General features: G+C 45.2%; 3 protein-coding genes, 1 long non-coding RNA gene and 1 other non-coding gene across 7 annotated transcripts; 3 read left to right on the top strand and 2 right to left on the bottom strand.

Moving 5' to 3' along the window:
• The first annotated feature begins 97,433 nt into the window (after positions 1–97,433).
• LOC138296207 (mesotocin-neurophysin MT-like) lies at positions 97,434–115,547 on the top strand. Its single transcript, XM_069235124.1, has 3 exons — positions 97,434–97,730; positions 106,283–106,487; positions 115,327–115,547. Exons 1-3 carry the CDS (start codon positions 97,551–97,553, stop codon positions 115,374–115,376), a joined length of 435 nt encoding a protein of 144 aa, XP_069091225.1. The 5' UTR covers positions 97,434–97,550; the 3' UTR covers positions 115,377–115,547.
• Positions 115,548–144,164: 28,617 nt separating this feature from the next.
• On the bottom strand, positions 144,165–207,568 carry LOC138296197 (progonadoliberin-2). Of its 2 annotated transcripts, none has more exons than XM_069235112.1 (4): positions 207,290–207,568; positions 175,917–176,078; positions 164,781–164,864; positions 144,165–144,477 (listed from the first exon to the last, which is right to left on the bottom strand). In XM_069235112.1, the coding sequence occupies exons 2-4, from the start codon at positions 176,052–176,054 to the stop codon at positions 144,445–144,447; spliced, it is 255 nt and encodes an 84-aa protein (XP_069091213.1). In that variant the 5' UTR covers positions 176,055–176,078; positions 207,290–207,568; the 3' UTR covers positions 144,165–144,444. The 2 variants fall into 2 exon arrangements, with proteins under 2 accessions (XP_069091213.1, XP_069091204.1); XM_069235103.1 differs by having other exon boundaries at positions 207,285–207,566.
• A 100,949-nt stretch (positions 207,569–308,517) lies between these two features.
• On the bottom strand, positions 308,518–878,800 carry PTPRA (protein tyrosine phosphatase receptor type A). 2 transcript variants are annotated; one of them, XM_069204801.1, is made up of 23 exons: positions 878,610–878,800; positions 787,584–787,653; positions 649,021–649,099; positions 614,742–615,116; positions 602,072–602,092; positions 575,863–575,947; positions 555,881–555,954; positions 555,036–555,172; positions 538,425–538,515; positions 537,616–537,692; positions 505,630–505,666; positions 501,170–501,267; positions 483,231–483,350; positions 481,596–481,762; positions 467,832–467,967; positions 464,282–464,431; positions 452,127–452,220; positions 397,044–397,120; positions 339,713–339,847; positions 332,581–332,706; positions 332,307–332,458; positions 330,544–330,679; positions 308,518–310,678 (listed from the first exon to the last, which is right to left on the bottom strand). In XM_069204801.1, the coding sequence occupies exons 2-23, from the start codon at positions 787,611–787,613 to the stop codon at positions 310,604–310,606; spliced, it is 2,472 nt and encodes an 823-aa protein (XP_069060902.1). In that variant the 5' UTR covers positions 787,614–787,653; positions 878,610–878,800; the 3' UTR covers positions 308,518–310,603. The 2 variants fall into 2 exon arrangements, with proteins under 2 accessions (XP_069060902.1, XP_069060910.1); XM_069204809.1 differs by lacking the exons at positions 787,584–787,653; positions 878,610–878,800 and adding an exon at positions 732,334–732,354.
• On the top strand, positions 620,851–620,980 carry LOC138257669 (small Cajal body-specific RNA 24). Its single transcript, XR_011198391.1, has one exon. It is a non-coding gene; the product is annotated as a small Cajal body-specific RNA 24 (non-coding RNA).
• On the top strand, positions 766,315–777,052 carry LOC138250205 (uncharacterized). The gene is made up of 2 exons (XR_011194907.1): positions 766,315–767,211; positions 773,208–777,052. It is a non-coding gene; the product is annotated as an uncharacterized lncRNA (long non-coding RNA).
• Positions 878,801–1,153,433: the final 274,633 nt, after the last annotated feature.

Genomic DNA, 1,153,433 nt, shown 5'->3' with positions numbered 1-1,153,433 from the left:
TGGTGCCCAGGGCGGAACTGATGGTTCGTAGTTCCTCCCTGAACCCCAAATACTGTTCCTCCTGCAGGAGCTGGATCTCCTGAAACCTGGCCAGTACCGTCGCCATCGTCTCCTGGGAATGATGGTAGGCTCCCATGATGGAGGAGAGGGCCTCGTGGAGAGTGGGTTCCCTGGGCCTGTCCCCCCCCTGTCGCACAGCAGCCCTCCCAGTTCCCCTGTTTCCCTGGGCCTCTGTCCCCTGGACCGTGTGCCCACTACCACTGCCCCCAGGTCTCTGTTGTTGTTGGGGTGGTGGGTTAAACTGGGTGCCCTGTAGTGGTTGACACACCGCTGATTGACGTGTCCTGGGGACAGAGGTATGAGTCCGCTGGGTGGGTGCTGTGCTGGTGTTCCCAGAGGGGGGAAGGTCTGCTGTGGCCTGTGGCTGTCTGAGGGGAACCGACTGTCCTGAGGTCCCCGATGGACCGGGCTGGTCATCTAGATCCAGGTCGACAGAGGTGCTGTCATCACTGTGGGCCTCTTCTGGGGGTGGAGTGGACATTTGTGGACCCTCCAGCGCGGTGACGTGGCTTTCGGGTCCTGCAGGGGTATAAAGGGATGGTTATTGCATCTGTGTGTGCCATAGCGTGCAATGGGTGGGTGCCCGTGTACCCCAGTGCTTGCATTCCTGTGTGGAGGCTTTTGTGACGGTGGTTTGGGGGGGGATGGGGATGTGCAGTGGGCATGCTTTGGTGATGGGTGTCCATGCTTTGTGGTCCCATGCAGGGCTTGGGGTTAGGATGGGTGGGTTGTGATGGTGAGACATTTGCAAGGAGTAGGTGTGATGAGGGTGAGGGTGTGGGTGGGGGTATGAGTTGGCATGCTGGTGGGGTGGGGGGGATGAAGTAGTGAAGATGAGACTTACCAGAGTCCATTCCTCCAGATACTCCTGCGAGGCCCTCAGGATGCAGGATCGCCAAGACCTGCTCCTCCCATGTTGTAAATTCTGGGGGAGGAGGTGGTGGACCGCCGCCAGTCCGCTGAACCGCGATGTTGTGCCTGGATACCATTGAACGCACCTTTCCCCGCAGGTCGTTCCACCGCTTCCTGATGTCGTCCCTATTTCTTGGGTGCTGTCCCACAGCGTTGACCCTGTCGACTATTCTGCTCCATAGCTCCATCTTCCTGGCAATGGAGGTGTGCTGCACCTGTGTTCCGAAGAGCTGTGGCTCTACCCGTATGATTTCCTCCACCATGACCCTGAGTTCATCCTCAGAAAACCTGGGGTGTCTTTGCGGTGCCATGGGGTGGTGTGGGTGATGTGTGGGGTGGATTGTGTGGTGCTAAGTGTGGTGATGTGTATTGGTGTGTTGTGTGAAGTGCGTGGTAATATTGCTGGGTGAATGTAATATGCGCGTCTCGGTGCTCGGATACGTATTTCTCAGTGCGTGGTACCGATTCTCTAGGAGTGGAGGTTTGTGGGTGATGTGGGTGTGTGTTTTATATTTAATTGGGTGTGTGGGTGTGGTGTGTGTATGTGTCTCAGGTGTGTGTATTTTGAATTGTCCAATGTGGCTGTGTTTAGTAAGAGTGTGTGTATTTTGAGCGCGGCGGTGTGTACCGCCAATGGAATACCGCAGTTGAAAGACCGCCGCGTGGATTCGTGTGTCGTGATAGTGTGGGCGTATTTCTGTTGGCGTGACGGTGGAGGTTTGGTCATCGCCAGTTTCTCGCTGACCTTTGGTGTGGCGGACTTTTGTGGATGTCTGTATTTTGGCGGTTTGCCTGTTGTGGGTCAGAATGACCGTGGCGGTTTACCGCGGCGGGATTTTGGCGGTCTTCTGACAGCGGTAAGCGGCTTTTACCGCCAAGGTTGTAATGACCCCCTAAATGTATAGTGACATGCGTTCACTTACCTTCACAGTATTTTATCAATATTTAGGACATGACATTTTTGTAGCACTGTATTTTTTACACTCTGTATTCTGGTAGCAATATCTATTTCCTTGTTCTAATTCTTGCCAGTGGCAATTTACTCGATGACATCCTCCCTCATGGAGAAAAAGGAGCGTATTTACAAAGGCCTTTTGGAGTAAGTAAAGTAATACTCCAGTAGTGCACTTTGACGTAGTCTTACATGCCTTTGTGAATCGCCCCTAAACATCTAAATTGGGAGTATGAATGGAATATTTATATAAAATGAGTACAAACAGAAAGGACTATACTCTCCTTGCACTTTACTAACACTGAGTTGGACATATTGGGGAGAACTCACAAATGCATGTAAGAGAACATAAAACAGTACTCCTGTGGCACTACTCCCTGTACTCATAAATGTGTTTACAAATCAATGCCTGACACTCTGCACAACAGAGTATTAAAAAAATGATCTTCACAGAAGTTGCACAACTATGCACGTGTACCTCGGCGTTGCACATCTTTGTTATGTTCTCTCACGTTATATCACTAAGGCTACTTGGCTTTAAGTAGAACAAAAACATCCAAAAAGCACTCTTGGGATAATTTCAATTTTTTCAGATTTTTTACGGTAATACAAGTGTAACCTATAATAGTGGTATAACTTATGTTCGAACGGAAGTAACACGCAGATGTAGGCCCTGATTACGGGTATAGGTGGTATTTATCCCATGTCATAAATAACAATAGCATGCGATACATTATTTATCAAGTATATAACACTGATTACAAGTTGTTGGGGAATAACATGCTGATTTTGGTGTTTAACGCACCTAAGCCTGCATGATACAGTAAATACCGCATGGTTGCCCCCTGTTAAATTCTGGAAGGTTTGACCTGCCGAAATTTAAATAAGGTTGAGTTATTCAACCCATCCGATTATTGTAGGCGCTAAATACCTAACAGCGTATAATTCCAACTTGTGCATAAATGGGGGTTTACGTTTTGGTCACGATTAACCACCCAACTAGTAATAAGGCCCAATATGGTTCTGCAGGTTTTTCCGTCCCTGGTATGTGGAAATGCGCAAATGTGTATATATGTTTTAGTTGGTGATTGTGGTATTAGATGTTTTATATATTATATGTTTGTATTGCAGCCCTGAAAAAGTTCACGGGAAGTGAGCGAAACGCGTTGGCTGTACTTATATGTACCATTTATGAAAAGAATAAAGGGCTGATGAATGCACACTTTGGACTTGGACTTGAAATCAAAAGCAGCCATACCATATTGGAGCACCACCAATTATAAGGATTGGGCAGTTGGCCTCCACGGGGCGCATCTGGGAGCAGCGGGTGCTTTTTCGTGATGTGCACATAATAGAACGATTTAAAAGACATTTGGCACTTATTTGGGGGAGGTACAGTGTGAATGGGCTTGCCACTCATTGCTTCATGAAAAAAGTCACCTGTATGTGGGCTCTGCGTTTTGCTGGAGCTGAAGGTCGTGGACCTCACATGTAGCAAAGTGGTGTCACCACATTTGTAACCCACTAACACTTCATCCTTATTATAAGTAGTGGAGAAAAAATTGTAATCCTTGTGCAAATGGATGTTTGCTCAAGGACTGAATTCTGAGTTGTGTTATAATTACTGCATGGGTTTTTACCCCAGGTGATGTAATTTGTGCAGCTCCCACAACTTTCCCTCACAAATGCCATCAAGAAGATCTTGCAACATTTATCATGGAAAAGTAGCTGGAAAAAAGGCATACCTTCCAGAAACCAGTGCCTTAGACATCAATTCCACATGTTATGCCTCATTCTGGCAGGGAACACTCCGAATAGGTGGTCTTCATCGCACTCTTTAAATATCCCACGTCGCAGAACAGTATTTACCAGGTGTGTGAATACCACTGCCTATTCTGCACAACTCATATTTTGTGCATCCCCTGGACACTTGAGATGAACCTGAAAGTACCCAAGAGGATGTGTGGCTTTGATAGAGAGAACCGTAGTAATAATTTACCTGTGTTCGGACGCTCTTTAGGCCGATGAATCTTTTGACTAAGTGGGAACTCTCCGTACTCTTATATCGATCAGTCGCATCAAATCAATAATCAATAACGAACATAAGCAATACCTTGATCAACATAACACTTAACAATTAACCCAGAATACATTTCGGCGAACCCTGACCTTTCAGTCAGGAATAACCACACCAGTTTATTGCAAAGTTAGTGAATTTATTTCCCTATATTAACAAAGCTAGCACAATATATATGTGTCTCAACACCAAATGATAAACATAAATGAACATTAATAGCTGTCCATAACGGCGAAACAAGTGTAATCTATGTAGCATTTGAATCACAAGGCATTCGATAATGGCAATGCAAATCACTAATACTATAATCTGTAATGAGCTAATTGCGTACATTTAGTCAGCATAACAAGATCTCAAATTGCATCGTGCGACATATGGAATCCTCGTCTAACCTCAAATTAGCATTGGCATGTGGGACTTCATGCAAAAACAATTTAGCAACATAAATTTAGAAAACTCCTAGCTAGGGCTCTTATCAAAATCAGCAGTTGGTTACCTAAAAGAAACACAATGCAATTTTACAATTTTCCTTTCATATTTACCAATTACGATCAGCATACAAGGAAGTCTTCGTCTCACAGGTACCGTTTCTCGATCGGCATGGGACGGGGCAAAGGGGCAGGGGTGGACGGGGCAATTGCCTCACGGCGGCAATAAAACTACTACTTCATGCAAAGGGCATTTCAAAGTTAAAGTCTCTAGGGCAAGAATCATTTAAAGTCTCTTTCTCTCGATTAGAGAAAGCATCAAAGTATCTCTCAAAATGGCGTCGCAGCAAGATGGGCCATAATAGCTACGAAATGACGCAATGTCGGGCAATAGCTGGTAATGGCTGCAAAAGGCTACCTTCTTCTCGTGCACCTGGTTTTTATAGACAACAGTTCAAATCCAGTAGGGTCTTCCATTGGAGGGTTCATAGGTTAGCTTCAAATTGTCCAATCAAAAACGACAGTTCTCAAGCTTTTACTTAAGCATACATTATCCTTGGAGATGGGTACGCACGTTGCAACATTGTATACCAATTAGTTCACTTTCAGAGCCTCCATTGTCCGCACCTGCAAATCGACCTTGGAGTAAAGAGAAAATATGCCAGGCTGGCACGAAACTTTAAGATAAGCATGTGAACGGTCTCAGTGGAAAAGTACAGCTTCAAGCAAAAATACACGTTTAATAGCACATTGGAAAAATACGAGCATCTAAACCGTGAGACCAGGCAACTAGGCCAAAGCCTCCATTAAAGTAATGCTAAGCTAGAGCATTTCAAACAAGCAAATCGTAGCACACGTTTATGATTATGTCGGATTAGTGCAATTCTAATACACCACGTTATATAAAGCGCGCTTATAAATGTTGGCAAACTACTCTAAGGGCACATTTTGTCCCCGTACAATCTTTATTAGTTCGGTTAAAGTCACACATGATTATTTCACACTACGTTTATGCGTTAATAAATCAAAACCTTCATTTTCTGCTTCATCAGCTTCCTGTCCCCTCCTCCCCTGGGACACAGGGTGCACCTCTGCTGATTCTGACAGTGCAGCACACGGGCCAGGGACATCACTGCCATCCCTCTGGGGCGCAGGTGTGTGCGGTGAGGCAGGTTTGGAGGTTCCCCAGGCGATCAGCCACACCTCCAAAATGGCGCCCGCGGTGAGCTTGAAAAATGACTGTCACCCCCATGCAAAGGAGGGAACGGAACGCTCCTTTGCCATTGCGTGGGTGCAAACATTTACTGCACCTTCTGCAGCTTAATATGCAGCAGAAAGGCAGGCACGGGCCCTCCCAGGGCACTTTATAAAACACACCTGTTCTGTTGCGTACCATAGTTCCATCGCATCCAAGAATGATGCGCACCATCGCGCATGCGCACCTGCGCTCGAGATGCTATGCATGGTGCCCAGGTAGCAAATCAAAGAGGTTACCAGCTACGAGTGAACAGACTGGAGTTAGACAGCTGCTGGGGTACTCGCAGCACCATACTCTGAGCCTGGGGAAGAACCCCAAAATACCCTTAACCTGTTTAAACCTGTTTTAACCTGTTTAAAATCCCCTTAACCAGGCCTACCACGGATTCCTCGCTCACTCCGAACCACCTCTCGTGAAAATATTCTCGTGTTTCAGTAAAATAAAGGATGTTTTGGATATGAAAAAGGATAGCTCCAAACTGGTCTTCCTTCTAGACACATACACGCTCCACAATGGGCGTAGGAAGTGTGGGAGACGCAAGGGATTTATCCCCCTCCAGATTATGGACTGGGGAGACACGGGGGGACAAGGTTGGGGGGAAGAAGGGGACAAAAGAAAGTCACCCTCCAGGGCCCCCTCAGCCGTACCTCGACTGCGGCCTCTAACTCGAGCTTCACGCTGACAAAGGGGGGGATGAAAGCAGTGCTTAATTTGTGCTTGTTGTTTCCGGTGCTGAGCACCGGCACTTATTTTTGAGGGCCGGGGCTTACTCTTCTGCCTCAAGCATTTGCTGCGAGCAAAAGACACATATGGGGAAGGCGGAGGAAGAGAAAAACGAAAAAGCGTCATAAAGGAAGAAAGTAAAAAATTGCAAGAGTGAGCTGAAGGAGCAGGGAGTGCCTGTAAATGGACTGAAGAGGCCCGAGATGGCTTCAGGATTACGGCGCCTCAGTATTCCTTTTTCACACATTTAATTGCAGCAGCCGCGTGTTTAAGAGCAGGGCTTTGGGCACCGGCACCTTTTTATTTACAAATTAAGCCCTGGATGAAAGTGCCGTCTTCCCAGATATCTCCAGCTTTTCAGTGGCGCTATAACTAGGGGTGTTGCTGCACCCCCAGGTAGCTTGCAGAGGTTTAGCAGGACAATGAGTGGGACAGTGAGGTTGCTGTTTCTTTCTGCATTTGAAAGAAGGTAAAAGGTTGAATGCTATTAAGCACTGAACAGATGTTTGTCACAATTTATATTGAACTCTCCTGTAGATCTTTGTTTACATTTGTATTCCAGGGAAGCACTCAGTTCCAAAGAACTGGCACATGGAATTCGTAATAAAGAAGCATATCTCAATTCAAGTAACCAATTTATTTTTTAATTTTTAAGCCTCTTTTTATTATTGTTTTCAGTTTACATCTCACTTGTGTACAATGCAGTTCCATATATATATATGTTTAGGCATGTTTTTGTGGGTATGACGCATGTCTTCAGAAGGCTATGGTATAACGTATAAACACAATCACTTAAAACGAGTCAGTCAATGAATATGTTTCACTGGATCTATTGATTATGGAGTCACTTTGCTGTGTGGCTGCTGGCAAACTGTTAGAGCGGTCCGTACTAGTAATTTTACCTGTATTCGGACGCTCTTTAGGCCGATGAATCTTTTGGCTAAGTGGGACTCTCCGTACTCTATATCGGTTAATTTAATCAAATCAATAATCAATAACGAACATAAGCAATACCTTGATCAACATAACACTTAACAATTAAGTAAGGAGAGAAATATGCCAGGCTGGCACGAAACCTTAAGATAAGCATGTGAACGATCTCAGTGGAAAAGTACAGCTTCAAGCAAAAATACACGTTTATTAGCACATTGGAAAAATACGAGCATCTAAACCGTGAGACCAGGCAACTAGGCCAAAGCCTCCACTAAAGTTATGCTAAGCTAAAACATTTCAAACAAGCAAAATCGTAGCACACGTGTATGATTATGTCGGATTAGTGCAATTCTAGTACACCACGTTATATAAAGCACGCTTATAAATGTTGTCAAACTACTCTGAGGGCACATTTTGTCCCCGTACAATCTTTATTAGTTCGGTTAAAGTCACTCTTGATTATTGCAGCACTACGTTTAAGCGTCAATAAATGAAAACCTTCATTTTCTGCTTCATCAATCCCTCCTCTGATGACTACTTGTCATCACACCAAATCATGCCCACAAATTTTATTCCATTAAAATTCTGTCAGTTCTCTTTTCCTTTTAATTCCCCTAGTTTTCGCTTTGTATTCTTCTGCCATTCTTTTCATTATTTTCTCTTCCTTCCGTCTTTTAATTCTTTCCATTATCATTATTATTCCCCTTTTTATTCCCCAAATTCCAAAAATGCAAATTAGAACTATTAGAATTCCCTGTATTATTTTTAGCAAAATTCCATTCCAAATTCCACCAAGCCAACTTCCCACTGAAGCAAGTCCTTTTCCAACCTTCTCCCACACTCCTGGTTCTTTCAGTTCCTTCAAATCTGCACTCTCTTTTGTTAGATTAGCAAGCATAGTTTTAATTATCTGGAATATACGTACAACAGTGTCGTGCACCAAGCATTTTGCAAACGCCGCCATCCTTTGCTAAAAGAATGTCTAAGGCAAGCCTGTTTTGAAGAGTCATAGCTCTTTCCGCTGCAAGTTCAGCATCTATCAGGATTATAGCACCTGAAAACTTTGTCAACATGTTATCCACTATAGTAGACAACTTTCTTATTTTGATGGAGTTCAACACGACTCCCAATGAAGGAATCATGGCTCCAAATATATCTCCTACCACAGCAGCTGCGGTCTCTCTTTTCTGGATACGATGGGATCCAGATGTCTTTTGAATCATCGATAGGTCATCCAGTTGATAAACCTTTGGGAACACTATACCCAAATAGCATCTTCCCCACCATCCTTTCGGAAGACGATAATAGGCATTATACCCACAAATGTAATATACACCTGGAATGACAGGGTCAAGTCCGTTCATCATGAATGTCCATTTGGCCTTAAAGATAAACGTATGTTTACACTCACTCGCTCCTACAAAAATATTGTCATAATAAGATTCACCTCTATATATACAAAATTTCCCTACATGCCAAGCATCTAAAGCTATTCTCCCTTGTGTTTTTATTGCAGCAAAATCATAATTATCTACTGAAGTCCTCTTATGTAGCTCTTTTTCTAATTTTGCCTTCATTTGTGCCCTTCTATCATCTGTGCGATCTAAAAAGCTTATTTCTACTGCAGAGAGCGAGCAGGTAAGGTTTTCCCTATGAGCGTGAGCCGTTTCAAAAGGTTGCATTGGCTCGAAAAATTCCCTCATTATTTTAGCATCCCAATCTTTAGCAATCTGGCTTAGCTGCGCTATTATAAGAACATATGCAAAGGTAACATCGTAATTTGAATAAAAATACTGTATGTTAGTTTGACCATAAAATCTAGACATTACTATACTACATGTGATCCCGTATGTAAGAGGCATGTGGTGATAGGTCACCCCTTCCTTTACTGATGTCGGTATCTGTGTACACACATAACAATCTTTCGCATCCATAGTCTCAACATATTCTGTTAGCAAGCGATAGAAAACATTATATGAAAGCTCCTTCTTATCATGCAAGTGTCTCTCATCTAATTCTAGTCTTTTCAATGCGGTTAGTTCAGTGACAGTAACAGGAGCAAAGGTAGAAGCATCAATTTTCTCATTCTCACCCTTACCATGCATTGCAAGCACTATTGCCATTATTATTAGTACATATGCAATTACCAAGCCTATACACGCATATTTACAATATTTCTTTCTACTGTTTTGCGTCATGATCTGTATAGAATCAGAGAGCTAGAAGCACTTATAAGAAAACTATTTAGCGATTCAGTTACAAAGCTGAACGAGCGCAATGTTCACACCGTCTTCTCCAAAAGGCCAGTCACTTATCAGTTAGCAGCATTTGTCTCAATTCGGCAATAACTCAGTCTTTTATCAGTTCAGCAAAAAGTCTCATCCGGTTTAGCAATGTCTCAGCTGGTTGTTTGTATCACGTTGGATTGTAGCAAGCAATATCATTTATTACCCTTTCAATCGACAGAGTCCATAAAACTTTTCTTTTCTATTGGTATCTCTTCTTCTTCGTTCTCGAGGCTAAGAGATACAAACTCGTCAGTCCAATCGTCATGAACTACATATGCCCATTCAGGACCGGAATATCTTCTGTTCGGTATCCTTTTCCTTTTCAATTTCGCTTCTCTTTTCGAATCTGCTTCGCTGGTACTTTCCACTTTTGTCAAGTCTTTTTCTTCACTCGGGGATGGTACCACGACAGTTACTTCTTTTCTTTTCTCTTTCACTTTTGGCCTTTCTCCGTCGTTCAAACTTTCTTCAGTCCTTTGTTTTATTGGTGATATACTTAGTCTCCTCTTTGCACCATGTCCATTTGATGGACCTGCGATCTTTTCTGAGGAAACTTGAACCTTTTCGTTCTGTTCTGCCTTGTCCCCTCCTTCTGGGGAATCAATCACGTTCTCTTTTTCTTTTTCTGTATCGTCTGCTTCTGGGAAAGCCCTCCTCTGATCAGGCTCTCCTGCCTTTTCACCCTTTTCGAGCCCTTCATCACCGTTACTTTCTTCAGGCTCTTTATCACTTTCAGCTGCTTCAGGTTCCTTGTCACCTTCAGCTGCTTCAGGCTCTTTGCTACCCTCAGCTGCTTCAGGTTCTTTGTCACCTTCAGCTGCTTCGTCGCTGTCTGAACTTTCTCCTTGGTCTTCCCCAAGTGAGTTGGTCTCTTCGTCCTCAGAGAATATCTCTCTCTCTTCCGTTCCTGCCTGTTCGCTTTCAGTTCGATTTTGCTCTGTCTCAGCACTCAGCACTGTTTTATCAGGCACTGGCAGTTTCAGCGCTTCAACTTCCTCATCTGTGGGACACAACACTTTCTTTGTGTGACTGGCGTGGATCCAGTTGGGAACCCCCGCACACTTTACAGCGGTAGTTGTCGTCAGGATCACTTGGAAAGGGCCTTTCCAACGGGGTTCCAGACACGACTTCCTCACGTGCTTCTTTACCACGACCCAGTCACCTGCTTTCAGTGCGTGTCCTGGACCTTGGATCGGTGGCAAGGTGGTTGCTTCCACCTGGTGAGAGAAAGAGCGAACCACGTCAGCCAGACCCTTGCAGTAGTCTAACACCATATCATCTGTAATATTCAAAAGCACGTTTGCAGGAACTGCAGGAAGTCTCATAGCCCTGCCCATGAGAATTTCGTGCGGAGACAATCCAGTCTTTCTATCAGGGGTGTTTCTCATTGACATTAGCACTAAGGGCAATGCGTCAGGCCATTTCAAATTTGTCGATGCACATATTTTCGCCATTCTTGATTTCAGTGTACCATTCATCTGCTCCACCAGTCCTGATGCTTCAGGGCGATAGCTGCAATGTAGCTTTTGCTCAATGTTCAGCGCTTCGCAAAGTAACTTTATCACCTCGTTATTGAAGTGACTTCCCCTATCTGATTCTAAAGAGATCGGGAATCCGAAACGTGGTATTAACTCCCTCAACAATAGCTTTGCAACTGTAAGACTGTCATTTCTACGTGTGGGGTATGCCTCAATCCAGTGACTAAAAATGCACACAATCACCAACACATACTTCAGACCTCCATGCACAGGCATCTCAATGAAATCTATCTGCATTCGACTAAACGGGCCACTGGCCCTGCCAATGTGGCTCGCGTTCACAACCGTTCCCTTTCCTGGGTTCATCTGCTGGCAAGTGACACATCGATGGCAAACTGCTTCTGCAGCTTGACGAAATCTGGGGTTAAACCAATCAGTTTTGAACAATCTTATCATGGCATCTCTCCCTAGGTGAGCCTGCCCATGATAGAACCGCGCAAGCTGCGATAAGAGACTATTTGGCAAAACAAATTTTCCCTCATTTGAAACCCATAACTCATCTGGTCTCTTTATACATTGTGATTTAATCCAGGAATCTCTTTCATCCTCCCTGACGTTATTCTGTAATGCTTTTAGTTCATCTATTGTATCTACAACCTTCAAGGCAAATGCTTCAGCTGGTTCGAGTTCTGGTTCACTTATTGAATTCCATTCATCTCTGAGTAATATACAATTCAAGGCACAAAATCTTGCGACTTGATCCGCATATGCATTTCCCAGAGAAACATAGTCCTGTCCTTTTGTTTGAGCACTACACTTTACCACTGCAACTTCGGCTGGCATTTGAATGGCGTGTAACAATTCCCTTATCCTTTCTCCATTTTTCACTGGGGATCCTGAAGAAGTCAGGAAACCTCTCTGTGACCATAGTTGTCCAAAGTCGTGCACAATCCCAAACCCGTACTGACTATCAGTGTAAATGGTAACTTTCATCAATGCAGACAGTTGACATGCTCTTGTAAGGGCTACAAGTTCTGCTACTTGTGCAGAATAGACTCCTTGAAGCCAGCCTGCTTCCAGGACACCTGTTACAGTACATACAGCATATCCTGCTTTCAGAATTCCCATCCCATCTCTTAGACATGAACCATCAACGAAAACAATTTGGTCATTTTCATCAAGCTTAGTATCCTTAATGTCAGGTCGAGGTTTTGTGCAAAATTCAGTCACCTGAAGGCAGTCATGCTCGACGTCTTCGGCGTTCTCAATTTCAGCATTTTCACCAGGAAGCAAGGTTGCTGGATTCAACGTAGTGCACCTTTTCAGCTGCACATTCGGTGAGCCCAGAATTATCGTTTCATACCTTGTGAGTCTTGCTCCAGTCATGTGTTGCGTTCGGGAGCGGGTCAAAAGTATCTCAACTGAGTGAGGGACCATGACTGTTACTGGGTGTCCCATCACTATTCCTTCACTCTGAGTGAGGCTGATACCAACTGCTGCTACGGCGCGCAAACACCCTGGAAGTGCTGCTGCGACCGGATCCAAAGTAGCTGAAAAATACGCTACTGGTCTGTTTATGCCACCATGGGCTTGAGTCAAGACAGACAAAGAACATGCATCACGTTCATGACAAAACAATGTGAAAGGCTTTGTGTAATCCGGCATACCTAAAGCTGGAGCCCTGCACATGCATTCTTTCAATTCAATAAAAGCATCCATCTCATCTCCTTTCAACTCAATTTGATCCAAGGCATCCTTCTGGGTCAGCTTCAGTAAAGGCTTTGCTAGAGTTGAGAAGTTGGGAATCCACTGGCGACAATAGCCCACCATGCCCAAAAACTTCCTCACCTCCCTCCTTGTCTTTGGTGGACTCATTTGAAGTACACTCGTTATTCTTTCCTTCATTATTTTCCTTGACCCTTTCTCTATCTGGTGACCCAAGTATTTCACTTTCTTCTGACAGAACTGCAATTTGGAAGGAGACACCTTGTGCCCATTCCTTCCCAAATGGTTCAACAGAGCAATGGTGTCGGCTGTGCAGCCACTTTCTGTCTTTGATGCAATCAGTAAGTCATCGATGTACTGTACTAGAGTTGACTCGAATGGCAATTCTAATGCTTCCAAATCTTTCTTTAGAATCTGATTGAAGATTGACGGTGACTCAGAAAACCCTTGAGGGATTCGACACCAACTGTACACTCTGTCTAAGAATTTGAAACAAAAGAGGAATTGGCTGTCCTCATGAAGAGGCACCGAGAAGAATGCTTGTGACAAGTCGATGACTGAGAACCACTCAGCATCGCAAGGGACTTGAAACATTATCACAGCTGGATTTGGTACGACAGGGCAACACTTGACTATGATGTCATTTATTTTCCTCAAATCCTGCACAATTCTGACTTTTCCACTCGGCTTTATTAGTCCCATGATTGGTGAATTACATGGACTGCTCAACACTTCTTTCAGTACTCCCTGCTTTACAAATTTGTCAATAAGTTGGGCAACTTTCATGAGGGTGTCTTGTTCCATGTGGTATTGTGGGGTCTGGGGAAAGATTGCATTGGGCTTTACAGTCACTTTCACTGGTTCCACTCCTTTCATCAATCCCACCTCTTTCCCTGTCATGTCCCACACTTCCTTTCCGACTGTTTCCCGTAATTCGGCTGGAATATCTTCTTCAGTTATCATCGGGAAGAGACAAATCAGAGGATACTCTTCATCGACAGTTTCCATCTCATCCCCCTCTACACTGTCCTCTTCTTCCCCATCACTGCTCGTCTGAATTTTAATTCCCTCGTTCGAACACATAATCGAACAACCCAACTTGCACAATAGGTCTCTCCCTAACAGTGCTATCGGGCTTGAGTCACATACCACAAACTGATGTAACCCTTGATAGTTACCGATGCTGACTGGTACCGGATCTGTAATTGGATTTGTCAGGTGCCTGTTTGCTACTCCCACCACTTGAACTGTCCTCCCTGAGAGTGGCAAATTTGGTACTTCAATGCTCTTAACAGTTGAACGTGTTGCTCCTGTGTCAACCAGGAATGAGACACGATGACCCATTACTCTTCCCTCCACGTACGGACCCTTTTGATCAACTTCCAAGGATGCTGCAAGCACACAATCTCCTTCTTCTCCTGAACTTTCACTCTCCCATACATTGTTTATTCCACTCTCACTGTGTAGTGGGAACTGTTGTACAGTGCCATTTGTACTCATTACCTGACCCGAGACCTGTGGAGGAACCATCACTTGCTGCTGACTCATTGGTGCCAAAGGTATTTGCATTTGCTGATTAGTTACCATGGGAAACTGCTGTTGCATCGGCTGCATTTACGTCACCTGCATACGAGGCATCTGCATCTGCTGCGGCTGCATAGGTTGTAATCCCTGCAACTGATTTATGGTCTGAAAATTTGGGTTTGGACCTCTCATTTTCGGTCCCCTCATTGTCTGAAATGCATTGACATCATTGTTTTGCTGACCAACACCTGCACCTGCACCTTCCTGCACCACCATCGGGCACTCGCGTTTCCAATGACCGACAATTCCGCACACGTGACACGGCATCACCTTCTTCATTGCCTGCACACCATTCACAACAGTGTTCAAATCCGGACCATTATTCACAAAACCTCCTCTGCCTCTGCCTCTAGGCTGTGGCTGAAACGCCATGTTTCCCTGCAACTGCGGCTGCGGTTGCGGTACCTGCTGTTGGAACCCTTGCATCCCTTGCAAACCTTGCAGACCTGTCTGAGCTGCTTTAAGTTGCATCATCATCACTTTCTCCTTCAACCTTTTCTGTTTCACTTCAATTTCGTCGCTACAGTATTTCGCATAATTCAACACCTCATCAATCGGTTTCGACTGCCAGCAAATCAAATGCGACTTTATCATCTGACTTATCTCTGGTCTCAGCCCTTCCACAAATCTAAACACAAAATGAAGCATGTCCTTCGCCTCTATTGTCTCCGTGCCACTGTAGTTCTTGAACGCCTTCAACAACCTCTCATAGTAACTATGAATCGACTCTTTAGCCTCTTGGGCAGTTCGATCGATCTTCTGCCAATCCACATTTTTCGCGGCCACCTTCGTCTTCAAATGCTCAATCACCTTATAGTACAGGCTCATCACCATAGGCGATGGTGCACCCGTCTCCCTGTCTCTTTCTGGTTCACTTGTCAGCCAACCTACAGCTCTTTTGCAATCCTCCCACAAATCTGCCGGAACCACAATCTCAAAGAGAGTGTTCAGGTCTTCCCAGAGACATTTTGCAAGCTTCACAAACCTATCAGTCTGTTGATACCATTCAATCGGTTTCTCTCTCAGTTTGGGAAAATCATCCGTAAAAGACTGAATGTCGCTTCTGTGCCATGGTACATGTATTAATTTTCCCCCTGCTGTCTCCCTCATTGGTAACATGGTTACTGCATCACTACTCTGCGGTCTTTTCTCGTTGGTCTCTGGGACACTGTCTTTCCTCTTTTTCTTTCTCTTTACCCATCTGCTTTCCCACTTGTCCAAACACCTCCACACTTGTGCACTCTGCAGCAATTCTCTAAGGTGCGCCTTCATGCCTGCTGACCTCATGTGTTCAAAATCTGTGGTCCCAAAATCCAATCTATAGCTCCTGCTCAAGTGTTTTGTCTTGTCTATGTCAACCCCGTTTTTGTCAGCTATTTCCTGCAAACTTTTATGTACCTTATTCACTTCTTTCGTAATCCTTGGACATAGGTATCTCAGCTCTTCTTCCGAGTAGGACTCTAACCTATTCACACCCATAGTCCCTTCCACCAATTCTTGTGCTTCCATGTTCAACCTCATCCTATTCATATAATCTTCTCCCTTCCCACTGTCTGAGCTTTGTGTGGAATTCAAACTGTTGAACCACTGTGTCAGCTGTTGCGCATTCAACCCCATCAGTGTAGCGTTCACATCGACTGCCATTGATGGTTGCGGCAACTTTTCAGTGTTCGATGACAGAGGTATTATCAGTGGGGGACTCGACCTCACCAGTGTCGACTGAGCACATATGGGACTAAACTCCATCAAGGATCCGGGTCCATTTGGCTGAGCCGCTATAGGGGTTATCCCTGGAGTGTTTTCTATGCACCTCCTTTCGGTCCCATTCTGCAGCATTGATCCCTGACCGCCCATACCTAAGTTAGGCTGACTGTACAGAGGTACCGGTGGACCTACAGTAATGGGTAGTGATATCGCATCTGGGTTTTGTCCATTTCCCATGTTCTGAGGCATGTTCATTCCCACACCATGGGTCATCATTGCCGGCATGCCCATCTGACTCCCCGTCATCTGAGCATGTGCGTTTCCCCCCTGCATCTGTTTTTGAGGTATCAAAAACTGGGTTGATTCGGCTTGTGCCAATGTCGGGTTGTGACCATTCTGTACTCCCCTTACGGTTGGATCTAGAATCATTCCTGCACTGTTGTCACTGCTGTAGTACCCTGGCATCTGCGGCTGATAATTTTCTGCTGGTTTCAACATGGGCACATCTGGATATATTCTCCTAACCTGCGGTATCTGCGGGGTGAACAGTAAACTCGGGTCCTTAGACCCCGATGATGCTCCTGAACTCTGAGTTTCACTGTTCTGTACCGGTGCCGGAGGGGCAGAACTGGTACTTGGACCTTGTCCACTCTCCGCATAAGGTGGTGGACGGTCGTTCAGTAATTGCATGATTAACTCCTCATCCTCTAACTCCTCTTCTCTTCTCAATTTTTCCTCTTCCTCTCTATCCTTGGAACACTTCCTGTTTGTCTTACAGGTAGCTTTCTTACCTGTCTCCTCTTCTTCCTTAGTAATTGCGGGAAACAATTTTATCCCCTGCAATACATCTGACCTCCACACCTTCTGTGCATTATCCCACCTAGCGTCCGCTAATGTCTTTTCTACCTTCCTTATCCTGGTCTCGAACTTATTTTGCTGCTGCTGTCTAGCCATTAGTTCCCAAATTGCTAGAGCCTCAAACTGTGCTGGCCTTGGAGGCACCTTCATGTCGTACATCGTGAATCTCAAATTCTCTAGAATCCTTATATTGAACGTCCCATGGATCGGGAATGCTACGCTCCCATGTTTCTCTGTCAGTTTGTGCCATTGCTTTAGCCAAAGGCACGGAGCTACCCCCTTTTCCTCCATTACAATGTAAGCTGGTGTGCCTCCGGGTGGCGTCTCCTCTCCTACACTCGCTTTAATGTAAGACTCCCCCTTCATCGCACTCCTGAATGCTTTAAAGAATTTCATTTTCTCGTCTTTTATTTCACAAAGTTTGTAATCAATAGGTGACTTTAATTCCCGGAATACTCTTCGCTTGCCTTTCCCCTTCCAATCGAGCCCCACGGACTGCGTCCAATCCGTGCGCGACCCTTCTCACCAACCAACCTATCCCAGCGCGGCTCCTAGTGACGTCACACTCACACACACTGCGGCTGACAAAGCCTCGCGGCTAGTCCTCCTTCACTCAGCTCTTTTCGTAACAACTTCTTGCATGTATCGCGAGCTACGAAACTAAAACAGATCTGTCGGTTTACTACAGGAAGGGTAACACAGTCGCTTTAGGACCTTAGGGACTTTTCACTAGCCTCGGCAGTTATTCCATCTTTCTCGGTCCCCACTTTCGCAAGCAAATCTGACCCGCAGACCTACTCTCAACTTGTCAATGATCTATTCTAGTGCACTTAGAATCTTGTCAAAGCCCGAAGTCGAAGTTTCTTTCACTCCCTTACACACGTACCGACTCGTTGACCACGCCCGATCAACCTACTAAACCGCCCAGACCACAACATAAATCAAGATACTCCGGAGTCTCTTGACCTCGCAGGGCCCGTCTCAACAACAACAACCACGTGGACCTTTTTATGCACAAAGCGCCACACGCACATGAAGTTCGACGACTTCCCTACTCTCACACTCGGAGTCGCACCTCCGCTATTTTCTACGAAGTTCGACGACTTTCTTACTTCTACACTCGGAGTCGCACCTCCGCTATTCTCTAAAAAAATTAAAAATCCTCGCAACCTTTTCACATACCCTGCGGCAATAAGCTGTGCAAGCGCAAAACCCTAACTTCACTCAAACCATCACTAGTACCGCCAACGCCGATTCCACACCTCCATTCTCTCCATTCGCAAGCTCCGAGATCCCGGGAAAGTCGCGGTGGACCTAGCCCATCATCATTTTCCCAATCAGTTTTATCCAAGAAAAATCTAATTCAACTTCTCGAGTGGGGTCTCAAAGGGCGTAACCGTTAATTCAACACCATGTACTTTAAGAGTATAGGGTCCCAAAAGGCGAAACCGTCCTCTGCTACCATCTACTGATAGCGCGGTCCGTACTAGTAATTTTACCTGTATTCGGACGCTCTTTAGGCCGATGAATCTTTTGGCTAAGTGGGACTCTCCGTACTCTATATCGGTTAATTTAATCAAATCAATAATCAATAACGAACATAAGCAAAACCTTGATCAACATAACACTTAACAATTAATCCAGAATACATTTCGGTGAACCCTGACCTTTCAGTCAGGAATAACCACACCAGTTTATTCAAAGTTAGTGAATTTATTTCCCTATATTAACAAAGCTAGCACGATATAGATGTGTCTCAACACCAAATGATAAACATAAATGAACATTAATAGCTGTCCATAACGGCGAAACAGGTGCAATCTATGTAGCATTTGAATCACAAGGCATTCGATAATGGCAATGCAAATCACTAATACGATAATCTGTAACGAACTAATTACATACATTTAGTCAGCATAACAAGGTCTCAAATTGCATCGTGCAACAAAAGAATCCTCATCTAACCTCAAATTAGCATCGGCATGTGGGGCTTCATGCGAAAACAATTTAGCAACATAAATTTGGAAAACTCCTAACTAGGGATCTTATCAAAACCAGCAGTTGGTTACCTAAAAGAAACACAATGCAATTGTACAATTTCCTTTCATATTTACCAATTACGATCAGCATACAAGGAAGTCTTCGTCTCACAGGTACCGTTTCTCGATCAGCATTGGTACCGTTTCGATCGGCATGGGACGGGACAAAGGGGCAAGGTGGACGGGGCAATTGCCTCACGGCGGCAAGGTAAAACTACTACTTCATGCAAGGGATTAAATCAAAGTTAAAGTCTCTAGGGCAAGAATCATTTAAAGTCTCTTTCTCTCGATTAGAGAAAGAATCAAAGTCTCTTTCAAAATGGCGTCGCAGCAAAGTGGGCCATAATAGCTGCAAAGTCTACAAAATGGCGGGATGTCCAATAATGGCTGCTTTCCTCTCGTGCACCTGATTTTTATAGACAACAGTTCAAATCCAGTAGGGTCTTCCATTGGAGGGTTCATAGGTTAGCTTCAAATTGTCCAATCAAAAACGACAGTTCTCAAGCTTTTACTTAAGCATACATTATCCTTGGAGACGAGTACGCAAGTTGCAACATTTTGTACCAATTAACTCACTTTCAGAGCTTCCATTGTCCGCACCTGCAGATTGACCTTGGAGTAAGGAGAGAAATATGCCAGGCTGGCACGAAACCTTAAGATAAGCATGTGAACGATCTCAGTGGAAAAGTACAGCTTCAAGCAAAAATACACGTTTATTAGCACATTGGAAAAATACGAGCATCTAAACCGTGAGACCAGGCAACTAGGCCAAAGCCTCCACTAAAGTTATGCTAAGCTAAAACATTGAAAAACAAGCAAAATCGTAGCACACGTGTATGATTATGTCGGATTAGTGCAATTCTAGTACACCACGTTATATAAAGCACGCTTATAAATGTTGTCAAACTACTCTGAGGGCACATTTTGTCCCCGTACAATCTTTATTAGTTCGGTTAAAGTCACTCTTGATTATTGCAGCACTACGTTTAAGCGTCAATAAATGAAAACCTTCATTTTCTGCTTCATCAAAACCATCATCCCTTTCAGCCTGTTCCTGCAACTTGGGACACCACTTTGTCAATGCAAACAAATATTATAGTACAGTGGAGCACATCAGGCAGTGTTATGCAACCAATCTACTTCTTTGCCCTCCTGTAATGGTCCTTGCATAGACTTATACTGTATTTAAGGAAACTCTGCAACACTTCACACCACAAATCTGACAATGGGCGCCTACGCATTTCACATGCCCTCTACTCGTTAGTGTCTATTCCTCTGCCCTAGCCGAAACTTCAACTTCCCTTTTCCATCTTGGAAATGTTGGTCCATGATTAGATTTCCAAATCACTGTCACCAATTGTTTTACCAATGCGAGTGCCAAGTTTAATAGTCTATTATTCACTTTTCTAGGTTTTAGACTAGGGAATCCACCTAGTAAACAAATTCTGGACTGCATTTAATCATTCTATCTTGCAGCCCACTTTAATGCTGTCTTATTTGAGCCCTATATTCCCTAATTCAGATACAGTCCCACACTGTGTTGAAGTAATTTGCATTTAGAAATTGGCCTCGAGCACAGAGCTTAGGGTTCCCTTCATGTAGCTCACAAATTTTCATGGAGAAGAGGGATGAAAGTTAAATTGTATATACTTCAGCCTAGTGTTTCTAAGCACTTTTTGAGTATATGCTCGTATTGTCTCCCATTCCTTGTCCTTTATCTTGTGGCCTATGCTAGGCTCCCATCTTTCTGTGGATTAGTCTAGACCTCTTCTAAACATTCGTTAAGTGCGGTATAGAGATATGCAACTATGTTCCCAATATACCCTATTGTCAACGCTCAAGTAATGCATGTATAGTCCCGAGCCCCATAGTCCCTCAAATGTTAGTTTCAGTGCACTTCAGTTCAAAAATTGACCAGGTCTCAAGCCCAAACAGGTAGTTCCGCGTGTGGGAGGCCAAATAAGGACAAAGCTGAAGCATACAATGGTTGTTCAGAGGTCCTTGCCATGCCTGGTTTCCAAAATTTCAATGGTCCAGAAAGTAATGAACTGGGTCTAGGGGTTTTGGTGGACTTCCACATTAGAACCACAATCAGAACACCGTGGTTTGGTCATTACCCCAATTTCACCAGTTCCTCAACCTTCACACCATCAATCCATTTTGCCATACATTGTAGATGGGCTGCCATGTAACATAACTCTAACTCAGGAACACTAATGTCCCCTTCCAAAATTGCATGTTTAACTGACTCCCAACATAACACTCTGTCTTCCTCTGTTCCATCCTGGTGGTTAAAGGAGGGTGTCTTTGAAAACCACTTGAGAGAGCCGCAAACCAGGGAGTTAGTAAAAGTAAGCAGCTTGGGCAGGGCCCCCATCTTGGCAAGAGCGATCCTTGCCACAATCGTCAGAATGAGGGAGTCCCAAAATGCCACTGATCCTTTCAATGCCCTTAATGTGACTCCCAAGTTACCATTTCTCAGGTTCATCTGTCAGTGATATATATTTATCCCAAATATTTAAAGGTATTAGAGGCCCACTGCATTCCTATTGCAGCTACGTCCAGTTCCTGCCCATCCCAGGGAACTGAGAAGAAATAAGACTTAGTAGTATTCCAAACTAATCTAGAAGGTGCAGGGTAGGCCAGAAATCTGATGGCCTGCTGTGGACATATGATAATAAATAGACCCCGTAAAGTGATATAATATGCATCCTCTCCTATAATGGGATGCCTCTGGTCCCCCCACCATCTGCGTTACCGCCGCAGAAGCAGAGGGAAAAGGAGGCAACCCTGTCACATCCCATCTTATAAAATATTGTTGAGATACATATCGTCTGGTTTTTACCAGAACCACTAGATTAGAGTACTGTACCGTAATCCATTTAACTTAATCATTCTATCCATAACCGTCTCAAGATAATTCCATCTGACAGAGGCAATTGTTGCATCATGGAATAGGGCTACATTTGCCTCATCTAGAATCTTATATAGTCTCCTGAGTTTACCCAATGTGTTACAGACAGGTATGGAACTATTCTGACCCCAATGAACCAAACCTAGCAGATGCTGGTAAAGCCAAATTGCCAAAACTTTATGAATGACTTTAAAATCCATGTTCAGCATTGAAAAGGGTCTATATGATGAAGCAGTGTCCCGAACCTTTCCTGGATAGAAAGGTGGTACCACTAAGGCCTCCCTAGTTGAAACTGGGAACTCGCTTTTCTCTCAAGCTGCTCCATCTAGCTTGACCAAATGCTGTACCAAGTTAGTAAAAGAAGTTAACTCTTTTGACAGCTCGTCATTCCCAGGGGCTTAAGCCTAGTCATGCGTGTAATGGCTTGTCTGATTTCATTTTCTGTGATTGCCCCGCCCACCTCCAACTCCCCCCTCCCGCCAACAGAGTCTCTCTGCTCTCTGAGTCCAACGCACTCAGAGGTGCCTTGTTCAAAAATGCCATCACCTCTTTCATTAGTGTCCTGTCTGTTTGGGCTTACAGAGACCTATAATATTCTATGATGGTGTCATTAATCTGCATCTGGGAGCATAGCATGTGACCACTGGGATCCTGTATTTGTGTGATCGCAGACCCTCTACTCTCTGAAGCACCAACCAAACCAGCATCCTCCAAAGACTACCTTACCCTTCGTACACCCACTGATGTACTCTTTGTAATTATAACAACGCAGCTTCTCTCGTGATCTGACTATACCTTTCCCTATGGTCAGCAAGTTTATTCTTAGTAGCCCGGGCTGCTACTGCGTCTAACGCCAACTCATGGATGGTTTTGTTGTGATTCATCTTCTAGCACCTTCCAGACTCCCATTACTCTATTGAAATAGCTACCGCACACCACCACCTTAAACACCTCCCATTCAACCATCACGTTGGATGCTGTACCTTGGTTACTGTGGAAGTATTCCGTAATCACCTCCTCTGATAAAGTATCTGTCGTGGGGTCTTCTCGGCTGTACTCCTGCCAAAAGTGGATTATGGTCTTACAATGTTCTGCCAAAGTCCTGCGAATTCACCATGCTTTGACTTAACATACTAGAGCAGAATTCTGCATCCAATGACATGTGGACACCATACATACTGGAGTAAAACGAGTATTCCCTATGACAGAGGTCTTCAAACTGGGGGGCGGGCCCCCCTAGGGGGGACTCAAGTGATCTCAGGGGGGGCGCCAGACTCTTTCTAAAATAAGTATTATACAGATAACAGGCCTTTGTTTTAAGCAGAAGCATGTTATTGCATATTTAAAAAAGTAACAGTACTGAACTGTAATGTTTAGATAGGTCTAGACATTTTTAAACATTGCCATCTTTATGAAATAATTATGAAAAATTCTGAGGGGGGGCAATTATTTTTATTTTTCAAATGGGGGGGCGCAGCATTAAAAGGTTTGGAGACCACTGCCCTATGGTGTCTGCGTTGGAGCCTCCAAACATCCACCAACTCACTATCCAACTAGTAAAGCCCTTGGCCGCTTTAACGTACTGAGCAACTGCCAAAGGTGGCATAGAGCGATCTATGTGTACATCCCTGACACAGTTAAAATCCCCTCCAATGAGCATTGAGGACCAAGTCAGCAATGCAAGGAATGGTATCTCGTACTGATTAGGCACATGAATACTGAACAACAATAACTCCTGCCCATCAAACTTATCTGCCACCAGCACATATCTTCCCTATTTACTACAGTGTGAGAGGCAGGGTACGGGACCACGGCCCTGATCCAGATGAGGCCCCCCTCCTTGCAAAAGATGAGTACCCTGTCATGAAAATCTGGCCCCTCCATCTCCGTTCTAGTCTACAGACCACAGTCCTAGTTAGATGGGGCCTTGGAGGAATGTGATATATGTACCACTTCTCTTCAAGTATCTAATGATCGTATGCCTTTTAGTTTCCGAGCCCAGCCTTTTTGCATTCCATATAATAAGGGCGATCTTATTCTTCAGTGACGCGATATTGTGTGTTTGAATGGGAATCTATTCTGCCACCCTGTCAAGTAAAATGCCATCAGGTAGCCTAGTTGCCTCTTTGTCTGAGCATGCATGTGTGCGCCCCTACACAGAGCATTACCACTTAATAGAATCATGGCTGGATTCTGAAAACTTAACATCAAGAGCCAATAAAACCTTTTGAGGAGTAAAAAGTCATCACTAAGCAGGCTTTGTTGCTCCCAAGGCACGGTAATGGTATTTGAAAGAAGGATATGTAGCAATTTTATGCTAACAAGTCCTACTGTATAGTGACCAGCACCCAAAAGCTATTTTCACTGTGGCAGGCCTAGCTGTCCTATGCAGAAAACCAGAGCACAGATTAGAATCCTAAACCTGTATCCCAGGAATAGGACTAGCTATAAAAATAATTAAACAACTATTTTTAGTAATTATTAAAAATCCAATAATATCGGGAAAGCAGATTGTCCTATGAGATATCTGTCTCTGGGCTATACATATAATACTTGGGGTGCACTTCAGAGGGCAAAACAGGATGACAATGCAATTCCTGTGTTCTGCAGTCTGGCTTTTAGATAACCCTGCTTTTTTCCTACCAGACTTCTGTCTTTGGGCTTATTGGGAATGCAGTGGTTATCAGAAACTGGATTTTAGCTTTAGATATGAGAGTATGCTAGGATTACCACAGTACACTCCAAACATACAAACTGAGCTTTCAGAGCCCACGTTTAGTGTGTTCAAAGTCCTCCATCATCTTCAAGAAGCCCAGAGTGTGCAGAGTTGGCCCCAGGAACTTATACCCCATTGGTTTGGGTGTGCCCAGGAGTCTTTCCACCTACTAGCTTATGGCAGGCATAAATGTGGCATATCCAGTGACCCGCTTCAGAACACTCCCAAATCTGAGGAAGAACAGTAGAGGACTATACCTGCTATCTGTGAACTGAGAGGAGCCCTAAAGGTCAGGACGTGCAGGCTTTTGTACACAGGACAAAGAAGTGAACCAAAGGGTCATATGGCTAATCCCCTGTTCGAGCGACATGGACACAAGAAGCTACAACAGGTTTTTCCAACAACTGCCCAGCTGACCAGTGGCAACAGGACCTGGAATGGACCTGGAGACTCTTAAATGCCTCCCCGGAGGTTCTGGGGTGGAGAGGGTAGGGCGGGAGAGGGACGTTACAAGTGAACTCTTGTTGTGGGATGGGACACAAAGATCTAAAGTCAGAAGGTGCAATCTTTGGCCAGGACAAATGTGGTTGGTGTATCTGACATGTTCTTCATCGTAGTCAGCTTCAACTTTCACTTAGATAGATGTCAATCAAAATCATTGACTCGTTGGTGCTTTGAGCTTTCTGGCGCTATTTCTACATAAAACCCAGATCTCCGGTTCCCTTTATTAGATTTTTGTCATTTTTGTGTTATTTTGGTTAATCGTTTCTACTCTATTTTTCTAATTCCGTTTGGGACTTTTAGTATTTTGCATTTTGATTTTATTAGGCAGGGAGAGAATTTGGCATAATGACCAGAGCTACTGACTGATTTTGAAGCTGGATTTGAACTGGGGACCCAGGTTCCACTCTTGGTGTCAACATCCTGTAATCCTGGACAAATCACTTGATCTACCTCTTCCTGCAAAAAATGAATGTGTCCTTGTGTAATATAACTGGTGCTCACGTAAAGCTCTTTCATGCCTTCAGGTCGAGTTTGTGGCATAAAAAACTGCAAAAAAAAAACGAATAACCCATTGCCTTGCAATGCTTTTATTAAAAATGGAAAAGTTGTGATTAGATGAGAAACCTTCTAGTTTTTTGGCTGAAACTTACACACAGGACCATATCTAGAGGCTGAGTGTGCTGTCTGCTAAAGCAAGGGAATTGTCAGCTGGCGGCTCTGGTGGTCAAGGGTCTTCAAAAGCACTGAGGTTTAGGAATGTCACTAAGAACATTTTGCTTATTCTTTATTTTTTTGCGGTAGAACCCTTGTTTGCTTGGTACATGAAGATGCAAGGTTTATTTTCACTTATTTTCTTTTTACTTAGCAGAATATAAAACCAATAAACCATGCTTGCGAACTATGATTACACACCCCCTTTTGTCATTATTTAACTTTTCTCCTTCAGAACTATACAACTGTAAACTTTTTCAGAGCCTGGGGCTCACAGACAATTGGTATTTTTGTATGGGGTCAATGGAGAGTCCACAGGACTGCCCACCCCAGAAATGTAGGCCCATATTTATACTGTTTTAGCATCGCATTTGCGTCATTTTTTGACGCAAAAGCGATGCAAACTTACAAAATACAATTATATTTTGTAAGTTTGCACCGCTTTTGCGTAAAAAAATGACGCAAATGCAGCACTAAAAACATATAAACATGGGCTTTAGGCCCATATTTATACTTTTTGATGCAAAACTGCACCAACGCAGTTTTGCGTAATTTTTTTTAGCGCCGACTAATGCCATTTCCTTGCGCAACCTGAGTGTCAAATTTATACTTTGACACTCGGCGGCACAAACCACTGGTTAGAGTCATTTTTTTTACTCAAACCAATGCTCCACGTCGTAAAGAAAAACGACGTTAACGAGGCGAAATTGACTTTAATCCGGTTTACGACGTCACAAACCTGATACACGCCATTTTGTGCCACAATAGCGTCAAAAAGTGGTGCAAACACAGCAAAATGTGCAAAGGAGCCCTAAAATGGATCCCAGAAGCCATAACAGACCCCAGGAAGATGACAACCGACCAGGAACAAGCTAGGAGGACCCAGACAAGACCCAGGAGAGGAAGAAGAAGAAAAGGAAGTGTTGGTTCAGTGCAGAGGAGCATGAAATACTGGTGAAAGAGGTGACGGAACACCAGCACCAACTATTTGTCACCTCTAAGTTGCCAATTGGTAGGAGAGAGGCAATTTGGCAACAAATTGTCGATAAGAATAACAGTGTGGCAGAAGTACAGAGAACAGTCACCAAGTGCAAGAAACGCTGGCATGACTGCAAGCGCAGGGCCAAGGAAAAAATGGCAAGGAACAGGAAGGCAGCACTGCAGACTGGAGGTGGGAGTCCAGCACCGCAGGAGGCCCTGGACCACATGGAGGAGATGGTGGTAGCCGTCATCCCAGAAGAGATTCTCACAGGGATTCAAGGACAGGACAGTGCAGACTACCAGGATACAACACAGAAGTGACATGGGGAACAAAAATGCTTATTTGTTAATTGCAAGCAGGGGGCATGCCTCGTACACAATGCATGTCAGCCATGATAATCAGGTAGTGGAAAGGGCAAAGGGGCATGGCACGGGGGCTTGGGCTGTGCAGGGGAAACCTGGGGCACAGCACATCACTACACCAACAACCTTTGCATGGGGGTACTCTGCCATGCCAAGGATGCTGGAAAAGCTAAGCCAGTCCAGGAGGGTAGGGTGCAATGCAAAACAGGCCTGCTGTCACACGCCAGCTGGTATTATCGCTACATGAACTAGGGCTCAATGACCAGTCTCAGGCCATATCTTCAAGTGGTATTTACCAATGACAACAGTTGACACTACTACCTCTGCTGTGTGTGCAGGTCAAGTAGCTAATGGCAGTTACATGCTCATGGATCAAACACACCCAAACTAGAGGGTTCAGGATGACAAAGTTATCAATCCCCTGTAATTAATAAAAATTAGCAAATCCTGTCAAATGCTCAAGTCTATAGGCGCTACAAACATCAGGTATTGTATGTAACATTATGAGGTACACAGCAGTAATGTCACACCCATGCTGCACGTCAGGGTCTACCATGTGCCTATGTCACAATAGCTGCAATACCACCATGCAACATCTCAAGTGTCATAGTGCTAAAACAACAGCATTGAGGGGGAGGACAAATGTTTCCAGCTAGTGAAACACACCCGCACAGTCATAAGAGGAAATGGAACACTGCTAGGACCATCAGTGCAATCCAATGTAGCACACATTGCCCAACATCAGCAGTACACACTGCCAATGCTGACACCTGTATTGTGCCATGCCAATGCTATACATAGTATATGCTAGGTCTCAGCAACATATAGGTGGATGTGAAATATCTGAGACTGGGTCAGTTCCAGTTTGTTAAGTGTGGTGCAAGTGCCATCAGAACACCCACAGGAATTGCAAGGCCACACCATGAGAATGGAAGTAGACGGAGGGTTGAGTAGGACAAGAAGGAGGCAACATACAATTTGGGCAGAACTTACACCTAGAGAATGGGAGGCAGACATTTCCCCAAACTGCCCACACTACATGTAACATGCAGGTGGGGCATAGGCCTGGGAGACTACAAATCTTAATGACAGGAACAATGAACAGGAACCAAGATTACAATGTGCAACTAATAGGAAGTCAGGAACGTCACATTACAAATGCCACAACACAGACACACTAATTGTACAATATCTCATTGCAGAGGACAATGGCTCTCCTGCGGATATGCCTGTCCTGGACTTCCCTGATGACATGGATGACGAGCTGACAAACATTAGCCAGCAGACCATCCAAGACCCCACCTTCAGTCACAAGGAGGAGCACAGAAGTAGCAGCCATCACAGAGGACCCACCCACCACCCCAATTGTACAACCCACCATCTCTAACCCAGGTGAGGACTCTGAGTACACTGGCACCAGTGAGAGGACTTTAGTTGGAGTAAAACGGAGCTGGTGCGGGTGGGGATGAAAAATATGGCAGCCAGCCTAGAGGGGGTGCGTTCGTGCATGATGTCATCTGCAGAACAGGCAGGAGCATGCAAGCGCAAACATCTATCCTGCAGGGACTTCAACAAAGTGTGAAGGAAATCAGCACTGCAGTAAGGGAGTTGCCACAACACCTCGCACACCAAACCTTTCACTGCGTGCACGAATGCAATAATGACCCCCTCAGGGCCGACCTGGCTGCCTACCACAGTGATGTAGCTGCTATACTTAAGAACCAGAAGCTCCTCCTTGCTGCAGTACTGCCTTAATAGCCCCACATTTGGCAGCTACCGGGATTTCTGATTCCACGTCTTCAAACACTGAAGTGTGTGTTGCCCCTTCAAACCCACCACCACCAAGGGCAGAAGAGACAACACACACATCAGAAGAAGAAGAAGTGGAACAGATCACCTTCACCCGTAAAAGTACCCGGTAGCACAAGTCCATGCCAAATGGGCAATTATAACCTTGGTCCTGTGCTTGTTAACATGCCAGTCTTGCAACAGCTGCTCACATGCACTGTTCTCCAGCCCACTGTTTACCTTGACACTATGCTCTGTGATTGTCTCTCACTACCTCATTGGCAATTAATGTTCCTATGCACTGTATGATACTTCACCCCAGCATGTCCAATGACATGTCCCATTGCACCTGTGTAGTATCAAAATCGAATGCTTCACACTAATGGACTCACAATCCAGGAGTATGTAAATATTGCACTATAGCACTTTAAAATAAATAGCACTTACACAACCACTTTGTCTCTGTGTAATGTGACACATCAACTGTGTAGGAGATTAGTGATGTATGTCACATGTCACAAGGGCCATAGAATGTCAATACAACAGTGTTGAAAGAATGTGGGCTAATAACTATGCACTGGAGCCTGGATTGTATCATCATCTGCGCTTCCTGAGGGTTATTTCTGTAGTAAATAGAAAACTAACAGTATAATGCTGTGTTGGACTAAAAAAGTCTGCTTCAAGGGATGTTTAAGCAGAAAATCAATGTGTTCAAAATTCCCTTCTAGACAATCTTTATGTATGTGACATCTGACTATAAACTTTCATCACACACATATACCATACAGCAGGAATGGATGTGTACGAATGTATGGACAAATATGTGACCTGGGAATACAATGTAAAAAATGATAGGTGTGAGTTATGTATACAATACTACATAAGATTATACCATCACTCACCTTATCAGGGTTCACATGAACATCAGGCTGCAGGCAGACGTACCACAGTGCCCAAGATTCCAAATCAGGTCTCACATGATGACAGATTGAAAACACACATCCAAACTTAACAACACATTGGGAACCATAGTAACCAGGAGTGGTGGGTGCAATGGATGGCAGATGCATAGAGAAGTCGCTTTGGTGTAGCTGCCAATGTGACAGCTCAATTGGAATTGGGAATAACCATGTCAATAATGGAATTTTGATGCAGTATGGAACACAAATGCAAATACTAAATTGACACTGTTCACCCATGCCAAGGCCCTGATCCCCAAGCATATGAACAAATACTGTAAAGGAGTACCTAAATATTTTTTTAACAGTAAAAAAGGATACTAAACTAGAGGAAACACCTTAACTAACCTAACCTATCCTAACTACACATTACCCACAACTGGCCCTAACTACCCTAAGCTAAACTTACTTATCACATTTAACTAAACACTCTAAACATCAACCCACCACCCCCTTATATGACGGGACACATGTAGGGCAACATAGACTAACCCAAACACATACTATCTTATCCTAAACAAAGACATATTTTTTTGGTATTTTTTTTAAATATTTTTTTGTATGTATATATATTTTTATATACAAAAAAACCCCAGCATCGCCCCCCACCCACCCACAAAAAACACACATGTAAAAATATAATCCCCTCCACCCCCAACCCACTTATACTAACTAAACTAACAGCCTATTCTAACCTAACACTAAGCCCCCTAAACACACTACATATCTGAACCAGGAAAGAGGAGGGAGGGGAGGGAATCATGGCTGGGGGTCCAACAGTCATAAGTTTGCCCTCCGTAGGATCTTCTTTATCCCACGCAGTCTCATGCTATTGCGGGACACCTCCTGCTGCAGCCTGTCCATCCTGTGCAACATCCATTGCATGTCACGTTGCATGTTCATAAATTCCGCATTGTCAATAACTGCAGCAGGGGTGGTCTGTGTGCCACTAGTGGATGGTTGTGCTGGTGCCTGTGCTATGCTTGGAGGGGGAGGTGCAGGGGCTGCTGTTAGTGGGCCAGGAGAGGATGATGTAGAGGGACCTGCAACGGTGGCTGTCATCCTTGGTGCCACCTGGGTCGGATTGGTGGTGCTGGTGGTGGCGGCTGTTGTGGGAACGGATGGCCCCCCTTGGGCAAATGCCCTCCAGACCCCTGTGGCTCTCTCATGGAGATAACGCCGTGCCATGTTGCGGAACCCCCACTTCACATCCAGAATGTGGCGGTAACGCATCGCCCTCCTCTGGAATTCTCTGATCTGATTGGCATCCATGTTGGCAGCTGTAAAAAAAGAGAAAGCCAAACATTAGTTACATCATTGTGTGATACATCTTCTGATGATATTCAAACACTTCCTCAAAATTAGCTTAAACAGCCCAAATCACAGTACAGATCATAGATTGTCCCTGAGGAATTACATGCCAACGCAGCCTACACATCTCCTATCTAACAGCACAGTAATGCTCAAAAAGGTGTGTACCTACTTAAATGATCTATGCATCATTGTTCTGCCATTAGTCACATAACAAATTGTGCAAGTAGTCCACATGTGACAGGCCAACTAATGACTATCTTCTGGATGACAATCAAGGGCCACAAGATCTGTGATTTGTAAATGGAATTGCCTGGATGGTATGCAGTTGCTAATCATGAGGGGGTATCCTAGGTTGGAACAAACAAATGTTGGAATTACATGTCTGTCTTCTACACTGGGATCCTCACACCTAGCTACACATATTTCATAAACCTAACCCTGTGCCTCAGGGGTGATGGACATGCAACACATACCTTCAAACATCAAGGACAGCCAGGAAGCTGTGGACAGCTGTCCATGGGGTTAGTCAGTCCACCACAGGTAAGGAGGGCTTCCAACTAGGATAGACACAAACATTGGACAATCACATCCACATATTATGATCCTAATTGCGGACAATTGTCCACATCATTTGATATCACTAATACCTTTCCAAAAACAAGCCCATAGATGCAAGCACCCATCTGGGCTTGAGCTGCATGCACACCTATGACATTATACTCAAGTGCCACATAGACGTAGCACAACATGTGGAGCTAGATGCTGCTAGGAAGTCAAACACACAGTCCTACATGTTCATTAGTTAACAGGGAGGCTCAAGTCTGTGGGTAATACTTCGGCATCACTGGTCTGTGTGAATCAGGGTATGACTTCCTGACTAAATCCTGAAAATGGCTATCTCCAAAATTTACATTGGCATAAATGTAGCAACAAATATCACCCTGTTCACCTGCCCATGCCTACAGCGCAGCACTAGATTCCCAAAATATGACTCTACACCACTGATTGTTCAACTCAAATATGGAAAAACAAGTCAAACGCCAGTCAAGTCACATGTCAGATCATGTGCCAGCACATCATACCTTGCTATGTGTCCGACACACAAGAGTCAATCACACAACAGCTGCAAACACAACAGAGAACTAAAATATATCAACACTTACTGGATATGTCTGGGTCTGCAAATCGAGCCACTTCTCCAATTGTGTAGGGGGCTGGTCCACCTGCAAAGCATGGAAGGGTGAAATGTGCTCAATGTCTGTGCACTGTACAACACTTGGAACAAAAACTCACTGTGTGTGACATTATATATGATAGAGCAGCACCTCAGGCATGTGGACACCGCAACAGACATACCACTACAAACATGGATTGACCCTGTCACTCCAGTGAGTGATACACACACATAACATATGCACAGATGCAGTGGCCCTAACAATCATGTGGTGACAAACATGATTACTCAATTGGGTGCAGATTAATTTATAGAAGGTACTCCATTTCTTCATTTGTTGTTATGAGAGACATACAAAGACACATTCCTGGTGCACTGCAATACCAGTCACTCAGGTAGTGTGGCTTGTGCATCAAGGGACAATCAGTTACTGTGTGATGCTCATTTGGGTTGAGTTTAGCTCATGAATTATTGTGCTTTCTATGGTCCCCTACATGTGGGCCTGTGTTGTCTGTAGGTTACATATGCTACATTGCCAGTGTACCCAGAGCCGTATATGACCCCTATGACACCATGATGGCAGGGATCCTGTGTGTTACTTGATGACAATCTTACGCTAAACATGGATTGGACATTTATCTAAATCAAAACAACAAACAAATATATGCTGACAGTGTCTATTTCATCATCCCTGACAGAATGCATGGGCACAGGTGTAATCATTGCACCTGAAATGTGTTACTCTGGGCCTTGTGTACCTACATCAGGTATTGTAGATCACAGTTTGCCACATTCATCATCTTACATTTGCCAAGTCGGGTGATCTGTTGTTATACAACAACCTGACACTGTCCCCTAATTGAAACATGGTTTAGCAAATGTCCTACTTCGGCAATCTTGATAACGTAGGTCTCAATTTGTATGCACCCTGGGAATGGCAGCAGTCGCAGGAATGCTGGCCTGCTGATCGTAGCATACACCCATGTCTGTGATAGCCTTCATACTGAGAAGTTAACTATTGTACATATGCTGCACTAGATCAGCAGGGGTGTACCAAACGTAAACTACCAAACTATTTTGTCACTTTAAATGTATGATGGAAGCAGTCAGGTGTCCCTTGCACAACATCATGCAAGTAATAATTTGTGACCATGCATTCACCAAGTTGAGATATCCCATGATGACCCATTAACTTATGAGAATTGCATGGCTATAAAGTGATACAGATGACAAATGCATCAGCTCTGTTCCAGCAATTGTGCCCAAGGCAAATTAAAACACACAGGAACAATGAACAGAGAGCCAGATATTTTTTTGTCTTCAATGCGTAGCATTTGCTTCATGTTTTATGCTACAGCTATGGAAAGTAGCACCAAACATTTAGATATTATCCCATGTGCATTACTTTGGCATTCATTTCTAATTTAAATGCTGCACAGACCAAGTCAAAGTATCAGCCTAAGATATTACCAGAGGTTAGGAAGAACTTTGTACGTATGGCCTTGAATACAGTTCAGACATGTATTCCAAATAATTGGGGACTACATTCATTCCTTGCTTTAGCATGTGAAATACATCTCATTCCTGGTACACTCACAGACCATGAATAAAACCTAAGTTTGAGCTGCATTACCATCATCTATTGATGTCAAAGCAGCACTAATTGACAAGATAAAGTTGTGTTTTGAAAGTTTGTGCAGCTTTTGCATCAACAAATTACAGTTATGTGTAGCAAATATTGTATAAATCAGGGCCACTGTATATTTAACTTGTATTCCACATGCCCCCAAACATTGCATGCAACATGTCAACAAATCTGCTACTGTCACTACAGAGCATTTAAATGTGCACATTAGTCTGAATTGTACTCACCAACAGGTCCACCAATCACCACACCCAGATGGTCCAGCAGGTCTTGCTCTTTAGCATCAAGGTCAGCCCAGCAATGCTTGAGTTGGTGGTCGTTGCGCTGTGTGTTGAATATTCTCTTCAGATGGTACAGCACCTTGGAACACCTGAGCCTCCTTGCCTCTGTGTGATACCCCTGTATCACCTTGACACCAGCCTCTAACATCAGGGGGAGGAAGTGGCACACCAGTCAAATGAAAGCCCCCAGCTCCTCCTCACCCATTGTCTCCAGACGTGGCCTTCCCAACATGACAAAAATAATAGGGATAGGAAAGGGTAAAGAGGAAAGAGGAAAAACAGGGAAAGGGGGGAGGAAAATGAAACTTAAATAAACCCACAAACAGCCCAAAAATACCCAAACTATTTATTTAAATACATTCGATCCCAAATTTTTTTGACCATTTAAAATTACAAAAAGAAAAAGAACAATCTAATATAGGGCCAGATGTAGCAAAGGATTTGCGCGTCGCAAACGGCGAAAATCGCCGTTTGCGAGGCACAAATGCCTCTTTGCTATGCAGAAATGCATATTGCGAGTCGGGACCGACTCGCAATATGCATTTCAGAATCGCAAATAGAAAGGGGTGTTCCCTTCCTATTTGCGATTCGGAGTGGCATGCAATACCATTTGCGACCGCATATGCGGTCGCAAAGGGTGTCGCAGTTACAATCCACTTCAAGTGGATGGTAACCCACTCGCAAATTGGAAGGGGTCCCCATGGGACCCCTTCCCCTTTGCGAATGGACCCAATACTATTTTTTCAGGGCAGGTAGTGGTCCAAGGGACCACTACCTGCCCTGAAAAAATACCGAAACTAAAGGTTTCGGATTTTTTTTTAAGTGCAGCTCGTTTTCCTTTAAGGAAAACGGGCTACACTTAAAAAAAAAAACTGCTTTATTTATAAGCAGTCACGAACATGGAGGTCTGCTGACTACAGCAGGCCTCCATGTTTGCGAGTGCCCATAGTTGCTATGGGGCCGCAATTTGCGACCCACCTCATTAATATTAATGAGGTGGGTCTTTGCGACCCCATACCGACTCGCAGACGGTGTCTGAGACACCGTTCTGCATACCAATATGCGAGTTGCAAATTGCGAGTCGGAAGGACTCGCAATTTGCAACTCGCAAATTGGATTTTTGCTACATCTGGCCCCTGGTCATGTAAAATCCGTTAGAATCGCAATAGCTCATCATAAATCAAAATAACAATCCTTCAGGATATTGTAAAAATCTAATAATCAATTAATATATAAAATGTTTCAGATAAAATTCTTACAGCTAAAATTAAAATCAGACTAAAAATACAACAATTTGCAGGTTTTTAGCATAAAAAATGTCTCTATGAGCTTGTGCGATCTCAAAAGTGACACATACGAAGTAGTAGTTTCAAAATAATGACACGGTATATGGCATGTTTAAAAAAAATAGGAAGAGAGACGAAAGAATATAAATCTTGTTAAAATCGTGTTTAAATCTCCCTCTGTAAACAAACAGGAACATGGCCTAGAGCTCTAAGGGCCCTTCACGGAAATATGCTTGCGACGGATACACCAAGCCTCCGATAAAAATTTGGAAACTGAAGAAGCTACCAATGTGGATGTTTCATATTTGCATATTCTGATGGCATTGGCTCTATCCAACAGTAATAAGTTTTTACAGAGGGGGATAATCCACTTTCCTCTAGGACTCTTGTATAGAGGGCAGAAGAACAAAATATGCTCAGTTGTTTCTTTATAATGAGGGCAAGATATACATCTGTCAGTTGAGGGGTCTCTGGTTGACCAGTGGGCCATATAATCATTAATAGGCAGGGAACCATATCTGAGCTGTAGATAGAGGGCACGAGCATAAGGTGGCATAGGGAGGTTCAAAAAAGTCTCGGGCCAGGGTTCGTGTTTGAATTGGAGGAATTCTGTTGTTAACCTGCCCAGCCCGTTTTGGCACAGTAGATCTTCATTAACTTTTTCCCAGTATCTTCTTTTAACAAGTTGTTTCGCATTATTGGGAATCAATTCCGGGTGTTCCCAGTAGCGGGAGAAACCTATTTTAACCCAGGCAGATTTCATCTCCTGCAACCATTGGATTTTAATTGGGCCCTGGGGAATGGCTATAAGTTCCCTCACCGCCGCCCTGTATGGTTCGAGTTCGGCAGTTTTCCAAAGTCGAATCCAATAGGAAAGCGATCTCAGGGCCGCTATGGTTTTGATGCTGTTTAAACCTAGGTCGAGCCTGAGAGGAATCATTGGGGTACCTGCCCCTAACCGAGAGACCTGTCTGAGGAAATTGTTTTCTTTTGTTTGTAAAATATCCAATCTTCTGTGTAATCCCCAGAGTTCCGCTCCATACAGGGCCACCGCACGAATTTGGGCGTTATAGATCTCGGCAATTGTGATCAAAGGGGAACTTGGTGCCTTTCTAGACCTATGTACTAGGGCCCCACCTCTTTGGCTTAAGATAAGTGCCCCTTTATCAATGGCTGCCTCCCATTTTCCTGTGGTCGATAACATAATTCCCAGATAGTCAAACTCTTCCACTTTCTCAAGCGGGACTGAATTCATTTCAATTCTGGGGCGTGGACACTTTCTTGAAGTGCTATATATCATAAGTTTAGTCTTTTTAACATTAACGTCAAGCCCAAAATCCTTACAGAAAACACAAAATTGGTTAACCAAACTTTGGATCCCCATGGGTGACTTAGCTAACAGGATTGTATCGTCCGCGTACAATAAGCAGGGGATTTTTGTCCCAGCCAATTTGGGCGAGTCATTTGTGCAATTCTCCAGATAACGGATACAATTGTTAATATAAAGCAAAAAAAGAGTAGGAGCCAGAACACACCCCTGCCGGACACCTCTGTTGATAGCCACAGGATCTGTCAACTCACCCTCCTTACCACATCTAATTAGAGCATAGGTGTTGTCATGAAGTCGGGTAATGAGGTTCAAAAGACCTGGAGGGACCCCCATATTAGAAAGTGTCGACCATACCATGTTCCTGGGGATCAGATCAAACGCAGCTCTCAGGTCTATGAAGACTACATACCGATTCCCCCCCCCCAAATCCACATTCTTCCATTTAATTGCCAGGAATCTCAGGACTTGAACAATGGTACTCACAGCAGGTCTAAACCCTGCTTGAAGATCAGATAAGGCATTAGATTCCAAGATCCATTCATCGAGGTGGCACAAAAGATGTTTAGCATACATTTTTTGAAAATTGTCCAGGAGACTGATCGGGCGATAGTTTGCTGGATTATTGGGGCTACCTTTTTTAAAGATGGGAACTATCTCAGCCCCTTCCCATGAGTAAGGGATAGGGGCTCCTGCTGCGATTGCATTGCAGATTCGGTTTAGATAAGGAGCCCATATGTCAGGTCTTGTCTTGTATAAGTCGCCCGGAATCTTGTCAGGACCTGAAGCCTTTCCCCAATTTAGTGAATCTATAGCGGCGCTTGTTTCAGCTAAGGTGAATATGATCGGGGTAACATCTTGGAATGTTGGAACGTCAAGGGGCCTGAAAAAAGCCTCTGATGGACTTGCATATAATTGGCCAAAGTGCTCAACCCAGGCTGTGGGAAGAACTGATGTACCAGGTACAGAGGCGGAGTCTCCACAGTTTTCTGCTATTAATTTCCCAAACCTGGAAGTATCTTTTGATTTAGCAGATTCCAAAATAGCAGCCCATCTGGCCCCTTCCCAGCTTCTACGTGCCTTGGTGCATTCAATCTTATAATCTTTTCTAGCTGTTCTTATGGATTCAACTTGGCCATTTTTAAGAGCTTTCAGTAAAGTGAGCTGTGCTTCCCTACAAGAATTCGTAAACCACCGTGCCCGACACTTTTTCTTAGGGTTGCTAGTGAACTCTTTTGTAAAGAGATGTTTTAGGGAATCAAACAGTTTGCTGTGAGCTGCTAAAAGCCTATCACCCTCGTCGTCTTCTTTATAATGAAGGATGCACTCCATTTGATTCGCTAGCAGATTGTATATTGAAAAAAGATGCTCGGGGATGTGATAACAGACTCCCATTTTAAATTGCGTCTATTATTTGATAGAGCTAGCTGTTGGGCATAAGCCTTAGAGTGGGGTATCTCAAGTAAGGGGAATAGGCCTCTAGTCGACAGAATCAGTGGGTCGTGGTCACTCTCTACATGCTCTTGTACTCTCATATCAACCATATGACCCCACAGTCACATATCGAGGAGTATATAATCAATCTGGCTTCTAGACCCTCCTCCTTTGAAAGTGGGATGCAGATTTATTTCAGAGCAGGAGCGACCATTGCAGGCTCGAAGGCCATATATTAACGTAATATCAGCCACTAAACGAGCTGTTTTGTTCAGTCTCGGCCTTTTATTAGAGACTAGCTGTGGAATCCCCCAGTAAGCATCCTCTTCTTGGTATATCTCTTGAACCAGGGGGTTGGGCTCAAATGTGACGTTGTAGTCCCCTCCAATCAGAATAAAATGAGATAAATTATTTTTAAGTAAGCTATCCAGTAGGAATATAGCATCGCAATCTGCATGGCTTCCCTCACTCCTGTTGTATATGTTGATTATTAGTAAGGATCTCTCCTCAGAGATTATTAATACCCAAACTAACAATACCCACTACACACTCCCAACAGCACAAAGACAAAATCAGAAACAAAAAATGACAAATACACACTTACACTGATTCACTGAGACAATTACAATAACAACAGATGACAACTGGAATGGCACACAGGAGACAAAAGCACAATTTGGACAGACAAAACTCTCAGCACAGCCACACAGTCTAGAAGAATGACAGACTGCAAAGTGAAAGTGAAAGTACACCCACTGTACCATTCTGTAAACAGAAGATCCTATTGCATCACTTCCTGTCTCAAACGCAGTTCGTTTATATTCTGATGCGTGAAACTTTTATGACGCTTACGGGCTTTGCGTCAAATTCTTTTGACACAAACGCTTAAAAATTCCCCTGCATTTAAAGATCAATATATTTTTCATGGATAACCAATTTTATGGGGTGCAGTGTTGGAATTACCACTAGGGACCAACGGATGTGTAATGGCTGTGAGCGCCTTTTTTCAACGCATATGTGGCAAAATTTGATGCATATGCGTCTTTTTTTACACGTTTGCATCAAAATGTCTGTCTTTAACTGTGTTTGTGTCATTTTTCTCATTTTTAACATACATGAAAGCTGTAACTATACAGAGATAGGCTGTTAGGGCCTGCTGTGTGTGTTCCAGTATTTGGGCACAGGAGCAGACCACACTACTGCAGACCATTATACTCATGTTGTTGTGCCGGATTGGCACTCTTAACTGACGCAACAGCAACCCAAACATTTGGAATAAAAATTGGTATTCCCTAGTTTGAGCAAGTGGTGCGTCAATAGAGGATAGCAAGGCTACGCAACTAAATACATTCACTCATGGCCTGTGTGTATATGTCTGTGAATTGACTATTTCAATTGCTGTTGTGCCTCTGTGTGAACGTCACAAGACGTGTTTTGAATAATGTGCTTGTATGCATGTGTTGTAAATGTGGATAACCATCAGATGCCATTCATTGTGGTACATCAGTCAGGATATGTGTTTGTCATACCCGTAGCATCTAATGTTTTGTGAACTTCCCTGACTTTGGGGACAAAACATCTCCCATGACAAACTATGCACAGGATAGATAGAGGACGGTTGATAATGGCAATGTTACAAGGGTAAGCCATCACATGTACTGGAATGTTGGATACCACTTCCTGGTCACTTGTTTGTATACTACCCAGGAGTCAGGCATTTGAACATGCTAGGTAGGTACAGTGTTTATGACAGAGTCCCAAAACCAATCCAAAATGTTATGTTACACCACAGTTTGAGTCATATAAATGACCTATGTTTCTCCTGTGGCAGTGGAGGACCAGCAGACCATGCTGCACGTGTTCACATATTTCCAGTGGCTCATTGCACAGAGGTGTCCAGTCCAAGTGTGTGGCCATGTGTACCCTGTGTCAGTATTGGCCTCCATGTTGTCACAGTTACGTGCAGCTCTAGTCATGAGTCTGTGGAGCCATTCCATGCATTAACAGAGTATCCTTCAAAGCAGAATGGACCTAAAGCCAAAGATAAATTGACGACACACATGGGGATAATCCAGCTATGGCACTGCAGAACTTTTATAAGGCTGACAAAAGGGTAACCTTGGTGTCCTCAAAAACTTTATGGATCAGTAATATGAAACAGGCAGGTTTCATCACAACGTTTGTGCACAAGGTGGGCTCTAAAATTCCCACTGCAACAGAGAACATCAGTGCCTCTGTGGGGATTAATCTCACAGCTAGTCACCACGCAAGCACCATCAATAGGTTGCGGCCAATGTGAATCTGTGTGTGGACCGTCAGGGCACAAACATGTTTTGTCCTTTCATGCACATTAGCAAACGTTGTTTTTTGTGCTGGAGGCACGTACCAAATCCATGCATTCAGCCATGGTACACTGTCACTGTTTGTCACTCATGAATACATGAAACCCAGACAAGGGATGGGGGCTGGATTAGGCAATTTGAATACCTGTCCCAGACCATATTACGATAAGTAAACTGATTACACTATACTATCTATTTGAGGAATCATCGTAGACCTACTAGACACAATACCCCATGAGGAAAGAGAGTGCATGGAAAGCAACTATGAGACAAATGTAGCCACAGGGAACCTTTATGGTTAACGCAAAGACAGGAACCAGTCAGGCTAACAGGATGCAGGCTCTGTCAGGAACAAACATGAACAAGGTAAATACACAGTGAGCAGACTCTGCCTGGGAAAAGCTGGAACAACACTGTGGGAACAAAAAACTGTATTTGTGCTGTGGGCTGCAACGTTACACAATCCCCCAAGGGCTGGGTTACACAAGTGATTTATACAGCAATGCACAACAAGGATATTCAGAAAATGGCAGCTTATAAGCAGTTCCAGGCAGCAGCAATGGCAGTTCAGGTTCAAATGGCTGGTCTGCATGGAAGTGGTCACAGGTGTGTGCAGCTTCAGTCTCTCACAAGTCCTGTAGTTGAGAATCAACTTCAAAGGGCCAACTGGACCTTTCACATGGGAAGCAATGGACAGCTGATTACAGGTCCTACCGCCTACCAGGCAGTGCATTATCGGACCTGAAGTCCATGCAGACTGATGAACTATGACTATGGCATGCCATACTGAAGAGGGAAGCACACAGGAGTCAATGGGAGTCTGGGTGTGTGTAGATGAAGGTTATCAGGGTACAGAGAGTCCATTTACAGGCCCCCCTAGAGAAGGGTGGGCAGGGACTGAAAACATGGAAGTGGCAGGACTTATTACCTGGGATGGACTGAGGAGGGCATGTCTTCTGAGAAATGCTTGTCATACCTGAGGCACTCGTGCTATCCATTTTCTGTGTACTTGGACTCCTTGTCACACATGCTCCTTGCAAAGATAGCTGATGTCCCACTTACTGCTGCCAAGGGTCTGGTCATACATTCCTGTTACCAATGCAATAGCACATCCACTGCCTCATGTATGAAACACTTTTTTACCTTATGATTGGTGGTGTCTTAGTTGTGTGTCATGTGCTTCAATGAACCATGTTGGCAACATGGATGTGTGTCATAGCTGTGGTCCTCTAATTTTTTCCTTCATATATGAAATGGACAGGACATATGTCATTTCAACTGTGTGTGATGTTGGGTGTACATTCATACCCTTCAAATGTGATGTTGCTTTTTCAGTATCCTAATCTGTATTTCTGCTATGCTCCATGAGGCTAAACTCTGATTATGATTCCTAGAGATCAGGTGATGCATACAAATATTACCCAGAGCATGCTTGAGTGATGAAGTGAGGTGTTTAATGACATATTGTAAGAAAGTGGTGATGGCGACTATAGTTCGAAGAAGTTTTGTACAATGTGTTGTCTCCGACGCAATCCAGCAGCAGTGTTTAGATGGTCCCTCTCATGTTGACTAACAGCATCCTCCTTTTCCTCATCTTCAGGCATTTGTGGGTTAGGTTCATAGAGGCGAATGTTCCTCCTTACACAAATGTTGTGCAGGATGGCACAGGTCAAAATGATCTTGCAGACCATTTCAGGTGAATATAAGAGGCTGCCTCCAGTGATGTCGAGGCATCTGAATCTTGACTTTAGGATTCCAAAAGTCCTCTCTACTATGGTGCGTGTCCTCCTATGTGCCTCATTACAGGCACACTCTGCTGCTGTGCTTGGGTTGGCAAATGGGGTCATGATCCATGGCTGAATCCCATAATCCTGAACAGCTGAAAGAGAAAATGAGTGTAAATATTTGGATGTTGCTTGCACCTTGATTATCACTTTGCATGGCAGTTGTTATCTTGTGTCGTCTGTGACTCATCTGTGTTTGTGTTATTGTGTGGGATCCTAGGCTTCTAGGATGCTCTTTCAGCATTGGGTTGTTTATTTATCTAAACTGGTGTTATGCTGATTAACCTGATATCAGCAGTATATTTGTAAACTTGCAGTTCATTTTGTATCTCCCATGCATTATGTCATGTGAAAGAAGTGCCCATGTGCCTTCACTGGAGGTGACATGATACTTCCACACACAGAATTGGTTCCACTGTGGTGGTTACACGGTTGCACTATATGGCCTGAACATCCCATCCAATTCAACATATGTAATAGCATGTGAAAAACAGAGGGAGGTCGTTTGATTTGGCTAGGTGACAATGTACAACACATCTCCATATGTTTGCAGCACTGAAGTGTTCACAATTGACAATGCACAAATATCCCATGTGTGACAAGTTCTATGCAAACTTTTTTTGTGCCCTCACCAAGTTGGCTCGTGTGTAAACGAGTACCTACACTACTAAACCTGGTCCAGGTAAGCTGGCTAACTTGGTTGTGGGGGTGAAGGTTTAAGTGTCAGAGTCAGAAGGTTCATGTGCCTGTACATCTGTTGTGTATATGTGTAATTGTCTCAATCCGTATGTGTAGCAATGTGCACTTCGCAATATTGTCACATCAATATGTGTTCTTTGCACAGTCCGATTCATTATTGGTAGCGGACAATGTCACCCCAGGACATGTTGGTACAGCCTCAATGTTTCCACGTCACCTTCATTAGAGTCAGAATCATCATGCTATGTGTCTCATGGTGTTTGACTGGCAGCGAAACACATTACACACCCCTTACACAGTACATATTGCTTGGAAGGGTGTGTGATTGAGTGTTATTGATGTGATATTGTAAGATTCATCTTGCAAGTTATACTGCCAGTTAAGGCCATGTCATTGTCACTGTGTGGTTTTAAATTGGTCCCTTGTGGCTTTGGCATGGCATCTGTTCTTATTTGCATCTGTCATTTGTCGATAGGTGTGTATCCCATTGGGTCAGGATTTCAAACATGACTAGCAGTGTCACAACCTCAGTGTCTTCTTGGCCACGTGTCCATGTAGTGGTATATGTGTTGTATGTCCTACAGGGTTGCTGTGCAGTGTGTATATAACTAGTTTTCTGTACTTACCAACAAGCAGGCCATTTCCATATCGTCCATCCTGGAAGTGTTATTGATGGTGCAGTGGCGTAAGATGAATGAATCATGTACACTCCCAGGATACTTTGCCACAATGTTGGTGATCAATCCCCGGTGATCCACAATCACCTGCACATTGATGGAGTGTGTGTGCTTCCTGTTGCGGTATAGATGCTCGGTTGCAGCAAGTGGCACAATCCATACATGTGTGCAGTCAATGGCACCAAGCATGTGTGGGAAGCCATGAATTTGATAAAAGCCCTGTTTGGTCTCCGCTGCTTCTGCTGTGTGTTGGGGAAGCTAATGTGGCGGGTGTGAGGGAGATGATGGCATCCAGTACCTTGGGTAGGAAGGCAGAGAATGAGGACTGTGATATCCCGGCAACCAGGGCGCCAATGGTTTGAAAAAAGCCACTTGCCAACATGTGGAGGAAAGCTAGCAGCTTGGTCTCTGGTGGAATGATGTGGGGTGTCTGCAAGCTGGCGGCCAACTGTGGCTCAATGTGGCGCAGCAGCAGCTGTATGGCTTGCCAGTTTAGTCTGTATCTCTGGATGATGTCATGTTCCCTGAGGCCCTGGAGGGTTGTCCTGGTCTGGGATATCCTCTCCTGCCTTCTACGTTGCCTTTCGGGTACCTGCTGGTGTTGTGGAAGCTGCTGTTGTTGGTCCTGTGCTCTGAGTCTTCGTGCATGCTGGATGAATAGCACCTCCATGGCTTACTTTTGGAGCTCTGATGTTGCTTCTGTGTGTTTTCCTTAAGTATTCGTGTGTTTGCCCATTTTAACGCCTGCCCTGACCCAGGCGTTAATTTTTGACGCAAAGCGGGCTGTGTGTGATTTTTCGACTCCGCCTCCCAGCCGTGCAGCATTTTTGCGCGGTTGGATAAATATGACGCATTGATGTTTAAGTCATTTTTTGGATGGGAACGCCTACCTTGCATGTCATTAACACAAGGCGGTTTCACGCATCCAGAAAATGACACACACGGAGATATCTTGATGTTAGCGGGGTCTAGCGTCAAAATATGAATATGGTGTTAGTTTTGCTCCGAATTTGCAGCAAAACAAATTATGCCAATCCGGCGCAAGCAGAGTATAAATATGCCCCTTAGTGTCTCCTACGCCCCTGTGCTCCACCACGACACGGCTCAGTATAGGTTGCCGAGAAGTGGCCATTCTGGAACCTGTGACTCATATAAAAGTTTGGATACCAAAGTTTTCGAAGTGTACTTTCATCAGTGTTTCAGTTCAGGAGAAGTGGATCATTTAAATAACTTTCTTTCTTTTAAACAAGACGTTCCCTGATGATTAAGGATTCTCTTAATTGAGATTGGAAATAATTAACATGTCATCTTGAAGATGAAGTCTCTCTGGTGACCCCTGTGTTCGGAGACGTCATCTCCGTGACCCAAGGCACTGGATCACCTAACAAGGACCATTTAACACTTAAGTGGCTTCCACGTCAGCAGTGGCTTCTCTCAGCAATGAGGGTAATTGATGGCTCTTATTAGGTGTCTGTTAAGTGTTTGCAAAGATGCACCGTGGTCAGGGGTTAATCAGTCCGGGCTTTGCTCGGGGAGGATGTCAAGACGTTATTCATTACTGCACCCGGCATCTTACGGACACATGCCTTGACCTGGGGGGAAAGAGGGGGTGGGGGGTCGAGCGAAAAGACCTGACGGATTTGCCCAACAATTGATATCCCTCGTTAAGCAAAGAGGACAATTTCCATAAGTGGATTCAGGCATCACGAGCAACTTAATCTTTCCTTTTTGTTTTCCCTTCGTTTCTTTGTTTCTTTCTTTCTTTCTCCTTCCTTTCAATCTTCTTGTATTCATTCTTTCTTCCCCTGCCCTCTTTACTATGCTCTATAGCCTTCCATCCTTTTCCTTCTTTCCTTCTTTTCTTTCCTTTACTCCGTCTTTCCTAGTCCTTCCTCCTTTAATACATCTCTGATCCATTACTTTCTTTTTTTCTTCATTTCTCTGTCGATTATTTCTTCTTCCCCTTCCTCTACTACAGCTTTTCTTTTCTTTCTTTCTTCTTTCTTCTTCCTTCCTTCCTTCCTTCCTTCCTACCTTCTTTCTTTCTTTCTTTCCTTTATTCGTTCCTTCCTAGTCCTTCCACCTGTAAAGCCTTTCTTGCTCCTTTGCCTCTGTACTTCCATTTACCCTTCCTTCCTTCTCTTCTTCAGCTATACCTTCCTTCTTTCTCTCTTTACCCTTCCTCTACTGCCTTCCTTCCTTCCCTACTTTCTTTCCTTTACTTCCTTCCTTCTTACATACTGCTTCCTCCCGTATTAACTTGTTGTTCCCTTGTTTTTTTCATTCCCACCTGCTCTCCTCATTCCTGAGTCCTTTCTTTCTGTCTCCCTTCCCCCTTCTCTTCCAGACTCTGCTCCTTCTTTGTTGCTCATTTAGTTCCTTCTTTCTCCCTCTCTCCCATCTCTTTCCCATCCTGCTCCATCCATTCTTCCTCCTTCCCTTTTTTCTTTCCTTCTCTCCATCCTTTCTCTCTTCTTTCATTCACTCATTTTTTCCTTCGTGCCCCTTCCTACTTCGTCATACTTTTCTTCTTGCCTTCCTCCTGCCTGCTTCTTCGTCCCTTCTCTCTTACCCCAGCTCCTTATGCTCTATTCCTTCACCCAAGTTCTCGTCTTCAATCCCTCTTTCCGCCCCTTCCTTCTTTCCATCATTTATGTTTCCTCCAGCCTGCTTAAGTCATTCCTCTGAGGAGGAGGAGGAGAAAAAGAAGAAAATGAATATGAAGAAGAAGAAATAGTGATGATGGTGATGAGCTTACCGGCATGGGGGGCCTCTCTATCACTGCACTTGAGGCCAGATTTACGAAAAGTGGCGCTGCACTCAGTTCAGCATAATTTTTTTTGTGCCCCTTAGTGCCCCCCTAACGCCACCATGTGTGCACCGTATCTAAGCTACAGCAAACCATGGCGGTAATTAGGGAACTAGCATCAAAATTTTTGATGCTAGTTCGGAACTTTGCAGGATTTGCGTAAAAAATGTTGACGCTAATCCTGCAAAGCCCATTGAGGCCCATTGTAAACAATGGTGTGTCTCCTTTTAACGCCTGCTCTGAGCAGGCGTTAAAAGTGCCGAAAAAATGACGCAAAGAAATCCCTTAGATTTCTTTGCAACATTTTTTCAGCCCCCCTAATGGGGTAACGCCCCTTAGCATGTGTTTTGCCTGGTGCAGGCATAATGTAGCGCAAATGGTTACAGAGTGCTGCAATGCATGCATTGCACCACTTTGTAAATTTGTTGCAGCGATTTTGGCCTTGTTGGGCCACATTAGCGTAAAAGGAAATTATGTTAATGTGGCTCAAGGAGGTGCAAGGGCTCTTAAATCATCCCCTTGGTTCAAGACTGGGCTGGAATATACACGGTGTCCCAGGTAGGGTTAGTGGCAATGGCTGGGGTGATGATGTCAGAAGTTAGGCACCCCCACAAAGTAAGAAATTGTGGGTACTCACAACACTTGCACTGCCACTCCCACCATGAAATCATGTAAGCGTACTCCTACAGATGGTAGGAAGACATTTTTTCATGGAGAGGAAGGGTATGCAACCCTTTGATTTAGGTGTAGTGATTTCGCTTCTGCTCTAGGAAAAATGTTTTCCAAGAAGAGAAGAAAAATAAAGTCTAGAGTGCAAATGCACATTTTTGTCTCTTGCAAGGATTTCCTGTCAACAATTCTCAGTGAGAAGTGAGAGTACACATGCAAATCCTTGATTTTACTTGATAAAACCTGATGGAACAGGGCTGCGTGTGTGATGCTACGTTCTACAGAAGCCACATAACTCTCTAGTTGATAGAAAATGTAGATTTTTCACAGCTTGGTGGGCAGAAAATCTGGATTTTATTAATGACACAGAGGCTAAGATTATGCAAAATTCCTTTATTGCCCTCTCACGGCAACAACAAATGAAGGAATTCATAACTTTAATAACATTCTAACAAGGTATAAAGTCCATCCACGTTCTGACATCTTCCTTCTTTGGCGTTGAGAACAAGGTGACTCCAACTTAGAACTAAACTTTCACAACGAAGGCTTCGCCAATGGAATTCATAGAGACCTGTTATTATTCTGAAAGACAACAAACAAACTGAGATTAAGTACCATTACCCTAGGGAGGGTATCAAAGTGGTGGGATAATCTTACCCTCCGTGTCATTAATAAAATCTAGATTTTCTGCCCACCAGGCTGTGAAAAATCTACATGTCATGATATGGACGCTAACACTGTGCAAGTTCAAGTGCTGTTAACACATTGTCAATTACATTTGCAACAGGTCTGAAATAGCAACTTTTAAGCATGCTTTTATTAGACCAATCTGCAGCTTCAAGGATATCTTGCAAACCACCTCCCGAAACAAAAGCCTTGGAGGGAAGAATCCCGCCAATTGAATGTTCAACCTGTCTGCAAACAGGTCCACCCCGAAGGGATCCCACCTCTCCTGAACCTTCAGGAATGCCCTATACACAAATAAGGTGTGGAGGGGAGAACAAAAGGTAAACTCGGTTGGGTGTCTCTATTTGAGGTAGACCAAAAAGGATTCGAACCTGTACCTCCAAAAGACAAGGATCATTTACTCCGAGGACAACTCTGCTAGGGATAAATCCATGATTCCCTATGAAATCACTGTGTGAGTAAGAGAAAAAGGAACGTTTCCTTAATGGAACAGGTGGCCTCACACACTTTGTAGTGTCATGCTTTATCATAGACCACCCCTACCCACCATATTAGAATAATGTCACCAGGGCGGACTCAACCATCTGGTTCGGACCTACCAGAGTTCTTATATAAAGTTCACTGGACTAAAGCGGGACCCAGATACTTAAAAATACCTAGTGGACTACCTGTAATTCACCTTTATTCTTGTGTCCACTGGTATGGTTAAAAACAAATACAAAATTATGAGCTTAGGTGTAGTGGCTCAGCTCATCTATGAATAAACCAACATGATTCTGCCCTGTTTCCAAGCCTCAACAGATCTAAGGCATTCATCAGGGCTGAGGATCCCTATCTAAATCAAAACTAGAAAGTGTGAAGCTAATAGTATAAGCAAAGTCTGTGAATGGAACCAAAAAATGTACACAGGGCCTACCTGAGATTGTATCAGTCTAAATAGACCCAGAATTATTGGATCTCGGGCCTCATGTCTGGGAAGAGGGCGATGCCTCTTGTAGTCACACATTCGTCAAATGGTGCATCGCGAGGTGCTACCTATGTGTGTTGCCTCCTCTTACTCGTAGAAGCGGCTGGGAGGAGGCATTCTGGCTCGATATTCTTGTACCACAATATTTTGGGGGTTGATATCCAATAGAACAACCTTCACCAGGATGTCACCATTGTCTCAGTTACACTTGTTGGGTTGATTTTGAAAACAACCTCTCTCTGTCACTTGTGTGAGGTCTGTGAGGCTGTGCAGATGTTCACGAAAAGTGTCTGACAAGGCTGAATACACAGCAGCCCGCCTCCATCAACTGGTAGAGGAGCACAGCGGGCTCCGGTATCATTGAGTTTCTCTGTAAGTGCAGGACTCCTTGAGACTGCCTAAATGGTTTCCCTCTAGGCTAGGACCGCGGCAACAGTAAAGTTGACAAACAGAACTTCAGCTTTAGTTTAGTAGCAGTGAGGAGAAAGTGGGCAACATTCAGGCTCCACACTCTGGATACAAATCTGCAACAAGGTATACCCACAGATCCAAGACCAGGAAAAGCTAAGTGGACTGTAAGGCAGCTTCAGTTCCTATAAACAAGCATTTGCAATGCAACGGGTCTCGGGTTTCCTCGTGTTAGAGCTGATAGCGTTGTAAACTCCTAACCCGACTTTTCACCTATCGGCAAAAGTGCATTTATGTACGTAACCCGAAAAATTGCAATTAACTGTGTAAAGCACTCGACTTCTGCCAAGCGAGATCACGCTGGGAAAATAGAGAAAAAGTAGTCCACGAGCCGGACAGAAAACAGCGAGCCTCGCATGTTTTCTGTACTTGGTCGATGCGCTCGAGGAGGGCTATCCACCGGAAAAGGCATGACATGTGCATGCCTTCTACTAATGAAATCAAGCAGATTCTAACAGGCAAGCCCACAAGCCAATGACAGACAATGACGTGACGTGGACAGGGCTCCGAGCCCTTTTTAATTACAAAAGCGTCTTGCTTAGCGAAACGCATGCGCAAGCGCATGCAACGCAGGCTCGACCCTAAAAAGAAGGGCCTATCAGACCAAATGCATCTTTACAGTTCACAGAGGCTGGTGGGAACCTCGACATGAGAAGTTCTAATGTGTTTTTTCCATCCCGTCATAGGTCTTATGCCTGCCTTTAGATGCTTTGGAATTGGGGTTTTCAAGACGCTTGCGCAGGCCCATCCAACAGGTCAGCGTTCTCCTCCATAGGTCGATCACATGGAAATGGGTGGCTAGCAAAAGTATCCAGACCCTCCCAGTCTCCCTAATCTTCGATGATGCGCAGCTGGAACCAGATCTTCTCACATTCTGATCTCAGTTCCATTTAACTGAGTTCTACCTTCCTCTAGAAATACAGGAGGCAGAGAAGGAATATTAGAACATTGGAATGCTGGGGGCTCCATTGAAAACAATGGAGTGCTGCGGGCTTTTACTGGCCGGTAAAAGCCCGCAGCGCCAACATTCCAATGTTGGCTTTGTTCACAGCAGCAGCGGTGAACAAAGCCTCACGGAGCCCGAGGGGATTTAAATCCCCTCGGGCTCCGTGAACATTTTTTTTTTTTATAGAACATTCTGCCCTGAGTGGCAGAATGTTCTAATAGCCTTAGAACCCGCCGTAGCGGGCTCTACCGGCTATTAAAGTCCCTCTCCCTTGTTAAATGCCCTCGCCTTCGGCTCGGGCATTTAACGCGGGGAGCGGGCCTTTAATAGCCGGTAGAGCCCGCTACGGCGGGTTCTAAGGCTATAGTATCGACTCAACCCAAGCTGCGTGTTCAAGGCTGGCACTCTTCCGAAGGACATCTGGTTGGGCCTTTGCTCAAAAGGAGCTCATAGATCACCAAATCTGAAGTTTTAGTGTTCCCTGACTACTAGGAACATCACAAACTCTGCCAAAACCAGACAAATACTTAGAAGAGATCACAAAGGAAAAGTGGCGGGGTGTCTCAGGAGCTTTGGGGGTACTGGACTTCCATGTCTACAGTATGCCTACAGCTAAAAAACACTGCACTCAGGCTAGGAGCAGTGCAACATATTGTCCATTGCCCTCATGGGTTGACGTCTTGAAAACCCCGAAACAAGGCTGGGTACACCATTTTGCAACACTTGCGCCTTTTAGAAGTCCCCTCCACAAACTTGACAAACATCGAAAACGTGTTTGAGCCTGCCAGGTTTTGAGGCACACAACAAACAAGTGGCCCCTACTTTCAAACTAAGCTGGTACATATTTCGCCACATTGTTTCAAGGTTTTGTCCCCCAAGAAGCCAAAGCATGAACCATATGGGGCAAGGGTTTTATTAGAATCGTATTCTCTGAAAGTCCCTAACAGCAGAAATCAGACTTAGGCGGTCATTAGCACCGCCAACAGGCTGGCGGTGCTTCCTGGGCCATTCTGACCGCGGCGGTAAAGCCGCGGTCAGAAAAGGGGAACCAGCGGTTTCCCGCCGGTTTTCCCCTGGCCCAGGGAATCCTCCATGGCGGCGCTGCTTGCAGCGCCGCCATGGGGATTCCGACCCCCTTCCCGCCATCCTGTTCCTGGCGGTTGTTACGGGTGTCGTGGGGCCCCTGGGGGCCCCTGCACTGCCCATGCCACTGGCATGGGCAGTGCAGGGGCCCCCTAACAGGGCCCCATAATGATTTTCAGTGTCTGCACCCCAGCAACTCCGCCGGCTCCATTCGGAGCCGGCTTCATCGTTGCTGGGTCTTTCCCGCTGGGCCGGCGGGCGGCCTTTTGGTGGTCGCCCGCCGGCCCAGCGGGAAAGCCAGAATGGCCGCCGCGGTCATTTGACCGCGGTGCGGTCATTCGACGGTCTCCGCCTGGCAGGCGCCCGCCGCCCGCCGGGGTCGGAATGACCCCCTTAATCCACTCCACTCAAAGTCTGCTAGGCACCTTTCATCCACTACTAAAAGCATTCGGTTTTACTCCACGTTCTCTCATACCAGGTTCATTTCTTCATTATTATTTGGTTCAGATTTGTTTAAATTTTTTTCCTGGAAAATTGCTCCAGATGTGTCAAAGATTATGATTAGGCAGCAGGAACCAGGATGGTCAGCTATGCACTTTTATGAGTTTAAACAAAATCTGAGGCAACTTGACGTGTTTCCCTACCTTAAATATGGTTTTTCCAGGCTTTGTGTTTCATGAAAACAGACAATAAAAATTAAAAGCCTGATTAAAAAAACACATATGAGATAATTGTGGGGCTTAGCTGCAGAACACGAGCTCCCTTAGGAATTGACTTTATGACTGTGGTGCACTCACAACTAAAATGTTCTGGTGTTAATAGTTTATTTCCTCTAGTAATGATTTAGCCATTAGCAAATGCCAGAGCCATCATTCTATATGAGTGCGAGTATTTTATATCATTAATTAAGTGATTATTTAATTAATTCATTCATTCATTTATAAAGTGTTTTGTTTGGCAATCCAGCTGCTCCGTTCAAGTCAAGTGCACTAAAGAGCCACTTGAAGTTATTTGATGCCATTAACAGGGTACATGGATTGCATGCGACCCCCCCCCCCCCCCCCCCCCCCCCCCCCAACCACCTTCCACATGATTGGCAGTGCTCCCATGTAGCCACACCCCTGTTGAACGGGTGCGTGAGCGGTGCCCTCCTGCAGGGGGCGCCACAGTGACCACCTCAGTGGCTGGGAATAGAAGCAGTCCTGCACATGTATTGCAAGTCTGCATGTTATTGACACGACCAGGCCTGATAAATGGCCTTGCTGCAGGAGGGCTATTGGCTTTGAAGGCTTCGGCTGGGCTGATGAATGTTGTTTCACGGGCCTGCAAGGTGTCTGCAGTGTTCACATACCAATCACGCTGACCGCCGACTGCAACTAATTATTCAATGCTCCGATCAATCCTCGCCATTTATTGATTTGCATTGACGAACAAACTAGCAATACATTGCTCTCCTCAGAAACACACGGCAAATCGTTCATTGCTTCCGGCTGGTACAACTAGCATTACAAAAGCTTTACAAGCAGCAATCACGATTCTCTTGCAAAGATAATAAGTTTACAAAATGTATGTTTTATTACTTCTAGATTCAAGGGCAGGTAATAAAAAATATATCCTCAAATAAATGTGTTTTGATTAAAAATGTTTGCTTTTTTTAATGTATGCCCCTGTACTCTACAATGCAATTTTAAATTACACAGAAGTCTTTCATCCTTATATAAAACTGTCTCTAATTCTCTTATTACAGTCTAGTTGTTACATCAATTCTCGCCTGTAATATGGACATGGTATCTCTACACTAATTAGTTATTACAGTTCACTGTGACGTCACAACGAGTGTTGCCGTGTCATCAAACAACATTATGATCAGCTTTCTGAGTAGAACGTCAACAGCAGCAGTCACGTGATCTTTAAAAGGTGAGACGCTTTCAGATGCTTTTCTATTTTTTCAATTTATGTTGATATTTACTACTGGATAACAAGAACCTATCTACGTGTTCCAGAGTCCACATAGACAGCGTAGTTAGTGGCGTACATCAAAACGATTAAAGTATGCCTACAATAACTTACGGGCGACATATTGGTTATATCTTTTTACAACACAGACTCTGACTGTATTGGACTTATCTACACTCACAATACTTTAATCGCAAGGAGCTAGAGACCATAAATCCAATCGTGGATGACGAAAATTAATGGTGCAGCCATATATTATAAGAAATAAAATACCCCCTACCAGGCAAACATATATTGCAAATCACCAGTGGTGTCACTGTGGGTTGGTGGGGTGCTGGTGGGGCTGTTGCCCTGTCTGTCATCGTTCAGCTTCCTCCCCCAACTGGTGTCCCACCACTGGGTGACAGCTGCAGCTAGCAAACACAGAGAAAGGCATCTCAGCCAGCCGCAAAGTTGTTCTTGTTTACATTTCATGTTTTACTTACTCTTGAATTCCTTAAGAGTCTTTGGGCCATATGTACCAACGCATTTTCCCATAGACACAGAGGGCCTGATTACAACTTTGGAGGAGGTGTTAATCCGTCCCAAAAGTGACGGTAAAGTGACGGATATGCCACCAGCCGTATTACGAGTCCATTATATCCTATGGAACTCGTAATACGGCTGGTGGTATATCCGTCACTTTTGCGACGGGTTAACACCTCCTCCAAAGTTGTAATCAGGCCCAGAATGGATAAAACCCTTTGTTACATCTGGCCCTTTATTTCTTTCAGGATGTGTTTCTGTGGTGTTTTTCATGCGTCATACTACTCATATACAGTGCATACTATGAAAACACACCTTAACATGCTTGTGTGAGTTCAGGCTGTGGGTGGGTGTTTACAGTGGGCCAAGATGGAGAGCTGAGGAGTTCAGGAGGAAGCCATGGTACATTTCCCACTCCCAGTCAGTGGGTCACAACAAGGTTCAGAATGAATGATCATCCAATCCTTGGCCTCTCTGCAGAGCACATAGAGCAATCGTCAGGTGTGATAATTGTTAATGTGATTCTATCTGAAAGTGTGTGAAGGCGCTACACAGGCGTCATAATGCTGATAGAGTGAAAGTTAAAGAAAAGGCTTTGCTTACAGGTGAGCTAGTGTGTTGTGTCTGTGGAGGAAGAGGGGAGGAGATGCAAGTAGGTATATGCAGGAGAGAGTGAAGAGAGGGTGCTGAAGAGTAAAGAGGTGAGGTGCGACATGTACAGATTTTTAAAAAAAGATTTCAGGAGAAAAATAGGAAAACCTGTGACCGAAAGATTGCAGAAGATAGTGGTATAAGAGAATTCCGCTACCCCTTACACTGACCTCAGTGCTGTTTAATTCATAAATGTTTAAATGAACTTTGTTATGGTTAGGTTCTGAACGTACTCGCACAAAACCAGAGAAATTCAGCAGTTATGGTTAGAGTTATTTCAAGTAACTAAAGCTCACACCCTAAGGTAACTATAACTCATGCCTCCACAATACACAGTTTTTTCTTCAATAATTTGACTTCTAAAGTTTCATTGATATTTTTATTGACGTTCTAAAAGTTATCATGAGTGCTGTAATATCTGGGGTAATTAGCAGTGCATGGCGAGGGTGCGGGTTATAGTTACCTTAGACCATGAGTTATGGTTACTTCAAATAACTCTAACTGCTGAATTCTCTGGTTTTGTACGAGTAAATTTAGAACTTAACTATAACGTCCATGTAACATTTGGGTTTTAAAGTGAATTTCAATGTGTTTTTTAAATTTTATTTCCTAACTTTAACGTCCCTGCAACCTTTGTTTTTTTCAGTGAATTTCTATGGTTTTCCACCGTAAAGTAATTTTCGTTACTATACATTAATCCAACCACCGCCGTGCACAGCCGTTGGTCATGTGCAGCAGGGGTTGGCCTCCCCCTCTGGCCAACCTCTTCTAACCAACCAACCCCACGCACAGATGACATGTGTGGCAGGGTTTGGCTGCAGGGCCTGGTCTATGGCCAACACCTCTAACTACCTAACCCCGCGCTGCTAACGGCCTTTGGCCATGTGCAGCGGGAGTTGGCTGCAGGGCCTGTCCCTCTGGATGTGAGAATAAGTGTGAGAGTGTGTCTCTGAGTATGAGATGGGGTGTGAGAGTGTCTGGGTGTGAGAGGGTCTATGTGGATTGTGAGAGTGGGTGTGAGAGTTCCTATCTGGGTGTGAGAGAAGGTGTAAGAGGGTGTTTCTGTGTATGACAGTGGGTTTAAGAGTGTCTCTGTGAGTGGGTGTGTAAGTGTCTGTGTGGGTCTGTGAGTGTATGTGTGGGTCTGTGAGTGTATGTGTGAGAGTCTGAGTGGGTCTGTGAGTGGGTGCGTGAATGTCTAAGTCGGTCTGTGAATGGGTGCATGAGTGTTTAAGTGGTTCTGTGAGGGAGTGTGTGAGTCTGAGTGGGTCTGTGAGTGGGTGCATGAGACTCTGAGTGGGTCTGCAAGTGGGTGTGTGTGTCTGAATAGGTCTGTGAGCGGGTGCCTGAGTCTGTGAGTGGGCCTGTGAGTGGGTGAGTGGGTGCGTGAGTGTGTGAGTCTGTGAGTGTGTGCATGAGTGATTGAGTGGGTCTGTGAGTGGGTGCATGAGTCTCTGAGTGGGTATGTGAGTGGATGCATGAGTGTCTCCTTGGGTAAATGTCTAGTAAGTATTCTACACTACAGCTGTGTAATGAAGCACAAGGAAATGTCACCAGTGACCTTGTGTGCATTTTGGCAACATGACTGTTCCCGTTGCCTGTTTTTCTAGAATTCTGTGATAGCATAAATCCTCCTATAGAGAAGCCAACAACACTACAAAGATGTAAATCACCACCAAACTAGGGTCCTTTTTCTTCTGTGTTTTGTGGAGATGTCTTCATATTCCTCGGCATCAAGAATGCGCTATCAAAAAGGACGGGAAACACACTCGGGGGCCCATTGGGGCGTCTTTGTAGTCTTGTTGGCCTCTCTATAGGAGGATACATGTTATTGCAGAATTATGGAGAAAGACGCACGAAGAACAATCACATTGACAAACGCACATGTCGCTGGAGACATTTCCTCGTGGTCCATTAGGCAGCTGTAGTGTAGAATACACATTGGACATTTAACCAAAGAGGTAGCACTTAATAACTAACCAGTAGAAAGTACTCCAGTTGGGTAGACATTATGTGCAAAACTGTGGACTCTTGTTGGATAAATGAGCAGGTGAGCTTCCGTTCTGGCCATAATGCTCATTTCACAGAAATTAAACCTCAACAGGAAGCACTTACAAATATAAAAGTAGCAGTTGCCACAGTTGAAGCTTCACTTTTGGATAGGACAAATTATCCTAACTCTGAGGCTTGGTGAAGGCAAAGCAAATGTGTTTACTCCGAGATTCTATATTGAAAAATGATCTGAAATCCTTAATGGAGGTGAATGCATCTTTGATCTATTGGAAAGAAATCTGTATGTGACTGACGAGTAGGTCTTGTCCTCTCTTGGGGGGCCATGCAGACCCCCTTCCTGGGCCGATCTCATCCCTGGGGTCCCCTTCACCCTGGGTCTTGGCCTTAATTAAATGAGAGGAGGGCTGCTCGGCCCTCCTCTCCAGGCCGATGTTGGCTCAACGGACCCATCCTCCGGGGCCCGGACATCTGTCTTGGGTGCAATGGGATTGCAGGGGAGCCTCAAGGTCCCCACGGTCCCAGCCGGCTTCGTGCCTTCTGCGGGAGTCGGCATTGCTTTTGCACATAGAGAGCTGCTGAACATGCAGCTCCCTGGCTGCAAAAACAATTGTTTCATCTCTTTCCCTTCCCGCATCTCTGTGAACAGCGAAAGAGATTAAACCTCTGCTTCCAGTACGCGAGAACACTTTGACAGCTCTTGCCCACTAGAAGCAGAGTGTTTGCTCTGACTTGGTGGGAGCTGTCAAATCTCCCACCACGTCAGAGCAAACAGGTATGTCCCGGTGGTGGGCCCCCAGGGACATAGCAGGAGCCGACCTTGGGTGGTGGCAGACCCTAGGGCCATTATTGGCTCCACGAGGTGTGCAGTGGGACCCCCCCATCCTGTTATAACAGCCCCAGGGACGTGGCAGTCTCCGGGGCTGTGGGGGGGGGGGGGGTGGATGTGCGTCCTCTTTAATTGTAACAAATTGCCCTGGAGAGGTGGCAGTCCCCGGGGCTGTGGAGGAGGCCTTACGGAACTCCACCATTTAAAATAATGATTTTGCCACAAGGAGGTGGTGGTTCCCGGGGCATGGAGGCCTACATGGCCCACGCACATTTTTTGCATTATAGCTCTGGGGCGGTGGTGGTCCCGGGAGGGGGTAATAGAAACCCTAGGAGGGGGCCCGTGCGCCCCCCCTCCTTTATCAATCCACCAATGCCCCCGGGACCTTCCCTACCGAGGGGCACAATCAAAAAAGGGTGGGAGACTGCCCTTATTTTTTTAAACTCAGAAAAATCTGCGGGTCCATTTTCGCAGATTTTTTTGATTTTTTTTTAAAATGTGTCTTAGTCCTGGCAGGTCCCTGAGGGACCCCTAGATCAAGGATAGGGGCTCAGGGTGACCCTACCCTGGCCCTTTTTTGTGGGACTCAGCTTCACCTGAGTCCCAAGATCGCTTCCAACACTTCCTTGTTGAAGTGCTGGCACCCAATCAGATATCAGCACAGAGACAGTTGGATCCAGGGAGGATCCGAGTCCCTAGATATCTATAGTTTTTAATCTCTAATTACAGATTTACACCAAATCACAAAAAACATGCTTTCTGGACCAAGAGCTAGCTTTCTACCAAATTTGGCGTAAGTCGGTCCTGTGGTTCGGGCTGTATTCGTGTTCAAAATCCCTCTGGGAAAATGCAAGGAAAAAATACATTTTGGGCCCCCCCTTTTTCTCAGCCCCCCGTTTTATGGATCACTCTGAAACTTTCAAAACAGCAGCAGAACCCACTAAAGATATAAGTATAAGTTTAGAACATTTTGGGAAGATTCATCAATCGGCGCCAACGTTATTGGCAAAACAAAGTACTCTCTTCCTATGTAAACTAGGCCCTAACTATAACTACCTACTGGCAAGAGCCAGTAGGTGCTATATATATAAATATATATATACTTAAAAAAACAAAGGTTGCAGGGACATTATACTTAGGCTCACATTTTAACCTGTTCTGTGCCCAGGACGTAATGGTTACGTCCTGAGGCACAGTGCTGCTGTGCCCAGGACGTAACCATTACGTCCTGGTCACAGAGCCCAGAGGGAGCGCTAGCGCTCCCTCTCTGGGGTTCCCCCCACCCCCCCAAGTCAGGGATGGAAGGGGAAGCCCTCCCCCCTCCAACCCCCCCAACCCACCCTGTGACGTCAGTGCGCGAGCGCGCGCTGATTAGTCACAGGGTCTCCCCCAGCGATTGAAAGAGAAATGCAAAGCATTTCTCTTTCAATCCCATGGGGGAGGCCCGGAGGGGCTTCAAAGGGAAGGAAATATATTTCCTTCCATTTGAAGTCTCTCCCAGGGTTTCAAAAACCGGATTGCTTGCAATCCGGCTTTTGAAACCCCACTAGACACCAGGGATTTTTTTTTTTTTGACTGAAACTGACAAAAGGGAGCGACCCCTTGGGCAAGGGTCGCTCCCAGGGGGGGCATTTTTTTGGGAAGGCCTTTTCGGGGGGGGGGGGGGGGCAGAAACCTCTAGGCACCATGGATCATTTTTTTTTTCTTTTCTTTTTGTTATGTTTTCTTTTTTTTTAGGTGGGGAGCGACCCCTTAGGCAAGGGTCGCTCCCCTAGGGGGGAACTTATATTTAGGCCATTTCTGCCCCCCTTGGGTGCAGATTGGCCTATTTTGATGAGGCCAATCTGCCCCCAAGCGGGGCAGAAACCATTAGACACCAGGTATTTTTTTTTTTTGTGTGAATTTCACGCAAGGGGAGCGACCCCTTGGGCAAGGGTCGCTCCGGGGGGGGGGGCATTTTTTTGGGAAGGCCTTTTCTGCCCCCCTGGGGGCAGATCGGCCTATTATTAGGCCAATCTGCCCCCAGGGGGGGCAGAAACCTCTAGGCACCAGGGATAATTTTTTTTCTTTTTTCTTTTTGTTATGTTTTCTTTTTTTTTTAGGTGGGGAGCGACCCCTTAGGCAAGGGTCGCTCCCCTAGTGGGCAAATTATATTTAGGCCATTTCTACCCCATTGGGGGCAGATTGGCCTATTTTGATGAGGCCAATCTGCCCCCAAGGGGGGCAGAAACCACTAGGCACCAGGGATTTTTTTGTTTTTTTTGTTTTACAGATGGGGAGCGACCCCTTGGACAAGGGTCGCTCCCCTGGAGGGGCAAATTGTATTTAGGCCATTTCTGCCCGCTTTGGGGGCAGATCTGCCGATTTTAGGTCAATCTGCCCCCAAGGGGGGCAGAAACCACTAGGCACCAGGGATCTTTTTTTTGCGCCGTCACGCAAGGGGAGCGACCTTGTAGGCAAGGGTCGCTCCCCGGGGGGGTGGGGGGGCAAATTAATTTTAGGCCATTTCTGCCCCCCTTGGGGCAGATCGGCCTATTGGTATTAGGCGGATCTGCCCCCAGGGGGGGCAGAAACCTCTAGGCGCCAGGGCAAATAGTTTTTTTGTGGGTTTTTGTTTGTTTGTTTGTTTGTTTTAGAGATGGGGAGCGACCCATTAGGCAAGGGTCGCTCCCCCGGGGGGCAAATTGTATTTAGACCATTTCTGCCCCCCTTGGGGGCAGATTGGCCGATTGTAGGTCAATCTGCCCCCAAGGGGGGCAGAAACCACTAGGCACCAGGGATCTTTTTTTTGCGCCGTCACGCAAGGGGAGCGACCTTGTAGGCAAGGGTCGCTCCCCGGGGGGGATGGGGGGACAAATTAATTTTAGGCCATTTCTGCCCCCCCCCGGGGGCAGATCAGCCTATTGGTATTAGGCCGATCTGCCCCCAGGGGGGGGGCAGAAACCTCTAGGCGCCAGGGCAAATAGTTTTTTTGTGGTTTTTTTTTTGTTTGTTTGTTTATTTAGAGATGGGGAGCGACCCATTAGGCAAGGGTCGCTCCCCTGGGGGCAAATTGTATTTAGACCATTTCTGCCCCCCTTGGGGGCAGAAACCACTAGGCACCAGGGATCTTTTTTTTGCGCTGTCACGCAAGGGGAGCGACCTTGTAGGCAAGGGTCGCTCCCCGGGGGGGGTGGGGGGGCAAATTTATTTTAGCCCATTTCTGCCCCCCCGGGGGCAGATCGGCCTATTGGTATTAGGCCAATCTGCCCCCGGGGGGCAGAAACCTCTAGGCGCCATGGCAAATAGTTTTTTTTTTTTTTTTTTTTTATTGTTTGTTTTTTTAGAGATGGGGAGCGACCCATTAGGCAAGGGTCGCTCCCCTGGGGGGGAAATTGTATTTAGACCATTTCTGCCCCCCTTGGCGGCATATTGGCCGATTGTAGGTCAATCTGCCCCCAAGGGGGGCAGAAACCACTAGGCACCAGGGATCCTTTTTTTTGCGCCGTCACGCAAGGGGAGCGACCTTGTAGGCAAAGGTCGCTCCCGGGGTGGCGGGGGTTTGGGGGTGGGGGACAAATTTATTTTAGGCCATTTCTGCCCCCCCTGGGGCCGGCTGAGCTAGATGCCAAATCCACAGGTAGGCACTGTTTTCTATGAAAAAATGTGATGTGTCCACGTTGTGTTTTGGGCCATTTCCTGTCGCGGGTGCTCGGCCTACCCACACAAGTGAGGTATCATTTTTATCGGGAGACTTGGGAGAACGTTAGATGGAAGGAAATTTGTGGCTCCTCCCAGACTCTAGAACTTTCTGTCACCGAAATGTGAGGAAAATGTGTTTTTTTAGCCAATATTTGAGGTTTGCAAAGGATTCTGGGTAACAGAACCTGGTCAGAGCCCCACAAGTCACCCCATCTTGGATTCCCATAGGTCTCTAGTTTTCAAAAATGCACAGGTTTGGTAGGTTTCCCTAGGTGCTGGCTGAGCTAGAGGCCAAAATCTACAGGTAGGCACTTTGCAAAAAACAGCTCTGTTTTCTTTAAAAAAATGGGATGTGTCCACGTTGTGTTTTGGGGTATCTCCTGTCGCGGCCACTAGGCCTACCCACACAAGTGAGGTATCATTTTTATCAGGAGACTTGGGGGAACGCTGGGTGGAAAGAATGTTGTGGCTCCTCTCAGATTCCAGAACTTGCTGTCACCGAAATGTGAGGAAAATGTGTTTTTTTAGCCAAAATTTGAGGTTTGCAAAGGATTCTGGGTAACAGAACCTGGTCAGAGCCCCACAAGTCACCCCATCTTGTATTCCCCTAGGTCTCTAGTTTAAAAAAATGCACAGGTTTGATAGGTTTCCCTAGGTGCCGGCTGAGCTAGAGGCCAATATCTACAGGTAGGCACTTTGCAAAAAACAGCTCTGTTTTCTTTAAAAAAATGGGATGTGTCCTTGTTGTGTTTTGGGGTGTGTACTGTCGCGGCCGCTAGGCCTACCCACACAAGTGAGGTATAATTTCTATCGGGAGACTTGGGGGAACGCTGGGTGGAAGGAAATTTGTGGCTCCTCTCAGATCCCAGAACTTTCTGTCACCGAAATGTGAGGAAAATGTGTTTTTTTAGCCAAATTTTGAGGTTTGCAAAGGATTCTGGGTAACAGAACCTGGTCAGAGCCCCACAAGTCCCCCCATCTTGGATTTCCCTAGGTCTCTAGTTTTAAAAAACGCACAGGTTTGGTAGGTTTCCCTAGGTGCCGGCTGAGCTAGAGGCCAAAATCTACAGGTAGGCACTTTGCAAAAAACAGCTCTGTTTTCTTTAAAAAAATGGGATGTGTCCACGTTGTGTTTTGGGGCGTCTCCTGTCGCGGCCGCTAGGCCTACCCACACAAGTGAGGTATCATTTTTATCGGGAGACTTGGGGGAACGCTGGGTGGAAGGACATTTGTGGCTCCTCTCAGATTCCAGAACCTTCTGTCACCGAAATGTGAGGAAAATGTGTTTATTTTAGCCAAATTTTGAGGTTTGCAAAGGATTCTGGGTAACAGAACCTGGTCAGAGCCCCACAAGTCACCCCATCTTGGATTCCCCTAGGCCTCTAGTTTTCAAAAATGCATAGGTTTGGTAGGTTTCCCTAGGTGCCGGCTGAGCTAGAGGCCAAAATCTACAGGTAGGCACTTTGCAAAAAACAGCTCTGTTTTCTGTGATGTGTCCACGTTGTGTTTTGGGGCATATCCTGTTGCGGGTGCTAGGTCTACCCACACAAGTGAGGTATCATTTTTATCGGGAGACTTGGGGGAACATAGAATAGCAAAACAAGTGTTATTGCCCCTTGTCTTTCTCTACATTTTTCCCTTCCAAATGTAAGACAGTGTGTAAAAAAGACGTCTATTTGAGAAATGCCCTGTAATTCACATGCTAGTATGGGCACCCCGGAATTCAGAGATGTGCAAATAACCACTGCTTCTCAACACCTTATCTTGTGCCCATTTTGGAAATACAAAGTTTTTCTTGATAGCTATTTTTTACTCTTTATATTTCAGCAAATGAATTGCTGTATACCCGGTATAGAATGAAAACCCACTGAAGGGTGCAGGTCATTTATTGGCTCTGGGTACCTAGAGTTCTTGATGAACCTACAAGCCCTATATATCCACGCAACCAGAAGAGTCCAGCAGACGTAACAGTATATTGCTTTCGAAAATCTGACATGGCAGGAAAAAGTTACAGAGTAAAACGTAGAGAAAAATTGATGTTTTTTTCACCTCAATTTCAATATATTTCTTTTTCAGTTGTTATTTTCTGTAGGAAACCCTTGTAGGATCTACACAAATTACCCCTTGCTGAATTCATAATTTTTTCTACTTTTCAGAAATGTTGCGGTTTCTGGGATCCAGCATTGGTTTCATGCCCATTTCTGTCACTGACTGGAAGGAGGCTGAAAGCACAAAAAATCATAAAAATGGGGTATGTCCCAGTAAAATGCCAAAATTGTGTTGAAAAATTGGGTTTTCTGATTCAAGTCTGCCTGTTCCTAAAAGCTGGGAAGCTGGTGATTTTAGCACCGCAAACCCTTTGTTGATGCCCTTTTCAGGGAAAAAACCACAAGCCTTCTTCTGCAGCCTCTTTTTCCCATTTTTTTAAAAAAAACGAATTTTTCACTGTATTTTGGCTAATTTCTTGGCCTCCTTCTGGGGAACCCACAAAGTCTGGGTACCTCTAGAATCCCTAGGATGTTGGAAAAAAAGGACGCAAATTTGGCTTGGCTAGCGTATGTGGACAAAACGTTATGAGGGCCTAAGCGCGAACTGCCCCAAATAGCCAAAAAAAGGCTCGACACAGGAGGGGGAAAAGGCCTGGCAGCGAAGGGGTTAAGCATACCAAGCCATAGAAATTCACCTGTTATTGTTAGAGTTATCTCAAGTAGCTATAACTCGTGGGCTAAGGTAACTATAACTCGCGCCCCTGCCATGCACTGCTAATTACTGCACAAATTACGACACTCATGACATTTTTGATAATATCAGGAGGGTTTGTGAACCCTTTACCTCCCTATATATACAAATTTGGATTTTCTTGAATTTCTCAAAAACTACTGAACAGATTTACACCAAATAACAAAAAGGCCACTTTCTGAACCAAGAGCTACCTTTCTGCCAAATTTGGTGTAATTACGCTTAGTGGTTTGGGCACAATCGCTGTTCAAAATCCCTATGGAAAAATGAATGGGCAAAAAGCATTTTGTGGCCCCCCATTTTTCTCGGCACCTGCTTAATCCCCCCAAAACTTTCCAGACAAACATTGAAGTGAGCGTCGTATTTTGTTGGAAAATGTTGTGAAGATTCATCAAACGGTGCCAAAGTTATTAGCAAAACAAAAAATGCTTTTTGTAGAGAAACTAGTTCTTACTAAAACTACCTAGTGGCGACTACCAGTAGGTAAAATATATATATATATATATATATATATATATATATATATATATATATATATATATATAGTTATATATCAAATGTCCCTCTCAGTCACCCCACCAAACGTTTTGCCTTCCTCCTCCACTTTTCTGTCCTCGTTTTTGCTGACCTTATCACTCTGTGCACTTTACTACTGCTAACCAGTGCTAAAATGCCTGTGCTCTCTTCTATACGCATGGAAAAATCGGCTTACACCCAATTGGCACATTTCATTCACTGTAACACCCTAGTAAAGTGGTACTACATGTACCCAGGCCTGTAACCTAAATGCGACTAGTGGGGCTCCAGCACGTATAGTGCCACCGATTTAAGTAGCCTTTTAAATATATCTCAGACCTTCCATTGCAGCTTATGTGTGCAGTTTTAAACTGCCATTTTGACCTGGCCAACCCTATACCTTCCTTTCAATACATATATGTCATCCCTAGGGTAGGCCCGAAATCACCCATAGGGCAGGGTGTAGTGTATTTAAAAATCTGGTCAAGTACTTTTAACCTTTACATGTCCTGGTAGTGAAAAACTCTTACCTTTGTTTTTCACTACTGCAAAGCCTACATCTCCCAAAGGCTAACATTGGGGTATCCTATTACATTTAATAAGTGATAACTTTCAATTTGGAGCAGATAGGTCTCTAAAGAATTGTAATTTAAACCCCTCTTTAATGGTAAAGTTGGATTTTAAGTCACAACAAAATGCCACCATAAGAAAGTTGACATTTTTCTTGTCCCAATCATTTGGTGCCTGCAGTCTGTACCTTGTGCCACATGACTAGGTGTAGCTGGAAGTTGGTCTTTGTTTACAACTCCCAGACAGTGAGACAAACAGAGAATAGGTCTTGGCAGGTCAGGCAATCTTTGTGAGGATGAGGGGGAATTCAAATTAGTCTTTTGTGTCCCAGACAAGCTAGGACCAGGGCAGAGAGGAAGGATATTCCAGACACAACCAGAGAAGCTTACCCCTTTCCAAAGCTGGCACCAACTAAAAATACTGGAGCCTCAGACCCTAATCTTCAGTATCTTTCTTGGCCTCTGGAAGATTTAGAAGAAGGACTGCTGTGCTGTTCTGCGGCAAGAAGGATTGCCACTGCTGCCCCGCTGCCTGAGTGAGAAGGCCTGGACCTGCTCCTTGAACCCAGGACCACTAGAGTGACTCCAAGGGCTAGTTGGCTGGCCTCCTGATCAGAGCATCGGGAATAGAAAAGGCTCAAACAATCTTGAACCCTGTACCTGGACTCTGCCTGCTGTGAGCCCTACCCCTCCCCCCACAGCAGTGGTCTTTGTGTATTCCTTCCAGACAGTGTCACAAAGGGTGGCTGGGTGTTGGCAGGATGGTCCATCCTGCAGGGATGAGAGGGGAGGAGCTGTGCACAGCTCCACTTCCACTTCAAAGGAGCTTCCTCAGCACATACACCAAGGACTTCACACTACTCTTTTGTGACTCCAGGCATCCTGGAATGAGGGTGTGGTAGCAGGATATTGCAGAACAATCTCTGGGGAGAAAACTCTGAACTGTTGTTTACATCAAAGCCTGCATCACTTAAAAAAATAGGCCCTTCAGCACCACTCTTCAGTTTACGGCTTGACCTGCGGAGGACACTCAGAATGCCTCCCCTGCACTTCAGAGGACTGCCCGGCTGTTGAAGGCCTGCTTTGTACTGCAGAGGACTGCCCTGCATCTCGCCAAGGACTGCCCTGTTGTTTGAAGCCTGCCTTGAACCCTCAGAGGACTGCCCTGCTGCTACAGGACTGCCTTTGCTAGCCTCCTTTTCAGAGCTACAGGGGCACAAAAAACTCCAACAATCTTTAAAGTGCAGCTATACCCAGCCTAAGGTGAGTCCTGCCCCTCCATGTGGTATCCACCCAGTCTAGGACCCTTGCAAGTGGTGCTAAATGTTCACAACCAGCCAATGTATAAAACGTGTGACTTTAAAAAAATTCTGCCAAAAAGTGCCCTCAGAGCGAGAGTAGACCAGTACCTACCTGCTCTCCGATCTGCCCACAATGCATTGCTGGTTGGCCTCATTTCGCGGTAGCTCCCACTCCATTCTTCTCAAAGCAAATCCTGTTCAGTGGGATCTCTCAGGAAGGGTATCCGGCCTCTTGGAGCCTTCGTCGGCTACCGCCTGCAGCTTTGTCCCACTGGAGATTTTTGACTTCCAAAAAAACCGGACAAAATCTGAATGCAGAAATCTCCACTGCAGATTCGTCCAGTGGCTCCCCAATGACAACGTCTCCTTCTCGGACACCGCCAACTGCCTTATCCTGCCGAACTTTACCTTCTCAGACGTTTTTCTTCAAAATTTCTTCTAAATCTGAAAGTAAGCCGAGACCAGGCCCAATCCACCTCGTGTATCCAAATCGTGCTCGATCGCAGTCAGCCATAACTTTTGACTTTGCTGTGATTTCATGCGAATAGATGTTCGCAGTTGATGCTTGGATCATTTATGCGCTAGATTGCACTAAAAAAGTAAACAAATTGTAACTCTGTTCTAACAATTGGATTTTTGTCATTTTGATATCAAATAATTTATTAAAACGTACTCTATTTTAGACTAAACACATTGGCCCTCATTCCGACCCTGGCGGTTTGAAACCGCCAGGGTGGAGGGCAGAGGAAGCACCGCCAACAGGCTGGCGGTGCTTCCTGGGCCATTCTGACCGCGGCGGTAAAGCCACGGTCAGAAAAGGGGAACCGGCGGTTTCCCGCCGGTTTCCCCCTGGCCCAGGGAATCCTCCATGGCGGCGCTGCTTGCAGCGCCGCCATGGGGATTTCGACCCCCTTCCCGCCAGCCTGTTTCTGGCGGTTTACACCGCCAGAACCAGGCTGGCGGGAACGGGTGTCGTGGGGCCCCTGGGGCCCCCTGCACTGCCCATGCCACTGGCATGGGCAGTGCAGGGGCCCCCTTACAGGGCCCCACAATGATTTTCAGTGTCTGCTTTGCAGACACTGAAAATTGCGACGGGTGCCACTGCACCCGTCGCACCCCTGCAAATCCGCCGGCTCCATTCGGAGCCGGCTTCCTCTTTGCAGGGGCTTTCCCGCTGGGCCGGCGGGTGATCTTTTGGGGATCGCCCGCCGGCCCAGCGGGAAAGGTAGAATGACCGCCGCGGTCATTTGACCGCGGTGCGGTCTTTTGGCGGTTTCCGCCCGCCGGGCTCCGCCCGCCGCCCACCGGGGTCGGAATGACCCCCATTGTCTCTAATTTAATTTAAGACTGACTGCTTTTGTGCTAAGCTACCAGAGGGTTAAGCACAGGTTGATGTAGTGACTTGTGATACACCTAGATTAGGATTGTGGCTTTTGGTTGAGAAAGGCCCATACCATCCTCAATCAAAAGTCCAATGTCTAACACCTACTGGCTATGTTAGAAGTATAGAAAATAATTCTCTGTACTTTTAAGATAGCCATTACATCCTGTGATGCAATGTTGTTTTGTCAAGTCACGTGATGCAACGTAGTGGCCATATTGAAAATACAGAAAATGTTTTCTATGTGGTTCTAGATGGCTGCCACATTTGGTACAACACCAAAAGCTGCTGTACGATTCACAAGCAGAAACCCATCTGGGAGGCCACATGCAGTAGTTGCTGTGCTGAAGCTTAAGATTGGATACTGCCAGTTGACTTTGACGTTGGCAACTGAGTCTGCACTTCCAGTGGCATGGCTGAATGGGAAGAAGTGGTGGCATGCAAACTCATGGGGAAGCACACTGGAAGAGCCCTCAGCAGTGACACCGGGAACACGCTGAGCATTGACAAAGCTGACAAAATGTGTTCCTCAGCGATAAACCTGTCCTATAAGGCTGAGTGGTTAAATGGGCACAGGTAAGGGACACAGCAGTGCGTCTAGATGAGGGAATTTCCTACATATGAAACAAAATGGAGCTAACAATGGCAATATATGAGTAAGCATATCATATGTGTGATATGGAGGCTAGGTAGCTGCATGCACTCATGGTAATTACGTGAGCTTGTTGCAGAAGCGAAATGTCACACGTACTGAATTGTTCTTACCATTGCATTCAAACTAATGGCCATAAGAGCACCAGACCTGCCACTCTTGATAATGATGGAGCTGCAAGAAAACAAGGTATGTTGATGTGAATCCTAAATGACATCAACATCATGCCACTTCACGGGCATATGTGCTCAGATAGTTTCCAAACATGGCATGGCACAGAGAAGCAATATAATCCCCCACCTCACTAACTAGGATAAATATGCGTGTCAGTGGCCCTCCTACTAATCTACCATCAATATATATCACATACTAAGACCTAGTGAGGCAGTATCATCATCCTGTGACATGTCACCCCATGTCTTTACATCTCATGGCTATACCTCTGGCCAACCACAATAGAGTCTCAAGCATGTCCATCTGTCATTGCATTCAAGATCCTATAATGACATAGGCCAACTTTCAACTCTTGCCTCCTCACGCCAAGTAATTGGTCTATACTGTTGACTCCCATATTTCTTCCAACCCAGCGTTAGCAGGATACACAAAATCGCTCCATATCAGTTCCATCTGTTTTGCAAAGTCAAACCTCATTCCATAGGAGAACCTTAGATGAAGGTCTTAGTTATTTTTCAGATAGACTGAAACAATGCAACCTTCAAGGACTGCCCTAAACCTCCTTAACGCATGTCTAAGAACCCCTCCACTCAGGAGACATTGTTAAATAGAACAATGCATGCACAAAACTGGTCCAGGGTTTCATGTGTTGCCATAGAGAGGTGATCTTGTTTGGCTGTTTGAGATCAAAATCAGGTCTGATCTGCATACGGCTGGTCCCAGACTTGAGTGCTATGGTGGACAAAATAAGATAGACTGGAATGCGGCTCCGAGTGGTGGCCAGTGGCTCTGACTTTGCAAGGTTACCACCAATTCTATTTTGTGTTTCACTTGAAGCACCATATCCACTTGTAAATTTGTTGCATTTCCTCCTAGAAAGACCAAGAAGACGCTTGTGGACCAAGAACATGCGGTACATCCAGCTACACGCCAATATAAGAAACAATGAAACAGGTCTATGCATACATTGACACCAGAATTGGCACCAACATTCCTGAAACTGTTTGTCACATTGAAAGCCAGAAGCCCTTTCTGAGTGCACTCAAAACTGTTTCATGTTTCATGCATTGCTGCCATACCTATATCATCTCTACCCCTATGTATCTGTGTATATGACTTACAAAATGCGAGCCTAGCTACAAAGCAAGGGAGTGGTGCACATCAGGGTTTTTTGCAGTGAATGGTGCAGAATAAGGGTAGAGAGGAGGAGAAGCAGGGGTACAGCATCTTGAATGGGGGTATACAGCCCTGCTGGGGTGACTCTTACAAAAAAAGGGCCACGGTAGAGATGGGAGTCCCACAGCCACAGATGGGAATGGGTGGGAGGAAGAACTCTTGTCCGTGGTTGGCTCAACGGTTCTTGTTGTGATGTTCTGCTATTGATTAAGTTACTGGCTTCATTCTGCTCATTGTAAAGCATTCTGCTACAAATAGGTTGTGGTTTGTGCTATGTAAATACTACAATAGCAAAATAAGTAAGAGCGGTCACCTGGAGATACATCCTAGAACATCTTTTTTGAATGCCTTGTGTCCTTTAGGAAATGAGCTTACAAATATCCCATAAAAAATCTCCTACACCATGTCTATCAGATTCCCATTGTCATGTTCAAAGGAAATCCTAAGGGTGATTCTTTGTTTTGGATAAAGACAAAATCAAAAAATGGAAAAACTGGAAATACCCTGTGCCAACAGTGCTTGGTTCCAACTTGTGCCTCTCTTGGTTTCCTTAAAACATGGCTTTTAGTACAAAGTATTTTCTATAGAGCCAGGGATGTCACAAAGAGATGAAACAAATATTTCAGGAGGCAGGTTTGCCCAATAGCAGAGAACTCCACATGGTCACCAGATTAGATCTGTTAGAAATGGGGCCTCTGATTGGCAGTCATTTTTCACTCTGTCCAAGCAGGGACCCTCACTCTAGTCAGGGTAATGAGGATACACACCTAGGATAACCCTTGCTCACCCCCTCAGGCTTATCTCAAAGGCAATGTGTAAAGTATTTGTACCAACACATACAGTAATACAGTAAAAACACTACAAAATGGACACCACACCAGTTAAGAAAAATAGGCAATATTTATTTAAATCAAACAAGACCAAAACGACCAAAAATCAACATACATATGTCAAGTTATGAATTTGTGAAGTAAAAAGAGTCTCACTCCATAGAAAATTATGGAAAAGTTGTTGTTACACGAAGTATATGGTTCGCATAAAAATAAAGCCGCATGGGTGAGTCGGAAAAGTCAGCAATGCGTTGATTCCTTACTCGCAAGTGAGGCTGTGTGTCGTTTCTTCTCCGGTCGGGTAGGCGATGTGTCATTTTTTTCTCCCGCAAGAGAACGATGTGTCGATTTCCGGATGGGGCACCTCGGATATGAGCAGGTTCGCGATGATTTTGACGCCCAGCAATGATGCGTGTGAAATCTGGCCGCATGTGATGGAAAACCGCACTGCGTCGTTTTCAGCAGCCGAAAGCGGGAGTTGAGTCATTTCTCCAGCTGCCATGCAGGTGATGCTTCGATTTCCCAGCCACAATGCAGGTGGTGCATTGATTTCAGCCGCGAGGATGATGATGCATTGTTTTTACAGCCGCGTTGCAGGTGGTGCGTCAGAATTTTCCCTGCACGTCTTCCTGTGCATGGATTTCAGTCCTTATTCTAGAAGCTTTACCTTCAAGGGCCCAGGGACTGGATAGGGCACAACTTGGCAGGGCAGGAGTCTCAGCAGAGAGTCCAGGTGCTGACAGAGGAAGTCTTTGATGGCCCTGAGACTTCAAAACAGTAAGCAAGCTCAGTCCAAGCCCTTGGAGAAACTTCTCAAGCAGGAATATGCCACAAAGTCCAATCTTTGTCCTCTTTCAGGCAGAAGCAGCAACTGCAGGCCAACCCAGCAAAGCACAGTCACAAGCAGGGGCAGTAGTCCTCTTCCAGCTCTTCTCCTTGGCAGAGGTTCCTCTTTGTTCCAGAAGTAATCCAAAACTATGGGGGTTTGTGTCCACTACTTATACACAGACTTCAAAGGAAAGTCTCTGTTGTTTCCAAGATGCTGCCTTGCCCAGGCCTGGCCCCAGACACACACCAGCGGGTTGGAGACTGCATTGTGTAAGGGCAGGCACAGCCCATTCAGGTATAAGTGGCCACTCCTCCCTCCACTCTAGCCCAGATGGCTCATCAGGATATGCAGGCTACACCCCACCTCCCTTTGAGTCACTGTCTAGTGGAGATTCACAAACAGCCCAACTGTCAGTCTGACCCAGACAGGGAATACACAAGCAGGCAGAGTCACAGAATGGTTTCAGCAAGAAAATGCCCACTTTCTAAAAGTGGCATTTTCAAACAGACAATTTAAAAACCAACTTTACCATAAGATGTATTTTTGAATTGTGAGTTCAGAAACCCCAAACTCCACATCTCTATCTGCTCCCGAAGGGAAACTGCACTTAAAAGTTATTTAAAGGGAGCCCCCATGTTAACCTATGAGAGAGATAGACCTGGCAACAGAGAAAACCGAATTTGGCAGTATTTCACTGTTAGGACATGTAAAATGCCTCAGTACATTCCCCGCCTTTAACATACACTGCACCCTGCTCATGGGGCTACCTAGGGCCTACTTTAGGGGTGCCTTACATGTATAAAAAGGGAAGGTTTAGGCCTGGCTAGTGGGTACACTTGCCAGGTCGAATTGGCAGTGCACAACAGAACACACAGACACTACAGTAGCAGGTGTGAGACATGTTTACCGGGCTACTCATGTGGGTGGCACAATCAGTGCTGCAGGCCCACTAGTAGCATTTGATTTACAGGCACTGGGCACCTCTAGTGCTCTTTACTAGGGACTTACTAGTAAATCAAAAGTGCCAATCATGGAAAAGCCAATTACCAATACAATTTATACAGAGAGCATATGCACTTTAGCACTAGTTAGCAGTGGTAAAGTGCCCAGAGTCCTAAAACCAACATAAACAGGTCAGAATAATTAGGAGGAAGGAGGCAAAAAGTTTGGGGATGACCCTGCAAAAAGGGCCAGGTCCAACAAGATCATAAACCCATTGTCTTCTAGAAGGCCTTTGAGCACCTACTATTAATCTTGTCAAAGCTATCTTTTTCTACAAAGGGACCAAATGTACATTAAAAGACATCATAAATAGTAGTTGCAAGGTGCAACTTTTTAAGGCAAATTTAGCTCAACCTTTGTGTAGCCTATTATTATTTTTATTAAGAAAGTGCATGGAAAATACAAGAACTCACAAAGATAAACGTATGTTGTTTCTGTTTGGTGGTTTTAAATTTATATTGTTCAACTATTCTTAACTTTTCCATAGGGTGTTCAGCATGGAGAGGAATATGGAAAGAAGAAAGAAAATAAAATAATGTTGTAGGACTCATGATGTATTTTGTAAGATAGGGTTTTGTTAAGCTGTACAAATGTACATATTTGCAAATGAGACCTGCAAAGCTGATAGGCCTGGCCTTTTTACGTCTTGCCTACGGCAGCACATGCGCTACTTATTCATGTGCTCTCGCTTGTGCAAGGTATTTTATACAAGGGTTTGCAGCCCATTCTTTGCTTACCATTCGTTGCCTTATTTGTCACTCTTATTTGCTGTCTTGTAATTGGGCAGTGTCTGTTACGTACTGCGCTGGACTTCTCACCTCTGGATACCTGGTTGGCGAATACACCAAGTCTTCTACAGGTCCTGGATACTCCCAGATAAGGGCGACCCCTTCGAGTAGCCACGGTGCCGCTTGACAGGCTATGCCATGGCAGACCGTACCCTCCAGAAGGATTCCCAGAGGGAAAAAACCCCAACACTGGGGAAAAAACCTCAAACAGGAACTCCTGAAGAAAAAAAAGAAAAAACAGGACTTGACAACAGGAAAAAAAAATAGGCAAATCTCCCAAGGCAAAAAGCAGGAACAAAGAACAGGCAAAAATCTCCCAAGGCAAAAAGCAGGAACAAAGAACAGGAGCGAACAGCACATCCAGAAGAAAGTGTTTGCAACGCAAGGTGGAACAAGACTGACTGACTTATATACTGAGAAAAGGGAAGTGACATCACAGGAAAAGGAAAGAACACCATCTTGAATTGGGAAGAGCCTATAGACCAGTATAGGTAAAAGAAAGTAGCATAAAAGAAAAAAAGAGCATGCTGGGACAAAAACACAAAGAAGACAAGATGGACACAACATCGACAGAGACAGGCAAAAAGACCAGACAAACCCACCACCAAAAAAGAAGAAAAAAGGGCTACAGGTAAGCGTAGCGCGACCGGGAGCGAAAGATATGCTTCCCAGAATGTGTAGTTAAAAAACGCGGGGAACGGCGCTCCGAGTATCAGTAGCGCGTTCCATCCGCGAGGACAGAAAGAGACGCCGTGTCTGAGTGCGGCGTTACAGCGTCTGTGCTGGTGTCACCTCCTCTTCTTCTGCTGGAGCACGGACCAAGTACAGATTGCTTTTCAGCTTGATTGTTGTCCTTCTGCAGACTGAGGTACTATTTTTATTTTTATTATTTATTCTTGGTGTTGCTTCTTCCCCCACCTATCCCGTACTCTCCTGTTGTCTGTGTTGCTTCTTTCCCATCCTCCATAAGATGAAAAAGTGCTATGACATGGCCAGCACTGGCCGCACAATACCACTTTTTTTTAACCATCCTGTTGCCTGTTCCCTCTAACCGTCCCTCCTATTGTTCGTGTTTCCCCTTTCCTCTCACCTCCCTCCTGTTGCCCCAGTTGCCCACCCCCTACCCCCATAGGTAAAAGAAAAGTGCTGTGCCGTGGCCAGTGCTGGCCGTATCATGGCACTTTCTTTGTACATTTTTTTAACTTTAAACCATTCAGAACATCAGACTCACTGCTTCACAACATGGCTAAAAGAAATTGGCAAAGCCAGTAGCTCTCAGGTGAGACCTATTGGCTTTGCCAATGCCTATTTAAAAGTTGGAGTGCTTCTTCAAGGACTGAGGAGTTTGTGTGTTTCAATGGACTGGTGAGATGGTGAACTGATGAATCACTCATGGTCTCAATGGCCAATTCATCTGCTCATGCAGCCATCAATTCCTGCACTCTCTTCATCCATTCACACACTCATCCATGCACTAATTACATCATGCAGACAGATAACTACATCATTGCGCTGGCAAAATTTGAAAGGAGAAATATGTTGTGAAAAGGAGACACTGCTCTGACACTGAGTGCAGATTGATTTTTATAAAGATAATTTGTCTTTGGAGTTCCTCTATAATATCTCCAAATCTGACTAACACACCACACAGGTACTGCATGGCAAGGGATGGGCCAGGGCAAGTCCAGCATCAATGTGAGGTTTCATCAGACACACACAGGAGGTACAACACGCGCTTCCTTACTCCCACAGAGCATGTGCAGCAGGAGTGCAAATTTCACTTACCCACACAACTGATTCAACACATCTTTAGTGCAAGCTTCCCTCGTTTGGATGTTGTGTTTGTGTGTGAGTAATGGTGTGATGGTCTGCTACGGGTAGTGAGTGTGTGTTTATGGTACGTAAAGCTGTAATTGTGTGAGATGGTGTGAAGCTGCAATCCAGTGTATTTGTATGATGGGATGTCTGTTGGTGGGGGATTGTGCAAACTCTAATGCCTGAAAAATTCACATGGCTTTTTCGGGAGCATGTCTGGAAATATAGAATGGTGCAACTTTCCAGTGTGTTACTTAACTGATTTTCATTAATAAACCGTGAGAACTAAGTTGAGGAGTAGGTGAAATCTCTAAACATACTTTTACACTTTTTGTGACGAGGACCCTCGGTTTTGATCTCCTGGTGACCCTGTTGTCCCAAAGAGAAAACCAAACACTTAGAGAGAAACTTTCTAGCATTAAAAATTAATGCATTTTAAGCAGGGAATACAACCATTTGTGCGATAACTCATACAGGAACACAGTGAAAACACCACAAAAATACACCACATAGGTTTAGAAAAGACCCACAAATATGCCTTTGAAGTGGCGGAAACTTCAAACCTGATATACGGGGAATGAGTAAATAAAATTCTCTGTGATTTCCCTTTACTCTCTCTCTCTCGAGAAAAATGGGACATTTTAAAGATAACATATATAAGAAATTGCACTTTATCATAGAAAGATCTGGGCGACTTTATTGAGCATTCATTGGATCCCAGCCCCAGTGCCAATTAAACATGTCTAACTTGTCTTGGTACTCGTAATGAGGGTCCGGGTACTCCGCGAATCGACAGTACCTTTCTGCTTTAGTACGCTTCTGATGTACGGGCCTGAACTGTGATGAAGCAGAAAATGAAGGTTTTGATTTATTAACGCATAAACGTAGTGCCGAAATAATCATGTGTGATATTAACCGATCTAATAAAGATTGTACGGGGACAAAATGTGCCCTCAGAGTAGTTTGCCATCATTTATACGCGTGCTTTATATAACGTGGTGTATTAGAATTGCACTAATCCGACATAATCATAAACTTGTGCTACGATTTGCTTGTTTGAAATGTTTTAGCTTAGCATTACTTTAGCGGAGGCTTTGGCCTAGTTGCCTGGTCTCACGGTTTAGATGTTCGTATTTTTCCACTGTGCTATTAAACGTGTATTTCTGCTTGAAGCTGTACTTTTCCACAAAAACTGTTCACGTGCTTATCTTAAAGTAGTGCCAGCATGGCATATTTTCTCTTTAATTCAAGGTCGACTTGCAGGTGCGGACAATGGAGGCTCTGAGAGTAAGCTAATCGAGAGACAATGTTGCAACTTGCGTACCCATCTCCAAGGATAATGTATGCTTAAGTAAAAGCTTGAGAACTGTCGTTTTTGATTGGTCAATTTGAAGCTAACCTATGAACCCTCCAATGGAGACCCTACTGGACTTGAACTGTTGTCTATAAAACCCAGGTGCACGAGAGGAAAGCTCTCTCTCTCTTCGGACATCCCGCCATTTTGACTTCGTAGCTACTATGGCCCACTTTGCTGCGACGCCATTTTGAGAGACTTTGATGCTTTCTCTAGTCGAGAGAAAGAGACTTTAATGATTCTTGCCCTAGAGACGTTAACTTTGATTTGTCCCTTTGCATGAAGTAGTAGTTTTACCTTGCCGCCGTGAGGCAATTGCCCCGTTCACCTTTGCCCTTTCGTCCCGGCCCTATGCTGATCGAGAAACGATACCTGTGAGACGAAGAATTCATTGATTGCTGATCGGAATTGGTAATTATGAAAGGAAATTGTAAAATTGCATTGTGTTTCTTTTAGGTAACCAACTGCTGATTTTGATAAGGACCCTAGCTAGGAGTTTTCTAAATTGATGTTGCTAAATTGTTTTTGCATGAAGTCCCACATGCTGATGCTAATTTGAGGTTAGACGAGGATTCCATATGTCGCACGATGCAATTTGAGATCTTGTTATGCTGACTAAATGTACGCAATTAGCCCATTGCAGATTATCGTATTAGTGCTTTGCATTGCCACTATCGAATGCCTTGTGATCCAAATGCTACATAGATTACACTTGTTTCGACGATATGGACAGCTATTAATGTTCATTTATGTTTATCATTTGGTGTTGAGACACATTTATATTGTGCTAGCTTTGTTAATATAGGGAAATAAATTCACTAACTTTGCAATAAACTGGTGTGGTTATTCCTGGCTGAAAGGTCAGGGTTCGCCGAAATGTATTCTGGATTAATTGTTAAGTGTTATGTCGTTCAAGGTGTTGCTTATGTTCGTTATTGATTATCAATTTAAGGTGATTGATCGGTTAGGAGTACAGAGAGTTCCCACTTAGTCAAAAGATTCATCGACCTAAAGAGCGTCCGAACGCAGGTAAATTGTTACCACGTTCCGCTCTATCAGTAGATGGTAGCAGAGGACGGTTACGTCTTTTGGGACCCTGTACTATTAAAGTACATGGTGTCGGGTTAGCGGTTACGCATTTTGAGACCCCACTCGAGAAGTTGAATTAGATTTTCTTGGGTAAAACTGATTGACAGAATGATGATGGGCTAGGTCCACCGCGACTTTCCCGGGATCTCGAAGCTTGCGAATGGAGAGAAAGGAGATGTGGAAACAGCGTTGGCGGTACTAGTGATGGTATGAGTAAAGTTAGGGTTTTGCGCTTGCACAGCTTATTGCCGCAGGGTGTGTGAAAAGGTTGTGAGGATTTTCTTTTTAAGGATAGCGGAGGTGCGACTCCGAGTGTAGAAGTAGAGAAGTCGTCGAACTTCATAGAGATAGCGGAGGTGCGGCTCCGGGTGTGAGAGTAGGGAAGTCGTCGAACTTCATGTGCGTCTGGCGCTTTGTGCATAAAAAGGTCCACATGGTTGTTGTTGTTGAGACGGGCCCTGCGAGGTCAAGAGACTCCGGAGTATGTTGATCCATGTTGTGGTCTGGGCGGTTTAGTAGGTTGATCGGGCGTGGTCAACGAGTGGGTACGTGTGTTAGGGAGTGATAGAAACTTCGACTTCGGGCTTTGACAAGATTCTAAGTGCACTAGAACAGATCATTGACAAGTTGAGAGTAGGTCTGCGGGTCAGATTTGCTTGCGAATGTGGGGACTGAGAAAGACGGAATAGCGGCCAGAGGCTAGTGAAAAGTCCCGAGGCTAGTGAAAAATCCCTAAGGTCCTGAAGCGATTATGTTACCCTTCCTGTAGTAAACCGACAGATCTGTTTTAGTTTTTGGTAGCTCGCGGTATATGCAAGAAGTTGTTACGAGAGGAGCTGAGTGAAGGAGGACTAGCCGCGAGGCTTTGTCAGCCGCAGTGTGTGTGTGTGTGACGTCACTAAGAGCCGCGCTGGGATAGGTTGGTTGGAGAGAAGGGTCGCGCACGGATTGGACGCAGTCCGTGGGACTCGATTGGAAAGGGGAAAGGCAAGTGAAGAGTATTCCGGGAATTAAAGTCACCTATTGATTAAAATTTTTGTGGAATAAAAGTGACCTATTGATTATAAACTTTGTGAATTAAAAGACGAGAAAATGAAATTCCTTAAAGCATTCAGGAGCGCGATGAAGGGGGAGTCTTACATTAAAGCGAGCGTAGGAGAGGAGACGCCACCCGAAGGTACACCAGCTTACATTGTAATGGAGGAAAAAGGGGTAGCTCCGTGTCTTTGGCTAAAGCAATGGCACAAGTGGAAAGAGAAACATGGGAGCGTAGCATTCCCGATACATGGGACATTCAATATAAGGGTCCTAGAGAATTTGAGATTCACGATGTATGACATGAAGGTACCTCCAAGGCCAGCCCAGTTTGAGGCTCTAGCAATCTGGGAATTAATGGCTAGACAGCAACAAAAGAACAAGTTTGAAACAAGGATGAGGAAGGTAGAAAAGACACTAGCGGATGCTAGGTGGGATAATGCGCAGAAAGTGTGGAGGTCAGATGTATTGCAGGGAATAAAATTGTTCCCCGCAATTACTAAGGATGAAGAGGAGACAGGTAAGAAAGCTACCTGTAAGACAGACAGGAAGTGTTCCAAGGACAGAGAGGACGAGGAAAAGTTGAGAAGAGAAGAGGAGTTAGAGGATGAGGAGCTGATAATGCAATTGCTGAACGGCCGTCCACCACCTTATGCGGAAAATGGACCAGGTCCAAGTACCAGTTCTGCCCCTCCGGCATCGGTACAGAACGGTGAAACACAGAGTTCAGGAGTACCATCGGGATCTAAGGATCCGAGTTTACTGCTCACCCCGCAGATACCGCAGGTTAGGAGAATATATCCAGATGTGCCCGTGTTGAAACCAGCAGAAAATTATCAGCCGCAGATGCCAGGGTACTACAGCAGTGACAACAGTGGAGGAATGATTATAGACCCAACCGTAAGGGGCGTACAGAATGGTTACAACCCAACAATGGCACAAGCTGAATCAACTCAGTTTATGATGCCTCAAAAGCAGATGCAGGGAGGAAACGCGTATGCTCAAATGACGGGGAGCCAGATGGGCATGCCAGCAATGATGACCCATGGTGTGGGAATGAACATGCCTCAGAATATGGGGAATGGACAGAATCCAGATGCGATATCCTTACCCATTACCGTAGGTCCAGCGGTGCCTCTGTATAGTCAGCCTAACTTAGGCATGAACAGTCAGGGACCAATGCTGCAGAATGGGACAGAAAGAAGGTGCATAGAAAACACTCCAGGGATAACTCCGATAGCGGCTCAGCCAACTGGGTCTGGGTCCCTGATGGAGTTTAGTCCCATATGTGCTCAGTCTACACTGGTGAGGTCGAGCCCCCCACTGATAATACCATTAACATCGAACACTGAAAAGTTGCCGCAACCATCGATGGCAGTCGATGTGAATGCTACCCTGATGGGAGTAAATGCGCAACAGTTGACACAGTGGTTCAACAGTCTAAATTCCACACAAAGTTCAGACAGTGGGAAAGGAGAAGATTACTTGAATAGGATGAGGCTGAACATGGAAGCACAAGAATTGGTGGAAGGGAATATGGGTGTGAACAGGTTAGAGTCCTACACGGAAGAGGAGTTGAGATATCTATGTCCAAAGATCACGAAAGAAGTAAACAAGGTACATAAAAGTTTGCAGGAAGTGGCAGACAGGAACGGGATTGACATAGGCAAGACGAAACACTTGAGCAGGAGCTATAGGTTGGATTTTGGGACCACAGATTTTGAACACATGAGATCAGCAGGCATGAAGGCACACATTAGAGAATTGTTGCAGAGTGCCCAAGTGTGGAGGTGCTTAGACAAGTGGGAAAGCAAATGGGTAAAGAGGAAGGATAAGAGGAGGGACAGTGCCACAGAGCACAATGAGAAAAGACCGCAGAGTAGTGATACAGTAACTATGTTACCAATGAGGGAGACAGCAGGGGGAAAATTAGTACATGTACCATGGCACAGGAGTGACATTCAGTCTTTTACGAATGATTTTCCCAAACTGAGAGAGAAGCCGATTGAATGGTATCAACAGACTGATAGGTTTGTGAAGCTTGCGAAATGTCTCTGGGAAGACCTGAACACTCTATTCGAGATTGTGGTTCCGGCAGATTTGTGGGAGGATTGCAAAAGAGCTGTAGGTTGGCCGACAAGTGAACCAGAGAGAGACAGAGAGACGGGTGCACCATCACCTATGGTGATGTGTCTGTACTATAAGGTGATTGAGCATTTGAAGACGAAGGTTGCCGCGAAAAATGTGGATTGGCAGAAAATTGATCGAACTGCCCAAGAGGCTAAAGAATCGATTCATAGTTACTATGAGAGGTTGTTGAAGGCGTTCAAGAATTACAGTGGCACGGAAGCAATAGAGGCGAAAGATATGCTTCATTTTGTGTTCAGATTTGTGGAAGGGCTGAGACCAGAGATAAGTCAGATGATAAAATCGCATTTGATCTGCTGGCAGTCGAAACCGATTGATGAAGTCTTGACTTATGCGAAATACTGTAGCGACGAAATTGAGGTGAAACAGAAAAAGCTGAAAGAGAAGGTGATGATGATGCAGCTTAAGGCAGCTCAAACAGGTTTGCAAGGTCTGCAAGGACTGCAAGGGTTGCCAGGGATGCAAGGGTTCCAACAGCAGATGCCGCAACCGCAGCCGCAGTTGCAGGGAAACATGGCGTTTCAGCAACCGCAGCCGCAGTTGCAGGGAAACATGGCGTTTCAACCACAGGCCAGAGGCAGAGGCAGAGGAGGTTTTGTGAATAATGGCCGGATTTGAACACTGTTGTGACAGGTGTGCAGGCAATGAAGAAAGTGATGCCGTGTCACGCGTGCGGAAACGTAGGTCATTGGAAACGCGAGTGTCCGATGGTGGTGCAGGAAGGTGCAGGTGCAGGTGTAGGTGTTGGTCAGCAAAACAATGATGTCAATGCAGTTCAGACAATGAGAGGACCAAAAATGAGAGGTATAAACCCAAATTTTCAGACCATAAATCAATTGCAGGGATTACAACCTATGCAGCCGCAGCAGATGCCCCGTGTGCAGATGACGCAAATGCAGCCGATGCAACAGCAGTTACCTATGGTACCTAATCAGCAAATGCAAATACCTTTGGCACCAATGAGTCAGCAGCAAGTGATGGTTCCTCCACAGGTAACGGGTCAGGTAATGAGTACAAACGGCACAGTACAACAGTTCCCATTACACAGTGAGAGTGGAATAAACAATGTATGGGAGAGTGAAAGCTCAGAAGAGGAAGGAGATTGTGTGCTTGCGGCATCCCTAGAAGTTGATCAAAGGGGTCCGTACGTAGAGGGAAGAGTAATGGGTCATCGTGTATCATTCTTGGTTGACACGGGAGCCACACGTTCAACAGTTAAGAGCAGTGAAGTACCAAATTTGCCACTCTCAGGGAGGACAGTTCAAGTGGTAGGGGTAGCAAACAGACATCTGACGAACCCAATAACAGATCCGATACCAGTCAACATTGGTAACTATCAAGGGGTACATCAGTTTGTGGTATGTGACTCAAGCCCGATAGCACTGTTAGGAAGAGACCTATTGTGCAAATTGGGTTGTTCGATAATGTGTTCGAACGAGGGAATAACAATACAGACGAGCAGTGATGGGGAAGAAGAGGACAGTGTAGAGGGCGATGAGATGGAAACAGTTGACGAAGAGTATCCTCTGATTTGTCTTTTACCAATGATAACTGAAGAAGATATCCCAGCAGAATTACGGGAAACAGTCGGGAAGGAAGTGTGGGACATGACAGGGAAAGAGGTGGGATTGATGAAAGGAGTAGAACCAGTAAAAGTGATGGTAAAGCCCAATGCGATCTTTCCCCAGACCCCACAATACCACATGCCACAAGATACCCTCATGAAAGTTGCCCAACTTATTGACGAATTCGTAAAGCAGGGAGTACTGAAAGAAGTATTAAGCAGCCCATGTAATTCACCGATAATGGGACTAATAAAGCCAAGTGGGAAAGTCCGACTCGTACAGGATTTGAGGAAAATAAATGACATCATAATCAAGTGCTGCCCTGTCGTACCGAATCCAGCTGTGATAATGTTTCAGATCCCTTGCGAAGCTGAGTGGTTCTCAGTCATCGATTTGTCACAAGCATTCTTTTCTGTACCTCTTCATGAGGACAGCCAATTCCTCTTTTGTTTCAAATTCCTAGACAGAGTGTACAGTTGGTGTCGAATTCCTCAAGGGTTTTCTGAGTCACCGTCAATATTCAATCAAGTTCTAAAGAAAGATTTGGAAGAGTTAGAATTGCCATTCGAGTCAACCCTAGTGCAGTACATTGATGACTTACTGGTTGCATCAAAGACAGAAAGTGGCTGCACAGCCGATACCATTGCTCTGTTGAACCATTTGGGAGGGAATGGACACAAGGTGTCTCCTTCCAAACTGCAGTTCTGTCAGAAGAAAGTGAAATACTTGGGTCACCAGATAGAGAAAGGATCACGGAGAATAATGAAGGAAAGAATTACAAGTGTACTTCAAATGAGTCCACCAAAGACAAGGAAGGAGGTGAGGAAGTTTTTGGGAATGGTGGGCTACTGTCGCCAGTGGATTCCCAACTTCTCGACTCTAGCGAAGCCTTTGCTGAAATTGACCCAGAAGGATGCCTTGGGTCAGATCGAACTGAAAGGGGATGAGATGGATGCCTTTGTTGAATTGAAAGAATGCATGTGCAGGGCTCCAGCTTTAGGTATGCCTGATTACACGAAACCTTTCACATTGTTTTGCCATGAACGTGATGCATGTTCTTTGTCTGTCTTGACTCAAGCCCATGGTGGCGTAAACAGACCAGTAGCGTATTTTTCAGCTACTTTGGATCCGGTTGCAGCAGCACTCCCAGGGTGTTTGCGCGCCGTAGCAGCAGTTGGTATCAGCCTCACTCAGAGTGAAGGAATAGTGATGGGACACCCAGTAACAGTCATGGTCCCTCACTCAGTCGAGATACTTTTGACCCGCTCCCGAATGCAGCACATGACTGGAGCAAGACTCACAAGGTATGAAACGACTATTCTGGGCTCACCGAATGTGCAGCTGAAAAGGTGCACTACGTTGAATCCAGCTACCTTGCTTCCTGGAGAAAATGCTGAAATTGAGAACGCTGAAGACGTCGAGCATGACTGCCTTCAGGTGACTGAATTTTGCACAAAACCCCGACCGGACATCAAGGATACAAAACTTGATGAAAATGACCAAATTCTTTTTGTTGATGGTTCATGTCTAAGAGATGGGATGGGAATTTTGAAAGCAGGATATGCTGTATGTACTGTAACAGGGGTCTTGGAAGCGGGATGGCTCCAAGGAGTCTATTCTGCACAAGTAGCAGAACTTGTAGCCCTTACTAGAGCATGTCAATTGTCTGCATTGATGAAAGTCACCATTTACACTGATAGCCAATACGGGTTTGGGATTGTGCATGACTTTGGACAACTATGGTCACAGAGAGGTTTCCTGACTTCTTCAGGATCCCCAGTGAAAAATGGGGAGAGAATAAGGGAATTGTTACATGCAATTCAAGTGCCAGCTGAAGTTGCAGTGGTAAAGTGCAGTGCTCACACGAAAGGTCAGGACTATGTGTCTCTGGGAAATGCATATGCAGATCAAGTCGCAAGATTTTGTGCTTTGAACTGTATATTGCTAAGGGATGATTGGAATACAATAAGTGAACCAGAACTCGAACCAGCTGAAGCATTTGCCTTGAAGGTCGTAGATACAATAGAGGAACTAAAAGCACTACAGAATAATGTCAGGGAGGATGAAAGAGATTGCTGGATTAAATCACAATGTATAAAGAGATAAGACGAGTTATGGGTCTCACATGAGGGAAAATTTGTTTTGCCAAATAGTCTCTTATCACAGCTTGCGCGGTTCTATCATGGGCAAGCTCACCTAGGGAGAGATGCCATGATAAGATTGTTCAAAACTGACTGGTTTAACCCCAGATTTCGTCAAGCTGCAGAGGCAGTTTGCCATCGATGTGTCACTTGCCAGCAGATGAACCCAGGAAAGGGGACGGTTGTGAACGCGAGTCACATTGGTAGGGCAAGCGGTCCTTTTAGCCGTATGCAGATGGACTTCATTGAGATGCCTGTGCATGGAGGCTTAAGATATGTGTTGGTGATTGTGTGCATTTTTAGTCATTGGATTGAGGCATACCCCGCACGTAGAAACGACAGCCTTACAGTTGCCAAGCTATTATTGAGGGAGTTAATACCACGTTTCGGATTCCCGATCTCTTTAGAATCAGATAGGGGAAGTCACTTCAACAACGAGGTGATAAAGTTACTCTGCGAAGCACTGAACATTGAGCAAAAGCTGCATTGTAGCTATCGCCCTGAAGCATCAGGACTGGTGGAGCAGATGAATGGTACGCTGAAATCGAGAATGGCAAAAATATGTGCATCGACAAATTTGAAATGGCCTGACGCATTGCCCTTAGTGCTAATGTCAATGAGAAACACTCCTGATAGAAAAACTGGATTGTCTCCACACGAAATTCTCATGGGCAGGGCTATGAGACTTCCTGCAGTTCCCGCAAACATGCTTTTGAATATTACAGATGATATGGTGTTAGACTACTGCAAAGGTCTGGCTGACGTGGTTCGCTCTTTCTCTCACCAGGTGGAAGCAACCACCTTGCCACCGATCCAAGGTCCAGGACACGCACTGAAAGCAGGTGACTGGGTCGTGATAAAGAAGCACGTGAGGAAGTCGTGTCTGGAACCCCGTTGGAAAGGCCCTTTCCAAGTGATCCTTACGACAACTACCGCTGTGAAGTGCGCGGGGGTTCCCAACTGGATTCACGCCAGTCATACAAAGAAGGTGCTGTGTCCCACAGATGAGGAAGTTGAAGCACTGAAATTACCAGTGCCTGATAAAACAGTGCCGAGTGCTGAGACAGAACAAAAGCGAACTGAAAGCGAACAAGCAGCAGCAGGAGAAAAAGAGATATTATTGGAGAACGAAGAGTCCGACTCACTTGGGGAAGACCAAGGAGAAAGTTCAGACAGCGACGAAGAAGCTGCAGGTGACAAAGAGCCTGAAGCAGCTGAGGGTAGCAAAAAGCCTGAAGCAGCTGAAGGTGACAAAGAACCTGAAGCAGCTGAAAGTGATACAGAGCCAGAAGAAAGTAACGGTGACGAAGGGCTCGAAAAGGGTGAGAAGGCAGGAGAGCCTGAGCAGAAGGGGGCTTTCCCAGAAACAGATGATACAGAAAAAGAAAAGGAGAACGTGATCGATTCCCCTGAAGGGGGGGACAAAGAAGAGCAGAACGAAAGAGTTCAAACCTCTACAGAAAAGATCGCAGGTCCATCAAACGGACACGGTGCAAAAAAGAAGACTAAGTATCTCACCGGTAAAAGAAAAGGGTAAAGAAGGTTTGAACGAAGGAGGAAGGCCAAAAGTGAAAGAGAAAAGAAAGGAAGTGACTGTCGTGGAACAATCGTCAAGTGAAGAAAAAGACTTGGCGAAGGAGGAGAGTGCCAGCGAAGCAGAATCGAAAAGAGAAGCAAAATTGAAAAGGAAAAGGATACCAAACAGGAGGTATTCCGGTCCTGAATGGGCATATGCGGTAAACGATGATTGGACTGATGAGTTTGTATCTCTAAGCATCGAGAACGAAGAAGAAGAAGAGATACCAATAGAAAAGAAAAGTTTCATAGACTCTGTTGATTGAAACGGTAGTAAATGGTATTGCTTGCTGCAATCTAACGTGAGACAAACAACCAGTTGAGACATTGCTAAACCGAATTGAGACAAATGCTGCTAACCGATAAGTGACTGGCCTTTTGAAGAAGACGGTGTGAACATTGTGCTCGTTCAGCTTTGTAACTGAATTGCCAAGTAGTTTCATTTATAAGTGCTTCTAGCTCTCTGATTCTATATAGATCATGACGCAAAACAATAGAAAGAAATATTGTAAATACGTGTGCATAGGCTTGGTACTAACATGTGTAATAATAATAATGGCAATTGTGTTTGGGATGCATGGAAAGGGTGAGAATAAGACTATTGCTGCTTCTACTATTGTTCCTGTTACTGTCACTGAACTAACACCATTGAAAAGACTAGCACTGGATGAGAGGCTCTTGCACGATAAGAAAGAGCTTTCGTATAACGTTTTCTATCGCTTACTAACAGAGTATGTTGAAACTATGGATGCGAAAGATTGTTATGTGTGTACACAGATACCGACATCAGTAAAGGAAGGGGTGACTTATCACCACATGCCTCTTACATACGGGATTACATGTAGTATAGTAATGTCTAGGTTTTATGGTCAAACTAACATACAGTATTTTTACTCGAATTATGATGTTACATTTGCTTATGTTCCTATAATAGCGCAGCTAAGCCAGACTGCAAAATATTGGGATTATAAAATTATGGGGGAATTTTTCGAGCCAATGCAACCTTTTGAAACGGCTCATGCTCATAGGGAGAACCTTACTTGCTCAGTCTCTGCTGTAGAAATAAGCTTTATAGATCGCACAGATGATAGAAGGGCTCAAATGAAAGCGAAATTAGAAAAAGAGCTACATAAGAGGACTTCAGTAGATAATTATGATTTTGCTGCTATAAAGACACAAGGGAAAATTGCTTTAGATGCTTGGCATGTAGGGAAGTTTTGTATATATCGAGGTGAATCTTATTATGACAATATTTTTGTAGGAGCGAGTGAATGCAAACATACGTTTATCTTTAAGGCCAAATGGACATTCATGATGGACGGACTTGACCCTGTCATTCCAGGGGTGTATTACATTTGTGGGCATAATGCCTATTATCGTCTTCCAAAGGGGTGGTGGGGAAGATGTTATTTGGGTATAGTGTTTCCAAAGGTTTATCAACTGGATGATATATCGATGATTCAAAAGACACCTGGATCCCATCGTATCCAGAAAAGAGAGACCGCAGCTGCTGTGGTAGGTGATATATTTGGAGCCATGATTCCTTCATTGGGAGTTGTGCTGAATTCCATCAAAATAAGAAAGTTGTCTACTATAGTGGATAACATGTTGACAAAGTTTTCAGGTGCTATAATCCTGATGGATGCTGAACTTGCAGCGGAAAGAGCTATGACTCTTCAAAATAGGCTTGCTTTAGACATTCTTTTAGCAAAGGATGGAGGCGTTTGCAAAATGATTGGTGCACGTCACTGCTGCACCTATATACCTGATAATAGTGTGAAGATTAAAACTATGCTTGCTAATCTAACAAAAGAAAGTGCAGATTTGAAAGAACTGAAAGAACCAGGAGTGTGGGAGAAGGTTGGAAAGGGACTTGCTTCAGTGGGACATTGGATTGGGGGAATTTGGAATGGAATATTATTGAAAATAATAGAAGGAATATTAATAGTGATAATATGTGTATTTGGAATTTGGGGAATAAAAAGGGGAATAATAATGATTATGGAAAGAATTAAAAGAAGAAAGGAGGAGAAAATTATGAAAAGAATGGCAGAAGAATACAAAGCGCAAACTAGGGGAACTAAAAGGAAAAGGGAGCTGACAGAATTTTAATGGGATAAAATTTGTGGGCTAAATTTGTGTGATGACAAGTAGTCATCAGAGGAGGGATTGATGAAGCAGAAAATGAAGGTTTTGATTTATTAACGCATAAACGTAGTGCCGAAATAATCATGTGTGATATTAACCGATCTAATAAAGATTGTACGGGGACAAAATGTGCCCTCAGAGTAGTTTGCCATCATTTATACGCGTGCTTTATATAACGTGGTGTATTAGAATTGCACTAATCCGACATAATCATAAACGTGTGCTACGATTTGCTTGTTTGAAATGTTTTAGCTTAGCATTACTTTAGCGGAGGCTTTGGCCTAGTTGCCTGGTCTCACGGTTTAGATGTTCGTATTTTTCCACTGTGCTATTAAATGTGTATTTCTGCTTGAAGCTGTACTTTTCCACAGAAACTGTTCACGTGCTTATCTTAAAGTAGTGCCAGCATGGCATATTTTCTCTTTAATTCAAGGTCGACTTGCAGGTGCGGACAATGGAGGCTCTGAGAGTAAGCTAATCGAGAGACAATGTTGCAACTTGCGTACCCATCTCCAAGGATAATGTATGCTTAAGTAAAAGCTTGAGAACTGTCGTTTTTGATTGGTCAATTTGAAGCTAACCTATGAACCCTCCAATGGAGACCCTACTGGACTTGAACTGTTGTCTATAAAACCCAGGTGCACGAGAGGAAAGCTCTCTCTCTCTTCGGACATCCCGCCATTTTGACTTCGTAGCTACTATGGCCCACTTTGCTGCGACGCCATTTTGAGAGACTTTGATGCTTTCTCTAGTCGAGAGAAAGAGACTTTAATGATTCTTGCCCTAGAGACGTTAACTTTGATTTGTCCCTTTGCATCCTTGCCGCCGTGAGGCAATTGCCCCGTTCACCTTTGCCCTTTCGTCCCGGCCCTATGCTGATCGAGAAACGATACCTGTGAGACGAAGAATTCATTGATTGCTGATCGGAATTGGTAATTATGAAAGGAAATTGTAAAATTGCATTGTGTTTCTTTTAGGTAACCAACTGCTGATTTTGATAAGGACCCTAGCTAGGAGTTTTCTAAATTGATGTTGCTAAATTGTTTTTGCATGAAGTCCCACATGCTGATGCTAATTTGAGGTTAGACGAGGATTCCATATGTCGCACGATGCAATTTGAGATCTTGTTATGCTGACTAAATGTACGCAATTAGCCCATTGCAGATTATCGTATTAGTGCTTTGCATTGCCACTATCGAATGCCTTGTGATCCAAATGCTACATAGATTACACTTGTTTCGACGATATGGACAGCTATTAATGTTCATTTATGTTTATCATTTGGTGTTGAGACACATTTATATTGTGCTAGCTTTGTTAATATAGGGAAATAAATTCACTAACTTTGCAATAAACTGGTGTGGTTATTCCTGGCTGAAAGGTCAGGGTTCGCCGAAATGTATTCTGGATTAATTGTTAAGTGTTATGTCGTTCAAGGTGTTGCTTATGTTCGTTATTGATTATCAATTTAAGGTGATTGATCGGTTAAGAGTACAGAGAGTTCCCACTTAGTCAAAAGATTCATCGACCTAAAGAGCGTCCGAACGCAGGTAAATTGTTACCACGTTCCGCTCTATCAACTGCTGCTGGAGACAAAGCGCCTGGAAGCACTCACAAAGAATGCCCAGGAGCTGTGATGCTCTGGATTATACATCAATGAGAGAATTTGGCAATTTATTCTTCAAGATAGATATATAGATACCAGCACACCATATGGTATATTTGGATGGTTAGAATACGTGTATTAAAAAGCCACGTCCATAAATTATGCAGGTTATTACATTATATGGAGAAGCTGTGAACTTTGTCGAGTATTTTTAGAATGTCTGACCTGCTCCCCATCATCCCGCAATGATTCTAAAATGCATTCCTGAACCCTTGCATCCTTCTCAAGACATGGCCCTAGCATCCTTCTCGTACCCACGCCTCTGAATCCCTTTCGAACCCAAGGCCACGCAACCCTCTCGTGCCGCTGGCTGCAGACCCACGGCCATGCTAAAGTTTCCTTACTCCTGTGCTCTCTACTGAGATAGTCTCCCTGGTGTAAATACACACGTTTGTTTGTCTTCACCTACAGGTTTATGTTTTCAATTGCGTTTAGAATCAGTCAATGAAATCGAGGAATTTGGCTGAAGGATTCCCACGTGATGTGATAAACGGGCTCAGCTTCCTTGGTCACATCTCTTTCCCTTCCATCACTCCTCGTCCTGGTTCGTCACTCCTTGCCCTAGTTAAGTCCTAGTTCATCACTCCTCGTCCTAGTCATTCCTAGTCCATCACTCCTCGTCCTAGTTAAGTCCTAGTTCTGACTCCTTGCTCTAGTTAAATCCTAGTTCATAACTCCTCGTTCTAGCTAAGTCCTAGTCCATCCCTCCTTTTCCTAGTTAAGTCCTAGTTCATCACTCCTTGCCCTAGTTAAATCCTAGTTCATCAGTCCTCGTTCTAGCTAAGTCCTAGTCCATCACTCCTTTTCCTAGCTAAGTCCTAATCCATCCCTCTTTTTCCTAAAGTCCTAGTTCATCACTCCTTGCCCTAGTTAAGTCCTAGTTCATCACTCCTCGTCCTAGTTAAGTCCTACTCCATCACTCCTCGTCCCAACTAAGTCCTAGTCCATCACTCCTCATCGTAGTTAGTCGTAGTCCATCACTCCTCGTCCTAGTTAAGTCCTACTCCATCACTCCTCGTCCTAACTAAGTCTTAGTCCATCACTCCTCGTCCTAGTCCACCCCTCCTTTTCCTAGTTAAGACCTAGTTCATCACTCCTTGCCCTAGTTAAGTCCTAGTTCATCACTCCTCGTCCTAGTTAAGTCCTACTCCATCACTCCTCGTCCTAACTAAGTCCTAGTCCATCACTCCTCATCGTAGTTAGTCCTAGTCCATCACTCCTCGTCCTAGTTAAGTCCCAGTCCATCACTCTTCTCATCCTGGTTAAATCCCAGTCCATCACTCCTCGTCCTAGTTAAGCCCTAGTTCATCACTCCTCGTTAGTTGTAGTCCATCACTCCTCATACTAGCTAAATCCTAGTTCATCACTCCTCGTCCTAGCTAAGTCTTCGTCCATCACTCCTCGTCCTAGCTAAGTCCTAGTCCATCACTCCTCATCATAGTTAGTCCTAGTCCATCACTCCTCGTCCTAGTTAAGTCCTAGTCCATCCCTCCTTTTCCTAGTTAAGTCCTAGTTCATCACTCCTTACCCTGGTTAAGTCAAAGTTCATCAGTCCTCGTCCTAGCTAAGTCCCAGTCCATCACTCCTCGTCCTAAGTCCTAGTCCATCACTCCTCGTCCTAGTTAAGTCCTAGTCCATCCCTCCTTTTCCTATTTAAGTCCTAGTTCATCACTCCATGCCCTAGCTAAGTCCTAGTTCATCACTCCTCACCCTAGTTAAGTCCTAGTCATCACTCCTCGTCCTAGTTAAGTCCTAGTCCATCACCCCTCATCCTAACTAAGTCCTAGTCCATCACTCCTCGTCCTAGTTAAGTCCTAGTCCACCCCTCCTTGCCCTAGTTAAGTCCCAGTCCATCACTCCTCGTCCTAGCTATGTCCTAGACCATCACTCCTCGTCCTAGCTAAGTCCCAGTTCATAACTCCTCGTCCTAGTTAAGTCCCAGTTCATAACTCCTCGTCCTAGTTAAGTCCTAGTCCATCACTCCTCGTCCTAGTTAAGTCTTAGTTCATCACTCCTCGTCCTAGTTAAGCCCTAGTTCATCACTCCTCGTCCTAGTTAGATGTAGTCCATCACTCCTCATCCTAGTTAAGTCCTAGTTCATCACTCCTCGTCCTAGCTAAGTCCTAGTCCATCACTCCTCATCGTAGTTAGTCCTAGTCCATCACTCCTCGTCCTAGTTAAGTGAAACCAGAATGCCAAGCCACACATCTTCTGAGTATCAGCTTGCCTTCAGACAATACACTTTGTCCTGGAAGCATAATGGGGAAAGTAAAATACAAGTACCAGAATGCAAAGTGCTACAAGTGTGAAGTGCTCTACCTCTGGGGGAGGCCAACCAGGTGTTCTTTCCACCTCAAATGTGCATGCATATGTTCTATTTGTTATTGATACGTTCTGCTTTATTGTAAAGCACTCTGATGCCTATGGGCCTTCTCTGCACTACATAGAATCACAAAAATAAATAAATAAACCACAAAAATATTTGTAATACCTTTGCTGAATACCTGAGAAGAGATAGTTTAACGTGTAACAGTCTGGATACTACAATCCCTAATGCGACCTTGTTGAAACAACAAGAAGTTCAAAACTATGCACCCACCTGAGTAGCCCAGACCACTTCCCACTTGTCCTAAAATCCCTCCACTGGCTCTCAGTAAAAGGAAGATTCAACTTTACGACTCTGCAGGGTGTATAGTGCTGTTCACCCTGGATCTTCCATCCACCAACCACTGATCTCCTCACAAAGGACTCCTCCTTACTCCCGGAAGCAGATACAATCACTATGGTGGATGGTCCCTAAAGTGCTATGATCCACCCAATGGCATTTCCTGTCCTTGCATCTACAGCTGGAGCGTGATTACATCAACTTATGAAAACCTCTAAAAATTCCCTCATTTTCCACAGCATTTGATGATCGATGACTGCTCGCCTACTCCCCCTCCCCCCCCCAAAAAAATCCTACAGTATCAGTCAAACCTGTAAGCCTGGCAAAATTTCGATTTGACCTAGAACTTGTATCTTTAAAGTTTTTGCCAGCTTCGAAAACTTACCTTGGCAGATATCCTTTCTATTCCATTTATCGAGTACCACCGACTATCCATTGCCAGGGTTTTTGTGCGTCACAACCAGGCCAGCTGGCACATTCCGCTGCTCCGAGACGCCTGGCACCTGAGACCAGTGGTTAGAAATATTTTACAAAAGAAACTTGAATATATAAAAAAAAATCATTTCTGGCTGTTGTGAAGAGAAAAGCTGAAGCAGAAACTGAGGGCCATATTTATACTTTTCGATGCACAACTGCGCCAACGCAGTTGTGCGTCAAAAAAGTTAACGCCGGCTAACGCCATTCTGAAGCGCCATGCGGGCGCCGTATTTATTCAATGACGTTAGCCGGCGTTAGCCGGCGGAGCTGCCTGGTGTGCGTGAAAAAAAATGACTTACACCAGGCAGCGCCGGAGTAGGGGAAAATGGAGCTTGGGCGCAAAAAAATGGGGCAAGTCAGGCTGAGGCAAAATTTTTCGCCTCAACCCGATTTGCGCCATTTTTTTTTACTCCCAACCCCCATTGAAATGACTCCTGTCTTAGCAAAGACAGGAGTCATGCCCCCTTGCCCAATGGCCATGCCCAGGGGACTTATGTCACCCGGGGCATGGTCATTGGGCATAGTGGCATGTAGGGGGGCACAAATCAGGCCCCTGTATGCCACCAAAAAAAAAAATATATATACTTACCAGCACTTACCTTAATGTCCCAGGGGTGGGTCCCTCCATCCTTGGGCGTCCTCCTGGGGTGGGCAAGGGTGGCAAGGGGTGTCCCTGGGGCCATGGGAGGGCACCTCTGGGCTCCTTCCAAGCCCACAGGTCCCTTAACGCCTGCCCTGACCAGGCGCTAAAAAATGACGCAAAAGCGGCTGGACATCATTTTTTTTGACCCGCCCACTCCCAGCGTCATTTTTGCCCGGGAGTATAAATACGGCACACATGCCTCGGAGTCATTTTTTAGACGGGAACGCATGGCCTTGCATATCATTAACGCAAGGAAGGTGTCCACGCTAAAAAATGACGCAAACTCCATGAACTTTGGCGCTAGATGCGTCTAACGCCAAAGTATAAATATGGAGTTCATTTTGCGTCGAATTTGCGCCAAAAAAACGACGCAAATCCGGTGCAAATAGAGTATAAATATGGCCCTGAAGATCTTGGCATAGAGAATGCAGCACAAACTCCATGAATGAAGACTTGCAAGCATGATATAGGAGAGAATTGAGTCGGGCTGGTGAGAGCCAATGAAAGAGCATCCATCAGAACAGAGAGAGGGAGCATTACAGAAAGATGGTAGACAATGTCACCAGAAATTTAAAACAGTGTCAAGAGATGTAGAGAATAATAAGGAATAAAAGGGAGCATATGGTGAGGGGGAGGTTCTGCTCGATCTTGCATTCCTCTATTGCCAGGTGAACCTACAATTCCTTGGTCCTGAAAGAACTTAGAACACCCGAATTGAAGCTTCTGATGTACGGCATTCTGGTTCTGGCTGAGGCTAATATAATGTACATTCAATTGTCTTCTTTAAAGAAAACTAAAAGCTATACTGGTAGATGTATGACATCCCTGCCATCTAGAACACACTCATTTGATGTAGAGCTACAAATCCCAGTTCCCACTGGTGCCACAAAGTTATTTTTGCACATAATCATGTTGTGCATTGGTTTCAGGGGTCCCTGCAATTTTCTGATCCCAAATCAATACAATGCATTCAGATGGAAGTAAAATTGCCAGAGTTTGTAGTACTATGATGTCACAAATTTCTATTTTTCCTTCTGAAACTGCAGATGCCTGGCTCCATTGGAAGTTGCCTTGTCATGGTTTTAGGGTTTGTAAAATAGGCTGATTGTACTATCCACAGAAGGTGGCTAGCCACGTTTCAGAAGTGCCACCATGTCCCTGCAGATAAACTTGCAATGCTCTTGTTTCAGAAGATTGTTCAAAGACTGGTATCCAGGGCAATGTGGAATAATGTGATAGAGCTGAATTTAGAGTATCCTATTAACATACTACGTTGCAAAGCTATTGTTGAGTGTGACTGTACTATGGCCAGGTTTTACAAAAACTACTATCCATGGTGAAAGTGAACACACAAAGGCATCTTTCCTGGAGCCTTCAAAACCTCGGTTCCTGGTGTCTCTAAGGTACTCCGGTTCCAGGTGAATCTACAGTATTCTAGCGTACGTGTCACCTACAAAACTTTGGGTCCAGATTTATCTGCAATGCTCCGGTGTTGGGAGAATCTTCTCTGCCCTTCACTTGTTCCTGGTGAATCGACTGTACCGTCCTCCCAGGTGAAACTACAATTACCTCTGGTCCTAGATGGATATAAATGCTTGACCATCACAGAGCCTATGGGACTCTATACTCCTTGAGTTCCATGGTGAATCTACTGCGCCGTTCTCCTCAGTGAAACTGCAATTAACTCTAGTCTCACGTGCAGAAAAATGCTTGACCACTATAGAGTCTATGTGACTCTATGCTCCTCCGGTTCCCAGTGAATCTGCAATGTCCTGATTCAGGGTAAAGATTCATTGCTCTGGTTTCAATGCTATGGATGCTGTTTGGTCTATAATTCTCTTGCTTGGGGTGAACTTAAAGGGGCATATTTATTACAGGAGCTGCAATGCTGTTGCACCACGCAATGTGATGCATGCGTGACATAAGCCTAAAATGTAATTTACGAAGCTACGCAAGGCCACTTTGCATGACCCTGAGTGGTTTCATAAATTTGGAGTAAAGAAAAGTAGCGCAAATCTCTGTGTTGAGTTACAATGCCCCAGGGAAGCATTCCATGGGCGTTGCGTGGGTGTTCCCACACAGCATCCATGGAGTTTGATGCATTCCCAGATTTACCAGAAGTGGAAGACCTGGAAAACTGGCAGAATGCTACACCTTCCCAGGTGAGGCGTAATGAGGAGAAATATCTTTATTTTGCCTTGTTTTTTCCTCTTTCTATGTGTGCTGCATTTATCACACACTGAAAGAGGAAAATGCCTCAGAGGATTGTTTTTGTGCAGGAAGGTGGTCCTTCCGGCACAAAAACAATCTTCCTTACAACGCAGGCGCCCTCGCACCATGGTGTAAGGGGGTCTGCGTTGGCGACAGTGCCGGGACACAAGCAGGAATGCACAGTATTTAAAAATCAAAGGCAGGAATGTGTCATTTTCTTTTAAATACACCGCATTCCTGCCCTTTCCCTGTCACGCAAAGCTGCGCAGGAAGGTGACTTCCTGCACTGCGTTGCTTGACTTGACCATAAATACGGCTCACAATGTGTTAGATCCTGAAGCAGCTACAATGTCCTCTTGTTTCAGCTTTTGATAAGTTGTTATTCCTACGCAAACTCATCAATCACTTTTTCCAGTGAAATGTAAAGATTTTTGTTCATGTGCAAACCTATTATGTCAAGCGCTGGGCTTAAAGTACAGTTCACATTGTGCGCATGTGGCTCCATAGGAATGCATGTGTATGGTACATAGTGTGAGGCAAGCCACAGTAGAGCAACGTACAATCATGAGGGGAGACAGACCGAGGGGCTTGTGCAGTGCTTAATTTGAGCCGGTGGTTTCCGGTGCTCGGCACCGGCACTTCATTGTCAACACCGGGACTCATGATAGCCAGCCACATGGTGGCACTGTTTCTCTGATCCTGTGATGAACACAACAACAGTTGTTTAATAATTATATATACATTAAAAATGACTAATACCTGCCACCCAAACCAATAAAAATAGCTTGGGTGGCACGTTTTAGTCATTTTTTTATGTCTTACAAATGAAGTAATGGGCTAGTGTGGAGAGGTGCTGACATTGCAGGGGTTCGGGTGGGGTGGGAGATGTGTGCAAGAGTGGCGCGAGAGAAGAGGCGTATTCCGGTGCGATTCTTGTACCGGTTTGGTTGGGCCACTGGACACAAAGAGGTGCTGTTTGAAGAGAGGTCATCAGTTTCAGAGAGAAGGTGCCTGGTGGGTTCAGAGCTGCAGAGAGTTCCACATCCTTGGTGCATACATGGGAAAACCTGATGTCTTACTTCAGCCTAGTCTTCTTGATAAATAACAGTTTTTATTTTACAGATCATAAACATTTAAGAGTGCTGCCTCAGAGAAGCACCACCAGGAATGCACGTCACCGTCCAAGTTAAAAAAAATAATCTGTATATGGAGGGATTTTATTTTAAAATTACAAACAAATTAGATGTTATTTATTGTAGATGCTCCCTCTGAGACAGGTAGACCACATTTGCCTCAAATGATCCTTTTTCCTTCCGTCTGTTCTCTCCTGCCTGGTCCATCACCCTGACTTGGTTCTCTTTCCGCAGTGTCCTTACTCTTGTGTTTTTTCAGAGCGCACTAAGTTCACAGTTCCCCCTCCAAGACGCGAAAGGAATGCAGTCCTTGTAGGAGAATGCGTGTTGCATAAAATCAGGCCCATTGCGTTCAGGTACTAATGGAAGGGTTGGAGAGGATGAAAGGATCTTCGTTAACCCTCCAAGGAAAGGTTAAGGCTGAGCGCTGTGCGCGGTGTCCCTCCGCGGCGACCCTTCCGGCTCCAAGAATTAAGAGGACATCTGTACCTTGGAGACATTATTTCTTACCACGTCTCAAACATCTAGTAGGAAAATTGTTTCTTCTCGAGTGACCTCACATCTTTGACCTTTTTAATTGATATATTTCAAGTGAAAAGGAGTATTTTTTTTTTTTTCTTTTACCTTGTTCCTTGAAGGAACTGAATGACTCAGATGATTGGCTGAGGTGGGGGCATTGGGCAGCCTTGTCCAAGGACATATAAATGCAGAGGTGGCATCGGAGAGTGGATGCAGATTCCTGGGAGCCGCTACGTTCTGAACCAAGCGCGTGGCGCAGAAGCAACCATGGCGTACAGCAGCATCGTCTTCTGCGTATTCTGCCTCCTGGCCTTGTCTTCCGCCTGCTACATCCAAAACTGCCCCATCGGTGGCAAGCGGTCGGTCCTGGATGTGATGGACATCCGGAAGGTGAGACACCATTTTGGGGGCGAGGATGCTTTGGGATTCACAGATCTGGAAGGACTTTCTAATGTTATCGAAGGTCTTCTTCCCTCTAAAATGGACTTCATGAGCCATAGTCACTGATATTTGACTGATAGTAAGGCAAGATTCAATAACTAAGGGCGTCTGTGCTGCAGTGGAGCTAAAGAACCACTCAGGGTTTCAAAAAGATATGCTAATTTTACATTTTTGCATGCCTTGCTGAAGAAGAGCTCATGGTACCATGAAGTCGTCTTTTTTATTTGATTTTTGTGCCGCATCAGGGCCCAGAAGGTTGCAATCTGGGTGGTGAGATTCAAGATTCTGGCAGGCATTTGGGAAATTATTGCATTGCATTGTGGACAAGAGGTGGACGCCCAGGGCTTTCCTGGGTCGATGAATGATGGTTAACAGGGAATGAAGGGAGGCATGTTTCGGAGCGAGGGCGCATGCGTACTATATTTTCTGATGCAAGCGGGAGGTGGCCAGCGACAGGTCGCAGCGGCCTGGGAATTTCATACCACCTGATTTGTTAATGGTGATGGGCACTTTTAGGCCAGGTAGAGGATTGCTGATTTGACCCAGACTCTAACTGGGACCTATTGGTTTTAGGTAAGATTAGAGGGCGTGGCATAGTCTGTTCATTAGAGATGTGGGGGTCACATAAGAAGGTGTCTTTCTGCTAGTGCTGCAGTTCCCATTAATAATCTGTCCGATCTTCTCTTTCCGGTGGCATTCTTCAATTATGGCCTACTCCACCATCTTGACAAGAAAGTGGTTTGTCTGGAAATGTAGTCTACTCTAGCATTTGATGCACCAGATTAACAAATGTACTTGATTGCCTATTCATGGTTGATGGTAACTCCTCAAACTCTGTAAATATCAAGTTTTTTCCAAAGGGCAATATTGTTCTTTCAGTGCTGTTTTGTGTTGTTACCCACCTCTGACTGGTCTGTGGAGTCCAGTGTCTTACTATTTTATGTGAACATCCTGTCGCAAACACTGCAAGTTTCACTATCCACCAACATACATTATTATGCAAAAACACAGCTTTAAAGCTGAAGCGGAGGCAAAACAGTTGATTAAACATAATTCCAAACATAGACAAATGTCACAAGCTTCATGCTGATGTGTTAGTTGTTGTGACCAAAGTATTTTGGGGCATATTTCCAAGAAAGTGGCACACCAGTCCCGATGCGCCACTTTTCTTGCATTACCCATGCCCCATCTAACCAAATCGTGGGTGCGCCGTATTTACAATACAGCGTGCCATGGAGGTTGTTAGAACAATAGCGTCAAACTTTCTGACGCTAGTGTGGCACTTTGCTGCACGAGAGTCAAATATTTTGACGCTAGTGCAGCAAACCACAAGGAGGCCCATTGATTAAAATGGGGGCGTCATTTCAACGCCTGCTCTGAGCAGACGTTAAAAATGACGGAAAAAGTGGCGCAGTGAAACGTTGTAAATTTCACTGCGCATTTTTTCGGTCCTCCCTGCGTCTGAACTCCCCCCCTTGCATACATTATATGCTGCAGGCACAATGTGGCGCAAGGGTTTACGAAGTGGCGCAATGCGAGCGGTGCTCCATTTTGTAAATACGCTGCAAGAGAAAGTGACAAAAAAATGACGCTAGGGCAGCGCAAGATGGCGCAAGGGGCTTGTAAATATGCCCCTTTGTCTTTCTTACTGATTCTTACATGATTTGTGGTGGATGCCTGCCAGATATATTTTTTTTACAGAAAGGCTAGGACTCCAATATGTGAAAAGTAGCAAACGTATGTGTCGGGGCTCCCTGCATCAGGATTGCAGTTCCTGCAGTAAACGCCTAGTTACAACCGTAATAAGACAGCGAGAGATGTAATCAAACAGTAAGACATTCTGTATCAGCCTCCATTCAGCTTAGTGGTATATACGAGGTTATCCTACAGACATCTGGTCGGCTTCCTGTAGCTATTGCCTGTCCCATGGGATGTGTTCGTGCAGCAGTGCCTCAGCGGGGCTGAATAGTGTTTGCATTCTGAAGCAAGACAGGTCCAACTAGCGACCTGATTAATAAATAACACACGGGTCTCTCTCACGGTAATAGAAGTCGCATGGATGGGGAAATTATTCCGTGACTTTAGCTATTTTCAGTTTACAGCGGAAGCTCCCCGGCGCTTAATTTGAGCCGGGGTCGCAGGTGGTGAGAACCGGAACTGACTTTTGAAGACCAGCACTTATTTGCGAGACATCGACCCAGTGGAATAGAAAGGAAGAGAACAAAGGGAGAACGACGGGAGGAGAGAAATGTAGGAGTAAGGCAGTGAGGGAGCGGGGATGAGAAAAAAACTGCAAGAGAGCAGTAAAGAGACCGGAAGCACAGAAAAAAAGGCCTGGGTACGGTTCAGCATCGGGCTGCATCGGGATTTAGGAACCCCAGTGTTTGACAGCTTAAGAAAAACGTTGCGCTCTTGCACTAATGTTTTTTTTTTCCTTTTTTTTTTTTCTTTTTACAAATTAGGCGCTGACACTTCTAAATAAAATGAGAGCGGGGTAGCTGAGCGGAGATTTCCTTTATCTGCCACCAAATTTCGTACTTTTGTGTCTTGCAAATGTTATCATATTGGAACCTGGTTCTACCTTCATTATACAGAACATTCTTTCTGACGTCAGTATTATGTTAATGGTTCACGCTTGATGTTGTGGAAACTCCCCTGGCCTCCTGATGGGAAGCTGGGAGCATCCCTATAGCGGGAGGAGGACTCACCTCAGTGAACACAGCGTAGTGTGGGATCCCTCAGGTGAAGCCACAGTTACATCTCAGTTTCTGAAGACAGACATTTATGCAGCCCTAGGAAACATGGGCAGTGCACATAGGGTGTCCAACGTGGGTCCACGGGGCCCAGAGCCAGCTCACTTTATTTGGATATCCACATGGGAATATTTATATGCAGAATATGTACCAAATTCAGGTTATTTACCTGGTTAGAAAATCGGTTCTCTTGTGGGCCAATGTTGGGCACCCCTGGTATTCAGCTGTAAGCCTTGCAATAAATCAATAAATCAATCAAAAAAAATTTGTAGAGCGCGCTACTCACCCGTCAGGGTCTCAAGGCGCTGGGGGGGAAGAAAGTTAAGGGTGGGGGGAGGGAAGGGAGGGTCACTGATCGAACAACCATGTCTTGAGGTTCTTTCTGAAGAGCAGGAGGTCTTTGGTTTTGCGAAGGTTGGTGGGGAGGGTGTTCCAGGTTTTGGGGGCGAGGTAGGAGAAGGACCTGCCTCCTGTGGTGGTGCGTTGGATGCGGGGGACTGTGGCTAGGGCGAGGTCGGCTGATCAGAGGTTGCGTGTGGGAGTGTGGAAGTTCACTCTTTCGTTGAGGAAGGTTGGGACCTCTCTCTGGTGCCACCCAGGGGACTCATCCAGGTGGTATCAGCTCTTGTCTGGACCAGCATGCGCCCGTCGAAGGGATGGAAGGCACTTTTTCAGATAAATTATTCTCAGGGTTTGTAATATAGGAATGAATGTAAACATAATCAAATACTGTGCACACCGGGGTTATTTCCAGAAGGAGAGGCCAAGGTTCAAAATGACATTGAAGCTGGAAAGATGATAGGTTGGGCTTTCCAATGGGCAGCTCTGCATGCCTGCTTGTCTCTTTAGTGAAACACAGGGCATTCATTCCTCAGAATTCCTTTGAAACATTGACTGCTTCATTTCAGAGAAGCCTATTGTATGCATGAACCCTGAAAGGAAGCCACCAAGGACAGAGAGGAGGGCGCAAACGCTGCGTCAAGAATGTGGCCTGGAATGATTCAGCCACAAGAACAATAGCAGGGGTTTCAGGAGGATGTGGTGCTGGAAGGGTTAGGGTCAAGGTCTGAGAGCCAGGGTAAGTTGTGGTGGTAAGGAGTGGGACTCGGGTAGGTGTGTGGGTGGATGGTAAGGGTTGGGAGTGATATCTACATACGGCCAAGGGGAGCTATTATTGATGGATCGTTTCCAAAGATCTGGAAACGGCTCTCAGTACCATTTAAGGCTGGGAGTAGGGGTCAGTGGAGCTCACAGGCCTGACCCTGCTTAGCACTTCCGAGATCGGGTGCATTCAGTCCAGGGTATGCTGAAACGGCAGCAAAAGCTCTCTTGTCCTGACACAGCCCACCGGCCTGGAGCCTGCTGCTCTCAACAACACCTGCACACTCCCCTTCACAATTGCCCTCCTTCACAAACTTACTACGGAAGGTCAAGCACACCCCCCTGCCTTGCACCAGCCTTGCAATCACTTCCTCTGCACTTACTCAGCCTCAGACCACCCTTTCTTTAGGGCCCACACTTGCAGCAGCAAACCGGCTCAACACCAGCAGCATGGGATTTTCACAAAGCGCCTAGCCTTGCATGCCACTGGGCTCTAAGGCACTCTCTCAGGCCACACAAATCTCTGTCTGGCGGGGGCTGCCGGACTACCACCCAGCAGCTGATGCTCCCCCGGTCTCCAGCTCTCCCTTCTGGCCTCAGCACCGTACCCCATAACACCACTTCCTTTTCTAGGGACTCTGGGAAGACCGGTTCTTTTCAAGTGGAGCTCTGACCACTAGTTTCCTTTTTTCATAGCACAGACCCCCCTCATGTGCAAATACTGTCCAAGTCCAGTGCCGGCCCCCGTGTGCACATAGGAAACGAAACGAGGGTCAGACTGACCTGAAGCTGAATGCTGTCTGTGTCCAGGGTCCCCGTTGCCAGCAGCGGGGCTCTCTGCCTCCCTCTGCCCCCTGCTCCCTGGCTGCTGAGAACAGTGAAAGGAGGGAGGCCTGGATCCGGAGCTGGCGACGGTGCAGCTCCCTCAGCAGCAGCTTGCAGCAGCTCCACACAGCCAACTAGCAGAAAGCAAAGCCTTAGCTAGGGGTCTCCTTGCCTGTCAAAGGGCAAATGTTGCCTTCATTTTTTGGGCCAAGTGTAAAGTGCAGCCCAGTTATGGGACACACCGCGCAAGCACAGATTGCACTTGCACTGTGTTGCCCATAACTAGGCTGCAGTGCGCAGACACTCCGGTGAGCTCCGCTCTGCTGCTGGGGCTAGCATAGTTTTTTGGCTGAACTCCACACTCAAAATGGAGCACGGAGTGCCAAAAACTCAGTTAACTCCGCCAGCAGAGCGGAGCTCACCATCCACCCCTAACTGGGAGTTGTACTTGTTGAATAGGTACCATTTAAATCCCAAGTAGATACAGTGGTCAATGGATCAATTATCCACTTTCCATATGGAGGAAAGAGTCCAGAAACTCAGGACCAACCAGAAGATAGAACTAACAAGATCACTAGCACGGTCACTTGAAACTGAAGCCTCACTGGCCCCATGCCAGATCATTGCGAAAAGAACAGATGATGGATGGAATACTGTGCAATGTTAGACATTCACCCCCAATCACAGATCTGTGCCTAAACCCATCATATTTTTTGATTTCCACCCCATTCCAGTTTGTACCCAACACGTGTACATAATTTGGGGGTCACCAAGGGGTCATACTTGCGACCCCTGGCTTGCCCTGTGTAACCCCTGGCACTGGTTTTGCGACCCCTGGTCTCAGAGACGGCGAATTCAGTGCCAAGAACACAGTGGCAGCGTGTTCCTATGGACATTATTTGGGGCTCCACTCACTTTGTTTTATGTCAATTTTTTTCATTACACTTACATTATTCACTTTTAGTGTAATAAAAATGGAGTGCAATTATCTGGAATATGCCCTTGCATGGCAGCTGAGGTAAGTAAAAATACTTTTAAATGTATATTGTGTGTGCACTTGCGGGTGAGTGTGTGTTTATGTGAGTGAGAGTGTATGTAAGTGTAAATGTGTGTGTATGTGTGTGTGAGTGAAAGTGGAGGTCAAAGGTGCATGATGTCATTTCCGCTACCCCTGGCATTTCGGTGAATTGTCGCATGATCCAGCCATATGCAAATCAGTCTTGACCCTGCTCTCGCATGGGAACAGTCCAACCCGAACTGCCAGGCCAGGTAATCCCTGGACCGGAAACAAGCATCCTGGGACTGGTTTCGGGGTATCAACCCTCATCAGCCAGGCTAGCCTGAATCTAGATCCCAGATCATTCCAGGTTACACCAAGGAAAATGAGATTTGAAACAGGCCACATAAAAGTTGTCTGTGCAAGACCAGCTGTGAGTGACTTTAGAGAATACCATCACCACCATCTGCCCCTGTTTCTAGAACAACACAACCCTGGACATGATCTGACAGGCTCCCTATGACAGATTCAGTGAAGACCTGAAAACTGTCATATTCAAGGAAACATGTAATGTAGGCCGAACTGACCTGGATACCAGCCCTTCCCTCCTCCTCCCAACCAATGCTCAACCCACTCCACTTAACGCACCTGAGAGTCACCCTCTGCCGGTTTACTCGACACCGGCCAGTAGACCCCGCACTAAGACAGTGATTAGAATAAAAGACAAAAAATCTATGCCAGACTATTTGCAATGCATTTTAGGTTCACATGGGCTTCCTAGTTATCACAAGTGGTCTTGAGGGGAACATGGACTGATACTATTGAAAACTTCTTTACAAATTAATAAAATCAAATACAGTTTTATGGATTTTTGAGATTCACCAGAGAGACTTTTAAGTGTGAGTGCTGTTAGCATCTTCAGTTGGGTTAATTCCTCCTCTAGTGTTTAGTGCAGGGTTTTCAGTGATGGGGTGGCGTGTCATCTGTTTGCTAGTCTAAGGCCCATCTGCTGATGCAGATTGTGGTGTTTCAAACATCCTTGGTAGGGGCTTAGAATGCTTTTGTATAGTGAAATGCAATAGGCCAATTTGCAGAAAATATGGACTATTTTATGTGATATCATCATTACATCATCATCTTTTAAAACAAATACACATTCATACATTCACACATAACTCCCACCGCGTCCAACAGAGAAGGAGTCTACCTGTCTCCACTATCAATTCAGCTTTTGCTGCCCCGGTTCTCACACACTTACACTCTGCATTGCCCCTTCCACACTCTAGCAAAGGCTTCTCCAAGAGTAGCTCAGGAGCTACTGGTAGATCTCCAGCGACCTGGAAGTAGCTCTTCTGTGCGCAGCCCAGACTACTAAATTAGACACTTTTGTAGGTAGAATTAATATATGTATCCTAAAATTGAAAAGTGTGTATCAGAGATTAAAATGTGGTATTTTTAGAAGTCATACGGTGATGTTTGCAGAAAATTGATTTTTAAAATATATTTAATATTGGTATTTGTTTGAAAAACATACAGTATTACTAATAGTATTACCTTGGTGCCAGGGGCATTTTAGTTATGGCTGTCATGTATTACCCAAGTGGAGGCATTCCAGATTGAGAAAGCTTTTTTTGAGATTACAGCTGGTTATCAATACTTGGATCACTGCTGATGATCTCTGGATGATTTTCATTCAACACGAGTAGCTTGAGATCCCTGCTCTGGCAACTCCACTCTGGCTATTTCTGGCACTGCATCTTTGGCCCAGTTTTCACACATAATGTACGACAGATCGAGAGGGTTTGCAAAGTGACCAATCTCCTTGTCAGTTTGCTGAACTGAGATTGGAAATAAGTGGTCATTTTGCAGCAACAACACAGATAAGCTGGTGCAAATATTATTATGTAGAGGATCTTAAGTGATGCTTTTTATTTTCAATCTACAACTATGTTGTGAAACTATTTCCAGTAGCACTACGGCCCATATTTATACTCGGTTTGCGCTGAATTAGCGTCATTTTCTTTTATGCTAATTCAGCGCAAACCTAACTCCATATTTATACTTTGGCACTAGACATGTCTACCGCCAAGGTTATGGAGTTAACGTTGTTTGCTGGATGTTAAAACCTACCTTGCGTCAATGAGATGCAAGGTAGGCATTCCTGTCCAGAAAAGTACGATATATGGCCTATGCGCCATATTTATCCCCTCGTGCTAAAATCCAGCACAGGGTGTATGGGGGCCATAATTTAACGCCTGGGTATGGGCAGGCGTAAGAGGACCTGGAGGCATATTTCCATGGTCAGAGACCATGGAAAGTGCCCACAGGTGCTGTTCCCTGGACCCAGGGACACTCACACCCATACCAGAGGGACACCACAGGATGAGGAACCCATCCCAGGTAAGTCCCGGTAAGTATTTTTTATTTTTATTTTTCCCCACTCAGGGGATTCCAAGGGCGCTAACAGGGCATTAGCGCCATTCCATAAATACGGCGCCTGGCCGGCATCTTGGAATGGCGCTAGCCAGCGCTATTCCTTTTCACGCAAAACTGCGCTAGCGCAGTTTCGCGTGAAAAAGTATAAATCTGGCCTTATGTCTCAAGAATGCAAGCCTCATTTACATGAAGCATCAGAATTTGCACTTTGTTTTCCACAGTATCGAAATGTTGAACCTGTGATTGTCTTCCACATTAGAAAGCAGCCAGGACAATGCATGCTTCTTAGGCAATGCTATGAAAGCGTGCTCAAAGTTATGCTAGGGCATGGTCAACCCCGCTTTGCTTTCCATGTCACTTACATAGCCCAACACATTCTGTCTTCCCAGTGCATCCCCTGTGGACCCAGGAACAAAGGCCACTGCTTTGGGCCCAACATTTGTTGTGGTGACGAACTGGGGTGCTACTTTGGGACATCAGAAACAATGAGGTGCCAAGAGGAAAACTACCTGCCCTCGCCTTGTGAGTCTGGAAGAAAATCTTGTGGAAGCAATGGCGGAAGCTGTGCTGCTTCTGGCATCTGCTGCAACAACGGTAAGCACAGACACGTTCCCTACACTTCGGCATTGGTTCAGTAGCGGTGTGTCTTACCCCATACATGCCAACCCTGCCGATTTCAAGGCTGGTCTCCCACCTCCCGATTCCTGCATGTAAAAACCCGATTCCTCTGACAGGGCCTGGTCTTGTGTAACTGGGAGTATGCATTGCCAGTAACCTGCTCCTGCGGGCCAGTGCACAGCACTTGTATCACTCTCTCTCTGTATGCACTGCCAGTAACCTGCTCCTGCGGGCCAGTGCACAGCACTTGTATCACTCTCTCTCTGTATGCACTGCCAGTAACCTGCTCCTGCGGGCCAGTGCACAGCTCGTGCATCACATTCTCTATGCACTGCCAGTAACCTGCTCCTGCGGGCCAGTGCACAGCACTTGCATCACTCTCTCTCTCTCTGCATGTACTGCCAGTAACCTGCTCCTGCAGGCCAGTGCACAGCACTTGCATCACTCTCTCTGCATGCATTGCCAGTAACCTGCTCCTGCGGGCCAGTGCACAGCACTTGCATCACTCTCGCTCTGCATGCACTGCCAGTAATCTGCCCCTGCAGGCCAGTGCACAGCACTTGCATCACTCTAGCTCTGCATGCACTGCCAGTAATCTGCCCCTGCAGGCCAGTGCACAGCACTTGCATCACTCTCTCTGCATGCACTGCCAGTAACCTGCTCCTGTGGGCCAGTGCACAGCACTTGCATCACTCTCTCCATGCCCTGCCAGTAACCTGCTCCTGCAGGCAAGTGCACAGCACTTGAATCACACTCTCTGTGCATGCACTGCCAGTAACCTGCTCCTGCAGGCCGGTGCACAGCACTTGCATTACTCTGTCCCTGTATGCACTGCCAGTAACCTGCTCCTGCAGGCCAGTGCACAGCACTTGAATCACTCTCTCTCTGCATGCACTGCCAGTAACCTGCTCCTGCAGGCCGGTGCACAGCACTTGCATCACTCTGTCTCTGTATGCACTACCAGTAACCTGCTCCTGAAGGCCAGTACAGAGCACTTGAATCACTCTCTCTCTGTGTGCACTGCCAGTAACATGCTCCTGCAGGCCGGTGCACAGCACTTGCATCACTCTCTCCATGCACTGCCAGTAACCTGCTCCTGCAGGCCAGTGCACAGCACGTGCATCACTCTCTCTCTGTATGCACTGCCAGTAACCTGCTCCTGCAGGCTGGTGCACAGCTCTTGCATCACTCTCTGTATGCACTGCCAGTAACCTGCTTCTGCAGGCCAGTGCACAGCACTTGCATCACTCTCTCCGCATGCAATGCCAGTAACCTGCTCCTGCGGGCCAGTGTACAGCACTTTTATCACTCTCTCCATGCACTGCCAGTAACCTGCTCCTGCAAGCAAGTGCACAGTACTTGCATCACTCTGTCTCTGTATGCACTGCCAGTAACCTGCTCCTGTGGGCCAGTGCACAGCCCTTGCATCACTCTCTCCATGCACTGCCAGTAACCTGCTCCTGCAGGCCAGTGCACAGCATTTGCATCACTCTCTCTCTGCATGCACTGCCAGTAACCTGCTCCTGCAGGCCAGTGCACAGCACTTGCATTACTCTCTCTCTGCATGCACTGCCAGTAACCTGCTCCTGCAGGCAAGTGCACAGTACTTGCATCACTCTGTCTCTGTATGCACTGCCAGTAACCTGCTTCTGCAGGCCAGTGCACAGCACTTGCATCACTCTCTCTGCATGCAATCCCAGTAACCTGCTCCTGCGGGCCAGTGCACAGCACTTGCATCACTCTCTCCATGCACTGCCAGTAACCTGCTCATGCAGACAAGTGCACAGTACTTGCATCACTCTGTCTCTGTATGCACTGCCAGTAATCTGCTTCTGCAGGCCAGTGCACAGCACTTGCATCACTCTCTCTCTGCATGCACCGCCAGTAACCTGCTCCTGCAGGCAAGTGCACAGTACTTGCATCACTCTCTCTCTGCATGCACTGCCAGTAACCTGCTCCTGCAGGCCGGTGCACAGCACTTGCATCACTCTCTCCATGCACTGCCATTAATCTGCTTCTGCAGGCCAGTGCACAGCACTTGCATCACTCTCTCCATGCACTGCCAGTAATCTGCTCCTGCAGGCCAGTGCACAGCACTTGCATCACTCTCGCTCTGCATGCACTGCCAGTAACCTGCTCCTGTGGGCCAGTGCACAGCCCTTGCATCACTCTCTCCATGCACTGTCAGTAACCTGCTCCTGCAGGCCAGTGCACAGCACTTGTATCACATTCTCTCTGCCTGCCCTCTCCGTTGCCCTGACAGGTAAGGAAAAAAACATTCATCTCTGTCTCTGATAACCGATGGTGCAGCAGCAGACTTGCAAATAACATACATAACAGTAACCAGATTCAGGCCCCAGTAGAAGTCAATGGGGTAAATACATTCTCTCGATTTGTTTTTAGAATGCTCCCACTTTTCTCTTCTAAAATGTTGCCATGTATCTTACCACTGAACCTAGGGAAATGTAAAAACTTTGAGCCGATTCACAAAAAACTTTGCTAGTCTACACCCATTGGTTTACCCATATGTGTGGACTAGATCTACTAAATTTTGGAATGAGAATTCCATTCCACTATCACTACTGGAATGCTGCAACATCTGCAGCTTTGCTCACACTTGTAAGCAGTTCATGTAATGGTACAAGGCAACATATTATTTCTTATAGAAAAAAATCCTTTCCTTAGACCACGCTAATTTTGGTGTTTTCCCTAACCATTGTCACCCTGGAAATGGAGTACATCTACAGCCAAGATAAGATCTGAGAACTCTCACATACTCACAAGTTTGGGGTGTTCACAAGCTTTCCCTGCCATAGAAGATCTGCTTACCTCTCTTGGGAGCTGATTTACTCCCATGTAATATTGCACCATTCTGGAATAACAAGTGACTAAATTGATTTACAAGTGTAAATTCATATTTGTAAATTCAAAACGTGGCCTTTCATTGGTAAATCAAGCAATTGACACGACTTTTCAATACACACAAAAACCTTTGTCAGTTTCGTCATTAGACAAACCTTTTCATCCAAGTTTAACAAAAGAAGTTTTTTTAAATTGGTTTTAGTTCCTACTTGGTGGAGTGACCCCTTGCACAATTCACAAAGGCTTTTACGCTACAAGGTGCACACAGGAACGTAAACCAGTGTTTCACAGACTGTAAACTATATGCAAATTGTTGATACATACCCATAAACGAACAAGGCCGTGGGTGCTCACAACTTCCCCGGTAGCCCTACTAAGTAACACCCGTAGACTCGCACTTACTACGAGTTTCACAAACAAGTGTGGCCCATATTTAAGCAAAAGTGGCGCATCAGTTGTGATGCGCCACTTTTTCTGTGCCCTCCTTCCGGCACCTAACGATACCAAGGTTGCGCTGTATTTATGATACGGTGCACCATGGCGCATGTTAGCACAAGAGCATCAACATTTTTGACGCTATTGTGGCGCTTTGCTACACTAGCGTCAAAAATGTTGACTTTAGTGCAGCATAGTGCAAGGATGCCCATCGTTTACTATGGGAGTGTCATTTTAACGCCTGCTCTGAGCAGGCATTGAACATGACACCAAAAATGGCGCAGTCAAATCGGTTAAATTTCACTGCGCCATTATTGCGGGCCTCCTAGCACAGAAATGCCCTCCCCCATTGCATATATTATGTCTGGCGCAGGCATAATGTGGTGCAAGGGTTTACAAAGTGGAACAATGCATGCATTGTGCCACTTAGTAAATATGGCGCAGGGAAAAGGCCACATTAGCATTAAAAAAATGACGCTATTGCGGCACTAGGTGGCGCTAGGAGCTCTTAAATATGCCCCTGAATTTCACTGCACTGACGGAATTCCATGCACACATCTCCCATTTATGGGGATAAAATTGACCCATTCCTGAACTACAAAATCAGAAATGGGATCTACCCTCACAAATGATGTTTTTTGTCCATCTAAGTTAAAGCCATCTTTATGCTTATGAACAAACAATGTAATTCAAGTTTCTACCTGGTTCACCATGATTTCAGCTAATTTTTAGCCCTGTTAGTGGAAGGAGGTGACCTACAGCTGTTTAAAGGCCAGGCTGTGTTGCTTTTAAATAAGAAAATAACCCCCTGATGAGACTTAAAGATCAAAGTTCATAAGATGTGAGTCAAAATGGCTAGCAATATCTAATACTGACGCAGCAGAACCTGTCATGCCTGATTTGTCAGTTTTGGGATGAACAAATCAATCTCAATAACAAAACTAAATGATTTAAACTTTAATAAACCGATCAATAATGATGAACTGCTACCAAGGGAAGTCATTTCCCTCATAAAAATTGCAAGCTGTTGTGCATCTGGCAGTGGTCCATCAACATCTGCAATACAAATGAAAGCAGTAAAACATGCATCCGTCAACCATCATCACAACAGAGCAACGGAAGAGCAGAGGGTAAATGTCAGTGCAATTAAAAAAAAGAACAGATCTGAGTTCAACTGAGCAGGAGGTTTTACAGTTTTTGGCTCTATTGCAGTTTTTTTCATCAGCAATTGTACAACTCTTCCAGCCAAGCAGGCTGCTAAAAGGAAACTTCATCACCTGGGAAATAACCATGTGCTAAAAGGTCAAACCAAAAACATCCATGGGCCTTGCTTTATGCCTGTGCCTGCTTAGGTTTGGATTGATGAATGCTGGTGCTCTCTGGTGATATAGGGGGTATAGGCTTTGTGGTTACAGCAGCATCAGTGGTAAGCAAGTATATTGCATGAATTGGAGTTAACCCCGGCGTTTATCTAACTTAAGCTGGTTTCATTGGTGGCACTCTTAAAATAAATGTAACTTTATTTTTTAAACCAATTTGTAGCCTGACATCAGCATTCACAACCTGCAGGGTTTTCACTGTTTGACCTGACTGACAAAAATAATGAATCCAAAGTGATACAAGTCAGATTTTTCTCAAGTTCCATCACATTATAATCACTGACAAAGCCAATTGGCTTGGTTTTGTACAGCACATGTGGAAATAAGAACAGCTTATGCTGACACACATAGAACAAACACGCCTGCAAACATGCACAGATCAACACGTACAGACACAATGGGGAGCAGCGGATGGGGCTGGGGAGCATCACTTGAGGGAAAAACACACATGCAAGAAAGCAACCCGGTGGACCAGGGGAGAAGGCACACGAGGGCAAGCTCAGCACAGAAGGGGTCGCGGGAGAGGCTCCCAGGTGAGAGAGAGCAGCAACCTGTGCGGCAGAGGCGGGACTAGAAGTACACGAAGATGGCTGGGAAACTAATAAACTCTCATAGAGTGTTTAACCAAAAAGAAAAAAATAGTTCCTAGAAGTAAGTAGTGGAAGGGCACAAGTAATGAGGCTATGCTCCAGGGGAGGCAACAAACATAAGAAGAGGAAGGAGAGCCCACTCAAGCTAGTGAATAAAAAGCAAACAGATGAGAGTGACACTAAAGCCAACCAATGGTAAACAATGGGTGGGCTGAACCCACTGTATGCTGATAATAGGTCTTTTTGCAACCAGATAGCTTGCACTGTCCGGTAGACAAGCCTAAAAATGACCGCCAGTTGAAAATTACAGCTCTGCAAGTTGGTGCTCTGCCAGGATTTACACCAGGCAGTGTGACAAGGTTGGATTGATATGGGTGGTATAGACTTACAATGCAATAGGGTTAATTTCCATCAGGTGGTAAGGAGGCAGCCGGAGGACCATATACCTCTGTGTATTTAGCCTCTGAACAAATACTAGTGGGAGGGAAAATGCACCACCCCACACAAGTCCGCACAGCAAGAACAGATGATGGAACCCAGATAGTACCTTCAAGGTCTGAAGAGCACACTCAACCCCTTATGAGCTTCCAAAATCTGTGCTTTGAAGTAGCTAAGATGACAAATGGAAGACACACACATTAATTAATTCGTAAAAAAGAAACGTAAGCTGGTGGAAAAGCTTTTCTCAGGAGCCTACCACTGGTATTGCCAAATACTGGGGTTGCTGAAGATCAAATTCTCAAGCCCTGATTCCATCTCATGCCTCTTTCTTCCCCCACCCTACACTTGCCGTCTCTTTATCCTACAATTGACGCCTAGGCACTGGCTTTGCAGAATTAATCTGAACCCTAGGTAGACGGGTAGAGCCACTGCAAGACAAAATGCTCAGTGACCCAGGAAGGTTCTTATATTCCCTAGTGAAAGCAAGGAAATTGTCCCCCCACCCCGGCCCTGTGGCAACTGCGAACAAGAGTGTCCATGTCTGAATGCAATGTGTCCCTCGCATCCTTGGGCCCAGGTGTTACTGCACCTGCCGCATCACTGACAGCTGCTGCGATCTCACCTATTGGATTATTTTGGGCAGTAAAGCCCATATTTATACTTTTTTATCACTGCATTTGCGTCATTTTTTGACGCAAAAGCGGCACAAACGTACAAAATACAATTATATTTTGTAAGTGTGCGCTGCTTTTTGCGTCAAAGAATGACGCAAATGCTGCGCTAAAGAAGTATAAATATTGGCCTAAATTTCTACATTTTTGGGCAGTATTTCCTGCTGTAATTGAGATTACCAGTGGTAGGTCATTACCATCAGTGACAGTTTTTCCCTCACTTTTGGGGTAGCTACCAGTGATGGGGCAGCGGTTTGAGGGGACAACTGTACCCAAATTTCAGCTGTCTTTTACTATCAATTAGGGTCATGGAGCGTATTTTTAGGGCTGGGGAATAGACACATTGGCCTGCAGCACAGCCTCATGTAATCAAGAAGATTTAAAATAAAACATATATACAGACATAGGGGGCCTTCAGGTCAGTTCTCTACAACCATTGTCAGTTGCATTTTGCTCCTTTCCTCCAAAGTACACAGTATTAAGCAGTGGGTCAGCCCCCTGCAACCATTGGCTGCCTTTTACTGCGAATGACAGCATTTTTTTTTACCCTCATCACATGTGCACGTCTGCCTAAAAAAGAAGTGCGCTCAGAGCCACGGGCTGGTGAACCAATAATTTACTACGACAATTAGGCCCATATTTTTACTTTTTTAGTTTCGCATGTGCATCGCTTTTTGACGCAAAAGCAGCGCAGACTTACAAACTACAATTGTATTTTGTAAGTTTGTGCCGCTTTTGCGTCACAAAATGACGCAAATGCGGCGCTAAAAAAGTATAAATATGGGCCTTAGGGGCATTTTTATACTCCGTTTGCGCCGAATTTGCGTCGTTTTTTTCGACGCAAATTCGACGCAAAACTAACTCCATATTTATACTTTGGCGTTAGACGCGTCTAGCGCCAAAGTTCATGGAGTTAGCGTCATTTTTTGGCGTGAACACCTTCCTTGCGTTAATGAGATGCAAGGTAGGCGTTCCCGTCTTAAAAAATGACTCCCAGGCATGTGCGTGGTATTTATACTCCCGGGCAAAAATCACGCCCGGGAGTGGGCGGGGCAAAAAAACCCGCATTTGCGCCTCTTTTTAATGCCTGGGACAGGGCAGGCGTTAAGGGACCTGTGGGCTCAGAATGAGCCCAGAGGTGCCCTCCCCTGCCCCCAGGGACACCCCCTGCCACCCTTGCCCACCCCAGGAGGACACCCAAGGATGGAGGGACCCATCCCAGGGAAGAAAAGGTAAGTTGTGGTAAGTATATATATTTTTTTTTTTTGTGGCATAGGGGGGCCTGATTTGTGCCCCCCTACATGCCACTATGCCCAATGACCATGCCCAGGGGACATAAGTCCCCTGGGCATGGCCATTGGGCAAGGGGGCATGACTCCTGTCTTTGCTAAGACAGGAGTCATGTTAATGGCGTCTGGGCGCCCAAAAAAAATGGCGCAAATCGGGTTAAGACGATTTTTTTGCCTCAGCCTGACTTGCCCCATTTTGGGACGCTCAAACGCCATTTTTCCCTACGCCGGCGCTGCCTGGTGTACGTCGTTTTTTTTCACGCACACCTGGCAGCGCCGGTCGGCTAACGCCGGCTAACGCCATTCAATAAATACGGCGCCCGCATGGCGCTTCAGAATGGCGTTAGCCGGCGCTAATTTTTTTGGCGCTAAACTGCGTTAGCGCAGTTTTGCGTCAAAAAGTATAAATATGGGCCTTAGTTTTTCTTTACATTCGTTCTTTTTTTATTTTTTGTCATCCCTCTATGCTTATCCTTTATCTTCAGGTTACAAGCCTTCAAAGCCAATTGTACCTTTTCTTTGCACCATTAAAAAAAATCCTTTTATGTGCATTTTTGAAGCAAAAATACCTGTTCTTAGTACACCTGCCTGGAAGTAGCCACACTGATCTATTAAGATTATATGTGACGGACATTTATATTCGTAATGTAAAATTAAAATTGCAAGTGTATGGCCATGTTTATATTTTATGTTTATAGCTGGAAAAGGCCAGACCTCCTGGCTTTGCCAGTGCTTGTTTCTACTTGTTTTAGAGCCGCGGGTACCTTTACTATGCCACTGAATTTCGTCAGGAACCAAACACCGCTCATTTTGCCGCAGAGTTGCATATTCCCGGGAAGTGTTTATTCCAGCTGGTAATTACAAATAGCTGCATGCCAGTATCATTCCTTGGAGGTTTTGTCCTCACAGTACAAAAAGTGGCCCTTCAGGTGGGCACACCGCATGCCAGTCTGCCCCCGTATCATGTACGCAGATGTCTACAGGAACACTGAGCACAATTGACTCGCCGTATAATTTTGTGTACAATTTAAATCGTGTGCCACTGAACAGGAATGTTTAATGCACTTTTGTTTATGAATATGCAAATGCAAGCATTGCACTAAGTACAAACTAACCACTTGTTTGTATTTCTGCCTGTTTTTGTTCAGAGAGCTGCACGGTGGACCAAGTTTGCGACCAGGATTCCGCCTTCTCCTAAGCCGATTGCAACCTTTTTTAAGAAAAAAATATATAAAAATCAGGAAGATGTCCTAAAACACAGTGCTGTCGTCGAACCATGTGAAAATCTGCATCGCATATACATTGATTTGCAGCTGTTTACTTTCCAGGCAGTGTGCCTACACATGTAAAACCAATAAAAACATCTTGTAACAAGCGAGACTCTACCAGCGAATTTTGTGCTCTGATGTTTTAATCAAGGAAAATAAGGCGACATTTCTATTTAGAGCTACTGGCGCCCTCTAGTGGGTACAAAACTAATTGCACAGAGGTCAGGCTTCGGAACAAGAGTTGACAAAAGACTGGGAGGTTGAAAGGGTAGACAAGTGAGATAAATTCCTTATTTTAACTCGGGGTCCAAAGGAGGAAGACACGGTTCAAATCTGAAAAAAGGAAGAAAACATTTGTTTAGGTTCTCTAAATTTCAACCCGTATGTTTAGAATAAACATTTGCAGCTCTTCCCTGTGAATCAGGATTTATGAATTCCATGCCCAGATGTCACTTGTTTATCAGCCTGACCACTAACATTTTTTATAAGCCTGACCTGGACCAGTTGGCAACAAGCAGCCTTTTTAAATACAATGTAATATTTTCCATTAAAAAAAATATATATATAATTAAAGGACCAAATGTAGAGAAGAAGGCTAGTGTGGGAACTCAGCCAAATGAAAATAACATTATAAAGAGAAAGATACGTTTTTTTTTTTATTTTAAAACCTTTTTATGGCTATTGTCTTGCAATATGACAATCAAAATTATATACAGTTCATATGCAGTGGAATTCTGTCAGACTTCCTCTGTTACATGAACATGTAATAGTATCTCCAATTTGGCTCTGCCTGTTGACTACAAACAGATCCTCAGCTACAACACAGCTACTTGTGCATCTACGGCAGGGTGTACCCGGCTCATGCACAAAGGGGCGAAACAGGAAACACTTCTTCCATATGAAGTATATATTAAACAGCCATACCAAGTCATGAGCATATCTCTGAGATCTGTCCCATACAACACTCTTTTCACCCATTCAAACCAATGGATGGGCCTAACTGAGCATCCCAAGATCCTTATTACGAGTATCAGCGGTATTTATCGCACATGATAAATAACGATACCACAGGGTAAGTTATCGACTGTGATAAATACCACCTATTATGGGTTTCTGGGGAATAACGTATGGATTTTGTTGTTTAACACTACAAAATCTGCATGATACGATAAATACTATGTGGTCTACCGCCCTTAAATTTGACCAGCTGAATTTTAATGAAGGTACAACTGCATTCAATACTTATTGGATGCATTAAATACCTGGGGGCACATTTATAGTTTTGGCCGCAAACCTGCGTTAGCGCAGGCTTGCGGCAAATAGTATAGTATCGGCTAGCGCCATTCCATATTTATGGAATGGCGCTAGCTGGCGCTAAGGCACTGTTAGCGTCCTTGGAAAGGACGCTAACAGGGCCGGAGAGGCATAGGGAGAACTGCGGCTTGTGCGCCAAATTATGGCGCTACACTGTTTAGTGGCAAAAAAAGTGCCTCTCGGTAGTGTAGCGCCATTTTCTGGCGCACAAGCCCCATGGACACGGCTTGTGTCTTAGTAAAAACAGGAGCCATGCCCACCACCCCAATGACCATGCCCAGGGGGCAAATGTCCCCTGGGCATGGCCATTGGGGCCAGCGCCGTGCAGGGGGCCCCAAGTCAGTGCCCCCGACGGTGTTTGGAAAAAAAATAAAAAATACTCACCTGGACTTACCTTGGATATGTCCCCCCATCCTTAGGTGACATCTTGGTGTGGGCGGGGGTTGGGGAGGTGTCTCTGGGGACAGGGAAGATCACCTGTGGGCAATTTTCATGGTCTCAATCCATGGAAATCTGCCTACAGCTCCCCTTATGCCTGCCCAGACCCAGGCGTTAAATAATGGTGCAAAGCAATCTTAGCGCCATTATTTAAGGCCCCCACCCCGTGCTGGATTTTAGCACTTGGGGCTAAATATGGTGCAAAGACCATATCGTCCTTTTCTGGACGGGAACGCCTACCTTGCATCTCATTGACGCACTGTAGGTTTTCCCCTCCAGAAAATGACGTAAACTCCATAACTTTGGCGCTAGACGTGTCAAACGACAAAGTACAAATATGGAGTTAGGTTTGCGCTGAATTCGCGTAAAAAAATTGCACTAATTCAGCAAAAACCGAGTATAAACATGGGCCCTAACAACACATATATATATATATATATATATATATATATATATATCAGGGGGGTGCAACACCCCAAACAACTTCCTGAAGCTATGCCCTGAGGGCTGTGAGGGAAATGGGCCAATCAGTGCTCCAAGTTCTCCAACCCAGTGTGTTTTAATTGCGTATATGATCCAACAGTGGCGTGCTCTGGGCGGGATTCAATGACAAAACTAAACTTCTCAAAGAGGTCTATCGTTCTCGGTGGCCTGTATGTACCAGAACAGCTCTGAGCAGAATACCCACAGTCAGCCAGAGCTGCTTCATCCTGGGACAGCCCCACATCATGTACTTGCCTGTTCCTAGCCACATCTTGGAAAAGCCACAGCAAACCCAGATTCATATTTCCGACTGTCTAGTGATTAAATTGAATATGTTTCAGTCTGGTATTTTTGGATACTTTAAGATGGTGTTCTGGAATCATGTACCATTTAGAACCATCCCCAGGTCAGAGTCCCATTCATCATTTAAGCGTCTTATTGATATCACCTTTATTCCCAGCAGAGGGTAAGAACTTTGACTGCTGCCCACCTTAGTGTTCGTGGACCTGCTCGCTACGACTGATCAGCACTGGAATGACTTCTGGTAATTACATGCTACACAATTGGCAATAGAATAGGGTTTAGCCCTATAAAACCAGGCAATCACCCTTCTGCCACCTACAATCGAGTAGAGAGTCCTGTGTAATTTCCAGTGGCCGAGATTAATTCAAGTATTCCATCACTCACATTTTTGTATACTTTAGTGTGCCACCCTAAGTGGAACGGGTATGACCAGACATGGCCCCTATGCACACTGTGTCACTGGAACCTAGCTATGCCTGGCTGATGAGCCCTAACTAGGGCAAAATTGGTCCTACATTGCCTGTTTTCTGGTTCAGGGAGGACCTGGCCTGGCAGTTCAGGCTGGACTGTTCCCACTGGAGCAGGATCAAGACTGATTTGCATACGGCTGGGTCCAAACTGGGGTGGCATGGTGTGCAAAATAACGATGGACTGGGATGCAGCCCCTTATTAATTACCAGCGGCTGAGATTTATTCAAGCGTTCTATTCATCATTGTTTTGTATATTTTTTTACATGAATGATTTGAGCAGTCAAACTGCAAATTAGAAACAGTTTCAGTTCCCCTAACACTGAACTATAATGCACAAATAACTAAAGGAAATTCTAGCAGAAGTTGTCAATGAAGGAAGCCTAAAAGCTGATCCAACTGAAGGTTCTTTCAAGGCAAAGAAAAAGGCACAGGCATTCAAGAATCTAATCTTGTGAACTCATAAGGTCTCAAAGGTAAGAGAGATCTGCAGATGGCAAATGTTCTGCCTCACTGCTACTTTAAGGACACAGAATTAAAATATTTCATTTCACCCAAAAGCCCTTGCCACCAGTTCTCAAGACACGTGGGCCTATTAAAATACAGCATCTTCTTGGAGTAGGCAAACTCCCTTCTTTCCTCTTGTCAGAAAAAGGAGCACACAGATGCATGACCTTGGGTCTATCATCATGGATGGCGTGATGCAGGAGGCTTCTTCTGATACCCATGCATGGTTCAAAACACATCTCACCCTAATCAACATACCCTCTCTGATCTAATTAACATACCTTCTCTAACCTTCACTAAAGACAAACAATGATCTAAACTTCTAACTAGTACATGTTAACTTGCTCCTGGAACGAAAAGAAAAACGTGAAAGCAAAATGTAAGAAACATTTTGTTTAGCTTGGAAAATCACCAAGGTCTACTTTACTCAGAGTAACTTAAGATAATATATTTTGTTAAAACTGAATTTATTGTGAAATCAAGAACTATAATCAGTTATACAAAGTGCCGCTTCAATATATTTTTTTCACCTCAACTTAACACACATAAAAATATATAGGGGGTCATTCTGACGCTGGCGGTCATTGACCGCCAGGGCCAACGACCACGGAAGCACCGCCAACAGGCTGCCGGTGCTTCCTGGCCAATTCTGACCGCGGCGGTAAAGCCGCGGTCAGAAAAGGGAAACCGGCGGTTTTCCCCTGGCCAAAGGAATCCTCCATGGCGGCGATGCAACCAGCGCCGCCATGGGGATTCCGACCCCCTTCCCGCCAGCCTGTTCCTGGCGGTGTAGGCTGGCGGGAACGGGTGTCGTGGGGCCCCTGGGGGCCCCTGCACTGCCCATGCCACTGGCATGGGCAGTGCAGGGGCCCCCTAACAGGGCCCCAGCAAGATTGTCAGTGTCTGCTTGGCAGACACTGAAAATCGCGACGGGTGCCACTGCACCCGTCGCACCTCAGCAAATCCGCCGGCTCCATTCGGAGCCGGCTTCATCTTTGCTGGGGCTTTCCCGGTGGGCCGGCGGGCGATCTTTTGCAGATCGCCCAGCGGGAAAGTCGGAATGCCCCCCGCAGTCATCTGACCGCGGGGCGGCGTTTGGGCGGTTTCCGCCCGGTGGGCGGCGCCCGCCGCCCGCCGGGGTCGGAATGACCCCCATAGTCTAATTTATAATGTATATAAAAATCCGCTCTACCATGAGCATCATTATTTTAGTCAAGGCAACTCCCCAGCAGCAGACAAAGGCAACGATCTTTAAAAGGTCACCTGAGAGCGCAGCACACTCATTGCACCCTGGGTTTCCTTGCAGCAGATCAGGGTCAGAGTGTTAAATATTTATCCCGAGATATTTAGAAGTAATGGGTACTCACTTAATCCTCTCTCTCCCATCTCCCGCAAACAGCCCAAGAAGCCCAGTTGTCTTGGGTGAACACAGGATTTGCCCCAGTTCACCTGGAGACCTGAGATCTTCCCAAACCCTTGTAGGGTTGCCTCTGTAGGGTTTAAATCTGCCCTAATACTTTTTATATTCATTAAAAGGCCATCCACACACAAAGAGATTGTTTGAGTAGTGCCCCATATTGGAATACCTCAGCCCTGCCCTTCTTGCCTCACTTCAGTGGCAAAAGGTTCTGTTGTGGGGGCAAGCAACAGAGACAAAATTGGGCATCCTGGTCATGTGCCAATTCCTATTTAGTAGTGGGCCGATATATCAACAGTTTTGAGTGTTGCCACCAGATCAGAATATATTAGGGTGACCCATCTGATCTTAGTCCAAGATAAATTTTTAAGGACCTAAAACAGATATTGCTAAATCAAGGAGTCAAAGACTTTGGGCCAGATTTATGAAAAGTATCGCTACATTGCATGTAGTGCCACTTTTCTTCTTGCTCCTTGCGCCGCCCCCCTACCGCCACCATGTGCGCACCGTATTTTAAATACGGCGCACCATGGCGCAGGGTAGGGGGCAATAGCGTCAGAATTTCTGATGTTATTGATGTACTGTTCATTGTTAGTGGCAACATTTTGGAGCTAACCCTATACAGTACTTAGGGGCCCGTTGTAAACACTGGCGTGCCCCCTTTTAATGCCTGCTCTGAGCAGGCGTTAGAAGTGCAGAAAAAAATGACGCAAGGAAATCTCTTAGATTTTTTGGCGCCATTTTTTCGGCCCCCCTCTAACAGGGGAAAGCTCCTTTTGCGTACATTATGCCTGCCACAGGCATAATGCAGCACAAAGAGTTACAAAGTGGTGCAATGCATACATTGCGCCACTTTGTAAATATGGCGTGGGGAAAAGCAACCTTAGCGCTGCCTTAGTGTAAAAAAAAAAAAAGATGCTCAGACGGTGCTAAAGTGGCGCTAGGCCCTCTTAAACCCAGGCCTTTGTTTATAACTAAAGGCAATCATGCTGAAGAAGTGCTCACGTGTTGTGATGTACTGCTACCCATTGGGACATATTCTTGTTGGGATTAATTAGGGTCTATGGACGTGCGGGCGATCTGTGGCTGAGGATGTTATGTCAAATCAATCTCTCGCTGGTTTTAACAAGGACACTGTCAGTGATTCATTCATCCATCTCAAAGAGTTCAGCATACAACACCTCTAATTAAAAAGCCAGTTTCTCAAATAATGTATTGTAGAACTCCTGCAGGGACTGCCCAGCTGCCAAATTAAGTATACCCCTTCAATTTTTGGGACCACAATGGATTGTTCCATTTCTTCCTAACTTCCCGGGTCAATTTTTGGTCAGGCTATTCTCTCCAAATATATCATCTCCTCCTGTGGCCCACTCCATTGCCCTTTGCAAAGGGAAGCATAATAGTTGTAAAAAGCTGCAGTAATACTGTCCTGGGTGTGAGGAATATCATCACAGCCGTCACTTATCACTGTCAAGGGATGCATCCGGACTCAGGTTTAGACAGCCACATTGAAAACCTCCCCGACCTATAATGCTCAGAATAGTGCTGTGCCGTAGAGTCCAAATAGGGCTGTTTCTTCATTAAGGAGACATGCTTTTAACGTGCTACCTGGATGGCCTCTTGTTTAGTGCTATCTAATACTGTATCCTTTCCCAAGGTGGACAGGATCTCCTGCAACTTGGTCAATTCCCGTTCAATCACTCATTGGGCCCTGGCGGGCTACGGATACAGTGACCACAAACAACAACTTTGAATGCTACCCATTTATTAGATATGGAGGATACTGCACCACATTGTCCTCAAAATATTGTTCAATAATCTACCCTAATGATGCTTGAAAGGCTGATTCCTCCAGAATCACATTCTATAGGTGCTAAGTTGGAATGGAGGTAAGATTCTCCCCCCCACTGAAAGGTAATTGTCTGTGGATTCTGGCTGGACAGGGTCCTACAGATGTATTCAAATTATTGTCTCTCTCGTAATAACCTTTTGGAGCACACCGATATAAATTGTAAACTGAAGTGTAAAATAAGTAATCATGGGTCTGATGATTCTTGCTGTGTCAAGTATAAACTAATTCCAACTTATTCAACCAGTCACCTAAGTCTTTAGCGGTTTTGTAAACTGGAGACTGCAGCAGAGGAGCATAAGCGTGTTCTAACTGGACACCCAATACACTGTTAAAGTCACTACCTATCATAATAATCCTGGTCCCCTGATATACCTCCATAAAAAAATTGTTGTCCAGAGATTTTCATTTTTGATTTGTGTTTTTGGATCATTAGAGAAGTAATTTAGCTTGGGCAGACATTGCTAATCTGGGCCAACATTTTTAAAAATGGCGGTTGTGTTGCAGTGATGATGTAATATTTCAGGAACCAGAGACCTACATACTTCATTTTGGTGTCAAAACAAAGGTCTTGGGGTCAAGTAGTCTTATATAGAGACAGAAAACAACTCCTCAGCTCAGAGCAACCCTTCCTCCAGTTTCCAAAATGGCGGCTCTATAATGATGTGTTTTAGCCATCATATTAGTAATTTATTTTAATATTGCTTTTGTTTCCATTGCTTCAAATTTGTAAACATGAGGGAAGCAGGTGATAGCAGAGGATCTTTGCTTCCTGACAGAGTGTTGCTAACTACAAAATCTGAGGACTCCTTCAACAAAGAAAAATGTGTCATATGCCAAACTAATCCGAAAGAAAAGCTAACATCAACTGTGGCTGGACAGAAGAGAGTTTGAGATGCTGCAGAAATATGGCAAGACAAAGTTCACAAAAGATTGAAATTGATGGGTGAAGAGGATCAAATATTTTATCATTATAACAACAGGTGCTACACGTTGTATGCACTGGAAAACACCTGGAAAGAATTGTCAACAAATAACAGAAACCAGTGAATCAAAGCAAGAATCCAAGTTTCTGAGAAAGCAGCGGCAATCAAACCCAATGCCCATCCACTCAGAAGATCGATGGCTGCCACTCGTCCACCTACATCAAATGATCAGAAAGCAGAGATTTTTCAATATTTTATCTGTGGATTAGCCAGAAAAAAGGCCAAAGGGTTTTGACAAAAGAACAAATTACAGAGTATGTGGGTCTCAAATGGCAAACATATTATCATCTGCAGCTAGTTTCTTCCAAGGTGAAGTTTTCAGCCGAGTAGCTGATCTAAACAGCGAGGTGTATGAATTTGCAGCAGATTTGTATGCCCACCCAAACTGCATGTGTGCATACATTCGAAAACATGAATGTACAATGAGCTCCCAGCAACAACGAGACTGCCACCCTTCAGTTAAGTTTGCACTCTTTGAAAAAGCAAATGCATTTTTAAAGCCACTTTTCAGTGCTGTTATGGATTCACAATCAGTGAGATCAGAGAAAGAATGGTCAACATTGATGAAACTGTATTGATCCATAATAATGAAATTAAGATTTTTCTGGTGAGAATATACAATGACAGAATATCAAGGAGCCAGGCCTATAAGACGCAGACACATCCTGCCAGTAGTTTGGGTATGAAATTTTAATGTCACTCAGATTGCAATCAGAACATACAAGCTATGAATAGTGATTGTCCTACCATCCAACTTTCCCTCAATCAGCACATATCTACCCTCTCCGTCTACCAATGTAATAATCCTCTCAAATGGAACTCCAGGCCTAATCCAAATCAGGACTCCCCTGGTGTAGACAGAGAACCCAGTGGCTACCATCTACAGCCTCAGTCTACCCTACAGTCTATGACTCTCATCTCCCTGCAAATGATTTTCTTGCAGCATCGCCAAATTTCTTCCCTGTCACTGATAGGGGTCTTCCCCCGCCCCCTGCCCCTCTCCAGGTTTCCCTCCCAACCCCCTTCCCTCTCCAGACCCCCCTTCACTCATGCACATAAATTCACACACCTGCACACGCATTCACACACTCATTCTCACATTCAAGCTTGCATGCAGACATCCATTCACATACACATCCACACACACTTACATACATACATACATACAGGCACACACGCATTCACACAACATACACACACTCACACATCCATACATGTACACACACACAACACGCAAAACACACCCGTATGCACGCACGCACAGACATACACCCACACTCCCACACACACACACACTCCCTCCTCTGTCAGAGCACCTGACTTACCTGATGTGAGGAGAACCTCCGGCACGAGATGGGACGGGGCGCTGCTGCCAGCAGCAGCGTCCGCCAGCAGAACACCGCCAGGCCGTATCATGGGTCATGATACGGTCTGCAGCAGTCTACTGGCGTGGCGCTGCTTCTGGCAGCAGCGCCAACTTACCGTCATCCGCCGGCATGACCACAGCTGGATTTCTGCCATCCTTCTGGTGGAAATCCGGCTGTGGTCATAATCCAGCTGACGGTTGGTAGCCGCGGCGACGGTCTTTTGGTGGCTGTCGCCGCAGCGGTAGGCGTTCTTTACAGCCATTGTTGTATGAGGGCCATATTGTCCAAACATTCTTGAACTGCAGAGAAGACATTCCCTGTTACTGATAGTGCCTACCGCCATGGTTTTCGTGGTGGTAAGGTTGCCACGAAATTCATAGCGGTAGGCGGGGTCGTAATCCAGCATGCGGCCTAGTGCCGGGCGCCGGGCTGGAGAATGAAGTCTCCAGCCCGGCAGTTGTTACCGCTGTGGCAGTCGGTGTGGTACATTGGCGGTTTGGCTCTGGCCAAACCGCCAACATGATAATATGGCGGTATGTACCACCACTATTACACCGACCGCCGGGGTCCTAATGAGGGCCTTTGCCTTTTGGATGCCATGTGCGTCCCTCTCACAGTGCAAGTAAGTACATTTTCTTCCTACACAATCCATTTCTGTTGACGCCATAATTTAATCTGTGTAGTCAAGTACGTCCCAATTACTATATGTAGGGCCCAATTGTTCACCCTCCCTTTTGCCCATACTCCATCTGAAGCTCAAGAAGGTCCACCATGTGAAATCTTAACAACTCACCCACCTACCCCAGGGCAGACACCCAAACTCTTCCCACCCATTTGAAATTCAACAACAAAATACACTTTGCTTGCACTATTTTATCACCCAGAAGTGATCAAGACAGTAAGGGAGGCAATCAAGGATGCAACAGCTAGAAGAATAGAGATATCAAAAGGGATGCACTGCCCCAAGGAACCTGTCATGGATCATAACCTTCTTCCGTGAGATGGCGCTGGTGTGAAATTGCAGCTTCTTGGCTTCTTTATCCTATTCGCCAAGGCACCATGGCCATCTTAGTGTATCATCCTCTGCCTGAGAAGTCACTATCAGGTCTGGTATTATAGCTGCAGCAAAATCTTCAGACGCCTGCTGTCTTGCTCCCTGGCCATGAATACCTAGAGCTCCTTGCTGGTGATTGGACACATACAGCAGCTGCCATATCCCCCACCTTATCATGTCACACCTGTTCTGTGAAGGACATTGATGCCATATACTTTGACGATCAAGGTCCCTGCCTTTTGCTACCACAGACACAGGGTTATTTTTCACATGTGTAATAAATGGGGCCCATAGCTTTTCACACTTGTTGAGGCTATTATGAACTATCACTGTGAAAATCTTCCACATTTGGTCCGCCACAAACTCAGTGCTACCCAGAGCGATTGCCAGTGGTTAGACAAATTGCAAGCATTTTGTGTGGTTGATGTACTGCCCTAAGTGGCAAGTTATGGGTTATGTGCTTACTGAGTCCCAGTCCAGGAGAAAACGGTCTTGGGTTGCTTGTGTTCCAATTCAGGGAAGGACCTGGTCTGACAGTTTAGGCTGGACTGTTCCTTTTGGGGCATGGTCCATACTGATTTGTATATGGTTCGGTCCAAACTGAGGTGGCACGGTGTTCAAAAGATCAATGGGCTGGAATGTTCCCCATGCTACCCTGACCAATTGCCAGAGATAGACAAATTGCAAGCATTCCTCAAATCACATTTTGTGTGTTTGATGTAGCACCCTAAGTGGCAAGGGTATTCTCAGACTTGAGTCCCGTGCTGACTGTACCAATGGAACCAAGCTACACCTGACACCAATCAAGATGAAGCCGGTCTTGGGTTGCTTGTTTTCCAGTTCTGGGAGGAGCTGGCTTGGCAGTCAGGCCAACTGAAGCAGGGTCGATCCTGATTTGCATACAGCTGGGTCCAAACTGAGGAAGCATGGTGGGCAAAAGAACAATGGGTTGGAGTGCTACCCGAACAAATTTCTAGTGGTTAGACAGATTAGAAGCATTCCTCACTTCACCTTTTGTGTGCTTAATGCAACACCCTAAGTGGCAAGGGTACTGTGGCCCTGGAACCAAGCTACATTCAACTGAAAATCACCAATCAGGGGGAACCCAGTCTAGGGTTGTCTGTGTTCCACTTCAGGGAAGACCTGGCCTGGCAGTTCTGGCTGACCTGTTCCTATTGAAGCAGGGTTAAGGCTGATTTGCAAATGTCTGGGTCCACATTGAGGTGGTATGGTGGGCAAAAGAACGATGGGTTGGAGTGCTACCCGAGCAATTGCTAGTAGTTAGACAAACTGCAAGCATTACGCCCATCACCTTTTGTGTCCAGTTGAAAAGTGTCCCCTGGGGACAAATCGAAAGCGTCTATGCAATCCTCTCCCCTTTTCCGTTCACCAGCCAAAAATTTAGGAGAATTGTTGCTCCTCCAGGACTGAAATGCTAATGACACATCCCAGATGGGAATTTCAGGTTAGCGCAACGGTGATCATCAGGGAAGGATAGGAAGTGATATGTCCACTCCTCATCATTATACGTACATATATATGTACAAGTAAGGGAATAAACGGCACCCGTGTAACTTGTAATGGACGTCTAAATGTGAAGAGGAGCCATTGTGAGTACTGTAAAGGGAGACGAGTCCTAGCTTGTTACACCATGACCCTAGGGTTCATATGATGTGGGCAGGAAAAGTCGAGTGCAGTCTCAACTGTGTTGCCCTGATATAGTCACCAATATGTGGAATGTCAATCCTACTATCAGTGGCATGTTGGAACAAAATGCATTTTGGGTTTGTATTTCAGTGGACGGGCTATCCATCACTGTTGTGATGGAGTAACCCTTTGCTGAAATCTAAGTCAGGCTCCATGTTTTTGAATAGTGTGTCAAATATGTTGGGGATGTTTGCTCAAAGCAACAAGGGTCTCCCATCTGGAAGAGTAATTCCTAGACTTTCAAAGACCTTCCATAAAACTAAGGCCATTATCTGTTAGCAAAACCCTGCTTTCGCTATAATAATAAAATAAAAAAAAACATTTTGACCGACTTGGAGAGGTTGGCTTTGCAACCTGAAGCCTGTGAGGAACTCTGGACCTCTCCTATTTAATGGGGAAGTGAGATCTCAGGTTTGGTCAAAAAGTATAAAATGTCATCCCCCAACATAGCAAATTTATGATGGCTGCTACCTGCTTAATGCCCTGAATGTGCCGACTAAGTATGGCCGCCTGTTTCAGGTGCTCTAACAAAAGGATTAAAAGGAGGGGAGAAACTGGGCTCAATTTTCTTGATCCCCAATTGAGCTGGTTGAGTTATGTGAGTTTCCTATTTATAGTTATTTTTGCACCCGGCCAAACAGAGTTCTATAAAATGCATGCTTTCATATTTTGACCAAGACCTATCTTATTCAAGAAGTTTCCCATGAAAGGCCTTTTCGGCGTCTGGTAACAGGAGAACTGTGTACTACTTGTGATGCTCAGCTACATCTATCAAATTGACCACCAGTCAGGTGGTGTCCAAAGTCTGTCTAAAGCCTGAATAATAGTCTGATAACAAGATTGGCAAAATGAGTTCGAGAGAAGAATAGGATTCTAATGGAAAGATTGGCAACCTTGTTGAATAATGGTATGGGCCTCAGTCCTTCGGGTCTTTATATGGTTTTATAAGCAGAGTCAATACAGACGCCATCATTGTATACATTACCTACTGTGCATGAATTAATATGAATTAATTTAACACCCTGATGAAGGCTCTTATCAGGAGATCTTCATAGGATTTGTAAAATATATCTGTAAACCCAGGGCCTGGTTTCTTGTGTGGTAGGCTCAGTATGGCTGTTCTGACATTAAAGTCATGGATGGCAGTCAATTGAGCCCATGTGACTTCATCACTTGAGGGGGGAGGGCAAGTTCCCTAATTAATAATGTTTCACCAATTTCTGTGGTGGGCTTCTGGGGGAGACCCCTAACATTATATATACTATTTATGTAGCTTTGAATTTCCAGCTTTTTAACTTTGTGGGCCAACAATTTATCATCCATGTCTCCCAGTTCAAAATAGTGTTGTTTAAAATAGAGAACTTTGGCCCGTATTTATACTTTTTTTAGCGCCGAATTTGCGCCGCTTTTTGACGCAAAACGGCGCAAACCTACAAAATACTATGGTATTTTGCAAGTTTGCGCCGTTTTTGTGTCAAAAAACGACGCAAATGCGGCGCAAAAAAAGTATAAATACGGGCCTTTGTGGGGTGACTCACTAATTGGGAGTGGTTGAAGCTCACCTCTGGCCACCTGAGAGTCATATATGTTTTCAATGAGCAGGCATGTCTTTAAACATATTGCTGTCAGAGAGATAAGCTTTCCCAATGATCGCCTTTGCTGCTGGTCAGAAACAAAGAATGTCCTGGGTGGAGGTGCTTCACACCTCTCCCCTACAGGAACTGTAACACCTGGCGGTGACCCTCAAAGGCTCAAGCCTCGGATTACAATGCCCCAGGGCACTCCAGCTAGTGGAGATGTCCGCCCTCCAGACAAAGCCCCACTTTTGGCAGCAAGTCCAGCAGGAAAATTAGGGAAAACAGGGAGGAGTGACCACCCCAGCTAGGATCACCACTAAGGTGTCCAGAGCTGAGGTGACCCCCTCCCTGCAGAATCCTCCATCTTGGTTTGGAGGACACGAACCAATAGGGATAGGAATGTCCCCCCCTCCCCAAAGGGAGTGGGCACAAGGAGGGTGTAGCCACCCTCAGGGACAGTAGCCATTGGCTACTGCCCTCTGACCCCTAAAATGCCCCTAAATCTAGGATTTAAGGGACTCCCTGAACCCAGCCCGCCAGATTCCTGGCGACCTCACAAGAAGAAGAAGGACTGCATAGCTGAAACCCTCACAGAGAAGGACAAAGCAAACTGACTTGGCCCCAGCCCTACCGGCCTGTCTCCTGCACCACCGTGGACCGAGAACTCCTGAGGACAGCGGCCCTGTCCACAAAGAAACAACCTTCAAGGACTCTAGCACCACTCCAGATGAGTGAGTCCTGACTACTCTGCACCAGACGCCCACGGCCCGTGTCCAGGTGGCCCAACCAGCCAGAGAGGCTGCGATTGCAAGCAAGAGCCCACCCTGGATTGACCTCTGGACCCTTCCACGACGATGCCTGCAGAGGGAATTCAGAGGACCCCCCTGACCGCAAAATCTCTGGACGAAGATAACCGACGGCCAAAGACCTACTGCACCCGCAGCCCCCAGGCCTTGGAGCATCCAACCCCCAGTGCAGCAGCGTTCAGCAAGCAGACCTCCTCCCGTCCAGCCTGTGGTCTGCCCGAGATGACCTCCTGGGCCGCGCCTGCAGCCTCTGATTCACCCCCGGGAACCCCTCATAGACCAGCATTGAAAACCCAAATTCCTGTTTGCACCCTGCACCCGTCCGCCTCTGTGCCGCTGATGGTGTGTATTTGGTGCCTACTTTGGGCCCCTTCAGTGCTCTTCTAATCCCCACTGGTCTGCCCTCCGAGTTGCGGGTACTTATCTGCAGGCAGACCGAATTCCGAATACCCCCTGTCTCCATGGGAACCCATGTTAAATTTGCCCATCTTTGACCTCTGCACCCAGCCCCATTTTGCTGGTGGTGGGTGTTTGAGGTTAATTTGAACCCCAACCAGTGGGCTTCCTAAAACCCAGAGACTGAAACTGTAAGTGTTGTACTTACCTGTAAACCAATCTAACTTTTCTTCCCCCTTGGAACTGTTTCTGAAAATTGCAATGTCCATTTTTAAAACAGACTTTTGCCAATAATTCACAAACTGTATTACTTATCGATTTCAATCAAAGTACTGTTGATACATGTATGAAATCCGAATCTTTTAAGGTACTTATCTGCAACTTGAATCTTGTGATTCTAAAAATAAATTAAGAAAATATATTTTTGCTATATAAAAACCATTGATCTGGAGTTCAGTAACAGAGGAACCAGGCAGGGTTGCCCGCTCTCACCATTACTGTTTGCAATAGCTATGGAACCACTCGCAATTAAGCTCAGAAATGGTGCGCACAAATGGGGCATAAGGGAGTTCGACACATATCACATAGTATCCTTGTACGCAGATGACGCCCTGGTATATTTGCGTAATCACTCTGTCTCCCTGCCTAAGATAATGCATATACTGAATAGGTTTGCTCTTGTATCTGGCTTACATGTGAATTGGTCTAAATCCTGTATCTTCCCTCTTACTTGCTTGCCCCCTGAACAACGAGCATCCCTCCCCATGCATCAACTACCATGGTCGCACCAAACCTTCAAATATTTGGGTGTTCAAGTATATCATTCTATGTCAGACCTAAGAGAAGGTAACTTAGACAGACTGCTTCGCTCCACCTGAGGCTCCTTGACATTTTGGAGCTCCTTGCCCTTATCGCCTATGGGCCGGATAGCAATAGTTAAAATGCTAATATTACCAAGATTCTTATATTATTTCTCTGCACTCCCGTTGACTCTACCACGCTCGTTTTTCCACAAAGTGCATTCCCTACTAACTGACCTGCTATGGGGCAGAGACAGGCGCAGAGTAGCCCTAACTACCACACAATATCCACAGGAGGAGGGTGGTCTGGGCATGCCGAACTTGGAGCTATATTATGCAGCAGCCCAACTTCAATGGGTCACTAAATGGCTTAACGAGCCGTCCAATGCAGAGTCTACAGCAATAATGGCTTATACAACTCCAACAATGATACTGACATGGTTATTAACAGGGCTCCCTCACCTACTACATAATACTCCCCTGCTTGATTCGACTAGACACTGTTGGAAGAGATACGTACAGGGCAAAAGGCAGCCCCTCCCCTACTCTCCCCTAATCCCAGTACTACAGCTGCCTGGCATTCACGCACTATCCTCTCATCACGATGTACGGGCGGTTAATACTCTGAACACAGGAGACCTATATAATGACTCCAGAGCAATCAGGTTTGCGGATATGGTGGCTACGGAGATAATGCAACCAGGTGCCTTTTTGACATTCAATGCCATAACTAATCTCCTACGTAACATATGGGGCTGCGGACACAATGAGCCAAACGAATCCCTCCTACTTACTACAATACTCTCTATGGTCGAAGCAAAACGCGTTGTTACTAAACTATACAAAATACTCCTAACAAGAAGCTGCAAAGCTCTAACCCAGGTCAAGCATCGCTGGGATTCTGCCCTTCCTGTACCAATAGCACAAAAAAACTGGGACACAGCCCTCACTTCGATCAAGTCTGTATCTCGCAACTTCAGACTAAGATATACGCAATTTAATTATGTGCATCATGCATATCTTTCCCCTGCCCGTATTCATAAAATATACCCAGGAGCTAACTCCATATGTCCGAGATGCGCTACCCCCGCAGCAACTTTCTACCATATGGTTTGGGAATGTCACACGATCAACACTGGCTGGAACCAAATAGTTGCTATAACCGCAGACCTGATAGACCAGCCGCTAACCCCTACTCCAGAATCCTGCCTGCTTAATATACGACACTGCACAAAAAACGATAAACACATTCACAAGTTTGTAGATTTAGCATTCGTGACATATAAACGCCTGATAGCTACACATTGGAAGGCCCCAAAGGCCCCTCCCCTCTCCCTCTGGCTCCGAGACCTACATGATTACACATTGGCGGAATCTCAAACCCTGAGGCAATTACAACACAGGGGTCAGATATAGGGCGGGACTGAAAGCTGGGACCTCTTTGTAGTTAGAATCGAATCCAGAGATGACAAATACCCACCATGAGTCAGCTCCTTCAAAATTCGTAGGATACGCTATTACTAAAACTATCTATAACAATTGAGTTTGCCCTAAACAGCCCCAAGCTATTGTACCACCAGACCTAGCCCATATTATATCTACTCACAAGCCGCTCCATGATACTATTATCCCCCCATACCAAAGCGCACATACAGAAATGTAGCCCTTTAGAGCCTGTACAGTTATATGCCTCCACTATAATAATTGACGCCAACATATATGTTTAAGAATAACATATCTTCATGTCAAATGTTACTAGTTATATAATGTTTATGGAAAGCCAGTACACTAAAATACAGCAGTGTTGTGCAATGTAATGTACAAACGTTCAGAAAAGCATTTGGAGAGAAGATGGGTGTTTTCTCACCAAGTCATATGTTAAGTACTGATACCTTTGTGTCTTGTTTTGTATCAAGTTTAATAAACAGATTAAAAAAATAAAAAAAAGATCTGGAGTTCAGTCATTGAGTGTGTGCTACTTCTGTTGTCTGTGTGTATACAACAAATGCTTTGCACAACCCTCTGATAAGCCTAACTGCTCAACCGCACTACCACAAAAGAGAGCATTAATATTATCTACTTTAGCCTCTGTCAAGCCTCTGGGGAATCCCTGGACTTTGTGCACACTATACCTCACTTTGATATAGTATACACAGAGCCAGCTTCCTACACTTGGCAGAATTGGAGATTACAGGAACAAATTCATTGTAAAACTGTTTATTGTCATTGTGTTCATAATCTGAGAATGGAGTGACAATTCTTTCTGCTATGACTTACTAAAGCCCTAGAATTCTCCCTCCCTGTTGCAATATGACTCCTGAAGTTTGAACGATAACCTCCATCTAAAAAGCACAGCTCCTTTAGTCATGTTCAGGGCTTACACAATGAAACTGAGGTGTGAACCAGTATGTTTGGAAGCAGCCTGAGACCCCACCCGCCCGCTTCAAGAAGATTTCTTGAAGGACCACAAGGTCTGTTTCTTTAGTGGCCTACCATTTCAGTACAATTCTTCTCTTCATGGATGAATTGATTTATTTAATACTTAAGGTAGTAATTTTGTTCAGGGTCATCCCAGACTGCTGTCTGGGATACAGTACCATTAGTCCCTCACAGCTCTAACATCCCAGGACAGGCCCTCAATAAAATGGTAATGAGCATCAGCAGAACTGAGGAACATTAATCTAACAAACACAGGGACCACAGTAGACCTCTGTTTTTGTCCATCAAACCTAAAGTTGTTGTTTACCATTACGAATCAAAATCAACAGGGAACAACATTACCTTAATGAGCATTGGAGAGTGTGTTAATGAGTTCATAGGAAGTCATCTTAGGGTCAGAGATTTTTTAAAAAGACAAATATAGGAAAGTGATGATGTCATCATAAGGGCAGTCACCAGGAGAAAACCATGAAGAGGAGTAATAGAGTATATGGCGAGCAGGCTGAAAGTCAGCAGACGCATTGAGGATGGTTCAAGATCACAACGCTTTGTGAAGAACAACACAAGCATCTCAAAACTAAGACATGTTTTTACATTTTTTACATGAAAATAAGGAGATAGTGAATTGCAGACTTCAGCAGCACACACCTGTTCAACAGCATTTTTACCTCTTCTCCAGCCTCCTGCTTTTGTTTGCTGATTCTGCCCACTTACATCCACATCACCCCTTTATGCTCTCCTTTTCACCCCATCTCTGGCCCAGCCCCCTCTAATATCCACTTCTTCCCTGCATAATCTCCTGCTCACATAACTCTCCCCAAGCATCTTACCTTCTCCCTTTGATTCTGCTGCTCTCGCATCCATATTTCCCCTCAGTGCTGTACTCCTTGCTCTCATCTTTCCACCCAACCTCTCACTTTCTCTTGTCTCAACTTTTTAGCTGGGTCTGCCCCCTTTACTTCAATCTCTGCCTTTTCCCCAGCCTCTTTTGATGGTTCTGCCCCTCTTACATTCGCATCTTCTATCCATTTGCTGCTCTTTACCACTCTTCTCCCCCAGCCTGTTACCTTATTTCAGCTGTTCTCTTCCTTTCCATCCATCTTTCCCCTTCCTCCCTCACACTCTCTGAATGTTTTTACATTGTTGCATGGATTCTGCCCCTCCGATCATTGCTCTCTTTTGCATGCTGTTCTAGGTGGGCAAGCCGCTGAAAACTCGAGCGATGGGCCTGGCTCTGCTCAAGATCCTCTTATAACCCAAGCCCAAAATGAGCCAAGCTTTCACAGGAGGCGATGTGGCCTAGTGCCTCCGGCTGCCCACTGTGCATCAAGGGGAGTCAGGCTTCAATCCCTGCCTCGGCTCAGTATCCTGTGAATCCAGGCAAATCTCTGTGCAGGTAAAAACTTTACTGTCGCCTGTGTCTGTTGTGAAGCACTCCTATGTCCATGGCTATGTTTGTGCTATGTAAAACTGTCGAAAATACAATGTGGACTCTGCCTGTCACCCAGACCTTAGTCTCATCCTCCAAGAATTAAAGATGAAGCATTAGGCTTTAATGCCATAAAGAGGTACACATGTAGTGGCAGAATTGCACAGTGTGAACCCTGAAAATCTAGGATCAATCCTGGTTTCCCTGCTTGACCAAACTGTGTGATCCTAGGCAAATGCTTCATTTCACCACTATCACATATCAGAACACAATAAAATACGTAATCATATCGTACAGCACACCCTGCAGTCAGGGTGTGCTATAAAGCACTTCTTGTATTTGATGTAACAGACTGTAATTTTGCTACTTATTTAAAAATAATGTAGCCCACATTTAGGGTACACATGAACCCACACATACCTCTTAGTCAGGGTCACTGGAACTATTTGAGTTTATGGTTGCTGCATTTTCTGCTTAATTATGAATTTGTCGTAATTGCCGCATAAGCTATCTGCTCCATCATCTGTTGCTTTTACCTAAAAATACTATTGTTTCTAGCTCAAACCAATCAAACATTACTATAAATATGGCAACACTTGTACTGCACAGTGGAAAGCCCTTCACAAAGTTTAACCGGTCACCTTTATGTTGTTTATTATTGTATTTGGATGAATGACAGAATAATTAGGTAAAAGTGTCTCAAAATGTGCCACATTATGCCACATAATTTGCCTTTTTGTAACGCATAAGTTAGTAAACCCAGCTACCTAATTTGGTCCTTTGGTGCCACATAATTTCAGCCTCTCTGCTCTTAGTTCACTAATACCATTATCATCAGTGCAGAGGAGGCAGTGTTTCTCAGCTCATGTTTAAAAACTCTCACTTTTACTGAATATGTCTCAATGTCTCAATGCAGAGACCTAATCCCATGTACCAAGGTAAAGAGCTTCCGTGTGTTACAAAAATGTGCGCTAGGCAGCCCAATTATGTGGCAGCACTAGGGAAAGAGAAGGATGGTGCCATATCATAGTGGATATGGCGCTTTCAGGCTCTCTACCACTCAGGCAATGCAGCAACTTTGGTCTCTGTGCTGCATTATGTGGCACTGTTATAAATCTAAACTTAATGGCCTCCAATTGAGCATTCTTTTCCACATGAATGAGAGCATCTTTTTAGCACCTATCTCAAATTTAGGTATGGCAAAGGATTATTGAATCTGGTCCATTTTTGGCAATAAAAGTAGGTACAAAAACTGCCATGCTTCTGTATAGGAGTAGGGCCAACCGTGATTTGCATATCACAAGTCTCCTTCTAGAGCTGCAATAGTCTGGAAAATTACAGACTGGAATGAAACCCTGAGTATTTTCCATTGGCTTAGATTATTCAAGCATTCCACTCTTTTTGTTTTTCAAAGTGAAATGCCTTAAGTCCCATGGTTATACCCAAATGTGGGTTCTATGCTTGCTACACTTTTAGACTCAAGCTGTACCTCACCGATGAGCCCCAAAAGCCTGAAATTGGCCTCATGTTGCTTATGTTCCCACCTGGAAAGGACCTGGTTGGGCAGTTCTGTCTTCATTGGTCCTATTGGAGCAAGACCAAGACTTGCTGGTGTACAGTTGGTCTTTGTCCTACATGTCAAAGAGGGGAAAAACAATGGATTGGAATGCAGCCTGAATAACTAACAACTTCAAGACAGATTGAAGTATTCCACCCATTACTGTTGGTTTTTCTTCATGTTGAGGAGGTAGTCATCAATTACTTCCTGGCTACTGTTTGATGGGAGTTGATGGGTGTAAGAAGGGTCTACAACTGGGTTTGATTTCATTTTTCATTTATATTTTAATTCTACTTTAGTTCAATTTCTCCTTCTTATTTCTTCTTGTAAGTTCTTATTCTTTTGTGCTATATAATGGAAAATAAGTAAAAGCTATTTAGCCCATGGTTCTCCTGTTGAGGAAAGAGTGTCAGAATATTTTTGCAATCACCTAATGTTGTGTGCTGTGGCTTTCAGTCACACCTAGTAGGGCCCTCCTTTGTCCCTAGGTAGTGCTGGTTTACCTACTTGCATCCACAGCAGAGGAAACAGGCAGATGTCAGATAGTCTCTCCATCAATCTTTCCTGGTGGAGTGGCCATATGGTTGAGCAATCAGTCCATCCAAAAACAGACAGGTTTCTGGTATACTTAGGCCTACCTCTCCAACCCCACCCCCACTTACCTCCTCACACAGAAATGTAAATTTGTGTATGCTAAAAGGCATTTATTACAAGCCACCTTAGTACAAAACATGAGTAAAACAATGGTTAGGAATATCACAAAATATATTGGGAATAGCAAACACAAAATCAAGGTACCATATTTAGTTGGTATATATTTCTCCCTACAAAGCTTATTCCTAATTTGCAATGTTTGGATAATCTTCCATAATGACATAAGGAATACAGAACCCTCATACCTAAATGCAAGCCTGCATTCAGGTAAAGTCTACAGAGCTCACAATCTGGAGCAGACTGCATCTGGTGTGAGTACCAATGCCATGAAGATACTTCTTCCCAGACTGAAACATCTTTTATGTGCAATGCAGGTTATTATGGCCTGTTTGTACCATTCTATACCAGGATATGTTTGAAATGTGTTCTTGTAATCATAATGTTTGATTTAAACAGTAGCATGTGAAAACGTAGAACATTTACAATTTTATACATGGTGTAAGAAATGTGTTTGTTGGTTGGCTGAGATGTGAGCCCTGGTCAAGGAGCAATCACAATCCTTGCCACGGTAAGGCACAAGCAAACCCCAAATTAACCTGTGCTTAGCCCCCTGGTAGCTTAGCACAGAGCAGTCAGGCTTAACTTTGAGGTAATGTGTAAAGTATTTGTGCAAAATTCAAACAGTCAAACAGTGAAAACATCACACAAAAAAGAATTAGGTTAAAACAGAGCTGAATTTAATTAATAAAACACGTCAAAATTACAAACATCAAACCAGTACAACTGGAGATATTTGGTTTTAAAGTTTTTAGCAAAACTAGATCCAAAAGGCATAAAGGGTCAACTGTGGATAGCTGGTCACGCTGGACCAGGACAAAGTCACAAGTTCAGGCTGACCTTGATGGAGCATGGGCCAGCTACAGAGAGCTACAGTTAGGCCCAGTGAACACAGTACCTTAATCCTGGTTTGTAGAGCATTGCAAAGTCCGGCATTGAGGAAGCGGAATGCTTTCGGGGTCATGCGTCTGTTCTGAGGGGCTTGCAAGGCTTCAATGCAAAGTTCGGCATCATCATGGAGGCTGCCACCAACGAGAGATGCAAGGGACTTTGCTGAGGAGGCATTGCACAGTTGCCATTCTGTTGCAGCAATGGACTGCGATGCAATGGCGATCTATGTGATGGGTCCAATCCGTACAGCAGCGGTGATGCATCAGTTCTGCTTGGATTCGGACCACTCAGCAGAGGAGATGCGTCCATTCTGCTGGATCCACAGGCTGGCATAGCACCTTACTCCCACTTCCAAGAGTCCAGTACTGGGGTGGCACTATTTGGAAGGGTAGACTCACAGATGACAGAGTCCAGGTGCAGGAGCAAGGGTGTTGGAAGCCTGTCATGTCACTGACACTTCCAATCAGGAGGCCAGCCAACTCACCCTTGGAGTCCCTCTGGGTTCTGACTTCAAGAGATGAAGGTTCAGTCCTTCTCCCCAGGCAGGAGGGCAGCAGGTCAGCACAGCAAAGCAGGAGTCCAGCAGAGTGGCAGTCCTTTAGTAACACCGCAATACTTTTTCCTGGCATAGCATAAACAAGTCCAGAAGTGTAGTGAATTGGTGGTGCCTGAGGCCTTCTTTTATACGCAGTTGTTTAAGTGAGGAGAAGTTTCTAGAGACATGCCTATGAAGTACACAGATGCCCTGCCTTCCTGACCCTGGCCCCAGACACACTTCAGGGGAGTATGCAGTCATTTTTGTGGGGACAGGATGCAGCCTATTCAGGTGTAAGTGAGACTGAGCCCAGCTTCTCCCTCCCATCTTGTCAGTGATGGCCCATCCAGTCACACCAAAGCTCCCATTGGGTGTGGCTGTCTAAGAGGAATACACAAACCCCAACTACCAACTACACCAAGTCATGTGACCAGAGATAGGCTCCAGTCACCATATGGGTTAGGCAAGAAAATGCAAAATTTCTAAAACGGGCATTTTCAGAATAGTAATTTAAAATACGTTAGGATATTAAATTAGGATTCCCATTTCCCATTTGGAAATTATACTTATGAAATGTAATGAGGCAACTCCAACGTTATCCCATGGGAGAAATAGGCCTTGTAGTAGTGAAAAACAAATGTAAAAGTTTTTCACTGCCAGGGCAAGTAAAACTTAAAAGTGAATATCCTATCTTTTTAATACACTGCACCCCATCCCTTGGGCTGTCCAGGGCCTACCCTAGGGGTGATGTATTTGTATAAAAAGGGAAAGCTTGGGCCTGGCAAAAGATTTATTTTGCCAGGTCGAATTGGCAGTTTAATTTGCATGCACAGGCTAAGCCTACTTAGCGCCATTATTTAACGCCTGGGTCAGGGCAGGCGTTAGGGGACCTGTAGACCCATTTCTATGGTGAAACACCATGGAATAGGTCCACAGGTGCCCTCCCCAGACACACCCACACCACAGGGACACCGGAGGATGGGGGACCCCATCCCAGATAAGTAGGGTAAGTAGAGGAAAGTATTTTGTAAATTTTTCAAAAGTGCCATTGGGGCCCCTGAAATGGCCCCCCAGCATGGCACAGAGTTCAATGGCCATGCCCAGGGGACCTTTTTCCCCTGTGCTGGCCATTGGAGTGGTCGGCATGACTTCTGTCTTTTCTAGGACAGGAGTCATGTGGTATGGATGGTTTTGTGTCAGGAAATGAAGCTAGGCTGGTTAGAGACATTTTTGTTGCGTCTAACTAGCCTAACGTCATTTTTTGGTGCAAAACCCCATTCCCCCATACCGCCACCCCCACCCAGGTAACATCATTTTCCATGATGTTAGCCCACCCTTTGCGCCGGATTGCGCCATTCCATAAATTTGGCACCCAGGTGGCATCCTGGAATGGCGCAAGCTGGCAGTAGACTTTTTTATGCAAAACTGCGCAAACACAGTTTTGCTTCAAAAAGTAGAAATATGGGCCTAAGTCTTTATCAAAAATAAACTGCATTTGTGCATTCCTTCATTCAATTGGCATTATAATGTAATGGTCTGAACAGCCCCTACAGAGCACCACAGTAAAAATAGCATTTGGAGGAAACATGATCATTTAAACATATATTCAGCCGATAGAAGGCTTAATCACATAAAAAAGAATGATGAAGATTATTGCAGTGTAATCATATAATCAGCCCCTTGAGGGCATAGTGTTTTACACATTTACAGGCCTAGTAGGCCTTTTAAATATCATTTAACTGTGGAGTCAGTGGCACAAGGGTGCAGTGCCACAGATTGTTACTAGATGTCCCTGTAGAGTCAATAGCAGAAGATGCAGTACCACTGGTTACGGATAGATGTCCCTGTAGAATCAAAAGCAGAATGTGCAGTACTACTGGTAGTGGCTAGATGCCCCTGTAAAGTCAACAACAGAAGATGCAGTGTGGCATGGCGTGACTAGCTGTCCCTGTACAGTCCACAAACAAAGGTGCAGTATCACTGGTGGTAGCTAAATGGCCTCACTGAGCCAACTGAATTAGTAGTACCTTTGAGCAATTATCCTTTTGAGAAAAACATTTTGCATTACATATTTGCTGACCAAACAAGGCCCCTTATAACACAAACTCCTCTCAACTGTAGAAACAAAAGTTTGAACTATGAAAACATTTAAATATGCCCTGAATGGTGGAAGAGGTTATGATATTTGGGCCCCCTCTCACCTAGTGTGACCCACAGGATTGTCTGAACAGAAAAAGTATATCATTTTAAGGCCCTGATTTATACTTTTTTTGTGCCACATTAGTGTCATTTTTTGACGCAAAAGTGGTGTGAACTTCCAAAATAGAATTGTATTTTGTAAGTTTGCACGCTTTTGCATCAAAAAATTACGCTAATGCAGCGCAAAAAAGGTATAAATCAGGGCCTAAATATTTTGGGGGTGGTCCCATTGCCCTAGGAGCACCACAGGCTGAGTTAAGGGCACAAATGTGTTGTAAAATAAATGCCTGCAGAGCATTATGGGCTGAGTTTCCGTGAATACATTAAACCTTTATCAGAAATAAAGGGGCATATTTACACTATGTTTGTGCTGAAATAGCATCATTTTTTAATGCTATTTCAGCACAAACTTAACTCCATATTTATATTTTGATGCTAGACCCGTCTAGCATCAAAATCATGGAGTTAAAGTCATTTTTTGCCTGTGGAAAACTACCTTGCGTAATTGAAATGCAAGGTAGGCGTTACCGGGCACAAAAGTCAGGGCAGGCATTAGGGGACCTGTGGGCCTATTTCCATGGTGGAACACCAGGGAATAGGTCCAAAGGTGCCCTCCTGAGGCCTCAAGGACACCCCCACCCACACCAGAGGGACAGCGGAGGATGGGGGACCCCATCCCAGGTAAGTATAACTAGAGGTAAGTATTTTTGGATTTTTTTTTTTTTTGTGCCATTGGGGACCCTGAAATGGGCCCCCTTACATGGCACTGGGTGCAATGACCATGCCCAGGGGACTCTTGTCCCCTAGGTTTAATGTCGCTATACTGGTTAGAGTCATCTTTTTTTACTCTAAGTGCTTTCGAGCAATTATATTTTTGTACATTGCATTATACATCTGCAGGTCAGGCAAGATTGTCAAAATACTAACAAGAACCTTATAACACAAACTTCTCTCAACTGTAGAAACTAAAACTTCAGCTATGAGAGAATTTAAAGATGCCATGAATGGTAGAAGAGGACATGATATTTGGCCCCCCTCTCACCTAGTGTGGCCCACAAGATTGCCTGAACAAAAGAGCACATCATTCTAAATGTTTTGGGGGTGGTCCTGTTGCCCTAGGACCATCACAGGCTAAGTTATGGGCAAAAATGTGGTGTAAAATGAAAGCCTGCAAAGCATTATGGGGTGAGTTTTCCCAAGTGCAGTGAATATTATAGTATCGGCTCTCCTGCTGTGCCGGGAGAGTCACTGTTGCAGATTCATTCCTAGGTCGATTTCATGTGATCTAAAACAACAACAAAAGTACAAAACACAGGTATAACACAACTACTTATTATTTAAAGTAAGGATTATATAAAGTAAGGGCCAAGTGATAGGCAAATGTGGAAAACAAACCGCGTGGGTGAACACAAGTGCTTACTGACAAACACCATAGGCAGGAAAGAAAGAAAAATAGTCCATCCAAACAACAGAAAAACATTCCAGGTGTAAGTAAACTGTATTTGGCCGGTGCACCTCAGCCAAGTGCAGAAGTGACGTATCTGCTGCCAAACCAAAGCACAACAAGAGCGACACTGCCTTCAACCTATTGGAAGCGGCAGGCGGGAGCAAATGCCTCTACCCCTCACAACAGGTCTTCCAAACAGCGCATGTGCGCTGTCTAGGCTCAACCTAAAAAAACTGGTTGTTGGAAGGCATTGCTGTCTATCGGGACTGGATTAAAAAACCTTTTACATGCAAATACACCGGAGTCTTACATGACTCAGCAATAAAAGAAACAATATTATGATGGTGCAAGGCAAGAAGGGGGTTTTAGACTAACTGTTATGGATGTGTGACCTAATATGTGGGGTGCCCCTTTTATTCAGCCTAATAATATTTGTAATTCCTGAAACATTACTTATTAAAATGGTAATTGCTATTCACATGATTAATACACGAATAGCACATTATTATTATAAACCACCAAAGTTTAAGTGTAAACTGATGGTGAACTTAATGCCCTGCATAAGTAAGAAATCCTCTGGCAGGTCTCTCAGATGCTACGCACCTACTCACCTGTAAATACATTTTGACTGAGGAAGTACCTGTTCATTTTCCTTTTTTTCTGCATTTGAGGATGCATTTGGCAGAAAAGGAAACATACCGGGTGAGCCTCCCCCAAAAAACAGTAAGGGTTTCACGGCACCACCCAAGACGATGCCCTGTCATGAGCTCCTCAGGGTCTCACTGAACAGGAGTGTAGGCCGCGGGGCTCTTTGACCTGATCCTGGTGAAAGGCTAGGGAGCACAATTCACCAATGGCAGTCACCAGCCCAGTGCTTAATTTGAGCCGGTGGTTTCCGGTGCGGGGATCCAGCACTTATTTTTGAGGGCCGGCACTTATTTTTCTGCCTCAAGCATTTACTGCGAGCAAAAGACACTTATGGGAAAAATGGAGGAAGAGAAAAACGAAAAAGGGTCACAATGGTAGAAAGCAGAAAGCTGCATGAGTGTGCGGAAGGGGCAGGGAGTGGCTGTAAATGGATTCAAGAGACCCGAGATGGCTTCAGGATACGCTGCCTCTGTATTCCGTGTTTGCACATGTAATCAAGCAGCCGTGTGTTTCAGAGGAGAACTTTGGGCACCGTCACATTTTTATTTACAAATTAAGCACTGCACCAGCCCCCCTTCCTGCACCCTCACACAAATGTCAGAAAGTCTGTGGCCTTGACTCAGGCATGCACAGGATCTGAGACGGTGTACCAGAAAGCCTCCAACGTGCTTTGGTGACAATGTTCTTTGGAGTCCATGTGGGCCCCAGGACATGCACTGTGGCGATGGGCAGATGCAGGGTCTGTCAGGCATCCACTGGGTCATGTGTGACTACCACTGTTGGTCCTAACCCTCACAAGGTTGGCAAGGCTTCCTCCTCCAACAGGCATCAGAGAGGGGTTTGGCAAGGTTGGCCAAGGAGTACAGAGGTGGCAACCCCTGGTCCAAAAGCGGCGGCACTGACAAGTAGGGTCATTTGGCTCAGAGGACAATGAAAACTGTATCAGGCGATTCCTTACAAGGTACTATACACATTTCACCGACTTTGCAATTGGCATTATAAGAGAAAATGTTCAACAACTCTAGAAATCCCAAAACATGACTTGTTATTACAAGTGAAATGTGTCATAAAAAACAATATTTAATTACATGACAGTCATTATTAGTGTGGAAACGCCACTGCAGGATTACATGACAAGTACAACTGAAAACGAATAGACAGAATTGTATTTGTATTAAAGTTAAGCTTTCTATGTTGAGAGCAAGCGCAGAGATGTTGAATTTACCCCGAGTTTCCACTACACAAAAATAAAAGACGAGCCTCCCCTCTAGATTATCCTCCATAACTGAAAAAAGTATTGTTTTTAAATGGTGAAAATAATTACACTTATAACACCTGTAGGCATGGAGCAAATTAAAAGAATTTGTTTGGAAACATACACCAACCTCCTTCTGTATGTACCAAAATAAGGTGTTTTATTCAATCCAGTGGAATTACAAATCACAATGAAAGACAGCTGTATCCAAGAGCCCAGGTGACCCCAATTCTTCAGACCCTGCAAACCATCCAGCTTCAAGTGCAGCTATGAGGCATTCACATGGACCAGCTGACGTGTCAGACATATTGAAAGAGAAAATGCAGATTCCCAAAGATTCTGAGCTGAGTTTAAAGTGAAGATGCTGTGGCACATTTTTCAAAAGAGTCCACAATTTACAGCATCCTGCCAAATCTACCGCTGCATCCGCCTCGCGAGAAGATCCGCCTGCGGGAAAAAAAGTAGATGCATTATTGTAGATTGTAAAAGGGACACAGATCACTGTAATCATACCATAACTCATAACAGCTCACATTATAGGGAATCCTTGGAAAAAGGAAAAATAGGTTCACTGACAAGGAAACTAATATATTATATCTGAAAAATGTGTATTTTAAAAAATTCAGTATTGAGCATCTCACTCAGTGGGGGATGAGCTGGGCAGTAGGGTTCTGCACATAACAGGAAAAGAGAACAAGCACTTACAATGCAATGGATCTCGCGTTTGCACGAGTTAGAGCTATTAACGTTGTAAATTCATAACTGGACTTTTCTTACGACATAAATAGAAAATGAAAGGTAAAACAGCTGATATAAGAGAGCTGATTCAAAGCACCACGGCCGCCATGAGCATGAGCGCGAAGGAGAGACATAAAAGGAAAAGAAGTTCGCTCGCAGTCAAACGTATCGGCAAAAGTGTAATTATCCATGTAACAGGGTCAATGGTGAAGGCGGTAACAAAACCTCCCCAAGGAGGGACAAACGTAGAGCATTTAACAATAATAACAAAGGATTTTTGAAAGGCAAGCCCATGAACGGGTGATAGTGATGCGCATGCAGTGGGCGTGGCTAAAGCCCACAGATACATTACAACAGTCAGCGCGCTTGAGTGCTCGACCTAAAAATGGTAAATAAGGATAAATATCACAGAATATTAGTTGGAGTTGTGAAAAGGCACTCAAATCATGTTGTATTATGTTCATGTAAACTAATGAAGAGACATGCTTGGAACCATTTATGAATATGTTCACTGTTGTTCTTGTATGAACAGTGCTTAATTTGTAAATGAAAACTTGCCGGTGCTCAAAGCCCTCCTATTAAACACGCGGCTGCTAAAATTAAATGTGAGAACACGGAATACTGAGGCAGCGCAATCCTGAAGCCATCTTGGACTCTTCAAACCACTTAAAGCCACTCGCTGCCCCTTCTGCTCACATTTGCAGCTTTCTGCTTTCTCCCATTGTGACGTTTTTTTGTTTTTCTCTTCCTCCGTCTTTCCCATATGTGTCTTTTGTTCGCAGCAAATGCTTGGGGCAGAAGAATAAGCACCAGCCCTCAAAAATAAGTGCCGGTGCTCCGCACTGGAAACAACAAGCACAAATTAAGCACTGTGTATGAAGCCTCACATAATATTGTATTAGCTGAAATATTTTCACAGCCACAGCAGGCCCGTAGTCATAATGGCCCGTTTTGTCCATTGCATATTTTCAGTAAGCCTAACTTCCTTTTCAAGCCTGACAAAAGAAGCTGGATTTTGTGGGAAGAATAGAGTTAATATTGCGTATGTGAATCTCCTCTTCAAGGCCATTCTTTGCTAGGGGAAGAGCCTGACACTTGGACACTAGATGAGTTTCTGCTGCGAACAACAAAGGTGTCACTTCCTGCACAAAAACAATCCTGCTTACAAAGCAGATACCCTTGCACCTTGGTGAGAGGGTGCCTGCATCGGCACTAGGCAGCACATTGTGCACCAGCGCAGGTAAAAGACAGGAATATGCCACATTATGTTCAAAATGGCACATTCCTGGCCTTTTCCCTAAACACGCAGCACAGCACGATGACTTGCTTCACTCCACTGCGTAAATACGCTAAATGCGGACCCTGGAGGTACTCAACATATTAAGGGCCTGATTTATACTTTTTTAGCGCTGCATTTGCATCATTTTTGTGAAGCAAAAGCAGAGCAAACTTACAAAATACAATCGTATTTTGTAAGTTTGCGCCGATTTTGCATTAAAAAAAGATGCAAAAACAACAATTGTATTTTGTAAGTTTGCGCCGACTTTACGTCAAAAACAACGCAAATGCGCCGCAAAAAGTATAAATATATGCCTAAGAGCTCAGATTCAGGACATATGTATTTTTTTTTCTAAGGAAGCCTGCTCTGCTTGTGCCAGGCTACCAGGGGTAAGACTGAAATCTCACACTTTAACAGGCCGCTTACCACACATATCAGCCCCCTGTCTGCGAGGCATGCTCCCATTAATATGTAGTGGGAGAAAGAGACAGCAGGCAGTGTAAGGTGGGATACCTACATGGTGAGTGGTTTAAAACACAGTTCTCGGTAGGAGAGATTCACAAACCTATTTCACAATTAAGCTTAGCTGCCATACCGAAGTAAATTTTTTGGGAAGTGTAAAAAAAAGTTTAAAAACAGAAAAATGTGTTTTATGCTCGTAAAATTCTAGTCCCATGAGTGAAAAGCTGTGTTCAAGTGCAGGAAAGTCCTGACAGTTTCGGAACACTTACAAATATATCTGTTTCTGTACATTCCTCTATTTCACTCTGCCCCCCCCCCCATCCCATCGTGTCATGGGAAGGGCTGCTTTTATTTCTGTGTTGGTAATGAGAAGGGAACGCCTCCAAAACTAGCGGGGGGCAGGGAAAGGGATTCTTGTGAAGGAAAAAGATCCTAAGTAAACAGTGTAATTATACACAATTATTAGTGTGGAAGCGCCACTATATGGTTATATGGCAGAATTCACAAGAATAGAATAGGAGGAGCAGGAGCAGCCGACACGTATTAAAAGTGGTGGGGCGGGTGGAAGGAGTGCCGGGGGCGTGCAGGGGGGAGATGTGGGGCGGGTGCAGAAGGGTTTAAACATTTAAAAATAAATTAACTTACCTAGTGTTGCTGGCTGCCTTGCGCTCCTCTTCCTGGTCCCAGCAGCTTGAGAGACTCCTGGTGCAATCCCCGAGCTGCTCTCATGCTATTACCAAGCATGAGATCAGCGCAGGGATTGGCCTGACTAGGCTGGTTTACCGCTCGCTCAGGCACAGGGAGTCTGTGCAGTTTCTCCGACCCACCTGTCAAATACAGCTGGGTTCAAGAAACCGAAGTGCGCATGTTTGTTTAGCTGGCCTAGAACGGCCAGCCAAACAGACAGGAATAATTTAGTGCACTCCACTCCTCTTACCCTCTCCCATGATCCAACCCTGCCAATCCCTGCACATGCTGGCTCAGGACCAGCAGCTGAAAAATGAAACAAAATATCGTTTTATTTTTCACTTGCCGGCTCTGAGCCAGGTGAGCGAAGCTCCTTCGCCATTGCGAAGGAGCCGCTGCTGATAGCTGGACACTTTTGAGTGGCACAAGTTTACAAGGGGACACTCGAGATTTTTTTTTTTTATTTGGAATTTTACAATCAGGTCAGGTTGTAAATGTAACCTTGCCTGTGCATATTTTTTGACACTGAGGCCCTAAAAGTCAAAATTGATAGTATACTGGAGAAATGGAAGCTGAGAAAAATAGGACAGTGAAAGTCATAACACGAAAAGTTACAGTAAGCACCTAGTGCTTTAAAAGCAATTACTCAATGCAATCAAAGTAATTTGAAATTCGCCCACATGTTTGATGGAGGTTAAAGGGCAGTCACATGGCTCAAAGGCTGCACTGCAAGTAAGGATAGGCCCATGACTGGGCAATCACTATATGGTGGGACAGGAGGTGCCACCGAAAAGTTAAGTAGAGCAAGGTAACCTTGCAACCAAATGCTAATGCGGCCCACTGGCCTTTAGGTGGCAGTATATGCATAGCCATAATTCATGTTATAGAAAAGGAAAACAACAGCAATTTATTCCTCAGTACCTTTTATGTCTGAAAATGTTTGATTAAAAGAATTTTACCTAAGATCAGAGCATGGACGTCAATTCACCAAAAGCCCAGGGATAGTGACATCACGCACCCTTTGGCCTCCGCTTTCGCTCACAGACACACACACACAAATTCATACACACTCTCTCTCACATAAACACAGTCTCACTCGCAAGCATGCATGCAACAAACATTTAAAAGCATGCTTATTTCCCTCAGCTGCCATGGAACTGCATTTACATGTTTTTTATTACACTAATAGTGAATAATATATTATTATTTGTCAAAAAAGTGACAAAAAACAGAGAGAGCGGAGTCCCAACTAACGTCCATAAGGGAAAGCTGCCACTGTGTTCCTGGCACTGAATTTGCCACCTCTAAAGTCTGTGGTCGCATAGGCAGTGCTAGGGGTCGCAAAGAGAAAGGCAGGAGTCCATCTGTGACTCCTGGCGACTCCTAAATAGTGTCCATTGAATTAGCTAGATGCTCAAGTAGCCCTAATCTGCAACGTTGGTGAGGACGGAGTGCACTTTTCAAACATATCGGCTAGCATGCCTCATTTATATGAATCAGTTGAAACAACATGTTTGTTATGACATCCCATGGTTTTGAAACTCTTCAAGTGCATTATGTGAAACAACTAAGATCAATCGGTTTAAAATGTTTCGTGTTTCATATGCATTATAATTCTGCAAGGTAAGTCTCCTTTCACCACATTGTCTTTGTTGTTTTGCTGAAATGTCTTTCACTGCTGATAAGGAGACTCTGATTACCCCTCCCCCCTTTTTAGGTCAAGCATAAGCGTGAAAACTCGTGTATACATTTAGTATACTTCTTATGGCTTAAAGTGATTTAATTTATTGGTTGCAGTGTCCTTTAAAAATTCTTGCTCGCTAGTGGTCAGTTCTGCCTTTTTCTCCCTCCTTTTTCTGTTTCAGAGCAGTGACCAACTACTGTATTATTCCACTTTGGTTTCTTTATCTGTTGCTGTGACTGACTATTTTTGTTATTTCTTTGGTGTTCCCTTTTCACTGAAGGTGCTTTGGGCTGGTAGCTGCCTGCGTTTTATTGCAGCATTCCGTTCTTCCCACCTCCTCCCATGTCTATGACATTTTTTTTGTCTTTATTCCAGTGCTGTCCTTGTTTACCTCTGGCTCCTAAAATAAGCTTATTTTACAAAAGAAACAACTGGTGGTTTAGCTCACTGCTTACGAAAGCCACAATATGCCCTTTCTGCTACAATGTAGCTAAACCTAGAAGCAATGATTTGAAATTTGCTTCGCCTTGCATCGCATCTCAAGTCTCTATCAACCAGGGCCCCTCCCTGCCAGCACTCACGACATCGTACACAGGGCATTGCTTATCTCCTTTATTGGGGCCATAAATCTTCTCAGGCTACTCTGCTCATTGAAATGCAAGGCAAGAATGCTAGCAAGACTTTTCATTCTGTTAAAATTAAAATTAAATACTTTTCCAGCCTTATTTCCCAATTTCTGTTCAGACGTTTACACAACTCGAGGTAGCGCAGTAGCCGCGAGTGACCACCAAAACATGGCAGGAAAAGACAAAATTATGAGACAGGGTTGACCAATTTATGTGGCAGGAAAAGTCCAGTTCTGAATTTACAATGCCAATAGCTCTAACTCAAGAAAATGCGAGACCTATGCATTGCAAATGCTTGTTGGTGTATGTGCACTCAGTATCTTGTTGCCCCTGTGGCTAAGCCAGTTAGAGCTTGTTCTAAATATATTTTGTGCATCTCTCACATACCCTCACCCATCACATCTCTAGGCACTGTGTCCCACAATCCGATAAACACACCTCGGTGGTCATCAAGCATGACATGAAAACACTTCCCATATGGGCTAAAAATAAAAACAACACCCCACAGTCACACACACAACACGAAGAGCTTGCAGTTTGTGTGGGTAATAAACATAATTTTACTATAAATTTTCAGTGTTTGTCTTCTAACTCTGGATTATCATGCGCCGTTTTGTGTTCTTTTTAAGTTTGCCAAATGACAGTTGTGAGGTTAGTGCAATTATGTTTACACCATATAGTCACTCATCCCCCAATTTGCAGACCCAGATGTCTCGTATTTGACATTAGTAAGAGATTGTCAGTGTGAACTGTGTGATCTCATGTTGCTGTTCCTCAAGTCAAGTTTGATGACATACCATGCAGGAAACGGGGTCCACATTCAGAGGGGCTCTGGAACATTGATTCTTTACAGTTTCCATTAGCACACTCCTCAGGACTCCAGCAAACATTTGTATTTAGTGAGAAATTGTTAGGTGATGAACACATTTCTAGGCGAGTTATTAAATGTCGTAAAATAATACCTAATTTAAAGGGTTTCAGTGAGAATGACTAGGTAGTAGTCACCTTTCATTCACAACTAGTCATATTTGCAGAATAATACTCTAAATTTATTTTATGAGAATTACTCTTTTTCTTTCTATCTTAGCTCTTGTTTCTTTTTCCATTTCCGAAAATAAAGCCTCAATTTTGTCTGTATAAGCATAAAATGTCATATCTGTGTTCTCTCGATGAAGCAATGCTCAGAATATTCCTTCTCTTTTGTAACTTTCCAAGATTGTTGATGTCCTGTTAATGTTATGTATTGCTATATTACATAAAAATGTCGTCATTTCCTTAATTAGTTATGCATAACCTAACTAATGAAGTGCATTAGAAAGTAGGTGTACCTAAAGTATCTTGTTGCTAAAAAATTGATTGGTTTACATGTTTGTAACATTGATAGTCCAACCCTGCTAAATCGTATCATACAATGAAATGAGTCTGATTTCTGTACTCCGAAATTTGACAAATGCGGTTTTCATTTTTTTAGATGAACCAGGGTTATTCCTTCAAAGGCAGAATCTATGTCAGTCTGTTTACTCATTTATACTTAGGGCCTCATTACGAGGCTGGCAGTCCTAGGACCAATAGCCTCTCGGGGACGGTCAGACCGCCGCAACTGTGGCGGCCCGACCACCACATTACAACTCTGGCAGGAGGACCCACTAAAGGACCGCAGTCCCTGCCGGGAACATGGTTCCCAACGTGGTGACAGCAGTCGGAGTTGTAACCAGCCAGAGTGGCACTGGCCTTTTAAGGCTGGCAGAAAGCCAGTGCCAGGGCCCCCTCTGTCCAGCACCCTCGGAATGTGCACCGTCTGCACTGCAGATAGTGCGCATTCCGAGGGTGCTAGAGTGCTACTGTATTGGCCTTGGCTCCCTTAAAGGAGCTGAGGCCAATATCATAGTACTGTTCCCGCCGGTCAGCCCGATGGGAGCGTGTATTACAATGTTCCCGCTGGTCAGCCCGTGGGAACATTGTAATACGCTCGAGGGACGGGGGCGCCACCAGTATGAAGGTGGCATCCTCCCCACGGCTTTGGCAGTCCACTTTTAGGACCGCCAAAGTCCTAATGAGGCCCTTAGTCTTTTCTTGGGTTTTCATCAGAGGCAGGCCTTGTGTTGGCCCTCTTGCAAAATTATATTTTGATTATTTCGTACATATTAATTCACGTATGTGAGGTTTTGGGTGTACTATATGAAATGGCTGTGGGGCCTTATCATGCATGTTAGAAATTAGGGCCTATATTTATACTTTTTGATGCAAATCTGCGCTTGTGCAGATTTGCGTCAAAAAGTATAATGCCGGCTACCACCATTCCAACGCGCCAGCTGGGCGTCATATTTATGGAATGACAGTGGCGGCGCTGCGGCCTGGTTAGCGTCAAACTAAATGACTCTAACCGGGCAGCGGAGGCGTAGGGAAGACTGGGGGTTGTGCATCAAAGAATGGTAAAAGTCAGATTAGAGCCCAAAATATTGACTCTAACCTGACTAGCGTCATTTTTTGACGCACAACCCCCATGGAAATGACTCCTGTCTTAGGAAAGACAGGAGTCATGCCCCCAGGCCCAATGGCCAGGCCCAGGGGACTTCTGTCCCCTGGACCTGGCCATTGGGCACAGTGGCATGTAGGGGGGCCCAAGTTAGGCCCCCCATGCTACTTCTACGTAAAAAAAAATACTTACCTCAACTTACCTGTACTTACCGTAGATGGGTCCCCCCATCCATGGGTGTCCTCCAGGGGTGGGTGATGGTGGCAGGGGGTGTCCCTGGGGACAGGGAAGGGCACCTGTGGACTGCTTCCATGGTCAGAGACCATGGAAATTAGCCCATAGGTCCCTTAACGCCTGCCCTGACCCAGACGTTAAAAATTGACTCTAAACCGGTTGAGTCATTTTTGCACAGGAGTATAAATAAGGCGCAAATGCCTTTGAGTCATTTTTTGCCCGGGAACGCCTACCTTGCATGTCATTAACACAAGGTAGGTTTCCACAGTAAAAAAATGACTCTCACTCCATAAATTTGGCGCTAGACGGGTCTAGCGCCAAAGTATAAATATGGAGTTAAGTTTGCACCGAATTTGCGTTAAAAGATGATGCAAATCCAGCACAAACAGAGTATAAATATGCCCCTAGGTTTCTAGTTGGCAGTCAGTTTACACCCTGTCCAAGTAGGGACCCTCACCGTAGTCAGGGTAAAGGAGATACACAGCTCAGATAACCCTTGCTCACCACCTTGGTAGCTTGGCGCAGCAGTCAGGCTTATCTCAGAGGCAACATGTAAAGTATTTGTACAAACACACACAGTAACACAGTGAAAACACCACAAAAGGACTCCACATCAGTTTAGAAAAATAGGCAATATTTCTTTAAATCAAACAAGACCAAAACGACAAAAATCCAACATACACAAGCAAAGATATGAATTTTTAAAGTATGTAGGAAAAGCAAGCAAAGCATTGATTCCTTACTAGCAAGTGAGGCCATGCGTCGATTCTTTCCTCGCAGGGAAGCGATGCATCGATTTCCGGACAAGCAGCCTCAGGCTGATGCGGTAATTGTTGCAGGGTTTGACGCACAGGGACAATGCATGGAAAATCCAGATGCACTGCAACAATGAATCCCTGCTGGGCCGGCAATGCGTCGATTTTACTGACGATGCGTTGATTTTTCAGCCATGATGCAGGCGCTGTATCCATTTTTCTGCTGCTCGGCTCCAGTGCATGGATTTTCACCAGCTTTTCCTTTCACAGGCCCAGGGACTGGATGTGGCACTACTTGGCAGAGTAGGGGTCTGAGCAAGAGCGCTCAGGTGCTGGCAGATGAAGTCTTTGATGGCCCTGAGACTTCAGAACAGGGGGTAAGCTCGGTCCAAGCCCTTGGAGACACTTCACAAGCAGGTTTTTAGAAAGCAAAGTCCAGTTTTTCCCACTTCAGGCAGAAGTAGCAGCAGCAGGCCAGCACAGTAAAGCAGCAGGCAGAGTGGCAGGTCCTCCTCAAGCATCAATCTCTTCTCCTTAGCAGAGGTTCCTCTTGATCCAGAAGTAATCTAAAAATATGGGGTTTTGGGTCCACTACTTATACTCATTTCTTCCTTTGAAGTAGGCAAACGTCAAAGGAAAGTCTCTGTTGTTCACAAGATTCTACCTTGCCCATGCCTGGCCCCAGACACGCATCAGGGGGATGGAGACTGCATTGTGTGAGGACAAGCACAGCCCTTTCAGGCGTTAGTGTCAGCTCCTTCCTCCCCAGTCTAACCCAGGTGACTCATCAAGATATGCAGGACACTCCTCAGCTCCCTTTGCATCACTGTCTAGAGGGAATTCACAAACAGCCCAACTGTCAGTCTGACCCAGGCGTGGATTCCACAGGCAGGCAGAGGCACAGAATGGTTAAGCAAGAAAATGCCCACTTTCTAAAAGTGGCATTTTCAAACAGACAATCTAAAAACCATCTCTACCAAAAGATGTATTTTTAAATTGTGAGTTCAGAGACAACAAACTCCATTCCTCTATCTACTCTCACTGGGAAACTGCACTTAAAAGACATTTAAAGGCAGTACCCATGTTAACGTATGGGAGAAATAGGCATTGTAATAGTGAAAAACGAATTTAGCAGTATTTCACTATCAGGACATGTAAAACACACCAGTACATGTCCTACCTTTTAAAAACACTGCACCTGCCCATGGGTCTACCTGGGCCTACCTTAGGGGTGACTTTCATGTAGTAAAAGGGAAGGTTTGGGCCTGGCAAGTGGGTACACTTGCAAGGTTGAGTTGGCAGTGCACAACTGCACACATAGACACTGCGGTGGCAGGTCTGAGACATGTTTATAGGACTACTCATGTGGATGGCACAATCAGTGCAGGCCTAATAGTAACATTTGATTTACAGGCCCTGGGCACACATAGTGCACTTTATTAGAGACTTACCAGTAAATCCAAGGTGCTAATCAGGGAAACCCAATTACCAATATCTTTTAGTCAGAGAGCACTTGAACTTTAGCACTGGTTAGCAGTGGTAAAGTGCCCAGAGTATCAAAACCAGCAAAAACGAATTACAGCACAGGATTAAAAAACAGGGAGTCAGAAGCAAAAACTCATGCCAAGAGCTGCCAGGTCAAACAGTGCAGTACACTCACAAATACCATCTTGGGTCCAGTCAAACAGTTAGTTTGGCTACTCCGGCCCGGGTTAGGCAACCAGTTTCCACAGGACAGAGGTCTACAGGGACTGAGTGGACACTTTGGACAGTTATCGGGCCACCAGAGTGATTTTGAAGCAACATCCAAACTTTACAGGACAACCACCATAGACTTTAATGGAGTGGTCCTGATTCTGTGGGATTCAGACAAAAGATGCTCAAAGGATGCAGCAGTTAAGGTGCAGTCAACGGGGTTTGTGGCTGCTTCTCGGTCCACAGGCAAAATGTGGCGAACATGGCTACAGAGAAGTCCTCTTTGTTGCAGTAGCAGGCCAGCTGATGCTGGGCTACTGGTCAGTCTGCACTGCCGTTGTGGCAAAATCTTTAGGTGGGGGATATATCCCTTGGGTGTGACAAACCCAGACTTGGATAGCACTCCCAGGTGAGGCAGACTCAGATGCAACTTTTGGCTATCTCAGATTTCTCCTCTTGGGAGCCCAGTGACTGGTAGCAGCAAAACGTCTGTGGTGGTTACCAACTTGTCGGTTTGGCCTACTCCAGCACTTGTATCCCTGGAGTTGGTTCCAGGAGATCAGCAGACTCATCCTTGGAGCCACTGCTGTAGCTTGGGGTTGGGAATCAACTTTTCCCCGAGCCAAGCGCACAGACCAAACTTTGCTAGCCCAAAGTGCAGCAAGTGCAGTCCTTCTGACAATGCAGCCTCTCCTTGTGCTGGTTCAATTGCAGCTGTGCAGTCCTTCTTTGGTCTTCTCTCTGATTTCGGCATGATCTGAGGGTCAGAGTGCCAGGGTTGCATACTTATCCAGGAACGTGCCCTGAGGGGACCACACGGTCACTAGCCAATGGGCTGCTGTGTTCTTACTTAGTGATAAAGTTCCTGTCATATCTGGCATCTGACTATCCCAGAGTGCCACATCCTTGCCCCTTTCAAGATGGCATGACGCTTCCTTGGTCATTAGGAGCTTGGTAGCCCACCCTAGATGTGTGGCTAACAGAGGGATACACTGGTTTGGAAGCACGTTTTCCCTCCTTGACCCTTTCTCCACTTTGTCTGCAGAAACAAAAAGCTGCTCAGGGGTGTTGGCGCTACTTCCCTCACAAAGGCGGCTTCAGTTTTTAAGCTTGCCATTTGGGCTAACACCCCAGGCCTTTGTTAGGTCGCTCGGCCATCTGGAGCACAAAGTGGCAACTTTCTAAAAGTTGCCTAACTGTGAATAGTGGTATTGAATTTGACCGGGGCATCAAGTCAGGTTTAATTCCATTATTAATTTGATACTGTACATGACCCAGTTAGGTAGTCCCATTCAGGAATTAGCCGGATTGGCGCGCCAACCAGTAACTCTGTGTTAGCCAATAGGGCTACTAACTTTATCCACAGCAAAATGACAGTTTAGAAGTGTTGCTTTTAAAACATATCAAAAATATATGTCTTACTTAACAAAATACAGCTCCATGCACAGGGCTCCATAGGTATTCCTTAGGGGAGACATATATAATGGTCAGTGATAGGGTAGCTTTGCCTTTGGACTGAAAGGCAAAGTTGAACTGGCAGTGAAAACACTGTCCTTCCAGTCTGCTGTAACAGGCTGGGAGCAAATCTGTACTTTGTCACCACACAATGGCACAAACAGTGCTGCAGCCCTGAGTGGACACCCTTCATTACATGCCCTGGGTACCCTGGGCACCATATACTAGAGACATATAAGTAAGTCAGCCCTTGCCAATTGGTTGTATCCAATTCGGCATGTAATTTGTATAAGGTCAGATCACTGGCACTTAGGTCTGATTAGCAGGACTCAGTGCACTCCTAGAGTCAAAAACCAGCAGCATTCCAAACTGTGGGGGTGAACATGCAAAAGAGGCATTGCCTTACAACAAATTGACTAACTAATTACTTCATCCCGTCTAATGATCATAATGTTGAATACACCCATGAGATTTTATCTGGAATCTTGCCTTTTGCATGAATGTTTATTAGTCTTGGGTGAAGTCTTACTGTTGGAAAATGGCCCTCTCTGAAGGGTCACCCCAAACCTTTTGCCTTCCTCCTCCTCTTTTTCTCATCTCATTTTTGCTGGCTTCAGGACTTTGGGCACTTTAGCACAGCTAACCAGTGTTACAGTGCTTTTGCTCTCTCCTCTAAACATGGTAACAGTGGCTCTTACTCAATTGGCATATTTAATTTACTTATAAGTCCCTAGAAAAGTGCACTACATGTGCCCAGGGCCTGTAAATTAAATGCTATGAGGGGGCCCGCATCACATAAGTAGCCCCTTAACCATGTCTCAGGCCTGCCACTGCAGATCCTGTGTGTGCAGTGTCAAACTGACATTTCTACCTGGCAAGGTAAACCTCTTGCCAGGCCTTAATCTTCCCTTTTTATGAATATGTCACCCCTATGGTAGGCTCTACATAACCCAGAGTGAAGGATGAAATGTATTTAAATGGTAGGACATGTGTAGGACATGTGCATTTAAGCTTAACATGTCCTGGGAATGAAAAAATCTCCAATTCGTTTTTCACTACTGCAAGGCCTATCTCTCCCATAGGCTAACATTGAGATTACCTTATTACATTTTATAAGTGTAATTTCCAATTGGGACAAGATAGATATTTTGAGTTTGGTGTCCTTGAACTCACAAGTGGTGCCACCCTAATCCTGGACCATTGGAGGTAGACCTAGGGGTTTGCTTCAGTGGAAACGATGCATCCTCTGCTGTGAGAGCAGAATCAACACATCAGCGCTGTTGTGGGAACTTAACCTGTGCATCGCATTCAGAAATGCCACATCACTCGGAACACAGCACTTCAAAACCAACGTTTAGCTCACGGACCAGATGCATTGCCGCAGTTGCGTGGAGAAATTCGGTGCAACTCCTCAACTGCGTAAGGATTACCGACATATCTTGTGCTGTGACAAGGATTATGGTACTTTTGCTCAGTGGGCCCTGTCTGGGTCCTGGATCTGGCCCACGCACCATCACCGGTGCCCTGAACTTTTGACTTTGTCCCGGTCCAACACAACCCATTAAGGGCCAGATGTAGCAACTTTGCAAATTGCGACTTGCAATTTGCGAGTCCGAGCGACTCGCAAATTGCAACTCGCAATTTGCAATGCAGAACGGTGTCTCAGACGCTATGGGGTCGCAAAGACCCACCTCATTAATATTAATGAGGTGGGTCGCAAATTGCGGCCCCATAGCGACTATGGGCACTCACGGATATGGAGGCCTGCTGTAGTCAGCAGACCTCCATGTTCGTGACTGCTTTTAAATAAAGCAGTTTTTTTTTTTTCAAGTGTAGCCCGTTTTCCTTAAAGGAAAACGAGCTGCACTTAAAAAAAAAAACGAAACCTTTTGTTTCGGAATTTTTTCAGGGCAGGTAGTGGTCCCTTGGACCACTACCTGCCCTGAAAAAATAATTTGGGGTCCAGTCACAAAGGGGAAGGGGTCCCATGGGGACCCCTTCCCGTTTGCGAGTGGGTTACCATCCACTTCAAGTGGATGGTAACTCCGACTCCATTTGCGACCGCGTAGAGTTGCATACCACTCCGACTCGCAAATAGGAAGGGAACACCCCTTCCTATTTGCGACTCTGAAATGCATTTTGCGAGTCGGTCCCGACTCGCAAAATGCATTTCTGCATAGCAAACTCAGGTTTGCGACTCGCAAACGGCGATTTTCGCCGTTTGCGACTCGCTAACCGTTTGCTACATCTGGCCCTTACTCTTTAAGTGCTATTTGCATCTAAGAGCTATACTTGTATTTAATCTTTTAAAAAATCATATCTTAATTTCTACTTGATGGATGTTTGTTGTTTTGGCCTTGTTTTATTTATAAAATCATAATCTATTTTTCTAACCTGGTGTGGAGTCTTTTTGTGGTGTTTTCATTGTGTTAGTATTTGAGTATTGCACAAATACTTTACAGATCGCCTCTTAAGTTTAGCCTGACTGTTTAGTGCCAAGCTACCAGAGGGTGAGCACAGGATAATGTAGGGTGTGTTGTGACTTACCCTGACTAGGATTGTGGTCCCTACTTGGACATAGTGCATACCACTGTCCACTAGAGACCCAATTTCTAACACTTGCGAAGCCTCACTAAGACTTACAAATACTCAGACAGTCCTAATCTTCCACATCAAGGCTCTTAATTAGTTAATTATAGTCCCAACACACCCCAACGGTAAATTGTTTAAATATGAATTACTTTAAATGCTTCCAAAACATCAGAGCAGAGTTGACTTTGCAATATTAGCCAAGGACTCTATTAAGGGCATCTATTCACATCAAAACCTATGTCAGTACAATGTAGTGTTTCTCTTCATGTAACTGTTTATTTTCTTATTAGGTATCAATCATCCCTATCTGGGATATTTGAAACAATGCCAGGAATATTGTGGGCTTGGATTCTGGAGAACATTATCATATGAGTGTATGAGCTAGACCCCGCCAATCCATGAATCCTTTCTAGAAAATCCTGACTCACTGCGCTGACATATTGACAAGACCATAAACAATCTCTAACTGCCTGCGGTACACAGTGCTTATGATGTGCCAGTGGTTGCAGGTGTTGTGCAGCAGGTACTCATTTGTTTTGGAACGGGGCTTATTTTTTATCATCAGACTTTAACTAAGAGGCAGAGAAAATGAAGCAAAAAGGGAGAAAGAAGAAGGAAGAACAAATGAAGAAAAAAGTGACGAATGGAGAAAATAGGGATAGAAAAGAAGTTGTAAGATTTAGGTAGAGATAGGAAATGCAGGTTACTGGAAGTCAGAACCATGAGGTGGAGTAAAGTTTAGGCAGCCTCTAGTCTTGGATCCCACAAGGCTTGTGGAAGCCTCATCCATGGCTACTAAACTACTGGGGAGTCTGCTGGCCATGATGGCTGGGTGGAAAAGGACCTGGCTGGTAGCCCCTACCATAGCCACGGAAGAATCAAAAGGACAAATGCGACTGGTGTGAGGCCATGGTAAGTCTCAACCACAGAGCGGTGGCACTACTCTCCCTAAAGTGATCAAGTGCCAAATGAGCCTTGTCACTGAACAGGCAAGTGCTGTCGAAGGGCAAGTCCAAAAGGGATGCATGGACATCTTCGAGAAGGTATTCAATTAAGGGGTGGTAACAAAGTGCCACTGATGAAGCAATGCTCTACCCAGCGAGTCTGTCGTATCTAGTCCGCAATGTATTGTGAACTATGCTGCATCCCTGCCTTTGGCAATAGCCTGGGTCAGGATGGCTTTGCCCTCCTCCAGGACCATGGGCATCATTTGAGCAACTGAGTCCTATACTGTGTGTCTATACCAGCCCAAGAGGCATGCATTGTTCACTGACCGCAGTGCAAGGCTGAGAAAAAAAAACTCTTACCAAAATACCCAGCGTCTTGGATTCCCCATCGGGTGGAGTGGTGGAGAACGTTTCAGGATGAACTTTGGATGTTGAAGCCTGCACCACGAGGTATGAGGTTGCTGGGTGAAGAAAGCGGGATCCCCAGAAGCGGGTGGTGGTGTCAAGTGATCATCCTTTGCACAGGGGCACCTGTGCAGACCTTGGTTCATGACCCGACCAGGACATCTGTGAGGGTTTCCTTGAAGGGGACGAGTGGTTCTGTGTGGTACCTGGATTGAAACCTCCGTCAAGATTTTGGTCTTGTCCTTCACTATTGACATCATAAGGTCTAGGACCTGAGCTGCCTGCCACACCACAACAGCAAATGAGGTCCCTTCCTCTGTATCCACACTAGGAGGAGAGATCAGGCCACTGTTTTTGAAGTGCCCAGACCACTTGCATCAGCCAGGTCCTCATTAAAGTTATCTTCAAGCAATTCAAGGGAGGGTCAGGACAGCCAAAGTGATCCTCACATCTGCCCCAGTCATATTCCTCACAGGGCCTGTCCAGAAAGGAAAGCACTGTCTCTGACCGGGGAGGTCTAGGTTTGGTTGGCACTGGGGTTGACGTCGATTTGGCTCAATATCAGACTTGGGAATTATGATGAATTTGGCACTGCTGGGAACAGTGTCACAGGACAGAACCCTGGTGAAGGTCATAGGTTCGCAACCAGAGTAACTCCAGATACAGGAATGGATCCAGATGGTTCAACAACAACGAGGGCAAACCTGTCGGCAGAGATCCAGTCAGGACACTTCCCGAACCCGAGGGGCCCTAATGCACTCTAAAGGGGTCTGGACTCTGAGTCTGGTGGGGAACTCCCGGGCTCCAAAGACATCAGTGAGGCGTGGAGTGGACCCAGGCGCACGCTTTGCAGGGAAGGTGTGGCAGCTGTGCTGAGACTTGTGGCATAATTTTACATTTTCGCACCTTGCCCAAAGACTTGGACTGGCGAAGTCGAAGAGTGATTTGACTTCTTGGACTTATCTTGGGACATGCCCGATGATGATTTGGACCTCAATGACAATGGCAGGATCAACCCTGAGAGCAGGTGTGAGAAATTGTGTTACTAGTTGAGTGGGGTGAAACTCTACTCAAGCAGCAACCACAATTCTTGTCAGGGTAAGGCACAAGCAAACCCCAAATGAACCTATGCTCAACCCTCTGGTAGACTGACAAATAGAAGTCAGGCTTAACTTTGAGCCAATGTGTAAAGTATTACTGCAGCACTTCAAACAGTAATAAAGTAAAAAAATAACACCAGAAAAATCCCACACCAATTTAAAAAAAGAGTGAAAATGTAAGAAATACAAAAAGACCAAAATGGCAAAAATTCGATCAGTGTAAGAGGAAATATGCAATTTTAAGAGTTTAAGCAAAAATAGCATCAAAAATCCCAAAGCACTTCTCATGGTCATTTGGTCATGTGAGACTGGGAGAAAGTCACAAGTTCAGTTTGACCACAAAACAGCATGGATCGGATAGATGGACCGGGCCCCAGTTCTGCTGAAAAGTTACCTTCTCAGTCCAGCACAAAGCGCACATGTTTGCAGTGGAGCAGAGAAGCAGAAAAGTGTTGCAGATGGTCATCGCTGTAGTGCAAAGATCCTGTTGTCGTCATGAGTGAGCAGGCCGGAGCCTCGCGTGGCACTCTCCATGAGTGGTAATGCTATAGCGTGAAGAGTCAGGTTGATGGTAATTTGCGTTGGCGGACTGTGCGATGGACAACGTTTTAGCGCCAGAGGGCCCATTTGTGGTCGCCAAAAACTTAAATTCAGCCTCTCTGAGGCCCCGACAAGGATCCAGGACTTGAGAGGCACCACTTGGGGTTAAGAGGCTTGCTCCAGCTGGATCTTGGTGCTGGTTCAGGTGGTTGTAAGCCTATTATGTCATAGTGGCGCTGAATAGGAGGCCAGTGGACTAGCCCTTGGAATTACTCTGGGAGCCCTGGATTCAGATGCAGGTCCAATTATCAGGCAGCAGGACAGCAGGGCAGCAGTCCGGCAAGGCATTAGTCCACCAGGGAAGAAATCCATCAGAGTGTGTGTTCTTTCAGCAGCACAACAGTCCTTCTTCCTGGTCGTGTCTCCACAGAACCAGAAGTGTACTGAGGAGTTTGTGTTTGTTGTCCCCAAAATGTGCACCAGGCACCTCCTTTGAAGTAAAAGAAGCTTCTAGAGTTTTCCCCCAGGTATCCTGTATCCCATGCCATTGCTCCAGTCTAACTACAGGGGGGCAGGGGTGTACAGCCTGTTGTGTGGAGACAGGACATAGCCTATTCAAGTGAAAGAAGGGATATGCCCAATTATGCCCTCCGATTCTGCCAGTGATGGGCCATCCAGGCACACCTAAGCTCCAACTGTGTGTGGCTGTCTAGGAGGAATATACAAAGCCCAGCTGTCAGCTTCACCAAGTCATGTGACCCGAGACAGGCTGCAAGCACTAAATGACTAAGGCAAGAAAATTCCAACTTTCTAAAAGCGGCATTTTAAAAATTGTAATTTAAAATCCGACTTTACCAGAATAGAGGATTTTTCATTTCAGTTCCAAAGACACAAACTGGTTACCTGTTGCTATTTGGAAGTAACAGCTTATTAAATGCACCAATATTATCCTATTAGAGAGGCCTTCCAGAAGTGAAATCCGAATTTAAGAGGTTTTCACTAACAGGACACAAAAAACTTAAAAGTACAAGTACTTTTAAAATACACTGCAGCCTGGCCTCGGGGCTGTCCAGGGCCCACCCAAGGGGTGAAATATGTAGTAAAAAAGACTATTTGGACATGGCAAAAGGTTTATTTGGCCAGGTGGAAATGGCAGTTGAAAACTGCGCACACAGGCTGCAATGGCAGACCTGATACATGTTTACAGGGCAACTTAAGTAGGTGGTACCATCAATGCTGCAGGCCCACTGGTAGCATTTAATCTACAAGCCCTGGGCACTGGTAGTGCCACTTTACTAGGGACTACAAGCACTTTGCACTGGTTACTAGTGGTAACGTGTACAGGGTCCTAAAAGCCAACAAAAACGGGTTTGGAAAACAGGAGGGTGAAAGCAAAGCGTCTGGGAATGAGTCTGCAGAAGGGGCTAAGTCCAACAGCAGGTCCGGGCCATTCCACATGACCAGGACCTGGAACGGTGCAGAGTCACCCGGTGTCAAGCTGCCAGGAGCTTCATGGCACGCTCCCATATTGCCTTGGAGTGCTCAGTACAATTGGGGTAGGCCAGACGGTCATTTTCCAGCTCCATGCACCAGAAACAGACTAGGTCGGAGTCTGTCACCAACATTTGCCTGTGATAGGCTCAAAAGGATTTAATAACCACAGGTTAGTGGAGTGGACAATGCCTATGATGCAAACTCAGAACCGATCTGCGCCACCTCCAAATTTACAGAGGTACTGCTCAAGATTTTCCAGATCTGGTCTGAAGCCTGGAGAATATTCCAAGGTGAGGAATCTGTGGCTAGTCTCTAGCAGATATATCTATTGCTTCCAGGATGGATGTGTAGTGAACACCTGTTCCTTTCACTCAGGAACTCTGAAAAAGGTTATGCAGTCTCTACAATTTTTACGTAGAGGCAGTTGCTGCTCTGATGCTAAGGTAGATTACTGTGATAGTGTCTACTTTGACCTTCACAAGACCTTCGAACAATGGCTACAGTGGATGTCAGATACAGCTTATAACATTCCTCCAGGCCTGTACCAGCATGAATTCTACCCAGCCTTGATAGCTGTCTTTCCACTTGTCAATGAGTTTTAAAGGGACCTTGCCTTGTGCATCTAGACAAACATTTCCAGGGACCAATTCAAAAAGAAATTCTGAAATGTGTAACCAGAGGTTTACAACCTAACATAGGTGCACAATTCTAGATTTTAAGAATTCATGAAGTAGCCCTGGAAACCTGGGAATATATCAATTTGACAGAAGTGGGAATGGGCTGGATAAAAGTTTCCGAACACCAATAAACTGACAAGTTATTTGGTGTCCTTAATTTTCAAGAGCATCAGCATCCTGCAACTCAGTCTCTTGGAGCACAATACACAAATGTGGAATACCACACCACTGTGGTTTAACGTTATACATCGACAGATTCAGGTTTTACCAAGCCTGGATCTGTACATGTAAAACAATGTGATAATTCCATGCACAAAAGGCTTCAGAAATTGTGAATTCAAGGTCCAGATTTCCCACAAGCTATATGCATTCTCTCTTCCTAAGAAGAAGTGTACTCGCAGAGCTTAGCTACATATAGTGGTGGTTCCACCATTGAGAACGGTGTGTTAGAGTGGATGGATCTTCCCAGGACTGGCAGTGAAAACTTGTAATAACTTTCCCATCTCCATTACAAACATAACTGACCATTATGCCTTCCAAACAGTTCTTAAGTATAGCCAGGTCCATGGGCGTCCGCAGGAGGTCAAGGGGGTGCTTGCCCCTCCTGGATTTAGGTACAGCCTGATTGGCAGGCTCACAGTGTAGCGTAACACTACAGCCACCCATCGCCGTAGTGTTATGGTGTCTACCCTGCACTAGTACAGGTACGTCCCCCACCAAAAACAGACCGGATGGATGACATTAAAATTATGCCCTCATCACAATGCTGGTCCCTACACTATTTTTGGGTCCGTTTGTTCACTTTCCACATATTTTTGTTCTTCTTTAGCAAGAATAGGCCCCTTGATGGCTACAAAACATGACATTAGAGTACAATGACTAAACAGAATGTTTTGACTCTTACCAAAATATTTTTCACAATTGTTTTCCTTGGATTTCTGAAGTAGGCACACTCATCTCCATCACATAGTTTGATTTCTTCGGAAACCTAAAAACATAGTTAAGAGTTTGAGGGGTCGGGCAGTTGAAACAATTATTACAGCATGTAAAAGTAGAAAGTAACAACTTTACCAACAAAGAGTAAGGCAAAACTATTGAATTTTACGCAAGGTAAATAAACAATTTAACCTTGTATCCAGGACTTCTTTCTAATTATAGTACGTTGGCTGTTCAGGCACAAATGATATGTACAACTAACAGAGCAAATGACAAAGAGATGTTCGATTTGATTTCAACAGTATCAAATGATTGTAGGTGACAAAAAAACATTTTTTGATACGGGGATAGCAGAAAATTCAATGCTCCACTTTACCTTTACTTGCATTGCTATTAAAAATGTCTTGGTATTAGCTGTTGTTGCACACTGATCATTACTAAACCGGAATATATATCCATAATTTTTGGGAAGTCGCAGTGTATAATATTCTATCAATATTTATGAGATAAAGCTTAGAATTGTAGCAGCAAAAATGCATATTCCTATATCACAATATACATACTTCCAGTTTGTGCATTTGTTTTTAGGGTAGAAACTTGTAAACAAGAGCTAATTGGTGTGAATGGTTATTTCCTATTAACAGAATAGATGGCCAGGCCTCCAGAAATCCACTCGCCCACTCGCTATGGCGAGTAATATTTTATCAGGGTTACCTATTTTTAGGACCCGCTGGTCGGTCTGGCACATAGCTTGAGCCGGCAAAGGACAGGTGCCCTGTTCATTAAGAAAGTGAATGGGCAATACAGATGTCTCTAAATCTTGTGTTGGTCCTGTCACATTTGCTGTGTTTTCAAAGACAGAGGTCAAATGTCAGCCCATGTCTAACAAGTTGCTGCTTATTTTATCCTGGAGATTGGTGTTTACTTTTCTTTCTCTTACTGCAGAGTTAAAGGATTTTCTAAAGTGAACTTCCTAACATTTGTGCTGTGCATTCAACATTTAAATAGCTCGCAAATAAACTGTACAAATATTTCTGAATACATTTAATAATTAGGAAATCTTTGTAATTCTGAAGTGAAATGGAAACACAAAATAATGGGATTAAAACAAATCAGTATATTTTACTTGGTGATGGCAAATGATACCTGTCTGCACACATTTTTGTACGGGGTACAGGTTTAAATCAGTAAAACTGCATTTCAGTAGGAAAATTTGTGGCCTTTTCAATGGTCTGTAAATGACAGTGCACTACCACATTATGTTTTAGTAATATAATTATTAAAAGTTAACGTTTTGAAATATTAATTGAGAAAAATCCCTGTCCCCACCCTGATGACATGTTATTAGTAAACTAAGAGGAAAGTCAGAGGTCACATGTTTCTTATATGTGAGCTAGATATTTATTATATATGGAGCAAAAGTATAATCTATAAAATCAAACAAAATAGTTTTTTCCACAGCATACATGCTGAATTCACAAATTTAAAAGTGCTTTCGTATGTGATAGTGAAGAAAAAAGTGATTCAGTGAAATAAAATATTTGCCTAGGATCACATAATTTGGGACGATCCCTGAGTTTGGATATTCTACCCAGATGACGGACGTAAAGATACGACCCGTATGTTACCTTTCTGAATACCAAAACGTTTTAAAGTTAGACTTTTGGTCTAAACTTAGACCAAATGTTTAACTTTACCTTTGTGAATCGGGCCCAATGAGTTTATTCAGATAAGGTTGTTAAAAGTCGTCCAAGCCTCTAGAGGGAGTCAGTGCAACTCCATGAATATTGGGGTAATGAGAAGTGATTTGTTATCTTCAGAACTATTATCAATAGAGCAAGAAGGGGGTATGATGTGTGCCAGTGCTGATTTGAGACAGCTGGCCTGGCTTACTTTGGGTAGATGGTGGTCACTGTCACTTCAATCAATCAAACAAAAACGTTATTCTGTATAAATAATATACCATCAAAGTACAATAAAATACATTACAATACCAACAGATCATTGAACATTAAAACAGTGCACATAGTTAAAATAAAAACAATGCAATGGTGCCCACTCCCAAAATCATCAAACTGCATGATCTGGAAATACGAGTTTGGATTTGCAGATCAGGAAAGTACAAATTCAAGTTAGAAGCCCACCTGCACAGAAATTCACAGTGGAATAACCACCATAACAAAAAAAGGGGCAAAAACCTCTCTGGCACGGTACTCTGTAGCAAAGAGTGCCATGTACTTCTACTTAGTTGAGTTTGAAGATATCGTCTCAGCGTTCTGCCTTCAGTCAACGCAGAACCTGTCAAAAGGATGGGGATCCTGGGCATATTCTGCCTAAACATAGTTAGGAATGTCAAACAGAGACTGACAATAGCAGACATTTCGCCAAGTGCTGGACAAAATGTGTGTGTGAAATTCTGTCCAGTAGGTAGTCACAAGGCGTGTTAACAGTAAAAAACCAGGGTTTCATTTGTACTGGACAAAACCTATGTGTGGAATACTGTATAGTAGATAATCACCAGTCTGTATGGTAGGTAATCACTAGGCGTGTTAATGGTACGTAACCAGGGTTTCATCTGGACAAGACCTAATGTCAATGAACGTCTGAAACCTTAGGTGGGGCCAAAGAACAAAAACACAAGCCTAAGTGCTTCCACTTAATACAAGTAGAATTTCATAATAACCCAGACATGGTCAATTAGGATCACACTCAAGGGTCTTCCTGATCTTCAACACAGGCCTAAGGTAAGTGTAGACAGTAGGTATTGTTTCTGCAGTTGCTAGGCTTTGGAGGACGGAAAGTGCCTGTGTGCAATGTCTAACAAGATATTTGTTCAAGAGATTTAATAGTGCAAGCCCTGGTTTATATGAAAATCTGCATTAACATTGTGTGCAGTGTACTTTGTGCGGACACCTGGTCACAAGGCCAAAATACGCTCCCAGTTTTTACAATGGGGGAAGACCACTTGCCTGTGAAACAGGTTTAATCTAAACCTCAATCAAACAAAATTCTGGTGGGGCTGGGCATTAAGTAGGAGAAATGGTTAGGAACTGTCTCTTTACTTTGGGGATTGGAACTTATTTTCCATCATCAGATTTTGACCAAAGTGCCAAAGAGAGGAGAAAGTAGGAGGAACAATAAAAAAGCAGTGTCAAAGGGAGAAAACTGGAACGGTAAAGACCCTGCAAGAATAATATAAAGACAAAGGAAGCGAAGGGTGGTGGAAGAAAGACATGAGCTGAAAGAGTAGGTAGCTTTGATATTTGGTAAACCCATTGTTTGCCAATTCCAGCAGTGGGTTCTTACGAAAATGTTGAGCCCCTGCACTTGTTCTTTTACAAATTAAGAATTATGGTGGTCATTACGAGTCTGGCTGTCGCATGACCGCCAGACTCGCGGTGGCGGCCCCACCGCCAACAGGCTGGCGGTAGGACTGCCACATTATGACCGTGGCGGAGCTGCCACGGTCAGACCACCGACACCGCCAGGTTGCCACAAGCCGGCAGCCTGGCATCCTGGTGGTTTCTCATCCCTCAGGGCGGCACTGCTTGCAGCGCTGCCCTGGGGATTAGGAGTCCCCATACGCCAGCCTTTCCATGAAATGTTGGCAGAATGGGGGACTCGTGGGGGCCCCTGGGGGCCCCTGCACTGCCCATGCTAAGTGCATAGCCCCATCACGCATTCCACTGCCCGAATTATGGGTAGTGGAATGCGCGACGGGTGCTGCTGCACCTGCTACACCGCCTCACTGGCGCCGGCTCCATTAGGAGCTGGCTTCAATGTTAAGTCCCTGTTCACCACAGGGTCAGCAGGCGGAAACACTGTTTCCACCCACCGGTCCTGCGGTGAAGTCCTATTAGGGCGGGCGGGGTTCAGGCCGCATAGGCGGTCTGAGGGTGGGAAGTGTTTGGTGGGCGGCCTCCGCCGCCCGCCAAACTCTTAATGACCCCCTATGTCTTAACACTGTCCAAATGTGTAAATATTGAATATTGCAATATTTCCCTGAAGTCCTGGACCAGAATCATCACATAGTCAATCTGAAGGTGTTGTGGCATGTAGATAGCTGATTTCAATACTTTTGCAAGTGAGGTTGCCCATCAAACCTTTGGGTGAAACAGCAAGTGGAATAAAGGGGTCAAGACAGAACTGAACAGCTGGGGTGAGAGAGACAGGTTGTAGGAAGACGAACTCAGTGTTCTGTATTTCATGTTTCAGACTGAGATGAGAATTCCAGCTCCACATGGTGTTGATCTAATACAGTCACATGATGCCACCTTCAAATAATGCAGGAACAATGTTCTCGTTAGAAAGAAGGGTGGAAGAATAAATCATTAGAGTGTCCTACAGGAAGGAGGTAGTGCATATTTGATCTTCAGAAATTGAGACCAATGAGTTTTAATGGAATACAACTATTTGCAGCAAGACCTGGAACAAAGAGTTGTAATCAGTGCTTTGTGCTCTACCATGTCAAAGGTCTGAGTGGTCAAGTAGGCCCCCCCAAGACAAGCATTGACAGCATCCACAATGTGCAAAATATCATCTGAAACTAAGGATTTGATGTATCAGTGCTGCACTAAGTCCTGAAGCTAGATGAGTGGCAACCCTTAAGGTAACATCTCACAAAGCAGAGATAATTGTCTAGTCTCAATTAACTAAATCAGTTTGCTAGAAAACAGCAGTTTACAGATCGGTCTGAACTTCTAGATGTCAGAAGGTTCACAATCTGCTTTTGGAGCAGAGAGTTAAATTAGCCTTATTTGAGAGACAACCGGACCATTCCTTCCGAGACAGAACTGTTCTTTAATTCCTTTAATTGGCAGATGAATGGGGCCTTGTAACAGTACAAGATTTTGAAAGGTTTGAAGAAAGATTCTATCCACTTAGGTGGAGACTTTGATTTTTGAAACTCAGAGCAGACAGAAATAGAGAGTAGGGGAAATGGCTAAGCTGGTAGTTTTCTTGCATCAATGTGTGCATTGCTTTGGAAGGCTCCATCTTTGGAATAATTGGCATTATTGGTGACATTCTCTATCGAGTGAGTGATGAATCGTTTCTTGAGGAGACTAAGACAATGTTTAATAGTAGAGAAAAGATGCCAAGGGATTAGAAAAAGCATTAGCTTGATATGGAAAGAATTGCTTTTAAATTGATTAGCAGAGCTCAATGTATTTTATTTTTATCTGGATTCTTAATGTGTACAGTGTTCCAGGAGATCGAGTGGCGCTCCAACTTATTTCTGGTTTCCAAATTCAAAGTTCATTTTCATTGGATGCTTGTAAATACAGGGCAGTGGCAGAACTGTGTTTAACAGATTTAATACGAAGGAAGTGTTCTTTTTGTTGTAGAAATCTGTGGGCTATGTGGCAGACGACACCCTTTTAGTCCCGAAATAACAAGCTAGTGGATTTTTTTAGATGACTAGATTGTTTAAAGCATTAGTGTCAGACTTAAGGCCCATATTTAGACTTGCTTTGCACTGAATTTGCGTCATTTTTTGTAATGCAAATTCGGCACAAACCTTACTCCATATTTATACTTTGGTGCTAGACCCGTCTAGCGCCAAAGTTTTGGAGTTAGCACAATTTTTTGCTTGTTGGAAACTACCTTACGTCAATGAGATGCAAGGTAGGCATTCCCGTGCAAAAAATGGCGATATGGCCTTAGCGCCATATTTATTCCCCAGTGCTAAAATCATGGACAGGGGAAAGGGGACCTTAAATAATGGTGCTAAGCTTACTTAGCACCATTATTTAACGCCTGGGTCAGGGCAGGCGTTAGGGGACCTGTGGGTCTATCTCCATGGTCAGAGACCATGGAATGGGCCTACAGGTGCCCTTCCCTAGCCCCAGGGACACCCCCACCCACACCAGAGGGACACCACAGGATAGGAGGACCCCATCCCAGGTAAGTAAGGTAAGTACAGGTAAGTATTTTATATTTTTTGGGAAAGTGCCATGGGGAGGCCTAACTTGGGCCCCCCTACATGGCACTGGGCCCAATGGCCATGCCCAGGGGACATATGTTCCCTGGACATGGCCTTTGGGGTGGTGAGCATGACTCCTGTCTTTACTAAAACAGGAGTCATGCCCATGGGGGTTTTACGTCAAAAAATGATGCTAGTCTGTTTAGAGGCATTTTTATGCCTCTGACCATACTAGCTTCATCCTTTGACGCACAACCTCCTGTTCTCCCTACGCCTCCCCCACCCATCTAGCATCCTTTTTCATGACGCTAGCTGGGCCTTACTGCCGGGTACCATCATTCCATAAATATGATGGCCGGCCGGCGTGTTGGAATGTCGCTAGCCGGCGGTATACTTTTTCACGCAAAACTGCATTAGTGCACTTTTGGTTGAAAAAGTATAAATTTAGGCCAAGGTGATTAATTTGAGAGGGGGTGACCCATATAAACACTATGGTTAGGTTAAAGCACATTTTTGAGAGAATCTTTAACTCCAGGCCACTATTACACAAGCAGCTCTTAGAAAAAGTTAAGTGCATTGATAAACAACAGTTCGCACTTGACCAAGACCTAGGCTCGATTTCAGGCTGACTGCAATGGAGTGAAAGTCCAAATACAACAACTAAGTTATCCCGGTCAAAGGTCATCCCTTGTGGGAAAAAATTACTAAGTACTGCTTTTCTCTAGCTGCTGGTAAAAGCTCCTTCTGATCAGTCCTTAAGGCACTCCATAAGGCCAGCTTTTTCGCCATCCAGGTCTCTTGCAGACTCTAGTCCTCTGTGGTCTGATAGGTCATCTTGGAGTCAGGAGTTCCTCTGCCTCTTGTGCCGCTGAAGCAGGTAAACAGGTGGCCAACCTCTTGACCATCGGAGAGTAGTTCCATTTCCTGCATGGAACGCCCTACCAATCCACATCAGAAAAACCACCTCTCTCCCCAGCTTCAGTTCCCTCGTTGCCAAATTGGTAGGCAATTGTTAGGAATACGAAGTACTCTGTTTAAGTTTCCAGGAATTTTTATTACAATTTCAAGCTTGTCTGAAATAGCCACCACAACAGAGCTTGATCCTCCTGCTCCTTTCTTCCAACTCCCACTGTTGCCTGGTTGCAGACATTCTCTGTGATGTACCCAAGAATCCATTAGGTACATCCCAGTTAAAGTCACACCACAACACATCCTCCCCCAAACGAATGCTTAACAAACATTAATAATAAGGACACCATTTACAACAAAACAATATGCTGAGAACATTACTCATATACTTTGTGTAAAATATGAAAGTACACCACAGAGTGGAAAACCAACTGAAGACATCAAATCAAATCAAATCATTAACATTTATAAAGCGCGCTACTCACCCGTGCGGGTCTCAAGGCATGTCTCAAGACATGGCTTTTTTAATCCACCTCACCGGTCACACTACACTCCCACTACCCAGCGCCTTGAGACCCCAACGGGTGAGTAGCCGCACTTTACAAACACTGATTGATTGATTGATTGATAGCCAGAGTCTTAAATCCTCAAGTCTTTGAGTGAGTCCTCTTCTTCCAGCAGGAGACAGGAGTTTTCATTCTGCCAGCAGGGCCTTCCTCTTCAGCTGAAGACTTCTCAGGTTCACAAATGCTTTGCAGAGATTGTGGTTGAGGTGGCGGATTTTTCCTGTGCACTACCAACATCTTGAAAAAGTTTCTACCAGATCATGGCTACTATCTAGTCCTATGCATGCCCACTTTTGTAAAAGACCCTCTTGACTTTCCTGTAAAATTACAGAAGGGGCCCTGTTTCAAAATGAGAGAACCAATCTGCCACTAGGCACATGTCTCTAAAGCATTCTAGTCACTCGACTATTTAGATAAGTTTTCTTCCCAACTGACATAGTCTAACCTAGTTCTAACCCCTAATGTGACAGACCACTTGCTGTCTAGGAGAATCCTGCGGTTCGGTAGGAGCAGTCCTCTTTGGCCTCTCCAACTCAGAAGAATAAGTGTCAAGGCTGCCCTTTGTTCTTCCAGATATTCCTATCCACTCCCAGATGCCAGTCACTGCTAAGTGACCAGTAGTTATTACCACCCTGCCCTTCCTAGACTCAGAGGGAGGGCATTGTGTTATGAGCCACAGTCCTTAACTCTCCCAGCCAAGGTAGGTTAGTCTAGCTCTGGAAGCGTAATGATTAGCAGAACTTGTTTTAAGTCAGTTCTGGCCCAGGAAACAAAGTACATATCTGTAAAGCTACCTTTCCACTAAACTAAATTTCATCATTATATCAGAATTATAAAATTAATTTCTAAATAACTTTGAATTATTTATCTTGCTTTTCCACAGGCAGAGATGCAAAATCATTTTAATCACATGTGGGCCTATTCATTGAAAAGCCTAGGACAGGCTACACAGTGAAACTAGCTTTGGAGGTTTATGGTACTCCGATGGCACACTAAACTCAAATGTAGTATGTCCTATTTTCTGATATTAGCACCAGATCTGTGGGCTTGCAAGGCACAGTTTAGGGGTGCCTTATAATTATACAAAAATAGCACTTTCTACAAAGGAAGGGCAATTTACCTACCATGTGTATCTGCAACCCAGCCAGAGCGGCTATGTCCTTATTTGGGAGTTGTAAGGTCACACTGCAGCACACATGGGATATTTAACTCTCCAAACCACAAGGATATTCTATGCACCATTTACAATGGACTTATAGGGAAATAAAATACACCAGATGGGAAACTCCAATGTACAGGACAGTTTTAGGGGAAAACACAGACACTTTACTACTGTTAGGCGCAGTAAAGAATACAAGGTTTTACAGCCAGCAAAATCAGACAGGAAAAAATGGGGAAGCATAACAAAAGTGATATAATTCCTAGGTTACTCTTTGAACAAAAGCATTACATGTCTGGTAGCAATTAAGTTTTCAACATGATCGGATCAATCTTAACCAAGCAGATAATTTTTAATAAGTTAGTAGAAGAGAATAGTAGGTTTAGGCTATTCCTTTTTTGTGTAATGTTATAGAGGATAGTTGGATCAGTACAGAAATAACAGATATATCAAAGAGGACAGGGCATGAAAGTGTAACAATTTATACTAATAAATGCTTACGTCTAAGACAAAATTTTAAAGGTGCAGTGGAGAGACAGTTTGTTTTTTTACTGTACACAATTGAGTTATTAGTTGAGAGCGATGGGGAACCCCTCACTCAAATAATAAACACTATCCTTGTCAGGACAAACAACAAAAGTCACTTAATAAACATGTGCTTAACCCGCCAGTAGTATGGCACTAAAGCAGTCAGACTTAATTTAGAGGTAATGTGTTAATTTAGAGGTAATGTGTGAATGGATGCAGCACTCAAACAGTAATAAAGTGAAATCACAACCCAAGAAAAATGCCCAAACCAAATTAGAAAACAGGAGTTACAGAACTTTTAAAGTTTCAGGTAAAAATAGCATGGTTATCTAGTCACATTGGAGCAGATCAAGGTTCAAGTTCAGGCCGACCAAGTGGAGAGTGGGTCAGATACAAGGGCCTGGTACAACCCAGTGGAATGTTTACCTTCTCTCACAGTCCAGTTCAGCGTGCGGAGCATCAGTCGGAGCTTCATGTTGCCAGGAACCACAAGGAGATCATTGTCAGCATGAAGAGCAGCTCGTCGTCAGAGATTTGCATTGGCAGGAGATGTGGGCGATCATTGCTGATGCACAGAGGAAGTCACTGTTGGATCTTCATGCTGGAGGGAGATGCAGGGGTCTGTGGTCGCAAACAGCACAAGACTTTTCACCTGGAGTTCTTGCAGATTGCAGGGGTGAGGAGTATGGTCTGAGACCATCAAGGGGTGCAGGACCTGGGAGACTGGCACTCACTCCAGTAGATTCCAGCAAAAAGGTCTAGGCAGGTCCAGTTGATGCTGGTCAGATGGGCAGGGGAGGCCTCTGGAAGCTCCTCATGTCCCTGTAGCTCAAGCCAACTGACCTTTGGAGTCACTTTTGCAGATCCTGGGTTCAAACCAAGCAGGTGTAGTCTTGCTTCTTCATATAACAGGGTGGTCCTTCTGCTGAATCTTCTACAGGTCCAAGGGTGTTCTAATGAGCGATTCTGAGGATGCCACTTTTATACCCAATGCCAGTCTGTGTGTGGGTGACCCTCACTTCCTGTACCCCTAAATTTGTTCTGGTCAGTTATTACCCTTTCCCTGAGTTTGGCTCCAAATTTTCTAGGGTGACAAAGAGCAGATAGACTCAGGTGCAGGCTGCATTTGTCAGTTACAGGGTGGGCAGATCCAGAAGGGGGTAGGAACAGCCCATAGGCTACCGTTCATAGCTCATGAAGGGCTGCGTACAACCCCACAGGCCATCCTTCTCAGGAGACGAACACCCTTTGCCACACCAAAGTCCCTTTTGTCTCCTGTCTAGAAGGAATACACATTACCACACACAATAGCCATTAAACATCATGTAACCTTGGACACTGGCCGAAAGGCACATTTGATGTAAGCAACCCAGTGTTAGTCTATGACAGAGGTAGCCTATCAACCTGAGCAAAAAATTACCACTTGTAATTGGGTCCTGAAGAAGGTGGTTGGAGGAGTGTTCTTTCATCCACCAAAATGTGCGTCGTCTGCATTTAGGAGTGATACTAGTCCACAACACAACAGCGGTTGAAAGTGAAGATCTTTTCCCGTTGTAATTTGCTGTGTATGTGTGATGTGGGTGGGATGTCTATGAATGTTGCATGAGAGAGGATGTGCTGTGAGAGGGAATGAGTGGACTGATGGCTTGGGAGATAATTAAGGGCTATATAGAAATGTTATAATGTGAATTATTGTTTCATTTTCTTTGTTTCATTTTCTTTTACACAAAATCTAAATATATGGTTTTACACAATGCACAAATATGCAGGATAAAAATGATGATTTGAAGATTTGTATAAATATATAGAATGTTTTGACTATGTGTGAAAAAAGAAATGAATGTATGAAATATAATGACTAAAAAATAAAATAAGGATGAAAATGTACTAAAGGTAAATTGTTGGGCCTTATTCTGTTTTTTGCATTTCAGAGACGAGAGAAGCAATACAGGTTGTCTGGGACATTTGCTTTATACATACAAATTTGGGCTGCTGCAGTAAGAGAGAGAAAGGACTTACCTCTGGAGACTGGGCGAAGTCCAGCTCCCTTTTACCTCCCGGATACCACCCATGAGACCAGTGCTGAGCATGTGACAAGTGGGCACTGACAGATACCAGCACAAAGACCAGGATCAGGAGCTTCTTTTGACACGCCATGGTACCAGTGTCAACACTTCTAATCTGGACAATATAAAAAACAATTCTAAGATGAACCACTTATGTGTGGATTAAAATAGTTCTTGCAGAATACATGGGGCGGTGAACAGTGGAACATTTTGATACAATTTTATTTCATTTTAGCAAGATTACTTTTCTTGAAAACTGACTCTGTTGTGTCTGAACTTTTTAAAATTTATATTGTCTCTTATCTCTTTCACCTCAGTGTATCAGCTCATGCAAGAAAGTTCAGAGAAGTAAAGTATCTCAAAATCTTTGCAAAAAACAGAGTTCCAGGTTTGCAGCGTCTTCTGGCCACCCGGGTTCTTAAAAGGAGGGGGGAATCTCACTGGAATTAGACTAGAGCTAACATTCAGAGAGTAATCAGTTTAGGGGTTCTTTTATCATCCCTTTTATGGGGGTGCTGCTATCAATTTTGCTTCACTAAAGACATAGGGATTGCAAAAATCTGCATTTCAAATAAGGAACAAGTGTAGAAAATAGCCATGTCCATCCAGCATGAGAGAGCTATGGTGAAGTATGTAGCTTGCAGTGCATTTTGGGGCACACTGTCACAAATATATTACTAAAGCATGGTGTGGTAATGCACTCCATTTACAGATGGTACATTTTCAATTGAAACCATTAAATTGGCATAGACAAGCAGTCAGTTTTACTGATAAATCTATATTGTGCACAAACAATCCGATGTGGAAATGGGGTTTCAGCAAATATTTATCATATGTGCATCACCAAGAGAAATGTCTTGATTTGTATTGATCCTTTTAAAATCTTTGTTTCCATCACAATTTAGAATTATAAAAAAATGTTGCTCTTGTGTGCTTTTCGAAAGGCAGGCTGATATATTTTGAAATATTTGTACAGGTCATTTAAAGGTATATAAATGATGATGTGTGTTAAAATAAAATTGACATTCTACAGCCTTTCCTTTCACACTCCCTTACCATATCAAGATTGTCACATAATTAACTTTACAGATTCCTCTCCCTTAACAGTCAGAGAAAGAAAAGATAGTAAAACACCAATCTCCTTATTGAAAGAATTGGCAGCAATTTGTCGGAAGACATAGGGCCCTAGTACAAGATCTGGTGCTATTTTTCGCACCTTGTAAGTAAACAAACCACAGGATTCGTTATTTATTGAGTGCAATAAATAGCACATTTTACAAGTTCCTGGGGAATAACATGTGGATTTTGGTGTTTAAAGTACCAAAATCCGTATGACACTGTACATTCCACAAGGTTTTTCCCTGCGAAATATTGGCAGGTTTGACCTGCTGAAATTTAATGAAAGTTAAAGTATTTAATGCATCCAATAATTATTGTATGCTTTAAATAACACTCAACTTGTAATTCCAACCCATGCGTAAATATGGGTTTACACACAGGCCGGAATTAAACAGAACACTATTAATTAGGCACTCAGCCTGACATCTGACCTCTGTCTTTGAACCACAACAAATGTGACAAGATAAAAACAAAAATGAAAGGCAGTGTTGTTGCTCATTGAGTTTCTGAATTCCATTTGGTAAATCTGGGGGCGCTGCAGCACCCCACGCCGGTACTTTGAGTACCTAAACACAGAAGTATCTTCTTAGTCGATGAATGTTCTTTTAAGAATTACAATGAATTTATTTTGGCTGGATACTTGTGGATGTGGTATGATTGGTGCCTCTAGCCTGTATGCAAACTCTTCTGACAAATTTCTTGTCTTTAGCCCACCATAAATAGGTGCTCTTTCAGCTCTCAGCCATGCTAAGTAGTTATTCAATAAAGCATCTGTTACTTCTCTCTTGGTGACATGTGGCACATTTGCAGATAACACATTTTTCCAATTAATGACTAAGGATAGTTAGTTGATATGAATTTCAGTCACATTGATGCTTTTCAGCTCAAGAGATGCATTTCTAAATTGCCATTGGCAGGTGGGTAGCCCTTTGCCTCTTGGTAACTATTAGATTTACTCAATTTTTAACGTGAACATGTACTTTCACTTGGCAGTAGAAGTGCATAAGTTTACCAGCTGGTAGTCGCTGTTAGGGGTATTTGGAAGGCACACTCAGGGCCAGCTTTAGCGCTGGTGGCGCCCGGTGCAGCAATCTTTTTTGGGTCCCCCCACCCCATGACCACAGCCTTGGATTCCCTCACTACCACCTGGCAAAATCTCCCCTCATCTCTCCATAGCCCCTTTCATACACATTCCATTTGTTTTAAAGCACTGGTAAGGGCTGGCTTTACTAATCCACTCAGCTATCCACGTAAAATATAATTATGTTCTTTGCATCAGGCATATTAATCCTCTGTGCTACTTTATGGTGAGTCAAAACTGCTGCTAGACAAAACACCCATCTCTCTCTAGCAAGAACAGAAATCACAAGAGCTATCTTGACATTGTAATTGCTTCCTGAAGGCTGGACACACAAGAAACTTTTCAGCAGGTGCTTTTATAACACAAGTTTCATAAGTTATTGCTAAACACAGCGCCCCCCTGAGGTCATCACTACCCATCCAGGTCAGCACCCGGTGAGGCCGACAGCTCTAAAGCCGGCCCTGGGCACACTGTAGTTCTATCTCAGGAGTTTAGACAGTCAATGTTCTCAGAAGCTCGTCACACACCACTCAACTATTTTGCTTACTAGGAGTTCTTGATGGGTTTTCCCCCAGATTTAACACTGACAGTTTTGTTCCCATGCAGCGAAATAAACTGCCCGTGTAGCTCCAGATTTGGGCCCTGCCTTCCCTTGGCACACTAAGGACCTCTGTGCTTCCCCATTTGTGCCGCACATCCTGTGTGTTTTACTGTAACCTATCCCGTCCCATAGTGCCCCTCTCTACCGAAAGCCAATGTGGCAAAACATTTCTTCCCTTCGTCAGGGCTGCCTGTGCCCACCCAGAGGAGTGGCTATTGTAATCAGCAAGCCCTCCCTTGTGGTCACTCCAAACCTGTTCTGGAGCAGCTTCCCCTTCCCGTTGGGTTTGAAGCCAAGTTGAGTAGGAAGACCAAGGGAGGCAGACCTAGTTGTGAGCTACCTGCCAATAAAAGGGTAGGCACCCTTCGAAGCACAGGAAGGGGCTGGCATAGCCCCCAGGTCACCATGCACAAGGATCAGAAACACCTCTCCACACCCAAGCCTTTTGTCCACTTTCTGGGAGCAACCCAATTCTCACCAGGAGGGAGCCGTTCACCAGTCAAGTGACACTGGACACTGACAGAAAAGCATATTTGTCTTAGGCAGGAATATACCAACTTTCTTAAAGTGTAACTTTCAAAACAGTAAAACGGGGAAAGCACAGTCCTATCTTTACCATGCACTTTCAGCCCATGTTCCTAGCAAAATCCTCTATATGAGGCTTATCGCTTTACCAGTCTTGGACTTTAACCCGGCCTGGGCCCGAAGAGTGGAGACAATTGCATGTAGGCTGTGCAATGATCATAAAGAATCTTGGTTTCACCTGCTGTGTTGTTGCCCCAAACTGGTTGAGGAGTGATGCTGCCTGCTTCTTCCATCGTTTGGGTCTAAAGGCAGCAGGCACTGCAGGAGGGTCTCAGACCTGAGCTTCTTGGAAAACTTCACAAGCTTCCTAGCTAGTCTAGGGCAGTGGTTCCCAAACTGTGGTCCGGGGACCCCAGGGGTCCTGAAGCAGCCTCAGGGGGTCCGCAACTGCTTAGAAAATTAAATAATATTAACAGATTAGGTCCCCAGCTTTCAGTAATGACTCAGTAGGGGGTCCCTGGATTCCAATAATGGTTCAGTGGGGGAAATTTACGAACATTATACGACAATCTCTGAAGCAGACACAGGATGACTTTAGAAAGTGCACTTTTACGACAGCCTTTTCACCAATCAACAAATTCAAAATGGCATTTGCACTGACTGAAGAGCGCAAGAAAGACATTGGGTCTGATTTACAGTTTGACAGATAGAAGAGGACAGTCCATCAGAGTGGCAGAGAACATTACCTCCTCAACCCTGACTGACTACTGTCCGCCACCTTAGGAGATAGCCACCAGCCCAGCAGCCATCTCTGTACACTGAAACGAAACACTGTCATGGCGGTTCTCTTCAAGGCAGTGCTTAATTTGTAAAACAATAAATGATGGTGTGCAAAGTTTTTATCAGAAGTCTGCAGCCAGTGGGAAGGATGCCAGGCTTGTCAAACACCAAGGCTGTCAGTCTTGATCTCTCTTCATGTCCCTTGCGTCTTCTGCTATGGTTCATACTATGATGTAAACATCAAAAAGTCCTGACCACCACCGACTAAGGCAGAATTCACGGGCGAAAATCTATTTCTGTCCAAAATACAGCTGGTGGTAAATGTGTGCATGCTTGTTTGTGTGCATGGCTTGTGCTGATGACTACACAAAGCCCTTTTCCCTCGTCCTTTCGAGTGTAATTTATAATGTGCTGCAGTAAGGGCCAGATGTAGCAAGGGTTTTACGTGTTGCAAACAGCGATTATCACTGTTTGCGATGCGCAAAACCCACATTGCGATGCCCTATTCCCATTTTGGGGGAACGGGACTGCGAGTCGCAAATAGGAAGGGGTGTTCCCCTTCCTATTTGCGAGTCGCAGCGCAATGCAGGATTGCTTTGTGACCACACTGGTGGTAACCCATTCGCAAAACCACTGCCTGCTCTGAAAAAATGAAAGTGACACGTTTCATTTTTTTCATTTTGTAATGCATCTGGTTTTCCTTTAAGGAAAACAGGCTGCATTACAAAAAAAAACTGCTTTATGTAAAAGCAGTCACAGACATGGTGGTCTGCTGTCTCCAGCAGGCCACCATCCCTGTGAGTGCTGCGAGTCGCAAGGGGGTCGCAAATTGTGACCCACCTCATTAATATTATTGAGGTGGGCCTTAGCGACCCCATTGCGACTCGCAGATGGTGTCAGGGACATCTGGCCCTTAATGTGCATCTAAAAGAAAGAAACTCAGCAACACAGAGTAAACTACAGAGAGTAAAATACGGCACACTCAGATCTGCTGATGAACCAGATCCCTGGTGGATAACTAGAGGCAGTCACATTAAAGTGATCAATCTGTTTAAAACACGATTAGAGGGCTATTTACAGTGCAGGTCCCTAGTTTGTACTTAAAGAGAGTGTTCCCAATATTTCCACCAAACGAACACAGAACTGCTGGGTAATTACTGGACAAGTTGTGCATTAAAAAGGCAATTGGTTCTTCTTCCCCTGAGACAGATACACAGCAGAGGTTTTGCAGAAACACCACCAGAACACAAGAAGAGGCCCACATAAGTACACAAGGCACCACCGCAGAGGCGTGTTATGTCATATTGTGTTTTCTCTTTGTCTTTAAATAAGCCACTGATTTTACATCAGTCAATAGACTACAAATTGTTTTTGAATTCTTTATTCTTCTTATAGAAACTGTCTTCATGCATCCAGATAGACTAATTAAACTGGACCAAGACACCTATGTCAGCAAATATTCACACATTACCACACCTAGAAAACCTACAGAGGAACATTTTGGGCGATGTTCATATAAAAATATTTTTGAAATTCCACATCCGGATTCACAGAAAGACACTAGTGAACATTTTAATCGCAAAATTTATTTAGCTTTCAATGGCCGAGTAGTCCAGGTTGCTGGATTATCCACAGCTGTAAATGTAATCTAAGGGACAGGCCTTCGTCCTGCAAACCGCAGTAACTTGGAGTGGGTAGTTTCCTACATTGGCAACACACATAACAAGCATTTGCAATGCAATGGGTGTCGCATTTGCTCGAGTTAGAGCTATTGGCGTTGTAAATTCCTAACTGGACTGTTATTGCGACATAAATTGAAAATGACAAGTAAAACAGTTGACATAAGCAAGCTGCTTCAAAGCGCCACGGCCGCCATGAGCGCAAAGGAGAGACACAAGAGGAAAAAAAAAGAAGTTCGCTCGCAGTCAAACGTATCGGCAAACGTGCAAATATCCATGTAACAGGGTCAATGTCCACGGCAGCAACAATACTGCCCCAAGGATAGACAAATGTAAAGCATTTACCAATGATAAAAAAGGATTTTTTGAAAGGCAAGCCCATCAACGAGTGATAGTGGACTTTTTTTCAAAGAATAACATTCTTATGGTTCATGTCTGGTACGTGCAAGATCCTGAACTCATTGCAGCCGTGAAACTGCAGAGGCGCGGGTTCCCTGAAAGATACAGTGGAACATGCTAAGAGAAGCCACACTGACGTGGAAAAGAGAGTCTAACAGTGTACCATGAAGGCCAATGCTCCGTAGGACACACCACACAGGGCCACAAGTGTGACCTTGCCTTCTTTTCTATTGGTCCATGGTTGACAGCATTGTGCCACAACCACCACAAGACCAGTGCACAATCCAACTTCTACCTTCAACAGGATACCATAGGGTGGCAGTTGCAAGCAAAAGCTTTCCTGCACCATCCACCAGGATGAACTTGTTGTCTGTTGCAAATGCATCTCTTAGATAACTAATTTACTGACATTTATATGTGAAATAGTCCCCCCATACGTTACAATGCAAGCACTCTATGGAAGGAAGAATGATACACTCTAGAGCCAATAGGATGAGGTGAGAGAGCAGTTCTCATCTGGGTGGAGTCAAAGCTAAACGATGTATATTTTAAAGAATTGATAACAATAGGTTATCAGAGATCAGGGCTCTCAAACCAAACCTAAAGAAGAATTGACTAAATCTATACTCCTGGCACTTCCACTACTTTTACGGAGTGACAATCATTAGTAGAAACAATGAACAATACCACTAATCATCCAATTAACTGTGAATAAAAATCAGGGTATAATTAATATAAACATTTAATGTGACATTTGTGTACAAAATATTATAGCCTATATTAATTAATGCTTATGATACAAATGCTAATACATCCTCAGGATGATTACCGTAACTCATCAGACATTTACAACCAGGCCGAAATACAACATCCACAGGTACACGAACGTCCTTAGATCATCAAGAATGTAAAGCATGATATTTAATTTATTTGATGAACCACATCTTGGGATCACCGTTGGAAAGTTTTGCTCATAGAACACAATGACATGATTGATTAAGGATGAGACCATTCAGTTAACTTCAAGTTGCTAACAACATTGTAAAGGCAGAACGATGCTAAAATCATAGACATCTTGCTGTCTGGTTAATTTCTACTAGAGCACTTAGAACTAATTAATATCAAATTGGATTGGGGTGGAGGGTGAAAATCACCAGCACAGCATCAACAATTAACAGACGTATACAGTCAAAGTAGGCAAATGTCCTTCACTGATCTTATAATTGCTAATACTCAGAATCAGGGTCAATTTTGTCCCAAATTACAGTATCACTTCTAACAGAAGTTGAACATAAGAAAACAATACAATAAACACAATCTAGCTATAATCCAAATATCACAATAGTCTACAGCAGCATCACTATAATTTTAGTTCCTGAGTAAAAAGATTCACTTCATTTTGGAGTTGCTTACAGTGCTGCAAATAGTGTGATCAGTAAAAAAAGATGTGTTTTACGCCAATTTAAGGATTATTTGCTCAAGTGAGTAGAGCCGAGGTTTACATTAGGTTAATACTAAGTTTGACTTACAAAATGATTTTGACCTGACACAAAATTGAGTAGGAGATGAATGTGAGAATGAGTCACCTTTCAGCAGAAAGAAGTTTGAACACCTTGAAAAGACCATCACTCCAGTAATAATAATAATGTTACTTCAAACAACCTTTGAACCTTATGTAACTGCTATCAACCAAATTGAGCTTTAGCAGTCATACTTTCAATACATTCAAACACAGAGCAACTACAGCAGACACTTTGTTTTTTAATCTAAAATTAAGTACACTATTGTTGAAAAGGAACTGTCAGTGGTTGAGCTAGAATTTTAATTATTATCGCTTTGGGGCAAAATATAGCATTCCTGACTTGACCAACTAGTGAGATTTGCAAATCTTGAAATTGGCTGAGTTTGTAATATCCCACCAGCTAGGATAGTCTTTGATTTTTCTCAGTGCACTAAAGGTAATATCAAAGTATGAAATGCAGGTTATCTATCAGAAGATATCAGCAGCAAAGAACAGAAAATGTTTCAAGCACAAATTTATCGGAAAACAGATTTATGATTTTTACTAAAGAATACAGTAAAACGAGAGTACCAGGTATTTTGAGGTGTTCTCTTTAGCCCATCATGGAAATGGAAGCCCTCATTACTAAGAAAATCACTGAAGGATATTTATAATTGTTCATTACTCTCGCTCATATCATTCAATATACCCAAACACTCATCAAATCACTATTAAGCAGTAAACTAAACCAAAGTAATAGTCTTCTGATAGGTCCCCACAATTACTCCTATTCACCACTACACAATGTTCTACAATTTGCTAATGCGAACTCACCCTAACACTATTAGGCCAGCCAGCTCCCACACAAAAACAGAACCCTATACAAACCACTACCACTTGTATTCAAGTCAGTAAACAATTTGGTCCCAAACTACTTCTTTAGCACATCATCATACTACACATCAACTCAGATCTAAGATCCACCAGTTACAACATTGTAATGTGCATTGGAGCCACCTTGCTTTGTATCCAAGTTCTCAAAACCCTACACTAGAATATTCTACCACCTGATATTGTCTTCAAAAGTTGAAAATGATATTCAAAAGATATATACTGCAACTCAAAAGACAAGAATGATAACTAACTGTGAGAAACCATGACTATTTTGCAGTGTCGCCCCAATTCCCCCCCATTTTTGACTACTAGATGCTGGTTTTCTGACTCTGAGGGTTCACTGGGCTCTGCTAACTAGACTCAGGGCCTGTGCTGTGATTAAAAGGTATATGCAAATTACGCATATTTATAATTGGCTCTGACAACCTACCTGCAAGTCCCTAGTATATGGTAGAGCATGTAGGTTTAAAGGCCCAGCAGATTTAATGCACTTGAGTGCGCACTGCTGAGTGCCCTGCTATCACTTTAAAAGCCAGCCCTGCTTTGCAGGCTGCTTTTAAATTTATATTTATATGCAGATTCGTACTTCTAAAGTCTCAAACTATCTTATTTTTACATACAAGTCACCCCTACGCTCTACCCTAAGTGCTCCAGGAGCAGGGTGTCTTGTAAGTAAGAGCAGGGACATTATAAAATATGTTTTACATGCCCTGGTGAGGGAATAATTGCCAATTTTGTTTTTCCCTACTGTAGTTCATCAGCTCCATAGGCAAACATGGGAAAAATGTATTAAAGTATAACTATTGCTAGGAAAGGAAAGAAATATCATTCTTGACTTAAAATGCTAGTTAGAATAAATCCAACAACTTGTCACTGTTAGATTTATTATAACTATCACAGAAAAGAAGTTATAGAACTTGCTTTTCTGATGAGTCAAAATCCAGTCTTCCAGCAGCTCTTCTCGAATTGGCTAGCCTCTGCCAGGCTGAGCCAAGCTGCCTTAATGAGGTATGAAGTGGCGTGCATTGAGACAAAGGGACATATTGTGGGTGGTGATATGCAAGCTGCAGAGCAAACGGCGTGGAGGGGGCTGGGTAGCCAAACTGGTTTTCAAAGGGGGACATGGTCACCCCACTTTTTGCCTTGGTACTGATGCTTTTTGGCTGAAGGTACACTGTGTTAACCTAGCAGTGCTAACCAGGTTCCTAGTGTCAGTGCTCATTCCCTGAAAACAAGGTAACTGTCTAATTGTAACCCCACTAGCAAGGACGTTAGCACCCCTGAAAGTCCCTAGTAAATGGAACTGCTGGTACCAAGGGCCTAGGTACTAAAGAGAGTTCTCCCAGGGCTGCAGCATGTATTATGCCACCCTAAGGGACCCACCCACAAACACATGCAGACTGCAATAGCAGAATGTGTGAAAAGATGCAAAACATTTGGAAAGCACAACTTTGCACACACCCTGTGTGCAATGCTCACAACTACTGCCTGAAATATATGTAAGCCACCCCTACAGCAGGCCTTAGAGCCCTAAGAAAGGGTGATATACATTACAGGTGTGGGCACATCTGCATGAACAGAGGTACCTCTGTAATGCCTAGATCCATTGCTAGACATTGCAAGTATTCAGGAAGGCATTTTGAGGACATGTACTGGTAACCGGTCATAACGGGTTACCCAGCCACATGATGGCTTCATTGAAAACACTAGTTTTTGGTATCAAACACCTCAACCTACTAAATCCATACTGATGCCAGTATCTCATTCATTATGAAATGCACCTTAGAGGGCACCTTAGAGGTGCCCCCCTGAAAACCTACTAGTGCCTTAGGGCCTGGCTTAGAGTTTGACGGATAAGGTTACTCTATCACAAATATGACTGATATCGAACCCGCCATATTACGATTCCATTCTATCCTAAAGAAATTGCAATACGGCATACTAAATATCCGTCACGTCATATCCAGCCTGCCACAACAGACAAGTTTCTGACCCCCTGCAGGTGAGATCATGTGCTCTCAGAGACCAGTAAAAATGCTTGCCCCGGAGGAAGGTGATCACACCTCCTCCAGAAGGATGGCTAACAATTTAGCATATCCGGGAGAGAGGCTTCAAAGCTCCTGCCACTTTTGATATGTAACCGTGGCTTCCCTCAGACCTAGGGAAGGCCTACCCATGCCCTGAGGCCATTTGGCACCAGAGCTGACGGGAAATTAGATATTCAGGAGGTGTGTTGCACTTCTAGGATAGTCATACCCCTAAGGTGGGCTACCTGAAGTGGACACTCGAGAAAGGATTTCGTCATCTTGTTTTTGGTGAAATTAGGAACTCTGGGTCAGGAATATGACCCCTCCCCACAGAAAGCAGTGATATAGGGGATGTAGTCACCCCAGGGGTAAGTAGCTCATTGGCTACTAATCTACACTCCCCTAAACATCCCTAAATTCAGTATTTTGGGGTCCCCTTGACACCAGGGCTTCAGATTCATCTACTGTAAACTGAGGGAAGTACAAAGAAGAGCGGAAGTCATGAGAACAGAGGTACTGAACCAATATTGGTGTCAAACCCTGCCTGGCTGCTTGCACCGAAACAATCACAAAGACCGCCTCGTCCAGAAGCTCAATAGCATTTCCAATGTTAATTATTTTTAACAAATCAGTGTAGGTATTCATTCATTTTAAATAGCTAACAACCATTGGCAACACCAATAGTACTGGCTTGTTTTAGGTGTATATCAGTTGTTGTGTCATATATCTGATGCAATTACAGCTCAGAGAGAAACCAAAATTCTGGTTTGGTGGCTCACTATGGGAATCACAGAAATGTATTTTTAAATGTTCCCTTTTAGAGACCTCCCACTTTTTTCGTCCCACTTAAAGGCCTGGTGTCGTGTAAGGGCAATGAATCGTGAGAAGTCCTATCTATCTCTCTATTTCTGCCTCATTTTAAGGCTACATCAACTTTTCTCTTTATGGAACTTATTCGGACTCAGGCAGTGCAATAGCTCTATGGGTGACACCACCCTCCCCAACTCGGAGTTTACTGGCTGTGCCCTGGAGATTAAATATGAGTGTGAGTGAGTCAGGGCTTTTATGTAGGGTTGATGCCCATCACTGGCAGTACTTAAAGACAGACTATGAAATGCCAACCCACCAATGCCCTGTCTTTTAAGATCATAACTTTATAAACACAATTATTTCTTGACAGTGTGTGCAGGTGGCAAGTGATTAGTCATGCTATATGATTATAAATATGATTGATTGATTGGTTGCAGGTAAGTGATGCATTGATCATTACATTTCACGTTTTATTTGATGTTGTATGATAGGTGTGTCCTTAGTTCCTAAGATTGTTTTAGTTTACCAGATTATGAATGTAGGAACTGGCCCCTTGTTTGCAGGCTGACTTGACTGAGTGTGCTGGGATCCTGCTTTCCCTAAACTATAACATTGTTTCCACAATTGGCACACCCTTAGCACACAGCTAAGTCCCTTGTAATAGGTATCAGTGTTACCAAGGGCTCTGTGACCAGGAAGGGTCCCTAAGGGCTGCAGCATGTATTGTGCCACCTTAAGGGACCCCTCACCAAACACATGCACACTGCAATTGCAGATTGTATGTGCTGATGAGAAGAAAATGGCAAAGGCGATGCCACCTCTTCCAGGGTGCCATGCCCACAAACCACTGACTGTGGCATAGGTGTCACCCCTCTAGCATGACTTACAGCCCTAAGGTGGGGTGCCCAATGCCCCTACAGTGTCTAAGTCCATTCTTAGACATTGTAAGTGCAGTGTGGCCATACTGAGTACGTAGGTTGGGAGTCTGTCATTATGAACTCGACAGTTCCATGAGGGTTTCACTGGAAGTTTGGGAAGTTTGGTATCAATCTTTTAAGCATTAGAAACCCACACTGAGGCCAGTATTGGATTTATTGTAAAATGCACACAGAGACCAAATTAGAGATGCCCCCTGTATTTTATCCAACCCTTTAGTGTAAGGCTGACCAGATGTGCCAGCCTGCCACTAACAGACAAGTTTCTGACCCCATGGGGGTAGAGCCTTTGTGCTCTCTGGGGCCAGGAACAAAGCCTGCTCTGGGTGGAGGTGCTTCACACCCACCCGCACGAACTGTAACACTTGGCAGTGAGCCTCAAAGGCTCAGGCCTCCAGTTACAGTACCTCAAGGCACTCCAGCTAGTGGACATGCTCAACCCCGGACCAAGCCACACTTTTGGCGTCAAGTCAGGCAGGAAAATTAGGAAAAACAAGGAGGAGTGACCACTTCAGCTCAGACTACCCCTAAGGTGTCCAGAGCTGAAGTGACCCCCTCCTTGCAGAATCCTCCATCTTGGTTTGGAGGACAGAGACCAAGAGGGTTAGGAGTGTTCCCCCCTCCCCAAAGGGAGTGGGCACAGGAAGGGTGTGGCCACCCTCAGAGACAGTATCTATTGGCTACTGCCCTCTGACCCCTCTAATGCCCCTACATCTAGGATTTAAAGGCACCCCTGAACCTAGCTCACCAGATTCCTATCGACCTCAAGAAGAAAAGAAGAAAAAGGCAAAAAGAAGGACTGCTAAGCAGACCCCAGCTTAGAAGAATCCAGACACCAACTGACTTGGCCCCAGCCCTACCAGCCTTTCTGCAGCTTCAGAAACCCAGCTACAAAAAGGCGATGCATCCTGCAGGACCAGCAACCTCTCCAAACCCCCAGAGGACTGCCTGCCCAGCAGAGGACCAAGAACTCCTGAGGACAGTGGCCATGTCCACAAGAAGCCCTCAAAAGGACTCCAGAACCACCCCGGATCCACGAGTCCTGTTCAATCTGCACTCAACGCCCACAGCCTGAGTCCAGGTGGCCCACCAGAGGAGGTCCGCAGGTGATCCAAAACTCAAGTCCATTCTGGGTTGACCCCTCAAGGCAACCACAGCAACGCCTACAGTCTAAAACCTGAGGCTCCCCTTGACCGCGACCAGATCCGACAAACATTCCTGACACCCAAAGGAACACATGCACCCGCAGTCTGCTGGCCTTAGGGAATCAGACCGATGGTCCAGTTACATCCTATGGGCACCTCTCCTTCCTGTCCAGCCTTTGTTTTCCTGGAACTGAGCCCCTGGACCCAGCTTGCCATCTCTTTGTGGCACCAGGAGTTCCATCATAGAGAAGCATTGGGTGCCTGACGCTGTGCTTGCACCCTGCACCGAGCCGCCACTGAGGGTGTGTGTTTGGTGCAGACCTGTGGCCCCCCCGGTTCTGACCTAAATCCCCCTAGGCCTGTGTCCTGAAACCGCGGGTACTTACCTGCAAGCCCTTTTCAACTAAGTCCCCCCAGTCCTCATAGGATTACATTGCACTTACCTGTTTTCTATGCTGACACTTTTTTCCCCGTATGACTCAATTGACTCCTATGAAAAATTGCACTGTCTACTTTTGAAATTGAAATGTTTACTTACTTGTAAACTGTTTTGCCTGCAAAATCCAAGCACAGTACATTTGATACATATGCTTACACTGTACTTTCTTGCAACTCAGATCCTTTGGTTCTAGTAATAAAGTAACAAAATATTGTTTTGCTGTAGAAAAACAATTGGCTTGGAGTTAGTCATTGCGTCTGTACCTCACTTATTGACTGTGTGTGTTCCACAAATACTTTGCACTACCCTCCGATAAGCCTAACTACTCCACCACACTATCACAAAAGAGAGCATTAGTATTATCTACTTTAGCCTCTGTTAAGCCTCTGGGGAACCCATGGATTCTGTGCACACTATATCTAATTTTGATATAGTATATACAGAGTCAGCTTTCTACAATGCAATTCTGCAATTTGTGTTTTATGTCACATATGCGTCTTGTATAGTGCCTACTGTGAACTGCACTGCCTCTAGTTGTCGAGGAGAGTTCAGGAAGTGGATGGGTGATCATGATGGCAAGACTAAGAGCTCTGGAGTTCAGGCTAAAGGCTGTGCGAGTTTCTGACACTGCCAGTCACTGTGTCATGAAAGTGTTCTTACTTTATGCTCATTCAATCTTTGGCCTCTGCAAAGCACACGGGGGCATATAAATACTCTGCGCTGAATTTGTGTCATTTTGTTTTACGCAAATTCAGCGCAAAATTAACTCCATATTTATATTTTGACACTAGACCCATCTAGCATCAAAATATTGGAGTTAACATCATTTTTTGGATGCGTGAAACCTCCTTGCGTCAATGAGATGCAAGGTAGGTGTTCCTGTCCAAAAAATTACTCCAAGCCCCTAGCGCCTCATTTCTCCTCCCGTGGAAAAATGGTACACGGGGAGGGAGCCTAAATAATGGCGCTAAGCCTGCTTAGTGCCATTATTTAATGCCTGGGTCAGGGAAGGCGTTAGGGGACCTGTGGACCCATTTCCCATGGTCAAACACCATGGACAGAGGCCACAGGTGCACACCCCAGGCACACCCCCACCCACACCACAGGGACACCAGAGGATTGGGGGGACCCCATCTCAGGTAAGTAGGGTAAGTATAGGTAAGTAATAAAAAATATTTTTAAGGTACTATTGGGAGCCCTGAATTGGGCATGCCCCCCTACATGGCACTGGGTGCAATGGCTATGCCCAGAGGACTCTGGTCCCCTATGCTGGCCATTGGGGTGGTAGGCATGACTCGTCTTTTCTAAGACAGGAGTCATGTGATATGGATGGGTTTGTATCAAGAAATGACGCTAGGCTGGTTACAGGCATTTTTTTTGTTGCCTCTAATCAGCCTAGCGTCATTTTTTGAGGCAAAATCCCCTTCCCCCGTACTGCCACCCCCACCAAGCTATCGTACATTTTTCTGACGCTAGCCCACCCTGAGCGCTGGCTTGCGGGATTCCAAAAAATCGGCGCGCAGCTGGAGCTCCGGAATGATGCTAGCCGGCGCTATACTTTTTGTCACAAAACTACGTTTGCACAGTTTTGCGTCAAAAAGTATAAATATGGGCCACAGCGCGGTAGTCACATATTTGCCAATTGTAATTATGATTTTATGGAAAAACATGTGAAGGAATAACCCAGCCTGTAAAGTATGGAAAGAGACAAGGGAAACATCTTCTAAAGGGCAGACCCCCAACTGAGCCCACCTTGTGGGAAAGTGTCTTGCTGGGTTCATTTGCTCGCTGTAATCTAGCTTTGGCATTCTCTGTGCAGGCAGTGGGTGGTGCCAATGATGGTAATAGGTGCTGTCAGCGGAGATTCCATGTAGTCCTCAAGCAGACATCTCTCACCGCTTAAGTCCACAACCAATAAGGCTGGGATCTTCGCCCATCAGAGAAAACCATCCATAATAGATGTGTGGATTGCGTGTTCCTGTTGATATGCACCAACAAAAGATTGATATAATGTTTGCAAGTACTTGAAAATGAAGCAAAAAAACAATTTTTTTTGCACACCACCCAGTCTGGGGGAAGGAGCTGTGGCTCTTGTGGGTAGATTTGTTGCATTATTTTGAATCCGATAAATTAAGACTAAATTAAGGTGTCTGCTACATTCGTCCATGGTACTGCCTTTGCCACTGATAATCAAAGGAAACATATTGACAAATCCTGTAGGTTTCACCTTTCTATTACAAGCACACACAGATAGGAGATGAACCAACAAACAGACCAATGGGTAAATAGACAAGCGACCGCATGGACGCTTTAGTAGTGCTAGGGAGATTGAGACGCCTTGGCCACTAAATTTTAGCCCAATTTGCAGAAAAGCACATCCAAGGTGGAGAACAAAGGGGAACATCAACACCATTCAATCCTTTGCCTGTTTATGAAGAAATCCCTTCAACTGGGTGATAACAGACCTTGAATGATTCCATGTAGGTAACAAAGTGAACAACAATTCCATCCGTGGCCTATATGGTTCAATCATAGCACTGAAATAAATTCATAGTTCACATTTAAAATCTGCAAAATCTTCAACTCTATCAATGTACATAGAGTCCTGGGATATCCTTTTATTTTAGGATTTTACTTTACACCATTATGGGGTAGTACATTTTACCAGCAATTTGTGATTGTCATTAAACAGGTAATTTAAAGATGACATACTTCCACAGTTCAAAACATATATTTAGAGGGAAGTGGCAGAATTACAAGAGAACATCTTAAAAAACACCTCCTAGCTTACACATGGATAGAAACAAGTGGTGTTGCTTCAACTATCTAGATCAGTGGTTCCCAACCTGTGGTCCGGCGATCCCTGGGGGTCCGCGAAGCATCCTCAGGGGGTTCGCGACTGCTTAGCAAATTAAATAATCCTAACAAATTAGGTACCCAGCTTTAAGTAATAACTCAGTGGGAGGTCCCCGGATTCCAATAATGATTCAGTGGGGGTCCCCGTGTTCAGGTAACAATAAAGTGGGGTCCACATAAGTCGAAATGTTGGGAAACACTGATTTAGAAGATAAGTTTAATGCCTGTCAGTGGTCCAATCCTTTTAAAAACATTTTATTTAGACTGTAAAAACATAGATTATCTCGCAGACAAAAACTAAAGTTTCATACTGTATCTACAGATATAATCAATATAATCCTTCAAGACCGTTCTCCATTAAAGTACATATGTTGTTCCAGCTTTACAATTACATTTATTTTTTTAATAATGTTGGTGGAACATTTGCAGAGGGTATCAAGAGCTGGTGCGCCAATCCCAGAGGATGGGAGTTTCTGTGGCGGGTGTGGCTTCCACATTTGGAACCAGAGAGTAGGGATGCTTTGGAGGCTGCGATTACTGTGGAGGAGGTGAGCGAGCGGTGGGTGCAATGACCAAGTCTAGGTCTCCGGTTGGTGATGGCTTGCCAGTTGAGATGTACCAAACGTTCTCCCTCCTCCTGTGGGAGAAGCTCCTGGAGATGCTTGAGGAGGCCCGAATTCGAGGCATATTGCCAGAGACCATGCGTCAGGGCATTGTGTGCTTCATGCTTAAACCTGGAGGGGATCCTGGTGACCCCTCTTCCTGTCGCCCACTTACTATGCTGAACAGTGATGTAAAGATACTCTGTAAGATTCTGGCTACTCGGCGTCGTGAGGTGAGTCGGAGCTAGGTGCACAAAGATCAGTCCGGCTTTATCCCTGGTCGCAGCACGACCTATAACTTGCATCGCTTGGCACATGTCTTGCATGAAACTGAAGGTGAGGATAATGAATTGGCGCTTGTGTCCTTAGACCTGGAGAAGGCCTTTGACACCGTGGAATGAGGCTATCTTCTGGAGGTGGTGCAGGGCATGGGTTTGGCCCATGTTTTTGCACATGGGTGAAGCTGTTGTATACTGCTCCCTCCGCACACGTTCGGGTGGGAGGAGAACTATCGGACTCCTGGGAGATTGGCAGGAGAACCAGGCAGTGATGCCCACTCTCGCTGCTCCTCTTTGCCCTGGCTGTTGAGCCGTTTGGGGATCTGGCTCCGTGAGGAGCTGGGACCGTGGGGTATCCGAGTGGGGCAGACTACTCACATTGTTTCCCTTTATGCAACTGATGCGTTGGTGTAGCTTCGGGAGCCAATTGTCTCGGTCGCTTTGTTGCTTCAACTGTTGGGTATCTTCGGAGTTGTGTCTGGACTTAAGGTGACCAAGAAAAAGTCACTCCTGTTTCCCTTGGGGTCACTTTACGGTGTCCCTCAGAATGATTTGCCGAGGGTAGGATTTAGGTGGGAGATTGAGAGCTTCCGGTGTCTTGGCATTTGGGTCACTCACATTGTGGCGGCACACGAGAAACATAACGTAGAATGGCCTGGAGCATTTGGTCTGGTTCTGGAACAGAACCTCTCTCTGTAATGGGGAGGGCGGCTGTAGCAAAGATGGTGTTACTGCTGCGGTGCCTTTACTTGGTTCAGAACTCCCTGTTTCTGCTGTCTGCTCGGCTCTTTCGCCGTCTGGATAGTTTGCTGATTTCCTTGGTGTGGGCCGGGCGCCGTAGTAGGGTGGCATTGACTGTGTTACAAATGGATCTCGAGGAAGGAGGGTTGGCGATTCCTAATATTAGACATTACTATTACGCAGCCCATCTGCAACACGCTGCAAAGTGGATGACAGAATCGGACAATTGGGAGAAGAGATTGTTTGCAGGAATACTGGGCGGACGGATGTTGGTGCATCTATTGATGTCGAGTGGTCGGTCGGAATCAGCCTTCCCCTATTTGGTCAAGACCACTGCTTGGATCTGGGAGCAGGCTGTTAGGACTGTGCTGGGACGGGCCCCATTTGACAGAGAGTTCAGGATGTGGGACTTGGCACCCTTTAGGGACATGGACAGACTGATATCCATGGGGGGTTGGAGGCTATGAGGTTGCGAACTGGTGGGAGACTTATACCCCAAAGGCGAGTTCATTTCCTTCTCTGAGGCTCAGGATTCGTTTGGCCTAGGCCCCGGGCAGTTTTTACAATATGCAAAAATGGAGAGTGTGGCTCGTGAGATCTGGTGTTGTCTTCCTGTGGCCCCTCAGGCCTCAGCAGTGTTGAATGGACTGCTCAATTCAGGGCGAGGGGACTCACTTGATCACCCGTTTCTACAAGGCCCTCCAGGATGATCAGCCGGATGCGACAAGTGTGGCGCGTAGAACGTGGGAGCATGAATTGGGGGACCACATAGAGGAAGCTGACTGGGAAATGGCATTGCCGTTAGTGCGCACGGTGTCATGCAACAATAGGTTTAAACTATTACACTTCAACTTTGTACATGGGACATACCTCACACCTAGCCGACTCAATAAGATTGACCCAGGACCAAGGGCAGGATGTCCCAGGTGTGGCGCTTTTGGTGTCTCCCTCCTGCACTTGGCTTGGTCCTGTAGGATGGTACACAACTTCTGGCAGGAGGTGGTAGGGAGAATTGAGGAGGTCACGGGATTGGGGCTGGAAGCAACGCCATTGACCTTCCTTTTGTGTGTAGTGCGAAGACCACGGGCCAGGGAGTCCCATATAAGCTCACACAGCTGGCGCTGGTGCTGGCCAGGCGCAGGGTGGCTATTGGCTGGATGAGTGCCAGGAGTCCCTCAGTCCCCTGCTGGATTCGAGATGTAATGGAATGGGGTGCAGCTGAGGAACAACATATGCGGCTGACACGCAGGGGTGAAGGGGCACTGATGGATGTGGCTGCCTGGGGTGCACTATTGGAACGGTTCACTGGAGTGAAGAAATTAAGTTCTGCAGGAAGCACGGATGATGAGGGGTGTGGGAGTACGCTTTGAATTGATTTGACAGGTGACGACCAACTATGGTGAGGTTATGCTTCTGTTCTATACCATGTGTGTAATGACTGGTGCCATGAGGATCCTAAGCGGAGGAGGGGGTGTTTGAAGGAAGTTCTGCTGCAGTGGTTGCCTTCGTCCCTTGGCTTGGATTCATGTCAATGATGTACGCCGATACTGTGACTTAATGATACTGCCATATCTTGCATTGATCAGCACTGCACTGTATTTCTTTTTCTTGTTGATTATGTTTTCCAAACTCAATAAAAACAGAGTTATAAAAAGAAAAATAACTGTAAACTATAATGGAAAATTTGGGTAGGAGGTGAAACTTTTACTGTTAATTAGCTGTGATTGGAATATTCTATAGCTGACCTTGACTTCCTGAAATGGACCTTAATTGAGGAAACAGAATGAGAAATCGAAAAATTGTTCTGATGAATCAACAGGATGATTTTAGGGATCATCCTTGACATTCCGTTTTTCATGGTTTATTATTTAATGTAAAGTATTATTTCTTGCTGGAGGGATCCAGGAGTGGCTCTTAGGTGCTGTTTACTCGCTATTGTGCTAAATTTTGGATTATAGAAGCCACGGGTAACGTAAAAGTTAAAGAATGGGGATAAAAATGTTGTTTCAGTTCCTTAAGTAAAGTTGTTCATGGATTGAAATATTTTCGGTACAAGGGTGTTAAGATTTTGGACACCGTTTAGGATGTCTAGCCTTAAGTGATGCAGAATTTAATATTACAAACCTTTATTATCAAGTGTATTAGGCCACAATGTAAAATAAGCTAATAAAGACTACAACTCCCAGAATGCAATGGGGTTTTTTTTTTAAATAAAAACCTAGGACTGTGAAAACATGGTATCTTGTACAAACCCACAGCTCTGTAAACTTGAAAGAAACGCTGCAATACATTTGTTTTTATCATTAACAAATTAACTATACTAAACATACATCTGGTTTATACTACTTAGACAAAAACAATGTTTCCCCATTGAAAGTGTATTCCTACAGATCCTTTTAGCAACAATGCTTATTACAAGTAGGTTGGCTAATTTCGACCTGTGCCTGAACCCATGTCCACGGGTTGGAATTAAGAGTTGAAAGGTATTTAATGTTTTTGATCATTATTGGATGCATTAAATACCTCAGGCTTTAGTGGCGTAACATTAGCCGCCACAGTGCGGGGGGGCCCCGAGTTCCAGTGGGACCTCTCAACCAAGAATCCTAGCCGGAGAGCCACCTCAAGTTTTGTGATGCTACGGTCAAGCTTCGTTACATTTCGCCAAGTCAAACTTGCTAAAATCTAACAGGGGAAATGTGTACGGCATTTACTGTACCATGCAAATGTTGGTGCTTTAAACACCAAAATCTGCATGTTATTCCCCACAAACTTGTAATAGGCGCTATTTATGGCAGCCGATAAATAACATGCCCGTGATATCGTTATTTATCATGTACACTAAGGAGCACTTACACTTGTACTAGGGGCCTAGGGCCAGATGTAGCAAAGGGTTTTACCCATTCTGTGTCTATGGGAAAATTCGTTGGTACATATGGCCCCTAATTCTTATTGCATTTTTGGTTTTCTAGCCTTGAAACTATATCATTGGGTGTAACTTTTCCTGGAGACTTCAAGATTCAATGTAATAATCCATTTCAATCTAATATTAAGAGAGACCAGCTAACCCACAAGTCACTGTTAGTTCAGCCAATGTATTATATACTGAAACTCAAACACACACAACCTAGTACAGCTAATGTGTGAGTTCAATAGGTTTTGCCTAGATGGAACATCTTTCTACCAGTGTCACCAGTGAAAAACTCAGAAGCCACATTACCATGGTGCATTACAAACCATGACACCTGCATACTTCTTTCAGTATGATACCCTAAAGACAGCCTTTAGCCTTGTCATGCCAGACAATTTTTTTCCAAATTTACAGACGATATTACCCTGGGATGATTTCTAGAATATGTAATTATGTCACAAACAATCATCAATTATAATTGGGTACATGTAAAAATCATGGGTTGGCTTTATACTTTGAATGTGCTATCAGAAGTGTGTTTAGGAGTTCCCGAAAAGCTGTTTTGGGGCAAAACGTGCATGTGGTTTATTAGGGTTCTCTGTGAGATTAACAAAATGAAAATAATCTAACATAAGGAGAAAATAACTTGAAAAAGGTTTGTCTGGAGCATACCAAGCAGTGAGAATAAGCACAGTGTTTGTATTTGATAACTGACCAAAGGATGTCAGCTAGTTCTACAATTTTATATATTAATTGATTCCAACAAAAGTTAAATATCACAGCTAATATTGACAGAACAATCAAATTCGTTATGTTGGGAAGGTGAGAAAAAAAACATGTACACTTGATATGGAAGTCAATGATGTGACATAAGTATGTTCTGATAGTTGTCTAAGCCACACAGGCGACACCTACTATGGCCGGCGTGTTTCGTCACAAAGGACTTTTTCAAGTCTAATGATGACTTGAAGGTAGAAAGTAGTTTCCAACTGTTGCATGTGAACATTCAAATTCATTTGTAAAAGAAAAATATATTGTGAAAATTATGTAGCATCCAATCAGATAAATCAGGGATTTGGGGAACTTTGTACATGGAACCAGTGAGGACAAGTGGTATGATAGATTGTATACCTGTAGATGAGAGCCTTTCTCTAACATCCTGAAAGGGTCGCTGACCAGTCATCCTACCAATACCTTGTGCTCCAGATAGAAGAGTTGAATGTAACCTGGATCAGTGAGACGTTTAATGCATTAGTTCAGTGCCACAGTTCATGTCACCACAAGGGATACCAGCTCATGGGTGAGATGGCTAGGATGGGCTGAAGATTACTAGTTAAAGAAGATACCTCATTCATAACTAGCACACAACCAGGCCCAGAAATACGGGGGCATATTTACAAGCCCCTTGCGCCTCCTTCCACCACATTAGCGTAATTTGTTTTTACGCTATTGTGGCATGAAGGAGGCATTTTTGTTGCACCATATTTACAAAGTGGTGCAATGCCAACATTGCGCCTCTTTGTAACCCCCTGCCCCACATTATGCCTGCGCCAGGCATGATGTCTGCAAGGGAGGGCGTTACCACGTTAGCAGGCCCAGAAAAATGGCGCAGTGTAATTTCCAAGATTTCACTGTGCCATTTTTAGCTTCAATTTTAATGCCTGCCTTAGGGAGGCGTTAAAGTGACCCTCCCATTGTATTCAATGGGCCTCCCTTGTTTTTGGTGGATTAGTGCCATCATTTTTGGCGCTAATCCACCAAAGCCCCACAATAGCTTCAAAATTATTGACGCTATTGGCCTAACGTGCGCCATGGTGCACCGTATTGTAAATACGGCATACACATGGTGTTGTTAGGAGGATGCAATGGGGTACAAGAAAAGTGGTGCATCGTCTATAATGCGCCACTTTCTTGTAAATATGACCCATGGGGGGTCATTACGACCTCGGCGGTCTTGCAAAAAGACCGCCGAGGCCGCGGGAACCAGAATATCGCCATTGCCGGCGGTATTCCTGGCTCCTATTATGACATTTCCGCTGGGCCAGCAGACGGTAACAGTGTTACCGTTCGCTGGCCCAGCGGAAATGTCACATCAACATTGCTGCCGGCTCGTAATAGAGCCGGCGGCAATGCTGATGTGCAGCAAAATTCGGGCAGTGAAATGCGCGAAGGGGCTATGCCTGGGGGCCCCTGCACTGCCCATGCCAAGTGCATGGGCAGTGCAGGGGCCCCCAGGGGCACCCCAAGTCCCCTTTCCGCCAGCCTTTCAATGGCGGTGTTTACCGCCACGGACAGGCTGGCGGTCGGGGACTCATAATCCCCAGGGCAGCGGTGCTTGCACCGCTGCCCTGGGGATTATGACCGCCAGGGGGAATCCTGGCGGGATATTGGAGGGGCCGGCGGTATGGCCGTGGCAATTCCGCCACGGTCATAATTGCTGGCGGAACACCGCCAGCCTGTTGGCGGTGTTACCGCCAACTTACCGCCGGCCGCCAGGGTCGTAATGACCCCCATGGTCTTTTGTTCTGTGTGTCAGAGTGTGACCCCTTACATCATAAATGGTTTCTCTCACACTACTTTACAGGCCATACTCCACTTCACTGCCTCTGTCTTTGCACGCCCGGGATGAGGTGTCTCTGCATGGCTGGGTGTTCTTTATTTTGATGATACAGTACCTCAGATGATCCAATCCCGAGAATGAGTTTGAGAGCTGACTGGCTATCCAGATGCTTGGGACATTGCTTTCTGTTTCTGTTAATTTCTACTCAAGTAAATAGCGAGGCAGTTCTGCGGGCCACTTTCTGTATTAGGGAGTGTTATGTCAGTAAAGACCCTGAGGGTGACGCATGGCCATATATGTGTGTTTCTTTAAATAAGGTAAATTGCCCTAACTCGGGAAACTTGTGACACCACTAATCTATGCACTGGTGCCATTCCTTGCGTCCAGAATGCAGCCCCCATTAGTTGCTGGAAAAGAAAAGAGATAAACATTTTGTGAGAGGTTCCTATTGAAATAGGGTGAATATTAAATACTGGTTGCAATTTGAGACCAGTAAATAAATTTAAGAATCAATTTATGGGTCGGTTCTTAAAATTGGGACATAATCAGATCAACCTCAAAGGTATAAATGCGTCACAAATTTTGACTCATTATGATTGGAGCCATTACAGGGATAATGGCCTGCTGGGGTCAGTAAACCACCATGTCTGTTTTTAATGAAGAAAACTTTTTTATGTTTTTAAATCCAGCCAGTTTTCCTTAAGTTTTTAAATGCAGCCCGTTTTCTTTAAAGGAAACCAACCTTGTTTTAAAAAGAGAAGTTAACGCTTTTTTGGAAATTTGTTTAGGAAAAGGCAGAGCTCCACTTTAGTGAGGGCCATTTTTTAAACCTAAACTTTTTTTTATGTTCACAGAGGGGAATGGGTTACCACCTCCTTTAAGATACCAGGGAAAAAATCAACATGTTGCAACCGGATATCAGTTGCAAAACAATGATACACTAGGTACCAGATTTAGTATTTGGAATGGACACCTTCAGAAACAGAATCAGTATCCGTTCAGAATCCCACTTTCAAAGTTGGAAAAACATTTCTGATTCCGAAAATGGGATTATAAAAGAATGAAAATCATTTTAACGGTTGCAAACACCAAATCAGAGCATTTGCGACCTTTAAAATGCTTACTACATCTAGCCCATAATTTACGCAGAAAGCGGACAAGCATCCTTTTATCTAGAAAAATTGGTACAATTAAAATGGTAATGACAGACAGTGAGAGGGAGGCTTTCATTCTTCTATCGGTTATGCCAATAATAGGTGGAGTCGAGGATAGAAGATTGAAAAAGAGAGGTCTGTCACAGAAGGACAAAATATTTGAAAAAATTCTCTTTGTTAACATAAGCGAAGGCAATGATGAAGTGTAGAGTTGACGATACAGTGGCTGTGGCAACATTTTGGTATGAGAAACATCCCTTAAGTTGCCAAGGTAGCAGCTGATTCAGTCATGACTGATATCCACCATGGAACTGCCAGCACCTAATGTAAATCTGCCTGAAAATGAACTGTTGTAAGGAGTATTGTATTTTACCAGGCATGGATTAGGCATGCCCTTCAAAAGCATCACTGATGTATGTTAGAAAGGAAGGCCTTGTTCCATCAAGCTGCAAGTTACATCTGATTAGGTCTTCGGATAAGCTGTTTCTGCAGGTTTGGATGTCCAGAAATATCAAAAAACAGGAGGCGGCAAGTCAAAGACTAACACAGGTTGCTCTGTGTTTAGAATATGTGGTCCAGGATTTGACACTGGTATGTACTTAATAATGAAATAACATATTTTGGAATAAGGCAAATGTGTTTGAACTTTAGAGAAATAGTATTAACTGGGTGATGTCCAACTTCATTTTCCTCTGATGTCCAGAGTATTTTCCCACCATTTCTATTAAGAATTGGCAGGTTCCCTTTATTTCACCTAAAGATATTGGAACTGGGAAAGAATCCCACCATTTCCATTTTCAAAACTTAAACATACTCCCTCTATTTCCATAGATTACATAAGGACTCGTACATATGTCTCCATTTCCATTGGTGAAATAGAAACTTGGACAGACTCCCTCCATTTCCTTTTGCAGTGATGGACTTGGTCAGATGTCCTCAATTTTCATTTATTGCATTGAAAATCAGACAGATTCCTTCCATTTCCGTTGATTGCACTGGACATGGGACAGACTGCTTTGGCTGCTCTGCCTTCTGGAAACAAGTAAGTCTAGAGGAACCTTCCTGTCACCTCACCCAAGTTGAGTTTTTGCAGAAGTTATTTGCTCCCAAAGCTCCATGTATACTTTTTGAAACTTTGATCATTCTAACAAAATAACTAGAAAACGTTCACCTATTGACAACTGGGTCATTCTGCACACATGTCCAGGTTTCTAGGGTACCAGTATACGTCACTCGCCAGACCAGGCAACTGGTCTGAACCCCACTTTCATTTGAGGGTCCCAGGCACTAGCAGCAAATCAGGCACCACCCCATTATCAGTAAAGGGTAAACTTGCAACACATTAGCAGCAAGTCTCACACCTCAGCACTCTAAACAAAATGCGTGACCCAGACACCGCCAACAGGTCACAACCACATTCTCATTAACACCTTCGATCCCTACACATTGGTAGCGGGTCAGTGCAGCGGTCATTTAATGGAGGGCAGCTGACACTGGCAGGAGGTCTGAACCTCACACTTACTAAAAGCTTAGCGTCCCAGACATTGACAGCGGGTCGAACATCCTTCTGCTGTCATCAATGTGGAGGACCACGGATACTGACCGACGGTATGGACCACAGTCTAATTAGGAAAGAGGACCTCAGACACGGGCTGCAGGTTAGTCACCCCACTGTGTCACTGAAGCGAAAGACCCCAAGACATTAGTAGCAGGTCCAATACCCTTCCACCGTCATCAAATTGGAGGATCCCATACATCGGCAGGAGGTCAGAACTGCCCTCTCATTAAGACTGTGGGCCCCCGACACTGGTAACAAGTCAGAGGCCCCACGACTATCATCAAAATGGAGGAGACCCAACAGGCAGCAGGTAAGAACTGACTCTCATTAAAATCATGAGCCCCAGACAATGGAAGCCAATGGAAGGTCCAACCCCACGCCAATATCGTCGAAGCGCAGGACCCCAGAAACCAGCAGCAGGTCAGACCAGCCACTCACATTAAAACCGCAGACCTCAGACACTGGCAGCCGGTCATAGTCACACTGTCATTTAATAGAGAGCTATTATCACTAAAGAAAATGATGGGTAGCAGATATTTCCAATATGTGTGCCATGAAAAAGTATAGTAATTCAAAAGGTTTTTGAAGACCGGCCTTCAGCCACAATCATGGCATGCTTCATCATATGCCTACCCCCCGGGTAGGGCAGTAAGTCGCCTATCTGGGCTCACCAAATTGTTATATGGGTTCTCTTAAGGACCATATATTATTGGCACCAGGGAACAATTAATAAAACCTAGGCTACTTCCAGTTATGACTGTATTCTATTTACCTCATTTTAGGTTAGGAGCCTGCTAAACAGTAGCAAATATTTCTCTTTCTATATGTGTATATAATATTATGAATGCACTTTAAGAGCACAGGGACCGACAGATATCTTGATGAAAGCCACAGACCCTCAGGGATGTAAATAACTAACTGAAACATGTTGGATTCAATATGTGAAAACCATTGTAGTTTTCTCCGATCAAACACCTCCTTAGGTTTTTATCCTTAACAGGAGCCTGGAAAATAAAGGTCCACTGGAGAGTATCCTTGATATTTTTAATTGTTTCCTGGTCCCCATAAACATATATGATCTATAACAGCTCCCAAAGAACAAGTTGATGAGCCCAGGTAGGTGACATACAGTGTTAGATGGAGGATGGTTATATGATGAAACATGCATCGACAGTGTTTGAGGACTAGTCTTACACAACTTTTAGGAATGAACGCCATTTTTCATAGAACAAATATTGGCAATTTCTGATATCTCCCCTTTTCTTTAGAGATAATAGTATCAAAAGGAAGGACAAATTGTAATTTTCCCTCTCTCTCCATAGAGAGAATACATGTAATATAGGCCACCGGGCATGGGAGCAGGTCAGAGCCACATTGTCACTACAACAGAGGGACGATTATTCTGAGGGCAGGTCAGATACCTCTTTCACACCCACTAAAGTGGAGGACCCCAGACAGTGGCAGCAGCTCAGGACCACTATGCCATTAAAATCAAGGGTCCTAGTCACCGGCAGGTTTTGGAGGGTAACAGTGCGTCATGGCTATGCCAGGCACATTCTGGAATGGGACCTAATCATTTTGCCTTACAGCAGTGGTTCCCATCCTGTGGTCTGGGGACCCCTGGGGGTCCGCGAAGCCTCCTCAGGGGGTCCGCCACTGATTAGAAAATTCAATAATATTAACAGATTAGGTCCCTAGCTTTCGGTAATGACTCATTGGGGGGGTCCCCAGATTCCAATAATGATTCAGTGGGGGTCCCCGGGTTCCAGTACTGATAAAGTTGGGGTCCACAGAAGTCAAAAGGTTGGGAATCAATGCCTTACAGCAGTGGTTCCCAACCTGTGGTCCGGGGACCCCTGGGGGTCCGCGAAGCCTCTTCAGGGGGTCCGCGAATGCTTAGACAATTTATTAACAGATTAGGTACCTAGCTTTCAGTAATGACTCAGTGGGGGGTCCCCCGATTCCAATGATGATTCAGAGGGGGTCCCCGGGTTCCAGCAATGATGAATTGGGGGTCCACGAAAGTCAAAAGGTTGGGAACCACTGCCTTACAGCATTGCCTCAGTGCAACATTTTACCGACCACCAACCCAAAATGTTTAGGAGCACCCATCCCCCTGCAGATTCCCGTAAGAGACTTAGGGCCAGGTGTATCAAACGGTTTTACCCATTTTGTGTCTATGGGAAAATGTGTTCATACATATGGCCCTTAGAACTTTTCTCTCAGGCTGGAAGCGCCACAGATAATGCAACACCTTGGGCCGGGCAGCTCCTCAGAGAAGAAGGGGCAGCCTCAGGCACCAAAGGGCCGATGTCTGGCCCGTAGACAGCTTGCTGCATCGCAGTGAATGTGACATACATGCATCATACACAACAGCAAGGGGAGAGGTTGTGTTGGAAGCAGGGGGTTATGGGATGCTGCCGCACCAAAACAACCTTGCTGGAGTTCAGAAGGTGGACGAGAAATAAAGATGCCTTTCAATTTTGTTCTTATCTTGTCACAGAGGTCAACTTTCAAGTTCTACCTTCTGACAAATTGCTGCTTATTCATTTAACATGGAGATTGGCGTTTAATTGTCTTTCTCTAACTGTAAAGTGAAAGGGTTTTGTAAAGTGAACTATGTGACAATCTTGCTGTGGTACAGGGAGCGTGAAAGGAAAGGCTGTAGGATGCCATTGTTTTCTAACACAACACAATTTAAGGACTGAACAAAAACATCAAACTATACCAGCCACTAGGAAAGCATAAATGAAGCACTTTCTTTAGTAAATATTAAGTCCAATGGAAACAATGATTTCAGAAGGATTAAAACAAATCAAGACACTTTACTTGGTGATGTACAAATGATGAAACCTGCACTTCACTGATTATCCTTCATGCACCGTATAGCGTTATCAGTAAAATTACTTGTTTTTGGAAATGTGGTGGCCTTTTTAGGTGGGAAATATGCTGTCTGTAAATGCCAATGTGCCACCACGCCACTCTCTAGTGAGATATTTCTGTCAGTGTGCTCCAAAATGCCCAACTGGCTACATACCAGACCATTACCACTCTCCTGCTGAATGGGTGTGCCTCATTTGCTGCATTTGTCCTTTGTGTGATAGCAGTGCTTCATTTTTGCTTCTTTCCGATGCTGAGCACTGGCACATATCTTTGAGGGCCGTGGCTTATTCTTCTGCCACAAGCATTTGCTGCGAGCAAAAGACGCATATGGGAATGAGGAAGGGGAAAGAGAAAAAGCGTCACAAAGGGAGAAATTAGAAAGCTGCAAGAGTGAACTGAAGGGGCAGGAAGTGGCTGTAAATGGATTGAAGAGACTCGAGACGGCTTCAGGATTGCGCTGCCCCAGTATTATGTGTTCCCACATTTAATTGCAGCAGCCGCGAGTTTAAGAGGAGGGCTTTGGGCACCAGCACGTTTTTATTTACAAATTAAGCACTGGATATTTGGATGTTTCACAATCTCTCAGATTCCATTAAAGGCAGCAGCCCCACTCTGAAAACTTCCAGCACCACTGCCCTGCACAAATATGGCAGGGATCCTAACCAAAATATCCATGTGTCCTTCAAATCCATTTTCCTCTCAATCAAAAGAACAAAATATGACCTACTTCGCACGCAAAAAATGTTTGACTAATTTACAGCCAATAAGGAAACTAATTTAGGAACAATGGGGCAATTCAGCATTCGTTATGTCAGTGATTACTGCCCACCGTGTTACTTTAACGCACTCGCTGATTGGACAGCCCTCTGTAGTTAGGTACAAATAGCTCTTAAGGCTCCAATATCTTTTACTGAAGAAAAGTAATTCAAAAATGACATTGTCGAAACCTCTTGTGTTGCAACACCGCAACTGTTAATTCTGGAACTATAGTTACAAAGATATCCAGCCCTGTACCGTTTACAGCTTGTCAAGCCTTTCATTGGACATGGTGACGAATATCAGAATTATAGACATTGGCGTTCCATAGCGCTTTGGGGTAATTGCCCTACGTCTAGACACTGAAGACCGACTGCGGGGTGACATTTACACTGAAAGCATCCGTCACAGGGGATAATGTGATTTGCACCAAGTACAGGGTTTAAGATCACGCGGCCGCATAAATTAAAAAATAAACAAATATTCGAAATGTTTTAAACTCATCTATAATTTAGTTTCAACCTCCTGGAACACTGAATTAGCGCAGAAAAAGGTGTGATAGGGTAAATATGCAGTCTCAAACAGTCTGCGCAGTCTCCATCTTTTTTCGTAAAATTAATTACACCAACTTGCTTTTCCTACAGATACCTGTTTCATATAAATTTATATTTTTATAAAGCTGAACAATTAATTCAGGTTAGAAGGGAAGAGTTAGAGGGGGGGGGTAGATTAGAGTAAATGTGGAGCCCCATTTTCTAGCTATTCTCCTAATTGTTAATTCAGGTGCTGCTGAGAAGTGAAGCACATTCGCCATGCAGCACAACACTCGCACGAAACTCCATTAATGCCCTGTATGACACCTCGTCTCAGCAATTCATTGAGCATCAGCTTGGTCCAATCCACGTGCCTGACAGCTAATTATCAGTATTAAGCATTTTTGCATTTATTAGAACTTTCTCCCAAAATGCAACTACCCCATCGAGTCCCAAATTCCCCCTCCAATCCTCCCCCCACACACACACAGTTTCCGCATGCATTAAATCAGCCAGCTTCTAATGTTTGCGAGCAAGAAATTCTGCAAAATAGAGACCTCACCAGTCCGGACCTCTGCGCGCGCCGTCTTCACCGATTCAAGCGCGCGCCCTCCTTATTTATAGCGTCCCCAGCTCAGCTCACTGTCGTTCACCCCTCTGCTGGGACGGCTTGTTGACGTCCAGTGTGTGCCATGATTAGTAAGACACACAAGGCGAAGTTAAACCCCGCGCCATCGGGTGAGGCTTGGATGAGACACTGATGCAGGCGCCTCCTGGGAGCCCCCCTCAATCAGCCCTCTGCGGATTAGCTGGCAGGGACTCCTGAACCCTGTAATAAAGGTCATATTATAATGTTAGCTCCCCCAGCCCCCTCGGTACTAGAGTTTATAGCGTCAACATGAACGGAAGATAGGGGTGGAGGGTGTAGGAGCTTAGACAACCACCTCCTGAGGGTCGCGTGCGTCCAATCACATCTCAGTTTAAAGAAAGTCTTACAGGCTCCAAAGGCAGCCAAAGGGGATTATGCTTCATTAATATTCATTATTTGCGTTATTAAAGTCAAGACCCAAGGGGGCATTAAAAGATCAATGCTTTATGGGATTCTGGCTCTGAAATGCCCTTTATTGAGCAATGTAACTAACCACGCCAAGCAATAGGTCAAATATAGTGAGTGGTTTAACAAAGAGCCCTGTGCACCAACCCACACTGGAAAATTGGGAAATGCAGGGGCGTCTTTTAGAAAATTCATACCTGAATATTCCCACTTCGACAGTTGCCGTCTTCAGTCTTACAAAGGCGGACAGCCTCCTTGAAAGAATTACTCAGAGTTTTCAAATATCCAAGATGAGTTCAGATACTAAACGGGTTGCCTTCCAAGAACTTTCTAACAAATACCTTTACCCAGATATCACTACAACTGATGCCATAGCACAAAAGTGATGTATCCTTTAGCCATGGAACCATCCTTGAGGATATTGTGAGGAATGATTTCAACACACTGCCAGGAGTGCTCAGGTGGGATCAGACAAGGTCACCTCGGCCTTCTGGGTTTGCGTTTTCCCAAGCTGCTCTCAGAGCGAAGGGCTGTCTGTCTATGGGATCAACAATTTGACCTCCAGAACTGTTAAATCGAACTGTGTTTTCACAAAAACCAATAGAAGCACAGGATGGTTGGGTGAGTGAGTGAAAAGGTGGATGGAGAGATGCATGGATGAATGAAAGGATGAATGAGTGAAAGGGAGGAAAGATGCATGGAAAAATGAAAGGGTGAACAGATGATAACAGATCAGATGGATGGATGAGTGAGTGAAAGGATGGATCAATCAGAGAAAGGGTAAATGGATGGATTGATGAATGGAGAGATGGGCTGAGTGAAATGGTGGATGGATGAGTGAATGAATGGATGGATGGATGGGTGAAAGGATGGATGAGTGAAAGGATGGACAAATTAATGGATGGATGGAAGGATGAGTGAGTGAGTGAAAGAGTGAATGGATGGCTGAAAGGGTAAATAGACTGAGGGATGACTGGATGGACGGGTTGAAGAGTAGACGGGTGAGTGAAAGAATGTATATCAGAATGGATGGGTGAAAGGGAGTAGGGATTGAGCGATTGAAAGGATGGATTGATGAGTGAAAGGGAGGATGGATGAGCGAATGCATGGATGGAAGACTGAAAGGATGGATGAATGGATGAAAGGGGAATGGATAAGTGAAAGGATGGATGGCTGAGTGAAAGGATGGATAAGTTTGGATAGGTTTGAAGATAGACGGATATGTTAGGATATGAATGGGTGGCCGGATGGATGGAATGTTGACAGACTGAATGCTGGATGAAAGATTGAATGGATGACTAAATGTAAAGGTGAATGGTGGATATCAGCAGGTGGATGGAAGGATGAAAAGATGAATGGATCGATGCTTGGATAGAAGAGACAAGCAAGGCAAGCTCTTCTGGGAAGGGTCGAAGTGACTTTGTTTGCTACCTTGGTGCCATCAAAGCTTTGGTTCAAAGTGGGGAGTATTTATTTTTCTGTTTACTCCCTTGATCTGATTATACTGTTGGACCCTCAACCAGCCTTAAACATAAAGAGGTTGGGGGAGTAGGGTGTTATAGAAGCTATGTTGTACCCCGCTGGTGACCCCGACCACGCCTTATTAATTTCATATGTGTGTATCGGAATGCATGCAGCCCAGAACCAGCTGGACAACAGCAGCACGCAATGCACATTGAGAAAGCAAAATGACCAACACAGTAAGTTTTATAAGTCGCAAAAATATGATCATTAAAGAGATGGGTTTTCAGCAGCAGTTGTGGTGACTTGTGAATCCACACCCCAGGCGTCTGGTATTAAAAGGCTTGTTTCCTGGTCTCCTCTTTCGTACCGAGTGGTATCCAGTTTGGCGGTATCTGGGCCCTTTCCCAACCTCCAGGGGATTAATACAGTAAATGGTGTTAAGGTGAGTGCTTTTGCCAGATATATTTTCCTGATATGTGGTCCATGCTGCCAGGATTGATGGATTACCCCCATCAGATTGGCCATGCCAGTGAAACCCATACCCTCTGCACTGGTGCTTTCTGGCTGCCACCTCCAAGGATGTATTGAGCACGTCTTCAGGTTCTGTCAGGGCTCACATTGCTGGTCCGTATCAGCTCTTGTGATTCTCCTAGCTTGTCCCCCTATGGGTGCCGGAGCGCTAGGATTTCATCATGTCGATGGCATTTGATTTGTGGTGAGGTCCTGGGACCATCAGCCAAACCCATCCCTCTAATACCTGTTTCTGGATAGGGAATGACCTAGTTGTGCTACTCTGGCAAAAGAACACGTGCAAGCTGTCAGTCTGGGGGCTCTGTGTAAACATTTTGGAACGAATATTACCTTGACATGAAACCCTATCGTCTGCTCAAGGATGAGCAATTTATCTTTCGTGAGGTACGGATCTTGCTCGTTGCCTCCTGTGTCGCTCTCTTGCCTTGCACGGGTGCAGTTATCTGCTGGTCATCGCTGGTGAGGCGTGTGTCAAGCACTAGCCTGGAACTTCATGCAGAAACAGATGAGAAACACATCACCATCCCATAGTGATGGACCCCAGGTATTGATTAACACCTGGGATTAGTGCTAAGGGCTTGATTATGCTGCGGTATTAAATTGGGGATGGAGGCTGGAAGAGGAGAAAGAGAAGGACCACCAGCTCCCACCTCTAGACCGGGCACATCATGTAGGCGCTCTGATATAAAGGGACACTCTTAATATGATTACACTATTCATAGCTAGATAACCCCAAGGAAAGTTATGGTGTTTTAGGTGGTTCCTCTAGAGTACTTTTCCTTCAATTGTACCAGCAACGCAACAACTCCAGGTGTCACGCAACAGAATATAAACAAATATGGTGATCCATACCTTCCCCCACTAGACTGGAAAACATACTTTGTATACTGCAAGGCAATTGTAATCCACAACAACAGGAGTTCCAAATGGAAGAGATTCCAAAAGTGAAAGTGTTGAGTAGTGGCAAGAAGTGGAAGGGACCAATTCTCCACCGTGCTAGTAGAGCATCACCACATAGAATCCACATCTGATCTGCCAATGTCCAGTAACAGGCTGCAGCAGAAAAAAGAAAACTCTCCAACCACTGCAAGAAAAAAAGTTCAGGGCAGGCAAAAGGAAGACCTAACAAGAAGCAACGGGATGAAAAGAATTCAGTGAAGCCCTCAGATAACAGAAAACGAGAAAACAGCGAAAACAAGACCTACAAGAAAAGGAACAACCAGCTGGCATTCCTGTTGCCTCTTGAAAAGGCACATGATGCAGGGGTGAAATTTGTATGTGTATGTTATTGGAGCATGCGTGGAATTGCCCCTACATGCTGCATATGCATGGCGCCTCCCTTGAAGTCAGGCCTAGAAGCCACGGACGGGCCAAGGCAGACAACCAGTCAAGTCATGCTCCTCGTTTTCTGCATTGCCTCATGGATTTCTGCCATCAAAGTTTGGGCCCACAGAAATTGATTCCTCACAGGAGAAGGCACATCACCTAGCAAAGGATCGCCAAAGACACCAGGCAAAGGGACAATAATAAATGGACTTCTTTGGAGTAAAGTCACCTGATGTCACTGGTCTGGTGGTCACCGGTTGGTTCTAGGTAGTGGGCAACTAATGATGTGTCAGAAGGCACTTGGAGGCAGTGTACCAGGGTGGTGTCCCGGGGTATCTACACTGGCTCTTGGTTTCAGAAATTATATTTAGTGCTGCAGATATGCAGTTCCTTCATAATACTTGTGGGCTAAGATCAGTGCCATCTTGCCCTCTTGATGCAGTTTTCATTTGTGGGAAATGTAGCATGGATTCTATGTCAGTTGATCTAGCTGGGCTCAGGGATGCTTTGGCTTATAACCCATTGTGCTTGAGGGGCTTTATGGTCCATTGACCTGCTCATTGATGCATAACTGAAAAGTCCCCAATTAGTGGGGGCCTCTCCCAGGACCTACTCACCCCAAGAATACTTGATGTGATCTAATACCTACAAGCCTACTGGCTCAAGAGAGGGAAAGTGGCGCAGGAAATGGTCTGGATGGGAGCACCTCCCACAGGAGCCACAGTGCTCATATGGACAAAGATGATCAGACCATCCTGGAGCATCACTGTCCAACAGGAATGCAAGCTCTCGCAAGAGTGTCAGTCATCTTGATTGAAGCTACGCCCATACAGACCCCTAGCCACTTTACTTTGAGTCTTTGTTGTCTACGGTAGGGTCCCTCACACTTTACTCCTGCTTTTGGTTGACATATAATCAAGAACCTTCAGCACACAGGGGCAGTATCATAACAAGAAGGAACAATAGCACAGCTTGCAGGTAGAGTACCATAGCATGCATGAACAGTACCTGTTCCACAGCTTTGTTTGGAAAACATGGCAAAGAAAGAGCAAAGGAAGGAAAAGATAAGTCAGTGCATGCTACAGGACCATAGGGTAGTCTCTCGTCACCTACATGCCATTGTCTAAACACAGCATGGGAATATCTGCCAAGACCTTCAAGTAAATGAACACTAGGTTAAGTGCTTACCTTTACGTTACTGTCCAGGGAAAATTCTGATCCAGTTCAAAGTAAGGGTCCAGTTCCTTCTGGGACGCAGATGTAGGGGTAGGAGTAAGAAGCTCTCTGAAGAAGCACTGCGGCTCCTACAAAGGTTTGATGACTGGACAGCCTCAGCCACAGGAACAACTGTCCTAGAAGGAAGGTGGAAAGGAATTCAACTGCACAGGCTTTCAGGTCAGAAGAGGCCAATGCACAAACCAGCCACCATTTTGAGAGCCATAAATACTTCAGGTCCAGTGACTCCACCGTGCCCTTGACAGACATGGATAGTGACCTCACATTCAGCCACAACAATGCACTGCATGTCCATCACCCTCCATACATAACCCACACAATCTGAATGCTGAAGACCTTGGGTAAAGGATCCCAGTATAGAAGCAGTACGATGTGCCTTACATAACGCTTGACAAATGTGGCTCATGACTGACATGTTTTCTTGACAATGCCGAAAGCTGTAAACCAGACGTTCCGAATGAGCCCAGACACGTAGCAGTCCTGACACCCAAGGAATGATTTTTCTAAAGCTGCTGTTTCTGGTACAATTTTAAAAACATCAAGGTGATGGCTGGATTGTTCCAAATGGCACAGGGTCAAGACCGATTTGCATGTAGCTGGATCCTAACTGAGTTGACATGGTGTGCAAAATAATAATGGATTTGGATGAGGCCCGATCCATCCATTTCATCCATCACTTTTGTTTTCTATACTTTAGTGTCACCCGAAGTGGGACGGGTATGCCCACACATGGGACCCGTGCACACTGTGTCACTGGTACTAATCTGTACCCAGCGGATTAGCCCATAAATAGCGTGAAACTGGTTCTGGGTTGCTTGTGCCCTGGTCCATGGAATGGAAGGAAATGCCTCTTTTTGTATGTCCAACCTGCCCCACATTTGTGGACTGATGCTGCTGGTGTTTCGACAATGAGAGTGCACTGAGGCATCCTAACCAGACCTCAGTGCCAGCGTTCTGACCTTATACAAATTTCATATTGAATTGGCAAGGACTGACTTGCGTATAAGTTCCTAGTATATGGTACTCAGGGCATGTAAGGGAGAGGGTCTACTCAGGGCAGCAGCACTGTTTGTGCCATCCTGTGTGTACAACATGGCTCATAGGCTGCCACTGCCTACTGGAAGGACAGTGTTTACACTGCCAGTTCAACTTTGCCATTCACATCAATGGCAAAGCCACCCAATCCCTTAACAATATATATGTCCTCCCTAAGGAAGGCCTATAGAGTTTGGATTCGTCACACCCAAAGGACACTAGCTCCGCACTAAGGATTTCGCCCCAACCAGTAGAGACTGACCAGTAGACCAGCATCGGCTGGCCTACTACTGCAATGTAGAGGGCTTTGAGGGACCCTGATCTCTGTGGACAAGTTTGAACCCACTTCACCCGTTTACTGAGCAGTACCCACAAAGATACTCCTGTCAACCACACCACAACCGGAACATCCTTTGAGCATCTTTTGACTTCACCCCTCAGTATAAAGACCACTCCGTTGATGTCTATGGTGGTTGTCCTGGCCGGAGTAGCCAAACTTATACATTTTTCAAAAGTTTCCAAAATTTTTGTTGACCAATGTTTGTTTGCTGTTGCATTTAAAAGTAATAATATCTTCCAAAATTTGTATTTCTGGAACCCTCTAGTGAATTTTGTTCATTATGGTCTCTAAAGCTTATACAAATATAATCTATGTTTATAAATTGGTGTTTTCTTTCTTTAGTGCATCATTGCTTTCTAATTTCATTGTTTGGTGCTGTTACATGCATTTCACATATTTCCTTTGGTAAGCCTTACTGCTCACAGCCACAGCTATCCAGGGTTGAGCTTGAGGTGAAGTAAACAAGCCTGACTAGACACAAGAGGGTATTTTTGAGTGTACTGCACAATAAGGGCCCGCAGCCACGTCATATAGTACACCCAAATCCTCACATGGAGGATGTAGCTTGCCAGTTCTGGCTGGACTGTTCCGATTGGAGCAGGGTCGGGACTGATTTGCATATAGCTGGGTCCAAACTGAGGTGACAGTGTGCACAATAATGATGGATTGGGATACGGCCCGAGTAATTACCAGTGGCTGAGATTAATTAAAGTGTTCCCACCATCACCTTTTGTGCAAGTATTAGGCTGTCACCGTAAGTGGGACCAGAATGCCCAGACATGGGTCCCGTGACGACTTTGTCACTGGAGCTAAGCTGTATCTGGCTGATGAGCGCATAACTAGGGCGAAACCAGTCTGGGGGATGCTTGTGTTCCGATTCAGGGAGGACCTGCCTTGGCAGTTCAGGCTGGGCTGTTCCAGTAGGAGCAGGGTCAAGACTGATTTTCATATAGCAAGGTCCAAACTGAGGTGGCATGGCATGCAAAATAACAATGGATTGCGATGTGGCCCTGAGTAATTACCAGCAGCTGAGATGAATTTGAGCATTCCATCCATCACTTTTTTTGTGTACTTAGGGCCAGATGTAGGAAGGCATAAGCGCCTCGCAAACGGCGAAAAACGCTGTTTGCGAGGCGCAAATGGCCTCACGCGATGCAGAAACACATATTGCGAGTCGGTACCGACTCGCAAAATGTGTTTCAGACTCGCAAATAGGAAGGGGTGTTCCCTTCCTATTTGCGAGTCGCACCGCGATGTAGAGTTGATTTGTGACCGCGAAAGCGGTTGCAAATCAACTCGCAGTTACCATCCACTTGAAGTGGATGGTAACTCATTCGCATACGGGAAGGGGTCCCCATGGGACCCGTTCCCCTTTGTGAATGCTCACAATAATATTTTTTCAGAGCAGGCAGTGGTCCTATGGACCACTGCCTACTCTGAAAAAAACCGAAACTAAAAGGTTTCGGTATTTTTTCTATTTGCAGCTCGTTTTCCTTTAAGGAAAACGGGCTGCAAAGAGAAAAAAAAAAACTGCTTTATTGAAAAGCAGTCACGGACATGGTGGTCTGCTGTCTCCAGCAGACCACCATCCCCGTGAGTGCCTAGACTCGCTATGGGGTCGCAAACTGCGACCCACCTCATAAATATTTATAAGGTGGGTCTTTGCGACCCCATAGCGAGTCGCAGAAGATGTCTGAGACACCTTTCTGCATTTCCTTTTGCGAGGTGCCAATTGCGAGTCGCTGGGACTCGCAATTTGCACCTCGCAAAAGGAAACCTACCTACATCTGGCCCTTAGTCTGTTAAAACTTTGTTCACACATTCATAGTTTCATGCATTTTATACTTTTTTGTTTACTCTCCTAAGGCTGCATCAGCTCTTTATAGCAGCAAAACCTTTAAAACATGCAATCTATTATTATAACATGTCTACTAGTTTGCACATGCATGCATCTTCACACCTCTGGGACTTTGACTCCTTGAAGAATGCCAAGTTTTCCCCTTTTTTCCACCTTTCGATGATCTACAGCCTTTTTTAATAAATACATTTTCAAAATCAAAATTAACCAAAACCTATTTTACATAGGGGACCTGTAGGTATCTCTCCCTGCTGACCCATCACTATTAACCAGGCAACCATCACCACCACTCTCTGGAAAAAAGAAGAGCTTTTCGACCTAGGAGCACTGCTAATTGTGTTTTTTGTGTTTGTTTTGGCTCGTTTATAGTATAGTTGCATTTCATTTAAGTGAGCAGGGTTAATGCTATTCTCCTAACTTGGCTCCATCCGAATCCCTCTTTAGCCTGTGTTTCTCAGTGGGCCTGATTTAATATATTATTTTAGACCAGTTCCTCTGTGGCCTTCCAATGAAGCCCATGTTTGAAGCACCACAATAGACCTCTGAGCAGGTCTTTGTGCACCTGCCATCTTCCATTCCCTGTTGTACAGCAGGTGGGTGCAGCACATGACTGCTCCCTTCAATGATGCGCTGTTCTTGCTCGCCACTGGCTCTTACCTACCCTGGGCTTATGGCTTCTTCCGTATTGCATGCTCGGCACACCACCCTGCCCCATGGTCCAGCCTTCTTCTCAGGTTGCTTTAACTTACAATATAGTCTGTATCATGCAGGTAAGCCTTGACTGAATGAATAAACCTGAAAAGTGCTACCACCATTTCCAGTCCTATAAAATGACCGATGAGCGTGTATATCAGTACTGCTATATCTGGATTACTCTCAGATCACACATTACAAGACTTCATTCTTGCATTCAGGATGTTGCCACTTAGAGTTGTAATATTTGAAGAGAATAGTCATGAGGTGGGACTGCGACTAGTGCAGTTATAAGCTAGAAACGTAGGCAGCCACCGTGTGCACTCACCAGCAATACCCCAGTGTAAAGTGTTACTATCTGACAGGTTAGAAATTTAACCTATTTTTTCACTGATCCCAAACCTGTCCTGTTCAATGTGACAGGTGTCCCCCTTCCCCAAGTAATAGGTACTTTATAGATAGTACCATTGCTCTCCTACTAGAACAAGTCACACTGGTATATAATTATTGCCTCTGAATCATGCCTTTTGAACCCTTGATGGGAAGTGTCTTGGAGTCAACAATGGGTGGGTAAAGGCTGGTGACTTCAATTTTAAATAGTAGAGGTTGGAGGTGACCCTCACTAGCCCCGAGAGAGATTCATCGGTAAAGCTTCTCAGTTCTGCAATAGTAAAACATGGCACAGGTGACCTTCAAGAACACAGCTTATGTGGTGATGCACTGATTGCCGTAAAATCCTTGAATGCAGGTCTTAAACCCAAGTTTAGGAAGCTGGCTATCTATGTAGTGTACCAATGTAAGGGGACACTAGGTAGATAGTCCAGGGTGACCCTTATTGGCTGTCAGGGGTTAAAATAATAAACCTAAAAGCTCTCTTTTGTGGTAGTGCGTGCAAGCAGTTAGGCTTTTAAGAGCATAATGCTAAGCATTTATTGCACACACAGAGCCAGTAAGTGAGACACACACACAATAAAGAAATCCAACACCACTTAATAAAAATAACCTGTATTTTTACGTGGATTTAGATACCAAGATCATCAGAATCGGGTAAGTACTTTTCGAGATATGAATTTTTGTACCTTTTTAAAAGTTCACAGTGCAATTTCTGAAGTGGTAATGTTATCCAATGGGGGAAAACATGTATTGCATTCGGGCACTTGCCAGCGACTTACAGGAATGTTCTTCAGGACTTAATGTGAGTATGGGGCAAGGTGTAAGGCCACACCAACAAGTCACCTCGGGGGGCTCTGGGGTATCTGGGGCAGAGGTGTTATGGCGTTGGGTTTTCCATTCACTTCAAAGGAGATCAGTCTGGTTAGAAAGAGGCTGCAAGCAGGGACTGGGGGACCAGTCTGAGGAAACCCGTAGTGGGGCTTGACCATCAAGATGCTCAGGCATGAAGGGACACCATTGGTCCACTTCTCCTCAGGCTGTGGGGCTAGGGTGCAGTGATGTCTTTTGGCATCAGGTTTGCGTGCTGGAGTCACTCGTGGTTGGAGGGGGCCTGCAGAAAGAGGCTGCAGGCAGCGACTGGAAGCCGAGTCTGGCCAGACCCAAGGATGGGCTCAGCTGTTGTGGGTCTCAGGACCCCGTGGGCGCCATCTCCTCCCCAAGACTCAGGCTGTGGGGCGCGGTTGCAGAGGCACTTTGAGGTTGTCAGGTGCTGGCGGTCAGGGACTCACTCTTTGTCTTGGGTTCTGCAGAAGGGGAACAAGCAGGTCAGCTGGGCCACTCCTGATGAGGGACTCACTGCTCCTCAAGTCCTTCGACATGCAGGTTGGTTTTCCTGTGCGTTGGTGCCTGGACTCAACACTGCAAGCCTTGGCTATTGCAAGTGGTCAGGTACCCAGGGTATCAGTGCCGTGCGTCTCCGGTCAGTCCTGGTGTCCTCACGACCTGTAGGAGCATGGTGACCTCTTCCTGGGTGGCTGCTGCATCAGAAGTTCTGGTAAGAGGCAGGACAGTGAACCGGACCTTGCTTCTTTGGTGCCTGCAGCTGCAGGGGAGTTAGTTCCTCCACTCCAAGGGACATTCTCTGGCGATTGGCAAAGCACTGGTAGCCCTCTGTGTTTCTTGGAGTCTGCACAATGGCAGGACTTGTCTCTTTCTTCCATGATCGTTGGGTGAAGCGGGCAGGCTGGCAGGGTTGGTGCCAAGTCAGTCATTGCTCCTTTGTTCTCTGGTCAGCACTCTTTTTTGTCCACTCCTTCTCTTTGTCTGTTGAAATCTAAAGTCTTGGTATAAGGGGGCCCCCTAAATACTCAATTTAGGGGCATTAAGGGCAGTGAAGGGTAGTAGCCAATCAGCTACTTATCCGTGGAGTGACTACAATCATTAGATGACTACTTCCTTTGGGGAGTGGACATAACCCTGTCCCAGAATTCCCAATTCCAAAACACTCAGAAGATGGTGAAATTCCTAGCTTCATGTTCACTTAAGATAGGTCAGCTTAGAGGTGTGTCCTGCCTGGCAGTGCAACACGCCTCCCACATAGCTAATTTTCCCACCTGTCTTGGAGCCAAATGGGCCTCAGGGCAGGGAGTTGCCTCTCCCAGGTCTGGGGGAAGCTGGGGTTGCATACCAAAGGTGGCAGGAACTTTGAGGTCCATGGCCTTGGTATGCAGATTTACTAGCCATACCGTTGGCAGAGCTGATAACATCTCCTGCCAGAGGAGGCTTTGATTCTGGCTTTGAAGAGCAGAGGCTCTCATCTCTGTATGGTCAGAAACTCATCTGTGGTGGCAGACCAGTCAGTAACAGTCAGCCAGCACACTAGAGGACTAGTAGGTTTCAAGGGGCACCTCTAAGGTGCCCTCTTGGTGCATGTCCTAATAAATCCAATACTGGCTTCAGTATGGAATTATTAAGACAAGGTGGTTAATACCAAACAGCTGAGTCACTCATGATGGCCAGTGTCCAGTACATGTTCTACCTGCTTTTACCTGCTTTACCAAGACTGTTGACTCCTCTCCACCCAGTAAAATTAAATTTAAATGCAACTTTAACAACATTCTGAATATTGTTTTAAGTTATCAGGAAGTTGGTCTGAAAATAATTGGTAGGTGAAGCAAAATAGCATTGACATAATTTATAGTTATTAAAGTCCCTCAACCTATATTTTATAAAAACAAAATCACAAACAACATTTCTGGATTTTAAAGGTAGAGGGAGCACAGATATGAGGTGATACGAGTGGATGATTGTTGATGATTTTTTAAGACTAAAATGGTGTCTTGTACCTCTTGTATGGAGGTTGATAATTATCAAAATGTAGGGCTAATTATTTGTGTTAAATTTGAAAATTTGATTTGTTTGGCAGAAAAGAAATTGTCTACTAACTTATACTGTCAAAGTGCAATGACTGCCTGCCCCTCACTCACTCGTGTCAAACGGAGTATCACAATTAGAAAGACAGTCTTCAAGGTTAGGAGAAGCAGCTCTAAGAGCGTACACATGAGGGATGTCAAGACCAACTTATAATCTCACTGTGGCATGTCAAACAGCTTGAGAGGAAATGTGTGATAAACCTTTAATAAAACCTTATTAAAGATGTGGGCACATGTAAGGTGTTCTCTTCAATTTGTACGGGATACCACACCTTCCAAGGTGTCAGGACTAGCCCCATTACCAGATCTATCTTCCTTCACTTTACGTGCAGCTATACCGTCTGACATTGGCACCAAAGAGATCATGCACCACCAGCCACCCAGGGAGCAACAAACTGATGTTTTGTTCCCTGGATCCGAACAGGTCAGATGTGTGGGGATTTATGTTCTACTTGTGAACCATGTCTCCTCTATCATTGGACTAATCAGAAGACCGGATCTACAAATTCTTCTTCAGCTTATGCAAGGTTGCGAAGGTGTCAGAGTCACCAGATCCTCGGGGTCTGTGCACGTTCCCAACACATCCACTGAACAGCTCCAAGACTCTGATAGATAAATCACAGAGACTGAAAGAGTTCAAGAGGGGAAGAGGGGATTAGGAAGGGAACATCTGGGAAGGAGACCTGTAGTCAAAAAAAGGTTAGAACACACAATATGAAAATTATATCTCCTGAGATCAATACTAGACTATGATTCTAAGCCTAGTCACTCTGAAAACATGAACAATCTAAGAGTTAAGTTTAAAATGACCAAGTTTCAAGATGGCCGGATACCTGTAGGGAAATCAAGATGAATTAAATGAAAACTTTCTTATTCAAGTACTTTCCTTTACATGAGAATCAGAAAAACATTCTGACTAAATTTTAAACCAGTCATATAAATCCTGTTTTGAGAATGTATACTAGGACCATACAATATTGCATCTAGAAACTCTGGCCTTCTGTGTACTCTTAAAATGTTTCAACACAAATTGCGCATATTGCAGATATATATATATATATATATATATATATATATATATATATATATAGTAAACACCATAAAAGGATTGTGCACCATGAATAACACAATATGGATTCAGGAAACAAATCACATAACTTGTCAACTCGAATATTACATAATAAATATCTTAGAATAGTGGCATACAATAAACAACATGAAATAAACTCGAGGAGAGAATCGTGCGTCTTGCCGATTCGAGTGTCACCATGTAAAACACCAAGAAATGGTAGCACGCAATGAATATCAAAGTCAAATCATCATTAATCGAATTGCGTGTCTTGCCGATTCGTAAAACACGATGTAAATGTCAAGAAATAACAGCTCACAATAAATAACAAGATCAAAGTACAATGAAACGAATTGCGCTTCTTTTGTCGATTCTTAAGCCACCATGTAAATGTCAAGAAATGGAAGCGCGCAATGAACAACAAAGTTAAATCCTCATGAAATGAGTTGCGCGTCTTGCCAATTCGTAAAACATCATGTAAATGTCAAGAAATAGTAGCGCGCAATGGACAACAATGTTTAAACACCACAAAAAGAATCGCGCGTCTTGCCGATTCTTAAGCCACCATGCCAATGTCAAGAAATGGTAGCACGCAATGAATAACAAAGTCAAACCTTTATGAAACAAATCGCACGTCTTGCCTATTTGTAAATTACCATATAAATGTCAAGAAATGGTAGCGCAAGTAATCTGTTACTCATTTAAGAATTAAACCAAGAATATGAAAATTCTCAATAACGGTGTTGGGGCAGTCCAACCACCGTCTTACCGCCTGGAACAATGATCACCAATGAAGGATGAAGGGCAGAAGACTGGAAGATCCAAATAGGCCGCCGGGACAGGAGCTCAGGAAGAAGCTGCTGCTCTGCACCGGGACCTCTGAATAGTGAGTACTGGGAGTTGGGCTGGCTCTCTTTTATAGAGTCTTGGCCCAGCCCCAGAACCACGCCCAGGCATGTTGCAGGGAAACTGTCTGGAAGGCCCTGGAAAGGGGCCACACCCTAACACACTATGAAAAACTGCAGCAATACATTGCAAAGGAACAGTATTTGTAAGCATATTAAAAATATGTTTTCAGGATTGAACTCTGCAATGCAAAAGGTTAAACCACAACATATCAGCACAATGCATAAATTACGTTGTTTTGAGAGTGCTGGGTTTTTGCATTTTTGTCGCCAATAGAGCGCGTACTGCTCTGGTGTTGACAGAAGGCTAGGAGTAAGCGCACATATAGGAGAGCGTTCACTTTGCTGTGTAGGATCTGTGAAGATCATGCATGGAGGAAGAAACACAGCCACCTATCTGAGTAGCACCCTGGGAGGGTAAATAGGATATCTGCTTCAGGTCTTGGCTTGAGAAAGTACAAGAACCTTTGTAGACTTCATATGTGGAAACATGTGCAGAAAAATGGGGGCAGGGCGTCTGACCCTGGTTGCCTCCCGATGTCACATGGTTGCCTTCTGACTTTAGAAGACTCAAGAAAACTTAATCTAAGTGTGACTTGTAGCATGAGGTGGGTGTGGTGTATACAGCTAACTTACACTGGTGATTGTCTTGCTGGCAGTCACTTTTGAAACAAGCGGGATTGGAAAGTGTGAATGTAGGAGGTAGGTAGGAGCTTGTGTGCATATCAATGGATTTGTCTATGAGACAAGCTGTGTTCCTGCTCTGCTGCTCATTAGGCCTGCTTTGTGTGTCCAGCCATAAAGCAGAACGATGCCTGTTCACACTGGTATACTGCATGACAATGAGATGGGATGACTTCACTTCACCCGTTTCATTTGGGAAGGACAGACCCTGGCAACTTGCCAGATCAGCACATGCTGCTGCACGTCCTGCCCTGAAACCCCATAATGCATCCCATCCACTCATTATCCAGAGACTGAGGAGGTCATTTAAAGTTCAGCAGATCATGAGATCCTCCTTAAATTGACAGAATTTGCCATTTCCCTCCTTAATTTAATAGTGAGAAAACCACTGGGTTTTAGACAGTATAGCCTCTGGCTTTGCCTTCAGAAACCCTTTAGTCTGAGGTCCATCCAACAAACGTGATTGTTAGACCCTATTTAGGGCAGGGTGGGCGAGTGGGCCACCAGCCAAACACTAAAGCTCTTTCAGATTTTCTTCTGCTGTGCTATATGAAAATCTCCCCTTTTCTCTACTACTGGAGACAGGCCATCCACGACTGGAATGTTTTGCAGAACCCCAAAACTGCTTAATTGGTGAAATTATTTGGAGCTTTACTGGGAAGGTGCTGAATCTCAGAACATTTAGATTCGCTTTGCTCTGTTAGCAGATGTACACTTGCCAAAGGGGCCTCTTACGCTCATCCTTTGGCTGCCAGCTTGCCCCTCATTCCATCAATGAACCCTTTAATAGTAGGGCCTAGGCTGCCACATCATCTAATATGCCCTAGCAGGGGACTTTAAGATCTGCTATTTCCCTATCATTCACTCAAACATCTTACTATGCATGCACCTTCTCGCTGGGCTCTACCTTAAGCACCAACATTTATTTTATTTTGTGTTTGATCGTGACGGGCATAGTTTATTGCTATGCAGAATCTGAGTTAAAACTTATATATTTTCACTTATATGATTATATTCTGCTATATAAAGATGCAGCATGAAAATCAGTATAGTTTGTGCTCATGTGTGGTAAATGTAGATGTGCGAATGTTTTAGATATGTTTTGGTGCATGCAGACGTAGTGGGCAGCCTTGCATGATATATCTACTGATGGTGTGTTCATTATGTTTGATTGTTCAGTTGCTACTGCTATAGTGACATGTAAATTGCAAGAATATGAGGCTTTTTTCAGTAGCAGCTGGTGTCAGGGAAAAGTGGTGGGGCGGGGAGGGGGGTGGGAGACTAGAACAACACAAAAACAAACAAAAAATAATAAGTTACCTGCCACCGCCACATCGCTGCTCTTCTGCTCCTCTGGCTCCACTGCAGCACAGGCTCCCAGCCTACACTACGGCCAATCCAGACGATGCTCTCATGCTGCTAGCAGCCTGGGATAAGTGCCAGGATTGGCCTGGGCTGGGATGGATTTGCTCTCCCACAGGGACTGGGAGCTTGTGTCTGTTACAGACAGACTGGACAAAAACAGCCACAACAGCAGAGAACTCTTCAGCATCGTCAAGGAGTTCTCCAACCCCAGCGCCAACGCCAACGCCGTCACGCCCTCACAGGATCTATGCGAATCCCTCGCCACTTTCTTCCATCGCAAGATCAGCGACCTCCACGACAGCTTCGGACACCAGACCCAACCTAACACCACCGAACCCACATCCCCGACCATCACCCTCAACAACTGGACCCACATCAGCACGGAAGAAACCAAATCCATCATGAACTCTATCCACTCCGGCGCCCCTTCGGACCCCTGCCCGCACTTCATCTTTAACAAAGCCGACAACATCATCGCCCCGCACCTCCAGACCGTCATCAACTCTTTTTTTCTTCTGCTACCTTCCCCGAATGCTGGAAACACGCCGAAGTCAACGCCCTACTAAAGAAACCTACGGCTGACCCGAGCGACCTGAAAAACTTCCGCCCCATCTCCCTTCTGCCTTTCCCAGCCAAAGTAATAGAGAAGACCGTCAACAAACAGCTGACCACCTTCCTGGAAGACAACAACCTGCTCGACCCCTCACAGACCGGATTCCGAACCAACCACAGCACTGAAACCGCCCTCATCTCAGTCACAGACGACATCAGAACCCTGATGGACAACGGTGAAACAGTCGCCCTCATTCTTCTCGACCTCTCGGCTGCCTTTGACACCGTCTGTCACCGCACCCTAATCACCCGCCTCCGCTCCACCGGGATCCAAGACCAGGCCCTGGACTGGATCGCCTCCTTCCTCGTAAACCGCTCCCAAAGAGTCTACCTCCCTCCGTTTCGCTCAGAACCCACTGAGATAATCTGCGGCGTACCTCAAGGCTCATCACTCAGCCCGACACTCTTCAATGTCTACATGAGCGCCCTTGCTAACATCGTACGCAAGCACGACATCATCATCACCTCCTACGCCGACGACACCCAACTTATACTCTCCCTCACCAAGGACCCCGCCAGCGCCAAGACCAACCTACAAGAGGGTATGAAGGACGTCGCAGATTGGATGAGGCTCAGCCGCCTAAAGCTGAACTCTGAAAAAACTGAAGTCCTCATCCTCGGCAACACCCCGTCCGCCTGGGACGACTCCTGGTGGCCCACGGCCCTCGGCACCGCACCGACCCCCGCAGACCACGCCCGCAACCTCGGCTTCATCTTGGACCCCCTTCTCACCATGACCAAGCAAGTCAACGCCGTGTCCTCCGCATGCTTCCTCACCCTCCGCATGCTCCGCAAGATCTTCCGCTGGATCCCCGCCGACACCAGAAAAACCGTGACCCACGCCCTCGTCACGAGCCGCCTGGACTACGGCAACACCCTCTACGCTGGGACCACCGCCAAACTCCAAAATCGCCTGCAACGCATTCAAAACGCCTCAGCCCGCCTCATCCTCGACGTACCCCGCAACAGCCACATCTCCGCACACCTGAGACACCTGCATTGGCTCCCAGTCAGCAAAAGGATCACCTTCCGACTTCTCACCCACGCACACAAAGCCCTCCACGACAAGGGACCGGAATACCTCAACAGACGGCTCAACTTCTACGTCCCCACCCGCCCCCTCCGCTCCTCTGGCCTCGCACTCGCCGCCGTCCCTCGCATCCGACGCTCCACGGCGGGTGGGAGATCGTTCTCCTTCCTGGTGGCCAAGACCTGGAACTCCCTCCCCACCAGCCTCAGGACCACCCAGGACCACTCCGCTTTCCAGAGACTCCTAAAGACCTGGCTGTTCGAGCAGCGATAACCACCCCCTTTGTCCCTAGCGCCTTGAGACCCGCACGGGTGAGTAGCGCGCTTTATAAATGCTAATGATTTGATTTGATTTGTTATCTTCAACCCAGCAACACAACTGGTTTGGAGACATCTCAGTGCGCATGTCGGTTTGGCGGTCCTAAGACGGATGGCCAAACCCACATGCACACTTGCAGCAGTGCCACCACTCCTCCTCCATGCCTTTCATTGCAATGACTCCGCCACCAAGACTTAGCTCTGTGAAAAAGGTAAAATGATAATGAACCTGTTTTATCATCATCAACTAAAAAAAAAAAACAGCAGCGGCTCCTCCCATAACAGAGGAGCTGCCGCTGTTTGTTTTTGGCTTGGTGTTGGATTTGGTAACTGTGGTTTTTGTGACCGGCATTCTGTGATTTAGGGACAATGTAATGTAGTGTCTAATGTGACGGATAATAAATTAGGGGCATGGGCAACAACCAATGGTGTGAAAAGGTTTCCTCGGAGCTCCTCGCCAGCTGCCCTGAATATATACCATACTATGCGTTCTAATGTGCCTTTTCACAATTATGGAGGCCGCCTTACCAGCAATGTGAGCCTAACTGGAGAAGAAGGCGGGAGTCCATCTGCTTGGCGACTGGACTTATGACACTGGGACGGTCTGAAAGCCGGGGCAGGAGGCAATGGGGCAAAGAAGAGGGCACATGTATCAGAGACAAATTTCGATGTAAGTCAGTGCTTAGTTTGTAAATAAAAATAAATAAGTGCCAGGGATCTCATCAGGAGGCTCATGTAACTTGTACCACACATTGCCCCTGCCATGGTGCCTATGATAGTTACAACACGAGTACTAATCATCACACTCCTACAAGTGTGACAATTCGGACTATTCCAGTCCCCCAAAGATATAAGAATGGCTTGGGCGCAGGTAAAGGTCCTTTTTTTTACTAAATATTGAATTAATAATTAACTGTTGTTGTGGTCATCTGTAAATTGGTCAGACAGTGCCACCTTGTGGCAGACTGCCACAAGCATAGGTGTTGACAATTAAGTTTTGGTGCCCAGCACCAGAAACCACCAGCTCAAATTAAGCACTGGAGTAGGTTAATCAATACAATTGGATAGGCTTAATAAAAAAAGGCTTGGAGCGAGCACAAACGTCTCTTCTACTTAATGGGCACTCACCAGGTTTCCTGGTCCCAACAGAGATACAACAACTGGTGACGAAGGTCCGTCACCAAAGGACGAGCAACATCATGGAGGCCCCCTCCAGCAACCATTACACACAGCAACCCACCGGAAAAAGGTCACAGCATGAAGAGTAAGTTTACGCTTTGACATGAAGAAATCAATAGGCCAAAAAAAGCTCAAGAATATGTAGAGGTCCACACCAGGAAGAATAAGGTGGGTGCAACAACTCTAAACAACCACCATTTTAATGTCAGACATCTTTATACTGAGTGCCTTCAAACCGTCACTGAAGTCAGGTGTCCCACTGAAAATATACAAGCTGCCAATTCGAATTAGAAAGTACAGAGACCACTGTCTTGAAGTCAGGCACTCATTGGGAATCACAAAGACCATTTTGAAGCCAGGCATACCATTAGTTAACATCGAAGCAGCCACTTTGAGGCAGCCAACACCAGAAAATCAATACAAATAGTGCACCAAAGACGAGAACAAAACGCAGAAAGCAACAAACAAGAAGCAAAGAAAGGGTCTCTTAAGAAATCAGAAGTAATTAATAAAGAGCATCATGTTGTTCAAGGCGAAACCCAGAAAAGGGTCAGCATCATATTTCTGACCTTCTGACTAGCTACCTCTGTCCTCAGTAAGCACTGTGGCACCAAAATGGTGAGCGTGGTTGGATGACTTTAACTATTTCATTGTAGCATCAAGGTAAAAGGACAAAAATCTAATATTATCCACAATAAAGAAACTCATAGCTAAAGATGTCCAAAATGTCACCCAGAAGCGACCAACAGACCAAGCAGCTACCTATATAAAATTTTTGGAAGCTCTAGATGCAATATTCTTACCAAAAATTAATGTCAACCTAACTTCACAAGAAAAGGGCGAACCCATGGGTAAGTTCATCATGAGACAGTGTCATTTAGTCAAACACTGTGAACTCAGCAATTTCAAATATTAAGTTATATGCCTTATGGAGGGTTGTTAGTCAAAGTCACTGCAAAGTCAACTCCCACATAAGTGCTACATCCTAGAAGCCATTAGGGAGCCAACTCATGTAGTCTATGAAGTCAAGGCTTAAAGAAAGAAAATCAAAACTGGGAAGGCAGAAAAAAGAGAACAGTCCTTCTGGTTACAAAATCATGGCCAGAAAAAGCCCTGTCAATCATATAGCCAAACTCAATGTCATAGGACCGTCATGGACAGAAGGCAAGAAGACCTAATATAGACAAGAAAAAGGAATGCTATCGCTGGGGCAAATCATATCCCCTCAACGGCATGTACCCTGCAATGGGACAAGAATGTGAAAGATGCAGAAAGGACAATCATTTCAAAAGAATGTGCAAAAGGATACGACAACGGAAACACTTGAACACTAAATAACATGTGACACTACACCATGCACATCCCAAAAGAGACAAAAGCAGCAGATCGTTCAGGTCTAGCACCACGTCACGGACCACAACAAGGGTGGAGAGATCACTATCCATGTTCTCGAGTGATGGCTCAACATCATCCTATTCCCTAGTAAGCAATGAATATCTGCTCATGGTGATCTACTTTGATGACAGAAAGAAAAAAATATCTATGTCAACAACTCATGATGAGAAACCACCCTACCTGCTTTTTAGCTGACAGAAGAGCATTGTTGAACTACATCCGAGAGGTAGAATAAGAGAAGAGAAAGTCCAAACTGCATTTAGCCAAAGTATAAGTGTATACATGGATGGGGAGGAAGCCACTTCAGTGTGTTGGAAAATTTGTACCAACACTCAACTACGAGGTCCATACCGTGGAAGCGGACATACGCGTCATGGACGGGCCAGGCCTGGCCGATTAGCTTCTCAGCCTAGCCACCACAGAACAACTCAAATTAATTGTTGTCTTACACATGGTGGAAGATGTTCTCAGAAGTGAGCTGGCACCCACAACTATTCACAGGACTCAGAGAATGCAGAACTTTGCAGTACAACTACACAAAAATGAATAGCTCAAACCAGTAGCTCAACACCACAGATAAACACCACTTCACTTAGACAAGTCTACGGAAGAAGTTCTTCAAGTGCTTATAAAGGCTGACATCATTAAAGGTCCCAAGGGCCAACACCTTGGATATCCCTACTTGTGATATTGCCAAAGTGAAACATGGAGAGTCAGTTACGCCTAAGTATCGACGTGAGGTTACCAAACACGGCTAACCAATGGGAAAGACATCTAGGGCCGCACCTGTCTGACATGGTCAGGTTACTCAATAAAGCACAAGTATTCTCCAAATTAGTTCTAAAGGAAGGAAATTACAGCTACAGCTATACAAAGACTCAAGATACATCACAACTTTCACCACCCAGCTGGGCTTATTCTGCTACAAACTAGAATTGAGAAAATGTAAATAAATTATTTGACCTCAAAACCATGAAAATCCAATTAGTAGAACCAGAGTTCTGAATTTGTAAAGTTTAAGGTTCAAAATAGCAATTCCTCAGTTTTGGAAAATAGCCACCTGGGCACCTTTAGCACCACAACCAAGGGTCCATGAATGGATGGAGACCTCTTGGGGGTTTAAGACCCACTCAGTCTGGGTACAGGTGCTGGTTAAAGATGGTGGGAGCCTGTTATGTCCCTGTGGCTCTAAACAGAAGGCCAGCAAAACCAGCCCTTGACGTCAGTTCTGCAAGTCCTGGGTGCAGGTGAAGATTCAGGGCCAAACAGCAGGGCTGGCCTCCCTCTGAAAGTTCCAAGCACGTTCCAGGCAGCAAAGCAGTCCTTCCAGGTACAGCAGAAGTCTGGCAGAGTACACAGCAGGTCACAGTAGCAGGCAGTCCTTTTAAAGTCCTTCCACAGGTCCAGTAATGAAATTAGGAGTGGGTCTGAGAACTCTATTTTTATCCCTTGGTGCCCTGCTCCTAGAAGTTGGGAGAAGTTTTCAGAAGGGTTCTCTGAAGCTCCAGGAGTTTCCTGCCTCCCCTGCCTTGGCTCCTAGTTGGCTGCATTGAAAATACAGAGTCATTAAGCCTATAGTGTGGTAGCAGAGTTCCACCTATTCAGCTGCAAGTGGGGCTGTTTTTAGCTCTGCCTCCCCCCTTACCCCCTCCATCAAGTCAGTTAATGGTCCATTTAAGCTCTGCTAATCCCACTAGTGTGTGACTGGGGTGAATTCACAAAGTCTCAACTGCCAGTTACACCCAGTCATATGACATAAGGCAGGCTGCATGCACAGAGGGCTAAGGACAGGAAAATGGCAACTTTTAAAAAGTGGCATTTTCAAACTTGTAATGATAAATCCGACCTTACCATTAAAGAGAGTTTATCATTACAAGTTCATGGGTACCAAACATGACATATCTACCACCTCTGGTTTAGGAATTACAACTTATTAATTTTAATAAGGAATCCAAAGGTTACCTTATGGGAGGGGTAGGCCTCTCAGTAGTGACAAAACACATTTGGGAGTTTTTCGCTACTAGGACATGTAAAACAAAAAATTAGAGGTACTACCTTTTGATTACACAGCACCGTACCCTATGGGCTATCTAGGACCTACCTTAGGGGTGACGTATACATAATAGAGGGGGAGTTTAAGGCCAGGGAAAGGGTTTTAAATGCCAAGCCGACATGGTAGTGGGACACTGCCTGCAGGCTGCACTGGCATGCCTGGAACACATTAAGGGGGTGATTCTGACCGCGGCGGTCGGCAGTCGCCGCCCGCCAAGCGGTTCCCGCCGAAAGACCGAGGCGGTCATTCTGCCTTTCCCACTTGGCTGGCGGGCGACCGTCGAAAGTCCGCCCGCCAGCCCAGCGGGAAACACCCTTCCCACGAGGAAGCCGGCTCAGAATGGAGCCGGCGGAGTGGGAAGGTGCGACGGGTGCAGTTGCACCCATCGCGAATTTCAGTGTCTGCAAAGCAGACACTGAAATTCTTTGTGGGGCCCTCTTACGGGGGCCCCTGCAGTGCCCATGCCATTGGCATGGGCACTGCAGGGGCCCCCAGGGGCCCCACGACACCCCATACCGCCATCCTGTTCCTGGCGGGAGAACCGCCAGGAACAGGATGGCGGTATGGGGTGTCAGAATCCCCATGGCGGCGCAGCAAGCTGCGCCGCCATGGCGGATTCCCATGGGCAGCGGAAAGTCGGCGGTACACCGCCGGCTTTCCGCTTCTGGCCGCGGCTACCGCCAACCTCCGCCATGGCGGTAATTACCGCCAGGGTCAGAATGACCCCCTAAGTGCTACTTAAGTGGGTGGCCAAATAAGTGCTCCAGGCCCACTGGTAGCATTTAATTTACAGACCCTGGGTAGATGGTAAACCAACCCACAGGGGACTTGCATGTATATTAAATATGCCATTCAGGTATATGCCAATCAAACCATGTTTAGGGGAATGAGCACAAGCACTTTAGAAACGGTTAGCAGTGGTAAACTGCACAGAGTCCTAAGGCCAACCAGCAAAAAATCCAGCAAAAAGTAGGAGTAAGGCAACACCCGGCCTGCTCTTCCCCATGGGTCAGTTCAGTAGCTCTGGAGAGTGTAGATAGAGTGACCCAACTGAGTTCATAGAGGCATAGAACTGACAAGTGCCCCTACATATCAGGGACCTCATCCATGTTCTATCTTCTAAGCAGGGAAGCCCATCAAGGTATTGATTAGGCTTCCCTCGCTTTTAGCTAGTGGGGGTTTATGTTGGACTTGGCCCTTTCTGCAGAGTCATCCTTGAACTTTTTGCCTTCACCCTCCTGTTTTCTGAACCTGTTTTTGTTGGCTTTTGTGCACTTTACAACTGCTAACTAGTGCTAAGTGCTTGTGCTCTCTCCTTTAAACATGGTAAAATTGGCTTACACCCAATTGGCACATTTTATTTACTTGTAAGTCCATAGTACAGTGGTACTACATGGACAAAGGGCCCATGAGTAAATGCTACTAGTGGGCCTGCAGCAGTGATTGTGTCTTTCACTTAAGTAGTCCTTTCAAATATTTCTCAGGCCGGCCACTGTAGCCTGTGTGCAGTTATAGACTGCCATTTTTCGCCTGGCAACATAAACCTTTTGCCAGGCCTAAATCTGCCTTTTTTTAATACATATGAGCTACCACCAGGCCCTGAACAGCTCATAGGGCAGGGTGCAGTGTATTTAAAAAGTTGGATGTGTACTTTTAAGTTTCACATGTTCTGGTGGTGAAAAACTCTCAAATTAATTTTTAATCTACTGCAAGGCCTAACTTTCCCATAGGGTAACATTGGGTTTGTCAGCGAGACCGGATCCTCGGGGTTTGCGCCTGTTCCCAATATGTCCACCTCTTGGCAGCTCCAAACTCTACTAGCTATTATAGCACAGAGTTAAAGAATGGCCAAGCGGGGGATGGGGTTTAGGTTGGGAACAGCGGGGAAGGAGACCTGTGGAAACAAGAGTTAACACAATAGCAAGGTCATTCACATTAATCTTCATGAACTTTGTTTTAACTCTTTATGCTCTAATAACAGGAGAGATCAAGAATTTTTCAATAACGTGACCTTTTTATAATTATATACTCTGAAAATTGAACTTTCTCAAGTTAATCCTTAGAATAGCAATTACATCACAACAAGATTCAATGAGTACATTCGTTCCCAAAGAATTAACTGCTATAGGATTCATGAATGATACTGTAGAATAGGCAAACTGACTAAACTTGTTTTGTCTAGAAAGATCACACTCTGTTTGATCTAAGTTTCAAGATTCAATTGCCCAGAAATTATTGCGCACCTTATTGTCAGACTGCGCATTAAGACTCAAGTACCTGGAATGATCGCGCGCTCTGCCGATCTGAACTGCAAGGGTTAATTGCCAAGAATGATTCGCGCACACTGTTGCCGATTCAACCATCAAGATTCAAATGCCTCGAAATGATTGCGTACTCTGCCGATCCGAACTGCAAGGGTTAATTGCCAAGAATGAATCATGCTCACTGTTGCCAATTCAACCATCAAGATTCAAATGCCTCAAAATGATCGCGCACTCTGCCGATCCGAACTGCAAGGGCTAATTGCCAAGAATGAATCGTGCACACTGTTGCCGATTCAACCATCAAGATTCAAATGCCTCGAAAAGATCGCGCACTCTGCCGATCCGACCTGCAAGGGTTAATTGTCAAGAATGAATCACGCACACCGTTGCCGATTCAACCATCAAGATTTAAATGCCTCAAAATGATTGCGCACTCTGCCGATCTGAACTGCAAGGGTTAAGTGCAAAGAATGAATCGCGCACACTGTTGCCGATTCAACCATCAAGATTTGAATGCCTCAAAATGATCGCGCACCATGCCGATCCGAACTGCAAGGGTTAAGTGCCAAGTATAAATCACGCACACTGTAAATCACAAAGCCAAAAACTCAAATGTTTCTAGAAACGGAGTCGGGGGGCCTACCCCGACCTCCGTGTAACCGCCCCGCTTGAAGATCAGCAAGATAATGAGGACAGGGCCAGGAAATGTCCAAGTAGGCCTCCGGAACAGGAGCCCAGGAAAATGCTGCTGCTCTGCACCGGGACCTCTGAACAGTGAGCACGTGGAGCTGGGCTGGGTTCCTTAAATAGACCCAAGCCCCGTCCACATGCCACACCCAACCAGGCTGCAGGAAAGGCTTGAAAATGAACACTACATTACAAACAGCATTAATTACATTTCAAGATAAATACCTGCAATGCAAAAAGTTAATATGCAATATCAACACACAATGCATGAATTATTACCTTGCAGAAGGTTTGTCATTTTGCATTATGTTGCCCGTAGAGTGTGCACTGTCCTGGTGTTGATAGGGTTGCCTTATTACATTTAATAAGCACTAACCTTTGATTGGCAACGGTTAAACATTTCATGTTTGGTGTCTGCGTATTATAATTTAAGATCCTCTTTAATGGTAAAGTTGAATTTTAAGTTACTATTTTGAAATCACCATTTTCAGAAAGTTTGCATTCTTCTGCCCTATTTGATGCCTGCAGTCTGTTCCTGGGTGTAGTTGGCCATTGAACTTTGAGTCTCCCTCCTAGATAGCCACACAATAGAGGGATTAGGTTTGCCTAGATTGGCCATCAACTGGCATGATGGAGGGGTGAAGCTGAGCACAGCACTATTTACACCTTAATAGGCTGTGCCCTAACTTGACACAGATGACTTATCATCACTGCGTTGTTCATGCAGCCAGCTTGGAGCCAGGGCAGGAGAGGCAGTAAACTTCAAAGACTACAAAGAGAATCCTCTAGTAACTTTTCCACCTTCAAAGTCTGCACCAAGTATAAATATTGGACCCTCAGATCCAACTCTTCAGTACACTTCTGGACCTGCGGATACTACAGAGGGAGGACAGCTGTTCTGCTTTGCTGTCAGAAGTACTGCCACTCTGGTGCCCTGCTACGCTCTGATCTGCTTGCTAAGACAGAAGACTGGACCTGCACTCTCATTCCAGGCTGAGGTTACTCCAAGGGTCAGCTGACTGACCTCCTGTTCTGAGCTACAGGGACATAAGTTACAGAGGATCCCTTCAACTGCCTGGCCGACCTACTGCCTGGACTTGCAACTGGCCCTGCCTGAACACTGCTGGCCTCTGCTAGAGTGAGTTCCTGACCACCAAGAGGTACCCCCCAGGTCCTGGACCCTTGGTGTGGCATTTGTTGAGCTCCTGTCCAAACCATAGGAGAAATACTGAAGTTTGTGGATCTTCGCGAATGGGAACATTCATGCCAGTTCTTGCCGCCCGCCAATGTGAACCTCTGGTGAAACTGAGTCTTTGAATCACAGTGACCACCAGGGACACTCACACAATGAGAGATCCACATTTCGTGCTACAGCATCAACAGATTGGGGTGACCACTAACGCGAAACTCCAGCAAAGGCTGTCCACAATGCTCAACAGGATGTTCGTTCTTATGCGACGACTGTCCACTATGCCAGCTTGCTCTTCATGCAACGACCATGCTCTTTGCAGCCTCTTCCACTAAGAACCAAACTCTTTGCACAGGACTTTGAAGCTAACTCTTTCAGTACGAATAACCTGATCCCTGTCCCTGTGACTTTCACCTGATCTCACATGACCAAGTAACCATGAGTGACACGTTATGCTTTTAGGTGTTTTGCTTACCCGAAATCTTTAAAATTGCATATCTACAGCTCTACTGATTGGATTTTTGTCATTTAGGTCTCAAATAATTTATTAACATTTGCTCTATTTTTCTTCATTGGTGTGGGATTTTTTTTGTGCTGTGCTTTCACTTTATTACTGTTTGAAGTGTGCATGCATTTTTCACACTCTGCCTCCAAGTTAAGCCTGACTGCTCTGTGTCAAGCTACCAGAGGGTGAGCGCAGGTTAATTTATAGTACGTAACTGACTTACCATGACTAGAATTGTGGTCCCTACTTGGAAAGGGTGAATACCACTGCCAACTAGAGACCCAATTTCTAATAACATGCTGTTTAAATGTCAGAGGAAATCTTGTCATTTTCCTTATAGCCCCTGATTTCATTCCCAATTTTTTGTCCTCTCTGTAGGAATTGTCAATCCAGGCTGCCTCAGTGAAATTGCAATAATAATGGCTTGTGATCTCATATGGTCATGTAAAGGTATTTAGCATGGGTGACAGATATGTGTGTGTTCCATCATAAGTCCATTACCTGTAGGGAAATGGACCGCCTCAACAGTTTGGGATTCTCCCTCCTCATGTGCATTAACCATTTGAGGGGCCTTTGGTCTGTTTGAACCCGGAAGTGAGTGCCAAGCAGGTATGGTCTAAGCTTCTTCAGTGCCCAGCAAAGGCTTCCCTTTCTATTACGCTCCACCTCTGTTCCTGGGAAGTAGCCTCCTACTAATGAAGGATACAGGTTGATCCAGGCCCTCTTTATTTAGCTGTGAGAGCACAGCCCCTAGATCATGCTCGGAGGTGTTTACTTGAACAATAAATTCTTGGGAGAAGTTAGGGGCCTTCAGCATGGATGCCATGCACATGCTCTCCTTCAGGGTGTCAAAAGCTTTCTGATACACCTCCATCCAAATCACCCGACGCTGCTGCTTCCTGGCAGTCAGCTCTGTCAAGGAGGCAACAATGGTGCCATAACCCTTGCTGAATCTCCTGTAATAACCCGTGAGGCCTAGGAAGGCTTTCACTTCTGTCTGGATCTAGGTGGGGTTCCCAAACCAGAATGGTCTCAATCCTGGCCTGGAGGGAGTGCACTCTGCCCCATTCCACTTGGTAACCTACATAGACCACAGAACACTGCCGTACCTGGTACTTACTGGCCATGATAATCACACCTGCCCTCTGCAGAGCTCAAAGCACTTATCTTAGGTGGCACAGGTGGACATCCCAGCTAGAACTGAAGACAGCAATGCCGTCTAGGTAGGCAACACTGAAGTTCTCCAACCCAGCCAGGATCTGGTTGACCAACCTCTGGAAGGTGGCAAGGGCGTTCTCCAACTCGAAGAGCATGATGCAGAACTATAAGTGCCCTTCTGGTTTAGAGAACGCAGGCTCTCTTTTGCTTCCATGGACAAGGCAATCTTCCAGGGCGCACATCCGGGTGGGCTCTCGTGGGAGCTTGCTCTCAGCCCTCCTTCACTAAACTGAGAGGCCCACTCACAGGGTACCCATACAGAAGTTCGAAGGGGCTGAAGACAACCCCCTTCTGCAGCACCTACCTGTATGCAAACAACAGGCATGACAGGAGTACATCCCACTTACATTTCATGGGTGCGGGTAGACCGATGGTTATGCCCTTTAGGATTCAGTTGAACCTTTCAATGAACCCATTGGTCTGGGGGTGGTAAGAAGTGGAAAACTTGTAGGTTACCTATGATGGAGCGCAAAATTCATGCCGGACTGGAGGTACCCGGGGGTACTCCTCAGCATGCAGGCATAGAGATCAAACCTCTACGTCATGCCGACTCTATGGAGCAAGGGGCGCCCCCTAACAAAGAGGAAGACGCCGACAAGAAGACGGGTTTGTGGCGGACACCAAGGAGGAGGAGGAGAGCAGACACACGAAAGAACAGAAGGAAGGCTGCAGGAGAGAGATGGCTACAACAGAGGACATTGGCGTTGGGCGGCAGGGAACACCATATTGGATCGCGCATCAAGACGACTGAGGTAGAGACTGCGCGAAGGAGCCGGCCACGTTCCAGGAGGTACGTGGCCTCACCAGGTACGGGGCACGAACTGGGGAGGGGGAGGGAAGGTTAAAAGGGGCAGCAAAAGTGTGGAGCACTACTTTTCTTTATTTTACTAAAAAGACCCACAAGAAATCACTGCCAAAAAGAAAAACAAAACTAAGGAAAGGCACTGGGTGAAAGGAACCACAGTACTAAATTAAGAGAAAGAAAAGGTTAAGCAAAAAGAAGGTATATTAAAAGGCAGTGAGAAAGAGAGCAAGGGTGTCAGAAAAGGAAATATTGAAGAACCATCTGGATATTAATAGAATCACGGGGGGAAAGGGCACAGGATAAACAAGGAAAAAGACAGAAACAAGGGAAAAGAAAAGCGAGAGAGAAAAGAACAATACCTACCATTATAGCCAAATGTACCTTTTCTAAAACGAGCTTCTTATTTTTCTCTCCCGGTGGACGATCTTCTGGATCCCTGAGGTGCCAACCTGTACCCGGAAAGAAAAGATAATAAGGAACAGGAATAAGAATACAGTCTACAGACATACAAAATAAGTAGAGAAAGAGAAAAAACAAGAGAAAGGAAGAGACAATTTTTGGAGAAAACAAATAAAGAGTAAATCCGTAAACCCCAAAACTGAGTATTCATGTATCCATTTGTACTTACCTGTCACATTACCCCACACCCCTTCCACATGACCTTTATGTAATTGGACATGAAGGTGGTACCTCGGGCAGAAACCACCTCATTGGGGATCCCCACATGGGTAAGGATCTCCATCAGTGGCGCAGTCACACTCCTTAAAGGGATAGCTTCTGGCAAACTCAACATTCCCTGTGACCTGAGCTCCACCTCCTTCCAGGCAGTATATGCTCCAGGTGGTTACTAAGCAAACAGATAGCTTGATCACACATTTAATGGAGATACAGTACGTGACAACAGAATGATGGCTGATTAATGGCTACGCCGAAATAATTTTCATACAGTGGGTGATTCACCATGAGGCTTCCACCTGACATGACGTACTAATTGGTGGGTATTGATGGACCTTTAAAAAATGTCCATTGGCGACTGATGAGTAGACCTGGTCAGTTGTTCTGTGAGGTGGGGTATGTGATTCACGGGAGATTCTCCTTAAAGTAGTAAGTACCAGATTACTAGCAACAAATTGGTTGAGATTCTGGGGTGGGGGCACACATCACTTTAACAAGCTGTATGTCAGTGATATCAAGATTTATGCAACTGCTTTTCCATCAAGACAGGTTGCACTGTCCATGACACGTATGTGGGAGTATGACTTGCACAGATTTCCCCTAGACTCAGGAGAGTATCTGGAGAGTTGAATAAAGAAAGAAGGGTGGGGCCACACTGAGTCTAGCAAATTCATGCAATATATAATAGCATGATAAACATTTGTAATATCATTAAAACAGTATTATCCTCATTAGGAAGTTTATAGCTTGCATATAACTGTTAAGATCAATCCCTTTGAGTCTATCATTTTGTGCTGACTGTTGTCCTTTCATCCAGAGTGTGACTACAGGATTTGCTTCACGGAACAGACCATGAGGCGAATAAGCCAAAAAATATGGGTAAATTGCCTTAAATAATATAAGTTGGAGGAGTAGCTTGTGATTGGTTGTTCACATGTGTCTTTGTGGTGTTAACACGTATGTCCTGTTGTCACTGATGTGTTGCATGTGTGTGCTTCACCCCAGCACGAGTGCCACCTATAATAAGGAGCTAAATAATGTGACTCAGGTTTGGGTGAGATACATGTATTTTATTGAATAATTCACAGTCCTGTTTTTATTGTTCTTGCATAGGGGTCCAATACCACTTAAATAACAGAATATGCAATGTAGGTCCACCTCTTGCATATATTCCACCTTCCTAGGAAAATCTCTTAGGTCTAGGTTGTTGACTTAAGCCCTGAGGAATGCCCAAGACCTTTTTTAGGTTACAATTTATTTGGGCAGAAACATGTCGGCAGGAAATACATATAGGGGCACAAAGTGGGCATGATACACATTATACTCCCGCAAATAACTCCTAGATAGAGTGATTTTAACCATATCAAGGATGCCACCTGTAGGAGGCTGGACTGGCTTGTAGTGAGTACCAAGGGGTACTTACACCTTGCACCAGGCCCAGGTATCCCTTATTAGTGTAGAGGGGTGTCTAGCAGCTTAGGCTGATAGAAAAGGTAGCTTAGCAGAGCAGCTTAGGCTGAACTAGGAGACGAGTGAAGCTCCTACAGTACCACTAGTGTCATATGCACAATATCATAAGAAAACACAATACACAGATATACTAAAAATAAAGGTACTTTATTTTTATGACAATATGCCAAAAGTATCTCAGTGAGTACCCTCAGTATGAGGATAGCAAATATACACAAGATATATGTACACAATACCAAAATATGCAGTAATAGCAATAGAAAACAGTGCAAACAATGTATAGTCACAATAGAATGCAATTGGGGCACATAGGGGCAACACAAACCATATACTCTAGAAGTGGAATGCGAACCACGAATGGACCCCAAACCTATGTGACCTTGTAGAGGGTCGCCGGGACTGTAAGAAAACAGTGAGTGTTAGAAAAATAGCCCACCCCAAGACCCTGAAAAGTGGGTGCAAAGTGCACCTAAGTTCCCCCAAGAGCACAGAAGTCGTGATAGGGGAATTCTGCAGGAAAGACCAACACCAGCAATGCAACAACGATGGATTTCCAGACGAGAGTACCTGTGGAACAAGGGGACCAAGTCCAAAAGTCACGATCAAGTCGGGAGTGGGCAGATGCACAGGAAATGCCAGCTGTGGGTGCAAAGAAGCTGCCACCGGATGGTAGAAGCTGAGGATTCTGCACGAACGACAAGGGCTAGAAACTTCCTCTTTGGAGGATGGATGTCCCACGTCATGAAGAGTTGTGCAGAAGTGTTTTCCCGCAGAAAGACCGCAAACAAGCCTTGCTAGCTGCAAGGGTTGCGGTTAGGGTTTTTGGATGCTGCTGTGACCCAGGAGGGACCAGGATGTCACCAATTGTGTGAGGGGACAGAGGAGGCGCCCAGCAAGACAAAGAGCCCACTCAGAAGCAAGCAGCACCCGCAGAAGTGCCGGAACAGGCACTACAAAGTGGAGTGAATCGGTGCTCACCCAAAGTTGCACAAGAGAGTCCCACGCCGCCAGAGGACAACTCAGGACGTCGTGCAATGCAGGTTAGAGTGCCGGGGACCCAGGCTTGGCTGTGCACGAAGGAAATCCTCGGTGAGTGCACAGGAGCCGGACTAGCTGCAAAACACGTGGTTCCCAGCAATGCAGTCTAGCGTGGGGAGGCAAGGACTTACCTCCACCAAACTTGGACTGAAGAGTCACTGGACTGTGGGAGTCCCTTGGACAGAGTTGCTGAGTTCAAGGGACCTCGCTCGTTGTGCTGAGAGGAGACCCAGAGGACCGGTGATGCAGTTCTTTGGTGCCTGCGGTTGCAGGGGGAAGATTCCGTCGTCCCACGGGAGATTTCTTCGGAGCTTCTAGTGCAGAGAGGAGGCAGACTAACCCCATAGCATGCACCACCAGGAAAACAGTTGAGAAGGCGGCAGGATCAGCGTTACAAGGTCGCAGTAGTCGTCTTTGCTACTTTGTTGCAGTTTTGCAGGCTTCCAGCGCGGTCAGCAGTCGATTCCTTGGCAGAAGGTGAAGAGAGAGATGCAGAGGAACTCTGATGAGCTCTTGCATTCGTTATCTAAGGAATTCCCCAAAGCAGAGACCCTAAATAGCCAGAAAAGGAGGTTTGGCTACTTAGGAGAGAGGATAGGCTAGCAACACCTGAAGGAGCCTATCAGAAGGAGTCTCTGACGTCACCTGCTGGCCCTGGCCACTCACAGCAGTCCAGTGTGCCAGCAGCACCTCTGTTTCCAAGATGGCAGAGGTCTGGAGCACACTGGAGGAGCTCTGGGCACCTCCCAGGGGAGGTGCAGGTCAGGGGAGTAGTCACTCCCCTTTCCTTTGTCCAGTTTCGCGCCAGAGCAGGGCTGAGGGATCCCTGAACCGGTGTAGACTGGCTTATGCAGAGATGGGCACCATCTGTGCGCATCAAAGCATTTCCAGAGGCTGGGGGAGGCTACTCCTCCCCAGCCCTGACACCTTATTCCAAAGGGAGAGGGTGTAACACCCTCTCTCTGAGGAAGTCCTTTGTTCTGCGTTCCTGGGCCAAGCCTGGCTGGACCCCAGGAGGGCAGAAACCTGTCTGAGGGGTTGGCAGCAGCAGCAGCTGCAGTGAAACCCCGGGAAAGGCAGTTTGGCAGTACCCGGGTCTGTGCTAGAGACCCGGGGAATCATGGGATTGTCTCCCCAATACCAGGATGGCATTGGTGGGGCAATTCCATGATCTTAGACATGTTACATGGCCATATTCGGAGTTACCATTGTGAAGCTACACATAGGTAGTGACCTATATGTAGTGCACAAGTGTAATGGTGTCCCCGCACTCACAAAGTCCGGGGAATTGGCCCTGAACAATGTGGGGGCACCTTGGCTAGTGCCAGGGTGCCCACACACTAAGTAACTTAGCACCCAACCTTTACCAGGTAAAGGTTAGACATATAGGTGACTTATAAGTTACTTAAGTGCAGTGTAAACTGGCTGTGAAATAACGTGGACGTTATTTCACTCAGGCTGCAGTGGCAGGCCTGTGTAAGAATTGTCAGAGCTCCCTATGGGTGGCAAAAGAAATGCTGCAGCCCATAGGGATCTCCTGGAACCCCAATACCCTGGGTACCTCAGTACCATATACTAGGGAATTATAAGGGTGTTCCAGTATGCCAATGTGAATTGGTAAAATTGGTCACTAGCCTGTTAGTGACAATTTGGAAAGAAATGAGAGAGCATAACCACTGTGGTTCTGATTAGCAGAGCCTCAGTGAGACAGTTAGTCATAACACAGGTAACACATACAGGGCACACTTATGAGCACTGTGGCCCTGGCTGGCAGGGTCCCAGTGACACATACAACTAAAACAACATATATACAGTGAAATATGGGGGTAACATGCCAGGCAAGATGGTACTTTCCTACACCACCCTGATAAAACAGGACACTGTCCATGGTTTATCCTTAGATATTTTTATTGACATCTGGACCTGAGTTTCTTGTCCAGTGAGATAATTTCTAAGAACTCCCTCAGGATAGCCCCACTTGAGGTCAAGTCCGCCCTAGTAGTATCATCTTACCAGGGTGGGATGAGTTGCCCGATGATGAAGCATGTCACATTATGTGAGTGAGCCCACCTCATTCATATCTTTGAGCTCTCCGGGAATTATGAAATTGGAAGGGATACACCTGAAGCGATTTAGTGAAACACAAAGGTTCAGGTGAAAGACAGTAGGAGTGCCAAGCACTTTCTGTGTTGGTAATATGTATCAAGGCGAGCACAGTATTCCGTTACGCCTCATCTTGCCTTTCCCCCTTATGTGGAAGAAATGATAATGGAAGACCTAGAAAACAATTATTGGTATATGGAGTAATCGGGACCCTAAACCTAACCTGGGGATAGAGTCCCCACAGATGCATCAACTTGCAAAATACTCCAATTATTACTCTCTGTGGGAAGTGGGAGCGACACAGTGACAGTACTTTACAAGGCACTCACTGAAGAAAAAAAATCTGGCTTGTAAGACCTACAAGAGAAATGGTTGTCTGCTATGGAAACAGGTGAGGGAGACTAGAAGCCTATCTTAATCCATACTCCTTCCAGAAATGTGAGGTTCAAACTCCAACAATTTAATTTTCTACATAGAACATACCTCACTCCAAATTGGTTGTCTAAAATCTACCTGGATCTGACAGCTACTCGTCTTAAATGTACTGCCTTAGGGTAAGATTACTAGTACAGGCTGTTGCCTCTAACGCAATTAACCCCTCGCAGGTCCTCAGCAACAATTCTTCAGCAACAAAATCACCACCGTTAACAGTGACTTTAATGTGTAACTGATCAGACAGACTTTGCCAAATACCTCCTGATCTTATTCAACGAATCAATGCTAACAACATGGCCTGTCATCACCCCCAGAGGAACCAACTGCTGCCACCATGAAATCCGCGTACTTGGTCCCCAGCCAACCCCTTCACCCACAATGCCAATTTCAGAGGACCGCAACCCATTAGCACCATGCTCACACACATTTTAAACACTCACACCTCTCTCGTGATCTTTCCAGATGCTTGGAAACACAGCCTCTTCTCTTTGTTGAAGAAATCCTCCATCTCCCTGCTACCACTCCAGGCCAAGGTCTTAGACAAAATTATCAATAGACACCTCACCAAACACCTCAACAACTACCAACTCCTGGACACCGCCGAGTCAAGTTTCAGACTCAACCACAGCACAGAAACTGCCCTCAACTGTGTCACGGATGACATCCGCATAACTGTGGATGGAAGAAACACAGTTGCCCGCATCCTCAAGGACCCCTCCACAGCAGTTTCCCAACCCTTTTTCATACAATGCCTACACAACATTGGATTCAAGGACACATACTCAGATGGATCTGTTTTTTCCTGACTAGAGAAACCCAGTCAGTCAGCCTGGCCCTTTGGACATCCATGACCTCATCTGCTGAGTTCCGTAATGATCCTTTCTCAGCCCGACCCTCTTCAACACAGATCTCTCTAGTCAGTATCATCTGCTCTCACAACATCAACGTCCTCAACTACGAAGACAATATGTAGCTCATTCTCTCTCTCACAGACAAGACAACCAGTACCCTGATGAAGGTAAATGTCTGCATTAGGGAAATCGTCTGAAACAGAATACCGAAAATACTGAAAATGTGATCTTCAGGAAAAGCACTTGACCGTGGCACTCCACCTGGTTGCCAAGCCAGGACCAACACTTATTCTCCCCACCCACATCAAAGACCTCAGGATCATCATCAACAGCCTCTTTAAGTCATTTTTCACTGTTGTAAGGCCTATTTCTCACATTGACTAACACTGGGTTTCCTCATTACATTTAATAAGTGCTAACTTTTGATTGAGGGTGGATTAACTTTGGTTTAACACTTAAATGCATTTCTATTTAAAATCCTCTTTTATGGTAAAGTTGGATATTAAATCCCCATTCTGAAAATGCACATTTAATAAGTTGGCATTTTCTTGTCCTACCTATTTGTGCCTTCTGCCAGTGTTCTGGGTCACATGATTGAGAATGGCTCTGCTGTTGAGGTGTGTGGTTCATTCCAGACAGTGACACAAAAGAGGACTAGAGGGGAAAAGGATGGGTCTTCCTGCCAGGATTGCGAAGGCAGAGCTGTTCCCTGCCCCACTTACACTTAAAAGAGCTTGCCACCAGCACACATAACAGAACGGACACTTGTTACCCCAAGCATCGACAGGCAAAGGGAAGAACTTTCCAGAATCAAATGTGGGGTAGTAGAGGGAATCCCCCCACCCCCACTTCAAAGGAGGGCACCAGACACAAATATTGGGGGCCTCAGAACAATTCTCAGTACACTCCTGGATCTGTGGACATTACAAAAGGACTGTCTTGTTTCCCAGTGGACTGCCCTGCCCTTGAGGCCTGTGTTGTTCCCCCAATGACTGCCCTGTTGTTTGATGACTGCAACCCCAAGTGGGCTGCCCTGCAGCTTGACAGCTGATCTGCTCTCTGGGAAAGAAGACTGGACCTGCTCCACTCATCCTAGGTACCTGAGTGATTCCAAAGGTCAGTTGGCTGACCTCCTATCTGAGCTACAGGGACACAACAAGCTCTAGAGGCCTCCCTGCAACTGCCCCACTGATCTGCTTCATTGGACCTGCAACTGGCCCTGCTGACATCTGCTAGAGTGAGTTCCTGACCCCTAATAGATGCCCCAGAAGTCCTGAATCCTTGGCTAACATTAGTTGAGCTTCTTCTGTAAAGAAAGGTGAAATCCTGAAGTGCTGGGCTCTTCACGACTGCCAACACAAAGTTCCAGTGAACCCGACTCTGCACTACAACGATGACTAGCAATGCAAGACCACACTTCGCGCTACAATTACAACAGCTTGCAGTGACCCTCAATGTGAAGCTCCAGCAATTACCCCCCACCGCCCCTGACTGGATCATAGAACTACACGTGTAACCATCCACAATGCCAGGCCTGCCCGTTGTGCTACAGTGACAACCATCCGCAATGCTCCTAGCAGCCTCCTACATAGCAAACTGAGCACTTCGCACTGGACTTTGAGAATTTAACTTTTTGAGCACCACTAACCTGGCCCCTGTATTCAGACCACGCTCCATCGTGGTCGGACTCAATTTGCGACTTTCCCCCTGTCTAGCATGATCAGACAACTGCAAGTGGCACTTTGTATTTTTAGGTGCTATAGCTACTGAAAACTTTGAAATTGCATATCTCCAGTTCTATTGATTAGATTAGCATAATTCTGGTATAATTGTATTTATTAAATTAAAATCTACTCTATGTGTCTTAATTGGTTTGGGGTTTATCTTGTGTTATATTTTCACTTTTTTACTGTTGTGTGCTGCGTAAATACTCTACACTTTGCCGGTAAATTAAGCCTGACTGCTTTGCGCCAAGCCATCAGAGGCTGAAGGCCAGGTTAATTTAGTGACTTTTGTGGTTCACACAAGGATTGTGGTTGTTGCCTGAGTGTGGCTTCCACCCCACCCTCAACCATTACCTGATTTCTTAGACTGAGAACTCAGCTTTCCAGTGACACCTTTCCTACCCTACAAAGCGTCAGGCGATCACAGTGGGCTATAATTGTCTGGTGCTTCCTCTAGACACCAAGGATTTGTTTATGGGGAGCGCTCCCTTGGGCATGAGCCCGAGCACGTGCACAACCTTAGTATTTTCAGTCTTTCTGCACCCAGGGCGCAGATGGGAGAGTTTACCCAGTAATGGGAAAAGGTAGGGTAGAAAGCCAGCTAAAGCAGCATTTCCCAAATTGTGGGTGGGCAGCCACTTTCTGGTGGGTCAGTTAGCAGCAATATATAAAGATGTCTTTACAATCTGTGTTTGTCTTGTCACATTTGCTGTGCTTCAAAGACAGAAGTCAAATGTAAGGCTATGTCTTCTGGCAGATTGCTGCATATTCTTATAACATGGTAATCGGTTTTTACTTTTTTTTATCTGTCTGTAAAATGAGAGCAGATTTTAAAGTGAATATATCACAATCTTGCTTGGGTACATGGGGTGTGAAATGTAAGGCTGTGAGGATGCAATTGTTTTGCAAAACACAACTATTTTAAATATATGTACATGAAATGTACACATATATCAGCAGTTAGTACATTTTTGGCATTTTGTAATTCTGATAAGGGTTTCAGTGAATGATAAATATTTCTGAAACCAGATTTCCACACTTTTGTATTCTATGTAATTGTATCAGTTAAACTGAATGTCTACGCAAATTTAGTGGCCATTTCAATGGAAAATGTGCTGTCTGTAAATATTCAGTGTTACTGCACAATGCTTTAGTAATATAGTTCTGACTGATTGTATGAAACTAGGATTTTTCGCAATCCCTATACGTTCAATGATGGAACATTGATGTCAGCACTCCCACTCTGAAAATTGTTCCAGCACCACTGATGCAAAGGTGCAGAACTAAGTCTCCAAGTTCAGTTTAAGAACAAATACTCATTAGCACGATTCCAGGTGAACATTCTGGTATTTATTGCTGCTGTGTGTTTTTTTACTCCACAAAGCAATTTCAAGAATATTCACTGTACATGAATATACACAATAATTCCACTTGTCTAACACTTTCACACATACATTGAGAAATATGGATGTGGCCTAAAAGTCAGAGTAGCCAACTTTGGATCTGGGGAACCAGGTTCAAGTCACAAGGTTGACTCTGGGTAAATCACTTAATCTTCCATAGATAAAATAAAATAAATCCAATCTTACGTAATCTGGTGCTCATGTATAGGACTCCAGTGCCCTTGGACAGTTTGTGTACTATATAAAACTAAGCTATATATACATATTCACTAATAAAACAAAGGTTGAAGGGACATTGTAGTTAGGATCAGAATTTACACCCACAAAACCATGGAAATTCGCCTGTTAGAGTAATTTCTGGTAACTATGACTCGGTCTCTAAGGTAACTATAACTCGCGCTCCCGTCATGCAGTTTTCAGATCGATAAATTTACTGCAAATGTGGCAATAATATCAACAATAATGTCATAGAAGATGCAAATATTGATGTAATATGTGGGGTTATTAGTAGATGGCGAGGGTACGAGTTATAGTTACCTTAGGGTGCGCATTATAGTTACTTGAAATAACTAACAGCTGCATATAACCTTTGGGTTTTTTCAGTGAATTTCCATGTTTTTTAAATGCAGCCAGGGGTTGGTCACAGGGCCTGTGGCCAACCCCCCTTGTACTTCCAACCCCACACCATTAAGGAAAAACAAGGAGAAGACACTCAAAAAACAGGCAAAAGCAAGGAGAAAGCAGTGAAAACTAGGGAAAAGAAAGGATAATGCACACACAAACTGAGGGGAGAAAGCAATGAAAATGAAGGAAAAGCAAGGACAGGGCACACAAAACATGAGGGCAAAAAGCAAGGTTAAAGCAGTGAGAATGAGGAAAAAGCAAGGAGAGGGCACACAAAATGCAGGTGAAAAAGCAAGGAGAAAGCAGTGAAAATGAGAGAAAAGCAAGGAGAAGGCACACAAAATACAGGGGGAAAAAGCCAGGAGAAAGCAGTGAAAATGAAGAAAAAAACAAGGAGAGGGAATACAAAAAAAATCGGGGAAACAAATCAAGGAGAAAGCAGTGTGAGCAGGGCAAAAGCCAGGAGAGGCACACAAAAAACAGGTGAAAAAGCAAGGAGAAAGCAGTGAAAATGAGTGAAAAGCAAAAAGAGGACACAAAAATGGGTGAAAAAGCAAGGTGGAAGCAGTGAGAACAAGGGAAAAGCAAGGAGAAGCCAGTCACAAAACGTAAGAAAAAGCAAGGAGAATGCAGTGAAAAGGAGGGAATAGCAAGAAATAGGCAGACAAAATACAGGGAAAATCAAGCATAAATCAGTGAGAACGAGGAGAAAAGCAAAGAGAGGGCACACAATATATGGGGGGGGGGAAGCAAGGAGAAAGCAGTGACAATGAGGGAAAAACAAGGAGAAGGCATACAAAAAAAGAGGGAATGGCAAGGAGAGAGCAGTGGGAACGAGGAAGAAGCAAGCAGAAGGCACACAAAATATGGGGCTGAAAAGCAATGGAAAGCAGTGAGAACGAGGAAAAAGCACCAAGAAGGCATTCAAAAAAGGGGGAAAAAGAAAAGAGAAAGCAGTGAAAGCAAGGGAAAAGTTAGGAGAAGGCACACAAAATACAGGGGTAAAGCAAGGAGAAAAGTAGTGAAAACAAAGGAAAAGTGAGAAGCAGGCACACAAAAAACGGACAAAAAGCTATGAGAAAGCAGTGAAAATGAGGGAAAAGCAAGTAAAGGGCACACAAAAACCGGGAGAAAAAGCAAGGTGAAAGCAGTGAGAACTAGGGAAAAGCAAGGAGAAGGCACTCAAAATATGGGGGGGAGGGAGAAGCAAGCATAAAGCATTAAACACTAGGGAAAAGCAAGGTGAAGGCACACAGAATACATGGTAAAAAGAAAGGAGAATGCAGTGAAAATTAGGGAAAAGAAAGGAGAAGGCATGCAAAACACAGGGAAATGTAAGGAGAAAGCAGTGAAATCTAAGCAAAAGCAAGGAGAGGGCACACAAAAATGGGTGAAAAAGCAGGGTGAAAGCAGTGAGGATGAAGGAAAAGCAGGGAAAAAACTCAAAAGGGGGAAAAGCAAGGGGAAAGCAGTGAGAATGAGGGAAAAGCAAGGAGAAGGCACTCAAAAGATGGGAAAAAAGCAAAGAGAAAGCAGTGAAAATGAGAGGAAAGCAAGGAAGAGGCACACAAAATACTCTTGTCACTTTGTATATAAACGACCACCAGGCACTCCGTGGATGTGCAAAGAGCAACATTTATTCCATACAATGGAAACAGGAACGTGTTTCGGCGATGCTGCTTTCGTCAACCTGCCTACAATGCCATCTTGCTACCTTTTATTTACCAATTGTGCAACAACTTCAGTGCGACGGTACAATCAACTTGAAAAAAGTACTTCTTGTGTTTAAAACCAACCCTATAACCATATAAATTGTTTTTTATAATTTTTATCATTTTTCCTGAAAATTACCTCCATGTTACACACAGAGCTTTTATGTTATTGTCCTTTCTGTAATTGTTCAAAAGGTTACTGTTCCCCTTGAAAGCATATATCCTTCGTTATGCAGTCTTGACCTTCGTTTTAAACTTACATCCTGTTTGATTGTATCAAATTCAACAATAATTGTTATCAAAGACATTTCCCCTGAATAGCATTTTGAACACAGCCGGTGCCCAATATTATTATCACCTTAATGGCATTCAACACTTATTATAGCCTTAGAACCCGCCGTAGCGGGCTCTACTGGCTATTAAAGGCCCGCTCCCCGCGTTAAATGCCCGAGCCGAAGGCGAGGGCATTTAACAAGGGAGAGGGAGTTTAATAGCCGGTAGAGCCCGCTACGGCGGGTTCTAAGGCTATTAGAACATTCTGCCACTCAGGGCAGAATGTTCTATTAAAAAAAAAAAATGTTCACGGAGCCCGAGGGGATTAAAATCCCCTCGGGCTCCGTGAGGCTTTGTTCGCAGCTGTTGCTGTGAACAAAGCGAACATTGGAATGTTGGCGCTGCGGGCTTTTACCGGCCAGTAAAAGCCCGCAGCACTCCATTGTTTTCAATGGAGCCCCCAGCATTCCAATGTTCTAATTATTCTTAGCAGTCTCCAGCAATCCAGCCCAAGTGGGCTTAATGTTTTTCACCACTAAACATTGTCCGACCCCTCTCATCTGGAGACCTACGGTTATAATTGGGAAACTAGGCACACTGTGATATAGATAGCTCCTTTTCTACTCCGACAGATCTGCCTTCATCCAGTACTGAAAAAAAGGAGATTTTTTTAAAAGTCTTCATTAAAAATAGCAAAACAACTACTTCCCATAATTTTAAAACATCACAATACAATCCTACTTGAAAACAAATCTTTCCATTACTCTCCAAGATGCACATGTAGTTCCTTCCCACAATCTAACCCAAGAGGTTCCTTACAATCAAATGCTATAATATAAACACCCTCAATTTCTTCTCTCTGTTACCTCCTTGCACATTATTTTCAATGCCATCTATCACTCCATATGTCAAATCTTTGGTATTACCCCCATTTATTTCTTTGTAGTGTCTTGCTACTGGGTACGACAGGTCCAATTATTTATTGCTCTAGGGTGTTGAAGAATCCTTTTATGAACCTGGAGTGTGGTATTCCCCACATATATTTTAGAACAGCTGCATTTCAAAATATATACCACAAAGTCACTTTTGCAGTTACATTGACCTTTGATTTTATATATGGTCTTGCCCACTATTCTAATCTCACTCATGTTTTCACCATTCTTTCAAGCTTTACACTTTGCACATTTCTTAAAAACCCCACCCAATTTCAACCAGGTCATTTTTTCTTTTTCTTTTTTTTCTATCATCACTTCTCACTAACATATCTCTTAATGATTTTCCTGTATGAAAAGTTAATTGGGAACATCTAGATATTTCTTCCCCTAATACTGGATCGCTTTTAAGTAAATGCTAGTGTTTGCTGAGAACTGTTCTTAGTTATAAATATGCAGGGTTATGTGCAGGTATTAAGCTCTGTTGTATCTTCCATCCCTTTTTTAGATTTACCAAACAAAACATCCTTCCTACTTCTCAATTCAACCTTTCTACTTGCATTTTCTAATATCACCTCACTGTAACCTCTCATTTTTAACCTATTTATCATCACTTCTTTTACCTCCCTGTAGCTGTTGTTTGTGCTGCACATTATGCAAGCTCTGAGAAGTTCACCATAAGGGATATTCTCTTTTTGGGACATGAGATAGAAACTTTTTGCATGTAAGATAGTGTTTCCTGCACTTGGTTACCTAAATAATATATTTTCCAATCTCTTGTTCTCAACTCTGATTTTCACGTCCAAAAACTCAATTTCATGAGTGCTTAGATTGCAAGCAAATTTTAAATTCAAGTTATTTTGGTTGATCTCCTTCACAAATTCTAAAGCACTACCAGTGTCTCCCTTCCAAATAACAAAAATATTATCTATGTACCTAAGCCACAGTGTAATTTGTGTATTCCAATTATTTAGAGGAGAGCCATTGAGCACCTGTTCCTCCCACCAGCCCAGGTGAAAATTTGCATAGTTGGGACCGAAACAGGTGCCCATCGCTGTCCCTCATTGTTGCTCATATACATTGTTATCAAAGAAAAATATATTATGCTTCAGGCCTGGAGCGGTGAAAGGCTTTTCTAATTTCTCAGGTAACTAATCTTCTGCTTAAAAACTTTACCAGGAAAACAGATATTTGAGGTGGGCAGTTTTAGAGGGTGGTGTTGTAGAGTGCTCCACACCTACAATGTGGGATCTACCCAAACTTCCCTATTTCCATTCTTGAATACTTTATGCTGAAGTCTAAGCCTGAAAGAGTATTGCTTTGACTTACACTGGGTGCTCCAGGTGTATTTACAAGTCTATGTTTCTCTGATATCTAATAAGAGCAAAGCACATGTGTGCGGAACTGCCTTTATTTATTCCAGGTTGGCCTGGATGACTCTTTACCAGTCCAAAGCTGTAATACTTTTCCTGGAGTGGTAAAAGGTATATATTATATTTCTAGCTCAGAGTGGAATCCAGATATTGTAGAATTTTAGGTGAGCAGCTTTAGAGTGTTGGTGGCATTGTAGAGTGTTCCGTATAAAGGAAGTGCTCTCCATTTAAAACTTGGAAACTAGCCAGTCCCCTACAGTGAGGGTGGAGTTGGGGGCACGGGGTGTATGCGTGTGTGTGTGTGTGTTATATATAGATGTTGTTTAAATGCGCCTCTGGATCTCATTTTAACACAAAATGGATTAGAGGCCTTACAACATACTCTGCGACAGAAGTTTTTTTTCATATTTGCTAAAATCACTGGTATCAACACCAAGATTTTGCAGAAACCTTGAGGTTTTCAGATGCCACGTGCCAGCATTCCACTCTGAAAAGTATTCCAGCTCCAGGGCAATTCACCACTTGCATTTTTATGGGCAGATCAATACCATGGTCACAGTCTCATAAAGACTTATTGAAGGGCATGGTCAAAGTTGTGACATTTAAAACAATTGCTGTTAGAGAAGAACGCAAACAATTGTAAAGAGTATGTTTTTTTTTTTATAACAAAGCATTTTTGAAATCATGTCTACTTTTACATGAAAAAAAAAGGCCTGCATCATATACTTTAAAGTTAAATGTGTTCTGAAAGTTTATTGTTCTTAAAAGTTTATGTATGAGAAGATATAGAGCTCATGGCTACCCTGAGGCCTCACAGCGCTAGGTGAGAAAATGTGTGGCCTGGGCGGGATCACCGAGCCATATTGGGAAAGTATTATAGATTAGTATATCAGGGAGGTTGTGGGAAAAGTCAAACTTTAAGCATCTTCCTGAACCTAGGTTCCTCGTCCATGTGTCTCAGCTCACGGGGCAAGGTATTCCATAGTTTGGGAGCCAAATAGGTGACAGATATACCTCCCTATCTGGCTTCCAGAATGTTTGGGATCTTTAGAAGGCTGCCCTGTGCAGATGTGAGAATCTTTGAAGGGATGTATGGCAAGAATAGCCCTCATCTTCTAGGGGCCCTTTAAGTTAAGGACTTTATGTGCCAGGGATATTGCTTTAGATTCTAGCTTCAACGCGCAGCCAGTGCAACATTCTCAAGGCCTCTTTGGCTGACTCTGATCTGGGAATTTTCAGTAGTATTCCAGCCGCCGTATTCTGCAATACCTGTAGTTTTTTATGACATTTTGGTTAGCCTAAGTACAGGGAGCTGCCACAGTCCAGACCGGATATCACTAGGGATTGAACCCTGTTCGTCTGGAGTGTTCTGGGATAAGCTCCATGATTTAGCAGATGGTCCTTAATAAACCAAAGCAAGTGGAGGCTACTTTAGTTGTCTGTGAATCCATAGTAAGAGCTTTGTCTAACCACATTCCCAAGTTTTTTATAGCAGAATTAGGAATGGGAGAATTTTCTAGGCAGTCTGGCCAGGTTAACCCTATTGTTGGAGTCAAGTTGTTCCCTAGTAACGTTACCTCTGTTTTACCACATTTAGTTTTAAGCAGCAGTTTGTCATCTATTTGGTGACTTTTTCCAAGCATGGGACCAATTGCTGCTGTTCCAAGTTTTATCCCTCCATTACGGACACTACTAGTTGTGTGTCATCTACATAAGATATTATGGATAGACCATGCTCCAATGCAATATTTGCCAGAGGTCTCACATAGAGGTTGAAAGAAATTAGGGCTGAGGTCCGAGTCCTGTGGTATCCCACCCTGGGAAATCATACTATCTGAGAGGTGTGATTCTTTCCTAACTTGGAAGGTTCGATACTTTACAAAAGAATACATCCAATGCCTTACCTTGGACTCCTACTTCTTTGATTCTCTGAATCAGAATCTTATGATCCACAGTATCAAAAGCCGCACTTAGGTCTCATAAAATGATTGCGGCTGCATCTTCCTGATCCAAAATACATTTGAGCTCCTCCGTAACCACCAGCAGCGCTAACTCTGTGCTATGCTGAGCCCGGAATCGCATTTGTGAGGGATGTAGGAACTTGTTATCTTTAAGATAACTTGATAAAATATGGTTGACATGTTTCTCTAAAATCTTCCCCATTGAAAAAAGGAGTGAGATAGGCAAATAGTTGCTCAGAACTAAAAGGTGCAAATCATTTTTTTCAGGAGAAGTTTGATAATGGCATGCTTCCATTTTGTTAGGGACTAACCCTGCCTCTAATGACATGTTGAGAATTTTTGTTATAGCCGGGAGTAGTATTCGTATGCCTTTGCCAAGGATATGTGGAGCAGCCGGATCCAGGGAGGGAGCCTGATTTAACCTTCCTCATGGTGTCCTGTAAATTCTGCTCATCAATCCCTGGGATAACTGCCAAATGCAATGAAATCCCCAGTGGCTCGTAACTGGGTGTCTGATACAGGGGTGATTAAGATTATCTGATAATTAGTTATAGCTATTCAATACCTTTTCCTGAAAAACAGATAGCTAGCTCATTACACCTAGCTATCGTGGGTGCCGGGTGGACGTTGCCTTGTTTGACTGTGATGAGTGACTTAACAATCTTAAATAATTGCCTTGTGGAATTTGCGGGCTGAGAATTTTTCTCCTTGTAGTAAGTTGCCTGAGCCTTTTTGATTTTGCTATGATGGTACCTAATTGAAGCTTTGCAGTCATTTTTAATTGAGGCTGGTTATCATTTCCACCAGTTCCTCTCCAGTCTTTTACTTTTTTTCTTCCGTGTGGCTGGGTGAAAATTAAACCAAGGAGAGGATTTAACTTGTCCCTTATTAGCTGTTGCCATGGGTGGAATACATTCATCTAAGGCATGCTCAATCCATTCCCCTCAGCATTTATAGGCTTCATCTGGATTGTCCCCTAGAAATGGTGATGTGCCTTTTGAAGCCGCCGTCCAGTCCTTTAGGGAAAGTCTACCCCAATTACGTACTGATATTGGACCCGGATGAGTGGACTCTCTCACTGACACGGGATAAAGTGGTGATCTGTCCAAGGCAGAGGTGTCATTTTATTTATCTGTACCTTTGGATTATTACAAAAAATAGGGTATAATACGTGACCTTTCACATTTATGGGTAGACCTTCTTTTACAGGTAGTTGAATGGCCTCCAGGTAATTCTTCAATCTTGTTGCTGCCAGTTTGTTGTGTTCCTCTAAATGCATATTAAGATCAACTAAGATCATGAAATAACTTTTTCCTATAGGCCAAATGGCTAGTACTTCTGGAACAGCCTCTATATAAGTGGGCCATGGTTCTAAAACATTAGTGAAGCACCTCACTAGACACCAGTTTTTTGTTTTTTTTTATAATAAAAAAAAGGAGGGTTGTGTTGGCCTACCATGGCCTAGGGCTGTGCCCATACCCCAAAAGGAAACCATCCGGTCTTTCTGACCCCCTAAGAGGAAACTGCTGAGTCTGTCCCCAATCTGCTTTTCCCCTATCCACTCCCCACGGGGAAGGCAGAAAACCCACTAGACACTAGGGAAATTCCAGAAAAAAAAAAAGACAAAAGGGGGGGGATTTAGCTGACCATGGAATAGGACCAAGCCCCACCCCAAAAATGGGTAAAGTAGTGTTCTGCCTCAACCCCCGGAAGCAGTTTGGGAGGTTTGCCCCCAATCTGCCCCTCCTGAACCTGGAAGGCGGAGGTGGGGTAGAAGGTTTGCTAGACACCAGGGATATATTTACTAAAAAAACTAACAAAGGGGTAGGGGTGGTGCACTGATCTAGGGCAATGGTCCTTCCCCTCCCCTCCCCTCCCCAAGGGGGCAACATAGTCCTCCTTTCTTCTGCCCTTATTTATCCTGAGTGGGCCAATCTCTCGAGCCAGGAGGATGCGAGTGTGGGTGGGGGAGGAGAGTTCTTGTCCAGCGTTCTGCTTTCCTTCTTAGCACCAAAACTTTGATGCAGTTTGCTTTGCCAGGTTTCTGAATGAGACTTCAGTTTTTGCCACTCACGTGCATTAAATAGGTACACAGTCTCACCTGCTACCAGCATTTACATGAGTGGCTGGCGGCGCCATCTTGAGCGGTGCACACTTCACATTGAAATGATGCTCTGCTTGCTTCTATCGCTTCCAGCTCATAAACCTGGTGATTGATATGAACCTAATGTCAACCTTAATCTGTTCACCTTTTGTCACATCTGCCTTCGGAAGCCCCCAGAGTGGGGGCCTGAGTTATTTCTGCTTTGGAATGTTGCTGAGAGACAAAATCAATATGCTGATGATATTTGCTGGAACTCATTCCCAGCTCAGGGAGTCTAATAAAGCAGCTGTGAATTTACATACATCTGCATATGTCAACAAGTGCTGGCAATGCTGATCTACTGAGTATATTGTCAATGGGCGTTTAACCTACCAATTAGCAAAGTCCACTCTGGCTTCATTGCTGCCACTGTGTAACTTTTCAGATGAAAACATTGCATGGGTTGTCTATGCAACATCGTCATCTGTATGGGAAAGAAATTAACACTATGTATTTAAACAACCAGCACTAAACGCGGATAGGCTCTTGCACATTTTGAAGCATTAATTGAGCCTCTGTCATCATGCAAACCCATGCACAAAGCGCGGGAGAGACCTTTTGTGTGGTGGGGCAGGTGTGCAGAAAGGAGACATTGCACTGATGTCAAAGGCAGGAGAGATGTCAAGAGTGCCCATGCAGCCGCAGGAAGACACCCTGCCTAAGGTAGGTTTTGGCTCAATTTTCATCTCACCTGAAGGTACAATCACGCACACAGGATATTTACAGTGTTATGTTTACTCTAGGCATAGAAGTTCAAATCAATTCTAATTAATTCATATATTCTTTCTTTCTCTCTCTCTCTCTCTCTCCATATATATATATATATATATATATATATATATATATATATATATATATATATATATAATTAAGCAGTTGTCTCCTTATATGAAATATCAAAATCAATCAATCAACTGAGGGTCTCAAGGCGCTGAGAGGGGTGGGTGGGAAGGCTACTGCTTGAACAGCCAAGTCTTGAGGTGTCTCCTGAAGGTAAGTGAAATATATCGTGCAAAGAGTCCGGGGTTACTCTACTAGTGAACAGGGGTTTGCTCTAGCAATCGAAAGGTGCACTTTTAGGGGGTAATGTGGTTGAGCATCCCTAGGCTTATCAGAGAGAATAGCACACATACAGTCAATGAATGAGACACTACTCAAGAAGGAAATCCATACCAATTTACAAAAATAGCAACTATCTTTATATATGTTTAGGCACCAGAATCCATACAATCAGGGAAGTACATCTTACAAGAAAAATCCTTACAGGTTTCAAAAGTCAACAGTGCATTTTTGAGAAGTAGCAATGTTATCCTATGGAGAGAAAAACAAGTACTGCATTCAGGTATAGTACAGAAACTTACAGGACCAATCTCCTGGACCTAGGGTAAGTATTGGGCAAGAGTCAGAATTACACTAACATGTCACACCGGGCAGCACTGGGGGTGGCTGGGTGCAGAGGTGTACTATGGCGTCGGGTGCCCAATGTTAGTCAATGGGGATCGGTTCTGTGACAAAGAATTTGCAGGTTTGGACCAGGCGTCCAGTCAGGTGGAACCAACATTTGGGTTTCAATCTTGAGATGCTCGGACACTGAGGGACACTTTCGGTCCTCTTCTCCATGGGCCAGGAGCGACAGGTGCGGAGGTGTCCTGAGTCGTTGGGTTTACTCCACTGGGAGTACATGTGGTTGGGAGGGCCTGTGGTCAGAGGCCACAGGAGGCATTGGTGTGTCCACAGTGGACAGGTCCAAGTTGGGCTTTGTCTCTGGAGGGCTGGGGGACCACGTCGGCACTGTTGGCCCACTTCAACTTGGGCTAGGCGGCACAGGTGCAGTGGTGCTGTCCGGTGTCAGGTTTTCTGTGGTCAGGAATCCTCACAGTTGGATTGGGGTGCCTGCAAGATGCAGGGCTGCTGCTCCACTGGAGTTCCCAGGTCTTTGTTGAAGGCAGGCCACCTCCAAGCTTTTGGAGGCACAGCAGCTCACAGGACAAGTCAACTCTGGCGCAAATCGTCAGGAACAGCAGACAGGCCAGCAGGGCTGGGGCCAAGTCTGGTGCTTCTTCCTCTGGCTTTGCTTTTGCAGCTCTTGAGTGTCCTTCTTTGTAGGTCAGCTGGAATCTGCTTTCTTGTGCCAGGGCTCCCCTAAATACTGCATTTAGTGGCATTTTGAGGAGTGCAGGGTAGTTGCCAATGGGGTCACTAAACCTCCTATATGACTATGTCCTGTGGGAAGTGGGCATAAGCCTGTCCCAGAGTTCCAAAACCAAGATGGCAGATTTCTAAAAGTTGTGTCCCCAACAGGCAGCTCACCTTAGGGATGAGACTGAACTTAGAGGGTGGATACACCTCCCTCAATACTAAATTGGATGCCAAATGGGTCCTGGGGTAGGGGGTCGGCAACTCTCCTCTGAGTGAAGCCAGATCTGCATACCAAAGGCGGTAGGCCTCTTTGAAGCCCCCTTCCTTGGAATGCAGATTTACAGGTCATCCTGCAGGTTTTGTGGTTGACCGCCCGAGAGCACAGGCCCCCACCCTAGGAGGTCAAACTCATATCAGGGAGTGCCAGATGGGCTAAAACTAACCAGGCCCCACATGGGTAGTTGGTAGGTTTTCAGGGGGCACCTCTAAGGAGCCCTCTGGGTGCATAAAACCATCACATGCCTCGCTGAGGGTTTATTAATATGAGGTGTTTGATACCAAATATTCTTATTTTCAGTGAAGCCATCTTGTAGCTGAGGAACTCGTGCTGACTGGTGTCCAGCACATGTTCTTAAAAGGGCTTTCCCCATTCACTCACTATGTCTAAGAATCGCCAAAGACATAGCAGGGGCATATCTGCTCAATCAGATATATGCAATATAATGCACCCTGTCTTACAGCTGCAAGGCCTGTGGTAGGGGTGACTTACATATACTGCACAAAGTGTTAGGGGACATGGCGCACAGACGGAGTGCCATGTTGTGTTTTCACTTTTAGCTGCACGAGATATGTCGACTGTAATGGCAGTCAGTGTGTGCTAGGTGAGGGGTCCCATGAGGGTGGTACAATAAATACTGCAGCTCTAGGGGTCCCTCTTTGGTACCCAGACCCTACGAGTAAAATATACTAGGGACCTACAGGGGCCAGAGGTATTGCCAATTGGAGAACAATTGCACAGTTTTAGGGACAGAGATCTGGACCCGGTTAGCAGGAACCCAGTGCACTTTCAGTCAAAATTGCATCAAATACCAGGCAAAAAAATGGGGGTGATGATGACATAAAGGGGTGTGTGTGTATATATATATATATATATATATATATATATATATATATAAATCAATGTCTATGCTTGAATACCAAAGGTAGGTAACTTATTATTTTGATAGATAATTCTATCCACACGTTCTTTAACTTTTGATTTCATATGAAGGCAGTCTCCTCGAACAGGAAATGGGTCTGAGGATAGGACTTAAACCAGAAAATAAGGCAGTACCGAAGAGGCAAAATGACCACTGCATGTGGACTTGAGATTAAATTAAGTAATGCCTGGTGAAAGTATTGACAAAAACTCACATAGCTTCCTGGAAGAATTCCAAAACCATAACATCCTTTGGTAGAGCAGTAGTCTTAGCAGTGGTGAAAAGAGCCCTTGCGAGGTCCGTAGCATCAAACCAGCCAGGGCATAAAAAAAAGCCTAAAAGAAAGGCCAATTGAGCCTGAGGAGTTTTGCTTGCGAACCACTTTTCTTTGCACCAGTAAAACCAGTGAACAGCTGATCATCAATGTGCTGCTCTTTAGTATTATATCAATATAGAAGCTAAGGGCACAACATGGGACTAATTGATGCAGTCTGCTCGGATGGTTGCAGAGGGGGAAAACATGGGAAGTATGATGGACTGCCACAAGTGAAAAGATGATGTCACTTTCAGAAGAAATTGCATAAACTGCTTAAGAACTAGCTTTTCTGGTAAGAAGTTTAAGGCCTCACGCTCACTAACGTAACATGCAGAATGGATTGCAATAGGGAACACAGTTTTTAATGCAAGAAACCAAAGAGTATCCTTTCAAGAGGCACAAAAGGGGCACACATCAGAAAAACACAGATCAAAATAAGGTCTAACTGTGGAATGATAAAATGAGAAGCAGGAAACATATGCAATAGCCCTTTTAGGAAATGGATAACAACTAGTGAGGGCTCAACAAGTAAACAAGGAATGAAAGGCAAATAACATTTAAATGTGCCCAAGCCAAAGCTTTCAGGGTCAAGAATAGGATGAACAACGGTACATAGCACATATTTGCCTACAAATGGTCAACATGCTTCTCCACACAGCAGGAGATGAAGTGAGGCTGATTGGCTTGAGTATATACACTTGGTGGATGGTTGGTGCAGATCCATGATGGCAACCACCACTTCCGTAGGAAGGTCAAATCCTATTGAGTGGTCAAGCTCTCCATGTATGAAGCTGTATATTATGGAGTTTTGTTATTGGATGGGCACCATTTTGTTGTTGGTGGGTGTATGGAAAAGGGGTGTATTATATGGTGTAGTTGCATGACCTCACCATGTTATACACTGCCAACACTGTTAGGACCAGTCAGGCGTTGTTTATTAAACCTTAGCTCAAACCTGGGAAGATGTGGCTCTGAGCAGTCAAGATAACAAAGGAACAACTGAAAAGCATTTAAACAGCACAAAAACGATTCACCAGAGACATCCAGAGATATAGATTTTACAAGAAATATTAATTCAGGACTTTTCACTTAAACACAATCAAGCACTGGCAAATTCAATGACTTAGCAAGTTGTTATGCAGTTACTTAGAGTTACTTTGTATGACCAACTCCGATATGGAGTCAGTCAAAGGGACCAACAAGGTCCAAAGAAACAGTTACCTTGTCAAGAGAAACAGTCTTCGGTCCAGGTCCAGCTCCAGCGTAGGTGGCACCTTATCATCGGCTTCTATGGAGTTGTCCTGATCAATCAATCAATCAAGGAACTTGTAAAGCGCACTACTCACCCGTGAAGGTCTCAAGGCGCTGAGGTGGGGGGGGAGGTGCTTCTACTGCCGGAACAGCCAGGTCTTGAAAAGTCTCCTGAAGGTAAGGAGGTCTTGGGTCTGACGCAGGTGTGTGGGAAGAGTGTTCCACGTCTTGGCAGCGAGGTGCGAGAATGATCTGCCGCCGGTTGTAGTTCTGCAGATGCATGGGGCGGTTGCGAGGTCGGCGGAGCGGAGTTGCGGGGTCGGGGTGTAGAAGGAGAGCAGTCTGTTGAGGTATTCTGGTCCGGTGTTTTGCAGTGCTTTGGAGCGTGGGTGAGGAGTTTGAAGGTGATTCTCATGTTGACAGGGAGCCAGTTCTGGTCTCTCAGATGGCCTGTGATGTGGCAGTGGCAGGGGATGTCCAGGATGAGGCGTACGGAGGCATTCTGGATGTGTTGCAGCCTCTTCTGGAGTTTTGCCATGGTTCCTGCCTAGAGGGCATTGCCGTAGTCCAGTTTGCTGCTTACGAGGACTTGGGTGACTGTTCTGGTTTTGATGGGGATCCATTTGTAGGTCTTTTGGAGCATGTGGAGGGTGTTGAAGCAGGAGGAGGAGATGGCGTTGACTTGCTGGGTCATGGATAATGAGGAGTCCAAGATGAATCCTAGGTTGTGTGCGTGGTCAGTGGGAGTCGGGGCGGATCCAAGAGTGGCAGGCCACCAGGAGTCATCCCATGGGGAGGGGGGTGAAGCCGAAGATGAGGACTCCCATCTTGTCGGAATTGAGTTTGAGGCAGATGTTCTTCATACATTCGGCGATGGCCTTCACTCCTTCGTGGAGGTTGATTTTGGTGGGGTACTTGGTGAGAGAGAGAGAGGATCAGCTGGGTGTCGTCAGCGTATGAGATGATGTTGAGGTTGTGAGATTTGGTGATGTTAGCGAGCGGGGCCATGTAGACGTTGAAGAGGGTCGAGCTGAGGGACGAACCCTGGGGGACACAGCAGATGATTTTGGTGGCCTCCGAGCGGAATGGGGTGGAAGACGGACTCTCTGGGTTCTGCCAGTGAGAAAGGAGGCGACCCAGTCCAGGGCTCTGTCGCGGATTCCAGCATTGCGGAGGCGTGAGCGCAGGGTGTAGTGGCAGACGGGGTCGAATGCAGCCGAGAGGTCTAGGAGGATGAGGGCCACAGTTTCACCGCTGTCTAGTATGGTTTTGATGTCATCGGTGGCGGCGATGAGAGAGGTTTCGGTGCTGTGGTTGCTGCGGAATCCAGATTGGGAGGGTCCAGGGTGCTGTTCTCCTTCTGGCAAAGGCCCTGTTTTGCCAAGCACAGGGAGAGGGTCGCAGTATGATACACCCCATTCACAACAGCGCCGAGCCGGGCAGTCCGGTACACAAATCCGCTCCTCCGCAACACCGTGGAAATTGGGCACTATGTCTGGTGCGCTCTGACTTGAGTCACACCAGACAGTTCCAAACACACACTAAGAGTTACCAATTCTGTACCTCCATGGAATGAGGCATATAATGACTTGAGTCGCGCCAGACAGTTCCATCAACTCACAAAGATTGTGCCTCATTCCAGGGAGGTATGGAATTGGCAAATGTCTGCTGTGTGATGCCTTGAGTCACACTAGACAATTCTGATCACACTTGAAGAATTACCAATTCTGTACCTCCCTAAAATGAGTGCACAATGACTTGAGTCGCATCAGACATTTCCAGTCACACACAAAGTTACCAAATCCGTACCTCCCTGGAATGATGCACAACATCTGGTGCATGATGACTTGAGTTGCAACAGACAATTCTGGTCACACACACAGGTGCAAGTTCAGCGGTGCCACACGAGGTAGAATGCAGCACTGCTCCCACCTCTGAGGGTTGCAACCTGTGAATCGGACACCACACACAATGAGCATGCAGTCAGCGTGGCGCATAGAGAAATACGGTACAATCGATGAAGCGGGCCACACGGGGCCTGCATCCGGTAAATCCACTCACCACTAAAAAGACGCTTATGCGTGTTGAGGCCCCACGATGAAGGGCACACTCCTTGCATGCGAGCAGTACTTTGAGGGCTCCGCACCAGGCAATCTGTTTTCCAGGCACAATACCCCTCACACCACTGATACCCAGTGGAATCCAGCAGATGATGTGGGCACTTAAGAGGGCAGTAGTCTCCAGGTAGAAGGTGTAGGTCTGTCACAGGAGGTCTTTGATGTCCCCAAGACTTCCACCAGAGAACATGGGGGAAGCCAACAAGCCCTTGGAGAGCAAACTTCAGGATACCACACAGCAGAAGGCAGTCAGCCCAGGCTAGCCACAATTCAGGAAGGGTGCATGGTGCCTTCAACGGGCAGTAATTACCTCTTGTGCACAACAGATTCCTATGGCAGTGTGCACCACTGCATCCCCACAAGTGTATCTCAAGCTTGCTGCAGTGTGGCACCAGTAGTTATACTGTAGTGTGCCTTTGAAGTTGGGGGAGGTTGAGAGGATTTTCCTTTGAACTACAGATGCATCCCCTAATTTTCAGTGTGGTCTGCCTTGGGGCTGTAGAATGCAGATCTTAATCTTTAGTGGGGCCATGATCTGGCCCAAGAGGCCAAGTGTCAAATCCTCTCCCTCCAATCTATCCAGCCAGGCTCTCAAATGGCAGAGGTCTGTCATTCCAATTGTGTGCCCAAGGTTTATTGATGTTGTTAGGGAATGCAGTGATGTGCTCTCCCAGCCTCCAGTGTGGACTAGAGTCAAATTTTAAAAAAACATACAAATGCGTTTTAGAGCACAGAAATGTCCACTTTGCAGAAGAGGCATTTCTAAGTACTGACAAAACCATCATTACCATAGGAAGGGGTTTGTCAGGATGAATCCAATGATAGAAAACATTAGGAGGCTGCTCCACTGCAATCCACTTTTGCAGCTAGTAGTAATTGTAAACTTCCCCGATGTTAGCCTATGGGCAGGGCAGCTCTCATTAGCAGTGAAAACACAGATGGGTATTCTTCAGTCCCTGGCATACGTGCCCCTGCACACCCACAAGCCTGCATTGGCAGGCTGGACATATGTTTAAATACACCATAGGTGCAAGTGCGCACACATAGGCCTGCTATTACAGGCTGGGCCCATGTTTAAGAATGCCATAGGTGCAAGTGTATGCACACACAGGCCTGCTATGACAGGCTCAATACATGTTTGGAACACCAGTGGACAAGCATGCACACACTAGCCAGCTCCACTTCCTAACATATGTAGGTAATGCAAGCACACTTTAACACTGTTCTTACAGTGGGAAACTGCCCAGGGCCCTAAGGCCACTGCATAGAGAATCAGCAAAACCTTATGGGAAGAGCTGATCCCCTAGGTAGGGAAAACCCACATAGGAGTTTTTCCAACACCGGGGCATGAGTACCTGCCCAGCCTTCCATATACCACCTGCCCCGTCCCTCAGGGGGTGCGCTAGGGATAGCAGAGGGCCCACTCAGGTTGGCGCCGGTGCCAACCTGAGCACTGATGCAACTGTGCCTCCACAGGACTGCATTGTCAGGCCAGATACGTGCTTGACAGGCTATTCTGGTGGGTGGCACACTCAGTGCAACATCCCGCTAGTAGCCAGGACTGTACCAGACAAGGGTATTTGGTGTACCTTTTTACAGGGCACTCCGGAGTACAGCCCCTGAACCAATCACGTATGCACCTCCTCCTGGCAAGTGTAGCAACAGTGCAGTACAGTACAGTACAGTGTGAGAGTGCCCAAATTCCTAAGGCCACACATAGAATCAGCAAAATACTGGGAGGCACAGACAAAACGTTTCAGGGAAATCCCCTAAGAAGGGCCATGTCCAACACCTTGGGTCCAGGTTGTGGAGTATCTCCTCTTCTTTGGTAGGATAAGGTGGAGCATAGAATGTCGGCAGTGCAATCGTCTGGCCTACATGGAAATGTGTTATCACTTTCAACAGGAAATAGGCACATGTTCTCAAATCTAGTTTGTCTGAGTTAAATAAGAAGCATATAGAGGGTGCACAGAAAGTGCCTGCAGTTCACTAACCCTCCTAGCCAATGCAGTGGCCAGGAGAAAGACCATTTTGATTGTCAAGCTACGAAAAAAACAGACATGCATAGGCTTGAATGGGGAGCACATCAGAAACAAAGACCAAATTAAGGACGCAATTGGGCATAATGAAGAGCGTTGGAGGGAATATGTGTTTTAGTCCTTTCAGGAAATGAGTCACAACAGGTGACTTAAACAGAGATGAACGATTGGCAACCGAAAGAAAGCAGACATGCCCAAAAGAAAAAGTTACTTACCTGGGGTAACAATCTGTTTAGTGGATATTTTATCTATCTGCAGATTCCTCACCGGTAGAACAATCCCAGGTGTCATACTGGATCCGTAAACTACAAAGTTTAGAAGTCACCAGTAGAGGGTGCTGGATTCGGTCAGCACCAGAAATTACACCATATGATGCCACTAAGCCCACATAGCGCACGCCCTGGCGTACCAACGTCAGTTACCCTCTGATTTTCGAAACCTTGGAGGCAAGAGGGTACAATGCAACAAGAAAACCTTTTGCAGTACTGAAACACTGCATAAGGAGAAAAGATTAGTCAAGCCCTTGAGGAAACGCGCGACCATGGGAGATGTAAAGAGGGATGGCTGATCCAGCAGACAGATGACAGCAGACAAGGCGGCTGAATAATATTTTACAGAATCAATAGCCTATCCCCTGTGAGCCAACTAAAGCACAAACTGCAATATAGGGGATAATTTAGCCTGCAAGGGATCCACTCCATTGTCTGTGCACCATGCAACAAAGTTGGCCAATCTGCCGGAATAGACTGTCTTAGTGGAGGGGCAATGTACAGATAAGATGACATCTACCACTTACAGTGGCAGCTGAAAGGAACTAAATTGTCCCAGATCAATCTCCAAGTATGTAGTTAGAGATATCTGAGATTAGGGTACAGAACCATTGCCTCCTGACTGGGAGAGAAGGTACGGCCTGAATGGCAGGCAGAGTGGAGAACACTAAGAGAAGCGCAAGAGGTCTACATGCCACACCCTTCTTAGCCAATCCAGGGCGCTGAGAACGACTTGGGCCCCGTCTTGGCAAATCTTCCTACGAACCTGAAGAATGAAGGGTATGGGAGTGGAAACGCATAGTGCAGCTGAAAGTTCAATTTCAATTGAAACGCATCCCCTAAAGCTCTCCTTATAAGATACTGGTTGGTGCAGAACTGTGGACATTGAGCATATTCAAGTGAACAAGTCAACCTGAGGAGTGCTCCTCTGGGCAGAGATGTTCTGGACTACCTCCGGCAAAAGACTCTTGTGATTGGCAAGATGATGCCACCTCAGACTGTTGTCTGCGACATTCAGAGAACCACCGCCCCAGGTACTTGGCGGTGAGACAGATCCCCTGGGGGTGAGACAGATCCCTTGGCGGTGTGCCCAAGACCACAGCCTCAATGCTTCCAGACAAAGGAGGTGAGACTCTAACTTCCCCTTTCTTGCTGACAGACCACATCACCTTTGTGTTGTCCATCAACAGGGGCCGTTCAGATAGGGTGCACTTTTCTTATTTGCACCACAATGCACCTTTCAGCAGATGCGCTGGGTTCAAACAGGGAAAGTGCACCCTATTGTGTTGAAGATGCTGCCCTCAGGACAGCTGCAAACTCAAGAGAAATAAGGAGCAGCTGTTTAAAAGCTGCTTCGTGCTTCTCTGTGCAGCAGTAACCTTCCTGCATTTTTAAGCGGATTAGAGATGCCTTTCCCGGCGGGTGCAATCAGGGGATGTCTGGGAAATCCATGGGACCCCCTTTCATTCCTAAAGGGCTGCCTTTAGGAGAGGCACTGAAAGAGAAACACTTTCAGTGATGTTTGCCTCTGTGCCCAGATTGGTAATACTGCGCAGGTGCAGCGACAAATAGACTCCCTCATTTACATGGGGCCACACCCCCAATAAAAATGAGGGAACGCCATTTAATGTAGGGGTGGCACTGTATGTGTGCCAAAGCTATCTGTATTAGAGAAGGGCCCCACAAGCATTTGCGGCCCTTCCAGTAAGACCAAAGTGCTCCTAGGGCACACAAAGCAGGCGCAAATGCCTGTTGCCTCCCTCCCGGGTCACTTCTGTAATACAGTGCACAATGTGCACCTCACCCCAAGGTGGATGCATTTGTCACTACTGTAGCCACAATTGGCGGAGGAGTGAAGGCCATTCCATACGTCAGGTTTGGCTCGCTCCTCCACTAAGCCTCTTCCGCCACAGCTCTGAGGAAGATCACTAAGACATTTACCAGATCTTCCCCCTGTTGCGGCCACTGCCTGCGGAAGCACCACTGCAGGGCTGCAGGAGGCTGGCCCTCTATGTAGTGTGCAAAGCTAGGCACACTGTGCAGGGGCTCCAGGCAAAAACACATTGGTTTTCAGAGGTAAAAATCAGATCACCTAATGTTCTAATTTTTGAGGTAGCTGGTCGAGCAGTTAGGCTAATCCAGGGGATGTGCTAAGCATTTGTTGTACTCACAATATCAATCATGCACCACAAACAATCTAGGAATAACTCGAGATCAGAATTTATTAAAAAAAATACCTTCAGATTGTTATATAATTTTTAAGACCAAAATGGTTGAGATGCGTAAGTACTTTTTGAGTTATGTTTTTTCAAAGTTTTAATAAAGTTAGTTTTTCTGTGCGCTATTACGCATCATAGGAATCAATGGAAGGCCACCTGTAAAAATGCATATAAAATCACACAGTTGAGTTACCAGTCTCTTCTTTTGCAGGATGGTCGATGAGGTTGGTGGGCACACTGTGCCAGCTGGAGAGCCTTGGACGGCTCCCGGTTCCAGAGGGAGCAGAGCTGGAAAGTCTCTTGGCACAGGCACTGGGCCACTGGTTTGCAGAATTAAAGGTAGTGCTTTAGGGTCCCCTTGGGCTGTTGAGGACGCAAGGGGTTAGGGACCCATGGCACACAACTGGTTCCGCAATACAGGCTCAGGGTGGCCAGATGCAGGGCGAGTTGGAGGCCTTTTCTTCCTGATGAATCTGACTTGCATGATTCCAACATGTTTGATACCAAACATTCCTAGTTTCAGAGAAGCCAGTATGTAGTTGAGCCACTCCTGTTGACCAGTGTCCACTACATAGCTTAAAATGACTTCCTGACACTTACAAAGCCCAAGGAATGGAGGCTGGGGTTTGTAGGGGTACCCTGCTCATGCAGGGGTACCCTCACTTCTGGACATGCACCCTGCTTTTGGGCTGAAAGGCCTACTAGAGGGGTGACTTACAGTGTCTAAGTGCAGTGACCATGACATAAGACAAGCCTTATATCTGAAGTGAAAGGTGCATGCACCAATTCCAGCACACCACAATGGCAGGCAAGTAGACACAGTTTGTATGGATTCCCATGGGCAGTACAATACATGCTGCAGTCCATCGGGGTCCCCTGGTGTACCAATGCCCTGGGCACCTAAGTACCATATACTAGTAACTTACATGGGTGCACCAGTATGCCAATTGTGGGGTGTAAAAGTCTACCAGCAAACAAATTTAGAGGGGAGAGCCCAGTCACTGGAGTCCTGATTAGCAGGATCCCAGTGCACTACAGTCTAAACACACTTACACCAGGCAAAAAAAAAAAAGTGGGGGGTACTACAACCAGAACCCAGCTTACTACACCATGTTCATACCTGTTAAAGATTTTATCTACTTAGTTATAAGTCCCAACTTAAGGATTTCTGGAGAAACTCCTCTTGGTTACTTCTGAAGCTCCCATGATCTCAGGGGCCACGACTTACACCAGCAGAGGCATCAGTAAGGTCCAATCCAAGTCCAGCTGCTACTGATCAGCTGGGCACTCCAGGGAAAAGGCCTCTTTGAGCTTGTTGTCTCCATGTAGACACACAGGAGGCTTGGAAGAGAAAGCCTGCAGCTCATTCACCCTCTGGGCAGATATTATGGCCACCAGACAGCTGTCTTGATGGTAAGCAGACGGAGGAAACAATTGGAAGAGGATTGAATGGCACACACGAGGTAGGTAAGCACCAAATTAGGGTTCCATTGAGGCATGAAATAGGGTGAAGGGAGATTTATGGGTACAATCCCTTTGAGAAATATATTTACAATAGGGAACTTAAATAAAGAGGGTTGGTCAGGACGCCGCAGGAAGGCAGACAAAGCAGAAAGATATCCCTTAAGAGTACTCAAAGCAAAGCCCTGCTGGGCAAGGGTAAGAGTGAAGAGAAGAATATCAGAGAAAGGGCAGAAAGAAGGTTGAGATAATTTTCTGTACAATATAATACAAACTTTTGCCATCAGCAGGCATATATCAAATTGATCAAGGGACGCCTGGCTGCCAGAATACCATTACAGACTTCGGGAGGAAGGTCGAAGGTTGTCACTGTCGCTGCTCAATCTCCACTCACAAAGGTGGATAGTTGACGGGTTCGGGAGGAGAACCCTCTCCTGCTGCTGTGACAGAAGATCTTCCAGAAGAGGCAGCCCGATCAGAGGATCGATGCTCAATCTCAGAAGCTTGGGATACCAAGCTCTCCATGCTCAGTCCAGAGCCCCAAGGATGATGTGAGCCTGGTAGTTCCTGATCCTCTTTAGAAGTTTGGGCAGAAGCAGTATGGGTGGAAAGGCATACAGGAGGCCTAAGCTTCACTCAAGACAAAAAGCATTTCAGAGTGATAGCCACCTTGGAAACAAAACTTCTGACATTGCACGTTCTCTTTGGAGGAGAACAGAGCTAACCAAGTCCCTCCCCACTAAAGATGCCACTCGTGATCTGCTAGACATTGACGGCTGAGTTTGTTCTCTCTGGCATTCAGAGAACCTGCCAGGTGTTAAACCACCAGGGTTATGCCCTGCTGTTCCAGCCCTGTCCAGAGATGCAGGGCCTCTTGACAAAGGGTCCACAACCCCAAACCTGCCCTGTTTGTTGCAGTACTACCTGTCAGTGATGTGATCTATGACCACCTGCACTAGCCTTACCTTGATGGAGGGTAGAAAGATTTTCAATGCCAGATGGATCAGACGAAGCTCCAGCAAGTTGATGTGGAGTCCCGAATCCGTGGGAGACCAGAATCTTCTCTTCGCCGCCTCTCCCAAGATGGCCGCCCCATCCCAGAAGAAACGCGTCTGTCACTACTTTGACCCAATTGCAGTTTGTTAGCCACCACTGCAGGTCTTTGCAGTTCCCTCTGAGATCTGGACCATGTCTGAGCGATTCCCATGATGCTGCACCCACTGGAACTTCAGGTCCCACTTCAGAGCCCACATATGCCATCTGGCATGATTCACCAGCAGGATGCAGGAGGCCATGTGGCCCAGCACACTAAGAGTCATTCTCACCGAACTCCAGGACAGAGGCTGAAACATCAGTATCAAAGCCTGAATATCCTGGACTCACTGCTCGGGAGGATAAGCCCAAAACCGCACTGTGTCCAGAACAGCTCTGATAAAGGGAAACATCTGAGAAGGAGTCAAGTGTGACTTCGGCACGTTTATAGTGCACCACAGCGAATGCAGGAGGTACGCTGTAGTCTGGAGGTGGGAGACAATAGCATGGAGTGAGCCTGCCTTCAACAGCCAGTTGTCAAAATAGGAGAAGACTGACATCCCTAATATCTGCAGATGAGCTGTGACCACCGCCATCACCTTGATGAACATCTGAGGGGCGCTGGTAAGGCCAAAGGGGGGCATGCTTATGGGCTACCCTGAACTGCAGGTAACGTCTGTGAGCAGGCAAAATGGGATTATGAAAATATGCATCCTGCAAGTACAACGCAATCACCCAGTCTCCATGGTCTAAGACCTGAGTCAAAGTGAGCAAGAAATTGATGGTTTGGAGGTCTAGGATAGATTTCTGGGTATCAGAAAGTAGCGGGAATAGCAAGCACTGCTTATTTCAGATCTCAGAACCATCTTGATGGCTCCCTCAGCCAAAAGAGGAGTAACTTCCCTACGGAGCAAGGACAGATGATCCTCAGTCAACCGATTGTGTGTTGAGGTATAGGGGGATGGGAGGAACACAAGGGGGGGGGAGTAGCCCCTCCGAATGATCTGCAAGACCCATGTGTACGATGTTATGGACTGCCAGTGGTGGAGATGATGGTGCAATCCCCCACCAATTGAACACCTGTGGTCTTGGAGAACAAGATTAGGAGGGCTTGGAAGCTGCAGCTGCTGCTGGGTTGGTGGTTGTGGCAGACCTCTGGCTACCTGACCCACGGGGCCGGTAATCACTGCACACACTCAGAGCTTGGGAAGCTTGCGTAGGATGGTGGCTGGCATAAGGCTGGCGCAGTGGTACACCCCTTCAGTATCCACAAAAGAAGTAAAAGGCAGACTGGGGACTTAGGGAACCTGAGATGCCCAAGGGCTTGGTCGTGAGACCCGAGTCCTTAAAGCACTCCAGCGCAGAATCTGCCTTCTCTACAAAGAGATGGGTCCCATCAAAGGGCATGTCAATGAGGTTGGCCTCGACATACTCTGAAAAGGCAGATGTTCCCAGCCAGGTGTGGTGTTGCAGCACCACTGTCGAGGTACTACGCTGCCCAGAGAGTCAATCGTATCCAAACCATACCTGATGGCAAACTTTGCTGCATCCCACCCAACCTTGGCTGCTTAAGAGAGAATGGCCTGGGCCTCCTCCGGAACTTGTGGCAGCACTTGTGCAACCATGTCCCACAGTGTCTTCATCAACCGCAGTGCTAGGCTGGTGGAAGAAAACACGTTCTTGCCTAAGTTGTCCAGCCTCTTGAATTCCCTGTCTGAGGAAGTGGCAGGGAACGCGCCACCAGAGGTTGAGACTTGGACTACCAAGCTCCCAGGGGTGGAGTGTTGGGTGAGGAAACCTGGGCCCCAGGTGTGGGGCAATGGCAGAGGGTGATTATCCTGTTCACAGGAGCCCCTGTGCTACTCTTTGACCAGGTTCCTAGCAGGACATCAGTAAGTGCTTCACTGAAGGGGAGCAGAGTTTCAGAAGTGGAAACTCTGGGCTGAAGCACTTCCGTCAAGATGTTAGTCTTGACTGCCTCTGAGGGTAGTTTGAGGTTGAGGACCTCCGCTGCCCTCTTCACCACTATAGAGTAACTTGCTCCCTCCTACATAGCCACTGTAGTGGGAGAAAGCAAACCAGTATCTGGACAGGAGTCCAGTCCATTGGCATCTCCCAGTTCCTCACATCAGTCCATACAACTCTCGCACTCTCTCACTGGTATTCTAAAGGGTCCAGTGACCCCCTCCCATTCTTCCCCCATGCCTAGCCCTTCGGATAGGGGTCTGGCAATGACCTAGAACCAATTGGTCCTGTTGGCGCCATAATCAGCATTGAATGATGTCGTTCAGACTCTGGGTATCAGCATGGGGCTGGCGCTGCCGGTGGGTGCACTGGTGTCGGGGAAGGTCGTATTGGCACCACCGTTGCTGGTACAGTTCTGAGATCAGATCCACAGGGGCCCATCTGAGCCGAGGCCAGACCCGGTGGTGAGGACCCTGATGGGGGCCCCTGAGGCCCAAAGGTGCTAGGGGAGGGTTTGGCGGAGTCAAATACATGGCCTTGTAAAAGTCTTTGACTTGAGCAAGAGTTGCTCTGGCTCGCAGAAAAGCGGGGAGGTGCGAAGTTGATAGCTCCACAGAGCCATGCCAGGAACACCCAAGTGCTTCTTATGCTCCTACCCTGAATATCCCGAGAACATATGAGTGGGACAAAGAGGACTTAGGGCTCTTGGAGTGGTCCCACAACCTTCCTCTCAATTGGACCAAGACCTACGTTGAGTTGCCTGCCAGGCCACAAGCAGCTTTAGGGATCGTTCCATCAAAGTTTTTGATACCATGGCCCAGCAGTCCCAGCATGACTTGAAGTTGTGGTCGCACTCAAGATACCACAAACAGACCAGATGGTGATCTGTAACCAACATGGAGCGGTGGCAGGTGCCACACGGCTTAAATCCTGTTTTCCCCCAAAGACTTCCCTCGACACACCGAAAAAATACTTCACAAAATGTAAAAAAAAACTATCCAAAACTGACAGAGGGGTAGCTCTTCTACAGATCAGCGCTAATTGGGGGGAAAAGAAAATATCTGATGTCCGCACACCGAAGTGGCACTTATATAGGTGACTGCAACATCACTTCCGGACTGTACGATGCTACATGGAACTGAACAAAGCCACTTATTGGTGCGCAGGTGTACTGCTCATGAAAAATCTTCCAGATCCAGTCTGACATCTGGGAAATTCAAAGGTAAGGAATCTGCGGATAGATGTCTCCATCAGACACATATGTCTCCTCCTGCAGTGATGTGGACAATAATGATGACCAAGACCAATATGACGAAGACAATAACTTTGAGAACCTTTAGGATGTAGGTGGATTGGATACATTCCCAGGTATTGGACTCACATACAAGGCTTTGGTAACAGAATAATGTGCCTCTTTTGCCATGATTATCAGAATAATGGCAGAGGTTTTCACCTCACTTGACCTATCATTGAGATGACGATGAATGTATTCACTGAGGTCCTCAATCCAGGACAAACCAGCCAAGAACCTATACTATCCTTTAATGAGAGCCTGGCATGTTTTGGTGGACACGTGGGCGAAACCAGAGTCTTGACCCACTGGTGAATGGCCAAGTGGAAAGGCAGTACAGACCCACTGCTGGAGATCTGGATTTTTTCCTCCAGCATCCTACTCCAAAGAGCTTGCTGATACAAGCATCCACAGGTTACCAGAATCCCATACTAATTCTTCAAGACTCCCCTTGACAGAGGATGGAGACATTCTCTAAACGAATGTTCTCCTGTGCCAGATCACAGAGAATTCTAAATACCTCTTGCCTACTGGTCAGGTACTCAGGTGTTGTAGGACAGAGTGGAAGACATCTTGCCAGCTGTCCCAGAGGAAATCTGCTAAAAACATTACAATATTTGATTTTGGATAGCCAGGGCCTTGAGACTACTGTCTGGGTAGGACAGTTTGGACCTGCATAGTGCTTTGGCGCCAAGACCTAGATAAGCTCCATGGACTTTCCCTCAGACATCAAACAGTCTTTGATGGACATGCCCATGGCTCTAGGCTGTTTGGAGCGAAGGCTGACTAGGCCTTAGAAAGATTTAAAGAGACCAAGGCCACTGCTCGCTCTCTAGGCCTAGCCCAGCCTACTAGTTCATTCCCCCAGTAATTTCGACTTGTTTGAATCTTCAAGATTGGATATGAGCAGAGGCAATGCCAAAACGTACCTCAGCAGCAACAGGCCTCCCAGTCCTTTCAGGGAAGAAGCCTGGGAAGATGTTGACTGAGTCCAGGCGCCTATAGGCATTGTGCAACCCAGACCCCAGCTGAAAATACACTAACTTGACCTTGGTGGCGCACGATTGATGGGTCAGAGGTCACATTACCTTTCACCTCCACGGATGGAGGAGTATCACGTCCTACCAATGGATGCTCCAGGTTATGCGGCAGGGCTAATGCCTACCTTTCCTGTCCCAAACTTCGGATATGCCTCCAACACCACACTCTCTGGAGGGCCAACGCTGCATACTCCATGGAGCCGTTCAGGTTGTCTTGGCAAAGGGAGTGATCGACAGGATGCCAGCACCAGAGATCATGACTTATTTCCTGGTGCTGAAGGAGGAAGGAAGCCTTCAGTACATTCTAGAACTTCGGACTCTCATCTTCCTCGAGAAGGACAAGTTTCAAACACACACTTTGGCCCAAGTTTTCATTGCCCTGGATCCAGTAGCCTGGATGGTGCCGTTTTATTGACAGGGCACCTATTTTCACACTCTAGTCCTACAATCCCACAGGTGCTATCTGCAGTTTCAGGTAGGCCAAGAGGCTTGTTCTGGGGGCTTGTGTTTGGCCTTACCAGTGCACCTCGTGTGTTCACAAACGTAATGGTGGTGGTTGTGGCCCATCTAGGAAGGCTGGGAATATCATTCTTCCCACATCTATACAACTGCCCCCTGAAGGTGGGCTCACCATAAGCAGTTGTAAGCCACCTCCTGACACAGCCTACCTGTTGACATTGTCAGGATTTTCCATCAATGTGCTGAAGTCACACCTGACCGCTACAAAATGGATCCCCTTCATCTGAGCCATCCTGGATACAGTGTTTTTTCAAGCCTTTCCTCTCCCTCAACAAGCTCAGCTATAATTCTGTTGTTTAAGCCTTGAACCGGGTCTCAGTGAGAGTGGCTCCAAGGCTTGTGGCCCTCTTGACATACTGCTTCTGGACCACACCAGGAGGCACATGCTGGGTCTTCAGTGGGCTTTGAAGCCTGCAGACAGCAGCAAGGGGATTTGTCAGAGTCCATCCAGAAAAGGGCCAGTGGTGGCTGCTTATCAGTAACTAAACAGTGCCAGACTCCCTGCCCCACCTGGAGCTGACAGTTGAGATGGATGCATCGTTGCTGGTTTGAGGATGTCATCTGGGAGAGGTGGAGATTAGAGGACTCTGGACTCCGACATAAATTTGTAGGAATTGATTGATTTGCTTGGCACTAAAGTGGTTACGCCTGACCAGCAAAGAGGAACGGGTACAGGTTCTTACAGATAACACTACTGCCATGTGGTACTGCAACAAACAGGGTAGTGTCCGGTCACGGGTCCTATGCCAGGTGGTTCTATGCCTCTGGAAGTGGCTAGATTCTCATGATATCTCCTTGATTGCACAGCACCTGGCAGGATCTTTCAACGCCAGGATGAACAAACTCAGTCAAAGTTGCCTAGCAGAGCACAAATGCCAATTATAATCAAAGGTGCCATAAGAGACCTTCCAGCAATGGGGAGAACCCTGGCTTCACATATTTGCCACCACAGAGAACACGTAGTGTCCTAGCTTCTGCACGTTGGATTTCCCAAGGCATTTATCTATGAGATGCCAGCGGATCGGGACTCATGTATGCCCTTCTGCTCCTGCCCAGATCACTGAAAAAAACAAAAAAGGGCCCAAGTCATCCTAGTGGGTTCAGAATAGGCAAGGAGAATGTGGCACCCAGAAATTCTGGCCAGGAGCATGCTCCCTCTGATCAGGGACATGCTCCCTCTGAAGGACCTCCTGTTACAGCAGCAAGGCCAAGTTCATCACCTGAGCCTGCGCAATCTACACCTCCATGCGTGAAGTAGATTAAATTGCAGTTGTTGATGGGTTTTGACTTTCCTCTCGAAAGTGGTTGGTGTTATCTTGGCAGACAGGCACCCATCCACCAAGACTGTAGAAGGTGGATACTGGGAGAAAGTTGTTGTTTGGTGTTCCTCCTATAACAGTAAAACCTTAACTGAAAAGTTGTCCGATGTTCTCATGTTCTGCCTTTCTTTAGCCCAGAAAAGCCTTGCTGTGGCAACAGTTATAGGTTACCTTTTGGTCTTCTTACATTTGACGAAACAGCTATCCCTCTTCAAGTCACTGGTAGAGATGCATTTTTTGCAAGGGCTAATCCATACTTACTCACCATGCTACAATGAGACCTTAATTTGGTTATCACTTACCTGATGGTAGCTCCTTTCGTAACAATGCACAGCTGTTCTTCCCATCTGCTCAAATCAAGACGGAATTCCTTGTTGCAAAGCATCCACGTAAGTAGTCGGGAAACTTTAAGGCGGTCTGTGGCACAGACATACACATAATTTTTCCCCAGACAAGTTTGTCATTTCCACAAAAGCAGCAGTCTTGCCAAAGGTAGTAACACCCTTCCACACAGGGCAATCCATCACCTTGCCAACCTTTTATGCACCACTCCATCAATCTAAATAAGTGGCTCTCCACCATCTGGACCCCCAGGAGAGCCTCAAGCGTTCTTGAATTACAAGATGGATTACAGGTTGGCAGTGCTCGATATCTGTGTTGGTACAAATAAGAAAACTCATGGGCCTCTGCAGTAGTTTTTTTTCGTTCAATAGAAGTCCATCAAGGATGTCAAGCTGTTTAATCCATTGGCATTGCAGATGGAGATTTGGAAAATTTACCACACCTAGGAGCATGCCAACTACACGAGGTGCTATTTGCTATAAGGAACAGATGAAAGCCCCTCTAATCTAGGATGAGAAGTTGATGTTGGGGTAAGGTAAATATTTAAGGACAGAATGACATGCTGCTGATTGGAGTTGGTCCAGCGACCTCATACCTTCATAAGGTAAAGGACAGAATAGGGTACAGATAAAACCTTTTAAGTCTTCAAAAAATTTGGGGTGGGGGGGGGCAGGTTTGCCACGTATGACTCAGGAGATGCTGAGTACTTCTGTTATGTTGGTATCTGTGCAGATCTGGAAGATAATTGGTGCAACATATTGGAGATAATCCAAAAATGTTTGGATGATGCAATGCCATGCAGGTAAACCCCAGATTAATCAGTTTTGGGTAGTTGAGGTGCCTGCCCAGTTTTCTAAAGCTAAATGCAAGTTGGTGTTTCACCTACTAACTGCAAATATCTGATTTGAAAGGTGGACATTCTTTTCATAAGTGAATGAAGTAATGTACTAGGGCAATGGCTTTCAGATGAGATATTGAAATCTCATTGGTTTAAAATACTTTTTAGTGATCATTTTGTAAGTTCTCTATACATATGGAAACCCCACATGATTATGTTTCTATGTCTTTGTGACTTTGGTGGGTCTTTTGTGTTAGGCACTTTTCTTTTGCCAACAGCATATGAATGGGGAAAAAGGATCACCCGAGAACATTTAGAAACCCACCCTTATTTTGTAATTTTGAATGTGAAAACTACACAATGGTATTGATTCAGAGTTGAACAGCACTGGGGTGTTTTTACTGTTACTGTGTGATAAAATCACTCAAGTATTGTGGAATTACAAGTTGGGGAATTACTGTGTGTGGCAAATGTTTCGGGACGTAAAAATCAAATGGAATTCGCAAATCAATGCGTTTTTCCATATATCTATACTTAATATTTATCTATGTGTGTGTGTGTGTGTGTGTGTATATATATATATATATATATATATATATATATATATATATATATATATATATATACACATACATATATATATATATATATTATTTTTTTTAACCTCAACGCAGTCTTCGAAGCAAAGCACTCTAGCTGCTGGTGCTGGTGTAAGGGTCAAGACCACAACCCTTAATATAGAATCACCCAAGAGATATATATATATATCCACCAACCAAACAGTCCTCATTGTGGTGCACTTTTCGCTGGTGCACACGGCAGGTACGGACCAAGCCCTGATTTATTTTGCAAACCAAACAATTATAAATCCGTAGCACTCCAAGAGAGTTAATCCTTTTATTATTGTAATCCAGCACCAATTCCACCACCAACGCGTTTCAACCAACAGATCTTGCTCACAGTAAGCAAGACCTGTTGGTTGAAACGCGTTGGTGGTGAAATTTGTGCTGGATTACAATAATAAAAGGATTAACTCTCTTGGAGTGCTACGGATTTATAATTGTTTGGTTTGCAAAAATATATTTATATATATATATATATACATATATATATATATATATATATATATTCACTGGAAAAACCAAAGGTTACAGGGAGGTTATAGTTAGGAAATAGATTTTTTTTTTAAAACATAAATTCACAAAAAAAAAAAAAAAAAAGAATGTTACAGGGACGTTATAGTTAAAGCTCACATTTTAACCGTACTAAACCATAGAAATTCACCGGTTAGAGTTACCTCAAGTAACTATAACTCATGCCCCAAGGTAACTATAACTCCCACTCCCACCATGGACAGTATTTTCGTCAAAAAGTTTACTGCAAATATTACTTTGATATTATCAATGTTATAAAAGATGGCATGATTGCCATAATTTGAGGGGTAATTAGCAGTGCGTGGTGAGTTGGTGCACAGACAAGTCCGCTGATCTCCTCTCTTCCCCCCTCAACCCCTCATTCTGAGCTTTTGTTGTTTATCCTTTTTCTGGCGCCGCAGGGCTCTGCTATGAGCACTCTCAAAGGTTATCTGTCTGTCATTTATTTTCTGTGGTTGCCTGATCAGCCTTCCTTGTTTATCCCCAATTGTAAATAGGTCCCTTAAAGGCCTTTCTTATATATTTGTTCCCTCTCCATTCATTATGCAGCAATGGGATTTGAATTTAGTTTTGACATTTCTGATGTGAGCTCCTTTCGAGCCTCTCCAGAATTGTCCTCTCAGGCTTCTTACTTTTAAAATAGCCTTCACTGTGGCCATTAAATCTGCCCCCAGGGTGAGTGAGCTGCAGGCATTGTCATCTAAGCCGTCCTCCCTTTCCATCTATCCTGACAAAGTGGTGCTCACCCCAAAAGTGTTTAAACCCTTCCATGTAAGCCAATCCATCACCTTGCCTACTTTTTACACAGACCTGCATTCTTCTAACGAAGAGGAGCGACTTCACCGCCTAGACCCCAAAAAAGAGCGCTGGTGTTCTACCTTGATCGGACAAAAGAGTTCTGGGTGGATGATCAACTCTTTGTTGGTTATGTGGGTGAGACGGAAGGTCGGTGCAGAAGAGAACCATCTCCAGATGGAACCTACCCTGCATTAAAATGTGCTACGCACTTGCTATGAAGCAACCTCCTGAGGGCTTCCGTGGTCATTCTACCAGAGCTAAAGCTGCGACCACTGAGTTAGCACACTGAGTTCCAGTCAGGCAGCAACATGGGCATCCCTGCACTCATTTACCAAACACTACTGCCTGGACAGTCGGGTTCATGGGGATGGGCACTTTGCCCATTTGGTCCTGCAGGACTTTCTAGTATAATCTTAGTTCACAGACCCGCCTCCGGGGATGGTATTGCATGGGTATCTATTTTAAGGTAAGTAATCTGCAACTAGATATCTCTATTAGATGATCGCCCAGATCAGTGCTGGCTGGCACGAAAAGAAAGGACATCTGTGTGCCGGGGTAGTGCCTATATAGGGCCTGCAAAGACATATGTAGTAAGGATGATGCCAACGACAGACAGCGTCGATAGATGCCACCTAATGGGTCGCAGGGGTACTGCTCGAGAAAAATCTCTGGATCAAGACTTGCACCTGGGGAAAGTCTAAGGTAAGGAACCTGTAATTAGATGTCTCTTTCAGATGATGGCCCTGATGGCTGGTACTTAGCTGTCAATGCCTCTTTTTTTTTTTATATCTTTTATTGTTTTTTATCCTTAAACAGTATATTCCCCAATTTTAGCAATGAACTCCCCCTCCCCCATATTGCACTTATATCAACATATTGAGTTCTAAAGCTGACAGTTCTTGATGGGTTGATCCTTGCAGTGTACGCATCCAAAGTTTTATGTGGTCGGTGTGGGAGCTGTTTCTGATTCAGCGGCTGAGGCCAACGGGGCATTTTCTGGGGTTGGGTCGTTCATGGTTTTCAGGCACTCCAGTAATGCATCCCATTGTGTTGCGCTATCTCTTGGTCTCCGTCCCTGGAGCACTTCTCTTAGTAATACTATTCCATCAGTTTCTGCCCATTCTTCTGTTGCTTCCTGCCAGTTTTTAATCTGCGGGCCCGCTGGGTCTTTCCAGTGTGAGGTGATTTCTCTTTTGGCCAGAACGAGAGCTAGATCAACAAACTTATTTGTTATTTTGTGAGCTGCGGGCGCGGAAAGTCTCCCAATAATGCCACCATCTGGGACATGGACATCGTCCTGTCAGTGCAGGTGGCGATTCTCCGAAAGATCTCTGTCCAGTATGAACTGAGTTGGGGGCAACTCCATAATATGTGTACTAGTCCCGCTGCTATTTCGGCACATCTGGGACATCTTGCTTCATTTGTTTTATATATTTTAGTTATCATTTGCGGGGTTAGATAGGCCCTATGGTAAACATATAAATTAATTAGTTTGAATCTGGCTTTTCTTGACACCAAATAAATATGAGAGGTGATCCTTGCCCACTGTGCATCCTCAATGGGTGTGTTTAATTCAGTTTGCCACTTGTTTCTAAGTTTGCTTAGGGGTGTGCATGTACTGCTTTGTAGGGATTTGTATATTTCTGAGATCACTGCTTTCTTCTCCCCAATTGTGCAAAGGATGTTACAGCCGCTGTGTATTGGAGGTTCGAGGGCTGCTGTCCCCCAGATTTTTTGTGCAATTCTGGTGATCGCGCTATATGTGAGGAACAGTCCAGTTGGGAGATTGAACTGGGCTTGCAGCTCCGAATAAGTGCAGTCTCCCACTGTCATATATGTCACCTAGTTTTATGATGTTGTGTTCCCCAAGCTTATTAAGGCCTTTAAGCATTTGGTCCCCCATAGTAGCTGCCAGGCAGTCCAAGGGCGCTTCTGGAGTGTAGGGAGCCTTTGTATTGGTGTGTCTTAGGAACTGTTCCCAGCAGTGTCTAATTGATTCCCACTCTACTGGCAGCTGCATTTTTTGCTTCCTGGGATATATTACTATCCCTAATACTTTTTTGGGTGAGCAGTTCAGAGGGATCCGTAGCTCCTTTGCCCCTGGAGGTTCGCTGATAAGTTTTGCTAGCCATTGTAGTTGTCCTGCCCAGTAATAACTTTCTAGGTTTGGGGCCGCCAGTCCACCCTCGGCAGTGGTTCTCTGCAGTAAATTTAGTGCAATTCTATGCCTACCCCATCCCCATATAAAGCTCGCGAACAGAGATGCCATACTTCTAAATACTGCTTTTGGGATTACCGGTGGGATAGTAGCGAAATAGTATAGCATTCTGGGTAGCACTATCATTTTGAGTAGGGAGGTCCTGCCGGATACCGCCAGTGGTAGTGTCTCCCAGAGTCCCATGCTAGACCTAACTCCACTAAGCGCTCTATAAATATTACCTACATGGAGGTCCTCCTTGGTGTGGTATATGTTTATCCTTAGGTATTTGAATGTAGTAGGTGACCAAGGCAAACCTCTTGTTTCATTCGGTTCGGTTGTGCCTCTATGTGCCAGGAATATGGTGGACTGCCTCCAATTAATTCGGAGTCCGGAAGCCACTCCATAGTTCTCTAGCATGGTTATTACTCCGGGTAGGTCTTCTTCCAAACTTCGAAGGAAGAACACCATGTCGTCAGCATAAAGGGCGATGTAGTGTGTCCAGTTATTAATAGATATGCCTTTGTAGTGTCGCCCAGTTCTGGCCATTTATGCCAGGGGCTCTACTGCCACTGCGAAAAAGAGAGGGGATAATGGGCAGCCCTGTCTAGTTCCCCTTCCTATCGAAAAGGAGTCGGATATGGTGCTAACTGTTTTCACTCTAGCAGTTGGATTTGAGTACAATAGCTTAGTCCATCGTGTAAATCCCTCTTCCATTCCCAATTTCAGCATGACCTGTTCCAGGTAGTCCCATCGTAGGCAGTCGAATGCCTTCTCTATGTCTATCGAGATGAACGCTGACTGCGACATTTCCGGGGGTATGGAGTGGAGAACCGACACTAGACGCCTAAAATTTTGTGCAGTGCTGCGTTGTGGGATGAAACCGGACTGATCCTGGTGGATTAGTGATGACATATGTGGCAAAAGTTTGTTCGCTAATATCCGGCTCAATATTTTATAGTCTATATTAAGCATGGACAATGGGCAATAGGAGCGGACATCGGACGGTGGCCTGTCAGGTTTTAATAAAGGGATCATGATGGCTTCGTTAGTAGATTGGGGCAGGTCATTACTGTTCCATGCTTCCGTGAATACTGCGCTGAGGTGTGGGGCTAACAGGTCCTGTTATAGGAGGTAGAACTTGAGTGGGAGTCCGTCGGATCCAGGGACTTTGCCCTTGGCCATGCCTTGGATCGCTGTTTTGATTTCTGCAGTTGTAATTGGGGCTGCTAAGACTGCGTTCTCCTCTTCCCCAAGTTTGGGGAGGCCGAGGTCTTCCAGTACTTGTAACTGGAGATTAGTTAGTGTCTCGGAGGGGGGGGGGGGGTGCATATATTGTTGAATAGTAGTTAACAAAGCTTGTATTAATTTCTTTTTGACTGTAAACATTGGTGCCTGGGGTGTCTTCAATTTCCACTATGATAGTTTGTTGTTTGGGTGGGTTAGCCAGCCACACCAGTAAGGCCCCTGCTTTATCCCCCCTCTGAATGTTGTTTGACTAGATATTGTTTATAGTCATGTCGCGATAATCTAATGTTCACCTCTGCAATTTAATTTTTGGTGTCTTTGATCAGGGGCGCCAGCTCAGGTTGTGTGGGACGTCTACACTCGAGGTCCCTAAGGGAGTCCTCCAATCTAAGGAGCTCATTTTACACTGATTTCCAGACCCCTATGTTCTCGCTAATACAGGTGCCCCTCACAACCGTCTTGAATGCTTCCCATTCAATGGATCTGGAGGATGCTGTCTGCGTGTTTTGTTTAAAAAAAACTCTACTATGGTTGTATTTAAGAGGTGTTTGAGTGCCTCGTCTTCGAGCATTTCTGCTCTAAGGCGCCATGTTGGGATCGTCGCTCTCACTCTTCCCCAAGACAGCGACAGCATCAGGGGGTTATGATCAGAGATTGTACGGCTCAGGTATTCAATAGAAACTACTTCATTTTGAATTTCAGGGGAAGCTAAGAAAGTGTCCAGCCTGACAAGCAGATCGTGTACCGCAGAGTAATATGAATAGTCCCGAGTTTTTGGATTGAGCTGTCTCTAGCTATCTCTTAATTGCCAGTGTTTCTGACAGTCTGTGAATAATTTGGTGGTTTTTAGTGTTGGGGAGTGTGTGAGGGGAGGGTGCGATCTGTCCAGGTAAATATTGGATATGCAGTTAAAATCTCCTCCAATCAAGTTAGGGCCCGTCAAGTGTGAGCCTATTTCCAGTGACAATTTATCGAGGAATTTTCCAAGTCCTGATTGGGTGCGTATATCCCGCTTAGTGTTATTTCTCTTCCCTCTAGTCTCCTGGATACTACTATGAATCTGCCATCTTTGTCTATAGTCTTGTATAGGACCTGAAAGGGCACCCCCGGGCGAATCCAGATCAGAACTCCCCTTGCAAATGTTAAATATCTAGTGGCAATTATTTGGCCTCTCCATCGTTTAAGGGCGTTAACATCATGGTGGGTCTCTTGTAATAAAGCTATGTGGATTCCCCTGTGTTTTAAATGATTGTGCACTTTATATCGTTTGGATATGTTGTTAAGGCCTCTGACGTTCCAGTTTATAATTTTATACGTTGTGGTCCCTATTTTGGTTACTTAGCTTGTAGTGGGGCGCGTTTTATTGCTTGAACGGTCAGCTACCTTAGTGATAAGTGCATAACTAACTCCCTGTATTAACTTGAAAGATTAAATTCCCAACTCCCTCTCCCCAGGACCGGTGATCGGAACTTTCCCCGCCCAAACCATTTTAACTTGTCTTAAAATCCTTTAGGTGGGTTGCGTGCCACTGACCGAGAGACTACACTCCAGGCCGGTTCCTGGGCCCAGCGTGGTTAAATTAAGCTGCCCAATAAGCTATTACACAAATCGTACAGAATGTGGGACCACCAGGCCATCTACTTCTAGTTAGCTAGATCATGCCGGTTGCTTCGCCACAGCTTTCCTTTAATGCCAGTTCTGACGGTGGAGGATCAGATAATTTCTTCTGAGGATCTCAGAGTCACTTTTGGTGGGCTGGTGATGGTGTCGCGCGATGAGATTGATGATTCCCCCGCAGCTCGAGTCGCGATCTGAGGTGTGACCAGAGTTTTGTGATGGGAGGAAGAAGCCTCCGCTCAGTGCCGCAGCTGCATCCACTGCTTCACGCATTTCTTGAAGTGCCTGGTATCTCGGGGAGCAATATCTTTGTTTCGTTTGGAGGATCTGCTGCGCTTCCTGGAAGTTGTATTATGCGTCTCTCCTCGGGGGCCCTGAGTTATGATGTTCTTGGCTTCCAGCCGCTCCTCAACTACTTGTGGGGAGGTAAAGAAGTGTGTCTTCCCTTCATATTCCACTCTAAGTTTGGCCGGGTAAAGCATGGCATATTTGATTCCATTTTCGCGGAGGATACGTTTGGGGTTATTGAAAGAAGCCCTCTGTGCCTGTGTGCTTATGGTGAAGCCCGGAAAGAGCATAACCCGCTGGTTATCTAACATGATTTCGCCTTTCAGGCGTGATTGTGCCAAAATGTAATCTCTGCCCTCAAAATGCAGGAGTTTTGCCACTATTGGGTGAGCTCTTGCCCCAGGGGGAGGAGGTCTTCCGGGCACCCTATGAGCCCTTTCTATGGCAAAAAAACGAGGATAAACCTTCAAGAGGAATTGTGACTTTGATCCAGTTTTCTAAGGATTCCATGCTTGCTGCCGCTGTTTCCGCTCCTTCTGGAATGCCAATTAATCTTAAATTACTCCTGCAGGCGCGGTTTTCTGCGTCTTCTGCTCTTGTTTCTAGGGCCTTTATACGAGAGGTAATGTCCAGGATTTCTTTGGTAGCGGACTTCTGAGTCGAGGACACGAGCTCAAGCACCTTTTCATTTGTTCCCACTCTCTCTGTGAGTTTGCGGTGGTCATCGCTTAGCAGGGAGAGGTCCCCCGACAGGTTGTCTATTTTCTGTTCAAGTGCTTCTCGAGATTCTCTGAAGGACAGAAGCACCGTGTTGGGGGTTGTTTCCTGTTGGGTCGTGCTGTCCTGAGAGTTTGTTTTATGGGGCTGGTCTGAAATCAGGGTGCCGGAGGGGTTCTCCGTGCCCTGCCCCTCTCGTCTTTTGGGCTTGCCCATCATCAAGGGCAGGTGTTTGTTCACTAATGTAGGTGAAATAGCAGTGGGGGGAGAACTAGTTCTTTATAGCAGCATTCGGCAATTTACCCCTCCAGCACTTGCCATGCCCAAGCGTAGTGTTCAGCACCTCTAGGCATTGTGGGGTCGAATGTAGAGTGCTCCCCCGTCGGGGGGCCCGTGAATGTCATCTGGGTTCCCCCCCTTTACTGTCGTTATCAAGTCTGTCTGTAGGTGTGCAGGGAGCTTTATATAGGGCCAGACTCGTGTTACTCCTGCCGCCCACACCTCCAGGGTAGTTGATTTGTAGTTTCCCCCTTTTAGAGTTCATTAAGGTTGTGGCTCAGGGGGCCCTCATCGGAATAGTGCTGGGTTCGGGTGCGCAAGCCTTGCTTCCCGCGCTCCCTCTGTTGTGGCTTCCCCCATCTTCCGTGCCCTCGCCTCTGTACCTTGCACAACGTGGGAGTTAGGGGCTCCCCTAGTGTCCTCAGGTCACCCAGCGGGATCCGCCCACGCTCCGGTTTACCCCGACAGTCCGGGGCCCAGCCACTCCCCCGGCCTCCTCCGTACGATCTCGCCTCCTCCCCAAACACTGCGGAAGTGCAGGAGTGTCGCCAGGACGGTCCAGGGGTGCGGGCCGGCCCCTCGTCCTAGGCAGGCTCTCAGATCCTTTCCCACAAGTCCGGGGTCCAGCCGATCCAAGGCCCGGAGGCGGCCGCCATTTTGATTCCTTGTGGTCGGCGAGGGCTTGTGCTATTTTCTCTGCGGTCCCTATTCCTTGCGTCTTGGCATTTTCGTCGGGTTTGTCGGGCGGGTTTACGCTCGCTGGATTGTGTTTTGCCGTATTCTAAAGGGGCTTGAAAACGCTAGTATTACAGCTGGGCCGCGTTCGCGGCCCCGGAGCTCCGCACTAAGCGTGCAGCTTCATCGGCTGCAGGCCACACACACCGTCAATGCCTCTTTCTTGTGTCTAAGGCTGTTGAGAACATTGCTACTTGTAGTAATGTAGGATTTTCTTATTCCTCAAATCAAAGACCCATATATTTAAAGCCATTACCTGTTCAATTTGGTATTATCTACATGCCAGTTACCTTTTAGTTAACCTTCTGGTCAAAAATTTGTTTTGTTTTTTCTTTGTTGTTAACATAGTATTTGACTAATTTGCACAGAGCCCTTTATGAGCCAAACGTTGTTAAGTCCATGATTACAGTATTGTCTGCATATTGTAGTATGCTTATAGGTTGACCACCAAGTTTGGGAGGAAGTGTATCAGCATTCTCTGGTGAATACACTAATGATCGCCCTAGCTACTACAGGGGCAGTAGTAGTCCTCAGGGGAATTGCTTAAGGGTAACTGGTTGCATGACCCACTACAACCAGTATAAATCTGTTCCCTGATGCTGCTGGAGGGCCAAGGAAACGACAATGGCAATCCCTACTCTCTCAAAGGGAACGCCAACCACTAGAAATGGAATTAAGGGGCTCTTTAAGTGGCCACCTGTATTTCCACTGGCTTGATTTGTTGCACAAAACTCATCTTCTGGGACATGCCTGGCTAGTGGACGTTGTTTACTAACCTACTCCATGTTTTTGCCTGGCCAAGATGTCCAGCTAGGGGGCTTATCACGGGCCAAAGTGAGGAGAGACACTCTAAACTGCTGAAGCACTACTCTTAGTGGCGCTAGGCTTGGTATCTCTGGCATCAGTGAATAGGACTCCCTCCTCCCAATAGGTCCTTGGGAAGCCACTAATATCTCCCTTTTCATGATTATCAGCTTTCTTTTTCAGGCTTTCAAGAGTGGGAGAGGTCCTCTGCTCTTGGCATAGATCCTCCCTAGAGGGTCCCCCTAGTTCTAGAAGCTCTGCCGTGTAAGGCCCAAGCTCCTGTGGCTCGGTTCCCTCTGGGACTGTCAGGTCTCCTCCCTGAGGAGAGGAGACCTGCTCTGGTATCTGATTGGAAGCTGTCATACCAAATTGGGCCATTATTCCAGACTCAAACTGCTTTTTCACCCCGGAACTTGTGTTGTGCTCTTGTTTTTACACAGACCCACTCGGGGATACCCAGCATAGCTGCATGGTGACACTGGCACCAGTGTCTCTCAGTACTTCAACTTGAATCCCATTTACATGAAGCGGTTGTCTCTACCTCTCCAGATTACTCTGCCAGGGACTCTACATCCACCCCACCCTCTGAGACTGAAGTTGCCTCAGTAGGCTCACTGACATGCTCAGGGCCTACTTGGAATCCCATGTGGAAACTTACCGCTGCATTTACTGAAGGCGCACTACAGGTATTCTTTTTGTTAGGACAGTTGAGATCTCCAGTTTGGTGTCCATTGGCTTTGCAGGTACAGTACCAAGCCTTTCTTTTTAACTCTTGAACCCACCCTTGGGCCGGGAAGAGTCGGGGGGGGGGGGGGGGGAGGGGAGGGAGGGGCACCCTCCTGTGCAGGTTTTGGGGGCTTTTAGAAGACTACTTGCTGTTACCCTTTTTCCAAACGGGGAAAGGAGTGGGGCGGGGGGTTAACCTCCTTTTGTGGTCTCCACCATCCAGCAGAAGTTTTGGTCACCCTTGTTTTGACCCAGTGGTCTGCCTTCTTCCCCAACTCTTGAGGAGAAGGAGGGACTAGTTCTGCAAGGTACTGATGTAGCTTTTCCTGCACACAATTACTTCACAGATGCTCTTTCATTCCTAAATTGTAAAGACCATCATAATCATGTACATTGTTACCTTCTAACCAGCCACCAGGTGTCTTCACTGAAGTCCATAAAACCAACCAGGGTGTTTTTTTTTTTTTTTTTTTTTAGTCTCCCTGAATTTGATCATGTACTCCTCAGGAGCAACCCCAAAGCCCTCAATCAGGGTAGCTTTTATGCAGTCATAGGACCTTGCATCTGCCTCATTCAGTGTGACAAGTCTATCCCTGAGAACAATTCCCACGGAGAAGAGCCTTAATGTTGTTTAGCAAGTTTTCTCACTACACAAGACCTCTGATAGGCTGAGACCCATTTCACCTTACTCATATTTGGGGACAATCACTTTGGGGATTTTAGGGTCATGGTGCTCTACTCTCTCCCTAGTGCCCATTTCTCTCCTCTCTTTTTCTATTGCTAGGATTCTGATTTCCAGTGCAAGTCTCCTAGCTGATCTCTCTTAAAGCATCTAGTCTTCAGTCTCTCTCTGGACCTTGAGGAACCGGAGGCCTTTCCCACTATGGGTACAGGTTCCACTCTTAAGAGATGGAGGGTCTATTTCTTCCCCACTTGCACTTCCATGATCTACAAGGTCAGTGGCCTCATCTGCAGGCTGGGTCTGCTTGTGCTCTGCCAGTAGCTCCTGGAGCCGTGCACTGGTAGGGTTTGAGCCTGTTTTTATTTTCTACCCTTTACAGAGGGCCCTTAACTGCTCGTGGGAAAGCTGAGTGGGTGTTGAGCTCCACAATCCTGTCCTTCGAGGTTCTCATTTTAGTAAAGTGGGAACCTTTTTGAGCTAGAGAAAAATTCCTAACAGGTTTTACACCCAGTTCTAACTAAAGTTAGTTATAAAAAAATAAAAAAATTACTATTAAGCTACAGGGACCTAACCAGTGCCCTAACAGTATTTTTTAAGAAATTAGAAAAAATACCCAACTCAAAAAATGCTATTTAACTAAAGGCAATTTTTGGATTTACTTGTGTAGTCAATTATTGACCAAGTGGTATCAGCAACTGCAAAGTTGCAGACCCCACCGCTGTTCCACCAATGTAGGAAGCTTACTCTCTATATAGAGCACTAAAATGAAGTACACTGTGCAGAAAGTCCAGTGGATCCGCAAATGGTATTGCAGAGGCAAAAGTAGAAAGGACTAATGCTCTATTTGTGGCACTACGTGTGAGAAGTTAGGCTTATCAGAGAGTAGTGCTAAGCATTTGTTGTACTCACAGACCCAATAAATGAGACACACACTCAATTAATAAATTGACACTAATTTAAAAAAAAAAACATAACAATTCCGTTTATATATGTTTCAAACCCAAGAGCTTCATAATCAGGTAGAAGGACTTTAAGCAGAAATACTTTTCAGTTTCAAAAACACCGTGCAATTTCCAGAGTTGTCTCAATGCTATCCTATGGAGGAAAAACAATGTTATGCAAACCGGGTTAACGATGACTTATGAAGCCAATCTCAGGTAGTTAAGGTAAGTACTGGCCACTGATCAGTGCACACCAACAGGTCACACCGGGTGACACTGGGGCGGCTGTGTGCAGAGATGCAGTGAGGTGGCTGGTACCCAATGGTTTCCTATGGGAGTTTGACCCCATGACAAACAGGCTGCAGGCTCTGGCTGGGAAGCCAGCCGGGGACAACAAATGGGTAGAGACCAGACTTGGGTGCTTGCATATTTAGGTACACCTTTGGTCCTCTTCTCCTGTGCCCAGGGGCGACAGATGCAGGGGTGTCTTTAGGAATCAGGTTTTCCCATCCAGGAGCACTCACGGTCATGTGGTCCTGTGTGTTGAGGCTGTAGGTGTTGTCAGGGAGCCCAGCAGGGGTGGACCAAGGGCTGGCACCAATATCCCACCTCAGTTGTGGTCAAGGGGCACAGGTGTAGTGGTTGCTAGAACTGTTGGGGTTTCTCTCTACATAAGTCTGTGGGAGAGTGGGACCTGCGTTCAGAGGCTGCAGGCATCTCAGAATATTCAAAATGGGTAAGACCACATTGGACTTGGTCTCTGGGCAGCTGGGGACCCGTGTTGGCACCATTGGTTGGCTTCACCTGGGTCATGGATGTGGGATGCAGTGGCCACTTCTGGTGTCGGGTTTCTGGGGTTCCAGCAGATGCAGAGTCTTTTTCTTAGAGTTTCTTGTTGCAGGGCAAGTCCAGTGCCCACAGGAGACTGGAGTCTTTATTGAAGACTGGGCGAGATGGCTTCTTGGGCAAGCAGGCTGGAGGGGCTGGTTCCAGGTCACCTTCTTCTTTGACTCTTCTGCAGGTGCAATTTGTTTTAGTCCAGGTCTTCTTAGGTTGTCGAAATGTGATTTCTAGGGGGGCATGGTCCTACCGAGCAGCAAGATGGCCTCTCCTTAGAGGGCTCTGCTGGCCGGCTGAGTTAAATCCTACAAAATCCAAATATAATGAGGGCCCCGACTGCACGGCTCTAGCATCACTAGATGCTGCAGTGGTGAGCGACATTTTAATCTGTGGATACCACTTAACTGTGCCCCTGAGGCCCACATGGTCGAGCAGGTCCAGGGCCCAACCTGGCGTGACGCTTGATGAAAGGGGGCTAAGACACGGCCCCCGGGATTCAAATGACTGGCCGAATGTCATAGAACTGGAAGGCGGAGGCATGATAGAAGACTGATTGAGCCGCGGGAGGGCTGGGGGAGCGAGATGGAGCCAACGGGAAGGCCTTCGCTGGCACGCGCAGTTCAGGTTGGGCCTGTGGCCCGGGTGTGACCCAAGGCCAGAGCACTGGGTGGGCCTGCAGCAGTGCAGGTGTGTAGGAAAGTACCATCTTGCCTGGCATGTTACCCCCATATTTCACTGTATGTATGTTGTTTTAGTCCATGTGTCACTGGGACCCTGCCAGGCAGGGCCCCAGTGCTCATTGTATGTGCCCTGTATGTGTTCCCTGTTTGATGCCTAACTGTCTCACTGAGGCTCTGCTAACCAGAACCTCGGAGGTTATGCTCTCTCTACTTTCCAAATTTGTCACTAAGAGGCTGGTGACTAAATTTATCAATTCACATTAGCATACTGGTACACCCATATAATTCCCTAGTATATGGTACTGAGGTACCCAGGGTATTGGGGTTCCAGGAGATCCCTATGGGCTGCAGCATTTCTTTTGCCACCCATAGGGAGCTCTGACAATTCTTACACAGGCCTGCCACTGCAGCCTGCGTGAAATAACGTCCACGTTATTTCACAGCCATTTACCACTGCAAACTCACCTATGTGTCTAACCTTCACCTGGTGAAGGTTGGGTGCAAAGTTAACTAGTGTGTGGGCACAGTGGCAATAGCCAAGGTGCCCCCACATCGTTCAGGGCAAATTCCCCGGACTTTGTGAGTGCGGGGACACCATTACACGCGTGCACTATACATAGGTCACTACCTATGTATAGCGTCACAACGGTAACTCCGAACATGGCCATGTAACATGTCTAAGATCATGACCAAGTTTGGTGGAGGTAAGTCCTTGCCTCCCCACGCTAGACTGCAAAGCTGTGTACCGCGTGATTTGCAGCTGCTCCGGCTCCTATGCAACCGGAGGCAGCTTCCTTGCACCTTAATCAGGGGTTTCCTGGGCTCCTGCCCCACCTGGACACTGTCGCGACTATTGGACTTGGTCCCCTTGTCTTACAGGTACTCAGGTCCGGAAATCCATTGTCAGTGCATTGCTGGTGTTTGTTTTTCCTGCAGAATTCCCCTATCACGACTATTGTGCTCTCGGGGGGTAGTAGGAGTACTTTACTCTTTACTTTTCAGGGTCTTGGGGTGGGGTATTTTTCTAACCCTCACTGTTTTCTTACAGTCCAAGCGACCCTCTACAAGCTCACATAGGTCTGGGGTCCAATCGTTATTCGCATTCCACTTTTGGAGTATATGGTTTGTGTTGCCCCTATACCTATGCTTGCCTATTGCAACCTATTGTAATTCTACACTGTTTGCATTACTTTTCTTGCTCTTACTTACCTAATTTTGGTTTGTGTACATATAACTTGTGTATATAACTTACCTTCTTACTAAGGGTACTCACTGAGATACTTTTGGCATATTGTCATAAAAATAAAGTACCTTTATTTTTAGTAACTCTGTGTATTGCGTTTTCTTAGGATATTGTGCATATGATATAAGTGGTATAGTAGGAGCTTTGCATGTCTCCTAGTTCAGCCTAAGCTGCTTTGCCATAGCTACATTCTATCAACCTAAGCTGCTAGAAACACCTCTTCTACACTAATAAGGGATAACTGGACCTGGTACAAGGTGTAAGTACCTCTGGTACCCACTACAAGCCAGGCCAGCCTCCTACAAGGTGTGAACTTGGTAAGTGTGGGGGGCCCACTCTGGCCTGAGAGGGAGAGGCCTGGGAATAGCTGCAACCGTTCTTCTTGCCCCCTGCATCACAGGCGACAGTCCAGAGGGCCATACACGAAGTGCAGATACACCACGCGCTAAGTGGGGAGCCCCTGTGACTCAATTGTTCCTGGGATCGGCTCTGGGGCCTGCACATGCCCCCGCCGAGGTCTGGTAAATGGGGGGTGGGAGTGGTGGAGCCTTCTAGGCAGCGACAACTAAGGCAGTGGAGGGAAGCACCTTTCCCACACTGCATACACATCCTCGACTCGCGAAGACTCTGACTGAATACCCTGTGCTGGCTACAATGAAGGGCAAAACAGACGCCAAACAGGCAAAACTTTCATTCAAAGGGGAAAAGCGCATATGCCATGGAGAAAGTGAAGGAATCCACGGTGCAATATCAAACTCCCCACCTGAGGAGGATCTTGATGAGCTTGATCTCAAAGAAATATTACTGAATGTGAAAACTAGTCTTAAAACTATTGATGGCAAGCTGGACCTCCTTACTGCCCGCCTAGACCAAGTTAAGCAATGCGTGGACATGCACGAGTCCAGGCTGGACAATCTGGAAACACGAATCTCCGACATAGATGATCAGCAAACTGAATCAAAAGAGCAACTCCTAAAAATGGACAGGATACTGGACATTATAAATGCTAAAAATGAAGATTTGGAGGCAAGATCCCGTCGCAGTATTCTCAGCATTGCAGGTGTACCGGAATCTACTGCTATATCGAAAATGGATGACTGTTGAAAATTTGCTATGTAGCCTATTCGGCGAAAACCTATCCCCAGTATTTATAGTAGAAAGTGCCCACAGGTCGCTTGGTGACCCCTCCTGACTTCATGCCTGCCGTACAGGCTGCCCGCTGAGAATTCCTTCGTGCAAAGAACCTCCGGAAGAAATCTGAAATACAATATGCATTACTGTACCCCGTCAAGCTCAGAATTTTAGCTGCTGGGAAAGCACATTTTTCCATGGATGCTAAGGCAAACATAAAATGAGCCAAATATACCACCAGGAAACACGTCCCAATGGGTGATTCAACAGGGGCTGCCGGGAATGCAGATTTAAGTGACAACGACTAAGCCAATCTCGCGGATCCCCGACACTGAAGCACACCGAATACACCGTGGCAATGACACCACTGGGCTGGGCCATGTGGGGTCCTTGAACCCGGCAGCCGGCCACCCAGCCAACTGGCTGGGACATGCCTGGAGTAATTTCACCCAAGGGATGTCTCCCATAGCTGTTCTCTTTAGACTAAGTTGGGTATGCGGTGGAGGGAGAAGGGAACCATTTCTCAACCAAGTTTGGGGGTTGGTGGGGGTGGGATGGGAAGTTTGTTGTTTTGTTAAGACATATAACTGTTTGTCTAGGTTTCACCGCTGAGGTACGGGCTGTTACACATTCCATACACAAACTAACACCACATTCCAAAAACCATATACAAGACCCTCGGCCCACGAGATAGCACACATTACATCGACATGGCCACTCTGAAATGCCTAACCTGGAATATACGTGGCCTGAATGATGCTAGAAAAGCCCAACTGATGTACTCTTACCTGAACAGACATAGTATTGATATATGTTTCCAGGAAGAAATGCACCTAGCTAACCCCAACTCCCCTCGCCTTAAAGCCAGAGGCTGGGACGCAGCTTACTCATCTGTATACTGAAGTTACGCCATGGGGGTTACAATATTATTACGCAGAGGCCTTGCCTGCCACACAACACAAGCAATACTCGACCCTAGAGGCAGATATGTGTTCCTGGCAGGCTCCTAGGAAAGAGAATCAGTAATATTGGCTGCTGTGTACTGCCCAAATGTGGATGACCCAAACTTTTTTTTCCACATTGGGGTCAAAGATAAGGGGGGGGGGGTGGAGAGAAAGAGTGTTGACTTCAATGCTGTACTTGATGATAAACTGGACAAATTGGGGGGATCCCAGGAACTCCATCCACACGCCTCTAAAATGTTAAGCACGATAATGACTGATAACTCGTTATTAGACATTTGGAGACTCTCCCATCCACACAACCTGTATATCGACATACTATGGTTTGTGGTACCACACTGACATATGGATAGTGTCGCCAGAGGTAAGATCCTGGCTGTCGGCCATTACACATCTCCCCACACTGTCAGACCATGCACCGGTCTTATTAGAGCTCTGGCCTCCCCACACCATGCCATGTCCATTCTCATGGCACCTATCACCCAGTGCACTGCGCAACGCTGTGTTCCGCGATGAGATCTGAAAGGAGACTGTTGAATTTTTTACCCGCAACAAACTCAGTTAAATCACCTTCAACAGTGGGAGGCCTTTAAGATAAGAGAATTATGTATTGCAAAGCAGGCTGGGGTTTTAAAATCCAGCCGCATATCAACAGCTGGCCTTGAAGGTGAGATCCGTGCCCTCGAGACTCGATTTTTCCAAATGGAGACCGACTTGCTAGCAGAGGGAGACAGACCAGGCATAACCCTCGTGAGACTTATACATCCCAAACCTACCTCCAGTTGAAATCATGGACCTCACTAACAACTTAGTCATCGCTACACTAGAGATAGCACAAGTATTCTCCACATTCTATGAGAAATTCTATCAAGCAACCTCAGTGACGTGTGAAACAGAACGTACTTTGATACAATACAATTGGTGTGGTTGGACCAGGCTCACGGCACCTACCTTTAGACCGTCATTACAACGAAGGAAATAATTAGGGTGATCGCTGAGCTTCCTGGTGGCAAGGCCTAAGGTGCAGATAGGCTTACCACCTCGTTCTATAAAGAATACACCCCAATGCTGCCCCCCCCCCCCCCACCTCCTGGCCATATACCAGGACTCAGACTCGGGGAGACTACCTGCCTCCCTGCGAGAAGCTATGATAATTACCCTACTCAAAACGGACAAGCCAGCGTTGCGATGCAACTCTTACAAGCAGCTCTCACTCATCAATGTTGACAATAAAATATTTCCTAGGGTCCTGGCCAATCGGTTACTACCACTCCTACCCAAAATCAATGCTCTGTGGCAACCAAACTATGGTAGGGCAATGACCTGGCTCGAGGACAGGATACCAATATGGTCTCGCCTTCCGTTATCCCTTACAGGCTGCATCTCTAGCAAAAATGGTGGTACTTCCCAAGTTCCTCTATCTGTTCCTCAATATTCCTCTTCCCCTGACTTCCAGCTTCCTATCACGTTTAAAATCCAATCTGTGCACCCTGGTCTGGGACGTCAGAGCGTCCTGGGAGCTTCTCAATCTACCACCAACGAAGGGTGGGCTGGGACATGATACTTTACACTTACTGTGCACAAGCGCAATATCTCCACTTTTGGGTGCACCCAACCCCTTTTCAACCGCATAACCCTATAGTAGCGCTTAGAGCAGCACCATGCCCCCTCAAGACAGCACTGTTTAACCCTTACAAGTTACCCAGAGCTGAAATAAACACAGTCACCTGAGTGCGTTGGGCATGGGAGGGCTAAGCAAAAAAGCTGTACAACTATTATATGCACCATCCATTTAGCTATTTGAGAACCCAATGATCCTGCCCCTACAAGTACGTGGCGCTAGGATACAGGCTCTCAAACTCAAAATCTCCAAATTTGCAGATATATATCCTGATGGCCAATTTCTTACACAATTACCTGAGGCAGAAGGTGCATGTCACACACAGTTAGACGTACTGTTGTACTGTCAGCTTCAGGCGTGATGTTGTAACTTACATCCCACCTTCCCTGCTGCATCACCCACATTACCACCTTTAGAAATTATTTGTAAGTCTCCATCCCCTAGACATCTAATCACCTGCCTTTATACCTCCAACCAGGCTTCCGCCCCATCCTTCACATCAGGTGCCCATGCAAAGTGGGATGCAGACCTCTCCTAACACTATCAGACGAACAATGGGACCACTGCTGTGTCCAACTTGACCACCTTTCCCCTAACCACAGACTACGCCTCATACATTTTAAATACTTGCATCGCCTCTACCAAAACCCTCTACAGCTCTTCAAAATAGGCTTAGTCCCAGAGGCGAAATGTACCAGATGTGGTGAAGTCCAGGCCTCCTTCCTACACTTGGCATGCATAAGACCTCCGATATTGGTATCCTGGGAGGCGATCTTCGATACCATACAGATAATAACCGGCTCCGCCCCATTGAGAAATCCGTTAGTGGCATTATTAGGATACGTTGCGCAGATACCTGCCAAGTGCAGGCACTTAACAGCCATGGTATTTCTGCTAGCAAAAAGGAGAGTGGCCATACCCTGGGGTAGTGCCCGTCCCCCACCATAGCTGCCTGGGTACAAGATGTCACAGTGCCAAGAACAACTAGATGAATATGGTGAACTGTTACCACCTAGCTCCCGACCCAAGGATATAATGGGCCCATTCCGCTCTTACCTTTACACTCAAAATGGATCTCTATCTTCCATAACCAAGTCATCCAGCACCTCCTCATAGATGATGGGCTAAAAGCAAGCATGGTTATCACTGCGCGCCAGTTCCAGCCATAACACCTTTCACTAGAACACGCTGACAATGCCCCGATTCAAACCGGGGGATAGTAACATTAAGCCATACAGCACCTTGGCTCTCAACCATGCCCCCAACTAGCAACAATCTTGATATGAGAAACAAAGGGATCCTAATGGGGATGTAATGTAACATATGTCATCTAGGTGGAACTGTACAATTTGTCGACAATCAAATTGTAAATATTGACTGCACCTCAAACTGTTTGTTGTAGTTTTTATGCTATCAAAATACATATAAAGAAATGTGAGTTCTAGGGTTCAGGGGTGACACCTAAATACTTAATTTAGGGTGTTTGTTTAGAGGGAGTGCCAGGTGGTAGCCAATGGGCTAACCACCTTTAGGGTGACTACACACTTCTTATGACCACTTCCACTGTGAAGTGGGTATAACCCTAACCCTAGTGACTCAACTTCTTCCAAACAAGATTGAGGAATTCAAAAAATAGTGTCCCCTTCATTTCGTCCACCTTAGGGGCGGGAAAGGCATGAAGTGGGCACACCACCTAATTTTACCACCTGTGCTGCCACCAAAAGTGGTAACAGGACAGGTGAGTTGGTCATCGCCACCCTCTGGAGAGACCTGGGTCGCACTACAAAGGCAGCACGGCCTCTGAAGCTCCCCGCCCTGGAATGTTCATCCTGTGTTGGAGAGGAGGTCATACCTCAACTAGAGCAGGCCTTTGTCTCAGGCCCTCTGGAGTGCTGCCTCTCACCTTAGGAAGGGGGGGGGGGGGGGGACAGAAACACAGTTGTGGTGACTGAATAGGTCAGGACCAGTCAGTACATTAGATGCTGGTAGGTTTTCAGAGGGCACCTCTAAGGTGTTCTCCGTGTGCATTTTTTAAAAATAAATCCATCATTGGAGGTCAGTGAGGGTTTATTATTCTGAGATGTTTGATACCAAACATGAGAGGTTTCAGAAAATTCATCATGTAGCTGGGGAACACGTAATGACCAGTGTCCAGCACATGCATTTGAAATGGCTTCCCTGTGTACTTACAATGTCTCAGAATTGACAGACATAGCAGGGGCAAAAATGCTCATGCATATATGCTCGCACATGTGCCTGGATGCATCCAGTTTTGGAGGTGACTTACCTGGCACATGCAGTGACAGGGGACGTGGCACATGGGGGTGTGTGTGACAGGTCGTATTTTCAATTAAGCCTACACCAACACATGCAGTCTGCAATGGCAGCACTTGTGTGAGTTTGGTGAGGGGTCCCTGGGGATGGCACAACTGATGCTGCAGCCCTCAGGGGCCTTTATTAGTGCCCTAGGTACCAGGGGTACCATTTACTATGGGCTTACAGTGGTGGTTAAAGAGTTTGCCAATTGTGCAAAATAATTGTGCAGTTTTGGGTAAAGATATCTGGCACTGGCAGCCTGGTTAGCAGGGACCCAGTGCTCTAACAGTCAAAGCCACATCAGAAACCAGTTAAAAAGTGGGGGCTCACCATGTCAAAAACGGTGCTTTCCTACAGGCACACACTACACTGCAGTGACATTTTACAGCAGATTTAACTATTTAGTGGCAAAGATCAAAGTTACCTGCTTTAGCAGAGGTTCAGAATCTTGCATTAGGAATACAGTATTCAGTTTAAGACTAATGAACATTAAATGCAACCGTCACTGGTACAGTGCTCCGTGAAAATAGAGTTTCCTTGTTCATACAGCACTGTATTGGCTTTGGGTCTTTTCCACTTAGATACGTTCAGTTTTGCAAACAATGTGAAATGGTTACATCTGATCTCATGCTTTATTGCTTGCATTTTCTTGGACTCCCGTCCAGTGAACAAGACAAGAGAATACAGTTTTCATTGCACTGATATTGACTCACTTTACCATTAGTTTATTATATTTAGTACTGTGCTTGTTAATGTGTGTCTTCTATAATTTGGCAACCTTTTTAGAATGTAAATATTTTTTGCATATGGATATACTATTAAAAGTGTTGATCTGGACACTTATAATGTATTAGGACAGCGGTGTTGCACTGTACCTAGACATCCCCCACACACCATTCTTCGAGTTAACGTGCACTGATCGTCTACATTATCCAGTCAGTGAGGGACACCTAGTGACGCTCCACTTTATCTTACAGACGCTGTACTTTTAGACTTATGGCTATGGGCAATAAGCTTCTTCTCATTTTGAGTTCCTTATGGCTTTTATCATCACCCGCTTCAAGGACCCCAATCTGACATATGCAATTAAAATAGTCAAGGTGGAATACTGCCCCATGTGGCTGGACCAAAGTAGACCTTTGCTTTGGTAGGAGCAGCCACAGAATTCCCATGTGCACGCAGGAAGTCCAAGACACTCTTGACCATGAAATGAGGCAAGGTGCGCGTGCTATGCCAGGGAAATCCAAACCTGTACCCAGGAATGGAGTTTCTGACATAAAAGGAAATAAACAATCATCAAAAGGCTCAGGTATCTTTTTACACATTTATTTAAGAGTTACTTACACCTTGGCCACAGTCATCAAATTCATAATTTCATCAAAATGTATTTACAATGTTAATAGCAATTATTGATGTAAGGATTAATGAAAAGAAGGCTAGACTTCTCGCCACTGTAAATTAAGCCATTGCGTCTTTCCATATGTACTGTAAATGACTGCATCTCGCTAGATCTTACAATTCAAAGTTTTAGCATAATTAAGTAGATATGTGGATGTTGATTAGGCAGGAGAGGGCACGGACGAAGATATGAAAGTCATGAATGCAGATCAACAGAGACAAATGTTAAGATAATAACAAAATATCTATATGAGATATATATTTATATTTTACTTTTTTCCATTACAAAAAGTTCTGCACATTTTCACAGTATATACAGTGTTTGGTTGTATAGTACAGAAAAGATGTATATGTGTGTATACACCCAACATTGTCTATAGTGGGGGAGTAGCTATGTACATTCTTTCAATGTATTGAGGTCTATGTTAATATAGCAATCTTCAGATGATTAACAGAAGAAAAAAATAATCTATTTCCTCCTAATTTTATATACAGGGCTCTTTCACCAGCCAATCAGTAAATGACACACTTGTGGCTCTGTCTCCAAAAATGTATTTATAGCTCAAAATAAAATAACACAACTCCCTGGGAGTCATGAACACCATGCAAGTTACATGTAGACTGTGCTTCGTGTTGTACAATGAAGCAAACTTTGGGGCCTTTGTGTCCGTAATGAAATGCCCTCGAGTGGAAGACGAGGAAAAGCAATTACGAGACAAACATCAGGTAGGTGTAATTCTATGCCACATCACAGGTCAAGTGGGACTGTTTCCTCCAGTGATTTGTGGTGATCTTGCAATTATTAGGTACACAGATCCCCTGCCATTTTAAGACACTGAGTCAGTGGGGAAGAGAGGCTTACTACAATTGGTGGTTAGGATTTTAGAGGGCGGCTTGCATAATGGGGGTGTGCTTTGGATAGAGGACAACAAGTGCTTACAAGGGATGTGGATTTTACGGTTTTGGAAGGAAAACGAGCAAAACTGAGACTATCGTGTGCACACAAAATGTGGGACAGGAAGGAAATATTAAATGTAGATGTACAGGAAGTGGGAAAATGAGAATGAGCTAAGTGTCAATCTGCCTATGTATGCATAAAACAACATAGCATGTGAACATTATGGAAAATAAGAGTTCGGAAATTCTGTCAAAATGTAGCTGTGAGAGCACTCATTTGCAGGATAGCCTGCAATCAGACAACATTGCATCTTTAAACCTTCAACTCGCAGAGTTTGACACATGCAAGAACAATGTGATGCTTTACAAAGAGACAACATACAATATCAAATATTACACCACAAATGCTTCTACGAAAAACATTAATTGGAAAGAGTTTGGCTGTGCATGAACTACACCAAACTTGAGCAGTGTTCTGGATTGAGACAGAGCTACAATGAAACATAAACTAGCTTAGTTGTCATCATGTTTTAAAGTATCGTGCACAGATCAAGAACATCTGGACTGCTCCAGGCCAGCTCTTTTCACATCTGAATTCATTTTGGTACCATGCTGGTCTGTAACCTCCACGCCAGTTCATGGATTTGTGGAGGAAGCCTACATTTTTTTTTAAACAAATTTCCAAAGTCAATCATCATTCTTTATACTTGCAGTTTTAAGAGAAAACTTTACCTAAACATAAAAAGTACAATGTCAAGAGTTAGGGTTAAGCTGCCAGTACACATCTTGGAGAGAAACTGTAACTGGAGGGAAGTCAGTAAAATGTGTAAGTACACATCTGCGCAGAGAGAAATGAGGGAGACACTTATCACTGGGAGACCTGCGTTGCTGTATGCCGTGTACATCACTGAGAGCCCTGCATGCTCTAAGTATGCACAAGGTATCCAGCATTGCAGGGCTCCCAGTGGTGCACACCGTACACAGCAGTGCAGAGCTCCCAGTGGTGCACACCGTAAACAGCAGTGAAGGGTTCCCACTGAGGCACACGGTATACAGCAGTGCAGGGCTCCCAGTGGTGCACACCGTACACAGCAGTGCAGAGCTCCCAGTGGTGCACACCGTAAACAGCAGCGAAGGGTTCCCACTGAGGCACACGGTATACAGCAGTGCAGGGCTCCCAGTGGTGCACACCGTACAGAGCAGTGCAGAGCTCCCAGTGGTGCACACCGTAAACAGCAGTGAAGGGTTCCCACTGAGGCACACGGTATACAGCAGTGCAGGGCTCCCAGTGGTGCACACCGTACACAGCAGTGCAGAGCTCCCAGTGGTGCACACCGTAAACAGCAGTGAAGGGTTCCCACTGAGGCACACGGTATACAGCAGTGCAGGGCTCCCAGTGGTGCACACCGTACAGAGCAGTGCAGAGCTCCCAGTGGTGCACACCGTAAACAGCAGTGAAGGGTTCCCACTGAGGCACACGGTATACAGCAGTGCAGGGCTCCCAGTGGTGCACACTGTACAGAGCAGTGAAGGGTTCCCACTGAGGCACACGGTATACAGCAGTGCAGGGCTCCCAGTGGTGCACACCGTACAGAGCAGTGAAGGGTTCCCACTGAGGCATACGGTATACAGCAGTGCAGGGCTCCCAGTGGTGCACACGGTATACAGCTGTGCAGGGCTCCCAGTGGTGCACACGGTATACAGCAGTGCAGGGCTCCCAGTGGTGCACACGGTATACAGCTGTGCAGGGCTCCCAGTGGTGCACACGGTATACAGCTGTGCAGGGCTCTCAGTGGTGCACACAGTGTACAACAGTGGAGGGCTCCCAGAGGTGCACACGGTATACAGCTGTGCAGGGCTCTCAGTGGTGCACACGGTGTACAGCTGTGCAGGGCTCTCAGTGGTGCACACGGTGTACAACAGTGGAGGGCTCCCAGAGGTGCACAGTGTACAGCAGTACAGGGCTCCCAGTGATGCACACAGTGTACAGCAGTACAGGGCTCCCGGTGATGCACACAGTATACAGCAGTGAGGGGAGTAAACTTAATTATCTATCAGCTTAGGGATACCTTTAAAGCTTCACACCCCTGGAATCAACATGTTCATGATTTCGGAAGGTTTGGGGCTTTTTTTTTCTTTCTTTTTTTTTTTTTTTAAGAAAATACACTTTCATTTGCAAATACACATCACAAAGCAACTCTGCCTTTAGTTAGGAAAGACTTCAGAAAAAGACGACAAGTAGATGTCACATAACATTGTTATTTTCTTTTTTTAAACAGAAAAACATCCACCCCAGTTCTTCAATGACTTAACAAGATAAGGTTTGATGTTTCACAAACATCACCACATTTTCCTTTTGTAATCCGAGACGGACTTCCGGTTTCACTATTAATTAGGTTACTGCGGATGTTTGCATGGTCCGCTTCTACCAGGCAAGACTTTTCTGCCCTCTGGTGACCTCAGTGGGGCCAACCACCGTGGGCTGCAGAAGTGCTGCTCAAAGGCACTGGCTAGGCACTTCCAAACCTTGCACTTCTTAACTCTGATACATCACAATGGGGGAGCTTTAACAATATACCCTACAATGCAAACCAGATGAATCCGGTCTAAGTGTTGGACACCAGGAATGAGGTCAATCTGTGGCCCGTAAACCGACATTTCAATTGGCAGCACAGTAGCTTAAGTCTTTCGTGGCTTTAGGGCGCCCACATACAAGCTAAATATATGCATACATACATCTAATTTAACGTTCAGCATAAAATCTTTATTATAAACTTGATGGAGACATTTAGTCACATGAAGAAGAAATGCTTCATACTATTCAATACAACACAAAGTTATTTAGCATTAAAATTAATTTTCGTAGGTAATGCTTTCTAGTTAATACTCTACCCTGACTTCTCACATTAAAATACTCTCCAGACAGACTGGATCCATAAAGCTTTTGCCAGCAATGTTCTTGCGGAAACTCCAACACGCACACCTTTTAGCACTCCGTGTTTTTGACCAACGCAAAATGATCTAGCCAGGGTTCTGCCCCACAGCTGGAAGGTGCTTTGTATTTCTCAGGATGTAGTCGCCACTCGTTGTCTGCCAGACACCGTCTACTGAGCTCATCCGCTCTGGCATTCAAAGACCTTGCCGGGTGGTTCACAATCAGGAAGATGTCCTGATGCACCAGACAACTCAAGCACTGATCTAAGATGTCTGGCCACCTGCCTATTCACAGGTGGGAAAGAACAGTGCTTTAACCAGATGCCCATTTAGTTGTCAGTGAGCGTGTCATTGAAAGGGAGCAAGGGTTCAGGTGTGGCTTGCCTAGGCTGCAAGACTTCCATAGAACATTAGTCTTAACCTTGATAGAAGGCAGTTGTAGGCCCACAACTGTGCAAATGACGCACTCTCATCCCCTGGAATCCAGATGTTGAGTTCAACCCTGTATCTGGGGAAGTATCAAGCCCAGTGGCGTACAGCAAGTCCACATATAAATTGTCATCAATGAGGGAGTAAATCATCTGCATTCCCACCATCATTATCATTTCTGGGTGGTGGAAATCTTTATTCAGAATTGGAGTAAAAAAACTATTGGAGCCCCTGATTGAGTGTCTGCTCAAGTAGAGGCAAAGGATCAGAATCAGACTGTATGGCAACCAGTTGTGCTTTAGCAATTTTTTAGCACATCTGTCAGGATTGGGATGAAGTTGGTAGTGTCAGACATAGGAACCAGCATAGGATATTTCCTTGAAGCCAGCAAGGAAAGGACTGATGTGGGTCTTAGAGGGGCAGAAATTTGTAGGATGGATCTGCTGGTGGTAACCCGAGGTCCCTTGTGTCTGGGACTTAATAGCATGCCAGAGGAATGGCAAATATATGCAGCATGGCTTCCTTAAGGGTTTCAATTTGCTTCAGTGTTACTGATTGCTGGGGAACTTCAGGGCACACCAGGACCAACTGTGGAATCAGCTCTGCAAACAACAGACCTGGAGAGAGACTGACTCGCATCATGACACCCTTGCATGTTCTCTTTGGGTAGACAATGGTGGGATGGGGTTGAGTCCCGATTCACTTTCTTGTACTTGCGTTTGAACTTTGATACTGACTTAGTGAAGGACTTAAACCAGATGATTTCTCATGGAAGCAACCTCAGAAAGGATGCTGCTCCCTAAACTTGAAGCTGGGGCAGAACTTACGCAAGGCCCTTGACTATTTCTTGTGTTCAATGACATACAGCTTCACTGCTTGGTCCCAGATCAACTTTGGATGCACAAGGGTACATTTGTCCCACAGCTCTAAATTGTGTGGAGTCAATGCAGAGCCCCACAACACCACCTGGCAGCGTGCAGGAGTATCGCAGACAAAAGATTTCTGGATCCACTCTGTCAATAGGTGAGAATTCTAAGATGAGAAATCTACATTAGAAATAACTATCAAAAACAGCAGTTTATAAGCATAGTGCTGTATCTTTAAAACTTGAATAGTAATATATTTGGTCCACAGTGACATAAGCCAACTCACATTTTCAGGATACCCACTAAATACATTTATATTTCTCATATATGTGCCTCTGCCACTTCATTTCTATGTGTGTGTGTGTGTGGGGGGGGGGGGGGGGGAAGCGGCAAGAACTTGTGGTGAAGTTCTCAAAAGATGAGAATATTTGCCATGAAAATTGGACAAGAAAATAGCATATTAAAAGAATGGCAAAGAGAAAAATGGAAAGGAGCAACAGAGAAAGCAGACTAGTATAAAATAAGCAGGAGTAGTGGTACCAGAGTAGTAGTAGGAGGTAGAGACAAAGAGGCATATTTGAGGGAGAGGTGAAGAGGAATCAACTTGGGTATAGGCAGAGCACTGAAAAGAGCAGGCCAGGAAAGAAGTGAAGTGTGTAGGGATCACACCACAAACAAGACACAGATTTCAACAGCGAGTAAGGAGGAGATGGTACAGGGGAAATAGGATATATCTGATCCACTCAAAAGAGTGAAAGGATGTTTTTCAACATAAAGGCCATTCCAGAAGATGGACTCGACATTCGAGGAATGTCATTAGGTTTTTAAATTGGAGTCAACAGGGTTGTGCGTAAAGTTTCTTCAGAACGGGTTTCCTTAAGTAAAGTTTTTAAAGAACTGGTGCCCTGAAGTAAGTTTTCCCCAGGATGACATAACATTGGATTTGTCAGCAAAGACGTACAAGCATTAACGGTGTTCAACAATCTCAGACTTGACTTATCTTTACAAAGGTGCTTATTATATTACAAATGTGGCATTAGCTGACTCTCGTGGCTCCTGCAAAGAAGAAACTAATGCTGGGGGTCAACTAGTATAAATGCATAAAGCTTGAACGATGAGGGGGCAATTTTCACTGCATCACGGTATCCGGTGGTGGAAGGTTTAGCAACCCCAAAAGGAAAAGATGGTAATGGAGACCATGAAATGTATTTATTTGCCAATAACACAACTGCATTATAATAAAATATGCAATTTAAATGTTTTGGGAAAAATTGATTGGCTATACAATCTACAAAAAAAAATGTTAAACTGCTGACTGGTTGTCTTTTTTTCTTTAGAACTCCAAATTAAATTATTTACAAAACATGCTCTAGGGGAAAAGCTATCCTGCTCCATTGCCCCTTAGTCACTACTCAAAATCAGCCTATGCACGTGATGGTCTGAACCTACTGAAGTGCACGCTGTGCTCGAAGGGTGCATAGCCTGTTTCAGCTTACTCAAACTGTCCAGGATAGCTGCAGGACGTGCCCTAAGCACACTCTTTTCTCATCTGAGCCACTTGCATTTAAAACGAATAGTTGCAGCCAGAATGCTGAGCTGTAATTTTATATGGAATTGTTCAAGCTATCTAGCACTCATAAATAAGCCCTGTGGTCTCCACTAAACAAAGTACAGCTCTTTCATCACTCTGGCTGTGCATACTTTATATTAACACAAACAACGACGCTAACTAGCTATAGCACATTCTACACATTAGGATTTTGTGTATAAAAAGCATTCAATGCTCAATAAATACGAGATACAAAAATGCAAGATTCCATAAAAACATACAAAGAATTAAAAAAATACAACAAAATACTACAACATTAGGTTAAAAATAAAAACTATGAATAAAAGTGTGTTTGGTTTGTTTTACGTTTACCAAACTCTACATGTGGTGACTGCCCTTCCAGCTAGCTCTGCAAACGGAATCAAAGCGCTCTAAGATCTTAAAGCGAGCGAGAAATAATGTCCCGCCGTACTCATATCCTCTCTCATTGCCACGGTTGTAAAACAAGGGGTTTCTAGAGCGTAAATGAAGAAGGGGTTTCTAGGGAGTAAAAGTAAAGCACTTGAAATTGGATTGGTAATTAAATTCACCAAGTAATGTATGCTGTAGTTTTGTTTTCCATATGTGCCTCACCTAGAAAATCCGTGGCATGTTGCATTTTCCCTTTATCAATGGCCTTATCGGAGCCATCAGCCCCACGTTTAAGATTTAGCTTTTATTCTCGCATGCCAGTGGTCACAGCAGATCTACTTCTCCAGACACTTCGGAGTTGTAGAACTAGCTAAACAGAGAGAACTGGAGATTTTCAGAACAATACAACTTCTAGAAAAATGGAAACCAGGAACTAGAATTCAAGTCTTGAGTTGGCAAGTGAGCATCTGAGTCAACAAGATCACATTTCCTTAAACCCACAGAAATTGACCCAAAAAACCCAAACTGAAGTAGCCAATCAAAGGACCTCAGTTTGAGTGATATGCAGAACTGCTCCTGTCTGATCTAAACTGTAGGCAGTAAAATAAAAATCACAAAACTGTGTAGCAAGTTGGCAAGAACAGTTTTGATACAAGGGAACATTCTTTTATCTGCAGAATGTTCGCAAGGGCATCGGCAGAGGAGCTGTGTAAATCACCTTAATGGTATCAGAGTCTGGTAGTCGTTCTAGGAACCAATGATCTTGGCCAAGCTATGATGGACAGTGGTTCCAACCTCATAACAGGTTATTGTTCACCGTTAGTAGTAGTGAGTGTCAGTATGCAAGATCAACCCTGTGCTCAGTGCTAATTAACTGTCCGATTTACCTAAAGGACTATAGCCTTCATCCAAAACGTTGGTCCTCTTTGGTAAAATGAGGTTTGCAAGGCAGGCATTACTGGGATTCACTCCCAGAAGCCACCCAACTGTCTGCACCTTCCAATCTACAGTCCAAGGAAATGGGTTCTACTTTACTTCCAAACTCGGGGAAGTCTACGGAACCAACATCTAAATCCAAGCATGTGCCTTGCATTCTTTCTTTACAACAGCTGCCCACTCTGTAGAGAGGAGACTTAGGAGGGTCCCATTTGGCACAGCATAGTCTGAAGCAGCCCCAGGAAGCAATGTAGTCTGAAGTCCACCAAACATCCTATTACATAAAGAGTGCCAAAGGGGACGACATACCTGTTACCTGAAAGCTTCGTTTAAACTGTCACTGATTAGTGCTAAATTTTAGATACAGATTTCTGAGTGCTGGGAAGAGGTTTGAGGCAGCTTAGAGCATCTGACGTATGAGCAGTGTCAACCTAGCATGAACCAGTGAAATGAAGACCCCAACGCACCCACTCGCTTGCCAATTGGAGGAATGAATGAATGCATCTAAGCACCCAATAACAGCTGAATGTGCCAGCCTCTAAAACTACCAAGCCAGAGAAGGGTCAACACTAAACGCCACGCTCCTTTCTCAAACCGGTCAAAAGAATCAGATGGGTCATTTTTACTGTCCACATGTCCACCACAGCAGCCTTTCTTCCTTGTGGCCTCAACAGCATAAATTTAATTCACACGCCCACCTTCTAAGATTACGAAGCAGCTTTTGTCAGCCATGTAGAAAACTTTAAATCTGCTCGACGACCCAACACAGAAAACGTCTGGAAGGATTTGAGGTATCAGGCCAAGAACAGGCACCCAAACGTTGGGTACGTAATGAGCTAGCCAGGGAAGATCAACATTGTCCATTCTGCCTAATTCAAGGGAGGTGTTATTACAATGCTCGTACCCAAATCAGTGAACAATATGTAAATAAATGAATACATCAAACAATAAGCAGAAAAATGAGTGCACAATAATTCAACTGTTACCGTCTAGGTTACCTATAGCTAAGCTACTGTGGTCCTCAAAAACTATTTAATGTGAATTTCTAGCACCCTAACATCCTGGTTGGATTGCTGTGGTCCCTATGTTTAAAGACAGGCGTTGACAGGTCTATTTTACGGAGAGAAAAGGGTTTTTTGAACAAAGCCATTTTGCTTTAAAGTATCGGAACACAGATGAAAAGTTCATAAACCTCAGAGGCGGTTTAATAGGTTATAGCTACACCTCACAAAGATAACCCAGATTTGTTATGGAAAAGGATACATATGGGTTGCCAAGTGCCATCAGAACAAAGAAGGGCTGCATGGTATAATGACAACATAAGACATTAAGAAACAAAAAAAAAAAAAACTAAAACCTTCTTTCAGAAAATGTTTTTAGGATGCAGGAAATAGCCTGCGTTTTCTGTACTTTCACCAAGTATGGTTTGTTAAGCATGTAATATGTAAGAAACATACATGTTTCTACTTCCTCGGACACCTCTACCACCACCACACGCAACCACTAGCAAACGTACCCCTTCGGTCGTGTATAGACTCGGAGGTTGCTCACACAGCGTCTGTACTTTTCCCATGTAATGGCATACTATTCAGTTCTAACACTATTAATGCAAACAGATTAAATGCTACATGATACAGAGCACTCCTGTGCTGTGGTAGTTGCCTGAATATCTGTTGTGCTGGGGAGTCTCTTGGGCAATGAACAGCGACTGTTTACCCATAGTCGATGAGGAACAGCCTTCTCCGTCAGGGGTTAGCTTAAGTCATTATCTCCCTCCACGGGGTCAAACATATGCCATCTTTAACCACGTGAACGAAAGCCCTCAAAACCTGATGAGGGTGATGTGATGGCCCGTACATGTTCTATAATAAATGTCCCAGATCATGGTTGTTCATGATATACCAGATGTCGCACTGTGAAAGGAAGACCACCTTTGTCAGGGTCCGGCACATGTGAACAGCACACAGCTGAAAAGGTGTACACAATCGCTAGACACATTCAGGTACTGTGTTGTCCGGTATCTGATACAATTTAACCTTGAAAATAGAAAAAATGAGAAAAAACACTCAGTTAAGAAATAATGAGTAAGTTCTCCAGGACCACATTATGCATGTACATGTACCCGGGTTAGGATAAACGGTATCCCATTGTGGAGCTCAGAAAACGAGGGATGAAGCATCAAAGATCACCTAAGCACCAACAGGATATCTATTTATCCCAGAACGACATCACCACAAGTTGATGCAACGTCTTTGCAGAGACAGATTTTCTACTCAATAAATAGCTCTTATAAAGTTATAGGCTGATGGAAATAGTGACATGCTTGAAATACCGCAGGTGACGCATATATCACACTAGTGAATGCAAGGATTGGAGGGTGCAGCAGGGGGTGGAGGACAGGAAATAGGAGTGGACAATTCAGGAAAAGACCGTGGTCTTCGAGAGTTCTGCCTTAAAGAACTTGACTAACAGGCTGCTACTACATCGAAACCTAATCAACACTGCTTCTCAAGCTGAGCCCTTATCAACCACCATGGGCAGTGAAATGGATTGACGGTCTTTCTTGTAGGACAAAAGGAAACACCAGAAACTACTGCAGTGAAACAAATTTACATCAAAGTTCGGTTCTGCTGCAGCAACTTCATCATGATGACGTCCAAAGGAGCAATTCCGCATCTCTATCCCATCTCTGAACACAGAGCCACAGCAGGATTACGTCTGCTGAGATGCACAAAAGCTCTGCGTGTTCTTAATCCGGTTTGGCAATTGATGCAGGATGTCCTCACGACTAATAATTGTGGTGGGAGGGATTTCCTTAATTCTTGGCACAAATGTTCTGGTCACTTCTTGTCCAAATCAAGTCATTTATATACACAGAACGAAAGTACTGGTAACATCAGGAAAAGCAAGAGTTTGCAGAGTGCTGTGTTTGGTCAACCAGGATATTATGATTTTTGTTTCATTTCTTGAAAGGAGTTCCTCCTATGAAGAAACAGTTTTCAGACAAAATCATGGCCTGCATGAATTTTCTAGCGGAGGAGATAGAGATGTTGTCATCATTAGTAATCCAAACATCAAACTATTTCAGTGGAAAAACTAAAAATACCTAGCTCAGCTAATACTTTGCTACATATAAAATGTCAAGCTAGTAAGGAGCTTGTGGTACCAACCTCTAAAACAGTTAAGATATGTACAGAATTCTGGATATATTAAACAGAATATTACAAAATATGAAAGAAGGCAACTCTTCTGTCTTTTCTGTGCTCATTTGAAGTTGGCATAGTCTGAGAATGCGTCGATGTACTCCTGCACCACCTTGTAGCAGAACTCGTACTGTTCCTGATCAATTGGAAGACAAACAAGCAGGACTAATTAGCAGCAAATAGAAGCTGTGCCGAAGATGTATCATATTAATCAAGCACTGAGGTGTTCAAAATGGAACAGCACATGTATCTTAAATGGCATTCACACTGAGTAGGATGACTTCACACATACTGCTTCGATTTACTATTCACACACAAACACATTTTTGCAACAGAAACATTACAATCACCATTTTATTTTTTCCACATTTTTAGAAAATTCCACAATGCTCGTTATCAAACGTTTTTCCTTACTTTACATTTCAACAAATTAATACAGCTGCAAAACTGTTGGCCTTAACTATGTACATCTCAAGAAATACACTTTCACATATGCTACGATTCAGAAGACAAAGGCTAAAGATCAAAAGCTATATGACAGTTTTGTGCACCTGAGTGTTTATTTTTAAACGTGCAATAGTCCTCAAAAGGCAGGCTGGTCACCGTGAATTTGGGCTTCACTTAAAACACTATTTTTGGAGCGCTCCACTTCCTCTCATGGATAAAATAAAGTAGGACATTTACCTGGTAAATTGAATATATTTGCAATGAGTTTGCTGTGAACTACCCAAGTTCCTGCAGCAAAAAGCGTGCTACACAATTTTTCCCTTTGCTCGTACGTAAATTGGTACGTAAATTATAAACGTACCAAAATGTAATTTCTAATTGCAGCTTAGAATTGAAGAAGTTACTTACCTTCGGTAACAAATTATCTGGTAGAGACGATCTAGCTGCAGATTCCTTACCTTAGATTTCCCCGGTGTCAGCTTCAAATCCGGAATTTTTCTGCTGAGCAGTACCCTGCACATGCCGTCGGGTGGCATCGTTCGGATCCGGGTGCGTCGTCTGGATCCGCGTGGCATCGTCCGCGTCGTTGGAGCCGTCTGTGACATCACGGTCTTCTATATAGGCACCACCCCGGCGCGTGTACGTCAGTTCTTTTCTATAACTTCCCACGCCAGAAGCGCAGTCATGAACACCTGCACTACCTTCCCTTTCACAACAAGAAGAAATGCTTTTAATGCTAGCCGGATCACCTGAAGCTCCAACACGTTGATATGGAGCCCGGATTCCGCCGGAGACCAGCGACCTCTGATCTCCACCTCTCCCATATGGCCGCCCCATCCCAGAAGTGACGCATCTGTCACTACTGTTAGATCTGGTTGGGGAAGGGAGAGAAGTCTGCCTTTGACCCAATCGCAGTTCACTAACAACCACTGCAGATCTTTTGCAGTTCCCTCTGAGATCTGAACCACGTCAGTAAGATTCCCCTGATGCTGTGCCCATTGGAACTTTAGAGCCCTCATATGCCACCTGGCATGTTTGACCAATAGAATGCAGGAAGCCGTGAGTCCTAACAGCCTCAGAGTGTCTCACCGAAATCCAGGATAGAGGCCAAAACATCGGTATCATAACATAAATATCCTGGACTCGTTGCTCGGGAGGATAGGCCTGATACTGCACTGTGTCCAGAACAGCTCCGATGAAAGTGAGCGTCTGAAAGGGAGTCAGGTGTGACTTTGACACATTTGTAGTGAACCCCAGCGAATGCAGGAGGTCCGCCGTAGTCTGGAGATGGGTGACGAGAGCCTGGGGCGTCGGAGCCTTCAACAGCCAATCGTCTAGGTAGGGGAAGACTGAAATCCCTAACCTGCGCAGATGAGCTGCCACCACCGCCGTCACTTTGGTGAACACCCGAGGGGAACTGGTGAAATGAAAGTGCTTGTGGTCCACCTTGAACCGCAAGTAATGCCCGTGGACAGGCAGGATGGGGATGTGAAAATACGCATCCTGCAAGTCCAATGCTACCATCCAGTCTCCTTGGTCTAGGGCAGACAAGACCTGAGCAAGAGTGAGCATCTTGAATTTCTCCTTCTTGAGGAAGAGATTGACGTCCCTTAAATCCAGGATAGGGCGAAGGCCCTTTTTCTTTTTGGGAATCAGAAAGTAGCGGTTATAACAACCACTGCCTACTTCTGACCCTTTCCATAGCTCCCTTGACCAAGAGAGCCATAACTTCCTCGTGGAGCAAAACCAAATGGTCCTCCATTTTTTGTCGGAGGGATAGAAGTAGGGAAACACTGGAAGGGGAGGGAATAGCCCTTCCATATGATCTGCAAGACCCATTTGTCCATTGTGATGGAATGCCAGTGAGGGAGATGAAATTGAATCCTCCCTCCAACTGGACGGACATGGTCCTGCAGAACCACACTAGGAGGGCTTGGGTGCAGTGGAGGGGGGCTGTGTGCTGGCCGACCGCTGGTCAGACCCTCTGGGTCTGACAGTACCATGACCATGTCCTCTCCCGGGATAGTGTGAAGCCTGAGGACGGTAGCTGACGTGGTACGGCGCCCCTTCCAAAGCCTTGAAAGGGACGGAAGACAGACTGCTGACAAGCCGTCGCTGAGAGGCCCAAGGATCTGGCTGTAGTTCGAGAATCCTTGAACCTCTCAAGCACAGAGTCTGCCTTCTCACCAAAAAGGCAAGAGCCATCAAAGGGCATTGTCCATCAAACTTGACTGGACATCCCCTGAAAAGCCAGTCGCAGGTAGCCAGACGTGGCGACGTAGGGCCACTGTCAACGCAATCGCTCTACCCAGCGAGTGGTCGTGTTCAATTCACACCTGATTTTAAACTTGGCTGCATCTCTCCCATCCTTGACAGCCTGGGTGAGTGTCCCGTACGCCCTCCGGGACCTGGGGCAGCACTTGTGCCACTGTATCCCATAAAGTATGGGAAAAACAGCCCAATAGGCAAGAGGTGTTTACTGACCTCAATGCCAGGCTGGAGGAAGAAAACATTCTTTCCAAGCTGATCCAGCCTCTTGGGTTCCCTATCCGGGGGAGTGAAAGGGAAGGCACCATGGGAAGTGGAGGCTTGGACCACCAAGCTCTCCAGGGTGGGGTGTTGGGTAAGGAAACTAGGGTTGTATGGAGCAGGTCTATGGGGGCGGCCGACCGTCCTATTCATAGGAGCCCCTGTGCTGGGTTTGGACCATGTTCCCAGAGGGACGACGGTTAGGGCCTCACTGAAGGGGAACATCGGCCTTGATGCAGTCACCCCCGGCTGAAGCACCTCTGTCAGGAGATTCGTCCTGACTGGCACCGTGGGCAAGTTTAGGTCCAAGACCTCAGCTGCCCTAAGCACCACCATAGCATAAGAAGCTCCCTCCTCCGTAGCCACATTAGGAGGACCGAGCATGCCAGTATCTGGAGACGTGTCCAGTTCACTGGCTTCCCCTAGATCCTCAGACCAGTCCTGCTCTTGCTCCAATTCACACTCCAAAGGGTCCTCAGACCCCTCCCGCTCCTCTACTGTACCTGGCTGTTCAAAATAAGGCTCAGGCAATGATCTGGGCCTAATTGGCAATGTCGGAGTCGGCGTTGTACGTCTCTCCGGCTCCGGATCATCCGGAATGAGGATGGGGCTGCCACCAGTGGGTGCCGGTGGTGGAGGAAGCGTCAACGTCAGACCTGGCGCCAAAGGAGGTCAACTGTGTGGGACTGGTGCTGGTCCGGATCTGCTAATGGATCCTGGGGTCCCCAACGGCGCCGAAGCTGCCGATGTCGATTCCCTTGGTGCCCCTGCTGATCCCGCAGGGCCCAAAGACCCACCTGAAGGTGCAGCCCGCTCAAAAACAAGGCACAAGGCCTTGTAAAATTCCTTTAATTGAGTGGGGGGGGGGGGATCACTCGAATCCCTGGAAAAAGGGGGAAAATACAAAGTTGGCCCTGGCAACTGCTCCGCGCTCGGAATGTCGATGTTCCCTAGATGCCTTGTTGGCCGACAGGCTTGGCAAAGTCGAAGTCCACTTGGACTTCTTCTTGTGCCTCTTATCTGAATGATTAGATGGCCCTGAATGCGAGGAAGAGAACTTGGGGCTCCGGGAGCAGTGCCACAACCTCCTCCTACTGAGGGACCGTGACCTCCTCTGAGTCGCGCTGACCGAAGAGGGCTGTCGGGCAGCAAGAAGTTTGAGGGATCTCTCCCTCAAGGCCTTCGGAGCCATGGCCCGACAGCCGGAACACGAAGTCGAGTCGTGATCCTTTTCCAAATACCAGAGAGACACTCCGTGTGGTGCATGTCAAGGATCCACACAGTTTGAATCCAGTCTTTCTAGAAAACATGTTCAAACAATCAAGCTGAAAAACCTTGACAAATGTCAAAGAAAAAGGGTAGCTCTTTCCGGATCTGCGTTTAACCGGTGCGGAAGGAAAAGAACTACACGTGCTGGGGTGGTCCCTATATTGAAGACCGTGATGTCACAGACGGATCCAACGACGCCACGTGGAGCCGGATGACGCACGTGGATCTGAACGACACACACGGATCCGAACGACGCCACCCAACGGCACGCGCAGGGTACTGCTCAGCAGAAAAATTCCAGATTCGAAGCTGACGCCAGGGAATTCTAAGATAAGGAATCTGCAGCTAGAAGTCTATCAGATTAAAGTATTTTACTCAAAAAAATAAAAACATTGGGGAAATGCCAATAGGCATTGCTTCGGTCTTATGCGCTCCTGCAGGGGACAGAGTGAGAACCACAGAGAAAGAAGATTAAATGCTTTTATTCGAACACACCCGCCTGCAGCACTTAGTTTACAGAATGGAAAGCCTGATTTCAGCTGCACTGCTTGCTCAGGGCGGGAGGAGGTTTGTCTTCCATGGCTGTTTCTTAACACACACTGTTGATTTCTCAATCAGTTAATTTCCAGCGGGTAGACCATCCCACTGGCTGAGGAACGTGGAAAAAAAAAAAAACACGTGAAGCTGCTGACGTGCTGGTGTATGTGGTGACACCAGCCACTACCTGGAAATCAGGGCCGGCTTTAGCGCTGATGGTGCCACATGCGACAATCTTAAATAAATATCACCCTCCCCCTAACAACCCCCCCCCCCCCAACAATGACCTCTGCCTAAGATTCCCACACTACCACCTGGGAAAGTGTCTCTCGTCTCTCCATAACCCTCTCTCGCACAGACTTAATTTGCTTTAAACAGCGGTCGAAAAGCATTAAAAAAAAATATATATATATATATATAAGGTATGGGAATTGTGCTGCTGCATTCAATGGAGGGCGAGGTCAACCAGTGTGTGGGCGTGGTCAAAGGTGCAGCTAAAATATTCTCCTTCAGGTAGCTACATATATAACAACTCATGGATTAAACAAAAATTAAATACAAACGTTAGGCTAATCAGTGGTAGGTGCACTATTGTGCATTATGAAACCTCCATTAGTTAATGCACTAAGAGGTCTGTGTGTAACCAGAAAGCCACAGAATGAAGTCTTGGTAGGTGCAAAGGAGAACTGTGGCTTGTGTGTTAGTGCTACAAGAGCCCAGTTTGTGAAAGGAAGCACTGAGAAAATGTAAGTCATTATGTTAAACTTGCATTAAAGGCAGTATAAGACAGACTGCTACTAAATGTGCAAAAAGGTTTCAGATAAAACAGTGCCCAGACCGTATACCCAGACTGTAGGTAATGATTTATTTTAATTTAACTGCCCTGAAAAGCACACTGCACCGCTCAGCTGGTAACTCCCTTGCACTACCAATTGAAAAGATTAAACCTTTGTCATCACAAAGCTTCATGTGATTCGATCAGTTAAATCAGTACCTGCTCCCAAGACCCCTTTACATTTGTTGATTAACTCATTGTGCGCATTTGAATTTTGTTCGGCGAGGAGGCACCCTGGCAAGAAGGCCTGTTTATTGATAAACTGCCTGCCCCTCCCTCGGTCTCACAGCACAGGAGACTACTTGAATGAAACTGAAGGTGAAGCATTTGGACGATCGGAGTTTACGTCATAGGACCGTTGTCTTTTAATAAGAAGGGAATGTTTTTTCATAAATTAAAAAAGTAGGAGCACGTCGTGCCCCTCCGATCCTGCCCATTTCGACCCTTCCGATCAAGCCCACTTCTTTTAATGGCTTTCCATGCCAGAAGCGCAGAGCCATGAGAACGCCAAGAATGGTGCACCAAAACAATGGACCTCAAAGGGAGTCCCTGTCCCTAGAAATCAGTTTGCATATGTCTACCAGATAATTTGTTCCTGAGGGTAAGTAACTTGCTCATCTGATACAGACTTCTAGTTGCAGATTCCTTACCTTAGACTAGATACCCAAGCAATACATACAAAGAAATCCTGTAGGACCGAACGGCCAAATTAGCCATCCCTGCAGACCTGACTGTCCAGGCAGTATTGTTTAGTGAACATGTGCAGGGAAGCCCACGTTGCTGCCTGGCAGATGTCCAGGACTGAAACTCCACATGCTAACGCACTAGTTGCAGCTGTTGCTCTGGGTAGAGTGAGCACGCTAACACTCAGGGGTTGCTTCTTAGCCAAAGCATAGCACATTTTGATGCAGGGAACAACCCATCTAGAGATGGTCCTTTTATGCACTGCCCGACCATTCCACCCACATAACCAACAGAGTTAATCGCCCACCTGAAGTCTTTGGTACAATTGAGGTAGCACGCCAATGTTCTTTTTTTTAGATTTAGACGGTGGAGTCTCTCCTCTTCACAAGATGGTGGTGGGGGGTTGGTGGGGGCGAGGGGGAGGGGTGGCAGGGTGAAAATTAAAAAGGTGATGGACTGGCCTACATGAAATGGTGTGACCACTTTGGGGAGAAAAGAGGCCCTGGTATGAAACACCATTTGTCAGGATGACAGAAACAAAGCGTGGTTTCGAGGAAAGAGCTTGCAGCACACTCTATGAGCAGAAGTGATGGCTACAAGAAGGCTGTTTGTCTTTAAAGTGAGAAGCAGAAGAGGACAATTATGAAGGGGTTCACAGGAAGCACACATGAGGTAAGCGAGTACCAAGATCAAATCCCACTGGGGCATTATGACTGGGGTAGGTGGAAACTTGTGGGTCTGACCCTTGAGGCACCTCCCAACAATGTGAGATTTAAACAAGGAAGGTTGGTCTGGTAGTCTGAGGAATACAGAGATGGCAAACAGGCAACCTTTAAGGATGCCCAAAGTAGAGCCCTGCTGAGCAAGAGAGAGTACAAACAAAAGAACCTCAGACAGAGGTGCAGAAGGGGGGTGGTGGGGGGGGGGGGGGGGGGTAGGGGGAGAGGGGGTTCAACAGACTTGATACCCAATGCCACAAATGTGTTCCAATGACAGGCATATACAGTTTTGCTGAGGGACGCCTGGCTGCCAAGGTAACATTGCAGATTTCGGGCACAAGGTCAACTACTGCCGCTCAATCTCCATGCAAGAAGGTGGAGACTGGACAAGTTTGGGTGAAGAACTGTCTCCTGCGACAGAAGATCCTCCCGAAAAGGCAGTCTGAGTGGAGGATTGATGGCCATGCTCAGAATCTCAGGATACCATACTCTTCGTGCAAAGTCCGGAGCCACAAGGATTACTTGGGCCAGGTTGTTCTTGATCTTCTTGAGAACTGAGCAGAAGTGGTATTGGCAGAAAGGTGTATAGTAGGCTTGAGTTCCACTCAAGACGAAAAGCATCACCAAGCAAGTGCCACCTTGGAAACTCCAGCGTGCAAAGCAGCTGACTTTGTGCATTCTCTGCGAAGGCGAACAGATGTAACCAAGGCTTGTCCCCATTGTTAAAAGAGACCATGAGCCACCTCCGGATGGAGACTGCACTGGTGATTGACCATGCATTGACAGCTGAGTTTGTCCGCTCTGACGTTCAGAGCACCCACCAGATGTTGAACACCGGTGATATGCTCTGACGTTCCAGCCATGTCCAGTGGCGCAGAGCCTCCTGACAAATGGTCCACGATCCCACTCTGCCCTGCTTGTTGCCGTGCTACATGGAGGTGGTGTTGTCCGTAAACACCTGCACCACTTTCCCTTTAAGAAAAGGAAAGAGTGCTTTGAATGCAAGCCCGATCACCCTGAGCTCCAGAAGATTGATGCGGAGCCCTGACTACGCTGGAGTCCAGATGTATCTGATCTCCGCCTCCTCCAATTGGCTGCCCCATCCCAGGAATGACACATCTGTCACTACTGTCAGATCTGGTTGCGGAAGGGAGAGGGATCTGCCATTGACCCAATCGCGGTTCGAAAGCCACCACTGCAGATCTTCCACAGTTCTCTCTGACATCTGGACCAGACCATGTCAGAGAGATTCCCCAGATGCTGTGCTCATTGGAACTTCAGGTCTCACTGCAGAGCCCGCATATGCCATCTGGCATGTGTGACCAGCAGGATGTAGGCGGCCATGAGGCCCAGCAGCCTTAAAGTCATTGTCACTGAAACCCAGGACAGAGGCTGAAACATCAGTATCATAGCCTCAATGTCCTGGACTCGCCGCTCTGGAGAATAGGCCTGAAACAGCACTGTGTCCAGAACAGTTCAGATGAAAGGGAGCATCTGAGAGGGAGTCAGGTGTGACTTTGGAACGTTTATAGTGAACCCCAATCAATGCAGGAGGTTCACCGTAGTCTGGAGGTGGGAGATGACCGCCTGGGGCGAACCTGCTTTCAACAGCCAGTTGTCGACGTAGGGCAAGACTGCAACCCCTAGCCTGGGCAGATGAGCTGCGACCACTGCCTTCAATTTCATGAACACTTGAGGGGTGCTGGTAAGGCCAAAGGGGAGTAGGTTAAATAAAGTACTTGTGACCTACCACGAAGCGCAACTAACGTTTGTGGACAGGCAGGATGGGAATGTGTAAGTAGGAGTCCTGCAAGTCCGACACTACCATCCAGTCTCCAGGGCAGATAGGACCTGAGCCAGAGTGAGCATTTTGAATTTCTCCTTTCTGAGGAAGAGATTGAGGGACCGGAGGTCTAGGATAGGGTGGAGGCCCTTGTCCTTTTTTGGGTACCAGAAAGTAGCGGAAATTATAATGACCTACCTTCTGGCACAACCCTTTCTATGGCTCCCTTGGCCAAGAGAGCCTTAACTTCCTTGTTCAGAAGTCCCAAGTGATCCTCCATCATCCGATCGTAGGATGGTGGCATGGATGGAGGGATAGTCTTAAAGGGGAGGGAGTAGCCCCTTCAGATGATTTGAAAAACCCACCTGTCCGTCGTGATGGATTCCAAGTGGAACAGGTGATGGCAAAGCCTGCCTCCAACTGGTCCGTGATAAAGCTACAGACTAGGAAGGTTTAGAGGCTGCAGCTGGTGGGAGGGAGAGGTCTTGGTGTTGGACTGGGCTGACCGCTGGCTCCCTGATCCAGGCTGGGCAGCATGTGCTGCACAGTGGCTGGAGGGAAATGGACATGGTTGGGTGTGGACACGAAAGGGGCGAAAAGCAGACTGAGGGGGGCGAGGAGCACCTGTGAGGCCAAGGACTCCTTAAAACGCTCAAGCACGGAGTCTGTTTTGTCACCGAAGAGATGGGTGCCATCAAAAGGCAAGTCTATAAGCAATTGCTGGACATAATCCCTCTCTCCCCCTGCCCCTGCCAAATAGCCAGACATCTTTAACCAAGCATTGCACCCCTAAGGCCAACATCGAGACAACCAATCTGCCTAGTGAGTTGGTCGTGCCTAGCCCACAATGAATTGTGAACTTGGCTGCATCTCTCCCATTAGCAACGGCTTGGGATAGAATGACCTGTGCCAGCACCTGCACGACTGCAACCCATAAAGTATGGGAACAGCAGCCCAAAAGGCATGCTGTGTTCACGGACCGCAGCGCAGGACTAGCGAAAGAGAGCATATTCCTCCCAAGTTGGTCGAGTCGTTTTGATTCCCTGTCTAGGGGTGCGGAAGGAAATGCACCAGAAGAGGAAGAAGCCTGGATGACTAAACTGTCAGGTGTAGGATGCTGGGTTATGAATTTAGGGTCGTTAGGTGCAGCCCTAGGGCAGCGGGCGATTGTCCTGTTGACAGGAGCCCCTGTGCTGGGTTTAGACCACATCCCCAGCAAGACATCAGTAAGGGCTTCATTGAATGGTAACAGGGGTTCAGACTTAGAAGTCCTGGGCTGAAGCACCTCAGTCAGGTTAGTCCTGACAGTCACGGAAGGCAGCTTGAGGCCCAGGACCTCGTCTGCTCTTCTCACCACGGTAGGTTTGGGGGGGGCGAAGCATGCCAGCATCAGGGGAAGTGTCAAGACCACTGGTTTTGCTCAATTTTGCTCAATTCCTGAGCCCAGTCCATTTCAGCATCTTCTAGCTGGAATTTTAAAGGGTCCAGCGAATACTCCATTCTCTCACCATACCCATACCTATAGGTTTAAGGGTAGGATACAGTGTGGGAGCAAGGTCCCTGGCGAAGAAGATTTGGCGTTGAGCCATCATTTCCATCTAGACAACCTCAGCGGCCAGAACACCTCATCCCTACTAGAGAATCTCACCACCCTCGGACTCAAACAACTGGTCAACTCCCCAACCCACTCAGCAGGACACACCCTTGATGCAGTCTTCTCCACCAGCAACAACATCTCCATCTCACACACCTCATTAGTACACTGGACTGACCACCACTGGGTCCACTTCTTCAACAAGAGCACTGAACGCCACCACGCCCACCACCATCACCCTAGCAGAAACTGGAGCAAGGTCTCTGAAGTCCAACTCACCGAGGCCCTCCGCCACGCCCACCGGACACTGCGATGATAACACCTCAGATTGCAACCTCCACCAATAGAACTCCGACTGTGCAAACACTCTACCCCCTCACCCCCCAAGAAATCCTCCAACAATCAACAGCACAAGAAAACCAGCTGGTTTCACCCAGACTCTCAAAAATCCAAGCACACCTGCAGATGACAGTAGAGAAAGGGAAGAAGCAGCAAAAGCATGGCAGACCACAAATCATTTAAAACCCCTGTCACCGCACACCACCTCATCAGAACAGCAAGAAAATCGCCCATTCAGGAACGCAGCAAAGCGAACAGCAAGGAACTCTTCACCGTGGTCTAAGAATTAATCAAACCCAGCACAAAACAGCAGACATCGCACACTCCCAAGACCTCTGCAACAACCTCACCACTTTCTTCCACCGCAAGAATCAGGACATTTATGACCAAATCTCAACCATCAACAGCAAAGAACAACTTACACAATGGAATGAAGGTAGTCACCGCCTGGATGAAAAACAACTGTCTCAAGCTCAACTCCGACTAGACTGAGGTCCTCATTCTGGGCTCCTCCCCCTCTGCCTGGGACGACTAATGGTGGCCTGTAGCTCGCAGGCCCCCCCCCCCTCACCCACTGACCACACACGCAACCTTGGCATCATCCTTGACTCCTCGCTCTCAATGGCCTGCCAAGTGAACGCTGTCTCATTGTTCTTCCACCCGCTTCGCCTGCTCCGAAAGATCTTCAAATGGATCCCCACTGAGGCAACAAGAATAGTCACCAAGACAGTTGTCAGCAGCAAGCTTGACTACGGCAACACACTATGCTGGCAAACAAGAAACTCCAAACAAGACTCCAGAGAATCCAGAACGCTGCTGCTAGACTCAACTTGGACATCCCCCGTCACAACCACATTACCACACATCTTAGAGACCTCCATTGGCTACCGGTCAACAAAAGAATTACCTTTAAACTTCTCACACACTCACACAAGGCCCTACACAACATTGGACCCGCCCACCCCAACCAACTGGCTCTTCTTCTCCACTCCCTCCAGACAACTCCGCTCCGCCCAGCTGGCCCTCGCCTCCACCCCCAGGATCCATAAGAACTCAGCTGGAGAAAGATCCTTCTCTCCTACATTGCTACGCAAACCAGGAGCACGCTGCCTCTCCGTGAAACCCAAGGGGGCTCCCTCCAACTTCAGTGGGCCTGACAGAACCACAGGAGGGTAGGACTGCCCAAAAATGAGGCACATGGACTTGTAAAACTCTATTGGGCAGGGGGGGCTCGGCTCCTGGAAATTCAGGGAGGAACTGAACCAACCCAGACGCAAGTGGACAAAGGTCCAGAGCGTCGCCCCTCCTCCTGCATCATATTGTCCAAGCAACAGGGTGAAGTTTAAGAACGTTTGGCCTTCTTAGACTTCTTCTTGTGACCTGAATATACAAAAAATTTGGTGTGGGGTGAGCAGTGATGACCTTTCTCTAAAACGAGACCGGGAGTGACGTGGAGCTGAGAGCCGGGCCACTATGAGTTTTAGTGACCACTCCCTCTAAGCCTTCGGGTTTATGGCCTGGCACTCAGAGCACAACTTTGGGTTGTAATGCGCTCCAGACACAAGCACACGAGGTGTGGATCCATCACTGAAATTATGTGGTGACAAGAGACACATGGCTGGGATACGGTCTTGCAGGAAGACATCTCGATGCACTAAGTAGGTAAAAAAAACTTCAACAAAAGGGTAAAAAAAAACAGTCAAAAAGCAACTGAGGGTAGCTCTTCTCCAGATGATGTAGGTCAAAGGTGCAGCATGTTGAAAAGGAACAGCAAGGTGTAACCCTGTTGGATGATTTGAAGAACTCATTTGTCGGATATGACGTTCTGTGCTTCCCCCGGAAAAAGTTGTGGATCTTGCCTCCTATAGGATGGTTGTGTAGAACACACAGGTTTGAAGTTGCTGCCAGAGGGCAGGGGGACCAAGACGTGTGTTGTTCCTGATGGTCTGTGCATTTTGTTGGGGCAATGGCCAGATCTCAAAATGGCTCATCTGCAGGCAATGGAGCCTGTCACTGTTGATAGTCTAGGCCTGTGTCATATCCCTGAAAAGGGCAAAACTATTGTAGAGATTGCTGAACGGATGTCACATGGCTCAAGGAGCTTGCCTTGCCTCAACTCTCCTCACAATGTTCCTTTGGCCGAGTCCGCCTTTTCAAGAACAGGAAGGAGCCATCAAAAGGCTTGGCCTCCAAGAAGCCAGTAAACCTCATCGAAGCACTACACTTGTACCAACTGCCCTTACTAAACAAATAGTGTAATCTAGTCCCAATCAGACAACAAACATCACCACATTCCAGTCAACCTGAATGGTTGGGGACAAGGAAGTCTTCTGGGACTGTTTGTAAGATTCCCACCAACCCTGCTCCAGAACACATGGGTGTAACGTCCCAGGAGATAGTTAGTGTAAACTGACCTCAGGCATGGCTGACAGATGAAGTGTTTTATGTCCCCATACATTTTGACTTTTTGTGTGGAGGAGTAGTCAGAAAAGTATTAGGATTCACACCACTGATGGTCACCTGCACCACCAAGGTCTCAGGGGTTGGATAGTAGGGTAAAAAAATTTTTTTAAAAAAAAGGTTGTCTGGAGCTGATCAATGGCAACATGCAACTTGATGATTGACTGCAGGGCCAGAACATGGTTTACCCCAAGTGCCCAACAGCCTGTCAGTGAGGGCATTGTTGAAAGGCGGAAGGTTTGCAAGGTGCCTGCCCAGGTTGAAGGGACTCAGAAAGGACATCATTTTTACCTCCATAGCAGGGGAGTGCAGGTGAAGAACTTCAGCAGCTCTTCCGATGCCCATGGCAAAAGATGCGATATCCTCAATTGCAGGTACAGTCAGAAGCAACCCAATATTGGTAGAGGTAGCCATTCCTTTGGCATCTTGCAATAGTGAGTTCCCATCACCCACAGTATTGTCTCAGTGTGGCTGATTCTGGTTGCAGTGTGGGCCAAAAACAATGGTGCAGTGCCTGTGAGCAAAAATTGTGTTGTATCGGAAGAACTGAGTACTGGCTGCACGTTGCTGGCATGGTGGCACAGCCAAAGTAGAGATGGATCTGCCCGTCGAGTTTGACACCACAAAAGGTTGTGAATCCTCCTCCAGTGCTGGTGGCATAAATACCGGTGTCAACAGGACCAACACAGATTTTGGCACTGGAACCAAAATCTGCATTCACGCCAGTGTGGACCTTGAAGAGGGCCTGAGAGGCACAGATGGCGTCAAAAACGGATCTACCAGCAGTCACTTGATTGGAGGTTCCTGCGATCACTTGGGCCCAAGGCACACCAGGGGAAACCTGAAGCATGCCAAAGATTGGGAGCATGGGCTCCCTGAAGGCTTCAAAATGTTGTGATGTCGCTGATGGACCTGGAAAGTCAGAGTGCATCAGAATCAGGTTTAGAATCGTCCCTTCGGTGGAATGGGACACTGAGTGGTACACTGACGCCATAGCATCTTTTCTGGAGATCGACAATGGCAGTGGCAGGAAGGGGCCAGAGTTCTGCTTGGACTTCTTATGCTTTTTTTTGGACCTAGACTTTTCCCAAAAAAAAAAAAAAACTTCTGTTTGTGGCATGTAGTGCTGTATATTCACATGTGCTGCATACTCCTGCCGTCTAGTGTCTGGTCCGGCTGTGTCCAAGTTGTTTTTCTTAAAAGAAGCTGCTGGAGTCACAAGCTTAAGTGACCCCCCCCCTCCTTTTGGTGATAGAACGCATGGGCATTGTTAGATTGTTTTCTGGCAGTCAGGTGAGAATGGAGTGTGTGTAGTGTTTTGAAAAGATGTCCATGCAAATCAAATAAAGTGTAATAAAGTAGTGCAACAACCACGGGTGTCCAGGGAGGAGGGCGGACGCATGTGAATTCACAGCATTGCATGCCATGAACAGATGCTTACATGGTAAGTAACATAATCCATTTGATGGTATGTGTGGCTGTAGATATACATGCTCTGAATAGACTAACGCAGTGCCCTCCAGAAAGCGGTGGCTAACCTGTGGGTTTTGCAGGTGTTTGGAAAAAGAGTATGAAGTACTGCCTGCCCAACATTTGCTTGTTGTTGTGCTAGTACATCCACATAATAGTGTTTAGTGAAAGTGTGTGGATTTGACCAAGTGGCTGCTTTACACATTTCAGCAGTTGGTACATTACTCAAAAATGCCATAGATGCATCTGCTTTATGAATCGAGTGTGCTCTAGAAGGTGTGGGTAAAGTTCTTTTAGCTTTAGCATAACAGGTGTGGGTAGATTTTATTATCCACCTTGACCTGCCCGCTTCAGATATAGCCTTTCATGTGTGTGAAGGTGAGAAAGCAACAAAGAGTTGCTTGGTTTTACAAAACACTTCAGTTCTGTCAACATAATATATTAATCACCTTTTAACATCTAAAATGTGCAGAGCTCTTTCTGCAACGGATTCAGGTTGTGGGAAGAAAACCGGTTATTCAACTGATTGATTTAGGTGAAATGTAGAGACAACCTTTGGAAGACATTTGGGATTGGTTCACAGGACTACCACTTCTTTATGAATATGGAAGAAGGGTTCCTCTAAGGTTAATGCCTGAAGCTCACACACACACACATCTTAGTGAAGTGATTTCTACTAGAAATATTACCTTCCATTAAAGGAAACATTGCTGTTGTTCGTCCGGACTAAGACAACTTAGCTTTGAAGGTGAACCAGAAGAGCTTTCAATGCTAGATGAATGGCTTGGAGTTCCAAATAGTTGACGTGTAGGGCTTTGTGTGTGGAGTCCCAAAGTCCTTGTATTGACAGCTTGTGTAGGTGAGCACCCCAGCCTGAGAGATGTATCCACTGTAAGAGTGATCTGAGGAACAGTGTCTAGAAACAGCCATCCTTTCAACAGATTTTGTGTGTTCCACTATTGCAGAGAATGATGTGTGTAGCTGTCTACCAACACTAGATCTTGGAGTTGACCATGTGATTGAGTCCATTGACTCACCAGGCACTCTTGCAGCGGGCACATGTACAGTCTTACATGTGGTACATGTAAGAAGCCATCATCCCTAGAATTCTCTGAATTGTTCTCACTGTTATCTATTGGCTGGGGTGTAACTGCAGCAAGAGGGTTAATATGTTTTGAATCCTGAGTGCATTTGGGTAGGCCATTCCTTAGTGTGTGCTGAGAACAGCCCCTAAATATAATTGTATCTGAGATGATTGAGGATGCGATTTTTGTATGCTGATGGTAAAACCTAGCTCGTGAAGAAGATCAAGTGTCGTTTGAATGTGCTGAATGCATAGCTGGAGCGAACTGGACTTGATTAGCCAATTATCCAGATACGGAAAGGCATGAATGCTCTGTCTGCGTAGATGTGCTGTAACTACCATCAGCCATTTTGTGAATACACAAGATGCAGTTGTTACTCCAAAAGGGAGTACTTTGAGCTGGTCATGTCTTCCCTGTATTACAAATCTGAGATATATTCTGGGCTGGATGCATTGGGATGGGAAATATGTATCCTTCAAATCCAATGCAGACATGAAGTCTCCTTGTTATAACAGAGGTTGGAGAATTACCATATGGAATTGTTCTGATAGATTGCACTGATTTAACGGTCTGAGGTCCAGTATTGGTTGAAGTGATCCGTCCTTTCTGGGGATAAGGAATATGGTGAAAATACTCCTGTTCCTCTCTGATGAATTGGGACTATTTCTACTGTCCCTTTTTGAAGGAGAGTCTGCACTTTCTGATTTAGTAATTGTAGGAGTTCTACAGAGTTTGTGGTTGTGAGGTAGTATGTTTGGAGGTGTGTTTATGAGCTACAGGTAATACCCATGCTGGATAATATCCAACACCCAGTGATCTGTTAGGTTCTGCCATTTTGGGAAAAAAAATTGTTAACTTCCTCAGACATGTGTTGAATGATCCAGGGTGGGGGGTGGGGTATGGGAGGAATGAGACAAGAGTCGTTGTTTTGATGTGGAGGGGGGTAGCGCGAGTGTAGGCGCCTTTCACTCGTCCCTTTCAATTGTTGCCCCTATATGTGCCTCTATAGAATCCTCTTCAAGGAGAGGTTGGATAGTGCTGTCTAAAAGAGATAGATGGTTCTGACCGATGGTTTATTTCCCTGCTTATATGTAGGCCTTCTAAAGGAACCACGATTAGTGGGAGTTTAAAGTGCTCCCACAGATTTGGCTACCTCTGTCTCTTTCTTCATCTTTCCCAGAGTTCGGTCTACCTCAAAGCCAAAAAAGGTGTTATCTATCAAAAGAGGCATTTTACAATGTTTGCTGCAGCTTAGGTTTAAAACCTGATATACGTAACCAGGCATGCCTACGGTGTAAAACACTAGTGCTTATCCCTCTAGCAGCTGTCTCTGCTGCATCAAGAACATATTTAATGGAATTATTTGGAATCAACTTTCTTTCTGTACAAGCTGTGGACCTATCTTTTTAAATTTCTCTGGAAGATGTTGAATGAGATCTTCTATCTCATCCCAATGTGCACTGTCGTATCTTGCCAACAACCCTGGGGCAATAGCAATCATCCAATAATTAGCCGCTTGTACCCTCACCCTTTTACCTCATGCATAAATTAACTTTGATTGTTTATCTGGTGGAGCTGCTTCTGCTGTGGTTTGTGAGTTTGCTCGCTTGTGAGCGTTTGATAGCACTAGGGAATCTGGTGGAATGTGACCTCTAATATATGCATGATCAGATGGAGCTGTGTTATATTTTTTGTCAATCCTGGGTGTAATTATTCTGACAGACAGGATCTTTAAAAATATCATCTACATGATGGATCATTCCCTTCAACATGGGCAGGTATTGACATGTCCTAGTGGTGGAGGAGAGGGTCTCAAATAGAAAATCATCTCCTATGGGGTCCTCGTGTAATGGGACCTGATATGCAGCCACCCTAGCTACCAATTTATTAAAAGATGTTTGGTGGAGATGGTTTAGCTGGATATAGATCCAGGTAAGTGGTTGGTCAATATCATTATCATCATCACCCCTTTGTTCCCCCCATTTAAGGGTCTGGAGAACCTTGTGGAGTTAATCCCTACAGTATACCCTACAGTGGTTGGAGAGTGGTGTGGTGAAATGGATGGAGCAGAGGATGGTGTAGGAATAGAAATAGGACTGGTGGCAATGTTCTTTCTTTTCTTTTTCTGAGGTGGTGGTAAAGTAATGTCCTCTATACTGATGACTGATGTTTAGTTTGCTTGGATGTCTGCTTCATAGATTTAGCAATGGTCCGACCCGTATTCAGTTGAATATGGAGAGTCTTTTCTTTTAGATCAAGTTTCTCAGCCATAGACTAATATAGGCTCTGGTCCCGAAGCATTTATTTCCTTGCTGGAGCTGAAATTTTCTGTACCTAAGTGGGTTTCTGTTTCAGTGCTGATGCCGATGTGGTCGGTACCGAAGAGCTAGATGTTTGAGTTAGTCCTGAAACAGTTCCTGCCTGGTGAGTGGCAGGAGTTTCCAACTTAAGCTTTCTGTGCAGAGCCCAGAAGCGGGGCATCCTTACTGACTGTTAGGTGCCTACCATGGTCAATCGACAGTAGTGGCCCAGAAGCTGTGTTCTGTTGGTGCCGAATGTCTTTTGATGGACAGGATATAGGAGTTTGTACTCGTTGCGTGCTGCGACGGTGGAATGCATGCATGTGCATGCTCATCTCGGAGTTTGGGATGGAAAAAGGCCTCTTCCTCAGCTGCCAAAGCCTCCTGCAGCTCTTCCTGCAGCTGAAGATGTCTGGTGCCTCCTCCAATTCCTTGTGCTATATTTCTTTCCTGAGCGCTCGATGATCCCTCATCGTTTTATTTGATCAAAACTATCAACAGGCCTCACAACTCTCCTAGTCGTGGTCCAGAAAAAGCAGAGGTTACAAACCGAATGAAGGTCTGCATGTGGGTGTTTAGCGTGGCAGTGGGGACAAAATCAAAATGGTGTCCGTTCCATCAGCAGCGCATTGGTTACCTGTACCGATGGTTGTGAAAATAAGAAAATGAAGCCAGAATGGGCAAAGCCCAAAGGCTGGGAGACAAATTCATCGGGCCGACAAAGAAGGTTTTTCTTCTATTCTCGATGTACGCTGGTAGAACGCGAACGAAAACAATACCGACGGATATGGAAACGTACAATGTTCCAAGGGGAGCTCGAAACTATTTCGAACCAGTGCACTGAAGAACATGTCCACACCTGGTGATGGCAGAAAGACAACAATCTAACAATGGAGTCAACGCCCATACGAACGATCACTGAGAGGAAGGTTCGCTTTACCTTGTGAGTCCAACAGAAGATGTCTTAAGGATAAGGATGGGAAACAGCCCCATAAATGTGGCAGGAAGGAAAGGGGCTGGTGATTGAGGAGACAGAGGAAATAAGTTCATGTGGACAGAGCAAGGCAGAAAAGCCCATAAAAAGCAGGTTCTAAATTAAGTCTGAGGGCAATAATGCGTGCTAGGGAATCACTGAATAAAGTTAGGAAGAGGGGCTTCACAAAACAAACTTGCTGCTTTTAGGGAAGATGTGAGTTATAAAAAGATGTAAAGAGGATTGATGAGGAGGAAAGGCTAAAAGCTAACAGACATGAAAAAAATACGGGTCTAAGCCCCTCCACCCAGATGTCCATTAAAGGGTCACGGATCAAGTGCAGTAAAAGGCAATCAAATGAAACGGTGTACAAAAGGGGAGGGTCAAATGGAGCTTCTAGTGTAATCTTGCAATGTGCACTTCTTAGGGACGTCTGGGCCAGACAACAGCAGTAGAGGTTGGAGGAAGGTAAGGGAGACAAAACCTGCAAGTGACAGCCCTAATTGTAATGGAGTCAAGTAGACAATAGAATTAATGGGCTGGGGCAATCATGTCAGATAGTTTCTGGGGACAGGGTATCAGTTAGAGGAAACATGAGGGCGATAGAGAAAGCCTGCATAGAGGAAGACAGCTGGAGTGAGGTGCCAGGGCAAAAAAGCTTCCTTATGCTGCCTGACAGGTCAGTGGATCTTTTCCATGGGAATCCCTCTGTCATTTCTCCCACAGTGTGTGTAATGTATGCTGCTACTCTAACTATACTCTACACAGCTTACACCCTTAATTTAAACAAACTGATTCATTTTAAATCTTCCCAAGCACATTTCGATTGGTTACTGGTATTGTGGCATTAACGTTCTGTTGGCGGCCATAATCATTAGTGCATCTTTATAGTTTCCTTCATAAATTTACAGTCCATTGGTTTTGTAGAGTACATTCAATTATATAATTTGACAATACTGATTAGCAGACTTACGTACCAGTGTTTGAACCATGTGTGGCCTCTGTAACCTTAAACTTTTCACTGTCTGAAAAACATCCAGAATTCCTTCTGCTTTAACCCTTTCCAAAACAGTACTTAGTGCACAGAAGGTCCCCGTTCTTCCTGCTCCAGCACTGGCAAAGAAATAAAAAAATAAAACTTTTTTTTTAAACAATGTTTACGCTTGCTATCATGTACCTCCCAAAACACCACCTTATTCAAAACTAGCCGAATAAGTGCTATACCTCTAGGATTTTAAATCTGTTTAAACAGCATTTTAATGTAGTTTTTTTCAATATTTAAATTAATTCCGGCGAAACAGCCATCCTTTTTGTCCCTTATAATTCAATATAGTTAAAAGATCCTACTTTTGCATTTATTCTTTATTACTTAACATCTACAATTCATATCTCACATGCTTTTGAATATCGATTTACCCCCTCCTCTGGTAATATACATGTGAGTCCACTGGACTGTGTGTAAAACCTAAAGCTGTACACACGTGTTCTGGTGCTTAGCAGGCACGATTGTTTGTAAGTGAGGAGTATGCAGGTGGTTGCGCTGCCGCGAAGCACAACAGGCAGAAAGCTTTCATCAGGGATGTCAATTTTTGGATGTGTTCAAAAATCCCCGGTCTTCTAATCCCTCCATGCCACCCGTCACTTTACCATCATGTGACAGACATAAGCATTAACCATTACAAAGACAAACACAGTAGCTCAGAGCAGCAGCTAACAAGATTAATTTGAGGTGAAGAGCTTAAACAAAGCGAAGGATACCAACTTAGGCGACGATGAGTGGTCTGAGGCCCCGTGCACAGAGGCCATCTCCACTCGCCTTAGCGTCCTACAACTCAAGTATTTACACCGCCCATACTATGCGCGGCAACGCTTGCGGAGCATGGGCATGATCACTTTTCCGATGCGGCGGACACGTGGGGACTTTCCTCCACACTGTATGGAGCTGCACTGTCTTGACATACTTTTGGCGGGCGGTGACCACTTGCCTCCAAGCAGTGCTTGGCTGTACACTCCACTGGACCCCAGAGTAATTCTACTTCATAGCACAGAGGGGGTGGACCGATACAAACATCCCTTGTTATACCTGGGCCTCAGTGGCCAAAAGGGATATTGCCAGATTATGGAAAGATACATTACCCCAACTGTCGAGACGTGGCAGAGGGGCATGGATGGGCCTGGAAGTTGCAGCGATCCGGGCTAGGGGTTGCCCCCGGAAGCACCCTAAGATTTGGGCAAGCTGGGCCGAGAACCGGGGTACTTCCCTACAACCAATTTGTACCCCTAGCTCTCTGCTAGAGGCGGAGGAGCAGAACTATAGACCTATAGGAGTGTCATCATACACTAGAAACAGTCTCCATGATAACTGATCACCGGCATGAGATTGTTGCGCACGCGGTGGGTGGAATGTGATAAACTATGCCAGTTACCATCTCATGTTTTAATGAGTTATGCAGGCACTCCATATCATTCTCTTGTACAGTAATGCGGCCACTTTGGCCTTGCTTTCCTTCTACATGTTAATAAAATATGTGATGAAAAAAAATAACAAAGAGAAAGAGCGTGATGTCAGGAGATTTCCTGAGGGAAAACTGAGTGTTCCAAACTGCATTCCATGTCGATGTGGAGATTCCAGATTCAGGCGGCCTAGCTGAGCTTATTCCTAAAGTTCGAATACAACCAAGTTCCTAACTGAACACGCTAAATCTCCTTTAACTAAGCTGCGTGACAGTTTTGAAGGTACCTGCAGTGCACTGTGATTGGATGATTTCCAGACTGCTGTTGCTGCTTCTGTACAGCAGCAATAATATTGATCATTCCTTTTCCATCGGTGGGGATTCCCACTTCTGGCCAGCCATGAAAATGGAACTGTCGTATCTGACGGGTCTTGTTTTCCTTAAACAGTAAAAAAGAAAAAAGAAAGAAATTATCGGGAATCATGCTTCACGTCCATGAGTAAAAGTAATTTCAGATCTCAAGACAGTCAGTGAGGGTAAAATGTATAAGTATATAGTTACCCTTGTGTTTGTAACAAACAAATCGCGGACAGTGTAACTTTCACATTCTTCTTCTTTTTTAAGTTCAATGGTGATATCTCCATAGGATACAATCCCATCCGAAGGCCAGTACTGGGCACATTTCTCCTGAAAAATACATTTTACTTGGTCAGAGAATAGTATGTGAAGCAATAATGACGCTACAAAGAACGAGCTACCTTTGGTAATACTTTTTTGCTGAACCCTTCTACTTATCCCAGATTGGTCCTATTATTCACAAATGTGCTCCAGGCAATTAAACATACTTGCAACACCTTACAACAGCAGCCAGTAGGAGAAAGGTGATGCAGCTGTCTGCAAAATAGATTTACAAAAGAAAGCACAGCTCGTGCTGCCAACATACAGTCAGACATAAGTTTAGGGGCTATCCTGACCAGGAAACAATAACTATGAGAACTTGAAGGATTAATATTAATGGGGAAAAGGAATCCACCAGACTAAATAGTATCCAGGAGAAAGACCACTGCCTAAGGTAAATAAATATAATTTCTAAGGTAATTAATACGGATTCCAGCATGTGGCTCAGCATCAGACTGTAGTCCTCAACACAAGGAATGCCTACAAGAGCCCAGTCTAAATCTTTGTAAAATACCAAATATTGCAGAACCACATGATCTGATCTTGTCGCTTCTCTGACAAAGAATCGCAACCGTAATGTTTAGTGAATGGGTTGTAGGATTCCCCTTCCATCGACCATCAAGAAGAGGGATTTGATGCATGTAACAACAAGATACGCACATTCTGTAGTTCAGTTTTCAAGGGGCAGGATCTGTGTTGTCTTACTGCGATGGGGAAGAGGAGGCAAGGAAAGAAAAGTACCCAAGTGAGATGAGATGAAAAAAAAGCTATCAAGTCAGGCAATACCACTTGTATTTATCAAGCACGGTCAGTTGTGCAAATAAAACTGAATCAGAAATCTTGTTCCACTGTGCAACAGTGTGTGGAACAGAAGAAACAACCAGACCTATGCAGCATGAGAACCAAGAAAATACTGGTGATCATGTCCGTTTAATACAACTACAAATCATCATCGGTCAAAATGAAATAAAGATGTCACTCATGCTTGATTAACTGTGAACTAAAAATTAGAAATAGCTAGCTAACTTGTGTTCTTCCTCTAGTGCATGCTTCTGTTATGAGCTTTCCAATAGGCAATCTCAGAATACCTCACAGTACTCTCAACGCAACAAATAACCAGATAAAACGATAAACGCCTCTCTTTCCAATTTACTGCAAAACTGCAACATAGTATACTCGAAAGAGGAACTGTTTGAGGACCACATGGCATGTTGTAGGCAATGTGACCTTTGTGTAGGGAAATGTGATAGTGCGGTTAGTTAAGACGCAGGTAAGCTCACGTGCTGGTTACAGGAATGGTAGGGGGTATTACGTTCAAAAATACAAGACGGACGAAGTAACGTGCAGCAATACATATCGAAGTAACTTTCTCTGCTTCATTCTGCTTTCTTTCCCCTACACAACCACATCTCCAAAATGCAGGCTCAAAACCCATGACGACCTCCCCACCTGCTTCACCCACATGTGATTTCCTACATATCAAACCTGCTTGTTGCACTGGCATCTGGTCTTCCCTACAACCAACACATACATCATCTGCCAACAATGAAAAAGGGAGGGGAAGGCGAATAAAGAGAATCAATATTGCTAAGTACCAACTTTTTAAAGATGCTATATCGTCTGATAATAAACCTTTAACAATCTTAACACTGGAAACAGGTCATTATTCCAGGTGGAACAGTCAAGTGGCCCATCTAGCAAGACTGAGTGGGATGCTTTTCAACCTCTGAAGTAAAACTAATTTTTTTTTTTTTTTTTTTTTTTTAAACATAGGCCACCACTTGGTGACCTATAGACAGATCACTTTTTCAACAAGACTCAAGATCGTGTCTTAAACTCTTAGGCAAAAGTCATGGCTGGAAGAGGTCAATTCAGTGCAAGGATATCATCCAGCTTCCAATAGGACCAAACATTAAGACAAAATGCACCAAAGCCTATTGTCCGGACATCTATTACCAAATATTTGTTACCAGCTTAAGAACGGCAGCGATAACACTATGAAATACAGAAAACTGATTTTTTTTAAACGGAATCTAAAAAACAAAAAGTGTAGTACAAAAACAACCTATAAAACAGTTCAAAGTAAAATTAAACCAATTAGTCCCACTTTTCAAATGTTGTGAAAGGAAAATATTACTTACCAAGTACACATCTGCTCGTGGCATGCAGCGCTGTAGATTCACATGCTGTGCATTCTTGCCACACAGCATTGGGCCCAGGTGTGTGCTAGTTGTTTTTCTTTGAGAAAGTCTTTCGAGTCACGAGGTAGTGTGACTCCTCATGCTGGTAATGTACATGGTCATCTGCTCCACTGTTAGACTGTTTTCCCATACATTGGTTAAAGATGGAATGTGAAGCAAAGGCAAGTATAGAGAGATGGCCATGCAAAAGAAGAAAATAAGATAGCAAAGGTGACTACAAACAGTCACAAGCGTCTGGGGAGGAGGGTGGATACATGTGAATCTACAGCACTATATACCACAAACAGATGCTTACAGGGTAAGTTACATTTTCCGTTTAAGGAATGTGTGGCTGTAGGTACACATGCTTTGAATAGACTGTAAAGCGGTGCTCCAAAAAGCGTGGCTAGCCTGCGGATGTTATAGTAGATTGAAAGAGCGTACGAAATATTGCTTGACCAACATTAGCTTGTTGGCGTACTAGTACATCCACACAGAAATGCTTTGCGAAAGTGTGAAATAGCTCTTTTGTATTTGTCAACTATTGGGATGTTCCCCAGGAGGGCCATAGAAGCTCTCTTCTTTCGAATGGAATGGGCTCTAGAAGGAGTAGGTAGAGTACTCTTGGCTTTAGCATAGCATGTATTGATGCATCTGATGATCCACCTAGCAATGCCTGACTTGGCTAGAGTTTTCTCTTTGTAGGGTTTGGAGAAAGTGACAAAATGTTGCTGTGTTTTTTAAAAGGTTTACTTCTATCAGTGTTGTACATGAGAGTTTGCTTTACATCCAAAGTATGGAGAGCCAATTCTTCAACAGAATAAAGTTGTGGAAAAAACACAGGAGGTTTAATAGATTGGATAACATGCAAGGGAGAGACCACCTTAAGGAGCAATTTGGGATTGGTACAAAAGGCAACCCTTTTCCTTTGTACGTGGAAGAATGGTTCTTCCAAGGTTAATGCCTGTAGCTTACCTACATGCCTGAGTGAAGTTACAGCAACAAGGAATGCCACCATCCAAGAGAAGAACTGAAGGAGACAGTAGTGGAGGGGCTCAAAAAGGAGGACCCAAAAGCCTTTTATACAATGTTGAACTTCCACTCTGGGGCTGGTGGAACTCAAAGAGGAATGACTCTTGAGTCCCTCCATGAAAGCTTTAATGACTGGGATCCTGAAGGGGGAGATGGGTTGTCTATTTTGAAGGTAGATAGCCACAGCAGGCAAGTGTAGACATATGGAGGTGAAGGCTAGAACGGAGACTTGCAGATGAAGTAGGTAACAATGCCCTGCACTGTGGCTTCAAAATGATCACTGTGCTTTCAGTGATTGTAACATACAAATCTTTCCCACTTAGCTGCATAGCAGGCCCTGGTGGTAGGTGAGCGTTCTTCCTTAAGAATACCCATGCATGCTGCAAGAGGGTTGAGATACCTGAATTCTAAGACCTCTGGAGCCAGATCGCAAGGTTGAGTGACTCGGAAGCTGGGTGCCAGATTTCTCCACTGCATAATAAGGTTTGGCCTGTTATGGAGCCTCTTGTGCAGAACCAGAGAGTTTGAGCATAGTTGTGAACCATAGCCGGCGAGCCAATGTGGTAGCCGCCAGAATGTGCAATAGTCTAGGGGTGTGGGAACCTGGAGTTGAAGTTCAGGCATTTGGTGTTTTCTGTGGTTGCAACAGGTCTATTTCTGGAAAGTCCCATCTGCGGCACTACGTAGGAGGACTTCCAGGTAAAGTTCACACTTGTAGACTTGATGCTGCGTCCTGCTGAAGAGGTCGGCAAAGTCACTGTCCATCCCTGGAAGGTACTCAGCTAGCAAATTAATTTTGTGATCGAGAGCCCATCACCAAATGCTCTGGGGTAACAGCAAGAGTTGTAGCAAGTGTGTGCTCCCAGTTTCTGAAGGTAATACATGTCTATCATACTGGCATGCAGACAAGAACATTCTTGCCTATCAAGTGAGGTTGGACAGCCTTCAACGTTACATGGATGGCTAGAGGTTCCAAGTGGTTGATATGGCGACACGGTTGTGTGGCCCCCATTGGCCTTGAACAGTCAGATTCTGCAGATGAGCCGCCCATCCTGTAAGGGAGGCATTTATTGTGATGATCCTCTGTGGAGCAGGGATGAGGAAAGGCCACCCTTGCAGCAGGTGCGACAACTGCAGCGGCTTATCAATACTAGGTTGTCCCAATGACCCTCCGCTTGAGAGCACTGTTGCGCTAAGCATTCTTGCAACAAACATGTGTAACCTGGAATGGGATACTATGGCAATACAGGAGGCAACCATGCATAGGAGGCGACTGACTTTTCTGACTGACTTGTTGATGTGGCTGGAAAAGAGGGAGCAGGGTTCAAGAAGCTCTGAATCCGAGCAGGGTTTGGACAGGCCATGCCTACCTCACTGTTGAGTATGGCCCCCAAACAGTGCTTGATCTACAGGGCCTGGAGGTAGGATTTTGTGGTGTTGATGGTAAGCCGAGGGGTAGTAGTAACCCTGAAGGGAAGCACTTGAAATTGGTAACATTTTCCGTTGACCACAAACATGGCCATGGGCCAGATGTATTAGTATGTGGAAGTAAGAGCCCTTCTGGTCCAGAGTGGTCACAAAGTCACCCTCGTGGTGAAGCAGAAGAACATCCTGAAGAGTGACCATATGAAAGTGTTCTGATAGGATGTATCTGTTTAGGTGTATGAGGTCCACAAGGTCTGAGGGACCCATCCTTTATTAGTATTAAGTAGTACATGGAGTACACTCCTGTACCCTGCTGATAGGGGACGGGTTCTATAGCCCCTTTAAGTGGGAGTGCTTGGACTTATTTTTTGAGAAGTTGTAGGAGTTTTGGATAGAGTGCTTGGAAGAGGATTGTTGCTCCTGGGTGAACTGGTAAGACGTGGAAGATTCCGGGGGATGTGGTTTTCGAGCCTCCATGATAGGGGGGGTGGCAAAAGGAGGAGCCACGAGGAGCATGTGTCCGAAGCACTCCTATCACTTTAGTTGTCTCCGTATCCTTTTTAATTTTTTTCTAACATTTGGTCTACTTGTGAGTTAAAAAGGTGCTGGCCACCACATGTTCAGTGGATGCTGCTGAACTTCTGACTTGAAGCCGGCGATACAGAGCCAGGGGAGGCTACGTAACAGAACACTAGAATAATCTCCTCTGGCACCAGTCTCTGCAGTATCTAGAGCACAGTGAGTGGTAGTGTTGGATACCTGTTTGCCCTTAGAGACTATCTAAAGTCCCCTCTTCATGTGTTCCTCTGTGAGGTACTGGAGGAGCTCCTCCATTTCGTCCCACAGGGCACGGTCTTATCGTGTGAGAATGCTGATGAAATTGGCAAAGTGCCACTGGTTGGTGGATTGCAAAGCTACATCTTTGTCTGCAGTATCTATGCATGCTTTCTTTCTCCAGGGAAGGGGCATCCCCATTGGCCTGGGGGATACATCTCTTGGGGTATGTCACAGATATTTGTTTGCAACAGGTCATACAAGGCTTAAGCCCTGTAGATTTAGGAGGGAACATAGTTCCCTTGCACACTGGAAAAACAAGTCATTTTCAGAGAAATAAACTCATCAACTGATGAGGAAAAATTTAAGAGCAAGGTCCAGATCCATGTATGGCGACGCAGAAGGAAAGGTTCTTGTGTCGAAAGACGGGGATGTCACTTATTTGCGGCTCCAATGCCAATTCCGGGGTGGAATGAAGTCAATGCAGAGATGCACAGAACCATCTATCGGGTGTAGGAGCATTGCCGTTTAAATCTTCGGGATCCAGTCTGGCTCCTAGGGACATTTTAAATGTGAGGAATCAGGAGTTAGACATGTCCATCAAAGACTATTTTTACACAGCGAAGAGTGGAAAAAATGCAACAGATTTCTAACCTCTTCACAACACTCAATTTAAAATTTACAAATCTGAAACCAGTATGTATCAGGGAACCACAGATAGATGGTAAATATCAATAATGCTGAAACCTAACTGTGCACCTTGATATGTGTAACTTTAATGCAGACGACAGTGATGCAAAGAAGCTTTTAAAAATGATTTAGAAGAGGCAATTTCCCGGGAAATGACACAGATTTTTCTAGTCATTTGAAAAAAGACTGACAAAAGATTTAACAGAAAAAACGGTTAGGATTAGAAATCTGAATGGAACAAATACTTCCGGATAATGTGAAGGTCATTCCACATCAGCTTCAAAGTGACAAACAGTTCAGACTTACAAGCTTCTTAAGTAACTCTTCACGAGACACCACCAAAAATATTCTTGTGAAAGTTAAGAGGAGGTAACTTGAGGTCTAATAGATGAAAGAAGGCCCTCAGAATATTTCAGAGAATTTAAAAAACGTACAAAATTATTTCATAGAGGGACGTTACAGACTACATTGTACAAAAGGGATTTTACAAAAAGCAGTGAAGTGGAGGAGCACCATGTCTTGTAGCAAAGAATAGCCAACTAACAATTAAATTAAGGCAAAATGACCTCCTCCTGCAAAATCTAGACATTCACTACAAAACATTTTTACAGTCATAACAACAAGTTGGGCTCACACTGGAGAGGATGTTAATAGCACAATGGTGAAAGGATGCAATTTTTACATCCACAGAAACCTTACTTGTGCATTTCTATTTCTGCTCTGTCAAGCTCAAAAAGAAAGTTTTTTTGTTACAACTGTGATAACATACATGTTCCTAAGACCATAAGCAAGTCAGGGATTTCTGAAACACTTCGTAAGACAACCAAAACAAATTCAAGCAGTTTGTAAATCAAATCAAAATAGTATCACATCTACAGATATGATAATTAATTTAAATATTTGCACAGACTTACCTGGCCTCTTTCTTCCAGCTCTGTAAGCATAACTATTGAGCATGATTTCCACTCCCAAATCATCCTCCAGAAATCCTCCAGCGTATGATGCAGAGGTCCTTGGCTGACTATGTAGGTGTCTTTTTGCCGGTAACCCTACAGAGAAAGACAACAATGTGAGATAAATGTAAAACAGATCCTGGTTCAGTCCTAGGAATAAAAGTAAAATACCACGGAAGAGGGACAACAGAATTGGGAAAATTCTAGGTCAGGATTGGCAGTGATAATTATGCATTAAATGTGCCAAATATCAAAGCGAATACAAACAAATTACATTCCTAATGAACCAGAAAAGAAGTAACAAAAGCAAATAGTCCACCAATCACTTTCCTTCAAAGGCCATAGATTGCAGTGTAACTCCTTCCTCCTTAGCGGTTAAGAAGAACACTCACTCTTACTTAACTGTATTGTCCTGCAATTTTGGGTTTGTAAAGAGTTTTCCATTACAGAGCACTGCCCTCTTAGCACAATTGTGGTAAGGAAACTCCTGATTTAGTGGGACATTGCAGACACACCCATTGCACGGTAGGCACCCACTGTGCAGGAAGCTGACGAGCATTTAATAAGGGTCAGTGGTGCCTGTGGCAGACAAAGGCAGGGGTGCTGTGCTAAGTTAACATGTGCCAGAGAAGTGTTCAGTGTCTGCACCTTGGTACCTCCACGACTCAGGAGCCATCTCCAATCTGTACAGAACCTTTGACTCTATGCCAGTGCAGAGCAGCAAAAAAGTGCCTCCCCATCTAACTGTGGTTTTGGTCAGAGAACCTGCTGGGCTGACTGACACCTTGAATGCTGCACAGCTGTAAGACAGGTCAATCAAATACAGTTTAATTCAGGCATAGGTGGTGTCAAGCCTTAAGACACAAAGGGGTGTTTGTGCTAGTTGAGCCTACTAAAATTTAAAGAAGGCTCCTCCACCTCCTGTAATTCTTATGTGAAGTGGCAGAAGAAAGATTTTTTCCACTGGAGAGCCTGGATCAGGCCAGAGGTCAACTGAGGTTACCAGAGCTGAGGGAGACCCTGAAACATGTAAATGAGCAGTTCTTGCGCTTGTAATCTCAGCTACCAAAACTCCTTCTGGGAAGGGAAAAATTCCTAGGCGACACCACACATATCCGAAACCATGAATGCATGTCAGAGGGCACTTGGAAGTCTCTGACAGACTCTTGGATTTGTTCCAAAAGTGCTGACACGCATAAAAGCTGACAAATCCGGAGACGGTGACAATACTGTTCCTCAATATTTCCCCATGGACGGGAATCCTCTTGGAAGGAAAATCGGGACAGACAACAGGGATATGTCAGAGGCAGAGGAGAGCAGACCTGGCTCCCTGGACTCTACCCACACGGAGAGGCAGATAAGGAACATGAAACCTCTGACATGTTGGAACCATACCACTATCACATGAGATTCTTGTGAGTGGGTACATGCCATCATCGTAGTATACTACACAGCCAGTAAGATTCAACAATCCCTGAAGCGGTCCATTCACACCTGAATGTTACATACACTCCAAAGACTGATGTTGACTTTCCTGGCTAGTTAATAAGAGACCGCAAGAAGGGAATCAACTGCTCCTTACGCCTTGCCAGGATGCACTTCTGGATAAGGTTAGTCTTCTCACCAAAATCCCAGATATGGCAAAGGAAGGTAAGGTGTCGGTTAACACCATGTCCCCTGCTATCATCTCAGGACTGGCACAGAGTCATTTGCCTTCTAGGAAATACCAACTGTAAGCTCTCAACCAAGAGACGACTACCCCTCTTTATCAAGATGAACTCAAAATAAAGTTTGAGGCAGGGATCGTGAGGGGTCCATACATGGTGTGGCACTAGCTGTAATGAGAACCTACAGAAGAACTTGAATTGAATACGTTTGTGCCAGTGGTTAAAGGACACTGGTTTGAGCGCCGCAGGCCGACCATATCATCTTGGACAAGGGGCGTCCAAGGTCTGCCTCCCAATCCACTCTAGGCCTCGCATAGGACACTGGCAGGATAGCAAGACGTGGTAAAGCCTGGAGATGAGCTGTGCACCAGAGTCTACAGTAAATACCAGAGTTAAAGAGAAGAAATACGTTTGGGGCCAATGGATGTAAGGGGAACGGGGCACAGAGGGTGCTCTGGAGGTGACAAAGCACAAAGTGTTCCAAGTAAGTAGGGTTAGTGAAACGTACATCCTTTGTTCGTGAGAAGACATGGCCGTATGGGAACACATCGTTAAAGGTGTGGAGGTTAAGTGTCTTTATGGTACGTTGGACTAGTGTTTCCTGCAAGATAGGGAGGTAAGGGTTATTGGCCAGGGTTGACGCAGGTGAGTAGATTAGCTCACCTTGAAGAGGACGTACAGGTTTACACTTTTCCCAGCTGGTGGTGGACAGTGTCTGAATGCCCCTGGGATCTAGGTGGGGTCTCAGGGGCAGTAGTACACATAGCGGGACCAGGGTGGCAAGGTCTCGTTCCAGGAGAGCATAAGGAATGCGTGCTTCAAGATGGAACCAATGATTTGAGAATTGGCACTGCACCACCAGATAATAGAGTTGGAGGTGGGTAACCCCAAATCCACTGCGCTCATACAGGAGGGTCAAAATTTCTCATCTGATGGAGGGATGTGTATGCGCCCACACTAGCCTTATCAGCAGACCACGGAGGGTGGCAAAAAAGGAATTTGTGAGTGGGATGGGGATATTCAAGAATAAATATAGGAATTAGGGTAGTACCACCATTTTGATTAGGGAGATGCTGACTGCCAAGTATAACAGGAGACCTATCCAGCGGTTCACCTGCAAAGTGAGTTTTTTGATGGCCGGCCGTAGTGTAGCCATCTGACTTGTTCTTTTTACCAGTGAATGTGGATGCCTAGATATTTAGTGTAGTCACTGCACCACTTCAGGTGGTACTCCGTTTGTGGTGGCATGGTGACGTCTGTAATGGTAAAGAGTTTCCCAAGTTAATATACAGCCCCAAAAACTCAACAAACCAAAACACCTCGTCCAATACTGGCTTGAAGTTGTCGCCAGGTCGGCATAAAAAACATCATCCACGTATAGTGATGTCAATAGTGGACCACTGGTGAACTGAGGTCTCTGTGGATGTGTTTCTCCTGCAGATGGCACACCAAGGGGTCCATTGCAATGATAAAGGGTAAGGGGGACAGCGGACATCCCTGCAGGGTGCCCCGCTCAATGGTAAGAGGTGGCAATAGATATCAATTGAGCCGTACAGTGGCTACTGGTTGAGCATATCGGGGATGTGAATCCCAGCAGGAATTTGGGCTTGCGGAGGAAGAACCAATCTAGAAAATCAAATGCTTTCACTGCATCCAGCAATGCGATCGCTACTGGTATTGTGGGAGATACTATTCAATACAGAGAGGACAGTGCGGAAATTTAGAGACCTGGAGTGGTGTGGAATAAAACCTGATTGAGCTGGGGATATAATATGGTCCTGGAGGAGGGCGAGGAGTGTGACTAGTAGTTTGGCTAGTATCTTGTCAAAATTAAGCTGGGAGAGGGGTCAACAGGAGCCACACTGAAGATGGTCCTTACTGGGCTTGGGTATGAGGGTGATCGCCACCTACCACAACAATGGTGGTGGCACACCTGCTTCAAGGGCCTTCACACACACTGACAGCAGGCATGGTGCCAGAATGTGGTTATACTTTCTATAAAATAAACATGCAAGTCAAGGAGCCCAAGACCCTTCCTTCTATAAAAAAAAGCACACTCTACCCCACCAACACTCCCACTACCAGTATGCACATGCCCTCACTGTTTGTGTATGAGGTGAAATTGGAGCTTCTTTGGTAATAGAAGCAGGCGCCTCAGGAGTATGTGCTGTAGCTAGTAAAATAGCTGTGTGGATGCAAACGAATGGGTGATACGTGCTGGGAGATGTGTCTCCTTTAGGGAGGCCACCTGTACATTATGTCCTGTTTGTGATGTGTCTAGGGTAATAAACTAAAACAAATAGCCCAATGAACATGTGGATCACCCCCCCGCCCAGCGGGAAACTGCCAGGTGAATCTCATGAACCCCAAACAAACAATTTAGCCCCAACAATGAGTACATTGGCATCAACCAAGTGGGCGTGGTAAAGCTGTGGCGGTAATCCCCCATAAGGGCAAAATATGAATGAGGTTAAGAATGGCTATGCAAAGTATGTTATGACAGCTAGCAGAGCATGTAAAACAATATTGCATATAATGCTTCTACTTGAGGGAGCAACTCCGTCCTCCAATCCTGATACACGCTCCTTCGCACCCGCCAAGCGGGTCTGCTGTTGATCAAGACGCTCCCCAGCTTGTCTAGTCTAGTGGTTAAAGTGTCAAATCTGGCATCAATGGCGCAGAAGCCTGCACACAGTTCTGCCATTATGGCCTCCGCAACAGCCCTCTGTCCAGGCTCAGGGCCCTCAACCGGTGCCCTCCCCCTAGGCCAATAATGAAACGTTAGCATTCACAGCACGTTTTTCCTCAAAACGGAGTTTGGGTTGATTTGGATCTCCACATACGCCTGCGGTATGTTGCCAGGGGGTGCCTCACCTCAAAGCTGCATGCGAAAGAGTCAACTGGGACACTAGTGGTAATACAGCTGACCAGCTCAATCACTGTAGGAGGGAAATGGACAGTGGCGCTGTGGCCCAGCGGGCATAGCCGGGGAGGAAGCCATGTCCAATAAAGCGTGGACTCGATTTCAAAGTATTGAGGGGTTAGCTGGTATGTGCATTTGCTTGGCCAAGTAGGAGCTCACCACTGGTGTGTCACGGCCCCCCCTTTGCCTGGAGGCCCCTGGCTGCAGTATGGTCTTCTGCCATGCAAGGCCACTGCCACCCACCAGAATCCTCAACAAAAGAGAGAGTGGGAGCAGTAGCTCCCCTGTGGCGTGTACAATGAAGCCAGACCCAAGACGAGTGAGCACTTCTCAGGAGGGTCATAGGCGTGGCCACTCCCCCTATTATAGATTTTTGAGAGTTTACATGTGGCTTGTCTATTGACAAGGGTATGTCGTCTGCTGAGGGACCTTATACTTCAGGAAAGTCAGCCTGGATTACAAGGCTAAGTGACAGTCCCGATTTTTGCACTGTATTGACATGATATTCTGTTCTATGGGCAGATTTATGAGTATGCAGCACTGCCTCTCTGACTGATGATGCAACATGGTGCTGAGATCAAACTACTCCATCCATTGGTGGAGTTCCTAAGGTTTAGAGGCATCTAACTGATCATTTACCTCAACAATATTATTTTTATGCAAAATCAGCAATTACAGTTGTGGTACAATTTACATACAATTACCACACTTAAGCAAGATAAGGATCTGTGATGAACCGTGAGAAATCGGAACCAATGCTCAAATGGACCTTGAGCTTCCCGGAGTTCCTCAAACTCAAAAGTGGCTTTGCTCAATCTATCAGCAGAAATAAAGGAGATGAAAAAGCTCTTTGTATCGGCAAGATCTTATTTAGGTAGCCTGAAAGAGTAATGGGTGATCTTTTCAGGGCTCCTGCATTACACAATCCTTAAGCTGAACGGGTCTAACTGTGGGAAGGGTCTCACGTACTCTCAGCTGACTACGTTATCTCAGGAAGCCAAAATGAAAATCCACTGGAGATTGGAACACAAGGATGCGTGGAATTGGAGAGTGATCTTTGGTTCAGCCCTGGAAATGGTCAGAGTGAAACAAGAGCTGATGGGGCTAAAGGAGCCAGATGTGGAAACATTTCCAAGAAAGGAAGATGGTCAGAAGCAAAGATGGAACATCACATCAACTGAAAAGAACCATTGGCAGAATAGCTTGTGATCAAGTTATGACACAGGAAAGAGTGTAGTATTGCATACTTTTGAAGTTAGACAATGGGTCTGTTGTCAGATACAATCAAATGGGTGCCTATGGTCCAAAATGCTAGCAAAACTAGCAAAGGATTTCTGCCATTTCTGCCTGGAACAACAAAGTCTGACAATGGTAAAATACTTCTTTGGTTGATGGAATGTAAAAGCAGACTGAATTCCAAATTCATCTACAATTCCCCAAATTGGATGCTTGATCGCAAGTGTTTTTCTGCTCCAATGCAGAAGTGGTTCCCGTAAGCGACCATCCTGTTAGCGACCAGATTCAACTTTCAGCTGCCTGTCCAGATCCTGGAGCAAAGGCCATAGATGCCTTCATGGAGAACTGGACGGGGAAACACAGATAAGCATTTTCCCCATCTGTGATGGCTGCCATAGCGTCATCTTGACCAAGACATCAATGGGCTGAAGGGATACTGGCGACTCAAATTTGGAGGTTGGAAGTGTTGTATCCAGTACTGATGAAACTATTCTGCAGTATACTACTTTCTCTACCCATGTTTCAACTCATTCGAACTAACTACCAAGGAAATCTTCATCCTCTGGTGCTGGAAGATTTTCCCAAACAGATGGCATGGAGAATTACAGGAGGCAATAGGCAATACCTGTCTTTTTGGAGATCACTGGTGACCTTATTCAATGAGCATGGGCAGAAGGAACCATTATGAGGTACTGCTCTTCATGGAAAAAAAACGGACTTTGATGGAGTATGGCAAAGACTTGGATCCAGTGGGGATAGGAGCTGTGTATGTCCCAAAGTCCTTTTTATAACAGACTGAAAGAGGGTTGGCCTACGGAATAGTCAACAAATATATGTTAGAAATATTGGCAAAATACTTCCAGGGGAACATCCATGGGTCTGCAGACTCGTGAGAGGCAGGAGGCTGTTGAGACCACATGAATCAATGTACTCATGTCTCTGGGATGTCAGCCTGGTTTTGAACCTCTGCCTAGATGGCATAATAACAAACTGCAGCCCAAAGAGGAGATTTAAACAAAGTTGGAGATACTTCTGTGTCTGGTGTAGACATGTCTTGGATGTAAGAGCAATGGTCCTCACTGGGAGAATATTTACTTAAGAGGGAATGATCTTTACCATTGCTAATACTAGATCAATTACATACCTGGCATTTCCACTTAGTACTAAACTATGTGTTGTAAGGAGTATCAAAATGTACCAGGACAGCATAACTGATTTCTGGCCAGAAGTAGTGTGTCAACTTTTGGCTGCACTTAAGAAACCCTTCAATGTGGTTTCCTACCAATAATGTTTCAAACTTTAGAGAGCACTCAGCATGGTTAGCACTAGCAACCTAACCTTTTTCTTTAAAGGGGGTGATTAGAAAACATTATGAATGGAGTGAATTGGACGTCTGACTCAACCTTTATTGAATTCTACTCCAAACCTATTACTAAGAAGCTTCACTTGTTTTTAGTATGTTTAAACACACATAATAGGTACCTCTAGTCTGGACACAGAATAAAATTTACTAGCTACTCAGAAGCAGAAGTTTCAGTGCCATTTACGACATGGAGGTGAGGATTATTCCTCCCTACAATCACAATTTTGGGGTGATCTCAGTTCACCCATGGAAAACTGTTTTTTTGGAATACGTAAATACATTTGTAGTTCACTGTTGTGGTGAAGCATGTTAGGGCCCACACGGGTTTCCATTTTAGATTGCACATTTTAGCTTGCCATCTTTTTCAGATGGTGACCTTTTACATAGTTTTACACTCATTTGATAATGTACTGAGAAGACAGTACATGCAGCATATTCCTTGTAAGCGTTACTGTCACACAATCTGTATACTCTCTCCAAGGCTAGGCACACGGAACATGATCCCCTTGTATCATGACTGCCTGTTGGATACATCTCTCAAATTACAGAGATATCATCGCCATCATGCTCTGTACCTCTGCCACGGTGCAATATGAACAATGCTTTCATTATAAAGACTGCCTCTGTGCTACATTTGGCAGAGGAGCACTTCTGCTGGGATTATCCTGGAACGCAGTGCTCTGAGACTGAGATGCAGCCCTGATGTTTCTGACATCCATCCTGCAAAGGATGACAGCCTGCACTAAACAAGACTGGCTCCCCGGCTTTCAGGTACATCTTACCCAAGTATGTGGGCTTAGGCTATCCCAACTGATCTGGCAGAGGGAAGTCCCACTAGGCTCTAGATGGTGTAGGTAGTAACAGATAAGAATGTACCAACACAATAACATTATCATGGTTGAATAGTTTATCTTTTTTACCATTCTTATAATGCTAATTAACATGCTTTATTTCATCAGTCTAATAATCGCATTTCATGCTTTCTATACAAGAATACGATTGTTTCAATCAATGTGTGAAAAAACATTTTCTTATCATATGCCTTACCGTGGGACTGCAAAGAGACAACAAAAGTGCAGATCTGCTTCCATGATATCCTTGCAATCAATCAATCAAATAATTTCTTAAGCGCACTACTCACCCAGTAGCATCTCAAGGCGCGGGGGGAGTTTGCGCCGGTTACTACTCAAAAAGCCATGTTTTAAGGTGCTTTCTGAAGGTAAGGAGCTCCTGGGTCTTGCGTAGGTTGGTTGGGAGGGAGTTCCAGGTCTTGGCGGCAAAGTGGGAGAAGGATCTGCCGCCGGAGTTGGTGCGTTGGATGCGGGGGACTGAAGCGAGGGCGAGGTCGGCGGAGCAGAGCTGTTGTGTTGGTATGTGGAAATTTACTTGTTCGTTGTGCTAGGCCGGTCCAGTGTTTCCAGGGCTTTGTAAGCGTGGACGAGGACTTTGAAAATGATCCTTTTGTTGATGGGCAACCAGTGTAGGGATCTGAGGTTGGTGGATATGTGTTTGTGGCGAGTGAGGTTGAGGATGAGACGTGCGACTGCATTGCAAATATGAATAGTCCTGTTTGAGGTTGACAACACTGTCTGGTATCCTGGTAAGTTTAGGGATTCAGATGGGGCACTGTGAGCCAACTAGGAATTGTGCCAACATTTCCTGATAGTATAGATGGACTGAGTCCCTATACCCTGAATTTTAAGTTGAAGCAATACACAGTCCTACTTAATTTGTAGGAACCACATAACATTGGTTGTGAATTGAATGCTTGCACACTGCAGGTTAAATGTAGTCTAAGAGTAGGTAAGGATGCTTAAAGTGGCACGAGATTACAGTTTATCTTGTTTTGTGACATTGAAGCAGAGCAGAAACTGGAGTAAATGGAATGGATCAGTGACGATGGTGCTTTGCATGAGGAGAGAGGAGAAAGAGAACCGTGGCATTTACAGACTTGGTCGGACAGTGATGGTGACTGTTTGCCGTTGTCATTTCCTTTATCGTTCAGAGCTTTAAATTAATTATGTGATCATTTTGGTACTGGCTGCTGACCAATCAGAGAGGAAAGTTAATATGTAGTCCTTACCTCCTTGTCCTTAACGGAATAGAAACTTTCATTCAATATCCATTAAATTTTACATTCACACACACTATCTTGCATTATGATGCATAACGGTAGAGCATAAGCGGTTACTATAGAAGGCAAAGCTATGAGTTCCATAACTGTGTTAGATTACTTCTAGCTGTCTAAATGAAAATGTAATAGGAAATATTTGTAATTTATTTTAATGATGTGTAAGAACATTGCCTTTTCTACATGGCCACCCCAGTTTTTTCCCCTTTTTTCTGAACCCTTTTTTTTGTTGGAACTGTGCATAGTTACTTCTCCGAAACAGAAATGAAGAGCCTGTGAGCCCCCTTAATCATGGTTAAATTGGCTTCACATATTTAACTTACCTTTAAGCCCCTAGTATATAGAGTACAAAACATAACAATGGCCTGGAAGTTAAATGCCAGATATGGACAACTGTGTTGTCATCTGCAGATGATGCAGCACAAGCTCCGGAGACTTGGCTTTGATCAACCAATCGCCCAGGTAAGGGAATACTGCTAATCCCTTCCTCCTGAGGTCCGCTGCAACAACCGCCATCACCTTCGTGAAGACCCGAGGTGCGGAAGTAAGACCAAAAGGAAGGACCGCAAACTGGTAGTGCTGCGAACCTACCACAAAACTGAGATACTTCCTGTGTGGCTTGAGAATGGGAATATGGAAATAAGCATCCTGCAAGTCGACAGACACCATCCAATCTTCCTTGTTCAACGCCATAAGCACCTGTGCTAGAGTCAGCATTTTGAATTTCTCCTGCTTGAGGAACCAATTCAAAATCCTCATGTCCAGGATAGGCCTCAAGCGACCATCCTTTTTGGGGATCAGAAAATACCTTGAATAACATCCCTGACCCCTCTCTTGCTCGGGAACCAACTCCACTGCAACTTTTGACAATGGGGATAGAACCTCCTGTTCTAACAACAGGAGATGATCCTCTGAACAAAAAAGGACAGGGAGGGAAGGGAGGAGAAATCTCCCGAAAGGGAAGGGCATAGCCTTTCCTTACCACACTGATGACCCAGGAATCAGATGTTATCGACTCCCACCTGGGAAGAAAAAGACAACCTTCCCCCTACCGGAGACACATGGGACGCAATGGTAAGAGGACTAGGGTTGCTTCCCCTGTTGCATCCCCCCTGAGGAAGAGGAAGGATGCTGCTGTTGGGTGGCCCCTCTAGTGCGTACTCTACCCCGCCCCCTAAATGATCTATAAGGGAGGCTTGAAGGCTGTTGACCTGCTTGCTGCGATCTCCCACAAAAGGAAGCCCCTCGTCCAAATACCCATAGACGTCTAAAGGACCTAAAAGGGGTCGAAACAGCCCACAGGCCCAAGGATTTAGCAGTTGCCCTACATTCGTTAAAGAGCTCCAACGCAGAGTCAGCTTTAGTGCCAAATAATTTCGCACCATCAAAGGGCAAGTCTAAGAGCGTGGCTTGAACATCCGATGAGAACCCAGACGTGCGCAACCAAGCATGACGCCTGGTGGCGATGGAGGTTCCCATGGCTCTAGCAACAGAGTCCGTGGTGTCAAGTCCCGACTATGACATGCGTCGCCGCTGACTGGGCATCCGAGAGGAGTCCATGCAAGTCTTGGGGCATGTCCGGCAATGCTGCTTTAGCTGCATCCATTATTGCATGAATGTTTCTGCCCAGGATACACGTAGCATTAGCTGATTTCAGTGCCATGCTGCAGGAGGAGAAAACCTTCTTGGCTGACTGCTTCATGCGTTTGGATTCCCTGTCAGATGGTACACCAGGGAAAGAGCCAGGAGGAGACCGTGACGAACAGGACGCCTGCACGACCAGACTCTCAGGAGACGGATGTTTTGAAAGGAATTCTGGGTCTCCAGGCGCTGACCTATACCGTCTGGCCACCGACCTGCTCACTGCTGACAAAGAAACAGGCTTTCTTCCAAACCTCTCCTATGGGATCCATAAGAGCTTCATTAAATGGTAACAACGGATCCGCAATAGCAGTGGCCGGATGAAGCACCTCCGTCAGGATATTGGTCTTAACCGGTGCCATTGGAAGTGGGAGTTCTAGGAAATCAGCAGCCTTCCTGATGACAGAATGGAATGAGGCTGCCTCCTCATTATATTCCCCTAGTGAGGCCAAATCCCACTCTGGGGAAGAATCCAGCCCACTGGCCGTGTCCAACACTTTGGGGCTCCTTATTCTCCCCCTCCTCAAGGAGCTGCCTTTGGTACTCTCTCTCCTCCAACAACCTGAGAGCCTTTCTCCTGGACCACAATTTCACCTCCAGCCCCGGCATCGACAAAGAGTGTGCTGACCTCGGAGAGCGGCGCTGAGAAGGCGTCATCACAGGATCTCCGCAACCCCTCCGATGCCGGAGATGGATCCATCAGCGCCGTGGCTACTTGACCTCCACCCATGGACACCATCCGGCTCCGGGACCCTTCCATCTCAATAGACACCGGCGTCGAAGGCCTTTCTCTCGACGTCGCCGGCTGCACCGCCGGCACCGGCGCCGGGCTAGTGTCTCCTACCGGACAGAATGGCATGAACGGCGTCGGTCTGTACGGAGCCAGTGAGCCTAAGTTAAATGCCAAGGGACCAGTGGGGCCAGCCGGCGCACCACCTCCCGGCACCATGTTCTGAAATATAGCAAACATGGCATTAAGAAATGCCGCCGGATCCGTCCCCGGATCAGGGAAGGCAGGATACTCTTGAGGAACCGAGGCTGGAGCCGGACTCGAATCCTGAGCATCCAGATGCGCCGGAGATGAATGATGACTGAGGCGCCACCACCTCAAAGACCGACGGCGCCGGTGAAGATTGCAGAGTCAAAGGCTGAGGAGACACCATCGGGCTGACCTTCCAGGACTTACAGTGCCGGGCAGACGGAGACCTCGACCGGCTTCCTTTGGAGCGAGGCCAGTAGTCGAGACGGCGCCGCTTCTTATGACTCGACTTCCCCGACGAAGACCTAGGATGCCTCTTTTTCTCTTTCTTGGCTTTTGCTAAAAACAATTTAGCCTCACGCTCCTTCAGAGCTTTAGGGTTCATTTTTTGGCATGAACCACACTCCTGGATGTCGTGATCCGAGCTTAGGCATCATAGACAGTCGTTATGCAGGTCAGTAACAGACTTTCGACCTCTGCATTCCCTGCAAGGCTTGAACCCTGACTTCTTCGGGCCGACATCTCGAAAAAACAAAGCATCCTTTTGAACAGCAAGCGATACTGGAGCTGGAAAAAATAACAGTTATCGAAGGCACGAAAAAAAGGGAACTGACGTCAGCACGCCGGCGAGGACCTCTTATTGCCACGATGACGTCAGACGGAGCCGGGTGGAGTCGGGCAATTGTGACGTCCTCGCCGACGTGCAGAGCTGGAAAGAAGTTTAAGTCGAATGCTGCGCATGGGGAGAATTCATTAGGTGAGGAATCCACAGGTAGTTGTATCCATCAGAAATCCTGTTTTTCTGTATTAAATGTTAATAAATCACCACTAAGCACACCTTGCCACCCACAAGGTATGGTGTCTGAAGTTTAAGTGAAGCATGTGCAAAATTAAAGTTGCCATGTTTCTCGAATAATCCCCATTGGATATTTTCACTGGCAGTGCTGAGAACAACAGAAAAGGTCAATATACAAATTATAAACTTCAACATTTGACAGGAAACGATGTAGATGGTAATTCCTGGAGTATTTCATATTTCTTAAACGTCCAATACATTTATTCGATTTGAAATAAATATTTAGGAAAATTAGCTATTGAAAAGTTACCTTTTCAATACTTGAAGCTCATGGAGGCTGCTTTGCAATGGTTCTCCAGCAGCTGCTCAGCCAGAACTTGCCCTTAATAAGGTCTTAAAGCTGCTTCCAGGTCAGCAACAATGGCTTGGATTTGGGGAGGCAACTTTCTTTCCCTTGCAGGAAGGCAAGTTAGGGTGACCCCAGGAATTTCATTACCTTGTAAAAGCCTGAACTTTTACAGGTAAATTCAAGACGAGACCTAGAGAATACAACCCCTTGTCCCTCCACCAAACCCAGTGGGAGGGGAGCTATTTACACAATTAGTTTGGAGTGAACAAAGGGGGCGGGACAGCTCAGCTGCCTGGTCACACGTCTGCGTGGACACGATCTCTGCACAAGGAGAAAGTGTTTTCCCATCTTGTATTTCAAAAGTGAGGGGCCCACAGTGGGATGGTTTGCAGGAGATCAAACAGATACTGCTTAAAAGGGTGATAGGGTTGCCCCTGGGAACCTTTACTCGATAGGTTAAGGAATGTAAAGGAGTCAACCTCACCCACTGGCTGGTGCCAACCATAAAGATGGCACCCCAAGGGATCACATTCATAACACTTTCTGGACCTGCAGAGGATAAGAAGAGGACTGAACCTATTTGTGACCTGAGGGGGAGTCCAAGAGGACTGGGCATGCTCCCTCTTATCCCTATGACAAATAAGTGGCCTCCAACGATCAGTTGGCTGACCTTCTGTGTGGTTACAGGAACACATGCTGCAAAAGGCGATTTTTCTGAAGTGACCAGCTGACCTGTGCCAAATGGATCCTAGTTCGTACTTGCTTTTTGGCTCTGCTGGAGTGAGTCCTGCCACCCAATGGCTGTCCCAGCTTTCCTGGAAGCCTCAGAAGTGACCTAGAGGAGCTGCACTAGAAACCCTGATAAATGGGTACTTTAAAAACAAATTGAACTTACAAGATCTCCAGAACCCTCGGGGATCATTCAGAAAATGCGACTGATTTTGATGCTTCTTCCTTTAATATAGCTTTAGGCTTACCCCACTACACGTTTTTAAGCTCCATTATAAAAAAATAAAAAATAAAAATAAAAAAATAAGACTATCAGAAGGTAACATTTTGCACTAGGACAAACAAACTTGGTGTATCCAACCTATGCTCCAACACAGTCAGCCTGGTAGATTGACATTGGCGCTTGGTTCTTCCTGGTACTATTTTTTACTTAAAACTTAAAAAATTAATATCTCAGGCTCCCTTAATGGATTTTTGTCGTTTCAGTGCCATTTTGTTTAATAAATTGTTTTCTTTCTGATTCAGATTGGAAATAGTATTAATCGGTGTTGAGACTGTACTACTGTTTGGTACTGCATAATTATGTTACATACTGTCCGCTCTAAGCCATAGCTACCAGAAGCTTGAGCTCAGGTTAATTTACTGACTTGCGGGTTCACCCTGAATACTGGATGTCTTTCTGTGGTGGGCAACCACTGACCCCAAATAATCCGCTGTCTTACAGCCTCAGGGCAAAAGCAGGGGAAAATATATGGTCACGATATATCAGAAGTTTGTAAATGCAAGAACTTTTATTTAAGTTTGCCACTTTGGTACTCTTGCAATAAAATATATGGTTAAGAAAGCAGCAGCAAATCCTAGTCAGAAAACAACCAGGCCTTCAATACCTTCCTAAATTTAAGGTAGGTCTGAAGGACATAACTCAGTACTGTGTCCAAAGACTAGACACTTGATCAAAAAAGCTCATCCTGCACCCTGCACAGTGCAGGTATTCTTATCAGAAAGTCATAACTACATCAAAAGGTCTGATTCAGTTTGTAGATATTAATCTTTTTATGAGCATATGTGGTCAAGTTTGATAAATGGCTTTAAAGCAAAAGACAGCTGGCTCAGTTATTAGTAAACCAAAGAAACAAAAAAACTAAACACTCTTCCTATGTTAACTAGGTGCAGACTAACTACACAGTGGTGACTGTCACACTGTAATGAATATATATATATATCTACATATTATCTATATTTTAACAAACTGGCTATCCTTCCTTAATATTACATTCATCAATTTTAAAAATGGTTTCAGGCAAAAATGTCCAAGCATAGAGTAAAACATGTAAAAATAAAAAAGAGCAAGTCAACTTCAAAATGGCCCATATTGCACATAATTAAAACTTGCTAATGACCAACTAGATGCAAACCGGGCCAATGGTAAAATACCTAGAAAGAAGTTAGAGATTTCTCTTTACACTGGACAACATTCTGAATGTGTCAGCACCTCATGAAAACCTAATGCCATCCTCACAACTTAAGAACTTTTGCGCTAAAAAACGACAAAGGTTTCTATCACAATTTTACCCAAAAAGATGGAGTTTAATCAACACTTTATTCAGGATACTCCGTACACCCAACTTCAATCGCATTAACAGTATGGGAGAAGACTAGGACAGAAAAAAGCCTTGCAATCATTTTTTCCATACACCACGGCATGCAGCGTTATGTGATGGATTAGCCAAGCTGACCAAAATGCATTTATTGTCATCAGACTTTGAGAGAAAGAAACAAAAAGATGCAGTTTACGCAATCTGCAATTAAAAACCACCAGATCTTTCAAATTGCCTGGATTTTTAGTTCCATTGCCACTTTTGAGTCCACCATGAACTACTGATTTTGCATGACTTGCACAGGTTCCACAGTTATTTTGATAACGGTGGATTTATACGAATGAGCACAAACTTTGCAGACACAATGAAAAGCACTAGACTGAACCACTTATAACAGGGGTGCCATTAGCTGTGTGAAGAAGCAGCAAATGGGTGTTATACAAGAAGGATATGAGCTATCTGCTGCATAGTGGTTGTATAACAGACTGAGAATAGGACGTTTTTGCTGGAGTAAGAGCTTGGCTAAGGGTTTATGCATTCAAACATTTGTAATCAGCATCCATTTCAGATACATGCAATGAATTCTATAATATGTGGGCAAATACGCTGCTACTAAATGCTCCATACTTCTCTGTTTAATTTTCTTCTATCCTATTTAGGGACATGTGAGTAGCAATAACAAATAAACTTAAAAGGATGGACTTTTTAATCTTATTTTTTAAACCCATGAATGATTGGCAACTGTCAGGTACTCTTCTGATGCCAGTGATACAACTGGAATGCAACCTACAGTATTTACAAGAACATGGGGACAACGAAGTAGCTTTATTTTAGTGAGTTACTGACTAAAAGAGTGACAAGCTAAAGCTTGTTTTTTGGCTTACCTCATCAACTGAAAGCAGCCCACAACATAACAGCAGCATTGGTGTGCAAATGTTCCTGCGACAAGGCTGCCCACTGGTGCACAGATTCTCTACAGAAGTGAAGATAAAGGCTAACTTCTGGGGCCCAGCAATGCATTGCGTTTTCTAGTGAAGTACCACACATCCTCAGACATGCTGCATGGACATAAAACAGCAAGTTACTTACCTTTTGTAACACCTTCTCTGGTGGCTTCTCTATCTAAACACAGGTTCCTCACTTTGTGAATTTTCCCAGACGCCAGACTGAAGCCGAAAACCTTTGACAGGTGGCTTTGTGTGGCTGTTTGTCAGATCTGTCCCGCCGTGGATGCAATGTTGGTGCCCTTAAGTGTGTGCCACCTCCACGCGCCGACATTGGTTTCTTTCTGATCTGTCTGCGCCAGCGGACCCAGAGCCACTGAAATCAAAAAGTGGCAGTGTGCAGACTTTCACATTTGAATTTTATCAATGAACTGTATGAGTTGCACTGATGAGAACTGAGATGGGTCGGTGAGGAATCTGTAGTTTGATAGAGTCTACCAGAAAAATGGCAAAAAAAGCATTATTAAAGGAAAGTAACTTGTTCTTCGGATGAAGACGTCTAGCTTCCACCCACAGACTCCTCAACCTGTGAAAAGATACCAAAGCCAGGAAATCCTGCAGGACTGATCCGGAAATGCCTGTCCTGCCGAACCTGGCTGTCCGGGCAATAGTGCTTCATGCACCAGTGGAGGGATGCCTACGTAGCTGAATGGTACACTGAATGTCAGTATCGTAGTAGCAGCCTTCATTCGGGTGTAATGAGCATATACAACTTCTGGTGACTGCTTCTTGGTTACCACATATCATATCTTAATGCACAACACAATCCATCAGGCAATGATTCATTTTCGCACCACTTTACCCTTTTTTGCTTGAAGAAACAGATGAAGAGTTGGTCATTGTGTCAATATTCCCTAGTCTGATCAATGCAGAAACTGAATGCCCTTTTAGGATCAACATGGTGGAGCCATTCTTCCTCCTTGGAGATGTAAGGCACAGAACAGAAGTCTGGCAAGGTGATGGATTCCCTATGTGGAACAGCGTGACTAGTTTGGGCAGGAATGCTGCTTTCATCGAGAGGACAAGTTTGTCGAGGAAGAACAAAGTGTATGGTAGAACCACCGGTAAAGCCTAAAGTTCACCCACTCACCTTGCTGATGTTATGGGGATGAGGAATGTAGTCTTGACAGCAGGAGACAACTGTGCATCAGTTTGAAGGTTGTGCACATCAGGAGGGTAAAAACGAAATTGATATCCCACTGTGGTATCACAAAAGCTGGTGGCGGGAACATGTGGGTCATTCCCTTCAAAAATTGCATCACAATGATTAACTTGAAGAGGGGTGGCTGACCCGGTAAGTGTAATAAGGTCTTAATATAATCTTTAAATGTTGTCACAGCAAGACCTTGCTGAGTTAAAGACAAGCAAAACAGAAGATCTGACAAATGTGCATTCATGGGTAAAACATTACAGGAAGAACAACAGACAACAAATGTTTCCCAATGTCCTGCTTTGGTAGATGGACTTCTGGCTGCTTAAATGACATTAACCAGGAGGATCGAACTGCCTCAACTCGAACGCTCCATCTCCAATCAAGTTGTGCATGCTCAGGAGCAAAACTATGCCCTACTGATGTGACAGGAAGTCTTTTAAAAAGGCAGAAGAATCAGAGAACATATATTCATGGCCATAAATTCTGGGTATCACATACTCCTCATTCGGGCCGGGGCTACTAGGATGACTTGGATCTGGTCTCTCAATTTTTTCACCACTGTTGGCAGGGGCAGGAAGGCGTACAGAAGTCCCGACCACCAATGTTGGCAGAAAGAACCTGCAAGGGAGGGCTGTCTTAGGAACTTTAATGGGCAAAAGGCTGAACAGTGCACATTACCTGTGGTGAATAGATCTTCAGTGACTAAAAGATCTAGTCAGGGTTTTCCTCACTGCTGGAAGATGCCCTGTGCCATCGCAGAGTGTACCTACCATTCATGATCCATGAGGTGCTGCAAGCTGAGCTTGCCCGATCTGACATTAAAAAATCCCAACAGGTCGTCTGCAACCAAGTTAATGTCCTGATGCTCCAGCCAGTTCCAGAGGAGGACCCCACTGTAGCCTGACTGTTGCAGTACCACGTCAGAGGTGTTGTCTGTGAGAACCTGAACCAGACTTTCTTTAAAGGAGGGTAGTGAATCCTTCAGCACCAGATGCAATCCAAATGGTCGATGTTGAGATTGGTCTCTGCTGGAGATCAGAGTCCTGTGATCTCCACCTCTCCTCAATGACCTCCCCGTCCCAGCAGTGATGCATCTGTCACCACCATCAGCTCTGGGTAGCGCAGGGAGATGAATCATTGCTGGTACAATTGCAGTTGAACCACCACAGCAGGTCTTTTGCAGTCTTCTGCATAACCTGGAAGGAGTCAGATACGTTCAGCTAGTGCTGGGCCCACAGACTTCCGATTCCACTACAGAGCCACTGTATGCCACCAGACGTAATTGACCAGCAGGATACCAAGAGGCCCACAAGCCTCAAAGTGACTCTCAGAGACCCAGGACGGAAGATGAAACAGGATCATAGCCTGAATGTTCTGGTCACTGTGGTGGAGAGAAGGCCTGAAACTGTTTTGTATTCAGGATGGCTTCAATAAAGGAGTCTCTGCGAAGGAATCAGGTGTGACTTCAGCACACTGATCATGAATCTCAATGATGGAAAGAGGCTTGCTGTCATCTGAGTAGGGGTCTATGACTGACTGTAGGGAATCCGCCTTCAACAGCTAGGAAGGGAAAAATTGACCTCCGAAGGAATGCCACACTTATATGAAGGGCATTGGTGAGGCTGAAAGGGAGCACAGCATATACTCCCGACCCACCTTGAACAGCAAGTACTGTCTTTGGCTGCAGGACAGACACATGAAAGTAAGCATCCTACAGGTCCTTCCCGCCATGCATTCACCTGAACCCACAGCAGAGAACCTGAGTTATCATAAGCGTCCTAAATTATTCTTTCCTCAAGAAGGCATTCAGAGGCAGGAGAACTAAAATGAGACAAAAGCCTCAGTTCTTCAGCAGAAGGAAATTAAAAGAGTAGAAGCAAGTCCCTATTTCGGGGGCCAGAACTCTTCCAAGACTTATTTGGCCAAAAGAGCTCACACTTCTTGAAGGAAGGTGGACAAGTTATCCTCAGAGATGTTAGGATGTAGATAGGTGGTATGGTAAGTCTACATGGAATGGCAGGATGTAACCTCGATCTGGAGAACCCACATGACGGATGTTATATTTTGGCATCTCTAAAGAAAGTATCTGATCCTGCTTCCCAAAGGGTGATTGTGTGCCACCAAGGGCAAACTAAAGTGGCTTAGAAGTAGATATCTAAAGTACTTCTGATGGTCTGGATGTTGTCTGCTCGATCCACGTCCCCAATAGGACTGCGGTGTCTGATTTGGCGGCAGCGAGTCTTAGCTGTGGATGGTAACCTAATCCTCTGAAGCAGGCCCTAAAAGGGCAAAATTGGTAAGGATAGTTTGTCAAGGGGGTAGCATGACCTAGGTAACATACCATGGCCCGGGTTTCTCTACATTCTAGTGTTGAATCTGTCTTCTCACCAAACAGGCGAGACCCATGAAATGCATTTCCATTAAAGAGGTTGTAAATCTTCGAAGAAGCCCATGAATCACATACAAGCATACCACCAATACACCAAGCTATTGCTAACTGCTCTACCCAAGCAGTCAGTAGTATCCAGTCCAGAGCGAATAATGTACTTCTACGGGTCCTGACAACCTTTTGATGGTTTCAGCCAAAGTGGCCCGGAATTGCTCAGAGAATTCCGGCAAGATCTCACCAACCATGTCTTATGTGGCATGGATAGACCTCCCCAGCAGGCAGCTGGCATTGACCAACCAGAGGCCTAGGCTGGCCAAGGAAAACATCAGTCTCCCAATGGTGGCAAGTCGTTTCGACTGTCAGGAGTCATGGGGAAAGAATTGAGGTTCACCGTATTAATGGAAGTTTAAATTACCAAACTTTCTGGTGGAAGGTGCAGTGTCAGAAAATCAGGGTGAACAGAGCTGGACCAGCGTCCATTACAGTTTCGGTCAGGGTCGCAGTAAATGGGAATAAGGGCTCCAATGAAGTCTGTACAGGGTGTAAAACCTGTTAGGTCATTGGTTTCACTCACATAGGGGCAACTGACAGTGTAAAACCTCTGCCAAGCATTTTGTCACAGGTCAAAAGAGGCAATATTTTCTTTCGCTATTCCATGGAGAGAACACAACCTGGGGTAGTAACCATCATACTGCCATTTTGTAAATTCAGATATAAACTGGCATCTTCAAAATGTTGGGAAAATAGCCAAGTCTCACCAACATCGCCCTAAAAAGCTGGTTAGCTCTGGTCAGTGTATGATCCTAAAAGTTGTTGGAATGATGGGGTGCAGCTTGAAGATAGATCTCTCCGAATCAGAATGGACTGGGGCTGGGTACATTGAAATGGTATATAAATGTGACCTCAGTTGAGACCAAGACGGATACAGTTCAGGATCAGAGAGGGTGAGGGTAATGGGGTGTCCTCTGATGCGGACAGTGCCAGTACTAGCATTAGTCACAGGGACCAGCGTGGATTTTGTCGCTGACTGTAAGTCAGTTCCAGCATCAGAGTGGAACCTTAAGTAGGTTCCAGAGGCACAGATGGCAGCTACGGAGGACCCGCAGGCGGTATACCGACTGGAAACCTCTGTGTATACTTGGATCCCAAAGGTGCGCCATAGGGAGCCAGAATGGTGCCAAAAATTCACCATTTGAACCAACTAATGGCATCAATTTGTTGCAATGTCACAGATAGTCCCGGAACATCAGGGTGCATTGGGATCAGTTGTGGAACTGCCTCCCTCATAGGGGACCTTGACGTCCTTGTGACTTCTCAAGCTGAGAATGGGTCAAAACACACTTGGTCTTTTTGAACTTCTGTTTGGATTTCAAGTTACTGAAAGACTTTTACATCTACGATAACAGTATCACCCTCAAGAGTGGGTACGGGTCACTGCATCCTACTTTAAGCAGAAGCAGGACTTGGGTGAGGTAAAAATCTGCCTTTGAGTTGCTGCGAGTTAGCTGAACTGACTTTGGGTTCAGGAGGGTGCACTCCTCGCAACATTTGCAGTCGTGCCCAGGACACAAACACCAGAAGCAGACCTCAGGGAAATATGTCAGACGTGTGTTTACAACTGCTCATACAAGACTTAAACCCTGTAATCTTAGGAGACATGGCCCTCCCATACTCTAAAATCTTATTTTTAGATAAACTTGTCAAAAGAAGAGGAAAAGTTAGGAGTGAGTTCTGGATATGCTAACAAAAGTGTGGAAAGAAATGAACTGATGTCAATCTACAGGGGTGGTGCTAATATATGTGTCTGTCACTTTCACGGTGGAATGAAGTCAGTGCGGAGTCAGTCAATGTCATCTACCGGCATACTGGAGCACTACTGTTAAATCTTCCAGATCCAGTCTGGCACCTGGCGATAACCTGAAGGTGAAGAATCTGAGCTTAGAAGTATCCATCAGTAGTCCAGGGTGTCTTGAAACTGTGTGTAATAAACAACAAATGCTGATAAGCTCAAGGACTGTACTGCCAGAATCCGCAATCCCTCTGGGTTTTACTTTATGCTTTTTCCTCTTCTTGGTCATACAAACTGTCTTTTCTCTTTGATTCTGTCGGAATATATGGTGAACTGCCTTTTAATTATAAAGGCAGTGATATCCCCCGAGTTAAGCAAAATCAGCAGGGTTGCAGAACAGACAGCCAAGAGATCTTAAAATAAAAATATCTTAAACGCAACGGGAGCCATCGCCAACAGTGACTATTCTTGAACATTTCATCACTACAAGTATGCACAAGTAATGGCACCTTATTGAGTCAACTTTATCCTTAGACACTTTGGAACATTTCAGGGAGTACCTTTGCTGGCCTTATCGTAACTCCATCAACTTGCCTCAGTAGCCACACTTGCACATTATGCTTCTTGTCTAAACTTAAGTCAACCTCTTAAAACCACTTATAATGTCTGATAAACGGTGGCAGGATATTAATAATCGTTTCTGTTACAAATAAAATAAAATATTTAGGATGTATTAAATCCGATATTCAAGGTGCACTTTAAGTGATAGCTATGTTAAGTAGCAGTCCTGTAAAACTCATCCTTGATGATAAAAATAACACCGCAATCCATAAAAATCTAGTATGTCAAAAAGGTCAAATTACATTTTAGTAGCATTTTAATTGCTACAGTATTCAAGCAGTGCACGTCTAATAACTTCATATAAATAGCCTTCAAGGGCTTTGCTGCAGGTTTACTAAAGACAGAGAGCCGCAGAGGCTTGCTTCTTTCACTGTTCAAAACTGATTTCCCCTGTGGCTACCAAAAGCCAAATGAGATGTTTCGGCAATACTGTCTTTGGCTGGTAAGCTCACCATAGGTCATTCAAGCTTTGCTCGATTGATTGAGCAAACAGGATGCTGCCTGTGGGACCGAAATCCTCATTCTCAGCAAATATTTGTACAGCTGGAGCGGTTTTGAGAATGAACACAAAAAATAAAACCAATGTAAAACCCGAGCACCAATCAATCAGTATCTTGTTGCCCTTAATTGCTCCGGATGATTCGTCACCTCAACGGACACCAACAGCACATCCCAGGAGCTTACCTGAGATGCATCAAATATTAACAGGTTGTCTATTTAGAGACCCTTCAATTAGAAGGTTCAGGTGACAAAGAACGCAATGGGTTGGTCGGTTCTAACTGCGTGTTTGCACATGACTGCGACCAAGACTTAATTGTAAAACCAAGTTCAGACAAACTCAAAGAAGCAAGTGTTTCTGCATTAACATGCGGATCAACATCATAGGGTCATTATTAATGGAATAAATATTCAATTTCTGGTAGGGGTAGTGTAGAACTAACCAAAGATTACTCTTCTGAGTTGCCTCAGGTGTCAAACTGGAAAGATTTCCTGCACTAGTTCCAAAGTGTTGATAGGTGGACTACACGGCAGCTTAGCGCTGCCCCCGGAAATTACAACGCAGTACTGTAAATGGGCACCACCCCTACATACTGATATCAGTTTCCTTAGGAATAACTTACAGGTGTAAATTGGACAGTACACTAGATCGAAACTGAAATGGGACCTCATGACCGCTCAGAACTCAATTCTACAGAACAGGGAGGAGGGTGTGGTCAGTAAACATTCTGTGGTTAGAGTATCTTCCAGAAAGAAGATTACTGAAACGAGTAGCACGTTCTGAGGGATAATTCTAATTGTATATTCCTCGTTTTATGAATAGACACTCAATTAGTACGCTCTCGCCTCAAAAGGTGGTAGGTCGGAGAAGTGGACTTTATGCTGGGAACTTCTACAGGACCGAATAGGCAAGGGGCCCTCACTGCCCAATATCACCTGGAAAAGGTGTTGACCGGTGCAATGTAGAAGCCTGGCAGATGCCCAACACCAGACACTCGAATCAAAGCGGCATAGCAGCCTCAGATAGGTGGAACTACCCTAAATGATCTCCAGATGCTTCTCCTTGGTCAGCATAAAACACATCTTGATACAAAGGAGGATCCAGATCAATGAGGTCATAAGAGATTATTTCTATAGCCTGAACATAAATGAAAGGGTTAAAGGACAGATCAAAGGGAAGTACATCAGAAAGCCTAGCCCAAAGCAGATCGACCAGATGATCCCCAAACTTTGCCCTGCAGCCTGAATGGAGCGATTTTATAGGCATTAACTGACAGCCCAAAATCACACCACTTCTTAAGCAGGCAGATTTAAACTACTCAACTGGTTCCACTCAATCATCATGACTGGAATTGAGGGACGATTTGGAAACTGTGGAATTTTAAGGGTTTGGATAAATAACACTGCGCTGCTGTTGGGATAGTAAACCCTCCGGAAGAGGCAGGGAGAGAGGGGGGTAGATGCACAGAGTCAGCAGTTTGGAGTACAAGACCCTCAGAACCAAGTCCAAGGTTATATCTATAAGCTGAGCTTGGTCCATCCAGAACTGCTTCAAAACTTAGAGAAGAAGGAATAAATGGGAAAATGTGTAAGGATGACTGTAGACCCAGAGAAGGACTCACACACTTTCCAAAGAGTCTCATGGATGGAAATTCCATATTGCAATTGGCATGACACTAAGCATTCTCAGTCGTTGTGCAAAGATTCATCCACGGCACACCCCTTGGGGGTCTACCTATTGGTCTTCCTCTGGACACAGACACTTATAGTTGACTAGATGGGATCTGGTAAGCTTGTTCACCCTCACGTTGGGGAAGCCCACCAAGTGACATACTGCAAAGAGAATCCCTTGAAGGGCTAGCTATCTTTAAAGCATTAGTTCCTCCTGGAACAGAATGTGACTGTGACCTGCTCGCTTGTTGCAATACCACATGAATGTTGTGTTGATCAGAACCTTAGAAAGCTTGTCCTTGATGGAAAGCAGATAATGCCTTGAGGGCCAGCCAAATGCATGCTGCTCCAGAGGGCTCTGACCTCCATATCAACCAGGTGATCCCTTCAGCCCAGAGATGATGCATCTGCCGCCACTGCGTTTTGGATGGAGAAGGGAAAACAGTCTAGCGCCCGTCAGGTTGGCATAATCTATCCATCACTGAAGTGCCTGGATTGTCTAGTCTGAAATATGGATACTGACAGAGAATTTCTGTGCTCAATGAAGGCAAAGGTTCCACTGCATTGCTCATGTGTGTCAACGGCCACAAGGCATTAGCAGGATGCATGACGCCAAAAGGCCAAGAAGCCTTAGTACCACCCAGGCAACAGAGCTCAAAATATCAGGATCATATCCTAAATGTTTTGGACTTGCAAAGGGTGCGCGGAAAGGCTTTCAAAGCTACCTTGCCCAGAAAAGCCCTTACAAAGGGGAATCCTCAGCACTGGCTGTAGATGGGATTTTGATTCGTTGATGGAGAACCCCCAGAGATGACTGCAATGAGACAGTCACCTGTGGATGATTCATGATCAACTGTGGTGAGCCCACCTTCAAAAGTCAGTTATCGAGGTATGAGAATATGTGTCCTCCCAACCTGCAAAAATGGGCTGCAACCACTGTCATCACCTTTATAAACTGGGGGCTGAGAAGAGGCCAAAGACCAGGGAGGTAAATGAAATGTGTTCCGACCCACCAGAAAACAGAAGAAATGCCTACGGGACTGTACCAAGGGCATTTGAAAAAAGTTTCCTGCTAATCTAAGAACACTATTCAGTCCACAGTGTCTAGAGCAGAGACAGCCAGCGTTTTATCTTTCTGAATGAAGGCATTCAGAAACTGGAAATCAAGGATCAGTTTCAACCTGCTGTTTTTCATGGGTATCAAGAAGGACAGGAGAAGCAGTCCATGCACCTCTGACCCTGGGGCACTGTCTTTACCCTTTTAGAGAGGAGAGTCTGCACCTCCTTGGAGAGGACAGCAGCATGGGCTGCAGAAAGCCTAACAAAAACAGGTAGAATATGAGGGAGTGTAACATAACAAGAAAGGGCATAACCTTTTTTCCCAACCTCCAAGATACACTGGTCCAAGGTTACTGCATGCCAGCCAAGCCCTTACTGATGTTCACTGCAACAACAAGGTGATGGATGGAATGCTTGAAGTAATCTGAAGCCACTGGAAATCACTCGGGTCACATCCCAATACGTTGTTTTTTGCCCACCATGCCACCTCAGTTTGGACCCAGTTATATGCGAATCGTGACCCTGCTCCTTTGGAAAGAGTCCAGCCAAGCCAGGTCTAAGCCTGAACTGAACACAAGCAGCAGAAGACCGGTTCGCTTTTATTATGGGCCCTTCAGACACATACAGCTTGATTCCAGATGTGCAGAGAGCATTGCCCCACGTCTGGGCATACCAGTCGCACTAGGCCACGGACTGCAACTGGTCATTTTAATGTCATTGAGAGGCGGAAGAAATAACAGTTGCTAGAAGTGATGGTACAGGAGTAGTGTAATGTAGATGTAATGGTAGCAGAAGTATTGACAAACCATCTAAACTGCCTTGTCTAGGTTCGATATAAAGCTGCAACACGCCCTTTTACAAAAGATAGGCCAGACGAGTGAAGTGCACAATAACCTTATTTATACCTTAGAAAACCCATGCAGTAAGTGGAGCTTGAAATGTGTGGGAGCTATAGATCTCTGGTCCTGAGACCAACTACCAAACTAGAAGCTTCATCTTTCAAGCTATGAATGCTCCAAAATAAGTCATCTTGCAAACTCAGTGGATAAATATGCATGCAGAAAAACAAACTCTCCTCTCAAAATATCAGAAACAAAAAATGAAAACAGAAAGTACAACTCAAATATATAACAACCGCCTTTAATGAAAAAAACGATATTTAAAACAAGCAAAACCTACAGTCAATTCATCACAAACTCAATTCTATTTGACACAAATCGTACATAAATCATTAACACAACAAATATACAAAGACAAAAATCAAGACAACACAAGACGTAACACACTCTAAACAAATTTCAACATGGACACGGAGAGAAAAAAGCGCAAAGTGTTCTGGATTTATTTTTTGGATACATTCCATAACGGTCTGAATGAGGAAATTCACTGGCAGAATACCTTTTAGGAGGCCTTTTTTGTACTAATTCTTGACATGGATGCAGTCCAATTAGAATGAAGGTTTTTTTTAACATAATCGTGATAACATTTTGGTTTGAATATGTTTATACAAAAAAGATAATTTTTTTACTTTTTTTAATTTTATGGAATTGGCAAATAAACAGGGTGCCTACTATTGGAGGTGTACTATTTAGCCTATTTAAAGATTGCCGACACCTTTTTTGGTGTCTTGTAGTTGGAATATCTGAGTAGTCCTTCCTATATGTTTGTATCTTTTGCGGCAACGTGATTCTCCAGCTGCTATAAAACAGCCGGTGTAGTGAACACTCGCTATTTTTAAATGTAGTCTTATTTGGAAAACGAGAGACCCGACCACCGTATATACTTACGGGTGAGTGGCATAATGCATAAATGCAGTTCCAGTAGTCCTCTATTTTAAAACTGATATAACGTTATTGTTTTAGCGTTTATTGTTGGACGGATTGCAAGTGCAATCAGTATGTTGTCATGCAGTCAGCTGGGAGCTTTGGCGCACTCTCGCTAGCATTGGGTTGTTGGTCTCTTAGGCAATTGATTATTGTGTTGGCACTTTTATTCTTAAACATGGGCTTACATGGCCTTAAATCACATTAGGTCCCAGTGACTTGTGTCCTTTACAGTTAACATTTAGAGTTGGTTGTATATTTTAATACCGCTCTTTTCCTGTGCTCATCAATATATGGCTGTGTCCGGCCTGTTATTTTGGTGGGTATTTCCTTAATACAAAAGTGGACAACGATTCAGTGTTCTGGTGTAGTGGTGTTTACCTGTTTCTTGGTTCTAGATGGGTAATTGTTGATTACTCTGTTTTAGAGTGACGAAGGAATATACATTCAAATTCTACGTGAAAGGATGAAACATCATTAGGTATGATAGAGTAGGCCTGTTATCTGTGTGTGTGTGTGTTCACTTTGGGTGTTTATTGCATTTTTAGTTCTTTGAGGGCTTGCACATGCTTGCTTTGGGTTTGGCATGTATTTATCACAATTTTGATTTGTTTAGCATTTGAATTTATTTTATTTTAGTTATCTGGTGAAGGTTTAGGTACCCAATTCAACTGAATATCAATTTGAGTTATTATTGAAAGATATTGAAATATTTACTTAATTATCATAGTTTGCAACACAGCTCTTACACAGACGTTTATACAATAGATTAATGTATCTCTGATACATTGCCTTCTGATTCAGATGAGATATTCAGTCTTTGGTGCTTTATTCTACATACACATGCCCTGGGGAAGATGGCCGTGTGTTTATAAAGATATAAGGAAGACTAAATCCACTGAAACACGCGTTGGCATTGGAGTACCAAAGTTAACTATGGAGGACCCTATGTATACTGAACTCATGATGGATCATTGAATTTGGTTTATTTGGAGAATGGGCAGCATTGTGATCTTGTGCTGCTTTCAAAACCGAGGAGTGTTCCGGACTGTCAAATAATTTGCTAAAGACCTGTATCAATCAATCAATAACATTTATAAAGCGCGCTACTCACCCGTGAGGGTCTCAAGGCGCTAGGGGGAGGGGGTTACTGCTGCTCGCAGAGCCAGGTCTTGAGTTGCTTCCGGAAAGCGAGGTGGTCCTGGGTGGTCCTGAGGTTGGTGGGGAGGGAATTCCATGTCTTGGCTGCCAGGTAGGAAAAGGATTTCCCACCTGCTGTGGTGCGGCGGATGCGAGGGACGGCGGCGAGTGCGAGGTTGGCAGAGCGAAGTTGACGGGTGGGCGTGTAGAAACTGAGGCGACGGTTGAGGTATTCGGGTCCCTTGTTGTGGAGGGCTTTGTGTGCGTGGGTGAGGAGCCGGAAGGTGATCCTTTTGTTGACGGGAAGCCAGTGCAGGTGTCTCAGGTGGGCGGAGATGTGGCTGTTGCGGGGTATGTCGAGGACGAGGCGGGCGGAGGCGTTTTGTATTCGCTGCAGACGTTTCTGGAGTTTAGCGGTGGTTCCTGCGTAGAGGGTGTTTCCGTAGTCCAGGCGGCTCGTGACGAGGGCGTGGGTCACAGTCTTTCTGGTGTTGACGGGGATCCAACGCAAGATCTTTCGGAGCATGCGGAGGGTGAGGAAGCAGGAAGATGATACGGCGTTGACTTGTTTGGTCATGGTGAGAAGTGGGTCTAGGATGAAACTGAGGTTGCGTGCGTGGTCTGAGGGGGTTGGTGCGGTGCCAAGGGCAGTGGGCCACCAGGAGTCGTCGTAGGCGGAAGGGGTTTTTCCGAGGATGAGGACTTCCGTTTTGTCCGAGTTCAGTTTCAGACGGGTGAGTTTCATCCATTCTGCGACGTCTTTAATTCCATCTTGCAGGTTGGTCTTGGCGCTGGTGGGGTCCTTGGTGAGGGAGAGTATCAGCTGAGTGTCGTCGGCGTAGGAGGTGATGTTGATGTTGTGTTTGCGTACAATGTCGGCGAGGGGGCTCATGTAGACATTGAAGAGAGTCGGGCTGAGCGAGGAGCCCTGTGGGACGCCGCAGATGATTTCGGTGGAGTCTGAGCGGAACAGTGGGAGGTAGACTCTTTGCGAGCGGTTGGAGAGGAAAGAGGTGATCCAGTCCAGGGCCTGTCCTTGGATACCAGTGGAGCGGAGGCGGGATATCAGGGTTCGGTGGCAGACGGTGTCGAAGGCAGCCGAGAGGTCGAGGAGGATGAGGGCGACTGTTTCTCCGTTGTCCATCAGAGTTCTGATGTCATCTGTGACTGAGATGAGGGCGGTTTCTGTGCTGTGATTGGCTCGGAATCCGGACTGAGAGGGGTCGAGTAGGTTGTTGTCTTCAAGGAAGTTGGTAAGTTGCTTGTTGACGGTCTTCTCTATGACTTTGGCAGGGAAGGGGAGGAGCGAGATGGGGCGGAAGTTCTTCAGGTCGCTGGGGTCCGCCGTAGGTTTCTTCAGTAGGGCGTTGACTTCTGCGTGTTTCCAGCTCTCGGGGAAGGTGGCAGAGGCAAACTAGCTGTTGATGATGGTCTGGAGATGCGGGGCGATGATGTCGTCGGCTTTGTTGAAGATGAAGTGTGGGCAGGGGTCCGAGGGGGCACCGGAGTGGATGGAGTTTATGGTAGCTTTGGTCTCTTCCGTGCTGATGTGAGTCCAGGCGTTGAGGGTGATGGCTGGGGTTGTAGGTTCAGTGGTGGTTGGCTGGGTCTGGTGTCCGAAGCTGTCGTGTAGGTCGGTGATCTTACGATGGAAGAAGGTGGCGAGGGAGTTGCAGAGGTCTTGTGAGGGCGTGATGGCGTTGGCGTTAGGATTGGAGAGCTCTTTGACAATGTTGAAGAGTTCTTTGCTGTTGTGAGTGTTCTTGTCCAGTCTGTCTGTGAAGGAAGTTCTTTTGGTGGCGCGGATCAGTTGGTGGTGTTCGCGGATGGCGTTTTTGAGGGCAGACATGTTTTCTGCTGTGTGGTCCTTGCGCCAGGCTTTCGAGGGTGCAGCAGTTTTTTTTAGATTCCTTGAAGGTGTCTGTGAACCAAAGAGGTTTCCTGGTGTTGGTCTGTCTTGGGAGGTGTCTGAGGGGTGCGAGGTTGTCCGCGCAGTTGGTGATCCAATGCGGGAGGCTGAGGGCTGCGTCATTGGGGTCGGTGGAGAAGGTGGGTTGGTTGTCGCTGAAAGTGGAGGATTAAGGATTTATTATATACAGAGACTTCTGATTCCGTTAAGGCGATGTACGAATATATAATTGACAAATATGGATCGTTATATTGTACTAATATGTAGATATATGTGATATTTATGAAATAATTTGTGTTAAATACTGAATATTTGTTACCTGTCCATGTTGAAATTTGTTTAGAGTGTGTTACATCTTGTGTGGTCTTGATTTTTGTCTTGTAGTGAATCCTAGTTTGTTTTAATGGGATAACACGAGTTAGCTTAGCCTCTGGCTTGTAGACTCGTGACCCCGTCACCTAGTGACTTTTAACCTACTTAGCTTGCTCTGTCTTAGCCCATTTAATTATTTATTTCTTCTAAGATGGCTGCATTGTTTATAGTTAGGCCACTTGTTATGGGTAACATTATCAGTGTCACCACGCCAAGGCTTCAAGATCAAGCACCAAAGACAAACAAACAGTAGGTGTTCACACTTAGGGATTTTCCCTCTCTATACTTTCGACGGATTGTTTATATTAATTGCCGTCCCAAGCATGTCTGTTATCTATTGTTTAGGAACACACCTACGTCAGGGGACCTTGTACATCTGTATAAATACATCACACTTTGGATAGATAATCAGAGGGATTCCGACCAGAGGGCATCGCCATCATCGCTGATACCGATGCTGCAGTCGTCTTGACACTGACCCAGTCTTCGTGTCCCTGCGGAGTCTGAGATAGAGACCTCATTCCAAAGAAACGAGGGTTGGGGGCTCCTCTCATGGACATGGCATTGGCAGATTAGGTTTAACAAACCCAGCTCTCCTTTAGGTAGGTTAGACCTTTTCACATTAGGGTATTAGGACATAATACATCTCATATCTTATATATATATATATATATATATATATATATATATATATATAGTAAGATGGTGGGGGTCTTTGTAATAATGACTTGTCTTCACAATACTATTTCTTGCTTTATTCATTATCCTAATCATTGTAGCCCATGCAACTTATCGCAAATTGCAGTTATGTTAAATAAAAACTATTGTAACTTTACTGCATCTGTGTCATTGCCTGTGTTTGTATGAGACATAATATATCTGTGAGAAAAGGGTAATCTCCGTTTAACCACGGCACTCCCTGAGATATCTTATTTGAGTCCATGCGTAAACGGCTGCCATAAATCACCTTTTACTACTGGGTTTCTGGTGAGGTGCTGCTAGTGAGCCGGTAAGGTTGGGACAACAGTTGCGACTGGTTGTAGGAAAGACGTAGTCGCCTACAAACAAAAGTACTGTCACCCCTAAACCAGCAGTCTTGCTCAGACCAAGAGTCCAAACTACAACATGGCACCACCAACGATGGTGTTTAGGCACCAATTTACGGATACCCTGACTATCACTGTCTCACAGACAACAGGTACCCTAAGTACCATTTGTAGGAGGCTGGACTGGCTTGTAGTGAGTACCAAGGGGTACTTGCACCTTGCACCAGGCCCAGTTATCCCTTATTAGTGTATAGGGTGTCTAGCAGCTTAGGCTGATAGATAATGGTAGCTTAGCAGAGCAGCTTAGGCTGAACTAGGAGACGTGTGAAGCTACTACAGTACCACTTAGTGTCATATGCACAATATCATAAGAAAACACAATACACAGTTATACTAAAAATAAAGGTACTTTATTTTTATGACAATATGCCATAGTATCTTAGAGTGTACCCTCAGTGAGAGGATAGGAAATATACACAAGATATATATACACAATAGCAAAAATATGCAGTATAGTCTTAGAAAACAGTGCAAACAATGTATAGTTACAATAGGATGCAATGGGGAAACATAGGGATAGGGGCAACACAAACCATATACTCCAAAAGTGGAATGCGAACCACGAATGGACCCCAAACCTATGTGACCTTGTAGAGGGTCGCTGGGACTACTAGAAAATAGTGAGAGTTAGAAAAATAAAACTCCCCAAGACCCTGAAAAGTGAGTGCAAAGTGCACTAAAGTTCCCCTAAGGACAAAGAAGTCGTGTTAGAGGAATAATGCAGGAAAGACACAAACCAGCAATGCAACAACTGTGGATTTCCAATCTAGGGTACCTGTGGAACAAGGGGACCAAGTCCAAAAGTCACAAGCAAGTCGGAGATGGGCAGATGCCCAGGAAATGCCAGCTGCGGGTGCAAAGAAGCTTCGACTGGACAGAAGAAGCTGAGGTTTCTGCAGGAACGAAAAGGGCTAGAGACTTCCCCTTTGGTGGACGGATCCCTCTCGCCTTGGAGTCGTGCAGAAGTGTTTTCCCGCTGAAAGGACGCCAACAAGCCTCGCTAGTCGCAAATCGTGCGTTTGGCGTTTTTGGACGCTGCTGGGGCCCAGGAGGGACCAGGAGGTCGCAAATTGGACCTGAAGAGAGAGGGGACGTCGAGCAAGACAGAGAGCCCTCACTGAAGCAGGTAGCACCCGGAGAAGTGCCAGAAACAGGCACTACGAGGATGCGTGAAACGGTGCTCGCCAAAGTTGCACAAAGGAGTCCCACGTCGCCGGAGACCAACTTAGAAAGTCGTGCAATGCAGGTTAGAGTGCCGTGGAACCAGGCTTGGCTGTGCACAAAGGATTTCCGCCGGAAGTGCACAGGGGCCGGAGTAGCTGCAAAGTCGCGGTTCCCAGCAATGCAGCCCAGCGAGGTGAGGCAAGGACTTACCTCCACCAAACTTGGGCTGAAGAGTCACTGGACTGTGGGGGTCACTTGGACAGAGTCGCTGGATTCGAGGGACCTCGCTCGTCGTGCTGAGAGGAGACCCAAGGGACCGGTGATGCAGCTTTTTGGTGCCTGCGGTTGCAGGGGGAAGATTCCGTCGACCCACGGGAGATTTCTTCGGAGCTTCTGGTGCAGAGAGGAGGCAGGCTACCCCCACAGCATGCACAAGCAGGAAAACAGTCGAGAAGGCGTCAGGATCAGCGTTACAGAGTTGCAGTAGTCGTCTTTGCTACTATGTTGCAGGTTTGCAGGCTTCCAGCGCGGTCAGCAGTCGATTCCTTATCAGAAGGTGAAGAGGGAGATGCAGAGGAACTCGGATGAGCTCTTGCATTCGTTATCTAAAGTTTCCCCAGAGACAGAGACCCTAAATAGCCAGAAAAGAGGGTTTGGCTACCTAGGAGAGAGGATAGGCTAGCAACACCTGAAGGAGCCTATCACAAGGAGTCTCTGACGTCACCTGGTGGCACTGGCCACTCAGAGCAGTCCAGTGTGCCAGCAGCACCTCTGTTTCCAAGATGGCAGAGGTCTGGAGCACACTGGAGGAGCTCTGGACACCTCCCAGGGGAGGTGCAGGTCAGGGGAGTGGTCACTCCCCTTTCCTTTGTCCAGTTTCGCGCCAGAGCAGGGCTAAGGGGTCCCCTGAACCGGTGTAGACTGGCTTATGCAGAATTGGGCACCTCTGTGCCCAACAAAGCATTTCCAGAAGCTGGGGGAGGCTACTCCTCCCCTGCCTTCACACCATTTTCCAAAGGGAGAGGGTGTAACACCCTCTCTTAGAGGAAGTTCTTTGTTCTGCTATCCTGGGCCAGGCCTGGCTGGACCCCAGGAGGGCAGATGCCTGTCTGAGGGGTTGGCAGCAGCAGCAGCTGCAGTGAAACCCCAGGAAGGGCAGTTTGGCAGTACCAGGGTCTGTGCTACAGACCACTGGGATCATGGGATTGTGCCAACTATGCCAGGATGGCATAGAGGGGGCAATTCCATGATCATAGACATGTTACATGGCCATATTCGGAGTTACCATTGTGAAGCTACATATAGGTAGTGACCTATATGTAGTGCACGTGTGTAATGGTGTCCCCGCACTCACAAAGTTCAGGGAATTGGCTCTGAACAATGTGGGGGCACCTTGGCTAGTGCCAGGGTGCCCTCACACTAAGTAACTTTGCACCTAACCTTTACCAGGTAAAGGTTAGACATATAGGTGACTTATAAGTTACTTAAGTGCAGTGTAAAATGGCTGTGAAATAACGTGGACGTTATTTCACTCAGGCTGCAGTGGCAGGCCTGTGTAAGAATTGTCAGAGCTCCCTATGGGTGGCAAAAGAAATGCTGCAGCCCATAGGGATCTCCTGGAACCCCAATACCCTGGGTACCTTAGTACCATATACTAGGGAATTATAAGGGTGTTCCAGTAAGCCAATGTAAATTGGTAAAATTGGTCACTAGCCTGTTAGTGACAATTTGAAAGAAATGAGAGAGCATAACCACTGAGGTTCTGGTTAGCAGAGCCTCAGTGAGACAGTTAGGCACCACACAGGGAACATATACATGCACACCTATGAGCACTGGGGCCCTGTGTGACAGGGTCCCAGTGACACATACATATAGGCCACAAACCTATGAGCACTGGGGTCCTGACCAGCAGGGTCCCAGTGACACATAACAAACATACTGAAAACATAGTGTTTTCACTATGAGCACTGAGGCCTGGCTATCAGGATCCCAGTGAGACAGTGAAAACAGTGACAAACACCCTGACATACACTCACAAACAGGCCAAAAGTGGGGGTAACAAGGCTAGAAAGAGGCTACCTTCTCACACCATTATACGGAGACGTCCGTGGTCTTTGGGAGAATCCTCCTCATCTGACAAGGTAACACCTAATTAAGCTGTAGGTTGTTCGAGCTCGAACTCATAAAAGGAATATACTTCCCATTTCTGGTGTTCCATTTCTCTAAACAATTATGGCTAATACCACAGACATTCCTGAAAATGCTAGACCTGCACTGACGCAGCATTTATTAACGCATGGCCTTACAGACGAGGGTGGGGATGTTACTCTGATAATAGAAGCCACTGAAGCATACCAAACAGAAACATTTTACTGTTAGGTCACCTTTCCTGAGGTTGACCAAAGAACAAAAACATTCCACACATATGAAGTTGCAAACGTACCTTTACGGTACCAAGCATACCAGTATCATGAAATATCGCTCACCCACCAGGAGCATCAGAACTGGTTCGAATGCGCCCTACCACATGTACTACAAAGAGTGAGGTTAGGTCCTTTAAGTAATGATGGACCTACCTGGCCTATGTTCGCCACATACACATCTCACCCAGGCATCCAGAATATGCCGATAGCAGATTTACAAGTTTTATATAATGAATTAGTGGCATTATATAGACAATTAGTACAGTTCGTAATGCGAACATTAAACACAACACCAGCGTGTCCAGCACCGCCAGTAGCTGGTGGTTATCAATTGGCTACTGGGATAAATCCACAAACAGTGCATACTATTATGGGTAAAGTGCCCACGGAACGGGAAAAAATACCGTTCTGGATTGCCCAGAAAACAAATCAGCTGGAAGCTGTTTCCCCATACGGGACCACTGGAAAAACATAGATTGCTCACTATGTGCTTGCCTTTTGGGATGGTTCCCTCGGTGGATGACTGTGCCACATGGGGTACAGTCTTCGCTGCCATATATACTAGCACACCTGGTACCCCGACACTTGCCAATTTACCGGAAGTGTTAAAACAAATACAAAATGAGCATGGGGCTGCACCAGCCCTGGATTTGGGGATGAAATTGATGCGTAACTTTGACGCTGTATCATCAATTATACTGAGTAATATTAAAGGGGAAGCAGTAGCACTGGCAATTCGCCAGTGTCTCTGGGAAACTCCAAACCAGGAACAGGAGAGACAGCTACCAAAAATAATTTCCGATACCTATACTAGTATAGGTCGGGATAGTTTGGGAGCCAAACCTAAAAAATTGGAGTTCCAAGGTACCGCCCATAAGGAGGGTACAAAGCAGACACAAGAGGGCTCTAAGAAGCGCTGGGATAAACAAAAAGATTTCAAAGAAAGAAGAAATAAGAGAGCTGATTCTCCACACCAGGAGAACTCGGAAAGGAGATATAATCTCAGAAATAGGGAGAACATTAAAACTCCAGACAGATATACTGATTCACGCCCCTCTCGTTCCTTTCAGGACGCACCGGATAGACGTAGCGATAGAGGGGGCCGTCCAGATTGACGTCTGGAATACTTGAAAGAAAAGAAAGACTTACAACAGTCTACCATTAAAAAAGAAGAAAAGACTCCTCAGCAAAAGCCACAGTTTACAAAGAAGAAGGTGGCAGCACTGACAGTTAAAAATGCCAGTAATATTGAGAACGCTGTTGAGGAACAAGAGGTGGGCAGTGACTTTGTTAGACAGCGCGGCAGAGGACACGATATGTCGCCAGAGTCTGAAAGATCATCTGGATGCGACAGCAACTAGCGATTACATCACGGTTGAAACAGCAGATGGCTGCGTTCTTCCCCCCGATAGGGTTTATAACTTAAAACTTCAGATAGAGGGAGATGTGGAGCGCACTATTAGTGTCATATTTTGGGATGAACCTACTAGTGATATCCTATTGGTCAAAAGAGACTGGCCACCTGAATACGTCCGCAAGCTCCCGCATGGGGAAGATGTCATTTTGCCTTCTTTCTCCGATCTTGTTCCGGAAGCAGCAAAAGGAGCCTATGCTGCTGAATGGGCTTTAGCGCAGGCACCTGCACTATACCACAATCATGTCGGTTGGGACAAGGAGTCTCCTTGTCATATTATTCCCGTTAGGTCTACATCCCAACGGCAGCCGCAATACCCTGTTAAACATGAGGCGAAAGCACCGGTAAAGGAGATCTTATCACAACTTGAGTATCAGGGAGTAATTGAGCCCTGTACATCTGCAATGAATAATCCGTTATTCCCTGTTGCAAAGCCAGATCATTCATATAGAATAGTAGTTGATTATAGACACTTAAATAGTCATACACGCATGTATGCTATACAAAATTCACACAGCACAGATAAACAATATAGTGCGTAAAAAATATAAAACAACATTAGACATATCTAATGGGTTCTTCTGCCAGAATTTATCTCATGAAAGTCGGGACCTAAGTGCATTTTCATTTGGCTCTCAGAAACGCTTCTGCCGTTTACCTCAAGTCTATAAAAATTGCCCGTGCCTGTTTTCAGCCCGTGTAACATCAATATTACATGATATTGATTCCGAGGCATTGTCCTATGTGGATGACCTATATCTCACAGACGACGTCCTCGACATTCATCTTGCGAGGGTCGATCGGATCATTTTGGAATTTGCAGACCTCGGTTACAAATTCAATTTTAAGAAAAGCAAGATAGCCTTTCTTAGTGTGTTATTCCTGGGATATGAGCTATCAAGCGAAGGGAAGAGCCTGGCACCGCACTTTCTAGAGAAATGTGCTCAACTACAGCCTCCGAACACACTTAAGAAATTGCAGTCATTACTGGGTTTCTTCAATTTTGGCAGAACATACATTCCAGATTATGCTGAACGCATCAAGCCACTATATGACCTAGTTCAGCCCAAATTGTCTAGCAGACAGTGGACAATTGAACACACGCACATCCCTAGGGACATGTAACAGGACATGTTAGAAGCTAAACACTTACACACACGTGACAATAAAAAGAATTTGGTCATCAGAATAATTGCTGGTGCCAAAGGATTTACTTATGTCACCTTTAATGAGGATGACACGATACCGATAGCATATAAATCACATTTATACTCAAATGCTGAATAGCGTTTAGCACCTACAGAAAAGATTCTGATGGCAGTTCAGATGGCCGTCATAAAAGAGAGGCCACTTGCCTCTATTGTTGTCTCCCCGGTGCCGGCCTTAGAGGCTGTCACTAAAGCGAGCGTTCCTAACGCTAAGGCATTACACATCGGATTCAATGGGCAACGTGTCTGACCGCCACTGATGATTATATATTTGATCCAAGACTTTCTCCAGTATGAACAAGAGTACCCCGCTCCTCTAAATATCTTGCCACTAGACAGCTACCATACTATCAAATATAATGACGGTTCAGCACAACCGGCTGTAGGTACTAAACATCAATATTCAGCAGCTTGTGCAGCCGTGAGCGGAGTGATGGAAGATGGAGTTTTCCACCCTCACAATACCTACACGCAGACCTTAGGGGACTGCACGGCACAGTTGGCTGAGATTAAAGCTCTTATTCTAGCGCTCTAACATACTGAGACAGGAAGCCAGACTTTGATAGTCTGTGACTCGTATTACTGCGTCCAGTCATACAATGAATATCTCAATCATTGGAAACTGAACGTGTTTAGAGATTCAAAAGGGAACACCATTAAACACAAAACATTGTGGGGAAGGGTGGCTGATCTGAAAGATAAGCTACCGTGTGTCCATGTAGTCCATACATTAGGACACCAACGTGTAGGGGTACACGTTGCCGGTAATACATTGGCTGATGAAGCGGCCAAAGCATCAGTAGCTACGGCTTCTGTGGCTGCAGTGACTCGTTCTCAGACAAGATTGGATAAGGCTTCGGCTGCAGGCAAGCCCCTTCCGAAAGGATACCTTACAAACTACACTTACCATATCAGTGCACAGAATGTTGCTTATACAACGATTCATGGGGTTGGAGATCGAGTGATCCAATGAAGACCAGAGATTAGAGCTGATTACAGCAGCGCATGAGGGTGTAGTTTCAGCACATGCTGGTATACAGGCCACGATAACAATTCTACAGCAACGCTACTGGTGGCCTGGTCTATGCAGACGAACAAAGCAGTATGTCCTTTGCTGTGACATTTGCCAGCAGATCAATGGCTCTAATATCAAACGCCCACCGCAGACATCCCTCTTAGTGTCAGACAAGCCACTTCAGTGTGTGTACCTAGACCATTGTGGTCCCTTACAGCCTGATGGTGCATACAAATACATTTTAGTGGCTGTGGATTCCTGTTCTAGATTCCTGTGGGTATGGCCACAGCGGTCGGTTGACGCCCGGACTGTTATAAAAGATTTGCTGATCTTTATCGGTACATATGCGGTTGCAGCATTCCATTCGGACCAGGGCCCTGCATTTGCCTCTAAGGCATTCAGGGACACCATGGGGACGATGGGTGTTGAACTCCATTACTCCTCACCCTACCATCCCGAGGGAAATTCGGTTGTGGAGAGGCGGAATCGTGATCTAAAGCAGTCCTTAACAGCTCAAGTATTAGGTTCAGCCCGCAGTTGGTTACACCTCCTATATGGGGTCCAGAGAACACTGAATAATCTGCCAAGACGGTCCTTGGGGGGACGTTCTCCATATTAGGTTCTCTTTGGGATACCTATGTATGTCCCAGATCTTGATGCCCCTGGTATGGTGGCAGCAGAAACACCATTTGACATAAAAGACAGTCTCACTGTTTTACAGGAGCTCCAACAATTTCGTGATGATAAACCATCTGCAAGTGCTGCCACTTTAGGAATAAGGGAATTGGCGAAAACTTCAACTGGCTGGATTCCTAAAGTTGGGGATCTGGTTTGTGAGAAGATCGCTGTGAAGGAGTTTGGTCCATCATACAGAGCACCTGTACCAGTCTTGAGAATACAAGGCACCAGGACTGTCATCTTACCACCACTGTCTGGTTCTAAGACGAACAGATTCATCTCCATTGATGACATCAAATTACACCATGTGGCCGATCCTTCACAGTAGACCAGGAGGTCCCTTGGGTGGTTCCCGATCCCCTTTCACTACCCAACAGGACATCCATCTACATAGTAGGATGAACATCACTACTACAGACTATGCAACAATGTCAACTGCTGTTCCGGACACTTCCTCGACCATAGGGAGGGCGGAAAATGAACTCTTGTTGGTTCCAGTCACATCTTCAGTGGCCACCCAGGTTCAAGATTTAGCTGTATTTTACACGAACACTTCACCGACGGATGACGTTGTCTACCAAGAGCCTCCATGTGCAGTGGATCAGAATACACCGGCTCCTGTGTTTGCAAAGACTACCAATGGCTATTTCATTGACATTGATGATTTTTCTTCGGATTCATCCTCTGTGATTGACAATGTTTCAAAAAGTAGTAAGCTGTATCGATGGCTTAAAAAGAACTATTTGATATACCCATGGAACTACTTGTGGTTCTGTTTGACATTTATTGCATTATTTTTATGGATTGGTTTTGTCACTGTTTTCTTTTTGCTCATAAATGGTCACTATATTCCTGATCGCTCCTCAGTGGAGCCTGTTGATGAAGTTTTAACACCACATCATTCTTCACATAAGGTCCGAAGGGATTTGTCCCCTGTAAATATTACGGCAATACCTATTACTGATGGGATTGTGTGGGACAGAGTTCCATTCGATATATACGGGCCTACAGAAATTATTCAAATACCATATGTGTTCAAAATTTCAATGACTGATGTAATTACACCTGATGTTGTCTCTGATGATTGGGATGTCCAAACAGTTGATTCCATGCTAACTGAAATGAAGGACTATTCCGCTTTTGAAAGTGATGATGTATATGATTATACAATGAATTATGGGGAAATGTTCTGCTATATCAATTGGGGACATCACTACCTACACCGTGCCACTAGATACAGGCCTCTCTTGAACTACACACAGTGGGAACATTGTTCTACACCACTGATGGGGAGTACAAAGTATTATAGCGATAAATTTACATACTTTTCTGGGCATGATACAAGAAAAGCAGAGTTGTATTATTTTAAATTACCTCCGGCACAAATTAGAAAATTTTTGCTAACAGATGCAAAACTGATTTATTCAGATCCCTTTGTTTCCCGGCTCTCGATTGAGGGTTACGAATACTGGAAGAGCACTATTGACTTGAAAAGTGTATGGGGAACACAAGATTGGCAAATACAGGGTAGGGAGGCTTTGTTTCGAGCATGCCCGATTCCTGTGCAAATGATTTTCTTAAATGACACTACTGAGCAGACATCCTGTCTGGGGTTAGCAAAAATCAAAGATCTGAACACGCCCAGTATCCCTACTCCGGCAATGTTTAAAAATTGGCAACACTTCCTTAATATTACAGAGGAAAGGCTAGATGCAATGGTTAAGGCTGGTACCTATAATTCTTCACTTTCCAGTCCCGGTGGGTGGTTGGTATGGCCCACAGACACTAATGAGTGTCAAAGGCGTTTTTTGAACTCTTCATGGGGTTTTTCAATTAACAGGCCAGACCCTCGCTTTATATCGGGTCAACATACAGGTATAGTTACGACATACAGTGTGGGTAAGCTGTGCCAGCAATGGGTGCAAACGAACACGTTAGCCGCAGTTAAGAAACACCTGAACACTCTTTCTGAAAATATAGACTTGCAGGATTTTTTGCTGGGTTCTAGGAAACAGCGCTCGAAAAGGTTTTTATATGCTATGTACAATGAAATTTGGAAACTTTCCCAAATTGAGGCTGCTGCGCGTTTAAGGCAACTAGATAAGGAAAATTTTGAAAAAACATTAGCTGTTGTCGACAACGGCATGAATACACTGTCCAACAGGATTTATTCACTATCAAATATAGTGTCGTCTGCTATTGATATCACTCAGACAGACTTGTCCCGATTATATCATGGGCAAACACAGCTACGTTCCATCATGCAGCTAGGTTGGACGTTACAGACACTGAAAAGTGGCCACATTCCATGGAAGTATATTAATGGGAGTGAATTCTTCACTGCTTTTAATTTTTCCAGGGAACAAGAGACAATGGCTAAGAGGGAGGCTAGTTTCACCCTGCTTCAAGTAGAGAAATTAGATAAGTTGCTCTTCAGGGTAGCAGAGAGTCCTTCAACTATCTGGCTCTTACACGGCATTATTAATTTACCGATTTCGACCTTTCGTTTCTCGAGCTGCTTGAAACACCTTGAAGTGGGACGATATGAGCAACTAGGAGATAGCTTTATTAAGGAAGAGTGGGAGTTGCCTTTTGACTATAGATGTCTGAATGGTGAAAAGGAGGTCTTTCTTAGCGGAAGAGAATGTGAGACTGCTGTTCGTCATTCTATGATATGCAAACAGGTGTCTCTTCACGGTCTTTGCAATGCGGGGTCGCAAATTTGGCCTGTTTTCTGAAGGGTACTCCCGTCCCCTTGATACGTCCGGTGTTTCATGTACTTTCCAATGGAAGTTATGTTGTACTGAACGATCAAAGTTGTTGCGGCATGCGACCCGGAATTGCCTACGCAATCTCGGTCTCGAAGGTCGTTACGTGTTGTGGACATGTTTTGTTTCCCCCCACACGAGAGATTAAAGTATCTGACATGTGGCCCCACATAGATACTATTAATGTGAACTATGACAAGCTGAGTAGGCTAAAGGCGCTATTGTTTCAAAAACAGGTCGCCTTGACATCCGCGAAGGAGACGTATGCTCTCCAGATTGCGAGATCATCAGCCGAGATACAATCCCTTTTGAATACCGATTTCCCCAAACACTTTGGAGAACTGGTATCCAGAATATTCAATGCGTCAAGCACCACTGGGATTGTTCATGTCTTTAAGGCTGTCGGGTCTGGTTTCGTGTACATCTTCCAGACTGTCTTCGGAGTCATTCCATCAGCCATCCATTCTCTCTTTTCAAGTGTGTTTGGTGGCTTTCCGATTATTTTGGCTTTAATTGGCGGACTACTACTGCTATTTCTTCTGATTCGCTGTGGTTGTTTCTTTCCAGCAACACAGAGCAATGGAGCCGCTCCCACCAACTCCACTGTGCCGTGAGCGCATGGTTCGGATCTTCGGTGCACCTTTGCTGGTGGAACTGGAGCGTGACTGGTCGTTGTCATTTCGGCCCCTTCTCTGGTGCATACAACCAGTCTTCTGCTGCATATGGTGTCTCTTTGAACATCTGCCTATGGTCTGTCTTGCTGTTGCACCGACATCTCCTGTGGACCACGAACTGCTGATGTCCCCAATGAGGGTTCATACACGGTCATGCCCCTTGAGACTGAGGTTGCTCCGCGAGGCCATCTATGAGCCTTCCGTTTTGAGATCTACCATGGATGAGGACACTGCAACGGATAACGATACACCAGGAAATACAGCTCACTTCTGCTCTGTGGATCAGTTTGTCCGCCCAGTACTAGACTTAACATCGGACGATGTTGACTAATTTTTGAGGTCCTTGGTTGGTGACTTCGATGACATTCTTCAAGATCATGCATATAACAAATAATTTGATGAATTGAATTGCCATTCCCGATTCCAAATTATGTATTTAAATTGAAATTGTTGCACGCTGTGCTTGTCAGAGTTGACATTAACATCTCTCTGTATGTATTTTAGATTTGTTTTAACATATATTTTTTTTTTTTATAAAGAGTTTTTATTGGTTTTGCAATTGAATAAAATAGTACAAAACAAGCCAAACAATTTAATACAAAAATAACAAGGCGCCAACGGGCACCAAACAGTGGTCAAATCCAATGCCCCGGCCAACACCCTAAATGAATAGATTGTACAAGTTGATATCGACGTATCGCATGTGTGTGTGCCCCATTTCCACCAGAGGAAATAGAGGAGGAATGTGTGTGGATTATACCTCCCATTGTGTCGGTCAACGGCATCAGGGGTTAAATTGTCATGCCTTCCCACCTCCCCCAGATCTTGTGGTATTTATTCGGGCACCCTCTAGCCTCATATACGAGCTTCTCACATTGGGCACACCAATCCATCCCTCTCTTCCATTTGGTCAGGGCCAGTGCCTTATTGGCTTTCCAGTCTGCCACGATATCTCTTTTAGCCACTAGGCATGCCACCCCAGCAAGGTTCGCTCTGCTCTGCGTAATCCCGAATCCCCCATAACTCCTAGTAGGGATGTCAATGGTGTCAGCTCCATGTTTTAACATATTTTTTTGAACACATGCTACAGCTTTTTTAGCTTGTTTTTTGCTTTTAGTTCAGAAGCAAGTTTTAGCATTTGGGTTCCTGTACCTTCGTCATACCTGTTACGGCAATGGGGAGGGTGTAGTGAATCCTAGTTCGTTTTCATGGGATAACAGGAGTTAGCTTAGCCTCTGGCTTGTAGACTCGTGCCCCCGTCACCTAGTGACTTTTAACCTACTTAGCTTGCTCTGTCTTAGCCCATTTAATTATTTATTTCTTCTAAGATGGCTGCCTTGTTTATAGTTAGGCCACTTGTTATGGGTAACATTATCAGTGTCACCGCGCCAAGATCAAGCACCAAAGACAAACAAACAGTAGGTGTTCACACTTAGGGATTTTCCCTCTCTATACTATCGAGGGATTGTTTATATTAATTGCCGTCCCAAGCATGTCTGTTATCTATTGTTTAGGAACACACCTACGTCAGGGGACCTTGTACATCTGTATAAATACATCACACTTTGGATAGATAATCAGAGGGATTCCGACCAGAGGGCATCGCCATCATCGCTGATACCGATGCTGCAGTCGTCTTGACGCTGACCCAGTCTTCGTGTCCCTGCGGAGTCTGAGATAGAGACCTCATTCCACGGTAACAAGGGTTGGGGGCTCCTCTCATGGACATGGCATTGGCAGATTAGGTTTAACAAACCCAGCTCTCCTTTAGGTAGGAGGTTAGACCTTTTCACATTAGGGTATTAGGGCATAATACATCTCATATCTTTTATATATATTGCAAGATGGTGGGGGTCTTTGTAATAATGACTCGTCTTCACAATACTATTTCTTGCTTTATTCATTATCCTAATCATTGTAGCCCATGCAACTTATCGCAAATTGCAGTTATGTTAAATAAAACCTATTGTAACTTTACTGCATCTGTGTCATTGCCTGTGTTTGTATGAGACGAACGAGTTACTTACCTTCGGTAACGACTTTTCTGGTGGATACATTAGCTACCTGTGGATTCCTCACCTCATGAATACTCCCATGGCGCCAGCATTCGACGGAAATCTTCTTACTAGTCTCTGCACGTCTACGAGGACGTCACTGTCTCGCACGCGACGCCGTCTGACGTCATACAGGCAATAAGAGGTCCTCGACGACGTGCAGACGTCAGTACCAATCATTTTTTACGTGCATGAGAACAACCAGGCAATGCAATGAAAGAGCAAGGCAACATCCATTATATTGTAAAATACACCACATTGTATGAATAACTGTAAATCTTTATGTACATATATATATATATATATAAAACTCTCTCTTTTAAAATATATACACACACCAAGTATATACATAAAGATATATACACATATATATATATACAAATATATTATATATATACATCTATTGCACCCTCAAGGACCAAGAGGAGCGCACTCAAGGATTACTTGGCAAGACCATAAAGGCAACGGGGAGGCGGGTGGGACCGTGAGGAATCCACAGGTAGCTAATGTATCCACCAGAAAAGTCGTTACCGAAGGTAAGTAACTCGTTCTTCTGATGGATACAACTACCTGTGGATTCCTCACCTCATGAATAGAGTCCCAAAGCAGTACCACGCCCGGCGGTGGGTGCCTAAATGGTCAAACCAAGAAATCCTGCAGCACTGACCGTGCAAAATGGCCGTCCCTTCTAACCTCAGAATCTAAACAGTAATGTTTTGCAAAAGTGTGAAGGGACGACCAAGTTGCGGCCTTGCAGATGTCGACCACAGGAACACCTCTGGCTAAGGCCGAAGTGGCCGACTTAGCTCTGGTGGAATGAGCTCTAATGCCCTCAGGAGGATCCTTCTTTGCCAAAGAGTAACATATTTTAATGCAAAGAACAACCCACCTGGATAGTGTTCTCTTGTGGACTGCCTTTCCTCTCCTCTTGCCCACGTATCCAATAAACAGCTGATCCTCCAGCCTGAAATCCCTTGTTCTATCGATAAAGAAGCTCAACGCTCTCTTTGGGTCCAGACGGTGCAGTCTTTCTTCCTCTTTGGAAGGATGAGGCGGAGGATAGAACGTGGACAAAGTAATTGCCTGGGCCAAATGGAAGGGTGAAACAACCTTCGGGAGGAAAGCAGCCTTGGTCCTCAACACCACCTTATCCCCATAAAAAGTTGTATAAGGGGGTTTTACTGATAAGGCCTGCAACTCACTCACTCTCCTTGCAGATGTTATAGCTATCAGGAAGACTGTTTTTAAAACCAAATACCTCAAGGGGCAAGAATGCATAGGTTCAAAAGGGGACCCCATAAGGAAAGTCAGGACTAAGGACAAATCCCATTGCGGCATAACGAATGGCTTTGGAGGATATTGATTTAGAAGACCTTTCAAGAATCTGATAACAATAGGGGATTTAAATAAAGATGGTTGGTCTGGAAGACATATGAAGGCTGACAAGGCCGATAAATAACCTTTAATGGTAGCCACTGCACAACCTTTTTGCGCCAGAGATAGAGCAAAAGACAAAATGTCCGATAGATGAGCATGTAAGGGATCAATCTGCCTCTCTCCACACCACGCAACAAATTTAGACCACCTATTAGCGTAGATAGATTTAGTGGAGTGTCGCCTGGCCGCTAATATAACATCCACTACCTCAGGCGGGAGAGAGAAGGAACTCAGGTTGCCCCGTTCAATCTCCAGGCATGTAGGTGCAGACTCTGGAGGTTGGGGTGTAGAACCTGCCCCTGCGACTGCGAGAGGAGGTCTGCCCTGAAAGGGAGACGGAGCGGCGGGCACGTTGAGAGTTGGAGAAGATCGGAGTACCACACCCTCCTTGGCCAATCCGGAGCTATTAAGATTACTAGAGCCCGGTCTTGGCGAATCTTCCTCAATACTCGAGGAATCAAGGGTATGGGAGGAAACGCGTAAAACAACTGGCCGCACCAGGTCATTTGAAACGCGTCCCCCAACGCTTCCTGCATCGGATACTGAAGGCTGCAGAACAACGGACAATGCGCGTTCTCTCGAGTGGCGAACAGATCTACCCGAGGAAACCCCCACTTCTGGAAGATTAAACGGACTTGATCTGGATGGAGACGCCACTCGTGGTCTGCCGAGAAGTGGCGACTGAGACTGTCCGCACGCACGTTCAAAACTCCGGCCAGATGGTTTGCTATCAAGCAAATCCGATGGTCCTTTGCCCAGGACCATAGTCGAAGAGCTTCTCTGCAGAGAAGGTACGACCCCACTCCTCCCTGCTTGTTTATGTACCACATCGTGGTAGTATTGTCCGTTAGGACCTGTACCGACTGACCACGAAGGGAAGGGAGGAAGGCCTTGAGAGCCAGACGTACAGCCCGTAACTCTAACAGATTGATGTGAAAAATCTGTTCCTCTGGAGACCAAAGACCTTTGATCTCCAGATCCCCCAGATGAGCTCCCCACCCTAGAGTGGAAGCATCCGTTATGACTGTTGTCACTGGTGGCGACTGCTGGAACGGCTTTCCTTGTGAAAGATTGTTGCTTGCAATCCACCACTTCAAATCCACAGCAGCATCTCTGGAGATCTTGACAGTACCCTCTAGATCCCCTCTGTGTTGAGACCACTGCCTTCGGAGGCACCACTGAAGAGCCCTCATGTGCCAGCGAGCATGCGTGACCAACAGAATGCAGGAGGCAAAAAGACCGAGCAGACGAAGGACCTTGAGGACTGGAACTACCGCTCCATTTCGAAACATTGGAACCAAATCCTGAATATCTTGAATCCGCTGAGGCGGAGGAAAGGCCCGACCCAATGTTGTATCCAGTACTGCCCCTATGAACAGGAGGCGCTGAGAGGGCTCTAGGTGAGATTTGGGCTCGTTCACCGAAAAGCCCAGGTCGAACAACAACTGGGTTGTTGACTGCAGATGACGCAACACAAGCTCCGGGGACTTGGCTTTGATTAACCAATCGTCCAAGTAAGGGAATACTGCTATCCCCTTCCTTCTGAGCTCTGCCGCAACCACCGACATCACCTTCGTGAAGACTCGAGGTGCTGAAGTAAGACCAAACGGAAGGACCGCAAACTGGTAGTGTTGCGATCCCACCACAAACCGGAGATACTTCCTGTGTGACTTGAGTATCGGGATATGAAAGTAAGCATCCTGCAAGTCGACAGACACCATCCAGTCTTCCATGTTCAACGCCAAAAGCACCTGTGCTAGGGTCAGCATCTTGAACTTTTCCTGCTTGAGGAACCAATTCAAGATCCTCAGGTCCAGAATTGGTCTCAAACGACCATCCTTCTTGGGAATCAGGAAATACCTTGAGTAAACTCCTTGACCCCTTTCCTGCTCCGGGACCAACTCCACCGCGCCCTTTAAAAGGAGGACTTCTACCTCCTGTTCTAGCAACAGGAGGTGTTCTTGTGAACAATACGAAGGGCGGGGCGGGATGAGGGGCGGAAACTCCCGAAAGGGAAGGGTGTAGCCTTTTCCCACAACACTGAGAACCCAAGTGTCCGACGTAACAGTCTCCCATTTGGTGAGAAAATGCTGTAATCTTCCCCCTACAGGAGAGGAGTGAGTGGGAAATGGTGGAAGCCTAAGGCTGCTTCCCCTGCTGCACCCCGCCAGAGGATGAGGAAGAGGCAGAGTGCTGCTGAGAAGCTCCCCTGGTGCGGACCCTACCCCTCCCCCTAAAAGATCTATAGGGATGGGAAGAGGCAGGTTGCTGATATCTTCCCCGAAAGGAAGAGGAGGAAGAGCCACGCCCAAATCCACGAAACCTCCTGAAGAATCTGGAAGAGGCCGTGGAAGAAGGAGCTTGGAGTCCCAGCGACTTAGCCGTGGCCCTGCTCTCTTTAAACCGTTCCAAGGCCGAATCAGCCTTAGCCCCAAACAGTTTGTCCCCATCAAACGGGAGATCCAACAATGTGGACTGTACATCTGTCGAAAAGCCCGAGTTACGGAGCCAGGCCTGTCTCCTTTCCACCACAGTTGTGCCCATTGCTCTGGCTACCGAGTCGGTGGTATCCAGTCCCGTCTGGATAATTTGGGTCGCAGCAGCCTGGGCATCAGAGACAAGATCCAAAAGACCCTGGGGAAGCTCTGTAAACGAAGAGGAGATGTCATCCATCAGAGCATGAATATACCTCCCCAGGATACAGGTTGCATTGGTGGCTTTTAATGCCAGACTGCAGGACGAAAAAATCTTCTTCGACTGCGCCTCCAGCTTTTTTGAGTCTCTGTCCCCAGGCACCGTCGGAAAAGAACCAGGCGCTGACTTGGACGAACAGGAGGCCTGCACAACCAAGCTCTCCGGCGTAGGGTGCCTAGATAGGAAACCAGGATCAGTTGGAGCCGTCCGATACCTCCTGGCCACGGCTCTGTGAACTGCTGGGGAAGATGCCGGCTTCTTCCACACCTCTAAAACCGGATCCAGCAGAGCGTCATTAAAAGGTAATAGAGGCTCCGCCGCGGCTGAGGCCGGATGCAACACCTCTGTCAAAAGGTTTTGTTTCGCCTCCACCACCGGCAAAGGCAGGTCCAAAAAACTAGCTGCCTTCCGTACCACTGTATGAAAGGAAGCAGCTTCCTCGGTATATTCCCCCGGGGACGAAAGGTCCCACTCAGGGGAAGTGTCCAGCCCACTGGCCGACTCCAGTCCACGCAGCCCATCACCCGAGTCCTCTAGCTCTCCTTCCTCTAGAGCTCGTTGGTACTCCTGCTCCTCTAGTACCCGGAGAGCACGCCTCCTTGAATGCAGTCGTTGCTCAATCCGCGGAGTCGACAATACCTCCGCCGAAGTCGGAGATCGGCGCCGATCTTCCGAAGCCACCGACGCCGCATCCGGCGCCACAGGTAACTTCGGCGCCGACTGAAGAGCAGATGAAACGGATGGACCCACCGGAGTCACAGGCCGAAATCTCGACGTCGACGGGATGGGAATCCCTGGGGCCAATCCCTCCGAAGCCATCGGAGCGGCCACCGGCGCCGACACTGGCGCCGAGCCCACGTTCCCAAACGGGAGAAAGGGCATAAAGGGTGCCGGCCGAAGAGGCGCAGGATCACCCAAAGAAAAGGCCAAAGGCCCAGCCGGAGCACCCCCTGGAGCCATCTGCTGGAAGATGGCATACATCGCATTCAAGAATGCGGAACTATCGGCTCCAGGGGTGGGAAAAGCCGGATACTGGGGTGCCTGACTCGGAGGCGATCCCAACACCGGCCTCGGCGTCTGCGCCGGAGAAAACACTTGAGGCTCCATTACCTTAATCACCGACGCCTGTCCAGGCGAAGTTGGAGACGCCGGAGAGAGCAACAGGGGTCGAAGGATGCAGGGTCACCGTGGGGCTGATCTCCCATGTCCTCCGGCGCCGATCCGGAGACCTGGAACGAGCCTCCCTTGAATGACGCCGAGATTCTCTACGGCGCCGGGAGTCTCGATGACGCCGATGTTTTGGAGAAGACTTTTTCTTATGATGCTTCTCCTTTGACTTGGCCATAAACAGCTTCGCCTCGCGTTCTTTAAGGGCCTTCGGATTCATGTGCTGACACGAATCACAAGTCGAGACGTCGTGGTCGGAGCTCAAACACCAAAGGCAATCGGAATGAGGATCCGTCACCGACATCTTGCCTCCACACTCACGACAAGGCTTAAATCCAGACTTTCTCTGCGACATTATTTCCACAGAGAAAGAGTACGCAGCAAGATATACACTGTAACCGCAAGAGTAACAGTTGCTCCCTCGAAGATAACCGTTTCGAATGCACGGAAAAAAGGGAACTGACGTCTGCACGTCGTCGAGGACCTCTTATTGCCTGTATGACGTCAGACGGCGTCGCGTGCGAGACAGTGACGTCCTCGTCGACGTGCAGAGACTAGTAAGAAGATTTCCGTCGAATGCTGGCGCCATGGGAGTATTCATGAGGTGAGGAATCCACAGGTAGTTGTATCCATCAGAAATAATATATCTGTGAGAAAAGGGTAATCTCCGTTTAACCACTACACTCCCTGAGATATCTTATTTTCGAGTCCATGAGTAAACGGCTGCCATAAATCACCTTTTACTATAGTGTTTCTGGTGAGGTGCTGCTAGTGAGCCGGTAAGGTTGGGACAACAGTTGCGACTTGTTGTAGGAAAGACATAGTCGCCTACAAACAAAAGTACTGTCATCCCTAAACCAGCAGTCTTGCTCAGAGCAAGAGTCCAAACTACGACAGTGTGTGTATATTTATGTTGTGTTAATGATTTATGTACGATTTGTGTAGAACAGAATGGAGTTTGTGATGAATTGACTGTAGGAGTGTAGGGTTTTGCTCGTTTTATAGTTTTTTTCATTAAAGACAGTTGTTATATATTTGAGTTGTACTTTATCTGTTTTCATTTTTTGTTTTTGGTATTTTGAGAGGGGGCAGTTTGTTTTTCCGCATTGATTTCACTGAATTACTCTCCTGATCATGGCAGGGACCCTTTTCGTTTTTTTTTCTTTTTAAATATGCATGCAGGCCAGGTTTGATGATGATAATGCTGAGAGCTTAATTGTCCATGAGGAAAATCTGACTTCTATTCTACAGGATAATGAACCATACAGACCAGTGGAAGGTGGCATCTATTTTATCAGGTGTACCCTTTATATAATAAAGCTATTACATTGGTTTAAATCCTGTAGAACAGCACTTAATTTGCGCAGCTCTAGTACATGCAGCCAAAGTCCATTTGCACTGGAGAGGAAACCTGATCGCAAAGTTAAAAGTTGATCCTAATCCTAAACTGCTTAAATTCTCTGAGAGACCCAAAAGGGTTTGTAAAAGGGTCTTTGGGATGGATATATGGTTTAAAAGTCTTATGGAGTGAATAAAATGTACCTTAAGACTGCCTCTTTAATAAAAAATCATTAACCTGACACGTTAGGAAAAATGACTAATTTGACATATTAAGAGATTAGACTATTCCAACAATCACACGTGTAGCTCCTTAACAGCTCTTACTGTGCAATCATTTTTGCCACTGTTATAAAGACTGCTTCTTGCAGAGCCTGGGACCTCGTAAAATCCATGAACATCCCAGTTCTTTACAGAAAGAATTTTTCTTATAAGAGATTACTTCCTACATTCGCCCTGATGCAGCTACTGATAATCTACAAAATCACAAATGCATCATTGATTGCCTCCAGCCGAGTTCCAATCTCGGAGTACTTGCTGTCAGAAAGTGCACACAGTTAAGTTAAAAAGCAGCTTTCGGACAGCCACCCACTCAGCAGATGCAGGTGTGGCTTCCTTTGCCCCCAACAGGTATTTTAAAGAAAGCAGCTCTACTAAGAGTCAGTTCCACAAACCGGAGCATGATGTACTACTAGTGACTATAATTTAAAGCAATCAAGTGGCCATTGCTTGAGATCTTAAGTGTTACCAAATAATCATGGAAACATAATGTTCTAGGAGGGATTAAGAAACCGGGACAGCTTCAGATATCAACTATGAAAAGCTTTTGTCACATTATCTTACAACCCAAAAAGCTGAATTTGTAAAGCTGAATTGTAAGGCTGTGTGACTCAGTGGCACATTGTCTCAAAAGTGAAAAGACCATTGTGTTTGAGAGCAGAAGACAATCGTGGAGGAACGGCTAATGGACAGCAAGAGCGAAAGAAAACAAGGCTGAAAACTAGAATGTACATGTAATGGCAGCAGGTACTTGATAACACAGGCCGCACATACACAAGCACGCATTCTGTGCGTGACGTGATAAAGTGTGCAATCGGAGTTAGTAAGAGACATTGGAGGATATGTGTACTGTAAAAGGAGATAGCATGAAGCTGTACCAATGCACTTCTGGTAAGAGTAGACAAAGGATTTGAAACCGGGATAAACATGTATTGATAATGAATATGGCCATAGAAATATAGCACATATGTTTAGGCACTCAAGCACAGATCCCCAACATATAAAGGGTACTAGGCACACAGCACATCATAGGTAAGTGTATCAATAAAAAGATAGATAAGCACACAAACTGAAAAATCTATGCTTGCAGATCAATAAACACACAGGCACACAGTCCAACAGACATACAGGGAGTGCAGAATTATTAGGCAAGTTGTATTTTTGAGGATTAATTTTATTATTGAACAACAACCATGTTCTCAATGAACCCAAAAAACTCATTAATATCAAAGCTGAATATTTTTGGAAGTAGTTTTTAGTTTGTTTTTAGTTTTAGCTATGTTAGGGGGATATCTGTGTGTGCAGGTGACTATTACTGTGCATAATTATTAGGCAACTTAACAAAAAAAAATATATACCCATTTCAATTATTTATTATTACCAGTGAAACCAATATAACATCTCAACATTCACAAATATACATTTCTGACATTCAAAAACAAAACAAAAACAAATCAGTGACCAATATAGCCACCTTTCTTTGCAAGGACACTCAAAAGCCTGCCATCCATGGATTCTGTCAGTGTTTTGATCTGTTCACCATCAACATTGCGTGCAGCAGCAACCACAGCCTCCCAGACACTGTTCAGAGAGGTGTACTGTTTTCACTCCTTGTAAATCTCACATTTGATGATGGACCACAGGTTCTCAATGGGGTTCAGATCAGGTGAACAAGGAGGCCATGTCATTAGATTTCCTTCTTTTATACCCTTTCTTGCCAGCCACGCTGTGGAGTACTTGGACGCGTGTGATGGAGCATTGTCCTGCATGAAAATCATGTTTTTCTTGAAGGATGCAGACTTCTTCCTGTACCACTGCTTGAAGAAGTTGTCTTCCAGGAACTGGCAGTAGGACTGGGAGTTGAGCTTGACTCCATCCTCAACCCGAAAAGGCCCCACAAGCTCATCTTTGATGATACCAGCCCAAACCAGTACTCCACCTCCACCTTGCTGGCGTCTGAGTCGGACTGGAGCTCTCTGCCCTTTACCAATCCAGCCACGGGCCCATCCATCTGGCCCATCAAGACTCACTCTCATTTCATCAGTCCATAAAACCTTAGAAAAATCAGTCTTGAGATATTTCTTGGCCCAGTCTTGACGTTTCAGCTTGTGTGTCTTGTTCAGTGGTGGTCGTCTTTCAGCCTTTCTTACCTTGGCCATGTCTCTGAGTATTGCACACCTTGTGCTTTTGGGCACTCCAGTGATGTTGCAGCTCTGAAATATGGCCAAACTGGTGGCAAGTGGCATCGTAGCAGCTGCACGCTTGACTTTTCTCAGTTCATGGGCAGTTATTTTGCGCCTTGGTTTTTCCACACGCTTCTTGCGACCCTGTTGACTATTTTGAATGAAACGCTTGATTGTTCGATGATCACGCTTCAGAAGCTTTGCAATTTTAAGAGTGCTGCATCCCTCTGCAAGATATCTCACTATTTTTGACTTTTCTGAGCCTGTCAAGTCCTTCTTTTGACCCATTTTGCCAAAGGAAAGGAAGTTGCCTAATAATTATGCACACCTGATATAGGGTGTTGATGTCATTAGACCAAACCCCTTCTCATTACAGAGATGCACATCACCTAATATGCTTAATTGGTAGTAGGCTTTCGAGCCTATACAGCTTGGAGTAAGTCAACATGCATAAAGAGGATGATGTGGTCAAAATACTCATTTGCCTAATAATTCTGCACTCCCTGTACAGCTATCTATTTACACATACTAAAAGATAGATGATGCATGCAAAAAGGGTTGCAGGTACCTATATATGCAGGCCATCAGGCTTAAAGACACCTACATATACGTACAAACAAATTCAGAGGCATAAGGAGGGGCAAATACATATAAGCTATATAAAAAACATTGGTGTGGTTTGTCTCTAAAAAGATACTACACAAATATAGATACATTTTCAGTTACCGTCAACAAAGGTACATACGGAGAGTGTGGCAGATGAAGAGGGAGAGGGTTAATGGGCATGTGGATGCATTATAGGCGCTGCCAGATCTCACTTAATGGTGTGTAGAAGATGTAGCCCTGCTGCAGAGGGGAAAATCACATCTGAGGTGGGCTAATGGGGGAAGCACCAACACCTCTTCAATTCTTGACTTCTCCGTGGGTAAAATTCTTCTACTGGGTTTTCAGGTGCCATGCCCATCAAATACAACTTTGAATTCACCAGTAGATAATCAGTGGCGCCTAGTGATCTTTGAAAGCTGAGTGCAATAATTGCCACAAATTCCAGCAGTAAAGGGAATCAAGCTAGAAAGATTTCTTATAGGATGTGTGGGGATTGTTCCCCTGAGAACACTAAAAAATGTGATTGATTACAGAACAATGTTTCACAAAAATGCTAAAAAATAAAAGTAAAAAATCATAAAGGGCACTCATGAAATATCCCTTCATTGTCATGGTGTGCCAATGAAGCATAACTCTCCCCAGGAATTGCCCAGTTTTTTCAGAATTTGCTTTGGGAGACTCTAAAGCAAATATTTTTTTAAATGGTTTAAACCATGAGGCATTTCAGGATTCTCCAAGTTAAGAATGACCTGCTTAAGGCAAAATCAGCATTTTGTCATGGTTTTCATCTTGCCAAGAATTACATACAATATGCTAAGGCCAGAAATTTTCCATTGATGCTGCTTATATTCCATATGTGCCCTATATGTAAAAAATGACCTCCAGTAAGGCCAGTGGTTTGTTATGGGTGACTCCCAACACATGACACAGAAATATGTCCAATACGACAGCAATGATACTTTGCCACTGTGCCTGACATGAATACAGAAGCAACACTGGAATTGACCAATGCAGAAGGACCTTCTTCGAGCTGCTACCCAGCTTGTGTTATGGAGCTAGAACGCCAGCTCTATCAAAAATTGAGACAAGTCTTTGGATCATGCCTCTGCTACTCTGTGGACGCGTGCTGGACAAAGTGGTGCATCGACTAATGCCCTGACCACACTATTTTTCCAAATATCCTACTCTGCACGGGGTATGTGTAGCACAGCATTTCTGTTAAATATGAATTTTTGCTGTAGGATTAGATTTAGATGAAACATACCCTAACACGTGCAATCCCAACATCCATTTGCAGATTGCTGTGTCTTAAACAGCACTCTGCAGATGGGTCAAGTGTCTGCCACTTTCTACTATCAGAAGCCTGGGGAGTCGGGGATGGCTGACATGCATACTAGCAGTGTTCATGAAAATAAGAACATCAGATTATTTTTTCCGCATCTATAGTGGAATCCTGCTCTTTTAGCAATTGCTTAAATACATGCAACTTACTAGTGGCAAAATAACCTATCCCTATCACTATTAAATTACGGACTTGTGGTTTGCAGAGCACTCCAGAAAGGACATCACCATGTATCGAGATCTTTCCTTATACAAATCACAATCATTGTTTGAGTTAGCTCAAAATGGGTCAATTCACAAATTAAAATTGTAGCCCCTCAAGTGCCAGGAATTGAACATGGTGTGTGGTATATGTTGAGCAACCTACAATCTATGCACTGGCTTTATTAGATATGCATTGTATTTCCAATAGGCATTTGCCAACAACTGGAGTACCAAAAGCAAACGTGTTTCACAAATCATTTCACAAATTATTTTATATTGCTTGGCTCTCAAAATATTTAATTTACCCCCCACCCCAGTTTACCTTAGTCTGCTATCTATTTAATAAGACATAAGCAAGATAAAAATAGGTGCAACATTTAATAAAATAATGGCGTGTTTCAGACAGGCAATAGTAGGATATAAAAATGCTACTGCAGCAAATCTCGACCCAAAAGCAGTTTCTGCGAGGACAGGACTTTTTTTTTTTTTTTTTAAACCGTACCAAAAACAGCAACTTCCACATTTGTGCAACAGACAAACCACCACCTCATGAATTACACTTGCTTACCACCTTCTCAAGGTGCTGTAATTACACACACACTCATTTTAAATAAACCAACATTTTTTTTATTTATCGTTCTTCAAAAGGGTTTGCAATCATAACACAATTATCAAGCCTTAAAAAGAAAACACACTTACATCAATAAATGAAGCATTTACATAATCTGTATTTTCTTCGCCTCTTTTCACTGGAATGATTACTCTATTAAATTCATCTAAAGAAAGAAAAATTGCATAACAATTTAGTGTTGGTTAAACAATGAGCACAGAACACCACAGACTAATATTTTATTCAAATGTGATTTTGACATGCTTAAAGATAGTCTCGAAACCCAAAAGTGTATGAACGGCATAAATGAATTACAACTTACATCAGTCAGCTGTACCACTAGCAAAAGTGCTGGATATTGATAGACTCCTAGCAGGTAAATAGCTACCCAGGAGATGCATAGGCCGTACCTAAGATAAGCGGCACTACAATTTCAACACACATTTCGCTACTCCTTGCTACATCAGCTGCTTCTGAACATCCCAGAGTTCTGATAATGAACTGGAATATTACCTAGATTAGAAAGTGCCTGCAATGGGAGACATACTCCTGAGAAGCCAGATTTAGAGTTGATCACTTTCCTATGTAAAAGCCTGAATATGTGCATGAAAGTTTTTCTCTACTGCAACAAGTTCCTGGTATAAATGAGCCCCTAAAAACATTCCTTTCTATATGATTATAGTACATACTGAAATTGCTCAAAATATGAAAAATATGTAGTTCAAGACAGTTTTAAAATTAGTCCCTCATTTCTCTGATTGTTTTATGCTAGTCATTTTAAAATAGATTTTAAATAATTAACCTTGAATGTAGTTGCTTACAAGTTTCACAAACTTGTTTCTTAGGCAATATAGACACATATCTTACATTTTGTTCTGAAAGAACAGGCAGCATTTGACATCAATATTAATAGGACCATCACATCTGCAGGTATCGATACAGCAATACAACAGAAACAAAAATACCAGCCAGTTGCCCATTTACTCCTAAACACGATATTTAGTGATCGCACAGTGGTTGGTAGCAAGTTTCTAAACTATTCCAACAACGTACCCCACATTTTCTTGTATTCTCCCAGGCATCCACTTACGTGGTATACCCATACCTCAACTAGAGCACAGCAGTCCATGCCTTATACCCATTCCACCAACCTAAGGTTGTAAGAATACATTAATATTCACAAGTGCCTTTTCCCACGAGTGGGATGCAGTTTGCACATAGGTGGCACCACACCCACAAGCAATATATAAAGCAGCCCAACATGTAATGAGGGCTATAAGTATTGTTTTTTTAATTTCCACAAGTGTCACAGACGGACATTGCAAAAATTAGGTATCATCTTAAGACACCACCTTAGTTAGATGTATTACACCATACCTTATAGCACGCATTATTTATGCTTTCAATAGTGGTAATCATACAAGGAGTGACATCAAACTTGGTCCTAAAGATGAGTCTAGGGGTAAGACTCCAAAACATGTAGACCAGGAAGTGTGGTACATAACATACCCCATTTCTGACACCCGCTTTTTAATCATACTGCCTACAGGAGATCTATTAAATCATTGGAATCACCAGGAGGCAGGTATTTTTTTTTTTTTAACTCACCCGAGACCCCATCACTCCTATCCCTCTTATGATTCACATTGATGAGATTAGAACAGTGCTCCCACATATCTCGTCGGTCATGGCACACCCTGCTCCATAGCGGAACGTGAAGAAACCTAATGATGAAGCATGCCACCAAGGGGTAACCCTGGTGGGTGAGGGTTTTTCTAACAGGAAAATCATCTTTTCCCTCTCCATTCTGTGGCATTTCTTTAGGATGGGTCTTTTTTGTAATGTTATATAGACAATAATATAGCTGAACATTCGGTGTTCCCAGCTCTTCACCAAAGGGTGAATGGATACATTTATTAAATGCAACCCATGTTTTGGGGGTGAGGGTATTCCAAGAGTACAAAGCAGCATTTAAAGTAACTGGAGGAGTGAAGTGACATAATTTTATACAAAGTTACCCTGATCATAAGTGAAATCGAAAGTTTGCCCCAGGCCATCAATTAATGCAGTGGGGAAAAGAGATGGTAAAACTCCATTCACTTGAACTCAGTCCCTAGGGAGAGGTGTAGACAAGGCGAATAATACTCTATCTAGGTTCAAATTTAATTTTCCTCAGCACTTAATATGGAAAGGACCTCTGAACCAAGTTAAATGACTTCTCCAAATCCAAAGTGACAAAGCCATAGTTTGAGAAAGCTTTTTCAGGCAGTGTCTGGTTCCACATGTAGGCATGAAGTCATTTTGATGTAGATGCAGTAAGAATCAAATTACTCCCTTAAACCTAGGAACTTCACTAGTATTTTTGATTCTACATTTATTCAAGAAATTGCTCTATATGAGGCAATATCAATTGGATCCTTCCCTAGCTTTAAAATGATTACTACTGTTGCGCCACTAAATCATGTGGCTAATGCGGAGTCTGGCGGGCATGTTAGTACAGCGCCTCCAGCTGGTTAACTAATCTACTAACATTAAAAAGTCATTGGGACAGGGGGGGAGGAATATGTCTGAAGGCATGGCTTTAATTGCTACAAATATTTCCTCAGTTGATTTGGGTAGGCCTGAGTCTTCCCTATCCTGTTGCTGTACCAAGGTCACCTGAAGATCTTGTATTATGGGACTGGCCATCTCCTCATCCGGGATGGTAATACTGTAACATGAATGGTAGTAGTAGTTTGCAAATACCATTGCTATCCTCTTAGAATCAACCAGGAAGGTCCCTGAAGGATTACAGCATGCCAGCTACTACCAGATGTTTAATATCCCGATTAAGAATGACCCTCCCCTATCTGCGGTATTTCCTTTACTACCACTTCTATTGGAGCATGATCAGATAGACTCCACTATCCTCTAGAGGAGTCTATCATAGCAAAGGCACTGGCTGGGCAGACAAAGAATTAAACCAATCATAGGTGAGACCTGTAACTTCCATAATAAAAAGTATAATTCTGGACAGTGAGGCATCTCATTCGCCATACATAACATAGCCCGAGCACTAAGGGCCCTCTCAGTAGGAGAATCTTTAGGTTCTCAACCAACAGAGTCCTCCCACCCACTTCAGGGTTCATAATAGTATTAAAATGTTCTCCAAGGAGCAACCAACCTGCTGGAACTTTAAGGATCAAGTCACATAGGAATTGCAAAGTGTTGCTGACCATCGCTGGAGGCACGTATATACTTCCAAAATACCGACATGAACCGTTCAGCTTGGTGGTTAACGCCACTTAAAGACCCAGAGGGTCAGTGTGCACATCTGTAAACTTAAAGGGAATGTTATATGTATTAAAAATGGCCACCCCACTAGAGCCCAATCTGAACCCGGCGTGATATTCTCATGATAAACCATAATGGCCAAGAAATCCACACCGGCAGTCAGACAAATTTGTTTCCTGTAGTAGAATCAACCTTGGGCAATGCCTTTTAAGATACTATAAGAAAGACTTCTCAATCATATTATTTAAACCATTCACTTTCTTGATGAGACAGCATTATGTGTGTCACAAACTAGTTATTATAATTTAAGAGACTGACACATAGGTACATAAAAAGATGTGCACTGCCGTGTAAGAGCTAGAAACAAACTCAAACCCAACCACCCTTACCCCCATGCTTACCAACATGAAGCATCTGTCACGCTTCTACTTCAACTGTGTGACTTTCATCTGGGTCAGTGAATCCTACCGTCTGCTACATTCAATATCAAGTCAAAGTCTCCAAAAAGGAGTGGATAACCCATATAGTAATTCTTCCTTCAGATCCCTAAACTCTCTGAAGGGACATGATCCCCTTAACCCATCCCTCCCTAACTCCCTCCACCAGGCCTTCCCACGCTGAGCCTCTCGTATGCACTGGAGTCTTTGGATATGGCATCTCCATCACATCTCGTCCACTACGCCTTGACCTCCATCGACACTCCCACCTGCCTGTAGGCCTGTTGTCTTTCAACCCCTTGCGTTTTCACAGGAGATTTGTCACCAGCATTAAACGTGCACACAATGCTCTCGACATCCGCTCTTTCTTCAAGCAATTCTCAAGGACTTTCAGGCATTAAAAAAAACATTATTTCCTTTCACCTTTAACTTGGTGGGGTGAAGCAACATGTATTGGAGCTCTAACTTTCTCAGCTTTTGGATTAGTTCTTGATCAAATTTACACTGTTGCTGCACACCAGTATTACAGTCTGGAAAGATGAAGGACTCTAAGGTGTTACACAGTACTTTTGGCATCCTAAACCACCCTAAGGATACTGTCTGTCTGTGTAGTACATCATCATCTTGATCATGGGAAGAGGAGATGTCCCTAGGAAGAAAGGGAGCAAGCCAAGGCCGCAGAGCACTGCAAGCTCTCTCTCGAGGATAAAGCACAACATGAGATTCTCGTCTGGTACCCACGACAAACCAATCCAAAACTAACTGCATAGGATGGGGCCTCCCTGTCCTTCGTTCTCGAACAACACATTGGGGTCCCAATGTTCAATACATCTCACATAGTAATCCAGGGCGGTTCTCATCTCAGGCCAGCCTATACTGCAATATCAAAAGTACAGCAGAACGTTGTACAAGCCGTAAAAGAAATTAACTTTTTATGCCATCACAGGTGTCATCATTATTAGCCACATGCTGCCAATGGGATACACCTCATGTGTATAGGAAATAAAGGGAAGAAGGGAGGGGCGTCTGCAGGCCACAGCGAGGACCACACACACCCAATCACTGCCGCTCACCTACCTCCAATAAGGGTGCATCATCTGTTCTCAGACAGGGGGCAGGGCCAAAGAGAGAGGAGGACGACCCCACCCCACCCCACCCCACCCCGGCAGCTGCAAAAGTCCCCACCACCTCCAACTACCGACTTGAAAGTGGAGCGTGGCTGCTGCAGCCACCACGTGCCACAGACCCAGAAGTTCATTATGACTGCAGGAGTGGGTAATCTTCTTCCAGAGAGCACTCCTCTGGAAGAAGATTACCTGGGCCCCTGGGATTCTCTACTACAAGAGACACCCATTATTCCCACCAAAAGTGATGTGCACAGTGCCTATATAGGCGCTACCCAGGAAACCTGATGTCAGTTTTTTTCCGCAACTTTCCACGCCCGAAGCGCAGAGCCACGAAGAGCAATGACCACTGGTGTGGAAAACTAAGGCCCTGAAAGGAGAATGCCTTGACCCTAGAAATGTGTTTGCAGAGCGGGGAGGATGTTTAGGTCAGTAAGGAATCTGCAGCTAGATACAATCTGTACCAGATAAGGCACTACAAAAAGTAAGTAACTTGTTTATCTCATAGAGACTCTTAACCATAGATTACTTACCTTAGAATAGCTATCCAAGCAATACCTCCCTGGAGGTGGAGCTGCAAAACAATTTCACACTAAAAGGTCCTGCAGGACCGAATGGGCAAAGTGCCTGTCCATACAGAGCGGACTGTGTAGGCAACAGGGATTGGTAAATGTGTGCAGAGATGCCCAGGACTGAAACTCTGCATGCTAACGTAGTGGTCGCAGCCTTGGCTCCAGTGGAGTGAACATGCAAACCCTCAGGGAGTTGCTTCCTAGCCAGTGCATAGCAGATTTCAATGTAAAGCAGGATCCAACGGAAGATGGTCTGCTTCAGCACAGCCTTCCCTTTTCATCGTTTCCATATACCTTACAAAGAGTTGGTCATCCACTTGGGAGTCTTTTGTGCGGTCACAGTAGAACAACATTTTTGGGGTCCAGCAGGTGAGGTCGCTCTTTTTCCTTAGAGGGATGCAGCAGAGCATAAAAGGTAGGCAGGGTGATGGCTGGCCTATGTGAAAGGGAGTGAAAACATTCAGCAGAAAGGAAGCTCCAGTGTGAAGAACCAGCTTGTCTGGGAAGACGGTTAGGTATGGATGCTTAGATGACAAGGCCTAGAGCTCACTGACCCTCTGGGAAGATGTTATCACCGTTAGGAAGGCCGTCTTGATGGTAAGGAGTCTTAGAGGACAGCTATGCAGCGGCTCAAAGGAAGTGCAAGTCAGAAATGTAAATGAGAGCCATGATAAAGGGTGAAGGTGGAAACATCTGTTGGAGACCTTTCACAAACTTATTTCCAACACGGGATTTCAAGAGGGATGGCTGATCTGGCAAATGCAGGAAGGCTGTGATGGCAGAAAGAAAGCACTTTAAGGTGCTCAACACAGAGTCCTCGTTGGGCAAGAGAAAGAATAAACAGAAGGACCTGAGAAAGATGAGGAGAAAGAGGGTCAACTTGCTTTTCTGCACATCAAGAAACAAACTTGCCCCAATGACAAGCATATACCAGCTTGGTGGAGGGACACCTGGCTGCTAAGGTAACATTGCAGTCTTTATGTGGAAGGCAAAAGCTGGCAACTGTTGCCACCTAATCACCACACATTAAGGCGGTGTCTTGACACGTTCGAGTGGAGAACCCTTCCCTGCTGCTGTAACAGAAGATCCTCCCTAAGGGGCAGCCTGATGGGAGGACCGATGGCCATGCTCAACAGCTTGGGATACCAAACTCTACTAGCCCTGTCTGGAGCCACAAGGATGACTTGGGCAAAGTAATTTGTGATCTTCTTAAGAACTATGGGCAGGAGAGGTATGGTTGGAAAGGTGTATAGGAGGCCTGCATTCCACTTGAAAAGCACCTCTGAGCGACAGCCGCCTTGGAAACTCCAGCTCACAGAACTGCTGACATTGCGTGTTCTCTGCAGTGACAAATAGATATAAACAAGGCTCTCTCCACTGCTGAAAGAGACCTTGGAACACCTTCGGATGCAGACTCCATTCATGATCTTAGGCACTGTCGGTTGAGTTCAGAGAGCCTATCAGGAACTGAACCACCAGGGATATGCCCCAACATTCTAGCCCTGTCCAAGGTGTAGGGCTTCTTGACAAAGGATCCATGAACCCACACCCTCCTGTTTGCGGCAGTACCACATGGAAGTGGTGTTGTCCATGAGTACCTGCACTAGCCTTCCTTTGATGGAGGGTAGCAAGAATTTCAATGCCTGCCAGATCGACCGGAGGTCCAGTAAGTTGATGCGGAGTCAGGGTTCCACCGGAGACCAGAGGCCTCTGATCACCTTTCCCAGATGGCTGCCCCATCCACAAGTGATACATCTGTCACCACAGTCAGATAGGGGTGGCAAAGGAAGAGGGGTCCGTGGCTGACCCAATCGTGGTTTGTTAATCATGACTGCAGATCCTTTGCAGTTCCCTCTGAGATCTGGACCATGTTGGAGAGATATCCCTCATGCTACGCCCACTGGAACTTGAGGTCCCACTGCAGAGCAGGCATATGCCAGCAGGCATGTCTCAAGCAGGAGGCCATGAGGCCCAGCAGCCTCAAAGTAATTCTGACAAAGCCCAGGATAAAGGCTGAAACATCGGTATCACAGCATGAATATACTGGGCTCACCTTTCAGGAGGATACAACTAAAACTGCACCGTGTCCAGAACAGCTCTGATAAAAGGGAACATCTGACAGGGAGTTAAGTGTGACTTTGGCACATTGATAGTGAACCCCCAGGGAGTGCAGGAGGCCCACCGTAGTCTGGAGGTGGGAGACTACTGCCAGGGCCAGCCCCCTTCAACAGCCAGCCATCGAGCTAGGGGAAGAATGGTACCCATGACCTCTATAGATGAGCTGCAAACACTGTCACTGCCTTGGTGAACACCCGAGAGGGTGCTAGTAAGCACAAGGCAGAGCAGGGCGAACTGAAAGTGCTCGTAGTAAACCACGAGTCACAGGTAACATCTGAGGGCAAGCAGACTGGGAATGTGGAAATATGCATCCTGCAAGTCCAATGCCACCTTCCAGTCACCAGGGTAGACAGGACTTCAGTGAGCATGAGCATTTTGAATTTCTCCTTTTTGAAGAAGTTGAGGGATTGCCATAGTCTGGAGGTGGGAGATGACTGTCTGGGTTGAGTCAGTCTTCAGCAGCTAGTCATCGAGATAGGGGAAGACTGGTACGCCTGATCTCTGCAGATGAGCTGACACCATCGCCTTTGCCTTGGTGAACACCCAAGCGGCACTGGTAGGCCCAAGATAGAGCATGGTGAACTGAAAGTGCATGTGGCCCACCATGAACCACAAGTAACATCTGGGCAGGCAGAACAAGAATGTGGAAATATGCATCCTGCAAGTCCAATGCCACCATCCAGTCTCCAGGGCAGACAGGACTTAAGGAAGCGTGAGCATTTTGAATTTCTTCTTTTTGAAAAAGCTGAGAGGGCGCAGGTCTAGGATAGGGCAAAGGTCTCGGTCTTTTTTGGGCACCAGAAAGTAGGTGGAATAACAAACACAATTTATTTCGGACGTCTGCACCCTCCCTATGGCTCACTTGTCCAAGAGAGCTGCCATTTTCTGGCGAAGTAAGCATAGATGGTTCTCCATCAGACTGTCGTAAGTGGGTGGCATGGGTGGAGGGGTAGTCACAAAGGGGAGGGAGTAGCCCCTTCAGACAATTTTGAGGATCCAGTGCTCTGATGTTAACATCTTTCAGCGATGCAGATGATAGAGTATCCTGCCTCTCATTGTTTGCCCATGACACTAGAGGGTGAAGTAAACAGGTTTGGAGGCTGGGCTTGCCAGGGGGGATGGTGAGGGGGTGGACTGGCCTGACCAAGAGGCTGGGAAGCTTGCATGCCTTGTTTGCTGAGCAGATAAGGATGCACCTGGGAACCCCTTCTGTGGTCCCGAAAGGAGTGAAAGGTGGACTTAGGTTGGCAGGGGGCCATGGAGAAGCCCAAGGACCTGGCTGTAGCTATGCTATCCCTGAAGCACTCCAGTGTGGAGTCCACCTTGTCTACGGAAGAGACAGGAGCCATCAAAGGGCATGTTTATAAATGAGGCTTGGACATCCCCTAAAAAGCCAGTTCTCAGCCAGGATTGGTGCCGTAGGGGCATCGAAAAAGAAAAAAGTCTCCAACTAGCGAGTTGGTCATGCCCAGCCCACTTCTGATCTTTAGTCTGGCTGCATCTCTCCCATCTGCTATAGCTCGAAGAGTATGGCCTGGGTCTCCAATGTGACCATGGGCATCACATTTGCAACCGAATCCCATAGTGCATGGTAGGAACAGCCCAAAAATCATGTAGTGTTTACTGACCTCAGCTGCATGCTGGTAGAAGAAAACATTTTATTGCCTAAGGTGTCCAGCCTCCTGGATTCCCTATCGAGTGGGGTGGTAGGGAATGTGCCAGGGTTTATGCGGGATGTGGAGGCTTAGACACCAAGCTCTTAGGGATAGGGTGTTGTGTGAGGGAATTGGGGTCCTCTGAGGCAGGGCGATAGTGGCAAGCAATATTCCTGTTCACAGGAGCCTCTGTGTTGGCTTGGACCAAAGCAGGATGTCAGTAAGGGCTTCATTTAATGGGAGAAGTGGTTCCAAGGGGGTAATTCCTGGCTGAAGCACCAGTCAAGATGTTAGTCTTGACTGCCACTGAGGGTTGGCTAAGGTCCAGGACCTCAGCAGCCCTCGTCACCACCATAGCAAAAATGCTCCCCCCTCTGTAGAAGGAGAGACCATGCCAGTATCTGGGGAGGTGTCCAGTCCACTGGTGTCCCCCAAGTCCCTATGTTGGAGTCTAGGGGCAGGCATTCCTCAGTGTTCAGTGGCCCCTTCCAATCTTCGGTTGCAGTCAATGCAGGTCTCCACGCTTTGGTCATGCTTGAGACACCAGAGGCAAAAAAGATGCAGGTCAGTGTCCAACATCTGTCAGTGACAGGTGCTTCAGGGGCTTGAAGCCAGCTTTTCTAGGCGCTATACATGCCACACCAAGAGAAAAATTCCCAAAATATTTTGACCAAAGGTCCAAAAAAGCTCAGTCAAAAAGTGACTAGATCTGTGCTGACTGGTGCAGAAAGAAAAGAACCAACATCAGCAAGCTGGGGTGGCGCTTATAAAGCACCGTGCATGTCACTTCTAGCGCAGACAACACCACGCAGCCAAAAGACGCCACCTACCGGCCCGCAGGGGTACTGCTTAGGAAAAATTTCCGGATCCAGTCTGACACCTGGGGGTAGTTTTAAAGTAAGGAATTTGAGGTTAGGTTAGAAGTCTTTATCAGATGTGGGATGTCTACCAAAATGTAACTATTGTAAAACTGAGGAGGTATTAAACAGATCGGAAGGGTGACCTGAGTAACCCGATGTGGAATAGGACTTCTGTAGGGATTTCACTCGTTTTTAGCTTCTTAACAATACATTGTGCCATAGGTGGCTTAAACCCATATATTCTCTCATTTTTTTTTTTTTTTTTTAAAGAATGCTAGTTTGATATCTATATCAGCACCTCAATGACCACTTACAACAACCTGCCCAATAGGAAAGCCTTTACATTTAAATGACAGACTGCTGCTGGAAGTACATTTCACTCTCCATGCCAGACTTTCTTCTGACATGGATGACAACGATTTAAGAATTTAAGGAAATGTGAATATAGAATGCTAGCATTTTAGTTGCCAATAAGAAATCTGCAATGAAGCTGCAGTAGAACATTTGAGAATCAAAAGACTGCTGCTGCTGTTAGAAGTACGTTTTAATCAGCATGTCCGATATCTATCTCATATGGATGAAGATATTTGTGAATTTATGGCAAATGTGCCCTCATTTTAGCTTGCAGAGAACCTTCTGTAGTTTTGAGAACTTCATAAGAGAAAACCATTTTCTCAAAAACGTTTCATCAAATTAATCATTTTTCATAAGTTAAAATAATCTCAGAACTCACATAAAATTAGTATGAGGCCTACAACAAATGATTTATAATGTGACTAAAAATCACCCTTTTTATGTTGCTTTTTTGCTCTGAAATGCAGGCGTTCACTACAATGGGGCTAAATGGCCGAGCCTCTTCACCAAATAAAATCCAACAGGTAAGCTTCTTGTAACCTTCCACAAAAGTAAACCAATAGTAAGCACACCATCTAACAATTTTGTGAGCTTAGTGCCAACTTTTATGGGTCTGATTTACAATACCAGTATTATCCAAGGGGAGGGCACCCCTAGTCGTTACTGAGGTATGGTAGGGCTCTGACTCATCCCAGTTCTATAAATATCTGGAAGTGTCCTTGTCTTTGAAGGACATTTATTAATTGAAAAGTAGACAGCTGTACATAATCAAAAATGCTGAATTCTGACTGGCCACAACCAAGTCAGTATCTACCCAGGAGAATCATACCTAGCACCTGGGATTACAGTTTCCACCCACATATCACTACACATTCTTCCCATAACAGCTGCCTGTGAACATTACAGAATTCTCACGAAGAACTGTAATATTCACCTACCTCACAGAATGCATCTGTTCAGGGAGTCAAGCTGCTGGAGAAGACAGCTATGTAGACACTGACATCCCTGTGCAGAAAGCTGAATATCTACATGAGAATGCTCCTCATCTGTCTCTAAGGCTATCCTGGGATAAACGAGTCCCCAAAGGCATTCCTAGGTTTTTGCAAAAATTGTGCAGTTCATGATAGTTTTTGCGGTTCCAAAATAAGAGCCTCATTTTTAAAACTGAAATACAATCCTACTTATTTTGAAATATGTTTAATTAACATTGAATACAGCTGCTTATAAGTTATACAAAGCACCATTTTTCATAGACATAAAATATATTTTTAAATGTTTGAACATTTCTTTACATTTAACTCACAATAACTATTACTTTGAAGCCAGTGCACAATCATACAGAAAGGGGAAACTGCTGTCAAGAGGGACATTTAGAAAACATTTTGTAAAATAAATTGACCAAACAGCAAGTTAGCGAGTGTCGCTTCCAAATGGAACACAAAAAGATTGAATTCTAAGCATGATTTCTGCCTGAAAGTAGCTTCCTGCACCTTTATAAATACTAGTATTATACATGTAAAGGAGGAAACAAAAAACCTTGAATGTCTACCAAAATTTTATTATTTTAAAATTAAGGCGGTATTAAGTGACAGAAAAGTTGGGTAGCCCAAGTAAAACCATGATGAAAAAGGATGCTGGACTTAGTAGGCATTTCTCAGTAACTACTGTTAGCCCCACTTAAGAAATCTTAAACCACAAATGCCTAAAACCCCCAATTTCCTCATATATATATTTTATTTTAAATGCCAAGATTGAAATCAGCATTAATACCTCAGCCTGCTCGAGGAAAAGTCCTGAAATTTAAGAACTCTTATTCCAAAACAATGGCTATCATTAGTGCCTCACTTTTGTCATGAGTACAGAATATTAGCCGAATATCTCTTTGGTGCGGCTGTACTAGAACACCACTGAAAAAACTGAGAGACTGCTGCTGTTGAAAGTGAACATCAGTAGTAAACTGAAAATCCTTACAGCAAGTCACTATATTCACTATTAGTAGATCGGGACTGCCTTTACGACAGGCGTACCTGCAAGGGTTGCGCCTCAAATAAATAAATAAATACATATATATATATATATATATATATATATATATTTTTTTTTAAAACAGATAGAACAATTTATTTAATATAATATTCTTGATTGTAATTTTTGTTTGTTTATTCAAACATTTTCAATCAATATAAGCAGAATAAACTTTTAATGGCTAAATATATTTTAATTTAAAGTGTTTGCGCTTTTATGGGGTAAATCCCCTTCATTAAAATTACGTATTTTATTTAAGAATGTAATTAAATATTTAAATTTTGTGTGCAAACGCTCCTTAACACTATATATATATATATATATATATATATATATATATATATATATATATATATATATATATATATATATATATATATATATATATATATATATATATATATGGAAAATGTCACTTCCCCAGTGTACATCTGTTCGTGGCATGAGTCGCTGCAGATTCACATGCTGTGCACAGTCCGCCGTCTGGTGTTGGGCTCGGAGTGTTACAAGTTGTTTTTCTTCGAAGAAGTCTTTTCGAGTCACGAGACCGAAGGACTCCTCCCCTTTCGGTTCCATTGCGCATGGGCGTCGACTCCATCTTAGATTGTTTTCCCCGCAGAGGGTGAGGTAGGAGTTGTGTATATTAGTAATAGTGCGCCCCTGCAATGGAATGAATACGTATGTACATAATAAAGGTTTAAAGTAATATATTTACAAATGTACAATTGTTTAAGATCTACTTCTAAACGGCTACAGGCTCCCAGGGAGGCGGGTGGGCGCATGTGAATCTGCAGCGACTCATGCCACGAACAGATGTACACTGGGTAAGTGACATTTTCCGTTCGATGGCATGTGTAGCTGCAGATACACATGCTGTGCATAGACTAGTAAGCAGTTATCTCCCCAAAAGCGGTGGTTCAGCCTGTAGGAGTTGAAGAAGTTTGAAATGTTCTTAGTACAGCCTGACCTACTGTGGCTTGTTGTGCAGTTAACACATCTACACAGTAGTGCTTGGTAAATGTATGAGGCGTAGACCAGGTTGCTGCCTTACATATTTCGTTCATTGGAATATTTCCTAGAAAGGCCATGGTAGCCCCTTTCTTTCTGGTTGAGTGTGCCTTTGGTGTAATAGGCAGCTCTCTTTTTGCTTTAAGATAGCAGGTTTGAATACACTTAACTATCCACCTAGCAATGCCTTGAATGGAAATTGGATTTCCTGTATGAGGTTTTTGAAAGGCAATAAATAATTGTTTTGTCTTCCTAATTTGTTTTGTTCTGTCAATGTAGTACATTAGTGCTCTCTTGATGTCTAATGTATGTAGTGCTCTTTCAGCTACCGAATCTGGCTGTGGGAAGAACACTGGTAATTCTACTGTTTGATTCAAGTGGAACGGTGAGATAACCTTTGGTAAGAATTTTGGATTTGTTCTTAGAACTACCTTATTCTTGTGTATTTGAATAAATGGTTCTTGTATGGTAAATGCCTGAATCTCACTCACTCTTCTTAGAGATGTGATGGCAATGAGAAATGCAACTTTCCACGTTAAGTATTGCATTTCACAAGAATGCATGGGTTCGAAAGGTGGACCCATGAGCCTTGTTAAGACAATGTTGAGGTTCCATGAAGGAACAGGTGGTGTCCTTGGTGGTATAATTCTCTTTAGGCCTTCCATAAACGCTTTAATGACAGGTATTCTAAATAGGGAAGTTGAATGAGTAGTCTGCAGGTAAGCTGATATTGCGGTGAGATGTATCTTTATGGAAGAGAAAGCTAGATTTGATTTTTGCAAATGTAGTAAATATCCTACTACATCTTTTGGAGATGCGTGCAATGGTTGAATTTGATTATCATGGCAGTAACAAACAAATCTTTTCCATTTATTTGCATAGCAGTGTCTAGTGGAAGGTTTTCTAGCTTGTTTTATGACCTCCATACACTCTTGTGTGAGGTCTAAGTGTCCAAATTCTAGGATTTCAGGAGCCAAATTGCTAGATTCAGCGATGCTGGGTTTGGATGCCTGATCTGTTGTTTGTGTTGTGTTAACAGATCTGGTCTGTTGGGTAGCTTGACATGAGGTACTACTGACAGGTTTAGTAGTGTTGTATACCAAGGTTGTCTTGCCCATGTTGGTGCTATTAGTATGAGTTTGAGTTTGTTTTGACTCAATCTGTTTACTAGATATGGAAGGAGAGGGAAAGGGGGAAAAGCGTACGCAAATATCCCTGACCAATTCATCCATAGAGCATTGCCTTGGGATTGATGGTGTGGAAACCTGGATGCGCAGTTTTGGCATTTTGCGTTTTCTTTGGTTGCAAATAGATCTATTTGAGGTGTTCCCCAAATTTGAAAGTAAGTGTTCAGTATTTGGGGGTGAATTTCCCATTCGTGGACTTGTTGGTGATCCCGAGAGAGATTGTCTGCTAGCTGGTTCTGGATCCCTGGAATAAATTGTGCTATTAGGCGAATGTGGTTGTGGATTGCCCAATGCCATATTTTTTGTGTTAGGAGACACAACTGTGTCGAGTGTGTCCTCCCCTGTTTGTTTAAATAATACATTGTTGTCATGTTGTCTGTTTTGACAATAATGTATTTGTGGGTTATCATGGGTTGAAATGCTTTCAACGCTAGAAATACTGCTAACAGTTCTAAGTGATTTATGTGAAACTTATTTTGATGTATGTCCCATTGTCCTTGGATGCTGTGTTGATTGAGGTGTGCTCCCCACCCTGTCATGGAAGCATCCGTTGTTATGACGTATTGTGGCACTGGGTCTTGGAAAGGCCGCCCTTTGTTTAAATTTGTACTGTTCCACCATAGAAGCGAGATGTATGTTTGGCGGTCTATCAACACCAGATCTAGAAGTTGACCCTGTGCCTGTGACCATTGTGATGCTAGGCATTGTTGTAAGGGCCGCATGTGCAATCTTGCGTTTGGGACAATGGCTATGCATGAAGACATCATGCCTAGGAGTTTTAATACCATTTTTGCTTGTATCTTTTGTGTTGGATACATGGCCTGTATCTCCTTGTGAAATGTTTGAACCCTTTGTGGACTTGGAGTGGCTATCCCTTCTGTTGTGTTGATTGTCGCTCCTAAGTATTGCTGTGTTTGACACGGCAAAAGGTGTGACTTTGCATAGTTGATGGAGAAACCTAGCTTGTGAAGGGTCTGTATGACATACTTTGTTTGACGTGAACACCTTGTTAGCGTGTTGGTCTTGATTAACCAGTCGTCTAAGTAAGGGAACACGTGTATCTGCTGCCTTCTGATATGTGCAGCTACTACTGCCAGGCATTTTGTAAAGACTCTTAGCGCAGTTGTTATTCCGAATGGCAACACTTTGAATTGGTAATGTATTCCTTTGAATACGAACCTTAGGTATTTCCTGTGGGAAGGATGTATCGGTATGTGGAAATACGCATCCTTTAGGTCTAATGTTGTCATGTAGTCTTGCTGTTTGAGCAGTGGGATTACGTCTTGTAATGTGACCATGTGAAAGTGGTCTGATTTGATGTAGGTATTTAGTGTTCTGAGATCTAGTATTGGCCTCAGAGTTTTGTCCTTCTTTGGTATTAGAAAATATAGTGAGTAAACTCCTGTGTTTTTTTGTAGGCTTGGTACTAATTCTATTGCGTCTTTTTGTAGTAATGCTTGAACTTCTAAGTCCTAGAAGATCTATATGCTGTTTTGACATATTGTGTGTTTTCGGTGGGACGTTTGGAGGGAATTTCTGAAATTCTATGCAATAGCCATGTTGGATAATTGCTAAGACCCAAGTGTCTGTTGTTTTTTCTTCCCAAGATTCGTAGAATTGGCTTAGTCTTCCCCCCACTGGTGTTGTGTGATGGGGTTGTGTGACTTGTGAGTCACTGTTTATTTTGAGGGGTTTTGGGACCTTGACATTTTCCCCGACTTCTTGGGAATTGGCCTCCTCTATATTGTCCCCGAAAACCTCCCCTTTGATATTGACCCTGGTAGGTAGGTGGTCTTGTCTGTGAAGTGTTGGTTTCTGTGGGTTGACCCCGAAACCCTCCCCTAAAAGGTGTCTTCCGAAATGTGCCTCTGCTCTGCGGGGAGTAGAGTGCGCCCATGGCTTTGGCTGTATCGGTGTCCTTTTTTAGTTTTTCAATGGCAGTGTCTACCTCCGGCCCAAACAATTGCTGTTCATTAAACGGCATATTGAGCACAGCCTGTTGGATTTCGGGTTTGAACCCAGAAGTGCGCAGCCAAGCGTGTCTCCGTATTGTGACTGCAGTGTTTATTGTCCTTGCAGCTGTATCGGCTGCATCCATGGAAGACCGTATCTGATTGTTCGAGATACTTTGTCCCTCTTCCACCACTTGTTGCGCTCTTGTTTGGAACTCCTTGGGAAGGTGTTCGATGAGATGTTGCATTTCATCCCAATGAGCCCTGTCGTATCTTGCCAAGAGTGTTTGCGAGTTGGCGATACGCCACTGATTTGCTGCTTGTGCTGCAACTCTTTTTCCCACGGCATCAAATTTGCGGCTCTCCTTGTCTGGAGGTGGTGCGTCGCCTGATGTATGAGAGTTGGCTCTTTTACGAGCCACCCCCACAACTACTGAGTCCGGTGTTAGTTGTGTTGTAATAAATATTGGGTCTGTGGGAGGTGCCTTATATTTTTCTCCACCCTTGGAGTTATGGCTCTGCCTTTAACTGGCTCCTGAAATATTTGTTTTGAGTGCCTTAGCATTCCTGGGAGCATGGGAAGGCTTTGATACTGGCTATGGGTGGAGGACAGGGTGTTAAAGAGAAAGTCATCCTCAATAGGTTCCGAATGTAGTGAGACATTGTGGAATTCGGCTGCCCTTGCGACCACCTGTGCATATGATGTACTGTCCTCAGGTGGTGACGGTTTAGTTGGATATGAGTCTGGACTATTGTCAGACACTGGGGCGTTGTAGAGGTCCCATACATCAGGATCATCCTGGCTCATTGTGTATGAGCTGGTGAGTGCGTTAGTGGTGGAGTTTGCGCCGGTGATGCATGTGTTGATTGTGGTGGAGAAGGTGGTGGTATTACTTTCTTTACCACCTTTGCTTGTGGTTGCTTGTCCCCTTGTTGGAAAACAAGTTTCCTTTTCATCTTGATTGGGGGAAGAGTGGTTATCTTCCCTGTGTCTTCCTGGATGTGAAGCCTCCTATGAGTGTAGTCAGTTTCTACAGTTTGAAGCTCTTCACCAAATCTATGCAATTGGGTGTTTAGTTCCTGTTCCTCTGTATAGGAACTTATTTTCGGTTCCGAGGCTTTTTTCGGTACCGAAACCGTTTCGGTAGGCTTTTTAGGCTCCAAAGAAGATTTCTTTGATTTCGGCGTGGTATCTCGGTGCCGAACATCTTCGGTGCCGCTGTCTCTGCGCCGAATTGTCTCAGAGCCGGTGTCTCGGCTCCGAGGTTGCTGTGTGGCGGTATCACGACCGGAGTCGGATGACTTCGACACCAGCATGCCCTTTTTCGGTGCCTTGGCTCGGTCACCTAGTTTTTGGGTTAAGCCATGGCCTGTTGGCAGTGGCGTCCCCTGGGCTTTTGTGGACTTTTCGTGAGTCCTAATTTTCGACGTTTTACTCACGGTTGTTATGTCTTCGGCGTCGGATTCCCCCGAATCCGACTCGGGATGGAGAACGCTTCCTCTTCGTCCTCGAACCGATGTTGTCCTGTCGGCGTGGACACCATTTGTAATCTTCTGGCTCTTCGGTCTCTGAGCGTCTTCCTCGACCGAAACGCTCGACAGGCTTCACACGTATCCTCCTTGTGCTCCGGGGACAGGCACAAGTTACAGACCAGATGCTGATCCGTATACGGATATTTGCTATGGCATTTAGGACAGAAGCGGAATGGGGTCCGTTCCATCAGTCTTGAAGTCGCACGCGGTCGGGCCGACCAGGCCCCGACGGGGGATCGAAATTACCCCGAAGGGCCACCGGAGCTCTTCAAGATTCGGTGTCGATTTGTGCTAACTAACCCGATACCGAACGAAACAATACTGACAATTTTTTCAGAGATTCTAACTAACTTTCCGACCCGAAACAGGGAGCGAAAAGGAACACGTCCGAACCCGATGGCGGAAAAAAAACAATCTAAGATGGTGTCGACGCCCATGCGCAATGGAACCGAAAGGGGAGGAGTCCCTCGGTCTCGTGACTCGAAAAGACTTCTTCGAAGAAAAACAACTTGTAACACTCCGAGCCCAACACCAGACGGCGTACTGTGCACAGCATGTGTATTTGCAGCTACACATGCCATTGAACATATATATATGGAAAATGTCACTTACCCAGTGTACATCTGTTCGTGGCATGAGACGCTGCAGATTCACATGCTTTGCACATCCCGCCATCTAGTGTTGGGATCGGAGTGTTACAAGTTGTTTTTCTTCGAAAAAGTCTTTCGAGTCACGAGATCGAGGGACTCCTCCCCTTTCGGCTCCATTGCGCATGGGCGTCGACTCCATCTTAGACTGTTTTCCCCGCAGAGGGTGAGGTAGGAGTTGTGTATTATAGTAATAGTGCCCATGCAATGGAGTAAACATGTATGTACATAATGTAGTTTAAAGTGATATATTTACAAATTTACAAATGTTCAAGATCAACTTCGAAACGGCTACAGGCTCCCGGGGAGGCGGGTGGGCGCATGTGAATCTGCAGCGTCTCATGCCACGAACAGATGTACACTGGGTAAGTGACATTTTCCGTTCGATGGCATGTGTAGCTGCAGATACACATGCTTTGCATAGACTAGTAAGCAGTTATCTCCCCAAAAGCGGTGGTTCAGCCTGTAGGAGTTGAAGTTGTTTGAAACAAAGTTCGTAGTACTGCTTGTTCTACTGCGGCTTGTTGTGCTGTTAACACATCCACGCAGTAGTGCTTGGTAAACGTATGAGGCGTAGAACATGTGGCTGCCTTACATATTTCAGTCATTGGAATGTTTCCTAGAAAGGCCATGGTAGCACCTTTCTTTCTAGTTGAGTGTGCCATAGGTGTAATAGGCAGTTCTCTTTTTGCTTTGAGATAACAGGTTTGAATGCATTTAACTATCCATCTAGCAATGCCTTGTTTGGAAATTGGATTTCCTGTATGAGGTTTTTGGAAAGCAACAAATAATTGTTTTGTTTTCCGAATATGTTTTGTTCTGTCAATGTAGTACATTAACGCTCTTTTGATGTCTAATGTATGTAGTGCTCTCTCAGCTACAGAATCTGGCTGTGGGAAGAACACTGGTAGTTCTACTGTTTGATTCAAGTGGAACGGTGATATGACTTTTGGTAAAAAAATTGGATTTGTCCGTAGAACTACTTTATGCTTGTGTATTTGAATAAATGGTTCTTGTATGGTAAATGCTTGAATTTCACTGACTCGTCTTAGAGATGTGATGGCAATTAGAAATGCAACTTTCCATGTTAAATATTGCATTTCACATGAGTGCATGGGCTCAAAAGGTGGCCCCATGAGTCGTGTTAAGACAATGTTGAGGTTCCATGAAGGAACTGGTGGTGCTCTTGGTGGTATAATTCTTTTTAGGCCTTCCATAAAGGCTTTTATGACTGGTATCCTAAACAGTGAAGTTGAGTGGGTAATTTACAGGTAAGCTGAAATTGCGGTAAGATGTATCTTAATGGATAAAAAAGCTAGTTTTGACTTTTGTAAATGTAGCAAGTAGCTTACGATGTTTTTAGCAGATGCGTGTAATGGTTGAATTTGATTATTATGGCAATAATAAACAAACCTTTTCCACTTATTTGCATAGCAATGTCTAGTGGTTGGTTTTCTAGCTTGTTTTATGACTTCCATACATTCTTGTGTAAGGTCTAAGTGTCCGAACTCTAAGACTTCAGGAGCCAAATTGCTAGATTCAGCGATGCTGGATTGGGGTGTCTGATCTGTTGATTGTGTTGAGTTAACAGATCTGGTCTGTTTGGTAGTTTGATATGAGGCACTACTGAGAGGTCTAGTAGTGTTGTGTACCAAGGTTGTCTTGCCCAAGTTGGTGCTATGAGTTTGAGTTTGTTTTGACTCAACTTGTTTACTAGATATGGAAGGAGTGGCAGAGGGGGAAAAGCGTATGCAAATATCCCTGACCAACTCATCCATAACGCATTGCCCAGAGACTGACCTTGTGGGTACCTGGATGCGAAGTTTCGGCATTTTGCGTTCTCTTGCGTGTAGGATGTACTGTCCTCAGGTGGGGACGGTCTCGCTGGGTAACAGTCTGGGCTGTTATCCGATACTGGCGCATCATAAAGGTCCCATGTGTCGGGATCGTCTTGACTCATTGCAGTATGCGTTGGGGATTGCATCAGTGGTGGAGTGACTACCGGTGATGTGTGCTTTGATGGTGGTGGAGATGGTGGCGGAGTTGTCGGTCTTGCCACCTTTGCCTGTGGCTGCTTGTCCTTTTCTTGAAAGGCAAGTCTTCTTTTCATTTTAATTGGGGGGAAGAGTGCTTATCTTCCCTGTGTCCTTTTGAATGAGGAGCCTCCTTTGAGGACCAATGTCTGCCTCTAACACAACATCCAAAACACCAAATGACATGGCAATATGTTGGGAGCATTTGGCAATTTCCAAAGGTTCGCCAGAGACTGTCTCCTGACTGTTCATTCTTTCTGTCTGTTAGACGTGGCATCTTTTGGCGTGTTTCCCCTGTCTTTTTGCCTTCTGACCTCCTGTTTTTATGGTATGCTGGACACTGTTTTTGCTGGTTTATTGTCCCTGCGCACTTTACCACTGCTGATCAGTGCTAAAGTCTAAGTGCCCCCTATGTAAATTGTATAGGTGATTGCCTTATCCATGACTGGCATATTTGATTTACTGGTAAGTCCCTAGTAAAGTGCACCAGCAGAGCCCAGGGCCTGTAAATCAAATGCTACTAATAGGCCTGCAGCACTGATTGTGCCACTCACACGAGTAACCCTGTGAACATGTCTCAGACCTGCCATTGCAGTGTCTTGTGTGCATAATTTTAAACTGCCAATTCGACCTGGCAAGTGTACCCACTTGCCAGGCACAAACCTTCCCTTTTTATACATGTAAGGCACCCATAAGGTAGGCCCTAGGTAGACCCAGGAGCAGGGTGCAGTGTATGTTAAAGGTAGGACACATACTGATGTGTTTTACATGTCCTAAAAGTGAAATACTGGCAAATGCGGTTTTCACTGTTGCAAGGCCTATCTCTCTCATAGATTAACATGGGGGCTACCTTTAAATAACTTTTAAGTGCAGTTTCCCTTTGGAAGCAGATAGAGATGCGGCGTTTTGGGGTCTCTGAACTCACAATTTAAAAACACATCTTTTTGTAAAGCTGGTTTTTAAATTATCTGTTTGAAAATGCCACTTTTAAAAAGTGGGTATTTTCTGGCTTAAACCATTCTGTGCCTCTGCCTGCTTGTGTATGCCACGTCTGGGTCAGACTGACAGTTGGGCTGTTTGTGAATTCCCTCTAGACAGTGACAAAGGGAGCTTCATGTCCTGATGAGCCATCTGGGTTAGAGTGGAGGGACGAGTGGTCACTTACACCTGGATGGGCTGTGTCTGCCCTCACCCAATACAGTCTCCGACCCACTGGACTGTGTCTGGGGCCAGGCCTGGGCTAGGCAGGATCTTGTGAACAACAGAGACTTGCCTCTGAAGTACGCCTACTTCAAAGGCAGAAAAGGGCCTAAGTAGTGGATCCAAAACCCCATACTTTTGAAACACTTCTGGATCAAGAGGAACCTCTAACAAGGAGAAGAGCTGAAGGAGCCCATTTGCTGTGTGTGCTATAGTTGCAGCTTCTGCCTTAAAGAGGGCAAAGACCAGACTTTGCTGTGTATCCTCCTAGTGAAGTTTCTACAAGGGCTTGGAGTAGAGCTTGCCACCTGTTGGAAGTCTCAGGGATATCAAAGACTTCAGCTTCATCTGCCAGCAGCACTGGTGTTTTGTGCTGCACCAGAAGAAAAACCACCATGAATCAGTCACCGACGCCGCTCACTGAACTGTGACCTGACGATGTCACATGGAGCTGTGCCCCAGGTCGCACTGCAACCCTGGTCTCACCGACGCCACCACCGAGCCACTGCTTGCACCGTGACCTGTTGGCCCCGCACTCCGCATCGCCATGCTCACACCGCAGCCTTGGTATCCCTGATGATGCTGCTCCATGCTGACGCCGATGCTGCTGCCTGCACGTGGCCTGAGGACACCGCTAGTGAGTTGATGCACCGTCCCATACCGCAACCCCAGTCCACCTACACCAGTGCCATAGACTCCAGTGTCGTCAACAGATGTCCCTGTCTGCACCGTGACCGTGGGCACTGCAGAGAGCCCGCCCCACAGTCTTGGGCCTACCGACGACAACAACTCATCAACGATGCTGCAGCCTCCTACACCGTGACCTAGAGACACCGCATGTCGCACCACCCAGCTTCACACTGTAGCCCTGGTCTCACCGATGCCATAGGGCGCCATCTCAGAGCCACCATATTCGTCATCAGCCCGGAGTTCGATCTGCAACGCGTGCGACTTCGAGGGCCCGATGACCTCCCACTGAACTCCAGAACTGACACCTGCGACGCCGCACTCCAGATCTCACCGTGGGGATCACAACGCCTTACATTTCTTAGGTACTGTTTGGGGGTCTTCCCGACACTATAGCTGGCCCATGATGCCACGGCCGGCCTGAACTGTTGGATTTCACGGCGCCGTGAGAGCCCTAGTTGGAGCTACTGACTTCAAGGAACTCTATTTTTAAGTTAATTCTTGCAAAATTCATATCTTTATTACTGTATGTTTGATTTTTCTCGTTTAGGGTCTTGTTTGCACAGATAAATATTGGCTATTTTTCTAAAACTGGTGTGGTGTCCTTTTGTAGTGTTTTCAATGTATTACTGTGTGTTATGTGCAAATGCATTACACATCGCTTCCGAGATAAGCCTGAATGCTCATGCCAGGCTACCAAGGGGGTCAGCAGGGGTTATCTGAGTTGGGTTTCTCCCTTATCCTGACTAGAGTGAAGGTCCCTACTTGGACAGGGTGCAAACCAACTGCCAACTAGAGACCCCATTTCTAACACTGCCCTTTTCTAACTCCTGGTCCTTCCAAGATTTGAACGAGGTGGGCTCACTCACATAATGTGACATGCTTCTTCATCGGTCATCTCTTCCCACCCTGGCAGGATGATACTACCAGGTCGGACTCGACCTCAAGTGGGACTTTCTTGAGGGAGTTCTTAGAAATAAATTTTTCTCTGACAACTCTTTGGGATCCAGTTAGTGCTATAAAAAAAAAACACCTAAGGGAAACCACAAAGTATTCTTTATTAGGTGGTACCCTAGGGATCAAGTAAAATACTAGAGAATGGTCAGAGGTAGATTCAGGTACCATGGCTTTAATGTACCTTTGGGGTGCCAACATGTTTCTGCCCCTGGACAGCCTATCTAGGTCTCAGGCATTCACGAGGGCTTATAAATGGAAGCTTACACTAAATTAGGCTGGAGGTATGAAAATGTATAGAGAGGCCTTACGTTTCTTATAGCAGTCACAAGGTAATTTTGCCAAATATAGGGATAGGGAAAGACAAAAAAATGCTGTGGCTTTATGGTAGGCAGAAACATATTGCATGTAAATTTACAATGCATATATCAAGTAGTTATTATGCGGTACATCATTAGGTATTAAAAGCATTTAAAATCCTTATTCTATTATACAAAAGGCCGGGCTCTCCACTGAGTAGCTGTGCTAAATATTTTGCCATTATTCAAAATTATCACATACCCGTGGACGGTCGAAATCACTGTCATGCAGTGTTGCCTTAATACATGGATTGGAGTCTCTTTTTGTAACCTTGCACCCATTTTAGTCAGGGCGAATCCCAATTCTCGTCACCCTACCAGGATCTCCAATATTCAGGTTTTTTTTTCTCTTTTCCTCTCTGCAAGGAAGACGCACGGCAACACCTGCTCGTGTTCACAACAAATCTCCCACCAAATGGGACCATGGGGAATGTAGTTCCTGGTGACCAGCGTACAAAGGAGATAGTCTCTCAATCTTGTTAATTTCAAACAGGCTCCTTTCAATCACCCCCACGGGGAGGAGGGCAGTGTTTTTTTTTGTTGGAAAGGCGAGGTGGTGGTGGTTGGGGGGGGGGTGGGGGTTTGGGTGCAGTAATTAACCCATCAAGCCAAAATTTCTCCAACAATTTTCGTACCACCACTTAGTGCTATAGCAACGACGGCTATCCTTCATGAAGCCATGGTGACCATTTTCATCAGTAATCATAGTAAACTACTATTTTTAGGGTTGAGCGTGCAAGTGCTCTAGCCTGCTTTAATCTCTGTGAGCTTTTAACGAAGGTCACTGCATGCCCATCAGTTTTTTGTTGGTTTGTGAGCTTGCCTTTTAAAAAATCTTTGATTTCATTTGTGAAAGGCATGCATACGACATGCCTTTTCCGGTGTTCAGCCCTCCTCGAGCGCACCAGCCAAATACTGAAAACAATCAAGGCTCCATGTTTTACGCATGGTTTCTGGGCTACTTATTCTTTTGATTTCTTATGCAGTGCAATCTCGCTAGGCGGTAGTCGAGCGCTTTGCATGACACTGACCCTGTTACATGGTTAACTGCATAACTGCTGAAATGTTTGATTGTGAGCGAACTTCTGTGTGCTCCTTCACGCTCATGGCGAGGCGCTTTAAATTGGCTTGCTTATGTACAACTGTATTACTTTTTATTTTCAATTTAAGTGCCGAGAAAAGTCCGGTTAGAACTTTACAACATTAATAGCCTCAAGTCGAGCAAATGCGAGACCAATTGCATTGTAAATGCTTGTTTGGTTATTACTGTAAATCACCGAAGAATTCGGATATGCTCAGGCTACCGAAAAGAAGGGTGGGGAAGAGGGATTTGAATTCATGCCTCACCCTTCTATGACATGTATGTATCTTAGGCTAACACTTGGCCTGAAGGTGCACTAGAAGGATAGGGAAGAGTACAAAAATTGTCAACAGCTGTTTTCATTTCACAAGAGTGAATGTGAAGTTGCCAGTGGTCTGGGGAAGTTCAGCGTATCAGAAACAACATCAGGATCGGCTTAGAACGGGCGGAGCAATGTTATGGCCTAGTGGTACTCGCAGTGTCACGAAACTCCTGATGGTGGGACAAAGGAGAGTCCTGTTTGGATTTCTTTTTTTGACTTTGAGCTTTGTGACGTTGACAATGACTGAGCGCAAGATCAACCTTAGGAGTGGGAGTGTGTCTCAGCACTCAACTTCCACAAAGCATTCAACTTTCTTCAGAATTCTGCGACTGTTCAGTTTGGCTTCAAGTTTGGGGATGGCCTTTGGTTTCATTTTCACATAATAGTCAACCAATGTTTTTTAAGCAGAAACACTAGAAGCAGATTTCTTAAGGAATTCTTTCAGGCTGACAGGATTCGATGACACTCCAGATCAGTGTCTGAAGGCCTGGAGAGAAATTAAGTCAGCAAGAGGATGTAACACAGATATAGTGGCCCTAGTCTCACATCCAGGGCAAGGTGGATCTCAAAGTGAGCTGCATAAAACAACCTCAAGACACACAAGGGAACGTCTATTGAAAAATTTTCAGATCCAGTTTGGTGCCTGGTGGCCTTCACAAGGTGAGGAATCTGGAGTGAGAAGTCTCTATCAGAAAGGGTTAGCTTACAGTGGCATACTCGATTTGTCCATGTTGTGTTTTGGAGCTTTTCCTGTCGCAGGTGAAGGGACTACCCACACAAGTGGGGCACTGTTTTTGCGAGGAGAAGTGTAGAATGCTGGGGTAGGAAGTATGAGGATCCCTACAGCTTTAAAAACTTTCTCTCAGAGTAATGTGACGAGGGTGCAGGTTTTTGACCAGATTTTGAGCTCACTGTATGCAAGGAAAGGAAGGGGACATTTACACATGCCATATCACCTTGGATTGCTCCTTGGGTGGGTCTTGTTTCCCGAAATGTCTGGGTATGTTAGATTTTTGTTTGGAGGGCAAGTCCAGGCCCAAAAATCGAAAGCTACCCTCCTTGCAAAAAGGCGTCTGTTTTGGGTGTAAATATTTGATTTGTTCGAACTGCGTTTTGGCGCTGCCTTTCCTGTTGCAGGTGCTGGACCCACACAAACAGGATTTGCTACATGGCAGCTGAACGAGGGTCCAAATTCTGCAGCTAATCACATTGTTAAAAAAGCACTTATTTTGTTGAATGAAATGTGATGTCTCCAGGTCAGGTTTTTTAAGTGGTCTGTGTCACATGCACCAATTAGGTCCAGCCACACAAGGGGTACTGTTTTTACTGGGAGATGTGTGCGAGATTTCTCTGTATTATTTGCTTCCCAATATAAGACATAACATAACATGTTTTGCAAAATGACCTCTGAATCACAATAGAATAGGTAACTCTAAATTCAGAAGAGTACAAATAACAACTCTTTCTAAACTCAGTATGTTGTGCACATTTCAGAAATACATAGATTTTTCTTATGCCTATTTTTAATTCATTAGATTTTACCATACAAATCGTTACCTGGTTGGCGCATGATGAAAAATGTATTCTAAGCTTCAGCTCAGTTGTTGGCTCTGGGCTTCACATGTTTTTGAAAAATATAAAAAACCTTTATATCTTTATGACTAGTAGAGCCTGATGGCGTAACAATGTATTTTTTTTGTGAAGTGGCATTTATGGCAAAAAAGTACAGATGAAAATGTTGTCATCTATTGGTATATTTGTGCTTATTTCATTTTTTTGTTTTGTTCAACAATTAGCTTTTTTGGAAAAAGGGTTTAGGTATCTACACAAATGACCCCTTGTTGTATTCAGAATTGTTTCTCCTTTTCAGAAATGTATAGCTACCTGGGATCACCCACGGGTTCCAAATCTGTTTCCACTACAAACGCCAAATAGGTTGAAGACGCAAGAAAATTAAGAAAAACTGATTGCCTCTTAAAAAAAAACAAATAAAAAATAAATGCTAGTTGAGAAAATGTTTATGATAAAACTGCTTGTTCAGGAAAGCTGGAAATATATGATTTTAGCACAGTAAACCGTTCATTGAGGTTTTTCTAAACAAAAATATGCTTTATTATACAGCACTTTTTACCCATTCTCTCTCATCCTCCCAAAAAAATAACAAAAAACAACTTAACTCTACTTTGACTACTTTTTCAGTGCCTCCCACGAGAATCCATAAGTCCAGGCTACCTTTAGAATTTAGTTATAGTCTGGCTATTTTTTCCAGTGCCTCCCATGAGAATCTATAAGCCCTGGGCACCTTTAACATTTCCCGGTTGTTGGAAACCAAGGACTCAATTTTGGCATGGATACCTTATGTGGGGGGAAAAAACATCTGAAGGCGTAAGTGTTAAGTATTGAGAATATCAAAAAAGGGGTCAGCTTTTGGGGGCTGGTTAAAAAAGACTTACGCAGCTGTGAAGTTTAATACGCCTTTGAACTTGGGAGAGTAACAGGCGGAAAACTCGATTTTAGAGAAGGAGGTGAAAGCTTCAGCAGCTGTGGATTTTAACATATTTTCAGTTTTGGACAAGCTTCCAGGAGGACGTTGCCCTTGCCCTCTACCATATATAGCAGAGATCATCTTATTTATCTTGTGGCTCATCTACATAGACCTCCCATGAATCCTGACTCTCTTTCGGCCTAAAGCGCTCTTGGTCTGGATCCTGGGAGTAATAGAGACAGCATATATCAGAGACTGTATCCTGTGATACGAGGAATGTGAGGGATACAGCAGGTGGAAGCAGGGCGGGAATGGAAGGCACTAGTTGAAATAATGTAGGGCGGTCAGCCACTTGCATTACTCTTAGGGCTTGATAGGGAGGAGGTGGGGAATCCGTTATTCCTCAAAGGCAGGTATCTCTTGTTCGGACTGGAGATAAATCCTGGAGCTGGAGGCTTGGAGATTATATTGCCGGTTGCCGAGTCAATGATCAATTTATTCTCACTTTCATCAAGGACATCAGCAATTTTCTCTAAAATTGACCCATCTGAGATGTCTGAACTCAGCATCCGAAAGGGCTAGGATGCTGACCAGGAGGCCTTGATGTGTTGGGTCTTCGGCATTGAGTTAGGCTGTGAGGTGGGCTTTTACCTGGGGTGGTGCCAAAGTGTTGGTGGCTTAAGCACCCAGTGAGGCTGGGGCTTCGGTGCAGGCTAAGGCAGAGAGTGAGGCTTTTAGGTGATTGGGAGTAAGCTGGTGGTGGAGCTGGATGATGGATGGTGCCCTTGGCTTTCCTCTATGTCAAGCAAACCTCTGCAGCGCCTCTGCTATATTGAGAGGGCGTTCCCTTATTTGCCTTGGGGTCATGGAATCCCATTGCCTCTGCGTCTGTGCCATATTATAGATGAAGGAGTAAATGTAAACAGGCCCTTAGGAGGCACACGCTGAGTGCATCACAAAAATGTGATGTGCCTCAAGATGGCAGACCATTCAAGGGGCGAAAGGGGGTTCATGGAGCCAGCAGGGGCATCTGTGTAAAATGAGAACAGGTTGCCATTTGTACAGCGAACAATGGGGCTGATTTGAAGCAGCCCTCATTCCCTGTGTTTCTCCCACCATCTTCACATTAAAAAAATTCTTGGTGGTGCCCCTACCCCCAGGCTAAAAAAGAATAATGTAATAAACTGTGGCAGGGCATTTTGGTGCGATCCTTCGAGGAGCAGTGAATAATAAATGGAAACAAATGTTATCCTTGCTAACCTGGCTTTGCCAACTAAGGGGGGCTTACGTATCTGGAGAGAGTGGGAAGTCCATTACAGGTTGTGTTCAAGGCGAGGGACGCGGCAGTAGGATCTTGCCTACCTGTTTGGATTGTTGTCCATCAAAGACTGGCTGCCCGCAAAGGGTTCGGCACAGGGCAACAGTCATACACATTGGGGGTTTGGACACCTAAGGAGGACTTCAGTGCCTGGAGGGAGTGGGCTGTCAGTTAAGGGTTATGCACAGCGCGAAGGCAATGCACAGCAGTGGCTTGCCCAACTGTGTGCGGCTGGTTGTCCATGGGAGGGTAGGGGGGTGGATGTCTGCGAAGGTTTAGGCACAGGGTGAGGGCCATGCACACTGGTGAATGCCGCACAACAGATGACAGAATATAATTAGATATTCTTATAAATATCGCAGCAGGATATACCAGCCATAAAGTGTCATGCGCCCAACTCCTCATGGGCTGCCAAGTCTTCAGCCATATACAGTGTGGGGTTGGCAGCCTGCTGCATAGGCCCTGTGGCCAAGCACCCACAGGCTTCTGGCTGTGAACAGAGTAAGATTGGCAGCATAGGTCTGTGACCAGGCCTTGCACTCAACCACCTGTAGAGAGTCAATCCTCAGTAGTGCATGGCCTTTGGCCATGCACAGCGTGCGGTGGGACTGGCCGGTCCCCCATCCCATATCAGTACTCACAAGGTACCACCACCAAACGTCAACTTCGCTCTGTAGTACATCAAGAACATGCAAGCTTAGGTTTGGGAAGCTTGCTTTGGTCTCAAAGTGCTGTGCCTCCTGCCATAGCACAGTGGTACCACGTAACAGTCAGGTAGTCTTGCAGAACCGCAGGCAAACCTTATTTCATTTTAGGCCTTGAAGGGCCACTTCTGGGTCCTCCCAAGAAGTGTAAAGGGGTAGGGGTGAGGGGGGAGAAGAATTTGGGGTTCAGCATACCCCTACCCTGCGCCCATCTTTGTTATTTCTTTTTTACCTGCAGAACCCCGAGACCAAGTCCCATGTCCTGTAATGGTATCTGCATAACTTCTCTTCAAGTTCAGCCAATCAATCAAATTACTTGGTCCCCCAGGATCAATGAGAAAACAAGCCCTCTTGGCCAATCAAAATGCTAAACATTTTAAAATTGTGGTAGTCCTCCGGGACCAACCTTCTAGAAATCATTATAGTTTGAACCCTAATTTCTAAAAAATAACTGAACAGATTTATACCAAATAAAAAAAATAAAAATAAAAACACAGAGTAAAGATCTAGCTTTCTGCCACATTTGGTTTAATTCTTTTCAGTGTTTTTTCTGCATCACTTACCAAACATTCCTATGGGAATTTACATAGGAAAAAGGTGTTTTAAACCACCCCCTTTTCTCTGACCCTCACCCGACAGATCACCCAAACCTTTTCCAGGAGGGAGCTGAGGTTGATTAACTTTTTGGGAATGTTTTGTTAAGATTCATGAAACCGCGTCAAAGATATTAGCAAAAAAGAAGATACTGTGACCTAACTATATCTACACAGTGCAGTGATTGTGCTTTTTTCATATAACAAACCATGGTTAATCTGGATAGCACTTAAAAATGGAAGAAAAAGGCACACCACTACATACCTCTCTAAAAGCACACTTTCGATCTTAATTCACTCATCTTTTCAATACTCGCCTGCCCTTTGCCAAATTAATGGATGCACTAATTTACATTTACAGAAAGAAAGACATACGTATGGAAAGATTAATTACCCTTTACTTTCAGCACAATTAAAATATATTAATTCCTGACCTTTACAAAATTCAATAACCCTTGTGAGTTGAAGATGTAACTAATTAAAACACGCATATGGCCATTTCACTGGTTCAAAGAGCCTTAAAAGTAAAGCCTAAAACTATTTCTAGGATGTTTTTGTACTTGTGTGTAGGTTCTATTAGAGGTGGTATCCAAAGGTCTGTTTTGTAAGACAAGCACACTAAGCTGTTAAGTGCCTGCAAAATTTCCAAGAATGAGATTCACGTAACTCAACAGTAATGAGCTCAAATTGTTAAATATCACTCCCTCTATTAGCGGAGATGACAGATTTTGACAAGCAGAAACCGTGAACGATGTATGCCAGGTTATGAATTCTGAAACATTCACAATTTAACACGTTCTCAACTAGCGGACAAAAAATACAATTAAATGCATTTTACAGTCAAATCCACTGCACAGGTCTACTTCAAAGTATTGACTTTTTCCTTAGTGACCTATGGCATTTAAATCCGAAATGTGGCATGGAATATTTGCAGCGTTTTCACATTACTTCCTAACTTCCTCTTATTTTCTGTCAGGGCTGGGGTTGGTCTGCATTACATGCAGATTTTAAAGTTCATTTCCTTGAAGTGGAAATTAGAAGATCCTCAGCCGGCCTCTTCAAGATATTATATTTTAATACAAATAAGGGGTAACTTCAAACTGCAACAATAGTCCACTTATCTCGAGAGCCTATGCTTGGTGAGCACTCTTCGAGAAGGGGATTATCATGGAGTGCATAAGGCACCTACCAGATTCCAGACACTCCAGGGTGTCCGACACCATAGAACCCTGGATATTATGCAAGTCTACAGGAAGTAGCAAGGGTTACCTGATTAATTGAAAATATAAAACACTGCACGCACAATGCAATGATTTCTTCACCTCGCATCCTAAAGTAGTATCGCCCTGTCAGGTGCACGTGTCGTGATCTCAAAGGTAAAGTCTCTCTCCTGTACTTTTCAAACTTTTTTTGATGAAAAAGGTCACTTTTTAAAATCTGAAGGGGTGAAACTTAGTAACACAGGTAATAGTGAGCTCAATGTCCAATTAAAGGGAATGTTTACCATTCCATGAAAAATGAGTAATTGTAGGAAGAAATTCAGAATTGAATGTACTCAAATTGTATAATACCAGCAAATGTGAACTTGTGCTAATGCAGTATCACAATGCCCTATTTAGGTTTGGGAACTGATCTGATACACTGAGTATTAGGTTATTTGACACCGAGTTGTCTCTGAAACCAAAACGTTTACCTTCCGATGTAATCTCAAATTTACCACGGGGAGCCACTGTGGGTTTTACTGAAAATCCTTGCAAAATAAATGATTTTTTTTTTTTTTTTGTGGGGGGATGACGAGGAATCATACGCGGATACCATTGCCAAGCTATTATGGTGTCCAGAAGCGGGTAATGTAACTGTTTGTAAGGGCACCTATAAACCCGCCTTGGCAGCTTCAGATAATTTAGAACCATGTGGCCAGGACTGTGACTGTTTCATTCGCCACAATCTTATTCTACACACAGTGAAAAGCACCTGGCTGCCCAGATCAGTCCGAATACAATTGAGGGCTTTGTTAATGGTCTACAACACATTTTACACGTTTTGTCCATTGCAATGGGAAAACAGATTTGTGTGGCACAGAGTAAACTAAAATCTCTGTTCAGTTACACTGTTGAGGGTTCACCTCACTTTTACAAACAACCTGGGAAGCAAATCGTTCTAGATGGCTGGTACTCAGTTATGGAAAACTTACTGGGCTTCCAATTCTTTATGAAGTGAATCAAGACCTTAGTCTGAAAGAGTTGAATACACTCCCTGTGCTGTGCATGTCTAGATACCAAGTGTATTTTTGCCTAATTTAAACCTATGGACATCCTGCAAACGCTCCGAACAGAACTTTGAGGCCGCACGCATGTATTGTATGGCCCTATTCCAGTATCAGATAAAATGGAAACTAATTCTGAACTTTCAAAATGCTATTTGGAAAGCCTGCCTTTGGTGGTCAAGTCACAAGCACACATTCAGAAATCAGACCTGCTTTGTTTACCGAAAACTGGGCTTGACTCCCAATTTATTTGCTGACACTGCTCTTTGAAAGTGCAAGGCAGAGGAATCTTTGGGTTCACTTTAAGCATATGAGTGTTTGGTCATTACATTCTGTAGGTATATCTCGTATAAATAAGACAGGACAATGCTTGTTTCACTTGATAAAGTGTATTTTCCTCATCTGCTGCCTTCGACACTGACAACCTTTTTGTTTGACTCAATCCATTCGGTGTGGTCACACACATTTGGCAGAACATCTTTTTTACTGATGTGTTTATCTGGGTTCTGCTTTCGTCTGGGAGGCGGTGTCCTAATCACATAGTTACAAACCTTCATGATGACATCTGCTTTCACCACGGTCTAACCAATGAACTCTCGCTTTCAGAGAACCCCGGTGTTAGAGAACTGTGCATGGTTGTGAGAAGTGGCTGTGGTGCACCTGCAGGGTTGCTTAGTGGGTTGAATGGGGTGAAGAATGTTGGCGGCGGCTTGATTTAGTAATCTTTTTACTTTTTTGAATGATTTCCTCTTCAAACGACTTCTCGTCTGCGTTCGTCTCTATATACAGCCACGCCTTCCTTCCGCTCGCCCACACTGCTTTTACCATCCTTCAGGGGACACTCACTCTTCCTACATGCAAGGTCCTCCGTCACAGCTCTGGCTCTACTCTTTTGGGAATAAGCCTATCACGTTCTTGAAGTTCCGAGCATCATCCATTTCCAGCCGCCCGGGACCTCTGTAGGTAGTGGAGTATTCTCTAGGCATACCACTCTGTTCCCCTAGACACGCCACCACTGGAAACATGCACGCCTGCATCTCCGTGTCCTGTGGAGTAGTCTCCTCCACCTGGTCTGCAGAAGAAGTAGCAATGAAAGATCCTCACTATACACTGAACAAGTACAGAACACCAGGGCAAGCCGCCAAGTTACTAAAGGCAGCCTTCACAGACGTTTAGCTGGCTCTGCTGCAGATACTGACGCAGTCAGCTCACAGACCCCTGCCCTCACCACTACAGGCTCAGTCAGTTAAAACCCACTGAAATTCATCCGTGAAAGTTATGTGAAGAAACTATAGCTCGTGCTCTACGGTAGCATGGGAGGTAATTAGCAGCGCATGGCATGAGTACGAGTCATAGTTCGTTTTTTAAAGATGAAAGTACGATATTACAATTCTAAACAATAACCTCTTCTTTCACTGTACTTTTTTTTTCACTCAATGTCGATGTATTTTAGGTCCAGCCTAGAGACAGCTTTATCTGTCTCGATAGGCTTATGTTTTCTGAAATAGTCATAAATACATACGTTTATACATACACATACCTAAACGGATCAGTGGTCTTCATTCATTAGTCTGTTGAGATGTCATTCACACTTTGCTTCCGCCCACCTCTGCAACAGCATGGGAGATGGTTCAGCCCACTTCAGCCATTGGCTCGCCTCACTGCGAGTCTGCACGTGAAGTAGTACAATTCGGTACCATTTGCTCGTGTGTCAATGCCTCCGTTCGTTTGTTTATATTTTTGAACGATTTTTCGCCTTTAGCAATGTATTTTTTTATTAGGGGCTAGGCAGGTCAGGACATGCTGCAACCAGCTGCATACTTCTGATCCCTCCCTCCCTCTCTGGTCCCTGCAGATAGCAGGAACCGGTTGCCTCCATGCTGGAAGACGATGCTGGGAAGCAGACAGCTTTCACAATTTAAATGGGTTGGGGTGGGGCCGGGCAGCCCCAATTCATTGCTATCAGCCAGTTTCCTATTCTATAGCGCACCAGCTCTTCCCTCTGGGAATCAAGTTTGTTACTGCTGCGTGCTCGTTTATGACCTGCTGCTTATTTGTGGGAATGAACTGCAATTTGTATTACGGGGGGGGACAAAGCTTTTCGCTTTGAATACATTTTACTCCTGGTGAAAAACCGGTTTCTAAAAGCACGTTTAAATAAAATAAAAAACAAAAACAAAAAATAAACCTCACAAATCGTTCACAAAGTGCAGTGTTATATGAATTACAGTACAACAAGCGCACATTTTCACAGCTTATGCCAGTAAATGGTTTTCAGGACTTATTCCAAAAAGCTGCTGCTACAGCACAAGGGTGAGTTCTGTACACAGGGAGGCGTTTGTTGCCGTTGTTTGGCCGAGTAGGTGTTTTGTGAAATTCAGTTTGCAATTGTTATTATGAAAAGATCTTAGTCTAGCGTACTATTTATTACCCTCTGAAATTTCAACTAAATATGGTCACAGGCTGATTCCCAGCACAATCATCATTTACATTACTCACTCTGGAATCAGCGATACGGAAAAGTGGCTTTCCATCTTCAATTACTATTGTTTGGAAAAACGTGTGCTCTGTAAACCATCAGTTGTACTGCAAATAAGAGCCTAGAAGCTGGGGATAGACGAATGTGACACTTCAGTCCTTTCCTCCCCGTCTGTCGCGCCCCTGTGCTGCCTGTCTCTCATCACCAGGCCTCTGGCACTCTTGTACTCCCATGAATTGGAATCTCTCTTCTCTTAATTACTGTGTTCTGTGCTCAGTCTTACTCTCTTTACCTTTCCTATGCTTGTCTCACATCATTAGGTCTGTCTCTCCCTGCTCAAGTGTTCTATCTATATGTCTTTAACTTCATCCTGTCTTGTTCTCTTTCCCATGCCCGTGGGTATTCAACTCTTTTCTTACCACTAGATCACTCACACTCACTCTTGTGAATTCCTCTGGCTTATAAGCCACTCGATCTTTCGCTCACCCAGCTCTGGCTTGCACCGGGTCTTTAACATTCCATTATCCTCTAAGGGTTTGGATACTCATACATGGTGCCTGAAGCCTCCGCTCTCTATCACTATCAGTATTTTGCCAACTCTTGTTTCTCTTCTGCTGCCATAAGTCTTGCTCCTGCACCCCCAGGCGTCACCCTACATTCTCTACTGTACCCTGAACGTTCATTTTACCATGTCAGGCCTCGGAAAATCATAAAAATATTACTGGACCTGCAGGTCGAGTAACAAATAATCTATCCGACCTATTGTATTGTACTTGACCCATAAACGGGTCTGAAATAGTATGATCCTAGGCAAATTAGTTTACAGAGTCGTCTTTTTCTTCATTCTCACATATGATTGCACCCTCAAATATGTGAGCTCAGCATTTCTGCAGTACAAAAAAACTCTTTTGTTTAAGTAGACTAAAGTTTGCTGCATGTTTCCAAGAATCTAAGCCACATATAGGGGACACATGACCCATGACTTGCTTTTAGTTTACTAACAGCATTGACATCAGGGAAGGAGTGTTTCTCAGTTTATGTTTAGAAACTCACTTTTAATAAAGATATTACTAAACCATGATGTGGTAGCGTATTGTCATCTACGCACATTCAATTTCCAATAAATGTTCAAAAACCTTTCCACTAACTTGCAGCTTTGCTGATAAAACTATATAGAGTATTAATAATCTGAAAATTGGGTTTCTGAAAACCTATCCTTTGCACATCAACACAAAGTATTCTGATTTTTTTTCATTCTATTAAAATATTTTTTCATCACAGAGAAATACAAAAAATGGGCTTTCACAAATACTGACATATATTTTGAAATGCTTGAACAGCTGACTTAGTCAATTAAATGTGTTAGGAAAAACCCGACACCCTATATCCTTTTATTTTACACTCTAAACAGCAGGTCACAGTTAACCTTACAAAGTCCTGAAACTCTGCATTCAGAAGGAAAATTAATTCTAAGACAAACTGACTTTTGAACTCTGTCTGAACACAGAGCAAATGTGACATAAGAACAAGATTTAAAGGAATATTTCCATTTTCAGACTGAACAGAACACCTGTTCTTTGTTAACTAGAGTAAGTCCTAAAAAAAGCTCAACTTCATTAATTATGACTTGCCATGGTGAGCGGTCTAGTACATTTTTTGAGACCTGTATGTCACCCCCCAGGTCCACACCTTCACTGCTTTCACCACTCTCTCCTGCCCTCAGGTCTCAACTCTTCGTCTCCTCTTCTAAAGTCAGTTCTCATCCCTCTCTTCTGCAACAGGTTTCTCTGTTTTTCCTCTGTTATTACCAGTTTCTTGTCAGCCTTTGTCATCAAGATCTAGCAATAGCCCCCAATAGCATGAAAGTCAATCTCTCATTTCCACCCACTTGGGGCTGAACCTGTAATTTGGTTTGTCAGTGCTTACATAAAAAAGCACAGCCGCCCTACAGCTATAGGCCAGGTCTAGTAAAGTAAGATGTACATCACTGTGCGTGGGGTTGGATGCACAACCCCCTAACTACACCTGGCCGATGTGGGGTTGGGTGCAACCAGGCCCTACAGCCCAACCCCATTACTCCGCTGGCACCCAATCCACCTCTGCAAAAGGCCTTTGGCCATACGCGCCATAAGGCTGGGCGCTCTACCGACCACAGTGCATAGTAACATCTTTATAGCATATTTATTGTCTTAGTCAATGTAGTTACCAAAAATTATAACCAAGTATGTATTATATAAATTCACACATTAGAATGTTCAATAAAAGAGACTGTCATAAAATATTTGTAATAAAGCCCCACAAAAAAAAAAAAACACAACATGAGTTTTTTTTTTTTTTTAACATTCTTCAGACTGCATATTCAACTCTCGAAGCCACCACAAGAAAGTCCTGCACTCCAGCTAAAGAGCATTCAGTTCCAGGTCAGACAAGCTATCCTGGGGTCATGGACTCAATCACTCTGGAGGCTAAAGCACATGGTGGATGCACAGTTTCCAGTAATGAAACCTGTTCTGTAAACCTAATCTTACAGAAGTCAAGATTAAGAACCACTGCCCTAAAGCATTATCAGGTGCTCCTTGCCGGGAGCAGTAATAAATGAGAGGCTCCAGTCATTAATCGCTGGGGGCCATGTAGGCAGCCCCAATACCTCCCCAGCCAGCCAGCACCCACTGTGGTGCTGACATGAGCAGGGTCTTTAGCTTTGCTCCTGTCCAGACGAGAGCACCATTTATCACTGCTCCTGTCCGGGTGAATGTAAAGCTGTGCTCCTTTCTTGGGAGAGTGGAGACAGGATAAAACTCACTATCACAGACAGGGAACTGCAGTGTCCCAAGAGATGAGGTTCCAAGACACTGTAGCTGTATTGGACCCCAGGGGACTAGGTCCCCCGGGCTGATCTATGGCTAGGGGAGGAGGAGCCGCATGCCCACTCTTCAAAATTAAAATAACCGCCCCGGGGGATGGGATCTCGGGGCCTCAGGAAGGCTTGGTAATAGGATCCGCACTTCCCCATCCCCAATTAAAAGACTCCTCCCTCAAAAAAGAGCCTGGCCCATACCGCTGGACTTCTGTTTAAAGAGCTTATTTTTTAAAACAGTGCGGCGGATGTTTTGCGTATCCAAGACACTGATTACAACAAAAAAGGTTTTTGGCCCATGAACTGGAACCTCACTGCTCTCGAACAAGGCATTTTTCTTTTAGGTTTTCTAAAGGACAGGGGATCGAGTCCTAGAGTTCTAAAATTGCTGCCATCACATCTTTATTGATGTGAAGACAGCTAAACAGATCTTACTGCAAGATCGGTTGGCTCTGCGGCGTGAAATATCTATACATATAGATCTTTATTTTCTCAAACTACTGAACAGATTTACACCAAATCACGCTTTGGGGACCAAGATCTAGCTTTCTGTCAAGTTTGGTGTAATTCTGTTAAGCCTTTCATGCAGAACAGATGTTCAATTTTTCTAGAGAAAATTGGAAGGAGGAAACATGTTTTGGTACCCTCCCACCCCTTTTTTCCTCTGCCCCCGCTTGGCGGATCGTCCCAAAACTATCCAGGAAGGAGCGGAGATTGATGAGACTTTTTTGAAAATTTGGTGAAGATTCGTCAAATGGTGCCAACTTATTAGCAAACCAAAAATAATGCATTTTCGTTGGAAACATGGCCCTAACTATAACTACTGAGTGGCAGCTGCCACTTGGATATATATATATCTCACATATCATTAGGTCAGGTTAGCTTTGGCACACTTTGACGAACCTGCATGATACTTTAAAAAAAACAAAAAAAACATTCACCTTAGCTCCTTCCCATGTTAATTCCCATATTAAAAACTTATGTCGCTCATGTAATCCAGGCTCACCAGAATTACATCAAATTTGGCAGAAAGTTTTGAACTTCACTCAAAAAGTGTGCTTTTCATTATGAATCATTTGAACATGCAAAGTTGACTAGGATATATTATTTTTGTGATAAATGAAATGCAAAACATGGGCCAGTTCCCGGCTTACCCTACCAACTTTTGAAGCGGTTTGTGCCCTACAGCAAACAATCCCAAAGGGCCCCTCAAATCACTAAATTCAAAAACAGCTTGCCTGTTTTCTACACCCAGAGGTATGGACAGGGTAATGAGCAGTCCTCCCCCTCCTTGATTGCACCAAACCAGTTCCACAGGCAGCTTCACTCACCGACTGGGGTGGTGCTTGCCTGACACATAGGGCAAAAGAAGGGGCCTATGCAGGATTCATCTGGCATCTGCTTGTGACGGGGGTTCCTTTGAAATAAATCAAGTTCCTTGGCACTGCCCAAATGGTCCTCCTGCCATAGAAACAAAACAAATTCCCAAACCTGGCCAATAACTTCTCTGGGAGCAGTTTTCACACCTCATCGGTCATTCACCACCTGGGTGACAGTTGGAGGCCAATGCAAATTACCCTCCAAGAGCTTCCGTCAGGAAAATGATATAATTCTAAAAGTCCCTTTTTCTTAATGTTTATTAAAAATCAGACATCACCAGTGAGTTGGGTCATTAATAAACAATAGTCTTTGAATTATTTTTCAAGCTGGTCCCTAGCCTGATATAGCTTAATTACTATTTAATACTGCTTCCCAGAGTTAAGTCACTATCAGGAAATTGAAAGTTCAACTTTATATCTGTCCAACGTTTAAATACCAGGTACTCTGCCTAGAGGGCTGCAAGCCTATACAGGGGAGAATTATTCATAGTTAAAAGAGGTTTTCTCCTGTCAAAAGGCTTTATTTTGACATGTCTCTTGTGAGTGGTTCATTGAAATCACCATCTACATATCATGCCCTAGAACAGGCAAAAGTTGTGGCCTTTGCATTAAATACATTTAATGGTGGAGAAGTGAATTACTCTGTCATGAAACCCTGAAAAATGTTGCTCTGTGGAATTTTTCAAGTTCTATTTATGGGTCAATTGTTCGTAATGTATACGAACCCAAAGTCTTTAAAACATGCCTTTATTGCATAGGTATCAACTTTGCCAACTCTAAACTACCTACATGGATGTTAGAATTTACTAAATACAAAAATGTTGTAAAGTATCCATCATGATAAGGACATTCGTGAGGAATCCACAGGTAGCTAGTGTATCCACCAGAAAAGGCGTTACTGAAGGTAAGCAACTTGTTCATCTGATGGATACAACTACCTGTGAATTCCTCACTCATTGAATAGAGTCCCAAAGCAGTACCACACTCGGTGGAGGGTGCCTGAATGGTCAGACCAAGAAATCCTGCAGCACTGACCGTGCAAAATGGCCATCCCTCCTCACCTCCGAATCCAAGCAATAATGCTTCGCAAAAGTGTGGAGGGATGCCCAAGTTGCGGCCTTGCAGATGTCAACTACAGGAACACCTCTAGCCAGGGCCGAAGAGGCCGACTTAGCTCTGGTGGAATGAGCTCTTATTCCAACAGGGGGGTCCTTCTTTGCCAGAGAGTAACACAGCTTAATGCAAAGAATGACCCACCTGGAGAGTGTTCTCTTGTGGACTGCCTTTCCTTTCCTCTTTCCCACGTACCCGATGAAGAGCGGATCTTCCAATCTGAACTCCCTCGTCCTGTCGACGAAGAAGCTCAGTGTTCTTCTCGGGTCCAGCCTTTCTTCCTCTTTCGAAGGATGAGGTGGAGGATAAAAAGAGGAGAGTGTAATAGACTGACCCATATGGAAGGGTGAAACAACCTTCGGCAAGAAAGCAGCCTTGGTCCTCAACACCACCTTATCCCCATAAAAGGACGTGTACGGGGGCTTAACAGAAAGAGCCTGTAGCTCACTCACCCTTCTAGCCAAAGTAATGGCAACAAGGAAAACTGTTTTTAGAACCAATAGCCTTAAGGGGCAAGAATGCATCGGCTCAAGCGGTGAGCCCATAAGAAATGTTAAAACTAGGTTCAAATCCCACTGAGGCATAATGAAAGGAGTGGGAGGATATCTATTAGCCAGGCCCTTTATGAACCTCAAAACTAATGGGGATTTAAATAAAGAGGGTTGGTCGGGCAGACACAGAAAGGCTGACAGAGCCGACAAGTATCCCTTAACTGTAGCAACTGCACAACCCCTCTGTGCCAAGGATAACGCAAAAGACAACATGTCCGATAAGTGGGCACGTAAAGGATCAATTTGCTTCTCTCCACACCAATCCACAAATTTAGCCCACCTGCTAGCGTAGGCAGATTTGGTGGAGTGTCGCCTGGCCGATAAAATAACATCCACCACCTCGGGTGGGAGAGAAAAGGAACTCAAGTTGCCCCGTTCAATCTCCAGGCATGAAGGTGCAGGCTCTGGAGGTGGGGGTGTAAAACCTGCCCCTGCGATTGTGAGAGGAGGTCTGCCCTGTGAGGGAGACGGAGCGGGGGGCACAGTGAGAGTTGGAGAAGATCTGAATAGCACACCCTTCTTGGCCAATCCGGAGCTATTAAGATAACTTGGGCCCGGTCTTGGCGAATCTTCCTCAGAACCCGAGGAATCAAGGGTATGGGGGGGAACGCGTAAAGCAACTGGCCGTACCAGGACATCTGAAATGCGTCCCCCAACGCTCCTTGCACCGGATACTGGAGGCTGCAGAACAACGGACAGTGTGCGTTCTCCTGAGTGGCAAACAGATCTACCCGAGGGAATCCCCACATCTGGAAGATGTACAGGGTTAGATCTGGATGAAGACTCCACTCGTGATCGGTCGAGATGTGCCGACTGAGACCATCTGCACGCACGTTCAAGACTCCGGCCAGATGGTTTGCTACCAAGCAAATCCGATGGTCCCTTGCCCAGGACCATAGCCGAAGAGCTTCTCTGCAGAGAAGGTACGACCCTACTCCTCCCTGCTTAATGATGTACCACATCGCAGTAGTGTTGTCCGTCAGGACCTGGACTGACTGACCGTGAAGGGGAGGAAGGCCTTGAGAGCCAGACGTATCGCCCGCAATTCCAACAGATTTATGTGAGACATCTGTTCCACTGGAGACCAATGACCTTTGACCTCCAGGTCCCCCCAGATGAGCTCCCCACCCTAGAGTGGAAGCATTCGTTATCACTGTGGCCACTGGAGAAGGCAGCGAGAACGGCCTTCCTTGAGAAAGGTTGCCGTCCGCAGCCCACCATCGAAGATCCGCTGCAGCGTCTCTGGAAATCTTTACTGATTCCTCGATGAACCACTGCCTTCGGAGGCACCACTGAAGGGCCCTCATGTGCCAGCGTGCATGAGTGACCAACAGAATGCAAGAAGCGAACAGACCGAGCAGACGAAGGACCTCGAGAACTGGAATGACCGCTCCACTTTGAAACATCGGAACCAACGCCTGAATGTCCTGAATCCGCTGGGGCGGAGGAAAGGCACGATTCAATAGTGTCCAGTAACGCCCCTATGAACAGGAGACGTTGAGAGGGCTCCAGGTGAGATTTGGGCATGTTCACCGAAAAGCCCAGATTGAACAACTGAGTTGTGGACTGCAGGTGCCGCAGCACGAGCTCCGGAGACTTGGCCTTGATCAACCAATCGTATAGGTAAGGGAATACCACTATCCCCTCCTCCTGAGCTCTGCCGCAACTACCACCATCACCTTTGTGAAGACTCGTGGTGCTGAAGTAAGACCAAATGGAAGGACCGCAAACTGATAGTGTTGCAATCCCACCACAAATCGAGATACTTCCTGTGCGACTTGAGTATCGGGATATGAAAGTAAGAATCCTGCAAGTCGACAGACACCATCCAATCTCCTTCGTTCAACGCCAAAAGCACGTGTGCTAGGGTCAGCATCTTGAACTTTTCCTGTTTGAGGAACCAATTCAAAATCCTCAGGTCCAGGATTTGTCTCAACCGACCATCCTTCTTGGGGATCAGGAAATATCTTGAATAACAACCTTGACCCCTCTCCTGCTCTGGAACCAACTCCACTGCACCTTTTGAAAGGAGGACTAGAACCTCCTGTTCTAACAGGAGATGCTCTTCCGAACAGAAGGATGGATGGGGCAGGATGGGGGGTGGAAACTCCCAAAAGGGAAGGGCATAGCCTTTCCCCACAATACTGGTGATCCAGGAGTCCGATGTTATTGCCTCCCATATGTGGAGAAAGTACATTAACCTCCCCCCTACAGGAGTAGTATGCAAGGGAATTGGTGGATGACTAAGGCTGCTTTCCGTGCTGCACCCCTCCAGAGGAAGAGGAAGAGTGCTGCTGGGTGGCCCCTCTGGTTCGAACCCTACCCCTCCTCCTATACGATCTGTAGGGGAGGGCAGTGGTGGCTTGCTGTTGAAACCTGCCCCGAAAGGAGGAGCCACAACCAAACCCCCTAAAACTTCGGAATGATCGTGAAGAAACAGAGGAGGAGGCCTGCAAGCCCAAAGATTTTGCTGTGGCTCTACTTTCTTTAAACCTTTCAAGGGCAGAGTCCGCCTTTGACCCAAAAAGTTTATCCCCATCAAAGGGTAGATCAAGCAGGGCCGACTGAACATCTGGAGAGAAACATGATGAACGAAGCCAGGCCTGTCTTCTCGTAGCAACAGTGGTGCCCATAGCCCTGGCCACAGAATCAGTTGTGTCCAGCCCTGACTGGGTTACTTGGGTCGCCGCAGCCTGAGCAACCAACAAAAGGCCCAACACCTCCTGAGGTATTCCAGAATGAGATGTCTTGACCTCGTCCATAAGGGCGTAGATGTATCTGCCCAAGATACATGTGGCATTCGTGGACTTAAGGGCCACTCTACAAGAAGAGAAAGTCTTTTTTGAAGACTGGTCCATCTTCTTAGAATCTCTGTCCGAAGGAACACCCGGAGAGGAACCTGGAGCAGTACATGAGGAACATGAAGCTTCCACCACCAAGCTTTCTGGAGTCGGTGCTTTGACAAAAAGCAAACATGATATCTACGCGCTACTGTCCTGTTAACAGCCGTAGATGTGACTGGCTTTTTCCAAATCTCCATAATTGAATCAAGGAGAGCCTCATTAAAAGGCAAAAGAGGTTCTGCAATAACCGAGACCGGATGTAGCACTTCTGTCAAAATGTTAGGTTTCGCCTCAGCCACTGGGAGGGGAAGGCCTAAAAAGTCAGCTGCTTTTCTTAAAACAGAGTGGCAAGAAGCAGCCTCCTATGTATGTTCCCCAGGAGATGTCAAGTCCCACTCTGGGGAAGTGTCCAAGCCACTAGCAGTGTCCAAACCATGAAGATCTGCCAGAGGCTCCTCAATCTCACCCTCCTCCAAGGCCTGCCTGTTATACTCCTGTTCCATGGAGGCGAAGAGCTAGCCTCCTAGAATGAAGCCTGGCCTCGATCTTTGGCGTCGACAAGGCGTCCGCCGACGTCTATGACCTCACCTGACGCCGATCCTCTGATCCATCCGACGCCGGATCCATTGGCGCTGTGGGCTTTTTCGGCGCCGACTGAGGCAGAGGACGAGATGGTGAAGAACCCTCCGGCACAGCAGTCCTCATCGGAGTCGCAGGTCCTGTAGGCGACGCCAAAGGAACCGGCGCCGAGCCAGCACCTCCCATTGGAAGGAAGGGCATGAAAGGTGTCGGCCGTAAAGGAGCCGGAACACCCATATCAAAAGCCAATGGCCCGAAGGACCAGTTGGACCACCACCTGGAGCCATCTTTGCAAATATGGCAATCATCGCATTAAGAAATGCGAAACTATCAGCACTTGGCACTGGGAACGATGGATATTGCGGAGCCTGCGCCCGAGGTGATAACGGCGCCGGCCCAGGCATCTCAGATTGCGCAGGTGAAAACTCAGGATCCTGTTGAGGTACAACCTCGAAGACAGATGGCGGAGACGTCGGAGAAGTAGGAGAAGCGGGAGGCGTCTGCGGCAGAGGAGTGATGGTGGGCCTAACCTCCCATGTCTTACGGCGCCGAACCGAAGGTGACCTCGAGCGTGAACGCTCACTACTCGAACAGCACCGAGAATCACGACGGCGCCGGGAGTCACGGTGATGTCGATGAGGGCCCCGCAAGAAGATGCAAAACTTTTTTTCTCTCTCCGATCAGTCTAGAGACTCAGACTTAGACGAAGAAATCCCTTTAACAGACTCAGATATTGAGAGTAGCTCTGCAGCAAGTATCTGGGTATCCAATTACTCAACATGTAGAAGAAAATCAGTCGAGCAAACTGATGTTAGGAGTAGTTCAGGGGCCAAGCTTAGGAGAGACCCGCTTAAGCCTCAAGAGGAGGATGGTGAAATGCAGTGGGGCTATACGGCACCCCAACAGGCCTTTTCGAAAAGTGATTCGGCCTGCAGTACTCTAGTGCCCCCTTCCATGGGTGGCCCTGCAGAGCCTCCCTCGTTGGATCTTATCTACAGGACAATGGTTCAGAATCATGAACAGGCACAGAGGGAGAGCAGGAAAATGAAAGCAGCAAACAGACAGTTACAATTATCCATTAAAAAAGTGGGCAAATCTTGCCAGGACATTGGTGCACGCATCGCCACCATGGAGACTCGAAATGAGGAGCTGGAAATCGAAGTTAAAGCAGCAACAGCACAGACGACGACACAAGGACAGCAGATCTCGGATATTCAATGGAAACTGGAAGATGCGGAAAACCGCCAGCAGCGGAATAACTTGAGGATTTTGGGTATAGCAGAGGACCTTGAGGGGCAGGATAATAGGGCCTACATAGCTTTACTTTTTAAGAAAGCATTCCCAGACCTGATTGGGTGGGATTGGGAAAAGGAGATTCAGAGAGCACACCGTTTTCCGTTAATGAGGAAAAAACAAGCCTTGACCTCTGCCGGTAGAGACCAGAGCTATCCACGGGCTATTATAGTGTATTTTTGTAATTTTTTATTGAGACCGGCTGTGTTTGAAAAAGCTCGCCCCAATTCAAAGGTGATGGTGGAAGGTGTATCATTCTTTAGTAGGCCAGACTTTGCACATGCCACTGTAGAGACGGTGGCGACTCAGGCAGATGATTGCTCAATTCCAAGAGTTGGGGGCGGAAGCCTACTTGTTAAGCCCTGCACGTTTAAAAGTTGTCTATAAAACAACTATAAGATTTTTTCTCTCAGAAATGAAGGCAGGGGAATATGTACAGCAACTGAAAACTGGTCAAGTGCAGGGGGTACGGGAGAAGGGGGGGAGGGTTTGCCGTAAATAGCCGTTTATATGTAAATGCATGTGATACTGATTGGGGGTAGGTAAACTCCCCCCCGCACTCCGCTCTCTACTCTCCCATTTTTTTTTTTTTTTTTCATGTATCTCTTTTTGGCCTTTTTTTTTTCTCTTTGAATTGTTTATTGGTCAAGGGTTTCGATCGGGAGGGTGAAGAAGAGGGGCCGCGGGCAAGGATTGGTAATAGATGTGTGAAGGTTTTTTTTTACGTATGGGTGGGCTAACGGGAGCGGGACTGGCAAATACCATCTTACAGGCTCAGGAGCCTGGCGATTCCATTTGTAGGGGTAAGGGTTGGGGGGTGGGTTAAAGGAGGGTGGGGGGGGGACACAGGGACAAAAAGGATAATGGGACACACAGCAGGGGGAGTGGGGATAGCTCTCATCAGTGGAAAAAGGGACAGGGTGTGAAAGCAGCAAATTTGAATGGGGCATACAGGGGAGCCAGAAGGACCAACATCCATTAAAATAGGACAGTTAAGTGAAATACGTATTGCCACAGTGAATGTTTGTGGGCTCAATAATAACAAAAAACGGCAGCTTGTAGGAGAGGTTTTCAAGTCATGGAATGTCGATATTATTTGTATGCAGGAAACACATATCCCAGTTACACAAAAGCAACTAATGGAGTTTTATGGCTGGAAGCTAGCGGTTTTTACACGACAACACACAGCCACTAGAGGGGTCGCGATATTAACTCGGATCAGTACTTTGGTTATACATAAACAATTTGCTGATAAACTCGGCAGGCTGGTTCTGTTGGAATAAGGGGCTAAGGTTCACTCTATGTTCTATTTATGGATCCAACACAGATGATCCAGAGATACTGGATTGGCTTAATTTAGAACTTGCGACCTGGGCAACACCTATCATAATGTGTGGAGATTTCAATATACATTTAGATAATAAAGAACCCATTCAGGAACAAACACTCTACCTGGGTAGAAAGAATAAAGTTTTTAGGGCACTTCAATCATTGGCCATTAATCATGGCTTGATCGACGTCTGGCAGCTGTGTTGCCCGCAGGACTCAGGGTTCACCTTTTTCTCTGCCCCGCATAAGAAATTAGTCAGGTTAGACTACTTTTTTGTGACAGCCTTTCTACAAAACCAAATAAGGATCAACAGACTTCCTAGAATCATATCAGACCACAACCCATTGGTTTTGGCTTTAGAGATTGGGAGAAAGGGCCCTCAGCCTAGATCTTGGACATTTGATAGGGCACTATTAGCCGATCCAGGGTATATCCAAAAAATGAAGGAATGGATCCTGGAATTCTTTAAGATAAATCAGGACTCTGCTTCTTGCCAGAGTTTGGGATACATTCAAAGCTGCTGTCAGAGGAGAAACCCTGAGCTATGGGTTAAGAAAGGAGAAAATACGCATGGATCAGTTAAAATTAGTTCAGACAAAGCTGGTTAAAGCAGAGCAGCGACTAGGGGAAGTGATCCGCAGCGGAGTAGAGATCGCAGACATTCTGTGTGAGGGGAATATCATTAAGGCAGAAGCCACTAAGGTTTTATGGATAAGGCTGCTGCAAAATTTTTAGTATATCGCCAGAAATGCTATGAGTATAGCGGGAAAGTGGGCCAACAGCTGGCCTTAAGAATAAGACAAAAGCAGGTATTTGGGAACATTAAAAGTTTAGTGAATGAAGAGGGGCGGATGGTATACAACGGTCCAGAGATTATGGAAGTTTTTAGACGATTCTATCAAAAATTATATACCCAGGAAGAACAGCCCCAAGAAGAGGAAGGGATCGATGCTACGGGCAATGAGATATCAGATCAGCTAAGAGAGGAAGATAAGGCAGCTTTAGAAGTACCTATGACATTGGAAGAATTGGAGATAGCAACTCGTGCCTTGGCAAGCGGGAAGGCGGCAGGGGGGGATTTAATTCCACTGGAATTCTACAGTTTTTTTTGTGGAGATATGTAAACAGTTGCTTAATTTATTTATTGAAGTACAAGCAGGGGCTCCTCAACCGGCCTCCTGGGGGGAGGCTAAGATAGTAGTCTTTTTGAAAAAGGACAAGGAACCCACGCAGCCTGGTTCATATCGCCCAATTTCTCTAATTAACAGCGATGCCAAAATTTATGCTAAAATACTTGCCAGTCGCCTGAGTTTGGTAATCTCCGGTTTAGTATCTCCATGGCAGCATGGCTTCATCCCGGGGAAGAGCACGGCAGACCATATAAGACGAGTCATCACGCTACTTGATGTTAGTGCAACAGCCAAGCTTCCCATGGCAGTAATCTTGCTAGATGCGGAAAAAGCTTTCGATCAGGTTCACTGGCCCTTTTTATGGTCTGTCTTGCGTAAAAATAACATCGGTCCGGGGTTTGTTAAAGCAATTCAACAGCTTTACCACAAACCAACGGCTACGATACAAGTTGCCGGGCTAAAGTCGACCTCGATCAGTATCCAGAGAGGTACACGACAAGGGTGCCCGTGTTCACCACTGCTTTTTGCGCTATATATTGACATCTTGATCAGGAGAATGATCAGGAATGATCGGATCATTCCAGTCTCATTGAAAGGAGGGTGTACTAAGATTTTAGCATATGCAGATGATATTGCGGTGGTGACCACGGACCCCAGGACTGCTATATTGGAAATAGAGCAGGAAGCCCTGCAGTTTGGGAAAAGATCTGGCTATTTGCTGAACAAAAGTAAATGCCAAATGTTGGTGAACGACTCAATAGATTTTAAGGATGAGCGGGCGCTGACACAGGTACAATATTTAGGTGTTAAACTCACAGTAAACCTCGACGAAGTTGTGAACATAAACATGGGCCCGATTTTAACAAAGACTAGGAAAGATCTCGCTCGCATTAACAATCTACATTTGTCACTTATGGGACGTTGCAACGTGATAAAAATGGTCTTTCTACCCAAAATACTCTATCTCTTTAGAACAATCCCCCTAGAGATTGGGCAAGACTGGTTCAAACTAATAGAGGGATTGGTTAATAATTTCATTTGGTCCTATACAAAGCCCCGCCGGGCTTTCCACTATATGACTTTTCCTAGAGAGAAAGGGGGGTGGGCACTTCCCAACTTTAAACTTTATTATCTGGCAGCAGTGCTTCAGTATGCACAGACACTTTATGTCACAGACAGATCCGGGGAAGATGCTCTCCCTTCGATATATACCCTGATTTTGGGCAAAGAAGCAGATGCAGTCTTTCTGCGGATTCTGGAACCCAGCTACTACAAAAAGGTTAAATTTAAGGTGATCTATGCTGCATTTAAGGCATGGACCCAGGTTAAGCGCAAGATAGGTATAGGACGAATCTGCTACTACACTCCCTTGTGGACTACTCCCACGTTTCCGGCGATATTTAAAGACCACTATTGTTTGAGGCGGAGTAACCGGGGTATTCATAAAGTCGGGGACCTTTTTCATTCTGGCAGCCACTTCAAATCATTTGAGGAACTGAGTGTGGAATTTGCGCTGGAAAAAACAGACTTTTTACAATTTTTACAGATTAGAGCTTTTCTACTAACTAGTATGACCCAAGGTTGGCACATAGACAAGATTAAACTAATGGAAGTTTCACGACACCCCACTAGCTGCGGCATTAAAAACCTGTATCCGCCGCTTTTAAATGCTATATTGGACGACCAGGTTTTACTTGTTAAAAAATGGGAAGGACGGGTTGGAGCTAAAGAGATAGAGGTTTGTGAATCTATGGAAATGGCACGGACTGTTTTATTGTCTGCGAGCCCGCAAGCTCAACATTTTATGGTATTGTATAATTTATATTATACACCTGCTAAGATTGCGAGCTGGGGTAAAACTATGGGAATCATGTGTCCACGATGTGGTTGCTCGAATGCAGATCTCTGTCATATGTTTTTTCAATGTTTAAAACTGGAAAGTCTGATTACCTGGATATCCGATATGTTGAAGAAAATCTTGAAACAGACTATCTATCTGACACCTCAAATGGTTTTGCTGGGAGTTGATCATGCAGTCTGTAATAGTCGAGATAGAAATTTCCTGTTCATAGCAATGTCGGTATTTCGCAGCTGCATAGCATCTCTGTGGCGTGATGTAGATCCCCCACGATTTAATCAATGGTTTTCACGACTTTTATCTATGTATCACTTGGAGAATAGCCTGTATGAAATAAAAGGAGCAGCGGCCGGTAAAAGACTCACTAGAGTTTGGGCACCCTTTTCTGCATGGCTCTCGGGGCCTCGAGAATATGTTAATTAAATAAGTAATCTTATATGAGATCTTTAAAAGCAGAAACTATGACTATTGATTTAGAATAGAATGCATGTTTCCCCTGTATGACAACATTGATGTACTTACGACTTTTTTTACATTTTTGTTTCTCTTCTTTTATGTTGCAAACATGTAACCCGCTGTGTGTTCTAAATAAAATAAAATAAAATAAAAAATAAAAAAAATGTTCTTCTCATGCTGAGCAGACAAACGCCTCTTTAAATTGCTTGGGTATGTCGGGCATAAAACCAGTGACTTCATTCACTGACCATACTCTGCCTCACTTTGGGATAATATTGCTGACATTCTTCTAGCAGCAATACTGAGGCAGCATGATAAGCCTTCTTGTTCATCAAGGTAACCTTTTATGGCTCTTCATGTAATGGCACTGAAATGGACAATGTTAATCCCGTCACTGTTTGCATTACAATGGACGGTGCTAAGCAGACTCTTTTTCGTCTAAAATCTAATCAACTACTGGGAGGAGAGTGGAGAACATAACTACTAATGCTTAGGACCCAGAGCAGATGTCAAAAAACTACAAGACCAAGTCATTTCAGTCTTTACTTTGCTACAGACTTTGGCCAGTCCTTCATAATTTCTGTATTTCAAATAATCATGAGTTTATCGAAACTGCACTGAACTGAATGTATTTGGATATATACAAAGCATCCACTCTATTTTACTGTACATTGTCTCTCAGTATGCATTATATTGTTTTAGAAGGAAAATGGTTTCTCTATAACTTAAGGATATCTTATACTTATGCGACATACAGGAAACAAAGGGTCTAATGATTTTTATTGAGATTACATCCTATTTTACACATTTGAGAAAGCAATATTTGCAGAATTGCATATAGTTAGTGAAAGTACTGAGATAAGTATAGGAAAGTACCCCTATAGACATGGTTAACGCCCCCCCCCCACCCCACCAAACACACACTCTTTCCTTGGTATTGATGCTAACTTAACAGTGTGTGCTTGGATCCTGATAACCAGGGCCCAGCACCAGTGTACTTTCACTATAACTGTGCCATTGTTCCCACAATTGGCAAACCCCTGGCACACAGCTAAGTCGCTTGTAAAAGGTACCACTGTACCAAGGGCTCTGTGACCCAGAAGGGTCCCTAAGGGCTGCAGCATGTATTGTGCCACCCTAAGGGACCCCTCACAAAGCACATGCACACTGCCATTGCAGACTGTGTGTGCTGGTGGGGAGGAAAAGGTAAAGTCGAAATGGTGTTCCTTCCAGGGTGCCATGCCCACCAACCACTGCCTGTGGCATAGGCAAGTCGCCACTCTAGTAGGCCTTACAGCCTTAAGGCAGGGTGCACTATACCACAGGTGAGGGCACAGCTGCATGAGCAATATGCCCCTACAGTGCCCAAGTCCATTTTAGACATTGTAAGTGCAGTGTGGCCATACTAAGTACAATGGCTGGGAGTTTGTCTTCTCAAACTCCACTGCTCCATGATGGCTTCACTGAAGACAGGGAAGTCTTGATATCAAACCTCTCAGCACAATAAACCCACACTCATGCCAGTGTTGGATTTATGGTACAATGCACCCAGAGGGCATCTTCGAGATGCTCCATGTACTTTAACCAAACCCCAAGTGTAATGCTGACAAGTCTGTTCCAGTTTGCACCTAGAAGACGAGTTTCTGACCCCATGGGGTGAGGGCCTTGGTGTCCCCTGGAATCAAAAACAAATCCTGCTCTGGGTGGAGGTGCTTCACACCTCCCTCCTGTAGGAACTAACACTTGGCGGTGAGCCTTCAGGCCTCCTGTTACAGTGCCCCAGGGAACTCCAGCTAATGGAGATGCCCGCCTCCGGAAGAAACCCCACTTTTGGCGGCAAGTCCGGTGGGAAAATGAGGTAAAACAAGGAGGGGTGACCACTCCAGCTAGGACCACCACTATAGTGTCCAGAGCTGAAGTGACCCCCCACTCCCTGCAAAATCCTCCATCTTGGTTTGGAGGACAGGGACCAATAGGGTTAGGAATGTGCCCCCCCCCCCCACCCCAAAGGGAGTGGCCACAGGAAGGGTGTAGCCACCCTCGGGGACAGTAGTAATTGGCTATTGTTCTCTAACCCCTGTAATGGCCCTAAAATCTGGGATTTAAGGGTAACAATGAGCCTAGCTCATTAGATTCCTGGCAACCTCAAAAAAAAGAAGAAGAAAGAAGCAAGAAGAAGGACTGCTAAGTCGACCCCAACAGAGAAGTCTCCAGACACCAACTGACTTGGTCTCATCCCTACCGGCCTGTCTGCAGCTTCAGAAGCCCTACAACAAAAAGGTGACATATCCTGCAGTACCAGCAACCTCTACAAACCCTCAGAGGACTTCCTGCCCACCAGAGGACCAAGAACTCCAGAAGAAAGAGGCCCGGTCCACAAGAAACTCCAAGAAGGACTCCAGAACCACTCTGGATCAACGATTCCTGCCCACTCTGCACCCGACACCCACGGCCAGATGGCCCACCGGTCCAGAGCAGGTCACCAGGCAATATGGACGTTGTGTCCACCCTGGGTTGACCCTACTGGCCAACACGACACCTGAAGCCTCAATCCAGTGGAACCCCCTGACCGCAAGAGAACTGGGTGAAGATACCAGACGTGCAACAGTACCCCTGCACCCACAGCCCACTGGCCTTGGGGAATCAGACTGAAAGTCCAGCAACAGTAAACAGGCGGCCCTCCTCCCTGTTCAGCCTTTGGTTCTCCAGAGCCGACCTCTTGGACCCAGCTTGCAGCATCTTTGTGCCCCCTGTGTTACTCCTAATATTAAAATCATTGGGTGCCCGATGCTGTTTTTGCATCCTGGAGCCGGCTGCCCCTGTGCCGCTGAGGGTGTGTGTTTGGTGCCTATCTGTTGCTGCCCCCCCCCCCCCCCCAAACCACACAGAGCTGGCCTAAGCCCCCAGGTCTGCCCTCTGAAATTGCAGGTACTTACCTGCCAGCAGATCTGTTGCCAAGTACCCCCAAACTCCACAGGATCCCACTCTAAACCTAACCCCAGCTTTGACCTCCGCACCTGGCCGGCCCGGTGTTGCTGGTAGTGTATGTTAGGGGTCATCTTGAACCTTGACCTGTGGACATCCTAACCCCCAGAGACTGGAACTGTAAGTAGAGTACTTACCTCAAAACTGCAGTAACACTTTCCCCCTCCAGGACTGTTTTGAAAATTGCAGTGTCAACTTCTGAAAGTGAAAAGTGTTACTGGCCTCTAAACTGTCTTACCAAACTTAAACAAAATACATTTGATACATATGCTTGATACATACTTACAACTGTACTTACCTGCAATAAGAACCTTTTGGTTCTAGAAATAAAACAAATATATTTTTCCCATATAAATACATTGGCCTGGAGTTAGTCATTGAGTGTGTGTCTCATATCTTGACTTTGTGTACAATAAATGCTTTGCACTACCGTCTGATAAGCCTAACTTCTCCAGCACACTACCACGTTAGAGAGCATGGGTATTATCTACTTTAGGCTTTGTTAAGCCTCTGGGGAACCCCTGGAATCTGCACAATATATCTCATTTTGATATAGTGTATGCGAGCGAGCTTCCTACAATACGTTTTATATATAGTCATTTTGCTACATTCACATGCTAAAAGGAAAGTATAAAAAACCTTGCTTTCAATTAAGGCGATTTCAAACAGAGATGAATACTTCAAATGATAATTAGGACTACTACACGGGGCACTCATCACATAACTCAGAAAGAAAATAGAGAAAACAGTGCTGATTATTTTTAAAAACAATGGTGCTAATAAGCTAATCTTTTTCCTTCAATTTTAAATAGGGAGGCAGATTTTTGTATTTCACCTTCATAAAACAATAAAAAATGGAACTAAAACAATCTAAATGAGTCTTGATATAGTTTTAATAACTTTTTCATAAACTTTATGAATGTATTAAAGTACAAATGTCTTACACAAGCATTACAGATTTCTTTAAAAGTGAACAATAAGAAAGGCAGCATCGCAACAGGTGAGGTGTTACGAGGGCTCTTGACGATATTTCATAGTGTTTGTAAGTACATGTAATATTTGGTGATGCTAGTGATTTCTGATAACAGTATTTCCCAACCTTAACCAAGGTGGAATGTCCCACGGTAGTTCAACTACTGTACATAGAAAGGAAGAATGTCTGATAAGTAATTAGATGGTCACCTATCCATAACACCCTATGCCCATGTGGAACAGGAAACTACAGAAAGTAAAACTGCACTACTGATTCAAAAAGACTATGATTCTTTTGTAATAGATACTGATACTTAAGCTTATTGATAAGTGAATCTGAATCTCCCACTGGGAAAAAAAATACATTCAGTACTTGTCCCCGTGTCAGCCACTTCAATTCATGCTACATTTCCAACAAACGCACAAGGTAAACCTTTGGATATAGCAGATACTCCTTGCTTTATTCCCACTACATCCATTTTTGTCAGAGGTGCATGAAGAATAATGACCAAGTCTTACCCATGTAGAGTTTTTCATCAACAATGAATTCACATCCAGGCTATTTGGAAGTATAGTAAGCTAATGTTGACAAGGACTTACATGGAATTATTTGAAGAACTCTATTTTTCTTCATGTTGGCTGGTAAATTGCCCGTTCTCATCTTATCATTTTGAATTTTGATTGAAGTTAGTTTCTGAGGAGTAAAGATAGAGCACATCACAAATATGATATTATAACAATAGGTACTGCACATGTTCAGATTCAGATAAACAATTCAGGTCTGCAGAAATGTATTCTGCACTGCTTTGCAGTCTCTTCCTATGTAGCTTTCACACGTTTATATTTATATGATCCATGTTCTTTGAATATTGCACATCTTTGCCATAACTGCCCCTGAAATCATCTCCTTTTCGAATGCCTTTATCCAGCTGTTGCAGTTTTTTTTCTGTGGGCTTCTTTGGACCATTACCATATCTGAGCTCCGTGGATTCGGTATGGATTAACGATTGCTTCCGTCCCACTACATCCAAACTTATCACTGAATTCTCCTCATATGCATTTAGGATTGCCACCTTTTTTTTGCTGGCCTACATAGAAAAACTGTCTGAGATGGCAACCCTAACTAGATGGTGATCCACTCCTAATTACCATCATGTTTTCTGCAGCCTCCAAATGGGGGCATATTGTTCATCATCTTGGGGCGAGGCCTGAGGGGTGTATTCTGTCGTGCAATCTAATGAGGTCAGGCCATTGTAAATGTAGTGAAGTGATGAAATTCTGTGGAGGTGTTGCTGTAGGACTGCAACCAACAAGGTACAAGTATAGTGTTTGTTCTTTCTATGTAGAATGCCACCAATCAAAGCAAGGGGAGTATGTATTCTATTTCTAAAGAAAAAGCAACATTGTGTCAGCATGTTAAACACAGAAACTAGTCCTGTGATTACAGAGATGGTTTTATAAACAGACTAATTATAAGAAGGCCCCATCGCATGCAATAGTCATCGCATTTGATAGAAATACAACACCAAGGTGTTTGAAATTTTATCGCCGGAGATAATTACTGCATGGTTTAAGTTTTGGGAGAGTGACATGCAGATTTTGACACTTACCGCAAACAACCGGCATGTCCTTGGAATTCTGGTCTTACTCCTTTAGGTAAATTCTAGCAGGTTGGACCTACCAAAATTTAACAATTGGGGCAATCTTTATCCCATATAATTATCAGATGCATTAAACAATGCAATTGTGATCTCTGTGCAAGCACCCAATACAAAGGACAGAAATGTAAATAGGGGACAGAGTGAGAGATTCACAGATAAAGGATTGATTCCAGCAGAGCAATAAAAAAATGTGATAGGTGAATCAAGGCATCAGCTATGTTGACACCAGGAATTTCTAATCCCATAACTTCGGTTATCACTAATGCAGGTTTTTTTTCTCCAAATTAGCTTAATTTGAGGCTAGTATGGGTATGTACCATAATTTCAGATAATACTACTACTTTTTTTCTTAAAAGTTTGGAATAATTATTTTTTTGTCTTTATTGGTAAATATATAGTTGTAGCCCCCAATCCCTAGATGCCCAGTAATCCTACCACTTGTGCCTAACTATAACTCGAGCTGCCGCCATGCACAGTCTTGCCATCAATGATGTCATTTCAAATGCTGCAGTGATGTAATATATGTGGTTATAAGTTGTGGCTGTGGAGGGTGAGAGTTATAGTTACATTAGGACAGAAGTTATAGTTGCTAGAGACAACTATCTAAGTGGTGTATTTCAGTGTTTTTTTATTTATTTTTAAAAACAGTAGGTTATCACTGAAATTTTCACCTAACATCACTTTAGCCTTTGTATTTTTCAGTGAATGTCTAGGGTATTTTTAACATAATATGTTAATAACCTATGGAAAGCCAACCCAAACTATGCATGGCCAAAGGCCAACACCCCAGAGGTAGCCAACCCTCAGTGAGTAGTATGCGGTTGGCCTCAGGCCCTGCCCTGCGTGCAGCCAACCCTACACCTCTACGGCCGCCTTCGTCACCAAAGTGAACCTATTGTCTTTACTAATGGGCAAGCATATCAACATCGATAAAGCAGATCAGCTTTCTTCCTCAATTATCAATATTTTAATCAAATGTATATTTCAATAATTCACACATCTCAAGAGGACAAAAACAACAAAGAGAAGAAAGGGGGGGCGATAATGCAGTGTCCAGGGGGGCCCAAGGATTCTGCTTTGCTCCCGCCCGGCAAGAGCAGTAGAAATATGCTGCTCCTGCCTGGGCCGGAGCAAAGGCAAGGTGTTGGGTCCCACCAGTGCCCGGTATGGTGCTAGCTTGGGAGCCAACTGTGACTGCAGGGGCTGTGGAGCGCCACAGTAGCCCCCAACATAGTTTTCTGGGCACCCTGGGTGGGCACTGGGGCACCCACTAAAGACCTCAAGGGAGTGATTTCGCCAAAGGGGACAAAAAGCCCCCTGGGTCAATCAGAGTGATCTAATTTTTAAATAAGGTTTGAAGGACTCTTGCTACAATCCCTTGAACCCAACCAACCAGAGATACAAATATTTTTGAGACTTAATAACTTAAAAAATACTGAGCGGATTACATCAAATCACAAAAAGCATGCTTTCTGGACCAAGATCTAACTTCCTGACAAATTTGGTGCGATAGCGTTCCGTAGTTTTTCCGATATCTCCTTTGACAGATCACTCCAAAACTTTCTAGGAAGTTACTGAGGTGGGTGAACTTTTTTGGGACTGTTCAGCACACCAAATAATGTTGTTCCCATGGAAAAGCAGACCTAACTATAACTCCCCTTCGATATTTTACATTTACATTTAAAAAACCCCAACGTCCTTAAAGAAACACGTTACTTACCTGTAACTGTAGTTCTCCAGTATTGGAAACTTTCATAGATTCACCTGCTTGAATCATTCCCAGTCGTCGAGATGGGAGCCTCCGGTGTAATACAAAATCACATTCACTTGTATAACAAGCTCAGAGGCGCTAGTAACATCTCCATCATTTTATAAAACAAGGACCAAACTTTAGAGGCAACCAATCAGCTCTCACCACACCTCCTAACCCTCCTGTGAGGAGCTGATTTCCCTCAGATTTTCCACAGCACGTTGTGCTAAGGCGTCTCCTCTGAGCTCTGCTCAGCATTTTCTCTTTCAGACACTGAGGTGAATTTGGATTTTTCTCTCTTCAGAACTTCAAGGTGATTCAAACTGACTCCTATGTCAGAGACACCGAAGAAAGGGCTCTTCAGAGCTTGTGCCACATGCATGAAGAAAAGGCTGCATGTTGATGACCAGCATAGTGACTATATTTACCGTCTCCATGCGAGCCAAAAGACTGCAAGGTATGTAGAACCTTTTCTAGCAAGACCCTTAAGGATAGAGAGGGTCGTCTCCTCAGATGGCTCCAGAAACTAAAATCCAGGGACAACCCTGTCTCTGATGAGGATAGTGCCTCTTCATCGGTTTCTATGACAAGAACACCTGTCAAGCGAAAATCTGAACTCTCTTCAGAAGAAACACCAAGAAAAGTGGCTAAAAAAATCTTCTGAGGCACCCTCAAAGTCTGGCAGCCCTTCAAAACGGAGGATGAAGGCTTCTGACTTCAAGTCTAAAAGGAAGCCAGCTTCTCAGCCATCGACGCCACCACTGAAGGTGAAGCATACCTTCTAAAAGCTAACTTCCGCGCCATCGAGCATTTAAATGTTGGTAGCTCCATTACAGACAATGGAGTGCTCTGGGCTTTTACTGGCTGCTAAAAGCCCGGAGCGTCAAAATTCCAATGTTCATCGTTTACAGCAACACCTGTGAACCAAGGCTTCACAGAGCCCAAGGGGATTGTAACATTTGAACATTCTGCCCTCTAGTGGCATATAGAAAAAAGTTCCTCGCCTTCGTCTCGAGCCTTTAACGCTAGTGTAGGCCTTTAATGGCCATAAGAGCCTGGTACAGCAGGCTCTATGGCTATAGTAGCACATTACAAAGGTCAAGTTCGAGTTGTCACAGTTTTGAGTCTGTCACAGTGTCGAGTTTGAGAAACCCTTTGTAACTTCACAATTGCATGTTGCAATGCCTTTACTCTCCTAAGCGTCAGGATATCTTTCAAATGCGATTTCACCTTTCCATAGAAATTCAACTCCTTGCATCCATGAAAACCTGTCATGGCAAAATATATATATATATATATATATATATATATATATATATATATATATATAACACAATTTGTTACCACAGTGGAGGGAGGAGAGGGGCATCATGACTCGCTCAAGACTTCGCCTTTCATGAGTCATAGTTGTTCCCCAGAGTCAACAGTGGAAATAAAAACTATAAAATACATTCTACACCTATGAGTATTTTTAGGAAGGAGTAAACTCCTGCCAAACCCACCATTATAAATACAAATATACATACACACACGTAAACATATAAATACACAAATATATGTATATATATATATGGAAAATGTCACTTACACAGTGTACATCTGTTCGTGGCATGAGTTGCTGCAGATTCACATGCTGTGCACAGTCCGCCGTCTGGTGTTGGGCTCGGAGTGTTACAAGTTGTTTTTCTTCGAAGAAGTCTTTTCGAGTCACGAGACCGAGGGACTCCTCCTACTTCGATTCCATTGCGCACGGGCGTCGACTCCATCTTAGATTGTTTTCCCCGCAGAGGGTGAGGTAGGAGTTGTGTACAGGGAGTGCAGAATTATTAGGCAAATTAGTATTTTGACCACATCATCCTCTTTATGCATGTTGTCTTACTCCAAGCTGTATAGGCTCGAAAGCCTACTACCAATTAAGCATATTAGGTGATGTGCATCTCTGTAATGAGAAGGGGTGTGGTCTAATGACATCAACACCCTATATCAGGTGTGCATAATTATTAGGCAACTTCCTTTCCTTTGGCAAAATGGGTCAAAAGAAGGACTTGACAGGCTCAGAAAAGTCAAAAATAGTGAGATATCTTGCAGAGGGATGCAGCACTCTTAAAATTGCAAAGCTTCTGAAGCGTGATCATCGAACAATCAAGCGTTTCATTCAAAATAGTCAACAGGGTCGCAAGAAGCGTGTGGAAAAACCAAGGCGCAAATTAACTGCCCATGAACTGAGAAAAGTCAAGCGTGCAGCTGCCACGATGCCACTTGCCACCAGTTTGGCCATATTTCAGAGCTGCAACATCACTGGAGTGCCCAAAAGCACAAGGTGTGCAATACTCAGAGACATGGCCAAGGTAAGAAAGGCTGAAAGACGACCACCACTGAACAAGACACACAAGCTGAAACGTCAAGACTGGGCCAAGAAATATCTCAAGACTGATTTTTCTAAGGTTTTATGGACTGATGAAATGAGAGTGAGTCTTGATGGGCCAGATGGATGGGCCCGTGGCTGGATTGGTAAAGGGCAGAGAGCTCCAGTCCGACTCAGACGCCAGCAAGGTGGAGGTGGAGTACTGGTTTGGGCTGGTATCATCAAAGATGAGCTTGTGGGGCCTTTTCGGGTTGAGGATGGAGTCAAGCTCAACTCCCAGTCCTACTGCCAGTTCCTGGAAGACACCTTCTTCAAGCAGTGGTACAGGAAGAAGTCTGCATCCTTCAAGAAAAACATGATTTTCATGCAGGACAATGCTCCATCACACGCGTCCAAGTACTCCACAGCGTGGCTGGCAAGAAAGGGTATAAAAGAAGGAAATCTAATGACATGGCCTCCTTGTTCACCTGATCTGAACCCCATTGAGAACCTGTGGTCCATCATCAAATGTGAGGTTTACAAGGAGGGAAAACAGTACACCTCTCTGAACAGTGTCTGGGAGGCTGTGGTTGCTGCTGCACGCAATGTTGATGGTGAACAGATCAAAACACTGACAGAATCCATGGATGGCAGGCTTTTGAGTGTCCTTGCAAAGAAAGGTGGCTATATTGGTCACTGATTTGTTTTTGTTTTGTTTTTGAATGTCAGAAATGTATATTTGTGAATGTTGAGATGTTATATTGGTTTCACTGGTAATAATAAATAATTGAAATGGGTATATATTTTTTTTTGTTAAGTTGCCTAATAATTATGCACAGTAATAGTCACCTGCACACACAGATATCCCCCTAACATAGCTAAAACTGAAAACAAACTAAAAACTACTTCCAAAAATGTCAGCTTTGATATTGATGAGTTTTTTGGGTTCATTGAGAACATGGTTGTTGTTCAATAATAAAATTAATCCTCAAAAATACAACTTGCCTAATAATTCTGCACTCCCTGTATATTAGTAATAGTGCCCATGCAATGGAATGAATACGTATGTACATAATAAAGGTTAAAGTAATATATTTACAAATGTACAAATCTTCAAGATCTACTTCTAAACGGCTACAGGCTCCCGGGGAGGCGGGTGGGCGCATGTGAATCTGCAGCGACTCATGCCACGAACAGATGTACACTGGGTAAGTGACATTTTCCGTTCAATGGCATGTGTAGCTGCAGATACACATGCTGTGCACCGACTAGTAAGCAGTTATCTCCCCAAAAGCGGTGGTTCAGCCTGTAGGAGTTGAAGTAGTTTGAAATAATGTTCTTAGTACAGCCTGACCTACTGTGGCTTGTTGTGCAGTTAACACATCTACACAGTAGTGCTTGGTAAATGTATGAGGCGTAGACCATGTTGCTGCCTTACATATTTCGTTCATTGGAATATTTCCTAGAAAGGCCATGGTAGCCCCTTTCTTTCTGGTTGAGTGTGCCTTTGGTGTAATAGGCAGCTCTCTTTTTGCTTTAAGATAGCAGGTTTGAATACACTTAACTATCCACCTAGCAATGCCTTGTTTTGAAATTGGATTTCCTGTATGAGGTTTTTGAAAGGCAATAAATAGTTGTTTTGTTTTTCTAATTAGTTTCGTTCTGTCAATGTAGTACATTAGTGCTCTTTTGATGTCTAATGTATGTAGTGCTCTTTCCGCTACAGAATCTGGTTGTGGGAAGAACACTGGTAATTCTACTGTTTGATTTAAGTGGAACGGTGAGATAACCTTTGGTAAAAATGTTGGATTTGTTCTCAGAACTACTTTATTTTTATGTATCTGAATAAATGGTTCTTGTATGGTAAATGCTTGAATCTCGCTCACTCTTCTTAGAGATGTAATGGCAATCAAAAATGCAACTTTCCACGTTAAGTATTGCATTTCAAAAGAATGCATGGGCTCGAAAGGTGGACCCATGAGTCTTGTTAAGACAATGTTGAGGTTCCATTCCATGAAGGAACAGGTGGTGTCCTTGGTGGTATGATTCTTTTTAAGCCTTCCATAAACGCTTTAATGACTGGTATTCTAAATAGTGAAGTTGAATGAGTAATTTGTAGGTAAGCGGATATTGCGGTGAGATGTATTTTTATGGAAGAGAAAGCTAGATTTAATTTTTGCAAATGTAGTAAGTATCCAACTATATATTTTGGAGATGCGGTTAATGGCTGAATTTGATTATTCTGGCAGTAATAGACAAATCTTTTCCACTTCTTTGCGTAGCAGTGTCTAGTGGTAGGTTTCCTAGCTTGTTTTATGACCTCCATACATTCTTGTGTGAGGTGCAAGTGTCCGAATTCTAGGATTTCAGGAGCCAAATTGCTAGATTCAAAGATGCTGGATTTGGATGTCTGATCTGTTTGTGTTGTGTTAACAGATCTGGTTTGTTGGGTAGTTTGACATGAGGTACTACTGACAGGTAATGTCGTGTACCAAGGTTGCCTTGCCCATGTTGGTGCTATTAGTATGAGTTTGAGTTTGTTTTGACTCAATCTGTTTACTAGATATGGAAGGAGAGGGAAAGGGGGAAAAGCGTATGCAAAGATCCCTGACCAGTTCATCCATAGAGCATTGCCTTGGGATTGATCTTGTGGGTATCTGGATGCGAAGTTTTGGCATTTTGAGTTTTCCTTTGTTGCAAATAGATCTATTTGAGGTGTTCCCCAAATTTGAAAGTAGTTGTTTAGTATTTGGGGGTGAATTTCCTATTCGTGGGTTTGTTGGTGATCGAGAGAGATTGTCTGCCAACTGGTTCTGAATCCCTGGAATAAATTGTGCTATTAGGCGAATGTGGTTGTGAATCGCCCAATGCCATATTTTCTGTGTTAGGAGGCACAACTGTGTCGAGTGTGTCCCTCCTTGTTTGTTTAGATAATACATTGTTGTCATGTTGTCTGTTTTGACAAGAATGTATTTTTGGGTTATTATGGGTTGAAATGCTTTCAGCGCTAGAAATACTGCTAACATTTCCAAGTGATTTATGTGAAACTGTCTCTGATGTATGTCCCATTGTCCTTGGATGCTGTGTTGATTGAGGTGTGCTCCCCACCCTGTCATGGAAGCATCTGTTGTTATGACGTATTGTGGCACTGGGTCTTGGAAAGGCCGCCCTCGGTTTAAATTTGTACTGTTCCACCATAGAAGCGAGATGTATGTTTGGCGGTCTATCAACACCAGATCTAGAAGTTGACCCTGTGCTTGTGACCATTGTGATGCTAGGCACTGTTGTAAGGGCCGCATGTGCAATCTTGCGTTTGGGACAAAGGCTATGCATGAAGACATCATGCCTAGTAGTTTCATTACCATTCTGACTTGTATCTTTTGTGTTGGATACATGGCCTGTATTACTTTGTGAAATGTTTGAACCCGTTGTGGACTTGGAGTGGCAATCCCTTTTGCTGTGTTGATTGTCGCTCCTAAGTATTGCTGCGTTTGACACGGCAGAAGGTGTGACTTCGCGTAGTTGATGGAGAAACCTAGCCTGTGAATGGTTTGTATGACATATTTTGTGTGCTGTGAACACTGTTTTAGCGTGTTGGTTTTGATTAGCCAGTCGTCTAAGTACGGGAACACATGTATTTGCTGCCTTCTGATATGTGCAGCTACTACTGCCAGGCATTTTGTAAAAACTCTTGGCGCAGTTGTTATTCCGAATGGCAACACTTTGAATTGGTAATGTATTCCTTGGAATACGAACCTTAGGTATTTCCTGTGTGAAGGATGTATTGGTATATGGAAATACGCATCTTTTAGATCTAATGTTGTCATGTAGTCTTGCTGTTTGAGCAGTGGTATTACGTATTGTAACGTGACCATGTGAAAGTGGTCTGATTTTATGTAGGTGTTTAGTGTTCTGAGATCTAGTATTGGTCTCAGAGTTTTGTCCTTTTTGGGTATTAGAAAGTACAGTGAGTAAACTCCTGTGTTTCTTTGTTGAGTTGGTACTAATTCTATTGCGTCCTTTTGTAGCAATGCTTGAACTTCTAGTCCTAGAAGATCTATATGTTGTTTTGACATAGTGTGTTTTCGGTGGGACGTTTGGAGGGAATTGGCGAAATTCTATGCAATAACCATGCTGGATAATTGCTAAGACCCAAGTGTCTGTTGTTATTTCCTCCCAAATTTTGTAAAATTGGCTTAGTCTTCCCCCCACAGGTGTTATGTGGTGGGGGTGTGTGACTTGTGAGTCACTGCTTATTTTGAGGGGTTTTGGGGCCTTGGAATTTCTCGATTTTTTGGGAATTGGCCCCCTCTAAATTGCCCCCGAAAACCTCCCCTCTGATATTGACCCTGGTAGGTAGGCCTTGTTTGTGAGGTTGTGGTTTCTGTGGGTTGACCTCGAAACCCTCCCCTAAAAGGTGTTTTCCGAAATGTGCCTCTGCTCTGCGGGGAGTAGAGTGCGCCCATGGCTTTGGCTGTATCGGTGTCCTTCTTGAGTTTTTCGATGGCAGTGTCTACCTCCGGCCCAAAAAATTGCTGTTCATTAAACGGCATATTGAGCACAGCCTGCTGGATTTCCGGTTTGAACCCAGAAGTGCGCAGCCATGCGTGCCTTCGTATTGTGACTGCAGTGTTTATTGTCCTTGCAGCTGTATCTGCTGCATCCATGGAAGACCGTATCTGATTATTTGAGATACTTTGTCCCTCTTCCACCACCTGTTGCGCTCTTTTTTGGAACTCCTTGGGTAAGTGTTCGATGAAATGTTGCATTTCATCCCAATGAGCCCTGTCGTATCTTGCCAAAAGTGCTTGTGAATTGGCAATACGCCACTGATTTGCTGCTTGTGCTGCAACCCTTTTTCCTGCAGCATCAAATTTGCGGCTCTCCTTGTCTGGAGGTGGTGCGTCTCCTGATGTATGAGAGTTGGCTCTCTTACGAGCTGCCCCCACAACTACGGAGTCCGATGTTAGTTGTGTTGTAATATATATTGGATCAGTGGGCGGTGGCTTATATTTTTTCTCCACCCTTGGAGTTACGGCTCTGCCTTTAACTGGATCCTGAAATATTTGTTTGGAATGTCTTAGCATTCCTGGGAGCATGGGAAGGCTGTGATATTGGCTATGGGTGGAGGATAGGGTGTTAAAGAGAAAGTCATCCTCAATTGGTTCCGAATGTAAGGACACATTGTGAAACTCGGCTGCCCTTGCGACCACCTGTGTATAGGATGTACTGTCCTCAGGTGGTGACGGTTTTGTAGGATAAGAGTCTGGGCTATTGTCAGACACTGGAGCATCGTAGAGGTCCCATGCGTCGGGATCATCCTGACTCATTGTGGTATGAGCTGGTGAGTGCATCAGTGGTGGAGTAGTTGCTGGTGATGCATGTATTGATGGTGGTGGAGACGGTGGTGGGGTTGTTTTCTTTGCCACCTTTGCCTGTGGTTGCTTGTCCTTTTGTTGAAAGGCAAGTTTCCTTTTTATTTTGATTGGGGGAAGAGTGGTTATCTTCCCTGTGTCCTCATGAATATGAAGCCTTCTTTGTGTGTAGTCAGGCTCTGCAGATTGAAGCTCCTCTCCAAATCGATGTAATTGGGAGGTTAGTCCTTGTTCCTATGTATAGGAACTAGTTTTCGGCTCCGAGGCTGGCTGTTTCGGAACCGAAACCTTTCCGGAAGTCTTTTTAGGCTCCGAAGAAACCTTCTTTGTTTTCGGCGTGTCTCGGTGCCGACATTCTTCGGTGCCGCTGTCTCTGTGCCGAAGTTTCTCTGAGCCACCGTCTCGGCTCCGAGGTTGCTGTGTGGCGGTATCTCGACCGGAGTCGGATGACTTCGACACCAGCATGCCCTTTTTCGGTGCCTTGGATGGGTCACCTATTTTTCGGGTTAAGCCATGGCCTGTTGGCGGTGGCGTCCCCTGGGCTTTTGTAGACTTCTCGTGAGTCTTGATTTTCGACGTCTTACTCACGGTTTTGGTTGTTTCTTCGGCGTCGAGTTCTTCCGAATCCGACTCGCGGACGGAGAAAGCTTCTTCTTCCTCCTCGAAACGATCTTGACCTGTTGGCGTGGACGCCATTTGTAGTCTCCTGGCTCTTCGGTCTCTCAGCGTCTTCCTCGACCGAAACGCTCGACAGGCTTCACAAGTATCCTCCTTGTGCTCGGGGGACAAGCACAAGTTACAGACCAGATGGTGATCCGTATACGGATACTTGTGATGGCATTTTGGGCAGAAACGGAATGGGGTCCGTTCCATGAGCCTTGAAGTCGCACGTGGCCGGGCCAACCAGGCCCCGACGGGGGTTCGAAAAAACCCCGAAGGGCCACCAGAGCTCTTCAAAATTCGGTGTTGATTTGTTCTAACTAACCCGATACCGAACGCAAACAATACCAACGTTTTTTTCCGAGATTCTAACTAACTTTCCGACCCGAAACACAGAGCGAAAAGGAACACGTCCGAACCCAATGGCGGAAAAAAAACAATCTAAGATAGAGTCGACGCCCATGCGCAATGGAATCGAAGTAGGAGGAGTCCCTCGGTCTCGTGACTCGAAAAGACTTCTTCGAAGAAAAACAACTTGTAACACTCCGAGCCCAACACCAGACGGCGGACTGTGCACAGCATGTGTATCTGCAGCTACACGCCATCGAACATATATATACACACACATACATACACACACACACATACTTATATGGTTGTATGTATTGAGATAGATTAAAAAAAATATACTTGCCTTTAGAATTGAAAATGAAAATAAAAAATCCGAAATAAAGTTCATCTGAAAATAATGTAAATCCAATTTATGGAGCCAAAATATTGGTAAAATGAACTTCAGAATCCCAAATAGTCAGGGCATACTTTTAAACTTGTCGCCAGAACACAATTCTTCAACAGAGGAAAAGCTTTCAGTATCAATATGTTCAAAATGTATCTATTTTTGCACTTTAATTTTTTCTTTAAAAAAAACCATGATGCTAGAAACCGAATTTCCTTAAAACACTTACCTTAAACTCATCCTCCAACCCATTACTGATGGACCCTGGAAATTTGGTATATAACTTCTGTAGATGAAACTCTAAAGATGTGACCTCCAGCTCTGTGTCTCCATACAAATAGTGTTCAAGGAGGGCTTGATATATAAAAACATACTGCATCTGAAATAGAAGAACAACTTTCACTATGAACTTTTAGATGAAGATTTAATTAAGGATGATTTTGAGGCTACTCGTGCCTTACAACCTTTACAAGGGTAATTTAAAAGAAGCATGGAACTTTTACTACCTGACAAGGAGCAACAGACAATGACTATAGAGTTGTACTAAAACATTAAGGGTTAAGAACAATATTTTCAGATACTAGACAAGCAGAAGATGTCAAAGCAAACTGACCCTGGAATGGACGATATTGCAACGCAAGACATCTGAAAACAGTCCCAGCATACCATGAATTGATTTGATTAGCCTCTTTCCCATGGATTGCACAGGAAAGATCGTGTTAAATCTTATATTTAAAAGAAGGGTTATTAAGGATTGCTCACTATTACATCAATAGTTTATAGTGTACTCATTAAAATTGTGCCATACAAAGTTCTTGTCAAGTGTCACATACTGAACTTAAAAGCCTTCCTTCTCATGCAATTTTGAGTTAAAAACAGACAACATATTTCAATCCTTTTCTATAGTGGCACTTGAGCAGGATTTATTTTATATTCATGGGAGGGAATTGTTTAACTACGAAGACCCATGGTCCAAAATTGTATATCTACGTTTTTATAGAGTTTTTTTCCAACTGGATAGAGTAATCCTGCAAAATGTTTCCTCACCACACTAGGTAAATTTAGGTGACCTACGTTTCTTAGATCTCTGTAAACAAAAAAGGTGTGCGTGAATAAAGGCTTCTGAAAATAATATTTGGACAAATGACCCTTCACATTGTATTTAGCCTCGTGCTGTGAAGCATCACTGCAAATAAAGGTTAAGTGTACAAGTTGAGAATTATAAAAAGTCTATGAGACCAATATCCAAGGTTAACTTTATTTAGCAGCTTTTAAAAAATCATGTGGCTCTTCGTAATTCATTGAATTCTTCATATTAGAACAGAGATATAGACTTTTTATTTTTTCGCTGTGGCATGTAACACAAAACTATAAAACAAAACTCAACAGAACACTTACGATGTGGTCTACTAGCTTTAAAGAGATACTTTTCGTATTTTATCATTTTACAGTTTGAGGACAGCAACGCAGTGCCTGATAAGTCGAGGATGTGTTTACTTTAAGGAATAAAAACTACACTTAGGGAAGAAATACTTTGAGAAAACCCATCAGTGTCTGTCCTCGTCTGAACGCACCAGCTATGATCCACATTACCAATCAAGCTCACTTTTTTATAGTGCTGATTTTAAATTATAAATCCTCTCTCCTTATTACAGGCTTGCCTCACAGCCATGCTTAAACTGCACCTACACAACTTCCACCCCACCCCATAAAAACACAAAGCATCATTCCAGTCAAAATCCTTGAAATCCAAAGAGAAGTATCAAGCAATAAATGGAGGGTTGCAAATTCTAGATCTACGACACAAAAAACAGGCTGCTTACTAGGGCATTCATTGAAGACTATAGTTACCCAATGTTTTAAAGAAACATAGCTGTCAGAGGGTTGCAAGTCTATAACAGAAGACTTACTTCCAGATAACTTCAAACTCTAATGTTGTGACTTGTGACTGCAGTCAGCAAGGAAGTGGTGCAGTGACGAGAATACACCATAATAAAACTGTAGGTAACTGAAAGCCATGTGTCCAGTTATCTGCATCAGAAACCCGTTTTTTCAGTCATAAAAGCTGACACAATACAGCAAATTGGATGAATGATATCACACTGTCCCCCTCATGGGTACATACCTAATTTAATTAAACAATCTGAATATGTTCCCTATCACTCTTCGATTAACTCATTGTGGCAAGTGATTTTAATATGTGAGCAGAATAATCAGAGAACCCAGAAATAAGTAAGGTCCCAAAGAGTTCAAGTTCATTCATCCTTGAGCAGTGTATCTGACCAACCCTACTCATTTAACCAGCCACCCGTCACTTATTCTTTAGTACACAGATTAACTGGTGGTGGTATTAGAGCAACTATCTTTCTGGACCTCTCTTCTTTGGTTAATGTTCTCAACCACCAACTCCTCAGATAAAGCTGCGCTCTGCCATTCAATCGACCAAATCTTTTATGACAGGCACGCTCCAACAAGGATGGCTGGGGTCTTCGGTTGTGAGCCAAAGCCTGTACACTGCCGAGTCCCACAGATATCTTCGATTCTGACCCTCAACTTCCTCTGTAACCTTTGGGAAGTCACCTACAAAAACATAACTTTTTTACTCTAGGGCACTGATTAACTACTGCAACCACACATTTGGGAGAGACTGTGGCTGGATGGTGTGGCAAGCCAGACATTTGGAAGAGTGCCTGACGTAGTTGTAGGTTAGAGCGTCACCTGTGACAAGTGATGGATGAATCTGAAAGAGCAAAGACAGGGTTCTCAAAGAGAGAAGTGCACATGCTATTAAAGGAGGTATTCCAAAATTTGCAGCAAGCCTATGTAAATGCCACAGGGCATGAGAAACTCCTGCAGAGGTCTGGCTGGCCAGGTGAACCTGTGGCTCGGAAGTATGTCTAGGACTTCTCCCAGCCTGTACTATGGGACAGAACAGCATGGAACGCAGGGCACATGATTGGGAGCCCTGAACACCCAAAAAGAAGGTAAGTAGAGACAGCCCGATACTGAGGACTCTTACAGTCAAAAAAGGTTCACAAATGTGCAAATGAGATAGATGTCAAACTCACAACTCGACGATTTAAGAGTGGAAACACAGATGTGCAAGGTGTGCTCTTTGTTCCCCTCTGCTCTTCTTCCATAATAATAACTAGAAGGAACGTAAAACAAATGGGCAATGAAAAAGAGAAACACTCCATGTTTTCTGAACATCAAGCAATGTTTCTATTTTGAGTGGAAAACAGAGAACGTGAAGTAATAGGGAGCTTAGGGCATGAGATGTATTTATGCGACTGCAGGGGTGATGTGTTTCCGGTGTCTAAGATCTGGGTCATGTATATGGGTTTCCTTATTATCCCCTACAGGCAGGTGGAGAACATCTGGCAATAAAGTAATTAGTAGTGAATTTACTGTCACAATTTGTATCATGGGAGGCTCCACCGATTTGTGATAGGGTGGGGAGGAGATTTATGAATCCCACAACAAGGTGCAGGTTTCTACCAATAATTGGTCAATACCACCCGGACAGAGATCTCTGCGTAGGTGTTGGTGGAAATCTACATGTGTGGATTACTCAAACTCTACAGGTACAATGCTCTTTGTGACTCAGCCACAAATCTTTCTTTTATGCAAAGATCCTCAAACTGAAAGTGCTTCTGAGTTAGAAGTCAGAATTAACATGTGCCATCAGAATATTTTTTAAGAGTGCATAAGCAATCCAGGCATACTGTTTATTGAAATAAAAAAAGAGCAAAAATAACTGAAAGACTTGTGTTACTTACATCGGTTTGTACCATTTGACATCGTTGAGCACGGATTCGGCTAACAAAACCAAACACGTCTACTTTCTTCTCTGCATGCATCATGTCCAGCATGGCATCGATGACCATGAATGTCCCCGTTCTACCTACTCCCGCACTGAAAGAGCAACAAGAGTGAGTTACAAACCAAGTTTTAAACACGCACTGCAAAGAAGAAACTGTGCACAGTGTTCATATGAAAAATAAGATTATTAATGTTAATTGTTAGGTCAGATACGCTTACAGAGCAAGTTAAGCCAACTTGTGAAAGTGTTTTGATGTCACAGTATATGTAAGTGATGTGAGAAAATGTATAACAAAACGGTGAGAATCATTTGAGACTGCGCAAGCAGGATCTGAAAGTCTGGAAAAGTCTGACCAGCTGGAAATCAAACCGTAATACAAACTTGGAGGACAAGATAGCTCAAAGGCTACCTTTACAGTGCCTTGGGAACAGATCGGTTGGTAATCACATATTTAAGTATGGATTGTTGTGAAGTGGAAACCTAGATGGGAAGCAGCAGAATTTACAGTGATGTAATTAAGGGAGATGACTGCTATTGTGCAGGGATGTAGTGTCCTTTGTTGTGGGGAGTATTCAGATACTTTTTGAACTGGAGGACGTCTGGCGATGTTCTGATCACGATGGAAGAAAAATGCTACTTAGCCTCTAAGCATCTGTTTGTAACATATAGTGATGTAGATTCTCAAGCTTAACATACTCCTGCCATCGAGCATTGGGCTCAGACGTTTCCAAGTTGTTGTTATTCAAAGAAGTGTTTTGGTAACACCTTTTTCGATAGAGACGATCTAAACGCAGATTCCCCACTGTAGTATATTACCCAGGCATCAGACTGGACCGGGAAAACTTTGAGCAGTACCTCTGGGTGCCGGTAGGTGGCATCGTTTGGCTCATTGACTGTATCAGAAAGAATGCTACAGTGCCAAATAAGCGTCAACCCGGTTTCCTGACAGATTCTTTCATGGCTATTTTTGTGCCAAAAACAGAGAGCCACATAACAAACAACGTTTCTGTTTTCACCAGTGAGCAGAGTCCAATAAGAACTTTTGGATTAAGAGGTCAGTTCACAGAACAGGAAGGAAGTGAGTTTCAGTGAGGACTCTGTAGTTAGAGTCTCTACAAGAAAATGCATTACTGAAGATAATTAATTTTTTCTTCTGAAAGGGACTTCAATCTGCAAATTCATTGCCTTAGAATAGATACCCAAGGAAAATCCATGTGGAGGTGGGTCTGCGAACTTGCTTACACCAAAAAAGCCTGGAGTACAGAACGGGTGAAATACCCACTAATGCATACATTACTTTCTAAGCAGTCTGCTTCATGAACGTGTGGAGGTATGCAAACATAGCAGCTTGGCAGACGTCCAGGACATGTACCCCACGTGCTAACCACTAGTGGCAGTCTTGGACCTGGTACAATGAGACAACACACCCTCAGGGGGCTGCTTCTTCGCCAAAGTGTAGCAAATATTTATGCAGAATAATATCCATCGGGAGATGGTTTGTTTCTGCACAGCCTTGCCCTTCTTTATTAAAGTGAACTTATGAAGAGCTGATCACCCAACTCAATGGTCTATGGTGTGATCAATATAGAAGGAGAGCGCTCTTAAGGTTCAAGCAAAGCAGTCTCTCCTCCTCCATGGAAGGATGAGGCAGACTGTAGAAAGCAGGGAAATCTCACTAAAGCTCCTGATCAATGTAATGACCTACAGGAAAACCATTTTGATGTCCAAGAGCCGTAAAGAGCACCTATGCAGGAGTTCAAATGTAGAACACATGAGGTAAGTAAGGATTAAATTAAGATCCAAGTGGGGCATCACAAAGGGAATAGGCTGGAATAAATGTTATAAACCTTTCGAAAAACGAGTGCAATGTTGACTGAAACAGGAGAGGCTGATCCAGCAGCCACGTAAAAGTCCAAATAGCTGATAAATAATCCTTAATTGTGCCAAGTGTAAAACATTGCTGGGCTTAAGGTAGAATAAACAGCAAAAACTCTAAGAAAGGTGCAGAGAGGGGGTCCCCATGGTGCAAGGCACAGCGGGCAAAGAAACCTATCCCTACAGCAGGGGTAGAGAGAGTTAGTGGATGGATGCTTGGCTGCCAAAGTGACATCACGAACGTTTGGCAGGAGATCAAAAGCCCTTAACTGTTGCGGCTCAATCTTCAGGCACGAAGCTGGTGAATACACTGCCTCAGGTGCAGTACCCTACATTGTTGCTGCATAAGAAGGTCCTTCCTGACCGGAGGTCAGGTTCTCCAGCTTTGGGAGTTCAGGATACTATACTCTTCACCCAGGGGGTGGCGCCAGGTGGGTTGGAGAGAGTGTGGATGGAGTAATACGTGGCAGCATCAGTCTGGATCCTGAGGGCCTGGCTAGTGTTGAGGGTGAAAACACGGACGCTAACCCAGCCGAGGCACCTCTCAGCTCCAGGGGGCCCGCCAAGGGTGTGCCAGAGGGAGTTGGTGGCCCAAAGATGGCATGGAAGCCATCTAAGAACTCCTTATGTTGAACAGGGAATGCTCTGGCACCAGGAAACTCAGGGTAGCGCGGAGCGGGATCAGATGCTGGCTCCACAGGTGGAGTGCCACAATGGGGTCTAGAAAAACAAGTACTTACCTTCGGTAACACTTTATCTGGTAGTGACTATCTAGCTGCAGATTTCTTACCTTATTTTACAATAGTCACCATGCGCTACAGTGGATCTGTAAAATCTTGAGCAGCACCTCTACATGCCGGTAGTTGCAATCGATCGGCTACATGTCATCTGTGCCAGATGTGATGTGGACGGTGCCTATATAGGCACCTCCCTATAGCACACTGACGTCAGTTTCCTTTCATAACTATTTCTGCACCAAAAGCACAGAGCCACATCAAAACTCTGATTTACCAGTGTGTCAAAACTACAGATATATAGGAACCTTTTTAGGCAGGCAGATCAGTTTGCAGAACCAGGGAGGTTGGAGGGGTTTGTAAGGAATCTGTAACTAGATAGGGTCTCTACCAGATAAGATGTTACTCAGATAAATCTAGCCACAGATTCCTTACCTTAGAATAGAACAAAGAAATAACCCAACCCCCGCCACCCCCACCCGAGGAGGGTCTGCCAACTGGTTTAGACCAAAAAGTCACGGAAGACCGAACGTGTCATAAGGTGACTTTAACAAGGAGGGTTGATCCGGCAACTCCAAAAAAAGCCAATGGCTGAAAGTCACCCTTTAAATGTGCATAGATCAAGGCCTTTCGAGGCCAAAGACAAAATAAACAGCTTAGTCGAACATGTTTCGTACAATGTGACCGTTTAAGATACAAGGAGGGTATTTTATGTCTGACATGGCCAAGCAGGAACGCAGAGCGCGTTCTGTCCAGGACCTCTCACAGATTGCTTACGAGTGAACTTATGTTTCTGACTTTGAACATAAACCTTCACTACTGCCTTGAAAAAGGCCCAAGGCTTGCTAGCCACCAGGAGGCGAAATAACGTGTTGGCTGAATGGTTATTTTTAAGAAAGTACTATAGCACGATTCAGGAATGCTATCACAAGCTTGTAATCAGAAATAAAGATTTACATTTCTCCACAAATTGAATCCAGGACACTATAGTTATTATTGGATTAACCAAGGACGATAAAAAAGTGAAACCGTCAGCTCTGTTCTGCAGCATAGTCAGCTCTGTCCTGCAATACTCTGTTCTGCAATACTGGAATAGTAGCATACTATAATACTAATAGTATAATAATACTGTGACTCATTACTTGAAGCACTCCACCAAATCTAACTCAATTAAACAATTCACTGTGTATGTCTATTTATCATTAAGTAAGGAATAAGTTACATACCACCTAAAGACATCTCTTTCCCATGTGTAGTGCTGTAGATTCACATGCTCCTCATACTCCTGCCATATAGTTTTGGGTTCGGTCATTTGCAACTTGTCTTGATTGAAACATAGATGAAGGGCTCCTTCAAGGTGATTGCCTACAGTTCGCTAATGCAACTATGAAGACCACCTTCCAGAACAGGAACTGAAGGGCCATTAATGTAGAGGTTCAAATGGTGGCCCCATGAGTCTGGTTAGGACAAAATTGAGATTCCACATGGAAGCAGGAGTATCGCTCTCGAGACCTTCCATGAAGACTTTAAATTCAAAAGCTGGACAAGTGTGCTATATTAGGTATGTACGCTGCAAATACAGCTAAGTGGAATTGGATGGAGGTGTAATCAAGGCCTGCATTTTGCAAGTGCAAAAGCTTGGCAATAATATCCTGTACGGCAAGCTTTGAAGGCTTAACGATCTTAGATATGCAGTGGTGAACAAACCTTTTCCACTTTGCCGCGTAACAAGCCAGTATTGTGGGAAGTTGAGCTTCCTTTAAGACAGACATACATTCCTCAGAAGGTTGAGGTATCCGAATTCTAAGACTTCTAAGAGCTCCATGAGAATGAAGTACTAGTGTTGACTGGCCCAAGTTGGGGCTCACACAATAAGGATTAGTGGGGTTTGCCTCTGTTCTTCCCCACATAAAGAAAGGTAGAAAAGTGTAAAAAAATATCCCCAACCTTTTCTTTCAGAGCATTTCCAGGTACTCAAAGTGGTGACCCAGTGGTTGAGACGGCCATATTCCCTGAACAGTGATGCTGCTGAAGTCTATAAGAGCGGCATCTGTGGTGATGGTCATTGTGTTACTGGGTCTGCAAAAGGCCTGCCTTGCTTCAAATTGTTGCTGCTCCACCACCGCAGAGAGTGGTGGGCCTTGGCCTATACCAACACTAAATATTCACTGTGACCTTCTGCATGGAATCCCTGAAGCATGAGGTACTCTTGGAGCGGCTGCATATGAAGCCTTGCATATGGACCAATGGCGATGCATGATAGCTTCATCCACAGAAGGCGCTGGACATCACACTGCAAACCAACAATTGGGCTAAAATGAGGTAGCAGCTGAACAGTTGTAACTCTTCGCTATCTGGAATAGGCTTTCTCCATGACTGCGTCCAATACTGAATAAGGAAGTGTTATACCTGTAAAGGCTTTAGGTGGTACTGTGTGGCATTTAAAGGTGAACTCCAAATTGTTGAGCAGGGACACTGCTGTTTGCTAGACATGCCAGCTTGCTGCTGCTCTCGATCAGACAATCGTCGAAGTAGAGAAAAACGTGAAGCTCTTTCTTCGCAGAAGAGCATCCACTACTGTTAGGCACTTTGTAAACATCATTGGAACTGTGGTGACCCTGAAACAGAGTACTTTGTGATAAGAGAACGACATTGCCAATTCAAAGTGTAGGTACAGACAATGAGCAGGGTAAGATGGGTATGAGGACATAAGCTATCTTGAGATCGTAGGTGGCAACAGAGGTTTTGAGGTCTGCTTCTCTTTCAGCTTCGTCGTTAAGGAGTGTTTCTGCGTCAAGGCATATTGTGGGCAGGGGCAGATGGCGCCATTGTTGCTTGCTTCGGCTGGGACCAACAGTGCTCGGTGCCCTTGTAGCAACTGGAATTTAAGAATGCTTGAGGTCAATACCCTTGGTAAAAGGTTTTTTGCAGGTTCTGATCGGAACCTGGAGGTGGCAGGGAACTTTGGCTCACTTTTACTCGGCATCCATGCTCAAAGGTTTACACCAAGCTCCCTCCAGAGTGGTGTTCTACTTGTGTTGGACTTCTTTGGGGCCCTGGCTTAGTGATATGGGCCTTAAAGGCATACTCACAACCTTGGACATAGTCTATTCTGCAAGGGAAAATCCTTAGTGCTGAGTCAAAATCCATCTTCTCATCGTCTGATTCACTAGAGGACCCAGTCACTACACTGAGAGCTGGCTGCACAGCTAGAAGACTAGATGGACTAGCATCTTCCTATTCTTCAGCATCAAGGGGACCTTTTCGCTGAGAGATATCCAGAGTTTCCAACGTGCTCTGCTATACATCTTTCAGTTGTGCCCAGAGCTACCCCCTTCAATACCAGAGGGTCATTTTTTTGGGACTGAAGGCAAGGCACAACAAGCAGCTGTGGCCTGGTAACATGCACAAGTTGCACACCTTGTAGTGGTCATCTCACGGACGTTGAACGGCAGAAAACGCAATTTTAAAAGGATGTCAGTTCCATCAACCACATCGCATTCTCACAGCTATGGAGTATTTCAGGCACAGTTGTGAAATGTAGAGGATGAGGGGATAAGGTTGACTGGGGTAGGATTCAGCCATTCACCGTAATCCACAGAACAGCTGGAGTTTCTGGGATCTACACGATCTCATTTGATGAGATAATGGTTGGTGAAGCAGAAGGTGAGCCTCTGCACACAGTACTGGAAAGCACAATGTGCGTTTCTGATGCAGTTCACAATATAATTTCCCCATCACACCAAGATTAGCACTCCTGTTGGCTCCTATAAAGCATCTATAGGACCTTACAAAGGCCGAGACAGTTTAAACATACAGTTAATTGAGAGGAGTCAAAGAATAAGCCCATTATCTGATAATAGAGTGTGGTGGCCAGGCTCATCTTCCAAGTCATTCATGGAATGCGGGCAGTTCTGTCCTTTGCTCAACACAACATCAAAATTTTACTTTTAGTACCATTCAAGTACAATAGGTGTTTACTCATCTAATTAGAGATGTGGTGCAGAAATGTAAGATATTCCTTTGACTCAGTTTCTTCACTCACTAGAGATGCATTTATGTGTTGTCAGCACAAAACTAGAACAGATTTTGCTAAACAACCTGAGTTAATAGCCACATGGATATATTGGAGAGTAATGGTATTACAGCCAACCCGGTGGCATCCTATTTTCATAGGTTTAGAAGGCCTAATGATTGGATCTACTCCAAGGTCATGGTATAAAATTTCCACACAAACACTTTTTTGTATGACAATCTCATTGTTTCTGTTGTATGTTATTGATAGACAAAGAAACAGGGATGAATGGTGATATTCACTGAAAGTAATGAAACACTTCTTAGCAAAGGTCACTCTGGTGGTTTCAGTCCCTTTCAATGTCCATTTCTGGAGCAGACTGTGTGGTTTTAAACACACTAGGATTTTTTATTCTGCCCTCCTTTTTCAAAGATTCTTAATTATATTTTAATTCAATTAACAGAGTAGGCTGATATTATGATGGGGTTGTGCTAGAAGCACTTTAGGAAGGTTCTTCAACTACCACTGAAAATCGCATATGTTTCTTCTCAGTGACAGGCTGCTTCATCACTGATCTTTGTGTAATACTTGTTTTAGACCTCCTCTGTCCTGAATGCGAGGCTTGACTGAAAACTTTACACTAAGTTCTGTCCATATAACTGCTAGACCAACACATTTTCATTCCATTCTTTTTAAGAAGGAGAGTTCTGCAAGTACTGCTGTATCCTCTTCTGAAATATTTCATAACAGCAGTTCTTAGCTCTGATTTCTGGGGACCCCCCAATGAATGAGTATTGGCAGAGGGGGGATACCGGCCTGGCAATTTGATTGTCATAACACAATACAGAACAAAATATAAATAAAACAAATACATAAATTAATAAATGTTATTTAATTCAATCAAAAATAATGTATAAAAACGTAATTTTAAAAGGACTGTTTGAGTTTTTCAAAATGTAGTTTTAGATCCAAATGAAGCAATATTTTATTGTATTCTAAGTGTATCTATACAGTGCTTATTACCCCTGACGAGGCGTCAAAGTGCTTATCGATGAGCAGCACGCTACTTCGGAACACGAAGGGAGTTAGTGGTGGATTAGTATAGGGAAATAGGAGGATATGTGAGTTTGTTAGTTGGATTGACTAGAGTAATGGTGGGATAGAGGAGGGAAGACTCCAGACGTGTTAATTGGGAGTTTATAGTGATAGGATGAGGCTTGGGATGCGTAAAGGAGAGATGAGGAGGGAGGAGTCTGTGGAAAGGGTTAGGGAGATCATAGTAGTAGGAGGGGTTTTGGATGTGTCATATATGAGATAAATGAAGGAGAATTTAGTAGGGTTGTTTGGGAGATCATAGAAGTAAACTTAGGTGTGGGGTGAGCCAGGAGCCATAAAGGAGGGAAGAGCTTAGGCAGGGTTATTTTGGAGATCAAAGTAGTAAAATGGGTTTTGGGATGAATCAGAGTAGGGATGGAGGATAGATTGATAGAGACATAGGGTGGTGGGGCAACAGAGTACAATTTATGAGAGAGCAACTTTTAATTTATTATTTATTTTTTATTTAATTTTTTTTTTAAATGTATGTAATTTTATTTATTTAATTTTATTTATTGGAATTTCTTTTTTCGCTAGTACAGTAGAACTAGTTATAAATAGATAAGTAAATAAATACATAGTAAGTGAATATATGTGCAAAGAATATAATACTGGATATAATAACTCGAGAAGTAAAGTTGTATTGTATAAACAGACTCAGGATGTGTAACATCTGATGTTAATTAATAAGTGTACCTTTTTTCAAACATTCATTTATCTTTCCTCAATTTTGCAATAGCAAAATGCTTGCTGTTAAATAGTTAAGATAACATTTGCTCATTCTGATATAAAAAAGAAAGCAGGGATTCGTAAGTATCTAATATAATAACTTATCTAGGAGCTATGCAATGACCTACGGACATATCAAGCATACAATAATATACACATATATGTATATACATATACACATACATATATATGTAACCGTAAGTAAATATACATTTGTTAAACAGGCTTAAGGAGTATGTATATAATTTATTATGAAATAGTAACTATACATATTTCTTAAAGAACTATACATATCTAGAATATACACAATCAGATTATAAATATTAATCAACACAGGCATATTCAGTCCATTGCTGTTTGGATATGGTGGTTATGAAGGAGCCAACTCTAGAGTAGTCTTCTGAAGACAAGATAGTTATCCGTGGATATTATATTGGGGGTAATGAATTCCATAGTTTGGCTGCTTGAACAGAGAAATATCTCAACATCAGTTCTAGTCTTTCCAAAGCATTCTTGCAGCAGGTGCGACACACCAGAAAGATAGTTACCGAACGTAATTGATCAACTTTCGTTCGGACTGATACTTCTACATACAGATTCCTTATTTTTTGCTGGAATCCCAAGCAATACTAGAAAGGCGGTCAGTCTGAAAGAAAGGCTATTTAAGGAAATCCTGAAGTACTGAGCAGGCAAAATGCCCATCCCTCCTCACTTCAGAGTCTAAACAGAAGTGTTTGGTGATGGTGTGAAGGTACTATCACGTTGCTTCTGTACATCTGTCCACCACAGCCATTCCTCTCGCTGGGGCTTCTGCAGCATATTTTGATCTGGTAGAATGTGCTAGGGTTCCCTAGGACAGATACTTTCTTTCTACAGCAAATCTTTATGCACAAGAGCTCAATGAGAGGATTCTTTCTTTTTGTTAGTGTAATCGATAAAGAGCAGAACTTCTGACCTCTTTATTGCCATCCATGTAGATGCCCACAATTCTAGGGTCCATCTTGGACAGTCGCCAACTCCTTCATGTGGTAGTGAGGGGTTGGCAGGCTGATTAAGGTGGAACTGAGACACCACACCTTTAGTAGGAAAGCACCTCAGTTGAGCAGTATAGACAATATTAGCATAGGATTTTGCAAACATTTTAAAATACCTTCCAAAATTAAATTAGCAGAAGTTAATTGTGAAAAGGCCAAAGTAACATCATCTTGCTTTGGGATTGATAGACCAATGTGATGCCCACGGTTACTGTCAAAATCAGTTGTGATCCCTCCTTCACAGGATGAAAATCCCACCCCACCCCCCCAGAAACACACCCCATCAATAATAGACCCCGCCTCTTCTGCTCATAACACAATCTCTCTTTTTAGGTAGGCATATGCCAGGGCTTCAGTTGAGCTAAAAGCTGTCCATACTAGATTCCGGTTGCATAGTTGCACTGCTCCCAGGTACCAACCAAAAGATACTAATGTAATTAATAGCCTCCTACTTCAAATTCAATCGCATTTACAGACTGATTTTAATTTTTCAGTTTTACATTTTGCTTTTATAGGAGTGTATCAATTAACTAATGTTATTGTATTTTCTAAACAGGCACAGGCCCTTGAGAAGGTGTTGCGGACACCCAAAGTTCCACAGTACTCGTTTTAGAGCACGCCGGAGTAAAGGTATTTGGCAATACCTTAAATTTAGCTTTAGTGTTTATAACACACTCTTCAAATAATTAATTTCCAAAACAAAAAGTGGCATACATAGCTGGCAAACAAACTCTGCAAGAAACTGCAAAAGTGCTACAACTACAAAGAAAAAGGAAAATAATCTGGGTAGTCAATTTAGGCTCCAGGGCACAGACATCACTGATCAATAGTAAAACACTAGTTATTACAGTCTGATGTACAGATCCATATTTGCTTCTGGAACCACTGATAAAATCTTATCAATAGAGTTGTGCTACTGACTGTTTTTGGATATTTTTAGTACTCATCTTTCTCTTTTTTAAATGCTGGGCCAGAAGAAAAAAAAACAAGCCTTGGTATTTGCTTTTGGTCTTTCTCTATCAATGCAGCGGACAATGCACCTTTAAGGGTTTGGGGGTTTAGTTTTATGAGCGGCTTAATGGACGCATGCTAACCACACAGCACTTTAATCTGACAGTTTGAAAGTGATTATTATACATGTTAGAAACAAAAAGAAAACAGAGAGCGACCCGATTCAGCTACAAGATAGGTCCAATGTTCGCTGCTAAAGTGAATCAAACTCAGCTTAAAATCTCAAGACATGGATCCAAATCCGGGGCTGAGAAGGTTTGTGTCTTCCAATACTTCATGCAATCAGGTGGATTTCTGCTCCACATGTCTAGTGGCTCACCTTCAAACTCTTGATAAAATATAATAATGAATTGAATCGGTCTGTTCTTTTTAATTGGTGCCCACCGAATAAGAATAACTGCTTGGAATGTAACCCCTACCATCAAAGGCAACACATTTTAATTTCTCAATAGCAGCAGACCTTAGACTACTACTACCACCACATTTTAAATTGTCTGCAAGCTCCTCAAGCATGCATGCATGCATGCATGCAACTAAGCTAAAGCTTGAGTGTTGCTGTTGGAGTAAATGACAGAGGTTTATGTGATGAACAGCCCAGAATTTAAACTTCCATATTTCTAGAAAATAACCACTTGAAGCCAAAGAAATGCTCCTTGTCAAAGGGCATATTAAGAACCTCCTCCTGGACCTCTGGTTTGAAACCAGAGCAGCGCAGCCAAGCGTGCCTTCGGAGAAGGACACTGGTGTTGATGCTGCATGCAGCTACGTCAGTGGCGTCCACGGCACAGCAAAAAAATTGTTAGATACTGTCTGCCCCAGATCAACTACTTGCTGTTCTCTTTTTTTTCGGTAATCATCTGGTAACAACTGGAGGAGCTCCTCCATTTTGCCCCAAAGAGCCCAGTCATACCTGTCCAACAATGATTGTGAGTTGGCGAAACGCCAATGACTGGCTGCCTGTGCAGCAGCCTTTTTGCCCACAGCATAAATTTTCTTATTCTCCTCAGGAAGAGGAGAGTCTCCAGTGGCCTGGCTGTTAGCTCGATTTTGAGCTGTGTTAGCTATGACTGAATCAGGTGGGCCTGACACCTAATTTATTTTTGTTCAGAGGGAGCAGTTTGCACTTTTTGTCCACTCTAGGCATAATAATCCTAGGGCTCCTTAAACATTTCATCTGTGTGACGAAGCATGCCAGTGAGCATTAGGAGGAACTGAATATCCCTGTGTGTGGAAGTAAGGGTATCAAATAGGAATTCCTGTTTGATAAGGTCTCTATGCAATTCCACAATATCAAAAGCCGCTGCTCGTGCCAGTACTTGCTGGTATGAAATAGGGTACTCTGGTGGTGAGGGGCGTGTGGGGTCGAGGTCTGGATCATTAGAGGGGATAGGGTCGGGATCATAAGCATTCCAAGGGTCTGGGTCGTGTTGTGGCCCAGCTAAATGCCCCCCAGCAAATAGAGGGGAACCCGGAGGAGTATAATCTCCCAGTAAAGGTGAAGCGAGAGAAGGGGAGGAAGACGGAGGGGAAGAAGGAGGTAAAGAAGGTGGAGTAGGAAGTGGGGGAAGAGGTGGTGAAGGCCTAAAAGGTGAATTAGTGGCCTTTTCCTTACTTCTTTTCTTCTGAGGTGGAGGAATGGCCAAAAAGTCCTGGAAGGAAAGCTTCCTTTTTAAAAGTACAGGTGATGATGCAATAATACATCCTGTACCCTACTGAATTTGGAGGCGGAGCTGACAAGCATCCATAGCCCCAGTATAGGCTTCACAGAAGAAGTGGTAGCCGAAGACAGGCCCAGTCTCTAGTTGGACGATCTCGGCTCTGTTTGTTTTGCAGATTGAAGATTTCAGTCGGTACAATTTGGTCGGCACCGGAATGGAGGCTGGAGGTGTTCAGCTCGGAGCCAAAGCTTGGATCCAGACAGACAAATTCTCGGGTCGATGAAAAGGAAGTCAAAGGCGAGAAAGGTGCCATGGTCTTGGCAGATGGTTTTGGTGCCGAGCCAGAAAGCGGGGCAGCCGAAGTAGCCTATCGGTTCTGACCATGACCTGGAGGTCGTGACAGACTGGCAACCTTGAGAAGGGGCTCTCTGACAGTTTTTTGGTGGTCAGGAGGGGCACAGTACCCACAGGTTGTGCAGAGATGATTTCATGGCTTTCAATGTCTGAGGCTCTCCTGAATGGAGAGGATCTCCTGCTCCTCCTGTGCGTGCTCATCAGGAAAGATGTCCGGGGTGTCATCTGGAGTCTTATGCACCATTTCCAATTGACATGCTCTTTGGTCCGAAGGATCTTCTTCGATCGGAAAGATTTGCAGGTGTCACAGGTAGCCTGTTGATGATCGGGGGAGAGGCAAAGATTACACACCAGATGGTGGTCGGAGTGTGGAAATTTTGCGTGGCACAGAGGGTAGAAGCAGAATGGTGTCCATTCCATCAGGTTAGCATGTCCATCGGTGCAGTGTGGAAAATAGGCCCGAGCTGGGCGTAGACTACGCAAAGGGCATGCAGTCGGTACCCGAACCGATGAGTCAAGGCGAGCGCTAAGGTGGGAGAATCGTAAGCAAGAACAATAATGTCAAAAGAGGGTAAGATAGGAGAAAGATTTTGAACTGGAGTGAGCCAAAACAGCGAAGACACATGTCCGAACCAGATGACGGAAAGAAAACAATCCAGCACAGAGGTCGATGCCTATGTGCAATATCACAGAGAGGAGTCGCCGCTCGATCCAGTGACTTGGAAAACTTTTCGGAAGAAAAACAACTTGTGCCACTCCGGACCAAACACTGGATGGCAGGAGTTTGCGTAACATGTGTATCTGCAGCCACATATGCCATCAAACAGTCATCATCACTTTTTCCAGTTAAATTCAATTTAATGAAAATACGGCGCTAAATGGTCATTCAATGGTGAAACATTAAGTGAGACGTTTAAACCTGCACAATGAACAAACATGCTTCCTATGCATGTTGAAAATGGTACTGGGATACCAAACACTTTTTTAGAAAATGTTCCATTTCTAAAAGTATAGCGATCAAACAAATTAGGGTGAGGGAATGATTAGCGCTTGGGAAGGTGAGGGCCCTTCACTGTGGTAGTGAAAATGTCTGATGCAGAAAACAACTCTAGATGCCAGTGTTTGCCTTTCTATGTACAAATATCAGGAGTCCGTATGCTTCATGATTAAAAGAATGGAGAGAAAGAACGTTAGAGGAAAAAGGCTTCAACAAACCTGCAGTGTACAACGATCGCTCCTGCATATTGGGGGTTACATGTTTTTACTTTTTTCAGGAATTTCAGCATACCAATCGGCGTGAATGGAACCCCAAAGTCAGGCCAGCTGGTAAAGTGAAACTGAGTGACAAGTCGCTGTGGCTTCTTGTTGGTAACATCTCCAACCTGGGAGTCAATGAAAAACTGAACATAAGTATATCATTGTGGCTGAGAAGCACAGATTTCTGCAGGAGCCCCATAAGACAGGCAGTACAAAACGAGAAATGGGGATGAATTGAGGAATGAAATATGTCCACCAATTTTAACTGTTTACTCAATTTGTTTTTTTCCCCCCCGAGTTTCATAAAATAAAGTTCAACCTAAGAATAAGTTAGAATTCCCACCTAGTGAGGCAGAACATGGACAATTACACAGATGAGGTGGATCAACCGAAAAGGGCACCAACACAATCCTGGGGATTGGAGAGACATGAATCACATGAAGGCACATTCTGGTAGTGTTAAAAGAGTGTGTGAAGGGAAGACAAAGGTGGGTGGAAATAGTGACAAAGGTAACAAAGCCTAGATGATGTGGATGGGAAAGGATGGCAGACCTGACAGCAAAATACAAGTAGCAAGAAGTCCTAGCTGAGAAATATGCATCACTTATACCAAACATATTAATGGTAAGTACTGACAGAAGGAGCAAGCAAGTTGATTGCAGGTCTGACATACTAGGAAAGGAGCAGTGTCTGGGACGTTCTATTAATTAAATGGATTTTACACAGCATTACAGTGTTTAGGTAGGACTGCCATACCAGGATATTCGGCTCGGCAGGGGTAGTGGAGTGGGTGCTGATGGACATTGTTCAGTGCTGAACATGTAAATGTCGCATAGCAGAGTTGGGAGAAGATGGTGGACTGCAATACAGCATACAAAAGAATGCTTTGCAGGAATAGCAGGGAAAAGGAATAAGAGCTGGTATCCAGCCAAAGGATCAATTTGACTGTGAAAAGATGACAGAACATGTGAATGGATGGGACAGTGGGGCCTGAATACTCGCTGGAGAGGTCTAACAGCAAGGGTGTAGACACGTGACAACAGGTAAATGGCAGGAACAATCAGGAAATTATAGAACTCTGGAGCCAAGGCGTTTTTGTGGGATGTGGTCAAACAAGGTTGAGACACTTTGAGCAGGTGTATGACTGGGGTTATACATTACATTTATTTAAGAGAATGACAATCAGGCATTTTACAAGCCTGTTTAAATCACACAATGAATTACAATGTAGGACATTATAGGTCACAGATAATGAATTTTTTGGTTAATACCATACTGAGATTTCATAGGCTTCCCACTGCAATTAATCATAAATAAATATTATTTAGACTGGTATGCAATCAGTATTGCTAAATTCTCTTTTTTTTCCTCTAGTACTTTTACAAATACTTTCAAAAAATCTGCTGTCCTTCAAATATAGAGCAACATTTAGCTAACTCTTTTTACAAAACACTATGGACTCCTGGGCTGAATAAATATGTCTGCTGCAAACAGATGACGTCTAATAATTAATGCAGTGTGTGCAAAATGAAATCTTCTATCTTCAACTCCCCGAGTGAGATTTTATAGATCAGTGAACAAACAAAAGACTACCTGTTGAATGCAGAACTTCCGAATTGTGTAATCGACCAACACAGTCATATCTTCCACCGAAACTCTAATATTTCCATATGTCCAACAGCCCTGATCAGGCCAATACTGAGCACATTTACACTGCAAAATAAAAAATAAATAAAATTACAAAAGCATGAGCCACAAAATTATACAGATACAACTACACTCCTTAAGCAGTAAACAGGGTGTGAAGCTGTTTTTTTTTTTTTTTTTTTTTTTTAAGTTGAAGAGCTCATTTAAATTACGAAAATGCACCTAATACATCGAGTTGGACAGTTCCCAAGTGTGAGGAACAGTCATATCACAAAATCAACTAATCTGAAATTATGTATACATGCAGTTATTCAAGCCAATCAAATCAGAAATGACATTCAATGTTAAATAGCCAGCACACTTCCTGAATTCAGTGAAACACATCAGGATGACAAACTCAGTAATTTTTGTCCGACCCCAAAAGATTTGTTTAGAAGCATTTCTAAATTGTAATAATTTAGCACCGAGATTTCCAAAGATAAGTATGGAAAGTGTCACTTACCCAGTGTACATCTGTTCGTGGCATTAGTCGCTGCAGATTCACATGCTGTGCATAGTCCGCCGTCTGGTGTTGGGTCGGAGTGTTACAAGTTGTTTTTCTTCGAAGAAGTCTTTTCGAGTCACGAGACCGAGGGACTCCTCCTACTTTGGTTCCATTGCGCATGGGCGTCGACTCCATGTTAGATTGTTTTCCCCGCAGAGGGTGAGGTAGGAGTTGTTTGTTAGTAATAGTGTCCATGCAATGGAGTGAATAAGTATGTACCTATCTAAGATTTAATATATTTACAAATGTACAAAGTTGAAGCTAACTTCCAAACGGCTACAGGCTCCCGGGGAGGTGGGTGGGCACATGTGAATCTTCAGCGACTGATGCCACGAACAGATGTACACTGGGTAAGTGACATTTTCAGTTCGATGGCATCTGTCGCTGTAGATACACATGTTGTGCATAGACTAGTAAGCAGTTATCTCCCCAAAAGCGGTAGCTCAGCCTGTAGGAGTGGAAGTAGTCTGAAATAAGGTTCTTAGTACAGCTTGACCTACTGTGGCTTGTTGTGCTGATAGCACGTCTACACAGTAGTGCTTGGTAAATGTGTGAGGCGTAGACCATGTGGCTGCCTTACATATTTCGTGCATTGGAATATTCCCTAGGAAGGCCATGGTAGCGCCTTTCTTTCTGGTTGAGTGTGCCCTTGGTGTAATGGGCAGTTGTCTTTTTGCTTTAAGGTAGCAGATTTGGATGCACTTAACTATCCATCTGGCTATACCCTGTTTCGATATTGGGTTTCCTGCGTGAGGTTTTTGAAATGCAATAAACAGTTGTTTTGTTTTCCTAATTAGTTTTGTTCTGTCAATGTAGTACATTAGTGCTCTTTTGATGTCTAATGTATGTAGTGCTCTTTCAGCTATTGAGTCTGGCTGTGGAAAGAACACTGGCAATTCTACAGTTTGATTTAAGTGGAACTGTGAGATGACCTTTGGTAAGAATTTTGGGTTGGTTCTTAGAACTACCTTATTTTTGTGTATTTGTATAAATGGTTCTTGTATAGTAAATGCCTGAATTTCACTTACTCTTCTTAGAGATGTAATGGCAATGAGAAATGCAACTTTCCACGTTAAGTATTGCATTTCACAAGAATGCATGGGTTTGAAAGGTGGACCCATGAGCCTTGTCAAGACAATGTTGAGGTTCCATGAAGGAACAGGTGGTGTCCTTGGTGGTATTCTCTTTAGGCCCTCTATAAACGCTTTAATGACAGGTATTCTAAATAGGGAAGTTGAATGAGTAATCTGCAGGTAAGCAGATATTGCTGCAAGATGTATTTTTATGGAATTAAAAGCTAGATTTGATTTTTGTAGATGTAGTAAATATCCTACTACATCTTTTGGAGATGCATGCAATGGTTGGACTTGATTATTATGGCAGTAACAAACAAATCTTTTCCATTTACTTGCATAGCAGTGTCTAGTTGATGGCCTTCTAGCTTGTTTTATGACCTCCATACATTCTTGTGTGAGGTTCAAGTGTCCAAATTCTAGGATTTCAGGAGCCAAATTGCTAGATTCAGCGATGCTGGGTTTGGATGCCTGATCTGTTGTTTGTGTTGTGTTAACAGATCTGGCCTGTTGGGTAGTTTGACATGAGGTACTACTGACAGGTCTAGTAGTGTGGTGTACCAAGGTTGTCTTGCCCATGTTGGTGCTATTAGTATGAGTTTGAGTTTGTTTTGACTCAATCTGTTTACTAGATATGGAAGGAGAGGGAGAGGGGGAAAGTGTACGCAAATATCCCTGACCAGCTCATCCATAACGCATTGCCCTGAGACTGATCTTGTGGGTACCTGGATGCGAAGTTTTGGCATTTTGAGTTTTCTTTTGTTGCGAATAGATCTATTTGAGGTGTTCCCCAAATTTGGAAGTAAGTGTTCAGGATTTGGGGGTGAATTTCCCATTTGTGGACCTGTTGGTGATCCTGAGAGAGATTGTCTGCTAGCTGGTTCTGGATCCCTGGAATAAACTGTGCTATTAGGCGAATGTGGTTGTGAATTGCCCAATGCCATATTTGTTGTGTGAGGAGACACAACTGTGTCGAGTGTGTTCCCCCCTGTTTGTTTAAATAATACATTGTCGTCATGTTGTCTGTTTTGACAAGAATGTATTTGTGGGTTATCATTGGTTGGAATGCTTTTAACGCTAGAAATACTGCTAATAATTCTAGGTGATTTATATGAAACTTTCTTTGATGTACGTCCCATTGTCCTTGGATGCTGTGTTGATTGAGGTGTGCTCCCCACCCTGTCATGGAAGCATCTGTTGTTATCACGTATTGTGGCACTGGGTCTTGGAAAGGCCGCCCTTTGTTTAAATTTGTACTGTTCCACCATAGAAACGAGATGTATGTTTGGCGGTCTATCAACACCAGATCTAGAAGGTGACCCTGTGCATGTGACCATTGTGATGCTAGGCACTGTTGTAAGGGCCGCATGTGCAATCTTGCGTTTGGGACAATGGCTATGCATGAGGACATCATGCCTAGGAGTTTTAAGACCATCTTTGCGTGTATCTTTTGTGTTGGATACATAGCTTGTATCACCTTGTGAAATTTTTTAACCCTTTGTGGACTTGGAGTGGCTATCCCTTTTGTTGTGTTGATTGTCGCTCCTAAGTATTGCTGTGTTTGACACGGCAAAAGGTGTGACTTTGCATAGTTGATGGAGAAACCCAGTTTGTAAAGGGTTTGTATAACATAATCTGTGTGGTGTAAACAGTTTGTTAGCGAGTTGGTTTTGATTAGCCAATCGTCTAGGTACGGGAACACGTGTATTTGCTGCCTCCTGATATGTGCAGCTACTACTGCTAGACATTTTGTAAAGACTCTTGGTGCTGTCGTTATTCCGAATGGCAACACTTTGAATTGGTAATGTATTCCTTCGAATACGAACCTTAGATATTTCCTGTGCGAGGGATGTATCGGTATATGGAAATACGCGTCTTTTAGATCTAACGTTGTCATGTAGTCTTGCTGTTTCAGTAGTGGTATTACGTCTTGTAACGTAACCATGTGAAAGTGGTCTGATTTGATGTAGGTGTTTAGTGTTCTGAGATCCAATATTGGTCTCAGACTTTTGTCCTTTTTCGGTATTAGGAAGTACAGTGAGTAAACTCCTGTGTTCTTTTGTGTTTTTGGTACTAATTCTATTGTGTCTTTTTGCAGTAATGCTTGAACTTCTAGTCCTAGAAGGTCTACATGCTGTTTGGACATCTTGTGTGTTTTTGGTGGGACGTTTGGAGGGAGTTGGAGAAATTCTATGCAATAACCATGTTGGATAATTGCTAAGACCCAAGTGTCTGTTGTTATCTCCTCCCAAGATTGGTAGAACTGGCTTAGTCTTCCCCCCACTGGTGTTGTGTGAAGGGGTTGAGTGACTTGTGAGTCACTGCTTGTTTTGAGGGGTTTTTGGCCCTTGAAATTTTCCCCGGTTTCTTGGGAATTGGCCCCCTCTGTATTGGCCCCGAAAGCCTCCCCTTTGATACTGTCCCTGGTAGGTAGACGGTGTTGTTTGTGAGGTGCTGGCTTGTGTGGCTTGACCTCGAAACCCTCCTCTGAAAGTAGTTTTGCGAAATGTGCCAAATGTGCCTCTGCCCTGCGGGGAATAGAGTGCGCCCATGGCTTTAGCTGTGTCAGTGTCTTTCTTTAATTTTTCAATTGCCGTGTCCACTTCTGGTCCAAACAATTGTTGTTCATTGAACGGCATATTGAGCACTGCCTGTTGTATCTCAGGTTTGAAGCCGGATGTGTGCAGCCATGCGTGCCTCCTTATCGTTACAGCAGTATTTATAGTTCTTGCAGCTGTATCTGCTGCATCCATAGAAGAACGGATTTGGTTGCTGGATATGTTTTGTCCCTCTTCAACCACTTGTTTTGCCCGTTTTTGGAATTCTTTGGGGAGGTGCTCGATGAGATGTTGCATCTCGTCCCAATGGGCTCTGTCATATCTCGCTAGGAGTGCCTGCGAGTTGGCGATGCGCCACTGATTTGCAGCTTGTACTGCAACCCTTTTACCGGCTGCATCAAACTTCCGGCTCTCCTTGTCTGGAGGTGGTGCGTCGCCTGATGTGTGCGAGTTGGCTCTTTTACGAGCTGCTCCTACGACAACTGAATCTGGTGTCAGTTGTGACGTAATAAAAGCAGGGTCTGTGGGTGGTGCCTTGTATTTCTTCTCCACCCTTGGGGGTATTGCTCTGCTTTTAACTGGCTCCTTAAAGATTTGTTTAGCGTGCCTTAGCATTCCCGGGAGCATAGGAAGGCTTTGATAATTGCTATGGGTGGAGGACAGGGTGTTAAAAAGGATCCTCAATAGGCTCTGAATGGAGCGATACGTTATGAAACTCTGCTGCCCTAGCTACCACCTGAGCATACGCTGTACTGTCCTCTGGTGGTGAGGGCTTAGTGGGGTACGACTCAGGGCTATTGTCCGATACTGGGGCGTCATAGAGATCCCATGTGTCCTTGTCATCTTGGCTCATTGTGGTATGAGCTGGTGATTGTGACGGAGTCTGTGCCGGTGATATATGAGTTGCCGGTGGTGGAGAGGGTGGTGGAGTTACCTTCTTCACCACTTTTGCTTGTGGTGTTTTTTCTTGTTGTTGGAAATCTAGTTTCCTTTTTCTTCTGATTGGGGGAAGGGTGCTGATCTTCCCTGTACCACTTTGTATAAAGATCTGCTTTTGCGTGTGATCTACAGCTGTTGTTTGTAATTCCTCCTCAAACCTGTGTTTTTGAAGTTGGGAGGACAGTGATTGTTCCTCTGAGTAGGAACTGGCTTTCGGTTCGGTTGCTGGGCGTTTTGGCACCGAAACCGTGTCTTTTGTTGTTTTCGGCTCCGAAGAGATTTTCCTCTTTTTCGGTGTCGTACCTTCTTGGCGTCGACCATCTTCGGTGCCGCTGTCTCGGTGTCGACCCTTTTCTGCGGCAGTTTCTCGGTCCCGAGATTGCTGCGTGCCTGTGTCTCGACCTGAGTCGGACGATCTCGGCACCAGCTCGCCCTTTTTCGGTGCCGATGGGCGGTCACCTACTTTATGGGTTGAGCCATGGCCTGTCGGCAGTGGCGTCCCCTGGGCTTTGTCTGTTTTTCTGTGTGATGCTTGTTTCGACGTCTTACTCACGGTTTCTTCGACGTCGAATTCTTCGGAATCCGATTCGTGGATGGAGAATGTTTCTTCTTCTCCCTCTTCCTCGAACCGTTGTTGTCCTGTCGGCGTGGACGCCATCTGCAACCTTCTGGCTCTTCGGTCTCGGAGCGTTTTTCTCGACCGAAACGCTCGACAGGCCTCACACGTTTCTTCTTTGTGCTCGGGTGACAGGCACAAGTTACAGACCAAATGTTGGTCTGTATAGGGATATTTACTGTGGCATTTAGGACAGAATCGGAACGGGGTCCGTTCCATCAGTCTTGATGTTGCACGCGGTCGGGCCGACCAGGCCCCGACGGGGGATCGAAATTACCCCAAAGGGCTACCGGAGCTCTTCAAGATTCGGTGTCGATTCTAATCTAACCCGATACCGAACGAAACAATACCGACGAATTTTCCGTTGATTCTGACTAACTTTCTGAACCGAAACACGGAGCGAAAAGGAACACGTCCGAACCCGATGGCGGAAAAAAAACAATCTAACATGGAGTCGACGCCCATGCGCAATGGAACCAAAGTAGGAGGAGTCCCTCGGTCTTGTGACTCGAAAAGACTTCTTCGAAGAAAAACAACTTGTAACACTCCGACCCAACACCAGACGGCGGACTATGCACAGCATGTGTATCTGCAGCTACACATGCCACCGAACGTTAGGTTACAGAGGAAAACAAACCATACACCAGGCTGCATCACGACCTCTCTCTGAGGAATGAAGAGCAAGTTACTTACCGTCGGTAACAGTCTTTCTTGTGGAAACTCTAATGGCAGCCTCCTCACCTTAGACTATCAGGAGCCAGACTGATCTGGAGTTTTTCTGCAGCCACTGCTAGGAGGGGCTGTGTGGCTCTGTATTAAAACTATACTCCCCCCAGAGTGACTCAACAGACTGCATAAAAGCGACACCCAATGCGTAAACATCAATTCCATGTCTTTTCCCTTGCTGCGCCCACAGATGTAGAGAATGAACTACTATTGATAACAGCGTGCTGTACTTTTTAATATTTTTAAAATGCAGCTACAACACAGAAGCGGGCAGCTGAAGGGTACTGAATAGCAGGCAGCAGATATTATCTACTAGAAAGAGTATTAACGAAGTTAAGTAACCTGCACTTCTAAGGGACACTTCTAACAGTAGAGCCCTCACGTTAGAGCTTAGGTGGAGGAACTGAAGTGTGGGCTCAGACCAAAATGTCTTGCAGAACCGAGAAGTGTCTGTCCTGCTGAACCTGGCTGTTACGACAGTAGTGCTTCGTAAACATGTGCACAGATGCCACATTGCAGCCTGCTAAAGGTCAAGGACAGGCAGTCTTCACACCGACCCAGTGGTAGAGGCCTTGGCTCTGGTGAAATTGGCCCTCCGGCTACACTTCTTAGCCACTGCTTAGCAGATCTTAAAACAGAGAATTTTGCACCTCAACAACATACTCAACTGCACCACCTTCACCTTTTTGTGCTTCAGCAAACCACACAAAAAGTTGTTTGTCCACTAGATGGTCCCAAGTATTCTCTATGTAAAAGCTCAAAACCAGCTGAGTCCAAATGATAAAGTATCTTCTCTGTCGAAGGATGAAACAATCACTGGTAGAGTGATGGATTGCCTCACGTGGAATGGATTAACTATTTTCAGTAAGAAGGATGCCCAAGCCCACAGCAGCCATTTATCTGGAATAAAACATGGTGTAGGGCAGTTGCACTGTCAGAGTCAACAGTTACTTTAAATGATGGGCTCATGAAATTGCAATAACAAAAATCAGTCTTCATGGACAGAAGACGCAGTGAGCAGCTTTGCATAGGCTTGAAAGACACACTAGTAATGTCCTGTCCCACTGTGGCATTACAAACTGTTTGGGAGGAAACATGCATATAAAATGTTTAAAAAAACACCAGGTTATCTAAATAAAGATTGGTGGTCAGCAAACATAAAAAGGCAGAAAGGGCTAGTGTCCACTTCAAAGGCCATGCTGGGCTAACAATAAACTAAACCCAGGAACCATACCAGGTTGCAAACTTGACCAAGTGCACAGTGTAGACTGATTTTATGGAGGGATGTCGGACAGCAGGGATGGAATCTACCATGTCTGGTGGCAGACTGAAAATGGATAACTTCTGCCCTTTAGTCTCCGCACATGAAAGTATACGATTCAAGTTGAGGGACCGTGACCCACTGCTTCTGGGAACAGAGGTTCTCATGAAGAGGTAGCCTGATTCGAGGACAGAGGCTTATGCTCGGGCGCTCTGGGTACCACACTCTCCTGTCCCAATCCGGGGCAACCAGAATGACTTGGGCCCAGTTGTTCTTGGCAGGGGAGGTAGCATAGGAGGGTGTACAGGAGTCTTTTCTTCCATTTCAGTGAGAAAGCAGTTCATAATCAGTGTTCTTTATGAATCTCCAATGTTGTCCAAATCGTTGATTCTGCACATTCGACTGAGGCAAAAAAATAGAATACTGGCAAAAGATGCTCTATTGCACCTTGGAATGCAGAGGTTTCAATTTACCAAACAGACAACATCTGCTGGGTTCATCCGCTCCGGCATACAGAGACCCTGCCAGGTGCTTAAATATTCAGCAACCAGCATCACAGCCTGGCGCTTTAGCCACCACCAGAGGAACAAAGTCTTCTGTCACAGGACCCAACTCTGCCCTGCTTCGTGCAGCTGCCATGTTGTTGATGTTGTCCATGAGAACCTGTATCCACTTCAACTGATGCACGGCAAGAAGGCTTGCAAGGCCAGATGAATTATCTGTACCTCCAAAATGTTGATGTGGAGATGGCCCTCAACTGAAGACAAGAGCCTTGTCATCTCCGAGTGATCTGAGGTCACATCCCCTCCCACCACCCCAACCTCCAAAACAGCAGGGATGACTATCAACTCTGGTTGGGGGAGGGAGAGTTGCCTGCCGCAGGAGAAAGTGGTACTTGTCAGCCACTACTGCAAATCTTGAGCCGTTTCCTCAGCAACCTGGATAGTGTCATAAAGGTGGCCCCAATTCTGAGCCCACTGGGATTTCAAGTTTCATTGAAGTGCCCCCATGTGCCACCTGGTATGCTTGAACATCTCGAATCAAATGGTGCATGTGTGTACCAACCTGACTGACTACGTTCACAGATCTCAGTACCAAGCTGAGGGGACGAAAAGTAAGAATGGCAAAGGCATCAAGCCTTGTGGATTCCCTGTGTTGGCTGGAAATGAGTTAGGGTTCACTTTAGTGGTTCAGGTCTGGACAGTAAAGCTTTCACTGAAGTGGGGTGCTGGTGGGAAAATCCCAGTCACCAGGCACCAGTGTACATCTGGCCACCTACCTGTTCAGAAGCAGGCAAAAACATGGTTTTCAACAAAGTAGCCATCGAAGTATCTGTGAGGGTATCATTAAAGTGGAGTAGGGGTTCAGATGCTGACAGAAGGCTGTCGGAGTCAATGGGGTGGGGCCAGCTATATTTTGAGTACTTAAGCAGCTCTCCGAAATGCTGCTGCAAACAAGGCACTTTCTTCAGTTGGGGGCTGAGTGGCGAGCCAAGCTCAGTGGCAGGGCAGGTATCAGGCTAACTGGAGTTCTCGAAATCCAGATATAACGCATAATTATTGTAATGTGGAGGGGGCAATTCACCCTGTTCCGCTACCACCATCTCCAAAAAGATGGTGTTACCTACTTTGGCACAGGGCCAGAAAGAACAATCAATAAGAGAATGAAACCTCTGCTGACGTGGATGTGACATAGGATTGGGGTCTGGGTGCATGACAACAGTTTGGGCGTTTGTAAGCTGATAATAAAACACTGGGATGGAAGTCTGTACATGGGCCCAGTAACCTTTCCAGAGGGGCCAGACAGCACCAGAGAGGTACCTGCTAGACTTACCCTGATTAAAGACCCCTTTGGTTTTGTAACACAGATCCTGTGGCACACCTTCGGTTAAGGCCACTGAAACTTTGCAGCATGATCTCTTTAAAAGCCTCTATCTGCTGCTGGATCAACGGCCCAGGAGCTGCACTGGGCTCAACTGTGGGATTAGCTCCGTTGCCGCGGACCTCGATGGAGTGTGGCTGACATCTTGATGCCCTAACCTCTTCCCTCTAAAGTCAGAATGGCAGGATGAACTAGAGTTCACATTCCATTTTTATGCTTGTGCTTGGACTTAGAGTACTTTGAGTGGAAAGTTGACCAAAAGTGGCAACAGCCTCATGAGAAGGACTGAGACTGGGCCTGCAATTTGGAGGGGGTGCTAAGAGAAGGGCGAAACTTCAAAGGCAAATCGATATGCCTTTCGTTACTGAAACACTTTCAGATGCATGAGGTTTATCACATAACTTTCCGTCCTGTGCTGTGCCCAGGCACCCTCTATGGGTTCCTGATGGACATGTGTTCCCTATAGGGTGGAGGCCAAAGGAATCAAACTGAGACCTGGTCATGTTTCTTTAACACCATCACAAGTTAACATTTCCCCTAATATCACCAGATTTCCCCCTCGCCTATCTGTTACAGCGAAAGCACGTTTCAAGATTTAGAAATTCAAGGCTTGTGTTTTTATCCGGTATGTAGGGCCATCACCACATGAGGCTTTAATGGCATCACACAGTACAAATATCAATGTCTTTTCAGGATGCTTTCCATCAACATATTTTAAGATGTTGACAGCTCATCCCCAAGCTAGTCCAATTTGTTCTTCCTGCTACTGTAGACATTTAAGACATCAAGACACTCCGGAGCCATTGCCTTGATCCGCTGATTATATTCCGATCCACTCTCCTTAATTTCAAAGGTTTTATAATAAACATACATAATTAGCATGACTAGGAGTCTCAAAAATGTTGATTCTAAGAGACTGGGACTACGGTTTATTCAAAGCCTTGAACAAACCACGGTATATCTGCCTAATCGCAGACATCACACAATTTTAGAAATGTCATCACATCACCAAATTCGGCATAGACACAATTATATTCCAGAACAACATTTTCACAATGGGAGATTCCTTTAAAGGGGATCATAGTCATTGTCCCAGTAGTAACTAATAGGGAATGTATTTTGTCTACATGCACCTTGGATACTACATAAGGGAGTACGTTTGTACACTGACTTAATCAAATATTAAAAAGGTATAATAAAAGATGTGACTGAAAAATTTAGTATCTACACAGAGGGTGCTCAGAATAATTGTGACAGTGGTGTGCCCATGGTGTAGTACAAAACACGCGATGCACATTAAACCCGGTGTAATACATTGAACTTCCAAGCTAAACCGAATCATAGTAGGTCTAAAGCAATATATGTACACTCAGGCTTACACAAGTTTGCAAAGAAGTTAGTCCAATACAGTTGTAGTCAATGTTTCAACCCTTGTGGCAAAAACAAAATCAGCCAGTCTCATTAGCTGGCCTCAACAGATAGCTTGTCACTTCACCGCAGGTTTTAATTAATCTTTATTTGCAAAGATAAGCAATAATATATTGGGAAAGACACAAACAGCCCACAGAATGAAGAATGTTAATTTGCTACAGGATGATTGTACCTAAAGGCTCAGCTGACACTATCCGGTGCACAGGATGAAAGGTTAGTCAGCATGACTTGCTAGGAAGCCCCCACATAGCAGGTAGCAGGAACCCATTCTGTGTCTGCAGTGAACTAAGTTTCAGTTCTCAGGAAGACCCAGACAAGAAATGCTTGCCTTTATTCTGATGTCTTATCACTTACATCCTGGTGGAACAAAGGTAAGTCATATTTTGTAACTGTTTACCAAAAGTTGCAATGACTGGTAATGAAAATGTCACTTACCCAGTGTACATCTGTTCGTGGCATCAGTCGCAGTAGATTTGCATGTTCTGCAATAGCTCGCCATCTGGTGTTGGGCCGGAGTGTTACAAGTTGTTTTTCTTCGAAGAAGTCTTTCGAGTCACGGGACCGAGTGACTCCTCCTTTTGTCTCCATTGCGCATGGGCGTCGACTCCATCTTCGATTGTTTTTCCCCGCAGAGGGTGAGGTAGGAGTTGAATTGTAGTAATAGTGCCCATGCAATGGAGTGACTAAGTATGCACCTATTTAAGGTTGAGATGATACATATATAAATAATTGAAGGTAACTTCCAAACTGCTACAGGCTCCCGGGGAGGCGGGTGGGCACATGCGAATCTACTGCGACTGATGCCACGAACAGATGTACACTGGGTAAGTGACATTTTCAGTTCGATGGCATCTGTCGCTGTAGATACGCATGTTCTGCATAGACTAGTAAGCAGTTATTTCCCCAAAAGCGGTGGATCAGCCTGTAGGAGTGGAAGTAGTCTGAAATAATGTTCTTAATACAGCTTGACCTACTGTGGCTTGTTGTGCGGATAACACGTCTACACAGTAGTGCTTGGTGAATGTGTGAGGCGTAGACCATGTGGCTGCCTTACATATTTCTTGCATTGGGATGTTTCCTAGAAAGGCCATGGTAGCACCTTTCTTTCTGGTTGAGGGTGCCCTTGGTGTAATGGGCAGCTGTCGTTTAGCTTTAAGGTAGCAGATTTGGATGCATTTAACTATCCATCTGGCTATACCTTGTTTTGAAATTGGGTTTCCTGCATGAGGTTTTTGAAATGCAATAAAGAGTTGTTTAGTCTTTCTGATGTTTTTTGTTCTGTCAATGTAATACATCAATGCTCTTTTGACATCTAATGTATGTAGCGCCCTTTCAGCTACGGTATCTGGCTGTGGAAAGAACACTGGAAGTTCCACTGTTTGATTTAGATGGAACGGTGAAATAACCTTTGGCAAAAATTTAGGATTGGTCCTTAAGACGACTTTATTTTTGTGTAGTTGTATAAAAGGTTCCTGTATTGTAAACGCCTGAATCTCGCTTACTCTTCTTAGGGAAGTAATGGCGATGAGAAATGCCACCTTCCAGGTTAGGAACTGTATGTCGCAGGAGTGCATGGGTTCAAAAGGTGGACCCATAAGTCTAGTTAGGACAACATTTAGGTTCCATGAAGGAACAGGTAGTGTTCTTGGTGGTATAATTCTCCTAAGGCCCTCCATGAATGCTTTAATGACTGGTATCTTATATAGGGAAGTTGAATAGGTAGTCTGCAGGTATGCAGAAATTGCTGCAAGGTGTATTTTAATGGAAGAGAAAGCTAGGTTAGATTTTTGTAAGTGAAGCAAGTAACCCACTACATGTTCTGGAGTTGTGTGTAATGGTTGTATTTGATTAATATGGCAGTAGCAAACAAACCTCTTCCATTTACTTGCATAACAGTGCCTGGTGGATGGCCTTCTGGCCTGTTTTATGACTTCCATACATTCTTGGGTAAGTTGTAAGTGCCCGAATTCTAGGATTTCAGGAGCCAGATTGCTAGATTCAGCGATGCTGGATCTGGGTGTCTGATCTTTTGGTTGTGCTGTGTCAACAGATCTGGCCTGTTGGGCAATTTGATGCAGGGTACCACTGATAGGTCTAGCAGCGTTGTGTACCAGGGTTGCCTTGCCCAAGTTGGTGCTATCAATATGAGTTTGAGTTTGCTTTGACTGAGTTTGTTTACCAGGTAAGGAAGGAGAGGGAGAGGAGGAAAAGCGTAAGCAAATATCCCTGACCAGTTCATCCATAGGGCATTGCCTTGGGATTGTTTGTGTGGGTATCTGGATGCGAAGTTTTGGCATTTTGCGTTCTCCCGTGTCGCAAACAAGTCTATCTGAGGTGGTCCCCAGAGTTTGAAATAAGTGTTCAGAATTTGGGGGTGAATTTCCCATTCGTGGACCTGTTGATGATCTCGAGAGAGATTGTCTGCGAGTTGATTTTGGATCCCTGGTATAAACTGTGCTATTAGGCGAATTTGGTTGTGAATTGCCCAATGCCAAATTTTTTGTGCTAGCAGGCTTAACTGCGTGGAGTGCGTCCCCCCCTGCTTGTTTAGATAATACATTGTTGTCATGTTGTCTGTTTTGACGAGAATGTATTTGTGAACTATTATTGGTTGGAAGGCTTTTAGTGCTTGAAAAACTGCTAGAAGTTCTAGGTGATTGATATGCAGTTTTGTTTGATGTACGTTCCATTGTCCTTGTATGCTGTGTTGATCGAGGTGTGCTCCCCACCCTGTCATGGAAGCATCTGTTATTACGTATTGTGGCACTGGGTCTTGGAAAGGCCGCCCCTTGTTTAAATTTATGTTGTTCCACCACAGAAGCGAGAGGTAAGTTTGGCGGTCTATTAACACCAGATCTAGAAGGTGACCCTGTGCTTGAGACCACTGTGATGCTAGGCATTGTTGTAAGGGCCTCATGTGCAGTCTTGCGTTTGGGACAATGGCTATGCATGAAGACATCATGCCTAGGAGTTGTAATACCATCTTTGCCTGTATCTTTTGTGTTGGATACATGCGTTGTATGATGGTGTTGAAATTTAGAATTCTTTGTGGACTTGGAGTGGCTACTCCCTTTGATGTGTCTATTATGGCTCCTATGTATTGTTGTACCTTGCGCGGCAGAATGTTGGATTTTGTAAAGTTGACGGTGAACCCGAGTTTGAAGAGGGTTTGTATGATCTGATTTGTGTGATTTGAGCACTGTATGAACGAATGGGCCTTGATTAGCCAGTCGTCCAAATATGGGAACACATGTATTTGCTGCCTTCTTATGTGTGCAGCGACTACCGCTAGACATTTGGTAAAGACTCTTGGTGCGGTTGTTAATCCGAAAGGCAGTACCTTGAATTGGTAATGTATTCCTTTGAATACAAACCTTAGGTATTTCCTGTGCGATGGGTGTATTGGTATATGGAAATAAGCATCCTTGAGGTCTAAAGTTGCCATGTAGTCGTGTAGTTTTAGCAATGGCAATACTTCTTGTAGTGTGACCATGTGGAAGTGGTCTGATTTGATGAAAGTGTTCACTACTCTGAGGTCTAGGATTGGTCTCAGTGTTTTGTCCTTCTTTGGTATCAGAAAGTACAGTGAGTAAACTCCTGTGTTTATTTGTGTGTTTGGCACTAATTCGATTGCATTCTTTTGCAATAGTGCCTGCACTTCTATCTCCAGGAGATTGGAATGGTGTGTTGTTAGATTTTGTGCTTTTGGTGGTATGTTTGGAGGGAATTGTAGAAATTCTATGCAATAACCATGTTGGATAATTGCTAGAACCCAAGTGTCTGTAGTGATTTTCTCCCATGCTTTGTAATAATGACCTATTCTTCCCCCCACTGGTGTTGTGTGGAGGGGGTGAGTGACATGTGAGTCACTGTTTAGTAGTAGGGGTTTTGGGGCTTTGAAATCTCCCTCTATTTCTAGGGAATTGCCCTCCTCTATATTGTCCCCGAAAACCTCCTCTGTACTGTCCCTGGTAACTGGACGGTGTGGCTTGTGAGGTGCTGGCTTGTGTGCTTTGACCCCGAAACCCCCCTCGAAAGGGCGTTTTACGGAATGTGCTGTAATTCCCTCTGCTCTGCGGGGAGTAGAGTGCGCCCATGGCTTTGGCAGTGTCTGTATCTTTTTTGAGTTTCTCAATCGCTGTGTCCACTTCTGGACCGAACAGTTCTTTTTCATTAAAAGGCATATTGAGAACTGCTTGTTGAATCTCTGGTTTAAATCCAGACGTTCGGAGCCATGCATGCCTTCTGATAGTTACAGATGTATTAATTGTCCGTGCAGCTGTATCTGCAGCGTCCATGGAGGAGCGTATCTGGTTGTTGGAGATGGTCTGTCCCTCTTCAACCACTTGTTTTGCCCTATTTTGTAAGTCCTTGGGCAGATGTTCAATGAGATGTTGCATCTCGTCCCAGTGGGCTCTGTCATAGCGCGCAAGTAGTGCCTGGGAGTTCGCGATGCGCCACTGGTTTGCAGCTTGTGCTGCGACTCTTTTACCAGCTGCATCGAACTTGCGGCTTTCTTTATCTGGGGGTGGTGCATCTCCAGATGTGTGAGAGTTGGCCCTTTTCTTAGCTGCTCCTACAACGACAGAGTCTGGTGGCAGTTGTGTAGTGATGAAAACCGGGTCCGTAGGAGGCGGCTTATACTTTTTTTCCACCCTTGGTGTGATTGTCCTACTTTTGACCGGCTCCTTAAAGATGTCTTTTGCGTGCCGGAGCATACCAGGGAGCATAGGCAGGCTTTGGTATGAGCTGTGGGTGGAGGAGAGTGTGTTGAATAAGAAATCATCCTCGACCTGTTCTGAGTGGAGGCTTACGTGGTGAAATTGTGCTGCTCTAGCCACCACTTGAGAGTACGCGGTGCTGTCTTCTGGTGGAGATGGCTTTGTAGGGTATGCCTCCGGACTGTTATCTGACACTGGGGCGTCATATAGGTCCCATGCGTCCTGATCTTGGTCACCCTGGCTCATGGTGGTGTGAGCTGGGGAGTGTGATGGAGTTTGTGCTGGTGAAACGTTAATCACGGGCGGAGGAGAGGGTGGTGGTGTAACTCTTTTCACCACTTTTGGTTGTGGTGTTTGTTCCGTCTGGAACTCCAACCTTCTCTTTCTCCTAATGGGGGGAAGGGTGCTTATTTTTCCTGTCCCCTGCTGAATGAAGATACGCTTTTGCGTATGGTCTACATCAGTTGCTTGTAGCTCTTCCTCAAACCTATGCTTCTGCATTTGGGAGGTTAGCGAGTGCTCTTCTGTATAAGAGCCTGAAGCTGGGTCGCTTGCAGTCTGTTTCGGCATCGAAACTTTGTCTGCGTGTTTTTTCGGCTCCGAGGTGACTTTTTTCCTTTTCGGGGCCGAAACCTCTCGGCGTCGATCTGTTTCGGTGCCGCTGTCTCGGCGTCGAGCCGTGTCCACACCAGCATCTGGGTGTCGAGGCTTGTCTCCAGCACTTTCTCGGTCCCGAGAAGGCTGCGTGCCGGTGTCTCGACCGGAGTCGGACGATCTCGGCACTGTTTGGGCCTTTTTCGGTGCCGACGGTCGGTCACCGATTTTATGGGTCGAGCCATGGCCTGGTGGCAGTGGCGTCCCCTGGGCCTTGTAAATGTTCCTTTGAGTGGATTTCGACGTCTTACTCACGGTTTGTGTATCGTCGAATCCTTCGGAGTCTGAGTCTTGGATCGAGAAGGTACCTTCCTCTTCTTGTTCCTCGAACTCCCGTTGGGCTGTCGGAGCGGACGCCATCTGAAGTCTTCTGGCTCGACGGTCTCGGAGTGTTTTTCGGGACCGGAACGCACGACAGGCCTCGCAGGTGTCTTCGCTGTGCTCAGGTGACAGGCACAGGTTGCAGACCAAGTGTTGGTCTGTGTAGGGGTATTTATTGTGGCATTTGGGGCAGAAACGGAACGGGGTCCGTTCCATCGGCGTTCTTCAGCACGCGGTCGGGCCGACCAGGCCCCGACGGAGGATCGAAAAAACTACCCCGAAGGGCACCGGAGCTCTCCGATCTTCGATGCAGTGTGGAATCTAAGTACGCCGATCCCGAACGCAACAATACCGACGAAAATCTTCCGAAATTAGCTAATTTTCCGTTCCGAAACTCGGAGCGACAGGAACACGTCCGAACCCGATGGCGGAAAAAAAACAATCGAAGATGGAGTCGACGCCCATGCGCAATGGAGACAAAAGGAGGAGTCACTCGGTCCCGTGACTCGAAAGACTTCTTCGAAGAAAAACAACTTGTAACACTCCGGCCCAACACCAGATGGCGAGCTATTGCAGAACATGTGTATCTACAGCGACAGATGCCATCGAACATACAGTACCACACCCACAAGAGTCACACCCTGTGTAGGGAGTTGTGAAACAGAAGTTCCATTAATGCCACATCAACATCTCTTGGTTTCCACAGACTTTAAGCTCATTTTCATAAATCTGGTATACTGCGTTATTCAGGATTAACCATCTCTGTGACTCTGAAGCTAGAGACTCTTATATTTACAGCTATGTCCAAAGCAGCAATTAAAGGACACCAGGAAAGATTGTGGTGGGATCTGCAATCCAGTACACTGCTTATGTGGACTACCACCAGAATGCGAGGTTTCCAGCGGCGTCACTGGCTCACTGTAGATATGCGTGAGTCTAGCGTGTTCAACAAATAATTAAGATCAAAAAAATATGTTGTAAAATGTGCTAATTAAGTCAGTAACTAATTTGACTACCAACATGACTGTACCCGTTGCAAAACTCTTCTGCTACCTTTTCAATTGACTGGAGGTCAGTGCCCCTCTAAAGAGATCAAGATAAAGCAGAAATAAGATGGAAAAATAAGAACTGAAAGGTCTAGGGCTGCAGTTCACACTTACCTCCTTCCTTTCTTTCAGATTGGTAACCATGACAATCGTTGCAGTGTTCTGCTCCCAAATCATTCTCCAGAAGTCATTGACAGTTTCTTCTTTTGGTCCTGCGGGTTTAAAAAAATCCATTAAATGACATGCCCTTTACTTTTTTTTAGTGCAGCTAAGTGAGCGTTTGAGATCATATGAAAATACTGTGACATGTGTGCCCTGCTTCCACAGTTCCCATGCCGGTGTATCGCAAGTCTGATTCAGAGCGTCTATGTCTAGATGTAGTGTGTCCTAATGCGAAAAGTTGAGTGCTGGGGACAAGGTGAGGAGACAGAGATATGGGATGCTAAAGCGAGCATGATGTACCCTCTGTGAAGGACATGGTACCAGAAAGGTGTGCTAAACTGAAGAACCATTGAATCGTTTTTCATATGTTGTCTTCTCTGATTTTGTATTTGTAGAATGACACAAGCTGTAACTCGAGATTTGGTGTGATGGCCATAGATGAGCATTGATTTGGTCTGGTGAACATTATGCGGCATCTCTGCAAGCTACAGGCTGTGCTAGATTGTTTAAAGTGTGGAGGTGTTACATATTTATACATTCACAGCTTATGAGGCCCACTCAGATGGGATATATACAGATAGCTGAAATTTACTCAGATGATCTTTTTGAGGTTCACTGAGCTGTAGTGTTCGGAGATATTCAGTAGTAGCTCAGAACTACTCAGAACACAGAGCCCTTCTGCAACATGCAGTGATATAACAGTTGAAAAATACTGGGATCATAATGTGCACAATACAACAATCAACTGATAGGTAAGAATGATTGAGAATATGCACCCACTTTTGAGGTCTATCCATATGTTCGCAGACATGTGTATATAACCTCAGAATAACTGAGTTCACACCACTTCAAAGGTCCGTCCATGTTAGATGGATAAGGGTGGTTGAGGAAATCCTTGCTAATTTTAAGTCAGTGTAGAAAGTTGGCTCTGTATGTGCTATTTCAAAGTAAGGAATAGCATGCACAGAGTCCAAGGGTTCCCCTTAGAGGTAAGATAGTGGCAAAAAGAGATAATACTAATGCTCTATTTTGTGGTAGTGTGGTCGAGCAGTAGGCTTATCAAAGGAGTAGTGTTAAGCATTTGTTGTACATACACACAGGCAATAAATGAGGAACACACACTCAGAGACAATTCCAAGCCAATAGGTTTTTGTATAGAAAAATATATTTTCTTAGTTTATTTTAAGAACCACAGGTTCAAATTCTACATGTAATATCTATACATAGTATTGTTAGTTCTTGCAGGTAAGTAACCCACCTACAGGGTTCAGATTTGGGTCCAAGGTAGCCCACCGTTGGGGGTTCAGGGCAACCCCAAAGTCACCACACCAGCAGCTCAGGGCCAGTCAGGTGCAGAGGTCAAAGAGGTGCCCAAAACACATAGGCTTCAATGGAGAGAAGGGGGTGCCCCGGTTCCGGTCTGCCAGCAGGTAAGTACCTGCGTCTTCAGAGGGCAGACCAGGGGGGTTTTGTAGGGCACCGGGGGGGACACAAGTCAGCACAGAAAGTACACCCTCAGCAGCGCGGGGGCGGCCGGGTGCAGTGTGCAAACACGCGTCGGGTTTGTAATGGTTTTCAATAGGAGACCAAGGGGTCTCTTCAGCGGTGCAGGCAGGCAAGGGGGGGGGGGGGGGGGGGGGGCTCCTCGGGGTAGCCACCACCTGGGCAAGGGAGAGGGCCTCCTGGGGGTCACTCCTGCACTGGAGTTCCGATCCTTCAGGTCCTGGGGGCTGCGGGTGCAGGGTCTTTTCCAGGCGTCGGGATTTCAGAGTCAGGCAGTCGCGGTCAGGGGGAGCCTCGGAATTCCCTCTGCAGGCGTCGCTGTGGGAGCTCAGGGGGGACAACTTTGGTTACTCACGGTCTTGGAGTCGCCGGAGGGTCCTCCCTGAGGTGTTGGTTCTCCACCAGTCGAGTCGGGGTCGCCGGGTGCAGTGTTGCAAGTCTCACGCTTCTTGCGGGGATTTGCAGGGGTCTTTAAATCTGCTCCTCTGTAACAAAGTTGCAGTCTTTTTGGAACAGGGCCGCTGTCCTCGGGAGTTTCTAGTCTTTCTTGAAGGAGGGCAGTCCTCTGAGGATTCAGAGGTCGCTGGTCCTGGGGAAAGCGCCGCTGGAGCAGGTTTCTTTAGAAGGCAGGAGACAGGCCGGTAGGACCGGGGCCAAAGCAGTTGGTGTCTTTTCTTCTTCTGCAGGGGTCTTCCAGCTCAGCAGTCCTCTTCTTCTTGTAAGTTGCAGGAATCTAAATTCTTAGGTTCAGGGGAGCCCTTAAATACTAAATTTAAGGGTGTGTTTAGGTCTGGGGGGTTAGTAGCCAATGGCTACTAGCCCTGAGGGTGGGTACACCCTCTTTGTGCCTCCTCCCAAGGGGAGGGGGTCACAATCCTATCCCTATTGGGGGAATCCTCTATCTGCAAGATGGAGGATTTCTAAAAGTTAGAGTCACTTCAGCTCAGGACACCTTAGGGGCTGTCCTGACTGGCCAGTGACTCCTCCTTGTTATTCTCATTATTTCCTCCGGCCTTGCCGCCAAAAGTGGGGCCGTGGCCGGAGGGGGTGGGCAACTCCACTAGCTGGAGTGCCCTGCGGTGCTGGAACAAAGGGGGTGAGCCTTTGAGGCTCACCGCCAGGTGTTACAGCTCCTGCCTGGGGGAGGTGTTAGCATCTCCACCCAGTGCAGGCTTTGTTACTGGCCTCAGAGTGACAAAGGCACTCTCCCCATGGGGCCAGCAACATGTCTCGGTTGTGGCAGGCTGCTGGAACCAGTCAGCCTACACAGGTAGTTGGTTAAAGTTTCAGAGGGCACCACTAAGGTGCCCTCTGGGGTGTATTTTACAATAAAATGTACACTGGCATCAGTGTGCATTTATTGTGCTGAGAAGTTTGATACCAAACTTCCCAGTTTTCAGTGTAGCCATTATGGTGCTGTGGAGTTCGTGTTTGACAGACTCCCAGACCATATACTCTTATGGCTACCCTGCACTTACAATGTCTAAGGTTTGGCTTAGACACTGTAGGGGCACAGTGCTCATGCACTGGTGCCCTCACCTATGGTATAGTGCACCCTGCCTTAGGGCTGTAAGGCCTGCTAAAGGGGTGACTTATCTATACTGCATAGGCAGTGTGAGGTTGGCATGGCACCCTGAGGGGAGTGCCATGTCGACTTACTTGTTTTGTCCCCACCAGCACACACAAGCTGACAAGCAGTGTGTCTGTGCTGAGTGAGGGGTCCCCAGGGTGGCATAAGATATGCTGCAGCCCTTAGAAACCTTCCCTGGCATCAGGGCCCTTGGTACCAGAGATACCAGTTACAAGGGACTTACCTGGATGCCAGGGTGTGCCAATTGTGGATACAAAAGTACAGGTTATGGAAAGAACACTGGTGCTGGGGCCTGGTTAGCAGGCCTCAGCACACTTTCAATTCAAAACATAGCATCAGCAAAGGCAAAAAGACAGGGGGTAACCATGCCAAGGAGGCATTTCCTTACAGTCAGCATGCTGGAATAAGTGCCCAGGAATCAAGAAGGCTAGCCTGAAAAACTGTGACCAGCTTTAGACTTGATGGGAACAATTAGATTTTCTACAGCTGGCAGGACTCAACATGTTCCCCATCTAATGCAGTTAAAAGCAAGTTGTTTTCAGGGCAAGTGATCAAGAATCAGAAAAATCCAACCTGGGACACTAGTAGGGGATAGCTGGATTTTTCTAAGGCCAGAGTTCTTGGATGAACAAGGACGAGAAAACCAGTGTAGACATGTGTCTGCTGAACACCGATAGAAATGAGCAGCTATGGTAACATAATTATGTTAGCTTTTTAAACTTGATTGTCCTCTTGGCAATATCCCAATTAGAAGAAAAAAAAAAAAAGAAAAAAAAACAGGACGGAAAATACCGGACTATACATAGGTTAACTATATCTAATCACAGGATATGTGACATTTACAATTGAACAAAACACTGGAGCAGGACGTCACTTGTAATCTTTTCATGGTTATGGGGGCACTTTGTGAATATTTAACAAAAAAATGTGTACAATAATTTTGAAAGAAGTGCGCCACACATATTTATGTGATTCTGTGATATGTTTTTTTTTTATTTGCCCCATTTGCTTTGAGTTGATTCATTAAAAAAAATGTCTTTCTCTCCAAGCATTGACTGCATTGAGTTTTCAGAAACATTTCAAATGTTTTTACATCCAAAGGTTTAAACACCGCTATATTCAAATAATTAACCTTACATTATTAACATGAAATTAATTTGTTTCATTGGTGTTTCGTTTGTACGTGTGCCGAGTACACTACATGTCTGCCATTCAACAGCAGAATCACCCCAGATATTGAAGATAAAAACAAAAAATTACAACGCCCTACCACTTTGTCCCCTTCCTCCTCACCCCCCAAAAAACACTAAAGTTTTACCTTGTGCAGCAATAAACTTGTTCTTCTCTTGGTATCCCTACAACAATAAGAAAATGTAAGTACTTAGACCAGAGTGAAACTCAAAGACTTTTTTTTTATTAAAAACGAGCAAATACTAGAGAAACCGGCATATTGCTTGTCACATTTATGTTGTGATTACAAATCTCAGTGGCAGTGAGCTAGCTTAGGAGGCTGCAACTATCTAGAGAGCTGCAGATCACAAATGAATTTTGTCGCGACAGACATGCAAGATCACCACATCACTTTAGATAGGTGCCGATCACCTGAAGAGTGGGTTGGGTGGAGAGAACGAATTGCATACAACAATAAAAACATACAAGCGATCCCGAAGAGATCAATGTTACTTTAAATCGAAAACATACTAAAAACATAGAAGCAGCTTAAAATAAACATGGGTGGCAGAGGATAGGGTGGGAGTAGCCATCAGGATGGCTGACGCACTATGAAGCCCCATATATCAGTGAAGTTCACTAAGAGATAAATGCACCTTTTCTGGTCTGCTTCACTAAGGATAGCAATGTTTTTCAGAGGGTATGCCTCATGGAGGAACACTATCACCAAGTGGTACGAAGCAACAATGTTGAACTATGTTTTTTTTTTTTTTTTTTTTTTTTTTTTTAATTTAGCTCAGTTTTTATCCAGAGATTGCTTATAGCACAGCCAACATTTTAGGTATGGTGCTCCTGAGAACCAGTGATATAAACGATTTGTTCACACTCCTTGGGTTCGCTGGTTTTATTCCCTTGGTGCAAATTGCTTGCGAGATTCTGCCTTCTTACATCTACAACTTGTGGTTCTGGTATTATATGAGGCTCATAAATCCCCCACCTCCTCACACAGCCACTGTTTTGTTTTACCTCCCTCAGGGAGGACATAGAAAATCAACATGTTTGCTCAAATTGTACATACTTTAAGATGCTGAATTGGTCATTCCTCATCTAATATATGATGGAGTACTTGCTTGGTTATTATCTGTAACATTATAAGGACTTGATCCTATACTTAGCTGTGATGCTTACTAAACACTTATAATAATGCAAGTGTTTTGATGTTAGATACGTATTCTGTATTGCAATGCAAGTTACTGTGAAGAGAGTCCTTCGCCTATTATTTTATATTGTTGGTCCTCAGAGTATAAGTTTAATATTAGAGCATTTGCAAGGTGCACATCCTGATACCATCAAGCCTCTGAATAATAAATATGTCAGAAGGTCCAATCTCTTTAATACCTATAAGACTTAAAGTCAAAGAGCCATAATGTCTACACATAATAGTGTTGACATTAAAACTCACACTACTGTCTCAGACAAAACCTAAGTTGCTAAAAAATGAGTGACCTCCTCCTCATCTCATCATATGATCCAATGCTAGAAAACGTTTAGATGAAGTAAGAGCTTTCCAGCCATTAATAAGACCCATCAATGAAAAACTTCAATCCATTGAGAATAGATGGGTTGTAATAGAAAGCAAATTACTAGAGATAGAGCAGTGTATTAGTGATGAGCTGGATGTTTCTACAATTGCTGGCTTGGAGCATGATATAAGAGTTTGGCAATGGAATAGGGAAGAACTTAAAAAACACAATAAATGAAATAACTTACGTTTATATGATGTAACAGAAGGAGCTGAGAGTCCAAGTCCTACTGTACTCTTTAAAAATCTTCTCCCTGAATTGACTGGGCTACCAACGCCTACCTCGCTGAATACATGGCACCAAGGAAGGATGCCTTCTCCCACCTCCCCATCTCTCTCATCTCGAACCCTTTTTAGAAAGGCTGACCTATAATATTAGTAATAAAGTCATCAGATATGATTCTGTATAAATTAAATTGTCAATTGTATGCGGAAAACATTCTTTTTTATATTGCTAATCTGATTACCGACTTTTTAAAATAAATTATTGCTTTACTCTTCAATTTCAGGCGATAGGCTTTATTTAACCAAAACCAAACTTTTACCTTTAAATAGACACTGTAGGCAATTTGTTTGAAAACTCATATTTTTAATGGTCCCATTAAATAATTAAAAATGCCACTACTTGTTTTCCTTTAATGCTAACACACCATAGAACATACTTTTACTTCTTGGACAGGGAAGTTTAGCACACTTCTTATATCTTTGTTGTCATTAACGTTAACATAGTTGGGTTGATTAGATACAATCAAGATGTGGACTGTTCCAAATACCATTTGTACATCGTCTATGCTTCCTTGTAATATTCCACTGTGCATTTTTAAGCAGCTTGACTCTGTATGTTGTAGATTTTTTGGAGCAATAAAACTTCAAGAAACATACAAAACGTAAGCTAACAGTGGAGTAATTTTTCTGGATTTTAAATTGTATCACACCTCTTATTAGAGGAGTGTGTGCTTTACTTTTTAATTAATCGTAAAGTCCTTCCCCTACCTGGGTTACATTTGAAAAAACATTTATGGATGGCTTTTCACTCACTGATTCTCTGTGTGTTTAGTTGGTACGGAATTATCACATTTCTCTTATTAAAGTTATCCAACAACATACTGTAGCAAATGTTATTTCCTGATTTATCTTTAACTTTAAAAATACTTTATAACTCTCTAATTTGGCATAATTATTCAAAAATTAAGAATATATTTTTTGCTGGACAGAGTGGTGAGAATGGTGAATGTTGGCTTAAACAAACTTTCAATAGGAAAGGTAGCTTATCTTTTGCAATGCTTCTTTTTAAGTTTTCTATTTCCTCATACTTTCATAAGGACTAGTTGCTTATTCAGAGATCTTTTCCTTGATCAAGCTTAGTATTATGAGAAATGTTTTGTCACAACCTCCATTCTAACTTGTTAGATATTATTTGGAAAAACTCAATTTCCCAAAGCAGCATATATTTAAGAGTATCAACATTTGCCACTAGGACCCAAGTTAAAATCAGAGAATTGCTTTGGAACAAGATTTGCAGATCTTTATCTTTGGACAAAGATTTTTGAATTCTCTTGTTCTGATAACCTTACTCGGGCTTTGTTTTTCAGTTCTAACAGACATCTTCATGAAGTGTAAATTCATGAACTTTGAAGTCGACTCTCTTGCACCAAGAGATGAAAAGAACTTTGTTCAATATTGTTCCCTTTGAGAAAACATGCTGTAAATGTCCTTCAATCCTTCAGACTAATGTACTTTTCTTTCTACTTAGAACACTTTACTTGGTTCTTCAGCTGTATGGGATTGAGCTAGCAACAAAAACATTTATTGTTTCTTTATTACAACAGTAGGAAAGATGGATCCAAGTTATCATACATGTCATAGTGGAGCAGAATATGTGACAATTATATAACTACGGATTCAAAAAAGAAAATCAAAAAATATTTTTTATCATTTAATAATTATTTAAATACCTAGCCTTTTGCTATAATTTCTTTAAACAAAGTACTGTGATCTGTCCTTTGCTAGTCTGAGCCTATTAACAGAACTAGAACTCTTTTCCTTCTTTAAATTCTTTCTCTTTCATCTTGCTCCTTTAGCTGTCTGCCGTCTTTCCTAAATTCTGATTAACTTTCTTATAAATAAGCCTATGTTATACATGTCATAATAGTTAGAAATAGTTTTACATTTAATTAGGTCTTTAAAATTTTCGGTATACCAGTTCTATAACTTCTGTTGTATAAAGTTTTATGTTTACTTTTACATTTCAATACAAAATATTGATATTAAAAAAAGCATAGCAGTTTAAATAATTAGGCAGCCAGCAAAACAGAAAGGTAAAAGTCTTCAGCTAAAACTTTAAAGTGAAAGAAAGTTAGTCACAATGGTAGCTAACAACTTGGCAAAGGGACATCAAAGTTAAATGATCAATAGCAAGGAAACTGTCAAGGCTAAAAGGCCTTTGAGGACAAGCTTGCTCTCCTGCTAGATGTACACACCCCCTACCTTTTCCTTGGATTCACGTTTATTATTATTTACAGTTCGTTTATTTTGCCCTCAACCTTGTAACCATGGTCAGTGGGGAAAAAAAAGCTTGGTGTTTAAGTTAGACAATGTTGTCCAAGGGATTGCAGCATGTCCACTAGATGAGGCCCCAGGGTGAGATGTGGTTGCTCTAAGCTTATTCAAAACACAATGTGGAACTGGGGCTCCCTCTTGCCACTAATGCACTGAATGAAGATAGTAAAACTGGGCTACCTAATCTTGGTCTCAATCCATTTTTACCCCACTATTGAAGGGAGATCGCAGCAACCTGTGCTGCTACAGACCAATCTCATTAATAAACTCCTCAATTAAAGTGCCTGGCAGAATTATACAGGACAAAATCTTATTTAATGTAAAACAGTAGAACAGTGTCTTAATCAGGAATTGGCCAAGAAGGGCAGAATTCAACTAGCCTTCATGGATCTACATTCTGCTTTAGATTCTGTTAACACAGATAAACGGTGGCGTATTCAGACTGACTAATCTATTGGAGCAGAGATAACCCACTGCCTATTAAACTTGCATGTTGATTTATCTCCTAGTCAGATTTGGCACAAGTGGCGAATGCACTAGTCAGGTTTGTCTTTTGAGGGGTGTTAAAAAGGCTGCCTCATGGCCCAACTTTTATTCATTTTATACACCAATGGCTTGGTATTTCTTTTTTAAACTGCTTAAACAGGACATACCTAAAGCAGACAACATTAAATGGGTGCAAAAAGTGCTGGAAGGGTAACATTTATGAAAAAATTAGATTTCAAAACAAACATATCAAAATGACGGCATTTGTATGGGGCCAAGGAATACCCGTTACAAATGGCATTAAACTGGGCAAGGCCAGGGATTATAATTATTGTGCCATAATTCTTTATAATGCCCACTCTTCATTCCCTTTTTGTAAGCTCATAGGGTACAATTTGTACAGTTTGTGGGCAGTTACTTTAAATTTACTTCCAAACTGATAATTAGGGCTGTTAAATGCATGTTGAAGATCTACAAAAGAAGATGCCTGCTAAGCTGTGGTTCTGGGCTATTTGAATTAGCTAACCTAACCTCAATGGAGGTTTTAGAAAAACATTTTTGAAAAAAAAACTATTGGGGCTTCCCTCCATCACTTCTAACTATGCCCATCACAAGGACCTAGGTATCTCCTACATCAAAGATAAGATCATCTGCTGTGGCTCTTAGTTTGAATTGATCCATTCACTTTTTCCAATCAAAATGTTATTTCAGCTTATCTGAGGTCAGAAAATTGTCATAGGATACCCTGACTTACTTATATCCAATAACTAAGGACTGACTGGACAGGACAGATATTTTTCCAAAACCCTTGAATGTCACCAATAAGGAGATGATCTCTGGGTGACGAATGACGGTATACATCGCCTTGGCTTAATAAGAGACAAGAGGAGGTCAAGAATACCAAAGTGAAAAAAAAATTCTGATCAAGACTTCCCCATGAAAAAAGGTAAATTTAATAATCGTCTCCTCCAGCTATGGGAGATAGCGGATATCCAAGTTTAGACCGGGCTCAATTTGCAACATGTTGCCCCTTCCTAGGGGCAAGAGCACTGGTCTTTAAACTATGGGTCACGCCACCTCTTGGGGTCTGTGAGACTACGTAGAGAGGTATACAACAATAAAACTGTGGCCTACAAGCAGCTTCTCCTACTGCTCTACATGGTATGCTTCCAGCACAGCAAAGATGAGGAAAACTAAAAACAGAGTCCCCCGCCCCACACATCATCCGGCTATGAAATTACAGCTGTGAATACTGCAAAGTAGGTGTGAAAAACAGCTGCACACAACAAACATTTTACGAGAGAAATATGCTCGTCATTTTCCAACTTATTCCAGCAAGAGGTGAGGACGGACAGACTGGAGGTAGTGTTTGTGGGTGTATGTATGCAGGGCAAAGTATGGATGCATGGATATATGTGGAAGCAGACAATGTAAATGTACATTTAAAGTGACAGACCTTCAGGGCCTCTGTTGAAACACAGTGACCTGAAAATCATAATGTAACATTGCAGCAAGGCTGGCTCAGCCTTCCACCTTCCAAAATCAGTAAATTGGAAACCATCAAATTAGTAAAATATGAACATCTGATACACAGAGCACTTATAAACTACAGATGTGTGGTATTAAGTGCTACATAAGAAAAAGTTATTATTAATGTGCATACACAACTCATTGTTTAAGCTAAATTATTACTAACCAGCTCAATCGCATTCCTTTTATCTAGTCTGAAGAATATGTTTGTCATGTGAGGGCAAAGCTGCTTGCATTAAAAACAAGAGAATAACCCCTGGACCGTTTCCCAGGATAGGAAATTATGACCTCCAGGTTGAACAAAGAACTGCAACAACTGCGTGAACCAACTGAGCAATCTTGCTAGAAATAGAACCTTTGCTGCACAGATGGCATATTAATATTGTTACTAAACTGCAAAACCAGAAACAACTTGCATATAAACAAATACAAAAGTGTGTGTTTTTGAAAGAGGCTGCTGCAAAGGGATGATACTTCCTCATGGGCCAGACATTAAAGACAAGAAACAGCAGATTAGTGAGTTAACTGCTTAGCTGGATTTTGAATGCAGATGTGTTGGAATTTGCCTGTAAAGCGCAGGAAAGATTGGCAGGCAGCAGCTCTGGCTAAGAAGAATGGGACTAGTAGAGAGTATCTTAAGAGCTCCAGGTAGCACAGACGAAGGTCTGAGATTCTTTGGGCTGCTAGGGTCTGTCAGCTAGCAGGGGTGCTTTGCTGATATTCAAGGGTCAACAGAGATTCTGTGGGAAAGTTGCGTTGCCCTTTAGTGCTGGGTGATAGGCTCTGGCTGTCAGCAGAAAAAGTCTCTCTCTGGCGGTTAACTGTGTGAAGCTCAGCTTAGGGACTGTGAAAACTGGCTCAGAAAACATGAGAGCGAGTTCAAGACTTGTTAAGAGTAAGGAAGGGAAGGCTATACTGAAGAAAGTGAAGTCTCTTTGGCTTTCAGTGGCTGGTGGAAGGAAACATATGATCGGCTGAAAGCAAATTAAGAATGCTTTTGGGATGGCAGACGACCATCAGAAGGAGTTTGGGCAGACTCGGAGAGCAGAGAGAGTACATCTGACCACTGGCAGAATGGATCTGAAATACTAAGGGTTTGGAGAGGGTTTATTCGGAGTTTCAGAGGGTCTCTGAGTGGGCTGAGAATTAGCATATCTTTGCTGTGGGAGGGTGGCTAGTATATTTTCCGTCCAGGGAAATGGCATAAAAAGTGGTTTGACAACTATTAGGCCAGTGTGACCCCCCTTGAGGACAAACCTGACCCTTGTGATGATTTTTCAGCACAAAATGTACTGCATTTCTTCCTGTGATTTGTATAGCAAATCCCATGCCAAATATTTGAAATCAAAATTTTGAGCCACCTCAGTCTTACAAAATGTAAACCAGCACTGTGGTACTTAGTTATTGTACTCGCCTTTTGTTTGTTACTCTAACTTGTTTCATCAGTGGTTGTCCATCGAAGGAATGTGCTAGGATAATGGATTTCGTTTTTTAACATGCATATTTTTTCTTTCATGTACCTGGTATGCTATGTATATTTACAGTCTTTTATTTGTTTCTCTAGATGGAGAGAATACTCAAAATAAAATTATTTAATACTACATGCAGGATCAAGGGATCACTCCTGCAATTTGAGCAAAGCAGAAAAACAACCCCATGAAGAAAACACCATAACTGGTATTCACACACTTTAGTCAATGGTTAAATATCAGAATACGCTTATAGCTCAATGCTCAGTGCTTAAACTCCCTCCAAAGACAGAATTGCACCTTCTCCATTACAACCTTGATGTGTCCCCAAATATGCCCCAGTTTTACCTGTGCATACATTCTCTACAAGCCACAGTGTAGGAAGCTGGCCTGGTGTGTGTGTGGTATTTGCACCTTATACCAGGTCCAGGTATCACTTCTTGGTGAAGTGTAGGCAGTGTCTAGAAGCCGGGGTCTCTAGAGGTAGCTGTGGATGAGTAGCCAAGTTTATCTAGGAGACATGCAAAGCTCATGCAATACCACTGTTGTCACACAGCCCTTACACACATGAAAGAAAACAGTCAGTTGTACAAACGTAAAGGTACTTTATTTTAGGAACACAATACCACAAAATACTAGGAGGGCAATCCTCCAATAGGAGGCAAGTAATACACTAAACATATACACTAGCTATCAGAAATAGGCATAGAAAATGTCAGAAAAACTGTGCAAATAGCAATAACCAATAGTGACCCTAGGGGGAGCACAAACCATATACTAAAAAAATAGAATGTGAACATAGGATCCCCACCTAGGTAAGTGGAATGTGTAGAGGGGAGCTGGGAGTACTAGAAAACCAGAGTTAAGTAACATTACCCCCCAGCGACCAGGAAAGCAGGAGTAAATCACTGTATTTTCCCCAAACCACCCAAAAAGAGGAAAAGAAAAAACGAAGACACCCAGACAAGACTGCAAAAATTCAGCGGTGGATTCCTGGAGAAGTAGACCTGTGGAGAGAGGGGGACCAAGTCCAAAAGTCACAGTGGAGTCCAGGAGGAGTAGGAGCTAATGCCCACCCAGCTGTACTTGCAGGAGTTGGTCGACGGTGAGGAAGAACAGATCAGCACTGGAGCCGGAGAAGAGTTCCTGATGGATGCAGAATATGTCCCACGCCGGAGGTAAGATTGCAGACAGTTGTTAGTGCAGGAGTTCCACCAACAAGTTTGGCAAAGGCAAACCTGCGGTTAGTGGAAAAGTGGTGCTGCCGGGGACCAGCAAGCCCAGGAGGACCCAACCCAGGGGGAGTGGAGAGTCACAGGGGACCTTCAGCATCACAGAGTCCTCAGAGGCAGCACCCACAGGAGTCCCACAGGACGGGGACACAGTCGTAGAAGGAGCCCCCGCAGTCCTACAGGAAGAGATCCCATGCTGCAGGAGAACTACACAGAGGGCTGTGCATCGCAGGAAGGAGTGCTAGGGACTGGAACTACACGTCACCTGAAGATCCCTTGGAGGAGATGCCAACAAGCCGTGGCAGCTGCAAAAGACGTGCTGCATGGGGGCACTGTCCTGGGTGGGAAGGCAAAGGCTTACCTCCACCAAAGCTGGACAGCTGGCAGAGAGGACTATTCTGGACTGCCACCCATGATGGAGGATCCACAAAGCTCAAGATGAGGGCAGAGCCACACAGCCGGTCGTCATTTGCTGTAGGTGCCTGCAGCTGAAGGGGAGTGACTCCTTCACTCCAAGGGTAATTTCTTCTTCGTTTGCAGGCTGAAGAGTTGCTGTCTTCGGAGGATGCATGGCCGGGGAAATGTTCCAAAGCTGGAAGGAGTCAATGAAACAAAGTTGCAGAAGAGTCTTCATTGATTGCAGTGTTGTCGGTTCCTGGAGGGTCCAGTCACAATTCCAGTGGACAGAAGTCAAAGTGGAGGTTGCAGAGGAATCCTGCTGGAGACTTGCAAGCCGAATCTGAGGACCCACCAAAGAGAGACCCTAAATAGTCCTGAAAGGGGGGAATTGGTCACCTAACCAGGAAAGGACGTATCAGGAGGGGCTTTGATGTCACCTGCCTTGCAACTCAGATGCTCCTAGAATTCCCTGCCAACCTTGGAAACGAGATAGCAGAATCCAGGGACCCTCTCTGGAGGAGCGCTGAGCACCACCTCTGGGGTGGTGATGGACAGGGGAGTGGTCACTCCCCTTTCCATTGCCTAGTTGCGCACCAGAGCAGAGACTGGGGGTCCCTGAAACGGTGTGGACTGGTTTATGCAAAGAGTGCACCACATGCCCTTTCAACGCATACCAGTGGCTTGGGGAGGCTACCCCTCCCAAGCCAGTCAAAGGGAGAGGATGTTACCTCCCTCTCCCAAAGGAAATCCTTTGTCCTGCTTTTGTGCGCTTGATCAGATCAAGCAGCAGGAGGGCAGAAACCTGTCTGATGGGTGGCAGCAACTTGGGATGCCTGGAAAACCCTGTAAGACTGGTGGTAGCAATGGAGGGGGGAGGAGGGGGGGGGGGTTCTAAGGAACACTAAGAGTGCATGGAAACATACTCCCAATTTTTGATACCAAACATGCCCAGGTTTGGAGTTACCATTATGTAGCTGGACATAGGTAGTGACCTATGTCCAGTACACACGCACTCACAAAATCCAGGGAAATGGGCCTCAAATTTGTGGGGCACCCCTGCTAGTGCAGGGGTATCTACACACACTGGTACATGCACCCTGCCCTCTGGGCTGAGAGGGCCTGCAATAGGGGTGACTTACAGTGACATGGTGCAGTGATCTGGAAGTGAAAGGGTACAGGCACCCTTTCTCGCAGGCTGCAATGGCAGGCCTGCAGAACACTTTGCATGGGCTCCCTATGGGTGGCATAATACATGCTGCAGCCCATAGGGATCTCCTGGTACCTCAATGCCCTGGGTATCTACATACCATATACTAGGGACTTACATGGGGTACCAGAATGCCAAATGTGGGATGAAAAAAGGATCCAGCAACCAAGTTTAAAGGAGAGAGCATAACCACTGGGGTCTTGGTTAACAGGATCCCAGTCAACAGTCAAACACACTGACAAACAGGCCAAAGAGTGGGGGTAACCATGCTAGAAAGAGGCTACTTTCCTACACACAGTATATAATCATTTACCAATCAGTATTAGAATAGTAAACAGGTGGGCACAAGGATGACAAAAATTATGATAGGGTGCTTTTAAGGGAGGAAACTGAAGGATGGCTTAGGAGGTATAGTAGGAATGAATTGACATCAGCAACGCAGATAGGGAACATTTCTTGGCACTGGCAATGCAAATTGAGCATCTATATATTCATTACTGGGAGAATGTTTTGAAGAAAACCTAACTGTGATACCTCAAAACACTTATAAGGGAGGGCTGTGAGGAATCGGTTGAAAAAAAGAAAAGAAAAAAATCAAACAGAAAAGGCATTATTTAGGCTGAAGTGATTTGTTGATATGATGGACACTTAATCCTGTAGACTCATTATCCTATGAATGAATCTCAAGGAATAGATTGAAGTTAAGCAAAAGTGTGGATAGGGGACAGGGTTGCCAAACAGCATCTCTCAGCACTGTAACAAATCCAGACAGTGATGAAGACATGTTACTGGCCCTTTCAGATTGAGCACTAATGCCCTTGGAGGACGGGTAGGGGGACACTACTTATTCGCTATATCATACCTAATTTTCAAACACAGAACTGATCAAGATCATGTGTTTTGTTGCCACCTTACCCTTCCCAAGACCTGTAAATGTAACAAAAAGCTACTCTTGCAGTCTGTCCAAATGCATTCCATCAAAATAGAAAGCATTCTATTATGGTTCAATCTGTGCTACGTCTCGGACTTTGATGTATGAGGAGGAAAGAAAGATGGCAGAGTGATGGAATGATCCATAACTAAATCTGACACTGTTAGGCAGGAACTTCAAACTAGCACACACATAAGGTGGAAAATCTCCCTACAAGGTAGGTGAGTGGACAATGCTTGGAGGTCTTCAAACTACCAATGAAGGTAATAATGATTAGGACACAGTCCTCAAAGTGAGCAAATTCACAAACAGCTATTAAAAGACGTAAATGGCAGGGCCATCAAAAATGTCACAAACTATTTTAAGGGCCCATCGCTACCAGCACATACTCAAGAAGGCAGAAAAATGTGTAGAAACTTCTTAGAAACCTAGTTGGCAAAGGCAAAAAAAGAGCTGTCAGGCTTGGTCAGGTAGGCACAAAAACATTAATAAGCTGGTCAAGTAACCATTGAAAGGAGAAGATGAACATATTTTTGTACCAAAAGAAGCAAAAACGCATCAATTGACACTTCTGCTTGTAAAGGATCCAGTCCCTTCAAACACCAGAAGACAAACCACAAACAAGACTGCCATTGATAATGTTGGTTGAAGAATGCCTAAATGCCAAACTTATATCAAACACCTCTGTTTGAACGTCAAACGGAGTCAACTGGTGATCAATCACCATGCAAGGAGCCTAAGCAAGAGAGGGATTGAGTACTGCCCAAACACCATGCTGTGAAAGATGATCTCCCTGTAGGGTAAGGCAACTGGAAGTCAAACACTGAGTTTTTAATAGGCCAGTGCTCCAGACCCTCCTTGCCCAATCTGGCACAATGAGCATCAGTTCATCTTTGCCCAACTTTGCCTTCTGAAGACCATGAGGGGGGGAATGGAATTAGAGGAAAAGCATAGATCAGAGCACGGATCCTACCAAAGGTGAGGCAGTGCGCACCACCAAGGGGAAAGTTTAGCATGCATTTAGACTGCACATCCTGTTGACAGAAAACAAAAACAGCTTGATGTGTGGAAAGACTTACCAAACATGATGTCACAAACACAGGCTGTGTTACAAATACAATGGATAACCAAGATCCTTGTTTACTCTGGGAAGGGGCAAGAATTTTTTTGTTGTGTAGGATACTTTCTCCGTATCTGAAACCACTACATTTAAGGTATCCTACTACCATATTTGTTCAGTTGTTTCTTCAAGTAATCCCAATACAACTTACCCAGTGTTTTTTCTTTGGATCCTCACACACATTTTTGGGGTCATGCTTCATCAGTGGGTCTCATCCTGGTCCCTGTAACCAGGGTGGGCTCAACCATATTCCAGGGAGCACTTTTGATATATTTGTCTTAACTAGGTCTATTGTACTACAGATAAAAATACCTAACGATCATCAAGATATTCCTTTATTCGTGAGCCTTAAGTATAGTTAAAAGAAGATACTAAATGGGTGTTTGTAAGAAATACATGTCACACACTAATAGTTAGTCTAGGTAGGAAAGGACCCTTTTTGAGATGGTTAGCCCCCACTGTTTGCCTGGTTTCCGATATGACTGACTGCTAACCAGGTCCCCAGTGCCATATCTCTTTCCCCAGGACTGCACAGTTGTTTTGCAAAACTGCCAAACTCTTTAGCAACCAGTGCAAGTCACTCATAAATAGTACCTTGGGCCTGGGGAACTAAGGAATGTCTGAGGGCTACAGCACCAATTGCGCCACCCTCAGGGACCCCTCACCAAACTCACACAGTGCTGTCACTGCAGACTGCATGTGTTGGTGCAGGCTAAATTGAACACACGACCTGGCACACGCCCCTGTGTGCCAGGTCCACTAGCACTGCATATACCAGACGTAAGTCACCCCATCGGCAGGGTGCATCCAGGTACATGTGTTGGCATAAATGCATTTGCAGATATGGCCCTGCTATGTCTGTTGATTCTGAGACATAATAAGTGCCCAGGGCAGCCATTTTAAATGCATGTGCTGGACACTGGTTATTAAGAGTTTCCCAGCTACATTGTTTCTCTGAATCCTGGGATGTTTCGCATCAAACATCTCAGAATAATAATCCCTCACTAACCCCTGTGAGGCATTTGTTTTAAAAAATGCACACAGGGCACCTTAGAGGTGCCCCTGAAAATCTACTAACTAATAGTGTGTTGACTGACCAGTCCTGACCAGTTCAGCCTCCTTATATGAGTTTCTGACCCCCACCACCCCACCCAAAAGGAGAGAGACAGCCTGGTGACCTCGAAAGACCCTGCACACAAAGGCAAATCATCCAGATTTCAATAAAGACTCAAGTCTCCCGTGGGCATCGGACTTGCTCTGCAAGAAGAAACTCCAAAGAAAGTACTCTGTAGCTGCTGAAACCCTAGAAATCCAACATCAGAAGTGCACCCCGACGTCCACGACCCAAGGTGAAGCTAACCAACCGTGCCAATGCGGGTCCCCAGCTGCCCAGAGACTGAGTCCAGTGTGGATTCGCCTATCTTGGACTCTCCCAAGACATCTGAAGCCTCTCTGCCTGCAGGACCCCTCTCCCACAGGCTGGCGGAGAGAGAAAAATCAGACACCTCCAGCAACCACTGTACCTGCGACACCCAACCGCATCTGAGGTGAGTTATAGGCGCCAGCAACATCCCCCCCAGCTCCTAAGAGCTTAAAGTCACCCTGGGTACACCTCTGCCAGACTCCCCGACGACGCCTGCAGCCTCATCACACAGGACTCCCCGACCACGAGTGCTCGTGGACGTGAAAACCCAACGCCTAAAGAGACCCTTGCATCCATCACCCCTGGGCACAGGAGAATAGGAGAAAAGGTGCACCTACATCCCGAAGCACCCCAAGTCTACTACTTACCTGCTTGTTTTCCCTGACTAGCTTTCTAGCCAAAGCCTGCAGCCTGTTTGTCACAAGGTCCAACTCTCATAGAGAACAATTGGGCACCAGACCCCTTATTGCCGCTCTAGTGCCGCCCAGTGTGATCTGTTGTGGTTCTGATCAGTGCCCAGTACTTAGCTCTGCTCCCGAGGTCAACCTTCTAAGTCGTTAACCCTGTGATTGCAGAACATTGTTTTTCCTCCACAGAATAACATTGAAAGAACTCTTAAAATTTCACCGTGTTGATTTCTGAAACTGCAAAGTATTTAAGCTTAGAAGTCTACTTATCCAATTACGAAGTTATTGGGTTTGAAACATTTAAAAATAATTATTTTCCTAAAATAGTCTTGAGTTTATTCCTTGAGTGTGTGTCATTTATTGCCCTTGAGTGCAACAAATGTTTAGTACTACCCTCTGATAAGCCTAACTTCGCCAACACCACCACAAATAGAGCATCTGTCCTAACTAATTTTGCCTCTGCAATACCAATTGGGGATCCACTGGACTCTCTGCACAGTGTACTTCATTTTAGTGCACTATATAGAGAGCCAGATTCCTACAGACGATATGATTCAGCCCTCTGTGGTTAGGTCACTATGGGTCCGGGGCTTTCGTCAGTACTGATGCATAGATACCCTGTAATGGTGACTTCCAGGCATCAAGTCCTAGTTGTTCAGAGTCTTGGTAAACACAGAGATAACATTAACATTGAAGATACACAGCAGGCCTACTTGCCTGAGTTTCTTATTGGGGCACCTGTTAATGTCTGTTTTGAAAAGAAAGGAGATGGTATACACAAAAACTGAGGAGTGTTATTTTACAAATTTGTAGTTTGTATTTCACGCGGTGATATACATAGGATGCACACTCCTGTTCAGGTATTGCATTGATGAACCATCTAGGTGTGATCATTATGCAACAACTTCATCACACTACACATAGACAGACATTACAGGGGGGGACTGTTGTGTTTCACTGCATATCAAACTGGTGATCGTGAGAAGATGCAAGTTGTACAGTAATTAACAAATCGGTCCCTACCCCGGTTGGTATATTGTGATACCCCGCTGGGACAGGTGGGGCATGCCCCTACAGTCAAAAACTGGAGAATGAAAACACATCAGGATAAAATCTCTAATTAGGATAAGCCTCATACATGTGTCATTTGGTTGTGTCCCTATTTAGGGCTCGACACTTCAAGGGCGCAGTCCCGCTGGCAGTCCCTATTCAGTCCTTGGCTCTGTTCCAGATGTTAGACATTCATATTGAAGCATTTGTTCTAATCTTTTCATGGCCTCTGCCTTGCAGTTCTGGGGAGCACTGCCAACCTTAGTGAATCAGCAAAGTGCAAACATCGGGTCATCTAGCCTTCAGAGATCATGGGAAAAGTAGACTTCTACCACCACCTAAGAAAGACAGATATTTCCTATTATGTTGTGTTCATCCCCCCTTGCTGTTCTAGAGGGACGTGACCTTGCATTGCGTGCCGGTGTGCGTGTACTTGTGAGCGTCCATCAAGTTGCCTTGAGGGTTTATGTCAAATGTATTTAGAATTAGCTAGTTCAGACTATGGAGTCCCTAATGTCAGATCTATATTTGTTTGTCAGGACATTTGTTTATCCACCAAATGTGAAGTGTCAATAGTAAATAAATGAGATGGTATATGTATTAGTGATGTATGAGAATATGGGGACTATATGAAATTGTGTCTATATAAATGTCCTACTGTACTCACGAAGCAGCAAATGTCTGTCATTTTTATTCAGTGTGCTATCAATTTGTCAACATAGTCAAAACTCATTGTGGAGTTTTGTTTGAATATTTTTACTGTGTCAAAATATATAGGACCACATTATTTATATATCCACATTTGATAGATGTCATTAGTAAAATCAATAACATGTTGTAGGTATTATTGAAGGGTTGGGTGTGTTGAGCTTCATATAAACAATAAGTAAGAATTACTAGCAATTAATCCAGCACTTTCAGCCTGGCCAAAAGCAAGAATCTCCTCTCCCTCAAAGGAACATAATCACAACTTAAAAATCAGTGGCTTCATAACCCGCACAATCAAAATTGGCACTGTGACTAGCTGAGGATGAAGAAGCATCGGTATGGGTTTGGATGGGCAGAAACCAGCATACACAAAAGATCAGGTGGTATCTGAGCCGTAGCAGCCAACACTGGAGGACATGTCCTGAACGTGAGAGCAAGAGGAGGAAGGGACAGTCCTGTCACAAGGGTGCCACCTGAAAGGTACTGGTACCGCTGAAAACTCTGGTTCTAAACGATCAGGGGGGAGTGATTCTGCTGAACTCCTAAAAGGTCTAGAGAACTAGCTTTCTCTACCTAGAAAATAAAGAATATTTCTCACTTTTGTGATTTTAAAATTTTATTTTAGGAAGATACCTTAAAGCACCATTTCTTAATGGATAAATTATCTGAAGGAAGGGGTGAGACCACTATGGAGTCGCTCAAAAAACCCTGGCCATGAGAAGTTTGGCCTAGAGGAGGTTGGGCTTCTGCTGCCTAATGGCCATCTACTGAAGCAAAGCACATTTCACATAAAGATGGCCCATCAAAAATAGACATATGTTTTGCAGCACTTGACACCATGGCTTGCTAGGTAACATTTGCCCTAATGCTGTGCTTTAATTCCCCAACTAGAGAAAATCAAGTCAGTAAAAGTGCCAAATGGAACTCCAGGACCACACAAGTTTGGTGGAACATAAAATAAAACAATGTCAGTGTGTCAAGGTTGCGCTGTAGAAAAACTGGTATCTATCTAGTGTCAGCACAGAGCTGTGGCTAATGTTGCACAATGCCAGCTGGCTGAACCAACCATACTTTGAGTATCCATAAGTGAAGGGAAATCTGTGAGAAGTAGTATTCATCGGACCTACAAGTTGCTTAAACAGAAAAAGAACTGTATGAGATTGCTAATCACCTCAATAAGGCAGAGAATGTGCTTGAACGATTGTCACCATATCTGTAATTAAATCAAATTTACCATAGTAACTCTACAAAAGTAGCAACTTCTAAGGACATTGGACATACAGAGCTGCTGTGGTGCTACAGACAGGTCTATGGGCCCCACTCTAAAATTAGAGACCGTTATCTGATGAAAATCTGAGCTTTACTGATTAAATACATTGCTTTGAAAGTTAGTCCAGATGCCATAAGCTTCTAAAAGAGGAAGAGAGTTCTATGGAGAGATTTATGGACTACGGTGTTTGTTTCTAGATTGTTTTTATTCAGATGTATCAAAGTACTTTTAAGATGCTGCAGAAGGGAGGCCTGGCCAACCAAGATGGCCGGGTGGATGTAATCCACACGAGCACTGCTGCAACTTTGTGAACTCGAGGCGGGTACCCACTTTACCCACCCAGGGGTCACTGCAGCCCCAGAGACACATACGGAGATGTGACAGGGTGTATGAGACCACCGAACGATAGATGAGAGCAACTTGGAGACAGATTGGGACTGGAAGACGAGGGGGGTGGCCGCTGGGAGCAAAACTGAGCCACAAAATATGCCTGGCGGCTGGCAGCTACCTCCACGACCCAATCTTTGAGGTGAGTGATTCCTAGCAGCTCTGCACTTAGCTGCAGTGGATCTTCAAATGCGATCAACGAGGACCGGCGATAGCAGGGAAAAGGCAGAGTTTGCTCAGAGGGGAAGCAGTAATCAGGGTGCAGACCGAGGGAAAGGATCAGACGTGGGGGACCACTGCTCTATATCTTTAATGAGCTAAACAAGACTATGGCACAATAATCCCCCCCCCCCCCCAGCCCCCCTGCTCCCCCACCACCACAATGAAATTGAGTGCTTGACCCCAAGATGGCGGCGATGGCGCCTGGGACGGACGGTATCCTTGGCAAACTGCTGTTAACATCTCTCACTCCTGGTAGGCCTCAAGGGGGAGATCCCGACAACTCAGCATTTCTATGATCGACGACTTGGCATTTCTATGATTGATGGCCTCTAGATTCACCCCCCTGAGTTTTCCTGGGTGCTTATAAGCGTCCCCCACCCCCTTGTTGCCTGGGGCCTTTAACAAGCTACGTTGCTGACTTCTGCATATCAGTGCACTCTCTCTCAACACCACAGCATCTGGGGGCAACAAGGCCTGCTCAAGACAAACCAATAGAGACACCCACAATAACACCACCTGCACTGTTGACAACTCTAATAGAATATCTAGGAGGGAGGGGATCTGATTGGGTCCCGTCAACTTGGAGAACAGAGATGTGGGGAGATGCTGAAACCCTGCATACCTAAGAGAAATGGGGGGGTGGGGAGGGGGGGGGGGGGGGAGAAGGAGTAGGCATCCCGATCAACAAATTGTTCAAGGACCAACTTACAGCTATCAGACACCTGTATCCCTTTTGGTATGAGTCAATCAGCTACAGTAAACACCCTGTTGACTCTATACCTCCAAAAAAAGACACTGTTGAACAGAGTCTCCAGTTACTTTGCCCCTGCAGAACAGCACACCAACCCATCCATCAACAGCACTACGGATGCAATGAAGATTACCTCTTCATTTCCCTCAGGGACTTCAAACGGGAACTGCAGGAAGAACTTAGGGAGGACATGATGGCCTTACTAGACTCCCTTAAAGCAGACATTTCCAGGATCATTGTACTACAACAAGACAGACTCTGTGGACGCTAGGACACTGCATCTAGAATCTAAGTCTCAGGAACTAGATAAACGACTGGAGAAAGCGGAGGAGGCATGTTTTTCCCTCCACACCCAACTGCAGACATCCATTTTAAAATGTGAAGACCGAGAATAGATCTCGACGGGATAATATCCACATTCGGAACTTGGTGGAAGGAGCGTAAGGCCCAGACTTGGAAAGTTATGTGGTGGGCTTCTTCTCTGAACTACTGGGAGAGGCACATACATAAATCACAATAGACAGTAAATAGTTCAGGGACGAAGTTCAGGGAGTGGACATTGCCCATGCAACATCTTGGTCAAGCTCCCCTCTTATAATACAAAGGAGGGGATATTGCAGGCAGCCCGTAAAAGATGATATTTATTTCCAGGGGACCACGTGTGCTTTCTTTCAAGACCTACCACCAGTGACACTAGTCCAACAACAACAACTGAGACCTATCAGACAAACTCAGCCACAACAACATTAAATACAGATGGATATATCCCTATGTTCTAGCGTTTGAGCTCCATAATAAGAATCAGCATGTGACAGACCTGCGAGAAGCAGCAACGATCCTGGACTTTTTTCCTCCCAGAAGACCAACAACCAGAGGGGGAGAACGTTGGAGAACCTTTGGGCCCTTCTAGTCGACAGAGTACCACAGATGGATCCCAGTGACAGAATCAGAGGCAAGGGAGATACCAGAAGAAACGTTAATAACGGGGCGCTGTCTTTTCCGCGAGCCACGAGAATGATCCCTTTCGGCCTTGAGAACCGGTCTGTTCTGTAGATAATGGAATAACTGCTTCATCTGGGGGTCTAGTGGCACACCCCTATCGTCAGAACCATTTGACTGCCCCCCCCCCCCCCCAAGGGGAAAACATGATTACCCTGCACAAGGGCTGGACAACAGCGACTGAGTGAGAACTTTTGGGGTCAGAAAACAAAAATTTGAAACACCCCGCACACGCCTCGAACTTTATTAGCTCCTAATAACTTGCTATATCGGTCAGTGACCATTGCCTACCATATCTGTAAATATATAAAGTCTTCCTTTTTAAGGGGACATATAACCCTATTAGTATTTCATCTATTTTGTCTTATTTTCAAGTTTGTTGTTGACATGGTACATGAATCTTACGGTCCTACAAGGAGGATTGGAGGTGGGTGGGGGGGGAGGAAGGAATGAGCTGAGAAAGGGGGTTAGGAAAATATGGGGACTTGGGACTGCCGATTCAAATAGCTGATTTAGTTCTCTCTATATCCATATAGTAATCACAACACTTTCCTGGAATGTTAAAGGACTTAACTCGTCAGCCAAGTGCCATAAAATATGCTAGACCGGCGACATGATGTTACAGGACTCCAGGAAACCCACCTCCCTTTAACCTCACAGGGGACCCGAGATTGGATAGGACTCACTTACATAGGTCCCCTACAGGCTTCTCCAAGACTATGAACAAAGGCCTCATTGATGCCTGGCGAACCCTGAATCCTACAACAGAAGACAACTCATTCTTCTCACACACTCACCGCACGTATTCTAGATTAGATTACGCCTTTACTAGCCAAACATATATGACGACCCTACTCAAAGCCTATTTCTATCCAATTACAATTTCTGACAATGCCCCCCCCCCCTCAGCTAACAATGGACTGGGGCCCACCACCTTCCAGATTTACTCTGATTCTTTCCCAGTTCGCTAACCAGAGATCGCCTTCTTAAGGATCAGCTCAGCAAAAACATTAGGGAATTTTTCATCCCAAAGCCTCCCCAAGATGGTAACCCCAGTAACAACTGGGACACCTCGGGGACAATGTACTGCTCAAATCTCAGCCCACAATAACCAGTGAATGAAGGAGAGAGTTACACTGGAGGCAGAGCTTCAGGCAGCCAAGCAAGCACAAACGACAACCGACCCAACGGTTACAAAGGGAAGTCACAGCCCTTAGAGCGAAACTCAAGGCAATTTATGAAAATAGGGCAGAATTTACACTCCTGCGACTAAAGCACACATTCTACGAGCAGAGTAACAAAGTAGGATCCAGATTGGGGCGCCAACTCAGAATTAAACAATAGAAAACATATATAGGAGATATATCATAGGCAGATGGTACTTTGGCACGATATGAACAGGATAAGGCCAGGACTTTTGGTATGTTCTATGAACAGTTATACACAGCTGCCCCCATAAATGAACAACTCCAAACCACATACCTGGATGAAACTACCCCAAGTACCAGAAGCGCAAAATGAGTTTCTTAGCACACCCATTCGTGCAGACGAGGTCAAGGAAGCTATCATGGCCTTAAAGTCCCATCCATCACCAGGACCCGACGGATATACCACCTTCTTTTATAAAACATTTTGCGCTGACCTTATACCACAACTGGTCATACTATTTAACCAGATAGCTGGATCAGGATTGCTTACACCATTCATGAGCGAAACGTTGATTTCAATTTTTCCCTAAGCCGGCAAGGATCCCCGCGCCTGTGCCTCATACCGTCGCATAGCACTGCTTTATTTAGATGCTAAACTCTATACACGGATCCCGACTACCAGGCTTGAGGCATTTATGCTGACCTGGTACATCCAGATCAGTCAGGCTTCATCAAGGAATGTCGGACCCATGATAATTTATGGAGGGTGGTCCATCTGGTCAAAAGGGCAACAAAGAAAAAACTACCTACGGTACTAGTGGCCTTAGATGCACAGAAGACCTTTGACTGGGTGGACTGGCCCTACCTATTCGGTATGCTGCGGCGCTTTGGCTTCTGTGACCGCTTCATTGATATGATCTGAGCCAAATATGCCTCTCGTAGATCCAGAGTCTTGGAAACTGGATGGGCTCAGACTCCTTTCATTTATACAGGGGCAGCCATCAGGGGTGTCCTCTGTCCTAGTTATTTGCCCTTATAATTGAACTGCTGGCAGCGAAGATCCGCTCGCTACCCACTATTCAAGGTATCCCAATTGGCACACAAATGCATAAGATTTCTCTCTTTGCAGAGGATATTTTGCTGACCCTGACCTCCCCTCAATCTTACTTGAAGGCCTTACAGGAGATTTTGCAAACTTATGAAACAATGGCTGGCTTCCGAATCAATTTAACTAAATCTTTCACTCTGAACTTAATGCTTCCTAATTTCGATATGGAGAACCTGCTGACCTCCACCCCATTTCAACAAGCCACCAAAGAAATAACGTACCTAGGTATCAAAATAACCCCCAGTCACAGATTTGCTAAGGCCAATTACCCTCCACTCCTACATCAACTTAAGCTAGACCTAGCGAGATGGGCACCCATGTATATCTCCTGATTGGGGCAAATCCATGCGGTAAAATGATGGTCCTGACTCGCCTACTTTATCTCTTCCAGGGCCTTCCTACAGACTAAGATTGCACTTTCCTCATCTCTCTTCGGTCTGCTTATCCCAAAAACTCCTGTGGCTTCCTAAAGAAGCAGGGGGAGTGGGTTTACCCGACTTCCATTGATATTATAAAGCAGCTCAATTAAGAGTGATCGCTGATTGGTCCAAATGTGAGTCAGGTGAACATTGGCTCCATATGGATTGAGCGATAGCTGGAAGATACATTTGGGACCTTCTTTGGGAGCCAAAGTCGGATTGCCTGCCTAATGCGGACCTAAGCACACCCACACTCAAGGTATGGGATGAGGTTCTACGTAGGGTCGACTGGACGTCCTTCCCCTCTCCCTTTACTCCCATTCATTTCAATCCGGTCTTTAACTCCAGCACTACAGCCAGTCCCCCTACGATGCATGGCAAACTGGAGGTTGCCTTACTATTGCAGACTTATTTCATGGGTAGTAGATTTTAACCTTCAAACACTGTCTGAGAAATTTCCATCTTCCTCCGGGGGAACACTATCAATATACACAACTGAGACACTGGGTTTTGCGGCCTGATGTTCGAGAGGCAGCTACTAGAGACTTGAGCCCCGTTGAACATTTTGCCAAACAGCCTGGGTCATCCAAGGGAAGCATCTCCTTTTTATATTCCCTTTTATTATCCCTACCCCATGACCCAGATATATACACTTCTGGGAGTGAATACTTGGCCGAGAAATAGCAGAGGCCAAATGGAGTAAGCGTTGGGCTGATATCTCACGTTGCAACTGGTCAGTGGGGATGCGGGAGACTCACTATAAATTGCTCTTTGATTGTTATCTCTACCCCACTAAACTTACACGTATTTACCCAAACACGTCCCATCTTTGTTTGAGAGGATGCGTGTTACGGGCTGACTTTCGCCATATTTGGTGGGATTGCCCACCTCTGGGCCGACATTTTAACTCACATTAAAGCAGTCTTGGGATATCCCATTCCGAACAGTCCGGATTTCATTCTACTGGGCCTGAGAGATGATTCCTTCAGCCACCAAACAAGAGGTGACAGATCAATATTATGGTTATGCCTGGGAGCAGCCAAAGTGGGTATAGCAGCAGGATAGAAGACCAGTGGAGCGCCCTCATTAACACAATGGCATGCTTGGCTATGGCAAGCTCCTACAATGGAAAGAATGGCTGACATCTTTATGGATAACTATACAAATTTTGAATTTATTTGGGGACCCTTGGTGTTGTACTTGTCTAGAGGCCTGCCTATCTGTGCTTGCTCCACTGACTCAAGGGCTCGTCACTTGTTTCAATTCTAACAGGGAAGGCAAGACAAGGCTTTGAGGCGATGCTTGTTCCCTGCAACGGGATCCTTTCACCCCCTCACCTCAGCCACTCCCAATCTACTTATGGATGATTCAATGTGTGCCATGTTTGTTATTCACAGTTGTTCCCATTAGGAGATTTTGTTGTTCTTGTTAGTAAATGTTACAGAAGGGTGGACACCCTCTGCAATTATATTATTTGATCAGCGATGATAATCTCATTTGCAACATGTTTGGTCTCTTCGCCAGAAAACAATGCAACTCTTTACTACCTAACCTTGAAGATTGTGAGACCACGTGTTATGCCTCTTGCCATTGCTGTAATATGGTGTAAATGATAAAAATGATCAAAATAATTTTGATTTAAAAAAAAAAAAAAAAAAAAAGTGCTGCAGGAGTGGCAATAAGATTAATGCATAATGGTAGCCTCCTGTCAAATAATGTAATCTAAAACCAGATCTATCACTACGATTAAAGAAGCAATTGCTTGTGTCAGCACCGACTTGAGCAGTGAGACAGGTTATAGTCCATCAGGATTCAACGATTTCTGGCAAGGTGATGCACGTTTACAGGGAACACGTGGTCGCATGCTAGTTATGTCTTAATTAGAAAGACAGAGCTGGTAATCAAAATCTCTTAAATTAAGAGATGGCAATGCACAGAATCAACTTTTGTGAGCAGAAAACACAAAGAGCTGCAAAGCAGTGTATTATGGACTTCTCAGTAGTAAATGATCTGACTAAAGCAATGAAGAGTTTGACAGTTAATGCCAACCAAGAGAATGAGAGATCTCCGGAACAGATTAAAACATTTTCAGACTTCCAACAGAAGTTACCAATGTAAGGTTGTTCCTACCTACAGTAGACCCAGATTAAAACCAGCAGTTCTCTAAAAAAAAAAAATTCTAGTTTACTGGAGCCCAACAGCTCATTCTTTATTTTTTTCAATTAACTAGACACTCGGGAATATACTATAAATACAGTCAAAAGTAACTACTAAAAAAAATTCAAAAGCATAGAGTTACGGTAACTGCACTGCCTCATTAGCAGATTTTATTTTAGAATATGCTTCAAACTCTCAATAAACGCAAAGGTTCAAAGCACAGCATTCTACCATGGTATGTGCATTTGGACTTTCACTCCAGCTGCATACCTGCGAGCTGAAAACAGTGCGTCTTTTACAAGGTCTTTCTTGATGAAAGAAGCGACTGTTTCCATTTGCTCTGTTAAAACATTTGGGGGCTTGGGTGACTAGCAGCTGAAAGAACTGCACCCTAGGAAGGAGATGCCCAACGCCAATGTCACCATTTAGGACTGGGGCACCCCTCAAGCTCAAAGTCAGGACCTGACTCACTTTCCTGTCCTCAGATCGAGCAGACAGACCACCAAACTAGCTGCATGGCTACTTTCCCAGGCCAATGCCTTTCCTGCATAATGCACAAAACTTAGAATGGACACATTGTAATACAGTTCTTTTCTTTTTTGTGGTATCCTGAAAATGTAGTTTGTAATTGATTTCAACTTACAACAAAAGGTTATTAAAATGAAATAAAACCTATGTCTAGTAGAAGAAATATATAAACACATTATGTTGCTGTGCCTGCACGACAAAACAAAGTGTTCAGAAAAGTAAATGAGCACATTCAATAGTTCAAATATGCAAAGACAGTAGTCTGAACGTATGCTAACAAGCAGTTTTTGCTTTGCATGATGTGCCAATTCAGACCCCCTAAAATTCTTATCCGACCCGGTCGATATTGTGCCCTGTGCTGCACAACTATGATGTGCTCTGGCCATGAACTCCAGTGCACAGCGGGGTGGGAGAAGAAGAGGTTTGTGGGTACGACCATTTGGCCGAAGTCCAATTGATAACTGAGATATGGTAAACTCACAGGCCCAGATTCTGCAAGGGGGTGAGGGGGGCCACCTAACTTTAGGTTACCCTAGTGGTTCAAGTCTGATCCAGTGGTTTAAGTCTCCAGCTCTGCCCCGGTCATACAAATAGTATAGCACCAATTGGTGGCTGCCCACACTGATGAGAGGCCTAGCTCTGTCAGTAATTACTATAATCGTTAAACTCATTGTTCAGTGGGAATATTCATTTCTAAAATGGTCTACAGTTAGTGAACATGCAGTATGAAGTTAACGGTCAAATGACCCTCTCTTGTGCTGTGTTACAAAGTTGGGTTAACGTTCAGTTCCTAGCTGAGATGGCCCTCACAATCTGAGTTTTAAAGAAGGCGAGGGAACTGCTCCCTTCATCTGAAGGCAGTGACCATAGAAAGAGGGTATAAGCACACTACAATTCAAAAGACGGGGCTCTAAGCAAGACTCACCTTAATGGATCATGTGCTGAAGTGAACGTGGCCTATTGTAGAGGTCACTCATCTGGGTGTCTTGGATTGTACCAAGTGAGTTTAAATGTGAAGCTCATGCAGAGGAAGATACATATAAAACTTTAGTAAGTATGCAACAAAGTTACTTATCTTGGGTAACAAATTATCAGGTAGAGATATTCTACTTGCAGATTCCTTATCTTTCCCCCACGTGTTAGACTGGATCCGGAGATTTTTATTCAAGCAGTACCCTTTTTATTCAACGCTTAGCACATTTTGAAGCAGAAGACAACCCATCTAGAGATGATCTTTTTCTGCACCGCCCGTCCTTTCTTCGCACACACATAACCACAAAGAGTTGATCGTCCACCCCGAAGTCTTTGATATGTGGTAGAATGCAAACGCTTTTTGGATCCAGACAGTGGAGTCTCTCCTCTTCACAAGAAGGATGTGGGGGGAAGCGTAAAAAGTAGGCAAGATGATGGATTGGCCTACATGAAAAGGCCTGAGCACTAGGTAGGAAAGAGGCCCTGGTACGAAGCACCACTTTGTCATGATGGAGAGAGAGGAAGGGTGGCTTCAAAGAAAGCTTGCAGCTCACTCACAGTGCAGAGGTGATAGCCACTAAGGAGGCTGTTTTCGTGGTGAGGAGCTCAAGAGGACAATTATGAAGAGGCTCAAAAGGAGTACAAGTGAGGAAAGTGAGTACCAAGTTCAAATCCCACTGGGGCATTATGAACATGGTAGGCGGAAACATGTGGGTAAGACCCTTGAGGAATCTCCCAACAATGGGAGATATAAATAAGGAGGGTTGATCAGGTAGTCTGAGGAAAGCAGAGATGGCAGACAGTTAACCCTTAAGGGTACCTAAAGCAGAGCCCTGCTGGGCAAGAGAGAGTACAAACAAGAGAACCACAGACAGAGGTGTAGAAAGGGGGATCAACAGGCTTTTTGGTACACCATGCCACAAATTTGTTCCAATGACAGGTGTATACCATTTTGGTGGAGGGATGCCTGGCTGCCAAGATAACATTACAGACTTCAGGCGGAAGGTCGAAAGCTGTCAACTGCCGCTGCTCAATGCCCAAGCAAGAAGGCGGAGACTGGACAGGTTTGAGTGGAGCTCCGTCCCCTGCTGATGTGACAGAAGATCCTCCTGAAGAGGCTGTCTGAGTGGAGGATCGAGGGCCATGCTCAAAAGCTCCGCAAACTCTTCGAGCCCAGTCCGGAGCCACAAGCATTTCTTGGGTCTTGTCGTTCTTGAGAACTCTGAGCAGAAGTGGTATTTCGCGGAAAGGCATATAGGAGGCCCAAGTTCCACTTGAGACAAAGTCACCGAGCGAGAGCCGCCTTGGAAACACCAGCACACAAAACGGCTGACGTGCGTTTTCTGTAGAGGCAAACAGATTTGATCAAGGCTCTCTCTCCCCACTGCTGAAAGAGACCTTGCGCCACCTTCGGATTTAGACACCATTTGTGATTGACCAGGCATTGATGGCTGAGTAAGTCTGCTCTGGCGTTCAGAAAGCCCACCCGATGTTGAACCACTAGGGAAATGCCCTGACATTCCAACCATGTCCAGAGGTGCAGAGCTTCCTTACAAAGGGCCCACAACCCTACCCCACCCTGCTTGTTGCAGTGCCACATGGCAGTGGTGTTTCCATGAACACCTGTACCACTTTCCTTTTGAGAGAGGTAAGGAATGCTTTCAATGCAAGTCTGATCACCCTAGGCTTCAGAAGATTGATGTGGAGCCCTGATTCCGGAGGAGACCAGGCGCCTCTGATCTCCACTTCCCCAATGTGGTGGCCCCATCCCCGGAGTGACGCATCTGTCACTAATGTCAGATCTGGTTGGGGAAGGTAGAGGGATCTGCTTTTCACCCAATATCAGTTCGAAAGCCACCACTGCAGACTTTGCACAGTTCCCTCTGAGATCTGAACCATGTCGGAGAGATTCCTCTGATGCTGCACCCACTGGATTTTCAGGTCCCACTGCAGAGCCCGCATATGCCATCGGGCATGTGGGACCAGCAAGATGCAGGAGGCAATGAGGCCCAGCTGCCTCAGAGTCATTCTCACCGAAACATCGGTATCATAGCCTGAATATCCTGGACTTGCCGCTCGGGAGGATAGACCCGAAACTGCACTGTGTCCAAAGGTGTTCAGATGAAAGGGAGCATCTGAGAGGGAGTCAGGTGTGACTTCAGCACATTTATAGTGAACCCCAGCGAATGAAGGAGGTTTGTTGTAGTCTGGAGGTGGTAGACGACAGCCTGGGGCAAGCCCTCTTTCAACAGCCAGTCGTCGAAGTGGGGAAAGACAGAAACTCCTGACCTGCACAGATGAGCTGCGACCACTTTCGTGAACACCCAAGGGGTGTTGGTAAGGCTGAAGGGGAGCATGGTAAACTGATCGTGCTTGCGGCTTACTGCAAATAACGTCTGTGGGCAGGCAGGACAGAAATGTGATAGTAGGCATCCTGCAAGTCCAATGCTACCATCCAGTTTCCAGGGTCCAAGGCAGATAGGACCTGAGCCAGAGCGAGCAGTTTGAACTTCTTTCTGAGAAAGAGATTGAGGGACCAGAGGTCAAGGATAGGGCGGAGGCCCTTATCCTTTTTGGACACCAGAAAGTAGCGGGAAAAACAACCACAACCTACTTCTGGCACAGGGACCCTCTCTATAGCTTCCTTGGCCAAGAGAGCAATATCTTCCTAGTGGAGAAGTGCCAAGTAATCCTCCGTTATCCAATCGTAGGATGGTGGCATGGCTGGAGGGGTAGTCTCGAAGAGGAGGGAGTAGCCCCTTCGGACTATTTTCAAAACCAACCTGTCTGTCGTGATGGATTCCCAGTGGGGCAGGTGATGGCGACGGACTAGGAAGGTTTGGAGGATGCAGCAGGGGGGGGTGGACTGGGTGGACCGCTGGCTCCCTGATCCCCGGGAACATTGGATCCCACATCCGTGGCCACGCAGAGACTGGGCAGCATTACGGCACTGTGGCTGGAGGGAAATGGACACGGGTGGACGCCCCTTCCGTAGCCATGAAAGGGTCCAAAAGAGGACTGAAGGGGGAGAGGAGCAGCTGTGAGGCCAACGGACCAAGCATTAGCCCGAGACTCCTTAAAGCACCCAAGCACAGAGTCCGCTTTGTCTCCGAAGAGACGAGTGCCATCAAAGTGCATGTACATAAGCGATTGCTGGAAATCCCCGAAAAAGCCAGATGTCCCCAACCAAGCGTGGAGCCTCAGCGCTACTGTCGACATAGCCAATCTACCTAGTGAGTCAGTCGTGTCCAGCCCACAACGAACTGTGAACTTGGCAGCATCTCACATCAGCAACAGCTTGGGATATAATGGCCTGGGCCTCCTCCAGGACCCGTGGGAGCACCTGCGTGACCGTATACCATAAAGTATGGGAATAGCGTCCCAAAAGGCATGCGGTATTTACGGACCACAACGCCAGACTGGAGGAAGAGAACACTTTCTTCCTGTCGTTTTGATTCCCTGTTTGGCAGTGCGGAAGGGAATGCACCAGAAGAGGAAGAAGCCTGGATGACCAAACTCTCAGGCGGAGGATGCCGGGTCAGGAATTTAGGGTCGTTAGGCGCAGGCCTATGGTGGCGAGCGACTGTCCTGCTGATAGAAGCCATGTGCTCGGATTAGACACGTCCCCAGCAGGACTTCAGTAAGGGCTTCATTGAATGGCAACAGGGGTTCAGACGTAGAAGCCCCGGGCTGACGGGGCTCAGACAGGAGGTGAGTACTGACAGCCACGAAGGGCACCTCGAGGCCCAGACCTTGGCTGCTCTTCTCACCAACACTGAATATGAGGTTCCTTCCTCTGTAGACATGACATCAGGAGAGGTGTCAAGACCACTGGCTTTGCCCAATTCCTAAGCCCTCTCCCTTTTTTGGATCTTCTTGCTGGAATTCTAAAAGGTCCAGCGACCCCTTCATACTCTCAATCTAGGGAACAAAGTCCCTGTCGAAGACTGATTCGGAGTCAAGAGACGTAGTTCCAGCTCCAGATTGGGTTCAGGAATTAGTATGGACATTGATCGTGGGCCCGACCAGCGCCAGGAGCATCAACGTACCTACCGGCACCGGGGAAGGTCATGATGGCACGGCCAGCGTCCGCACAGATCTCGTAACAGATCCTGGGGTGCCCTCCGGAGCAGAGGCCAAATCTGCTAGCAACCCAAGGGGGACCCCTTTTCAACCCCACTGGGCCCGAAGGCGTCACAGGAGGGCCAGACTGCCCAAAAATGAGGCTCATGGCCTCGTAAAACTGTGAGATGGGCAGGGGTGGCTCCAGGCGTCCTGGAAATTCGTAGAGGCGTAGAGCATACCCAGAAGCAGGCTCCGTGGATGGAGGCCTAGAGCATCAGTGCTCCTCCTGTGTCGCATCGTCTGAGCGACAGGGTTAAGTCGAAGAATATTTGGCCTTCCTAGACTTCAAATTGTCGGGACATTCGGGTCACAACAAGGAGTGGAAAGAGGATGAGTGGTTATGCCTCCGTGAACGTTCTTGTGAACTTCCTCTCTAACGAGACCGGGAGCAATGTGAAGCCAAGTGCCAGGCCGCCATCAGCTTTAGGGACCACACCATCAAAGCCTTCAGGTTCACGGCCCGGCACTCGGAGCACAACTTCGGGTTGTGGTCATGCTCCAGGCACCACAAGCACACAAGGTGCTGATCTGTCACCGACATCATGTGGTGACAGGAGTCACACTGCTTGAATCCAGTCTTGCAGGAAGACATCTTGACACACCAAGTAGGTTAAAAACTTCGACAAAAAGTTTGAGAAGTCAGTCAAAAAGCAACTGTGGGTAACTCTTCTCTGGATCGGAGTGTACGCTGGCGAAGAAAGAAAAGAACTGACGTCAGTGCGCTGGGGTGGCGCCTACATATCACTGCAACGCCAGCACGGCGACCACAACGCTAACGACGGACGCGGAGGCGACAGACTCCACCTGATGGCGCACAGGGGTTCTGCTCGAAGAAAAATCTCCAGATCCAGTCCAACGCCTAGGGGAAATTCTAAGGTAAGGAATTTGCAACTAGAAGGCTCTATCAGACGGTTCTAGCAGAAACATTTCAAATATTTAAAAAGAAAATCACTTTCTTAAATTTTCTAAGGGAACCAGCAGGAACTGTGCTGGTGTAGCACCAGCAGGAACTGTGCTGGTGTCGCACCTGCAGGAACTGTGCTGGTGTCGCACCTGCAGGAACTGTGCTGGTGTAGCACCTGCAGGAACTGTGCTGGGGTAGCACCTGCAGGAACTGTGCTGGGGTAGCACCTGCAGGAACTGTGCTGGGGTAGCACCTGCAGGAACTGTGCTGGGGTAGCACCTGCAGGAACTGTGGCGTTGTACTACCTCCAGGGACTGTACTTCTGTACTACGCACTCACACTGTGGTGTGGGCTAGAAACACAGTATAGTGAGTACCTTCTGATATCTTCATAAAAAATAAAGAGCTAAATGTGTTAATTAAATTAAAAAAGATAAATATATGTATATTTATAGCAAATATAACAGTAAAATGTACTCGCTAAATGTTTTAAGCGGTCTTGCTTCCCCGAAACAATTATTCTGGATTACCAAAACATTTGGGAAATTTAGGTTTTACACATGGATTGTTACCGAGGACTACCACCATTGAAAGGTGAAATCACAATACAAATTTCAAGGACCAGACACCACATGCTATAAGCCAGATTTCTGCATCATTCCAAGAGTAGAGCGTGGGTCAGAACTCACTTATGTAGACGCTGCGCAATTTTACACATACAGTGATTTTACCTGAACACAAATGTCAAAGATACAAGGGATGCAAAAGGTGCATTTCTGCTGATTTCAACTGTAACTGAACATACAGCGGATCGTATTTTCATGACTAGTGTTGTATACTGGTCTCAGAAATGCATGCACTGTTTAATTTTCTGCAGTACAATATTTTCCAGTTTGTTTCGATAAGTGATGCTCAACACTTAAAAAAATATATAGATATATAAATTCACGGTGTCTTAGTAGCCTTCTAGAAAGTATAACGATAAAAAAGATTAGTTCACTAGCAGGGCTAGTAAATCTATACAAAGAAGGTCCTGGCTCACGTTAATGAAAGACGCATTGATGTAGTCGGAGTCTGGGACGCCCTCAATTGGAGACAGGTGAAGCCGAGAGTGGTCATCTGTTGGCAAAGAGAACGACACTTAGAAAACATATAATACAGTGTAAAAAGGAACAAACAGTTTGACTTATTGTGCAATTCAACTTTATCAAGCCGCAGAGATAGCTGTGTTTTCAAAAGGTCAAACAAGAACAGTTACCTAAACACCAGTCATCCGAACTGTAGCAACAATTAATTGCAGACAAATAAATTATAATCAAAGGTAAACAGAAAGAGGCAAATATAGATATCTCTAGCTAAAAAGCAGTAACGATTAGATTAACTGCATTTAATGAAATAGAGCAATGTGGGGCGGGGGAAGGGTAGGGAAAGTACTGGTTAAATCACCTTATTCATCAACCGTGGATTTGGAGTTTAATGGACAACAGTGGAAGGACAATGAGAAAAGAGCCACAAATTTCCAACAAATTCAGGAAGGCAGTGTGTTACATTCATAATTGGTGTCTGATGGTGTGTTGATGAATGCTCTTTGCCCATGCCATTAAGAAAGGGTTAATTGATTTCATAAGATGCCCCACCCCACTTAATTCTACCCCACATTTGAGTTTCCAAAGGTACCACTGCAGACCTGTGTGTGAGTCTACCTCCTGGGCTGCAGTGTCCAAAACTCACTACTTCATCTACAGTCAAGGCGGACACATTTCAAAATGTCAGACTAGCGACAAAGAAAATGAGTGCTCATTTAGATGTGGCCATCAGTCAGAAAACTAGCCATTCAGAGCTGATACCTACACGGCAGAATGTTGACATATCGGTTCTTCTCCTTGTTCTCCTCCTTAGACGCAGCTTCACAAGTAGCCTGTATGGGGCATGCAGGGAGGGCCTGCATACGAAAAACAAAGGATATATGTTAATTCCCACTGAAAGGGACCGACTCAATTTTCTGAACTGGAAGTCCACCCCCTGGCTCTGAAAAACGGCCATTCTAACACATTATGAGCCAAACCAACATGAACCTAACATGTTGAGCTGGGGAAGTAATGTGGAATTTCCTCTATCCACAGCCTTGGGCCGATATCCCAGAATCAATGTCCACTCCACTAGGCTCTGTTGGCTAATAGGTCTGTAAACACGCAATTATACCTATCTTGAACGAAACAAGCGCAAAGCGCTGCAGGATGTGAATTAATGGAAACAAGAAAACCGATAAACCACAGTGGAGGAAAACAAATCATGGAAAATCAATTTTAAGGAAATCCAAACAAATCAGAAATGAAAGGAAATGTTTTAGTGACAGATAATTTAAAGGAAACATCCAAAATTACATTAAACTTGGGAGGAGTTTAGCAGTAGTGAGGGGTTTTAGGATTCAGGGATGGGCGATGTTTAGAAGTGATGAGGGACTTTTAGTGATCATGAATACATGAAGTTTGTGGGCAGGTGAGGGGTTTTTAAGGGAACAAGAATGGATTGTGTTTAGGAGAGCTGAGAGGGTTTTTCGGGTGCATGAATCGGCAGTTTAAGAGTGGTGAGGTTTTTAAGGTTCAGTGATGAACAGAGTTTATAGGCTTTAAGGGTTCAGGGTTGGTGAAGTTTAGGGATGGTGTGGGGTTTTAGGGTTCTGGAATGGGTGGAGTTTAGCGAGATAAGAGGTTTTGAGGGTTCAGAGATGTGTGGGGTTTAGGGGCTAGCGATGGGTGGAGTTTAGGCGTAGTGAGGATTTTTAGGGGTCAAGGATAAATGGTGTTTAGGGAAGGTAAGGGAGTCAATTATTAAACGCATCCAAAGTAATTGTTTGATAATGTAAAATATAGAAATCTGAGAAAATGTCCCAGGAAGTCAAGCAGTGAAATAAATACCTCTAACAGAAATGGTCCTGAAAGTAGGACATGCAACCATTACATTTACGCCTGAAAAACACAAGCATGCAAAAGGCAATTTTGAAAAAAAAAAAAAAAAGGCATTCTCAGAATTGTTTTTATGAAATGGTAAACGCCATTCATCCCAAAATAAATAATTGGATGCAGGAGCTTTCAATCGGGTATTGTGAGGTGTCAGTCGAATTTCACAAGAATATTTTACATACACAGACACAAACGAACGAGTTACTTACCTCCGGTAACGACTTTTCTGGTGGATACATTAGCTACCTGTGGATTCCTCACCTAATGAATACTCCCATGGCGCCAGCATTCGACGGAAATCTTCTTCCTAGTCTCTGCACGTCGACGAGGACGTCACTCTAGCCCACGCGACGCCGTCTGACGTCATACAGGCAATAAGAGGTCCTAGACGACGTGCCGACGTCAGTACCAACATTTTTTACATGCATGAGAACAACAACCCAATGCAATGAAAGAGCAAGGCAACATCCCATAACCTTGTAAAATACACAATATTGCAATGAATAGCTGTAAATTTAATATAACTCTCTTTTTTTATTTTATTTTTTAAACGAACAAATATATGCAAATCATGTATATACACAAAGATATATACATATATACATATACAGATAAATATACACAAGTATCCATATATACAACATCTATTGCAACCTTGAAGACCAAGAGGAGCGCACTCAAGGATTACTTGGTAAGACCAGAAAGGCAACGGGGAGGCGGGTGGGACCGTGAGGAATCCACAGGTAGCTAATGTATCCACCAGAAAAGTCGTTACCGAAGGTAAGTAACTCGTTCTTCTGATGGATACAACTACCTGTGGATTCCTCACCTAATGAATAGAGTCCCAAAGCAGTACCACGCCCGGTGGCGCGTGCCTAAATGGTCAAACCAAGAAATCCTGCAGCACTGACCGTGCAAAATGGCCGTCCCTTCTGACCTCAGAGTCCAAACAGTAATGTTTCGCAAAAGTGTGAAGGGACGACCAAGTTGCGGCCTTGCAGATGTCGACCACAGGAACACCTCTGGCCAAGGCCGAAGTGGCCGACTTAGCTCTGGTGGAATGAGCTCTAATGCCCTCAGGAGGATCCTTCTTTGCCAAAGAGTAACAGATTTTAATGCAAAGAACAACCCACCTGGAGAGTGTTCTCTTGTGGACTGCCTTTCCTCTCCTCTTGCCCACGTACCCGATGAACAGCTGATCCTCCAGCCTGAAATCCTTTGTTCTATCAATAAAGAAGCTCAACGCCCTCTTTGGGTCCAGACGGTGCAGTCTTTCTTCCTCTTTAGAAGGATGAGGCGGAGGATAGAACGTGGACAAAGTAATTGTCTGAGCCAAATGGAACAGTGAAACAACCTTCGGGAGGAAAGCAGCCTTGGTCCTCAACACCACCTTATCCCCATAAAAAGTTGTATAAGGGGGCTTTACCGATAAGGCCTGCAACTCACTCACTCTCCTTGCAGATGTTATAGCTACCAGGAAAACTGTTTTTATAACCAAATACCTTAAGGGGCAAGAATGCATAGGCTCAAAAGGGGACCCCATAAGGAAAGTCAGGACCAAGGACAAATCCCATTGCGGCATAACGAATGGTTTTGGAGGATATTTATTTAGAAGACCTTTCAAGAATCTGATAACAATAGGGGATTTAAATAACGATGGTTGGTCTGGAAGACAAATGAAGGCTGACAAGGCCGACAAATAACCCTTAATGGTAGCCACTGCACAACCTTTCTGCGCTAGAGACAGAGCAAAAGACAAAACGTCCGATAGATGAGCATGTAAGGGATCAATCTGCCTCTCTCCACACCACTCAAAAAAATTTAGACCACCTATTAGCGTAGATAGATTTAGTGGAGTGTCGCCTGGCCGCTAATATAACATCCACTACATCAGGCGGAAGAGAGAAGGAACTCAGGTTGCCCCGTTCAATCTCCAGGCATGTAGGTGCAGACTCTGGAGGTTGGGGTGTAAAACCTGCCCCTGCGACTGCGAGAGGAGGTCTGCCCTGAAAGGGAGACAGAGCTGAGGGCACATTGAGAGTTGGAGAAGGTCGGAGTACCACACCCTCCTTGGCCAATCCGGAGCTATTAAGAAGACTAGCGCCCGGTCTTGGCGAATCTTCCTCAATACTCGAGGAATCAAGGGTATGGGAGGAAACGCGTAAAGCAACTGGCCGCACCAGGTTATTTGAAACGCGTCCCCCAACGCTCCCTGCATCGGATACTGGAGGCTGCAGAATAACGGACAATGCGCGTTCTCCAGAGTGGCAAACAGATCTACCCGAGGAAACCCCCACCTTTGGAAGATCAAACGGGCTTGATCTGGATGGAGACGCCACTCGTGGTCTGCCGAGAATTGGCGACTGAGACCGTCCGCACATACATTCAAGACCCCGGCCAGATGATTTGCTACCAAGCAAATCTGATGGTCCTTTGCCCAGGACCATAGTCAAAGAGCTTCTCTGCAGAGAAGGTACGACCCTACTCCTCCCTGTTTATGTACCACATCGTGGTAGTATTGTCCGTCAGGACCTGTACCGACTGACCACGAAGGGAAGGGAGGAAGGCCTTGAGAGCCAGACGTACAGCCCGTAACTCTAACAGATTAATATGAAACATCTGTTCCTCTGGAGACCAAAGGCCTTTGATCTCCAGATCCCCCAGATGAGCTCCCCACCCTAGAGTGGAAGCATCCGTTATGACCGTGGCCACTGGTGGCGACTGCGCGAACTGCTTTCCTTGTGAAAGATTGTTGCTCGCAATGAACCACTTCAAGTCCACAGCAGCATCTCTGGAGATCTTGACAGCACCTTCTAGATCTCCTTTGTGTTGAGACCACTGCCTTCGGAGGCACCACTGAAGAGCCCTCATGTGCCAGCGAGCATGCGTGACCAACAGAATGCAGGAGGCAAACAGACCGAGCAGACGAAGGACCTTGAGGACTGGAACTACCGCTCCACTTCGAAACATTGGAACCAATTCCTGAATATCTTGAATCCGCTGAGGCGGAGGAAAGGCTCGACTCAATGTTGTATCCAGTACTGCCCCTATGAACAGGAGGCGCTGAGAGGGCTCCAGGTGAGATTTGGGCTCGTTCACCGAAAAGCCCAGGTCGAACAACAACTGAGTCGTTGACTGCAGATAATGCAACACAAGCTCCGGAGACTTGGCTTTGATCAACCAATCGTCCAAGTAAGGGAATACTGCTATCCCCTTCCTTCTGAGCTCTGCCGCAACCACCGACATCACCTTCGTGAAGACTCGAGGTGCTGAAGTAAGACCAAACGGAAGGACCGCAAACTGATAGTGCTGCGATCCTACCACAAACCGGAGATACTTCCTGTGTGACTTGAGTATCTGGATATGAAAGTAAGCATCCTGCAAGTCGACAGACACCATCCAATCTTCCTTGTTCAACGCCAAAAGCACCTGAGCTAGGGTCAGCATCTTGAACTTTTCCTGTTTGAGGAACCAATTCAAGATCCTCAGATCAAGGATTGGTCTCAACCGACCATCCTTCTTGGGAATCAGGAAATACCTTGAGTAACAACCTCGACCCCTTTCCTGCTCTGGGACCAACTCCACCGCGCCCTTTGAAAGGAGGACTTGTACCTCCTGTTCTAGCAACAAGAGGTGTTCTTCTGAACAATAAGATGGGCGAGGCGGGATGGGGTGCGGGAGCTCCCGAAAGGGAAGGGTGTAGCCTTTTCCCACAATACTGAGAACCCAAGTGTCCGTTGTAATAGTCTTCCACTTGCAGAGAAAATGCCGTAATCTTCCCCCTACAGGAGAGGAGTGAGTGGGAAATGGTGGAAGCCTAAGGCTGCTTTCCCTGCTGCACCCCTCCAGAGGACGAGGAAGAGGCAGAGTGCTGCTGAGAGGCTCCTCTGGTGCGGGCCCTACCTCTCCCTCTAAAAGATCTATAGGGATGGGAAGAGGCAGGTTGCTGGAATCTCCCCCGAAAGGAAGAGGAGGAAGAGCCACGCCCAAATCCACGAAACCACCTGAAAAATCTGGAAGAGGCAGAGGAAGAAGGAGCTTGGAGCCCTAATGATTTGGCTGTGGCCCTGCTCTACTTAAATCGCTCCAAGGCCGAATCTGCCTTGGCCCCAAACAGTTTGTCCCCATCAAACGGGAGGTCCAATAGGGTTGACTGCACATCCGCAGAAAACCCCGAATTACGGAGCCAGGCCTGTCTCCTTGCCACCACAGCCGTGCCCATTGCCCTAGCCACCGAGTCGGTCGTGTCCAGCCCAGACTGAATAACCTGGGTCGCGGCAGCCTGGGCATCCGAAACAACATCCAAAAGACCCTGGGGAAGCTCTGTAAATGATGACGAAATGTCATCCATAAGAGCATGGATGTATCTCCCCAGAATGCAAGTTGCGTTGGTGGCCTTCAACGCCAGACTGCAGGATGAAAAAAAATTCTTGGACTGGGCATCCAGCTTTTTCGAGTCCCTGTCTCCAGGCACCGTCGGGAAAGATCCAGGCGCTGATTTTGATGAACAGGAGGCTTGCACCACCAAGCTCTCCGGTGTAGGGTGTCTAGAAAGAAAGCCAGGGTCAGATGGCGCAGCTCGATACCTCCTGGCCACAGCCCTATGAACCGCTAAGGAAGATACTGGCCTCTTCCACACCTCTAGCACCGGATCAAGCAAAGCCTCATTAAACGGCAAGAGAGGCTCCGCTGCAGCAGAGGCCGGATGTAGCACCTCCATTAGAAGATTCTGCTTCGCCTCTGCCACCGGCAAAGGCAGGTCCAGAAAGTTAGCTGCCTTCCGCACTACAGCGTGAAAGGAAGCCGCCTCCTCCGTATATTCCCCTGGAGACGAAAGATCCCACTCAGGGGAAGTGTCCAGCCCACTGGCTGTATCCAGACCATGCAGTCCATCACCAGAGTCCTCCAGTTCTCCTTCCTCCAGGACTCGTTGGTACTCCTGCTCTTCCAATAGACGAAGAGCCCGTCTCCTCGAATGTAGCCTCTGCTCGATACGCGGAGTCGACATGGCCTCCGCCGAAGTCGAAGATCGGCGCCAATCCCCAGAAGCAACCGACGCCGCGTCCGGCGCCACAGGCAACTTCGACGCCGATGAAAGAGCAGGACGAAGAGAACTTGTAGCAGATGGACCCACCGGAGTCACAGGACGAAATCCCGACGTCGACGGGATGGAAATCTCCGGGGCCAATCCCTCTGAAGCCACCGGAGCAGCCACCGGCGCCGACACCCGCGCCGAGCCCACGTTCCCAAAAGGGAGAAAGGGCATAAAGGGTGCCGGCCGTAGAGGAGCAGGATCACCCAATGAAAAGGCCAAAGGACCAGCCAGAGCACCCCCTGGAGCCATCTGTTGGAAGATGGTATACATCGCATTTAGGAATGCGGTACTATCGGTTCCAGGGGTGGGAAAAGACGGATACTGGGGTGCCTGTATCGAAGGCGACCCCGACGCCGGCCTCGACGTCTGCGACGCCGGAGACAACACAAGAGGCTGCATCACCTCAATCACCGACGCCTGCCCAGGTGAAGTCGGTGACGCCGGAGAGGGCAACGGCGTCGACGGATGCGGCGTGACTGTGGGACTGACCTCCCAAGTCCTCCGGCGCCGATCCGAAGGCGACCTGGAACGAGTCTCCTTGCTTGAATGGCACCGTGAATCTTTACGGCGCCGGGAGTCTCGATGACGCCGATGCCTTGGCGAAGAAGACTTCTTGTGATGCTTTTCTTTCTTCGACTTCGCCATAAACAACTTAGCCTCACGTTCCTTGAGGGCCTTCGGATTCATGTGCTGGCATGAATCGCAAGTTGAGACGTCGTGGTCGGAGCTCAAACACCAAAGGCAGTCGGAGTGAGGATCTGTAACTGACATCTTGCCCCCACACTCTCGACAAGGCTTGAAACCCGACTTTCTCTGCGACATTATTACTGCAGAGAAGGACTACGCAGCAAAAAATACACTGTAACCACAAAAGTAACAGTTGCTCCCTCGAAGATAACCGTTACGAATGCACGGAAAAAAGGGAACTGACGTCGGCACGTCGTCGAGGACCTCTTATTGCCTGTATGACGTCAGGCGGCGTCACGTGGGCTAGAGTGACGTCCTCGTCCACGTGCAGAGACTAGGAAGAAGATTTCCATTGAATGCTGGCGCCATGGGAGTATTCATTAGGTGAGGAATCCACAGGTAGTTGTATCCATCAGAAACACACATTCTCCCTTGCTGTTTTGAGAGTCCTAAAAAATTTAACTTATTTTACAACATATTAGGTTTTCTCTCACTTAGTACACATACCAATCCACACTACTCTGCCAGCGTGATTGTTGGAAAATCTGAAACTCACCCCTCCCAATCTTTCTGACCAAGCTATACCCCTGCCAAACAACCCTTGCACTCCACCACACATTACATCTGCTAGTGATCAAATCACACACTCATAACTCTTAGCTCATCCCCTCTTACTCACCAAATACACTCCTCTCCAAAACACATCACCACCCTGTGGACTATTCAAAATTCCACTCACCAGCAGTACTTTGCATACAAAGCCTTCTCAGAAAACCACATCATTATCTCCTTTCACTACTCCACAAAAACAAAATGTAACACACACAAGCACATCAAAATCTCATACACACACTTATAATACTTTCCATCACAAATTAGAATATACACCCACTTCCACCTTTACTATCTGCACCAAAACCAACAATAAATATACCAACGCAACTCTCATTCACACACCTCTCATTCATTGCACAACTAGAGCCTTAAAATATGACCCACATGCTCCAGCACCCCTAACCCAGGCACCTTTCAGTCTAAACAGATGCAAACAAAATAAAAAATGAGCCAGTATTCACAACCTTGCATCCCCTTGTCTATTACACTAGACTACTTTACAAAACACCACAACTCACCATCTCACTCTCAACCACCACCTCCATTACTGACACACACAGACTCAACAAAATGCCTTCTGAATGAGGAACACAATAACATAGAAAAACAACACTACTGCAACCCTCATACACTTAATACCAGCACTGACACACCTGCTATAAATTCCAAATATACTAATCACTCTTCTACAAAACAAAATCACACCACCGAAACACAATTTCTTAACTGCCTACTAATAAATGCTCGATCACTCCCTGAAAACAGTCACCACATCTACGACCTACTCACTGACAGATAACCTGACTTACTCTTCATGACTGAATCGTAGGCAGGAGATGACATGACTCCAGTATTGATTGAAGTCATTCCTCCAGGCTATCACACAATCACTCAAAATCGTATAGGAAAAAGATAAGGTGAACTAGCTGTTATACTAAAGCAAACAAATCTCATCAAAACTGATGACATTTCCATACAAGGTTGTGAGGCCCTCATCACCAGATGCAACCTTTCACCAACTTCCTCCTGTAACGTCATCCTCCTTTACAGACCATCACCTAGCAATGCAACATTTCTAGACACAGTTTCAAACCTTGTAACACTACACTCCAACCTAAGCATTCTTGGGGACCTAAACATTTGGTATGACAAACCCAATATGCCCCATCCAAAAAAGTATCAATGGCCTAGTCACACTGAAGCTACATTTGATTGTACACAAACCCAGACACATTACAGGACACATTCTAGATGTTCTTTTTGTACATCCAGAACTAGTTACCTTTCAAAGGATTACTTTAGTCACATGATCAGACCAATTTGGTAGCTTTCCAACCACAAAACAACACACCCAAGACCACCTTACATGCATTCACCTATTGACTATGGAACAAACACAGAATTTGAATATTTAGAAACACAACAGACAGGCAACACAGACACAATAGGTTTCATTCAAAAACTTTGAGTGGCTACAGGAAGCTTTCAATATCCTAATACCACGAACAAAAAAACAGGACAAAAGAAAATAAGCACCTTAGAGAAATACAGAACTAAAAAAGATAAAACAACAAATCAGAAGTCTGCAACAAATCTGTCTCAAAACAAACAGCAATCAATACACAGTTTACCTATGCAAACTTAAGTAAATATACAAATCAACAAACAAAAAAGCTAAAAATGAGGTACTAATAAGACACTATTTAAAATGCAAAATTGGCAGATAAAGGATTTTATAAAACTCACTGAATTTAGTAAACCTAAGTGCATGGAAGGAACTCATCCCATCACTCAAAAATTCACAGACAAACTGGAAAATCATTACACAACCAAAGAAGACACGCTGGGCCTCTATTTAAAAGAAAGGGAAAACTCCAGCACCAACCCATTTCCAAAACTCTCAAACAAGAGTAAGCCAACCCAGCCTCTGCATTCCTTTAAGCAAATATCACAAAGTGAATTTATGGATCTGCTCAAAGCAAGAAGGCCTTCTGGCTGCCCTTCTGACCCTTGTCCACCACACATTTTCAAGAACATTCGTTTATCTACCTCTGTTGCCACACCAGTAAGAAGTATCATCAATAATTCTGTAACTATGGGAACCTTTCCAGAAGACCTAAAAAAACATAATACATACGATCCGTATTAAAGAAAACCAACCTGGACCTGCATGACCCCCAACAGCTACAGACTAATTACAAATGGACCTTTCCTGGGAAAACTAATAGAAAGAGCAGCATTCGCCCAGATGTCACAATTCACTGACGATAATGCCATACTTTCAGTCAACCAATCTTAAAGGTCATTGCATAGTTTTTTTATGCAAGTTGTTGCATTAGCTGCGTTTGGGTTTTATTTAGCTAACATAATAGGTAATTATAATCATTACTATCTACAAACACTTCACTTTTGAAATATGGATGAAAAGATCAAATTTAAAAAAACACTGCGTTATGAAAAATATATAATTAAATTGCCTTCAAATATTGCAACACTAGAAAGACTGTTTATACAATTTTAAATCTCAATATATTATCTTCTTTATACATATATTCCCTTTCTGTGTAATCATGTATCTACAGATTACTTTACTCCTACTGTAGGAGAGAAAATAATTCTCTCTAATGCACTACTGTCTCATCCTATACTTCTGTCAATCTATCCTCTAGTTCCACTCTGACTCACCCAAACCTCATTCCACCACTATGATCACCGAAATAACCCTTCCCAGACTCATCCCTTTATCCCTCCTGGGTCACCCCTAACCTCTTTACTGCTATGATCACCCAAATAACCCATCTAAATTCTTCCCTCTTGCATCTCTCCTTCAACTCATCCCAAACCTCTTTTTACTACTATGATCTCCCTAATCCCTTGCTACAGACCCTTTCCTCTTCCATCTCTCCTTTTACTCATCCCAAACCTCATCTTACTACTATGATCTCCCAATTAACACTTACTAGGTTCTTCCATCTTATATCCCTCCATTATACTATTCAATCCGACTAACAGACTCAAATGTCCACTGCTCAAATTAACTCATATTTCCTTATACTAATTCAGCACTAATCCTTTTGGGTTCTGAGGTAGCGTGCTGCTCGTCGAAAAGCGATTCAACACCTCATCAGGGGGTAGAAAGCACTATATAAAGACAATTACAATCCTGCCAGCCACAAGTGTGTGGTCCTTTTACAAAGCACGCTTACTTGAACAGTTTTTTAGAACAGGTCCGTGGCGCTGTCCTCAGCACAACTAATACCAGCAGCATAAGGAATATTACTTTGTGTGTGCTTAGTACGAATGTGGAGAAACTTCATCTTAAAGTCCATCAAATGACAACAGTAATGCATCAAAGAACCATCCATGAAATGCCAAGGGTTACATGGACAACCCACCCAAGTAAAGTCAGTCTCTGAAAACTACACAGCAGTCAATGGTCTCAATAGAACTGACTCAAAGTCCACTCTGAATACATTTCATGTGTTTACATGTACATTTTACCAGCTGTATGTGAATTAATAGAAAACCTTTTCCTCGAACTACATTGTTACAACATAATGGAAATGTCTATCGAATTATGGTTTTAACAATGGTTTGTTTATCTAAACCTTTTGGAGGAATGTCTTTTTACTCACAAAAGGCTATTTTTATTCAGTATCAAACAATTTTCTACTTGTGCATGTGAGGCAGCAGTTTAGAATGTATGTTTGGATCAACTCAATCTAACTGGAAGGCAGCAGAGAGAGCAGCACCACAAGACTCTCTCCACTCGCAGACACAGACTGCAAGACATCAACATCTCCTACGCTGACGACACACCTCATCCTCTCACTCTCAATAGACGGCACAAAAACGAAGAGCAACTTCCACAAATGTATGAAGAAAGTTTCCTCCTGGATGAAGGACAACTGCCTGAAGGTCAACACAGACAAAATAGAAGTTCTGATCTTCGGCAGACACTCAACCCTCTAGAGCAACTCCTGGAGGCCAGCAGAGCTCGGACACACCCCCTCACTGAAAGATCACACCAGCAACCTCAGCATCATTCTTTAAAGCGAACTCTCCATGAAATGCCAGGTCAATGCCGTATCCGCAGCATGCTTCCACACGCTCCACAAGATCATTAAGTGCCTCTTGATCAGCATGATGAAGACAGTGACGCAGGCCCACATCACCAGCTGACTGGACTACTGCAATGCACTCTACACAAGCACCACCACTGAAGTCATGCTAAGACTCCAGACGATCCAGAACGCAGATGCTAGACTGTTCAAGAGAACCCACACCACCCAGCACCTAAAGGACCTCCATTAGTTACCACTGATCCATAAAAGATGCCACTTCAATCTCCTGACCCATGCCTACAAAGCCCCCAATAACGAAGGACCCGTCTACCTGAAGCACCACCTGCGCCTCCACCAACCAACCAGGAACCTCCACTCGGCACACATCGCTCTTTCAAAGATACCAAGCATATGCGCTGCCACATCAGTGGACGCTCCTTCCCCCACCTCGCCGCCAAGGCCTGGAACACCCTCCATCTCTGCACCACACCCTTGCTGACCCACTTCAGAAAGGGACTGAAACCCTGGCTTTTGGAATAAACACCTGCAGCAAGCGCCTGGATACCCACTCAGGTGACAAGCTGTGCTACACAAATAACACTAGATTGAGACTTCTGTTAACTCCGTCAGTCACACAAAAGTTAAATTTAACCATTTGCTGATACAAATTTCTAAAATTGAGTGTTCCTTTTTGTTGCATGCATCAGAACAGACCCTATATATCTTGTGTGTTATATTCAAGTGCAAATTCTGAAAAGAAATGGAAATAAAATATATTAACTCCCGGCATAGTAGACAGTTGATAACCACAGGAGGGTACACCTGCAGCAGCAACAAAGCTTACATAGAGGATTGTTTTGGGGGGGAAATGCACTCAACACCAAAAGGCAAACTGTCAGGGCTGTGTCTGCAATGTCTCCTAAAATTTGGGGCACTATATGTGAACTTTAACGTTTGTGCCAGTTTAACAATATATTGTGCTGAGTTCTATTTCTAGTAACATTATTTAAAAATAAACATAATACAAATTGTTGAGCCATTGTTTAGAATTCAATAAATCACTGACACTAAATACTGTTTGTACTGTAATTTCGATTAAACTGTGTTTTCATTTAAATTATCCTTTACATTTTCGATTAAATGCATTCCCATTAAAATGTGTCCAATAGTTTTCGATGTTTTGGTGTTTCATCATAATGGCTTTCCTTAATTAAGGATTTCCATTACTGTTTCCTCCAATTCGCTTCAACGCGTGTATTTAACATTACAGTATTGGTAACAGGAGGTTCCCAGAACACAAAAGGAGTCAGTAGCTAAGATCCTTAATAAAAAGTGGGGGGAGGGGTAGATTGGCATTGTAGGGTGAGCACTACATGGTCTGTTTTCAACCAGTTAGTGCTTTACTGGAAGAATAACCAGGTCAAACATGCTAATGAAAAAGACAAGTGAGGGAGTAAAAGCCGCCAGGATTCAGACATCTCGCACTTTAAGTGGCTACAAAGTGTATTAAGTGTCATTTTACAGATTCCAAACTTAAGCTAAAAAACAAGAAAATATGCCGTTGAGATAAAACTTTCCAGAAAATCCGCAAGGACACGCTGTGATTCTCAAGTGTAAATATGATTGAGAAATGTGTTGAACTCCAAAATCTCCTTTTTAAAAGCATGCCCTACCATACACAATCACCAGATGGCAGCAACGTTGTCTTCAAATTACTGACACTAGCCACGAGATAAAAAAACAAAACGAAATAGTACGCTCCCGCCTAAAATGCAAGGGCTTGGACAGTCGAATTATTAGTCATGCCCAGGGGGCCTCGTAAGGTCCTTTACATATCGTAAGGCAGTAAATATGGAGCAGATCGCACCATCTGGACTTGTAATACAGAATACAGGCTCCAAAAAGGCCATATGGAAGGTTTACTAATACTGGAATTTACCTACACAGTCCCCACGAGCCCCACCGTGTCCCACCTCCGCGCGTGGTTTGCTAGCCCTCCCGCTAGAAGTGCGGGCCCTGGCTCTGAGAAGGGCGCATTAAATTCAGGGCGTGGCTCCTACCCACGATCAACAACCAGAGTCGACACTCAGTCCAACGCCAGATCGCAGAACTGGCTTTTCCCTGCCCACCCGTCTCCCGGGGCATCACTCGGTCGCACGCACTCCAGTCCGCCTGCAGTGAGCCCCAAACTTCACAAACAGATCAATTTCAACACAATAATCGGTGAATGCATCTCCGGCTGTGTCGGCCATCGCCTTAAATAGCCCAGGCATCTTGTGCTCAACCCTCTGTATTATTTCATGTCTTGGCATACACCAGTGTCACGCTGACAGCATTTCTCGTCGCAGATTTTAAATAGCCAATATAGTGATTTTTTTTTTTTTTGATTTTTTTTTATTCGAGTGGATTTTAGTGGGGATACTTGCATAGGTTTAGTCACAATATACAGACTAACCAACAACCAACCAACCAATTACAGTCGGTTCATTCTAGAACAAGATGCGCGGTAATTTGACTGCTTGCTGCTAGAAGCATTTCCACCTCAAATCCAGCCACATGACACTCAACCATTCATCCTTCTAAGTAGAGGCGGGCGAGCCAACAAATTAACAGGGAGAGCCAGGCCAGAGCACCGCCAAAGGGCTGGCTCGGGTCTTGGAGCCCGTGCACGAGTCGAGCCCTGAAAAGGTTACGTACGTAAATCATAACCAAACAAACGTAAAATATGATAAAGTCTCTTAATTTTTTTTTTTTTTTTAAAGTTTATTTCTTTAGCACGTGGAAGCGTTGACACTAATAGGACACAATATAGGACTGCACCGAGTTAGAAATACTTCATTAAAAGTGATCATAGAAGCGAAATGTATGTTTAGTGAACTAAGAGACAAGATAATGGTCATATAAACCCGGTACTGCCGGACTATCGTAGGGTAACATTCCTTGTGTTAAGGCTTTGTTTTTACCTCTTGATGCACCTCTCGGCAGTTTTTATACAGCGCAAACTCCACTCGATTTACGTAACTGGAGCTCACATTACAACAGGGGCACTCATATCACATCCGGGGCAGAGGGCGGGAGGCTGAAGGTCATCATGTGCTCGAGGTTCCAACTGGACCTCAAGCAGAGCCAGTGTTTGGGCTCAAGCATGGCTCGAGCTTTCAGTGGCTCGCCCACCTCTACTTAAGGGCGAATAAGATGAGCACCGTTAATAAAGGTATAAAAGTATATCTTGTGCACGGGGCTCAGAAACGGCAAAACTTCGGTACTAGCAACTGACGAGGCACAGGTCAGGGGACAGCATTTTCACAAATGTATGCCTCACCATAGAAGTGAACTAAACCTTCTGACATCCACCGTGCTTTGCTGACTACGAAAACCATGTCATGGCAGCGTCATGGCAAACTTCCCCACATGAGACTGGTGGAAACCATGGCACAAGAAGTACACGCGGGTAGACTGCATCCACACATTGTGCATCAACCCTTCAACAAATGAACCCACTGAAATATGCTAAGCCAATCCAGGTGTAAGTTGCAGACACCGGGACACATTGTCTGCTTTTGTTCCAAGGAGCAACGTGCAGGCAGGGAGGGGCCTTAACATGTCATGCTCCACCTGGGCCCATAACAAGCCGAATTTAAGGGGCCACCAGGCTTCCTTTTGTTAGAGTATCCTGAATGGGAGCTATCTGGAACTTCACATCTAAATCCAATGAAGGGGAAACAAAGGTACCCAGCTTATCACACGCATGTGAGAGGCATCCCTCAGACTTGGTTCAGTCCCTGTATATAAGCAATATGCATGTACTGTAAGAATGTCAAATGTGTTGGCCTGTCCCGTATTGAAAGAAATAATTTAAAGATCACTATTTTGTTTTATTTCTTTTATAGCGCTACTCATCCCAATGCAGAGTGTAAGTGCGCTTTACATCACACATAATACACTGGCAATAAACCTTATAAATGTGTAAATCAATGTACAGTATGTAATGCATAAGACAGTGAGGGTTACAAGGTATAGGAGCCACGTCATTCGTAGCTTACTGTACAATATTAGCAGGATTACAATTTACGAACGGCAAGTAACAAATAGATCTCCATGTTAAAAGCAGTAAACCACTTACCTAGATACATAAAATAAAAATGTGCCATCAGCGTGTTACGTGATGTACTTTGCAGCATGCATATTAACCCTCTATGCTACTTTGATTCAAAAGTGGGACTAGAGAAAACATCTCTCTGGCAAATGTGTTACCGTCTAAAGTTATCTGACCATTATTGTTCCCTGGGATTTACTGGGCACACAAGTATTTCTGCAGCAGGTGCCTTAACCCCATAAGATATTTTAAAATGCAGACTTTTCACCAATTAAGCAGAACAGATTTACTGCCACGTTTCTTCTGGTTGCCAATTTCTTTGTGGCATAGTTAAAAATAAATAAAAGAAAAAACATTTATACATTGGAGCCTACATTTTGCGTCAGGGATGTGTCACTTTTTGGCACAACCGCAACACAAAATCTCATTTGTTAAATCTTGAAATGCGCTCAAGTGTACTCATGATAGACCTGCAAAACGCCAAGATCTGATATCACTTATGTCGTCACTTCCAGTGATGTTGTACTGTGATGTGACGCGCCATTTATTTATTTTTTATTTTTAGGACTTGTGCCCTGGTGGAAATCTTTAAGTCACTAAAGCACAAACACACGATACAAACAGACAAACCACAAAATGATACAAACTTGGAAAGGACATTAACCATTGTGTGCTCAATAAATCGACACAACACTGTGCACAACCATACAACTTGTAGACTGGATCCCTTCAGGTGTGCTAGGAAAACTTTCAGAGAAGAGAGTCATGGCATCCTTGTTTATATGACACTCGTTACTGTTCCGCTAGCACAAGTAGAAGCTCCTAGCTTTGGCCCCTCGGCACTTCAGTAAACGGCAACATCAGTTTTTGAAAATGTTAAAACGTCAACCAATTCACAACATTTTATTGCTCATAAAAGATTTTCCAGAAGCTTAACCTTACATTGAACTCTTCTCTGAACATTTTATTGTCATCAGCCATTCGCCTATTAATCTCCTCTTCCAATTTTTCAATTGGCAGCGGTGGGTACTTCCTGTTGGTGCTCGGAGATCTGGCAAGCAGTGGCATGCTTTGTGGTTCTGTTAAGTGGGCAAAAGAATGACATTACACCACACGTAGTGAAACATCCACATTTCTTTCAAGAATGGCAAAGCTTAATTGTCGCAGTACCAAAGTAACCACTCATCCAGAAATGGTTCCCTACTTTAAATAAAATGTTTGACACACACATACATATATAATAAATGTAGTTAGGACCACCAAATCAAATGTGAAGTAAGATGAAACTCGTTTGGAGAATTTGCACATGGTCACAAAGCACGCGTTTCTCTCAAAGCTACTGCATATCAGTGAAAAAACGATTTATTTTCATACTTGTGCTGTCAAATTAACTCACCTGTAACACACAAATACTAAATTTGAGCTCAGTAAGAAAAATAATCACAAAAATTAAATTTCTGGGGCATTTGCTTTCATCATCTGAAATTAAGACGGTGGGTAAATCAGGTGCTACTGTGCTGAGGAGATTACGTTGTTCTAGGATGAGGGACAGCGAGTCAGAAAATGAAAAAAAATAGAAATCAACAGCGCATCAGTTGGAAAGTTACCAGCAGCTTCTGCCAAATAAACCTTCAAAGTAGAAAAGTGAAACCACATTACGCTATCGAGTTCCTATCAATCAAAATGACGAGGAAACAAGCATCTAACTTCCCACTGCTTTCGCAGTTACCATGGCAACATGGTACTAGCCAACACCACTCATTTTAGTTAACAAAAGGAGGACCTACCTGTGTCATCAGCTCGGCCGTTGGACAATCGGAAGGAATTGGAGTGGCTCCCCGCCTGCTTATATTTCTTGAACCTAAACAACAAGACATTCTACATTAGCTGCCTCGGTTTTGCACTCAAGAGCCATTTAGGGCATCACAGAGTACATGTTAACCACAAGACTTGTGCAATGACACAATACCAGTAAGTTTATAGTCAAATGTAGAAACTTCCACCTTACAGTCTCCTAGGTCAGGATCAAATACCTGACCTGCGTCCTAAATTTGCTTATTATTCTTCATGACAGGAGGGCTACCCTATGTCCCTCTTGGAATACGGTTTTAATCCAGATTCTTAGAGGAATTTACTTGACAACCAATTATGCAATCATAAAACAGACCAAATATTATCCGTCAGTCAAATGAGTAAGAAAAACAAGGTTAATCACATTTACTTTTTAGTCAAAAATAAAGCAATCATGAGCAATACATATTGGCCTTAATACAAATACCTTCTTTATCGATTACTGTGACTATTTATAATTGATATTAAATGGACTCAAATTATTTGTATGGATCCTTCCCCCAAGTGTGCCAGCACAGAATGCGGAATGAAAATAGGGGGCTCTAAATGTGCCCTTTGCCAAGGCATAGGGGTCCTCTCAGGAATGTTCCATTGCTTCGGAAGGCCCTTCACACTGCAGTACTCACAGAAAGATTTAATGCTGCAACAGTACTGCAGGCAAAGGAATCCACTGGATTTAAGTGTTCAGCAGAGGCTTACATAACACAGCAGCATTCCAACGACACTGCTCATCTGCCCTTTGGGTATATTTTACCCGGATCAGGGGTCTCATCACAGCCCTTATCACAACCAAACGACGTGCTAGGTAGGAGGAGGTCATGAAACATGGAGGACACCCCTTACTCTTTCACCTGTCTAGAACACCACAAAAGGACTAAATCAAGAGCTACAGTTGAGTCTCTAACAAGGCATGGTTCTAAGAGTCATCATTAAGCTCAAACCTTTATACATAACAAGAGGGCTAGCTAGCCTAATTTTCCAGATTTCATTCCACTTTCCTTGATAATGCCTTTCAATATGCAAGGATGGAGGACCTCAAATTGTCCTTTCCCAGCATGGCCACAAAAGTTCCCTACAGATTACTACCAGCACCCCCCGACTACCAAAAGTGATACACTGATCTCTTGAAGCACACAGGTAACCTCGACTTAAGCAACCATACCCAACCCAGATATATATGTCTGCAGCTACACATGCCATCGAAATATACACACAAGTAATTTATTTACTTGAGATACTGAGAGGATAGTAGACACTGCCCTTCACAACCCCAGGCCTGGAGATAGAGAATGCTATAAGAAATAGCCTCTCAACTAGACACCAAGTCACTAAGTGTCTATGTTCATGCAGTTTTTGTGGCGTCTTTGCCTATTAGGTTGTTGCGTAGATCCTCATCATGCTAATGAGGCTTCTGGATTTGGGTGGCATAATCGCATATATTATGGGGTACTAAGTCCAATTCCAAACCATGTGACGCCTGTCGGCCTAATCCAGGTTTTCCTGCTAACTAGCAGCGCCTCATCTCCACCCAAGAGCAGGGATGATTGCAGTCTAAGCAAGCGGCTGTAGCGAGGCAATCATCAATCAGCATGCAGTCATGGTCATCTGGCTGGAATCTCCCTCTAATGTGTATGGGACAAAAGAGTGTTTTTATAATAAAACAGTCAACATTCTAAGAAATGGTCCCCACATATGAGTGTGTATATTTCTGTGAATGTTGGAGACACAGCGTACCAATTTGCTGGCAACCCTATCTGACTGCAGCCTTGAAGAAAGCACAAAGTGAAATAAATGTCCTACTGAAAACGCACTGCTTTCCAAGGCAAAAGAACAATTGGATAGAGAGAAATAAAAACACCGCAAATGTGACTACTGCTAGAAAAATAAAGCAATGCTGATAAAATGTAACTGGGCTAAAGTCAACAACGGCAGGCCTAGTTTGCTACATTAAAGTGTGTAAAATATGGCTAAATTAGATATACAACAAGGCACTGCACTCCAGCTCAACCTGGGTAAAAGCTTGGCCAGGACCTTTAGAGATTCCAATCAGCCCTGTCCAGAAGGAGTGACACTATTGGGTGAAAGGTAAGAAAACCAAGGACCTGCTCCTTGCCAGAAACAAAGAACATGTCTCCTCAAGCCCCTGCAAAAAGAACTTGTGGGGGAAATTCCACCCCTCTGAGAGACAAAGCTGCAAAACGTGAAGAAAGACTGGGCACTGAGATGCCTGCCAAAAAGTGGCATAAGAAAGGAAATAAAGATCAGATAGGTACTCAAATGCATAGCGTACCTGATAGCATTCCACAAATGTCCTCTTTTAATGATCTTTTAGTGGTTCTTTCTTGCAGAACAAGGTTTCTTGTATGTTTCGCTATCGAAGCTCTCACTTTCGCCTCTCTCATGTCTAATCTTATGTTGCTTTTCATCATCTACTATGAGCGGGTCATGATGAATATGAAGTAATATCTTGCGCACAAACAATACAGTGTATTCCACCTGAACATTATGCTAATTTCGTACATCAAACTAAGAAGCCTAAGATCACAAGAACTCCCAGCAAACATATCTGCACTATCTCACCGTTTACCTCTTGTATGTCCTAAGCTTTCAGCTGGCAGCACAATGCACAGATGTACCCATCCACTGAACATTTCTCACAACACTAGTTTAATTAACTACAATGGAATTCTACTTTTCAGCATCAAGGTGCTCTTCAAACAAAAACAGCAGCTTTATTCATGTTCTCTTTTTTATACTGTCTATGGTACCAAAACCTCTACTCTTTGGAGGAGCAGCCGGCCAAGAAGACAGACTAATCAGCTGTGCACATGACACAGAGTCAATGACCATCTCTCTGCTTCCTCACTATTTGTAAATGTCCTAGTTAGTCAATTCTTCCCACATCGGGACTGATCAAGAAAGTACAACAATGCCAAAGCTGGTGGATGTTAAATAAAAGCGAATACTATAACACATCCATGGATCATTTTTTATATCCAGCACATCAAACTAATCCAATAAATGCAAAGAAAAGTACCTGCATTGCTACAGCTGTTGGTCAGGATGGAATGAAGTAGCGAGAGCATGGTCGTGAATAGCGAAACAACACATAGGATTACTGGCAGAAAACGAGGACTGTAACGAATGAAGGAACGAAAGCTCGGGAGAGTGCTCCAGCGCCGAGATAAGGCAGTGTATTAAACAAGATCAAAAAGCCAAGTCTTCAGTTTTTTATTAAATGCCAATTCAGACACTTCAAGACACAGCTCAAGAGGTGCTTTGTTTCAAGCATTAGGTGCCAGAAAAGAGAAAGAACGACCACCTTTCATTGAGCGATCTATCCCTGGCACCTCCGCCAAGACCAACCGAGAGGAGTGAAGCTCCCTCGTGGCGAGTAAAACTGTACTTTAGATTCAAGATATGGAGGGCCTACATGAAATAAGGCTCTATGGATCAAGATGAGTGCCTTAAACAGGATCCGTTTCTTGATAGGAAGCCAATCAAGAGAATGTAAATAAGGCGAGACTGCAGTTTTAAACGGGAGTTTGGGATGAGCCGTGCAGCTGCAGTGAGGTCTACCTGAAGCCTTTTAATCAGATAGTATGGCAGACCTAGGTAGACTGTATTGGCGTAATCCAATTTAGAAATGATTAAGGCCCGAACCACCATTTGCCTAGCAGGTAAGAGAAGAAAATCTTTAAAAAACATTTATGTACGGAGAAGCCAAAAACATGTCCCCACCAGGGACTGTAACTCTAAGGCTGCTCTTTACTAAGACCATAATATGCAGTGGTTAGCAAAAAATGTTAACTAATACCTCTAAAAATCACTTAAAGCATGTCTGTACGAGAGTTGTACATCACCAGTACTGTACAGCCAAAAAACAAACAAATGAACAGGCATGGAGTAACTGAAAAGATCTGTCACACATGGCTTGTCATTTAGGAGGGCTTTAATATAGTCCACCGCTACAGGTCTACAATATCTATACAATCTGACTGCTGCTTTACATCTCACAAAGACACTCAGATATGGATGATGATAAAAATGCCCATCCCAACAGATCCCTCCACTTCTTTCTCACTCCAACCATGTCAGCTCAGAATCACAATTATACAAAACATTTCAGACTGGACAACCCAGTGAAGTAACCAGATAAGCACACTGTCTCATTAGAAATAACATTAAGGGACCCGAAGTGCTGTACAAAGCTACAAGCATAGTGAAACCATAAAACTGCCTGTTTGTCTCTCGCAGTTCATAATTCACCACGCTGCTATGCGCTGCGCCCCAGAATAGGATAACCAGACCTCAGTGATCATCACGCACAACATGGCAACACTTCCCACATAGGATTAAAACAGACACACCCTTCCAACCACACATACTGCACGGTGCTGCCTCCTACCCATGGAGGAAAGCACTTCAGCACCTCAAATATGGGTTATATAAATGCTGCAATACAATACTGTAATGGCGACTGTCAGACATCTCTCACAGATGTCCCTCAATTACAGGCACATTTCACTTTATTATAATTGATATTAAATAGATTCACATTTATTTCGTAGTAATTCTTCCCCTACATAGGTGTGCCTAGTACAATGTAGTACACATACTTTGAAAGAAATTAATCAAGTGGGGTAAAACCATACACCGTAGAGAGTAGAAAATTAAAAAAAATAAAAAATACATAGAATTGGGTTTTTAAGTGTTAGATCCAGACATCAGACCTTGAAAACCTCATGTTGTAAATGGGGCTGAAAGACTGAGCAATAGAAGCTCTAATATATTTGCCCAGTTTTCCAGGCACTGGGTAGAGTCAACTCCCTCCTGAGTTCTCTTCTCAGTCATGCATCAAGCATTTGTGGAAATTGAACCAAGAAACAGGTGCACTTTGAGAAATGGATGTCGGAAGGAATCCCCATTACCAGGCAGATATGCACTTTGATGTATCTACTGCAGAGGACATTCTGAAAGATTAAGTTAATTTGTCTGCTTTCAGGCCTACATGCTTATAACATAACAACGATTTGCACAAACACGCTTGTGTGTAGCTTGTCTCGACCTCCAATTAAATGATTACATTTTTTTTTTATTAACTTTATACTTATGAAGACTATTCGGGAATGGTGGATAGAACTAAGTCTCAGTAACAAACATCAAACTATTTTGAAAGACGTGAGGAACAGAAAAAGGTATGGCAAGTGTAGGAGCCATTCCACCACACGTGCTTGACATTGCGGCCAATGCAAAATTACGGGATTTAGGGCCATATGAACGAACAGTTTTTCCCATAGACACAGAATGGGTAAAAACCTTTGCTACATCTGGCCCTTAGTGATTAAGCAATGGGTTGGGGGATTGCAGGCGCTGAACTGCACTGTACTGACATTTTCTATGCAGAAAAAAAACAAATTTACAGTTGGGGCGCAGAGACTGAATGAGAAACTTAACAGAGGCTAAACGTTTTTGATGTAAACAATACTGTTGCCGAAAACCACTTCCTTAATTGGTTACTCTGTGAGCTTAGGTGGAACCAGGCCCCAATCACAACAGGATGTGGGTTATCCTTACTAGGGTTCGCTTTTATAAGCCAGTCAAGTCGTCAAAAGGCATAAATGCTCATGAAGTGCAGGACGGCTAGTAACATTTTATGGGTAAAGAATCTGGCACTACCTAGTGGTTATGCCTGAGAATTCCTATTTGTAAGTTGGAGCCCAAAAGTCAATGCTCTCTGGTGGAACCTGTACAGCCGGAGTGCAGCCTTTATATCACAGGCAGGCAGCACATCAGAAGATGCAGGTACAGTTTGCTATAATTACACTGGGAGTCATTCAAGTGCTGTTAGGAATTAAAATTTACTAGTACTTAACAGTCTAAAAAAAAATATGAATACACCATGTACTTGCCATACCTTCCATGTTAATATATGTGCGTACACCACCCCACCCCTCGCATTCCGGCCATAGCCTCAAAGCACCACCAGACAGATAAGCAGACGGATACAGTGAGAGTGCAGAAAGAAGAAGAAAAAAAGACAGCTCCCCATCAAAGGACGGGTCTGATCATAGGGCAAAAAGCCAGGTTTTAAGCTGTTTCCAGGAAGGCTTCGAGTTCCCTGATATGTAGCGGAAGAGTATTTCACAACTTAGCAGCCACCACCCAAAAGGCAATGTCACCCCATTTGGACTTCGTGCAGTGGGGGACCACGGCCAGGTGTAGGCCGGCTGATCTTGAATGGAAGCTAGGTATATACCACCTTAAAGTGGAGCTAAGATATTTGGAGCCCTGGGAATGTAAAGCCTTATAAGTGAGAAACAGAGCTTTAAAGGCAATAAGCTTCCCTACTGGCAGCCAGTGCAGCTGCCTTAGGCTCTCATTTGCAGATGCCGTCCAAGGAAGATCCAACACAAGATGAGATGCAGTGTTCTGAATGAGTTGCAGCTTATGAGGGAGCCTTGATTAACATTCAACAGTAAGGCACTACAATAGTCAAGTTTAGACACAACCAGAGCTAGTACAACAGAGGCTCTAAGGTCCTTGGGGAGAGAGGAAAGAATGTTCCAGAGTGTTTTAATCATCTAGAAACAGATTTCAATGGTTTGATTGACCTGCAAGTCAAAAGACCGGGAGCTGTCAAACAGAAGCCATACATTTTTGGCAACAGGTAAAAGGGACGGCAGATCCCTGCAGGATTGGGGAGACCAGAGCATACTCCATAATGAGCTGCTTGCACCAAAAAATATAATCTCTGTTTTCTCCCATTTTCAGCAATTATGGCTCATCCACTTATTTACCTCATTCATGCAATTATGAAACCTATCAGCAACCTCTTCCCAGTTTTTATTAATCAGGATAAATAAGCTGGGTATCGTCTGTGTATGAGGAGACCTGGAAACCAAAGGACCAGACCAATTTCGCCAATGGTGCCACACAAAGGGTGAACAGCATAGGATAGAGGATCCCCTTGGGACACCACAAGGAAGTTGAAACGGGGAGGCTCTGAAGTCACCACAGCTCACGATGGTAGATCACCCATTCAGAAAAGAGTGCAATATGCTCAGTGCATCCTCTCTTTCCCCTGCTTGGTATAGGCGACGTATCACCAATTGAAGGGATATAATATCAAATGCTGCTGAGAGATCTAGAAGTACCAAAAATGACTCTCCCCTCCTTGGTCAACCAGCCGACAGATCAAATCTGTGCTGGCAATAAGGGCCAATTCTGTGGTGTGAGATTTGCGAAATTCATGCTGGCAGTTCGATGTTAAGGTGCTTTACTAAGATCTTATCTGGGGTAGGCAGTAACAAAATTGGGTGAAGGTTTTTTAGATCATTAGGGTCGCCCCCTGGTTTCTTTTTAAGCGGGTTCATAATCACCTCTTTCCCGGAGGGAGGGAAAACCTTAGAGTTGAACACCTCTCGATATGCCATTTCCAGTGCCTGAGAAAAAAGGCCTGGTGCCAACTTTAGGGGGACAGGGATCATTTGGGGATCCTGACCTGACCCCCTGACAAAAGTGATCCAATTCTGTAGGTTGATAGTGAGGAGAAATGAGTGAGTAAGACTACGCTGTGTGTGTCGGTCAGAAGACTGCAGGGTAAAATTCGACTAAATCTGTAAGACCTTTCATTTGAAAAAGTCAGCTACCTTGTCGCAGAAAGCTTGGGAGTTCTCTAGGTCGGGGGAGGTGGCTGGGGAGGCAAGAGAGCAAACCACCTTAAACAGTCCTCTGGGTACATTGACTGCTTCCCTAATCTTGAGGGCATAGTAGTCAGATTTGGCTTTTCTAATTGCCTGTTTATAATCTCCAAGCAGTGCCCTGAGTTTAGCTCTCTCTTCTATGCCCTGATCTAATTTCCATTTGCACCCCTGATGTCTATATGCTCTTTGAAGATCCTTAAGTTCTGATGGTACCATGGGGTCAAGCCTCTTCTCCTGGCCATCGGACTGGCCTTCTTCAAGGGAGAAGAGAGATCTACTGCTCCCCTTATCTCCTGTTCATACCTCTCAACCATGGAGCTATAATGCCCCCCTTCCTGTCCCCAGCAAATCTCTAGCGCTTGCGCCAACATTTGCTCTCCTATTTTACCCCAATTTCAGACCTTCTTAGTGACCGGAGGGCTATAGGTCAGTTCCCCCCTTCCTGCCACTGGAAAGATAGAGGGCCAGATTGATAGAAAATAATTTTTAGGTCCTGGGGGGAGGGGTCAATAAATCAGCAGGCCCTCAAACCAGATCAGGTTCCTATGGCACTGCTTGAAAAGAGCACATTTACATATTTCAGGGCTGACATTAATTTGTTCTAATGAGCAATAAAATTTACTTCTGAAGATCATTGCCAGCCTACCTTCCCCCTTCATACTTGGTCTATCCAGCCTGGTGGACTCATAGCCTACAGGAGTGGCTATGGCAAAGTCAGGACTGGAATCTTCCCTGGCCCACGTTTCTGTTACAAACAGGCAATCCAAAGCCAAGGTTTGAATAGTGTCGCAAATTTCAACACTATGTTTGATAATGGAGCGTGCATTAATCAATCCACATCTTAAACTACTTGGATCGCAGGCCCCTCGATCATTAAAGGTAGCAGGCCGGTTTCACTACAAAGCATCCGAGAGGCAATATTTACCAGCTTCTCATAGCAGGAATGACGCCGGCACCAGCCATCAATTTGAAGGGTAATTTATTTCCTTATTTCATGTGAAGTACAAAGTGCACAGTGCTATCCAAACAGATATGGCAAGGCGTTTCGGCCAGATACATTGCCCACTTAAGACCACACGATAAATTACGGATCCCCACCCTTAATGTGACAGGGCTAAAAACCTGGTTAAGACGCTGGCCATCCTATTGTACCTGGAGCAGTTGCAGGCTGATATCGGTCTCATTCAGGAGACACCTACTAGTAGGCAACTGCCATCGCCTTAAATCCAGATCCTTTCCTCAACAATTATTTTCTTCTGCAGCAACCAAGACAGCAGGGGTGGCTATTTTGATTTCCCGCTCATTCCAGGGGAAAATAGGTGCTAAACACACAGAAATAAGGTAGACTGCTAACATAATACATACAAGTAAGGATTTATACTTTTGTTCTTGGCACCATGTATGCCCCCAAAAAGGGCCAGGAACATTTCCGCCGTAGATCAGTGGCAGAGGTCATGACTTCGAGGGACAGGCTGGTATTATTAGGGGGAAACATCAACATAGTCTTCTGCAATAACCTTGATCACTCTGCACACAGACATGGAGGTTCCGGGGAGTTATCCAGAGGGTGTCCAATGGCTCCAAGAGATGGGGCTTCAGGATGTATGGAGGGAACGTCACCCAAACTCCAGAGATTATACCTTTTACTCACACAAAACCTAAGCAACATCTCAAATACTTCCTAGGGAACAAGGAGGTACAGGATCTGATCACATCAATAGATATTGAAGCCACGTTCTCCCTCAGACTATGCCACAGAGACATTAGCACTCTCCCTGACATGACAGACATTAGCCCTGGAGCTTGCGCGAAGCCCTCCTACACAGACCCGAAGTGATACAGTATATCACAACAGCACTACATAACTTCTTCGATATCAATGACACCACAGACACCTCCATCTCACTCTTGTGGGACACTCTAAAAGAGGTGGTCAGGGGGGAATTCCTTTTCATATTGGCACTGGACAATAATCTGCGCAGGGATAAATGGGAAAGATTACAGCAACAGGTGAGGGAACTAGAGCGTATACATCACCAGACAGGTGCCCCACTGGTATGGCGGCAGCTGGAATCGGTCAGAAAACAACTTGCGGACATTGATATCGATAAAGTTGAATACTCCTTATTGCATCTTAAACACTCCTTGTACATGGGAGGAAATTGATATGGATGGCTTCAGGCCAATCGGCTGACAGCCCAACGACAGGTGGTAAGAGTGGAGTCTCCGGAGGTGAGAGGGGAAGAGGAGATTGCGAACAACGGTTTTACAGCTGCCCGATTTTGGGACTTTTACGAGGACCTATACACAGCCCAAACCCACCCTTAATTGGCCTGAATTATATCTCCATTATATCTAACATGAAGTTAACCAGACAAAGCACCTGGTTTGGTAGGAACTGTGGTATTTGGTACATTAGATTTTGTCTTTCGAAATCGACCCCTAAATGTAATAAATTTGACTCTTCAAGATCAGGCATGGTAAAAAATGGGTGGAATATTACTGTTATTTTCCATGAATGGACTTCCAAAATTACACAGTACTTAGGAGCCCACAAGTACTCTATTGGCTAATTCCTTTGTTTTCGATCAAACATATTAAAATGCCTGGAGAGTGGACATGGGCAAGAGAGCAGACTTGATGAGGCAGATTTAGCCCCCCTCCCCCACCTAAAACCTACCAGTTTACTGCAAAATAAATAAAAAATATATAATAAATCACTGCCATCTCAACCCTGGAGTGAGAAATTTGCTGCCCCAAGATCCCAGGAGCACATCAACATCATGAAGATGCTGTGAGTGCAGACAACACACCACTATTGAGCACTGAATTGTGCATGTTACCACTACATTCCTGGCGCTGGTGAATACTGAAGCATAGAAGCCAGAAGGAATGGGGGCTGACGTAGCTGCAAATTAGACCAACGAGAGCGGGGGAAGAGCACAGAGCCAACAAGGGTGGAATTACCTTTAGGCACTCAGTGCAAAAGACCCCATAGAATGCCTAGGAATATGCTGAAGTCAGAGGTGGGGGGGTCCCCACACGTAGAAGAGCCACTAAAACACAGGTACTGACGTCCACAGTGAAAAATTTACCAAGATACTAGATAAGAAAGACTCTCGGAGGCACGCTGTACTTTGAGAAGTTGACCTCATCAGGATCGCCCCATTACACTTCAGATGAGTAACAGAAGCCTTTTTAGCTCATCGAGAGAGGCCACTAAGGTGAAGGAGCTCTAGACGAGAAGACAATCTGAGGCACAGAGAGGACAGCTGAGAAGCATGTCATACTAGCAACACAGCACCAGAGAAACACTTAGCCCCTATCAGGAAAATGGCAGCCAACAGGATAAGGAAGAGACATTTAGCGAAAGGCATTTTACAAAAGCCAGTAACACAGCTGCTAGGATGGGAATGTCTTTGGTGTGGTGTACAGTCACCGTACCCTGCCCAAGTGCTGAACTGCAGGTTTCTGGTATTCTAGGTTTCCAATCTGACCCAGCCACACACTAATCGCACGTGTGGACAAATGCTTAGGCTTGTCCCTTGATTTGAGTGAGGTCCTGGACCTGCCCCATGGAGTGATGCACCATGCATGCCGTCATCTGTTTGACAGTGGCCTATTGTCCCGGTCATGTGTTTAGCATGTAGACCAGTGGTGACAACATACTGATACTAGAGAATCAGTTGTGACCAGATGTTTGATCTGTGTCAATGGGTTGGAGACATACTGGTCCACTCATGTAAAGATCTAGCTTTACCTGCTAATTCAGATCCTTGAGCTAAAATCCCAGGTGTAAGTTATGCATGTATATCACATATGGTCACGCACTGTGGCCATGGGTGAAACTGAATAATGGAGGGCAGCCCTGGTCTGTTCCTTTGCTCAAGACTAAGGTGAGAGTGTTTTCCCAGAAAGTGGAAGTGTATTGCTGATATTTCCGAAGCTGAAGGGCGGAAGCCTAAACAGTGAAGTGGGTGGAAAGGAGACCAAGCTCCTTTAAAACTTCAAGTAGATTCTTTTGTGGAGTGAGGCTTCTGAATAGTCTTCCTGGGCAATACCATTCGGTAAATGGTGGTAGATGGTGGCAATGAAAGGTGGGACTGTAGTCTTGTTCAGGGTGAGAAGGTCCTGTTTTAGATGAGACCTACCTTTTTGTCTCCTTTCTGATCATTGTTCAGTGTAACCTGGTGCAGAGAATTCACACCTGTTTTTGTGCCTCAAGCATGGGTATTACAGACTGGAGACTACCTTCCTGCGGGGAGTTTCACTTTGAATAAAGACCTGGAAACATTGACCCCCCAACCTGTCCTGGAAGGGTAGAGACAGAAACCAAATCTCCTGCCTGCTTTAACTGTATAAACGGTGTGGGGCCTTGACTCACTTGCTGTTCCAGTTCCAAGTCCTTTGACTAAGGAAGGGGGTGCTCTGCAGAGTGCTCCAAGGACTGCTGTGCAACCACAGCAAGTGTCTGCCTGACAGCCAGCTTACCAGAGGTGAAGGAACATCATATGGAGTCTTGCCTGCAAGGAAGAAGCTGTTCCCTTGACCTGAAACACACAGAAGGCAATCTGCAAGCTGAGAAAAGGAAGGAGCCTGCCAGTCCTGCTGGAGGTGCAACTGTTAAGGGAGAGCCAGAAGCAGCTTAACACAGGTGGTGTGAGGGCTCATCCAAACAGGAAGGCCGAGGAGAGCAATCTGCATGCCAGAAGAAACAAAAGCGCAGTCACTCTCAAGGAGAGAATCAAGTCAGAAACCATGGCAACTATGAGCCCTAACAGACTGCACTGCTGCAACAATGAACAGTGACAGAGGAACCGAGCTGCTGTAACAAATTGTGCCCGTGGTGGGGTTGCATGGTCCAAGAGACTACAATGAGGCAGACTGACTTTTGACCCTGGAGCCAAATCTCCCCACCTCCCTGTAGCTCAGAACTGGGTTTGTCATCACACAGAGGCCCACATTAATGCTGGAGCCCTGCCTGCCTGCACAGACTCCAATCTTAGGCCTCCACTGCTGCCTAATATGGGCGAGTTCCTAGTGCAGGCCAGCCTCCAGCCATTGCATCCCTTTCTGGAAGAGAAACCAAGCCAGGTACATGCTCCAGGTCCTCACTGGCCACCCAAGAAGGACTGAATGACTGCTGAGGTGAGAAAGAAAACATGGGGACTGCTGCTGAGTGAATTGTGCACACAAAGTTGTATAGAAACAGAGGAGGCAATCCACACCTGTCTTGATACCTGCCCAAAAAGATCTCGCACCAATAAAAGCAAGGGGGTTGAGGGAGGTGTGCCAAGTCTATCTAGGACAGTCATCTTAGAGAAAGGAAGAGAAAAAGGGAAGAGGGGCACAAGGGCTTCAGATACAGTTGCTCCAGCGTCATTAAAGTATTTGTACTTGTAGGTTGGTCTGTGAAGGAACACGTTTTCTTCTCATATTAAAATATATTTTTTCTAAAAGAAGCATCTCAAATATCTTGATCACCCCAATCTAGTAACCAATGAAAGATGCCCAACAAGAGAACTGATGTAAAACCTAATGCACTTACTATGGACAAAGAGCCAAAGGCAGTGCCTGAACAACTCAAGCAAATCCCAGGCAGACAGACAAACAAGCATCTCCAGAACCCTCAGACGGAGAACATGAATAAATGCGGTATTACTGATGAGGTGAAAATATGTGGGAGGAGGGGGATTAGGACAAGCGTTATGGGAGCTAAAGGGATAGGATTCAGCTTTACATGCCACACCTCCTCTTGAAAATGGGCGACTGGACTGGATCCTCTTGAATAGGGCCTTAAAATTGCAGCCGGCTCATAATCGAGCCGGTGGCAATGTGGTGGAGTAGCAGCACCCGTCGCGCATTCCACTGCCTGTAATTCAGGCTGTGCATGGGGCTGCCAAGTGCATGGGCAGTGCAGGGGCACCCGACACCCCCATTCTGCCAGCCTTTCCATGGCGGGTGGAACAGCCATGAGAAGGCTGGCAGTATGGGGACTCGTAATCCGGAGGGCAGCCCGACTTGCAGCGCTGCCCTAGCAGATTACAACCGCCGGGTCCACCAGGCTGCCAACAACCTGGCGGTGTCGGCAGTCCTACCGTGGTGGCTCCACCACAGCCGTAATGTGGCGATTGGACCGCCTCAACTGCGGCGGTCCAACCACCATTGTGAGTCTGGCAGGCTCAAGACCGCCAGACTCATAATGAGGGCCAAAGTGTCTTTGTACTGACCTAGCGCATTTGGGAGTTTAATAACTGCAATGACAAGGCACTCATTTTTATTCTCGTTAGCGTGTCTAATCATGTGTTAGTCTTATTTCCGCTGCACTATAGAAAAGATTCTAGCCGTTGGTGATAACTATGTTTCTAATTTCAAAAAGTTTTAATTAATGATGCAAAAATAAAATAAACTAACTGCAGAACTAAAACTGTGCAAACAGCTGTGCCGTCATGAATGTTCTCTGTAAAGCAAGGAGGTGCTGATCTTAAGGTGTGCACTACTGCTACATTGTTTTAGTGGATCTAAAAGTCGGGGATTCAAGATTCAATCCATCACTTATTTGTACAGTGCGACTTGTCACCCACAAAGGTATACAGGCGCTGAGATTGGCACACAGAGAAAACAAGACCGCATGATGGTCGGACAATCTTAGCAGCAGGCAGAAGCGGTTGACAATAAACTTGTTTGGTGAGAAGGCCAAGCTAAGTATAGGTCAACATTGTTGTCACACTTTGTGTAAATGTAACGTTTAACATCCCTCAAAAATGTTTCAACTTACAATGGGAAAACCATGTGAATATTACGCTAAGTGCCAATGGAGAACTGTTCTTCATGACAAGACTTGCCTTGTGATGAAATCTACAAAGGCAGGGCAGAAATTAGGATTGGCATCCCTGAGGCCTATAAATTACTTTTGGAGAAGCTCAAAGAGTTAAGTAAAGAAAAAAAAAAAAAAACACTGACGTTAAGCGTTCCAGAAGCCAGGATTCCATTATGAAAACTACATCGAACTGATGATCTTCAATAGAACTATGAGTTTCTGATCAGGCGTTTATTTGCTTTCTGGAAACTCCACAGCAGTTAAACAGTCAGGACTGCCTGAGTCAATATTCATCCAGTCCTCTATTGAGGTTTGGTAGGCGTGTCCCGTGATATAGGGTAGGCGTGGCCTGAAGCGATGTCCATAGCAATAAAAGCAAGCCATGGAAGGGCAACTAAAAAGACAAACTGGCCCCCAGAGATGCTAACCACGAACAGGAAACTGCTTCCTTGGTGTTACTACTCGAAACTCAAAACACAAATTCATGATAAAACTAAAACAGAGAAAGTGATGGGGCTAGCCAACCCATTACTACAAGAAAAATGAATGCTTTTAAAAATTCCCTGTTGGCAGTAAACAGCACCAGAATGCATGCCAGAATTAATCATCTTCTTACACTCTGGGAGGTCGGGCCATCGATCCAGTTAGTAAAGTCTGAGCTAGTGCGGGTGTGGTTTACCCCTGTAGCTACGTAGACAGAAATAAAATATCAACCATATCATAGCAACTAAAAACACAAACTGGCACCCAGCAGTGCCTGCCATGAGCAGGGAACTCCTTCCCTGACGTGCTTGCTCAGAAATCAAAACCAGAAATAAATGTGAGAAAACTAAACTAATAAAAAAGCTTATTTTAATCATAATCAAAAACTAAAAGAACTATTTACAATAAAGAAAGATCGAGCAAGACACCTTCTAACTACAAAGAAAGTAAAATCTACCAAATATACTGTGGTAGTATAAGGCTGCACCTCGATGCTTACTGGAGTGGTCTAAAGCAGAGTTGGAGAGACACTTCATTCCCGCAATAGCTGGCAGGTCCTTTAGCCAAGTCCCTTGGCTTAAATCAAAATATAGGTCCCTAACTAACAAAGCAACACTGATGAGCAAGGACTATTTTGGTGGAAAAGTGGCCCTTACCAACTCCTGTTATTCACTACAGCAATGGCTAGACAAGCATTTAAAGCTTGGTAGAGTGATCGCTGCAAAAAGTTTTGTGTGTGTGTGGGGGGGTGGGAGTGGGGGGGGGGGGGCAGATTCTATTTAAGAAATGGATGATAACATCGTTTATAGACATGAGAAGCAGTATGGCTTCCAAGAATAAGAATGGTATGGAAAATTTCAATTACTTAGAAATGTGTTCGTGGCATGTAGTGCTGTAGATTCACATGCTTGACATACTCCTGCCTTCTAGTGTTGGATCTGGAGTGTTGCAAATTGTTTCTCTTCGAAGAAGCGTTTCTAGTCATGGGATCGAGTGACTCCTCCTCTCAAGCTGGAACCCGGAAGAAAGAGGGGAAACCAGTTGCCAAACTGGTTTTACCCACGAGCATGCAGCCTTAAAATAGCCATACCCCTGGGAAAGTGGGACAGTGAGGTATGAACATCAGGAGAGTGGTGAAGTCCTCTTAGGTGTGGGCGGAATGGTGCATCCTGGGATAGCCAGATGCCACAATCCACAGGAAGTGGTCACAAGGTGGGAAGGAACCTGGTAGCCCATTTGCTATCTACCGCATCCTGAATTTCTAAGCATAAAAGGGGCACTTCCTGGCCCTCAAATCTCAACTGACCTGGAAGAAGGACAGAAAGAGGACTGCCCTGCTGCACCAAAGGACCCGCAAAGAGAGGCTGCATAATTGGGAAACTGCACCTGGTGGCTTCCAAAGACAGGAATTGTGCCTACCGTGCCCTGCTCAAGGAGCAGCTGTCTCCAAAGCCCAGTCAAGCCCAGAGACTCTGGAGGCCAGCCGGCTGGCCTCCTGTTCACAGCACAGGGACAGAACAGCTGAAGATGCAGGAGGATGCTCTTTCACCTACCTCGCAGCCAAAGCCTGTGAAGGCCACCCCCTGCACCTCAGGACCTCCCCAACTCTATGAGAGTTCCATAGGATACTGAAAACCTGATTTTTTTAACTGAGACACTGGAAGCACCTGGATATCCTCACAGGTAACAAGTCGAATGATTAATTGATTTACTCAATATGCCTGCTGGGGCAAGTTGGTAGCCCAAAGTCTTCAAGCCACCACCACCACCGCCGTGCAGCACCTGGGAACAAGACCTGATGCAACGAGTTGCACCCGAGGTTGCTGAGCCCAGGAGTATTGTATGAGAACTGTTGGGACATTCAAAAGGCATGTTATCGGCCCAGGAAGGATTGGCCTGTGACTGCAACACCAGGCAACAGGTAGTGCAATGTCAACTGGATGATCCCCGTGGGACATCACCCCTGCAACTAGGATCCGCACACCATCTTCATTGACTGAGCAGGGACTGCAGGAAGGCCCTCGATCATGTCACACCCACAGCATCCTTGCAGCATCTTCAGCATCCCTCATCCCTTGCATTAGGCCCACTCCATAGGAATACACTGCAACACAGATTAATTTGCCAAGAACTGCTTGAAGACTGCTTCTTCTGTGGAGGTAATTGTTCTGGAGGACATTGCTGGCTCCCCGGATTAGCTCAGTCCTGGAATTGGTCGCCCTAAGTACTTCTAACCAACCACATTGACACTTACCTTTGTTTCCCTTTGAAAAGGTTTGGTTTAATTTATCAAGACTTGTTCTCGGTTGAGTAAAAATGCTTTGCTTCATTATTGCTTGTAAAATCCCTATCTCTGGAACCCTCCAGTGGATCTTTTTCATTGTTGTGTCTAAATTCTTACAAAAATACAGTATATTTTTAGAAACTGGTGTCAGATTTGAGCGTTGGGTCATCTTTTTTCTTTAATTGTCTTGGTGCTGTTTAAATGCTTTACACTTATTCCTCTGTGTAATCCTTACTGCTGAGTGCCACAGCTACCCAGGGCTGAGATGAGGGTTTGATAGACGATAGGTAAGGGTCCTAAAGGAGTCGGTAATTATTACACGGTGAGGTTGCAAAATCAATCACACCATATAATACAACCTACTTCCTCAAAAAACATTAGGCGTAATCCTAAAGTGTTGCTATTCCTAATATAATTTATAGTTACGAAGCGCATCTCATATTCTGAAGATGTAAAATACAAGTAAATATCCCTAAAATTAAAGAAAAATTTTACAAAATTAAACACAGCCAATTTGTATTCTACCTATGACAACTGAGCAGTGACTGCCAAGCCAATCACTGCTTTCAAATTGCTTTCAAATCAATATTTGCTGAAAAGAAATTCTCCCCTTGCAATCACTCTAAGCAACCCTTTTCCTTCGCCTCCTTCATGGGCTGAATTAAGACATCTCCATTACAAACCTCACTTGTACAGCAGTGCTGTGCATTCTCCTACTGCCTACAATGACACCCTGTCCCTTTGAATTTTTATGTATATACTTTTGCAATTGAACAGCACTCCAATGCACGTAGCTGGGTTCACACTGTATGAGCCACATATATATCAAAGCATAATTGCATTGTGTGTGTATTTGTAAAGTGCAGGGTTTCCCTGCAACTTCAAACATATTTAAGTATTAATTATCAATATAAATGATGTGTCTAGCACCTATTCAGTACTCTATATCTCTGTTCCGAGTTCTCCCTTATTCCTACAAGCCCTGCAGATACCATACCCTGTCATACCCGAGATCTGCTACTCAAACCCTCTTGTCTTAGCATCAGTCTTAACAAGGAAACATGCTATGTCATGCTATTATAGCACCATCCTTACTAATGCTTCAAACCTCATAGGCTTTGACACTTCATCATAGAAAGGTGGTCTGGTGACACGTCTACCAAATAATTCAAATCCGCGGTAGGAATTTCACCAACCTCTACCCCATCACAGGTTTCATGTTCACAACCTCTTGATAGATTGAGACTAATTCCGGAGTGTTGTTGGCCCACACAGCTGCTTCTCATTGACTGTCAGGTCTAGGCCTTAATATGGAACTGAAACATTTGTGTTATTCTAGGAGGTTGCCTTAATAATTGAAGACGAAAAACAAGCTGTATTGCATGTTGTGTTGAGCCTACAGGCTGCAATCACCACTGTGGTTCATGATGACGTTTTAGCTAGTCTACCCAGTGTCAAATGTGACTATCACCAGGATATTTTGTGCTTCATTTTTTGTGAATAGATTCCAAAGAGTAAATTTGTGGTCTTTTACATCGGGCACAGTGGCTTTATCCCAAACTGAACTACATTTTTTCTACATCAATATAATATCTATCACATCACAATATTCAACATCCTTCAGGATTCAATAGCGGATTATCAATCCTATGCAGACACCCAGAATATTAGTATTCTGTGGTTACAGAGGAAAAAATGGACCACTGATTCTCGCTGACACTGCAGAAGCATGAAACCTCACCAAGGGCACCATCCAAAAAGTTAACACCTGGTTTCATTGTTGGAAGTGTCAAAAACCAACCAGTACCATTTATCATTGCCAGAAAGGCATGACTAATTGATACAGAGCTCACCCCATGTGTTTTAGCTAAACCAAATGAATTATATTGCTGCAGCAATGACCACAGTAATTGAGAAGTATCAAATATGAGTTTAATGGTTGGCAGTGTGCCACCAGCCGTATCTTATTACATTGATATTGTATCGATCCCATAGGCTGATCTGAATTGGGAGCTACAGTCTAGCATGCAAGTGTTTTAGACTATTTTTGTAAGAATATTCTTAGATGCATGGTTCTGTCTCTCTAGCTATCATACATTATCAAGTTCTAGGCAAACCCTACACAATCTTCAGCTAGGCTGTCTAAGTAGCATTATGCACTGCAAGGACATTTCAAACACTTATTTCCTGTGCAAAGCTGCAAGAAGGCGAAGGGATGATAAATTTCCAGATAAAGGTTCTGCTGGGTCAACTACAAAATAGCTTTTTCCTTAAAATACTATATTTTTATTGTGGGTGGCTATAGAGTCAAAAGCACCAATGCCCCAAACCCAAAGAATCAACAACGGATGAAGTTACATATTTCCTTCCTCATTACATATGAAGAGTCACGAAGGAAGGTTGCATGTTTTTAAGTCAAAGCACTATGAAAGGTTTGCGCATGGTTGGCCAACTAGTTTAAGTTTTACATTAAACTTAATGTGCTTATCAGGTAGCCAAGGTGTAAACATATTAGAACTAGACAAAAATCCACTATTACTTTGAAAGTCATTGAAGGAAGAAGGAATGGTTAACCTATGACAATATCAGCAGAAGCAAACAGATGCAAACTATAAATGTCCTTACCTTAGCATGTAGAGGACAATAATAATAAATACTATAATTAGTAAAAATGATAAAGCCACCATTACTGCTATGATCGGTGTCTCATCTGCAAGAAAAAAAATGAAAAATACATTATATACTTACAGACAAATCAGATGCTATTTATCATTGAGTTGCTTGACAACAGTCATTGAGATTCTGGTCTTGAACATCAAGCTGAGGTTTTGCTGGACTTGTTAAAGTAAATGTGCATCTTCATTAGTATAGGCAGTCTACAGACCAAGCACTGATAGTGAGAGGGTAGGAAACCATACCCTTGATCTCTGCTGAAAATTCAAAGACATCAGACTGAAAATACATAATCTGCTGGAATCGAATGAATTCGAGTCAATTCAAAGCATTACGTTTATTCAAAGTTGCAACACTTTGACAAAAATTACTTTTAATCTAGGAAGGTATTATGTACTATGCAATTAATAATATGATTATTATAACAAAATGTTTCTAAAACCATGGCAGGTTTACTACTTTTAGCACATAAAATAAAAGGGAAATACTCGATATAAACGATAATGAATAAACGTACTGATACTCCTATTCTAGAGACAGTTGTTAAATATGCAATGTCTTTACTCTTAATACATTATAAAAATGTAATACCTTCATAACATAGTTAAAATGTATTTATTATCAAAATGTACTATGGTTTGTTAAATTGTATGATCAATGATACATTCTTCTCAATGAGGAAAGGTCACTCGAATTAGCTTGTCGAGGGTGACACAATAACAGCCTATCAAACTCTTTTACCCAAAATAGAGTTAATGCAGACTGACAGTATTAAAATATATGGCATCCTAATTTAAAATTAGAAACCTAGTTTGGAATTTTCTTGTGTTTTTAATCCCCTTTCATGAGCCAATGTCGCAATAGAGTGCAGTGGTGTAGAGTACAGTGACCTGGTGTTGCAGAGTAGAAAGCAGTGGCGTATAATACAGTGGTGCAGAGTCGAAAGGAGCGGCGTAGAGTGCAGCGACAGAATGCAATAATGTAGAGTGGTATAGCATGCAGTGGTGTTGAGTGCAGTCTTGCACAGTAATGCGTCTTAGAGTGCAGTGGTATAGAGTGAATTGGCATTGTGTGCATTGGCATAACGCACTGGCATAAAAGTGTTGTAGAGTGCTGTAGAGAGCAGTGGCATGCAGTACAGTGGTGCAGAGTAGAGGAGTGCAGTGATGTAGAACATAATGGTGTAGAGTGGAGTAGTGTGCAGTGGCATAAAGTGTTGTAGGGTATAGTGGCAGAGTGCAGTGATTCAGAGTAGTGGGCGTAAAGTGCAGTGGCGTAGAGTAGATTGGTTCTAGTTAAGTGGGGTGAGTTAATTGGGTATAGTACAGTGGTTTAGAGTAGAGTGGCATTGAGTGCAGTGGTGTAGAGTGGCGCAGCACTGAGCAGTGCAGTGGTGTAAAGAAGATTGTTTCAGAGTAGAGTGATGTGGTGTACAGTGGGATGCTGAGAGTTGAGTGGAGTGGCATGAGGTAGAGGCGTAAAGTGCACTAGCATACAGTGGAGTGGTGCAGAGCAGAATGGAGTGCCTAAACTGCAGTGGCAAAGAGCAGAGTACAGGGGTGTAAAGTGGCGTAAAAGTCAAGGAAAGTAAAAAACTGAGTGAAAGAAGGAGAAAAGCTTAAAAGGAGAGAAAGGATTGAGGAATGTAAAGCATAGAGGAAGACATGAGAAAATAAAGTGAAGGGAAGAATTGAAGAAATTGAAAAAGACAGGAAGAAAGAAGATGAAGAGAAGTTGAGAATCAAAGAAGGAAAGTGAAAAAGTGGGGAGGAATAAAATAGGAAAAGAGCTAACTGAAGCAGAAGAAAACATAACAAAAAAGAATAAAAAGAGAAATAACAAAAACCAAAAAATAGTGAAAGAAGGAAACAAGTAGCACATAAAATAGAAGAAAATAAAGAAATAACATTTTCAGAAAAGAGTGGGTTACATGTTCCTGTATTTTCCAGTTTCTAGGTCCCAAAGAAAGCATTGCACGGTCTTTTAAAGTGCTGACAAAAAGCATTCTGGCAGCTGGACACTCAAATTAGTCAACAGTTTAATTTAATGTTGGAGCTACTCAGATGCAGCCTGGGAACTACTGGTAGCTTGCGATTGACCTGCTAGAGACCCCTGGAGTAGAACAACTAAGACGATTTATAAAAAGGATGACCAGGTACTGTTGTAGGGAAATCTTTGAGTGCTAAAGTAACTCTTGCTAGACCTCACCATAGCCTGATACTTTAGACACCCTCCCTTTTTTAGTGACCCCATAATCTGTGGCTTTGTACTGAAGCAACCTCATGGATTCAATCTTTTCTTTCTAAAAGTCAATTTGATTTGCACTATTCATCAGCCCCCAGTCAGGTGGAGTGTGGTTGAAAAGTCGATTTTGTCCCCTCTTTTGTTTAATATACATATATGACCCCTTTTACTCATTCACTTCAAAGTTGAGTACCCTTTCTATCCATGCAGATGACATCCAACTTTATTTTAAGTTGAAATCTACTAGTTGGGATGCAGACCAAACTATTTCTTTTCTATCTTTAGTTCTTCATATTGTGTGTTCTTGGATGGTTTCAAACATTTTGAAAACTCAAGACTGTCCAAGACCAAGCTACTTGTGTCCTGAAACGTTAAGATTTTCTGGAACTGGAAGTACTAGCCTTTATCACTCGGCCATGCTGCAGAACCTGTAGTTCTTGCGAGAAACTTAGTGGTGATGTTTGCAAATCTTTCTCTGGAACCCCAAGAAACTAAATTATCAAGCTCTTGCTTCTGGAACATTTGGTTCCTTAAGAAAATTCTACCTTTTGCATCAATTTTTTTTCAGAACCGGATTATTATGTCTCTTGTTCAAACCTGCCTGATTATGCCAACTCTTGCTACCAAGCCTTTCTCAGAAAGTTCAGAAATTTGCTGCTTGATAAATATCTAATTTCTTCTATAAAGACCAAATCTCCCCAGTCCTTCATTACTTGCATTGACTTTCAGTGGAACATTACACTTTTTTAAAATCTGCAATCACTGTGTACCGAATTCTTCATGGTCATGCACCTACTTCTTAGGCCTAAATAAATGTATTGCCCATTCGCCTAATGCCCCTCACACTGCTATGATACCTTTCTGCTAGCAGCCCCAAATTACTATATGTACTTCAAAACACATACTATTCGATCCCATAGACTGTATTCGTTAAAATTAACTGAACTGAGAACGGTGTTGTGGGCCAGCAGCCAACCACAGATAGTGCTTAGAACGTTACAGTGCAACCCCCTACTATAGTGGTCTTTCCCTACCGGATGTAGAGGGCACCTACTGGGCAACACACCTGGTTAACATTAATGACTGGATTCATGCCCCACATGATCGCCCGACTTTTCATCTTCAGCAAACGCAGTTGGGATGGAGATCCCACTTACACTATATGTACAGTGGCCAGGGCTCAAGTGACCTCCTCCCTGCTATAAAAGTGGCGACGGTGGCCAGGAACTGGGCTACAAAGACTCTTGGTTGGGCACATAAGATCACAGATGACGCTTATGGAAAGGGACATGGATTGGCAAAACTGAGAGGTCTCGAACTATGGGATACAATAGGTAGAAGGGATATTCTCAACAATAGGGACATCATGGCCTTGTCAGCACAGCGACAATACAACCTACACCCGTCCCAATATCTGACGTATGCACAGCTATACTACGAGTGGTGAACTAAGGTGCTGCAAGATGTTGAGATCCCGGAATTCAGCCCATTGGAAGGGCAGCTACTAATGGAAGACCAAGGTAATATAAATATCTATATATCTATATCTATGGAAAATGTCACTTACCCAGCCATCTAGTGTTGGGCTCGGAGTGTTACAAGGTGTTTTTTTTCGAAGAAGTGTTTGAGTCACGGGATCGAGTGACTCCTCCTCTTCGGCTTCATTGCGCATGGGAATCGACTCCATGTTAGATTGTTTTCCCGCAGAGGGTAAGGTAGGCGTGATAGAATATAAAGAAAAGAGATGTCCATGCTAATGGAATGGTATATATATATATATATATATATATATATATATATATATTTATATATATATATATATACAAATGTGGTTAACTTAAACGACTTTCCGCGGAGGTGGGAGGGTGCATGTGAATCTGCAGCGGAACATGCCACGAACAGATGTACACTGGGTAAGTGACACTTTCCATTCGATGGCATGTGTAGCTGCAGATACACATGCTGTGCATAGACTACAAAGCAGCTAGTCCTCCCATAAAAGCGGTGTTTAGCCTGTAGGAGTTGAAGATGTTTGAAATAATGTTCTGATTACAGCTTGACCTACTGTGGCTTGCTGTGTTGCTAAAACATCTACACAATAGTGTTTAGTACATGTATGTGGTGTTGACCAAGTAGCTGCTTTACATATTTCAGCCATTGGTATATTTCCTAAGAAGGCCATTGTAGCACCTTTCTTCCTTGCGGAATGTGCTTTAGGAACAACTAAGAGTTGTCTTTTAGCTTTAAGGTAACATGTTTGGATGCATTTTACTATCCATCTTGCTAAACCTTGTTTTGAAATGGGGTTACCAGTGTGACAAATAGCTGTTTAGTTTTCCTGAATGGTTTTGTTCCATCTATGTAGTACATTAGAGCTCTTTTAATGTCTAATGTATGTAGAGCTCTTTCTGCTACAGAATCTGGTTGTGGGAAGAAGACTGGTAGTTCCATTGTTTGATTGATATGAAAAGGTGATACATACTTTAGGAAGAAATTTAGGGTTAGTTTGTAGTACAACTTTATGTTTGTGTACTTGTATAAATGGTTCTTCAATAGTGAAAGCTTGAACTCTTCGCAATGTCGTAATTGCGACTAGGAAGGCAACTTTCCATGTTAAAAATTGCATTTGACATGAGTGCATAGGTTCAAACGGTGGGCCCATAAGTCGCGTAAGCAATATGTTTAAATTCCAAGAAAGAACTGGAGGTGTTCTGGGTGGAATGATGCGTTTTAAGCCTCCCATGAAGGCTTTGATAAAAGGTACTCTAAATAAAGACGTACACTGTATATTTTGCAAATATGCAGAAATTGCAGTGAGATGCATTTTTTATGGAAGAGAATGCTAGATTAGATTTTTGCAAATGAAGCAAATGACATACAATATCTTGTATTGATGCTGAAAGAGGGGCAATTTGTTTAGACTGACAGTAATATACAAATATTTTCCATTTGTTGGCATAGCACTGTCTGGCAGTGGGTTATCTTGCTTGCTTAATTACTTTGATACATTCAGTTGGTAGTTGTAAATACCCAAATTCTATGATATCAGGAGCCAAATCGCTAGATTGAGTGTGTTGGGATTTGGGTGCCTGATCTGCCCTTTGTTTTGTGTCAACAAATCTGGTCTGTTTGGGAGTTTGGAGTGTGGTACTACTGACAGTAGTAGTAGTGTTGTTGTTGTGTACCACGGTTGACGTGCCCACGTTGGTGCTATAAGTATCAGATTGAGCGTGTTTTGATGCAATTTGTTGACTAGAAATGGAATGAACGGGAGAGGGGGAAAAGCGTAAGCAAATCTCTCTGACCAATTCATCCATAGAGCATTGCCCTTGGATAGGGGATGTGGGTATCTGGATGCGAAGTTTTGGCATTTTGCATTTCGCTGGTGGCGAACAGATCTATGTCTGGTGTTCCCCATTGTTGAAAGTATTTTTGAAGTACTTGAGGGTGAATCTCCCACTCGTGTGTCTGTTGATGATTTCTGCTGAGAACATCCGCTAGCTGGTTATGTATCCCTGGAATGTATTGTGCTACCAGGTTAATTTGTTTGTGTATTGCCCATTTCCAAATGTTTTGAGTTAGGAGGGAGAGTTGGGAAGAATGTGTCCCTCCTTGTTTGTTTAGATAATGCATGGTGGTCATGTTGTCAGTTTTGATCAGGACATTCCTGTGAATAAGGAGAGGCTGAAAAGCTTTGAGTGCTAGGAAGACATCTAACAGCTCTAAGTGATTTATGTGTAGCTGTTTGTGTTGTGAATCCCATTGTGCTTGAATGTTGTGATTGTTGAGATGAGCTCCCAAGCCAATCATTGATGCATCTGTTGTAACTATGGTCTGAGGCACAGGGTCTTGAAACGGCCGCCCTTTGTTTAGATTTGTGGAATTCCACCACTGAAGGGACATGTATGTTTTGCGGTCTATCAACACTAGATCTTGAAGTTGACCCTGTGCTTGTGACCATTGTTGTGCAAGGCACTGTTGCAAGGGCCTCATGTTTAGCCTTGCATATGGAACAATTGCAATACATGATGCCATCATACCTAATAGTCTCATGACAAATTTGACAGTGTATTGTTGACCTGTTTGTATTTGTGCTAATATATTGAGGAAAGCTTGTATTTTCTGAGTATTTGGACTTGCAAGCACTTTTTGAGTATTTAGTATTGGCTCTAAATACTGTTGAATTTGTGCAGGCTGTAGTTGTGACTTTTGGTAGTTTATTGAGAACCCTAGCGTGTGCAGGGTTTGTATTACATAATGCGCATAGTTTTGACACTGCGTATGACTTTGATTTTATTAGCCAATCGTCTAGATAAGTAAAGACATGTATGTGTTGTCTTCTTAGGTAGGCTGCGACTACCGCTAGGCACTTTGTGAATACCCTTGGAGCTGTTATTCCAAAGGGTAACACTTTAAACTGAATGACAAACCTGAGATATTTTCTGTGCACAGGATGGATGGGTATGTGAAAATACGCATCTTTGAGGTCTAATGTTGAGATGAAATCGTGTTGCCAAGTAGTGGGATAACATCCTGTAGTGTTACCATATGAAAGTGTTCTGACAGAATGTAAAGATTGAGGGTTCTGAGATCTAATATTGGCCTTAAGGTGCCATCCTTTTTGGGAATGAGGAAATACAGTGAGTAAACTTCCGTTCCTACTTGATTTTGTGGCACGGGGTCTATTGCTTGTGTGAGTAATAGAGATTTGACCTCTTCCTGTAACAGAGTGATATGGTCTGTGGATAACCTGTGTGGTTTTGGTGGAATGTTTGGTGGAGTTTGTATCAATTCTAGGCAACAGCCATTGCGGATAATTGATAATACCCAGTTGTCCGTGGTAATGTTTAGCCAATTGTTGTGGAACTTTTGCAGTCTTCCCCCCACAGGGGAGGTGTGGATTGGAAAGGAATGGTACAAGTCACTATTTACCTTGTGAGGCTTGTTTTGATGTCTGATATTTTCCCCTGCCTCCATAACATCTGAAACTACCTCTTTGATATTGAGGTTGGTAGGGTAATTTTGGCTGTGATGTGGATGGCTCTGTACTCTGGGGCCTAAATCCACCTCTAAACTGGGATTGCCCGAAAGGATCCCCTGTATTGTGTGGTGTATAGCGCACCCATGGCCTTTGCGGTGTCTGAGTCTTTACGCAATTTTTCAATTGCAGTGTCCACCTCTGGGCCGAAAAGTTGTTTTTTATTGAACAGCATATTCAACACCACTTGTTGAATTTCAGGTTTGAACCCGGAGGACCGGAGCCATGCGTGCCTCCTGATTGTTACAGCAGTGTTGACGTTCCTGGCAGCTGTGTCTGCTGAGTCTAGGGCAGACCTAATTTGGTTATTTGAGATGGCTTGCCCTTCTTCTACTATCTGCTGTGCCCTCTTTTGATGTTCCTTGGGGAGATGCTGAATAATCTCTTTCATCTCATCTCAATGTGCCCTATCTTATCTAGCCAACAACGCCTGAGATTTGGCTATTCTCCATTGGTTAGCTGCCTGGGATGCCACTCTCTTCCCTGCAGCATAAAATTTTCTGCCTCTTTGTCTGGTGGGGATGCATCACCTGACGACTGCGTGCCCACCTGACTAGTGTGCCCTCTTCCTAGCAGCGCTTACTACTACTAAGTCTGGAGGGAGTTGCTGAGTTATATACACAGGATCAGAGGGAGGTGACCTGTATTTCTTCTCTACCCTGGGAGTTATTATCCTCGCTTTGACAGGCTCGCTAAAAATTTGATCAGCATGTTTTAGCACGCCTGGGAGAGACTGGTATGTTGTGTGCGTGGAGGAGAGTGTATTATATAAAAAAAATCGTATTCCAACTGTTCAGTGTGCATGGTGGCACTATGGTATGCTGCAGCCCTAGCTAGTACTCAATTGTACCATGTACTATCATCAGGTGGTGAAGGCTTTGAGGGATAGCAGTCTGGGTCGTTATCGGGAATGGGAATGGGATCTGGATCATAAAGATCCCATAAATCCCATGGATCTATATTGTTGTGCTGTGAATCAAATGAATGTGATGGTGACTGCATAGGTCTAGGGCTGGTAGGAGGAGAGATATGTGGAGAGTGAGGAGGAGGCTGAGAAGGAGAAAATTGAGGATGTGGAGGTCTCTTTGTTCTTGGCACTTTAGCTGGAGGCTGTGCAGTGTCCAATTCCTCCTGAAAGGCTAATTTCCTCTTTGGTTTTGGAGGAGGTGCAGTCAAAATTCTGCCAGTTTCTTTGTGGATATGAATCCTTGTTTGCCTTTAATCCATTTGTTCTATGATAGGATGCATTTGTGAGCCCTCCTCAGTAGATTTTTGGCTTCTAAGTGCTTTTGAAAGTCCATGCTCCTCAGTGAATACCATTTTTTTCGGCTCCGAAACTGGCTTTCTTGGGATCAAAATAGATGGAGTCGAAGATGGTCTATGTTCCGAAAAAGATTTGAGATTTAGACTCAGAAGAGTGGTGTTTGCTCAGTTCGGAAATGGAGCTTCGACTCGAGTCCGATGGCTTCGGAGGAGTGGCCTTTTTCGGTGCCGAACTTGTGGGTTGGTCACCGAAGGTCTTTTTTCGGGTCGAGCCATGGCCTTCAGGCAGTGGCGTACCCAAGGCCTTATGTTTCGGCTTGAATGGGACGGGGCAGGCGTACTCACGTGCTGTCCTGCCATGACCTTGGATTCCTGCTCGGAGTCAGATCCTCGAACGGAGACAGTGGTCTGCATGATCTCTTCCTCTTCGACGTCGAGATGTTCGTTGCTTTTGGATGCCATCTCGAGTCTCCGTGCTCTTCTGTCTCGGAGCGTCTTCTTGGATCGGAAGGATCTGCAGGCCTCGCAATTTTCTTCCCGATGGTCTGGGGAAAGGCAGAGATTACAGACAAGATGTTGGTCCGTATAAGGGAATTTAGCGTGGTAGCGAGGACAGAATCGGTATGGAGTCGGGCACCCCGAAGGGCGAGTAAAGATGTTTGATCCAACAGTACCAAAGTGTTGATAGAAGGTGTAACGCGATTGAAACAATACCGTTGAGAAATAAAGAGTTTAAGCTTTTCCAAATCAAACTATCTGAGCAAAAGGAAACACGTCCGAACACGATGGCAGAAAGAAAACAATCTAACATGGAGTCGATGCCCATGCGTAATGGAGCCGAAGCGGAGGAGTCACTCGATCAAAAGAAAAACAACTTGTAACACTCCGAGCCCAACACTATATGGCAGACGTATGCACAGCATGTGTATCTGCAGTTACACATACCATGGAATATATATATATATATATATATACACACACACACACACATATATATACACACACACACATACATATATATATATATATATATATATATATATATATATATATATATATATATATATATATATATATATATATATATATATACACACCTGACAAGCTGGGATGCCTCTGAGCCCGATGGGGACAAGATCTTGGGGAACTGGAGGACTTGGACTGGGAGGCGGCACTGATGCACCCTTGTGAGGTGGCTAGTAAATCATGTCTGCACTTGATCCAATTCAAAATTCTCTACCAAGGATATGACGACTGCCACCAGCTATACACCATGGGGAGGGCCCCTACACCAAACTGCCTGCGCTGTTCAGCAGAAAATAGTTCTTTTTTCCATACATTATGGGAGCATCCCAAATTTCAAGGCTACTGGGCGCTTATTATTCAGGAATTTACAGGCATCCTGGATGTGCCCCTCCTGGTTGAGCCAAAATTCGTGCTGCTGGGGATCCCTAAGGATGCTGACATCAAAAGATGTAAACTCCTTTTTACCTCACTAGATCTGTAGTAGCAAAGAGGGACGTGGCCAAACACTGGGGGGCACAAGACGTACCCAATACACACAAACGGCAGAGGGGTAGGGATCTGTATATGGCAGTGGAAAAGTTGGTCTACCGCAGTAGAGGTTGTCCATGCACGTTTTCCAAAATTTGGGGCTGGTGAAGCACAAACTATGGGTTGAGCACGGCAATGGACATCCAGGATAGACAAGACCTGGTTGCTGCCACACCTTAATCTCGACCTGTGTCGGATATATTGTGTCCTTGCTATGCTGTCCTATCTTACCAAATGTGCTGTTTGTACTGTAGGATGTCTGGCTCCTGCCACACTGCTTACTGTGTTACTGCTGCTGTATATGACAACGTTAGCTCACTCTACACGTCACTAACTTGTTTTTCTTTACCTGTTTGACAACTAAAATAATAAAAATACTTTAAAAAAAAAATAGGCTTTTAAATCCCTCATAAAAGCCTCTGCATAATTCTTGATACACTACAGGTCTAGCTTTAGGTCACCCATTCTATCCTTTTGCTGTGAATGAAAGGTGGCTACTAGAAACTAGAGATAATGTGAATTACTATAGGGGGTGTGTCCAAGATGGATACAGAGTAGGACCCGCAACTCAAGTACTCCACGGCCCTCGGCCTTTAACAGTATCCTGCTTAATCGATTAACCTCTTCATATAATCGTGCTGGTGTAACACCCTTTGCAGCCAGCGGTGAACTCATTTTGCAGAAGGCACCTCTAGAGTCTGATGACTGCGGGTCGTGGCAGTAAACACAAGCAAAAGCCACACCCTCCAAACCCCCTGATGCTGTGTCGGCTCGCACGGATCGGCAAGCTGAGGTGCACCCCTATCCTCTGGTGCCTGGATAGCAGGGAGCCTCCCCTTGTGGTTTGTCGGACCATAAAGACGCCATTGGCATACTGCAGCGACTAGGAGGCTTCGACTCAGGGTACGGTACCCCTAAGCCAAGACCATGGGACATCTGAGCAGGACATTGCATCGGAACTCCCAGGTTGTCTGGCAGAGGCCCGGAAGTCTCCCTGTCCCACTGCAGCGGAACCTCTGTTTTGAGGGGAGTAGCTTGTGGTTCGGAGGCCACTGGCTCTGGACGTGGGATTGGAGGACGGCACACTCCTCCCAGTGAGCCACATAGCAGTGTATCGCCGGACCAGACAACCCTAAAGGTAAAGTGAATGCCGGCAGCACTGGGAGAGCAAAAGCACTAATAATTTGACTAATTATGGCGCTTTGATTACTCCACTTTCCATGCTGGGTCCTTCAGGGCATGGATTTGTGAAATGAATGCACAGGCTGCTTGGTTTCGACAGGGAAACAATCCAGCACGCAAATATGGAGACCTAATGCTTAACATATTCAAGGATTGGGATACATGTAAAACACATACTACACTGATTTGTCCTATAAATTGTGACCAGGCTACTCAAAGAGCATGTTTGATATACCAGTTTGCAGAGGCTCCGCTGAGTAAGTTGACTCTAGAGGCACCTGCAACGAACCAGGAAGGCACTTGAGGGTGCGGCCAAAAGTCCCAAAGAGGACACCATACTAGGAGGGAAGAGGGAAAGACTAACAATCCATTCCTCCAGTGCTCATAGGGCATGTTCTAGGTGCCCTAGTGAGATATTTCTCTGCTTTGCACTTATGGTCCACCGATCTTTTATCATGGCTCATAACAAACAGGATAAATCACTGATGACGGGCTCTAAAGATAAACTACCAAGTGATAACTCACATCAAACTACAAGTAAATCCCTGGTGTTGACCCTAGCAGCGCACTTCCACAGGTTTGATTAGATACTTGCAGCTGTTCGACAATAAAACCTCACTTGAACCCAAGATAGATGCCTTACAAATTGATGAGGGCCTTATTAGAGATGACCATAAAAAAAAAACGGACTGTGTAAAAAACAATGAATCCAGGGTTGCTTCCCTTAGGCCTACGGTCACAGAATCAGACTCACAAATTAAGGCCTTGCAAGCAGAGCTAGAACAACTTCAGAAGTGTGCAGAAGACCAAGAGGGACACTCACGCTGTAATAACGTACAGATTGTGGGCCTGCCGGAACATGAGAAGGGCCCCAATATGGAACTATGGGCCTGATTACAACTTTGGAGGAGGTGTTAATCAGTCTCAAATGTGACGGATATACCACCAGCCGTATTACGAGTTCCATAGGATATAATGGACTTGTAATACGGCTGGTGGTATATCCGTCACATTTGGGACGGATTAACACCTTCCTCCAAAGTTGTAATCAGGCCCTACATCTGGAAGGATGGTTCACGACTACAATCCTAAAAGGCAAGCAATCCACTTTCTTCTCAATAGAACAAGCTTTAGGTCCCAGGACGCCCACCTCCCCCGGAACCTCACCTTGTCCTGTTGTCGCCAGACCGTTTTTTTTAATAGGACAGAGATCATAGCCTACAAGTTATTCATGCCCAGGCCCATGGACGGTAGGTAATGAAGAAGTCAACATTTTTCTGGATCATACAACTGATGTACAGCACCAACGTTCATCCTTCTTACCAGTAAAGAGGTGCCTTCATGAACATAATTTCAAAGATGCATTACAATTCCCGGCCACCTTCAGGATAATGCATGGAGATGTCACCACTCTCTGTGCCACACTAGAGGAGGCATGGAGCTGGCTACAGAGGAAAGGAATGTCAAAGGCTTGGCCCATACAAAGGACCAATCCAATGCTGAAAGGGCGCGGTTGGTTTTGGAGGTGGAGCACCAGGCAGCGTCACCACCACCGGTGCCTACAGATGAGTTGGCCCCACAACACCACTGCCCTCATTTCACCTTGACTTAGCTGATGAACTGCTGGAAGGGGGCCCTAAAGTTACCCTTCAATCTTCAGAGTAAGTGATATAATGACGGGGATGAAGCTGCTATCACTGCTGCTAACTGTACTGACATGTCGTAATGAGGACATAAGAAATGCAGGTGGGAGGATTAATCCATACATCCAGGCCGGGGGCTGTGAGCGCCTGCCCTAGATTTGTTGACATTGATTTGACAGCCTAACCCTGATCATAAATGTAATTACATATGTTACGTATCTTATTGTTTTATTGAAGCATTATAGTGCAGTTGGCTGGACACCTCTGGTGGGCCAGTCAGGGATTAGGGTTTGGGTTTGGTTGATCTCCAGTTCGGTTTAGTTTTTATTACATCGCTAGAATGCTTATTTCATGGACAAGTGAGGAGGTAGATCATGGACTGGGGGGGTTGAGAGGCTGAAGTGGACGAGCAACCGTTCCTAGGTGTTCAATTTCCACACCAAACATTAGCATGGCGTCCCATTATTCCATCCTAGCGTGAAACTTAAGCGGGATGGCCGCCTATGCTAAACGATACCTCAAATATCAATACCTGCGCAGACGTAAAATGCACAGAGCCCTCTTACAGGAGACACATTTCACACAATTTGACCTTGAGGCCTCTCGCAGGCGCTGGCAGGGAGTGTTGGTTGAAATTACCTTCTCCAGATATGCTAGAGACACACTTATTTGGAATGCCACTGGTGTCCCGCTCTAAATCACAATCACCATCTCTGACGCAGAAGGATGATATACGACTTTAGAGGTGGTTCTAGGCGGACTATTGATCGTGTTCATATCCATCTATGTCCCGAACGCTAACCAAGCTGCTTTGCTACACGCCATTACACCGGGACTCCTCCACAGCCCGCTGGCACCCGGCTACTCAGCGGGGAGGGGAGTGACTTTAATTATGTACCGGATATTGCCTGTGATCGCTCTTGCCCGCCAATTCCGGGAGCACACTCGATTATGCTTACACAACAATGAAAGTGCTAAGCTGTTCAAAGACAGCTGTTAGATGGGTGGCACATATTCCATCCCCTAGACAGGGAATACTCCTTTTATTTAGGGCTACATGACCTTCATTCTTGGAAAGATATTTTCTTCTGCAATTCGGACGCACTCATCTCGGTGCAGGGAGCGGACTATCTGGGACATACAGTGTCCGATCACTGCCCCTTGCAGTTAAATCTGATGGGGGACATGGTCGCCCAAGTACACTACTTTAGTGCCTCCCGGGGAAGTTTTGCGAGATGACAGTTTTCATACTACATCAGGGGATTATATCAAAGATTACTTTCGGGAAAACAAGGGTACTGCTTCAGAGCCCGATATGGAAAGGGAGGCGTTTGAGGAGGTTTTGAGTTTTAGAGGCCATGCCATTAAAGCTACCTACTGTGCCAAATTGACTATTCAGAGAGAGTTACACAGATTGGAGGAGGATATACACCAATACAAATTAAAGGTCGTACAGGACCATACATTTGTCCCCATACTAGCAAAGAAGCAACTGGCACACAACCATCACTGCACAGTAGTGTAGACTTGACTACAGGGAACACCTAGCCAACAGGCATGTGGAGGGCGACAAGGCAGGCAAACTGCTAGCTTGGCTTCTCAGATCAGACACAAATAGAACATCTATTACCGCTATACATGAGGAGACTGGCCAAATACTTAACAGACATTAATGATACGTTTCGCACCTATTATGCTGCCCTATACACAGCACCAACTGAAAACATACGCTCCTACATTTCCTTGTTTCCTTACCCCTTACATCTACCACATCATCTAATCTCCCTACAAGACTAACGTGAGGCACCTTCTACCCTATCCAAGATTATGGATGCGATCAACCAAATGACCAAGATTAAAACACCAGGGGCAGATGGGTGGCCAATGGAGTTTTACCACACTTAAAGCTCCAGGCTTTCGCCTTTCTTACAAAAAAAAAACCTTAATTCGGCTTATACACAAGGTGTGTTACCACGATCCTTACGAAAGGCGGGATTGACTGTCATGCTTAAGCCAGGCAGAGACCCTTTTGTTGAAAGTAATCTATCGCCCCCCTTTCATTATTTAACTTTGATTAAAAAATCTTGGCGAAGGTGTTAGCTAATAGATGGATTCCCATAGCCCAAACTACAATGCATACAGACCAGAAAGGGTTTATCCCAGGCAGGAATACGTTTCTTAATCTATGTACGTTATTCATGATAATGGATTGGGAAAATATTTCTGGCACTCATCCATGGGTTGCTTTCTTGGGCATAGAGATGGCATTTAATACCTTGGGTTGGGAGTCTCTCCAGGCATTCCTCATAAAAATTGGTATAGGGCCTAACTTCCTAAAATGGGTGACTCTTCTTTAAAGCCAGCCTCAGGCTAGAGTGAAGACAGATTGCGCCATTTCTGACCTATTTTCCGTCACACGTAGAACACGTCGGGTACGTCTGCTTTCCCCAATAATTTTTGCACTAGCAATATAACCGCTGCCTGTGCAGTGAGACAGCGTGAGTCTGAAAGGGGCATTAACGTAGACGGCTGGTGCCACATAATATCCCTCTAAGCAGATGACACCCTGATTCATTTACGTAATGAGGGTGCGATACGGCCCAAGGTTATGAGCCTCCTGGAGGGATTTGGTCAAGCATCGGGACTCAGAGTGAATTGAGGTAAGTCCCAATTATTTCCCCTGGTACAGCTGACTGCCACTGAATGGGAGGTGTTACCCACCATCTTGCTCTCATGGTCTCACTCCACCATTAAATATTTAAGGTACAGGTATACCACTTTCATCATAACCTCATAGAAGGGAATTTGCCTAAAGCTTTTCCAAGGTGAGGTAATCCCTTCAATTCAGAATGTTGTTACCGCTCTTCCCAGTAGGGACGGTAGCCATCTCCAAAACGCGGATACTCCCCAGGCTCCTCTATTTTACCCAGCTATACGGTTATGGCTGACCACCAGAATGTTTAAGGATATGGCACGTTTCTCATAACATTAGCGTGGGGTGCAGGACGTAGGAGGGTGGCACTGTCCAAACTCTATGCCCCTGTAGACCGCGGTGGGCTGGGTGCCCCGAATTATAAGTATTAATATGCTGCAGCACAACTTCAATGGACTATGTATTGGTTAGCAGGATAAAACAGAACAGAATTAGGGGCCGGGCTCTCAGGTTCAACCTCACTCCATATCCTGAGTTGGCTGCTGGGATTCGGGACTCTGCTGCTCGACAAAGGTGGCAATGCCTTGATGAAAGTGGCTGAATCCTGCTGGTCTAAATATCTTCTGAACTTGAAAGGTACTACTCCTTTTGCCCTGGCACTTCCACTCTGGGCACTGCCCCCCTCGGTCAAGTGCTACACACAAGACCAGATATGACTGCCTGGAAGGCGTAGTTACATGGGGAGATTTGTTCACAGATAAAATACTCAATACGTTCGACAACCTAATTGATGATTATGGGATCCCACAAGGATCCTTTCTCATTTATGCCATTCTCACTCGTATCCTTCATACAAACTGGAACAAAACTCATGATGACCTGGAGATATCTCAACCCCTTCAAATATTACTGACACCAGGGATAGAGCGTAAGGCAGTCACAAACAGTTATAGAGTGATACGAGATGACAGATAGCCCTCCTTGACCTCTTTACACGCTTACTGGGATGCAGCATTAAATGCCCCTATGGCTGATAAACAATGCATTGAGGTCCCCAAAATGATCTCCATCAATTCAAGTTTAAAATACAAACAATTTTACCTCTTTCATCATACTTATCTCACTCCAAAGAGGTTATCGAAGATGTATCCGGGATTGGCAGATACTTGCCCCAGTTGTGTCACACCTGCAAATGTCTTTCACATGATGTGGGACTGCCCGTTAATAGGCACATACTAGGAAGAGGTGACCGGATTTCTCTCAGATGCAGTGGGCAACACAATCTAAACAAATATAGAACATTGCATACTGGGTCTCACATCACGCATCCCCAACTGCAAACCAATTAATAAATTAATTGGCCTAACCATGGTACTGGATATGTGCTGGAAATCATCACCACCTCCCCCATCCACACATGGCTCAGAGACTTTCGCCCAGATATAGCAGCTGAACAACACATCTTACTACATCACAGCTTGGCACCAAACCCAGCACAACTGGTCCGGATTGACAAACATATTTGAAGAAGGTTGAGGCCAAGTCAGACAACAGACCTCCTTGAACCTCTAACGCATTTACACAACCTACTGATAGTTGTTTTTCATGGGTGGGCAGGTTGATTGGAATATGATGTTTATGCAGATGAGAACCACCCGAGGAAGACGAGTGTTGAAACGCGTTGTGGTGTCTGGATGGATGCTGCAAAGTAACCTGCCATACAATGTCATTGGATAACAAAAAGGAAATTGCTGAAACTAAGCCCCCGGGAGTGCAACGCGATTTCTGTTTGTGAAGTAGTAGGGGTCTTGGTTTTAACCCTGCATTTGCACCAGCAGTAAAAGGAGTGCACCATTTAAGGCCACTTTGTTTTGAACTTTAATATGCCGGTGGCACCCAGTATCAAGTGCGAAGCTGAAAGGATTTATGATGGAGAGGAGATACTAATCACAGGCGCCTGTATTGTACAGTGGAAGATGACTTCTAATGAGCCTTGCACTATGTTGACTTGAAACTAGCACTTTTTACCATGCGGCTCAGAGTTTAGGGACCTGAGGTCTGGTGGACTATACTGCAGTTTTAAAAACATGGCGTGACTTACTGTAGTGAGTGAGCTTTCATTTGACAGTAGGAGCATTGGCTTATGTTTTAACGTAAGCACAGATTGTCCAGCACTGTGCTAACACTTTGGATGCTGTCTAACATGGATTCCCCTGTGTTTGAATATTGAAACCACAAGTCCCAGAATGCCTGCGTATATATAAAGGCAGGTTGATTGGCATATGGTGTTTACGGAGATGAGAGCCATCTGAGGAAGACGAGTGTCGAAACGTGTTGTGGTGTCTGGATGAATGCTGCAAAGTAACCTGCCATACAATGTCACTGAATAATAAAAAAAGAAACGAAGCCCCCAGGAATGCAATGTGATTAGTGTTTGTGATGTATATATACATGTATAAAAATTAAAAAAAAAGGTTACAGGGGCGTTATAGTTCGGCTCACATTTTAAACATAGGAAACCATAGAAAGTCACCAGCTATAGCTAGAGTTGCATCAAGAAACTAACTCATGCCCTCAGGTAACTAACTCGGCCCCTTCGCCATGCACAGTTTTTTCGTCAAAACTTTTACTGCAAATATTACATTGATATTATCAATGATGTTATCAAATAGGTCATGAGTGCCAACATTTGTGGGGTAATTAGCAGTGCACGGTGAGGGCGCAAGCTACAGTTACCTTAGGGCATGAGTTATAGTTAGTTATTTGAAGTAACTAACTATAACTGGTGAATGTTTATGGTCTCGTACATTTAAAATGTGGGCCTAACTATAACGTCCCTGTAACCTTTGTTTTTTTGTTGTTTTTTTTAAGTGAATTTCAATGTTTTCCTAATTCTATTTTCTAACTAGAATGCCTCTGTAACCTTTCTATTTTTTCAGTGAATTTCTATCGGGTTTTTTAACGTATATACATTTTTTTTACTATACGTTAATATAACCACCACAGCGCACGGTCTTTGGCTGTGTGCAACAGCAGTTGGACACAGGGCCGACCCCCTATAAGTGCCCAACCTTACACCATGCACTGCCTTTACTGTGTGCAGCGGAGGTTGCCCGCAAGACCTAGCCTGCAGCAAGACCCTGTGCACAACCCTCCCTAACCACCCAACTCCACGCTGTGCACAGCCTTTTGGCCGTGCACAGAAGGAGTTGCCACGGTCTCTCTGAGTGTGAGAATAGATGTGATAGGGTGTATCTGGGGGTGAGTGAGTACATGAATGTTTTAGTGGGTGCTTCATTGTGTGTGTATTGTGTATTGTAGGTGTGTGTATTGTAGGTGTGTGTATTGTAGGTGGGTGTATTGTAGGTGGGTGTATTGTAGGTGGGTGTATTGTAGGTGGGTGTATTGTAGGTGGGTGTATTGTAGGTAGGTGTATTGTAGGTAGGTGTATTGTAGGTAGGTGTATTGTAGGTAGGTGTATTGTAGGTAGGTGTATTGTAGGAAGGTGTATTGTAGGTAGGTGTAGGTGTGTGTAGGTGTGTAGGTGTCAGTGGGTCTGTGCGTTGGAGATATTGACAGTCAGAGAGAGAAAGTGAGAGGGAGAGAGAGTTCTTTATGCTTTGATGTATGCTATACTTCGAATGAAAAATTTCTGCACAATTTGAAAAGAAAAATGAGTAAGATCACCGTTCAGTATGAGCCTTAAACATTTGCATAAAAAAAAAGGAGGGAAATGACCATGGACTCGAACCATCAATGCTCAGTGAGCTAGTGATTACCTTTAAAGGCTATCTGGGACCGCAAGGGGAGCCTCAAGGCCTCCCCAGCTGTCCCACTGCTCCAGCAAGCATCCAGCTGCTTTGAGTAGCAGCTCCATGCTTGCTGGAGCAAAACTTTCATCTCTGTTCCCTGCATGCATATCTGCATGCTGGGAACAGAGATGAAAACTCAGCTTTTTGACAGCAGGGCCTGTTTGACAAACAGGTCCCGCTGTCCGAGAGCGGAGTGTTTGAGTGACTTGACTGAAGCTGTCAAAGTTGTAGCCAAGCCACAACAAACAGCTATGTCCTGGGGTGGGCACTCCCAGATATAGCAAGAGCCGACCCTGGGGGGTGGCGGTTCCCAGTGACTCCTTGAGGGGGGCTCCACGCACCCCCCACCCCCCCAACATACAAGAAGCCCCGATGAGCTGGAGGGCTTTGGGGGAGAGGGCAGGGGGGTAACCATTTTTTCAATGCCCCAGAGAGGTGGTAATCCCCGGGGAACAGGGGGCCGTAATTTCCGCTTCGCCCAGAGGAGACAGCTGTCCACTGAGCCTGGGGGTGGGGTATTGGCAAAACTAGGTGGCCCCTCCACTCTGTCCTAAAAGAATGCCCCTGGGATGCTTAAAGATGAAGCGCGGAAATCGTGGTGACATTTTTTAAAAAAAAATTTTTTAAAGCTTTTAGCCCTGGTGGGGAGTCCATTTGGGACCCCAACACCAGAGCAAGGGGGTCAGGTGTCCCAAGATGGCTGCCATCACTTCCTGGTTAAAGTTTTGACAGCCAATCAGATTTCAGCACGAGATAGGGAGGGGTTGCAAATCGTTTGCATCCCTTTATATACAAATTTGTTTTCCCCTTAATTTCTCAAAAACTACTGAACGGATTTACAACAAAACAAAAAAAAGTTAACTTTCTGCACCAAGACCTTTGTGCCAAATCTGGTGTAATTCCGCCATGTAGTTTCATCTCTATTGCTGTTCAAAATCGCTATGGAAAAATGAATGGGGGGAAAAAAGTGTTTTGTGCACGCCACCCTCCTTTTTTCTCTTTCCCCTCCCCCTCGGACAGAACTTTCCAAACTGCAGCTGATGTCACTGGCAAATCTTTTTGGAACGTTTCGCAAAGATTCGTTAAGCGGCATCAAAGATATAGGCCCGGGTTCTGCAAAGTCGGTCCTGGACAGCTGGGTCCATGCCAGATTTTTAGTATATCCACATTTAGAAAAATGTAGATTCCTGAAACATCTTTTTTCTAAATGCGGATATGCTAAAAATCTGGCATGGACCCAGCTCTCCAGGACCGACTTTGCAGAACCCTGATATAGGCAAGTAATACAGATTTTATATAGAAAGTAGGTCCTAACTATAACTACCTAGTGGCGACCGCCCATTGTTACTATATGTATACAGACAAATATACAGATATATACACACACATACAGACAATAAATCGGAGGACCTTGAAAAGTTCTTAAACTCTCAGCTGCTGTCAAGTCATCAACCCACATAGATGTAACCATGTCTTTATCCACTTTTGAAAAACACATCGTCAACCAACCAGAAGCTGCTTAAAAGAATATTGTATTAAACTATAAGCGACATGTCCTCTATGTCTGTTTGGGGCTCTGGAGAAATCCACAAACGTCGTCCATCCATTTTTATTATGCCAGCAAAACTTTCAACAATGCTATCAAGGGCATAAAAATAATGGCGACTGTCCACAAAGAGGAAGCAATTTGATCAAGCGGCATATTTCCAGAATTAAACAATGGAATGTAAAAAATGTACAAATATGTAAAAAGAAAACATTACCTTTGTCTGCCATCTAATACGGTCCTAATTCCCTGCCCGTGGCTCCTCATTCTAGCCAAATTCAGCTTTTTTACACATGGTGTTCACAAGCCCCCACATGAATGACACTTTTTTTCCACTATTTAATATGGTCCATATTTAGAAACACCTGCTGGGCACATGGCAGCTCTGTTCTTTTCTCATCTCAAAAATGTTTTAAGGTCACCTGAGTAACGCCTACAGCCTAAATAGGATAACAGCACATATGCATGTTATCTGTATAGTGCGAACCGAGACGAAAGACATTGGTGTGCTGTACAGGGCCAAAATCACAGATAAAGTCCAGGCTTGACTGGACTGGTGAAGGATTTCTAAGAGCGAGGGTGGGCTATTGCAGCATTTGACGAGGGCCAGCTTCAGGCTCCTCCCTGGCTTTTTTTTGGGGGGGGGGGGGGGGGAGAAAGTCTTGATGTGTACAGGGATGTTCCAGATTCTGGGGCATAGGTGGAAATTGTTTGTTGTCTTGATCCTTTTTTGGAGTTCTTCATTCAAGCCAGACGGTGTCCTGAGCTGAGGGTGTGCAGATGGTGAGCTGGTCAGTCAGATAAGTGTCAGCGAAGTCGAGATTGCTTTGTAGATGATGCAGCTGTTTAACAAAAGGTGCAGACTGCGAGGAAAAGTGCAGTTCCATCAGGTGGGCACATCTGTACAAGCCCTTGAGGAGAACTTCACACTTGTGTAAAATTCGATCTGATAGAGCATTTTTTATCAAAAAAGTGCAACAGCTAACTGATGTAAGGTGTCCCCCCTCCCTACCCTAGCTGCCCTGTAGTAATATTATTACCCGACCAGCGAACACTGCCATGCAAAGGAATCAAACCCTCACTGAAGTGCACTTTTGTGTACCAATATACACATTAATATGGACCTGATCATTTTTGCAAAGGAAGCAAGACTTGTCAGTTTCATTCGGTCTGGAAGTCCACAGCTTCACCTGACAGGAATTGGCTAAATGTGTGATGCTATGAAGTCAATGTGATTTTCACATGGCCAAAATGTGGCCGATTACTGCCCTGTGGCATAGGCTCATCCCTACATTTCTGAAGGTGGGGGGGGGGGGGTCTTTATAAAGGGAAGTGGGGGGAACACTGGTCTGAGGTTTTCTCGCATTTGCCTCATGTTTAGGACTTTCCGTAAAGAAAACAAATGTAACTGTTTATCCATGCTTTGACTTGAGCAGGGGAATCTAACAGACATTTACAAATGACTCATAAGCTATGGTACAGACCCTGCAAACAACAGCTTGCATATCTCCAAAGGAAAGTGGACTGCGACACAAGACCAAACCCCAGCACCTGACGCAACACTTCCCAAAAAAGGTTTTAACCGATTGGGTGCCACAGATGCAACGGCATAACCATTACTCCTACACCAGGCCCAGGCACTTCCCCTGCCACCCCCAACTCCCACCCAGTAACTTCTCGCCCACTAAACACTAGGGAGGCTGTTTAACTTAGGGAAATAAATAAAGGGAGCGGCCCCCTGGCCAAGGGTCGCTCCCCATGGGGGCATATTTTAGGCCAATTCTGCCCCCCTTGGGTGCAGATCGGCCTATTTCTATTAGACCCATCTGCCCCAAGGGGGTAGAAAGCCCTCTAGACACCAGGGAATATTTGGAAATAATAATAATAATAATAATAATAATAAAGTGGGGGTATGGCCATACCCCTACCCCAAATAAATGGGGACAAAGTTGTTCAGACCACCGGTGGGCAGATGGGGCAATTACCCCTGATCCACTTCCAGGGAGACAAGAAGCCTAATAGATGCCAGGGAATAAAAATAATTTAAGGGGGTAACAGTCTTTCAGCTCTCCTCCCCCCCAACCCCCCTGCAAACTAAAGGATCTTATCCCAATGGTAAGCAAGATGACATTTGATTATTTTGGATTTGGATTTTACATTTGGGCCAAGAGAGTTTAGCTAACTCTCAATATCGACCCACTTGGAATGGTGAGACGCTGCACTTTTTTGACTTTGGGACGCTGCCACTTAGAAAAATCTACTACATCTACCAGACCTAGACACATAAGGAACCTAAACATCTGTGCAAGTCCAAGGTGGTGTGCTTCACATGCACCCCACACAATTTTCTTACCTAAAATGCCCTGCAAAACTCCAACTTTGCTGGAAATCATGCATTTTCCCTATATTTTTCAGATGAAACCTTCCAGAATCCGCAGAAATCCACAAAATTCCTACCACCCAGTATAGCTGCATTTATACCAATACAAATTCTGCCCCACTTGTCAACCTAAACACTTATTTATTTATTTTTCCCCTCAAACTGCCCTTTTGGACCCGCTTCGGTTCCTTCTCAATTTCAACATGGTTTTGTCCCTTCCCTGTCACCGACACTAAGTCCACATACACAAGTGAGGTACCATTTTTATCAGGAGATGGGGTATCCTGGATTCCCATAGGTGTCTAGTTTTTAAAAAATACACAGGTTTGCTAGGTTTTGGTAGGTGCCGGCTGAACTAGAGGCCAAAATCCACAGCTTGGCACTTTAAAAAAAAAAACAAGTCTAATTTCAATGTAAAAATGTGATGTGTCCATGTTGCATTTCCTGTTGCATGCACTAGGCCTACCCACACAAGTGAGATACCATTTTTTTTCAGGAGACTTGGGGGAGAACACAGAATAGAAGATACTGCTCCTTGTCTTGTTCAACATGTTTTCCTTCCAAATGTAAGACAGTGTATAAGAAAGAAGTCTATTTGAGAAATGCCCTGTAATTCACATGCTAGTATGGTGAACCCCGAATTCCGAGATGTGCAAATAACTACTGCTTCTCAACACCTTATCTTGTGCCCATTTTGGAAATACAAAGGTTTCTTTGATACCTATATTTCATAGTTTATATTTTACCAAATTAATTGATTAAGACCCGGTATACAATAAGATCCCACTGCAAGGTGCTGCTCATTTATTGGCTCTGGGTACCAAGGGTTCTTGATAAACCTACAAACCAGAAGAGTCCACCAGACTTAACGGTATATTGTTTTCATAAGTCTGCCACAGCTGGAAAAAATTACAGAAGAAACCATGGACAGAAGAAAATATGGACAACTCAATTTCAATATTTTTCTTATTTCAGCTGTTACTTTCTCTAGGAAAACCTTAAAGGATCTACACAAATGACCCCTTGCTGAATTCAGAATTTTGTCTACTTTTCAGAAATGTTTAGCTGTCCAGGATCACCACTGGTTTCACACCCCTTTGTCACTAACTGGAAGGGGGCTGAAAGCACAAAAGAATTGTAAAAATGGAGTATGTTCCAGTAAAATGCCAAAGTTGTGTTGAAAAATGTGATTTTCTGATTCAAGTCTGCCTGTTCCTGAAAGCAGAGAAGATGGTGATTTTAGCACTGCAAACCCTTTGTTGATGCCATTTGCAGGGGGGGAAAAACACATGCTTTCTTCTGTAGCACTTTTTTCCTTTTTATTCCAGAAAAAAACAAATTTTAGCTGTATTTTGGCTAATTTCTTGGGGCCCTCCAGGGGAACCCACAAACTCTGGGTACCTTTAGAATCTCTAGGATGTTGGAAAAAAAGGACAAATTTGGCGTGGATAGCTTATGTGGACAAAATAAGTTATGAGGGCTAAAACGCGAACTACCCCAAATAGCCAAAAAAAGGCTCAGCACCTGAGGGGGGAAAAGGCCTGGCAGAGAAGGGGTAAATAACGCCACACCCCACTCAAACCAGACATACAGGTATTTCTGTTATTTGTCAAGACAGTTAAAGCTCCAGAATGCCATAGCTGCAGCAGGTGCTCACTGTTCAAGCACTAGGTAACATGACTACATAAAGGGTAGGAACAGGTTTCTTCTGTTCACCAGCGACAGACATTTTATAAACGCCTGGCTTTGTCAGATGCAAATACTATCTAAAGAGTCCTTACTCAAAGGTAGCAAACCGGGCATGAAAAAAAACACACAAAAAAAACTAATCAGTCTCTTTCAAAACAGTTTCACAAATAGCCTCTATCACATTTGTGTGAAGCTACAACCAAATCCGCAAAATGTTTGTATGTCAAACTTATAAAAATCTGTTCACATTACCATGTCCTTTCCCAATCAAGCCCCGTTAAACAGCATATTCAAGAAACTGATTAATGCCCTCTTCCCGTTACCATCTGGCATGCAAACCCCACCTAGGTGTACAAATCCTACCGCCTTCTATAATGGAATCTTGAATAACTACTACTTAAGAGGAATCTTTCATTCGTCCATTAAATATGATCAAATCTATCTTTTATTGAAAAGCTCCAGCAAGACCCTGTAAATATATACAGCCCCAGATTAATTATTTAACCTCTCAAACTATGGTAGTCAATGATAAGTCATAGGCCATCAAACTGAAAACCCACATCAGTTAATACAAATTCTTCTGTACTTACAAACCAGTCTGAAGTTCCCAATGTAGTGCAGCCACCACTTCCGTATTAGGAAATAAAATACGTACACATAACAGGTGAGGATTGCCTACTTAAACTCTGTTGTTTACAACATGGTCTTGGCTTCAATTACCAAGTGAATCAGTGTGTCATCCTGAGATAATTCTCCTTGCTGTGTGGAAGATTCAGATCTGCTCACATTGAGGCAACTGGGCCCCCTTTTCCTAATATTCCCCCATTATATCTAGTTCATCGTGGTGGATCTCATACAAAATGCCCCTTAACCATTCCAATGACTTGATGGATGTTCTGTAAAGTTCTGCGCTTCAATAGCACCATTTAGATGAAGTCACCTAAATCCAACAGCCTCTGCGTACATAAGTTACAACCTCGTAATTACAAAATAAAGAAATACATTGTTACAAAAATCAAAAAAGCCAAGATCAACATTCTACATGGAACAAACAAACAGCATTCAACAAGCACACTAACAAAATAAATATGATTTACACATTAGAATGCACCTAAGTGACATTTACCACAAGGATCTCAAAGTCAAAATATTCTTACCTTTACCCTTGGCGGTCCCACCTGTAAACAGAAGAGATACATATATTTAACTCTTCAATACAAATGAAATACATAAAAGTAAGACGGCAGTAAAGACTGAATTGACAATTTAAATACTTTGGGCATATCTCTGATGAATCTACAAAACTGTCACATGAATATCTGGTGAATACAGGCCACTGAATGAAGGACAGATAAGCAAGATGTTTTAGTAAGCTAATCATCAAAGTCTAAAGCTAATATAACCGAATGGTCAGAGAACATCGTAACTCCAGCAATAATTGCTTTTCAATGTAATGAGAATTCTTATGTGGAGATATTTTGGACGCAAGCAAGCTTATCAATGGTATCCTGAGCCACGTTGGGTCAGTTACTCAGCACCAAGAAACCGTTCAGTGTGGGTGCGTTCTGTAAGTTATAGTATTAACATTTTCCTTTTGTAGTAGTGCATAAGAATCTGCCATTTTAAAATGGGTCATCACACCAGCAATCTGGTGAATTTGGCCTTTTCAATAGGTTTTTTAAGGGCCGAGATATCCCATTGGTATGTCAACTGCTCACAAGTTAGCTAAAAATCCAGGCCAGAAATTCAGAGGAAGCCCGCTTTGCTTTGAAACATAGCAGCGTGACATTCTTCAAACAGTATTAACAGAAATTATAACACACAGCCAGATATTACGTTTTTGGTTTCATTTAATGCCAATAAATATTGACTGCGCTAGGACAATTTGCATGCATTTTTTTGCAGGTGTTAATGTCGCAGCCCCTCCCACTGATCAACCTCTCACTATTGTTGTGCAATCTTGGGCTGGGCCATCTCTGATTGGGTAGTTACTCCGCTTCCCTTTCAACTATATTTTACCTCTCCTCACTGGCATCCAGGAAGGATATATAAAGTACGAAAACATAAGGGCTTCTTCTTCCAAGGAAGTCTTCCCTGCCTGATGAGTCTGCAAGGGCCATGGAGGGGACGTAGGGCCAGAACCCTGCTACTTCATCCAGACCATGTCCTCATCTCCACACAACCCACCTTTGTGGTTCAATTACCCCATTCCTCCTACAGATTACTTCAGCTGAACCGTGGTGTACATGCAAATAAGGGAATCCATAGTGGGTAAACTTGTCTCCAACCTATGGGCTTATTTTGCTCCTGGGTCGACTCCATATCGTACTTATGGTGGCTTTACAGAGCCGCCAAGCAACTGGCTTACAATACTCCCAGACAGGTGGCATAAAGGCAGACAACCTCCAGTTTCATTGACAGCTGCATGTTATTTTGTGCTTATTAGACTGGCCTTAAATTACTTTATGATGGACGCACTACACCTTCCACTCTGCCTGGACTCGGTTATCCAGCGGGCAGCCCTTTGCCCAACTGATCAACTGACCTTGCACTACTAAAGCACTTCGATCCACCTGTGGTGCGGGACGCGCTACACCGTGCACTCTGCCTTGACTCAGTTATCCAGCAGGCACTGGGTCCTAGAGGTGGCCCATTGCCCAACTGATCACCTCATCCTACTAAAGCGCTTTGATCCACCAAAGACATGGGACACGCACAAGCCACACCCAGGTAAAGCCCGGGCCAAGGGTGGGCCCATCCTGCGCCTGTCAGCCCCAGGAAGAGGCAAGACAGGGCCACCCCATTTGGTCCCTGCGTTTGAGCTTCTGTGCTGGATTGGAGATGAAGGAGTAAGGAGATTGCAAAGGTGTATATCACAGCTGTCACTGACTTGGTATTGGGCGCTGGTCGCATAGAAACACATGTTGCAATTTTGCTGTGTGATAGAGGGTGGTCCTCCACAAGGGTAATTGTAAAATGTACAGGTTTAGTTGGCCCTTGTTGACATAGTACTACATTGTCAAACTACTGGACTATTATTGAGGCACAAAGGATTCCTACTGATTTGTGGAGCCAATAATGTATTATGGCACCCTGAACGAAATAGATGATTTAATAGTGGAAGTGGAGGGCTTACTGGCAACAAATACCTTGGATATTCTCCAGTGTAAGGGGAAGCGAGGATCGCCACCCAAGGGCATTCAATCTTATTATTATTATTTTTTTAAACTCCCTATGGTTGTGGCAGTGGCCAGTTCAAGGCGTAAAGTTTAACCCACTCCATGTGAAGCGCTACTACGAGAAAGTATACCAGTAGCTAACCAGGACCTTTGTAAGGAGCATACACAGGTCGGAAGCACATCTGTGATTAATATTGATTGTTTCAATAGATTTGCCCCTCTTGCCACCGAAGAATCAGCACCAGTAGTTAATCAAGATCCAACTGCCCTAATTAAACTTGTAGACTCAGTAGATGCAAACCAGACTAAGAGTAGGGAACTTCTGGTACAGTGCCAGATATTTTTTAGGAGACATACAGGCCTTGCATGAGTGTATGAGCAAGCTGGCTATCGAACTGGGCGAGAAGGTGGCTAAACTATCTGTACTGGTAGAAAATCTAGGCATCAAAGTAGGTGGTGCTAAATCAATGGCCCAGTATTGTAGCCCAGCTTCGTTTTCAAAAACCCCAGTATGAAAAGGACACAGGTTTAGCCATTGGCAAGGGTGACTCCCCTAGTAAGGTACCTGCAATCCCCTCCAGTTTTGAAAGAGGCAAACTAGTGGAGGTTAGTTACAACCTTAAGCAACATAGTTCACAGTCCAATTGGATACCCACCAGTCAGCGAGCCAAGAAACCCAGTGGAAACCAAGACACAATTACTAATAATGAGGTTACGCATTTGCCTAGTGACATCTACTTGATAAATGTCCCTAGATTCTCGCGTGGAGTTAGAGAAACCCACGATTCCTGTGTGAATAAAGTATTTCACTGGCTTCGCTATACTAGGGGATGCACATCTATAATTAGGGACGATATCCTACATACCTCCCGCTGTTGCATTTCATGATTTCAACAGGATTATATAGGTCTGAAATTTAAGGGACGTAATCTGGTGGACGACTTGATAGCTATGGAGCTAAGATTCAGGCCCAATACAAGTTCACACAAGACTCAAACTCAATGTCCCAACACCCCTTAGGAGAACCTCTGACTAAAGTAGCATGCAAATCCTTAGCCCATCTACATCGTATCTCTCCTGTGGATGAATGCTTCAATTGAGCAGATGTCAATTGACAACAGGGAGGTATAAGGCCATGTCCAGCTTCTAATTCTATACTACAGGGCTACTTGATTGGGCAAAGTGGAGCATTTGTCCCCCAGGATTCAGAGGTGAGTGTCTTAAGTCTATCAGGGGCACAGCCACACAGATTGAGATGAACTCTATTATGGATGGCCAGGGAGGCACTAGTGTGGGGCTGAGGATTGATAGCAGGTCAAATGGCGAAAACTTCCTTAGAGTTCTATGTAGGAAAGGAGCAGTTGTGCGAGCTAATCTCGCAGACCGAGTGGTGTGAGTTTATTAACTATCACCAGATTATACTCCTGCAGGAGATGTGGGAAATGGCTCCAGTTTACAAAAGTGGATACATCACTTTTGTTGCAAATGCAGTCCCATCCACTTCAGATAGAGTTTCTTGTGTTGTTCTTATTTGGCTGAAATTAGATATTTTTCTGTTAGCAAAAGTAGTCGCAACGGAGAGCAAAGATTTGCTTGTGGTAGAAGAACAAGTTACTTACCTTCGGTAACACTTTTTCTGGTGGATACAGTAGCTACCTGTGGATTCCTCAGCTTATGAATTCGGCGAATGCTGGCGCATTGGGAGAATTCATAAGATGAGGAATCCACAGGTAGCTGTATCCATCAGAGGAAAAAGTTAAAACTCCCACCAGGGGTGAGATAATTAATGCTTATATTATATCTGTTTCCTTAAATGTATGCTCCTCTACAGTTGCCCACCTCCCTAATATTTTACAGTGTTTAAAAGGTGGCACCTTATAACTCACTGCAGGTGACTGTAGCATGACACTTGAAAAATGGTAGAGGGTGTCAGATCACCTCATATATCCCCTTGGCTCTTCGGTTGGCTTTTGGGTGCCTGATCAAACCACAGAAAAAACAAGTGTAGTTGCAGGCCAGCTGGAAGAACTGATCATAGAGAACGGCCTAAGAATTGCTAATGGCAATACTAGTTCTGATATACCACCACAACCGACCTTTAAAAGAGGCGTTGTGAGAACTTATATTATCTTTTGGTGAATCAGGATATGTGGCCTTTTTTGGTCGTCATGGCGGTTGTCCCTAGAGTGGATAGTGACCATGATGCCTTAAGTGCTGTGTTTGCTACTGTTATGTTTACAAGTTGAGATTTACCACCAGTTTCTAACTGGCGTCTTAGAGACAGTTAACAGTAGGAGGAATGTTAAATGGGCAGAAGTTGTGGATAATACAAAAATCCAAACTCAAATCTATGAACTATTTGTGGATAATTTAGCCGATTTAACATACCCAAGGGGATATAAGCCTGATATGGTCCTTGTGCACTGTCAGCTACTGGAACAGTTAAGACCTTTGTTCACTAAAGTCAGGAAAAGAGGGGCCTCTGCCAAAAATGCTTCAGGATGGTTTTCCAAGGAATGCCGGAGAGCCAGGATTTGTCTTTTAGATGCTCTGAAGCTTGGAATTAAGTCACAAGTAACTTCTGCGAGGAATAACTATAAGGCCCCTCTAATTAAGGCCAAACAGAATTGGGAGATAGACCAATGGGCAGAGCTTACTAATACACTCAAGAGTAAGAACTTGAAAGTGTTTTGGAAACTGGTTGCATCAAGCTCAAAGTTAATAGATAATCACCTTGAAACGGAAGTGCAACCTGGAGATTAGGTTGAACATTTCAGGTCTTTCTATAGTGAGAGGGGGCAAGAACACATTGGGAGTGTAACGGAGGAGTTCGGAAAGAGACTATTTGGCAGGTTTGATGGCCTTTTTAAATCCTCCAGAGAAGGCGGCTAATGTAGAGACAGTGTCCATATTTGTCCCGGGCCGAGCACTAGGGTAGACTTAATGCTAATGAAGAAGAAGACCCCCTGGGATAGATGGCATTCCTGATGATCTCTTCCTATCCCATCTAGATGTGTGGATTCCCTATCTTTATGCTATCATGACAGGCAAGAAAATCCCACCTACCTGGCTAGGCGCCCTTATACTCATCTTCAAAAAATGAAGATACATACCCTCTAATTATAGACCTATATAAGTCTGTTGGGTAATTCCCCAAATTTTATCTTGCAGGCACATTTTGTTTAAGCTAGAATCTTGGGTTACAGACAACCATATCATTGAGGATGCTCAGGCACGATTTAGGTGTAAGGTCAGCACCCTTCACCAGGTTTTTCGTTTTAACTGCTTTGCTGGAAGTATGTCACCCTGAAAAGGGATCATTTGTACTTTGCCTCTTTAGACGTTAGGTCGGATTTCGACCTGGACCATAGGACAATCGTCCAAACTGATAAAGGGTGATACCCTGAAATCGGTCCTAGGATGCTTGTTTCGGGTCGAGGGAGGACCTGGCTTGGCAGTTAGGGCTGGAGTGTTCCCTTGGGGAACAGGTCAAGACTGATTTGCATAAGGCTGGGTCCAAACTGGGATGGTGTGGGGAGCAAAAAAACGATGGATTAAACCCAGATCTTTGTGACTGGGGGTGAATGTTTGCATTGTTCAGTATTCCATCCATCATCTGTTCTTTAAAGAGGGGTCCAGCTGTCTGATATGACTTGGGCCCATCAGATGGAGAAGAGTAACAAAATCTTCTTAACTAGAGAGCAAACCAAATCAGTAGGAAACAGAAGAAAACTGGTGGTGGTGCAGTGTCCCCAGTTCTTCAGATTTATAAAGTTACTGCCATATCAGCAGCAATTTATGGGGCAGAGATATGGGGTTTTACTCAAGCTACCACCCTTTTAACGGCCGAGAACAATTTTATCAGGGGCTTGCCCAAGTTACCCAACACCTCTGGTTCCACTGAGGCTGGATTTAGCACTTAACCCTATAAATTTGGTGGTGGCGATAAAACCCCTGTTGTACTGGGTGAGACTGTGGACAAATGAGTAGTTGACACCCTTTAGGGATTCTTTACCCACCCTAATTTCCAGTGACACGCAGGTAATCTCAAACTGGCTGAAAAATATTAAGATGCACTGTGAGAAACTGAAAATGACTGACCTCTGAGACTCGCCAGCAGTGGCTGCCAAGGGTGCCACACAGATGGTGAAAAGAGCTCACTGGATCAATGCTTTTGAGCAGATTTGGTTGAATAATTATTATGATGAGAACCTGACTGGGCAATTTTTAAATGTTCTCCACTTCATGAAGATTTTATGGATGAAATCTATCCGCCCACTGCTAAGCGCCTGTATCTTCAATTTAGGTATGGGTCCTTACCATTAAGACACCTAACGGCTAAATGGGAGAAACCTAGCTCCTCAATATTTTGCTATTTCTGCCCCCGGAAAAAAGAAACTGAAAAGCACTTCATTTTTTTGTCCTCAATATTCACAACCATGCAGGAAATAGATAATTGCTGTTTGTAAGCTTCTGGGTGTCAGACATTACTGGGAGGCTTTGAGAGTCTTCAAATTTGAATCAAAGGAGGGGATCGTTTTTGCAGTAGCCAAATATTTAGAACAAGCATGGCGCATCAGATGGAGAGTTATGCCTTAAAGGGAATTTGAATTTAAACTATGCTGATTGTATTGGCTGCAATCCTAGAGATTACAGGTGTGGCTAACAATGCTCCATAGTCTACTTTTCATTTAATGCAATACTGCCCTTGTGACGTACATCAATAAGGTTAGGACTTATCATGGTTAAGATGTCATGCTGATTGTATAGATTGTGACCTTAGAGACTGAAGGGGTGCGTAATAAAGCTATATACTACATGTCTTATCAAATGCACTCCTGTCTCTGTGCCGCACACGGATAAAACTAGGACTGGCCATTTAAAATGTTGTATATTACTTTTTTTGAATAGTTGGGAAAATGTTCCAATGCTTCTCAATCGTCTCCCTGATTGATGCTTCCTGCGACGGGAAAACATTTTCATTATCTCTTTACCCAGGATAAGTGATTTTTTTTTTTTTTTTAGGAGAAGGCAGACTGATTTTACACACCATCCACTTGATGCTGCATACCCTTAGAAGGTCCACGGGCTGTACAAGTGTGCCATAATGGAAGGAACGGACACCGCCAAGCATTTGTCCTGTGTGTTGAATATGGGCAGTCTGTGGATCTTAACTGAGCATGTTGCCCTTCAAGCTTGTACTTGTTGTCCATATGTCCTCATATGTTTGCATACACACTTTTGGATCGAACTGGCTGTTTAAAATTATGTTCTGGGCAGGCGATTGCAGCCCAGGCAGGTTGTAGACTTAATTTGTATATACACATTCACTTTAAGTTTATATTGGCTAATTAAATCACGTCCTGGGTTGGTGATGTGGCCCAGGCAGTCAGCTTGTGGACTCAAAGTGAGCATTTTGTTATCTAGGACTGTATCTCTTCCCCACATGTTTGTACATGCATTTTACGTTTTTATTGGATGTTTATATAATGCAATTTTTCTCCCATGATGGTATTATATATAATTATGCCCTGTATTGGGAATGGATTTTTATTTTTATGTATTTTATTAGTTTATTTATGTATACTTGTATGGTTTTCTAACCGAAATAAAGTAATTACTACTACTCTGATGGATTTTTATTTTTTATAAACTCAATGTATTCCCGCATATTTGTTTAGGTTTAATTCAATAGAACTATTGCAAAGGTACTCAAACGTGAATAGCAAGGTTTCTACATTTGTTACATTAATATTGGCCTGGTTGTATATAAACATTACTGTACATTTACAAATGCTAGAGTGTGTAATGCGCGGGCAAGGCTTGAAAATGGGCTAACTTGATTTGAATGGTGCAGCTAATAATTGTGTGCTTAATTGGTAGGTTTTCCTACAACTGTTACTAACAAGGCAGAAAACTAACATTTCTAATCTGTTCACAAGCACAACAGCTCAGTTATGACACAATTACAAGGAGAGTAGAGACTGGACCTTCCATCTTGCAGGAAGAAGGATGAACAGTATCAGTAAGCTTCCATGTAGAACTACGTTTTCAACAGGAAGCATTGTTCAAAATCCTGCATGAGGATTACAGGAGCAAAGCATGAAGCGACCCCTGCTTGTTCCATAGAACAACATGCTCAAGAATGGGACACCAGACAGCGGGGGTCGAGGCGTGGCTGGACACATGAATTAGACACTGGAGGAAATGCTGAAAGTTCCAATGTTAGGCCTGATGGCACAGGAAGGGGAGGTATTGCATGACTTGGCATATTATGATGAACTAATATAACCATGCTGTTAAACTACCCATTAGGTTTTAAACCAACAGAACAAGGATCTGTGAAGAATTATGGCTATGGCTTGTTTAATCTGGACTCTAAATGTATAATAATATTAGAGAGGCAGAGAGAGAGAGAGAGGCAGAGAGAGAGAGAGAGGCAGAGAGAGAGGCAGAGAGAGAGAGAGAGAGAGAGAGGCAGAGAGAGAGAGAGAGAGAGAGAGAGAGAGAGAGAGAGAGAGAGAGAGAGGCAGAGAGAGAGAGAGAGGCAGAGAGAGAGGCAGAGAAAGAGAGGGGGAGAAAGAGGGTGAGAGAGAGGGTGAGAGAGAGGGTGAGAGAGAGGGGGAGAAAGAGGGGGAGAAAGAGGGGGAGAAAGAGGGGGAGAAAGAGGGGAGGAAGGAGAAGAGGAGAGAAGAGGGGAGAAGAGAAGAGAGGAGAAGAGAAGAGAAGAGAAGAAAGGAGAAGAAAGGAGAAGAGAAGAGAGGAGACTGTTTTCTCTGCTGTCTACAGGGAGGAACCCTGTTTAGATCAAATCAGATTCACTCACAGGTTTTCCTAGTCTTCACACCCCTTCCTATGGAAGAATAAGAGAGAATGAGACCCCTACCAGTTCTTTTCTCTGAGAAGGTGAGTTTCCATTTGACCATTAAACGCTCCGAGGACTGCGCGTCGCGCGTCTCTACCCGGCTCTTCAGATTTTTACTCCAGGCTTATCAGGGCCTCCTACACCTATCCTACCATACGTGTTCAATACCTTACTCACCTGCTGCTGCTTGGGCAGCCTTACAACTCAGAGTTTTACTCTATGAAGATGAAATACACCTTCAAGGGCCCTCTCAGCTGATCACAGAGCACCCTCGTTACATACCTTCGATACCTACCATACTGGCCGGACGGCCCAGCCTTGATGAAGTCACCTGTGTGACGAAACACGTGTTGGCTGTATCTCGATGATGATATTTTGATCTATAGGCATCTACAAATAAAGACACCAGCTACTAACAAGACTTGAAACTTTATTCAACCTCTCACTTCCTCCGACCCACAACGTACCATCAGGGATACCTATCCCTGCCTTACTTTTGGACTATACATTCTGTGTACTGTGGCCATCTTGTCCAGTCTCCATTTGGCGCTTAGAGGATCTACCGGGGTTGACCCTAATATTTTAGGTATAATGCAACAACTATGAACTAGAACTAGAAGGATTTCAGTTCATCAATATATGTGTATAGCTCTTAATAAAGTACAGGAATAAAAAGGAAAACGTTACAAGTCAGCTGCCTTGCTTCTCTACAATATGGTTATTACTGCATTTCATCATTAAGCACTTCTCCTGCTGTACATGCCTTTGAAATGTCCATGGTACCTCATGCCCTATGGCTAAATAGTGCTAATTAGTGGGAAAGAATTATTTTCACTCCAATGATTTTCTCAACATTCACAGCAGGCAGCACAATTCTCACCTTTCAAAGACAGAGCTACTCCTCTTGCGGGCTAAAGTCAGCACTGCTGTCTGTCACTGGACTGCTAAGCTACCCCTTACCTTAAGGGGATCATTGCTCACCTGGCTGATAACTTGCTCAGACCAGACAGCATGCTACCTTTTGCCTGCCTCAGACATAAGAACTTCACCTCACATGTTACAGATGGTAGAGGTACACCTTCCTCTCCTGAGATATCCTGTTTAGCTGTCCATTTATCCTGCTCATCTTTAATGATGCTTCTCTCTGAGGCCAACCCAGGGGCAAGTGCAACTGGGTATAAAGGACCTCAGAGAAGACACTTCAGGCTTAAGAACCTCTGAGCCAACTAAAGTGGGACAATGCAAATAAAGGGATGAGGAAGAGGTGATGAGTACAAGGGTATGGAGGCATTTGCAATACAAAGGGTCTTGCGTTTACTCAAGTTAGAGCTATTAGCGTTGTAAATTCCTAACTGGACTTTTCTTGCCACATAAATGTTAACAGAAAGGGAATTTCACCCTTCGGGCAATGGACAATGTTTGTATGTTAACAGAATTAAGTGTTGCAAGCATTCTTGCCTCGCATTTCAATGAGCGGAGCAGCCTGAGAAGATTTATGGCCCCAATAAAGGAGATAAGCAATGCCCTATGTGCGAGGTCATGAGTGCTAGCAGGAAGGGGTGCTGGAGAGAGAGAGAGACACTCTGTGATGCGATGTGAGGGTATATGGTGTTTGTTTAGTAAAATAAGCTTATTTGAGGAGCCAAGTAAAGGGGGACAGCACTGTAACAAAGCCAAAACAATTGTCAACGACATCGGAGGAGATGGGAGGAACAGAATGCAGCTACCACCCTAAAAACACACACAGTGAAAGGGGACCACCAAAGAAATGTAAAAAAAAAAATAGTCCCTCAGAACAACAGATAAAGAAACCAAAGTGGAAAAATACAGTAGTTGGTCGCTGCTCTGAAACACAAAAGGGGGGAAAGGGGGTAGAAAAAGGCAGAACTGACCCCTAGTGAGCAAAAACTTTTAAAGGACACTGCAACCAACAAATTAAATCTCTTTAACTCATGGTATAAGTATACACCAGGTCGAACGCTTATGCTCGACCTAAAAATAAAAACTGGGCTAGTAAACTTCAGACTCCGACATAATGCAGATTGACTGCAACCATGAGCAGCATAAACAGGGCATAATAGGGACAGATATGTTCCAAACTACAAGTCGACCAGGAAACAGGGGTAGTATTTCTGCAACAGAACCTAGAATGGAAAAGTATGCCACAGGTGAAGATTCATAAACACTGCACTAGACTCTCAGACACAACGTCCTAGATCCTCTGAATGGACACCGCCCCACCAATGGGCAAAACCTTCCTACTTCTGCACCACATCCTGTGTGCCTCAGTATAAACTATCCCACAGTGCACCATTCTCAGTACAATCCAACATGGCAGAATCTTTGTGCCACTGGAACGAGCTTGTGGTACACCATGGGGTAAGTCAAAGGTAATGAGCAGCCCTCTCCCTCTGAACCACTTCCAGCTATTTCTGGGGCCAGCACTCTCCTCCACTGAGACAAAGATGGCCTTCTCCAACATAATATAATCCTATAGTTCTTACCCAACATTCCAATGAAATAGTAAACAGCTTCATGTTAATTGAATCATGATCTGGAATTCCAGTCCTGGGGGATTGAGCTCTGGCACAAAAGATGAGTCGCAGGACATTCACACTCCTGTTCTGTGCCTTACGATCTACCTCAAGCCTAAGCGCTTTAGGCCCAGATCAAGCCACCTGCAGCATTGAAGTGACAATGATACCACATTGGCGCGGGGACAACCTAATTGAACACTGTCCCTTCCCCCGCAAAAATCAGCAGGAGAAGCCAGCACTGCAAGGTAGGCCTTGTGGAAACAGAAAGAGGCACACCCACGTGGTGTGTGCTTTAGGAGGCAAACCAAGGGGAAGACAAAAGTGTTCAAGTCATTACAACACCCTTTTTACTAATAGATTATACCCACATTGGAAGAGAGGGGGAACAGAAGTATCCCTGTGGCATTCCGATGAGCCTTTGCAGCTGCAGAGCGGCAATCTGAACTCCGAGTCTTTGCAACTCAGAATTTGTTTTTAAAAACTATATTTTGTGGGTGTATTGAAAATCTTCAAATAAAGTCACTAGAAAAAGTATTTTTACACCAAGGCATATTATGTGGCATAGTGACATTGTTGGGCAGACCAACACAAGGATAGGCCCACATTAGGGACATTGGCTTTTCCCTGCAATAGTTTTTGAAGCCATCACTCCAATTCTAAAAGAGCTAACTGGGAATTTAAAAAGTAAGCAAGCACATCTACCTCAATCTCATAAGTGCTGACCTGAAATTTGGCTTAGGTATAAGAGAACAAGGGCAATGAACTTCCAAAGGCACAGAAAAGGATATTCTTGAATTCATTTATTTTACAGTAGAGCAGGTTCAGCTGTTTGTTCCAAACTGACTTTTCTGCGGATCATGTTTAACTAACTATATCAAAGGAAAGAAAAAAACCTGCTATGCATAAGACCTGGACGTGTGGACAGATTTCTACTATTCTAATAAGATTGGGAACAGGGTATTCTTAATTCCTTTGGGAACAAGTTGACCAATTCAAACACTTGAAAAGAGACGCACAGTATTTCAAATATATTCACAACTTCAAACAGGTGACTTTTTCGTATTAGCAATTCATTTAATTAATTCAAAGAAGAGTTCTGATGACTATATTTGTTGCACATCTTATAAGGACTGCAAAGTGCAATGCTTCACACTCACAAACCTTCCTAAAAATCGCAAAACCTTCAATTACTGACAGGTTTAAACACTTTTAAATATTTCTATTGAAGGATAACTAGTTATGGTACCTGAGGTGGTAAAGTCTTCCTCCATAGTGGCAGAAATGGTGACATTGACATCGCTTAGCGTGGTTGGAGCATCTGTAAAAACTGTGATGGACACTGTTGCATTCAATGTCCCACTAGTGGACAAATCTACAGCAACAGTCACGTTCTCGGTTTGATTGGAAGGTGCCAGAGTAGCATTCACTTTAGTTGCATTGGAGGACTGTGTCCCAGCAGAAAGAGTGGTGGGTGCAGCAGTGGTAGCTTGCGGGGTTGTAGTAGTAACAGTGATGCTTTCATTTAGGTTGTGCAAGCTTGTGATGTCAACATCTCCACTGTTGATGCTGTGACTGGAGTTGCCACTGCTTGTGTCAGGAGCAGGTCCAACTGCTGGAGGCGCTAGAATGAAAACAAGGAAATCTTAAAGGCAAATGCAATCCATAACACATACAGTGAAAAAGCTTACTTTTTCTTCTCATTGCATAGAGTCTCATAGGACTGTTTCATCAAGGTACCTCTTGGGCAGGTTATGATTTACCATACTGTGTGGATCATCCATAATTAATAAAGAGCTCTTCGATTCCCTGGTGGACATATTGTACATCGGCTCAAAGCTACATTTCAGCTCTGTTTAGAATACTCATGCATAAGTTAGGTTGTATTTTGAACTTGTTTTCTCTCAATCACATTTAATGATGATTCAGCAAAAGATAAAGTAAAACACCTATGCATTAATGTAGGTGCTCCTAGGAAGCAGAGGATTTCAAGATATACTGGAAATATATTCCACAATTTATTTGTAGTTCAGGCAGGACCTATGGGGTGAAGTGACATCTTCCTAATGCTCATATAGTAGATACTAGTGAAAGCGTCCAATTCAGACACTGCATGTGCTGTGGAGCAAGAGCATGTTTCTACAGTTTATAGCACAGATGCCAGGTGAAGGTGTCACCATGTCTTAAAATCTAGGCAGGACTTAGAGGACAGCATACAAGTATCTTTCTATGGCTTATACTACATACTGAGTTCATCTAAACTCAATGCACACACAATCAATTCTGGAACGTAGTGACTTATCCTGTGCAATCTTGGGTAACATTTGTATTGCCAGAAATAGACGTGGGGGAGGGATAGCAGGAAGTGAAGAGGTCAGTAAGTGTTTCCAACAAGCATGCAGTATTTAGTGACACGCAACGCAGAGCTGGATCAAGCTCTTCGAACACTACATTGCAATTCTATATCAATGTGCATTAAGGTGGTGCGACTTGGAGTTACTTTGTACAGCAGGAATTGTTGGTGAGGCGGTACTGAAATGGAAAGACCGCAAGTCTTCCAACAGATCATGAAGCTGGTAGCTGGAAGAAGAGATATATACAGCTAATTCCACAGACAAAATAAGTGTTGGGGGAAAAACAAGAGATCGGGCATGTGCTGTCAGCCTGTGGGCTTTGTCAATGCATATTTTGGCAAGGTTCTGTACAACTTTAATGTTGGAGAAGCAGCCAGGGCCTCGTCAATTTGAAAAAAATATATATATTTTTAAAAAATGGCAAAATGCAAAAACAATTTTTGGTCTAAAAAAAAAAAGCACACATTAACCACTGGCACTGAAGGAAACGTGTGTAGGTGTACAACTTGTAAAGAACCTGATTGTCATCCATACAGTGAAGTGAGCAAATGGAAAAAGTGGACAAGTCCATGGCCCTGTACTTTAAGCCTTAGCGGGAGGAGGAAAAATGTTAATGATTATAATAGTTGCATGGCACTATATGTATATTATACATATAACCTTAGTAAAATCAAAAGGTCTTGACTAAAGCAGTCCTAATAAAAATGTCCTGTCCAAATGTCCGTATTGTAGATTTTGCAAATGGTGAGCAAGGCATGCTTCTACCCAGAAAGTTCATTGAAATTATCAGAAGCAAATCTGGGGTGACTGGCTTAGTAAGGCATCTAAATGGGGACAGTGCTGCAGAGCAACATACAAATGCACATTTATGAAGAGAGTGCATTCAGATGTCACCCCATGCTCGAATATGCATTACGAGAGTAGGACAGAGGTGCGAAAGACAGTCACTTTACAAAGGCATGATTTGTTCGCTTTGCCAGTGTTTGTTAAAACAAGTGCCATGCTACTGGCTTTTGCGGATACTTCTTTGTAAGGCACTGCTTGAAAAACGTACAAGAACAAAACATTTAAAATACTGTAGGAAAATGGTTTATGTTTCAAATGCTTTTTACTAAAGAAACTCTGAACAGAATTTAAAACGAAAAGTGAAGCGTCATAGTTTAATGCAGAACACCTTCCATGGCCTAGTTTACTTTCCACAAAACTGCACCAAATGCTCCACTTATTTGGTCCCCTGCAGTATCTCATGGAGTAAATCTATGGACCTCCAGGAAAAGATATCTCATTTTTGGCCATGAAAAGTCCACTGTCTGCCTCTAACCCCAGCTGAGTGAGTGCAGCAGCCAGTCCCACTTCCAACACCCTAAAAGCCTTTTAGTCCCAAGACATGAGCTTTCATGTACTATATATGGCACACAGGAGATAAAACAAAAACAACTTGGTTGGCTGTATTGACACACATGAAATGAATGAACAGACAGATAGCTCAAACCCCCCTTTTGGGCAGGTAACACACCTTATCTTAGAGGCTTTCATCACCGGGCCTGAATTGGTATGTTGAGGCTGGGGGACCTATGGATAGGGAATCACAATGTCACATTTGAACACTTAACTGAGGAATTACAACTAGGCAAATGCCATTTTTTCCCAGGGCCCTCCAGATCCGCAATGCCTCCCCTACAGCAGCTTTAGAGGGTGTAATGGAATCCAATCCAATGGAACTTAGTCATACTAGGGAGGTACGATTGCCAGATATGGGCGGACATGTCAGCTTGCATGGATTTGTTACCTGGGGATGTCAAGGTGGAAGCAAAGAAAGTGCTGCAAGAGGGTGAGCGGATCGCAGCAGAAATCATTGACTGCATGATAGACATTTTGTTAACAGGATTCTGCCAACTCGCAGGAGCAGCGGTCTTGCGTAGACAGGGCTGGCTCAAGTCTACATCTTTCTGCCCAGAAGTCCAGAGCCGCATTCTAGATATGGCGTATGATGGGGACAGTCTATTTGGGAAGCATGTTGACGACATGCTACAGTCCATCAAAACAGATACTGACACTGCGAGATCGTTTGGTACCTTGCAGTACTGCAGGCAGCCCTTTCGTGGGGCAAGAGGCAGACAAAATTACTTCTTTCGAGGGGGGTTTTCAACAACACAGACCCCAGTATCAGTCCTCTACAGCAGGACCCAGACAACAATACGGCCAACATCAACAGCATTACCGGTTACCACTTACCACGGCATATCGGCACCCGCGAACGGCAGACCAGCGCCACGGGGAAGAGATACCAGCAGGAACAAATGACCAGCTAGCCATACCAGCTTCCTACACTACCAGGGGCTCCAAGGTTGTGGGTCACATCACTTCTCACTTCCTTCGTTGGAAAGTCATAACATCAGACAGGTGGGTGTTGGACGTAGTGGCCAGAGGACATACTCTGGAGTTCATACAGAAACCACCGGACGTCCGTCCGTCGACCCCTCCACGAGTAGCCCAACTCCTCAAGGAAGTACAAGTGATGCTATGCAAGGGGGCAATAGAGCTGGTCCCTGCTCCTCACAGGAACAAGGGGTTCTATTCGCACTTCTTTCTGGTAAAGAAACCTTCAGGAGACTGGCGCCCCCACTCTGGACTTAAGGTCGCTAAACAAGTTTCTGAAGAAACAATTGTTCAGGATGGTAACGCTGCAGGACATCTTGCGCCTCCAGAGTACCGGAGATCATATGGCATCCCTAGACCTCCAGGATGCGTATTTTCATATTACGATACATCGCAACCATCGGAAATTCCTCAGGTTCAAGGTAGCTGGTATTCATCTCCAGTTTCGGGACCTACCTTTCGGTTTAAAATCAACCCCCAGAATTTTTGCAAAGATGCTGGCTCCAGTGGCGGCTCATCTTCGCCAGCCGGACATACAGGTGTTTCCTTATCTCGACGACTGGCTCATAAAAGCACCTTCAAAACGTCAAGTGGTGCATCACATATCTCTCTGCCTCCAGTTGTTTGACGATCTGGGACTTACCGTCAACTACCAGAAATCGCATCTTCATCCCACGCAGACATTAAACTTCTTAGGAGCGGTACTGGACACTGTCCAAAGCAAAGCGTACCTGTCGCAGGAAAGGAAATTAAAGCTTAACAGGTTAGCCCGCAACCTCTCGGCAAAAAAGTGCATTTCAGTTCGCACTTACAAGTCATTGCTGGGAATGATCTCGTCATGCATTCCACTGGTTCCAGACTGCAGGCTGTATATGCGGCCCCTGCAAGAGCAATTGGATGTGCAATGGCGCCAGGTTCAGGGATCTTTCGAGGACAAAATTCTCATCACACCGGAAATGAGAGCAGCCATGGCTTGGTGTGCAACACTGGCAAATTTGTCCAGAGGTCTCACGTTTCTTCATCAGGTGCCTCGCTATATCGTGACGACGGATGCTTCCCTCGAAGGTTGGGGTGGCCACCTTCAAGACCTTCGAATCAGTGGGTCTTGGACTCCAAAGGACAGACAGCTCCACATCAATCAGCAATAGATTTTGCTCTAAAAGCTTTCTTGCCAAGACTTCAGGGCTCAGATGTCTTAATCAGAACGGACAATACCACGAGCATGTTTTACCTAAACAAACAGGGTGGCACAAGTCTCTACAGCTCTCGCAACAGGCTCAAAACATCTGGAAATGGGCCATAACGCACAACATTTCTCTGAAAGCAGAGCATGTCCCAGGACACACCAACGTGCTGGCGGATACCCTGAGCAGGACAATTATCCCCTACCACGAGTGGGAACTAGACCAGGAGATTCTGGATCAACTCTTCCAGTTATGGGGCAGACCAAACTTCGATCTGTTTACCACATTAGAGAACAAAAAATGCCCCTACTACGCAAGCTAGCTTCCCCAAAGAGGATCGTGGGGGAAGGCGTTTTTGATGAGATGGTCCGGCATTTATGCCTACGCCTTTCCTCCGATCCCACTGATACAGAGTGTCATCAGCAAGATGAAGACGAGGGTTGTCGCCTCCTATTAATAGCACAGAGATGTCCCAGACAGGTGTGGTTCACAGAGCTCCTCATGCTCTCGGAACAACCACATGTGCTACTCAAACGGAAGCCAACCCAATTAACGATGCACTGGGGCCAAGTCAGACATCCGGATTCGTCATCTCTCCACTTATCGGCCTGGCTCCTGAGTTCCATGAGTACTCCACTGTAAACATCTCTTCTGAATGCAGGGAGATTCTAGCCAGACCTAGAGCGGATACTACCAACACAACCTACAGGTTGAAATAGAAGCGTTTTTGTCTGTGGTGCGCAGCTGAAGGGATCCAACTGATCTCCCCTTAAGAAGAGGTATTACTGTACTTGTTACACCTGGCAAAGTCTGGACTCTCATATTCTTCGATCCGCGTGCACGTGGCGGCAATTTCAAGATACCGCAGTTCTCAGGATACGGTTTCATTGTAATCCACCAGAATTGTAAAGCAGTTCCTTAAAGGCCTGTTTCGTACTTTTCCACCAGTGCAGAAGCCTCCACGGTTGTGGTCCCTAAATGTGGTCCTGGGACCGCTCATGAAACCTCCTTTTGAGCCCATTCATAGAGCGGAGTTAAAGTTCATTTCATGGAAAACAGCGTTGTTGCTGGCTCTTACCTCCGCTAAGAGAGTGAGTGACATACAGGCATTCACCATTAAAGAGCCTTTTCTTCAGTTCACCACTACTAGCGTGACTCTGAGAACGAATCCTAAGTACATTCCGAAAGTGCCCTCAACTTTCCATCTGAATGAACCGGTTGTTTTGAAAACCTTTTTTCCTAATCCGCAGACAGTGGCAGAAAAAGCACTGCATTCCCTGGACGTTAAAAGATGTCTAAAGTTTTACCTACAAAGGACTCAGAGCATGCGCAAGTCAGACCAGTTGTTCGTGGCCTTTGTAAATGCAAGGAAGGGCTTTGCAGTATCCAAACAGACTGTAGCTAGGTGGATTGGCCTGGCAATCCAATTCTGTCAAATTGATGGATACTTGGGTGTTACCAGTTTCTCCAGTTCATGGTGATAACTGTACACAAGTGTCCAACAGTAACGGAGGTTATCGGACCAGCTCATAGAAGTTTAAATGGGCTGGCTCGTTCCACCTCTTACATTTTCACACCAGCCAGTGTGACTAAATCTTCCTCCCAGTGCATTATGAGCCTATATGTTAGCCTTGGGTAAACTGAACATATTGTATCTCCTTACTGAGCTACAGCCTTCCAAATGAAAGGAACACTTTGACAACCCTTGCCTGAATGTGTGCCAAAAGAATTTCTTCAAAACCTTCTAAAGAGGCTCAAAATAGTTACTTCTGTATCGCACTCACCTGTGATAAGTCTATATAGAGCCATGGAAATGGCCTTATTAAAAAAAAAAAAAAAATCCAACGTTTTGATGTGTTGGTTCTGACTTGTAATTACGTTCTGTTTAAAGCTATTTGACCCACGCCCCCCAATTTAAGTCTTGTCTGCATGCTAGAAAACTGCAATATATATGAATGAATGACTAGGGCAAATGTTGGCACTAAACTGGTTGAGGTCACTCTGGTCTACACAAGTCTTACCAGAAGCTGAAGCCGACAATTTGAATGGGTAGCCACATAAAAATTCTAAGGGGAATACTGATAATCTAGTATGAGGTATTTGATCAGGCTTTCCAGTCTCCTGAGCCTCTTGTAAATGTGAGAACTGCCAATATAATCTGCACACTTCTACACATCCGTCCTGTAAACTGTATGCATGTCTAAATTTGTTACCCCACACCATGTGCTGTAATTTTGAAATCTTTTGCCAGGAGTTGATATTTATCACCCCATAAACTCTAAACTAAGATCACTAACCCTCTGTCTAAAACTGTGTTCTTGGTAGCCTTTTGTGAACCGACCACAAGGTACTGTTGTAAGAGGCTGGCCTGGTTTGTAGTGGGTACCCTAGGCACGTGTGTGTGTGTGTGTGTGTGTGTGTGTGTGTGTGTGTGTGTGTGTGTGTGTGTGTGTGTGTGTGTGTGTGTGTGTGTGTGTGTGTGTGTGTGTGTGTGTGTGTGTGTGTGTGTGTGTGTGTGTGTGTGTGTGTGTGTGTGTGTGTGTGTGTGTGTGTGTGTGTGTGTGTGTGTGTGTGTGTGTGTGTGTGTGTGTGTGTGTGTGTGTGTGTGTGTGTGTGTGTGTGTGTGTGTGTGTGTGTGTGTGTGTGTGTGTGTGTGTGTGTGTGTGTGTGTGTGTCTCTATATATATATTATGTCACTTACCCAGTGTACATCTGTTCGTGGCATTAGTCGCTGCAGATTCACATGCTGTGCACATCCCGCCATCTGGTGTTGGGCTCGGAGTGTTACAAGTTGTTTTTCTTCGAAGAAGTCTTTTTTCGAGTCACGAGACCGAGGGACTCCTCCCATTTCGACTCCATTGCGCATGGGCGTCGACTCCATCTTAGATTGTTTTCCCCGCAGAGGGTGAGGTAGGAGTTGTGTATGCTAGTAATAGTGCCCATGCAATGGAGTGAATACGTATGTACATAATGAAGTTTAAAGTAATATATTTACAAATGTTCAAGATCAACTTCTAAACGGCTACAGGCTCGCGGTGGGCGCATGTGAATCTGCAGCGACTAATGCCACGAACAGATGTACACTGGGTAAGTGACATTTTCCGTTCGATGGCATGCGTAGCTGCAGATACACATGCTGTGCATAGACTAGTAAGCAGTTATCTCCCCAAAAGCGGTGGTTCAGCCTGTAGGAGTTGAAGTTGTTTGAAATAATGTTCGTAGTACAGCTTGACCTACTGTGGCTTGTTGTGCCGTTAACACATCTACACAGTAGTGTTTGGTAAATGTATGAGGCGTAGACCATGTTGCTGCCTTACATATTTCGTTCATTGGAATATTTCCTAGAAAGGCCATGGTAGCACCTTTTTTTCTGGTTGAGTGTGCCTTTGTTGTAATAGGCAGCTCTCTCTTTGCTTTAAGATAGCAGGTTTGAATACACTTAACTATCCATCTAGCAATGCCTTGTTTAGAAATTGGATTCCCTGTATGAGGTTTTTGGAAAGCAATAAATAGTTGTTTTGTTTTTCGAATTAGTTTTGTTCTGTCAATGTAGTACATTAGTGCTCCTTTGATGTCTAATGTATGCAGTGCTCTTTCAGCTACAGAATCTGGCTGTGGGAAGAACACTGGTAATTCTACCGTTTGATTCAAGTGGAACGGTGAGATGACTTTTGGTAAAAATTTTGGATTTGTCCGTAGAACTACTTTATGCTTGTGTATTTGAATAAATGGTTCTTGTATGGTAAATGCTTGAATTTCACTCACTCTTCTTAGAGATGTGATGGCAATTAAAAATGCAACTTTCCATGTTAAATATTGCATTTCACAAGAGTGCATGGGCTCAAAAGGTGGACCCATGAGTCGTGTTAAGACAATGTTGAGGTTCCATGAAGGAACTGGTGGTGTTCGTGGTGGTATAATTCTCTTTAGGCCTTCCATAAATGCTTTTATGACTGGTATCCTAAATAAAGAAGTTGAGTGCGTAATTTGCAGGTAGGCTGAAATTGCGGTCAGATGTATCTTTATTGAAGAGAAAGCTAGCTTTGACTTTTGCAATTGTAGTAAGTATCCTACTATATCTTTGGCAGATGCGTGTAAGGGTTGAATTTGATTATTATGGCAGTAATAAACGAATCTTTTCCACTTATTTGCATAGCAGTGTCTAGTGGTAGGTTTCCTAGCTTGTCTTATGACCTCCATACATTCTTGTGTGAGGTCTAAGTGTCCGAATTCTAGGATTTCAGGAGCCAAATTGCTAGATTCAGCGATGCTGGATTTGGATGTCTGATCTGTTGTTTGTGTTGTGTTAACAGATCTGGTCTGTTTGGTAGTTTGACATGAGGTACTACTGAGAGGTCTAGTAGTGTTGTGTACCAAGGTTGTCTTGCCCATGTCGGTGCTATTAGTATGAGTTTGAGTTTGTTTTGACTCAATTTGTTTACTAGATATGGAAGGAGTGGGAGAGGGGGAAAAGCGTAAGCAAATATCCCTGACCAGCTCATCCATAACGCATTGCCCTGAGACTGATCTTGTGGGTACATGGATGCGAAGTTTTGGCATTTTGAGTTTTCTTTTGTTGCAAATAGATCTATTTGTGGTGTTCCCCACATTTGGAAGTAAGTGTTTAGTATTTCGGGGTGAATCTCCCATTCGTGGATCTGTTGGTGATCCCGAGAGAGATTGTCTGCTAACTGGTTCTGAATTCCTGGAATAAATTGTGCTATTAGGCGAATGTGGTTGTGAATCGCCCAATGCCATATTTTCTGTGTTAGGAGACACAACTGTGTCGAGTGTGTGCCTCCCCGTTTGTTTAGGTAATACATTGTTGTCATGTTGTCTGTTTTGACAAGAATGTGTTTGTGTCTTATTATGGGTTGAAATGGTTTGAGCGCTAGAAATACCGCTAACAGTTCTAAGTGATTTATGTGAAACTGTTTTTACTGTATGTCCCATTGTCCTTGGATGCTGTGTTGATTGAGGTGTGCTCCCCACCCTATCATGGAAGCATCTGTTATTACGTATTGTGGCACTGGGTCTTGGAAAGGCCGCCCTTGGTTTAAATTTATACTGTTCCACCATTGAAGCGAGATGTATGTTTGGCGGTCTATCAACACCAGATCTAGAAGCTGACCCTGTGCTTGTGACCATTGTGATGCTAGGCACTGTTGTAAGGGCCGCATGTGCAACCTTGCGTTTGGGACAATGGCTATGCATGAAGACATCATGCCTAGTAGTTTCATCACCAGTTTGACTTGTATCTTTTGATTTGGATACATGGTCTGTATCACATTGTGAAATGTGTGAACTCTTTGTGGACTTGGAGTGGCAATCCCTTTTGCTGTGTTGATTGTTGCTCTTAAGAATTGCTGTGTTTGACACGGCAGAAGGTGTGAATTTGTGTAATTGATTGAGAAACCTAGTTTGTGGAGGATTTCTATGACATATTTTGTGTGTTGTGAACACCTTCTTAGCGTGTTGGTTTTGATTAACCAATCGTCTAGGTACGGGAACACATGTATTTGCTGCCTTCTGATATGTGCAGCTACTACTGCTAGGCATTTTGTAAAAACTCTTGGTGCAGTTGTTATTCCGAATGGCAACACTTTGAATTGGTAATGTATCCCTTGGAATACAAACCTTAGGTACTTTCTGTGTGAAGGATGTATTGGTATATGGAAATATGCATCCTTTAGGTCTAGTGTTGTCATGTAGTCTTGTTGTTTGAGCAGTGGGATTACGTCTTGTAGTGTAACCATGTGAAAGTGATCTGATTTGATGTAGGTATTTAATGTTCTGAGATCTAGTATAGGTCTCAGACTCTTGTCTTTTTTGGGTATCAGAAAGTACAGGGAGTAAACTCCTGTGTTTATTTGTTGTTTTGGTACTAACTCTATTGCTTCTTTTTGTAGCAATGCCTGAACTTCTAGTCCTAGAAGATCTATATGTTGTTTTGACATATTGTGTGTTTTCGGTGGGATGTTTGGAGGGAATTTGAGAAATTCTATGCAATAACCATGCTGGATAATTGCTAAGACCCAAGTGTCTGTTGTTATTTCCTCCCAATGTTTGTAAAACTTGGTTAGTCTCCCCCCCACAGGTGTTATGTGTTGGGGATTGGGGTAAGTGGGCTTTGTTTGTGAGGTTGTGGCTTCTGTGGTTTGCCCTCGAAACCCCCCTCGAAATTGTGTCTTTCGAAATGTGCCTCTGCTCTGTGGGGAGTAGAGTGCGCCCATGGCTTTGGCCGTGTCAGTGTCTTTCTTAAGTTTTTCGATCGCAGTGTCCACCTCCGGCCCAAACAACTGCTGTCCGTTGAATGGCATATTCAGCACAGCTTGCTGTATCTCTGGTTTAAATCCTGATGTACGCAGCCATGCATGTCTCCTTATTGTTACAGCTGTGTTGACAGTTCTAGCAGCTGTGTCTGCAGCATCCATTGCTGACCGTATCTGATTATTGGAGATACCCTGTCCTTCTTCTACTACTTGCTGCGCTCTTTTTTGGAACTCCTTGGGTAAATGTTCAATAAGGTGTTGCATCTCATCCCAATGGGCCCTATCATATCTGGCTAGCAAAGCTTGCGAATTTGCAATACGCCACTGGTTTGCTGCCTGTGCCGCCACCCTTTTGCCTGCAGCATCGAATTTTCGACTTTCTTTATCTGGAGGTGGTGCATCTCCTGAAGTATGAGAGTTGGCTCTTTTGCGCGCTGCTCCCACTACAACAGAGTCTGGTGTTAGCTGTTGTGTAATGTACACTGGGTCTGTTGGTGGCGGTTTATATTTTTTATCTACTCTTGGAGTAATGGCTCTCCCTTTAACAGGCTCCTCAAACACTTGTTTGGAGTGTTTTAGCATTCCGGGTAGCATAGGAAGACTCTGATATTGGCTGTGTGTGGACGACAGTGTATTAAAAAGAAAGTTGTCTTCAATGGGCTCTGAATGAAGGCTGACATTATGAAATGCAGCTGCTCTTGACACCACCTGTGCCTAGCCTGTACTATCCTCTGGTGGCGATGGTTTAGCTGGATAGCATGCTGGACTATTATCTGACACTGGTGCGTCATAAAGGTCCCATGCGTCCGGGTCATCTTGACTCATTCCTGAATGAGTTGGGGATTGCATCATTGGTGGAGTGGCTACCGGTGATGGTTGCGGAGAGTGATGTGGGGATGGTAGCGGTGTTACTTGTTTAGCCACCTTTGCGTGTGGCTGTTTGTCTTTGTCTTGGAAGGCAAGCTTGCGTTTCATTTTGACTGGAGGAAGAGTGCTGATCTTCCCTGTATCTTTTTGAATAAAGAGCTGTCTTTGTGTGTGATCTGGCTCTATTGCCTGTAATTCCTGTCCAAATCTATGTGTTTTCATTTGTGTGGACAGTCCTTGTTCCTCAGTGTAGGAACTTGTTTTCGGTTCCGAGGCCGGATATTTCGGTACCGAAACCTTTTCGGCTGCTTTTTTCGGCTCCGACGAAACCTTTTTTTACTTTCGGTGTCGTGCTCTCTCGGTGCCGACCCGTTTCGGTACCGAATCTTCTCTGAGCCACTATCTCGGGCCCGAGATTGCTGTGTGCCGGTATCTTGACCGGAGTCGGATGACTTCGACACCAGCTCGCCCTTTTTCGGTGCCGATGAACGGTCACCTACTTTTCGGGTTAAGCCATGGCCTGTTGGCGGTGGCGTCCCCTGGGCTTTAGCGCTTTTCTCGTGAGTTCTTGGTTTCGACGTCTTACTCACAGTTTTCGGCGTTTCCTCAGGATAGATCTCATCAGAGTCCGACTCCTGGGTGGAGAATGTTTCTTCCTCCTCCTCGAAATGCTCTTGTCCTGTCAGCGCCGACGCCATTTGCAGTCTTCTTGCTCTTCGGTCCCTGAGTGTCTTCCTGGACAGAAACGCTCGACAGGCCTCACAAGTATCCTCCTTGTGTTCTGGTGACAAACACAAGTTACAGACCAGATGTTGATCTGTATATGGATACTGGTTATGGCATTTTGGACAGAAGCGGAATGGGGTGCGTTCCATCAGCCTTGAAGAGACACGTGGCCGGGCCGACCAGGCCCCGACGGGGATGGAAGAAAAACCCCGAAGGGCCACCGGAGCTCTTCTTAATTCGGTGTCGATCTGTTGTAACTAACCCGATACCGAACGCAAACAATACCGACGATTTTTCCGAGATTCTAACTAACTTTCCGACCCGAAACACGGAGCGAAAAGGAACACGTCCGAACCCGATGGCGGAAAAAAAACAATCTAAGATGGAGTCGACGCCCATGCGCAATGGAGTCGAAATGGGAGGAGTCCCTCGGTCTCGTGACTCGAAAAAAAGACTTCTTCGAAGAAAAACTTGTAACACTCCGAGCCCAACACCAGATGGCGGGATGTGCACAGCATGTGTATCTGCAGCTACACATGCCATCGAACATATATATATATATATATATATATATATATATATATATATATATATATATATATATATATATATAAAATATATGTATGTGTATATATGTTGTTTCTGTGCTTGGCATGTTCGTGGGTCATTGCATGGCTCCTGGGTGGGTTTTTATGCAAGATATCAATGAATCCCTGCTCTCATCTTATCACACTTATCTACCCATCATCATATGTCATGTCTATCAAACTATCCTCCATTCCCACTCTGACTCATCCCAAATCCTTTCTACTACTTTCATCTCCTAAATAACTGCCTAAGCTCTTCCCTCCGCTTCCACATCTAACTCACCAAACCTCACTCTACCATGACCTCCCACACAAACCTACTAAATTCTCCCTCATTTATCTCACCCTGCTACTATGCTCTCCCTAACCCTTCCACAGACTCTTCCCTCCTCCATCCCCCTTTACTCATCCCAAGCCTTTGGGTTGAGTAAATGAGGGATATACTCCCAATTAACACTTCTGGATTTCTTTCCTCTTCCACCCCTCCATTACTCCAGTCAATCTAACTAACAAACTCTCATATCCGTGGCTTAAATTAACTCATAATACTAAAACTGTACTCATATTTCCCGATACTAATCCATCATTAATTCTTGTTGGGTTCCAGAGTAGCGTGCTACTCACCGAAAAGCGTTTTGACGCCTCGTCAGGGGTAGTAGGCGCTATATAATGAAAATGTCACTTACCCAGTGTACATCTGTTCGTGGCATCAGTCGCTGAGATTCACATGGTATGCATGAGCTCGCCATCTGGTGTTGGGTCGGAGTGTTACAAGTTGTTTTTCTTCGAAGAAGTGTTTTCGAGTCACGGGACCGAGTGACTCCTCCTTCTGTGCTCATTGCGCATGGGCGTCGACTCCATCTTCGATTGTTTTCCCCGCAGAGGGTGAGGTAGGAGTTGTACTATAGTAATAGTGCCCGCGCAATGAAAAAATGTAAGTATGTACCTATTAAAGGATTAAATAATATATATACAAATGTACAAAATTGAAGGTAACTTCTGAACTGCTACAGGCTTCCGGGGAGGTGGGTGGGTCCATGTGAATCTCAGCGACTGATGCCACGAACAGATGTACACTGGGTAAGTGACATTTTCAGTTCGATGGCATCTGTCGCTGCAGATACACATGGTATGCATAGACTAGTAAGCAGTTAGTTCCCCATAAGCGGTGGTTTAGCCTGTAGGAGTAGAAGTTGTCTGAAATAGAGTTCTTAATACAGCTTGACCTACTGTAGCTTGTTGTGCGGATAGCACATCTATACAGTAGTGTTTGGTGAATGTGTGAGGCGTAGACCAAGTGGCTGCCTTACATATTTCCTGCATTGGGATGTTTCCTAAAAAGGCCATTGAAGCACCTTTTTTCCTTGTTGAATGTGCCCTGGGAGTAATGGGCAGTTGTCTTTTTGCTTTAAGGTAGCAGATTTGGATGCATTTAACTATCCATCTGGCTATACCTTGTTTTGATATTGGGTTACCTGCATGAGGTTTTTGGAATGCAATAAATAGCTGTTTAGTTTTTCTGATGTTTTTTGTTCTGTCAATGTAGTACATTAATGCTCTTTTGACATCTAATGTATGTAGTGCTCTTTCAGCCACAGAATCTGGCTTTGGGAAAAAAACTGGTAGTTCTACCGTTTGATTTAGATGGAATGGTGAAATAACTTTGGGTAAAAATTTTGGATTAGGTCGTAGGACGACCTTATTTTTATGTATTTGTATAAAAGGCTCTTGTGTTGTGAACGCTTGAATTTCACTTACTCTTCTTAGAGATGTAATGGCGATGAGAAAGGCAACTTTCCAGGTTAGGAATTGTATTCCGCAAGAGTGCATGGGTTCGAAAGGTGGGCCCATGAGTCTTGTTAGAACCACGTTTAGGTTCCATGAAGGAACAGGTGGTGTTCTTGGTGGTATAATTCTTTTAAGCCCTTCTATGAATGCTTTGATAACTGGTGTCCTATACAAGGAAGTTGAATATGTAGTTTGCAGGTATGCAGATATTGCTGCAAGGTGTATTTTAATAGAAGAGAAGGCTAGCTTTGCTTTTTGTAAATGGAGCAAGTAATTTACTATATGTTTTGGAGTTGCGTCTAGTGGTTGTATCTGATTATGATGGCAGTACCAAACAAATCTTTTCCACTTACTTGCGTAGCAGTGTCTAGTGGATGGCCTTCTGGCCTGCTTTATGACTTCCATACACTCTTGGCTAAGTTGTAAGTGTCCGAATTCTAGGATTTCAGGAGCCAGATTGCTAGATTCAGCGATGCTGGGTCCGGGTGTCTGATCTGTTGGTTGTGTTGCGTTAACAGATCTGGTTTGTTGGGCAGTTTGATGTGTGGTACTACAGACAGATCTAGCAGTGTTGTGTACCAGGGTTGTCTTGCCCACGTTGGTGCTATTAAAATGAGTTTGAGTTTGTTTTGACTCAATTTGTTTACTAGGTAAGGAAGGAGAGGGAGAGGAGGAAAAGCGTAAGCAAATATTCCTGACCAGTTCATCCATAGGGCATTGCCTTGGGATTGCTTGTGTGGGTATCTGGACGCGAAGTTTTGGCATTTTGCGTTCTCTTTTGTTGCAAATAAGTCTATTTGTGGTGTTCCCCAGAGTGTGAAGTAGGTGTTCAGAATCTGTGGGTGGATTTCCCATTCGTGGACTTGCTGGTGATCTCGAGAGAGATTGTCTGCCAGCTGATTCTGGATCCCCGGAATAAACTGTGCTATTAGACCAATTTGATGGTGGATTGCCCACTTCCATATTTTTTGAGCTAACAAGCTTAACTGCGTTGAATGTGTTCCTCCTTGTTTGTTTAGATAATACATCGTTGTCATGTTGTCTGTTTTGACAAGGATGTATTTGTGGGTTATGATTGGTTGGAAAGCTTTTAGTGCTTGAAAAACTGCTAATAATTCTAGATGATTTATATGCAGTTTTGTTTGATGTATGTTCCATTGTCCTCTTATGTTGTGTTGATTGAGATGTGCTCCCCACCCTGTCATGGAAGCATCTGTTGTTATTACGTACTGTGGCACTGGGTCTTGGAAAGGCCGCCCTATGTTTAAATTTATACTGTTCCACCATAGAAGCAAGAGGTAAGTTTGGCGGTTTAGCAACACCAGATCTAGAAGGTGACCCTGTGCTTGAGACCACTGTGAGGCTAGGCACTGTTGTAAGGGCCTCATGTGCAGTCTTGCGTTTGGGACAATGGCTATGCATGAGGACATCATGCCTAGGAGCTGTAGTATTGTTCTTGCTTGTATTGTTTGGTTTGGAGACATGTGTTGAATGACCCTGTTGAAATTGTGGATCCTTTGTGGAGTTAGCGTTGCTACTCCTTTTGTCGTGTCTATTATGGCTCCTAGATATTGCTGTACTTTGCTTGGCAGAATGTTTGATTTTGCAAAGTTGACGGTGAACCCTAGTTTGTAGAGGGTTTGTATGACTTGATTTGTGTGGTTTGAGCATTGTGTGAGCGAACTGGTTTTGATTAGCCAGTCGTCTAGATACGGGAACACATGTATTTGCTGCCTTCTGATGTGTGCAGCGACTACTGCTAGGCATTTTGTGAATACTCTTGGAGCGGTTGTTAAACCAAAAGGCAATACTTTGAATTGGTAATGTATTCCTTTGAATACAAACCTTAGATATTTCCTGTGTGATTGATGTATTGGTATATGGAAATATGCGTCCTTGAGGTCTAGGGTTGTCATGTAGTCGTGTTTTTTGAGCAATGGTAACACTTCTTGTAGTGTGACCATGTGAAAGTGGTCTGATTTGATGAATGTGTTTACTACCCTGAGGTCTAGAATTGGTCTCAGTGTTTCGTCCTTTTTTGGTATCAAGAAGTACAGTGAATAAACTCCTGTGTTTATTTGTGTGCTTGGTACTAATTCTATTGCATTTTTTTGCAGTAGTGCTTGAACTTCTATCTCTAGAAGCTGTGAATGGTATTTTGATAAATTTTGTGATTTTGGTGGTATGTCTGGAGGGAATTGCATGAATTCTATGCAATAACCATGTTGGATAATTGCTAGGACCCATGTGTCTGTAGTTATTTTGTCCCATGCTTCGTAATATTGACGTATCCTCCCCCCCACTGGTGTTGTGTGGGAGGGGTGAGTGACGTGTGAGTCACTGCTTGTTGGTAGTGGTTTTGGGGCTTTGAAATCTTCCTCTATTCCTAGGGAATTGCCCCCCTCTATACTGGCCCCGAAAACCTCCCCTGTACTGTCCCTGGTAGGTGGGCGGTGCGGACTGTGAGGTGCTAGCTTGTGTGGCCTGACCCCGAAACCCTCCTCTAAAAGGTGTTTTGCGGAAGGTGTTATAAGATCCTCTGCTCTGCGGGGAGTAGAGTGCGCCCATGGCCTTGGCAGTGTCAGTGTCCTTCTTGAGCTTTTCTATGGCTGTGTCGACCTCCGGACCGAACAGAAGTTTTTCGTTTACTGGCATGTTAAGCACTGCCTGCTGAATTTCTGGCTTGAATCCAGACGTTCTGAGCCATGCGTGCCTACGGATGGTAACCGACGTATTAATGGTCCTTGCGGCCGTGTCTGCTGCATCCATGGAGGAGCGTATTTGATTGTTGGAAATGTTTTGACCCTCCTCAACAACCTGTTTTGCTCTTTTTTGCAGATCTTTTGGGAGATGTTCAATGAGATGCTGCATCTCATCCCAGTGGGCTCTGTCGTATCGCGCTAGCAGCGCTTGTGAATTTGCGATGCGCCACTGGTTTGCTGCTTGGACAGCAACCCTCTTCCCGGCTGCATCGAACTTCCTGCTTTCTTTATCTGGGGGAGGTGCATCCCCAGAAGTGTGTGAATTTGCCCGTTTTCTGGCAGCCCCTACCACCACAGAATCTGGTGGCAGCTGAGAGGTGATGAATACAGGGTCCGTAGGAGGCGCCTTATACTTTTTGTCCACCCTAGGCGTCACTGCCCTACTTTTAACTGGCTCCTTGAAAATGTCCTTTGCATGGCGTAGCATGCCTGGGAGCATCGGCAGGCTTTGGTAGGAGCTGTGGGTTGAAGAGAGGGTGTTAAATAAAAAATCATCCTCTACTTGTTCCGAGTGTAGTTCCACATTATGGAATAGTGCTGCTCTAGCCACCACTTGTGAGTAGGCTGTGCTGTCTTCCGGTGGTGATGGCCTAGTTGGGTATGTGTCTGGGCTGTTATCAGACACTGGTGCGTCGTACAAGTCCCACGCATCCTGATCTTGGTCATCGTGGCTCATGGCGGTGTGAGCTGGCGAATGTGACGGGGTGTAAGTTGGCGAAGCCGGAGTTACAGGTGGAGGCGAGGGAGGAGGTGTTACCTTTTGTGCTGTTTGTTGCTGAGGAGTAAACTGAAGCGTTCTCTTTCGTTTGACAGGTGGAAGGGTACTGATCTTCCCAGTCCCCTGCTGAATAAAGATACGCTTTTGCGTGTGATCCACGTCAGTGGATTGCAGTTCTTGTTCAAATCTATGTTTCTTCATTTGTGAAGACATAGAATGCTCTTCAGTATAGGAGCCTGAAACAGGGTCTGATGTCGCTTTTTTCGGCTCCGAAAACCCTGTTGATTGTTTTTTCGGCTCCGAGGTAACCTTCCTCTTTTTCTGTGCCGAAAATTCTTGGCCTCTATGGTCTTCGGCGCCACTGTCTCGGCGTCGATCCGTGTCGACACCGAACTCTCGGTGTCGATGCTTCTGTTTAGCACTCTCTCGGTCCCGAGGAGGCTGCGTGCCGGTGTCTCGACCGAAGTCGGACGATCTCGACACTGAATGGGCCTTTTTCGGTGCCGATTGTTGGTCACCGAGAATTTGGGTGGAGCCATGGCCGGTTGGCAGTGGCGTCCCCTGGGCCTTCTTTCCTTTTTTAAGTTCTGATCTCGACGTCTTACTCACAGTTTTTGTAGAGTCTAGCTCGTCGGAGTCTGAATCCTGGATGGAAAAGGATTCCTCCTGTTCATCTTCTGTCTCGAACTGTCGACGCTCCTTTGGCGTGGACGCCATCTGCAGTCTTCTCGCTCGACGGTCGCGCAGAGTTTTTCGGGACCGGAACGCCCGACAGGCCTCACAGGATTCTTCGCTGTGCTCGGGTGACAGGCACAGGTTACAGACCGAGTGTAGGTCCGTATAAGGATATTTGTTGTGGCATTCGGGGCAGAATCGAAACGGGGTCCGTTCCATCGGCGTTGTTCTCCACGCGGTCGGGCCGACTAGGCCCCGACGGGGTGCCGAAATCTACCCCGAAGGGCACCCAAGCGCTTCGATGTTCAACGCGTCGTCGTATGTGTCTATCTCGAACCGGATCGCAACGATACCGTCGAAAATCTTCTGGTTTCAGCTATCTTTCCGTTCCGAAACTCGGAGCGACAGGAACACGTCCGAACCCGATGGCGGAAAGAAAACAATCGAAGATGGAGTCGACGCCCATGCGCAATGAGCACAGAAGGAGGAGTCACTCGGTCCCGTGACTCGAAAACACTTCTTCGAAGAAAAACAACTTGTAACACTCCGACCCAACACCAGATGGCGAGCTCATGCATACCATGTGTATCTACAGCGACAGATGCCATCGAACATACTATTACAATACAATACAATATTGGGCCCGTTGGGATTCAGGGTATATCCAAGCTAAATGGATTCAATCTCGATGGGACTGATCCCTTGCAGGATCTCACACCGGCCTGGGGACAGGATGTGGGAGGGCAAGACAATAAATACTGGTAAGATGCCAAAATGCAAAAACAAACCTGGAGTATATCTTGCTTATCTGGAGTAACTCCTATCCCACCTGGATAACCAGTCGGTATTCAATGAATATAAAGGAATCTTTTTTTATTTTCAGTATGAACCTCACTGTAGGAAGTTGGTTCTGTATGTACTATTTAAAAGTAAGAAATAGTGTGCACAGAGTCCAAGGGTTTATACAGAAAAATATATTTTCTTAGTTTATTTTAAGAACCACAGGTTCAAGATTTACAAACAATACTTTAAATGAAAGGTATTTCACTCAGGTGTCTTAGGAACTTTGAATCATCACAATAGCATGTACAGTTTTGGCAAAAATGGCAATAAGCCATTTTAAAAATGGACACAGTGCAAAAATCAACAGTTCCTGGGGGAGGTAAGTATTTGTTAGGTTCACAGGTAAGTAAAGCACTTACAGGGTTCAAAGTTGGGTCCAAGGTAGCCCACGTTGGGGATTCAAGGCAACCCCAAAGTTACCACACCAGCAGCTAAGGGCTGGTCAGGTGCAGAGGCCAAAGTGGTGCCCAAAACACATAGGCTTCAATGGAAATAGGGGTGCCCCGGTGCCAGTCTGCCAGCAGGTAAATACCCGCGACTTCAAAGGGCAGACCAGGGGGGTTTTGTAGGGCACCGGGGGGGACGGGGACACAAGCAGGCACAAAAAAGTACACCCTCAGCGGCACAGGGGCGGCCGGGTGCAGAGTGCAAACAGGCGTCAGGTTTGCAATAGGTTTCAAAGGGGAGACCCAGGGGTCTCTTCAGCGATGCAGCCAGGCAAAGGGGGGGGCCTCCTCGGGGTAGCCACCACCTGGGCTAGGAAGAGGGCCTGCGGGTGCAGTGTGTTTTCCAGGCGTCGGGTTCCTTGAAGCAGGCAGTCGCGGTCAGGGGGAGCCTCTGGATTCCCTCTGCAGGCGTCGCTGTGGGGGATAAGGGGGGTCAACTCTGGCTACTCATGGGCTCGCAGTTGCCGGGGAGTCCTCCCTGTAGTGTTGGTTTTCCGCAGGTTGAGCCGGGGGCGTCTGGTGCAGAGTGGAAAGTCTCACGCTTCCGGCGGGAAACGTGGGGTCTTTAAAAGTTGCTTCTTTGTTGCAAAGTTGCAGTTTTGTGGAACAGGGCTGCTGTCCTCGGGAGTTTCTTGGTCCTTTTAGATGCAGGGTAGTCCTCTGAGGCTTCAGAGGTCGCTGGACCCAGGGGGATGCGTCGCTGTTGCAGTTTTTCTCGAAGTGGGGAGACAGGCCGGTAGGGCTGGGGCCAAAGCAGTTGGTGTCTCCATCTTCTCTGCAGGGCTTCAGGTCAGCAGTCCTTCTTCGTCTTCAGGTTGCAGGAATCTATCTTCCTAGGTTCTGGGGGCCCCTAAATACTCAACTTAGGGGTGTGTTTAGGTCTGGGAGGTTAGTAGCCAATAGCTACTAGCCCTGAGGGTGGTTACACCCTCTTTGTGCCTCCTCCCGGTGGGGAGGGGGCCACATCCCTAATCCTATTGGGGGAATCCTCCATCTGCAAGATGGAGGATTTCTAAAAGTCAGAGTCACCTCAGCTCAGGACACCTTAGGGGTTGTCCTGACTGGCCAGTGACTCCTTGTTTTTCTCATTATCCCCTCCAGCCTTGCCGCCAAAAGTGGGGGCAGTGGCCGGAGGGGCAGGGCTCTCCACTAGCTGGGATGCCCTGTGGCGCTTTAACAAAGGGGGTGAGCCTTTGAAGCTCACCGCCAGGTGTTACAGTTCCTGCAGGGGGAGGTGTGAAACACCTCCACCCAGTACAGGCTTTGTTCCTGGCCACAGAGTGACAAAGGCACTCTCCCCATGTGTCCAGCAACATGTCTGGTGTGTGGCAGGCTGGCAAAAACTAGTTAGCCCACACTGGAAGTCCGGTATGTTTTCCGGGGCATCTCTAAGATGCCCTCTGGGTGTATTTCACAATAAAATGTACACTGGCATCAGTGTGCATTTATTTTGCTGAGACATTTGATACTAAACTTCCCAGTTTTCAGTGTAGCCATTATGGTGCTGTGGAGTTCGTGTATGACAGACTCCTAGACCATATACTCTTATGGCTACCCTGCACTTACAATGTTTAAGGTTTTGCTTAGACACTGTAGGGGCATAGTGCTCATGCACCTATGCCCTCACCTGTGGTATAGTGCACCCTGCCTTAGGGCTGTAAGGCCTGCTAGAGGGGTGACTTATCTATGCCATAGGCAGTGTGAGGTTGGCATGGCACTCGGAGGGGAGTGCCATGTCGACTTAGTTGTTTTCTCCCCACCAGTACACAAAAGCTGGCAAGCAGTGTGCATGTGCTGAGTGAGGGGTCCCCAGGGTGGCATAAGACATGCTGCAGCCCTTAGAGACCTTCCCTGGCATCAGGGCCCTTGGTACCAGGGGTACCAGTTACAAGGGACTTACCTGGATGCCAGGGTGTGCCAATTGTGGAGACAAAGGTACAGTTTAGGGAAAGAACACTGGTGCTGGGGCCTGGTTAGCAGGCCTCAGCACACTTTCAAATCATAACTTGGCATCAGCAAAGGCAAAACGTCAGGGGGTAACCATGCCAAGGAGGCATTTCCTTACACTCACCCACTATAATAGTGGTACGGTTCATCACGGGGTCCATGCAGGCCCCTAAAAGAAAGAATGGGCTCAACCATATTCCAAGTAGCTCTTGATATTCTTGTGACCTGAGAATACTTCAGACAGACCTAGGTATACCTTTATGGGTGGTTTGGATGGGTACAGATTCAGAATGTATCTTAATGGGGGATTTAGGGTATAATTGTCCTATGATCCTTCCAAACTCCTAGCCCAAGCGGAACCACCAAAATGACTTGGGCCCGGTCATTCTTGATCTTTTTTCAGAACTTTGGCAGGATAGGTAGAGGCAGCATGCCATACAGGAGTTCTGTTTTCCATTTCAGCTGGAATGCATCTTCTAATTATTGTTGTTACAGCACCTCCAGCAAATGAAGCTTTCCACGCAATATGTTCTCAACTGTGGCATAAAGTATAGCTAGGTTCACCCCACTGTTAGAAGATGCCCTTTACCACTTAGAGATGAGGATGCCACTCATCTGCCAGATGCTGCCTGCGCAACTCAACCACACTGCCATTCAGGAACTCTGCCAGATGGTGCACGATAAAGGAGATGGCCTGGCGCTCCATCCAACTCCAGAGATGCAGAGCTTCCTTGCACATGATCCAAGACCACACTATGTCCAGGACTGTTCTAAAACCACATGGTGGTAGCTTTGTCCGTGAGAACCAGCCTCTTATTGAAGGAGGACAGTAAGGCCTTTAGAGGCATACAAATGGCCTGCAACTTCGACTGATGCGCATCCCGAATTTCTGCAGGAGACTAAAGTCCTCTGAACTACACATTCTCCAGATGGTCTCCACAGCAAAGCATGGATGCATCTCTCTCCCACTGTCTGCTCTAGGTGCGGGCCTGCCACTGGATCAAATTTGTTTCAGCAGCAACACTTTCACATCATTATCTGCCTGCTCGGACATCGTGATGATAGCCGTCAGATTTCCTTCATGCTTGGCCCACTTAATCCGATTCCACAGCAGAACCTGAATTTGTCACCTGGCATGGTTGACTAGGAGGAGTCGAAGGTCAAGAAGTCTCAGAGCTGCATGCACTGTGATCCACGACTGAGTCTGAAACATCTGGATCATCGCCTGAATGCTGTGGTCATGAATGGCCTGTGTCCAAAACACCCTAATGAATAAACAACTATAAAGGAGCAACTTCAGCTCACTAATTATGAACTCGAACAATGTCAGGAGGTTTGCCACTGAGTTCACTGACTGACTGTGGCAAGTCCACGTTCAACAGTCAGTCATCGAGGTAGGGAAAGACTGGTATCCTGGACTTTAAAAAATGCAACAATTATGATCACTTTTGTGAACAGGGAGGGGCACTGGGTGAGCCGAAAGGGAACACAGCAAACTTTTCAAGGGCATCATGCAGTCGCCAGGTTCCAGGCTGGCAGGAACTGGGCCAGCATGATCATTTTGATGTTGCCATTGCTCATAAAGGCGTTAAGAGTCCGAAGAAGCAAAGTAGGTTTGAGGAACACCTTCTTCTTCCAGCACAAGCAATTAATGAGTAACAACCCTCTCCTATTTCAGAGTCAGGTAGCCTCTTAGTAGCACCCACTGAGAGTGACGCTAGTACTTCCTTCAGAAGAATGGACAGGTGCTTTCCTAAAATCCTCTCTAATATTGCAGGATAATATTTCGATGAATCAATCAATCAGTATTTGTAAAGCGTGGCTCCTCACCCGTGAGGGTCTCGAGGCACTACCTGAAAAGGCTAAAAGAAAAGGTAGGGCACAGTCATGCTGCACATGCGCCACCAAGGGCAAACTAAAGCGGCTTGATAGCTGTTGCAACATGGGCTGGGCAATGGGAGGACTGAAGCCCCTGCTAGCGTGCATGCTGCCTGTTAGACACATGCTGACTGACTGAAAAAGGGCTTGGAAGTGCAGAACAGACCACTGAAAAGCACTGTGGCTTCACGTTCCTTAAACTGCTCCAAAGCACTCTAAGTGAGCCCTCAAAAGGCATATCAATGACAGAAATTGCACACTGTTTGAACATCCTGTGGATTGGATCCATGCATGCCAGGGAAGCATAATATTGGTGTCAACTGCCCTAGGCATGCGCAGATAAAATTTTAGACCGCATTTTCCTCGTTATTAATTTTGTTAGCCAGAGTCCGAACGTCTTTTGGGGCTGTCAGCAAGATCTTGCTCACCATGTTCCACAGGGTATGGTGTGTAGCAACCAAACAGGCAGATAGCATTAACTGACCACAATGCAAGACTGGCAGAGGAAAACACAAACATATCAAGAGACTCAACCCTTTTGAATTCCCTACTGAGAGGAGTTCTGGGGAATGAATTGGGATTCACTTTACTGGTTGAAGTCTGCACCATAAGGCTCTCTGTAATAGAATGATTAGGAAGAAAAATAAGCATCGCTATGTGCTAGGCCGACACTTGGCCACCTGCTTATTCACCAGTGGACAGGAGCAGGGTTTCGTGTAGGAGGCAAACAAGGTATCAGTAAAGTCCTTGTCAAAAAGGGAGCAAAGTCTCAGATGCAGCTGTCCCAGGCTGCAAAATGTCTAAGGACATTTGTTTTGGCCTTGATTGACATGTGAATCTAGGACCTCAGCTGCCCTCCAGATCACAAGTGCAAACGAGGAGAGGCACTTTCTTCTGTTGGTGGCCAAGTGGTTATCAAACACTGCTTCAGGGAAGGGTTCAAGCCCAACTAGCCTCTTGTAAATTGTAGAAGTTATCATTTGTATAATGTGATAGGAGAAACTCTTTCCATCCTCACCCTCATCCTCATCTCTGGGGGAGTCACTTGGTCAGATTCGGAGCCAAAACGATAACAGCCTCTGCTGGCATGTCCATAGAGACACTGGATCAGAGCCAGGCAGTATGAAGACCAACTGCGTTTTGGAAATCTTATAACATGATACAGGTTGAGATAAAGCTGAAATCAGTTTGGTGTCAGACATCAGTACTAGCCTTGGATCAGAGATTTTGCTATCCATGTCGATGTGGAAGGGCACAGCGCAGGTCTTGCAGCAAGAGTGGAAGCTTGTACTGCAGGTGATGCAGGGCAAGAGTCAGGCCACGGGGGGGTCAGATGGTGCAGAGGAAGGATTCACCAGTGGTAAACACCTACTGGGGGGCCTCTTCAGTTCCTTGTGGTTTGCTGGCGGATGCTGGCGCAAGGATCGAATTCATAAGGTGAGGAATCCACAGGTAGTTGTATCCATCAGAAATCTAGCAGTATGGCCTTCTTAAAGGCAGTAATCTGGTGTGTCATCACCTATGGCGTGGGAAACTCTAGCACACCAGAATCAGCTGAGTAGATTTTGCAAACAGAGACCTCTCAAGATTGAATGACTGATATTATGATTCCCTCACACCTTCTCTTTAGGTTCCGAATCGTGGATAATGGGGATTGAGTCCTGCTTCACTCTTTTAGGTTTGCGCTTGGACAATGTTGGACTTAAAGGACTTTGAGAGTGAAGCAGATCGCTCGTGGAAAAAGGCCTCAGAACTGGAATAATCTGCATCCCAGACTTAGGTTAGTATGTGCTCAAAGGCCACAATTTTTTCTTTTTTTCAGCAACATACAGCTTTGCCTCCCAGTCCCAGATGGTGCATGAGGGGTCCTTTATGCATGACTGAATCATGGGTGAAGCCGAGACACCAGAGAAGACAACTCACAAGGGTTTGTTATCAAAATGTGTTTTCTGCAGTCAAGGCATGGTTTGAAACCTGTAGGTTTCAGGGGAACATGGTTCCCTAGCACACTGGAATTTGACAGAGAAAACAAACAAAATTGGGAGAGGAACATTGGATCCACTTTGGAAGGCATAGAATGAAAGAAAGGAACTGACTTCATGCATGTGCGGCCCTTAAATGGAGCTCCGCTTTATCACTTCCGAGGCAGTATGGAGAAAACGTGGAGCTGCACAGCAAATGGGAGCAGAGCTGGAGAAATGTTTCTAGAACTTGTCTGGCATCTGGGGAGTACTCTTACGTGAAGAATCAATAGTTTTAAGTATTCATCAGAAGCTGCAGTACAATAAGACACTACTCAATGCAACTCAAGTCAAATGCAAGTGCCTGAAGATTCTTAATTAAGCCGATTTTAGTGGGTTTTCAATAGGCTGTAAATATATCCAAGCTGATTTAAATTCAGTACTGCAGCTCTCCAATATCTTGATTGTTATGAAAGGCTGTGATGACACGACAATATGCACAGGTGCTACCAGTCAGTTGTTAATGTATTGTGCCTTCATAGATATTACCCAGATGGATGAAGGGTGAGGGGGGTACATATATGTGCACCACAAAACTGTACTTTCCAATTGCCCAGAGCGGTGTGCTAAATGTGGACAGCTGAACAATCAATGAACAAAAAGGCTTTACCATCATATTATACTATGTGTGTGTGTGTGTGTGTGTGTGTGTGTGTGTGTAAACACACACACACACACACACACAGCTGCAGTGCAAGATGTTACAAAATGTCCCTCTTGTGTCAGAAGCAACTGCTGGACAAGTCTTTTGCAAATCTGAAGTAGCATGTGGCATTACTAGACTCCATCCCTAGTCAGATTCAAGTGCATTAAGTCTTCACAAGCTGAGGGGGCATGGCTTCACCGTATGTCTGCAAATACACATTTGATACTATAACAATGTGTGCTTGTTTTGTGTAAGGAAAAAAACTCACATCTGTGCATAAGTCAATATTGCAGCTACAATAAATATCCCGATTGTTATGAAAGGCTGATTACTACCTTGAATACGTAGTACCAGTCACAGATAAGTACATAAAGACTTTGCAAATTAAATCTTGGTGGATCTAGTTGTATGTGGATGTATAATGGTGCACAAGTTAACAGTGCTTTTTAAAAAGAAGACAGCCAATGGATTAACTGGGTTAGCCATTAATTAGCCCATGTTAGGTACTGAGGTGGGAGAAAGCAAAATGTACATCATGACATATGAACAAAGAAGTCTAAAAAAAAGACCTGTGCCCTCCAGTTTCTTTTTTTGTGCAAATCATAGGTCTAACAAGACATTCATAATAACAGTACTCTAAGTTGTTACTAGATGGACCCCTCTTTGTCAAGATCAACTTCTTGAAAAGTATTTCACAGAGGTGCAGTACCTCAAGGAGTTACTAGATGTACCTCTCAAGTCAGATGCAAGTGCTTAAACAAATGAAGAATGCCTGACGAACGGTGGCATGATTTCATTATATGTATATGGCTACATATACGTTTGCTATTCTAACGTTGCACGCTTACTTTCCGTAGGCTAAACAAGCCAAAGCTCGGAGGTATAGGTTGGCAGGAGTGGAATATGGTTGCCTAATCAGGCAGCTCCATCCCTTAAGAAGTATCGCTCTCAGTCCAGGCCCTGACACCAGCTCACAAATGGAAACACAATCAAATACTAAGTCCCTGAGTCGCCAGGGAATTAGCCTGGACCCTTCTGGTGAGAAAGAAGTGTTGAACAGGGAATTATTCACTATGTGCAGCTGCCAAGAGGTGCTGTGATACTGGGATAGAGAATGCATGGCCAAAGTAAGCAAGACTCAAATGTCCTTAAGGGTACCAGGTCAGCACAAGAACTGTGAGTAAATGTCAGTGGACAAGGACACTAATAAGGTACAACTTTATCCAGCTACTGTGTAGATTATAGAAACAAGCCAAGCAATATAGAGACACCCGATACATGGCCAAAAGGTGAAGAGACAGGAGAGCTGAGAAATGTGCAACTGATCGGCTGTGATCTCAATTCACAAGTCCTAACTTATTAGCTTTGAACATACTCCCACCATAGCGGAGCTCAGAATAAAAAATAAATAAAAGGAGTACAATAATTCCAATAGGGTGATTTTGTTATAAATAAACCCAGTGCAGCTTCTTCGCTCTCACTCACCCAAGATAACACCCATTATATTGGCTAACTACTTGTGCCCTAATGAGTCACTTAACAGCTGATCTCAGTATCTCACAGATGATCTGGTTAAAACCTAAGCATATAGACTAATCACTGGTGAAACAAATATGGACCTGATCTGAGTTCCCACTGGAAGAATAAGCCACAAAAAGGAGAAACAGCAGTCTGGTATATTGGAGTGCACAGATGTGAATGGAAGAGAACTTCTTTAAGTTTCATTGCACAGAGAATTAGTGTGGTCAACTCACAGTGTATGCTTCAACAGTATAAAGTGGGTGGATAACTAGGGTCTCTGAGTAGTCATGGAGATTGCCTAACATGAGGTACTCAACCGGAAAACAGGCGCTCAAAACAAGTCACACAGTTATTTTTTTTTTTTTAAATGGTGGCCTATATGACTGGCGCCCTCCAGTACAATTTCTCGACAGAAACACGAACAAAACAATAAGTATAAATAACAAGTACTAATGCATTAGTGTGGGTAGTGCATCTGATGACAGTGAATGGGTGTGAACATTTCCCTAAGCATGCCCTGTTAAAGTGGGGCAGGCATCCTACCTAAAAACTAAAATATTTGGAAAAAGAACACTAGTGAGCACTGAAACATATTGAAACACACAAAAGCTGACCAGCCAAACCTAATCTCCCCTATCAAAATTAAAAACAGACTTCAATTACAACAAAAAGTCACTGTAAAAGCCTTCGGATGTGTTAGAAAAACACTAAAATTTACATTGTTTTCTTGCATTCCAGTCATCTCCAATTGCATAATGATTTCAAACAGATCAACAAAGAGAAACAGCGGAAAAGACAGTAAGCAAACTGGAGGACACTGAGCTCAAATTCAAGTGGTGAGAAAAACAAAAAAGGGGAAAAAAAAACAACAACAAAAAACACTTTCCTCAGCCAAGAAAACTTCAATGAACATTCAGAAAAACTCAATGAACGGTAGTCGATGAGAGGTGGCTGGATTAGGAGAGCAATACGTGCCTCAGCTACTGAAAGGAGAAGTGGGGCATTTACGCTCATAGCTAGCAAAGCCAACATAACTGCTAAACACACTAAGACAGATAATCAAGGCAGGTGCATTCTACCCAAGCTCTCAAAGGGTGGTTCAATATTTCTTGTACTAAACATTTATGAACCAAACACAGATGGGGCCAACTTCTGGAGAGTCACTTATGACCTGCTTAACAAGACTGAGAATAATAAGTCAAATATATTGGGAGGTGAATTTAATTTACTTGTTACACTGGAGAGATTGGTCTAGCTTCAAATTCTGTGTCCCCCCCCCCCCACACAAAACATTTAAACTTGTGTAGTAAATGCAATCTGAAGGATGTCTGGAGATTGAAACATCCTGACGATAGAGACTATACATTTTTTTCTTTCCCACACCAAAACCAATAACACCCTACCATCTTCACTCTTATCCCATCATTAGGACAAATATCATAGAAGAGAGATCTACACCAGATCATTCAGAGATCACACAACCATTCAATAGGAGCTGTGCCCAATAACAGAAATACTGAGGCATGAACTAAGAACCAAGCCAAAATTGTAAAAAAAAAAAAAAAAAAAAAAAAAAAAAAAAAAAAAACACAAGTTAAGAAAACTATGAAGAATTACCTTTAAGTCTACTCAGTGAGGTTTCATAATAAATCGGACGACTAAATAAAAACAGTAATGAAGATCTAAACAAATTAGAAGAAGTTGAAACTTTAGAAATAAAATATAGGAAATCTAAGGGGATGACTTACTATTCACATAAAGAAAAATTATGAGTAACATAATTCTTAGCTCCAACAACCAGAATCAGTCCAAACACTCGAAAGTAACAAAGCTGGAAAAATACTAGTTCAATATCTGAATTATAAACACAACAGTAATATTATTGTGGTTAAAGGCAACACAGGCAAAAGATATGCAGCCCCACAAAAAATTAATAACGTTTTCAAACATATTTACGAAGACCTCTATAACAAAAAGTATATAATCAAAGACAAGTCTCAATTATTTTACTTAGAAAACTGCTCCAATCCAAAAAATAATGTTTAAATAAGCACATTAATGGAGAAGAAAATCATTGACATAATAAAGAACATTAAAGTGGGGAGAGCACCCAAGCCGGTTGGGTTTATAGCACAATTTCATAAAATGCTCTGGGAAGATGTTGCATCACGCTTTGTAGATCTATTCTGGCTATATGAAAAAACAGGAGAGATCAGCTGTCAAAAGTGGGGAAAAACACAAGCCTAACAACTACAGAAATATATCCTTGATAAGTTTGGACTGCAAGATCTTTGCAAAAACCTCAGTCAAAAGATTAGAAACCCTTTTACCTTTCTTGATTGGCCCTTACCAAGAAGGATTTACAAAAGGCAGATGATCCAGCGATAACCCATCCTTCTCCCACATAATAAAAGCTGCAAAACTTTCAATCATCATCAGTAGCAGCAATCGTATTAGATGCAAAAAAGGCTTCAGACAACGCTGCATGGTCCTTTCTTAAATCAAGGCTAGAAAAAGCAAACCTTGGCCCAAATTTCATTAAAATGACTGGGGCTTCACTCTAATCCCTAGGCAAGAGTAAAAGCAGAAAGTCTGATCTCTAACTCCTTCCTAGTGCATTAAGGCATTAGGCAACGCAGTCTGTCCTCTTTCGCCATCTCTCTTCATACAATTGAACCCCCTTCTCACAATTAATGTTAACCCAAATATACTTGTGTCTCTCTTAATCTTACTTTCAAATCTGCAGCTTACGTGGACTACAACTTCACTTTTAGCAAAGATGAAGGTACTTCAATATATGCTTTAATGGAGACCATTTGTACATATGCCTTAGTATGAGGCTACTTTTAACAGACATAAATCCGAAGGGCAGCCTCTAAGCATCGTGTAACAAATGTTTTATGTAACTGATTCATCAGCTGTCAATCAAAGATTTTGAAATATCGGATTTAGAATTTAAATGATGGCATAGTAGAATGCATAACAAATAAGTGAAGCACTTAAGATCAAAGTACGGGATGGCTGGTATCCAAACTTTCTAATTTGTTGGGGAAAACTAGGATGTAAAAAAAATTACTGTCACAGCCATAATCAACTACTTGATTAGTATGCTCCGCCCCCAGTCATTTGCGGGGGTGGGGGGGGAAGCATACTCATTATTAAGCAGAAGAAAATCCGTATACTCATTAATAATTTGCTTTGGAATAGTAAGAAACTTTGTATTTTCCTAAAGTTTACCAAAAGAAATGGGTGTAGTGAACCTGGAATTTTTTTTTAAACTACCAAATAGCTTTCTTATTCAATCAGGGTTTACGTTGGCTAAATAGCTAGAACAGGGATCACCCTCTGATAGATATTTCTAGAAAAAACCTTGCTGAACAGCCTCTCATTAATACCATTCCTCACAATATCTAAAGTTAATCTTACTCACTTAAGCATGTCAGGATTATGCACTTCTCAATAGCTCCATCTCTCTTTATCAATAACATTACACATACCTTCCATTAGCTCCGACAACTTAAGCCTATACAGGGAGTGCAGAATTATTAGGCAAGTTGTATTTTTGAGGATTAATTTTATTATTGAACAACAACCATGTTCTCAATGAACCCAAAAAACTCATTAATATCAAAGCTGAATATTTTTGGAAGTAGTTTTTAGTTTGTTTTTAGTTTTAGCTATGTTAGGGGGATATCTGTGTGTGCAGGTGACTATTACTGTGCATAATTATTAGGCAACTTAACAAAAAAAATATATATACCCATTTCAATTATTTATTATTACCAGTGAAACCAATATAACATCTCAACATTCACAAATATACATTTCTGACATTCAAAAACAAAACAAAAACAAATCAGTGACCAATATAGCCACCTTTCTTTGCAAGGACACTCAAAAGCCTGCCATCCATGGATTCTGTCAGTGTTTTGATCTGTTCACCATCAACATTGCGTGCAGCAGCAACCACAGCCTCCCAGACACTGTTCAGAGAGGTGTACTGTTTTCCCTCCTTGTAAATCTCACATTTGATGATGGACCACAGGTTCTCAATGGGGTTCAGATCAGGTGAACAAGGAGGCCATGTCATTAGATTTCCTTCTTTTATACCCTTTCTTGCCAGCCACGCTGTGGAGTACTTGGACGCGTGTGATGGAGCATTGTCCTGCATGAAAATCATGTTTTTCTTGAAGGATGCAGACTTCTTCCTGTACCACTGCTTGAAGAAGGTGTCTTCCAGGAACTGGCAGTAGGACTGGGAGTTGAGCTTGACTCCATCCTCAACCCGAAAAGGCCCCACAAGCTCATCTTTGATGATACCAGCCCAAACCAGTACTCCACCTCCACCTTGCTGGCGTCTGAGTCGGACTGGAGCTCTCTGCCCTTTACCAATCCAGCCACGGGCCCATCCATCTGGCCCATCAAGACTCACTCTCATTTCATCAGTCCATAAAACCTTAGAAAAATCAGTCTTGAGATATTTATTGGCCCAGTCTTGACGTTTCAGCTTGTGTGTCTTGTTCAGTGGTGGTCGTCTTTCAGCCTTTCTTACCTTGGCCATGTCTCTGAGTATTGCACACCTTGTGCTTTTGGGCACTCCAGTGATGTTGCAGCTCTGAAATATGGCCAAACTGGTGGCAAGTGGCATCGTGGCAGCTGCACGCTTGAATTTTCTCAGTCCATGGGCAGTTATTTTGCGCCTTGGTTTTTCCACACGCTTCTTGCGACCCTGTTGACTATTTTGAATGAAACGCTTCATTGTTCGATGATCACGCTTCAGAAGCTTTGCAATTTTAAGAGTGCTGCATCCCTCTGCAAGATATCTCACTATTTTTGACTTTTCGGAGCCTGTCAAGTCCTTCTTTTGACCCATTTTGCCAAAGGAAAGGAAGTTGCCTAATAATTATGCACACCTGATATAGGGTGTTGATGTCATTAGACCACACCCCTTCTCATTACAGAGATGCACATCACCTAATATGCTTAATTGGTAGTAGGCTTTCGAGCCTATACAGCTTGGAGTAAGATAACATGCATAAAGAGGATGATGTGGTCAAAATACTCATTTGCCTAATAATTCTGCACTCCCTGTACTTAATTTTTCTAGGCTATATTACAAGTCTCTTATCCCTATTTTTCCACTCTTCTTTTAATCAGTATAGCAATCAGTGCATATTGAGACCCCATATAAAACAGTGGTATCGGGCTTTTTTTTTTTTTTAAGCAATCAGGGTATCTAACATGTTTAAGGATAAATACAGCTCACTTGAATGTCTGGGGCATTTGTTTTAAGGTTTGATCAACGTTTTCCTTTTATGATTGGTGGTACTTTCTCAGTAAATTTTGCTTGTTTCTGTTTGCATATAAAAGAAATTAAATTCTTTCAACTTTACCAATGACGGTATATGATGAATAGTCACTACTGCAGGTTTCAGTAAGTATCCTGATTGCTAATCAAGACTGTGATAACTCCTTAACATGCATAGGTTCTATCAGTCATGGCTAACTACAAATGCCTTCACTCTTCAAAAAATGGCAGGCTATCTACTAGGAGGATGTATATTGGCAAAATGCAATCACTCAAAATGAAGGCACCAAATGGTTATAGAGTGCTGAACTGTTGTTCTAAGTCATACACAATGGTGACAGAAGTAAAATGTCATGTACATTTCAGCAGATGAACAAAAAAGATGGTTCGATCAAAAGCTTCTCTATAAATATTCATTTATATTATGAGTTTTTTGCATAACATGAAGCTGGTAAGACCAACACAAAAATAATTTAGTCAAGTTTGTAGTTAAAAGGTTTTTAGTTCTACTATATTGTGTCTGGAAATATGATTACTTATAATTTTACATACAATTAGCTTATCAATTAATATTCAAATATTTTTCAAAAAATGCAAACTACCTACCCGTGGTGCCATTGTTCGCATCAAGAAATGGAAGCGTACCTCCTAACAAAACGAACAAGAAGATGTAATCCATGCTGACCTGCAAAAGAACAGAATAGGCATATTTTAGAGCTTACAAACCTGTAACATAAAAAAAGCTTTCAACCAAACTATTCTCACATTCTGATCATGTTTAAGTACAAACAGTAATCAAACATTTGCACCCCACAGGTGCTCGATTTATTCATGGACTTGCACCTCAGGTTAATCTTTTCTGGAACTCCTTAAAAGAGACTGAACAAATGTGAATTGTGCAACACATTAAGGTATCCTATTAGATAATCTAGTGAGCATTCCAATTACACAGCATGTAGAAACACGTTTAGTGTCAATAAAACTGGGAAGAGAATATCTCTAAAAGAACAGCTCGCAGGGGAAACAATCATTGAGCTAAACAGGCGCCCCTCTTCACCAGAGCGTTTGTACAACCATTAGAATCACCTGCAGGGGGCTTGGGTTTGGTCTTGAACCCTTTCACAAATCTTGAGGACAGGGTTCTCCGCTGACACCAGTGAACTGATAAATTATGCAGAAATTCCGAGCAGGGGCTGAATTGCACCAATCTGCAATTTACTTATACTGTATCATAAAAGCAGTTATTGTTTTCCTAACTTATTTTCAACCAGTTCAGGCTTGGTATTCTCCGTTTTACTGCTTTTAGGTTCAAAAACCCCTTTTACATGTCAACTACAGTACAAATTAATCAAGATGTGTAGACAAAAATGTTAGTAGCATATGTTGAAGGATTTCAGAAAGATTTGCATGCACTCCAGTTAGTTATCACTGAAAGCCGTGCTACTGGAGGCAACAGGTGAACAACAACCTAAGAGTGAATATTATAAAAAAAATAGCAATTCAGCATTTGCTAATGAATCCAAAATTACACTCTCAAAATTGTAGTGCATGTACTTATAAACTAGGAGTAGATGAGTTGTATGAGCATATGGTCAGTTGTGTTGCGAAATCATAGGGTTTAGGACTATACCACAGATAGAAATATAATCTACTAAGGATATACGATTAAGCAAAGACAAGTATGGTCGGCAATGACAATCAATCATAACAAAAGACTCACACAAGTCTCTGCAAGATCGCTGGTACTGCCTAATTACTTACCTTTGAGTATTGATCTTTCTGGTGGATACTATATCTGCTTGCACATTCCTCCTGCAGGACATCTCCAAGTGCCATACTTGCTCTCCAGGAAAGACATGGTGCTAGCTTTATCTTGGTGCTGGAAGTGACGCCAGGTTCATGTCACTGGAGCAACATAGCACGCTTCCTAGGACACTGACGTCATTTCCATAGCCATTCATTCTGTGCCATTAGAGGCAGAGATAAGTAACCAGTGAAATAAGAGGCAGTGCAGTGCAACAAACTAACCTGGAACCTTATTACTGAAGACCTGTGACCAGCCTTCAGAAAGTGGAGGAGGGTGGGGTCAGTGAGGATAAGAGTATTGACCAGAAGGATTGTTGCAAACGTAAACTTTATTCTGGTGGATGCTCCTACTTGTAGATTCCTCATCTGCTGAATAGATTTCAAAACAGTAACCCATCCCATGTGGAGAGTTTGATGGAATGGTTAGACAAGGAAATCCAGGAGCATCAAGTGTGCAAAATGGCCATCACTCAATACTCAGAGTTCAAGCAATGAAGCTTATAGTAGGTGTGGAGAGGCATCCATTTGCTGCATGGCGGATCTCAGTCATAGGGACATTTCGTACGAGTGCTGAAGTCAAAAACATGGCTAAGGTAGAATCAGAGCAAATTCCTTCTCATGGTTCCCTCTTGACAAGGGCATATCACAGTTTTGCGAACAAGATGATCTAGCACAATAGGTGCTGCCTAAGCATGGTAGCTGCTGAAGAATTCTACAGATGTGCGCAATGAGAGGTGAGACTACCAGATGAGATAATATTTTCCAAATGCTATAATTCCAAAAGACTATAATGTCAATAGATTGTAAACTAAACAAAACCGCTTAAAAGTGAACTATGATTTTTCAACAGGTTTCTTTTTTTGTAGCCAATTGTCTGTCAAATATCTTATTAAAACAAGCATTGGCAAAGCCAACAGGTTTCACCTACGCGAATTCTATTGAGGCGGTCAATGTTTTTTTTTTTTTTTTTAAACATATAGCTGAGCAGTTGAGTTGCTCTGCAATATAACACGAGGTTTAAAAAAAAAAAAAATCCCCATGGTATGGACAAAGGGCAAAACCTATTGGCTTTGAGTGCATCGACGTAAACTGCATTGGCATAGAGTGCAGTGGTGCACAGTGGTGTAGAGTACAAAGGCGTGGAGTTGTGCAAAGTAAGTGGTGTAGAGTACAGTGGCGTGAAGTTGTACAAAGTAGAGTGGTGAAGTGTGCACTGGCGTAGTGTGGTATAGGGTAGAGTGGAATGGTGCAGAGTGAAGTGGTGTGGAGTGGTGTAGAGTATGGCACGGTGTAGAGTGGAGATGAGTGGAGTTTTCATTGTGTGGGAGCACATTGCAGTTACAAACAACACATTTTTTTTTCAATTGAAATGACCACTACATCTGCACAGACATACTGTTCTACGAATAAAACTATACAGTGCACAGATGAAAACGAGTGGAAATTGCATCACCTAGTGTAATGTTTGTTTTGATCATATTAAAAGTATTTGTTTCCAACACACTTCACAAATAAAATGTGCTTCATATTCTTAAATACTTACATAGTTTATTTAAACACTGTTGTGTGCTAGAAAAAAATCTGTCCTACCCCCAGCATCCAGCAAGATAAATACTCTTAAATTTGAAGCCAGACAAAGAAAAGTAAACAAGCCCCTCAGAAGACCTGACCTGACATTTGACCTCAGTCTTTAAATGCACAGCAAATGAGAGACAACAAAATTTACAGACCTATTTACAGAAATGGAGCACTCAGAAGGATACTGTAAATAATGTTTGGGCAAGGGAATGTACAAACTAAAGCTGGACAGCCTAAAACAAATAAAACCAGCAAATGTAATACAGGAAATGCGCTACATAGGATAAAGCCAATGGCAAGCAACGGGCAGAATACATTCTTCGTTCAGCTTTCTGAATGCCCCCAAAATATATTTCGCAAACAAGACAGCTGCTCTGTCTGGGAGACTGCGACGTAAAAAAAGAGTCAGAGGAAAGAAAAGTAGTGACAGGATTAAGGGAATAAGGAAGAGCCTTGACGTAGAAATGGGTCTTCTTCGAAATTCAGAGATGACGCTTTGTGAGAAGATGGCATTAGGCTTTATCATGTAAACTGCTTGATTTATATAATTTACAACATATTGGTTGTGTTTGTCAAACATTTTACTAGCGCCCATTAGCAAACAAGTCATGAAATTAGCCTTTTAGAAAAATTATCCTATCTGCTTTGTAGTCCAAGTCTTTGCTTTCAGTACAACAAAACTGTAATCCGTACAATGTAATCCCAAACTGTGTTTTCCAAAAAAAGATTACTTTCCTAGGTAAACCTAGACATACTTCAAATGCCTGTTAAATTGATGATCTTAACTAAGCATTTTTACTTCCACCAGATTTTAGAATCCAGTAGTACCACACAAATAAAATATATTTTTCTGAGTTAAGACTGGATCAGTAATACGTTTCTTAAACCTTGAATGCTGATTCTGTAATTGTGGTTTTGTGAATTTCTTTTGCGGTTGGGAAGCCCTTTGATTTTTATTGGAATGCGTCAAACACCAGACAGTAAACTGGTTTGTAACTTATGACCACAGTTTCACTGTCCATTTGGAACTCCTTTGGAACTCCTTGAAGAATATTTTTTTCTCTTAATAATTTCTTTCATTTCCTTTTAAAGGCACATCTGGATTGACCTCTTATCTTGCACATGCCAATGCCATTTCCTTGAGACATCTATAAGGAAGCAGTGCGCATGACAAATTGAGCACAACCAACGCCACAGAGACTGTAAAACATTTTTCATGATAATTATTGAAAAGACAGAAGACATTCCATGTGCAGGTGTGATGCATTAAAACTGGACCAATAAAATAAAAACACATTGAATGCCAAATCTCAATTGTGTAGTCCACACCACTGTCCAGATATTTATTTATTCATACAGCATTATTCTGCAATGAAACTGGTTGAGATAAAACATGGAGAGCTTTAAACAAATTCAGATTTCCTAAAACGTTTGTCTGAAAGTTCTTATGTTTGAACAATAAATATTCAGTTAGCCCCAAAGTGTGGTCTATTCACAACTAAAAGTCATTCTGATTGAAGGGTTGCCTTTGCAGGAATGCTGCTGTGTGGTCCTCGGAGGACATTCCAAAGAGTAAATAATTTTCTTTTTTTTTTCCCCAATCAAGAAAGTGTTAGGATGAAAGATTCCCCTTCAAAACTGATTTCAGACTGCCATCTGTATTGAACATGGTTGCTAAATAAACATGCGTTTAATATAACATGCCATAGAACTGTCCAATGAGCCATGGAAACATTCCACCTTGATAAACCCCTATTAACACTGTCATAGTAACTGGTAAAACTGGCCAAGGTAAATGAAAACTGGAGTAGAACTGCAAAACGGAGAACAGTAGAAGGGAGAGGGAAGAATGATGTGGTGCTATGGTGAGTGCAGCCAACTTCGGATCAAAGGAACAAACTGTTTGCGTCTCAGCGCTGCTTCACCATCCTGTGACTCTGGACAGTGTCCCGGCTTTAAAAAAAAAAAATTAAAAAAAAACACAAGCAAGCTTTAACCGGTTCTGTGCCCAGGACATAATGGTTACGTCCTGAGGCACAGTGCTGCTAGCGCTCCCTCTGTGGGGTTCCACCCCCACCCCCCCAAGTCAGGGATAGAAGGGGAAGCCCTTCCCCTTCCACCCCCGACCCCCCCCCCGTGACGTCAGCGCGCGAGCTGATTTGTCACAGGGTCTCCCCCATCGCGCTGGAAGCCCTCTAGGCGCCAGGGCAAATTTTTTTGTGTGTTTTTTTTTTTTTTTTTTTTTAGAGATGGGGAGCGACCCAATAGGCAAGGGTCGCTCCCCTGGGGGGAAAATTGTATTTAGACCATTTCTGCCCCCCTTGGGGGCAGATTGGCCGATTTTAGGTCAATCTGCCCCCAAGAGGGCAGAAACCACTAGGCACCGGGGATTTATTTTTTGGCACCAATGTCACGCAGGGGGAGCGACCCCGTAGGCAAGGGTCGCTCCCGGGGGGAGGTTGGGTGGCAAATTTATTTTAGGCCATTTCTGCCCCCCTTGGGGCCGGCTGAGCTAGAGGCCAAAATCCACAGGTAGGCACGGTTTTCTATGAAAAAATGTGATGTGTCCACGTTATGTTTTGGGCCATTTCCTGTCGCGGGTGCTAGGCCTACCCACACAAGTGAGGTATCATTTTTATCAGCAGACTTGGGGGAACGCTGGGTGGAAAGAAATTTGTGGCTCCTCTGATTCCAGAACTTTCCGTCACCAAAATGTGAGGAAAATGTGTTTTTTTTAGCCAAATTTTGAGGTTTGAAAAGGATTCTGGGTAACAGAACCTTGTCAGAGCCCCACAAGTCACCCCATCTTGGATTCCCCTAGGTCTCTAGTTTTCAAAAATGCAACAGGTTTGGTAGGTTTTCCTAGGTGCCGGCTGAGCTAGAGGCCAAAATCTACAGGTAGGCACTTTGCAAAAAACACCTCTGTTTTCTTTCAAAAAATGTGATGTGTCTACGTTGCATTTCCTGTCGCGGGCGCTAGGCCTACCAACACAAGTGAGGTATAATTTTTATCGGGAGACTTGGGGGAACATAGATTAGCAAAACAAGTGTTATTGCCCCTTGTCTTGCTCTACATTTTTTCCTTCCAAATATAAGAGAGTGTGTAAAAAAGACATCTATTTGAGAAATGCCCTGTAATTCACATGCTAGTATGGTCACCCCGGAATTCAGAGATGTGCAAATAACCACTGCTCCTCAACACCTTATCTTGTGCCCTTTTTGGAAATACAAAGGTTTTCTTGATAGCTATTTTTCACTCTTTATATTTCAGCAAATGAATTGCTGTATACCTGGTATAGAATGAAAACGCACTGCAGGGTGCAGCTCATTTATTGGCTCTGGGTACCTAGGGTTCTTGATGAACCTACAAGCCCTATATATCCCTGCAACCAGAGGAGTCCAGCAGACGTAACGGTATATTGCTTTCGAAAATCTGACATTGCAGGAAAAAGTTAGAGTAAAACGTAGAGAAAAGTTTATTTATTTTTCACCTCAATTTCAATATTTTTCTTTTTCAGTTGTTATTTTCTGTAGGAAACCCTTGTAGGATCTACACAAATGATCCCTTGCTGAATTCAGAATTTTGTCTACTTTTCAGAGATGTTTAGGTTTCTGGGATCCAGCATTGGTTTCACGCACATTTTTGTCACTGACTGGAAGGAGGCTGAAAGCTCAAAAAAATTGTAAAAATGGGGTATGTCCCAGTAAAATGCCAAATTTGTGTTGAAAAATTGGGTTTTCTGATTCAAGTCTGCCTGTTCTTGAAAGCTGGGAAGCTGGTTATTTTAGCACCACAAACCCTTTGTTGATGCCATTTTCAGGGAAAAAACCACAAGCCTTCTTCTGCAGCCCTTTTTTCCCATTTTGTTTTAAAAAACGAAATTTTCACTGTATTTTGGCTAATTTCTTGGCCTCCTTCAAGGGAACCCACTAAGTCTGGGTACCTCTAGAATCCCTAGGATGTTGGAAAAAAAGGACGCAAGTTTGTCATGGGTAGCTTATGTGAACAAAAAGTTATGAGGGCCTAAGCGCGAACTGCCCCAAATAGCCAAAAAAAGGCTCAGCACAGGAGGGGGAAAATGCCTGGCAGCGAAGGGGTTAAATGTGTGCTGCCACGAGATTACTTGAAAGGCGTTATATAAAAAAATGCAGCCCACAAGCACGCTTGAAACACATGCAGCTGGACGCTGTAAATGGATGCTCTAAATGCGCAAAACCATGGGAAAATGAGTAAAGGTAAACAAATGTTGTGGAGCCTTAACATAATAAAAGAAGTTCCACCCACCAAAGATGATGAGAATGAGTACTTGGCCCACGGGATACTGCTAAGAGAAACGCACAAGGGAAACAAGCATTGGTAAATGCAGGAAATATGTTTCAGCCAATAGAAACCTAGGAAAGTAAGTGACGAGCACAGGAACCAATGATGAGTAAGGGCGGGATGTAAACCACTTTTAAGCTTTATATTGAATACAATATATTTCAAAAGCACAGCAGAAGCGCCGTGCAGGTGAAACCTAAAAACACTGCACGCTACAAAATCAGTGAACAATAGACCTCTATTGTTTCAGATGGATGGTGTGAACTCCAAGGTCACAGCTACAAGAGAACAGATGCACTCAATAAAACCAATTCCCGTAAGAGCATGTTGTTGTTGAACAAGTATTTTTCTAAAAATGTTCCAGGAATTCATCAATTTTAATTGCTTGCAAATGTGAGAGGAAAACTAGCTGGGCGCAACTCACACTATATTCTACAGGCCTTCGGACACAGCTCAGGGCACGGTTCATTTCACCATAAGTTCTTACTGTGGTTTGCTGCTAAAATTCTTTAAGCGAAGCCATCTAAACTGATGGTTCCAAAGCTGAAGTGGATTAAGTGGGAAAGTTACTGCAGGATGGGTAACTGAAGGCAGACACTGACACAAAAAGAGAATTATTCAATTAAGTAAATACTTTGCAGGAACTCCTGTATCCTAAACAGAAATCAAATCTTCAAAAACGACCTGATTTCACAGGCACAGCATAAGTAAGACAAAGAGGGACACAGGTCTCAGTGGCAAGAGGCCACTCTAGGCATACCTAGACAAGTCACATCATATCTTCCTCTTTAAAAATTACGAAGTCTGGTGTTCTTAGGGGAATGGCCAGTGCTCGCACCAGAGTCTTTCCTCTTTTTAATCACTAACGAGAACAGTTCTTGAATTGCTTCCACATCGGGCTCCATCCTCCTGCTCATCAAGTGGCTTCAGCATGCAGTACAGTTTACTGACGTGACAGGTCTCACTCGATGAATGAGCTTCACAGATAACTCACTGAATGGAGGTAAATGCTCACAGACCGTCTGACTGGGTTACAAAACATCTGTTAACACATTATTTTCGATTTCCATACTTTGCATCTGTAAGTCTACTACCTTTGCTGCCCATCTCAATCACCACAGCAAAGAAGGCACTCTCTTCCACTGATGGCCCAGAGGGCAAACACAATCCAGTATTGAGGGAAGCATCCAACCCTCTGCCCTCCTGAAAGTCCATGTATGGATTGTCATCATCACGGTCTAGAGGGAAATAATCTCAACATCTGCATGGTCATCTGTAAAAGCTGGTTGATCGATCAGAGTAGGAAAAGAAAGATTGTTGGAGCGCTGGGCTGAGGCAAAGACACGGATCTGACTGATCTAGCCTGAACTGGAACCAGGTGCATCTGTACAACTTAGGAAAGCAACCTTGGTCGGGGTGGAGATGAATTAGCCTTGGAGTAGGAAGGACTACTGGGGCCGGGTCTTCCTCCAGCACAGTCAGCATCAACACCATTGCCAATACTAAAAGGACCAGCATAAATATTGATGACTGACTGGAAGTGAGCCTTGACATCAGAGAGGAATTTGAAACTGCTTTGGAAGGCACAGATGGTGCTGAGTGAGGACCAGTCGATAAGACCCCGACTGGAGGCCTCAGATCATCACTGGGGCCCAAAGGCACGCCACAGGGAGCTAGGCAACTGCCCAGCCAACTGACCAGGATTCACAACATGGCCTCAATATTTTGTGATGTCCTTGACTGTCCCGGAAACTTGGGATGCATCAGGATCGATTGCCGAATCTACTCCTCAGCTTGGAGTCATGATTAAGACCAAAATGCACTTTGATATCCTTGCGACTTCTTAGGCTGGGAGTGGAACAAATCCCACTTGGCCCTTTCCTGCTTCCTCTTTGATTTACGAGATGTCATAGACCATGACAAGGACTGTCAAGGGAATGGTTCAGAGAACACAAACTGGTCCAAAACCTTGACTTCCAGCAGGAACAGGATTTCTAAGTCGTTTTTAAGTGCTCTGCGCTGTGCAGCTTTGCGTTTCCCGATTGCCTTTGGACCCACAAGGGTACACATCTCAGGATTTGGAATCCTGCCCCAAAACCAAACATTAGAAGTACATCTTGAAAGAGGGTGGGGTGGGGGGGCTTTCAGACATTATTTTGTGACAGTCTCTACAATGATTAAACCCAGCATTTTAGACGGGGACATAGTTCTCTTGCACAGTGGCAAAAAGATTTAAAAAAAAAAAAAAAAAATTAAATGACTAGGAAAACGTTGGAGGGAGCTCCTGATCCACATACAATGCAGAGCAAGAAAAATACTGACACTGACATGCAGGGGTGGCAGTTATATGGGGCTCACTCATCACTTCTGGGGCAGAACACAGGCAATACCGACCCACCTGGCACCACCTATCGGCATGCAGAAGAGCAATGCTTTTTAAGTCTTCCAGATTCAGTCTAGCACCTTGGGATATTCTGAAGGTGAGGAATCTGCAGTTAGAACCATACAACAAAAAGACGTGACAATACGATAAACCCCAAATTCAGAGGTATATAAATAACAACTATTTTTACACTTAGTGTTGAGTACATTCCAAGAAAGTACAGATGTCCTTCATACCCACTTTTCATTCATTAGAGTTTACCATATGAATTACTACATGGTCAGTACATGAAAGAATAATTAAAATCAGCAGTTCAGTTGCTGGTTCTGGGTATCGTACGTGTTTGGACAACTAACAAAACACTGTATATGCCGGAAAGCAGACGGATCTGACCGACGTAACAGTATCTTACTTCTGTTTAATCGATCATCTGGGTACAAAATTACAAATTAAAACGTTTTGAACAATTGCTATTTTCCCTTCCTTAATTTAATTATTTCAATTATTAGTTTTTTTTAGGAAAAAAAATCCCCATCTACACAAATGAGTTTGCTGAATTCAGAATTTCGTCTAGTTTTCTGAAATGTTTCCCACCATTTTCCACCACAAACACCAAGTAAGTTGCAACCACAAAAAAAAAAAATGGAAAATGGACTACCACTTAGAAAAGTTTAAAAACAGTGGTAACAATGTGGTTTTGTTTTACAACCCAGCTAGTTCACAAAAGCTGGTGATCTTAGCACACCAAACATTTTGGTGAAGGAAAGAAATATGCTTTCTTGTACATAACTTTTTTCCCTTTTTCGAATACAAAATAAGAAGAAATAAACTTGATATATTTTGACTATTATCTTCATTCCATCCAGGGGAATCCAGAATTCCTGGGTACCTTCAGAATCCAAAAGGACAAAAATACGACATGGATACCTTTTGTGGGAAAAGAGTTATGAAGGTTTATGAGTAAAGGGCCTCAAACATCAGAAAAGGGATTGGGAATGGGGCAAAAAAAGCCTCAGCAGCCAAGTAGTTAAAGGAAATATTTACAGTGTTCAGACAAACAAAGGTTGAGACGTATAAAAAGGAGGGGACATGTCGACGCTGTTACAGTAAACAAAGCAGATGAGTGGTAACATTCAATCTACATGTTTAGAGGTGTTTTAAAATCTTTAAGGGGACTGTAGAAATAGGGCCCAATTTTGGCTGTGGTTAAGTCGATGTTTCCGTCACCTACAGTGCTTCTCATCCTTGCTCATTGTAGCACCCATCTACCTCCAAGCATGTACATACACAATGAAAGTTGCACAAGGCCATAGGCGGAAGTAGCCAAGTCTTTCTAACCAGTATACTTCGCGTGCTATGCTTCTGGACATGATCTGTGATGCTTGGGAAAACAAAAATAGGGGGCACAAGCTACTGGAATACTACATTGCTGTAGTATTCAAATGACTTTAGAGCAGCAACAAACTACAGTTTTGATTGAACGAAGGACTGGAAGAACGTTATACTTTGTTTTGTAAAATCATCTGCCTCCTTGGAAGGATTTGTGACCATAATTTATTGACAGTAACCTTTGTTGATGTGCCACCCAATCAGCGTCCTCGCTCTACATGAGTACTTCTGGCAGTCAAGGGTCTCTTTAGAGGACAGGGGGTCGTTATTATAGTATGTACTAAAGGAGAATAAATTCCAACTTAAATACAGGCTTATTTTTAAGACCGTGTAGAGGCTTTGGCCCCCATTCTTTATCAGCAATGTAGGTCACTGCTCAAGCTGCTTCACTGCACCCCTCCGCAATCCACGAACATCCTTCACCCCATGTTCATATATTGATGTCTCTAGGGATTACAATAAGACTCTCAAATGAAATCATGTTCAGGGATTATTTGTGGTCACAAAAATAGATGACTGCATGACTAATCTGACAGGTTGCTCACCGCACCCCATGGCCTCCCACAAAGGGGCAGCCCACTGCCACGGTGTCCTTAATCAGCAGCTGACCTGACCCAGTTTGCATTTTCAGACGGGCTCCAAAATAATTCAAGTCACCTAGCTTTTGAAAGATCTTTTGAAGGTTAAGGGATGTGGAGAGGAGTAGAAGGTTAGTTCATTAAAAAAAAAATACTACAATTTTATCCTGGAATGGGTCTTGTCATGTTCAATGACAACACATTTGTTCTCCGAGGTCATCCCACTTGTGCGCATCCACAGCTCAGAGTGAAGTAGTCATCTGGTTGCACTGCAAGTTAACTTGTTCTATTCTAGGGAAAACCTTTTTGGTGCCAATCTAAGCAACGGGTATTTTTGAGTTTTTTTGTTTATCTTACGTTGTTTAGGATAGATTCAGATTGTATCATCTATTAAACTGCTAAGAACTTTTACTGATACTGCAACATAGGTAAATGCAGCTTCTAACGCGCTGTCGTCCTTAGACCGAACTTAAATCTCACTTCTAACAAAGCCGCCATTTCTCATCCCACAGCTTGAATGGAACTGTTCTAAGTTACAAATTTCCTCCTACCTCCACTCAAAAACCAGAATCTACTAATATTACTACCAGACTCGTGCCCTTGTTTGGCTCAAACTCTAAGGAAATTGCCCCCTATAATTGTTTGTGTACAGAGAGCAGACTTCAGGAACCTCACGCTGCAGCACGTTCACTGTACAGAAGCTCACTGCACTAGATGGCGATCACTTAAATGGCAGACGTTCCAATGCCTCTTCTGTGTTACATTTCCGAGCTGGATGTTAATGGCTGAAGTGAAAACGCATTTGGATTAATAAAGAAATGTAACACCAATGCCTTTTCACTTCAGCCACTAACACCCACCTGAAAGCTTCCCACCTTCATATTTCCCTAATTTGTACCATAGACTTTGAGGAGCAGGATTATGTATTGATATCTGTTGGTCTAGGGCAGAGTTTCACAACCAGGGTTTGTAGGAGGCTGGCCTGGCTTGTAGTGGGTACCAGAGGTACTTACACCTTGTGCCTTATTAGTGTAGAAGAGGTGTTTCTAGCAGCTTATGCTGATAGAAGGTAGCTATGGCAAAGCAGCTTAGGCTGAACTAGGAGACATGCAAAGCTCCTACTATACCACTTATATCATATAGCACAATATCAGAAGAAAACACAATACTCAGATACTAAAAATAAAGGCACTTTATTTTTATGACAATATGCCACAAGTATCTCAGTGAGTACCCTCAGTAAGAATGTAAGAATGAATACACAAGTTATATGTACACAAACCAAAATTAGGTAAGTAAGAGCAAGAAAACTAATGCAAACAGTGTAGAATTACAATAGGTTGCAATAGGCAAGCATAGGAATAGGGGCACAAATCATGTACTCCAAAAGTGGAATGCGAATCACGATTGGACCCCAGACCTATGTGAGCTTGTGGAGGGTCGCTGGGACTGTAAGGAAACAGTCAGGGTGTCCAAAATACCCCACCCCAAGACCCTGAAAAGTAGGAGTAAAGTGCACCTACTACCCCAAAAGGGCACAATAGTTGTGATAGGGGGATTCTGCAGGAAGAACAAACACCAGCAGTGCACTGACAATGGATTTCCGGACCTGAGGACCTGCAAGGCAAAGGGACCAAGTCCACTAGTCACGACAGTGTCAGGGGGGGCAGGAGCCCAGGAAACCCCGGATGAAGGTGCAAGGAAGCTGCCTCCAGATGGAAGAAGCTTAGAGTTCTGCAAGAAAGAAGAGGACTAGGAACTTCTCCTTTGGAAGACAGATGTCCCACGTCACAATGAAGCTTGCAGAGGTGTTCCCACGCAGAAATACAGCAAACAAGCCTTGCTAGCTGCAAGGGTCGCAGTAGAGGTATTTGGGTGCTGCTGAGGACCAGGAAGGACCATGATGTCGCCTTTTGGAGGAGGAGACCGAGGGGGCGCTCAGCAACTCAGAGAACCCTCACAGAAGCAGACAGCACCCGCAGAAGTACCCCAACACGCACTTAGAAGAAGAGTGAACCGGAGTCCACGCAAAGTTACAAAAGGGGGTCCCACGACGTCGGAGGACAACTCGGAAGGTTGTGCACTGCAGGACGGAATGCTGGGGACCCAGGCTAGGCTGTGCACGAAGGAAATCCTGGAAGAGTGCACAGGAGCCGGAGCAGCTGCAAATCTCGCAGTACACAGCTTTGCAGTCTAGCGTGGGGAGGCAAGGACTTACCTCCACCAAACTTGGACTGAAGAGTCACTGGACTGTGGGAGTCACTTGGACAGAGTTGCTGTGTTCCAGGGACCACGCTCGTCAGGATGAGAGGGGACCCAGAGGACCAGTGATGCAGTCTTTTGGTGCCTGCTTAAGCAGGGGGAAGATTCCGTCGACCCACAGGAGATTTCTTCGGAGCTTCTGGTGCAGGGTGAAGGCAGGCTAACCCCAGAGCATGCACCACCTGGAAACAGTCGAGAAAGCCAGCAGGATTAGGCGCTACAATGTTGCTGGTAGTCGTCTTGCTACTTTGTTGCGGTTTTGCAAGCGTCCTGGAGCAGTCAGCGGTCGATCCTTCGGTAGAAGGTGAAGAGGGAGATACAGAGGAACTCTAGTGAGCTGATGCATTCGTTATCTGAAGAGTTCCCCAAAGCAGAGACCCTAAATAGCCAGAAAAGGAGGTTTGGCTACCAAGAGAGGTAAGAGCCTATCAGAAGGAGCCTCTGATGTCACCTGCTGGCACTGGCCACTCAGAGCAGTCCAGTGTGCCCCCAACACCTCAGTTTCCAAGATGGCAGAGGTTTGGGACACACTGGAGGAGCTCTGGCCACCTCCCCTGGGAGGTACTGGTCAGGGGAGTGGTCACTCCCCTTTCCTTTCCTTTGTCCAGTTTCGTGCCAGAGCAGGGCTGGGGGATCCCTGAACCGGTGTAGACTGGCTTATGCAGAGATGGGCACCATCTGTGCCCATCAAAGCATTTCCAGAGGCTGGGGGAGGCTACTCCCCCCCAGCCCTTCACACCTATTTCCAAAGAGAGAGGGTGTAACACCCTCTCTCAGAGGAAATCCTTTGTTCTGCCTTCCTGGGCCAGGGCTGCCTGGACCCCAGGAGGGCAGAAACCTGTCTGAGGGGTTGGCAGCAGCAGCAGCTGCAGTGGTGACCCCGGAAAGGCAGTTTGGCAGTACCCGGGTTCTGTGCTAGAGACCCGGGGGATCATGGAATGGTATTGGGGGGACAATTCCATGATCTTAGACATGTTACATGGCCATGTTCGGAGTTACCATTGTGACGCTGAACATAGGTAGTGACCTATGTATAGTGCACGCGTGTAATGGTGTCCCCGCACTCACAAAGTCCAGGGAATTTGCCCTGAACTATGTGGGGGCACCTTGGCTAGTGCCAGGGTGCCCACACACTAAGTAACTTTGCACCCAACCTTCCCCAGGTGAAGGTTAGACATATAGGTGACTTATAAGTTCCTTTTGTGCAGTGGTAAATGGCTGTGAAATAACGTGGACGTTATTTCACGCAGGCTGCAGTGGCAGGCCTGTGTAAGAATTGTCAGAGCTCCCTATGGGTGGCAAAAGAAATGCTGCAGCCCATAGGGATCTCCTGGAACCCCAATACTCTGGGTACCTCAGTGCCATATACAAGGGAATTATTTGGGTGTACCAGTATGCCAATGTGAATTGGTAAATTTAGTCACTAGCCTGTAGTGAAAAATTTGGAAAGCAGAGAGCGCATAACCACTGAGGTTCTGGTTAGCAGAGCCTCAGTGAGACAGTTAGTCAACACACAGAGAACACATACAGGGCACACTTATGAGCACTGGGGCCCTGCCTGGCAGGGTCCCAGTGACACAAGGACTAAAACAACATACAGTGAAATATGGGGGTACCATGCCAGGCAAGACGGTACTTTCCTACAGGGTTCCATCAACCATTTAGGGTCCTGTGAGAAATCATGGCATAACTAACAGAATTAATTAAAAACTAACATACGGAGTCTCCTGCTGGGATGTTTTCCAGGGAGGGACAGACTGTCCAGCTCATTTTAAGTAAAGTAGTTAGTTGTGTACAGCTGGCTGTGGGAGTCGGACACTTCTACAATCTTACATCCAAAAAGACACCTAAATAACACCCATGCGTGGGTGGATTGGGAACTGTGTCCGTGTCATGAGACAATATCTCCCAGGGTAAGAACATATAAAAAATACAGTTAAATAAGGAGGGACATTCTCAATAAGTAAAGTCTAGGGCGGAATTAGAAATTTAGAGAGGTATTTTACAAAAATTCAAAAGTGTGCTGTACAGAAACTGAAAGTGCAGATGCATTAAGTCATTGCAATGAGGACACTGAGTAATACTGCAATACAGAATACCAGGCAAAATCTAAAATATTCTACGTCTCGAGTGAGCAGCAAAATTAGTACGAAATCGGACAGCATCCCTAGAAGCATTGGAAATATCTTAGAGTTGTGGGCTCACCCCTAAATTCGAGGGTTTTTATATAGGAAATATTCTCACGGGCCAACACAAAGTGCAGAATCATCATGGTGTGAGCGAATTAACTACAATTTCAGCAAATCAGAGCATTTAAATGAAGAACGTCAAAGCCCAACCACTGTCCCACTGGAGGGATATTGATTTAGTCCCCTCCATGCTAATACCCTCTGGCGTTGTCAGAACAACCTAGTTACAAAACAACATTGAACAATAGTGAACCATGGTTAATTAACGCAATACTGCAAGCAGACAGAACCGTGAAGGCAATTTACTTTACTAAACCCATGCAAGAGAGTCTTCTTTGAGAAAAACGTAATTCGGAAATAAACAAACAGTAAATGTGCAGAGTGAGGCATCTATTTTGAACAGGACCGTTAAAAACTGAGGCCTAGCTAGCATAAGGCAAGCAAATGCAGTTTAGCAGGTCATATTGAAATAGTTCATCCAAATGTACACATAGATATGAGTGTAGATCACTCTTTTGCACATTGGAAATGATGCACAATTCTATAAATGTACAAAAACATCTACATATCTTTGATTCAGGTAATGCCTAGGCTGTTTCCCCGATTATGCATGAATTTGTAAGGTAATCTTTTTTCCCCGACTAGAGAAAACCAGCAATGTACGCAGCTTGATTACTTACACAATCCGTACAAAGCTTTTCGGCAATAAGCTCAATGTAATTTGACAACCATTGACCCCACTAAACATGATTCTCAATAGGGCATCTGTTAGCAGAGTATAGATATTTAAAATGGCCGAGCTACAGTGATCTTTGCCACCTTAATGGGGGCAAAAGAACAGGAATCTCTGGGCCAAGAAAATAAAAAAGCAGTGAGGCAATCACTCTTCCGACGAGCACTTTTTAGGTCTGATGTTGGCATAGGGCTTTTTGATTTACTCTAATTAGAAGTATGGAGGCTTTCAGGCAGCCATCATCACCATCCATTGTTTATTATGCCATTCACATTTTCCTTTCGCTTTCTACAGTGTACAGCGATGTTCCCGCTCACTTCAGCCACTAGCCAAATTCTCTGTAAAGGAGGGCACTCCACTACACACACACAAAGTAGTTTCATTGAGTGCCAGGGGAAGCGCGCACCTGACGGGAGGCGGCGGCAGCCACTTGTTGAAGGGCAGGAGCCCTTTAAATCTGAACCCTCGCGTTCCCGCCCTGCGGGAAGCGCGCACCTGACGGGAGGCGGCGGCAGCCACTTGTTGAAGGGCAGGAGCCCTTTAAATCTGAACCCTCGCGTTCCCGCGAGCGGGCAGCGCCCAGGCAAAGCCCGGGCCAAGGGCGGGCCCGTCCTGCGGCCGTCAGCGCCTGAGAGGCTGGGCTGGGACACCCCCCTGATACTCTTCTTCCGGCTCCCTTTGATAATGGTCTCTTCAGGGCTATAAAGAGACGTTTGAACTCAGACTCGTAGTCGATTTTGGCGCTGTGGCTAGAGTAGAAGCCAAAAATAAGTTTCTTGTACCGCTGCTATGTGCTCACCAGAGCAGGAGAAGGCTGGGTTGGGCACACTTTGTTGTCATTTGTTTTTAGTAATCATATATACCCTGTCTGTGATTAGCTAAGAGTGCTTATCATAGTTAACCCTTCATATATAATGGGGAAAAGAAAGCAAAACCAAATAGGGAATGGTATGAATACCACAACCCTGAGAAGTACTAATACAATCACCAATTACCTTACAGATGCCATGGGAAAAATAAACGAAGAAATTATTAATGCTGAAGCACGTTTAGTAGCAACAAAAAATGTTCTACATGAGGCTATCGCTGAAGTGAGCTCTGAGGCTGCAGGCTTAACTTCTGAATTAAAAGCCCCAGATGGAAAATCTATTGGACCAGACTCTAGATCGTCTTTAGGCCCCTTATTTCCTATAGATATAATAGAGGGAATTGACTCACCAAATAGTACAGATGACCAAATTCTTTCACCACCCAAGAAAAAAAGAAGTAGTCAGATTACCAAATCCAAATCCATGATAGTACACTCACAGCTTCCTAAGAGTAAAAAAAAAATTACTCAAATGTATGGGGGTCATGCAGTAGCACTATCATCAGATAACGATGGCACCCTACAAAAACATGTGGAAACCCTCTTTAAAAAATTACATGGCAAGTTAGATCATATAGAGACAAAAATATTGTCAGAATTTAAGGAGATAAAAGAACGCTTAACCAAAATAGAAGTAAGCGTTAGCTCAGTGACCAAACCAGAAACTATCTCCTAGCAGTGATCTTATATTAAAAGAAAATCAAGAGGCCACAGTCTTAAGGAATAGAGCAACGATAGGGCTTGCAGATCCCAACAAAAGGAGTATGAAATGCCGGCATCCCACACAGGAAGAAACCCCTCAGCATAAGGCACCTATGATTCATCAAATTGATCCCATGGATAGAAATCACAGACGCCAGTCCCTGACAAGGAATAGACCCGTGAATTAAAATGTCACTTACCCAGTGTACATCTGTTCGTGGCATCAGTCGCAGTAGATTCGCATGTTCTGCAATAGCTCGCCATCTGGTGTTGGGCCGGAGTGTTACAAGTTGTTTTTCTTCGAAGAAGTCTTTCGAGTCACGGGACCGAGTGACTCCTCCTTTTGTCTCCATTGCGCATGGGCGTCGACTCCATCTTCGATTGTTTTTCCCCGCAGAGGGTGAGGTAGGAGTTGAATTGTAGTAATAGTGCCCATGCAATGGAGTGACTAAGTATGCACCTATTTAAGGTTGAGATGATACATATATAAATAATTGAAGGTAACTTCCAAACTGCTACAGGCTCCCGGGGAGGCGGGTGGGCACATGCGAATCTACTGCGACTGATGCCACGAACAGATGTACACTGGGTAAGTGACATTTTCAGTTCGATGGCATCTGTCGCTGTAGATACGCATGTTCTGCATAGACTAGTAAGCAGTTATTTCCCCAAAAGCGGTGGATCAGCCTGTAGGAGTGGAAGTAGTCTGAAATAATGTTCTTAATACAGCTTGACCTACTGTGGCTTATTGTGCGGATAGCACGTCTACACAGTAGTGCTTGGTGAATGTGTGAGGCGTAGACCATGTGGCTGCCTTACATATTTCTTGCATTGGGATGTTTCCTAGAAAGGCCATGGTAGCACCTTTCTTTCTGGTTGAGTGTGCCCTTGGTGTAATGGGCAGCTGTCGTTTAGCTTTAAGGTAGCATATTTGGATGCATTTAACTATCCATCTGGCTATACCTTGTTTAGAAATTGGGTTTCCTGCATGAGGTTTTTGAAATGCAATAAAGAGTTGTTTAGTCTTTCTGATGTTTTTCGTTCTGTCAATGTAATACATCAATGCTCTTTTGACATCTAATGTATGTAGTGCCCTTTCAGCTACGGTATCTGGCTGTGGAAAGAACACTGGAAGTTCCACTGTTTGATTTAGATGGAACGGTGAAATAACCTTTGGCAAAAATTTAGGATTGGTCCTTAGGACGACTTTATTTTTGTGTAGTTGTATAAAAGGTTCCTGTATTGTAAACGCCTGAATCTCGCTTACTCTTCTTAGGGAAGTAATGGCGATGAGAAATGCCACCTTCCAGGTTAGGAACTGTATGTTGCAGGAGTGCATGGGTTCAAAAGGTGGACCCATAAGTCTAGTTAGGACAACATTTAGGTTCCATGAAGGAACAGGTAGTGTTCTTGGTGGTATAATTCTTCTAAGGCCCTCCATGAATGCTTTAATGACTGGTATCTTATATAGGGAAGTTGAATAGGTAGTCTGCAGGTATGCAGATATTGCTGCAAGGTGTATTTTAATGGAAGAGAAAGCTAGGTTAGATTTTTGTAAGTGAAGCAAGTAACCCACTACATGTTCTGGAGTTGTGTGTAATGGTTGTATTTGATTAATATGGCAGTAGCAAACAAACCTCTTCCATTTACTTGCATAACAGTGCCTGGTGGATGGCCTTCTGGCTTGTTTTATGACTTCCATACATTCTTGGGTAAGTTGTAAGTGCCCGAATTCTAGGATTTCAGGAGCCAGATTGCTAGATTCAGCGATGCTGGATCTGGGTGTCTGATCTTTTGGTTGTGCTGTGTCAACAGATCTGGCCTGTTGGGCAATTTGATGCAGGGTACCACTGATAGGTCTAGCAGCGTTGTGTACCAGGGTTGCCTTGCCCAAGTTGGTGCTATCAATATGAGTTTGAGTTTGCTTTGACTGAGTTTGTTTACCAGGTAAGGAAGGAGAGGGAGAGGAGGAAAAGCGTAAGCAAATATCCCTGACCAGTTCATCCATAGGGCATTGCCTTGGGATTGTTTGTGTGGGTATCTGGATGCGAAGTTTTGGCATTTTGCGTTCTCCCTTGTCGCAAACAAGTCTATCTGAGGTGTTCCCCAGAGTTTGAAATAAGTGTTCAGAATTTGGGGGTGAATTTCCCATTCGTGGACCTGTTGATGATCTCGAGAGAGATTGTCTGCGAGTTGATTTTGGATCCCTGGTATAAACTGTGCTATTAGGCGAATTTGGTTGTGAATTGCCCAATGCCAAATTTTTTGTGCTAGCAGGCTTAACTGCGTGGAGTGCGTCCCCCCCTGCTTGTTTAGATAATACATTGTTGTCATGTTGTCTGTTTTGACGAGAATGTATTTGTGAACTATTATTGGTTGGAAGGCTTTTAGTGCTTGAAAAACTGCTAGAAGTTCTAGGTGATTGATATGCAGTTTTGTTTGATGTACGTTCCATTGTCCTTGTATGCTGTGTTGATCGAGGTGTGCTCCCCACCCTGTCATGGAAGCATCTGTTGTTATTACGAATTGTGGCACTGGGTCTTGGAAAGGCCGCCCCTTGTTTAAATTTATGTTGTTCCACCACAGAAGCGAGAGGTAAGTTTGGCGGTCTATTAACACCAGATCTAGAAGGTGACCCTGTGCTTGAGACCACTGTGCTGCTAGGCATTGTTGTAAGGGCCTCATGTGCAGTCTTGCGTTTGGGACAATGGCTATGCATGAAGACATCATGCCTAGGAGTTGTAATACCATTTTTGCCTGTATCTTTTGTGTTGGATACATGCGTTGTATGATGGTGTTGAAATTTTGAATTCTTTGTGGACTTGGAGTGGCTACTCCCTTTGATGTGTCTATTATGGCTCCTAGGTATTGTTGTACCTTGCGCGGCAGAATGTTGGATTTTGTAAAGTTGACGGTGAACCCGAGTTTGAAGAGGGTTTGTGTGATCTGATTTGTGTGATTTGAGCACTGTATGAACGAATGGGCCTTGATTAGCCAGTCGTCCAAATATGGGAACACATGTATTTGCTGCCTTCTTATGTGTACAGCGACTACCGCTAGACATTTGGTAAAGACTCTTGGTGCGGTTGTTAATCCGAAAGGCAGTACCTTGAATTGGTAATGTATTCCTTTGAATACAAACCTTAGGTATTTCCTGTGCGATGGGTGTATTGGTATATGGAAATAAGCATCCTTGAGGTCTAAAGTTGCCATGTAGTCGTGTAGTTTTAGCAATGGCAATACTTCTTGTAGTGTGACCATGTGGAAGTGGTCTGATTTGATGAAAGTGTTCACTACTCTGAGGTCTAGGATTGGTCTCAGTGTTTTGTCCTTCTTTGGTATCAGAAAGTACAGTGAGTAAACTCCTGTGTTTATTTGTGTGTTTGGCACTAATTCGATTGCATTCTTTTGCAATAGTGCCTGCACTTCTATCTCCAGGAGATTGGAATGGTGTGTTGTTAAATTTTGTGCTTTTGGTGGTATGTTTGGAGGGAATTGTAGAAATTCTATGCAACAACCATGTTGGATAATTGCTAGAACCCAAGTGTCTGTAGTGATTTTCTCCCATGCTTTGTAATAATGACTTATTCGTCCCCCCACTGGTGTTGTGTGGAGGGGGTGAGTGACATGTGAGTCACTGTTTAGTAGTAGGGGTTTTGGGGCTTTGGAATCTTCCTCTATTTCTAGGGAATTGCCCTCCTCTATATTGTCCCCGAAAACCTCCTCTATACTGTCCCTGGTAACTGGACGGTGTGGCTTGTGAGGTGCTGGCTTGTGTGCTTTGACCCCGAAACCCCCCCTCGAAAGGGCGTTTTACGGAATGTGCTGTAATTCCCTCTGCTCTGCGGGGAGTAGAGTGCGCCCATGGCTTTGGCAGTGTCCGTATCTTTTTTGAGTTTCTCAATCGCTGTGTCCACTTCTGGACCGAACAGTTCTTTTTCATTAAAAGGCATATTGAGAACTGCTTGTTGAATCTCTGGTTTAAATCCAGACGTTCGGAGCCATGCATGCCTTCTGATAGTTACAGATGTATTAATTGTCCGTGCAGCTGTATCTGCAGCGTCCATGGAGGAGCGGATCTGGTTGTTGGAGATGGTCTGTCCCTCCTCAACCACTTGTTTTGCCCTATTTTGTAAGTCCTTGGGCAGATGTTCAATGAGATGTTGCATCTCGTCCCAGTGGGCTCTGTCATAGCGCACAAGTAGTGCCTGGGAGTTCGCGATGCGCCACTGGTTTGCAGCTTGTGCTGCGACTCTTTTACCAGCTGCATCGAACTTGCGGCTTTCTTTATCTGGGGGTGGTGCATCTCCAGATGTGTGAGAGTTGGCCCTTTTCCTAGCTGCTCCTACAACGACAGAGTCTGGTGGCAGCTGTGTAGTGATGAAAACCGGGTCCGTAGGAGGCGGCTTATACTTTTTTTCCACCCTTGGTGTGATTGCCCTACTTTTGACCGGCTCCTTAAAGATGTCTTTTGCGTGCCGGAGCATACCAGGGAGCATAGGCAGGCTTTGGTATGAGCTGTGGGTGGAGGAGAGTGTGTTGAATAAGAAATCATCCTCCACCTGTTCTGAGTGGAGGCTTACGTGGTGAAATTGTGCTGCTCTAGCCACCACTTGAGAGTACGCGGTGCTGTCTTCTGGTGGAGATGGCTTCGTAGGGTATGCCTCCGGACTGTTATCTGACACTGGGGCGTCGTATAGGTCCCATGCGTCCTGATCTTGGTCACCCTGGCTCATGGTGGTGTGAGCTGGGGAGTGTGATGGAGTTTGTGCTGGTGAAACGTTAATCACGGGCGGAGGAGAGGGTGGTGGTGTAACTCTTTTCACCACTTTTGGTTGTGGTGTTTGTTCCGTCTGGAACTCCAACCTTCTCTTTCTCCTAATGGGGGGAAGGGTGCTTATTTTTCCTGTCCCCTGCTGAATGAAGATACGCTTTTGCGTATGGTCCACATCAGTTGCTTGTAGCTCTTCCTCAAACCTATGCTTCTGCATTTGGGAGGTTAGCGAGTGCTCTTCTGTATAAGAGCCTGAAGCTGGGTCTGTTGCAGTTTGTTTCGGCATCGAAACTTTGTCTGCGTGTTTTTTCGGCTCCGAGGTGACTTTTTTTCTTTTCGGGGCCGAAACCTCTCGGCGTCGATCTGTTTCGGTGCCGCTGTCTCGGCGTCGAGCCGTGTCCACACCGGCATCTCGGTGTCGAGGCTTGTCTCCAGCACTTTCTCGGTCCCGAGAAGGCTGCGTGCCGGTGTCTCGACCGGAGTCGGACGATCTCGGCACTGTTTGGGCCTTTTTCGGTGCCGACGGTCGGTCACCGAATTTATGGGTCGAGCCATGGCCTGGTGGCAGTGGCGTCCCCTGGGCCTTGTAAATGTTCCTCTGAGTGGATTTCGACGTCTTACTCACGGTTTGTGTGTCGTCGAATCCTTCGGAGTCTGAGTCTTGGATCGAGAAGGTACCTTCCTCTTCCTGTTCCTCGAACTCCCGTTGGGCTGTTGGCGCGGACGCCATCTGAAGTCTTCTGGCTCGACGGTCTCGGAGAGTTTTTCGGGACCGGAACGCACGACAGGCCTCGCAGGTGTCTTCGCTGTGCTCAGGTGACAGGCACAGGTTGCAGACCAAGTGTTGGTCTGTGTAGGGGTATTTATTGTGGCATTTGGGGCAGAAACGGAACGGGGTCCGTTCCATCGGCGTTCTTCAGCACGCGGTCGGGCCGACCAGGCCCCGACGGAGGATCGAAAAAACTACCCCGAAGGGCACCGGAGCTCTTCGATCTTCGATGCGGTGTGGAATCTAAGTACGCCGATCCCGAACGCAACAATACCGACGAAAATCTTCCGAAATTAGCTAATTTTCCGTTCCGAAACTCGGAGCGACAGGAACACGTCCGAACCCGATGGCGGAAAAAAAAACAATCGAAGATGGAGTCGACGCCCATGCGCAATGGAGACAAAAGGAGGAGTCACTCGGTCCCGTGACTCGAAAGACTTCTTCGAAGAAAAACAACTTGTAACACTCCGGCCCAACACCAGATGGCGAGCTATTGCAGAACATGCGTATCTACAGCGACAGATGCCATCGAACAGAGGTGTTACAACTAGCACCAGATGCTACCCCATATACAATCATTCTGAAAAATGTTCCCAAACTTGGCCCAAATATTGTCGAGACCTGGCCAGATATTCCAACAAGGTAATACACTGGATGTCAGGGAATATATGTACACCAGATATACTATTTCGCGAGATCTTATATGCAAGGAGAGTTGACTGGGTGGGAAATTTGGAGGAAGAAGAAGGAGATTGTATCGTGGTCAATTTTCGTAACCCTCGCTTTGTGGGCCAACTACTAACAGACTTGGATATAAGATATCAAAAATGTAAACGCCTGAGGAGGGAGATTATGGCTGTTCCTCTAGGATACTTTTACAGAATGATGAACACCACAGGCAAAATTGACACAGGGGTGACCGGGAATACATCCAGTATCTTGGTTAGGTATAATAAACTGGAGTATTCCAACCGCTTTGCCCCCTGAGTAACATGGAGGATCAAGATTGACTGCAGGAGAATTTGAGTAGGAAAACGACTCTGAGGCATAACAAAACACAATCTACTACTATAGTGCCCATATCAAAATCTCCAAGTGGTAATGGCGACAATGAGTCAGATGGGGGACCTCTAGTAGGAGACCTAATTATATTTATGTCATGGAATATAGCTGGAGTAAAAACGAAAATAGCCGAGAAGGAATGGCAGACTATAATAAGTTCATCACATATAATCTGCCTACAAGAAACATGGCATACGGGATCCTTCTACATGGAAGGTTATGCCACACTCTCCACACCAGCCTCGGCCTCAGCCAGGGAAAGGGCAAAGGAAGGTCTAGCAATCCTTATTTCAACATTGGTACCTTACTCATTGGTGAAATCCTCCCTCGATTCCCCCTACTACCAGTTTTTATACTTTCGGATAGATGGGATCTTAGGAATTGTACTAATAAACTATTACAACAATAGATTTGATGGTACTAATAGAGTAGTGGCATCGACTCTCCACGATGACTTACAGGCTTTTGTAAACGATATAACTTCAAGTTACATAATAATATGGGCTGGAGATGTTAATATATGGATATGCAAGAATATTATAGGGGAGACATGTGGATTCGTCAACGAGGGGGGACGTACTCAATTGCACTTTTTACATAATAACTATGGGACTGTATTGAATGAAATACTATTAAGATATGACCTAGAGTTGATGGAGCAAGATGGGTATAAAGGAGAGAAGTTTCCATCATTTGTAGGAAGAGGACATTTCTCGTTAATTGATCACATACTAATGTCAAAGAGCCATATGGATATGGTCGTTTCATTGAAGATTGAGCCCACTATTTATAGCGATCACTATCCCCTGATACTAACTATGAGATTAGCTAAACCCTTTAATATAGATGAACGATTAGCAATGGATATAGGAATAAGAAGCGGAAACGGATTTGCGATTAAATGGACTGGGATAAATGAAACAGATGTGATGAATAAAGTTGGGACACAACACCGTCAAGAAATCATCATATGTACAGAATATAATCAAAATCCACACACGATCCTAGGATCCTTTAACCAACTTAGAATCGCCATTGCAGGAAGCTTAGTGAGAGCATCGGGGGGAAAAAAGAGCGGTAAAGTGGGGTGGTTTGATCACAATTGCTCATAAGTCAGCCAGGAATTAAAACAAGCCCTGCAGGCCCGACCGAGAAACAGAGAAAAAGTAATTATCAAGCGCTCTAATTATAAACACGCATTAGAAACTAGGAAGGCACAATTGAGAGCTAGGGCATGGGCTAATCTTGAGCAAGCAACGACATTAAGAGATAGTACTTTATTTTGGAAAACAATCAACCAACCTTTCCTAAAAAATAGTGATGCACCCGAAATAACAGTACATGTTCCTTCATTGGAATGGCTTTCTCATTTTGGTTCAATTTTTAATCCAGAGAACCCGACTATTGACCCGTCAAACAATGGGATAATTGAGATTAATCCACCCTTCTTGAAACCAGTTAGTCTAGAGGAAGTGAAATTTGCCATGGGAAGATGCCCGAAAGGGAAGGCGCCGGGCCCTGACGGGGTGCCAGTTGATGCCTATTTGACATACGTTGATTTATGGTGTCCTATCCTGACCCAAGTCTTTGAGTGTGACAAAGGGATATATTTTAACATCATGGAGTGAAAGTATAATTGTCCCTATTTTTAAAAAGGGGCATAGAGGCGACCCCAAATGTTATCGGCCAATTTCACTTCTGGATACCTCTGTCAAATTGCTGGGAAGAGTACTTGTAGAAAGACTAGAAACGTGGGCAACTAATAATCATATACTTACAGAGGCTCAATTGGGATTTAGGCCTGGGGTTGGAACCCTGGAACAATGTATAAACCTCAATTTAATAATAAGCAAGTATACAATGGCAAAGAAGGGTCATGTATTCCTCTGTTTTGCAGATCTTAGTAGTGCCTTTGATTTGGTGAATCATGCTAAGTTACGGAAAGTTTTAACAGATATGGGTGCTCCCTCGGATATAATAAGCTTCTTGGCACAACTATGCAATAATCTAACAGCACGGGTGAGATATGGAAGAAATGGAGAATGTACGCCAGGTTTTAGGATAGGGAGAGGAATACGCCAAGGTTGTGTCTTAGCGCCGCTCCTTTTTTCTCTTTATATAAATGGTGTAGATGCCCATTTAAAAAAATCTAAAAATTGACAGTCCTAAAATAGGAGAATGTCCTATCCCAATCCTTTTATACGCAGATGATGCAGTTTTGCTGTCACGAACTGCAAATGGGTTGCAGCAACTAATGGAAGGCTTCATGGAATTTATGGAGGAAAGAGATATGATGTTGAATATGAGTAAAACAGTGGTAATGACTTGTGGACAGGGAAAGGCCAGGAAGAAAACTTACTTTATTAAGGGCCACAAATGTGAAGAGGTGAATGGATTTACATACCTGGGTGTACAATTTTCTAATATGGGACACTGGAATCAACACCTAGAAATTACCAAAATGAAGTATATTAGGACAACTGAGGCAGTCTTTAGATTCTCCCAAAAAATTGGTAATAAACCAGTAAGGGAAATGCTGCAAATTTACAAAAGTAAATCAAATCGGCAGCATCACATATGGTTCTGCCCTTTGGGGTTTGATGCCCGAGATCCATTCATTACAAGTGTTAGAGAATACATTTTTTAACAGATTACTTGCAGTCAAAAAAATACCACTTCCACATAAATGGTACACAAGGTACTGGGCAGTCCCTACGTGGTGGATCTAATATATACAAATGCGCTGTCGGCTTGGCATGGTATTTGGTCAAAAGAAGGGACGCATCTTACCCGAAAGATTATTAAAGATTGCCTTACATTAGAACACCGGGATAGAATCCCATGGTTCATGCACCTAAAAGATCTGTTGAGAGGTATAAATCTAACACCCAACTTAGACAACCCAGGTATAGTTCTCCAATTTAGCAAGAAAGAACTGAAAAATCATTTAATGGCTTGGAGGGTTAGTGACAGAGAAAATAGAGAACGCATGAAGTCAACGGTAGCTCTCTACATGACCGAAAACAACGAGGTAATATCAAATTATTTACTGACAGTTGTAAATACTCAGCATAGATTTTATTTGACCCGATTACGTTTTAGAATGTTGCATTTTTTGGTAGCCTTCCCAAAAATGAGAATTTGGAGTAAAAGTCTAGCGAAGTGCCCCTGCGTGGGACGTTTTGCACAATCTACAATGCATTTTATTATATCCTGTAAATTTTATCATGATATTAGGAAACAATTTTTAAAACCACTATTTACTATTAATAAGTTATTTTATTGTAGAGAAGCTTTTAACTATTTATTTAAATTGGATACGAATGAGAAATGTGAAGCAGTGATAAAATGTATCCTACATGCAATTGAACAGAGGAAAAAGCTGTCCTATTTAGAAAAACTCAGATATGAGAATGAATAACCGCATAATTTGTTGCAACTAAGTCTTTTATCTTTTTATACTTGTTATGTATCTGGGAACATTTTATTGTATAATTTTCTTATTTTTCTAAGTGATTGTTTTTCTTTTATGGAGTAAAATCCGAATAAAGATTGTTTTGAATTGAATGCCAGGGACTAATATGCAATGTTTGCAATTGAAAAAATATATATTTTTGCTTTAAGCAATTTTTAGAGATCAATGTATTTTTTGTTTGTTGAGGAGCAGACTTCCCTGAAAGTTTTACAAAACCCATGGCCTTTCTGTCGCCAATGGTGAGGCGCCTCCAAAACCACAGGAAAGGATTGTCACCCTGGAGGAAAACATGTTATAATGGCTCTGTATGTCAGCTTTGTTTCAATGATTAATAATTATTTTGACATTTAAATAAACTGTAAGAATTAGATAACAGAAAACCGACAGGAAAAATGTTTGAATTTAGGTATTGTACGCTCACAGCAACTTTTATAAATACATTTTCTTGCCAGAGATTTTGTAGTAATAAACTGTCTCTGGCCCGTGAATATATATACACACAAGTAGAGATTCTCTGTGTCTCAAATTATTTAAGGGGCTTTTCCATGAAATCGTTCGTCAGAAGGGTGTGTGTGTTTTAACTTCTACTACTCTTATGATGTTGCTGAAAATACCTACTTGTATACACATCAATCACATAATAAGGCTTTAACAATCCCTATATTCAATTTATGAACCTGTTCTTAGACTTTTTCGAAATTATATCCCTCATAATTCTGATGCAGACACACTTCACATGTTGTCATAATATATTGGTTGCTTTACATAAGCATCCTGTAGCAGTGTGCTCTAGATATTCATTTAGAAAACACACCGACACAAAAATCATGTAGTTAAGTTAAAATAACGTAGACGTTACACAGCGCTACCTTCATGTCGACAATTTTTCACATATCCCACGAAATAAGGCAAAGGTGCACGTATCAAACCACTTTCAGTCAATTGATGCTCTTAAGAGAAATGCAAAAATAAAGTTCGAAGACTCATCTGTTCAATCACTTAACAGTGAGTCGGGCAGACGGCTGAGATGTGATCTCCATATTATACAGCAGCATTGTTATCCTAGGTTCCGTCCAAGCAACAGGCTGCTACTAATATCAGTAATTACTTTGCAATTCGCTTCATTGCGAGTTTCATTATATATATATATATATATATATATATATATATATATATATATATATATACATACACACACACATATACTTGTGTGATTATATATATATATATATATATATATATATATATATATATATATATATATATATATATATATATATATATATATATATATATATATATATATATATATTAAACATCTCAACATTCACAAATATACATTTCTGACATTCAAAAACAAAACAAAAACAAATCAGTGACCAATATAGCCACCTTTCTTTGCAAGGACACTCAAAAGCCTGCCATCCATGGATTCTGTCAGTGTTTTGATCTGTTCACCATCAACATTGCGTGCAGCAGCAACCACAGCCTCCCAGACACTGTTCAGAGAGGTGTACTGTTTTTCCTCCTTGTAAATCTCACATTTGATGATGGACCACAGGTTCTCAATGGGGTTCAGATCAGGTGAACAAGGAGGCCATGTCATTAGATTTCCTTCTTTTATACCCTTTCTTGCCAGCCACGCTGTGGAGTACTTGGACGCATGTGATGGAGCATTGTCCTGCATGAAAATCATGTTTTTCTTGAAGGATGCAGACTTCTTCCTGTACCACTGCTTGAAGAAGGTGTCTTCCAGGAACTGGCAGTAGGACTGGGAGTTGAGCTTGACTCCATCCTCAACCCGAAAAGGCCCCACAAGCTCATCTTTGATGATACCAGCCCAAACCAGTACTCCACCTCCACCTTGCTGGCGTCTGAGTCGGACTGGAGCTCTCTGCCCTTTACCAATCCAGCCACGGGCCCATCCATCTGGCCCATCAAGACTCACTCTCATTTCATCAGTCCATAAAACCTTAGAAAAATCAGTCTTGAGATATTTCTTGGCCCAGTCTTGACGTTTCAGCTTGTGTGTCTTGTTCAGTGGTGGTCGTCTTTCAGCCTTTCTTACCTTGGCCATGTCTCTGAGTATTGCACACCTTGTGCTTTTGGGCACTCCAGTGATGTTGCAGCTCTGAAATATGGCCAAACTGGTGGCAAGTGGCATCGTGGCAGCTGCATGCTTGACTTTTCTCAGTTCATGGGCAGTTATTTTGCGCCTTGGTTTTTCCACACGCTTCTTGCGACCCTGTTGACTATTTTGAATGAAACGCTCGATTGTTCGATGATCACGCTTCAGAAGCTTTGCAATTTTAAGAGTGCTGCATCCCTCTGCAAGATAACTCACTATTTTTGACTTTTCTGAGCCTGCCAAAGGAAAGGAAGTTGCCTAATAATTATGCACACCTGATATAGGGTGTTGATGTCATTAGACCACACCCCTTCTCATTACAGAGATGCACATCACCTAATATGCTTAATTGGTAGTAGGCTTTCGAGCCTATACAGCTTGGAGTAAGACAACATGCATAAAAGAGGATGATGTGGTCAAAATACTCATTTGCCTAATAATTCTGCACTCCCTGTGTGTGTGTATATATATATATATATATATATATATAATAATCACACAAGTATTTTGTTAAGGCGAAGTGCCAAAACCATCTGCTTGCTCTGCTGCAAGAGCGATTAAATCTATTAGTTTAACACCCCACGAGCGTCCGTCATTTTTTCCTCACAAGGGAGGTTTGGAATTAGTGGTACGTGGCCACCCTATATCTTAAAAGTAAAGAAAAATGTGTGGGTGTTCATACATAGTCATACATGTATATATAAATTTGTTAGGTGAGCAGATTCAGAGTGTCTGCGTCGCTGCGGGGTGCTCCATATAAAGCGGCTGCTTTATGCCTAAACTTGGGAACTACCCAGCGTTCCCTACTTTCTTTTCTGTATTTAATTATTGCGAATAAAACCAGTGTCTCACAATTTCGCTCCCAGGTCGCTTGGGACAGTGGTATGCGCACAGTAGTGAACACCAGTATTATCCACATGGCATCTCCAAACAATCTTGTTAGTGGTCATTGTGACTAAGCGCGTACTTCTGAGTTAAATGAGAAGCTCAAATATCTGTCTGATCAACCAAAAGTATATTAATCAATGGATTGTCCAAAAACTGCAGAGAACTCTTTTATTCAAAGTCTTCATATTCTTCAATCAATCCAAATATTCTTCAATCAATCCAAATTTAACAATGTAGCCAACACGTTTTGTCGCTGTCTTCATATTATCTAAATTTCCAGTAGTCAAAAAGCCTCAAGCAATGACAATTTCGAGAGGAGGGTATTCCAAACACCTTGTGTGTGCACCAGACATCTCTGATTACAGGAAATTAAGATAACGTGAAGGCTTGCATACTTCCGTTTGAAATATATATTCATGGTTTACTTCTTTGGGAATGGATAGGTATACTTAACATTTATCTTGACAGAATTTGTGATGATAGATCATTGCACTGACAAAGTTGTTGGTTATTGTACCACAGCGACAAAACACATGTTGGCTACATTGTTACAATTGGTTTGATTGAAGAACATGAGGACTATGAATAAAATACTTTTCTGGAATATATGGGCAATCTACTGATTAATATAGTTTTGGTTGCTCAGGGGGATATTTAAATTTTGACAAGAAGCCTTTGGCTTCAATACGAAGTTTATGGTGGCCCCTTCATCCTCTCTTGAGCACCTAACAAAACTTTCTCAACTATACTTTATTTTGGTGCAGAAGTGTTTGCGCCTTTTTACTATACCTGGCCACTCATCTACAATATTTTAATGTGAAGCTGGGTGCAGGACCTGCACATTGACATTCCTTACTAATTCTATACACTACACATCCCTGAATACTAAAGACTTCTTGCTATCTCTCTAGGCATTACCTATCCCTGAACCCTAAAAACTTCATATTTCTCCTATACACTACCCACTCTGATCCAGAAAACGTCTTACTGCAACTATAAACTACTCCTCACTGTACCCTAACAAACTAAACAACCCATTACTAACTGGCAGTCGTTGAACCTTAAAATGCTCTTGCTATTCTTAAGACTCACATCATTAGTTTACATATATTTATTAACACAGTTGTATATATTGTTTTTTTAACTATATACCAATATATTGAATTATATTTACAATTACATTTTGTCTTTATATTTAATATTCCCTTGTTCATCTTATAGATTTAATAACTGACAAATTAATTTTAACTAGATTAATACAAGATGCTCTGGAGTGGCCAATGAAGAATTTTGACATGAACACTATACTAGAAGACAAGTGGAGCTGCATGCAGAAGAAAGTCATTGACAGATATCCAAGTGCACACCTATGCCACAGGCTTTAAAATTCTGTAATCCATTAAGGGAAAGTTTATGACAGATGCACGACATATGCAAGTTTACACCTTGGACTTCAGTTCAATATATACTACACTGAGGGGCCTTTTCATACTTTAAACTTGTAAAACATAACCCTTTAAGTTTGAAATCAAATGCCCTGATACAACACCCGAAGAGTATGGAAAAGTTAACATAGTTCACTAGACCTTTGGGCTCACTGATCATGTACCTGCATTCATTCTAATTCTAAGTGGATAGTCTGTTTTGTCAGAGAGAGGACTAGGGCAAAAACATGTGTAAACATACATTCATATTTTTTCCACACTTGATCAGAACTCGTAAGGTAGCATTCGACAATATCTTTTTCTCACCGCACAGATCAACTGTTATTAAGTAAACCATTCCTCACCAAATTAATGCACTTTCGTATTAATATCCATTTCTTGCTACCCACATATGGAAGATATAGGACGAAAACTGGGATCAAATTAGTCCACAGCTTCCTGTAGCTGGTGACACTCAAATGTACAGATTTCTTTTCAGGGGTTTTCTGGGGCCTCCTGTGGTTTTTTCTATTATCCTGTGTTGTGTATTTCAACACACTTTAAAATAGCTAGGTAGAGAGACCCATTCTAGATAGAGTACAAAATGCCCTAGGCAGGGGGAATCAAAAAGCCTTGCATGTCGTTTTAACACAACCTACAGTGATGGGGTGCTAGAAAATATACTGCTGAAGTTGGTGCGTAACTAAAATACCGCGAAACGTGTTCAACACAACTGAGAAACACAGGGCTGTCAAGAGTAAAAGAAAATGTAACACTTTTAAAAATACTTAACATTAATAGGCAAAATGGACAATGGACAATGGCCAACAGTAAGCAGTTCTGAAATGAGCTTCTCAAGCCAGGGGACTTATAGAATGCACAGCCCTAAACAAAACTTGGATTTCCAACTTCTACCTCTATCCACAGGAGATCATGTAGACTAGCTTGCTGGCCACCAAAGTTTACCTTTTGGTGAATCATCACCTTGGTGTGTACTGTGCCACAGGCCCTCTTTCTGCAGACACCCTCATTCATCTTGCCCTTCAATTCCTATTAGCTCAGCAGCTGACACGAACGATCTCCAGTCATACTGGAGCTCTCCCCTATACACATCTTTTAACTCTTCAGTGTTGGAACATGATGTGAAATTAAAGTCAAATGCTACCAAATTCCTTACCTTGCCCTGAACCTACTCCTTAGTGGAGTTGAAATGCTACTACCATTCAGCAGGCAGACACTGATTAGCAGAAACAGAAGTATTTTTATAATAACATACTTATATGTTTAAAAAAAGTTATTTCAGGGTTTAGGGATGGTTAGGAGTAAAGGGACATGAGGGTGACCCACCCAGGGTGACCCACGTGTGGCGGTGCTTTTTCCTCTCCCCTTGTTGTTAGGCCAGCTGTGAATGCTTCAGTAAAAACCTCTGGTGTAGGTGGATGGAATGTCTAGAGTGTGAGCTAGGCACCTCTAATGTGGATGACTTACATGACCCTCCTGAACCCAGGGCAGCAAAAGGGACCCATTTTGTGTTGTAGTCTGAAGGGCACCCATGGCCTTGACAGTGTTGTTGTCCTTTCTTAGCATCTCTAATGTGGTGCCTACTTGTGGCGTAAACAGGTGCTCTTTGTCAAAGGGCACATTGTGGACTGCATACTGGACCTCAGGGTTATAATCTGAGCAATGCAGCCAAGCATACTGTCTTAAAATGACACTGGTGTTTATGCCGCAGGCTGCTGTATCAGCAGCATCAAGGGCGCTGCTGACAGACTTGTTAGAGACAGTCTCACTCTCCGAAACAATCTGCTGGACCCTCTCGCAATGCTCCTCGGGAAGGAATTGTAGGAGCTCCTCCATCTCATCCCAATGGTCTCAGTTGTACTGAGCCAAAAGGGCTTAGGAGTTGGCTATGTGCAAGTGGTTTACAGCCTGTGCAGCTACCCTTTCCCCAGCGGCATCAATTCCATTACTCTCCTTCACTGGGGGAGGAGAGTCCCCAGTTGCTTGGTTTTTAGCCCATTTATGGGCCACCATTGCCATTATACAATCTGGTGGTACCTGTGCCCTGACATTAAGAGGGTCAGAGGGGGCTGCCTTGTACTTCCTATCCACCCGTGGCGTGATTACCCGAGAGTGGACAGGCTCCTTAAATATGTCTTCTGCACGCTGAACTATGTCAGGTAGAATGAGGAAGTACTGTGAGTGAGTTCTGTGAGTGGTGGCAAGGGTGTCAAACAGGCCATCCTGCTCAACAGAATCTTTGAGCAGCTCCACGTTGAGAAACGTGGCTGCTCTGGCAACTATCTGTTGCTAAGAGGTAGTGTCCTCTAGTGGGGAGGGGCATGCAGGACAGAGGTCAGGGTTACTGGAAGGAATGGGATCAGAGTCATAGGGATCTCAAGGGTCGGTATTATCTTGAGGACACCCTAAGCCCCAGGTGTATGATGGTGGGGAACCCCTCCGTGATATTCCCATGTATGCGTGACATGGGGGGGCACACACATCTGAATCAAATGACGGAGGGAAAAAAATCTAACAAAGGAGTCTATGCCCATGCGCAATACAACTGAGAGTAGGAATCACTCCATCTTGTGACTCTGAACACTGCTCCGAAGAAAAACAACTTGCAATACTCCGGACCAAACACCAGATGGTAGGAGTATGCAGAGCAGGTGTATCTACAGCCACATGCCGTTTAACACCTATACTTCTCCAACTATTTCAGGATCATAGCTTCCCAATTCTTTCTCATAAGTTTAGATAACTGGATAGGTCGTGTTAAACTTTTCAAACATTCGTTTGAGGATGGTACGGCAGACATCTGTTTGTGGCTGATACAGCAGACATCGCGCATGGGTTATTCCACTACCCTTTAAGAATTCAGTTATTTCTCCAGATGTCAGCTGTGCTCCAATATCAGACAGTAAACATTTTTGTCTGCTTTCTCCGCCAAAGATAGCTGAGAGAAATTTGCTTGCAAAAGAATTCATAATTTCATCAACCACTGGCCACCTAGAAAAGATGCCCATCAAAATTAATAAACGCACACGTACTGCTCCTGCTGGCCAGCGTCACACTATATCAAAAGCCACTTCATCGCATAGCTCATTTGATAATTTCCTACAGACCATAGCAGCACTTCTTACTTTCTTGCACCAGTCACTATCTACAATGAAAATAGACCCTTGTTTTAGTCTCTACTTGCAGGTCCATTCCTGGCTACCAGTATGAACCCCTTAATCTTTCTTTAATCTTGCACACTCCCTGGTGCCCTTTTATGGGCTACTTCCATAATGTTCAAGAATTGTGGAAATCGCCAACAAAAGGAATTGTCACTTTTTTTTGATGACTATTTGAAAATCATTTAAACTTGGACAAACACCATCATTTGTTCCAGCTGAACTAATTTCTCCTTTTTTTTTTTTTAACATAAACAATGATTTTACTTAAAATAAATAAAAAATGTATTTTAAATTGAAACAAAGCTCATTTTAACAGATATTAAAGTCTAAAAAAAAAAATTACAAAAAAAAACACTTTCTCTCACTTTTTCTCTCTTTCAGTCAATTTCTTCCACTCAGACACTTATGCACCCACTCAAAGATCCACGCACACACTGACACACCCACTAAAATACTGATGAACGCACTCTCACGCTCAGACAATCTGACAGCCACTCTCACCCCCAAATACACCCTCTCACATCTATTTGCACATTCAGAGGCCACGGCCAACTCCCGCCGCTCTTGGCCAAAAGCCCGTGCACAGCATGGGGTTGGATGGTTAGGGGGTGCTGGCCGCATGGTCTGGCTGCAGGCTAGATGTTGCGGGCAACCTTCCCTGCACACGGATGAAGGCTGTGTACGGTGCAGGGTTCAGTGCTTATAGAGGGGTGGCCTCTGTGCCTAGCTGGAGGCCAGGCCCTGTGGCCACCAAACGCTGCGCACAGCTAAAGGCCATGTGTGGTGGTTGGATTAACATAGTAATAAAAATTAGCCCTCGATATTCACCGAAAAAACAAAGGTTACGGGGACGTTATAGTTAGGAAATATAATTAAAGAAAACCATAGATATTCACTGGGAAAAATAAAAATAAAACACATTTAGGAGGACTTTTTTTTATTTATTTTTTTATTCCATTTCCCAACTACAAGGTCCCTGTAACCTTTGGCTTTTTCAGTAAAAAAACAAATATATATGTTCTGCTTAAGAAATAATGTCTTCTTATTTATTGAAGTATATTATATCCAGAGACAAGGCACAGCAATGGGCACATCCTTCGCCCCAACGTACTCCAATCCAACGATGGGGTGGTGGGAGGCGGAGACAGTTTGGATGGAGCATAATGCAGACGTATTGAATCATGTGATTCTGTGAGTATGTTTCGCTGATCATTTGTTTTTAACTTGGGAAGGGGAGAAAAAAAAAAGCGAACATCTTGGAGCCTTCATAAAATCAGTTAATAGCCCACAGAGACTTCAATTTACATATGAGATCAGTGCAAACAGGATCAATTACCCTGATATAGGAATCTACATTGAGAATGGCAAGATGTGCACAAAAATACGTAGGAAAACAATCAGTTATACCATCTTGCATGCAAACAGTGGACAACTAAATGCATTAAAGTGGTGTGTGCAATACAGAAAATTCCTAAGGGCAATGCAAAATTGTTTTAAAAATGGTGAATTTGAGAATCAAGCACACAAAAAGTACTAATGATTTAGGAGAAGGGGTTACCCTATAATAATGCTAGAAGATGTCTTAAAAAGATGTAAGACAGGAATAGAGAAGAACTATTGGTACACAAAAACTCTAAAATAATAAAGAGGAAACAATAATCAGGTACATCATGGACTTTAAGTCTCAAATAGAGAAATTAAAAAGCTGCTTAACAATAGCTGGAACATCTTGAAAAGGGATGAAATTTTGAAAGATCTCCTATCTGGCCATCCAAACATCACTTGCAGGAAAATAGCATCACTGGGTGACCTCCTGGTAAAAAGTTATATGCTAAGTCAGAAAAGAGGACCATCAACCTGGCTGACAGCAAAAATGTATGCATCCTATAAATGACAGAAAATTAAAGCTTGCTCGCATGGCCAAAATAAAACATTGAGTTATTTGCTAGACGTGCAAAAGTAGTTAAAGAACAAATACACGGTGATAAAGAAGAATGTTGTCTACGTGATGGAATGTGGATGCAGCAATAAGTATGTTGGAGTACAGTCAGGAAATTAAAACTTGGCATATCCCAGCATTTGAGAGTCATAACAAATAAGCATTATACTTACTTGATGACAAAACACATCTGGGAGAGACACAATTGAGACAAGAGTGCTTTACAATTCTATGGCATTCAGCATGGACAGGATAAACCCAGAGGTGGTGATCAGAAATTAGACTTAATCTATCTTGATTCAGATCTTCTTATCATAACTGGCACAGAGACCCCTCCCACCCGGGGCCTAAATACAGACACAGAGCTTCATGTTCACATATGGAACTGTGTTCTTTTGGTCCTTAATAAATATTGTATGCAGTCTTGAGTGTTAAATATATGCAGGTTATAACACAAGCGTCCTTGACAAATACTGTATGTTGTCTTGAGTGTTGAATATATGCAGGTCATAAAAGCTTGTGATATTTTTAGATTTTTTGCACTTTAGGATTCTCAGAAAGCATACTGCACTTTCGGACAGAGGAGAGCTTTGATTTCTTATGCTGGGTTTCATGTTGATATATAGCATTGTGCCTTATTTGCCTTCAATTAAGTTCATGTGCTGTCATGACTAGTGAATATTTTCATCTATGCACTCCCCAAGAACCCTTGGTTTCTGATGTCTTTTTGCTTTTAATGAATTTCATGTGTTGTCTTACATACCTAATATTTTTACCTATGCATTTTATAAGAACCCGTGCTTTCTGATTTTCTTCTGCATTTTAGGATGGTTGAAATGGCACTTTAAGACGGATTTCTGCGAATTGAACTTAGGAGCTTTTTACTAGCAGGGACTGCATAATGCTATTATTCATTTCCTAATGCATTTTGTGTGCAGTACTCATGATCGTTTCAGGATACAATGTACATTGTTCCAAGGTAAAGCACATGCATTTCAACTGTAAGAATGAACTAGAATAAGTGTGGCATTGGTCGTTCCTTACTTGTTGTCCCAACATGACGGAATGTTAAAATTTTCAGCACATCTGTGCACTTTTTACACAGTCTGATGATTACATATTTGCACACCTTACTATGAATGACTTTATACCTAATTTAAGTGAAGAATTAGCGACCCTGGTGTGATTAACCTCAAGTACAGGTTCTGGAAACACTTTGAGGGGACATAACAAATCCCACATTTTGCTTAGTAAGACTTATCCCATTGAGTGACAGATTGAAGGTAAGCATCTTATACTGAAGATGCTGATCTCTCCCATATCTGTTGTAATACAGGCTTGAAGAAGTGCCATGGTACTTTACAAACATAGGTTCCTGAAATGAATGATGCTCATGAACAGGAGAGAAAATGGTATAGAGTCAATTTCAGAGGGTGAACCTTCATGGGCCTGATATCTTATTGGGGGGGGGGGGGGAGAGAAGGTGCTTTAAAGTTTGAATGAGTAATATATAGAAAACAGGGTATCTTGATTTAAGATATACCTTAACGACCAAACTGGGGCTGTCTCATTGGATTATTTACTTTATTTTTATAGTTCAATCAATTTTTAGGTTGTGGCGAGGTAAACATTTTACCATCTCTGCTGACGGTTTTGGTTTCTATGTTCAAACTGGGTACTGTACCTGAAATGCCACAGTCTCATTATATATTAGAAGATATTGCCAATGTCAGCTTATTGGTTGATATCAGCCTGCATTAGCCTCCGTATGTGGACACGAGGCAAAAAAAAGTTTTTGGAGGCGAGGAAACTCTCAGAACAGCAGACGGATCTTGTAAGAAAAACCCAACTCCAGTGAAAGAAGCAAAGCTAAAATTGGACTTAAGAATTCATCTACACACAATAAAGGAATATCCACCAGGCTACAAACTGCAAGAAAAGCCATCAAACACAGGAAAACAGTACACCACCCCAAAACCATACAGAGTTCTCAACATTTTTTGTGGAGAAAATGGAATACGACTGAACTCTCCCTTTTAAAAAATTTAAAAGCACAAGAATACAAATTAACCATAAAAAAAAACCATAGCCTCTTCAACAAGAACCTTCCAGACAGAATTGGTAATAAAAGTTACTAAAACAATACATACCTCCTACTTTACTGAGACTATTCCCACAAAACTTCAAGGTAATTAGCCCCTTGTGTTATTTCATACTGGTGCAATCTGATCAACTCACCCTTTGACCAAGGGAGGGTCCCGAAATGGTTGAAATTGAGACACATCCTACCTTTAATAAAATATCATGGGTGTCACCGCAGACCTGAACAATTTTCACCAACTCTCAAAACTCCCTTTCCCGGCAAAAGTCCCAGAGAGTTGTGTGGAAAAGATACAACAAATATTTCAATGATGAAAAAAAACTACTATACACACTGCAACCAGGATTCAAATCAAACCAAAGCACTGAAACTGCTTTTTTCATTGGTGTGGAATTTTATAAAATATCTACTTGTCCATGGGACAGGTTGCTTCTTAAATCTAAACTACTTGTCCCTTTGGTGCGATGTAGTGCGGCGACAACTTACGGCAGTAATCTCATTATGAAAATAGCCTCTCTGGTTATGCCAGGGCTACTACTAGAGTGGGGCTTGAATATTTACAATTTAAATATTATAGAAATTTTGTTATTTTGCCACCTTTCCACAGATCTACATTCTGGGGTTGGAAGAAGCAGTAAGCAATAGTTCCAGAGCTGAAATGCCTTTGAGTAAGCAAACTTACTAATTTGCATGTTTAAGGATTTTCACCAGCTCTTCTCCTAATATTTTTCCATGAGAAAGGATGGAAATTTACTCATGACAATGGCAGAAGTTTATCATGCTAAAATACAGTTCACAAATATTTTCAACTAGAACGATTTTCTGGTCTACTTCTGTAAGTTCTTGTGAATTCAATTAAGTCACTAAATCAAAGACCTATACCATGGGTGCACTTTGTGACTTTCTTTAAGAATCCATCCCGAATTATGTCTGGCATTAACAAAGACATTTTGTTTTTATTAAACTTCTATTTCTCTCTCTATGTATCGTCTGGCTTTACTGTGAGTGATCGCATTCTGCTCATCCACAAGGAGCCTATTGTCACACAAAGAAGTTTTGTTCAGTGCCAGGAACTACTGTGGCAATCAGTGGCATAACAAAACTGGATGGGGCCCCCTGTAAAGAACAAGAAGCCCCCCCCCTCCAGATTCACTTAGGGATGGTGCTATGCAGAGGGGGGCCCTGGAGGGGGCAGCAGGGTCTTTGTTACACCACTAATGGCAATGTGTTCTTTTTGAGACCAAAAACTTTTTTTGCCTGTGTTTGTTACAATGGTGTGGGCCTGGCAGCTCCCGCAACATTTAAGTGTTACAAAAGCCATGTGAAAACAAGACAAGCATTGACGAAACCAAAAGACTCAAACAAACGACGGGTTGGTTGGCTTTGCCAGTGCTCGTTTATTTTCATGCTTCCCATAATCTTTTTGAAAATGGTTACATTGATTTTCCATAAGGAATATTTTTGGGAAATACTAGCACGCATCAACACATTTTACTAAATGATGCTTCAAAGTAAAAGCACCTAAAATTTCATAGTAGGGAAAGGTTTTTATTCCTCGCATTTTTTTCTGAACATTTTATTCTGAAAGCAATGAATCAACATTCTTGCTTACAAACTTCTCCAAACATATGCATCTAATCAGACAGCATTCTGGGAGGATTATACTTAGCCTCATATTGTTAAACTTTTCAAACGAGTGTGTACGTGTTTTTTTTTTGTTTTTTTTTTTTGTTACTGGAACCACTGTCAGTAGTGCAGTGTGACCTTAATGGTTATTTACAGCGCTCATCTCAATAATGAAGGCTTTTCATTAATGAACCATAAACACAAGTTCGAACAGCATTAACATATGTACACACATAACTCAACTGCAGACAGTTCCCTTCTCTGTAAACTGGCAGCCAAAGGGTTTGTGCTGCAGGGGGTTAGGCCTACTTGTTCCAAGGAAAAAATAAACAAGGAAACTTGTGGCCCTTGACCTCAAACAATATATCCTTGGCACTGGGCAATAGGAGCTACACATCCCTGTTTTTTTTTTTTTTAAATAGTAAAGTGCTCGGTCAGCTTATGGGTTTTGTCAGTGCTATAAAAAAACTGCTTATAAATAATATCTTGCTTTTATATAGTGCTTCAAATCATTCTTCCCCGTCTATGCTCTGTAAATAATAGGTGTTACTATCACCCAACTGAATGAAAGGCTAGAATCATGTTAATCTTTCAAGTTATAATTCTTAGTGTACTAAATCCACAGGGCCTAGAAAACCAAACACTTTACACTCTCAGCTTCTAATGAATGAAAATCCTGAAGGGTAGCGGCTCATTAGAGGGATGATATTTGATGAAAACATGCTATAGAACATCTTCCTGGGACCCATAATATATCAAAAAGATATTGGACAGGTGCTTCTCTTAATGTTAGTTCTGGCGTTAGCCAAGAAATTTCGATTTTAGGGGTTTTGAGCCAGCCTTCCTCATCCGTTGGTCTGTTGAGTCATTAACATTTTGCTTCTACCCACTACAGCATGCAGCATGCAGCATGAGGCAATGAGTCAGCCTTCTTCAGTCACTGGTTAACTTCATTTTAAACAACCGCATTTTGCTCTTTCACAAGACTCACATCTGCAAGCAAAGTAGTTCCATTCAGTGTTCACATTTTTGCTTGTACTTAATTATTAGCATAGTGTTGCATGTGTTTAGAGCATAATGTGATAGCAGGACGCTTTCTATCAGCTCTTCACAGCACAGGACACATTCCAGCTTTATCAGTTCCTACCTACTGCTAATGATGTTGTAACTTCCTTTTGGAGCTGCCCTTTTTATCTGAATGCTGCTATTTCAGAGTATAACAGATTGTGTCCAGTTGAATCTATTCTTTATAAAGTAATCCTCTTTTTAAGAATGCCTGCAATGAAATGAAATGTATTTATAATTGCACTCTTGTATGAATTTATTTCAATTGAAGATTGAGGACTACACAGATACTTGTGAGCCACTTTAGTTTGTATGTCCTTCTTCTGCATCTTTCAAGTTTACTTTCAGTACTTCTGGATGTTGTGCTTCTAGATATTTAACTATTCTATTACTAACTGAATTTGTGCTGTGATATTTATCTATCTATCTTAGCAACCCTATCACCTGTAAGTCTACCTCTCTCGCCCTCTAGCTGGGTATCTATGCGAGTCTATCAATCTCTCTATATCTGTGCGTCTATCAATCTTTCTAGCTATGCAAGTCCATTCATCTTTCTAGCTAATTAAGACCATCAATCCCTCTTTCTATGCAAGTCTATCAATCTCTGTCTCTATCGACCTTTGCAAGTCCAACAATCTCTTTGTCTATGCAAGGGTATCTAGCTACCTATTCAAGTCCATCAATCTGCCTAGCTTTGCAAGTCTTAACAAGCTTTGCCAGTCCATCTATCTTTGCAATTGTGCAAGTCAATCTATCTTGGCAGGCCAATCTATTTTGGCAATTTGGCAAGCCAATCTATCTTTGCAAGCCAATCAATCTATCTAATTATCCATGTATGTCATTCTATCAATGTATCCATCGTATCTATGCAAGTCTAGCTATCTTTCCATCTATCCCTCTCAGTCTTTGCAAACCCCTCTATCTTTTCAACATTCTATATTTGTAAAAAAATATTTACTAAATCATAAAATAAAAAAATAAAAAAAATTCAAGAAGCAAGCAGGCAAAAAGAGATTGATTGGCTTTTTAGATCGGTATTAGTCTGACCTTTTGATTTTACTAAAATTGCGTGTTTTTGGACCAAAAATATAATTTATTTTCCTTTACTCGCTGTTTGTTAGATTGATGAGGGCTCGGCAGCATTCCCAACAATAACGTTTTTTAAAAACTCTGACAGAACAAATAAAGACTTCCCAAGGTTAAAAAGCTGGCAGCCAACACCAGACCTCTGGCTCTGCCAAAGCTGGTTTTCATTCATGTTGGCAGTTGTTGCACTTATGGCACTGTGTTGTTTAAGTTAACTTTCCCTTTCCTCACATTTTCTTTCTTTATTGTGCATCTTGGTTTCTGCTTTCTACATATCCACCGGATCTGTGAATGCAGCAAGAATAGCTGGGCATCAAATCGGCGGGACTACAGATCACAGACAATGGACAAGAGTGGAGCGGACTGCAATGTGGCGCTTTCTTTAAGGCTAGTAATGTTCCCCGAGCCACAACAAATAAGGTGTGAAACTTAACTAAGTTACCTAATACAGTACAGTAGTATATTTGGTGAGAAATTATCGAGTTACCAAACTGAGGACGCCATGTACATTTTTCTTCATTAGATGCCCTTAACTACGTGACACCAAACATCACTAAAATGTAATAAATTCTTGACATATTCACAAAGAAGACAATAAAATACTCATATCACTGATGTGAGTTGAATGCCTACTGTTTATAAACATTTAACAAAATATTTAACTTTTACTGTAAGACTTAAAACAGGTACCTTTTATCCTGATCCTACTTCCACGGAGCGTCATCCGCCACTTGTCCAATGTGGCTTGTGCACCACATAAATTTCGTTTTTGAATACAGGATTCCAATAGGTGAAAGGTTCTACTGAGCGAGCTATTTACTGTGCCATCTACACTCACTCAGATGAGAAGCATCTTTCCTATTCAAAAACACCCACTGAAGCGAGAAGGTAGGTGCCTCAGGTATGCCAGAGGCCTACATTCATGGCAAACGTATATGGAAAGAAGCATCCAAGATCTGTGTACTGCATATGGACAAAGGCATCCAAGATCTGGGTCTCTTGTATGGACTGAAACATCCACGGTCTACGTGCTGCGTATGAACTGAAGGCTCCACGGTCTGCATATTGTGTATGGACCAACCTATCCAAGATATGCGCCTTGTGTATGGATAGAAACATCCAAGATGTGTGTGTTGTCCATGGACCAAAGCAACCAAAATTCGAAGACTCGTATATGGACAGAAGCATCTTGTGATATGGACCAAAACCCACAAGATCGGTGTGCTGTGTATGGACCAAAGCCTCCAAGAAGTGTGTTGTTTATGGACAGAAGCATTCAAGATGTGTGTTGAAAACTAAGGGATGTGCTTCACAGGGAGTTAGGCTGGCAAGGATGTGGATAAAACAATATTAGAGAAACAGATGGATTACCCAAGGGCCAGTGAGCAGCAACCTTTACTGAACACATTCATAGATGCAGTCACCACTCATTCCTGCAAACAAGTGTGCTCCCTTTCCTAAGAAAATCTACAATTTTGTAACCAAGTGATTGAGGAAACTGTGCTGTCAATAGAACTACAGCTCTTAGTGAGAGTATGAAGTATGATGGCAAAGGCATTTAAGGCAGGAAGCTAAATGGAATATCGTTATGGCAACCTATGCCTTTGGGTGAGACAGATACCATCAAGAGGCAGACTCCTCACTACGAAGGATCAATGTTCAACTGATGACAGATAATTTCAAGATCAATTTGTTAAACCTCAATAATGCTTAATCTGGAGAGTCCTGATTTGTCATGGCAGGGATGGGAGAGGGACTGTGGGCATAGCTGTGCTAGTAGGCACTACCTGAATGACTGCAATTGCGCTAGTGAGGAAGGCAGGTGCTGAAAGTGCTTTGTGAATCCATTGCATTACAATAAATCACATTACTGGGCACAAGCTTCAATTAGGTTTTGACAGTGAATTTGCAGAATGTATTTTGTCTCAATATCCATACGAGGAAAGCGGGGACACTGGTCGATTATATCCATAAGAAAGAGAAGATACGGGGTGGACAGAGTGAAGACCCAGATCAAAGATCTTGGGACATTACTCCTTTACCAGCACGGTAAGGAAAACTAAAATCGGGGTCATGTTCCAGCCACACAGTTAAAGTTCACAGAACAGAGCTGGGTGGTAACCGCTAGGTAAGGAGCCGTGGATGCCTGGGATTAAGTTGCACTACTCTTCTAACCTGGAAGCATCCTTTTCAACACAGTAGCCCGGTAAGGTCCAGATGCCAATGCACAAAATCGTGATAAAGTGCATTAAAAGAAAGTTATTCAAAAGTTAGTGAGACACTGATAAGTCTAAAGGAAGTGTTAAGAAAAAACTGAGTTCTCACACTCACCACTAATAGTAAAGATAGGAATATAATGCAGTACGTGTTGGCAAAGCCAGTAGGTCTCATCAATGCAAGAGCTATTGGCTTTGCCAAAGTATTTTAGTCGTGTTGTACAGCACCTGTGAAATATGGCTAAAAGTTAGATCGCGCCATCGAACTTTTATCTGGCAAATTATTCATGGGGCATGCAACACAATGTGGGAGGGGGACGGAGCAAGCACTACAACATGTGAGGACAATGGGAGGGATGGAAGAAGCAACACCCCAGGGGAGGAGTGAGAGAGACAGAAGAGGAAACAACACAGGAATGGGAGGGATGGGAGAAGCAACACCCCAGGGGAGGGAGTGAGAGGGACAGAAGAGGAAACACAGGAGGAGTGAGAGGGATGGGAGAAGCAACACCCCAGGGGAGGGAGTGAGAGGGACAGAAGAGGAAACACAGGAGGAGTGGGGGGGGGATGGGAGAAGCAACACCCCGGGAAGGAAATGGGAGGGCCAGAAGGGGAAACACAGTGGAGTGGGAGGGATGGGAGAAGCAACACCCCAGGGGAGGGAGTGAGAGGGACAGAAGAGGAAACACAGGAGGAGTGGGGGGATGGGAGAAGCAACACCCCAGGGGAGGAAGTGAGAGGGACAGAAGGGGAAACACAGTGGAGTGGGAGGAATGGGAGAAGCAACACCCCAGGGGAGGGAGTGAGAGGAACAGAAGAGGAAACACAGGAGGAGTGGGAGGGATGGGGGAAGCGGAAACACAGGAGGAGTGAGAGGGATGGGAGAAGCAACACCCCAGGGGAGGGAGTGAGAGAAACAGAAGAGGAAACACAGGAGGAGTGGGGGGGATGGGAGAAGCAACACCCCAGGGGAGGAAGTGAGAGGGACAGAAGGGGAAACACAGTGGAGTGGGAGGAATGGGAGAAGCAACACCCCAGGGGAGGGAGTGAGAGGAACAGAAGAGGAAACACAGGAGGAGTGGGAGGGATGGGGGAAGCGGAAACACAGGAGGAGTGAGAGGGATGGGAGAAGCAACACCCCAGGGGAGGGAGTGAGAGAAACAGAAGAGGAAACACAGGAGGAGTGGGGGGGATGGGAGAAGCAACACCCCAGGGGAGGAAGTGAGAGGGACAGAAGGGGAAACACAGTGGAGTGGGAGGAATGGGAGAAGCAACACCCCAGGGGAGGGAGTGAGAGGAACAGAAGAGGAAACACAGGAGGAGTGGGAGGGATGGGGGAAGCGGAAACACAGGAGGAGTGAGAGGGATGGGAGAAGCAACACCCCAGGGGAGGGAGTGAGAGAAACAGAAGAGGAAACACAGGAGGAGTGGGGGGGATGGGAGAAGCAACACCCCAGGGGAGGAAGTGAGAGGGACAGAAGGGGAAACACAGTGGAGTGGGAGGAATGGGAGAAGCAACACCCCAGGGGAGGGAGTGAGAGGAACAGAAGAGGAAACACAGGAGGAGTGGGAGGGATGGGGGAAGCGGAAACACAGGAGGAGTGAGAGGGATGGGAGAAGCAACACCCCAGGGGAGGGAGTGAGAGAAACAGAAGAGGAAACACAGGAGGAGTGGGGGGATGGGAGAAGCAACACCCCAGGGGAGGAAGTGAGAGGGACAGAAGGGGAAACACAGTGGAGTGGGAGGAATGGGAGAAGCGACACCCCAGGGGAGGAAGTGAGAGGGACAGAAGGGGAAACACAGAAGGAGTGGAAGGGATGGGAGAAGGCAAACAATGTGGAAGGAATGTGCGAGGGAGAGCACAACAGCACCAGCACAGGAGGGAAGCAGGGCAACGACGAAAGGGCAAGTAACAACAACCCTGTAACAACAACCCTGCAACAACATTGGCCAAGCAACCAACAAGAAAAGAAGTACCTCCAAAAGCGCAAGCAGTGGAAAGAGACACTGGAACAATGAAGAGATACTGGGGCTAAGTCTCAGGTTAGCAACAATCCCACGAAGACGAAATGAAGCTGGCAGAGGCTGACCAAATAGAAGCAAAGACATGAGTGACGATGAAGCCAACCATTGGTAAGGAAAGGGTGGGCTCCAAGCCCCCTGTAAGCTGACAAACAGATGAAAACAAGGTATGCGCTGTTTTACACAAGACTCGGAAAGCATTGACAAGGCAAAGATTCCTCTCTGGGTTGCTCTCTTTGAAGGTGGATGCACCTAATGCACATTAAGTGTGTTGTCTACTTTACAGCCGTCACAGGGCTCCGAAACGGAACGTGGAGCTTAAAACCTTCTTTTCTAGGAGCTATAGACCGTAAGGACCCAGGAGTAGGGCTAGCATGGACACAACAGAACAAGAGTGAAGTGAACGGTGTCTGCCCTAGAAATGGAGCTGGAATCCACACTGCAGGTTCATCAGCATGCATTTAGGCGTCAGGTAGGTGTAAAGGTGGCACTTGCTAGTGTACGGACTGGATTAGAAAGTATGCAACTACAGCAGTTTAGTGCTTCTCATATGGGGATATGTTTGGATTAAGAGCGATAAGAATCCATGTCCTGATTATGTGGTAGTCTGTGAGGGAGTGAACTTTCTGAGAGTTAGCACACTGACAGTGAGAGAATAAACAGGTATATGCGGCCCTTGGCTAGCCAACTACTGCAGGGCGAGAAAGGCTGCAAGAAAAGTAGAAAATGAAGACTTCATAGCTGAGCCCTGGGAAGCCAAGTGAGAAACCCTCCCATGGACCAATCACTCCGAAGCAGATGCATCTCCTGTGTCTCTGCACCAACACAGGAGGCCTTTCTAAACAGCGCTTTTAAGTGTCAAAATGATCCACAGCCGTGTATACCGGATTAGCTATGTAATTCCATTTATGTAGTGCCAGCTACCCCTGACGAGGCACTGAAGTGCTTTTCGCTGGTAGCATGCTGCTCTGGATCCCCAAAGTTATTGGTTAATCCAGTGGTTAACAGATGATCGAGATTAATCTTGTGTTCGCAAAGCAATCATTTCATATATGTGCTTAGTTCCTTTGGGGCAGATTAAACTGATAGAAGTGCTCATTCGTGGTGGCCATGCGAGTTCATGCAAATGGCTGGTGATATCAGCAGACAGGCTAGAGGAGATTAGGTATTGTTAGACTGCAGGGGTTGGTTTCACAGGAGAGGCTGTGATCTTGGAAATGAGGTGTGGGCATTTTGGAGAACTACAATAATCGAGACTAAGGCAAACAGCATGCAACTTGTTGGCACGCAGAGACATGAAGCTTTCAGAGGACAGAGACAAGACGCTTTCAGAGGACAGAGACAAGACGCTTTCAGAGGACAGAGACAAGAAGCTTTCAGAGGACAGAGACAAGAAGCTTTCAGAGGACAGAGACAAGAAGCTTTCAGAGGACAGAGACAAGAAGCTTTCAGAGGACAGAGACAAGAAGCTTTCAAAGGACAGAGACAAGAAGCTTTCAGAGGACAAAGGCTTTCAGAGGACAGAGACAAGAAGCTTTCAGAGGACAGAGACAAGAAGCTTTCAGAGGACAGAGGCTTTCAGAGGACAGAGGCTTTCAGAGGACAGAGGCTTTCAGAGGACAGAGGCATGAAGCTTTCAGAGGACAGAGACATGAGGCTTGCAGAGGACAGAGACATGAGGCTTGCAGAGGACAGAGACATGAGGCTTGCAGAGGACAGAGACATGAGGCTTGCAGAGGACAGAGACATGAGGCTTGCAGAGGACAGAGACATGAGGCTTGCAGAGGACAGAGACATGAGGCTTGCAGAGGACAGAGACATGAGGCTTGCAGAGGACAGAGACATGAGGCTTGCAGAGGACAGAGACATGAGGCTTGCAGAGAGGACAGAGGCTTTCAGAGGACAGAGACAAGAGGTTTTCAGAGGACCAGAGTAAGTGGAGTCATTCGAAACAAAACTGGAGAAGCAACGGGACGCTGTAAATCGAGGTCAATGTTTCATGCAGGTTTTGAGGTATACACAGGGGATCGGAGATAAAATGCACCCAGAGAATGCAAAACTGTAGAAACAGACGTTGTTGGCATGTGAGACAGTTCAGTATGGGTACTTTTGCTAGGCACTAGAAACTGGCAACCTCCAGACCACTGCTTCCACAAATGCAGCTGACCAGCTCAGGTGCTGGAGGCTTCAAGTCACGGCTGGGAAAATAAAGACATTTAGGCTACGCTGGTAGGAAACAGTATTGTTGTAGTAAAAGCAATTCGAAAAATGAAATCGGATGAACTATACTAACCGGACATGGTCTTTTTTTGTTTTTGTTTAAGTTTTCTGGTACGTTGCCAAGTTTCGAATGCTTTCATTCTTAATGCAATGCAAAAAGACGGTCACGTGTGGCGTGACAGTCTGTGTAAGCATTGGCACTTGTGCGTATCTGCCAGTTAATGGAACCCAAACACATTCAGAAAACCTAACCTGCCCAGGATCACACACTTAGTACAGCAAGAAATCCCAAAATCTACAGTAATATCTATTACTCCATTGCCACTAGAACCCATCTCATTGCCTACATCAGCCTTCGACCAGCTCCCTACGTCGCAGATTCCAATTCACATGCCTGTCTGCCACAACGTGTCCGGAGAAAAGTCTCATAACCGGGAGCCCTTGAGAAGATACACACTATTAGTAACTTGGGTAACCGAGCAGTCAATCAGTGTAATTTTAATAAACAGCTGCTTTACTTAAAACCAACACAGATCATTCCAATAAAATGCACGGGATCGGCATCACATACAGGATTTAAGTCAGTTAAAACAGAAGATTTGCCCAAAAAGGTAAACCTACGACAGCGGCTGCAAGCGTAAAGATAAAGTTTACTTACCACATCACGACCCAACGCTTCCGGCCGCTGGCAGTAACTAGGTACTAAAGTCAGTGAGCAAAATCAGCCCCCTGTCCTGCCAGCCTTCAAGGAAAGCCTCGCGCATTGCTAATCCGGAAAGCGCCTAGCGGCCATGCAGTACCCGGAGCTGCGCTACACAAGCTCGGCCAGGCCGGGCCTCCCAGCTGCGCCTCTGGCTTCCATCTGGCCCCGGCTGATGTGACTCAGCGCCCTCCCCCGCCTGCTGGAAACTCGTCGAGGCCCCCGCCCAGGGAGAGCATATCCTCCGCAGCTCGGCACTACCTCACTGGTGCCTGAAGTCCCTCTCACGGCAGGCCCCGGCAGACCCCCAGAGCACTGAGCTTCCAGAGGGACGATCACAGGGCGTCGCCACCACCCACCTGCAAAGCTGGGAGTGCTTACAAATAAGGAAGACCGGCACTAGGCCCTACAAAAGGAAGGAGACTTGCACGTGTGTGCTGGACCACGAAATGGCAACCACCGCGGCGGATACAGCGTTCAACCTTGGAGAAGCTTGAATGTACCTACCAGGAGGTGCAGGGCCCGCAGTCCAGTGATGGGGGGTCCCCTGCACACCTACCAGGAGGTGCAGGGCCCGCAGTCCAGTGATGGGGGTCCCCTGCACTGCCCGGGGTGAGTCACCCCTCAGAAAGGTGAGCGTGCCCTGCCGGGTGGGGCGAGGCGAGCACGGGATGCCGAGTGAAAAGTGCAAGTCCTAATCTGGCACCCAAGAGGAGTGCACCACACCACGGAGCAGCATCTCCGGACTAGAGATCAGGCAAAGAGTGAGTGTGAGTGATCCCACTCAATGCCCGCCAAGAGCCCAGGACGATCTCCTCGCCTGTCCAGAAGAGAACCCAGGTCCGTCTCTTCAAGCAACCTACTGTTACCACACCACCACCGCCACCACAGCCACCACCGCCGCCGCCACTACCGCCGCCGCCACCACCACCACAGCCGCCGCCACCACCACCGCCACCACCACAACCACCGCTGCCGTCATCATCATCATCGAGAAAGCCCCACCCAGCCGGCCTCACGCACCACACTCTGGTCCCCCAGCTGCCCCTCTGTCTGGTGCAGCAGTAGTCCCCTTCACAGGTCTGAAAATCTTTCCTATAGACTAGCGAAAGGTTTGGCGTGTGCTATTTTTTGCTCCCAAAGGTGTTTTGTTTGCCGAGACAGTATCAACTTTCTACCGACTGCGTGCAAACTAATGGTCCGGATAGTTAGTTTACAAAAGAACTCTCCTAACAAGCCTGCACTTCATAACATGAAGGTGTTTTCTTCTCCCCCATCAGCAGAGCAGTTTGTGGTAGGCCAGCATACCTCTTATTTTCTATTTCAAGTTGAAAGGTTCTTCCATTTCTCCAAACAGCAGGAAGCTCTGGTCACTTTCCAGCGGTCACAGTCCACTGTCAGCAATGCTTATGGACCGAATCCATAAGGGTCATTCTGTGTATGCCAAACACCCCCATCTTTGCTCCTCCAAACGCAGCCGCACGATCTCCACACATGGAATGGCCTAACACCCGGCTCTGCATAGCAACAGAGACGCTACTGATGCTTGTTACCACGGAAACGGCTATTCTAGCACCGTCTTCACCAGGAGTGCTGCTTTCTGTGCCACTTCTAGGAATGCTAACCCTTTACAATTATTTAAGGCAAGTGGATTGCACCGACGAGAACTGGTGGCAGGAGATTACAGCACCGGAAAATGAGGTATTCAGCTCAGTTCGACCGAAGAACGCTAAATAGTTGTAAGAAAAACATAAGCAAAGTTCCTAGACATGTGGGAGACATGAGTGTGGCGCTTGAAGAGGTCACATGTAAAAAGATACAAATACTGCCATCCGTAGCGCGGAGTGCCTTTTAAACAAGCAGCAAACACAGCGACGAATATGTCCTCCTGTCTAATTAAGAGCCGCCCCCCCCAACCCCCTTCCGTCACAGAGCAACCTGAAGGTATGGCTGCGTGGTGGCGGGAGGGGAGAAGAGGAAACGGGGGAGAGGAGGATGGCAAGGGAATGCCGTCTCCTCTTCACTGCAGAAAAACAATGATGTCACCGCTTCCTCCGGGCAGCATCAGATATCTGCAGACATAAGCGTCCGGTGCAGTCTCATCTCTGCCCGCCCATAACGCGGTGTGTAAACATCCTAGAAAAAGAACTGGTAGTTTTTCGGGCTTACAGATCCTTTTTACATCTTAACAATTATTTACATTCCACATCTGCTCCTTACCCCACAAGGGCAGACATGAGAACACTTTCCACACAACAAGCCACCCACCCATTCACAAGCATCTCATGTCGCTAGCATCCCGAGTTCGATAGTGTGCATACACACCTACTTCTACTACAATGCAATAAAACAACAAGCCCGCCACGCCTGCCTATACACGTGATCGAACACAGCACGAGCAGAGAAGGTCATCTGAGAATATCAATGTCAGAATTTCACTTGAAAAAACAAAAACACAAATACGCGTTAAGGAGGAGTCCAATGTCACTGTTTTTAAAAGGTTCATTAATTTGTCGTTTTATATAGCACTACACTGGTAGTGCTGTATGCTGCCAGATCGCAATTTCAGGAGTAGGACGAATTGAAGGGTGATTCTCCCCTAAACATAGTAACACTGGTGAATCCACAACTGGCACATTTAATTTGCCTATAAGTGCCTTGTAAAGTGGTATACCATATACCCAGAGCCTGTAAATTAAATGCTACTAGTGGACCTGCAGCACAGATTGTGCCAACCACTTAAGTAGCTCTGAAAACATGTCTCAGGCCTGCCACTCCCGAGCCTAAGTGTGCATTCTCAAGGCCACCCAACTTGGCATCTAAAACCTCTTGCCAAGCCCAGAACCCTCCCTTTTTCTAAGATATGAGTCACCCCTAAGGTAGGCATTATGAAGCCCATACGGCAGGGTGCCTTGTAAGCAAAAGGCAGGGCACGGACCTTTACGTTTTTCATGTCATAGTAATGAAAATCTCCTAAGTAACAAGTTACTTATCTTTGGTAACGCTTTTTCTGGTGGATACATTAGGTACCTGTGGATTACTCACCTTATTAATTCTCCCAATGCGCCAGCATTCAACAGAAGCTTTCTTCCCAGCTCTTCACGTTGGCGAGGACGTCACAATTGCACGGCTCCGCACGAGACTGTCTGACGTCATCGTGGCAATAAAAGGTCCTCGTCAGCGTGCTGACGTCAGTTTCACCCTTTTTTACGTACCTTTGAGACGAACAGGTAAAAACCGACCTCACGAAAACAATATATATATATATATATATCAGTCCAAATACAATATGAACACAAAATTTATTTATATAAAAATATCCAAAAACATATATACAAAACCATTAAAAGAAGTCTTGGTATGACCAGACAGGCAACGGGGAGGCGGGTGGGACTGTGAGGAATCCACTGTATCCACCAGAAAAAGTGTTACCGAAGGTAAGTAACTTCTTCTGATGGATACAACTACCTGTGGATTCCTCACCTTATGAATGAGTCCCAAAGCAGTACCGCACTCTGAGGTGGGTGCATGACCGGTAACACCAAGAAATCCTGCAACACAGAACGTACAAAATGGCCAACCCTCCTAACTTCCGAACTTCCGAATCCAAGCAATAATGCTTCGCAAAAGTGTGGAGGGAAGCCCAAGTTGCTGCCTTGCAAATATCCACCACCGGAACCCCTCTAGCCAAGGACGAAGTGGCAGACTAAGCCCAAGTGGAATGAGCTCTAATACCCTCAGGAGGAACCTTCTTTGCCAATGAATAACAGATCTTTATGCAAATAATGACCCACCTGGATATAGTTCTCTCATGGACAGCTTTGCCTTTCATCTTGCCCACATATCCAACGAAGAGTTGGTCATCCACACGAAAGTCTTTTGTTCTTTCAACATAAAACCTCAGAGCTCTTCTCGGGTCTAGATGATGAAGTCTTTCTTCCTCTTCTGAAGGGTGAGGAGGAGGAGGAGGATAGAAGGATGAAAGAGTAACAGACTGTCCCATATAGAAGGGAGTGACAGCCTTAGGACGGAAAGTCACCCTGGTTCTCAACACCACCTTGTCAGCATAAAATTATGTAAAGGGAGGTTTGACACTAAGAGCCTGGAGCACTGACATGCCTAGCAGACGTGATAGCTATAAGGAAAACTGTTTTTAAAACTAACAGTCTTAATGAACAATAATGCATAGGTTCAAACGGTGAACCCATTAAAAAAGTTAAAACTAAATTTAAATCCCACTGAGGCATGAGAAACGAAGTGGGAGGAAACTTATTAGTCAGGCCTTTCAAGAACCTAACAACTATAGGTGATGTAAACAAGGAAGGTTGATCAGGAAGGCACAGAAAAGGCAGACAGCACCAATAAATAGCGCTTGACAGTCGCAACTGCACAACCCTTCTGTGCTAAAGTAAGGGCAAACATCAGAACATCAGATAAATGGTCTTTTAAGGGATCAATGTGCCTCTCTCCACACCAAGTAACAAATGTTGCCCATCTGCTGGCATAGACAGTCTTTGTGGAGTGTCACCTGGCTGATAAAATAACATCCACCACTTCTGGAGGGGGAGAAACAGAACTCAGATTGCCCCTTTCAATCTCCAGCATGTAGGTGCAGGTTCTGGAGGTGGGGATGTAGAACCTGCCCCTTCGACTGTGAGAGGAGGTCTGCCCTGTGAAGGAGATGGAGCAAAGGGCACAGTGAGAGTTGGAAAAGGTCTGAGTACCATACCCTTCTTGGCCAATCCAGAGCTATTAAAAAGACTTGAGCCCGATCTTGGTGAATCTTCCTCAGAACCCGAGAAATCAAGGGTATGGGGGGAGAAACACGTAAAGTAACTGGTTGCACCAAGACATCTGAAACACGTCCCCCAACGATCCTTGCACCGGATACTGGAGTCTGCAGAACGACGGGCAGTACGCGTTCTTCCTAGTGGCAAACAGGTCTATCTGTGGAAAGCCCCACATCTGGAAGATGTGAAGGACCAGGTCTGGATGGAGACACCACTCGTGATCGGCCGAGAAATGCCGGCAAACTGTCCGCACAAACGTTGAGAACCCCAGCCAGATGGTTTGCTACTAAGCAAATCCGATGGTTCTGAGCCCAGGACCAGAGCCGCAGAGCCTCTCTGCAGAGAAGATACAACCTTACTCCTCCCTGCTTGTTGATGTACCACATCGTGGAAGTGTTGTCCGTCAAGTCCTGAACTGACTGACCACGATGGAGGAAGCCTTGAGAGCCGGACGTATCGCCAGCAATTCTAACAGATTGATGTGAAACATCTGTTCCACTGGAGATCAGAGACCTTTGATCTCCAGGTCCCCCAGATGAGCTCCCCACCCTAGAGTAGAAGCATCTGTTATGACCGTGGCCTTCGGTGGTGGTAGAGAAAACCGCCTTTTTTTGGGAAAGGTTGCCATCCACAGCCCACCTTCGTAGATCCGCTGCAGCATCTCTGGAGATCGTTATCACCTCATCAAGAGCCCCTTTGTGTTGAAACCACTGTTTGCGGAGGCACCACTGGAGAGCCCCATGTGCCAACGTGCATGAGAGACCAACAGCATGCAAGAAGCGAGCAGACAAAGGGCCTAGAGGACTGGAACAACCGCTCCATTTTGAAACATTGTAATCGACGCCTGAATGTCGTGGATCCACTGAGGTGGACGAAAGGACCGATTCAATGTGGTATCCAGTACTGCCCCTATGAACAGGAGTTGCTGAGAGGGCTCCAGGGGAGACTTTGGCACGTTCACTGTAAAGCCCAGGGTGAACAACAACTGAGTTGTCATTTGCAGGTGATGCAGCACAAGCTCTTGGGACTTGGCTTTTATCTGCCAATCGCCCAGGTAAGGGACTACAGATACTCCCTTCCTTCTGAGATTTGCTGCAAACACCTCCATCACCTTCGGGAAGACTCGAGGTGCGGAATTAGGACCAAAAGGAAGGACCGCAAATTGGTAGTGTTGCGAGCCTGTGATGCTATTAATTGTGTTTGACCAATGACTGTTTCACCACTGCACATATTAGTTGCTCAATGTTCACCAGTAGCACATTATATGTTTTGTTCAGTTTAGCCGCCTATTGGCTTTGACATGGCATTAGCCATTACATTCTGAATTCAGGTCAGGTGCCCATTGGCTTTGACATGGCATTAGCCATTACATTCTGTATTCAGTTTAGTTGCCTATTGGCTTTGACAGGATATTAGACATTACATTTGATATTTAGGTTAGCTGCCTATTGGCTTTAACCTGGGGATAGACATTGCAGTTGAGACATCGCAGATGAGCTGTGTTTTTTCCAAGCTGTGTTTTTCCACAAGATGGACCAAGCTGTTTTCTTCACACCAGACCCTAGCTGATAAGAGTACGTAGATTTTGTGTTTACCTCGCAATCCAGTCTGAGAACGAGGAGCTCAGGAGAATTGGCCCCTCTCCAAGGTTCTTCGGCTCTCACACAGAGTTTGCTTTTAAGGATGACTCTGGGCTACAGTGAGTTAGATTTGAATCTGCTTGACTTCAGACTGGAACTAGACGTCAGTTGCCCGTCTCCCGTTTGGGTAGAGAATCTCTTTCTCACAGCTGACTGGAGTCATCAACTTGCAGACCCTAGAAAGATGAAGCTGAGTATAGGCCTGTAGGAGGCTGGACTGGCTTGTAGTGAGTACCAAGGGGTACTTACACCTTGCACCAGGCCCAGTTATCCCTTATTAGTGTATAGGGTGTCTAGCAGCATAGGCTGATAGATAATGGTAGCTTAGCAGAGCAGCTTAGGATGAACTAGGAGACGAGTGAAGCTCCTACAGTACCACTAGTGTCATATGCACAATATCATAAGAAAACACAATACACAGATATACTAAAAATAAATGGAACTTTATTTTTATGACAATATGCCAAAAGTATCTCAGTGAGTACCCTCAGTATGAGGATAGCAAATATACACAAGATATATGTACACAATACCAAAATATGCAGTAATAGTATTAGAAAACAGTGCAAACAATGTATAGTTACAATAGGATGCAATGGAGACACATAGGGATAGGGGCAACACAAACCATATACTCCAAAAGTGGAATGCGAACCACGAATGGACCCCAAACCTATGTGACCTTGTAGAGGGTCGCTGGGACTATTAGAAAATAGTAAGGGTTAGAAAAATAGCCCACCCCAAGACCCTGAAAAGTGAGTGCAAAGTGCACTAAAGTTCCCCAAAGGGCATAGAAGTCGTGATAGGGGAATTCTGCAGGAAAGACACAAATCAGCAATGCAACAACGATGGATTTCCAGTCGAGGGTACCTGTGGAACAAGGGGACTAAGTCCAAAAGTCACAAGCAAGTCGGAGATGGGCAGATGCCCAGGAAATGCCAGCTGTGGGTGCAAAGAAGCTGCTACTGGACAGTAGAAGCTGGAGATTCTACAGGAACGACAAGGGCTAGGAACTTCCCCTTTGGAAGACGGATCCCCCACGCCGCGGAGAGTCGTGCAGAAGTGTTTTCCTGAAGATAGGCCGCCAACAAGCCTTGCTAGCTGCAAATCGTGCGGTTAGGGTTTTTGGATGCTGCTGTGGCCCAGGAGGGACCAGGATGTCGCCAATTGCGTCTGGGGACAGAGGGGGCGTCGAGCAAGACAAGGAGCCCTCTCAGAAGCAGGCAGCACCCGCAGAAGTGACGGAACAGGCACTACGAAGTGGAGAGAAACGGTGCTCACCCGAAGTCGCACAAAGGAGTCCCGCGTCGCCGGAGGACAACTTAGGAGGTCGTGCAATGCAGGTTGGAGTGCCGTGGACCCAGGCTGGACTGTGCACAAAGGATTTCCACAGGAAGTCCACGGAGGCCGGAGTAGCTGCAAAAGTCGCGGTTCCCAGCAATGCAGTCTGGCGTGGGGAGGCAAGGACTTACCTCCACCAAACTTGGACTGAAGAGTCACTGGACTGTGGGATTCACTTGGACAGAGTTGCTGGATTCAAGGGACCTCGCTCGTCGTGCTGAGAGGAGACCCAGGGTACCGGTGATGCAGTTCTTTGGTGCCTGCGGTTGCAGGGGGACGATTCCGTCGACCCACGGGAGATTTCTTCGGAGCTTCTAGTGCAGAGAGGAGGCAGACTACCCCCACAGCATGCACCACCAGGAAAACAGTTGAGAAGGCGGCAGGATCAGCGTTACAGAGTTGCAGTAGTCGTCTTCGCTACTTTGTTGCAGTTTTGCAGGCTTCCAGCGCGGTCAGCAGTCGATTCCTTGGCAGAAGGTGAAAAGAGAGATGCAGAGGAACTCGGATGAGCTCTTGCATTCGTTATCTAAGGAAATCCCCAAAGCAGAGACCCTAAATAGCCAGAAAAGAGGGTTTGGCTACTTAGGCGAGAAGATAGGCTCCTTCAGGTGTTGCTAGCCTATCAGAAGGAGTCTCTGACGTCACCTGATGGCACTGGCCACTCAGAGCAGTCCAGTGTGCCAGCAGCACCTCTGTTTCCAAGATGGCAGAGGTCTGGAGCACACTGGAGGAGCTCTGGGCACCTCCCAGGGGAGGTACAGGTCAGGGGAGTAGTCACTCCCCTTTCCTTTGTCCAGTTTCGCGCCAGAGCAGGGCTAAGGGGTCCCTGAACCGGTGTAGACTGGCTTATGCAGAAATGGGCACCATGTGTGCCCATGAAAGCATTTCCAGAGGCTGGGGGAGGCTACTCCTCCCCTGCCTTCACACCATTTTCCAAAGGGAGAGGGTGTAACACCCTCTCTCAGAGGAAGTCCTTTGTTCTGCCATCCTGGGCCAGGCCTGGCTGGACCCCAGGAGGGCAGAAGCCTGTCTGAGGGGCTGGCAGCAGCAGCAGCTGCAGTGAAACCCCGGGAAAGGCAGTTTGGCAGTACCAGGGTCTGTGCTACAGACCACTGGGATCATGGGATTGTGCCAACTATGCCAGGATGGCATAGAGGGGGCAATTCCATGATCATAGACATGTTACATGGCCATATTCGGAGTTACCATTGTGAAGCTACATATAGGTAGTGACCTATATGTAGTGCACGCGTGTAATGGTGTCCCCGCACTCACAAAGTCCGGGGAATTGGCCCTGAACAATGTGGGGGCACCTTGGCTAGTGCCAGGGTGCCCACACACTAAGTAACTTAGCACCCAACCTTTACCAGGTAAAGGTTAGACATATAGGTGACTTATAAGTTACTTAAGTGCAGTGTAAAATGGCTGTGAAATAACGTGGACGTTATTTCACTCAGGCTGCAGTGGCAGGCCTGTGTAAGAATTGTCAGAGCTCCCTATGGGTGGCAAAAGAAATGCTGCAGCCCATAGGGATCTCCTGGAACCCCAATACCCTGGGTACCTCAGTACCATATACTAGGGAATTATAAGGGTGTTCCAGTAAGCCAATATAAATTGGTAAAATTAGTCACTAGCCTGTTAGTGACAATTTGAAAGAAATGAGAGAGCATAACCACTGAGGTTCTGATTAGCAGAGCCTCAGTGAGACAGTTAGTCATAACACAGGTAACACATTCAGGCACACTTATGAGCACTGGGGCCCTGGCTGGCAGGGTCCCAGTGACACATACAACTAAAACAACATATATACAGTGAAAAATGGGGGTAACATGCTAGGCAAGATGGTACTTTCCTACAAGGCCCTACCGCCTTGCCGATACGGTGATGAATTTTGACTTTTATGCTTTGAAGTTCACCTATATTTGCTGTGTACATTGCAACTGAGAAGTACTTTGATATATTTTGCTTTCATTGCTGTGACTACTTTTGAACGTGTGCTTCCAATATACTAATTTAGTCTCTCAGGAACTTGTGGGTGGGAAATTAACAACAATAAATGTCTTCTTTAAACTCAGAAGTGCATTCCAGAGAGGTTCTGTAAGCTCGCTTATGAGATAAGAGGGAAAGCAGAACAGACCCCACCATAAACTGGAGATACTTCCTGTGTGACTTGAGAATGGGGATATGAAAGTATGCATCCTTCAAGTCGACAGACACCATCCAATCCTCCTTGTTCAACGGCAGAAGCACCTGCGCTACAGTCAGCATCTTGAATTTCTCCTGTTTGAGGAACCAATTCAAAATCCTCAGATCCAGGATAGGCCTCAATCGACCATCCTTTTTGGGAATCAGGAAATATCTCGAATAGCAACCCTGACCCCTTTCCTACTCTGGAACCAACTCCACTGCACCTTTTGATAAAAGGACTTGAACCTCCTGCTGCAGCAATAGGAGATGATCTTCAGAACAAAACGAAGGAGGGGAAGGGTAGGAGGGGAGGGGGGAAACTCCAAGAAAGGAAGGGCATAACCTTTCCCCACAATATTTAATACCCAAGAGTGCGATGTGACTAACTCCCACTTGTGAAGAAAATGAAATATCCTGCCCCCAACGGGAGAAGCATGACTTAAAATGGATCGAAAACTAGGGCTGCTTTCCTTGTGTTCCCCCAGAGGAAGAGGATGAGGCAGGGTGCTGCTGGGTGGCTCCTCGTGTCCTAACCCTCCCCGCCCTCAAAGATCTATATGGAAGGTTGGCAGGCTGTTGAGTTGTGGACTGAGGTCTTCCACGATAAGCAGCTCCCTGGCCAAACCCCCTAAATCTCTAAAAGGATCTGAAGGGAGTAGATGTAGAAGCCTGCAGCCCCAAAGATCTTGTCATGGCCCTGCTGTCTTTGAAGCGCTCTAAAGCAGAGTTCACCTTGGACCCAAACAACTTTGCCATGCAAAGGGAGGTCCAATAAAGTTCCCTGTACATCAGTAGAAAACCCAGAAGACCTTAGCCATGCATGTCTCCTGGTGGCCAAGGAAGTACCCACTGCCCTGGCTACTGAGTCTGCAGTATCTAGACCAGACTGGGTGATCTTTCTGGCCGCACCTTAGGTGTCCAACAGGAGCTCGTCAAACTGCCCCTGCATATCTTGTGGCAAATTAGGCACCACAGCTTTAGCCGTGTCCATCAGGGCATGAACATATCTACCCAGCACACAGGTAGCATTGACTGATTTTAGGGCCATACTACAAGATGAGAAACTCTTTTTAGCTGCTTGCTCCATTCTCTTGGACTCCCTGTCCGATAGAGTGGCAGAAAAGGAACCAGGTGCAGAACAAGAAGCCTGGACCACCAAGCTCTCAGGAGTTGGATGTTGGGATAAAAATCCTGGATCCCCATGAGCAACCCTGTACCTCCTTGCTACAGATCTGGACACAGCTGGCGACGTAATAGGCTTTCTCCAAACCTCCAAAATAGGCTCCATAAGAGCATCATTGAAAGAGAGCAGGGGCTTCGAAGTGAAGGAGGGATGTAATACCTCAGTTAAAATGTTTTTTTTTTTAACTTCAGAAGATGGCAATGAAAGCTCCAAAAAATCTGCAGCCTTCCTTATGACCGAGTGATAGGAAGCTGCTTCTTCTGTAAATTCAACCAGGGATGAAAGATCCCACTCAGGGGAGGTTTCCAGTCCAGTAGCTAAGTCCAGACCCTGAAACTCTCCCAAGGGCTCAGAAATCTTTCCCTCCTCAATAATTGTCTCTGGTATTCTTGCTCTTCCAAAAGCCTCAACACTCTCCTCCTCGACCTCAGCCTGGCCTCCAACCTCGGCGTCGACAGTTAGCAGACTTTGACGACGCCGGCTGCAAGACAGATGGATGTGGCAAAGAAGAAGGAGATGCACTCTGTCCCAACTGGGACCCACCCAGCGCCGGAGTTGACTCCATCAGCGCTGGCATCATATGAGGCGATGTCATCGGCGCCGAACCAGCACCCTCAGCCTGACCGAAAGGCTCAAACAGAGCAGACTTGTATGGAACTGGAGAGCCCAAGGAAAACGCTAATAGACCTGTGGGACCAGCTGGTGCACCAGCAGGGGCCATAGCTTTATTAAAAATGCTTAACATAGCGTTCACAAAAGCTTGGGTCAGATCCGGAACCTGTGCCACCAACTCCTGAACCAACATAGGCGAAAAATGAGTTGGCGGACTCACCAGGGACTCAACCATCTCGATGAGTGATGGCACCGGAGAAGCCTGAGGACTTTGAGGCTCGGGAGTGACAGTAGGACTGACCACCCACGCTGTACGACGTCATCTAGAGGGAGACCGAGACCAATCTCTAGAAGAACGGCGTTGAGAATCGTGCCGGAGCCACTTCTTGTGTGACCTCGGCAACTTATGGGATGATGAGTCCCTTGTCTTGGACCTCCAGTGACTTCTGTGTCCTTTCTTCCCCTCTGCTAAGACGAGCTTAGCTTCTCTTTCTTTCAGCGTCTATGAATTCATCCTTTGGCAAGAAACGCACCCTTCCACGTCGTGGTCCAAACTAAGGCACCATAAACAGTCTTCAGAGGGTCCGTGACTGACATATGACCCCCTCCCGCACTCATGACAAGGCTTAAAAACTGACTTCTTAGGTGGAGACATTGTAACAGGTACAATAAGACTCCTTCGAAACAGTAGCTGTCCGAGAGCTAGGAGAAAACCTTAGCGTCGAAGGCCTGGAAAAAAAGGGAACGTCTGTCAGCACGCCGACGAGGACCTCTTATTGCCACAATGACGTTAGACGGAGTCACGTGCGGAACCATGCAATTGTGACATCCTCGCCGACATGAAGAGCTGGGAAGAAAGTTTCCATTGAATGCTGGTGCATTTGGAGAATTCATAAAGATAGTCTGGCACCGAGGCGGAGCTGAAAGGGAGACCTGTGCACTTCACAAAATTTCTTTGTAGCCCTCCCTCACATTTAAGGTACTTTCTGGTAAAAGTACTGGGTCTCTTGACCCACTAAGACAGTACACTACTAGACCCACAGGATACTACTGGAGTAAAGGCTGCTGCGCCAGAAGGATTGCCACTTTGCAGAGCCTGACTGTTTCCAGGAACTGCTGCCCAGCCTTGAGCTGCCATGCTGCCTGCGGACCTCTGCCCTGCAAAACGAACCTACAAACAGCAGCAGAGTGGCTCCAAGGACTTCCTCATTTTTCTCTGTAAACCAACTACTTGGGATAGCAACAACCTTGTACGTGGCTGGCAGGCCCCTCCCCTGTTTATCCTAACGTCTTACTGCATCCTAGACATAGTTAGCTGTTTCTTACTGGCATTTACACTCCGGAGGCCGGCCTGCGCTTCATTCTGGTGGAGCATGTCTGATTGCCAGTGGGTGCTAGTGAGGAGGAAGCACAGCGCTTCCCTTCCCAACATCGACCGCTCTACAATCCCTGCGCTCAGCCTGAGCTTAAAATCTGCATTTCGCATCACTAGCGGCCCTGTCCGAAAGGAAATGCTCCATGCCTGGCACTGCAACATGGGCCTCATGTCTGAGGTTTGCCTACACCACTTGCGGGGGGTGGGGGGGGCTCCTAGCAGTGCACCCCTCGCGGCTTAGTCCCAGCCCCACCTGACCGCACGGGCAGCAAAGCAGCGACTGCAGTCATTAGTGATGGTACTGTGATCACAGGTACCGTACAGTCTCTGCACGGGACATTGGGGGCAGCTGAGGGGGGAGGGGTTTTTACCTGGAAGCATTGCAGTCTTCTTAAGACCTTCTAAGGACGCTTGGAGTCCTGATTCAAACTCTGTCATTGTTTGAATCTTGCTGGGGAGAATCATCATAAAGGCCCTAAAAGGAGCACAATTAATTTAAGCACTGTTTTGACAGATATGCATGTGAAACTTACATCTCTTGATCTACTCACTGGAATGTCATTTTGGTCTTATTTGACACAGATTAATATTTTCTATTTTTTCTAAAGTCCATGTGGAGTCTTTTTGTGGTGTCTTCATTGGGTTACTGTACTTTAGGAATTTCAACAATACACACCGCCTCTTAAGTGAAGCCTGACTGCTCTGCGCCAAGCTACCAGCGAGCACAGGTTCATTGAGAGTGTGTATCTGACTCACCCGGACTTGAGTGGCGGGCTCTGCCTGGCTTAGGCGCACACCTTAGCCAACCAGATGCCCCATTTGTAACAGTCTCCAAATCACCAAGGACATTCACCTGTTCCTTATGGATGTCAGTAGCATTCTGTGTGTCGCCATTTTCTCTATGCTTGAGCTGGGGTGTGGAATGCTCAGAGTGAATGATTTAATATAAAGTTGCTGTGGGGTGTGGATTGGAAGCAAGGAGCTGGGGGCGGCTGGAGAGAGGACTGTACCCTGAGAGGACCTAACTGTTGATGTTGTAACCAAAGGTCATAACATGAAATCAAGACCTTACCGCCCACTTGAGTGGTGCCCCACCCTATGCTGCAACTATCTCTCTCAAACCCCCTCACAAAATGTGCGTCCAAACAAAACAAAAAAATTACATATTCAATGGTAGATCGGACTATTGCCTTATTCAAGATGACGAAGGATGAGTGTCCAACTGGCCAGTGTGGTGACCACACCCTGATGCCGAAGACTACAGAAACTTGCAGTGTTACATACACAACTCCTTTCTAGTAAGAAACCCCAAGTTCCATCAGGGACAAGCCACTGACTCTGTACCGTAGATAGGTATTAGAAAGCATCACGACAATGAGCTTGCTTTCTCATGCTTCCTCACATAGAAGGACCCAGGCAGTGGACTGGGATAAGATTTGTATAATATATTTAGACAAGGAGCGGTTATTTCCCTGAGTGTCAATGGTTAATCGTTTAGGAGGGAGCATGTGTGGAGGAATCCTACTACCCAACCTTTTGCAGCAGCTTGGCAGTAAGACTCACTTTTAACAGGACATTTCCCATTGTTTCTATTAAAGAATGAATTATTTTACCACCCTCATTTCTCTGATTTATTTCATTTATTTATAACACATTGGATAAACCCCGATTTTAAAGCGCAGGTCACATTTAAACACAAGGTTAATTTTATTTATGGGGTCAGTCGTGCGGTACTATTCTCCCTGTTGTGAAAGTATGAGGAGTATGTTACAAGCAGTGCCACAGCCATATGGTGGGCTCTTTAAGGTGAATGTGTTCTTGGTCGCAATGGCTGCAAATTGTGTTTGATACGTACGGATGCAGAAATCAGCAAATGAGTATAGAAATGTACCAGTACTGTAAGGAGGAAGTGAGGAATCATTACTGAGAGCCAGCAGTGTGGTGGACTGGAGCCGCTGATGTGCAGACTGATCGGGACTATATGAAACTGCATAGTGTTCCAGGACTCTGGTCATGCTGGCTTTTCCTAAACAAACAATAAAAAGTAAAAGAGGAACAACCCTTTTTAGGCACTTCTGCTATTTCTCCTGCCTTCAAATCTTTTTATAAACCTAGTGGAGAAGGTGAGGCACTCACTCGCGTATCTGAAATGACACCTTCAAAACCTTTTAAGTGCAAAACTGATTTGCTAAGTGTTAAACTGATTTGGTGACGGTAAAGTAATGATACATGTGCAAATTTGGGATGCAGCATATGGTCTGTTTAATTTAATTTTTTTACTAATGCAAATTTCTAAGGGGTGAACAAAGTTTATAATTTCCAGAATTACAAGAAAGGCAAACTCAGAATTTTGAGCCATATTTTAACGCTCTTGCGACCATTTTGGACAAGAGGACGCATTTCACGATTAACAACCAGAATATGAGTAGCCACTGTTTTCTGTACTTGTGTCCAATATTAATGGTGCAAAGTTGGTCTTATTCCCGACAAAGAACCATGTTTTTTTGAATCCACAGAGGACACTGCTCGGGCTACTTTGGATCTTTTGTCTTCAAAAATAGCTAAAAATCATACAAGAGCAGAGGAAAACTTTGGCCAGGCCATTCACGTGCCTCCAACAGTTTGCAAGGACAGTGGGCTTCTCTCCATCGATTCAAGAAATTTTTCTAGCACTACAGAATTAATGGGCCATCCATTGGCTGAAGGCTTTCCATCTTTGAAAGGGACTCTGGTATTTGCAAAGGATTCCGCTCTCGGACAAGGCCAAGGCGGAGATAAGCTGATGACTTTCCCACATGGAAGCGTGGAATGGGTGGGCGCTCTTCAGATCCCAACCAGACCTAGTGATAGAGTCCGATACCAAGGGCATCGGCTGGGGTTGGGGGTCGGGCGCAAGATGTGAGTACTTCACGGACAGAAAATGGTCCTTGCAAGAACAAACTCTACACATCAATTGCTTGGAACTAATGGCAGGTTCCTTCGCAGTGGATTGTGGACCAAGGACAAGGCCCAATGTTGCAGCTTTAAAAAAAAATGGACAATGTTGCTGCCATCTGATACATTGGCCACCTGTGAGAAGGGAGGTTCATTGCCCTCTTGGAGATGGCTAAGAGCTTCTGAGATTACTGCCTTGAGAATACTATCTCTGATGGCAGAACACCTTATGGGCACCTCCAACCAGTTGGCGGACCAGCAGGTGCAGTACCGGCAATATGTGAGCCTCCGGAAACTCGATCTTTCAGTGATCTGTGCAATCACGATCACATTGTGCCCATTCATCGGGGGACCTTTTTGTGTTGCACCCGGACCATCAACTGAACAGATACTTCAATTGGAGGCCAGATCCCAATGTGGTACGTAAGAAAGCTTTCCTTTAGAACCGGACGTCAGAAACGGGATATGCAGTTTCCCAGTTCTTGATGATAACGGAGCAAGCCCAAAGATAACAGGCGGATCTGGTGGTGGTGGTGACCCAGACTAGGAGATCTCAAGCTTAGCATCTAGTACTGATGGAACTTGATTGGGATTCTCCAATCAGTCTACCTCCGTTTCCCAGTTGCATCACGGATCCCTGCAGGAATCCACACCATCTGGTTCTGGAGGGCATACTGTTACTCATGATGTGGAAGATTGCAGGGAACGGTGAAAACAACTGGGCCTTTCGAAGCAGGGTGTGGACCTATCATCCAGAGCATGAGCAGACAGAAGGTTTAAGTGAAAAAAGTCAGACTGGTCGAAAGGAGTGGGTTGATACTAGCAGAGGCTCCTGGATCCCATGGGGCAGACAAGTCCATGTGTTAAATTTCTTAGCCTCTGTAGCATCAGCCGGCATGGGGTATAGGTTGGTCAATACCTTCAGATTGGCAATCACGGCAAGACATGCCCCAATTGGAACTCACCACAGTCTGAAATAAGCATAAAGGTATTTGCTATTCTTACCCCTGGAACCAACGTATTTGGTATTATGAGATGTTAAGAGGGTGCTGAACCCATTTCTCTACTTCCAAGCAACAATTCTCTCTCCAGGGAGGCTCCATCAGCAAAACTGGCCACACTGCTGTGCCTGGTATCCTGCAGGCAAGTGCTGAATGTAAGGGCCTTGGACATAACAAGTAGAGCATTCACTCCTAATGAAGTTACTTTCTACATATCCAGGTGAATAAAATGTAATTCTCGCAACTGTCTCATTCTGCCATGGTGAATGTTCCCACGTTGTGTGTGGTTTGAGGTCATTAAAGTATATAAGGCGATGAGAGAGGACATTTGCCCCCCCGGGAAAGAGCTTCTCAATGCCATTCCTAACACACACAAGGTGTTCTTGTCCCCTACGATTGCCAGGTGGGTCAAATGGCCTATGCAAAAGGCTGGCCTAGACAGAAGGATGCTGGGCGCTCACTCTACCAGGGGTGTTATGGCCTCCAAGGCTCTTTCCCTCCGGGCACACCTGGAGGATATTGTTAAGAGGGCAGAATGGTCTTCTGGTTCGACCTTTAAATTGATTAATTTTCCACCAGACTAACATTGCTCCTCTGTAGTCAAAAAGCTTTAAACAAGTATAATCTGCGCCTCTGGTCCTCACAGAATGAAAATGTCTCTAGTTATCATAACAAACTTTCAGTTCCATTAAGGATGCATAAGCGAGGATTAGCCACCCGATGGCTGAAGACCATTAAGCCCACCCTGGGATGGGAACAGTGGTCAGATAAGTGAACGGAAATGTTGGTTGGAAGTAGGTAATATTTTTAACAGTAAAACATGGGATAACGTACTGTATGAGAAACAAACTGATTTTTATGACAGTGCAGTTTCACGGTCACAGAACTTATTTTTCATCTCAAGTGCAGGGAAACCCAACCATCGTCTGAACATACCATAAAAAAATAAAATCAGTGGATTTTGTAATGAGAAGCAAGTTTAACAAAAGCACAAATGAACTACAGCCACGAAATATAGGAGAAGCAACTAGTGCCTAACATAGGCAACCTAATTTTTCATAAGGTATGGTAATAAATTAATTTACTATCCTATTTTCATACTGAGACTAATATTTGAAAAAACGTTCGTGAAAAACATGTAACTATCACTTCAGGATCACAAATGCAGAATCCAATAAATCAGCCCTTACCAGTAATACTTCATCGCAGAGAGAATTTAGAAAATGGTGATGACCTGCACATTATTTGAGTAGTTAACAAATGAACAGGTATTCCATGTTGATCATGTGCTGCACGGTCAGGTAGTTAGGAGGCTGCGTAAGGGTCACAAGCGTGCCTTTCAAATAGTCCTATAAAGTTTTTTGGGAGGAGGCACTCACAGCTGCTAGATTCACACGTGCACAACACATCTAGAAGTTTCGGCTAAAGAAATGCGTCAATGAACAAGCCTTCCGTGTTAGAGGGGCTGCAAGCCAGGGGTGCGCCTGCAGCGCCTCAGAGCAGCTCTGGGAGCCACTTTTTTTTTTTTTTTTTAATTGTTCAGCAAAATTGCTAAAGTCGTAATAAGATAAAAAATAAATAAACGGAGAAACTCTAAGATCCATATAGAAATTGATGCCCAAAAACAAACTACAAAACTGAGTTATTGCATGTATTTAGTGGTTAGACAAGATTACAGCAGGAACCTTTACTGGGCTAGAAGAGCCAAGTGAACTGCTTCTTTCAAGCTTTGGGCTCCTTGGAGTAAGGAGAGAAGCAAAAGATGTGGGCGTCTGGCAAACAGGGTGTGGAATAAAGACGCAACGCCACAAGTAGAGACTCAGTGACACCAGTTCACAGGGGAAGGCTATTAGGAAAGCTGATTGCGGCAGCCAGATTTGTCTAGCCATAAGCTCATTTATTAACATAATAATTCAGGCGCATATTTTTATTTTATTTCACTTGCCATGTTCATTTTTCTGTGAGGTTTGCCCATGAGCAACATGTCAAGGTTGTGCTCTGCGAGGGTAATGACGTGAGAGACCTAGCTGCATCAGCCATGTTTCATTGGGAGATTGGCTATTTAATATCATGAGGTTCAAGATGCTGTGCTCTTTTTAGGGTCGAGCCTGCGTTGCATGCGCTCGCACATGTGTATCGCAGCAAGACGCTTTAGTGTTTAGAAAAGGGCTCGGAGCCCTGTCGACGTCAGTGTTTTTCATGGGTTTGTGGGCTTGCCTAATAAAATCTGCTTGCTTTTATTAGTCGAAGGCAGGCATACGTCATGCCTTTTCCGGTGGCTAGCCCTCCTCGAGCGCATTGACCAAGTACAGAAAACATGCGAGGCTCGCTGTTTTCGGTCCGGCTCGTAGACTACATTTTCTCTAATTTACTAGCGTGATTTCGCTTGGCAGAAGTCAAGCGCTTTACATAGTAAACTGCACTTTTTCGGGTTACGTACATAAATGCACTTTTGCCGATAGGTGAAAAGTCGGGTTAGGAGTTTACAACGCTATCAGCTCTAACATGAGCAAACGCAAGACCCGTTGCATTGCAAATGCTTGTTTTTCCAGGTGCAGCCACTTACCAGTCACCGTGTGTGAACGTTCTGACTCAACTTAACCACTTGTGCACAAAACAGCTCATTTGAGAGCCATCACTCCGTTGTAATTGAGCAAAATTCTCTCATTCGTGATGACAGAAACCACACCCGCCAAAAAGCTATCCTGTGGCCTGATCCAAAAAAATTTGACTGACTCATCTGACGTAGCAATGGCTGAAGCTGACAATGACATAAAGCAATGTCTAAAAGGGGGCTGGCCCCTCCTATCTCCGGGGAGACAGGTATAGTGGTCTGTAGCCCCGACCTATCAGTGAGAACCATGGCAATGCCCAGTCAGCCTGCTGTCCTCCCAAAGATCCTAAATGAATCAGCACACATTGGGAAATGGTAATATCTGCTATTTCCAACACTGCGAGCACTGAGTAAAAGATAAGGTGTTGGAGCAGCTGCTCCCAGCAGAAAGGTGGGTAGAGAAAGGGAGGCTTGAAGGTGAGCAGTGCAAGCCTCCCAATGGCAGGTGCCACCCACCAAAGGCAAATAGAGATGTACGGGTAAGAATATTATAACTAGCCAGTGCCATGAAGGAGGTGGCTGAGGCCACTGATCATGTATGTACCACCCTCACACAGCCTGATGCCTGTGTGGCTATACAAATCGAATTCTATTTTCACCCTGAGGTCACCGATACAGTAGCAGGCCTGGACTAGCCGATGGAAATGTGCCCAGCTCAGCAATTTCCGGTGCATTAGAGCTCAAAGACTCCACCCCCCAACCAATTTAAAGGTTGAAACGAAAAACATAAGAAAATTAAAATAAACAAGTTTATCGAACACATGAGTGAGTCAGCATCGTGAAAAGGATAAGGTACAGTGCAGAGACATATGCTAGAATAATGGTTGAGTGTCCAAAAGTTTGGCCAGAGTTAGCCCAAAAACAGAACACTTCGTAATACAGGTTTTATTAAAAGGATATCGATAAGATAAGGTTTTAGCTATAGGACAACTGGGACAGCTGGCATGTTTAGAGGGAATACAAACTAAAAGGAGACTCAACAATCTTAAGACCGGTAGCACGCATTACACTTTCATAATAAACTGAATAACTGTATAACTATGCAACACATCTTGTCTTTACCGAGTAAAGGAGCACTCGACTCAATAACAGCGACGGCAAACTAACCTACTGCACCCAACTGGGAACAAGTGGCCTGATCTAAACTGTCGGCTGCCTATCCCAGTGCAGGAATACACAGGCACAGACACAGGCGATGGCTTGGGACCGTGAACATTTAGCAGCAAACAGACTGCTGTTACTTACTTTCCTCTCAGTAAGAGTATTACACGACACTGGAGTTTACAATGGCCGATAATGGGGGCTTACATGTATAGACAGCAACACTTAACAAAAGGACACTCAATAAATGTGGACATAATGTGGCTTGCACAAAATGAGAAAAGATTATTTAAAAAATAAAAGTCACCGTGGGAGACCCAAAGATGCGATATAGTACCACTGTTGGAATTCGTTCTTGACAGCACTGGGTAATGTGTCTGTATAGGCTGGAAAACACGTTCGGGGCTTCATTACCATCTGAAACCAGAATGCAGGATTCACAGCTTTGATGGTGCACGCAGCGCTTTAAGGGAAAAAAAATTACACTAAGCACAGACAGCCTGGCCATAGCCCAGAGGTAGGCACGGGCAGGCTGAAAGGATATGCATGGTGCACTTAAACAAGAAGTGACATGGCGCTGCTCGTGGGAAAACTCTTAACATGTTAGAGACAATCTAGATCCTTCAAGACAGTGAGGGTGTCTCTTTAGAGCCAACACCAATCCCACTTAGGGGACATTATATATGAATTATGTATCGATATTGCTTTAAACTGTTGTTGGGAACCAAGAGGTTACTTGCAATTAGAATTCAAATTGCATTTAAACGTAAAATATTGGTAAATACAATGTTTTTTTACCATTTCTAGAGTCTGTAGCAAACAAGAGAGGAACGTGTATCAAGAAAACAATGAGGGTGTGTGCCCCCTATGTAGATTTCACCAGAGCTTCCATTTATCTTACAAATGAGTGTACTAGCTGAAGCAGGGCCTTCAACTTGGAATGGAAGATTCTGGGTGCACACAGAGGCCTCGGTTGAAGGTGTGCCACTTGTTCTGAGGGGAACACACACCACACGAGCCAAGACCAGTACTTCCTCAAACAAAGATTTGTTTGGAAAGTCAATGCCATGAACGCATGCACTGCAACCACACACCGTCCACCCCAAACACACACACAACCTACCTTGTTGATAAAACATGCAATAACTGCTCCATCCATGGGTGCACCTTCCCGCAGACAGCCAAAGAGGCAGGGAACGGGGATGATATCCTCATGGTTACACTAACTGGAAGCCTGGATTTGTCTGCAAGGCTTCAGCCACCCAATGAGAGGAAGAGGCGGAGATCAGGGATGGCCCCACCTAGACTAAAAGCATACACGTACCTTTTTCTTATTTCAAGTGCATGGTTTTCTTGCATGTAGAAGTCAAAGACTGGCCCGATGAGCCCTCTGTCACACATGTTCACTGTGTATTGGAAAGGCAGTAACTAATCTGATTTCCACCGAAAGGAGGCAAAAGACACAGAAATCTATTGACTAAAGGGGTCAAACTGAATTATAATCCCATTTTTGCTACTTGAGAACATTGTGCGCGCTGGACTAATCCTTTCACATATCCTCAGAAAAAGGAAGCATTCACAAAGCAAGACAGAAAATAAATAAAAAATAAATTATATATATTCATTTCTTTAAAGAACAAAAACGGTCAGCCTTTACTAGACAAACACTGACAAGTAGCGAAATTCACCATCCAAAGTATTTTACCCGCTCTGCTGCAACGGTAGATGTACTTGATGACGGGGATAATTGTATTCTCTACAACGCCCGCTAATAAACATGAGATTAAATAAATGCATCCGCGCTGTGCACACTACAGAGGCAGCGGCCATTTAAAGAATGAAAAAGCCAAGTGGCCCCTAACATGAAGCAGCGACGCACAGCGTTGCCCGATTAGTGCGGGGTAGAAAGTACCGCCTTGGGCACGAGGGGAAGCCCTGCCAGACTGCTCATTCATTAGGAATATAAATGCCATAACTGCTGGGAGCTGGCAGTGCTGGAGCAGCACACGAGGCAGAACGGCCAGAAATATGCAGGGTGGGGCTTTTAGCCTAGAGAATAAAATCAATACTTGCAGCTGAAACCACATGGCCTTTCCTCGCACTCAGCGGGGCTGTGTTCAAACCACCGGGACTTCCTGCGGCCCGGAATCCCTGCTTTCTAGTGTCATCCCAAACGTTATCCGAGACATTCCTGGCGCAGGGCCTGTGTCCACAGCTCCTCCCTCTGACCTCACCCCACAACCAAAACATTCCTGCGCGCCGAGGCGATCCGCGCGCTGCGGAGGACGGAGCTGGGCTCGCGGGCCGCGCGGCCGCTCACAAGTCCCATCTGGGTATTTCTTTCAGGGGTACACGCCGTGACCGGAGGCATCCCTGGGCTCTCCGAAGAACATTAAGACATACTAGAAATGGAATGTGCGCATTTCAAGCCCCGGGTCAAGGGAGCAGGGGGAGTTCCAGTGACAGACAGAGCGGCGGTACGGTGTGGCTCTTAATTAGTTCTCCACGAGGCCCCTTCTCTTGTAGCAGATTTGCCGATGTACCAATGCTTCCCTGCCTCTGGGTAGAGCTTGTCAGCACGGGGCATGACCTTTAACCTTAGCACCAGGGTGGCGCAGAGCAAAGTGCACGCTCCCACCAAGCCATCAGGGCACGTGAGCATGCTGTCCTTGCCTCTTCACTGCTTTCAAATGCACACTCTGCGGGGGTCTCTACCACACACGCACACTGTGCAGAAGGGGAGGGAGGGGTGGTTTATCAGACATGCACAATGTGCATCTAAAAGGCAGCTGCCATGTTCATTTCCTCAACTTAGTCCTGGCAATGAAGTTGATTTCTCGACAGAATATGGAAAGGTTTTGGGGCTGGAAATAGGGGATGGATTCGCACCCACTCTCCAATGAAGCATCCATCAGGTTAGTCTGTTGGTCAAGACGCGAGTTTAGATCCCAATTTCTCCACGTAAGCAGAGGGTGCGATCCAAGGCACCAACATTTTACCTATCTGCAGACTTCGGAAGCTCTTGAAAAATAGCAAAACTAGACATGTACGCATTTATAAAACTTACCTAGCGTAACGATAACATACATGCATTCTTCAGTCACCCAACGCAGTCCCCACTGTTCCACAAGACTGGCAAGCAACAGTTAAAACTGGTCAGCTTTGAGTGATCCTACCAACCTGATAACATTCTTCACATCCAAACGTGTCAGGCAATATATATATTCAGGATGCTTCTGCTGGATAAAAGGCTCTTTGAAGCTCCCTTTGGCTTCTTGGAGCTAGGTCCAAATCATATTTATAACAAACTAAACGATGAAAGAGAACTTTGAGGCCCCCCGCCAACGGTAGAACATACTTCCACATAAGTGTTTCTGAACACCACATTAATAGTTATGAAACTGTGGTGGTAATGTATTCCTTAGTGTTGTGCTTTACATAAATGCGACCTGCACTTGCACGTTTGTACAGCACTACCCATGGAGGTGCAGGACATGCCACAGTCCATTCACCAGGATGAGCTACACTCCTTCCTCATCGGGTATAGCCTACTGAAAAGTTCAACAACAAGCTGAAGAGAAACTAAGGGGATTTTTACAGACTGACAAAGGGGTAAACAGGTCAAAATGTAAAGCTATAACAAGCCTCGTTAGAAACTGGGTCTCTAGTTGGCAGAGGTATACACCCTTGTCTAAGTAAGGACCACAATTCAAGTCAGGGTAAGTCATAACAAAACCCAAATTATCCTGTGCTTGGCACAGTGCAGACAGTAAGTGCATACAAATGCCAACTTTCTAAAAGGGGCATTTCTAAAATAGTAATATTAAATCTAACTTCCCAAGTAAGCAGGATTTTCTATTACCATTCTGGCAATACTAAACATGACATGGCTGCTCCTTCCAAATCAAAATATACCACTCAAAAGTATATGCGGACTGTCCTAATTCTAGTCTATGAGAGGAGCAGGCCTCACAGTAGTGGAAAACGAATATAGGAGTATTTCACTACCAGGACATGTAAAACACATCAGTACATGCCCTGCTTTTTACCTACATAGCACCCACCCTATGTGTTACCTAGGGCCTTCCTTAGTGGTGACAGAGGTAGAAAAAGGGGAGTTTAAGGCTTGGCAAGTAGTTTTAAATGCCAAGTTGAAGTGGCATTGAAACTGAATACAGGCATTGCAATGGCAGGCCTGAGACATGATTAAGGGGCTACTTATGTGGGCGGAACAATCAGTGCTGCAGGCCCACTGGTAGCATTTAATATACAAGCCCTAGGCACATGTAGTGCACTTTACACAGGACTTATAGGTAAATTAAATATGCCATTGGTTACAAACCAATGTTACCATGTTTAGGTGAGAGAGCATATGCACTTTTGCACTGGACAGCGGTGGTAAAGTGTGCAACATCCTAAAACCAGCAAAAACAGTCAGAAAAATGGAGGGAGGCAGGCAAAAAGTTGGGGGATGACCACCATAAGGCTGTCAGGTCTAACAAGCCTCAAAATACATTTCTCAATATGTGCTGCAAAGAGTCTTAATGGGCTGTTTTTACATCAACTTAGGGTCACATAGCTGAGCACCACTCGGTGACTGTACAATAACTGCTCCACACTAGGTTTGTATTGGTCACGACCAATCCAGCTCTTTGCCAGCCCCATCCTAAAACTTTTTCTCTACACAGTTCTCTTAAAACCCTTCATTGTGGACACATTCCTGCTACATTCTTGCCACTCTATAGCATCTGAGTGTTAATCATGGTGGTAACGATGAACAATTTACTTACCTTCAGTAACACTCTTTCTGGTAGAGACTATCTAGCCCCAGATTCCTAATCTTAACCTGAGGAATATTCCTCTGGCTGCAAACTGGATGTAAAACCTTTTCGCAGTATCTATGCATGCCGGTAAGTGGCACAGTGCAGCTCCACATCAACATCGTTCCTCTCTGGAAATGACACGCAAATCCTATAAAGGACACAGACTTCAGTTGCTTTCGAGACTGCAGCTCCCCCAGATGTAAAGCCTCAAAAGCAAATTGGTAAACCAGTGTGCAGATTTTTAGACTTGGGATCTTATTAATGCATACAGTTATACTGAAGGTCAGTAACTTATTCTTCTGATAAGGACTGCCATCTGCATATTCCTCACCTTTTGACTAAATACCAAAGAAAGTACCCAACTGGAGTTGGGTTGTGAATGGACTCAAACCAGAAAGTCCTGTAGGACAGAGTGGGCAAAATGCCCTTCTTGGCAAACCTGAATGTCCAGAAAATAGTGTTCAGTGAATGTATGGAAGCACACCCATGTAGCTGTCAGACATACGTCAACGACAGGGGCTCTGTGTGCTAAAGCAGTGGTAGCAGTGTTGACCCTGATAGAATACACACAGTCCCTCCAGAAGCTGCTTTGAAGCCAGTGCTTAACAGATCGTAATGCAGTGCATGATCTAACAAGAGATGGTTCTCTTCTGCATAGCCTTGCCATTTTTCAAGTCCACAAACACACAGAAATAAGTATTTTTGGCTATTTTCTTGCCCCATCTGAAGGGGAATCCTCAAACACTGGGTACCTTTAGAATCCCCATGATGTTGGGGAAAAAAGGGTAGAAATCTAGCATTGTTAACATATGTGGAAAAAGTCATGGTGGCCTAACCGCGGAGTAACCGAAATATCCAAAAACAAAAAGCACAACACTGGTGACAAAGCCCCAGTAGGTTAAATGGTTAACTCTGTAATCCAGACCTCCAGTAACAACACAAACAGATTCATGTGGATTCAAGTAGTAGATAATTATCACTTCCAAACCAACAAACACAACTGTTTCTTTTAAGGTTGGCTGTGTTATTAGGACTATGTCAGTCTAATTTGGATCTATCCATTAAGCACAACAGACTAAGAAAACAACTCAAACATCCACAACTTTCATCATATGTTTGCGTAAAGGGGAGGATGTGCAGATTAAAAAAAAAAAAAAAAAAACGCATTCTGTGTAACAACCAAAAAACAACCTTACAATAGAATTTCTCAATCAAGAAACACAGTTGTAGATGGTTTACAGGTACTTAGTAGTTTACAGGATAGTGACAATTCAGTTAGCTCCCGTTTCAGAGCACCTGTATGTAAAATATATGGTATAGAGCCTGCTTGCGTGCATGAGATTCAGAGCATGTAGACCAAACTGAAACAAGTGGCCTCGCAAGTACACAAAATGAAAACACAACCATGTCCATTTTCAAACAAGAGACCATCCACAGTAACCATTATTTTATATATTTTAACTTTTTTCACAAAATGCTTCTCAAGTTGCAATAGCAGAAACAACAGCTTGAACCACTCATTATAAAGGCAAGACCTATTGGCCTTGCCAATGCTCATTTCACACATACTGAGGCTCTTAAAAGGTAGCTAGAGTTTCTGTTTTCCCCTGGAGAAACAGAGAAATAGGCAAATATTGCATTTTTTTTTTTTTTAAAGAGAAAAATGCTGTGCAAGTAAGCAGGTTTCTTTTTTTAAATGACGTCAACAAAAGTGATAGTCAATTTTACATAACTTTGTGTTTTCTACCTTCTTGCAGTTTGCATTGAAAAAAAGATGCAAAACCATTGTTGAACCAAGACAGCTACCTTTCTGAAGGTAGCCAAAGTTCTGAATTTAGCAAGGAGACATTTCTGTTGATCGCTCATGGCTTTCAAGAAAGATAAGAAAATTGAACCATATAAAATAATGAAAATAATTAGGAAAAAACAGACATGGGTGACAACATTTTCCTTTGTCATTTATTACAGCCACATGCAAATCAGTCTCGACTCTGCATTTGGCTGGTTCCAAACTGAGGTGGCATAGTGTGTAAAATAATGATGGACTAGGAAGCCTCCCGAGTAATTACCAGTGACTGAAATTAATTCAAGCATTCTATCCATCACTTTTTTTGTATACTTTAGCATATCGCCCTAAGTGGAGCGGGTATGCCCAGACATGATTCCCATGCACACCGGGTCACTGGTACCAAGCTATATCTGGCTGATAAGCCCAAACTCCGCCGAAATTAGGGCGAAACCAGTCCTAGGTTGCTTGTTTTATAGTTCAGGGAGGACTCTGCCTGGCAGTTCGGGCTGGCCTGTTCCCAGTGGAGTAGGGTCAAGACTGATTTGGATATGGCTGGGTCCAAACTGTGGCGGTATGCTGTGCAAAGTAACAATGGACTGGGATACTGCTGAGATAAATTCAAGCACTCCACCATCACTTTTATGTATACTTTAGTCCTGCACTCCTTGAATCATTCTAGGGCAAAAATCAGCCTCATCACCAAACAGCCAAGATCCTTCGAAAGGTATATGCATAAGAGGTGCCTGCACGTTCCCAGAGAAGTCAATAGCTCTCATCCATACATAGCGACAGACAAACCACAGTAGTGCGGATTGCTTGTCCCCAAGCACTCAGTAGTTTCAAGACCCAAATGAATGACATAGTTGGCCACATCCTGAATGATATGAGCCAGGAAAGACGCAAACTCAGAGCTCATGTGTACATTGTCTAAGTACGAAACTGGCAATGACTGACCTTAAGGCTAGGCTAAACCTATGTTTCCCAAATACCTCAACTATTTCACCCCGCCCCCCTGCCAGCGGTCATTGGGAATGACCTGGAGTTCATCTTGCTGGCAGAAGCCTGGGCTACCAGACTCTTTGCAGTATTATGTTGAGTCAAAAAAAAAAAAAAAAAAATCAGGGTAGGCTGGCACCAGTCTATGGCATCTGGTTACGTGCCTGTCCACGGAATGGCAAGAAGGCGGCTTAGGCCAGATGCCCAGGCTTCAATGAATGGTAGTAAGGGCTCAGAGAACGCCTACCCAGGCTGTAAAACATCCATAAGGACATTAGTTTGAACTTCTATTGAAGGAAACTGTAGGTTCAAGACCTCGGCTGCATGTCTAATAACCAATCAAAAACAATATCTCCCCTTTGCCTGCTGATCCACATTCAACCTATTCCGATTCTCCTTAAGCCACACCACTTAATACGAGCTGTGCATCACAATGACAACTACAATGCAATTGTAAGAAATACAAATATCAATAAAATATTCAGTGTACGGTCAACTTTTTCTCAAATGTACATACATTTATGTATTAAACTGTTTATGTGGTGTTTTCGTGGAGTTGTTGGTTCACCCCATCTTCAGGACATGTTTATTATGTGCAACACTAAAATTAGATCTTTTTTGGCTGTTAAACTATCTTCACTGCCATTCACAAGTGGTAGTAGGTTCTGATCAGAACTGGAGGCAAAAAACAGTTAGAGCACCTGAGGGCAACTCTGCCTAGGGGTAGTGTTCTGTCTGAATTGGGCTGTATGCGGACCGGGTACACCAGAGCAACTTTGGGGCATGACCTCAGTCGGGGCCAAGAAGAGCTTGCCTCAAAGTGAAACACTGCTATTGGTAAAGAGTCTCCTTCTGCCACAAACTGTGCCGTCTAAGGGACTGGCATGGATTGTAGTTCTGGAGTAGAAGTTGGCACTAAAGCCATTGTGGAACTTGAGATGGGTTCGAGAGGCACAGCCAGTGCAGAGGACAGGCTGCAGACGGTAACCCGAATGGAGGCCCCTGTGGATCCTTAGGGCCCAAAGACGCACCAGAGGGAACTGGAAGAGTGTCAAAGACACGCAAAAGGGCCTCCCTAAAGACCTTGATATGCAGCAACATCACTGATGACCTCAGAAACTATGAGTGTAGTGGGATCAATTGTAGACTCGGATTCTCAATGGACAATCTGGAGCTAGACTGAGTGACACCTCGACTCGCTAGCGACTTGTCTGGAGATAGAGTGGCAGGATGTTGACGAGTCCTGCATGGCTTTGTGTTTCTAATTTGACTTTAACTTACCAGTAGACCTCGACCACAATGGGGGACTGTGGCAGCAAAGGCCATGACAGCAAGACTGAGTCTACACTCACTGCTTCAATAGTTTCGCTTCACAGTCCCGGATCAACTCTGGTTGTGTGAAAGCATATTCCTCACATGACTTCAGTTGTGTCCTGAGCCTCGGGAGCACTGCAGTAAAAGCTCCTTGGTCCAGTATGATAACTAGGCATTTTCTAAAGGTAATAAATCTGCGGGTTGAAGTATCCATCAGAAGGTGTGTTCTTTGTAATGCTTCAGACACATTCTGCGAGGGGATAAGAGAACTTATAGTAGTGTGTGACTGGTACTCTGGCAAGGAGTGTTAGAGTGCTTCAAGGTGTTTTGCTTTTCCAACATATAGGCTTTTAAAGTTCCCCCTGTGCTTTCATTTGGCTGAAGACCATGATGCCAAGTCTTACTCTTGCAACAACACTGTAGCAATTATTGCTAGGTATAATTCCTAGGTATAGTCACCTTACTTGCAGTGAGTCGTGTCGGTTTCCTAATAAGAAGAGGCAAATATTAGGTGGTTATTAATAACCTAAAATGTCCTTATATTTAGATTCAAGAACCCTGTCTAATGACCGCTTGCATTCTACTTCACCCTTGCACAGATCCCTTACTCCCAACACTATGTTCACAAATTGTTACCATTTCCAAGCACCCGTTACAACAGTGAATAGAACCGCATTCCCTATGCCTGGACCCCTCAGTGCTCGCAGATATTCAACCCTCTCCTCTGCGACCCTGCCTCCAGCCTCAAACAGCTGCACTCCATGTCTGGCACAGATCCCAGCGCTCTAATCCCAAATCCCTTCCAGCTCTTGGCCAACACACACACAAGTTCATATGTGCGGCTTATTACCATTCATGTCAAGGGGCAATACAAGATCACTATATTTAACAGGTGCCAAAAAAAGGACCCACACTGAGCACTAAGGAAGCCAGTTTGGTCGTTTGACTCCTAGGGCAGTGCAAGCCTTACCCAGTGAGGTATTTTGGAGCAGAAGTTCAGAAATCAGAGGTACAAAATAAATCAATGTCCAGTCAGTGGTTTCACTTTAATTACAAAAAAAAAAAAAATGTACATGAAGTCACACACAACTATTAAGTATTAAATTACCTTCGTCCAAATTTAAAATCATATATCTGTAGCCCCTCCACAGAAATGTGTAAGATGGTGTACCAACTTCAAATGATGTTAAACCCCTTTGTACAGAGTTGGCTGCACGGGTTTTTGGGACTGAGTTCACACTGTAAACTCATTTCTATTGCATTTTATCAGAGAGCAAAGGGTAAAATACCGGTCTATTGCATTTGTCACAGTTTACAATCTAAAACTACTCCGTATTGTAATGGGGTAGACGACGTATGACCTCTTGTTGCTGTATTGTGTATTAATAGGTCTATCAGATAGGTGCAACTGAGCTATTTCATAGGTGGGCTAGCATTTGCTGCCTGCTGAAAATCAACAAAACTGCTACTCTCTATAAAATAATTTATATCCTGTTTTTTTAATCACATAAGCTCTAGCAAAACTAGACAGACAAACATATATAGTGTCTTTAACCCCTTCGCTGCCAGGCCTTTTTTTGCCTATTTGGAATAGTTCTCGCTTAGGCCCTCATTACGTTTTGTCCACATAAGCTACCCACGCCAAATTTGCGTCTTTTTTTTCCAACATCCTAGGGATTCTAGAGGTACCCAGACTTTGTGGGTTCCCCTGAAGGAGACCAAGAAATTAGCCAAAAAACCGTGAAAATTTCGTTTAAAAAAAAAAAAAGGGAAAAAGGGGCTGCAGAAGGAGGATTGTGTTTGTTTCCGTGAAAATGGCATCAACAAAGGGTTTGCGGTGCTAAAATCACCAGCTTCAGAACAGGCAGACTTGAATCAGAAAACACAATTTTTCAACACAATTTTGGCATTTTACTGCGACATACCCCATTTTTACGATTTTTTGTGCTTTCAGCCTCCTTCAAGTCAGTGACTGAAATGGGCGTAAAACCAATGCTGGATCCCAGAAACCTAAACATTTCTGAAAAGTAGACAAAATTCTGAATTCAGCATGGGGTAATTTGTGTAGATCCTACAAGGGTTTCCTACAGAAAACAACAACTGAAAAAAATAAAATTTTGAAATTAAGGTGAAAAAAACAGCAATTTTTCTCTCTGTTTTACTCTGAACTTTTTCCTGCAATGTCAGATTTTTTAAAGCAATATACCGTTACGTCTGATGGACTCTTCTGGTTGCGGGGATATATAGGGCTTGTAGGTTCATCAAGAACCCTAGGTACCCAGAGCCAATAAATGAGCTGCACCCTGCAGTGGGTTTTCATTCTATACCGGGTATACAACAATTCATTTGCTGAAACTTAAAGAGTGAAAAATAGCTATCAAGAAAACCTTTGTATTTCCAAAATGGGCACAAGATAAGGTGTTGAGGAGCAGTGGTTATTTGCACATCTATGAATTCCGGGGTGCCCATACTAGCATGTGAATTACAGTGCATTTCTCAAATAGCCGTCTTTTTTACACACTATCTTATATTTGGAAGGATAACATGTAGAGAAAGACAAGGGGCAATAACACTTGTTTTCCTATTCTATCTTCCCCCAAGTCTCCCGATAAAAATGGTACCTCACTTGTGTGGGTAGGCCTAGCACCCGCAACAGGAAATGCCCCAAAACACAACGTGGACACATCACATTTTTTGACAGAAAACAGAGGTGTTTTTTGCAAAGTGCCTACCTGTAGATTTTCGCCTCTAGCTCAGCCGGCACCCTAGGGAAACCTACCTAGGGGAATCCAAGATGGGGTGACTTGTGGGGCTCTGACCAGGTTCTGTTACCCAGAATCCTTTGCAAACCTCAAAATTTAGCTAAAAAAAAATAAAAATAAAAAATAAACATTTTCCTCACATTTCGGTGACAGACAATTCTGGAATCTGAGAGGAGCCACAAATTTCCTTCCACCCAGCGTTCCCCCAAGTCTCCTGATAAAAATGATACCTCAGTTGTGTGGGTAGGCCTAGCGCCCACAAAAGGAAATGGCACGAAACACAACGTGGACACATCACATTTTTTCACAGAAAACAGAGGTTGTTTTTAACAAAGTGCCTACCTGGATTTTGGCCTCTAGCTCAGGGGGGACAGAAATGGCTTAAAATAAATATGCCCGGGGAGCGACCCTTGCCTACGGGGTCACTCCCCCTGCGAGACATTGGCGCAAAAAAAAAAAGATATCCGGTGCCTAGTTGTTTCTGCCCCCCTTGGGGGCAGATTGACCTCAAATCGGCCGATTTGCCCCCAAAGGGGGCACAAATGGTCTAAATACAATTTGCCCCCCAGGGGAGCGACCCTTGCCTAATGGGTCGCTCCCCATCTCTAAAAAAACAAAACAAAATTTTTTTTAGCCCTGGCGCCTAGAGGTTTCTGCCCCCCCTGGGGGCAGATCGGCCTAACAATAGGCCGATCTGCCCCCCGGGGGCAGAAATGGCCTAAAATAAATTTGCCCTCCACCCCCGACAAGCCCCTCCGGGAGCGACCCTTGCCTACGGGGTCGCTCACCTTGCGTGACATTGGTGCAAAAAAAAAAAAAAAAAAAAAAAATCCCGGTGCCTAGTTGTTTCTGCGCCCTTGGGGGCAGATTGACCTAAAATCGGCCGATCTGCCCCCAAGGGGGGCAGAAATGGTCTAAATACAATTTACCCCCCGGGGGAGCGACCCTTGCCTAATGGGTCGCTCCCCATCTCTAAAAAAAAAAAAAAAAAAAAAAGACAAAAAAAAAACAAAAAGGCACACAAAAACATTAACCCTGGCGCCTAGAGGTTTCTGCCCCTCCTGGGGGCAGGAATGGGCTAAAATAAATTTGCCCCCCACCTCCCCCAAGCCCCTCCAGGTGCGACCCTTGCCTACGGGGTCGCTCCCCTTGCGTGACATTGGCGCAAAAAAAAAAAAAAAAAAAAGATCCCCGGTGCCTAGTGGTTTCTGCCCCTTTTGTGGGCAGATTGACCTAAAATCGCCCGATCTGCCCCCAAAGGCGGAAGAAATGGCCTAAATACAACTTGCCCCTCCAGGGGAGCGACCCTTGCCTAAGGGGTCACTCACCATCTGTAAAACAACAACAACAACAAAAAAATCCCCGGTGCCTAGTGGTTTCTGCCCCCCATGGGGGCAGATCGGCCTAATTAAAATAGGCTGATCTGCCCCCCAAGGGGGCAGAAATGGCCTAAAATAAATTTGCCCCCCAGGGGAACGACCCTTGCCTAAGGGGTCGCTCCCCATGCTTGAAATTCACGAAGAAAAAAAAAACTCCCTGGTGTCTAGTGGTTTCTGCCCCCCTTGGGGGCAGATTGGCCTCATAAAAATAGGCCAATCTGCCCCTAAGGGAGGCAGAAATGGCCTAAATGTAATTTGCTCCCTAGGGGAGCGACCCTTGCTTAAGGGGTCGCTCCCCACCTCTTAAAAAACAAAAAAACAAAAACAAAAATGGTGCCTAGAGGTGTCTGCACCCCATGGGGCAGATTGGCCTAATAATAGGGCAGAAAAGGCCTTAAAAAAAATTACACCCCTGGAAGCGACCCTTGCCCAAGGGGTCACTCCCTCATGCCAGTTTCCAAATAAAAATAAAATCCCTGGTGTCTAGTGGGCGTTTCAAAAGCCGGATTGCTTTACAATCCGGCTTTTGAAACGCTGAGTGAGACTTCCTTCCCTTTGAAGCCTCTCCGGGCCTCCTCCACGTGATCGGAAGAGAAATGATTTGCATTTCTCTTCCGAGCACGCTGGAAGCTGAGCTTCCAGCGCGAAGGAGGAGGCCTCTGTGACAATCAGCGCGAGATGCGCGCTTCCATCCACGACCGGAGGGTGTGGGTGGGGGGCCCATGGTGGGAGCGCTAGCGCTCCCCCCCCCCCCGGTTCCCGGGTGCAGGACGAGGTGATCTCGTCCAAGGCACCCGGGAACCGGTTGACACCCAGTTATGCAACAAGGTTTTAAAAGTAAAAGAAAAAAACAAAAGGCAACAAGATAATACACCAAATTTGGGAGAAAGCTAGCTCTTTACCCAGAAACTGTTTTATGTGATTCGATGTAAATCCATTCAACAGTTTGAGAAATTAAGGCTTGAATCTCATGTATCTATGGCTAGATGGGTTCACAGGAGTCTTGCGAGAGTCCAATAAGCACACAACTTAAAATAAAGCAATCGGATTGGTAGAGTAGGCTTCTTCCCCCTGTCGGCTATTACGCTCTTGCGGGAGCGAGAGGCTCCCACGATAGCTTGTTCTGCAATTGGTTGGCCACAACATGAGGAGAAAATGTTGCGACTGCTATTTCAGGACACGGACGTGGTCCCAGTCCCACCGGAGACCCACTGGAGCACAGGAGCCACGAGCCCTGCAGGATCAGAAAACCATTTTTTAAAAAATGGGAGACTTGAGATTGTGTGGTGGGAGGCCATCCACGCCATGCACTACCAAATGCAGTGTGGCAGAGGGCAACTGGGTACTGGTGGCGGGGGGGGGTTTGGCATAGTGACGTATGGTAATAAAATATACAATGAAAAAATAGAAATTCCTTGGGAAAAAAAAAAAAAAAAACAGTAAAGTAATGTTATAGTAAGATATGGTAATATCTTACTTTGTATTAAACATCCTCAGAAACTCACTAAAACAACAAAAGGTTAAAGTAATGTTATGTTTAAATTGACATTTTCACATAACTAACATATTAAACTAAACTAAAATTAAAATAAGATAAGCAAAACTCAAAAATTAATATAAAAACTAAAACAATTCTATGCAAATTAATTAAATGTATGCTTGTTTAACAAAAGAGTAACAAAAATACAAATATGCATTAAAATTAATAAATGCAATATTGTGAAGTACATATAAAAAACAACTAAACTCCATTAAATATAAATTAAAATAAAAACATTATGAAACAAAATTAGTACTCTAACGTCAACATAAACGCACAAATGCTAACACCTAGTTTGAAGAAAGAAAATGTACTATTTCCATGCAAACCTAAAGAACAGTAGGTCTGATTAAACTATTTAGATAAAATATGTTCACAAAATTGGTATTGTATGAATTTGTCAGCTATCATATAACATACAACCGAATCTCAAGTCCCATGTATTTAGCAAGTCATCCTTGCAATATCTTATCAAATGTAAAAAACAGTCTAATAAAAATATGTCCAACACAAAAAATTACTAAAATGTCAAAACAATTTAGAATTTTCTTTTTAACAAGGATCACACAGTAGGAACACTTATAACAATGCTGTGAGGAATTATATGCAGTTGAAATGACAAAATACATTGGCTCTTTAATAATTCAAGATTATCCTAATGAACATTGTTGCGAATGTGCACAATGTAATATCTAGGTAACTGGCTAACCTTTGCCTCTGCAAGCAGATATTATATTCTTTAGGATACAATGAAGGCTATACACTCAGAACCAAAAAGCAGATAATGTGAAGGCAGTTTCTCTGGGGGCACTCTCCACTGGAAAAAATGTGCATGTTATCGGTAAATAATACTTGCACAGATAGGTTTTCTCCCGAAGAGATCCATTTGAGAGACCAGAATCATCTCATCATTTTCACTGCTGAACAGCATTGGCCAGTAGTGCTGGAGCTGCAGGTTTAAAGGCATTGAGCACACTGCAATGTGTGTGCCCTTTCCCTTCAGTTTTTTCTTAATCTCATAATGTGTGGGAAACACACAAAAAAGATAACAATTAATGTAGGCTGTACCCGGCCCTCCTGACAGACCCCACAAACTAATGTCTGCTACAATTATTGCAAGACGTTTTTTATTAAATCTTATTCGTTTCAAAACTAACAATTGAACATTGAACAAGAGACAGCGGTCTCCACTGAACCCCTCCACCCAGTCCGCATTATAAAAACAGGTTCAAACATCAATTGTACGTTGTATTGCTGCCCATAACAATGGGCTTCTGCCCCTTCCAGCACGCCCGGAGATCTGTTGCCACCCATCTCCTCCACTCGGCTAGGGTACAGGCGGTCAATCCAACAATCCCTCCCCCCAGTGTCAACCCCAGACCTATCCTGTTGACTCTACCCCACTGCTTCATCAAGAAGGTGCTGCCATGGGGCCCACACCTAATTGAGGTTTTTTTATGGGGGGTTTTGGGGGGGGGAGGAGAGAAGAAAGAGTAGACTCTTGTTAAGTAGCCTGATGTAGATCTGTGATACCGCGTGTCTGTGCAGGAAGGCGCCCAGCACTTTGATTTCTAAGGGTGCTTCTTTACTCATTTCTTCCAGGCTGCTGGTATGGGCCCTCAGTATGCCTCATCTGAAGGTAACGGAAGATCTTGCTGCCCGCCTAATCATATTGGGCTTACAGGTCCCAGAATGGTATCACTTCTCCATCCTTCCAGACGTCCCTCTTTTGGAGATGCCCAGTTGGCCCTGTTTCAGTCGCCAGTGTTTGACATCATTTTTATAGTTTTCCAGGACCCTCCCCAGATCGTTGGTGTCAACCATATCGCGATCTATCATCAAGTAGATCCCCGGATACTAAAACCCCTTGGCTTTCCACTGCAGAGGAGAGTCCCACTCACTTTCTGGTTCCCACAGGCTCCAGGGGATAAATCGCCAATCTGGCCCAATTAATGCAGATTCCCCACAGTATCCCAAAAACTTACATGGTCTGCAGGACCTACCCTATTGAGAGCTCAGGGTCTGCCAGTTAGAGGAGCACGTCGTCTGCACAGAGCGAGATCAAGTCCTCCAAGTCCGGGGACCATTTCAGCCCCCGTTGTAAGGCATCTCTTTGGATCCATCAAGCCAGAGGCTCAATTGCCACTGCAAAGAGAAAGGTGAATTTCAAGCGAAGTCGCACTATTGGGCCGTAACAGCTCCCTATACAGAGCCTTATCCACGCCATGAAGGATGGGCTAAAGCCCATTTCGCACAGAACCTCACGGCTCAGTCCATCACCAATTTCAAAAACTCCTCCCTAGATGCCACCGCTTCCAACCTGCCAGCAAAAAAATCCATACTCCTTTATCTAGCTCTTCTTTCAAATTAGGTCCTCAGCTGTCACAGGGGTAACCTTTGGCGGGGAGGGCTCTCCACCACTCTCTGGTTGAACAAAAGCTCCCCTTATCAGAATCCCTTGAGTCCACTATCAATGCTAACCACCTATTCAGTTACTGAAAACACATTCATTAGTGGATGTCGCCACCACTTTGACCCTCTCCACTTCAGCCTGGTCTCTAGTAGGGGTAGTCTGCAGTCTACACTGCTCACGTTGCAATCTCAGGCTGCACTGATTTCCTAGAGACCAGGTTTATTAACGATTGCCTGGTCTCAAGCATCCTTGGGCTTCTAACCAGTCCCAGACTTCCTCCACCATGCCCAAAAAAAGCGATTCCCCTTGGTCCTGGATCCAGAGCTTAGCCGTGAACAGGGCGTAGGGGAGGTTTAAAGTTCGTAGGTGCCATTTCACCCCAAGGAATTACCTGCATTGATGCTGTACCATGGCTGTGTAATCTAGATAGATGTTCAATGTTCTGTCCTCAATAGTTCACACACCTCGCAACCTGGCATCCCGATTGTGGAAGTTGAGCAACCAGGCCACCAACACCTATGGGGGCACTGGAAGCCTCCCAGGAACTCCGAGTGTGCTCAAACGTGAATCATTTGGAGGGGGCTACCTTTCAGCACAATGTCGGACAGTCATTCCTCCAAAAACAGTTCTATGCTGGGGCCCACTGCCTTTTCCGGGAGACTAGCCAGTCGGCTATCATTCCGTTAAGACCGACCTTCCATGTCATTGAGCTTCTCGGACCAGACCAGCCACTGTTGCTTTTAGAGTCCGCACCCGGTTTGTGATTTTGTGATTCAGTCGGATGAGGATGGATTCTGGCTCTGTTACCTTGTCCCTCAGTTTTCCATGGTTGGTCTGCAAGAGGTGGACGTACTGGGCCATCATATCAATTTTCAACTCAAGGGCTGTTTTGGTGTCTCTGATGACTGCCAATATTGATGCCGGGTGGGCTGCCAAGCTGCCGGCCCCAGCCTCAGACACAGGTTCTCCCTTCCATGTCTCCGCCTTGATGTGATGGTTCTGTGGAGTGGAACTTGGCAGGCTTCGGACGCACCACTTTGGTGGTGCTGCTCCTCCAGTAAGTCACGCACAGGAAGTCATTAACAGCAGAGGATGCAGTAAAAGAAAAGCTGGTCCCGGGGACAGTGACCCCCAATTGCTTGTTGCCACGGTGAGAAGCTACCGCCAGTGAGCGTTGTAGCCTTCTCAGAGTGGTCTGGCACTCCCTATTGTGTCCTGCCAGCACACAGGTGGGGATCCTGTGCAGGCTATGCACCTACCCCAGCCTCCCTTACCCCACCAAGGCCAGAGCTGTATGCAACACCTCGGCCACAAGCACCTCTCTGCAGGGAGTGACGCCCTCTTCTGGGACAAGGGGTTGTCACACCCCAAAATGTGAGGTCTTGCATTAGGAAAACGGGTTGATGGTTCTGCGGCTAGTGTGCTCTTTGGGCTCTTCCTGGGCCTTTCTCTACGCACCCAGGCCGCACTCACTAAGCGTGTGCCTCTGAGAATGTCTCCAGTGCAGGGGTCTTCTCAAATGGTCACTCCTGAGGTCCCACTCCTCCTGGTAGAATGGTGTGTGGAAGAGGGAGCGGGGATGCCTTATTCCCCTCCCCCCCAACCTCTTCACGGATTGGCTGTCACTTTTCAGGGGTTGCAAAGCTTCCACCTCAATAATTCCCTTGCCGGTTTCCACATTGCCTTCCTCACTGTGACTCTGCTGCCTCTCCTCGTGCTCTCACCATCTCACCTCTCACTCACTGCTGCTGCATGAAAGGGGCCTGCACCAGCAGCGGCACTGTCTCGCTCTGACGGGGGGGGTCAGAGCCACCATCTTCATTTCTCAGTGAAGCTCTGCGGTTGGAGGGTCACTGGGCGCTGTTTTAAAAGGTCTGCACAGTCAGTGGTCATGTCCCTATTCCCCCACCCCCACCTAGGGGAACCAGGCCTTTGTCAGGGCTCCTGGGAAGCACGATAACTGCAGCTGTGGGCCTGAGATGCCAGAGCTTGGCATCAGGCAGTCGTCCCCATGCATTCTTGGCCACACCCCCCTCCTTTCAATTGCTGCAAATCTTTGGAACCTCTGTAAAATCCAATGTTTGTGACAGGATAAGTGATGCTTATAGGCGCCAGTAACCACAATCAGGTAGCACAGGGCTATCCGCAGCGAGATGGAAGTAAACACAACTGATATCTTTTAAACTGTCTTCATCACCCGGATCCATTGTTGGTTACTGGTTACTGCAGCCAATACGGATTGATGGACGAATTTTCTTTCACAGCAATGAAATGCAAGACAAAAACAAAAATCAAACATGGCTCAGCATAGCAATCATTTATTGTGCCTCTCTATCACTGGGCAGGGTGTTGGTTAATTCCTCTATTTAATAGGGTCCTGTATTCATAAAGGCCAACATTTTAGAAGAGGGAAGTGGGAAATAAAAAAAACAAATACTAGCCAGGATAATTCATTTGTTCCATTGACTTCTATTGGAGCAGGGGCAATTTCAAGAGAGGGACAGACGAAATAGTCATTTTTGGCTTTTTAAAAAAGGGGGGGGGGGTCTCCCATCTGAAGGGGGTCTTACTGACATGTATGTCTACTTTTCAGAGTTCAAATGAATGCTTCTGGTTAGTCTGTGTCCTCCCATGCCAGGTGCCTTACTTGTAGTCCACCCTAACAGCCTCTAGTTATTTAGTCCCTTTGTGTTTGGACACATGATCATTTTGGTCCATTGCAATGCTAATTATTCCGTATCATTCGCTAGGGGTCCCCCTTATTCCTCAACTGCATTTTGTGACCACTGACTGTCTGCATGCTCTATTGGTTGGTCTGTCATATCCGCCTACAGGTCAAGAGCTCGGTCCGCATTTTCACCCTGTCATACCCTGTGCAATCATCATTACTCAGCTACTGCCCACTCTTGAGATTCTACCTTCCATCAATTCAGCGTGGAAGGTGCCCGTGTAATCCAATGACCAGCTATTCGCCTCCTAGCTAGCAGCAAGTCTACGGCCGCGAATCTGAAGGGAATCTTCGTACCCATCGTCCTGTCGCGTAGGCTCTCATTATTCTAATGAGACTACAGGATTTGGGCAGCAGAATCACTTGCTCTGTAGGGGATTGAGTCTGAACCCACTACAAGTGACACCTGTTGGCCTAATCGGGATTTTGCTCCGGCTAACTAGCAGTGCCTCATCTCCACCCAAGGGGTGGGATAACTGGGCAGCCGAGCGCATGACAATTGATTCCTCAGGGAAATCGTGGTCACTCAGATCGCATCCATTTCTCTCAATTACATTAGTCTCACGTATACAAGGACAATCAGAGGCAGCATATATTTCAATAAGATTTTAATGAAGCAACCGCATCTTAGATAAGAGAGCGTGTACTGCAATAACCAAGACGATAAAGCATGACAGGATTAAAATTGTGACAAAGAGAGTAAAGCATAAAAATAACACTACCATGGTGTCACTAGAGTCATTAAAATAATTCCTACCTAGGCTACGTTAGAGCACAGAATGTTAAGCTCTAGTTCTGCCTTTCAGGTTCCACTGGGAAAACATCATCCCTCATACCCGAGCAAGAGACCTGTAGCCTATAGAAGCAACTGTAGCGAAGCATTCATAATCAGCATACAGACGTGGTCATCTGGCTGGAATCTCCCTCTAACGTATATGGGACAGAGAAGTGTTTTTATAATAAAACAGCCGATGTTCTGAGAAAAGATCCCTACGTAAGAGTGTATGTTTCTATAAACACTAGAGAAAGTGTTACCACGTTTACAGGCAACCTATCTTGCTGCAGCCTTGGGAGTAGCACAGAGTGAAAGAAATGTCTTGTTTAAGTACGCCGTGCTGGCCTAGGCAAAGAACAGCTAGAAAGAGAGAAATAAAACAAGACCGCAAATGTGGCTATTGTTAAAATAATAAACAAAGCTGAATAAAATATATCTAGGTTAAAGTGCACAGCGGCAGGCCTAGTTTGCTAAAATAACGTGTATGGAGCTATTACTAAAATGGCTACACAACAGTCTGTGTTGGTAGGAAGCCTAGCAAGCAGTAGTTGGGCATCAGTGTTAGCTTTGTTCATTGTATCCCATTCAGTCTATCCACCACCTCCAACCCGTAAGCCGTCAAGTTCGTGCATTCCCAGGTCACCTGTGAATGTTGCTGGACTGTATTCTGTAGAGAGGCTGCTGAGTTAGGTATGCCTTGTGTAGGTAATAAAACTGTGCGAGTTTTAATCATGCATTGCAAGCAACCTCCTGCCCCTGCTCTATTCCAGTCCCCATCGGACAGCAATTAACATAGTGAGGTCTCCCACTGTACCCCCGTGACTAAAGCCATGGTCTTTCTGTCATCCTTCAATGCAGTATATATGAGTGAGATCAGAACTCTGCTAGCTCCCTGAATTAGCACCAGGGTGAGGGTTTGTGTGTCCCTCATTTCCTCTGGGATGTCCATCCAGATCTCTGACATTTTAGCATAGTTTGAAAATTATCCTTCTGCAGACATTTTTAATCAACCAGGGAGACACTCGGGGAGACAGAAATCCTGTAAGCCATACTGCAGTGATCACACTAGCACAATCCCCCCCCCCCTTTAACCACAAAGCTAAATTGCCATTTAGGCTACAACTCCCGTACCACAATTGCACTCTGTAAGATAAAGTAGCATTACACATATAGCATTATGCTGGTTGTCAGTTAGGCTGGAGAAGCACAGATAATTAGATGGAGACACGAGCCAAGGGAAATGGCTTTGCCTGCTCCAGTAACCAAACCAAAAATAACATTTATCAATTATTGCAGAAGCCACAGGAAAAAAAAAACAACTCCCCACATCACTTACTCCCCTTTAACGCCAAGTCGTGATGCAAGAGCTGAAACTAAAAGACTATGTTGGGTCCTGGGTTGTTTTACTTTTATATTCTAACTTGCTTATATATACACAGCTAAAGAACAGCAGGCATCCTACTTCTGAATGCTGTAGTCTGAATGAGAACTAGTAGTCATTCTGGTCCACCCTAACACTTAAATTTACATAACTACTGTTGCTTTGTGTAATTAAGGCAAGGTTGCACGTTGCCTCTTAATAAAACTAGTGTGAAGTAGTAAGGAATATTCAATCGCCAGAAAAACAAACAGGCAAGGTTTACAAATGCCTCAGTCACAGGGTGAAATATTCTGCAAACAATAGGATCAGAATACATGCTCTACTGTAAAGCATGTGGAATCCCAACTAATCATCATCATGTAAGGTCATACCCCAAGTCTCGAATCTTGGCCTTTATGCAACATCGAACACAGTGTTAACATACAAATGATAAATCATTTATCTGCTCCTTTAGGAAGCAGCAGACAGCATGCTGTTGATGGACAGGCTAGCCAATGGGGCATGCTCCCCTACTTCTTTGAGGTTGTAATACTGCGAGGCACAAGCCAGTCTAGTAGTATTCCCGACTGTTACTCCATGGGCAGAGCTGTCCGTGAATTGCAATTCTCCTTGCTGCAGGAGGATGGCATCACAGGTCAAGCTTTAGCCATGTGACAAGGTCGCAACAGAACAAGACATTGTTGGTGTTGGAGTCTAGCACCTTCAGCATCATACAAAGGTACACACCCTAGATGAGTTAGACACTGATTAGCAATGAAACAGGTTCAGCAGTACCTGAAGTTAGAACAATGTATGGTGCATGGCTCTGTGCTCTGGACAATCAAACCACACCTCACCAGTGCACACAAAACCTGCCGTCCTCTTCAATAGGATGGATCTAATGGTAGAGTGCCTCAATCAGATCTGAACAGCTCTTTTCTTTCTCTGGCTTCTGAATGCAAGAGGATTCAGAACACCCAGACAAGCAGCCTGAAGGATATTTAATCAATTTGCAGGCTAGTGGTAATGAGATATTAGAACACTCCTTTTTACTGAAAAGAAAACGTTATCATTGAAAAGTACAATCAATATTTATACAAGGTAAGAATAGTTCAAGGAGACAAAAAGTCAAAAAGTACCTACAAAGAACGCAACTGTCAAACATTTGCTATGAAGATTATGAGTGACTCAGTAAAAGGTGCCCTATCATACATGGAACATAAGAATTGTGATTTTATTGTAACTATCAAAGAGGATACAACTGTCTTTGTTAAAAATGACAGTGACATTAAAAAGGAAACACATTTCATGCATACAGATCTTTAAGGCCCATATCCTCTCTGAAAAGGGGCGATGCTATAGCTTCATCTTTAATGACCTTTTTAAATCAGTCAATAGCAACTGGACTTGTTCGGGGATCCATGGAAACATGCAATAATTTGTCCACTACTGAAGAAACCCTTCCTAGACCCCGATTTGGCAGAAAAATATAGTCCTATATCGCTACTCCCAGGGATCAGCAAAATATTAGAAAAACTAATAAACGGTATCTTACAACGTCTAAGAAAGCGGGACCTCCACTTACCCAGGTCAACTGTGCCAAAGACCTGCATATGAGTTACTAAAATACAAAATGAAAGGGGGCACACCAACGATTTACTATAAATTTAGACAGGAAGTCCATGACTTATAACTGAACAATAATTCGCTGGTGTGCCCCTTCCGTTTTGTGTTTTACTAAATTAGAAGGGTCTGTTGGTTGAATTAATGTTTAGCTAGACTGAAAGTGTGTATTCAAGACTAGATGTGAGTATTTTAAAATGTTTCAATAAAAACGACTGAATTTCCAAAATATAGTTGAAGATTGTATTTGAGTGATAAATCATGGTGTGTTGAGGAGACTTTTACTAGTAATATTAATAGCTTGGTGCCGGGGCATTCCAGCTATGGCTCTTTTGCCTTATCCATGCAGAGACATTCCACCTTGACAAAGCATTTTTTTACATTACTGTAGGCAACAGTGAAGGATGCCTTGAGATTATTGCTGGTGATCCTGCACACCGTGGTCTCCAATGTATTTTTGTGTGATGTGGTTACTAAAGCAACTCCAATAATGTAAGTTGCTTGATTTTTATGGAACATGAATAGCTCTTATAGACCCCCTGCGCTAACAATTCAATGTTTTGAGCACCAAGGAAAATGCGTTCCAGGAACAATTCCTTGTGAACAAGCACCCTTTCCAGAATAATGTGACCGCCTACTAACTCCATAACATACACCAGAGCCTAGCAGGTACTAATTTACAAATTCTGCAAAACTAGGATTTACTAAATTTAAGAGCCATCACAACCGTTGTACAATAGGTTCAAAAACCAATTCTATGTGAAATAAGTTGCAAATTGTGGCCTAATACTGAGACGTTGTGCCCCTTTACATATTTTAGTTTCTAGAGGTTTATCTGAGGATTCATCCGCTGTGTTCAAAGCAAAGTGTCACGGTGGTGAAGGAGGGCACTGGTAGTAGAGAAAAGGCTTGAACTTACAATTTTTCTCATGTTTATGCAATTTACGGCTTTTAATAAAAAGGTCTCTCTGCTTAAAACCTGCCTTTATAAAATAATACATTGACCGGGAGCCAATTAATATTTGTAAGGTTATTTGGGATAGTCTTAATATTTACTATTAGAGTCCCACAGTGTGTGGACAGAATCATCCTGTGTACTGCATGGGTAAGAATGTTATTTTTTTTTTTCTTCTTTTTTTTTTTTTTTAAATGGACTGATACAATCTTTTTATTCAGAAAGCTAATGTTCAACTCTGCTTACCCACTGGGGTAATTTATTGCAATTTGTAAGTCCTGGTATGTGTAAACTAAAAGTGTTCTTTACATGCACACACTCCGTTTTCATGTTTAAAGTAATGAAGCACATACAGATAAGGGTGTCCCGGTCTTCAGAACACGGTGAAGAGTCATCAAGAAGTTGGATGATGGGTCAAGGGCTCACACCTAAAGATGTTTAAGGTGTGTGGCTCAACAAAGAGAATAAGTTAACAGGATTTATGATGTACAGCAAAAATATGTTTGATCAATTCTTTAATTCTTGTATTGCTCAGCTTTAAGTACATTTTGTTATATTTCAGAACTTTTATCAAAGGTATTGTTTTATTTGTAGTTGCTCAAAAATGTGTAAATTGAATGTGAACTAAAAACTATGTCAACTATGCAAATCTGTCTTGACCTTGTTCACCATAGAAACAGTCCAGCCCGAACTGCTAGGCCAGGTCCACCCTGGACAGGAAACAAGCATCCTGGAGCCGGTTTCAGGGCATCACCCTTCATCAGCCAGGCTAGCTTGAATCCAGTGGCACAGCAAGCAAGGGACCCATGTCTGGGCATACCCCTGCCACGAAAGGGTAGAATGCCATTTGATGGCATTCTACACTTTCATAAGAAACCCATCCACATACAAAATAGTTCCATTCTATGTCAGGAACTACAATGACAATGTGTGCTTTCTTGATGCCAAAAATATTTATTGCTTTAGATTATTTATTTTACCAATGTTGGCTTTAATTTGGAAGCATTATCTACATACTAATCGTGATTGTTCCAATAAAGAAGCTTTCTGATGAGGTTGTTTCAGCACTGCATGGGAGCCTGACATGGAATAACGGCTCGTTAGAAAAACCACTCACCTCAGCAAAAACTCCTACACCAAAACTTATTTTTATTAGCGGCGAATATTATAGATCTGCTGAGTTTTCTATTTCACTGGAACCTATTTATCATTGGCTAAATAAGAGTCCAGATGAGTCACAGGCTGAATGCATAAAGAGCGTTCGCTCTGGGATCGCCAAATAACCATGGTGTATGCTTGCTGGACCCGCTACACGCATGATCGATTTGACAGTGATTGTTTTTTACACAGATTAAACACTGACCTTAAGCTAATCTACGTGAGCTAAGCTGAGACTGTCTCCAAAGTCCTATCAGAAGGGCAGCGTACCTCTTCGCATGAAAGGCGGTGGGGGACATTTTCAATTCTAAAGATGGTGGAATCAGGGGAAGCTTTAAATTCTAAAGTTGGTAGAATCAGAGGTCTTGCATTACAATATGAAAGTGATACCACTTTGATACAACTAATTGAAATTGGTATTAAGTCAGCAGAGCGATATGTTAAAGCTGAATTGCTGAGTTACTTAAATATAAAGGAGCAATGGGGACAAGGAGGTAAATGACCACTCATAATTCACGTCCAACAGTAAGATGATGCATCTTTCCATATATCCTTCATTACACAGCAGAGCAACTCTAAATTCTGAATTTCACACACCCATGGAACAATACACTAAGGAGAATGGGAAAAATTGGATCCCTGGAACTAACCGACTGCAGCGGTGGTAGTGGAATACCAGTGATGTTAGCAGGACAGGTAGTGATCAAACTTGTGAAACCCTCAAAGAATAAAATATGGCACTACACAGATCTAATAAACAAGGCTGAAGAAGGAAAACTCGTAGAAGCATGTTTCCCATATATACTAACCATGGAAATTTTAAAATAATAACATCTAACAATTCAAAGATGGAAGAGAGGACATGTATAAGGTTGGGCACCAGTCCAATGTCTCCTAAAGTGTGCTGGACAGAATACATTACTCAGAGGGTTGTCGCCACTGTGCAGGTATAAGTTAGGTCACAGTTTCTATAATAGCAATTTTTGTTTTGCTAGTACCTTTGGCTTCGTTAGACGAATGTTCACAAAATGTTTTAAAAAAAAAAAGTTTCGGTACCATCAAGCTGGGGCAGAGAAAAAGGGGTTTCCCAAAACATGTTTTTCCCTTGTTAATTCTCATATGAATTTTGGGAAGCGACAAACAACGGCTGAATAGAATTACACCAAATTTGGTAGAAGGCTACAACTTTACACAGAAAGCATGCTTTTTGTGATTTCATGTAAATCGGTTTAGCCGTTTGCGAAATCAGCATTTAAATTGTAGTAATATCTGGACAGTTAGTTCTGCACCCCCCCCCCCCCCCCCTCGCTCGACCCACAAGACTGAGTAAGTAATCTGTTTGAATGACCAGAACATGAAGAGAAATGCTGCGATTGTCATTTCAGGACTCGATCACTGTACTTTGGGAGTACAGACAAAATAAATTGAGGGCTTGACAAACAGTGGCAGTTTGTCTCCCCATTGGGGGTGGGGGGCCTGAGGAGACGGCCTTGGCTACAGCTATGCTCAGTGAGGGAGTTTGGCGAATATGGTCAAAAGAAGCTAGAAAATCACTGAAAAAAAATACAAAAGTTTAAATTATGTTATAGTTAGGTAGGGCAATAAGATCTTACTTTAAGTTAAGTCAACCCTAGAGATTCTCCTTTTTTCCCCTGTATCATTGCCCAAATATTCCTATGGGAATTAACACATTTTGGGATTCTCCCTTTTTTTCAGCCCTCACTTGACAGATTGCACCGAAATGTTCCAGGAAGGAGAGCAGGTAGATGAACTTTATTTTGGGAAAGATTTGTGAAGATTCGTCAAAAGGCGCCAACATTATTAGGAAAACAAAAACACTATTCCTACAGAAACTCTGCCCAAACTATAAATATAAAGTAACGGTCATCATTGTGTAATATATTTATTTGGTGAAGAAAAAAAAAAAAAGTACAAGTTAGGTTTTATATTATTACAAAACCTAACATAAAAAATAAAAAAAAAATCACCAGTTACACTTGTATACTTTCTAGCTAACTAGAAAATGCACTCCACCATCAAACCGTGAAAAAAGTGGATGGACAAGTAAAGGAATCATGTCTTTAGGGCTTCCAGAGCACCATTCCATCTTTGCGACCTTATCATTGCACTACTTACTCATTAGGATATGCAGTATCCAGTATGTAATAACTGAACGTATCGGAGTAAAACGCTGCAAAAGTTACTAGTGGTTGTCTTGCTCAGCTGTAAAAAAAAAACAAATTAAGAGTTCTATAAAAAAAAAAAAAACACCGATAGGGAGTAGGGAAAGCGATGGATGAGCTGAGGCCTGGGTGAAAGGGAAACCAACAGAGAACATGGGGGTGTAAGGATTTCAGTGGCGAAGAAGCACATGAGGGAGAGAGAGCAAGGGAAAAAAAAACAAAAAAAAAAAAAAACACACATGCACTCGCTTGGAGTGCTGAAGGAAAAAGAAAAAAGTCGTTCTAAAGAGTAAGTAGTGGATAGATAAGTAATCCTTCCTGGAATGTTATACCTATCGCCTGGAAGAATAGATGGATACAATTGAGCCCCCGGTTGCCAGATCTCTATAAGTTCTGCATGGGGACCTTGCCACTCCGATCTTTTACTGTTAAATGGCAACGTCCCCTTGTTGATGGCAAACAAGATTTGAGCTGTCCTTTCTGCCCAGTAGACCATGTCCTGCATTGTTGTCCACAATATAGTGTATTCCAGAAGAAGTGGATTTTGCCGTTATGCCGCAAATTGGGTAGTAGGAATTATAAAATTCCTACTAGGGCACTAGGCTGCCCAACCAATAGTATTTGCTGTCTCCCTCTTTATCACAAATATGTGGCGGTACAGGCAGAAAGTGATTGCCTGGCCTATTCTTAGTAGAATACAACATTGACACACATGGCCTTGGTGGCCATGCACTGTTTTAAGATTTCACAAAGTTTTTATTTTTTTATTTTTTATTTAAGTGGACTATCGGTTTATGCCACTGTGCGGAATTATGTCTTTGAGGTCAGCTGTTTTATTTAATCAATGCCTCTTTTACATGCTTCTTCTATACGCTACTAGGCAATATGCTCATGTGCTATCTTAATTCCTTGTCTGCTATGTTCTATGCATTTTAATTATTTATGTTTTTTTTTTTAATGTTGTTTTATTTGCTTTTATGGCAGTAGCCAAAATAAAGTCTATGTCATAGTAATCCGTTCAAAATGATGTTAAGAAGCTATGCTGGTGAGGAGGAACAAACACAAGACTAAAGAAATCAACAGAATAAGAATCAAGCAAATGACCCAACATAGCCAACCAATGGTGAGCAATGGCCTGACCCAAAGCCCACATTTTGAATATTGGCATGGTCCACAATATTTCAACAACAGAGAACTAAAAGCTGTGTTTACCCAAGACCTTAAAAGGAGAGATCTAAAACAGTAGTTCTAGTAAGAGTATGGACAGCATATACGAGTATTTTGGTTAACTTCCAGTTAACCCTATGGGAAAAGTCAATAACAAATAACGTATATAGCAAGAGGCACAGAAAACACTCAAAACATTCTGCAGCCCTGTTGAAATGAGCACATATGGATAAATAAAAGCTATCAGATATCAGAGACTGATGTATTCGATTTGGCACAGGATCAATCAAGGAAATATGGTCTCTAAAGCCTCAGTTGCAAAGACAGCCAATTGCTTCAACATCCCCAATTTCATTACGCCTATTGGGTAGGCTTTGGACATTTTATATGATTTGCACTGCCTTGTTTTAAAATAACGATTTTCCCAAACTGTGCACTGAAAATCTATATTTTGTAAACGACAAGGACCCAGATATTAAATCTCACCCACACCATCATAATTAGATTATAGTTTGCTTTCTCCTCATTAATTATGTTTTTATCACAGGTCTCTACTGTGCTACTGGAATCCTTACTTATGCCAATAGGTTCTTTCTCCAGATTCACCTACTGTTTTCTTATCTGGCCTCGCTAAAATCCCCTTTGGTCTCTTACCTAGCCTGACTAGGTAGGACACATTGCTGTCCCTGCTCTTTGCCTCTACTGTTTTCCAAATCTAGTCACACTTGTCCTGGTGTACTTCATCACTAGGGGTATAGCATCCATGATTTGTGGGGGATACATTCTTGGACTATTCCTGTTCAACTCTAAGTTTCACCTTAGTTTAACCTCTCCAATTTGAAATGTTTTGTTAACTGTCTAGACTCTCTTGTTGTTCACTTGGAGCGACAATCTAAGAGATTGCATGTTAAAATTAAGTCTTTATGTGGTCTCTTGCTGCTGAGGGAGGCAAAGATTGGTCTTGAATATCAATCTAAATTTCCTCTGTGAATGCTACGAAAAACTCAGTTACATCATTCTTGGCTTGGAAAATGATACACTTGTTGGCAGCGTTTGATACAACACATCCTATTACCAACTGGCACACTATTCAATAGTGCACAACCTTAAGGCTAGTGAAATTAAATAATGGTAGTTCCTAGGCTCCACAAATAGCTGACACTCACAAATTCATTGACATTCACACTTCAAGAATAGGCAACTAAACGCCACAGATAGCCTTTCACACAAGTGATAGGAACTTCTTTATTAAGACCAGATTCAACAACCTGCCCAAAAGACTTGCCATGGAAATAACCATTGGCAATGTCTGACCAGAGAGAAAGGTTTTTAAAGACAATTTACCCAGTATACATTTTAAAGGAAGTATTTAGGGAAAGCAGACTTAGGGTCCAATTTAGGTCTTGGCGGAGGGGAATACTCCGTCACAAACATGACGGATATACGGTCTGCCGTATTATGATCAAAATACAGCGGGCAGGATATCCTTCACGTTTGTGACAGATTATTCCATCCGTCAAGATCTAAGTCAATCCCTTGGTATCATTATTCGGACCAACACTATTGGCTAATTATAAAGATTCACTGCATGTAGCATGAGATGCCAGCTTTGTAGGAAACAACTGCATGTAAATGTTCTCTGCCACAGTTTATATCTATTGTAAAGCCTTTGATGCCATCAACATGGTCACCTAACCCCCCCCCCCCCCCCCCCCCCATGGTGATTTTCATAGTAATTCAATGAATTTTCCAATTACAGATGCGAGGAATCTGAAGGTCTACTGCTTCCACACACGATGTAGAAGTCTTGGAAAGAGATGTCTGCACAATGTTGAATGGAATGCAGAGATGATCACTGTAGTAAGTTGGCTCTGTATCTACTATTTCAAAGTAAGAAATAGTGTGCACAGAGTCCAAGGGTTCCCCTTAGAGGTAAGATAGTGGCAAAAAGAGATAATTCTAATGCTCTATTTTGTGGTAGTGTGGTCGAGCAGTAGGCTTATCAGAGGGTAGTGTTAAGCATTTGTTGTACACACACAGGCAATAAATGAGGAACACACTCAAAGACTTACTCCAGTCCAATAGGTTTTTATACAGAAAAATATATTTTCTTAGTTTATTTTAAGAACCACAGGTTCAAGATTTACAAGTAATACTTCAAATGAAAGGTATTTCACTCAGGTATTCTAGGAACTTTGAATAATCACAATAGCATCTACAGTTTTGACAAAAATGGCAATAAGCGATTTTAAAAAGTGGACACTGCAAAAATCAACAGTTCCTGGGGGAGGTAAGTATTTGTTAATTTCACAGGTAAGTAAAACACTTACAGGGTTCAAAGTTGGGTCCAAGGTAGCCCACCATTGGGGGTTCAAGGCAACCCCAAAGTTACCACACCAGCAGCTCAGGGCCGGTCAGGTGCAGAAGTCAAAGTGGTGCCCAAAACACATAGGCTTCAATGGAAATAGGGGTGCCCCGGTTCCAGTCTGCCAGCAGGTAAGTACCCGCGTCCTCGGAGGGCAGACCAGGGGGGTTTTGTAGGGCACCGCGGGGTGGGGGGGGAGGGGGGGACAAGCAGGCACAGAAAGTACACCCTCAGCGGCACAGGGGCGGCCGGGTGCAGAGTGCAAACAGGCGTCTGGTTTCAGATAGGAATCAATGGGGAGACCCGGGGGTCTCTTCAACGATGCAGGCAGGCACAGGGGGGCTTTTAGGGGTAGCCACCACCTGGGCTAGGCAGAGGGTCGCTATTGCACTGGAGTTCGGTTCCTACAGGTCCTGGGGGCTACGGGTGCAGTGCTGGTTCCAGGCGTCGGTTTCCTTGTTACAGGCAGTCGTGGTCAGGGGGAGCCTCTAGATTTACTCTGCAGGCGTCGCAGTGGGGTCAACTCTGGCTACTCACAGGCTCGCAGTCGCTGGGGAGTCCTCCCTGTAGTGTTAGTTTTCCGCAGGTCGAGCAGGGGGCGTCGGGTGCAGAGTGGAAAGTCTCACGCTTCCGGCGAGAAACGTGTGGGCTTTAAAAGTTGCTTCTTTGTTGCAGAAAGTTGCAGTTTGTTGAACAGGGCCGCTGTTCTCAGGAGCTTCTTGGTCCTTTAGAGGCAGAGTAGTCCTCTGAGGCTTCAGAGGTCGCTGGACCCTGCTGGATGCGTCGCTGTTGCAGTTTTCTTCGAAGTAGGGAGACAGGCCGGTGGGGCTGGGGCCAAATCAGTTGTTGTCCCAGTCTTCACTGCAGGGCTTCAGGTCAGCAGTCCTCCTTCTTCTTTAGTTGCAGGAATCTGTCTTATTTGGTTCTTGGTGCCCCTAAATACTGAATTTAGGGGTGTGTTTAGGTCTGGGAGGGCAGTAGCCAATGGCTACTGGCCCTGAGGGTGGCTACACCCTCTTTGTGCCTCCTCCCTGTGGGGAGGGGGGCACATCCCTAATCCTATTGGGGGAATCCTCCTTCTACAAGATGGAGGATTTCTAAAAGTAAGAGTCACCTCAGCTCAGGACACCTTAGGGGCTGCCCTGACTGGGGGGGGGGGGGGGGACTCCTCCTTGTTTTCCTTATCATCTCCTCCAGCCTTGCTGCCAAAAGTGGGGGCAGTGGCCGGAGGGGCGGCATCTCCACTAGCTGGGATGCCCTGTGGCGCTGTAACAAAGGGGGTGAGTCTTTGAGGCTCACCGCAAGGTGTTACAGTTCCTACAGGGGGAGGTGAGAAGCACCTCCACCCAGTACAGGCTTTGTTCCTGGCCACAGAGTGACAAAGGCACTCTCCCCATGTGGCCTGCAACATGTCTGGTTTGTGGCAGGCTGGCAAAAACTAGTCAGCCCACACTGGAAGTCAGGTATGTTTTCAGGGGGCATCTCTAAGATGCCCTCTGGGTGTATTTTACAATAAAGTGCACACTGGCATCAGTGTGCATTTATTGTGCTGAGAAGTTTGATACCAAACTTCCCAGTCTTCAGTGTAGCCTTTATGGTGCTGTGGAGTTCGTGTTTGACAGACTCCCAGACCACATACTCTTATGGCTACCCTGCACTTACAATGTCTAAGGTTTTGCTTAGACACTGTAGGGGCATAGTGCTCATGCACATATGCCCTCACCTGTGATATAGTGCACCCTGCCTTAGGGCTGTAAGGCCTGGAGGGGTGACTTACCTATGCCACAGGCAGTGTGAGGTTGGCATGGCACTCTGAGGGGAGTGCCATGTCGACTTAGTCATTTTCTCCCCACCAGCACACACAAGCTGGCAAGCAGTGTGTATGTGCTGAGTGAGGGGTCCCCAGGGTGGCATAAGACATGCTGCAGCCCTTAGAGACCTTCCCTGGCATCAGGGCCCTTGGAACCAGTTACAAGGTACTTACCTGGGTGCCAGGGTTGTGCCAATTGTGGAGACAAAGGTACAGTTCAGAGAAAGAACACTGGTGCTGGGGCCTTGTTAGCATGGTCCCAGCACACTTTCAAATCATAACTTAGCATCAGCAAAGACAAAAAGTCAGGGGGTAGCCATGCCAAGGAGGCATTTCCTTACAATCACTCTGTGTTAGGGGTAGAGGTGTGAACCCTGCCTCTCCCATCTAAATGAAGGGTATGAAAGATTACTTCTCACTTCCACTGTAAGGGATGGGGAGTACTGGCACAGCCAATTCATCCTAAAAAGGTCAGCAGCCCTTGAATGGGCACTTACATCCAATAAGTGATAAATCTACCAGTGCTAGTTGAATAGTTTAGGATGAATGTTGTTTGAGCTTGTGGCTCTAAAGGCTGAGGTAAAAATGAATACCCAAGCACCCTTGATCTACTGAACCAACCTCAGATACACCAGATGGGGGCTCTTCAAATTAATTTTTTTTACTAGTCTTTGACAAGCTTACACCTCTAGGATGCCCCACGGCATAAAATACTCCCTGGTACATTTAAAAAAGCCTGACAAATACTGAAAATGTTTGCCAGTCCATTGAGAGGTCTGTGCCCTCAAGACAGCTTAAAGAAGGAGTCTGAATATCCTGATATCCGAAATACGTAGCAAGCCGCACCAAGTGCATTCATGAGAGTCTAAAACTGTTTAGTAACTAGACCCAGCGCTGTAAAAAGAAAGTGCTCTCACTGCTTTCTCAGTGACAGATCCAACACTGCCCTTATTCCTTCAGTGATGATTTTTCTCACTCATGCTATTTCAAATCACCAGCCAAATATTGCTCGCTACAAAATGTTGATTTATAAATGTATGCTTTTTTGGAGCTATAACGAAAGGATCTCAACAATACAAAAAAAAGTTTCCAAACCAGACATAAAAGTCCTTTACAGCCAGCTTACTTGCCAGGAGATACCAAGACTAAACTGTGTAAAAACGACATTGGGATATCTTGTGAATGCCGCAACAGACAAGTGGCCTAGGCAAATAGTTAAGGAAAACCCTAAATGACAAGACGCTCTAATGCCACCTAGGAAGCAAACCAGGCATGCAAATTCAGAAGGAGAGTTAACAGTTTAATGGAAAGTCTATAAACGTTCAATCCTGGTGAGATGCTCTTGGAAAGAGTGGATTTCTGATCAAACCAAACAGTGAATGTAAGAGAATATCAAACAATGTAACAAATCGTATCCTTTCAACTCCTCAGCTCATGGACAGGTATAAATAGTCAATATAGGAGATTAAGTGAAAACCCAGGCCTCTAGGAGCATAATCAGGTCTTCAGTCTCATCCTACAAATGCGGGGAAGGGTGACAGGGTGGAAACATCGAACTTCACAGACAACTAGTAACAGCAATACTGATCCAGGAAGAGAATGGGATGAGAAGCATAAGACTGTCACATTTTTAAGTAGAATCCATTGTCAGGCACGATGTGTTTCAACCCTTCCGGGTCTTAAGCATATGCCAACAGACGGTTATCAGCTGCCCCCTTTGTCCCATCAAATATTTACACATGGAAAAAGGACTTCAACTGGATTAGTCCGCAATAATATATTGCGAAATATCCTGGTAATCAGTGACTTATCATATTATATATATATATCTCAATGTAACAATTTTTTGCGCACCATTTGGTGCTATATATATTCACCTTTTGTTAATATTTACAACCATGTCACTGATGTTTTTCCATAACACAATGCAGACCACAATATCCATAATGCCATACAATTACACACACACACACACACACACACACACACACACACACACACACACACACACACACACACACACACACACACACACACACACACACACACACACGGTGAAAGCAGTCGAGGTTTTGAAAAGAAAAGAAAAAAAATACTCTGCGGTTAAGGGATAGCGCTGCTATGCATTGGTTTGCAGCTCGTGTTCAGTTCGGATCCACTCAAGGCCAGATCTGTAATTACCTCACACTTAAAGCTCACGCGTTTTTGCACATCCTGAGATTTAGCACTATTCTGTATTTTTGTCGATTCAGAGAGTGTAAAACATATTCAATTCAGGTTCTCTACAATGAAAAGTAAGACAGCGTTTAATTCTTTGAATCTAAAGTGCCGCTGTACAGTTGTGAACAACTATACATGAGCGAGATCAGAGGCATGAAAAGAGGAAAAGGCAGGAAATGTAGTGATCAAGTAATTATAGGCAATTTAAATTAATTACTCCTCTGCAGATTATCCTTTTGTCTTAATGACAGTAAAGTAACTGAGCATCAGAAAGGACAGAACGTGCAACTATCACGTTCATTTTAGCAGGCACTTAAAAGCAAGAACAACCCACGTAATTAGATGCCAAAGTAGCGGAGTACAATTTAAAAAACACATGAGAATAATGATTTGCCAGATGCAAATGGCAGTAGTCCCGTATTAATAAGTGTAGGGGTGCAGTAACCTCTTTATATGAGCAAACGCAAAGGTTGGTGTGGAGTGGTTAAAGCCAGAAACACCTAAACTGTTCCTTCGGTTTTAATTCATGTCTGATTCTACGGAACTGGGCAGAAATGTTGTCATTTTTTGAGTTGCCTTGTCTGATATATTTGCTGCGAGTCACCGAAGGACGTGTCCTCAGAATTTCGGCTTCAACGGCACCAAAACACCAAATGCAACCTGCTCCACCACACTATTTTTAAATTTCGAAATCACACTGTGGTTTCCCACTGGTGACCATATGGTCTCCATCGTTCTATTTCTACTATCCTCGTTTAGGTTTTTCCTCCACGTACAAGTGGTTGATGGTTCTACGAAGGGTGTATAAACCTCGGCAAACCCCTTCACTGAGCACGTGCAAGTGGGGAGCGTGTATGTTTTTTTTTCTCCAGTGAAATCTTTAAGTTACATGATTTTTGATACTCATTTATTGGCTTTTCCAATTACAGATGCAAAGAATCTTAAAGTCTACTTCTTCCATACACGATGTAGAATTTTTGGAGAGCGATGTCTCCATGATGTTAAATGGAGTGGTAAAATAGTCACTCAATGTCAGGGGTACAGGTGTGAAAGTAATTCTGCTTCTCAAGTTAATGAAGATTCCATCTATGATATGCCCTGCAGATTGTGTTTGGTGATGACAAGTGTCAGCTGAAAATGGATAAGTTTTAACTGTAGCCCTTTTATGGAAGGTCAACTCTGTGTTTCACCCAATTTATTGAAGCTAGCCAGAACAATAACATTTTGGTGCAAGTACAAGGTGTTCAAGGGTTCTATATGCACAATTGCCACTATTCATCATGATGGTTACTGAAGGCAAGTTACTTTCCCCAAAAGATCCTTGTAATCGCAGATTCCTCATCTTAGAATGGATACCAAAGCAGTACCTCCCTCAACCCTATTTTGAGGGTCTGTTGGATGGGCTCAGACCACAAAGTCTTGCAGGACGGAGCAGGCAAAATGTCCTTCCCTCTGGACCTGGAGGTCACGGCAGTAGCACTTCGAGAATGTATGCAACTGCAGCCTGGAAGATGTCAAGGATGGGCACTTCATGTGCCAAAAGAGTGGAAGGATCTTTAGCCCTAGTTCAATGGGCTCTCCGGCCTTCCGGTGCCCTTTCTGGGCCACTGTATAGCATATCTTAATGCAGAAAACTACCCACCTGGACAGAGTCCTCTTCTGAAAAGCCTTCACTTTTTTCATCCCAGCAAATTTCACAAAAAGCTTATTACCCACATGGCTGGTGTTCCTTGGTACAATGAATATAAAAGCTTGAACTCCTTTTGAGGTTTAGATGATGAAGTCTCTCCTTTTCGTGGGTTGAGAAGGGGCAAAGAACACAGGCAGGGTTATAGATTGCCCAACATGGAAAATAAACAAAACTTTGGAAAAGTTTGCCGCCAAGTTCCTAACACCCATTTGTCTGGTAAAAAGGTGGTGTAGGACAGACGCACCAATAGTGTCTGAAGCTCATTCATGCAATGAGCTGAAGTAATTACAATGAGGAGGTTAGCCTTTACCGTCAAGAGACACAGTGTGCAGCTATGCATTGGCTCAAATGGCATGCAAATGAGAAACGTTAACACTTAACTAAGGTCTCACTGTGGCATCACAGTTTATAAGGAAACATTTGACAAGCCTTTTAAAATCCTCATCACAACAGGTTATATAAATAAGGACAGTTAGTCCAGCAAACATAAAAAGGCTGAAAGGCCGACAACTTTAATAGTGCCCAATGTAAGGACTTGCGGGACCAACTAAAAAACAAAAACAAACAAAAGAACATCAAACAACTTGGTTTGTAAGCGGTCAATCTAGAGGTTGCCACAAAAAAAAAAAACACTTGTCCTATCACCCAGTGTAGTCTGTGAGAACTTGCAGCAGCCTCCCTTTGATGACGTTCAAAACCAAGCAAACTGTTAATAAGTCGAGCAGGTCAATATCGAATCAAGCTTCTACTGTAGACCAGTGGCCTCTGATCTTTACCTCCCCTAGACGACCTCTCCAACCCAGCAGTGATGCATCCTTCACCATAGTCAGCACTGGATGGGAAAAGGAGAGAGAGAGGCCAGTCACTGATCCAACTGTGGTTGAGTAGGCACCACTGCAGTCACCTTCACAAACTGATGGTTTCCTCTGTGCTGGACCCACTGGAACTTCAGATTCAATTGCAGAGCCTGCTTATGCTACCTAGCATAGTCAACAAGAAGGATGTGGGAGGCTAAAAGGCCAAGAAGCCTCAGAGCCACTTTGACTGAGATCCAGGACCGAAGCTGAAATATCAGGTCACAGACAAAATATCCTGGACTCATTGCAATCGAGGTAAGGTCCCGAACTGTATCATATCCAAGACAACTCCAACGAAAGGAAGCCTCTAAGAAGGAGTCTAGTGTGACTTCAGGTTGGGGACCGTGAACTCCCAATGCCATCAGGAGGTTCGCATTGCCTGTACGAGGTCCAACTGTAGCGAGCCAGCCTTCAACATGGTCATCGATATAAGGGAAACCTGGTATTCTCAACCTCTTAAGACAGGCAGTGACCATTACCTTGACATTTATGAATACCCGATGAGCACTGTTAGGGCCGAAGGGGAGCACAGCGAAGTGAAACTGCTCCATCCTAGCTTGAACTGCAATTAACACTTGTGGGATTGCAGGACAAGTATAAGAAAATATGCCCTGTATTCTAATGACATGATTTAGTCATCAATATCCAGGGCAGTCAGTATCTAGGACAGTGTGAACATCCTGAATTTGTCTTTCCGCAGGACGGCATCCAGAGTTAAAACCAGAACAGGTCGAAGGCTCCCATCGTTCTTCAGCAGTAGGAAATAGTGAGAGTAACAATCACTCTCTCAGTAGCTCATTAGAAAGCAAAACTCACATCTCTTGCAACAGTATGGACAGGTGCTGATCTGGGATTCGCTCAGAGGTGGGGAGTGGGGAGATTTGACAGAGCATAAAGAAAAGGTAGGGTGAAGCCATATTGAACAATTTGAAGGACCCATCTGTTGAACATACTGGATCACCAACTAGGAGAAAGTGTAGGTTCCTGCCTCCCACATGGCAATAGTGCACCACTAATGGAAGCTAAAGCAGCTTGGTGGCAGTTGTCACGAGAGAATAGGACTGAGAGGACAGTTACCCTTGTTGGCAGGTACATTGCCTGCCAGATCCACAACCCCAGCCTCAAAAGACCTGGATTGATTACGGCAGTGGATGGGGAGACTGGCATTGCTTGTACGCCAGCCCCCTAGTGTAGCCTGGAAGGTCTTAAACTGGTGAGGAAACAGTTAGACTGGGGTCAAATTATCTAGGGAATGTGAAATGGCACTGCTTTCTTTGAACATTTCAAGGGCAGAATGTGCTTTTTTGTCAAACAAGCATGAGCCATCAAAAGGCAAGTTCATGAGAGATCTATACATCTTCAGAAAATCCTATGGAGCGCATCCATGTACGGTGATGGAACACAACACTGGTGCCAAACCGCCTTCCCGGACGATCACTAACATCATGGCAGGAAAAAATCATGTACTTCGCCATATTTTGGCCATCTTGAATGGTTTAAGCCAGTGGGCCCCTAAGGTCTTCTGGGACAGCTGGTAAGATTGTGCTAGCCAAGTTCAAGAAGAAGACGTGTATACCAGCCCAATAAGCAGACTGCATTCACCAATTTTAATGCCAGGCTAACCAACAGAAACATTAGTTTTCAGCATGCCTAAATCCTCATACGCTGCTGATCCAGAAGAGTTGTGGGCAATGATTTGAGTTTCACCTTCTGGGTTGAAGCATAAATAACCAGAATCATTGGCGTAGGTTTAGTGGGAAAATCAGGGTTGCCAATTGTCGGAATGCGATGTTCGGCCACCTGTTTATTCACTGGTGGGCAAGAATGGAGCTTTGACCAGGTGGCCATTTAGATGTCAATGAAGGATGCTGTAAGACTGCAAAACATTAGTATTACAGGCCTTGAAATATTTTAGAATTGTTACTAGAAATGCAGGTCGAGCACCTTGAATAATCTACTCGACCTAACTATAATGTACTTGACCAGAGGCAAATATTTTATTTTACAGAGTCGCCTTTTCCGTCATTCTCACATGAGTGCACCTTCTGCTGTACAAAAAAAAAAAAAAAAAAACTTTTGTTTGGTTAAATAGACTAAGGCCCAGATTTACAAGCGGGCTGCGCCGCTGATGCGTCCCTTTTTTTTAACGCACTGGCGGTGCAGGCTGTTGACCCATATCTTCAAGGCCTAGCAAAGCCACTGTACATATGGAGTAAGTCAATGCAGCTCAAGTTGCTGTGTTGCCTTATTTTGCGTCGGGAAGGCGTTTCCATGGGTGTTGCATGGGTGTTCCCATGCAATAACAATGGATTTTGAGTCATTCCCAGATTTACAAGGTTTTGTAAACCTGGGAATGCGTCAAAACCCTATGCCACTTCAGGGGTGATGTAGAAGTGACGCAACGGGGAGAAATATCTTTATTTCTCCCCGTTATTTACTCTATGTGTGGTGCATTTTGCAGCACACATAGAAAGAGGAAAACTCCTCTTGGGATTGTTTTTGTGCTAGAAGGTGCCCCTTCCTGCACAAAAACAATACTATCATCCCCGCAACACAGGCACCCCTGCACCATGGTGCAAAGGTGCCTGCTTTGGCGCACGGCAGCAATATGTGCACCAGTGCAGAGGAAAAGGACAGGAATGCACCGTATCTCATAGATACAGTGCATTCCTGCCTTTTTGTTTTGACGCAGGGCAGCAAGAAGGCTGGAGGCGCTGCCCTGCGCCAAAACATTGTAAATCTGGCCCGAAATGTTTGCTCCATTTATAATAAGGTTCTGGCCCACATATTAGGGTAATACATGATCCGTGACTTGCCTTAGTTTACTAATAGCACTGCCTTCAGGGCATAAATAGTTTATGTTTAAAAACTCACTTTCAATAAATATTCTACTAAAGCATGATGTGGTAGCACACTGTCATTTAGAGACCGCACAATTCCAAGAAATGTCCACAAACCTTCACACTAACTTGCAACTTTACTGATAAAACTATGTAGTGTATTAATAATCTGTGAAAACTGCGTTTCAGGAAACATTTATCATTTATCCATCACCAAGTAAAGTGTTAATATTTGTTTTCATCCTATTAAAATATTTTTCTCAATCACACTGAAGAATAAAAAAATGGTCTATCATAGCTACTGACCAGTATTTTGAAATTTTTGTACAGTTGATTTAGTTATTTAAATGTTGTGGGTTAGGAAAACCCCACCTTGCCTTTCATTTAACAGTTTTTACAGCAGGTCAGACAGGTCACCTTAGACAATCCTAGAACTCTGCAGTCAGAATGGAAAAAGATAAATTGACTTTTGACCTCTGTCTCTGAACACAGAGCAAATGTAACAAGAACATGATTTAAAGGCATCTTTTTCACTTTCTGATTGAACAGAACATCTGCTCTTTGTCAACTTAGAAGGGGCCAGTAGGTCCTAAAATTAGCTGGACCTGATAAAAAACGACTCACCTTTGTTGAGCCCTGTATTAGTCTCAATACACATCAGCTGTAGCTCCAATACTTCAGCTGGTTACCACTGCAAGTGATGCACACTTCCATTTTGGTCCAAATGGAGAGTTCAACCCTTTATCAGGGAAAGTGTCAAGCACACTGGTCTCTTGTAAGCCCATTTAAAAATGGTCATCATAATGAGGGCATAGACTACCCCAATCATCATCTGTGATTGCTGGTAAGCTTTGGTCAGAATATAAGCCAAAATTATAATGGAGCCTCTTATGGCACATTTGCTGTAGTAGAGGCGATGGATCAGTCTGTATGGTTACCAGTTGCACTTCAGTAATTTCAATGTGTAACATTGGTCGTGATGGACTGAAGTCGGGTCAGCCATCTGAACTAGCACTAAATCCTCCACTGGCAAAGTTGGTACCAGCATCAACAAGGGAAGGACTGGAGTAGGTCATTTAGCTTGTGTGGAAATTTGTACCAGAGTCGGTAAACTGCAAACAGTGTTGAGGACAGATGGGCCGGCAGTAAACCAGACCTTGGGGTCAGAAGGCACACCAGAAGGAGAAAAAACATAAAAAATCTGTATCAAGGTCTTCTTAAATGTGTCAATTTGCTGCAGCATGGTCAATTGCCTGAGAAATTCAGGGTACACCAGGATCAATTGTGGGATGGGCTCTGCAACTGTACATCTGGAAGGAGACCAAGTAACACCCAACCGCTTACTCTCTGGATAGACAGTGGTGGAATGGGGTAAAATCGAGCTTTGCTTTCTTGTGCTTGCATATGGACTTACTGGAGGACTTTAACTGCAAAGCTGACCTCTCGCAGGAGCAAGTCCATGCCCTCGACCTAGAGAGGGATTTAGGCAAGGCCCACAAATACTTCTTGTATTGGGCAACGTACAGCTTCACTTCACGTTCATTGACCAGCTTGGGTGTACAAGGGCATATTAGTCGCACGTCTTCAAGTCTTGGCCCAAGCACCAGAGAAAGGTCTTGCAAGTTTGTGTTTCTTCAGTCGCAGCATGGTTTGAAACCTGTGGTCCAAAAAGGGAACTTCATTCCCTAGCACAAAAATTGTAATTTGTATTGCAAAAGTCATCAGAAGCCCACAAAATTGGGAGGGGAGCTCGGGATCAGTTTCAGAAGGTGCAGAAAGAAAGGAACTGACCGTGCACAGGGGTGGCTATTATATGAATTATGTTCTTGTTATGTCACTTCCAGGACAGGATAGAGCTAAAACAATGCCACACATTGGGCACCATCTAGCGGGATACTGGATCATTTCTGGAGAAATGTTTTCAAGATCCTGTCTGGCTTATGGGAGTACTCTAGGGTGAAAAACCTATGGTTAAAAGTATCCATTCAAATATAATTATGCAGTTTATTAAGACGTTCTTAGAGATCCACTAACAACTCAACTACAAACAAATAAATTATAGTACTAGGGACCCAATGATGACCATCTAAAGAAATTAAATGACCTGTCAGAGTAGACGCCCTTAAGATCATTGCTGATCATGAGCTAAATAAATATCCCTGAACATGCAATTAAAATCAATCTGAACAGTGTCTGATGGAACACAAACTCTTCTGCTAACTTTTGACTGAATCAGTAAGATAGTGAAGGACAAAAGAGGTATTGAGCACACAGAAGAGAGCAAACATTCTTGAGGTAAATCGGGCAGTTACAAATCAAGAAAATTAATGGAAAGATTGAGTTTTTTTTGTTTTCGAAGTGAACATGTTTAACTGACGTGTGCATTTATCAGGATTTTCTTCTTGGGCCATGGCAATCTATTACAATATCTCACAAAGTATTTGCTTTGCAATATGTTGTTGTGCATGTCTTAAGGTCACAACTTAGAACGCTGCATTTTCTGACTCTTCGTAAAACTGTTCTTTGATAACAATAGCTCATCTCTGCTAATTTAATCTGTTTAGCAGACGGCCCCCCCTAGCCACACCTTCGTTATTGATGCAGCCTGTAGTGCTGCTACATTTTTCTGGGACATCCAGGAACACAAGTAAGTCACCCATATACTTCTAACAAGCACTTGCTGATGCTTGTCATTTAACTTTAGAGACACAGCCTCTATTTTGTTCACACCCAAGATAACTGAAACCGCAGTATACACAATACCAACACAAAAACAAATAGAAAATGATTACTGCTATATAAGGCCACTGTAAATAAGAAAGATAAGACAGCTGCACACTCAAAATGCTGCTAGCCAGTCGATTTCTACCCAGGACATACATACCTAGTACTGTATTCAACCTACAGATCACCCTTGGGTGCCTGGGACACACACCTGTCTGTGTGTCTCTGTGTGTCTCTCTGTGTGTCTCTCTGTGTGTGTGTGTGTGTCTCTGTGTGTGTGTGTGTGTGTGTGTGTCTCTGTGTGTCTCTGTGTGTGTGTGTGTCTCTGTGTGTCTGTGTGTGTGTGTGTGTCTCTGTGTGTCTCTGTGTGTGTGTGTGTCTCTGTGTGTCTCTGTGTGTGTGTGTGTCTCTGTGTGTGTGTGTGTCTCTGTGTGTGTGTCTCTGTGTGTGTGTGTCTCTGTGTGTCTCTGTGTGTGTGTGTGTCTCTGTGTGTGTGTCTCTGTGTGTCTCTGTGTGTGTGTGTGTCTCTGTGTGTGTGTCTCTGTGTGTCTCTGTGTGTGTGTGTGTCTCTGTGTGTGTGTCTCTGTGTGTGTGTCTCTGTGTGTCTGTGTGTGTGTGTGTGTCTGTCTGTCTGTCTGTCTGTGTGTCTGTGTGTCTGTCTGTCTGTCTGTCTGTGTGTCTGTGTGTCTGTCTGTGTGTCTGTGTGTCTGTCTGTGTGTCTGTGTGTCTGTCTGTCTGTCTGTGTGTCTGTCTGTCTGTCTGTGTGTCTGTCTGTCTGTCTGTGTGTGTGTCTGTCTGTCTGTCTGTGTGTCAGTCTGTCTGTCTGTGTGTCAGTCTGTCTGTCTGTGTGTCAGTCTGTCTGTCTGTGTGTCAGTCTGTCTGTCTGTGTGTCAGTCTGTCTGTCTGTGTGTCAGTCTGTCTGTCTGTGTGTCAGTCTGTCTGTCTGTGTGTCAGTCTGTCTGTCTGTGTGTCAGTCTGTCTGTCTGTGTGTCAGTCTGTCTGTGCGTCAGTCTGTCTGTGCGTCAGTCTGTCTGTGCGTCAGTCTGTCTGTGCGTCAGTCTGTCTGTGCGTCAGTCTGTCTGTGCGTCAGTCTGTCCGTGCGTCAGTCTGTCCGTGCGTCAGTCTGTCCGTGCGTCAGTCTGTCCGTGCGTCAGTCTGTCCGTGCGTCAGTCTGTCCGTGCGTCAGTCTGTCCGTGCGTCAGTCTGTCCGTGCGTCAGTCTGTGCGTGCGTCAGTCTGTGCGTGCGTGCGTCAGTCTGTGCGTGCGTCAGTCTGTGCGTGCGTGCGTCAGTCTGTGCGTGCGTGCGTCAGTCTGTGCGTGCGTGCGTCTGTGTGCGTGCGTGCGTCTGTGTGCGTGCGTGCGTCTGTGTGCGTGCGTGCGTCTGTGTGCGTGCGTGCGTCTGTGTGCGTGCGTGCGTCTGTGTGCGTGCGTGCGTCTGTGTGCGTGCGTGCGTCTGTGTGCGTGCGTGCGTCTGTGTGCGTGCGTGCGTCTGTGTGCGTGCGTGCGTCTGTGTGCGTGCGTGCGTCTGTGTGTGTGCGTGCGTCTGTGTGTGTGCGTGCGTCTGTGTGTGTGTGTGTGCGTCTGTGTGTGTGCGTGCGTCTGTGTGTGTGCGTGCGTCTGTGTGTGTGCGTGCGTCTGTGTGTGTGCGTGCGTCTGTGTGTGTCTGTGTGTGTGTGTGTGCGTGCGTCTGTGTGTGTGTGCGTGCGTCTGTGTGTGCGTGCGTGCGTCTGTGTGTGCGTGCGTGCGTCTGTGTGTGCGTGCGTGCGTCTGTGTGTGCGTGCGTGCGTGCGTCTGTGTGTGCGTGCGTGCGTGCGTCTGTGTGTGCGTGCGTGCGTGCGTCTGTGTGTGCGTGCGTGCGTGCGTCTGTGTGTGCGTGCGTGCGTCTGTGTGTGCGTGCGTGCGTCTGTGTGTGCGTGCGTCTGTGTGTGCGTGCGTGCGTCTGTGTGTGCGTGCGTGCGTGCGTCTGTGTGTGCGTGCGTCTGTGCGTCTGTGCGTCTGTGTGCGTGCGTCTGTGCGTCTGTGTGCGTGCGTCTGTGCGTCTGTGCGTCTGTGTGCGTGCGTCTGTGCGTCTGTGTGCGTGCGTCTGTGCGTCTGTGTGCGTGCGTCTGTGCGTCTGTGTGCGTGCGTCTGTGCGTCTGTGTGCGTGCGTCTGTGCGTCTTGTTAGAATTCATTTTGAATTGCTTCGTTTCTTTTACACGTGTAAGTTTGAGCTTTTGTTGTCTCTGAACGCACTGTCTATCACATATGTTATCTTATGTATATTTGTTTAGGTAAAATAAGCCTGTTTCCACGCCATAGGCTTGCAGCTGGTTTCTTTCCCTAACTGGGGCACTGTATTCATTATAATTGTGTGTTCAAATAACTAACTGACCTCGGCTGTGGTATTTTGGGGAGGGAAAGGCTGATATCTATACCTTTGAACCACGTAATCCTTTGAAGGGTCTCAAGAATGTGGGGAGTCAGGCAGCTGCAGAAGGGAGGCAAGGACAAGGCTGGAAATGGAACCAGTGTGTGGAAACTGATTAACTCCTTAAAATATCTGTATGACGTATATCATTAGTTACACATTTTATGTATCCTTTGATGTATGAGTATAAATATCACTGTTAAACGCTTTATGTCAGCACACTTTACTTCGGGCCTGGGATGCCAGTGGTAAACCTGTCCTCTTTGCTGCAGCAAAAATAAACAGACCTTTGGTCATTGATTTTTCACTCCGGCTCTCCGTGTCAAAACTCCTTTGTAAATGCATTTGTAAGTATCTGCAAATATGTGCATTTGACAATTTGGCGCCCGAACAGGGACCTTCCAGTGGATATCTTCAGTAGCTCTGTCACGAGACGTGCTGCCAGTGGGGGGACGCCGTTCCGGAGGTGTAGATTCCAGGGGCCCCTGCACAAAGACTTAGTTTCAGAAGCAGCTGCATCTTATCCACCGGGCAGGTTTCCCCCCGCTTTCTCATGATGTCCCAGCGAAGTCCCTGAAACATCGGTGTTTATCTTGACGGATTAGTCTGACACGGGCGGCCGGAGAGAAATCCAGGAAAAAGCAGATAGTCAGGTAAGACTGTTCCTCGCTGGCTATTTGTCTGCTTTAACTTGCATTTGAGAGAATAATTGTTTTTGGATAACTTATCATTTTTGGGAATGATTAGTTCTTGGTAAATTTGCATTTGTACAAGGTACCATTTGACAATTTGTATTACATGTGTTTTTCTTGTTTGAGTAATTTGCCCAGGCCTGGAGCAATTTGTAAGTTGGTAAATATTTGAAAAGGTTTTCTTTGGTGCACATTTGAAAAAGGTTTTTTTTTCGGTGCAGGTTGCATTTTGAAATTTGGTGCGTGTTGCATTTTGAAAAATTAAAAGGTTAGATATGGGAAATAAGAAATGTTGGCAAGGGTTATGTCTTTGTTTTCGCCGAAATCATGTGCCACGTTTAGATAAAAAGCAACCCATTCCAAAAGAGGGAACACCAGGGTGGGACATGTTAAAGGATTATGGTTTAGAGAATAATTTGTATAATAGTATATGGCGCAAATATACTAGACATTGTCCTGACCTCCAGTGGCCGGAGGATGGGTCTTTTGATTTAAAGAAACTAACCTACCTACAGGAATGTTTGTTTCATAAAAAGGCTAGACAACATATGTTTGAAGTATACAGAAAATGGGAAATTGAGGCCACCAAAAGAAAAACGAAGTCAGATAAACTGTTAGAGAAGGAGAACCGGAGAACCATCATGCAGAAAGCCGCCCTGTACCACCATTCCCAAACCCAGAAAAGAATTGAGTCTGAAGACAGAGTCCATAGGGCCCAGGTGGAGGGAAGTTATGTATCAAAGCCAACAGAACCCAAACATGCATTAGAGGAAGATGAGGTAATGCTACAGCTATTAGATAATAGCCCTACTGCACCTCCACCTTACACACCCCCTGCAGTAGCCCAACCTATCATGGGGGCACCGCAACAGCAGCAAGGGCAAGGGCACAATTTGGGAAATCCAGGTGCACCACTACAGCAGCATGTGCCACAGCCACCACAGCCTCTAGCCCAAGCCACCCAAATAGCCCAAGTCCTAATCCCTCCGCCACCTGCCCCACCACTACCAGCCAACACTGCAAGGTTACCAATAATGTCCCCTGCCCCTAATACCCCAAATGGACAACGCCGACGGTGCACAGCCACTCACTCACTTTCACCCATATGGAGCACACCTATGAAGTCGATTTCGCCCCCTAGTACCCGCTCCACTATTGGGGATTGGGAAAAACGGGTTATCAAGGATCAGTCAGATAACTGGATGTCACATCTTATTTACACCCACACCGATATTATGGACACAATACAACAGATGTCACATTTTGGACAGCAATTAGCACTGCTGTATATGATTGAAAAATTGGAGAGGGATTGGAAGTCTTGTATTACAGATTCTACCCCTCTCCCTTATGAACAAGAATTAAACCAATTATGGCGGGACAGTAGGGCTTGTATTCTTGATAGTAACAGCATAAATGAGGGAGTACGCATTTGTGTCATAGCCAGGGAAGATGTTCTAAATAGATATGACAAGGGGTACCCAATGAGGGAAGTGCACCCTGATATGCCCACTGCAGCTGCAGTCGCAGCAGCAACTGCCGCCGGACAACCAGCTCCCGTGCCGGTGGCCCAATTTGTTCATATACCATGGAAAAGGGAGGAGGTAATGGCTATAAAGAAAGACTTGCCAGACCCTCGAAAGAATCCAGCTGGATTCTATCGGGACCTTAGAATTGCCATTTCCACCACAACCATGACACTCAAAGACATTGACTATTTTTTTGGTGTTTTATTGGGTCCTGAAGTTTGGCATAAAATTAGAAGAGTAGATGATGCACCTACTTTGGGAAATACATGGGGGGGTTTAGAAGCACATGAAGCACAAAGGGCACCAGGAACCCTGCCGCATCAGGATATTTTAGATTTACCTAATCGGATATTGACTAAGTTAGAAACTGTTATACCTCTTCAGACTGTGGATTGGGGAAAGCTTGCCACTTATAAACAGAAGATAGGTGAAGATGTCCCAGATTATTTTACTCGAATTGAACAAGCTTTCATAGATTTTAGCGGTCAAGACCTCGCCACCGTAACAGGTGTCACACTATTTGTAGAACGCTTTGTTAATGGCCTTCTACCTGAAATATCACAAAAATTAAAAGCAACAGAGAGTTCGTGGATGACGAAGGGACAGGCAGAGATTTTGCAGATGGCGCAATACTATGAGAGCAGGTACAAGGAAGAATTAGAAAAGAATGAGAAGTCAGTAAAAGAATTGAAGAAAAAGGTATTATTACAGCAGGCATACCCTCAGCGGGATGCAACCCCTCAGCAAAGGGGTGGCCCACCAAGGGGACGGGGAAGGGGTCGAGGTCGAGGTGCATCTGCACCACCCCAAGACCGCCGATTAAATATCAACCAATGTGCCTACTGTAAGCAGGATGGACATTGGCGTGATACTTGCCCCTTACTGGAAGGAAGACAAAGTATGTCACTTCATAGAGGGAACGCGGCAGGTAATGCACGAGGACGAGGAAGAGGTAGAACTGATCAGAATTCGCAGAATGAGAATCAGGTCCCGCGTAACACTAATATTTTTGACAATGCATTTGAACGACAATATTATGCTGATGATTTCTTTTCTGAATCCTACAATTATTAGGACAGCCACAGACAGGGCCAGGGGCGAGTAAGTATTCCTGTAGATCAAAATGGTCCCTACATTGATGTAAAAATCGAAGGAGAGGGCCATAAGTTTCTTCTAGATACTGGTGCCACCAGAACATCTATTGCACATTCTGCAGTCCCCGGGGCTCCCCTGTCTGGGCTTCATACCACATCAATTGGGATTTCTGGAATCCCCGTGGTGAGCCCCATCTCAACTCCTATGAGAGTAACTGTAGGCCCATTTACAGTACACACGCCACTCTCTTTAACATCAGGTTGCAATGAAAACCTGTTTGCATTAGATTTGTTAAAGAAATTAAATGCAGTTATTCACTGTTCAATGGATGGTGTCTATGTAACTATGGATAGTGTTTCCCCAACTCGGTGCATGTTCTCACAGGAATACGACTTACCCCCAGAGCTACAGGAAATAGACCCTCGCTTATGGGCCAAAGGCAAGAATGATGTAGGCATTATGGATATCGACCCTATTGTAATAAAAATCAAACCAGGTGCCCGGTTACCTCGTGTTCCTCAATACAAATTACCTAAAACAAGCGAAAAAGGGCTCAAGGCAGTCATATCTGATCTTGTGCATGCAGGTGTCATAAAGGAAATAGTGAGCAGCCCATGTAACAGTCCAATCCTTCCTGTTGTAAAGAAACGAAATGATGCTAATAGATTAGATGGTGAGCAATCATTTACTGATAACACAGTATATCGATTAGTTATTGATCTCCGAGAAATTAATAAAATAGTAATTCCCCAGTTTCCCGTGGTCCCAGACATGAATAGTCTTTTCACCATGATACCACCCTCTGCGTGTTTTTTCACCGTAATCGATTTGAAGAATGCTTTCTTTAGCATTCCAATTGCCGAAGAATCTCAATATTTGTTTAGCTTTGCGATTTTTGGTAGATCATTCGCGATGACAAGAATTCCACAGGGCTTTGTTGAGTCCCCGAGCATATATAGTCAATGTCTTAAACGTCAATTAGACCAATTCAATCCACCCACAGGCTCTGCGTTGTTGCAGTACATTGATGATATTTTAATTGCCTCAGATTCCATGACACAATGTAAGACTGATACTGTTGCATTATTACATCATTTAGCACCTCTGGGCCATAAGGTGTCCCTTCCAAAATTGCAGTATTGTAGAGAGGAGGTCACCTATCTAGGACACCTCCTCTCTAAGGAGGGAAGGAGATTACATCCAGACAGAATTAAATTGGTTCATACAATGACTGCACCACGCACCCCTTCTGAAGTCCGAGCATTTTTGGGATTTACATCTTTTTGCAGACAGTGGATTCCAAATTTTTCACTTATAGCAAAACCATTGACTGCTCTGACACTTTCAGATGTGCCCTCTCCTGTACCTTGGACTGACAAATGTGAGGAGGCTTTTCAAGAATTAAAAAAGGCGATGTGCTCTGCTCCTGTATTGGGTAATCCGGATTACAGCAAACCATTTGTTTTATTTGTGCATGAAAAGCATGGCTGTACATTGTCTGTTTTGACACAGGCCCAAGGTGGGAGACAACGCCCTTGTGCATACTTCTCTTCCACCTTGGACACTGTGGCGCAAGCTTTGCCTACTTGTCTTAGAGGAGTGGCTTCTGCAGCAGCTGCAGTGAAACAAAGTGAAGGGTTTGTTGGTGGCAATCCGCTCACTGTGATGGTTCCTCATGCCGTTGATATTTTGTTAAACAAGACACAGACGCAGCACCTCACCAGTGCTCGTCTAACGGGTTACGAATTAACATTGTTCAGTCCAAATATTACTTTGAAGCGGTGCAATGTCTTGAACCCAGCTACGTTACTACCCCTCCCTCAGGACAATGTGGAATTTGATCATAATTGCATTTTTGCCACTGAGGAAGAAACTAAGGGACGGGTAGACTTGACAGACACTCCCCTATCTGACCCACAGGGAGAGCTGTTTGTAGATGGGTCTTGCTTCAAGTTACCAGATGGTACGACCACTGCAGCCTATGCCGTCACCACAGTCAAAACAGTGGTTGAATCTCATAGAATCCCGCAAAATTCGGCACAGGCTGCAGAATTAATTGCCCTCACCAGAGCTTGTGAAATAAGTGAACATCTTAGTGTTAACATCTACACTGATAGCCAATATGCGTTTGGAGTAGCTCATAATTTTGGGCGACTCTGGGCGAATAGAGGCTTTATCACGTCACATGGCACTACCATCCAGCATGGCAACTTGATTGTGACACTTTTGACTGCTCTCAGTCTGCCCCGTCAGGTCGCAATCATTAAGTGTAGTGCCCACAAAAAAATTACTGATGATATAGGACGAGGAAATGCTTTTGCAGATGCTACAGCGAAAGCAACAGCACGAGCACCATTTGACAATGCATATGTTGAGAGTAGCATCAAGGGAGAGCCCCAGTACGAAGTACTAGAAAATACCATGCAGTGTGTGAGAGATATTCAAGCAGAAGCAACGGCAGAGGAAAGGGAACAGTGGGAGAAGAACGGTAGACTAGACAGTGAGGGTTGTTACACAGATGACACAGACAGAAGAAGATGGATGTTACCTAATTGCTATGTACACGCTATGGTTACTATGGCCCACAGTCCTGCACACATCAGTGCCCAAGGCATCAAGACAACTTTGGACCATGTTTGGAGTAATCCTCTGATATCCAAAGCTGCTAATAACCTGGTTAAAAGTTGTATGGTGTGCGCAGTGCACAATGCAGGAAAAGGGACCCCTACGCCCCCTGGCCACTTTGCCCCTCCTGATCTCCCTTTTGAAGCTATACAGATGGATTTTATCCACATGGAACCGTGTAACAAACTGAAATACGTGTTAGTGGTAGTATGCATGTTTTCAAAATGGATAGAGGCCTACCCATTAAAAGACAATGGTGCCCTCTCTACCGCCAAAATATTACTAAAAGAATATTTTCCTAGATACGCCTTGCCACGATTAGTCTGGAGTGACAATGGCAGTCATTTTTCTAATGAGGTAATGGAGAAGGTCTGTACCGCCCTTAACATCAAACATCGATTTCATGCTGCAAATCACCCACAATCAGCGGGCCTTGTAGAAAGGTATAATTACACCTTGAAGAGCAAAATAGCTAAGATTTGTGCTGAGACCAACTTAAAATGGCCAGATGCTTTGCCCCTAGCATTAATGTCCATCAGGATGACTGCCAGTAGCAAGTCACGATTATCCCCCTATGAAGTTGTCATGGGGAGGCCAGCCAATATCTGGGGGGTACCACGACCAAAGAAGCTTTCTGAAGTGCAATATCCTTTGTTTGTAGATTACTGTAAACAATTGACTAAAGATTTGCGTTTGATCCACCAACAGGTCAAGGCCAGCCTACCGACTCCTCTTGAAGGCCCTGGTCACCCTTTTAAGCCAGGGGATTGGCTTATGACAAAGAATTTTCAAAGAACCAACAGTCTTCAGCCCAGGTGGCGGGGGCCAGCCCAGGTACTGCTTGCAACACAGACAGCGGTGAAAGTGGAAGGAAGGAAAAACTGGATACATGCTAGCCACTGTAAGCGTGCACCAATTCCACTACAGAGTACTCTAACAGCAGAATTACCATTGTCTCCTGATTACAGCGAAGTAGGGAGACAGGAAACACCTCCACAGGTTTCAAGTGCTACTTCTGCTCCTGCGGTGACACAACTGCCCAGTGACGAAGAGTTGCTGTTTGAAGATCAACAAACTCATCGATACAACCTGCGTCCTCGCCCATCCAAATGAACAGAATTTTGAAGGTGCGTAAGGTGGTGACCCCTACGAAAAGCTACATTTACATCACCCTGATAGCTCCTAGCTTGGAATTGCAAACTGAGGTCTCTTCTGAATGGCCCAGGAATCCTTTGCTCAGCAGAATACGGCACGCCTGCCTTCGTGAAATACAGTTCCCCGCTTTCACCGCCACCGGCATTTCCGATGCCATTGATGTACCAGCATTAAAACGAGCTATCCTCACTGTTGTTACGCACACTTTGGGCGACGAGGTTGTAAATGACTGTGATGACTAAAATTCCAGCATGAACACGGGTGACTAGCCTGTGCAACGACACCAGAACATTGGTCAGAACAATTGTCTCAACGAGAACACAAGCATAGTGGGATGCAGCTTGTGCAACGCTATTCAATCAGTGGGTAAATGGAGTTAACAGTTCTGTGACTGGCGAGAAAGAAAAAAAAACCCAAGTACCAGTTCTACGGAAGCGGCCAGCCATTAGGGTTGGTGCGGTTTGTAGTCCCAGCGGTAAAAAAAAAAAAGGTGCCCTTTTTCTGTTTAATACCCAAGCACATCACTAATCTGGTTGAAAATTGCTGGCCTCCGCCCTCATTTTGCTGAGACACTGAACGAAACTGACAAACTATACTGAAGATTAATTTTGAAGTATTTCGACTTACTCACTGGGAGTTGAGACTCACCAGGAGTTAAAACTTGAAAAGGAGAAGCTAAGGGACCTAGGATCAAGCCAACCTCTATTGTCCTGGACCAACCAGTGCAGCCTAACTGCTAGAGTGGAAAGCACGGCGGTGCTGAACCCTAGTGGGTGTGAACATTGAAGGAAAAATTCACTTATCTGTATCTATACGTATATGATTATTAGTATAGTGATATCAATATTTTGCATTTACATATTTGGTAATTGTGTGAGTATATTTTTGAACACGCGTAGGCGGTTGAGACGAGTAAAACGGTATCATAGAAAAGTTGTAGGACCAAGGAGAAGAGCACAATAAAATTATGAAGATATATCCATTTGGCAGGACAAATATCCCTCTAGAGAATAGGGAAGAGTGGCCTTATAACTATTTCTACAAAACCATAATGAAGTACCTAGTGACCCTTATGTTAATATGTATAATGTCCAGTGGTGTTGCATCATTGTTGCAAAATCCTACCTTACATCCATTGATAAAGGTTCATGGAAAATTAGCGGAGACATTAAGTCTCACTGACTGTTGGATTTGCCGGCACTTGTCTAGACACCCCGAGGATCCTATAGGCCTTTATGAAGTACCAGTATCACCAAGTGAATATGAAAGAGGGGAAGTGTGTCTTGTACCAAATACCACTTGGAGATGTGACCAACAAGAATATCAATGGTACCCTAGGTGTGCGGTGCTCCCTAATACCCAGGCAGAATACAAGCTCTCCCCGATGCCTGAAGAGAATGCCACACTTAAAATGTTTCCCATATGTTTTGGTACCTATTTTTATGGGCAAAACCCAGAGGCAAAATACATGGGAAAGATCCCTCCTGAACAGTGTGTTTACACTTTGTTATTTGATATAAAGACAGGGAATTGGGATCTTGAAGGAGAGGAGAAAATAGACAGAAATTGGACAGCGTTAATTAATGGGACTCATCAAAATTACACTGTGAATTATTGGAACCTGACTGTGGGAGAAAATGAGATTCTAGTAGATCCAGAAGGATTGTTATATGATCCCTCCAGAGAACAAGATAGAAATGGGAAAAATTCACCTGTAATATTGTCCCGGGTTTTCCTTGGCCCCCTCTGGACGGCTAGATGTTCATATGTTGCACCCTGGGCAAATGTATCATTGCTAAATACAATCTGGGAAGATTACAAATATTGCAATAATTCTGAGCATGACACCCCAGAGGGTGTAGGATTGCCTCGAATAAAATACAGCATTATAAATTCACAAATCCAGGGAGGCATGTACTTCGTATGTGGAAGAACTGCATATAAAGTACTGCCTCTAAACTGGGAAGGGATATGTTCACTGGCATATTTGGCACCCAACATTACTGTGATATCAAATATATCATCTTCCCAGCCCCTTAACATGGGGAGTTTTGCACATAGGTACAAACGAGGGACACCCATACTGGAGGAGCGAAAGAACTGGGTATTTCAAGTATTACATGTTCTTATTCCCGGATTTGGAATTTTCGATTTACAACTGGCAATGATGAATATGTCAGCTGAATTAGCCATTGCATTTAATGCCACCAGAGAGGCCATAGGAAGTATACAGATAGAGATAAACTCTGCAGCCCAATTGGCGATACAAAATCGGCTTGCCCTAGACTTGATTACAGTACAACAAGGAGGAGTATGTGTTTTAATCCAACATCAGTACCAGCAAAAGTGCTGTTATTTTGTCAACAAGTCATCAGAGATAGAATTGGATATTGGGAAAATAAAAGAAGCAGTACAGGTATTTGAAAAGGGGGGCCAATATGAAGGAGGCGATTGGAGTTTATCATGGTTATGGTCTTTGTTTGGGGGGTGGGGCTGGTTGTTTAAAGACATACTTTTTATAATAATAGCTATTGTATTAAGTTGTTTATTAGTGCAGTGCTTACCTGCTCTCTGTTCCTGTTTAAAATTGTGTAAACTTCCGCCAGTGAAAATACTAGAAACCAATCGAGCTATGATGCAGAGAGAAGAGATAACTTCCCTAATGGCTATTGACCCTACTGTCCTCACTACAGATACTGGTTGCTCATACCCATCGGTTGTTTATGTCCCCATGAATGCAAATTTCAATGAAGTGGGAGTAAAATTCAACATATATGAGGAAATTTAGAACTATTCAAAACGTTTATTATGTTCAGAAGAAAAAAACTCAAAAAGGGTCGATTGTTAGAATTCATTTTGAATTGCTTCGTTTCTTTTACACGTGTAAGTTTGAGCTTTTGTTGTCTCTGAACGCACTGTCTATCACATATGTTATCTTATGTATATTTGTTTAGGTAAAATAAGCCTGTTTCCACGCCATAGGCTTGCAGCTGGTTTCTTTCCCTAACTGGGGCACTGTATTCATTATAATTGTGTGTTCAAATAACTAACTGACCTCGGCTGTGGTATTTTGGGGAGGGAAAGGCTGATATCTATACCTTTGAACCACGTAATCCTTTGAAGGGTCTCAAGAATGTGGGGAGTCAGGCAGCTGCAGAAGGGAGGCAAGGACAAGGCTGGAAATGGAACCAGTGTGTGGAAACTGATTAACTCCTTAAAATATCTGTATGACGTATATCATTAGTTACACATTTTATGTATCCTTTGATGTATGAGTATAAATATCACTGTTAAACGCTTTATGTCAGCACACTTTACTTCGGGCCTGGGATGCCAGTGGTAAACCTGTCCTCTTTGCTGCAGCAAAAATAAACAGACCTTTGGTCATTGATTTTTCACTCCGGCTCTCCGTGTCAAAACTCCTTTGTAAATGCATTTGTAAGTATCTGCAAATATGTGCATTTGACAGTCTGTGTGCGTGCGTCTGTGCGTCTGTGTGCGTGCGTCTGTGCGTCTGTGTGCGTGCGTCTGTGCGTCTGTGTGCGTGCGTCTGTGCGTCTGTGTGCGTGCGTCTGTGCGTCTGTGTGCGTGCGTCTGTGCGTCTGTGTGCGTGCGTGCGTCTGTGTGCGTCTGTGTGCGTGCGTCTGTGTGCGTGCGTGCGTCTGTGTGCGTGCGTGCGTCTGTGTGCGTGCGTGCGTCTGTCTGTGTGCGTGCGTGCGTGCGTGCGTCTGTCTGTGTGCGTGCGTGTGTGCGTGCGTCTGTGCGTCTGTGTGCGTGCGTCTGTGCGTCTGTGTGCGTGCGTCTGTGCGTCTGTGTGCGTGCGTCTGTGCGTCTGTGTGCGTGCGTCTGTGCGTCTGTGTGCGTGCGTCTGTGCGTCTGTGTGCGTGCGTCTGTGCGTCTGTGTGCGTGCGTCTGTGTGCGTGCGTCTGTGTGCGTGCGTCTGTGTGCGTGCGTCTGTGTGCGTGCGTGCGTGCGTGCGTCTGTGTGCGTGCGTGCGTGCGTGCGTCTGTGTGCGTGCGTGCGTGCGTCTGTGTGCGTCTGTGTGCGTCTGTGTGCGTGCGTGCGTCTGTGTGCGTGCGTGCGTCTGCGTGCGTGCGTGCGTGTGCGTGCGTGCGTGCGTCTGTGTGCGTGCGTCTGTGTGTGTGCGTGCGTGCGTGCGTCTGTGTGCGTGCGTGCGTGCGTCTGTGTGCGTGCGTGCGTCTGTGTGCGTCTGTGTGCGTGCGTGCGTCTGTGTGCGTGCGTGCGTCTGTGTGCGTGCGTGCGTCTGTGTGCGTGCGTGCGTCTGTGTGCGTGCGTGCGTCTGTGTGCGTGCGTGCGTCTGTGTGCGTGCGTGCGTCTGTGTGCGTAGCCCTGCATACAGTAATGTGGTTGATTGAAAAGCCAGGTCTTCAGCTTCTTGTGGAATTCAGGAGAGGAAGAGGCTCTGATGTGGAGTTGAAAGTTGTTCCATGCTTTACAAGTGACAGAACGGTGGACTTCCTGATCTAGTTCTGTGTGGGGGATGTGTGCGAGTAGGAGCCCTGCGGAGCAGATGTGTCTCTGGAAGGAAGGGCAAGCGGGGGGGGGGGGGGGGGGGGGGGGGGGTCTGTGTGTGTGGGCTTGTGGACTTCTAGTGAGTTGATTGGTGAGGGTAGAGGGTGTTCCCAAAGTCTAAACTGCTGGTTACTATGGTGATGGTGAGTTTTTCTAGGGTTGCTTGGCTGTCATTTGAAGATATTCTAATGGGCACCTGGTGAGAAGTGGCTTCTAACATCTTTCTAACGTTTTCTCAAACATCATGCAAGGAACTTTTCTGAAGATGGTGAGCAGACCTCAAGATAAGCAACATAGCGATGTTCTATACCAGATTACGGGGAGCACAACCGCTGGCACTGGAACCCAGAAAAGGCAGCCCGATTCTTTCTCCAAACTTTAAAGGTATGACGGACTCTACATTTTGCATCTTTACATTCAACTTTAACGTTCTTGTGGTTAAGTTTCACATTTCAGTTGCGACCGGATGAGCGAGTTCGCTGCAAATCACCACTTCCATTGAAGAATACATTAAATAGTGCAGCCAAGCCGGAGAAACGAACAAGAGGTATAGATAAAACTTGCCTTTTGACACAATTTAATTGCTAAAGAAAAATGTGCAAGGTTTCAGCTCCCTTTCAAATGGCTAAAGACACACAAATCACGTTGCACCATTAACAACAGTGTAACAAAGCTCTAAATCACTGCCCTGGCTTCTGCCAGGAACAAGATCCTTTGCCACTACAAAAGAGGGGCCCCAATAACCCCGCTCCTCTTCCTACATCACCTTTTTCATACACTTGTCATTGTGGAGAATGGGTTTCACTTACCAGTCCAAAGGCCAAGCCGAGGGTGATAGACAAGGCCCTGAAGATGGTTCAAACAGACGTCTCAACATTCAGCCCATCCTTTGACAGATTCCTGCAAGGTTCACCTCCTCTTCACCATCTTGTTTAGCCTTTGCCTCTGCCCTTCATTTCCCTTCGAATATGTCTCGATTCAGTATTAACTACCATTCTTATGCTAATATTTAAGTTTATTGACAAAATATTCAAGATTATCACTGGTCCGCCAATATACTGCTGACCCACAATCTTCCTTCCCTATTTTATTTTAATTGTAAGCTTCTGCCTCACATTATTTCAGACACTCAAATCTACTGCAACATTTGTGACTTTCTCTGGTCTTCATTCCCAGTGATCTTAAGCAACCCAAGGCTGAGTGTTTATTCCAAGGCTCAATTACGCAAACTGAACTCATGCTGGCTTTGCGCTACTTTAGACTAACCTGAAAAAGGAGGAAATACAATTAGCATTCATTCTCTTGGCAATCCCTCACTGGCCCTCAGAACCAGCTATAATTAAAATGGACTCAAAAAGAGCATCACAGTAAGGTACAGACATCCCTTTCATATCAGTGCACCACACACCGAACACAGTGGCATCTAGTACTCCGGAGGAAATCAGATCACAACCAAACCTGGATTTGTGCTCAAAAACTTAGATTCCAAACTTGAAAAGTTCTCATCTTTTTCAGAGGACAGTTCTTCCCTTTTCAAAATATTAAACCCCTTCTTTTAGGCCAAAAATATTTGTAGGGATTGAACGATTAAAAGTAGTTCTGCAGTATGTGCCATATACATAGCAATTTACTGTTAGTTCAAATAGTGCCTAGCTGTAAATTCTTGGTTAGCGGCACCTTACTTCTTGTTGGTTCATTCTCTAGTAGTAAACTTAGCTCTATTTCATAAAATGTTTTGCATATAGAAAAGATTGCTTCAAAAGTGTAATAAGCGACGAACCATATTTGGTCCAATCTGTGTTTTGGTTCCTACACATTAGAATTACAATACAAATCCTGAGGCATTCACATTAACAGCAGGAGTGAAAAGGGTAGGACAGGAGCACAATTAGATACGCGTAAGTACAGAAATCGACTGCCTTCCGCATGCAATTCCTTCACTGAAGATTATACAATATGCTTCACAGTATTTATCTGCATTGGGATTTCCACCTTCCACAAACATGTCTCGTGTTGCACTTCTTGAATGACTCATACGAGCAATGCAATGTGTTTGTAATTTCCGGTTGAGATAATGCTATTCTAGCTGCAAGGTCATTTGGCCTTTTAGGGTGTTTCAGAGAAGACTTCACACCACTAATGGCATTTCTTGGCAATAGGGAAAAACACAGTGCTTTCGTTATCTCCACGACATCACCATATACATCTTTGTGAACACAGTAGAATTTACTCTATATAAATATTTGGGATTGGTGGTTTACTTGGGATGTAACAACGGACTTCAAAAAGGTGAATAAAGCCTTCTTGCAGTGCACTGAACTCCACCTAATAGAAAACAACATTACACCTATTCAAACTACTCCGATATTCTGAAAAATGTCCCAGATATAATAGGTTGAGTAGTTTTTGTGATAAACTGCATATCTTCAAAAATGGACATGTCCCTCCAATGCACAGTATACACGCTCAAGTGTTGTTGCATCTCTCTACACAGCTCGTCACAACAGGAAAGGGGAGGAATGGATGCAGCCAAGATTCTGAACCGTAAGAGCTTTAGGGGTGCTTTCAAGGCACTGGTTGGGGTTAGTCACATGTAACCTACCTGAAGCAAGAGGCCTGGACGTTGCGAGGTGGGGACAAGAGAGAGAAAAACATGCACAGTCGTTATAAACTTGGACTGGAAGGCCACCAATGGCAACTCAATTCTTTGCGTTAGGTTTGCGTTTTCAAATTGCCTATTGAGAGGTCTGATTCACTATGGAGCTCCTATGATTTTTCATCCAGAACAGTACATGTTTCTACTGCTAAGAAATTAGTAAGTTTAATTGAAAGATATTAAATACAAAAAGTTTCACAGCACATTCGTTTTACTTATCAACCTTACGTCTACAAAAGAAAGTATCAATAGTTGCCTCTATGTAATATTGGAGAGTGGACTGGGAGAGCTGTTGGATAATCAAATATTAAAGTGTGATTATATACAGAAATACTTCTGTAATATAATTTTATATCAAAATACATTTTCATAGAATGTTCCTTATCAAAATTAATTTCAGTCAAAAACAGTAAAATAAATCGCCTTCTTTTAGTAGATGTCTAACAGGGACCTCTTCAACCTCTGCTTCTCCTTAAAAACATGTTCAATATCTGTGCCTCTCAAATCACTTGCTCCTTGACTATACTTACTATAGCAGTAGCGGGCTTACTCAATTGCTCTTACTTCTGTATCTTGAGTATCTAACTGTTCTTGAAAATATTACGTACTTAGTCTCACGAGTGTCACGTGATTTAACCTTTATATTCTATGCTGGCCTATGCATTTTGCCAAACAATGACTTGAACACTGTTTTGCCTTTTGTAAAGCAGAGTCCAATATATTCTGCAGGTCAGTCTGCAAACCCTGCCAAAGTGACTGGTCCTTGAACCTTCTTCCTGCTACACAAAAAATAGTAAAACTGTGATAAATGACTTTAAGCAGAAGACTGTCCTAACTATCAGATCAATGATGCAAAGAGCCCCCCCCCCCCCATTTTACTATCCCATGCATGAACACTGATCCTTTGATGAAACAGCCTCCTTTACCTCTCCACAGAAAACTTGGTGCGGCAGTGACATAGTAATATTTTTAGAGCAATATGGCTTTAACTAACAAGGATTTCATTGTATAGTTGATAGCGAGTGTAATGACTTATTCCAAATGTAGATACAGGCATGTATTGCACTAGTCATGGAAGCAAACAAATATCGCTTGTGTCTGATGGTTTACAATTCATTCCTTCCACCCAAAAAGGACCAGCTGCTCCAAAAGACTACAGCCCAATACCTTCAAAATCCGCATTCTGACATGAGGCGTTCAACGGTTATTGCTGCATTTATGTATAACGTAATACAACACAGTTGTTGCTGTGTTCCAAGCCTTCCAAACTATTTGTAACATTGCTGCAAGTCAATACCATCTCATTGGCCCGTCACCACTTGCTGCAAGATTAAGGTGGATTCTCCACATTGAACATATGGATGTTTCGTCTTTAAAATGAGTCCCAATTCCTAAAACAAGTTTAGGGATTTTCTTTTTTTTTTTTAATTTTTTTGTTTTTATTAGTATTCACACTGTCACAATCACGAAGCTGCTAAAAACATACAGTAGGATTATTTTAAGACATTAACTAAATCCAAACACAACATAACCCTGAAAGGAAGAAAAGAAAAATAAATAGCTCCCCTTCCCAAATCGTATATTGCAGTCACCTGAACATCAACCTTCTGTAAGAATAATCTTCTTACTATTTAAAAGTTCCCAAGGCTTCATGCAGTGGCCATTTCATTGAATCTTTGGGGTGCAGAGGGGGGTGTAAATTAGTGAAAATATTCAGGGCTCGAGGTGGGCAAACTATGCCTGGAAGGCCTTTCGTAAGAATCTCCTATTGGAGTCCATTGTGTTTCAAGTGTTAAATGTTCTTCCTTGACATTGCTAATCAGATGTTCCATTGCTACTATGTCCCGCAAATCCATTAACGATAGACAGCAGATCTTTATTTTTTTCATCATAATAAAATGGCTTACTTCGCCCCCTGAAACTACTCCAGAATATTGATTCATCAGTCAAGTGCTATGTATTTAAGTGTAAGGTGTCATGGTGCAAATAAAAATAGGACCGGAATGAACAGTAAAGGAAAGCTTAGCGCTTGTTGCACTCTAGCTACCTCCCTCCAGAAGGACGGTAGTTGTGATCAGTCCCATCGAATATGAAGCAGAGACCCCGGTCTCGCCACATCGCCTCCAGCACAAAGAGCTGGAAGTTGAGATTTTGTGGAGTCTCCAAGGATGGAGATCCAGGCACATAGGAGTTTGTACTTCAGTTCTTTTGTGTTTATGGAGATGGGGCATGTGTGAATACCTGTCCACAACCCATCCCACACTTCAATCGAAATCTCTCTACCCGAAGCTCCAGCCCACTTGCTTTGAAAGCAAGATCCGTGTCTCACAAAGTAGCACATGGTGTGGATACAAGGCCTTTGTGGGATGTTCTACCCCATTTTGCAGCTATTAAGCGTTTGGGTTGCAGTACCGAATGTTAAAACTGCACACAGCGCAGCCTTAGTCTCCGAGATTTAAAATCACTTTCATATTGCAGCAGTCGTTGATTTTTTAATCGAAACTCTAACAGTTATTTATTGTTTTATTATCTTTAAGAATTGGAAATAAAACCTGTAGGTTTGAGCTCTTGCTATAAGTTGCAAAGTAAGCAGTAAAGTAAGTATTAAGTCATATAAGTTAGAAATATAACTAAAACGAAAAGAGACTTATAACATGTTGAATGTGAAATTATGTAGTGGAAGTTAAATAAAACTCACAAGTGTGATCAAAACCGTAAAGGGACGAATTGCCTGTTTTTGTGATTAGAAGAGTTGTGCTTTTTAGGTTCCAAAAGAACAAAAGTTTTGCATATTCATGTTAACGAATAATAAACATTCATCTAGACTATATTATAGGCAGTAATTTACACATTCTATTTAATGCTCTGCGTAATATTAACATTATGTGAAACCAGAACAAAATAGTATGTCAGAGAAAAAACAATAGGCGAGAGAGAGAGCGAAAGATAAGCGAAGCAAGAGATAAAAACGTGTGTGCTTTGTTAAAATGGATTCCTTTTCAATAAAAAGCAATATTCCATATACGACGCACTAGTAAATCAGTAGTATTAAAATCTATTCAGAGACTGGCACGGGAAAAAGGGCTCTGGCCAGGGACCTCAACTTTTTAAAAGGCCCCCTTGTGATGTTTTTCTAACAGTACCAGACTGTTTAGAGCATGGGTACTCGCAAACATTTTCCCAAGGGCCACAAAGTATGGTCTGTAGTGTGCCAGGGGCCACATTAATGCCAAGATGGTGGGAGTGGGGCATTGTAGGGGAAAGGGGTTTAAGTGGCCTTAGCGGAAGTGAATCATGGTATGGTCAGGGAGTCATGGTGTTATTTGGAGTGTTTCATTCCATACGGTCCTCTAAATGAAGCCCCTAATAGGCCATTGATTTGACAATACTGTGTTATGCTGTCTTTGAAGCGCTGTGCCTCTACCACACTTTGGGGTAAGCCTTCTCTGCTTGCTATCATTACCTATAGAGAGCCAAGTGTTACTGTATAGAAATTAAATAGAATTGCACAATGTGAAACCAGAAAAACTAGTATCAATCCCGGCTTCCCCTCTTGATTAAACTATGTGATCCTTGAAATATATGAGTTCAGGATATACACTGTACAAAACCTTTACTTATGATTGATGTAATAAACTATAATGATATCCATGTGAAATAACAACCCAGGCTACCCAGGGGGTTCATGTGGCAAATGACCTGCCTCCTAGTTCACTATTCACAATGTTTTACGGGTTGTAGGCGGCATGAATGTTTCTGCATTAATTTATGTAAACTATCAATTTAAAAAAATACTTTAGAATGCACTGATATAATCTGATGTACTAATGTGAAACATCTGCATGTTCATGAAATACATTTTTGAATTCTAAAGAAGCTGCATCATATTCTTAAACTTTTGTTTTAAGATTTCTTAAAGAATGAATATGTTCATAAAGTTAAGTAGTGAAGGGCACTTTACTTGCTTCTTCTCTTTTACTTTGGTTAACATGGAAATACACGTTTGGCCGTTTAATATTTTTCTGAATGTTAATGCTGCCTCAAGTAAACAGCAGTCATTCAGCTGGGGGCCACATGTGAAGGTCCGGAGGGCCGCATGCGGCCCCCGGGCCGTACTTTGAGTATCACTGGGTAGAGTTTTCAAATAATCTATTTTAGCCAGCCCCGGCTGCGACTCTGCAAGCACTTTAACCTGTTAGAGTTTATAAACCCAGTTCAACAGCACAGTTCTTTCTTTTCTTTATACAGCCTATGCCACTTAATGTGCAATGGAAACTGGCAATTTGTGATCTTTTTGTGACTGCCTCGACCTTGTGGAGCTGCTGCCCAGACCAGTGCGATCACAGTCTAGGGCAGGCTTCTCCAACAAGTAGCCCGTAAGCTACTGCTAGCTCTCCAGCCACTTGTAAGCAGATCTCCTGTGAGAAACCCAGACTACAAAATTAGAAGATTTTCCTTAGTTAAATGAATACATGTATACCAAAATTGAAAAGTATGTATTAGAGTTAAAAAGAAAGTGTGTATTTTCAGAACTCACAAACTGACGTTTGGAGCAAAGTGTATTTAAAGGTGATTTTTATTGATAAATCTCCTGAAAGCTATATGATTTATCACTAATATTACCTTGGTGCCAGGGACAATGCAGCTATGGTTATGTATTACCCATGCAGAGGCATTCCTTTTTGACAACACATTTTTACATTACTACTGTGAACCCTGCCTGATGCATTGAGGTGATCACTGCTAGTACTCTCGCACATACTGGCCTCTTGTCTGATATGGTCCCTATCACAACACTAATAATAGTATTCGGGGTGATTTTCATTGAAAATTAATAACTTATGTTACAGAAAAGGTTGGAGACCCTCCTGGTCTAGTGGTACCAGACTCAGAACACCAGTCCCACGTAGCTCAGGTAGTGCAGCAAATAAAAGCACAAATCAGCTAAGGGGTCAGATATTAGAGAGAGCGATAAAGTGAGTGCAGAGACAAGCCTCTTTTGCCCCAGATCTAGATATTTGGATAATTTCCCCTTTCCAGCGTATGACCCGGGTGGTGGCGACAGATAGGTGGCGAGAGGGTGGCTACATAATGCTGGCCAATTTTTATCCTAATGGCCGTCTATATCTCTGCAAAAAGCACAGGCAACCTTTCACGTAGGTAGAATCCAGTTCCTCAAATATGCCAAAATTGCAGTCACAGCACATCAATGGTGGCCTACATTGCCCAATGCACCGGAGCCCACCCACACTATGGTCACTGTCTTAGCTATGGCAGGTGGACAACAACTCATTACACACTTATATCGTGCACTCTGTTCTGACAAGCAGCTTCAGAATGATTACAAAAAAAAAGTAACAGAAGCACTGGCCCAGCAGGCCAGGGACTTTCATACTTATACTTTTAGGCGAGGTGCATATGTGATTAGGAAAAATGCCTTTGTTCACAGTGAAAGAGAGCCACGGCTTAGATTTGACATGATGCTCTGGTGTTAAAAGCAAAATGTGAATGTCAGTGCAACAGAACAACGGGCGAGGCAGGCTCTTACTTAAAGCTCTTCTAGGTAAGTACAAATGTCGAACCTGCGATTGCATGCACGAGCACATGCGTCTCGCTTGCGAGAGAATGTTGTGTTCAGTAGAGGGCTCGGAGCCCACCTGTAAGTCACAATTGGTTGATTTGCGTGGCACTTTTCTTTACAGCCTCATAATTTGTCAAGGCATGCCTGGTATCATTTCAGTTTCTCTGTGTGGAGCCGGGATTAAACGCTAATTGATTCAACTCAATTAGTGCCCGTCCGTACTATTTGTTCTTTTTATTAACTTCTAGTGCCTCGCAAACAGAAGGCTTGTGACTGCAAGTTTGTTTGTCGTGCTGGGCACGATTTTGCCAAAGTTTTATTTTTTTAAAGCTAACTTTTTTATTTTGCCAAGTCGTCTTTTCTCAGTTTCCATGCATGTTTTCTTTTGTTTTTGCTCATGGTGCTGTTGGCAAAAGATGACAATTAACTTGTTCTAAATATGCAAGACCTATTGCATTGTAAATGCTTGTTATTTGTTTTTTACGTGAGGCTAGTGAGACACTTAAAGCCATCTCTTGCAAAGCTGGCTTTTGATACAGACCAGTTATATAATGAAGACTAATACCTAGCAGCTTATCTCCTTTACATTCCCAAGAATCATTAGCAGCAGTCTCATTACTACATGCATCTTAAACACAAGCTATTGGATAGCAAGTATCCTGTCACTGCAACATAATGGAGTATTTGTGCTAGCGCCAATGTTTACTGAGATGGGCTTTTCTAAACAGTTCTGGTTTTTGATTCTTAACGGAAAGGGTGCATGTTGAAAAATTACTAATTAAAGCTTACTTGAAGCAAGATTTACAGAAATGTTGCATATTTCAACTGTATTTTATGCTCTTAGATAAAATTCTACAGTATAATGGGTCCTTAACGAAACAGATGAAATCACAGATTTTCTGCTACAACTGGGAGCCTCATCTGTCAAGCTTGAGAGGTATGCACAGAGGTTATAAGAATAACCTGTTGTAGTAAATTTCATTGCGGTCTGACTATAATGCATCACTCTGGAAAACCACCTCTTATTTCAGAAACTTGAGTTCAGGTAGAAAGTTGACAGCAACTGAGGTTATGGATAGAAAAGGATCATATATACAGGACAAGAGCATAATTAAACATCTTATCTGTCCCCATAACAGCTACTCACAAAGCATCCTACCTTATAACTGCACTTGGATGAGTCAATCATAGCTTGTTAGGGCGCCATGAACATTCTCCCGAAGCTTCACCTGTAACAACGAAAGAAGTTTAGAACAGTTTCAGCAATTTCCAATTAACAATATTTCAAACAGGACTTGCGTGTTGACTGGACACTTGAGAATTAACGTACCAATGTATAGAATGAACCATCTGCTCAATCTTACACTTAATACTGTACAAAGTACTTCTGAGACATACTTGCTACAATGTTCATAGAAAATCAACAATACTGAATAGACCAGATTAAAACCTTTGTGAAATCACTAAATTTGGCACAAAAAAGCTGACATTTACACAGGAAACATAGTGGCAATAAAAAGATATGGAAATCTTTTTTGATTTCACTTAAATCTTGTGCACTCAGATCACCAAGTTTCAAAGGTAAAGCTCTCCTGATATTCTTCTAGAAACATCTTAAGAAGACAGTTGAGTGAATGGATGATATCAAGTTTCAGAAGAAGCAGTGACAAGCAATCACCCAGATATGGATACAATGGGCACCCTTATAGATGTACAACACAGAGGAGACAACCAATACAGCGTGGTGAGGCCACAAACTGATAATTGAAGTTTCTGTCAAGTACTCTTTCAGGCAGATGGTCTGCAGAAACAAAGACAATCCGAATTTCTAGAATAAAAACAGGGAAGCAATCACTAGATACAGCCCCACATATTGTCCTTAAATTGATTAGGGGATGAGCATAAGCCTTTTTTATCTTATAACTTCTTATACCCGACAACAGTGAAATCCTCTACACAGATATTGTATTAGGATTGCATTTCCTTTTTGATTGTTCGCTCACTCACTCTCTAGGTCACAGCTATTTAAATGCTGGTGGTTTCCTTCGTTACAGGGAACACTACTGAGTAACTCCCAAGCATCATGGGCTACCCATGATGTTGTATCTACTAGCAAGATGAAAGAAAATGTTGCAGACACACTAATATCGCTAATGGAAAACCTAACAAAACAAGCATTGGCTAAGCCAACTGGTGTGGTATTGCTAGGCAAATCAGCAATTTGTTTTTAAAATTGCAAACATAGTCAAAAGGTGTTTAAATAGTTTAAAAATAAAAAGTACAAATGCCACTGTCTAAAGATGGTGTGCATATGTCTGCTAACAAATTAACTATTAAAAAGCATTAAAAAAAAAAAAAAAAAAAAACTTCATGATCACAGAAATTAAGTCAGGAATGGCCCATTAGCCCCGATTCACAAATGACTACTTTGTAGAATAATGTGCAAATTAACATAAACAAAACGTTGCCACTTGCACTGAAGAAAGTTCAATCTGGAACTGGGCAGACCCACTTCAATTTTGTGGTGGAAGAGCGAAATATAAATGATAATTAAACTGACTTATGGATGAAGAGGGCTACCTGAAAGTGGCTGCCTGTGTAAGAGATACAGTGTAGGGAAGCGTATGGTGGCCAAGTATAATTTTAAGTATGCTTGTGTGTGCCCATGTGTGATGATTTGTTTTTAGAAACAAAATGAACTAGTGGGCTTTTAGGCTCGCACTAAAAAAAACAAAATAAAAAAACACTATAAAGCACTGGTTTGTGTAATCTGACCATTACCAAACTAGCAATGAACAATACATCAATGATTATTACAGTCGTGGCCCTTCTGTACGAATTCTCTGCTTGAATTAAATATCAAAACTGATGAGTTACCTTTGATGAATACGAATAATAAGGTTCATGCGGCATGTTGGCTTGGGCAGTAATGATCTTCCTGGGTAGATCTGTTTAAGTAATTGACCAAACCAGTTAAAGTGAACTGAAATGTCAGCCAATATTTTTCCCCAAATACTTATAGAATTCTCTATTGTTTCCATCCTTCAACTTCTGCATTATATCCACCACACTCCCACAGTGACATTCCTGAAGCACCAAAGCAATTAGGATGCACTACGCCTGAATACAATTTTACTTATAGTATTCATGGGAAGGTATCTGTTATGTAATAATTCACATTTCCAGTTTTAGTAAAATTCATGTCATGGACAGCTGCAACACTCACTTCTCAAAGAGCATTAGTTATTTTTACTATTTCATATATTTTCATTTCGCTTCTAGAAATCTCTCCTGCCATCAGTCTACTCAAGCCTCTGTTACATATAAACACACAGTGTAAAACAACTATGGTCAAAATGTTTGTGCACCAACACCATAATCTAAAAGACAAAAAGAAAAGCGGGGTGCGTTATCCAATTTAAGTGCCTTTTCTCAATATTGATATACACGGTTCTTAATTTGCTAACTGGATTGAGAAGACATGCTAGCTAGCTCTGCCCTGAAGCGTTTGTCACTCATATAGCCTCATCTATCCCGTAATCCTTTGCTCTTTTGAGTATGCTTACATACACCTGGACTACTGCAATGACAGAGCAGACAATGTCCCGACCAGCTTTCTAGGACAGCATCATCACCCTCCTCGCCATCGACCCCCTCCCTCCCTCCCTCCCTCCCTCCACTACATGCAGCTCGGCGACCTCAACTGCCACATCGAGGACCCTAAGGACACCAACTCCACATCCCTACTGGAGAACCTCAACAACATCGGACTCAGCCAACTAGTCTCCAAACCCACACTCAGAGCCGGACACCCCCTTCTCCTCCAGCAATAGGATCAAATTCACCCACACCACAGAACTCTTGGACCGATCGCACAATCATTCACTTCACCATCTCCAAGACCCAGCAAACCACCATCAAGCTCCGAAGCACCACCACCGCAGCTAGGAAAAAGTAACTGAGAGCCAATGGTTGCAGGCACTCACCACCACTCCATCTGACGCATCAACCAACCTCGACCTGGCTGTCTACAACATCTTAGCCTGGATCAGCAAATGCGCTGACAAAGTTGCCTCTCTGAAACCAGCAAAAACCAACAGAATGTCAAGGCAAGCCAGCTGGTACATCCCAGAGCTTAGAACCAGCTAGCATAACTGTCTTCGACTCGAGAAACAATGGTGTCTCTTCAAGGACCCCTCCGGGTGACCGCAACAACAGCGGTGCAAGCCACTAGACCCGCACCGTCCATTACACTGAGCACCGGCGGTTATTTTTCTGCCTCAAGCATTTACTGCAAGCAAAAGACACATTTGGGAAAGAAGCGCCAAGACCGCGCTTCATTGTCACAACAGACATCAGAACCCTCCTCGACCAAGGACAAACAGTGGCTCTGATTCTCCTCGACCGGTCAGCAGCTTTTGACACTGTCGCCCACCACATCCTCACTGACAGACTCCATAACATCAGCATTCAACAAAACACCCTCCAAGGGATCACATCTTTCCTCTCAAGATGCACCCAAAGCATCCGCCTACTTCAGTTCGCCGTCACTCCCAAGATAATTGTATGCGGCATGCCCCAAGGATCATCGTTCAGCCATACGCTGTTCGACATCTACAGGACAACTTGCAGACATCATCAGAGTCCAGACTCAATATCTCCTAGGCCAACGACACCCAGATGGTCATCTCACTCACCAAAGACCCCTCTAAAGCCAAAATCAGCTTCCACAATGCCATGGCTGTCTTAGCCGAATGGATTAGAGACAGCTGTCTTAAACTGAACTCCAACAAAACAGAGGTACTGATCTTTGGAAAGATCACTTCCACTTGAGAACACAGCTGCTGGCCGGAAGAACTTGGACCCACTCCCTCACTGACTTGCCACTCTCATAACCTCAGCATAATCTTGGACAGCCAAATGACCATGACCACATGCTCTGCAAGGTCTTCAGATGGATCACAGTAAACACCAGAAAGAAAGTCGCACAAGCCCTCGTCACCATCCACTCAACTACGGCAACACGCTCTACACCGGAATCAACTCTCAGCTCCTCAGAAGATTCCTGACAACACAGAGTGTGGCAGCCAGACTCATCCTGAACCTCCCCAAGTGGACCCACATCACTCCTCACCTCAGGAAACTCCACTGCACCCTGACCAGAAAAGATGCCAGTTCAAGACACTCTCGCACGCCTACAAAGCCCTCCACAAACTGGGACCATCCTACATCAACCACTGGCTGAACTTCCATCTTCACTCGCCTTTGCACAAGTCCCCCGCATCCATGACACCTGTTCAGGGATGCGCTTTCTCCATCACTGACAAAGCCTAAAAAGACCACCCCCACTCCACCTGCGAATAGCACCCTCCCAGACAGTGTTCAGAAAGCAACTCAATACCTGGCTTTTCGACACAGATGCAGCACCCTTAGCGCCCAGATACCCCTAGGGGTGATAGTGTTGCGCTTTATGATGGATTAGTGTTGGAATATTGACTACTTCTTTTAGTCTTCCAGAAAACTATGTTTTTATGAAGTCACGTTTAGACAAATATAAGAGAGAATTCTTTTTCCTACAATGCTAGGTTTAAGTTGCATGATTAACTGTATGCGGAGATCTCTGATCGTGTATCTCAGCTTTATCAACAACCACCTTCAAGCAGCCCTGCAACAACCTGAGGTCTTGGCATACAGATCCAGCAAAATGATAGCTTTAGGCCTGCTTCTACAGTATTACACAAAACAGATACTAAAGAAGTGGTGACGTTCACATTCGATAAAGAGACAGCTGGGATGAATGAGCTTATAAATCGTATCCCATAGTTATTGAACTAGATGAATAAAATGATAATTAAAAAATATATATAACGATCTCAATATTGTTGATGGAAAAATGGAGAAGCAAACCTAGAAAATACAGGTTACCGACATTAAATAACCACATTGGTTTTACATAGGAAATAACCGAGTTAAAATGAAAAGAACAGATAATTATTTGCCTTGATATTCCATGTGGGCCTTTGTGCGAGAATTTAACAGGACGATGAACTCCAGTGAGGGCCAAGGCATAAATGAAATTTATTATGAATGTAGATTTCAATAGCCAACAGGTTAATAATGAATTGCCTCTCCCCTCCCTCAACTACTGTAATAAGTTGCAGAGGCATCTGTGGATTCCGACACGCATGTGTGCACTTGTTTTATCAAAAAGGCATTATGGGCGATGTAGTTCAGAACATATCTCTGGGTCTGACTCAGTTCACGAACTGCATTATGTAATATAATAAATTGTTTGTCCACTTTGAAATGGCACTTGGATAAATTATTTTGTTTTCAATGTGATGGTCCTCATACAGTTGCAGCAATATTACTTATTGACGCACATCAGCAGCTTTTGTCATCACTTTCTCCATGTCTGTGAGAAGGTGGATTTGGGATATTGCGATCCATTTTGAATATGATTATGTATTTTATATACTGAGTTATAAATTATGGAATTATGCATTGTCTGGAATTTGATTCTAACAATACTTTCACCATTTGGGATGGAATGTTATTTAATTTCGGATGATGCTGGGCTCACTCTTCTTTAGTAAAGCTTCTGTGAGGCTAAAACGCGTATGTTTTTTTGAAGAGCACAATAAAATCGGTTGCTGAATCAGGAGAACCGCTTTTCCTTGAGAAAAATGTTGTAAACATACTTCATGAGGCACAAGCAGTCGCAGGCAGCACTGGAGGGTGGCGGAGGTTGCATTGCTTGTGGCTACATGGGAGGAGATTTTATATAAAGTGGTTTAAGGACCTCACTAGTTCTGATGTAGCAGACTTTAGCTGTGAACGTCTCGGGTAGTAGAAGGCAAGCCAAGAGGGAAAACTGGTACCAGTCCCGAGTAGGCCCCATCGGAGACGTACCCTGGATTCAAGCCGAAGTGACACCTGTTAAGACTCATGTGAATTACCAAGAGACATGAGAGCCAGGCGTGGCACCACTCTTAACAAATTATAGGTCTATAGACCTCTTGTATTTTCTTAAGAGGCATCATCTTTTTATGCGCTAAAAGGGAACTATGTTTAGACACTAGTTCTCAATGTATATTACTAATGTTCTGACGAAAGCCCAGTTATTACCTAGGGTGAGGCATGGCGACTTCTGTAAAAGGCAGTCTTCGAAAGTTCAGATGAGTAGCAATTCAGGTGGGTTCGGCACCACCACCAAAATTTCTGACTTCCCACAAACGTCACATCAATTCATCGAAATTGGAACGTTAATGGAGATACTAATATGTAGTAAGGTGTACGAAAATAGGTTTTAACACTCTATTAATACAATACACGTCAATGCATCATTTTGTATTCTGGACACCTCCAGCTTGCACTTCTCAATAAACGAATGAGTATTCCATATGGGTTTTCATGCTGGAACTGTGTTAAATCACGCAAACTGCATAAAATCGTGCTTCTATTACGAGTGACGTACTCCGGACCTCTATATACCGTACAGCCACAGTGCAATGCTTTGACATCACTAGCAATGATCGAGGAAAGGTTTCATCTATTAAAGCTGAAATCAAAATCGGACTGTCAGGCCAATGATAAAATTGAACAATAATAGACTTGATCGGAGATTTTCAACAACTGGTGCGACGATTTGGAATCCCCATACACAATCTAGGTACTAAAACATGTAGGCCACATCATTTGTAAACTACAACTAACGGATGGTATGTTGAAGTATCTTCATATATGTTCATCAGGGTGAGTGGGGCAAGCATACCAGTTACAGGTATGTGGTGTTGAAAACATGATGCACGAGGACAGAATGTCGATTTAAATACGTATTTTCTATGATGCTGCAGGAGTCTTTCACTGGCATGGCACTGAAGAGGTTTAGCCTGCTATGCCTGGCAGTGGTGAAGTGTGGGAAGTTGGTTCAGCAAGGAGTGTGAGCGACATTAACAGTCAGATATGGTGGTGCAGTTTGCATGTGAGTGCAAGAGTGCACCATGGATGACAACCAGGCAACAGAGTAATGCAGTTGACACCATTCCTATGTCACGAGAAGCCCAAAGAACAGGTTTCTTATCTTTGGTAATGCTCTTTTTGGTGGCTATTCTAGCTAACCACAGGTTCCTCATCTTCAGAATATCCCTGGGTGCCACACTTGATCAGGAGATGTTTCTCAGCAATGCACCTGTGTGCTGGCAGGTGGTGCCATGTACCACCACAGTGACCCCATAATGACCCAAAAGTGATGGAGAGAGACATTTAGGCACCACTACTGCAGGTTGATGCACCAGTTTCTTTCTCAATATTTCTGCTTCTGCACCATAAAATGCAGAGAACTTTAAAAAAACTGCTGCCGGCAGTGTGCAAAACCAACGTGAAACCGTATTTTAAAGCACACTCCGTGGAAAAGGTAGGCAGGAGGGCAGTGAGTAACCCGCCATTAGATAAAGTTACAGAACATTAACTGTTAAAGAATATTATTGAAGGCAAGCAACTTGTTCTTCTGATGTACACTTCTACCCGCAGGTTCTTCACCTTTAGAATAGACTCCAAAGTAGTACTTTCAAGGGTGTAGGGCCCTGTGAGTGAGCACAGAACAAACGTCCGGCAGAACAAAGCGGGCAAAGTGGCCCTCATGGCAAATTTGGAAGCCAAGGTAGTACTATTTCTTGAACATGTACACAGATGCCATTGTCACAGCCTGGCAGATATTCAAAATCACCCTTCCCTACCACTGCCATCCTTGTAGCCTTGGCCCTGAAGGAATGAGCCTGCAGGCCTTCAGGGGGTTGCATATTTGCCCATGCAGAGCAGTATTTGATGGCCTGAACTATCCATTTTTACAAGATCGCTTGTATGGTTCTCTTTCTTCTAGTGAATTCTACGAAGAAATGATAGTCTGCATGACGGTATCTTGTGCAGTCAATGAAAAACTTCAACATCCTCCTACAGACTAGCCAACTGGGCCTCTCCTCTTCCTTTGAAGGATGAGGTGGAGCTAAAATAAATTGGGAGAGTTATAGATTGGCTAACATGGAAAAGCGTTGAGGCTTTGGTTAAGAAGGTCCCCAGGGTCCTCTGCGCTAACTTTTCCAGAAAGAAGATGGTGTAGACGCTGCATTGACAAGTGTCTGTACTTCTCTGGTGTAGGGAGGCACAGACGTGATGGGAATTAGAAAAAAAAAAAAATAGAAGAATATTAGAAGCATTAGATGTCAAAGGGCACCGCTGCACCCTGGCTCAAAAGGCATGCACATGAATGTCAAAACCAAGTTCAAGTCTCATAGCCACATGACCTCAAATTGTTTGCGCGCAGATGCAGCATTTCCCCCAAACACTCTGGAGGCATCAAAGAGCATGTCCATCAAAAGATTCCTGGGCATCCATTGAAAACCCTTCTGATCCCCATCCAGGTCTGCTGTGTAAACACTACACTGCTGCCAATAGCTCTGTCGACATAAACTATGTTATCCAAACTAGCACGCTAGACATACTTTGCCACTTCCTGGCCATCATCTAATGTTTGAGTCTGAGAAAACTTCAGGTTTTCCAAGGTCAGCAAGATTTAGAAGGCACGCGGAGTTTGAGGATCTCGAGTCCAAACTAAAGGAAGAGAAGAACATTTTTCCTAACTGTACCAATACATTTCAATGCTGTACACAGGATTAGTGGAAAGGGCATCAGTACTGACTTTACTGGTTGGTAACTGTACTACCATGCTCTCAGAAGTAGAGTGCATACAATCTGTATTGTATGGAGCTGGCCTAAATCACCTGGCAACAGGTCAACTAACCACTGCTTGGACCAGGTGGCCATAACGTTGTCTTGTTGAATTGCAAAAGCGACTCACAAGTAGGACCTGTTCGAGGATCTCAGTTAAACAAGTTTGCCTTGGTTTACAATTAGTCTCCAGTAAGAACTGTTAATCAAGCACTTCTGCTACCATTTCGCATAGCTACTGTGAAAGAGGTGTTTTCTTCCATTGGTGGCCCAGGTAGTGAGTCTCTCTCAGTCTCTGGAAATTAAGCCAGCCCACTGCCATTTGTAAATCTAACTAATATAGCCCAACATCAGTATCGTCAGGGGAGCAGCAGGTTGCCCACTTCCTGGACATCCCTGGTGTCACGGGGAACATTCTTCATTCCCCTGACCTGCTTCAGAGTTGGATCCAAATAAGTCTCTAGCCTCTAATATTACTGATGTTGCGCCAGAGGCTGAAGATTAGAGTATGCTTAGAAAATGTCACAAAAAGAGATCAGAAATGCGCAGTCAAAAGCCTGGAGTAAGCCAACAATGGCTTAGGTTTGGAATCAGTTCCTGGGCTGGCTCCATCTGTTTCAGCATCAACACATAAGAGACTAGCACGAACCCTGGGATCAGACAAAGTATGAACTGCCAGTTGAACATGTCGCAAGGGATCAGTTGGTGCCAAAGGAGGGCCCGCCTGCAGAAATCTAACTGGAGCCTCTTGTGGCTCTGAGCCAAATGGTGCACCAGATGGAACAGAAATGTGATGTGATGTAATGGATTAAATCGACAAAGGCCCTGGGAATTAGGGTCCTGCTGGGACCAACTGCACAACCAGCCTGGAGTTGGAAGATGCTTATGTGTAAGGCCTTTAGAGTGACGCCCTTACACCTTCTATTGGTTCAAATGGCAGGATGGGGTCAAATCAAACTAGGCCTTCTTGGGCATCTTCAACTTCGACCTACTGGAAGGGTGAGTGAAAAGGGGGCTTCACATAGGACTGACTCAGTAAACGGGATCATAAACTGGGGGGAGGGATCAGTGCAGGTTGGCCGCAAGAAGATCCTGTGACACCCATGTCTGGCGACAAGCCATGCACACAAGCATGCAAGCAGTCTCGGTGGATCCAGGTAAGTCTCAGAGCATTCACTTCACCAGACACGATGAGGCTCCATTCTGCCCCACTGAGCACGGACCATCATAAGGCAGTCTCCCAGCATGCCGACAAGAGCACCATGAGAGGATGTAGCAATGTACAATGCTTTCACACTACTGGGGCTCTGGTTGGGATACAATGACCGGGGGGAGGCGCTCGCCCTTGATGGCCCACCTAGCCTTGCTACACGACATGTCCACATTCCTGGACTTAACGTGTCATTGCAAGTGTTGGCTGGCTACGGTCCTCACAGTGGCGAAGGTGGAAATCTTGTGGCATTGGAAAATCAACCAGGCTGCCATCCCATAGTACATGGCTTGCTGACAGGCACGACATGGCCACTTGTGAGCGACTTATAAGCTCAATGGTCAACTGCAGAAGAATGATGTGGTCTGGGGTCCCTTCTAACATTGGTGGCAAAGTCCACAGCTACCCATCGGTTTGGTTCTGTACTTTGCACCCAACTCTTGGCTACTCTGGGGGTCGAGGGTGGCTTCTTTGGGGGTAGTGTTGCGACTTAGCACCCCAACTTTGTCCGTTCCTCTTATTTCCCCTTGCCCTTCCTCTGTTTACCCGGGAGACCTCTGGACTGCAGTGTCTCAGGAGTGATTCTGTTAGGTGTTATTTTTCTTGCTTTCTATGTTCTCACATGTTCTCGTTAATATGATTCTTGAATTTGACTGAACTGCTGTTTTGCCATCACTGTTATGATGTCTGTATGTGAAAATTCACTGACAAAATGTAATAAATAATTGAGAATTGAAATAATAGATAGAATAGGCGATGACTGGAGTAAGCTCAATTTATAAGCACTCTTACTTTCTTATTGAAATTTTGTTTTTCATAATCGTGAATTAAATATTTCATCAACTGTGTATTTGTTTGATGAATGCTTGTTTCTGTAGTTAAGTATTGCTTTGCCCTTCAAATAATCGAAATATAATTAGGCCAGGGTCCCCAGCTTCCAGGAATGAAGTGACTCAAGGGGTTTCCCTAGATTCCAATAATACAGTGGGGCTCCCTGGATTCCAGTATCGTTAAGTCGGGATCTTTAGAAGTCAAAGGTTAAGGACCACTGGGCTGGTGCATCAACAGTGAATGGACAGGGATATTCTGTTGCATTACTGCATCAATATTTAACGAGATGGAAGAGAGTAAAAAAACTGGCCATTAACTACAAAGGCAGGGCTGTTGACTTCCAATTTAGGGGCACTGATCAGTTCGGCAATGCAATGGGGAAATTACATCACAAGTCTCCTGGGAAAGAAGAACCGCATGAACAACAGTGAGGGAGCAGCACATGAATGGACAGGGCGTGGCTCACGCACGCACTTCCGGTTTCCTGCCATACTATGGCACGAGTTTCCTGCAGATTATTCAGAACCGTGGGCTATGAGGCTGGTGCTTGAAGTTCAGCCTAAAGCATCGCACACCAGACAACTGCCGCGGTGACGTCATCCAAACGAGATGAGTGACATCATGAACGGAAATTCGTGAGGTGTTTTCCCCCAATAACAAAGCCATCTCAGGGGATCCACGATGAGGTCAACGGTGCAAGGAAGGAATGGCAAATATGTATAAATGCTGTACTTTATGAAAAGCTGGTGAAACGCCGACACTGCCAGGAAAATGGATTTCCTGGAAAATAAACAGGTCTGCATTTTTAAGCGAGTTAAAATGAAAGGTCTGCCAAAGAAAGTGTCCAAGCTGAACAAAAGCATGGCGAGCAGTGCTTCGTAAGAAACTAAACATCACTGTGTTAATGCTGCAGCGGGACGAACATGGGCTACACGTATACACGTACCACAAGCACCGATATCACAAAGATGCTTGTCAAACACACATAGATCACTCCCTTGAGAGCCAGTACTCTAAATAAGCAATCTTACCCCAAATAAGAGAACGCAGTAGGGAAGCTAATGCCACTCTGCAAATGTCCACCCAACTGGCCCACTGTAACGTAAGCAACCTAAAGTTCTTATTTATACATGTCACTCATTCCGGACCAGTACGTGCTGACCCCACCCCCCCTTTCAAAATAAATATACACATAGTACTAATGTTTAACATTAATTTAACAAAAAAATGTTAAAGCCGCACTCCAAACATTTTGGCAGAGAGACCATTTCCGATTTGAAAAAAATTACACAACACGAACGAAACATTCATAGCTCATAGTACAGAAACCAGTGCGTGCATCTGCCCTCTACTCAGCTGAGTTTCAAAGACTGAGTGACTAAGCCATCCACGCGCTCAGTACACTCACCCTCTCTGCACTCCTGCGCAGGCAACTTTCACCCCCACACTACTTGTGAAACCAACGCATTCATTCACACTTATAAATTCCTATGCAGGCTTCAGACAATGGAAATCAGGGCGTTGTTATTTAAGGACTTCAAAATAATACTTTAAGAAATTATGAGCAACCCCTCCTGTCTCCAACTATTACATAGCTGAAGAAAAGGTCACCACAGTCAGGTTATCACAGTAGAATATGCCAATAACATACATTCTTCTTTCAAGTAATTACGTGGCCCTGCCTTGTGCTGTTTTCTCGAACATGAGGAAATAGCCATGAATGAAGAAGTTTAGGTTTAATTTGACTTGCTCTTGAGCAAGTCAAACATAACTTGCGAGTGCTCTACATTGTTGTAAGAGGTTGGCCTGGTTTGTAGTGGTACCAAGGGGTACTTACACTCTGCACCAGGTCCAGTTATCCCTTATTAGTGTAGAAGAGGTGTCTAGCAGCTTAGGCTGATAGAAAAAGGTAGCTTAGCAGAGCAGCTTAGGCTGAACTAGGAGACATGTAAAGCTCCTACTATACCACTGGTGTCATATGCACAATATCATAAGAAAACACAATACACAGATATACTAAAAATTAAAGGTACTTTATTTTTATGACAATATGCCAAAAGTATCTCAGTGAGTACCCTCAGTATGAGGATAGCAAATATACACAAGATATATGTACACAATACCAAAAATATGCAGTAATAGCAATAGGAAGCAATGCAAGGAATGTAGAGTCACAATAGATTGCAATGAGAGCACATAGGTATAGGGGCAACACAAACCATATACTCCAAAAGTGGAATGCGAATAATGTATGAACCCCAAACCTATGTGACCTTGTAGAGGGTCGCTGGGACTGTAAGAAAACAGTGAGGGTTAGCAAAATAGCCAACCCCAAGACCCTGAAAAGTGGGTGCAAAGTGCACCTAAGTTCCCCAGAGAGCACAGAAGTCGTGATAGGGGAATTCTGCAAGGAAGACCAACACCAGCAATGCAACAACGATAGATTTCCTGACGAGAGTACCTGTGGAACAAGGGGACCAAGTCCAAGAGTCACGATCAAGTCGGGAGTGGGCAGATGCCCAGGAAATGCCAGCTGTGGATGCAAAGAAGCAGCCACCGGATGGTAGAAGCTGTGGATTCTGCAAGAACGAAGAGGGCTAGAAACTTCCCCTTTGGAGGATGGATGTCCCAGGTCGTGAAGAAGCTTGCAGAGGTGTTTCCGTGCAGAAAGACCGCAAACAAGCCTTGCTAGCTGCAAGGGTCGCGGTTAGGGTTTTTGGATGCTGCTGTGGCCCAGGAGGGACCAGGATGTCGCCAATTGCGTGAGGAGACAGAGGGGGCGTCCAGCAAGACAAAGAGCCCACTCAGAAGCAAGCAGCACCCGCAGAAGTGCCGGAACAGGCACTACGAAGAAGAGTGAACCGGAGCTCACCCAAAGTCACAAAAGAAGTTCCCACGACGCCGGAGGACAACTCAGGAGGTCGTGCACTGCAGGTTAGAGTGTCGGGGACCCAGGCTTGGCTGAGCACAAAGGAAATCCTGGAAGAGTGCACAGGAGCCGGAGCAGCTGCAAATCACGCGGTACCCAGCAATGCAGTCTGGCGTGGGGAGGCAAAGACTTACCTTCACCAAACTTGGACTGAAGAGTCACTGGACTGTGGGAGTCACTTGGACAGAGTTGCTGAGTTCCAGGGACCACGGTCGTCGTGCTGAGAGGGGACCCAGAGGGCCAGTGATGCAGTCTTTTGGTGCCTGCGGTTGCAGGGGGAGGATACCGTCGTGCCACAGGAGATTTCTTCGGAGCTTCTAGTGCAGAGAGGAGGCAGACTACCCCCACAGCATGCACCACCAGGAAAACAGTTGAGAAGGCGGCCGGATCAGCGTTACAAGGTCACAGTAGTCGTCTTTGCTACTTTGTTGCAGTTTTGCAGGCGTCCAGAGCAGTCAGCGGTCGATTCCTTGGCAGAAGGTGAAGAGAGAGATGCAGAGGAACTCTGCTTTGGGGAATTCTTTAGATAACGAATGCAAGAGCTCATCAGAGACCCTAAATAGCCAGAAAAGGAGGTTTGGCTACTTAGGAAGGAGGATAGGCTCATACCTGTGTTGCTAGCCTATCAGAAGGAGTCTCTGACGTCACCTGCTGGCCCTGGCCACTCAGAGCAGTCCAGTGTGCCAGCAGCACCTCTGTTTCCAAGATGGCAGAGGTCTGGAGCACACTGGAGGAACTCTGGGCACCTCCCAGGGAAGGTGCAGGTCAGGAGAGTGGTCACTCCCCTTTCCTTTGTCCAGTTTCGCGCCAGAGCAGGGCTGGGGGACACCTGAACCGGTGTAGACTGGCTTATGCAGAGATGGGCACCAAATGTGCCCATCAAAGCATTTCCAGAGGCTGGGAGAGGCTACTCCTCCCCAGCCCCGACACCTTTTTCCAAAGGGAGAGGGTGTAACACCCTCTCTCTGAGGAAGTCCTTTGTTCTGCCTTCCTGGGCCAAGTCTGGCTGGACCCCAAGAGGGCAGAAACCTGTCTGAGGGGTTGGCAGCAGCAGCTGCAGTGAAACCCCGGGAAAGGTAGTTTGGCAGTACCCGGGTCTATGCTAGAGACTCTGGGGATCATGGAATTGTCTCCCCAATGCCAGAATGGCATTGGGGTGACGATTCCATGATCTTAGACATGTTACATGGCCATGTTCGGAGTTACCATTGTGACGCTATACATATGTCGTGACATATGTATAGTGCACGCGTGTAATGGTGTCCCCGCACTCACAAAGTCCGGGGAATTTGCCCTGAACAATGTGGGGGCACCTGGGCTAGTGCCAGGGTGCCCACACACTAACTTGGCACCCAACCTTTACCAGGTAAAGGTTAGACATATAGGTGACTTATAAGTTACTTAAGTGCAGTGGTAAATGGCTGTGAAATAAGGTAGACGTTATTTCACTCAGGCTGCAGTGGCAGGCCTGTGTAAGAATTGTCAGAGCTCCCTATGGGTGGCAAAAGAAATGCTGCAGCCCATAGGGATCTCCTGGAACCCTAATACCCTGGGTACCTCAGTACCATATACTAGGGAATTAGAAGGGTGTTCCAGTATGCCAATGTAAATTGGTGAAATTGGTCACTAGCCTGTTAGTGACAATTTGGAAAGAAATGAGAGAGCATAACCACTGAGGTTCTGGTTAGCAGAGCCTCAGTGAGACAGTTAGTCATCACACAGGTAACACATACAGGGCACACTTATGAGCACTGGGGCCCTGGCTGGCAGGGTCCCAGTGACACATACAACTAAAACATATACACAGTGAAATATGGGGGTAACATGCCAGGCAAGATGGTACTTTCCTACAATTGTCCATCAATGGCTTCTAGTTAACAGTATCAGATGGAAAGAGTTGTCTGCGAACTGGCTACCAAACAGTGGAAGTCTGAAGCTATAACAGATAATTGCACTGATCTACTTAGGATACTGAGGTACATCATCAATATTAGGATATCCTCATGGATCTGCAAGCACGTCTACCCTCGCCTGTATTTGATACTTAAAAACATTGGATGTATGAGCCTGACGTCCTTCATAGTCTTTAAGCAAAAACCACAATGTCTGATAAATGTGTTATACAAATACTGTGAATCTTCTGACATCATCCGCTGAATTAATCCATCCAATGCTCCTCCATCTCAGAAAGCACCAGCAGCATGGAACACCTGACCTTCAAACTCATCATCGCAACTACATCCTGAGCAGAACCTTCGCCTACTGCCCCCAAGACCACGCACCAACTTCAGCAGCACCATTGCAAATGTCATTAACCCCCAATCCACGAGTCCAGAGCCTTCATACTCCACACTCATCATACAACACCTGCATACTCATCCTACAACACCACAGAAGTAACATTGCCAAATCTTTACAAGAGGGCTGGAGCAAAATCTCAGAAGTGTCTTAGTCGAACTCTTACAACATCACCTGTGCAGACACTATGGCAAAGTCAGGCTGATATATAAACATTTGCCATCAGACTACCATCAACAAAGCAGAGCCTCCAAATAGTCTGTGCACACCAACTGCATTGAAAGCAGTACCAACAGTGTCAAGAAAATGTTCACCATGATGAAGGACTTTAATTCTCCAGCAGCAAGCTCCACCTGTGTAACCCCTTCTCAGGGCCTCTGCATCCAGCTGTCCCTACTCTACCCAGCAAAAGTCATGGAAAAGATTTTTAAACCAGCATTTGCAATTCAATGGGTCTCGCATTTGCTCAAGTTCTAGCTATTGGCGTTGTAAACTCCTAATTAGACTTTTCTTGCCACATAAAATTGAAAATGAAAAGTAAAACAGTTGACATAAGCGAGCCGATTCAAAGCACCATGGCCGCCATGAGCATGAGTGTGAAGGAGAGACAAAAGGAAAAAGAAGTTTGCTCAAAGTCAAATACATTAGCAATCGTGCAACTATCCATGTAAGAGGGTCAGTCTGCAAGGCAGTAACAAAACCTCCCCAAGGCAGGGCAAACAAAGCATTTACCAATGATAAAAGATTTTTGAAAGGCAAGCCCACGAACAAGTGAGGTGAGGTGAGAGTGGTTAAAAGCCCACAATACTATCAACATGTCAAAGCGCATGCACACTCAACCTAAAAATACCTATCTGCCCACCCTCAATGAAAACCAGCACCACAAACACACTCAATCCTTATTCAGACCCAATCACAGTACAGAGCCCACCTTCATCACTGCCACAGACAACAGTATGGACTCCTCAGATGCTGCCAACCTCATCTGTACAGTTTCACAAGGATCTCACACAGCCCCACCCTGTTCAACATCTACATGACCCCACCCACCAGCATCATCATCTCATCCACACCAACTGAATCAACATCATAAACTAGGCTTATGGCACCAGCTCATACTCTCCTTACCCCCAGGATGTCAAATATCTGGATCAATTTCTTCCTCTGCATGGCTGAAGTCACCAGATGGATGAAAACCAACTGCCTCAAATTCAATACAGGTAAGATGGAAGCAGTCCTTTCTGGAAAAGACCCTTCACTCTGCATCTGCACGTGGTGGCCTACCAAACTCAAACTAACCACTCCCAGCAAATCATGCAAAGTACCTCAGAATAAGAGGCCACAATGACCTTCCAAATGAATGCAATCTCAGCCTCCTGCTTCCACTCACTTAAGATGCTCACAAAGATCCCCCACCAATACATGCAAAACGGTCACCCAAGCCCTCATTACCAAGTTTAACTATACCAACACACTATGTCGGAATCTATGCTGAACTGACCAGAAGATCACAGGCCAAAAAAAAAAAAAAAAACCTCAGCCAGGCTCATCCTTAACCTCCCAACCTGGACTCATATCTCCCTGTATCTCAAAAGGCTCCACTTGGCCGCAAGCCAGAAACGAGCACCCTTTAAAAACCTCACGCACATATACAAGGTCTTACACGACACTGACCTCAACAACCTCATACATTTCCAGAAATCTACCAGACACCCCCACTCAGCGGGACTCCTACTTTCAGACAACCCTTGCATACACAAAACTAGATCTGGTGGCGCCCACCTCATTCCTAACGCCTGGCATAACCTTCCCCTGCACATAAAAAATGCATCCTCAGTTCTTGAATTGCCTTGGCCCTAGCTCCACACATACAGCTCCTGCTTCAGAACAAGTATACCCTCTCGCTCGAGTCCTATGCTATACAACTACACACAACATAACTTTTACACGTTTGAGTTGACTGCTAAACCAGAATCACAGCAAAGATCTTCATGTAAACATATTTGGTCCTGATCAAGGTTCAAGCTGGAAATTTTTTTTTTTTTTTAAAAACATTAACTGTATGCTACAAAGTGCTGTTACTTGTGGAAATTACCCTGTCCTATGCAGCAAAGAAATCAGTCAACAGCAGGGCCTGCATTCTGTCAAACTTACCGGGAACCCGTGACTATATTGAATTTCAGGTTAATCTCAGCATGTCAAAATAACCACCCTTTACGGAAAATGGTAATTTCCTATCAAATCATAGAAACAGAAGGGAGACATCAACAAAAGAAACTGTTAAAATTGAACCAAGAACTGAGACTCAATTTAGTTTGCCAGATAAGAATACAGGAGATTTTGACTCCTATTTTCAATTATTAAAAGACAAGTATTAGACTACCCCAACTATTCCTACAAAATTATTCAGTGTTTTAGGAAAGACATTCAAAAAGTGGCAGCATGCACTTAAACACGCAAAGTTGCTGCTTCAAACCAGTAATTAAAACACTTAACATGGTGCATGGCCACGCTAACTCAGACACTTGTCTTTTGCGGATTTCACTAGTGGATCAAATGTGGTTGTTCCTCTCCCCAGTCTTACAACTACGTGGACCTCCATTCCAAGAGCTTTAACCTATTGCAGACATATAGGGGGTCATTCCGACCATGGCGGGCCCCATGCGGCCGCACTCACGCAGCCCCCATTCCGACATTCCCGCTGGGCCGGGGGGCGCAAACCAAGTTTGCGCCGGCCCGGCGGGAATGAGGCCGCAACACAGGAGCCGGCTCCGAATGGAGCCGGCGGTGTTGCGGCCGAGCGACGGGTGCAGTTGCACCCGTCGCGCTTTTCACTGTCTGCTATGCAGACAGTGAAAAGCTGGCCAGGGCCCTGTTAGGGGGCCCCTGCACTGCCCATGCCAGTGGCATGGGCAGTGCAGGGGCCCCAGGACACCCCTTACCGCCAGCCTCTTCCTGGCGGTGAAAACCGCCAGAAACAGGCTGGCGGTGAAAACCGCCAGAAACAGGCTGGCGGTAAGGGGGTGATAATCCCCAGGGCAGCGCTGCTTGCATCGCTGCCCTGGCGGATTATCACCGCCGGGGCAGAAACGGCGGAAAACCGCCAGCCCCGGCGGTGCGACCACAGCTTTACCGCCGCGGTCAGAATAGGGAAGAAACCACCGCCAGCCTGTTGGCGGTGCTTTCAGTCATTATAGCCCTGGCGGTCTCGGACCGCCAGGGTCAGAATGACCCCCATAGTCTTGATTGCACTGTGGTGCAGTTGTAGAGTTATGAGTGTCAACTTGAAGAAACAAGGACAAGTGCCTGGGTTGGAACTTAGTGAACATAACAGTCTTGGGGTGCTTGCCCTTGGTTTCACCACGGTTGCATACCCAGATTAAGCTCACTGAAGATGCCATCTTGGGGTACCACTTTTCAAATACTATTGGGACTGCAAATGTTGAGTTTTAAATCATTTGGACTGCCGAGTCTTAAGTCTTCAAAGTGGCAACAAAATACACACTCACGTAGTGTGGTGTCAGAAAGGAGTCAAAATTAAGATAAGCACTTCTTATGCTTGGTTCCGGACCATGGATGTTTACTTTCTCCCGTGAGAAGGAACTCCTATCAGGTTGGTATTGCTACCAGTGCCTACATGCTTCCCTTGAGGCCTGCCAGTTCTGCAGAGAATTAGAGGTTCAAACAGCACCAGATGCCATCAGCCACAGAACGTCAGTCCATATTGTTGTGGATGTCCTGCAAAGCAATTCGCTTCTTAACATCTACCCCAGAAAAGAAAGGGGAAAAACAGATCAGTAATTTGGATTAATTTATTATTTCCAGTCTTGGTGGTAATCGACTTTTGGATACGGAGTAGCAAATCCTGGTTTGCGGTACCCTTACATATTCTTAAAATGATTTCATCAAGGTCTCTTAAGCTCACAATCGATATTTAACATTCTTGGAGAGTCCTCAAAGACTTCTATCCATACCCTTGAAAAGAGGGTATATTAGCTATGTTCTAATTGTGTGTGTATTCCTTGTTTTGGAATCGATATGAAATAATTTTCCCGTTGGTAGCAATTACTTTTGTTACAGTTTCCCTCCTTGTTGCGTGTACAACATAAATCCCACAAGGCCCAGAGTATCGCAAACAGAATGGATGATAGGGTCACCTGGGAGAGACCAGGTCAAATAAACTATATCATATCTAACTAATCTGGTGACTGGAAGGTCACAGCATTGAGAGAAAACTGGAAGAAGATACAGCATATAAATTAAAGCAGCTGGGGGAACATCACCACCAGCATGAAGTGGAAGTTCACTTTGCAAACAACAGGCAACCACATTATTTTCCATGTGGATTCCTCACCACAAGTGTACAACCTCCTACTCACCACCAGCAGGCTGTACTACAGCAACATCCTCTACGCCAGAATCTCCAAACAACTCCTACAGACCCCAGACCATCCAGAACACTGACAATGCTGCAAGACTGATACTCTACCTCCCAAGTCACACCCACACCACACCTCAAGATGCTTCACTGGCTCTCCATTCACAAGCACAGCCAACTCAAGCCAATTCAAATGTCTCACATACAAAGCCCTACACAACACAGGACCAGAATACCAGAACAGCTGCATACACTTTCACCAACCCACCAAACACCTACGCTTTGCCTCACTCTCACACATTCCCCACATCTGCAAAACCAAAACTGGAGGTTGCTCATTCTCCTACCACGCACATGGAACAAACTTCTTCACACATCAGAGGCGCCAATGTGAGGAGTTCCGGAAGAAGCTGAACACACGAGTCTTCGTATAAGCACCTTGGTGACCACTTACCTACACGTTTGCCCACGAACCCATTTACCCTCTTCGGTGATTAGTGCACAGTACAAAACAATAACATAATGTAAGTTAGGCCTTTAGTTGTTTTCCTCCAACTTCTTCTATAAAGTTTATGTAAAGATTTATCAAAACCCCTAACTCGAGGTCTTACCTGTACAAGTGGAAGGAAAAGTACACAGAGTACAAATCCTACCTGAGAGAACTACATTCCTCAAAAATGTATTTCTGAAGTACATGGCTAAGTTGGATACTATAAAAAAAGTGCATAGGAGACATCTGAACTAATCTAACTTCTCTCAACGGGTTTTTATTTTATTTATTTTTGCAGTTTCATATAAAGAAAACTCAGCCCAAGAGCACTGGAGTGCTTTACATATGCACCATCAAATATTAACATTTCTTTTATAGGCAACGCCATATTTAGCAATTTCCCCAGAATCACAAAAATGTTGAGCTCAGGCCAGGACTAGAACCTAGGACCTCATGCACAAAGAAATTATTCAGTAAAAGTGGTCGCAAATTGTGCACTGAGTTTTACTGAATAATTTTTGATTTTGCAAACAACCTATGTAATAATAGGCCGGATCACAAAAATACAGATCCGTAGTGGGTTGCAAATAGACCTACCATGTCAATATACACGAGGTAGGTCACAAACTGTGACCCATTACGATCGTCAACAATCATAGGGATTGGGATCTTCTGATGGAGGACCACCGTGTCTGATGGATTTTGAATAAAGCATTTTTTTTTCTTTTAAATCGCACCTCATTTTCCTTAAAGGAAAAAAGGCTGCATAAAAAAAAAAAAATGAGTTACGCAAACCTTTTTAGGTGTAGGCAGTGGTTCCAAGGACTACTGTCTACTTCTAAAAAGTGTTTTTGTAAACATTTATGAGTCACCCCTTTCTGTTTGTGAATCGGTCAGTATGTCCTCTAAGGTATTAAATATGAATATTCTGCAGATGGATTTTGGTCGCAAAACATTAACGCATACCATAAAGAATCAGTATTTGGAAGCGGTGCCCTAAACATGCCCCTTTAAAATACCAATTCCTTATTGTCTTCTAAACCATTTGGCGACTCAGAAAATATTTTCCAAATCATTCATTGGGTTTAGTACATTTCAAAAAGTGTTTTAGCTGTCTCAAACCGTTAGATTTACAGAAACTGAGGGTTTGCGACCGTTAAAGCACTTTGCACATGAGGGCACTAGTTGCCCAGACCCAAAGTCGACAACCTTGACCCATAGCTGTATCTCTTAACAAATGGTATATTCGGGGAGCACCCAAAAGAACGATATTCAATAAATATTGCTAGCACGAGGGTAAATCACATCAGAGGTGTTTTTCTCCTATGTCGCCCACAAGAGTTTCTGTTAACAGGGTTGGGCTGGAAACAGATTCCATCAGGTTTCAAGCCAGAATGCCGAAGCATGACCCGGTCAGGACACTCCTTGCTTTCCTCTTCCATGAGTGGGGCCAGCAGAGATTGTAAGTGCTTCCAGATGCAGTGTTACATTGCAGTCTGCATTCTTTATGTGTGCGGGGATTTACAAACAGCAAGCACCATGTCAATACAAGCAAACCCATCCCTTTGAACTTCTCCACGAGACAGCACCCACGCTATTCACAACACGGACTCGTAACCCAATGGGCCTGGATATGGTAGTGAATGCAGGTGAAAGAGATGTACAGAGCTGCATAAGCAACACTGCAGGCGCACACAGCATGCCTCAAAGCGCAAAAGGCAGCTCCTGCAAATAGAGATGCAGGACGGCTAGTATCCGGCAGTCGGGAAACACAAGCACAGACGGACGGACAGACAGACGCGTGCAAAAACACGTATCAGGCCACGTTAGGAAAGAAAGTGGTGCATACAGGTGCACACATACACGCAAGCTCACAGTCCTTTCTGTGTAGGGCTCTGCATTGTACAAGACAAAGCAAGCTGGCACAGCCCACAAGAATACGAACAAAAATGTCGAAGCAGCAACAGCACAGAAGCCTTCAAAGTACAAGAAGTGCACAAACAGATCTATTCCATTCAAAGCTAGGACTCTGAACGTGTACCCAGATGTAGGCTGCTTTGTGATCACCTCTGGCTTTATAGGTAATGAGGATTTTCTGTAGAAAGTGGGACAGACCCCCCCCCCCCCCCCCCCCACTAAGGGAGCCGAGTGCACAGCAGGGTGAGGCCGTGGCACTATGTTCTAGAGCTGCATAGTATTGTGGACCACAGACCACACCTTGCTGGTAGAAGACTCCAACGAAGGCACAAATGATCGGAGATCTAACTGACCGCACTTGATCAGAGTGATTCTCACAGATTGCATAGGTGGGGTGATGACAAGTGGAGGGCACTGAGATGTACCTGACTACTGGGTTCACACTGCCAGCATTAATGGGCAGCCAGAGCAGATTTCTTTTATTTCTACTCATATATTAAGTAAGGTCTTACCTAGTTTCTGTGGAAGTTGAGAAGTCTGTATAAAAGAATGTGTTAAAGTCACTAACACATCTTAAAATGCACACATGGGGAAAATGAATTTTGGGACCCAGTTGTTGAATCCTTCTTTTTTTTGGGGGGGGGGGGGGGGGGGGGGGAAATTACATGAAGATTGATCAAAGGCTCTAAACTTATTAGTAAACTATCTATCCTTTTCTTTTCAAGGGACAGATTTGGTGGTGGCCACCGGCTACCACTCCTTGTATCTCTCCCCTCGCTTTCAATCACCTCAAGTCACTCCCTCCGAAGCTACAATGTCCCCATTGGATGGATAAATAAAACTGGGGCCACCAGTGCTCATTAAGTTCCAGAATGTCTGTCCTGGGTCCTCAGTGTGTTGGTATACATGCAAGTTCTCTTGTGATCTTCAATATGTACAGAGTAGAGTGAAACTCCGACAGCAGTGTCTGTAGAGAAGGGTTCACTGCATTAGGAAAGAAGTAGTCAGCCCCAGTGTAGAGGCCAGGAGGATCACTCAGCAAGGTTGAGGCACAATAACTCTATATGATCCTGCAGCATCCCTATGGCTCCCTGAGGACTTACTTGCAGTGCTGGCGACTCAGTCCTTCATAGACCGGGCGACTCAGTCCTTCATAGACCGGGCATGGTGAAGTGCAGTTTTTCCTCCGAGTGGGAAAGTAAATCTATACAATTACTGTTCCTTTATCATTACCACCAAATCTATGTCCCTTGAAAAGAAAAGGATAGATAGTTTACTAATAAGTTTAGAGCCTTTGATCAATCTGCATGTAATTTTCCAAAAAAAAAAAAAAGAAGGATTCAACAACTGGGTCCCAAAATTCATTTTACCCATGTGTGCATTTTAAGATTTGTTGTACACCTTTGACCTTTGAGGCCTAGTTAAGTATGGAAATAAAGTATTACTTTACATTATTTAAAAAAATAAAATAAAAAAAAAAACACAAAAGGTCTCCATCAGAGGTGCTGGTAAAGAAGCAGATTGGGGCATGGACAATGACTGGAGTAAAAATGTGAGAATGTTTGTCTAGACACCTGCAACTTGTTAAAGAAGAGTTTTACAACGTGCCTTCTTTTTGCTCCTTTGTTAGGTCTGTACCATGAGAAGCTGTATCCAACACCTAGTCATGAAAGGCTTCTTTGGGAATCTCAGAATGCCATGCTGACTTGTGGAAGGAGTATTGGCAGTTACAAGAAAGCTCTCCGTAGTTCAGAGTGGAAGAGAAGGGATCAGAGCATAGGTTTCTCACAGGGAGTTTTATCCCCAACCACATCCTTGCACTTTGGACGACTACAACACAACTATCTATCCTAATTAGTTCCATTTGTTTCACCAACACACCGTACACTTTTGAGATTTTAACCATTTGCTTACCTAGCTGTCCACCTATCAAAAACCCATCCACCCATTTAATATCCGAGATGCCACAAAGCTAAGCTCCTTCAAAAATCTCAAGGAACACCCACTGCAATTTAAAGGTTATGGTGAAACTGCAACTCTCTACGAGACAGCCCAAGTCTCTGCCTGTCTTCCACACTGGATACAAAGTATTCACTAAATCAGTCAGTATGTACAACTACTCATCACTTTTCTTCCCATAACACGGTCATGTTAGTGACTTTAACACATTCTTTTATACAGACTTCTCAACTTTCACAGAAACTAGGTAAGACCTTACTTAATATATGAGTAGAAATAAAAGAAATCTGCTCTGGCTGCCCATTATTATGGGGCATTAATAGCTGCGAGGCAAAAGCCTTCTTGTAGACCTATCAAATGAAGAAGTCTAAGAACCTCAGCCTGTTGGCTTCATCGGATTGGCAGAGCATGGACTGCGCGTGACCTGGCTGCCTGCCTCAGAGGACGGATGCAGTATAACAATGGGCAGTATTGAGAAGCATGCGCTCTTGTTAAGGTCCCAGTCTGCAAAGCACCGCTAAGCACGACAAAGAAGTTGCAAAGGGTCTAAAGACATTCAGATAGGTCCTGTGCATCATATGCCAGCTTCTGCAAAGCAAACCCACCACAGAGGGGTGTCCAAAGCCTGCTATGAGAAGATAATAAGGACATGGTCCAACCCTGGCCGAAGAAAGGAGACAAGGAGGGGAGAGAAAAAGGGGAAACTTGGAGCACAGGGTTGTCCTTCCCATTTGCTGCCCCTTCACAAAGAAAGAAAATTAAAATTAAAAAAACAAATAAAAAAATAAAGTGGTGAAATGGGGTTAAAAATGGGTTGAAAGAAGCAAAGAGGTCAGAAAGAATACGGGGGGGGTGTTGAGGAAAATAATAAAATACATTCTCTTATCACAAAATGTATAACTGTCTTTCATTGACTTCACAAACAAACACAAACACCCCGCCGCCCCCCGCCCCCCGCAAATGCAGAGTTTATGCGAGAATACACGTAGCTCATTACATCACTGAGGTCCCTAAGGGTTTATCGGGAATGACCATCGCGCCCTCGAAGGGAAACTCAAAAGGTCTTTTAAAAGGCTAAGAAAAGAAAAGCTTCCAAATAGCAGCACTCGGTTAGGGGTCTTAATTAAGGAAACAATAAGCATTCTGTGCAAGGCAAGGAGACAGAAGGCTGCAGTGTGCTTAGTATCCAGCCCATCCCTTCCTCTTTTCAAAAGGCAGTTCCAGGCCGTGGAAGTGCATGTGTATAAAATTAGCCACAAGACTGACTACAGAGCGGGACAAAAATCAAAATGGAAAGGACTTTAGTCATTACTCAGCAGATTTCATCCCAACAACGAAGACATACTGTTTTATGATCACAAATAAGCATGCAGACAAGTAGCAGATCAGACAATATGACAGCAAAACACTAACAAAAAAAGGTAACCGAGGTCACAAAAGATGAATGCAATTTGCAGTGGAAAAACATCTCCCAAAGTCTGAGAGACGTGGAGGCAACGAGGATATGCAGCCTCGATGCTATTTGGAAGAAGAAAGGCGAGTGTGCATGTGGGACTCTTCCATTCCCAATCGAGCTGTGGTTTCAGCAACACAAGAGAGAAAGAACTTTCGATTTAGGGCCCCTCCTGTAGAATACCTCACACTTGGATTCTAGGCTTATGTCTCCACTTGCCTCCTTTAGGAAAGGTCTAAGCCCCTTTCTTCTACATGGTCTGGTATTCATAAGGCCCGTACCAAGAGACCTATTATTGGCAGTCTGCGCGTTATAAAGCCATTCATTCATCCCCTGAAATTCATGCTTCCCATCATATAGTCAAAAGGAGTCTCTAAATACAGACTAACAAATTGACAGCTTTTCAGTCTATTATGGGCACAGACTGGGCACAAAGTGGCAATAGAGGCTGCCCGAGGGTCATATGGCAGCGAGTTACAAACGGAGGGGCCGACCTGCCAGGACAAAAGTCCTGAACAGGTCTCTGCGGTTTGTACAGTATCAAGGGAACCTAGGTCAGAGGCATGAAGTAGCAAGAAGATACCAGGTTGACGAAAAACATGCCAGGATGGCAGTGTTGTGCTTCATACTGTTTCTGCGATGACTGAAGGTGACCAACTGAGGTTTGTTCAGAGACAGAAAACCATAAGTGATAGTCTAGTCCATGCCAATAGGCAGCTCAGGGATAAACAGTAAGAGCGAGCTTACGAGGATGGGTCTCGTCCAATGTGGGGCCCGGTGCCTGGATCTGGTGAATGGTATCAGTAGCCTAATCCACTGATGATGGACAGGTGTCCTGTAGCCAGTAGGTAGGAAGAGTGTTCCTCAGATGTTCCAATCCTGTGTTCTCACCTAGGCTCTAGGTGAATGTGTCAACTGGTTGGAGAGACGAAGCAGGAAGGATCTCTTTGCAAACTCTACAGGGACAGGTGTTGGCCCTCAAGCATCCCGTTGCCACTTTCACTGTCTCCCCCCCAACTGCAGCCTCACTGTCAACCATTCACTACCACCCACATTCTCTTGCCTGCTGAAGTCTGCTCTCAAAGTTTCCTCCTAAGAACAATGCCTAGTGATGAGATGGTTTGTGCTGTGAACCACAGGCAGCGCCTTGAATCCAACACAAGTGAGTAGTCGCGCTTCACAAACTGATTGATTGAAAAATATTCCACTCTCTTCCAAAATCCCATTCTCCGATTTTTAGTCCTAATAATTCTCCTTTTCCCCATCTCCCAATTTGTGCACGGAGACCTTCCACTGTCCCCATGCAATGTGCTGGCCTTCTTTAAGAGCACATCCCTTCTCTAGACCTAAAGTGGACGGCCAGTGCAGAGCAAAAGAGCAGTTAACTTTATCCAGTGCTGTACCTCTCAAACAAGCACTAACAATACTGTTCTAGGATACTACTAAGTCTATGTCTGCTTGGGGTTTGGACTATATTTTGACATCATTCAACCTCCAAAACCTCCGTTCACATAACCCTCCTCATCTTCCCATCTCTTGGTTTTGTCTAGCTCTGAATGATGAATGCTCAACAAACGGACACTTTAAAGACCAGAGATAAAATATTTGGCCTAATTACTCTAGTTACCATTCCAAATCCGAGAACTCCAGAGGAAGGAGTTTCATGTCAAAACCAGGAATTGATTGAGTACTTTACAAATGCTCTAATCAATAGCTTTATAATATTTATTTTTGCATGGAGTCAGTGATTTTAGTATCTTTGTATGTACGGATTAAGGAAAGAACAATACCTCTAACTTCAGAAAGGCTGCTGTATGTTCTCCGATACTGACTTTATAAGCACAACAGTGAAAGTTTGAATAAAATAAGAATTCTTATCAATGACTTAAATACAGTTTATATTATTGCACTGCAAGAGAGTGATGTAGCAATGAGAGGTTCCACTTCATGCAGCCAGATGTACTTAACCTTGTGGAACTTTGTGGGTTAGCAGCAGAGATAATGCTCCCAAGCAGAACCCGTCAAAAGGTAGTTGGGTGTGTGGGTGCACTCTCTTTTCTTGGGAGCTGCAGGCAGATCCAGAGGGGGTCTAGTTTGAGACTGGTCAACCTCCTCATGGTACCCAATATACTTCCCTTATTTTTAGTACAGACTAATCTTCCCAGACGTTCCGATTTATGAATTGAACGCATAAATCATGGAACCAGGGACCATGTATAATGCTGTGTACTGAACTGTTGGATGGTTACTAAGTGGCAGAACCAGAGCACATATTGCTCACATCAATGCATTGTCGGGAACAGTATGGTCGCCACTGCAATGGAGCATGCGGTGACTGCCCTTTTCAGACCATAACTCCTCGTTTCTGGAAGTCCCAACAGGAAGTCTAGGAAAAAAATACATAAGCTTCAGGGTTACCTCGCTGAAGATCACCCGTCCATCAAAAAGGATACCTGAAGATGCATGTCACTAGCATTACTAAGTGCTACCTGACACTGGACCCTGTACGATAGAAGCACCAACAGAACTGAATCCCAGAGACTGTCCAAGTATTACATTTTCTATTGAAGAAAAGGCAAGCCAATAAGTGCATTTTTCTTTTTAATCTGTGAAAGAATGTGCAGGATAATCATGTATATAGTGGGTATACAAGTGCTTTTTGACCGGTTGTAAGTATTGTGGGCTTGTCACACCCATCACGTTCACTAGTTCATGGGCTTGCCTTTCAAAAAACAAAAAAAAATAATCACTTGATATCACTGGCAATTGCTTGAAGTTTGTCCTGCCTTGAGGCTGTTTTTGTCACAACTTGCAGACTGCCCCATTGCTTGGATTATTGCACGACTGCCAATATACTTCAGCATTGGCGAACTATTTATTTTGTCTCTCCCCTTCCTGCTGCATGGTGCCCATGGCGCTCACAGCGCGAACAGGTACAACAGCGTGAACTCTATCATGGCAGATTTAAATTAAGATACTAAAATTGCAAAATGTTCATTTTTTGTTGCAGATAAACGAAGAAGGTAAATGGAAGTGCTTTAGTTATATGCAGGGCCCCTGGAATTAAATGGCAGGAAAAGACAAAATTATGAGGCATGGTTGACCAATTTATGTGGCAAGAAAGGTCCAGTTATGAATTTACATTACCAATATCTAACTCAAGCAAAAGTGAGACCTATTGAATTGCAAATGCATGTTTTACAAAATGTGGTGAGAGGCAGAGCACTTGGTACATAAAGCACTTCGTGATTAAGACAGTGTGCTTCTTAGGAAGATTCTTTAAATTGGAGCATTTAAATTTTTCAGTGAAGAGTTGCGGTGCTCACGCTGTAAGTCATATTTCTTTTATTAAGCTGGGCAATGCGTTTATCAGTTTCTTTAAAAAATAAAAAAAAAAAAAAAAAAAATACAACTGAGATAGCTGTCAAATTACAAATACGGTGTGCAAAGATGGTTAGCAGGCTGACTCAGTACTCGTATATCTTCACTGGTAGGCAAAACAGCTGTGAAAACACATGCAATGATACATTTTAAGTGAATCACTAGATCCTGCAAAACTGGTGAAATGACTTTGCACCTGTGTCAGTTATGACTTAAAGCAAAGTGCACACCGAGTTTGTGTCAGTTTTTAGATCTGGCTTCACAGCACCACTGTTTTTAGGGTTGAGCGCGCAAGCACTCTGGCCTGTTTTCTCTCTGTGGGCTTTTAACCATGCCCACTCTTGCTATTCACAGTTTGTTGTGCTCGTTTTAAATGCTTCATTTTTATTGGGGCATTTTGTAAAATGTCCCTCCTTTGTGTGCTGAGTTCCCTCCCACAGGCAATTTCACTAAGTGAACATTTTTGTTGGCCATCACAGGATGTCAAGCTTTCTCCTGTTACAGCGTGTGATGGTCTCCCCTCCGGTTTCAGTTTCCCTATCATCCCAGCCGCGATTCTTTCTAGACATTCACGCAGGGAGCCAGTAACTTTTGCGCTCACGGCAAGCACTTAGAATCTGCTTGCTTTTGTCAACTGTTTTACTTTTCATTTTCAGTTTATGTGGCAAGAAAAGTCCAGTTAGCTCTAACTCGAGCAAACATGAGATCCATTGCATTGCAAATGGTTGTTATATCTAATGTTACCAATTTTTAAAGATCTTCACAGAGTGGGCTTTTGACTCCACTAATTCAACTCCTCGTGCTACTGGTTAATTTGTGAATCTTTTTGCTTTCTGCTACGGGGCTTCCACTGCAAAGCATGAGGGACTATTTTACATCTGAAAAGTAACTTAGATCATCACACTGCGTCACACTCAATTCTTTATCCCCGACATGCATACCTTCCAAAAACCAGTCTTTTCAGTCATCATTGTCGAAGCAATTATAGCTGCTTTAACGTGCCCACCAGCATTTTCTTATGCCACAAATACAAGCAGTGCATTAAGAAGTGCCTGTTTTGAAGGGTCGGCACTTTGAAGCCAGAGTGTTGGCTTTGCCGATGCAAGCTGCACAGTTACTAAAAACTCACAGATGGAAGAAAAGTATTTACCATCCCGCCCGGAACTGAACATAATCGTCCCGCTCAGCCCAGGTGCTGCCCCGGAGAAGGGGACAAAGGGACCGTATGTGGCAGGCCTAACTATCCGAGGGCACCTGTACTACATGAAAGCGCATTACATCGTTAACGTGATTGTTCGGGTTTACTAATATTAGTGCAATGTCGTCATTTGCCCTTTTCTGGTGCACTCAATTTACACAGTCCTTATAAACCACACCTCCATTGGCGGAATCAAAACCACTGCAGATGCTGGCACGGACGCAAAACATCTGGCACAAAACTTCACTTACCGGCCCTAGGACCGACACAGGTGCAAACCATTTGGTGCAACCCTTGATTTGCTCGCCCTAGAACAGATACAGGTGCAAATCATCTGGTGCTAAACTTAGTTTACCTGCCCTAGGACAGATACAGGTGCAAACCATCTGGTGCACCCCTTCGTTTACCTACCCAAAGACAGACACAGGTGCAAACCATCTGGTGCACCCCTTCGTTTACCTACCCAAAGACAGATACAGGTGCAAACCATCTGGTGCAACCCTCCATATACCCACCCTAGGACAGATACAGGTGCAAACCATCTGGTGCACCCCCTCCTTTATCCGCCCTAGGACGGATACAGGTGCAAACCATCTGGTGCATCCCTTCATTCACCCGCCCAAAGACAGCTACAGGTGCAAACCATCTGGTGCATCCCTTCATTCACCCGCCCAAAGACAGCTACAGGTGCAAACCATCTGGTGCATCCCTTCATTCACCCGCCCAAAGACAGCTACAGGTGCAAACCATCTGGTGCATCCCTTCATTCACCCGCCCAAAGACAGCTACAGGTGCAAACCATCTGGTGCAACCCTTTGTTTACCCGCCCAAAGACAGATACAGGTGCAAACCATCTTGTGCACCCCTTCATTTACCCACCCTAGGACAGATACAGGTGCAAACCATCGGGTGCACCCATTTACCCCACCCTAGGACAGATACAGGTGCAAACCATCTGGTGCACCCCTTTGTTTACATGTCCTAGGACAGATACAGATCTGGTGCAAGCCTTCATTTACCCACCCTAGGACAGATACAGGTGCAAACCATCGGATGCACCCCTTCATTTACCTAACCTAGGACAGATACAGGTGCAAACCATCAGATGCACCCCTTCGTTTACATGTCCTAGGACAGATACAGATCTGGTGCAACACTTCATTTACCTGCCTAGGAGAGTTCCGCATACTGGGATGTGACACGTTTTAAAGCGAGGTTAGCAGATGCAGCAGTAAAAGGAAAAAATACATAAAAATTATGCCTAGCAACAAGGATGCTAGTGGCACCAAACGCCAGCCTCCTGTGCGGTACCCTCTTTCCTCTGACATCTTTCAGCCCATGAGCTGATACTGCCCATGGGAAGACACATTTTCATGAGTGTCAGCAATACTTTCTCCAGGGCGGCGGGAGAAAGGCTTTCTAGGAAGCTCTGCACTGTCCTGGCAGAATAGGTACTCTAAGCTGTAGTAGGCCCAACCACCCGGAAATGCGCCTCTGGCCACACTTTGCTTGGATATGGGGATGAGAGCTGTAAGCCACAAAAAGGTATTTGTTCCACTGAGTGCCTGACCACACTCTGTAAAGCTGGTCAGTCAAACAGCACTATTTACTGATCTCCTACTCTCAAGCAGCTTTGGGCATTCCAACAAAAATCTCCCATCACTACTGAAGCGCACAGCGACTTCATTGTAAGTAAAGCACCTTTTATATTGAGCAAGTCAGACTCTTGGCAGAAGTGTAGCATTCTTCCAGACTGGACTGTGTCCCAGGCACGGAGGGTATGCAAGACCGCTCCAAAACTTTGTGAATACAAGCAAACGCAGACCCGTACAAACGTCCTTCCACAGGGGCCAGCATAGGCAGACTCTGGAAGCCTAATGGAAATACAGCTTACACAGGCCGCACCCGGACTCAAATCATACTTGTGTGCAAAACAGGCGCTGCGATTTTCCACGTCTTGATCAGTCACTCATTACTTAAGGAATCGTTCATTCCTGGCTACCGCATTTACATACATAGCTGGAAAAATCAGAGAAGATATTCTCCCCTGGTAAATGCAATTTTATCCTAGCTCGCTTAATTATAGTTGTGACAGCATCATGTAATGAAAGGGACATGGCCTACCTTTTTTGTTGAAATATGCATTTCTATTTTGTCTGGCTACAAATAGTGTATTTTCAGTTTTATCGTGTTTAATGAGTTCTACTGTACTTGTCCTTCAAAATGTAGAATTCTAGGCCGCTAAAAAAATCTAGCGATTGAAGGGATAGTCTAGCCAACATAAACAAACAAGCAGTGGCAAAGCCAATTGGCCTAGCTTTGGTTAGCTGGTGCTACAGTATATTTTTTTTATTGCAAGTATATACCATAAAAATATGATTATTACTGTTGCCCCAAGAAAGGGAACTATAGATTTTGAAGTACTGTGTCAAAAAACAAAACAAAAAAGTTAAAGAATAGAAAGAAGAAGAAAAAAAAATAAAAGCACAGATTAGTTTGTTAATCCACCAGCCCAGGCACTAAACTCCACTACTTTTGTGATAAATAAGTCCAGGAGACTCCAGGGATATGAAGTCGGTCCTTTTATTTGAACATCCCATCCACCATCAAGCAAGTCCAACAGCTCCCTTTACTCTGATCTTCATCTCCATGGCAGCATTCCACATTCTACTATTTTGTCATGGATGACCTCAGCCCAAGGAAAGTTAGTGAGCATTCCAATCAGGCTGAACTCATCCAAAGCCTATACCGCATATCTTCCCTCTTAACATTGAACAAAGAAATAAAACAAAAGAACGAGTTACTTACCTTCGGTAACGACTTTTCTGGTGGATACATTAGCTACCTGTGGATTCCTCACCTAACGAATACTCCCATGGCGCCAGCATTCGACGGAAATCTTCTTACTAGTCTCTGCACGTCGACGAGGACGTCACTCTAGCCCACGCGACGCCGTCTGACGTCATACAGGCAATAAGAGGTCCTCGACGACGTGCCGACGTCAGTACCAATCATTTTTTACGTGCATGAGAACAACCAGGCAATGCAATGAAAGAGTAAGGCAACATCCCATTACATTGTAAAAATACACAACATTGCATGAATAACTGTAAATCTTTTATATATATATATATATTTTTATATATATATATATATATATATATATATATAACTCTCTCTTTTTAAAATATATATACACATCAAGTATATACACAAAGATATATACATATATATATAAATATAATATATACAACATCTATTGCACCCTCAAAGACCAAGAGGAGCGTACTCAAGGATTACTTGGTAAGACCAGAAAGGCAACGGGGAGGCGGGTGGGACCGTGAGGAATCCACAGGTAGCTAATGTATCCACCAGAAAAGTCGTTACCGAAGGTAAGTAACTCGTTCTTCTGATGGATACAACTACCTGTGGATTCCTCACCTAATGAATAGAGTCCCAAAGCAGTACCACGCCCGGCGGTGGGTGCCTAAATGGTCAAACCAAGAAATCCTGCAGCACTGACCGTGCAAAATGGCCGTCCCTTCTAACCTCAGAATCCAAACAGTAATGTTTTGCAAAAGTGTGAAGGGACGACCAAGTTGCGGCCTTGCAGATGTCGACCACAGGAACACCTCTGGCCAAGGCCGAAGTGGCCGACTTAGCTCTGGTGGAATGAGCTCTAATCCCCTCAGGAGGATCCTTCTTTGCCAAAGAGTAACAGATTTTAATGCAAAGAACAACCCACCTGGAGAGTGTTCTCTTGTGGACTGCCTTTCCTCTCCTCTTGCCCACGTACCCAATGAACAGCTGATCCTCCAGCCTGAAATCCTTTGTTCTATCAATAAAGAAGCTCAACGCCCTCTTTGGGTCCAGACGGTGCAGTCTTTCTTCCTCTTTGGAAGGATGAGGCGGAGGATAGAACGTGGACAAAGTAATTGCCTGAGCCAAATGGAAAGGTGAAACAACCTTCGGGAGGAAAGCAGCCTTGGTCCTCAACACCACCTTATCCCCATAAAAAGTTGTATAAGGGGGCTTTACTGATAAGGCCTGCAACTCACTCACTCTCCTTGCTGATGTTATAGCTATCAGGAAGACTGTTTTTAAAACCAAATACCTTAAGGGGCAAGAATGCATAGGTTCAAAAGGGGACCCCATAAGGAAAGTCAGGACCAAGGACAAATCCCATTGCGGCATAACGAATGGCTTTGGAGGATATTTATTTAGAAGACCTCTCAAGAATCTGATAACAATAGGGGATTTAAATAAAGATGGTTGGTCTGGAAGACATATGAAGGCTGACAAGGCCGATAAATAACCCTTAATGGTAGCCACTGCACAACCTTTCTGCGCTAGAGACAGAGCAAAAGACAAAACGTCCGATAGATGAGCATGCAAAGGATCAATCTGCCTCTCTCCACACCACGCAACAAATTTAGACCATCTATTAGCGTAGATAGATTTAGTGGAGTGTCGCCTGGCCGCTAATATAACATCCACTACCTCAGGCGGGAGAGAGAAGGAACTCAGGTTGCCCCGTTCAATCTCCAGGCATGTAGGTGCAGACTCTGGAGGTTGGGGTGTAAAACCTGCCCCTGCGACTGCGAGAGGAGGTCTGCCCTGAAAGGGAGACGGAGCGGAGGGCACATTGAGAGTTGGAGAAGGTCGGAGTACCATACCCTCCTTGGCCAATCCGGAGCTATTAGGATGACTAGAGCCCGGTCCCGGCGAATCTTCCTCAATACTCGAGGAATCAAGGGTATGGGAGGAAACGCGTAAAGCAACTGGCCGCACCAGGTTATTTGAAACGCGTCCCCCAACGCTCCCTGCATCGGATACTGGAGGCTGCAGAATAACGGACAATGCGCGTTCTCTCGAGTGGCAAACAGATCTACCCGAGGAAACCCCCACCTCTGGAAGATTAAACGGACTTGATCTGGATGGAGACGCCACTCGTGGTCTGCCGAGAATTGGCGACTGAGACTGTCCGCACGCACGTTCAAGACTCCGGCCAGATGGTTTGCTATCAAGCAAATCTGATGGTCCTTTGCCCAGGACCATAGTCGAAGAGCTTCTCTGCAGAGAAGGTACGACCCCACTCCTCCCTGCTTGTTTATGTACCACATCGTGGTAGTATTGTCCGTCAGGACCTGTACCGACTGACCACGAAGGGAAGGGAGGAAGGCCTTGAGAGCCAGACGTACAGCCCGTAACTCTAACAGATTGATGTGAAACATCTGTTCCTCTGGAGACCAAAGGCCTTTGATCTCCAGATCCCCCAGATGAGCTCCCCACCCTAGAGTGGAAGCATCCGTTATGACTGTGGCCACTGGTGGCGACTGCTGGAACGGCTTTCCTTGTGAAAGATTGTTGCTCGCAATCCACCACTTCAAATCCACAGCAGCATCTCTGGAGATCTTGACAGTACTCTCTAGATCCCCTTTGTGTTGAGACCACTGCCTTCGGAGGCACCACTGAAGAGCCCTCATGTGCCAGCGAGCATGCGTGACCAACAGAATGCAGGAGGCAAACAGACCGAGCAGACGAAGGACCTTGAGGACTGGAACTACCGCTCCATTTCGAAACATTGGACCCAAATCCTGAATATCTTGAATCCGCTGAGGCGGAGGAAAGGCTCGGTTCAATGTTGTATCCAGTACTGCCCCTATGAACAGGAGGCGCTGAGAGGGCTCTAGGTGAGATTTGGGCTCGTTCACCGAAAAACCCAGGTCGAACAACAACTGGGTTGTTGACTGCAGATGATGCGACACAAGCTCCGGGGACTTGGCTTTGATCAACCAGTCGTCCAAGTAAGGGAATACTGCTATCCCCTGCCTTCTGAGTTCTGCCGCAACCACCGACATCACCTTCGTGAAGACTCGAGGTGCTGAAGTAAGACCAAACGGAAGGACCGCAAACTGATAGTGCTGCGATCCCACCACAAACCGGAGATACTTCCTGTGTGACTTGAGTATCGGGATATGAAAGTAAGCATCCTGCAAGTCGACAGACACCATCCAGTCTTCCTTGTTCAACGCCAAAAGCACCTGTGCTAGGGTCAGCATCTTGAATTTTTCCTGCTTGAGGAACCAATTCAAGATCCTCAGGTCCAGGATTGGTCTCAAACGACCATCCTTCTTGGGAATCAGGAAATACCTTGAGTAACATCCTCGACCCCTTTCCTGCTCTGGGACCAACTCCACCGCGCCCTTTGAAAGGAGGGCTTGTACCTCCTGTTCTAGCAACAGGAGGTGTTCTTCTGAACAATAAGAAGGGCGGGGCGGGATGAGGGGCGGGAACTCCCGAAAGGGAAGGGTGTAGCCTTTTCCCACAATACTGAGAACCCAAGTGTCCGTTGTAACAGTCTTCCATTTGGTGAGAAAATGCTGTAATCTTCCCCCTACAGGAGAGGAGTGAGTGGGAAATGGTGGAAGCCTAAGGCTGCTTCCCCTGCTGCACCCCGCCAGAGGATGAGGAAGAGGCAGAGTGCTGCTGAGAGGCTCCTCTGGTGCGGACCCTACCTCTCCCTCTAAAAGATCTATAGGGATGGGAAGAGGCAGGTTGCTGATATCTTCCCCGAAAGGAAGAGGAGGAAGAGCCACGCCCAAATCCACGAAACCTCCTGAAAAATCTGGAAGAGGCCGTGGAAGAAGGAGCTTGGAGCCCTAACGACTTAGCCGTGGCCCTGCTCTCCTTAAAACGTTCCAAGGCCGAATCAGCCTTGGCTCCAAACAGTTTGTCCCCATCAAACGGGAGATCCAACAATGTGGACTGTACATCCGCAGAAAAGCCCGAGTTACGGAGCCAGGCCTGCCTCCTTGCCACCACAGTTGTGCCCATTGCTCTGGCTACAGAGTCGGTCGTATCCAGTCCAGTCTGGATAATCTGGGTCGCAGCAGCCTGGGCATTTGAAACAACATCCAAAAGACCCTGGGGAAGCTCTGTAAATGATGAGGAAATGTCATCCATCAGAGCATGAATATACCTCCCCAGGATACAGGTTGCGTTGGTGGCCTTCAACGCCAGACTGCAGGACGAAAAAATCTTCTTGGACTGCGCCTCTAGTTTCTTTGAATCTCTGTCCCCAGGCACCGTCGGGAAAGAACCAGGCGCTGACTTGGATGAACAGGAGGCCTGCACCACCAAGCTCTCCGGCGTAGGGTGCCAAGACAGAAAACCAGGGTCAGTTGGAGCCGCCCGATACCTCCTGGCCACGGCTCTGTGAACTGCTGGGGAAGATGCCGGCCTCTTCCACACCTCTAACACCGGATCCAGCAGAGCGTCATTAAATGGCAAAAGAGGCTCCGCCGCAGCTGAGGCCGGATGTAGCACCTCTGTTAGAAGGTTTTGTTTAGCCTCCACCACCGGCAAAGGCAGGTCCAAAAAACTAGCTGCCTTCCGTACCACTGCGTGAAAGGAAGCAGCCTCCTCAGTATATTCTCCCGGGGACGAAAGATCCCACTCAGGGGAAGTGTCCAGCCCACTGGCCGACTCCAGACCACGCAGCCCATCACCCGAATCCTCTAGCTCTCCTTCCTCCAGGGCTCGTTGGTACTCCTGCTCCTCTAATACACGGAGAGCACGTCTCCTCGAATGAAGCCGTTGTTCAATACGCGGAGTCGACAATGCCTCCGCCGAAGTCGAAGATCGGCGCCGATCTTTAGAAGCCACCGACGCCGCGTCCGGCGCCACAGGTAACTTCGGCGCCGACGAAAGAGCAGTCGAAGCAGATGGACCCACCGGAGTCACAGGCCGAAATCCCGACGTCGACGGGATGGAAATCCCCGGGGCCAATCCCTCTGAAGCCACCGGCGCCGACACCGGCGCCGAGCCCACGTTCCCAAAAGGGAGAAAGGGCATAAAGGGTGCCGGCCGAAGAGGCGCAGGATCACCCAATGAAAATGCCAAAGGCCCAGCCGGAGCACCCCCTGGAGCCATCTGTTGGAAGATGGCATACATCGCATTCAAGAATGCGGAACTATCGGCTCCAGGGGTGGGAAAAGTCGGATACTGGGGTGCCTGTCTCGGAGGCGACCCCGACGCCGGCCTCGACGTCTGCGACGCCGGAGATAACACCTGAGGCTCCAATACCTCAATCACCGACGCCTGTCATGGTGAAGTCAGAGACACCGGAGAGGGCAACGGCGTCGAAGGATGCGGCGTAACCGTGGGGCTGATCTCCCATGTCCTTCGGCGCCGATCCGAAGACCTGGAACGAGTCTCCTTTGAATGACGCCGAGATTCTCTACGGCGCCGGGAGTCTCGATGACGCCGATGTCTTGGTGAAGAAGACTTCTTGTGATGCTTCTCCTTCGATTTCGCCATAAACAGCTTCGCCTCACGTTCCTTGAGGGCCTTTGGATTCATGTGCTGGCATGAATCACAAGTCGAGACGTCGTGGTCGGAGCTCAAACACCAAAGGCAGTCGGAATGAGGATCCGTCACTGACATCTTGCCTCCACACTCACGACAAGGCTTGAATCCAGACTTTCTCTGCGACATTATTACCACAGCGAAAGACTACGCAGCAAAAATACACTGTAACCACAAAAGTAACAGTTGCTCCCTCGAAGATAACCGTTTCGAATGCACGGAAAAAAGGGAACTGACGTCCGCACGTCGTCGAGGACCTCTTATTGCCTGTATGACGTCAGACGGCGTCGCGTGGGCTAGAGTGACGTCCTCGTCGACGTGCAGAGACTAGTAAGAAGATTTCCGTCGAATGCTGGCGCCATGGGAGTATTCATTAGGTGAGGAATCCACAGGTAGTTGTAGCCATCAGAACAATTATTACTTCCCCTTAACTTTAACTACTCTATTAAGATTCCATATTCTGCCATTCTTAATCTTGACAGCATTTCTAAACAGTTTGATAACTTCAAATGGTCCTAAAAATGTACTTTCACTTTTACACAAAGTTGGTTTCCTCACCATAACACGATCTCCAACCTTTACATCAAAAAGATGTGCACCTCTCTTATCATCAAAGTATTCTTTCCTCTTTTGCACACAGACTTTCTCAAAATCATTCTCTTCACCCATGAGGCTCTTACATTCCAGAGTTTCCTTACTCCAATACACCCAGGCAGGCGAGAGAGAGGTATTAGCTTTCCGACCTCTGAAAAGGTCAAAGGGGACCTTCCCCGTAGTGGAATGAGGTGTGACTGTATGCATAAAGAAACTTTTTCAAACCTTCTTTCCAGTCTCTGTTCGACGCAACCTCCAACTGAATACACTCCTTCACACACCTGTTGAATCTCTCTACAGTACCATTACTTTCTGGATGATACAGAGAACACTTTCTATGCTTAATCCCACATTTTTGTAAAAACTCTTCCATTTCTTTTGATACAAACTGTGGTCCATCGTCAGTCACTATAGCTTCAGGGATACCTTCGCGACCAAAAACATCCTTAAAAAAGTCAATAATTCTTCTAGACTCAGTGGAACCATATATACCAATTTCAGCACACCTTGAGAATTGATCAATCAAAATTATCAAATAATTCGAAGCACTTCTCCCACCTATGGGTTCAACAATATCTACTGCCACTACTTCCCAAGGTTTTCGCAGCATATCCCTTATGCACATAGGAGGAACCCTAGTCTTGTAAATCTTGTCACTGCAACAACAGTCTGCGCAGTCCCTCACAAATCTTTCAACCATCAAATCCATTCCCGGCCACCAATAATCTAGCCAAATCCTTGCCTATGTCCTGCTCATACCTTGGTGTCCCTCATGTCCTAGGTCAATAATTTTGTTCCTTAATTCTGTAGGGACAACTAACCTCAGACCACGTAAGAGGATACCATCTTCCATTGACAATTCATCTTTCACCCTCCAGAAACTCACTAGATCCTTCTCCTGTTTAACCTCAAACCTCCAACCACATTTGATCTGTTCACACAGATGTTGTAAAATCTTATCCTCACCCACAACTCTTACCCACTCATCTTGTTCTATCACACTTCCAGTAACCATGCACACAGAGATATTACATTGTATCCCTTTCTCAGGTAGCTCTTCAACTTCCGAACTCAGTCTGGAAAGGCAGTCTGCAACTTTATTATATGCCCCAGGAACGTAGTGTACTGTATAATCATAATCCTGAAGACTGACCACCCATCTGCTAATTCTACTGGAGATCAAATCTAGACCTTTTTTCATAAACACCTCTACCCGAGGTTTGTGGTCGGTAAATATTTTAAATTCTTTACCCCACACAAAATTTCTTAACTTATTAATCGCTCAAAACACACATAACGCCTCTTTCTCTATAGTGGAGTAGTTGATCTCTGCTCCTCTTAAAGTCCTTGAACAGAACACTATGGGCTTAAGAATTCCATCATCCACATCCTGTAATAACACTGCCCCCAATCCAGTCTCACAAGCATCAATCATAATTACACATTTCTTGTTGGGATTAAAAGATTTCAATGACACAATTGAAGACAACTCTGCATTGATCTCATCAAACTCTCTGACATTCATTGTCCCACACAAACTCAGAATTTTTCTTAACTAATTTTCGCATGCAGAGTGTCTTAGATGCTAAGTTAGGAAGAAATTTAGCATGAAATTCTAACATTCCAAAAAATGATAACAATTCTTCTTTCTTCTCCGGAGCACGCAGGTTGATTATACTCTTCACTAATTCTGCCTTGGGACATAATCCATCTGCAGTGATCTTATGTCCAAGATATTCAACTTCTATTTTCCCAAACGAACATTTTTTAGGCTTTATAGTCAGACCATGCTCTCAGAGTATACTTAAAACTCTTTTAGCTCTCAAGTTATGTTCATCTTCACTCCTACCATGTATCAAAATGTCGTCTTGATAACACTTAACACCAGCGTCCGAACTAAATAAGTTATACATGAGACGTTGAAACACAGCAGCCGCTGAGACTAGCCCAAATGGCATTGTTATGAACCTGAATGTTACAAACGGAGTGATGAAGGTGGTATAATTTCACGAATCTGGATGCAATTTGATTTGATGGTAAGCAGAGGTTAAGTCAATGTTACTAGAATATTTTGAACCTGACAGCATCGGGACCATCTCCGTGATGTTAGGTAAGGGAAATTGATAGCTGACCACACATTTATTGAGGTTCCTCAAATCTATGCATAACCTTAACTCTCCTGTCGGCTTCCTTGCTACAACAATCGGAGAAATCCATTCAGCTGACTCGAGCGGCTCAATGATACCTTCATCACAAAGTCTTTTAATCTCTTTCTCTACATCTTCTTTTAAGGAGATGGGAATAGGACGAACTTTCGAAGCTACAGGAGTGGAGCCTTTTTTTAATTTTATTTGATGAGAATACTTCTTTAGACATCCTAACTTCCCACTAAAAACTTCCTTGAACTCTTCAATCAACTGTGGTAAAAGTAAATCCTTCTGTACCTGCAACTCATCAATACGATGTTGATAATTATCATAATCTTCCTTAATCATGACAGGCGAAGGTGAGTTTGGATCCAGTATGACTCTCAGCTCTCTCTCTGATGAGGCCAGCTCCGAACACTATCGCCCTTCACAGGTACATAGACTTTTTGCATAGATGGTGTTCGTCTGGAAGGTGATCTCAGTCTCAAAATAACCTCTGAGATCAATAGTCTGACCACCATAGCCACCTGGAACAATATCTGGATCTTTTAGCGTAACCTTGTGACTAAGTTGATCATCATAAACCTTGTTTGATATAAGAGTTAACCAAGCCCCGAGTCAAATAACATTTCACTTGACACACCAAGAATGGTCACGACGTCCTTAGGTTGTTTTTTCTTTTCAATACCCACGGAGACCGTCAATATACAGTCTTCAACTACCTTCATCGATGCCCGACTCGTAGGAGCTCTGCAACATTTGGCGAAATGTCCTTTTTTGTTGCATAATCTGCAAATTGAGTTCACCGCCGGGCACTTTTTATAAGATGCAAAATGTCCAGTGTTCCCACAACGGAAACATTTAGTATCTTTGTATCGGGTCACCATAGTAAGATCTCCTTTGCCCTCCTCATATTCTAGGCTGTAATTTTTAGTGGCATTTGTTTCTTTTTTTGTAGAGATTTTGTTCACATCAGCTTTCTCCGCTTTTTTTTTTTTTCTTTCTCAAGTTCATCAACACACGCCATAGTATGCTCCACACTTTTAGCTAAAACAATCACCTCCTGTAAAGTTGGATCATCTTTGCTCCATAATTCTTGCCTGATTTTATCGCTTGAACATTTCAACATGAACTGATCACGGATCCTTTCTTCTACCGTGCTCCCAAATTTACATGTCGATGCAAGTTTTCTAAGCGCAGTAACATATTCTTCAATATTTTCACCAGGCCTTTGCTCCCTCATGCCAAAATGAAAACCCTCCTAAATGGTACTTATTTTAGGTAGAAAATGTAGATCAAGTTTTCTTAAACACATTTCAAACTCATTGAGATCTGTGACATCTTCTTTAGGATCTGGCAGATTTTCAAATATCTCTTGGCCTTCACAACCCAAGCAATGCATTAAAAGTGCTGTTTTCCTCTCACTGTATAAATTTGTTCAACATACTCTAGAATAGTGCAAAAATGATTTTTTCCACTTGGACCACTTTATAGGTGGTTCACCGGGTGAAGTTAAGAAGAAGGGTGGTGGCGGAATGGTCTGCATGTTTAAATTTTCTTGTTGTTTGTAGAAAGTTTTAAATGGAATCACAATATTTCAAAGTCAAGTGTTCAAATCTCTAGTTGATTTAAGTATTTCAATTTGCCTTGCAGAACATCAAGTATTACGATTTATTATGTATCCAATTATTAGTTTTCAAAGTCTATAGTTGTAACAATCAGACTTGATTCAATTGACTAAGGATATGGCTGTCTGTTTGTTTAGAAACGAGAAATCCGCACGCTCGTAATGAAAAGCGTGTGAAATCCGACACAGTACAACTCGTGCTGGGGCATGAGAAGGTGAAATTTAAGCTCAAATTGAATAGCGAGTTAAATCCAAACAGTACAACTCGCGTTGGGAGCGAAAGAAGCCGAAATACACACGCTCGTAATGAAGAGCGTGTGAAATCTACACTGTGCAACTCGCGCTGGGAGCGCAAGAAGTACGCACGAGCTTTGTTTGCCGACTTGTGCTGTACGTGCGCTTGAAGTAAGCACGTGCCAATGTTCACGAGGAAAAAACGTTGAATGCTCTATGTTGAAGCAAGGCTAAATAATCGGTGAATAAAACGTTAAAAAAAATATATACCTTAAAGTCCAGACAGAGGATAAAACTGTTCACAGCCACCAGAAAGCCTCCACTTGAGATGGAAATTATGAAATTTCAAGATCTTCACACGTCGAAATATATCAGACAGAGTTTTCCAAACAGGATTTTTCTTGAGATGGCCTTCTGTGTTGAGATGTTCAAAAGACCCTCGTCACCAGTGTGATAAATAAGTCCAGGAGACTCCAGGGATATGAAGTAGGTCCTTTTATTTGAACATCCCATCCACCATCAAGCAAGTCCAACAGCTCCCTTTACTCTGATCTTCATCTCCATGGCAGCATTCCACATTCTACTATTATGTCATGGATGACCTCAGCCCAAGGAAAGCTAGTGAGCATTCCAATCAGGCTGAACTCATCCAAAGCCTATACCACAACTTTTTAGGCGGATCTGATCAGACTAAATGCAGCCACTCAGTGCAAAGGGACTGCAACAGACTGTTCTTCTCGTCCCGAGACTCACCTCCAAGAAGAATCTTCACTCGCAAATCTCTACTTGGCTCAGATTGACCGTGACCGTGCCCGTGCCTTCTGCATGTGGACGAGCATTGTAGAACAACCTATTCATTTGTACCTGGCTCAATGAGAGGTCACCCGACATCAAGCTTAATAGGTCAAGCGACTGACACAAGTTCACCTTTCTGAAGCTCAGGGTGCAAGATAACACCTTGGTAACTTCACTCTATATAAAACCTACAGACAGGGACAGGTTGCAGAGATAGGACAGTTTCCACCCAAAAGGACTCCAGGACAACCTCCCAGGCTAGTTTCAAGGAATTAGGCGAAACTGTTCCAGCCAAGAAGATTACTTCCTAGACTCTGAGGTGCTCAAAAACAAGTGAACGAAAGGGGATAACCCAAAAATCATCTGAAGAGCTCTTGCAAAAGGGCATGGTTCACATAAAGTGAATTCCTTCAGGAGAAAAGATAGAGAAAATTGACACAACCAAGAACTTGTACTACCCAAGCACAAACAGCTTCAAGAAAATAATATTTCACAACTGGCACATTTTATAAACGCTACAATGCAAACTGAAACATCCATTGTTTGCGCTTTAAAGAACAGCAGCTTAAATACTTTAGAGACAGCCTACACGGAACCACACATCAAAATGATCACAAAGAAATGTAGGATTTACAGCTAATATGGGGGCCGGCACTTATGCTGTGGAAGATGCTATGTATGTCAAGAAACTACTGAACTGATTTATCTTAAAGCAAAAAATAAATGGTACACCAAACAATCTCCAATTGTAAAACCAAGAAGGCAATTTATTGAATCAAATGCCCAGATAAATTATATGTAGGGGAAAAAGTTCAAGAAAGTCGAAAAAGTATTGGGGAACAAACATGGGATCTGTGGCAAAACTAACTGCACCGATGACAAAGCACCGTCTGCATGAAAACCACGGTGAGATGGGCCAGACAATGCCATAGCTATAGAACCTAAGGATCATGCGTACAACCCCTTACTTAAAATGGAGGCAGCACACATCGTAAAAACTTGATGCACTCAATAACAGACTGAGCAAGATCTTCAAAGTACAAAAAATATGGATCTCCTCTGCCATGCTCTTGTAACTAGGTGAACTACATGTCCTTGGAATAACCCAATGGAGCTACCCTCTCTAGGCTACAATCCATATAGGACACTGCCACAATCACAGTTTTCATGCATCATGTGTTGAAAAACATTCCTTTCGATACACGTGCAACAGTACTCAGTGGGCACCTTTCTAGTAACTAAAAACAGAATACTCTTTCTCACAACGTTCTCAAATGCACATGTACTCATGACCATTGCGGGAATTTCTTACCACACTTTGGATACTTCCATTTCTTTTAAAGCTAATTGTTTTGCTTCTACTTTTACTTTCCAGCATACCTACAGTCTTTGGCCCCACCTGCATTGGATAATTGTTTCCACCCATCAGTTGCACCCTACAAAAGTGAAGGTCACATTAGTTATTTTAACGCATGCGCTCTACTGAGTTTCCTTTGGAACTTTCCAGCCTCCCATGTGAGCCATGTGCCCTTCTGGAACAGTATCTCCTATCAGATATAAATACCCCGCCAGAACAAGAGTCGGGGCTTGGCCGCAATCCAGTCCCGCGCAAGCATCTTCCCTGCACCCATCTTTCGAGTCACCAGGAACCCTCCAGCACTCTAGTCTTTCAAGCCTTCCGGTTGATCCTGTGATCCTGACTCAGTCAACATTTCCAGTGTCCTCTTGTCCAGAGCTACGATTTCTCCTCCTCTTGAACCACAGCCTCCAGTCTTCCTTCAGATTGCAGTTGAAGAACTAAAGACAAGGCTAAGTACTTGATCCTTAGGTTAGTGCACACTAACCCATAGATAGTTTGAGATTAAGCCAAGACTAAGTTCCTTGAGAGTGAAAACACACTCTTGCAAATTGGACATTATTGGTTTTTAAGTTTCTGTAAATCCTAGCGCTCCAAATACTAGCTTATAGGCGCTCCGAACATTTATTGCCTCAGAACCGAAGGTCTTTACATCCATATGTTTTCATAAGTTTGTATCAAAAATATGGAAAGACTGAGCGCACAATATATACAATTAAGTCTGAACTCAACATTTTATGTTAATATTCTCAGAAGTCCCAGAAAATCTAGCTTACTCTTTGAACTTTATCTGCTTTCAAGCATTACTTATGATAAAGCCTGGGGCCAGACCCTGCAGTCAATCCCCTTTAAGCTTCAAACCCCAACCCCCTTGGCCGTGTGCGGTCAACCCCTAAAAGCATCAAACGCTGCGTCAAGCACAATCTTCGTGAAACACAAACAAAACAAAAGGAGGCTGGGTACACTAACACCCCCAGGGCTCGAAAAATCATAAAAATGTTACTAGATCTGCAGTTCGAGTAACTTAAATAATCTACTCGACCAAACTGTAATGAACTTGACCCGTAAACGTGTCTCAAATTGTGTGATCCTAGGCAAATAGTTTACAGCGTCGTCTTTTTCTTAATTCTTACATATGATTGCACCTTCACATAAGTGAGCTCAGCATTTCTGCAGTACAAAAAAACCTCGTTTGATTAAAAAGACTAAAGTTTGCTGCCTGCATCACAAGAATCTAGCCCACATAACTTAGGACTTCTTTTAGTTTACTAACATTGCCATCAGGACAGGAATGTTTCTCAGTTTGTTTAAACACTCAATTTTAATAAATATATTACTAAACATATTGTCATCTACACACAGTAACTTTCCAAGCAAAGTCCAAAAACCTCTTCACGAACTTGCAACTTTACTGATAAAATTATATAGTGTATTAACAGTATGTGAAAACTGGGTTTCAGAAAACATAGCCTTTGCACATCAAAATGTAAAGTATTCTGATTTGTTTTCATCCTATTAAAATATTTTTTCATCACATGGAAATATTTTTAAAAAAAGAGCTTTCACAACTATTGAAATATATTTTGAAATGTTTGCACAGTTGAGTTAGTCATTTAAATGTTGTGGGTTTGTAAAATAAGAGGATATAGGGTGTCTGTTTTTTCCTTTCTAAGCAGCAGGTCACAGTTCACCTTACAAAGCCCTGGAACTCTGCAGTCAGAAGGTAAATTAATTGTAAGCAAAACTGACGTTTGACCTCTATCTGTAAACACAGAGCAAATGTGACATAAGAACAAGATTTAAAGGCATCTTTTATTGCCCCTCCACTTTTCAACTGAACAGAACACCTGTTCAGTGTCAAGATAACACTTGGTAGAGTGTTTTTTTTTCGAGGCCCCCCCCCCTTTGAGGTCCAGAGACAAACATCTCCCCAGGGCTACATTTAATAAATATATGGGAGGGGTGCGCAGATTTCCCCCACCCCACAAGTCCTACCACTTCCCCAGGTCTACATAGTAGAAATAGTCATCAGGACCTGACTCCCACCTCCAGCCCCGGGGACCATCACCTCCCTGGAGACATTTTTCCTCTTTAAGAAGGAAGGGTGGAGCAAGACGGCCCCCATTCCTAGGCTGATTTCAGCCCCAGGGAACAGCCAGATCCTCATGGCTGCCCTGGCGCCACCCAGGGCACCCACTATTCCTGGATTGGGGCCATAGGGACAGCCTGAAGACCCCTGTGGTACCAGCCAGATCCCAGCCCCCTGCGGGAGCCACATTGCTCCTGCATGCAGGGAGGTGCTGAAAATGCAGCTCCCAGTGTACAGGAGCAATCTTTTCATCTGATTCCCTGCCTGCATTACAGCAGGCAGGGAAAACTCCGCTCACAGGAAGTGGGAGCAAATGTAATGCTCCTGCTTGCTGGGAGCAGAGCTATGTTTGCTTTTGCTTGGTGGGAGCTGCCAAAAGCTACCTCCTGAGGGTGTGGGCACCTCAGGAGGTAAGCAGGAGCGGGCCCCAGGGAGGTGGTGGTCCCCAGGGCTATATATGGACCAGGGGCAGGCGGGTGGATGGATGGGGGGTGGGAGGGGCATGGGGGTTCGGGTTGGGGCACGCATGCCCCCCTCCATGTTTTCCCAAATGTTTATGGCCCTGGGGAGGTGCTGGTCCATAGGGCTGGAAGGTCAGAGTGGACCCCTTTTTAAATTTGTTTGTAGTCCTGGGGAAGTGCCAGTCCCCGAGAGTGTTTTCGCAGCCCCCACATAATTAATTTAAGCCCCAGGGAGGTGGTGGTGCCCGGTGGGGGTGGGTCCATATGCCCATCCCTCCCCCTGCATCCTTATATTGGCAAAGTCCTAGGGAGGTGGTGGTCCCCATGCGCCCCCTTGCTGTATACATTTGACATGCCCCAGGGACCTGGCCCACCCGGAGGCAACATAAAACAAGAAGCATGGGAGACCTCTTTTTTGTTTTTCAGTTCTTCCTAAAAAAAAAAAAAAAAAAAAAGAAGGAATTATATTATATTAATATATATATATATATATATATATATATATATATATATATATTTTTGCCCTGGCTTGGACCAAGGTTAGGGTATACATACCCTGACTTTTTTTTTTTTTTTTCTTCTTCAGGCCTAGTCTTCAGCGGAGTCCCAAAATGGCTGCCAACACGTCTTGTTTTAAGTGTTGACAGCCAATCAGATCTCAGCAGGAGATCTCAGGGACCTGCAGCTCTAGATATCGATTTTTTTTTTTCCCCTTTAATATTTCAAAAACTACTTAACGGATTTACACCAAATGAGAAAAAGCGTGATCTGTAGACCAAAAGGTACCTTTCTGACAAATTTGATTTAATTCCATCCAGCAGTTTAGGCTGTAGGCGTGTCTAAGGGAACCAAGCACGTCACTCCTTTTCTTAAATCTTTTTTTCAGGAACTCGGCTGAAGTTGAGTCCCAAGATGGCTGCCAACACTTCCATTTTTGAACGGATTTATACCAAACAACAAAAAGGATTTTTTCTGGAACAAACGCTACCTTTCTGGTGTAATTCCGTCCAGTGTTTCAGGCTGTAGACCTGTTCAAATTCCTTATGGGAATTAACATTGGAGAAACACCTTTTTTTGACACCTACCCCACACCCCTTTTTTCTCACCCCTTGCTTGACGGATCATCACCCAGAAACTTTCCAGATAGCAGCAGACGTGAGTAAAATTTTTTGGGAAAGTTTTGTGAAGATTCAGTAAGCGGGGCCAAAGAACCCAGTCCCTGGAAACCTACGTACTTTGTAACAAGTAGAAATCCTGGACCATATCAGGCACCAACACTTATGCGGCATGCAGCTTCTCACTACTGGAGTGTGTTAAATACTACAGACTAAAAATCTACTGGTGAGAATGAATTTAACAGCATTTTATATCCACAAGAGGCGATTAACTAAGATATGCCACATGCATGCGTTTACACAACTCCCATTACATGGTGAAAGGTTTAAGAATACTGCAGAAAACCCCAAAGTCTTTATATAAATTTTACCAGCTAGTCCATCTGAGGACCACTGATGGGGGCGTGCAGAAAGCACTACAGCTGTCAAAGTTTGACGAGGGACGGAACGGTATCACAACGGTATATGTATCCTTAGATATTAAAAACCTCTGTAAGCTTTATGGCTCAAAGCTCGTGTGTCCACTTCCATGTTCATGTGTCCTTTACACAGATCACTAGAATGAAGGCAGCCAGAGCAAAAGCTGTCGTATCTGTGTTTCAAGTAAATATTCATTTGTTTAATTTCAAATTATAACCCGATTGAAGAGTTTCACCATGAGAACTATGCACAGAGAGAAGCTTAATAACACACTATTGGCAAGGACTTGGGGAAGGGACAAAAGGGGGATCCACAGAAAGCAGGGTCTCTGCATAGCTGGGATAAAGAAAGGAGAGTTATTTAACAATTGTGGCGACTAAAGTGGAGAGAGAGAGAGAGAGAGAGAGAGAGAGAGAGAGAGAGAGAGAGAGAGAGAGAGAGAGAGAGAGAGAGAGAGAGAGAGAGAGAGAAAAAAAAAAAAAAAAACATCTCCCATATGAAGGCACATAAACAGTCTAATCAAACCAGCCTGGCACAGCTAGTCTACACGTTGCTGCTCCAAGCATTATTGAATACATAAAATGTGTACATTTATTTCAATAGCTTGCCAGCTGCCCCCTCTCCTAGTGTGAAACAGTTAAACTTCTTTTGGACTTCATGAAGTAGTCTGTGATTGCCGGGTATTATTTCGCTAACTCACTGCTGGAAAGAGCCCCACTGTTTTAGACCAGTGGTTCTTAACCCACGGTCCAAGGACCACTGGGGTCCACAATGTCTACTCCGGGATTCTGAGCTTGTTTTACAAAATGGGATAATATCAAAATTAATACATTACAATTAATAGAGTGCATAGTAATAAAGGAGCAACATATGAAATTCATTTGATTGTGAAGTATACAAAATGCTTCAATATTTGAGCAGTTGCTTGGTGTACCCTTGTTTTTGCTCTTTTGTGTACTGGTTGGAGGTTCAAATCATAGAAATTTGCTTTGGCTGGTGGCCCTCGGCATCCAATAATAACTCTGAGGGGTCCCCAGATTCCAGTAATGATTCAGTGGTGGGCCACAGATGTCAAAAGGTTAATAACCACTGTTCTAGACTGTGACAGCCATCTCAGCATTCACAGTGACCCTCTCCGGACAGGCACAGCCAGCTCAGCATTCACAGTGACCCGCTCTGGGCAGGCACAGCCAGCTCAGCATTCACAGTGACCCGCTCCGGGCAGGCACAGCCAGCTCAGCATTCACAGTGACCCCCGCTCCGGGCAGGCACAGCCAGCTCAGCATTCACAGTGACCCCCGCTCTGGGCAGGCACAGCCAGCTCAGCATTCACAGTGACCCCCGCTCTGGGCAGGCACAGCCAGCTCAGCATTCACAGTGACCCCCGCTCTGGGCAGGCAGAGCCAGCTCAGCATTCAGTGACCCCCGCTCTGGGCAGGCACAGCCAGCTCAGCATTCACAGTGACCCCCGCTCTGGGCAGGCACAGCCAGCTCAGCATTCACAGTGACCCCCGCTCTGGGCAGGCACAGCCAGCTCAGCATTCAAAGTGACCCGCTCCGGGCAGGCACAGCCAGCTCAGCATTCACAGTGACCAGCACTGGGCAGGCACAGCCAGCTCAGCATTCACAGTGACCCGCTCTGGGCAGGCACAGCCTGCTTAGCATTCCCATTGTTACTGTCAGCCAAAAGCCTGTATAGTAACTGCCTGCTCAGCGTTTCCACGACAACGCATTTTGGGCACCAGTAATTCAGCGCATGGCACTGTAGTCCAGGTTTTATTTCTGTACACCTTGGATCAGGACTTTGAACACAAGTTCATCAGTTTGCCTGTAGATCAAGCGTCAATACATCTGCCCCCGTGCTGGATTTTACAACTTGCTAGGTATGAATGTTGGTAGACATCTACTCTGTGTGCTTTTAAGAGCATCAATAACTTATCTTACTAGTCATTTGTTCAGCTGACCTTGTGCACTTACAGATTTACAGTGTATCTGATAAAATGAAATCACTAAAAAGATCATACATTGATGCAGTCATCGGGACCCAGTGTCACTGAAAAAAAAAAAATAACTTGATTCCCTGCCATACAAACAATTAATGTAATTTGGATTTCAGACATTACAGTAAGAGAATTTTCTTTACTCCTGTGCACAACGGCAGCGTTTGTGGTCTCAGATTCCTTGCCTGCCACAATTATTCTGTGATGCTGGACAAAACATACATACAGCAGTACCTAGATCAGTGACGTGAGCACTCGTAGGGCATTATAGAAGTAGAAGGTGGTCTTTTTTTGAGTAAGACAGATTCATTTTACTCCTGCCTATCAAGTGACATTGTGTTCCTTTCATGCCCTTAAAGCAGGATGGTGAATCTAATTAAGACAGCTTCTGGGCCAGAAAGCCCTGTGTTTTACCTAGACTGCAATCAAATGTAGATTTTTTATGTTTCGATTCACAGCACACCTGTCTCCATGACATACTGTTCCCAAACCGTTAAAATACATAGAGTGGGCTTGGGATCTGCCCAGCTCTCACTTAACGCTATTGGAAGTCGAGTCATTCCAGCTCCAACTAAGTGCTTCCATTGAAATATATGAGGGGCTATTTTATCTCTCACAAGTACATTGAACCATCTCACTCCGACCTAAGCTCATGCTATAAAAATAGGGCACACATAGCTTTTCCAAGGTGAAAGTTTGGTGTAAGAGACCATTTCCTCAGACATGTTCGTGCTTGCTAAAGAAGGAGTTCCAATATCGAACTCTTGAGCTGTTTTAGCAATCCTACCCCTCATGAAGGGAGTAATTGGAAGTATAGGAAGCTTCTTTGTCGATCTTATGTTGCCTGAAGTGATGTAGGGCACAAAAAAAGAGCAATATACTTAAGGAACACAGGCAGTCTGGTAACTGAGCCTTAGCTACTGTGGTGGTCCTAGGATTTTTCCACACGCTTCCTGGAAAGCGAGTATTTTTTGCTGCTTTTAGACCCAATCTCATGTCTCATTGCACCTTAGGCATGAGATCTGTTAGTGCCTGTGCACACACTCCGCACAGGTAATCGATTTTAAGCATAAGAGTGGATGGCTATTTAGTGTGTGTGTATAATGGATGGGGACAGCACCTACCCACAAGCCACAGCGCCCATTACCCTCTCAGCCTGCAACACATGTTCCCTTTTAATCCGCGTGCATATGGTATTATCAACTTTTTTGCTGGTGAGCATTTGGACCGACAGCAGCCCAGGAAATAGCGCATTTGGACTAATGCTAGTGTAATGTGATCAACATTGACCTCCCAAAAAACTCAACTCAAACAGGCTGATATGCTGTACATGAATGTAGGCAATTTAGAAAATCCTTCAAAAAGGAGTTATTCAGTAAAACTTTCCACTAGGCACCAACCTCAGCAACCATAGGAAGTGACAGGAGAATTCAGGTTTCTTGGATCAATTCCAGACCTGGCAACCCAAAACAAGTTTCACCATGTGAGTGTGGGTGTTGCCTCGTGCTGAGACCTGCCTATGCGGTGCTACTTCCCATTCCCCTACCATTGCCCCCGTCAAAACAAAACAAAAAACTTTTTTGAAGCACACCCCAATGTCCTGTGGCTTTTTCATACCCCTTATTGGACACCAGCGGCTTACATTCACAAAGACAAGCTGAAAACCCACCCTGTACAGTTCCTAGACATCTGCTTCTCACCGGGGGACTGTATGAATGAAGCCGATACTGTGTGACACAAGGTGCACTGTGTGAGTTGGCAGGCCAGCAGTTCCCAAAACTTGCTGAACTCCTCCTCCCATATTTAGAGCAATTTTTTTTCTTCTAGCACTCTACATTAACCAAGGTGACACATAGATGCAAAAATAAAGTTATGAAAACATTTGTTTAGAAACTCAAACATAACATCGCATGTGCATTTGTAAAGCAAACATTCATCCCAGAAAGAGTAGCTGACTGAAATAAAAAAGTTTATTACCCAACTCATGGTACTTATTTTATCGCCCTCAGAAAGATCAAAGGCTGAGTAGACCTGCCGGGATTTGAACCATGCAGTTAAAGATATATTCCTGCAGTGAGGACTATTCCACTGAGCCACCAAAAGAAGGTCTGGCCATGGAACACCTCAACTTCCAACTTGTAACTGCCGCCAAGACCACTATTAGAGGCACCTTTGCCTACAGACACCCCCAACTCCCTCCCACCCCTCCCAGACCTTGATCCACCTTCTGCAATGCAATCTCCAACTTCATCACCACTCAAGTAAAATCAACTCCAAACACTACATCCTTCTTGGTGACCTTAACTTCCACCTAGACGACCCCAACAATGCCAACTCCACCACTCTCCTGGAGAGCATGAGCAAAATCGGCCTCACTCAACTGGTCACCAACCACATACATAGCAGGACATGCACTGGACTGTATTTTCACATCCAGTACAGAGTCAAGTACAGCCACATCAGAGAACTCACCTGGACTAACCATACCATCGTCCACTTCACCGTAACAGGCATCTAGGGAACCACCACCAAGCACCCCACTTCCTCTCACCGCAGTTGGCTTAAAGTAACTGAGATCCCATTGGACATAGGCCCTCAGCACCATACAGACCAAAACCTCAGACCTAGAGCAGACCGTCGAGAACTTCTCCGTCTGGATCACCAAATTTACCGACAGTTGCCACTTTGAAGCCGGCCAAAACCAACAATGCTTCAAGATGAGCCAGCTGGTATACTCCAGAACCATCAAGAACAACTGAGCAACATTGGGGGGCGGGGGGTCACCACCAAAAACCCCTCCGACCAAACCGCCTACAAAATCAGCCCTCTACAACTACCATCAACACATCAAGGACACCAAAAGAGCAGCTCTCACGGACTCCATCGAAACAAGCGCAAACCACACAATTTAACTATTCAACATGGTCAAGGAATTCTCCTGCCCGTCCGCTAAAGAGAACACAATCTGACCTTCAGAAGATCTCTGTGACACCCTATTGTGCTATTTCCACACCAAGACAACCATCTACAACAACTTTAACCCCTAAACCCACCAATTTCAACAACCTCGAACCACCCAGCACACAAACCATGCCATCACCACATGGACTGCGCTCACCACCACAGCCATCATGTCCTCCATCCACTCCAGAGCACCCACCAACCCCTGCCTTCACCATTTTTTTTCAACCTCAGAGCCACGGAAATCTGCACAGAATTCATCAACATCCTCAATGCCTCCATCACCACGGCGGCCTTCCCTGACAGATGGAAACACACAGAGATTAGCCACCTCATGAAGAAATCCTCCAACAACACCTGCAAACTCAAATTACTGCCCCATCTCACTGCTCTCTTACCCCACCAAAGTCCTGGAGAAGGACATTAACCTCCAGCTCACCAAACACCTGGAGAAAAACAACCTACTTGACGCCTCCCAATCGGGCTTCCGTGCCAACCACAGCACAGACACTGCATTGATTGCAGCCACAGACGATATCAGATCCCTCCTAAACCGTGGAGAGACATAAGCTTCGATACTACTCAACCTATCAGCAGCATTCAACACTATGGCCCTCATTCTGACCCTGGCGGTCTTTGACCGCCAGGGCGGAGGACCGCGGGAGCACCGCCGACAAGCCGGCGGTGCTTCAATGGGGATTCCGACCGCGGCGGTAAAGCCGCGGTCGGACCGGCACCACTGGCGGGGTCCCGCCAGTGTACCGCGGCCCCATTGAATCCTCCGCGGCGGCGCAGCTTGCTGCACCGCCGCGGGGATTCTGACCCCCCCTACCGCCATCCAGATCCCGGCGGTCGGACCGCCGAGATCCGGATGGCGGTAGGGGGGGTCGCGGGGCCCCTGGGGGCCCCTGCAGTGCCCATGCCACTGGCATGGGCATTGCAGGGGCCCCCGTAAGAGGGCCCCTAAATGTATTTCACTGTCTGCTGCGCAGACAGTGAAATACGCGACGGGTGCAACTGCACCCGTCGCACAGCTTCCACTCCGCCGGCTCGATTCCGAGCCGGCTTCATCGTGGAAGCCTCTTTCCCGCTGGGCTGGCTGGCGGTCTGAAGGCGACCGCCAGCCAGCCCAGCGGGAAAGTCAGAATTACCGCCGCGGTCTTTCGACCGCGGAACGGTAACTTGACGGCGGGACTTTGGCGGTCGGCCTCCGCCGCCCGCCAAGGTCAGAATGAGGGCCTATATCCTACCACACCCTCATCTACAGCATTGGTGTCCAGGGGAACACCCTCAAGTGGATAGTCTACTTCCTTACAGGAGGAACACAGAAAATCTGACGGCCACCCTTCACATCCAACCTAAAAACATCTGTGGCATACTCCAAGGATCATCCTTCAACCCCACCCTGCTCAACACATAGGACGCCCCTCACCGACATAGTCAGATCCCACAAACTCCACATTATATGCTATGCAGATGATACACAACTCATCCTCTTGCTCACCCAGGATCCCTCCAAAACCAGAACACACTTCTACAACGCCGTGACAAGTGTTGTAGACTGGATGAGAACCAACTGCCTTATGCTCAAATCCAACAAGACCAAAGTGCTGATCTTTGGGAAAAACTCCTCCCTATGGGACAACTGGTGGCCCTTCGAGCTCGGACCCACAGCCACTCCAACAGACCATGCCTGCAACCTCTGCATCATCCTTAACAGCAAAGTCACTATGAAGTGCCAAATCAACACAGTTGCGTCCTCATGCTTCCACACCTCCACATATTATGTAGAATCTTCAGATGGATCCCCACCAACACCATAAAGACCATCACCCATGTCCTCATCACTAGCCGGCTAGACTACGGCAACACGCTCTGCTCCAGCATCTCCACTCAATTCCCCAAGAGACTCAAGACCATAAACAAAGCAGCAGCCAAACTCCTCCTCCACTTTCCCAAATAAACCCACATCACACCCCTACCTCAGGAACCTCCACTGGCTTCCCATCCAGAAGAGATGCCAGTTCCGGAGTATTACAGACCCCTACAACGCCTTAGAGCCAGGGACCGACAGATCAACCACTGCATGAACTTCCATCAATCTGCCACACACTTGCACTCCACCACACCTCCCCAGTGGCCACTCCTTCATTAGTGCCAAGATCTAAAACCACCTGCCCCTCCACCTGTGAACAGCACCCTCCCTAGAGGACTTCAGGAGATTCAAGACCTGGGCCTCACAAATGACAGTAATTAACGATTGGGTGTTAGCCCTACACGTGGAACAAACGGAGGATTGACAGACTCGCATGGGGTACAAAGGGTTACGAGGGCGCACTATGCGGCAAAACTAACACACACACACACACACACACACACACACACACACACAAAAATAACCATATGGAGAGAGGCGACTGCCTTTCCAGGATAGAAGGGCCGACTGACAGAAAAGACTCCTCTCTGGTCCAGCGACCTGCTGCCAGAGGTGAGCACCCTGCAAGGCTTCGAAAATGGAAGTTAATACACATTACTAAATTAGGAGACATACGTCAGGGGGACGCACCCAAAACCATGGTAGACGTGATCAATCAGTTCCAACTAGAGGAAACCCAAAGCTATAAATACCTTCATATAACACACGCCCTAACTGCCCATTTACAGAAAGGCACAATTCTGTAGGAGTCCACCCCATTAGAGGATTGCCTCCTCTATGAAAGACTCTGTGCCAAAGTTATCTCCCATCTTATACAAAAAATTGATCAATAACGCCCATGACACTCTACAGATTCTAAAAGATAAATGGGAGGCAGATGTTGGGGAATTTGCAGAGGGGGAATGGAGGAGGAAGTGAAAGCCCCCAGGGAGATCACCATAAAAGCCAGTTTCAGGTTGGTTCAACTATGCCTCTTACATCGCTCCCTCTAATCCCGGACTGCTCTGTATTCCATGGGACGATGCCTTAACACAGATTTTATAAGTGGGTTGTGGGGAAGTGGGGACCTTCTTACACATGATTGGTTTGCTCCTCAAATACATTACAGGACGGCCATTGGGGGAATAATGAAGGAAGTAAGGGATTTTCTATTCCGGTCACAGCTAAAGGTTGTGTGCTAAGCGTTTGGAGAGAAGCACCGCCATCGAGGTACTGCAAACTATGGTTATCCCTGGGCCTGGCAGTGGCCAAGAGAAACAGAGCTCGCAACTGGCGGGGCAATTAAACCCGTCGCAACTACATGAGTTGCAACAAGATATGGACTTGTGCATGACTGCTGAATGAATGGTATACCAAAGTAGGTGGTGCCCTAAACAATGGGCAAAGGTCTGGTCCCCATGGAAAAACTATAGAGGACATATGGTAGAATTTGAAGTATTAAGGATGAATGCATGCACAGAGACTTAATGTGTAGACATTTAATTGAATGTAATACAATGTTGGGGTGTAATATTGATCTTCCACAGATATGGAAATGCTTCACTGATTTTCCCTGCCGCAAAAAGTTGCTACATGCTTGTTTGTAGGTTACTTATGGAAAACCAATAAAAAGATCTCTTAAAAAAAAAAAAAAAAAAAAAAAGAAGAAGAATTACGCTCCAACTCCTATGTTTATCATTCTATATACTGTTAGATTGAGGGAATTCATTATCTGGTATAGTTGGTGGAAGACGAGGTATAGTTTAAAGTGTGTGGATAGAGTGGTTACAATTCCAATAGACATTGCAATGTGCAGTAGCTGCAGCAGAACTGTTTTACTTAGCAAACGCAGGGAAAGTCAACAAGTCCAGCATTGAGTGCTATCCTATTAGCTTTGTCAATATTGTTTATGTTCTTGTAAGCTTCATTACAAAAACATTCCAAGACAGCTACCCCTTCATTCATGTGTATGTAAATGCCACTAATTTGGAATCTGTTGGAAGCCCATTCAAAGATGGCCAACCTATAAGTGCGCATGCAAGGATGGCCATGTTGGAATAGTATATATGCCCATTAACAAACATGGGGCCACAAGCAGTGCTAGTGAACGTCAGGTAGCAATGTCTGGCAATCTGCTTGTCCTTATAAAAAAATTTTTAAAGATTAAAAAAATAAGAAAATAAACAAAGAGAAAAAAAAAGGAAAGCACTCTATGGATAGCCTACGAGTAAGGAAAGGGACTGTTTTCTCTGGTTGATGAAACTTTGCTTTGGCAGGATGCTGTCACTCACAGAGAAAGGAAGCGATGGTTGAAGAGCACTGACCCACTGGCCTACGCTGGATTGTGTGGGGGTGTGGGAATCAAAATATGAATGACAGTTTAACAGAAAAATGGATGAACACCTCATATGTAAGAGTATGATGTACACATTTAATTTAGCAGCGGTAAAAGTGAAAAAGCCATACAAAAGCGCTAGTATTATCACAGTGTGCATGTCCAAGATATTTTTGAAATTACTTCTTATTCAAATTGCAAATTTGATGGGTACCATAACTTATCCTTTCATTTTTGGATTTTGAACTCTGGCTTGCATTTAACCTTACAGTTAATCAGCATGGGTTGTATGTCAGCAACAGCAATGCACTGTTCATTTAGCTATAGGCAAAGCACTATACTTTTTGACTGTTGAAATTCTGAGACATTTGTTTGGTCATAATATATAAAATATAGAAATTTTATTACAGTCTACATTTTGCAAATATGTATTGTTTACAAAGAAAACACCTAATATGGATTGTAGCAAATATGCCTTTCATGCATGGTCACCCCAGAATGTTCACAATTTTCTGGGACCATTTTGGCTGGTTTCAGGACTCTGCACATATTACCACTGCTAAGAGTAGTAAAGTGCCTGTGCTTCCCCTCAATAATCAAGTGATGTACACCGGAGCGCTCTATTTGGCCACTTTAACTTTCCTATAAACCCACTGTAAAAGGTGCCTTATGTGCACCTACGGCATGAAAGGTTAAATGCAATATCGGGCTGCAGCGCACATTTACATCAGCGACATAAAACCAAAACGAGTTTGCCCTGGGAACTTTTACCTCATTGGTTAGGATGTCCCCCGGGGTCATTTTCACCCACAAGCTTGAGCCAGACATAAATGTAGCACCTCCAAGCACACACTTCAGAACAGTCTTCTACCTGAGGACTATCAGAAGAGGACTGTACCTGCAGACCGAGACCAGAGAAAAGCCTTGTTCCCTGGACAAATAAGAGGATTCCAAGGGCCATAAGGCTGACCTGCTGTTAAAGCTACAGAGACAACAACCTGCAAGAGTCATTTTCCCGCAACTGCCCTACTGACCTGGACTCTACCTGCCATCCTGTGACTGGGGCGATTTAGAATTAAAAAGGACTAAAGTCAGAAGGTAAAATTTGACTAAGAGCTGTACTCCATCGCCGTTAGCGTCAGATTGTGCTGAGGTCCTGTTCTACAGTTACCATTGACTATCATCAGCACTTTGGCACTATTTCTGCTTGAAACTTTAAAAATTCACATATCTGGTTCTCCTTAATAGAATGTGGTCTTTCTGGTGTCACATTATTAAATCTCACTCACGTTTTCATATTACCTTGGGGATTTGTTTTATTGTTTTGCATTTTGACTTTGATTACTCTTTGAGTACTGCATTAATACTTTACCCATTTCCTCCAAGTTAAGCCTCCCTGCTCTCAGCCATAGATACCACAGGGGTTGAGCTCAGGTTTACTTAGTGGTTCACACCGACAAGGGTTGTGATTGTTACTGGAGATGGGTATGATTCCCCACCCCCACCCCTCCTCTTTAAAACCCAATTTCTTACACTGCCAGTTCATTTTTTTTTCCTCTGTCCCAAGAAGGACTCAGAGTATTGAATCCACTAACAATGCAAAAGTTTGAATAGTTTGGATTTATGTGGGTGTTCTGTTAAACTTTTCTTTATAGAGAATGTCTCCCTCTTTGGACTTTCATTAACAGCCAAGCTTCAAGCTTTTGTACTACTGGTTGGTAAACATGGTTGCCTCACAATTTCGAGCAGTATCTCTTTGTGCTAGAACTTTTGTGCAAGCAGGCGTAATGAAACAGTTACGCAAACCACACAAAAAACAAAAAAAAAAGTGTGGTTCATTACGCTCTTTCAAAACTTTGAGATTGATTATGAGATATAAAGTCAAAACACTAGTTACTGCTTAATTGCTGAAAAGTATTTACTTTAACAGTGATTCTATAAGAAGTTTTCATATAAATGTATTGTTTCAGCAAATGTACACTTAATATACTGCTTCAGAGGTGTGTGCAGTCAATGGCCTTGATAAAAGACTCCGGGAAAGGCAGTGGTAGCGTAGAATGTCGGGAGTCTGAAGAATCCGTATTCATTGTGCATAAGTGAGTTTAAAAACATCAATAACTGAATACTAAATCAAGGGACTGGTCTTCTTAGTTTTCAATATTAACGTCAATAACAATATCTTTCAGTGCGATGTCTTTACTGCATGCCTCCTGCCAGTCTTACAACGGCCAAGAGAGCTTCTCACTTTCCCCAGAGTTAAATCACAACTCTCTGCAATCATCCATTTAATAGCAACACTCATGGGGCACTGGAGAGTTCCTCAGACCCAATCAGTTGAACAACAATGGCAAACACTGCCTTAAAGTAACAAGCATTAGCAATGCCTAGAGGTCGCGTCTATTCAAGACCTATTGGCTTTGCCAAAGTGTTTCAGCCAAGTAGTACACCAGCATGGCTGCTGTTCGGCATGTCAAAAAGTTAGTGGAGTAGAGGAGAGTGGAAGGGCCTAGAGTGGAGGGTGAGGCGGCACACTGCCATTACAGACAACACATTTTCAATTAAAATGACCATTAAAATTGCACAGACAAAGGTATACTAATAATACTATACACAGCACAAATGATATTAAGTGGAAATGGCATCACCGAGTGTATTGATTTGATCATACTCAAATATTAGTTTTCGCCACACTTAATTACAAAAAAAGAAACAGCTTCATTAGAGCTTTGCCAATTCTCCTAGATTGTGAAATATTTGCACAGTCCACTTACACCTTTAAAAATTGTGTGTGCTAGAAAAAAAAAACAAAAAAAACATTGTTCCGTCATGCTCCAGCACAACCCCCCAATGCCCAGCATGACTATCACATAAATCCTCTCAATTTGAAGTCCAAGAAATAAAAGTAAATCACCAAGGTCCCTCAAAAAAGACGGCAATCAACATTTCCCCTCCGTTTTGAAGGCCTGTTTACAGGAAGCGAGCACTTGCAGAAGAATACACTAAACTGGCTACGCTCCACAGGAGAGACAAAGACATACTTGATAGCCTAAAACAATTAAACCTAGCAAATCGAAAGAAAGCAACTGTGGGTTAAGAACATAACTGAATACTAAATCAAAAGACAGTCAATGGTGAGCAATGGGTGGAATAAATTCCAAGGGAAGCTTTCCAGACGTCCCCAAGACGTTTGGCAAACCAAACAGCTGTCCTGCCTGGTAGCCTTCGACCTAAAAATATCACTCAGGTTCTCCCTCAATGTTGCCCCCCTAATCTGCATTCACCTTTCGCTTACCTGTTGGTGGTTTTTAACTTCAGTTTAATACACATTTGGACCACATTCCACTGGGGTTTCAACTAAGTCACAGAACTGTCTACACTGGCTGGCTATACTCGTATGAATCAAAAAAATAGTAGTAAATAGTGATATCTATTAGGACCATGACAAATACCCATCTTTCCCAGCTTATAACATTCTAAAGAGAAAATTGATGACCTGTGATCTAAACAGACCCTCAAATATTTATTACAGGTCTGGGGTACAAGCACTCTTAAGTGACTAGACAATGTTATGATACGTGACTTAACAATAAATATCACTAATATCTCTAAAATCATTAGTTAACACCTAGTCCCAAAGGTAGGCCACCAGGAACTTAAACAGATGCAAATGAACATCTCTTTTGACCGTCTTCCATGTAAGGAGTCCGTTTATATCATGGCCAGATTGTAGGCACCATCTCTCATACATTATCGCATTGCAAATTTCTCCAGCTTGCTATGCAGCAGATGACTAGGGTCCATAATTAACATAGGCAGACCAGACGATCAGTGTTTGGTGCACCAAATTTAGGAGAGGTGGGGGGGGTAGGGTAGGAGTCAAGGGTGGAACAGAAGCATGGAGACATGGACTTAGACACAATTTGGGGCGGACCAGAATGGAGCCCATTCTGATACACCAAATAGGTTGGTCGAAGTGAAAGCCTAGAAGTTGACAAGTTCTAAAAGGTTTTAGTCCCACTTCAGGAAGGCAATTTGAGGAAAAACACTGAAGATTCTTCTAACGCTCCATCGTAAAAGGGACGAAGTTAAAATCAGCTCCAATGCTGCTGGAACTAACAGCTGTTATTTTTTCCAAGCGGGTCCTGTTGAAGCTCTGCAGCTGCAGAGGAAAAGTTTTCAGTGGCCAACAGCAAAATCTAATCCAGGTCCCACTGACATATTAGCTGGGAACTTCAAGGAAAAGGCCTCCTGAAGCTTGTTGTGTCCCTATAACCACATAGGTCAGCCAACTGACTCTTGGAATCCACTTCTTCTCCAGTCCTTCAAGTGGATGCCGAACTGTGTGTTGTGCATGGTAAAGTTTATTTAAAGTTTTGTTACTCAGTAAGGGACTAAACGAACTCGGACAAAATACAGATGTTTGAAAATGTTATTATTCTGAGCTTAAATTCAGTGGCGGTTGTGCTACAATTATACTTTTTAATTGGGGTAGGGATGCTTTTCTTGCAACACTGGCTATCAGCAAGTGGAAGGTGGGTAAAGAATTGATCCTCAAGACATTCATGAGGCATGATCTTGAGTGCCATGAGGTGGGAGAAAAATCTGACCACTCCCCACCTCAACCCACCTTCCTTCTTAACTTCAAACCATTCAGTTGCACAGAACGACATCCTTCCGGCCAAGAGCATGCCTGCTATCAAGATGCCACGTGGCTGCCAAGTCTCTCGGGGCAATAGGTGAAGAGAGCATCCAGTCCACGTTTTTCATTCCCAATCTGCGACTTGTGGCCCTGTGGGATTAACAAACCTATGGGCCTGAGAATGCAAAGAAAATAATCTAGCATGGACAAGAAAAACGTAGCATTGCTACTGCGCGGGGCAGTTAGAAGCTGGATTCCGTTTCGCGATATAAGGTGCGAGCTCACGAGGAAAGCGCCCAGACACTCCTCAGGGCAGCTCCCCGAGCCATTAAAACCCACCCCGCTTCCTTCCTGCTTCTAACGGTTCATGTGCGGTTCTGTCCTTGAAGGAGGCTGCCTCCCGAGATTAAAGCTGAAAGTCTAATTAGTGAATAGCTAACGGTTTCCAGCGCAGCTGCTGCGCATTAAACCGTCAGCAAGAAAATAAAGTCTGGCTGTAGTTTGTCCACCTCGAGGCGGCCCTGCGCACTTCCGGGGAGGAGTGGGGGTAAACGGGTCTCCGCTGGGAGGGAACCCCAGCCTGTAACAACGTATTCCAAACAAGAAAACAACGCGCACTGTGGCCTCCTCGAGCCCCCGACCCTGCACAAACATGGGAGAAGCAGGCCTGCAAGAGGCAGCCTGGAACACCACATTACCACAAACAAGAAAACAAAGCGCACTGTGGCCCCGGGGCCTCCTCGAGCCCCCGACCCTGCACAAACATGGGAGAAGCAGGCCTGCAAGAGGCAGCCTGGAACACCACATTACTACAAACAAGAAAACAAAGCGCACTGTGGCCCCGGGGCCTCCTCGAGCCCCCGACCCTGCACAAACATGGGAGAAGCAGGCCTGCAAGAGGCAGCCTGGAACACCACATTACTACAAACAAGAAAACAAAGCGCACTGTGGCCCCGGGACCTCCTCGAGCCCCCGACCCTGCACAAACATGGGAGAAGCAGGCCTGCAAGAGGCAGCCTGGAACACCACATTACTACAAACAAGAAAACAAAGCGCACTGTGGCCCCGGGGCCTCCTCGAGCCCCCGACCCTGCACAAACATGGGAGAAGCAGGCCTGCAAGAGGCAGCCTGGAACACCACATTACCACAAACAAGAAAACAAAGCGCACTGTGGCCCCGGGGCCTCCTCGAGCCCCCGACCCTGCACAAACATGGGAGAAGCAGGCCTGCAAGAGGCAGCCTGGAACACCACATTACCACAAACAAGAAAACAAAGCGCACTGTGGCCCCGGGGCCTCCTCGAGCCCCCGACCCTGCACAAACATGGGAGAAGCAGGCCTGCAAGAGGCAGCCTGGAACACCACATTACTACAAACAAGAAAACAAAGCGCACTGTGGCCCCGGGACCTCCTCGAGCCCCCGACCCTGCACAAACATGGGAGAAGCAGGCCTGCAAGAGGCAGCCTGGAACACCACATTACTACAAACAAGAAAACAAAGCGCACTGTGGCCCCGGGACCTCCTCGAGCCCCCGACCCTGCACAAACATGGGAGAAGCAGGCCTGCAAGAGGCAGCCTGGAACACCACATTACTACAAACAAGAAAACAAAGCGCACTGTGGCCCCGGGGCCTCCTCGAGCTCCCGACCCTGCACAAACATGGGAGAAGCAGGCCTGCAAGAGGCAGCCTGGAACACCACATTACCACAAACAAGAAAACAAAGCGCACTGTGGCCCCGGGACCTCCTCGAGCCCCCGACCCTGCACAAACATGGGAGAAGCAGGCCTGCAAGAGGCAGGCTGGAAATAACGCATTCCCAAACAAGAAAACAAAGCGCACTGTGGCCCCGGGACCTCCTCGAGCCCCCGACCCTGCACAAACATGGGAGAAGCAGGCCTGCAAGAGGCAGCCTGGAACACCACATTACTACAAACAAGAAAACAAAGCGCACTGTGGCCCCGGGACCTCCTCGAGCCCCCGACCCTGCACAAACATGGGAGAAGCAGGCCTGCAAGAGGCAGCCTGGAACACCACATTACTACAAACAAGAAAACAAAGCGCACTGTGGCCCCGGGACCTCCTCGAGCCCCCGACCCTGCACAAACATGGGAGAAGCAGGCCTGCAAGAGGCAGCCTGGAACACCACATTACTACAAACAAGAAAACAAAGCGCACTGTGGCCCCGGGACCTCCTCGAGCCCCCGACCCTGCACAAACATGGGAGAAGCAGGCCTGCAAGAGGCAGCCTGGAACACCACATTACTACAAACAAGAAAACAAAGCGCACTGTGGCCCCGGGGCCTCCTCGAGCTCCCGACCCTGCACAAACATGGGAGAAGCAGGCCTGCAAGAGGCAGCCTGGAACACCACATTACCACAAACAAGAAAACAAAGCGCACTGTGGCCCCGGGACCTCCTCGAGCCCCCGACCCTGCACAAACATGGGAGAAGCAGGCCTGCAAGAGGCAGGCTGGAAATAACGCATTCCCAAACAAGAAAACAAAGCGCACTGTGGCCCCGGGACCTCCTCGAGCCCCCGACCCTGCACAAACATGGGAGAAGCAGGCCTGCAAGAGGCAGGCTGGAAATAACGCATTCCCAAACAAGAAAACAAAGCGCACTGTGGCCCGGGGGCCTCCTCGACTCCCAACCCTTGGATAAGCAGGCCTGCAAGAGGCAGCCTAGAACACCACATCATAACAAACAAGAAAATAATGCGCACTGTGGCCCGGGGGCCTCTTCGACTCCCAACCCTTGGATAAGCAGGCCTGCAAGAGGCAGCCTAGAACACCACATCATAACAAACAAGAAAATAATGCGCACTGTGGCCCGGGGGCCTCCTCGGGATCCCAACCCTGGGAGAAGCAGGCCTGCAAGAGAGCCTGGAACAACGCATTCCCAAACAAGAAAAGAATGCGCACTGAGGCCCGGGGCCTCCTCGAGCCTCTGACCCTGCACAGAGCACAGACATGGGAGAAGCAGGTCTGCAAGAGGCAGCCTGGAACACCACATAACAACAAACAAGAAAAGAATGCGCACTGAGGCCCGGGGCCTCCTCGAGCCTCTGACCCTGCACAGAGCACATACATGGGAGAAGCAGGCCTGTAAGAGTCTGCTGCTCCTTACTGCCCTGTGTGACACGGGAAGTTACAGGGGCCACGGGCACCGGCAGCGACTGTCGAGACAGAAAAGGGCGGCGATGGAGCTGGACTCCATTAGCGGGGAGTTAACATGCGAGAGGCACGCTTGCTGGCCTCGGTGTCACTGCACCCTTTCAGCGCGCTGCGCACGGTGGACTAGACGGGCCCAGGAGGCCTGCAGCCACGAGCACACGTCCCACTCTGCTGCCATCCGGAGGGAGGGCGAAGGATCATCACTGCCACTGGAAACGCCCCCACAGAAAGGGACGGACACGCCGGCCGGGCTGCGTGCAGCCGAGACAGTCGCCCCCTCATCCGCCCCGAGGATTTCCAGCGAGAGAAGCTGATGACATTACCAGGACCTAAAAGAAAGGAGAACGTTGAACGGGTTGTCAGTGTCAGGATTTCGACACTCGGCAGGATTCTCCGGAGTCCTGCTGGACAAGCAGACTATAAATATTGTTTTATAACTCGGACACTAGGGGTTGCCGCCACTAAACCCGCGAGCAGTAAACTCCAAGAAGGGCCAGATTACACACGGTTAAAAACAAACTTTTATAAAACATCAACCTCGTTTCTGGCAGAGGTAAGATTGTACATTTGAGGCCGCTACAATTAAAACGAGGATCCGACCTGAAAACATGGACATGGGAATCATGCACTCAATAAAACAAACTCCGCTTGAATGCTTTAATGATAGTTCTAAAACACGTTGGCTCTGGGCTCACTACGTGGGCAGCATGGAGGTTATGAAAGAATGTGTAAAGGCTACATGCATTCAGATTCGTCCGTTTAATATTAAACACTCTTCAAGCTAAACCCCACCTGGAGGCTGTAAGGTTTCCCTCTCCCAGCCACCGAGTGCAACACTTCAAAGACCTAGCAGATACTCTTGTCCACGGGATGTCTGCTCTTATGCTAGCCTACATAATATATATCGCCTAAAATACTCGCACAGAGGGTACCGTTTAGGCTTGTTTTGGGAGTTTCGAGAAGGGAGAAGAAACACCCTACAGTGAAAATCCCAAACAAGAATCGAGCAACTATCATACTTTCAAAAGTATTGCACATATTAATGTTGTGAAATGAAATCACACCTTCCTATCCGCATTACAATATATGTATGCAGTATTTGTAAAGAGTGAACCCAGCCAAAACAAAGGACTCCTGTACAGGGTCAAAGGCAGGCATACAGCCAACGGGTGAGGGGAGAAATCACTGGTTAGCAGAATAACAATCAAAACCCCCAACAGAACACCGCATTTAAAGCATGCAGATTCTACCACAGTTCAGAGGCACCAGCTAGGCTGTTGGACCTACTGAGGTCACAACAACACTCTACTCTATCATAGAGCACGTTAAACAAATTAAAAGGAATATGGTAGACCCTAATGAAATTCCTTACTCTTAACTACCTCAGACACATTCTTAAAGTCTGGCAATACATACATTTCCAGGACAGCATGTTTCAAAACTGGTTAAGATCACCAACTAATTCTGCTGCTGCAGATGCTCAGTGTAACAAGCATTCAGGAAAGCTACATGAAGCGAGGGGACAGAGGTATAGTACGATAGGAAAGACAGGCGATCCTAGAGTCTTAATACTGGTGAAGTCTACGACTTCAGTCAGGGAGAAGCCCACAGCGGATTCTTCTACCAAAACGTCTGGTGTCAGGAGGTTACAACCATAAATTCTAGCACAGAGCTTGTTACCATACTGTATACAATAGCCTTCAAACCCGCATGCAAAAAGCTTAAAATGCTTGTAATTTATACTGCATTATTCCTGATTGAACTTGGGCTGGTGTCTTGTTTTTCAGACAGCAACAGCCTCAAATGAGACGCTGGTATCAAGAAGTATTGCCAGAGACTGCCTTTGCTAAGGAGACTGCTGCAGTTTAGAAATGTATTAACTATTTCCCAGGTAAACGAGCCCACATAATATGGGTCACCGGTACACAGAGTTTTAAACTAATTTATGTTCCTCAACTCTTACAGCCCCAGACTCCGGTCAAGTTGTGCGCCCAAGCAAGAATCCTGCTACCAATGCATCTCACAATACCCTACAAAAGATGCCAAAGATCACACAGTCTGTCCTCTTAGCAAAATCCAAGACCCCCAACGCAAGTATAACTGCATCTCTAGAGTCAGTCGCTGCATCTCAGAACTAGCTATACACTTAATGATTTTAATTAACAATGACAGTTCCCAGAGAGCCTAGAAACTTTAACATGTGTAATCCAAGAAATACCGTTGGTGGTTATAAATTACTCAATAGGATGCCTAAAGTTCGCTGCTAAAAGGTACTACTTTATAGTGCAGCTTTTCAATACCTGCTGGGGTGGTTGGAGGATTCCCAAAGGTCTTTGAAATATGCCAAGTCACTGACGCAAAGTCTATCAAATCCAAGAAAAAGTGCCCAACTGTGTTCATCAACTAAGGTGTCATCTGTTAAACTCTCTCTTCCTTCATCCATGCTACAAGCAGTCACCAGGCTCAATGCAACACATTAATATATGTTAGGTGGGTAAAGCAAGTTGCTAAAAAAAAAAAAAAAAAAAAAACACAACACAGACTACGCAGCTGCGATTTAAGATAACAAATCTAACGATTCTGATTTAGAACAAGACCCAAGTGAAGAGACTCCGATGCCAGGCTCCAGATCACTGCAGGATATCTGGATCTCCAGCTAGGAGGAGCCCAGATCTGCTGCACTGGTGCAGCAGCAGCAAGCAAGTAAAGGGAGGAGTACTGGGTACGGCAGACTCATGTTAGTCATCCACGTGTTGTCACTTAGCTAGCACTAGGCAGTGACCACTCTTCTGGCAGAATACCTGCAGCCAACCAGAACATGGAAGGCTGGATGGGACACGGCTGATTGAGATCTGTATGTGTTACAGCAACAGAACAGCACAGTCTGCAACCATCACTTAACATGGTGTTATAGAAGCAGTTCTCCCGTGAAAGCACAGCAGGTTTTCATTTGTGGAGCTTAGCACTGCGGATGCAATTTCTATTCTTGGTCCAAGTTTCTTCTTACAGCCGTCTTTTGAATGATAGCTACAGAGGACACAACATTACTGCTGAAAATTATTTGTACGTCTATTATTTCTGAATTAAATACCCTTGTGTTCTTGAAATATGAACGAGCATGTTACTGATACAATAACTGCGAAGAACAACATTAGTGTAGCATAGCATTAATGTCTGGACGGCAACAGCAAGTTAAACAGTTAAAGTGGCCAGGACCATAAAATGTAAAGGACAGAGACCAGTGTCGAACCATGCATCCGAACCCTGGGGCGTAAAATTGGTTTTGAAATACCTGCTTTAAAAGACATCAGGGAAAAAAGAAAAAAAAAAAAAGAAAAAAAAAAAAAAAACACAGGAGAGACGACGAATGGAGTCTTAAAACAGAGTTTTCTGTTGGAGGACATACAAGCGGTTTCCCGGTCAGGGTTTTTGCGTGGAAGTAGAACACGTCCCGCTCTCGTGTTACCAGCCCTCGTGTCACACAAATTGTGCTTTTGACCCCTTGCTCGGTGTTGTGACTACAGCAAGTGTGGAACCGGTAGCCCGGGGAGGGACGCTCCCTGTCACGCCGATCAGGCCTTCTCGTGTCTGGTTACAGCGGCTTCTGGCAGCAGTGTGTCCCTCAGTCCCATGAGAGTCAGTGCTGAGCTCCGAGGCCGCTGAATCACATACTGACTGTGCGGGCCCTCGCGCCCACCACCGCTGGCGAGTACAAGATACCAGCGTGGTGTCAATTAGGTCTTGGCTTCTCAAGCTTAAATGGCTTCCTTGCGGTCCCATTCGTATATCTTGATGATCCGTAATGTCATCTAATTACACAGCACCCCAACCGCAGAGGCAAGAGAGGAGGTGGGGGCACTGACGGTCCTGTCCAAAGAAAAACATCCTGATCCTTCAATATCTTCTTGGTCGTGGAGGGGGGCGGGGGGGCTGGTCCGCATCCGGCACCGGTTAGTGATGGCCATTTTAAGTAGTAATTCCACAGGCCTGTATTTTGAGGATTTACTCCAAGAGACGCCATTTACTATAACCCATCTACCGATAGCAGTATTTTAGGTGTGTAACTTCATAGTAGTATTTCAGAGCATTACACTCAATAACGGCGAGTGCGCATTATATGGGACGGCACAGTCCTTATTCTAATCTCAGATTATTGTGCGGCATTTAATTCACGACAGTATTTTCTAAACATTATTCCCATAATAGAGCAGGATTTAGGTCACACTACAGTACTGAAGCCATAACCTAGCAGGATTTTTTTTGTTTAGGTGTTGTCCATCTGTTGGAATACTGTTGATGATGGAAACTTCCACCAGCCACTATACTTACAATGCTCATCATTTGGACTGTTCCCCAAACGTCCAGAAGTCAAGCATGTCCAAGGTGGGCCATGCACACAAATTGCGGATATCCCAGTACGTGCACGCAACCTCTGATACTCCAGGCTCACTTCAACACATGCAGGAGCTTAAACCAATAGCACAAGACAATCAGCTCATGGATGGGCTCGCAATATATAGATGCCTTTCTCAAGGTCTTCAAAAGGAGAAGCTTCCACTTCCAACAGGTAGCCATTTAGAACTTAAATTAGTGGTTAAAGTGGACACAATCAATTATAGTAAAAATTAAACGATGGTCCAGATTACAAGTTGCACAGAACTGGTACACTGCAAACTCTGCACTCATAATTACTGGCGACGGGCAGTAACATCCCATCAGTACAGTGCAAATGCCAGTTAAGCCCCTGGAAATGAGGAATAACTGGCATAACCAGATTTACAGGGTGGGATCCAGAACAATATTCCCTATTATGAGGGGTTTGATGCATATATTCACCACATAGGTCGATCAGGTGGTAAACCTGTGTATGGGATTTTGTGGGCTGGGAATGTGGTGGCAGATGAGTTTGAGGGCTTCCAAGGAGTAAGATGCCAGACTGACACCATGTGTTCTATCCATTAAGAAGGAGCAGATCCAGCGAAGGATAGTGGGTCCTTGGATGCCATCTTATGCAGAAACAGGATGGGGTGTGACACCGTATCAAATGCCACAGAGGTCCAGGAGAATGAGGATTGCCATGTCTCCTCTGTCTAGGATCATGCGGATGTGGTCTGTGGTGGCAAAGAGTGTTGTTTCTGTAGTGTGGCCTGAATCCAGACTGCGTGGCATCAAGGAGCTGGTGGTTGCTCAGGTGGTCAGCAAGATATTGATTGATTAGTTTCTCTAAGACCTTTGCCAGGTCTGGTAGGAGGGAGATGGGTCTGCAGTTAGAAAGCGTGGATGGGTCAGCAGATCGTTTTTTGAGCAGAGGCATGACGGTTGCAGGTTTCCAGGTGTCCAGGAATGGGGTCTAGTTGAGGTTTTAAGTCGCTGTATATGGAAGTGATTTTGTTACAAAATAATTCTGAGACCTTGTTGCAAAGATCTTGAGGGTGGGGGGGGGTGGGGGGTTGCTGTAGGTGACAGGAGGCATTGTAGAATCTTTGAAGATGGAGATTTTCTTGCCGGTGTGATCTGCAAGAACTGTGCGCTTGGTGTTCCATATCTGCTGCTGGTAGCATCTTAGGGCTAGTCTGAATAGGTCTATCTGTTGTACTCCCAAATGTATAATAAACCCATGCCACACCATGAAATCATGATGAGGCAAGTACAACTTTATTTTTATTTATTTTTTTAAACAAGGACAAGGATTGGAACATTTCTTCTCCTACCCCGATGTAGCACAACCTCACATAAGCTGTGACGCAAAATGCTCATTAGCACTATAGATAATACAGCCATCAAGCTAGAGATGAAGTGGAAAAAATGAAAGGCTGCTACATGCCTTTTCTATCTATAAACAACCCAGTATCCAATTGTGACCACTCCAACCGGGTTCTAATTTAGGAAACAAGGCAAAGACATGCCCCTTAAAGAGCACTACCTCATAATGGTGATTCTGTTGTGCTCCCAGAATCCAGCCAGCACTCCAATAACTTGTCTGAATCTTTGCATTTGACATTTTACCGGGCTCTGCTGCCTTTTAGCTAGGCTGGCACTATGCAAATAGCACAAAAATACATATACGTAATAAATTCATTGCAATAAACCACATGACCGAAACAAAACACTCATTAGCAAAACAGACAACAATGATGCACACATTTCCAGCTAAACACCATCCGCTGGGATTGGTAGACCTACTTAGTTTTACATGTGTCTAAATCTTTCTTTCTGCCACCATCTGAAGAGCAAAACCATCTGAGTAGTAGGAAATATAATACATCAATTAGAGATCCACTTTCTACAATATGCACATAAAATGATGGTACTCTAAAAGGATGTTGAATACCTCAGGCCTGAAAGGGTGTTTTAACAACACTAGGCACATTCCAACCTCAAAATCAACATAAACCACTTGTTTTGCTATTAGCATGCAATAAAAAGGCAAAAAAGGTAAGGGGTACTTTTTACGGTGTCCCACAATGAATAAACCCGAAAAAAGCCCAAATCGGGAAACCGATTATAGCATGCATTTTGAAATAATTCTGAAATCAGAGTTTTTTTTGTTTTTTTTTTACTCCATTTAAAAAACGGAGGCGACTGTGCACGGCGATTTGTCCACTACCAGTTCTCGTGTGCCAAGATTAGTGCCGACGTCTGCAGGCTAGTAGGAGGCAGCAACGAATGCACAGTCATGAGAGTGGCTATTATTGGGCCTGGGGGCTACCTGCTGTAGCCACAGAACCATTAATAGCTACTCTAGTGACTGTGCGGCACCGCCTGCTGCAGAAGATGCACTAGTGCAGAGGCAGGCAACAGCAGAGAAAGACACGTGCCTTTTCCCCACATGACCATGGAGGGTGGGGAAAGCAAGGGCCTAACAAATGCACCTTACTTCCTACATCAGACACAAGAGAAGGGGGTGAAGCCTGTGCCCACATCTCCAGTAAACAGTCTCTAAACTCCAGAGCCAGTAATAAATGGGCCAGCACATACACCCTCCCAAACCACCCCTCGTTCACAGCGCTCAGGGAACACCTACTCACTTTCAGGAGGTTGAATGTTCAGTGATACCTTCTCCATCCGCACCCACCTGATGGAAGACTGCAACCTGCCAGATGTTTACTAGGGCACCCCAGCTGCTACTGCTGCAATCAGGAAGATGGAAGACTCTCCTGGTTTACACAGTTTGTAACATGTTAGACTTGCCAACTTTCAAATTATTTTCATGTGACAGAGGGGCGAGGTCTGGAGGGGCAGAAGGGAGTTCAGTCCATTACTATATGGAGGAACCTTGGAAGGGGCAGGCTAGAGAGAGGGGGTGGAGCGGAGAGTTCAGGAGGACATCAGCAGACCCTTGCACCCTTCTCCAAAAATATCACATAAACCGTTTTGAGGCTGCCACTAGTATCCTGGGGCGGCTGTGAACCCCAGATAGATATCAGCAGTAGAGAAGCTACACACATGAGCCGGAAACAGGCGCTGCAGGGGGTTTCCAGCTACCTTGTACTCATAAGGGGGAATCTGTGAAGACAGGGGATACCCTTTGTAACGTTGTGGCACCGTATGAGTTGGCAGGTTGTCTCACTTTCCTGATCGCAACACTTATTGCACATAAATCAGAATATAAAAAACAATGATAAAGCCTTACTAAAACATATTGATGTTAAAAGCTACAAATAAAACAGTTACTGCATTCGACAACACACAAAGCTCTACATGCAGGACATAAGACAGTTAAAATGGGTGTAGCCCGCGTGAAACAGCTCTTGTACTGCTGCCAAGCACTGTGAAGCAACAAAGATTGCAAAAGGATCGGCTACAGAATACAACTGCATAGCATCCATGGTAGAGGGAATGCGCCTGTCCGCTCAAGGGTTTATGGCAAACTTTCGAGAGCCAGCCAGCAAGGGGGCAAAAAAATTGTGCATGCCAATCTCAAGAACTCTACTTACTAAAGGGTCCATTTTAGATCATCTTATGAACAGAGGTAGAATTTAGGTAGTATAGGCAATGGATATGCAACTATAGGTTTACGAATAAACAGTAGACGAAAAACGCGGATGTGGAATTTGAGGACCTCTCCTTCAGAGAGTAAAGCACTGAGCGAGAGTGGTAAACGGTCAACCTATCATGAGCAGCTAGTAAGACCAAAGAAGCAGACTCAAACCCACAAGCTGTGACTTTGTTGAAAGTGTCATGATATGTGGTGTGTACGCCGAGCACAGGAGACTCAATATATAACTGGTATTTACCCGCTGTGAAAATCGGGATTCAGAAGTAGGTATGGGCTGCAGTTTTGACAGCATCACGTAATAGCACTCTTCTTTTAAACCATGTTGCGCAGCAGCCCGCACTGCAGGGCAACATGGTGATAAAAGCTCGGGGTGAGGGGGGATTGAGGGGACAACAGGAGGATGGTGCAGAGGAGGAGCGCGAGAGCAGTAACAGAAGGGGAAGAGCATCATGAGAGTCATGGGGAGGCAGGTAAGAGCATCTCCCACGGACAATGGAAGGGTGAGGATGGGACAAGCAACACAAAGGAGGTGCAGGGAAGGAGGAAGAGAGCAGTAATACAAGGGACTTCAGAAAAGGTAAGTCAAGTAAAACGAATGAGGGTCGGGAGACAGACTGAAGACCTGCACTCTTTGACAGTGCATGGCCAATTTTTTATATATATATATATATAAAAGAAAAGATGTCCTGATCTGCGTGTTACGGTGCACTTAATTCTCCGGTGGTGCTGGTTTGAGGCAGGACAACCATATTTTCAATATATATATATAAATAAAAGACTCTCAGGAGCACGCAGCCAATGGAATGACAATTTCTGCAGACATGAACCGGTACTAATCCATGCGCCACGGCTGAGAACAACACTGGAAGCGCCTAGAGGAAGCAGGGGGTGCTGACCAATCAGAAACATGGAAACAAAAGTGACATGGAAGGTACATAATGGGCCAAGACGGTTTTTAACGTTTGAGTTTTTTTTCGTTAACAATAGATTTTGCAGATACAGCATACAAAGAGCATACGTAGGGTGTCAGGTGAAACCTAATGAGCACTGGTAAATCCATTAAGCCTGGCTTTTGCATCAGGCTTTTGATTTGGTTCATAATTTTTACAAAAACAATTATAGGGAAAAGCTGAAGCTACAAACATTAGTGAAAAGCAAAAATATTTTTGGTGTCAAACAGTACACAATGCCACTGTAATCCATCGTGCTTGTGGGAACTATTTTATTTGGAAGTGCTTTTGTGAAAGGGAAGAATGCAGTAATTCACAGTGAAGTTAGCCGATGGCTGAAATGGACCGACCAATTGCCTCATGCTGTAGTGTTTGGACAAACAATGAAAATGATATAGGAGGCCAATGGGGAAGAGGGCCAGCTGAAAGCCCCTTTAAATTATATGTATAACTTTAGAAAAACCTTAAGACCTTGGCTAACGAATGACCTAAAAGTGCTGGGTAGAATGCTTGAATTAATTTCAGCGATTGGTAATTATTTCGGTAAATTCCAATCCATCTTTACTTGCCCATTATGCCACTCTGAACAGAGACCTGATACAAGTGAATCGAATTTGGTTATGCTCCAATATGAACAATCCAGCCTGAACTGCTAAGCCAGATCCCCTCTAGAAGTGAACAAACAACCTCAGACAGACTTCTGCATATTTGGGAACCATCAGTGAAGTACAGCATAAGTTCTAACTTCCTATGGCATCAGCTAGAGAAAGCCTTTAACTGGTAATAGTTTAGTTTGACAACATATAGACTTCACACAAATAGTTTTGGCCATACATTTAATGAACAGTATTATGCTTTTCGGTGGTGACAAATCAGATGGCCTCAAAGGTCTCCAAAGTGAAAGAAAAGGCTGTCTTGTTGAATCAAATACATTTTCATTACTTACTCCAGGAATGAAATGACAATATACTATTTCAATATAACAGTAGTAATAGAAGTAAGGGGTGAAAGCTATTTACAAGGTCAGGACTCCTGCAAATCGCATACCCTGCGGCAGAGCAGATCAGGTATATTCTAGAAATATAAAGCAACTGACAGAGGTGGTTACAGCATCAACTCCTTGCACCTTTTACAGAAGGAAAGATGTTCCTTATGACTGCTGACACACCCGATATCTGTGCCCTCCACACAAGAGGAAAGAGAATGAGTTTAGCAGGTGTAATTCAGACAGTATGACTACAGAAGTTGTAAAGTGAGTTGCATGCTTTGCAAAAGAAATAGGTGTAAGAAAACTTCATCTCAGAGTGGACAGTACCCTGATCAGAAACATCTCACACCCTGCCCTACAGTGACATGGTACAGCTGTCTAACTTCCACCTACCGGTGCAGGGGTCTCCAACCTGGTCTGTAATAAGAGCTACTTATATTCAGTGAAAAATCATCCCACGCTACCAATAATATTAGTGCTGTAATCGTAACCACATCAAACAAGATTATATGACTCACATATACCAGCAGTGGTCACCTTGGTGTATGTATCATGAGTCATACATAACTGCCATAGTTGTGATGCCCTAGACACCAAGAAGATACGTTTCCCTAAGGCCGCATAATTTATCACTCAAATATAAGCTTACAGCTACGGTGTCACATGGCATTTCTGGATTCCTTTTTTTTTTTTTTTTTTTCCTTACAGTGTGGAACCAGAACATGACCATCGAAAAAAAAAATGTGAATGCCTTCTTATTGCGTTTACTTCGAGTAGGAGCATTCGAATGCTACAATACTTTGTCTTAGTGAAACCCTGGCTCCGCTGTTACTTCACTGTATAGTAAACCACAGCAGTGCTACGACACACAATCCTGCAAGAACACAGTGACACCTCTTGCTGCAGTGAAACACCACTCTACTGTAAGGCTTCCACATACAGAGAAACATGGAACTGCTGTGGAACATGCTATCGAGGAATATACGCCTTCTGCGGCTCTATCGCCTACAGCAACATATGGCACTGCTCCAACACAACACTTTATAGTGAAACCTGGCACTTCTGTAGCACTTCATTGTATACTAATGCATGGCCCTTGTCTGAAAAGTCAACCTATAACATTACGCTGCCCAACTTCTAAAACGTTTTCTTACGAGGAAATATGGACCGCGTGTGCACTCCTTTTACTACTGAAAGACTGACATGGAGTTGCACTCATTGTTTAGAAGAAGAAGAAGAAAAACAAACAAACAAAAAAAAAAACACCCCCTTACCTCTCCATAAGAAGCAAGGCTCTGCTGTGGCCATTCCTCTGATAAGAGGAGCATTGACAACGCCATTAGGTCTGTCCTATGCAAGAGCTATTGGTTTTGCCCATGTGTTTTTGCCATATTGTTCACCAGCACAGCTGCCGTTCAGTATGGCTAAATGTTAGTTGCATAGAGAAGAGTGGGATGGAGTGTTGTAGAATGGAATAGCAAAGAGTGGAGCACAGTGTTGTATAGTGGGGTGGCAGAGTGTGTTAAGTACTGATGTGGCATACTGTGGTGTTGCGTAGAGTGTAATACACTGAAGTGGCATAGAGTAGAGTGGACTGGTGTAGAGTGCATAGGGATAGGTTGTTGCAGAGTGCAGTGGCACTGAATTCAGCAGCGTGGAATGCAGTGGCATAGATTAGAGTGGCGCACAGTGCAGAGTAGTGTGGCGAGGAGTAGAGTTGAGTGATGCAGTGGCATCGAGTCGTGCGGCATAGAGTGCAGAGTAGAGTTGCTATGGTGCAGTGGCTGGGTGGTGCAGAGTAGTGTATATCGCTATAGAGTACAGCGGCTTAAATTGGAGGAGTGCAAAGTAGAGTGGCATGGAGTTAAGTGGCAGAGAGAGGAGTAAAGTGGCGTAGAGTACAGTGATGCAGAGTACAGTGCAGTGGCAGGGTGCAGTACAGCTGTGTAGAGTGCATTGGTGTAGAGTGCACTGGCAGAATGGAGTGGTGAATGTCAGAGGGCAGTTTCAGAGAGTGTAATTACGTACAGTAAAGAGGTGAAGAGTGCAGTGCTGCAGAGTAGATGAGTGGTGTACAGTGGATTGGCATAGTGTTAAAAAGTAAAGTACATGTGAGTAGAGTGTATAGGCATAGAGTACAATGGCGTAGAGTGCAGTATTGCAGAGTGATGTTGAGTAAAGTAGCATAGAGGGGAGCTATGCAGAGTAGATTGGTGTGGCCTAGACTGGAGTGGTGTAGAGTGCACTGGTGAAGAGTGCAGTGGTGTAGAGTGGCGAGGAGTGCATTGGCATAGAGGAGAGTGGTACAGGGTAGGGAAAAAAAAAAAAAAGGCATAGCATGAAGTGCTAAAGAGTGGAGTGGTGCAGAATGGGGTATTCATGGTATTGGTAGCACATTGCCATTACAGACAACACATTTTCAGTTGAAATGACCATTACTTGTGCACAGACATACAGTTTTACTAGTAAAACTATACAGTGCAAAGACGAAAATATGTGGAAATTGCATCACCCAGTTTAATGATTCGATTCGCTCATATTAAAGTATGTTTCCAACATACATCTTAAAAAAAAAAAAAAGCTTAGTTTGTGCGTTCATAATCCTGATATATTCTGAAATACTTACCGTTCATTTAAATGTGGTCATGAGCTAGAACAAAAAAAAAAACCTCTTTCCTAACCCCAGTATCCAGCACAATTGTCACATAAATCCTCGCACTTTGAACTCAAAGAAAGAAAAGTAAACAAGCGCCTTCGAAAGACAAAAAAACACATAAATAAATAAAAAAATTCAAAGGGGGGGGACTATGGAAGCAAATGGACAGCTTGCCGAAACAGTAGGAAGCAACTGAGCCTTGCCTATGCGATGCGTGATCCAGAGAATTCTCACCAAACGTAAAAAGAAAGTATTGCCTAGGTGCTGGAGAAAGCACAGAGGATTGGCATGCGAGAGATGGAGTGTCAAGAACAGATAGAGCCATGCAGAAGACGTACACGCTAGCAGTGGCGAGAGAGTGCAGAGTACACAGGCATGCTCGAGGTGGCGAGAGTGCAGAGTACACATGCGTGCTAGAAGCAGAGAGTGTGCAAAGTGCACAGGCATGCTTGTGGTGATGGAGAAAGAATGCAGAGTACACAGGCATGCTAGATGTGGGAAGCAAATGCAGAGTATATTCTATAGGTGGAGTGTCAATTCAGAGAGATGTGCAGAAGACATACATGCTTGAAGCGGCAAGAGTACACCAGCATGCTAGTAGTGGACAGAGTGCTGAGTATACAGGCATGCTAGAGGTGGAAAGAGTGCAGAGTACACAGGCATTCTGGCGGTGGTGAGAGTGTGCAGGGTACACAGGCATGCTAGAGGTGGAGAGTGTGCAGGGTACACAGGCATGCTAGAGGTGGAGAGAGTGCAAAGTACACAGGCATGCTACAGGTGGAGAGTCAAGGACAGAGGCATGCAGTAGACATGCATGCTAGAAGTGGAGAGAGTGCAGAGTACACAGGTGTACTAGAGATGGCGAGAGAATGCAGAGTACACAAGCATGCTAGAGGTGGAGTGTCAAGGACAGATAGAGGCTTGCAGTAGACCTTCATTCTAGGAGAGTGCAGAGTACACAGGCATGCTAGTGGTGGAGCGAGAGAATGCAGAGTACAGAGGCATGCTGGTGGTAGAGAGAGTGCGGACTACACAGGCAAGCTAGTGGTGGAGTTCGAATGCAAACTTAAGACCCAATAGAGCAGAGGTCTGCTAGCAGAGCTTAAATAATCAAGGAAAGAAGGACAGACTTGTATAAAACAACTAATCTAACCACATCAATGAAGGCACGTCCTGCACAGGGCAGTGAGTGCACAAAGAGTTCAGAAAAGGCTACCTTTTTTTCTTTTGCATTAAAAACTTTCTGTGGTCACATAGCCATTCTATAGAAAACAATTCTGAGACGAGATATTAATAGACTAAGTGGACAGACTTGCAACATGCGGACCAACCAGCTGAAAGGGAAGCAGAGGTCAAGCCTCACGAGGGAGAGAGAAAGATGACAACATTTTCTGACAGACTGCCCAGAAGAACAGATAGTCCATAGTAACCCTTGAGCAGAACTATACGATCAGAAAGAAAGTTAGGGCTGTCTCAGGAATCCTTCTAGTAAGCAGGATAGTGGAGATTGTAGATGCACTATGAAAGCAGTTGAGCAACCAGGAACATAATTACAGAACGAAAAAGCCAGCTAGACTAAATCACCGGCATAGTCAGGAAAAAGAGTGTAGCAGACAAGGTCTGTAGAGGAATGCCTAAATCAGTCCTAGTATTCTAAGAACATGCATCCAAGTAGCAATATTCTGACCACAGTGGAACAATGCACCCACTGCAACCTAAAGGGTATCTCAAAATGTGGACATATCCACTTAAACTTGCCAGGCATTCACAAATTATTTTTATTCAGGTACTGCAAACGGACAACTAAGAGACTGCATGCACAGGCTGTAATTAGAGCGATAGCTGAGCTAGATTCTATCTTGCCGCTGCAAACTGACAAGTGACAAAGAGGCTATATCCTCCTACTAAGAACTTACATGCAGCAGCTCTAACTTGACAGGTGACCAAGAGCTTGTATCAACAAGGTAAGAAATTTATACCTGGCACCGATTTTTTTTTTTTTTTTGCTACCAGACAGACAACTACGACTTTAAATCCACCTTCTACAACTGCAACAATGGAAAAACTTGTAACCGCCTACCTCTACCCTCTAAGCACTATCCGGTAACTGCAACTGGACCAGTAACTCAGAACTTCCATCCACCTGCTGCAACAAAAGGTAATCAAGAGTTTGTATCTACCCACTGCAACTAGATAGATACATACAAACTTCTATCCACTTTCTGCAATCATGTTGACACCCAAGAACTTGTACCTCTGCAGGCAGGTTAATGCTTGTCCAGTGGCTACAGTTAAACAGTTAGCCCTGTACTTTTATAAGAACTTCTATTCCACTGCAATCAGACTCGAGTCAAAAAACTGTTCACATCTGATCATTAACAACAAAGTGGAAACTGAATGACAGCTTGGAAGAGAAATCTAGAGGCATTACTCTGCACAAGGGTACCAGTGATGAAACGAATGGAGAGCATTTTGTCCTAGGTTGTCCAACTTACCGAGATATCAGAGAAACCTACTTTCTGATACTATCTAAAAAGATAAAGGCTTCACAAGGAAAACTGAAGAGAACCTGTTAAGAACTGGCAGAGGCAACACAGTTACCACATGCAACATTTCTTCATACTCCAGGCGAAATGTAATCTTAACTGCACATATTCTCTGTATTTAACACATAGTGTCAAACTGGAGTGATTATACAGTGTCAAACGTTTGACGTCCCATTGAAACAGCCAAGGAACTAAAAATGTGTATCCAGCTGTTGAAACAGGACCTGTATCGAAGAAATGTAATCTACTGGCTTCAACCCAACGAAGTCCGGTATCACTTCTTTTGTCTGAGCTATCATGCCAGGGCAAAGTAAGGATCGGTTCATAGTAAGTAATTGAAATGTTGGTCTCCAAATGAATAAAAAAAAAAAATGGAAAGGTTTGTTAAGAACAGAATTTTGAACAATAAAAAGGTGAACTGAACTAGCTGTGACTGTAGCAGCTCGATGCCGATGCCTTACTTAGTTGTGATAATAAATTGCTTAACATGCTTCTATTATTACAAGGCAGATGGGTACCTAAGTTTCTTACAAGCCAAAGCCCATATGAAACCGAGTGTGTCAGGAGGACAGCAAGCGTGACTCACTGGTTCGGTGACAGAGGCTCACGGCAGATACGATGTGCGCATCAGAGCGAATGGGAGAGTAATCAACTCTTGTGTAGGGTCAAACTGCTGTGGTAAAGCTATGAAGCTGCAACATTTCGAGTTAGCGTGTACAAGGTGGAAGTAAAAGAGTATTACAGCTACACGTTGTAAGTAAAAGGGTATTACAGCTATGTCCAAGACAGAGCAGAAATTTGCAAGTGAGGTCTAGGATCCACGAATTCATAGGAAAAGTACACTGTTTAGAGATGTTTTCTACACAATTCGAGCAATTTCAGAGTAGGGACTTGTGACAGCAAACAGTTCCCATTACATATTGTGTTCGACTTGCGAGACTAGTCACCAGATTCAGTGTTTTGGGGCATTAGATCCCCTTTAAATAAGCAAATGACTTTAGTCCCCAGTGGGCTGTACCACCTCTGCAGATTGCAACCAGCAACGTGGGTATAAGAGCTCAATACATGCTATGATGCAATGACTGGATTGTGACATTTAATATTAATGTGTACTTTATATGTATCACACTTCTGCCATACGGATGCATTTTAAATAAAATGGGCTCTTACTACCCAATTTAACTGTACCCCTTACTACAATAAAATGAACATACCAGAACTTAAATAAAAAAAAACTTACAGTAAACATTTGTGTAACTGCTGCACTTAAAGGGTCATTTAATCAGTTTACTGTCGGAGGGAGGAAGCAACTTAGAAAACATATACAACATCGAGTCATGAAATGAAGAAAAAGTTGCCCTGAATCAGAGTAGTAGAAGGATACAAGTCATCCAGTCACAAGTATGAATACAAAGGAAATCTCCAGGTGAGGGACAAACTAGAAGTGGAAGACGACATCGAATAAAAAGCAATTAAATGAACGAGACAAGAAAGCTCACCAGTGGTAAGAACTGGACTGTCTATAAACCCTCTGTAGGTTTTTGATAACCGCAGAAGGTCTTTTGACAGCAGACAGCTAAAAGCCACCTTTAGGCAGCACCTATTAAAAAGGAAGCATAACCAACATATGGGTTGGGTTTACCGTATATCATCGCTGCTGCCAAGTTTCTCCATGTTCGTGCACGATGTGCTGCTCCATTCCAGATTTTTTCTTTGAAATCCGGGACTTGTTGTCCCGTTTTATAAAGGACTAAACAAGACTACAAGTCCCAGAATTCAAAGAAAAAAAATCTGCACTGCAGCAGCACATAACACATGGACCTTGTAAATTTGGCACCTCCTGGATTATAAAGTGCAGATGTGCTTTTCTTACCATTTTAATGGCAGCCTGTTAAACAATGTATTTGATGTAGGGGTGCGGTGATTGTCTTTTCTCTACGTTCCTTGGTTAGCTTACAGAGTTTCACAAAACAGTTGAAGGACAGTCATGACAAAGAAACACAATCAAAGACCAAGTGCCAGGGATTAATATTTCAAGTAGTGGAAAGCGAGATGCACGGTATTTAGTCTTTGTTTAAGGTCCTTGGAAATTGCCGTGGGGGCACAGCAGTAAAACAGATGTAGAATGAAATGAGGAAGTCTGGCCAGTGTCGCAAAACTGATCAAACATGAATTTAAATGACAGTATTGTGATTAACATCTGCAGTTCATTAGACCCCACAGCCTCTCACCCTCTCAACAGTCATTATTTGGACACTCGCTGTATTCTCAGATCTATGATCTACTATTGGATAATTATTAGTGTTCTCTGGGTAAAATAAAAGTTGACATTACAAAAGGTTTTTTTTTTAATTTATTTATGGAATTTTACATAGTATCAACAACAACAGCCCCCAATACTCCATATCGCCCGCTAGAGGTCCATTAATGCGTGCACAAGGCAGGCCGACAAACCAAGGCAACGTCCACAAAAAACAAAGTCCGCAGCAGGGTCACGCCCCGCAGTTCAACTACCAGTCCATATACATGCTTATAGGGCTGTAGAAAGCACACCCTCAGGGGAAACCTAAATACAGAAGCACTTGGGGTAGGAACCAATAACAATCTTAACAATAACAATAAAAGGACGGAGGCGGCCGAGCAGGTCCACACAGCGGCAATGCCCAACAAGCATCAATCTCCACACACAGGAGCAATATTCAGCCCAAAACAGTCTGCACATAGTCTCACACCCATCGACATTACAAAAGTTACTGTGTCAGCAATGCGTTTAAAGGTTCCCTGGTTGGAGCATAATGTTCAGCAATCACTGTATTGTGCCCTGTCAAGTTCTGCCTAAAGACTAACCAGTGGTTATTGTCTCACTACTATGGATTTACTCTGGGCCCATTACATCACAGAACACAGCATCACTAGGCACTGCAATGTAATCAGTGCCATACTAACCATCTCATTATTCACAGCTCTTCAACACGGCTGAAACTCTGAACCAGCAATGCAAAGAACACACAGTACAGAACGCGGTCTTGTAAATTCATACTCTTGGGCAGGAAGTCTGTCCAGTGCCTTAGGCAGCGAGCTATCTAACCATGGTTCCATAGGTGGTGACTCAGGAATGATTGTTCTTACATACTTCCATAGAAAGGCACCAACCAGAAAAGAGAGTCAAATACTTTAATCACATCTTTGCACATCAGTCTGAATTAGCATTCAAAAATGCTCATTCCACAATAAGGTGAATCCATAACTCTTATTATTTGTCCATTCAATAGCAATCCATCAACAGATATAGAGTTAACTACAAAATGTTACTGGTGTACTGAAACCCATGAGTCACTAGGCAGAGTACAATGAGCATGTCTCAGAGCCTTGAGTCCAGATCTTTGGGGTGCCGCTGGGCTCCTCGTAGAGTTGCTTCTAGAAACCAGCACTTTCATTTGAAATCTTGCTCATTCCGCAGCAGAAATAAGCCTTTCTACTTCCAAAACTCTTTTGTATTACTATGGAGTAGCGGAGAGGGGTGTTTAAATTTGAAGAGCTGTTGTACCAGGACCAATGTGTAATTAATGCCTGTAACTACTTTATAAATGGACTAGGAAGAATGACACTATTTCACACACGCTCAATCAGTAGTTACTGCCACAACTTCCAACAAAATCGGACCTTAGACAGCTGCCTTCTAGCGTGTTAACATGAACACACTTACACAATGCAATCTAAATACTGCACCCTCAAGAACTGCCTACACTCCTTTGGGAAAAGAAACTAGTAATTCTTTTTTTGTCCTTGTCTTTCGAGAATCAATGGAATTAATTAGGTTATTGAAGACTGACTGCAGAGTCTGCTTTCTCTCCTTGATTCCACAGATTAAAAATAAAAAAAATACGGGATTAAATCATCAACACAGGCAAGCCCGACTGATTCTGAGATCAACAAACCCAATCTAGATTCAAGCTGACAACGGAAGGAAAAGTCTTGCTACGCATGTGTCAACCAAGAGCCACTGTCAGACGGTTTAACGTAAAAAACGTATACATCTCAGCCAAAGTGTCGAAACCACAGTGTTTTGTTGTAAGGTCTTATGACGAACAACATTCTGTGCAAGATGCACTGAAGCAATGTACTACGTTAGCATTCTGGCTTTCCAGATATACAGCAAGTAAGCACACCACGCACACAGCAGAACCTCATTGTAGCTAAATCACCTTAAACGCCCCGGGCTCAGTGCTCAGATAGGTGCAGGCGGGTGAAGTTCTTCCTCCATTCAGGCTCCTCATACTGTCCATGTGCATGCCTACTCAGGTGCTACAAGGCGCAGCTCCTCTGCCACAACTGTCTGCTCCACAACCAGAACAAACACCCAAACTCTACAGGCACCTCTGCTCTACCAGGGTGGCAGCAACTATTCAAAACAGACTTAGTATCTGGTGGCCAGACAGCTACTAAGGCCACTACCTGTCTCATGAAAACAATAGTGCACTCTTGAAAGTGTGAACTTTTAAGGCAGATACCATGCAAAGATATGTTAAAATAAAATACATATTTCCCATCAATCAAAAACGTATTTTATTTGGTGATTTACATTTAAAGTTGATCATTTCTGAATCTGTAAACTATTTTCTTTTATTCAAAACGTCCAATAACAGTAGTTGACAGTCACACACATATTGAGATGTATATTACCTTATAAAACTTAAGTTGTATGGACGCAGTACACTGGCTCATCCTCAACTGCAATTACTCAATTTTGGCTTTGGACCCAAATTTCGGTACTAGGTGTCCGTACTATACAATGAACCGATAGCAACAGTAAATGTCAATGGGAAACTGTCCTCTGAATTTCTGATTGCGAGAGGGACCCAACAGGGCCACCCCTGCCCCCTCCTTTTCGCTTTGACCACGGAATCCTTGGCCTGCAACATCTGTACACGCCCCAACATTAAGGGCTTCCAGACAGCCCTCGGAGAAGTGATGGCAAAAAAAAATAATGTCCTTCTATGTAGAGGATATCCTTCTATATATTACTGACCCACAAACGACTATTACCATTTTATTTCAACTGATAGAGGACTACGGATGACACTCTGGCTAAAAAAATAACTGGGATAAATCCACTATTTATTCTCCGGGACCCGGCCAAGACTAGCCTCTTTTACTAAGAAACCTGAGGGTGGCACCAGAGGGCTTCCAGTACCTGGGAATATTTATGTCACCCCACGGAGAGACATGTCACCAGAGACATTTAGGGAAACTAATAGCAAGCTTCTGGAGGGACGCAGGAGGGTGGAAGAACTTCCCTCTCACATTATTATAAATCTCTGGCAACATTCTGTAAAGAATACAACCTACTTAAATCCCAGTTCTTTAAGAGGCACGCATGGTTAGCAGAAGGGATACAAGGCACTGAAAACACCCGACTAAGTTGGATTTGCTGGAGCAACAATGGTTGTAACATTGTACATAGTGCGTCTGCCCTCTGTCATTGTGGTTTATTTGAGAATGAGTATGTTACAATAAAAAATACAAGAAATAAAAAAAAATAGTATAAATAAATAAACAAAAATAACATTTTTTAGTAGTAGGAATTTATAATTTCGATTTAAAATGTACAATCCACTGAAATTCACCAGTTTAAGTGAGCAACATAGTTGTAACTTGCCCCAATTGACTGCTCATCACACCGCACAGCATCTCTGGGCATAGCAATTTGAGACTGACCAAGCTCTGTCAAGGTGGGAACAACAACAACTGAATAGACTAAGAACGCATGGTCTACTTTCAATTTGCTGCTGGACTAGGTAAATATGATACAGACGTAAGAGCTTATTTTGGTCACGGTGAATAGGCCTGCATTCTCCTCACATCCTGTTACAAATGGCCGAAGGCTATGTGTAGTTGTGTTCACGTGGAGTTCCAGCGCTAGTAAAGGGCCCATCACTTCTTGTAGTACAAACTCATATGAATTATTCTCTCTGGTTAAACTGACTATACCACCACGTGGGAAAGGAAGATTGGACCAAAGGCTGCCCTTCCAAATGAAAAACTGCTGCTGCTTAACAATTACATGGCAATAATCAGGATAGTTTTGAACTATTTTTTTTTTTGTTCAAAATGAAGTAAGGAGTGCAGGCTGAGTAACTATCACTCCCATTCATACCAGTTCCTTGGCTGTCACCTGTGACCCACGCCCAGAAAGGATATCATCTGCTAGGTCCCTACCTATTTTCGTAGATGGGCACTTACTTTCCGTTTCTTCTCATTATCACACCTCGTCACCCCCCATGAAACTGCAAACCAGGCCCTAGCCACCTAACGGCATCAATCAACAACTCATCATTGAAAACCTTTCCGAATGTGGACTACACACCTTGTAATTAGGTCAAAAGGGTCCACCAGACACCAGGTGGCTAAAACGTCGACATGAATCACAGAATGAACTCACCGATTGCATCGAGTGTCCATGAATAACTAAACATTCTTCAAATGCACGTGCACTAAGTCAAATGTAAAAGAGCACACCAAATAACAAACATTTGCTGTGGGTGAATACCTGCACATCCAATGTGAATGGCAACATGGAGTCACCAGAATGTTATTACAAGCCGATTCTTCTAGTAAGCCATTCTATAGAGCAACTACAGCAGAGTAACTCCCCCTTTGAAACCAAAACAAACCCATTTCTCCCGCTGGGTTACACATGGAAATTATTCACCTCCCCATTCTACACAGCAGCCATATTCCATTATTCAGCCTAACCAAAATACAATACAATACATTGTTCTGTGTGCTGAATAAGGTGAGTTATGCCTTAACATGAACCTGAAAAATAAATTCAGGAGATATGAGAGAGAAAAAAAGTAAATATAGACTTCAAAATGTTTTCTTATTGTGCATTTCAAGGACAACAGAGTGGGTGTAGCAATCCTCCGAACCCCTAAAACTATATAACACATACACACTCATATATACACTGAACAAAGGTTCAAGTGATGCTACAGTTAGATGAAAATGGCAATGCAAACATAACATTTTAAACAAAAACTGAAATTCAACAGTTATTTCAAATAATGATTACTCATGCTGTCGTCAATGAAGTCAATTCAGTTGTCATCAGGAATGTTATCAATGGTGTCACAGAACATGCCATGAGTGCTCTAATGAGTCAGGTCATAAGCAGTCCATGGCAAGGGTGCGAGTTATAGTTACTTGAAAGAACTGTACAATTTCAGTGCTTTTTTTTTTTTTTTACATTTGTTTAAATTGTTATGTTTAGACTGACATTTTCACTTAAATGTCACTTTTACCTTTATTTTTTAAATGTACAAAATATTATTACCATTACCAACAAAAATGGCACTTTAGCCTTCATTTTCTTATGGTGAATCTCTAGGTTTTTTTTTAAACCTAAAGTACAACGTTATTATCATATGGAAGGCCAACTCCCACCGCACACTGCAACATTTCTCTTCATGTTGTGGTCAGCCAAGCAGAGCGCAAGTTCCCACAAGGTTTTTGCTCTTGCGGAGCGAGGAGGTCAATAGGGAAAAAGCCACCCTCAATTGGTCAAATCAGTATCATTTGAAGCTGCTTGATCGTGGTACTCTTTCGGCCCTCTCTAAAAATCAGCCATCCAGATATCCAAAGTTTTTTAACTTTAACTGTTCAAAAACTACTGAACAGATTTGCATCAAATCACAAAAAGCACACTTTTTAGACCAAGATCTACCTTTCCACCAAATGTGTGCAATTCCATTGAGCTGTTTTCGCTGTTCAATTTTCCTATTGAAAATTGCACAGGAAAATAGGGTTTGGGAGGGTCCCCCTTTTTCCTCAGCCCCACCTTGCCAATTCACCACAATGATTTTAGTTTTACAGTATATCAATGCTCTGTGACTGAACACTTACATGAATGACTTGTTTCTACAAGACATAATGCGTATATATTGCAGGTACACGAGGAAGTCTTTAGAAACCTAATTTATCAACAATTGCACAGAACACAAATAGTTACAATGTCAATTATGGAACCTACATTTCAAACTAGGAGCTAGAGGAGTTCACCGCTACAAGTTACACATAACGCTGTTCGGAACTGTGACAACATCAGAAAAAACAATTAACAGACCGCCCCATGTTTCTTGACTACCATTAAGTCTGATAAAAAATATATTTACACAGCTTGGAAGCAACAGACGAGGAGGATAACTAGGCACTATACAAAATAAAAAAATATTTCTGAAAGCCAACTCATTTCATACCGCTCAATCAACACAGGTCTCACTTACAAGGCATGATCGAACAACATGGGGAATAAGAGAATAGGAGGCCGCTCCCCTGAAAAAAAAATGCACAATACTTTGCGACCGAGATTATTTAGGTCACTGTCAACCGCTATATCTAGGTCTTTGACTTGCTCCTCAGATTCTGTCAGTCATGGGAAGGCCACTCCACCAGAGATCCTCGGGCTTACACATAGCCTCACGCCCTTAATGTGATTCACAGCAGGGACCACAGATGTGCCTTCTTTGCAGGACAATAGTCATGTCGTTAGGACGAAGTGAGCCGGACAATCAATATGCGGCACACCCTCCAATAATAATGATAAAATATACCCATAGTGGGGATAGATACTGCCATTGGCAAGGGCCACCTATGCGAATAATAAGAGCAGGACAACCTTACATACTGGCAACATAAAAATCCCCTTACAGTTTAGCACATCAGATGCCAAAGAGTACTCCATTCCCCGTGGCTGCATAACAAATCTACGCATGCATGCAACAACCACACAGTTCGAGCTGCCCAACAAACACAGGTAAGCCGGACACCATCATTGGTCCTCTTCAATCGCCTGCTGGAAAAAATCCTCCTAACCAAGTCCTTTGGTACGTAAATGATGAACGCCCTGGGATGACAACAGCAATAACAATACTCAAATAAACCTTGCTTCTCTCCCGTTTACTCTTGATCACACCCCTCACTCAAATCTCTTCTTGTACATTTTCATGAGCCTTTTTCTACCATGCATAAGCAATTACCCACCTTGGGTGAAGGCTCGCCGTTTGCGATTTCTATTTAGATTCTCACTTTCATGGTTAACTCGTGTAATGTCCAGTACGTGCTCCTTATGAAGCGCTCTGTCGCTACGGTGACCACCTGTCCGCTACTTACACGGACCCTGCGTAAACCCAGCCTCATGCCCGTCCTCCGTTGCTGATCTTTTAACGGATGTCATTTGCACGGAATTTTAGCACTTCCGGGTCGCGTGACAGCCACTCCCACGGATGAACAGACTGTGAGAATTATCTCGGAACGGGCGTTACTGCTAAACTGTAACATGACCTAGGATTGGAGCACTAGCTGGACCACGGCCAATCCTAGCGCAGCATACAGATTCCGTAGTGCTGATTGGTTGAGATATCCGCACGTGCCCCCGTCCGGCTGTCCTCTCACGGTCGGCGGGTGCCGCCTAGTTTCGGGTTATAGGAGCGGATCTGGAGCTCCTGTTATTTTCGGACTGGGCGGTGTTAGTTTCTCTGGAATTGACCGTGCCTGGCAGGCTAAGTCAGTGTGCAGCCGCCTGCTGTTTTGGCTCCGAAAAAGAGCGTGCTCTAGGCATGGATGTTATTTCACCAAAATGCCAGAGGTAGCGAAAAGGATACCACACGACTTTTGATCTCCACTTTCACTCACACACACAAACTCATAGTTACATACACTTTCTCACATAGACACACTCACCTGCAAGTACGCACACAACATATATTTTAAAGCATTTTTTACTCACCCTTCATCTGCCATGGAAGAGCATATTCCAGCTAATTGCACTCCGTTTTTATTACACTAAGAGTAACAAAATGTGATTCACTATTAGTGTCATAAAAACTTGATAGCAAACAGAGGAGCCCACCTGGCGTTCACAAGATCGAGTTGTCACTGTGTTCCTGGCACTGAATTTGCCAGCTCGGCCAGGGGTTGCAAAGGTAGTACCATTAGTAGCAAAGGGCAAGCCATGGCGACCCTTAGATGACATCTTTGGATCTAGGATTGGAGCGGAACCAAGCATAGTAGAGTCCCAGATGATGAGAGTGAGCTGTTACCGTGGCCTGTCCCCGACTTTAGGCCGGCAGGCTTTTGTCACCTGTTTCTGGGGCTCGTACCAGGAGTGTTGGCCATATGTGGAGGGCCCGAGGAAGTAGGATGCGGGCGGTGGTTTTGTAAGACACATTGACATTGCTAACATGGATTGACATGTGGTAGGGTGAGCATATAATGAAAAAATAAAATTGTAAATTTCCTCATACATAGAAGTTGCACATCAATTCTGTGTGGACCGATTGTCTTGGAAAGGACTAACTGACAACGTTCACAAGCATAGAAAACATAGGCAGTGAGGAATTTAAAGCAGTTTTTAAACAGTAGATTGTTTTGTACTAGGGGTTGCTAATTAATTCCGCACTGTAAAACATAACAAGCATTGGCATAGCCAATAGGTCTTGCCTTTGGGACCTTGCAAGTGTTTAGCAATGAAGGACATTATCCTTGATGTGATGTTGATTGATTGATATTGCTAATTTCTCATCAAGCGTCGAGAAGCATGTCCTGTCAAAACATCACACACTGTTACTGGCGAATAGAAGACCGGAGCAGAACAAGAGGGATTCTGTTACACATGTCTGAGACTCCGAAACAGGCAACCATTAACACCCCCCACATAACGTAATACTGGGCAGTCTGTACCGGCAAAAGCCCATCCGCAAATCGTGGGAGGCAACATAACACAGTTGCTTCTACGGTAAAATGCAATACAAATGCTTTTTCCTTGACTCTCTACCTGGACACTCCTTCTGTCTTTCTAAGTAAGTGCCATCAACCTCTTGGGAAGACTTAGACTGCCAGTTAGTGCCTCAGTTGGGCAAGTGCCGAGAACCTGCACCTCTTTAACGTGAGGGTCAGTACCTGCATTCCTCAGCGTAAAACAGGTGTCTTGGAACAACGCAGCTGTCTTTCAGCCTGCTGCCAGCTTGGCTTCTATAGTAAAGTATCTAGCCTTACTCATATGATGATCAGTTTTTTTATTTTAACTTTTGGTGGCTGATTAACATGAACAGCTGCTGCCCGTACCACCTGCCTTGTGATCACTCATTTCATATTATAAGCATCAGAATTGGGAATATGGTTTGTTCCGTTAATGGGTGTGACCCAGGTACGCTTTTAATTCATAAAGTACAATTAAACCCCAAGCCATTTGCCCAAAATGCAGGTATATGCAGAGATTTTTGTACCACAGAGCGTGTTGGTTCACAACAGTACTATTTCAGCAGCCCCTCTCAGTCCGATCGAAGCCCTTATAGCAGTCTAGTATGTGCAGATAGAATACTACAACAGTTGTGCAAGGTTGTGATGTGACCTGCTAGTAAAATCAAAACAGCCCCGACGATCACACCAAGAACCCCCCATGTCTGCAAGCAGTTCCCACTAGTCATAGCTCCCACAACACCATTCAATCAGTAAGAAAGTAACTTTATTTGTTTTGATTATTTAAAATCGTACAAAAGGGAAAACAGTGATTAAAGTCTTGAAGAAATACAAAATTTTGATAAATGAGAAAAAAACCATGACGCACAAATTAGACATGCCATTTAACAACTTTAAAGAGCATTATGTGCTGTGTAAAGTTTGTCAAGAACTACTAACTACTGCCAAGGTCGCTCATTTTTTAAAGGTTGTTGTTTCCGCTCAGATTAGCAACCTAATTTAAGATTCTGGCTGGTCCACAGTGAGCAAAGTGTTAATGGAAGATTAAAGTGCAAGTTAGCAGCATTAAAAGTGCTTGTGTGCAGTCTGAGTGAGGTAGAGAGATTCCTGGCAGGCCAGGGTAGCCTCAAGTTTGTGGTGATGATAATTCCACTATGGCTAGCAGCCTGACCCGGGTTTCTGAATGATCCACAAAGGAAATATGTTAGACACAAGAGCTAGTTACACATTGGAGCACTCAGTTGCTAGTTAAAGAGTTTATTTGTTCAATTATGTTTAAAAAATTTGTGTAGCCACAGTTCAGGATAGGGTTATCGAACTCTAAACAGGAGATGACGGCCTGCCTACATCTGTAGATCCCTTTGTCCATTAACAGAGATTTAAGGAGATGCTTCCTCTCCTCCGCCATTTTAGGGCAAATCAAATTACGTGCATAAAGTCCCCTCTGTATAAGCAGCATAAGCAGAAGTTTGTGTTGCCGGTATACAGCCAAGCAGGTTTCTATGCGAGAGTTTGAGCGCAGCCCAGGCCACACCGCAACAATTTGAGGTTGAAGTGGAGCGGGTAAGTATGGGATAAATACGGCTCTTGTTAGCTTCTAGTAGCCATTTATGACCGTCCAGGCATGACTTTTTTTTGCAAGGTCGACTTTGTCTTCTAGTAGTGAGATTTTGGCCATTGTTGAGTTGACTGCTTTTTTTTTAAGGCACCGTAGGACAATGGCAAGGTCCAAAGGTTCCCAAGATGCGAGTGGCTAGGGTTTAATCCTGGTAGTCTTTGAGGCTGTTGGCATACCTGCAGCTACTCGAGTACTGACCACTACAATATTCAATCAATTTCTCGTGCTCTTCAAACACAAAAAAACAGACAAAACAAAAGCACACAACTGTTCTAATAGAAAAATAACTGCAACATCGCAAAACAAAAACATGCACACACTGAATTGCTATATTAATGTACCAACACACATTGCTGGCGTGGATTCTTACACGGTAAGCAGTATTTTGGAAACTCTTCCTACGGCTTAAACTTTAATACACATTTTTATTCAATTTACGTATAAATAATCCTTGCACATAAATTAGATGTGTTTACGTCATAAGAGCTACGCTAAGCAAAATGTAAATATCTGATACTATATTTGTTTCCAAGCCACTTTGCACTCCGGAAAAAGCCTTTTAAACACTGCTAATTTACAAACAGCAGTTGAACAGGAAGGGTCACATTAGGAAACAATACGTATTTGACTGTAAACAAGCTGGCCGCTAGGTGGTGCCAGGGGGCAATACATTTCCCAAAAACTAGTCTTAGATGCAGCAATGAGTAGAAAACAATCTAATACCTATTAATAAAAGGGAATCAATGAGTTAAGAAAAATACCAGGTTTAGTCTGAAAATATAGTAGTAATAAGCATGCAAAGGGCAGTTTCTGTCCAGAACTTCTTCAAATAGTTTTTTTAGAGTGAATTGTTGTTACAGAGCCCAATTAAAATTAAGTTGCTTTTTAAAATAAGTGATTTTCCGTTGCACTTACTTTATATGTAGAATAAAGTCATGTAAATAAAGTTGCTTCAGGTCAGGAGCTGGTAAGTTTATAAAAGAAGCTATTCATCTGAGTCCACCCCTAGAAGTACCATGTCCACCCTGATCCCGAGGTAAACAGTGAGCACCTGGGCACCATGACAGAAGCCAATGTGCTCTGATCGGAACAAAAAATTCACCAAACGTACCTCGGGAAAGCAGAGTTGGTGAGAGATTATAGACCCTACAAAGGGAAACAAGTTAACAAGCCCCAGAGGTCTCTTACCAGTGTGTCCTGCATGCGCCGTAGGTAAACTTCCATTCTCCCAGTCTGGTGAAAGGGTGGTGTGTGAATGAAACAAGAAAGCGGGCACCGTGCTGAAACATGAAATGTGGCAACCCTGTAGATAAAAGTTAGTCGCATCCGAAGGTGAAACCTGAAGCGTGGCGGCAATGAAGTGGGCGCAATGCTGATAAGATGCAATAATATATGGACAAAAGCTGAACAGTGTAACACCAGCAGGAAAGGAAAAAAATGTTCGCCAAACGAACAGATAAGCAAAGCATAAAGATATAGTAGTTGGCACTAGTACTGTGGGAGCAAACAAAGGACAAAAAAACGAGGGGCAAAGAGGAAGGATTGACCTTTAGCATGCAAACATATTTAAGAGACAGTGACATAGACAAATGAAAAGCAATGGGCGGACTTGAAACCTACAAACTATATACAACAGGCCAGTAAGCGACATCCCAAGTGCCGTCTATGCTCAACCTAAAAACTTGCCTCGCTCTGTTAAGTTGACTCACCTTGAAAACTGGGATGTTTGCTAAACTTACTATGATTTGCTGGAATGTATGGTGGGAAATCCACATTGCCTAGTGTTGCCAACTCACTTGTGCGCAGTAATAAATCTGGACTATGCAGTACAAACAGATTATTTTTTCGTAGATTGGAATTCATAGAATATTCTCAGCCTTAAGGTCAGAACTAAAAGAATTGGACAAATTGTTTATCAATATGTCATAAATCCATCTTGTAGGAAGTTGGCTCTGTATGTGCTATTTCAAAGTAAGGAATAGCATGCACAGAGTCCAAGGGTTACCCTTAGAGGTAAAATAGTGGTAAAAAGAGATAATACTAATGCTCTATTTTGTGGTAGTGTGGTCGAGCAGTAGGCTTATCCAAGGAGTAGTGTTAAGCATTTGTTGTACATACACATAGACAATAAATGAGGTACACACACTCAGAGACAAATCCAGCCAATAGGTTTTGTTATAGAAAAATATATTTTCTTAGTTTATTTTAAGAACCACAGGTTCAAATTTAACATGTAATATCTTGTTTGAAAGGTATTGCAGGTAAGTACATTAGGAACTTTGAATCATTTCAATTGCATGTATACTTTTCAAGTTATTCACAAATAGCTACTTTAAAAGTGGACACTTAGTGCAATTTTCACAGTTCCTGGGGGAGGTAAGTTTTTGTTAGTTTTACCAGGTAAGTAAGACACTTACAGGGTTCAGTTCTTGGTCCAAGGTAGCTCACCGTTGGGGGTTCAGAGCAACCCCAAAGTTACCACACCAGCAGCTCAGGGCCGGTCAGGTGCAGAGTTCAAAGTGGTGCCCAAAACGCATAGGCTATAATGGAGAGAAGGGGGTGCCCCGGTTCCGGTCTGCTTGCAGGTAAGTACCCGCGTCTTCGGAGGGCAGACCAGGGGGGTTTTGTAGGGCACCGGGGGGGACACAAGCCCACACAGAAATTTCACCCTCAGCGGCGCGGGGGCGGCCGGGTGCAGTGTTAGAACAAGCGTCGGGTTCGCAATGTAAGTCAATGAGAGATCGAGGGATCTCTTCAGCGCTGCAGGCAGGCAAGGGGGGGGCTTCCTCTGGGAAACCTCCACTTGGGCAAGGGAGAGGGACTCCTGGGGGTCACTTCTGCAGTGAAAGTCCGGTCCTTCAGGTCCTGGGGGCTGCGGGTGCAGGGTCTTTTCCAGGCGTCGGGACTTAGGTTTCAGAGAGTCGCGGTCAGGGGAAGCCACGGGATTCCCTCTGCAGGCGGCGCTGTGGGGGCTCAGGGGGGACAGGTTTTGGTACTCACAGCCGTAGAGTAGTCCGGGGGTCCTCCCTGAGGTGTTGGTTCTCCACCAGCCGAGTCGGGGTCGCCGGGTGCAGTGTTGCAAGTCTCACGCTTCTTGCGGGGAGTTGCAGGGTTCTTTAAAGCTGCTTCTTGAAACAAAGTTGCAGTCTTTTTGGAGCAGGTTCGCTGTCCTCGGGAGTTTCTTGTCGTCGTCGAAGCAGGGCAGTCCTCAGAGGATTCAGAGGTCGCTGGTCCCTTTGGAAGGCGTCGCTGGAGCAGAGTTCTTTGGAAGGCAGGAGACAGGCCGGTGAGTTTCTGGAGCCAAGGCAGTTGTTGTCTTCTGGTCTTCCTCTGCAGGGGTTTTCAGCTAGGCAGTCCTTCTTCTTGTAGTTGCAGGAATCTAATTTTCTAGGGTTCAGGGTAGCCCTTAAATACTAAATTTAAGGGCGTGTTTAGGTCTGGGGGGTTAGTAGCCAATGGCTACTAGCCCTGAGGGTGGGTACACCCTCTTTGTGCCTCCTCCCAAGGGGAGGGGGTCACAATCCTAACCCTATTGGGGGAATCCTCCATCTGCAAGATGGAGGATTTCTAAAAGTTAGAGTCACCTCAGCTCAGGACACCTTAGGGGCTGTCCTGACTGGCCAGTGACTCCTCCTTGTTATTCTCATTATTTTCTCCGGCCTTGCCGCCAAAAGTGGGGGCCGGGGCCGGAGGGGGCGGGCAACTCCACTAGCTGGAGTGTCCTGCGGTGCTGTGACAAAGGGGTGAGCCTTTGAGGCTCACCGCCAGGTGTTACAGCTCCTGCCTGGGGGAGGTGTTAGCATCTCCACCCAGTGCAGGCTTTGTTACTGGCCTCAGAGTGACAAAGGCACTCTCCCCATGGGGCCAGCAACATGTCTCTAGTGTGGCAGGCTGCTGGAACTAGTCAGCCTACACAGATAGTCGGTTAAGTTTCAGGGGGCACCTCTAAGGTGCCCTCTGGGGTGTATTTTGCAATAAAATGTACACTGGCATCAGTGTGCATTTATTGTGCTGAGAAGTTTGATACCAAACTTCCCAGTTTTCAGTGTAGCCATTATGGTGCTGTGGAGTTCGTGTAAAACAGACTCCCAGACCATATACTCTTATGGCTACCCTGCACTTACAATGTCTAAGGTTTTGCTTAGACACTGTAGGGGTACAGTGCTCATGCACTGGTACCCTCACCTATGGTATAGTGCACCCTGCCTTAGGGCTGTAAGGCCTGCTAGAGGGGTGTCTTACCTGTACTGCATAGGCAGTGAGAGGCTGGCATGGCACCCTGAGGGGAGTGCCATGTCGACTTACTCGTTTTGTCCTCACTAGCACACACAAGCTGGCAAGCAGTGTGTCTGTGCTGAGTGAGAGGTCTCCAGGGTGGCATAAGACATGCTGCAGCCCTTAGAGACCTTCCTTGGCATCAGGGCCCTTGGTACTAGAAGTACCAGTTACAAGGGACTTATCTGGATGCCAGGGTCTGCCAATTGTGGATACAAAAGTACAGGTTAGGGAAAGAACACTGGTGCTGGGGCCTGGTTAGCAGGCCTCAGCACACTTTCAATTGTAAACATAGCATCAGCAAAGGCAAAAAGTCAGGGGGCAACCATGCCAAGGAGGCATTTCCTTACACAACCCCCCCCCCAAACGAAAGAGGATGAGACTAACCTTTCCCAAGAGAGTCTTCATTTTCTAAGTGGAAGAACCTGGAAAGGCCATCTGCATTGGCATGGGCAGTCCCAGGTCTGTGTTCCACTATAAAGTCCATTCCCTGTAGGGAGATGGACCACCTCAACAGTTTAGGATTTTCACCTTTCATTTGCATCAGCCATTTGAGAGGTCTGTGGTCAGTTTGAACTAGGAAGTGAGTCCCAAAGAGGTATGGTCTCAGCTTCTTCAGGGACCAAACCACAGCAAAGGCCTCCCTCTCAATGGCACTCCAACGCTGCTCCCTGGGGAGTAACCTCCTGCTAATGAAAGCAACAGGCTGGTCAAGGCCATCATCATTTGTTTGGGACAAAACTGCCCCTATCCCATGTTCAGAGGCATCTGTCTGCACAATGAACTGCTTAGAATAATCTGGAGCTTTTAGAACTGGTGCTGAGCACATTGCTTGTTTCAGGGTGTCAAAGGCCTGTTGGCATTCCACAGTCCAGTTCACTTTCTTGGGCATTTTCTTGGAGGTGAGCTCAGTGAGGGCTGTCACAATGGATCCATATCCCTTCACAAACCTCCTGTAATACCCAGTCAAGCCAAGGAATGCCCTGACTTGAGTCTGGGTTTTTGGAGCTACCCAGTCCAGAATAGTCTGGATCTTGGGTTGGAGTGGCTGAACTTGGCCTCCACCTACAAGGTGGCCCAAGTAAACCACAGTTCCCTGCCCTATCTGGCATTTGGATGCCTTGATAGAGAGGCCTGCAGATTGCAGAGCCTTCAAGACCTTCTTCAGGTGGACCAGGTGATCCTGCCAGGTGGAGCTAAAGACAGCAATATCATCAAGATAAGCTGTGCTAAAGGACTCCAAACCAGCAAGGACTTGATTCACCAACCTTTGGAAGGTGGCAGGGGCATTCTTTAAACCAAAGGGCATAACAGTAAACTGATAATGCTGTTTTCTCTTTTGCTCCAGGTGCCATTTTTATTTGCCAGTACCCTGCTGTCAAGTCAAAGGTACTTAAGAATTTGGCAGCACCTAATTTGTCTATGAGCTCATCAGCTCTAGGAATTGGATGAGCATCTGTCTTGGTGACAGAGTTGAGCCCTCTGTAGTCCACACAAAACCTCATCTCTTTCTTTCCATCTTTGGTGTGAGGTTTGGGGACCAAGACCACTGGGCTAGCCCAGGGGCTGTCAGAGCGCTCAATTACTCCCAATTCCAGCATCTTGTGGACTTCCACCTTGATGCTTTCCTTAACATGGTCAGACTGTCTAAAGATTTTGTTTTTGACAGGCATGCTGTCTCCTGTGTCCACATCATGGGTACACAGGTGTGTCTGACCAGGGGTTAAGGAGAAGAGTTCAGGAAACTGTTGTAGGACTCTCCTACAATCAGCTTGCTGTTGGCCAGAGAGGGTGTCTGAGTAGATCACTCCATCTACTGAGCCATCTTTTGGGTCTGATGATAGAAGATCAGGGAGAGGTTCACTCTCTGCCTCCTGATCCTCATCTGTTACCATCAACAGATTTACATCAGCCCTGTCATGGAAGAGCTTAAGGCGGTTCACATGGATCACCCTCTTGGGGCTCCTGCTTGTGCCCAGGTCCACCAGGTAGGTGACCTGACTCTTCCTTTCTAGCACTGGGTAAGGGCCACTCCATTTGTCCTGGAGTGCCCTGGGAGCCACAGGCTCCAGAACCCAGACTTTCTGCCCTGGTTGGAACTCAACCATTGCAGCCTTTTGGTCATACCAAAACTTCTGGAGCTGTTGGCTGGCCTCAAGGTTTTTGGTTGCCTTTTCCATGTACTCTGCCATTCTAGAGCGAAGGCCAAGTACATAGTCCACTATGTCTTGTTTAGGCTCATGAAGAGGTCTCTCCCAGCCTTCTTTAACAAGAGCAAGTGGTCCCCTTACAGGGTGACCAAACAGAAGTTCAAAGGGTGAGAATCCTACTCCCTTCTGTGGCACCTCTCTGTAAGCGAAAAGCAGACATGGCAAGAGGACATCCCATCTCCTTTTGAGCTTTTCTGGGAGCCCCATGATCATGCCTTTTAATGTCTTGTTGAATCTCTCAACTAAGCCATTAGTTTGTGGATGGTATGGTGTAGTGAATTTGTAAGTCACTCCACACTCATTCCACATGTGTTTTAGGTATGCTGACATGAAGTTGGTACCTCTGTCAGACACCACCTCCTTAGGGAAACCCACTCTGGTAAAGATACCAATGAGGGCCTTGGCTACTGCAGGGGCAGTAGTCGACCTAAGGGGAATAGCTTCAGGATACCTAGTAGCATGATCCACTACTACTAGGATGTACATATTTCCTGAGGCTGTGGGAGGTTCCAGTGGACCAACTATGTCCACACCCACTCTTTCAAAGGGGACCCCCACCACTGGAAGTGGAATGAGGGGGGCCTTTGGGTGCCCACCTGTCTTACCACTGGATTGACAGGTGGGGCAGGAGAGGCAAAACTCCTTAACCTTCTGGGACATATTGGGCCAGTAGAAGTGGTTGACTAACCTCTCCCACGTCTTGGTTTGTCCCAAATGCCCAGCAAGGGGAATATCATGGGCTAAGGTCAGAATAAACTCTCTGAACGACTGAGGCACTACCACTCTCCTAGTGGCACCAGGTTTGGGGTCTCTGGCCTCAGTGTACAGGAGTCCATCTTCCCAATAGACCCTATGTGTTCCATTTTTCTTGCCCTTGGACTCTTCAGCAGCTTGCTGCCTAAGGCCTTCAAGAGAGGGACAGGTTTCTTGTCCCTTACATAGCTCCTCCCTTGAGGGTCCCCCTGGGCCTAAGAGCTCAACCTGATAAGGTTCAAGCTCCAAAGGCTCAGTTCCCTCAGAGGGCAGAACTTCTTCCTGAGAAGAGAGGTTCTCTTTTTCTGACTGTGTTGCAGTTGGTTTCCCAACTGACTTTCCTTTTCTCTTGGTAGGCTGGGCCATTTTTCCAGACTCCAGCTCTACTTTTTCACCCTGTGCCTTGCATTGTGCTCTTGTTTTTACACACACCAGTTCAGGGATACCCAGCATGGCTGCATGGGTTTTTAGTTCTACCTCAGCCCATGCTGAGGACTCCAGGTCATTTCCAAGCAGACAGTCTACTGGGATGTTTGAGGAGACCACCACCTGTTTCAGGCCATTGACCCCTCCCCATTCTAAAGTTACCATTGCCATGGGATGTGCTTTAGTCTGATTGTCAGCATTGGTGACTGTATAGGTTTTTCCAGTCAGGTATTGACCAGGGGAAACCAGTTTCTCTGTCACCATGGTGACACTGGCACCTGTATCCCTCAGGCCCTCTACACTTGTCCCATTAATAAAGAGCTGCTGCCTGTATTTTTGCATGTTAGGAGGCCAGGCAGCTAGTGTGGCTAAATCCACCCCACCCTCAGAGACTAGAGTAGCTTCAGTGTGGACCCTGATTTGCTCTGGGCACACTGTTGATCCCACTTGGAGACTAGCCATTCCAGTGTTACCTGGATTGGAGTTTGGAGTGGAACTTTTCTTGGGACAGGCCTTGTCTCCAGTTTGGTGTCCAGACTGACTACAGTTTCGACACCAGGCCTTTTTGGGATCAAAGTTTTTACCCTTGTACCCAGGATTGTTTTGTGAAGAGGCTCTGGGCCCACCCTCCTGTGCAGGTTTTTGGGGGCCTGTAGAAGACTCTTTACTATTTTTATTTTTGGCTGTCTCACCACCTTTCCCCTGGGGAGGTTTTGTGACCCCTTTCTTTTGGTCACCCCCTGTGGAAGTTTTGGACACCCTAGTCTTGACCCAATGGTCCGCCTTCTTTCCCAATTCTTGGGGAGAAATTGGTCCTAGGTCCACCAGATGCTGATGCAGTTTATCATTGAAACAATTACTTAACAGGTGTTCTTTCACAAATAAATTGTACAGCCCATCATAATTACTTACACCACTGCCTTGAATCCAACCATCTAGTGTTTTTACTGAGTAGTCTACAAAGTCAACCCAGGTCTGGCTCGAGGATTTTTGAGCCCCCCTGAATCTAATCCTATACTCCTCAGTGGAGAATCCAAAGCCCTCAATCAGGGTACCCTTCATGAGGTCATAAGATTCTGCATCTTTTCCAGAGAGTGTGAGGAGTCTATCCCTACACTTTCCTGTGAACATTTCCCAAAGGAGAGCACCCCAGTGAGATCTGTTCACTTTTCTGGTTACACAAGCCCTCTCAAAAGCTGTGAACCATTTGGTGATGTCATCACCATCTTCATATTTAGTTACAATCCCTTTAGGGATTTTCAACATGTCAGGAGAATCTCTGACCCTATTTATGTTGCTGCCACCATTGATGGGTCCTAGGCCCATCTCTTGTCTTTCCCTCTCTATGGCTAGGATCTGTCTTTCCAAAGCCAATCTTTTGGCCATCCTGGCTAACTGGATGTCCTCTTCACTGGAGTTATCCTCAGTGATTTCAGAGTTGTTGGTCCCTCCTGTGAGGGAACCAGCATCTCTGACTATTATTTGTGGAGTCAGGGCTTGAGAAGCCCTGCTCTCCCTAAGTAGGACTGGAGGGGGGGAATTTCCCTCCAAGTCACTATCTTCATCCTCTGAGTTGCCATCCTCAGAGGGGTTGGCCTTTTCAAACTCTGCCAAAAGCTCCTGGAGCTGTACTTTGGTAGGTTTGGGGCCCATTGCTATTTTCTTTAGTTTACAGAGTGACCTTAGCTCTCTCATCTGTAGATGGAGGTAAGGTGTGGTGTCGAGTTCCACCACAGTCACATCTGTGCTAGACATTTTGCTTCTAAAAGTTGGAATACTTTTTAAGAATCTAAAACTGGTTCTAGAATCTAATTCAAACTTTTACAAACTTTTAAACTCTAAAAGAAATGCTAAACAGGATCTAACACAAGGCCCTAGCAGGTCTTTTAAGAATTTAGAAAACTTTTCAAATTGCAAAAATCAATTTCTAATGACAATTTTGGAATTTGTCGTGTGATCAGGTATTGGCTGAGTAGTCCAGCAAATGCAAAGTCTTGTACCCCACCGCTGATCCACCAATGTAGGAAGTTGGCTCTGTATGTGCTATTTCAAAGTAAGGAATAGCATGCACAGAGTCCAAGGGTTCCCCTTAGAGGTAAAATAGTGGTAAAAAGAGATAATACTAATGCTCTATTTTGTGGTAGTGTGGTCGAGCAGTAGGCTTATCCAAGGAGTAGTGTTAAGCATTTGTTGTACATACACATAGACAATAAATGAGGTACACACACTCAGAGACAAATCCAGCCAATAGGTTTTGTTATAGAAAAATATCTTTTCTTAGTTTATTTTAAGAACCACAGGTTCAAATTTAACATGTAATATCTTGTTTGAAAGGTATTGCAGGTAAGTACATTAGGAACTTTGAATCATTTCAATTGCATGTATACTTTTCAAGTTATTCACAAATAGCTACTTTAAAAGTGGACACAGTGCAATTTTCACAGTTCCTGGGGGAGGTAAGTTTTTGTTAGTTTTACCAGGTAAGTAAGACACTTACAGGGTTCAGTTCTTGGTCCAAGGTAGCCCACCGTTGGGGGTTCAGAGCAACCCCAAAGTTACCACACCAGCAGCTCAGGGCCGGTCAGGTGCAGAGTTCAAAGTGGTGCCCAAAACGCATAGGCTATAATGGAGAGAAGGGGGTGCCCCGGTTCCGGTCTGCTTGCAGGTAAGTACCCGCGTCTTCGGAGGGCAGACCAGGGGGGTTTTGTAGGGCACCGGGGGGGACACAAGCCCACACAGAAATTTCACCCTCAGCGGCGCGGGGGCGGCCGGGTGCAGTGTTAGAACAAGCGTCGGGTTCGCAATGTAAGTCAATGAGAGATCAAGGGATCTCTTCAGCGCTGCAGGCAGGCAAGGGGGGCTTCCTCTGGGAAACCTCCACTTGGGCAAGGGAGAGGGACTCCTGGGGGTCACTTCTGCAGTGAAAGTCCGGTCCTTCAGGTCCTGGGGGCTGCGGGTGCAGGGTCTTTTCCAGGCGTCGGGACTTAGGTTTCAGAGAGTCGCGGTCAGGGGAAGCCTCGGGATTCCCTCTGCAGGCGGCGCTGTGGGGGTTCAGGGGGGACAGGTTTTGGTACTCACAGCCGTAGAGTAGTCCGGGGGTCCTCCCTGAGGTGTTGGTTCTCCACCAGCCGAGTCGGGGTCGCCGGGTGCAGTGTTGCAAGTCTCACGCTTCTTGCGGGGAGTTGCAGGGTTCTTTAAAGCTGCTTCTTGAAACAAAGTTGCAGTCTTTTTGGAGCAGGTCCGCTGTCCTCAGGAGTTTCTTGTCGTCGTCGAAGCAGGGCAGTCCTCAGAGGATTCAGAGGTCGCTGGTCCCTTTGGAAGGCGTCGCTGGAGCAGAGTTCTTTGGAAGGCAGGAGACAGGCCGGTGAGTTTCTGGAGCCAAGGCAGTTGTTGTCTTCTGGTCTTCCTCTGCAGGGGTTTTCAGCTAGGCAGTCCTTCTTCTTGTAGTTGCAGGAATCTAATTTTCTAGGGTTCAGGGTAGCCCTTAAATACTAAATTTAAGGGCGTGTTTAGGTCTGGGGGGTTAGTAGCCAATGGCTACTAGCCCTGAGGGTGGGTACACCCTCTTTGTGCCTCCTCCCAAGGGGAGGGGGTCACAATCCTAACCCTATTGGGGGAATCCTCCATCTGCAAGATGGAGGATTTCTAAAAGTTAGAGTCACCTCAGCTCAGGACACCTTAGGGGCTGTCCTGACTGGCCAGTGACTCCTCCTTGTTATTCTCATTATTTTCTCCGGCCTTGCCGCCAAAAGTGGGGGCCGGGCCGGAGGGGGCGGGCAACTCCACTAGCTGGAGTGTAGTCGACCTAAGGGGAATAGCTTCAGGATACAATTTTTACATGTAATTTAATAAGTTGGTCGATTTACCTAGCCCCTTTACATCTGAGTTAATTTTGATACACCTGGGTTAGGAGATTGGACGGTGACTATTTATAAAACTGTTTCTTTATGGGGACATATACCATACCGACATACATACGGTGGGAATATACTGAGAACGTGTCTGGGTACATAACTGCACAACTGACTGATTTACATGAACCGGTACGGAACCGGTTCTTCATTCTCCTTTTTCAATTCACACAATTTTTGCTTAGAGGTTAGTGTCCTTAGTATAAATTAAACTAAATCGACAGGTACTCCCCCTTTTTTTATTTATTTATTACTAATTTTTGATATCCTTCGGGTTTAGACGTACTGTGGAACTACGATTTAGTTGTTCCGATTGTTTATCCCCGACTTCAGCCGTAGCTGAGTCCGTTTTCACTGTCAGTGACAGTGTTAGCAGACAGGCCCTTCCGGGTAAGACGGAACGGGTATAAAATACCCGCGCCCGCATCGCGCCCCTGTTTTTGTGGACGCGCGCCGGAGGGTAGGTGTAACGACTTACGGCACAGAAACCGAAGTAAGTGCTCATTAAATTCAGTACGTTAGGCAATAATTTTGACAACCCAGTGCATCCGTTTGTTATGCCTTGATAGGTATCAGTAATTGACTTGCCTCCTTGCCGAAGGTTCCCGACACTCGTTGTCATTGAGTCTCCGTTTGTTACATCACATGTTTAACATCACTGGCATTATTATATTGTTTTATTTCTGCCACAAGATAAGATGTATGTTAACCACTGAAGAAGCGATTTTCTGCACAATTATATGTGTCCACTGAATTTATATGATTGCAGTTATGTAGGTAACATTCGTCCCACTTAAACTGACCGTTTTTGCTTTTCATGGTGCATGACTATACCATGTCTGAACTATTTAATTATTTCAATGACCAATGATATTTTACTGTAAGCTAAGTACCTTACAAACTCATTACAAATTTTCTTATCTTTATCCTTTGGGATTCATGATCACTATTGACTAGAATTTCAGTTTCTCATTCTGGCGAGTGATCCTCTAAAGCTCTATCCTGACATATGGGATGGTAAGCCATAATCCTTTTATTTGTTTTCACACGAGTGAGTCACTATGATCACTTTTTTCGCACATGTGCACTAACTTTTTATTATATGATTGTCATACTTTATTGTGATTACTGTTCTTTGACTTATATATTTAGGGTGACCTTTCCTACGTTATTATATAGGACTAAGTAAGTTACTTTGTTCCTTCGACATATTGTTGACTATAAACTTTGGAGAAGGCTTTTTTTCGTGTGTCCTGATGAAGCGTCGCTGGATCCGGTTGGACCACATAGGCGCGAAACATGTAGACTTGTATCAGTGAGGTACCCTAATTGGTTTTCCTCCCCTGTTTCTAGTGTGAGTAGGTGTACATAATTTATCACGTTACTCCGCATTCCTGTTTTTAACCTTGGTTGCCATCTTCTGCATTATGAATTAAAATTAATGAATTATTTTTTGATGGTAAATCAATTTTAACTGTTTCATTCTCTCCAAAACTGAATCGGGTTCCTAAGATTGGGTAGCCCTGCATTTATTTACTCACTTTTCAGAGTCACCATTCAATTAAAGTGGTTAAGAGCTCCCCTTCGGGGTGAGCCCGCCAGGCATTGCAGTACCAGCCTGACGTGGAGCTTTCCCAATGATGATGCTAGTCATCCATTGTGATGCATGAGGGTTTTGCTCCTGATTAAGTTGATTCATTAGTGTGAACCATTTTTTTGCTTGGAACAGTGTACCTATTTTTGTATTATGAATTTGAAGGGAGGCTGTACACTGGACCAATAATCTCATACTACAGGCACCTTCCATTCTTGGCAACGACGGGTCCTCACCATCTGGCAGCCTTAGGGAAGACTGGAATAAACTTTCAACCCTCAAACGTGAATTGATTAAAACAGTCATGCATGGGACCATCATGACTGAATATTTACGTGCAAACATAGCACCTAATGGCTTATTAGTAACAAATATACCGAGGATTTTCCTGCAAGATTTGGCCTTCAGGAAAGACTGGGCACAAATCGCTTGGAAGTGTACCAGAGATTGGCTGATATTGATTATCAACACTTCCAAACGTCTTGCAGATTCTATTTCCATCCAAATTAGTGCCATTGAAAACACCATAAAAACAACGGTGACACTTACAGCCTTTAAAAGCCGTCTTACAGAAATAAATACGGAATTGAACGAAACTAAAGAATTTCTGACCCAGCAAAAAATTACTAAACTTCAAAAAGATATCATCAAGTTTAGCAGGGAGAAGGTTTACCCTTATATCAAAGAAGACTATGATATAGATACCCAGTCACGTTCCTCTGATGATTCCACAGCCTCATATAAACAATCACGTCAATATAACAGAGGATAATCATCTGATGGTTGGAGTTCGGACGATAACACACCACAACCTTACTACAATTACCCTCCTTACCCGATGAATCCACCTATACCTTGGCAACCACCCTTTCCGTTCTTCCAACCTCGCCCTTACACGACTTATACGCCTTTTTTAGGACGCGGCCGGGGCAGAGGGAGAGGCAGAAGAAGAGGAAGAGGCAGACAGGTCCAATGGTCCAAGGAAGAACCCCAGATGATGACGAGGAGCCACACAAAGAATGCCACACCCAGAACTTAGTGGTGAATCTGTCACAGAGGCCTCTCTCAACAGATGAGATTAACGTCCTTAACAGGGGTTTGGGCTTTGTTCCCACTCCTAATGAAGATTTCTTTCGCCTTCACATTGAATTAGCCCAACTTTTTCGAAAAATTCGCTTGAATGAGTTTTTAAAGACAAACCGGTGGGACCAACAAGCGATACTGGCCTAAAAAAACCCTCAACCTTTTTACCACCAACAACGTCGATGCCTAGTGAGATACTAACTTTTGAAAAAGCAGTATTATCAGATATCTCGCATCTCCATCCTAAACACTCTTTCATTAACATTCCTAAGCGAGAAACACTGGCTTTAAATGGACTATCAAGTGATCCGAATATTGTAATCAAACAAGCCGACAAAGGCGGTGCTATTGTGGTGATGGACACTGCGGACTATAGACGTGAGTGCCTACGTCTTTTGAGTGATACAACATACTACACAAAGATTACCAGAGATCCCACAGACAGACTACAAAAACAAATCAGAAGTATGATAGAAGAAGCAAAAACCAATTTATGGATCTCCCCCAAGGAAGCAGAATTCCTTGACACACCACATCCTAAAATTCCTTACTTCTATTGTCTACCTAAGATTCACAAGGGCATAAAACCCCCTCCTGGACGACCAATTGTATCAGGGATTGGTTCGATATTAGAGCCATTGTCAACCTTTTGTGATCATTTCCTTCAACCCTTGGTACGACAATCCTCCACATATTTACAAGACACTATGGATGTCCTCAACTTAATTGAATCTGTCAACCTGAATACAGAAGTAAAAGCTTTAGTAACTCTAGATGTGGAAGCTCTGTATACAAATATCCCTCAAGCCGCTACCCTCAGAGTAGTTGAGTCAGCACTACAAAATGAATCCTCCACAACCACTACACCTACAACCTTCATCATGCACTGTGCCTCGTTGGCTTTAACAGAAAATAATTTTCTGTATGAAGACCAATTTTTTCATCAGACGAGAGGGACATCTATGGGTAGTACTTTCGCCCCGAGTCTAGCATGCCTCTACATGTATGATTTTGAAAAGAAACACATTCTAACTCCATCGAACCCTTTTGGAAAAGATATCTGTCTATGGAAACGTTACATAGATGATATCTTGATAATTTGGCAAGGTCCATTATCCCACACAGATGATTTGATTACCTGGATTAATGCCCGTGACCCCTATTTAAAATTCACTGCTTCAGTGTCCATAACGCGTTTGCCCTTTTTGGATTTGATGATTTCCATTGATAATGGATCATTAAGCACCACTACTTACCAAAAACCAACTGATCGTAATAGTCTCCTCCAACATGAAAGTCACCATCCGAAAGCTTTAAAAGATAATTTACCAGTGGGTCAATTCCTTCGGTTGAGACGCAACTGCAGCACCATACAGGAGTTTGAAAAACAAGCAGACATCTTACAAACTAAACTCCGTGATAGACATTATCCCACGAAGACGATTAAGGAGGCCCGCAAGAGAGCAAAAAATAATCACAGGGATTGCTTACTGGCCAAAAATGATAAAACTCCACAGACACGCATTACCTGTGTGACAACTTTTACCCCATTATCTAACACCATTAAAAAGGTGATTAATAAACGTTGGCCAATTTTGGAAAGCGGTGGAAGTGTCATACCAAGACCTATTTTTGCCTTTAAGCGCACTACCAACATAAAAGATATGGTGATACATACACGCCCACAATTTCGAGAAAATCCAACACAAAAAACCCTATGGGATATCCCACCTGTAGCAGGCCATTTTCCTTGTGGGAACTGCAATGTGTGCCCCTTAACTAGTAAGGCTACATTTTTAGATCTAGACCCAATTGGAAGGTGGTTTTTAAAGAAACACACGAATTGCAATTCCAAAAATTTTATCTATATGGTTACTTGTCCTTGTGGCTTACGTTATGTGGGGATGACTACACGACCAGTTAGGGTCCGTATAAATGAACACAGAAGCAATATCAGATGTCGAAAAGTGACTACAAAACTGAGCTCTCATTTTTTGGATGCTAATCATTCACCAGACAACCTTAAGTGGGTAGTTCTAGAAGTTCCAAAGGTTCTTCCGCATGGTTCTAACTCACTTTTTAGGATAGAACAACGATGGATTTTCAAATTGGGCACATCACAGAGAGAACTGAATGATGATATTCCCTGGACCTCTCTCTCACCTTAGGAGAGAGTGTGTTGTACATTAGTCTATTGGGGATTTGACTTTTTACATTTTACTTCACAATTTTTACATGTAATTTAATAAGTTGGTCGATTTACCTAGCCCCTTTACATCTGAGTTAATTTTGATACACCTGGGTTAGGAGATTGGACGGTGTTAGAAATGGGGTCTTTGGTTGACAGTCTGGTTACCCCCTGTTCAAGCAAGGACCCTCACTCTAGTTAGGATAAAAGAGAATCACCCTCAGCTAACCCCTGCTTACCCCCTTGGTAGCTTGGCAGAGCAGTAGGCTTAACCTCAGAGTGCTAGGTGTAAAGTATTTGTACCAACACACACAGTAACTTAATGAAAACACTACAAAATGACACAACACCAGTTTAGAAAAATAGGAAATATTTATCTAGACAAAACAAGACCAAAACGACAAAAATCCAACATACACAAGTCAAGTTATGATTTTTTTAAAGGTTTAAAATAAAAAGAGTCTTTAGGTAGTTGTAACACCACACTAGCGCTGCTAGCGTGAAAATGTACCTGGTTTGCGTCAAAAATAACCCCGCACGGGCGGTGTGCGTCGAAAGTAACCCTGCACGGCTGTGTGCGTCGAAAACAACTCGGCACGGCGGTGCGTGTTGAAAAAGCCAGCCACACGACGATCCGAAAGTCCCGCGGCGCAGGGTGCGATCTCTCAGCCTCCGTCAGCGATGCTGCGCGTCGTTTCTCCTGCTCCGGGCGTCGGTTTTTCGGTCGCGTTTCCTGCGGCGTCGTTTCTCAGCTGCGGAACCGGCGTCGCGTCGTTTTCTCAGCCGCGATCGGATTCGCGTCGATCTTTTCTCCGCACGGCGCTCGGTGCGTGTATTTTTGTCCTTAGGCTGCCAGCCTCTCCTTTCAGGGTCCCAGGAACTGGAAGGGCACCACAGAGCAGAGTAGGGGTCTCTCCAGAGACTCCAGGTGCTGGCAGGAAGAAGTCTTTGCTATCCCTGAGACTTCAACAACAGGAGGCAAGCTCTACATCAAGCCCTTGGAGATTTCTTCTTCAAGATGGAAGGCACACAAAGTCCAGTCTTTGCCCTCTTACTCTGGCAGAAGCAGCACTGCAGGAAAGCTCCACAAAGCACAGTCACAGGCAGGGCAGCACGTTTTCCTCAGCTATCAGCTCTTCTCCAGGCAGAGGTTCCTCTTGGTTCCAGAAGTGTTTCTAAAGTTTGTAAGTTTGGGTGCCCTTCTTATACCCATTTTAGTCTTTGAAGTCACCTTCCTTCAAAGGGGACTCACACCTTCTTGTGAAATCCGGCCTTGCCCAGGCAAGGCCTCAGACACACACCAGGGGGTTGGAGACAGCATTGTCAGAGGCAGGCACAGTCCTTTCAGATGAGAGTGACCACTCCACCCCTCCCTCCTAGCAGAGATGGCTAATCAGGAAATGCAGATTACACCCCAGCTCCCTTTGTGTCACTGTCTGGTGTGAGGTGAAAAACAACCCAACTGTCAAACTGACCCAGACAGGGAATCCACAAACAAGGCAGAGTCACAGAATGGTTTAAGCAAGAAAATGCTCACTTTCTAAAAGTGGCATTTCCAAACTCACAATCTTAAAATCAACTTTACTAAAAGATGTATTTTTAAATTGTGAGTTCAGGGATCCCAAACTCCACATGTCCATCTACTCTCTAGGGGAATCTACACTTTAATCATATTTAAAGGTAGCCCCCATATGATCCTATGAGAGAGAGACAGACCTTGCAACAGTGAAAACGAAATTGGCAGTATTTTCACTGTCAGGACATATAAACCACATTACTATATGTCCTACCTCATCCATACACTGCACCCTGCCCTTGGGGCTACCTAGGGCCTACCTTAGGGGTGCCTTACATGTAAGGAAAGGGAAGGTTTAGGCCTGGCAAGTGGGTACACTTGCCAAGTCGAATTTACTGTGTAAAAATACACATACAGACACTGCAGTGGCAGGTCTGAGACATGATTACAGAGCTACTTATGTGGGTGGCACAACCAGTGCTGCAGGCCCACTAGTAGCATTTGATTTACAGGCCCTGGCACCTCTAGTGCACCTTACTAGGGACTTACTAGTAATTCAAATATGCCAATCATGGATAAACCACTTACATACAATTTAAACAGGAGAGCATATGCACTTTAGCACTGGTTAGCAGTGGTAAAGTGCTCAGAGTTGAAAAGCCAACAGCAACAGGTCAGAAAAAAATAGGAGGCAGGAGGCAAAAAAGACTGGGGATGACCCTGCATAAGCAAAAGTCCAACACGACCCCCTACCAGCCTAAAGCCAGGGGAGAACAATCAATACCTTGATGTACTTCCCTGATTGGGGCGATAGAACAGGGACCCAGGCCCACAACAGCAGGGGCATGTTCCAGTTCTACGCCTTCCTGACTCCAGTTGGATCCCTCTGTCCATACTCTCAGGGCCCACTAAGCTAACCCAGGGGGAACCCTTCTCCACATCTACAGACACCATCTGTGTAACACCTAACTTTACTTTGCTCACAGATGTATTGCAATGGGCAGATAGTACCACCAGGGCCAACACAGTGGTGTTGCCCACTCCACCCCCGGGGTGTGACTCTCGTCCTCCCCCCCCCAGGGGCAACTCTGTCCACCAGGACAGCAAGCCACAGTGGCCCCAGACAACTGTCAGGGATGAGAGCCCGACCTCAGGCCTCTCTAACCACTGTGACTGTGGAGAGTGGGGGGTGGTAGCCCCAGGTGCCTGGCACCCTTTGACCACTCTCTCTTCCACCAGGTCAGGGATGACAACCTGACCCTGGTCCTCCCCTCTGGGGCTCTGTATCCTCCCTGCAGAAGCGGCACCCCCAGAGTCCAAAACTGTCAGGGTGCTTGTAGAAGCAGTCCTGCACAATTCTTCCATCAGTGCAGGGATGTTAACCTGCAACTGATCCTCCAACCTGGGGTCTGTACCTTCAGGTTGGACCAGGGCCAGGGGTGAGGCTTCCCTCCCCCTGCCCTCTCTTCTGGGGTCCTGAACCACCCAACTAGGAGTGACCCCCCCAGAAGACAACATGGTAGGGGCACTATTAGCAGTAGCCCCTTCCTCCAGGTCAGGGGGGACACCCTTAACCTGGCCTCCCAATCCAGGGTCCGTACCCACAGACTGGATCACTGCCTGGCAAACCAGGGCTTCCTGGGGGGCATACCTACCCCCCACCAGGTCAGAGTTTACCCTCTGAACCTGGTCATCCAACCCAGGGTCACCACCCTGCGGTTGAACCACTGCCTGGCACACCAGGACTTCCTTGGGAGCACACTTACCCCCCATCAGGTCAGAGTTTACCCCCTGAACCTGATCATTCAACCCAGAGTCACCACCCTGCGGTTGAACCATTGCCTGGCACACCAGGACTTCCAGGGGGGCACACTTACCCCCCTCAAGGGACACACTGTCCCGAAGGGCCACACAAGAGTCTGGCTGGCGCAGGTCTCCTGACCTCTGCCCATCTGACAGAGTCTGGATTCCCCCCGGCCCAGAAATGGTCTCACCAAGGTCATTCATGGGGGGCTCTGCTCTCCGAGCTGACCCCTGACCCTCCAGGTTCTCCACTGGGGTCCGCAACCCCCTCTCAACCCTCTGTCTGGACTTCTGCACCCCCTCACTAGGAGTGGTACTGCCAGACACCAGAACTGGTGGGACGCTGGCTACAGCCGCCCCCCCAAGTTCTCCTGACACTGTGGGGTCTCCCTCAACAGATGGCCCTATGGTACAGGCTAGGCTCCCCTCCTGGTGTTCCCGCAGGGAACCCTCCTGGACCTGGGACCGGATCTCGGGCACCTTGGGCCTCAACCCATCCCCATTCCCTCTCCTCTGAGACTGGACATGGGGTCCCTCACCCATCCCACTACACTGGGCCCTACCTGGGACACTACAATCCTTCCCTACCTCACCTGGTTGGGAACTACCTAGACCACTCCTCTCAGGAGCACCCCCAAATGCCTCTTCAGACTCTCTGGTACTCACCCAGAAGTCTGCCTCCATTGTAAGCTCCCTGGGGTCAGAGAACTCACACTCCACCTGGTGTTGGCATAGCTCTGGAAAATAAGGACTAGACATATGCTCTCCAGCAATTACATCACTCAGCCCCTCACATGAATTAACCAAAGTACCCTTCACCCAACCATCCAGTGACTCTGCTTTGACAAAGCACCCCACATCACCCTCCTGAGACTGGTGAGACAGTACCTGACTGTCCCTGACACTCAACCCACACTCTTCTGGGATGTCTTCACACTCCATAACCAGGACTTCTACCTGGGGGGAATCCCTCTCCCTGTCACTCTCAACTAGAGTCAGTAGAGTGTCCCTCCCACCAGTAGGAATATGACTCCCCATGCCAGTTCCCCAATCCACCTCAGGGACCCTGTGCATCACTGGAGCTACCTCATACCCCTGAACCTCCTGGCGTGTGTTAACTCCCTCCTTCAAGTAGGGCACCACCTCTCTGGGCATGTGCACTTCTGCAGCATCACTGGATATACAATTGTTGCTGCCACCATTCCAGCTGGACTCAGCCCTCATGACTTCCAGCTCTTTCAATTTAAGCTCGTAAGCATAAATCATTTTTTTAATCTCTAAGTTCCTCCTCCTTTCTTCCAACTCCCAATCGAGCTTTTTCAGCTCCCATTGGTACTCCCTCTCTGCCTGTCTGTCCTGTAACTCTTCAGGAGTCAGACTCTTGGGTGACACCCTGCCATCCTTCCTGGGGACCCTCCCCCCAGGCGTAACAGGTTCCTCCACTACACCACTGTGTATCCTCTGCACTTCCCCACCCATATTCTCCTCCTCTGTGTGCCCTCCAGCCTTCTTGATTGTCACCCAAGCCCTCTGTGCCTGTTGCAGCTCCCCCTCCCTGGTGGAGCTCTCAGTGGGACAGTCAAGATCTTTAAGGAACTGTTTCAATTGAGCAACTGAGTACTCCTTCAGTTTCTCCATTTCAAACACAGCTCCAGCTGTTGCATCTCCAGATTGAGACATGATGGTCACAAGTGCAAAGTTCCAAAGGCAGAAAAAAATAATTTCCCAATGAAGTAAAAAAGAATCAGTCAAGGGATCAGCAAAATCATGGAAGTAGAATAAAAAGAGTCCTTAAGAGAAAAATCAAAAGATCACCAAACAAGTAGTATGTGGTCACGTAGTGGTCTGAGATCAAAACAGTAGTGTACACTTAATTACTGTATGTCAAGTACAAATACAAGTCCAAATCCCGACCGCTGGTCACCAATGTTAGAAATGGGGTCTTTGGTTGACAGTCTGGTTACCCCCTGTTCAAGCAAGGACCCTCACTCTAGTTAGGATAAAAGAGAATCACCCTCAGCTAACCCCTGCTTACCCCCTTGGTAGCTTGGCAGAGCAGTAGGCTTAACCTCAGAGTGCTAGGTGTAAAGTATTTGTACCAACACACACAGTAACTTAATGAAAACACTACAAAATGACACAACACCAGTTTAGAAAAATAGGAAATATTTATCTAGACAAAACAAGACCAAAACGACAAAAATCCAACATACACAAGTCAAGTTATGATTTTTTTAAAGGTTTAAAATAAAAAGAGTCTTTAGGTAGTTGTAACACCACACTAGCGCTGCTAGCGTGAAAATGTACCTGGTTTGCGTCAAAAATAACCCCGCACGGGCGGTGTGCGTCGAAAGTAACCCTGCACGGCTGTGTGCGTCGAAAACAACTCGGCACGGCGGTGCGTGTTGAAAAAGCCAGCCACACGACGATCCGAAAGTCCCGCGGCGCAGGGTGCGATCTCTCAGCCTCCGTCAGCGATGCTGCGCGTCGTTTCTCCTGCTCCGGGCGTCGGTTTTTCGGTCGCGTTTCCTGCGGCGTCGTTTCTCAGCTGCGGAACCGGCGTCGCGTCGTTTTCTCAGCCGCGATCGGATTCGCGTCGATCTTTTCTCCGCACGGCGCTCGGTGCGTGTATTTTTGTCCTTAGGCTGCCAGCCTCTCCTTTCAGGGTCCCAGGAACTGGAAGGGCACCACAGAGCAGAGTAGGGGTCTCTCCAGAGACTCCAGGTGCTGGCAGGAAGAAGTCTTTGCTATCCCTGAGACTTCAACAACAGGAGGCAAGCTCTACATCAAGCCCTTGGAGATTTCTTCTTCAAGATGGAAGGCACACAAAGTCCAGTCTTTGCCCTCTTACTCTGGCAGAAGCAGCACTGCAGGAAAGCTCCACAAAGCACAGTCACAGGCAGGGCAGCACGTTTTCCTCAGCTATCAGCTCTTCTCCAGGCAGAGGTTCCTCTTGGTTCCAGAAGTGTTTCTAAAGTTTGTAAGTTTGGGTGCCCTTCTTATACCCATTTTAGTCTTTGAAGTCACCTTCCTTCAAAGGGGACTCACACCTTCTTGTGAAATCCGGCCTTGCCCAGGCAAGGCCTCAGACACACACCAGGGGGTTGGAGACAGCATTGTCAGAGGCAGGCACAGTCCTTTCAGATGAGAGTGACCACTCCACCCCTCCCTCCTAGCAGAGATGGCTAATCAGGAAATGCAGATTACACCCCAGCTCCCTTTGTGTCACTGTCTGGTGTGAGGTGAAAAACAACCCAACTGTCAAACTGACCCAGACAGGGAATCCACAAACAAGGCAGAGTCACAGAATGGTTTAAGCAAGAAAATGCTCACTTTCTAAAAGTGGCATTTCCAAACTCACAATCTTAAAATCAACTTTACTAAAAGATGTATTTTTAAATTGTGAGTTCAGGGATCCCAAACTCCACATGTCCATCTACTCTCTAGGGGAATCTACACTTTAATCATATTTAAAGGTAGCCCCCATATGATCCTATGAGAGAGAGACAGACCTTGCAACAGTGAAAACGAAATTGGCAGTATTTTCACTGTCAGGACATATAAACCACATTACTATATGTCCTACCTCATCCATACACTGCACCCTGCCCTTGGGGCTACCTAGGGCCTACCTTAGGGGTGCCTTACATGTAAGGAAAGGGAAGGTTTAGGCCTGGCAAGTGGGTACACTTGCCAAGTCGAATTTACTGTGTAAAAATACACATACAGACACTGCAGTGGCAGGTCTGAGACATGATTACAGAGCTACTTATGTGGGTGGCACAACCAGTGCTGCAGGCCCACTAGTAGCATTTGATTTACAGGCCCTGGCACCTCTAGTGCACCTTACTAGGGACTTACTAGTAATTCAAATATGCCAATCATGGATAAACCACTTACATACAATTTAAACAGGAGAGCATATGCACTTTAGCACTGGTTAGCAGTGGTAAAGTGCTCAGAGTTGAAAAGCCAACAGCAACAGGTCAGAAAAAAATAGGAGGCAGGAGGCAAAAAAGACTGGGGATGACCCTGCATAAGCAAAAGTCCAACAGACGGTGACTATTTATAAAACTGTTTCTTTATGGGGACATATACCATACCGACATACATACGGTGGGAATATACTGAGAACGTGTCTAGGTACATAACTGCACAACTGACTGATTTACATGAACTGGTACGGAACCGGTTCTTCATTCTCCTTTTTCAATTCACACAATTTTTGCTTAGAGGTTAGTGTCCTTAGTATAAATTAAACTAAATCGACAGGTACTCCCCCTTTTTTTATTTATTTATTACTAATTTTTGATATCCTTCGGGTTTAGACGTACTGTGGAACTACGATGTAGTTGTTCCGATTGTTTATCCCCGACTTCAGCCGTAGCTGAGTCCGTTTTCACTGTCAGTGACAGTGTTAGCAGACAGGCCCTTCCGGGTAAGACGGAACGGGTATAAAATACCCGCGCCCGCATCGCGCCCCTGTTTTTGTGGACGCGCGCCGGAGAGTAGGTGTAACGACTTACGGCACAGAAACCGAAGTAAGTGCTCATTAAATTCAGTACGTTAGGCAATAATTTTGACAACCCAGTGCATCCGTTTGTTATGCCTTGATAGGTATCAGTAATTGACTTGCCTCCTTACCGAAGGTTCCCGACACTCGTTGTCATTGAGTCTCCGTTTGTTACATCACATGTTTAACATCACTGGCATTATTATATTGTTTTATTTCTGCCACAAGATAAGATGTATGTTAACAACTGAAGAAGCGATTTTCTGCACAATTATATGTGTCCACTGAATTTATATGATTGCAGTTATGTAGGTAACATTCGTCCCACTTAAACTGACCGTTTTTGCTTTTCATGGTGCATGACTATACCATGTCTGAACTATTTAATTATTTCAATGACCAATGATATTTTACTGTAAGCTAAGTACCTTACAAACTCATTACAAATTTTCTTATCTTTATCCTTTGGGATTCATGATCACTATTGACTAGAATTTCAGTTTCTCATTCTGGCGAGTGATCCTCTAAAGCTCTATCCTGACATATGGGATGGTAAGCCATAATCCTTTTATTTGTTTTCACACGAGTGAGTCACTATGATCACTTTTTTCGCACATGTGCACTAACTTTTTATTATATGATTGTCATACTTTATTGTGATTACTGTTCTTTGACTTATATATTTAGGGTGACCTTTCCTACGTTATTATATAGGACTAAGTAAGTTACTTTGTTCCTTCGACATATTGTTGACTATAAACTTTGGAGAAGGCTTTTTTTCGTGTGTCCTGATGAAGCGTCGCTGGATCCGGTTGGACCACATAGACGCGAAACATGTAGACTTGTATCAGTGAGGTACCCTAATTGGTTTTCCTCCCCTTTTTCTAGTGTGAGTAGGTGTACATAATTTATCACGTTACTCCGCATTCCTGTTTTTAACCTTGGTTGCCATCTTCTGCATTATGAATTAAAATTAATGAATTATTTTTTGATGGTAAATCAATTTTAACTGTTTCATTCTCTCCAAAACTGAATCGGGTTCCTAAGATTGGGTAGCCCTGCATTTATTTACTCACTTTTCAGAGTCACCATTCAATTAAAGTGGTTAAGAGCTCCCCTTCGGGGTGAGCCCGCCAGGCATTGCAGTACCAGCCTGACGTGGAGCTTTCCCAATGATGATGCTAGTCATCCATTGTGATGCATGAGGGTTTTGCTCCTGATTAAGTTGATTCATTAGTGTGAACCATTTTTTTGCTTGGAACAGTGTACCTATTTTTGTACCCTGAGGGGAGTGCCATGTCGACTTACTCGTTTTGTCCTCACTAGCACACACAAGCTGGCAAGCAGTGTGTCTGTGCTGAGTGAGAGGTCTCCAGGGTGGCATAAGACATGCTGCAGCCCTTAGAGACCTTCCTTGGCATCAGGGCCCTTGGTACTAGAAGTACCAGTTACAAGGGACTTATCTGGATGCCAGGGTCTGCCAATTGTGGATACAAAAGTACAGGTTAGGGAAAGAACACTGGTGCTGGGGCCTGGTTAGCAGGCCTCAGCACACTTTCAATTGTAAACATAGCATCAGCAAAGGCAAAAAGTCAGGGGGCAACCATGCCAAGGAGGCATTTCCTTACACATCTCATTTGGGGTTCAGAATTATTGGTGGCAATTGGCTTGGCATGCAAAGCCAATGGGTCACTGAGAATGTGCATTGATTTGTGTGATTTCAAGTTGAAAATGTGATTAGATCGCTATCTATTGCCAAATATATCCAAAATGTTAAGCATTTTGAAGGGTTGAAATGCACCTTCAATTGCAAGCCATCCAAGCGTTTCTCAGTGATCAGCTCCAGATAGTCCCCTTGCTGAGTACATCAGCTGTGTTTGTGTTCGTCCTTTTGGAACGGAATGTGAGGGAATGCATTCTGGCAAAAAGCAAGTCTCTTTATTAGACACAAGGCAAAAGGAAATGAGGCCACAAATAGTTGACAGACAAGTGTGGCACCACAGCTGTGGTTTAAAATGGAAAAGATGCACTGTATTCTCCTTTCCATCCACACAAATACACTATCACCTTTTTTGCAGATCACATCCTTGTTGCCCGTGTTGCAAAGTCATTTGTGCGCAGTAACCAATATGGACTCTGCAGTACAAAGAGGTAGCTGATTTATTCATAGATCAGGATACACTTAAGAATGTCAGTTTCAGTTTACAAGTATATCGGTACAGTATACCCGACAAGGAGCATGGGACTTTACTTCTCAGGCGCTTGTCTCAATTGTTGTCAATGTCAGAACTAGCACCCCAAGTGACATTGAAACATTCTTTGTGGCATCATACTTATTGTGGTGCGGGGACTCAGAGAACATAGGGAAAGTAAGACACAATACCCGGCAAATCCAGGATGCATTGCCATCCTTGGGAGAGTCCGTTTGTTATGTGACACTGGTTTGATTCACTTCCTGATATGAATTTAAATGCTCCTTGGCATATAATAGAAATTGGGTTTCTGGTTGGCAGAGGTCTGCACCCTGTCCAAGCAGGAACCACAATCCTAGTCAGGGTAAGTCGGATACACGCCATAAATAAACTTGTGCTCACCTTCTGGTAGCTTGGCACAGAACAGGCAGTCTTAACTTAAGAGGCAATGTGTAAAGTATTTGTGCAATATCACAAAATAAAATGATGGACGGAGTGTTGAAACTTTTCAAACACTCACCACCAGTCACAGATCTGGGTTTAATCCATAGTTATTTTGCTTGCCACGTCACCCAAATTCAGTCCCAGCTATATGCAAATCAGTCATGACCCTGCTCCCGATGGGAGCAGTCCAGCCCGAACTGCCAACCCAAGTCCTCCCTGGACAGGATTCAAGAATCCTGGTACTGGTTTCAGGGTATCACCCTTCATCAGCCAGGCTAGCTGGAATCCAGTATCACAGCAAGCAAGGGACCGAAGTCTGGGCATACCCTAGCCACTTAGGGCGCACAAGGCACTATCACAAAATAAAATGATGGGCGAGTGTTGAAACTTTTCAAACACTCACCCTCAGTCACAAATCTCGGCTTAATCCATTTTTGTTAGCTTGCCATGTCACGCAAGTTCAGACCCAGTCCAGCCCTGGACCGGAAACAAACATCCTGGGACCGGTTTCAGGGTATCATCCTTCATCAGCCAGCCTAGCTTGAATCCAGTGGCACAGTGAGCAAGGGACTCACGTCTGGGCTTACTCTTCCCACTTAGAGCAACTTTAGCAACACAAAAGGATGATGGATGGAGTGTTGAAACTTTTCAAACACTCACCTCCTAGCTTGGCAGTTTGTGCTGGACTGCTCCCATAGTGTCAAGACTGATTTGCATATAGCTGGGTCCGAACTTGGTGAGCAAAAGAATGATGGATTAAGCCCAGATCTGTGACTGGGGGTGAGTGTTTCAAAAGTTTCAACACTCCGTCCATCATCCTTTTGTGTTGCTAAAGTATTTGTGCTACACTTAAAACAGTAATACAGTGAAAACACCACAAAAAGACTCCACACCAGGTTAGAAAAATAGATCTTAATTTAATTAACAAAACGATAAACATCCAAAAAGTAGAAGTTGAGATATTAATTTTTAAAGAATAAACTTAGTTGTGGTGCTTAGAAACATATCTGGTCACACTAGGTTAGGTGAAATCTGAAAAATCAGGCCGACTGTGGGTCGGATGCAGGGATCAGCCTTGGCCCACTGAAACAGTATCTTGGTTCGGAGTTGCATCGATGTAGAGAACAAGATGCGAGGAGCAAAGGGAGGTGATGCATTGGTGTTGATCCTGAAGATGTAGGTGATGCGTCAGATCCGGGCCGCGCAAAGTCAGAGATGTGTCAGGCAAGGAGAGGATGCATCATGCAGTTGGCAATGTGGTGCTCCCAATCTTCACTGTAGCGGCGATGCACTGGTGTTGATGGCTATGTGGGGTCCTTGAACCTCGTTGCAGCAGCAAAGCAGCAACATCGATGGAGAAATGCCATTTCCAATCAGTGCAATGGCGCTAATGCACAGGTTCTGGCAGTTGCAGTGCTTTATACCTACTTCCAAGGGCCCAGGACCAGATTGATACCTCTTTGTAGGGCAAGACTTGCAGCAAGAAAAGTCAAGGTACTGTTGCAGGATGGCGAGAAACCTTTGATGTCCCTTAGACCTAGAACAGGGGGCAAGCCAACATGCCCTTGGAGCCACTCTGGGTTCAAGTGAGATGGGTCCAGTCCTTTCTCAGCAGGACAGAGGGCAGCAGGGCCAATCCGCAGAAAAGCAGTTCTTCCACAGCAGCAGTCCACAGCGGCAATCCTAGAAGCAGCACAGCAGTCCTCGCTTCTGGCAGAGTTCTTCACAGGTCCAGTTGTGTATTGAGTTGGTAGGGTCAGAGGTCCAGTCCTTATACCCAGTTGGGCCTTTGAAGTGGGTGTGACTTCAAAGAAGGGTCTTTGAAATGCATAGAGGTCCTTTCTTCCTGCCCTGGCTTCAGACTCACTATAGCGGGCTATGGAGTCCTTTGTGGTGGGAACAGGACACTAGCTATTCAGGTGTAAGTGTCAGCACTCCCCTCCCATCCTGCCCAGGGTGGCCCATCAGGGTGTTGATGGCCATCAGTCACATCTAAGCTCCCTTTGTATGTAGCGAGAGGGAATGCACAAAGTCCAGCTGTTACCCAGCCCAGAAGTGTATTGGAGACAGGCTGGAGGCTCACAGGGCTAAGTGCAGGAATATGCCAACTTTCTAAAATTGGCATTTTCAAAATTGTCACAATAAATCCGACTTTGCAATTAAAGAGGATTTCTCATTACAATTCCATAAGTACTAAACATGACCTATCTACTCCTCAATTCAGAATTACATTCTATTAAATGTAATCCCCAGTGTTAATATATGAGAGGGGGATTGTATGATGGAACTGCATGCACGGACAACGCATGCCTTAACAACGCGATCGGAACCACGACTGCATTGTTTCCACACATGACTTTACCACGCATGCCTTTACAACGAATTTTGTTGTAAAATCATGCCTCGTAAAAGCATGAGTGGAAACGGCATGTGAAACGGCATGCGTGGCTCTATCATACAATCCCCCCATCCGCCCTAAGGCCCAAACCAACCCCAACCCCAAATACCTTAACTACCCCAACCCCCACACCCACCCTGAACCCTAAAACAAAATACTATCCTAACCTCCACACCCCTTCCTTAGAATCTAAAGTACCTGACCCCCCACCCACACTGAACCCTAATAAAAAACCTACCCTAACCCTCACCCCTGCCCAATAAAACAAAACTACCCGACACCACCACCTGCCCTGAGCCCTAAAGCCTTAGTGGAAAACGTCTGCATTGTTTACAATGCGTTGTTCTGGATGTTTCCGAAGAGGGGTATGCCTCACAGTAGTGAAAAACAAATTTGTGAGTTTTTCATTACCAGGACATGTAAAACTTAAAAATATATGTCCTGTCTTTTAATTACATAAAACCCTGCTGTAAGGGCTATCTAGGGCCTACCTAAGGGGTGACATGTATGGAATAAAAGAGGGATTTAAGTCTTGGCAAGAGGTTTTAAATGCCAAGGTGTCATGGCAGTGTAAACTGCACACACAGGCTCTGCAATGGCAGGCTTGAGACATGGTTTAAGGGCTACTTGAGTGGGTGGCACAAGCAATGCTGCGGTCCTACTAGTAGCATTTAATTTATGTGACATAGTTGATCACTTGTAATAAGTAATTGCAGTTGAGTTGTGATGTCACACTGCTTACTGCCACAGCCAGAAGCCAAGGTAAAAGGTAGGTCACAGAGCACAATAACAACTGCACTTTAAACAACAAAAACAAGAACTGTTTCATTTGTTCTTCAGATCTGTTTTTCTAAAATGAACAATGACAGGCAGAAACTAGATATGAATAAATATGTTTATTTTTTGCATGCTGTGGATCATTACAGTGTTAGAATCCATTTTGAATTGCTTCGTTTCTTTTACACGTGTAAGTTTGAGCTTTTGATGTCTCTGAACGCACTGTCTATCACATATGTTATCTTATGTATATTTGTTTAAGTAAAAATAAGCCTGGTTCCACACCATAGGCTTGCAGCTGGTTTCTTTCCCTAACTGGGGCACTGTACTCATTATAATTATGTGTTCAAAATAACTAACTGACCTCGGCTGTGGTATTTTGGGGAGGGAAAGGCTGATATCTATACCTTTGAACCACGTAATCCTTTGAAGGGTCTCAAGAATGTGGGGAGTCAGGCAGCTGCAGAGGGGAGGCAAGGACAAAGCTGGGAATGGAACCGGTGTGTGGAAAACTGATTAACTCCTTAAAATATCTGTATGACGTATATCATTATTTACACATTTTATGTATCCTTTGATGTATGAGTATAAATATCACTGTTAAACGCTTCATGCTAGCACACTTTACTTCGGGCCTGGGATGCCAGTGGTAAACCTGTCCTCTTTGCTGCAGCAAAAATAAACAGACCTTTGGTCATTGATTTTTCACTCCGGCTCTCCGTGTCAAAAACTCCTTTGTAAATGCATTTGTAAGTATCTGCAAATATGTGCATTTGACAATTTGGCGCCCGAACAGGGACCTTCCAGTGGATATCTTCAGTAGCTCTGTCAAGAGACGTGCTGCCAGTGGGGGGACGCCGTTCCGGAGGTGTAGATTCCAGGGGCCCCTGCACAAAGACTTAGTTTCAAAAGCAGCTGCATCTTATCCACCGGGCAGGCCTCTCCCCGCTTTCTCATGATGTCCCAGCGAAGTCCCTGAAAACATCGTTTTTTATCTTGACTGATTAGTCTGACACGGGCGGCCGGAGAGAAATCCAGGAAAAAGCAGATAGTCAGGTAAGACTGTTCCTCGCTGGCTACTTGTCTGCTTTAACTTGCATTTGAGAGAATAATTGTTTTTGGATAACTTATCACTTTTGGGAATGATTAGTTCTTGGTAAATTTGCATTTGTACAAGGTACCATTTGACAATTTGTATTACACGTGTTTTTCTTGTTTGAGTAATTTGCCCAGGCCTGGAGCAATTTGTAAGTTGGTAAATATTTGAAAAAGGTTTTTTTTTTTTTTCTTTCTTCTTTGGTGCACATTTGAAAAAGGTTTTCTTTGGTGCACATTTGAAAAAGGGTTTCTTTGGTGCATGTTGCATTTTGAAATTTGGTGCGTGTTGTCTTTTGAAAATTTAAAAGGTTAGATATGGGAAATAAGAAATGTTGGCAAGGGTTATGTCTTTGTTTTCGCCGAAATCATGTGCCACGTTTAGATAAAAAGCAACCGATCCCAAAAGAGGGAACACCAGGGTGGGACATGTTAAAGGATTATGGCTTAGAGAATAATTTGTATAATAGTATATGGCGCAGGTATACTAGACATTGTCCTGACCTCCAGTGGCCGGAGGATGGGTCTTTTGATTTAAAGAAACTAACCTACCTACAGGAATGTTTGTTTCATAAAAAGGCTAGACAACATATGTTTGAGGTATACAGAAAATGGGAAATGGAGGCCACTAAAAGAAAAATTAAATCAGATAAACTGATAGAGAGGGAAAACAGGAGAACCATCATGCAGAAGGCCGCCCTGTATCACCATTCCCAAACCCAGAAAAGGATTGAATCTGAAGATAGAGTCCATAGGGCCCAGGTGGAGGGAAGTTATGTATCAAAGCCAACAGAAACCAAACATGCATTAGAGGAAGATGAGGTAATGCTACAGCTATTAGATAATAGCCCTACTGCACCTCCACCTTACACACCCCCTGCAGTAGCCCAACCTATCATGGGGGCACAGCAACAGCAGCAAGGGCAAGGGCACAATTTGGGAAATCCAGGTGCACCACTACAGCAGCATGTGCCACAACCACCACAGCCTCTAGCCCAAGTTACCCCAATAGCCCAAGTCCTAATCCCTCCGCCACCTGCCCCACCACTACCAGCCAGCACTGCAAGGTTACCAATAATGTCCCCTGCCCCTAATACCCCAAATGGACAACGCCGACAGTGCACAGCCACACACTCACTTTCACCCATATGGAGCACACCTATTAAGTCGATTTCGCCCCCTAGTACCTGCTCCACTATTGGGGATGGGGAAAAACGGGTTATCAAGAATCAGTCAGAGAACTGGATGTCACATCCTATTTACACCCACACCGATATTATGGACACAATACAACAGATGTCACATTTTGGACAGCAATTAGCACTACAGTATATGATTGAAAAATTGGAGAGGGATTGGAAGTCTTGTATTACCGATTCTACCCCTCTCCCTTATGAACAAGAATTACACCAATTATGGCGGGACAGTGTGGCTTGTATTCTTGATAGTAACAGCATAAATGAGGGAGTACGCATTTGTGGAAGATGTTCTCAATATATATGACAAGGGGTACCCAATGAGGGAAGTGCACCCTGATATGCCCACTGCAGCTGCAGTTGCAGCAGCAGCTGCTGCCGGACAACCAGCTCCCGTGCCGGTGGCCCAATTTGTCCATATACCATGGAAAAGGGAGGAGGTAATGGCTATAAAGAAAGATTTGCCAGACCCTCGAAAGAATCCAGCTGGATTCTATCGGGACCTTAGAATTGCCATTTCCACCACAACCATGACACTCAAAGACATTGACTATTTTTTTGGTGTTTTATTGGGTCCTGAAGTTTGGCATAAAATTAGAAGAGTAGATGATGCACCTACTTTGGGAAATACATGGGGGGGTTTAGAAGCACGGGAAGCACAAAGGGCACCAGGAACCCTGCCGCATCAGGATATTTTAAATTTACCTAACCGGATATTGACTAAGTTAGAAACTGTTATACCTCTTCAGACTGTGGATTGGGGAAAACTTGCCACTTATAAACAGAAAATAGGTGAAGATGTCCCAGATTATTTTACTAGAATTGAACAAGCTTTCATAGATTTTAGCGGTCAAGACCTCGCCACCGTAACAGGTGTCACACTATTTGTAGAACGCTTTGTTAATGGCCTTCTACCTGAAATATCACAAAAATTAAAAGCAACAGAGAGTTCATGGATGACGAAGGGACAGGCAGAGATTTTACAGATGGCACAATACTATGAGAGCAGGTACAAGGAGGAATTAGAAAAGAATGAGAAGTCAGTAAAAGAATTGAAGAAAAAGGTATTATTACAGCAGGCATACCCCCAGCGGGATACAACCCCTCAGCAAAGGGGTGGCCCACCAAGGGGACGGGGAAGGGGTCGAGGCCGAGGTGCATCTGCACCACCCCAAGACCGCCGATTAAATATCAACCAATGTGCCTACTGTAAGCAGGATGGACATTGGCGTGATACTTGCCCATTACTGGAAGGAAGACAAAGTATGTCACTTCATAGAGGGAACGCGGCAGGTAATGCACGAGGACGAGGAAGAAGTAGAACTGATCAGAATTCGCAGAATGAGAATCAGGTCCCGCGTAACACTAATATTTTTGACAATGCATTTGAACGACAATATTATGCTGATGATTCCTTTTCTGAATCCTACAATTATTAGGACAGCCACAGACAGGGCCAGGGGCGAGTAAGTATTCCTGTAGATCAGAATGGTCCCTACATTGATGTAAAAATCGAAGGAGAGGGCCATAAGTTTCTTCTAGATACTGGTGCCACCAGAACATCTATTGCACATTCTGCAGTCCCCGGGGCTCCCCTGTCTGGGCTTCATACCACATCAATTGGGATTTCTGGGATCCCCGTGGTGAGCCCCATCTCAACACCTATGAGAGTAACTGTAGGCCCATTTACAGTACACACGCCACTCTCCTTAACATCAGGTTGCAATGAAAACTTGTTTGCATTAGATTTGTTAAAGAAATTAAATGCAGTTATTCACTGTTCAATGGATGGTGTCTATGTAACTATGGATAGTGTTTCCCCAACTCGGTGCATGTTCTCACAGGAATACGACTTACCCCCAGAGCTAAAGGAAATAGACCCTCGCTTATGGGCCAAAGGCAAGAATGATGTAGGCATTATGGATATCGACCCTATTGTAATAAAAATCAAACCAGGTGCCCGGTTACCTCGTGTTCCTCAATACAAATGACCTAAATCAAGCGAAAAAGGGCTCAAGGCAGTCATATCTGATCTTGTGCATGCAGGTGTCATAAAGGAAATAGTGAGCAGCCCATGTAACAGTCCAATCCTTCCTGTTGTAAAGAAACAAAATGATGCTAATAGATTAGATGGTGAGCAATCAGTTACTGATAACACAGTATATCGATTAGTTATTGATCTCCGAGAAATAAATAAAATAGTAATTCCCCAGTTTCCCGTGGTCCCAGACATGAATAGTCTTTTCACCATGATTCCACCCTCTGTGTGTTTTTTCACCGTAATCGATTTGAAGAATGCTTTCTTCAGCATTCCAATTGCCGAAGAATCTCAATATTTGTTTAGCTTCACGATTTTTGGTAGATCATTCGCGATGACAAGAATTCCTCAGGGATTTGTTGAGTCCCCGAGTATATATAGTCAATGTCTTAAACGTCAATTAGACCAATTCAATCCACCTTCAGGCTCTGCATTGTTGCAGTACATTGATGATATTTTAATTGCCTCAGATTCCATGACACAATGTAAGACTGATACTGTTGCATTATTACATCATTTAGCACCTCTGGGCCATAAGGTGTCCCTTCCAAAATTGCAGTATTGTAGAGAGGAGGTCACCTATCTAGGACACCTCCTCTCTAAGGAGGGAAGGAGATTACATCCAGACAGAATTAAACTGGTTCATACAATGACTGCACCACGCACCCCTTCTGAAGTCCGAGCATTTTTGGGATTTACATCCTTTTGCAGACAGTGGGTTCCAAATTTTTCACTTATAGCAAAACCATTGACTGCTCTGACACTTTCAGATGTGCCCTCTCCTGTACCTTGGACTGACAAATGTGAGGAGGCTTTTCAAGATTTAAAAAAGGCGATGTGCTCTGCTCCTGTATTGGGTAATCCGGATTACAGCAAACCATTTGTTTTATTTGTGCATGAAAAGCATGGCTGTACATTGTCTGTTTTGACACAGGATCAAGGTGGGAGACAACGCCCTTGTGCATACTTCTCTTCCACCTTGGACACTGTGGCGCAAGCTTTGCCTACTTGTCTTAGAGGAGTGGCTTCTGCAGCAGCTGCGGTGAAACAAAGTGAAGGGTTTGTTGGTGGCAATCCGCTCACTGTGATGGTTCCTCATGCCGTTGATATTTTGTTAAACAAGACACAGACGCAGCACCTCACCAGTGCTCGTCTAACGGGTTACGAATTAACATTGTTCAGTCCAAATATTACTTTGAAGCGGTGCAATGTCTTGAACCCAGCTACGTTACTACCCCTCCCTCAGGACAATGTGGAATTTGATCATAATTGCATTTTTGCCACTGAGGAAGAAACCAAGGGACGGGTAGACTTAACAGACACTCCCCTATCTGACCCACAGGGAGAGCTGTTTGTAGATGGGTCTTGCTTCAAGTTACCAGATGGTACGACCACTGCAGCCTATGCCGTCACCACAGTAAAAACAGTGGTTGAATCTCATAGAATCCCGCAAAATTCGGCACAGGCTGCAGAATTAATTGCCCTCACCAGAGCTTGTGAAATAAGTGAACATCTTAGTGTTAACATCTACACTGATAGCCAATATGCGTTTGGAGTAGCTCATAATTTTGGGCGACTCTGGGCGAATAGAGGCTTTATCACGTCACATGGCACTACCATTCAGCATGGCAACTTGATTGTGACACTTTTGAATGCTCTCAGCCTGCCCCGTCAGGTCGCAATCATTAAGTGTAGTGCCCACAAAAAAATTACTGATGATATAGGACGAGGAAATGCTTTTGCAGATGCTACAGCGAAAGCAACAGCACGAGCACCATTTGACAATGCATATGTTGAGAGTAGCATCAAGGGAGAGCCCCAGAACGAAGTATTAGAAAATACCATGCAGTGTGTGAGAGATATTCAAGCAGAAGCAACAGCAGAGGAAAGGGAACAGTGGGAGAAGAACGGTAGACTAGACAGTGAGGGTTGTTACACAGATGACACAGACAGAAGAAGATGGATGTTACCTAATTGTTATGTACACGCTATGGTTACTATGGCCCACAGTCCTGCACACATCAGTGCCCAAGGCATCAAGACAACTTTGGACCATGTTTGGAGTAATCCTCTGATATCCAAAGCTGCTAATAACCTGGTTAAAAGTTGTATGGTGTGTGCAGTGCACAATGCAGGAAAAGGGACCCCTACGCCCCCTGGCCACTTTGCCCCTCCTGATCTCCCCTTTGAAGCTATACAGATGGATTTTATCCACATGGAACCGTGTAACAAACTGAAATACGTGTTAGTGGTAGTATGCATGTTTTCAAAATGGATAGAGGCCTACCCATTAAAAGACAATGGTGCCCTCTCTACCGCCAAAATATTACTAAAAGAATATTTTCCTAGATACGCATTGCCACGATTAGTCTGGAGTGACAATGGCAGTCATTTTGCTAATGAGGTAATGGAGAAGGTCTGTACCGCCCTTAACATCAAACATCGATTTCATGCTGCAAATCACCCACAATCAGCGGGCCTTGTAGAAAGGTATAATTACACCTTGAAGAGCAAAATAGCTAAAATTTGTGCTGAGACCAACTTAAAATGGCCAGATGCTTTGCCCCTAGCATTAATGTCCATCAGGATGACTGCCAGTAGCAAGTCACGATTATCCCCCTATGAAGTTGTCATGGGGAGGCCAGCCAATATCTGGGGGGTACCACGACCAAAGAAGCTTTCTGAAGTGCAATATCCTTTGTTTGTAGATTACTGTAAACAATTGACTAAAGATTTGCGTTTGATCCACCAACAGGTCAAGGCCAGCCTACCGACTCCTCTTGAAGGCCCTGGTCACCCTTTTAAGCCAGGGGATTGGCTTATGACAAAGAATTTTCAAAGAACCAACAGTCTTCAGCCCAGGTGGCGGGGGCCAGCCCAGGTACTGCTTGCAACACAGACAGCGGTGAAAGTGGAAGGAAGGAAAAACTGGATACATGCTAGCCACTGTAAGCGTGCACCAATTCCACTACAAAGTACTCTAACAGCAGAATTACCATTGTCTCCTGATTACAGAGAAGTAGGGAGACAGGAAACACCTCCACAGGTTTCAAGTGCTACTTCTGCTCCTGAGGTGACACAGCAGCCCAGTGACGAAGAGTTGCTGTTTGAAGATCAACAAACTCATCGATACAACCTGCGTCCTCGCCCATCCAAATGAACAGAATTTTGAAGGTGCGTAAGGTGGTGACCCCTACGAAAAGCTACATTTACATCACCCTGATAGCTCCTAGCTTGGAATTGCAAACTGAGGTCTTTTCTGAATGGCCAAGGAATCCTTTGCTCAGCAGAATACGGCACGCCTGCCTTCATGAAATACAGTTCCCCGCTTTCACCGCCACCGGCATTTCCGATGCCATTGATGTACCAGCATTAAAACGAGCTATCCTCACTGTTGTTACGCACACTTTGGGTGACGAGGTTGTAAATGACTGTGATGACTAAATTTCCAGCATGAACAGGAACACGGGTGACTAGCCTGTGCAACGACACCAGAACATTGGTCAGAACAATTGTCTCAACGAGAACACAAGCATAGTGGGATGCAGCTTGTGCAACGCTATTATCTGTGTTAAAAGCAGTGGGTAAATGGAGTTAACAGTTCTGTGACTGGCGAGAAAAACCAAGTACCAGTTCTACGGAAGCGGCCAGCCATTAGGGTTGGTGCGGTTTGTAGTCCCAGCGGTAAAAAAAAGGTGCCCTTTTCTGTTTAATACCCAAGCACATCACTGATCTGGTTGAAAATTGCTGGCCTCCGCCCTCACTTTTGCTGAGACACTGAACGAAACTGACAAACTATACTGAAGACGAACTTTGAAGTATCGCGACTTACTCACTGGGAGTTTGAGACTCACCAGGAGTTAAAACTTGAAAAGGAGAAGATAAGGGACCTAGGATCAAGCCAACATCTATTGTCCTGTATTTGAAAAACTTGTTCATGGACCAACCAGTGCAGCCTAACTGCTAGAGTGGAAAGCACGGCGGTGCTGAACCCTAGTGGGTGTGAACATTGAAGGAAAATTTACTTATCTGTATCTATACGTATATGATTATTAGTATAGTGATATCAATATTTTGCATTTACATATTTGGTAATTGTGTGGGTATATTTTTGAACACACATAGGCGGTTGAGACGAGTAAAACGGTATCATAGAAAGGTTGTAGGACCAAGGAGGAGAGCACAATAAAATTATGAAAATATATCCATTTGGCAGGACAAATATCCCTCTAGAGAATAGGGAAGAGTGGCCTTATAACTATTTCTACAAAACAACAATGAAGTACCTAGTGACCCTCATGTTAATATGTATAATGTCCAGTGGTGTTGCATCATTGTTGGAAAATCCTACCTTACATCCATTGATAAAGGTTCATGGAAAGTTAGCTGAGACATTAAGGGGGTTATTCTAACTTTGGAGGAGTGTTAATCCGTCCCAAAAGTGACGGTAAAGTGACGGATATACCACCAGCCGTATTACGAGTTCCATAGGATATAATGGACTCGTAATACGGCTGGTGGTAAATCCGTCACTTTTCCGTCACTTTTGGGACGGATTAACACCTCCTCCAAAGTTAGAATAACCCCCTAAGTCTCACTGACTGCTGGATTTGCCGGCACTTGTCTAGACACCCTGAGGATCCTATAGGCCTTTATGAAGTACCAGTGTCACCAAGCGAATATGAAAGAGGGGAAGTGTGTCTTGTACCAAATACCACTTGGAGATGTGACCAACAAGAATATCAATGGTACCCTAGGTGTGCGGTGCTCCCTAATACCCAGGCAGAATACAAGCTCTCCCCGATGCCTGGAGAGAATGCCACACTTAAAATGTTTCCCATATGTTTTGGTACCTATTTTTATGGGCAAAACCCAGAGGCAAAATACATGGGAAAGATCCCTCCTGAACAGTGTGTTTACACTTTGTTATTTGATATAAAAACAGGGAATTGGGATCTTAAAGGAGAGGAGAAAATAGACAGAAATTGGACAGCGTTAATTAATGGGACTCATCAAAATTACACTGTAAATTATTGGAACCTGACTGTGGGAGAAAATGAGATTCTGGTAGATCCAGAAGGATTGTTATATGATCCCTCCAGAGAACAAGATAGAAATGGGAAAAATTCACCTGTAATATTATCCCGGGTTTTCCTTGGCCCCCTCTGGACGGCTAGATGTTCATATGTTGCACCCTGGGCAAATGTATCATTGCTAAATACAATCTGGGAGGATTACAAGTATTGCAATAATTCTGAGCATGACACCCCAGAGGGTGTAGGATTGCCCCGAATAAAATACAGCATTATAAATTCACAAATCCAGGAAGGCATGTACTTTGTATGTGGAAGAACTGCATATAAAGTACTACCTCTAAACTGGGAAGGGATATGTTCACTGGCATATTTGGCACCCAACATTACTGTGATATCAAATATATCATCTTCCCAGCCCCTTAACATGGGGAGTTTTGCACATAGGTACAAACGAGGGACACCCATACTGGAGGAGCGAAAGAACTGGGTATTTCAAGTGCTACATGTTCTTATTCCAGGATTTGGAATTTTCGATTTACAACTGGCAATGATGAATATGTCAGCTGAATTAGCCATTGCATTTAATGCCACCAGGGAGGCCATAGGAAGTGTACAGATAGAGATAAACTCTGCAGCCCAATTGATACAAAATCGGCTTGCCCTAGACTTGATTACAGTACAACAAGGGGGAGTATGTGTTTTAATCCAACATCAGTACCAGCAAAAGTGCTGTTATTTTGTCAACAAGTCATCAGAGATAGAATTGGATATTGGGAAAATAAAAGAAGCAGTACAGGTATTTGAAAAAGGGGGCCAATATGAAGGAGGCAATTTGAGTTTATCATGGTTATGGTCTTGGTTTGGGGGGTGGGGCTGGTTGTTCAAAGACATACTTTTTATAATAATAGCTATTATATTAAGTTGTTTGTTAGTACAGTGCCTACCTGCTTTCTGTTCCTGTTTAAAATTGTGTAAACTTCCGCCAGTGAAAATACTAGAAACCAATCGAGCTATGATGCAGAGAGAAGAGATAAATTCCCTAATGGCTATTGACCCCACTATCCTCACTACAGATACTGGTTGCTCATACCCATCGGTTGTTTATGTCCCCATGAATGCAAATTTCAAGGAAGTAGGAGTAAAATTCAACATATATGAGGAAATTTAGAACTATTCAAACGTTGATTATGTTCAGAAGAAAAAAAACTCAAAAAGGGTCGATTGTTAGAATCCATTTTGAATTGCTTTGTTTCTTTTACACGTGTAAGTTTGAGCTTTTGTTGTCTCTGAACGCACTGTCTATCACATATGTTATCTTATGTATATTTGTTTAAGTAAAAATAAGCCTGGTTCCACACCATAGGCTTGCAGCTGGTTTCTTTCCCTAACTGGGGCACTGTACTCATTATAATTATGTGTTCAAAATAACTAACTGACCTCGGCTGTGGTATTTTGGGGAGGGAAAGGCTGATATCTATACCTTTGAACCACGTAATCCTTTGAAGGGTCTCAAGAATGTGGGGAGTCAGGCAGCTGCAGAGGGGAGGCAAGGACAAAGCTGGGAATGGAACCGGTGTGTGGAAAACTGATTAACTCCTTAAAATATCTGTATGACGTATATCATTATTTACACATTTTATGTATCCTTTGATGTATGAGTATAAATATCACTGTTAAACGCTTCATGCTAGCACACTTTACTTCGGGCCTGGGATGCCAGTGGTAAACCTGTCCTCTTTGCTGCAGCAAAAATAAACAGACCTTTGGTCATTGATTTTTCACTCCGGCTCTCCGTGTCAAAAACTCCTTTGTAAATGCATTTGTAAGTATCTGCAAATATGTGCATTTGACAACAGGAAAGATTCTCTGCATGTTTCTACAGATTCTGAGCAACAGTAGTGTTATTTTACAATACATTGATTCTAAGATTTTTTAAAAAATAAATCATAACTGCTTTTTGGTGTGTTTAATTTTGTACTATATAAATTTGAGTTGTATTTTTCATGTCTCCTACCATACTATTTCTTTCATGTGAAAGAGCAAAGCACCAAGGATTGTGGGACTGGTGAAGGTGTGACCATTTATTATAAGGAATAAAATACCCTCAGATATATATTAGATGCATATTGCAAGTCATCTTGGTGTTCCTCGACTCTATAAAATAACTCAACCTTCTGTTTCATTCCTCTTCATTGTTACAGAACTCCTCTGTAAATTGCAGTATCCTTATGTTGAATCGAGAAGGTTCCTCATCTCATATATAAATCTAGAGTGATTACTAAATATGCAAATTGGAGGCACTGTGCAATTTAAATCAATAGATCGCCATATTTGAAAAACATCTGAAATCATAATTTATGTAAACAATGAATTCAAATTGTTGGAGATGTAAGAGGAAGCACTTACTGCACACAGAAATCTATACTTTCAGTGGGAAAAAGTTAGCATGTACAAATTCATGCACGGCAAGCAATTACATATGCGTAACTGTACAACGTGCAATTAAGAGTACTTACCACCTTATGCTTACGAGTACTCATGGAAAGCTGCAACTTTTGCAGCTTCCGTGAAGTACTTCTGAAATTCTTCGATTATTAAAATAAAACCCCAAACATAGGTGTAAACCTATAGCTATATTTGTACAATTTTATGTTAACTGGGCCCATAGTTAGGTATGGCAATGCCATCCGAGTAAATACTGATACCACGTGGTTTGGTATTCAGTAGGTAAAATATTACTACAACCTAGAACGTTCAACACCTTGGGATAAAGGATAATACAGTAATGCAGCATGCTTATCTGAGTTTTTATCCCAAAATAATTCGATAATTTTGACCGTATTGTAATCCTGATATGTGTGCAAACTCCCTTTGGTGCCTTCATTATGCTGACTAGGCCCTGAGAGTAAGGGTCTTCCTCAGTGTTTGACACGGAAACTGAATGAAATGAAGCGTCACATGTCAGTGCAACAATCCTGCAGTCTTTAATCCTTCAGAGCAAACAACTCTGACCGTAGGCGACTGCCAAGTCCGGTGTGCCACCAAAAAGGACTCGTCCTGCGAGGGTGCCAACATGAAGGACTCGTCCTGCGAGGGTGCCAACATGAAGGACTCGTCCTGCGGCGTGCCACCATAAAGGGAGCCACCCATAAGGACTCACCCTCCAGGGGAACCACCAGGGGTGCCATCATAAGGGACTCGTCCTGCGAGGGTGCCAACATGAAGGACTCGTCCTGCGGCGTGCCACCATAAAGGGAGCCACCCATAAGGACTCGCCCTCCAGGGGCACCACCAGGGGTGCCATCATAAGGGACTCGTCCTGCGGGGGTGCCAACATGAAGGACTCGTCCTGCGGCGTGCCACCATAAAGGGAGCCACCCATAAGGACTCACCCTCCAGGGGAACCACCAGGGGTGCCATCATAAGGGACTCGTCCTGCGAGGGTGCCAACATGAAGGACTCGTCCTGCGGCGTGCCACCATAAAGGGAGCCACCCATAAGGACTCGCCCTCCAGGGGCACCACCAGGGGTGCCATCATAAGGGACTCGTCCTGCGAGGGTGCCACCATAAAGGACTCGTCCTGCGAGGGTGCCAACATAAAGGACTCGGTCTGCGGGGGTCCCACCATAAAGGGAGGCACCCATAAGGACTCGCCCTCCAGGGGCGCCACCAATAAGGACTCGTCCTTCAAGGGTGACACCGAGAAGGACTCGCCCTTTTTCCTAAAGGACACCACGAAAGTACCATGGACAACACAAGCTCTCACGGGTGGTGGGTGTTTGCATTTATCCGGATGTGCACGGGGTTCTGTTTTTCCCAAAAACAACAACGCGCAGTGACTGTTTCCCAGGGAGCAGCAATCCGTGACACTGCTGGAAGGTTCTGTCTTCGGCCCCTCGCCACACTAGCGGTGACTCCGTGCATGCTGAAAACTGAATGCTTTCTGGAAAAGATGTGTGGGTGGGTCAGAGCTGGCTTTGTCACAGGTGAGGTGTGGACAAGACAACAATTATACGTAATCCGAGCTTGTACTGTGGATGCGGGGCACAGTGTGGCTTCTTGTAGGAGAATGAACAAGGCAGCAAAGTCAGGCTCGCCCAGATCAAGCACTTGGGGGTTTCCAGGCTATAGTGTGCTGCTAGCTACATCTGTCTGCTGTAAACCTGCTCTCTGTGCCGCTCTCTGCTGGTGGCTACATCCGTCTGCTGTAAACCTGCTCTCCGGGCCTCTCTCTGCTGCTGGTCACATCTGTCTGCTGTAAACCTGCTCTCCGGGCCTCTCTCTGCTGCTGGTCACATCTGTCTGCTGTCAACCTGCTCTCTGTGCAGCTCCCTGCTGCTGGTCATATCTGTCTGCTGTAAACCTGCTCTCTGGGCTTCTCTCTGCTGCTGCCTACATCTGCCTGCTGTAAACCTGCTCTTCGGGCCTCTCTCTGCTGCTGGTCACATCTGTCTGCTGTAAACCTGCTCTCTGGGCCTCTTCCTGCTGCTGGCTACATCTTCCCTCTGTAAACCTGCTCTCTGGTCCTCTCTCTGCTGCTGGCTACATCTGTCTGCTGGAAACCTGCTCTCCGGGCCTCTCTCTGCTGCTGGCTACATCTGTCTGCTGGAAACATGCTCTCCGGACCTCTCTCTGCTGCTGGTGACATCTGTCTGCTGTAAACCTGCTCTCTGGGCCTCTCTGCTGCTGGCTAATTCCGTCTGCTGTAAACCTGCTCTCCGGGCCTCTCTTTGTTGCGGGTTACATCTGTCTGCTGTAAACCTGCTCTCTGGGCCTCTCTGCTGCTGGCTACATCTGTCTGCTGTAAACCTGCTCTCCGGGCCTCTCTGCTGCTAGCCACATCTGCCTGCTGTAAACCTGCTCTCCGGGCCTCACTTCTGCTGGTCACATCTGTCTGTTGTAAACCTGCTCTCCTGGCCTCTCTCTGCTGCTGGTTACATCTGCCTGCTGTAAATCTGCTCTCCGGGCCTCTCTCTGTTTCTGGCTACATCTGTCTGCTGTAAACCTGCTCTCCGGGCCTCTCTCTGCTGCTGGCTACATCTGTCTGCTGTAAACCTGCTCTCCGGGCCTCTCTCTGCTGCTGGCTACATCTGTCTGCTGTAAACCTGCTCTCTGGGCCTCTCTGCTGCTGGCTAATTCCGTCTGCTGTAAACCTGCTCTCCGGGCCTCTCTTTGTTGCGGGTTACATCTGTCTGCTGTAAACCTGCTCTCTGGGCCTCTCTGCTGCTGGCTACATCTGTCTGCTGTAAACCTGCTCTCCGGGCCTCTCTGCTGCTAGCCACATCTGCCTGCTGTAAACCTGCTCTCTGGGCCTCACTTCTGCTGGTCACATCTGTCTGTTGTAAACCTGCTCTCCTGGCCTCTCTCTGCTGCTGGTTACATCTGCCTGCTGTAAATCTGCTCTCCGGGCCTCTCTCTGTTTCTGGCTACATCTGTCTGCTGTAAACCTGCTCTCCGGGCCTCTCTCTGCTGCTGGCTACATCTGTCTGCTGTAAACCTGCTCTCCGGGCCCCTCTCTGCTGCTGGCTACATCCGTCTGCTGTAAACCTGCTCTCCGGGCCTCTCTCTGCTACTGGCTACATCCGTCTGCTGTAAACCTGCTCTCCGGGCCTCTCTCTGCTGCTGGTCACATCTGCCTGCTGTAAAACTGCTCTCCAGGCCTCTCTCTGCTGCTGGCTACAACTGTCTGCTGTAAACCTGCTCTCCAGGCCTCCCTCTGCTTCTGGTCACATCTGTCTGCTGTAAACATGCTCTCCGGGCCTCTCTCTGCTGCTGGCTACATCTGCCTGCTGTAAACCTGCTCTCTGGGCTTCTCTGCTGCTGGCTACATCTGTCTGCTGTAAACCTGCTCTCCGGGCTTCTCTCAGCTACTGGCTACATCTGCCTGCTGTAAATCTGCTCTACGGGCCTCTCTCTCCTGCTGGCTACACCTGTCTTCTATAAACCTGCTCTCCAAGCCTCTCTGCTGCTGGTCGCATCTGCCTGCTGTAAACCTGCTCTCTGGGCCTCTCTGCTGCCGGTCACATCTGTCTGCTGTAAACCTGCTCTCTCGGTCTCTCTCTGCTGCTGGCTACATCTGCCTGCTGTAAACCTGCTCTCCAGGCCTCTCTCTGCTGCTGGTTACATCTGCCTTCTGTAAACATGCTCTCCAGGCCTCTCTCTGCTGCTGGCTACATCTGCCTGCAGTAAACCTGCTCTCCGGGCCTCTGCTGCTGGTCACATCTGCATAGTGTAAACCTGCTCTCTCTGTCGCTCTCTGCTGCTGGTCACATCTTCCTGCTGTAAACCTGTTCTCTGGGCCTCTCTCTGCTGCTGGCTACATCTGTCAGTTGTAAACCTGCTCTCTGGGCATCTCTCTGCTGCTGGCTACTTCTGTCTGCTGTAAACCTGCTCTTCTGGCCTTGCTCTGCTGCTGGTCACATCTGCCTGCTGTAAACCTGCTCTCCGGGCCTCTCTCTGCTGCTGGCTACATCCGTCTGCTTTAAACCTGCTCTGCGGGCCTCTCTTTGCTGCTGGCTACAACTGTCTGCTGTAAACCTGCTCTCCCGGCCTCCCTCTGCTGCTGGTCTCATCTGTCAGCTGTAAACATGCTCTCCGGGCCTCTGTCTGCTGCTGGCTACATCTTCCTGCTGTAAACGTGCTCTCCAGGCTTCTCTGCTGCTGGCTACATCTGTCTGCTGTAAACCTGCTCTCCGGGCTTCTCTCAGCTGCTGGCTAAATCTCCCTGCTGTAAACCTGCTCTCATGGTCTCTCTCTGCTGCTGGCTACACCTGTCTTCTATAAACCTGCTCTCCGAGCCTCTCTGCTGTTGGTCACATCTGCCTGCTGTAAACCTGCTCTCTGGGCCTCTCTGCTGCCGGTCACATCTGTCTGCTGTAACCCTGCTCTCCCGTTCTCTCTCTGCTGCTGGCTACATCTGCCTGCTGTAAACCTGCTCTCCAGGCCTCTCTCTGCTGCTGGTTACATCTGCCTGCTGTAAACATGCTCTCCGGGCCACTCTCTGCTGCTGGCTACATCTGCCTGCAGTAAACCTGCTCTCCGGGCCTCTCTGCTGTTGGTCACATCTGCCTAGTGTAAACCTGCTCTCTCTGTCGCTCTCTGCTGCTGGTCACATCTTCCTGCTGTAAACCAGTTCTCCGGGCCTCTCTCTGATGCTGGCTACATCTGTCTGTTGTAAACCTGCTCTCTGGGCGTCTCTCTGCTGCTGGCTACATCTGTCTGCTGTAAACCTGCTCTTCCGGCCTCTATTTGCTGCTGGTCACATCTGTCTGCTGTAAACCTGCTCTCCGGGCCTCTCTCTGCTGCTGGCTACAGGGCCTCTCTCTGCTGCCGGCGACATCTGTCTGCTATAAACCTGCTCTCCAGGCCTCTCTCTGCTCCTGGCTACATCTTCCTGCTGTAAACCTGCTCTCCTGGCCTCTCTCTGCTGCTGGCTACACCTGTCTGCTATAAACCTACTCTCCAGGCCTCTCTCTGCTGCTGGTCACATCTTCCTGCTGTAAACCTTCTCTCCAGGCCTCTCTCTGCTGCTGGCTACATCTGTCTGCTGTAAACCTGTTCTCCGGGCCTCTCTCTGCTGCTGGTCACATCTGCCTGCTGTAAACCTGCTCTCCAGGCCTCTCTCTGGTGCTGGTCACATCTGCCTGCTGTAAACCTGCTCTCCTGGCCTCTCTATGCTGCTGGCTACATCCGTCTGCTGCAAACCTGCTCTCTGTGCCACTCTCTGCTGCTGGCTACATCCGTCTGCTGTAAACCTGCTGTCTGGGCCTTTCTCCGCTGCAGGCTACAACTGTCTGCTGTAAACCTAATCTCAGGGCCTCTCTCTGCTGCTGGTCACATCTGCCTGCTGTAAACCTGCTCTCCCAGCCTCTGTCTGCTGCTGGTCACATCTGCCTGCTGTTAATCTGCTCTCTGGACCTCCGCCTGTTGCTGCTGGAGAAGAATGGGCTGGCCTGATTCCCCTGTGTACCAACAGAGCCAGACAGAGGGGGGGCAGTGACGGGGTGAGACAGATGCATGGCTCAGACATTATCATAACCAGGCCTGGCCACCTCCCGCCTTTACTGGGAGGTTAGAACATGACGTGTCTGGACCCACTCCCGGACTCTGCCTCACAGAGGCACAGGAACACCTGTTCCAGAGCAGCTCCTTCCTGAGCACAGCTGCCATACAGCCAACCTTCCAGGAGAGCCTCCCCGGGGGACAGCTTCTCATGTACGCATCCCGTGTCATGTAGCCAGCCTTCCAGGACAGCTTCCCTGGGGGAACAGCTTCCCATGTATGCATCCTGTGTCATGCAGCCAACCTTCCAGGAGAGCCTCCCCAGGGGACAGCTTCTCATGTATGCATCCCATGTCACGCAGCCAGCCTTCCAGGAGAGCCTCACTGGGGGACAGCTTCTCATGTATGCATTCCGTGTCATGCAGCCAACCTTCCAGGTCAGCCTCCCTGGGGGACAGCTTCTCATGTATGCATCCCGTGTCATGCAGCCAACCTTCCAGGAGAGCCTCTCCGGGGCACAGCTTCTCATGTATGCATTCCGTGTCACGCCACCAGCCTTCCAGGAATGCCTCACTGGAGGACAGCTTCTCATGTAGGCATCCCGTGTCATGCAGCCAGCCTTCAAGGACAGCCTCCCTGGGGGACAGCTTCTCATGTATGCATATCGTGTCACGCAGCCAGCCTTCCAGGAGAGTCTCACTGGGGGACAGCTTCTCCTGTATGCATCCTGTGTCATGCAGCCAGCCTTCCAGGAGGAGAGCCTTCTGGGGAGACAGCTTCTCATGTATGTATCCCGTGTCATGCAGCCAGCCTTCAAGGACAGCCTCCCTGGGGGGACAGCTTCTCATGTATGCATATCGTGTCACGCAGCCAGCCTTCCAGGAGAGCCTCCCCTGGGGACAGCTTCTCATGTATGTATCCCGTGTCATGTAGCCAGCCTCCCTGGGGGACAGCTTCCCATGTATGCATCCTGTTTCATGCAGCCAACCTTCCAGGAGAGCCTCCCTGAGGGACAGCTTCTCATGTATGCATCCCGTGTCACGCTGCCAGCCTTCCAGGAGAGCCTCACTGGGGGCAGCTTCTCATGTATGCATCCTGTGTCATGCAGCCAGCCTTCCAGGAGGAGAGCCTCCCGGGGGGGACAGCTTCTCATGTATGCATCCTGTGTGATGCAGCCAGCCTTCCAGGAGAGCCTCCCCGGGGGACAGCTTCTCATGTATGCATCCCGTGTCACGCCACCAGCCTTCCAGGAGAGACTCACTGGGGGCAGCTTCTCCTGTATGCATCCCGTGTCATGCAGCCAGCCTTCCAGGAGGAGAGCCTCCCGGGGGGACAGCTTCTCATGTATGCATCTCGTGTCACGCTGCCAGCCTTCCAGGAGAGCCTCACTGGGGGCAGCTTCTCATGTATGCATCCCGTGTCATGCAGCCAGCCTTCCAGGAGGAGAGCCTTCCGGGGGGGACAGCTTCTCATGTATGCATCTCGTACCATGCAGCCAGCCTTCCAGGAGAGCCTCCCTGGGGAGACAGCTTCTCATGTATGTATCCTGTGTCATGCAGCCAGCCTTCAAGGACAGCCTTCCTGGGAGACAGTTTCTCAGGTATGCATCTCGTGTCATGCAGCCAGCCTTCCAGGAGAGCCTCCCCGGGGGACAGCTTCTCATGTATGCATCCCGTGTCTCGCCACCAGCCTTCCAGGAGAGCCTCACTGGGGGCAGCTTCTCATGTATGCATCCCGTGTCATGCAGCCAGCCTTCCAGGAGGAGAGCCTCCGGGGGGGGGGACAGCTTCTCATGTATGCATCCCGTGTCATGCAGCCAGCCTTCCAGGATAGCCTCCCTGGGGGACAGCTTCTGTGTCACGCAGCAGAAAGAAACCACTCCTGCTCCTGAATCCTCTTGAATCAGTGAAATCTCTCCTGGAAATAACCTTTAAGGAGTCGCCCCAGTTAAAAGAAATCTCAGAAGCACAAGCCAGTGCCTTGGTTTCTTCTAATACGTCTACTAATATGGAGCAGAGTGCACTGGGTGGCGCAGCTCTGACAACCTCTCCTAAAATTAAGCTTAGAAAAAATATAGTAGACCAGGACCTCTGGAAAATAGCGCATAAAATGAAGCCGAGCAGATTGCCTAACCCAAGGTCTGATAAAACCTGAGTTTATTAGCGAGTTGTACAAAGCGCTGCATGTCACTCAGGTTACTTCATAGCACTGAACGAAACTTAAGTTAATATCTCCCGGAAATCTAACTTGGTCCTCAGATAGGGACATGACACTTTCCCAGCATGGGCCTTGAAGACCAAGCCAATGCCATGTAGGTGCTTAAGGGACATGGGGAAATGGACCTTCACAGCGACTCACATGTTCAGTGTCTGCAAACCCCAGATTAGTAGTACATCACTTCTGGGGTACTGATGTGTCAGGTGGACATTTCCCAGAGCAGTTGAGTCTAACCGTGAGAGAGACTGAGGGGCATATTTACAAGCCTCTAGCGCCACTGGAGCGTCACTTTTTGTGTTCTCCGGGTGGCGCTGTGCCCTGCTCCATATTTACAAGGCAGCGATAAGGCACTATTTGTGGCTCAACGCTGCCTTTTAAATATGGGCCCCTCCGATGCAGTTTTCTGTGGCAGAGGGGAGGGCAATGGGTGTTGCTGTGGGTGTACCCACGCAACCCCCATTGCTTTTTGACAGGGCACCAGATTTACAAGGAAATGTAAATCTGAGGCAGGGACAAAAACTAACGCCACTGCAGGGGTGGCATTAGCATGGTGCAATGAGGAGAAATACTTTTATTTACCCTTGTTTTTGCTTTTTCCTATGTCTGCTGCATTCTGCGTTTCTGAAGTTACTAGAGGTGGGGGTGGTGGTTACGTGTTGCCAACCACAGTGAAGGGATGGAGTGCTTTCTCCAAAACAACTATGAACACTACACACCTAATGTCTCAGGAATGAGAAAAAATGAAAAATGATTAAGGAGATTTGGGCATGCAAATTGCCCTTGGCTCCTAACTAAAACCTCAACATGTTGCAGCGGGGATTAAAATGTGGGTGCAAAGCCACACTGAAAAGTGCCCGCTGACAGACAAGACTGTTGTCCTTCTGGACCACCCATGGAGCTCAGGAGGGTTGTAGAATTAAAATCAAGACACTGGAAGCAAGGTCAAACCACTTATAATACTGCTGTACATCTGAAGGGACCATCAATGGTGTACATTGAGATCCCTGTGGCATGACAGCATAATCCACAAAACACAGGCAAACTAGTACCTGCAATGTCCAGCTGCATTCTCCCCATCCACTGAACTCTACTTAGACATTCTTGCCTTCATGAAGAAAACCAAAATGCCTTCATAGACTTTAATGTGATCACCCCCCTTTTAAACCTTGAATACTCTCCAAAAAGAGTTTGTACTCTATTCATCTTAATGGGATCACCCTTTTAAGGACTTCACATGACCCGCGATTACAAATCAAAACATTGACTGGTATGCATTTACCAAAGATAAGCAGGGCCCTGGAATTATGTTGCAGGGGAGGACCAAATTATGTGGCAGTGTTCACTAAATTATGCAGCAAGATAAGGCAAACTATGGGGCCATTACAACCCTGACGGTCCCTAGACCGCCAGGGTCACGGTTGGGTTGGACCGCCGCCAAAGTGGCGGTCCGACCGCGACATTATGACCATAGCGGAGCCGCCACGGTCAAACCGCCGATACCGCCAGACTGCTGCCAGCCTGCAGCCTGGCAGTCCCAGCAGTCCCGGCGGTTGTAATCCACCAGCCTGTCCATGGCAGTAAACACTGCCATGGAAAGGCTGGCAGTATGGGGGCCTTGGGGGGACCCTGGGAACCCCTGCACTGCCTATGCACCTGGTATGGGCATTGCAGTGGCCCCCATGCACAGCCCCATCGCGTATTCCACTGCCCAAATGATGGGAAGTGGATTGCCGCGACAGGTGCTGCTGTACCTGCCGCACCACCACAATGCAGCCGGCTCCATTAGCCAACAGCAATGTTAAAGTGCTGTTCCCCGCTGGGCTGAGTTTCTGCCCGTCGGCCCAGCGTAGAAGCCATAATAAGGCCAGGGGGGTTCAGGCCGCACAGGCAGCCTGATGGCGGGATGGCATTGGCAGGGGGCCTCCGCCATCCACCAATGTCATAATTAGGGCCTATGACCTAATACAGCAGTTTTTGTGACAGTATTACTTCATACTTTTGTGATTGTTTAACATGTTATCACGGTCTGGGCAAACATTTCACATCAGTACAAGTTTAACATCCAAATACAGTATAAGCAACTGAAAGATGGCAAGTCAACATTTGCATAGGGCCTTTCACTGTAAGACAACATGGTTCACCGCAAATTTGGTAACTTTTGATCTGTTTGACAAAGAAACAATTTTTGTTGTGAAACTCTGCAGCTTTTGCAGCGTATAATAAATGATGTGGCAAATGCAGTGAACCCATAGTTATACGGAGAATGCTGCTGCTGCATGATCACATAATTTCTGTGGCCCTGCTGATAAGACACTATCTGCCAGGCCCTACGGACAACCCCCCGTAATTTAGTAAAATATACTACACTCATTCCTGAGATGAGCACAATGGCATACAATTCTTAAAGCTATGTTTACAACCCCAGTATGAGGTGAGCACTCCCACATTCTACATTATTCAGCAATTGGCAATGCCTTAAAATATTCAGCAAAGTTCTAGCAATATACATTTACACCCAGGAGACACTGTGGGGGTCATTTTGACCTTGGCGGACGGCGGAGGCCGTCCGCCAAGGTACCGCTGCTGAATGACCGCACCGCGGTCAAAAGACCGCGGCGGCCATTCAGACATTTCCTCTGGGCCGGCGGGCGCTCTCCAAAAGAGCGCCCGCCGGCCCAGAGGAAATGCCCCTGCAACGAGGACGCCGGCTCAGAATTGAGCCGGCGTAGTTGCAGGGGTGCGACGGGTGCAGTTGCACCCGTCGCGTATTTCAGTGTCTGCTTAGCAGACACTGAAATACTTTGCGGGGCCCTCTTACGGGGGCCCCTGCAGTGCCCATGCCATGCCCGCGGCACCCCCTACCGCCATCCTGTTCCTGGCGGGAGACCCGCCAGGAACAGGATGGCGGTAGGGGGTGTCAGATTCCCCATGGCTGCGGAGCACGCTCCGCAGCCATGGAGGATTCTGAAGGGCAGTGGTAAACCGGCGGGAGACCGCCGGTTTACCCTTTCTGACCGCGGCTGAACCGCCGCGGTCAGAATGCCCTCGGGAGCACCGCCAGCCTGTTGGCGGTGCTCCCGTGGTCGGTGGCCCTGGCGGCCACCGGCCGCCAGGGTCAGAATGACCCCCCGTGTTTTTTAATGTTGCTAGGGGGTCGCTGCACTCTGGACTACCCCTCACAGCACTGAAAAATAGTCTTTGTGGTGTCCCTGACCCTTCTAGGGGGATGACTTGATCCAAATAAATTTCTAAAAAGTCCTCTCAGGGGAATTATGAAGCACACCTTGCTTTAAGAAGTGAATAAGAAATGAGTGACTCCTGAAACTTATTTATTATTCCGTTTTATTTATATATTTTTAGGGGGGTCCCAGTGCCCCCTGGGGCACCCACAACATGTCCATGTTTGGAGCCATGGAGGAAGCCCCAAGGTTCCCGCAGCCACTGCCAGCTCCCCAGCCAGCATCCATACTGGGTGCAGATGAGAGCTAATCATTATTTTAAAATAGATGCCCTGGTGCCTACCTAGGGCACTCACAACATGCTCAAATGTTGGGTGCTGAGGGGGGAGCCTCACGGCCCTGCAGCCTCTGCTCTCTCCTCATCCAGCTTTGCTCCAGCAGGGGTTAGAGCAGCTTTTTTCTCTGCTCCCCTTGCAGGTTGGAGCAAAGTTGTGTTCTCTGCATGGGAGAGTGTGGGCTGGGAAATACATTTGTATTCCCTGCCTGCACTCTCCTTGATAGGGTACAGCAGTGTCCCTGGGCATGGGGTCCCCAAGACACTACTTTGTTCAAGCCCAAGGCGATGGGTTCCCCGGTGCTGGTCTACGGTTCTGGGACGGGACCCTGACACCCATATCTCGAAAAAAAACTGGCCGCAGGGGATGGGGCCCTCTGGGCCTCCATGAAAAGATTAGTTAGGCCCCCGGGCCTTATAGATGGCCTAGACTGCCTGCTCACTCATTCTCATAGCTGTGAAGCCCACTTCTCACCTTTGCCCATTATGTGCTGTGCTGTCATGTTGCCTTCAAGCTCTGCGGTCAATGGTACAGTGGGTGGGGGCAGGTGGATAGTTGATGGAAGTGGAGGCAAAGGTCTACAGATAATATTCTAACCAGACGTAAAACACCTCAACATAATCAAAAAGGGATTAAGCATACTAGGCTTAGCACTCACAGACTCTCAGCACTCACTTTGTTAGACAGGATAACCAGGGCATATTCCTCTTAAGTCTTGTTTGCTAGTCATGTGGAGCCCACTGGAGTATGTTTCCCTACTGGCAGAAGATTCTGTATCAGAGTTTCGTCCCTGCCTGATGGGGATGAAAATCATTGTTGAGGAGATCAAAGATAATGTCAGTCCTCCATCACTCAAAACTAGATTGATAACTACAGGTTTGTCAGGTTCCATGAATCCCAATCTGGGACTATCCTGAATTGCAGAAACACAGATAAAGATAGGGGACTCCTGGGGTGCCAAATCCACCTATAATGTTAATGATTGTATATGATGAGCAGTAGATGTTGGCCGCAAAATATGATCCTGTAGCATATGTTTGTGCCATTTCGCTACTCTAATCCAGCCCACTCCTGTCCATCAGAGCAATGCGGCTAGGGGACCATTCTCTAGTGACTCAGAGTAAATCAGACTGAAAAAGATGGCATAAAAGGAATAAGCCTTGTGTTATATTTATAGGTAAGGGATCTGGCTCATGCTGCGCTTGGCAACTGGGCGTCCACTTCTAGAATCTAGATTGTGGATTCAAAGAAACTGGAACAGGCAGCCAGTTGTCGAGTAGCACAGCCTAGCCAGGAGTCGTTTTAACCTCTTGGTAGTTAAAGGCTTTGAAAATGCAGTGTCTCCTTGCCTTAAAACCTTGGTCCATCAGTCTATCAAATTGTCTTGTAAGAGGCCATTAGAATGAAACTAACTGTGTCTGTTGAGCAACCAGTGCTAGACCTAATATCTCATAATGAGGAACCGAGGTAGTAAGTTCTATGTAAATGTTGAAATATAATATAATGCAGTGAAGTTGTGGCCACTCTAGAACTGGGTTACTGACAGAGCTCTTATGCCCCTAATAACAGGACTGAATTCCAGTAGCGCCCCCCTGCATCTGCCTTTATTTCTTCCCCCACCCCTCCAGAACGCATCATGGGATTCACAGAGTAGTTATGCCAGCCCCCCAGCAAGATCATGCAAATGGAATAGTGGATGCCATGTACTGACTAAACACATTAATGACACTCAGTGCCCAATTAAACTGTTCTTACCTAGAGCCTGGATGTGAAACATAAAATTGTATTCTGTGATAAGATAGCGCCTAAATATTTGCAATGAGACACCAATTCTAACTTTTGTGTCCCTATGGACCAACAGAAATTGAGCCTTGTTTGTAACTTCCTAAAAATTATGCTCTCTGTGTTAATCTTTAGATATGTGAGAACCTGCTTATGAATGATGAACTGTCAGGCCTGTCTAGAGAACAAAAAGTGTTAAGTCCACAAAGGGCAAAGACATGTGTTCTTCAGCGTATAAAGTATATTCAGATTGGGAGGATACTTTCGAAGAAGACGGAGGGATATAAGTAGGCCATTAATTCAAAGTGAAAACAGCAGAGGGACCAACAGGCATTTCTGCTTTAGGGAATTTAACTATGGTATTTTATATGTAACAGTGGCAATGGACCTCAAGACAAGTTTAGTCCATGTATCAGTGTGGAGAGCAATGAAAATACTGAGCAGTGTAGCCAGGATTTCAGGTACAGCCAATGTCTGCCACAAAATGTCTCTATCCGTCTTATCAAAAACAGTCAAAAAGTATAACTGCATGGTAAACTGACTGACCCTTCCTTCCAGAATATTTTTCAAAGTGCAATTGCAGTGCAGTGACACGGTCAAGGCCAGATTCATTCAGACGGATGATCAAGGCCAGATTCATTCAGACGGATACCTTATTGCTCCATCGGTACGAATTGCATCTAAAAGTGCAAGCGTCTGTTGTTTTGGGAGTTCACACAGGAGTCTTTCTTGTGGGTGAGGACAATAATGTCCCCTTTTCAAGACTCAAGAACTTTACCCTTTCTGTAACTGACAACAAACAGTGGTCCTAAATATTTCTCTATTTCTCTGGATTCTGTTTTAATACCAGGATGGGAAAGCCTTCTGGTCCTTGGGCGCTTGTACTTTTTATATTCTTTGTAATTAGAAGGGAGAAGGTGTCTGAAGTGAAGTGAAATAGAAGGAAGTTCAGTCATCCCCATGTCTGTTAGAGACTGATCTCTATTCTATGAGTAGAGCAATGAAATGCAATCAGTCTAGGTATCTACTGAGGTAGAGGCTTGTTTGCTTGAGCTTATGACCTAAAAATCCTTACAACAAGTTTCCAAAACTCCCTATGGTTTTGGATAGGCGTCGCTGCCATCACAAAGGTCCAGACTTGAGCTTCATATTTCTCTGTAGCCACTAGACGCAGACTTCAGAGATGCCTTTGAAGTACTGAGATTTTATTAGACCTGCTGACACTGTAATTAAGACATTGCCATCAATCTATTGATGCCAATGACTATCTTATTTAGGTCTCTAAAACAAATGTTTTATGCATTTGAGCTAAAAATATGATCTTTAAAAGATCCACATCAAACAAGAATAATAGCTCTCTTAATCAAGTCATCTTGCACTAAATGCTTAGTCATTGTCTCACTACTTGTCAAAAATGTTTTCTTCTGACAGAGATTTAACTCAACCTATGTTAGTGGCAAGTTCAGTATCTTGTCAGGCTTTCAGTCAAGAAGTAAGTTGGATGTCATTTGCTTAAATTAAGACCTACCCATACCTGATGTAAACATCACTATTGCAGTCTAATCCCCGCATGAATCATAGAATCACTCGATCCAGACAGGGAAGGGACTGGACAGCCAGAGGAATGTCATTTGGGGACCATTAGCCAACAAATTATTGAACCGACCATTAGACAACTAATTATTCCAATTACAAGGTTTGAACCTCCTAGCTCAGGATTCCACTGCTGGGTCATTAGTGGTAGAGCATGTATTTAACCTCACTACACTCCTGGCTCTTTGCCTGGCAAAGATTTGAAGTTGACTTTCTGTTCCTGCTTAGTTCATATAATCTTGGTCCCATCACAACTTGTCTTTACCCTTACTGGTGCCTTTTCTGGTTCCACACTGCTCTTGTGTCTTGCAGACTTTCGTATTTTTCCCTAAATTTTATTTTTAAACCCTCTGGCTACTGCTGTGCGAAGAGTTTTCTAGTTTTTGGCATCCCAGCGATCAGGGCTGGTATCCTGGCTGATGTCTGATCTCTTCACCTTCTCTCCCATCCCACCTAACAAAGTACCCCCATAGTGGGAAATATCTTGCTGAGCAAGATCTTACTTTGTATTGTGTGTTCATTGAACTTTCCGCAATTAATATGTCTATGTAAAATCTACAACTCCCTGGCCTGTGAGTCAATGAGCAGACCAATCCGGTAGTAGACAACAGTCCAGACTGCATACTCCAGAAGATGCTGCAGCACAGAAAGTATGCATGTGTTTTCACTTCCCCATGTTCTCCTCCTATCCCTTGTAAGGTAATCATGTTCTCACAACCTCGGAAGAGACTAGGGGAACAGGGGTTCTTAGCAGATATACATCCTTTGCAGAAGTTTGACATATGTAATTTTACAAAGGAATGGGATGACCATTAGTTTCTGGAGTTATTTTTTGCAATTAGTAATTCGCTATGGGTGAATCACCAAGATTTTCTGAAAAAGGAGCAGGAAAGGGAGCGAAGACCATTCCACTGGTCACTGAGAGTCTGATAGTAAAGTTGGAAAGAGGAGAAGAGGAGAGTTCATTTCCCACTGGGCATCTTAAATGTTTTCTACCTACAACATCTGGGGCAGCATGACTGCCTTATGCCTTCAGAGGAGATGGTAGAATGTCTATACATTTCCCATGAAAGAGCTCAAGATTCAATACTTTGACATTAACAACTGCCTTGCTTGCAAAAGTAACCCTTAATACACAGACACCTTTAACGTTTGAAAATACAACATTTAAGATACCCTTAGTATTGAGTAGTTGTGTGTTTGGAATATAGTAGAATATCTCCAATAGTCTAGACTGATTTAAATACATTTGATACTCAGGAAATAGATCTACAAAATCTAATTATGTAGTGGATAATAATTCTAATGATAGCAGGCTCTGGTTACTCTTGCAAACATAACTAGCCAAACATTTGCTCCATCATTCTGAATAGCATGGCTCAGAACCAAATCATCATTCAGTAACTCAGTCTTCTGTATGAACACAGAAGTCATTGGATTTAGCTCAGAGGAAGAGACTTGCTAAAGATCCATAAACAGGCTAGCCTCAGCTCTAAATATATTTTCTGCAACTAGAAGTGCAGCTGTTTTGAGTTCAGATGTTAGTCCTGTATCCTGAGAAGGTGACAAATCCCTGAATGCACGCCTTTCATAAAGCTTGGGCTGTCTCTCTGTGATTTGCCTTATTTGTAATCAGTGTTTGATGCTTATTCGTCTGATTTTTCTGTTTCCTTATTTGAAAATTGGTTTGATTATGTTGTTGTTTAATGATGTCCTTTTTTCACCCCGCCACCCACTCCATGTTCCCACCACGCCCTCTCCTGGGTGCTCCACTCCACCCATGCAGTCCTTTTTATATATATTTTTTGAAGCGCTAGGCAGAACATTGCTGATCTCACCCCCTTAAAAAACGCTTTTCAATTTATTTATTTTCCTTTATATACAAGTTTGTGTCAGCTAAGTAAATAACAAAATGGCACCACATCATTCTGCTGGGACACACATGCATTTTGACTTGTGTGTGCAGTGGAATGCAATTATCTTATCGTGCCTTTTATGGTATCATTCTGCACAGCATCCAGACACTTTCCGGCATTGTTAAAAGCAGAAGGCACAGCCAATAGGTCCCAAAGGGGAAACCTTTTGGCTTTGCCAATGCTTCTGCCTTTTGTGCTTTTTCCCAAAATGGCACTCGGTGCACCATTTTTCTGTGATGGCCACTCAGACAGAGTGTGGTGAATCTGCAAATCCAGAGCCGAATTTGCAATTCCAAATTGTAAAATGGTAGATAAAGTTTCCTAGTCCAATCCAGTGCATTTGTTTTTCTAGAATGGATTCCAAATCCTCCATGGATTTGTGAATCTACAAATGATCCACAAATTAACGTTTCGGTTATCTCTAAAATTTAACCTTTTCATGTTGAGACAACAACAACTTTTAAATGCTAATTTCTTCAAGACTACTGAACAGATTTACACTAAACCTTTCAAAGGCATTGGCTTGGCTAAAGTTCTGTTTATGGGCCAGTTTTTGTGTAATTCCGTTGTGCAGATTTGACAAATGGTTCCAATGTTATTAAGAGAACATAGGATGCCTTTCCAGTCAGACTTTCCATGGAAAGTCTGACTTAACATTACCAATAATAACATAAATAAATAAAAAAATACATTTCAGTTTAAAACATCTAGAAATTCTTAAAATCCGTTAAAACTTAAAGCCAAGTTCGTTACACAAGAAATAAAAGGTCTGTGAGGTTGTGATTTTAATTTTAAAGTATTGTTTAAAAACTCATATTTTAAAACATGATATATAAAATGTATTTACAGCTTAATATGAAGTTAATTTTAGGACATAGTGTGGTAGTGTTTTGTGTCTTTTTGTTTGGCAGTCCTAGGTTGATATTATTTGTTTTAAAGTAATGTCCTTATTATTATACATTATTTTTTTTAATATATATATTAAACTTTATTAAATTTCTGTATATTTTCCTCCAGGGAGATTTCCGCTGTGGTGGCACAGAACTCCACAAACAGGTGGAAAATTACTAATAATAACTTTATATTGATAAATTCAGTCAAATGACTCTCCACCCCTCCTTCATTTGAGTGGTTGAAGCCCTTTAAGTCTACATGCAGGTGGACATTTCCACTTGGAAATGGAAAAGTGAGGAATTACACCACGGTGTAGTAATAGATTTACAGATGCTAACTTACCTTTGCGAATCGGGCCCTGATGTTGTTTTTGGAGTCAGAGAAGAGTTGGCTGTAGGAGGCTGGACTGGCTTGTAGTGAGTACCAAGGGGTACTTACACCTTGCACCAGGCCCAGTTATCCCTTATTAGTGTATAGGGTGTCTAGCAGCATAGGCTGATAGATAATGGTAGCTTAGCAGAGCAGCTTAGGTTGAACTAGGAGACGAGTGAAGCTCCTACAGTACCACTAGTGTCATATGCACAATATCATAAGAAAACACAATACACAGATATACTAAAAATAAAGGTACTTTATTTTTATGACAATATGCCAAAGTATCTCAGAGTGTACCCTCAGTATGAGGATAGCAAATATACACAAGATATATGTACACAATACCAAAATATGCAGTAATAGTATTAGAAAACAGTGCAAACAATGTATAGTTACAATAGGATGCAATGGGGACACATAGGGCTAGGGGCAACACAAACCATATACTCCAAAAGTGGAATGCGAACCACGAATGGACCCCAAACCTATGTGACCTTGTAGAGGGTCGCTGGGACTATTAGAAAATAGTAAGGGTTAGAAAAATACCCACCCCAAGACCCTGAAAAGTGAGTGCAAAGTGCACTAAAGTTCCCCAAAGGACATAGAAGTCGTGATAGGGGAATTCTGCAGGAAAGACACAAACCAGCAATGCAACAACGATGGATTTCCAGTCGAGGGTACCTGTGGAACAAGGGGACCAAGTCCAAAAGTCACAAGCAAGTCGGAGATGGGCAGATGCCCAGGAAATGCCAGCTGTGGGTGCAAAGAAGCTGCTACTGGACAGTAGAAGCGGAGGTTCTGCAGGAACAACAAGGGCTAGAGATTTCCCCTTTGGAGGATGGATCCCCCACGCCGTGGAGAGTCGTGCAGAAGTGTTTTCCTGAAGAAAGACCGCCAACAAGCCTTGCTAGCTGCAAATCGTGCGGTTAGGGTTTTTGGATGCTGCTGTGGCCCAGGAGGGACCAGGATGTCGCCAATTGCGTCTGGGGACAGAGGGGGCGTCGAGCAAGACAAGGAGCCCTCTCAGAAGCAGGCAGCACCCGCAGAAGTGCCGGAACAGGCACTACGAAGATGCGTGAAACGGTGCTCACCCGAAGTCGCACAAAGGAGTCCCACGTCGCCGGAGGACAACTTACGAAGTCGTGCAATGAAGGTTAGAGTGCCGTGGACCCAGGCTGGACTGTGCACAAAGGATTTCCGCCGGAAGTGCACGGAGGCCGGAGTAGCTGCAAAAGTCGCGGTTCCCAGCAATGCAGTCTGGCGTGGGGAGGCAAGGACTTACCTCCACCAAACTTGGACTGAAGAGTCACTGGACTGTGGGAGTCACTTGGACAGAGTTGCTGGATTCAAGGGACCTCGCTCGTCGTGCTGAGAGGAGACCCAGGGTACCGGTGATGCAGTTCTTTGGTGCCTGCGGTTGCAGGGGGACGATTCCGTCGACCCACGGGAGATTTCTTCGGAGCTTCTAGTGCAGAGAGGAGGCAGACTACCCCCACAGCATGCACCACCAGGAAAACAGTCGAGAAGGCGGCAGGATCAGCGTTACAGAGTTGCAGTAGTCATCTTTGCTACTTTGTTGCAGTTTTGCAGGCTTCCAGCGCGGTCAGCAGTCGATTCCTTGGCAGAAGGTGAAGAGAGAGATGCAGAGGAACTCGGATGAGCTCTTGCATTCGTTATCTAAGGAATACCCAAAGACAGAGACCCTAAATAGCCAGAAAAGAGAGTTTGGCTACTTAGGAGAGAAGATAGGCTAGCGACACCTGAAGGAGCCTATCAGAAGGAGTCTCTGACGTCACCTGGTGGCACTGGCCACTCAGAGCAGTCCAGTGTGTCAGCAGCACCTCTGTTTCCAAGATGGCAGAGGTCTGGAGCACACTGGAGGAGCTCTGGGCACCTCCCAGGGGAGGTGCAGGTCAGGGGAGTGGTCACTCCCCTTTCCTTTGTCCAGTTTCGCGCCAGAGCAGGGCTAAGGGGTCCCTGAACCGGTGTAGACTGGCTTATGCAGAAATGGGCACCATGTGTGCCCATGAAAGCATTTCCAGAGGCTGGGGGAGGCTACTCCTCCCCTGCCTTCACACCATTTTCCAAAGGGAGAGGGTGTAACACCCTCTCTCAGAGGAAGTCCTTTGTTCTGCCATCCTGGGCCAGGCCTGGCTGGACCCCAGGAGGGCAGAAACCTGTCTGAGGGGTTGGCAGCAGCAGCTGCTGCAGTGAAACCCCGGGAAAGGCAGTTTGGCAGTACCAGGGTCTGTGCTACAGACCACTGGGATCATGGGATTGTGCCAACTATGCCAGGATGGCATAGAGGGGGCAATTCCATGATCATAGACATGTTGCATGGCCATATTCGGAGGTACCATTGTGAAGCTACATATAGGTAGTGACCTATATGTAGTGCACGCGTGTAATGGTGTCCCCGCACTCACAAAGTCCGGGGAATTGGCCCTGAACAATGTGGGGGCACCTTGGCTAGTGCCAGGGTGCCCTCACACTAAGTAACTTTGCACCTAACCTTTACCAGGTAAAGGTTAGACATATAGGTGACTTATAAGTTACTTAAGTGCAGTGTAAAATGGCTGTGAAATAACGTGGACGTTATTTCACTCAGGCTGCAGTGGCAGGCCTGTGTAAGAATTGTCAGAGCTCCCTATGGGTGGCAAAAGAAATGCTGCAGCCCATAGGGATCTCCTGGAACCCCAATACCCTGGGTACCCCAGTACCATATACTAGGGAATTATAAGGGTGTTCCAGTATGCCAATGTAAATTGGTAAAATTAGTCACTAGCCTGTTAGTGACAATTTGAAAGAAATGAGAGAGCATAACCACTGAGGTTCTGATCAGCAGAGCCTCAGTGAGACAGTTAGTCATAACACAGGTAACACATTCAGGCACACTTATGAGCACTGGGGCCCTGGCTGGCAGGGTCCCAGTGACACATACAACTAAACAACATATATACAGTGAAAAATGGGGGTAACATGCCAGGCAAGATGGTACTTTCCTACAATAGTGAATAAACATATTCTTTCTTATCTCAGTTTTGCAAGGGAAAATATCCTTTAGGATTCTGTTCTTATCTCTGTCCATGGGTATGAAAGTGAGGCTCTATTTGACTACAGTTAATACCCTTATGAGAGAAGTATCTAATGATGCTCTCCTGGCCAGCTGGGTTGACATCTCTCTTGCTTGGATAAAATTTGAGTGGATGACTTTGAGGATTGTTTTTTCAGACTTAGGCAAGTCAGCTAAAGCCCTGAGACTTACTATGCCCATATTTAAGATATGGTCGGGGTTGACATTGTTTTCTCCATAGGAATTAACAATGAGAAAAATACATACTTCAGTGTGAACAGAACCTCAGACAGAGCAACAGAGTCACCAGGGAGATGATATGAAGCTAACACTTTCCGATTTGGAGATGCGGACGTATTTGGCCACTAATTCTCGTTCTCAAACTGTGACGACATAATCTTTCATGTTATCTGCCCCTGACAAGACTGAAAGTTGAGGATGCATGCTGGTCTCTTACCATTAAAATTATAGGAATTTTTTAATTTAAACACTGAGAAAGTGCTCTTTCTTTGCAGAGGATCTAAACTGGATTTGCTGAGCATTATCAACACACACACACAGTTTATAAGGAAGGACTGGCGAGCAGGTCCATTGTTCATGGGGAGACCAAAGAGCAGCTCCAATGTTCAAGTAAGACTGGTAGGCAGGACTCGGCGACCAAACTCCAGGGGATTTGCTTAATCTGGGATTTAAATTGGGTCGCTAAGGATTTCAAACATATCAACTATAAATATAATGTTTGGGCATGAAAGTTGTGCCTATTTGCTCTTTTTTTTATATTGCTCTTTTGGAGTATAGCATCAAAATAAAGGTTTCTGAACAAACTAAATCTGCAGCCTCCCTCTCTGTTTAATGACTCACCTCCTCACTCATTTGACTCAGTACTTCCTCAGTAGCATGTAATGGCACTATGCTTCGCCCTGCATGGATACATCTCCCCCTCCACTTCCCCATGTGTCTCTGAGGGGCTAAGGAGGCAGTTAGGGCTAGTGCTGCATACAGACAGGATGCGGGTCAAGCATCATCAGTGTTCACAGCTGAAGGGTTCATTCACTCCCTTTTTAGAGCGCCTATTCAGGTTAAAGGGCACAGGTAAATACCTTTTTTCCCACACTATCTGTGGAATATGAAATTAGATGGAAACCAAAGTCCTACAAACTTCACACTGGGGTACTGGTACTGGGAGATCCCCCCCCCCCACTGTGTAACCATTGTGCTTTCTCCCATATTAGCTGAAAAGTATGAAATAACACAAAAGCCAAAATCCTGCAAACTCCACTATCAGATGCAGGTGCTGAGGGCCACCTCCTCCTGGTGTATGACCATCATGATGGTAGTTCTCCCCACTAAAAAAATCCCCTTATCAATTAAACATATGGGAGTGTGGCCTATATGCTAAAGCCCAATAAAGAAGCTTGAAAATCAGATTTGGTGGAGTCTGAGTCTATCTGTCAGGAGGCTACAATTCTTGGACTTTCAAAGTGGAGGTACTATGTTTATGGGACTGTTGTTGTTTTTTCTCAGAGCAACACATGAAGACATCATGCAAAGACCCATGGCACATCATGAGTGGAGAGCTGCACCTGTTATGTTAAGTAACATAAGTTGTATGCCTTCCAGGACTGATTATGCGACTTACACAATGGGTCTCATTTCACGTCAAAAATGAAAGGTTACAGGGACGTTGTAGTTAGGCTCACATTTTAAACATACAAAACTATAGAAATAAACCTGTTATAGTCACAGTTATTTCAAGTAACTAGAACTCGTGCCCCTAAGGTAACTATAACTTGCACCCTAAGGTAACTATAACTCGTCCCCTCGCCATGCACTGCTAATTACCCCACCAATTACAGCACTCATGGCATCTTTGACAGCATCATTGATAATGTCAGTGTAACATCTGCAGTAAAATTATTGATCAGACAACTGTGCACGGTGGAGGCGCGAGCTATAGTTACCTTAGGGCGCGAGTTATAGTTACCGTGGGCCCCTGGGAGGGTAACTAACACCTTCTCCAAGGGGCAGCATGGGTCTGCAATTACTTAGAAAATAACTTAATGTTATTGGATTAATAATATATATATTTATATAAATATATATATCTGTATATATATATATATATATATATATATATATATATATATATATATATATATATATATATATATATATATATATATATATATATATATATTTCAAATGCTCTGTAAATGTGAATTAATTTTAAATTGGAGGCTATTGAGCTGGTGTTCTTTGATTGATTGGGTGGGAGCAGAGTAAGTACAGCAAACGGAATCTAGTATGGACGATTGGTGACCACAACTCAAGGTCTCGTATGCACTGACATAAAAGAGATTATGCATTAGCAGCAAAAAAGACAAAATGATATGCTAAAGACTAGAATTGCAACTAAATTTAGAAATGGCGCAACACCCCTTTAAAAATACATTTTCCATTTTTGTGTGTAAAAATTATTACAATATTTTTCACAGGTGGTGTATTTGTATGATGTATACCTGTTTAGTTTTTAGTATTAGTTTGAGGCTCACATCCTAGAAATGGTTTCAGCTGTGCTTAAGCTGGTGTCCCTGGCTTCCAATAGTGATTCAGTGTCGCTGAGAAGTAAGATGGTTAAGAACAGTGCTGGTCTAGCACAGCAAACAAAAGTAAGGACTAGTTAATCCCACAGATATTTGTTTCAAGACCTCAATATACGATCTGAAGTAAATAATAAACTCAGAATGCAATGAAGCTGAAGAGTGGGGTCTACAGACTGCCAGATTCAACTTCAGTATAAAAACTAGAAGAGTTATTTCGAGGACAGCTCTTCAAATGGACACCATCACTTATTGCCAAGTACGGTCAGTCTTATGTACATGGGCATGTTCACTTTATTGTACCGAAATATTAATAAAAACAATTTCACAAAAAATGGTTTCCAAATACAGGATTAAGGGCCACATGTACAAAGCATTTTTCTACTTGCATTTATTATTGCATTAAAGCAATTTCAAATTTCAGAATATATACTATATACTATCTGATTGCTATCAGCAACACCATGGGGCTGCTGTGGTCTGTTGTTGTGCCTACACAAAGACCCTTATATATGTGGGGTTTAAATAAACACATTTTAACTAGAAAAATCCAAGCAAATACAGGTACTCCTGTTGCAAACATGTTGTTGATGTTTTGTGTAAATGAAAATGTATTAATTCTGAACTGAAAGAGTTTATGAAGAAACTTAAATATGGGTACCTTTCTCAAGTGCACATTGGTTAAAGATAAGACTCAGATTTAATCTATGATTGTTCTTCTTAAAAGAAATGACAATATACAATGATTCTGTTTATATAAAACCTGAAAATAGGAGCTCTCTTTCCACCACAGACCTGCCTTCAAGAAGGGTTTACATACTTATAATGTTTCAGAGTAGTTCTGATTAACACAGATACAAAGATGCAATACTCCTATCTACAGATCCAGATGTCCTCAACAGGGGTTTCCTGGTAAAGGGTAACATCCTATTGACCCTACAAAGGCAGACAAAGAACATAGCTGTTGCTAAAACACAGGGTGGCTGTTTTATCACCACTGTTAAGAATACTAATAATGAAAAAAAACACTTCTGTTAATTAGTACAATCCACTGTCATCACTAATGAAACGTCATACACAGATGATAACATGGTGTATCAGATAATACTTAGCTACATACTGTTTTTAATGACTACATCGTTTTGCTGACAGGCGAGACAAAACTGTATGGAAGGTAACACTAATATATGCCTTTAAGGTTTTAAGATTTAGATTGGAGGCCTGCGAGCTAGTGGCTGTAACTTGTAAAAGTTGTATCACTTGGAATACTTTCAATAGTTATTAGTCACAACTTGACTAAATAGTATAAAACACAGGACCATGGAAACTGCTCTTTTGAATACGCAAATATGAAGTTGACCTTGTGCTGGTATTTACTGTAAACCCACAGAAATGACAAGATCAGCATATCGGAACACTGTAGTAAGATAATACAGGGTATAAAACCCACTACTCTGATAAACTTACTTCTGCTCTCAAACATCTTGCCAGAACTATAAGATGTAAAATTATCAAATTTATTAAATAGATGGAGACTGCAGAAAAATGCTCCTGAGGAAGGAATATTGGAACTTTAAAACCCCGCCTAATTTCTAGCTAACGACTTTTGTATGTATGTATGTGTCTATGTATTCGTGTGATATTTATATAGAAGAGACCTAGTCAAAAGGCAATAGAGCACTTCACAAGGGCAAAGGAAAGCATTGCACAGAGAAACCAGACACACTGTGTTCTTTGACTACTGTTAGACCTGTTAGCTCTTGGCGTGGTTTCCCCTGTAGTTTTTGCTTCTGACCTCCTGTTTTGATCCTGTGCTGAATTTCGTTTTTGCTGGCTTTAGGTCTCTGGGCACTTTACCACTGCTGACCAGTGCTAAAGTGCAAGTGCTTCCCGTGTGAACTGTATTGGTGATTAGTTCCTCCATGATTGGCACATTTGATTTAATGGTAAGTCCCCAGTAAAGTGCACCAGAGGTTCCCAGGGCCTGTAAATTAAACAATTCTATTTCTTTAATAAGCAAAACGTCAGATTTGAGGCACGTTCGAGTATTACATATGTAAACCTTTTCATAGTAATTTAGGGTGAGAGCTGTTATTTCAATATATAATCAGCGTTAGAGCATCATTGGCCCACATATCATTGATCTGTTGTTTGTGATGGGAGTGGGACCATTCTAGGGGGTTTCTTAAGGAGAATCACTATCAATTCTCTAAATTTTAAATTCACTGTGGAACAATATAATAAAAACTCAACCTGGCTATACTTAAAAGATTTTCTTTTTGCTATAGATGCAAACAGTTTCTAATACACAAACTGAAAAAAGAAAGATGTCAGTAAAGGAAACAAGTTCCAATGATGGATCATCTTTCAGCTTCCTGTGACATGCAGTCTCTTGGCGTCTGTTCTATTCTTTGTCATTCATCTCCTCGCCCTCTTCTTTCATCCCTTCTGTAGTCGCTGAGGCTACCCACCCCAAGATCAGTATTGGGGTGAAGGAAGACAATCATATTTGCATGAAAAACTTACTGCGGCAATATATTGTTGAGTGACGGCAGTGGTCATTTTATTGCTCTCCTGTAGGAGATCCCAATGGATGCTCATGCAGGCACGCTGCTGTAGATTCGAAGACGCTGAATTAAAATTTGTCGATGCGGAGAAACACATTTTTGGCCTGAGGTTGTTCTCCTGATATATCATTTAGAAGGCATTTGAAAAAGCTAAAAATACCAAGACCTACTGAGAAAAACTTAACACGAGGGCATACATTTTAAGACAGATGTGATTCACTAGCAAAATGCCAGCTGGCTAGTCTGTTTCGATTGTAAATAGTTGTGCCAAATCAGCTTTTTTGTACACTGGTTTACATATGTCAGCCAGGAGACTTTTGACTATAAATGTCCAGCAGGAAAACTCAAGGGAAAGGTCTAGGGCCAGATGTATCAAAGGGTTTTTCCCATTCTATGTCAATGGGAAAATGTGTTCGTACATATGGCCCCTACTGCTTAAATAACATATCAGCCTCGCCAACTTACACCATTAGACACCAACAGCCTTCTCCATAATGCAATTATTTTATTTTTAAAGTGAAATTTTTTAACAATAAAACAGTATTTCGCATTTCTCTCTAATTACACTTGCATGAATGAAGTACTTGCTATTACAACAGTCCCGTGCATCTTCGAGGATGTACATTTCGTTGCTGTGTTTCCATCCAGGTTCCCCCACATGGTTCCATTCCAAACAACAGTTGTCTTTAGTACTCTGAATCATATGGACATGTTATTTGTGGTTCAGATAGGCACATTTTTAATGGCTGAATGTGTCATAATTTTTTTACAAAATTTCACCCAATCCCTGCTAGATCATTGGTGAGCTTGTCGTCTTTCAGACATGTCCTAAAAGAATCTCTTCCACTCTGCACCTCTCCTGTAACAGCCAACACTATCAGTAACATCATTGCCCTTTTCCACAATTTTGGATTTAAGCTTAACATGTTATCACTCCAAGATGGCATTATTATAATAATAATAATTATTATTATTTAATTTATTATGTCCCAGCCTGCATTTCGTATGCAGGGTGTACCCAATAAGTCCTCTTAGTTTTCCACCCACTGACTGGATATTTTCCAGCCATTTACCTTCTCCACTCCTCCCATTTTGGCTGTCCTGACTTAAGTCTTCTTTCCTTTTTCATTCAGGTCCTGGGTTGCTGGTGTTCCAGTTCAGGGAGGATGTGGCCTGGCAGTTCTGGCTGGAATGTTTCCTTGAGAAACAGGGTCAAGACTGATTTGTATATGACTGGGCCCGAACAGAGGTGCCATGGTGGGTGAAAAAAGGTGGAATGGGATACGTCCCAAACGATTGCAAGTGGCTGAGATTAATTCAAGTGTTCCATCCATCTGCTTGTTGGGTTCGCATTCTCTCTACATTAAGCAGGGATACTGGTCTATAGGAGGAGTGGTCATCTGATGAATTACCTGATTTCTTTATTATTGTGATTGTAACCATTCTTAGATCTGAGATTAGTTCACCTGCCTCATAAACCTCCATGTATAATGACCACACGTGCTCTGTAATACCTCTTTATAGGTATTTAAAATGTTCCATCGGGACTTCATTAGGCCTTCTCACTCTCTAGCTGGACTACAACTGTAGATATCTCCTCCTTGTCTAATGCATTTCTGTAAGTTTGATTCAGTATTTATCCGGCTAGATCTTTCACAAATGTTTTTATTTCTGCCTCTCCCTTTATTTGTGAGTTTGTGTAATTCTTCTAAGTATACTCTATTCCTTTCCTTATCTGTTGTCTTATGAGGCCATCTCACCTTTTCTTCCCTCCTGTCTAACAAGGTTATGGTCTTCATTTCTCTTCCAACCCAAGGATCTCAGCCTCCAAAGTGTGCATTTGCTGTCTATTGGCCTTCCTTATCCTGACCGTTTTGGAAATGACTTGAGGACATTCACCCCAACATTCCACCCCACTCCTGAAGAGCCACTCTTCCATCACACTCCTGCCACAGTGAACAATGCTGAAGGATGAGGCATTTAAGATTATTAACAATGCCAAACTGGGTTTTCCAATTTGTGATTTATCTACCCTGACTGCAGGGGCAATTAAGCAGCCTGTGTACCAACACATATAATACATGGAATCCCACAATATAGGCAGAAAAACCTGTGTTTGAGTTTCTAATTACAGTACAGTTGTGATTTCTAATTATAGGTGAGACATCAATGAGAAAATAAGTAATACGAAAATGAAAGAGCTACTTTACTGTAATTGGTAATTATAGCTGAGTGTTGCCAGAGCTACAAGACAATGGGAAAGAAAGGCTAGTTGAGCAGAATTACAAGGGCTATTTAAGGAATGACACTTTGAACTATCCTTTCCTGACATAAACAGCCCTTAGCAGAAATTGGACTTTTATGAAAGCATGTTTATCTTTGCACTACCAGCATTCTTTAAAGAAAGACAAAATATCTTTGCTTGGAACAAAACGTTCGTAACTACGGCTGTGTTTTTAAAGTGATCTCCCTTAAGGTGGCCATGCTTTGCAACAGGTCACTAGCTGCCTTTTGGTATGTTTAATTTAACACTACTGAGTCCACGCTTATTGTATTTGCACCCATACTGTCTCTTTCATAGAAAAGAGGATTTACATTTTCTGGTTGGAGGGTAAAGGTGTGATCATGTATTTCAGCCTTATAACCCTCCACCGCAGGCTATACTGGCCAGTAAAGGCCCACTCCAGCTTTAAAGGCCCGAGCTGAAGGCCTTTAACAAGGGAGCAGGACTTTAGTGCTGGCATAGCCCAGCTATGGAGGGCTATAAGGCTATTAGAACATCCCTACACTATAGTGCAGAATGTTCTAATAAATAAAACGTAGGTCAGAGAGACAGAAGGGATTCAGACCCCCTCAGGCTCAATGAGACCTTTGTTTGACAACATTGGGATGCTGGAGCTCTACGGCCATTAGAAGCCTGGAACACTCCAGTGTTTTCAGTGAAACTCCCAACATTCCAATGTTCTAAAATAAGAGATAAAATACCTTGTGGCACCTAGCAGAAGTAAATGCCAGGTCACCTCTGAGTAAGAGAAAGAGACACAAAGAGAGAGAAAAGATATGCCCAAGAAAGAAAATTATGTCGACGCAAAACCTCACATTCGCTCTCTGTTTAAATAAACATGACTCACAAATAATGTTAAACCTCCCTCCAGCCGCACACAAAGCCACATTGGCAGTCGTTTCTGTGACTGTGGCCGGACCAGATATAATCCCACAGTGTGATGAAACACTTCCTGAAACGGAATAACGGTTACGTGTGGTGGGAGAGACTTCCTGTGGTCTGCCACTAAAGGAAATCCAACGGAAAACTATTTATAACAGCCATTCGAGGAGACGTGTGCAGGTGAAAGCTGCTGAATAATGTATGCCTAACATCCGTCCTGGCGTCTGACTCCGCGGTGGGCTCCGGCCCTCACACGCTGGGCCCTGATGTTAGTCACAGGCCTCTGATTCAAGATGTGCTGCAGAGCACATGCTGGCCATACGCACAGCGTCAATTCTCCAAAAGGCCAGGGGTAGCGGAAGTGACATCACGCACTCTTTGACCTCCACTTTTGTTCACAGACACATACTTACGCACAAACACAAACTCACTCTTACACACACACCCACACACACAGAAACACTATCTCACATAAACACACTCTCACCCCCAAGCAGCACACAACATACCTTTAAGAGCATTTTTACTTACCTCAGCTGCCATGGAAGGGCATATTCACATTTTTATTACATTTTTTTCACTATTAGTGTAATAAAAAATTCAGAGCCGAGCCTCAAGTGCCCTCCATAAGGACGAGCTACCTCCGTGATCCTGGCACTGGATTTGCCACCTCTGAAGCTAGGGGTCGCAAAGGGCAAGCAGGGGTCGCAGTTGCGACCCATGGCTACCCTTAATTGACGTCCGTGACAATAGGCAAAATTAGTCAGTGGATTGTAAGCTGCCACACTTTTAAAAAAAAATCATTTTATGGTTTTGTAAAGCGCTGTGTACCAGCCTTGCAGAAGACATGGGAAAATATTATAAAAGGTGTGAAATGAATGCGATGAATGAATGTTGTAATATATGGGCCCTGTTGGGAAGTGCAAATGCATTCATTCCTCCAGTAGTCAATGGATCGATGTATGTCATTTCCATTGTGAAAACATGACGTGCAAAACCAATGCATAGTTGTTATAGTTCAAAGAAAATATGAATTCATGGTAGACTGGCACATCCTAACAGCAGAGCCCTTTTCATTTACATTCTAATGTCAAGTGTTCAGCAGTACCAAAACCGTTAAGAAGTAAAACACGACACAATAAAAACCCCACAACCAAATTCTAAAAGCCAAGAAAAATGTAAAAATAAAATTAATTACAATTCAAAAAATGAAACTGGTAATATGAATTTGTATATTTGTGTTAAAAAGTGCAAGAAACAGCATAACATCAATGTGCCCTTTTGACCTAGACCTAAGCACAAGTTGAGGCCGAACATGTGGTAATGAAGGCTGGATAAGCCTAGTTGGAGGGCCCATCAAAGATTCATCCTTCTAATGTATGCCTTGATTTAGAGTTTGGCCGATGGGGTTACTCCATCACATAAGTGACGGATATCCCGCCTGCGGTATTACGATCCCATTATATCCTATGGAAATCGTAATACGGTGGAAAGGATATCTGTCACATTTGTGATGGAGTAACCCATCCGCCAAACCCAAATTCAGGTCCTTAGTTTTTTTTCCTGGTAGTAGAAATCCACCACCTTGGCAAGGTTGAAATATTTATCTGGCAAAGTTCTCTTAAAGTCAGATACCCACTGGACAAGACCTGTTGAAGCCATTGCTTTTGCAGAGAATAGCTCAAAGTGGGAAAATTTGAATTTGGTGCCTACCCAAGTCCTGTCACTAGTTGAATACTTGTGGTGCCTTTGCCTGGTCCAGATCGCTGTGTTGGGACTTAATTTCTTTATAGAAGTTGGAATCCTCCTGATTTTTCTGGTTGCTGAGGTTGTGCCTTGGTCATATAGACTTGGTGGCTCATCTCAGGCCTCTGATGATCAAACATTTTCTAAGTTCTAACTGTTCCTTTTTTTTGGAGCACCTCCCTTTGGTAATTTGCAAGGCTTCCAGGATCTCAGGACCACTAGGACTCACTCCAACAGAGTCTCCCAACACAACCCATTCAGAATCCACTTGCCTCTGGTCGACTAGTCACTTACAGGAAAGGCCTTTTACAGTTTGTTGTGTCTCTGTAGCTGCACAGGATTTCAGCCAACTGACCCTTGTAGTCTACTTCTCAGCCCTAGGTACAAGTGTGAGTGAGCAGGTTGAGCCCTTCAGGTCTTCACTCAAGTTATAGACAGCAGACTTCTTCTTCCTCCAGTTCTTCTTCAGATCTAGATGTGATCTGGCGAGGAGCCACTTTTGTGCAGTTCAGCAGCTAGTAGTTGCAGATGACTTCCTTAAAGACAAAAAGTTCCCAAGTCTAAACATTCCGTCTTTTTCAGCACATCCTGTTTGTCTTATTGCAGACTATCCCACAGTGCCCCACTGTTATATTATCCGAATCTGTGCGGCACACATATCAACCATGAGGCTATCTTTGTTCGTGAGTCAAAGTGTTGTCTGGTCTGTCTGAGGGGGGCCTACAGGAAGTCAGGTTTTCAGTTTCATATTGAAATCAAGGTGGATGGAGAGGGGAAACCTGTTCCAAGCCTTGTGTGCAAGGTAGGAGAAAGCACATCCGTCTGCTTTGGCTCACCGATATGATGAACAGACGCTAGGAGAAGACCAGCTGTACAGAGGTGTCTGATCGGGGTGTAGAAGTGGACACAGTTGTTGAGGTATGAGGGGTCCAGTTCTCTGGGTCCTTCAAGGTGTGGGTCAGAAGTTTAAAGAGGGAGTGTCTCTGGTTTGGGGGCAACTGTAGGTCCTGCAAATGACTAGTTATGCAGGTTGATCATGAGTGTGCCATCCACAATGTATACCACTTGTAGTCCGTTGGCCAGGTGAGTGAAAATGCCCGCAAAGTCAAGTCTACTGATGATGAAGGCTTTTATGAGTTCTGCGGACAATAAGTGGAAGCCTTTTGAGTACTTTATTGAGCATTCTGATGTTGTGATGTAGTGATGCAGCCTGGTTGACCTGATTGGACGTGGAGATTTGGTTGTCTATTCTGATGCTCAGGCTCTAAGTGGTTATAAGGGAAGGGGATCCGGGCCAAGCTTGGGACTCTCAGGAAAATCAACATGGCAGAAAATGTCTTCCCCTTGAGGAAGCTTGTGGCCACCCAAGGACATGTCAATGGTAATGAGCAGTTCTCTCTCTGATCACATCAAACCAGTTGTAGGATCAGCTTCCCTCCCACTGTGGGTGAAACTAGGTTGGCTAGAGAGTAACCTAGGATCAAATGGCCCCTCTTCCCTAGGTCCCACGTATTACTTTACTAGGAATGGTCAGGCCTCATCCTAGATCCTTTCAAGATAATAAAGTTCCTGGATCCTGCCCAATGACCCTTCATGAGATAAACTAAGCATCCTACCGTACCTGCAGGCCATCCTGCTAAAAGGCCCAAGTAATTATCTGTAAACAGTTTTCACATACATCAGGGGTAAAGCACTTGTAGTGAAGGAACCTGCAGGCAGGAAAAGTATAACTTTCTAAAAGTAATTTTTGCTGCATATTTATCAAAAATCCAATTTCACCATTGAATCAGATTTTTTATAAATATTGAGAACAGTGGTTTAACGAACTCTGTAGCTTTTACCAAACACAAAATTACAGAAATAGCTTTCTAATGGTACTTTACCTTTTCTGATAGAAAATGCCACAATACTTTTAGAGTGAGTAGGCACCCTGCCTTTTTTTCTGCAAGACCTGCTTAGAGGTGATTTACTTTACATGTCCAAGTATGCTTACTTCATGTCAAATTGACAGGTGTGACTGAATGTTTAAAGTCTCCAGCAGTGAGGCTACACATGTAGGCCTGAAGCCATGTTTTCCTGGTCGCTTAGTGTTGCAAGGTGAAGGTACTATATGGTATGAGTAGGTAGTCTTACCATGGAATACCAACACAATACCCAGTAGTGAGCCTCGGATTCACTCTCAGTAAACCCTAGCTCAGTCCTGGTAGTGTGGCAAGAGCAGACAGGTTACTAAGAGGAAAATGTGTAAAGAATTTCACAATACCAACATGGACAATAAGTATATGACACGGCTCAACAGAAATCTGACACCAATTTAGAAAAATAGATAAGATTTTAATCTTAATTTAGACACCAAAACTAACTCTGCAGCTTTTGAACAACTGGAGTTGTGCATTTTTAAGTCTTCATAAAATACAGTACTTTGTAGGTTTAAAGGGCTTCCATTGAAGTCAATGGAGAAAATAGCAGTGTGCACTCAGGCACTTGAAGGGTGAGTCCTGAAGAACCCACAGGAACTAAAGGTTCTGAGGGGACCTAGACCAAGATTCAACAGTCGGACTTTGGTTACCTTGCCCAGGGAGTCCATTTGCAGAGATGACTTGGCTGTCCTTGGTGCTGAATGGTCCACAGTGGCTGGTGCGTTTTGCACTCCGTTGCAAAACTGGACTTGGGGGTGGATGCACACTCTACCCTTTGGATGTAGAGGTCTTTGGGAGGCCATGACCAGTAATCAACAGTTGGATCTTCAGCACCTCGTCCGGTGGCTCCGGGTGCAGAGGTGGCTTCTAGCCGTCAATCACACGGCTGGTCGTGCCAAAGATGCTTTGCTGCTTCAGTCAAAGTCACTTCGTTTAGGCTGTAAACCCACAGTAGAGAGGTTGCTGGCGACATCGGTCTCCATGCTGGGGGTGTGCCCTGGAGTCAGTGAATGTTGTATGGCTGTCGGTTTCTGGGCTGGCGACAGACAAGCCTTGGTAGAGGGTGGTCCATGGGCTTTCTGGGGGCTGGCGGTCATTTGGCAGGGAGTAGAGGCACAGGCCTCACTCTCACTCTTTAGATGCTGGGTACCAAGATTTTTTAGGCTCAGGCATGCAGAGCCTGTTGGGTCGCAGTTCTTCAAACTCAGTCCACCTTTACTCCTGCAAGTTACAAGGGACTGGTACCACCTGTTAGAGGAGTCTTCCTTGGAGTCTTGGTGTCCATTAGGGTCCCTCTTGCTGGGACCAACAGGTCTTCACCTCAGGGACAAGTTGGGCATGCTGTTCCAGTACTGGCCTCCTTAGGTCACTCTGTGTCCTCTCTTTGTGCAGGGGCTGGAGTCCAGGTCCTGTTGTCAGTGCAGATGTCTCTTTGTGCTTCTTTTCCAGGTAAGATTTGAGTTCTGGTGCCAGGGGAGCCCCTTAAATCCTGGTTTAGGGGGTGTTTAAGGGTGTGAGGGGCAGTGGCCAATGGGCTACTATTCCCTGTGGCTAATCCACCCCTGGAGTGACGATTTCCTGCGGGAGTGTGCCACTTTTCTACCCAGAACCCACTATTCTTAGGGCAGGGGTCTCCAAACTTTTTAATGCCGCGCCCCCAGTTGAAAAATAAAAATCATTGGGGCCCCCCTCAGAATATTTCAGAAATATTTTATAAAGATGGCAATGTTTAAATAAGTCTAGACGTATTTAAACATTGCAGTTAAGTACTGTTACCTTTTTTTAAATGCAATAGCATGTTTCTGCTTAAAACAAAACACTGTTATCTGTGTAATGCTTCTTTTGGCCAGAGTCTGGCGCCCCCCCTGGGATCACTTGAGGCCCCCCTAGGGGGGCCCGCCCCACAGTTTGAAGACCACTGTCTTAGGGTGTGCCAAGATGGCAGAACCCTCCCTGGGCTGTGCAGACCTCCTAGCCCACCTTAAAGGTGTGGCTAGTCTTTTGGTGGTGCATGCCTCCTGCATAGCTCATTTCCCACCCAGCTCACCGGGCAGGGCAGGAAGGGCTTTGTCCTCTACTGGGGGGACAGCTACTTACACATCAAAGGCAGGGGAAGCCTTGAGGCTCACCGCCTGATGCTTTTCCCAATAGCCAGCCTGGGAAATAGGAGGTGTGACCTCCTTCCGGTTCAGGCTCTTTGTCTTTCATCCTGCCAAGGTGATAGCACCACCAGCAGGAGGTCAGGCTCTTGTCTGTGGTAGCAGAGGCTCGGCAGAGCCCGCCAAAGCAGTCCAGGACTTGATAACTTGGTGGGCACCCTGTAAGGGTGCCATCTGGGTATCTGCTTTTTAATTCTAAACATGGGCATTATGTTCAGGGTTAAAAAGCACAGTGTTTGATACCAAACATGACGGGATTCGGTCGGGCCATTGCAGAGCTGGACATCTGAACAGTGGTCAGATGACAGCCCATGTAAACCAATGGACCTCCAGTTACTCGGGCCAGCATCATGTTTTAAATGCCAGCACGGGGGCATACGTGTTCCTGCACATATGTCCTCACTCAAGGGACAGTGCACCCTGCCTCCTGGGCTAAAGAGTGCCTGCTTTAGGGGTGTCTGACCTGTCCATGGAAAGGGGTACTTTACAACACCTAGCAGATGCCATAATATTTGATGCAGTCCACGGGTGACATTGGGTGTATTTCCTGCACTACATACTGTGGCCATACCAGAAAGTTAAATATGCAAATTGAGGATAAGTCAATATTAACATGGTTTGGCGGTAAGAGTATATACATTGAGGTCTAGACAGCAGCACCAGTGCAACCAGAGAAAACAGCAGCATCGGTCTATAGAAAATTGGGGTGATCATGCAAGAAGAGGGGATGGAGTATTTTTGGGTTCAGATATGGATAATGTTTTGTGGATTAAGCATGTTTTTGGATTCAATGGCGGGTAGCTTTTAGAGTAAGTGTTTTTTTAGGTTTCAAAGATGGATAGTGTTTTTTGGTAAAGGGGATTTTAGGGTTCAGGGATGCCTGGTTTTTGTAGGGTTAGGAAGTCCTTTAGAGCACATAATTAAGCTAGATTTGGAAAAACAAAAGTAAAAGGTTTATAAGCTCATGTTAAGTAATAGGGATATAATATATATTTATAATAATTAGAATTAAAATAAAGGCACTACTACTACAATTTTATGTAAAATTATGAAACTTTTACTTTACTATTTATTATTATAAAATGTGAATTATTTCTAATACATTTTATCAATATATTATTAACACTTGTGTAATTGATTTTGAACATACAATTATCAGATTTAATTATTTTAAAATTAGAACTAGAATTCAGATTACTATTAAAAATAACATATATATATATATATATATATATATATATATATATATATATATAAAATGCACAATGGCGGTCATTGCACACTGGTAGTTGGAATTTTTATAGGAAGAGATTTTTTTCTGTAACTTTAGTGCCGTTTGACGAATCTTCACAAAAGTTTCCCAAAAAATTGTTCAGCTACCTCAACTCCTTCCTGAAACATTTTGGGTTGATTTGGCAAGTGGTGACAGAGAAAAGTGGGGGGGGGCTCAAAACACTTTTTCTGCATGTAATTTCCAATGGGAAAATTAAACAACGGTACAGAAAAAAACAGCTGAACAGAATTACACCAAAATTATGCAGGAAGTGTGACTCTTGTGATTTGATGTTAATCTGTTCACCATTTTTGGGAAATTAAGGTTGAAAAATAGTGATACTTAATGCAGTGGGAAAATACAGCATTTTGATTGACAGGTCCGACTGGAGTCGCATGGGAACGAACGACCTGATTGGATGGCCGCAAAATAGAGGGTAATGCAGCTGCTGATACTGGACCCAAAAAAATAAAATTAAAAACTAATATAATAGGGGTAGTGTAGGGATACCCTGACCCCTTATCCTATGTGTGCCAAAAATGTAAAAAGAAATGTAAAAAAAAAATGTAAAAATCTCACGGTCCTATAGGGCTCCGATGGGAACCAATACAACCCCTGTGTACTCCTGCAAGAGTCCTGTGGGACCAGGTTTTTCTTTTTTTTTTAAACTAATGTGGGGTAAGGGTCTGGCCCCATAAGGGGTGAGGTGCAATGGCCTTGAGCATCATGGGGGGTGTCTCCAGACATCTTTGTAATAAGATCTTACTTTATATTATAAAAACATAGCAATTCATTGAAATATCACAGGTTAAAGTGGAGTAATATGTAGGTCTTGTAATTGTAAACAAACTAGTGTTTTAAAACCAAAAAAACACTGGCATTTACCAGTAGTACATAACTGATATAAGTACAACTTGCATCACTATGATGCACTGTTTATGACTTCACATATTACATCACTGATGACATCTGAAATCTATATATCCATAATAAATATATTCTTGAAAGTGAGCCTTCACTCTACGAAAAGAAGCGTGTGGAATGCGCTAAGTTTTATTTAAAAAAGAGGTTCAGACTTGTTTCAACTTGTGAATTTAGTCTTTTTTACCAAAATCTCCATCTTTGTTTATTATATGTTATGTACATTTCATCAACAGTGAGAAACTACTTCAATAGAGAGTGAAAAAAAACCTTAAAACATGACTTGGATTTAATCAATCTTTCTTTGTTTTCAATTTATTATATCAAATCTGTTTAAAAAAATGAATGCTTGCACAATTCATCAAGCACATTAATTCCTCATTCTTTTATGACGGCAATGGTCCCACCTCAAAATTCACTTGTGCATTCCACCCCTATACAGGTAGAAAAGACACCTATGAAAGTAATATTGCTAAATTGCGTTTATTTGCAGCTATTGTACATCAGATGTTTTTACATCAAGGAGTTCCTTTACTTTGCATTCTTAATGGTATTTTTTATTTATTTTATCATATATTTGTAGAAATAAAATAAAAACCACTTACCTTTAACAATACAATGTTAACGCTCCCCGGATGAAAAACTCCAGAGGCCAAATGGCATGAGTTTATATTCATGGAGTCTGAACTCTTCCATTCGTCATTCTCTCTTGTTTAGACAGGTTATAACCTCAGATCTAGTATGGTCAAAACAGTCGCATTGTGTAACTGGTTGAATAGGATAGAAATCAAAGGCGAAAGGTAATAATTTGCATTTATAATGGCAATAAGTTCACAGTAGCCCACACAAGGGTGTAGTTCACCATTATCTTAAGGATCAAAAACTATAGGCACTGCAGTAGAGAAGAGTAAATGCCTGATTGAAGCTTTTTGCTACATTATTTTTAAAATACGTCTTTAATTCTGTTTCATCATGAACTGTTAAGGTGTAAATTCTTCCAAGGGGAATTGTGCCTCTGGGAACAAGATCAATAGTGCAGCCAAGTTCCTTGTGTAGTGGTTCTTCATCTGAAGTTTTTTTTTTATCAGACGCCTGAAAAGGCATAATAGGGAATAGGTAAGTTCTCTTTGTTTTGAGTGACAAAGAATAAAGTTTAAGGTGTTGAAGGAAAACATTTCTCTTTACAAAAGGATGACATAAAAAGTGGAATTCTCTTTCCATTTAATAAAAGGATTGTGTTGACAAAGCCAAATATTGCCTAGAATAAAGGGAAAGGTGGCATCATCTATGAGACCAGAACTACTGTTCTTGTTTGTAGAAAAGTTGAGTATTATGTAAGGAGGCTGGAAAAATCTCACTATTTGATACACTAGAGAAACTAGAGGAACATGTATTAAGCATTTCCGAGTACCAACATGGGTGATAAGTAAATTATATGACTCAAAAGAAATCTGACACTAACGTATTGAAATAGAGCAGATTTCTATATTGATTTAGACACCAAAACGAAATCAATGAGGTACATGTAACTGTAATTATTGATTTCAGAGTGAAAAATAATTCAGTACTTTACAAGCTGGCACATTTTACTATTGTGGTCAAAGGAGAAAAACACCAATGACAATCAGTCACTTGCAGAGTGAGTTCCATGGAATCCTCTGGAAGTTAAGGCAGGACTGTCCACTGTCTCCTTTACTGTTTGTCGTGGCTGGAGCTGTTGGCCTGCTAGCTGTGCAAGTGAGCGGACTACTGGGGCATCAGCGCACAAGGTGTTAGCCACGTGATTTCACAGGATGTGGAGGTACTAAAAGTTAACTGGACCAAGTCCTGTTTGTTCCCCCTCCGTCCCATCCCTGAGGCTGGGAGAGGCGACCTCCTTAGGTCACGCCTACAATGTCAAAACTCCAATGTTGACCTTTTGGAGGGAAATCTATATAAGGTCCTCAGCTCAATGCGTAGATCACTGTCATTGTAGACGTCTCTCCCCTTATTAACAATGCACAGGTGGTCATCTCAAAGATGCTGGTACTGCCACGGCTATTGTACTACTCTCCAGCTCTCCTGCTCGTGCCCCCAGCTTTCCTGCTCGTGCCCCGTGCTTCTTTACTGAACTTGGAACTGATTTGGAGCAAGGGACGGCATAGGGTAGCACTAGACAAATTATACATCCCCCTACTGGATTGTGGGCTTGGTGCTCCCAACTTCGAATTATACTTGCTGGCGCCCAATTACAGTGGCCTCTGCGGTGGCTTGGACAGGCTCCATACGACAAGAGATCCGAGATCATGCACATCTTGTTGGGGACTCCCATGTATACAAGGCTTTCAACCCCCAGTCCCGGAGCACTCAGAGAGACACCACAGATGTCGGTAGCCAAGAGTAGTTGGCAGAGGTACATCCTGAGCCTTAGTGCTCCTTTCCCCTTGTACAAGCTCCTAATACCGATATGGCAGTTACCAGCTTTCTAGGACTTCACCTGGCATCATGATATGACTTGCTGGAAGGAGGTGGGAGTGGCTAGGACTGGGGATTTCTAAATTGACTGGGCAATCCACACCTTCAGAGTTCTGTGAGGTGTTTTGCATAATGATTGGGCAATTCTTGACCACACGCTAACCTCCTCTTGGGAACAGGAGCGACACACCATGCGGGCATATGGGGGTACACGTACAGTAATCACAGCCCTGTACGGAGCTCTCCTAGGAGAGGGGCAGAAACCGTGTGCCAAGTCCAGGGACCGCTGGACAGTAGATCTTCACCTCCAATTAACAGACAAAAATGGTACCAGGCCCTGTGGCAGGTCAAAGACGTCTCACAGAACTCATGCTTTGATTTCACTCAGTTTAATTATCTACACCAAACCTACCTCACACCCCGCTGCCCGCTGCTTGTTGCACATGATTCCTCCCTCCACTTCCGATTGCCCACGATGTGGGGTTATAGATGCCAGATTCTTCTACATGTTGCAGGACTGTCCAGGAATGCAGCAAGTCTGGGGAAAGGTACCTCTAACTTGGTTTACACTGGGGTCTCACCCTCACTGGAGTCCTGTTTACTGGGCATCCGACCCAGAGCCAAGGGAAACAAATATATCCACAGATTTATCGATTTGGCATTCGTCTTGTGTAAACGTCAGACTGCAATGGCATGGAAATCTCCGACTGCACCAAACAAGTCCATCTGTCTCCACATCATGCTGCCCTGGGCGAGTGCCAAGGCAGCAGCAAAACCTGATGCCCTGGTGGAGGGGGGCGAATGGGGAATCGCAACATGGGACATATATCTAGAAAAGCTCGAAGCAAAGGTGTTGAGGGCGAAAGATGATGCAAGACCATCATAGACTGGACATGTTCAGGATGCTTCTTAAGGGCTGACACCCACAACACGGTGGGATGCACCCATAAAATGCACTAAGGCGGGCTCACTCAATGTTACATACTTGTTTAAAACTGAAAAGTTTCTTCCTCCAGAGCTGGGACGGTTTATCCTCTCCACTGAGAATTTATTAATACTAGCACATATACGAGACCCACACCACTACAGGGGCACAGAGTGGAGTCTATTGTTAATGGAAATGTCAAGGAAAAAAAAGAGCAAACAAAACAAGGGAAGCAGACTGATGGAAGCCACATAGGGCATGTTTGTACTACTGTTGAATATGCTGATAATGGAATGTAAAAAAAGATTTAGGCCCTCATTACAACCCTGGCGGTCGGTGTTAAAGCGGCGGTAATACCGCAAACAGGCCGGCGGAAAAAAAATGGAATCATGACCGTGGTGGAAACCGCCAACATAGACAGCCAATTTAACACTCCGACCGCCACGCCGGTACAAACAAACAGCGCGGCGGTCACTACCAACAGACAGGCGGGAGACAAAGTACCGCCCACCCTATCACAAGATGCCAATCCGCCACCTTTTCCGGGGCGGAACCAACGCGAACAAAAACACGGCGGAAACAGGACTTGGAAGGGAAAACACTCACCTCTCCATGCCCCACGAGGAACCAGGACGCCATGGAGCCAGAACTCCAGATACTCCCTGCAATAGTCTTCCTTCTCCTCTATCAGGAGCACCAAAGACGGCGGCGACGACCACGGTGAGTACTGCACCTACAACACGGGGGAAGAGAGTGACACACACACGCAACACGCAACACCCCCACCCCCATCCTCACCCACAACATACACACAAATACATGCTGCAACATTACACATACACCCCCCCACGCCCTCTAAATACAGTATATACAATTATGTACACCAACTACACAAGTCCGGATAGTGCACCAATCATTGTCCGTGCACCACTGGGCCCAAAATGCATGGGCAAGGCCCACACATGACACCAGACTTCAAACGGAGAGAACACTGCAGGGGCATCAGATCGAAATGAAACAGGCACCTCATGAGGGGGAGGGAGGGCACCTCAGCCTGATGAATGCACAACGCCACTGCTCCATGAGGGGACTCAATGCCCACTGCTCTATCCTGGGGAGTGCAAAGCCACAGTCTCTCAAGTCTCTCCAGTGGGTGGGTTGCCCACTGCTCTATCCTGGGGAGTGCAAAGCCACAGTCTCTCAAGTCTCTCCAGTGGGTGGTTTGCCCACTGCTTTATCCTGGGGAGTGCAAAGCCACAGTCTCTCAAGTCTCTCCAGTGGGTGGTTTGCCCACTGCCTTATCCTGGGGAGTGCAAAGCCACAGTCTCTCAAGTCTCTCCAGTGGGTGGGTTGCCCACTGCTCTATCCTGGGAGTGCAAAGCCACAGTCTCTAAAGTCTCTCCAGTGGGTGGTTTGCCCACTGCTTTATCCTGGGGAGTGCAAAGCCACAGTCTCTCAAGTCTCTCCAGTGGGTGGGTTGCCCACTGCTCTATCCTGAGGAGTGCAAAGCCACAGTCTCTCCGGTGGGTGGTTTGCCCACTTCTTTATCCTGGGGAGTGCAAAGCCACAGTCTCTCAAGTCTCTCCAGTGGGTGGTTTGCCCACTGCTCTATCCTGGGGAGTGCAAAGCCACAGTCTCTCAAGTCTCTCCAGTGGGTGGTTTGCCCACTGCTTTATCTTGGGGAGTGCAAAGCCACAGTCTCTCAAGTCTCTCCAGTGGGTGGTTTGCCCACTGCTCTATCCTGGGGAGTGCAAAGCCACAGTCTCTCAAGTCTCTCCAGTGGGTGGTTTGCCCACTGCCTTATCCTGGGGAGTGCAAAGCCACAGTCTCTCAAGTCTCTCCAGTGGGTGGTTTGCCCACTGCTTTATCCTGGGGAGTGCAAAGCCACAGTCTCTCCAGTCTCTCCAGTGGGTGGTTTGCCCACTGCTTTATCCTGGGGAGTGCAAAGCCACAGTCTCTCAAGTGGATGCCTTTCTCCACTGGTTCGTAAGGGGGCTTTGTGCCCAGAGTGCTTCATCCTGCCAAGGACAGAGGTAGTGGATGTGATACTCCACTGGTTCTGGAGGGGGCTTTGTGCCCAGAGTGCTTCATCCTGCCAAGGACTGAGGTAGTGGATGTGATACTCCACTGAAAGTGGTGCATCATGGACACTGGTTCTGGTGGGGTCTTTGTGCCCAGAGTACTTCATCCGGCCAAGGACTGAGGTAGTGGATGTGATACTCCACTGAAAATGGTGCATCATGGAAGCTGGCCAGGCTCCTGGAACTGACCACCAGCGTCGGCCGACTGACCACTGGGGATGGCAGCCATGTCTGCGTTGGTGCCACTGGCTCAGGATGTCGCGGGCCGCTGGCGGTGCTTGCGGCGGTGTCAGTTGCAGCGGTGCAGGCGGAGTGCTCTGTGGCATCGGTGCTGGTGGTGGCCTCTGTGGCATCGGTGCTGGCGGTGGCCTCTGTGGCATCGGAGCTGGCGGAGGGCTCTGTGGTATCGGTGCTGGCGGTGGCCTCTGTAGCATCAGTGCTGGCGGAGGGCTCTGTGGCATCGGTGCTGGCGGTGGCCCCTGTGGCATCGGTGCTGGCGGAGGGCTCTGTGGCATCGGTGCTGGCGGTGGCCTCTGTGGCATCGGTGCTGGCTGAGGGCTCTGTGGCATCAGTGCTGGCGGTGGCCTCAGTGGCGGCAGTGCTGGTGGCGGTCTTCTCCGCCGTACAGGTTGGCGTTGACGTGGACAGAGGGTGTGACACTGGTCCCATTTTCGGTGCCACCATGCCCTCTCCTGACCTGCCCTTCATTTCCTGGCCCTTCCACACCTTGGATGGTGGCACTGCTGTCTTGCCACTATCCCCTTTCGTTTTCCCTGAGCCCTTGGTGGCAGGGCTTTTGTGCTTCTCCCTCCGGGATGTAGGCAACTTCTGTAGCTTGGCAGGTGGTGGAATGTCCTTGCCCTCGCTCCGTGGCACACTGGCAGCCCTGAATGTTGACGCACTCCAATAGCCCGCAGTTGCTAGCACCACTGTGCCTGGTGATGTGGTGGCTGAGGTGCTGGGTTGGGACCTTGAAAGCCTGGCCCTAGGGGACGGACGGGGGGGAGGTGTAGGGAAGAGGTCAACATTAGCCAGGAAATGTTTTTTAGACACACTGGGACGGGTAGATGGAGGGGGTTTGGGAGTGGAGGAAGAGGTAATGGTTGTAGGAGGTGTACGTTTGCTGGATTTGGATGAAGGTGCATGGGCTGGAGGCTGTTGTGAGGTGGATGGCTGTTGGGTGGGTGTGTGCCTGCGTTTATGTACTTTGGGAGGAGGGCTCACAGACACACTGGGAGAGGACACTGGGGATGTGTGAATGGTAGTGGGGGTGGTGATTGATGTGAGCGGTGTGTGTTGATGGGCGTGCTGGTGATGGAGGTAGTGGCTGAAGATGTAGTGCATGCAGGTGTGAGTGGAGATGAGACAGGGAGGGAGGAGGACGACGTGGAGGAGGGGGACACAGTGGAGGCAGTGGATGTTGGTATGTCTGCATGGGTATGATGCTTGTGTGAGTGCCTGTGGGATGTGTGGTGCTTATGTTTGCCTGAGCCACCCTTGTGTGTTGAGGTGTGTGCATACTGGTCTGATGGTGTGCTTGGGATAGGCTGAGGTACAGGGGATTGGGTCTGGGTGGAGGAAGTTGGAGGGGGGAGGCTGGACACAGGGACAATGGCTGCCATCAGTGCTGAGGCCAGAGCCTGAAATGCTCTCTGTTGGGTTGCCTACCCAGAATGAATGCCCTCCAGGTATGCATTTGTTTGTTGCAAATGCCTCTCAACACCCTGGATGGCATTCAAAATGTGAGGGATCTCAGGAGGTCAATGGCCTCCTCACTGAGGGCAGCAGGGCTAACTGGGGCAGAGCCTGAGGTGCCTGGGGCGAAGGAGATGCCCACCCTCCTGGGTGAGCGGCCACGGGACACACGCTGAGGGGCTGCTGGGAGGGTGGTGCTGGTAGGGGGGGTGGCGGCTGTACCTGTAGATCCATAAGGGAGCTCCCATCAGAGGAGGAGTCGGTGTCGCTGGTCTCTGCTCCTGTCCCCGCCGTGGAGCTCCCCTCGCCCTCCGTCCCACTGGTGACTTAAGGCTCTGTTGTCTCACCCTCCAGGGCCATGTGGGATGCAGCTCCCTCCTGCTCAGGTGGCACTGCTCCTCCGCCTGATGATGCTAATGCACACAAGAACAGGGAGACCACAAGAAGGGGGGGGAGTCAGAAGAAAGACATGTTCAGTGCATGCAATACCACTACCGTTGGCAGACACTACAGACACAGCAGCCCTCTGCACTACGCCATGCACCTATAGTCCCAAGATTATTCACAGGGCCTTGGGGGACAAGGCCTATGCCCGACTGCTGCACACCTTGAAGTCACAGGAGCCTGACTAGGTGTAGATGGCTCTTACCACTGGTGGGTTTGGGGTGCCACATATCCTGCCTCATAAAGGGACCTTGCCTACAAAGCTCGCCCTGGCCTAGGGGAACCCACTATCCACCTCCCCCACCCAGACACCTCGGAATGCGCGCAGAGACAGATAGGTGTGACTGTACACACCCCCTTGTGTCTGCTGTGATGCCCTCAAGTGCCCATCCAACTCCGGATACGCCACCGCCAGGATCCGGAACATCAGGGGGGTCATGGTGCGACGGGCACCCCTCCCACGTTGGGAGGCCATCCCCAGCTGGGCCTCCGCCGTCTTCTTGCTCCAGCGGCGAATGTACCCCCATCTCTTCCGGCAGTGGGTGCTCCGTCTGTGGTGGACCCCAGGGTCCGGACATCCTTGGCGATGGCACGCCAAATATCCTTCTTCTGGTGGGCGCTGACCTACAGGAATAGTACAGGGGAAAAGGAAAAACTTTAACCGTCTGGACCATCACAGTCATTGGCCCACGTTCCCACCCTTGCCCTGACGCACATACACTCACCATTCGCTCATGCTGTTTGTCTGGAGGAACGTAGAATAGCGTGTACTGGGGGAGGACCCTATCCACTAACTTCTCCAACTCCTCCGAAGTGAAGGCAGGGGCCCTTTCCCCAGACACTCGAGCCATCGTCGCTTCCAGACTGAGGTCACAGCAGCACTTGCAGTGTAGGTCCTCTCCTGTTGAAGGTCAGGTATCAAGTGAGTGAAAAGACAGAAAATGGTGGTCACGTCCGCTGCGTTGCGTACCGTCACCGCCGGCGTATATCGTCATTGGCTCCTGGGACCCATAGGGTCCACTGTTAACCAATGCAGGATTGCGCCGCGGCCCTCGACCGCCTACCGCGACGGTGTAGAACGCCAGCGCAGTTACCTCATATCCCCTTGTTCCACCTTACAGGTCAGGCAGGCGCCATTTCAGGGGGCCACATTGCATTATTAATAACTGCGTCACACCGATCTAGGCCTTGCATACACACAGTAACAGGCACATTGCGGATTGACAAATGTGTGCAAAATACATTTTGTAATACCTCAGTGTTGGCTGATTCTCTGATCGCTGTTCCCGTCCATAGGGCACGTCTGCTGGGGCAGGTGATGAGATGGCAGCATCCTCTGGTGTACAGACCCCTGGTGGACCTGTCGACAATGGAAGAGAGACACTAATAGTCACCTACAGACTTCATTGTGCAACAATCCATGAACTGTGTGCCCAGTTGGAGCCAGACCTGATGTCAGCAATCCGCCATCACACAGGGATACCCCCTCTAGTGCGGGTCCTGTCAGTACTCCATTTCCTGACAAGTGGGTCTTTTCAAACTACAGTGGCCATTGCATCAGGGATGTCCCAGCCAATGTTCTCAAACGTGTTGTCCAGAGTGTTGTCTGCCCTGCTGAAACACATGCAAAGCTACATTGTGTTCCCCCAGGTGGAGGATTTGCCTACAGTGAAAGGTGACTTTTATGCCCTGGGACATATCCCCAACATCATAGGTGCCATTGATGGGACACATGTGGCCTTGGTCCCCCGCCGCAGGAGTGAACAGGTGTACAGAAAGTGGAAGAGATACCATTCTATGAATGTGCAAATGGTGGGTTTGGCCGACCAGTACATCTCCCATGTGAATGCCAGGTTTCCTAGCTCAGTGCATGACGCTTACATTCTGAGGAATAGCAGCATCCCTTATGTGATGGGGCAACTCCAGAGGCACCGAGTGTGGCTAATAGGTGAGGACAAGGACCCTATACCCTGTGAATAGTTATCTGGGTCTGGGGTTGTCCCTACGGTTTAGGGTGTGTCTTACAGTTGTCCCTCTACATTTACAGGTGACTCTGGGTACCCCAACCTGTTATGGCTACTGACCCCAGTGAGAAATCCCAGGACAAGGGCAGAGGAACGCTACAATGAGGCACATGGGCGAACTAGGAGGGTGATCGAAAGGACCTTCGGCCTCCTGAAGGCCAGGTTCCGGTGCCTCCACATGACAGGTGGTTCCCTCTACTACTCACCAAAGAAGGTGTACTACTCATCGTGGCCTGCTGTATGCTGCACAACCTGGCTTTGCAACGACAGGTGCCTTTTCTGCAGGAGGATGGGCCAGCTGGAGGTCTTGTGGCAGCTGTGGAGCCTGTGGACAGTGAAGAAGAGGAGGCAGAAGAAGAGGATATCGACAACAGAAACAACGTTATCCAGCAATACTTCCAGTGAGACACAGGTAAGAAGATATCACTGCCACACACATCTCATACAATTGTTTGACCTATCATAAGTCTGTCACTTTCAGCCAGTGTATGGACCCTGACTTGTCACTTTGCCTTTCCATTTCACAGATGTGGGTCCCACTGTGTGACCTCTGCTATATTACCTCATGGACTAGAGCTGTGTTACATCGGTATGTTGACAATAAAATTGACATTGCTATATTCCATAGTTTTTGATAATACACATTTGTGAAAGCACAGACTGACTCCAGATTGTTTTGTGATTCAAGGGTGTTTATTTATGTTGAAATAATTGGGGGGGGGGTTGTGAAATGGGCAGGGGGGATGGTGGAGGAATGTCCATGGCAGAGTCCAGCCTATTTGTTTCACAGGTGCATTGTCCAAAGTGGCATAGGAAGTGGAGCCAGGGCAGTTTAAGGTTGGACAGGGTGAGAAAGTGGGACAGAAGGATGACATTCAGGGGGGTCTCATTTCCTGGCGGGGGTCTTGGCATTGTTCTCTTTCTTGTTCCTGGATCTCAGGGACCATTTGCCGGGTGGCTCTCCATCTGCAGGGGGTGGGGTGCTGGTGTCGTGGCCCTGTGGCGGTGCCTCCTGTCCACTAGCGCCGGTGGAGGTGGTGGGCTGTTCATCATCCAGGCTAGTGTCAGGGGCCCCTTGTTGTGCCACAGTGTCCCTCCTGGTGTTCACAAGGTCCTGCAGCACCCCTGCAATGGTGACCAGGGTGGTGTTAATGGACTTGAGTTCCTCCCTGATCCCCAGATACAGTCCCTCCTGCAGCCGCTGGGTCTCCTGAAAGTTGGCCAGTACTGTTGCCATCGTCTCCTGGGAATGATGGTACACTCCCATGATATTGGAGAGTGCCTCGTGGAGAGTGGGTTCCCTGGGCCTGTCCTACCCCTGTCGCACAGCAGTCCTCCCAGTTCCCCTGTTTTCCTGTTCCTCTGTCCCCCGAACCGTGTGCCCATTGCCACTGCCCCCAGGTCCCTGCTGTTCTTGGGGTGGTGGGTTTGCCTGGGTTCCCTGTAGTGGTGGACACACTGCTGCTTGACGTGTCCTCAGGACAGAGGGATGGGCCCGCTAGGTGGGTGCTGTGGTGGTGTTTCCTGAGGGGGGAGGCTCTGTGGTGGCTTGTGCCAGTGTCAGGGGAACCGACTGTCCCGAGGTCCCAGATGGGCCGGGCTGGTCATCTTGATCCAGTTGGACAGAGCTGCTGTCATCACTGTGGGCCTCTTCTGTGGGGGGAGTGGACATGTCTGGAACCTCTTCTCTGGTGACGTTGGGTAGGGGTCCTGCAGGGGTGTAAAGGCATGATTATTGGATCTGTGTGTGCCATGGTGTGCAATGTGTGAGTGACCCTGTACTCCAGTGCTTGCATTCTTGTCTCGGATCTTGTATGATAATTGGTTTGGGGTCTCTGTGGGTATCTGTAGTGGCCATCAAATCAAATCATTAACATTTATAAAGCGCGCTACTCACCCGTGCGGGTCTCAAGGCGCTAGGGGAAAAAGGGGGGGTTATCGCTGCTCGAACAGCCAGGTCTTTAGGAGTCTCCGGAAAGCGGAGTGGTCCTGGGTGGTCCTGAGGCTGGTGGGGAGGGAGTTCCAGGTCTTGGCCGCCAGGAAGGAGAAAGATCTCCCACCCGCCGTGGAGCGGCGGATGCGAGGGACAGCAGCGAGTGCGAGGCCAGAGGAGCGGAGGAGGCGGGTGGGGACGTAGAAGCTGAGGCGTCTGTTGAGGTATTCCGGTCCCTTGTCGTGGAGGGCTTTGTGTGCGTGGGTGAGAAGTCGGAAGGTGATCCTTTTGCTGACTGGGAGCCAATGCAGGTGTCTCAGGTGTGCGGAGATGTGGCTGCTGCGGGGTATGTCGAGGATGAGGCGGGCCGAGGCGTTTTGAATGCGTTGCAGGCGATTTTGGAGTTTGGCTGTGGTCCCGGCGTAGAGGGTGTTGCCGTAGTCCAGGCGGCTCGTGACGAGGGCGTGGGTCACGGTTTTTCTGGTGTCGGCGGGGATCCAGCGGAAGATCTTGCGGAGCATGCGGAGGGTGAGGAAGCAGGCGGAGGACACGGCGTCGACTTGCTTGGTCATGGTGAGAAGAGGGTCCAAGATGAAGCCGAGGTTGCGGGCGTGGTCTGTGGGGGTCGGTGCGGTGCCGAGGGCCGTGGGCCACCAGGAGTCGTCCCAGGCGGACGGGGTGTTGCCGAGGATGAGGACTTCCGTTTTTTCAGAGTTCAGCTTTAGGCGGCTGAGCCTCATCCAATCTGCGACGTCCTTCAAACCCTCTTGTAGGTTGGTCTTGGCGCTGGCGGGGTCCTTTGTGAGGGAGAGTATAAGTTGGGTGTCGTCGGCGTAGGAGGTGATGATGATGTCGTGCTTGCGTACGATGTTGGCGAGGGGGCTCATGTAGACATTGAAGAGTGTCGGGCCGAGTGATGAGCCTTGGGGTACGCCGCAGATGATCTCGGTGGGTTCTGAGCGAAACGGAGGGAGGTAAACTCTTTGGGAACGGGTTGCGAGGAAGGAGGCGATCCAGTCCAGGGCCTGGCCTTGGATCCCGGTGGAGCGGAGGCGGGTGATTAGGGTGCGGTGACAGACGGTGTCAAAGGCAGCCGAGAGGTCGAGCAGAATGAGGGCGACTGTTTCACCGTTGTCCATCAGGGTTCTGATGTCGTCAGTGACTGAGATGAGGGCGGTTTCAGTGCTGTGGTTGGTTCGGAATCCGGTTTGTGAGGGGTCGAGCAGGTTGTTGTCTTCCAGGAAGGTGGTCAGCTGTTTGTTGACGGTCTTCTCTATTACTTTGGCTGGGAAAGGCAGAAGAGAGATGGGGCGGAAGTTTTTCAGGTCGCTCAGGTCAGCCGTAGGTTTCTTTAGTAGGGCGTTGACTTCGGCGTGTTTCCAGCATTCGGGGAAGGTAGCAGAAGAAAAAGAAGAGTTGATGACGGTCTGGAGGTGCGGGGCGATGATGTCATCGGCTTTGTTAAAGATGAAGTGCGGGCAGGGGTCCGAAGGGGCGCCGGAGTGGATAGAGTTCATGATGGATTTGGTTTCTTCCGTGTTGATGTGGGTCCAGTTGTTGAGGGTGATGGCCGTGGATGCCGGTTCGGTGGTGTTTGGTTGGGTGTGGTGTCCGAAGCTGTCGTGGAGGTCGCTAATCTTGCGATGGAAGAAAGTGGCGAGGGATTCGCATAAATCCTGTGAGGGCGTGACGGCGTTGGCGTTGGCGCTGGGGTTGGAGAACTCCTTGACGATGCTGAAGAGTTCTCTGCTGTTGTGTCTGTTTTTGTCCAGTCTGTCGGTGAAAAAGTTCCTTTTGGCAGCGCGGATCAGGTGGTGGTGTTCGCAGGTAGCGTTCTTGAGGGCGGTCATGTTGTCAGCGGTGTGGTCCTTGCGCCAGGCTTTCTCAAGGGCGCGACAAGTTTTCTTTGATTCTTTGAGGGTGTCAGAGAACCAGAGAGGTTTTTTGGTGTTGGTCTGTCGATGCGTGCGTTTGAGGGGAGCAAGGATGTCTGCGCAGTTGGAGATCCAGTTTGTGAGGTTGAGGGCTGCATCGTTGGGGTCGGTGGTGAGGGTGGGTTGGTTGGCGGCGAGTGCGGAGAAGAGTTGCTCTTCGGGGATCTTGTTCCACTGTCGACGAGGGATGGGTTGGGTGCGGAGGTGGCGGGTCTCGCGTCGGAATGTGAAGTGGACGCAGCTGTGGTCGGTCCAGTGTAGGGCGGAGGCGTGGCTGAAGAAGACGTGTTTGCTGGCGGAGAAGATGGGGTCGAGCGTGTGTCCGGCGATGTGGGTGGCGGTGTTCACCAGTTGTTTGAGGACGAGGTTGGCGAGGTTGTCGAGCAGGGTGGTGGTGTTGGGGTCGTTGTTTTGTTCCAGATGGAAGTTGAGGTCGCCTAGGAGGATGTAGTCCGGAGAGGCGAGGGCGTGCGGGGAGATGAAGTCGGCGATGGCGTCGCTGAAAGGGGCGCGTGGCCCGGGAGGACGGTAGACGAGGGATCCTCTGAGGGTGGTCCTCGGGTCGGTGCGAATCTGAAAATGCAGGTGTTCCGCGGCGAGAGGGGTGTCCTCGGTGGAGGTGGTGACGCTGATGGAGTCTTTGAAGACGATGGCGATACCTCCTCCTGCTTGGTTGGTGCGGTCTTTCCTGGAGATCTTGTAGCCTTCGGGGATGGCGATGTCTGGAGCAGAGGAGGCGTTCATCCAGGTCTCTGTGATGAAGGCGACGTCTGGTGCTATGGAGTCCAGGAGGTCCCAGAGTTCAACGGCGTGTTTGTGGACGGAGCGAGCGTTGACTAGGATGCACTTGAGGTGGTTGATGGAGCGTGGGCTTGTGGTCGTGGTTGTTGCGTGGTGGAAGATGCGTTTGCAGGAGTTGCAGGCGAAGGGTCCATGGGTGCCTTTGGGGTGAGCTTGGAAGCAGGTGTTGGAGCGCCCTGGGTTGAGTGCGTGGAGGGTGGTGGGGTCGTAGCGGATCAGCGGTGCTTGGGAGAGCTGGGGACCAGGGGTCGTGGCGCTGGGCGCGGGACAGGCGCGGACGGGCGCAGACGGGCTTGCCTCTGGCGCGCCTCTGGCGCGCCAGTGGCCACCATATGAGGTAGGAGGGGGGGGGAGGGGTCAGCTGGGGGCGAATGGGAGCTGGGGGGCGGGGGCGTGCAGGAGGTCGCGGCGGGAAAGCGCGAGGGAGGGGGGGACAGGTAGAGTGAGAAGAGCTGGGGGAGGGGGGTTTAAGGGTGGAGGGGGGTGAGTGTTAGGAGGTTTAGGAGATTAGGGAGAAAGATAGGAGTAGGGTTGTGAAGATAGGGGAGGGGGGGTTGTAGAGGTGGGTGAGGGTGAGAGGTAGAGTGAGAGGATAGGAAGATAGGTAATAGAGGGGGTGGCGGGAGGGGGGGAGAGATAGAGAAATAGATAGAGAAAATAGATAGATAGGGAAATCGATAGATAGGGAAATAGATAGAGAGATAGGAAGATAGGAGGAGGTGGAGAGTGAGGGAGTTAGATAGTGGGATAGAGAGATAGAGAGATAGGTAGATAGGAGGAGTGAGGGAGGTAGATAGTGAACGGGTTAGATAGGGGAGATAGAGAGGGGGATGCGAGTGAGGGAGGGGGATGAGGCAGGAGCAGGAGGGCAGGTGCGGGGAGAAGAGGACGGAGGAGGCAGAAGAGCCGAAGGCAGAAGATAGAAGACAGAAGACCAGAAGACCAGAAGACCAGAAGAACAGAAGACCGGAAGGAGAGAAGAAAGGAAGACCGGAAGAACAGAAGAACACAGAAGAACACAGAAGAACACAGAAGAAGATACAGAAAACGAAGAACAGAGGGCAGAAGACCACAGAAGAAGATGAGGAAGAAGAGAAGAAGAGTGAAGACGGGGAAAAGAAGAGTACAGAAGAAGATTACAGACGAGGAGCGAGGAGGAAGAACAGAAGAACAGAGAAGAAGAAAAGAAGAAAAGAAGCAGGAGAGAGGGTGAGTAGCGCGGGGCAGAGCGAGGGGCTGGGAGGTGGGGGGTACTTACTGTGAGGTGGGTCTCAGGAACTCAGGAACTCAGGAACCTGGAGGGGCTGCAGCGGCAGGGGGAGCGACCTACCCTTGGGTCAAGGGTCGCTACCACTGTCGCGCAGTGGCCGCCATATGAGGTAGGAGGGGGGGGGAGGGGTCAGCTGGGGGCGAATGGGAGCTGGGGGGCGGGGGCGTGCAGGAGGTCGCGGCGGGAAAGCGCGAGGGAGGGGGGGGCAGGTAGAGTGAGAAGAGCTGGGGGAGGGGGGTTTAAGGGTGGAGGGGGGTGAGTGTTAGGAGGTTTAGGAGATTAGGGAGAAAGATAGGAGTAGGGTTGTGAAGATAGGGGAGGGGGGGTTGTAGAGTTGGGTGAGGGTGAGAGGTAGAGTGAGAGGATAGGAAGATAGGTAATAGAGGGGGTGGCGGGAGGGGGGGAGAGATAGAGAAATAGATAGAGAAAATAGATAGATAGGGAAATCGATAGATAGGGAAATAGAGAGATAGGAAGATAGGAGGAGGTGGAGAGTGAGGGAGTTAGATAGTGGGATAGAGAGATAGAGAGATAGGTAGATAGGAGGAGTGAGGGAGGTAGATAGTGAACGGGTTAGATAGGGGAGATAGAGAGGGGGATGCGAGTGAGGGAGGGGGATGAGGCAGGAGCAGGAGGGCAGGCGCGGGGAGAAGAGGACGGAGGAGGCAGAAGAGCCGAAGGCAGAAGATAGAAGACAGAAGACCAGAAGACCGGAAGACCAGAAGACCAGAAGACCAGAAGAACAGAAGAACAGAAGAACAGAAGAACAGAAGAACAGAGGAACAGAGGAACAGAAGAACAGAAGACCGGAAGGAGAGAAGAAAGGAAGAACAGAAGAACAGAAGAACACAGAAGAACACAGAAGAAGATACAGAAAACGAAGAACAGAGGGCAGAAGACCACAGAAGAAGATGAGGAAGAAGAGAAGAAGAGTGAAGACGGGGAAAAGAAGAGTACAGAAGAAGATTACAGACGAGGAGCGAGGAGGAAGAACAGAAGAACAGAGAAGAAGAAAAGAAGAAAAGAAGAAAAGAAGCAGGAGCAGGAGAGAGGGTGAGTAGCGCGGGGCAGAGTGAGGGGCTGGGAGGTGGGGGGTACTTACTGTGAGGTGGGTCTCAGGAACTCATGCCTTGGTGATGGGTGTCCATGCTTCGGCTTGGTGATGGGTGTCCATGCATGCAGGGCTTGGTGTTGGGATGGGTGGGTTGTGATAGTGGGACATTTGTGAGGTGTTGGAGTGATAGGGGTGAGGGTGAGGGTGGGGGTATGTGATAGCATGCAGGTAGGGTGGGGGATTTAATAGTTAAGATTTGCCTTACCAGAGTCCAGTCCTCCTGCTACTCCTGTGAGGCCCTCAGGATGCAGTATTGCCAAGACCTGCTCCTCCCATGTTGTTAGTTGTGGGGGAAGAGGTGGGGGTCCACTGCCAGTCCTCTGTACTGCGATCTGGTGTCTGGAGACCACGGAAAGCACCTTCCCCCATAGATCGTTCCACCTCTTCCTGATGTCATCCCTAGTTCTTGGATGCTGTCCCACTGCGTTGACCCTGTCGAAAATTCTGCGCCATAGCTCCATCTTCCTTGCAATGGATGTCTGCTGCACCTGGGATCCGAATAGCTGTGGCTCTACCCAGACGATTTCCTTCACCATGACCCTGAGCTCCTCCTCCGAGAACCTGGGGTGTTGTTGAGGTGCCATGATGTGGTGTGGGTGATGTGTGAGGTGGTGTGTGTTGTGATGTGTGAGGGGATGTGTTTGTGCGTGTTGTCTGAGGTGCGTGGATGTTGTGTGGGTGATGGTGTTGTGTGCCTGTGGATGGTAGTGTTGTTTCTGGTAGTGTCTCTCTCTGGCCTTCGGTTGAATTTCTGGTAGTAAGGGTTTGTGGGCGATGTGGGTGTGTGTTTTATATTGTATTGGGTGTGTGGGAGTGGTGTGTGTATGTGTATCAGGTGTGTGTATTTCAAATTGTCCAATGTGGTGGTGTTTTGTAAAAGTGTGTGTATTTTGAGCACAGCAGTGTGTACCGCCAATAGAATACCGCGGTTGAAAGACCGCCGCGTGGATTCGTCGGTCGTGATGGTGTGGGCGTATTCTTGTTGGCGTGACGGTGTCGGTTTTGTTTTCGCCATTTTATCACTGACCTTTGGTGTGGTGGACTTGTGTGGGTGTCTGGATTTTGGCGGATTCCGAGCTGTGGGTCGTAATAGCTGTAGCGGAATTCCGCCGCGGCGGCGGTGTGTTGGCGGTCTTCTGCACGGCGGTAAGCGGGATTTACCGCCAATGTTGTAATGAGGGCCTTAGTCTGTTTGCCTTCTAGCTAAAGAACTGGAATTGGTGGTATGTAAGATGGTTCAAAAACTTGCTTGTCAGTGATCCCTTCATTAACTTGTGCTCCCACTTTGCAGAGATACCTGTTGGCAACTTTATCTTAAGTGGTGTTGGAGTCCTTTTTATTGGAGAGTGTCTCTCTAATTTCTTGAATATTCAGTAACAAATACAATCGTGAAACAGAGTTAGATGAATCCATTTTCAACTCTGCCACTGTTTCAAGGAGCTCAAGTTCGGCAAGCAGAGCTCTTATTAAAAAACACCTTAGTGTCAAACACAGGATCATTGTTGGAATTTAATGTATGAACTAGGCGCTGCAAGTCTTTTAGGACTGCTTGACCACTGACAGCCTTTTGTGGCCACACCTAAAGGCATCTGAAGCAGGAATCAAGCACAACCAATATGTACTTATATTGATTGACTATCGGGAATGAACCAACATGATCAAGGAAAATGAGACCAAACGGTTTGGCGGATATTGTGGGAGGATTAGGAGCTGGTCTTACTGAAGCTGAATGTTTTAGGTGTTTACAAATGGTGCCTTGCTGTATATGTTTTGTTTTGTATTTTTAGGTAAATAAGACCTCCTGTATCATTGATGTAGCACTAACATAGTAGCATTAATGCCAGCACGAGATGAAGTTAACCTGGATTAAATACTACCATATTAAACAGCTAAGGACTGAAGGTACGGCACTGTCCAACTAATTACCCACATCTAAGGATTGACTGTTCATCAACCCAACATAAAGAACATTAACATTCGCGAGGCAATAATAACCAGAGCTAAATGCACACAGCAGTCCTCTTAATACATATGGTCCAACGAAGAAAGTCGCCAGGTTTTGTAGTAAAGGACAAAAGTTTTCTTTATTCATCTTGATCCAAAGAGAAATCTGGCAATGAGTTTCACTCTGACAGGAGCTTCATCTGGACTGCAATATACACATACTGACAAAAGAATGCATTAAAAACCATGAATTCACCCAACACCCAATTAAAAAAATAAATGCTCTTCTCTACAGTATCAAATACGGTAGGATAATTTGTATGGCAGAGAAACAAAATATAGAGAATATTTAAGTGTAGTGATATTTACAACACCTCCATTATTATTGACACTACATGCTCATAATTCCTGTTATCTGGATCTGCACCCAGCAGTACTTGAAATAAAGTTAAATATAAATCAAGTTAAAGGGGAGGATAAACCCCATATTAGTACGTAAAGTAGAGGACCATCACCACAGAAGTCACCGGTGAAATGGAAAATGTTGGGTTAACCTCTCAATCATATGAAAGTCTTCCAGAATATTTATACTGCTCACATATATTAACCTATACCCATGTCGATCACCACCTCTACTGGATCTCTAAAACCATGAGTGGCAACAACATTTACCTTTCTAAGTAACCCACTCCCAAACTCACAGGAAACACATCCTGTCCTTGGACCTTAGTATACGAGGCACAGTGGGTCTGTAAGACTTCCAGTGGTGAAGAGCTGGGAACCTTTATGTCATGGTCCTCGCTGTTTGTAAAAACACATAATATTACCATTAGTCAATCCTACCATTTCTCAGGACTGCTGTGTGAATTTAGCCATGGTTATTATTGCCTCTCTATTGTTGTTGATGTTAACCCCAATAATTCTAATTTTACTTGCTCATTAGGTATGTGCCTATCCCAAATCCCATGAGTGAAAACCATAGGGACATTACCTTTGGGGGTCTCCAACCACCTCCCTTCTTGCTCCTAGCTAAGCTATTTTACCACCAAAAGGGCCTGCATGAGTTTCTAAGGTGGCCTTTAATCCGCATACCTTAGCTGAACAACAGACGTGTTGTTCTGTATTGAGAAGGGTGTTCTGCACTGAGTAAGTTATGGCATCCCTGCAAGTTGATATGGCCAGGCTGGCTCTGCAAAGCCTGCCTGTGGCCTTCAAGAAAGAAGTGTTCATCTGTGCTTGCTCAAAGCAAGTCTTTCAGCAATTCGAAAATTCTCCTCTTTCCCTCTCACTTGTCTGTACTACCTTAAATGCACTTTTCTGATTATTTTGAAAAGGCCAGGCCTGAAATTGACTGATGCCAAATGCATGAGTTAACAAATGATTCTTGTTGCACTTTCACCTAATTCCTAAGGCTTTATAAATCATGTTAACATATATATATGAATAATTGCGAACTATAATAAAGCAAATGCTATACATGTGCAAACAATACTAAATGCAATATGCATTTATAAATGAGAATTGTACACTTGAATAAATTAATATATGATATATATGCAATGCAATGGGGAGTATATATGCAGAAAATGTTGCTCTCTTCCCCAGCATTGGTGCACAAACAAACTGCCTAGTGTCACATACACACTGTAGTACCACAGTTCAAAGGTTTATGCATAATTGTGCATGTCTAGCATATGTTTCATACTGGAAGGTGAAAATACTGTGTGTAGGAAAAAACCTTCAAAATGTTCACACATTCGATGTGTGCTGTGAAGTACAACACACATGCAATGTATAACAAGCATTTGCAATGCAATGGGTCTCGCATTTTCTTGATGTAGAGCTATTAGCGTTGTAAATTCCTAACTGGACTTTTCTTGCCACATAAGTTGAAAATGAAAAGTAAAACAGTTGACATAAGTGAGCCGATTCAAAGAACCACGGCCGCCATGAGTATGAGCACGAAGGAGAGACTCAGAAGGAAAAATAAGTTCACTCGCAGTCAAACGTATCGGCAAAAGCACAATTATTCATGTAACAGGGTCGATGGCCAAGGTGGTAACAAAACTGCCCCAAGGAGGGACAAACGTAAAGCATTTACCAATGATAACAAATGATTTTTGAAAGGCAAGCTCATGGACCAGTGAAAGTGACGGGCGTACCATGGGCATAGTTAAAAGCCCACAAACAGATTACAACAGGCCAGAGCTCTTGCACGCTCGACCTAAAAACACTAAGGACAGGCTGCGAGGAAAAAAAGAGGTATTTTCTTTCTCAATCTACACAATTTAAACAATGGAATGATGCTGGTTACAGGAGTTAACACTATGTTGAGATTTACATTTTCCTAATTATAGATCTTTATGTACAAAAGCACATTTAGCCAATGACTTTGCCCACACTGTTCAATGTACAACCATTACCTGGCTTTTACACCCTCCACCCATCCATTTATAGTGTAAAAAGGGATATTGAGAGGCAAAAATTATTTTCCTAACCGAAAAACACTTTCCAACATTATGTGCATGACACTGGCATGATATTCAACAAAATAATTGGGGCTCACAAGTTATTTTCAGCTTGTCACACAATCCAGTATGCACAAACCGGGTCTAGAACAAGGAATGTAGACTTATTTAGGTAGAAGATTTCCTTTCGATACACACAGTACTTAACATTCAAATGGGATTATGTATCACACCATTCTAGTCTGATGTTCATAGACTAAATTATAATTTGTTAAACTCTAATTTTGCATGACCGATTCATCCTTGAATTGACATACACTTTGTGTTTACCAATTCTCCATTCTGTGAAGCAAGGCAATTAACAAAACAATAGGCTAATGATGTGCGCACTTAGAAGGACAAAGACAATATAAGCAGTGTATTCAGACTAAATTACTAAATACTTCTATGCACTTATACTACCTGATTTATCACAGGTTCAAGATTTTTTCTTGCTATAGCTAGTTTGCTGTTCCCCAAAAAGTAATGTCATCCAGTTGTGCGAATTTCTCGTCGAAGTAGATGAGCCCTAATTTCTCAATAATCGCTCTAGCAACAACCCCTCTAGTCAACAGACAGGACCTTGTGTTTTATGGTAACATCCTTCGTCAAGGTCTTGCTACACTGTTTGTTTGAGACCTATAACCTTTTTTTGCCTAGGCAATTATTGACAACCCAGGTTTGCAGACGTTTCACCTTAGATGTCAACATTCAGTGTCATACAATCAAAAGAAATGCCATTAAGGGCTACAAAAACAAGGGCACTACTAAAATTCATATCGCACGTTTAAAAAAAATAATCTAAGGTGGTGTTTTCTAAAGGATTAGACAGGTTAAGTGAAACGTTTTTCTAAAGTATTTGTATGAGCGGACATTTAACCATTACGTCAGAAGTGAGAGGAAACACCTGTAAAATATCCTGCGTACAATTCTGCTCTATTGATCATTGAAACTTCTAAAAATGTTTTCGGATCCACCTCCTGAACCCATCTAGCACCTAATAGGCAACGTGTATGTGGTGGTGGGAGGATAAGTGAGGCAGCATGTGTTGAAAGGAGGGGGGGGGTCAAGGAATTAACATTTTGAGGTTCGTGAATAAAAAAAAATTAAAAAAACGAACGTTTCTGTATGTATAAACATGTCACCGTTTAAAGTGTGTCCTAGAAACGAAGGGCCTTACCTCACCATTACGAAGTTTCAATTAAGACAACCCATCAAATGTACAGTAAATGTACAACATGCTGGACAGAAGCGTCAAGGCTTGTGGAGACAATGCTGAGCAAGTGGCCATGGTGTAACCAAACCACAACACTGTTGTAAATATACCGTCCCCTTACAAGTTATTTATGGATGAAAGCATGCCCATTGGCTGAGAACAGTGTGGCTGAGAACAGTGCCCATTGGCTGAGAACAGGTCCCGAAGCAATAAATTCTGCAAGCACAGAACTGTTGAGAAGACGGGGGATTAAAAGCATGCAGACTGAACGGAATGGAGCAGGCTGGATCGAAAGACACTTTTAATTTATTGTCTGACTGACTACGCACTTGCTGGTCACTAATTTAAGTTATTATTGATTAAGTCGATTAATATGCTATTGCGTAAATAACCATCAGTGAGTATAATGACTACATCAAACAAGCGAGATCCCGCTGCGGAAATCAAGAAAAAGTAGTCCACAAACCCAGCGATCCTCGCATGTTTTCAGTACTTGGTCGCTGCGCTCGAAAGGGCCAACCACCGAAAAAGGCATAACGTAGGCGTGCCTTCCACTAATGAAAGCAAGCAGATATTAACAGGCAAGCCCACAAACCAATGAAAGACACTGACGTGACGTGGACGGGGCTCCGAGCCCTTTTTGTAACTCCTAAAGTGTCTCGCAAGCGACGCAAGCTCGACCATAAAAAGGAAAGCGAAGATATTTCTCCTAGTTCGCGCCTACCTTGAGGAGGTGGTATTTTTGGTGTAAAGCCACATTTACCATGTAATGCTTTGTATCAAAAACTATGGAAGACATGGTGGGAATGCCCTTGTACTATCCCTGGGACACTCCTTGATGAAAAGCAGCACAAATCACTGTTTGCTTTACTTTTAGGGCTACTGTCAAGCACAAAAAAGTGGTGCCCAAGGGGGTAGATCAACAGTTTGCACACTCGAGTTTGGAGGATTGTCTCCTGGAGTTTCAGAATTGTACACATCTCTCTCTCAGTGATTGCAGCACAATGGTGATGAAACATATATCAGAGGGACAGAAGGTCTTTATAGAATGACAAGCACACACAGTTGATGTAAATAAATGTGCATATGCAACAATCCCGAACAAGCACAATGCCACAATGCTCAGTGGACGCTCTGATAGGTAGCCCTGATAATGAACCTAGGGATTACTCGGAGGCCATCTCCAAGCTTAGCAGTATTAGGAGACATTGTAGGAGAGAGTGTGACTTCATATTAAGGCCCATATTTATACTTTTTTAGTACCGCATTTGCGTCATTTTTTTTACGCAAAAGCAGCGCAAACTTGCAAAATACAATTGTATTTTGTAAATTTGCGCCGTTTTGCACCAAAAAGCGGCACAAATTTTTTATAACTTTGGGCCTAAGTTTGAGTGTAGACAGCCTCCTGATATTCCTGATATGTCTGGGCAACTGGAGCAGAGTATTAAACAAGACAGTACTATTTTGTAGGAATCTTGTAATACACTGCACAATGATGTGCAGAGCTCTTGATAGGAGAAAAAACCCTACAGGGGGAATGGGATGGCATGGCGTATCTCCCCAGATACCCAATGAAGGGGAGTGCCAGCCGATACCCCTGTTATAGTGCGGCAGATTGCCGAGGTGTGGGAACGTGCGGTCACCCTGGTGTTCCGAAGAGCCTCCTATTCCAAGTTTCCAAGTTTCATGCTGGTGTGGTTGACTGGCTTTTGGCAGATACAGGCACTGATGTATTTATCCCAGTGGTATGCTGAGGGTTGCTCTACAGCAGCAGACCTGTACCAAAACAAAGTTTTTCTCACTGCGGATGAGGCCCGGAGTGTTTTCAACTACCACCCGGTCAATTCCTGCAATATGCCAAAATCTCACGTACCCGCGGCAAAACCGCGGGAACCGGAGGAATCCTATATGCGGCAGCTCCTGCTAGAACCTGGCAGCATTAGAGAAATGATATCCCGCATATATAAAACCCTAAAGATGGATTGCAGAGTGGACGAGAAACCGATTTGGGACAGGTAGTTGGAGGACTTTCCACTCCCCCTTACCGATGCGGAGTGGCGATAGGCGTTGCTCAGGTATGAGAAGTGGCAAGTAATGCTTCTTTTAAACTTACACAGTTCCATTATCTACACTGCACCTACCTCACCCCCCAGAAGCTTTACACAGCCCAATCTTCTGGGTGCCCATGATGTGGGGTTAACCGGGCCATATTCCTCCACAAGACCAGGGAATGCGTGACATTTAAGGACTACTGGGATGACATGGTGAGTGTGCTGCATGGGAATAATTGTGTGCAGATGGTGACCTCAATCAAACGCTGCCTCTTAAGTATACTCCCCGGGCCTAAAAAAGGGACCAAAATGCAGGATAAATTTGCCTTATTAGATCTGGTGCTGTCAAAACACCACAGCACGATATTCTGGCCTCAACCCCACCCCCTCCACCTAGGCAAAGTGCTGGGCTGACCTATGTGAGTGGGGGATAGTGGATGAGGAGAGACTCAAAATGGTCCACACAGACGAAAACACAAAGGTGGTCATTACAACCCTGGCGGACGGTGTTAAAGCGGCGGTAAGACCGCCAACAGGCCGGCGGACAAAAAAAGAGAATTATGACCCTGGCGGGAGGTGCCAACAAAGACAGCCACTTTAACACACTGGCCGTCACGGCGGTACAGACAAGCAGCGCGGCGGTCACCGCCAACAGACAGGCGGAACACAATGTACCGCCCATAGTATCACAACCCGCCAATCCGCCACCTTTTCCGGGGCGGATTCACTGTGGATAAAAACACGGCGGAAACAGCTTTGGCAATGGGAAAACGCTCACCTGAACACATCCCACGAGGAACGAGGACTCCATGGACCCGGAACTCCAAATACTCCCTGCCCTTGTGTTTCTGCTCCTCTACTACCATCATCTACCTAGGCGCCGAAGACAACGGTGAGTACTGCACCTACGATATGGGGGAGGGGGGAGGCAAAAGTTAGGGGGACACCCACCAAACACCCCCACCCCCACCCCCAACCTCGCATTATACAACATACACACCAATGCATTCACAAAAATCACAGTAACAACCTACAATCCCCCCGGAAGAATGAAAAGACAAAGCGAAATTCGGTCAAACATTGTAATGTGGCAATATACATGTCATACAAAAATATACAGATATATATGAAAATCAGTCATAATTATATACAGTACGAGAAGTAGTGCAGATATGTACACAACAATGTCCGTGCACCAACAGTCCAAAAATACATGGGCGAGGCCCACAAAGGATACCTGACCACAATCGGAGAGAACACTGCCGGGGCATCAGATAGAAATACTACAGGTACCTCAGGGGGAAGGGAAGGGGGATGACTGCAAAGCCAGATCCACAACGGGGCTCCATGCCCATTTATGTATCCTGGGGAGTGCAAAGCCACAGTCTTTCAAGTCTCTACAGTGGGTGGCTTGCCCACTGTGCCATCCTGGGGAGTGCAAAGCCACAGTCTCTCAAGTAGATGCATGTCTCCACTGGTTCTGGAGGGGGACTGGTGCCCAGACTGGATGAGTCTCCCCGTGAAAGTTCCTGTTCTGTCACTGTCCCAGCTGCACATGGGATAAGGATGCATGATGTGGCGGCCTATTCATTCCTACTCGGTGCTTGCCCTGTTCAGCGGTGCTTTGACATGGCGGTTCAGGACTGTTCAGCGGTGCTTTGCCATGGCGGTCTTTGCCCTGTTCAGCGGTGCTTTGCCATGGCGCTCTTTGCCCTGTTCAGCGGTGCTTTGCCATGGCGGTCTTTGCCCTGTTCAGCGGTGCTTTGACATGGCGGTTCAGGACTGTTCAGCGGTGCTTTGCCATGGCGCTCTTTGCCCTGTTCAGCGGTGCTTTGACATGGCGGTTCAGGACTGTTCAGCGGTGCTTTGCCATGGCTGTCTTTGCCCTGTTCAGCGGTGCTTTGCCATGGCGCTCTTTGCCCTGTTCAGTGGTGCTTTGACATGGCGGTCTTTGCCCTGTTCAGCGGTGCTTTGACATGGAGCTCTTTGCCCTGTTCAGCGGTGCTTTGCCATGGCGCTCTCTGCCCTGTTCAGCGGTGCTTCGACATGGCGGTTCAGGACTGTTCAGCAGTGCTTTGCCATGGCGGTTCTGGTACCGACATTGGTGTGTGGCATGACGTTCCCTACACTGGGCATTGGTGTGTGGCATGACGTTCCATCATAGCCCACCTGGGCTGTGGCAGCCGGGGCCCTCCTGGGCTGTGACTCTGGCGGTGGTGGTGGTCTCCTGACCACTGACGATAATTGGGCCCTCCTGGGCAATGACTCTGGCGGTGGTCTCCTGACCAGTGACGATACTTGTGCCCTCCTGGGCTGTAACTCTGGCGGTGGTCTCCTGACCAGTGACAATACTTGTGCCCTCCTGGGCTGTGACTCTGGCGGTGGTCTCCTGACCAGTGACGATACTTGTGCCCTCCTGGGCTGTGACTCCGGCGGTGGTCTCCTGACCAGTGACAATACTTGTGCCCTTCTGGGCTGTGACTCCGGCGGTGGTCTCCTGACCAGTGACGATACTTGGGCCCTCCTGGGCTGTGACTCCGGCGGTGGTCTCTGGACCACTGACGATACTTGGGCCCTCCTGGGCTGTGACTCCGGCAGTGGTCTCTGGACCACTGACGATACTTGGGCCCTCCTGGGCAATGACTCTGGCGGTGGTCTCTGGACCAGTGACGACGGTGCTGGCGGTTGTGTCTCGACCACCGGAAATGATGGCGCACTTCTCCGCCGTGACACTCACAACAGGCTGGGCAGACTTCCTCTGGCCCTTCCCCACCTTTGGTGGAGTCACAGCTGACTCTCCAATCCCCTTGGAACCCATGTGAGTTGTTTTCCCACCAGGAGTCTTCACACGGTCCCGTCGTCCACTCTCCAATTTTAGAGCCTTTACAGGGGGTGGGCTGCCAGTGCCTTGGCTCCGGGTCATACTGCCTGCCCTGGTGGCCGGTGCACTCCACAAACCTTGAACAGGCACCACTGGTATTGGAGGCTTTTTGGCTGAGGCGCTACAACAGGACTGATGAATTGGAGGGAGGGGGGTGGGGGCAAAAAGGTCAACTTTACAGAGGGACAGTTTCTGACGAACACTGGGATGGGTAGTTGGAGGGGGCCTGGGAGTGGAGGAAGAGGAGGTGGTTGTCGGAGGTGTCACTTTAGGTGTTTTGCGTGCAGGTGCAGGTACTGGAGGCTGTCGTGAGGTGGATGGATGTTGGGTGAGTGATTGCCGGCGTTTGGGTACTTTGGGAGGGGGCGTCACAGACACACTGGGAGAGGACACAGGGGACGTGTAAATGGGAGTGGAGGTGGTGAGTGCAGGTGAGCGGCTTGTGGTGCTGGGTCTCCTTGTGCGATTCATGGTGCCTGTAGATGTGGTGCATGCAGGTGTGTGTGTAGACGAGACTGGGAGGGAGGAGGGAGAAGAGGAGGAGGGGGACACAGTGGAGGCAGTGGATGTTGCTGTGTCTGTACGTGGGTGAGGCTTGCATGAGTGCCTGTGGGTTGTGTGGTGCCTATGTTTGCTACCTGTGTGTGCTGACTTGTGTGCATGCTGGTCTGTAGGTGTGCTTGGGATGGGCTGGGGTACAGGAGATTGGGTCTGGGTGGAGGAGGTTGGAGGGGGGAGGCTAGACACAGGGACAATGGCTGCCATCAGTGCTGAGGCCAGAGTTTGCAGGGTTCGCTGAAGGACAGCCTGACCAGAATGAATGCCCTCCAGGAATGCATTACCGTTTTGCAACTCTCGTTCTACACCCTGGATGGCATTCACAATGGTAGACAGTCCAACAGTGAGTGACCTGAGGAGGTCAATGGCCTCCTCACTGAGGGCAGCAGGGGTGACTGGGGCAGGGCCTGAGGTGCCTGGGGCGAAGGTGATGCCCACCCTCCTGGGTGAGCGGGCACGGGGCGAACGCTGAGGGGCTGCTGGGAGGGCGGTGCTGATAGGGGAGGTGGCGGCTGTACCTGTAGAAGTGGGCCGCACAGATGGTGCCGCCACCACAAGGGAGCCCCCATCGGCGGACGAGTCCGTGTCGCTGCTTGGTGATCCGGTGGCCGACGTGAAGCTCCCCTCGCCCTCAGTCCCACTGGTGCATTCAGAGTCCGTGGTGTGGCCCTCCATGGCCATGTGGGATGCAGCTCCCTCGTGCTCCGGTGCCACTATACCTCCGCCTGATGATGCTGCTGTACAAAAGGAAAGGGAGAGCAGAAAAAGTGGGGGGGACAGAAGAAAGAGAGTTTTAGTGCATGGCATACCGCTAACGTTGGCGGACAAGACAGACACAGCAGCCCCCTGCATTACGCCATTCTCCTGCCCTCTGCACATGCAATTCCTGGGATATGGCCTACATGGCAACGGTGGACATCTGCGCACATGGATGCCACAGGGGCAACTATACCTCGACTTGGCACTCTGCTGAGGTGGGGTAGAGTGCCACATGGCCTACATTATGGAGGGGCCTTGCCTATCGAACTCGCCCTGGCCTAGGGACACCCACAGCCCACCTCCCCCACCCAGACACCTCCACTCTGCGCAAAGTCCGCAGAATGAGAGTGTACTCACCCCCTTGTGTCTGCTGTGATGCCCTCAAGCGCCCATCCAACTCCGGGTAGGCCACCGCCAGGATCCGGAACATCAGGGGGGTCATGGTGCGACGAGCACCCCTCCCACGTTGGGAGGCCATCCCCAGCTAAGCCTCCGCCGTCTACTTGCTGCAGCGGCGAATGTCCTCCCATCTCTTACGGCAGTGGGTGCCCCGTCTCTGGTGGGCCCCCAGGGTCCGGACCTCCTTGGCGATGGCACGCCAAATGTCCCTCTTCTGGTGGACGCTGACCTACATGACATGCACAAGGAAAGAGGAACAGTCATTAACAACTGCACCGTCGTTGTGAGTGCCCCCCCCCACTCTGGCCATGTGGCCCATTCATTCCCATGCATTAATGTACTATGAACTCTGCCCCCTTCCCTCTTCCAACCAGCCCTCTCCACCCAGGCCTAGCCCATACCACGTGCTCCCTGTGTACTAACCTTTTGGTCTGGAGGACCGTAGAGTAGCGTGTACTGGGGGAGGACCCCGTCTACCAGTTTCTCCAACTCCTGTGCAGTGAAGGCAGGGGCCCTTTCCCCAGACGCAGCAGCCATAGTCGCTTCCAGACCAAGGTCACAGCAGCACTTGCAGTGTAGGTCCTCTCCTGTCGAAGGTCAGGTATCTAGTGATTGAACAGATAGAAAATGGCGGTGCGCATCATCACTGCCGGCGCACCTGTTCATTGGCTCCTGGGACCCATAGGGTCCAAAGTTAACCAATGCAGCATTGCTAGGCGGTCTACGACCGCCTACCGCGACGGTGTGCAACGCCAGCGCAGTTACCCCACAATCCCATTGTCCCAGTTTAGAGGTCAGGCAGCCGCCATTTCAGGGGCCCACATGGCTTAATTTACCTCTGCGTCACACATAGCTAGGCCTACACTCAACACACATACAGGAAGGGTTCTGTGAGTGGTGTAGTCTTGTGTGTAACTGTGGGTACATACCTGGAGGAATAATGACTGATTCTTCGCTGTTGTCCTTCGTAGGCACCGTCAGCTGGGACAGTTGAGAAGATGGCGGAATCCTCCGGTGTACCGACCACTGGTGGACCTGTTGACAATGGAAGAGCGACATGTCATCGTCACCTACCGGTTTGACCGTGCCACAATCCAGGAACTATGTACCCAGTTGGAGCCAGACCTGATGTCACCAATCCGCCATCCGACTGGAATCCCCCCTGTCGTGCAGGTGCTGTCAGTGCTCCATTTCCTTGCAAGTGGGTCTTTTCAGACAACAGTGGCCATGGCATCAGGGATGTCCCAGCCTATGTTTTCCAACGTGTTGTCCAGAGTGCTGTCTGCCCTGCTGAAACACGTACGGAGATACATCATTTTCCCTGAGGTGGCAGATTTGCCTACAGTGAAAGGTGACTTCTATGCCCTTGGACATATCCCCAACGTCATAGGTGCCATTGATGGGACCCATGTAGCTCTGGTCCCCCCCACAGGAGTGAACAGGTGTATAGGAACAGGAAGAGTTATCATTCAATGAATGCCCAGATGGTATGTTTGGCAGACCAGTACATCTCGCAGGTAAATGCTATGTTCCCTGGCTCAGTGCATGACGCCTACATCCTGCGAAATAGCAGCATCCCTGATATGATGGGTCAACTCCAGAGGCACCGTGTATGGCTATTGGGGGACTCTGGTTACCCCAACCTTTCCTGGCTATTGACCCCAGTGAGGAATCCCAGGACCAGGGCAGAGGAACGCTACAATGAGGCCCATGAGCGGACTAGGAGGGTGATCGAACGCACCTTCGGCCTCCTGAAGGCCAGGTTCAGGTGCCTCCATATGACAGGTGGATCCCTATTCTACTCACCGAAGAAGGTGTGCGAGATCATCCTCGCCTGCTCCATGCTCCATAATTTGGCTTTGCGACGTCAGGTGCCTTTTCTGCAGGAGGATTATCCAGATGACGGTGTTGTTGCAGCTGTGGAGCCTGTGGAGCCTGTGGACAGTGATGAGGAGGAAGCTGAGGAAGAATACGACCACAGGGAGTCAGTCATACAGCAATATTTCCAGTGACACACAGGTGAGAACATTTTCATGTTTAACATTACATTAACTTTCACACGTCTACCTCTATCCGGTTTGTCGATTTCAAACACTATTTGGTAACTGAGTTGTACCTTTCCATTACGGTTTCACAGGTGTGGTTACCAACGTGTCATCTGCTTGCATCCTTCAAGGACTTGTGATGTGTGACATAGGTATGTTAGCCTTACAATGGGAAACGCATTATCACACTGTCATTGATAATACATAATTAGTAAATCACAGACTGACTCAAGATTGTTTTGTGTTTCAAGGGTGTTTATTGAAGTGCTCAGAAATGTGAGGGGGTTGTAAAAAGAGGATGGGTGATGGCGTAGGAATGTCCATGGCAGAGTCCAGTCTATTAGTCTCACAGATGCACTGCCTATCTGGGCATAGGAAGTGGAGCTGGGGCAGTTTAAGAATGGACAGGGTAACAAGTTGGTACAGTGGGAGGACAAACAGGGTGGTCTCATTTCCTGGCGGGGGTCTTGCCATCTTGCTCTGTCCTGTTCCTGGATCTCAGGGACTGCTTGCGTGGTGGTTGTCTATCTGCAGGGGGTGGGGTGCTGGTGTGTTGGTCCTGTGGTGGGGCATCCTGTCCACTAGCGCCGGCGGAGGTGGTGGGCAGTTTATCGTCCTGGCTAGTGTCAGGGGCCCCTTGGAGTGCCACGGTGTCCCTCATGGTGTTCTGTATGTCCTTCAGCACCCCTACGATGGTGCCCAAGGCGGAGCTGATGGTCCTGAGCTCCTCCCTGAACCCCAAATACTGTTCCTCCTGCAGGCGCAGGGTCTCCTGAAACTTGGCCAGGACCGTCGCCATCGTCTCCTGGGAGTGGTGGTAGGCTCCCATGATGGAGGATAGGGCCTCGTGGAGAGTGGGTTCCCTTGGCCTGTCCGCCCCCTGCCGCACAGCAGCCCTCCCAGTTCCCCTGTGTTCCTGTGCCTCCGTCCCCTGGACCGTGTGCCCACTACCACTACCCCCAGGTCCCTGTTGTTGTTGGGGTGGTGGGTTATCCTGGGTTCCCTGTAGTGGTGGACACACCGCTGATTGACCTGTCCTGGGTAGGGAGGTTTGGGCCCGCTGGGTGGGTGCTGTGCTGGTGTTACCAGAGGGTGGAAGGTCAGTGTTGGGCTGTGCCTGTGCAAGGGGAACCGACTGTCCCGAGGCCCACGATGGTCCGGGCTGGTCATCAGGATCCAGTAGGGCAGAGCTGCTATTGTCACTGTGGGCCTCTTCTGGGGGTGGAGTGGTGTTGTCTGGACCCTCTGGTGTGGTGACGGTCCTTCGGGTTCCTGCAGGGGCATAAGAGCATGATTATTGCATGTGTGTGTGATGGTGTGCAATGGGTGGGTGTCTGTGTACCCCAGTGCAAGCATTCCTGTGTGGGGGCTTGTGTGATGATGGTTAGGGGGTTGTTCTGGGTATGTGCAGTGAGCATGCTTTAGTGAGGGGTGACCATGCTTAGTTGTGTCATGCAGGGCTTGGTGTTGGGATGTGTGGTTTGTGTTATTAGTACATTAGTGAGGAGTTGGAGTGATAGGGGGGAGGGAGGGTGGGGTGTGTGAGAGCATGCAGGTAGGGTGGGGGATATGATAGTTAAGATTTGACTTACCAGTGTCCATTCCTCCACCGACTCCTCCGAGGCCCTCTGGATGCATGATGGTCAAGACTTGCTCCTCCCATGTTGTTAGTTGTGGGGGAGGAGGTGGGGGTCCGCCGCCAGTCCGCTGCAACGCGATGTTGTGCCTGGAGACCGTTGAATGCACCTTCCCCCGTAGGTCGTTCCACCTCTTCCTGATATCCTCCCTATTTCTTGGGGGCTGTCCCACGGCGTTGACCCTGTCCACTATTCTGCGCCATAGCTCCATCTTCCTGGCTATTGATGTGTGCTGTACCTGTGAGCCAAATAGCTGTGGCTCTACCCGGATGATTTCCTCCACCATGACCCTGAGCTCCTCCTCAGAGAAGAGGGGGAGTGTTTGGCGTGACATGGGGTGGTGTGTGTGATGTGTGGGGTGGTGTATGTGGTGATGAGTGTGGTGATGTGTAGTCGTGTGTGGTGTTTGGTGCGTGGATGTTGTGTGGGTGATGGTGTTGTGTGCCTCTGTGTGATGGGGTTGTCTATTCTGTGCTCTCTCTCTGGCCTTCGTTCGTGATTTTTCGGTCGTAGGGGTTTGCGGGAGATGTGGGTGTGTGTTTTATATAGTATTGGGTGTGTGGGAGTGGTGTGTGTATGTGTATCAGGTGTGTGTATTTTGATTTGTCCAATGTGGCGGTGTTTTGGAGATGTGTGTGTATTTTGAGCGCGGCGGTGTGTACCGCCAATGGAATACCGCGATTGAAAGACCGCTGCGTGGATTCGTGGGTTGTAATAGCATGGGCGTGTTTCTGTTGGCGTGGAGGTGGAGGTTTTGTTTTCGTCAGTTTATCACTGACCTTTGGTGTGGCGGAGTTGTGTGGGTGTCTGAGTTTCGGCGGATTCTGAGCTGTGTGTCATAATAGCTGTGGCGGAATTCCGCGGCAACGGTGGTGTATTGGCGGTCTTCTGCACAGCGGTAAGTGCCTTTTACCGCCAATGTTGTAATGACCCCCAAAGTGTGATTTGGAGCACCATGCTCGATAGTCTGGGGGCGAGGGAGCTCCAGCCAACTGCCCCAACTAAACACTCCCAAGACACAAATATGTGCCTCGAGTACAGCCGAGGAACTTGACTTAACCCCTTGAAAAATGCATGCATGAAGGAGCGGTGGGATTCAAGGCCTTATACTGATGCACAAGAGCGGACTGGAGTGTAGGGTGAAGATACATGTGGAACACACGGCAGGTGGAACACAACCTGAGAGTATTCTCCACACACACCATAGCCCACACCACACACCTCCCAAAGACAGCACTCCCACCTCTATTGCCAGGGGCCGAAAGAGATACCAAGAAATAAGGTTGGCGGGTCCTCAACCCCCCTGATGATGTATGATGAATTCTGCTCCAGACATGAACGTACCCATAGATAAAAGCCAATGCTTCATGCCTTACTCACACCCCCAATCACCATAAGCCCTGACACTAGATATACACTAGTTGATCGCCCGCTGCTCATATCTATTAATGTTGATTGTTATTTCTTTAATTCATTTGTTAAAAACGGTTGGTCTCTAGGCAATGGAATCTGATCTTAATGCTATCAATATCACGCGGCTGAAACCCCACTTTAATTGCAATTATTATATATGCTGCGTTCTATGTGAATTACTGTGAGATCATTCAATAAAGACAAGTTTAAAAAAAAGTTTGAGTGTAGAATGCTTGGCACAGACACTGCGCCTTCTTTGTAAGGCTATACAAACAAGCAGGAAAAAACACAAAGGAGAAACAGATACAAATATGTGAGCGAAGTGAGCATATGGGACACATACAACAAAGTAGCTGCTAGCAACATGTACCCACCACACTGTTGCTTAATTGGGTTGGATGCAATGCTTCCTTTGCTCTGATTGGTAGTTCTTTTCTGACTGACCTAGAAGACCCTGCTCTTGTATCTTAGGCTCTGCCGCCACTGTTTGGTCTTCCACAGCCTCTAGGTATTGTCTTATGCTTTGTGCCTTCTCATGAACTTTGTCAAGTCATGACACATTGTTGCCAGGCAGATAGATTTTTCCTGCAGCCTTTTATACAATCTCTGCTTAAGGTAACCTGGAAGTGAATCCTCCCACAGGAAGTGCAACAAATGCAATTGTGGTAAAGTACTGTCAGGAGATGTAAGTCAAGGGTTGGCTCTAGTGACGACAAAGGGAATTGGGCACTCGTTGTGGGTATTTCACCTAGAGCTTGGCATAATCAACCGGTGGGTTGGCGGTCCAAAATATGTAGCAACGTAAGTAGAATCTTGAGCTTAGTTTTGAACAGGAATGTTGTACTTCCAACAGACAAGTTACCCAGGTAGGGCGTTAATTCTAGACTGCCAGTACTTTTGATAGTTCTTAGATTAGGAATTCTGAAAATGTCAGAGTTACTTGAAGCGCATTTTTCAGGTGTGTAGGAACTAGGGGCCAGATGTAGTCGAATTTGCTGCATCTGGCCCTAGGTTAGTAAAGGTTCACCTTTTATTAACCACTTTGGGGTTAGAAAGCTAGAAAGCTCTACAATGGCCATTACAGGCTGTTGGGAGGCTTTGGGAGACTTCAGAGCTCTTCATCTGACCTCCTATAGTTTTCTAAGGGTGACTAGAACCACGGAAGTCTAAATCATGAGCATCGGTCCAGAGAGGAGCCAGGAAGTGGGCCCACGAACCAATCAAAGTGACTGATGTAACATGGGCGTGGTTAAAATCCCCCTAAAAAGAGATTAGAAGATGGACGGAGCACTTTGCACTCGCCCCTAAAAACAAACAGCAGAATTTTCACGTAATTAAAGAAAAACGTGGTCAGTATTAAAAGAACACATTTAAAGAGTGGAATTTTGTCTAATCTGCATTTAAGAAGAGAGTCTAAAAAAGAGAATTGTAATTTGAGTAAATGTTAAGAAAATTAACTAAATAATTTATAGTGCAATACAAAATGTTAAAAAATAGAACAAGCATTAAGGGCCTGATTTAGATCTTGGCAGACGGGTCACTCTGCCACAAATGTGACAGTTATTCCGTCCACCGTATTACAATTCCCATAGGATATAATGTGATTGCAATACGGTGGACGGGATATCCATCAGGTTTGTGGCAGAATAACCCCATCCGTCAAGATCTAAATCAGGCCCTTAGTTACAAGTAGTGAATAAAAATAGAGCTAAAAAGATGAAGGACGCAAAAACAATACAAAGCTATCATTAAGCACCATTTGAGAGACACCAGGGCTTCAATTACTCAGAATACTCAGGAGAACACCTCTCTCCATAGATCTAAGTGGAAGCTAAACTAATTAAGAAGCAGAGAAATTACTAGCAATAGTCACCAATGTTAAGATATTGCTAGTTATCAGTGTTTCTTGTTATTATTCCTTAAGGAGGGTTCAGGAAATTGATGAATCACAAGAAAACCAGAAGAAAGGCAATCTCTGAAAATTACAAACACAGAGATGATCAGAAAAAGGCTCCCTTGGTATTTCTCTTCCCTATTTTACTTTCCTCTATTTCTCTCAGTCACTTATAGTGTGACTGAGCGCTGGAGAGGGATGAGGGCATTGGGAGTAATCACAAATAGCTACAGGTTGACAGCTGCCTCTGAGGAGCTTCAGGAACTTGACAACAACAAATCTCCCCATACAAGATATCCCAAAGAAAGATGGCTGCGACTACACATTGTGCCCATTCTTTCATCTTCTTTCTCTTTCCAAAGTGGCCATCAGGTGCACAAAAAGTTGTTTTCACCAGCATAAAACTGTACACAGAACATACTGCCAGGCAGCACCGAGTCTCTACAGACATCGGTCCCTGGTGTATCCTTTTCTTAGTAAAGAATCTCTGCAGATCAGCTGTTATACGTCTCCGGTGCAACTACAGACGATTCCTCCATTAGAGCGGAGGTGCGTTGCCCCCGCCAGAAGCAGCAGTTGCAAACATTTTACTACAAAATGATAATAAACTATGTTTATTATCGTTTTATAGTAAAACTGGTGGGGCATTGGGGATGACGAGCACTGAGGGGGAATGCACAGCACTTAACCTCATTGTGCATGTATGTTTGGCTGGTCGACTCAGGCCAGCCAAACACAAATATGCAGTAGGCTCTCTCCAGCCCAGCTGGGCGCTCCCAGCCAATCCTATGCTGCTCTGAGCAGTGTCAGGATTGGCCGCAGGCTGGGAGCCTGTGCCTGCAGCAAAGGAGCGGCAGTGGTGACAATCCAGGTAAGTGTTTATTTTTTTTTTATAATCACCCCCTGTTAGACTTTTCCTCCTTGGTGTGGTCTCCCTTAACTTTTTGTCTCTGTTTCCCAGGTTGTTGATGTGTGCTGGACTCTGTTGATGCTGTTTTTCTTACTCTGGGCACTTTACCACTGTTAACCAGTACTAAAGTGCAAGTGCTCCTTTACAAAAATGTGTATGTAATTGGTTCATCCATGATTGGCATATTTGATTTATTAGTAAGTCCCTAGTACAGTGCACTAGAGGTGCCCAGGGCCTGTAAACCAAATGCTACTAGTGGGCCTTCGGCACTGGTTGTGCCACCCACCTAAGTAGCTCAGTAATCATGCCTCAGACCTGCCATTGCAGTGTCTGTGTGTGCAGTTTTAAACTGTAAATTCGACTTGGCAAGTGTACCCACTTGCCAGGCCTAAACCTTCCCTTTTCTTACATGTAAGTCACCCCTAAGGTAGGCCTTAGGTAGCCCCAAGGGCAGGGTGCAGTGTATGGTTAAGGTAGGAAAGATAGTAATGCGTTTTATATGTCCTGACAGTGAAATATTGTTAAATTTGTTTTTCACTGTTGTAAGGCCTGTCCCTCTCATAGGTTAACATGGGGTCTACCTTTAAATATGATTAACGTGTAGATTCCCTTTGGGAGCGGATAGACATGTGGAGTTTGGGGTCTCTGAGCTCACAATTTAAAAATACATCTTTTAGTAAAGTTGATTTTCAGATTGTGTGTTTGAAAATGCCACTTTTAGAAAGTGAGCATTTTCTTGCTTAAACCATTTCTGTGACTCGGCCTGTTTGTGGATTCACTGTCTGGGTCAGTTTGACAGTTGGGCTGGTTGCACCTCTCACTAGACAGTGACACAAAGGGAGCTGAGGTGTAGCCTGCATATCCTGATGAGCCGTCTGTGCTAGGAGGGAGGGGAGGATTGGTCACTTACACCTGAAAGGGCTGTGCCTGCCCTCACACCAAGCAGTCTCCAACCCCCAGGTGAGTGTCTGGGGCCTGGCCTGGGCAAGACAGGATTTCACAATCAAGAGAGACTTTGCTTTGAAGTAGGCCTACTTCAAAAGAGAAAATGGATATAAGAAGGGCACCCAAAACAACAGACTTTTAGAACACTTCTGGAAACCAAAAGGAACCTCTGCCCAGAGAAGAGCTGAGGAGCTGAGGAAGAAGAGCTGCCCTGCTTGTGCTTTGTGGAGCTATCCTGCAGTTGTTGCTTCTGCCTGTGCTTTAGGACAAAGACTGGACTTTGTGTTGCCTTCCTTCTTGTGAAGATCTCCAAGGGCTTGATTTAGAGCTTGAAGTCTGAGGGACAGCAAAGACCTCTCTCTGCCAGCACCTGGAGTCTCTGGAGAGACTCCTACTCTGCCAAGTGGTGCCCATCCAGTTCCTGGGACCCTGAAAGGAGAAGCTGGCAGCCCAAGAGTAAGAAATCCATGCACAGAATGCTGTGCGGGGAAAAGATCGACGCGACTCCGATCTGCGGCTGAAAAATCGATGCGCCTCTGACTTCACACCTGTAACGCGACCCGAAGATCGATGCCCGGGACTCGAGAAACGACGCACAGTATCACTGACGGAGGCTGATGAGATCGCAACCCGTGCTGCGTGGTTTTCGGCTCATCGTGCGGCTGGATTTCCGACGCAAACACCGCTGGGCGTGTAAAAAGGACACAAGACCTACCCGGACCCGAGAGTGCTGACCGGATCGACGCATCGCTGTCCTACGGATAGAAGAAATGATGCACACCGACCCTACTAAAGGAGAAACGACGCAAGGTCTCGCTTGTGAGTGAAATCAACGCATCACAAGCCCTTTTTGACGCACACTCGTTGGTGCGGGGTTATTTTTGACACATCCAAGGTACATTTTCATGCTAACAGCATTAGCGTTGTGTTTAAAATTACATGAAGACTCTTTTTGCATTTTTAGTGATAATTTGACTTGTGTATTGTGGATTTTTGTCGTTTTGGTCTTGTTTTGTTTAGATAAATATTTTCTATTTCTCTAAACCTGTGTTGTGTCATTTTGTAGTGTTTTCATTAAGTTACTGTGTGTGTTGGTACGAATACTTTACACCTAGCACTCTGAAGTTAAGCCTACTGCTTGTGCCAAGCTACCAAGGGGATAAGCAGGGGTAGCTAAGGGTGATTCCCTTTTACCCTGATTAGAGTGAGGGTCCTTGCTTGGACAGGGGGTAACCTGACTGCCAACCAAAGACCCCATTCTCCTTCCCACTGTCCCTGTCCCTGTGCTCCACCCCACCCCTAAAATGTACCATGAGCTACCCCTGGGTGCAAATCCACAAATGATAGTGAGTCACGACACCCATGAGCACTCATGCCAGTCAAAATCAATGGTTTATCACTTGGGTCGAGCAACTTCAAAACTCCCAAATTAGCTTCAAATTCTTCTTGACAAAGCTTGCACCTTTTCTTCATGAAACCTCTCATCACCCAGATTTTGTCGGCATAATGACTGCCAAATTTAACATAATATTATGCCAATCCAAAGAACAAACTAGTGTCCACCAATTTCAGATTCAGCTTCACAGCATTGAATACTTCTGATCTTCCACATCCTTTACCACAAGTTCACATTTATCAATAGCTGCCATTAATGGTGTATTTTTCAGATTTTGTAATACTTTCCCTAACTTGGCATCATGCTTCATAATACTTGGTCCACACCCCTCTATATCGTCTTATAAACATGTTAATCTTGGCAACACTTGGGACACTTTCTGTAGTACATTTTGAAAACTGCAACTGCTGAAGCCATACCAAGTGGCAGTCATAAAAAATTGAAATCTCTCTTTTGATGCATCAAATGGGGGTAGTAGTTGTCTTATATCCAGGTGCACTGTAATCTGATGGTGTCTAATCCACACATTCTGCATACAGAGGGGGTTATTCCAACTTTGGAGGAAGTGGTAATCCGTCCCAAAAGTGACGGTAAAGTGACGGATATACCACCAGCCGTATTACGAGTCCATTATATCCTATGGAACTCGTAATACGGCTGGTGGTAAATCCGTCACATTTGGGACGGATTACCACCTCCTCCAAAGTTGGAATAACCCCCAGAGCCCCCTCACTTCCCCTAAAATCGCAAGCATTTAAAGTATTGAAGATAGAACAGGAAATACGTATCCACCTCATTTAGGTCTGTTAGGTAGACACACATACGCACCTGAACGTTAAGTTTACAAGCCAAAACCACAGGAAGGAGCCATTCTGATGCCTCTATCATATGAACTTGCTATCATACTTTACTGTGAGCTCTTCTTTCAGATCATCCACAATCTACCCTTACATTTCTGTTAATTTATGCAATGGGTGAACACTCTTAAGCATCCAAACTCAACCCTGGATACATCCAGGATTCGTTCCTTCAGGTGTCTGCATCACTTTCATCCGTTGACAGCACTCAGGGCCACTGGAGTTATCTACTTCTGTGGCTGCTGCAGTTGTACTAACATTTTAAAGAACTTGCCACATAAGCCACAGATCAGAAGTTACTAAAAATGCTCCTTTCATGGTGAAACACAGTGGCAGACCCATTGCAAAGTTTATATAGACCATTTTCAGTTACTGATTGCTGCATTCAGGTGTTAATATGGTACTGATGATGTCAAACTTTTGCGCAGACAGATTAAATATGTGTTAATACGGCAAAATAACAAAGAGATACTGCCACAAAATATGCTGTGTTAAGAGGCCTAATTTGCCTTTAATTGCCTCATGAATTAGTTAAATCTGCCACACCATTCTGTCCTCCATTACCACATTTCCAGTGGCCCTATCAATAGTTAATCAAAGTCTCCCAGAGATACCCAACACTTTTAGTTCATCCTAGCAGGATTCCTCCTTCCTTCATAACATACAATCTCCGTTCTTGACGTCTAACGCTCAATTTTCCTTCAACATGGCTTATCATAGGAATCCCCACACCAGAATTACTTGTTAAATTAATATCAGGTTCTTTCAACGCAACATCACCAAACCTCCTAAAAAGCTCCATGTCAAGACAAGCGTAAAGTGGTCCTGTGTCCATCATCTTAGCCTTCAGTGTCTGTTGCACAATATATATATAGATCTACAGAAACCCTGTTTCTTCTTCCTTGACTACTGGACATTTCTTCTCTTTTTCCCTTTTCCTTACTTTCATATTTGCCCACCATCATCACGTAAGTCTCTTCGCTATCCCTTGAGGTCATATTTTTCACACTATCAACTCCTACTTTGCCAATAATACCCTTTATGCACACCCCCGCATAATGTTTCAACAATTATGACATTGCATATGGATGGGGTAACCTTTCTGGATTGGAAAGAGGACTTCCCCTGCCACAGTTATAACATTTTATACTTCTGCATTTATTTTGAATTCTTACTTTCTGATCTTACCACTTTTTGTGAACTTTCATAATTCTATACATAGTGCCACTTCTTGTTTCTTGCCACTGTCATGCAGATTCAGATTCCTCTTGCATTTTGTGACTCGCTCAGTTCAGTTTGCAAGACTGGCGACCTTTTCCAATGGTTTCTGCTTCAAAGTTTACAGTTGTGTTGTATAATTAAATTGATGTTACTCAGTTGATCTCCTAATGTTTCTTCATGCAAGCCTTAGATTTTGCCACTTGCCACCTGTAGATGTAATCAGTGCTTATTTGTAAATAAAAATGTGCCTTTCTCAAAGCCCTCCTCTTAAACACGCGACTGCTGCAATTAAATGTGCGAGCACGGAATACTGAGGCAGCTTAATCCTGAAGCCATCTCGGGCCTCTTCAATCCATATAAAGCCACTCCCTGCCCCTTCAGCTCACTCCTGCAGCTTTCTGCTTTCTCCCATTGTGACGCTTTTTCGTTTTTCCCTCCCTCCGTTTGTCCCATGTGTGTTTTTTTCTTGCAGCAAATGCTTGAGGCAAAAGAATAAGCCCCGGCCCTCACAAATAAGTGCCGGTGTTCAGCCCCGGAAACAACAAGCACAAATTAAGCACTGAATGTAATGCTGCCACAAACTATCTGCACTATAAAAAAAATAGATGATACCCTTCTACCACAGTAGTCACATTCATCTCAAAATTCACTCTGAGTACTTTTGGCACTCTTACATACTCATCATCCTCCACATCTTTTCCGTCATTATTGTTACTCTCCGTTCTGAGTACGAGTAACTATTTTAAAATTCTACCTTCACGCACATCTAAATTATAGTTGAACATCACCAGTTTCTTTTTTTGCCACAAATACACCCTGAGACCTCCCCTTGTATTTCAAAGGCTTCCTTCACTTCATCCCATTGTGGTATCAGTTCATGTGGTTTCTGCAAGACTGCAGGAGGGAGGTTGCAGAATGCATAGTGATAGAAAGATTTACATTCATAGAGCCAGATGTAGCATTTTCCGATTTTGCGAATCGGAAATTGCGAGTCGGTGCCACTCGCAATTTCCGATTCGCAAAATCGGATGCAGTATGGTGTCTCAGACACCGACTGCGAGTCGCTATGGGTTCGCAAAGACACACCTCATTAATATTAATGAGGTGGGTTGCATTTTGCGACCCCATAGCGAGTCCCTTCACTCACAGGGATGGTGGCCTGCTGTAGTCAGCAGACCTCCATGTCTGTGACTGCTTTTTAAATAAAACAATGTTTTTATTTTATTTTGCAGCCCGTTATCCTTAAAGGAAAAAGAGTTGCAAAATGAAAAAAATAACGAAACCATTTGGTTTCGGTTTTTCAGAGTAGGCAGTGGTCCATTGGACCACTGCCTGCTCTGAAAACCCCTTTTTTGGCAACATTCACAAAGGGGAAGGGGTCCCATGGGGACCCCTTCCCTTTTGCAAATGGGTTACCACCAGTGTGACACTGGTGGTAACTGCGAATTGCTTTGCAACCGCATTCGCGGTCACAAAGCAATTTAGCATAGCGATGCAAGTCGCAACTAGGAAGGGGGCACCCCTTCCTATTTGCGAGTCCCATTCACATTTTGTGAGTCAGTACCGACTCGCAAATTGTGAATGAGCATCGCATTCGGCATTTTGCATGGCGAAAACTGCGATTTTTGCAGTTTGCACCATGCAAAATGCATGCTACATCTGGCCCATACTTCTCTAAACCCTAGTATGTAACTCCTTGCAGGCAATCAATGCTAAAAATAAAACTAGACAACAGTTGGCTCATACATATACTACTGTTTGTTCTTAACTTCTCAATGAAATAAACAAAAACATAACAAAGTTGACATTGTTGCCTGGTATGTGTTTTGCACTGTGAAGGTGTGTTATTAAAACAACAAACTCAAATATAAAACGTAGCAATCATTGTCAAATATTTTATGGACCTCTGCAATTCTTTTATTTCATTTTCATTCATTCCAAAAATTGCGAAACAGAACATTTCATTGCAATTGCGAACAGGAATTTTCAAATCTATTAGGAACACAAAGGGGGGGGGATCATGCAGGCTCTTCCTTGCTATTCTTTATTTCAGCAGCCTTGTATTAAACATATAACATTATTTCGGGATATGGGATCAAACAAAAGACGACAATATCAATAATGCAAAAGTTTAAAAAAAATAGTACAATTCCTATAAACGCTTTAAAGTCTTACACAATCATATTCCGGAAAGCCATATACACATCAGTCACATCAATAAGACGTAGTTTCTTGGTCCTTTGACACTTTTGCTCCTATTGGCTACAGCTGGCTTTGCCTCACATGACAGCGCTCTGCCCACGTCACAGTGACAGCCACTGATATGCTTTGATCAGCTTGTAGTGTCAGATTGTGGCACACTCACTTGCTAGCGCCATGCAACCTTTTAGAGGTTAGCATGATGGACAGTGTTAGAACTGGGGTCTCAAGTTAGCAGTCAGTTTACACCCTGTCCAAGTAGGGACCCTCAGTCTAGTCAGGGCAAGGAAGTCACACAAGTGAGGCCGTGACTCGATTCTTTCCCTGATGGGAAGGTGATGAGTCAATTCTTTCCCTGATGCATCGATTTCTGACCACTCTACCTCGGTTTCTTGCGCTAATGTTGAAGATTTGACAACCAGGAACGATGCGTGGAAAATCCAGATGCACAGCAACGATGAATCCTCGCTGAAGTAGGCAAAGCATCAATTTTGCCAGTGATACATCGATTTTTCAGCCGCTATACAGGAGATGCATCAATTTTTCTGCTGCAACAGCCGCAGTGCGTGGATTTTTCTTAAGGCCACCAGCTTCCCTTTCCAAGGGCCTGGGGACTGGATTTGGCACCACTTGGCAAGTCGGTACTCTCAGCAGAAGACCCCAGGCACAGGAAGATGAAGTATTTGATGTTCCTAAGACTTCACCACAGGAGGCAAGCTCAGTTCAAGCCCTTGGAGGCCCTTGGGAAGCAGTATTTAGAAAGCAAAGTCAAGTTCTTTCACTCCCAGGGCAGAAGTAGCAGCAGCAGGCCAGCACAGCAAATTAACAGGCAGAGTGGGAGGCCCTCATCATGCATCCAGCCCTTCTCCCTGGCAGAATGTCCTAAGTCCGGAAGTGTTCTGAAGTTGTAGGGTCAGCAGTCCAATACTCATAGTCATGTCTGCCTTTGAAGTAGGCAAATTTCAAAGGAAAGTGTAGTGCAGAAGACCCTGCCTCTCCCTGCCCTGGCCCCTGACACACTCTAGGGGGTTGGAGACTGTGTTGTGTGAGGGCAGTCACAGCTCTATTCAGGTGCAGGTGTCTGCTCCTCACACCACTCTAGCCCAGAAAGACCCATAAGTATATGCAGGGCACACGTCAGCTCCCTTTATGTGACTGTCTAGAGTAAATTTACAAACACCCCAACTGTCAGTCTGACCCAGACGTGTATTCAGCAGTCAGGCAGAGGCACTGAATGCTAATCAAGAAAATTCCCACTTTCTAAAAGTGGCATTTTCAAACTTACAATCCAAAAACCCAACTTTACAAAAAGATGTATTTTTAAATTGCGAGCTCAGAGACCTGATACTTCATATCTCCATCTGCTCCTAATGAAAAACTGCACTTAAAAGATATTTCAAGGCAATCCCCATGTTACCCTATGACCTTGCAATAGTGAAAACTAAATTTAGCAGTATTTTATTATCAGGACATGTCAAACACACCAGTACATGCCCTACCTTTTAAATACACCGCACCCTTCCCATGGGGCTGCCTTGGGCCTACCATAGGGGTGTCATACGTGTAGTAAAAGGGAAGGAGGTTTGGGACTGGGCACGCAGACTTCAGTGGCAGGTATGAGACATGTTTACACGGCTACTCATGTGGGTGGCACAATCAATGCTGCAGGCCCACTAATAGCATTTGATTTACAGGCCCTGGGGTCTCCAGTGCACTTTATTAGGGACTTACTAGTAAATCAAATATGCCAATCATGGATAAACCAATTACACATACAATTTACACAGGGAACACCTGCACTTCAGCATTGGTCAGCAGTGGTAAAGTAGCCAGAGTTCTAAAACCAGCAAAAATGAAGTTCAGCACAGGGTCAAAAAGACAGGGGAAGTTACGCCAAGACCTGCCAGGTCTAACAGACACAAAGACCCTGGAAGTAGAGATGCCGGGGGTGAGGGTAGCGGCTGCAGCACCCCCTGAAATAATCATGCTGCAGTTCAGCAGATGAATAAGCAATAAAATAAAGCTCGTGTGTATCCTGTCACATTTTCTGCTTCAAAGACATAGGTAAAATATCAGGCTACAACTTTAGACAAGGTGCTTCTAATTTGGAAACTGGAGTGTACTTTTATTTCTCTGACAGCAAAGTGAGAGGATTTTGTAAAAGTGATCTGACAACCCAGCTGGGTACAGAAAGGGAAAGGAAAGGCTGGAATGTGTGAGTTTTTTTTCTAACACACAAAACTTTTAAATATCAGGGAATTAACTACATACTTCAAATTATATCAGCAATTAGGAAAGCACAAATGAAGCACTTTTTCGTAATTCTCAAGAGTGATTGAAATAAAGATTTTTAATAGGCTCAAAATAAATCAACACATTTTACTTGGTGATATGCAACAGATAAATATTCACTGAGTCTGCCTAGAACCGCAAGGCTCCTAGCACTCACAGCCCCACAACACTATTGGCCCTCATTACAACCCTGGCAGTCGGTGTTAAAGCAGCGGTAATACCGCCAACAGCGTGGCGGAAAAAAATTTTAATCACGACCATGGCGGAAACCGCCAACACAGACAGCCACTTTAACACTCCGACTGCCACGGGGGTAGAAACAAACACCACAGCGGTAACCACCAACTGACAGGCAGAAGACAAAGTACCACCCATACTATTACAAGAGGCCTATCCACCACCTTTTCCGGGGCGGTCCCAACGTGATCAAAAGCACGGCGGAAACAGTGCAGAATAGGGAAACCACTCACCTCTCGACACCCAACGAGGAACCAGGACGCCATGGACCCCGAACTATACGTCCTGCCCATGCTGATCTTCCTCCTTCTGTATCAGGAGCAGGAAACACACCGTCGACGACCACAGTGAGTACTGCACCTACAACACAGGGGAGGGTGGAGGTAAAAGAGAGTGACACACACACGCAACACGCAATACACCCACCCCCACCCACAACACCATACACACAAATATATGCAGCAACATTACATATACACCCCTTCACCCCCTGGAAGAACGCAAGGACAAAAGGAAACGATTGTAACAATTGTAATAAATAAAAATCAGATAGTGCAAGTTCAAAAATCAGTATATACAAATATGTACACCAACTACATAAGTCCAGATAGTACTCAAACATCGTCCATGGATAAGTGTCCCAAAATGCATGGGCAAAGCCCACACAAGATACCTGACTCGAAACGGAGAAAACACTGCAGGGGCATCACATCGAAATGAAACAGGCACCTCAGGGGGAGGGGAGCACCTCAGCTGGATAAACGCAAGATGCAACTGCTCCACGAGGGGGCTCCATGCCCACTGCTGTATCCTGGGGAGTGCAAAGCCACAGTCTCACAACTCTCTCCAGTGGGTGGTTTGCCCACTGCTCTATCCTGGGGAATGCAAAGCCACAGTCTCACAAGTCTCTCCAGTGTGTGGTTTGCCCACTGCTCTATCCTGGGGAGTGCAAAGCCACAGTCTCACAAGTCTTTCCAGTGGGTGATTTGCCCACTGCTCTATCCTGGGGAGTGCAAAGCCACAGTCTCACAAGTCTTTCCAGTGGGTGATTTGCCCACTGCTCTTTCCTGGGGAGTGCAAAGCCACAGTCTCACAAGTCTTTCCAGTGGGTGGTTTGCCCACTGATTGGTCCTGGGGAGTGCAAAGCCACAGTTTCACAAGTCTTTCCAGTGGGTGGTTTGCCCACTGCTCTATCCTGGGGAGTGCAAAGCCACAGTCTCACAAGTGGATAACAGTCTCCACTGGTTCTGGAGGGGGCTTGGTGCCCAGAGTGCTTCATCCTGCCAAGGACTGAGGTAGTGGATGTGATTCTCCACTGGTTCTGGAGGGGGCTTGGTGCCCAGAGTGCTTCATCCTGCCAAGGACTGAGGTAGTGGATGTCAATCGCCACTGGTTCTGGAGGGGGCTTGGTGCCCAGAGTGCTTCATCCTGCCTAGGACTGAGGTAGTAGATGTGATTCTCCACTGGTTCTGGAGGGGGCTTGGTGCCCAGAGTGCTTCATCCTGCCAAGGCCTGGGGTAGTGGATGTCAATCTCCACTGGTTGTGGAGGGGGCTTGGTGCCCAGAGTGCTTCACATGCAGTGTGGCAGGTCCCATTCCCTCACATGGGTGTGTGTGCCACGAGATTGCCTGGTAACAGGTAGCATGATACGCCATGGAGGCAGAGACATACCCAACCCTGCTACGACTTTGCCTGCCACCTGCAGGTGCAAACAGTGCTGAGAGTCATGCCTCATGGACGCTGGGCACGGTCCAGGACGTCTCCTGCAGCCTCGGACAGCTGCCCACTGGGGATGATTGCCATGTCAGCTGTGGTGGCACTGTCGGAGCACATCGCAGGGCTGGTGGCGGTGCTTGCGGCGGTGTCTGTGGCGGAGGTGCTGGCGGAGGTGCATGCGCCTGCACCTGTTGAGGGACACAGCAGGACGTCTCCTGCAACCTCGGATGGCTGCCCACTCGGGATGATGCTGGGGACTGTAGCTGAGGCAGCAGACGTGCAGGTGGCGGTGCTGGTGGCAGGGCTGGTGGTGGTGCAGGTGGCGGTGTCCACCGCCGTATAGGTTGGTGTAGTGGTTGACAGAAGGGGTGACTCTAGTCCCTCAGTCGGAGCCACCGTGCCCTGTCCTGCTCTTCGGCTTGTGTCCCTTCCCCACCTTTGATGTTGCTGCTGGTGTCTTGCCACTGTCCCCTTTTGGTTTGGAGGAGCCCTTCCTTGCTGGTCGGTGCGGCTTCTCCCTCCGGGATATGGGCGCCTTCTTCACCTTGGCAGGTGGCTGAATGGCCTGCTCCTTGGCATTGCTAGGTGGCACACTGGCAGCCCTGATGGGGGGTGCACGCGATGAGACCGGAGTTGCTGGCACCACTGTGCTTGGGGATTTGGTGGCTGAGGTGCTAGGCTGGGACCTGGGAAGCCTGGCCCTAGGGGAAGGACGGGGGGGAGGTGTAGGGAAGAGGTCAATGTTAGCCAGGAAAAGTTTCTTAGACACACTGGGACGGGAAGATGGAGGGAGTTTGGTAGTGGAGGAAGAGGTAGTGGTTGTAGGAGGTGTACATTTTCTGAATTTGGGTGAAGGTGCATGGGCCGGAGGCTGTTGTGAGGTGGATGGCTGTTGGGTGGGTGTGTGCCTGCGTTTGTGTTCTTTGGGAGGAGGGACCACAGACACACTGGGAGAGGACACTGGGGATGTGTGAATGGTAGTGGGGGTGGTGATTGCACGTGAGCAGTGTGTGGTGTTGGGCGTGCTGGTGATGGAGGTATTGGCTGAGGATGTAGTGCATGCAGGTGTGAGTGGAGGCTAGACAGGGAGGGAGGAGGAGGACGTGGAGGAGGGGGACACAGTGGAGGCAGTGGATGTTGGTGTGTCTGCATGGGGATGGTGCTTGTGTGAGTGCCGGTGGGATGTGTGGTGCTTATGTTTGCCATGTCCACTCTTGTGTGTTGATGAGTGTGCATGCTGGTCTGATGGTGTGCTTGGGATAGGCTGAGGTACAGGGGATTCGGTCTTGGTGGAGGAAGTTGGAGGGGGGAGGCTGGACACAGGGACAAAGGCTGCCATCAGTGCTGAGGCTAGAGCCTGAAATGCTCTCTGTTTGGCTGCCTGCCCAGAATGAATGCCCTCCAGGTATGCATTTGTTTGTTGCAAATGCCTCTCAACACCCTGGATGGCATTCAAAATGGTAGATTGCCCAACAGTGAGGGATCTCAGGAGGTCAATAGCCCCCTCACTGAGGGCAGCAGGGCTCACTGGGGCAGGGGCTGAGGTGCCTGGGGCAAAGGAGATGCCCACCCTCCTCGGTGAGCGGGCACAGGACACACGTTGAGGGGCTGCTGGGAGGGCGGTGCTGGTAGGGTGGGCGGCTGTACCTGTTGATACGGTGGGAACAGAGGTGCCCACCACTGCAAGGGAGCTCCCATCAGAGGAGGAGTCGCTGTCACTGGTGTATACGCCTGTCCTTGTCGTGGAGCTCCCCTCGCCCTCCGTCCCAATAATGCCTTCAGACTCCGTTACTTCACCCTCCAGGGCAATCTGGGATGTAGCTCCCTCCTGCTCCGGTGCCACTGCTCCTCCGTCAGATAATGCTAATGCACGCAAGAACAGGGTGACAAAACAAAAAGGGGGGGAAAGACAGAAGATACACATGTTAAGTGCATGCAACACCACTACCGTAGGCGGACACAACACACAGGGAGCAGCCCTATGCACTAAGCCATGCACTAACAGTTCTTAGCAAAATCACCTGCCCATGGGGGACGATGCCTAAGCCCATTTGCTGCACACCTGGAACCCACAGGAGCCTGACTAGGTGTAGATGGCTACTACCACTATTGGGGTTGGACTGCCACAGAGCCTGCCTAACAAGGGACCTACCCTACCAAGTTCGCCCTGGCCTAGGGGAACCCACAGGCCTCTTCCCCCAGCCAAACACCTCGTAAAGCACACAGAGTCAGCTGAATGACACTGTACTCACTCCCTTGTGGCTGCTGTGATGCCCTGAAGCACCCATCCAACTCCGGATAGCCCACAGCCAGGATCCGGTACATCAGGGGGGTCATGGTGCGACGGGCAACCCTTCCACGTTGGGAGGCCATCCTCAGCTGGGGCTCTGCCGTCTTATTGCACCAGCGGCGCAGGTCCTCCCATCTTTTCCGGCAGTGGGTGCTCCATCTATGGTAGACCCCCAGGGTCCGGACGTCCTCGGCGATGGCACGCCAAATACCCTTCTTCTGGTGGGCGCTAACCTAGAGGAAAAGTGAAGTAAGAATGGATGTTACTATCCCGTACAGTTCTTCTCACGCATTGCCTAAACACCTCCCACCCTGGCCCAGAAATACATACACACATACTATCCTCACATGCTGGCCTGTCCTCCTCCCCACCCTCTTCCATCCACGACACTCCATACAATCATGTGCCATCCACCATGCTCACAGTGTACTCACCTGTTTGTCTGGAGGACTGTACAATTGCGTGTACTGGGGGAGGACCCCATCCACTAGTTTCTCCAACTCCTCCGAAGTGAAGGAAGGGGCCCTTTCCCCAGACACTGTAGCCATCGTCGCTTCCAGACACAGGTCACAACAGCACTTGCAGTGTAGGTGCTCTCCTGTTAAAGGTCAGGTATCAAGTGGAGGGAACAGTTAGAAAATGGCGGCCACGTCTGCGGAGGTGCGTACCGTCACCACCGGCGTACATCATCATTGGCTCCTGGAACCCATAGGGCCCAATGTTAACCAATGCTGAATTGCGCCGTGGTCTTCGACCGCCTACCGCAACAGTATACAACGCCAGCGCAGTTACCTCATTTCCCCTTGTCCCACCTTACAGGTCAGGCAGCCGCCATTTCAGGGGGACCACATGACAGGCAAAATAACTGCATCACACCTGTTTAGGCCAGGAATACGGACAAAGGCACATGGAGAATTTGTAACATTTTTGCAAAAAACACATTGTGATACCTAAGTGTTGTATGACCCTCTGCTCACCCTTCTCCTCCATAGGGCACGTCCGCTGAGGCAGGTGATGAGATGGCGGCATCCTCCGGTGTACATACCCCTGGTGGACCTGTCGACAATGGAAGAGAAACACATTATTATCACTTACAGACTTGATCGTGCAACAATCCATGAACTGTGTGCCCAGTTGGAGCCAGACCTGATTTCAGCTATCCGCCATCCCACAGGAATCCCCCCTCTAGTGCAGGTTCTGTCTGTACTCCATTTCCTGGCCAGTGGGTCTTTTCAAACAACAGTCGCCATGGCATCAGGGATGTCCCAGCCAATGTTCTCTAACGTGTTGTCCAGAGTGTTGTCTGCCCTGCTGAAACACATGCGCAGCTGCATCGTTTTCCCTCAAGTGGAGGATTTGCCCACAGTGAAAGGTGACTTTTATGCCCTGAGACATATCCCCAACATCATTGGTGCCATTGATGGTACACATGTGGCATTTGTCCCCCCACGTAGGAATGCACAGGTGTTCTGAAACTACAAAAGCTACCAATCTATGAATGTGCAGATGATGTGTTTGGCAGACCAGTATATCTCCCATGTGAATGCCAAGTATACGGGCTCAGTGCATGACGCTTACATTTTGAGAAATAGCAGCATCCCTTATGTGATGGGGCAACTCCAGATGCACCGTGTGTGGCTAATAGGGTGAGCCTAAAGTCCTCACACAGGTCCATTTGGTGTCTGGGTATGGGAGATTCCCTAATGTTTGGAGGATGTCTAACTGTTGTACCTCGATATTTGCAGGTGACTCTGGTTACCCCAACCTGTCATGGCTACTGACCCCAGTGAGGAATCCCAGGACAAGGGCAGAGGAACGCTACAATGAGGCACATGGGCGAACTAGGAGGATTATAGAGCGCACCTTCAGCCTCCTGAAGGCCAGATTCCGGTGCCTCCATCTTACAGGTGGATTCCTATACTACTCACCGAAGAAGGTGTGCCAGATCATTGTGGCCTGCTGTATGTTGCACAACCTGGCTTTGCGACGCCAGGTGCCTTTTCTGCAGGAGGATGGGCTTGCTGTGGAGCCTGTGGACAGTGAAGAAGAGGAGGCAGAAGAAGAAGATGTAGACAACCGAAATAACATCATCATGCAATACTTCCAGTGAGACACAGGTAAGAAGATGGAACTGCTTCCCACATCTCATACTATTGTAGGAGCTAGCATAAGTCTGCCTTTTTCACTCTGTATATGGACCCTGACTTGTCACTTTGGCTTTCCATTTCACAGATCTGGCTCCCAATTTGTGCCCTCTGCTATGTTTACTCCTGGCCTACAGCTGTGTAACATTGGTATGTGAACAAGTACATTGACATTGGTATATTCCAGAAATTTAGCAATTACACATTTGTGAAAGCACAGACTGACTCCAGATTGTTTTATGATTCAAGGGTGTTTATTTCTGTGCAAATAAGTGGAGGGTGTGTGAAATGGGCTGGGGTGATGGTGGGGGAATGTCCATGGCAGAGTCCAGTCTATTTGTATCACAGGTGCATTGTCCAATGGGGCATAGGAAGTGGAGCAATGGCAGTTTAAGGTGGACAGGATGACAAAGTGGGACAGATGGGTGACATTCAGGATGTTCTTATTTCCTGACGGGGGTCTTGGCAATGTTCTCTGTCTTGTTCCTGGATCTCAGGGACCGTTTTCGGGCTGGTTCTCCTTCTGCACGTGGTAGGGTGCTGGTGGGCTGTTTTTCCTGTGGCGGTGCCTCCTGTCCACTAGTGCCGGCGGAGGTGGAGGGCTGTTCATCATCCAGGCTAGTGTCAGGGGCCTGTTTGTGTGCCACTGTGTCCCTCATGGTGTTGACAAGGTCTCCCAGCACCCCTGCAATGGTGACCAGGGTGGTGTTAATGGACTTCAAGTCCTCCCTGATCCCACAGTAGTGTTACTCCTGCAGCCGCTGGGTCTCCTGAGACTTGGCCAGTACCGTGCCCATGGTTTCCTGGGAATGGTGGTATGCTCCCATGATGTTGGAGAGTGCTTCGTGGAGAGTGGGTTCCCTGGGCCTGTCCTCCCCCTGACGCACAGCAGTCCTCCCAGCTTCCCTGTTATCCTGTGCCTCTGTCCCCTGAACCGTGTGCCTCTGACCACAGGTGCCTTATTGTCTTGGGTTGGTGGGTTTGCCTGGGTTCCCTGTAATGGTGGACACACTGCTGATTGACTTGTCCTGAGGACAGAGAAATGGGCTTGCTGGGTGGGTGCTGTGCTGGTGTTTCCTGAGGGGGGAGGCTCTGTGGTGGTTTGGGAGTGTGTCAGGGGAACCAACTGTCCCGAGGTCCCTGATGGGCCGAGCTGGTCATCTTGATCCAGGCGTGCAGAGCTGCTGTCATCACTGTGGACCTCTTCTGTGGGGGTCTGGATATGTCTGGCACCTCCTGTCCGGTGACGTTGGGTTTGGGTCCTGTTGGGGTGTAAATGCATAATTTTAGTATCTGTGTGTGCCATCTTGTGCATTGGGTGTGGTACCCTCTACTCCTGTGCTTGCGTCATTGTGTTAGCCCTTTTGTGATAGTTGGTTTGGGGTCTGTGTAGGTTTCTGTACTGGACATGCTTTGGTGACGGTGGTCCATGCATAAGTGTTGCATGCAGGGCCTTGGTATTGAGATGTGTGGGTTGTGATAGGGGGACATATGGAGTTGATGGTGTGATGGGGGTGAGGGTGAGAGTGGGAGTATGTGATGTCATGCAGGTGTGTTTGGGGGGATGTAGTAGTAAAGATATGACTTACCAGAGTACAGTCCTCCTGCTACTCCTGCGAGGCCCTCAGTATGCATGATCGCCAAGACTTGCTCCTCCCATGTTGTTAGTTGTGGGGGAGGAGGCGGGGGTCCACCGCCAGTCCTCTGTACAGCAATCTGGTGTCTGGATAACACGTAACGTACCTTCCCCCGTAGGTTGTTCCACCTCTTCCTGATGTCATCCTGTGTTCTTGGATGCTGTCCCACAGCGTTGACCCTGTCAACAATTCTCCGCCATAGCTCCATCTTCCTAGCAATGAATGTCTGCTGCACCTGTGATCCGAATAGCTGTGGCTCTACCCGGATGATTTCCTCCACCATGACCCTGAGCTCCTCCTCAGAAAACCTGGGGTGTCTTTGAGGCGCCATGATGTGGTGTGGGTGATGTGTGAGGGGATGTGTTGGTGTGTGTTGTTTGAGGTGCGTGGATGTTGTATAGGTGATGGTGTTGTGTATCTGTGGATGTTGCTTTTGTGTTAGCTAATCTCTCTCTGGCCTTCTTTCAGAATTTTGGTAGTAAGGGTTTGTGGGTAATGTGGGTGTGTGCTTTATATTGGATTGGGTGTGCGGGTGTGGTGTGTGTATGTGTATCAGGTGTGTGCATTTCGATTTGTCCAATGTAGTTGTGTTTTGTAAATGTGTGTGTATTTTGTGCGCAGCGGTGTGTACTGCCAATGGATTACCACGGTTGAAAGACCGCCGCGTTGATTCGTGGGTCATGATAGTGTGGGTGTATTCTTGTTGGCGTGATGGTGTAGGTTTTGGTATCGCCAGTTTATCACTGACCTTTGGTGTGGCGGACTTGTGTGGGTGTCTATATTGTGGCGGATTCCGAGCTGTGGGTCGTGATACCTGTATCGGAATTCCGCCACCGCAACGGTATGTTGGCGGTCTTCAGCACGGCGTAAAGCGGGATTTACCGCCAGGGTTGTAATGAGGGCCTATATCTCCCCCCTTGTTAAAAAGAGTGTATAAACAACTGTTACATTATATTTCTTCAATAAGTCTTTGAGGTGCTCGCACTAGTCAGCCAGATCGAGTGGTATGTGTTAATTGAGATGCACTCTGGTTGTGCACCGATGGCACCGATTCTGATGCTTGATATGGACTGTTAGGTGGGATTGCCTCATTCGTAATTGCAGCTGACAAACATCGACGTAGGTGCTTAAAATATGATGAGTCCCATGTGATTGGTTGTCTGGGACGATGTGCCGTCAACATGTGTCCTTTGCACGTCACCACCCTCGGAGGATCGACAGCAAGTGGAGTGTCTGTTTTCCTCTTTCGTTTCCGTTTGACCGGTACCCAGTCACCTTCATCGGAGACTATTTTCTGAGCTTTTTGATGCCAGTCAGCATGTTTTCATTTTGCACTCTTGAGAAGTGTCCGTGACACAAACCTTATCGGCATTTAAATGTCGGTCCACTGTGGCAATTTGGTTCCAATGGCTCTCCCAAATAGCAAGGTGGCAGGACTCTCACCATTTGTGGAGTGAGGAATTGAATGATAAGCACGCAGGGCTTGACACAGGGCCTGGTTTAACTTGATTCCCTCCATTGATGGTCATTAAATGACCCTTTTGAGGGTACCCATGAATCGTTCCACAACACCTTTGGCTTGGGGCCACAGAGGTGTACCTTTTTGATGCTTGACATTTAGTCTGACCAGAAACTCCTTGAATTTTTTGCTATTGAACGGCAGAACATTGTCAGATTTGAGAATGGCGGGGATACCCCATGATGCAAAGATGTCGTCAAGCTGCTCAATGACCTTGTCATGGGTCATTGATGATAGCTCCTCTACTAAAGGAAAGCCTGAATACTCATCAATGACATTGTAAATGGATGCTGCGTCACTTTTGGGAAAAGCCAATTGCAAAGATGGTACTATTTTAACTCCCCCTCAACTCGCTCGTCTAAGCTCGGGAACTACACTCGGTCTCCTAGGGCTTTTTTGGTGGCTACAATGCCACAATGTTCTTCATGGGCTAGTTCAATGACTTGCTGTCTTAGGCTCTCAAGTATGATGATTCTCAAGCCTTTCAATACAGCACCTTCTCTGGTTACAGACAGTTCATCCTGCACTTTTTGAATTTTTGAAACTCAAACATCATCAGCAATAGGTCAGGAGTTCCTCTTCCACAACTGAACTGAAATTATGTCTTTGAGGATAAGCATGTTCTTATTGGAGTTAGTAACCGCAATAATCTGTTCAATCAACAAGGCTGCCTGTGTGCTGGACCTCACAATGAAGTTAATGTACTCCTCAGCTGTTTTGAATATTACACTGTGACAATGTAGTGGTACTCGTGAAAAATAATCAGCAGGGCTCTGATCTTTACTCAGCTTGTGCACAATTGCATAGTCATACGCTTGCATTTGCAACCCCCACCTCCAACTGCAAGGGGGTATCTTGGCTTTCGGGGTTCCAAAAATAGTGAGCTTCACTTGGTGATCTGTAATGATAGTGAAATATTTTCCATATAGAAACACATAAAAATGTTTGCAGGCCCACACTACAGCCAGACTCTCCTTTTCAGGCTGAGAATAGGCACATTATATGTCAGACAGGCTTCGACTGACATAGACCACAATGTGTCTCTAAGCATTCAGATGGCCATTATGATGAGCAAGGATTGCCCCCACCTCCACCGGGCTCACATCTACAATGATCTCAGTATGTAACCTGGGGTCAAAATAGGCCATATCTGTTGTATTCTGAACAGTTTGATCACATTCAGCAGACCACTGGAAATGTTATTTTGTCAAGTCTCACAATGGGGCTCTCATGGTAGCAAAGTCACAAATGTAACTTGAGCAATAACTGGCCATGCTATGAAGAATCGCAGGATGGTGACATCTTGTGAGGAGGTAGTAGCTGACTGTGCTTGCATTTTATCTGGGTCAGGAGTCAGTCCCTATCAGAGAATATGTACCCAAAGAACTTAAGATTGATCTTGTGAAACTCACACTTTGCTACATTCAGAGTGAGACCTGCATCAGCAAGTCACTGGCACACTTGTGTAAGAGTCTTGTCATGCTCCTCTTGCATTGCTCCAAATACCAGTATGTCATTACTAAAATTAAAAGCGTGCGTGACAGGTTAAATCGCTCGACGTATAACATCCTGAAATATTTCTGCAGCTGATGACACTCCAAAACTCAACCTTTTGTATCAGAATAAACAAACATGAGCAGAAAAAATAGTGCTGTACCTGCAGTCGAGTTGATGATATCCCTTGCTCAGGTCAAGATAGGAGAAGACTTTGGCACCGTCCACTGGCATGACTGTGTCCACTATGTGTGGACCAGAATGTCTTTCTCTCTCAATTGCTTTATTGGCTTGGTACAAATCAACATACATGCGCACTGCACCTCCACTGTCCTTTTTTGGCACCACTACTATGTGTGAAACCCATGGTATAGGACCGGTGGAGTATTCAATGATATCATGCTTCAAAAGCGTTTCTAGTTCTTTCTCAACAGCTTCTTGCAAGTGAAAAGCGATTCTGCAGTGCCATTGGGCAACAGAGCGAAAACTTCGTTAAAGTGAAATTGCACTTTCATTGTCTTAAGCCTTTGCAGACCATGAAGCAACGATGGAAACTGACTCACAATTTAAGATTGAGTGTGGAGGATGTAATTGAGAAATATCAGTCACATGTCAGCAGCAGTGGAAAAAACGATTAGGCATGCACTGGACAAAGTTCCTTGAAAAACGTGAATTGGTACTTGCACTCACACTGCTTTATGTCGCATTGTCACTATGAACGACCCTTGACCCTGCAATAGTTTAGAAGCAGACCATGTGTATGCCTTTGTGTTTGACGGTTTGAGGCATGGCACAGGAGACAGGCTATTGAACTTCTCATCTGGCATGATGTTAATCAACGCACCACTGTCTATTATAAAGGTTATGGAGCAACCATTGACTTTTATTGTAATTGTGGGGCAGTGTCCAAATTAATTCAATTGTTTTCTTTGGTGGTTTGCCTTTGACTTTTGTTTTTCCTTACAAGAAGCTAACCAACATGCTCCTGTCATTCCTTGGTTCACATCATCATTGCACAGCCATCTTCTTCAGTGGTGCTTGATAATGACGTTGAAGAGCCTTTATAGGATGAACTTGACGAGGATCGACTTTGGCTTCTACTTGTCATAACTGGTGCTGTTTTTTGGCCTTGTGGGTGTGGCGAGAATGCTTCTGGAACCTTCTGGCATCCATTTTCTCCTCTCGCTGTGACGTATTTGGTTTCTCTTTTGCTTTGCATCCCATTATGAAGTAGTTTTCATTTCCACAACCTTTGCTTGTCTGTCCTATGGCTGGACATTTACCTTCATGGGAAATTAAAATCCACATCAGAAACAACTTTTTCTTCTTTGAAGACGTAGACTTCGGTGCATCAACCTTGTACTTGTGCTTGCTTTTCATGGCCAATGCTGATTCATTTTTCCCTGTTGCTTCCATATCAGCAGCTTGTTGAACTCCTCTTTAATCGGATCTTGCAGCCATTAATATTTTCTCTAGACTGAGCATCTCTCTCAATATGCATCTTCTGAAAGAGTCTGAAAGACAGCCATCAATGACTCTGAGGCATGACTTCTTCATCATTAAATTCACTAATCTTGCAGTATTTGATAAGCACATCAAATCTTTTAACAAACTCATCCATTGTTTCACCAGTTTGCTGTCTGGCTTGGTTGAAAATGTACCTTTCATAGTCGACATTCGGTATCAGATTGAATTTATAACCCAATGCTTTGTTGATCTGACAGTACGATATTGCATCAATCTGTGAGATTTTCTTCAGTACATTTTCATTCCGTCACCGTTATGGTTCTTTAAATACTTAATGATTTTCTTGTCATCTACTTCTTTTAGGGCATCTATGAAGCTATCGAACGTTTCAATCCATGTGGTCCATCTGGGCCAATATTATGTTTTTTTGTTGAATAGCGGTGGTGGTTTTAAAAAACACAGCTGCATCGTACTTTCTTGATGGTGAGTAAAGTTTTTTTTCTCACACTTAATCATTGTTGCTGTTAGAAATGGGGTCTCTGGTTGGCAGTCAGTTGGCACTCTGTTCAAACAGGGACCCTCACTCTAATCAGGGCAATGGAGATACACACTTAAATAACCCATGCTCACCTCCTTGGTAGCTTGGCACAAGCAGTCAGGCTTATCTCAAAGGCAAAGTGTAAAATATTTGTACCAACACATACAGTACTACAGTGAACACACTACAAAATGGACACCAGCACCAGCAGGAGATCCCACAACCACCACCACAGTGCAGCCATCACCGCCAGCGGACACCATATAGTCCAGCCTCCATGGGCTGCCGTGTGGCCTGCACCCACCAGAACCAGTGGGGTATTTACCCACTCGAGAGACTGTGGCCTTACACTCCCCAGGACCAAGCACATAGCATGTTGCCCCCTCCAGAACCAGTGGGCAAGTCACCCACTTGAGAGACTGTGGCCTTGCACTCCCCAGGACCAAGCACAGGGCATGTTGCCCCCTCCAGAACCATTGGTCTTGTTTCTGCATCCAGCTGAGGTGCCCCCCGAGGTTCCTGCCTATTTTCCAACTGATGCCCCTGCAGTGTTCTCTCCATATTGGTGCAGGAATTGAGTGGGGCCTTGGACTTTGCCCTTTGGCCATGTGGGTCCTGTGAACTATGGACTGGGCTGTGTCCCTTTTTTGTACATTTGTACATATCTGTTGCATTGCCACATCGACTTATTATTTTTGATCTTATTACAATCACTGTAGTCAATTCCTGTTGTCCTTGCATTATTTTGCAGATTATCGTGGACAAATTGATTTTCTTGTGCATCTGCTTGTGTGTATGGTGTGTGTGTGGGGGGTGTGTGTTGTGCATGTGTGTGTCACTCTCGTTTCCCTCCCCCCCCTTGTGTGCTAGGCGGCTGTACTCACTGTCAACGTCTTCACCGGCATTGGTGTTTGTGGTGGAGCATGACGTAGAAGATCATCAGCAAAACATGCAGTTCAGGTTCCATGGCGGCGAAGTTCTTCCCTGTGTCTCCAGTGGTGAGTCCTTTGACTTTTGTGCTCTGTTTCCACAAGGCTTTTGATGGCGCTGGTACCGCCCCGGAAAAGGTGGCGGATTGAAAGGTCTTAATATGGTGGGTGCAACTTTGCCTTCCGCCTGGCTGTAGGTGGCTACCGCCGTGGTGACTGTTGTTTCTGCCCTGGCTGCCGGTGTGGTACATAGACTGTCTTTCAGAGATATCACCACCATGGTCATAATTTAGCGGTCGTTACCGACAGCCTGTTGGCGGTATTATCACCACTTTATCACCCACCACCAGGGTCGTAATGAGGGCCACAGTGCCAAGACACTATACTGTCTACTCACCAAGCACCCTAATACAAGTGCAAACTCTTTCCAGTTCAAAAAGAGCATGCATCATAGTAAAACATATGGTAACAGCAGAACTCTAATCACTCTGAAATTAATAATAGTAGAACACAGTGCAGCCTTAACTACAGAGACTTGAATCAAACAATACAGCAGACGTTTTAAGACAGAAATACTTTCCCCATGGTGAATAACAACAATTCCAGAATGCGGTATTGCCTTTCTTGGGACTACATTCCCAAGGAAATGAGTAGCTTAATGAGTCACAGGCTTGTGCCTGCGAGTTTCTGGAGGTTAATCAATAGAGTATTGTCAAAATTCATATTAAGAACAGAATTTTATGAAACATGCCTAAAAGGAGAATTGTCTGGCTTCACTTGAACATTACATCAGTGTGGTACAAAAACAACTTTGCATGTTTTTTTCTTTTTATTTGCCTCACATGGGAATTTATTTACTTTCTTGTAGGGAAATATGCGTCATTTAGGATTTTAGGAGACCAAATATCGATGGCTGGAATGCTTGAAATAAGATGAACCACTGGTAATTACTATATGCACATTTCAATCTGTCATTTTTTTGCCCACCATGCCACCTGTGACAGCAACCCGCCACATGCAAACCAGCCTTTGTCCTGCTGGAATTCGAACAGTCGAGCATAAACTGAGAGGTCCCCTCTAAACTGGTACACACAAGCAACCCAGCCCACTTTTGGCTTACTTGGGTCTCCAGACTGGCTGCAGGTTGAGTCCTATGGCAAAGTGAGCAGAGGAACCACATCTGGGCATACCCCTTGCACTGAGGAGAACACATTCTATCTTTAAGCATAAATGTCTGCAGATAATGACTCCACTTTTACGGTATGCATGTGTAATTTGTGTGTGTAAATACGTTCAGCAAACAGGACAGTCTCTTATATTTGATTTCTATTTCCATACTGGCGCATGCCTTTGTAATGTTTTGACTGTGTATACAATTCTGTGTTCCATGGTATGTCCTGAAGGGAATGCTAGAGTCAGTTGATGTACTGCCTGTTACGCAGGTGGTCGTGCTGTGCTGCCGAGAATAAACTTATATGATTACAAATTGGAAGTCACTCTTTTCTACAATGGTGATGAGCCGAAGAGGTATCCTGTCTTTGGAAGAAGCCCAGGAACGGATTTACCTCTGATGACCCATATTCGTTATTTAAAGATCTCTTTGGAAAATAATAGGAATAAAATATATTGGACTTTGAGAGATTCGTCTATATTTGTATATTATAAGTATACAAAAATTATTTTTACAAACTTACAGATTTAAAAGAGAGCAAGTTCATACGATATCATTATGCAATTCGACCAACCAGCAACATTTTTAACAAATAAAGGGGAACTTCTCATACCTTGGATAAGGTGGGAAGAAGAATTTATAACTTATATGAAAGCTATTGATGGTGAATGAATGGGTGCTGAATGGAAGAAAAACATTTTGTTGCACTGCCTTGGTTCAGAAGCCCAAGTTATATTTAGAACATTACCCCAAGTAACAGCTCCTGATGGACAAGGAGATTTAGATGCATATCAGGAAGCGCTCTTAAAGATGGAACTGAGATTCAAGCCAGCTGCCAGCTGCCAGCACTGCTTTAAATAGATTTAAGTTATCTACTAGGGCACAGTTAGAAGGAGAGACATTTGATGAGTTTCTTACTGCTTTAAGAGCATTATCTATGAGATATAATTTTGGTACCATGACAGATGAGATGACCAGAGACCAAATCATAGTAAATGTAAAGAACAAGAAAACTCAGGAGCAATTGTGGATTATGGATGATCTCAAATTACAAGATGCAATATCCAAAGCAAAGGCTTTAGAACAATCAGAGAAATTGATATTTACAGTCAAGAGTACCACTATACAAGTAGGGAGGGAAGATGTATGCTTAGTGAAATGTTGTGACAGAAATCACGAGGATAGCGATAACATAAGCATTTCACATACAAATAATGCTGGTGGATGAAAAAAATTAGAAAAACAAGAAAAGGGTAATGCATGTTACCGGTGTGGAAGTTATAATCATTTCGCTTCATATAGTTGGTGTCCAGCAGTTAACAAGGTTTGTGTGAAGTGTAGTTGCTTGGGGCATTTTGCACAGGTTAGTAGAGGTCCTAAAAAGAATCCTGGGCAACTGCGAGGTAAAGTACCGTATGCTACAGAGATAGTTGAAGGGAAGAGTGGTGAGAAGGATGAGGAAAATAGTAAAGGCATAGTACTGTCCATTCATGAGAAAAATTATGAGAATGCAGATCAAGAAGTGAAAGTACAACCCAAGTGCACAGTTCACATTGCTGGGGTAGAGTTGGAATTGATGGCGGATTCTGGCTCTCCTTGGACAATAATAACTTGGCAATGTTTTCAGCAAAAATTCAAAGATGTATTTAGTGGAGATCAGTTAAAACCCCCTGATATTAAAGCAGAAAGTTTTGATGGTTCACCTATTGAGATGGTTGGATATGTGGAGGTGGAGTTGGTGTTCAAAGGTAAAATTGCTCAGATTAAAATGTACGTAGCAAAAAAAGGAGTAAATGTTTTATGTTGGAGAGACCAATGGAAGTTAGGCATTATTTTAAATCCTAGAAGTAAAGAACTAGTTTCCATTCTAGATGAAGAACAAATATTGCGTATTGATGAGAACAAAGAAGAAAAGTGGGTGAAGGAAAGGTTTCCCAGAGTTTTCAGTGAAAATGATGGGAAATTAAACAATTTTGTGTGTAAGATCAGACTCAAACATAATGCAATTCCTGTGAAGCAAAAGTTGAGAGGGGTACCTATAAATATCAGAGAGGATATTAAGTGATTTAGTAAAAGTTGGAGTAATAGAAGAAATAGAGTTGTCTGAATGGGGTTCTCCCATAGTTCTGGCTTGGAAAAGAGATCAAAAGTTGAGGTTGCGTGTGGAGTTGAGAGCAATGAATGCCAACATAATTGTAGATTGTCATCTGTTACCTAACACCAATGAAGTAGTAGCTATGTTGGAGGGTGCTAAAAGAAATTCCACTTCGGATCTCAGATCAGCCTATCACCAAATTGAACTTTCTCAGGATTCAAAGCATTTAACAGCATTTATAACACCACAAGGTTTATACCAATTTATTAGGATGCCATTGGGACTGGCTTCAGCGGCTTCAGTGTTTGAAAGAGCCATTTTCCACATTTTTAGAGATGTGAATGATGTAGTAAAATGTTTTCAGGATGATATTTTAATATCAAAAAATGAAAATGAACATGTATAACACATAAATGAAGTATGTAATAGGTTAGAGAGATATGGTTTGACTCTGAAAGCAACTAATTGTAAAATATTTTTAAAATCTGTAGAATATCTAGGGCACATTTTGTCAGGTGATGGTGTTATTCCTAAAATATTGAATGTTGAAGCTATTATGAAAGCACCAGCACCTGTCAACAAAGAGCAATTACTATCATTTGCTGGTATGTGTGAGTAGTACAGTAAATTTGTTACAAATTTTGCTACGAAAATGGATTCTTTAAGAGAACTTTTCAGACAGAAAGCTGAATTTGTGTGGCTGGAAAAGCAACAGTCAGCTTTTGAAAATATAAAGAAAGAAATTGCAGATGCCCCTACACTCAAGCCATTTTGCATTGGTAAAGAATGCATGATTACTGTTGATGCTAGCATGAATGGAGTAGGGAGTGTATTATCACAGAGGTGTGGTAAAGAAGAATGGAATGTGGCATTTGCATCGCATACATTGAGCGATGCTGAAAGAAGGTACGCAGTTATTGAAAAGGAATTAGTGGCATGTGTTTGGGCGATTGAACATTTTAGGAATTTTGTATGGGGGAGCAAATTTATTCTTAGGACAGACCACAAACCATTAGTCAATATTTTATCTCCAGGGTGGGGGTGGAATTCCACAGCATGTATTGATAGACTTACTTCGAGATTACAAGAATACACTTTCAATACTGAATTTGTACCAGGAAAGAAAAATATGACTGCTCACTTTTGATCCAGGTTACCGTGCCAATGTAATGAGGAAAACACAGTGAGAGAAGATGATGTGGTGGCCACCATCAAAAATTTTGTGTCTGGAGAATTTTATGATATTTCAGAAGAATTCTGGAAGGAAAGCGAAGAGAAGGATAAAGTATGGAATGTTGTCAAGAGATATGTGTTTGAGGGATGGCCTAAACATAAGGAAATTGAGGCAGAATGTTTACATATGTTCAAAGGGGCAGGGGAGTTATTTGTTGAAGGGGATTTGTGATGCAAGAGTGGTAAGTGTTTTCCTCCCAATGATGTACAAGAGGGGATTCTCAAATTGCCTCATAAGGATCATCCAGGGATGTCAGCTACAAAGGGGTTAATTCGTATCTATTTTTGGTGGCTTGGAATGGACAGGATGATTGATAGGACTGTTTGAGAATGTGAAGTATCTGCTAGCAGCTAGAAGATGCTGAAAGTTTACTTCCTTGGTAAAAGGTGGCATTTGATATTTCTGGTCCATTTAAAAATCTTCCAGTTGATTCCAGGTTTGCGTTGGTACTTATTGATTATCATTCGAAATGGGTGGAAGTGAAATTGGTCTCCCAAACATCAACTCATTTTGTGATTGATTTTTTCAAATAAATATTTGCCAGAGTAGGTTGCCCTTGTGTATTAGTAAATGATTATGGGGTACAATTGAAATCTTCAGAGATGGAATCATTTCTTAAACATTGTGGAATCAAGCATGTGACCACAGCACTTAATGAACCACATAAGGATGGTAATGTTGAGAGATTTAATTGTGTATTGAAAGGTTACATCACTGAGGAACGAAAGGAAGGGGTGATTGGAAGAATTCCTTGAGAAAAAACTATGGATGTATTGTATAATTCTGCATACCACCACGGAAGTTAGGCCATTTATTTTGTTTAAGGGGAGCGATGTAGCTTCAAAGTTATGCCCTTAGTGGTTCAGAATGAAGTATAGTAAGAGGGAAAGGAAGCCTAATGTACAAGAAATAGCAGAAAGGATGAGAAGAAAGCAAAGTAAAATCAAAGAATGGTATGATGCCAAATGTAAAACTAAAAGTAATCAGATTAATGCAGGGGATTGGGTTAGAATTTGTAAACCAGGGCTGATAAAGAAGGCCACATCCAAGTTTGGCAAAGCCATGAAAGTAGTAAAAGTTTTCACAAATAATGTGGTGACACAGGATGGTATAATATGGAGTGTAGGAAAAGTTGCCAAATATACAGTACCTTTGCATGTTGCATGCAAATGTTGGAAATCAGGAAGAAAATGAAAATGGGGAAGATGTTGTGAGGATTAATAAAAAAACAAATCCAGACATTCTGACCAGAATGAATAATGATACAGAAGAGTTGCAAAATATCACAGGAAATCTGCCAAAAGAGAATTAAATAATAGAAGAGACTGTATCGTCCAGGTTGAAATAATATTGTACATAGTTGTTATTTTATTTTCTAATATTGTTTTCTTTTCATTTAAGGGGAAAGGTGTTATATTTGTTTTCTATTTGCATACTGGCGCATACCTTTGTAATGTTTTGACTGTGTATACAATTCTGTGTTCCATGGAATGTCCTGAAGGGAATGCTAGAGTGAGTTGATGTACTGCCTGTTCTGAAGGTGGTCGTGCTGTGCTGCCGAGAATAAACTTATATGATTACAAATTGGAAGTCACTCTGTTCTACACAGTCAAATTCAGTTTTTACAGAAATCTATAGAATATGACACTGTCACAGACCTGCATGATGTGACGCCTTTCATAAAATGTCACTTCCTGCGTTAGCATGTCACTTCCTGTGAGTAGTATGTCTCAGTGCCTGCAAATTAGTCTTCCACTTATTACGACTTGTGGCCTGAGAGTGAGTGAATATAAAACTGGTATATAGTACTTTTAACCCAGCAAACTATGACCGGGCCAGTAGGCCCTGCATCGACCATTCTATGGCAAGACCTGAGGGTGTAAAACATAGACTATGCTGTTTACGCAGTTGTATTGTTCTGGAAGAAAATTGACTTAATATAATTTGCTCTTGAAAATCATTCTTCATCTGTACAAACCTCTCTTCTCAAACGTTCCCAGATGATTGACATTCCCAAGATGGTGGTGAATGTCCTTCCTGTACAGAGTATTGCATGCAGTCCATTTTTCAAGGGCCATGAATATTTCTTTTGTGGCTTTTACTGGGAGGTGAGCTGGAGGGGAGATGAAGAGACCGTATCCTGCTTGTCCTCTTGTCTACCTACTCCGTGTGTGTGATGAACCCACCCACACCTGTCCGCTTTTTATCAGCAGTCTTCCCTTCATCCTCTCGCTGTACCCAGGTCATTTGCTTCCCTTTCTCCCTCAACTATGTCTTTGTTTTTACCCTATTCCATATTACCCTATCTAGCTGCGAAAGGGGAGCTGTGACATAGGGGACGAGGGGCCTCCTGTCACTTGTGACATCGTCCTACAGTTCTCGCTTTGTAGAGCAAAATATATCACATTCAGTGTTGCATACTCTCAATTTTGAAATGACAAGTATGCATTCAGAAATGCCAGCATGCAAGGTGTTGTTGTCTCAACACACGACTGGAAAGAAGCAGGGCTTTAAGTGGGCCGGGTCCTGCCGGTGCTCACCACCGGCAGTTCTAAAAAGCAGGCAATGAGACGGGTCCCAAATCTTAACCCCACAGCAGTTCCACCCTGCGCTGCCTTTGATGTATCTTCAGAGAGACTCGTTACATTTCTTTCATTCTCATCATTTTAGAACTGGAGCATTGTCAACATTATACACAAATAAGCCGTTGCTGTTGCTTATTTATCTTATGCAACTAACAACTATTGACAAAGTCAATAGTCCTGGCTTCTTGTAGGTATAATTTTACTTGCTAAATTGTAACTGGATGAAATGACGGGAAGGAGCAGCAAAATGGCAGTCGGGCGACACACTATGCGGAGCACAGTTTTTTAGTTACGTGTTTTTGAGCCACGCCCTTAATTACATCGGCCACACCTCTTTGAGAGACCCCCACAGTTTTTCACCCCACTTAAAGCCCTAGATAAAAGTCAAACATGACACTTGGAAGAAGAGGTTCATGTCTTCTGCCTAACTCGCCTGGCCTTCAAATGGAGACATTGTGGCATGGTTTTAAATACTTCTATCCAGGGCCGGCTTTAGGACTGGTGGGACTCAGTGCGACAGTTTATTGTGGCGCCCCCCACCCCATGACCTCCTCCTCGGTTTCACTCACTACCACCGGCAAATGTGCCCCTCATCTCTCCATCGCTCCCCTTTTACACACATTCGTGTGTTTTAAAGCACTTGTAAAGACTGGCTTTACTAATCCACTCAGCTAGCCACATAAAATATAGGGGCATATTTAAGAGCCCCTGGCGCCATTCTAACGCTACATTAGCGTCATATTTTTTACGCTAATGTGGTGTTATAAGGCCAAAAGCGCTGTGACATATTTGCAAAGTGGCACAGTGCATGCATTGCGCCACTTTGTATCCCTTTGTGCTACATTATCCCTGAGCCAGGCATAATGTATGCAAAGGGGGCATCCCCCGTTAGGGGGGGGATAAAAAATGGTGCAAAGTAATCTGACAGATTTTTTTGCGTCATTTTTTTCTGGCACTTTTAACGCCTGCTCAGAGCAGACATTAAAATGAGGCATCTTTTAGTTACAATGGGCCTCTGGGTGCTTTGCAGGATTAGCATCAAAAACTTTTACGCTAATCCTGCAAAGCGCCGGACTAATGACAACAATTCTGAGACTAGTCCCCTAACTACGGCCATGTTGCGCCATATTTTAAACACAGCACAAACATGGTGGCTTTAGGGGAGTGCTAAGGGGCGCAAGAAAAGTGGTGCAGGGGCATATTTAGGAGCCCCTAGTGCAATTCTAACGCTACATTATTGTCATTTTTTTACACTAATGTGGCATTAGAAGGCCAAAAACTCTGTGCCATATTTACAAAGAGGCACAATGCATGCATTGCGCCACTTTGTAACCTTTTATGCTCTATTATGCCTGCGCCAGGCATAATGTATGCAAAGGGGGCATCCCCCAATTAGGGGTGCCAAAAAATGACGCAAATAAATCTTTCAGATTTCTTTGCGTCATTTTTTTCTGGCACTTTTAACGCCTGCTCACAGCAGGCATTAAAAGGATGCTTCCATTGGTTACAATGGGCCTCTGGGTGCTTTGCAAGATTAGCGTAAAAAATGTTGACACTAATCCTGCAAAGCGCTGGACTAGCGTAAAGAATTCTGATGCTAGTCCCCCAACTACCACCATTGTGCGGTGTATTTTAAATATGACGCACACATGGTGGCGTTAGGGGGCAGTAAGGGGTGCAAGAAAAGTGGCGTAGCATTGTGTGCAGCGCCACTTTTCTTAAATATGCCCCATAGTTCTGTTTTTGGCAGAAGGCATATTAACCCTCTATGCTACTTTATGTTGAGTCAAAGCTGCCACTAGGCAAAACTCCGATCTTTCTCTTTAGCAGGAACATTAATCACAAGAGAGGTATCTTGACATTTTAATTGTTTCTTGAAGGCTAAACGCACAAGGAACTTTTCAGCAGGTGCTTTTAAATCGCAAGTTTCGTAAGTAATTGCTAAACACAGCGCCCCCCTGAGGTCAGCGCCCGGTGCGGTCGCACCGCCCAAAAGCCGGCCCTGCTTCTATCGCTTTTTCTTTTACTATGTATGCTGCAGCAGGGTGTGACGGTATAACTTGTTCTAAGAAGTTAAAAGTGCTCGGCAGCAGTACCCCACTGGGTGGCGCTAACCTAAAAGCTAACGCTCGTGAATTATTTGAGGCTAGTACCCTCGTAAAGGACTTTTTATCTCGTGTTCCGTTCCCTGAGCAGGTGGAAGTGAACGTCACAGGAAGGAATGTAAGAAGAGTTGCGACGATTTCTCGGCGTAACCCGCGCTTAATCCGAGTATATCGTTAACCCTCGATACTGTCACTCTTGACATCTTTATTTTATTTAATGACGACTGTAGGGATAACTTAAGAGAGGGCCAGCGGCGTAAGGAAACTTGAGGGGCACTCTGCAAAGTACATGGAGGAACCCCCAGGGGAGTAGCTCAGTGAGTAAAATTAGGGGGGTGGGGGTGAGATTCACATTTCCCTACAATCACGCTGGCATAAAATGTTTTAAAAAATTATAGGACAAGTAGGGTACATGAGAGTGGCTTAAGGGGCAGTGGAGAGGGAGAGGAATGCAAAGCGTCAGAAGCACAGTGACCCACATTTAAGATGGCCTAGCACCTCCTTGCGCCACATTTTAATGCTAACGTGGCCAAAATGCCGCACCATATTTACAAAGTGACACAATGCATGCATTGCACTGCTTTGTAACCCCTTGTGCCACATTATGCCTGCGCCAGGCATAATGTGTTCAAAGCGGGCATTCCCCCGTCAGGGGGCCGAAAAAATGGCACAATGAAATCTAAAAGATTTATTTGCGCTATTTTTTGCGGCATTTTTAACGCCTGCACAGAGCAGGCGTTCACAGTAGACACTATTTCACACACTTTTTATAATGGGCCTCAATGTACTTTGCAGGATAAGCATCAACAGTTTTGAGACTAATCCTGCAAAGCGCCAAACTAGCATAAAAAAAACGTATGCTAGTCCCTAACTACTGCCATGGTGCGCTTTATGTTAAATACGATGCACACATGGTGGCATTAGGGGGGCGCTAAGGGACGCAAGAAAAGTAGCGCTGCATTGGATGCAGCGCGACTTTTCTTAAATCAGGCCCAATATTTTGTAAAATAATGAACATTTTTTAGGGCTTTCAGAACAGAGATGAGAGCGAGTGTGTGTGTTTTTGTCAGTGTGGGCATGCAAAAATCCCAGGTGAAATCTACAGAAACCTCACCATACCCGAATGAAAGCACCTATATCCAACTATTTATCAGAAAATACATTTATTAGTGGGGTGTAATATCCCATACATGCCCCATGAAGCTACGCCTTTGGGACTGCCGCTCAGACACTCAGACCAATCCCGGGGGACTGTGCAGAAACCTAAGTGTGCATGTGTGCTTAGCCGGCCTCAGGCCTTAGTTAACTATAGCTCACCCTCTCGACATGCACTGCTAATTACCCCAGATATTAGAGTACTCATGACATCTTTTATAACATCATTGATAATATCACTGTAACATTTGTTGTAAAATTATTCATAAAGAAACTGTGCATGACGGGGGCATGAGTTATAGTTACCTAAGGGCATGAGTTATAGTTACATGAAATAAGTCTACCTATAACGGGTGAATTTCTAAGGTTGTGTACGAGTAAATTCAGAACCTAACTATAACATCCCTGTAACCTTTTGGGATCAGAAACTTTTTATATATATATACATACATACATACATTGCTTATCTGCTTCTCTGGGCGCCTTGTACAGATCACATTACAGTAGACTATGTGCCTCATGCCCAGACATCTTGTTATTTGAATACTGTTTGACAGAGAGAGGACATTTCTCACAACTTGGAGAGATGCAGGTTGACACCATTAACAACAGTGTTGCTTGGAGAAGGAAGCGAATGATAACTGAGTCAAAGATAAGTCCCATGTTTTTGTGTTTCAAGGTGGTGGCAGTAGCAGGACCTAGGTTATCAGGGCAGTTAAAATGGACAGATGTGGAGTGACATCCAGCAGGAACTAGGATTTTACTAGAATATTGCTGCTAAAATTCTTCTTTAGCCATCCTTTTTTAAATATTTTGTATTTTGGAAACACTTTGACGGAAATGTGGATTTAAATTGTTTCATTGATCTGAATAGTTTAGTTTGAACTGGGGTTTACTTTACTGAGCAATTATTTTGTTTTTAGCCATAAGACTACTTTGTCTGTCTCCATCACTTTACAGCAGAGGGAGTAATCTATTTTAAATTTTTATGGTCAATTCACTGCTAAAATTGGGTGCACGGAGAGCCCCATAGCTAATCGATTCTGATAGTGTGGCTTTTCTAGTATAAAAACTGATCATAAATGTAAACTTAATCAATCTATAAACTGCATAACCAACTTTGTTCTAGATGCAGGACCACTGGAATTATGCAATTGGGCAGCCTTAGTGATTTTTAACTAATTATAGATTTGCCTCATGTTGGAAGGTGGCTCTGTATATACTATACCAAAGTAAGGTGTAGCGTGCAGAGTCCAGTGGATCACCAGAGGCTAAAGTAGATAATACTAATGCTCTCTTTTGCAGTAGTGTGGTAGAGCAGTTAGGCTTATCGGAGGCTAGTGGTAAGCATTTGTTGTACACACACACACAGTCAAGAAATGAGGCACACACTCAATGACTAACTCCAGTCCAATGTTTTATGTATAAAAAATATACTTTATTTCTGGAACCTAAACGATCTCTGTTGCAGGTAAGTACAGTTTCAAGAATGTATCACTTTCAAGTATCAAATGCACTTTGTTTGTAATTCAGTTAAAACAGTTTTCAGGTAAGTAATACTTTTCAGTATCAAAAGTAGACCCAGTGCAATTTATATTGAAGGGAATGCAGTCTTAGGGGGGAAAAAGTATATACACAGTTTACAGATAAGTACTAGGCTTTGCAGGTTAAGGTGTCCACAGGGGAAAGTTTAGGAAGACTCCAAGAGTGCACCACCAGCAACACGGGCCGGCCGGGTGCAGAGGTCAAAGTTGGTGTTGGGCACCCAAAGGAATCCTATGGAGAATGGGGGCACTTGGAAGTGAACGATTTGCAGGTAAGTACCGGCAGTCTCAGGGCACGGGCCATGGGGGGGTTTAGATCAGCAAATGGGGGGCCACAGGTAAGCACCAAACACACACCCTCAGTGGCACAGGGTCAGCCAAGTGCAGAGTGTAAACAAAGCGATAGGCGCCATGCTTTCCTATGAGGAACTCCTGGTTCACAAAGAGGCTGCAGGCTTGGTCCAGGGGGTCGGTTGAAGAAGACCAATGGCTGGACAGGTAAGTTGAGGCTCCTCTAGTTGTTGATGGGCTGTCGACTGGGTTCCCCAAGGCCAGGGGGCTGCAGGTGCAGGGGTACCTTTAGGCGTCGGTTATCTTCATTAGAGCCGTTTGCGGTCAGGGGGTCCTCTGGATTCAGGCTGCAGACCTTGTTGTAGTGTCCAGGACGGGTCAACCTGGGGTGGACTCGACGTCAGAATCACCTGGGAACTCTCTCTGGTCAGGTGGGCCACTTGGACTCAGACCATGGGCATCCAGCACAGAGTGGGTGTGACTCGCGGATCCTAAGGGCTCTGGAGTCCTTGTTGGAGGGTTCTTTGTGGACAGGGCCGCTGTCCTCAGGAGATTTGGTCTTTAGGGAAGATAGGCAGTCCTCTGATGGTTTGTAGAGGTTACTGGTCCTGCGGTATGAGCCATCGTCTTGCAGCAGGAGTCTTGAAGCTGCATACATGCCGAAAGGGCTGGGGAAAAGTCAGTTGTCATCTGGAGTCTTCACTGCTGGTACCGCTCTTCAGGCCTTCTGCTTCTTTAGGTCACCAGGAATCTGAAGAGCAGGGTTCAGGGGTGCCCCTAAATACGAGATTTAGGGGTGTTACAGGGGTCAGAAGGCAGTAGCCAGAGGCTACTGATGTTGAGGGTGGCTACATCCTTCCTGTGCCACTCCCTTTGGGGAGTGGGCCACATACCTAACACCATTGGCTATCTCCCTTCAAAGCAAGAAGGAGGATTCTGCCAGGAGGGGTTCACCTCAGCTCTGTGCACTAGGGGTGGTCCCACCTGGGGTGGACACTCCTCCTGGTATTTACTTATTATTCCGCCAGACCTGCCGCCAAAAGTAGGGCCTGGTCCGGGACGCAGGCACCTCCACTAGCTGGAGTGCCCTCAGATAGCAGAATAAAAGGCAGCAGCCTTTAAGGCTCACCGCAAAGTGTTGCTGTTCCTGCAGGGGGGAGGTATGAAGCTCCTCCACCCAGTGCGGTCTTTGTCCCCAACTCCTGAGAGTACAAAGCCTCTCACCCCAAGGGATCAGAAACTTGTCTGGTGGTGGCAGGCTGGCATAGACCAGCCAGCCACACACTAGAGAGTTGGGTGAATTTCAGGGGGCATCTCTAAGATGCCCTCTGTGGGCATTTTACAATAAATCCAACATTGGCGTCAGTGTGGGTTTATTGAGCTGAGAAGTTTGATACCAAACTTCCCAGAATTCAGTGAAGCTATCATGGAGCTGTGGAGTTCGTAATGACCAGCTCACAGCCCATGTACTCAATATGGGTACACTGCACTTATAAGAATGGACTTGGACACTGTAGGGGCATATTGCTCATGCAGCTATCCCCTCACCTTGGTGTAGTGCACTCTGCCTTAGAGCTGTAAGGCCTGCTAGAGGGGTGACTTACCTATGTCACAGGCAGTGGTTTGTGGGCATGGCACCTAGGGAGGGATGCCATGTGAACTTGATTTTTTTCTCCCCACCAACACACACAATCTGCCATGGCAGTGTGCACATGTTTGGTGAGGGGTCCCTTAGGGTAGCACAATATATGCTGCAGTCCTTATTGACCCTCCCTGCCCACAGAGGCCTTAGTACCACTGGTACCTTTTACAAGGGATTGAGCTGTGTGCCAGAGATGTGCCAGTTGTGGAACCAATGATACCGTTTAGGGAAAGAACACAAGTGCTAGGGCCTGGTTAGCAGAATCCCAGCACACACACAGTTCAGTTAGCATCAGATATCAGGCAAAATGTAGGGGGGTGACCATGTCAAAAGGGGCACTTTCCTACACAACCCTCTCCCAAATGAAAGAGGGTGAGACTAACCTTTCCCAAGAGAGTCTTAATTGTCTAAGTGGAAGAACTTGAAACGTCCATCCGCCTTGGCATGGGCAGTCCCACGTCTGTGTTTCACTGTAAAGTCCATTCCTTGTAGGGAGATGGACCACCTCCAGAATTTAGGGTTGTAGGAGGCTGGACTGGCTTGTAGTGAGTACCAAGGGGTACTTGCACCTTGCACCAGGCCCAGTTATCCCTTATTAGTGTATAGGGTGTCTAGCAGCTTAGGCTGTTAGATAATGGTAGCTTAGCAGAGCAGCTTAGGCTGAACTAGGAGTCGTGTGAAGCTACTACAGTACCACTTAGTGTCATATGCACAATATCATAAGAAAACACAATACACAGTTATACTAAAAATAAAGGTACTTTATTTTTATGACATTATGCCAAAGTATCTTAGAGTGTACCCTCAGTGAGAGGATAGGAAATATACACAAGATATATATACACAATAGCAAAAATATGCAGTATAGTCTTAGAAAACAGTGCAAACAATGTATAGTTACAATAGGATGCAATGGGGACACATAGGGATAGGGGCAACACAAACCATATACTCCAAAAGTGGAATGCGAACCACGAATGGACCCCAAACCTATGTGACCTTGTAGAGGGTCGCTGGGACTATTAGAAAATAGTGAGAGTTAGAAAAATAACCCTCCCCAAGACCCTGAAAAGTGAGTGCAAAGTGCACTAAAGTTCCCCTAAGGACAAAGAAGTCGTGTTAGAGGAATACTGCAGGAAAGACACAAACCAACAATGCAACAATGCTGGATTTCCAATCTGGGGTACCTGTGGAACAAGGGGACCAAGTCCAAAAGTCACAAGCAAATCGGAGATGGGCAGATGCCCAGGGAAATGCCAGCTGCGGGTGCAAAGAAGCTTCTACTGGACAGAAGAAGCTGCGGTTTCTGCAGGAACGCAAAGGGTTAGAGACTTCCCCTTTGGAGGACGGATCCCTCTCGCCTTGTAGAGTCGTGCAGAAGTGTTTTCCCGCCGAAAGAACGCCAACAAGCCTTGCTAGCTGCAAATCGTGCGTTTTTGGATGCTGCTGTGGGCCAGGAGGTCGCAAATTGGACCAGGAGGTAGAGGGGACGTCGAGCAAGACAAGGAGCCCTCTTAGCAGCAGGTAGCACCCGGAGAAGTGCCAGAAACAGGCACTACGAGGATGCGTGAAACGGTGCTCACCCGAAGTCGCACAAAGAAGTCCCACGTCGCCGGAGAACAACTTAGGAGGTCGTGCAATGCAGGTTAGAGTGCCGTGGACCCAGGCTGGACTGTGCACAAAGGATTTCCGCCGGAAGTGCACGGAGGCCGGAGTAGCTGCAAAAGTCGCGGTTCCCAGCAATGCAGTCTAGCGAGGTGAGGCAAGGACTTACCTCCACCAAACTTGGACTGAAGAGTCACTGGATTGTGGGGGCCACGTGGACAGAGTTGCTGGATTCGAGGGACCTCGCTCGTCGTGCTGAGAGGAGACCCAAGGGACCGGTAATGCAGCTTTTTGGTGCCTGCGGTTGCAGGGGGAAGATTCCGTCGACCCACAGGAGATTTCTTCGGAGCTTCTAGTGCAGAGAGGAGGCAGACTACCCCCACAGCATGCACCACCAGGAAAACAGTCGAGAAGGCGGCAGGATCAGCGTTACAGAGTTGCAGTAGTCGTCTTTGCTACTATGTTGCAGTTTTGCAGGCTTCCAGCGCGGTCAGCAGTCGATTCCTTGGCAGAAGGTGAAGAGAGAGATACAGAGGAACTCGGATGAGCTCTTGCATTCGTTATCTAAAGTTTCCCCAGAGACAGAGACCCTAAATAGCCAGAAAAGAGGGTTTGGCTACTTAGGAGAGAGGATAGGCTAGCAACACCTGAAGGAGCCTATCACAAGGAGTCTCTGACGTCATCTGGTGGCACTGGCCACTCAGAGCAGTCCAGTGTGCCAGCAGCACCTCTGTTTCCAAGATGGCAGAGGTCTGGAGCACACTGGAGGAGCTCTGGGCACCTCCCAGGGGAGGTGCAGGTCAGGGGAGTGGTCACTCCCCTTTCCTTTGTCCAGTTTCACGCCAGAGCAGGGCTAAGGGGTCCCCTGAACCGGTGTAGACTGGCTTATGCAGAATTGGGCACATCTGTGCCCAACAAAGCATTTCCAGAGGCTGGGGGAGGCTACTCCTCCCCTGCCTTCACACCATTTTCCAAAGGGAGAGGGTGTCACACCCTCTCTCAGAGGAAGTTCTTTGTTCTGCCATCCTGGGCCAGGCCTGGCTGGACCCCAGGAGGGCAGATGCCTGTCTGAGGGGTTGGCAGCAGCAGCAGCTGCAGTGAAACCCCAGGAAGGGCAGTTTGGCAGTACCAGGGTCTGTGCTACAGACCACTGGGATCATGGGATTGTGCCAACTATGCCAGGATGGCATAGAGGGGGCAATTCCATGATCATAGACATGTTACATGGCCATATTCGGAGTTACCATTGTGAAGCTACATATAGGTAGTGACCTATATGTAGTGCACGCGTGTAATGGTGTCCCCGCACTCACAAAGTTCAGGGAATTGGCTCTGAACAATGTGGGGGCACCTTGGCTAGTGCCAGGGTGCCCTCACACTAAGTAACTTTGCACCTAACCTTTACCAGGTAAAGGTTAGACATATAGGTGACTTATAAGTTACTTAAGTGCAGTGTAAAATGGCTGTGAAATAACGTGGACGTTATTTCACTCAGGCTGCAGTGGCAGGCCTGTGTAAGAATTGTCAGAGCTCCCTATGGGTGGCAAAAGAAATGCTGCAGCCCATAGGGATCTCCTGGAACCCCAATACCCTGGGTACCTCAGTACCATATACTAGGGAATTATAAGGGTGTTCCAGTAAGCCAATGTAAATTGGTAAAATGGTCACTAGCCTGTTAGTGACAATTTGGAAAGAAATGAGAGAGCATAACCACTGAGGTTCTGATTAGCAGAGCCTCAGTGAGACAGTTAGTGACTACACAGGTAACACATTCAGGCACACTTATGAGCACTGGGGCCCTGGGTTACCAGGGTCCCAGTGACACATACAACTCAAACAACATATATACAGTGAAAAATGGGGGTAACATGCCAGGCAAGATGGTACTTTCCTACACAACCCCCCCCCAAACGAAGGACAATAAGACTAGCCATGACCTGATGAGTCTTCATTGTCTAAGTGGAAATATCTGGAGAGTCCATCTGCATTGGAGTGGCTACTCCCAGGTCTATGTTCCACTGTATAGTCCATTCCCTGTAGGGATATTCACCTTTCATTTGTTTTAGCCAAAGTAGAGGTTTGTGGTCTGTCTGAACAATGAAGTGAGTGCCAAACAGGTATGGCCTCAACTTCTTCAGAGCCCAGACCACAGCAAAGGCCTCCCTCTCAATGGCAGACCAACGCTTTTCTCTAGGGGTCAACCTCCTACTAATAAAAGCAACAGGTTGATCCTGGCCCTCAGAATTAAGTTGTGATAGGACTGCCCCTACTCCTAATTCAGATGCATCAGTTTGGACATAGAATTTTTTAGAGTAACAAGGGCTTTTCAGGACAGGTGCAGAGCACATGGCCTGCTTCAGCTCCTCAAAAGCTTTCTGACAGTTTGCTGTCCATAATACCTTTTTAGGCATTTTCTTGGATGTGAGGTCATTAAGAGGGGCTGCAATGGAGCCATAGTTCTTAATGAACCTCCTGTAATACCCAGTGAGGCCTAGGAAGGCTCTCACCTGAGTCTGAGTGGTAGGGGGAACCCAATCAATAATTGTTTGGATTTTCCCCTGAAGTGGTGCAATCTGTTCCCCACCAACAAGGTGTCCCAGATAAACCACCTTCCCCTGCCCTATCTGGCACTTTGAAGCCTTGATAGTGAGGCCTGCCTTCTGCAGGGCCTCCAAAACTTTCCATAGGTGGACCAGGTGATCATCCCAGCTGGAGCTAAAGACAGCTATATCGTCCAAATATGCTGCACTGAAAGCTTCCAGCCCTTGCAGGACTGTGTTCACCAACCTTTGAAAAGTGGCAGGTGCATTTTTCAAACCAAAAGGCATTACAGTAAACTGGTAATGTCCTCCAATGGTTGAAAATGCAGTCTTAGGTTTAGCATCTTCTGACAATTTGATCTGCCAATACCCTGCAGTCAAATCAAAAGTGCTTAGATACTTGGCAGATGCCAGTGTATCTATGAGCTCATCTGCCCTGGGTATAGGGTGAGCATCAGTTTTGGTTACCAAGTTGAGACCTCTATAGTCTACACAAAACCGCATTTCCTTCTTTCCATCTTTGGAATGGGGTTTTGGTACAAGTACCACAGGAGAAGCCCATGGACTTTCAGAGTGCTAACCACTCCTAGTTCTAACATTTTCTGGACCTCTTGCTTTATGCAGTCTCTGACATGGTCAGGTTGCCTATAGATCTTACTTTTGACAGGTAAACTGTCTCCCGTATCTATAGTGTGCTCACACCAAGAAGTGGTACCTGGCACAGTAGAGAAGAGTTCAGAGAATTGATCTAGGAGATTTATGCAATGGTCTTTTTGCTCAGCAGTAAGAGAATCAGCCAAAACTACACCTTCCACAAGAGCATCTTGTTCTGTGGAAGAGAAGAGATCAGGTAGAGGATCACTGTCTTCTTCCTGTCCCTCATCAGTTGCCATGAGCAGGGTGAGATCAGCCCTGTCATAGTAGGGTTTCAGGCGGTTGACATGGAGCACCCTAAGGGAACTCCTGGTAGTGCCTAAGTCAACTAAATAGGTGACTTCTCCCTTCTTTTCAACAATTGTGTGGGGTCCACTCCATTTATCTTGGAGTGCTCTTGGGGCCACAGGCTCCAAGACCCACACTTTCTGCCCTGGTTGGTACTGAACCAAAACAGCCTTCTGATCATGCCATTGCTTCTGGAGCTCTTGGCTGGCCTGAAGGTTTTTGCTGGCCTTTTTCATGTACTCTGCCATCCTTGATCTGAGGCCAAGTACATAATCCACAATATCCTGCTTAGGAGCTTTTAAAGGTTGTTCCTAACCCTCCTTTACAAGTGTGAGTGGACCCCTAACAGGGTGTCCAAAAAGAAGTTCAAAGGGGCTGAAGCCCACTCCTTTCTGGGGTACCTCCCTGTAGGCAAAAAGGAGGCATGGTAGAAGGATATCCCATCTCCTGCGGAGTTTTTCAGGGAGACCCATAATCATGCCTTTGAGAGTTTTATTAAATCTCTCCACCAGTCCATTTGTTTGTGGATGATAGGGTGTTGTGAACTTGTAAGTTACACCACACTCCTTCCACATGGCCTTTAAGTATGCAGACATGAAATTGCTTCCCCTGTCTGATACTACTTCCTTTGGGAAGCCCACCCTAGAAAATATTCCCAGGAGGGCCTTTGCCACTGCAGGTGCTGTAGTGGTCCTTAAAGGAATTGCTTCAGGGTATCTTGTGGCATGGTCCACTACCACCAAGATAAACCTATTGCCTGAAGCAGTAGGAGGGTCAAGGGGGCCAACTATGTCAACCCCTACCCTTTCAAAGGGAACCCCAACCACAGGCAGTGGAATAAGGGGTGCCTTTGGGGTGCCACCTGTTTTGCCACTGGCTTGACAGGTTTCACAGGACTTACAAAAATCTTTTGTGTCCTCAGACATCCTAGGCCAATGAAACAATGGAACCAGTCTGTCCCAAGTTTTCATTTGACCCAGGTGCCCAGCTAGGGGAATGTCGTGGGCAAGAGTTAGGAGGAACTTTCTGTACTCCTGAGGAATCACTAGTCTCCTGGAAGCTCCAGGTTTAGGATCCCTGTGCTCAGTGTACAAGAGGTTGTCCTCCCAGTAAACTCTGTGAGAGTCACTGACATCCCCATTAGCCTGTTTGACAGCTTGCTGTCTGAGACCCTCTAATGTGGGACAGGTTTGCTGTGCCACACTCAGCTCCTCCCTGGCAGGCCCCCCTTCACCCAAAAGCTCAGCAGTGTCTGCTTGAAGCTCCTCTGGTGTAGGTTCTGCACAGGGAGGGAATTCTTCTTCCTCAGAAGTAGAATCCACTGTAGAGGGAGGGATAGTAGGAAGTGGTTTGCTTCTACTAGCCCTAGCTTTAGGGAGCACTTTGTCCATTGTTCCAGGATCCAAGCTTCCCTGTCCTTTTTGCTTTTTGGCCTGAGCCCTTGTCAAAGCAAAAATATGCCCTGGGATGCCCAGCATTGCTGCATGGGCCTCCAACTCCACATCTGACCAAGCTGATGTCTCCAAATCATTTCCTAGTAGACAGTCTACAGGTAAATCTGTGGCTACCACAACTTTCTTTGGACCAGTAACCCCCCCCCCCCCAGTTGAGATTAACAACAGCCATGGGGTGGCTAAGTGTGTTGTTGTGAGCATCGGTTACTTGGTACTGGTGACCAAGTAGGTGTTGTTCAGGGTGGACCAGTTTCTCTAGGACCATATTCACACTGGCTCCAGTGTCCCTGTAGGCCTCAACCTCAACACCATTTATTAGGGGTAGCTGCTTGTACTTATCCATATTAAGGGGACAAGCAACTAAGGTGGCTAAATCAATAGCCCCCTCAGAGACTAACATAGCCTCTGTGGCCTCCCTAACAAGGCCAACCCCAACCAAGTTACCAATAGTGAGCCCAGCTACTCCCTTGGATTGGCTATTAGTAGGTTTGCTCCCACCACCACTGCTATTAGTAGGGACACTAGGGGTAGCAGTAGGGGTTGTGGTGGTAGGAGGCTTGGTGCTTTTCTTTGGACAACTGGGATCTGTTGTCCAATGGCCTTTTATTTTACATAAATAGCACCATGGTTTCTTTTCCTTGTTTTGATTAGAAGAGGATTTGGGCCCACCACCCCCACCAGAGTGTTTTTGTGGGCCTGATGAAGACTCATTTTTAGATTTGTCCCCACCCTTGTCAGAAGACTTACCATCCTTCTTCTTGTTGCCATCTTTGTCACCCCCTGTATGAACTTTTCTGTTCACCCTTGTTCTGACCCATTTGTCTGCCTTCTTTCCCAATTCTTGGGGAGAGGTCAGATCAGAGTCCACCAAGTACTGGTGCAACAAATCAGACACACAATTATTAAGAATATGCTCTCTCAGGATCAAGTTATAGAGGCTGTCATAATCAGTAACTTTACTGCCATGTAACCACCCCTCCAAGGCCTTCACTGAATGGTCAATGAAATCAACCCAGACTTGTGAAGACTCCTTTTTGGACTCTCTGAACTTTATCCTGTATTGTTCAGTGGTTAAGCCATAACCATCCAGGACTGCATTCTTAAGAACTTTGTAATCATTAGCTTCATTTTCTTTTACAGTAAGGAGCCTATCCCTACCTTTTCCACTAAATGATAGCCATAGGATAGCAGCCCACTGCCTTTGAGGGACATCCTGTACAGCACAGGCCCTCTCAAGTGCAGCAAACCACTTGTTAATGTCATCCCCCTCCTTATAAGGGGGAACTATCTTGTGCAGATCCTGGAATCATGCTCTTTTGCAGGATGACTATGGGGAATACTGCTGCTGCCACCATGGGTTTCTAAACCCAGTTTCTGTCTCTCCTTCTCTACTTCTAAAGTCTGTCTATCCAAATCCAGCTGTTGCTTCTTGAGCTTCAGTCTGGTTTGTTCCACTCTCAATCTATTGAGCTCCCTTTCTAACAATCTGTCATCAGGGTGGGTGGGAGGGACATGCCTTGAAACAGAAGTATGGTGAGAATGGACAGAAGGAGACCTGTCCCTTACAGAGGGCACCCTAACAGCTTGGCTAACAGAAACATCAGTACCACTGTGGTGAGAATAAATGCTTTTGCTATGATGTGAGACAACACTATTTGTATGGTGTGACTCAACATCATTACCAACTATGCTAGACTGTCTAGTAATGGGCAGGTTAGGAAGTTTCTTTCCTGAATCTTTTCCTGGGGGAGTCCCTGGATCAGATTGGGAACCATTAGCTACTTTTTCAACAGATGGGGCACTTCTTGCCTTATCTTGTTCTCTAAGCATGTTAAGTAACAATTCCAAGGAAGGATTCTTCCCTACACTCAAACCTCTCTCTATGCAGAGACTCCTTGCTCCTTTCCAGCTAAGGTGATCATATGCAAGTTTGGACAGATCAACATTTTGGCCTGTGCCAGACATTTTTAGAGAGAGTTAAAGTGATAGAAAAAGAGAAAAAAGTTTGTCAGAGCTTTTAGAAAGACTGGAAAAAAAAACTTTTTAAACTTTTTAGAACTTTTTAGAAAGTTAGAAGTACTTTTCAGCACTTAGAAAAGAGGAAATGCAAAACTTTTTGGCTATGTGTATATACACTGACCTTGTTTTGTATATTTTTCTCTTATGAAAAGTACAATGACAAGAGTGGTAAGTAGTCTCAAAGCACTTATCCCGTCGCTGCCACCAATGTAGGAGGCTGGACTGGCTTGTAGTGAGTACCAAGGGGTACTTGCACCTTCCACCAGGCCCAGTTATCCCTTATTAGTGTATAGGGTGTCTAGCAGCTTAGGCTGTTAGATAATGGTAGCTTAGCAGAGCAGCTTAGGCTGAACTAGGAGACGTGTGAAGCTACTACAGTACCACTTAGTGTCATATGCACAATATCATAAGAAAACACAATACACAGTTATACTAAAAATAAAGGTACTTTATTTTTATGACAATATGCCAAAGTATCTTAGAGTGTACCCTCAGTGAGAGGATAGGAAATATACACAAGATGTATATACACAATAGCAAAAATATGCAGTATAGTCTTAGAAAACAGTGCAAACAATGTATAGTTACAATAGGATGCAATGGGGACACATAGGGATAGGGGCAACACAAACCATATACTCCAAAAGTGGAATGCAAACCACGAATGGACCCCAAACCTATGTGACCTTGTAGAGGGTCGCTGGGACTATTAGAAAATAGTGAGAGTTAGAAAAATAACCCTCCCCAAGACCCTGAAAAGTGAGTGCAAAGTGCACTAAAGTTCCCCTAAGGACAAAGAAGTCGTGTTAGAGGAATAATGCAGGAAAGACACAAACCAACAATGCAACAACACTGGATTTCCAATCTGGGGTACCTGTGGAACAAGGGGACCAAGTCCAAAAGTCACAAGCAAGTCGGAGATGGGCAGATGCCCAGGGAAATGCCAGCTGCGGGTGCAAAGAAGCTTCTACTGGACAGAAGAAGCTGCGGTTTCTGCAGGAACGCAAAGGGCTAGAGACTTCCCCTTTGGAGGACGGATCCCTCTCGCCTTGTAGAGTCGTGCAGAAGTGTTTTCCCGCCGAAAGAACGCCAACAAGCCTTGCTAGCTGCAAATTGTGCGGTTAGCGTTTTTGGATGCTGCTGTGGGCCAGGAGGGACCAGGAGGTCGCAAATTGGACCAGGAGGTAGAGGGGACGTCGAGCAAGACAAGGAGCCCTCTTAGCAGCAGGTAGCACCCGGAGAAGTGCCAGAAACAGGCACTACGAGGATGCATGAAACGGTGCTCACCTGAAGTCGCACAAAGAAGTCCCACGTCGCCGGAGAACAACTTAGGAGGTCGTGCAATGCAGGTTAGAGTGCCGTGGACCCAGGCTGGACTGTGCACAAAGGATTTCCGCCGGAAGTGCACGGAGGCCGGAGTAGCTGCAAAAGTCGCGGTTCCCAGCAATGCAGTCTAGCGAGGTGAGGCAAGGACTTACCTCCACCAAACTTGGACTGAAGAGTCACTGGACTGTGGGGGCCACTTGGACAGAGTTGCTGGATTCGAGGGACCTCGCTCGTCGTGCTGAGAGGAGACCCAAGGGACCGGTAATGCAGCTTTTTGGTGCCTGCGGTTGCAGGGGGAAGATTCCGTCGACCCACGGGAGATTTCTTCGGAGCTTCTAGTGCAGAGAGGAGGCAGACTACCCCCACAGCATGCACCACCAGGAAAACAGTCGAGAAGGCGGCAGGATCAGTGTTACAGAGTTGCAGTAGTCGTCTTTGCTACTATGTTGCAGTTTTGCAGGCTTCCAGCGCGGTCAGCAGTCGATTCCTTGGCAGAAGGTGAAGAGAGAGATGCAGAGGAACTCGGATGAGCTCTTGCATTCGTTATCTAAAGTTTCCCCAGAGACAGAGACCCTAAATAGCCAGAAAAGAGGGTTTGGCTACTTAGGAGAGAGGATAGGCTAGCAACACCTGAAGGAGCCTATCACAAGGAGTCTCTGACGTAATCTGGTGGCACTGGCCACTCAGAGCAGTCCAGTGTGCCAGCAGCACCTCTGTTTCCAAGATGGCAGAGGTCTGGAGCACACTGGAGGAGCTCTGGGCACCTCCCAGGGGAGGTGCAGGTCAGGGGAGTGGTCACTCCCCTTTCCTTTGTCCAGTTTCGAGCCAGAGCAGGGCTAAGGGGTCCCCTGAACCGGTGTAGACTGGCTTATGCAGAATTGGGCACATCTGTGCCCAACAAAGCATTTCCAGAGGCTGGGGGAGGCTACTCCTCCCCTGCCTTCACACCATTTTCCAAAGGGAGAGGGTGTCACACCCTCTCTCAGAGGAAGTTCTTTGTTCTGCCATCCTGGGCCAGGCCTGGCTGGACCCCAGGAGGGCAGATGCCTGTCTGAGGGGTTGGCAGCAGCAGCAGCTGCAGTGAAACCCCAGGAAGGGCAGTTTGGCAGTACCAGGGTCTGTGCTACAGACCACTGGGATCATGGGATTGTGCCAACTATGCCAGGATGGCATAGAGGGGGCAATTCCATGATCATAGACATGTTACATGGCCATATTCGGAGTTACCATTGTGAAGCTACATATAGGTAGTGACCTATATGTAGTGCACGCGTGTAATGGTGTCCCCGCACTCACAAAGTTCAGGGAATTGGCTCTGAACAATGTGGGGGCACCTTGGCTAGTGCCAGGGTGCCCTCACCCTAAGTAACTTTGCACCTAACCTTTACCAGGTAAAGGTTAGACATATAGGTGACTTATAAGTTACTTAAGTGCAGTGTAAAATGGCTGTGAAATAACGTGGACGTTATTTCACTCAGGCTGCAGTGGCAGGCCTGTGTAAGAATTGTCAGAGCTCCCTATGGGTGGCAAAAGAAATGCTGCAGCCCATAGGGATCTCCTGGAACCCTAATACCCTGGGTACCTCGGTACCATATACTAGGGAATTATAAGGGTGTTCCAGTAAGCCAATGTAAATTGGTAAAATGGTCACTAGCCTGTTAGTAACAATTTGGAAAGAAATGAGAGAGCATAACCACTGAGGTTCTGATTAGCAGAGCCTCAGTGAGACAGTTAGTCACTACACAGGTAACACATTCAGGCACACTTATGAGCACTGGGGCCCTGGGTTACCAGGGTCCCAGTGACACATACAACTCAAACAACATATATACAGTGAAAAATGGGGGTAACATGCCAGGCAAGATGGTACTTTCCTACAAGCGTTCTCGCCTTTTATCTGCATAAGCCATCTGAGAGGTCGGTGTCGGTGGTTTGAACAATGAAGTGAGTACTAAACAAGCACGATCTCAACTTCGTTAGGGACCAAACCACAGCAAAGACCTCCCTCTCAATGGCACTCCAGCGCTGTTCCCTGGGGAGTAACCTCCTGCTAATAAAAGCAACAGGATGGTCATGGCCATCATCATTGGTTTTGGACAAGACTGCTCCTGTCCCATGTTCAGAGGCATCTGTATGCACAATGAACTGCTTAGGGTAGTCGGGAGTTTCGAGAACTGGTGCTGAGCACAGTGCCTCCTTCAGGATGTCAAGGGCCTTTTGACAACTAACTGTCCAGTTTATTTTTCTGGGCATCTTCTTGGAGGTGAGTTCTGCGAGGGGGGTCACAATGGACCTATATCCCTTCACAAACCTCCTGTAATTGTAATATCCAGTCAAGCCAAGGAATGCCCTGACTTGAGTCTGGGTGATAGGAACCTCCCAGTCCAGAATTGTCTGGATCTTGGGATGTATGGGTTGCAATTGGCCTCTACCTACAAGGTGGCCCAAGTATACAAGAGTACTTTGCCCTATCTGGCATCTGGATACTTTAATAGTGAGGCCCAAAGATTGCAGGGCATGCAAAACCTTCCCAAGGTGGACCAGGTGGTCCTGCCAGGTGGAGCTATAGACAGCAACATCATCTAGATATGCTGCACTAAATGTCTCCAATCCAGCAAAGACTTGGTTTGCCAACCTTTGGAAGGTGGCAGAGGCATTCTTTAAACCAAAGTTCAGAATAGTGAACTGATAATGCCCATCAGGTGTGGGAACTGCTGTCTTTTCTTTTTGCTAGTACCCTGCAGTCAAGTCAAAAGTAGTGAGAAACTGTGCTGCACCTAATTTGTCTATCAGCTCTTCAGCCGTGTTATGAGGTGAGTATCTGTCTTGGTGACATAGTTCAAACCTCTGTAGTCCATACAAAACCCCATTTCTTTCTTTCCACCCTGGGGGTGAGGCTTCGAGACTGAGACCACTGGGCTTGCCCAGGGGCTGTCAGTGGGTTCAGTAACCCCTAAATCTAGCATCTTGTTGACTTCAACTTTGATGCTCTCTTTAACTTGGTCAGACTGCTGATATAGAAATTTACAGACAAGCTGTTTCCAGTGTCTACATCATGGATACACCAGTGTGTCAGTCCAGGGGTTAAGAAGAAGAGCTCTGCATGCTGCTGCAGGACTTACCTGCAGTCAGCTTGCTGTTGGGCAGTGAGGGTGTCTGGTTAGACAATTCCATCAACTCACCCATCTTTAGGACTGCTAGAGGGGAGGTCAAGGAAAGGTTCACTCTCTGCATCCTGGTCCTCATCAGTAAACATCAGCCAGGTCTCAGAAACGTTTGAGGCAGTTCACAGGGATCGCCCTCTTGGGATCTCTGCTAGTGCCCAGGTCTACCAAGTAGGTGACCTCACTTTTCTTTTCAAGGATAGGGTAAGGTGCACTCCATTTGTCCTGAAGTGCCCTGGGAGTCACAGGCTCCAGAACCCAGAGCCCCAGAACCCACACCTTCTGCCCTGGTTTGAACTCCACCAGTGCAGTTTGTTGGTCATACCACTGCTTCTGGAGCTGTTGGCTGGCCTCAAGGTTTTTGGATGCTTTCTCCATGTACTCTGCCAGTACTCAGTCCACCACATCTTTCTTAGATTCGCAGAGTGGTCTCTCCCAACCCTCTTTCATAAGAGCAAGGGCTCCCCTAACAGGATAATCAAACAGAAGTTCAAAGGGGGAAATCCCTACTCCTTTCTGAGGCACCTCTCTGTAGGATAAAAGCAGACATGGCATCTCCTTTTGAGCTTTTCAGGGAGTCCAATGATCATTCCTTTCAATGTCTTGTTGAACCTTTCCACAAGTCCATTGGTTTGTTGATGATAAGGTGTTGTGAACTTGTAGGTTACCCTACACTCATTCCACATATGTTTCAGGTAAGCTGACAAGACGTTGGCACTTCTGTCAGAAACCACCTGCTCAGGAAACCCTACCCTGATGTAATGCTATGTGTATTTGACCACCGACTACATCTTGACCACTGACTCCATTTTGTGCTTAGCTTCAGGTGCCGTCACAGGGTTTTTCCACACCGAGCTTGTTTCCACACAGAACGTGTTGGTGCTTTTTTCACCAGCACAGGGTTACACCTTGCAGGAACATAACATGGAGGATGTGGAAGGTAGACATGATATGAGAGACTCAGCCTGGGAATGTTTTCATCAGGGAAAAGTACAGCTCTGTCTCTGGGATTTGTATTGGGGCAGGGCCTGTTCCTTTGCATGTTTTCGAAACAGACCGAGTACAACCAACACTTGAATTTCATAACTGAAGGGAGGTGGGGATTACTAGGATCTTCCTCTTGAGACGGCTTAAGGTACACAAGGTGGGGAAAATTGGCACTGAGGAGGAAGCTTGCCTGAAAGTGGATGCACTGTTCAGGGAAAAATCCCATTGTGGGACGACCTCCTGCCTCGGACGTTCAGGGTTCCTCGGCTTGATGCTGGCAAGGATGATGTATTCAACCCCTTTGGTGATGCATTTTAATTCTTAATTATTTAGCTTATTTAGCTTGACTATATATATATACATATATATATATATATAATAATAATAATTACTACTAGTATCTTCGAATTTAGGTTTGGTCACAAGACAATAGCATCCATAATGCAGTGAACATGATTTATGTAAGGTAAAATCCCAACAGACGTTTTTACATAGTTAGTTAACCACAATTAAAAACATTGTTAGTAAGATTTGTTTTACGACTTAGTATGATAAATTATGTTTTACTACATATAATACACCTTGAAAGGGTGGCAACCATTGAAAGAATGAATAGCTTAATATATTCTAATGTTCTGGGATCCTGGCCTCTGAAAGGGCAATTTTACAGGATATTCAGCTGCAAAGAAAACAACATGGAGATTTCGCATCATTGGGTAACTGTAACTAAAGAAACCTTGGGGATGTTTATATATATATATACTTATTGTTGATGTATTGCACATTTTCTGCCTATCATTGTTTAAATGCTGTGTGTATTTTGTCATATATATGTGTTCCACTGCATTCAAGTTAAATGCTTATGTTCATATTTTTGTGTGTTTTTATTTGATATCTGGGAAGTGCCTTAATATATCCAGTACTCAGACTAAGAGTGCTGCATTCTTTGTCATTGTTTCCTCTTAGTTTAAAGTAGACCAATAGACCTGGTAAAATACCAATGAGGGCTTTGACTACTGCAGGGGCTGTAATAGACCTAAGGGGAATTGCTTCAGGATACCTGGTAGCATGATCCACTACTATCCGTATATATTGGTTTCCTGAGGCTGTGGGTGGTTCAAGTGGACCCGCTATGCCCACACCAACCCTCTCAAATGGAACCCCAACCACTGGTAGTAGAATTAGTGGGGGCTTTGAGTGGCTACCTGCCTTACCACTGGCGTGTCAGGTGACACAGGAGCAGCAAAACTCCTTCACCTTTTTTTAGACATGTTGGGCCAATGGAAATGGCTTACTAGCCTATCCCAAGTTTTCGATTGGCCCAGTTGTCCAGGTGGGGATGTCATTGGCTAGTGTGAGGATGAATTCCATGAACTGTTGAGGCACTGCCACTCTCCTGGTTGCACAAAGTTTGGGATCTCTGGCGCTCAGTGTACAAGAGTTCCTCCTCCCAATAGACCCTGTGGGGGCCAATTACATTGCCCTTTTCCTGTGAGGCAGCTTGCTGTTGCAGGTCTGCAAGAGTAGGACAGGTTCTAGAGGGTCCCCCTGGGCCCAAGAGCTCAACCTGGTAAGGTTCAAGTTCCATGAGCTCAGTTCCTTCTGGGGTGGACAAGTCCTCTTCCTGGAAAGAGGTATCCTGAGATATTTTCTGTTTAGAAGATGGTCCCCCAGTCTTCTTGTCCTTCCTCTTGGAACTTTGGGCCATTATTCCAGGCTCCAACATTTCTTTTTCATCCTGTGCTCAGCTCTGTGCTCTGGTTTTCACACACACCATCTTAGGGATTCCCAGCATGGCTGCATGGGATTTTAGTTCTGACTCAGCCCATGCCGAGGACTCCAGATCATTCCCTAGCAGACATTCAACTGGGAATGCAGAAGAGACCACTACCTGTTTCAGTCCAGTAACCCCTTCCCATCCTAAGGTCACCATAGCCATTATATGGACCTTAGTTATATTATCAGCATTGGTAACTGGATATGTTTGTCCAGCCAAGTACTGTCCTGGGGAAACCAGTGTTTCTGTCACCAGGGTGATACTGGCACATGTATCCCTCAGGGCTTCTACGCTAGTCCCATTATTCAAGGGATGCTGCCTGTATGTGTTCATATTAGGATGCCAGACAGCAAGAGTGGCAACATCTACCCCACCCTCAGAGACTAAAATAGCTTCAGTGTGAACCCTGATTTGCTCTGGGCATACTGTAGATCCCACTTGGAGACTGGCTATACCAGTGCTAGCTGGTGATGTATGAGGGGGATTCTTTTTGGGACAGGCCAAGTATTCTGTTTGGAGTCCATTCTGCTTACAGTTGAAACACCAGGCCTTTCTGGGATCAAAGATTTTACCTTTGTACCCACAAGAGGATTGTGAAGCCCACCATCCTAAGCGGGTTTTTGGGGGCCTGTAGAAGACTTTTTACTTTTATCATTAGGTGTCTCACCATCCTTCCCCTGAGGAGGCTTAGTAACCCCTTTCTTTTGGTCACCCCCAGTGGAAGTCTTGGTCACCCTAGTCTTGACCCAATGGTCTGCCTTCTTTCCCAATTCTTGGTAAGAAATTGTACTGAGGACTACCAGATGGTGATGCAACTTTTCATTAAAGGAGTTACTTAAGATGTGTTCTTTCAGAAACAAGTTATAGAGCCCATCATAGTCATGCACTTCACTTCCAGTTAACCAACCATCTAATGTTTTCACTGAGTAGTCTATGAAGACAACCCAGGGCTGGCTTGAGGTTTTGTGAGCCCCATTGAACTTAATTCTATACTCCTAAGTGGTGAGTCCCAGCCCTCAGTCAGGGAATTCTCCCTGGCCACAGGGCCCTTGGTAACACCCGTACCTTTTACAAGGGGCTTAGCCCTATTGCAGAGGTGTGTCAATTTTGGAAGCAATGGTAGAGTTTAGGGAAAGAACACGGGTGCTGGGGCCTGGTTAGCAGAATGCCAGCACACACTCAGTCAAGTTAGCATCAGATATAAGACAAAAAGTGGGGGCGGGGCGACCTTGCCAAAAGGGCCACTTTCCTGCCCCTCATTTGCCACATAATCCATCATCTGCTGCATAACCTGCAGATTTTAACAAACAAAATAGTTTCAGCTCAAACCGTTCAAAAGTTACTAAAAATGATGCAATGCCTTTTGCTGTGCAGTGGAAGGCCATTTGAAAAGGTTCATTGGTTGTTTATTGCTATAAATGGGTGTTAAAATGATGTGTAATCAATACTCAGACAGTGTTAACAAGTGTAGAGATGACAAACTAACCATCACAAAATGTGCCACATTAGGCTGAATAATTTGCCTTTTCTTGCTGCATAATTTGCTCAACCTGCTACATAATTTGTCTCTCCCCTGCCGCATAATTCCACTGGCCCTGAATGTATGTTATCAGTCAATGCAAACTGATCTGTGCTGGCAGTCTAATTAGGCTTCTAAAATCAAGGATACGAGAACATTTTAGAGCAGCTAAGGACAAAGACGCAAGGTATCATTTGATAAACAAACTGCAAGCAACATCCCATTCAGGTATCATGGTCCTGATTATGTTGTCAACACCCGAGGTGGAGATAGTGAATTGCAAAGGAGATAAATGGAAGAGGTGCATTTGCGGCCTGAAGACAACAGAACAGGGTTTAAATGCTGAAAATGAACTACATCACCTTCTTAGACAATAAATAGTAGTTATTTGACTGTGGACTATGCTCTTAGAAATATAGATGATAAGTGTATTATAATAACTTTGTATTACACCAAAGTGACCTCAATATAGATACAACGTGTAGTACTGGAAGCACACATTTTATACCACATATGAGGCTACTTTATTCTTTCCACTAATTTGAGCACACAGACATTGCATTATGGTAACAACAATGGTGATTTGTGATGAGTGCTAATAATTACTACTAGTATCTTCGAATTTAGGTTTGGCCACAAGACCATAGCATCCATAATGCAGCGAACATGATTTATGTAAGGTAAAATCCCAACAGGCTTTTACATAGTTTGTTAACCACAATTAAAAACATTGTTACTAAGATTTTTTTACGACTTAGTATGATAAATTATGTTTTACTACATTTAATACACCTTGAAAGGATGCCAACCTTTTAAAGAATGAATAGCTTAATGCATTCTAAGGTTCTGGGATCCTGGCCTCTGAAGGGCAATTTTACAGGATATTCAGCTGCAAATAAAACAACATGGGGATTTCGCATCAGTGGGTAACTGTAACTAAAGATACCTTGGGGATGTTTATGTTATGTGCCAAATTTGATAAATGGTGTTATACTATGCTCAACTCTCCATAACAGATGCCCACCCCGGCACCAGAAAGAGGGGTGATGGATGAGAGAGTATTTCCTAACAATAAAAGTTGCCCCATAGTACCACGCCCCATAGTTGCCCCATAGTACCACTCGCCCCAGCTGACCCTACATCACGAGCTATAGAATTCAGGCACGTTCTCCATTGAATGAATGGAAGATTGCATGTGTTGTTACTAATAGTAAAGTTATGATTAACTTTATTTTTTTTATTTAAGGAAACGATTCTCCAGCATAATCGGTTCAAAACCACTCACCGACCAACTTGAAACAATCAGCAAAGACATCAAGCACAGCAAGGAATGGTAAGTGGGCGAGCGACTCAAATGAAATGGCCCCGAAATCGAGATTTGATTCTAGTGGCAGCATTACTCGTCAAAGGTAACTCAATGCGAGCCGTCGGCAGTGAAATCCAGAGGTACCCCAATCCTCCCTCGCATGGCGCAGCGCTCACCTGAGGTGAACCCACAATCCACGGATACACCCAAAGGAGAAAAACTGGAAGGGAAGAGAAAGCGAGAGCACCAGTGACGTAACGATCCTTGACCCGCCCTCTCCACAAAAAGTAAATGGAGGGGGCCCATACACGAGGGGGCCCACTAAGGCGCCCGTGCACGGTGCGTGACTGCGTGCTGCAGGTGGGGCCCACTTGAGCTCGGGCCCCCCTTCACCGCAGGGGTGCGGGGGCTATGCTACACCACTGGAGAGCACAATGGACATTGTCGTCTATCAGGCTTGGAAGAGGCCACGCAGAGTTTCACCAGCAGTCTCTCTGGCTATGGAGGTTACCTGTAACATTTACCATAGCTCCACCTGTCGAGTACTAGTACACTGCCCAAAGGAATTCAGATATACCAAGCTGGTAATATGAAGCTTCCTAGCTTCTGGATGGAGTAAGCCAGTGGTTTCCAACCTTTTGACTTCTGTGGACCCCCACTTTACCAATACTGGAACCTGGGGACCCCCAATGAATCATTATTGGAATCCCCCCCACTGAGTCATTACTGAAAGCTGGGGGACATAATCTGTTAAAATTGTTACATTTTCTAAACAGCCGCGGACCCCCTGAGGAGGCTTTGCGGACCCCCAGGGTGGTCCCTGGACCACAGGTTGGGAACCATTGGAGTAGGCTAAAACTAGTCCTCAGGAAGACCAGGATATCAACCCAGGAACAGAACATACACTACAGTGAAGCCTGCACAGGCCACAGAAGGGACGCTGCAACAAGCTTCAAGCAGAATATAACTCAAAGAATGGGGGCAACCCTGATTTAAGTGGGCAGAAGAATAGGAAAAAAAATAAAGTTGAGAGATGCAAAACGGCTCAAGTTGCAAGGTGAAGAGTTACTCATGGATATGCAACCTAAGGTGGTGCGAAAGTGACTCACAAGTCATCCGTTTGTGAGCCCCACCTTCTCCTGTGCCCCATATGCTACTGTGTGGGTTGCCATTATTTCCAACCTGGCCCGGTCTGTTGTTGCTTGATGCTTGTGTGTTTCCTTGTATTCAGGTGTCTGACATGTCTTGTTCTCTGCAAGTCAGTGTGACCCTCAATATTCCTGACAGCTCTGTCCACTGCCCACATTATTTGTCTAACGCGCACTATTTAAGACCAAAATAAGGAAATTCAGAGAGCTATAGGATGCTGACTTCAAACAAAAATCGCATGTAGTAGCAGCTGCATTGGCGTGGGACTGTCCCCAGCAAGGCTAAGAGGCGCATGCGCTCTGCTCTGTTAGCCATGGCAAGTTTCTTAGCTTTTTGTCGATTTTTTGCTTCAGCTCACAGGCTTGTGGCATGGATTGAGACCCTAAGCAGAGTTCTGTAGTCTAGATGGTCACACAAAGTGCACTACTCCTTTGTTCGGTGTGACTACTGCCCTCTCACTGGTTTGGGAAATACTGGTGTTGGCAGCAACCCAAATGGGGAGAGTGGCCTACTGACCTCTTCTCTTACAATGGATTCTCTAGTTTCTTTAACTCGGGTCCTTCACTCCATAAGGACAAGGGTGGCACATATTCGCTACGTGATTGTACGGCACAGTGAGTGGGGAGTGTGTGGTTGCATTTCCCCCTTTTCCATCCTACTCTTCCCCAGAGGTGTGAGGTGATGGTCAACAGCAGTGGACTGCAAAAGATGTTTGTTTCAGTGCAGATGTCCTTGGGAGCATTCTCAGGTCAGGAACAGACATGAAAGTCTTGCAAGAATTGTGATAAAATTGCTTGGGATAATACTCTAAGAAGGATCTACCACTGAGGATAGACGGGTATTGGACAAATTCCTTCATTAAGGAGCAGTCTAGTTGAGCAACCCGCAGCCTACTTGACTGAGCAATAGCAGGAGCTGTGCAGGAAGGACTTATCAACAAGAGACCACTGAGAATGACATCGGAGATCAATGGACTTGTCCAGCGATGTGGTCAAACACTGGCCAGCCTTCCCACCAGTACACTGCGTGTGAAGCCTTGTGAGTGGACAGCGAAGCATACCTTGCAACCCAGAGACTGTTACACCAAGCTCCTGTGGCATATGAAAAACTGTGGAAAAGGTTGTGGGAGGCCTGTCTGCAAGTCAAGTGTGGTCAATGGACTATGAATCCCAAGGTGCACTGGGGCAGATTACAGAACAAGCACAATAAGACTGGGCGTTAGGACTTGTTTCACCTAAGGCCAGGGATTCCAGAATACCAATGCGGAATAACCACTACTGCTAGCTGCAGACATTATTGCCTCCAGCATATTGTGTAGATACCTCACTGTGGTTATTAGATGAGTAGTATTCTGTTGTACCTGGATAAAGTTCTTCCTTTTAAAGCTAGAGCACGGGCTGCAGACTGAGTTATTGTGCGCTGTTCTTGTGCTGAGCCCCGAGCCTTTCACTGAGTAAGCTTAGGATCGCTTTGCTTCACTGTGCTTATGATAAAGAGCTCCATGAGAGTACTTGGTGATCAGTTTTGGGTCCATTAGTACTTCATATCCTCATGACATCAGATGCAAATGGTGTCAAATGCCATAGTGGATGCTCAGGGGTACCAAGTATGTTTCCTCAAGTTGAAAAAAGCTTGCTTCCACCAAATAGATCTTCTAAAGAGGAGCCCTCCAATAGTTTCGCTCCACGTCATTGCAGTACAAGCCTTTCCAACCCAAGACTAGACCACTAAAACACTGTATATAGGGCTACAAGACAACTAAATTAAAAGGTTGCAAAGAAGGGCAAAATACAGCCATAACACTGACCTGTCGTCTGATAAAATGGCCTAATAACTGTACACCTCAAAAACCTACACTGGCGTCCAGCAAAAGAGTCAAATCACGGTAGACCATGGCGGTCATGTGCAGGAAAATAGGTAAAGGTCCCTAATGCACACAGTGAAACCTCCCTCTGCATCAGTGGCATTAGATTTAACTTTTTTCCAGAATGCCTAGTGGGCTGCACATGGTGGCCCACTCAGTATGCAGGTTTGCCAAGAGTGCATCTGTTATATCAGTGGATGTTATTTATGTATTTATTTAAGGGTATTTTTATAAGAGCATGGAGCCTCCTGCCACTGGGGATAAAAAGTAAAGGCGTTGAAAGAGACAATGGTTAGTTAGATAAAAGTGAATGTACTTTTGGACATACTTTTGTCGAAGAGATCCTTTCCAGGCAAGCGAGGACCTCTAAATGAGGCTGGTGGTCTTCTGCTGGGGGAAGAGGTGAGGCCTTTGAGGATTTGAAGAGCTGTCAGGCCTCCAAGTGGGCTCTAAATGAGCCCCTTATTTCTCTGTTTATTACGACTGGATACAAGCAGTATCAGGTGGGGGTACTAGTCTAGTTGGCAATTTTTATGTCTGAAAGTTAGCACTGATTAGTTCACATGCAAACTTGTATTTGATTTTTTCTGGGGAGATTTTGCAAGCTGATAGCAACGAATTTGGATTAGGAATAGTGTTAATGAATAGCCGCAGTGGTGTAGAGCTTGGTCTCCTTAAATGGAATTTCAGGGGTCGAAACAATTTAAGAAATTTGAGAAAGGTGTACACCTGTTTGAAAGTAACAAGAATGACATTGTGATGCTACGTGAATTGCATCTCTCTTCCCATGGACGTTCAGAATTTGCCAAGAACTGGAACATGCATATCCCCTACTCTTGAATATCTTCGGGGTAGGGGTGATTAGTCATAAAAATCTTTAGATCAAAACTATCCAAAAGTGAGATCAATCCTAATAGCCAATTTTCTAGAGTGACAGGATAAGTGGGCAAAATTAAATTGACATGGAAATATGTCAACAGATTAACTGGAACATGTACGCTCCTAAAACTGATAGTCCTCACTTATTGAATGGTCTAAATTTATTGATCCACATATAAAATTGATGAGGGGTTTAATTCAGCAGTGAACGTAGTGTTAGAGTTAGCAGAGCATAACATCCAGGGCAGAGACCCAGACTGACCTAAACCCAGTTATAATCTGTGTTTATTTATTCAATTTGTGTGTTAGATCTTATTGGTGATAATCAATGCCAACCCCTGGCTTCTATCGTTCCAGTTTACAAGGAAATCTCAGAAGCCATATTTCGGAGCCAAAGATCATCATGGGTAATACCTTAGACACATATTTTCTTTCCAAAAGATAAAAAGAGAGGCTGCCACACTAAAATTAGCTAAGGCAATGCTTACGTCTTCACTGATATTTGGCAGTCATACATTTCCTATTTAAACTGGGCCCGCAAATATACATAGGACTTCACCTCTTTTAAAATAGTGCCCCCCTTGGGCCACTTTCTGATTAACAGGGTCACACTGCTTCAGACATTAAGGGACCACTGCAATCTGACACGATTCTTGCCAGGTATGACAAGTTACCCATTTTGGCTGGAATGGGAATTGGGAGAAAATATAAACAAAGGTAACAGTTGGCTCACTCACAAAAAAGTTAAATAAGTTTGGTGACAAAATACAAACCTGTCTCACTCATTGATCGGGATGCAATAATCAAGATCTGACTAGGAGGTAAGAGTGCTCTCAGGTTGGTCATTGTAACCCAGTTATAAGACAGAAGAGAGAAGGGCAACTCTTGTTTTATCAATATATACTTCCCATGAAGATGGATTATTGAAAATGTTGAGGCAGGATGTGGATAGTCTGAAGGGGATGCTGAAGCCCACCAGTGTGTACAGATACTATTCTTGAGAGGGCAGGGTGCAATTATGGTTATGTCAAGGGAGGGGCTAACAAGGGAGTCGGCGGGGGTGGGACCTCCTCAAAGACCTCAGCATTGTGTTTCACCTCGCCACCAAGCTTGCGGTAGTCTTACCGAAATATGCTCAGGGCAATAGAGCAGTGGTTCCCAACCTTTTGACTTCTGTGGACCTCCACTTTGTCATTACTGGACCCCCGGGGGCCCCCACTGAATCATTACTGGAAGCTGGCGACCCCGGCCTAAACATTATCATTGATTTGAACAGCAAAATAATACACAAAAAATACAGAAACAAGCATTCATCAAACAGAAACACAAATAATAACACATTTTATTTAATTTGCAAACAAATAAAAACAAAAAATGAACATTTTAATTTTAATAGGAAGGATGAAGCTTTTCTAAATTCAATTGAACCCACACATCGTCCGTACTGTATTCTGTTTGATGCACCTGAATTGCCCCACGAATCAATCTGAGGAAATTAATTTAATTTTTAGCCTCCAATTTCAAATTTCTTGACATTTACAGTGCATTTTAAAAAATTCAGTTGTATATTTAGCCACTTATCTATATACACTTTATTAATCTGTTAATATTAGTTAATTTTCTAAGTGGTCACGGACCACCAGAGGAGGGTTTGCGGACCCCAGGGGCCCTCAAACCACAGGTTGGGAACCACTGCAATAGAGACCTTATCAATTTTACCCTCCATCACTTCCTGGGGGGCGTTCACTGTATTGAGGATCAATGAGATGGGATTGTTGGTGTTTTACACCCATATGCTCTTCACTTTAAGGTAATTCACAACGTTTTTGCAGTTTTAGTAACCAACTCCGTTTTCAGCAGGAAGAGATGGTGTATCGCGGAAAAGTATTTTACAATGAGAGAAAAATGTTTACTCGTTTCACTTTTAATTTCATGATTTGTATTTGCACGACTGAATCATCTTATGCATGCATAAATTATGGCAATTTTCATCTGTTGTTACTGACTTAAATATCTGTTTTTTGTGAAACCTTCTACCTTCATTTCAAACTTAAGACATGACATCTCAATGCCTTGCAGTTTTTTTAATTGCAGGACGAGGCATAACAAAAACAACTTTTGATTATGCTAAGTTATGTCATGTTTGTATGTTGTTTGCTTACTAAAATAAATTAGGAGATGAAATTGCTCTCCTATAAATTGACAGCTTGAATGTATACTGAAGGCAAGAGACCAGGAAAAGTTCTTGCAGGGGCATACCACTGAGACAGTGGCAAACAATACTGACACAAATGTATCACACATATATATTACCTGACATATTTTGAATACTATACACATCTATATTTGCTGAGGGTAACCAGGGCACTAGATGAAATAATCGTTAATTTATATACCATTCACAGAGAAATGGGTTGTTGATACAATCCCTAAATCACTTGCCTTTTCTGCATCATGATCTTTAGACTCTAAGATTTGAGGCCTGTGAATCATCAAATTTCATGCAGGCTCACAAAATAGGCCAACACCTCTTCTCTCTCGTGTATATCACACTGAGGACTAGCACGGTGCAGAGATAATGAAATGTAGGGGAAGACACCCTTTGGCTCCAAACACTTTTACTGAGTTTTGAGACTTTTTTTTAAAGTGCATCTATCTATTATTATGTCTAGTCCATATGAGCTGACACCTCCAGAGATGTTCTTCCATCATATATATACGTTCAAATATTAACCTAGACTGTTATAGACTCCATAACATCCATCACCAACATAACATCAAGTTAAGTAGAAGTGGAGTTTTTGCCAGTCAGGGAAAATTCCTTGGTTAAGGACTGCATTGATAATATTGAACTGTGCTTTTAGAAGAAGGGGAGGGAGGTTATCTCTAATGATGTTGCGTGGAATGATGATATTGAAATACATTGAAATATGGGAGTCGGTTTAATGTTTTTGACAATTGCCAATAGATCTTCTGTAAGTATTGATTTAAGCTCATCCCAAATCAATGATGTTATGAAAGGTGCCATATAGCTGGAGGAGATAGGCAGTGATGAGGACTAGATCAGAGGCATCCCATTGTTGAAATAATCTAGAAATGTGTCAGAATTGAATGCTGCCTGCTGTTTTAGAAATGGCAGGAGGTGTTGGCATGAACACATTGGAATAAAGTTCTGAAGGAGAAAGAGGTTGATGATTATGAAAGCTGAGAATGCAGGTGTAGTCCTTAGGCTTGGTAAGAAGGATGCTTGGTTTGTATTCTTTATTTAAGACCTTGAGTTTGGTTAGAAGGATGGGAGGACTAGAAAATCCTCCAATGGTCTTCAGCCTTGTATATAATTCACATTTTTGAGTTTAGGTCACACGTAAACCAAGGTTATAAAGGACATGTCGTAGTTTGGACTATTGCTCTAGGCAAGACTGCTGGTTAAAGGATGACAGTACTTTTGTTTGTAGGCGACTATGCCTATCCTACAACAAATCGCAACTGTTGTCCCAACCTCACCGGCTCACTAGCAGCACCTCACCAGAAACACAATAGTAAAAGGTGATTTGTGGCAGCCTTTACGCATGGACTCAAGAATAAGACATCTCAGGGAGTATCGTGGTTAAACAGAGATTACCCCTTTCTCACAGATATATCATGTCTCATACAAACACAGGCAATGACAAAAATGCAGTGAAGTTTCAATAGTTTTTATTTAACACAACTGCAATTTGTGATAAGTTGCATGGGCTGCAATGATTAGGATAATGAATAGTGCAAGAAACAGAATTGTGAAGACGAGAGTCATTATTACAAAGACCCCCACCATCTTGCAATGCATGTAAAAGACAAACGAGATGTAATATGCCCTAATACCCTAATGTGATAGGCCTAACCTCCTATCTAAAGAAGAGCTGGGTTTGCTAAACCTAATCTGCCAATGCCATGTTCATGAGAGGAGCCCCCAACCCTCGTTACCTTGGAATGAGGTCTATATGTCAGACTCCGCAGGGACACAAAGACTGGGTCAGCGTCAAGACGACGTGCAGCATTGGTATCAGCGATGGTGGTGATACCCTCTGGTCGGAATCCCTCTGATTATCTGTCTAAAGTGCAATGTATTTATACAGATCTACCAGGGCATAGGTGTGCTCCCAAACAATAGATAACAGACATGCTTGGGGCGGCAATTATTATAAACAATCCCTAGAAAGTATAGAGAGGGAAAATCCCTAAGTGTGAACACCTACTGTTTGTTTGTCTTTATTGCTTGATCTTGACGCCTTAGCGCGGTGGCACTGATAATGCAAACATAACAAGTGGCCTAACTATAAACAAGGCAGCCATCTTTGATGAATTAAATAATTAAATGGGCTAAGACAGAGCAAGCTAAGTAGGTTAAAAGTCACTAGGTGACGGGGCAAGAGTCTGCAAGCCAGAGGCTAAGCTAACTCCTGTTATCCAATTAAAAGAAACTAGGATTCACTACACCCTCCCCATTGCCGTAACAGGTATGACGAAGGTACAGGAACCCAAACGCTAAAATTGCTCTGAACTAAAAAGCTAAAAACATAAAAACTAGCTAAAAACTTCCTTAAAAATGCATTAAAAAAGGAATAAAAACAGTTCAGCTAAAATACATAAAGAGATGTTAATGTCAACCATGACAAGCACAGCGTGCCAAAGCAAGTTAATTTAAATGCATAATTTTAATCGTGAATGGCAAGCCAATTCATCAAATTATTTGCTGTACGCATGATATCGAAGAGTGTCATCGAAGTCACAAACCAAAGACCTAAAAAATGAGTCAACATCATCTGATGTTAAATCGAGTGCTGGGCGGACAAACGGATCCACAGAGCAGTAGTGAGCAGTACTTTGTGGTGTAAAGTCATCCGTTGCAGTGCCGTCGTCCATGGTAGATCTCAAAACGGAAGGCTCATAGGTGGCCTCGCGGAGCAACCTCAGTCTCAAGGGGCATGACCATGTATGAACCCTCATCGGGGACATCAGCAGTTTGTGGTCCACATGAGATGTTGGTGCAACAGCAAGACAGACCATAGGCAGATGTTCAAAGAGGCACCATATGCAGCGGAAAACTGGTTGTATGCACCAGAGAAGGGGCCGAAATGACAACGACCATTCATGCTCCAGTTCCACCAGCAAGGGTGCACCGAAGATCCGAACCATGCGTTCACGGCACAGGGGAGTTGGTGGGAGAGGCTCCATTGCCCTGCGTAGCTGCCAAGAAACAACCACTGCGAATCAGAAGAAATAGCAGTAGTAGTCCACCAATCAAAGCGAAAATAATTGGAAAGCCACCAAACACACATGAAAAGAGCAAGTGGATGGCCGACAGGATGACTCCGAAGACAGTCTGGAAGATGGACATGAAACCAGACCCAACAGCCTTAAAGAAATGGACAATCCCAGTAGTGCTCGAAGCATGGAATATTCTGGATACCAGTTCTCCAAATTGCTTGGGGAAGTTGGTATTTAATAGGGATTGTATCTCAGCTGATGATCTCGCAATCTGGAGAGCATACGTCTCCTTTGCGGATGTCAAGGCGACCTGTTTTTGAAACAATAGCGCCTTTAGCCTGCTCAGCTTGTCATAGTTCACATTTATAGTATCTATGTGGGGCCACATGTCAGATACTTTTATCTCTCGTGTGGGGGGGAATAAAACATGTCCACAACACGTAACGACCTTCGAGACCAAGATTGCATAGGCAATTCCTGGTCGCATGCCGCAACAACTTTGATCATTCAGTACAACATAACTTCCATTGGAAAGTACATGAAATACCGGGCGAATCAAAGGGACGGGAGTACCCTTCAGCAAAAAGGCTAAGTTTGTGACCCCCACATTGCAAAGACCGTGAAGGGACACCTGCTTGCATATCATTGAATGACTAACAGCAGTCTGACATTCGCTTCCGCTAAGAAAGACCTCTGTTTCGCCGTTCAGACATTTATAATCAAAGGGCAACTCCCACACTTCCTTAATATAGCTATCTCCTAGTTGCTCGTACCTTCCCACTGCAAGATGTTTCAGGCAGCTTGAGAAACGAAAGGTCGAAATGGGTAAATTAATTATGCCATGTAAGAGCCAGATAGTTGAAGGTCTCTCTGCTACCGTGAAGGGCAACTTATCTAGTTTTTGTACGTGAAGCATGGTGAAACTGGCCTCCCTTTTAGCTGTTGTTGTCTGGAAAAATTAAAAGCAATGAAGAATTCACTCCCGTTAATGTACTTCCATGGAATACGGCCATTTTTCAATGTCTGTAGAGTCCAACCCAGCTGCATGATGGAACGTAGTTGTGTTTGTCCATGATATAACTGGGACAAGTCTGTCTGAGTGATATCAATAGCAGACAACACTATATTTGATAGCGAATAAATCCTGTTGGACAGAGTATTCATGCCGTTGTCGACAACTGCTAAAGCCTTCTCTAAATTTTCCTTATCCAATTGCCTTAAACGTGCAGCAGCCTCAATCTGTGAAAGTTTCCAGATTTCATTGTATATAGCATATAGGAACCTTTTCGAGCGCTTTTTTCTAGGACCCAGCAGAAAATCCTGCAAGTCTACATCTTCAGAAAGAGTGTTCAGGTGTTTCTTAACTGCGGCTAACGTGTTGGTCTGCACCCATTGTTGACACAATTTACCCACACTGTATGTCGTAATTATACCAGTATGTTGACCCAATATAAAGCGAGGGTGTGGCCTGTTAATTGAAAAAACCCCTGAAGAGTTCAAGAAACACGCTTGACACCCATTAGTGTCAGTGGGCCATATTAACCACCCGCCGGGGCTGGAAAGTGAAGAATTATAGGTACCAGCCTTAACCATTGCATCTAGCCTTTCCCCGGTGATATTAAGGAAATATTGCCAATCTTTAAACCTTGCCGGAGTGGGGATACTGGGCGTGTTCATCTCTTTAATTTTTGCTAACCCCAGACATGACATCTGCTGAATAGTGTCATTTAAAAAAATCATCTGCAAAGGAATCAGGCATGCTCGAAATAAAGCCTCCCTACCCTGTATCTGCCAATCTTGTGTTCCCGATACACTTTTTAAGTCAATAGTGCTCTTCCAGTATTCGTAACCTTCAACTGTGAGCTGGGAAACAAAGGGATCTGAATAAATCAGTTTTGTGTCAGTTAGCAAAATGTTTCCAATTTCTGCTGGAGGTATTCTAAAATAATACGACTCTGCTTTTTTTGGGTCATGCCTACAAAAATATGTAAATTTATCACTATAGTATTTCGGGCTCCCCACGGGTGGCGTAGGACAGTGTTCCCACTGTGTATAGTTTAATACTGGCCTGCATCTAGTGGCACAGTGTAGGTAGTAATGTCCCCAATTGTTATAGCAGAACATTTCCCCATAATTCATTGTATGTTTATATACATCATCACTTTCAACAGCGGAATAGTCCTTCATTTCAGTTAGCATGGAATCAACCGTTTGGACATCCCAATCATCAGAGACAACATCAGGTGTAATTACATCTGTCATAGAAATTTTGAACACGTATGGTATTCGAATAATCTCTATAGGCCCGTATATATCAAAGGGAACTTTGTCCCACACAATCCCATCAGAAATCGGTATTGCTGTAACATTTACAGGGGACAAGTCTCTTCGGACCTTATGTGAGGAATGATATGGAGTTAAAACTTCATCAACAGGCTCAACAGAGGAGCGATCAGGAATATAGTGACCATTTATGAGCAAAAAGAAAACAGTCACAAAACCAATCCATAAAAATAAAGCTGAAAATGTCAAACAGAACCATAATAGTTCCACGGGTATATCAAATAGTTCTTTTTAAGCCATTGATACAGCTTACTTCTTGTTGAAACATTGTCAATCACAGTAGTGGATAAGTCTGAAGAAAAATAATCAAGGTCAATGAAATAGCCAGAGGTAGTCTCTGTAAACACGGGAGCTGGTGCATTATTTGTACTTTGGTCCACTTCACGTGGAGGTTTTTGGTACACGGTGTCAACAGTCTGTGAGGTGTTTGTGTAAAAAACAGCGAAATCTTGGACAGGAGTGGTCATCGAAGTGGTGACTGGAACTAGCAAAAGTTCATTTTCCGCCCTCCCCATGGTCGAGGACGTGTCTGGAACAGCATTGGAGATTGTTGCATAGTCCGTAGTAGCGTTGTTCATCCTACTGTGTAGATGTATGTCCTGTTGGGTAGTGAGAGGGGATCGGGAACCACCCAAGGGACCCCTTGATCTACTGTGAAGGATCGGCCACATGGTGTAGTTTGATGTCATCAATGGAAATTAATTTGTTCGTTCGAGAACCAGAGAGTGGTGGTAAGATGACAGTCCTGGTATCTTGAATTTCCAAGACCGGCACAGGTGCTCTGTATGATGGACCGAATTCCTTCTTCACAGCGATGTTCTCACAAACCAGATCCCCAACTTTAGGAATCCAGCCAGTCAAAGTTTTTACTAAATCCCTTATTCCTAAGGTGGCAGTACTGGTAGATGATTTATCATCACAAAATTGCTGAAGCTCCTGTAAGACAGTGAGACGGTCATTTATGTCAAATGCTGTTTCTGCTGCCACCATACTAGAGGCATCAAGATCTGGGACATACATAGGTATCCCAAAGAGAACTTCATAAGGAGTGCGACCCCCAAGGACCGTCTTGGCAGATTATTCAGTGCTTTCTGGACCCCATATAGGTGATGTAACCAACTACGGCCTGAACCTAATACTCGAGCTGTTAAGGACTGATTTAGATCATGATACCGCCTCTTCACAACCGAATTTCCCTCCGGATGGTATGGTGAGGAGTAATGGAGTTCAACACCCATCGTCCCCATGGTGTCCTTGAATGCCTTTGAGGCAAATGCAGGGCCCTGGTCCGAATGGAATGCTGCAACCGCATATGTACAGATAAAGATCAGCAAGTCTTTTATAACAGTCCGAGCGTCAGCCGACCGCTGTGGCCATACCCACTGGAATCTAGAACAAGAATCTACAGTGACTAAAATATATTTGTATGCACCATCTGGCTGTAAGGGACCACAATGGTCCAGGTACACACACTGTAGTGGCCTGTTGGACACTAAGAGGGATGTCTGCGGTGGCCGTTTGATATTAGAGCCCTTTATCTGCTGGCAAATGTCACAGCAAAGGACCTATTTCTTTGTCCATCTGCATAGACCAGGCCACCAGAAGCATTTCTGTAAAAGTGTTATCGTGGCCGATATACCAGCATGTGCAGAAGCTACACCCTCATGCGCTGCTTTTAATAGATCTAATCTCTGGTCTTTGTTGGGGATCACCCGATCTCCAACCCCAGCAATTGTTGCATAGGCAACATTTTGTGCACTTGTATGGTAAGTATAGTTTGTAGGGTATCCCTTTGGAAGGGGCTTGCCTGCAGCTGAAGCTTTCACGGCAGTCAGTATTTCATTATCCATTCTCGTTTGTGAACGAGTCACTGCAGCCACAGAAGCCGTAGCTACTGCTGCTTTGGCCGCTTCGTCAGCCAGTGTATTGCCAGTAACGTGTACTCCTACACGTTGGTGGCCCAATGTATGTACTACATGGACGCATGATAGCTAATCCTTATGATCAGCCACCCTCCCCCACAATATTTTGTGTTTAATGGTGTTCCCTTTAGAATCTCTAAACCAGTTTAGCTTCCAATGATTGAGATAATCATTGTATGACTGAACGCAGTAGTATGAGTCACAGACTATTAAAGTCAGGCATCCTGGCTCAGTATGTTCGAGCACTAGTATAAGAGCTTTAAGTTCAGCCAACTGGGCTGTGCAGTCCCCTAGGGTCTGTGTGTAGGTATTGTGAGGGTGGAAGACTCCATCTTCCATCACTCCACTTACGGCTGTGCAAGCTGCTGAGTATTGATGTTTAGTACCTACAGCCGGTTGTGCTGAACCATCAGTGTATATGACAGTATGGTATCTGTCTAGTGGCAAGATATTTAGAGGAGCGGGGTACTCTTGTTCATACTGGAGAAACTCTTGTGTCTGAAGTTTTGGATCAAAAATATAATCGACATCAGTGGCGGTCAGAGACGTTGCCCATTGAACCCAACGCGGATGTTGTCAGAGTCACCAGATCCTCGGGGTCTGTGCACGTTCCCAACACCTCCACCACAAGACAGCTCCAATACTCTGATTAGATTTATCACAGAGTCTAAGAGAGTCCAAGTGGGGAAAAGGGGATTAGGACGGGAACAGCTGGGAAGGAGACCTGTAGGAAGCAAAAGGTTAAAACACAACATCAAAATTACATCTCATGAATTCAGTACCATGCTACAACTCTAAGCTTCGTCTTTTCCGAAAAAACATGAACAACCCTAGAATAGTCCTAAAACTGACTAGGCTTTAGATGACCGAATACCTGAGGAGGAAACAGGAAAAGTTAAATAGGACTTTCAGATTCGAGTACTTTCTGTAGCATGAGAATCAGGAAACACTCTGAGCAATTTCTAAACAATCATATGAATCTCCTTTTAAGAATACATATCAGGAACACACAGCATTACATCTAGAACTCTGGTATTGTTGTGCTCATCTCAGAAAAAACATTGGGAAGTGAATTGCGCACATTGCAGATTTTTATATGAGTATTAAACACCATAAAGGATTGTGCACCATGAAATCACACAACGTAGATTCAAGGAATAAATCACGCAACATGTCAACTTGAAATGCCACCAAGAAAATGTCTTAGAATAGTAGCGCACAGTAATTTACATTATTTATACACGAGGAAAGAATTGCGCGTCTTGCCGATTCAAATGCCACAATACGAATGCCAAGAAATGGTAGCGCACAATGAATAACATGAAAAAAACACTCAAGGAAAGAATTGCGCGTGTTGCCGATTCGAATGCCACCATGTAAATGCCAGAAAATGGTAGCGCCCAATGAACAGCATGAATTACACACGAGAAGTGAATCGCGCGTTTCGCCGATTCGAACGCCACCATGTAAATGTCAAGAAAAGGTAGCGCGCAATGAACAACAAAGTTAAATGCTCATGAAACGAGTTGCACGTCTTGCCAACTCGTAAAACATCATGTAAATGTCAAGAAATATCAGCGCGCAATGAACAACAATGTAATAACGAAGTCAAATCTTTATGGAATAAATTTCGCGTCCTCCCTATTTGCAAACCACCATACAAATGTAAAAAAATGGCAGCGCACAAGTAATCTGTTATTCTTTTAAGAATTAAAATCAAGAATATGAAAATTCTCAATTACGGTGTTGGGAAATGTCCAAACACCGTCTTACCGCCTGGAAACAGTGATCACCAATGAGAGATGAGTGCAGAAGACTGGAAAATCCAAATAGGCCGCCGGGACAGGAGCTCAGGAAGAAGCTGCTGCTCTGCACCGGGACCTCTGAATAGTGAGCACTGGAAGTTGGGCTGACTCTCTTTTATAGAGTCTTGGCCCAGCCTAGAACCACGCCCAGGCATTTTGCAGGGAAAGTCTCTAGAAGGCCCTGGAAAGGGACCACACCCTAACACACTCTGAATGTCTGCAGCAATACATTGCAAATGTACTGTATTTATAAGCACCTTAAAAATGAATCTTTTGGATGGAATTCTGCAATGCAAAAGGTTAAACAATAACATATCATCACAATGCATAAATTACATTATCTTGCGAGTGTTGGGTTTTTGCATTCTAGATGCCCGTAGAGCGTGCACTGTCCTGGTGTTGACAGATGTAATGCTTTAGCTTTAGGAACGCTTGCTTTGGTGACAGCCTCTAAGGCCGGCACTGGGGAGACAACAATAATATGTTTCCCCTGGGCAAGTGGCCTCTCCTTTATGACGGCCATCTGAACTGCCATCAGAATCTTTTCTGTAGGTGCAAAACGCTGTTCTGCATTAGAGTATAAATGTGATTTATATGCTATGGGTACTGTGTCACCTTCGTTGAAGGTGACATAAGTAAATCCAATGGCACCAGCAATTATTCTGATGACCAAATTTGTTTTATTATTACTTGTGTGTAAGTGTTTAGCTTCTAGCATGTCCTGCTGCATTTCCCTAAGGATGCTTGTGTGTTCAACTGTCCAGTGTCTGCTTGAAAAATTGGACTGAACCAAGTCATAAAGTGGCTTGATACATTGTGCATAATCCGGAATGTATCTTCTGCCAAAGTTAAAGAAACATAGTAGTGACTGTAATTTCTTAAGTGTGTGAGGAGGGTGCAGTTGAACCCTTTTTTCTAGAAAGTGCGGGCCAGGCTCTTTCCCTCATTTGATAGCTCATATCCCAGGAACAGTACACTGAGAAATGCTATTTTACTCTTTTTAAAGTTGAATTTGTAACGAGGTCTGCAAATCCAAAAATGATCCGCTCGACCCTTGCAAGATGAATGTTGAGGTCGTCATCTGTGAGATATATGTCATCCACATAGGATAACGCCTCGGAATCAATATCATGTAATATTGATGTTACTCGGGCTGAAAATAGCCCTGGGCTGTTCTTATAGCCTTAAGGTAAACGACAAAAGCGTTTCTGAGAGCCAAATGAGAATGCACTCAGGTCCCGACTTCCGTGTGCTAAGTTCTGGCAGAAAAAGCCATTAGACATGTATAATGTTGTTTTATATTTTTTACGCACTATATTGTTTATTAGTGCTGTGCTATGTGAATTTTCTATAGCATATGTGCGTGTATGACTATTTAAAAGTCTATAATCAATGACTATTCTGTATGAATGGTCCGGCTTTTCAACGGGGAATAACGGATTATTCATTGCAGATGTACAGGGCTCAATTACTCCCTGGTACTCAAGCTGGGTGAGGATCTCCCTCACCGGAGCTTTCGCTTCATGTTTAACAGGATATTGTGGCTGCGGTTCGGGTGTGGACCTAACGGGAATAGCATGACAAGGAGACTCCTTGTCCCAACCTACATGATTGCGATATAACGCAGGTGCCTGCGCTAAAGCCCATTCATCAGCATAGGCTTCTTTTTCTGCCTCCGGAACAAGATCAGAGAAAGAAGGCAAAATGACATCTTCCCCATGCGGGAGCTTACGGACGTGCTCAGGTGGCCAGTCCCTTTCAGCCAATAGGATATCACTAGTAAGTTCATCCCAAAATATCACACTAATGGTGCGCTCCACGTCTCCCTCTATCTGAATTTTTAAGTCAAAAACCCTGTCGGTGGGAGAACGCGGCCGTCCGCAATTTTAACTGCAATGAAATCTCTAGTTGCTGTCGCATCCTTATGACCATTCAGACTCTGGTGACATATCGTGACCTCTGCTGCGCTGTCTAACAGACTCACTGCCCACGTCTTGTTCCTCAACAGTGTTCTCAAGTATACTGGCATTTTTAGCTGTCAGTGCTGCCACCTTTTTCTTTTTAAACTGTGGCTTTTGTTGAGGATTCTTTTCTTCTTTTTTAATGGTAGACTGCCGCGAGTCCTCTTTTGTTTCACGTATTCAGGACGTCGATCTGGACGGCCCCCTCTCTCGCTACGTCTATCCAGTGCGTCCTGAAAGGAACGAGAGGGACTTGAATCAGTATATCTGTCTGGAGTTTTAATGTTCTCCCTATTTCTGAGATTGTATCTCCTTTCGGAGTTCTCTGGGTGTGGAGAATCAGCTCTCTTATTTCTTCTATCTTTGAAATCTTTTTGTTTTTCCCAGCGCTTCTTACGGCCCTCTTGTACCTGTTTTGTACCCTCCTTATGGGTGGTACCTTGTAACTCCAATTTATTTGGCTTGGCTCCCAAACTATCCCACCCTATACTAGTATAGGTATAGGAAATAATTTTCGGTAGCTGCCTCTCTTGTTCCAATTGTGGAGTTTCTCTGAGATGCTGGCGTATTGCCAGTGCTACCACTTCCCCTTAAATATTACTGAGTATTATTGAGGAAACCGCATCAAAATTATGCATTAATTTCATCCCCAAATCCAAGGCTGGTGCAGGCCCGTGCTCATTTTGTATTTGTTTTAACACTTCCGGTAAATTGGCAAGTGTCCATGTGTGGTAGTGTATAGAGCAGAGAAGACTGTACCCCATGTGGCACAGTCATCCACCGAGGGAACCATCCCAAAGGGCAAGCACATAGTGAGCAGTCTATGTTTTTCCTGTGGTCCCGTATGGGGAAACACAGCTTCCAGCTGATTTGTTTTCTGGGCAATCCAGAACGGTATTTTTTCCCGTTCTGCGGGTACTTTACCCATGATGGTATGCACTGTTTGTGGATTAATCCCAGTAGCCAATTGGTAACCCCCAGGTACTGGCAGTGCTGGACGCGCTGGTGTGGTGTTCAATGTCCGCATTACGAACTGAACTAATCGTCTATATAATGTCACTAATTCATTATATAAATCTCTCAGATCTGCTATTGGCATATTTTGTATGCCTGGGCGAGGTGTGTATGTGGCAAACATAGGCCACGTTGGCCATCATTACTTAAGGCACCTAGCCTCACTCTTTGTAGTACATGTGGTAGGGCGCCTTCAAACCAGTTCTGGTGCTCTTGGTATGTGAGCGATATTTCATGATACTGGTATGCTCGGTACCGTTGAGGTACGTTTGCAATTTCATATGTGTGAAATGTATGTGTTCGTTGGTCCACCTCAGGAAAGGTGACCCAACAGTAAAATGTCTCTGTTTGGTATGCTTCATTAGCCTCTATTATAAGAGTAACATCCCCGCCCTCCTCTGTAAGGCCATGCGTTAATAAATGTTGCGTTAGAGCTTGTCTAGCATTTTCAGGAATTTCAATGGCAGAAGCCATTTTTGTTTAGAACAACGGAACACCGAATGGGAAGTAAAGTCCTCTTATGAGTTCGAGCTCGAACAACCTATAGCTTAATCAGGTGTTACCTTTTCAGCTGAGGAGGAATTTCCCAAAGACCACGGACGTCTCCGTATAATGGTACTTAGGGTACCTGTTCTCTGTGAGACAGTGATAGTCGGGGTATCCGTAAATTAGTGCCTAAACGCCATCGTTGGTGGCGCCATGTTGTAGTTTGGACTCTTGCTCTAGGCAAGACTGCTGGTTAAAGGATGACAGTACTTTTGTTTATAGGCGACTATGCCTATCCTACAACAAATCGCAACTGTTGTCCCAACCTTTCCGGCTCACTAGCAGCACCTCATCAGAAACACAATAGTAAAAGGTGAATTGTGACAGCCTTTATGCATGGACTCAAGAATATGACATCTCATGGAATGTCGTGGTTAAACAGAGATTACCCCTTTCTCACAGATATATCATGGCTCAAACACAGGCAATGACAAAAATGCAGTGAAGTTTCAATAGTTTTTATTTAACACAACTGCAATTTGCGATAAGTTGCATGGGCTGCAATGATTAGGATAATGAATAGTGCAAGAAACAGAATTGTGAAGACGAGAGTCATTATTACAAAGACCCCCACCATCTTGCAATGCATGTAAAAGACATATGAGATGTAAAATGCCCTAATACCCTAATGTGATAGGCCTAACCTCCTACCTAAAGGAGAGCTTGGTTTGCTGAACCTAATCTGCCAATGCCATGTCCATGAGAGGAGCCCCCAACTCTTGTTACCTTGGAATGAGGTCTCTATCTCAGACTCCGCAGGGACAGGGTCAAGAAGACGTGCAGCATCGGTATCAGCAATGGTAGTGATGCCCCTGATCGGAATCCCTCTGATTATCTGTCTAAAGTGCAATGTATTTATACAGATCTACCAGGACGCCTGATGTAGGTGTGTTCCCAGACAATAGATAACAGACATGCTTGGGGCGGCAATTATTATAAACAATCCCTCTAAAGTAAAGAGAGGGAAAATCCCTAAGTGTGAACACCTACTGTTTGTTTGTCTTTATTGCTTGATCTTGACGCCTTAGCGCGTTGGTACTGATAATGCAAAACATAACAAGTGGCCTAGATGAATTAAATAATTAAATGGGCTAAGACAGAGCAAGCTAAGTAGGTTAAAAGTCACTAGGTGACGGGGGCACGAGTCTGCAAGCCAGAGGCTATGCTAACTCCTGTTATACCATTAAAACAAACTAGGATTCACTACAGACAAAGACATTGCTGTTTAAGTTTTAAGGGAAATATGGTGGTTGGCAGCTTGATTTAAGATGGTAAGTGTCCATCATGTTGTTAACATCCTTATGAATTGAAATAAAACATGTTTTTGGCAGATAAGGGAGTTAAGATCCTGTGTCCCGATGAGTTTGAATAAAAGCTTCCCTACTTTAGGCAGTGGATTGTCGTATTGAAGTTAGCAATAAATGAAAGGGAGAATGGTTGGTTGCAACAAATGCGAGCAGCGTTAGCAATGAAGGTCTTTATTAAATGATGTGATGATACCAGCATTTTCAGCATGGTGACCATTTGCGGATCTGACATTGTAAAGCATAAAACTCAATGCAAAGTTAACTGGTGCACAGGTGGATGGAGCACAGGGAAGGCGGTGGATATGAACAAGATAGGATGAGGACAGTTGCTTTGTCAATGGTGGTTTATTGCTGATGAAGTGTCGCAGAATAGGGATGTTCTTGAGCTTAATGTGCAGACGTGCTCAGTGCGTATATTCAGAAGAGATGGGGGAAAAAGGAGTACACTGGGACTAGATTGAAGGGTGCTATGTGACTTGTGTGGTAGATTGATAAAGCAAGGAATGCAAGCCTGTCTCAATGGATCAGAATGTCTTTCAAGATTATAATGATTCTTCTGATTTAGAGGCTGAAGGGCATTACATCAAAAAGGAGGTATTTGAAGAGTTAATCACCCGCCTTCACTCTAATATGGGTTTTGGTGATTCCTTGCAACATTTAACTTCACAGGGCAATCAATACGAATGTGTTTGCCCCTACCTTCATTCCATGTTTTCACTTCTCCTCTCGCATCAAGACATTTAAAAAGTAATGCTTCAAGAAAGGAAATATAATGAAAAAGCCTGAATTACCAGGGAACTGGTCTAAGATCTACCCTTTAATCAATTTTGAACAGAAATATCCTGATAGTTTGAAGGTCGAGTCTGTGTTCCTTGTCTTTCTGGACATTCATTTATTGCTTCAGAAGATTACCCTTCTTCTAACAATGTGGATAAAAGTGTGGAATTAGCCTAGAAGCACAAACATACTGCTACCTCTTTTGCCATCATGGTGCAAACATTTGCAGAGTACTCTGCTCACTCTCTTTGAATTCTTCTTTGAAGAATGGCTCGGAATATGCAGCTTTGCTAGACATTATTGGAAAACAGATTCAGTTATACATTCCATAATATTACGAAGGCTGCATGGTCTCTGTATCTGCAATAATGTTGTGAGATGGGTTTGCGTCTTCCTACAGGAGAAAGGTCAATCAGTATCTCTTCCTTCATATACTTTGACACCAGTTAAAATCAGTGAGGCTGGCCCGTTGGGCGCACCAGTAAGCACCACATGCCTCAACATTTACACATCAGCCCTTGGATCCCTAGTAAAGTACTTTGGCTTCAAAACTCTCTCTGATTCTGATGATGCTCAGCTTAACATCACCACCACACAAATTGGGCCTCCACATGCAATGCTTTCAGATCGTCAGTAGCACACTGAATAAGCAAAAACTGATTAAAATTAAACAGTGAAAAAAAACAGATTTCACTCTTTGGGAAAATATATGTGGTTTTGTCAAACCTGTGGTGGCCCTCTGAGTTTGGAGAACCCCCTCAACCTTCTTTCTAGCCTTGAAACCTTGGCATTTGGCTTTCTCCAACTTACCTTTTGACCATCAAATCTCCTGTGTAGTTGCAACATGCTGTGCGACCTCATGAAAGGACCTTTCTCTTTACTCAATGTCACTCCACGTCCTTGATACTTCTAAGCTAGATTATGGGAACTTCCTCTATCTATGCTTGACCAGAAAGCTGGCTCGCAGACTGCACATTGTGCAAATCTCTGCTGCTCAGCTTAGTCTTTACTTAGCTCCTTGTCAATCACTATTTGATCGTTTGAAAAGCCTGCAATGGCTTCCTTTTGAAAAAGAGATCCGTGTATAAAGCCAGTTGTTTAATATTCTGAATTTGTCAGTACCATTCAGTGCTACATCAAACCCTATAAACCCATTAAATGTCTGCGATTCACCAACAGCAGATTACTTTGTATTAGTACAGGTGTGTGTGCACAGGCAGTCATTCTTTCACCTGTTTAGCCCCTGAATCTGCAACTTCTTGCAACTTAATCTCTGCCTTCTTGATGGTAAATCAGTCTTGAGGAAAAAAAGTGAAAATGTGGCTATTTCACATGTAACCTCCCACTCGCTTCCCTTTAGTTTTGGTCCTGACTGCTAGCATCAGGATGTCCTGCTTGGAGACAGACGCCTCTATATTTATATTGCCCTTGGTTCCACTAAGTCTTTTTCCTTGGGGATTGTTTCTGCAGTGGCAGCGCAGCGATATATTTGGTTCAGAGCATGGAAATGAGACTCTTTAAAAAGGCTTGTTAGCTCACGGTGCCCTTTCAAGGCCAACATTTGCTTGGTGCTCCCTTGTCAAACAGGCTGCAGAGGATAGGAAGTTGAATACCACGCATTATCCTTGACCTCCTTTGTCATCTTGGTTTCGGCCCACTCAAAACTAACCTTCCTTGAGCCTTCTTTATAATGAGGTTCCCCTTCAGAGGGACAGGGAGAGGTAGAGTCTCCATAACTTAACTCAAAGGATGTTCTTCTGCTGCTCCTCCAGATTCTTACGCTTCACTACTAATTAGGTCCACTTCCTGCCCTGATCCAGGCTGTAGGTTGGCTAATTGCTTTCATCTACACTTAGAGTCAAGACGTATGAGAAAAATGGGTCTGGACATTGTAAGAAGGGATCATTCCATAGAGTTTCATTCAGTGGTTCCTCCTTTTTTGTTCTGCAAAACAATCCCAGACCCAGTCAAATAACCAGCTCTACTGATGACGATTCAGAAATCAATAGCAATACCAGACTCTGAAAAGATCTAATCTGTATTAGAATGACCACAAAAAAAGGGGCTAGGGTTCTACCCAATACTTTAATTGGTCACAAACATCAAGGGGATATCGGGTCTTCATCAATCTCAGAAACGTCAATGATTATGTGAAGGATATTTATTTCCAGATGGAAACACTTCAAGAAGTAATCCTTGATGTTTCTCCAGGAGACTTCATGTTTTCCACAAACCTTTAGGATGTCTATCTTCACATACCCATGATGATATTCCATAAACAGTTTCTTCTCTTTACTGAACTCGACAATAATGATCAATTCAGGGCAATTCCACTTAGACGGAAGCATCCAACCCCACACCCAGCTTTAAAGACCTTTGCTTCTTTAGCAGATATGTAAGCATATTACATCCAAATTCATCCTCATCTGGATGAGTCTATAGTGCATGATCCTCATTCCAGAAAACAGACCAAGACACTCTGCAAATGTGTTCCAAATTTGTTCCATTTTAGAGAGCAACAGATGGGTTGTGTACTGATTTTTTTTTATTATTCAACCAACTCAACATTTAGAATGCATGAAAGGTCTATTTTACACATCTCTTGGGAGGGCTTTCTTTCCTTTCCATCATACTCTGAAATTGTAATCTCACCTGTGCAACCTTGTGGAGGAGTCAGATTCGGCTCACCTTTGGTGTCAGGTCCATTGACCATGGCAGCCTCACTATTTGTAGACTCATTGGTGGAATTTCATTAGAAATCTTTAGTCAATCACCTTCTGTATTAGAATCCAACCTTGTTAGATGTCAATACCCTGATTCTAGTTGCCACCCAACCCAGTGGTGGTTTCTATCCAAAAACCTCTTCAAAGGAGTGGTCCTCTCTACTCCAATGCCGTTAATCCTGACAATGAATATCAGGCTAAGGGGTTGGGATACAACTCTGTGTCAACTAAAATATCAGGAAGATTGGTTTCAGAGAAAGAGAGAACTCAGTCTTCAATCTACAGATAATCTTCAGAGCTCAGTGTTGTCCTGGTCAGAATGGACAATGATGAAATGCTATGTGAACTGATGAAGTAAGAGTAAGATCTGAGTCTCTGGGGAGTTTAGTTCATGGAATCTGCACATTGACATAAGCTCACTTTCTCGCCCTTTCAGCTACTTACAACCTGGGATCAAAGGTGTCAGCTATCCTCCTAAACAGAGCATTTTATGGTAGCACACCTCTTTCAGGGGATTTGTCACAGGTTTGGGAGTCCTCTAATAAACATGTTTGAGAGTTTGGTAAAAGTCCAGCTCCCTCTCCAGGAGGAAGAATCCCCATGCATTAGCAATTGAAGCTCTAGCGTTCTGTTGTTTGATGGATCTCATTTTTTCCTTCCCTCCTGTTACCTTGCTAATGAAGGTTTGCTTCAAAATGTACAGTGGGAGAACCCATGTCATTCTGTTGAATTCAGCCTGCTTAACTGATGTGCCTATTTCTGAGTGCAACATAAAATATTTTGTTGATGGTTCATGTCTCAGAAACAATGAATGGTGTCCTAGATGTTGGGTATGCTGTATGTACAGTGTATTAGATTGCAAGAGTTGTCATCTACTAAAAGCGAAACCTACTCAAGTCAAAGAATTTATGCTTCTCCTCACAGTCTGCATTTTAGGCAAGGAAAAGACTATAACTTTATACACGGACTCAAATATGCTTTTTGAATGACACACAATTGTGGGCCTTTATGGATGGAAATGGATTTCTTAATATCAGCCAGAACTCTTACAATCCTATCAAAAACTTACAAGACATTCAAAATCTCTTGAATGCCTTACAATGATTGCTCAAGAAGGAAGCTATAGTAATATCTGCTGCGCACCAGCATCCTTATGATGATGTTTGGAAGGATAATGCCCTAACTGATTCAGCCACTAAAAATACTGATTTGTTTAAAACTGCTGCTGATGCTATGTATGTTGAGAGAAGTTACGTCCCGTACCAGTGCTGTAGGATGAGTTTCAAATTTAGGACCAAATCTGCAAAAACCTGTCTTGCAGAAACCCAGCCCAACCCAACCTTTTTTATCACCACACTCCCCAGGTTGTATCATGAGGAATCCCAAGGCCACAAGGAAGTAATTAATTCCATCAGTTATTTTCAACAACTTAGAGCAGAAACCGATTGGACAGGTGAAGCAGCCACAGATACCTCTTATAACGACTTGCAGAAAAAAATAAAAGACCTGTACAGTCTGATCCATTAATTGATTTTGTATGACGAATTGAAGTCCAACAATGAGCTCAGAGAAGTGAGAAGGGATGGAGTTATAGACAAAATTTTCTTTCGATTCACAAAGAAACACCCAAGATGAATGGAGGCATTGAGCAAGCGACGTAGAAGGGTTCCATCAGGAAGATGCTTACCCAAAAGAAGACTGAAGGAAGGCCTATGTTTAAATTGTGGAAAAAAACTAGAAGCTGCTCATTCATTCCAGAAAAACTAGAAAGCTCCCCTGTGAACAACAAACCCCAGGGGAGCACACCCAAGAACACAGAGTTTGCTACTGAAAAGACACATCTTCATCTTCCAAAACTTCAGCGATGATAGACAGTGGTGCCTCTGGCTGTTTTAGTAACATCATATTCTTTAATCAGAAAGAAATTCTGGCTGGCCTGATTTAGAGTTTGGTGGGTGGAATGCTCTGTCACAAACGTGACCGATAACTCGTCCACTGTAGTACAAGTGCCATACGATATAATGCACTTGTAATACAGTGAATGGGATATCCATCTCACTTGTGATGGACTATCCCATCTGCCACACTCTAAATCAGGCCCTAAATCTATAATGATGAGGGTAAGTAACAGACACAAAGAAACGTTAATGTTTAATGGGATCACCACTCCCATGTTTGCCCTGGTTTTAGGGACAGCCTGGCTTAGGAACCATAGGGCCAGATGTATCAAGCTCCCGGTTTGCATTTCTTAAATAGCGAACTTTAAGAAATCACTATTTAAAAATGCAAAATGGGATGTAAGAAATTTGTGAGTCTGAAATAGCGATTTCGTAAAATTCGCAATCGCTATTAACAAACTGCAATTAGGGAATTTGACTCCATTCATCCCCCGCCCGTAGGCCCATAGGTGAGCATGGTTTGGCATTTCTCAATTTGCAAATTCCAGTTAGGAATTTGCAAATTAGGTAATGCAAACCCTGGGGTGCTGGGGGCCTAAGGCCCCCTCTGATGCACCCCCAAAATATATTTGCGGACATGTGAAGCATACGGAGCCTTTTTATTATAAATATAAACATGCTTTTTCAAAATATACAAAGATATATTAAGCACATTTGACTGAGTAGACAAGATTCACCTTAAAATTAGGATGAGCATTACTACTCAACATTTTGCCAAATAATTCTATACTTAGATGTACCTGAAGAATTCATATGTTATAAAACACTTGGGTAACAGCATGAGAATTGAGAAAATGTGTAATGGGCAATAGACATTATGCTTAATCTTATTGTAAACATGGGAGAAGAAACTGAATGTCCAAATGTGCGTTCTAGATACAACTGGTATTTGTACAGCTAATCTTACTCATCACAGTGCAGTGAGCTTTTAGGAATCGTGTTACCTGGATTGTAATGAAGTTTCTAGTAACATTAATATTGGTAATGATTTTGAAAATGTGTGATGAAATAGTTAGTGATTGATGTACTGATTGTTTCATCTTCATCAAAACCTCTATTTCGGCCACAGGGGCCATAAAAGTACATAACAAGTATACAATAAATACATCAATAAATATAAAAAATAAATACAGTACATATTAAAAAAATAAAACCTAAGTGCTCTTCCAGGGCAATTTCGATACATAGTTGCTAAGCCCGTCATACAGATAAAAATGTTGCTCTAAGAACCCAACATGCCCCAAGGAACTTTGCAGCAGCAATGACCAAAGTTAAGTGAGTGTCTGATCTGAGAATTCGAAGAGCATCATGGCACCTACGGACTCCCAGCAACCTACAGGCAGGGACAAGCCATTTCCTACGAGAGGCAGCATAGGCAGGGATAACAAATAAAACATGAGGAAGATTTTCAATAGGTGCTTTACAAGTTGTGTTTGGAAGACCATCCTTGCCTAGTTTAGACGTCTAGCAAACCATTTGAGAACGTGGGGATGTTGAATGCAGGAGTGAACATGTACTTATAGTAAGTAATGCACTCTCAAGTGTATGTCAGCCTATAGATTTAATTGGTGTTTGTGATGTAGCATTATGAAACTGTAACATCGCTGCATTTTGGGTTCACTACTTTGAAGTCTGTGACAGCCTGTGTCGTACTAAGTGGTCTAACTTTTGGTATTATAGTCTATTTTTTTAATTTCTACCTAATAGGATATATAAAGTTTTGGAGGGCCCTGTTTGGGCAATTTGTTTAAATTAATTGATCCAAAGGAAGGTCGGTTTTAGACATTGTGATGAAATATGAATGTTGGAAAGTCTCTCTGGACTTAGCCCCCCTGTGGTGTTTTTCTCTCCCCCTCTCTTAGAGATGGAAGGGCTACGATGAATAGAAGTTATGGGAAAGATGCCCTGATATATTTCATGACCGCAAAAGTTACTATTGGTGGTGAATTAGAAGGCCATTATCTATATAGGTATGAATGTTTATGACACACTTTTTTCTTTTTTCTTCTTTTTTTCATCTTTGGTTAATATAGTGATGGTTTGAATGTGATTGTGAAGTGTTTTAATGTGGATTGGTAATTTTAGGTATTTTGTGTTTTTTATATAAAGAGCATCTGTGAATCAGCATTTGAATTAGAAAGTTGATGTGTCTGCATCCTTTTGTTGGAATTAACTTACATCTTTGCTTTGGCTCTAGGTATTTACTCCTAGCTAGCTGGAAGTTGGGATCTTTTGTCACGTGGTGTTTGTATGCACTGTCTATATGAGCATGTATATATTTTTTTATTTGAATTCTTAATTTTATCTGTTTTGGTGATGGCGTTGACACGGGCTTGGCACTGGTTGTTTTACCGTATCTCAAGAGTTTATATTTATCTAATTATCATTTATATCCTTTGTTGTATTTTCTTGTCAGGTTATGCATCATTGGGAAGGACCACAGAATTGGTAGAACCTATGATATATTGTATTGAGCTATCAAAGGAACTGCCCTGATGAAGGCGGCCTCCTAAATGAGAGGATCTCCGCCGAAACGCGCATAGGCTCGGTTCCTACTTTTGTTTGTGTGGACGACACATGAATGTTTTTAGGTCACTATTGGACAAGATTAAATGACAATTGTCATCAAAACAATAGGATTATATCAGTTTAGGATGTATTACGGCTGTAGCCGAAAAATCACTATTGATATCAATTGTATTTAATTTGATTTAAATGTATTTGTGAGGCTTAAAGTTTTATGTTTGTTAACTGTTGGGATATCACAACTATATAGTCTTGTCTTGTGTGGCACTTTGTCCTTGTGAGTAAATGTTGTTATATGTTTTTATATTTGTAGATTATTTGTATTTTTTGTATTGAACTATTTTTAATTTCTGTAGATATGACTCTAGTTTTGTTTTGTTCACTTCCCTGTATAATATTTTTATATTTCTAAAGTGAAGATATTTTTGTTTGTTCTTATGTACATACACACTTTATAAACATTATCTTTGAAATTATTGTATTGCCTTTTTTTGTTCTGTATATTATTCCGATTTTGTTGAATATTTAGTGTAGCTCATTTTCCCCTTCCTTGTACTCAAGTATTTTTCCCTGGATGGGCTACTGATCATACCAGGGACCCTCGATAGTTCATTTCCTTTTGGTTTCAACACATGTATAAACAAGGCTGCAAACACTGTCTCACTAGGTAAGTCAAACAACATGTCTGCTCAGATGGGACATCAGACCCCAGAAGTCACACATCACCAACACCTTCCCTAACATGAGAAACTAAGGCGGTCATTCGGTCACCGCCAAAAGACCGTACCGCGGTCAAATGACCGCGGCGGTCATTCTGACTTTCCCGCTGGGCCGGCGGGCGACCGCCAGAAGGCCGCCCGCCGGCCCAGGGGAAAGCCCCTTCAACAATGAAGCCGGCTCCGAATGGAGCCGGCGGAGTTGAAGGGGTGCGACGGGTGCAGTGGCACCCGTCGCGATTTTCAGTGTCTGCACAGCAGACACTGAAAATCTTTATGGGGCCCTGTTAGGGGGCCCCTGCACTGCCCATGCCTGTGGCATGGGCAGTGCAGGGGCCCCACGACACCCGTTCCCGCCATCCTGTTCCTGGCGGTATTTACCGCCAGGACCAGGATGGCGGGAAGGGGGTCGGAATCCCCATGGCGGTGCTGCAAGCAGCGCCGCCATGGCAGATTCCCTGGGCCAGGGGTAAACCGGCGGGAAACCGCTTGTTGCCCTTTTATGACCGCGGCTTTACCGCCGCGGTCAGAATGGCCCTGGAAGCACCGCCAGCCTGTTGGCGGTGCTTCCGTGGTCCCCGGCCCTAGCGGTCATGGACCGCCAGGGTCAGAATGACCCCCTAAATGCCATAGAAGACATTTCCTTCTACGTGTGATGCTCTATCACATTCCTGCCATCAGGGGCCACAATATACATAACAAGACTTCTGGATATGGTGCACCATATAGAAGGTCCCTGCAACAATCACTTTTCTGCATCAAAGTATATGCTGAAGCATAGCACATTTGCTGAAAGCAGAAGGTCGGCTGTAGGTCTTCCTCATGCTTCAAAACAGGAAATCAATGAATGATCTCCAGTCCTAGATGACCAAAATCTCAATAACCCAGAATCTCCACCACCTCGTCTACTAAGCCAAGTTGTGATCAGGAAACCACACCTGCACCCCTGTCATGTACATACTGGTGACTTCATAAGGGAATGATAGGCCTGAGAATGCATCCCTGAAACATCCACTTGTATCAGCCACCATGCCACTTTGAATGTTTGGTATGGTGCATGGACAATGGCAATCCCAGAAAATCTCCTAATTACTACTAAAACATGCAGTGCTATAGCCGTGCCCATTCACATGGGTCCTGGGATTCTACAGAATGTCACTAATAGCTTTTGTCACAATAGATGTTGAAGTTGGGTTTGCAAAATAGGATGTGATACACAATCAACTGTAGGGGGAGCTGGAGGTTGGTTCCAGTCTGTTTCTCCTTATCAGCTGCAGCGGTTTGTCTAGTGATCTGTAAATATTCACCACAGACCATACTGCTACTATTAAAGCTAATAAATGCAAATGCAGACACAGGGACAGAGGCAGGCCAGATAGCGTGGGGTGTTCCCGTAAAGATCATGTGTAATACTACTAAATAGCTTGCAATAAAGGTAAGCCAACCCATGCAGAACAATGAAGCAAGTGGGAGCGTGTTTTTCATCCTTCACAGGAATCAAATGCTTCACTGAGGTCAGCACACCTTTTGACCCAGAAAGAGTGTGGTGAACCAAAAACAAATTTACATTAACTACACCCAAACAATTTAGACACCATGACCAATGTGGTTATGAAAGGAAAACTCCAATCAATTAAAATTTTCAAAGCTTTATTTTACAACCACAAAGCTAGTGTCATGAAGACTGTGTGCAAAATCAGATTAAAAACATATATCAATACCATTTGCTTCCCAAAACGGTGAAACAAATGTAATCAAATTAGCATTACTACAATTAAGCATTCAAGGATAATACATATCATTAAGGAAATACTTTGAAACACAGTAACATACCGCAAGTCAGATTGTATCAACATTAGTCAAGTCAAGTTCAATTAAGCAGAGTATGCAAATTTTGGGTTGGACATAGGTTGCCCTGCAGCAAACCAAAATTGGAAATGCTGTGCGGGGACAAACATGTGGGTAAAATATACAAAAAGTTAAAAAATAATTTGCAAAGAATATATCTAGGGCTATAGATACAGCCATAAGACATAAATTGGCACCTTCTGCTGACTTGGGTCACTAAATGCATTACTAAAATTTACGCTCCAACACAAGCCACCACAAACCTCAACTGATATCACTGGGAACGTTTGCACCGCCATCAGAGAGCCTATTAGCCTTTCCTTGTGACAAAAATACCACTGAATAATCTTTAGTTGCCTCACTATGGATCTCTACAGTGTTGAAAACATTTGCCTTCTAATGCAATCTGTAGAATCATGGCTGTCCAAGTCTTGATATCTGTGTCTCAATTATCTCTATTCTCTATTAAGTGCCCTCCCTACTCGTGGAATGATAAAGTCCTTCTGGCTAGGACTTTCCATTACTTTTGCATATCTTGGTTGCCTCCCACCATCACTGCTCATGTCTCAAGCGGTGTCATGGTCTGCCTTCAAGGCTTTCTCAGCTCAATGTATTCTGTTGCCTTCCTCCCTGATGGCAAGTCTCCAGCACCCTGTCATCGATTTGGCCACTTTTATTTATATATTTATCTATTGTAATGTTTTATGTTGTGCAGACCATGTCACTGTTAATGACAGAGAGCTTTACAATGATGCATTCAGACATACCAAACACTTTAAAACAAAAAGTGTGAGGGTCAACATACAATAACAATAAGCAGGTAGACTTTAGATGACCGTAAGGAATTTTTTAATATAACCAGTGAATGCCTTATCACATAATCGTATCACATAAACTAGCTGGGAGGTAAAATTGTGGTTGCATCATAAATTGTATATGGTTCCCCCACTCTGACATGCAAAGAAACATTCTCATCATCTTGGACAGTGAAAGTGGAGTCCTCCTGCAAGTCACTCTTGCCCTTCACCAGCAATGTAAAGATCTACCTCAAGTTATCACCATGTAGCAGTATAATGCAAATCATCAGAGTTCCACACCACTATGCCCAGCTCTGATAACAATAGATATTGTTGCCTTTTCTGCTTCACTTCAAAGTGCCTAAATGTACACTAGACAGATACATCACAAAGTATCTTAGCATGGGGGAAAATGGGCATAGTCACCCATGGACTGGTTATGATAGATAGATAGATAGATAGATAGATAGATAGATAGATAGATAGATAGATAGATAGATAGATAGATAGATAGATAGATAGATAGATAGATAGATAGATAGATAGATAGATAGATGAAAAGGTAGTGGAGAATCTAAATACATTAAGGAAAAGGGCTAATGGAAACATGCTGGTCATTTCACATGAATAGATGAGAGGGATATTATTGCTTTGAGAGACAATGAGTCCCTTATCTTTAAGACTTATAATAGAAGGGGTAACATCGCGATGATGGTAAAAAATGTGTACGTAATGGAAGCACATTGTCAGTTGAGGAACTCTGAGCACTATCAAGTATTAAAGGAAACTTCCGGCTGTGGTCTTTCGAATGCGAGGGATAGTGGCCAGAGTCAGTTGAGCGGAGCGGAGGGATCTGGCGGAGGTGTGGAAGGAGACGCGGTGGTTCAGGTATGCCGGTCTGACGTTGAGTATGGCTTTGTACGTATGGGTGAGTAGCTTGAAGGTGATTCATTTTTCTATTGGGAGCCAGTGGAGGGTCTGCAGGTGCTGGGAGATATGTTCTTGGCATGGGAGGTTAAGGACAAGTCTAACAGCAGCGTTCTGGATGAGTTGCAGCTTTTTGATGCTTCTCGTCGTGGTGCTGGCATAGAGAGTGTTGCCGTAGTCAAGCTTGCTTGTGACTAAGGCATGGGTGACTGTCCTGCGGCAGTCTGCTGGGATCCTTCATCCACATGTGGTAGGACTGTCTTCCTATACCAAGGACACCACTGATTTCTTGAGAAGGATTGATCAAAATCCCTGGGAGACCAACTACATCATGGTAATTCTTGATGTTGTATCTTTGTATGTGTCCTAAACCATGATCACGGTATTGATCATGATTAAGTATTTGATCATGTATTTTTAAGGCATAGACCATAGACCATTGGAGTACCTGAAAAATACCTGCAGGGTGCTTCGAATGTTGGAATATTGCCTCATGCAAAATGTTTTTTTCTTTTATACCTCCAAAAGCAGAGAACTGCTATAGGGACTTCCTTCACCCCTAACTATGCAAATGTATTCATGAGGTGGTGGGAGAAGGAGGTAGCTTGGTTGGAAGGAAATGAGAAATACATGAAAAATGTGCTCATTTGGAGTTGTTTTTGATGATTTAATCGTTCTTTGGGATGGATATGAGAGGTTACAGTACATACAGCAGGGAACATGTTGAATTTCTGGTTGATGATCTAACCGTTGAGAATGAGGCATTAGACACAATAGTTCCTAGGAAGGCAACAGCCACCAATTCCATATTACATGTGGACAGCGGACAGTAGAGAATCCCCTATGGACAATTAGTAAGAACCCGGAGAATATGTTCCAAGGCATCTGAATTTGAAATAGAAGCAACTAATATGATAAGGTGATTTGCTTCTAGTTGTTATCCTAGTGCTGTCCTCACTGATGCATTGATCAGAGATAAAAAGATTGATAGGGATAATCTCATTTATCAAAACAACAATAATAAGACAATAATTGGTGACAGGGATCTTAAGAGTTGTAGGCTGTTCATGGAGTACAATCTGGCACAGAGTCTATAAAATTGATTTTGGATAAGAATTGGCATGTTTTACAGCATGATGAACAAGTGAACAAGTTTGTGGGCCCACAAACCGCAGTCACTTATAGAAGAACTGCTAATTTGAGTAACATCTTGACTCACAGTTATTATTATCGTAGTCCGACGTCCTTTGGATGGTTAAAAAATCTAAGCAATGGCTTCATGAAACATGATGTGTGCAAGACGTGTCAGCATGGTCAAAACATGAAAGAATAAAAAATGTTTGAATGAAAGGAAATCAAGGTAAAGGACATAATAACACGTAACAGTGAATATGTGGGAGCATGATTAATAAACTAAAGATGAGGTGAAGAAAGAATGGGTCCCAACCTAGCAATCAGGTTTTCACTCCAGGAGGTTATTGATGCAATCCAGGGCAGCGCTAGTAATAAAGCCCCGGGTCCGGATTCGATCCCTATGGATTTGTATAAATCCAGTCCCCAGTTATGGGCACCTATTCTTTTAAATGTTCTTAATGCTGCAGTTACTCTGGGTATTCCTGCCTCTTGGAGATTGGCCTGTATTATCCCAGTATTTAAAAAGGGTAATCGGAATGATCCTAAGTCCTATCGCCCCATCTCCCTCCTTGATTCTTCTGTGAAGATTTTGGGACGGATCATCTTAAGGCGCATCGAGGTCTGGATGATAGGAAATGAAATTTTAAGCCGGGACCAGTATGGATTTAGGAAAGGTCTCGGCACGCGAGAACAATGCCTTAAACTATTGATGGTGATTGGTAAATATACGCAAGCTAGAAAGGGCACCCTCTACCTTGCCTTTATGGACCTTAGCTGTGCTTTGATAAGGTAAATCGGTCCATACTGTGGGAGAGGCTAAATCAGTTAGGGATGGATCCTAACATTGTAGAGTTGCTCCGGTATCTCCACTCAGGAATAGTTACAAATGTCAGGGTGGGGACTAATGGGGAATGTTCAGAGGCTTTTAAGCTCACAAGGGGCGTTCGCCAGGGGTGTGTTTTGGCTCCCACTCTGTTCCTTTTATATACAAATGGATTGTCGGATTTTTTTGATGGAGCACTGAAGGGATGTCCCAAAGGTGAATGGCATTAATGTCCCTGTGTTGACGTACGCGGATGATGCGGTCCTCATGGCCTGCACTATGAACGGTCTCCGTGAAGTAGTCAGAGCTTATGCCTCCTTCATGTCAGCTTTGGGCCTAGAGATTAATCACAAGAAATCACATTTTATGGTTTGTGGCAGACCCTTCAGTAGGGTGGGGGAGCTAAGGATTGATGAACAAATTATTAGCAGGGTTCATGAATTCACATATTTGGGGGTCATCTTTGATGATAAAGGTTCTTGGAAACCCTGTATTGCCAGAAGGAGAATGCTTTTCCATGCTACAGTTGGTGCGACATTTGATTTTGCTGTAAGGGTAGGAAGTAAACCTATTAAGCCTTTGCTTGAAATCTACAGGCGGAAATGCCTCCCTGTCCTGTTGTATGGTGCAGCACTTTGGCGGTATATGGATACCCGAGCCCCTACTGCAAAAGAAAATCGTTTCTGTAGAAGGCTTTTGGGAGTTGGCCAAAATACTTCTGGTTTTTGCCTTCATTCGGAATTAGATCTCGAGTTTGTGCAAGACAACATCCAGCTGGCTCCCCTTTTGTTATGGATTTCTATCTGGTATAACAAATATGCCACTTTTAATAGGGAGATTTTAAGGGAATTTTTGGCCTGTGACTATGTAAAGAATATTCCCTGGCCGACGTATATCAGAAAGATGGCCCATGATTTGGGGTGGACTGATTTGTTTGATAACCCTGAGGGCCTAACTAGCCGTGATAAAAATTGGGTTAAGGATAACTTTTTGAGAATCCAGGGGACTAAAAGAGAGGGAGAGGCTTTAGGGAAAAAATCGGTCAAGGTATTTTATTATGATAAAGATGGGGGTGGGCCCTGAGCGTTATCTTTTAGAGATAAATGATGTTAGGGAAAGGTCTCTTATTTCTCGATTTCGTTTGGGGATCATTAGAAGTAATCTATGTTTCTCATTAGGCCAGTATGGGGAAAAATCTATTAGACCTTGCCCCTGTGACGGGGTGTCCCTGCAGACCTTGTCCCATTTTACATTATTTTGTGTTTTTTATGCACCTTTTAGAACTCTTTTTTTAATTACCTCTGTTGAGGCCTAAGGGTTTCGTGCAATATCGCGCTGCTTTTATGTGGCTGCAAATGGCCTCAGATGCATTGGTGTGGAGGGGGCTGGCATCATTCTTGAAGGGGGCTATTACTTGGCGTAAAAATGTAGAGTTTTTATAATGAAATTCTTTTATCTTATTTTCTTTTTAATAATGAGGTTTTATTTGTTTATATTTTTGATGGAAATGTTTATTATATATTGTCTTATTGTTATTCTGGCTAATGCATTGTTGTTTATTTGTTCTAATGGTTGAATTATTTCATACCAAATAAAAACTTCTTCTTCTAAAGATGCGGTGTTACAACACATATAGGATATAAAAAACTGTGATAAAAAATTATTTGATGGCCAGCCACTTCATGGACGTTCACTAGGATTCCTTGAAGGGATTCAGATACTATGGTATCAAGCATATATGGAGACAGGAAATTGGAGCTGAGAAGGCAGGAATCAAGGTTAATCCTAATGATAGAACCTGAGGTCCCATGGGGGCACAACGATGCAGAGCTACGTGTGCATATGTATTTTATAATTTGTGGGCATGTTTTTTAACCATGTACCGTTATATTTCTGTTGAAATTTATACATAGATTATATTATTTAAAACCACTGAATATGGTGACTGAAATGTAGTAGTATTATAGTTCAATGTGGCATAGGAAGGAAAAAGTGTGATCACTGATGTCTGAGCAATTGTATTGGCATTGTGGTGATAAAATGATGCCTGCATGGGGTGTTATGAGGATAAAATCACTAAATTTGATATCTATAATGCTTAATTTAGGTATGATTGCTAGTTGCTGATTGAATAGCAATGGTACATGTGCACTTTACACACCTTATCTACCTGGGACAATTTAGTGCATTCAGAGTATTGTTGAATGGATATTTATGATAGTTTTATGTTACATCAATGCACAGATGCACTTTCATAGACCTGGCATTTGAGATGTGGTCTCCCCTGAATTTTTTGCCTTCTGACCTCCTGTTTTGCTCTGGGCACTTTACCACGGCTAACCAGTGATAAAGGGCATGCGCTATCTACTTAAAGTATGGTACAATTGGGCTATCCACATTTGGCATATTTAGTTTACTTATAAGTCCCTAGTAAAGTGCACTACATGTGCTCAGGTCCTGTAAATTAAATGCTACTACTGGGCCCGCAGCACTTATTGTGCCACTCACTACAGTAGCCCCTTAAACATGACTCAGGCCTGCCATTGCAGAGCCCATGTGTGTAGTTTTAAACTTCCATTTTGGCCAGGCAAGTTAACTCTCTTGCCAGGCCCGAACCTTCCTTTTTATGTCACCCCTAAGATAGGCCCTGGGCAGTCTAAGGCCAGGGAGCAGTGTATTTAAAAAGTAGGACATGTACTTTTCAGTTTTACATGTTCTAGTAGTGAAAGACTCAAATTCGTTTTTTAACTACAGCAAGGCCTATCTCTCCCTTAGGATATGATTGGGATTGCCCTATATGTTACAGGGAGTGCAGAATTATTAGGCAAATGAGTATTTTGACCACATCATCCTCTTTATGCATGTTGTCTTACTCCAAGCTGTATAGGCTCGAAAGCCTACTACCAATTAAGCATATTAGGTGATGTGCATCTCTGTAATGAGAAGGGGTGTGGTCTAATGACATCAACACCCTATATCAGGTGTGCATAATTATTAGGCAACTTCCTTTCCTTTGGCAAAATGGGTCAAAAGAAGGACTTGACAGGCTCAGAAAAGTCAAAAATAGTGAGATATCTTGCAGAGGGATGCAGCACTCTTAAAATTGCAAAGCTTCTGAAGCGTGATCATCGAACAATCAAGCGTTTCATTCAAAATAGTCAACAGGGTCGCAAGAAGCGTGTGGAAAAACCAAGGCGCAAAATAACTGCCCATGAACTGAGAAAAGTCAAGCGTGCAGCTGCCACGATGCCACTTGCCACCAGTTTGGCCATATTTCAGAGCTGCAACATCACTGGAGTGCCCAAAAGCACAAGGTGTGCAATACTCAGAGACATGGCCAAGGTAAGAAAGGCTGAAAGACGACCACCACTGAACAAGACACACAAGCTGAAACGTCAAGACTGGGCCAAGAAATATCTCAAGACTGATTTTTCTAAGGTTTTATGGACTGATGAAATGAGAGTGAGTCTTGATGGGCCAGATGGATGGGCCCGTGGCTGGATTGGTAAAGGGCAGAGAGCTCCAGTCCGACTCAGACGCCAGCAAGGTGGAGGTGGAGTACTGGTTTGGGCTGGTATCATCAAAGATGAGCTTGTGGGGCCTTTTCGGGTTGAGGATGGAGTCAAGCTCAACTCCCAGTCCTACTGCCAGTTCCTGGAAGACACCTTCTTCAAGCAGTGGTACAGGAAGAAGTCTGCATCCTTCAAGAAAAACATGATTCTCATGCAGGACAATGCTCCATCACACGCGTCCAAGTACTCCACAGCGTGGCTGGCAAGAAAGGGTATAAAAGAAGGAAATCTAATGACATGGCCTCCTTGTTCACCTGATCTGAACCCCATTGAGAACCTGTGGTCCATCATCAAATGTGAGATTTACAAGGAGGGAAAACAGTACACCTCTCTGAACAGTGTCTGGGAGGCGGTGGTTGCTGCTGCACGCAATGTTGATGGTAAACAGATCAAAACACTGACAGAATCCATGGATGGCAGGCTTTTGAGTGTCCTTGCAAAGAAAGGTGGCTATATTGGTCACTGATTTGTTTTTGTTTTGTTTTTGAATGTCAGAAATGTATATTTGTGAATGTTGAGATGTTATATTGGTTTCACTGGTAATAATAAATAATTGAAATGGGTATATATTTTTTTTTGTTAAGTTGCCTAATAATTATGCACAGTAATAGTCACCTGCACACACAGATATCCCCCTAACATAGCTAAAACTAAAAACAAACTAAAAACTACTTCCAAAAATATTCAGCTTTGATATTAATGAGTTTTTTGGGTTCATTGAGAACATGGTTGTTGTTCAATAATAAAATTAATCCTCAAAAATACAACTTGCCTAATAATTCTGCACTCCCTGTATAAGTGTAATTTCCAAATGGGAAGAGATGAGACCCCAAGTTTGGTGTCGCCGTAATCACAATTTAAAATCGCAACTTATGGTGAATCTGGATATTCAATTGTAATTCTAAAAGTGCCACTATTAGAAATTTGCCATTTTCATACTTTAACCATCTGAGGCCTTCTGCTTGTCTCTGAATACACATATGGACGGGTGACGGCTGGGCTCTTGTGCATTCCCTCCAGAAAGCCACATACAGAGATACAAAGGGAGCTTATATGTGTACTGTTGAGTGATCCACATCCCGATGGCCCTCCCTAGGCAGGAGGGGAAGGAGGAGCTGGCACACCTGAAGGGGCTGTGTCCTGATGCCATACAAAGTGCTGCGTAACCCTCTGTAGAGAGTCTGGAGCCAAGGGACTCTGTACACTTTAAAAGCCTCTCTTTGAAGTCTCCTCCACTTCAAAGGCACCACTGGGTATAAGAACTGGACTTCTGACCCTACCAACTCAGTGTACTTTGGGACATGTGGCTACTCTGCTAGGAAGAAGGGAGGCTGTGCTGCTGAAATGGCTGTCACTCTGCTGGATTCCCTCTGCTGAGTGGACCTTGTGCTCTCCCTGCCTGTTAGTGTGAAGGACTGGACCAGAATCTCTCCAACCCAGAACCAGAGTGGCTCCAAGGACTTGCTGGCCTGCCTCCAGTTCCTCTAACATCCCAAAGACACAAAAGACTTCCAACACATCTGCTACAGCTCGTGGACCCATCTTCAACCAACTCCTGACCCCCAAGGGGCACCCCTCCAGTCCTAGGCCCTTGAAAGTGGTTTTGTAGCTCCTCAAATCAGGCTTTTGGGCTATTAACAACTTTGAATGCCCCTCTCACACCAGAATTGTGCTGCTCGCGCGAAGAATAAGCACGAGCAGCCACAAGTTTGTCTCTTCACACAGCAAGCATATCTGCTCATGGCTGCGAGGCTCCAGTCTGGTTGCCTGCAATGCCCGGTTGACTCTTCGCACTTGCACACCACCACAAGCGACACTCTCCTTGCCCCTGGCAAACTTCTTCCCTATAAACAAGACTTTTGGCTCAACTTAGAGAAGGTAAAACTTCAGGGGGGCTTGCCTGGGACTGTATCCGACCCACACTCTATCATGGTCGTTCTGAACTTTTGGATTTCATCCGGTCTAGCGTGACCCGATAGCCTCGGTTGGCGCTTTATGCTTTTAAGCACTATATTGAATCTTTAAAAATTAATATCTTGACTTCTACTTATTGGACTTTTGTTGTTTGGTCTTGTTTTACTCATAAAAATAATCAATTACATTGTCTTGCCATGTTTATATCAGTACTGGATGCACCCTACAAGGATATTTATATTTGTGACATTGTCATATCATGTTTATATCAATCCCGGGTGCGCTCTATACGTTTCATAGACTTTCTGCCTCATGCACTTGATATGCCTCAGTAGTCATTAATGCCATACTCATTAATAATAGCAGTAACATATACAGCTTAATATTGTGGATGTCTTTGCTATAACTTGCACAACGCACATCCCACTTTAGAATTATCGATGAAATATTGGAATAACACACACACTTTAATACTCTGGCAGATGAATTGATTGTTTAATGATTTGTTTAGGGCAATCATGAGTAGATAAATGTATCAAAATTAAATATACAATGTTAAATGGAGGTTGTAAACTGATGACCAAAATACTCCACTGATTATGCAATGTACTGGCCTAGTGGTTAATTAGGAGGTTAAATTGAAGAACTTTGTATCACTGTGTATATTGTTTTAGACCCGGTAGAAGGCCTATACCAAAACGGGTTGCCATCATATTTTGCTGGAATACATTTGTTTTGTTTTTTAATGGATTGATTTAGAACTAAAATAAACTTTAGAAATTCCTTCGTGGTTACAGAGTACCCACTGGGTATAGATAAGAGCTGCACATAGAGGGTCACTGGCTGAGACAGTGAAGGAGATATATCTCCTACTGGTAGTTATAGTTAGCATCAACTTTTCCGATAGACAAAGCGTTTTTGGTTTTGCTAATAAGTTTGCCACCGTCTGACAAATCTTCACTAATCTTTCAAAACTAGTTAGCTCCTCAATTTGGTACCGTTGATAAGCACACTTTTTGCACTAGCACTTACCAAGGGTCGTATGGGAAAACAGTAATATAGGTAAAAGAAAATAGAGGGGACTGGCTCCTCAACTAGTCGCTGATGATAGGCACACTTATTTGCACTAGTACTTTCCAAAGGTTATGGGGAAATACAATATACATAGAAATAATTGGTTCCTCAGTGGGCTACTGAGGATGTACAAACTTATTCACACTAGAACTTTTCACTGGCATTGCAGGACAATAACAAGAGGGACAGATGAGAACAGGGGGAATTAGGGCCAGATGTATCATCACGGCCCTTTGCAAATCGGAAATAGCGATTTTTAAGAAATCGCTATTTCCGACTCGCAAAGTGCCATGTATCACATTTGCGATTCGGTAATAGCGATTTCTTAAAAATCGCAAATGCTATTACCGAATCGTATGTGCAAAATGCCATTCTGCGAAAAATTGCGATTTTTTGCAGCATCGCCTTGCGACCTGAAATGTGCGAATCGCAAATTGCGGCTCGCAATTTCCAGGTCGCAACGCAAGAAATCGCAATTTTAGCGATTTCTTATTTGTGGTCTGCGAATGCCTTTCATGCATCGCAGATCACTTTTTTGCACTTGCAAACGGCCGAATTTTGCGATTCACACCGTTTGCGAGTGCAAAAAAAATGCATACATCTGGCCCTAAGTTTATGAATTTATTGCAGTTATAGATCATGAGATTCCTAGTGAACATTTGGGAGAAACTTGAATAGAGTCAAAACAATAGTACTTTTCATAAAATGCACAGCAAATAGGAATGCACCTAAATGGATATTAGAAAGGAATTGACGACAGTTCTGCAGGCTTTTTGAATATACAGTAAATACAGAGCACTCCAGGACCAGATCTTTAATCTTTGGGAACAAATTTTATTTATAAAGCCAACACAGGACGTGGTACCACTGGGTATATCTCATGATGGGGTCCAGTATTGGCTCGCGGAGAGGGGGGACACATACCCCCAGCCCAACAGTTTTAAAAAATTAAAAGTATTGTTGGCTCTCGCTGGCACCCAGAATGGGCGATAGCATGGGAGCCAGCGGGTCTTGGCGCCCTGAGGCTCTCTCTTCGCTCTCAATGAAAATAAAAAGGTGGTGGCTATAACATCACTTTAACCTTTTTTTTTATCATTGAATATATATTCACTGAAAAATAAAAACAAAGGTAAAAGTGAAATTATAGTTAGTTGATTATAATCTTACTTTCCATTAAAAAACCCTTAGAAAATCACTGAAAAACAAAGGTTTTATTGGGTGTTATCGTTAGATGAAAATGTCATTAAACTAACAAACCCCTGAAATTCACCAGTTATAGGTATCGCAAGTAACTATGCCTCATGCCCTAAACCAACTATTCCTCGCACCCTCACCATACACACTGTTGTCATAAAAAAGTGAATAGGGCAATTTACAGGTTGAAAATGGACAGTGTCAAAAGTTCACCCCAAGTGGTAGTTGCCCACTACCACAGCAATTAAAATGAAACATATAAATGTAGAAGGCCCCGTAATGAAAAATACTCAAAATGCAGTCTCTTGTGAGTCAGTATACACTGATTTATTAATGGCATATTGCTCACATATGATAGTAGTTCTACAAAACCAAATAGCAATAAAATAAGCATAATGTTCTTGTCTGCTATCAGTGTAACCATTTGTGTTTAATTTATTTGATTAAAATACTTTTTTGATATAGATACATCCGACACGTGTTTCACACTTTTGCTGATTTCTCAAGGCTCTCAGTAGTTAGTACGTTACATGTGGGTAGTCACAAGGATAAATCCACCTTGGGTATCCCCTCACAATTTTTGAGAAGTGTGGCACAATGGTTAGAGCGGCAGACCCCGATGCAGAGATCTGGCCCGGGACCAGGGTTCAATTCCTGCCTCTGCAGGTCTTGGGCTCAATTCCTTTGGACCAGATAATTCTCGCCTCGGTGCCTAATCTAATTAATGGGTTCCACTCTGTAACTCTGGGCAATAGCTTGCTTAATCTCCACAACGGCCCTGACAGCGCTTGGATGCCTGGCTTCACCCAGGGGTTGCCCAGGAGTGGGCGCCTCACAGGGAAAACCCAGGATGGGTTCCACAGCGGTATGCGACCGCGTCTTGAGACCCTAACAGGTGAGTAATGCGCTATACAAGTGCGAAGTTTACGTTTTTATGTTTTTAGAATGCAATCGGCAAATACAATTAGAAACACAAAATTCACAAATCAATGCCACACTCCATATGGAACTCATGATAAGGTTTGTTGCTACTGTATTTGACGCTTGCATTTTAAAAACTGTAAGAAGGATACCTAAGGTGGATTTATCCTGGTGACTACACATATATTCTCCCACTCTAAGTAAGGCCGTAATGATGAGATCCTATAGGTAAAGGTGCACTTTGTAAATCACATAACAGGACACAACTATTCCATTGACTACATCAGTAAGTGTGTCTAAATGCAGGAAACAATAGTCAGGTATAGCAGTCCACTGCTGTGATTCACACATAACTCTAGCTACAACAAGGCGATAGCAGACAAATCAAAAAGCATGACAGCAGTGTTCATAAAGTGTTAATCCACTAAATCAGGGTAGAAGTATGGGTATAATAAACATGTTTAAAAGGAAAAATACAGTGCATTGCCGTAAAGGAATGGATCCTTTAGATTCCACAAGCCGCTACTGTTTCTACTGAGTTATGCTTGGTCAATACTGGGCGTGAATAAACAAAATATTTTTCATTACTGAGAGTAAGTAGAAAATATGCAACTACAGTTGTTTGAGCAGGAAATACCAGTTTAGTACTTGATCTGGTTAGAGAGTTTTAAGGGTGAAGCACTCCAATGTGCTTTTGGCTAAGTCTGCACTGTACTCATATATTTAACAAATACATATCTGAGCAAAATCAACCCCTCACAATCTGAAGGTATCAGTCTGCCATGTAATTGCTGAATGCAGGGCTGGCTTTAGGGCAGTGTGACACGTGCAGCCACACTGGGCGCTGATCTGGAAAGGGGGGGGCACTCACCTCAGGGGGTGACACTGTATTAAGCAATAACTTATTGTTAGACTTTTCATCCTTGGCGTGGTCTCCCTTAACTTTTTGCCTCTGTTCCCCAGGTTGTTGATGTGTGCTGGACTCTGATTTTACTGTGTTTGTTACTCTGGGCACTTTACCGCTGCTAGCCAGTGCTAAAGTGCAAGTGCTCCTGTTTAAAATGTGTACGTAATTGGTTTTCCATGATTGGCATATTTGTTTTACTGTTAAGTCCCTAGTAATGTGCACTAGAGGTGCCCAGGGCCTGTAAATCAAATGTTACTAGTGGGCCTGCAGCACTGATTGTGCCACCCACACAAGTAACCCTGTAATCGTGTCTCAGACCTGCCACTGCAGTGTCTGTGTGTGTACTTTTACACTGTAAATTCGACTTGGAAAGTGTAGCCACTGTACCACACATCACCCTTTGTGTAGTGTATATCTTCCACGCTCACATGCAGTCAGCATTTTTTCATCACACATGCACTTCCACATCAACCTGATGTAGGCCAAGGGTGAGTTAAACACACAGCAGCAGAACTTTAAAAAGGTGAGTGACTCTGTAGGCCTCAATCCAGGGTACAAAGGACCTGTTCACTACCACTGATCGTAACATGGTATGCCACCACCGTGCTTGTGCTATTTAACTAATGGTGGTACAATAGCCTTTCACCACTATGAGGGTAAAACTTTGGGTGCCCCTCCCGGTCCAACAAGACCTCAGTCTGTGAAACAGGCCTATTTCAACGCACACATGCATGATCTGAATTTGCCTTTGACAAAAAATCAGCATTAGGGATCCAGACAACTATGCAATTGGGCACTCAGGGCAAGGGTACATGTCTTCAACATGCAGAAGACTTTTCTGTCTGAACAGGGGCATTATTTCGCCATTTTGTCATTGGTGGTGTCTCATCTTATACCAGCATTCATGCTGCTTTCAATCTTGCTAAGTGCCAAGCAATGTGGGTTAGACTAACACATTTCAGTGTCTGACCCCACATCACCGAACTGAAATGCATTAGTCATGCAAATTAGACACTGCTTGAGGCACTCTAATACACCAGTTTAATTTATTATAGCTATTGCAAGCTATCATCCTGATAGATCCTGGGTTGCCCTGCAGAGCCCGAGATGAGAAGTGAGAGGCTGCCATGGAGACAAGCATGCACTGCTAATTTGACTTTTGGACACTTTGGTGAAGTCCTGCATGTGAATGTGGTGCACTGTTAAGACATTAAGCCAGACATATTAATTCTTTATTGTCTGTGACATGCCGATTACAGCACAATCAGAGTTACTACTGGGTCGATGGCTGAGAATACAAAGAATGCCCTTTGAAGAAACACTTATTCAAATAAAAACTATCATCTTTACCACAGAGTATGTATGAGTCTTAAAACATATGAAAACACTGAGCCTCAGGTAAAGCTAACTTTGGTGAGAACCATTACCTGCCGCCTTTGCAGCCAGCAGGCACTCAAAGCATGTGCCTCCTGCACCAGCTTTCCAGTTGTCTGAAAAGTTTACACGCTGCATTAAATAATATCATATGTGTAGGATAACTCTTCAATCTGTATCATCTGGGCATTGTGTTTCACTCATTAACCTTGTCATGTGATATTGTTTAAGGTGACTACAATACATACATATGTATCATTGTATGAGGCTGGCCTGGCTTATAGTGGGTATCTGATGGTACTTACACCTTGTGCCAGGTCCAGTTATCCCTTATTAGTAGATTAGTAGTGTCCTAGCAGCTTAAGCTGATAGAGGTAGCTATGCAGAGCAGCTTAGGCTGAACTAGGAGACATGCAAAGCTCCTACTATACCACTTATATCATATAGCACTATATCATAAGAATCACAATACTCAGGGTTACTAAAAATAAAGGTACATTATTTAATAACAATGTGCAAAATATATCTCAGATGATATACTCCCTTAGGAGGTAAGTAAAACACACAAAATATACACACAAACCAAAATCAGGTAAGTAAACAGTTAGAAAAGTAGTGCAAACACTGTAGAATACAATAGGATGCAACAGGCCTAGGGGCAACACAAACCTTATACTAAGAAAGTGGAATGCAAACCACTTAGGGACCCCAGGCCTAGTGTAGTGTGTAGAGGGTCGCTGGGAGTGTAAGAAAACACTAAGGGTGTCCAAGATACCCCACCCCAAGACCCTGAAAAGTAGGAGTAAAGTTGCCCTACTTCCCCAGAAACACACTAAAGTCGTGATAGGAGATTCTGCAGAGACAACAACTGACTGCAAAGCACTGAAGAAGGATGCCTGAAGACCTGTAAAGGAAGGGGACCAAGCCCAAGAGTCACGAAAGTGTCCAGCGGGGTCAGGAGCCCACTAAACCCTGGATGAAGGTGCAAAATGACTGCCTCCGGGTGGGAGAAGCTGAAGATTCTGCAACAACGGAAGATGCCAGGAACTTCTCGTTTGCACAGAAGATGTCCCACGGCGTGCTGGAGGATGCAGAGTTGTTTACACGCAGAAAGGCCGCAAACAAGCCTTGCTAGCTGCTAAGGTCGCGGTTGAAAAAAATGGGTGCTGCCCAGGCCGAGGAGGAAGGACCAGGAGGTCACCCCTTGGAGGAGGAGAAAGAGGGGGCACTCAGCAGCACAGAGAGCCCGAGCAGAAGCAGGCAGCACCCGCAGAAGCACTTGAACAGGGGTTCAAGAAATCTGAGCACGGCAGTCATCTCAACACTACAAAGGAGGGTCCCACGAAGCCGGTGGTCAACTTAGCAACTTGAGCAATGCAGGACAGAGTACTGGGGACCTGGGCTATGCTGTGCACGAAGGGTTCCTTGCAAAAGTGCACAGAAGCCCTAGCAGCTGCAGTTCACGTAGTACACAGGATTACGGTCTGGCGTGGGGAGGCAAGGACTTACCTCCACCAAATTTGGACAGAAGTACCTCTGGACTGTCGGGGTCACTTGGATCAAGCTCCTGTGTTCCAGGGACCACACTCGACAAGATGAGAGGGGACCCAGAGGACCACTGCTGCAGAAGTTTGGTGCCTGCGTTAGCAGGTGGAAGATTCCGTCGACCCACAGGAGATTTCTTCTTGGCTTCCAATGCAGGGTGAAGGCAGGCAGCCCTCAGAGCATGCACCACCAGGAAACAGTCGAAAAAGCAGTCAGGATTAGGCGCTACAATGTTGCTGGTAGTCGTCATGCTACTTTGTTGCGGTTTTGCAGGCGTCCTGGAGCAGTCAGCTGTCGATCCTTGGCAGAAGTCGAAGAGAGAGATGCAGAGGAACTCTGGTGAGCTCTTTCATTCGTTATCTGAAGAGAAACCCACAGGAGAGACCCTAAATAACCCTCAGATGAGGATTGCCCACCTACCCAGGTAAGCACCAATCAGGAGGGGTCTATGACGTCACTTGCTGGCACTGGCCACTCAGAGGCCTCCATTGTGCCCTCACAAATCTGCATTCAAGATGGCAGAAGTCTGGGACACACTGGAGGAGCTCTGGGCACCACCGCTGGGGTGGTGATGGACAGGGGAGTGGTCCCTCCCCTTTCCTTTGTCCAGTTTCGCGCCAGAGCAGGGGCTGGGGGATCCCCGAACCAGTGTAGACTGGTTTATGCAAGGAGGACACCATCTGTGCCCTTCAAAGCATTTCCAGAGGCCAGGAGAGGCTACTCCTCCCAGGTCCTTCACACCTATTTCCAAAGGGAGAGGGTGTAACACCCTCTCTCAGAGGAAATCCTTTGTTCTGCCTTCCTGGGACTGGGCTGCCCAGGCCCCAGGGGGGCAGAAACCTGTCTGAGGGTTGGCAGCAGCGGTAGCTGCAGAGAAAACCCCAGAAAGTTAGTTTGGCAGTACCCGGGCTCTATGCTGGAGCCCTGGGGATGCATGGAATTGTCCCCCCTATACCAGAATGGTATTGGGGTGACAATTCCACGATTCTAGACATGTTACATGGCCATGTTCGGAGTTACCATGGTGACGCTACATGTAGGTATTGAACTATATGTAGTGCACGCGTGTAATGGTGTCCCAGCACTCACAAAGTCCGGGAAAATTGCCCTGAACAATGTGGGGGCACCTTGGCTAGTGCCAGGGTACCCTTGCACTAAGTAACTTTGCACCTAACCTTCACTAAGTGAAGGTTAGACATATAGGTGACTTATAAGTTACTTAAGTGCAGTGTAACATGGCTGTGAAATAACATGGACGTTATTTCACTCAGGCTGCAGTGGCAGTCCTGTGTAAGAATTGTCTGAGCTCCCTATGGGTGGCAAAAGAAATGCTGCAGCCCGTAGGGATCTCCTGGAACCCCAATACCCTGGGTACCTAGGTACCATATACTAGGGAATTATAAGGGTGTTCAGGTGTGTCAATCAGAATTGGTAAAATTAGTCACTAGCCTGCAGTGACAATTTTAAAAGCAGACACTGAGGTTATGATTAGCAGGGCCTCAGTGATACAGTTAGGCACCACACAGGGAACACATACAAGGCACACTTTATGAGCACTGGGTCCTGGCTAGCAGGATCCCAGTGACACAGGCAAAAACAAACATATATACAGTAAAAATGTGGGTAACATACCAGGCAAGATGGTACTTTCCTACAGTGGTTGAGTGGGAACCTCTTCTGTCATTGGTGGTAGAGTGGGAACCTTTTATGTCATTGGTGGTAGAGGGGGAACCTTTTCTGTCATTGGTGGTTGAGTGGGAACCTTTTCTGTCATTGGTGGTTGAGTGGGAACCTCTTCTTTCATTGGTGGTTGAGTGGGAACTTTACCCCTCCTGGCTGGTGGAGTGGCATCCTTCCCTTTCCTGGCTGGTGGAGTGGGATCCTTCACTGTCTTGCCCCCACGACTAGGAGATGCCTCCACTGTACCCGTGGACTGTTTGGCTGAGGTGCTGAGCTGGGTCGTTGGGACCCTGCTCTTACCGGCAGGATGGGGGCAAAGGGGAGGGAAGAGGTCAAGTTGGGCAAGGAAAAGCTTCTTAGGGACAGTGCGGTGGTATGAGGGAGGAGGGATGGGAGTTGAGGTTGAGGGAATGGTTGTTGGAGGGGTACGTCTGCTGGGCTTGGGTGCAGGTGCATGGGCAGTGTGCTGATGTGAGGTGGATGGCTGTTGGGTGTCTGAGTGCCTGAGTTTGTGTACTTTAGGAGGGGGGACAGGCAGGGTGGGAGAGGACACAGGGGACGCCTGGATGGATGTTGTGGAGGTGTCTGCTAGTGAGGTGTGTGTGGTGCTTGGTGTTGTGATGCTGGTGGTGGCTGTTGAAGCAGTGCATGCAGGTGTGAGTGAGTGTGGACGTGACAGTGAGGGAGGTGGAGTAGGAGGAGGAGGAGGAGGAGGGGGAGACAGTGGAGGCAGTGGATGTGTGTGCAACTGTCTGATGTTTGTGTGAGTACTTGTGGACTGAAGTGTGGTGCCTGTGTTTGACTGTGCCACTCTTGTGTGAAGTCTTGTGTGCATGCTTGTCTGTATGTGTGCATGGGATGGGTTGGGGCTATGACTGGGAAGTGGTAGTTGGAGGGGGGGGGACAGTAGGAACAGGGACAATGGCTGCCATCAGAGAGGAGGCCAGAGCATGAATCGATCTCTGTTGGGCTGCCAAACCACCATGGATGCCCTCTAGGAATGCATTGCATTGCTGCATCTGGGATGGCAGCCCCTGGAAGGCATTCACAATGGTTGACTGCCCTACAGAGATGGCTCTCAGGAAGTCAATAGCCTCCTCACACAGGGCAGCAGGGCTCACTGAGGCAGGGCCTAAGGTGCCTGGGATGAAGGAGATGCCCACCCTCCTGGGTGAGCGGGCATGGGCAACTTGTTGAGGGGCTACTGGGAAGGCAGTGCTGGTACGTGGTGGCGGCTGTACCTGCAGCTGGGGTGGTCACAGAGGTGTCTGCCACAACCAGGAAGCTTCCATCGCAGGAGGAATTAGAGTCTGTGTTGTTACCTCCAGACTCTGCTGTGGTGCTCCCCTCGCCCTCCGTCCCATTGGTTCCCTCGGCGTCGGTGGACTCTGCCTCCTGGGTCCTGTGAGATGCATCTCCCTCTGTCGCTGGCACCCCTGCTCCTCTGCCAGATGATGCAAATACACACATAAAAGTCAGGAATCAAGTGAGGTTATAGAAAGAAAATGGTGGTCACGTCCGTAGTGGTGTACATCGTCACCGCCGCTGCTGATCTCCATTGGCCACTGTACTCCATAGAGCCCAATATTAGCCAATGAGGAATTGCACGGCGGTGCAAGACCGCCTTCCGCCATGACGCCCAATGTCGGCGGAGTTACCTCACTTCCACCTGTCCCTAGCTACAGGACAGGCGGTCGCCATTTCATGGTGGTAGACTACATACCGATCTTCCATAACTGCATCATTGCCAAGAATTGCACATACATTGTCATTCCCACTGTCCCATCACATTAATGCTGTATGCACTATGAGGTGGTGGTTCCATTGTTCAAATTGTGACAGCCTACTCCCTCTTGTGTCCCTTAGATACCTACCACTGCAGATGAATAGGAGGAGCAGACAAACCCCCATGTACAGACCTCTTGTGGACTTAGCTACACTGGAGGACAGCCACATTATACTCACCTATTGACTGGACAGAGCCACAATCACAGAGCTGTGTGCCCAATTGGAGCCTGACCTGATATCAGCTATCCGTCATCCCACTGGGATCCCCCCTCTTGTGCAGGTTCTATCAGTGCTCCATTTCCTGGCAACTGGTTCTTTCCAAGTGACAGTGGGCTTGGTAGCAGGACCGTCACAGCCAATGTCCGCAATTGTGCTGGCAAGGGTATTGTCTTGTCTTGTATTGTGTGAGTACTTGTGGACTGAAGTGTGGTGCCTGTGTTTGACTGTGCCACTCTTGTGTGAAGTCTTGTGTGCTTTCTTGTCTGTATGTGTGCATGGGATGGTTTGGGGCTAAGTGACAGTGAGCTTGGTAGCAGGACCATCACAGCCAATGTTCGCAATCGTGCTGGCAAGGGTATTGTCTGCCTTGGTGAAACACATGGGTAGCTACATTTCTTTCCCCCAGGTGGAAGATTTGGCCACTGTGAAGGCCGGATTCTATGCAATGGGACATATACCCAATATCATTGGGGCCACTGATGGTACACATATTGTGTTTGTCCCCCCCGTCAGAATGAACAGGTGTTAAGGAATCAGAAGGGTTTCCACTCACTGAATGTGAAAATGGTGTGCCTGGCGGACCAGTACATCTCCCACATCACTGCCAAGTATCCTGGGTTGGTGCATGACGTCTTCGTTCTGAGGAATAGCAACATCCCAAATGTGATGGCCCAACTACAGAGGCACATGGTGTGGCTAATAGGTGAGCCAGAGTCCCCACCCACTGAATGTCAGTGCATGCCTTCAAGTGTTATCCCCATAGGATTGTGTAAGGCTAAATTTTGTCCCTCAATATTTACAGGTGACTCTGGCTACCAAAACCTATCGTAGCTCCTGACCCCTGTGAGGAATGCCAGGACAGGGGCTGAGAACCGTTATAATTATGCACATGGGCGAACCAGGAAAATAATCAAGAGGACCTTTGGCTTCCTGAAGGCCAGGTTCAGATGCCTGCATCTGACAGGTGGATCCCTGTGCTACTCACCCGAGAAGGTCTGCCAGATAATAGTGGCATGCTGCATGGTGCACAACCTGGCCCTCAGACTACATGTGCCTTTTCTGCAGGAGGAGGAGGCAGGAGATGCCCGTGTGGCAGCAGTGGACCCTGAGGACAGTGAGGATGAGGAGGCAGAGGATGAGGATGAGGACAACAGAACATCATTTATACATCAATACTTCCAATGACACACAGGTGAGACAGTGCAACTGACCATTACTCTGACTATTGATGTTTTCTGTGTGGCTGTAGCATAAAGGCATTCACTTCCTTTGCATCTCAACTTACTGTCACCTATGGCTTGTCCTTTTAAAGATGTTGGTGATGTGACAACAGTGTCCTGATGTGTTTACTGCAGACAGCTACGGGTCATTATTTGTATGCTATCACAGTGTTCAGATCATTCGCACTAGATGTGACTATTCCCATAAATGCACATTTTCAACACATAAAACGGTGTCACTCAAATTGTGTTCAAGGGTGTTTATTGTAGTGCAAATAATTGAATGAGAATGTGTGAGAAAGTAGCCGTTTTCTAGCATGGTTACCCCCATTTTTGGCCTGTTTTTCAGTGTTTGCCAGTGTGTTTGTACTGTCTCACTGGGATCCTGCTAGCCATGACCCCAGTGCTCATAGTTTAAAACCTATTTGTCAGTGTTTTTTTACTGTCTCACTGGGATCCTGCTAGCCAGAACCCCAGTGCTCATAGTTTGTGGCCTATATATGTGTCAGTATGCTTGACTGTGCCACTGACGTTCTGCTAACCAGAACTCCAGTACTTATGCTCTCTCGCCTTACCAAATTTGTCACTATAGTTTAGTGACTCCATATTCCAATTCTGATTGCCACACTGGACCCCCCTTGTAAGTTCCTAGCATATGGTACCTAGGTACCTAGGGCACTGGGGTCCAGGAGATCCCTATGAGCTGCAGCATTTCTTTTGCCAACCATAAGGAGCTCATACAAACCTTTCTTCGGGAGTGCCACTGCAGCCCAAGTGAAATAGTGCACACACTATTTCACAGCCATTTTCATTGCACCAGGTAACTTATAAGTCACCTATATGTTTAACCTTCATTTACTGAAGGCTAGGTGCAAAGTTATTGTGTGTGATGGCACCCTTTCTCTAGCAAATGTGCCCCCACGTTGTCCAGAACAAATTTTCTAGACTTCGTGAGTGCGGGGACACCATTATAAGCGTGTACTACCTATATGTCAATACATATATGTAGCTACACAATGGTAACCCCGAATATGGCCAAGTGAGGTGTCTAAGATTGTGAAATTGCACCCCAATCCGATTCTGGTATTGGGGGTCAATCCCATGCACCCTGAGGCCTCCACCATGGACCCCCAATACTGCTAAACCAGCTCTCTGAGGTTTTCACTGCAGCCCCAGCTGCTGCCACCTCACAGACATACTTCTGCCCTCCTGGGGCTCAGGCAGCCCGATCCCAGGAAGGCAGAAAATTGTATTTCCTTTGGGAGGAGGGTGTTACACCCTTTCCCTTTGAAATAGGTGTTACAGACTTGGGAGGGTTAGCCTCCCAGAGCCTCTAGAAATGCTTTGAAAGGCACAGATGGTGCCCTTCTTGTATAAGCAGTTTACACCGGTTCAGTGACCCCCAGTCCCTGCTCTGGCACAAAACTGGACAAAGGAAAGGGGAGTGACCACTCCCCTATCCATCACCACCCCAGGGGTGGTGCCGAGAGCTCCTCCAGTGTGTCCCTGGCATTAGCCATCTTGGACTCCAAGGTGTGGGGACCCTCTGGAGACCTCTGAGTAGCCAGTGCCTGCAGGTGACATCAGAGACCCCTCCCCATAGGTGCAAACCTGGGTTGGTAGCCAATCCCCCTCTCTGGGCTCTTTAGGGTCTCTCCTCTGGGTGTTTCCTCAGATTCGGTTTTGCAAGAGCTACCAGGACTCCTCTGCATCCCCTGCTTCAGCTTCTGACCGTCAGATCAAACGTAGACTGCTCCAGGACCGCTGTAACTGCAACAAAGTAACCAGGAAAGCTAGTGTAACCCTGCAACTTCAGCTCCAGACAGTTTTTGCAACAGTTTCCAAGGTATGCACGCTCTGAGGACCGCCTGTCTTCACCCTGCACCAGAAGGACGAAGGAATCTCCTGTAGAGTGACGGAGTCACTTTCCTGCTCCTGCAGGCACCCCTCTGCGACGACGACCAGTACTCTGGGACTCCTCTCCTGACGAGGAGCGTGCTCCCTGGAACACAGGTGGTGGACCGACGTGACCCAGACTGTCCTAAGGTCCAGCTGTCCAAATTTGGTGGAGGTAAGAGCTTGCCTTCCTGTGCTGCGACAGTACCCCTGTACACTACATAATCTCCAGCTCCTTGGGCTTCTGTGCACTTCTTCCAAGATTCCTTCATGCACAGTGTAGCCCAGGTCCCCAGCACTCTATCCTGTGATGCTCAGCTCCCTGAGTTGTTCTCTGGTGGCGTGGGATCCTCCAGAGTAGTGCTGCAACAACCACACTTTGTCCCCGTGTTCTGGGACTCCCGTGGGTGCTGCCTGGTCCTCTGAGGGCTCTCTGAAGTGCTGAGAGCCCCCTCTGTCTCCTCAGTCCGCGTTGAGAGCCCAGGTCCCTCCTGGGTCCGGGCAGCCCCTCTTTGAAGCAAACAACGGACTTGCTTGGACCAAGGCTTGTTGGCGGAATTCAGCGACGCAAACAGCCTGCATCTAACAACTCAACGTGGAACATCTCCTGCACCAAGCAGGAACCCGCAGCCATCTTCTTTGGTGCACTTATGTACTTTTCTTCCAACTGTCAAATCCACTGTTGCACCTTCTAGGTTGGCAGGGGCTCCTGTCCTTCCTGGACACTTCTTCGACTTTTGGACTTGTTCTCCTCTCTCCACAGGTCTGCAGATCCAGGAATCCATCGGATGTTGTTTGCAGTCTTACTTGGTTCTTGCATAATTCTTCTTTACGACTTGTAGTGTGTTCTGAGGAAACTATCGTACTTTACTCTTGCTTTCCTGGGCTCTGGGGTGAAGTTTACTTACCTTTGGTGTTCTCTTACACTCCCAACACCCCTCTACACACTACACTTGCCTTGGGGGAATTTGTTATTCGCATTCCAATATTTTAGTATATGGTTTGTGTTGTCCCTAGGCCCATTGCAATCTATGGTATTTTCTACAGTTTGCACTATTGTTTGACTGTCTACTTACTTGTTGTTGGTGATTTGTGTATATACTTACCTCCAGAACGAGTATAGCCTGTAAGATATTTTTGGCCTTGTGTCACTAAAATAAAGTACCTTTATTTTTGGTAACACAGAGTATTGTCTTTTATTCTGTATAAGTACTGTGTAACTATAGTGGTATTGCAGGAGCTTTGCATGTCTCTACTACAGCTATCCCTTGACAGCCTAAGCTGCTAGAACACTGCCTACATTTCACTAATAAGGGATAACTGGACCTGGTATAAGGTGTACGTACCTTGGTTACCCACTACAAACCAGGCCAGCCTCCTACAAAAGTGCAAGGGAATGGGGTGATGGTAGAAGAAAGTCCAGGGCATTGTTCCAGTCTGTTTGTAGCACAGGTCCAGTGCCCAAGGGGCCATAGGAAGGGGAGCAAAGGCAGTTCAAAGTGGACAAGGTGACAGGGTGGGACACAAGGGGGACAATCAGGGGAGTCTCATTTCCTGGCGGTGGTCTTTGTCTTGGCATGTGTCTATGGCTTCTGTCTGGGTCGCAGAGAACGTTTGCGGGGCGGTTCACCTTCTGCAGGGGAGGGGTGCTGGTGGCCTGTGGGTCCTGTGGCGGGGCCTCCTGCCCACTAGCTGCAGCGGAAGTGGAGGGCTGGTCAATAGACTGGCTAGTGGTAGGGTCCCACTGGTGTGCTGTCCATTCCCTCATGATGTTGGCCATGTCTGCAAGCATCCCTGCTATGGAGATTATGGTGGTGTTGAGAGCCAACAAGTCCTCTCTTGTCTCCTGATGGTGTTCCTCCTGCGGCCGCTTGTTCTCCTGCATGTTGTTAAGGATCTGGCCCATCGTGTCCTGTGATTTTTGGTAGGCACCCAGGACATTGGTGAGTGCCTCCTGGAGAGTCAGTTCCCTGGGCCTGTCCTCCCCCTGGCGCAAAGCGGTCCTCCCAGTGTCCCTGTTGTTCTGTGCCTGTGTCCCCTGAACGGTCTGCTCACTGACCCCAGGTCCCTGATTGTCTTGGATGTGAGGTGTGGACTGGGGTCCATGTACAGGTGGGCACACTGCTGATTGACGTATCCTGGGGACAGAGGTGTGGGGATGCTGGGTGGGTGCTGTGGTGTTGGATACTGATAGGGGAGGCTCTGTGGTTGACTGGGAGTGGGCTGGGGTGACTGACTGACCAGTGGTCCCTGATGGGCCAGGTAGTTCATCCAGATCCTGAAGTCCAGAGTTACTGTCATCACTGGGGGCATCTTCTGTTGGGGGACTGTTTAGTCGTGGCACCTCGTTGAGATTGGCTGGGGCACCTGTAGGGATGTAAGTGGTGTATTATGCTTCATGTCTATGACATATTGTACATCCCTAGCTTCTCCTCTATCTTTGCAGTTGCCCTGCCACCTTTGTTTGTGTATGGTGATGTATTGTGGGATTATTAGTTCTCTATGCTGTTCATGCTTTTATAATGGGTATACATAGAGGGCTGGAAGGGCTGTCCATGCATTGTTGTATCATGCAGGGATTGTCACTGAGGCTAGTCATTTTTGTAGGTGCAGTGTGTGGGATGGAGTGGAGTGATGGGAGTGAGGGTGTGAGATGGCATGCAGGTATGGGGGGGGTGATAAGTAGTAAATGTTGACTCACCAGTGTCCAGTCCTACGGCAACTCCAGTGAGTACCTCAGGATGCAGTATTGCCAAGACTTGTTCCTCCCATGCTCTGAGCTGTGGGGGAGGAGGTGGGGTCCACCGCCAGTCCCCTGTATGGCGAGCTGGTGCCTTGCTGCCACGGAACGTACCTTCCCCCATAGGTCGTACCACCTCTTCCTGATGTCATCCCTTGTTCTTGGATGATGTCCCACGTCGTTCATCCTGTCTACGATTCTCGGGCTATAGCTCCATCTTCCTGGCAATGGATATTTGCTGGACCTGTGCTCCAAACAGCTGTGGCTCTACCCTTACTATTCCCTCCACCATGACCCGTAACTCCTCATCTGTGAAACGGGGGTGCCTTTGTTGGGACATGGGTGTTGTGTGGTGTGTGTAAGTATGTGGGTTTTGGGTACTGTGGTTGGGTGTGTGAAGTGGGGAGAGTGAGGGATGTATGGGTGTATGTGGTGTGTGTGTCTAGTTGTCGCAGTGGTCTTGGTGTCAGTCTGGCGGCAATAATTTGTTTTCGGAAAGGGTTGTGGGTAATGTGGGTGTGTGTTTTATAGTGCTGTGGGTGGGTGTGGTGTGTGTGTCAGTGTCAGGTGTGTATTTTTGGTATTGGCCAATGTTGTGTAGTTTGGTATTTGGGTGTCCATTCTGAGTGCGCCGGTGTGTACCGCCAGTGGTTTAGCGCCACTGAATGTCCGTTGTGGTGATTTGTGGGTCATGATGTGGTGGGTGTTGTTATGTTGGTGTACTGGTATGGGTGTTGGTACTGACACTTTAACACTGACCTTTGGGCTGGCGGATTTGTGTATGTGGCAGTATTCTGTCGGTTTGCTGTGTGTGTCATAATATGGAGAACGGATATTCGCCACCGTGGCGGTATGTCGGCGGCTGTCACCGCAGTGGTAAGTGGGATTTACCGCCAATGTCATGATGAGGGCCTAAGTGTTTTGTTACAAAGATTTAGGCCCTCATTATGACATTGGTGGTAAATCCCACTTACCGCCATGCTGACTGCCGCCAACATACCGCCGCCACGGATATCCGTTTACCATATTATGACACACACACACCAATCCGTCAGTATTCAGCCACATATACAAATCCGCCAGCCCAAAGGTCAGTGATAAACTGGTGGTATCAAAACCCACACCGTTACCCCAACAGAACAACACCTACTACATTATGACCCACAAACCACCACAGCGGACATTCAACTGCAGTAAACCACTGGCGGTACATACTGCTGCGCTCAAAATGGACACACACAAGCAGAACACCACCACATTGGACAAATCAAACAACACACACCTATACACACACCACACACCCCACTCACACCACTATAAAACACACACCCACATTACCCACAACCCTTTACCATTACAAACCACTGCCACCAGAGAGACACCAAGACCACAGACACAACCAGAGCCACACACTATTCACACCTATACACCACTCAAGCACACCACATCACACACCCCAACACATTACCTAACACACCGTCACCTACACACCTCACACAACACCCATGGCACCACAAAGACACCCCGCTTCACAGAGAAGGAGCTAAGGGTCATGGTGGAGGAAATCATCATGGTAGAGCCACAGCTATTTGGACCACAGGTGCAGCAGATATCGATAGCTAGAAAGATGGAGCTATGGCGGAGAATCGTCGACAGCGTCAACGCCATGGGACAGCACCCTAGAACTAGGATGACATCAGGAAGAGGTGGAACGACCTACGGGGGAAGGTATGTTCCACTGCAGCAAGACACCAACTCGCTGTACTGGCGGTGAACCCCCACCTCCTCCCCCACAACTAACAGCATGGGAGGAGCAAGTCTTGGCAATCCTGAGGACCTGGCCGCAGTAGGAGGAGGAGTGGACTCTGGTAAATCCACTCTCTACTACTATCACCCCCTAACTGCATACCATCACATACCCCCACCCTCACTCCCATCACTCCACCACTACGCACACACCCCACCATCACATCTCTCTCATACCAATGCCAAGTCTAGCATGCTCTACCAATTAATGGACACCACTCACAGCCCTGCATGTACACTCATCACTGAAGGATGCACAATATAGAGAACTAATCATCCCACCATACACCAACACAAGTGAAAGCTGCAAGGGCAAATACAACCAAAGAGGGCAAGCTACGGATGCACAATATGTCAGACACAGAAACCATAACACATCATTTACATCCCCACAGGTACCCCAGCCAGTGTCACCGGAGAGGAGGTGCCAGCAATATCCAGTCCCCCAACAGAAGAGGGCCACAGTGATGACAGTAACTCTGGTCTTCAGGATCTGGATGACCAACCTGGTCCATCAGGGACCACTGGACAGCCGGTTACCCAGGCCCAGTCACACACCACCACAGAGCCTCCCCCATCAGGAAACACTACCACAGCACCCACCCAGTGTACCCATACCTCTGTCCCCAGGAAACGTCAATCAGCCGTGTGTCCACCTCTACCCAGACAATCAGGGACCTGGGGTCAGTAGCAGTGGGTACACGGTTCAGGGGACAGAGGCACAGGCCAACAGGGAAACTGGGAGGACTGCTGTGTGCCAGGGGGAGGACAGGCCTAGGGAACCGACTCTCCAGGAGGCACTTGCAGAGATCCTGGGAGCAAATCAACATTCCCAGGACATGATGGGCCAGATCCTGGAGGGATCCAGCTGCAGGAGGGACAGTACCAGGGGATCAGGGAGGACATGCAGGCCATCAACAACACCCTGATCTCCATAGCAGGGGTGCTGGCAGACATGACCAATATTATGAGGGAGGTAGTCACACACAGGGCCCCTGCCACTAGCCAGACATCTGAACAGCCTTCCACCTCTGCTGCTGCAAGTGGCCAGGAGGCCCAGCCACAGGACTCACAGGCCACCAGCACCCCTCCCCACGCAGAAGGGGAACCACCCCGCAAATGTTCCATGTGATCCAGACTGGAGCCAGAGACACTTGCCAAGGCCCCCACCAGGAAATGAGACTCTCCTGGTTGTCACCCTTGTGTCCCACTCTGTCGCCCTATCCACCTTGAACTGCCATTGCTCCCCTTCCTATGTCCCCTTGGACAATGCACCTGTGCTACAAACAGACTGAAAGAATACCCTGGACTTTCGTCCATCATCACCCCATCCCATTGCACTTGCCCCTCAATATTTTAACACTTCAATAAACACCCTTGGAAAGAAAAGAAGTTTGGAGTATGTCACATTTTTCAAGTATGTATTCATTTAAACAGGTACAAACATTGCAATTCAACTCTACAGAAAATGAGCATAGATTAATGACATGTAGCTGGCTGCAGTGATCACACGAGGAACATATGTGAGGTCTTCAACATCTGCAAAATGAATTGCCAAAGGGTACAGTAAGTGGGCATGGAAGTGGGGAAAAAACAGCATGCCAGTGCCACAGAAATTCAAACAAATGTCATTGAAATGTGAAGTAACACTGTCTTACCTGTGTGTCATTGGAAGTATTGTCTATCACTAATGTTCTGTTGTCCTCATCCTCATCCTCACTGTCCACAGGGTCCACTGCTGCCACACGGGCATCTCCAGCCTACTCCTCCTGCAGAAAAGGCACATGGCCTCTCAGGGCAAGGTTGTGCAACATGCAGCATGCCACTACTATCTGGCAGACCTTCTTGGGTGAGTAGCACAGGGAGCTACCAGTTAGATGGAGGCACCGGAACCTGGCCTTCAGGAGGCCGAAGGTCCTTTCTATTATCCTCTTCTGCCCTTGTCCTGGCATTCCTCACAGGGGCCAGGAGCCATGATAGGTCGGGGTAACCAGAGTCACCTGCGAATTTTGAGGGACAACATTTAGCCACACACTATCCAATATGGCCCACACCATACCCATACACCAAAATCTACTGGGGGGAACCACGGCTCACCTATTAGCCACACCCTGTGCCTCTGTAGTTGGGAAATCACATTTGGGATGCTGCTATTCCTCAGGTCAAAGGCATCATGCACCGACCCAGGATACTTACCATTGATGTGGGAGATGCACTGGTCCGCCAAGCACACCATCTCTACATTTATAGAGTGGAAACTCTTCTGATTTCGGAAGACCTGTTCATTCTGACAGGGGGACAAATGCAATATGTGTTCCATCAATAGCCACCATTATGTTGGGGATATGTTCCATTGCATAGAACTCGGCCTTCACTGTGGCCAAATCTTTAACCAGGGGAAAAACAATGTAGCTGCACATGTGTTTAATCAGGGCAGACAACACTCTTGTTAGCACTATTGAGAACATTCACTGTGACATTCCTGCTGCCAATCCCACTGTCACTTGCAAAGAACCAGTTCCCAGGAAATGGAGCACTGACAAAACTTGCACAAGATGGGGGATCCCAGTGGGGTGACGGATAGCAGATATCAGGTCAGGCTCCAACTGGGCACATAGCTCTGTGATTGTGGCCCTGTCAAGTCTATAGGTAAGGATAATGTGCCTCTCCTCCATTGTTGCCAAGTCCACCAGGGGTCTGTACATGGGGGTATTTCTCGATCTCCTATTCATCCGCAGCACTAGCAATTTATGGGGCAAAAGAGTGAGGCGTCGGTCACAAACTGAACAATGCATGCTGTTCACTTGTAATGGGTAAGTGTGATTTGTACAGTTTTTCCTAATTTTACCAGTGACGCAGCAATTATCCAGGGCCTCCCCTTCCCCCTGAAATGGCGTCCGCCTGTCCTCTGTTGAGGGACAGGTGGAAGTGAGGTAATAATGCTGACGTTGTGCGTAGGCAGTTGGGAACTGCTGAGCAACTCCTCATTGGTTAACTTTGGACTCTATGGGTTACAGTGGCTAATGGTGAGCTACGCCGGCGGTGACGGTATGCACCACCGCGGACATGACTGCCATTTTCTATCTCATTCCTCACTTGCCACCTGATCTTCAAAAGGAGAGGAGAGGACCTACACTGCATGTGCTGCTGTGACCTGTGTCTGGAACCTACCATGGCCCATGTGAATGGGGAAAGGGTGCCAGCCTTCACTTCGACGGAGTTGGAGAGACTGGTGGAAGGAGTCCTACCCCAGTACAGACTGCTATATGGACCTCCAGACCAACAGGTGAGTACACTGTGGGCATGATGCATGTGGCATGAATGCATGGAGTGGTATGTGTGAAGGCTTGTGTAAGGGGGGTGGGTGGATGTCCTCAGGGCGGCGTATTGATTGTGTGCTGGGCCATGTGTGTGTAAATGGTGATGTGAAGGGGTATGGTGGGCCATAAGTCTAACAGGCAGGTCTGTTTGACTAATTCTGTTTTCCTGTGTGTATTTCGTCTGCAGGCAAGCGCCCATCAAAAGAAGGGTATATGGCGTGCCAAGGATGTGCGGACCCTGGGGTTCTACGGCAGGCAGAGCACCCGCTGCCGGAAACGGTGGGAGGACCGCCCAACGCGGAAGGGGTGCCCGTCGAGCACTGACCCCCCTGATGGCCCGCATACTGGCGGTGGCCTATCCTGAGCTGGATGGGCGCTTGAAGGCATCACATTAGCCACAAGGGGGTGAGTACAGTGCCCATCGTTACAACTTACGCATGGTAGGGTGGTATTCGGGTGGGGGATGTATGTCAGTGGGTGCCCCTAGGCCAGGCCTGACATTGCAGCATAGGTCCCCTGGTGGCTAAGGTTCAGAAGGGAGAATCTTGCTACCTAGCTCGTAGGCATCCACAACTGGTCAGGGCTGGGTGGGTCCCAGGTGTGCTGCATTTGGTGACGTGTGCCCCTCCCCATGGCTTGGCTGCTGTTTCTCTGGTAGTGAATTGGCATATTGCGTACGGCTGTTGCTGTGTGTGAGGGTGCTGTGTACGCCAACGGTGGTGTTGCTGCAGCCACTGACCAAGTGTATTCTTTGTCTCTTCCCCCCTTTTTGTTTTGTCACCCTGCCCTTATGTGCATTAGCATCATCTGGCAGAGGAGCAGAGGCACTGGAGGGAGCTGCATCCCACAGGACCCAGGAGGCAGAGTCTACCGACGGTAAGGGCACCAGTGGGACGGAGGGCGAGGGGAGCACCACAGTGGAAACTGGAGGGGACAGTTCTGACACAGATACCTTCTCCGATGGAAGGTTCCTGGTTGTGGTGGACACCTCTGTGACCACTGCAGTAAGGTACATCTGCCACCCCCGTACCGGCACCGCCCTCCCAGCAGCCTCTCAGCAAGTTGCCCGTACCCGGTCACCCAGGAGGGTGGGCATCTCCTTCGCCCCAGGCACCTCAGGCCCTGCCCCAGTTAGCCCTGCTGCTCTGAGCGAGGAGGCTATTGACCTCCTGAGATTCACCTCTGTAGGGTAGTCAACCATTGTGAATGCCATCCAGGGGCTGGCAGCCCAGATGCAACAGACTAATGCATTCCTGGAGGGCATTCACACTGGATTGGCGGCCCAACAGAGATCGATCCAGGCTCTGGCCTCCTCTCTGATGGCAGCCATTGTCCGTGTTTCTACCCTCCCCCTCCAACTTCCTCTTCCCAGTCCCATTCTCCTCAACCTCAACCAATCCCAAGCGCACAGCCAGACGACCATGCACACAAGACAACACACAAGAGTGGTACAGGGAAACACAAGCACCACACTTCATCCCACACAAACACCATCCAGATGCAGACACACCAAGACCCACTATTTACACTGTCTCTGCCTCCTCCTCTTCCTCCACCTCCCTTGCAGTTCTGTCTACACTCACACCTGCATGTACTACATCATCATCCACTACCAGCATCATCACCACACCAAGCAGAACACACACCTCACTGGCGGACACCTCCACAACAGCCATGCACATGTCCCCTGTGTCCTCTCCCACTGTGTCTGTCCCCCCCTCCTAAGGTACACAAATGCAAGCACTCAGATACCCAACAGCCATCCACCTCACAACAGCACCAAGCCCATGCACCTGCACCCAAAATCAGCAGACACCGCCAACAACCATTCCCAATTCCTCCACTCCCATTCCTTCTCCCTCTTCCCACCCCAATGTCCATAAAGAACGGTTCTTATCCACCATTTGTAGGAGGCTGAACTGGCTTGTAGTGAGTACCAAGGGGTACTTACACCTTGCACCAGGCCCAGGTATCCCTTATTAGTGTAGAGGGGTGTCTACCATCTTAGGCTGATAGAAAAGGTAGCTTAGCAGAGCAGCTTAGGCTGAACTAGGAGACGAGTGAAGCTCCTACAGTACCACTAGTGTCATTTGCACAATATCATAAGAAAACACAATACACAGATATACTAAAAATAAAGGTACTTTATTTTTATGACAATATGCCAAAGTATCTCAGTGAGTACCCTCAGTATGAGGATAGCAAATATACACAAGATATATGTACACAATACCAAAATATGCAGTAATAGCAATAGAAAACAGTGCAAACAATGTATAGTCACAATAGAATGCAATGGGGGCACATAGGGATAGGGGCAACACAAACCATATACTCTAGAAGTGGAATGCGAACCTCAAATGGACCCCAAACCTATGTGACCTTGTAGAGGGTCACTGGGACTGTAAGAAAACAGTGAGGGTTAGAAAAATAGCCCACCTCAAGACCCTGAAAAGTGGGTGCAAAGTGCTCCTAAGTTCCCCAAAGAGCACAGAAGTCGTGATAGGGGAATTCTGCAAGAAAGACCAACACCAGCAATGCAACAACGATGGATTTCCAGACGAGAGTGCCTGTGGAACAAGGGGACCAAGTCCAAGAGTCACGATCAAGTCGGGAGTGGGCAGATGCCCAGGAAATGCCAGCTGTGGGTGCAAAGAAGCTGCCACCGGATGGTAGAAGCTGTGGATTCTGCAAGAACGAAGAGGGCTAGAAACTTCCCCTTTGGAGGATGGATTTCCCATGTCGTGAAGAGTCGTGCAGAGGTGTTTTCGTGCAGAAAGACCGCAAACAAGCCTTGCTAGCTGCAAGGATTGCGGTTAGGGTTTTTGGATGCTGCTGTGGCCCAGGAGGGACCAGGATGTCGCCAATTGCGTGAGGAGACAGAGGGGGCGTCCAGCAAGACAAAGAGCCCACTCAGAAGCAAGCAGCACCCGCAGAAGTGCCGGAACAGGCACTACGAAGTGGAGTGAACCGGAGCTCACCCGAAGTTGCACAAGAGGGTCCCACGAAGCCGGAGGACAACTCAGGAGGTTGTGCAATGCAGGTTGGAGTGCCGGGGACCCAGGCTTGGCTGTGCACAAAGGAAATCCTGGAAGAGTGCACAGGAGCCGGAGTAGCTGCAAAACACGCGGTTCCCAGCAATGCAGTCTAGCGTGGGGAGGCAAGGACTTACCTCCACCAAACTTGGACTGAAGAGTCACTGGACTGTGGGAGTCACTTGGACAGAGTTGCTGAGTTCAAGGGACCTCGCTCGTCATGCTGAGAGGAGACCCAGAGGACTGGTGATGCAGTTCTTTGGTGCCTGCGGTTGCAGGGGGAAGATTCCGTCGACCCACGGGAGATTTCTTCGGAGCTTCTAGTGCAGAGAGGAGGCAGACTACCCCCACAGCATGCACCACCAGGAAAACGGTCGAGAAGGCAGCAGGATCAGCGTTACAAGGTCGCAGTAGTCGTCTTTGCTACTTTGTTGCAGTTTTGCAGGCTTCCAGCGCGTCAGCAGTCGATTCCTTGGCAGAAGGTGAAGAGAGAGATGCAGAGGAACTCTGATGAGCTCTTGCATTCGTTATTTAAGGAATTCCCCAAAGCAGAGACCCTAAATAGCCAGAAAAGGAGGTTTGGCTACCTAGGAGAGAGGATAGGCTAGCAACACCTGAAGGAGCCTATCAGAAGGAGTCTCTGACGTCACCTGCTGGCACTGGCCACTCAGAGCAGTCCAGTGTGCCAGCAGCACCTCTGTTTCCAAGATGGCAGAGGTCTGGAGCACACTGGAGGAGCTCTGGGCACCTCCCAGGGGAGATGCAGGTCAGGGGAGTGGTCACTCCCCTTTCCTTTCTCCAGTTTCGAGCCAGAGCAGGGCTGAGGGATCCCTGAACCGGTGCAGACTGGCTTATGCAGAGATGGGCACCATCTGTGCCCATCAAAGCATTTCCAGAGGCTGGGGGAGGCTACTCCTCCCCAGCCCTGACACCTTATTCCAAAGGGAGAGGGTGTAACACCCTCTCTCTGAGGAAGTCCTTTGTTCTGCCTTCCTCGGCCAAGCCTGGCTGGACCCCAGGAGGGCAGAAACCTGTCTGAGGGGTTGGCAGCAGCAGCAGCTGCAGTGAAACCCCGGGAAAGGTAGTTTGGCAGTACCTGGGTCTGAGCTAGAGACTCGGGGGATCATGGAATTGTCTCCCCAATACCAGGATGGCATTGGGGGGGGGGGCAATTCCATGATCTTAGACATGTTACATGGCCATGTTCGGAGTTACCATTGTGAAGCTACACATGGGTAGTGACCTATGTGTAGTGCACGCGTGTAATGGTGTCCCCGCACTCACAAAGTCCGGGGAATTTGCCCTGAACAATGTGGGGGCACCTTGGCTAGTGTCAGGGTGCCCACACACTAAGTAACTTAGCACCCAACCTTTACCAAGTAAAGGTTAGACATATAGGTGACTTATAAGTTACTTAAGTGCAGTGGTAAATGGCTGTGAAATAACGTGGACGTTATTTCACTCAGGCTGCAGTGGCAGGCCTGTGTAAGAATTGTCAGAGCTCCCTATAGGTGGCAAAAGAAATGCTGCAGCCCATAGGGATCTCCTGGAACCCCAATACCCTGGGTACCTCAGTACCATATACTAGGGAATTATAAGGGTGTTCCAGTATGCCAATGTAAATTGGTGAAATTGGTCACTAGCCTGTTAGTGACAATTTGGAAAGAAATGAGAGAGCATAACCACTGAGGTTCTGGTTAGCAGAGCCTCAGTGAGACAGTTAGTCATAACACAGGTAACACATACAGGGCACACTTATGAGCACTGGGGCCCTGGCTGGCAGGGTCCCAGTGACACATACAACTAAAACAACATATATACAGTGAAATATGGGGGTAACATGCCAGGCAAGATGGTACTTTCCTACACCATTGACCTCTTCCCTCCCCCGTCCTGCACGTATGGCCAGGGTGGGAAGAACGAAGCCAAGCACCTCAGCCACCCAGTCCACGGGCCCAGTAGTCACCACACCCACTCGTGGTGGAAAAGGATCCAGGCCACATGTCCTGAAGGTGAAGGAGCCTGCACCAGGCAGGGTCAAGGGAAAGGAGCCTGCCCCAGCTGCCAGAAAGAACAAGGAGCCTGCACCAGCAGCTGCTAAGAAGGTAAAGGAGCCTGCCCCAGTTGCCAGAAAGAGCAAAGAGCCTGCCCCAGCAGCTGCTAAGAAGGTAAAGGAGCCTGCCCCAGGTGCCAGGAAGAGCAAGGATCCTGCACCAACAGGCAGGAACGGCAAGGGGCCAGGGGCAGTGTAGTGGGTTCTCTTTACACCTGGAGATTATAGTTATAAATGATTCTGATTACACCAAGGACTGTCGTACGTGATCTTTATTTAATCTTTTAAGTGCAGGGATTTAAGTATGGGTGGACACGTGTTCTCCTGTGGTACTCTTCCAGATTTCTTTGTTATTTTGTCACAGGGAATACGGTATGGGTTCTCCTCTTCTTTCAGGTATTTCTTGTCATGAGATGACGGTCTTCATGAGGATACTGGACCCCTCCGTCCCCGGATCATGGCGGACGTTTCCCAAGAAAAAAGAAAAAGAACAGGGAAGTGTGGGTCTGAGGGGACTATTTATTAGAAGTGGGTTAGTAGGTGGGCGTGTGAGGGTAGGGACGGTGCAGGGTATGGGGTATCAGGTTTTTCTAGTGTACCGAAATCTTTCCCAGTGGGCCTAACTTCTACTATAGGCAATCCTTTTTTAATTTGAAGGTGGATGATTGATTTCATCACTCCCTCCTTATATCACCGAAGGTAAGTAGGCACTTGAGTACTGGTTCCTTTCCACAGTCCCTTCCACCCGGTCCCTCCCCTGCCTTCCCTTCTCGCTCCCACCCCGAAACCACATAGGTAGGACTTGTAGCCGGAGGCATGATCGTACCTGTGTTAGCCATGCCCCTCCAGGGATGTGGTGGCGCTGATCGTGTCTCCCGTAGGTCTCGATGGATGCCTTTAAGTCTCTCTCGCTTCTTCATCAAAGAGGTGGATTCCCTTGTTGTTCCTCCGACTCTCCGCTCCTTCTGACCTCCGACTCCTCGCTCCTTCCGAACTCCGACTCCTTGCTCCTTCCAACCTCCAACTCCTCGCTCCTTCCGTCCTTCCAGTCGAGACCCCTTCCCTTCTTCGGCTCTCCAATTGTAGTGCTCTCGGCATCCTCAACCCGGAAGTTCGGATTGGGAAGCACTTCCGGGTGCGTGATTCCCGAGCTGGCACTTTCTCGCCGGCTCAGGGGTGTGGCATGTAACCGCGGCACCGATCGCCCGGTTACAGGCAGGAACTGTGATGGAGCCCCCAACCATGGTTGTGCAGCCGTCCGAGGTTGGGCAGGAGCCTACCCCCACCCCAGCAGCACCACCACCTCCAGTGGGCAGCCATCCGAGGTTGCAGGGGATGGGCAGAAGCCCCCCCCCCCCCAGCAGCACCACCACCTCCAGTGGGCAGCCGTCAGGGGTTGCAGGGGATGGGAAGGAGCCTCCCCCCTCCGGCAGCACCACCACCTCCAGTGGGCAGCCGTCCGAGGTTGCAGGGGATGGGAAGGAGCCTCCTCCCACCAGCAGCACCACCACCTCCAGTGGGCAGCCGTCCGAGGTTGCAGGGGATGGGCAGGAGCCTCTCCCCACCAGCAGAAGCACCACCACCACTAAGCAGCCGTTACCGCTGGCAGATGGTATGCAATCCTGCCTCCATGGGCTGCTGTGCGGCCTGCCCCCTGCAAATCCAGTGGGTATTACACCCACCTGAGAGACTGTGACCTTGGACTCCCCAGGATCAAGAGCACAGGGCACGAGGCCCCCTCCAGAACCAGTGGGTAAGACACCCACATAGCCAAGACTCCCCAGGATCAAGAGCACAGGGCACGAGGCCCATCCACAGCAAGTGGGCAAGTCACCCACTCAAGAGACTGTGGCCTAGCAGGCACGAGGCCCCCTCCAGAGCAAGTGGGCAAGTTACCCACTCAAGAGACTGTGGCCTTGCACTCCCCAGGATCAAGCACAGGGCATGTTGTCCCCTCCAGTGCAAGTGGGCAAGTCACCCACCTGAGAGATGGTGACCTTGCACTCCCCAGGATCAAGCACAGGGCATGTTGCCCCTTTCAGAGCAAGTGGGCATGTCTCCTACTCAAGAGACTGTGGCCTTGCACTCCCCAGAATCAAGCACAGGGCATATTGCCCCCTCCAGAACCAGTGGTCTTGTTCCATCTCCCGGCTGGGGTGCCCCCTATCCCCATGCCCCCCTGAAGTGTTGATGCAGGTGACATTTGTGGCCTTGGACTTTGGCCTGTGGCCATTTGGCCTGTGAACATTGTGGACTGGGCTGTGTACATATGTATTTAGCTATTATCTTGCCTAGGTTATTTTTCTTGATGTGTTGCTCTCACTACATTCACTTTTTAAAAATCTTTTTGTCCTTGCATTATTCATCCAAGTTAGGGGATAATTTTTTTTTGGGGATGCAGATGATTGTATGTATGGTGTTGGGGGGGTGCGTGTGTGTGTGTCACTGTAATTTTCCTCCCTCCCTCCCTTGTGTGCTAGGCCATTGGTACTCACCATCGTTGTCTTCGCCGGCGTTGATGTTCGTGGTGGAGCAGCACATAGAAGATCATGGGGAAAACATGCAGCTCAGGCTCCATGGCGGCGTGGTTGTTCTCTGGGTCTCCAATGGTGAGTCTTTTCCCTTCTGAGCTCAGTTTCCGCCAGGCTTTTGATGTTGTTGGTACCGCCCCGGAAAAGGTGGCGGTTTGCTGTGTCTAAATATGGTTTACTTATGAACTTTGTCACACCTTTTGGGACTTACAAATTTACAAGATTACCTTTCGGTTTGGCTTCTGCAGCCAGTGTGTTTCAGAAGCTCATGGATATGATTTTGAAGGGTATTGTGGGAGTACAAGCCTTCCAAGATGATGTTCTCATATTTGCAGAAACTTTAGATGAACACAACAAAATAGTTAAAAATGTTTTTTTTAAATGTAAGGACTTTGGGATTACTCTACGTTCTGACAAATGCAAGTTTAATCTTAAACATTTTTAATATTTAGGGCACACTATCACTCCTAGTGGTATTTCTTCTAAGTGTTCTTTAGTTAAAGATATACAGGATGCCCATGCACCCAGAGATAAGAACACACTTAGGTCTTGTTAGACCTGACAGCCTTAGGGTGGTCACCCCAAACTTTTTGCCTACCTCCCTCCAATTTTGACACTGTTTTTGGTGGTTTTAGGACTCTGCACACTTTACTACTGCTAACCAGTGCTAAAGTGCATATTCCCTCTCCCTTAAATCATGGTAACATTGGTTCACACCCAATTGGCATATTTGATCTAATGGTAAGTCCCTAGTAAAGTGCACTACATGTGCCCAGGGCCTGTAGACTGAATACTACTAGTGGGCCTGCAGCACTGGTTGTGCCATCCACATAAGTAGCCCCTTAACCATGTCTCAGGCTTGCCATTACATGGTCTGTGTGTGCAGTTTCACTGTCACTTGGCATTTAAAAGTACTTGCTAAGCCTTAAACTCCCATTTTTCTACATATAAGTCACCTCTAAGGTAGGCCCTGGGTCCTGCTTTTGTGTGGTTTGGAAGAGGGGGTGACAGACACACTGGGAGAGGACACAGGGGACGTGTACATGGTAGTGGGGGTGGTGACTGCACGTGTGCGGAGCGTTCTGGTGGGTGTGCTGGTGATGGACGTAGTGGCTGAAGATGTTGTGCATGCAAGTGTGAGTGGAGACGTCACAGGGAGGGAGGAGGGAGACGAGGAGGAGGGGGACACAGTGGAGGCAGTGGGTGTTGTTATGTCTGCATGTGGATGGTGCTTGTGTGAATGCTTGTGTGATGTGTGGTGCTTATGTCTGGATGAGCTTCCCCTGGGTGTTGAGGTGTGTGCAGGCTGGTCTGATGGTGTGTCTGGGATAGGCAGAGGTACAGGGGATTGGGTCTGGGTGGAGGAAGATGGAGGGGGGAGGCTAGAGACAGGAAACAATGGCTGCCGTCAGTGCTGAGGCCAGAGCGTTGAACGATCGCTGATGGGCAGCCTGACCAGAATGAATGCCCTCCAGGTATGCATTACTCCGGTGCACCTCCCTTTCTACACCTTGGATGGCATTCAAAAGAGTAGACTGCCCAACAATGATGGTCCTCAGGAGGTCAATGACCTCCTCACTGAGGGCAGCAGGGGTGACAGGGGCAGGGCCTGAGGTGCCTGGGGCGAAGGAGATGCCCACCTTCCTGGGTGAGCGGGCACGGGGCGATCGCTGAGGGGCTGCTGGGAGGGCGGTGCTGGTGCGCTGGGTGGCGGCTGTACCTGTTGTTGCGGGGGGCATGGATGCTGCCGCCACCACAAAGGAGCTCCCTTCAGAGGACGAGTCGCTGTCACTTACATCAGCACGTGTCCCCGCTGTGGAGCTCCCCTCGCCCTCCGTCCCACTGGTGTCCTCTGAGTCCATTGCATGACCCTCCAGGGCCATGTGGGATGCAGCTCCCTCGTGCTCCAATGCCACTTCTCCTCCGCCTGATGATGCTAATGCACACAAGAACAGGGAGACCACAAAAAGGGGGGGACGACAGAAGAAAGACAGGTTGAGTGCATGGCTTACAGCTACCGTTGGCGGACAATACAGACACAGCAGCCCCCTGCACTACGTTGCGCTGTTGGGCTCTACAGATGCAATTCTTGGGATATGGCCTACATGGCTATGGTCGACATCTGCACACATAGATGACACAGGGGCATGAATAGCTGTACTAGGCACCCTACTGAGGTGGGGGGCCGGGGCCCAGGGCCATGCCTTACGGAGGGGCCTAGCCTACAGAAATCGCCCTGGCCTAGGGATACCCACAGCCCTCCTCCCCCACCCAGACACCTCCACTGCGCACGAAGATAGCAGAATGTGCTTGTACTCACCCCCTTGTGTCTGCTGTGATGTCCTCACGCGCCCATCCAAATCGGGGTATGCCACCGCCAGGATCCGGGACATCAGGGGGTCAAAGTACGACTGGCACCCCTCCTACGTTGGGAGGCCATCCCCAGCTGAGCCTCCGCCGTCTTCCTGCTCCAGCGTCGGATGTCCTCCCACCTCTTCCGGCAGTGGGTGCCCCGTCTGTTGTGGACTCCCAGGGTCCGGACGTCCTTGGCGATGGCACGCCAAATAGCGACTTTCTGGTGGGCGCTGACCTATGTGACATGTACAGGGGGAGAAAAAAAAACATAAACTTCTGCATGCTCGATGTGAGTGGCCCCCCCATCCCCAACCTTGCCATGTGGCACATGCTCTCATCTGTTGTTTGATGCATGCCTCAATCGCTCCCCTCCCCACTATCTTTCATTCACCCCACTCAACACAGGCATTGGCCACAAAGCATGCTCCCAGTGTACTTACCTGTTGGTCTGGAGGACCGTAGAGTAGCACATACTAGGGGAGGACCCCATCCACGAGTTTGTCCAATTCTTCAGAAGTGAAGGCAGGGGCCCTTTCCCCAGTCGCAGCAGCCATTGTCCCTTCCAGACCGAGGTCACAGCAGCACTTGCAGTATAGGTCCTCTCCTGTGGAAGATCAGGTATCGAGTGATTAAGCTGATAGAAAATGGCGGTCACGCCCGCGGCGGTGCGTACCGCGACCGCCGGCGGACATCGTCATTGGCTCCTGAAACCCATAGGGTTCAATGTTAACCAATGCGGCTTTGCGCCGCGGTCTTCGACCGCCTACCGCCACGGTGTGCCACGCCAGCGCATTGACCTCACATCCAACTGTCGCACTTCACAGGTCAGGCAGCCGCCATTTCAAGGGCCCACATGGCTTAATTTCTACTGCGTCACACATACCTAGGCCTTGCAGCAACACTCATACAAGCCATTCAATGCATTGAAAATCGTGTTCTGTGCAAGCAGTGGGAACGTACCTGTGGGTTGATTGACTCTGTGCTCGCTGTTGTCCTTCATAGGCACCGTCCGCTGGGACATGCGAGGAGATGGAGGAATCTTCCCGTGTACAGACCGCTGGTGGACCTGTCGACAATGGAGGAACGACATGTCATGCTGACATACAGGCTTGACCGAGCCACTATTCATGAACTGTGTGCCCAGCTGGAGCCAGACCTGATGTCACCCATCCGCCAACCCACAGGGATCCCCCCCTCTAGTGCAGGTTCTGTCAGTGCTCCATTTCCTAGCAAGTGGGTCATTTCAAACAACAGTGGCCATATCATCAGGGATGTCCCAGCCCATGTTTTCCAAGGTGTTGTCCAGAGTGTTGTCTGCCCTGCTCAAACACATGCGGAGCTACATAGTTTTCCCTGAGGTGGGGTATTTGCCTACCGTGAAGGGTGATTTCTATGCCCTTGGACATATTCCCAACATCATCGGTGCCATTGATGTGACACATGTTGCTTTGGTCCCCCCCAGCAGGAGTGAACAGGTGTACAGGAACAGGAAGAGTTATCATTCCATGAATATCCAGGTGGTCGGTTTGGCAGACCAGTACATCTCCCATGTTAATGCCAAGTTCCCTGGCTCAGTGCATGACGCATACATCCTGAGGAATAGCAGCATCCCGTATGTGATGGGTCAACTCCAGAGGCACAGGGTGTGGCTATTAGGGGACTCTGGTTACCCCAACCTTTCCTGGCTATTGACCCCAGTGAGGAATCCCAGAACCAGGGCAGAGGAACGGTACAATGAGGCCCATGGGAGAACTAGGAGGGTGATTGAGCGAACCTTTGGTCTCCTGAAGGCCAGGTTTAGGTGCCTCCATATGACAGGTGGATCCCTAATGTACTCACCAAAGAAGGTGTGCCAGATCATCGTGGCCTGCTGTATGCTTCACAACCTGGCTTTGCGACGCCAGGTGCCTTTTCTGCAGGAGGATGGTCCAGATGGTGGTGTTGTAGCAGCTGTGGAGCCTGTGGAAAGTGAAGAGGAGGAAGGCGAAGAGGACGACACAGAGAACAGGAACACAGTAATACAGCAGTATTTTCAATGACACAAAGGTAAGAGTACACACTGGCATATTACATTTACTTAAAGACTCCTACCTCTCTACTGTCTGACTTTTTCCCCCAGTGTATGGTAACTGTGTTGTGACTTTCCCTTCCGTTTTCAGATATGTGGGCCCCACTGCGTGACATCTGCTTTGTTTCCCCATGGACTGCAGCTGTGTGACAGCGGTTTGTTGGCATCACAATGTGAATGAACATTTTGGCACTGTCATGTATAATACATTTGTTCAAAATCACAGCCAGACTCCAGATTGTTTATGTGCAATACGTGTGTTTATTCAAGTGCTCTAAATTGGATGGGTGGTTGCAAATCGGTGAGGGGTGATGGTGGAGGATTGTCCATGGCAGAGTCCAGACTATCAGTATCACAGGTGCATTGTCCAAATGCCTGTGGGAAGTGGAGCAGGGGCAATTTAAAGTTGGACAGGGTGACAATGTGGGACAGTGGGATGACAATCAGGGCGGTATCCTTTGCTGGCGGGGGTCTTGACATCTTACTCTGTCTTCTTCCTGGATCTCAGGGCCCGCTTGCGGGGTGGTTCTCCTTCTGCAGGGGGTGGGGTTCTGGTGGCCTGTTGGTCTTGTGTCGGGCCTCCTGTCCACTAGCGCCGGCGGAGGTGGTAGGCAGTTCTTGGTCCATGCTAGTGTCAGGGGCCCTTTGTCCTGCCACAGTGTCCCGCAATATGGTAACTACCTGATTCAGGGCCACTACGATGGTACCCATGGCGGAACTGATGTTTCTTAGTTCCTCCCTGAACCCCATATACTGTTTCTCCTGCAGAAGCTGGATCTCCTGAAACCTGGCCAGGACCGTCGCCATCGTCTCCTGGGAGGGTGGTAGGCTCCCATGATGGAGGAGAGGGCCTCGTGGAGAGTGGGTTCCCTGGGCCTGTTCCCCCCCGTCGCACAGCAGCCCTCCCAGTTCTCCTGTTTCTCTGGGCCTCCGTCCCCTGAACCGTGTGCCCACTACCACTGCCCCCAGGTCCCTGTTGTTGTTGGGATGGTGGGTTAGCCTGGGTTCCCTGTAGTGGTGGACACACCGCTGATTGACGTGTCCTGGGGACAGAGGTATGGGCCCGCTGGGTGGGTGCTGTGCTGGTGTTCCCAGAGGGGGAAGGTCTGCTGTGGCCTGTGGCTGTCTGAGGGGAACTGACTGTCCCGAGGTCCCCGATGGACCGGGCTTGTCATCTAGATCCAGGGAGAGAGAGCTGCTGTCCTCACTGTGGGCCTCTTCTGGGGGTGGAGTGGACATTTGTGGACCGTCCTGCGCGGTGACCTAGCGTTCGGGTCCTGCAGGGGTACAAAAGTATGGTTATTGCCTTTGTGTGCCATGGCGTGCAATGGGTGGGTGCCTGTGTACCCCAGGGCTGGCATTCCTTTGTGGGGGCTGTTGTGATGGTGGTTTGGGGGGGGGGATGGGTATGTGCAGTGGGCATGCTTTGGTGATGGGTGTCCATGCTTTGTGGCCGCATGCAGGGCCAGGTTTTGGGATGGGTGGGTTGTGATGGTGTGACATTTGCAAGGAGTAGGTGTGATGGGGGTGAGGATGGGGGTATGAGTTGGCATGCTGGTGGGGTGGGGGGGATGAAGTAGTGAAGATTTGACTTACCAGAGTCCATTCCTCCGCCTACTCCTGCGAGGCCCTCAGGATGCAGGATGTTCAAGACCTGCTCCTCCCATGCTGTAAATTCTGGTGGAGTAGGTGGGGGTCCGCCGCCAATCCGCTGCACCGCGATGTTGTGCCTGGATACCATGGAACGCACCTTCCCCCGTAGGTCGTTCCACCGCTTCCTGATGTCGTCCCTATTTCTTGGGTGCTGTCCCACAGCGTTGACCCTGTCGACTATTCTGCTCCACAGCTCCATCTTCCTGGCAATGGTGGTGTGCTGCACCTGTGTCCTGAACAGCTGGGGCTCTACTCGTACGATTTCCTCCACCATGACCCTGAGTTCATCATCTGAGAACCTGGGGTGTCTTTGAGGTGCCGTGGTGTGGGTGATGTGTGGGGTGGTGTGTGTGGTGATAAGTGTGGTGATATGTAGTGGTGTGTGGTGTTTTGTGCGTGGAAGTTGTGTGGGTGATGGTGTTGTGTGCCTGTGGCTGCTAGTTTGTTGATGGTGGTGTCTCTCTCTCTGGCCTTCTTTCGGGATTTTGGTCGTAGGGGTTTGTGGGTGATGTGGGTGTGTGTTTTATGTTGTATTGGGTGTGTGGGAGTGGTGTGTGTATGTGTGTCAGGTGTGTGTATTTTGAATTGACCAATGTGATAGTGTTTTGTACAGGTATGTGTATTTCGAGCGCGGCAGTGTGTACCGCCAATGAAATACCGCGGTTGAAAGACCGCCACGTGGATTCGTGTGTCGTGATAGTGTGGGCGTATTTCTGTTGGCGTGACGGTGGAGGTTTGGTCATCGCCAGTTTATCGCTGGCCTTTGGTGTGGCGGACTTTTGTGGCTGTCGGGATTTTGGCGGTTTGCCTGTTGTGGGTCAGAATAACCGTGGCGGTTTTCCACGACAGCGGCAGTGTTATGGCGGTCTTCTGTCTGGCGGTAAGCGCCTTTTACCGCCGAGGTTGGAATGACCCCCATAGTGTTAAAAGTGTGGATATACACAATGGAGATTGGATGCTTGTAAAAATTCCTACACGAGTAAAGAAAGGTGACTCAAAATTGTCAAAGCCTTGTCAAGTAGAAAAAGTACCTAAAGGATCAGTGTGTCTACATACTAAAGGTTGGTGGAGCAAAAGGGGTGTAGTAAAAATCACAGAAAAGCAAGCAGAAAAAAATGTGTACAGAAAAATGCTGGATGTAGGTATGAGTACAAATTTGTGGGGGATTTACAAGATAGTAATCTCACTAATCAAGTGTTTCCAACCTCTGTGTATGAACCTGAAGTTAGTATTTCAAATTGTCGGAATGTCCCTAGATTTTCACTCCAATGTAATTAAGCAAGGAATACGCAGGAATGCAGGCATGCCCACTAAGTTTAAGGATTACTATGTTAATATTTAATTGTATTACTGTTTATTTTGTAAGTACTTTGTAATTATATTTTGTGTTATTGAAAGGGGGTGTTGTAAGTTATTATTTATGCTATGTGCGGATGCAACAGTATGTTATGTGCACGCGTTGGGTTATGTTTTGAACTGCCCTACATGTGTATTCTATTCTGGTTAGCGCGTGCTCTGCAGAGGGGCTTGGGGAGTGGGTTGGCACCTTGACAGTTGGAAGCTCCTGTGTGCTCGACGTGCTTGCTGCGGGCACTTTTGAGCTTGTACTAAAAATAAATACTTTGATTCTGGTGGACTGACGTTCCTGGCTATCCTTTGGAGAAGCGTTTCTTATTACACTTATCTTAAAATGCACAATAAATTCAAAGTTGTTGGGCACAGGGAACCCCAATATTAGTTTGGCCCAGGTCCCCAACATCCTTAAGATGTCCCTGAGGTCATGTCACACATTAGCAGAGTGAAAACATGAAGATGTCACACATATACAAACTCAAAACTTGGCAGCTATGTGCTTGGAGTGAGACGGCGCCATACTGACAATATGAATGGCCGCAGCGGGTGGCCTCAAGGACATGTCAGCTGTGCCGCTGGAGTGTGGCCAGCTCGGTCGCCACCGCCCGCGTATACCGGATGGGCGGTCGCCAGGGCCAGAAGGACGCCGCCTCGCAGACGCGCCCAATCAGTACGGCAGGAGGGCGTGGGCTGCGGGAGGAGCCGCGGCTGCCCAAAGTGAAAGCGAGTGCCGCAGCTACTACGGAAGTCGGTGAACTGAGCCCACCTCGGTGCGCCACCAACAGGTAAGGAGGCGTGGCCTGGGTGGGTCACGGGGTCGCAGCCTCGCGCAGACCACAGGATTGTCACGTGACGGCTGTCCGCTCCCAGGTGAAGGGGAGGGGCTAGCGGTGATCGGGGGCTCCGCGCTGTGCGCGGGGCACGGGCTGTCAATCCTACGCAGCTCGCTTTAGGAGTACCTGGGTCTGAGCTAGAGACTCGGGGGATCATGGAATTGTCTCCCCAATACCAGGATGGCATTGGGGGGGGGGGGGCAATTCCATGATCTTAGACATGTTACATGGCCATGTTCGGAGTTACCATTGTGAAGCTACACATAGGTAGTGACCTATGTGTAGTGCACGCGTGTAATGGTGTCCCCGCACTCACAAAGTCCGGGGAATTTGCCCTGAACAATGTGGGGGCACCTTGGCTAGTGTCAGGGTGCCCACACACTAAGTAACTTAGCACCCAACCTTTACCAAGTAAAGGTTAGACATATAGGTGACTTATAAGTTACTTAAGTGCAGTGGTAAATGGCTGTGAAATAACGTGGACGTTATTTCACTCATGCTGCAGTGGCAGGCCTGTGTAAGAATTGTCAGAGCTCCCTATAGGTGGCAAAAGAAATGCTGCAGCCCATAGGGATCTCCTGGAACCCCAATACCCTGGGTACCTCAGTACCATATACTAGGGAATTATAAGGGTGTTCCAGTATGCCAATGTAAATTGGTGAAATTGGTCACTAGCCTGTTAGTGACAATTTGGAAAGAAATGAGAGAGCATAACCACTGAGGTTCTGGTTAGCAGAGCCTCAGTGAGACAGTTAGTCATAACACAGGTAACACATACAGGGCACACTTATGAGCACTGGGGCCCTGGCTGGCAGGGTCCCAGTGACACATACAACTAAAACAACATATGTACAGTGAAATATGGGGGTAACATGCCAGGCAAGATGGTACTTTCCTACACCATTGACCTCTTCCCTCCCCCCGTCCTGCACATATGGCCAGGGTGGGAAGAACGAAGCCAAGCACCTCAGCCACCCAGTCCACGGGCCCAGTAGTCACCACACCCACTCGTGGTGGAAAAGGATCCAGGCCACATGTCCTGTAGGTGAAGGTGCCTGCACCAGGCAGGGTCAAGGGAAAGGAGCCTGCCCCAGCTGACAGAAAGAGCAAGGAGCCTGCACCAGCAGCTGCTAAGAAGGTAAAGGAGCCTGCCCCAGTTGCCAGAAAGAGCAAAGAGCCTGCCCCAGCAGCTGCTAAGAAGGTAAAGGAGCCTGCCCCAGGTGCCAGGAAGAGCAAGGATCCTGCACCAACAGGCAGGAACGGCAAGGGGCCTGGGGCAGTGTAGTGGGTTCTCTTTACACCTGGAGATTATAGTTATAAATGATTCTGATTACACCAAGGACTGTCGTACGTGATCTTTATTTAATCTTTTAAGTGCAGGGATTTAAGTCTGGGTGGACACGTTTTCTCCTGTGGTACTCTTCCAGATTTCTTTGTTATTTTGTCACAGGGAATACGGTATGGGTTCTCCTCTTCTTTCAGGTATTTCTTGTCATGAGATGACGGTCTTCATGAGGATACTGGACCCCTCCGTCCCCGGATCATGGCGGACGTTTCTCAAGAAAAAAGAAAAAGAACAGGGAAGTGTGGGTCTGAGGGGACTATTTATTATAAGTGGGTTAGTAGGTGGGCGTGTGAGGGTAGGGACGGTGCAGGGTATGGGGTATCAGGCTTTTCTAGTGTACCGAAATCTTTCCCAGTGTGCCTAACTTCTACTATAGGCAATCCTTTTTTAATTTGAAGGTGGATGGTTGATTTCATCACTCCCTCCTTATATCACCGAAGGTAAGTAGGCACTTGAGTACTGGTTCCTTTCCCCAGTCCCTTCCACCCGGTCCCTCCCCTGCCTTCCCTTCTCGCTCCCACCCCGAAACCACATAGGTAGGACTTGTAGCCGGAGGCATGATCGTACCTGTGTTAGCCATGCCCCTCCAGGGATGTGGTGGCGCTGATCGTGTCTCCCGTAGGTCTCGATGGATGCCTTTAAGTCTCTCTCGCTTCTTCATCAAAGAGGTGGATTCCCTTGTTGTTCCTCCGACTCTCCGCTCCTTCCGACCTCCGACTCCTCGCTCCTTCCGAACTCCGACTCCTTGCTCCTTCCAACCTCCAACTCCTCGCTCCTTCCGTCCTTCCAGTCGAGACCCCTTCCCTTCTTCGGCTCTCCAATTGTAGTGCTCTCGGCATCCTCAACCCGGAAGTTCGGATTGGGAAGCACTTCCGGGTGCGTGATTCCCGAGCTGGCACTTTCTCGCCGGCTCAGGGGTGTGGCATGTAACCGCGGCACCGATCGCCCAGTTACAGGTAGGAACTGTGATGGAGCCCCCAACCATGGTTGTGCAGCCGTCCGAGGTTGGGCAGGAGCCTACCCCCACCCCAGCAGCACCACCACCTCCAGTGGGCAGCCGTCCGAGGTTGCAGGGGATGGGCAGGAGCCTTCCCTCTCCCCAAGCAGCACCACCACCTCCAGTGGGCAGCCGTCCGAGGTTGCAGGGGATGGGCAGGAGCCTCTCCCCACCAGCAGAAGCACCACCACCACTAAGCAGCCGTTACCGCCGGCAGATGGTATGCAATCCTGCCTCCATGGGCTGCTGTGCGGCCTGCCCCCTGCAAATCCAGTGGGTATTACACCCACCTGAGAGACTGTGACCTTGGACTCCCCAGGATCAAGAGCACAGGGCACGAGGCCCCCTCCAGAACCAGTGGGTAAGACACCCACATAGCCAAGACTCCCCAGGATCAAGAGCACAGGGCACGAGGCCCATCCACAGCAAGTGGGCAAGTCACCCACTCAAGAGACTGTGGCCTAGCAGGCACGAGGCCCCCTCCAGAGCAAGTGGGCAAGTCACCCACTCAAGAGACTGTGGCCTTGCACTCCCCAGGATCAAGCACAGGGCATGTTGTCCCCTCCAGTGCAAGTGGGCAAGTCACCCACCTGAGAGATGGTGACCTTGCACTCCCCAGGATCAAGCACAGGGCATGTTGCCCCTTTCAGAGCAAGTGGGCATGTCTCCTACTCAAGAGACTGTGGCCTTGCAGTCCCCAGAATCAAGCACAGGGCATATTGCCCCCTCCAGAACCAGTGGTCTTGTTCCATCTCCCGGCTGGGGTGCCCCCTATCCCCATGCCCCCCTGAAGTGTTGATGCAGGTGACATTTGTGGCCTTGGACTTTGGCCTGTGGCCATTTGGCCTGTGAACATTGTGGACTGGGCTGTGTACATATGTATTTAGCTATTATCTTGCCTAGGTTATTTTTCTTGATGTGTTGCTCTCACTACATTCACTTTTTTAAAATCTTTTTGTCCTTGCATTATTCATCCAAGTTAGGGGATAAAAAATTTTGGGGGATGCAGATGATTGTATGTATGGTGTTGGGGGGGTGCGTGTGTGTGTGTCACTGTAATTTTCCTCCCTCCCTCCCTTGTGTGCTAGGCCATTGGTACTCACCATCGTTGTCTTCGCCGGCGTTGATGTTCGTGGTGGAGCAGCACATAGAAGATCATGGGGAAAACATGCAGCTCAGGCTCCATGGCGGCGTGGTTGTTCTCTGGGTCTCCAATGGTGTCTTTTCCCTTCTGAGCTCAGTTTCCGCCAGGCTTTTGATGTTGTTGGTACCGCCCCGGAAAAGGTGGCGGTTTGCTGTGTCTAAATATGGTTTACTTATGAACTTTGTCACACCTTTTGGGACTTACAAATTTACAAGATTACCTTTCGGTTTGGCTTCTGCAGCCAGTGTGTTTCAGAAGCTCATGGATATGATTTTGAAGGGTATTGTGGGAGTACAAGCCTTCCAAGATGATGTTCTCATATTTGCAGAAACTTTAGATGAACACAACAAAATAGTTAAAAATGTTTTTTTTAAATGTAAGGACTTTGGGATTACTCTACGTTCTGACAAATGCAAGTTTAATCTTAAACATTTTTAATATTTAGGGCACACTATTACTCCTAGTGGTATTTCTTCTAAGTGTTCTTTAGTTAAAGATATACAGGATGCCCATGCACCCAGAGATAAGAACACACTTAGGTCTTGTTAGACCTGACAGCCTTAGGGTGGTCACCCCAAACTTTTTGCCTACCTCCCTCCAATTTTGACACTGTTTTTGGTGGTTTTAGGACTCTGCACACTTTACTACTGCTAACCAGTGCTAAAGTGCATATTCCCTCTCCCTTAAATCATGGTAACATTGGTTCACACCCAATTGGCATATTTGATCTAATGGTAAGTCCCTAGTAAAGTGCACTACATGTGCCCAGGGCCTGTAGACTGAATACTACTAGTGGGCCTGCAGCACTGGTTGTGCCATCCACATAAGTAGCCCCTTAACCATGTCTCAGGCTTGCCATTACATGGTCTGTGTGTGCAGTTTCACTGTCACTTGGCATTTAAAAGTACTTGCTAAGCCTTAAACTCCCATTTTTCTACATATAAGTCACCTCTAAGGTAGGCCCTGGGTCCTGCGTTTGTGTGGTTTGGAAGAGGGGGTGACAGACACACTGGGAGAGGACACAGGGGACGTGTACATGGTAGTGGGGGTGGTGACTGCACGTGTGCGGAGCGTTCTGGTGGGTGTGCTGGTGATGGACGTAGTGGCTGAAGATGTTGTGCATGCAAGTGTGAGTGGAGACGTCACAGAGAGGGAGGAGGGAGACGAGGAGGAGGGGGACACAGTGGAGGCAGTGGGTGTTGTTATGTCTGCATGTGGATGGTGCTTGTGTGAATGCTTGTGTGATGTGTGGTGCTTATGTCTCGATGAGCTTCCCCTGGGTGTTGAGGTGTGTGCAGGCTGGTCTGATGGTGTGTCTGGGATAGGCAGAGGTACAGGGGATTGGGTCTGGGTGGAGGAAGATGGAGGGGGGAGGCTAGAGACACGAAACAATGGCTGCCGTCAGTGCTGAGGCCAGAGCGTTGAACGATCGCTGATGGGCAGCCTGACCAGAATGAATGCCCTCCAGGTATGCATTACTCCGGTGCACCTCCCTTTCTACACCCTGGATGGCATTCAAAAGGGTAGACTGCCCAACAATGATGGTCCTCAGGAGGTCAATGACCTCCTCACTGAGGGCAGCAGGGGTGACAGGGGCAGGGCCTGAGGTGCCTGGGGCGAAGGAGATGCCCACCTTCCTGGGTGAGCGGGCACGGGGCGATCGCTGAGGGGCTGCTGGGAGGGCGGTGCTGGTGCGCTGGGTGGCGGCTGTACCTGTTGTTGCGGGGGGCATGGATGTTGCCGCCACCACAAAGGAGCTCCCTTCAGAGGACGAGTCGCTGTCACTTACATCAGCACGTGTCCCCGCTGTGGAGCTCCCCTCGCCCTCCGTCCCACTGGTGTCCTCTGAGTCCGTTGCATGACCCTCCAGGGCCATGTGGGATGCAGCTCCCTCGTGCTCCGATGCCACTTCTCCTCCGCCTGATGATGCTAATGCACACAAGAACAGGGAGACCACAAAAAGGGGGGGACGACAGAAGAAAGACAGGTTGAGTGCATGGCTTACAGCTACCGTTGGCGGACAATACAGACACAGCAGCCCCCTGCACTACGTTGCGCTGTTGGGCTCTACAGATGCAATTCTTGGGATATGGCCTACATGGCTATGGTCGACATCTGTACACATAGATGACACAGGGGCATGAATAGCTGTACTAGGCACCCTACTGAGGTGGGGGGCCGGGGCCCAGGGCCATGCCTTACGGAGGGGCATAGCCTACAGAAATCGCCCTGGCCTAGAGATACCCACAGCCCTCCTCCCCCACCCAGACACCTCCACTGCGCGCGAAGATAGCAGAATGTGCTTGTACTCACCCCCTTGTGTCTGCTGTGATGTCCTCACGCGCCCATCCAAATCGGGGTATGCCACCGCTAGGATCCGGTTAACCAAAAGGGGAACCCTTTAACTCAACCCAGCCTAGGGTAAATAAAGCATCACAAAACAAGAATTGGCGGGTAGAGACAGATTTAACCTAAGTTATAAGCACAGTCTTGAATTCTGTTACTATTGAGTTTATTTCTTACTCAGAATTATTTCAAAACCAATTATAGTGGTCAAAAAACGACAGGGAAATTAGAAAAGTGAAAAAGCTTGTATGCAATACAATGACTGAAAACACATAACAAATTGTACTTTACTAGGTATAACAATCGACCTACACAAACACAGGACTTATACAATCACAATTACTAGGTATAACAATCGACCTACACAAACACAGGAAAAGGGCAGAAGGAATTGTTAGTTCTTATAGCCCGCATCTGGGGAACCGCACTTGTTTAAAATCAATTCCTGTTCAGAGCCGACTGAAGATGCTTCTAGTCGCCTTTCGTGACCGGCGTCTCAATTGGGAACGCTCGCGTTTAGGAACACGTGCAATTTTGAAGCCGTGTTCCGTACAGCACTCGCTACTCGGCGGCAGGCTGCTCGCGTCCTTAACTGGCGTGACGGCTTCAAAATTGCGACTAGAAGCATCTTCAGTCGGCTCTGAACAGGAATTGATTTTAAACAAGTGCGGTTCCCCAGATGCGGGCTATAAGAACTAAGAATTCCTTCTGCCCTTTTCCAGTCCTGATGAGGCCTTAAATTGAAAGGCCGAAACGCGTTGACTTTATAAAGTGCAAGAGCACTGGGTTCATTAAATAATTGATGAGAATATAAAGAGTGTAGGTGCACTAGAACATACTAGTGTGAAAGCAATATTTAACACTAGATTAGCAAGTGCACGCAGAAGCCCAGTACCTTAGCATGCAGAAGTGGATCACATGTGAAATGTTAACGGTGACCACTATTTAAATGTATAGGGCTTATGTTTGTGTTTCTGTCCTCCTGTAATACCATTAATTGTGATTGTATAAGTCCTGTGTTTGTGTAGGTCGATTGTTATACCTAGTAATTGTGATTGTATAAGTCCTGTGTTTGTGTAGGTCGATTGTTATACCTAGTAAAGTACAATTTGTTATGTGTTTTCAGTCATTGTATTGCATACAAGCTTTTTCACTTTTCTAATTTCCCTGTCGTTTTTTGACCACTATAATTGGTTTTGAAATAATTCTGAGTAAGAAATAAACTCAATAGTAACAGAATTCAAGACTGTGCTTATAACTTAGGTTAAATCTGTCTCTACCCGCCAATTCTTGTTTTGTACCGCTAGGATCCGGGACATCAGGGGGTCAAAGTACGACTGGCACCCCTCCTACGTTGGGAGGCCATCCCCAGCTGAGCCTCCGCCGTCTTCCTGCTCCAGCGTCGGATGTCCTCCCACCTCTTCCGGCAGTGGGTGCCCCGTCTGTTGTGGACCCCCAGGGTCCGGACGTCCTTGGCGATGGCACGCCAAATAGCGACTTTCTGGTGGGCGCTGACCTATGTGACATGTACAGGGGGAGAAAAAAAAACATAAACTTCTGCATGCTCGATGTGAGTGGCCCCCCCATCCCCAACCTTGCCATGTGGCACATGCTCTCATCTGTTGTTTGATGCATGCCTCAATCGCTCCCCTCCCCACTATCTTCCATTCACCCCACTCAACACAGGCATTGGCCACAAAGCATGCTCCCAGTGTACTTACCTGTTGGTCTGGAGGACCGTAGAGTAGCACATACTAGGGGAGGACCCCATCCACGAGTTTGTCCAATTCTTCAGAAGTGAAGGCAGGGGCCCTTTCCCCAGTCGCAGCAGCCATTGTCCCTTCCAGACCGAGGTCACAGCAGCACTTGCAGTATAGGTCCTCTCCTGTGGAAGATCAGGTATCGAGTGATTAAGCTGATAGAAAATGGCGGTCACGCCCGCGGCGGTGCGTACCGCGACCGCCGGCGGACATCGTCATTGGCTCCTGAAACCCATAGGGTTCAATGTTAACCAATGCGGCTTTGCGCCGCGGTCTTCGACCGCCTACCGCCACGGTGTGCCACGCCAGCGCATTGACCTCACATCCAACTGTCGCACTTCACAGGTCAGGCAGCCGCCATTTCAAAGGCCCACATGGCTTAATTTCTACTGCGTCACACATACCTAGGCCTTGCAGCAACACTCATACAAGCCATTCAATGCATTGAAAATCGTGTTCTGTGCAAGCAGTGGGAACGTACCTGTGGGTTGATTGACTCTGTGCTCGCTGTTGTCCTTCATAGGCACCGTCCGCTGGGACATGCAAGGAGATGGAGGAATCTTCCCGTGTACAGACCGCTGGTGGACCTGTCGACAATGGAGGAACGACATGTCATGCTGACATACAGGCTTGACCGAGCCACTATTCATGAACTGTGTGCCCAGCTGGAGCCAGACCTGATGTCACCCATCCGCCAACCCACAGGGATCCCCCCCTCTAGTGCAGGTTCTGTCAGTGCTCCATTTCCTAGCAAGTGGGTCATTTCAAACAACAGTGGCCATATCATCAGGGATGTCCCAGCCCATGTTTTCCAAGGTGTTGTCCAGAGTGTTGTCTGCCCTGCTCAAACACATGCGGAGCTACATAGTTTTCCCTGAGGTGGGGTATTTGCCTACCGTGAAGGGTGATTTCTATGCCCTTGGACATATTCCCAACATCATCGGTGCCATTGATGGGACACATGTTGCTTTGGTCCCCCCCAGCAGGAGTGAACAGGTGTACAGGAACAGGAAGAGTTATCATTCCATGAATATCCAGGTGGTCGGTTTGGCAGACCAGTACATCTCCCATGTTAATGCCAAGTTCCCTGGCTCAGTGCATGACGCATACATCCTGAGGAATAGCAGCATCCCGTATGTGATGGGTCAACTCCAGAGGCACAGGGTGTGGCTATTAGGGGACTCTGGTTACCACAACCTTTCCTGGCTATTGACCCCAGTGAGGAATCCCAGGACCAGGGCAGAGGAACGGTACAATGAGGCCCATGGGAGAACTAGGAGGGTGATTGAGCGAACCTTTGGTCTCCTGAAGGCCAGGTTTAGGTGCCTCCATATGACAGGTGGATCCCTAATGTACTCACCAAAGAAGGTGTGCCAGATCATCGTGGCCTGCTGTATGCTTCACAACCTGGCTTTGCGACGCCAGGTGCCTTTTCTGCAGGAGGATGGTCCAGATGGTGGTGTTGTAGCAGCTGTGGAGCCTGTGGAAAGTGAAGAGGAGGAAGGCGAAGAGGACGACACAGAGAACAGGAACACAGTAATACAGCAGTATTTTCAATGACACAAAGGTAAGAGTACACACTGGCATATTACATTTACTTAAAGACTCCTACCTCTCTACTGTCTGACTTTTTCCCCCCAGTGTATGGTAACTGTGTTGTGACTTTCCCTTCCGTTTTCAGATATGTGGGCCCCACTGCGTGACATCTGCTTTGTTTCCCCATGGACTGCAGCTGTGTGACAGCGGTTTGTTGGCATCACAATGTGAATGAACATTTTGGCACTGTCATGTATAATACATTTGTTCAAAATCACAGCCAGACTCCAGATTGTTTATGTGCAATACGTGTGTTTATTCAAGTGCTCTAAATTGGATGGGTGGTTGCAAATCGGTGAGGGGTGATGGTGGAGGATTGTCCATGGCAGAGTCCAGACTATCAGTATCACAGGTGCATTGTCCAAATGCCTGTGGGAAGTGGAGCAGGGGCAATTTAAAGTTGGACAGGGTGACAATGTGGGACAGTGGGATGACAATCAGGGCGGTATCCTTTGCTGGCGGGGGTCTTGACATCTTACTCTGTCTTCTTCCTGGATCTCAGGGCCCGCTTGCGGGGTGGTTCTCCTTCTGCAGGGGGTGGGGTTCTGGTGGCCTGTTGGTCTTGTGTCGGGCCTCCTGTCCACTAGCGCCGGCGGAGGTGGTAGGCAGTTCTTGGTCCATGCTAGTGTCAGGGGCCCTTTGTCCTGCCACAGTGTCCCGCAATGTGGTAACTACCTGATTCAGGGCCACTACGATGGTACCCATGGCGGAACTGATGTTTCTTAGTTCCTCCCTGAACCCCATATACTGTTGCTCCTGCAGAAGCTGGATCTCCTGAAACCTGGCCAGGACCGTCGCCATCGTCTCCTGGGAGGGTGGTAGGCTCCCATGATGGAGGAGAGGGCCTCGTGGAGAGTGGGTTCCCTGGGCCTGTTTCCCCCGTCGCACAGCAGCCCTCCCAGTTCCCCTGTTTCTCTGGGCCTCCGTCCCCTGAACCGTGTGCCCACTACCACTGCCTCCAGGTCCCTGTTGTTGTTGGGATGGTGGGTTAGCCTGGGTTCCCTGTAGTGGTGGACACACCGCTGATTGACGTGTCCTGGGGACAGAGGTATGGGCCCGCTGGGTGGGTGCTGTGCTGGTGTTCCCAGAGGGGGAAGGTCTGCTGTGGCCTGTGGCTGTCTGAGGGGAACCGACTGTCCCGAGGTCCCCGATGGACCGGGCTTGTCATCTAGATCCAGGGAGACAGAGCTGCTGTCCTCACTGTGGGCCTCTTCTGGGGGTGGAGTGGACATTTGTGGACCGTCCTGCGCGGTGACCTGGCGTTCGGGTCCTGCAGGGGTACAAAAGTATGGTTATTGCCTTTGTGTGCCATGGCGTGCAATGGGTGGGTGCCTGTGTACCCCAGGGCTGGCATTCCTTTGTGGGGGCTGTTGTGATGGTGGTTTGGGGGGGGGATGGGTATGTGCAGTGGGCATGCTTTGGTGATGGGTGTCCATGCTTTGTGGCCGCATGCAGGGCCAGGTTTTGGGATGGGTGGGTTGTGATGGTGTGACATTTGCAAGGAGTAGGTGTGATGGGGGTGAGGATGGGGGTATGAGTTGGCATGCTGGTGGGGTGGGGGGGATGAAGTAGTGAAGATTTGACTTACCAGAGTCCATTCCTCCGCCTACTCCTGCGAGGCCCTCAGGATGCAGGATATTCAAGACCTGCTCCTCCCATGCTGTAAATTCTGGTGGAGTAGGTGGGGGTCCGCCGCCAGTCCGCTGCACTGCGATGTTGTGCCTGGATACCATGGAACGCACCTTCCCCCGTAGGTCGTTCCACCGCTTCCTGATGTCGTCCCTATTTCTTGGGTGCTGTCCCACAGCGTTGACCCTGTCGACTATTCTGCCCCACAGCTCCATCTTCCTGGCAATGGTGGTGTGCTGCACCTGTGTCCTGAACAGCTGGGGCTCTACTCGTACGATTTCCTCCACCATGACCCTGAGTTCATCATCTGAGAACCTGGGGTGTCTTTGAGGTGCCGTGGTGTGGGTGATGTGTGGGGTGGTGTGTGTGGTGATATGTAGTGGTGTGTGGTGTTTTGTGCGTGGAAGTTGTGTGGGTGATGGTGTTGTGTGCCTGTGGCTGCTAGTTTGTTGATGGTGGTGTCTCTCTCTCTGGCCTTCTTTCGGGATTTTGGTCGTAGGGGTTTGTGGGTGATGTGGGTGTGTGTTTTATGTTGTATTGGGTGTGTGGGAGTGGTGTGTGTATGTGTGTCAGGTGTGTGTATTTTGAATTGACCAATGTGATAGTGTTTTGTACAGGTATGTGTATTTCGAGCGCGGCGGTGTGTACCGCCAATGAAATACCGCGGTTGAAAGACCGCCACGTGGATTCGTGTGTCGTGATAGTGTGGGCGTATTTCTGTTGGCGTGACGGTGGAGGTTTGGTCATCGCCAGTTTATCGCTGGCCTTTGGTGTGGCGGACTTTTGTGGCTGTCGGGATTTTGGCGGTTTGCCTGTTGTGGGTCAGAATAACCGTGGCGGTTTTCCACTACAGCGGCAGTGTTATGGCGGTCTTCTGTCTGGCGGTAAGCGCCTTTTACCGCCGAGGTTGGAATGACCCCCATAGTGTTAAAAGTGTGGATATACACAATGGAGATTGGATGCTTGTAAAAATTCCTACACGAGTAAAGAAAGGTGACTCAAAATTGTCAAAGCCTTGTCAAGTAGAAAAAGTACCTAAAGGATCAGTGTGTCTACATACTAAAGGTTGGTGGAGCAAAAGGGGTGTAGTAAAAATCACAGAAAAGCAAGCAGAAAAAAATGTGTACAGAAAAATGCTGGATGTAGGTATGAGTACAAATTTGTGGGGGTTTACAAGATAGTAATCTCACTAATCAAGTGTTTCCAACCTCTGTGTATGAACCTGAAGTTAGTATTTCAAATTGTCGGAATGTCCCTAGATTTTCACTCCAATGTAATTAAGCAAGGAATACGCAGGAATATAGGCATGCCCACTAAGTTTAAGGATTACTATGTTAATACTTAATTGTATTACTGTTTATTTTGTAAGTACTTTGTAATTATATTTTGTGTTATTGAAAGGGGGTGTTGTAAGTTATTATTTATGCTATGTGCGGATGCAACAGTATGTTATGTGCACGCGTTGGGTTATGTTTTGAACTGCCCTACATGTGTATTCTATTCTGGTTAGCGCGTGCTCTGCAGAGGTGCTTGGGGAGTGGGTTGGCACCTTGACAGTTGGAAGCTCCTGTGTGCTCGACGTGCTTGCTGCGGGCACTTTTGAGCTTGTACTAAAAAGAAATACTTTGATTCTGGTGGACTGACGTTCCTGGCTATCCTTTGGAGAAGCGTTTCTTATTACACTTATCTTAAAATGCACAATAAATTCAAAGTTGTTGGGCACAGGGAACCCCAATATTAGTTTGGCCCAGGTCCCCAACATCCTTAAGATGTCCCTGAGGTCATGTCACACATTAGCAGAGTGAAAACATGAAGATGTCACACATATACAAACTCAAAACTTGGCAGCTATGTGCTTGGAGTGAGACGGCGCCATACTGACAATATGAATGGCCGCAGCGGGTGGCCTCAAGGATATGTCAGCTGTGCCGCTGGAGTGTGGCCAGCTCGGTCGCCACCGCCCGCGTATACCGGATGGGCGGTCGCCAGGGCCAGAAGGACGCCGCCTCGCAGACGCGCCCAATCAGTACGGCAGGAGGGCGTGGGCTGCGGGAGGAGCCGCGGCTGCCCAAAGTGAAAGTGAGCGCCGCAGCTACTACGGAAGTCGGTGAACTGAGCCCACCTCAGTGCGCCACCAACAGGTAAGGAGGCGTGGCCTGGGCGGGTCACGGGGGTCGCAGACCACAGGATTGTCACGTGACGGCTGTCCGCTCCCAGGTGAAGGGGAGGGGCTAGCGGTGATCGGGGGCTCCGCGGTGTGCGCGGCGCACGGGCTGTCAATCCTACGCAGCTCGCTTTAGGAGTACCTGGGTCTGAGCTAGAGACTCGGGGGATCATGGAATTGTCTCCCCAATACCAGGATGGCATTGGGGGGGGGGGGGAATTCCATGATCTTAGACATGTTACATGGCCATGTTCGGAGTTACCATTGTGAAGCTACACATAGGTAGTGACCTATGTGTAGTGCACGCGTGTAATGGTGTCCCCGCACTCACAAAGTCCGGGGAATTTGCCCTGAACAATGTGGGGGCACCTTGGCTAGTGTCAGGGTGCCCACACACTAAGTAACTTAGCACCCAACCTTTACCAAGTAAAGGTTAGACATATAGGTGACTTATAAGTTACTTAAGTGCAGTGGTAAATGGCTGTGAAATAACGTGGACGTTATTTCACTCAGGCTGCAGTGGCAGGCCTGTGTAAGAATTGTCAGAGCTCCCTATAGGTGGCAAAAGAAATGCTGCAGCCCATAGGGATCTCCTGGAACCCCAATACCCTGGGTACCTCAGTACCATATACTAGGGAATTATAAGGGTGTTCCAGTATGCCAATGTAAATTGGTGAAATTGGTCACTAGCCTGTGAGTGACAATTTGGAAAGAAATGAGAGAGCATAACCACTGAGGTTCTGGTTAGCAGAGCCTCAGTGAGACAGTTAGTCATAACACAGGTAACACATACAGGGCACACTTATGAGCACTGGGGCCCTGGCTGGCAGGGTCCCAGTGACACATACAACTAAAACAACATATATACAGTGAAATATGGGGGTAACATGCCAGGCAAGATGGTACTTTCCTACACCATTGACCTCTTCCCTCCCCCGTCCTGCACGTATGGCCAGGGTGGGAAGAACGAAGCCAAGCACCTCAGCCACCCAGTCCACGGGCCCAGTAGTCACCACACCCACTCGTGGTGGAAAAGGATCCAGGCCACATGTCCTGAAGGTGAAGGAGCCTGCACCAGGCAGGGTCAAGGGAAAGGAGCCTGCCCCAGCTGCCAGAAAGAGCAAGGAGCCTGCACCAGCAGCTGCTAAGAAGGTAAAGGAGCCTGCCCCAGTTGCCAGAAAGAGCAAAGAGCCTGCCCCAGCAGCTGCTAAGAAGGTAAAGGAGCCTGCCCCAGGTGCCAGGAAGAGCAAGGATCCTGCACCAACAGGCAGGAACGGCAAGGGGCCTGGGGCAGTGTAGTGGGTTCTCTTTACACCTGGAGATTATAGTTATAAATGATTCTGATTACACCAAGGACTGTCGTACGTGATCTTTATTTAATCTTTTAAGTGCAGGGATTTAAGTCTGGGTGGACACGTTTTCTCCTGTGGTACTCTTCCAGATTTCTTTGTTATTTTGTCACAGGGAATACGGTATGGGTTCTCCTCTTCTTTCAGGTATTTCTTGTCATGAGATGACGGTCTTCATGAGGATACTGGACCCCTCCGTCCCCGGATCATGGCGGACGTTTCCCAAGAAAAAAGAAAAAGAACAGGGAAGTGTGGGTCTGAGGGGACTATTTATTATAAGTGGGTTAGTAGGTGGGCGTGTGAGGGTAGGGACGGTGCAGGGTATGGGGTATCAGGTTTTTCTAGTGTACCAAAATCTTTCCCAGTGTGCCTAACTTCTACTATAGGCAATCCTTTTTTAATTTGAAGGTGGATGGTTGATTTCATCACTCCCTCCTTATATCACCGAAGGTAAGTAGGCACTTGAGTACTGGTTCCTTTCCCCAGTCCCTTCCACCCGGTCCCTCCCCTGCCTTCCCTTCTCGCTCCCACCCCGAAACCACATAGGTAGGACTTGTAGCCGGAGGCATGATCGTACCTGTGTTAGCCATGCCCCTCCAGGGATGTGGTGGCGCTGATCGTGTCTCCCGTAGGTCTCGATGGATGCCTTTAAGTCTCTCTCGCTTCTTCATCAAAGAGGTGGATTCCCTTGTTGTTCCTCCGACTCTCCGCTCCTTCCGACCTCCGACTCCTCGCTCCTTCCGAACTCCGACTCCTTGCTCCTTCCAACCTCCAACTCCTCGGTCCTTCCGTCCTTCCAGTCGAGACCCCTTCCCTTCTTCGGCTCTCCAATTGTAGTGCTCTCGGCATCCTCAACCCGGAAGTTCGGATTGGGAAGCACTTCCGGGTGCGTGATTCCCGAGCTGGCACTTTCTCGCCGGCTCAGGGGTGTGGCATGTAACTGCGGCACCGATCGCCCGGTTACAGGCAGGAACTGTGATGGAGCCCCCAACCATGGTTGTGCAGCCGTCCGAGGTTGGGCAGGAGCCTACCCCCACCCCAGCAGCACCACCACCTCCAGTGGGCAGCCGTCCGAGGTTGCAGGGGATGGGCAGGAGCCTTCCCTCTCCCCAAGCAGCACCACCACCTCCAGTGGGCAGCCGTCTGAGGTTGCAGGGGATGGGCAGAAGCCCCCCCCCCCAGCAGCACCACCACCTCCAGTGGGCAGCCGTCTGGGGTTGCAGGGGATGGGAAGGAGCCTCCCCCCTCCGGCAGCACCACCACCTCCAGTGGGCAGCCGTCCGAGGCTGCAGGGGATGGGAAGGAGCCTCCTCCCACCAGCAGCACCACCACCTCCAGTGGGCAGCCGTCCGAGGTTGCAGGGGATGGGCAGGAGCCTCTCCCCACCAGCAGAAGCACCACCACCACTAAGCAGCCGTTACCGCCGGCAGATGGTATGCAATCCTGCCTCCATGGGCTGCTGTGCGGCCTGCCCCCTGCAAATCCAGTGGGTATTACACCCACCTGAGAGACTGTGACCTTGGACTCCCCAGGATCAAGAGCACAGGGCACGAGGCCCCCTCCAGAACCAGTGGGTAAGACACCCACATAGCCAAGACTCCCCAGGATCAAGAGCACAGGGCACGAGGCCCATCCACAGTAAGTGGGCAAGTCACCCACTCAAGAGACTGTGGCCTACCAGGCATGAGGCCCCCTCCAGAGCAAGTGGGCAAGTTACCCACTCAAGAGACTGTGGCCTTGCACTCCCCAGGATCAAGCACAGGGCATGTTGTCCCCTCCAGTGCAAGTGGGCAAGTCACCCACCTGAGAGATGGTGACCTTGCACTCCCCAGGATCAAGCACAGGGCATGTTGCCCCTTTCAGAGCAAGTGGGCATGTCTCCTACTCAAGAGACTGTGGCCTTGCACTCCCCAGAATCAAGCACAGGGCATATTGCCCCCTCCAGAACCAGTGGTCTTGTTCCATCTCCCGGCTGGGGTGCCCCCTATCCCCATGCCCCCCTGAAGTGTTGATGCAGGTGACATTTGTGGCCTTGGACTTTGGCCTGTGGCCATTTGGCCTGTGAACATTGTGGACTGGGCTGTGTACATATGTATTTAGCTATTATCTTGCCTAGGTTATTTTTCTTGATGTGTTGCTCTCACTACATTCACTTTTTTTAAATCTTTTTGTCCTTGCATTATTCATCCAAGTTAGGGGATAATTTTTTTGGGGGGATGCAGATGATTGTATGTATGGTGTTGGGGGGGTGCGTGTGTGTGTGTCACTGTAATTTTCCTCCCTCCCTCCCTTGTGTGCTAGGCCATTGGTACTCACCATCGTTGTCTTCGCCGGCGTTGATGTTCGTGGTGGAGCAGCACATAGAAGATCATGGGGAAAACATGCAGCTCAGGCTCCATGGCGGCGTGGTTGTTCTCTGGGTCTCCAATGGTGAGTCTTTTCCCTTCTGAGCTCAGTTTCCGCCAGGCTTTTGATGTTGTTGGTACCGCCCCGGAAAAGGTGGCGGTTTGCTGTGTCTAAATATGGTTTACTTATGAACTTTGTCACACCTTTTGGGACTTACAAATTTACAAGATTACCTTTCGGTTTGGCTTCTGCAGCCAGTGTGTTTCAGAAGCTCATGGATATGATTTTGAAGGGTATTGTGGGAGTACAAGCCTTCCTAGATGATGTTCTCATATTTGCAGAAACTTTAGATGAACACAACAAAATAGTTAAAAATGTTTTTTTTAAATGTAAGGACTTTGGGATTACTCTACGTTCTGACAAATGCAAGTTTAATCTTAAACATTTTGAATATTTAGGGCACACTATCACTCCTAGTGGTATTTCTTCTAAGTGTTCTTTAGTTAAAGATATACAGGATGCCCATGCACCCAGAGATAAGAACACACTTAGGTCTTGTTAGACCTGACAGCCTTAGGGTGGTCACCCCAAACTTTTTGCCTACCTCCCTCCAATTTTGACAATGTTTTTGGTGGTTTTAGGACTCTGCACACTTTACTACTGCTAACCAGTGCTAAAGTGCATATTCCCTCTCCCTTAAATCATGGTAACATTGGTTCACACCCAATTGGCATATTTGATCTAATGGTAGTCCCTAGTAAAGTGCACTACATGTGCCCAGGGCCTGTAGACTGAATACTACTAGTGGGCCTGCAGCACTGGTTGTGCCATCCACATAAGTAGCCCCTTAACCATGTCTCAGGCTTGCCATTACAAGGTCTGTGTGTGCAGTTTCACTGTCACTTGGCATTTAAAAGTACTTGCTAAGCCTTAAACTCCCATTTTTCTACATATAAGTCACCTCTAAGGTAGGCCCTGGGTCCTGCGTTTGTGTGGTTTGGAAGAGGGGGTGACAGACACACTGGGAGAGGACACAGGGGACGTGTACATGGTAGTGGGGGTGGTGACTGCACGTGTGCGGAGCGTTCTGGTGGTTGTGCTGGTGATGGACGTAGTGGCTGAAGATGTTGTGCATGCAAGTGTGAGTGGAGACGTCACAGGGAGGGAGGAGGGAGACGAGGAGGAGGGGGACACAGTGGAGGCAGTGGGTGTTGTTATGTCTGCATGTGGATGGTGCTTGTGTGAATGCTTGTGTGATGTGTGGTGCTTATGTCTGGATGAGCTTCCCCTGGGTGTTGAGGTGTGTGCAGGCTGGTCTGATGGTGTGTCTGGGATAGGCAGAGGTACAGGGGATTGGGTCTGGGTGGAGGAAGATGGAGGGGGGAGGCTAGAGACAGGAAACAATGGCTGCCGTCAGTGCTGAGGCCAGAGCGTTGAACGATCGCTGATGGGCAGCCTGACCAGAATGAATGCCCTCCAGGTATGCATTACTCCGGTGCACCTCCCTTTCTACACCCTGGATGGCATTCAAAAGGGTAGACTGCCCAACAATGATGGTCCTCAGGAGGTCAATGACCTCCTCACTGAGGGCAGCAGGGGTGACAGGGGCAGGGCCTGAGGTGCCTGGGGCGAAGGAGATGCCCACCTTCCTGGGTGAGCGGGCACGGGGCGATCGCTGAGGGGCTGCTGGGAGGGCGGTGCTGGTGCGCTGGGTGGCGGCTGTACCTGTTGTTGCGGGGGGCATGGATGTTGCCGCCACCACAAAGGAGCTCCCTTCAGAGGACGAGTCGCTGTCACTTACATCAGCACGTGTCCCCGCTGTGGAGCTCCCCTCGCCCTCCGTCCCACTGGTGTCCTCTGAGTCCGTTGCATGACCCTCCAGGGCAATGTGGGATGCAGCTCCCTCGTGCTCCAATGCCACTTCTCCTCCGCCTGATGATGCTAATGCACACAAGAACAGGGAGACCACAAAAAGGGGACGACGACAGAAGAATGACAGGTTGAGTGCATGGCTTACAGCTACCGTTGGCGGACAATACAGACACAGCAGCCCCCTGCACTACGTTGCGCTGTTGGGCTCTACAGATGCAATTCTTGGGATATGGCCTACATGGCTATGGTCGACATCTGCACACATAGATGACACAGGGGCATGAATAGCTGTACTAGGCACCCTACTGAGGTGGGGGGCCGGGGCCCAGGGCCATGCCTTACGGAGGGGCCTAGCCTACAGAAATCGCCCTGGCCTAGGGATACCCACAGCCCTCCTCCCCCACCCAGACACCTCCACTGCGCGCCAAGATAGCAGAATGTGCTTGTACTCACCCCCTTGTCTCTGCTGTGATGTCCTCACGCGCCCATCCAAATCGGGGTATGCCACCGCCAGGATCCTGGACATCAGGGGGTCAAAGTACGACTGGCACCCCTCCTACGTTGGGAGGCCATCCCCAGCTGAGCCTCCGCCGTCTTCCTGCTCCAGCGTCGGATGTCCTCCCACCTCTTCCGGCAGTGGGTGCCCCATCTGTTGTGGACCCCCAGGGTCCGGACGTCCTTGGCGATGGCACGCCAAATAGCGACTTTCTGGTGGGCGCTGACCTATGTGACATGTACAGGGGGAGAAAAAAAAACATAAACTTCTGCATGCTCGATGTGAGTGGCCCCCCCATCCCCAACCTTGCCATGTGGCACATGCTCTCCTCTGTTGTTTGATGCATGCCTCAATCGCTCCCCTCCCCACTATCTTTCATTCACCCCACTCAACACAGGCATTGGCCACAAAGCATGCTCCAAGTGTACTTACCTGTTGGTCTGGAGGACCGTAGAGTAGCACATACTAGGGGAGGACCCCATCCACGAGTTTGTCCAATTCTTCAGAAGTGAAGGCAGGGGCCCTTTCCCCAGTCGCAGCAGCCATTGTCCCTTCCAGACCGAGGTCACAGCAGCACTTGCAGTATAGGTCCTCTCCTGTGGAAGATCAGGTATCGAGTGATTAAGCTGATAGAAAATGGCAGTCACGCCCGCGGCGGTGCGTACCGCGACCGCCGGCGGACATCGTCATTGGCTCCTGAAACCCATAGGGTTCAATGTTAACCAATGCGGCTTTGCGCCGCGGTCTTCGACCGCCTACCGCCACGGTGTGCCACGCCAGCGCATTGACCTCACATCCAACTGTCGCACTTCACAGGTCAGGCAGCCGCCATTTCAAGGGCCCACATGGCTTAATTTCTACTGCGTCACACATACCTAGGCCTTGCAGCAACACTCATACAAGCCATTCAATGCATTGAAAATCGTGTTCTGTGCAAGCAGTGGGAACGTACCTGTGGGTTGATTGACTCTGTGCTCGCTGTTGTCCTTCATAGGCACCGTCCGCTGGGACATGCGAGGAGATGGAGGAATCTTCCCGTGTACAGACCGCTGGTGGACCTGTCGACAATGGAGGAACGACATGTCATGCTGACATACAGGCTTGACCGAGCCACTATTCATGAACTGTGTGCCCAGGTGGAGCCAGACCTGATGTCACCCATCTGCCAACCCACAGGGATCCCCCCCTCTAGTGCAGGTTCTGTCAGTGCTCCATTTCCTAGCAAGTGGGTCATTTCAAACAACAGTGGCCATATCATCAGGGATGTCCCAGCCCATGTTTTCCAAGGTGTTGTCCAGAGAGTTGTCTGCCCTGCTCAAACACATGCGGAGCTACATAGTTTTCCCTGAGGTGGGGTATTTGCCTACCGTGAAGGGTGATTTCTATGCCCTTGGACATATTCCCAACATCATCGGTGCCATTGATGGGACACATGTTGCTTTGGTCCCCCCCAGCAGGAGTGAACAGGTGTACAGGAAGAGTTATCATTCCATGAATATCCAGGTGGTCGGTTTGGCAGACCAGTACATCTCCCATGTTAATGCCAAGTTCCCTGGCTCAGTGCATGACGCATACATCCTGAGGAATAGCAGCATCCCGTATGTGATGGGTCAACTCCAGAGGCACAGGGTGTGGCTATTAGGGGACTCTGGTTACCCCAACCTTTCCTGGCTATTGACCCCAGTGAGGAATCCCAGGACCAGGGCAGAGGAACGGTACAATGAGGCCCATGGGAGAACTAGGAGGGTGATTGAGCGAACCTTTGGTCTCCTGAAGGCCAGGTTTAGGTGCCTCCATATGACAGGTGGATCCCTAATGTACTCACCAAAGAAGGTGTGCCAGATCATCGTGGCCTGCTGTATGCTTCACAACCTGGCTTTGCGACGCCAGGTGCCTTTTCTGCAGGAGGATGGTCCAGATGGTGGTGTTGTAGCAGCTGTGGAGCCTGTGGAAAGTGAAGAGGAGGAAGGCGAAGAGGACGACACAGAGAACAGGAACACAGTAATACAGCAGTATTTTCAATGACACAAAGGAAGAGTACACACTGGCATATTACATTTACTTAAAGACTCCTACCTCTCTACTGTCTGACTTTTTCCCCCCAGTGTATGGTAACTGTGTTGTGACTTTCCCTTCCGTTTTCAGATATGTGGGCCCCACTGCGTGACATCTGCTTTGTTTCCCCATGGACTGCAGCTGTGTGACAGCGGTTTGTTGGCATCACAATGTGAATGAACATTTTGGCACTGTCATGTATAATACATTTGTTCAAAATCACAGCCAGACTCCAGATTGTTTATGTGCAATACGTGTGTTTATTCAAGTGCTCTAAATTGGATGGGTGGTTGCAAATCGGTGAGGGGTGATGGTGGAGGATTGTCCATGGCAGAGTCCAGACTATCAGTATCACAGGTGCATTGTCCAAATGCCTGTGGGAAGTGGAGCAGGGGCAATTTAAAGTTGGACAGGGTGACAATGTGGGACAGTGGGATGACAATCAGGGCGGTATCCTTTGCTGGCGGGGGTCTTGACATCTTACTCTGTCTTCTTCCTGGATCTCAGGGCCCGCTTGCGGGGTGGTTCTCCTTCTGCAGGGGGTGGGGTTCTGGTGGCCTGTTGGTCTTGTGTCGGGCCTCCTGTCCACTAGCGCCGGCGGAGGTGGTAGGCAGTTCTTGGTCCATGCTAGTGTCAGGGGCCCTTTGTCCTGCCACAGTGTCCCGCAATGTGGTAACTACCTGATTCAGGGCCACTACGATGGTACCCATGGCGGAACTGATGTTTCTTAGTTCCTCCCTGAACCCCATATACTGTTGCTCCTGCAGAAGCTGGATCTCCTGAAACCTGGCCAGGACCGTCGCCATCGTCTCCTGGGAGGGTGGTAGGCTCCCATGATGGAGGAGAGGGCCTCGTGGAGAGTGGGTTCCCTGGGCCTGTTCCCCCCCGTCGCACAGCAGCCCTCCCAGTTCCCCTGTTTCTCTGGGCCTCCGTCCCCTGAACCGTGTGCCCACTACCACTGCCCCCAGGTCCCTGTTGTTGTTGGGATGGTGGGTTAGCCTGGGTTCCCTGTAGTGGTGGACACACCGCTGATTGACGTGTCCTGGGGACAGAGGTATGGGCCCGCTGGGTGGGTGCTGTGCTGGTGTTCCCAGAGGGGGAAGGTCTGCTGTGGCCTGTGGCTGTCTGAGGGGAACCGACTGTCCCGAGGTCCCCGATGGACCGGGCTTGTCATCTAGATCCAGGGAGACAGAGCTGCTGTCCTCACTGTGGGCCTCTTCTGGGGGTGGAATGGACATTTGTGGACCGTCCTGCGCGGTGACCTGGCGTTCGGGTCCTGCAGGGGTACAAAAGTATGGTTATTGCCTTTGTGTGCCATGGCGTGCAATGGGTGGGTGCCTGTGTACCCCAGGGCTGGCATTCCTTTGTGGGGGCTGTTGTGATGGTGGTTTGGGGGGGGGGATGGGTATGTGCAGTGGGCATGCTTTGGTGATGGGTGTCCATGCTTTGTGGCCGCATGCAGGGCCAGGTTTTGGGATGGGTGGGTTGTGATGGTGTGACATTTGCAAGGAGTAGGTGTGATGGGGGTGAGGATGGGGGTATGAGTTGGCATGCTGGTGGGGTGGGGGGGATGAAGTAGTGAAGATTTGACTTACCAGAGTCCATTCCTCCGCCTACTCCTGCGAGGCCCTCAGGATGCAGGATGTTCAAGACCTGCTCCTCCCATGCTGTAAATTC

Source organism: Pleurodeles waltl, chromosome 1_2 (genome assembly GCF_031143425.1).
Source record: "Pleurodeles waltl isolate 20211129_DDA chromosome 1_2, aPleWal1.hap1.20221129, whole genome shotgun sequence".
Lineage (NCBI taxonomy): Eukaryota > Metazoa > Chordata > Amphibia > Caudata > Salamandridae > Pleurodeles > Pleurodeles waltl.
The sequence above is the reverse complement of the archived record's forward strand: the minus strand, read 5'-3'. Positions and strand labels throughout refer to the sequence as shown.

Excerpts from the sequence above, each read along its gene's own strand:
- LOC138296197 (XM_069235112.1), bottom strand. The coding sequence starts at position 176,054 with ATGGCGTGTCAAAAGAAGCTCCTGATCCTGGTCTTTGTGCTGGTATCT. Across the intron at positions 164,865-175,916 it reads ACTTCGCCCAGTCTCCAGAG|GTTTCCGAAGAAATCAAACT; the intron begins GTAAGTCCTTTC and ends CTATGTTTTTAG. Across the intron at positions 144,478-164,780 it reads CAATTGTGAAAAATATTTTG|GCGGATCTTCTCGCGAGGCG; the intron begins GTAAGAGTCAAA and ends TTTTTCCCGCAG.
- LOC138296207 (XM_069235124.1), top strand. The coding sequence starts at position 97,551 with ATGCAGATTCCTGGGAGCCGCTACGTTCTGAACCAAGCGCGTGGCGCA. Across the intron at positions 97,731-106,282 it reads ATGTGATGGACATCCGGAAG|TGCATCCCCTGTGGACCCAG; the intron begins GTGAGACACCAT and ends CTGTCTTCCCAG. Across the intron at positions 106,488-115,326 it reads TGGCATCTGCTGCAACAACG|AGAGCTGCACGGTGGACCAA; the intron begins GTAAGCACAGAC and ends GTTTTTGTTCAG.
- PTPRA (XM_069204801.1), bottom strand. The coding sequence starts at position 787,613 with ATGATTGACTCATCCAAGTGCAGTTATAAG. Across the intron at positions 555,955-575,862 it reads ATTGTCCTCTACATGCTAAG|GTTCAAGAAATATAAGCAGG; the intron begins GTAAGGACATTT and ends CTTGTTGTTTAG. Across the intron at positions 467,968-481,595 it reads GCGATCGTTGTACACTGCAG|TGCGGGAGTAGGTAGAACGG; the intron begins GTTTGTTGAAGC and ends TTGCTCTTTCAG.